Raw genomic sequence first — 991,866 nt, forward strand, 5'->3', positions numbered from 1 at the left:
TCTCTTTTTTCTTTCCTTCCTTTCCTTTTTTCTTTCATTTAAAAAAATTACTATTCTTAGTACAGGCTTATCAATCTTATGAATCTCCTCAAGGGGTTATCAGGGTTTACTTATTTCTCTTATTGTAGTTATGTTTTCTATTTCATTGATTATAGCTTGTTAAATAGAACATTTACTGGTTTTTTCAACACAGAGAAATAAAAACTAATTAAATAAAAGAATACAAAATCTCTATACTAAGATGTTCCTTGTGATATATGTATATCTTTTAGGATAAAGTGATATATGTATATCTTTTCCAAGCAGTACAGAAAGATATAAAACTGAAAAGTGAGAGCCTCTTTTCCGCACCAACTCAAATACTTCTCCCCAAATATAACCATATTTTTAATTCCTTGTGATTCCACTCAGAAATATAAAAATCCATGTATATTCTTAACTGAATATAAATTATCTTTTACTTTAAAAAAAAACTAACAGGATTGAATTCAACACAACAGTTTTTACTTATCTTTATTCACGTAATCTAACAGATATAAGAAATCTTTTTCTAAAAGCACATACATATTTTCATTGTTCTTTTTAGAAGTTTGATGGCATTCCATTACGTGACTATACTAATTTTCATTAAATACTTAAATTTTGAATCATTTTTGGAGTGTTGCATGCACATGGTTAAAGTGCGCAAAATTACAGGACTCACAAGAAAAATTATTGTTTCCCTACTTCTCTATACCTCTCTATCTTCAGATCAAATACTTTTAATCGTTTTAGCAATTTCTTCTCTATAATTCTAAGTTACATAATAACATAATTATTCCTTGATGTTTTAACTTTGGATATTTTCTTTTAAACTCTTGGGAACTCAAAAATTTGTTTTTTGAATTCCAATCTTATACCAAAAAGCTATTATATCTTTCTTTGATGAGCTCCAATAAACCTCTCCTGGACATCATCTGGATTTTTATTTTACAGCATACTATGAGATGGAATGAGATCTGACAATAACAGAATGAGATCTGGTGGGGGGGGGGGGGAGCCCCGAGCTTGATGTGCGATTTGCTGGATCACAGTAAGAACATTGCAGAATAAGGATAATAATAACAACAACAATAACATCAAAACCACTTACCATTTAATATTAGAAGCAAGAAAATATTAGTCCCTGCCAATGGTAGGCAGAATAATGCTCTCCCAAAGATGTCCACATCCTAATCCCAGGAGTCTGTGAATGTTACCTTCAGTGGCAAAAAAGGACTTTGTAGATGTGATTAAGGTTGTGGACCTTGAGATAGGGACATGATCCTGGATCCCAGGCAGGATCAGTTTAAACATGAGTCCTTACAAGTGGAGAACCTTTTCCAGTTTCAGACAGAGAGCTGAAACATGAGAAGGACTGGACCTGGTGTACCTGGCCCCTGAGACAGAGGGAAGAGACTACTAGCCAAGGACTTTGGAAGCCTCTAGAAGCTGAAAAGGCCCTCAGTCTATACCTAGCCACTGGCAGTACAACCTCAAGGAACTGAATTCTGCCAACAACCTAAATAAGCAAGAAATAGACTCTTCCCTGGAGCCTCCAGAGAGTAAAGCAGCCCTGACTCTACTTGGTGTTAGCCCCGTGAGACTCATACCAGGCTTCTGACCTACAGACCTGCAATATAATACAATTTGTGTTGTTTTAAGTCACTAAGTTTGTGGTAATTCATTACAACAACAATAGAAAACTAATATACCGCACTTGTGTAGCTTACAGTCCAAAGCGGGAAAAAGAAAGTAAATTGGCAGTGACAACACAGCAGGCTCTAGCTTATGGGGTGCAAATGTTCTGGCCCTGGCTTCACACTCAAAAGGCGCCTCATATCTAAATTTGACTTTGTTGCCAAATGATGATACACATACATATGGCCATTATTATTATGAGTACAACTGCATATATTAAACCAATTTGCCAAATGTAAATAATTTAAATTATATAATTTAGTTACCTTTTCAGAGCATTTCTTTATTTTCTGTTACACTGCAGATCTTAGAGAAGGTGGTCTGAGCCTCTCTCCTGATCTCCTGGCACCCAGCAGGGAGGTATGACTCCTCCTGATACTGAAGTGAATGAGAATGAGGGCTGTGAAAGGATACAGGGTTGAACAGAGCTACATAAAGGTGTGCTGATGGTGTGAGCCACAAGAAAGGAACACTGTGTGCCAAGGTCAGTGGTAAAGACAGAAGTTCTGGGCACTGAGGACCCAAGAGTAGACAACAGTTTCTGGGGCAGTGAATGGGGTAAGGGTGGCAGAAGGTGCCTGGGGAAGCAGGCAGAACTTGGTGTAGCCCTTAGGGGCTGTGCTGAGAGTGTGGACTTCACCCTGAGGGTGGTGGAAAGCCAGGACAGGTTCAAGCAGTGAGGAGAGGGGAGCCACATACTTAACTGTGCCCTTTCTGGCATTACTCCCAGTTGTAACATGGATATTCCTATTAGCTGCCCTTTTACTCTCTGCATCAAGACCCTCTTCTGGGAAATGTTTATGTTTTTCCCACTTTTTCGGACTTCTTATTTTAAGACTTTTCAGACAAACAGAAAAGTAGGGCATAATATAATGAATCTCTATAGAACCATTTTCTATATTTAGTAATGTTAACATTTTGCCATTTTGAGTCATCTGATTTTTTTCATGTTAAAGTAAATTACAAAATCAAGTCATTTTACCCTAAAATAGTTTAGTATGAATCCCAAAGAAAGTCATTATTCTACAAAATCACAAATCAGCATCACTCAGAACAAGATAAATCACTGCCTGATAAGCCCAGCCTGATTTCCCTCATTGTCCCCAAACATCCTTAAAAGTATTTCGTTCAGTCTAAGATGCAAAGTCATGTATTTTATGGGATTATTATTTCTCTTGAGTCTCTTTTAATCAGAACAGGCCCTCATCACAACCCTGACTTTGTTTTCCCTGGTTTACACTGGTAAAAGAGATCAGGCCACTTGTCTGTAGAATGCCCCACCTTCTGGATTTGTTTAATTTGCTCCTCATGGTATTGATAAACTTGTTCCTCTATCCCCTCCCCCCTGTTTCCTGTCTCCTGGTTTTAGAATCCTAAAATTAATATGGAATCACAAAAGACTCAGAATTGCCAAAGCAATACTGAAGAAAAAGAACAAAGCTGGAGGAATAACCCTCCCAGATTTCAGACAATACTGCAGAGCTACAGTAATCAAACCAGCGTGGTACTGTCATAAAAAAAGACATATGGATCAATGGAACAGAATACTGAGCCCAGAAATAAACCCACAGACCTACAGTCAATGAATCGTCAACAAAGGAGGCAAGAATATACAATGGAGACAAGGCAGTCTTTTCAGCAAGTGGTGTTGGGAAAACTGGACAGCAGCATGTAAATCAATGAAGTCAGAACACTCTTTCATATCATATACAAAAATAAGCTTAAAATGGCTTAAAGACTTAAATATAAGACAAGACATGATAAACTTCCTAGAAGAAAATATAGGCAAAACATTCTCTGACATAAATCTTAGCAATGTTCTCCGAGGGCAGTCTACCTAGGCAATAAAAACAAAAATTAACAAATAGGACCTAATTAAAGTTAAAAGCTTTTGCACAGCAAAGGAAACCATAAGCAAAACAAAACAACAACCTACAGAATAGGAGAAAATATTTGCAAATGATGCAACTGACAAAGGCCTCATTTCCAGAATATATAAACAGCTCATACAACTTAATAATGAAAAAACAAACAACCCAATCCAAATATGGGCAGAAGACATCAACAAGAAATTTTCCAATGAAGACATACAAATGGCCAATAGGCACATGGAAAAATGCTCAATATCTCTAATTATCAGAGAAATGCAAACCAAAACTACAATGAGATGTCACCTCACACCAGTCAGAATGGCCATCCTTCAAAAAGCCATGAATGGTAAATGCTGGAGAGGGTGTGGCAAGAAGGGAATTCTCCTACACTGTTGGTCAGAATGCAGTTTCGTGCAGCTGTTATGCAAAACAGTAGAGAGGTTCGTCAAAAAACTAAAAATAGACTTACCATGTGATCCAGCAATCCCTCTCCTGGGCATATATACAGAGGGAACTCTAATGCGAAAAGATACATGCACTCCAATGTTCATAGCAGCACTATTTACAATAGCCAAGACATGGAACCAACCTAAATGTCCATTGACAGATGACTGGATAAAGAAGTAGTGGTATATTTATACAACGGAATACTACTCAGCCATAACAAATAATAAAATAATGCCACTTGCAGCAACATGGATGGACCTGGAGATTATCATTCTAAGTGAAGTAAGCCAGAAAGAGAAAGAAAAATACCATACGATATCTCTCACATGCAGAGTCTAAAAAAAGAAAAAAAGACACTAATGAACTCATCTACAAAACAGAAACAGACTCGCAGACATAGTAAACCATCTTACAGTTACTGGGGGGAAAGGAGTGGGAAGGGATAAATTGGGAGTTTGAGATTTGCAAATATTAACTATTATATATGAAATAGATAAAAACAAATTTCTTCTGTATAGCACAGGGAACTATATTCAATATCTTGTAGTAACCTTTAATGAAAAAGAGTATGAAAACGAACAGAAGTACGTATATGTATAACTGAAACATTATGCTGTACACCAGTAATTGACACACTGTCACTGACTATACCTCAATTACAAAAACAAAACTAGAATCCTTTTAGTGTTTTTGGCATGAATACTTTGTAAGGGACACTAACTAATTCCCACTGCCTTCCATTAGGAGTGTGTCATGCCCAGTGCCCCCACCACTACATATGTCAAGCTCAGTCTCTACTTAAGGCAATGTGGCAGTGACAGGTTTTCCACTTAAGAGCTACAAGTTTTTGTAGGATCATACATTAGCACCCTGTGTATACCTAGCTCTCCATCAGTGGCTTGCCTAAAGATTTTTGTATTTATTCTTAATTTTTAGTTAAACAGGGTTATTTCATAAGTACTGTAAAATGGTCATTTGCTTTTTGATGCAGAAATGTGCTGAACTGTGAGAGTGATCAAATTCTTTTGTTTAGAAGACCAATTCAACACAGAAAACTTCCAATGTCCCCCATTTTCCCTTCTCACAGTTCTGCCTCTCTGGTTCTTATCTGGAAGAGGCACGTTCAAGATTGTTGGGCCTCACAACCCTCCCTGCAGCCCATGCGTATGTATACACACACACACACTAGTCAACAAGTCAGCTGTCTTTCAATTATTGACAGAACTGCAGCCAGAAAGCAAGAGCAGGAGGTGTCCGAGGCGGCAGGAAGCATGGTGTCCCCACAGGGCCTCCTCTCGTGTACATGGCCCTGTCACGAGGGCGGTCAATTGCCCATCTCCTGTTTGTTTTATGGGGATCACCCAGCCGAGGAGGAATGGTGGGTAGGAGATTTATTCAGCCCCAAGGTTACAGCAAGAAAGGAGGTCCTAAATTGGGACTCCAGAGATTTTTCATGACAACTAGAAATATTTCCAGTGAAAGGCAAAGAAAGCTGAATGAATAGATGGTCCCTCCTCTTAGTGGACTCCTCGTCTGGCCAATGTCCCTGCCTTCTCCTTCATGACACAGGCTCTTGGCAGAACCACCTAGCACTTTTCTTGTGAATGGAGATTCTGTTAATTAAATACCACTGTGCTTCTGGGACACATTCGCTAGGCAATTATTGATTCCCATTCAACCCAGTGGAAACGTCCCCACATTCCTGGGAGACCTCCCTGCAACGGCAGCCTCTCCCTCAATCTTTTTTTGCTTTTATTTTTTTAACCTTCCTTGTGAATTTGGATATTATACAATCTTCTAATAAAACTGAAATGAAAATAACTGGGTTCCTCAGTGGATTCAAGTATTTGTTCACTTCCAAAAGTGGAGACATTTTATCGTTTTGGCTGCTTTTATCCCCACTGTAAATTCAGATGTTATACCTACTGGCTGTTATTTTCTCCAGTCCCCCAACCACTAAACAGTTACAAATACAGAGATGCAGCTCAGGGGGCTTTCATGTGGCTCTTCTCTCTGGAAAACCACCAGCTTGGCATCCACTGGCTCAGCATGTTGGTCTTATATTCTGTCTGCTAAGGTAACATTGTGGTTCAGCAAAGGGAAGGAAAAAAAAAAATACAGGGGAAGTGGAATGCCACACTATGGTGTAAAAGACTTGTTCTGAAAATCATTAAATCTACATCAAGGTTCAGGAGGTCTTTGATTTCAGAACCATGAACGGAGGTCAAATGGCTCACAAACCCATAGACATCATAAGCACAATTTTGTGGGTCTTTGCACTTGTGCATGTCCCTGAGGAGAACCGTCATAACTTTCACTGGATCCTTGGAGGAGTTTGTGATCCAAAAAACTAATGTGACTTTCAGTGCTCAAGAAGACACAGCAACATCCCAGAAATGTGAAGGAACTAAAGAACACAATAAGCCCTACCACATGAGCTTGTCAGACCCAGGCTGGGTATAGCCAGCTGCCCCAGCATTGTGAATACCACCTCCTTTCACTCTCCAAAGAGTCCTCCTTGGGATGGTCTCCCCAGCAGAACCCTGGTCCCCACTCTGTTGGTCTAAGGCTCCCATTCCTTTCTGCAAATTGCCAGCACCATCCTTTTTTTGGTACATCTGCTTAATGGGACTTTCAACTAAACCTACATCATGTCTTTTGGACTAAAACTATCCTTGAAACAGTAATAATGCTTCAGATTATCAGATCATAAAATTCTACAGGGTAAACTGGACTCAGAACCTGGGGCATAGACAGGGCTACAGGAAGACTGTTGCATAATGCTGTCCTGCCCAGAGACTTCCTTGTGTGGGTGCAGGTCAGGACCATCCTGGGGCAGGTGAGGGGCAGGGGAAGGACAGAAGAAAATGAGGACCTTGGACGGGCCTTCCATTCACAAAAGGTGGACCATTGAGACCTTTGCCACTGTTCCCAGAGACAACCTTAGGGGCTGGGACAGGGATGCAGGAGACCCTATGAAAAGTTCTCGGTACCATGATGCCCTTTTACAACATGTTCAATATACAAGGAATCTAAAAAAAGTGAAAACATCTCAGGTCACTGCTAACCTCTGGAAAGCCTAAGACCCAAGATATCTAATCACTCAGTTGCTCAACAAATATTATTAAGCACCTATGATGTGCCAGACACTGGAACTACATTGTGAGCAAAACAGATGTGGGTCTTGCCCTCCCAGAACCCACGGACTTGTGTAGGGTATAAAGAGGCATTTCAGAGGTGCCACCAGACATCAAGGCTCCAGTACGTTGCAGGCTTTCAATAAATTGTCATTATTACTATTACCTCTTCCTGAAGGTAGCACAGACTGGCTCTTTGCTTTGAATAAAGAGGTTAATATTGTTTCTTTTCTTTTTTATGAGCAATAACTGATAATCTAATTCTGGATGTCCTACCTTTTAAGCAAGAATCATCACAGAATTAAAAAAGAATCATTCCTCCTCTTTCTGGCTTACTTCACTTAGAATAACGATCTCCATACCATATGATGTCAATCATATGTGGAATCTAAAAAAAGAAAAAAGAAGACACTAATGAACTCATCTACAAAACAGAAATAGACTCATAAACATAGTAAATAACTTTATGGTTACTGGGGGAAAGGGGATGGGAAGCAATAAATTGAGAGTTTGAGATTTGTAAATATTAATTACTATATATAAAAATAGATTAAAAAACAAATTTCTCCTGTATAGCACAGGGAACTATATTCAGTATCTTGTAGTAACCTATAATGGAAAAGAATATGAAAATGAATACATGTATGTATATGTAGGACGGAAACATTATGTTGTACACCAGAAACTGACACAGAAATTGTAACACTGTAATTGACATATTATAACTGACTATACTTCAGTTAAAAAAATTGTTCTTGCTGTTGCTGCAATGATATATTTCACAGGTTCATTTCCATCCTATGAATATTTAGACTGATAAATTAGGCATTAAGGGATTTCTTTTAATGTATATAAAATTCAACTACAAACACACATATAAAACAATGGAAAAGAAGTCAAGACAGATACCCACACAATATTTTCATAAGGAATATTAACAACAGAGTCTTGTTCCTCTGAGAGAATGCTAGTTACTTAAAGAACCTGACAATCTCTATGGTAAAATAAAATAATTTAAGGATTTTCATCCGATTTTGTTAGTAATAACTGAGGATGCTTGATTTGCCCTTACCTTTAAAACCAGAAGTGTCATTTTGAAAAATGGATGGAAAAGGTTTCTGAGAGTGTTATTCTCTGCAATTTATCTTTCTCTTTGGAAAGAGTAACTTCAATAATAAACCTGATCTGAAACGCCGTTGTCTGCACTTGGTGAAAGCACTTTGGGGGGTCACAGATTTCAAAACTCTCTAATCTCGAACTGCAGGATCTTTCCCAGCCCAGTGTGATAAATCAAATTAATGTCTCCAATTACAGCCCAGGAAAACAAGAGACAATTGCTTCAGAATGAGCTGGCCCCTTTGCAAATCACGACCTTTTTATTTATTGTATGTATCATGCTTGCCTTTTAGGCGTTTTTATTTGAGGTGACTGTAATTAATGATATGGTCCATTAGTTGGAGAACAGTTCAGGCAGCTTCACAACACAGTAGTTCACAGCATTGTGGGACTTAACTGATTCCACATGGCCCCAAATAGTTCTCTAATAGGGCCTTAGTGGGAATATTTTGATGTGTGCGCAGCACATGACGTATTTCCAACCAAGAGTACGCAGCGGAGGTATGGTATGCTGAACGCTGTTATTTTTGGCTGATACATAATTATTATCACAGGCTGTTTCTAAGCCTTAGGCTTTCCACACCCCCGACCCGGACTTCTACCAAACTAGGGTGAGATAGCATTTTAGGCTATTGATTAGGACGCCTTTGTGCTTGAGTTACTGAGAGTAAACCAAACACCTGCACCAGTGTGCAAATTAGGTTTCAGTTGTTTTCCTTTGTATTAAACGCTGCCCAACCAGCAGGGGAAAAAAGCCTACCCAGGCCCCATGCTGAGAGAGGTCCATTTTTCTCAATGGATCCCAGCTCTGGATACACATGAGACTCACATGCAGAGCGTGCCAAAACACCCCATCACCGAGACCCTGATTTAACTGGTCTAGGGTATTTTTTAAAATCTCCCCAGGGTTAAGAGCCTCTGATGTGTCTTGACCCCTGAACCATCTTTCTAAAAACATTAGTTGGATTAAGCCTAGATAGCTTCCCATGTGCCCTTAAGACCCTGAATGACCCCAGCTCTTAACCTGTCTTCTGCCACAGTCCTCATGACCCTGGCTATCCCATTCCTATCGTTACTTCAACTCACAGCCTTCCCGTCTGCCTCAGGCTTTGCTCATGTTCCCTCTGCCTCATGTGCCCTTCCACCCTCCTTTGGCCAGCCTCGTTTTTATTCATTGCTAAGGTTCCAGCCTAAATACCACTGTGGAAAGAGGCAGGGACAGCCTCTCTTCGCAACCTGGAGTATATTCATGTGATTCTCCTTGCAGCCAGTGGCTTTCCTCTGAGGCAGTCTGCACCATTTGTGCTCAGGTATGTTTGTGTAACTGCTTGTATACCACCATCACCTCTCTTCCCAGGAGGTGGACTCTGCAGGGCTAGGGACAGGGCTGCCTGTCTCATTGCCATCCATACATGAGTTAGTACTTCACTGCTGGGCACTCACTAAGCAGGTATGTGTTGATAGAAGGAGTGAATGCCCAGATGAACAGCAATGAAACTTCATAAAATGTCATAGGTTCAATCCAGAGCAATTGAACCCATGCTATGGAAAAACGCACAAGCATAGCGTGAATAGTGATAATGTGGCTTAAATGGTGTCTCATTTACAAACTCTGCTTTTCTAGGGAACCCTACTACACTGTTGATGGGAATGTAGTTTGGTGCAGCCTTATGGAAAACAGCACAGAGATTCCTAAAAAAAAACTAAAAATAGACTTAACATATGATCCAGCAATCCCACTCCTGGGCATATATCCAGAGGGAACTTTAATTTGGAAAGATACATGCACCCCAGTGTTCATAGCAGCACTATTTACAATAGCCAAGACATGGAAACAACCTAAATGTCCACTGACAGCTGACTGGATAAAGAAGATGTAGTGTATTTATACAGTGGACTACTACCCAGCCATAAAAAAGAATAAAATAATGCCATTTGCAGCAACATGGATGGACCTGGAGATTGTCATTCTAAGTGAAGTAAGCCAGAAATGGAATGAAAAATATCATATGATATCACTTATATGTGGAATCTAAAAAATTGAGACAAACGAACTTATACACAAAACAGAAAAAGACTCACAGGCATAGAAAACAAACTTATGGTTACCAGGGGGAAAGGGCGGTGGGAAGGGGTAAACTGGGAGCTCAAGATCTGGAGATACTAATATATATAAAATAGATAAACAAGTTTATATTGTATAGCACAGGGAACTATATTCAATATCCTGTAGTAACCTATAATGAAAAAGACTATGAAAATGAATATGCGTATGTATATGTATGACTGAACTATTATGTTGTACACCAAAAACTGACACATTTTAAACTGACTATACTTCAATAAAAAAAATTATACCAAAAAAAGAATCCCTGATTTTCTAGCATAAAATCTCCTCACAGAAAGCTGAATGGAAAACTGACAGTTTAGAATTGTATCAAACTTGTAACATTTTTTGAGTTTTATGAAATTCTTATATAGTTGTTAGTCCCTCAGTCCTTCAAATACAAGAACAAGAAAAACAAAGGTTTTGTGAAACTGTGTTTTCACTGTATTTATCTCTCAGAAACCTCCCAAGTCATAAAACATGTAACATTAATTTAGAATATCTACTTGAGGAGTTAGTTGTCCCTCTCCGTGACATTTCTGAGCATTTTAATTTCACCCTTCCCAGTCCTCTATCCTCCACTGGGCATACAGCAGTAAAACACCAACAAGAACAAAGGATTAATTTAATACAAAAAAAAAAAAAAACAACCCAAAAACCTCTAACTCTGAAGCCTTGGCATTTCATTCAGAACATGCTTTTAAAAACAATGAATTCTTGCATTAATTATAGTAAAATATGACAGCTGTACCCTTCATCTGGATTCTGGAGTAGGCTGCCTAATTTGCATGAAGAGCCATGGATTAGGAGGGGAGAAACCACATTCTGGTCGCAGATCTGCCAGTGACCCGCTGTGTGACCTGCTGTGTGACCTTGAGCCAGTGCTGTTTGACCCACAGCAGAGTGAAGGGAGTTGGATCTAGTGACTGTCAAATCCACTCCTGCACCATACGTTTTGCATTATTCTTTGAGCAAACTGGTCTATCATGAGGAAAGATAGAATCTCACATTCAGGGCCCAGGTCTGTCTTGTTTGCACTAGCTTTTGCACACTTGCTGTACATCAGTTCTGAGCACAGGGCCTGATACACATTTGATGTTTGGGTCTGCATCTGTCAAATCACCACTCATTTGAGGTCTCTTCCATGTGTCTCAGAGCAACAATGGTGACGCTCAAAGAATCCAGCCAGTAAATAAATGGTTTCCAGTCTCCCTGTGTACTTCTCTATGTCTTTCTGAGAGTAGTCAAAGGAGACTGAGAAAGTTAAGGCTCTTGTTATAGACTAACTATAGTCTAGAAATCTTGATAGGTTATTACTCGGTCAGTATCATAAACTACTAGTCAGGAGACTAATAATTCTTTTACTAATTGTTGATCCCTCTGGCTTGAGACTTGTTAAACCATTGACTCTTGATGGGCCCTGGTTTCCTCCTCCATAAAAAAACACATAACAATATTTGTTATGTGCTAGTCCTTTATTGGGTTGTTGGAAAGCTTTAGTAAAATGATAATCAACATCAGGATGTTTGCAAATAAAGAACATTGTTAGTATAGCAATGGAAAAGAAACAAAAACAGAAGTACCTAATTTTGTCAATAGTAACTCAAAACCTTTTTGCATACACAGAGGATAACTCAGAAACCTTTTCTAAGGGATAAAAACAAAACTTATTTCTTTAAGGGAATCATACTCCCTATAATTTCTTTCCTTATGTTTCCAAGGAAATGCCTTGGGAGTTAACAAAGAAAATGTCAAGAATACTCAGCAGACAACTCTGCTGGCCACTCTCTGAGAAAGGAGTTAGCCGGTATTGATGCAGATGAGGCTGTGGAAGAAACACCCATTCCAGTCCCTTCATCCAACCAATGGCCCCGCCAGGGAAGCCACCCAAGAGATTCAGACTCTGAGTTCTTTATCTTCCACCCGTATTATATATATTAAATGTAATGCAGCCAAGTTTAACAAACAAGACTCTTCATTGCCTTGATATGTTCTTTACAATTCATTTTAGACACAGCAACAGAATGAATCTGTGGAATACTGGGTATAATTTTAAGTACCCAGATTTTCAAATGAAATTGCAAACATAAATACTGGTGTGCTTTGCCTATGTTCACTTGTTCATTTTGGCAACAGATGCTATTTCCAAGATCTTCAACATGTGTGGCAATTTTTCAAGTCCCAAAGGAGGCAGAGGGGGTAGATAAAAATATATAAATTCTTTCCATCATGCAGATATTTTTGGCTTAAGTTATTGCTAGCTAATGAGGATCTAACTTGCCTATATCTTCCATGAAAGAAAACAATTTATAACCCTGTATCTTGGAAGAAATTTTTGCCCCCACCCTCAGGTAACAGTGCAGTCCTGAGAGTACCTGAATATTCCAGTAAGAGTAAGAATCATTTTTCCTAAGAATACATGGCTTGATTACAAAGGTAATTCAGACACTTGTCCTTCAAAGATTTCAGATGTGTTTGTTGATTTGTTTGTTCTGGAGGAATTTCACCTCAAGTCCTCAAGTAAAGCAAAGTTATTTTAGTCAACTGATGTTGTTGGAGTAGCATTCTACTGTGTTTAAGTACCTCAGCCTTTATCTGAGGCCACTAAAACATCTAACAATAACAGTTTTAAGATTCTGCCTGGACCCATTCTTTTCAGCACAGGTCCTTAAGAAAACCTAAATGATTCTAAAGTAATTGAGACGGTTCAAATGGTCCATTTCAAATTAGACGAGCAGGCAGGCACCTGGATTAGACTTGGGATTGTCCAAGTCTCAGTGGCAAAGAGATGGTGAATGAATGCTTTGTAACCCAAACATTACGGCTCACTGAGTAGTACGTCAATAACGTGTGCTAGACAAAGCCAGTGGGAGTGAGCATTTTGGGGTGATAAAAAGCTCAAACAGAACTGACTTCAGATCTTTGGTCACTTACTTCCACAACTGCCTTGTTCTTTATATAGATGTAAGATATGGCTTAGTAAATATTTATTTCATGGATGGATATAAATGCGTTTCTCAGAGCTGGCATCCAGACCCCAGTATAACACTGACATTACACTAGATACTCACTGTTTTCTAGTCACGTCTTGAACAAGTGGCGAGTAGGCTCTGGTCTTCTCCAGCTGGGGAGAAATAAGCATGCCTAAATCCGGTCTTTTCTTCTGGCCAGCTGGCTCAACCATCAGCGCTCATGTAACATTTATTTTCCAGATTTGAAATCTAGACTGCCTCTGACTCTGTCGTTAGCACAGTAAATAAGGTTATTTTCTCACATCCCCCGAGTTTTTGTGATGTCCCCATGCCTGGACCTGAATAGTGCCCTCTATTTCAGATTTCCTTTTGGCTTTTTCCCGATCATTCCAGGGCTGCCTCTTTAGGCATTGTTAATGGCAATTAACTGCCATTTTTGACCCATCGGCCCTCGCTGGGTCTCTCATTAATTCTGGGGCCTCACTTTTCAGAGAACAGTGTTGCCTCCATTGTCCTAAAGGAAGGCATGGCTTTATACACTTGTGAGAAAGCTAGTTTTCTCTTTACCTTTATTTTGGAGTCTTTCTCTCTTGGTGACGGTAATCCTATGATGAATATCTTCCTTTTGCTGAAGGAAACTAGCTTCTGGGCATGTAACATTTGTCTCTGTTTCAAGGTTTCACACCCCTTTGCAGTAACCTTTTCCAACTGAATTGGCAATGTTCTTATCGTCAATGAAAACAATAAAGATTAATCATTGGTCCCTTCATGGTCTTTGGTAGATCATTAATCAACTGAGCTTCTGCATTGTGTAGCATCATTGGCCCCAACCCACCTATTTCCATGGGACAGATCAATCATTACTGCTTAGGGGGAGCACACTTGCTCTCTCCAACGACGTGACTCACATGTAGACATCTGCTCTGAGCCTGACTCCAATCTGAACAATCTCTTTCATGTGAACTTTTACTTGCTACTGGATATAAAAAGAGCATGCTTTAGGAATGAATTAATGAGACACCTTTAGTAGTGCCCGGCACATGCTGATCTAATTAGGATCTGAATTAGATCATGTGTCATCTAGCTCAAGCTTTAAGTTTTCTTAACTTTTAGACCAATTCTGTTATTTTCAATAATAAGAATAAAAAGAGCACTCTTTTTAAGAGAGAGCTTGTGACTTGCCCTTTCTATACACATACATATTACAGTCGTGTTTTTGTTCTTCATGGCAGTCTTATGAAGTATGTGTTCCACTGTTGTGTCCATTTTGTCTAGGAGGAGGTGAAGGTGATAAAGAGGTAACATGACTTTCTCAAGATCACAGAATTAGTAGTGCTGTATTTAGTTGTTACTGAAACAACAGTAATTCACAAGGCATCACAGCTGAACCCAGACCTTCCGTGGATTAACCTATATGATGAAGGCAGTCATATCGTTCTCATATATTCCCAACCTCCCTGCCCTCCTTCCTTTCTGAGACTCGTAGAAATGGCTCTACTTTCTCCTTAGTCTTAATGGCTATTGCCCTTCTCAGCTAAAGATACTAAGCCAGCTGACTCCCAGCCATCTGCTCATGAAATTGTCCGCTGCATTGGGTGGAGAACTTTAGCACAACTGTTTCTCAGGACTCCAAGTTTCACAGAAGGTAGTGAACTTCAAGGCTCGATTAGACCAGCTTTGATCCAACTGTTTGTATATGAGGAGCATTTGAAATGGGCACTGGTCCATGAGTGCCAAAAGTCGAGAAGATGCTTTTGTGGCTTTCATTAACTCTTTTCCACTAATAAAAGTTTTCATCTGTGATCAGTTTAATATTGTGATTTTTTTCTTCCTTTTTTCAAAGTAAAAACTGGTAATAAAAAACTGAAATGTCATCCAGACAGTAAACTCTTTGACCAGTCTTCACAATCACCCAATAAGTTAAGGAAACAGTTAATGTATTAAACAGAGTGTAGGAAGTGGACATAAATTAACTAAGCTTCTGTATTTTGTTTTAACTTTAAACGATACTACGAAGGCCATAGGCACCCAGAAAGAAAACAGCCTGGTGAGGTCTCTTCCTCTTCATCAGCTCTCAGAGACCCTGTATTCCAGGAGAACTTAATTAAACCCTTTTGTGTTACTCTCACAGTTGCTGCCTTCACCCAGACTCTGTTGAAAGAGGTTCTGCCCCAATGATGGGTCAAGGCCTGAGCAGGCATAAATTAATGGGAAGCCAGCAGCTCCAGGTCAGAATGGGGGGCCTCAGCTCAGGCATGCCTTTCACCCCTCAGAATCCTGACGGCCACCCTGAGTCTCTTTTGCCTCTTTCTGGTTCAGGAACTGAAGCCCAGGTACCAAGGCAGAAAGAGCATGAGAGGCGATGTGCAAAGTTGGGAGCCTGTGGCTCAGGTGGCCACTTCCAGCAGGGAGCCCATGGGACACATGAGAGAAGAGACCTCCTTTCTGGGGATACTTTCTGAAAATTGGGGACATTACTCTGGTGGAAAGACAAAGTTGTCCTCCCTTGTATAAATAGTCTCAGACATCCTGAAGCTCCCTTAGAAAACTAGCTGCAACCTACCACTGGGAGCTTGCTTTTTCTTCATTTAATATTTACTTCACAAGTAATGCATGTTCATTGTTAAAAACACAGGAAAACTCCAATGAGCAAAAAATCTAGTACACAGGATAGTTGGTCAAGATGGTGGACTAGCAGAACCACAAGCTCGCCTCTCGTACCTACAACAAAACCACAACTGACTGCTAAACAACCATCAAAAAAAAAAAAAGAAAGACTGGAACCTAGCAAAAAAGGATCTTTTCCAGCTGGAAACATAAAGAGGGAAACACAGCAGGACAGTAGGAGGGAGATGCTTGCGATATAATCAGGCCCTATACCACCCCCGGGTGGGCGGCCCATAAGCTGAAGAATCATTAAGTAACAGAGGCCCTCCCACAGGAGTGAGAGTTCTGAGCCCCACGTCAGGCTCCCCAGCCAGGGATTCTGGCACTGAGAGGAGGAGACCCCAAAACATCTGGTTTTGAAGGCCAGTGCAGCTTAACTCCAGGAACCCCATGAGACTGGTGGAAACAGAGACTTCATTCTCTTGGGAAGCATACACAGAATCTTGTGTGCACTAGGTCCAAGGGCAGAGGCAGTGATTTCATAGGAACCTGGGCCAGACCCGACTGCTGGTTTTGGAAGGTCTCCTGGGGAGGTAGGGGACAGCTGTGGGACATAAAAGCTGGTGGCAGATATTCCAGGAGTGTTCATATACATGAGCTTTCCTGGGGGCTGCCATCTTGACTGGATCATTTGTACCAAGACCTAGCCCCACCCAACAGTCTGTAGGCTTAAAGGCTGGGAAGCCTCAGGCCGAACAACATACTGGGTGGGAACACAGCCCCACCCATCAGATTTCCTGAGCCACAAACACAGCCCTACCCATCAGAGGTCCAGGACCAAGCTCCACTCAGCAGTGGACCAACTCCTCCTGCCAGGAAACCTGCATAAGCCTTTAGTCCAGCCTCATCTTCCAAGGGGAAGATATCAGAAATAAGAAAACAATAAACCCAAAGCTTGTGGAAGGAATCCACAAGCACAGGCCAGACTCTACACTGGGACCAGCTGGACCCTGACCCTTGGGTAACAAGACACGAGTGTACTGCTGGGATGCATAGGGCATCTCCCACAGAGGGCCACTACTCCAAGGTCAAGAAACGTAACTAACCTACCTAAAAACACAAAGAGAAAAACAGACAATATAAGGTGGCAGAGGAATATCTTCCAGACCAAGGCATAAGATAAAATCCCAGAAGAAGAAATGAGCGTTGAGGAGATAGGCAATCTATCCGAGAAAGTGTTTAGACTAATGGTGAATATGTTCAGAGAACTCAGAAGGAGTATACATGCACAGAGGGACGTTCTTAGCAAAGAGTTAGAAAATATAAAGAATGTCCAAACAGAGCTGAAGAATAAAATTACTGAAATGAATAACACGCTAGAAGAAACCAAGAATAGACTAAATGAGGCAGAAGAACAGATTAGTGAGCTAGAAGACAGATTAGTGGAAATCACTACGGCAGAACAAAGAATGAAAAGAATCAAGGATAGCTTAAGAGAACTTTGGAATATCATGAAGCACACTAATATTTGCATCCACAGGGGTCCCAGAAAGAGAAGAGAGAGTAAAAGGACCTGAGAAAGTTTTTGAAGAGATAATAACTGAAAACTTCCCTAACCTGGGAAAGGAAACAGCCAGCCAAGTCCAGGAATTACAAAGCATTTCACACAGGATCAACCCAAAGAGGAACATACCAAGGTACATAGCAATCAAATTGACAAAAATTAAGGACAAGGAGAAAATATCAAAATTAACAAGAGAAAAGCAACAAATAACATACAAGGGTACTCCCATAAGGTTATCAGCCGATTTTTCAGCAGAAGCTCTATAGGCCAGAAGAGAGTGGCATGATATATTAAAAGTGAAGAAAGGGAAAAACTTATAACTGAGAATACTCTACCCAGCAAGGCTCTCATTCAGATTTGATGGAGAAATCAAAAGCTTCACCAATAAACAAAACAAAAAGCAAAGGAAACCATAAGTAAAACAAAACGACAACCTACGGAATGGGAGAAAATACTTGCAAATGATGAAACTGACAAAGGCTTGATCACCAGAATATATAAGCAGCTCATATGACATAATAAGAAAAAAACAAACAACCCAATCCAAAAATGGGCAGAAGATCTAAACAAGCAATTCTCCAAGAAAGAAATACAAATGATCAATAGGCACATGAAAAAATACTCAGTATCACTAATTATCAGAGAAATGCAAATCAAAACTACAATGAGGTATCATCTCACACCAGTCAGAATGGCCGTCATTCAAAAGTCCACAAATGACAAATGCTGGAGAAGCTGTGGAGAAAGGGGAACCCTCCTACACTGCTGGTGGGAATGCAGTTTGGTGCAGCCACCTTGGAAAACAGTATGGAGATTCCTCAAAAGACTAGGAATAGACTTACCATATGACCTAGGAATCCTGCTCCTGGGCATATATCCAGAAGGAACCCTACTTCAAAAAGACACCTGCAACCCAATGTTCACAGCAACACTATTCACAATAGCCAAGACATGGAAACAGCCAAAATGTCCATCAACAGACGACTGGATAAAGTTTTGCAGTATATTTATACAATGGAATACTATTCAGCAATAAAAAACAACAACATAACGCCGTTTGCAGCAATATGGACGTCCCTGGAGAATGTCATTCTAAGTGAAGTAAGCCAGAAAGAGAAAGAAAAATACCATATGAGATCACTCATATGTGGAATCTAAAAAAAAAAAAAAAAGAACATAAATACAAAACAGAAACAGACTCACAGACACAGAATACAAACTTGTGGTTGCCAAGGGGGCGGGGATGGGAAGGGACAGGCTGGGATTTCAAAATTTGTAGATACTGACAGGCATATGCAGAATAGATAAACAAGATTATACTGTATAGCACAGGGAAATATATACAAGACCTTGTGGTAGCTCACAGCGAAAAAAAAATGTGACAATGAATATATGTAAGGTCATGTATAACTGAAAAATTGTGTTCTACACTGGAATTTGACACAACATTGTAAAATGACTATAACTCAATTAAAAAATGTTAAAAAAAAAAAAAAAAAGAATCTAGCACCACCAAACCAGCTTTACAACAAATGTTAAAGGAACTTCTCTAGTCATCAAACCACAAGAAAAGAGAACAAAAAGAAGACAGAAAACAAAAAGACCTACAAAAGATTGCTTTGGCAATTCAGGGTCTTTTATGGTTCCATATAAATTTTGGAATTGTTAAAAAGTAAAAATCAAGTACACAGATACCACCTGAAGTAACCTCTGTCAATCTTCAGCATGATGCCTTTCATGTCTTTTTGCTTCGAAATGAGGGAAGAAATACACACATACACTCTCATACCCCTTTTCACACAAAAATGGGATCAAATGTTTTTGACCCTTTTCTTCTTAATATAGCTTAAAACATTTTCCCATGCAAATTAGTATGATTTGTTTCTAATTTCTGTTAAATTGAAATTGGGATGAGCAGGCCTACCCTTAACATTTCTGGAGCAGCCTTGTCTACCCAAGAGAATACATGAAGCATGTGTCTAAATGTTTCAAAGTGGTTAAATAAAAATTATCTTATCCTCCATTCATAATAAATGTGACTTTATAAGACCCTGGAGGGCCAGGGTCAAATTCAGACTCCTCAGACCCCTTGAGTCCCATGCTGGAACACAGCAATGTCGGGTGCGCTGGCCCCTGGTCCCTGCACCCCCACTTCCCAGCCCCAGATCATCCTGCACAATAAGGGGCCTCTAATGACCACACGTTCAAATTCTGTCCTTGCTGCCTAGAAAGAGTCAGCCCTAAGGCCCAGGGTGGGGACAGCTGAAGCCCAGTCTGCCCGCAGGTAATGGACCTGTACACTCAGGGCTTCATGCAGGGCTTCTGTGCACTTGGGTTGTGGTCTAGAGGGAGGGCCACAGGGTAGGCACAGCTTGTTGGTTCAAGGCTCCCTCACCCTGAAAGGAAGGGCAAGGTTGGCTGCAGGAGGGCCCAAGGAGGCCACTAAAGTGCAGGGCCCATGGCTGGGAGGAACTGGTCTTCCACATCCTCCTGTGCTGATGTTTATCTACTTTGTGTAGCTGACTTCCCCAAGTTAAAAGTGCATGGGTTTAATCAGAAAGTACGATTCTCGTAAGGCATGAGTAATGATGGTTTTGAAAGCTGGCTCTGGTTCACAATCACACACAGGAAAGCACCTACAAGCAGGTGTCACGAGCATGTCTACCTTGAGTAACATGATTCTCTTCCATGGTTACCATTCTGATAGATAAACATGGCATGTTATGGATTTAATTCACATCTGATTGCTAAATATGAGGGGAATTCTTTCTCATGTCAGTATTTAATCTTCTGTGTATTAATTAATCATGGCTTTTATCTTACATTAGGTATTTTAATTTATTCTATTTGGGCCCTTGGTATATTAAAGATATGAGCCATTTGGTATATCCATGAACAAACGCTATCCTGGAGCTCTGTAAATTATGTCCTTTTCTGGATCTATTACCTTTCAAGGTTTATTCCAAAAATGGACCATTTTGAGAAATCAGTAATATCAGACTCAATGATCTGGCTATATAGATCAATTTAATTTAACAAATAGTTGGGGTTTTTTGTTAAACACCTATATGTGCTTGGCAGAGTGACAGAACTCTACAACTGTATTAAGAATTACTGAGGCTCAATATCCAAAGCAAATGGAGTTAATGCTATAGCCACAAGAGACACATCAGAATTCTTAACCACCCCTACTCACCACTAGGAAGGGATGTTCTCTTTGAGGCAGAGGGTTGAGTGCCTAGATATACAGATATATGAATTACAAAATAGTTGTAGTTTTTATCTGCTACTCAGAGCCAGATGTGCTGTACTTTCTTGTGAATCTACAAGATTTTCAAGGATAATTTCAATTACATGTGATTTTCACCTTATACAATGAGGCTAGCCTTGTACTTTTGTTATACCTTTGTACACAGATTATTCTGAGAAAAGGAATAACAGAGACCATGTCATCACATTGGAGGATATGAAAAAGGAACATATGGATTCTTATTAATAGGGGAATACTGAGCCCCCATGAAAAGCTCTATTCTGAGAAACAGGTATTCAGAAAGTTAGAAAATGGCAAATGTTTATAAAGTATGGGTGGGATGCCATTCATTGTGCTAAATAAATTGCTCTATCTTGTTTAATCCTTGCAACACTCCTTTTTATGAGATAGATGTCATAATAGAATTTTATAATCCCTATTATATGGATGAGGAAACTTTTATAATCCCTATTATATGGATGAGGAAACCAGCAATTAGAGATTAATAACCTGTAAGAGGTGGCACAGTTAGCAAGAGGGTGATGATAGATTTGTTCCACTGGGTTCAGGAGCCTGCAATCTTATCTTCAACTCTGAGATCTCTACTGCTTGCCATGAAAGCCCATGATGTCCTGGGTAAAGTCAGCACCTGGAGGGAAGGTACAGAGGTGGGGGATGCAAAGTATGTTTGGAAAATGGACCTGTGAATCTAGAAAAGTACAGCAAACAGCTGGCATTGGGATGCCACAGCTCCCTCCAGAGCACATGGTGCTCCTTCTTCTGAAAATGCATCAACCTTAGATGCCCTCTCAAAATGTCCCTCCAGACAGTCAGCGTCAATCAGAAGAAGTCTGGCTATCCTAAGATTACAACAGAAGTTCTTCACCTGAGGTCCAAGGATCTCCTGGGTCCATGTTTAGAGAATAGGTAAGAATGTGCACTTTTACTCCCTTTCTCTGGGGAAACAGTCTATAGCTTTCATCAGATTCTTAGTAAGATCCCCAACCCAAGGAAGATCAAAAGTGTATCAAGAGCTAGCTGCAACCAAAACTGGGGGAAAACTCTGGGGTGGGGTCTTTAATTCAACAAGGATTTATCAAGCTTATGTTATGTGACAGTCTGTACAGAGGCTGGTGGTACAAAGACATGGAAGCCACTTGAGTAGCTCAGAGTCTAGAGTGGGCTAAGAATTTGGAGCTTTATTCATACGTAGAGGAAAAGGATGGTTCTGTTGTATCATGTTGTCATACTGTATGAGACCATAGGATCTATTTCTGTATCTATTCAGTATCTATTTCTTCCCCATAGGATGGAGTTAGCAACTACCCATGCCCAGAAAGACATCACGCAAACGTTCAGGTTGTTATGTCTTAATTCACATCTGGGATGTGGCAGTGGTTTCTTCAAAAAGGATAAGGAACTGTCTCACTAAACCAAAGTCAGGGTTATGGAGGTGGAGAACTTGGTACCTTCTGAGCCAGAAGTTTCTCCCATACCTATCTGTACCAAAGCATTTGAACATATGTTTATTCACGCTTATGAAAGAGAATGGAGGCAAAACTATCTGAAAATAAATCAACTGTTTCCCTCACTGTCCACATTGAGAAATTGGGAACAAAAATTGGGAAGAAGAGGGCCACATAGTAAGTCAACAATTAGGCTGGGACTCCAAACCAGACCCAAGAGTCCCAGCCCAGTGTCCAAATAATAAGAATCCCCTTACAATTTATGAACTGTGTTCACATCCTTAGTATCCATTAATCCAGATGCTATCTGCTTACAAGGCCTATGATCAGTCCCTCCAAAGCACAAGAGAATCAAATTGCCCTCTTATCCAGAGGCATGGTCTCTGTGGCGTCAAACTGGGCTCAGAGTACCCTGAGGCACACGAGTGCATCCCAAGGGCAATGTATGCACAGAGAGTTTTAGGAGTCTATTTCCATAGTCTCTACTGTACTCTTTGCTACAATTGAGCTACTTGAGAATGGACCTGCTGTTGAGGCAGGTCTTAGTTGGAGTCCCCCAGCAGCAGATACAGTAAAAAAGATCTTAGTGCGAGTAGTTAATTTGGAAGATGATACTGGGAAACATCTGCAGGGGAGTGGGGACCTGAGATGGGAAAGGAAAAGGCAACCTACGAAGCAGGTGTTATCAAGCCTTAATCCTGCGCAAGAGGTAAACTGTGGAAGCCCATGAAGAACGTGCCCTGAGAAGGAGATGGGAATGAGGGCTGTGTGGACCGAGCAGGCTCCTGGTGCCAAAGAAAGTGCTCAGCTGAGGACGTGGAGAGCATAGATATGAGCAAGTTATCAGTAGTTCTCAGAAACAGCATCATACCTCCTCACCTTTCCCACTTGCCCTCTTAAAATCACTCTTCTGCCCCATTACAAAGAAAGGGTCTGTCTTTCACCCACCCTCACCATGTTATTAGCATGGTGCACTGCCCGAAGTATACAATGTCCCAGGGAACCAAAAAAGGGATAACTTAAAGTGCTCAAACTTGGGGTCCATGAAGCCTTCTTTAGTGGATGGCTTTTAGCAGGACCATAAACCCAGCCGTATCTGCTTCACTGAGATGCATTACCAATAAACATTCTGTATTTTATGTCTTACCATAATGTCTCGAAATGTATATTTTAATGTTTTAATCAATTATGTATTAGTAATAATTCAACATAGAATAATTTATAAATTACTATATATTTATAAATTAATGTCACAGGAAATACAGGATATTCTAATTCTACTTTATATGCATATTTGTGTCACAGAGAATTATGATAGGTATCAATAAGAGATGTTCAAACACAGAAACACATTGCATTTGTATAAAATTCCTTAGGAAAGTGAATGGAATGCAATTTCCAGGAGAAATACAAAATTTCTGCTGAGTAAAAGACCAGCTTATGTATATATTAAATGGTGGGTTTCTAATCACCAATATATTTATATTCCATTGGAGTATTTTAGAATGATAAAACATTTCTATTCTGATTGTGCTGCAACTATCTAAACAAGTTGAGAAATGTTAATTGTCAGATTAAAAAGGTGAAAGATCATGGTTTTCCAAAGGTCTTACAGAAGGAGTCAGGAAGTTTAGAAACCTCCTGCTCTAGAATACTTTTCAGTTTCTTTGTCTGCATTTAGGCTAGAGGTTCTCACTCATCCTAGGTTGGTGGCACGTTTGGAACTCTGTGTGGTGAAATGTAATACATACAGGATGGTGTATAAATTGGAAATGCATGATATACCACTAAGTGAAACCCCAAGTAATCATTACCACATCAAGAAACAGCAAATTCCAAGCTCCCAGAGGCACACCTCATGCCTGATCCCTTCTCCCTCTTCCAGCAGACACCCTGGTCTTAATCTTTATGGAAATCACTTCCTTGCCTTCCTTTATGGTTTTATCAGTTAAGTATGCATCCCCCAACATCATTATTTTGCCTGTTTTTCCCCCTGTATTTATCTAAGTGGACTGGTATAGTATATACTCTTTTTGTTACCGCTTCTTGTACTCAAAGGTTTGGGATATGCATCCATGTTGGTTCATTTTCATGGCTATGGCCAATTCACTGGCATTGTTCTAAGCCTGGTATTCTGTTTTATAAATATGCTACCACTTATTTATCCATTTTAATGCTGGCAGACTTTTTAGGTTGTTTCCATCTCTGGGCTTGTATGAGTAACACTGCAGTGAGCATTCCTGTGTGTGTCTCTGGTGCACACTTGCCCACACTTCTTTTGAGTATGTGCCTAAGTTTATTACTGAGTCATAAGTTTATGCTCAGGTTCAGTAATCAATGCTGAAATGTTTTCAAAAGTAGTTGTATTAATTTATACTCCTGGCAGCACCAGTGAGCTTCCAGTAGTTCATTCATAGCAACACTTACTATTTTACAACTTCTTAATTTTAGCCATTCTACTGGATGTGTCATGGTATCTCATTGTGGCTTTGATTTATATTTCCCTATTTATGAAAAAACTTGAGTACCTTTTCATATGTTTATTGATTATTTAGATTTCATCTTTGATGAAGTAGAACCTCTTGCCTATTTTTCTGTTGGGTGACCTTATTTAATATTCCTTTACCTATTTTCAATCCAAACTTTGTCAATTATATGTTGTCAATGTCCTCTTAGTCTCTCTGCTACATTTTCATTCTTGTAAGGGTGCCTTTTGGTGAAATGCAGTTTACCACTTAGCTTTTGGGGTTAGTGCTCTGTGTGTCCTGTTTCAATAACTTTTTTCTACTCCAAAGTCATGAAGATATTCTCCTATATTGTGTTCTAGAAGATTTGTTGTTTTATTATCACTTTTGCTTCTATAATCCACCAAAAATTGATTTTTGTGTATGAAGTGATATAGGGAAAAGGGTCTTTTATTTAATATGGAAAGTAGATTGGTCAAGCACAATTTATCGAAAACTGTCCTTCACCCACTGATTAGAGGTGCCAGTTTGTCATAAGTGTCCTTCTGGGCTCTCTTTTTTGCTCCATTGTTCTATTGGCCTATTCCTATGCTATTACCGCTCTATGAACCACACATTTAATGTTTTGTAGAGCCAATTTCCCCACTTTGTTCTTTCTGAGGATTGTCTTAGCTTAATTTTGTCCTTTTTGTTTCCACATACATTTTAGAATCAGCTTGACAATTTCTACAAAACGGCTTGGATTTTGATCCAGGTTGCATTGACTATATAGATTATCAGTTTTAACCTCTGTAAATATTGAGCCTTCTGATCTATAAAAGATGTATATTCCTCAAGTTATTTAGATGTCCTTTAACTTAAATCATATTTTACAATTTTCCACGTGGACATCTTGCTCATTGTTTGATTTATTTCCTCTGGGTATTAAATGTTTCTTAATGCTACTATAAATTATTAAATTATTTTTGTAAAGGTTTTAAAATTTTGCAACTTTTAAAATTACTTCTTTTAAATTTTAAATTATTTTTTCAGTATTTCAGTAATTTTAGATCGAAAAACAATGTATTTCTTTCATATTATACTTGCATCCTGCAATCTTGATAAATTCACTCTAATAGTTTGTAGATTCTTTTGGAGTCTATGCATGTCTATATACTTTAACTAGAAATAATAATAGTTTTTGTTCTCTTACTCATTATATATTTTAGTTATTTATCTCGTCCCTTTGTGCTGACCAGGACACTACAAAGGACAAGAAGGTACAATCCATGTACATTTTAACATTTTAATTCCCAGTTCCTAAAATAAGTGGGAATTAACCTCGTCTGGTTAATTCCCACTCATATTAGGACTGGGTCATATTTCTCTATTATCCATTCTCTTATTACCACTTATCCCTCCTCTGTAGCACTTGCCACTATTATAAATTTTAGATTTATTGGGGGTTTCATTGATTAATATGCATCTTCAGCACCCACTTTATGCATTAGTAGCATTTTAAATAAGCCACAAGGTGTAAAAAGGCTGCAGCTGGACTGTGTTGCCTACACTGTATTCCCTTCTAAATCTGCACATGACATGTGCTAGATGTGTAGTAAGTACCAAAAGAGTGAAAAATAAAAATGGATGCAAGGCCAACCATGTGAGGAAGCTACAATTATGTGTCTGCATTTTTTAGATGACAAAATTGAGGCCCAGGGAGGTGACGGAGCTGGTCAGCAACAGCTCTGCGATCTGTCTGATTGTAAAATCGGTGCTCTTGGCCACTGCCCCCTGCTGCCTTGACAGCCCCTCATGGGTTGTGTATTTGGTAAGAACAAGGCCCCACTGTTCAGAGCTGGCATTTTCATATTGGGCTCATTTGTAGATTGGAATTGGATCTTTATGAGAGATAAGACATTTGAGCCGCTTCTGGCCTAACAACCATTACACAAGCCCTTTAAATGCTTCATTTTGTTTTTAGTAGGCAATACCAGCTAAGAGATAAACCAGATTTATTACCTTTGTGTCACAGGGGGCAGAAAATGGTCAATTTGTCATCTCTTTCTTCTTTTTGACTTACGAATGATTGCATGTGGCAGAGACCGTTTACATTCAGAAATTTCCCTTTCACACCTGTCAGGTCAGTCTCTCGGGGTCATTAATTCCCCCACCCACGGCCAGCAGAGAGTTGGCTGCTCACTCAGTTGGCTCACAGGATAAAGTCAGTGGGGGACCAGGTGGGGACGGCCACAGCGTGGCCCTGATCGGCTGGTCAAAAGTTGACAGAGCAGCTGCCCAGCCAGATTTAATCCTAAAGCAGCCTTGACTGAAATATTACTTCACTGAGGTCTGGCTTTGGAGTCAGAAGACCAAGTGTGAGTTGTGACCATGCTTTTTTCCAGCTGGGAGACCTTGAGGAAAGTTGCTTAATCTCTCTGAACTTCCATGTTGTCAACTGTAACGTGGGGATGGATGCTACCTCATTCATCAGTTTTCGAGGGCTGATTTACAGAATCATAAAACATTAAAGTTCTCGGTCTAAAGAATTGTTGTTTTAGCCTGAATAGTATCAATTTCCTCTTCTCTAGGGAACAGTGCCCCACATTTCCTCGGGAGAAACACTATTCCCTAATGCTCGGGCTCAGGGTTTCAAGTCGACCTCCTTTCATGGCTCCGGGGATAGAATATACGGTTCAGGCTTGGCCAGTCAGAAAATTCCATCTGACCACACTCCAAAGTGATTCCTTCACAGACAGACTTGTGGCCAAATACAATCAGAGTGAATCCCAGACTTGAACCCAAAAGGATGTAGGTGGGTAAAGGATGTAGGTGGGGAGCCTCTGTCTGCCATCTTGTGGTCACATGCTGCTTGGTCATGAAACTGGTGGAAACAACGGAGAATCTGAAGATGGATGGCACCAGCTCCTGTTGACATCATTTAAATTCCTGGATTAAATGATACCTGAAGGTTGTGCCTGGACTTTTCTATTATTTAAGCCAATAAATGCTCTTTTTCAATTAAGTAGTGCTAGTTGAAATTTTTAAAGGCAACTTCATACTGTTGCCCCATTGTAGAGATGAGAAAATTGAATTCAGAGATGAGAAGCAGTAACACGCATCTAAGCACTTGGTGAAATATAAACTGCCTGCCTAAAAACGGACTGTGGGGTGAAAACTGCCTGCATCACCAGGCCCCCTTCTCTCCTCTGCACCTCTGCTCACTCTGGCCCCCCGGCCTCACTTTCCTTCTCCCTTTGTTCCACCTCATTAAACCCACCTAGTCATCTAAGCTCCGGACAAGCCCTGTTCCCTCAGGATGTCCCCACTGACTTTGCCTCACAATGTGTCTCATGCAGATCAGCCTTTTCAACAGATGCGCAGCTTTCTCCTGAACCTGTTCCTCTTTTGAAGTCTTGGTGTCTCAAGGAGTTGCTCAGAAGTATGAAAGCAACCTGAACACTGTAATTCTTGTTCACGTTGGGCACCACTGCTTGCTGATGGACTGAAATGTGTCAGTCACCAATGTTGAAGTGACTCTTCGCAAGGAGAGTTGATTAAAAGTTAACTGATGAAGATCACAAAGCCTTAACACAGTGGGAAAGGCATATTCGGCTTGACCCGTTTCCCTTTACGGTCTTGCTATTTCCTCTTCCTGCCGCCACAGAAAGAAATGGCTGGCCTCTCTCGTCTTTCTGACCAATAATTCTATGGAATTTCTAAGTATCTTGTCATTTTTCCACTAAAAAATAATAATGGCAAAAATGACCCAGGTGAATTGGACTATAAAAAGGAACTATTTTTAAAAATGGAAGAAATAAAGGTGACCCTCTGACTTCAGGACAGAGGAGGCTTTCCTCAGCATAAGGACAAAACAGAAACCACAAAGAAATGTCGAGTTATAAAGAGATCTATATGAACTCAGTAAAATAAACAAACAAAACCCCAGAAACACCACTAGAAGCAGAAATAAATGACAATGACAAATATATGTGATAGATGGAGATTATAACTTCCTAAGCATTAAGTTCTTTAATCAACAGGAAGTGAACAAAGATCTTGAAAACAAAATATACAATAAAGAGGGCTACTGACGGCACATAATCAAAACACATTCATCCTCATGTGGATGCCAGAGAGCCAATCAGAAGGACAATGTCTTTTTTTTTTTTTTTTTTGCTCTAAAATTGAGAAAACTATACTTAAATTACATCTTGTATGGATACAAAGGAATGAACACACAAATACGTTCCTGGTAAAAACTGTGAAGGGTGATTTAACAGTAAATGTCAAGATCAAAAATGTACATTCCCTTTGACCCTATAATCCTGCAGAAATTTATCCTGAGAAAATAATCAGAAAAGATGCCCACACAAGGATTTTACTTTATTTATCTCAGTCCTATGTAAAACCAAAAAATTGAAGACAACTTAAAGTCCACCAGTTGCATATTGGCTAATGATAAATGTTACATCCACGTAATAGATATAATTACCAAAGGTAATGAAAGAGATCTGTATTTATTGATTTAGAAAGACATTCACAATATACTGATGAGTGAAAGAAATGAAAGTCCCCAACTGTGCAGGATTTCAAAAAAACCCAAAAACTTGTATTAAATATTTGGAGAATAATGGAAACAGAGATAACAAGGTGATAATAGGGTTAATCTCTGAATTACACGATCATGGGGGTTATTTATTTATTTTGCTATTTTGTATTTTCCAAATTTCTGTAATAAATGTGTCACTTTTAAAAACTGGAAATATTTTTAAAGGTAAGTAATATGCCTTTATACTTATGTTCACCAGTGCATCTGATGCCTGTATCTGACAGATAGCATCCCAAAAGAATTTATGTGCCAATTGGGTTTGGACTGTGTACCAGCATATGGACCATTTGGGCCTCCTTTTATTTTTATTTTTATTTTTATTTTTCTACCAGGACTGGTATTTTCGGCACAAAGAGAGATTTGTTTACTACCTACTCCATCCATTCACCAACTGGGCACAGGAACCATAAACATTGTCATTTCCCAAATGGAAGAAGGTATGGCTTTGAAGAGCGGAGCCTTTAATCAGACAAAACATCTCACTTTGCCCTAGTCATTAAACTGACTTCAGAGACAAAGGCCCAAGGCCTTCCATCTGTTTAGTTTGTATAAAGACAGTCAAGTGATGCTGAGCACTGGGGATACCGTGTGTTTATATTAGGAGTAATGAACTGAAAGCAGGGCATCTAATCCTTTCCCTAGCCAGGAGGTACTTCCAACATTTTAGAAGTCTTTTTTAAAGAGTAATAGAACTTTATAAGCATATTGGTCCTTTCATCTCCCAGAAAGTATACTCAAGGCATAATTCAGACCTTTACATTAGATCATATTAAGCCTAATTTAGTTCTTCAGCACAACAAAGAGCCTGGGGGTCTTTAGGAAGTTGTAAGAGTCATAGAAGTTAAAGAACCTGACTTTTTAAACACACATGCATCTTTCCCATATGATAATGAATGTGCTGAATGTCCTGCCTCTGGGAGGTCTTGCCAACATGCTGAAGGGTGGGTTCATTCCAGCAACAAAGGGGTGTGAGGGCAAGAGCACACCCAGCTGGTGTCTCCCACCAGGCTTCCACTCTTCTAGAAGAGCTCATCTTCCTACTTTTAAGTTTCTCAGCAGTGGGCACGCCGAGGCTGCTTTGGGTGAGCCAAGAGTATAAGGCAACTGATGGTCCCCACATTCCAAACCAGTTTGCTCCAGGGATTTGACATTTGATTCTTAAAGCAGGATGCCTTTATAATTTTGTTTTTTAGCCACATCTGAGATCTCAGATGATAGTCACGATTCAATACTTTAAAAGAAAAATTTGACGGCATAAACCCCACCAACAGATAGATTACATGTGGTATAGTGAGCATGGGCTCTGGTCATAGGCTTGGGTTTACATCCCAGCACTCCTATTACCTAGTCTGGGATGAGTTGCCCAGCCTCTCCAAGCCTCAGTCCCCTAATCTCTGAGGGGAGTGAGATGGTAATATCCACCCAGCTACCTCACAGAGTGAGGACAAATGCACTCATGAATGTGGAAACACTTCATGAACTGCAAAAAGCTGTGTCTTACGATGACAGTGCCAAGTCTTGTTGTTTGGCCAGTTTCTTATGCAGTCAGGTAGCATCACGTCTCAGAGACTGGAGAGTAGTCAGTGGTGCCTGAGTCACAGGATGCTCCGATCTGAGGCTGGAAGCCCTCAAGAAGTGTCTCTGAGTATACTGTAAACCTAAGTTCCACCCACTGTTCCAAGTCATCAGTCACTTTCCAAAGCCGCAAACTCCTAGGACAAAGTACCTTGTTGTTTGATCTAGCATTTTGTTGCAATAACCATTGGTTAAGTCTACAAAAGCTGGCTGCTCCCCTGGGACAGGGAAATCTCTACAGAGAGATTTTTGTGGGTTAATGGGATCTTCTGAAGGGGACCTGGCCAGCAGCCACTCTCCCTCTGCCTCCCCTCCCCAGGCTGACTCTGCCTCTATCAGCATGAAAAATGGGGAGTTGATTGGGCTTGTATCATCCATAAGTTAGCTTAGCTGCCTAGGGGTCATTTGTCTAGAGCACGTATTCCCAAATCCAAGGGAGGGTTGCCATTTTCTTTTCCAGTGAGGTCATCCTGCCTGTCCGCAGCTTTGACATGTAGCTAACCAGGGCTCTCACCACAGGCTGCGTGGGAGCAGAGAAAAGAGCCTCCCATCCAGGAATGACAGGCCAACTTTGGGGCTTCCTTCCCCTTTCTCCGCTCTGTTGTCTTGGGCTATGACCTCTGCTCAGGCTGGGCCTATAACACCCTTAAGCCTCAAATGGAGGAATCTCACTTGGCCCTGAAATACTCTTCCCCATGTGGGCCAGGGAATGCATTTTCCTTTGTAACTCACTTTGAAGCTTTGTGTTTCATGTGGCGTGGCTCACAGGGAGCTTTTCTTTCACTGATGAGGCTACTTGTGACTCTCAAAGGAAAACACAGGATTTGAACAAATGGGATGGTCAGCCACATGGCCTCTGGTGGCACTGTATGTAGAGGCCCAAATTGGCCTGAACAAGGACCCTTATAAAGCTTATGATGTCAAGAACCTGAAAAGCTCTGTGCTGACCATACAGTTCCAGATCCCATGAAGGAAGGGAGATTTATTATCCATCTATCTATCTTGTGCCAATCTATGCTAACATGTGCTCATCTTCTTCACAATAACCCCACTGGTGGGCACACGCGGGCCCACTTTTGAGGTGAGGAACCTGAAGCCCAGAGAAGTGAAGGAACTCACCTAAGAACACAGCCAGGAAATCAAAACCAGAAGGGCCATCCTCACAGCCTCGACCTTGCACAGCTCACAGAGACTGCTGGGCTGTCCATTTACTCACTTAGCTCACACCCACTGAGCACTCTGTGCTGGCACACTTCCACGTCCTGGGTTGTGCGTAGCACTGAGCAAAAGGGACCAGGTTCCCACAGACATGAACAAGCAACAACACATGCAGAAATTCCAAATGCTGGTTAGGACTTCAAAGCCTCAACAGTCAGGTGATCTGACAGGAAAGAAAAGCAGCTGGAGCCAGGGTGGTCAAAGCTGCCTCTGAGAGGGACTGGAGATCTGAGACCAAACAGTGAGAAGTCAGGCATGCCACCGTCTGCAGGAAAAGGCCAGTGAGCACAGAGGATCTGAGGATGTACAAGAGCAGAACAAAGGTGTGTGGGCTGGCCAAGTGGGCAGGGCTGAGTGGGAAGAGTTGTATTTGGAGAGGGAGCAGAAACCTGACCGTGCTCTTGCAGTCCACAGCCAGGTGTTTCCATCTTATTCTGCAGGGGGCGGGACACCATTTCAGGGGGTTTGATAGAGGACTTACCTCTCGTTCTAAAGAGATCACCCTACTGTCTGTAGGTATTATGGCCCCTGACAGATAAGAGGAGACTAGGGAGACCAGCAAAGGATTTGGCAAATACCGTGACTGAAAATTTTACACCTAGTTTAATTAATTTCATATTGTGAAGTGGTTTTCCTTCAAATATGTAGATACATATCTTCTATTCTGGCTTAGTGTTTGAAATCTATATCAACTACTTCATTCAACACACTGTACATTGGAAAATGTAGCTGGAAAAGTTCTCACTAGGGCTGGAGACTCAGCTTTGGAGCTCAGCAGGGTGAGGATAGCTTCCTTATATTGGGGCTGCCCACAGAGCAGCAGCAACATGCCAAAGGGGAGGGCATCCACACGGAGGGGTCAGAGCCTGGGCAGGGTGGGGAGCGCATCCACCTGGAAGGGCAGCCTGATTCAGGTGCTGAGTCTGAGCAGAGTGAGGGGCCTTCTCATGGTCAGCCAGATGCAGGGAGTCAGAGTGCAGAACAGGTGAGGAGGGCATTTGTGTGAGGTATGAGGCAGTGGTGGTGATGAGAGATTCTCTATATATGGAAAACAGATCAAGTAATTAAATATATTAAGGAAAATCTCTGTCACAGGGAATCTCTGTCAAAACGAGTTATAAATACAGAAGGAGAGAAGACTAGCTTTCTAGAACCATGCGCCCTGAGATTGTGTGTTGGAACTGAAGATATTGGAGGTGTAAATTCATATATCTCAGCACATACAGATATGGAAGCAAATACAGATGTGTACATATGTTTGTGTATGTGTATTCATGCATGTGTCTATATGTCTTCATACATGTGTGTACACATCTGTTTGTGCCTGTGTATGTATTACAAATGTGTATGCATATACTCGTGTGTCCAAGCATGTATGGACATATTATACATGTGTCTATGTCTATATGCATGTATACATATTTGTCTACACATAAATCCATACATGTATGCTTGATATGCATACATTTATACTCTAGCCCTGTCCACTGAGAGGACTAGAGGACTTGGTTACAGCAATAACCCATGCCTTCCACTTGGATTTTGGCTTCTATATATCTTTCTCTTCTAAAAGGAACAGGGCTCCTTGGAGAATGACTGATTCCTGGGATGGGGCCAAGAAAGTTCAAGATGAACCTGGAACATCTTATGCCAAAATCTAAGAAAGTTCTCAAAGAATGGTGGAAAGGCCAAATGGACGTTGTAGATAGTTTGAACTGGCCAATGTGAAAGAAATTTGAATACCAAAATAAATAATGATAACTTGTTATAATATTATTGTATTAAATAAGAGACAATACTAGTAGAAAATAAATGAATATATTGAAAGTTTGATGAGAAATAAGTTGCTTACATAGTTTCAATGTAACTCCTTTAAAACATTCATTAATTGCAAGTAGGAAAATCATTATTTTATAGTGGATAAGATAATACCTTAATGAAATAATCAAAAGAAACATTATCAATAATGGGACAAACTGACATTGTCCCACCTGATTGGATGTAATGAGAATGCACCAACATTTCTCTGATACACCTGCCAAAGACTCATGACCTGAGTCTGATCTTGAGGAAACACCAGACAAACCCAAACTGAGGGCATTCTACAATACAACTGGCCTGTAATCTGCAAAAATATCAGAGTCATGAAAGTAAAGACTGGACAACTTTTCCAGACTAAAAACACAACTAAATCTAATGTGTGATTCTGAATGAATCTGTTTGCCAGAAATATTACTGGGACTATTAGTGAAACTTGAATGAGATCTGAGGGTTAGGTGATGGTGATGTGTCCTTGTTAATTTCACAATTTTGACAGTTTTATGATGGCTGTATAGAGGACATTTTTCATTGTAGGAAAGACACAACAACAGAGAGATGAGGCATCAGGTTGGTGACTTGCTCTCAAATGGCTCAGAGATAAAGTTCTCTATACTCCACTTGTAACTCTTCTATAACTTATGATTGTTTCAAAACATTTTTTACGGGAAAATATAAATTTTAAACATGTAGTTTTCATTTACTCAAATCCAGAATCAAGCTGAATCTTAAACTCTGATAGATTATAAAATTTCAATCACTTTTACCCATATTTGTAGGCTGTTGTCATTTGTTTGTAAATGAAAAAATCATCACTTCAGGAGTAACTCTTTCTTTCTGTGATTTTAGCCTTAACCTATAAAATATAATTCACTTTACCTCAAAAGTGAGCTAAAACTTAAAAAGAACTTCCCCATGAAGACAGGATGAGGATTACACACCATGGATTAAGACTGAGAAGCATATTAAATCTTAAAGTGCATACAATTATCTCATGAAAACAAAAAGAGATTTACAACATTCTAAACCAATTACAACCTCACCCTGGGACAGTGGACTGAAGCCCCTAGAGAATAGATTCTGATTTTGTGGAGAGGATTTCCTCAGTGAAGGAAAATAGTCAAATAAAAATCACTCAGAAGTGCATGTTTCTTTGACATTTTCCTCTTCAGCATCCTGAAAACTATAGCAACTTTAAGCACTTTATGAATATTTTTAAAATTATATTGAATTGTGTTAAATTGTTTATGTTTATTGAATGCATATTCCTATAAAATAGGAATATTAAATGTATATAGTTGAATGTTTCCTTAAAATAGTCTTTGGTATAGTGATCTGCAGATTTGGGGATTTTTATGGCTGAGAATCAATTCAGCAATTTAAACTGTAGGGAACTGCATAAAGTTTATGATTTTTAATTTTGCCAATTAAGGGCATAAAATACAAATAAAATAAACTGCTTTCCCAATACTTCTATAATCTCACAACAAAGGTAGTCCTTTAAAGTAAAAGACATTTAACTTTTCCAAAACTTGTACAAGTTTTCTTCTTTTATTTTCAAAACAGGATTGGTAGACACATTTTCATTGACAGACTTGACTGCCTAAGGACTGTTTGGAAACTTGCTATACCCCAGCTACTTCATTCTGCAGATGCTAGATTCAGAGTTGAGCTGGGACTGGCCTGAAGAAAGGCTGCCACTTAAGGAAAGACCAAGATCTTGCATTCAGAGCCCCTGAGTCCTAAGCCAGTGTGCTTGCCACTACACTTAGCAGTTTGCTTTACACAGGTCTATCACTTCGATTTCTTTAAGCTACAATCAACAGAAAACTAACCTAAACTTGATTAAATAATAAAGGAAACTTATTGGCTCAGGTAATGGAAAAATTCAAAGGACAGCGTCAGGCAAGGCTTAATCCAGGATCTCACTTGCTTTATATAGTCATTAGCCACATTGTGGCCCTACCAGTCATTTCAGGGAGTTTATGTGTGGCTGCATAAAATTCCCAACCTTACACCATCAAGTCCAGAGGAATGGAAACTGTATCTTGGTGTAGTTCCCACCCGTCCTGGAAGTCACACTTAGATGGCATCACATGCTTCTCCTTAAGTAAGTCACTGGTGCTATGTGAGTAGGAGAGGTTGATAGTTTAAACCAATCAAGGCTTGCTCCTGGAGTTTTAGAGTTGTGTCAACTCCCCATAAACTACTAGGCTGACAATGGGAAAGAAGTAGTCTCCCAAGGAGAAATTAGGATATTGTTTTACTAGAAAAAGATAAATGAACATTGGACAAAAAGATAAACACAGGTGTACATTACAATAGGCTAGATAGAGATACTACTCTCCAGAAGCTTACTGTATTTAAAAAATGCTTTTATGCCAAAGAGCATGGACTATGTCTAGCTTGTTAATGGCTGTATCTCTAGTACCCAGAGTGGTACTGGTCCAGAGAAGGTCTACAATAAAAATGATGGAAAAATTAGATAATAGGAAAATACCAAAAAAAAAAAAATCAAAAAAGTATTCATAATCCCATGGTCCAAAGATAATCTTACTCTTAAATACTTGGGGTCATTCCTTCCTTTTTTTTTTCCTATGTGAAATGCTTATAGTTATTTATACTTGGCAGTATGTTTACTCATAATTTTTGCCTTGCTCTTATTTTTCCAGTTAATATTTACCATGTACATATCTCAAGTCATGAAACTCACTCAAAAACACAATTTTTAACAACTGTAAAACTTTCAATCATAAGGATTCTGTGTAATTTATTCAAACAATCCTGGATTAAGAGGCATTTAGTTTGTTTCTAAAGTTTCACTATCATAAATAGTGTTGCAAAGAACATAAACCTACTAAATCTGTGTGTGTGTGTTTCAGAAATGAGTGATGGGTACATTTTTTTGTGAGCATTCACAGACTTGCCTTCACCTTGCATTCTAAGGTTTTTGCTGATTGATTTATTGTGCTGGTGAGGATAATGGATAGAGAAAAGAACTGGAAGAAGAGAAAAGAGCTAAATTAATTTTTTAAAATAATTTAACTTCTACAAAATTAACTTAAAATAAAAACGACAAGTGACTACTCAAGAGGGAAAGTTTGGAGGAACTGGCTGAAGAATAGACGCTGGATTTTAGAGAAGACTTGGGCGTGAGCAGCTAAGCTGATGCATGAGACTTTAGAAGATGGCTTCCCAGAGGATTTGTAGTTTTGCTGTGCGTTGCGTAGTACAGTTTCCCTTTTCCCATCTTTCTAAAAGGCTTCAAAAGAAGCCACACATATATAAGTCAGTGTTTTTGGAGTGGAGCTTACTTTTCTTTCGGAAGTCTGAATTTGACAGGAGATGAGAAATAGATGAGAAATCATCTTCTCCAGTCCCACCTTTTTCAGTTTGATATCCTTAGGAAAGCTGCAGGAAGGGTGCTCTACTAGCAGCGAATGAAAAGTATGTTGTGTGCTCTTTTGATAAAAGCTTTTAACGTTTTGGGAAAGCAAATGTCCATGTGAATTTCTTTCCAGGCATTTCTGGTGTGGAGGATGGATTTTGCTGACTGAGCACAAACTCTAAACTGGGGCATCGTATGTTTCTTGTAGGTCTCGGTCATCCTGGTTTGGGCGAAGATCAAGAAGGGGTGTCGAGAACATACTTTGGCTCCATAGTTGGTCTGAACCTGGACTGCACTGCCCTACACACTTGGGTTCAACTATTTTTATTTCCTGGGGATATTTTGGATAGTTTTGCTAGAAAGAACCACATCAAAGCAGTTTGGGGAGGTTTTTCCAAGAATACAATATGGATATATTCTCCCAACTGTTCCCACAGTAAGGATGGAGGAAGAAGGCTATGAGGAAAGTCTCCACCTGCTCTTCCAAGAGCTCAGAAACACCTTATCCTGATTGTGCTGGTGCTGAGAAATACAGCACATCCTCCGAAACAAAGGAAATCACAGAGGTATCCTGGAAGAGTTTGCCTTGGCTTGTTTTTCTGTAATTTCTATCGCCTGCTCTTTGGGGAAATCCTAACACACCCCAGCAGGCCAATGACACCCACATAGCCTCCTGTTCTTCGAAAAGGCCAAGCAAGACGATATGTTCCATTTTGCTGCCTAGGACATCTGAGTCATTAAACCTCTTTCTAAAGTAAAACCCAGCTAGCAATGTATGCCCCTTTCTAATCTGAAACAGCTTTGCCTCAAGGCTTCCATTTTGAGGCAAAATGCTCTGGTGCTCTTGGAGCTCTTAGCCAGAACTGTTCTTGCTGAGACTGTTTCTCAGCCTTGCTTGCCACTAAGCGCTTCTTGTAAAATATGGTAAATGCAGGAGCTCAGAAATGCTTTCCTTTGGGGAGGGAAGAAAAAAAGTGTTGTGTAAGATAGACAGCTGAGCACACATAATGATTGCCATATGTCAAAGGATCTCAAGCCTTTAAAATGGACTTGGGCAGTACTTTGCTAAGTGTTCCCATAAAACAACTGCTTTTATAGGTTTCTGAGGTCTTAGCAATGGAAAACATGTATTCCTGATCTTTCTGTATCTTGTTTAGTTTTACCATTCCTTTGTTTCAAGGACTTGGGGACTATCTCCCTTTGGCACCAACCAGAATCTGATCTGGATCATCCAGTAATGGCCAGTGAGTTACAAGGAAGCATTTTTCTCATGATTTTCCCAATTTTAGTTAGCTTTTAAAATGTAGGGAAAATTGTCCTTTAAACCTTAAAAGCCCTGGGAGAAAGACTGATGAAAATCATGGCCAAGTGAACTGTTTGTTTGGCTTCCTGTGTCTCTCTTCTCCTTCAGTGGGAAAATGAAGTGATTAATTTGACAATAAGGTAAAAATCCTTTGGTAGGGGGAATATACATAAATTAATAACTTCCCTTCTATCTAATTCTTAATTCTGAAAAATCCCCCATGAAGGCCTCCCCACAATCTAAAATATCACAGTTGGCTTCTGTCTCTTAGAAAGAAGTGAAGATTCTTTCAATGGCCCCAAGGGAGACTGGATCAAGTTGTTCAAATTGGGGAAACCGAGCACTCAAAGTGCCCCCCAAGCTCTTTGCATATACCTCTTTGCACACTGTGAAGTGCAGCTCTCCATCTAACAAAGACTAGGACAGGTTTTGTGTGTGTAAAGGAGAATCCACAAAGACCTTGTTCCCCTGAAACGTATGTCCCAGACTCAGAAAAAGAATTCAGAGAGTAGACAAATCAGACCTCTATTTCCTTTATCAAGTGCTATTAAGGAGATAAACAGGAGAGTGGGCATGGGGGTGATAAAAGGGTGAGGTGGAGAAGGCAGCGGAAGGAGATCTCTTCCAGAAGTTCATATTGAATTGACACCTGGAAAGTAAATCAGAACATTCAAGATAGAAGGAACAAAAGGATAGAGGTTTAGAAAGGACTTGGCAAGGATTAAAGAATACCTGTTGCTAGAGCTGAGTGAGAAAGGAGGAAAAGCATGAGATGCAGATGACGATGCAGAATCATGGGGGCCAGTGAGACCCTGCTGGACCTTGTGGGCCATGAAAACTAATTTTGATTTCAGCAAATTCTAGATAATATTAAAGGTTTCAAGGTAACCTGAGTCCAGAATGGATCTTTGTGTTTGGGAGTTGGAAAGCCACATGCCAATAAATGAAATTTGCATCATGAGAGGTGCCAAAATTGAGTATGCATAAGGAAGCAAAGGCATAGCACAAAAATACAATTGGAAACCGTCCCCTCTCACACACTGCCCTCTCTGTTTAACATCAGCTCCTGTCTCAATCCAACCAGTCAACATCTTTGTTGGGCTGTCTCATGTTGATTGTGCAATGTAAACATTGGACAATACAAAGCAAATACAAGGCAAAGTGATTGCAAAATGAAACTACAAACTTTGTGAAGGATGCAAAAATATCTTGGAGTCCCAGAATGTTGAAGAATCAAGCTAGCCATACTCAGAGCCATGGATCAGTGAGGATGGGGCAGAATTAAATCAAAAGAGAAAATCAACCACATTGAGGATATAAGTGGAGCTATAAATGAGAATGATTCAAATATCAAACAGTAAGAGAAATCTTCAGAAAATTTGTAAAATCCTTGAATAATTTTGAAAGAGAGGGACAGACACTTTATGACAATGTTACACAAGTTCAAGGAAAGATCAATTTTGCTATTATACAATTTTGTCGGAACAACTGAAAAAAATCACTCAACTTACATATTTTCTAAGAGGGCAGAGTTTTAATCTACCCCTCTATTTCGATCTCTATTTGTTAAATGTTAAATACAATAAGCTTGTTTTTCATTAACTGTTAGCTTTGTTTTAAAGCCCTAAGTAACTGTTTTTTACTTTATTTTGAAAATTTAGACTCTATTTTTGATGGATTCATGTTAAGTAGTATTTTTCCAGCATCAATTATCTTAGGATAATGAAGACCTCCTGTGCACACAGTTAGGAATGTGCTGTCTCTGCATATTAAGATGACAGCCCTGAGTCACCCACCAATGCCCAAGTACCTTGAGTTACTTCCTGGAGAGGGAGATGATGTTCCTGAGTATTCATACTCTCCCCTGATCCTTCATCCTGTAGAGGGGCTGTCTGGAAGAGGAAGAAAGTTGGGTCTCAGAGCCATTAGCTTCAGCCAAGTGAATTAATCAGCTGTAGTCCAACCAGCAAAGGAAAGCACTTACCCCCAAGAAAGAATATTTCTGCTCAGCAAGAGCTTTCAGAAACTACATTTAATGTATATGTCCTCGTCCTAGGAATTTTCAGATGTTTGGAAAACACTGTAAAGACTTCCCAGATGGAAGCTGTACTCCATTCAGGAATGGCATGGATCATACAAGTACTTGAAATTCTTCCCACACTGTCTTTGAGAACATCTGTCTAGAGCCAAAAGCTTAGATCATGATATACAAGAGGCTTGGGACCATAACCAGGTTTCTCTCCTGCTTACTTGTGTGATCTCAGACAAACAGACTTACCATCTCATTTATCGCAGCTATGAATACTAACCCCCTTATAAGGCAGATGTAAGAATTAAGGTGGACAGTGTATAGCAAGTGCTTAGCATTCTGTCTGGTCAGGAGTAAGTCCACAATACATGTTCTCTAGTGGTAGTGAAGCAACAGTATCTGGAAAGACGTTACACCTGACAATTCTAACCTCTCTGTCTATCACATTTTGAGAGCTGAAAGTACAAAACCACTGCAAGGATTTTGTGGTCAGAGTGGCTTCTTAGTTTACATTGCAGATCATGGAATGCCTTGTGTACCACAGCAATGCATTTCAACTTTATTCCACAGGATGGAAAAGCCTTGGAAAAGTTTTAATTAATGGTTAAAAAAAGAACTAATTATAACAATATTTAGCTAACATTTAATGAATGCTTATTATATACCAGCCACTGTTTATAGCATTTTACAGATAGTAATTCATTCAATTTCCACATAACCCTATAAGGTAGGGACTATTATCACTCCCTATTTTACAGATGAGAAATTGAGGAACAGAAGTTAAATGGGAGAGCCAGGATTTGAAGTAAGGAAGTATGGTTTCAAAACCAGTGTTTATAACCATTAGTCTGTAGTATCCCTGGGAGTGTCAACATTGTTTTTGCATATAGAAGGGCCAAACTGAGAGGCAAGGATATGGATTTGGCTATTGAAAGAGTTCAGAGGAGACATGATGAAAGCATGATCTAGGCTCTGATAGTAGGTGTAGCAAGATTTCAAAGACCCAGCTGCAGGCAGAAATGAAACATTTCTTGGTGTACGAGAGAACCTCAGGTAGGTGATGAGAAAGAAGATTTAAAAAGTTAATTTCTGACTTGGTTGACCAATTGGCTGACAGAAAGGCTTACAAACCTCAGATAAGGGAAAAGAGGATGTGAAGACCAGTCATGGACAGGACACAGGAGGTCTGAAATTCTCGGAAACATCCACAGAGAAATGTGGAAGCATTTTGTAAGACAGATAGATGCCAGAAATTCAAGAGAGGAAGTAATACAGTTTAACTACTAAAAAAAAAATCAAGACAACCCACAGATTGTGAGAAAATATTTGCAAATTTTGTATCCTAGAAGAGATTTGTATCCAGGATATATAAAGTAATTCTGCAATTCAACAGCGAAAAGACAAAAAGCCCAGTTTAAAAAATAAGCCAAGTATCTGAATAGTTATTTCTCCAAAGAAAATGTACAAATGGCCAATAAGTGCATGAAAAGATACTTAACTTCATTAGCCATCAGGGAACTGCAAATCAAAACCACCATAAGATATTTCATATCTGCTAGAATGGCTATAGTAATTTTTTAAAAAGATAGTAACAATTATTGGCAAGGATACAGAGAAACTGTGTTACTCATACAATGCTGGTGGGAACTTAAAATAGCACAGCCATTTTGGAAAACAGTACGGCAGTCCCTCAAAATGTTAAACATGGTGTTACTATATGATCTAGCAATTCCACTCTCAAGTATCTACCCAAGAAATACAAGAAAAAACCCAAATGTCAATGAACTGATGGGTGGATCAATGTCGCCAAGTCATACAGTGGAACATTATTCACCAATAAACAGGAAAGAAGTAATGACACACACTACGACATTAATGAATCTTAAAAACATTGCACTAAATGAAAGAAACCAGACATAAAAGATTACACAGAATTCCATTTATATAAAATGTTCAGAATAAACACATCTATAGAGACAAATAGTAGATTAGTGAGGGCGTAGGGATGGGGCAGAAAGAGGAGAAAATGAAGTGACTGCTAATGAGAATGGGATTTCTTTTGAGTGATTAGGTTGTAGTGATGGTTTGCACAACTCTGTGAATATACAAAAATCTATTAAAGGGTACATTTTAAGTGGGTGAACTGTTTGGTATGTTAATTATATTTCAATGAAGCTGTTTACAAAAATTAATCAGGTCCAACAACAGAACTAAATTCAGCAGTCTACATCTCTAACTGAATTACAGTGTTTGGACTTAGACGTTTAATTGATATATCAAGGGCAAACTTTATTTTGTCTCCTCCCACTGCCCTTTCTCTATTATCACCTACCACCAATGTTTTCAGTAATGGGTATGCTGAATTCCACACTATAGTCTTTCAAATAAAATTTTTTTAAAGATTCATGAATGATATATATGATTACAGAAAAGGCTTCAACTCTCATAAGTTGCTGGCAACCCGCAAGAAAATGAGTCAAATTAATTTTAAACTGGCAATTTCAAATATTTACAGAGTCTGTTTAATTCCCACCATGTCTGAAAAGTGGTGTTCTGAAGGACTTACTGAGTCATGATTGCCTAATGGATCCAAGCATTAGGTTACTGGTAACTGGAAAGGACTCAACTTGAATTAATTTGAAACCCATAATCGTATGAGTTTACAAACAAAGGCTGTACTTTAATTCGGGTGGATTTAGACGTTTTCTTCCAAAGGCCTTGTCCTTTCAAGAAGGGCAGCACCTTTCCCCTTCCCCACACCAGCTGATTTCCTATCATCAGATCTTAGAATAATTTCGTTCTTTCTAAAACCACAAGCAGGTCTCGTTCCAAACTGCAATTCATTAGGGGAGGCTCCATGGTGTTTGTCAGGCCTCGTGCCACTTGCTTTCCCCAAAACGGGTTTCGTACGCCTCCATGGGGCACCGGTCTGCATTCACTTAAGATGCCTGCCATGCAGTTGGGAATTTTTATTTGAGATTTGAAAAGGGAGCAATGTGCGGTTCGGACAAGGACCTCTTTGCTCATACTTGTGTTTGTGGGTAGCAGGAATGGGAAGCCTAAGAGCTGGTCCTGGTATGGGTCCTGGCCGAAGCAGGTGAATCAGAGCATGGCTACGCTAAGATCTTTGAGCTTTATTTGATGGATACAAGGGATCCTCTGGAGGTTTTTAAATAGAAAAATGAAATAATCCAAGATTGTTGTGAGCAAAATTCATTTTGGTTGTATAAGATCTATACCATGACTTTGAATAATGGATGATATTAGTGTCTGCTTCCTGTGTGAAAGGAACCATCTTTACACTTGACCCACATGAAAACATTTACGTCCTAAACTCTTGTGAGGAGGCCTTTTACTATCCCTGTTTACAGGTGAGAAGATTACATTTCAGACAGCTGAAGATACTGACCCAAAGCTACTCAGTTTACTATCTTTCTATTCACTCATCAAACCACCTTATGTTTTTATGCATTTTAAGTAGGTTGGAGACATCTGTGCACTTCCAATGGAAGAATAAGCAAAGTGACACAACTTGACCTGTCTTCTATGAGGAAAACAGATCCAGGGGTAGGATGTGGGTGGTGATGATGAGCTGCACAGAGATCTTTGAGTAGGCTACTTCACTTGTTCTGTGGAGAGAGGCTCATGTCTTGTACTAAGGTTGGTTGATGAGATAAAGCATAGCAGGAAAATCTGAATATGTTTTGAAGAGATAGTCAGCAGGACTTCCTGGAGGTTGGATGTGGAGTGGGGAAAAGAGGAGTCAAGATGGTTCATAAGCACTTGGATTATGTCACTGGGTGGTGGTGTGGGGCTGGTGAGGCTGTCTACTGAGGTGAGAAAACAGGGAAAATTGGAGGGGAAAATACAGGGATCTATGGGGCATGTCAAGACTGAGATGCCGCTAATACATCCAAGTGTGATGTAAAAGTAAAATAGGACAGTCTGCAGATTAAGCTTTATAAGTGCCATTTTTGCCATGTTTACAGTCAGCACAAATTGACTAAGTCACAGATCGCCCATCATAAGCAGTACTGTCTGAATTCTGCCATCATTAGAGGTAAGGTATAATTGAGGACAGAATGATATAAAGTTGTGGGCAAAAAAAAAAGAGTTAAAATTATCATCAATAGTATTAAAGCAGAGGAGAGCAGAGGAGGTCAGTGCAACCTAGGATAAGATGGTAGCTTTGCTTTTACCAAATTGGCTCAAATAGTTGGTAGCATATTATATAGTAGTATTATTTCTAAGTAGCCTGGAAGTGTTATTCTTACCAGAATGAGTATGCAGTATTAATATAATAATAAAAATAATTAAAATTGTAGCAATTACAATATAGTATCACTTGGTATACAATTTCGTGGTAGGATTTTTGTTAACAAGATTCTTGTAGCCAAACATCGTGGGGTAGAGCAGTAATATGACACACAACATTACAGTTTAGGGCCGCACAACACAGCACAGGCTGAGGGAAGTAACTGCTTTCAGACAGTCAGTGCTGGTAGTAGCAATGTGATTTTATGTTTTGCTTTATGATATATAATTGTGGGGACAGAAATGATAATATACTGTGTTGACTTGCATTATTTCAGCCTCGACCCTCACCTTACACCTCGAGCAGAAATAACTCCAGCACACTACAGTGAGTCATGCTCTTTATATTTGTAGTTACATACACATGAAGACATTAGATTATACTATGGTACTTACAGTGTTTGAAAGAGTGCTAGTTTGTATGACGTTAAAGTAAAAATCTCACAGTCATATCTGCACTATAGAAGCTCCAGTACTGATAGCACTGACACTCTGCTAGCAGGCATGCCTGTAAGTTGCAAGGACATGCCTAATTCATCATGTTACGAGCACTTCAAAAATTGGCAGCAGCAATATTCCAAATCAAGGAGTTTTGACCAACTATGGCCCACACATCAAATCTGGCCCACTGCCTGTTTTGTACAGTTTTCAGGTTAAGAGTGGTGTTTACATTTTTAAATGCTTGAATAAACCTCTAAAGAGGAAAGATATTTTGTGACATGTGAAAATACATGAAATTCAAATTTCAGTGTCCTTAAAGAAAGTTTTAATGGAACACAGGTGCTTTCGTCCTATGATGGCAGAGTTTAATAGTTGCAACAGAGACAGATGACATGGCCCACAAAGTCTAAAATATTTACTCTGGCCCTTTACATAAAAAGTTTGCTGACTCCTGGTTTAAACCATCCTGCATTAACTATAATGTGTATATGAGTGGAAAGTACTGTATTTTGAATATACTAAAGATGTAGCCACAATGTCATGTTATTATGCTGTTTCTAAACATAGTTAACAAAACTATCCCTCAAACCTACTATGGTATATTGCCTTTAGTGTGTCTAAATGCTGCTGAATTATGGTATCCTAAACTAGAAATTTTGCCATCCTGACTTCTTACCTACCCAAGGGGACTGGGGCCTGCTGCAAAGTGTACAAAAACCATAGTAATTTTACTGGTATCTTTGCACATGGTACAGAGTATTCTAATGGTTAAGGGTGAAAAGTGTGGAGTAAGGCCCTGCCTCTTACCGGCTCTAGCAATTTGGTTAACTTGCTTGTGGAGCCTCAGTTTCCCCAAAAGAATAATAGCAGGTGTATGAAATTATGACAGAAAGTTCTTCGTGCAGTAACTTGTAAATAGATGCTTTGATAAATGATATTGTAGGGGTGGCTTATTTATTCATTCAGCCAACACTTCCTGGGTGTCACTGAAGTTGAGGAGCAATTCCAGTCATCTGGAATACAGCAGTAAACAAGACAGCTGACTCCCACCCCTGAGCACAGGGGATGGGGAGGGGAGACTGAGAGTGAACAGGAAGATGGCAGTGCCTCACGAGTCCCGTGCTCTGAATGACACAGCTGGCGGTGAGAGTGTACTGCTGCATGTTCCGTGAAGGACTGCTGAGACCGGGAGGACAAGAAGCACCCCAACATCTGAGTAGTTCAAGATATGAAAAACCTGGATTGCTACTGAATTCCATCTGTACTTTAGCGTCTTATACTATGTAAGGGATTCCTAGCATTGGTGGAGCAAATCCACAATTCCTAGCATTGGTGGAGCAAATCCAAAATGCCACGCGGGGATCTAGAAGATGGCGTCTATTAATTTGTAAGACAAAACTTGATTGATCGTTAAAGGATTAGAGCAGGGTTTCTCACCTCTAGCACTATTAAAATGCTCGAGTGAATAATTCTTTGTCGCACAGGCTGTCCTGTACTTTGGAAGATGTTTAATAATAGCATCCCTGGCCTCTACCCAACTTGATGCCAGTAGCACCTCCCCTTGTCCAAAACTGTGACGACCAAAAACTGTCTCCAGACATTGCCAGATGTTCCCCAGCGGGCAAAGTTGCCCAGGATTTGTAATCACTGGATTAGGGGAAATGATGCCTGCAAAGTCCCCAGCAGGAACTGCAGCTGCTCTGAGCTGGACATATATGACAGTCATGTTAGTGGAAATACTCGCGACAGACTCCCCAGCTTATGTGTGTCAATTAGAGGCATCTTTACAAAGCTTCCAAATTGCAGACACTGCAAATGGCCCTCAAGGGTCTGTTCATTATTACAACTTCCAATATTAACAGCAATAAAACTGTGCTCTTCTATGATTTTAACATTTTACTACACTATACAGTCTCTTATAACAAGAGAAACATCCTCTACAATGCTGCACTGCTCACAATTTAAAAAATAATGCTACATGTCCTTATCTTAAACTACTTCACACGTTAAAGTAGTCTTTACCCCTGCCATTACTATCTTATTTTAGTGTCCTATGTCATCTTAATACTGTTTTCTTCAGTACTGCTAATGAAAGTACAGTGTATGAGGTTGCCCTGTTGTTAATTTTAGGACAGATAAAGGTATCACACCATTATTCTTGTCTATGCTGTGTTTTACTATTCTACCCTCAATAAATACTGCAACTGTTCCACTGTATTTTTATAAATTTTATCTACTGTATACATATAAAATATATTTTATATGATTTATTTATATACACATATATGAAAGCTTTCTACATTTTAGGAAGAATATTGCTACTTCTGAATCTGTTGCCAATTATATTGAATGTCAAAGCCTATAATTTTAGTAACAACTTAGAAACTAATTATACTATATAGTGTTACATTATGTCACTTAATAGTTCATCTTCTTAAGTGGCAAGCCAAATATTTTAATAAAATATTTAATATTTAATAAAAAAAGTTCTGTGATAGGGTACCTCTGGATATGACTGGCACCAATCATTAATACTGCAAATAGGAATCTTCAAAACTTAGCAATGGCAGGATCATATGGAATATCACATTACTCCCTGCTCTCTGTGGTAACAATGATGCTCCCACACAGCACTGTACTACAGGGGTATATACACACAATCACCCCCTACACTGGTAGCACAGCTCTTACCACTATGATCACTTGCTTACTTGTTTAAATGTTGATTGAGGGTCTGCTCTGAGTCATACTTTAATCTTCTGTTCTTGGAAATGAGACTATAGCGGTGAGAAAAAAAAAAAAAGACAAAATCCTTGCCTTCTCGGTTTATATTCACCTGAGGAGAGACAAAAATAAACAAATCCAATGGTAATAACTGCTATGAAGAAATTTCAAGCAGGGAAGAGGAAAGGGTGGAGCTGTGTGGAAGTTACAACTGTAAACAGGGAGGTCAGGGTAGACTGCCGAAGAAGGAAGGACCAGAAGCTGGTAAGGGAGGAAGGCATGCCAATATCTGGGGGAAAGAGAACCCCATGAAGAAGGAATGGCATGTGCAAGGGCCTTGAGGCAGGTGCCCACTTAGCATACTTGAGGAACATGAAGACCCTGTGGGTCAAGCAACATATGCAGACGTCAAAGAAGTGATGGGGAGAAAGGGCAGGTAGTGTTAAGACCTGGAAGGCCACAGTAAATTCAGTTATATCCTGCCTTTTCCCAAGAGCATTTAACAATAATAGTGCTGTCACTTTTTGCTCTGTTGCCTAGCATTTTTTTTCAAATACTGTGTTTCTACACTCTACATTATGCTATTTACAACAGTGGGAGCAAGGTTACAACAGGAGCTAGTAGAAAAATCACGCGTGATTCTCTCCAGTTTCAATTGCAATGCTGCTGGTGTTAGATGACTTTATGCTGTGGCACACCTTACTAGTTCATTCTCTTACGTCTGCCAGGATCATCTACATTTTACCAATTACAACTGATGACTAATAGAGTATGTATACACACACACACACACACACACACACACACACACACACAACATCATTTTCAATACTAACAACAATAATACTAGTTAGAATACTAGTATTCTATAGTCTGCCATAAGCTATTATTTTAGTAATTGTGTATATTGCTTCGTAATCTTTTTATCGGTTGACACAATCTATATTAGTAACATTTCCATTTAGCTGTACCACTCAGTACTACAAATATTCTTAAAGAGTCATACCATGACCTACCACATTCAGATGACTTCTCTTTTAACAGAGAAATATGTATCAAAGAGGGCAGTGAGGATGGCCCGTGTTTCAAGGACAGTGAAGAAAATTTGAAATATTTGTTGAGGAGAGTGGGATAGAAGCTGAGTCGAGAAAGAATGTGTTTCTGGATTGGGCTGATGGCCTAGTGGAGCCTAATGATTGAGGTTTTTATGGGGTGTCCACCGTTCTGCCCAGCTGTGCTCAGCAACCCATAAAAACCCACCAGGTAACCAACCATAAGAGTGCAACTGTGGGGTGGGAACTTTAAGCTAGATAAAGGGGGAAGGGGGGGTAAGGCAGAGCTAGTAGATGGCAGAAAACGGCCTGGAGCTGGGAGGACAGGCATAGCAGCAGCAGTTAGGGAGCTGAGCTGGAGGCTTGTATTGGAGAGCAGGGGAAGGAGACCCAGCAGTTAGGGGAGATGAAAATAATGTCTTTGGGTGGGAGATGCTGAGATGTAGCAGTACAAGGTTATTGGTCATTCACTCATTCATTTAGTATTTGATTAGCTGTGTACCTAGACTTGGAGCCGAACTGCCTGGGTTCAAATTTCATCTGTCACTTTTCAGCCATGTGACCTTGGGAAAATTACTTCCTTCTTTGTGCCTTTATCTTGTCATCTGTAAAATGGAGATAATAATCTCATGTACTCCCTAGGTTTGTTGTGAGGCTCCCACAGGTTAATCAAACAAGTAAGTTACTTCAAATAGTGCCAGATGGACAGTCAGATCTCAGTAAACATTTGCTGCTAGGTTTGTAATTGGTGGTGGTGGTTTTATTTTTATTATGTGCCAGATGCTGCTCCAGAGGTTGGAGACAAAGCCATGAACAACATTAGAGAGGAAGGGATATTTTAACTCTGCCTGTGTGGTAAGAAGGAGCAGATACGTGGAGACCAGGAACTGGAGCCCTCCACGCAGAGGGCACAGGAAGAGCAAAAGCCCTATATTTTCAGAGAGAGAAGGCAGGTCAGTGGAACATCCTGAGAATGGGACAGAATAGCATGTGACGATGCTAGAAAGGAAGGCAGTGCCTAGAGCTGAGAACTCATAGGACCCACAGGTTAGTGGTTCTCAAACTTGGCTTCACATTAGCATCAAGGGAAGTTTAAAAAAAATGCCTGGGTCCTGCCCTAGAGAGCCAAGATTTTTGAAAGCTCCCCACGTGACTCTAATGCAATGGAGAGTTTGAGAGGCACTACTGTGGACTATGAGGAGGAGTCTGTATATTTTCTAATTGCAGTGGCCAAGGGTATGAACTGATATTTTGAGGGTTGCTGAGAGTGGAAGAGAGGAGTCCAATGAGGATGCAGTGTGAGAGGGGACAGGATGCTGTCTTGAAAGAGGAAGGCAGCAGTGAAGGGATGGTGTGGGTGGAGGGATGAACTCGTGAGACTGACTGAACGATGAGAGGAGGTTAATAGCGTGAAGACAGGTGGCTCCAAGATTTGGGGGTTTGAGAAGCAGAGTCAGTAGGAAGAAAAAAATTTGCCGGAGGGGAATCAAGATTTTGCTTGGGACACATTAAGTTGGAGAAAATTATCCAAGTAAATAAATGGAGTGGACAGCTGGTTGGAGTCACTGAGAGGACTGAGAATCTGAGGTGCTGGGTGGGTGGTCATTCACATGAGGGTGATGCCCGGCAATGCTGAGTCCAGTGTGACTCAACTATGCTCTATTACATTGTACCCAAAATGACACCACTCCATTGATTAGAATGGTATAAGGAGTATAATTACAAATATATCACACACATTCTGTCCCATTAGTATTAAATTACGGGCATTATACCACAACATACATGAGCTACTGTTACCAGTTCTTTAGAATTATAGTGGAAACTGTAAGTCATGTGATGTTACTTTAATTAAAAAAAAATGACATTATGATTGCTTAGTATAAACATAATATAGTTTGATATTTGTGTGAGCAACATGAATTTATTCATTTACTTAGTCCACAGAAGTAAACAATACCAATGACCACAACGGTCACAATATTTGTTAAAATTTTGACAGTTTGGCATGTTGCAACATTGTTATATTGTTAGCAACACTGGAGGAATAATAATTTAAAGAAGTATAGCAATGTAGTATTGTGTTTCCAATGAATATGGAAGTCATTTTAGTATAAAGTAGAATGGTAACATTAGTTTTTCCAAAATATCAACAGGATAATGTGGCTTTTTTTTTTTAAAGAGTTTAGGTTGATTTCTCCATATGACTTTTAGATGTCTCTTATAAATCAAGGCAAGGAAATTATTCCAGTTGGAATGGTTATTTGGTAACCATGATTCACTGGAATTTGTTGGGTTTTTTTTTTTTTGGTTTGGAATCCAGTGTTTCAGGAATGCTTACAGGTCTGGGTAGTTTCACATCTTGTAACATATAAGACTGAATTTCATCTCGTTTACAGAGAAAGCTAGAAGCCAAATTCTCAAGCAATAAGTTTGAGAGTCATTTGCAGTCATTGTTCTTTTCCTCCTTCAAGTCTTCTCAGAATGAATTCCTAGGATTTATGACTTCTTTATTTCTATTCCCAAATAGTTCAACACTTAAATATCATGGAAGCTTGTGTTCTCAACCAAATTATGATTTCCATTGAAGTTTTGTTCAACAAAATTCAGGGTTCTGTGTAATAAATTCTTCTCATGCAGATGATACTTTGATTTACTTCTATAAATATTTTTATAACTGAGAGTGGAGCATCTAAACAATTGTTAAATATTTGTCTAGAATCTGCTTTAGAGTAAAGTCTCTTCCAACAATCATCTTTTCCTGCTGTCTGGAATGGGTGACTTTTTCATGCACTTTCCACTCTGTATTCTCAGCAATAAAATAACAAAACTGAAGCCAGGAGATTATGATTTTAATATACTTTATTTAAAAAGTACACAGTTTAAATTGATTTCAATGGGTTTCAAGCAGAAGGGACATTGCCCACTTGCAGTCCCATTTCTGATGAAGGGTGATTATAATGTAGCAAACTCACATCTGCATGACTGGCAAAATAAAAAGATAACTTTTTTTGTCAACATATTGTTAAGAGTTGATATCACGCACAGTTTAAAATCATGAGATGCTGATGGTTGGACTATATTTCATGTCTCCTATGTTGCACCATATTTTGGTTCACAGTTTATCCATAATTTAGCATGCCAAGAGAACATCTCCGTCAGTGTCACCTTGAGAAGAGCATCAAAAGCAGAGGGAACAGGATAAGGACCATCTTGGCCTGGAGACTCGGTGCACCCCCACACTCCCTTGCATTCTCCTACAGGGAAAGGCAGGGTTGGTTAGAGCAGAGATGGATTCCAAGATGCCTTAAGTTCCCAAACTATGTGGAGTCCCCAGACCCTTCTCCCTTCTCCAGTGTATAAGCAAAATCTTCTGGGACCTAGATAACGTCAGGAAATAGACTTGTCTACATTTCACCACGTTAGTAATGAGAATCTCTGATTTCACATGTCAATGCACAGAATATTCAAAATGACTCTTCACATACTATTATGCAGAACATTCAAGAGATAAAGGATTGCTGGCAGAGATGTCTGTCATGATTGTTTTATAAAAGCAAAATACTGCCCTTCTAAGTAAAAGATCACATCTAAGGAGGCTGATCATTTCAGAGACTTGGCTATGGAAGGTTTGATGTGTGTCTTCTTTTTTATTTGAGGGGAGTGAGGCTCTGCTTTACAAAAATGAAATCATATTATTTTCTCCTTTCTGTACCATGCTTTTTATCCAGTAATTGATGGAAATTTCTCAAACTCCATTATTATGGATCTATTTTATTTGATTTTTTTTCTGATTGATGGTCATTCATCTTCTAACCTGTTCTCTACTGCTACAAAGAATGCTTTTTTTCATTTTTAAAAAATAAAGTTTATTAGATCATAATGTCTGAATTTACCACCTTTGTTAAAAGTCAACTCAAAGCTTCCTGTGTAGTCTATATGTCCGCAATAAAAATCAGCAACTACAGTTTTAGCATCTACAGTCCACCTTTCACTAGCTAGACTAACTTCCCAGAATAATCGCAATGACTCAGTCATCTTCTCAAATTCTCTTGCTTTTCAATGTCCCTTTTGAATAACCTCCTGTAGAAGATTAGCAAGCCTTGCTGCATCAAAGCTGTAGCTTTCAGGACAAGCTCCTTTAATGAATTTATAGAGGAAAGTAATAGTCTTCAGGCTGGGGTCTTCAAATTCATTTTCTACCATGCATGCCATGTGTCCTAGGCACCCTGCAACATTTTGAGAATAGTCTTCAACTAATGAATAGTAGTGGGTAGAAATAGTGTATGATACTATTTTTTATTTCTTTATCTTTCTTTTATATGTATGGTACTTTATATTCCCAGCAAGTTTGCTAACAACTGCATTTGCTGTCTCATCAAATGTTGCCGTACCTCTTCCTAATTCATCCACAAGTACCAAAGAATGTGCTGCTGCACGTGTAAGTACACTGGCAGTTTCACTCAATTCAAGAAAAAATGTACTTGCACCTGACACTACTCTGTCTGAGGCACCAAGTGTAGTAAACGCTCTATCAATTGGTGTGAGCTTACACATTTCAGCTAGTACATAACAATCCATCTGGGCCATTACAGCTAATAGGCCAGCTGTTCTTATGAGTGTAGACTTGTCTCTAATATTTGGTCCAGTAACAAGCACACAATAAGCTTTCCCATCATCATCATCATCATCATCATCATCATCATCATCATCATCATCATCATCTTCTCCTCCTCCTCCTCCTCCTCCACCTCCTCCTCCTCCTCCTCCTCCTCCTCCTCCTCCTCCTCCTTCTTCTTCTTCCTTATAGCCTATTAGCATGTCATTAGGAATAAAGTCATCACCAAAAAAAACCTCTGTAATGCAGGCATGGCGCGATCCTTTAAGGTCTAGGAAGGGAGGAATATCCTCTTCCGGCAACAGAATTACTGGACGACACACAAGATCATCACCCTCTCAACTGTAGTTAGCCAGGCACAATAAGACATCTAACACTGTGATGCGCTCTACAGCAGCCTGCCAGTCCTTGTAATTTTTATCAAAGTTACAGAATAATTGCCACATGCAGTCCTTCAGAGATACATCTCTCTGGTCTTCAGCATTTATCAGGTTAGCCCACTTCTTCACAATTGTTAGGTCCTTATCAGACAATGATATTTGTTCCTGCCCCTGCCTAAGGTAAAGATGCCAGGGAGTGACAGTGCAGAGATAAAGAATTGAAGGGTATTTTTGCCTTTGATGGTTATAGCTAGATTATTTCATTGGTACCTGTATTTCTGACCACCTAGTGACTTATACCTTTCATGTCCTTGGTTTATTTTTATATGTAGTTGTTTGACTTATCAATTTAAAAAAGTTCTTTATGCTTTTATTTATAAATACTTACTCAAGTTCTACAAATTGGATACTGACTTTCAGTTATCTTTTTCCATAGAAAGGTTATAATTTTATACAATTAAATAAATCTGTTTTTATTCCATAATTTTCTGGTCTTGGGTAGGAAAGTCTCTCCAATCCTAGGATTTCTTATGAGACCATCATTTACCATTTAAGTCTATATTCTATATTCTCCCCTTTGAATTGAAACTTTCTCACACATAAGAATTTCTGTTCTGTTCCACTGACCTCATCTCACTGGGTATAGAAACCTAAAGAAAAAAATACTGATTTTTTTTAAAAAATTGCTTATCGTGTATCTAGTTACCAAAGCAAATTATCTTATTAACTCTAGAAGATTTTTCAGTCTAGTGTCTTCAGTGATAAGTATGCAGTCTTTCCAGTTTTAATTGAAGTGGTTTTAGCATTTGGGACTATTGCTTCTTTTTTTATTTTACATAGAGCTTTTACTAGAGGTGATCACTGAATTTTATCAAAGACCTTTTCAGCATACATTGATATTATATGCTGCTACTGAACTCTCCCTTGATATAGAAACAAACATTCTCAATAAATGCCGTATTCTTTTTAGTACTCTTCTGACTTTAAAATAATCTCTAGGACTTGGAAAGTTTAAAAAAACATTAAAATTATTTGCTATTTACAAGTGAGATTAACACTCAGCTGGCTCTGGTGGCCTTTTAAAAAATGAAATCTTTTCAGTCTCCCTATAGTAATTGGTCTAGACAAGTTTTCTATTTTTCAAGGTGGCAATGGAGTTAACTTTTAAATTTGTAATTTTTTTGGTATATTAAAATTTTTTTGCCTACAGCATTGCAGAAGGTATTCTCTTATAATTCACCTATATCTATGATATGTTCACCTTTCTCAGAATTAAGCCAATTTTTCTCTGCTTTTCACTTACGCTGTAAATGAAGTTGTGACTTTGTGTGGTTGGGGTTTTTAAACGTTTATCATTCCAACTTTATTTTTGTGACTCTTGATGACATCAACATTGCCACTTTTGTTTTACATGAATTTCTTGTAAATAAAAGGCTGTCTATAAGTAAGCAGGGGAAAATAATTTAAACTACAATTTGAAATAGGTAAAACAAGATAGAGCCACTTTATTGTAATAGTGAAAAGTGATAAAATTATAGCACATCTGTAACAGAGAGGATAGTAAAGAGACTTTAAAATATACGTGGATGTAATAAGAAAAGACTATTGAGCACAGACTAAATAAGACAGCATTGAGGGGCTGAAAGTAAAGTACCAATGACCTTCCCGTATGTTGTTTGTTGGTTTGCCTGAGAAGGATTGCTATCTCAAAAGTAAACTTTTTAGCTGGAGTTCTTAGACCACTGTAAAACTATCATGGTGAATCTGTTGGAAAAAGAGCAGGAAGGGTTCTCACACTTACCTCAGGATGGAAGCCATGACAAGATTCTGGACGCCTTCTGATCTTCTGGGCCTTTAAACGTTCACACTTAAGGGATTCGTTATGTTGACTGTAGTTAAGGCATGTTTCCAAGATGTTCCTTTTCCTTACTCTGCATTTTAGAGGTTAAAGTTTGGCAATGAACTCCTTTAACAACTTCTCTCTAATAGTGGAAAGGATGTCATCTACCCACTCTAAGATTTCTCCCCTGGGACTCCTTACCACTGATCCCTCCTACCAGCTTCACTGGCAGTGTCTGGACCTACGCACAAAAGGATATACCTGATTTCAATGGGTGCCATGGTGATGGGGGCCACAGACTCACAGAGGCAGCTACTGTCCACCACCACCATGAACAGATTGCTGCTTGGGATTTGCTGGATGACAAAGGACCTGTTGAAGCAAGACACAAAGAGACAGTGAATAATTATTTACCATCCCACGTGAAGAGCCATGAGGAAAAGTTTTCCCCCAGGGTGGGGGAACTACTGTAATATTCTGGAAAACAAGTTCCAGAGACTGCTTTACTGCGCAAGTAGCCTCTTTCCATGAGGCTCTTCACTTTCAAATACTAAGCTTCACTAAGAAAACAATAGCTTATAATCTACAGCTATGTCCATATATAGTCCATACAACTCCCTTTAGGAAGACTGGAATTTTATATGCATGAAACAGGAGAGTCAAAGTTGCCAAATCACCTCAATTTCCAAGGTCTAAGAGGTTAGTCTTCTCTAAGCCTCATTTCCTTCTCCTAGGGCCTAAACATTATCTTCAACTGCATCTGATGTTCTTTGAGGTTTATTTTTCTCTCCTCCTTCCCTCAAGAATATGTCATATGATGACAAAACATGAAGTGAACTTCCTAGACCCTTCACTGTAGCACTTTGCACAATGTCTCCCATAATAGAAGTACATTGTACTGGATGAAATTAATGCTAGTTGTTTAAGGCGTTCCATCCTTCCTAGAGACAAAGTGATGGTGATACTAAGGCCATATAGCACTTCCAGTAGTCTGGGTTCATCTGCACAGCTAGTCCAACTTAAGTAAGCTTAATGACACCTCCTCACATTACCCAACACAGTGAAATGATAGAAGTAATATCACCATAAAAAATACTCCTTGATACAGTACTAGTGACTCGTTGAGTAACAAATTAGAGAACAAATTCCATATTCTTCTAGAGCCAAAAAATTAGCTAAATATTTAGTCCCAGGCCTAAAATCCCTGTCACATAATTTTTCATGATATTTCACCAAATTCAGTTTAGTCAGATGAAACAGATTATACCCTAACAAAATTGTCAATTTCTCCATAAGTTTTCTTCATTCATTCTTCTCTCAATAAATCTGTTCTACTCCCTAGAGTGATTCACCATGGTTTAGTAAAATCAGGCAATGAGAAGAATCCTTCTTGGATTTCATTTCATTTGGAAATGATAATGGGGAAACTCTTTTTAAGTTTTTACTTGTTGCAAACTCGTATGTTGAATTATCCAAGAATGTCTCTGAAATAACACAACTGGCTTCTTCTCTACAAACGCCTGATGCCCATTCATCTAATATCCTGAAATTATGTTCCTTTTCTTTTAATCCACAGAAAGAAACAGGGCATGCCACTACTCAAAGATATTTCCTCAGTGCCTGAACCACTAATCCACATTCTGGGAAACTTACTCTCTGCCCTTCCCACCTTTCCCCACAACTACACCTGGATTGAGAAAAAATTTCAAGCTTCCTCATCGTCTCACTAAAACTTTAAAAAATCTCTGCTTTACCTCCCCCTTCTAGCACTAAGTGCCTTCTTACGTATGCAAAGACATTGCGCTAGCAGCTGGCCTCTTTGTAATGGATTGTGCCTATGCGAATAAAAATAATCTACCTGAGAGGCTCTCATCAGAGAACCAACAATTTCCAAGTTGGAGGCAGGTTAACAAAGTCTTAGAGAAAAATGCAAAACCAAGATCACACAACTCTTTAAAAAATAAATGACTGACTAGGATATTAAGCCAAATGAACCTCAGGTGAACAATTAAGAAGAAAGAGAATACAATATGAAATATAACCTCTAAAGGGAGATATTTTCCAAATGAAGAAAAATTCTATTTTTTTCACTAAAAGGGTCCATTCAAGCATAAGTAAAACATTAGGTCATCAAAGATACAGATCTAAAAGCTTCTCTAGAAACAAATTAATTAAAAAGGAACAAGAATGACACCAACTTCTCAATGGAAGTATTTATAATGAAGAAAACAGAGCAACATGAGGGAATGGAAAAAAGGAAGTAAAAAGTATGTCAGGTTCCAGAGAAAAATAGATTCTAAGTAATCAGAGATATTGAAAGAAACTTATGTTTTAAAATTTAAGGATAACTACTGAAAAAAATCCCTGGAAAATAAAAATCTGACTAATCCAAGATAATGTTGTAAATAACACACACATATACACAAAGACTGCCAGCATAAGCCAAAAATTACTACCAATCATATTACACATTGTAATAAATGTGAGGCAGTCAGATTTATATATTAAAAGGCAGAGATTCTTACATTGGGTTTTACAAAAATACCAGCACTATGCTATTTGCAACAGATAGTCCTAAAACAGAGTGACATGGAAGGAGAGAAAGATGTACCAGAACAATGCTAAGAGCAAAAGAGAAGAACCACTTTAGTAGTATTATTATACAAATATTGAAAGTAAAAAATCATTAAAATGTAATAAATAGTTCATACTGAAAAATAGTATAATAGTAAAAATACTATAATAGTATAGTAGAGTATAACAAGATATGACATGAATTTTTATGATCATAGTGTACAAACTGATAGAAATACCAAAAGTGCTAGATGAATGCAAGCAAAAAAAGAGGTAAACAGTGGAAATTAAAGGTTAAAAATATACTCAATTAATCCTTAAGAATTTGAGAGCAGTCCAGACTCAGATCTGTGCAGTGTGACCTTAAATACTTTTATTGGGGGAAAAGAACTGCAAATAAATGAACTGTGTTTTTGAATCCAGAAGCTAGAAAAATAACAATGCTGCACCTGTGCCCCTATATTCGGTCTTCCCTCTAGTACACTGCAGTGAGAACTGATGTCCTTCTCCAAAGCCCAGCCCTGAGGCTTCTGCAAGGATGTGACTGATGGAAGAGGAAAGGGGTGACCACATACAAACAGTCTCCCTTGTCTGCTAGCCATTCCCTTCAGTTTATGCAAAACTCTCCCTTAACCTTACCGCCAGCTGCCACCCTGTTTTCCTGCCCTCTTTTATAGTACAACTCCTAAAAAGAATTATCCACAATCTCTCTCTCTCTCCCCCACCTCTCTTTTTATTTCCTCACTTCTTCCCTTATTTCACAAATCTACTCTAATAAAGGCTGTAGCCCTTACCACAGCCTTGAATGGGTTCTTGTCAGTGACACCAATGACCTCACTGCCTTTCTTCTGAATCTCCTTTGCCTCTACTTCCTCCTTGCCTGTTCACTGTCTGTCCCTCACAACAAATTATGGTTTCCATGGGAGGAAGGCTGCATCTGTCTGCCCATGGATATCTGTTATTCCCAGCACCGAGAGTTATGCCTGTGACAGAGCAGACTCTTAGTAAATATTTCCTGAATCAATGACAGAAAGAATTTATAAAGATAAAAGCAGAAGGATAAAATGCAAATAGAAATGTGAAGATAACTAAAAGAACTAAACTCTGGCTTAACAGAACATTGATATAAGTCCTCTTCTGGCACTCCTGATCAAGAAAAAGAAAGTTACATTAAAACCCAAAAACATAGAGGCATTTTAAACATTCTAAGTGACTATTATGTATATCACTGCAAACAATCTGAAAACTTAGAACAAACACACCTTTGGGGATACAGTATAAACTGTCAACATTTGGTCAAGCTATAAAAACACAAGCAAACCAACTGCTGTGAAAAAAATGGAAATGCTCATTGAGAATCTACCCCCAAATGATTACCAAATCACCTCAAACAGATATTACTGTGTTCATAGAAAAATCCACAAACCCACCAACTATTAGAACTAAGAAAAGACCTCAGCAAGCTGACCAGTTACATAATCAGCATATAAAACCACAACCTTTCCCTGACACAGGCAATAACCAATGAAAAAATACTTATGAAATAAAGAACGACTGATAGTGTTCAGTAATTACTATGAAATGCCCAAGAATAAATCTAGTAAAAGGCATCTCTTTATGAAGAAAATGATCAATCTTTACTGAACATTTAAAAAAAAAACCTAAAAATTGGAGGGAATAGTGGTTCTAGAACAGTTATACATTAAAGTTGTCATTTCTTTTTCAATTAACTTTTTAAGTCAAAGTCATCTCAAAAAAAATCTCAATAGAAATTCTGATGAAATTTGAGGTGATGATCCTAAGATTCATTCAAAAGAGTAAATATAAACAATAGTCTGGATAATTGTATAAAACTGAGTTTTATAAAAAGGAAAGAGAATGGAAAATGCTTGCCCCAAATAGTATCAAAATCCATGAGATGATTTACAGAAGAGGAAACACAGATGGACAACCGATATGTAAAAGGGGTTCAACCTCACTAAAAATTAGAGAAGTATAAGTTAAAATGAAATTAATATAATGAAACACACTTTTTGCCAGCAGAATGGCAAAACTTTAAGTCTATGGTAGTATCAAATGATGGAAAGTCTGAAGACGTGAATATTACCCTACAGTGCTTGTGGGAAAGTGAAGTTTTACAACCACTACGAGACCAATTAGTTATTGTTACAGCAAAAATCATTCAGATTCTATTTTTCCAGCAGTTTTACTTGTCAATAAGAGAAACTCTTTTTCAAGAACCCAAGAAGTCATATATAAAGATACCTGGTGTTGGTAACATTGCTCATTGAGAGAAGGAAAAAAACAAAACCCAACTGAAAGTCCATAAATACAGGAATGATTAAATAAGCAACAGTGTGTCGATTCTATGGTCTACTTGGTACCATACGAAAGGGGAAAAGAGATTTCTATTTACTGTCATGAAAGGATACCCAAAACATAGTAAGTGGGAAAACAATGTTGTAAAACTATACATAAAGTATAAATAGACTGGGATTTCAAAATTGTAGAATAGATAAACAAGATTACACTGTATAGCACAGGGAAATATACACAAAATGTTATGATAACTCACAGAGAAAAAAATGTGACAATGAGTGTGTATATGTCCATGAATGACTGAAAAATTGTGCTGAACACTGGAATTTGACACAACATTGTAAAACGATTATAAATCAATAAAAAATGTTTAAAAAAAGAGAATATTTAGAAATACTCCTTCAAGAATATTTGATTCTGCTACAGAGGAACAGGAGAAATAAATAGGATTGCTAAGACTTATCAGATGTGTTAGGAATAGATGGTAAATTAGTAAGCAATCCATGACTCATGTTAACACAGAAGAAATAAATGAAGGAAACAAGTGGAGCGCAGGTGGGTAGAACACAAATGAAAAAGTATAGAACATACAAAGTGTCTTCTGAGAGGTAAGAAGGAATGAAAGAACCAAGTGAAATTAAATATTTGTAAGGCATAGATCATGTCATCCCCAGATTGATAGCTCTCACTATGTCCTCCTGAAATCAACCCACTGGCAACTCCCATTTTCTACCTGAGACACACAGATAGAAGTCATGAGTGTTCAACAGGTTATGGGCAATTTACAAATGTGACCTTTCATCTCTCCAATGAAGCAAGCATGTACTGACTCCAGGTACCTTTTGTCTGGTAAGCCCCCAACCCTACCCTCAAGTCTGGTCCTCCTCCTACCATATCATTAGTGGGAGAGAGAGCAAGGGAGGAGGGAGGGATGAGAAGGAACAGAATGGCAGTGGTGGAGAAGAGGAAAAGACTGGGAATAATTGTCAAGGGAGATGTGAACTTAATCTTTAACACTGGAGTTCTTTACAAGGACAATGTGCACCTGTATTCTTAACATATGGAATATTATGCTAGGGGCAAAGGGTACTGATTTTCTCATTTCATAAAAGAGAAAACTAGGACTCAGAGAGTGTAAGTCAACTCTTACAAAAACTGTAGGAATAAGACATAATTGTGCCCATTTTAGAGATGGAGAAACAAGAGAGTAAGTGACTTCCTAGAGTAACAGGGACAGAGCTGCAAGTCTCTGGAGACCAGGCCTGTTGCGGGTGGGCCATCATAGTTAGCAGATGTTCTGCCTTGTACTGGAATTACTGTGCTTAAGTTCCTTGAGGGCAGGCCCAGTGATCACTTGATACAGATGCTTAATGACAACCAGGGCAAGATATTATTCCTTTTAACACATTTACCCTCCAAGGTTAAGGCTCCAGTGTTCTCATGAAGCCCCCCAGCAAACCTCCCCTCATCATCCCTCAGTCGTAGGAGATGAAAATCTCTGCAGGCAGCTCTTACCACAGTGGAGGAAAACAACCCCCTATGAAGGATTTGCCAGCGGAAAGATTAACTGCTTTTCCATATTTTAAAGACTTACTGTCTGCTTATTAACATGGTTCTTCAGAGAGGTCTGGGCAATGTTAGCTGTACATTTATGTGCACAATGTGTATTTATGGTCCAGGGTGCAGGGTTGAACTTCATAAAGCACACCTCCATCCAGCTGGCCCAGCAGCCAGACTGACATCACTGTGCAGAGGAACTGTGGCCTGGGGGGTTGGCCTAGGGGCCCAAAAAGGCAGAAGGGAAATGCCTCAACAGAGGATCACAATGGTCATTTCTAAGCAGGGATAGGTCAAAATGCATGAAATAAATTAGGTCCTCAAGGGAAAGAGAGTAAGGAAGAGGGAAACAATTCTGATGTGTCCATTACCGGAACTGAAATAACCCAGTCCTCCCTTTTCCATTCACTACAGATGGAGAAAGAACCAGAGGAAAAAAGATGATGGGATTTCAAGACAGCCTCCCTTAACAAGAGAGAGACTATCTGCTCAGGGGGCTTGGCTGACCTGACGAGGAAAGCGGTCACAATGCTGCCCAGACAAGCATGTGTGGTAGGTGGGACACACGGCTAAGATTCCCAGAGGACCCCAGGGTGTACATTTGGAGATCTTGGTTGGCTTGCTTTTCACTAATTGGGTACAAAACCATGGCTTGAAAAATAATCCGCTATACAAAGAAACAAAGCAAAACAAAACAAAAGCAGAAAAATAATCAGGCACGATAGGAGCATTTTAAATAAACATTTTAAATAAAGTCTTTCACCTTTTATAGATTTCCACCATTTAGAAATTTTCCATATTTTATCCAAAGATAAAATAAAAGGCAATGAGTAAGTCACAGGGAACTGATTTGAATTTGGCACCAATCTTGTTCTATGTTGTACTATTCTCCAGGAAGATTGGGTACATGGATCTCCAAAGAACCCTATTCTCTTTAGAGGTAGGGAAATGCCTGTCCTTTCCCAGTGTGCCCCAAAATGCCCTACACTGACCTAGGGCCATAAGTTGTGAAGAGCAAGCATCTGGTGACAGACTGCTTAAAATCAAACTAGGATTTAAATATGGAGGATGTGTTCTAGCTGTCGTATGGCATGGGGGAGGTAAAAGGGGAACATCAGCACCTACCCATGGCTCAGTCCAAACAAGGTGAGAGAATGAACCGCAGGGCCTCACCTGCTCATCCTCAAAAGTGTCAGGCCTGGCAAATTTTACAGGTGAATCATGTTAGCATGGCAAGGCACACGTAGTTCTAAAATATTTAAGCTGTTTCCGAGCACAGGGAAAGAAGGAAATTTTTCAAATTCCTTTTATCAAGGACCTTGATATAAAACCTGACCAAGATTATAACAAAAAAGGGAAAAAAAGAAAAAGAAAAGAAAGAAAAGAAAAGCCATGGAATAAAATATTTTTATGAATATTGAAGCAAAGATCTTAAACAAAAGGCAGCAAATAGACTACAGACTTCAGTAGGACACTGAAATACAGCATGCCACAGTGAGGATTAACCTAGGAATGCAAATGAACATGCTTACTGAGCTTACTGAGTTGTCTCAGCTTAAAAGAGATAGAAAAACGAAACAATTTTTTGAAGTCTCTATTTTCAACCCTGTTGTATTGAATTTCTGCTTTCTCATCTCTAAATGATATCTTGTATAGATTCCTTAACTTTCTGACTATTTTAGGTTGATAAAATTAGTCCAATCTAGTTTAATACTTTCATGCCTAGTTCAAAGCTCTCCACTGTCCTTCCTTCAAACTTCTATTTCCTAGCATTCTCAGCCATTTGGCAGAGGAGGCAGGGGATGGAGCAGCAGAAAGGCAAGCTTTTCCTGCCCACCAGGCCACGGTGCAATCTCTCACCACAGCTTGCTACAGCTTGGCCTTTGGTGCCCTCTGTGTGGCCCAGCATCCAAATGCTGGCTCTCTTGAGAGGTTATCACGAATTCTTCTGAGGACTGAGAGCTCCTCAACATGGCTCCAACATAACCACCCATGCAGCTGCTGTGATCAGCAGTCACCCCACAGTCTTTTGCCCTTAGCATGGACCTCACCTGGAGAGCTGTCCTCTTGTTGGGTTTAAGTAAGATAGCAGCTATCTTCCATACTGTCTGCCCACCCCCTGGGAAACAGGCATCTCTATTAGCCCAGCCATAGGCCTCTTCAGTGCTGCCCCTTCTCCAAGTCTGGCCCTCTCCCTCCAGATGTCTTTTCCCTGCTCAGAAAAGCTCAAGAATGAGTCTACATATCTGCTACGTAGCAGATATTCGACCAGTGCTGACCTTCCCTTCTTTCAGATATCCCCCAAATACAGAAGAGTCTTGGAGAATTCCCACTGTCCATCTGGTTCCCAGCAAGAAAAAGTGCCCTTTGGAGGAAAATTCCTCTGTCTGTGAATCCCAATCTCTTCCTTGCTAGGCCCCTCACCACTCTTCACATGTCAGGGAAAGGTGGGCCAGTTGTCTACCTTCAAATAAACTTGAGGGTGTGGGCTGGGGGAGGGTTTCCAACTCCACATTACTGCCAGATAAATGGTTGTTTTCTTTAGAACCTGCGGTGGTCAGCATCACATTGTTCTCACCTCAGTCTGTGGCTACAAGCAAAGCCCCACTTGATATCCTGTTCACATCTTTCCAGTAAACCTATTCACATAAGACACCCTCTACAGAGGTGGAAAAGAGCCAGTGCTGTGAGATCTGTTCAATAGGTACCTATAAGACATTTAGTAAAAATCCCGTCCCTGAAAACAATCCTCAAGAGAACAGAAATAGGCACTTGATTGTGAACCAAATTTAGCACCCTGCTTCAGGATAAAGCACCCAGAGCTGTCTAATTAGAGTCGGAAGAAGGCATGAAGGTTCATTCTCCCCTCTATTTTTCGTCATTGTTCTGAAAACGCCAGCCTCTGCAATTAAACCAGAGAAAGGAGGGATGATTAAACGTTGGAACAAAGGATGTATTCATAGGTACCAAAAACATGCCCTTGTCCCCAATTCCAATAATTATTTCCCCTGGTTCCCTGTATCTCTTAATGGTGCCACCATATACTGAGTCGCAAAGGCTAGAGATCTTGAAGTAATTCTCAAGGCTTTCCTCTTTGAACATCACCATGCCCTGATTTGAGCATTTCCTTAATACCTCTCAAATCCATCCTGCCACCTCCCACCCTCCAGGACCAGTTTTATGGGCAAGTGACCAGTGCAGTTATACAGGAACCTACACTCAGAAGGGCTTGTCACTTGGGGTTTACTGCTCTGTAGGCAGGGCCATTTTGAAATTTTTAATTTTATCTTTGAATTTCTATTTTATAAGTGAAATCCAAGGGGCAATGGAGCATGCATGGGGGTCATGGGGAAGTGAGAGGTTTTTAGCTGCCTGGCTCCTGCCCAGGACCAGCCACCTTATCACCCTCCAGCCCTGGCAAAGTCCTGGGTGAGGCATGGGGAAGCTCAAGGCATGGTGGGGACTGGCAACACCTTAGCATGTTCAGCTGATGAGTTGGCAGGGGTGAACTTTTCACTCATCCCCTCTCCAGGTACCAAATATGTCTTGATGCTAAAATGAAGATCCCTTGGGGATTGACCATCCACAGTGAGATTCGGATGGTGGGCTTGTTGAGGGGAGATTGAGCCTCCTTCATTAAACAGGACATGGCATCTTAGTCTAGTGGCTAATGGGAGGGACGGCTCAGCAGCCAGTGGGCTGCACACCCCACTGAGTAATAGAGGCAAAATCTAGGGGTGCCTGTGAGGGTTTGTACTTAACCAACGAGTATCCTTGTGCCTGAGGGAGCACAATATTAAACAGCAGATTAAAAATGTCATGACAGGTCAAGAGAGACCACAGAGAAAAGGAAATGTTTTACCTTTCAGTACCTTTAATGACCCCTTTTCCCTGCTTTCTGAAAAAACAGTCCATATTTTCATTTTGCACCGGGCCCCATAAATTATGTAGCTAGCCCTGCCAGCCTGCATGATTTCTGGCATACCTTCCAAGTGGTTTCCCTGCCATAGCCCCTTCTCTATTCTTGAGGTGGTTCCTAAGTGCAGCAAGACCATTATTCCAAAGCTGTCTTCCCACCTATCCCTGGCCCCCTAGCATCTACCCAATAGTCTGCACTGGAGTGAAACAAACAATGCCCTGTGTGACTCAATGCACTGTCTCCAGCCTGATGTGTTCAACTGCCCCAACCCCTAAGCCACACTCATTCCCAATGACCAGGCTTGCTGACCTATACCAGGGATCTTGAATGACCCATGCTTCCTCTCTCTCAGTGCTGAGACTGAGGTAAAGCTGTATTTCTTAGCCTGGGCTGCTTCCTGGGAAGGTTTCTGCTTTACTTTGTTTATTCAACCCATGCCTGGACCACACCTATAACAAATTACATTAGAATTCCTGAAAGTAGTGTCAAGGCTTCTGTATTTTTTGAAGCTATTCAAGTGACTCCTACTGGTCTGGATGAGCGCTCCACAAAGTTAACGCGTTACAAATGACTTGAGGATCTGGTTGAAATGCAGATTTTGTTCAGTGGGACTAAGATGGCGCCCATGATTCTGCCTTTCTCACCAATGACCGATCCCCACTAGGATACTCCCAGGTAATGCTGACACTGCTGGTTCAGGGACCAGAAGGGTAAATGTTGCAGCCACTTCAACCCTTGCAGAACTCTGGTTCAGTTCTAAATGACTTATTGAAAGCTACTTTCTCCAATAAGTACTCACTCACACAAAGAAGCATGTCCCCCATCATTCTTCCATGACATGTTGTAGGTATTTGGATCACCCACATAAAAACACACACTTCCATACTCACATGGAGTGAAATGTTCATACAGCCTTTTCCCACTCTTGTACCACCACACCCAGAAAGGCCTGAACACTCTAGGCTACCTTTGGAACCATATGAACACTCTAAGCTATGGAACATGTAGAAACTTCTCTTCTGTTAATCCAGGCAAACACATGGAAGAGCTATCCTCCAGAGTAATTAAAAAAGTGGTTCAACAAGTTCCCGCTGGGTGCTGGATAGGAAGCACAGGTCATACACATTAAGACGCTATGAACAAAACAGATAAGAAAACAATGGTTCCCCACTATGAGCTTAAATCAAAAGTAATGAGGACAAAATATGAAAACACATACATGTATGTATACGCATGACTGGGACATTGCTGTACACCAGAAATCAACACATTGTAATTGACTGTACTTCAATTAAAGAAAAAAAAAGAAGTCATGAGGACAAATGCTTCAAATTTCAGGAGTTAACTGGCCATCAAACTGCTGCTCCCCCATGGGCCCCTTGATACAGCTTATTCTGAGGCTGGCAACAGTAGGGACTATTTCACTCAATACAGTGAGTATCGGACTGTTGAATAAAACCACCTGGGCAAGAAGTTCTTGGCATTATCAACCAGGGTCTTCTCTCCCTCATTCCCTTCCTCCATCTCTCTTAGATAACCAGAGAGAGCTATTTTGGTTTTTTCATCAGATAATCTTGTCTCCTACTAGACTTCTGAGAGCAAGGCGCAGGTCTTCATTTTCATTACCTATGTGTCAGCTCAGCACTAAAGCTTATTGATTAATTTGGAAAAAGAGTGAAAGATAAGAGTATAATTCAAAGCAGTACAAGTTCCCAGGCAAATAAGCTGTGCAGACTACAGTACCAGGTCTGAGCAGCCCAGAATGGCTGTCTGTCCTAACCATTCTCCAAGATCCAAAACCGCTTTACTTCGGGCTGCTTTAAAAAAAAAAAAAAAAAGGAGGCCCTGCCCAGCCCCCTTCAGCACTTTCCTTTGATATCCAATCTCCCTTCTCTGGTACCAATATCCTCTTCTTCAGGAATCCACCCTTCCTCCAGGCAGCCCAGGTGCTTCTGGGGAGCTAGCCCTGCCCAGGCATGTTACCTCCCTGAACTGATTGGTGCAATTTCTTTCCCTGAATAAAGTAACTTGTTCAGAGATGGCCATTGGACCCATGTTATTCCAGACTGAAACCCTGAACTCTACCCGCAACACATGAGGACAAGGAAGCTTTCAGCCTTTGGATCCACAGGAAGCCTTCCTATGCTCATGAACGGAAAAATGCAAGGAGAAAACCTGGGTCTTGGTCCTAACCTGTGGACCCTGGAGTAAGCCTCACCTGAAGCCTGCATCTTACTTCTTTGTTTAAGCTAACTTGAGATGAGCCTTCGGGTTATTTTTAAATGAAAGGTTGCTAGAGAATGTACTCCTAAATTCCTCATGATAGTCATCAGTTGCCTGATCAAACTGCAATTGGAAAACAGGCGTTAAGGAGCTGGGCCCTAGAAACCAACATCGTGGCTCACACCAGGTGTACCTCAGATGACCTGTCAGGAACCACTGGTGCAGGCCTCTATTGCTCCATTTCACTAGTATGGGAAATGTGCTATGTTTTCACAATTAAGAGCTGAGATTAAATGGGACAAGTATATTGTCTTTGTTATACTTACTTATTCAAAAATGTATATACAATGGACACATTAAGGCATTCCATTTGTGACTTGCTAATGGGAAGTGCACATAAAAAACCCAAATGATGCTTTGTCTGCAGGGCACAGTGTCCCACGGTGGTTTTTGTTATACTGCAGACAGAATGAGTCCCAAAAGAGCTGTAATAATGACTTTCACTCATCCTCAGCCCCACCAAGGATTTGTTGAGATTTATGGTGCCGACCCAGAGCTTGAAAACCATTTGGACAGGAAGTTCTTTGGCATTATCAACCCAAGACAGGTGGCAAGGAAAGCTATTTTGTGTCTGAAATATGGGGAAAGAGCCCCATAGAATGAAAAGCAAAAGGGACTCAATTTTCTTTTCTCATCTCAAAAGAAGAAAATCTCAGAAGAGTTGACAACAAAAGATATTTTCAAAACTTGGCTATTATTTTAGCTTTTCAGTCTCTTTATTTATTTATTTTTTTGTACTAGAGTCTTCAGTAAATCCTCTTAATTATGACATGAACCATTTTCTTCTAATCCCTTAAGAAGAGTAAGGAATTTGTTAAATATTTTCACTGGAACTATTAGTGTCTTTTCTTATAAATAATGAGAATAAGAGCTAACATTTATGGAGTGTTTACCTAGTGCCAAGCACTTTTCTAAGCAGTTCCCCTTTAATCTTCACACCAACTCAAAGAATTATCATCTTCATTTTAAAAATGAAAATATTTATGCTTTGAGAAGTTAAACAACTTTTCAAAATCCTAAAACCCATCAAATATCAAAGTAACAAAAATCCATAAAATCAGACCTAGTTGACTCTAATTCTTTCATGATTACACTTAAACTAATCACCATTATTATTGTCCCTACCATCACAGTCAACACTATCAACCATTTATTGAGCCCTTATCATCTGCAGTCATTGTGTGAAGATCTTTTACCTAAAACTGGTTCATATCGCAAGAACTCTAGGAGGCAGGGCATATTATTTCCAAGTTACAGAGAAGTCATCTGAGATTTAGAGAACTTAAGTAATTTGGTTCCATTTTGGTTTATGATAGCACAAGTAATAGGTATCAGAGCCAAGGTCTAGATTTAACCTATTAGGCTGCACACCCACCTTCTTACTTCTTAAAAAACAAAATGTCACATGGAAAAGTGTTTTGGGCAAAATTTACTGATAAACTGAGACGAGAGGACTCATCCCTTGTTTGAAAGGTTCAAACTGACATTACTTTGGATCCAAAGCTAGAAAAATCCCTCATTTTCTAGCTTTACATTGTCTTCTGTAATTCCTAAGTGAATTGTTGGAAGAAATGCAACAAAGACACAACCTCCATGAAGGAGAAGCAACAACGAGGAAAATGATTTATGTGTCTACCCTTTCACCTAAAAATCCCACTTCTATGAATCTATCCCCAAATATCTTGCCAAATCTGTTAAATTATGTAGTGTTCAGCTGTTCATTGCAAGATCAAGTGTAACTGGAAACAACCCAAATGTCTATCAGTAGGAAATTGTATGGATAATTTCTTCATATAGCCACACAACAGAGCACCATGCAGCTGTGAAAAATGAGAGAAATCTCATTCCCCAAACTGAGGAAGAAAGCTCTGCAGCATACATATAATATAAAAAGTAAGGTGCTGAACAGCATATATGGTATGCTTCCTTTTGTCAAAAAAAAATCATGACTATATATTTTTTTCTTTTATTACAAAAAAAAAAAAAAAAAAAAAAAGAAAAGAAAACCCAGTGGAAACCAAACCAAGAACTAATAAAAATTATTACCAACCAGGAAAAGGAGGGAACAGGGTGGAAAAATGGGGCATGGAAAGATGCTCCTCTGAATTACATCATTTCATGGTTGTGACCTTGATACTATAAACACATATAAACACGTTATATATAACTTAAAAAAAGTAATCCTCCTCAAATTAAACAATACCCCTTATTATATATGTAATATATAACATATGTATAATATATATTGTTTGCATAGCTACATAAGCAAAAGCAGCATTTCAATTGACTTTAAAACACAGTATTTTCACACTATCTTGGGATCTAGTCTAAAAACAAACAAACAAAAAAAGACCACAAAGAATCTTAACACTCAGTCATGCATAATACTGTATTGCCAGTTTGAAATTATTCTTATGTATATTGTAGCTTAAGTAAATGATTAATATGTTAATGTGGCTACGAACTGAGATTTTCTGCATAAGAAAAAAGAGGTACAAGTGTAAATCAATGAAGCTAATTAAAAATCATGCAACTTTGAACTGGAACTATTAGCATAAGCTCTGGATTTATCTTCTCCTTCTAAACTAATATATATTCTCTAGAGTTAACTCCTGAAAAGACTTAGAAGATTTTGGCAAAGTTGTGGAAATGAATACTGGGGTCCAGAATGTGGCCTCTAAATAACAATTCCCAATAAATAGAACCAGGGCCCTCTGAAAAACAGCTGATTCCAGATCTGAGGCAAAAAACGTACAAAGTAAGCCTGGAACATTTTGTTATGTAGAATCCAAGGAAACTATCAAAGACTAACCAGGTCTTGTCAAAAGGACACAAGGGTCAAGTTGAAGGGGCTCCCATGAGCCAAAGATGAGAAAGTTGCATATCAAATAAATTCTGTCTGCAAAGGATTAAAACACATATAAATACATATAAATCCATGAATTCATACTAAATTACTTCCCAAGTCATTATTGTTCACCACTGGAAGTTGCTAGATCACCAAGTCATCATGCTGTTAATTAATAAAGAGAAAGAGTCAAGCACTTATCCTGCCTTTTTTGTACAAATTGTATTTTGGGGCAACCAAACCATTCTAAAAAAACTGTTAAGTCACCATTTCCCAATTACTTTTCAATTTTGGAAGAAATAATGGTTTCAGGAATTGGTCATCCGTGGATCTAGAAGCATCTGGGGGAGACTGATTGCAACTTGATCAAGTTAGGCTGACACGTTATCCCAAGGATCAATCTCTACATCACCAAGTGTTAACAAGGACGTGGCAACACGTGCCTCCAGATATGATGTAACAGGAAGTGCGTGGCACTGCCTATGGAGTATTCTCACCAAAAAACTCTATCAGGATCTAATCAGCTTCTAGAGCTAACCATCACTTTACAGAAACCAACACAGAAAGAGAAACAGGTTAAACACTATCCCAGGAAGCCAGTGATCAAACTCAGGATGTAGAATGTAAATGGAGTTAAATATTTAAGACAAGGTTGATAAAATGTTGACAATTGTTGAAGCTGTGTTATAGGTACATTGAGCTCATTACATTATTCTTCCTAATTTTGTATGTTTATCTCATTATCATAAAATGTTTAATTTTTTCCAATGATCATTTCCCAATGTCAAAAGACATTTGTTGTCTCAAGTTTTTTCTGAACACTGATCCTTTTTACCTCTTTTTCCCCTTAGCTAATTCACAAACTATCACTTGTGATAGAGTAAAAAAAAAAATACCACAGTACCATAGGCTGGGGCATTTTCTGAAAATGAACATTACTGAGAAGGTCCTGACCATGGGGCTCACAGTTGTTTGGATTCTAAGGGTGGAGAACAGTTGTTTGGATTCTAAGGGTGGAGAAATGAGTACTCAAGCCTTTTTTAGGTTTCTCTCTAGTCCTATTTTCAAAAAATATATTTTGGGAAGGTGCTAGAAAAATCTTTTGGTGTGGCCAATATGTCCTTCGTTTCTGTTTTTTGTTGGTTTGTTTTTAACTGAACAGGTGAGAGTGGCACACCTACTTCACAAACCCAGTCAGATATCTGAAGATTCCCTTCTGCTTGGCATACGGCTCTAGTCTGGCCCAACCCACCAAAACTTCTAGCTTAATAAATGCACCTATAGATTAATATTTACATGATTAGTATACATATGCAGCATGGTGGCTACTTCATTTATCTTAGCATTATGTCCAAGGCATTTAATACCTTATAAACATCTCAAGAGTCATGATTGACTTCTGCCTTACCCAGTCTGGAATGGAAATTATTAGCCTAAGAGAGTGGTTCTCAAGATGAGTTTTATGGAGCTATTTTATCAAATATTGATGACTGGTGAACTTCTGGCTAAAAATTGCTCAACAGGTTTTTTCACTGTAGGACTTCTCAGAGCCTTTAACAGGCTGACATAAATTCTTACTTTTTAAGAGGAATAAGTAATAACAGTATTTCATACTTGTGAATGCATGTTAACATACACATATACCACAATTCTTATCTGATTATTCTTAATGGATATATGGTACTTAATTTCATGCCTTTAGAATGCATATTCATATATCCATATATAGCATTTCATTAAATGTTTGTAGATGAATATTCATATGTGTATGTGTAGAATCTCATGTCATACTTGTGAATACATGTTCACAGACAGATATATAGCTGTTCTCCAGTCATTGGACAAACATGGTCTCAAGAAATCCAACCTATGTCTCCAGTATGAACACGCAGGATGAAAAATCCTTTACTCAACGGGATGCAGTGGGGAATAAAAGGTTTAAAAGAAAATGGACACACAGACCTTAGTATGGATTTTACTCTAGTTCTTCTAGGTACCAGGATCAAATTTTCCAAGCTTAATAGAATTTGGGAGCTTCATTTGAGGTTTTCATGTGTAGTTGGGCAAAAGAGCCCAACTTTTAGAAGCAACTACTTTGTCATAAATGATAGTGAGTGTGAAGGAGAGTCCTAGATTTTAGGTAAAAGTTAAGAGGATACAATAACTACTTGGGAAGGTCATACAACTAGGGGGCATACAACTCAAGGGCAAGAACCCAATTTATCTGATTTTAAATCCCTGGTGTTTACCACATTTCTGTCACCACATGTGTGCACAGGGAACAAATAATTTTATAGACAAATACATTTAATAAAGTACCTTTAATTTTCATCTAAAAACAGCAGAGTTTTACCTTGCAGTTTTTGCTTTAAAGATATGTTTACTGCTAGAAAAAAAAAAAATAGACCGCTTCAGAGGGAAAAAGTGACATCACTGAAGACAATTTCTAAAAAGAAATAAAACATACACTAAAATGAGAGGGAAATGCCACATTATACTAAGCAGTTAATTTGCCCCATCCTTTAAAAATCACTGTGGTGGTAATCTGGAGAACTCTGTTCCTGTTTACTTTCTCCTCTTTCTAAATTAATGGCAATGACTCACTTCCTGCATCCTAGCTTTGGTTCATAGTTGGGCACACCTTCCTATAGGGAGGTATTACCTGCTTTCTCCAAGATTCTATGACTCAAGTTCTGAAATCCCTTCTCCCCAAAGTGCCAGTGGTGCCCAGGTGAATTCTGTTCAGGATTTCCTGAAGCCCTGATTCAGCTCATTTATAATTACACATCCCTTTTAACTGTCACTCAATTTCCATAAACTCAACTTGAAATACTAGGTTAGCCATCTTTCTCTGAGCCAGGCTGTGTTATGACCACACCTCCCAGTTGTGGTCCTGAACACAAAGTGGTGGTGCACCCCCACCAATGACCTCGGGATCTTTGGGAGGGTGAGGAGCAAATTAAACTTTTGGTATTGCTTTATCCTCAGTTTTCTTCTTTTCTATTTTTAAATATTATTTCTGATTTTTTCCCTGGTTTATGCCAATAAGAAAAAAGGAGTGAGAATCAGACTTTTGGCAATGAAGTCCAGGGAAGTCTCCCTCATCTGGAGAACCTAGCCAAAACACAGATTCCCAGACCCACCTCCTGGAGACTGGGGATCAGTAGGTTCAGGGTGAGGCCCAGGGACATACATTTCTGCATGTACCCCCAGGTGATTCTGATGAGCCTCATCCTATATTTCAGAATAACTGCCAAATATTCTAACAGAGAAAAAAAAAGTAGAGTAGACATCATTTTAAAAAGGAAAAAATAAAATTCCTTTGCTCATGGTGGCTCTCTTAAAAATAAATCACAAAGGATGTTCTAATAATGTAAGATGGGAGATAATCACAATATGGCTAGCTGTCTTACTCTGTGGTTAACAGTCTAATCCAAATGGTTTAATGAAACTGCCCACAGGTACAGATGCCCCGAGAAGAACAGCCATCACCTTGACCCTGTCCAATTTTACATTTTAAAGTAACTTTAGACCACTGTTCAGGAGACACCTGATGAGACTGACGTTGTATCTACACAGCAAGGTTAAGTGGAGAATTCAAGCTCATGTGTATGCAAGACCTTCCTCTTGAGTTAGCTCCATCACTGAGGCTAACATATTTTAACCTCTACCCTAGCCCATGCCTTAGTAGACAGTCATTTGAATTCACTACTTCACATAGCATGTAGAGACTTAGCTTGAAAGCACTTTTAGAATTATCCCAAATACCCTAAACTTTTCTTCCTTTTCTACCCTGCACAGTTTCCAAACATAGAAAATAAGGTTTTATATTATTTGTTTGCCTTCTTTCTTAAAAATCAATTCAATTTTCAGAGCTTGAGAGGCATGCATTTGAAGCCCAATTCCTTTATAACAAAGAAGTGAAATGAGAACAGATGAATAGGCCAATCAGAAAATGTTTGGAATCAATAGTATTAGCATAATTCATTGGAGAGATTTACTGTAGACTGAAATAAGCATTCTGGAACACACAGGCCTGATCAGAGAACTGTGTTACTTTATATACCCTGAGTACTTTATCCTGTTTTAATCAGTGGTCATTAATGTCAACAATTTTTCATCTTGTTTTAATTCTCCTGAATATTTATACTTAGAGCCATGATCACATATTCAAAAAGTGTTTCCGAAGTGAGTTTTTCTGTGACCCCCTCAACAAGCCTGTGTGATCTCATTTCAATGTTGCTTATTATTAAGTTGAAATAATTAACTGAACTTGGCCCCCTGCTGGAAGTCAATACCTTTTGTTAAAACTGGACTTTTAAAAATAATGTAAGGAGGTTTATAAATAATTACTAACAAAAGTTCTAAATGTATAAACCTGTCTATCACTACTGTGTTTTCTGTTTTTCTTACATCTTAGGCTAAATTACAAATAGGCTTCTTCTATCACCTGAATATGAGAAATAAAAGCTTGTAGCATTTAGGTTTCCAGTCTCAGCTGGCATCATATCCTCCTGGAGAAAGTTTTCTGGAAAATAACCTTAACCTATTATCTGTTCTTTATAAAAGTTACAGCTTACATCAAAAAATAAGCAACAGAAAAAGGAATCAAAAGAAAAATAAACATGTATACCTATGCTATGTAACTGACTCTTATCAAGATTTATCTTAACAAAGAATGGGGTTCCCAACTATTTTACTTATAGGAATTAATAACAGAATAAATCACTACATAGACACACAGTGATTTAGGAATAAAGACATTTATATACAGTGGCACTGCTTATACAGCAAATATTACAAACAGCCTAGGTGGGTTAGTTTAAAGGACTAGTCAATCTACATTTTCAAGCGCAATAGGCTGGAATAATGGTAAAAAGTAGTTCAGGTTTTGGTGTCACGCAAACCTGGGTTTGTGTTCTCAATGCCATCACTTCCTATTTGGGTGACCTTTGCCAGCAAGTAACTTAACCTTCTTATTTTCCACTTGTTCATCTGTAAAATGAAGATGCTAATAGTGCCTATAGGGTATTGAGTTGATGCAAACATTACAAGGTACAAGGTACAATTATAAAAAAAAAAGGCTTCATCCAGCACCTGGCATTCAGTTGGCACTCAATAGCTGGGAGGTCTTATACTGAATTCATTGCAGATGAAGGTGTGTCATGTTAATTCCTATATTCCTAGCACTTAACTTAGGGCCTTGCATGTAAAGTAGTGCTCAGAAAATTGTTGCTTGAGACAAAGTTTCCCAAGAGAATAACTTTGTAAAGGGTGAGCAACAAGGGAGGGGTGTGCGTGTAATTCTAGTAGCTGAGACACCTGTTATTTTGTGTGATACTTGAAAACAAGTGTATATTTTGAAAACAATTAGATTCCCAAGAGCGAAAAGAGAACTTGATGATTTTCCTTAGGGAAAGACAAGATGGTCCAGAGTATGGAGGGGTCTTGCCTGAGGTCCCAGAGGAAAGAAGCAGCTGATGCCACACTCAATGCCCCATCCTCCTTTTAGGAAACTTTCTCTGCATCAGTGCTTCTTCTCCATAGTTGATAATTTAAAAAAAAAACTATTAGCTAACTAAAGACATAAATAAATATACAAAGTATGGTACACAAACTTGGTAAATAATTCAAATAGTACATGAGGATATGCAATGAGAATTAGATCTTTCCCTACCAATCACCCCCTGCAACCTTTCTAGAGGGACAAATAAATAGATGCTTGAACAGTAATGGGATAAGTGCTGAGAGAACCTCCAAGTAGGTCTGATGGACATTTGCATCAAACTGGCATTCAGAGAGCACATGGCTCTTGTCCAATTGGATATTCACACACTTCTTCACATAGGTCAAGTGAATGGTGAAACTGTGAGTTTCCAAAGCAAATCTTGACAATGAGGTGAACTCAGTCTGCCATGTCCCTACACAAGCGACTTGATACCCTGAAAGAGAGGCATGCAACTGGATGCCACAGGAATTCTCTCAAGCTTCAGTCAGGCAGACCTTGACTCAATTCAGACCTGGCACTTAGTACCTTTGTAACACTGGTCAGGAGACTTAAGTCCTCTGAGCCTCAGGTTCCTACTTGGTGAAATGCAGATAAAATGAAAAAATGGAAAGAAAATCAATGTGGAAATGGAAATGAAACTCGTGGCATAAATTACATATTTATAAATACTATTTATAAACAGCAATCATATATGAATTCTCATATAGGCTTGGATCTACAAAATAAACCAAGATTCTGGGGCCAAGTACTTCAATAGAAATGGAATCATTTGCAAAATACATAATTTGTTTTCCAAGAGTCAGTATGGCAATGTTTTGTTTGAGAAGCATCTGATATAATGTTTCTAGCCTGAGAATCTCTCCCACTTCCTTCTTACTTTGATCACCTACACCTTTAATTATTGTGGATCATGAGTGATTCTGATCCTCATCTTGTACCCTCTCCACCCCTTTTTGTTCAAAACGCACGAGGGTGTCAGCATCTAATGTGCTTGCTAAGGTTCTCGGGTGATATTTTCCTAGGCATGAAAACTTTGATATGAATGCCTTCCTCCACCCTATGCTGCCAAGGGATCTTGCCAAAAATCGTGAGCAATCCTACAAGGAGGGGAGTGGAAGTCACCTGAATAAAAAGAGAAGATCTGAGTCCCAAAGAAAAGCTGATGATTTAAAAAAAAATGAATTTCCTTCTCGAGTGTACAGAATGTCCCCTGAAATAGCGGTTTGTGTCTAGAAATTTTATGTCTAATTCAATACGCTGCATTTCAAGCAGCATTTCTTCTTCGATCCTTTGAGCTCCTTTAATACATCAGATGGGTTTTTAATACCCCTAGGAATATATAAACTCTTTCCAAGCTAAACAAATGGAGGGCAAGCTGGAGAGTTAATAAACACACATCTATAGGGTTTTGGCAACTTGCTAAGCCACTTCAGGTGCAGCACTGGGAAGCCCAAGGGAGGAACACAGACTGCTCTTTGAGGTAGGAGTGGTGGGCGTCACAGCACAAACAGCCATCGGGATGGAGACAATGCACCGCAGAAAGGCAGCTCGCAAACATCAATAGTGTGGATATAGCTCTGCACTCCTCTATTCAGCATGCAAATAAACATTCTAAAAATACTCCTTGGCTCTGCTGGTCTCCTACCCTCCGGCATGGAAGAGGAAAGCCTCACTGTGTTGTGAGCCTAGCCAAACTTACATGTGCTCCCACCCGGCTTTCCCACACATTAAGAAATGTACAAATGGGGAATTGTTGTGAGACTAATTCATGTCAGGTAGAGACCTGCCTAATCATTATAGGCATATGCCCCTCTCATTTTGCATCATGAACTCTCGAGGGAAAACAGTAATTTACAACATTTCCTGTACTAAAACCTCTCCAAACATGGCTTATCAAAGGGCAAGTAAAGATAGTAACATCTACACAACAACAACCGTTCTATCTGGAACCTCAAAGTTGTAATCATCGCTGCTTCTGGAAATAGGGCACTTTTTTCCTTTGAGCTTCTGAGAAAGGGTATCAGTGAAGGTCTGTCTCCAGTAAAATGGCTCACTGAATTGAGATTCAGAAAAATTGGTAGAAAAATCAATCAGGTTTTAGTCCCAATTATTCTAATGTCTTTGGACTACATTTTCATCTTCTGGCACTATCTCAACAATTCAAAATAAAGCTCCTAAGATAAGCACTTACTTCCCCCTCCTCCTTCTTAAAGTTTAAAGCCAAGATGTTTTTATTAACCACAAACATATAGCACTAACTAAGCTGTTCACTGTAAGAGCTAGTAGTGAATCATTCAAACCTAGTTTCATACTGTAACCATAATATAAAAGAAGGAAGCTCTATATTCAAGGATGAATGGCAGGTCCTCAACATTATATGAGAAATTGTTGAAGTACTTTTAGATTTGATAGATTCATGTTTTAAATATTTTATGATGGGAAGAGTTGCTTTTAGGATCCAGAAGTTATTCCTACGGCCTTCTGAGATGTATGGGCTTGACGCTGTAAAGGGACAGGAAATATTTTGATTTTGGAGATCCACAGGTCTGCACATTACTAGCCAACATGGCAAGCTCTAAGTGAGTAAATGACACCAAGGAAAAACCTGGAGACAAATAAAGTGCACAGCCCTCAATCTCCAAAGGGAAGTATTTGACCCTTGGTGTTAATCTCACTGTAGAGTGGAAAGTCATCTTGTTTAGAACTGTACTAAGCCTGTTTGAAAGGGCCAATCATTCTTTCATGAGGAATTGAATCACATTTATTTACACATTTAAAACAAGATTGAGTACAGTAGTTTGGCAAGAATCTATAGAGCAGGAGATACAAAAATATTTCAACAAATTAGTGTATGCTTGCAAATTAAGTGGTTAAAAACTGTTACATTTTAATGCCTACAAATTATATTATTCATGACACTAATGTACTCCCACTGGCAAAGGCTGTATCTAATTTGTGTGATGAAGGATCTGATCGCTATTGAATATGTGTAGTCCCTAATTCAGAATTTCAAATTTTTTATGAACCAAGAGCTCAAGTAGATCCAGGATGTGGCAAAAATCCAACATCTACTTTATCTAGGACAGTCTTCTTGGAGCAAAAACCTCACCAACTACTTTTCCCGATTGAAACTATTAGTTTTAACTTCCAGGCTAAGAAATCTGGAAGACGGGACCAACTAGAGTTCTGTGGTTTTCCTACATCCCTGTCAACACAGATGGGCTTGTGGATTGTGCTCTATAAAAATATCTCCCATTTGTGAAGCATTTATTCTGTGCTGGGCAGGGCTGTAAGTATGAGGCGTTATATATATATTTTTAAACTCACACACAGATCCTGTGAGGCAGGTATTATACCCCTTTCAGAGATGAGCAGACTGAAACCTACAAGATGGTAAGTAACTGGTTAAAATCTTTGCATGGTTAAATGAGACACCCCAGACTATAACCCAGTCTCAGTATGCATTCTCTCAACTTTTATTCAAGGAAGACACCACGTCCCCTTTGTGCAGTGGGTCCATGTACAGGTTGTTTCCAGAAGACCCACTTGGTAAGAACACCTGCAGGGCATTTGCCGAGAACCGTCTGAAGACTTTGCAGTAAACTGCCCACCCAGCCTAAGACCTCAACAGGAAATTGGAGTCATTCATAGGAAAATGGAATCCCTGAACTATGGTTCTCTGAACTGCAGCCCACGAAACATGTCAACACAGTTTCGAGACCAATTACTTTCTTTCAGTTTAGCGGATAAATGAAAGGCGCATGGGGAGAAGTGATGAGAGAAGAAAAGTGTAGCCACAGCTTTTGGGGCTTCCAGGAAGATGAGCAAAACTTGTGTGCAGATCCCAAAGTGAAACTGATGGCTACATAATTCTTATGAAAAGTGATGAGTGATACTACCAAAAAAAAAAAAAAAAAAAAAGACACACACATACCCCAACAACATAAAATATCTAATTTGTCTTAGAAATTAATATCTTGCCAGTACTGAAATGTGGCAAGATTTTTAAAGCTCTAGCATTACAAATATGACATATGCTTAATTTCATTCTTGATTATTTTTTACCTGGTTTTTAATTGGTTTTTTAACTGGTTTTTAACTTTTTTTTAAACCGGTATTTAACTTAGCAATCTATTCTCATTCCAAGGGAGTCTCTGTGGCTCCCTTTCTCGGCAAAGGGTGAGGGGGTATCAAGAAGGAAAGCTACGTACTGGAAAATAGTAAGACATCACATTCTTTTTAGATATCCAATTTTGTTAAAGCTTGTTGACAGTCACAAATGCCCAGAAAATATGGGCTGAGTTGTTTTAGATTGCTGTTTGAATAACAGATTAATTTAATAATCAGTGGGATATTGAATGACGAAAATTATTGCTTAAAACAGCCAAACCACCAACCTTAATGACATTCTTATGTAAATTCTTATTTTCTTTTAGGCTCCTGCATTCTTAATAAACCCTATATTTTTGAAAATCCTTTTTTTAAACATTGCATACTGTCCCTCTGTTAAAATATATCTGTCTATGATATAGACAGATAAATGTCTGTTTTTGGCGTTGCCAATGTGAAAGTTTCTATTTAGAGCAACTGAGTCACCTTTTGATGTATTTTCCATATAAAACCAACAAGGGACTCTTGAAACAGGACACAGAGATGGAGTTGGGAGCAGCCAGTCTTCAAAGATTGTTGGAGACCATAAAGACTTTTACATCTAGAACCACCTGACATGGTTTCTGAGTTCTAGCAAAATGTTTAGGCACCAAAGTCATCTGATGTCTTCTCAGAGATGGGAAGATTATTAATGAGAATCCACAAGCAAACTGCAGCATGAAGCAGGTTCCCGTGGGAAATGCACTGTCCTCTGGGACTATTGCTCTATGGTCTGCCATTACTTGCAGAGGAAAGTAACCGCTGCCTTAAAAATGGTTTGTAATGGACGCAGTTTTGTATGTTCCATTGCGGGAGGCGAGATGTTTTTCTTTGAAAAAGATCTTAGTGCGTAATTTTTGAAATACTATAATTTTCACCAAACTCAGTTTCCAACTCACTTGTGGCCAGATGCTGTAGAATAGTGTTATTTTTGAATGTCACTGCCCCTGACCTGAAGTTACCTACACAGCTGGTCAAAAATTAGTAACCGTCTTAGAGAACTAGTCTTGCAAAACCTCAATCTTTCCAGGCAAAGGTTGACAAAGCTCATACAAAATGCCAAAATGTTATCTTCATTCTTTGATATATATTCACATACATAGTCTACTAAGTTTTACTTCATAAAATGGAGTAAGAAAAGACAGAGAATGGGGTATGCAACAAACAAGAAGAGCTCAATCCTTCAAAAGCATTCAATGAGACTATTCCTTATGAGCCTATATGATGTGATATGAGCATTATATCATACTTTTATAACAAAGCCTCAAAAAACATTTTGGATTAGAAAAAAAAAATAGTTATGAACTGATTTCTCATTGAACTATTTACTCCAGCCAACCTGCCAATTTCCAATGCCTAAGAAGAGGAGGAGAAGGAGGAGGATTAAGATAAAGAAACAGATGAGTTTGCTTTATTAGGACCAGAGTGTGCATGTTCTGGGAGGAGTACATTTAGAGGGGCAGCAAACGGCCTGTCTGAACCAGGAGTTTCTGCTTCAAAAGGTCAGTCCGGTGTCACCATTACTTCTGTCATTTCTCCCATTATCTGGAATCTGATCATTTTTAATCCCTTCCTTAAAATTTCTCTGTTGTTCCACACTGGTGTCAGGGTAGCATTTGAAGTCCTTCAAAGGACTAGTACTCTGTGGCAGGATCAAACGGGCAACACAACTTGGCTCTTACTCATTCTTTGCTCTTCTCTCATCTCTCCTCACCCCCACGTCCATGTTCCAGCTTCCTTGAACTTCTAACAATCTGTTAAACAAACCACAATTCCTCTTGTTGCCACAAGGCTCTTCCACCTGCCTGGATACTCCTGCCTACTAACTCCTCTATACCTGATGGTCTTACATCAGATGTCACTTCTTCCAGGAAGCCTCTCTTGACCACTCCAAGCCTCCCTTCTGTGCTCCTGTGTGACATTTACTCTCTAATCCTGGCACAAAGCATAGAGTAGTGGCATTGCCTGGCTGCTTGTTTGTAAACTCCATGAGGAAGGAATGGTGTGTGCCTCACTCACTGCTGTCTCCTTACAACATAGCCCAATGTCTAGGATATAACATACAATCAAGAAATGTTCACTGATGTCCTAAACTACCTTTAATATTTTTCCCCTGAAGTCCTATTTTGTTTTCTAAGCAAATTCCTTAGAAACATCCTTCAAGGTAAGTCATGCATCAGTCTTCATATCTTAACTAAATTGCCATCTCACAGACTAGAAACTTGAAATAGGTAAAACCAACCTATGATGCTAGAAACTAAAAGAAAGGTTATGTTATGGTAAGTGGGGGTCATGCCCAGTAGGCGGTTTCTTGGGAGGGGGGCTTCTTGGGAGGCTGACAATGTTCTTTCACCTCTTAGCCTGAGTGTTGGTTATACAGATGTGTCCTCTTTGTGGGAAAACTAATCAAGAGACAAAATTATGGTCTGCACACTTTTCTGTATGTGCTACATGTCAATGGACAGTTTACTAAAAAGGAAAGGAAAAGGAAAAGCCCCAGCTCCTCTCCCCACTCAGACCCCAGTCTTTATGGTTTTTGCCTTTGTAGTTTATGACTGAGATGCATGCTGGGCGGTGGTCTTGAAATAAAGCTTTGAAAGGAAAATCTTCCCAAGGCTGCAGCGGGTATCTTTTCACTGCTACCAGCAAACTGTATACGGTCTTACTCAACTTCCCAATCTCCTGTGAGTCTTCAACCCAGTGTGGAATTTAAACTCCAAAACAGACGAGTCATAGTAAATACCTTCAGCATCAACTTCATACCTTATCCATCTTTGGCTTCTCCAAAGCACCTACATGGTTTCTGAGCCCTAGCAGGAACACAATAACCTCCCACTGAATAAAAGGTAGTCTTCTCTTCAGTTTGAAATATTTAGGTCACTTATTTTAATCAAACTGCATTCATATCTTTGGTTTCTAATTACGAGTCAATAAGGAAAAACAGTGCTTTTGCTAGCAGTCATCCATCTTGGTTCTACTTGTTTTCTCATTTTGAATGGAAATGAGAAACCTTACTTACTCCACTAAATATGATCGCCTATCATTTGCTAAGAGATATTGGCCACCTCATGGAGTTTGCAATTACAATGAGTGGGGAGATAAAACGCCTCTGCTCAAAAAGGTTCATGATCATTATAAAACCAATCAAGTCCACTTCACAGAACCACAGAGCCATGAATTGTCAACAATCCTTAGGTCATACATGAACTTTGGTCATCTGAGATACATATGTGTTGTACCCATTTCTTCCAGGGAATTTTATAGTAGTGAAGTGATGTTAGACTATGAAAAGGAACATTCACATTTCAACAGAATGTTTTATGGGAATTAAAATATTTTTATACTAAGTTGGTATGGTATTATGCTTGTGTTAAGTATGGCTATTAATTGAGTACTTACTTTCTCCCACTCATTATGCTAAATTCACAACATAAGTTTTCCCATTTAATTCTTACAAAAAGGCTTTGATATGTTTACCATTATTTATCCCCCAAATTACCGAGAAGAAGCTGAGTCTCAGAGAGTTTAGGTTCTTGCTCAAGGTCAAACAGTTAACAATTAATGGAGTTAAGACTCACACTCTGAACCCTCTGATTCCATAGCCCCTGCATTAAGCCACCATACTTCAGTGCTTTCCTGTGATGGCTTTAGAGTCCTCAATTGACATAGTAAGCTATAACATGGTGAGCTGGGCAAATATGGGAGTGCTTCTGCTCTAAACACTTAGACATACTGGATGAAATAGTAAAACAAAACAAGCGTGTTTAAATACAAAAGAACTTACAAGAAAAGACACTAAAAGTCAACTTGTATACTTATAACTAAGAGTAAAAACCTGATAATGTGGTGCTGTATGGGACTCTGAATGGAAAAACAGTTATTAGTGTTAAGAAATCAAACTCTAAGCCTAAACTACATGCTGCTTAGGAAAAATATTTACTGTAATTACATGATGCAGGAACTCCTAAATACAAAATATACATACATAACAATGATTCCCAGGCAGTCAATACCAATAGGATACATGATTGAAGCCCAAATCTAAATCTACTGTGAAGAGAAACTCAGGCTCTGTTCTGCTCCCACAGAAATAATAAACAGGAAAGATCAATTTACAATCAAAAATTACAAAGCATGTGGGAAGATAATCAGGAAAGAAAGCAGACACGAAACTAATATAATATTGAAACTTAACTATACTTCAATTAAAAAAAAAAGAATGCAGTATTTAAAAAAAATCTCAGTGGATTCTTTAAGCAGCAGAATAGACACAATCAAAAGGAAATTAGTCAACTCAAATGCATTTAAGGAAATTATCTAGAATAAAGTACACAAACAAATAGAAATATATTTGTATCTAAACACACTTCAGTAATATTCAGAACATTAAAAACACACACTTTAAAAGCCATCACAGAGGAAGGAAAAGCCAGACTACTTATAAAGGTCCAAACATAAAAGTCAGAAGACAATAGAAGAGTATCTTCAAAATATTTCAATTAAAATAATATGAAGTTAAATTATCACTGCAGAGTATGTATTAAATAAGACATTTCAAAGAATGAGATAATTTATCATTCCCAGATCATTCCTGCAAATAATATCTAACATACTGCAGAACCAAAAACAATGGTTTAAAAAAAGGCAATGGAAAGTAAACAAATTGGTAAACATCTTATTTACTCTAGGCAGCAATAACAATAATAAAATATTTGGCAAGTTGAAAACACAGTAAAACTAAAATGTTACAAATTATTACATAAAAAAAGATGAGAGGTAATCCAAGAGGTCCTAATGCTTTGTTTGTTCTGGAGGAGAGAAGTGATCCTAACCAACTGAAACATGCTTAAAAGGTTAAGGGCACCTACTAAAAGAAGATAGTGTATGCTTTGCATACTAGTAAGGAAAAGAAAGTAATCAAGAAAGTTCAATGAATATAATAGAAGGCAAAAAAAAGGAAGAAAGAAAGAAAAGGCATGGGAAAAAGAAAGCATATAAAATTATGATAGAAATAAATCCAAACTTATTGGTAAGCACAAGAAATTTTAAAAGATTAAATCTACCAATAATAGACAGAGATAATAAAATTTCAAATCCTACTATATTCTATTTATAATACAAAATCCTAATGCAAAATGACAAAAAAAAGTTGGAAATGGAAGGAAGGGTATAAATATACCTAAGAAATATTACCTAAAGACCTATGAATCCTATGCTATTAGCCAAAAAAATAGGCTTTAAAGCATAAAGCACTTTCTATAAAAAGAGTTATTATACAGTGATAAAAAGGATGATTTATTAGTAAGCTACACCAATCTTGAACTATAGCTTCAAAATATAGAAAGTAAAACAAAATAAATAACATGAAGAAATGAAAAAATGCATAGCCTGGTGAGGGCTTGACACTTAAAATAGACCAAAAAAATTTTTGTTTGAAATACCATTAACACATCTGATTCTATGGATATGTATTAATCCCAGTACTCAGCTTTTAGACAATGAAAACTGCTTTCAAAAACACATGGACAAATAATAAAATACAAAGCAAGTATTCACATATACTAAAACACATATGTTATACAGACCACAATGTCATTTAATTAGATATCAGTAACAAAAAAAGATAACCTCAAAACTCATATATTAGGAAATCTTAAAATCGTATTTAAAAATTTACAGGTCAAAAAAATGATGTAAATTAGAAAACTTTTGGAGTTGAATAATAATGAAACCTCTATATATTAAATTTACAAACATAAACTGGAATGTAGAAAGAAATTATATATAATATATAAAATAAATGTTAGACCTACAAATGAAGCTGAAAAGTTAAGCAACAAACACAAAATGATAGAAAATAAAAAATAGAGTAAATCCCAAAAACATAGACGGTAACGATACACGTAAGAAAAAAAATAAATGAAATAGAAAGTCAAAGAAACAACAGAGTGAATGAGAGTAAATGATGGTTCTTTGAAAAGGAAAACAAACATCTCTGCCAGTAAGGAGAGAGGAGAGAGGAAAAGAGGAAAACACAGGAGAGTGCAAGGGATGGAAACAGGAAGAGAGGGAGAGAGAAAGAGAGAAAGAGACTGATTTAAAAGGGGCAAAATCACAAGTATGGTAGCATTTGTAATGAAAAGAGAACACTGTTAACAAATGCATGCAATAAACTTGAAAACCGAGATAAAACAGACAATTTCCTAGGGTGTATTTTCATACATTTGAATGTTTCCCAAACTCTAAATGATCTCTTTAACAAAGACAAGAGTTGTTTCTTCCAAAATCATTCCAAAAAGAAATGGAAATTCCAAAGAAATATCTACTAAAGAAACTAATTCAGTAAAAGAAAATTTACTCACACACAAAAACAAACAAAAACCCATTAGTCACTGATAATTTTATGGATAAGTTTTACTAAGTCTACAAGAAACAGATAATTTAATCTTATACAAAATGTTAAAGATATTAGAGAAAGAGGAAAAACTCTCCAAGTAATTTTGTGACAATGAAATGACCTTAACAGCAAAGCCAAATGACAGTACAAGAAAGGAAAAGTTATAGCCCACTCTCCTTTTTGAGCACAGACACGAACGTTCATAATATAATATAAACAAATGAATCAAGTAATACGGTTTTTGGTTTTTGGAATCACGACAGTGAAAGTCCATCCTGGGAAAGAAAATATGCTTTCATATTAGATAAACCATCTACTATTAAAGATATTTATAGTATGTATGATATGGTTCATGATTTAAATTTTTTAATTATATTAATGTAACAACATTTATTAACAAATTATTTTAGTAATGGATGTAGACAAATTTTTGATAAAATTTAACATCCATTCAAGTGTCAAACAATAACAATCATAGCAACGAATACGCTTGAAGAGGTTTTCTTTAACCTAATAAATGATTACCAAAACCTTATAACAATTTAGAAAATGGATAATAATTAAGGCTGCACAACATTGGGAGTGTGCTTAATGCCCCTGAAATACACACTTAAAAATAACTATGATAGTAAATTTTATATTATTTGTATTTTCCTACAATTTAAAAACCCTATAGCAAACGTCATACTTAACATGAAATTATTACAAGCAATTCTTTTAAATTAGGAACAAGATAGAGTTGTCTACTCTCACGGCTTCTATTCAACAAAATATCAGAAGTCCAGTGCAATAAAACAATAATTAAGTGTGGCGATAACAAAGGAAAATTTTGCAAATGATATTACTGTGTATTAAAAAAGTCCAGGAGAATCCCTACACAAATTATTAGATCTAAAAGAGCACTAAGCAGTTGGATACAAGATATTCAATATACAGTGAGGTTCTCATATACTAGCAATTACCAATTAGATAATGTAGTTTTAAACATATGCCATTTCTGACAGCAAAAAAATTTTAAGCTGTTTAGGTACGAATCTGACAAAAATTATAAAACTGTATTAAGAGGTATGTAAATAGAGATATTAAGCTTATAAGTGAGAATGTCCAATAGCATTAAAAAAGCAATTATCTTCAAATTAATCTATAACTGATACCAATTTTAATCAAAACTCTAGCATAATTCATTGAAATTAATAAGCTGACTTCAAAATTAATATGGAAAAGTAAAGAGGCAAGAATACCCAAGACAATTTAGAAGAAGAGTAAGAGATTTGTTCTCCTGAATAAGTCACATGATAAAGCTGTAATAATTAAAGAGATATGTTGTTGATCCAGGTACTGACAAATTATAAAATCTGAAAACAGATCTGCATATAGATGGAACTCAGCCTATGACACAGATGTCATAATAAACCTATTGGAAAATAAAACCTACTCAAAAAGTGCTGTTTAACAGACTAACTACATGGAAAAGGACCAAATTAGATCCTACCTCATGATACTCACAAAGGTATATCCCAGAGGGATTAAAGTCCTAAATGTGAAAGGAAACCCTTTAAGTGTTCAGAATAAAAATATATGAGAATTTATTTACTACGTTACGGCAGAGGCTAGTTTCTGAAACAAGGCACAAAATGCACACATCAAAGAAGAAAGTAAGAATATATTAGACTACATTAAAATAAAAACAAAAGAAAATTTATATGCATCTAAAGACATCTCCAAAAAGAAAATTTTAGAGGAATAAGAAGACACGCATACAAAGCATAGAACTGCAAAGAAATTGTACCTGAAACATAGAAAGAATGCCCAAATCAGTAAGAATATGTCTGCTACCTAGTACAGAACAGCCAACAGGAATGAAGAGGCCAGAGACCCCAAATGACCAATAAAACCAGTTAAAGAGGCCAAATCTCATTACTAATCAGAGACATTCACATTAAGCCACCAAGAAATCAACTCCAATATGGCAGATTTGGGTGAATCCTGAAGGCTTAGTGCCTTCAGTAAAAACACCCAAGAACTTTCTCCAAACATCTGAAATTGTCAACTGTCTATTGGGAAAAGACCAATTAGTGTTTGTCCAACCATATACAGACTAGTCTAAAAATCTCCTATATACTAGGATGTATATTTGAATGTTTCCCAAACTCTAAGTGATCTCTCTAACAAAGCCAAGTGGTATTTCTTCCAAGCTAATGAAAATACACAAGAGGGCAGCCATGTTTCCAGCTCTCAACGTAATCCTGTGCATGCCAGTCACACTGGCCCATCTGGGAGAGTTCTACACTGAGCAGGAAAGGGGGTGGGGTGCTTACTTGGAGCAGTCTTCACAAGCAATGTTCCCTGAGGTTTCCTTGATGGTGCGCTCAGAGACAAACGCTGGATATTCAGTATCACAAGGCTCCAGGGTCTGTTTCAATTTCTGGGCTGTAGGAATAAGGGGGGAAAAGATAAAGGCTCAGGCTTTGTTGTGACTGGCAGCCCACAGTAACTCAGAACGCAGTTCTGCTCCTGCTGCTCTGTGATTTTTCTAGGCACAGCATAATGCATTATTTTCTAATTAGTCAAGTGATTTCATCTGCCAAGCAACTCTATAAGCTATAATTCCTCAAGCAGTTTTGTTGGCGTGATCAACTATCATTTATGCATCACAAGAATTCTACTTTCTGGGACAACATCAGTCACTGGGTCTCAGACTTACTTGAACTTAGCAACAACACATACACATACATATTTCTGAATAAATGTATAAAATACAAGTTATACCATATTATTTAGGGTGAGACAAAGGTCATGATACAACTGCATGGTTTTATTACAGAAACAAAATTGAAATATGGAATAGTAAAATGCATAATGTCTTTGAAACAGAGCCATGAGCCTAATCCTACTATGATGAATTTCCTTGTCTAGTAAGATAGTACTACTAAATGACCCTGGTATGTGGATGATTACATAGCAGGTACTTGGTAAAGGCTTGGTGGTCAATTAAATAACTTAAACAAGTTATGTCCAGTGGTAAAATCCCAAAACCTAAGTCTCAGTTTTTAAAATTTACAAATTGGGGAGAATATAGTCCTTCTATTAGAGGTTGATGTGAGAATTAAATGAAACAATATGTACTGAGTACTTAGTGCAGTACCTGGAGTATAATGAGTGCTAATGTCAAATAATAATAACAATAGTAACAAAAACAAAATAATCCTAGCATTCTAATGAGGCCATTAATGATGATGACAATGATGAGAGATCCTATACAATAGTGGTTAAGGGTAAAGTAAGAGAAGTTTGGACAATGTCCTGCCTCACTGCTTTTAGCTAATCCTCAGTATTCTCATTCGTAAAATGGAGATGCCAGTAGTACAGGTGCTCTTCACAAGAGGTCTACTCATGAACATTTTCCCAGTAGAATGCTTGCTTACAGGTTTCCAACTCCCAAACTTTGTATAAAGTTTTTGGCTGATGTTTATATAGAAATGTAAATATATACTTGTGAATATATATATATATAATATATATACTATATACATATAATATAATGTGATTCTTCTACATACAGGATTTTTACTAAGCTTTAATTATTTTGAGGAAACTGATTGGGGGTTTGGGTTGATTGAAGCATAATACATTGTAATTTTTCATATTTAAAACAAAAGGAAGTAGACTCTTAATCAGCTTTTTTATGCATAACATGTGATTTTCCAGGACTGGTCACTGACATTAAGGGAAGATTCCTGTACTAACTTACAGGGTTGTTCCGAGGAACAAACAGACTAAAGTATGTACAGCTCTTAACAGAGTGACACACATGCACATTTTCACACACATGTGTGCCCCCCATCCACACACAGCCTTCATGAAATGCTAGTTGTAGGCATTAATCATCTACATGCCAGGAGATGGGCTAATTGCATGGCAGCTAAGAGCAGAAACTCTGGGTGTTGTGAATTCTGCCATTGCTGTGTGACATCAGATGGGTATTTAATTTCTCCACACCATAGTGTTCTCATCTGGAAAATGGAATAACAGAACCAACTCCACATGGTTGTTTGAAGATCAAATGAATCCATCCATGGAAAGTGGCTGGTATATCACTAGAACTACTTAAGTGTATGCGCTTACTGCCACCAGGATGTCCACTGTGTATATTATTTCATTGAATCCTCAGATTGTCAGCCTTTTTGAGTCATTGCTGTTTGGTTAGAAAGGCAAGCAGGTGGCTGCCTCCCTGATCCTGACTCCACTAAGGGTACCAAGCTGATAGTCATCATGCCCACAAAGGGCCAGGTCCCAAGGATTGCCTATCCCCTGTGCCCTGTGGGGCTAGCTCACAGAAAGTGTCATTTCATGCTTGCTGAATAAATGAATGATTCTCCTGAATGGTGTTTTTCAGGCAAATAACACAGACAAAGGAAATGGGAGACTCTCAGTGCCTAATGGCAAACTGCCTTCCTTGGGTGGAAGGCAAGGGGATTTTAGGCAGCCCATGTCCAACAGTAACAACACAGAGGCACTTAGTGAGAACACCATCTTCTTCCTGTTTCTTTTTCAATGCCCCTGATTTTGTCAGGAGGATGTCTTTGTTTGATGCTTGGGAGTTTTTGCCATCTTTCTTTCATTTTTCTTTCATTTGCTCTTCTCTCCTTTTCTCCTATGGAGGCCAAACATGAAGCTCAGAGGATCTGAGTACAATTTGATAGCATTGCTTACTTTCAGGGTAACAACTGAATTTCTCTTTATGGCAAGCAATAGTGACTTTTAATTTGGGAACCTTCCTTTTAATGTTTAATTCATTTAAATTTCAAAAAGTCAGTCAGTTAAAGTGAAATAAACATTAAATAAACAAAAGCATAGATTATAAGTAGATATGGTAGTGATATGTCATCATGCAGACGGCATATAATAACCCAATTATGGTAACAGCTAAATTTATTAAGAAATTACTATACGCCAGATGCTGTTCCACTATACACATATTAATTTACTTTACAGTAAAACATCACAAACAATAACTTTGAGGTAAGAAGAACTGCTATCTCTATTTCATAAGTTGGAGGGGATTGGAGGGGAAGTTGGAGTTAACCGCCCAAATTCATCCAGTGAGTATGTGGCAGGGCCAAAATTTGAACTTGGGCTGTCTGGTCCAGCACATGTATATTTAACTGCTCTGTGAAGTTTGGCCAATAAAAGGAAGAAAGGTCTTTGGGGCAGGCGAAGATAGGCAGCACATGTGATTTAAATAACCCTGAAAATTGCACCATATCTAATTCTAATTGTCTAGGCCCAGATACAATGCAACATTGAGTCCAACACTATCAATGGCGAGATTCATTTGGCTCTGAACCTTTCTGAAGATGAAATTTGTATTCCTCTGACAACTGCAGGCACCCATACTGACATAGTGATAAACCATTGAGTCTATTTGCAGCATGACTATAGACTGCCTGGAAGTTGCTTGGTGCTTTTGAGAAACGCACGAATTATCACATAAAATCAGGGCTACATGTAATCTAAATAACATGGTTTATTATGAAGACCTTTCTTTGTCTGGAGTGCCATGGAAAACACCACATATATTTGCCAGTCATTACTGTTAATCTATGGAATTTCAAACCAATAACTAAGGCCGCCAACCATCTACTGAGTACTGTTTTAACTCTCAGGCATTTAAAACTTATTATCTTACAAAGATGTAGGTACTCAAGGATCATGGAGCTCAGCTAAACTGATTCCTTATTTTTCCAAAAAGGAAAACAGGGGTTCAGAAAGCAGGCGTAGCCTGCCTTGAATACCACAGAAAGTGACTCATCTAGATCACCATTTACCTAAACAGTAGAACAACCACCGCCAACTTTGCAGCCAAAACTAAGTGCTTATTATGTGCCAAACACCATGCTAGGCCCTCTGATGGACAGAATCCTCACCAACATGTGGTGAGCAAGGCTCAGCTACTATCCTGTTTTACAGATGAAGAGACTAAAACTCAGAGAAATTAAGTGACACTGCTTGCCCATGGTCACACCACTACAAGTTATAGAGCCCAGACACGTGTACGTGGCCACATCCCAGGGCCTCCATCCTTCCCTATCACCCTGTCCGCCTCCCACCCCACTCATACTGGATGTCTCAGGCTGAAGCTGCCAGAACCTATCACTCACTCACAATGAAGTACCCAATGGAGGATCCACACAATTGAATTTTTTTAATTTTCCCTTAGCAACAAATGTCCCTGATGAGAATAACTGACTTGGGTTCACAGTAATTATGTGCAGACAATCAGGAATGAATAGAGTTGCCATTTGAAAAGCTGTCCTCTTCTTTTGTCGCTGTGAATGCACCCCCATTCATAACCGGGTGCCAGCAAGCTCCATTCTCTTTGTGCAATTTCACCAAAATGATACCTTTGTGATAATCAAGCAGAAATGGCCTTCCACAGTCCCCTTCATTAAGGAAATGAAGCAGATAAACAGTGTAATTATGGATTCCATTTTTAGCTAAACAAAGATGTATGTCTCAGCTCAGGGTCTTTATCCAGTGAGGGAAGGGTAAATTTAGAATGAAGAAACCTTGCAAGGCAATACTGTTATGGTGCTTGAAACCTTTCTCTACTCACACTGTGTCTGAGATTCACATTTACATTTAACAAAGATTCAGATTCATATAGCAGCTCCGTGGCTGAGTGCATTCACCCTCATTTGAGTCAGTTTCTTCAACAAGAAAATGGAAAAAGTCATAGCCATGCCCAGCAGAGGGCTGTAGGTCTGAATGAGACAACCCACATGCAGCAGCCTGCTCAACACAGGCTCACAGAAGGCCAGCTGTGTCTCTCGCCGTCTTCCAGCAGAGGTGGCTGGTCTTGGCTTAGGGTTTAGTCCAGTATCTACTAGCTGTCTGACACAGGTGCCTCAGAGAGGCTTAGTGACAAATTCTATCAATCCCCATCCCTCAGGTGCATTGAAGAGATCTGAAGATAACCTACTGCCAGCACTCTGGAAAGGGAAAAGCACCATATATTGGCACACTATGTGCAGATGATGTAACTATTTGACAAGACCTTTCTACAGTCTGTCCGTGGAGTGAGAGGATTTGGAATCATCTATTAGGTTTGTTTAAAAAGCTTCCTAAGACAGAAAACAGAGATCTGAAATATCACATCATTCCTCTTAGCTAAAATGGAGTGGGGAAGATGGGGATATGAAATTTCAGAATGGGAACCTTCACAAGTTTCTGTAACTGTCATGAGTGCAAAGACCATATCCCTCTTCTTTATTCATCTCTCCTAAACTACACCACTTGGTCTAAACCACTGTTTCTCAATAGTGGCACTACTGACATTTTGAATCAGATAATTCTTTGTTGTGAGGAGCTGTCCTGTGTGTTGTAGGATGTTCAGCACCATCTTTGACCTCTACCCACTAGATGCCAGTAGCTCTCTCCCATTCCTAGTTGTGACAATCCAAAATGTCTCCAGATACTGCAATGACCCCTGAGGCAAAATCACTCCCAGGTTGAAAACCACTGGTCTAAGCGGAGATCACCGGGGCTGGCACTCAACAGAAACTCAACAACTAATTGTGCATGTCAAGGATCAGAACAAGAGTGTGGGCAGATGCCTGTGGCAGCAGGTCCTAGGGAAGGGAAGCAAAGCAGGCCAAGGTGAAAATAGAGGAAGCAGCAATGAAGGCTGGCATGAAGGGAGGGCACCCTCATGATCACCATCAAAACCCCTCAGCCAGGGGTGGGCAGGCACGTGGGTATGAAGAGGAATGAGAGGGATGTCAAAAAGTGAACCACTGAAGACCACCAGCCTGCTGCCCCAGCACTGAGCATTTGCCTCAGAAAGAGCTAGACATCTTAGCCAGAAGAGCCAGTGCCACTCAAAACATGAGCCCTGCCCACCAAGTGTGGAGACTTGCTCTGTGCCGTCTTGCAGGCGCACTTTGCATGCATAGTTTAATCCACTGCTCACAGCCACATTACGTCTATTGTTATCTGTTGACAAATAAGGAAACCAAAGCCCAGAAGGAACAAATGACTTGTCTAGAACCACACAGCTAGCAAGTGGCATAGTAAGGCTGCCTGCCTCCAAGGCCAGGACACTCAACTTCTAGGCAAAACAGCCACTCCAACCTCCCAGAGCTCAGAGCTTGCCTGGGAAGAAGTCGTAATTTGTCCCCAGGCTCTGGTGCTGCAAAGAGGGATGCTATCTAACTAACTTGCCATCCATTCTCTTGGCCTCTACTCTTTTAATCTCATGTCTCTCTTCCCACTCATAATAGTAAAATTGTGGACATGCTCACCAAATAAGAAAAGTGACTAGAAAAAGGTAACAAGCACCTATTTAGTAGGTATCTTCTCATCTCTCTTTTTTCAATTCATACACATTTTAAACAAAAGCAGGTTCATGTTCTAGGTAAAATTTTCTTTGGGGTATATGAGAATTTTCTCTTGCTAATTCATATTTTGGTCTCTGCTTATTGACTCCCCACTTCTGACTCTACATCCTCCCTCTCCCCAACCACTGGTGGCTTTTGATGGGTCTGTACAGTTCTGTATATTGTTTTTCTTTGTATTACTAAATATACTAAATATTAAATAAAATGAAACATTACTAAATTTAATAAGCATTTTTGATCATGTTAAAGTTTTCTGTGCCTTTCTGTGAATGGACTGTATTTTTTGTAACATAAGTTTGTTTTCTGTCTGCGAGTCTAGTTTTCTTTTGTATATAGATTCACCTATATCATATTTTAAATTTCACATATAACTGATATCATGGTATTTGTCTTTCTCCGTCTGACTTACTTCACTAAGTATAATATTCTCTAGGTCCATCCATGTTGCTGCAAATGGCAATATTTTGTTCCTTTTTATGGCTGAGTAATATTCCATTATGTGTGTATGTGTGTGTATTTATATATACCATAGAAGATATAGATCTATATAAAATATATTTTCTATGGTATATGCACATCTGTTATCTCTATATATATTCTATCTATATAGATATATATATCCATATCTTCTCAAGCCAACCATCTGTTGATGGGCACCTGTGATGTTTCCATGTCTAGTCATTATAAATGGTGCTCTTATGAACCAATGTGCATGTATTTTTTATAATTAGACTTTGTTTTTTCCAGATATATACCCAGGAGTGGGATTGCTGGATCATATGGAAGCTCTGTTTTCAATTCTTTAAGGAACCACCATACTGTTTTCCATAGTGGCTGCAACAATTTACATTCCTACCAACAGTGTTTTCTCTACACTCTCTCTTGCATTTATTATTTGTAGACTTTTTGACAGAACCCATTCTGACCGGTGTGAGACAATAACTTGTTGTGGTTTTGACTTGCATTTCTCTAATATTTAGTGACAATGAACATCTTTTCACATGCCTGTTGGCCATCTTTATGCTGTAACTTATTTTTAAATAAATAAATTTTGTTCATCGTTTAAAGAGTTCCCAGTACCTGCAATCATAAATTCCATAGTGTAGATCATCCTGTCATAGAATCCTTTGTTCCACTCTCAGTTTATTTCCTTAGGCTGTATTTCTAGAAGTAGGATTAAGGGCACTCACTGCCATTTAAAGCTGGTACCAACCCAGGAGGAAGATGACAAGGATCAAGCCCACACCCTGAAGGTCACCAGGATAGTGTATAGTGTGTGTGTGTGTGTGTGTGTGTGTGTGTGTGTGTGTGTGTGTGTGTGTATGAAAGCAGAGGACTTGGGTCCTGGGCTGCTGGGCTGTCAGCTTCCCAGGATGGAACCAACTCTGAACATCCTTGGTCCAGCTCGCTGCTAGCAGAGCTACTCCATGCAAGTGCAGGTATTTGTAGATCTTTCTGAAGATATTACTCCATCTCATACTCTAACAAGAAATTAATGAATTCCCAAATTTAGGCAAATTGGGCCTATTTATTAGTTACAAAATGATGACAGTGACTGAAATGGTTATACCTGGCACAAGGAAGATTTATTAGAGTATTCAACAAGCAAAGACTTAGCACCTACTATGTACCAAGCATCAGTTTGGTGCTAAGGGATAACAGTGGTTAAGGCATGGCTCCTGCCATCAAGAAATTCTAGTTTAGTGTAAAACACACAAACAAACTGAAGCAATAATGGTGTGGACAAGCTGGGAAAACGTGTGAGCTGACTGGGACAGAGGCGGGAAGGAAATGTTGCTTATTCTTCCAGGAGAATGGAAGGATTCGTCGACACCTGGGGTTGTAAGCAGGGGGGAGGAAATAAGACTGAAATATATCCAGCCTGTGGGGGAATGCTGATTTGTCACCAGTCCACCCTACTAATTAAAAATAATAACGGCAGCTGTCCGCTGGTCCCTGGCATCAAAATTAAAAAACAGACATAAATGAATACACAAAGGAAAGAACGAACAGAGTATATCTAAGAAACAAGAGACTGAACAGGCAGGTCAGATGGCTGGGAGACAGCCCACACTAAGGAGCATTGGTTTTAGATGGAATGGGGATGCGACTATTCATCACCGTCATGGGTAACATCATCATCACCATTATCATTAATTAATTACAGCTACCATTTTTAAGGGCTTACTATATCTGTGCTCAGCATATATCATGATTTATCTTACCATTAAATGCATACATACACACAAATGATAAGAGATAAATATTATTTGTTATTTTCTCTATTTTGCTAACTGTGGGGAAACTGAAGCCTTGAAGAGATCAGCTAACTTGATAAAGGCCAACCTCAGAGCCAGAACTCATATCCAAACTTATCTAACTCTACAACTCAGGCCTCTAATAGTTTCTACTAATTACTGCTCAGGCCATGGATGGTTTTTGAGCAGGGAAAGTAATATGATCAGATTTATATCTTATGAAGGTAATAGCAAAAAGGTAATGGTTATCCCTTCATTTAGCCTGAAATAGGCAATGTGTCTGTGATCCTTAGATTTCAGCACTGCCCACTAACTTTTGAAGATTCACCTGTGCAGTGTATGCACTCAAAGCCTTAGTTAAGGAAACAGGCCAAAGTGTACATTCAACATAGGCTGAAAGAAACCTGTGGAATTTTTGTCAGACTGAACAGCGCTGCCCTTAGCACAAAGGATTCCTTTTGCTGACAGAGAGGAAAAATCATCACTTTGTCATGCGTAGTTTTATGCAAGCACATCTCTGATGGAAAGCAGCCGGTGTACCCCAGGTTTATCACTCCGAGCTGGGAGAGAGAAGCCAGTTGCTGCTTACCTTTAGCTGTCATATCTGAGTGCCACCAACCGCAGAGGTTAAATTCGACCAGGAACCTAAATAGGTGATGGAAAAATCCAATGTTACTTGGTTACCAACACCCTGACTGGAAGACTGACATTCTATGTTACTCAGCATCACTCACCTCATTCTAAAGAATAAGATCATAATCTGGAGATAGCAACCACTGAATTTTCACTAGGTTTTATCAAACTTGTGAAAGACTATTTTATCACCAATACCAGCCAAACTCTGAAATCAGGCTGACCTATACCCGGGGACTCTGTGGAGAAATATCCTGCTTTATAGGTTATTTTTATTTTCTAGTTATAGTCTGAGTCCATAGTAAAATGTCAACATTTAAAGGGAATCCCCTGCCTTGGTTCAGAAATACAAAAAATTTTCTCTACCTAGACTACGATCTGCAGTATAAAGGATGCTTTCAAAATTTATATTGCAACACACACATATTCAGTTGTGTGTGTTTGTGTGTGTTTGTGTGTGTGTGTGTGTGTGTGTGTGTGTGTAGGGCAGGGTGGTGGAGACAGTTGGGACAAACTACTTTCTATGAAATTATGTCACAATGCAACTCCATAAAAATCATAATTTCTCAATTGCTAGTGAAAAATGCAAAAGTAACATAAATCATCCTACAAATGAATGGAGCTATATCAAAATTCAGTCATTTCCTTCTCAGGCTCATGACTACTATCTCTAGCAGCTCACAATCAAAATCCCACTATTACCTGTATTTTCTGTCTCTTACATACATGTAGAACTTACTCCCCACCTGACGTTATAACTTTGCTAAGTTAATATAGGTTACATTAAAGCAATAAAGAAGGCAATGTTTCTTCATCAAATAGCAGGACCTCTGCCTTAAATCCACAAAACTAGAAACTTAGTAGGGAAAATAAGAATAAGAGAGTTTGGTGCAGCTTGAACGATCTGGTTTCCATGCTGGTCCATGGAATTCCTCCCTTCTGTGTGACACAGTGTTTCTGTAATGTGTCCAATATCTCATCTGGAAGTCAAGCCTTTCATCTTTGTGCCATTTCAAGTCTGACCTAAGTCACAGATGCATCCAGCAGGACTGTAATTTGACAGGGTAAACAATTAAATCACACCTGAGAAAGCCCCTGACCCATGACTGCACAGGCCCCCATGCCTGCACATGCCAAGACATCCAACGTAGCACAGTGGACGACCCTGGCAATTTGTTCTTCTGACCACAGCCCACCCAGGCTGCATTAAAAACAGCCAGACATCTACGTTAAATTTAACAGTAACCATAATAAATAAATTTGGTTTGTGTATTGTAAGCTGTTCATCTGCTAAACAGTGACATAAAGGCATAAGCAGTGACCACGAATAACTTAATGAAAGATAATTTTTTGGACTCAGCATTCAGTATTTCGAGATGTTCAGTGAAGTTATCTCAGAGCATTATGAATCATCTAATGGTTATTGAAAACACAAAGCAAGTTTCCCAATTCACTTTATAACACAAAAAGAAAAGCAATAATACTTTTTTAAAATGCAGCAAATTGTACTTACAAGACGAGTTCTGTCATTATCCATTTTACTGCAGCAAGGAAGGCATTATAAGGCTGAAGAGAAGAATTTCATTCATTAAAAACAATGTATCACACACAAAATTAGTAGTTTAACCTAAAGCTTTACATAAAGACAATGTTATTCTTTTAGAGAGATTGATATCATGTCAAAAAACAGTGAAGCTCTAGCTAAAAGACAAAAATGGTTGGATACTGTATCCCAAAACTAACATCCTAAAACTTTGAACTCCCTTGTAGTGAGATGTGATTTACAAGTAAAATAAACATGATCTAATACAGGGGTTATCTCTGGGAGGAAAAAGGAAGTTCAGTAAACGATGCTTAAACCGTTACCCTCTGGGGGCTAATATTTCGCAGCCTAATGCTGAGGGGCTGGAATCATATAACTAATTTCAAATGGTAATTCACAGGGCTGCCTCTCGGAAAGGCGATTTCCCGTTTTCCATCTCTGTACGTCATTCACTGAAATACTCAAAAATTGCATACTTGATTTTAATGCCACCCATGAATTACGTAGGACTTAGGCTGCCTTTTCTCACACTTACACATTAGGACTTGAAAAAATGATAACCATATAAACATATGATTTTATCCTTGCAGAAAATCCCCTTCACTCTATAAAAGAAGGCATTGACAGCCTAATCTTTATTTCAGAATATTCTAATTAAAAAAAGCAATGGGATTGTTTATTCTGTGATATTTCCTATGTGGATAATTCAATTTCCTGAATTCTGGAAAATACCAAGTCTCCCCCTCAGTCAGTTCTTTGTATCTAAGTATGCCAGATACGTGAGTGGTGGGTGGACCTGACAGACAGGCAATGACATTGGCAAAGCCTGGGCCCCAAGTTGTGGGTCCAGAAAAATCTCAGAACCTTTTGTGGTTGCCTTTAGGTAGCAGGGAATTGAAATGCCTAATCCTGCTTTCTTTTTCTTTCTTTTTTTTTTTTTTTTCCCCAAGCTCTAGAATTCTTCCTTTCTTCCTTCCTTCCTCCCTCCCCCCCTTCCCTTTCCTTCCTCCCTTCCTCCCTCCCTCCCTTCCCTTTCCTTCCTCCCTTCCTCTTTCTTTTTTTTTTTTTGTTTTTTCTTTTTCTTTCTTTCTTTCTTTCTCTCTCCCTCTCTCTCTCTCTTTCTTTCCTTTCCTCTTCCTTCCTTCCTTCATTTTTAACACCTTTATTATGGTATGGTTCCTGCACAGTAAATTACACATATTCCAGATGCACAATTTGATGAATTTTGACAGATGTATACACCCATGAAACCACCACCACAATCAAGATAGCTAACATCCCCATCACTCTCCCAAGAGGTACAATTTTCAAATTCCCAATTTATCCCTTCCCACCCTCTTTACTCCCTGGTAACCATTTGTGATGGGATGGATGCTAAAATCTACCTTCCCAGCATTTTGATGATAAAGACTAGAACTAGGAATGGGGAAATTATCCAGTTTCAAATAAAAGAAGAACCAATTTATACACCTGTGACCATTCTTGAAATTTCCCTATTTCAAGCCAGTAAGCAAATGAACAGAATAACAACAACAATCCACTGGGGTTACTCCTAGTCCACCTAGATTTCAGACTGGATCTCTTGCTCTGGTTAAGTGTGTCCTGTCATTCCTTGAATCACAGGGCTTTCAGGATTAGGGTCAGATAAGGATGTGAACTCTTAACTATTTCCTAAAATCAAATGCATCCAGACAGTCCCGTGGTTCTGCCATTACTATTCTTATGGCTTGAAAAATAATCATCTTTGTTTTTAAAATACCAGGGTGATCAGACCTTAGGACAGTTCTGTGCCTTTGTACTTGCCTGGATGTGTAGTAACATTTCAGTGCCCCTTCACAGAGTAGGAGAGAATATATAAAGGGATTAACGAGGCTTTGGAGGTGAGGAGGGGGAGGTATAAGGGCAACTCACCCTGAGGCCTGGGAAGGGTACTCAAGCATTCCTTGCCAGATGCTGGCTCAAAGCAGGGTAAACAAAGGGATTATGCAAACATGGGATTAAAAAATTTAAATGCACATTAGCATTCAGAAGGATAAAGCCATTGAGCTTTTAAGCCTAATGATAAAAACATATCTTGGGAACATTTTAAGTCTAGAAATATTCATGTTAAGGTTAGAGAAATTGGGTTTGAAAAGATATGTTAATTCTCACCAAAAAGAGGTATTTTTCAAAATGTCCAATTTTTTAGTTCCTAGTTGCCTCTCAGAAATGTTCCAGCTCCAAATCATTTTTTGCTCCCTCAGTGTAGGAGAATCATGTTAAATATTTGGTTTTTATATAATCCTTTTGCAAGATTTTACATCTGCAAATAAGAAGGTGTATATTTATATCTTAAAACCAAAATGGCTCTTAAATTTTGTGTTTCAAACCAAATTTTAGGTTGATTTTTGCAATTTACAAAATGATAACATGTAATGGTTATAATTATACACATATATTAGACTATGTTGAAGTATCTATATTAGTTTTTTCTGTGTTGTCAAGTTACTGGTGGCTAAACTTACAATGCTTGCACACTGTAAATTACATTCTTTAACTGAGGGTAAATTGTAACAGTTAATTTCTGGTGATCCGAAATCCAGTTTCTAAAGATATAAAGCTACACTGATTGATCCTCAACTGTGGTATCATAGATGGAATCAGATCCAAGGAAAATGATGTTAAAAGCAGCAGCATGATTAAAGAATCTGATCAAAATGTGAATTTGTTCACAGGTAACAGGAAGATTCTGTTGAATCAAATTCTCTTTTATATGAGAATAAGAGAACTGATAAAACTTCTTCCCTTTTCTATACATCAAAAGGGGGCTGCTGCATTAATCCATCAGATTTCAGTCATTCACATAATCACTGTGCTTGGGTTTAAACAGAAGTGATTTTTCTTAACCAGTAAAGTCAAGAAATACATTTAAATATTCACAGTTTTGAATATTTAAACAGATAACTTGATGACTCTAAAGAAAAAGATACGTTCACACACAGGGACAGACAGAAGAAACATGCAGCTGTTTTCTGAGAGACTGCACTGTACTTACATCCAGTAGGCCATGGGCGCCATCACTGGTCTCCTTGTTGGCCCTGCACATGGCTTGATAGTCATAAAGGGTAATTCTATAGGACAAAATGGAAAGGAGCTTTACTAAATGGGAAAACATGAAAAACAAATGATGCTGTGCACCAACCAGCAAGGTGAACAGTCACTAACACCACGATCCAGTGCAGCAGTGACAAACACAAATCAAGGCAGGCCTAACAATGGTGACAAGCAAGGAAAACGGCAAAGTCCAAGACTGGGGACAGTCACATCACACTTGGAACTTGAATAACAAAGAGAATAAAGGTAATGGGATGGAGAGGGGAAAGGAAACCTCCCATCCTCCACCCCCACAACTTGACAAAACAGACATTTTGGTTTGAACAAGAATGGTTTGCCTGGACCAGGATACTACAAAGGAATATGTTGTTTTAAACTTAATTCTGGGTCCCCAATGGACTCCATGTGGCCCGTGTCTCCTAGGTTAAGGAGAGCTAGGAAAGGCCACTTTGGGTTAAGAAATGTCAAGATTCTCTATCTCTTTTAAGCATGAGGAAACAGGTCTGGACCAAGATAAGTCCTGTACTTTGACAATTTGTTGGAAACCAGCTGGCTCGTTAGTTGTAATCACCTCCTCCACTACTACCACCATAATGAGTATATTCTTACTAAAAACAGTGCAGTTTATAAAACAAGAAAACGGACATTTTTTTCCTCCACTGGTGATAAAAATATAGCTCTCATTCCAGTTATGGCCTTTACTCAGTTGCAATGATGTTTTGTTTTATGATTGTTCCAGATATTTTAATTTCCCATCAAAAACTTTACAAAGTAAAAAAGAATGGCAATTTTCTTTTTTCTTTTTCCCTAAGAATGGCAATTTTTATCAAGAAATTAGGAGCTTTTAGACAGAGTAAACACCTTATCCCAAAGAAGACATGCATTTCACCCTCCTCGCCCAGCTCCTCTTCCCACTATTTCTGCCACCCCAAAGGAGAGACACTTTAAAGTCCAGCCTGAGTTACATAACAGCTGCCAGGTGGCATGTTAACACTGTAATCCATGAACTTCTAAATGACTGGAAGGAATTCTCCCTATAGGAATCCCTTTCTGAAATAATGCAGTGCTTTATGTGGAGCATACTTAATGCTGTGCTGGGAATGTACACTAGAATAAAAGTTACATGTAGCAAGATTGAGGTTGGATCTGTTTCACAGCACCTAGCACAGCAGCCAGCATGAAGAAGGTATTCAGTTTTAAAAGGTTAAATGCATGAATGTTTGCCCAATTGCATGAATCTCGAATAGATGATAGCACAACTGAGATTGAAGAGGTCAGCTGATGTGACATGAAGGCCTCCTCCTCTGGACAATGAATAGAGACATCACACACATCACTAACCAAAGGACATCTATGGGCACCAAGCAGAAAACTGGCCACATCAGACCAAATTTAGATGGAAACCAGCCCCTGACCAGCACCACACAGGCATTCATAGGAAGCAAAGCCCAAGAGGACACCAGTGTCACACAATCTCCCGGCAAGTCCCCAAAGCCCCTCCCTTTTCAGGACATTTCTAGTGCTGTTCACTGTCCTCCGGCTTTTTTCCTCCCAGCAGATGCAAGCAGAACCTGTGTTTATTCATACAGAAATGAAGCCCACAAACCAGTCAGGCATCTGGCTCAGGGAAGGCCCTGAACAAACTTCTCACAGAAAAGCTCATCACTGATGCAGCCCTGACACTAACCCAGCAATGGAATCAACTGCAGACCACAATGGACAACTCTAATTGTCTTCGACTGACCTACCACGCCAGTCTGCATCCTCAACAGGGGATTTCGCAGGTGCCCTTGAAAGGGCTTTCTAGGATTTGCCAAGAATTATTATTGGCTTTATTCTTTTCCTATGGTCCAACTTTGTCTCTGCAGCTGGAATTTGGGCCAGAGCCAGTAAGAGGCAGCATGAGCTGAGTGGAACATGCATGTGCTTGGGGTCTTATAGACATGGATACAGTCTGGCCTTGGCTTAAAGGATGGTTCTGCTATTTACCCAGGGTCCAATCTAAGGTTGCTAACCTTCTTCAGAAGTTTCATTTTCTCACTTACAAAGTGACTCCCAGAGATGTTCTGAAATTTAAATAATCAGATATGTGGAAAGATACTGCAATATACTATGCAATGTGCTAGTCTTACAATGACCCTTACAATAGAAGGCCTAACTTTGTTCTTTGCTGTATTTTGTGCTCTTAAGCTACATTATTCCCAAAAGCACAAGAGACTGGCAGTGTGACCTAATGATTCACATGCCAGCTTTGAAATCAGTGACCTGAGCTCAAATCCTAACTCATCCACTTTTTACAATTTTTTTAAACCCTCTTCATGCCTCAGTTTCCTCATCTGTAAAATAGTAAGAACAATGGGTACCGTGTAGGTTGGTTGTGAAGATTAAGTGTGATTATGCATATATTGCCTTTAGCACAGCGGCTGGTACAGAGAAAGCATTCAACAGAAGGCAGGGCTGCAGCTGCTGTTTTAATTTATTAGTCTGCTTTTCACTGCCATTATTAATTAATGGGAGTGGTGTTAAATGCAATGGGAATTGACTCAGGCTTTACCCAGCTGGCTGATGGATGGATAGGCCTCCTGGTTTTCTTAGCTCATTGGCATATATAATGCAGTGTAAAATTCACACTTGTTACTACACTACAGTACTAGACACTTTCAGAAGCCAGGCTGAGGTTATCAAGAGATGATGTTGGAACTTCCATCCACAGGCTTAGGACCGTGATAACAACAGCCAACATCTACTGACATCTATTTAGCAACCTGAGCAAGGTACTCTTCTAAGCATGTCCCTACAAGATATATTCTAATCATCCGCATTTCACAGAGGGGCAAACCAAGTCTCAGCTAGCCTAAAAATGTGCCAAAGTTCACACACCTAACAAGTGGCAGGGCCAGGATCAGATGGGGGCCAAGCTGAACCCACCTCACCTTGACTTTTGCCTAGCAGCAGACTCTAACAGGTCCTAGGAAATGCTTAGAATTCAGCCCTGTGCCCCATCCAAGGGTCTTACTGTAATGCCACAGGAAATGCTGCCCAAGATAATGTCTCATAACCATATCCAGAATTAACTTTCAACCCAAGCTGAGGGGCTATGGTGGGATCACCAGGCCAGGCTGGACCAGCTGGCTAGTGAGAACCCTTTGTCATGGTAACTGCCCTGACAGACAGATGGTTGGCAGCTCAGGATTCTTCTGGGATCATTTTCAAAGGCTCCATTTTACATGTTGGGGCCAAACTCAATTGCTCTGGGGCAGCCTCCAGGCCAGGGTTCCTGCCTTTCATTTCACAAAGAAGCTTTCCCGATTCGACTGCCACTGAGGAGGTTACAAAACAAACCTCTGTCTTCTCCACGCTTAGACAGCTTTAACTAGATGTTGTAGAAAGAGACTTCCAGATTGTTGCCCTTTCTGAAGTGATTTTGTTACTGTTCTAAATAACTCCATTTGGTGACTACCTATATCCTGTTCAACTGATTATAGTTAAAGAACATGACAACTGCCTGCTTTCATTCAGCTCTAAAATAAGCCCTGAGCATCGTGCCCAGCCCAAGGTTGGTGCTGCACTACTGCACTCAGCAGTGGGAGTTTATTCTTATTACAGATAACATGCCTTAATCCCCATGACATCACCACCAGGCCACGGCAACCACAGGCTGCTGGGGAGACCTTATTATTAGCATCTCTGTGCTCACTAGATGGGTCTCTTTGAAACTTTGACAGAAGGCAGATACGATCTTTGAAGAAGAAACTCAAAGCAATGCAAACAAAGTGTGGGCATCACTATGGGCCCTATACTGGGTAAAGCCTTGGGTAACAGGTCCATGCCATTAGGATTTGCTTAAAGCCATTTTGCTGATTCTGCTCTTTTCCAACTAGACAAAAATCACAACCAAAAAAAAATTTTTTTCTTCTAAAAATTAGAAGGTTGAATTCCAAAGACATGAGCTCAGTTGATTTAGGCTTGTTAGTAACTGTGAAACACCTACTATGTGCCCATGAGGCCAGGTACTTTAACTGTAATGACTCACTGAACTAACACACTTTGGCTGAAAATCCGCCTAAAAGCCAGTCTTGAAACACCTTAATGTTTGTAAATACAGTCCTAAAAACAGGACTTGGGAGGCATCTGACATAGAGACCCGCCGTGGGATATATTTAAGCAATTTTGAATCTAAAAGTAGTAGAAGCAAAGTGACTCACGAGGGCAGCATGTAAAAATATGTTCTTTGTTGAGCTATAAAACATGTTCTATGGGGCAGCTTTCAACTTGCAAATGTCAGGTCATGGAGCAGGAACATAGGAAATTGTAAACAAAGTGATTGTCACCATGGGGAGCCTGACTCATTCGTACATCTCAGAAAGCCAGGAGAGTGGAAAGCTCAATCTGTTGATCTGAGCGGTAACAGAAAATCCAGAAGGAGCTCTTCCCTCTTTGCCTTGGTTGCCATCTCATCCCACAGCAACTTCTTCCAGAGACTGCCGTGTTCTTTATGATCAGCACAGCACATCTAATGCAGCACAAGTGGTAGCTGAAGCTGCCTTTGAACACTCCAACGGGAAATCACTAGAGCAAATCTAGTTAATGAGCACCCATCATTAGCAGAGAGTAAGCGCCATGGGGCTGCATCAGCCAGAAGCCTAGCACACAGGGTACTGGGGCCACTCAGGGTCCAGTGCAGAAGGCTGAGAGGGAAGCCTCACTCATTCTATAGATTAGGCAGAAGGTTTATCAGCAACAAATGCTTTTCATCAACAGTTGCTGAGAATACAAAAAACAACAAAGCTGCAGATACTGATCACACCAGCATCTTACCCTAAGGTAATATAAGCAGTAACAATAGGAAATAATCAATTACTTTCTGCCAACCAGGTATTATCTCCAGTACCAGGGGAATGCTTACATTTATAGGACAGGAAACTAAGGCTCAAAGGTGAAGTCACTGTGGCTCTCCCAGTGACATCTGCTTTGATCCTAGGGCACAAGATAACAAGCATGCGTGCCCAGTAGGTGCACCTAGCCAGTGGCTTGTTTGCCCATTCAACTGCCTCTTGCATGAAAATTTGCTTTCCTTGTTAAAGTGAAGGGGAAAATGCAAACATGATTAATCCCACACAGAAAAGATTACATTTCTTTTGCCTCTTTGTTCAAGAAATAGAAGAAACCAGCTGAATTCTGTTTGGGGAATGAGTGAATGCAAAATCTATTTGAGGCAAGAAACTTGGATGTTGGGGGAACTTCCTTGGGTTCTGCCAAGTTCCTGAAGCCATGTCTCTATTTCACAGTGACTGCACCACGGTAATGTCTAAGCTGTGTGTAACACAGTGTAGAGCACGTAACTGAGACTCAGGATGTCAGAACCTAGGGACATGGGTGTTGCCAGTGTCATCACTACTCGTCAAACCCAACAGGTATCACTGAGTGCTTCTGCTTTAACTGCCGGAGGTCAGACATCATGGACAGATGTGCTATGGTGGCTATGACCATTTGTGTTGCAGACTGCACTGGGCACGTGTGCAGAATGTCACATGGGGTGTGGGGAAAACTAGGAGTTAGAAATACAGCCTCATAACAGTTTCAGAGGGGTTATCACAAAAAGCCAGATTCAATATTTAGAGGACCTTGGTGGCCTGAAGCAAACTGGGGTATGGTTGATGCAGCAGACACTATGATAGTCGTCCAATATCCATTCTCCTTTTCTGCTAAGCAGAACCTTGACTATTTGATATGTACATTTCCCAGGTTCTTTTGAAAGTAGCTGAGGCCATGTGATTAAGCAGAAGTATTATATGGCAGTAAGTACTTTAACAAAGACAGATATTTTAATAAAGAAATTTTACTTGGCCTTTTGGCCCTCCTAGAATCCTCCTTCGGCCAGCCTAGATTGCAGATGTAATGGCTGGACCTCAGCAGCTATCTTGGACCATGAAGTAATCTCAGGTTTAAAAGCCAACTTGAAAAAGAATATGAAAAAAGAATATAACTGCATCACTATGCTATACACCAGAAACTAACAAAATATTGACAAAATATTGTAAATCAATTCTATTCTTCAATTAAAAAAAATAAATAAAAATAGCAATGCAATCTCAAAAAAAAAAAAGCCAACTTGTAGAAAGGTAGAGAAAAAAAGACGTGGTCATGGGTTCATGATGGCAACATGAGGCCTCCAAATTAGTATCTTCAGACCTCCTTCACATAAAAGAGAAAAAGACTCCTATGTTCTTTAACCCTTCGCTATATTGGAATTTCCTATTATTTCTAGTAGAACTGACTACTAACAGTTGCATTAGACTCCAAGTTTGAAAGACTTCTTTTTCATTATCTCTTGAAGCAAAACAAGCATCAATATGAGTAAAAATCTCTGTAGAAAATAATTCAGTCTTCTCCAACTATGGGAAAAGATGAATGGTGATTAGGAAAACATGGTCTGCAGTCTGGACTCTGAAAGACGTGAATTCAAATTCCATCTCCCAACTCACTACTGTGGGTGAACCTGGACAAGTTACTGCTTGGAGCCTCCACTTCCAGTTGTTCTTTTTTCAAATGGAAATAATAATTACTCATCATTTCATAGATTTGTTATGAGGATTAATTAAGGTAGTGCACGTAAACTTCTTGGAATAATGCCTTGCCTGTCCAGTTGACCCTTCAACAATAGGGGTTAGAAGAGATGACCCTCTGTGCAGTCAAAAATCCCTGTACCATTTGCCCTCTGTCTCTGTAGTCTCTCCATATCCACAGTTCCATATCCATGGATTCAACCAACCACAGATCATGTAGCATTATAGTTTTCACTACTGAAAAAAATCCATGTGTAAGTGGACCTGCATAGTTCAAATCTGTGTTGTTCAAGGCCTAACCATAATTAGTATTAAAAAAAAATAAGACCTCCTGCTATTACGATGAAGCTGAAGGTGACTACTGTTATTGTAATTAGGAAACCTCAAGCAGCAGTTCTGGATTTTAAAGAATGGTCCATTGGGATCTCCATGTCTCTGCATTCCAGAAAGTTTGGCCCAGAAACACACGTGTCCAATCCACTCTGTCTTCTTGTTCCCTTCAATGCCACCTCTGATAAAGCACACTTCTGTGGACATGGTCAGGTCAACAGGAAGCCAAGAAGCCATTACATTCTTTACATGAGTTGTTGAGGATCAGACATTAGTGGGGCAGTTGGCATTAGAGAATAGCCATCCAAACATAACAGACTTCTCCTCTAACACCCTCTGGGCTCCGAGGCCAAGGCATTTGCTGAAATATAATGCGATCACCAAAGACAGGAAAAGCTCCAGTCACTTGCCATGGAGCCGGTGCAGTTCCATTATATGGAGACATGGGTAGAAATGGTCCAAGTCTTGAGTCCTACCTGATGAGTCACCTTTGCAGAAAGGCAATTTAAAGAGCAGAAAGAGCTGCCACCACAGGGGATTCTACAAAAGTCAACTATGTTAATGGATGTGTGTGGGGTGAGGTGAAGAGGACATTCACCAGGCCCCACAGGGAAAATCTGAATGGTTTTGGAGGGGTGAAAGCTCAGGCATGCTGCACTATGCACATAAAACAAGACAGAGCAAAACAGAAAAGACACAGCCAAGAGAGATAGGAACTCTCAGTAGCTCCCAAAGCAAAACAAATTATTAGCAAGCAGTTCATTTCTCTGCAAGCCAAGGGCAAGGTGTGCCCCATTGGTCTTTCCTTCCCTGAGCTTAATTAAATATACAAAGAACAAGGGAAGACCCTTCAGCAGAAACCACAAGGATGTCTGATAAAAGCAGGCATTACTTCATTTAACCCTCACCGCAGGTATATAAATCATTCTTTCAGTTCCATTTTGCTGCAGAGTAAACTGAAATTCCGGAGTTTAAGTTGCCAAAAGTCAGGCGGCTTTGAAGGGCAGCATCTAGACTGGAACCCTGGTGCTTTTAACTTAGTATTTCTTGACACTGGCTGCACCTGAGAATCACATAGATGCTTTTAAAAAGCATAAATGCCTGGGCACCATCCCCAGATGAATTTAATATGAATCTCTTGGGGTACAACTGGAGCATAGGTGTGCTTTAAATGCTCTCCAAGGATGCTAGCTGAGTCCAGGCCACCCCAAGGCTGTGCTGTGGGGGTGACTGCTGTGTACTAACTACCTTTGGGGTGGGGGGGTCACTAGTGATTTAAAAAAGGAAAGGAGAAAATTTTAAGAAAAATATCTCAGACATTTGGAGCTCCTGTCCAAGAGCTAATCTTACTTCGTATTTGCTGTATCTTTGCAATTTGCAAAAAAATTTTCATTTATTTCAGTTGATTCTCACCTATTTTGGCGACAAAGAAATTGAGGCTCAGAGAAACTGAGGGATCTGTCCAAGGCCACAAAGTGGCAATTCTAAGGCTCAACCTGAAGTCTTCATACTTCAAGTTCAGTGGACCAAAGAGGCCCAAACAAGAACCCGGGACACTCTCCTACGACCAGCTATATATGTATTTTCCCTTTTCCCTGAATATTTAACATTGAATTTGCATCACTGGGAGCAAGAAGAGGTGGGGAAATACATGAATTCCAACACAAGTATTTTGAAACTAGATTTTCTCTTAATAGTTATGAGAGGGGTGATATCACTGCCAAGGCCAGCAAGGAGAGCCATAAAGGGTGGTTTTTGAGAAATATGAATACAAATCTCTTACCCGACATGAACAAGAGTGAGAAAGAAAAGCAGCTAAAATGAAAAGCCCTAAATGAGTCAGGGCTACTCAGGGAGTCCACTTACTTTCCATGATAAGAATGAAGATGGATTTCAAGTTCTCTATTTGAAACACAAAAAGCTGACCAGGCATATAGTATCGTATGAGAAAATATGTGAAACCTGGGAACATGACTTGTTTTAATGATTTATCAACTTCAGTCAGAAGAAATCTGGGCCATCTCATCACTGTGCTGGCCTCCATTCTGAAAGATCTGCTTGACCAGATAAGGCATGCTGAGCCAACACCCTCCTCAGCTATCCAGCTGCCCTTTACTTTGTCTCAAACAAAACTGAAGGAAGCGCCACATGCTATACAATGCTGTTGTACACAGAACCAGGTAAAGGGCAGAAGCTAGAAAATTCTCTCTGTGCTCAGACTGCAGGATGTTTGAATCTAGCTCTGTTACACAGAGACAAATTCTTAATCTTCCCAAGCCTCATTATTTCCACCTATCAAATGGGTGTATTTATACCCAGATCCAGCTTCGTGGGCATGTGGCCTGTGTAACTGCACAGAACCCTGCTCTTAGAAGGGTCCTGTGCTTGGCTTAATACTCTCTTGTTGCCTTCTTGAATTCTTAGTAATTTTTGAAAAAGGGGCCCCATATTTTCATTTTGCACTGGGCCCTGCAAATGAGGCACTGGTCCTGTTTATACCTCTCACAAAGTCATTGGAAAGGACTGCAAGAGGTAAGATCTGTCAGGTGCAACCCAGGCCTGGTGCATGGTAGGTGCTCTAGGAAAATAGCCATAATGATCATTATTTTCACATCACTGAGGCTACTGGTATGTTACAGGGTCCTGGCCACTATATCATCTGTAAGCTGGGTGGACAGAGTCAAGTTAAAGACTTGGCCTAGGTGACCAAGAGTGGCCACTTTACCTCTTAGATTGTTTGCACGTGCTGCTGCAGAACTCTCTCAAAGCTCCCTCAAGTTGGTAATTTATTCAAACAAATCATTGACTTCCCTTCCTCACACATAGCACTGCAGACACAGAAGACGATGTTCTTTCCCTCTAATGGCACTGCTACGTAGGATGGCCATCAGGTCACTAGGTAAGTGGCCAAACAATCAAGGGAAGACTCCACTGCCAAGTAGGCAAGCATCGTCTTGCTTTAGAGACAGAGGCAACAAATATGGACTAGTGGGGAGAGAGAAAAGGGAGGTTGATAAAGGGAGATGCTGTTCTTTACTTTGAGCTCTGTCCTGCTGAAGGAGATGATGTGTAGAGCTCCTGTGTATGAAACACGTTTCTTTAGGACTGGGTATAAGCAGACCAAATCAAGAAACTTTGTGTCAGGGCATGCTGTCCAAGATGCTGAGATGAGATGTCAGCTAGGTGAACCAGTCCTGAACTTTACCAGGGCTCAACCATGTCACTAAAGCAACTCAGCCTCCACATACCCTGTGTTTGGGGGTGGGGTACATCGCAACATGGTGCCCGATATGTCCCAGGGCACTGTCAGTTACTTGTGGCTACAGTGCTTCTGAAATACAGATCTCCTCTGAACAAAAGGACCATCAACCTTACACTCTGAATAAGCACTGCACTGCTGGCAAGGGCAAGGGCATGAACGTCTGAGTTCCAGGAGGACAGCAGCACCCCAACACTGACTGAATGGAGACCCCATCACCAGGCGTCATGTGAAGCCTGTTGTGAAATGTGTAAACGTAAAAAAAGCATCACCTAATGCCAAGTAGGAAGCGAAGCCAAAGATCCACAACAAAAATCACAGAAGCAGCTAGCAATTATTGAGCCCTTAATATATGCCAGGCACTATGTGAGAATTTTATGCTTATTATTATCTCATTAACTCTGACAGCAACCTTTGCAAGTAATTATTATTATCATCTTCATTTTCCACATAAAGAAACCAAAGCTTGGGGAGGCAACATGACTACTCTAAGTTATGCAGCTAGCAAATGTCAGAGCCTGAATTTGAACCCAATCCATCCGACTTCAAAACCCAAAATCTCATTGTTGTCCTGGCCAGTGTGGGGGCCTTTCACATATGCCCAGGGGGTTTGTCAACTAATTCCCAGATGACAGCAGTTGCTGCTAAAATTGAGTAGAGTCCCAGCCCTTCCCTTTTCTCAAATATGTCAGCTACCCTTGTAGTAAAAGAAAGTTCTAAATTCATGTCAACCATACTTCATCCACATTAAGAAGTCTAGGAATTTAACATTCCACTACAACCTTTCTCTTTCTCCCACCAGTTTGAAAGGAATATCCAAAAGGAAGGAGGGAAAAGAGTAATTTTGTTAAAAAAAGTTGAAAAATATGCTTTCAAATGAGAAACACATGTGTGATTATTCTTCCTCTTTTGTCTCCCCCTACCCAATGAAGTTGAAAACAAGCTAACACAATACAAATGTACATATCCACATAAAGATACCAAAAAAAACAGTGGTGTCCTGGATGAGAGACAATCCAGAAGCTGCCCTGGGAAGCTTTAAGAAGCCATGGAAAACTCCAGAGCAACCCAAGCCCTACTCCAAGCAGAGTTTTTAAGCTTGTGTACAATGACTCCTGGCAAAAAAAAAAGGGGAAAACAAAAATGTACTTGAATTTTAAAGTGAGAATTGAGCAGGAGTGAACACTCAGACCGAGAGCAAGTGTGTCACAGATTGCAAAAGTGCTGGAGTTATGCCATTTTCTTTACATCATTTCTTGTTTCCCTCTTTCTGGCACAAACAAGCTACGGAATCTCAAAAACTGGGTCATCATTTTTGAATTCCCTGCTTTCAGCACAGCATTCAGTTGGTCTTGTTGACTGGCTTAGAAGTCCAATTTCCTGAGCTAACATTTCCTGGCCATTCAGCTACAAGGGATTAATAAACTGGGAGGTTGTCTTTCTCGCAGGCAACAGTTCTTACAGGTGAGCTGAGGTCCATCCTTGTATTTCCTGCTATTATACATTTAACAGCAACAAATATGTCCAGGAAAGCACCACTTCAAAGGCCACCTTTCTTCCAGGGAGGCCAAGGAAAGGGAGACAGATTGACTCCTGGGGGTACATTACTGGCATCCTGATTTCATAGTCATGGCTTTTCCCACTGGCTTTGGTGTTCTCAAGAGCATAGCTGGCCTGCTCATGAGAGATACAGGGCATGAGGAAATCATCCTATACAAGCGTCACTTAGGGTCAATAAGAGCTCTCACAACCCAGTTGAGTGGTCCCTGCCACCAATATGACACCCTCTGGGTTGTCTTCTACAGCAGACTTAAACTTACCTCCATCTGGGGGCAGGTTTTGAGAACTTTTACTTGATTTTCCAAAAAATTGTATTAATGAGTCTCAATGTCACTTCCTATCCCTGAGTTCCAGATTCCTAGCAAGCTTTCCCAGTTGGTCAGTGTGAGACAAGACACACTCCTCTTTCTTGACCAGGTGAAAATGTTTCCTACTTCCTTGCACTCATTTGCTTGAGACAAATAATCACGTCCCAGTGCAGGCTGACTTCAGTACTGGCCTCTAATAAATGCTCTGCTAAGGGAACAGGGACCGCATTGTGAGCTGAGTTTCTGAGACTCTTAACACTCATGCAAGAGGCATCAAATTTCAGGAGATCTTCTGGAGCATGAACACAAGTACAAACCAGCCATGGGGTCAAGTCTGGGCTTGCTTTATTTGACCTTGGTTTGTTTTATTTTATTTAGGCACTTTCTCGGGGGGGGCACGCAAGGGACCATAAAATCCTTACCTTTTAAAGGAGCCCATTGTTAACAATTTGTTCATCACAGCTCCCTCCACCTCACCAAAAAAGTCTCCAGTCTGTGGGGAAGAAAAGAAGACCTGTGAGGAAGTGTAGATAAATAATGTGCCCAAACACCGGAGAATAAAAACGGACACAGACTGCGTCCTGGAGCTGACAGAGGCAAAAAGCAGGTCTTCAGGACTACTGTTACATAAAAGTGGGAAAGGTCTTAATGGTCATGAGAAGTTATGGGATTACAGAGTGAACTAGCTAGCAGATGTGAATGTTCCAAATATATGACAGGGGCAGGGGGAGGGTGGCTGGTGAGGGTGGCATTGCATAACACATGCTGAGTGCTGGAATTAAAACGCACATGCACACGTGTGCATACACATGAGCACACAGGTGAGTGCAGGCTCACGCGCACGTGCACCCACACAGCATTGGTCTTGCATGGAGGGAGTGGGCATTAATCTGTACTCAATCCCTTGTGATTAAAACACTACTTCATACAGACAGAAACAGGCTGTGAAAAGGCTTCCTAGGCAGTAATAAAAAGAACTGTTTATAATCCCTGAATGACCCGTTTAGGGAAATACAGCGGTCTTCTTCATGGACCCTACAACCTTCCTATGGCAGAGATTATGTTCTTTCTCTAAATCACTTTCTGGGGAACATTCTCATTTTGTCCACAGGCAGTTAATATGTTGACCAGGAATGAAGCTGTCCAGCCCCTTGAAAAGAAGGTTCAGCCAATCCAACTTCCAATGGTCGACCCCAACTCTGGAGCTGTCTTTGGGGCAACAGTCCTTCCCCGGCACCAGGCTGATGCTTCTGCAAGTCTAGTTCTTGGTGCTGGCCAAGATTTGCAAACTCTGAACAGTGGAATGAAGGGTGAACATCTCGGGCATCCCTCCAGACTCCTGGAGCACTATCATAAGTGTCCCAAGGGGGAGGGTGTATCCAGTACAGTGGAACAGAGCTTGGAGCAATAGCCTTCCTCTGCCAACACCCTGGAATGAGCTAGTGTAGACCAGCAGAGAACTCGCATCTCTACCGCTGATGCTCTAAACATTTATCGCTTATGTAGGGGATAGGTGGGTGGGCCCAAATTATACAAATTCCACAGGTTTTGTATTAATTAAATCTCAATTCCATTACAACAGAGTGACCTCAACCACGCTCCTGGGAGTTTTCAGGCAGAAAGGCACATATAGACTTCGCTAAAAAGTCAGAAAATAGGGGAGGAAAGAAAGAAATGACATTTCACTGACTGAATATTGAACATTGCCTTTTTCACTCCAGGGACATTTGAACTTTGGCAAACCCTATGGGTATGTGCTGCTGCGCCGCTGTGCTGCTGGGAGCAAAGACATGTGCATTTCCTGTGTGTAAATATGCTAGTATCAGTGGAACTGGTTGTGAGATGAAGAATTACCCTAATTGGGGTACAGGAAATCAGACATCAAACAAGCTGAGGCAATGCAGGCTGGCAGGCTCCCTGGACTATTCTACCCAGAGGTAAAGTAGGCAACAGGCTTGGGAAGGGTCCTTATTTCAGTGGTTCACTTCGTTGGCTAGACCAAGACTCAGCACTGGAAGACATTCACCATGTCCTTCTTCACCCAGGACCAGGTTCCCATCTCAGCCCTCCATGATTAATGCAGGACAACAGAGCTCCTCCTCAGAGGGGATTAATTTGGGTTCCTGAGTGTCTCAGTGTTTCTTCTTCCAGACACATAGGCACATTACATAGGCCTATGACCATTCTTGCTCCCAGAGACTGGCTTTGTTTCATGGGCTCATCCTTCCTATCTAATGTCCATCAACTGTCTAATATCCCAGTGATGTCCAGGATCTCAGGAGACTGTGTGTGGGCAGTCTGAGTCTCAATCATGTAACTGTAACCCACCAAAGGTGCATTTAAAATCCCACAACATTCTCATAGAGAAGAGGGGAAACTGAAGCACAGCTCCACACGTTACCTGAAGCCAGTGTTCACAAATTAACAAGCCAGTGAGCTTAGACCCTAAGGAGCCACACTTAAGGACAATTAACTAACTTATTAGGCATTAATGGACCTATTGCACTGTTGACTATTAAAACATTTTAAATGATTTAAATGGAACTTCATTATAAAATGCTAGTATCTGCAAATATCAGAGATAAAAGAACCCATCTGTAGTCAATCCTTCTCCTCTCAGGGAGCCCAAGTGATGTGCCCAAGACCCCAAAACAAGTTAAGGAAGAGAGCTCGCCCCAGAAACCATTTGCCTCTGCCTCCAGTATTACTTTACTACCCCACACTGCTGAACTTGTCTGTATTTGACATTCTTTTAATATGCTAATTTCATTTCTAATTGCAGAAAAAGTTTTCATGTACCAAATTTTACAGGAGAAATCTTTGTTTCTCTTTTGCAATGCTATCAATTTTAACTCTTATTTTGATTTCCAAATACAGTGGAGCTTTCTGTGCTCAGCACCCTTGCTTGGTTTCTTGTCATATTTCCCTCCTTCTCCCACAATGCACACAGCTCGATCAAATGAAAAACATTCTTCATCTATCTGTGGGTCCTTGTCCCTCTGCGTTGAGAATCCAAGTTAATTCTTAAACTCAGATAACTTTTTCAAAAGTAAAAACCAGAAAGAAAGCCATAAAAATTATATTGACATATATACATATATATGTGTGTATATATAAATTATAGATAGACAGATAGATAAAATATCAAAATACTAAAAGTAGGAAACCTCTTTAAAATCGCCCAAACTCTTTAGGCATCTCCACGCTTGAAGCAAAAAGGTCTATAAATTGAACATTTTATGAGTGAGAGAGCAGACCCTGAGCTCTGCACCAGCACCACTGCCCACCTCCTCCCCAGAGGTAAAAACTCTTTGGGGCCTGCTGAGAAGTAGGCTGTGACATTCTTAGAGGAATGAAAATAAGGTTTTATAATCTCTTAAATACAGATAATTGTCTCAAAGTTTCAGCACCATAATTTGCTCCCCTTGACCCAAGCACATTCTAAGATCCTTACTTTGAGTTGGGAGAAATTTCTCACTCACCTGTGTGTAGTCTTCAGACACCAGAATAAATCCATTATTGTCTATGAGGTAACAGTTCACAGTCTAGAAAATAAAAACACCACAGTTTCAACTTTGGGTCCTCAGACTGATTTTACACGAAATGACGTATTTCCAACCCGGGAGAAACTTATTTAAGGATGTTTTGGGGGAATTGGAAATGCCTGCTGGCTCTAAGAGTTGAGGCCATGGTTAAGCTAACCCCAGCATTTACTCTGCAAAACTAACAAACAAAAATAAAACACTGAGCAAGCCTCGAACATCCCAGATTAGGATAAAAAGAATATACATTTAAAAATTATTCATTACAGTTTGTCTTCCCTTTTTAAAATGTATATGACCTGAATAATATTTCCCAGGAACAAAGTGTTCAGAGGCCCCCGAGTTTGTATTCACAGTGGCTGAAGTGCAGGCTGTTTTGAAAGCAAAACGCCAGCACAATGCCATTACTCTAATGATGTATTAATGAAAACACCGTGTCAGCTCAGAAGACCATCAGGGGACCAGGTAATATTTTTTAATTTGTTCATAGACTTAGGCAGGGGGGAAGGGGCAGACTTCTGTTAAAGGGGCCCCTCAGGCCTCCTAAAGGTTTTCAAACTGTGTTTTTAATTGGGAGCTGGATTTGGGGGCAGGGCTGTTAGCTTTTGGTAGCTCAGACTTATAAATTGTAGCAAGGTAAACCCAAACCTCTGCTTCCCCCACACTACTTCAATCTCAAGTGAATGATTTGCTACAGGCTAAGTTTTAATTACAGTGCTGTGGAGTTTAAACTTAAGGTTTAATTCTGTCCTTGATGTAACTCAGTTTCTATTTATTGCAGCTTTACATACTGACTGCAACATTTAATTTGTAACATATCTTTACCCTGAGCTAAATTCCCCTAGCTCCAGGCCACCACAGGGCTGGAGTTTTCTGGGACATTTACCTATCCAACGGAGTTGATCTTAGTCAGCCATAGAAGTACAGTAGTAAGTTGGTCAGAAACAGTCATTCTTTATTAGTAGGCAATGGTGGAGAATCAGGAGAAAATTAAAAGCTCTGCTAGCACCTTTTAGAAAAAAAGTTGGCTGTTTCCTTTAGTTATCCACAGGGGCCAGATGAATGACTTGGGTACCCTGGTCATAATTTTACTATTTAAAGAAGCTCTTAGCTGCATGGACACTACTTTGGCCTTGGTGGGAGTCTTGGCAAACTTTCTCCTTTTTTAGGATATAGCATTATGAAAACAATCTCACAGAGCTGTGCTGTCCAGTATGGCAGCCACAAGCTACATGCAGATTTAAATTTAAGTTAATTAAAATTAAATAAAATAAAAAATTCAGTTCCTTAGTCACACTAGCTGCATTTCAAGTGCTCTGCACTAGCTGTAGCTAATGATTATACTTTTGAACACTTCTATCACTGTAGAAAGTTCTCTTGGATAGCAGTATTTTTTTTTCGATCACACTAGTACCCCAATGATTTTTAACCCAGACTATATTGGGTCATATTAGAAAAATCTATACACTTGTTTATTTGAATGTCATGATTGTCATTTTGTAGATATAGACCCTAATGTAAAGGGAGGTTAACCTCCACTCAATCAATAAATACATGTTGAGTATAGCAGTGGACTTCATATTTAAATGTTAACTCTCCAAATCCTTACAGATGCACAGAGAATCCAAAGCCATCAGAACTCATCCTCTATCCCTAATTTTAAAATTAGTTCCCACTCAAACATCCAGAGCCAATTAGTTCTCTTGCTATTAGACCTGTATCTTTGGTCAGTATCTCTGTCTAATGTTGTAAATATTAGATAATACAAGGCAAGTATAAAGCAAATAGATTATAAAATCAACTGAAAATCTTGGGAAAGAGACTTTATGAAGTCTATGAAAGTGATGCTGGAGATCAGCTCCAATCACACACAAAGCACATAAGGATCTGCCAGAGGTAACGAAGAAAGAAAAAATCACCACAGATAACATGAAAGATGCTTCCAGAGAGAATCATTTCAAAAGCAAGGGACTAAGAGAAGCTCCTGGGGAAAATGATCAAACTCTACTATATATGATCCTTGTGATCATTCTGAGAAAATCAAATACAAAGTGAAGGATTCTATATTGTGATTTTCATAATTTTATCAGGAATTATACTCCTTACTCCCAAACCCAACTAAATGTATTTGTTTGCTTGTAGAATTAGAATATGACTACAATTATCACTTAAGTCTGTTAAATAAAACAAATGTATTTTCACCATTTCCACTTTATTTAGAGACAAAGCTTCGAGGAAATGCTTCATTATTTGCTGTAAATGTTTGCTTCTTTCCCTACCCTCATTTCTTAGAAATGAGGACCTCTGTGCTCCTTATAATGGCTGGCACTGGGTGGAATCTAGGTCAAACTGGACATTAGGAGACTCACTTCTCAGGTGAGTTCCCACCTCTTCTGGTGTGAAAAGAACAGAGGTAAGAGTTCTGGAGAAGGGGAGAAGGCTGTTTTAACTTATAACTTGGAAAACCAAGCTGAGGAGGAGAAGGAGGCAGCTATAGGAGGACACCAACTCACACACTGCTGTCACACTGTCAAGTAGGGATTATCTTCTTCCAAGAGGAGAAACTGAGGCTCATCCACGTTAGCTTCCTCAAGGCCATACAGTGAAGCAAGCAGGACATGAATCCAGTACTTTGTGACTCCAAAGCCCACACTCCGTCTACTGGCCAACTCCCTCCACCTTCCCAGTGACATGACATAGTTAGGGTCCCAGGGTCTTGCCTGTTCATGGAAGGCTTTTCTTGTTTGAAAAAAAAGCAACTCCTTAGCATACGTATAGCTAAGGACAGATCTCATCTACCACATGTTATAACAAATGACAGAAAAATCAGCCAGATCAGTCAATGCACCAGGTGCCTGGGGGTTATTATTATGGCTAAAAACAAGCAAAAACAACATGATTGGTGTTTTGCAGCAGTTTAGTCAAGTGGTGTTGACCCCCCAATTGTAGGTTCCTGGGCTCTCCAAACACACAATTCTAAAGTTAATACCTGAAACCAAGAGATTTAGCCAGAAACAGCCAAGGGGGATTTTCTGTACTGCCCCATCACTTGCTAAGGAACAATCGATGGAAGAAAAATAAAAGCCCATTATAGGCTAGAATCTAAAAATACACTTAATGGGCTACTCATTTTGGTCAGTTCAGTCTACCTCCTCCCAGTTGTTTATGGGAAGAGGAATAGGAGGGCTGGTCAAGGCTCTCAAGGACTATACACTTAAGCTTCCAATTCCTCCAAAGGTGTGTCACATTCTTCTCCAGCAGAGTGGGTAAGCTCTCCTGGGCACGGGCTGGGGAATAGCAGTTACTTCTTATATACTGAGTAGCAGCTGGCACTTACTTCTTGGACCATGCTTCCATTTAACATTTTTAAAATTCACTTTTTCCCAATTAAGTTAGGATTCCATGACAGGAACTTGGTGGCAGAGAAGAGACAGTACTGTACTTGTTTGTGGGTAAGTTGGAATTTCAAGGTTACACTGATGAGAAAAAGACGTGGCCACTCTGTCAAATGAAAAACAGATACTGCCAACATTGTGATTTACAAATTACTGAGAAAATCAGGTCAGAAGCGAGGATGCCGTGTCACCGTTGTAGACCTGGGTCCCTTAATCTGAAAGATGTCATTTAATTTTCATTATAGGCAATACTGTTATGTTAGGTAAATTCTGTCACAATGACTTCCTAAGCAGACCTCCATGACAACCCCTTGGATTAAATTACTGGGAAGTACGGTGGAGTGAAGTAAGCCTACCAGAGTTAGGTGAGCAAAGTATTGGGTTATCAAACAGTCAGAACAGAATTAGCCAGATTTCAGTCTGACCAACTGTTTTCTCTCTGTCTCTTTACAATAAAGAATATTCAACTGCCTTCTGCATATTCCCCCACCCCCACCCTGCTGTAAGAGGAAATGGAGATTTTTTTTTCAGCTTTCTCTCACTATGCTACTTTTGCCCCAAATTAAGCCAAATGTCTCAGAAGGTGTCTGCCCATCACCCTGTCCCAAGGGTAGATGGACAGGCTGAAGGGCTTGAGGAAACCAGGAGCTCTAAGTTTTGACAGATATTGTAAGCATCCATTCTACAGCCACCTTGGACGAGACATCTAGACGAAGTTGTTTGAAAAATGCAGAGATAAAGACAGAGAGGGTAAGAGAAGTTGCCTTAAAAAAAAAAAAGAAAAGAAAAAGACATCTTTCTTCAACTGTCTAATGACTCCATATTGCTCTGAGAAGTCCAGTTCTAGGTCACAAAGGCAGACCGGGTAGATAACTGAAGTCAGAGCCCCAAAACAGGCCACAGGAATTGGACAGTCACAGTAAGGAAAGCTGGGGAGGAAGGGTACTTGGGGTGACAAACACAGCACTGGAGCTTGCATTAACTGGAAGGTGGGTTAGCCCTGAGGCGAAGATACTAGCTTGAAAATCAGAGACTTTGACATTTGCTATCAGTATGACCTTGAGTAAAGTCTTTTAACACTCCCAGTCTCGGTTTCCTTATCTGAATGATGGAGACAGACTATTTCCTAGAGTTGAAGAGAAGATTAAGCAGGAGGGAGTGCAAAGTGCTGAGCACAGGTCAAGGCACATAATGAGTCCCTAAAGAACTTGTGCTTATGTCTATTCAGCAAATGATGTTTATCAGCCACCTACTATGTGCCCTCTTTGTAACTATCCTAATGCTGCAAACTGAGTTTTTCAGAAAGGGAAGTTGCTGCATAGCTCATAGTAAGAGATTGTGGAGGCGAGTCGGCTGAGCTGCACTGCTTTTTGTTCTGCCTTCCGTTTCAAGGGGATGCCTTTTGTTTCAGTTAGCCCAGTATTGTACTGCCAGTTGTTTTCATTTGTGGAGAGAGAGAAAGGGAGAAGCCTGGGTTCTTACATCTGAGGGTGGGGCTGAGTCTCTGCAACTTGGATGCACAAACATGCCATTTCTTAGTACCTTTTCTCCAGGTCTCCCCTCTGCTCCATAATACTTCATTTGTAGAACAGACTGACCCTTACTCCACATCACTTGATGTATCTTTTCAACATAGGTCAAATATCAGATCAAAATACAGTTGACACTTAAACAATATGGGTTTGAACTGCGTATGTCCACCTACAATGAGATGTTTTTCAATAGTAAATGCTACAGTACTACATGATAGCCAGTTGGCTGAACCTGTGGATACGGAATACTGCATACAGAGGAACTTGTGTAGGAGGGCTGACTACAAGCTATACGCGGATTTTTCAAGTGTGCAGAGAGTGGGAGCCTCTATGCCCCACGTTATTCAAGGTTCAACCGTACCTGTCTTTAGAAAAATGTATTGCAAAGTGGTCATTTTGGAGGTAGGATTCACTTGTTTCCTTGTTCTCAATAGCTTTTCCAATGACCCTCAACCCTCTCACTGGCTGGGCTGGGTGGCCCCAGAGAGGGAAGTACCTGGATACTTGAATCTAGCTCTTCTTCCAGCTGTGTCATACTTTCAAATTCCAGAGGAAATGCTACAAGGCCTTACAAAGTCTAGTCATGATTATTAATCTCTGTTTAGTTGGAGTAAGTGAGGTGGTAGCTGAATCTGAATATGAGTTTTCATCCACTCAATGCTCTCACACCTCCTTCAAATGCCTTAGTAGGAAAGAAAGTTCTCTCCTCCACTCTTTGCAAAATACTGGTGCTCTCATCAGGAGATGGTGGCTGTTGGAGAGGTGAGTGGGAGAAGAGAGTGAGAGGTGTGAGAAGACAGTGCTCATGGGTCAGACTGAGGCCAAAGGTGGGCGTGCCTTCCTTCTCCCCTTCCACCTGAACACCAAACACGACTCCATAGACAATAGCCCTCGGCCATCACAGCACCTGCATGTGGTACTCTTTGCCTGGAGAGCTGTGCTCATGTTCAGACATTTTCTTAAATGTCATCTCCTTCTCCATTTTTAGTTGACTTAATTGTTGTCTCCTGAGGGAAGCCTGCCCTGCCCAACCCCATGTTACTTTAATTCACAGCTCTTCTCAAGGTTGATAATCACAAATGCTTATTTTCCCTGCTAACCAGTTAGCTCCTGGAGGACATGGGCCATTTCAGACTCTGCTTCCCAGTGACTTCCCAGGGGTCAGAGGTACCGGGCATGTAAGAAGGGTTCAGTTAATGTGTTGAAGGAATGAGTGAGTGAGTGGATGAGATGCTTCCTCTCACGCTCTTAAGTTAACATTAACCATGGGTAGAATGGAGCTCCTTAAGGTTCTCAGTCAGGCTCATGGCCAGGCCCTCCAGTCACAAGGCTCAGGCACTGCCTGGGCCAACCAAAGATGTATCTCTACAAGCCAGGAAGACATCTGGTCACTCCAACTCCACCCATCATCCCAGGGCATTCTTGCCAAGGCCCAGAAAGTCCATTGTTGGGGGGAGCAGAGGAGCTGGAGAGGGTCCAAGGCAAAGCGTGTCTGATAAATCTGTAGGAGCTGGGCCAGGTCTTCAGTACAAGAGAAGCCAGAAACATGTGAACTTAATGAGCCCCCACAGCTGTTTTTAATGAGGACCTGATCACTTGAGGGCAGTTGGGGGAGTGGAGGTACATGGTCTCAAAGACTTAATTAAAACGTATGAAGGGGGAATGACACATGGAAAGAGTCTGCTGAAAAGATGGAAAGGGGTCTGGCTTTTCCATTTAAAACTTTGTCAACTGGTTGCCTGAAGCCAAAACTTAGAATCAAAATGGGAAATGAATGATAGTTTCAAAGTGCAAAATGAGGACATTTGAGCATCAGATCAAGTTCGGAAACTTGAGAAAGTTCCATGCTTAATTTTCAAAGTATGTCAACCTTTAAAATGATATTTGAATGGGAGTTCATCCCAATGGCTGCTAAAGGAGATCATTAGTAGTGAGGAAAGCATCCTACCTTGTGCTTACAATGCCCAGGGGAAACTGTCATTGCCTAAAGTGTATATGCCATTGCTATCTGAGGTTTTAGGTTCAAGTGAACCACTACTCTAAAAGAAGTATGTGTCTGCAGACATTTTTGTTTGATAGCTAATGGAGTTTATGTTTGATAGTTTATGGAGTGTTTACCATTTGCCAGGAGCTGTACCATATAGTTTCCATATATTATCTCATTCATCTTCACCACTACTCTGTAAGGTAGGTGTTTCTACCCCCATTGTATAGTTGAAGAAACTAAGGCACAGGAGGTTCAGCTTATTACTGTCAGAGTCACAATTTGAAGTTATTCAAACTCCATAGCCTGCACCTTTAGCCACCTAGACCACCTGTGAAATCAGTCACCAAATGACTAGTATATATTTTATGCTTCTAGCTCTAAGTGTGGATCCATTTCCACTTATTTTTATCTGTGAGGATGCACAGAGGTAGTGTGGGTTGTAGGAAGATTACTGCCTCTGGCTTTATTCATTAAATTGTTTAACCAACTATTTATCTTCAATTAAACCAACCAACCAACTAGTAACCAACCAATCAACCAACCAGCTATCCAAAACACCATCCATCCAGTCACCCAACTAACCAACCCACTGTCCTCAGTTCCTTTACCATAAATTAGGATTAGTAATTAGTACAAGTGAAGGACTTAACACAGGGCCTTGTGACACTGATTAATCAGTATTACTACTGAACTGCATTGTCTTGAGCTGAGTGCCCCAATATGACAATGAATGACTCAGACAGAGGAGAGGTCTGAAGCCATTTGACTATCCTATGAATGACATCCTCAAACTTACTGAAGGGGTATTGATCATAAAAATCACAGGGCACTCTTTCCTAAGGGAAAATTATTTCCAATCTGATTGTCAGAAAAGGTAGGGCTTTTGTTGAAAAGCTGATTGGCTTGTACTCTTTCAATAGTGACTTATACTGCAACTAAGATTTTTTTTCTTTTTTTAAGCTGGCAGCCAGGTCTTTGGGGACCTAGGATTTTGTGTTTTAGCTTCATCCTGGACTCCCTTTTATGTTTCTCTATTTGTTTTTCCTTCTCTTTGGAAATATACTTCTAATCTATGTTTTCTGTGTTGAAATTATGTTTCATTAGGATTTCCTTCATCCTTGTGGTAACCAGAAGGAAGTAAGTATGTGATCATTTATAAGTTCCAGTTCACGTATTGACTAATGGCTTGGCTGACTCACAGAAAGGCCACCTGAGCCAAAGTGAAAGCCTACCACACATCTGCTGGATCCAAAATACGGGGTAGCAGGAACATGGGTCTGAATGCCGTAAAAACTTAAATCTGATAAACGGACTTAGAGCAGTGGTGCGTCTTTTTTCTTCTATCGCTCATGTGCGGGATTCAAATTCCTCCTCCCAAGACTGAGAGAGAGGGAGAGACATAAGGAGAAAGGAAAACGGGAGGGAAAGGGGGTTGTAGGAAGGAGGCACTATGCTAGAATGCCACATTCTGAGTTTTCAACTCCTAGATTTTCAGCTTGTTTATTACATGAAACTATGCAAGTCCCTTATTTTCTATGATCCTCAGTTTGCCCCACTGCAAAATGGGACATTCATTCCTATCCATTTCACTGGGTGGTTACAAAGATGAAGAGATACCACATGGGGAAAAAACTTTGAGAGTTGTAATGTGAGCTTCAAATGACAGTAATTTGTATCGTTTTCTATAAAATTCCAAAATCCCAATAGTGCTGTTCTTGGGACATTTCAATCACATTTCTCTAGCTTTCATAGACTATCTGATTGGGGGAAGAGAGGAAAAAAAAGAAACAAAGCAAATGTCCTTGCGTTTTTAAGAGATTGGTCCAGAGCAATCTGTTAGACTTGGCTCTGTGAGACATTTCCTCCTGTGAGAAAGCACCCTCTGTCATCCCCACCCTCTGTGGCCAGGGCAGACAGAGTGCCAGGAGGCCATCATACCTCATCATCGCAGCTGATAGAGCATTTGCCATCCAGAGAGGCGCACTGTGGGGTGGAGGGAAAACAAGAAACCATGTTATTGGGACATACTAGTGTCTGCTATGGCTGCCACTTAGTTACTCAAGGACCGGCTATCAAAGTCCTAGCATGTTACGCAAATACCAAATTTCATCCAAAAAGAAGGCTCCAGGGTGAATCTGCTCACCCTCTCTAGGAATAGTATCAGCTCCAAAGAGTAATATAAGAGGCAATATGGGGGGGAACCTAGCTCATTTACATTTTCTGTTGTTTATTCTATGGTGTCATTCAATGTTGGTATCTTTTTAAGATCACAAATATTTGAGCAACAAGAAATACAGTTACGTATTTATTTAGTTTTAAATTAACCCCCAGTGACTTTTTAAAGAACTCCTGTCTTAGTATATAGTCTCCTAAAGTATGTTCATTTAAGAAATTATATACCATTCCAACATTTGAATTGGATAAGTGGAGGCAACTTACATGTTGCCATTTCTGCTGAAATACTGAACAAATATCACTGAGATTACTTAGCACAGAGAGCATAGTGCAAGAAAGAATGTTCCCACATTATCCAAGTCAGAGAAGCCCTGTGGCCAAAGAAGGCAGATGTATGCTTAGTCTAACCTAATTATACAAGAGTCTTCAAAAATGCAATAAGGAGATTCGCAAATAAATAACTGGCCATCACAAGATTAGAAAAGAGCCACTATGAAAATTCACATAAGTCCTCAATACTTAGAAGAAAAACTTCTCTTTTAGAAGGTCACTGTCTTGATTTCACAATTAAAACTGTTTGCAGGGGCGAATTCCCTGCTTCCCCAGCTTGTGGTGTCTAACGTGCTGTCAGCTCTTTATTTCGCAGTGACATGAAAGGTAATCTGAGCAGACCAGCAGTTCATTTTATAAACATTCTTTGGAATTCTGGCACTTTTAGGCTCCACGTACCCAAATTTGAACACCTATATAATAAAGTCACTAATACTTAAATATGCTGATTATAACTTACCTGTCTGCTGGCAGTCCAGAACTTTCTTTGGAAAAATTCAAGTTTCATCTGAATGCCTACAGCTGGGACAAATTATAAATAAAACAAGGCATTAGAGATTTCTTTACACAATTACTGAAGATTATCATTGAAAATTATCTGTCATGGCAAGAAGCTGAAGTAAGCATATAAGAACACTCAAAAACTAAATTTACAGCTCCCCTCCCCCTGGCCGCGCCGCGCCTCACGGCCTGGAGCGGCTGCCGCTGCCTTCTGCCCGCGCGACACGAGGCTGTGGTGCGCTCCGCAGCGCGTGCTCCTACCCACCACGCGAGGCCTTCTGCTGTCTCCTTCGCTGCAAGTGGCGCCTCCTCCAGGCCCCAGCACACAGAGCCAACCCCGTGGCCACCAATCCCAAGGCCACCGTTGCCTCCACCCGGACTGACGCAAGTTTACAAACGCCAAGTCCTGCGTCTCCCTAGAAGCACTTCCCCCTCCCCCTCGTCCCCTCTGCTGAGCAGTACTATCCACTTCCGGGGTAGGGAGCCTGGACGGGCGGGGGCGGCAGGAAGCGGGATGAGGCTAAGGGCACAGCAAGGGAGTGCAGCTGGTGAGTGAGCGGTCGGGTGCAAGGAAGGACGGGAAGAGGGAGGACTGACGGTACGGCACCTGCGCCTTGGTGCCGGCTATCCCAGCGGCCACCTTGGTTGAGGGCAGGAATGAGGGACCTTGAAATATTGGTGCACTGAGTATTCATTTTTTTAAAAAACTGCAAGGGAACAAAACCACAACTGACTGCTAAACAACCATAAAAACAAAAACAAAAACAAAAACAAAAACAAAAAAAACAAAAAACCTAGCGAAAAAGATCTTCAACTGGAAACATAAAGAAGGAACCTCAGTGGGACAGTAAGGGTGTGCTCACGATATAATCAAGCCCCATACCCTGGGGGTGGGTGACTCACAAGCTGAAGAATAATTAAGTCCCAGAGGACCTCCCACATGAGTGAAAGTTCTGAGTCCCACATTAGGCTCCCCAGCCTGGGGTTCTGCCACTGGAAGGAGGAGACTCCAGAACATCTGGTTCTGAAGGCTAGCAGGGCTTAACTCCAGGAGCCCCAAGGGACTGGGGGAAATAAAGATTTCATTCTCTTGGGAAATGCACACAGAATTTTGAACGTGCCAGGTCCAAGGGCAGAGGCAGTGACTTCATAGGAACCTGGGCAAGACCTGTCTGCTGGTTTTGGAAAATCTCCTGGGGAGGTAGGAGATAGCTGTGACTCACCCAGGGGACATAAAAGAGGATGTTCAGGAAGTGTTCATCTATATAAGCTTTCCTGGAGATTGACATCTTGCTTGGGTCATTTGTACCAAACCCTAGCCCCACCCAACAACCTGTAGGCTTAAGTGCTGGGAAGCCTCAGGCTGAACAACATACTGGGTGGGAACACAGCCCCACCCATCAGCAGACTTCCCAAGCCCTCTGGACACACCCCTAGATATGGCTCTACCCACTTGAGGACCAGGACCTAGCTCCACCCAGCAGTGGGCAAGCACCAACTCCTCCTGCCAAGAAACCTGCATAAGCTTTTAGTCCAGCCTCATCCTCCAAGGCAAAGATACCAGAAATAAGAAAACAACAACCCCAAAGCTTGAGGAAGGAATCCATAAGCACAGGCCAGACTCTACCCTGGAACCAGCTGGACTCTGACCCTTGGATGACAAGATAGGAGTGTACTACTGGGACACATAGGACGTCTCCCACAGAGGGCCACTTCTCCAAGGTCAAGAAACGTTAACTAACCCATCTAAAAATACAAACAGAAAGATAGACAATATGAGGTGGCAGAGGAATATCTTCCAGGCCAAGGCATAAGATAAAATCCCAGAAGAAGACATAAATGATGAGGAGATAGGCAATCTATCCGAGAAAGAGTTTATGATGGTGAAGATGTTCATAGAACTCAGGAGGAGTATACATGCACAGAGGGATGTTTTTAGCAAAAAGTTAAAAAATATAAAGAATGCCCAATAAGAGGTGAAGAATAAAAATGACTGAAATGAATAATATGCTAGAAGGAACCAAGAATAGACCAAATGAAGCAGAAGAACGGGTCAATGAGCCAGAAGACAGATTAGTGGAAATCACTACCTCAGAAAAGAAAAAAGAATGAAAAGAAATGAGCATAGTTAAAAAAAAAAAAAAAAAAAAAACTCTGGGACAACATGAAGTGCACTAATATTCACATTATAGGGGTCCCAGAAAGAGAAGAGAGAGAGAAAGGACCTGAGAAAATATCAGAAGAGATAATAGCCAAAAACTTACCTAACTTGGAAAAGGAAACAGTTCCCCAAGTCCAGGAAGCACAGAGAGTTCCACACAGGATTAACCCACAGAGGAATACACTGAGGCACATAGTAATCAAACTGACAAAACTTAAGGATAAGGAGAAGATATTAAAATCAGCAAGAGAAAAGCAACAAATAACATACAAGGGAACTCCCATAAAGTTACCAGCTGATTTTTCAGCAGAAACTCCACAGGCCAGAAGAGAATGGCATGATATATTCAAAGTGATGAAAGGGAAAAACTTGTAACCAAGAATACTCTATCCAGCAAGGCTTTTGTTCATATTTGATGGAGAAATAAAAAGCTTCACAGATAAACAAAAGCTAAAAGAATTCAGCACCACCAACCCAGCTTTACAACAAATGTTAAAGGAACTTTTCTAGTCATCAAACCACGAGAAAAGAGAACAAAAAGAAGAAAGAGAGAAAAAAAAAAGACCTACAAAAACACACCTACAACAATTTTCTAAATGGCAATAAGAACATACATATTGATAATTACCTTAAATGTAAATGGATTAAATGCTCTAACCAAAAGACAAAGACTGGCTAAATGGATACAAAAACAAGACCATATATATGCTGTCTACAAGAGACCCACTTCAGCGCTAGAGACACAGGCAGGCTGAAAGTGAAGGGATAGAAAAGAATATTTCATACAAATAGAAGCCAAAAGAAAGCTGGAATGACAACACTTACATCAGATAAAATAGATCTTAAAATAAAGACTGTTACAAGAGACAAAAAAGAACACTACATAATGCTCAAGGGATCAATCCAAGAAGAAGATATAACAATTGTAAATATATATGCACCCAACATAGGAGCACCTCAATATATAAGGCAATTGTTAACAGACATAAAAGTAGTAATCAACAATAACACAATAATAGTCAGGGACCATAACACCCAACTTATATCAATGGACAGATCATTCAGACAGAAAATCACTAAGGACATACAGGCCCTAAATGACACATTGGACCAGATGGACTTAACTAACATCTATAGAGCATTCCATCCAAAAGCAACAGAATACATTCTTCTCAAGTGCACATGGAACATTCTCCAGAATCAATCACATGCTGGGCCACAAAGCAAGCCTCAGTAAATTTGAGAACACCGAAATCATACCAAGCATTTTCTGACCACAATGCTATAATGTTGGAAATCAACTACAAGAAAAAAAAAAAAACTGCAAAAACTGCAAACACATGGAGGCTAAACAATGTGCTACTAAACAACCAATGGATTGCTGAAGAAATCAAAGAGGAAATAAAGAAATACTTTGAGACAAATGAAAATGAAAACACAATGATCCAAAAGCTCAGGGACACAGCAAAAGCAGTTCTAAGAGGCAAGTTTATAGCAATACAAGCCTACCTTAGGAAACAAGAAAAATCTCAAAAAAATAACCTAACTTTACACTTAAAGCAGCTAGAGAAAGAAGAACAGACAAAAGCCAAAGTTAGCAGAAGAAAAGAAACCATAAAGGTCAGAGCAGAAATAAATGAAACAGAGACTAAAAAATAAAAGATCAATGAAACTAAAAGCTGGTTCTTTATAAAGATAAACAAAACTGATAAACCTTTAGTCAGACTCATCAAGAAAAAAAGAGAGGGCCCAAATTAATAAAATCAGAAATTAAATGAAGAAGTCTTAACTAATACCATGGAAGTACAAGGGATCATAAGAGACTACTATGAGCAACTATACACCAACAGAAAGGACAACCTAGAAGAATTGGACAATTTCTTAGAAAGGTACAATTTTCCAAGACTGAATCGGGAAGAAATAGAAAATATGAATAGATCAATTACCAGTACTGAAGTTGAATCAGTAATTTAAAAATTCCCAACAAACAAAAATCTAGGACCAGATGGCTTCACAGGCAAATTCTACCAAACATTTAGAGAAGAGTTAACACCTATCCTTCTGAAACTATTCAAAAAAATTGCAGAGGAAGGAACACTTCTGAACTCATTCTATGAGGCCACCATCACCCTGATACCAAAACTAGGCAAAGATATCACACAAAAAAAGAAAATTATAGGCCAATATCATTTATGAATATAGATGCAAAAATCCTCAACAAAATACTAGCAAATCAACTCCAACAAATCATTAGAAGGATCATACACCATGATCAAGTGGGATTTATCCCAGGGATATAAGGATTTTTCAATATCTGCAAATTAATCAATGTGATACATCATATTAACAAATTGAAGAACAAAAACCATATGATCATCTCGATGGATGCAGAAAAATATTTCAGTAAAATTCAACATCCATTTATGATAAAAACTCTCCAGAAAGTGGGCATAGAGGGAACATACGTCAACATAATAAAGGACATATATGACAAACCCACAGATAACATCATACTAAATGATGAAAAGCTGAAAGCATTCCCTCTAAGATCAGGAACAAGACAAGAATGCCCACCCTTGCCACTTTTATTCAACATAGTTTTGGAGTCCTAGCCATAGCAATCAAGGAAGAAAAAGAAATAAATGGGATCCTAATTGGAAAAGAAGAAGTAAAACTGTGACTATTCATGGATGACATGATAATGTACATAGAAAACCCTAAAGAAGTGACCAGAAAATGACTAGAGCTCATCAATGAATTTGGTAAAGTTGCAGGATACAAAATTAAAATACAGAGATCAGTTGTATTTCTATACACTAACAATGAAATAGCAGAAAAAGAAATTAAGTAAACAATCCCACTTATCATCACACCAAAAAGAATAAAATACCTGGGAATAAGCCTACCCAAGGAGGCAAAGCACCTGTACTCCAAAAACTATAAGACACTGATGAAAGAAATTGAAGACAACATAAACAGATGGAAAGATACGCAATGTTCTTGGATTGGAAGAATCAATATTGTTTAAATGGCCATAATACCCAAGGCAATATACAGATTCAGTGCAATCCCTATCAAATTACCAATGACATTTTTCACAGAGCCGAAACAAAAAAAAAAAAAATGTTAAAAAATTGTATGGGATCACAAAAGACTCCAGATAGCCAAAACATACTTGAAAATGGACAATGGAACTGGGGGAATCACACTCCATGACTTCAGACAATACTACAAAGCTACAGTAATCAAAACAGTATTGTAATGGCACAAAAACAGACACATAGATCAATGGAACAGTATACAAAGTTCAGAAATAAAGCCACACACTTATGGTCAATTAATCTATGACAAAGGAGGCAAGACTATACAATGGAGAAGAGACAGTCTCTTTAAAAAGTGGTGCTGGGAAAACTGGACAGCTACCTGTAAAAGACTGAAATTAGAACATTCTCTAACACTATATACAAAAATAAACTCAAAATGGATTAAAGACTATATTTAAGACCAGATACTACAAAACCCCTAGAGGAAAACATAGGCAAAAACACTCTTTGACATAAATCACAGCAATATTTTTATCAAACCAGCACCTAGAGTAATGGAAATAAAAGCAAACATAAACAAATGGGATCTAATTAAACTTAAAAGCTTTTGCACAGCTAAGGATACCATCAACAAAACAAAAAGAAAGCCTACAGAATGAGAGAAAATATTTGCAAATGATGTGACTGACAAGGGACTCATTTCCAAAATACCAAAATATACAAACAGCTCATACAGCTTAGTATCAAAAAAACAAACAACCCAATCAAAAAATGGGCAGCAGACATAAATAGATATCTCTCCTAAGAAGACATCCAGATGGCCAACAGTCACATGAAAAGATGCTCAACATCACTGATTGCTAGAGAAATGCAAATCAAAACTACAATGAGCTATCACTTCATACCAGTCAGAATGGCCATCATTAAAAAGTCCACAAATGATAAATGCTGGAGAGGGTGTGGAGAAAAAAGCAACCCTCCTACACTGTTGGTGGGAGTGTAAATTGGTGCAGGTACTATGGAGGACAGTATAGAGGTTCCTCTAAAAACTAAAAATAAAGTTACCATATGATCCAGCAATCCCACTCCTGGGCATATATACAGAGGAAAATATAATTCAAAAAGACACATACACCCTAATGTTCATAGCAGCACTATTTATAATAGCCAAGACATGGAAACAACCTAAATGTCCATTGACAGCTGACTGGATAAAGAAAAAGTGGTATGTGTATACACACACACACACACACACACACACACACACACACACACACACACACACACACACACTGGAATACTACTTAGCCATAAAAAAGTAATGCCATTCACAAGAGCATGGATGGACCTGGAGATTGTCATTCATGGCTCGTTGGAGAGAAGTTACTTGTTTCTAAAATTCATACACTTGTGGTCATCCCCCTCCCCAGCAAGGCTGAAAACAGGAAGGGAAATAAAAAGGGTATTCAGAAGATCACTGTTTCTTCAGAGTAGCTGTTTCTGTTATTATTGCATGAACTTGCATGCCTAAAATGTGTACTCTGCATGTGTTTTTGAGATACAAAATTTGAAAAGTACTTGTCATGAGGCTGGTATTTGGAAGTGAGTCACTTTGCCATGATGTGACTTAGTTTAACAGGCCCCCAGTATCCACATCTCAATGATCTTCTCTCCCCAGGAACTCTGGTGGAAGTATATAGTCCTTTGCTTGTCTGTGGAAAGCTCCCTAAAGCAACAGTGAATGATGCTACTTCTAGTGAGAGGAAAAGTATCAAAATGGAAGAGGCTAAGAAAATGACTTGAAACTTTGGGAAGTAAAATTAGGTGGAACCTCAGAACTGTGCCATGAACAAGCTCACAATATTTCTCTCCATGAAGCCAAGGCAACGTAACTCTTGAAATCATTTTAGAAAGTGCTCAAGTCAGGCCAAAAAGCTCATCAGATGGTGAGAAAACTTTAGAGGAGATGGAAAGAAAGAATGAGACTGTGCTGGAAACACTGTACTCCCCAACGGACACCTTTTACCCCAGGGCAGTTTTGTAAACTTCAGTTCATGGCCCACAACCTCCTCAAATTTTGCCATATCTGCATACTACTAGTATTGTTATTCAACTTTTTCACACTTTTTTTTTCCTTTTACTGAAATATCTACAGTAACTTCAACCTAAGTAATAATATCCATCCAAAGATATACACAATTACCAAAAAAAAAAAAAAAAAGTTCACACATACACTCTAGGATAAGACTAGAGCTAAGCATGGCTGCAATATGCAGAATGGAAGTCTCTGAAATGTACCATTTCATCACTTGGGTTCATCCTGCTCTGCCCTAAGTATCCTCCATCCTCTGGACCATAAAGTCCCCCAGGCAGGGACCTGTTCTTGCTGCCCACAGGATCCCTGCCTCCAGCAAAGTGCCAAGCACAGAGACAATCCATTGGTAAATGCTTGCTTTTTTAGAAAAAACTGTTCAGGTGATGGTATAGTTGATTGAAAGCTAGCTAGCTAGATTGATAGAAGAGTAATATCAGAGTGAATTATGATCATACCCAAATAAAGTAAAGGTTTTTCAGTGGCAGTTCTCAAGAAAAAGTTCTGATGCCTGGTGCCTTCCTTCTCCACACCAAAACCATTTAAATCAGAATTTCTAGGAGTGGAGTCTAGGCGTGGGTATGTTTAAAAAGCACCCCAGGTGATTTGCATGTGAAGCTGGGGTTGAGCACTGCTGCTCCACAGGTCTTACTATAGATGTAAGTTGGCTGTGAAGGACCTACCACAATATGGGACATTTGGTCAGACTACAGCATGAGCTGCTCTTCCTAGGGCTGGAGAAAATTTCAGCGAATACCTAAAGGAAGCTGATTTTGGAAACTGAGAGCTGTTTACTGCAGTTTCAAATGAATCTTGTCTTCCAAAATGTCTGATGAGCCATATCCCTGTTGAAGATGAGTCAAGTAAGGAATCTGTAGACCAGGGTGCTGCCTAGGTTTTTGCTCTGATCCACCAGTAGGCAGAGCTGAAAGCCTGCCCTGGACTTAAGAAGGGGCTTGGTGCAAGTATCTGGGGTTCTATTAAAGACAAGAAGGGGTGGAGAAAGCTGACTTCAGAGCAGAGGGCCTCAAAATTGTTGTAACATTCAGTCCCTGGTATTCTAATAGGAGGGAGAAAAACTAGTTTCCCTCTCTTCCTCTGTGTATGTCTCTGCAGGCCAAGGTCAGTAGCTATGGCAAGCTTCAAGATTCAATAGGATAAAGGCAGAGGATTCGGATTCCCCGAGTCACCTTACAGTGTCCTTTCCATGGTGTTTCTAGTCCCAGCAACCCAGAGCTGCCCCTGGCCCACCCAACATCTTCTGAGTTCCCTGTCATTGACCCATGCCCTATCTGAGCACCCCTCCCATTCTCTGATGGAGGCCCCATTTCCACCTCTCTAATGAAGCTAGCTGCTCCCTCCTGGGTGTTTATCCATCTCACATACTTGCAGCCTGCTATCATCTTCTCCTTTCAGTCTGTACCCCAGCTCCTCAGAGTGCTTTAATCTTTCCTCATGAGTCAGTCCCTCCATCCCATTAATCATGTGGGCTGCTTCTCTCTGATCTCCCTCCAGCAGGCTGCATCCTCTCCCTGGTCCTGATGCCCTAAACTATACACTGCTTCCCTCACTCCTCACTTACTCCCTGTCTGGGCCATGAGGTCGATGCCAAAGGGCTCCCAGACAGTCTTGACTATAATGGATCTGCTCAGTTCTGTTCTGGCTGTGTTTTTGCTGCCCATGCCTCCTCCAGCAACTCTGGCCAATGGCTTCCCACATCTGGGTTTGTAGTGTGTTCACCTACAAGTTAATATGCTCTTCTGTGATTAAAGATTCACAACCCCACTGGAGGGTCAACTTTATGATCAGTTGCTCAGTGGCCTTTTCTATGCTGAGTACTAAGGGGAATGAGACCCACACTCCTTCAGAGTCTAGTTGGAGAGTAGCCACATAGTAAAAGCACATCAGAGGCTTAAAAAGAGAACTGTGGAGCAGAGGTGATGGGGTGTACTTGGCCTGGGGGACTTGGCAAGAGTTTCATATAAGGTAAGGTATGGAGATACGACTTGTAGGAAAGTAAGAACAGAGGAAAGATGGGAATCCAAGTGCAGAAATAGCACAGGCAAAAGGATGAAGCCTTTTAAAAGACCATAGTGTCTTCTGAGGCTTGAAAGAAGAAGAGTGGGTGACATGGTTGTGCAGACTGAAAGTCTTGAATGTCAGGCCAACACACCTAAAGAGTGTCTTGCAGGCCAGGAGTTGGCCCAAGGGCCAAACCCAGCCTCTTTTTTTGTCAATAAAGTTTTATTGGAAGTAAATCACTCTTATTTGTTTACATACTGTCTGGTACAAGGGCAACGTTGAGTAGTTGCAACAGAGGCTAAATAGCCCACAAAGACTAAAATACTATTTGGCCCTTTAAGGAAAAAGTTTGCTGACATTTGCTTTAGGATCTGAGAAGCCACTAAGATCTCAAAGAGAAGTGGGAAGACCTCAGATCTATATTTTAGAAAGTCCACAATGAAAGACTTGAACAGAAAGTACTAGGGAAATGGCCTGAACAGAGGGAGACAGGAGAATGAGATGAGTTAGGCAGCCACAGCCATTTGGTGCATTTGGCTAATTATCTCTTAGGCACAAAATGATTTAAAACAAAACAAAACAAAGCAAAAACCCTCAAAAAACCAGAATAAAAATTCCCCTCCACAAACAAACAAACAAAAAATGCTGAAGGGCATGCTATGGCCAATTCTATTCAGAATAACAAATGTGAGCTTCCACAAACAGAAATTTAGCTTCTTCTCACTATTTTCCTTTGCTTTGTCTCAGTTTGTTTTTCCTTTTTTCAACTTATCAGAAAAAAAAAATCATCATTACTTCAGCAAGTCCCACTCTCTTCCCCCCGACCCCCAACATATCCTAAATGGAACCTGAGATATTTGTCATGCCCATCTATTTTGTTCTTTCAACAACTTTTTAAGCCATAACAGTATATTCTGATTGAAGTCAATCTCACTAATTTAATAAGGAAAACAAGGATAGAATATGCTTTAGCAAAATCCAAGTCCCAAAGAGAATGCAGAAAATTAAAACACCATTCCTGGGGTTTGAAATTTTTTAGACAGTCCAGAAAATCATCAACATATTTCTCCCGGAGTTCACAGTGCTCCTCACTTCCATTTGATTACAAAGGCTCCCAGGTTCCCTGCTAGGAACTTTCACCACAAGGATGGAGACAGAGTCCCTCTTCCATAGCTAGTGGTTGCTTACTTACCTCTCAGGAGCAGAATAGACCCAGAAAAATATCCCTTGGATCCTTCCCAATGTGCCATTATTGCATGAGCCTCCTAGGACAATGACCCTAAGATTCTGGGATGGTCTTTGGAAACCAGCAAAACAGAAAAATCATTGCTATGAGAATTACCATCCCAAAGAGCCCCACAGCCTTTCACATGAAATATTCATGCATTTGGAGCACTGACATCTCATAATTTGGTTGGAATTATTCAGGTTACTATTCTTGTAACTCACCTCAACACTAAAAAAGGCCTGAGTACAGATTTTCAGCTCAGCAATACAGACCATAGAGCTTTCATGAAATATGTTCCTTCTAAGCTTCTTCTTTCCCCAACTTCCTAACTTCCTTCCAACCTACTTTTGCCCTCCTTCTTTACCTCCCATGTTCATCAGAAACCAGGTGCATGCTAGGTGGTGAGTGTATTGAAATGAAGACATGAGGGATGCAACAGCCAGGGATGGAGGCCTGGGGAGGGCAGTCATATCACTGAAGAGAGGATCACATTCCAGGATGCTCAGAGCTGATGGAGACACAGAGCATCATCCAAGCACCGAAACACACAGCCTGAGCCACTTCATTTGCAAAACGTCAATGATCAGTGTACTTCAGTTGGGATAGACCTGTCCGTGCTACCCATTCCCTGGAAGTGGAAGAAATGAGGATGTCTTAGGTATGGAGGATCTAGTGCAGATGGACCTGCTCACGTGAGAAGACCTGTATTTGCAAGGGGAAGTTGGTAATTAGTTTGAGAAAAACCCAAAGAAATCAATGCAATATGCTCAGTGTGGCTACCACCCCCAAGATTTATTTATTTTGCTTTATAAAATTTGAGAATACAAATTACATTTCCAGTGCTATTATATTCAAATGCATTCAAGATGAAATCATGCATGCATCTCATATCAGGTTAATAGACATGCATTCAACTGTAATCCGAGACTTGCCAAAGAACAATGTTACAAGTAAAATTAGAAATAAAATAACTTTTTTCATATTGCATTCATTTAGAAATAATTTTCTGTGGGCTTGGCCTCAACTTGCAACATACCCCTAGGAGCACAATCCGGTTTGTGAAAGAGTGCTAACCATGCCTGGCACGCAAGCTCACAAAAACACCCCTACCTCCATTTGCCCAGTCTTCCCTCCATGCGATATATTCACATATGCACAGAGAGCTCATCCAGGAGACAGAACAATCCTGCCGCCATCAATGAATTATAACCAGGAAAATTTTTACCAAAAGCACTGGTTGTGAACCCTGTTTCTAAGACGGCTGAGTGCCCTTGGGTACATCATTTCACCTCTCTGTCTCTACAAAGAGAGTCACACTGGCTCTAGCTTCTGAATAGGCCTTTTGTGGGATGGCGATAAATGATACAAAATAAAATGATGTGTATCAGAACACTCTAGAGGCTTGATAGTGTTGTCAACAGCCATGTGATGATTTGTTCCTAGAGTTTTTAATTCTTTATTCTTGTATTTCACCACCAAGTACACTTTTCATGCCAATATATTGAGGCTGAATAAAAAATTCATCACAGTAAATCCATGTTGTCCACTGCTAGCAAGGTTCTTTAAAATTTAGTGCTGGTGAATAAACACTCTACAAAATTAGTATACCTTAGAAGAGGAAAAAAGACCATGTGAGCACTGGCAAAATGAAGCAGAAAAAGGAAGGCAATGATTCTCTTTCAGCTGAGCAAGTTTGAAATGGATTTTTTCCCCTTCAGGATTAATGAAAGGTGTGCTCCACCTTCCAAACCCTATCACTCGCCCCTTTTGGAACTGTGATCATTTACACACACTCAGGACAAGGCTAAACAGATAAGCATACAGAATCAGCATAGCCGTTGTGTAGGAAGCCAATACTGTCACCATCAGCTCCATGTGCTCATCAGCCAGGATACCTGGCCACAAAGTTTCTCAACCGACTGGCTATTGCTGGCAGCACAGGGCAATTATCATTCCAGTGCTCAGGCAGAAAAACAGATCCCAGAGCTCCCCTGGGCTGGCTTGGCTCACAAACTGGAGGGTTTTTTTTTTCCCCCCTCTAATAGCTTCCAATCCATATGTAGGGATATAGTAGAAAACTGTGTCCTTATTAGAGAAAATAAAACTATAATAAGTTAATGAATAAATTACGTGCTAAGGATTTCCCTTGTATTTCATCACTTAGCTTTCTTAAAACCCAAATTCTACAAACAAATGCTGGCCATACATTATCTCAACCAGAAAATGAGCTCCTTACTGTTCATATTTCTCAAGCAGGGTAGTCGCTCTTTTTACAAGGCTGGGTTAATATCTTCCACCTTGTCCTCAGCCTCCCTCTGACAGAGTCCCTGAATTTTCATTCCTTTGCGCCCAATGGCAATGATTGCTAGCAGTGACAGTAACAAGGCCTGGCACATTTGGATTACAACTTGCCTTAATTAATGGTCAACTGTAATAGCTGTTAGCCAAGCCACATTTGTTTAAATGTTTTCTTCTGTTTGTTTTCAAAATAGTTAATTGCAAAAAGAACTAACAATGAATCTGAATGTCACTTTTTTGGAATATTTCATGATTAACTGGGGGTTTGGAAAAAGGCCACTGTCCTGGAGTGTTGAGGAAAAGATCTCTAACCTTCCTTACATCAAATTCAAGCCCATTCCAGGGGTCTGCTAACGTCCAGGATAAATGACTTACCACATGAATAACAATTTAAAACCGTAATGTGAATTATGACATAACTCATCTGTTAAATATTTCATGTGAAGATTTTAATGAATTGCATGATGGAATGTTGGACAAAAAAGACAACTGAAATCCTGGGACTAATTTGGGCGAAACTGAGAACAGGGTATCCTCGCTGAGATGAGGGGGGAGAAAAGGCAGCTGCATTTATGTCCCCCTGGGTGTCAGACTGGCAAGTCCAAAGGCTTTCTTAAAAGATTATAGGGGAGGGAGAATGATCAGCAACAACCTTTTGAAAAATATTTAGATCAAAGCCATATTTGTTTATTATAATCTCAGTAAAGCCTGAACATTAATCTCCAAGGTATGGTATTATTTCAGAAATTAGGGGGAAAAAACATTCTCACAGCAGCAGACACACCTCATATTTTAGCCTATGCAGAGTGAAGAAATACAATGATAAAAGGGGAGCAGGCATTTTAAATATAACCCCCTAGTCGACTGCATATTTCACTTCTGAAGTATTCCCTGTGGTATTGTGGTGGGGGTGGGGGGGGTAATCTTCCTTATACATGCTTTTAAGTAACAAAGAGCTACAGGATATGTCTGCGGTGAGAAAGAGGGAGGGGAAACAGGACTCATCACTCGATTGACAATGTGATAGCAGAAGATTTTCTTTGAAGACTCATAGGCACAGAGGCCTATTTTAATCTGGAACCATCCCCACCCACTGTCTGTGACTGGCTTCTGGGAATGTGTGTAGGAAGGCCTGATCCGTTCGCCTACATATTTCTTTTGTAATCACTTTGTTTTAGTCCTGTTAGAGCTTCTTGGGAGTAGTCACCTTTGGTAAAGTATAATAAATGACAATTATGAATGTTTCCTCCATTTGGATTCTAATTACTTGACAGAATCAATGTTGAAAAGAATTAGCTGGGCCGTGGAATGGAATAATAATTTTCTTTTCACCCCTGAGGTAATCTAGAAGCATTTTTCCAGACCTCATCTGAAGAAACCTATATTCCCTGAGCTTTCTGAGGCCACTGGAGCTGGCATCGAATAGTTTTTGTCAGATCATTTTATGCTCACAAAACTCTTCAAATAATATTATTTCAATAAGGTTTTCAAGCCAATACATTTTTAGAGTCAATTCCCATCCTTTCAACCTTTCAGAATAAAACATTTAAGCCTCAGGCATCATTGTATTTTAATCAAGGTTACACAAATCAATGTCCATTAAGAAAATTATAAGCTTCCAAATTATAGCTCCCCAGTTAATAATTTCTTATTAGGTCACCACCTAATAACAGTCACCAAAGAGATTATAACAAAATCAAGGGTCAGATTTCCAAACATTTCAAAACCCATAATAGAATGGTCACATATATTTGCCAAACACCTCTGAGCTGAATGTTGATGAGTGTACTTAAGGCAAAGCAGCACTAAAATATCCACATGGGAATGTAAATTGGTACAGCCACTATGGAAAACAGTATGGAAGTTTCTTAAAAAACTAAAAATAGACCTACCATATGATCCAGCAATTCCACTCCCAGGTATATATTTGGAAAAAAAAAAACACTAATTCAAAAAGTTACATGCACCCCAGTGTCCATAACAGCACTATTTATAATAGTCAAGATATAAAAACAATCCAAGTTCCCATCAACAAATGATTGGTTTAACAAAATGTGGTATACATAAGACCAAGCAATCCTACTTTCTGGGTATATATCCAGAGGGAACTCTAATGCGAAAAGATACATGCACCCCAATGTTCATAGCAGCACTATATACAACATCCAAGACAGGGAAGCAACCTAAATGTCCATTGACAGATGACTGGATAAAGAAGTTGTGGTATATTTATATAATGGAATACTACTCAGCCATAAAAAAGAGTAAAATAATGCCATTTGCAGCAATATGGCAAAATGGATGGACCTAGAGATCGTCGTTCTAAGTGAAGTAAGCCAGAAAGAGAAACAAAAATACCGTATCACTGATATGTGGAATCTTAAAAAAAATGAAAAAGACACTATGAACTTATTTACAAAACAGAAACAGACTCACATAGTAAACAATCTTATGGTTACTGGGAAAAGGGAGTAGGAAGGGATAAATTTGGGAGTTTGAGATTTACAAATGTTAGCCACTACATATAAAAATAGATGGGAAAAAAAGTGTCTTCTGTATAGCACAGGGAACTATGTTCAGTATCTTGTAATAACCGTTAATGAAAAAATGTGAAAATAAATATATGTATGTACATACATGACTGGGACATTGTGCTATACACCAGAAATTGACACATTGTAACTGACTATACTTCAATGATAAACAAACAAACAAACAAACAAACAAACAAATAAATAAATAAAGTGGCATGTAGACACACACACACACACACACACACACACACACACACACACACACACACACACACACACACACACACGATGGACTATTACTCAGCCATAAAAATGGATGAAATATTACCATTTACTGCAACATGGATGAACCTAGAGAACACCACACTAAGTGAAGGAAGTCTGACCAAGACAAATATAATATGATATCACCTATATGCACAATCTAAAAAAAGAATCTATATACAAAACAGAAACAGACATAGGAACAAACTTATGATTACCAAAGGGGAAGGTGAGGGAAGGGAGGGATAAGTTAGGAATTTGGGATTAACGGATACAAACTACTATATATGAAATAGATAAGCAACAAGAACCTACTGTATACCACAGGAAACTGTGTTCAATATCTTGTAATAACCTATAATGGAAAATAATCTGGAAAAATATATATATAACTGAATCAATTTGCTGTACACCTGAAATTAACATAGCATTATAAATCAATAAAAAACACCAATTAAAAAATCCACATGGACAGTTTGCAAAGCTAGAGGAAGGTGTCCAGTCATTCTGATTCTCCAGCTCATGTTCCAGGGCACAGAGAAGGAAAGGGACTTGTCCAAGCACACCCAGCTCATCCTAGGGAGCCTGAGTCTATTCCAGACCCCAAAAACTCATATCCCTCCAAAAGTGGGTGGGAACTGGGGTGAATATGAGACCATCAATGCTGGGGCCAAGCTCAGCTCATTTCAGCTGATGCCTTTTGGAAGTATCTTCTGGATCCTACAAGTTATTCTGATACTGTAGGAGAAGCTGAAAATCTAGACTTAATATATAGACAATTCACTGAAGAATTCATAGCACTCTGATAAGGTTGCTAAATAAAATATCTCTGACTGACTAAATCTGGCAACCCTACCCTTAGGGGCACATGGCACATCCCAGGCAATGACCTGGGATGACCTCTGTGGCATGCTTAGCCCTGAGAATGCTGAGACAGCTTGCATTCTGCAGCTGAGTATCAGGACTACAAAGCAAGGCTGCCTCCGTGAGCATGACTTTCATGATTTTACTTTTTATTCCAGAAAATTCTTGCCTAGAACAACTGACTGATCAAGAATAACAGAAGGTGCAACCAGGAAAACTGCTCACTTATAAAACAACTCTTGATTTATCAGGACTCGAGGCGTTCACCCTTCTTAAAGTAACCCAGTCCCAATCAGATCCCCACACTAGGAGACCTATCCAGATCCCAGAACCCTGTCAGCATCTGCCCGACCTTCCCTTTGTGTGACATTAGTATGACCCTGTTAGGGTGGTGTTCTCCCTCACTGTGATAGGAAATAAACCTGACTTTGCCTGATCTACAGAATCTTCTGATGGTCTTGTCAATAGTCAGATCTGCTTTATTTTTCTTCAAAGCATTTATCAATATTTGGCATTAAATTATATGATGTATTATTTATTGTGTTTTATTCCCATCTGAATAGAGATAAGATTCTTGAGGGCAGAGGCTGTTTGTTTATACCTGTATTCTCTGTACCTAGAAAAGTGCCCAGCCCAGGTAAGCACCTATGGTACAGGTCACAGGGATGACCCAGTCATTGTATGCTGTGCTGAGGTGACATCAACTATTCTCAGACAGTCTTCTCTCTCAGGAGACCCACCTTTGCCATCCAGGTGTCTTGGGCCCTGTCCTGAGGGAAATGAAAAGCCATAAAAAGTTTCTTAGCAAGCGATGGATGTGAGATGTGAACGGATCTGTGCTTTGGGAATATCTGCCGGTGACGGCTGCATGGTTTGTGTGAGGCGTGCTGGTTAGGAGTCAGGAGCATTCATCCAACCAGGTGAGAGATGACGAACTTCCACCCAGCAGGGGGCACCTGGGGTAGGATGGTGAGGTGTAGTCTTGTTTCTAATTCCTCCTGACTTACTGAAGCCTGGAACCCTGAGTTTTTCCAGGCACATCAATCTCATTTGCATCTTGCCAGATACTGTCCACCTTCCCAATCTCAAAGGTCCATCATTTTAGCTCGGTAAATTTCAGCATGTTTTGACTTTGCTTACAAATGAATGACTTCATGAAATGTGTTTTTCTGCTCACTAGGCATGTCTTGGAATTACAATTCTCTCAACTCAGGCATTTATCCCTTCTCCAAAGGTTCCTTGGCTCCCAGTGGCCTTCAGTAAGGACTGACTGACTGAATGAATGAACAAGCAAATGCACTGTATTCCAGGCACTAGGCAGTTAATCAGTTGCTCCTCATGCTTTCTTTGAGGGATAACAGTTTGAAACACAGTTGTTACCAACATTCTTCCTAGTTTCCTGGCACCCCCTGGCTCTTCTCCATTCTCTCCGCTAAAGCATTCCATGCTTAGGGCCTCAGGGAAGGGAAGGCACAAAGGAACTCAGAGAACAAAGGAGCCAATTCTGGATTTTTGAATCTCCAAAGCTGAGGTCTAGAGGAATCTCAGGGCTGGAGAGACAATCTGGAAACTGCCTGGGCCAGTTCCTGCCCTCTCCACCCTGCCTCCAGCCCCTTAAACTGACCACACAGGAAAGATGATCTGACTGGGAAGGGAAAAGAATCCAAGGGAAGCCAGTGCTAGGAGCCCTAGGGAAAGACCTGTCCCAGTATGCCCCATGTCTGCCTTCCCTGCTCCTACCCTGGGACATTGGAGCTTGGCCTCTGCCAGGTCTGCTGTTGCTGGCAGAGGCCACAGACAGATGGCCCAGCCTGAGGCTCCCTGCCGGCTTGTCAGAGTGAGGTCCAGGGAGCTGCCAATTGACTCTAGAGTGACCTTGAGCTGGCATGAGAAGGTTATAGCACTGACCTGTACATGGACTGATGACAGAGAACCAGAGGGAACTCAGGAAATGCCTGCACAATCAGATGATAAATGCCTCCCCCCACCCATCAGCCTCAGGTAGGTCCTAGTGGGAAGCAAAGAGAAACACTGGGTTCACTGAAAGTTCTGTCCACCAGGATAACTGAGGCTTCTGATAGAAATTAGGTTGAGTTTAATGAAGCTGCATTGATTGCCCACTTGAAATGTGTAGACCGAAACTCGCAGGCCTTTCTTGTTCATGGCCCAGGTACAGAAACAACGGAGCACTTAACAGAAGTGGGCAACCAACCTCAGAAGTCCAATCAGACGCCATATCCTAGGCTTTTGCCCATGTCCACTCAGGGCCAATCCTGGAGCAAAACCCGGGGCAGTGAGCACTGAGTTCCGTCCTGCTCCTCTCACTATGATTCAAACTGCCTGAAGAGTCCTCTGCCTGCAATGGCCATATGGGCAGGTCCCTGAGGCTGCCTCCAGCACACCAGCAGCTTTCTTTATAGGCCAAGGGGAGCAATGGATACAACAGCTTAATCATTACCTCCTTCCCTGCTCAGTGGAAACTGGACCTTTTAACATGGACAAAAGTCTTCAAATAGAAAGGATTATGGGGGTCTTCTGAGTGTCCCATTGTAATGACCAGTATCTCTTTTTCACCCATAGTGTGGGCCATCTGCCCGCCATGTGCTGGGGCCTCAGTGGACCCAGTGATCTTGGCCCAATCCTGTCTGTCCTAGGGGTGGGGGATTTCACGAGTCCCATTTCTATAAATGAGAAGCCTCAGCAGTGTAATGACACACTTTTAGTAGTTTCTTAGTTGTCATCTGTGTCTGTTTCCTTCTATGTCCAGATTGGAAAATGTCAAACAAATGTGGGTCTGAGTTCTGCCTGGCTCATATCCAGTCCGTGTGCCTTCCCAGTCAGTTTCCTATTTTGCACCATGAGATGGGAGTCATGAATACCTTATTGGATTGTTGTGAGATATAAATGAGCTAATGCATGTCATGAGCCTAGCACAGGGACAGGCATGTAGTGAATGCTGAGTAAGTGTCACATGTATAGACACACAGAAACAGCTATGTATATTACAGGTGTGCAATATTTAATGTAATATCCTATTTTATGCCCCTGTAGCTGAGCCTCCACATAGATCTTCCAAGACTGATACACTGTGTATCACTCACCAGTCTGTCTGCTAAGGAACTGAGGTCCCTCTATCAGAAGCTCCAGATTAATTTCCTGTGCTGTTCTGGACTCCTTGTAGATTCCATGTTACCTGCAAGGACCTTGGGCTTCAAACCACTGTGAAATGTTTCATCTTTTTTACTAAAAGTTAAACAAGCTTAACCTGGTGTAATTGAAACTACTCAAAACACCTGTAACCCTGCTGAGAGTTTGTAAAATCTGAAGACTCAGTAAAATCCTCACATATAGATATTGTCATTGTCACCTCTGTTTTAATTCTGAGGATACAGAGTTTTCTGAGTGGCCAGCCTAGAGAACATATGGTAAAAATTTCTGATTTAGAAGCTGGGAGGGACTCTGGGGGAACTGGGATTTGAACCCAGATCTTCATGATTTCAGATTATAAGTTTAAATAAGTATATATTTAATGAGCCTATCCCCGTAGAAAAGACTAACATCTGCTTAATACGAGATTGGTAAATCTACATATTTTCTCACATATTTTGCTTTATGTTTTAATTTTCTTTCTAACTTCTGTGAACTGATCGGTTTCCTGCAGGCCAGAAAGAGTTCCTCAGATGCTCCTGGCATCTTTCAACACCTCTAGGCCTTCATGCTTGCTGCCTCTCTCTGAAGAAAGAGGACAGGAGAGGAGGCTCCTTGGAAACAAGGCAGCGGCCCAAAGGAAACCTGTACCCACAAAGTACCTCAGAACAGAGACAACAGCCTTTGTTTCTAAAGAGGCACATAACAGAGAAGAAATGGCCCAGGGCATGCAGGGCTGAGGGGCTGGTCCCAGCAACAGAGGACACACAGGGCACATACTCACTATGGGCCAAGCACCTGACTAGCATTATCCCACTTAACCTTTCAGCAATCTCAGGGAGAAGATGTTTTTTCCATTTTAAAGATAAGCTGCAGGCAGTTAAATGACTTAACTAGGGCCACACAGTTGCTAGGACTTGGTGGAACTGGGATCTGAGCCCACAAGCCTGACTCAGGAGCCTGCCTCCTAGTTTCCTCCGTGGTTCTCCATGGGGCTGCATCACCCCCTAGGGGGCTGTTTTGGAAATTTGTAGTTTGATTGTCACAGTAACTGCAAGGCCTAGAATTCCTGAGACAGCCCCCAACAAAGAATGGTTCCATACCCCTCAAAGCTTCAAGTGATCTGGCTGGTACCGATGTGCTTGGAAAGCATGATCCATAGCTGGGCCTTGAACTGAACTCTGTTTTATATCTAAATATAAAGTATGTCTTGCACATGAGATTTTCTAGAAATGTAACCTCAGTCCTCTCAGACCCGTGAAAGAGAGATGAATCCACTGTGTTCTGCCTGCAACTTGACTGTTTCAGAGAATGCCATCATCAAGAAGGCACGGTTTGAGGTTGAGAGGTCCATAGAGCAGCCACTGCATTTATGGGGATTCTATGCAAGCTTCTGGCCTCTTCCTTCAGACTCCTCTTGTAGTTGTGCCCAAACATTTACACACTAAAATAAATATTATCAGCTTATAAACTATGCTCCTTTTATTTCTTAATATTATAGTGGGAGCATTCTATAGATTTTTTTTTTATAGCATGCAGGGAAACAGGTTATGTTTTCTATGTATCTCATTTGGGGGTAGCAAAGGGAATATTCCAAATATTATAAAAAGGGATCCTTGGATGAGAGGGGACTGAACCCTGTCCTGGCCTCAGTTTTCTCTCTGCCACTGAGTCTGGTGATTATTCCCTCCTTTCTCCAACACTGCCCACCCCCCACCCCCCCACAACCCCTTTACTTTTGTCTGTAGCTCCCCTCTCTTGTCTTGCCTTGAAAGCATAGGTTTGGCTAGGCCAAACCTCACATGTTGCCATGGCTTCCTCTGTGCTTCTCTTCTTGTTTATTTTGGCCTCAATCAAGGTGCAAGATATTGGTATCTGAGACTTAGCTCAATGGATGCATTTCCCATCTCAGAGGCAAGCAGTAAAGGAACAGCTTCTTTTGTGCTTAGAGAATTGAGCTCCTAGATAAGGAAATGCTTCTTTTGGGGCTGCTCTGCCTGAGTCTGGAGCTGGGCAAGTGGGCTCTGCTGCTTGTGCATTTTCTGCTATCAAGCAGCATTGTCTCTGACTTCCAGGCAGTCTGTGCAAGGTAATGGAGCCTAGCAAACTGCTTTTTCTTGCACAAAGCATCTTAATTATAATTATTGTCAGCACTTTTGTCACTGCCTTGGGAGATGAAGAGGGAAGGAGGGAATACTCTGCAATTTCACAGTATATACCAGTGTTCCCTAGAATGGGGAGGAGGGTTGCAGAGAGTAAAAGAGCAAGGAACAGAGCTCCCAGTAGATTAAAAGGGGCCTTTGTAGTGGCTGCATCTGTACATTAAAATAAATCTCTCCTAGCACTAAAATAACATCTACATTCATTTGGGCCAGTGCCACATTCAGCATTTAAAAAATTTGACAAAACACTGCTTGAGCATGTTGAAGTTTGCCAGCTCACAACAAAACGAGAAAGCTACCTCGGCCGCATGGAAATACTTCTCCCGGTTCCCTACTTTCACTTATGACTCCCATTTCCCGGCTGCACTTAAAAGAAAAAGACTGCCCTTTTTTCAGGTGCCAACCACTTAACATGGCCCTGAAATGGGCAGCAAATTGCCGCTGGAGGTGGTAAACTTCAAGAGGAATCTTTTTCTTTTTCCCTAAAGGAAAATACTAGAGAGGCTTTGTGCCTGATAAAGCCTTTAATAGCTAGAGAAACGTTATTGGGGGTGGCCCTCAGGTAGATGAGACATGAATAATGACTTGTAAAAACAATTACTGTACCCAGAGCACAGCACTCCAGATGAGTTTGGCGGGGACCCCGTTTCTAAGAGAATTGCAGGCAAAAGAAATCATCTATTCAGGATCTAACAGGATGGATCTGTTAGAGGCTGCTTTTTGCTGCTTTACAGCACAATGAGGCCTGAAATAAGTAACCAATCCACTTACTGAGGATGTTGCTAGTGGACCCTGATCCCACTGCAGTCCATTTGGCTGTGGCATAGATGGGTAGATTTGCACAAGTTTAGAACTGGAATGATGGAATGAACCATTGAACCTAATCTACTTATTACACAAATGAGTAACTACAAGTCCAAAGAAGCTAACAACTTGACTGAGATGATTCAGGGATGGCCCAAACTGATTCTAACTCCAGGTGGACTGGAATAACAGATACCTGCTGCTTTTGCCAACTGAGCTTGCATGTTCGTTTTCTGGGGGTGCGGGTTGCAGAGCCCCACTCTCCTTACCCACACCCACACTGTTTCCTATAGGGACATGTTCTGCCTCCAATTTCACTCCATATGGCTTGTGTAGGGTTTGCCCTCCCCAACCCCACAGGCACAGGAATGCATCCTCCCTCCTCTGCCACAGTGATGGGCATCTTTCCAAGCCTTGCCAGTGAGAGCCAGCCCCCGGTCTTTGAACTGAAACTTTCAGGAAAGAGGAGGCTTCTTTTCACTGAGTTTTCCAAGCTGATCAGTTGAGTACTGCAGGCACAGCATGAAGAGGGTCTGCTTGAGAACAGGGCTGACACAAAGACAAGCGAAACAAGAGACTAAGAACCCTGGTGACTTCAACTGAGCCCTGGATCCAACTGTACCTGAAGCTAGATATAGTTTTGGACTTTTTAGTTGCAAAACAATGAATTTCTACCTCTCCAACCAAGCAAATTAATTTCTTTTAGTTTACTGATTTGGCTTAAAGCCACATTGAGTTTGATTTTTGTTGCTTATAATAAGACAGCAGCCTGACAAATACAGCTGTAGTCTAGGTTGGTGTCTCCTTCTGACAGGAGATGGGCAACGTACTATCATGTACAGAGATCTACCACATAAACACCTCCATGTAGACAGTCAAATACAATCACTGGCATGGAAGGCAAATCTGTGGCGCGCATCCTGCCCTTCGTGACTTCATGTCAAGAATAATTAATGAATCCTGGTACTTTTCCCTAGGGAGCCTCACCATCCACCCAATGCAGCTCCCCAGGCAACCACGGCCATCACTGAGTGGTGCCCTAGCATGACCATGCTGGTGCTCGTAATAGAACCTTTACAGAAAATGTGGTACCTTTTCCCAGACGAGATGAGCACACATAACCCTTTAACTGCTCTCAGTAACCACACTGGCTAATGAAGAAGGCAAATATGTGCATCCCTATGAAGGATCTGGTTGCCAATCTTTCAGGAGTATTCACATTTCTTCTCATGGGCAATTATCAAGAATCTTGCAGTTTTTACTGAGACAGGGTGTGAATGGATACAGTGAGAGAACCACTCAGCTTTTTGGGCTCTCAAGAGGTCACCTGGAATGGACCTTAGGCTCACACCATACAGAAACTGTCCCAGTTAAAAAGCTTCCTTTCTTACCCCATTGCCAAGACAACCAAAAGAAAGTGAGTGTGTGTGTATATGTGTAGAAGTGTGTGTGTGTGTGTGTGTGTGTGTGTGTGTGTGTGTGTGTGTGTGTGTGTGTGTGTAGGGGGAGCTGTAAATAGACTGCCACTGTAACATGAGGTCATAGGAAGTTCCAGGATATTGATGGGTGATATTCAAGGGAACATCACGACCTCCTCCTTAGGAGGCCAGCCCTACACTGAAGAAGAAAAGTTAGGAGTGCATTTCCCAGAATCTCCCCCATGTTTGGTTCTGGATTAGAGTTTGTCAACCAGAGAGTGAGTGCTAGATTTAGAAGGCAGCAAAGAGACAAAGGCCCTGTGGCTTTGAAGGCAGATGTAGGCAGATGTGCTGGCAGATGTGAAGTTTGAAGCAGCTCCCGCGTGAATTCTTAAGAGCCATCTGCATAGATGCTTCTTGACCCACCTCTCTTCACCCTTTAGTGACTGTAAAAGCTCTTAATACTTGAACACCTAGTAGCTTCTGTTTCTAGGACCAAGTCCTGACTGCTAGATTGAGGACCTCCTATTTTCATGGAGTGCAGCCAGAGCCAAGATTCCCTTTGCACCTGCTAGGTGTCTGCCATCTTCTCACTGCAAGTAGGGTCCTTCCCCCGGGCACCAGGCCACTGAGGGGGTACCTGGCATTCAGGACGCTGTAATCCATGCTGCTCTCCCACAGACATCACATTCTCCTGCAGGTCTGTGACAAGGTGCCCCAGTGCCTCCCACAAAGCCCTACCCTGCACGGGCAGCTCGGCCGGACTCTGTGACTCCTTTCCTCTCTCCTTGTCGGGCAAGTCCCAGCTGCAGCCTTTTGTGCTCCTTGTTTTCGGTGTCTCTTAGGTTTGCCTTAGCACTGCTTGGAAGATTACTCCATCCTTCTCCTGTTCCTTAGTCTACTGAAAAAGTCAAGAGGCAGCATCGAGTAATGGTGTTTAACCTCCCTCTGCTTGGTTGTAAACATGGGGATGATAAAGTCAGATCTAGCAGAGTGTCTGGTGTATAGTGAAAACTCAATCATTGTTAGCTCTGGTGTGATAATAACTCATAGAATGGAAGATCGCTCTCCTTATGGGGCTCCAGAAAGGATTAATGATGACCTTTCTGCCAGCAATTTACTGTCTCCTCCCCGGCAACAGGTTCTCAGATCCACAAAGTCCCCTGGGAACTATTTCACTATCTCCCTCAACCCCTTCCTGGCCTCTCTCACCAACTGATCCTATAACAAAACACTGAAATCCTCCTTGAATTATTGCTGCTTAGATTAGGCAACAGCAAAGAGCAGCTGATTCCCTGCCTAAGGCTCTCCAGGTAACTCTAATCATCTTAGATGCATTACGGTCACAGGCAGATTAATTTTTCACAATGCTTAACTATTTTTATCCACAGAGTATTACAATTACAGCTGAAGATCATTCACCCTAGAGCTGTATGCCTCAACAGTAATCTCAGTTGGGGACTAAACAGTCCCAAGGATTTTTTTTTTTAAAACCGTATCTGCTTCCAAAGTTTCACTTTTTATTTTTCACTTTTTCCTTTGTTTCAAGTGTTTAAGAAAGGATTGGATTCTTCTCACTCATTGGAGAAGAAAGAGAAGCAACGTGCTTTCCCAGTGAGGGGCAGAAAGCTCACTCCTCCTAGGTTTGTAGCCAGTTCCCCTAAAGTCACATAGCTGCTGTCATTCTGTATTCTGGAGCAAGGCATTGGTACACGTCAACCAGCTTTTCTTCTTTGTTAAATCACATTTAAAAATTTTTTTATCTACTGGAAGAGTTATTTCTAAAAGGCTTCATTTTTCCTGCTGTTAATAGTTCCTCACATTGCTTCTATCTTTCACTTTCTTTCTCTTCTACATATTCCTTCACTCAACAGATACTGACTCAGCATCCTCGGTGCTGGGGGACACAGTGAAGGGTGTGACTAGCACAGCCCATGTGTTCTCAGGGCTTAAAATCTCCTAAGGTTTTACACAGATATTACACAACCAGCAACCATCACCAGTGCTTGGAAAGACATGTACAGGATGATATATGAGTATAAAGAGGGGTGCCTTGTCAAGTCCTGGGGGTCATGGGAGAAATGACTTTAAACCTGCACCCTGTATGGGGAAGGGGAGAGGGTAAGAATTCACAGGCAAAGTGAGGTAAAAGAAAGGAACATGTGAGGCTAGATCTTGAGGTGGATATTTGAAGAACTGGGAAGCGTTCAGTAATGCATATCAATGTATATTGCTTTTTACCTGTTTAGAAGCATCCATGTCTACTCATGGCACCTTAGAATTAAGGAAATATGTTGATGAGGCAGGGCACAAGTTTTCCTGCTATTTGCAAAGAGCTGAATGAATGGGAGAAGTGAAGGACCTCTGTGAGGAGAATACACTGGAACAGTAAATCAGGACCCTCCTTCATTTCAATACGGAGGACCACCCAATCACCCTAATGGTGCCCTAGCACTCGCCCAGCTTGATGCACTGCCCATCGATTGCCCAAGAGTAACTTCTCTGCAAGCTGCATACCTTGCCTGGTCCCTGTCTGATTTCTCACATCCTCATTTCACCAGGACACCTATAATCTTGAGAAATGGGTAGGGTGGTTCTAGACAATTAATGGAGTACTGATAGGGAAGTTTGTGAGGGAGGGAGTGACTGAACTGGACAAGCTTGAGATTCCATAAGGCTGGGCTAAGAGTTGGTGACACTAAAGTTTGGAGATGTTAAGTGACTCCCCCAGGTCATGGAGCTAACAAATGCAAGAGCATGAAGTGGACTCCGGGCATCTTCAAGGACTGTTCTCTATTACTATATACCCGAAGACATTGTCTATGAGAACAGATGTTCATAGGCTCCTGGAAAAAAGAGAGATGGATGCCTGAATTGGGTACAGAGAGAGGGGTCCAAAAAAAGATGGCATCTGAGGACAGGGATAACTGACCCCACTTGGCCACTTTCAAGGTTAAGATTCTAAGGAATAATTCATAGAGAGCCAGATTTCCTGGCAATTCTAAACACAGAACTAGCAGTTACCAACATACGTATTTTGTTGCACATGCCACAAGCATCATCTTATATATTCCTAAAACAATTTCTAATGTTCAGATGAGGTAGAGGTGAGGGGCTAAACTAGGAAAATAAAGACCTGCATACTCTCTGATGAGGCATCCAAGTCTCTCTTCCCCGGCCCAGCTACCAGATGCTGATAACCAACCTTGTATCCCTCTAAATTAGAGTTCCTGGCATATTACCCATTCCCCAAATTGGTTGGGTTCCTGTTGATTCATCCAAAATTTAAGTCTATTTGTGGAGAAATTTTCAACCAGCACTTTAGTGCCTTACTCTTAAATAAGAACTAAGGCCACACAAATATTTGTGGGGAGCCTTCAACATTAAAAAGAAAGACAAAAACTAGCAGAAAAATGAGTGAGTTAAAGTAACAGCACAAACAGCAAGAAAAAACAACTTTAACTCTGGTCAATATATTCGGAGAGATCAAAGAAGGCACTGTGTCCTTGGAACAAGAACAGGCTGATGTAAAAAAAAAGAAAAGAAAAGAAAAGAAAAACTCTTGGAAATTTATAAGTGTCAAAATAAATTTAAGAGCAGAAATAAGTTGGAAAAAACTCTCAGAAAAATAAAACAAACAGACTTAAAAAATAATGTAGGAAGATCTCCTAGAAGTGAAAGATACTCATTTCTAAATAAAAAGAGCTTGCAAAATGCCCAGCATGATGAATGAGGAGGAGCCACAGTGTCAAGTTATTTCAGAACACTAGAGACCAAAAGCACATTCTGATAGATTCTGAGATGGAGATTAGGCAAATCTGGTCATCAAAGGATCTGGAATTAGAAAGGCATCAGACTTTTTAACAACAACACTGGAAGTCAAAAGAAAATGGAGAAATGCCTTCACGATTCTGAGGGAAAATTATCTCTAGTGCAGAATTTTATACCGGCCAAATGATTATCATGTGTACGAGCAGAATTAGGGCATTTTTAATGCTACAAGGGTTGAAAACATTTTATCTCCCTGTCTTAGAAAACTACTGGAGAATGTTTGTGAACAAAAATGAGGAATTAAGTCAGAAAAAAGGAAGACATGGGTCTAAGAGAAAGAAAGCTACAACAGTGAAAAATAGTGAAGGGGAGACTTAGGAGCCCAGCTGCCCAGCAGGCCTGGAGAAAAACTGTCCAGACTGGAACAGGATGGCAGCAGATGCAAAGAATGCAGTCTCTTCAAAGAATGATGAAGTAGGCAGAAATACTGAATATCTAGGAAATAATCATAAAAGGTACTTGAGATATCAGATGAAATACATGGGGGAACACAGTGATAGGCTGAAGGAAAACTTAGCAAATAAAAGGGCACATGGATTTTTTTCCAGTCCAGGGGAAAATATCATAAAAAAGAAAACACACAATAGCGCACTACTTAACACAGTAGGGAGTAGGCATAGATGGCCCTAACAATATAATCACTGTCTAATTAATCCAAAACTATGAGACAGGTATCTAGCTGTGTCAGTGGAATAATGGGAGGGCAAGAAGAGCTGGTGTAAAAAGTCCAAAGTACCAGGTATTAAAAGAAGTAAATAAGTAATGTCTGATATTAAATAAAACCCAGTCATCTCCACTTGCTAATGAGAAATAGAGCTGCTAAGAGAGGTGGAAGCTGTCGCCTCCAGGAAGTGGGAGCAGGGGTTGGGAAGGGAGGGGGAGTAGGGGGCCTACTTCTTCTCTTTGTAAGCCTTTTTTTGGTAACTATTTAATTTTTAAAACCTGTGCTCATACATTACTTTGCTATAAAACCAAGTTAATTACAAATAGAAAGTGAAATGTTAAGGGGAGTAAATAATCAGCAGATTCAAGTTCCTGGCACAATTTTCAGGCCTGACCTAGTTCTCTCATTGTTTATTCCTCTCTGTACCCCCCAAAATAAGAGGTGTGTATACCTGGAAGGTGGAACTGCTTTGGGGGATGGATGGGAGAATAGAGGGAGAAGTCAGTCCCTGCTCCTTGGATCAGGGTCTGAATCTTTGAGCTTTGCGTGACTCTGCTTAGCACAACTCTGTCCAGAAAGTGAGCCTCAGATCTGTGTGACCTTAGGACTCATGCCCCATACATACAGGGACTGTGCTGGTGTGAGATGTACGGACACACTTGTTCAGGGATGCATTTGCAAGTCACTGCCCTGTCACAGAAGTCTTTCTACAGATGCTCTTGGATGCCATGCTAAGGTACAAATGATTGCTAATAATTACACAGTAAACCCTACTTGAAGTTCATACATGACTGAGCACAGTTTTGTGAGAAGGAAACTGGTCCCTTGATTATCACCTGTGATCTTCTCTGGGTGGAATGACTTCCAAATAAATTGAGTTTGCTCAAAGACAGCTGTCTTTGCCACTGCACCAGGCTGAAGTTTATCCCACGGCGAGCAGTTTCCATTTTCACTACAGCCCAAACGGGTGCAAACTGAGCCATGGAACCATGGCGGAGAGGCCAGTGCATGTCCTTGAAGCCTCTGCCCAGGGTCCCAGGGATGCTCACCCAGCCCTCGGCTTGGTACTCTTTCCTCTAGAGGTCAAAGCCATTCATTTGAAGCTGAATAGTTAAAATTTGATTAGAATATATCTTCTACTAAGATCCTATTAGCAAGAAGAAATTATTACCTTAACAAACCTAATCTTGTCATGTCCCACAAACGGTTAATATTATGGATTGGTTATCCTCTCTTGTCACAAAAGACAATGAAAACAATATGGGGTGCTGTGTGGGAAGCAATGTTACATACTGAAAAATCCAAATGTCATTAAGACTTTATTTACTGCTCCCCCACATAATCCCAGTATTATAAAAATGATGAACAATGAATGGAGGGAGAAAAACCCAACAAACAAAACTGAAGTCCTAAATCTCTATCCCAGCACCAATAAGTAGTTTGAAAATAGTGTCCGTCAGGATCCATATGTTTTCTGCATGTGTAAGAATACTCTTGCACAGGGGGCTTACTTCATAACTGAGATTCTTTTTCATTTAATTCAGTCATATTAGATTATGGGGCTGATTATGATCATATCCACAAATCAGTATTTTAACAGAGTTTCCATGGAAACACTATATGTCCCTGTTTTTTAACTTTTTGGACAAGGCTTTGCCTGTTTAACAACTTGAACAAGTTTGACGAGGACAACATGTTTTGTTTAAGTTACATTAACTGGGGCCAATATTTCCTAATTGCATTACCAGGAGAAACATTCACGGCATTACTCGTACCATGGAAATCCTCCCCTAGTCCCAGCGTTCGATTTGCTTTAATCACTAGAGAACAGGAAACATACCAGGATTGCCTTGTCTTATCAAGTTTTAAATGTGCTAACTGGTTTTAAATCTATGAAATAATCTCCCTTATTAAATGACAAAGTTAGTCTTGTTAAGAGGATCGGCATTGATGGCTATATCCATTGATTTTTCAAAATGCAAACAGATACCTTTAGCTCTCTGCTAGAGAGCTGAACTCACTGTGCATAAGTGCATACCCTTTTTTGTATATAGTTTCAGAAAAATTTCATCCCCCCAAAAAAGCACACCCCCCAAAATGCTGAAAACATAATAATATCAAGCACAGAATAAATGCAAAACTGATGTCCAGGAAACAAGAACTTTTTTCAAAACAATCTTTTCCTTTTTTTTTTTTTTTTGTCTTTTTAGACATTCACACCATACAATCACAGACATTTACTTTCAGCGATTCACAATTTGGGAGTAGCCTGTAGCGCAGTTTTTGAAAATGCTGCACTATATAAAGACATGGGGGAAGGGGGCTTCACTGACTTAAGTCAGAGTTCACCCTGACAGCATATAAAACATATGGCCTGAAGCTCTGTGAGATGTCTGAGTTTGAAATGCTGGTGGAGCTTAATAAAATATCAGTGAGGAATAGTTTAATTTTATAGCAACAGGAACCGAGGCAGTAATTTGAGTGGGGCAAGCTGATTTTAATACATCAAAGTATACTATACTAAGGGAAGTGAATAGACACACGTTCCCTGTTCAGAATTAACCTGACTCGAAAACTTTCCTTTCTGAAGGAGAATAAGTAGAAAAGAGTCGTAGTCTCCCAAGAGCTACCTGTCTTACTTTTTAAAATACGGACATATCTCAAAACTTAGGTGATCTATTTCCAGGTCAACACCTTTTATTCAGGGCGTGGAGTTGCAGATGAGACTGTAAACCAACGTGGTGAGTGAGTGTGTGGGTCTTTCCTGAGCCTGGAAGGCCATTTGTGATGGTCAGGCCGCCTCCATTCTTGCTGTCTCCTGCCCTCTTTTTGAGCTGCTTATCCACCCAGATCTGAGTCCTGGAATCCTCTCCTCTGCATTATGACCTAGAATTCCTCAGTGTGAAGGGAGAGGCCACGACACTTCTACTTTCTTCCAGATCATGCCCTTTTGTCTTGAGTCTGGATGTTTTAAAGCCAGCATGGCCAAGGGGCTCTGTGCATGAGGCTGCCCTGGCGGAGGGGCGGGAGCAGGCCCACAGAACGCCATGCTTCTGCTGCTACTGGTCTAGAGATCAAAGGGAGTTCTCCCCTTCCTGCTCAGCTCTGAAGAGAGGGTGGGCCGGTGGGGGCGGCTTCTGAACAGGGGAGCAGCCATGACGAATATGGCCGAGATCTGACTGATAGTGCCGTTCTGGGGATGGACCAGATTAGTGCTAACTCCATACACAAAGTGCCCTGCTTTCCTCACCTCCAGCCCCAGGATGCTTTCCCCAGCCCACAGCCACAGCAGACGGGTGACACGCCATCCTCTTCTCTCGGTGGCCCTTGGCCCCATGAAACAACGGGCAACGGAGACCTACAAGGGCAGGAGTCTTGCTGGGTAGGGGTGAGTGAATTATCTCTACCAAATCGATTGTGTCTGAGCTAAGCCTCTTTAGGGGCTTTCCTTTGCTTTTTCCCTCATGAAAGGTAAAGGGCTGGTAAGAACAAGAGTCGATAAAAGACATAGGCGTTAAAGGCTTTGACACTGGGCTGATGCAGGTTCAAGTCCTGCTCTATTATTTACCAACTGATCTCTGGCAAGTGACTCACCCTCCCCAAGACTTAGCTTTTTTCTTCAGTAAGACGTAGAAAATAATAGTTCCACTCACGGAATAGAGGAGGAATTTACAATGGTCTCCAAGTTAAGCCCTCACTGCCTGAGACTTTCTGAGTCTTCTATGAGTTTTAGATATTTCAGTTCAGTCCTGAGAATTTAGAGACTTACTGTATCAGTCAGAGCAGTCAAATTTCTAGACAGAGGAGGAACCAAGCAAAGAATAAGCTGCTAATTCACAGTGCTCTGTTGCCTCAGACGTGGCAGAAGAGTATAGAAAAAACCAGATAATTAGAGTCACAGTTTCTTCTTGGTCCCAGTTTGCTGTCTGACATTTGTTACCCTTCCAGATGGACTTCTTCTGGACCAAGTACTTCATTTTCTTAAGCCAGTGGATTGGCTCTGCTGGAAGAGTTTCAGTAAGATAACCCACTTGAGCTCACTGCTAACCTGCCACTCCCAGCAGTCCGTTGGCAATCACAGGATGCTCTACCTGGGGACTGCCCTCATGCCCATATTGAGAAATACAAAATGCCCGTGCCATCCCCTGACTTCTCTAAAATAGTACTTCTAGTGCATGCCGCTAGACAGCAGCATTCTTGCAGAGGTGTGTGTGTATGGTGCGTGTCAGAGAGGGTGCACACAAGCTTTTCAATAATAATAATAATAATAATAATAATAATAATAATAATACAGTTATAGTGGGACATGGCGGTGGGAGTCTGGACAACCAGCTTCTTCCCCACTTCTCAAGCATCTGCTTGACTGAGCTCGCCCCTCAGTGTGCTGTAGACACACTGGCCTCTAAGGAGCTCCTAGGGACTGTGCCATCTCTCTGGCCTCTCAGCCTTCCACATGCCACGTCTTTATCTGGAATGTTTTTATTTCATCCCTTCCCTTCTCTGCAGTAAATCCTAGCCCATCCTTCCGATTTCAGCCTGGTTATAACACCCATAGGTGTGGCTCCCCCAACCTCCCAAGTCAGATTCTGTGACTATATTCTCTTACAGTATCATGTACCTCCTCTTCCTAGCACTTTTCATGGATATAGTTTTTCATATGTTTGAAAATATATGTCTCCTTGCAAGATTATAGAGGCCATTTGGATTATAAATCCATTTATTTTGCTGTGTCTGATTTCTATGCCCATAATATCCCCAAACACAGAGATTAACAGGTAAGGAACACTCAATAGATGCCTCCTTAATAAAGAAATAATACACAATGAAATTTATAGCAGACTTTCAGAGGAGGTGAGATGAGATATGGGTCACAATGAGAGTCCCTCAAACATACCCTATTTTTATACAAGGATGCTTTCACTTTCAGGAGAAATTTAAGGTGTCAACAAGTAGAGAAATGCCAGTCTCTGAGCAGTTAACACTGTCCATTCTCAGTAATGTCCCAGTGGATTCACCCATCTTAGCATTTCCTCACACACAGCAGCAGCATGCAGCTGCATTTCCAAATGCCTTCGTGGTAAGAGCAACTAGGGGCCATGTATAGAAACTTACAAACATCAGCTATCACAGTGGAGAGTAGTACATTGAGTTTATTTTCTCCTCGGCCCTAATTAGAATCACAAATGAAATGTTGACAACACATGAAGGAGCCTGCTTGTTGAACACAAATGTTTCCACTCCTATCAACCTCGAAACTCTGATAGTCATGCTTCATGATGAAAGCTAAACAGCCCTGGGGAGATGACTGCATGCTTTCTCTAATTACGCAAGGACGGGAAAAGGGCCTCCTACCAAGGACCCACTGACTACAGGAAAGGTTGGTAGGTAAGCCTCAAAAAAACCCAGCACAAGCACATAATAGGTGGCCCAATATGGGCTTCTTAGATGAAATAAAAGCATGAGACCATTATTACTGCACCAGAATGAGAAGTTGCCTGTTATAAACCTGGATGGAAGTTGTGTCAACGGCAATGCAGGACCTTTATTTTGTTAACAAAACTCCCACATGAAGGTTACAGTCACACAACACCCACAGACAACCTTCTTTTGTTTATGGAACTATGCTGATGACAAGCAGAGTTATGTAGAGCACGAATTCACTTAGATTGCAAATGATTCCAAGTAAATACACATACACATACATACATGCTTTATAACCTGAAGATGGTGAACACAAGCAAAATGCTCCTTTGCATTTAATTCACTTGTTTTCATTCCAGATTAGTGCAAGTAGATACAGCCTAAGTGCCTAGCTGATACATGTCATACAGACACATTAAAAGAGAATGTATTGCTACATACAGAGGCACTTGAAGATTTTTCATAGAAATACTATTTAATCTTCCTTGCAAATTTGCCAGTTGGGTTCCTTTGTACAGATGATGAAATTGAAGATCAGAGAGGTTAAATAACTCATTCAAGGTTACACAGCCAGTAAATGTTGGAGGCAGCATTTGAACCTAGATGGTTTCACTACAGACTCCAAGGTTTTAACAGGGATACTGTTCTAAAATGAAATGGTGCGACAGATGAAGGCTGGAATAATGAAAAGGATTCCTCAAGTTTGGAATCTGTAATTGGTGAGTTACAATGTAAGTCCTGACAGAGACAATTGTGTTTTCCATAACATTTTCAGGCTACATGTATCAAAGAACCAACATAGAACAAATCTTAAAGAGACAAAGGCAAAGCACAGATTCATTATTGCATCATAATATACGTATACTTAACTATAACTTGAAAATATGAAAAACACATTGTCATCTATCTCTAAAACCGAACTATCATGTTACAATAAAAGTACAAAAGCAAATAAAAATCTGTCCAGAAGAACTACACAAAACACTCATTTTATGTGTAACATAAGTAAACAATCAAACATGAACATGAATTTGATTCCAATTTATATTCTTGGGGCAGGGACAAAAGTAGCCAATCAAAGGTTTAAGTAAAACAACGTGTCAGTGTGAGGTCTTGGCCAGGCTTCCTCAGCTGCCATATTTCTTGATCTTTTTGTTTCTTTCATTAGCTTTATATCAATGAGCATCTGCCTATGTTTATTCCACCAGCTGCATGAGCTCACTAATTACCTTTAATCAAACTTATCTGAAATGCATCTTTATCTTCACATACATCCTGTATGCAGGCAAACCAAATGCTGGAAGGCTGAGGTTGGTAAGACATTGGAATGGGAAGTTGGGGAGTCTGTACTTCCTCTAACCTTGACAGAGTGGATGGGCCAAAAAGAAACAAAGTATATCTAGGTCTGCCTCTGCTACCAGCCAAAGGACTTCAGAGACTTGGTTCCCAAAGAGGTGGACAATGTCAGCATCCAAGCAAGTCATGGGCATGCTTCACGTGGGTAACAGGTGCAAGGTGATGAGGTGATCAGCACTGACTTTGATAAAGTAAATAAGAATTGTGAAACAGCACCCTCCACACTGGTAAGTTCTTTGCAGGCCAAGAGCCAGCATGCCATGTCTTTTCTAGTTCCCATGGCCCTGAGCTCATACCTGGGCTCAGTGGACAGTGGACAGTAAGAAGGAGTCTCATACATTCTGGCCACTGTCTTCCTTAGCTTTAGGGAGGCTGGAGGTACACACTTTGTATCCACTACTCCACTAATTTTATCAGACATCTCAGGGCTAGATAAAGGGAGTTTAAACTCTGTAGAAGTTATACTGAAGTAAACTGAATGACCCTAGGTAGTCCTTGAAGCTGAGGTTTCACCTTATGCAAAAGGCAAGAAAGAATGAGGTATACATATCCTTACTGCCTTCTCACTAGAGAAGCTGTATGGTAGCCTTGATTCTCCACTGAATGGCTCAAAAGGAAAGTGTTTTTATCTTCTGAGTGAGTTAGAGCTTCCAGATAGTTAAATTTGTAGCTTACTGTAGAAAAGAATGAGTGGTATTTTAAAAAAAGATCTTAAGAAATAAAATACATAAAACTATAGGTTCCCTGATTGTTGTACCTAACATGGATACTCCCAATCCATGTGTTTGCAATAAATATGCTAGAGATTTTGAGTAAGTTGCTTAACTTTTTATGCTGCGGTTTTGTCATTCATTCATTCATTCATTCAACATTCAACATTTATTTAAGAGCATACTACATAGTATTGTAGAAACTATGGGAAGAAATAAAACAAACTATCTTAATCTTACAGACTAGTGAGTTATTGTCACCTTTAAGTGAGACAATGCAAATGAAACATGGAGGCAGAGACTGCTAATGCTCTCCAAAATCTGACTCTTCTTTTTCCAAGGCACACAGCTAGGCTACATTTCCAGCTTCCCTTGCTGTTACATATGATCATGTGATTTCATTCTGTCCAATGGAGTATAAGCACTCTGATAAGTACCATCTCCAGGCCTGACCCATGCCTGGTCCTCATCTTCTTCCACCATCAGCAAGCTGATGGAGAGGACTCTGAGAACTAAGAGGAGGGCACGGTGGCAAGATGGAAGGAGCCTTGGTCCCTAAATGCGGCATGGGAGCCTGGGCCCCTGACAACTTGAACTAGACTGTGATAAGAAAAATAAGTAAGTTGTTATTCTTAAGTCACTGAGATCTGTAGGTTTATTTGTTATAGTAGTTACATTACGTTAAGGATTTACCTAATATAAATCCTTAGCAATATCTGGCCTATTGTAAGCACTTAATAAATGATATGATAGCCATTTAAAAATATATTTCTAGTTCTTTTGCTATAGGCTTCATAAGACCAAAAAGAAAAAGAAAAAAAGAAACTAGGAAGGAACGAGGGAAGGAAGGAAGGAAGGAAGGAAATAATACTGAGGTCTTTTAAAAAGCTCTGTATACATTTTATACCTGGATGCCATTTGGTCATCCACAACCATAGGGAAGTATTTTCCAAGTGCCAAATCTTCTCCATAACTAAATACAATTTTGATGTGGACCTGTGGTGCCAAGGGCCTCCTCTAGGCTATCCTGGGCTGCAGCTGTCACTCAGCCTGGCTGCCTGCCCCACATCAGATCACCACAGCACCTGCTTTGGACGTGGCCCATGGGGTGGGGAAAGCACTTAGCCATGATTTTGCCAAAGCAGACATTAAAACTGGGAGAAACGCTCCCATGAGATATAAGGTCTGGTCACATGTGGAGATCATTTGGCAGAGAAAGATACATGTCAATTTGGGGGCTAATCTTCCTGGAGTGAGAGGAGGTGAGCTCTAGGGATGTGATATTTACACAGCTAGTCACTAGAGGATCAGCATTCTCAAATATTCTGGTAAACGAAATGAACCTCTTCTTGCTATTTAACAAAAGTCAGCTCTTCTCCTTTGTATTTTTAAAACTACAGATGTAATACATGTTTATTGTCACAAGTTGTCTATGTAGAGGTATAAACAGAAAAAGTTAATTTTCCTCTCTTTCGTCTTAAATTATCCCTGTCCCCTAGGTAATCAATATTATCAATTTAGCTTTTGTCTTTCCCTATTTATTCCATCTTCAGACAAACCAATGCACATTTTTAGAGTTAATCCATCCACCTTTGACCTTTTTTGTAACATAAACAGTACTATACAATGTGCATTCCTATTCAAATGTCTTTATTTAACCGAACAATTTATGATGAATATCCTCCCAGGTGGATATATTTAGCTCTAACTTATTCTTTTCAAATAGCTATATAATGTTACCTAGGAGAAAGAGCTATTACATATTTGCTAGATTTCAAGACATCGTCCATTTTAAATGTTAATAATGGCTGGAGTTTTTTTGGAGGGAGGTGAAATGTTAAATAGACCAAATTATATGAGGAAACATTCTGACTTAAAATGGTCAAAAGTGTATAGGAAATATATGTGTGTGAAATTACACAGAAACTAAGAAATTTTTGAAATCATACTGCGACAATAGCCTCCACAGTCCTTCAAGGGTGTGTCTGAAGCAAGTTCTGGTGTGAGGACCTGGGCTCCTGACTAGGTCTTGTATCAGGAGCCCCTCACAGGAGTGGCTTTGGCCCTCCAGGAAGTGCCTTGGCCTGACCTGACATGCAGCATCTCTCCTGGGTGATTCTTTTGTAGCACCACTGTCTTGCCACTTCTCAAATCTGGCTCACCAAAGGAGGGAGGGAGAGAAGGTCCTGCTGGTATTAGCATGCAGATCACACAGCCTCCTTTTGTTCTCTGGGCTGAGGTCAGATAGAATAAATCAATCAGCCTCTGCTTCCAAAGTCCTTCAACATCTGGGAGCCTTCCACTTTGAGTGTGCACAGCCCATCTCTGCATCACCAGTTAGAGTCAGCAAGGGCAAAAGCAAACCAGGGAGCCCCTTTGGGCAGTAAGCCACTGCTCCCAGGAGCCCACCAGCTGTGAGGGTTCTCTGTATATTCCCAAGGTACTCAGATAATTAGGTGGGAGTCAAGACTCTTTGAGGTCCAAGAAGACACACTGCTAATAGGAGATGCCATTTCTGACCATTTGCTCTACCAGACCTGTGCTTAACTTAACATATATCCTTTGTTCCTCCCTGCATTCTGTGAGGCAGGCATTCTACAGATGAGGAAGCTGAGGCTCAGATTCTATGGTTTGCTGAAGACCACGCATCTTCAGGGAGTCAGCAGCATGAAAGCGGGCTTCCTCATTTAGCCACACAGCCTGGCTTTTAACTGCAGGTATCCCGGACTGCCTGCAGTTTCCCTGTAGGAGTCCTCGCTACCTACGCCCAGCTGTGCCGCCAATAGATACATCTTTTTCAGGCCTCTGAGTCCATGAGACTTGGACCCTAGTTGCACCCTGCAGGACACAGCTAAATAGCTCTACTGTAACCCAAAGAGACACTCAAATACAAAGCCTTTCAAGTCCACTCAAGTGTTCTGACCAGAACGACAAGGTTTTAGACAAAAGTGGGCCCTAAAGATCATCCTTGCCAGCCCTCTCATTTTACAGTTAAAGAGACAGGGCAGTGGCAGTTGGGGTGGGTGACAGCTGGCTGTGGTGGAGCAGTGACAGTAGTGGCCAGTCAACAGGATAGCGCAAGGTTTGCAAACTATGGCCTGTGGGCCAATCCAGTCCTCCCTGTTTTTGTAAAGAATATTTTTTTGGGGCACAGGGACACCATTTGTTTGCAGAATGTGTGTGGTTTGCTGTATGCTACAACATCAGAGTTGAGCTGTTGGTCTCAACATCTAAAATATTGACTATCTGGCTCTTTACAAAAAAATGTCTGCTGAGCCCTGGGAAAGACAGAGGCATGCAGATTGATAAAAGTTATTGACATCTTTCTAGTTCTTAGAGTAAGTGTAATGTTCACAGGTGTTTGTTATATTGTGACATATTAGTGACTGAATGCTATATATGGTCCCATGTTATCCAGGAATAATTATTATTAAATTCTGTGCACCTGAAAGCAGACAGATAGGAAAAAGTCAGGGAAGGAAGGGAGGAAGGAAGGAACCACTTAGTCCTTACTAAGATTTAAATGGCTCTTTGTTGCCTACTTGACTTTTCCTCATTGTATTTCCAATGCTCAAAGTATGCTGGAGAGAAGACTGGGTGAGGACAAGGTTGAGTCAAATGCTAGCAGCATATAGAAGTCCTGGAAAGTACTCTCCTGGGTAATTGTGACCATTTATGAAGGCACGTTGGGCCATGACACGTATTTCTTTACGTAACCCTCGGAACAATCTTATGAAGCAAGAGCCACTGTTATACCCATGTTACAGATGAGGACATGAGGTTCCTGGTGGGCAAGTTACTTGCCTGGAGACATCAAGCTGGTGAATGGTAAAGCCAAATTCAAATCCAGACCCAGATGATTCCAAACCCCACACTCAACTACTTATTACTCTGCCTGGGGCCAGGGACCCCACTTCACGCTGCCCCAAGTAAAGCCTGGCTTTTACCTTTTTCACATGTATCACCATGGGCACGCAGAGCATTTTGGTGTATTGAAGGGCAGCTTTGACATTGAAACCCCACCTCAGCAAAGGGTGGGCACTTGCACTTTCAAAGAAACGTTCCAGTCCCTGGTGGGAAAATTTCCAACGGTTTCAATTAGAGAACAGTCACAGTTCATTGACGCCTGATGCTCACAGGGGTAGCTTTATTGTTTCATATGTGAAAAATGAGGAAAGGGCCAGAACCTCAGCATCAGGGAAACGATGAAAGATTGAGAAGTATTTCCAAAGGCATGCAACCAAAAGGTCAATTCAAGGAGGGGAGGGGCAGGAGGGGAGGTGGGGAGCAAGCAAAGAAGCAGCTGAGAAGTATTTGTGGCACCAGGGAGAAGAGACTGTGATGTCCACGAAAGGAAACCATGGCTATGAATTTCAGGGCATCAAGACCCTGTCAACAGAGCTAATCCCCACGGATGTTGGCTGAATAAGCCTTCGATGACCAAACAGTGCACTGTGGAAACCGTGTCAGCCTCCAGCAGGCCAATTTGTCCTCATATTACACACTCTGCTGGCTCTGTTGCTAGACCCCCAGATCGAGGATCCACAACAAGCAGCCCCCAACCCGAGGAGGGTTGACACAGCATGGTTAATAAGTCAACAGAATTCAGAAACCAGGACCGGATTAAGAAGGCAGTTTTATTTTTGTGCCCTGGACTTCAAGCAGATTAAATAATCAAAAAGCCTGAGCCACTGGGGTCATGTTTGAATGCTACAGCTGTTCACTGAGGTTTGACAAACATTCTTTCTGTGGTTTGTCGTCTGAATGGGAAAGGCAGCGATGATCTTGGGGAGGGCGATGCTTTCAGAAAGAAGAGGGGGAGCACAATCAAAAGATCCTCTTATGGAAAACAATCCCAGCCAGATGGAGAAAGGGGAAGGGCTGCTTAAATAAGTGGTCTCCTGAAAGCGACAACTGTTCACCGCATTGAAGAAAAGCACAAGCAGGATCAGAAAAAAGTGAATGAAAAACTGGACCCTCGGTTGGTGGATCTGCAAATTAATAAAGGTGGGCTTCAGTTTCAGCGGGGAAGCCTGTGGAGACTCAGTCATGGAAGGTGAGCCATGATTAATCCCCTTGCGCTTTAGGAAGTGGGACCCCCTCTGGAAGGTATCCGTGGAAAGCTAATTTTCAAGTTGTTTTTCTCAAAAGACCAAACAGACGTAAAAAAACGTCTCTGAGGGAAAGATTTATGTTTGAGCCATGTTGGGTCAGAGGAAGGGGGTGGGGACCAATGTACCCAGTCATAAACAGATATGCAGTTGGCCTGTCACGGGCCATTTCATAGAAAACACAGTGCTTTAAGTTAGAGTTCATATATCATCCGCTGGTAGGGGTGGGAGTGGGATGATTTTTTGCAACTGATTAATGATTGAGACCCACAGCTAAAGTGAAGGATAGCAACTCTTCTCCGAGCACATGATGTTTTGGCATTTAGAGGAGTCATTTAGATCATTTGCAAAATTATAGAAAGGAAAACAAGGATTTTGCTCTTTTATATTTTGGAAGAGGGAAGGGGAGTGTGATGTTTTGCATCCCTTGAGCCAAGCTATGCAGAGCAGAATCTCCTTCAGATGGCTCTACAAACATCTTCCCTATTGCCCTAAAGCACTGTCCACAGCAGCAGAGAATTGAAGGGACAAGGGGGCAAAGGCTCCATTTCATTTGACAGCCACACTGTCCATTTCCCCAGTTAAAGCCAAAAATAGACAAACAGACAAACCAGAAAACCTCTCTCAAGAGCTTTCTTAATGAGTAGGTAACTATCTTGAGTTTTAAATATTATTACCTGGCCCTGTGAACTCCTTCTCCAATTTAACAAAATGCTCTTGATGGATATTTGCATATTTTAAAATTCAAGTCTCAGGAAAAAAGAAGGGAGTTATAAAGCTACATTGGAGACTGACCTAGCAATATCTAAGAATGTCAGCTCAGCATTCTCTCTGAATCTTTCAAGGAGGCTCCTGTTGATTGTAGAAACCCTTGTCCATATTTCCGCATGGCCAAGGAGCTCTGTGCAAGGATGCCTTCTGCAACATCGTTTGTCATGAAAGAAACTGCAACAACTCAAATGCTCGTCAGGACGGGAGTGGCTAAATATTAATTCTGGCATGGCCTCACCATGGAATACACCACAGAAGTTAGAAGGAATGAATGAGCTCTCTATATATCCATGTGGATAGGTCAGTTTTGAGTGTCTAGAGTAAACCGCAAAACGAAACATGCTGATGATTACATTTATGTCCATTTTTAAAAGCCGCTATGTAAAACATCATGTAGTATGTGCATGTATGTTTGTGTCTGTGTGTGTGTATAAAAGTATTTACACGAAGTAAAGCACAGCAGGTAAGAACCGTGAGAGATGCTGGAAGCAGACTGCCTGGGTTCAAATCATGATTCTACTACTTACTATCTGTGTGATCTTGGGCAAGTGATTTAGCTTCTCTGGGCATAAAGTTTCATCACTTTTAACATATTCATAATAATAGATCCAAAATTACAAGGTTATGAAGACTTAATTAATTAATATATATAAAGCACTTACAATGGTGCCTGGCTCAAAACATGAGCTATAAGGCTATTTGCAATTGTTGTTACTGAGTATTGTTTTTAAAAGGCCTAGAGGGATGCACTAGTAATGGTACGGAAGAGGGAGGTTCATGTTGTAGCTGGATGCTAATCAAAGGGAGTTCAACCGTTTCAATAATGCATTATTTCTTTGAGTTAAAGAAAGAAGAGGTGAAAGAACTATAACAACCTATGAATAACTGTCAGAACTTTGTTATAGGAACATGGGTGTTCAATTATTTATAATGCTTTTCTTTGTTTTTAAAATCTCTTGAATAAAAAAGGAGTAGAGACAATCTTCATTCATGGAATTATTATACCTACAGGATAGACATCAATTTCTAAGAATGCTTCAGACCTGCCCTATCCAACATATGTGCCCACTAGCACCATATGGCTATTTAAATTTAAATTGATTAAAATTAAATGCAAATAAAAATTCCATTCCTTGGCTGCAGTAGTCACATTTCAAGAACTCAGTAGCCACATGTAGCTAACAGCTACTATGTTAGACAGCAGATACAGATCATGCCCATTGCCATAGAAAGTTCTGTTGGACAGCACTGATCTGGAGCATACTTTTAAGAAATATGAGTATCTGAACTTGCTACCATTCTTCTAAACTTCTGGTCCTAGACAATTCTGCTGCATCATACAAAGGGTACCCAAAATATTTTTTTCACCTTTCTATTTGATAGCTTAAGTCTTCCATCTTCCAATTACTGAGCCACTAAGGAAATATCTTTTCCAAGGCTCCGACAATCGTTAGCACTGAGTTTCCAACTGTTAATGACACTGGGGATGTTCTCAATTGAGCCCAACTCTACTAAAGATGGTAAATGATAAAACTTCTCTTCCAGGTTTAGGTGTTCACTGCTCAGAATCACATTACCTGTGAATTTAAAGGGGAACAAATGCTGACATCACTTACAAACTAGCTCCTATCCCGGTTTCTTTCTGTTTGTCATAGGTGAACTGCTCCTGCTTTCAAGTATGATTTTCCTGCTCCAGGTGGTGTGCGGCTGCCCAGAGAGGTGCCACTGTCATTCACCTTCAAATTCTGTAGACTGCAGCCAGCAAGGTCTCGCTGAAATCCCTTCTGGTTTGCCTCCTCAGACTCTAACACTGAACTTACAAGATAACCAGATACATCAGCTTCCGGCTTTGGCATTTAAGTCAGTGCCACAGCTCACAACCTTGAACTTATGCAACAATTCTCTTTCAAATCTGACTCCTGGAGTTTTCCATGGGCTTCAGCACTTGCAGGTCTTAAACCTAACCCAGAACTCCCTGCATTCCCTGGAAAGCAGACTTTTTCATTCCCTTCTACATTTGAAGGAGCTTGATTTGTCATCAAACAACATAAGACACCTTCCCACAACCCTGGGTGAGCCTTGGGAGAACCTAACTGTATTTGCAATTCAACAAAACCGGCTTCAGCAGCTTGATCGAGCCCTCCTAGAATCTATGCCCAGAGTGAGGCATTTATTTCTCAAGGACAACCTTTGGAAATGCAGTTGCCACTTGCTCAGTCTTAAACTCTGGCTGGAGACATTCATCTATAAAGGTCAGTAATGTCTATTTGGAAACCTCCATCTGTACATTACTGGCCTAGAATGAACCTCATCTATTCTCTGCATTTGAAGGAATGTTGGGGAGTGTGCGAGGGGTCCATGTAAGACTTTTCACATTGATGCTATTTCATGGTATGGCAAGAGGCAAGTGAGTCAATAGAGGGGGTTTAGATTCAGGTACGTAAATTCATCTACAAAAATGATTCATGGAGATAACGTTCCACTTTTTGATTAACAACACCATTAAGTTATTTATTTGGAAACTGTAGGCCCTTAAGAAAGAGGGAAATTCAATCACCATCTAAATAACTGCTCAATTCTGAACAGACAACAAATCCTGATTTTCAAGTGTGATCCAACTAGAGGCATGGTATCTCGCTGTAGGATTTCCACCGCCTCTTTGTTTGCCCATTTGCTTCTGCCCAGTTGACAGCTATGAATCTTCCCTAAAATCTTAGAGGATTATCCCTTCTGCTTTAGTAAATGCCGCTGTTACTGAAACCGAATACAACAGGGCCTCCTTCAAAAGTTACTTACTATTTCTTTAACCAGATGTCCAAAGCAAAGCAAGGGATCCCAGAATATTAAAGACGAGTGGCTCTGGAAATCACTCAGGGGTCAGCAAACTACAGCCAAGGGCCAAATCTGGCCCACCTCCTATTTTTCTAAGTAAAGTTTTGTTGGAAGACATCTACACACATTTTATTATGTACTGTCTGTGGCTGCTTTGTACTACAAGGACAAAGTTGAATAGTTGGGACAGAGACCATAGCAAAACTTAAAATATTAACTATCTGGTTCTTTATAGAAAAGTTTGCCAACACCCTCTAACTCAATATTAGCCTATTATCAATGGGAAACAAAGGCCCAGAGATATTCAGTGACTTGGTCACAGTGACAAGATCACAGAATAGAAGCACAGACAAGAAAAGAACGAATGGCTTTAGGTCTTGGCCCTACAGTCTTTCCTCTACATCACAGTGCTTCTTTCTTCCTAACTTTTAAGCATCATTCATTCATTCATTCATCCTATACTTGAGGGCCTCATATGTGTCAGGGACTTTTCTAGGCGCTGAGAAAAGGTTAGTAGTCAAGAAAACCCCTACCATCTTGGACATTACATTCTGACAGTAGCAACAGTGGTTGAAAGATAAATATATATCCATGTTCAAATGGTAGTTAGTGCTAGAAGTTGGGTAAGGGGAGAGAGAGTGATGGGATGGAGGTTTAATTTCAGATGGGAAGGACAGGGAAGTGCTCTCCAAGGAGATGACATGGGGGAGCAGAACTAGCACAAGAGGCAAAATGAGCCATGAGATAATTAGGGGAAAGGACAGCAAGTGCAAAGGACCTGATAGAAAAGTAAGCTTGGCCTGACAGAGGGACAGAAAGACGGACAAAAGCGTGGTTAGAACAGAGGAAGGGAGTGAGAAAGGATAAGGCAGCACATGTACTCAGGGGCCAGGTCACGTCGGAACACACAGAGCAGGCTGAGATGTTTGCATTTTATTTTAGGTGAGATGGAAATCTCTTGGAGAATCTTAGTCAGGGGAACAACATGACCTGATTACATTTTAAAAGGTCACTCTGGTGATTGTAGGGAGAGCAGACCAAAGGCTGAAGAAGAAGAAGCAGGGGCATGAGGAAGAAAGTGATTTTAATCATCCAGGGATGAGATGTTGGTGGCCCAAACCAGGGTGATGAGAAATGATCAACTTTGGGACATATTTAGAATATTGAACTGATAGAAATTACAAATGGGTTGGAGTGGGAGATAAAGGAAAGAGAGCATATCATGGGAGATTCAATTTTGTTTTGTCCTTCAGGGGTAAACAGATAAATGGTAATGCCTGTTGCTGATAAGGGGGAGGCTGGGAAGTAAGGAAAATGGGTGAGTTTGTGTGGGAGGTGGTAAATCAGGAACTCATTTGGGGACATGTCAAGGCTAAGATGCCCATTACATATCCAAGGAGTGCTGTTGAATTGGTGGATATATGTGTTAGAGTATAACTCAGGAAGATATCAGAGCTCCAGACATGAATTAGGGAATCAGTAGATGGTTGCAGCAGTTACGAAGAAGGAAGTGGTAAGAATCTGTAACAATATAATAGCCAAGAGCGTATCACTAACCAGCTAATACTCAAGTTGGCCTACAACAGAGGTGACAAATCTTTCTTATAGGAAGTCGCAAATAAAACTGTTTGCATCTAGAGGTGAAGTGGCTTTAGTTATTGTGTTCTGGACTAAATGATAAGCATAAGCCAAACCATTGCAGAAAGACGGTTTTCATCAAAGAAAAATATTTCTTGACAAAAAGTAGTTCCTAGGTCCAGAATACTAGAATCAACATGGGGTAGAATATGGCTCCCCCTACTCTGCCACAGACTCACTGGTGACCTTCAGGCAAATGAATGCTCCTCACTAGCCCTCAGTGTCACCAGATGGAAATGACAGTGTTACCTCAGAGAGCTCTTGAGGCCCATTTTGGTCCTCAGATTCCACACTGCAGCTCAACACTTCCTAATTGCAGAGCTGCCCTGCCCAGACAACAGTCTTTCTCTGGAGGAAGGCAAAATTGATCTGGGATAACAAGATTTGGGTGTCCCAAAATAAGTAAATAAAACCTCCAAGTAGATGTTAAGTGGAGACAATCTGACTACTGATGCACTGAATAAAGGCAAAATATGAGAATAGATATTGGTCAAGACCTTATTTAAAAAACAAAAACAAAAATACATACAAACACTAACGGTATGACTCAGGACAGGCAGTTTGATGTGACAACCATCTCAGTGATGCACACAGTAAAGGTCTGTTGCTCACTCATGTTAGAGTAAAGCAAGTAGGGGGTTAGGGCTGGGATCCATGCAGTCATTTAGGGACATAGCCCCTTTCAGATTTTGATATTGCCAACTTTACCATGTAGCCTCTCAGGTCACAATCAAGGGTGAACAGAATACATGGAGGATGAAGCAGGGGGTTTTGTGGCCTGGAAGTGTCATTCATTGGTTCCACTGGTCAGAATTCAATCATGTGGCCCCAATCTGACCATAAAGGGTGGGGAAATTTCATCTTTCTTTGGGCCCAATAGCCAAAAAAATGCTCTGATGAATACCTGATAATGTCTCCTTCACAAAAATATGCATATAGATTTTATAATTAGTATTCCTCTTTTTCCATTCATAAGTAAACAAATCATCTTTATGCTGATAGCTAACTATATTAAACATTTATTCTGGGCTAGGAGTTGTGCTAAATACCTGATAAACTTTGTCCAACTAAGTTCTCCAAGCAATCTGGTGAGATGAATTTCACTATTACCCCAGTCTCCTGCTTTCCAGATGAGCAAGCAGAGGCACAGATTGGTCAAGTAACTTGCTTAGGGTCACACAGCTAAGAAAGGGTCAGATTTACTGAATCCAATCTATTCCGAGACAGGGGTTAAGAGCTATTAGTCGTCAGATGGGGGACATGAGTGCTTGGTGAGCTGGAGCTTCTTGCCTTGTCGGCTTCCATGAATCTAGAAAGGATTGAGACCCTTAAGCTGTCATCTTCAGATTTGCCTCTTGGAGTCCTCACAGAGGACATGGTGATAGAAGGCTAGGATGTGAGTCCTGGCTGAGGATACAGGAAGCCATGGAGCTCTTGGTGGCCACACCCCTGCCTTGCAGCCATGTCCTAAGCTAAAGCCTGTGTGTTCCTTCAATTCTGGGTCCCAAGGTCGTGCCTCCCACCCTAATATTGAACAGCAGGAAGCCTGGAACTGGAGAAAGACAGTGCTGAAGCCTGGACTGATAAGGTGAACCACCCCAGTCTAGTCTAAGTCAGCTGGGGGAATCTCTGGTCCCATGGCAGGCGACCTTTTTCCCCCTGGTAGAATTCTCAGTGCTCTTTGGCTGGTTTAAACATCATTACTTCTTCTCAAGGCCCCACATTTCTTTTCTGTCTCTCTGGCCTTCTGTCTTACAACTAAACCCAGGCACAGTATTGAAATAGTCTGTGAGACAGGGACCCTTAATCACGGCGCAGCCTGATGGTGGCTTGGGCTCATCCAGAGCACCTACCCTGCACCTCTGGCTTCCTGCACATCAGCTCAGGAAAGAAGAGAATTCCTCTGTTACCTTTTTGCTTTAGAACTGAAGCCCTTGCCTCAGGAAATCACTGAAGAAACCAGGAGGGGCCCAAGAGACTCTGGCAATAGGCAATTCTGTTCAAGCAGTGACAGCAAAAAAGGTATGGGTTAAATTTTGCCATGGCCATTAACCCTGGTGTGATCTGGGCCACCATAACCCTTGGGCTGCAAAATGACTGACCTGCTATTGGGCCATCGTTGGACTTGGCTTATAAGGCTCAGACAGAATAGACATGAAAGTATTCCCCAAACTCTGAAGTGCTATACTATGGAAAGCTCTACTATTGAAGTGACCACCTCCTGCATGTGACTTTCTAGTATAATTTCATAATTCACCTACGGTGTGTACAAAGGCTCTCCAGTCTATCTTGGCTAAGAGCGGTGCCAGGCTTCACAGCCATCGTGGGGGAGGAGTTCATGGCAGCTGAGGGAACTGAGCCACAGGTCATGGGAGTGAGGTTCTACTAAGGGTCATTGCGTTAACTCCACTGACCTCAGGATGTTCCTGAGAGGAGGAAGCAAGTGTAGTGGAAAAAACTGGGATTACAGGGGAGGGCTGGGTTTGTGTGTTGATCCATCCAGTTAGACCTGAATGACCTTGGATGAGAAGTACCCATTATGGCAGAGCTGTGAAGACGTATCTAACAGTGTTTTGTAAACTACCAAGTCAGATACAAATAGGATGTTTTCATGGCAAGAAACTTAGTCAGAGAAGTTTATCTGCCTGAGGTCAAATAGTAAATTGGTGGTCAAATTTGGCCAAAATGGAATCTGTTAGCCCACTGCTCTTTCTAGAAAAGAACTCTACTAGGAACTCAAATCCCCTTGAACAACAGTAGTCCACATACCTGAGGAAATCAATCCCCTTACAGAGAGTGGAAATTGAGTCTAATAACCTACTAAAAAGCTTGACACTCAAAGTACTAAATGTTTCAAGGTCTGAGGAGACACGTTAATTGTACTTAATCCCCTGAACTAAACTCATATTCCTGTCAAATCTTCAGATACATAAAACACTCACAGGGTCACTGACCTCCTCATTTGGCATCACTGAAGAGTGTTGGTAGAGACATAGGGTCTTTGTAATTAATATGTAACATCACAACAAAGGACATTTGTTTTATTTATTTTTTAGATCTCCAGTGGGAATTTGGCACAATAGATTTTTTGTGTGCCGGGGCTCATTAGGGGTGTGTAACAGCGCCCTCAGGCTGGCCTCCAGCGCCCCTTCCTATCAGCTTTTGCATTGTTTTTCCCTCTGCATTTATAAGGTAAAGGTGACTTGGCTTACTAATGAATTCTTGGTCATACATAATTGCCCATTTAGTGTGTGGCATTTTTAGCATTTAGCCAATTTAGAAATCCTAAAATCATAAAATATAGTTGTTAAATTCTTTGACTCCAGGGGAAAAAAGTGTTGTTTTATAAATTCCATCTGCCTAAGTTTCTGGAGGCTGAAGATGTGGAAATTCAGTTGTATCAGGCTCTGTTATCACTGTTTGCTTTTGTTTCTTAAAGGGGGAATAACAGACAGTGTCATCTGTGTGTCACCGGACACCTGGAAGGGAAAGGACCTCCTTAAAATCCCTCATGAGCTGTACCAGCCCTGCCCTTTTCCTTCTCCAGATCCGGAGTCCTCACAGGTGCAGCAGCTAGGTGCTACCCATCGGGCTGTCCCCAGGCCTCCGGAGAGCCACAGCGCGGGGGAGCGAGAACACTGGGAGTGTGAGATCAAACCCAAGCCAAGGCCAGCCAATCTGCGCCACGCCGTGGCCACCATCATCATCACCGGGGTGGTATGTGGGATTGTGTGTCTCATGATGTTGGTTGCTGCCATCTACGGCTGTACCTATGCGGCTATTACAGCCCAGTACCATGGGGGACGCTTGACTCAGACCAATGAGCCTGTGAAAACAGAAGGAAAAGAACTCTTTGACAGCTCACCGGCCTGAAACCATTCATCTCAAGTAGTAGTAATCATTTTTGGCCAGAAGAAAGTGTCTGAGTAGGGCTGATGTATTCCCTGTTACTGTTTCATTTTGTTTTTTCCAAAAAAAAAAAAGACTTATCTGTTAAAAAAAAAAAATTCCTGGGAAGAAATCTGTGTTGACATTTTTAAAAATACCATAGTTGAAATAGAGATGATACTTGTGCTCTGTGCCTGAGAAGTTATGACAATTATTCTGTGTGGGGAAGTCTGTCCACAGAGAAAGGGAAAATACATCTCTTTCAGGTACTCTTCACCATATTAAGCTGCTTTTACAGAGCAGCAAAAATACAAACACGTGTGCCAGTCAGCATTCCTGGGAGCTTTATGGTCCACTGGAAAACTGTCCAATTTTGAGTACCTGGGAAGAAGTTGGCGATCTTATCCAAGGGGCATTGAGTGCTTCAATAATCCAAGTTCATGCTAGATCGATGATACTTTTAGATGTTATGTATGTTATATATTTAACGGGAGCGTCTGTTGGTTGACAAATTTGTAGCCTGCCACAAGTCAAATTATATTTATTTTTCTAAGTCAGAAAACCATTTGGGGCTTTGTAGGCCACAGAGGAAGAGGAGGGCTCCACGACTGGATAATAGGACTCAGGCCCAGGTCTGAGGATGTTTCCTGATGCAAGGGTAAATAACATATAAACAAACACAAGGAGGATAGGGAGGCGGAATTCAGGGCACATATTACTGAAAGGCCATATCCACCAGGCGATTGGAACCTTCCATTTATAACTCTCACAGCAGGAATAAATTTAGGGTGGGCTAAGAGCGAAATAATGGCTTGTGTGTATCTCTATCTATGTACATAGTGTGCAGAGTGCATAGACTTGTACAACCACACCCACACATAAACATACTCGGAGCAATCAGTTTACCCACTAATGAAATGCAGCCGCAGCAGGGTGGGAGCCAGCAGCTGTCGACCACCACCCAGACTGTCTACTCAACACTCTGGGATAGGAAGTCAGAGGAAGGCTGAAGAGAGTGGGAATTATCAAGAGACTTGAGATCTGTGGCAACAGCCGTCCTAAACATTATGTAGGCCAGGGATTAAAAAAATCAGGTGTGGGTTGCTTGACTCCACAGACATGGTCCTGAAGAGCTGCATGCAAAGGGAATTTTTGTAAATTGAATCATCATTTTAATGCAGTAGGGGAGCTCGCTATTTAAAGGAACCTTTCATGGAATCTTTCTGTAATGGCAATAATTGGCTCCAGATTTATGCATTTTGTGAATTTGCATTTTTTCATGCTAGGTTTTCTTAAAGTGGAATCTACCTGCTCTCTCTCATGATGCCCCATTTTATACTTAGAGTCACCTGTTACTATTAAAATCATTTTGTGCAGAGGAGTTAAGGACTTGGCAAAAGTAGAGAATGGCAAGCTATCCATCCAGAGGTCTTGACAGACATCACTAATCAATCCCAGCACTCATCTCAGCTGAGCCTTGATGCACCACAGATGCCTTCTTAAGACAGCACTGTAGGCAACCAGAACTAACCAACTGGAGTTGGTTCAAAGGATAAAACATATTTGCCATCCATGGTACTGGCTCTATATCCACTCCTTCAGGCCATGTAAAACTTGTTTTGGATCCTAAATCAGTAGTCCATTCCCTAACCTGGTATGTGAATGGGAGGTCCACACAGGCAGGAACATTGTCTCCCTATCTGATGAGGCCAGAGCCTTGCCCAACAGTGTTAAAGGGGCCAAGAGAAACAGACAGATGAAACTACCCCAGTTTACCCTGCAGGATACACACATCAGAGGCCATCTATACCTGCTCATAGTGCTTCACAACTAGTGTGGGTCCTGCACACACCCAGAAGCTGAAGATGGGCATCTCTTTGGAGCAGCAATTTTGCTGAATGACTTTTCTTGGGGAAAAAGTATAAATCTGATGTTAATTTTTTCCAAATATTAAAATAAACCTGGATACATACATTAAAGAATAGATTGAAAAATTAGCATGCATTTTAAGATCAAAAAGAGACCCCAGAGAAAGTGGGCTGTTGCATCAGCTCCATCCAGAGCTCTGATGCCTCCGTTCTGCTCTGCTTCATGCACCACTTCAGTGGGCAAGACTGACCATCTGGTTGGAAAAAAATCTTTCTTTCCCTTGCCCTGGAGTGTGAGTCCTTGGCCATGGAAGCAATATGAGAAAGGAAATTGAGAAGATCTTTTTATACATCATCCTTATTTCACCAAATGTTTCTAGAGTTCATGCTTTGTACCAGGCATGGTGAGGGGTGTTCTCATGACATTCATGCAATCTTGGCAACGACCCCGTGAGATACTTGAACAGATATTACATAAGCTGGGAACTACTGAGGCCAATAATGGTGCCTCCTCTCACTGCTGTGATTTAAAACATCCAGTGCACTGTGCTCTGCCAGAGGTCTGGTGACTGTGCAGGTCTACCCTGGCCCCCTGCCCTCAGGGATCACACAAGAGAGCTTCCAATCCACCACAGAAAACCCTGAATGTGGCTAGAATCCTCACTCCTCAATACACATGTCCTATTAGATTTCTTAGCACAGATGATAACTCAGGCAAACAGATTCCTGCTTTATGAGTAGTCTTTAAGGAGAATGATTAAAACGATGCCTGTGTATATTCAGATTTCTGTCTTTGCCTACAGTCACCACCGACAGCAGTTGGTGATGAAAATAATTACCTACCCTAAAATGTCAACAAGCCTCTCAGCACAGAAAAATATAAATCAAATTGTTTAGATTAACAAATGCACAGTTATCATTTGTTAATATGAGAAATGAAATGTTTTCACTGTAAAAAACATCGCAGATGAAAGACCCAATTTGCAGGGTATTCTGCAAGAACCACAAATTATCTTTCACAACCACTACAGCCCATGAGGGACAATTTGCAAACGCCTCATAGATTATTTTCAGCTGCTTATTGCTGCTGTCATATTCATAGATTCCCCTATAAAAATGCCCTTCCATCACAGAGCCTGCTGAAGTAATACTGTGAACAAATATCACGTTTAGTGTTGATTGTTTCTGAGAAAACCGTGTAAAATATACTTTCTTCATCATATTTAGTGAAACAGTATCACTATTTTTGCTTTGCCAGAGATCACAAATTCACAGTAATAGGGCCCAACAGATGTGAGGCATTTAAAGAGGGCGACATAGGGAACTATGTTCAATATCATGTAATAACCTTCAATGAAAAAGAATATGAAAACAAATATATGTATGTATATGCATGACTGGGACATTGTGCTGTACATCAGAAATTGACACATTGTAATTGACTATACTTCAATAAATTAAAAAAAAAAAGGAGACAAAGCGGGTGTATGAGGAATCTCTGACCTAGTGACTGTGGAGATAGACGATTCAGTCTCAAATCTATACTTGAAAAGCTTTAAAATTAAGGCAAATATCCTTGACCCTGTGGGATGAATCTTGTACTTCAGATGATAAGATGCCAATGGACAACTGGGTATTTTATTTATTTTTTTTTTTACAAAAAGGAAAGACTGAAAAGTGACTCACAGGACTTCCCCTTGAAGGTTCATGAAAATCAAATCTCATTACTCAAATTACCCTGGAAATAAGACACTCATGTCTTAGACCCTAAATATCAAAGGAAGTGGCTCAATCAATTTCTAAAATAATCTATCTGTAGCACCCATTATCATAATTATACAACTGTTAGAAACCTATAACTTTCTATGGCAGATCAGGAAATAACTGTTTTCAGTTGGGTCAAACCCATCAGTGTATTCATTGCTAAATCCTATTAGACAGAACCTACCAGAAAATTATATACCAACCCCACATGGAATCACTGGGCTGTGGTTTATATGCACAACTTCAGAGAAGTTTCCTGTTTTCCCTTGTAACGAAAACAATTCATTTATTTTTTTATGCTCAAACTGCAATGAGGTCTCAAAGAAACCTCTCTCCCATTCAGCAAGCAGCTTTGTAACCCCCTACGCTCTTTTCAGATTCTGACTGGAGTATCCGCACCTACTTTTGACCGCAATGACATTGAGTATTCATTTGTGTGGATAGGATGTCACCTAGTTTCAAAGGCCCATCAAGAAAAGCCAGAAAAAGAACCAGAGGATTTGGAGCTGGGAAGGTCCTTGGAGAACATTTAGTCTAGGCCTGGCAAATTTTGAATAGCTGTGACCAGTCTCCCTACCCATTTCAGACATTACTAACAAATCATGGCAAACTTCCATACTGAGCCCAGCCAAGGCTTCAGAAACCTTTTAAATCTGTTTTCTAGCTACCCACTCCTAATCACCTGAAGTTGACTTCTGAAACTAAATCTATTTGCTACCCTGATATAGGACAATGTTCACATTTTGCAAATGGGAAATAGAAGCATGGAAAAGGAGAGAAAATTTTCCATAGTCACACAGATAATTATTTGCAGGCCTGACAAATGCAGTTGCAGGAACATGGGGTTACCATGGATAATAACAATGAACCCTTGTCATTCTTCATTTATTCTTGTGAACCACAATATTAAGACTATGGCATTATTATATTAATTCATTGCATAGCAACAATTATAATACCACCATCAACTTTTATTTAGCACCCAGTTTTGTGCCAGTTGTTTTCCAAGTGTAATATTTTCATTTTCTCTAAACCTCAAATTAACCAAAACATGTGGGCATTTTACTGCCACATGACAGATGAAGATACATAATCATTGGGTTTGATTCATTTGTTCAAGGTCACATCACTAATAAGTAGTGGAGAAGGAATTTGAATCCAAGTCATTCCAAGGTCAAAACCTGGGTACTTATCAGGATGTGACAGGTTTGAAGAATTGGAAGTTGGGATCCTTTCCTGGCACTGACAGCACTTACCTTAAAACATGGCAGAAAAAAGGAACCCAACCACCAACCAGTGTGTCACTACTAGAGCTCTGGTTCCACCAACACCCAAGAAGCCAGCTGAGGAAGCCAAAGCAAAATGGGAAAGTGGGGGTCCTTTTATCACCATGACTCTGGTGGGCTGAAAAAAAATGTTCTAGAATGGGAGAGGAAGAAACTCAGCCACACTCTCTAACAGCTATTTGAGAAAATGGTAAAATTAGATGTTGGCTAATAAGTAGTGTTTCTCACTAAAATAGTCATGAGTACACAGAGGAAGAAAAAGTTATGAGGATCCTAGAAATCAGGCATCCTGGTCATTGATATTCAAGTCTCCAGGAAGAGTGTCCACAATTCAAGCAGAAATGTGACCTTCAAGCAGATGAGTGGGATGTAAAGGAAGAGAGTACCAGTCTACACTACCCATCCTCATGCTGGTATTCCTTCCTCCGAGACAGTGAGCTTCAAAAAGCAGAGGGAAACAATTCTCCCCTTTATGTAGGATATCTGAGGACATTTGATTCCCACAAAACCTGCCATTAAGACCTTGAGGTCTTTATCCATTAAGGATGAAGAATGTCAACAACATAGGGCATAATAGGATGATAAAAGAAAGGGAAGATGATAGGTACAGTCCAGGGCTATAGTTTTTATCTACTGTTTCTTGTCAGGAATGAAAACTACAGACTGCTTTGGCTTATCTGGGTTAAGTAGTCAGATGATCAGGCAGCAGGAGGTGGCTTCCCTTACCAACCCTGCAATACCACAGTAAACACAAGACATCTAGACGCTGGATATTTGTCTGGGGGTTGTATCCATCTTAGTCTTCAAGGAGTACTCTAAAGTCAACAATAAGGGACACTCAAGCAGAAGCCATTTACCCTGTTTACTGGCAAAACCCTTATATTCTAATGATGACTAAAATTAAGAAAGAAATCTGACTTGGAGCTTCCTAAAAGATAATTTAAAAAAAGGAAAAAATAAATAAAGGCAACATTGCCCTCAAGATACAGAAGCATGAAATACCTATTTTACAACATGTCCCAATACACTTTTTAAAGTTTCTGGTTGGATTTGGTGTACCTTATACCCACACAAGCTCTGTTGGCAAAATCACATCCTATGGCTAAGTTCAGAGTTTATGAGGCACAGAAGCATACAGCTCCAGTAGGAAGCTTCACCCATTCCAGACTCCCAGAAACTGTAAGATAATGCATGTTTGTAGTTTTAAGCTGCTAAGTTTTGTCACAATTTGTTGTATAGCAACAGATAACTAATACCCAGGCCATTGGGAGAGCTGGGGCTTTTAACTCTGAGTAAATTGTGAAGCCAATAAAGGGTTTTGAAAAGAGGAGTGACATAATATTACTTATCTTTTAACATGATTGCTGTGGCTCCTATGAAGAATAGATGGAGGGGGCCAGAGGTAGATGGAAGACGGCAAGGGAACCACTGCAACAATCCAGGGGACAGATGAGTGTGGACTGGCCCAGTGAGGTGTAGTGGGGATGCTGAGAAGTGGTCAGGTTTTGTACATAATTCGAAGAAAGAACCAACAAGATTTATAGATAGATTGGTTATGGGTAGAAGAAAAAGAGAAGAGTCAAGAATGACTTCAAGATCCTGATTCAAACAAACAATAAGAAAATAAAAAAGCACTGCCCAGGTAATATATAACTAAGAATTGTTTTTAGGTGCAGTAATGGTATTGTTATATTAAAATACAAGAAGTCTTTATTCTTTAAAGATGTATCCTGAAATATTGATGGATGAAATTACTGAATGATTAATATCTGATTTAAAATAATATGGATGGGATGGACGTGGATTAGGGCGGTTGAAGGGCACAATGGCCATGGGTTGTGAATAGCTACTAGGAGTAAATGAAGGATACATGGGGTTTCTTATGTTTCTATCTACTTTGGGGTATATTCAATATTATCCATCACAAATGTTTTTAAAAAAAGAATGACTCCAAACTTTTTCAACTGAATAACCAGATAACTAAGAATGACTTCAGTCTGGAATCAATAGCACTTGATGGGCCTATTTAAGGAGGAGTAGAGACTGAGTAGCAAGGGAGAGTCAAGGAAGAGCAGTCTGGCTTGGGAATCACCAGCTTATATATGGCGTTTAAAGTCTTGAGAATGGATAGGAACCCTGGGGCCCTCCAACATGTACAATCAAGAGATGAACAAAATCAGCAAAGGAGACCTAGGAGGGTGGGCAGTGCAGTCAGCAAAGAACCAAGTAAAGAGGTACTTCAAGGAGAATATGATCAACATGGTCAAGTGTTGCTGAAAGACCAAGAAAAATGAACATATGAAGTTCAATATTGGACTTGGTAATATGGAAGCTACAGGTAGCCTTGATGAGAAATGATTCACTGTGGATGAAACCTGATTGGAATGGGTTCCAGAAAGTATCAAAGAGAGGAAGTAAGAAGAGCATAAAAAAGTGAAAAATAACACAAATAACTTAATAACAAAAATAATTTTGGCTTAAAAAACCTGACTAAAACAGCAAAAATCTGGAAGTTGGTAGAAGGCGGCTAGTGAAGTAAAAGCATATAAAATAACCATGGACTATGTCTTCATTCTGAACTTTCTTTTTATGTTTCAAGACAATTGTACACTCTTATCCCCATGAGCCTGGTCACATATAATTTGGCCTTGAAGTAGGAACAATATTCAGACACTGATCCTGACCTCATGAAGATCTTTCACCAGAACAGAAGGCAGGAGCCCTTGGTGAGCACAAACTGTGGGAGGCCATGGGAATAAAAAGGCTTTGATCAGGACTGTTCCTTTCCCACCAGACTGGTGAAAGCATTCTCCATGAGCAAGAGTCCATAGACTGACCGTCAAAGTGCTTATGCTCCTGCTGCAGCCTCTGCTCATGCGCTCTCTTCCCAGAGAGGGGAAATGCTCGGCAGCTCACTTATCCTCTCAGGCCCTTCACTTAGTCTGAGAAATATATATTCTAGTCTTAACCGAGATCAAAATCCTACCAAGGTCACTAGGAGATTTGCCTGGATAAAGGCGGCTAAATAAATCCCCAAATCTCTCATGAGCCATGTACGGGAAAAAAATCCCAGAAACTATTTTCCACCAAAGCATGTGGGCATTTCCAATGTTCTACCAAGCATTATGCTGATTACACTGTTCAGAGGTTTATAAACTGGAGAGAAGATTAAGTAAATTACTGTCTTCACTGATAATGAGAGCATGTATTTTTAGAAAACCCAGGATCTTTGACTGGGAATCTGTGTAACCACATATACAAAAATATTAGGCACAACTGATGGACACTTTCTGATACAGGAAGTTCTGTCTTCAACATCTACTTACACAGTCCCTAATTTAAATATCCCCTTCATTTTTTAAAAGATAAAAAGATGGTGAAATAAGTGAGTGAACAAATTGTGTTTCAGGGGTGTGTGTGTGTGTGTGTGTGTGTGTGTGTGTGTGTTTAATGGCCTGTGATATATTTTCATCTAAAGCAGGAGTTGGCAAACTTTTTCTGTAAAGGACTAGGTAGTAAATATTTTTGGCATTTTAGTCCAATAGGTCTCTATACAACTACTCAGCTCTGCTATTTTCACAGGAAGGTATCTATAGATAACATGGGCACAGCTATAATTCAATAAAAACTTATTAACAAAAACAGCTGAGAGATATCTGACAAAGTATTTATATCCAGAACATATAAAGAATTCATATTTCAATAATAAAAAGGCAAATAACCTAATTTAAATATAGGCAAAGGATCTGAACAGACATTTCCCTGAGGAAGATAGGCAAGTAGCTGACAAGCACATGAGAAGATGCTCAGCGTAGTTAGTTATTAGGGAAATGTAAATCACTGCATGCCCACTAGGATGGCTAAAAAAAAAAAAAAGACACAATAGTAAGTGTTGGTAAGGATGTGGAAAAATTAGAAGCCTCATACGTTGCTGGTGGGATTGTAAACATGGTGCTGCCAGTTTGGAAAACAGGTTGGCAGTTCTTCAAAATATCAAACCTACAGTTACCATGTGACCCCAAAATTCTATTCTAATTTCTACCCAAGAGAAATTAAAACATAGCCACACAAAAACTTGTATGTGAATGTTCTTACCAACATTGTTAATAACAGTTAAAAAGTGGGAAAACCCTAAATGTCCATTAATTGATAAGTGGAAAAGAAAATATTGTATATTACATACTGTGGAATGTCACTTGGAAATTTAATAAAATGGAGTACTGATACTTGCTACAACGTAAATGAACCTTGAAAACATTAAGGTCAGTGAAAGAAGCTGATAACAAAAGACTACGTGTCGTATGATTACATTTATCTGCAATGTCCAACATTAGTGGCTTGTGGGAGTGAGTGTCCTGAGAGTTAGCATGGATCCAGTTTCTCAAAACTCTAGGCTATTTTTATTCCTGGAGCAATGATCCTCAGTGTGCCTTGTCACTGGCTACCATGGTATGCACAGCAGCTGTTCTATGTGGTCAGCTTTAACTCAGATTCTGTTGCAGATTTGAAATACAGCATAATCAGTAGCTACATCACTAATCTATTTCTGTGAAGTTTGCTGTTGTCATTCCTATCGACTTAGGCCTCGTTTTGCCCTTGCATTGCACCCATTAGACAGCTTAAAAGAAAAAGACAAATGCCAACACATAAAAAGCCCCACATTTAGAGCAAAGACTTGCCTTGGGTTCCTCACCTCCCCCGAGGGCATCTGCCCATCAGTTCTGTTTTTAGATCTTAGTAAATACCGCCCAAACCTGAGAGACTCATTTGTGTCTCAGAGTACCCATTGAGACACAACATGTATGAGGGATCTCATCCAAGATTCCTGGATAAGTTCATTTCTTCTGCCCAGAATACTTTCCCCAAAGATCTTTGCATAATGGCTGTATTTCATCATTCCACTCTCTGCTTGTTTCACCTCCTCAGGGAAGCCTTCTCTGAGCCCCATCCTTCTCCCCAGTCTGGAAAAGCATTGTCTCTGCCACGTACAAGTATGAACATGAGCATTCTTCCCTGCCTTTGCCACTGCCAACCACACTTTATTTTCTACAGAGCATTAACCACTACCGGAAATTCCCTCTCCTCTTCCTCCCTCCCTCCCTTCTTCCTTCCTTCCTTTCTTCCTCCCATTCATACAACACATGTCTGTTGTCTGTACCTCTCACACAAATGGAGGCTCTCCACTGACAGCAAACTGGACTGAATGTTTCTTCCCTGGGCAGCTGCCATCTCTGCCTCTGGTCCTGGGATGCCGATAGTGCCCTCTCATTTTATCAACCGTCAACCCCCCATGCAATCCACAGTGGCCTACTGGGTGCTTGTTCTCAGCTGTATCTCCAGCACTAGGTACACTGCAGGTGCTAGATAGCTATTGAATTATTTAATTAAAAAATTAAGAAATGAAACAGGATCTTTTTGTAAATGAGCCTATAAGGGAAAACACTGAATTTGAAAGCACCAAGAGTTGAAGTTTGCCTGTCAGTTTAATCCAGCATTTCTCAATCTCACCCCTATTGACATTTCGGACCAGATAATTCTTTGTGGTTGTGGGGACTGTCCTATGCCTTGATGTTTACTGGCACTCCTGACCTCTACCTACTGGATGCCAGTACCACCCCTCTTAACCAATTGTGACCATTGAAAATGTTTCTGGACGTTGTCAAATGTCTCCGGAGGGGCAAAACTGCCCCTGGTTGAGACCAACTAGCCTAATCAGTAAGTATTAATTTCTGCTATGATAAAACACTCCCTTTGTTCATATCTAACAAACTAGAGGTCCATCCATGTAGACCTGACACATAATTCCTGAATACTAGTCAATTCACATATACCAAATATACGAAATCCCACCAAAGGAATGTTGATAAGCTATATATTTGCCTGTAACATTTTGCCAACATTATCTGCCCAATTCTAAAGAAGGCTCTATATTAAATAGTACACAGTAAACAGTTTAAATAGCCTGTACCTGACAATAGCTAATGGTCGATGATGTTAAGCAATCTCTTTATTAATCAGTTGGTTAAAATGGGATCATCTGTCCTAACATCAAGCATCCCCCTTCATTACACTGCCTAGAATTATCCAGTTGAGACCACATCACCCACATTTTGAAATTTCCCCCACTGTAGTCTGTATTTCTTGCAGACTGGCAGATCCAAACCCCCTCCCCAAACTTTACTAGAAATACTGAATTTTACACTTAAAACAGGTGAACTTTTGGTATATAAATCATATCTCATTAAATCTGTTAAAAATAATTTTTTCTGTAACCAATGCCTCTAATGTCTATAATCTATTTCTTTCTGCTGCTGATCAGATTAACTATTCTAAGCATCACATTAGGTACTTGGATCTCACAAAGGACATCTGCTGGTGGAGAGACAACTACTGGGCCTACATACATAGTTGCCATTAGGATGGGACACCTAAACAGTTTTTCCATTCCTTAAAATACCTATATGGGTCTGTATCATTTTACTACAGTGCAAACTGGAGTTTTTAGCTACTGAGTGCCTCTCTTAAGAGTTTTGGTCAAGTACTATGTCTCCATTGTCTGGTCAGAAAATTTTGCAAGCATATGTACCTACAGATAGCAGGTAAAAATGAAGCCCATCTCTCTTGAGTCATTTAGTCAGTATTTCTGATATATTTACCATATATCAGCTCTTACTTAGCACTGGGAATAAAAAGGTAATTGGGACAGTCCTTGCCTTCAGAGAGTTTAAAATTTATTTAAGAAATTAAATAGAACATTTGAGGAGAGATTTTACATTTTGATATGTTAAAATTTACATTTTAAAGCAAATGCAAATAATCCAGAATTTATCATATCTGTTACTTTAAAAATTCAGAAATCTGAACTTCTTATCAAAAATGAAGTATTTTATATTTGTCAGAGGGAGAGACTAGAAGGAGAATAAGGGAGTCAGACAAACACTCCAAGGAGGGAGGAAGTTCTCTGCATATTTATATGTTCCTACTTGGCTGAGTTTCTCCCCCCATGCATTCCTTTTCTTCTCCACATCATTTCCACCCTAGCATGGTGGAAACAGTGTCAATGATTATTGGTCTGTAGGGCCTGTCTCTCCATTGAGAGTGGAGTGGAGAATTAACACCATGATCTAGGTAATTTATGGAACTCAAGTCAATAACAACTAAGTAAGGGTAAAACAGGTTTCTACAAGTTCAGTGCAATTTACAGAATCTTCATTGAGGGTCCACTGTGCTCCAGGGACTCCACTGGTAAAGTACAAAGTCTTGGACCTTTAGGAGCTTCTAGATATTTGCTCAGCATTTCAATTCACTTGTCCTATGTAGACATGGCTTTAAAAATAAATGCTATTTCAAAGGTCTCTGGTGGGTGTGAGTGGAGACAATCACAGGGCCTGGTTATTAGTTTGTATCTAGAGTGCTAGCAAAAGCAGGAGGTCAGGAAATATTTATTGAATAAATGAGCGAATGAATGAAAAAATATGCTGCCAACTTGAAGATAAAAATGGGCCACCTCAAATCCTAGCATTTTTATATTTCTTCATATTCAGGTATTTTCTTGTTTGTTTTCTCATTTTTATCCCCAGATTTACCCAGAATAAGGTAAGGGAGATAATAATCCCAACCTTATTTTAGACAGAGTTTCAGGGACCCAAGACCACACACCGAGCAAGTTTATGGAGTGAGTGACAAACCTACGTGGACCTTACAGTCCCAGCTTTGCATTTCCAATAACAACAGAAAAATGGACTGGGGGCCTGACACACACAGCAGGTTCCAGGGCTCTGGAAAGACTTAGTGGGCCAAAGAGAAAGTCCTACCACTTCTTCATTTGCAGTGGGAAAGCAATTAAGAAAATTTAGCTTGCTAGTGGCAGCTGGAGAGTTGGCAAGTTCCTCAAGAGAAGGACTGTAAGCAATGTCATAGGCCAAGAAGATGGATGGGGCCCATTTATGTGCTGAGGCTGACATATAAATGGAATCTGGCCCAGTTTGACTGCCCTTTCTTCAAAGATGTCATTGACAGATGAGTATCTAAATGTTTTTGTTTAAAAAAGAAAACAAGAAAAAAAGAAAGAAGAGAATAATACACACACACAAAAAATCAAAACAGGAAACTCTTTCTATCCCAAACAGACACATGTAGCCAATGAACATGAGAATGCCAGATCGGACCTGGGAGGAAGGCAGGCTTTTCAAAGTAGTTCTTGATAATGATTTGCAAAGTTGTACACTTTTCCTTTCAGATAAATTTCAGTTTAACACAAGGATTTCACTGAAGCCCCAAATTACTGCCACTGGGCTGCATCCCATCTGCTATTAGAGTCACACTGGTGGGAGACAAGTCTGCTCACATATTCATCTTCACCTGCCATAACAAGGTTTCTCCCCCAATTAAAATGGGCTTTTAAATTTTAGAGTGGTAAACAATGTCTACTTAATCTGAGGAGAATACACAGAAGAAAGTTACCGAACCTAATCACACAGTGACATGTGACATGATGGGTGAGTCAGAGTCAATGAAATTTGAGGGAAGTGCTGAAGAGGCCTCTCTGCTTTTGGAGACAGAAAGGTCCTTTGGAGGTCACTGCCTTCATGGCAGCCTTTAAGACCAAAATCAAGCAATTCTGTTCTATCTTATGTCTACCCAACCCACTTTAAAAAAGATTAAAAATCAGCAGATTTACAAGATAAGAACTAAATACAGTTCATTGGATAACCTTGTTTCTTTGTCCTGCTCTGTAATTATCTTCCAAAAATGGTCACCAGCTGATACACACTGAGTCTCAGTAACAAGGGAATGACTCTCCCACCCATTCAGGGTGGGCCAACCATGTCTCATGACTTGCCTGTGGTCTCTGGCCAACTGTATAACTCAACAGTAGATAAGTAACCATTTGGAAAAGTCACGGTCTTTTCCAGACTGGATACAGAGTGCCCAGGCTGAGTCCACGTTTTGTCCATACTCAGCCAAACAGACATTTATGAAATACAAGCCATTTGGAAACATTTGAGCATAGCTTGCAAACTTGGACAGATGTGGCTGGGATGGGCACAGTGATCTTAGGACCAAAACAGAGCATCCCTCATGATGAGTGAATGAGAAATCCAAGGAAAACGTTTCAGAAAGACATTTCAAACAGATGGACAGATAGTTTGGTTTAGACCATGTCATCATCAGCTGTTGCATGTGGCCCCAACTCCAGGGAGGTAACATGCCTTCAGAACTAGCTGGCTGGGTCAGCTTGGAGGTAAGTAAAGCTGATCTTTAAGCAAAAATAAATCTTGCTGAGTTAAATAATCCTGTCTCAACTTTCCTCAGGGAACATGAGACACTAAGAACAAAATGTGAAGATAGCAGTCCTGAATTTTCAGTTCTTATCTCCTGGATGATTAGGTACAGATCTACCTAGGTCAAGATGAGCTACAGCTCAGATATATAAGACTGTCTTCCTTGCCAATAACCCAGGAATAATCAGGGCAACCAGGGCAACTGTCCCTAAATCTTTCAATCCCTGCCAATATAATTATGATGTAAAGGCTATGTCAGAAATAAAGTGGGGGAATAAAGCAGTATTTCCTAGCCAAAGAACAACCGCTTCAAACAATCTGATCCATTTGAATTCCTTCCACAAATATTGTGTATGGTGCCACAGAAGTTGATGTTCAAAGTCACCCTACAGTACAATTTATTGAGGGAAGCTAACTGAAAACCAAATGATTCCCTTTTGTAAATCTAGCCAATACCAAGATGGCACTTGGAGGGTCTCACTCATCCATCAACCAAAGGCTCTGACAATTATTTATCAGAAATAGACGATGTGCCAGACATGCTTTTAGTCTCAATTTTTCTAAACAGCTGTCCTCAAAGGAGGGCTTGTGACAGTTTCTGAACTTTTAGGCCAAATACCACCAATGAAAGCTCCTCAGTCAGTCACAAAAATCTACTGATACATCCGAGAGTGAGAGAGATGGGAAAAGCCAGAGACAGGGTTTCTTTGACAATTCAAGACTCAGTCATAAAGCATTTTAGCTTTCTTCTGATCGCAAACCCAGTACCTGGAGATACATCTAACTCTAATCCCTCAGTGGTGTTAGGGGAGTGAAAATCTCATGCTCTGCAAAGAAAGGCACATTTCAGCTTGCATTTGCCTAAAACAAACCCACAATTTCCTTGTATGGCCCATGTTATCCTAATGATACAGAAGTGGGAGATCTGCAGCTTACTTTAAATGAGCACGGTACCTACTGTCTAGAAATTCTCTTCTGCACATACCAACAATTTCTTACTGGCTGAGAACTTAAGAATGAAAGCCCTGGGAAATATTTCTATTTTCACATCAAAGTCAACCAGTTGTCAGAGACGTAGATTGGAGGAGGTGACACGAAGCTGATGAGGAGGTAGTTTTTAATGTTTTTACCTTTCAAAAACAACAGTCTGATACACAGAAGTAGTAGCCTGGCTACATGAATGGACACCATGCTTACTTTGATTCATCGATTGAAATTCATCATCATTTACCTGCCACCACGGGAGATTTGCGTTCATCCAGGAGCTGGATGGAGGTACTCGCCGTCACCACATTGCTTTTGTTGACTATTCCTACAAGAAAAAAAAATGACAAAAATGAACACAGTGCTTATGTTGTGAGAGTGACTGTATTGGTTTGCAGTCACCAGTTCTGCAGACTGCTGGGGTTTGCTTCCCAGAACCCAGAGCTGGTCCGCCCTGTTAGGCTGCAGGTGCTGGATGGTAGTCCTCTCAGCTAAAGAAATCAATGCACTGAGTTCTGACCACCCACACTGGGGAACATCCAGCTTCTTCCCATCAAAATTATTAACTACCATGGAGGGATCACATTTTTAAAAATTTGTGGTTACTAATTGCAATGTTTACTTGTGTCAGTTACCATATTTATACTGCCTTTCTAAATACAGCTATTGGAGAGCTGCTTGAGATAAAGTTTTGAAACTATTTTACAATGAGTTGAGAACTTTAGCTCTGATTTGTTGTTTAAAACTTTACTGATCTATAAAATTCTAATTTCAAGCCCAGTTTTTCTGAGCAAAAATATTCTAAACAGGGATAGAGCTGGAAGGCAATTCTTACCCCAAACTCTTATTAATGTGGTAGCAATATTGTATTGGTATAAAGATATTTTCTATTACCAACAATGGTTCTAATATCCATGAATTAAAAGACGCTGAGCACAAATTCCTAACACCCATAGTTAATAATTGTTAGTCCAGTGCCTGCTTCATAAAAATTGTTCAGTGAATGTGAGTTGGATGGAATCCAATTAATTTGAGAAGCAGGAAGAAGGCAGATCTGAATTTGAATACACTTAAGAATTTTTTTTTGGCCCGAGTCTAAGCCATAATAAAAACCAACTTCTCTTCCAGTGTACAGGTATTCAACACACAGGATTAAAGATGAAAGAGAGCTCCACCACACTTGTCCTTGGTCATTTTTAACATTTTCCCTAAATCTATAGGGGCCATGAAATCTCATAAGATATTATGTCACCCATAACTTCATCATGAACAAGGTAAATTCCTTTTCATTATATGATTTCATTGAAAGTTCAGTGAAAACCTCATTAGCCAAAAACCAATTAGACAACGGCCTTAATTAATTAGAATTTTTTTCCAGACATAATTCTTTGTGGGAAAAATGGTGAACAATAACAAAGCAAACTGACACAAGGAAGCATCACACACCAGCACACACACACACACACACACACACACAGAGCAGTTTTGTGGGGGGTGTTTTCTATTCCCCCAGCTCCTTCTCCCTGCCCAGTATTGGGGAAAGCCCTTCTGGATAACTTAATGGTTATAGTCCAGATCTGGCAAGCTAAGTTCTATTTTCCTCTTTAGGAGACTATGAAAAAGAAAGTACCATGAGATTGCATGATAAAAAAAAGACATTATTATTGATAGATTTACAGCAGAATAAGAAAGCCCACTGTCTCTCAGTTGATATTTTCAGCAATAAAATATGATACAGATAAGCATAAAGAAAGAGACTTGGTCACATGGAAATTTATATTCGAGAACATATACATGTACAAGGGCATGAGTACACACAGGCCTGTCAGCAAAGGAGCACAGACTTCGAGAATCTTGGTCCTAAAAGGAACCTAACTGATACTCTCCTCTAAAATCCCGCCCAGCAAGAGAGTTTCTACAGTAACATTTGGACTTCCCTTGAACGTCTTCATTAATGAAGGACCTTCTTACTGATAAATCCATTCAACTAATTACTAGACAACTCTTGTCAACGTGTCTTCTGCAAATTTTGAGAGCCCTCTTTCTAAAGATGTTTTCGTTCACAGAAATGAACAAGTGCCAAGACTCAGGGAGGAGTTCTGACACTAACCACTGGAGAGCCTCCATTAGGGTTGACTTGGAAATGCTCGTAAGAGATTAATACAAAAGGCCCTAATATAAAACATAAGTATATACTGAACTGTCCAGAGCAATCCAAGTTTATAGAATTATGTCTTATTCATCTCTGAAGTTTCTACAATGCACAGTTAGAAGCCTTACACAGAATGAGCACCAAAAATATCAGATGCATGAGACAAGAAAAAGCCAAGGACAACTGAAAAGCCTTTCGTTTGTCTTGCTTCTAAAACTGGTTGAAATAAAGGCAGTGTTCAGTTATTTTTTGGAGGGAAGTGACCTTAGTTTTTTAAAAATAATAACGTAAAACCTTAGGATTTGAAGAATCATTGGCTACATGTTTCTCATTGGGCACTGCAGCTCCCCCTGTCAGGAGAGCACGAAGTCTTAAGTCCTTGCTCTTGCATGTTGATTTAAATCCGTTCTGATGGGAAATTGTAGGCCTCCAGAAAGTTCTGACAGAGGATGTCATGGCTGCCTGAATTTTCTCTAAGTAGGGCCATAACAACATTTAAAAAATCTATTGAGAAATTTGTATTCAAATTCCGCGTGGTACAAAATGACAGTCTTGCTCCCTGAAATGTTCTTTGCACAGTCTGGTTAAGCAAAAGCCTCATTTTATTTGGGTTTGCTACATTTATGGAACAGGTCACTGGTTCAGAGCTGGGCCAATGTTTAGCATTGGCTCTCAAGGTTGAATTTGGCTTCCTTTAGCACCCAGATCACTCCACCATACTCTGCACGCAGTGCCCAGGCCAGCAGGATGAGATGGACAGAGCCCCACCTCCAACAAAGGCACCCACCTGTGCTGAAGGGTATCGAGTAAACGAAGCTTCCTGGAATCTGCTCCGCAGCTCTTCGGTACCACAGAGGGAAATGGTCTGCATTAAAGATGTTCTCCTTATCTCCAGCTTTCAGGAAGTCCCTTAATATAGAAAGGAGTAAGAAAAGTATGACACGACCCAGCAAGGAAAAGCTGGACGCAGGGTGCATCCCAACGACTTTTGTTGGGTAAAAACAGTGTTGGATTTTAGAACCCTCACTTGCCTTTCTCAGTACAGCAAGGACCTGTGTAACATTGTGCACCCCAGATTACCCCAAAATATCTTGTAGAGCCCTGGCAGTCAGATTCCTAGTGGATGAAACCCCGAAATATCTTGTAGAGCCCTGGCAGTCAGATTCCTAGTGGATGAAATGATTTTTCCTAGTATATCTAGTGAACTAATAGTCTTTTATCACCTGAAGCAAGCAAATCAAGCCTCCAGAAATCATATAAGAAGACCATGGGTAGTCAGAAAGCTTTGTCTTGCCTTAAAATCCAACCACATAGACACATATCCTTGGAAGGATCCATATCTTAAGTAGATCTCACTCTTTTCAGAAAAAGTGTAAAGGAAGTACAGTGGATCCACGTGGGGAATCTTTGCTTCTTCTTCCCTTCTCTCCCTACTCTCTAGCCCTACAGGACTGTGCCCCATCTCCTCTGCAAATCCCTCGTATCTCCTGACTCCCTGCCTACTGCCCATCATGCCTCTGTCTATCCAGAAGGCTGCATGGACTCTCTTCCCCATCTCTTCCTGTCAAAATCACGCTCATTTCAAGGTGTGCCTCAAATACCACCTACCACATGAATCCACAGAATCCACACCAGGGTCCCACAGCATCTTCACACAAACACAGCCTTCTTTTTCCTTGGCCTTATCTGCATAGTCATTATGTCCCATTCCAAGCCTCCCAAGATCTTTGAGGAGAGGAGCGTCAGTTCAAATTTTTGTATCCTTCCCCAGAACCTTAAACACACTGAAGATCCAAGAGTGTGTTCACTTGACTTAACTCCAAAGAGTCACACTTACTCTCCAGCATGCAAGTGCCTTGTCTTTGCTGATATGGTTATTCCTTGGGGAGGAAATGACTACCTAGCTAGTCTAACTCTGCAGAGATCTTTCAGAAAGGGAGCCCAGTCAGGGCATAATGTGCATGAAGAGGAAAGTCCACCAGCTGAACCAGAAATGGCACCACTTTCAAGCCAGCAATTTGTATCATGGAGTTGGACCACATAGACCTGAAGAGAATAACCAAATATTCTATATTGTTTCAGCATGGTCAAATGTGTATGCCAAGTTATAACCAGCTGGTTATTGGAAGCTACTTGAACTTGCAGCCAGCTCAGGAAAGCATTCTGTAGTTTTAGGATATGGCCAACCAGCAATCCCTTGATTTCTTCCAAAGATGCCCATGCCATTGGAGGCCACCTCAAAGCTCTTAAATAGCCTGAAATATGCCTCCCTGTAATTCACACTAGCATGTCCAAATTCCACTCTAAGGGCATAGACCTTACTTTGTTGGCATTCCCCGGGCCTGGCATTCATCAGACACTCAATGTATGCTCACTGATCACAGGATAAATCAAGTCTCATATCCAGGTTAGAGCTTCTTGCTTATTGCAGACAAGTTGCTCTATCTTTCCTAAATAACATCTCTTATTTTTTTCAAATTCTTTTATCAATATGGCCACCTCTGCCCTATTAACACCCCTATGAAATTCTGTGCCACTAGAACTGTTCATAGTAGATCAAAAATGGCCTGACGTTGCTGCCTACATTTGTTTACTGACTCTGACTGACAGGATGATACTCCAGAAGTTAAAAGCTTTTTTTTTTTTTAATTGGCAAAAGCACTCTGCTCTCATTCAGAAGGCCAACTTTGGAGTTATGAGCAAGACTGAGAAAGCGCTGAGATCCCTGTGCTATTCAAAAAGCTGGCCTTAGGGAGCTTCAGGCTTGATGTGACAGATAAGCCCTGATTGGCCCTGCTGTATTCAGCGGTAATGTTTTTTGATCCTAAGATCATCAGGCTTCATAAATACTGAAAAGTGAGCTTTTTCATTTTTTTTTTTTTTGACATGAGGTGCTCCATAAAACTGACTTGGACAGGTATGTGAAGGAGACAATGCTGCGCAGCCCCAGGTGGGATGAGCAGCTGTGCCTTCCATGCTGGGCCACAGGCACAGTCACAGCATCAGCCCTACTCACCGGGGAGGTGGGTGTAACCACAGGGAGGAAGGCTCCCTTCCCATGCAGCAGTTAATGGTGCTACAGGAAGACCCTTTTCAGTCACAGTAGTGGGATAATAGCTTGGTGGGAAGGTATGAGGTGGTTCTCACTGACACTGATGGACACATTTAGGCAACAGGTCTAGGACACTGAGTGTTCCGTGTCTGCTGTCCAGGACCAGACCATGCTGGCACTTGGGGCAGCACACAGAAGCCACAGTGCTTGATTCCCATTAGCTCTAGTTAATGTGAGAAGCTCTGGTTGCCAGGAAACCTTGGGAGTCCCTGACAGCTACCAAGTAGTGATTCAGAAGAGAACAGGAAGGAGAGACCTGGTTCTCCAGAATCTCTGAAAATACCCTTTAGGAAAATAAATCCTTCTGGGTAAGAGGAAAGCCTACTTCTGGATGCTAGGGGCTGTTAACGGTGTTGTGTAAGACTGGTTGAGGTTTTAGGCAGAGCTGAATGACCCTGGGTGAGTTACTTGGGTCAGTTACTGAGTCTCTGAGCCCAACTTATTCATCTACAAAGTGGGAATAATATTACACTTATCATGATACTATCAGAATTACACAGCACTATGCGTAAAGGGCTATTTAAACTGAAAATGGCTCCACAACTATATGGGATATTAAAGCTCAGGGGTTTCTTTCATTCTCTGTGGTTCAAATGGGAGCTGTGCAGCACTCATCTCTTAGACTTAGGACTTGGGGGGAGAGCAGTCACTGTACTTTGGAAGCTGGTATCACTGGATGCTATGTGTGTGCTACATGTATTTCAAAAGGCCACACTGAAAGCACGAAATATATTGTTAATAATGGGGATGGTGGTGGGTTTCAGAGGCCATGAACTAAAATGTATCTACTTCCAAAAGCAGGTAGTGGGGATAGAAGCTGGAACCTCAGTGTAGAAGGCTGATGGGATAGTTAGCTCTAGGATGGGAACTTTATATCATCCAGAACTCTTCCCAACACTCTGAACTCTTCCTTGTATGTTCTCTTTTTTAAAAAAACATAGAAATTCTAAAAGTGGTGTAGCCCTGGCTAATAAAGTATATCCAAATAGTTGGGTCTCAATAAGGACCATTCATTGGAGAGGGTAGGCAGGTATAAGACTCTAACATAATAGAAGTTAAGGTGCCTCTATATGAATCAATGATGAGTTTCTTGAAGACAGGAATTATTTCATCCATTCAGATATCCAATGAGTACTTACTTTGGGTCACAGTAATGTCACAGGGACTAGAATTCATAGTTGTAGGTATTTTTAGCTTCCAAAAGCAGTTTTACATCCATAACTTTTCTGATGCTCACAGTTACCCAGGGATATCATTATCCTGCTTTTCTGATGCAATGAGTGAGGTGAGCCGGGTGCACATCCCAGAAGTCCTGAGTGTGGTCCTGCTGTCTTTCAAATCCCTTACAATCACCTAGCTATCAGACTAGTAAGGTGCCATGTTTTGTTGTTATTAGTGGTTTTCTTGTTGATTTGTTTTAATCTCAAAACATACAACAGCCTTCCTCTCTAAGCATTAGAAAGTCTATTCCTGTATCCCCTTACCTCTCCAGATCCTAAAAGGAGAGGGCGGTGATATGTAACCTGACACTTCTAGTCTTTCCTAGAAAAGTTGCCTTCTGGTAGAGTAATTATTTGGGGGTAAAGGGCTAAAGAGGGCTTGAAAAGAATCAAGTCACAATTACAGTCAACTTCATAAATGATACATTAGAGAAGTTGAGAAAGAAAGAGTTCTCAGATGGGAATTAAAAGCCAGTTCACAAAACATCCAAAAAAACCTGAATCTGCCATTTACAAGAATTCTTCTATGATCATATGGTTGGTGTCAGGGCCTCAGGATGCAAAGGCTTAATGGGACAGGAGCATCTCTTAATCAGGCCCTTGATGGGCCAAACCTTGTCAAATTGATGGCCACCCTGTGGCTTGGTTACTGCCCCCTGGTACTCTGAAGTTCAGGGTTTGGGAGGTTCCATAGTAACCTCTAGAATCACACACACACATACACTTTGCAAACCCTCTGAATTTCAGACTCCATTCATCCCTGCCCTAATAATGCCTCCTTCTTCAGAGAAAAGCAATTGAGAAAACTTATTAATGGGTTCAGGAAAGACTTCCCAAGCTCACAACAGCTCTTGTCAAACACCAATTTGAAGAATTAAAACCCTGTGGCTCTCTGAAGACTCAGGGGCTGAGCAGTGGTCTGAAGGGCATCTGGGTACTGACCTCAGTGACTGAGCCCACTGTCCATCTGAATCTCTTTGGAAACACAAGGAAACAGTATCAAACCCAAGGGCCACCAGAATGCCTGATCCTGGGTGTAGGGCTCTGCAGGCCTTCAGGCTCTGTACTGAGGCACAGAGGTTTACTCAAACTTAAACAAATAAACACCATGCTTGAAACACTGATTTGTGGACAGGCAGGAGTTCATCAGCAGAACTGCAGGACAGCTGAATGCCCCCAGCCATTTGTTAGGAGATGAGTGAGTTCTCCCTCTGGCTGCTCCCCTAGTAGCCACACCATTTCCAGAGACCTGAAATGACTCCCCAGGGCAGGAGAGGACTCCAGGACAGTGGACAGAAGCCAACAAGGGCAAAGAACACAGAGTTGTGGAAGGGCCAGCAACGGGCAGGTGAACACACACACACACACTGGGGTCCCCAAGGTAGAAGAGAGAGGAAGAATTTCAACAGGCTTGGGGTGGCCTGAATTTTGTTTCTGCTGAGGGTGGAATCAAGAAATGATACATGCTTCCTTTTCAATGTCCCATCTCAGGAGCTCCCTGAGCCCCCAAGAAGAAGCACACCTACTTACTGATTGGTGAGCTGCTCAGCCCCAACAAACAGGTTGATTCTTGAGAGGCCTGTGCGAGTGCCGAGGAAAGCTACCTCCACGCCCTTGTCGGAATTCCTGAAACAGAGCAGCAGACGTCAAGGGGATTCTGCCAGAGAGTAAGCAGATAATGGCTTCTGCATTTTAAGACTCATGGGTAGTTTTATGAAATAGTAGTTTTGAAACCTGAAGTTTTAGAAGAAACTATAGAAACACACACACACGCACGCACACAAGATGCAAACTCTTATTCCTTACAAATGTTTTCATGGTAATTCTTATCAGAAAAACTAAGAACTCCATGGCAAAAGGGAGCAGTGTGAGAAAATGCACCCCCAATGCTAAATAAACACTTTTCTCTCAAGATTCTGGGTGCAAGTTCAGAAAGAGTCAATTAACTTTAAGGAGAGGAAGAAAATCTTAGAGCTAGCTTTTTGCATTGATGCTACCAAGTCTACTCTTGGTCCTGAGACCATTATTGGAGTCTGCCATTAGCAAAAACAAGCAACAGAGCCATAAAGACTGTAGCATCCTACAGCTTGGAAATTGCTAGGATTTGAATTCTACACCATGTTGAGGGCACCAACTTGTAACTCCCACCAAAGCAGAGGCCTTCTCATCACCACCAACCCCAAAGGGATAAGGAAACGACTTCCACAAATCGCACTGCAGGATGCCATGCATAGGAACTCTAAGAATGGCCTTCGCAAAGGAACCTCATTTGACAATTCACTAAAGATTTTTTTTTCAATTTTCAAGGCAAATTTGATATGCCTGAACATATTCTTCAGGGTACTCTCAATGCATAGTTCTTCAAAAAAGCAAATGGTCTTTCCCTACACATACTTAATTTTACTCTACAATAAAAGAATGAAGAGATTACTGATTCTTGAGTTTGCTTCCCTGCCCATAGATGCTAGCAGCAATTTGACTGAAAGCTTTAGCCATGTTATCTTCAACACAAGATCATTTAGTTACTTGATATCTGATGGTTGTCAAAGTGGTCAATAATACCTTTAAGTATTTAAGGGGTGAATAATGCCAACACTATGCATTTGTTTCTGTTTGTAGCCTACACCAAATTGGAAAGCCAGGCTGTCCAATCAGTTACAGATGTGGACTACAAAGCAAGCTACCATTTTGGAAATCTTTAGCATCTGTTAGGGGTGAATTAGCCATCTTTGCACAAGATTTTGAGTTTCATAAGAACCTCAAAGAAACATTTCCACATCTACTAGAAAATGCAATCACAGGAAAGGCTTTAACTCTATCCAAGCCTCCCAGGGAATAAGATCCATGCAGATAAGCAGTCCAAGGATACCCCCAAATATATTGAGGGTGGTAATATCTTTAGGATTCCAGACTCACGTATTAAACTACCTACCTTACATCTATGCTTCGGAGTCATTTTCACCTTAAAATGTCTACAAAACAATTCTGGCCATGTCCAGTCCCAAACCTGCTCTTTCATTGTCTCCTGTCCTAGGAAATGGCACCACTATCTACCCAGGTATTCATGTCATAAATCTGAGAATGATCCTTGACAGCTCAACCTCCGTCCTCTCACACAGTGAACCCGTTACTAAGTCTTGGGGATCTTACTTCTGAAGCATGCCACAAGTGCATCCCTTCTCTTTGTGCTCACTGCCACTGCCTTGGTTCAAGAGGCAAATCCCCTGAAATGCTGTAGGAGTCTTTACTATTTTTCTTACCTTCATTACATTCTATTAACCGCATAGCAGTAGAGGGGTCTTCTTTTAAAATGCAAGTCTGATCATGTCATTCTTAAAATCTTAAAATGTCCTTCTTAAAATTCTTCAATGATTTTCCGATATTCTGAACATAAAATCCAGAATCCTTAACCTGATTCCCAAGGTCCTGAAACACTCAGCCCCACTACAGCTACATCTCCCAATATCTTCTAGCCTAATTGTTACATTTCAGCTCAGTTGGTCTTCTTTAAATTCCTCAAGTGTATCAAGTACTCTCTTGCCTCAGGGCCATTGCACATGCTGTTCCACTTCCCAGGATGCTCCCAGGGAACCCTCGAACTAGTCCTACTCAGAAAAGCCTTCCCTGTCCCTTATCTCTCCTCTAGATCTTGTTACAGTCTACATATCTAATTTTTCTTCAAATAATTATCACAATTCTTAATCATATAGTACACTATATGCCACAGGTATCGTGATGATGGATGATATCTGAGTTACCTCCATTTCACCAGCAACAAGCCCAGTACCTGGCATATAACAGACATGCAATCAGTATTTGATGAATGAATGAAAATGAGAACAGAATGAATGACAGATCTGATAGAAGAGAATGTACAAAAGGGAAGATAAAAGAAGGAAAGGAGCTAATAAAAAATGTAAAAGGGGAAAGAGCTGAATAATGTATAACATGAAGATATAAGGAAAATGAAATGAGATTTTTCTTATTTTTAATCATTAATAACCTACTTAAAATAGTAAAATAATAGTAATAATAATAAAGCTATATTAATAAGCTGCCAAAGCAGTTCTCGCCCTAGTCTTTGACAACAACTACCATTGCCGCCTCCCCCTACATCCTCCACTTCAGAAGTAAAACCACAGAGTTGTATCTGACACCCTAATGAAACAGAGCTCTCACTTCCCTGTCCTCCTCACAACCTAACCTGGCCCAGATTCCAAGTTCCCTCCTGACTGTGAAGTAGAGGGAGTCATGGCAGGGCAGGAAGCAAAACGCTCCTTCCGCCTCCCTCCCTCTCGGAAGTGTCACCCTACCTCAGCATACCGAATTTCATGTAATGTTAAAACTCAAACAAATTATATGTCAAACCCAGGAGCTTGCCATCCAAGCCAGAGCCGCTAATCTGCTCTAGCTCTTGTGGTTTGGAGCTTTGGGGAAAATTAAAGAACTTTAACACCAGGCTCCTAAAACAGTTTAGTTCTTTAAACCATAACCATATTTCGGACTGCTTGTGGGGAAATGGCCATGAAAAGGGGACACGTGCAACCACTTACTCAGATTTGTTGAGGGCAAGGCTGGTCCAATAGGCTTCAATGGGAGCACTCACCACGGCATCAAAAAGGACTTCTTGTATCAATTCTTTATCACCTGTTGGGAAGGACAGACTTGAAAAGATGGCTTTGGCTGGACCCCAAATCATAGCATAAGAGGCACTCACTGGGCTCCTTTTGCAATATCTGCAGGCTACTTCTCGTATGGAGTGTTGCTTTATGCATTAACCTCCTACCAGTTCAAAATATGAAACAGTTCTGACGCCTGATATACCAGTAATACAGGAGCCCCCAGCACATTTGGATGAGATAATAGTAAATTGAGAGTCTTGAATGACTCATGCTTCAGTTTTCTGCTTTTTCTCCCCATCTAGTAGTTCATGCCATAGACCAGCATGCCAACTCTGGGATTCAGAGATCAGAAGGCAGCACTCATCAGAAAGTTTGCTCTTTTCATCCCCACATCTGTCCTCTATCAGAATTCTCAATTCTTCAGGGCCCTGATCTCAATCTACTGTAAGAAGGGAAATGGCTATGATAGCTTAATATCTCCTGAGACTCTTTCTGCGTGATTCCCTCGAATTAAGAAGTTTTTTTTTTTTTCTTAAAGAGGGATATCTGTCGTTATCCAAAGGGATTCTTGATAGAGCCCTGTGGAAGAGGCTAAGGAATCAGGAGGCAATCATGAGTCTAGCAGCTTTATCACCTACAGCAGACTGGTCTTCACTGTGGCTGGTGCCCAACAAGACAGTGGAGCTTTTTTGTAAAAGCAAAAACCACAAACAACTCATCAATAAAAATAATGGATAAATTGAGATATAATTATATAGTGGATTGCTATATACTAATTCAAACAAATGCATCAGAGCTAAATGATCAACACAAATAAATCTCAAAAATGTAATGTATAATGAGTAAAATACAAGTTGTAGAATAATATGTATTATATCCATAAATCTTAATATACAAAATAATGAAAAGTACTGGCACATAGTACTTATGGATATATATATATAGTACATATATAGTGTATACATTGTATAAAATGCATGGGAATGATGAACAAATACAGGATGGTAATTCTCTCTGGGAGGGAAATGAGACTGCACAGGGACACTCGGGGTCTTCAACATTATCTGTAATGTTTCTTTGCTTAAAAAATATCTAAAGCAAATATGGCAAAACATTAAAATTTGACAAAGCTAGATGGTAAATGTAAGTGCTTTTTCATATTATCTCTACTTCTGTTTTTTAAATGTCACTCAAAAAGTCAAACAAAACGAATAATTGGGCTCATATGATGTCCATCTGATCCTTTCTCTACTAGAGCATATCCAGAAAAGTAAATCCATTCCATGAAGATGTGGTTTAGGAGCTGGATAACCACCTTCATCTCTCATAGGGCTGTTTGGTTATTGTATAAGATAACATATATAAAGAGCTTTTCATGTCACTGAATAAGTGATATCTGTTAGGGGTAGGGACAGGTGCCATCCTCACTTTGGTGAATCCCCTCATGCCCCAACTTTAGCTACTGGAATGAATTTGTGCCAGTCCAGGAACTGTTCTTAGACTTGGTGAGCATCAGGCCTGCCACTGCTCTCTCCCTGCCCCCAGCACAATCCAGTGGCCATTTCTGACTCACTGAGCTCCCTCAGAGGGCACTTGGTAGGAGGAGAGGCAGCAGACTGTATACTACAAGAGGCAACATGTCACAGTGGCAATCCCACTCTGGAGAGAACCAGAAGACCTAGATCACGACCTTGGATGAGACAAGCCCTATTTCCAGGCTTCATTTGTAAAATGGAAGAGCAGATATTGACAGTCCCTTCCCAAGTGTAACATTTTCATCCTACTCAGGTGCTTGACTAAATGGTTTGGTAGGGGGACAAATCCAACATGAAGGGTTAAACTGGGACTGGAGATTCTGAATGACTTCCCTCAATCCACATTCCTTCTCCTGTTTCTATAGGAAGCAGACATTTGGCTGGATTTAGTGTGACTGATCATCTCTGCCAAAGCAAAGCTTCCCTTGAAAACTCAAGGGAAGTATGGTTATGAGTTCATGCTCCACCCCCCAACCCAGGCCACGTGCACACAAGGGCATTTGAAAGCACACTTACATTGGAGCAGAGGTTCTTTGCCTTTGAGGTAGAGCTTAATAGCTTCTAATTGAGACAGATGACGGTGCTCTGGGTGTAGGTCAGTGTTGCAGTAGGACCTAGGAACATGATATGGCCTCAAACAGGAACATGTATATATTTATAGCACCTTCCTTTACCTTTAAGCCAGGGGAACTGGGCAAAGGAGGACAGGCAACTTGAAACCAAAGAGGGAAGAAAACAACAATGCTGAGGAAGGATTCTTCCATTCTTACCATTCATCTGCCAAGGACACATCAGGGTGTTCTAAGTCATGCAGGCCTAGAGGTCAAGGAGAAGGGCATCATGAGTAAGTACCATCCATGCAGGGCACTGAGCCCTCTCATCCTCTTTTGTGTTTCAGATGTTCTAAGGCAGGACCATTGTGGGGTGAAGGGTAGACATCAACCCCAAATATATCTGTCTGGGAAAAGGGACTCTGCACGTAGGAAACAAGTTTTCCTCCCAGGCAAAACCTTCCCCCTATTTCCACCTCACTCAGCCACCACTGCAACTTTCCCTGACCGAGTCTCCTAGGAAAGCCTCAACTCCATGAAGACAAATGATACACCAGTGAGTACTGGGAGAGAAGCTTGGCAGGATGGTAGAGACACTGACTTTGGAGCCCCTTAGAGCCCAGCTGGGAACTTGAGTGGGACTTAACTACTCTGTGATGTTAGCAGGTTGCTCTACTTTTCTAAATGTCAGTTTCTTTGTGTGCAAAACAGGAATAATAATAGTCCCTAACTGACAGGTGGTTGTGAGTGAAATTATAGGTTGAATGATGCAAGACTGCCAATACTCAACTGTTTTTGACCAGCAAAAATTTCCAGTTGTTACAGGATCCTAAGTAAAAAAAGAGTCATCAGTCTGGAAAGGTAGCTAGAAGAATTAAGGCTTTCAGGGAACTGGGGAGTTTTTATAGAATGCTCTAGACACCCTAACTCTGTGAAATCACTCTCTTTCCTTGCATCTTCATGTGACTTCATTTTGATGGGTCATCAGCAGCCATGCATTTCTGAGTGACAACCTCAGGAACTCTAATGATTAAGAATGTCAGTTTCCCAAATGCCCAACTATATCTTACTGCACCCAGGATTCCAGTGCCCTCCTCAAATACAAATGTATAAAATAAATAGCAAAATACTAGACCTATCGTCACATACTCCTGCTTGATTTTATAGGAAGTAGGGAATAAATTAGATAGAGTATCATCCTACATGGCCCAAGTGGGAATATCCTGGCTCCAACACCTACTGGTTGAACGATGTTGGGAGGGTCATTTCGACTCTTGGAGTTTTATACCAGTCAGAAGATGTTCACGGACTGCACGAGAAGGTTGTGTGGAATTAGTCCCTGGGATAACACATGCATCCATCCTTTCTTCCCTTTCTCTCTCTCCTTCCCTCTCTCTTTCCCTGCCAGCCTCCCTCTATCCCTCCCACTCACTCTCCCTCCCTCCCTCCTATTTTTCCTTCCACTTATTTACTGAGCATCAACTATGTGCCAGGTACTATTCTAGGCCCTGAGAATATAGCAGTGACCAAGACAAAAATCATTGTTGCCCTCATGGTATTTACTTTTTAGTGGCAGAATAGAGATAAGTAAATAAAATTAAAATACAGAGCCTATCAGTAGTGAGGGCTACAAAGTAAGAGAGAGAATGAGGCAAGGAGAGGGAGTATCAAGAAATGGGGAGGGACGAGAGAGTGTCAGTATCAACTGTGGGAGTCAGAGATGCTTCATTGAGAAAGTGACTCTAAGCAAAGACCTGGAGGGGGTGAGGGAGCGAGACACGTAGATAATTAAGGAGAGGACGTAACCAGTGCAGAGGCCCTGAGCTGGGATCTCACCTTCCTGGAATATGGGATTCATGATATCAATTCTATCTATTTTTCAAGTTTCACTTCTCATCAGTCTTCACCCACAAAGCCCTCTCTGCCCCTAGGATCTATTGATGAGACTCTGAAGGGAAGATCTTTTTGACTGCTTCCTGCCTGAGTTCCTAGGCGACCAAGGAAATCTGATTGTTCTCTAATTCTCTCACCTCCCATTTTGATCCTTCTGACAAAATCACATCTACTGTTGATTGACAATGCTGACAATAATGATATAAGCTCTAATTTACTGAACAATTACTGTGTATAATATATATAAAGAGAGAAATTGTCAAGCAGATTCAGAAGGGAAACGATTCCAGCAGGTAGAACTACAGCCCACATGTTCAACCTCAGAAGCAACTCCTTACATTTTGAGCAAAATCTGCCCGTTCACCATCTTTGTAATACCTGCTATTGACAAGTTAGGTTGAAAATTCCTGTATTTCTGTGGGACAGCAGTCCTTATGGAAGATCCTTCAGTAGTGTGGTTGCCATCCCCAAGAAACTCCTGCCTTCTTCAACAACACAGCAGAACAGTAATCACGCCTCTGCCTTGACGGATGACAAGTCCTCTACTAGTTAGCCTAGGGGAAGCAGCGTTCCTAGGCTCTGTCACTCAGCAAAGTTGGCAAGCTTGTAAGCCCTCTTATTTACAGAGGACCAACAGAGAGAGGAAGATCTGACCTCCTTTGTGTGATAATCAGACACTTGCCCCGTTGCTGAGGATTCAAACTAATTTCTTGCACGGTGGGTGCTGTTAACTCTGAAATTTTCTCTATGTGAGCTCTTAGCCTAACTAAAGATGATAATGACTGAAAAAATGAAGAAATTGTCTGGAACACAATGTAAACAACTCTGTGTGTGTGTGAGGGTGAGAGAGAGAGGTGGGGGTTGGGGGAAGAGGAAGGGGAAGAGAGAGAGAGAGAACGAAGGAGCGGCAGGCCCATGAACTGAGGATTGACTAAAGGAATGAACACAACAGAGGCAAATAATCCATTAATAATCTCTCCTATTGTTCTGATCATGAGTTATTTCCCCAGCTTGACCTCAGATGCCTTAGATGTGAATTATATGTCTTCACAAGCAATGACATCCACAGAGCCACACATGGCTCATGAAGCCAGAAAATTAAAGAAGTTAAAATAAAAATTGATCCCTGAGAATACATCCTGTTGAGCATGTTGCCCAAATCACAAAGTTGCCTGTTGTCTCTCGCCTGTCTCTGGGAAGAGGGAGCACATGATTGATTAGCTCTGTGGTAGGCACTCTGCCCAGGTCATGACGACCCCCTTTGCTCTCCTTCCGGTTGCTTAAAATCTCACCATCCGTTGGGAGAGAAAAACCAATGCCTATGAGACAATGCAGGGATACTCAGCATAGACCAGAAGGCCATCTATAGAACCTGGCATCTCAGGGACCTCCAGTCTCATCCTTTATTCTCCACTACATCATAGGAGGGAACCACAAGGCAGTCCAGATTCTGGAAGTTCACCACACTCATCTGTAACCAGCTCTAACCATTTAAAACCTGGCCTGTAACTGACCTTGTTGCTCTTGGCCATATTTCCTGAGGATACCCACAAAGAGCACTGGTCTGGTCCAACTCCTTCTCTGAGATGCAAAATCTAACACTAAGGTTGGGCAAGTGACTTACTCAAGGCCACTCTGAGACTAAAGCTTTTCAGAGGCCAGGTCCACCCCTCCCTGTGAGCTGGTGATGCTGGGAAAGATAACTTCTCTGAGCTACTAGGTTTAGGGGAGATAAAAAGGATGGGATCGGTGTGACAGCAGTTTTAAGGTTTAAAAAGCTGTAACAACTGTTACCATTTATTGGGAGTTTCCAGCGTGCTGGTGCTTTATGAATAGAAGATATGGGAATCTCAAGGTGCTACTCATTCCTTCTGACTTAGATAAATCATCTCAATGAGCACATTCCCCTTGGACCCAGGCTACCTTGAAACACAAGTGAAATTTGTGGCTTAACTACGTAGGAGACTAAGGCTCTCATACCTTTGTTTTCTTTTTCCACTTCCTGGGCTTAAGTTTTTACACTAATTTATATTTTTCTTGGTACTGAATTCTACATATGAGAATAATACAGTTGGTGGATGGATGATTCCTATGAGTTGCCTTAACAACTTTGTGGATGAAAGTAGAATATAAATAAATGAAATCATAAGGAGAGCCACCACTAGTTGGGATTCTCACCATTCTGCAATAGGTAACATCGGGTGGGTAATTAGTTGACTCAAATGTCCAGGGATTGGACAGAGGGTTGGACAGATAAGCAAATTCTTCAGCTAACCCAATGGCTGGCTGCAGGGCTTTCTTCCCACACGAAAGGATAAGACGAATGAAGGCAGCATCTTACCTTCTTCGATGGTTACGTTGCCTCGGAAGAAATATTTCCCATGGCCTCTGGAGAGCGCCACACCTAAACTGTGCAGAGAAACAAAGCAGACCTTGAAATCCATGACATTGACTGGAATAGACTTGCCGGCTAACTTTTTATTTTCCATTTTCGCATTTCCATTTCATGTTCTGCAAACAATTTCTTCCAATAGTTAACTTTCAAAACCCCACAGTTCATAGTTGGTGTTGGTCTTTCTTAGGCTCAATCAGCTGCTTCAAATTCAATCAGCTGTAATTTCTGACCAGCAGCAATGGGTGACTTCCTGTGTTTTTAAAGAGGTGTGGCAAACTGCTACAAGCCCTTCCAGCAAGCCCTTCTCTTCGATGTGCTTGCAAGGGCTGCATGCCCTGCTCTTACTACTACCTTATGCCAGGTGGGACTAGGAAAATTACAACGGCAAAAACGAACACTTCCACTATCACTTGAGTGTAGCCTCGTGGTTGTTCTTGCCCAAACTTCTCCCTAGTCTGGTAGATTTTTCACACTCTCAAAAGTCTTGATTTAAGCTCTTTTCTGTTTGTGCCTAAAGTTAGAGAATATGTTTTGAAAACATAGTCTCTTCATTTGGCAAACCCACTTGGTAGTCGTGTGTTACCTTGATTGCTCTGGTTCCAAATGGAATCCACCCATGATCCTTGGCAGTATATGACAACGATGCCATATTTAAGATTAATCTACAGTTACTACATTTTTTTTCTCCTTAGCTCTGTGAGGTACCAGTTCAGGAACATAAAGAAGCCCCACTAAAATAATTTTTTACAAAAAGCATTATCACACTAAGTTAACAGTAGCAGGAGACTTTAGAATGCCACATACGCATCTGAAGGCAGGCCAGAGGGCAAAGGCATTTTTCAGAACTGTTACAAAGAGAAATAACAGGATTCAAAGGCAGACAAGCACAGAAGGACAGTTCAGAGAAATTAAAACAGAAACACAACATGTAGGGATGGATATGCTACCTCCAAGTTGGAAGATTGCTTTTTGATTATGGAAATAAAAGGCGAAATGGAACTCACTAGGCAGTAAGTTAGATGGTTAAGGACCCTGGGTAACCCTCTGAATTTGTCTCTCTACCCTTAGCTGGAACCCCGCCCCAAGCTTATTTGCTTGATAATGGGATGCAGAACCATGACAAATTGAGTGAGTTCTCCTAGGTGAGCCTGAACCATCTTCCCCCTTCTGGAAAACAAAAACAAAAGCAGCCTGGGAAAAGCCCCTTCCTCACTCTTTCCAGCCTTTCGGCAGGGTGTTTGGTTATCTTCAGATGATGAGCTCTGAGAGCGTCAGCAGGTTTTGTACAAACACAACTGATGGGTCTGATGGAATGTCCATGTATTATGGTCAGCTCTACCTGAAAGGAGTACCCTTGATGTCTGTATAATAGTAGTCATTTGTCATCACCAAAACCCGTTTCTAGATTGAAAAAAAAAAGTTGTAGAGAAAAGAAAACATAGTTAGTCTGCTAGGTGAAGTTTTCAGAAATAAATAAAAATAAATGGACACACTATGATTAGGTTAACAGTACTACATGAATCTTGTTTGAGATAAGTAAAGACAAGAGAAAAATGATCTCAGAGAAAGATATTTATTCCAGATAGACCTTTCAAAGCTAATTTTTCACAGAGGTTTGTTTTAAATTAAGCAGCAAGAATGTTTGAGAAAAATGTACCCCTTTGTCCACTGTCTTCTTCACCTCCATGGAAAACTTCCCAGTCTTTCTATTCACCATGGCATTTCTTAGCTAAAATGATAAAAGGAAATAGGGGTTAGTTCTGCCCTGGGTTACCATATTGCCTTCCACCCTCCAGCTTGGGAGCACATTTGGTGGCTTGTGGCTGACAGGGCCGGACTACTTCCCTGCAGAATCTGGGGTACTTTTGCAGTAAGTCTGCTTACTGCACTCAGACCTCTAAAACGGACTTCGGAAAAATAAACATCCAACTGCTTTCATCCAGAGAGAGAGGCTAACAACAATAAATAAACGACCTCTAACTTCAATTTGAGGTGCTCCTGTAAACCTCAGAGCAACAATGACAACAACAACAACAACAAAAAAGTCTGTGTGACATTGATGCATCCTGAGAGGCAGAGAACGAATGCCCAAACAACGCTTTAACACTCAAGAAGCAAGAACTTCTCAAGGGATACGTTACATTTTCGAAAGGGTACTGGTTTGTCATGGAGAAATCATTTTTCAAAACATAATCAAGTTAGAGATGTTTTCCTACACAGTAGTTTTTTTGTTGTTTTCTTTTCTTTAAAAAAAGGCCAACCATTTGGAAGACAGGGATTAGCTTCTCATAGCATGAATCATCTTCAAATACTCTCCTAGAAATCTGGGCCAAAGAAAGGCCTCTCTGAGGCTGACGGGCAGTGAACAGGGCCGTCCTGTATCTGAGTTTTGGAGGTCCCATCTGGGAACAGTGAGCCTCCCTCCCTTCCCCTACCCCTGGCTGATCTCTGCTAATTACTTGTGGCCCTTCCGTGAGTTCAGAGAAGGACAGCAGACACAGTGATGAAAGATGTGCTGTCGTGGGCACCAACAGGAGACGACGGGAAGGCCATTTAATGAAATAGGAGCAAATGCTGACATGCCACAGCCTGTCAGGAACGGCTCTCTCCCAGCCCCACGGCTTGGTTTTTTAAAATTCTTTCCCCTCTCTTCTCCTTTGAGGAGATTGAATAAGATCTGGCCGATAGAGAACTGCAGTGCTTGCAAGCAACCTAAATTTGATGCGGGGCTGTCTAGATTTAGGTTCACATTCCCATCTTCTGTGAGAGAGAGTAAAAGCATAATTTTTAGCTGGAGGCATGTATAAAATAAAACATATATTTTACTCTAGATATTTTTTAACAACACATAATGGGCATTTCTGGAAATATTTTCCCATTTTAACTTTTGTGGTTTTGGATGGGGAGAGCTGGTCCTAATTAAGTCTACTTTCTAACTCTTAAGAACGGCTCGATTTATCTTTGACATGGTTTTCATTTTTCCTCTTTCTGGTGCCTGCCTAAAGCCATTTGGGACCTTCCCCTCTCACATTCCCCAGGCAAGTCAGAGATTAGGTAAGCTTCTCCACGCCTCCGTGCCACCCCACCCCCAACTCCCAGTAGCACAGAACAATCAGCATCAGGGCTGGGAGGGTCCAAGGCCAAGGGAACTGATGCTTTTAGGAGGCAGACTCCTTGATGCTTAGTCTAGCCTTTCCTCTTCCTCAGTTATAATGGAAATAGATTACACTTATTGAACACCTACTTGTGAGGCATCAGAAGTGGACTCTGAGGTCAGAGCTTTGTGATCTTAAACAAATCACTTACCCTCTCTGTTTCTTTCTCTACAAAATGGAACTAATGACAGCACCCATCTCATCAAGTTGTAGTGGGATTTAGATGAGCTAATATGTAGAAGAGTGCCTGGTACACCCTAAGCATTCAGCAGTGCTAGCTGTCCTCCATCATCATCCTCACCAGCATCATCATCATCTCCATTATCATCCTCTTCCCTTTTCTTTGCTGTCAGACCCCTTTCAATAGCTTAGCGTCCTAGGACTCAAACTCGAGTTTGCTTGACACAGATGTCCAGGCTCTAAATCAATGTTTTTCAAACATTTTTGACTGTGAGCCACATAAGAAATACTTCTTGCTCTGATGGTACCTTCTGATGCCTCCCATTTTAATAGATTTCATTGCTTTTCATTACTGCTCATGGATAACTAAATGGGTTTTCTAACCTCCCTCGAAATCCCAGGTTAAAAACTGCTGCTTTTAACTACCTATGGGTTGTCACAGACTGAAAAAGAAAAGGATATCAAGTTTCAGTTTTTACCAATGACACATACCACTGTACTGTGACCTCTCTGTGGTCCAGTTTCTTCATCTTTCATTCATCCCATCAAAAGTGTTACTAAGTGAGGATTTTTAGACCCTGTCAGGTGCTGTATAAACTACTGATCAGATTCTTATGAAGTTTGGATAAACTGATAGATACTGTTTACTGCACTCTCACTGTGTGCCACACACAGGTTTTAGTTTGGAGGGGGGGTAATTAGGTTTATTAATTAATTAATTTTTTTAATGGAGGTACTGGGGATTGAATCCAGGACCCCATGTATGCTAGGCATGCACTCTCCCACTGAGCTATACCCTCCCTCCCAGACACAGGTTTTAAATCCCTCAAAATCATGTCATAAGATACCATAATTATTCCTGTTTTACTGATGTGGAAACCGAGGCACAAAGTTAGGAAACTTGCCTAATGTCCCACAGGCTCTCGAACCACTAAGCCCATGCTGTTACTTCTGTTTCCCAAATCAGGAGAAAAAGTATTTGAACAAATATAAAGCATTAATATAAAATTATATAGCATTAATATAAAAATAATGTATTTTTATTTCTGGATTTTTTTTAGTCAAAGAAAAGGTTTTAAACTTAATCATGCGACAGTCTCCTCAGGTTTTAGCTTCCTAGGAGGTTCTCTTACAAGCCCTAAGCAAGTGGTCTGGGGCTGAAGATGGTTTTCTGTTCTCATTGCTAGAAGAGGGAAGGGGGCTTGATGCTTTTTCAATAGACTTCCCAGTAAGAATACAGCATTGTGAGGCTGGAGCAGTAGAGAAATGTCACTTTTTCATCTGAGGAGACTGAGTTTTGAGAAGGGGAGCAATTTGCCCTAAACCCTATGGTAAATCAGTGGCATCACACCCTCCCCACCAGTGTGTAGCTTCCAAGATGGCAGAGGTACCCAGGGTAGAGAGGAGAGTGGTGGGGAGTAGCAATGCCATCCCCACCATGCAGGAAGGGAGTGACTGACAGTGCTGCTCAGAGCTGCCCCCATACTCCTTGAACTTGTTGTTACATGGATTATAGCAATGAGCAACTGGAGAAGTGAAAATGGCAACTTAAACAAAGGCAAATTAAACTCTCAGTGATAGACCTTTATTTTTCCCTATCAGATATCAAACATCAGCACATGTGGTAATGCAGTGAACATGAAAACAGCTTTCACTGCAGTGCAGTTGATAAAACAAAGGTCAAACCTCTTCAAGCTGAAAATAGTAATCTGGAGGCTGTGATCAGGCTCCCCTGTCTCTGGGAACCACCTACCTTCCCCTGGGCCCTACGTGATCCAGGTCAGATGTACTTCCCTGGGGCTGCCAGTGAGTCTCTCTTGTCTGCATGCCGACGCTGAAGCAGCTTTGCTGGCCACTCAAAGAACCCACTTGTAACAACGATGTTACAAGCTGGGAGTCACACTTCGGTTCCACTCTGAGCCTGCAGCTCTTCCTCTGATATTAGATCTCCTTAAGGAAGCTTTCCCCCAGAGAGTCACTGATCACTCTAGGTTTCGTGTGTGATATCTGGTTCCCCTAATGCTGGTTTGTTATCTGCATCAGAACACAAGCCTCACCTTTCACGGTGCATAGGAGGCATGAAGTTCAGGCCCCCAGTGATATGCAATCCTGGCCAAGCCAACAGATTAAGGGTAAGGGAGAGCAGTGGATAAACAGATCTGTCCTTTGCAAGCAAACCTTCAACCAGAATATGAAGACAGACCCGGGCACAGAGCACTTAAATAACAAAATCCTCCTCTCTCTTTCTTTCTCTCTCTCTCTCTCTCTGCTTTGGTCTGGGCTCTCAGGTGGGCTGAGCTTGGTTTGGGGACCAAGGTCTCAAGCATGAGCTGCAGAGACACTGGAATAGGTGTGAAGAAGCACAAAGTAAGCGGCCAAAGGTCTCAGAAATATGCCCCAGAAGAAAAGGTTTATAGGGCTTTGGAAGGAAAAGACTCAGAGGAAATTTCCACCAGAGTGATCTTAGGTAAGAAGAAATGTAAGTTGACTGGAGGGAGTAGAAAAAGGGCTTACACTGCAACAGAGGGATTTCAGATGGACTCAAGGCAGAATCTGATTTGCAACACCACCCTATAGCAAACGCTATGGCCAGTGTTTCTTTAGCATATACATGCAAGACATTGCCCATCTTCCCTGCACCCCTCAGGGGAGAATAATATACCTACTCTGAGGCACTGATACAGAGTCTTCAAGGACTCGTGGACACAAAATCTCTTTCTAAGGCATAGCGAAGTGGTCAAGAGCTTTGGGGTCAGGCTGCCTGGGTTGGAATCCAAGCTGTGTGCCCATGGACCATTACAGCAATTCTCTGCCTCAATTTCATTACCTCTAAAATGAGGACAGCAATAACACCTACTTTGTAGGATTGTTGTGAGAAATCAACAAGTCCATCGACACATAGCACTTAGAATAATGCTGGCATGCAGGAAGAGTTCAACGTCTGGTAATTATTATTTTTTATATTAGGTTTTTTTCTGATTATAGAAATAATCATGTTCAATGTGGAAAGTTTGGGAATGACTGAAAGGTGACAGGAATAAGAAGAAAAATCATCTTTAATTCCTTCAGCCATCTCTGGGAGTTTATAACCAAAGGCTAAGCACCATTTTTAAAGATATTTTTTCCTTCCCAGAACTGATCAACACCAGTCATTCACACTGAGCTATGCGTGTCTTGGGGTCCTTTCTAGGCTCATGGGTCCCCCAAAGATCTGACTTACTCATTGTACGGTTGATGTGAGGCCTATCTTGGAGCCTGGGCCAGAAGTCCCAGTCATCCATCACTAAATGGTTTCTAATTTTTCTCTTTTTAAAAAAAGTTCATTTTAGCTAGTCTATTTTGCATGTGTTTTAATAGCATATATGACCTTCACATCTTTTTTTGGAAGTACACAGGGTCTATTTTATAAATGTGGTCATTAAATTCAGTAAGAGACCAGTTGCCAAAAGAAGTAAGATGCTCCTTCCAAGAACTATACCCTACAGCTGGGCAGACTCATGCTACTCCTTCCTTGGCAGGTTCTGCTTGCATGGTCTTTCTCAGATCTTGACCTAGAGCTTGCTCGCCGCTATTTACATGCAAACTCCACTCCATGGCAGGCACATGGGCATGTGGGATCCTGTGTAGACTTCACAAAGATGCTTTGTGTAGATTCTAGAATTCTCCGATCAAGGGACTGCAAATCCCTGGGAGAGAAATGGTGACTTGGGTTTTCCCAAGCACACTGGTAAGTGAAGGAATTCATGTCTCAAATGTACCACGTTCCCAAGGAGAAAAGACAAGAGACCCAAACCAAAGAGACAACCAGAGGCCAACTGGTGAAGAATAAGAGCATTAAACTTGCTGAAGATGTGGGAATTCTGAAGGCAGATACTCAGAAGCCAGTCCTGGGAATCAGATGAAGGTGAAGGACATGGCAGGAGGCTGGGAATCCAATGAGAAAGGGAGACAGGGCAAGGAAACAGGAAACATTTGTCAAACCATTCTCAGCAAAAGGAGATATCAGCTCATTGAAAATTAACTTGGGTACAGGAGATGACTAGACACCTAGAGTACGAATGAGCCAGGTAACAAATCTTTTCAAGTAACATGTGAAAGAGAAGTGGGAGTGGCAACCTCGTCTTAACTAGCAGAGGGCCTGCCTCCAAGATGCGTAGACTCCAAAGCAAGAATGCACATTAAGTTTGCCTCCTATATTAACTAAAATGTAAAAGATGAAGGGAGGGAGAAGCATGTTGATGACAAGGTTTTCCCTTTTGGGAAAGAAGACAAAAAAGATCGAGTGAAGTTCAAATAAAGCAACTGATAAAGTGATGATGAAAGAGAAAGGAAAACAATGGACTGCACCCTTTAGAGTTTCATGAGACAGTTTAGCAACTGACATTTATTACTTAGAAGGTTACCTGAGGATTGATGAAGCTGAGAGTAATACTAATAACAGCTACTACTCATACAACGCTCACCATGCCCACACAATGATGTAAGCACTTTTCTATCTTTCAACACAGTAACACATTTAGTATTCACAACAGCTCTGTGAGGTAGGTACTATTGCCATCATACTCATATTACTGGGAAGAAAAGAACAAAAACCAAACTTGAGGTGGAGAGACTATAACTGCTTGCCTGAGACCAGCAGCCAACAAACAGCAGAGATGGGATTTGAACCCAGGCAGGCTAATATGTGAACTGCATTCCTCAGGACTGCGCTAACCTGCTTCTTCGTAGGAGCAGGTTGAAAAGGTATGACATGTACGTTAGGTGCAGGACGATCAAAAGACCTGAACATGAATCTTGATGACAAAGTTAAAGAACATGAAGATATAAAACTCTACCAGGTTACTTAGCTGATACGACATCAGGCCACTGGCATCTGGAGAAAAGAGAGCGGATGAGGAATTAGATTTCTATGAAACAGCAAAGTTATTTTGTCTGAACTAGGGGTTAAAAAGACTGAGTGCAGATGAAGAAGGAAATAGGCTAAATTTCTAAAACAGACATGACTCTTGCATTTTATAGGCAGGGACAAAAAATCAGGGATTTATGTTAGCTGAGACATCCAGGTTGCAGAGGATGTGAAGAGAAGAAAAGTAAACAACAAGAGGACTGTGACACTGGCCATATTTCTGAAAAGCACAAGAACCCAAAAGGCCTGGGGTTTTCAAATGGTTCCCCTCAACATCCCTTTGGAAAGCAAGACAGAGGGATGGAAACAATGCTGACTCAATGATGAAGCTTAAGAAAGGACCCCAGACAAATCAGAGAGGGTGTGGCAGAGAACCGTTTCTGGGCACAGAAACTCCATAGAGAAACTGAAGACTAGGGTCCAGACAGGAACACCTCGGAAGTTACGACTTAATTAAAGACAGTCCATCTGGATACACACAAGGTGGTGCCATGTCTAACAAATCTGATTTATTGAAGGAGTCACAAGAAGACTGATGGCGTTAAGTCGTGGGCATAAGGAAAACTTTTGATACAGTCCTGAAGGCTGAATCTGTGTGGGAAATAAGCATGTGTTACTGCAGTGTGACCTGGAAGGGGGAAAGGCTGGAACCACCAAGGAAATGGGGAGGCCAACCAAGCCAGAGGAAAGTGGGTCTGCAAAGCCCTGGGCTGACATCCTGACAGGTGAATTCTGGCCCTGACTGTGCAGCTGCCCGGCCAGGCTGCAGCCAGGCTCCCCCGGGGGTGGCAGGTCCCATCAATGGCACTGAGGAGGAATCTGTATTAATCTGTTGCAGAAGCAACCAGATCCCCAAATGGGATGGTTTTAGCAGGCTACACAAAGCAGGTGGGGTGGCTGGACTGTTTGCAAGTAGACCTACGGGCAGGAGAGTTATAAAACTCAAAATGGGTACAAGGGCCCATTGTTTCATCATCCCTCTGGTGGCCAGGTGTCCCTTTGGTGGGCCCCTCGGCTAGCTCCTGGGTGGCCGCCAAGTATGTAGGTGGGTACAGTGGAGTTTCTCCCTCATCAGGCTTAAAAACAAATCACGTACCACATCATCACGGTCTTCCCACTCCACCTCTGATAGGTCAACGCTACTATAGTTAGGTTTCCTCCGCTTTTTTCCTTCTTCATACTGGCAGAAGAAAGAAAACAAATGACAAACACAGAAAACATTTCTGTAAAATCATCAGCCAGGGCATTCTTCATCATCCCAAGTCCTGGCTTGACGCCTGGGGACTGTGAATGGAGGGTACCAGTGAGAAGCCCAGCAGGGGGCAGTCCTAGGGTTTTAATGGCAGAAAAGCTGAACCCAGTCACCTGTAAACATTTGCTCTGAGCTATGGGGGGATATACAAGCCAATTCTTTGCTTGATATGAATTTACCTAGGGGCCTCCTTACCTCTAAACATGCCAGAGGCAAAGCAAAGTTCATCCCCTCCTTGGACAGTCTGTGTGGAATGGAACCTTTCTCCTCTACTTCAAAGCTTTTAAAACCCACCCCTTCATGACACAAGAAAGGGCATCTTACATAGTTCACCAAAAATATAGTTATATCCCTGTATGTTTTGTAGTTCTCCCATCCCTACATCCTGCCTCGAAACTACCCCCACCACACTCCTTGGTCAGGAGACAAAGGCACTGACCACCACATTTGGGCTCAACATCCTATTAACATTTTACAGACACACAGAACCCTCTACTTGCTATCACACTGGCCACAGAAGTGCTGAGCTAAGCATTGCTACTTTACCTGGAGTACATGTGGGTATTGGGAATCACTGCCAGATTTAATGGCCATTAGGGCATTTCTCTGGAAAAGCTGATGAGTGCATTATTAACTGGGGAGGTGGTCTTAGTTCCCCTCCTCCACCCTAAGTCACTGGCGTTAGTCACCCAGCAAGCCTACCATTTTACCAACTGGACAGTCTTGTGTCTGGACTCTCCGTGTCCTGGGCCTTTAATGCTGGCTGTCGGGGTGTTTATAATGTAGGAAAGTCTGCCCTCTGCTGCAGGCTCAGGATAAGCAATCCCTTTGCCAGTTCATAGGCTGAGGGTATATTGGAAAAAATATATATGTATGTATAGTTCTTTTTCTTTTTTGCTTTTGTTTATAAATTAGTCATGTTTTGATTTAATTGGTAGGATTCTAAGTGAAACGCAGCATCACTCTAGGTGTTTTAAGACCCCCCAAACCACAAGTTACCATTTTGGACACAGGTTACATATGGAGGCAGGTGCTGAAGGCACACAGTATAAAGGAGAAAAATCACTGCTGCTGTGTTGACCCAAACTGGCTCCCAGTGGAATCTAGGGGAGACAAGCCAGACAGGGTAGATGTCACCTTGCTGTGGGGCCAAACAGGTCCCAGTGGTTTCCCTGCCCTCTTGACTTCCCCTGGGCTGCATTTCAGGAACCCTGAGACATTGGTGGAGGGGGCCCACCCTCAGCCAGGAAGGCTGCCTCGCCTCTACGAGGCAATGGGCTCCGACCACCCTGGTCCACCGCCCTTCGTCTCTCTTCTCTCAGGTTTCCAATTAACAGACGTTCACGGTCAGTTTTATGACATCAGATCCACTCCAGATGAAGAGGAAGGGAAGTGGTTCCCTCAGAAGCTGCTATAAACGATAGCAGATTTGCAGTTGGATCCTGTTATGGAAAGTTCATTGTGCGTAGAAGCTTTGGCCCTCAAGTGTCAGGCTGGGACTGAGGGGGAGGAGAATGGAGGTCAGCAGGGTTGTCACCCGCTTCGTAAGGTGAGGAAGTGTGATGGGGCAGGGGTACATGATGCTAAAGAAGCACAGTTGTCCCCCTGAGGAGCTACGGTTGGACATTCTGGAACCTCTGTTACCTGTGCAAATGGCCCCCAAGTCCCATTCTGGTAAGAACCATTCCTGGGAACCACTAGGCACCCCAGCTTCTGACTGTTAGAGGTAAAACTTTCATGGTTTCTTGGGTAGCCTAATGCTAGGTCTATACTATCTTTTGGAGGAAGTTCTTCCATTGGTCACTTCAAAATCCTCCTTTATTCACTTTTTCAACATTCATTTATTGGACACCTGGCAAGTACAAGGTCCTAAGGACAGAAGCAAAGTCAATTAAATAATGCTTCATTCTTTCCCAAGGACTTGCTTACAGTTTATCACCCTTAATTCTGCTTGTCTACAGTCAAATAACTGCCCATCATGTCTATGGGAAAATGGGCTGTAGCAAGTTAAATAGCAAATTAAATAGCAAGTTAAATACGATCACATCGCATAGCCAGTATGGAGGAGGATATACCCCCACCTACCCCTGGTCCCTGACCGAAGTTTCATGGCTAAACCTCATGTTATTTCAGCTGCTGCTAAAGAAATTCAAAAAGACCCCCAAGGTCCAGAGCACCAAATATATACCTTCATCCTCAGAGAAAGTGTCCCCCTGTCTTTGTTAGAAAGAGGAGAGCACAGTGGTTCTGCCACTCATTGAGCATGTGACACTGAGCAAGGCAACCAGCTGCTTCAAACTTCCTTTTTCTCAGTTGCAAAATGAGAAAAACAAAAGTACCTCCATAGCAAAGGTAGGCTGAGAGGATTAATGAGATACTATATATAAAATAGCAAGCACATTCCTGGCCCAGAACGGAATAAACCCTTAATATGTATGCAGCTAGTGTGAGTCCTGAAAGTCACAACCTTCTTGGTGAAGACACAGTCTCATTATAAGCAATTGGCTAATATGTCATTTCTTTGAAATGAAGGAGACACATTCGATAATTTGGCTGATCACTGTCGTGCAAACCATAGGAAGGCAGAAGATGTTTGCTGAAGATGGTGATGTCAGACAGTCACATTCACATGCCTCCTCCTGGTGTGTAAGATTCTTGAACATTAAACATCAAGTTGAGACTCAAGACTCTCCTAGCAGAAAAATTCATACTGTGCTAAAGAACCCAAGTCCTTTTAGATAACACTGGGCAAAAGTGGAATCCACAGAGATCCCTTGACTTTTGACCATTCTGAGATGTCTTCCTTCATTTTTTAAAATAACCACTCAAGAAATTTAGTACATTACACTACTGGTATTCAAGAAACTGGCAGAAATTAGAGAGCGAGGGGAAGCAAGATTTCCCAGCTACTGGTATGTAACTACCATATTCCAGTAAGTCTCTGTAATTTAATTGCACTGAAAGGGACAGACAGGGCTGGGATACACCCTCTGGAACTCTATTCAGGAATGCCCCACACAATGTCTGCTTAATCAGTGAAATAGGTATGAAATACTTTCCATTTGGGTCTTTATCAATGGGTGAGCTCCTTAAAATATAAATAGTAGTGTAGCAGAGTGACTACTTTGAGTGTGAAAAGGAAAAGTCAGTGGGACCAGAAAACTGTTCAAGCACAATGACTAAACTCCAGCATGATGACCCTAAATCCACTTTATCTTTTCTCTCATTAAGAAAATCTATTAGACGGCTAGAGATTAGACATCCATTATAAAGACACGTGGGCTGTGGACCACTACCACCTGTTCCCCACATTTTCCAGGGTAATCACCTTGGTTTTCCTACAGGGAAGCATTTGGACCCCAAATTCAGTGAATATAGTTCTAGTGAAGGCAAGACCTTCCTAGCTCAGAGGGAGACCAGTGACCTGAGCATGTAAAGACACAGTGGTTGGTTCAGGACTGGGGATAAAACTCATGTCAACCCAAATGAGACTCAATTAGGGATGCTTTCCTGGATTTATCCAGAAAAAGGAGCTCTGCATCTACTAGCAGCACTAAGGCAGCAGGATGTAAACTTGAGCTCCTCATGGCCATCTCTGCCACTACTTGGAGAGAGCCTTCCTAAGAATGAAGCCAATGCAGAGAAGGCAGAGAAAAGACATACAGAGAGTCCTGAAAGCATGGTGTGCATGCCTGGATCAAGCTGTGCCTGAAATCTTTATATCGTTGGGTGTTTCATGTACCAACACGTTGTCTCCACATTACCTCTTTTCCCTTTTTAAAGAATTTTTTTTTAAAGCTGGCTTGGGTTTCAAGCTTAAGTAGTCATCAGAGTTCTGACTTGTATATATTTAGTGTCTATTTTTTTCTTTTTAAATGAACCACTTTTAAAGTACATATTAAGCGAAGTGTTCACAAACTCTGATACTTTAATGATTATTTAGGAACATGTGATTTGCCAAACACTTCACTGCTAATCAAGATAGTCTACTGTGTTTCAGCACCTGTTTGCCCCCCATACCTGTACCTGCTTTCCCCCAACAGGACATATGTGTGGCCCAGCATCAGAGAGTGACAGAAAAAGAACTAACCTCTCAGACCTCTGACTCCCAGGCCAGATCTCCCCTCTCCCATGGGATTTGGCCTGGGACGAATCCCAGGTCCACCAGCCCCACTCCCTCTTCCCCTTCGTGAGGATCTCGTTACTGGGGCTGAGGCATCGGATATGGCATTTGTTAGTGTATCTATAAACTGTAACTTCCTTTGAAAATGTGATTAACGAATTGCAAACGGTTTCCAAAGGTTTATAAACAGATACTTTGAGAGCCACGGGTAGGTTTGTAGTTTTTGGTGCCTGTTTTATGAAAAAAATATGTGGGGGAGAATTTAATAAGGAAAGATATTCTGTGCTATGAAATACTTTGAGGTGGAGTTTCAAATAAAGGCCAGATGTGGTGAACATACAAACCAGCCTGTGGCCTAGGAGGACGGGGCAAGAAGGGTATCCATCTGAGGAGCCAGTGGAACAATCGGGGGGTCTGCCATAAGTGCCAGAACCTTCCCGGCAGCGTTCAATTGTCTGGATGTGAGTGCCTCTTTGCGTTACCTGCGGGCTGACTGTGGAGGCAGAATGGGATGGGCTAAGGTGATGGCCACATTCATGTGGGTTTGAGCAAAACAAAAATGCCTTGGCTTTTTCTGTGTTCTTTTGGGAAGGACTAAAGAAAATCAGCTACACACATTCATGCAGCCTCTGTGAAATAAATATTATGTGTGCTAATAATTGATAAAGGGTACGTGCTGCTCCATGCTGCCAGCAGAAAGGAAGGAGATGGGGGTGGAAAGCCCACAACTGGAGAGGAAGAGGCCTTGCCCAAAGCTAGTGCCATCTGGAGAGGGGGTCTGGGCAGATGTTTCTCTCTAGAGGTCCTCAGCTGGAGGAACACCTCACTACCTCCTCCAAGGCCTTGAGTCTCCTCTTGTCTCAGAGGCTGAAGCAGCCATTTCAGGAGAAGGAAAGAAGGCACATTGTCTCTCCTCTACTTGCAAAAGAGGAGAATCTAATGAAACACTGGGTACTTCATTCCTTCACTCCTTCATTCATTTGTCCACCCACATATGCAAAAATATTGTCAGACATCGAATATTTATCAGGCCTTGAACCAGGCCAAGGTGAGCCTTCAGAAAGCATGGGGAAGCTGTCTGAGAAGGATCATCTCCCACCCTACAATTGTAGATCTGGATTCACCAGGAGTCAATCAGGCCAGTTGGGTGAGCAGGGGAGAAGCCTGGACCCCAGAGGGAGACTGGCTGGAATCAGGTCTGCATCTATGGGCTGTGTGCCCAGGGCGAGTGTGCACTTCTCTGAGCCTGCGTTGCTCCTCTGTTGGGTGAAGAGAACAGCATTCAGCTCACAGGGCTGCCATGAGAAGCAAATGGGCACATATATAGCTGAGCACAGGACATGTCCTGGCAAACACGGCTTGACAACACGCCCACTCAGCCAGACTATTAAGTGCTGATGTCCCTGACTGATGGGATACGGTAGCACTACCTCACCATGCTCATCCCTGGATTCCACGTTCACGGGCTAAAATGATTCTTAACAGTATGGCTGATTATTAATATTTCTAGTCCTTTAAAGAGGCAGTTCAACCTAGCTTGGTGGCCCATTCTTCTCAAAGTCAAAGGGAAGCGTCTCAAACGAGAACGTGGTCCCAAGGTTAGGTGACTGGGTGGGCCTATGGCAGACTAATGGTCTCTTCCCCTAGAATTTGCAAATCAAGGTCTCTGTCACAGCATGTCCAGCCTTAGAGGAGGTGGCCCTTGGGAAAGGGAGTCCCAGTGGTCTATATCAGCCACTGTTCTCCTGGTTTAAGTGTTTGCAGTTTTTAAAGTTTTTTTCCCTCGGATTATACATGTAACAACTGCTCATTGTAGAAAATTTGAAAAATAATGAAAAAATATTGCCCTAACTACCACAACGCAGGGATCGTCACCCAACATTGTGTTATCTTTCCCAAAGGGCAAGTATTTTGAAGTGGTTACTGTTTCAGTTTTCTAAGTTCATTGTTTCTCCAACAAGGAATTTCTAAAATGTAGCAACCAATCTGTTCTGCTTTACAAATGACTGCTTTCAGGGAGAAAAAGAAAAAAAAGAAAAAAGTTTTTTTCTGCTGGCCAGCTTCCCCTGCGCTCCCCATCATTCTTTGTGAAGAGGGTATGTTTCCTTTTCCAGGCACAGTGCTAAGCGCTATACATATCTCCTGTAATTCTCACAACTCCAAGAGAGGAGTAACGCTTCACAGATGGGAAAATGCAGAGTCCAGGGATGTCAGTTACTCGGTGACATGGCTAACAGTCCTTAGGTGGTCCCTCTTCACTGACAGAGCAACTGCTAATAGGACAGCATGTAGCAGGCATGTTCGTGGTTACAGAACCACTTTGGAAGCCAAATCCTACCAGCCATCCATGTCTGTTAACAGCCGACTCATTGGGACTGCCTTGAAACCAACCTTGATGTCCAGGGATGCAAGAATCAGTTTTAGGTTAAGGACCACTGCAACATGCCGAGCGAGCGCAGTAAGCTAAGGATCATGCCACATGTCTAACACACTGTGTCATATTTACACAAATGCCCAATAACTAATATCCAACTCAAGGCCTCAGAGAAGCCTGGTAGTATCTGACGGTATCACTGTAGCTAGGATTCCGATCAAAAGCGTGCTGGCCTCTTTGGTTGTGTGACCCCACAGCAACTCAGAGAAGATACATGGCTGGATGTCACAGGCATCACGCAGGAGAGAAATTCTGACGAGTCTGTACTCAGAGATGAAGTCCTTCTCATTCACGGGAAGATGAATAGGAGGGAATACAGATACACAGGAGGGAAACAGGGACACAAGGGTGTGTGTCAAGGCAGCCAGATGGTGGGAGAGAGGCAACAAGGGCATGTCGAGACAACAGGCTTTTTCCTTTTTCTAAAAGGTACTGTGCTCTTATTAATTAATGTTTTTAAATGTCTCAAAGATGAAAAGTTCTCCGTGCTCTCCTAGCATGATTACAAAATCCTTTTGATCGCTGTAAAACTATAACAGCTCTGGTATTTTTTTTTTAAAAACAACAATTAACAGGCCGCTTTGAAAACCTGAATGACCTTTATCTTAATCAGTGTCCTCTGAGTTGCTGAGAGTGAGTCACACGCGCTGTGTGTGTGTGTGGGGGGGGGCCAGCCCCTAGCCCCACCACTGTTTTTGCAGGTCAAATGTGGCTTACTACACAGTGGTTGGATTTAAATTCTCCTTCTCAAAAAGCCAGTCTGTCTTGTAATAGCAAGCTAGTCACAAAAATGAACATCATGCTGAGGAAGGAAGAAGGGGCAGGAGGTTGGGGCAGGAGGAAGCTTTTGTGCCAGCAAAGGGACAGGGGACAGGATTCTGATGCAACAAGAGAGAGGCATGTCCAGACCTCTTGGCTCAGGTGAAGGAGTGATGCTAAGAAAGGACTGCCTCTCCACAGAGAAGAAAGAAGAGCGAACATGGAGGCTACACACAACATAAAGATGCTTGTGGGTGCCTGGGAGACAGCTACCTTGGTAGGTTACAACACTTTTGAGACAGATCCTCTCTAAAACTTCCTGGGCAAAGGTTCAATGCAAGACAGCCTTCAGAATGAATTCCAAAGTTTCAAAAAGAGTTGCATTGAACTCTTGAGCATAGAAATGTGCCATCTTCCAAAGCCAATTTCATATAAAGTTTTCAGAGACTATTGAGTCATTAGGAGATAATATCTAGAGTAAAAAGAGGACCTATAGTAATTTGAGAGTATGTCTGTAACTTTTGACAAGCAACTTCTTTTTTTTTTTTGCATTTACAGAACTTTGACATTATTCCTTTGAGAAGTTAATTATATATCAAAAGACTCCTGGATATGTGGAACCTGTCAGACCACTCTGAACATGGGATACAATTAGGCACCACAAATTGATTCCAGTTTTGAAATAAGAAAGACACTGAGTGTCCTTATTCACTCAAGTAAAATCACAAATTGGTATCAACCAGCACTGCAACACAGTGATGTATCAGTCTCCAAATGATGCTTCAGCTAACTGTTCACTGTAGGGAGAGTTCTCTGTGGTGTTGGTCTTTCCCCTGCCCTCAGTAGCATTCCGAACGCCTTTGCCCAGCTCAGTCACTGGGAAAAGGAATCCAGTCTCATCCCTCATTGGAGGGATGGCAGTTGGAACAGAGAAATCTCTCTACCTCAAGGTCTTCATGCTTAATGGCATGAAGGACAGGAAGCTGGCAACAATTTTGCAAGTGAAGTAAATAAAGGGATGCAGAAAAGAGGCAAATGAATCATTCCTTCTAAGTCAGCTGCCATAACCCTCGACTTAGGTTTATGCCTTATGCCTATAAAGGTATCACCCTATGTCACGCTGCTAAGCCTTCATCACATGTACGTGTGTGAGCATGTGCGTGCACACATGTGTGTAATTTTATTTAGGGAGCTGCTTGGCATGATAGCTTTATTTTGTTTTGCTTTTTTTCTGCTAAAATTTTTAAAGACAGTTGTTAGGAGAAGAAGACATGGAGTGATCCATCTTTGTGGCCACCTCTTTCATGAAAGCTTCTCTGATCCTTCCAGCTAGTCTCTCTTCCTTCTCACTCAGGGTGGCCCTTATTCTGCAGTCCCAGAGGACACAGGGCTTTGCAGGATAAACATGCATGTGGTCGTCTTTTCAACCCACCTGCTATCTGCCCTAGCCATGATCTGACCACCAAAACCAACAGTCTCATCCATCATTGATCCACCCGGCCTACTGGATTGGTGACTGGGCAAAATGTTTAGTTTTGATTTTTTTGTATGTGATCCTCAGTTATACTGACATATGTTTTAAAAAGTGTTTCTGGATGCATGCTGGTCTGAATAAGTCCAAGAGATTTCTGATGTTGTTTATGACTTACAGGAAAACCAAAGGTCTTCTGCAAGGCTGGCTGGGTCCTCAGTCTTATATTTGCCTGTGATCATGGAGATGTGGGCAAAAGCTGGAACAGATGAGTGTAATAGAGAAAGAAGCCAGTGGGCCAGGCCAAGAGGCCAGGCTCACCGAACTACCACATTCATTACTTCTACTAAGTGCGTCCTAAAATTAAACTGCATCTCTCCATCCCTCTTGCCATCAACTTAGTGTCAGCCACCATGAGACTTCTCCCATGACAAGGGCGCATGTCTCTGAAACTCCCCTGCCTAGACTCCACCCTCCAATCCTTTTCCCTGAGTCCTTCTGGGGGGATTCTTCTGCAACCCAAATCAGATCATGTCCTCGCTCAGTCTGAAAGGATTACTACTTCTCATGCCCTGCAGGATGATGTCCAGCATTCCAGAATGCCACAAGTCCCCATCGCCCTGCCTCTGCTTTCTGTTCTGACCTCTCTCTCACCAGTTCCTGCCTCTCACCCTGTACTCCCCAGCTAGAGTGTGCCAGCTGCTAAAAGGGTCATTATTATTCTTGCTTTCAGAGCTTTGCACACACCACACCATCTGCTCCCAACACTCTTCACCCCATCTCAGAGTCAAGTGGCCCCTCAGGACTCAGCCTAAACAAAGCCTCCTCTGGGAAGTTCGCACTGGCCTGCCCCAGGGTCAGTTCAGGTCCTTCCTGTATCCTCTTCAGCCTTCCGTGGTACCTCTGTCTCCATGACCATCACACCATATACTGCAAAATTAGTTGCTTCCTTGCCTGTCTATTCCACCAGGTCCCAAGCAGAGTCTATTTCTTGTTCAGCATTGAACCTGCAGTGCCTAGGAGAGTGCTTGGCAAAGAGTAGGCTCTTCATCAATATTTGATAAATAAGTAAACAGAGTAAATGAACAAATCAGAGTGGGTATTGACCTAAGAAGCACATGTGTAACACTGACCATGTGCCTGGCCTGTTTTAGGCACTTTGTGAACATGAATTCACTTAATCCTCATAACAAACCCCCCTCACCCCAGTAGACACTACTTCTGTCCTCATTTTTCAGTGGAAGAAACCGAGTCCAGGGAGGTTGGATAACTTGTCCAAGGTCACACAGCTGATAGTGGCAGAGCTGAGGCTGACCCTGGACATCTGGCCTCAGAGACCGTTCTGCTCCACGGAGATAAGTGTACCGGTGAAACTCCTATAGGTGGACCTGAGGTTGCTGCCTGGTGCCTGCCTGAGATGTGTGCTTTGAGGCCACAGCGAGGGGAAGATGGCAAGGTGACCAGCTCCCTGGAATTCTACATTGAGCAGAGCTGAGTTTCAAATTATTAATTTTCAAAGGCATCTTTCTATGAAATTTATACAAATGTACTATTTATACTTATATTTGAGCTTGGACCAAATAGGCATCATTTAAGGGAATCCAAACCATAGTACCCTCAAATCTGCTGCAGTACCGGAAGTCAGAGAAATGCCTTTACTCGTCCCAGTCACTCCCAAACCCTCTTCCTGAAGTGTAGCTAGAAACTTAGAAACTCCAGGGGAGGATTTTTTTGGTGGGGTCGGGGGTTGGGGAGCAGAGGAGAAGCAGCTTTGAATGTTCCAGATACAGCCTCCATTAGATTTTTTTCTCCTCTTTCTGCTTTTTTGTCATTCTCATCCCCAAGAAATTAAGTTTAGCTTGCTGGGCACTCCTTTCTGCTTGGGCATGTTTCTGTCAAGCAAGATCTTTGGCTCTGTCTAAGTCTGCCTTGAGCATTCCTTAGCAGAGGGGAGCTTGGGCTTGTGATTTAATTTGGTTTAATTTGGAGTAAGAGAGAGAGAGAGAATGTGCGTGTGTGCGTGTGTGCGTGCGTGCGTGCATGCGTGCGTGTGTGTTCCTTTTAGATGATGTTCTAGATTTGTCTCCTGCAGAGTCTGGCCTTGCTCTTCCTGGAGTGAACTGTGTGCCTTTATCTGTTGGACTTTGGTTTTGCAGTCATGGGTCCAAAAAGAAGCCACCGTGACAATGATAAATGTCTCTTGACTTGCTCCTCAGGTGGTCTCTGTCTTTCCAGGGAGTGACAGATACACAAAGCATCAGATTTCAGACTTGAACCCAGGACTCCCTGGAGTGAGGCTGGCAGGCCAGCCTGTCATTTGGGATTTCTGACCCTGGCCAGCTGGGGCACGAAAGTGCTCAATCCAATGAAATCCCCAACCACAAGCCAAAGAAATGCCAGCTACTGGGGGGTCACTGGGCCTTGTCCCAAGAAGAAAGGGCAAGTGAGACCGAGAAGAATTTCCAGCAAAAGCCCTGCCTGGCTTAGCCAAACTGCTTTCTGGCCTCAGTATCCCAAACGCATTCATGTTTCCCTTTGCCCTGAAAACACCCACGAAGAATGTGGAAATGGAACATGGGAGATATGTTCAGAAATACACGTGGCCTCCCATGATTATGAAAGTTGAGTGAAGAACATAATGGTTTGGGCACCTCCTCAGTGAAGGGCAACGGTCACTTCAGGGGTGTGGTGAGGATTAAATGATAGTGCCCAAAAGCCCATGGTCTCAACCTTTTTATTTGCATTCTTTGCATCTTATCATTTAGGATTATGTAAAAATGACAGCTGCTTATAATTATTTGGAGGTTTGAGTTGCAATAATTAAAAACATCTGCCTTTATCTTACCGCTACCAGACTTAACCCCTCGAGGTTGGGTCTATTGAACTTCAAAGAGGGAAGCAAAAAATAAAAGAAAACTCCACACATTACTAACAAATTTCTAGTGATTCATTTAAATGTATAACCAGTTATTCCAACAGCCTTCAAACCTTTAATTATCTTTTAAATATATATAATTTGGGACTGCTAATTAGATAGCAATTTAATGCTCTCATGGGGATTCAGATGCACTCTTTTCTAAAATGTAAACTTGCAGAGGAATCATCACTGGCATTCAAATGACTGAATTCTTCAGTTATTCAAATGAGTGAGGTCATTTACACGATTGAACCATTTGCATACTCTGCTGTCAGCCCAGCTGTAGATTTCACAGGGCTCCTCAATATGCTGAGGATAAGGCTAGGGTTCTCCCAGTCCAACTCTCTGGAGAGAAACAAGCCAGGCTCCTCCTTGGGGAAGCCTAGCCTCACCCTAACAGCCTGTCTGGTCTCCTCTTAAGTTGCAGATGGCTCTGTTTTCCTAGTTTAAGGAAGAACAAACTTTCCTGAAATTTACAGCTATGAAAGCTTTCTCCATGCCGGTCTGCCTGCTATTGTCTGGGCAGTTAACATTTTAATTAATAACTCTCTTCCCACAATAGGCTGCTGCAGATGAAGGAGGTGAGGGTTTTACTCTGTCTAGAGCTTCTATTTCCTGTGTATTCCTATCCCCGTTGAGATGGTCCTTTAAATTATATAAAGATGTGCATCACATGGAGAAAAGCAATTGATCAATTAGATGACACTGGGCAATGATAGAAGCCAGCTCTCCCATCTCAGCCTCACGATATGGCTAGGCTTTGCATTCCTGAGCCTGGGCTAGTAGCTAGCAGCTGAGGCTCATTTCCCCCACAAGGGGAAGGAGGTGCAGACAAATCTATAGGAATTTTTAAGAGATCATTATTCAACACATTGCCTGTAATTACATTTTGATGAGCCTTTTATTGCTAATTCATCATCCAAGATGGGGCACTCTAGATATGAAATTAATCTAGTAAAACAAAGGTCAGAGTGTGTCCAGTGAAAAGAAAAGCTTTGTCCTCACCAAATCCTTTTGCCAAACAATAAAGCATCAGAGAATCCTATCACTAAACCAAATTTCCTTAAAGTGCCTTCTCAATTATTAACAGCATAAATCTAACACTCCCTGGTACTTCTCAGTGTAAGCAGGCTGATGTGAGGTGAAGACACGTGCAGCGCCCTGAAAGAGAATGGGAAATGTGTCTGACGCCATAGTGTTAAGGCAAAGGTCTGTACGCACACAGAACTGTATTTGAAGATCTAGCCTAGAGCAAATCAATTTTTGCAGAGACTTATTGGTCTACTGGTGTCTCGGCTTGAGTTCCCTCTGAAGCAGACCCCAAGACTAGGTTTCATGGGCAAGGTTTTTACTTGGGATGGGTTCCCAGAAAATCCCTTTAGGGACATGGCAAAGTGACTCAGAGACAGAGACAGGCAGGCAGTCAGCCCAAGCTGCATCATCAAGCACTGTGGGCAATAGGAGCTGAGGCTCACTGCAGGGGCCCGGGGGCCAGAGTGTGGAGCAGGTACCTCCTGAAAGCCCACTTGGGAGGTGGGAGTGATCACCAGTCTTTGTGGGGGGAATGCTAATTCCCTGGCACATCTGGCCTGCTGCATGCCCGAGAGGAGTGGACTCCAGGAACCAGAGAAAGTCTTTGCCAGGGTTCTGGCACCCATAAGCCAGGCTAATGTGTGCAAAGATGAGGGCTGAGGAGGGGACATGGGCAAGGCATCCACAACAATACATCGCTAAGCATGCGCCCAAATAGGAGTTTATCAATGAACCCTCAAGTCACTTTCCCTTGTCCTTTGGAAGTCTGTCCTAAATGCACCCACAGGTTCTAGACACCAAATACTAAACCTTCTCATGCCTCAGGGTCTTTGCATACACTGTCCCCTCAGCCTGAACCAGTCTCCACTATTTTGGGACAGCAATTTCTTTTCTCCACTCAGCGCTACAGAGCTCAGTTTAAATGTCATCCCTAAGGAGGGTGTTCCTTGACCATCCAACTAAGGGAGGTGCCACTCCCTACTTTTTTGTTTTCTCGGATCCTTGTTTCCTTTGGAGAGCATATCCAAAATGTGTAATAATTTTTATTTATTTGCTTACTTATGAGCTTAAAAAAACATATCTTTTCCATGACCAAATGTAGGGGGAATTATGTCTGTCTTATTTTATCGCTTGATCCCCAGCATCTAAGAGTGTCTATCACAGGAGAAATGTTCAATAAATACATGCCAGATGTGGAAAGGAACAGTGGGAGGGAAGGTGGGCTCCAGCAGCACAAGAGTGAGCAAGTTACACATCTAGGTGTCTCCCAGTTGTGCTGGACTGGATTGCAAACTCGGACCTGAAGCTTACAGGCTGCAAACCAGCTCCTTGTAGACTTCTCCAACCACCCCTTCCACAGCTAGAAACCAGGTCCTTTTATAAATTCTCCTTTTGGTCAGTATTTCCACCCTGCTGCTTAATAATATTCTGTATCATTGTGTAATCAGTTTCCTATATGTGAGTCTTCTCTCCTGTTTCTTTGTTATTCCACTTCTGCTAGGTATCTTACCAGGCCCTGGATACACAAGGGTGAACAAAACACTATCTGCTTAGTGTCTTCAGGTTGCTTGCAGTGCAGTGAGGGGACAGATGTGTCAAGAGATTTCCATAATGTACTATGGAGCCCAAATTCAAAGACCTGTTCAAGAAACCAGGTAGGATGAAGGGGTGAGGTGGAGAGGCAAGTTTTGGGGGTGGAAGTGGGAAAGAGGGAGGGTGTATAGACCAAGCTCCCTGAGAGAGAGGCTCAGAGCCACACCTAGCAGTGGCTCCTAGACTTGGGGATTCCATGGCTGTATCAGCCAGGCTACTTTGGTAGGAAGCAACAGACACCAATTCTTAATCAGTGGAGCTAAACGGAGAATGTACTAGAAGCATGTATGGACGTTCTCTACTACCACTACAAGGAGATACTAATTAATTAATTAGTTAGTTAATATGAATGAATAAATAAATAAAGGACCTGATAGGGGCCTTTTGCTCTTCCCTTTTCTTTTCCCTCTTTATTTACTTCTTCCCTTACTTTCTTCTTTCCTTCCTCCCTCTCTTTCTTTCCTTTCCATTTTTCCTCTTTCCTTCTGTTTTTCCTTCTTTCCTTTCTTCTTTCTCCTTTCTTTCTTGGCAGGAAGGACTTAAGAAAAACAAACTTTCCATCTATTCTTACCTTTGTATCAGTCAGGGCCCCAGCAGGAAGCACATGGCATAGTCAAGCTGGCTAATTATGAAAGGTTTAATAAAGAGGCTATTGTTAACAGTGGGGTAGGGTGTAGGAAACTACAAGAAATGGTGCAGTATCCTGAAGCCAGAAGCAGTGGGGACCTTCTCTTCCACTTCACATGAAGGGACAGAGGAAGGAGCAGTCACAAGAGCCCACAGTGAGCGAGAGGCTAATGTCACCTTAGGTTGGGTGTAGCCAGTCCCAGACACTGGGCTGAATATGCACTTGAACCCCACTCACCTCCATTTCTTCTGGATGTGTGTCCTCCACTAGCTAAACTCCATCTGCAGCCAAGAGCAAAGGAGCCACTGCTGAGTGCCATGCAGGTGGGGTACTGGGGCAGAGGGCAGAGGCAAAGGGGAAAACTGTCTGCAGGTGCCAAGGGAGGTCCTCCAGCCCAATTCTCATTTTATAAAAGAACTGTATAACACCACTTCAGAATTAAGGAAGTTTGTTCAATTGAATAGGTTTAATTTTATGAAAAATGACACTGTCCATAGTTGTCTTTTTCTTCCTCTAAAGACTGAGCCAAATTTGCTTTCTGACTGACACAGTCCTTGGCTTAGGCTTTAGTTAATCTCTCTGAAATAAGCACTAACACACAAGATGCCGTGAGGACTTAATGAGGCAAAACACACAAAGGCGGTAGGCATGGAGCCTGGTTCCTGACACCTTGAGTAATGGGAGTTGCATCATTACTGTCAGTACCCTCTTCGCTAAACCCCATCTATGATCTATGCCCTATGTGTCCGTGCACACACTCAGCCACAGAACTTGGAGACCAAGAGGCTGTTGAGTTCTTGAGGTTTGCAGTTCAGAAAGCCAGGCACCCCTCTAACCTGCTTAACCCCCAACTCACGAGGTGAAGCATTCCCTGCTCAGGGCTGTCATGCTTCTGCTCAAGTATCCAGACCCAGGCAGTTCCAACTGTTGCCCTCAACAATTTCATCAAGAGGAAAGCATGCAAGGCTCTGTTTTCTCTTTTGCCAAATGATGTATTTCAAAAAGAACAGGCCTGCTACGTGGGGGTCACACAGTCTTGTTTATTTTCTCTCAGAAAACACACATCTCTGAGCAGATACACTTACTAAGCATCCTTTAATTCTTTCTTTTAAACTAAACGGGATGTATTCAGACCAGGCATAAGCAGAGTCGCCCGGGCGGCGTTCTGAGAATGTGCGCTAGGCATGGACGCCCTCCGGGTGGGGACAAGGCACACAGTGGTGCCTGCGCGCCACCTTCTGGCCAGCCTTGTTCACTTCATAGCAGCCTGAGCAGAGGGCAGGCTGGGAGACTGATATGGGATTCCAGCCTTTGGGAGCCACAGAAAGGATTGTAAGTGATGCTAGGCCCCCATCCCTACACCTTGACAGGGTAGGGCAGCAGAATGCATAGTTCTGAGACCAGAGAGAGAAGTCCTGCCTGGTCCAGCCTGAAGATAGGTATCCTGGTGCGTGTGTGGGGCCCCCACTGAGTGGGAAGAAATGTCCCCCAGAGTGCACTGTGGATGCAGCTGGTGTGCGTGCCATTTCCTCTGGGAAGCCCTCCAGTGTCTCAGGGCACCCCTCCTGGAGAAAAGCAGGTCCTTTTCCTGTGAGCACATAGCTCTTCTCGTCCCCTCTCACTGACAGGAACTCTTGCTTTGTGCAGTGAGCTCCTCCCTGCTTCTATGTCTCCATCAGCTAGCACACTGCCCAACTCGAAGAACATCTGATAAGTGCTTACAGGCCAGAAGGAGGGTAGAGGCAGAGGTGGAAAGAAAGGAGGGCTTGACCAATCACATGGACTTCCATTTCTGCACCCGAAGTAACAAGGACTCAATCAATGTCTGATGAATGAACCTGTGGCATCTGAACTTCTCATTTATTGTAGGAAATTGGTACCCAGATGTTTAATCATTGGCATCCTTCAAATATCATCACAATCACTAAATAAATATTTACTGGCTACCCCCTCGGTGCAGCAGCAAAGTCTCAGGAGTTCACAAGGGACAGTGGGGGAGAGGCTGAACACATAGACCTTTCCCAAGAGTGATAAGTGAACCGAGGAAACTAAAATAAGGGATTCTTGCTGAGTGATGTAGGAGGGGTGTGGCTCCTTTGGTCAAAGGTGTATCAAGGACAAGATTCCAGGTAGAAGGAAGAGTAGGCACAAGGATTTGGAGCAGAAAGGAGCTTGGGGTTTCTGAGGAACAGCCAAAAAAACCTGAGTGTACCTAGAACACAGGCAGCCACACAACTCCTGCAGGTCACAGAGGTGAAGCCAGATCTAGAAGGGTGCTGGGGCTATGGCCCAGAGTTTGAGTTTTACCCTAAATGCTAAGGGAAGCCAGACCATCTGAGTGATGCATGTGAAAACCTCCTCTGACTTCTGAGTCAGTGGTGCTGGAGAGGGTGGGTAAAAACAGGTGCTCAGCAGAAGAGAGACTGAAGTCATCCAGGAAAGACAGAAAGGAGTCCCTGATTGGGGGGAGTGACAGAAAGAGGGGCATGGATTTGGGGTGTGTTTTAGAACCAACAGGACATGAGGGTGGATGGCATAGGAGGGGTCCAGAAAAAGCCGCTGGTGGAGGCCACACCTACACCTGTTGAACTACAAAGAACCCTTAGCATTTGCACTGAGAAAGTGTGGATGGGAAGAAGAAATGAAGGAAGATTGAGGCATTCCTGGTTGAAAAATTACACACAAAAAAGAAAACTATTAGATGTGTGGGATGGAAGCTAGCCTTTGCATCACTGAGGGTCTCCATCATCACATAAAGATCATATTTAAACTTTACGTTGAACTTTTTGGGTGGGAATTATACAGGATCTCCTCACATGGCCCATTGCTTGAGCTAAGTCACTTGACTTCAACAAGGATTCTAATAGTGGCCCTACCTTTTAAGTTCCCATTTAAACTGGTGTTTGATGTACATTATTTAGTTAAATGCTAACACTTATTTGCACATGTCCATAGGAGTGTCTACTTCATTCAATACGAGAGGACTATGGCATAAGAATATTTACATTTATTAGCATGCCCATGTGTCACTCAGCGTTATCAATGACCTTCTGCCAGGGCCTCAATAACCCATGTGCAATAGCAAAAACAATGGAAAAGAGAACTATCTGGGTGTCCACAAGAACAAAATCAGAATCAATATTTAGAGTGGGGCGGGAACAGTCAAGGACTGACACATGGAATGGCTGGTGATATCAGGAAGAATTCAGGCTGTGGTAATAGCAATGACATTGAACTCCAGAGGGAGTGGGAGTTTCTGTAATGGGAAGATGACACTGTTATCTGCAGAACTTGGGCTCCTTAAAGAGTTAACTGGAGTTTGACAGAACAACAAACGGTTTGGTGTCTGAGTATTCTGATTTAGATAACCTGACAGCTCTGGCTCATCTAAAGTGGGTAACGCTTCCCACCAGCTGTCCTGGCACACAGTGTGTGTGGTTTAGCGTATCTACATGGTTTAGGAGGGAACCCGCAGCCAGAGCTGTGTGGCCACACCAGGGGGCCCATCTGTCCTGGCCATTGACTTGATGCCTTTGAATTCCAGACAATTCCCTACAGTGTGGGAAGGAAGGGCTGAAGTCACAATGGAGGGGATTATGTAGCCATCGACTGTTTGCACAGACTCCCAGGGTAAAACAGTGACTGGTGGTGGTAGTGATGGAGTTTGTTTTAATCCACTTTAAGGAAAGAGGAGGTCGTACTGTTTATCTAGAAGGGTTCAAAACGTCTGGACACTCTAGACTTACGTCGCTCCATAGGGCAGCCTCAAGTCATATGTGGCTCTTGAGCTCCTGAAATGTGGCTAGTCAGAATTGTGATGTGCTGTGGGTGTAAAACAGACACCAGCTTTCCAAGATTAGTATGAAAAGAATATCAAATATCTCATTAATAATTTTTTATATTGATTGTATGTTGAAACAATGTGATTTTGGATAATGAATTAAATAAAATATATTTCACCTGTTTTCTTTTCACTTTTTAGATGTAGATACCAGAAAATCTTAAATTACAAGGCAGCTCATGTTTGTGGCTCACATTATATTCTTACTAGACAGTGCTGGTCTAGACAGATTCTAACTATAATCATCCGATGATGACCCTGTTATTCATCCGTGTGGCTGCAGACACCAGGCCTCTCGGTCACTCCCATCCTCCAACCACTCTACCTCCCATTTCCTGAAAAACCAACCCATGTAGCAGAGTGAATTTAGTGCATCTAAACTGATCCAGGGGCTATTGGTTCTGGTTCTTTCTAGCCATTTTACCTCCTTATCACTTGGTGCCTCAGACTCCTGCATGTTACGTGGGAGCTGTACTGCCTCACAGAGAACCCCAGCTCCTCAGCTTGGCACCCCTCGTTGGCTACAATCTGACTGCAGGCTGCCTTCTAGGCCCACCTTCCACCCAGGCTTGCCCTCATGCACACCCTTCCTTTAAGCCTCTGGGCCTTTCCACCTGCATCCTAGGCTTGCCATTAGGTTAAGTGATGATTAAAAGCTTTAACAATAGTAAAACACATTGAACAGTGTCTGTCACATAAAAAGGAATTAACAAATGCTTAAAGAAATACTAAGACCAATGACAACAATAATAAACAAACATACAAAAACTCATCTTCTCTAGTCGTCTCTATGGTTACTTACACATCCTCAACTTAAAATCTCCCTCCTATTCAATCTGGCGTTCTTTCAGGTGGGGAATGCCTCTAACCACTCCAAGCAGCTTGCTCAGCCCTAGAACATGGTGGACATCTAGCAAATGTTGAAGGAATGAATGAAAATTTCTCTCTACCATTCCTACCTCTCATCTCATCCACCTCTACACTCAGTGGCCCACATGACTGGCAAATTTTCATCAAGAACAGAAACCCTCCAGTATCCTTCCCCATCTTCTGGGCTTGCGGACACAGAGCAAACAGCTTTTGGCAAATGTCAACATGGGTTTCGTGGAAATGAGTCCTAGATTTTGCCTGCCCCAGGCTGCTCTGTGGAGCCTTGCCCATGCTGTGGCTGCTGGAAGGGAGCCTGCTTTGTGTTCTCTTGGTGGTTTGACTAGGCCCACATTCCAGGCCTCTGTGGGGAAGGCAATCAACTCAGCTGTCCCTTCCTTCTAAAATGGAGGGGCACATAGATTACCAAATCTCAAAGAAAATCAGATCATGCCAAAGGTGGCCCCTTCCCAGTCTTATCTCCCTCAATGCTCTGTCAGACAAGAGAAAAAGAGACATAGTTAGGTCTCTACATTGTAAGAAAAATTTATAAAGCCCTCAAAGCCATGGAATAAAGTGCAAGAAAAATCAATCTAGACAATAACTCTAAGTAACTATACCTTGAAATATTTTCAACCTGAATGTTGAAGAGTGGTAGAGGCCAAGAAAAACTTCCAGATGTTTAATAACTACTCAAAAAGCATTCCTCAAGGTCTAACTTGAATCCCTCTTGCTGTGCTGTTGTCCTATTCCCCACCAGTGAGATAGTCCCCAGCCCACTTGAAGATTGCTCCATCAGCCCCTAGTCTAATACATAGGACCCAGCACACTGGGCACCAGGTAAATGTTTGTTGAATCAGTATCAGTTAGTCTACCAGAAGTCACAAGCAGGTGGCAGGGACAGAGTTGTTGAGAAACACTTGGAGAAAAACTTGGAGAGCTCAGTTATCAACAGAAAAGTATTACTTGAGTACTTTTGCCAATTAAACCAAAGCCTGTCTTCTGAGTAAGGCTTCTACATCTGAGCTGTTTTTGGAGACACTTTATGATTCACACCCAAATAATACAAGATGAAAGAAAATACTGCATAAAATCAAGGCTAATATTAAGTTTAAGGGGAAAATTTTATTGGACAAATTAGAAAAATATTGGTATTGTACTTCAGAGAAACCCACTTCTTTCCTCTGGCTGCAGGGGCAGAAATGATCTCAGTGGAAGAGGGAGAGAGAACATGAGTTATTTTAAGTGATCTTGCTCCATCCTCTCCTGCTGGCCACAACCTCCCATTCACACCCACCGTGCTAATCTGGCAGCCTTGGCTAGAACCGAGGGGAACATCCATTTGTAACTGGGATTCGATTATACGGCTGGGCTTGGAGAAGGCCAGCTAGGTTGGAGTGAGGATTCCCCACCCGAGCTGACCACGGAAGCTGCTGGTGGCTGGCTGGCTGAGCCGTGTACGAGGGTCTGACCAAGTACATTTAAGTCTGGTGCAGACACCAGGTTTCCAGGGAAGCTCACCAATTATATCCTCCCGAAGGACCCAACATAAGTGGAAATGAAAACAGTGGCTTTGGAGGACCCCTTCATTCATTCCCCTCCCCAACCCCTCCTCTGTGTTGAGTGGCTGTAGTGAGGGAGCAGGAGGGACAAAGCTTTCTGCTTTGGTTGTTCAGGTGAACAAGACAGTGAGAAACAAACTACCTGTTGCACTGGAGCCAGGGTATTCCCTCCACCTGGACTGACTTAACTGTCATTCTTTAGTTACTGCAGCTTTTGGTATGATTCTTATTACTACTTCAACAACAACAACAAACTTTGTTTTCCTACACAGTAGGGCTCATCTAGAACCTCACAGTTCAGCTATTGTCTACCTGTCTCCTAGTTCAGAGTTGGCCAAGAAAACTGAGAATGTGTGTGTGCCTGTATGAGAGACAGAGACAGAGAGGGAGACAGAGAGACAGAGGGAGGGGGGTGAGACAGATGAACAAGTACAGACAGGCTTAGCTGAGGCTGCACAGACTAAGTTGATGTCAGACTGAAAGCAGGATTGCGTGCAGACTACCTGATTCCAAAGACTCTGTATCCGTTCACTCAAGTGTGTGCGCGTGTATGTGTACGATCACTTGCCAATATTTATCATAATAAAGTGAATCAACTAAATAATCAAAAAGTGTTCTTTAAATCCCTCCTGAGCATTCACCACCATCAGGTCCTCCCAACCTTTATAGCACCTAAGCATAGATCAATAAAACCAATATAACACACAAGGTGCCTGTATAACCACCACTGTCCCCCACGATGTCCTGGCGCCTGCTTCATCACACAAGGCTCTTTGCTTGCATTATCCCATTTACTCTGACAACCAGTGATATATACACTTTGGTTACGGCAGGACTATAAAAGAAAATGATGCTCAGAGAGGCTGTGTAACTTGCCCAAAGTCACACAGTTAGGATATGGCAGGACCAAGAGTCAAGGGCAACCTGTGTTTTGTGGAAGTTGAGTTCCTTATACTACATTGCTGTCTTTTTCCCAGGAGGAAGATGCAAAACTCAAGGCAGAGTCAATACCCACTACTGATCTCACTCAGATGGGTTAGTTCACGTAATCCTCAATGGGCATCACTCCAAACCTCTTCTGATTATGGCACAGCCTCAGGGTCACAGGCCCACAAACAGGATACATGGCCCATTGACCTGGCCACTCCTTACGTTCTTATCGTGGATCAATTGCAGAATGCTTCATCTGATTTGGGTTTGAGTTCTCACAAGTGAGATATGCAGCATTTGCCTGGGCCACCCCATTTATGGGAATTTGGCCCCGGCTACCATTTCCAGTGAAATCATTCAGTACAATGTTTCAACACTGAGAAGAACAGAAATGACTTGTATTTGTGAGCATCTGCACTGCCAGGAGATGATCAGTGTTGACTGGTTGCCCTGATTTTCTAAGAGCCTTTCAGGTGACCTCTCAGTGGCTACAGCCCTGGTAGGCGCATCAGATGGATTATTTGCAAACAGACCATTTGCTGTATGACCAGGCAATATAAGAGAACAGAAAGACTTTGTGAGTTGACTGGGAAGATGAGAGCTGCTCATTTCCATTGCTGTAGAGAGAGGGAAGGTACCTTGGTGACTTCTGACATCTGGTTCCATTTTGTTCCTTCTTTAAAAGCTGATAAATAGAAAGCTAATTCATTCACTGGGGGAAGATCCAGGCTTGATTATTTCATTTACTCTGGTCCCACTCCAACTCGGAATAAATAAGCACTAGGAGCCCATACTCAACCACACCAAAAACATAACTACTACCACCTCTCAAGAGGCAACCTCAACTGGGTGGCTTAGAAATGGGTAATGTGCTAAGCTTTTTAAACTTAGATATGTTTTTAGACTTAATTAGCCTTAAAAAGTTAGTAGCTTTTTCAGTCAGACTTTTCAATAATTCTGAGTTACATTTGGAATTAGCAAACCAGTTAATTTAACCCTTTTTTGATAAAAAGATGGTTGAAGTCAGATATTACCTTAAGTCCCATCCTGAAGCATGCATATGGGATCCACATGATGTGGCCATGACTCCACTAATACCAGTGCAATTAGAGCAAAGTTGGATGATGATGGAGCTCAAACATGAACTTTTTCTAAACAATGATTCAAATGAGAAGCAAACTGGTCCCCGAGATGTTTCACCAATAAACATTTGCACAGCAGGCACTGCTATTTTCTAATTTTGATGAAAGGGAAAAAGATACGTGGGGTGGATGGATATGTGTGAGTGTGTGTGTGTGTGTGTGTAGCTATAAGAAACGACCTACACTTTCTTAACGTTCAAAAGCAGAGTTCACTATATTACTCTTTATACTTTTTATATCTTCTTTAAAATTAGCTAAACACAAACCCAAAGGGATGCACCCCCCCCTTTTTTTTTAACACATTGCAACTAGTCCAAGGATAGCAAATGTGTGGTACACTCACTGCCATGGCCCCTCCAGAGTCCATGGTGGACCAGGGCCTCCTAACTGACAAGCCTGGCTACACTTCAGAATCCTCCTCAACACAGCGCTCCAGGAAGCCTCTCCCCAGGGATCTGAGTAGACAGTGATATCCTGGGCTGTCCCAGATTTGGCCTAACCCCACTCACTTTAGAGAGAGTGAAAACAATGCTGAAGGAAAATGGTTTACATGTCAGGTCACCAAACAATGCTACTGGATATAGTTTAGGCAGGACATGGAGAAAATATCACTTGTTTCAATTAAACAAAAAAGGTATTGCTCAATACCTTCCAGGCAGCAGGCACTGGGCTTAGGCAATGTAATCTGGGGGCAAATCCCATCATAATGAACTTCCAGGGACCCCGTATCTAATTGTTGTATCAAATGTGCAGTGAGTGCGTCTCAGGCGGAAGTATGAGAGACCATTTGTTATATAAAGGTACCTATTATGATGGGTTTCAAGTTGTCCAGAATTAAAAATGTTTCCATATATTGTCAGATATGAAATAAATACATATATAATACATATAGATACATATGGATTTACATATAAAAGCATAATAGTAAATATAGTTACCCTGCATTATTCACATATTGTGTGTCAAAATACCAGTTTTAAACTATTAAAACAACCTTTAGGAGGCAACATAATGAATGGAGCATTCAAAGTGAAAATTGCTGCAAAGTGTCATCATTGCAGAACTGAACAAAATATTTTAAAATCATAAAGGGAGAAACACAGAAGTACTTCTCTTACCAGTGGTCTGAGTTCTGGATGCGTCAGGATATATCCATTATTTGTGATTGCAAAGGCATAGCCGTGAATCCCTAACTGTAAGAAGCACCGAGAAAGAAACCTTCATTAGCTTACTCCCTGGTGAATTCACAAAGCAGAAAGCAGCCCGACATTTAGTAATTTACAGCTTAAACTTGGCATTCATAACCCTTATCAGCACAATATTTCATTAAAATGAATGCAAGGCGCTGATCCTTGACATTTGGTGGAAATGAAGACCTGTCACAGGATAAGCTCAGCAAATAGCACAATTTAAAATGTCATAGCCCCACGTTGGCATCCAAAGGCCTAACTTTGATTTATTTGAAACAAAAAGAATTATGTTTTTAAAAAAAAAAGAGAGCAGTTAATGTTTCTGGAAAGCCCCTATGTCCAAGTGAACACAATTTTATCAACCTGGGTGTCTCCTCTTTACCTCAGATAAGGCAAGAGGACTCCCATTTGGGTTCCTACAATTCCACACCCTGAGGGGCCACCTCAAGCATGCACTCTCCTAGGCAGTCATTTTCCATAATTCTTCAAGGATAAAAGTGTCCCCACCAGCCTATATAAGAGCCTGCCAACCCCTTTTATATCCTTTCGTCTTTAAATTGTGAGGCTGCCAAGCTTTCCCATGCATGCTTCCATCAACACAAAGCCTGGGTAATTTTCTATGCAGAGCCTCACTTAATTTATGTTTTCTGACTAAATGGGACTATGGGAAATAGTTTGAGAGCAATGAAATGTTTTATTAGCTTTAAAAAGTATGTAATCAAATTTAACACTGCACTTATTTAAATAATAATCCCGGCTTTTTGACAATATTTCTATTACACAGTTGACTGCACCCATTGGCTACAATAAATTTACCTACAAATCATTCATGTATTAAAATGGCCTCTGGCATAAAACCCATACTGATCTCTCTCTCTGAAGAAAGAAAATGTAACCCATTTTTGCCAGAGCAGTGAAAGCGGAGAAGGAAAAATATCCTCTATTTTTTCTGATGAGTTATTTCATAGTCCGGAGACCTCACTGTTACTTTTCTTTAAAATACTCCGCTGTTTATGCTCTTGAATATGATACTATTAAATGATCCAGACAACAGCATTTACAAACCAAGTTTGCTTGTTAGCTTAACTTCAAGGTGATGTGAAATTAACTTCAGAGAATTTAACACCGGCAATTAAAAGTTTTCCTTGCATTACATAAAGCAAATATACATGTGGTAGTCAAGGGCAACAGACATTCTCTTCTGGAGTTACCTTGCACAGCAAGTCTTAATAAGATTCTACTTGATTCTAATGATAAAAGTATATTTCATTATGTTGTGAAAGATAAACCAGAGATTTCCTACCCTTTGAGATGCATATCATCTCTTTCATCTTGTCTCTTGGAAAAATGTCAGACACAGTCAACACTGCATTAATTACCATTATTATGTCCCAGTTTAATATGGACTGGAGGGGTCAAAAAGGACGCAGAGAGTTTGGCTTTTTCCATTAAAGGCAAAAGTGGTATTTGACTGGAAATTCAAACTCACGGCAATGTCCAAACAAATAATATTTTACAGGCTAGTAATATATTCAGAGCCTTCTAGTGTACATTCCTTCAGTTCTTGGTTTGCTTGTAGGAAGTAATACTCAAAAGAAGATAAAACTCTGTGCATATGCCCCCTTAGTGCCCTCTACTTTTCTTGTGGAGTACTTATCAAAATGCTAATAATCAATTATTTGTGAGGTTGATTATAAGTAATCAAGGCATCAGTCAAGGCCTTTATTTCATGCCTGGCTCCCTTGCAGAATATAACTTCCATGATGCCCAAGGTCATATCATGTGGTTATGCAAGGATAGCTGGGATGGAAGGAAGAAGAGTAGGGAAAGGAGAAAGCGGATAAGGAGGAAAGAGGGAAACAATGAAAGAAACTGAATTGAGGGCAGATCCTACAAAGCTGTCTTAAACTCTCTGCTTTCTCCCTTGGGATGCAGAGGCTGAGCTGACCTTCCCACCCGATGTCTTCCACTCATTGTTTAACTGCCATTTTTGCTTCCTTGTTGCTCATTCATGGCTCAACTTACTAAAATTTGTCTCCGCTGTGTCCCCTCACCCACAAAGATGCCACTAGAACTCCTTTCTCTGCTGTTGTGTGGCCTCCTAATTGCCAAACCCTATAGAAAGCTCCCTCTTGAATCTTCCCAGTTGTATTAGCTGACTGCCCCCTCCTCCTTGACCCTCTCTATTTCCTCAGCTTCTAGGCCCATATTCTCGGGTTTCTTCCTTTTCATAGGATCCTCACCCCACCCAACCCACCAGAAGCACTAATTTTTCTCTCAGTTTCTGTCCTCACTGCCCCTTATCTGCTTTAGCTCTCTCTCTCCCCAAAAATGAGTCAGCAACCACAGAGATGCTGTTGATCTCCAGATCTGTGCTCCAGCCTTGGCCTCTCCCTCAGTGGCAGATCCAAATATCCAACAATGCATCGACCATCTCTACCTGGACATCCCTCAGGCACCTTGGACTCACTCAGTCCAATATGGTGGCTCATCCCCTTAGCGCTCCTCTTCCTGCTCTTCTCTCTCCTTAGGTGGCACCACCCCTGCCCCAGACTCCAAGTTAGAAACTAGAGCATCATCCTTCTCTTTTCTCTCTTTCACCCCCAACTTCTTGACCTAAGTAATCACTAATTTTTCCTCCAGAAATCACTCACATTCAACTCTGCCTCCCCACCCTAACATCCATGTAGGTTTAATGTAATAGATTTCCACAATGGTCCTACCTGCTCTTCCTGCCTCAAAGCTTGGCCTCAACAAAGTCATCATTCATGTTAATCAAACTCAGAGGTAACTGATTCGGTTGCTCCCCTTTGCAAAACCCACTAAAGACCTCTTTCATGTGTAAGATAAAAATCCATGGGCTTATCCATCTGATCTCCCAGGGGTGTGGCCCCTACTTAATTACCCAAACCTGCCTCCTTCCATTCATGCCCTCTCAAGGCACATGGAAGTGATAACAAACCCCTGGCAGTTTTTCTCCCACCTAAACATTTACTCCAGCGGTGCCAGCTGCCAAGAGCACTGTTCTTTCCCATCTCCCTCTATAGCTAATTCTCACCCATTCTACACATTCAGCCTTGCGATCATTTCCTATAAAGTTTTTCCTATTATGTTCGTCAAGAATTTTTCCATTGTTACCTTCACCTTAATGCATGAAAATGCTACACTTACTTTTCTGCCTGCCTCTCAACCCTGGCTGGTTCTCTTTCTTTCCTCTGCCTTGTTCTAGATAAGGCAGTATGCCTCCCCCATCAAAACGGGCTCTTTGTTGGGAAGGAACTATCTCACTCACCTTTGACACTCCAGTCTCTAGCATAACATCTGGCATGTGACAGGTGCTCTAATTAAGGTTTCATGTATTTAAGACATTCATCACTTTACCCAAATATTATCTAGTTCATCTTTAAAGTTTGAGCTAAAGTAAATACTGAACCTGAGCTGAAAAGGAGAAGCTGATTTGCTAGAGCAGGTACATATTCAGTCCTCCTCAACACTGTACCTGAGAAAGTCTTCGAGACATTCAGAAACTATCTGGTTAAAATCCTTCTCAGAGAACAGTCTGAGAAACATCAGAAGGCTTCATTGGTTGGTTGGTAGCATATGGATATAACCTCATGTAGATGTAAGAAGAGAATGAGCAAATCTCAAAACCCATTGTGCAGATGACCTTCAGAAAACCTAAAGCCTGTATATGGCAAAATGTCCAACATCTGTTTTTGGCCACAACTCAATATACCGATGAAACCTCTAATTTTTGTTTCATCTGAAACAGAACCAGTCTTCCTGTCCACTCTGAAGTGCAGTCCCATGGAGTAATAAGACAACAGACAGGACACAAGGCCTTCCAGCACTTGAGGCTGCCAAAGGGACCCTTGTTCTGAAGCACAGTCTTTTGGAAGCCAGGAGCCTCAAGGTCCAAGAGCCCGGGGAAGGAGGTGCTTTCCTTCCAAGTGCAGAGACTTTGGGCTAATGAAGTGAACCCAATTATAAAATGGCTCATTATGTTAACGGAGGCTGTGGTGTCTGGAAATTATTGCTGGGGTGTCTGGAATTCTTAATAAAAATTACAGGAAGTCTGATTGCTTGTGGGAAAATCTACAAAGCTAAGGGAAAAGAAAGGATTCTATCTTCTGGGAAAACCCCAAGAGCCAAGAGCTGACTCATCTTTACAAGGTGTTAATCAGGAGAGAAAGGTGTGATCTGCAGTCTGCTCCCTGGAACTCTCCTCTCCCGGATGAGAGAGGCTCATTTGACTATAGCTGACCCCGTCTGCCACACACACCTTTTCCCAAAGCTCTTTGTGGGAACCAGAGGAAATACAACTTAGATTAAGGTATGTTATACCTGGGTCTCTGGTTCCCAGCAAGACCCTTGGGAAAGCATAAAACAGAAGTGCCTGTATTTCAGGCATTGCTGAGTTAATTTTCTGTAGCTGATCTTCCTCTATTCCCTTGTTACACTTTGTTTCATTTATCTTTTACTAGCTGAGTTATGCTGAGAAAGTTATTTCATGTATCCTCATCTAAAAACGAGACCAAGTGGAACCCATTTCAAGGGCGTGTAATACAGATTCAGTGGGAATAGCATATATAAAGCACTTGTACCGTACCAAACATACAGTAAAAAGTTCAATGAATATTTTATTGTATTATTTTAACTACTAATATTATTTTTAATATTTTAACTATTATTTTAAACTATTACTATTATTGTCCTTTATTGTTCCTAATGGCTGTACGGTAATAAAGGCTAAAAGCATGGATTGCTGGTCATGAGACGTGGTGAGATATTTAAACTTTCTGAGCCTCCATTTCTTTAGGCAAGGTTGTAATAGCAGTGTCTACTTATTATTAACCAAGATAATGCTATAAAGAGCTTAGCATATTGCCTGGTAGAGGAAGCTTTGAGAAACAGACTCATAGGGTAATCATTATCAGTTCCTATATGTTCATGTTTCCTTCATTTACTGGACATACATCAAAGAGTAGCCCTGTATTTGAGCTTCTACATCTTCTCATGTGATATAAGAGGCTTAAGAGTGGTAAGGAAGGTGGGATGTTCTTCCTTAAACAGTGAGCCAGCAATTCTGGGCATCTAGCTCTGGGGATTTCAATAAAAGTAAAGTCCACTGTATTTACGGGCTTCAAATCCTTCCCTCATCCCCTGACTTTCCATCTCTGGGGAGCTACACAATTTCCAGCACGTGATTATGTGAGTTTGGATCAACCAGATGTCCTACAAAAACCTTGTTGGTGGATGAAGCTGGTTGTTACAGCTCTAGGGTGACAGTAGGAAGAAGGACCTTTGTCATCTCAATAAACCCAAGCAGGAAAGTTCTCTTGCTAAGGAGGCCACCTTTTGTGAGCCTGGACACCCAATTTTAGCTTAGAGTTCTTTTCCTCCTATTATGAAGGCAGCTTCCAATTTGATCACCTAAAGGCAATCAGCATAAGGGAACTGACATGCCTTGCTTGTTCAAAGAAGTTTCCTCTTCTAGGAGTGAAGCAGGTGCTAAGGACCAGACAGGAAGCACTGGGAAGAGCCTAAACCCTCTGGAGACTCTGAGAAGCCTGGGCTGACAGGTGGAGTTGGTGGCGATGGTGTCCAGGGCTGAGGGGAGCCCTAGATGGCAGGGGTGCACAGCCCAATTCTGAACAATCCCCTACAGTCCTCACTCCTCAGCCCTCCATCATCTTTCCATGGGCTGTTTCGCTTTCTTAGGAAAAACTGTGTAGAGTGAGATGATTTTAGGTGGCAAATTAGCCCTGTATTACACTTACTGGCCAGAACCACCAGTGAGAGTCAGCCCTTTTTAAATTCCTTCCATCCTTCCAATTATATTGAAAATAAAGTTTTCCTTTAGTATATCTTTAAGATTTGCCTTTATACTACCCTAAAAGAAAAAGAAAGAACAGACCTCAAATTCAGAATCTTGGAATCAAACAATCACTTAATACTATTATTTTGTTTTTATATATTTTTTTACAATTACTTTCTATAATGACAAATGACACTGGCTTGTCTTTTTAGACATGATATGGTGTTTTCTATTAAAATTTAGTTAAGTGAAGAATGTTTCAGGCTGATTTACAAATGAAGTATTAAGTAAATACTGGTACAGAGAGTATATGAAGTAGAATGTGAATGGCTTAGATCTGCTCTAAGTACATGGGTCCAGGCTTAAATCACACTCACAACTTCCTACTTATGTGGCCCTGAGCTCCATGAACATAAGCCCTGTGAACCTGAGTCTCCTTATGAGTAGAATGGATACAACTGCCCTGCATTTACCTGAGAGGAGTTTGGTAACACGATGAGGGTAATGTTCTGCACAGCACCAAGTGCCAGGCAAACGTGATCTGCTAATATTATACCAGGATGGTGCTTTTTTAAAAAGGTGTTTTCTGCACCTCTCACTCTGCATCCAGCCCTCTGAGGGATGACCTGGTCATTTTGGCTGCAGCCATCTGTTTAGCCAACTTGCTTGGATAAGTTTGCTGTGATGCCTGGTGATCTGTTCTTTTGCTCTTATCTTGATCCTCTGTCAAAAGGTGGACCTGTCCTTGTCGTCAAACTTAAGAATCCTGCCTAATGCACATCACCTTGTATCATAAACCTTTCCCCATGTCAATGCCCCATTTTTAAAGGTGGCAGAGGATGCCAGTGTGTGGTTGACCAGTCCATCCTTCAGTTAATCTACTGCCCTGTTGGGCACTCTAGGTTAGCAAAGGCTCACTGGGTGTGAAGCCACAGGTGCTTGAATCTGGTTGGGAAAGTTGTCAACAGCTGTCTGCAGGCAGCGCACCCTGTGGAAGAGGGCTGCAGGTACCAGGGGGTGGGGGTCATATCTGTCCTCTTGACCAGCAAGTTACCAATGCTCCTGATTGATGACAGTGGTCAATGCGTCACACAAGTCTACCAGCAGTTCTATTGTTATCACCATTGGACAGAAGAGGAACTAAGGATCTGAGAGATTTGTCCACACCCAGCTCCTCAGTGATGGAGCAGGATCCCAGATGTACCTGCTTCCAAAGAACTAACCACTGCCTTCCTCCTGCCAAGGCCCAGGAAGACCCATCGGCCCCTCACAGCTGTGGCCAAGCAGGCTCAGCACATCAGGGAAGGAGGAGGGAAGGGAAGGGGCCCTGCCAGCCAGGCAACAGCCTCAGATTCCTAGCCCAGAAGAGCTTGCCTCCCTCTAGATGGGGGCAAAGGGAACCCTTGTCAGTCTATGAGTGGGCCCAAGATGGAGATACGTAACCTGGTCTGCTTGGGTCTTGGGGGAGAGACGACAGGTGCAGTTTCAACCTCTGTGCGGTCAGGGGAACAATATCGGTCCATGAACTCCTTCTAGGACCAGGAGCAGGGGCTTCTCTCTGCCCTTCCTGCATTCCCATGCATGCACACACAGAGATGGCTCTTCACAGTACCACAGAGCTGGGCTGGGGCTTGAGCGAACCTTCCTCTTCTCACCTTTCGATTTGCTTTTCTGAGGACCCCCCCACTAGGAAACAGGTGAGAGTTTTCTACATGGGGTTCAAGGATTCCCTGGGCCATCTTTTTTAAAGGGGAACCTGGTCATGTTACTCCTCTGGTTAACCTGTATTATCAGAAAAATACAGTGACCACATCTCAACTTATGATTTTGCTTGTGCTTGTTCAGGCTGAGGTTAGAAGGTATAATTAAGAAAAAGAGCCAGTCAATTGAAATTTTTAAAACTCTGTGTAGTGGCTGTGCAGGTGGTACAAAGAGGAGACAATGTGCTATGATGGCGGTAAGCAAAAGGCTGAACTTGGGGCAACACTGCTCTAAAGGTAGTAGAGTGTGAACCTGACTTGGGTGAAAGCCAGGCTTCTGGTATGTCCATTGCTTGGATTTCATTAAAGTGCTTATTTAACCACAGCAGCCAAAGAACATAAATACCAATTAATGTCATCCTCATGGACCCCTAAATGGCTACTGCCACCACATCACCTTCATAGTGCCTTGCCACTCCTCTGAACCCAGCTGAGGTGGCAGTGCAGTCTGTCAGCCTGTGTGTGCCCGCCTGCCCTAGACAGGGCAGACCTCTGAGAAGTTATGTGGAACTTGGAATGCTTGTTCTCATGGAAACAAGGTTAGGCCTGGCTGAGGGTGGCACTAGAATGAACCATGAGATCCCCTCTGCCCTCAAATGTGGAAGAACTAAATAAACCACAGAGTAGTGCTGGGAACAGAGTGCTGGGAATACAGCCAGGTAAAGGGGAAAGCATGACCGCCCTGTCTCCTGAGGCAGATCTGGCCTCACATGCAAAGCTTGGTTCTAGCATATCCACCCCCGCCCTTTTCTGAGCCTCTCCCATCTAGTGTTCCTTTCCCACGAGCCCCATGTCTTAACAGTGCTCCTTATGTTGTTCTAAACTCTCAAGGCAGTGGCCTACTAAGGCCTGATCTAATCTCTTTTTTCCAAAATTACCTAATCCACCCTCTCAACTACCCCAAACAAACTTACAATTCTTGTAGTGCTGTAGGTTTAATTTAGCATTGGAAAAGGAATATTAATTTGTACCCCACCACCTTCCAAGATAAAGGAAATACTCATTCAATGCACTTTTTTAACAGATTTAAGAGGGTCCTCAGACTGAGGTGAATTAAGACTGGCTTACAAGACCACCAGAGATGGAAGACCTACGTGAACCTGCAGAGACTTGTACAGACTTCGACTCCCAAGAACCTGGGTAGGCACGTGTAGACCTACTCAGATATGCACAGATCATGATTATTCTACCAAAAGAAACCAGAGCATTCTAGAAAGAGAGTAGAAGGGCCTCTTTACTTTATATTTTCCTCATCACTATGGCAGGTTATGAAATTATCTTACACATTTGGCCCCTGACTATTAGTTATGTGATGCATTACCTTGTATTTGGGGATGGTCTTCAGAAGTTCTTTCACTGGGACATCTGTGCCAACCACACCCAGAAGAATGCCCTTCGATCTCTGTCGAAAACAAACATTAAACGATAACAACAGTATGTTAATTTGATAGAAGAAATAGAATCCCATGAGAAGTCACATACAGAGATCACTGCTTGGTACCTTCTCCAAACTGAGAGAGATTGAAGCTTAACCCAGATATCCAAGAGGAGCCCTCTTCTATCTCCCACACCCTACCCAAAATAACCCTAGGCAAGGAATGGTAGCTTCTCAGACCAAACATTACCTACTATACCCCTCAATGCACACCCTTACCAAGACACCCTAATAATCATTCTCTTCTCTTGACTGAAAATTAAGAATCTGAAGAAGCTAAGAACTTGTGATCATTAATCAGTTTCTCTTATGGACACTTTTTACAGGAAACACTTGGCATGTTAACTACTTTCTCAATTTATACTGCCATCTGGTGCCCAGGACAGAGAGACTAAATAGCCAGAGAAAGACGCAATCACCCTAACATTTTTAGCAGCAAGTTGGAATCAAGGACTAAGGTGAACAAATAGGCCTCCAGGGTCCCAGCTCCCAAGGTCAATGTGATGTGCTGAAACTTTCTGATTTCAGAAAGGGCCTTCCAGAAGAAGATTCACATCGCTGCTGTTCACTGTTTCCCCAAAATTCAAGTGCACCCAGAATCTTAGGCTGTGTTATTTGGAAATAGGTTCTTTGTAGACATAAATAATTAAGGATCTTGAGGTGAAATCATTATGGATGTAGGATGCAGCTTATATTCAATGACTGGTGCCTTTATAAGAAGAGGAGAGGACAGAGAGATAAGGGGAGAAGAAGGCCATGTGAAGACAGAGGTAGAGATTGGAGTTATACTGCCACAAACCAAGGAACACCTTGGGCCACTGGAAGAGGATAGGAAGGACTCTTCCCCAGAATCGACTCCTTGATTTTGGACTTCTGGCCTACGGAACTGTGAGAATGCATTTTTTATTGTTGTAAGCCACCCGATTTGTGGCTCTTCGTTGCCACAGTCCTGGGAAACTAATTCAAGGCTGGTACCTATAAATCAGAGAGAAGTCATCCCACCACAATCAAGGATTCTTTCTGGAGGTTTCCTTCCTCTGCCCATTTAAACACTTAAATTTTGGAAAAGTGCTGCATACTATAAAAACGATGCCTATTTGAATTACTCTCATTTATTCTTGATTTCATGATTCTAACAGCGGGATTAAAAGTGAGGAAAAATTATATATCTCCACCCTTAAATTAAATAAGTAAATAAAGGTCACCTAAACTTGAGTCAGAGGGTGCCTGAGATAACAACTTTCCTAGCATCAAGCAGGAAATACAGCCATTGTACTCACAGTTTCGTTCTGCTTACTAAACACAGGCATGGCGACTGTGGTCATCAGGACAGGGCCCTGATCATCAGCAAGCTGGATGGAGACAGAAAAGCCAGTTAACTGAGAGTGATCTGGGGAAAACAGTGCTGGAGGCCATACCCTTTGACCATCTTATACTTTCCTGAGCAAGGGCTGTGGGGAATGGACCAGTGTCCATTCCAGTCTTTGTAGCGTCAGAGGGAGTGCAATGTCCCCCAACCCTGCCTTGCAGATGAGGGTCCCAGCCTGCCTGGCAGGGGAAAAAAGTCAGTCACCATCAGTCACTCCAGCTGCTCTGTTTACTGCATTCAGCCATTTGAGTTCAAATATAGCCCTGTTTGTATCTTGGTGATTTGTTTTATTTTATTACTACAGATCGATTTTACTGTTTTACTTTGCAGACTTTTATGTTCAATATGTGCAATATTAATGATTCGCCTTAATCTGGAAATTGAGGATCAGAAAGCATGAGCATAAGGGGTTTTATGAGTTGCCCCTGCTGGAAGCAATGGAATCTGGAAGCATTTATTCTCCCCGAGGTAGCTGAGTCAAGGTCTTTTTGAACCTCTACATCTTTCTGGCATGCCAGCCCCACATGGAAAACAAACAAAATAGAAACAAAAACAAACAAACAAAAAAAACTTGATCATCTCATCACTGGTAAGAAGCCGAACATTCCTCCCAGAAGAACAATCTTGAAATCTGGCACACAATACACTTTTGTAACTCACTGAATTGGAAAAAAAAAAAAAAAAAAAAAAAACACAACCCCAACATTGAGACCCACCATTGCATCTGTCTTTCACACAGTATTGTGAGAAAGGCAGGAACCCCTACTCTGTCCCATTAACAAATGGGGAAACAGAGTCCTGGACCACCAAGTAGGCTTTGGTCCAAGATAAACCTGGTTTTAATTCTCAGCTTTGAATCTTTATTAACTGCATTAGCTAAACCTCTGTCCTCATATGAAATAATGTGAATTATTCCCCAGCATTGTTGACATGAAGATAAAATGTGAAACTGCCCAGCATGGTACCTGGCATCTGGAGGTGCTCAAAGGATACTAACTTCCTTTCCCTGCTTCAAGGTCACATGGCTAGCAAGCAGCAGAGTCCCAAGTGAGATCAAGGCATGTGGTAATGCTGATAGGGACCAAAATTGGCAAGTCTGATGGGAGAGGTTTACTTCCTGGTTTCACAGCCCATTCAAGCTTCAAATGAAGCAATCTATGAATGAGAATCCACTCTTGTCAGTCTAGAGTTTTTTCTGATGTTTGAGCACTTCCTCATAACTTTAATTCCAAAGAAAAATCAGGTGTTGGTTCTCTTAGTCTTCTTTGGAAGAAGCATTATAAAGAGAAGATCCTAAAACTGAGAGGTCCCCACGGACTGGCTGGCCTCCTGAGAAAAGATCATTAAACTCAGTCAATCTTCTACCAGTCTTGTTCTTTTAATAGGTTATTTGAGCAGTAGGGCCTTCTTACTTGTAATGTGGCACACAGAACGTCAGGACCTCCTGCACCCAAGTGCCCTAGAAATGCATACTCTCAAGCCCACTCCAGATCCTCTGAATCTGAATCTTTATTTTTTTAATAATTAGTCTGCATATTAAAATTCGAGAAGCACTGTTACAGGGCAATCCTTTCCATCATCAGTAATCATAACAGTTGAAAAGAAATGGACAGGAGTTGGGAAAACTCCTAATAGGGATAGAAGAGGCCATGTTTTTATTAGTTTTACCTCTATGTCAGGATGAGCCTACATTCCTCCATGACAAGCAAGACAATGCAAGAATCTCATGGTCCTTCAACGACTGGAAATTCATGGTGCGATGGTTAATTTTATGTGGCAACTTGGCTAGGCAATGGTGCCAGTTGTTTGACCAAACACCAGTCTAGATGTTGCTGTGAATGTATTTCTGAGATGTGATTAACATTTAAATCAGTTAGCCTTAGAGATGGCAAAGATGATGGAGTAGGAACCCTGGACTCACCTATTCCCTAGGACACACCAAAATCACAACTGCTTACAGAGCAACTATCTATGAGAATAGCCTAAAGGCTAGCAGAAAAGATTTTCCACAACTAAAGACACAAAGAAGGAACTACAATGAGACAGATAGGAGGGGTGGAGACATGGCGTAATCAAAACTGAGATCCCCAGGTCAGCAACCTACAAACAGAAAAAAATATCACATTTGTAGAGGCCCTCCCCAATGAGCAAGTGGTCTGAGCCCCACATCAGGCTCCCCAGCCCTGCACTGAGAAGACAAGACCCCAGAATGTGCTTGGAAAACCCACAGATGAGTCATAGGGCTACAGGACATGGAAACTCTGCTTTTAAAGAGAGTTCACAAAATCTCACATTCTCCAAGTCCCAGCACAGAGGCAGTAGTTTAAAATAAGCCTAGGTCAGACCCACTTGCTGACCTTGGAGAGCCTGACCTTGCAGGCAACTGGGACTTCCTCTGCAGATGGAGATGCTGGCAGCAAACATTTTGGAGAGTTTTTCTACCCCAACAACACCGGCATGGGCAAGTCCCATTTTGGAATTCTCCCTCTAGCCTAGAGCAACAGGGACCCAGCCCTACCCACCAGTGGGCCGGCACCAGTCCTGAGTTCCTTGGGACTGTGTAGAGAGCCACGTGCAGGGACTTCACCCCTCCCACAGGCCTGCACCAGCTCTGAGTACCCCACATTGGGCAGACATCTGTGCAGGGACCTAGCTCCACTCACAGTGGGCTGGCAGCAACCCAAATGCATAGGAAGTCTACCCTGGCCTCCAGCCAGCTTGCAGCCACCAAACAGGGTATGGCCTCGCAGCCAGCCATGCTGGGGGCCAGCTTCTCCTACCAATGCACTCACAGTAGATAGCCCTGCCACAACAGAAGGGTGCATGCAGCCCACATAGGGGTCATCCCTAGAGCTTATATCCCTAGTGACCAGAAAGGAGCATGCTGCTGGGCCCCATCGGATGTGTGCCACCTAAGGCCACTTCCCCAAGATGGGAAAATGTAACCATCTTACATAGTACATAGAAATGAACAGAGTCCGGCAAAATGAGGAGACAGAGGAATATGTGCCAAACAAAGGAGTAAGACAGAATCTCAGAAAAAGAACTAAACAAAGTGGAGGTAAGCAAGCAACCCAATGAATAGTTCAAGGTAATGATCATAAAGATGCTTACAAAACTCAGGGGAAGAATGGATGAACACAATGAGAATTTCAATGAAGAGTTTAATAATACAAAGAAGAACCAAGCAGTGCTGAAGAATACAATAACTGAAATAAAAAATACGCTCAAAGGGATCAACAATAGATTTGATGACAACAATGAATGGATCCGTGATCTGGTAGACAGAGCAGTGGAAACCATCCAAGCTGAACAGAAAAAAGAGAAAGGAATTTTTAAAAATGAGGATAGTTAAAGAAATCTCTGGGATAACATCAAGTGTACTAACATTTGCATTGTAGGGGTATCAGAAGGAGAAGAGAAAGAAAGGGGAAAAGAACTTATTTGAAGAAATAATAGCTGAAAACTTCCCTAACCTGGAGAAGGAAACAGGCATTCAGGTCCAGGAAGCACACGGAGTGCCAAACAAGATAAATCCAAAGACACATAATTAAAATGGGAAAAAGTAAAGATCAAGAAAGAATCTTGAAATCAACAAGAGAAAAGCAACGAGTTACATACAAGGGAACTTTCATAAGACTATAAGCTGACTTTTCAGCAGAAACTTTGCAGACCAGAAGAGAGTGGCACAATGTATTTTAAGTGATGAGGGAAAAAACCCCAAAACCCTACAACCAACAATATTCTAACCATCAAGGCTAACATTCAGATTTGAAGGAAGGATAAAAAGAAGGAATTCTGTTTCCAGACTGCCTTCAGACTCAAGACTGCAACATCCTATCTTGCTGGAATTTCCAGCCTGCCAACCTGCCTTACAGCTTTCGGATGTGTCAGCTCCCACTTTCTCCCTCCCTCCCCGCCCCCCACTCTCTCTCTCTCTTTCCTTCTCTCTCTCTCCGTCTGTCCCTCTCTCTCTCTCTCTCTCTGTGTATCCCCTATCTCTCTCTCTGGAGAATCCTGAGTAATACACATTATAATCATGTAATCTGTTATTTGGGGGCAGCCTGATTTTGGTGTTAGTATAAGTAAATGAACTTGCTTTATCATAATATTAATAACCAAATAATATTAACTATTATTAAGATGATGTTAACAGGTATTGTTGCCAGAAACCAAGCCAACCAGTATATAACAGTTTGTGGAAACAAGGTTCCAGCATCTTGTTAAAAATACTTAAGGTATACAATGACCAACACTGGGGGCATGCAGGGCCATTTTCAAAGGCAGAACCAACCCATGGTAAACATCTCCCTTAGAATCAGAAATCTTCCCATATTCTGACTCCTTGATTAATCCTTAATGCTGTAAAGAAGACTGATTTGAGCTGATCCATAACCCTGGGAAACTTCCACTTTGCAACTCAAATCAAAATTTCAAGTAATGCCAACATGTATCATGGATGAAATCAAAACATACCACTGACAATAATGAGAAATGAAGCTTTTTTTTTCCTCTACAAACAATAAAAATCAGTAAATCATTGGTAATTGTTCTGGCACAAATACAAGATCATGGGAAACTAAATTCCACATATTAAGCCAGAATATAGTATCAACTTCACTCAGGGGCTAACTCCAAATGTAATTACTGAATCATTATCTAAAATAAAAAAATCCCCATAAGGTTGCATTTGTACAGAAAGCACTCATTTGTAACCAGCACCAGGTAAACAAAGGAAATGCAATGGACTCAGTCTAGCCACTGTCATGAGCTCACGTGTTCATCTTCTAGGGGCAGTTCTGGCCCAAGTTTGGACTGGCTTAGCCAGAACCCTAATCTGCAGCCTTCCCAATGTATACCAGCTCATCAGTATGGCCATGAGGGCTGGCAGCACTCCGGAATTATCACCCACACAAGATTAAGATGCTCTTCTCCATGTTTCCCAGTCTCCACCGGGTCTGGGTTCTGTGAATCTTAAAAATTTCATGGAGGAGGAACATCAGATTGGAAGTTAATTTGCTGGGTAAGCACTTTCTGATTGAAAGGCATTCTGTACTCTTGCCATAGGAAATAGCAGCTAGTGGCAAAAGGTTTTTTTTCAGACCACCAAGCAGAAGTTATGCAGCCAACCACGGCCAGACACCCTCTGCCCTATACCACAATAGGGGGTCCCTGCTTTTCTGTGGCCCCCTAACCTGTAGCGGCTGCTGGGGTAAGAGCACTGCTTATGATTCATACACACAGCTTCCAAGAAAAACGCAGACATAGAGTCAACATTCATTTTCCAAGGGTAGGAATGGGAGAGGGGGTCACCATGGTCCATCTGGGCAAAATCCCATTAACTTAAGTCTAAGTGGGAATCCTAAAATGAACTGCCATTCAATTACACTTGCCCAGGCTTTGAACAGGCCTCCGAAACACTTGGTTGTGGTGTTCTGTTGTATAATAAGTGTATATTATTCCATATCCTTCATTTCCTATGCTACATAATGGAGACCATTCTGGTATCAAAGGAAATGATGAATAATAATACCAAACATCTGGTTTATAAAACACAAACTTGCTCAACAGATTGACTGCTTCCTGTCAGCTTCCCAAGTTAATCATGCATGTGAGTTCATATGCATATGCATTTGGATTCATGTGCAAGGTACGTGCAGCAGTGCCAGCCCTCTCCTCCTAATGCTTGATTAATTTCCCGCTGATGGCACTAGCTGGCAATGCAGGCAGCTCTGGGGCGTGGCCCCAGATAGGATAACAGCACCAGATATGCGGCCTATCAATTTTGTGCAGGTCTAGTCATTAGTATTCATCAATTCCTTTGATAAATTTTCCTTGAGCATCAGCTCTGTGCCAGGTTCCATGCCATGTGCTGAGACGATCACCAGGAAAAGACATAGTTCTCACCCACGAGGGACTCCAAGTCCACCAGGGGGACAGAGAAGTTAACAAGGCAAAGGGGGAAGAGCTGGCTGGGGCTGGCACACTGGCTCTCATTACGTGAGTAGAGAGGCTCTCTTCTTTATGACTAGCCTGAACTAAAGTAAAAATGTAAAAATGTCTAGAATTTACTCGTATCTCTCAGGGTTTATAGGGAGAATTCAGAAGCTTCCTGAAAACCAGTTTAACAACACAGGAACAAGTTCCCTGTTGCATAGAAGTTTCATCACTTACTTTATACTTAAGAATATTTATAAATGGAACAATGCAGCAGGAGAACTTTTGAAAAACTTTCCCAGCACTTTTCTCTTCCTTCTCTTGCAAATATCAACTCCTTCCTTTAGGGAAATACTCTTCACCTCTTTCATCCACAAAGTTTTCTTGGCAGCTGACCTCTCCCATCCTGCATGTGCGGGTGGGCATTCAACCCAGGCTGTGCCAACCACAGCACTTCACACATACACGTACATACACATGCATGCATACACAAACACACACATGCACACACACACATACATACATACACACACATACATATGCACATATACACACACACACTTTTGCCCAGGCCACACTGATTGGTTTGTTAATTAGCACATGATTCAAAATCAGCTATTTGGGGATTCTTCCTTTTTCCCATCTGGAGCAAATGGACAAACTCTACTGTTCTTTGTGTGTGGTTACAGGAATGCAAGCCTGACAGCCATGTTCCCTCCTCACAGAGAAGCAATTGAGAAAATAAAGTCAACCCAGAGAGATGAGGAGAGATGAGTGTGTGTGTGTGATGAGGCAAAAACAGAGGGAGGGGCAGACAGGGAGAGGAAATGAGAAAGGGGGAGAGGGAGGGAGGGTCCCAGTCCTGGATGCCTTCATCTCTAAGGTCAACTCCATCTGTGCTTTTTTCTATTGGGTTAGTTGAGGCAATACGTTTTTCCCTCTTTGCCCAAATGGACATGGATTGGATATGAGACTCTTAGAAGTGTCCCAACTCACACAGGTGCCAGTGTTGGCCACAAATGATCTAGGTAGCTCGAGATACCCATGGGGGTGGTTCCAAGTGCCATGTACCACCAACAAAGAGGGGACATTTTTGAGGCCAGAAAGGCCAAAGGGAAAGTGGTATCCCCAAAGTACCCAATACTAAATGGCAATACATAGTACTTTGGGGAAATGACAACTCCTTACAATGGTATACAAAGCTGTTGTCATTAGGATTTTGTGTAAAGCCTTCACAATAAATAGGAATTTGGCTGCTTTGAAAAAAAGAGCCTGAACAAGAAGTCACAGAGCCAAAGTCTGCTTTGGGCTACACCAGGACAGAGATGTAAGAACCTGCAGGAAACAAGGACAGGAAGGCAGACAGGCTGCAGGCATTGCCAGGGCCCATGCAGGCCCCTGCAGACTGGAACCAGTTGTGGCTACAGTGCTGCCTGGGCAGCTCCCACCTTTGAAGGACATCTGTTATGTTGCCTTATTTCATATCTCCATTCAGACGAAGCTTGCCAGGGCCAGTGGCAGAACCTTCTTTTTCTACAGCTGGAGGCCCTTGTGGGTGAGTGCCAAGCCCCAGAGAAAGGAGGCAAGCAGGATTCCTGGCCTTGAGAAGGCATCTGAGTGAGTTAAGGGCAGCAGGCTCGGCAGCCCACTTGAGGGCTGCCAGGTGGTTTTCAGCAGTCTCCTGCCAGATCTGCTCAGTCCTGGAGGCCTGGACTCACAAAGAAGATTGTGCACAAATGGGGAGCTCAGCTTGGGAAGAGACTGGCTCTAAGCCAATAACAAAGGCCAACTCACTAACTCTCTGCAGATAGCAATTTCTTCTATACTTTGCTCCTCCTACGTATGTTTTTCTTTTCTTATTAAAGTTGATCAGTATATTGACTATGTTAATAGAGTATATCATATAAATGTATACCATAATACATAAATTTATGTATTTGTATGTAATTTGTGAGTATACAGATGCAATTCTTCCATGTCTTCCTTCCAATACCTGGGATGAACACTAACTAGCACTCCAGGAAAAGACACTGCCACCATCTAGTGGCAGTCATGGTGAATTGCAGGCACAAGGTCCTGGAAGAGAAGCCTTTTCCAGAGCCAATAAAAATACATTTAAATTATAGCCAATGTCAGTTAGTTTCCTACCCAATCAGAACAAACATAGGTGATATCAATTATTCGTATTTCAATAACCTTTGCCTTGCAGGAAAATAACAGTACTAGGAGGTGGAAAATCACAGCTGCATTACATTTTTAAATATCAGATGAAATATTTTGAAAGGAGAACATTAATTCTTCAAAGTGTTCAGGATCTGAGAATGTGATAAGGGAGTGTAGGAAAAGGAGGATTCTTTCACACCCACTTTCTCAAAATGCAGCTTGAACAGAGGGAAGCCAACTCCTTGGCATTTTCTCCTTCCTACATGAGATCTAGTTTACCAATGACTGGGAATCCCTAAGGGCCATTCTCTGGGTAGCACATGATGAGGGGCTACAGGATGGGAATAGATGGCACCTACATTCTCCAGTTGTCATGACGAGAGGAGAACTGGACAGCAGAAAGTCATCAAAATAACACTCTGTACAAATTAGTTATGAGCACCAGGGAGAATAGCAGGGTAACACAGATCTGGAAAAGGGGACATAAGCAGAGTATGTGGCTACATAGAAACCCTCCAACTGAAAACATCTCTGGCCCTTCCTTCTTATTCCCAGACCAAAAAACAAAACGCTCTATACCTAGCCTTTTTCAACGCTTGTCTACTACCCCTCCCCCAAATCTTCCACCATCACAACATCCATTATTCTCAATACTGGCCAGAAATATTATGGCAAGAATCTAGTAAGAACCAAACTCAATGACCTGTCTTAACTTTTTGTACTGGGTGTATGCAGGAGGACCTTTTCTCTGGAGACACATCTTCTGGTGACAGCATAGACACTTTCCAGAGAAAGAACACAGGTGAAACATGGAAACTAAATCTTATTGGTGCATTTTATGCTTGAAAAGAGACAATGTACCAACATTGTCTGCTTGGCTAATGTTAACATGATCTGATTCTGGCTGTGACTCTTACTCTCATGTTATTTAGATTGCCACAGCTATCAGTGATAATCATGAAATTTGCTGACTGTTTTAATAGTGGCTAGTTAAAAATGAGAGGCTTTATACACACATATGCACATTTAAAATTCATTTACTCAGTAATCTATGAAGTCATTTTGAAATGAGAAGGAAAGCAAGAATAGCTTGCTTCAATGATAGAACCGAAAGATTCCTACGTCGCCATTGGCTCTGTGTGTGTGCATGCGTGTATCTTTGATTAAGTGATTTTTGTATTTGTCTATTTTCTGTATAATTGAAAATTTTAATAATAAGAACATCCCCACAAATTCTCACTTACAGAAAACATTTTATAAACAAAACCACATAAAAGCATGTGCTTGCAATGAATATTAATGCCTTAAAAATAAATAAATAACAATAATAATCCTATGTTTAAAATCCCTTTTTTGCACAAAGATCAAAATAGTCCTTTAAACAATCCATGGTAACACATTGACATGAAAATGCTATCAGAATAAAAAGTTTTTATATTCTGGGTAAAACATATTATATTTGATTATCAGTATTTTGGATGTTCTTCATAAGAAGAGATTTAGAAAAAGCAAGCATTATTATTTTTAATTGAAGGGCTGATTCTTTCAATGTAAGCAGTATGAATTATCTACCTTTTACAATACTACTCAGATGAACTGCTTTTCTTTTAAAATGTAGACAAATTAAGGACACAAGCAATTGTGTAGATTCTCATTCTGCACTGGCATTTTTTCAATATTTTTGCAAGATGCCTGAATCCTGAATAATTTAAGGCACTAACAAAGTAGCAGTGTAGAGTAATAATAAGAAAGAAGAATAAATAAACCTTCCAAATAACATTTCCCCCTTGCTTTGCATTTGATTGTCTTGGTAAAGCATCATCACTCAGTCCTTGAGAATACCACATAAATGACATCTTGCTTTTAGCTAAGACTTTTCCTTTCTTACTGAATCATTATTACTTGCATCTGCGATGTGGAGATCCTGAATTCTTATGAGATTCACTGTATTTTAAGTTGCATTCTAAATATAAAAGTAAACAGATTTCCCTCTTTCAACTTTAATTGTATCTTGTATGAACTAAATTGTTGAATTTATTTGTTCTTTATTTCTCTTTTTAACAATCTGAAGACAACTTTGTGAATGATAATGCTGGATGATAATGGAACATCTGTATGAGAATCTCAAAATAACTTTCTTCTAATAATTTTTACTATTCAGGAAAATTGTTATGTTGTTTCTTTTTTTCCCAGTGTTTCAGAGATACAAGTCATTAAGCAGGGAATACATTTTATAAGTAAACATCTAGACAGATGGAGGATGCTGTCTTTGACCAAGGACACATATATAAGCAAATGCACGGACAAGAGAATAGTACTGATTAACATATCTAAAAGCTGTTTCTTAAGGAACTGCTTTATTTATTTATCAGGTTACAACACGTTTATTTCAGGAGTACCTCCAAATAAGAACAATAGGAATTATCATGGGGCACTCGATTTTGGCCAATATTCATGATGAGCTATGACATAACTGACCCCCCCACTGTGGCCAAAGATTTATATTTTCATAAACATGGTTTAGACACCTCCCAAAGAGATGCCTGAAGACACAGCCAACTGACGGGGCTTCGGGGCCCTGGGACAAAAATCTTCCCCTTGTTTAAAGACCCCCTGAAATGCTGCTTCCTCCATAAAACCTTCCCTAACAAAGTGGAAATAGAAACCAGATGTTCTCAAACTTCACTACAAAGATAATCGTATTTACTCTACAACCTAAGATACAATCTAGGACCAAATTTGTGCAAACGGTTAATACAGCAAAGTCACTGAATACTATGGCTGGAAGAAAGCTGGGAATTCTGTAGAGCCTGTGAACTCTGAGGGCAGGAGTTGGGAATGATTCCTCTTCTATCCACAGCATTAGTATACAGCCTAGTACGTAAGAAATGCTCAGCAAATGATCCTTGAATGAATTTATTTTAATCCTGTCCTTTTATTTACTTTATAAATGAGTCCCAGGCAAGAAAAGGAGTCACAGACAATTGGTACCAGAATTCGGACAGAATTCTAGGGTTAGCACTGTCCATTTCAATTGTGCAGCCTCTGTTTGCTCTTGGTTCCTTCACTTTGCCTCTTTCTTTGTGTGTCCTGACTGTGCCAGTACAAACCTAGATTGTAACAAGGGCATGAGAAGCTGCTACCTATGTGCTGCTGCTGCTGACAGGGGCAAAATGTTCATAATGTTACAGAAGTAAAGGGAAATGACTTGAAAAAAAAAAAAAAAAACAGCACAGCCTAGTTGAACACTGTGACTTCCTTGGAAAGCAACACAGAGAGGAAAAATGAGCTACAGAAGTAAATAGGCCTGAATCATCCCAGGACAGGTTATTCAAACTTGCTGAGTCATCTTTATGTATCCATCCTTCCACTCATCCATCCTTTCTCCTATCTACCCATCCACCCTTCCACCCCTCCATATTCTATTTCCAAACATGTCTTGCTGTTACCAAACATTGTTTTAAACATTTTACATCAATATATCCTTAAATTTAACACTGTAAAGTGTCTATGCCCGTCTCACAGATGAAGACATTGAAGATAAAGGGGCAAAGTACCTTGCTCTAGGCCACAGAAGGCAGCAGGATAGGGGTTTGAGCCTTAGCCCCCTGACACTGGCGGCCCTGTCCAAATCACTCTACCCTCAGCCTCCTGTTTAGGGAGGCAGTTACAAAGACAAATGTCGTATTTTTGTCCTAAGGATTTGGAGTATGGTAAAAGAGGTTACCAAGCAAAGTATCCCTAAACTAGGAATATCCTCAAGAATTTAGCGGGGGGGATTAAATACAATTGTAGATTTAAATCACCTGGTACACTGCCTGGCGCATCTATCAAGTGCAACTGATCTCATAAAGACCATTCTAGGCTAGGGAGAGAAGTTCAAAATCTTCTTTGAAATCCACCCACTGCTCTACCATATTTGAACTTCATCCATCTCTGCATTTGAATTATATATACAAAATAGAAAAACACTTCTCCTTTATTCCATGATAAAAATAATATGCTTTAGAAAGCAGTTGTTGGTGGTGATAATTGTAAATATTAAAGAAGATTGGGAAGGGTGCACATTGGGAAGGAAACTGTTCGGGAAGAAAGGGATCGGGAAAGAAGGGACTGACACTTCTAAGCACCCAGCCAAATCATCTAATGTGTCCCAGGCCTGGGCAAACATGGATGGGTCCAATCCAAGCGTACAGGGCTCATGATTCAGCAAGTGGTTCAATTCCATGAGTCATTTCTGGAAAAAGAAAGTCCATACCATGGCATTAGTCCTTTGCCTGACATTTTTTTACCTCATGAAACTAGGCTGGGTTTTCAAAATCCTTCCAGTTAATTTGAAGGGATAAACATCTAACTTTCTGTCTTTCGACTTCTCAGTAGTTTTGCTGTACATGATTGCACAACTGCTCCAGTTTACCCCAGAGGGTCATTCCAGTTGAATCCTTTGGCGTGAGATATCTGGAAGCTTTCACAGAGCCATCCCTCCAGCTCTCATGGAACTGGACTACATTTGGGTTTGTAATGAATATATTTCCATTAATTGGGGGTCTGACCAGTGAATAAGGTGACTGGAAAAGGGATCAGGCAGCTGAGCTATGACCAGACCAACAAATATATGAATTTAGTATGAAAAACTGAAAAGGCAGTTGATTTATTAAAATGACTAACTTTCCAATTTTAATGTGCAGAAACAATACAGGTAGGGAAATTCTGCTGATGAAAATTAGAATTGTTTGTATTAAAAAATTCTGCCAAAAAAAGTAAAGAAAGGCAAGGCTATGCCTATGAGTGTATAGTGTTTAAGTGTGTGTTTTCTCTTGAGTAACTCATAGCATTTACCTACTACATCTGCCACTGAGGAAATCCCCTACTGTGAGGACCTATATACAGATTAAAATCACTGATGGTGATTTGTCATTGATCTGATATAGATTTGACATCGATTTATATTTTGACATAGATTCGGTTTTCAAATTAGTCATTGAATTGTATTGATTTTGTTTAGTCCTATGTTGAAATGGTGTTCACTGTGTGTGCTCTCTTCCTCTCTCCTTTGAACTAATGGAAACATTATAACATAATCAGGAAAAAATGTATTTCTGGCTCAAGTTTACACATTCTACGTCACCTAATTCTTTCCTTCATTAAGCTATTCCATGCAGCTGTCCTTTAAATGATACTCTTTTCTGGTATCTTGACCAATAAGGTGTAGATTCATATACTGGTTTTTCAGGAAACACATCTAGTGTGTCAAGTGATGGATACAGGTGTTCTGAATCTACCAATAAATACAGAGGAGACCTCAAAATGGTAATCCAATTTTTTGAGTTCAATATTGCCTTAGGATCAATACGAATGACCTACAGAATTGTATCTAAAAGCAAGGAAACCAGAACATCAGTGCCATGTCCTCTTCAATTCTGTCCCAGGCTTGATATGGGTTATGCTGACATTAATACCACAATATCCCCATTTGTTAGGCTTTTTGAACAAACTTTTCTCAATCCTCTGCCTTCCTTTCTACATAGAAAGAAGAAGGATTTATAGATTTCTTGGGGGGGGGGGGTCATGTAAGAACAACTGTAATGAAAACAAGTTTTTAAAATTCAGTTGGTTTTTATTCAGATGTTTCTTTGACTTTCAAAAGAAAAGGGAGTTTCATTTTAGTAATGTTATGAGTAGAGTTTGTATTGTTCTTACATCTCAAAAGAGTCATATTTTATAGTTGTGCTTGATTTAAATAAATAGTAGAATGCATTCACATCTTAAATAAATGAGAAGTTTTAAAAGAAGAGTTTAAATTTCTAAGACATTAAAAAGTAAGTCTGGGACTAGAAAGCATTGACCTGTTAGGAATTTATCAATTCATGGTTTCCAACTTTACAAATACTAGTCCTATTTTTGGAAGAACACCAGATTACATCAGTGTTTCAAAACCATTTTGCTTTATCTGCATTAGCAGTGTCTCTATTAAACAAGGAATAATGGACCGGCATTATCTATAGTATTATGGCTCCTGCCACAGCCACCACCACCTTGAGTTAAGCAATCAGTGTGGGTGGGCCCTGGCAAGTGCTACTCCTACTTCTCAGGAAAGTCCTGTGAGGGGGATGTGTGCACCCTATATGACAATAAGGAAACCTGGGCTCATGGTCCTGGGCCCAAGGTTTCAAGGGATAGCTCACAGGGCTGGGCCTCAACTCCACCTTCAGCCAACCTTGAAGTTGGTCCTCAGAACTACTGAGCTTTCCTACCTCTACCACAAGAATGCAATAGCCCCATTGTGTCACACAAGCACCATAAAGGGCTGGACAGTGCAACAACAGCACTCTCCATGTAGCAACTTGGGTGAATGTCATTCTCATCAGCTCCAATTTTCCCATTTTTAAGCCCAGGTAGCCCCTTCCTTCCATCCAGTCCTGCACTGAGGTGTGGGTAGGATAGGCAACACCTCCAACTGAGGTGCATGTGGGGTGGGTGACCTCCAGCGTTTCACCACACAACTACTATTTTCATGGATTTCCCAAACTCAGATTAATATCATTCAAAGCATCCGACGCAGACAAGGCCTTTGACTAAAGATCAAAAATGACCTCTCTTCTGGTAGGAAATAAAGATTATTGATAAACAAAGGTACTTTTTAGATTTGTCTCATGCAAGACAACCCATCATTTACAAACCATCATCCTTCTGATTAGAGCTCTCTGTACCAAGTATCAGTGTAATTATATGCGTGTTTTCACAAGAGTTTGAGTTTCCCACTTTTTGTTTGTTTCTGAGGGGAGTTGGGCTCAGCTGACAATTGTTAGACTAACCCTTGTTAGTTTACTCCATTTACTGTTTTATAAGTATACATTTAGTTCATCACTATTATAAAAATAATATGTGCTCATTGCACAGGATTTGAAAAATACAGAAATATATTAAGAATAATACAAAATAAATACTTTTCTCCTACCATGAGGGAATATCCACTATTAAACACACCCATGCACTTCTTTTTTTTTAATATTGTTTTGTACATGTTTGTATGTTTACACACACATACACATACACACAATAGGACCATAATATACATAAAATACCAAATTTTGATTTTAAAATTAATATTTTTTTTATATTTTTAAATCTCTTTTTGACTTATAATTTTGAAATAGATAGACCCTAATAATCTATCTTTTAGAACTTCTGTAACTTTTGCAACCACGTTTCTATTTCTTGGTATTTTGGCACTTCTTTTCCTCATTATAAAAGAAATTGCAAGCTATTAACCAATTAAGGCTAGATTCTCCAAAAGAGGATTATTGGGTCATAGCATGCAAATGTGAAAGTTCTCGATATGCTAGCAATGTTAAAGGCTTTTACTAATTTTCATGCTCAACAGCATAAAAGCTGAAAAACAAAAACAAAAACAAAACCTTTCATTTTTTCATAATGATATTGAATCTCTGTTGTTACCTTGCTTTTTTCCTTATTATAAAATAGTACATAAATGCTACAAAAGTTCAAATATATATGAAAATGGGTACAACCTGAACATTTTTTCCAGATACATCAGTAGGCATACATTATGAGGCTGTTTAACATTAACAAATTATTTCTTTCAAATAAGAAATGCAAATAGCATCCTGCTTCCAAAATGGAGCTCCATTGTCCCTCATCAGCCCACATGGGGCTTCAGCTGGAGCCCCTGTGCACTGTTTTGCTGGCCATCCTGCCATCAGTCATGTACTTTGAATCTGAGGGTCTTGCAATCATTTATTTATGATCCCAAACACACATCCGAACAGGGCCAATAGGAAAGGGGTTGACCAAGACTCACATGGTATGAATCTTACAAAGTCACCTCCTTCCTGAGCAGCAGGGCAGCTTCTCTGGACTGCCACAGATGAACTCATATGGAACTACAGCAAAGAACAAAATGTTTGGTTCTGTGACCATCATGACGGTTGAACGATATGTGGTAACTCAAATTTCCACAGAATCCATCACACTGGCCATGGGAAGAGCTGAAGTGACTGGATTTGCTCTAGTTTCTGTCTCCCTTGCCTTATTCACAAAATAAATCTAGTAATTTAAGCCATAGACCATTGTGCTGCTATCATCTTTCCAACTCTGAGGATAATCAATCTTAACAGCTCCAGCTTGGGAATGCATATAAAAGATGCCTGTATATTTTCCTATAAAACAGTAAATGATGAGGAGGAAAACAGGGTTATCAAAACAAAGTATAATAGTTTACACACAGAACAAGTAAAGGTAAAAGCAAGTGAGTCATAAACCAGAACCAAATATAAATAGTTATCACCTCTCCATTTTGCACTTCATTTGCATCAATTTAGCTGGTTATGTAACTATAATGAAACACTAAAATCACTAGACCTACAGTTCTCTGAAAACAGCAGCTTTGCAAACTTTCAATTTTCTATTTTCAATGACAGTTAATTCAACATTTCAAAGTATAGAAGTTAAATGAGGCGAGGAATGATAAATGATGCCCTACAATTGCTGAAATCTGATTACACTGAGATAAGAGCTAGCCAACTTCTACTTGCATGAATTTATACCTAAAGAACAACACAAATGAAAGGAAGAAAGGAAAGGAAAGGAAAGTCTTTAGATAAATGAATGCTAGCATTTATTCCTCCTAAATATAAACAAGGAAACAAAGAAAATGCAAATGGATTCAGGGTCCCATTTACACTGTGCGGAGGGAATTAATAAAACTGTTCCATCCTGAAAGAAAACCCCCAAATCAACCCTCATTTAAGGAGCTAATTTATGCACTCCTGAGTCCTCATACAAGTTAAGCAGCACAGAATATCACAGCAGGCATAGAACAACAGATCTCAAACCCTGCTGTGTTTGTTCAAGAAGGCAAGTTAAGCTATTCCTAACAGGAAACAAAACACACGGTCTGGCTATTAAACAGGGATCGTTTCGCCATACTGTGCAGCCCTGAATCCATCAATTGCTGTTCCAAACAGGATTAGAGATGTGGTTTTCTTTAACTATGGTTTTGAGAAAAATGCTTATGCCTGCTTAGAATTTTCAGGCTGATATTAACTAATATAGTGCCAGGCAAGACAAAGAGTACCTCCGAAACCTTCAAGAAACTATCTTTACAAACGCCAAAGTTGTGTGAATGCACGCACAAATTGAAGCAGAAGGGAGTACCCATGTGTGGAAAAGTTAACCATGTAAATAGCCAAATTTGGAATTTCCCAAAGAGTATTTTTGCATTTAAGTATTCAAGTCTCCATGCTACAGTGATTAAATTAATCACACAGTAAACAACTGATGTTCAGTTCCTTTAGATAGAACCTACTTGGATGAATATGCAGCTTGAAAAATGGGCAATTTTTGCCATGTGTGACTACTGAACATACATTTGCAAATGTGTATTTTTAGGGGTAATGCTATTATTATTATAAAGTGGAATCTCCAAGATATTTTTTGTAGAAGTCAAGAAGTACCATGTAAGGAGAAAAAAGGTAAAACTTTCTTACATATGTACCTCTCTTCATGGTTGAACTCAAGAACAATCAATCTAATGCAGAAAGTGATTCAATTTTCACTAAAAAGAACAGATTTGTGATGACTTAAAGGCATCAGGTCTGTATTGCTACATGGATTTTTTTAACCAAGACTTCAGGACATTGCTTAAGTATTTGGTGAAAATATTTATTTGGTCAAGAGTATAACCAGTTAGCACTACCCCATCTTTATATCAGGAATGGAAATTCATAGACTCTAGAAATTATCTCAGAAGTGGTTAAGAATCACAGGACAAACAAAACAAAACATTTTTTTTCACAAATCGTTGTCCTAGAAAAATAGCCATAAGGGCTAGAAGAGCAGTTTTGGAAGACCTTCAAAATGTTAGAATCCTAAAAATGAAAACTTATAGACAACAATCATTAATGACTGATACACATAAGAGCGATACTCAAATAGGACATTTTTAGTTGTAGATCAGCCAAGAGATTAAAATAAGCATGTTTACAGAGTCATAACTATTTAAAATATTTATAGAGAAAACAGTTACAGATGATACATAGCGATTCCAACAAAAACACAGCGCAAATGCAGACACCATATGGTCCAATGTATGCACTCATGATCTCATGTGAAAAACAGGCCAAAGGCAGAGCAGCTGGAGATGTCTCCCTTTTACCCCCAGAACAACAAACTCGTGCGTTTGGAAGGGACTCATTATAATTATGTCCATGGATGGGTGAAATCTATGGGCAATGACAAAGGCTTTGGGAAGAACAATTGTTTCTGAAAGCCTTTTGCTTTGTTGGGGTTTCAAGTCCAACCTTCATTTCTTTCTGACTCCACATAGAAGGTACAGGTGGATGATGCACAGAGTTTTTACTGAAACAGGAGGAGTGTCACATTTCTTCTGGGCTATTTTGTCAAATCGTGATTATTAATTAGGCTTAAGTCAGGACCACAAAACACCATGGAAGTCCCAGACTACCATATCATGTCTGACTGCTGTCTTTAGAGCCTCAGGGGCCAAGCTAAGTCAATGGTAATAGGAACTCTAAATTTTATGAGTGTCCAGCATATGTTAGGCTCTATGCTAGGTGCAAGTGAGAGAAATGACTCTCATGACAAAACTGGAAAGTCGGTCTCTCATTCTTGTTAAATAAACAAGAATCTTTAGGCTTAAAGAGGTTAAGAGACTTGCTCAGGGTCACAAGCGGATAAAGGCTGGAATGGAACCCATCATATTTCTTTGTTGGTCACGCACCGAGACAATATATTTGAGGGGAACTGATGCTTGTAAGAACCTTAACCTTCTAGCAAAAGCCTTCGGTAACATTGGGGAGGGGAAGAGAAAGACCATGAGGGACAGGGATGCTCATATATCCCCAACTAAGACTAGTGGCCCTGAGGGAGAATGCCTCCAGTCTGCAACATGCCACTCCTCAACTCCCCTCATCTTCCAGCCTAGATACCTGAGGTTTATAGTCAAACTCCTTTTCCAAAGAGCTAAATTGCCCAGAAACCACCCAGAGAGTTCTGAAATCATTTCACACAAGCTCTTAATTTTTTTTTAAGGTAAGTACCTTTCCCTATTTTAATAGAAAGAAGACAATTTAAAGCCATGGTGAGGAATGGGAGACAAGGATAATCTTTATCATCTAGGGCTGCAGAACATCTTTTGGGGACAAGGAAAGCCACTGAATCATCTTCCTCAATTCTGAGCTTTCTATGATCACAATAAGTGCTTCACTTTGCAGGGCATGTGATGTGAGTCAAGATATGATGATAGAAGGAAAGAGTGTGATGAGCTAAGTGCTATTAAAGAATCATACAGCCCAGCAACATTTGTTCTTACCATATTCTGTGTTGGTTTGTTTTGAACTTTGTTTAAAAATTCCATGGCTTATGGCACCTCAAATTCATAAGGAATCTTTTTACAACAGAATGCTTTTGTATATGCATCAGTGGAAATTTGATGAAAAAATGCCAGTAAGTTGAGGTCAGTCCATTTTTCGGCACTGAGTTTGTCACTCTCCCAAAAATTTTCAAATATGGGCAATTAAACAAGCATGGCCTATCAAAGAAGCTGAGCCTTCCAGATAATCTGGAATCCTGACCATATATTCACCCTGGAAGCTGTTGCTCTACTCAAATACTTGAACTTTTAATGAAGTGTCCAGTCCTTTTGTGATGGCACTGAAGTGTAATCAAACATTACCACAAGCCAAGTCATACACTAGCATGTCTTGCCTTGTTTAAATATCTCGAATATATTTGAGTAATTGTGTAATGATTTCTAGGCCCCTGGTTGTCCATATGGTCTGAACAGACTGTCTTTTGTAGAGCAGTTGTGCTATCTCTTTCAGCAAGAAAAAACCCCAAACCATCTCTGCTCTAAACCAGAGAGTTTAGGAGGCACTGCTTAAATTCAGGGGTGGTGCCCTACGTCAACTCTTGAACAAAACCAGCTCACATTTGGGCCCCAGAAATTGCTGTATCTTCTGAAACTCTTGCTTGTGTTTGTGAAATACACAAGAACAATGCAGCAGGCATCACCTGACATGTTTTATGCTATAACTGTCCTTAGGATTGTTAGGATACAATGACAGGCCATGAGGACAATACAGCAAAGCCAGCACTTCAACCACATGGAATCGTTCTGGACAGAGAACATTCTAGACAGTGGAACCAGATCATCCTAGACAGTTAATGAGGACCAGTGAAAGGGTATGACCTTTGGCAAGAACTCTGCTCTAATGTTCTTTGGGTGGTATGGGCAATGAGACAGCAAAGAAATTGTTGATTTTGCAATTAATAAAACACAAGGAGAGTTGCAGGGATTTAGCTTAAGAGACCAGAATCTAAACATGGTTACTGGGCCTTACTAATTATTCATATTATCTGTCTCCCTAAGAAAGTATTCCAGGGGAGACCCGAAATGCTATGTTTGAAGGAATGTGCCAACTTATTCTTGACTTATTATTTGAGAATTATTAGCAAAATGGTTAGGTATAGACTTCCCACCCCATCTCCCACCCCAAACCACCGGCCACAATAGGGCTTTTTGGTGGGACTAACGTGGCAAGGGGATAGTGGGCAGCTAAGTCTGTTGGCCTTTCTGCTCCTGCCCAACTTCAGGCTTCTGAAGTCATAAGAGGAAAACCATTTCACTGGTCATGAGCAGTGCTGAATGCACAAGAGCATGGAGACATGCACAACTTGTGAGTTCTGGGGATGACAGGAATGTGATGGAAAAGAGTTTACCTTTTGTGCCTGAGGGAGCTGAAAAGGGGAAAAAAGAAAAAAAAATCATTACATAAGCAGTTAAGATTAACTGTAAAACTTCATTTGGCTGTCTTTGGCAAATGGAAAGATCAAAATGAGAGAAAGAGAGGGAAATAAAAACTAAAGCCAAGTCATTTTCCTATATAAAGCTACAGTGTTGATTATTCCACCTGCTATCTGAATCGGTAGCATCAGTAGATCAGCTGAGAATCTGACAGCAAGTGCTTTGAGAATCACAATGCCCAGTTAGTTCCATCACCTCCTGCGAAGTTAGACCTGAGGTTCTTCTGTCATTTGGCCCAAAGCACACACTACCAAAACTGAGCTCCTTCTTCCTGTACACCAAAAGATCCCCCTGTGGAAGGACTGTCTGGAGACATCTGGAGCTGTCAAAACTAGGGGAATGGGAGAGAGCAAGAGTTATTGTGGCTAAACATTCTATAATGCACAGGACAGCCCCCACAAGCAAGAATTATCCAGCCCATATGTCATTTGTGCCAAAGCTGAGAAACTCTACTGTACATAAAAGTAAGACCATTCAAAGGATGTTCTGTTTTTAAAGTCATTTTTTCTTGTTTTACTGTTTCCTTTATTGGTAGTTAAGGAAGCATGCACAAGGATTTATGCATTATGCAAACAAGGCTGATAGTCTAAGAGCAATGAAAAGGCAGTCAGTCAACCCATAATATAAGACATAATAGTTTTCCCAATGGCACAGGAAAGGAATTGAAGTTATAGGTATGTAGAAAAAGATGAATATTTACAAGACATATTTGTCTATTTTTCTACATTGAGACTACTAGGCTGCGGTTTAATGCCACAGTGTTTGTGATTGCCATTACAGCAAGCAGTGCTTTGAAAATCATTTTTCTAATCTGGAATGGAATTAACATTATCCATATACTAAATATCAAATCTAAGAATTACATCATTTTCAAGACTTACTTTTCATAGAGACTAAAATTTATTGTGAACTTGTCACCAAGCACTGTGCTAAGCCCTTTATTTGCATCACTCCACTAAATCACAACCCAACACTAAGTACCCTTAGTATCCCCACTTTACATATGACCAATAGAACGGCATTTAGAGGTTATGCAATTATACAATATACCATAGATAATAAATTAAAGAGCTGGGTTACCTGACTTTAGAACGCACAAACTCAGCTCAACTCACATATTAATAAAGGCCACAAACACTTGGGAAGTGTGACTACAAACTCTCTCTGTATCTCCAGAGTTTATAGCATTGAAAGTGCTAGAAGATGCACTAAAGAGAGAGAGAGAAAGGAAGGGCATCTCTCCTTTCAAGAGACCTGTCAAATCTCACAATCTGTGCAGGACTTAACTTTGGTATAACTAGTTTTAGATAACTAAACCAGGCATCCTATGGTCCTCATTTGAATCTTCTGAATTTCTCGTTCTTTTCTCCTTGCATAGAATGCTCTCTCTTCACAGACACTAAGGCTAGGGCTTTCTTGAACCTGTCATAAGATTCTGCCCTTTGGATGGAGCCCAACCAAGGGTAGAAGGAATAAACCCAAACCAACAAGGTGTCCTGGATCTCAAAGACTTCTCTAGAATGGTCATGGAGAATGTTCAAGAAGGGCAGACCCCAACTTCCCAACAATCAATTTCTGAGCACTTTTATGCCAAAAGGTCTCCCAATTTAAGAAGACAGGAATACAAGCATGTTTTTCTGATTCTTTCCTCCTAGTTTTAGCTGCCACTACTAAAAGGGAAGCTTATGTGTTTTTCCAGTGCTTCTCAAGAGTGTAGAAAAGAAATGTATCAAGGGGTGAGAAATTGAGCCTAAAAGGAGGAATCACTTAAAGAAGAGTCTCTTAAATATTAAACATCTTTTCATACAATGGAAAAGAAACCTTGGAGACAAGAACATTAATGGAATGACAAATATATGTTTCCTCAGGAAAGCATTTGTGTTGAATCACAGCTTATGTTGTATGAAATGCATCAGGGAGCCATGAGAATTATAATTGCTTGATGAGTTAAAATAAATACCAAAGTTAAGTCCTGCACAAACTGTGAGACTTGACAGGCCTCTTGAAAGGAGAGATGCCCTTCCTTCCTCTGTCCCTCTCTGTCTCTCTCTCAGTTTTATATTGGTGGAGCAAGAAACACCTCTTTTTCACTCACCCATTTAAGCACATGATACGAAATCCTGGGAAGGAAAATGAGAGACCAGGCCTTGTGGTGATGTCCTCAGTTTAAGTTTGCCCTCAAGATCTCCACAAAACATATATTTTCCTCAAGAAATAACTCATGAGAACAAAGAGCAACTTTCCTATCAAAGCTTTTAAATAACATAAATTACAGCTTGCAATGCCCTACACACGTTGGACCGCGAAGAAGGAGTCTCAGAATAGAACATAACAAATTTAGATGGGATCACTGGCAGCCAAAGATGCTACTGCTTGGGAGTAGGCTCTCCTGATGACACATGGCTCACCTGACATTCACAAAGGATGTGTAGAGCCCTGAACTGGGAGCCAGACCAGCTGGACATTAGGTACCCCCCCACCCCGGCCTCTGGTTGGAGTTTTGAGGCACGTGCCTTCCAGACTTTGGCCAGGGTGCAGATGGTAAAGAGAGGGCTGAGGAATGGGCCCATTCTTGGATGGCCAATAAGGGTAGCCTCAAAAGCCAAACCTGACTGATTATTAATGGAATATTATAGCATTGTGTTGAGAAGGATTCTGAAATTATGTCTGAGTTTTGTTGAAAAGAATGCTATAACCAATTAGCAATGTCTGTTGTGGGCTCAAAAATATAGAATAGAAAGGTTTTATTGCACCTTTTCTGTGTTAGTTCTGAGTACATCTATAATTTCTATATAAGTTATTTGTTTAATGTCTCCCCTGCTAGATCACGAGCTCCATGAGGGCATGAGGGTATCTGCCCTGTACGGAAGTCTCCATGACGTTCTCTAAGCTGTGACTATAACTGGTGCTTACCTGGTTAAAAGAAGGTACCTTATTACTAGGGTACACCTAAGGTGGATGCCAGGGAAAGACAACTTGAGTAGCTGACTGGAATCTACACCCCCACAAACATACATACCACGTTGCTAAACCAAGCTAAAGGCTTTCAAAAGAAAAAGAAATATCTCTGCCAGATATAAAATCCTCAGATTTCCATATGCCTGGTACAGACTTCTGCAGATATGCAGATTGTCTCACTGACCCATGGGTGTGCATAAAACCAGTACGGGAACTTCCCATCAACACTCGGCCTGAGGCAAGGTGACTTCTATTCCTTAAAGACCTCTTCTTCTTCAAAGCCACCGTGTCAGGCATTGTCTGCTGGGCTCCACCTCCCTGAGTCTGTTTCCCCACTTACTACCTCAGAGTCTGCACAGGCAGCTTCAGATTCCTTCAGGCCTAATGCCCTCAGATTGTATGGCTCTATATGCAACTACATACCCTCCAGTCACTTTTTTAAAAGAAGGGCAAAGAAAGAAAGAAGTTGTAGTACCCTGTGGGCTTGCATATTCTTAGGGAAAATTTCTAGGTATAGAATGCATTCATGGGACACCAAATTCAAACTTGGAAAGACTGAGAATGTGTCATTCAAGAGAGTGATGGAGATGAAGGCCACAACAATAAAAGAAGCAGCCACTCCTGAGTTACCACTCTCAATGGACCAGGGACTTAGCTAAGCACTTTACCATCTTGAGCAATCATGGTCCTCACAGTGGACCTCTGGGTTGTATATCAGTATCATCTTGAGATTACAGAGGAGGAAACAGAGATTATTTAGAACGGCTAAGTACCTCACCAAGGTCATCCAGGCAGGAAATGCTGGAGCTGAAAGTCAAATCAATGCAGCCCCCACCTATGCTTTAACTGTCAGGCTCAAGGTGCTGCCTCTTGTGCAGACCAAGGGAGCTAGCACCAATCCGAGCTCCTGAAGGATTCCATCAGGGAATCCCCCATAGGAAGAACAGGGAATGAGAAATCCTGGCAGCACCCCATATGTGATAGTCTAGAGGGAGAACAGAGAATCCAGCCTGCCACACTTCTCAGCATGTGGTATGTGATGTATGGTGTAGCATAAATATTTATCATGTCCTCTCCTGTCACTGACACACTTATTCTTCCCTCATCTTGGAATGTTCCCTTATACTCCTCCTTCCTTGTCCAGCAAACACCTACTTCACTGGTCAGTTGTCATGGTGTCAAATAAGCCCTGTCTGGCCTCTCATATCAATCACATGTCCTCATCACATGGCCTCATAATGTCACATACCTCTTATTCACAACATAGTTGCTGCTAGGTGCAGTAAATGCCATTCTGCCCTTCTTTTTTGGTAACAGCAACCCAACTTTCAGCCAGGCTCAGCTAAATGAGCCTATTAGAGCTTGATATGGCAAAGTGATTCAGTCATGGTCAATGAGATATCCATGGATGTGGCTTTCCCAGATAACATCCTTAAAAGGACTCCTTCCATCCTGCTGCCAGGAAGGTAGCAGTTGCTTTAGTAGTCATTCTGGACTGTAAGGTTATTTTGGATGGAAACCACAGGCTGGGATTTTGAGGACAGCAATAATGACAGGAAGTTATAATATAGCTACGACACACTATCAACCATTCTAAGTGCTTTACCCATACTAATTTATTGATAACTCACAGAAACCTTATTAGGTAAGTTCTACTCTTATCCCAGTTGTGCATGAAACTACAAGCTCACATAGCCAGAGAGCAGTAAAGATAGTATTTGAGAAGCGAGGCCAGTGAGAAGATTATTGAATAACCTGGATGAGAGATGATGGAGAGCTGGACCAAAGAGCTGGCAGAAGATATGGCAGGCGGTGGTCTGACCCTAGATCTATTCAAGAGAAAAGATGACAGACTGGATGATAACATGAGAAAGCCAGACATCAAGGATGCATCTAAGTCTTTTGGCCCAGGTAAATGCAAAAATGGAGCTTCCATTTTCTGAGAAGAGGAATACTACAAAAGAAGCATATTTGAGAGAAAAAAAAAACCCACAGATTTCAGTTTTGTCTAAAACTGACAATTTTAGGATGTCTCCTAGACTTGCAGGCAGAGGTTGCACGGTCACTGTCAACATGCAGACAAGGTTACCCAGGAAGTAAGTGCAAGTAGAAGAGCACATGTGTCCAGGGACTGAATTGTGGGGCAATTGTGGGGTACCAGTCAGAGGTGCTGAGGTGGTCCAGGGAAAAAGAGCTGGAAGGAGCTACAGGGGCAGTGGAAGAGATTTAAGCATGCTTTGAGTCTCTGATGTTAAGTAAAGGTGTGTCAAAAAGAGACAGTTCCTACACCGAGGAGAAGGGAGTATTTTTGTCTTAACTTTTCTCATTTACTTCATTTCTACCTCAGACTTCCACACAGTCACAGGGGCAACTGATAGGACATCCATCACTCTAGCTCAACGAACTTCCAGAGTTGAATGAACTCTTTTTCAAAAAGAAACTCAATTAAAGATCTATTGGTCAAAACAACACATTCACTATAAAATATGTAAAGACCAAATGGAACACAAAGCATTTTCCTGCCAACAGTATAAAACAACAACAAAAAGCCTGGTCTACATATGTTTATTCCATTTGTAAAACTGGCCCTTTGCCTCAGGCCTTATGAATGAGCGATAAACCCCTGTTTGCTGCCGAGGTTCCCTGTGTTCATTTTTTTTTCCTGTGCATGTTTGCATTTATAATCTTTCATTCTTCTTCATTAAGCATGGGTAAAGATTCCTACTCCTCCATATACCAGAGGAAGTTCTGTTAATTGGCTCACACTCCAAAACCTATGCCAGGAGGGGAAGGTCTCAGATGAGCTAAGATCCAGCGATGGCAGTTCTGTCCACATCCATCCACTTCTGCCACACCACGCCAAGCCACCATCATTGTTCATCCATCTCTTCAGTTTCATTTTTTTCCCACAGTCCTTCCTCTATACTGCATCCAGAACTATCTAAGACTATAAGCCTGATGTTTTGCTGGTTCTATTGTCCAAGCCTCGCTTGCCTCAAAGCCTTTGTGTGACTATTTTCTCTGATTGGCTGATGCTGTCCCACCTATGTCAATTCCCTTGACACCCTCCAGAGTCTCCGCCTCACTGATTCCTACCCATTTGTCAGATTTTAGCTCTAAAGGCACTTCCTATGACAGGAGTTCTTATCTCAACTCCATGTATCTTTCTGTGACATCATCTTGTTTATTCCTGTCTTAGCATTCATTGCATTCTGTAATCTTCTTGTTTAGTTTTTAACTACCTCTTCACATAAGTACTCAAGATCCATCTAGGGGCCATATGAAGGAACAATTTATTTGTTGTTGTACTGCCAGGAACTAGACTTGTACTGTACTTGGCCCTTGGTAAAAATTCAGTAAAGAGTATTTGTTGAAGGAAGAGAGGGAAGTAATAAGGAAAGAAAAAGAAAGAATGAAGGGAAGGAAGGAGGAAGGGAAGAAAAGAGGAAGGGAAAGAAGAAAGGAGCGAAGGAAGGAATAAGGAATTAAGGAGGGGAAAATGGAGGGAGAGAGGAAGAAAAGAAAGTAAAACAAAGAAAGAAGAAAAGGAAAAGGAAGGCAGGCCAGCCTTAGAATTTAGTAGACCAGGTTTCCAATCCCACCTCTACCCCTTATGAGCCATGAGGACTTGAGCAACAATACATCATCTCTGAGCTCAGGATTTCTCACATGTAAGACTACCCACTGATCTGAGATCACAATTCTTCTCAATGAGCCATCACTTCTTCACAGTGGATATAAGGCTTGAATAAGTTGCATTAGACAATGTGTGACTCTTACAGTGGACATGTGTCTTTTTGCTCTCACCATCAACTCCTTCTTTCACAGTAGTACCCATACTCTGGGTAAGATTCTACTCCAAGCCCCATGATGTGGGCAGTGCCCAGACCTGAGCCAATTGATTTGTTACTGGCCCGAGCAATTGGCTTAGGGTGGACAAGTGACCTAACCTAACCTAATCAGGAATTTTACAGAAGTAGCCAAATATCATACAGCTCCCTCCTCTCTCCCCTCTTCTCTTTCCTCTCTCAACTAGAGTCTGAGAGGATGCACTTAGTGGGGACAGATCATCAAATGGTGTCTGAGAGTACAGCCAGCACCAGGGAAGGCAGAGCACTGAGACGAACTGAATTCAGCACCAATGGTGTCATTGAAGCCCATGTCAATTCATGGGACTTACTTTCTAGAGGCTTCCAGCTCAGTATGACATCCTGAGTGAACTGAGTTTTTCTCATAGCTCCCAAAGATACTTGCAGTTGGCCATCTCTAGGTACAGACCATGGATACTTTCAACTAGATTTTACTGGCACAAATCAAAAAATTCATCGAAATATTTCCATACAGTTTGCTCACCTTCAAAAATACTCAGCAGTAATTCCCTCAAGAGATTTCTAAAGGTATGCCTGAAATTTCCTTACAAACATACAAGGCATCGTATTTCTCCAGAGTCCAGAAGCTCCTCTGGCCTTTATGATAATCTTATATGTCAGAAGATAGAAGGATGTCTCTTTGTGCCATTTTCCTCCTTCCCTGGCTTTCACAAGAGCATCAGTTTATTCCACTGCTCCATATTCCTTCTCTGGCTCCTTAAATGTGGACACCCCGTTGCTCCTTCTACAATCCCTAACTGAGGCAACCATCCCCAGCCCCATGGTTTTATCTAATTCCTTGTCATGGTGGTGGTGAAGGAGGATGAGGAGGAAAGTGTAGGAGCAGGGGTGGAGATAGATAACCTTGCAGAGTGGAAGACAAGAACAAAGATAGGATCAATAAAAGAAGATAAACATAACTAACTTTACGACTTTAAAATAATTTAAGTACCCATTCCAATTTTCCCTTCATATCCTATTTATATATATATGGGTACTTAAAAATAAAATAAAATAAAATCCTGTTGGAAAGATCATGGAGAGAATGGTATCTATGTATTCCAAATTGTATTGTTTTTATCAGTTTGGATATTATCTTGCCTGACCATATATAATTTAATAGTGATTTCTCAACATATATTTTGGGAAACAGATGGAACTTTAACTTCTTTTTCCAACAGTATATTTAGAGACAAAAAAAGTTTTGAAAGAAGGACCCTTTTATGTCGTTTAAAATGTTTCTTTTTAAAAAGTCACACAAGCAATGCAAACTTCTTACAGAAAAGTAGATATCAAAGATAAGCAAAAGAAGACATTTAAAGCCACTGATGATGCTAATATTTCAGTTAATGTCAATTATTCAATTATTTGAATATAAAAACATTACTTATTGAATTCCCTATTATTAGCTCTCTAGACTGTATTTACCTTGTCAATAACATGGATGAAGCTGTAATAAACATTCTTGTAGTAAAATTTTTGCATACATTCTCAACTTTTCAAGAGGTTGAGTTATTGATCAAAGGGCATTACATATTTCAGTCTCAAGGGTCCTCAAGGAAAGTTGTCCTGATTTATACTCTGACCAGGATGCTATCTTCCCAATGTCTGTTTCACCACTCGAAATCAATCCTAAGTATCATCTTTTAAAAATCTCTCAGTAATTTAAAAATACAGGTTATATGGATGAGTCTTTTCCTTGGTCCAAATGAGTTAAAAGGCAGAGAGGATATTAAACTTCAAAATGCCCGAAGGGCCACAGGGCTCACTACATTGCAGATCTCCAGAGAACACTGTCCTACCCACTGCAGACTAGCATCCCAGGTTATTTAGTAGAAAAGATGTAGACTGATAACTAAGGGTCAGATTTTTAAAACTGAACTCTGAATGAAAAAATCTAGTGTCTTTTTTTTGCAGTGGTAGAGCTCTTCCTAGATGAAAGGCAAGCCTGCATAAATTATTCACTTGATGGCAGGCTTTTTTTTGGATGCTGGAAAATGTGGATTATTAATGGGCAGAGCAGAACAATTCTCACATTACATATAGCTGAGGACTATTGGCTGGGGGAAAGCCCCAGACATTTTGCTCATTATAATGTTCTGAAAATTCTCACAATAAGAAGTCATTTCTCATCAGGCTTGAACTCTGCTTTGTATCAGAAAAATACGTTTCCAATTAAAATTGTCATTCTTCAGCCTTACTTTGGGTGGTCATCTTGCTGAAAAATTATCTGGAGTTCTGGCAGTGTTGGGGAGCAAAAGGTCCTGCAGGTTCCCTGTGAGAACACAGGGTTGGTAGAATCAAAGGGAAATTTGGCAAAGTCCAGATAAAACTACCACCATGATGTGTTTGTATTTCCTGCCTGGAAACCACTTTGGTCTACATGGCAGTCCAGGGATCAGTGTAGATTAAGGAGGATCTGATAGGGAAGGAAGCTCTTTTCTGCAGGATTCATTTTAGAAATATCTGAACAGGATGCAAACCCACTCAGACCTTCTCCTGAACTCCCACCCTACCAGTGTCACTTTTCAACATTGTGACTGCTTCCAGTTGGATACTCTAAGCTGCTGGTTTTAATTAAAACTTAATTTGCAAAAATGTTTCATAATTTATGCATGTCATGTAATTCCTCTGAGACTCTGAATGTGGAGCCAACTCAGGGCCATATAAGGAGACACTGTACTGAGAAGATTGGGGGAGGAAAGGGATGTACGAAGAGAAGTACCAACAGGCGCAACAGAGGAAGGTCCTGATACTTACTTTCAGCCTCCCATCACCTGGATCTGCAGCCACCTGGGAGAGACATGGGCCTTGATGTCTAAAAACAGATATCCCGTTTGGCAGGTTATAGACTCAGAGAACCAGAAGGGTCAGCAATGACCAGAATGGCCCTCAAAGAAAGGCCTTACCAGGGGAGATGGGAAGCCAAAGAACTTGAAACCCTCCAAAATAGATGATTGGGTTCCCACCCTCCCACCGAAGGAGACACACACACACACACACACACACACACACACACACACACACAACCCTCAGAGGAAAATTAATGAAAACTCAAGAGTCGCCAATGAAACCATTACTTCAATCAACAGATGTCTTCAAGAGAATTTGCAGGGATCTGTCAAACTGTTGAACCACAAAGAAATCTGTGCAGCAACTTAACTAGAAATACTGGGCCCCCAAGAAAGATGGCCTCCCCTTAACACATATACTTTGTTAACTGCAAAATTAATGAATCTCCAGTTACCCTCCAGGTCTGCAATGGAAAGAATATACTGACAGCATTTGACATAAAAAAGAAATCAATGGGGCCAGAAATAAACGTAAACAAGCGTTCTGCATACTCACAAAGGATGGGCCATGTCAGTGCTATGTTTTTTAGTGGCCAATCTGGTAAGTTACACATTTCACTGATAGAAATAGCCTATCTCTATCTCAAAGGTTCAACTTGCTCCTTCCATTTCCTGCCACCTATTAAAAACTTAATAAGCTGTTAAGTAAAAGCAAGAGACTATACAGTCCTTTCATCCGTCAAGCCTGTATCTCACAGAAGTGGACACATTAAGTAGATAGTCAAGGGTAAAAATGTGAGCTGCGGGTGACAGACAATCCTCTGTTGATGTTCTCAATTAGAATATCCTAAAGGAAACTTCTGGCTCTATGATTCTAGTCTATGAGAAGTTCTTTTCTTTGAAAAAGCTATGAACATTTCCTTCTTTTACAGACTGTTTTCACCGTGGCCCATCAGTGCATATATTTTATATTCATCAGAAGAGAGAAAGAAAGGCTAAAGCTTCGTGTTAATAATATTATTTCTCTTTTTTGCATCCAAGCACTTTTCAAGTCAAGACTGGATCCTATTTATGAACAATGAGAGTCTGCACATACTGAATGCTTATACTAAACCAGGCCGGGAGCTAAGGACTCTAAATGCATCTGCATGAAAAATTCCCATGACAACTCTAGGGGTCAAATACAATCATCTACATTCTAAAGATGGAAAAACTGAGATTGACCCCAAATCCTGTTTTCTGACCCAGTAAGGTTAACAAGTCAATTAATCCAATTAATCTTTTTCTAAAAACTTAATCTATTAATGAATAATGCAGGAAATATGAAGTAAAAATAAAAATGAAGTGATCTACTCGCCAGTAGAATAGAAGACAACTTTGTCTTCCACTGAAGCCTGTGACACACTGACTACCACACTACTTCAGACTTATTTTCATCATAGAGGTCTATTAATATGATGGGACTGCTAATCTCTCAAAATACACTTTGCTTCCTGTCCCCCAAATCTGGGGCTTGGCAATCCTTCAAACACATTTTCCCAAACATATGTTTCTATACTATTGAAGTTCATGTATATTTCCAGTGGAATTTTTCTTAAAGTTTTGATTAATTTACAATTAAATCATAAAACAGAGTAACTATTATTGAATATCTTTATTTCCTAGTGACTTTCATTTTGTCATTTTACAGAACTTTTTTTGTCTTCGTTAGGAAAGTCAGGTCTTATCAGTGACACTTGGGCCCAAATATCAAAGAGGCCAATATACTTCAGAGGTTTACCTTTAAGAACTAGAAGAATCCAAAACCTGAGCTATAAAATGTTGCCATTCACATTAAATACAAAAATGAGGTGATATAATCAAGAAAGGGAAAAAGAAGCATAAAAGAGGGCTGTCTCACAATTAAATCGATTTAGTATAGTATCACACTTAAATAAAAATTATCTCAATATCATATCAATAAATTGCCACTGTCCTAAAATTTTTTTTTAAAAAAGGTAAGCATTATTCTCTGGTAAAATTAATCTAAATCCAAAATATTTTAAATCTTGAATATGAATTATCAAATAGAATAATATAATTAAATAATCTCAAAGATAAAACAAACTAACCATCATTATCATCTTTTATTTCTAAATTTCTACTGTGGTCACATTAGAATAGCTAGTACTGGATTATTCCTCCTAACACAAACAACTAAATAACTGGATAGAATACAAAAAAGAAACAAATGTCCTTTGATATTGATCAGTAATCAGCACGGAATTTGCTTCCTAAAAGAAGGCAAAACATAAGGTGACATTCATGATCACTTTAATACTTGACATGGAGGCATTTACAAGACCCCAGAGCAGAGATGATAAGGCCAAGCAGAACCTGGTAGTTGCACTGAATTGAAGAGGAATTAATCAAAGTTTATAGAGGCTCAGGTGCCTGGAATTTGCACGGTAGAGCACTAGAGAGAAAAAGCTATACAAAGAAAGAGTTCCGAAATGTACAGAGAGAGCCTCTTGAGTCTTTGATTTAATACTGAAATGAGCTAAGGGAAGACTTCATGAGGCTGGGAAAAGCACAATTACAGGGGGTAGGAGAGGGGAACTACAATAAAGCTATAAGCCAAAAAAATCTATTGGACCTCAAAAATGGCGGGGAATTTACAAGTCCCAACCAGCCAGAACAGAATAGCTTGTTAAACACCTGGGACATTCAGTACGAATCCCAGAAATATTGTGCCTAGCATAAGAACTAAACTAGACTTAGAGTGAAAGATACACTGTATCTGCCAACCAAAGTTTAAAAACAAGTGTTTAAAGGACTAAGCTGATACATAAGTAAATTAGCTAACTGTCAGAACACAACTTAATACTCTTTAAAGGAAGACAACAAAATCCAGAAACTCAATAACATAATGCCACTATCATGCTGTCATTATGCTTAATGTCTAATAAAAAATTAATAGTTATGGAAACAAAAAAGGTGTGACTCTTAAGAGGAAAAACAATCAGTAGAAATATACCTAGAAATCATGTAATTGGAAAATATAAACTTGATAAAATTTATAAAATTGATAAACACACCAATCTAGGAAGCTCAATTAACCTGAAGCAAGATAAATACACACACATACACACAAAATACCAAAGCACATTATAATAAAATTGCTGAAAACCAATTATAACAACAAAATAATAAAAGCAACCAAAAAATAAAAGCACATAGGTATAGGGCATCAAAGGTAAGAATTATTACTAACTTCTCATCAGAAACAGTGCAAGCCAGATTATAATAGAACAATTGCTTTAAAGTACTGTAAGAAAAAAATGTAAACTTAGAATTCTTTATCCCGTGAAAATATCTCTCCAAAAGATGGTGAAATAAAATGTTTTCAAACAACAGTAACAAAAAATTCTGAGAGAATTCACTGCCAGCAGAGTTGATCTTTAGAAAAAAAATTAAAGGATGCTCTTCAGGGGAAGTAAAATGATTCCAGATGGAAGCTTGAAATCTATACAAAAAAATAAATAGCACCAGAAATGGAAAATATGTGGGTAAATATGAGATTTTTTCTCACTTTTTAATTAACTGTTTTAAGCAAAATGAAAATAATGTATAGTGTGGGGTTTATAATATATGTGGGAGTAAAAAGTATCAAAATAGTAGCACACAGAATGGGAGGGGGCGTGGCAGTATACTGTTGTAAGTTGCTTCCATTATAAAGAGGGTAGACCCTGAGAAGTTGAAGATGCAAACTGTTACACTAGAACAACCACTCAAAAGGCACAACTAAGAGGTACAGTTAATAGGCCAACAGTGGAGATAAAATAGCATTTGAAACACTCAATTCAAAAGGACACCAAATAAGGGAGAAAAATATAAGGGTATTTGTGTGTGTGTGTGTGTGTGTGTGTGTAACACATACATTTATTTATAACAATATGGTAGGGTTAAATAAGAAGAAAATAAAAACAACAGAGTAGATGGGTATTTACAAAAATATGGTGTATTTAAACCAAACAATAAGATAACTACAGTAAATGTAAATGGATTAAACAAACCAATTAAAAAGTAGAGATTGCCAGGCTGGCTGAAAAGAGAAAAAAGATCCGACTATATTTTGTCTACAAAAAGTACACTTTAAATAAAAAGGTATGAGGGCAAAGGTAAAAGAATGGAAATACATACAACAAAACAATAATCACAAGGACATTGGGGAAGCTATATTAATATCAAACAAAACAGACTTAGGACAAGAAATATGAGAGATAAACAAAAATATTTCATAGTAATAAAATGGTCAGTTCATCAAGATATTGTGCATACTCCTAATACTAGAGCTCAAAATATGTGACACAAAAATGAGCAGAATCAAAAAATGAAACAGATAAACTTAGAATTTTCTTTGGTGATTTCAGTACTTCTCTATGTAATTGGTAAAAACAACTAGACAGAAAATTACTAAATATATAGAAGACCTGAACAACACAATTTCAACCGATTTCATCCAATTGATTTTTTTAGAACAATATGCACAATAACTGCAGTATACACATTCTTTTCAAGTACCTGTGAAACAGTCACCAAGAAAGTCCATATGCTGGACTATAAAACAAGTGTCAAGAAACAAAATTACTGAAATCATAGGATATATTCTCTGAATACAAGAGAATCAAATTAGAATTTGTAACAATAATATAACTAATAAAATCTAGAGGTATTTGAAAATAACACACTTCTAAGTAACCCATGAGTCACAAAATTCCCAAATCACAAGTGGCATTAGAAAATATTTTGAACTGAGTAAAAATAAGAACACAACATATCAGAAGTTGTGAGATGTGGCTAAAGCAGCTCTTAGAGAGAAACAGAAATATATAGCTTTAAATGCTTATAATAGAAAAAGAGAATAGTCAAATGGTCAAAATTTCACCAAGAAAGAAACTAGAAAAAAGACCAAATTAAACAGAATATAATGAGAGGAAAACTTAAAAACTAAAAACTAAGAGCAAAAATCAATGCAACAGAAAAAAGACAAACAAAAGAGTAAAGCTGGGTGAAACCAAAGTCTGGTTCTTTGAATATACCCCCAAAATTGAAAAATATATAGCCAGATTGGTAACTAACTGCCAGTATCAGGAACAAAAGAGGGAATGTCATTGTAGATCCTAAATACCTTAAAAGAATAAGAGAATATCAGGAACATACTTATGCCAATAAATCCAACAACTCAGATGAAGTGAAAAAATTCCTTAAAATACCAGTGAGCAAAATTGATGTAAGAAATACAAAATCTAAGATGTTTTACATCTATAAATAAAATTAATTTGGAATTTAAAACTTTCCCACAAAGGAAGCCCCAGGCCCAAATGTTTTCATTAATGAATTCTAATAATATTCAAGGAGAAATTCAGCAATCTTACACAAACTTCTACAGAAGACAAAAAAAGGAATGTGTATATGTGTATGTGTGAGTGTGTGTGCACGCGTGCACGCGTGCCAGTATTAACTATCTGACATGTGAATAAAGATGCCTTCAGGTGATCTGGTGCCCAGTCATCAAGTCACTTACCTCTGGGTCTTCATAGCTAGGACCCCAGATGTTGTGGTTTTAGAGGTAAGCCAGGCTTGATGTTCCCCGTCCAGATTCCTGCCATCTCATTTGTGAGCGTGTGAAAATAGTTGTTTCACAACACTGTTTGGGGGTGTTCAATAAGCAACAATAGCAACAGAAGATAAATATCATGATCCTTGTTTTCCAGAAGAGTAAACTGTACCTCGTGAGAGTGACTTGAAAAAATTAGTGTATGTGGCAGTGGCAGCTTTCTCTGCAAAGTGACATACACCCTGATCTAGACAGAAGTCCCAAATGTGATGCCACCACATTCACCAGGGTTCTAGTTCAGGGCTGTATGAGGCTTTGGTCCCATTATCACCAAACTAATGATCTGGCTCCAGTAATCCTGCTTCTCTTAGGAAGACACTTGAGGTCAGGGTTTGGTACTCATGGATCACACAGCCAAAATCATCTCACTGTTAAATCTTTAGCAAAGATAGATCCTCAATGTCTATATTTGCAAAAGCTCAAGTAGCTCAATCAGCCATGAATTCTGGGCATTTATGCAAGACTTGGTTGAAGCACAAACTTAAAAAACTCTTCCCAAACAGCTGCAAAGAGCACAGAAAGTAGAGGACTAAAGCTTGGTAGAGTCTTGGCTCCCACTTTAGCCAAGGAGATATCAGCACAGGATATACCAGGGTGTGAAACAAGTGTTTATAATAACAGGACAAAAATAATTGATTCACTTCTGTCCTAGAAAGATGACTGAACTTAGAATGTTTGAGATGGGTTGGCATTTTATATTTTCTGTCATCTTGTCCTCTGTTTCCCTACACCCCCTGCCAGTCCTTTTTGCCTTTAAACAAACATCAGTTTTTATTCTTCACAGAGGCACAAGTCTTCTATCACCAGACTTGAACAAAATCTCCACAAATGCAGAAGAAAAGTAGCAGGATTTGCTCTGATTTATAGGCTGGAAGGGAGATGGAGAGAACAGCTGCTTTTCGCCTGAACAGAATTTGCCCTTTCTTTTGATAATAAGCACTTTATTTGCCTGTGAAACAAAACCCATCCCCTACACTCAGGTCTTATAGGACTGGGGCTGACTCCACCCTCCTCCAAATCCATAGGCAGACATGTGACTCACACCTGGTGAATCAGCATGTTGTATCCTGTTGACCACTGTGACTGGTTCAAGCAGAGATAACACAGGACTGAAGCCATGAGAGTCAGCACCAGGGTCTTAGCTAGAACCATAAGGAAAAAGATTTATTTCTTTTGAGGGGAAGGGGCTCCACTAGAAGGATATAAACATGGAGCTGTTGGTGGCAGTCTCAACACCCCAAAGGGAGGGGGAGTGTCACCTGAGAGTAAAGCTACACAGAGGAAACCAAAGCCAAGAGATGGCAAGAGGCAGATTCCTGACTGCATTTGGGCACCTAGATCCAGCCATGCCTGAAAATATCTACACTTTAACATTTCAGTTTTATGCTTCAGTAGATTCTCCTTAATCACACAAATCTGGCTAAGCTGGATTTCTATCACAGCCAAAGACACCCGATTCACTAAGACAACATATTATCAACCACCTATACCAGTGGTTCATGAACTCTGCTCTGTGGAGTCCCCAAATTCTATGAGCCAGAGAGACTGAGTAACAGGCACCCCTGACTCCAATTTAATCAACACTGCTCTTTATTTTATATATGATGGCTGTTAAGATTTTATTTGAATAAAAGAGCTTTGCTAATTAAGAAAAAAAAAGATAGCCATTCAGTTCAACCACGTTATTTTAGAGGTCCAGAAAAGCCATGTGTTTTTCACAAAGCAAGTTTGTGACAGCAGTAAGCATGATCTCTACCAATTCATCCAGCACAAAGCCCATTATCACCTAATGCTAAGGTTGACAGTACTGCTCATATTAGCTTTGGGATAGAAGCAGGTCTGTGGCTCCAGGCACTTCACCCCAACATATGGGAGGGTCCAACATGGACTTCTACCTGTAAGGACAGAGCTGCATACCTGCCACGTTCTGGGCAAACAGCCCAAGTGCCACCCTTCCTACAGTGTATCATGGGACCATAGGCATTTATCACAGTATGGGAGAGCTTTGTTTAGAACCATCTTCTCTGACTCATGTTGGGCTGGTCAGGAAGCCCCACATGTCTACCAGGGAACACATTTATTTCTGTACCCACTGCCTATCAGAGTAAAGGGTACAACTTCTTTTCAGTATTCTAAAATAGTGGTTTGGTTTTTGAAAAGGCTTTGGACTCTATCATCTTTAAAATTAAGAGAAAATCAAAATCTGGTCACTTTCGAGACAAGTTAATTAAGTCCCATCTGTCTCAATGTGGCTGCCCTCTATTTGGAAGTGGAGAAAAAAAAGAGAGAGAGAGAATCCAAACTGGCAATAATGTCCTTTTAATTGAATAAACCAACAGTTTTCTCATTCTAATGAGCATAAACTGTTTACAGAAAAGATTTTATTTAAATTACCCAGAGTGATTACTTTAAATGCACAGTTTGGTTAAAAGCTAAAGTCATAAATAATTAATTTTTCTTTTTAAAAGAATTATGCAAATTTAAACCAGAAGGCTAAAAATGGAAAGTGTCTAATCACAAGTGAATTGAGCTTCTCTTTGAGTTTCTCTCCCTTGCTACTTCGTCTCCACGTTTCTGTCTTTGCACCTGCTCTGAACACAAACAATGCCTGCCCTCACTCACCATGGTCTAGGGTGGTTCTTACACTCTCTGCCAATTCTTTACATTCCTTTTGAACATTGAGTGAGACCAACGGGTGAGACTAATGAGAAATGGGTGTGAACAGCTTTGGGTCATACCCCAAACAATGTCATGTGCCTGTGAACATTATCAAATTCTTGATAATGGAGAGAAGACAGAATCAACTGATCAGAACATGTTTCCTAAGCATCTATCCTGTGCAGGCATTCTGCTGAGTGAGCAGAGCTCAGAGGAATTAACTTCATAGACTAACCACAACATAGAATTAAATAAAAACACAAGGATAAAGACTAGACAGTAAAATCTTCATGTGCCTAGAGGCAGCGGCTGGTTAACAGCACACAGGGTGGGGGTTTTCAGGTCAGACAACGTGAGATTCCATAGTCCCATTCACCTGGTCTGGCACTGCCTAGCAACAGAGTTCCCCCCGGCCTGAGTACAGCCAAGTAAGAGAAGCCCTTTCTAGACAATGGGCCGCTGCCACAGGACCACAGGACATACAGAGCAAAGCCAGCTCAAATGTGGCAATGAGAGCACAGTGGCAGGCAAGATCAGGTTTCAGAGGTGTGAGAACTGAGGGACAGTGAGCTCTAAGTGCAGAGGCTGAGATGTGCTCTGCCACCATCCTCACTGCCACTGGTCTTGTGTAAAGGAAGATAGAAACAGATTCTGGAAGGCAGGAGGTGGAGAGGGTAAAGCAAAAGCTGTGAAGGACATAGTAAAGCATAAGGAATATCCAGTTCCTAGCAGATTATGGCCATCAGCGGTTTTTTTAAGTTTTGAAATAAGACCTTTAGGTAGCCTCTGAGAACATTTACATTTGCACCTCTGGCATGAATGATCAGCAACAGGTGGGTGGTAAACTGTTGGCTTGTGGTAGCAGCAGGCAACCCTGCTTCTGCTGCCATAAAGCCTACCCGTGAGAGGAGAGCAGGCAGGTCCCTGGGAGAGGACACTACGTCAGTTATCCTTACAACATCCCAATGGGACAGTGTCTATCATTATCCTCCTGTTATGTATGATAAAACTAGAGGCACAAAAGGGTTAAGCAAACAGTCCCAGATGATACATCTGCTAAGTGGAAGAGAGCATCTGAAGCAGCCCCTCTGGCTCTACTGCTGTGTCCTCCACCAGCATGGCACACTCCTGCCACTTCCATAAGTGACACATACACCATATTAGGAAAGAAAAAGAAGACATTCTTCATTACAGTCATCCCTCAGTATCCACAAGGAATTGTTGCCAGCCCCTGCCCCTAACCAAGTAATCCAAGGATGCTCAAATCCCTCATGTAAAATGGCATAGTATTTGCATATAACCTACACACACCCTTCCCTACACTTTGAATCATCCCTAGATTACTGATAATACTTCATACAAAGGTAAATGCTATGAAAAGAGTTGCCAGTATGGCAAATTCAAGTTTCACTTTTTGAAACTTTCTAGAAAAAAATTTTCCCAATATTTCCCCATCAAGGTTGGTAGAATCCGTGGATGCAGAGTCCAAAGATAAGGAGGGCTGGCTGTATACAAGAAGTTTCACTCTTTCTCCAGAAACTCCATTTTGCAATTCTTTGGGAGAACAAAGCTGGTGGATCTCAAAACACAGAGTAATAATAGGCTGCGGTGCCTGACACAGTCTGTGCGCCTTCACTTGCTCAGCCTAACAGAACCCTCAAGCCCCAGCTAGGGCTCACTGTAGACATGAGACAAACTGGCCTCATTGAATGTGGCCATAATCCACTTTGGGTTTAGAGCAGTTTTAGAGAAAGTTCTAAAATCTCATATAGCTAGAACTAAATAGCAATTTAATGAGTAACGAGTAAATGAATCAGAGGCACAGATTAAATTTCCATCCAAATAACCACAAGTTTCTCAATTAAGAGGGGAGAAAGTATGCTTGGCAAAACAGTTTGATTTTGGCCATAGCCACATGGATTTTCCCAGCCTGCTTCCTGAATGTGGCAGTGCACACAGATGAGGGGAACTCAGGCCTTAGATACACTCACAAACTTTTTTCAGAACCAAGCATATGATAATAACTTTACAGTGTCAGGAATCTTGGTTATTATACAGGAATTCCAACTTCACACCACTCAGTGTTTACATAGAGAGCAACCCAGGAGGGTTTGGACACAAGGGAAGTATCTTAATTGTCAAATAACTCATGAGTTTTACTTTAAAACATTTATATTCTCCTGAAGAAAGGACAGGTGTTGTTGTTTTTTTAAAACAAATATCTTTAATGAATATTTGGGAAAGTTATTCAATCTTTCAATGCCTCAGTTTCATCATCTGCAATTTGAAATAACAATAAGACCTATCTTGTAAGACTGTTATATATTTGTACTTAATGATATATTTAATTTTATTTTTAAATATAATAATAATGCCACATTATTTAGAGATAATTTGACATACAGTTATGTGTTAAGTTGCTTGAACTGTGCCAAGCCCATAGTAAGTATTCAATAAATGTAGGTACAATTATTACCATTATTTTTGGTTGCTCAATCAGCATTGCATGGACCCAGGGAATGCTACGTTTTTTACGCCTCAGCAAAGCTTATTAAATGTCTCTTTCATACCAGATACTGAGAATTGATTGAGAAACCTTTCAGAACTAAATAACTGGGAATATTTGCTGGGGGCAAATTCAGACCATTGAGCAATTACTGCAATGGCTATCATAATGTGCATTATAATGTGTTACATATTATAGTTTATGTAGCATCTGACCCTCTGAGTTTGGGAAACTGAGGCCCAGAAAAGGGAAGTTATTTACTTAAAGGCACATGGTCAATGAGGAACAGAGCAAAGACAACTCTCAGTCTTCAAACTCCAAGTTCAATGATTCTTTTCCCAATGTCCATTCAGTTTTCAAGAGTCTCAGAAATTTTACAGGATGGTCATTGACAGCATAGTGTTGAGAAAGACAAAGCTCAGTTCCTCAGTGTCCCCAGAATTCCCATTCCTTCTACTTGGGGAATTTCAAGAGATTTTTTTTGAGACACACCTGATTGGTTCCCCAATGGATACTAAGAGTAAGGCAGTCACCACAGAGACATCAGGAGTCTTGAGGGCAGTAAGGGATCTGGGCACCCCAACAGATGCTCCTCCACACTTAGACACTGAGGACTTGAGTGTAAGTGGGACCTTCCTGAGTAATCAGGCAAGGAATATCGGACAAACCCATAGGGGGAGTTAGTCAAACAGAGTCACCTCAACACATTGAGAAATGGGAGACAACAATTCATTATCTTGAGCAGCAACCTTCCCCGAGATCGTGAATGTCCAACACTAACACAAAAATAAAGGGATTTTCAAAGCCTGATGACCCACAGCCATGTCACGACTGACACAGGAGATTAGACAATTAAAAGATTAAAGAAAATATAGAGTCATGGAATACAGCAGGATGCTCACGAATAAGGAAGTTTATGGCATCTACAGTAACACAGTTGGAGATAGTCTAAAGTGGTTGCCATCAGAAGCCCACAGTGGGGAGTAGGGAATTGCTAAAGAAAAGACTAAAAAAAGCTACCTTCCAGTTTCAAAGAGAGAAATCAATTGTTCTCCTACTCCAAATTTTTAAAAGAAAATGAAAGATTCGAGGTGATTTAGATTTCTTAAAAATATCCAAATGGTGCCCTAAGTTAATTAATAATAGGAGTTTAAAAGATTTTATGAATCAATGGATTTGGGTTGATAAGGTGATTTACATCTAAGAAATTGAGACCGTACTGTTACCTTGATAGCTTGTTACCCATAACCAACTCAAATGAGCTATTTCATAATTGAATTGCTCTAAAACTCAAAGTGAGTATTGTTAAATATGTTGTGAGTCCTGCATACTCATTTAATACGTGCGTGCCAGAGACATCCACAAGAAAAGAAAGGCTCAGAAACATGTGGGAAGGGTAAATTTTGGTTATTTTCATCTTCCTTATTGCCAACTGAAATTAATTAACAAAACCTACAGAGTTCTTTCAAATAACAATGGCTTCCACATCTCCATACTAGAAAATCTGAAAACCTAATATCATAAAAGATAGCAAGTTTAAGTTATATTTACAGGAATTCCTTTACTTAATCACACAGTGAGCATTCATATGAGTACTGGGTATACAGGCAGGTCACATGCAAAGACAAAGAATATACAGGCCCTTTGAAGTATCACCACATTGTCCTCAGTTTCAATATCCTACATGTAAAATCAGTTGTGCTTCTTTTTAACCATGCATGGGTCGGATGGATGTGAAATTGCAAACTGTTTATCCACTGGGTTATAACTGGGTGATAAACTCATTACATTTATAATTTTTTTTAGTTTTAAACCTATCAGAATAAATAATGCAGTTCTCTGCTTTTTATTTACCTACTGAATATCCATTAAGCATCAGCCCCTATGCCAGGGAAGGGTGGTAGACATAAGAGCTTTAATTATTAGTCTGTGTTGGGATGCTACAAATTGAAGAGACACAGGAATAAACTAAAGATAATCATACTGTATAACTGGGCCATGAAGCCAGAACAGGGATGGGTCCCCAGAGGAGGCAGTACTTAAAAAGAAACTTGAAGAATGAATAAAAGTGTGAGGCAAATGTCAACTATGACAAGAATCAAGTCATGTTCCTCCAAGTCAAGACTATTTTACCCGAAGGGCATAGTCTTATGCCACCCCAAAGTATGCCACTTTGGCATAGGGGTGATTTTGAACAGAAGGCAACTGAGAAACAGCAAATGCAGGAAAAGCTCTGTACTCTCCCTCTTTCTGCCTAAAGGCAGGGTATAAAATTCCTTTCACAAAGGTGTCCCCCCTTCCCTCTCCCATACCAGTTACAGGAAAACAACTCTTGATCATGGAAGATACTCTTATTGCCCCAGAGACTGCATGAGATTGAGTCTGCAAAGCAAATCTTATTAAAATAACTCGTATGTTCCATTAATTTTCTCCATATATTTACCCTCCCATAATTTGCCATCCCTAGAAGCCCAAGCTCATTTTCCTTTGTCTTATTACTTCTCCACAAATTTATAGCTCTTTGTTAAAATGGTACATACAAGTCCCAACCCCATCCCCCCACCCCAGGTCTAACTGCCTCTTTGATTCATTACTTCTTTTCTATGAAGGCCTCCATAAGCACACACATCTTTTGTCAGTTTAATTTGCAGGGCCCTTGTCATTAAACTTGAGAGGGTAGAGGAAAAAGTTTCCTTCCCTATATACCATTAACTTACCATCCTACTGTTTTTGTGGTATTATGTTGGATATGGGAAATACAATGGACAAAAAAGAAAAAAGTCACTACCATGCATAAGTTAGAGTAAGTCAGAGAGACATGATTTTAAAAATAGCTCAAGCAATATACAATTATAAGCTGTGCTAAGTGCTATTGAGAGCAAGAACTGATTCTATGAAAGAGTAATAGGTGGTACTTTTCTATTTGGAAAGTCAAGGAAGGGATTTATAATAAAAGAGCTAAAGATTAAATAAGAGTCAGCTAGGAAACAACGTGAGGACCCTGATGGTAGATGGTGGCCAGGTTCTTATCTCTAAGCAACTGAAAGAAAGACAGGGAGGAAGCCTAGAGGTACAAAAGTGAAACAAGGAGACTGAGTAGGAGTCTAAAGGCATGGTCTGGGCAGGAGAGAGGGTGAATGGCACATTGCAAATGATGAGAAGGGAGAATATTTGAGATGTATTTTGGGAGTTGTATCAACAGGCCTTGTATCTCAAACCCAATGACATAGGTGTTTGCCTCAGTTGCCAAGACCAAGGAATCATGGTTCACTTGGTCTTCCGGGCCACTGTTCTCTGGTACCAACCAGGCCTGTCTTCAGTGGGTCTGTCTGTCTCCTAAGTAAATGACATGATTGTATAATAAGACATGCAATGCAGGATCTGCATTTGGGCTTGCTGGCTTCTGCATGTCTTTATAGTAAATGATGAAATGTGTTTCGCTTGTCATTTTAGAAGATAATGTGAAACAATTTACCACAAAACAAGACAAAAATAGGCCTGTGTAGCTAGACAAAGCCTTAGAGATCTATTCCAGGGTTCTTAACATTTGGGGGAAACAGTGGAAAATTGCACATGTTCATGGACAAGTTTTGACAGGAGGGATCAAACACTGCTTGAAATTCACACATGGCTGAATGTGAGATTTTCCAGTGTCCTGATCTCGATCAATCTCCCCATTTTTCAGTTGGAGAAACGGAGGAACAGATATTATATAACTTAGTAGGAGAGGGAAAACCAAAAGTGGTATCTTCTGACCCTTTCTCTGCATTATGTAACCTACTGAACTCCTGGCAGAAGATATTCTGACAGTGGGACTTAGATACACCTGACCCAGACCCATCTTGTGTTGAGGGAAGCTGCATGGTCCTACTGGCGGCAGCTGGGGTCTCAGGGAAAGATAATCCTTCCAGATCTCCAGCCACCCCTGGTTCTGAGCTCCTGCTTCTACTGGATTTATTCTACCTGTGGATTGCCTCTCCATCCTATATGCACACCCTCTCATCCCCTTCCTAGGAGTATAGAGACATAGAAAAGTGAAAAATTCCCAGTTTCCCCCTAAAATTTCTCCAAGGCCTGAGAAAATATGATGGGCTTTTGGTAAGATGTGGGAGGTTATACCACAACAGAGAAAATAACATAAAATTAAATAAGATTTATCCCTGCTCTTGAAAAGACCTTAAGTTGCTTTGCACTTCTGAGGTCAGGCCCCAGCCCTCTTGCTAAGGCTGCTGTTCCTTCTCTTCTCTCAGGGAGCACATCTACTCTTTCATTTGTCCTATTTTCTTATACAGAGCAATTCTTTTCTGCCCCTCTTTCATCCCAGGCACTGCCCTAGGGCCTCTTTCACATCCTTATGCTCCCAAATCTTTGCTTAGGAATTCTGATTTGGAGGGGAACATCTGGCAGTGATTGGGCACGGAGGGCAGAGGTTAAATTTGGTTGTATCTTCTTTAAAAATAAAACATAAAGTTGGTTTTTTTGGGGGGGGGGAGCAGTTCAGTAAAGAAATACCCAACAACAGGCATTTGCCTCCCCTGACAAATGCCTCCCCTCCTGGCCCCATCCAAAGCAATCTGTGAGCAAAGGTTCAGAAGCAAGGTTTCTGAGAGAGACAAACTCTTAGCCCCAAAGTTAACTGGACACCTCCTGGAAGGCCTCCAGCATGAACCACAGATCCTGTTGCTCTGTGCAGTGCAGGGTCTCTTAGATTGCTCAGCTTCCTAGTCCCAAGGCTCGAACACCCTGTTATGGCCACCTTGTCTAGTTCAATTTCATATTGGAAGTTTTGATCTACTTATGAACTCAGTGCTTGGCTCACCTGATTACCCATCAAGGTGGCCAGATTTTCCGTTCAAAGTCATTAACAATGTTTCTGAAGAGTCTTATCGAGGACCCTCAATTTCCTTCAGGAAAGAAGCTGTGTAGATCAGGAGTAGCATATCATGATTTTTGACATAGTGACAGTACTTGGCGTTATATAAATTATAGGATGTGATTACAGTGTTTGCTGTGATAACATCATCAGAATCCTTTTGTGATGTATAACACATTCAAAATGCAAATTCCAGGATATTTAAAAGCCCATCAAATAGAATTGTTATGACTCCAGACTTAAACCCAGGAATGCTGCGGTTTCTTTTACAAGTGTGATGAGCTTAGTTTTCCTTCTGTCATTTAATACAGCACAGAGAACTCTCCATGTGAGAGATACATGTTTCAAAATTTAAAGTTTCCTATCTTGGGCTGCTAACATTATGGGGAACCTACTTCAGAATAAGTCAGGCTCCCTGTCTTCATATTTCAAAGCAGTTCTGTGAGTTTTTCAAAATTCAGTAGAAGCAGTGTAACTCAGGCTAGTGGGAATGGGAAGGACATTTCTAATCTCACATCAGGCATTTTAAAGACTTTGGCATCTGTAATGTAGCGGGATGGGCTAGCTCCTTATCAGAGCACAGACATAAATGTGAGACACACTTCCACAACCCATCAGAGAGAACAGGCCTCACACCCAGGCAGGCAACCTAGGGTTGAATCCTATTTGTTCCACTAATTATCTCCTTTCCTTGGGCCCATTTCTCAATCTCCCTAAGCCTAGGCTTCCTCCTCTGGAGGACGGAGATAACAGGATCCACCTGACAGAGATGCAAAAGCACTTAGCACAGGGTCTGAGGTACATTTTAACTGTCCCAAACTGATGGTCCTGGCATCCCAGTTATTCTTACTGTGCTGCTCAAATGAGGCCTGGCTTATTGCACTGTTGGGAAGGATGCTTCTGAAGATCACCATTAGTTTTCACAGCTCTGCTTTCCCTCCCAAGCTTTTTGGTTCACACCTGCCGGCCACAGCATGAGATTCTGGCACTGAAATTACTTCTTACTCTAGTTGTTTCTAAATGACACATCCATAAAGACTTCTGAGACAATAAGGGGCAGTGGCATGTAGACTACTTTATTTTCTCTCTCATTGCCAAGCATGGAATGGAGCTTCCAGGCAGGACTTGGCTGCAAAGAGTGAAGGTGACTTGGGGATGCCCTTCTGGTCCCCCTTTCTTCTGGAGAATATCAGAATTTGGCAAGTCTAAAATAAAATGAAGGCAGAGTTTATTCCACAAGACACTATGTATGGAACAATAAATGTTACTTGTAATTTCTAGATAATAATCATTAGCATTGATGGAACGCTTGCTATGTGCCTGACATGGTGCTAAGCAGCATCATGTTTTTTAATCTTCACAACTCTATGAGATCAGCACCATTATTATTCTCATTTTACAAAAAAGAAGCCCTGATTACATAAAATATACCACTGTTATTCGGTGTGTAAATGACTGTAGATTATTTCAGCATAGGTGGTGTATTATAAATGGGTATGCTACTTGTGATCTATATCTCAGAGGCAGTCAACTGCCCTAAACAGGAATATATATTCCAGCTAGTATATAAGCAAAAGGCAATATATGCTACAGTTATTTATCTCTAACACCAGAGGTTTTGTCAGTTGCCATATGGGCATTAGAAATGATTTTCACTGGTAATTTGAAGGTATCTCTTCTTTGTGGATTGGTTCAATAGATTGCAGAGGCCCTGACTTTCTCTGTATGAACCGGAATTTAAAAAAAAAAAAAAAAAAAAGACTTCCAGGAGCTCAGTGGTCTCTATCTTTAGGAATAGTGCCCCACGCCTGACTGTTAAATAATCTTGCCTCTACCTGCTGACTCCAGCCTCTCAGTCACCTGACTCCAAACTGAAGGTTAAACTGCCTTCTGTAAATAATGCATTTGTTCTGTGCAAGATGCCATCAGAAAATCTAAAAGGATATAGAGCTGGGACTTGAACTTTCAGAAGCTAGCTGGCTTTTGTGCATGCTGCCAATAAATGTTTGCATGGATGGCAAAATTTGTCTGAGACTTATTTTCACCATAGCCTGGTAGATTGTGAGCAACAGGACAAATAGTCCTCGGCCCTAAATGTTGGAGGCTGCCAATCAGTACCAAAAACAATCTAATAATTTTAATTTACCTATTTGGCTTGGTTTGTTCACTGAAGGGATTTATACTGTATTTCCTAAAAATGAAAGCTATGACACCCTAGTGCCCAGCACAGGGACTGACCCTCAGTTTAATAGTTGTCTAGTCAATGAACTAGGTAACCGTGTATCTGGTTGTACAAGTGTCCCTGAAACAAATATGCCAAAGAGTACACGCTCCTATTTGCTGCATACAGAGAAGGAGCAATACAGCTGGATAAGTGGGTGTAGAGAGCAAAATTTGCCACTCTAAAATATCTCTTTGGCATGAGGATTATTTTGAGCTGAAAACAATCAATGCCCAAAAGACTCAGGAAGAAACTTTGACTTTTTCCCCTAACTGCCTAAAAGAATTTAGATAGAGGGCCTGTTCCCAGAAGAAAGCTATCATAGGAGATACTGCAAAGAATATGGACTAGGTATGGTGGGGGAAACTCTTAGAGATCAAAGTCTACTCTGTCTCATTGTCTTGGCATGGCCCAATAAATATTTGTTCACCAAACATTTGCTTTTCCATCTCCATGTCAATTGCCTTCCCCTCAAGTCCCAAACCACTCCCCTCAACATTCTCTTTGTCTTTAGCTGAAGATGATATTTAAGGGGAGGGTTTCAGCCATTTTGTCAAGTTACTCAGTTTTCCTGGGTCTCTCCCATGTATACACGTTATTAAACTTTTGTTTGATTTTTTTCTTGTTAACTGTCTCATGTCGATTTAATTCTTAGACCAGCCAGAAGAACCTAAGAAAGGAAAACTTGTTCCTCCCCAATAAGGACCATAAAGTCTGCACACTCTGAGTGCTCCTAATTCAGCCCTAGGATGGATTATCATCCAAAGAAAAAAATAGGAAATTGACAAAATTGATCTAGATTCCATGAAGTCTGGGGAAATCAACAGACCTTCAAAAATGTATGGTTCTGCCAATATAGCAAAGGGCCGCTGTGAACCTATGTACTGTGGCCAAGACACAGCCCTCAACACATTTCTGTATTCTCAGCCACCAATTTTCTTTTCCAAGTTTATTCTTGTTTGCATTCAGTTGTACTTGGTTGAAAAATCTGTTCTTACTAATATTAACAGTTAAAATTAAGATTATTTTAACCTTTAAATAACTTACGTTTAACAAAACCACATTATTTTCAAAGTAAAATGACCCACACATTTTAATAACAAAATAAAGAGTCAGTAATTTCACTTTAAAAGGAGAGCTTTTTCAACACAATACAGTTTTGTTACATATGTATTGTCATGCAGTGATCAATATTTCTTAACTTGAGAATTCCATGCTTTCACATAACAGAAAACTAAATAAGAAGCAGATTGCCAAGTGCTATGATGGCAAACAGCTGCCAAAAAGCTACAATATTCCCCCCTCTCCTTCTCTTAGTATTCTGTTACAAGTTATATTGAAACACTAATTCATTAAGCATTTCTCAGCATCTTCAGAAAACACACTACCATTCTATCATATCAGACTTTCTGGGAATTTTCCTTTCCAGTCTGGCCCAGAGTAATTAACTTGGCCTGAATCAGGACAGTAATTTAAAGCAGACAGCATTTATATTTTGATGGAGAATTGAGTGCTAATGCTAAAGAAGTTCCATGGACCTGAATATTTTCCCTGGCCTCTCCCGATATCAAGTTTCTTTGGAGTCCCCCTAAATTATGATGATGCCCTACCAAAAAAAAATCACATTCCTCTCTTCATCCATAAACCATATCTTTAGCAAGGAAAACCACCGTTAGGAACTTTTCCATCAGACCTAAGTAATGTAGTATAAACAATGTGCCTCAAGCAATCAACCCTTTCCCCAACATATTGCTTTTAACAATATGCATAGAAAGGGAGCACTGCAGAAATCTGGTTCACTCCTGAAAGTTCCCTGTTCTTCCATCTAAAATCAGTGACTGTCACTGAATAGTTGAAGTTGGCATTCAGAAAAACCAGTTGCTTCCAACCTGGACTTGACCATTCAGCTAGGTTTTCAAAAGGAAAGAGAAATATGACAGTTGTATTTTGGGAACAATATTTTAAACTCTGTCTTGGTACCACCATCTACATTATAGTCAATATTCATTATTTCTTCCCTAATTCTTGGTGTCTCATTGTACTTTTTAAGGAGACATGTAGTGTAGAGCGGGAGAAACAAAGTGAAGAGTAAAGAGAGATTGGTGGTATGACTGAAAAGAAGCCACTTGGCTTCCCTAAGCTAATACTGAGTGTGTGGTACTATGTGCCAGGCACAATGCTAGATTGTAGGGATACTAGATAGACTTTGCCCCAACCTTACATCATCACTGGGAAGACAGATCAAAAAGAATTTTTAGAGAGAGGAAAAAAAAATCAAAGTACTTATAATTATAAAGGATCACAATTTCTATGAAGGAACCAGACAGGGACCTGAGACAGAAAGTCGACAGGCACATGAGAAGTGACATTTTTAGCTGAGACACAGAGACTGGGAATGATTTTCCCCTCATTAAAGGAGCAGAGTGGGAGGGCAGTCTCTCCCATTCAAAAGAAGATTGTTCAAAAGCTCAGAGCAAGTTTGGGGCTGCTCAAGCAACAAAAAGGCGACCAGAATGGCTGTTGTTTTGAGTGTGAAGGAGAGTGGCTGGTGATGGTGGGACTCTTGTTGACCATGGTAAGACACTTAGAGGCAATATACAGGAAAGTACACTGAAAGCCAGGAAATGCAGAACAAATGTAAGGGATTATTTTAAAGGATTTTCTGAATACCCATTATATACCTGACAACCAAATATGATTCTGACAGTGCCAAAACCTTTAAAAAAAATCCTTTTGTAATTTAACAGTGGGTAAGTTCCACAGCATGAAACTGCATACAGCAAACATACCATCAATTTTATCTTAACAATGACATAGCTGATATTAAACCACCTTTGCCATTCAGAATGCCATTATCCAGCTCCCCAAAGCACGGACACATGAATTCAGACCTCTTTGATGTTACGTGGCAGATGCTTCCTTGGGTTGGTGGTATTGAGTACTCAAGAAAGAATCCCAGTCACATGGTGAAGATGAACCCACTGATAACATGTATAACAAAGATGACCTTGAACAAGCATGCAACATCTCAACGAAACGTTAGCGATGACGCCATTCTTATCCAGCACCTACAAAACACAGATATTTTCAGATGCTGTCCAACCTTGTGATGTCTGATTTTATGAGATTCATATAGTCAAGTATTTCCTGGGCATCTACTGTACGCCCACCCCTGTACTGAGGATACCACAGTGAACCAGACATCATCTCCCTCCTCAAAGTGTTTACAGTTCAGTGAGATAACAAATAAATATGGAATTTTTGATATAGTACAAGAAGTTTTAGGATGGTGTTAAAAGCTTTAGAAGGGTATCTGGGGACCCCACTCTAGATTGGGGGTAAATCCGAGAAGGTTGGCGTGGAAGCTTCCCAGAAGAGACAGTGATGAAACTGAGGGCAAAAGATAAGTCCAAATGGGGTGGGAGGAGGAGCTGCTTCTAAGAGAGAGAACAGGTGCAGTGGTTGGATTTTAAGACTAAGAACTAGTGAGTAGGTTGAGGCCAGATGGTAGTACTCCATGCTGAAAGAAAAACTGAAAGGTAAACAGGAGTCAGGTTATCAAGTGATTCAGATGCTTAGAACTTAGGTTCCTCTGGAAAGTTCTGAGTCAGTGGTTACCCCACCTATACTTTAGACCCTTTAAATTATTGGCTGAAAGTTAAAATAGCTCCACCATTTGTGAAGCCCTTTTAAACTGGTTCTAAAAATGTTTTTCAGAGGCAGACAGGAAAAATCATCTAATTTGGTCTTCTGTCAGCCCAGCAGCTGTAAGGTGTGAGGGCAGTCCTGCCCAGGGATCTCTTCCATCGGAATACCACGAGAGGTCAACTGATGAGCAGGCAGGGTATTTGAATGCTGTTCTTCTCAAAGGAAGGCTCCTTCCTATGGAAACACATGCTCCTTAATGTGGCCTAAGTGGGAGAGAAACAGACTGTGGGATGAGTACTCAGCTCCTGCTTAATCTTGCCACCTTTAATTTGATCGCTTCAGAAAACAAATCAATTATAAGAGTGCTTAATAGTTGTTTCCATTCACCAGCAAAGATGTTGATGTTCCAGACTTTTTGATTAAACATAATGGAAATTGATTTGAAAACATGTTCCCTTTGCCTGAATAAACTGTTGTCTTTGCTTTTCCTTTCTTTGTTCAAAACAGGAGAGAATTTCCCCTGAGGAACTGGCATTGAGCCTCATGCTTGGTATGGACATCTAACAGGAATGTGTTTCAACAGCAGAATGAGATTGAAGGAGCCACCAGGTGCCATATCACTCACAAACAGGTGTGAAAGGCCATGAAGGAGTAATTTTTAATGGCAATAGGAAGCAAAAGAGTGGTCCTCTTCTATTTTTCAGTAGAAGCAGTTTCAGAGCCCAAGTCAGCTGAAATATTCTTATTTGTGGTATCTTTGAGACATGGCCTCGTAGACAACACATTTTTATTTGGCACAGAAAACATTATGTTTTAAGAGTGAAAGAATTAAATCTTTTATATGGAGAAAATCCTGTGTACAGCTAGAGAAGAGAAACTGGCAACTGAGATCAAACCACAGACTGGGTTTATTTTAATTGTTCTTCATGCTGGTAGTAAGAGGTATGTCTTCATTTTAGTTTAAACCATGTCAAAGCATGAGAATCAGCTCTGAGAATCTAAGTTGCCCAAATATCTGAGCTGTGAAGGGGAAAAAAAGCAGTACAGATTTAGTTGTGGTGGCCAAAATATCTCCCTCAGCTCTCATAAGGCACAAGGGAGAGAGGTTCCTACCACCCACATAGCAGGAGGGTGGGCAGAGGAAGGGCAGGGTGAAAGACGTGGGAGGCAGGGAGACAACTGGTGTGGGAACACTTGTTTGTGCAACTTGGGCTAAAATGAAGCCACGAGACTGGGAATAGAAAAGGAAAGAAGTCATGCTCCCAAGAGTCAGTATTAGAGCCCAGTTAGGGGTGAAACTTACAGAAGCCTTAGATAGAAAGACAGAGCCTTAGAAATGCCAGCTCCTTTGGACTCCAGTCATTTCCTGCTACCCATACATCCTTCTTATAGAATCTGCTATCCACAGCCCTGGCAGACCTGTTTCTATCACATGACCTTTCCCCAGCCCTGGCTGATTGGGTAATAACTAGACATCTGACCTCAGTGGAACCATGGGCTAAAATAAGTTATATACTCTGTGCAGAAATGAACTCAGATACACAGAGTTCTTCTCTGTTGGGTTTGAACTGAGAAATCATGTAAAGTAGGACTTTGAGGAGACCATGTTTCACCCATGAATGAGGGCTGACAGGAGAACAGGTCTCCAGAAAATATAAAGAATACAGCAGACACTTGAGGGAAAAAAAGCAGAGACAATTTGATTTTCTAATACATAGACACAATCTCACAATCTTTCCTAACTGGATCCAACCCAGTACCTTATTGTAAACACAGGGGTACAAGACATAATCCATAGCAGAGAATCCCATTTTGCTATTCTCAGACATTGATTCAGCAATTACTGGGTATACTACCTAAGCTCTGCAGAGCCAAGGAGGAGCAAAAAGGGCACATCAGAACTTGCCTAGGCATTCAGGAGGTGGCTAAGCAACTGGAGCCCCATGCCCCATTCCCCAATGTCTACCAGAGCACTGTGCTTCTATATGTTTTGACTAGACAAAGGGCTCCACTGCCTAAGAACATGGTACCATAATGAATACTGCACTGATGGGAAATGTGATCTTGGGCATGCAGAATTCTTACTTCTTAGTCCTTGTAGTATCAATTCTGTCTGGGACTAGTTTCTTTCCTACTCTGTGAGATCCAGACCATCAGTTAGTAGCTCCATCTCACCTCTCAATATGGGGTTATGAACCAAACAGCCAATCAGAGCCTTCACATAGATGCTGGACGGGAAAGGGCCATCTTTGCCACCCTGTAGAGAGAGTCTGCTGAGAATAAGCAAATAAGAGTCTAGGAACAAGTTGAAATAAATGGGATTGTTCCCTATATCTAGTCATGCCTCAAAACAGAACATAGATATGCTGGTCCCAGGTCAATAAATTCTTTTTGACCTTAGCTACTTTGAGTTGGGTACTGTCACCTATAAACAAAGATTGCTGAATTATCTATCATGCTAAATTATTACGTAGGCTTGATGATCTTATTTATTTCTATAAGGGCTTATCTATTCTGGAAGCCATCTTGTCATTACAGATTGTTGCAAATTATTATACCTTAATAGCAGAAATAACAATAAATCTGAAAAAAAAGACACTTGAAATTTAAAGTTTTTTTCATTTTCAGCCCTAAACTTTTCTACTAGTTGATGATCATCCATATAGGATGTTAGAACATCTTCCTAAAGAGTATAATTTTATAACTTTGATTCATAGTTTTGAAACACCAACTTAAAGCAGAAAAAAAAAAGAAGTTGAGCTAAAAGAACCAATCCTATTTAATAGAGAAATCTAGAATCAAATGGAAGAGGAAAATATTTGGATGAATATAAATAGTACCAGAAATCAAGAATGCACTCATTTTTAACATCACTATCTCCTGGTAAAAAAAAAAAAAAATGATAATAGTAATCTGTTTCAATGGAAATAAAATACTGTAATATTTATAGTCTATGCCAGCATTATAATAACTGCAGGGCCAGAAGTGAAGTGTCCCAGCATGCTCCACATGTTTTTAACACGGTTTCTAAAGGCTCTGGAGGCTATTAAATTTAATGAACCCATCTGCTATGAAACAGAGGTCCCGGCACAGTTTCCTCCATGCCATGTGATGCAGATGGCATTCTCTGTTCCACGACCCAGCAGGATGGTTTATGTTTCTCTTTACGTGTCTTTTTGTTTTGACGATTTGAACTTCTTTGATATGCACTGGTGTCTTGGGAAAAATACTGTAAATTCAGCTTCCAAGCCCCAACAACTTCCTTATGATGGCTTCAACCCCCTGAGTAATTGCTTCTAGGCAGTAAGATGCTGTAGCTTAAAGCAATCACCCAAACGACTCCTAAATGTCCTAGGTGCCATTGCGAGATGGGAAACCAAAACAAATGTGCAATTTATCAAATGCAAAGCATTTTCTCTCCAAGTTGAACTTAGTGGGGGGTGAGGAGGAGGGCTATGTCCAATTTGCAAATGCAACTAAATTGGTTTGAAAGTTCCTACAAATTGCATACTGAATTGCAATACCAGCAGAGGGGAGGGGCAGAGGAGCTTGGTAATGAATTCTCATTATTTTAAATGGTCACATTCCCACTGTTTCTAAAAGATTTCTTTGCCTCCCTTCTGCGTGTCACTGTGGTCTGTGCAAACTTCCCTGGAGGGGTTGATCAGGGATGCTGATGCTTCCTCAGTCTGATGCAGGTTCTACTCTGCACAGTAAGTTGGGTAGCATTCCCAAGATGATTAGGACCCAACTGGAAAGCACAAGTCATTTGCTTACAAAATTGGAACAAATTCCATTGTTAATGAATTTTTGCTCTGCACCTAAGAGATAATCACTATGCAGCACAATTGTATTCAGATGAGAAGCCCATGAATTTCAGAATTCTGGCATCTGCTGTTTTGTCAATTAATACATGAGATCTTATTAGATTAAACATAATTAATGTTGTTAACATTAATTCATTTATTTGGGCTTCACCAGAAGAGCAAATTGAATAGAATAGTCAGGCAGGAAACAGAATATTTAATTGGACTGGTGTTAATAGGCAGGGAGGATGGACCCTGAAGGGAAAATTTTGTCTGTCTTGATTCTAGATCAGGCTGGGTTAAATGCAACCCTGGACTCTCATGTACAAAAATCTAAACTCAGCTTCTGTTCACAAACTTTTCTTTTGATCTTGTCCAGACCCAGAACTGTATGAATTAATGTATGATTAATAAATAGGGAAAATACTATACTCTCAGGTCATTTCAAGCTATTCATTTAAGTATTAAATCCATTATATTACTATATTTGTTGCTGCTGGGTTTTCAGCGATAATAACTGATGAGTCAAGCAAGCAGGAATTCCTTTTGCCTTCACCACCAAGTAATTAAGGAAAAATTAGACTTTTAAGCCATATGAAGCAAACTTATGGGATCAAAGTGTCCAAATTTACTAGATAATCAACAAATACCTACTTCCTTAGTATTTGGCAGAAATAGTATAAATCAGTAGGGTCACAAGTCCTAAAAGAATCAAAGCCACCTTCAGACTACAATGTCACAAAGAACCAGACTCGTAGAGACATCAGTGGTCAGCAGAAACGTTATGACGAAAAGCAGACATGGCTACCCTGAGACTTTCTCAAACAGAGAGTTTGTAGGAAGTGGCAGTGGTTGAATTTCCTTCCAGCATTATCTTTCCCTCTGGGACAACAGCACATGTATGGTGCCTGTTGCAATAGGCAGGATTCTAAAACAGCCCTCAAGATTTATGCTGCCATAAGTACATTCCCCTTAAAATCTCCTCCCCTTGAGTGTGAGTATGATGGGATAGATATCAGTTGGATGATTAAGTTACTATCAATTGACATCAACTTAATTAAAACAGAGGTTATCCTGGATAGGCCTGACCTAATCAAAGAAGTCTTTTAAAGTAGATGAAGCATCAGAGAGAGGCACTCTTGCTGGCCCAGAAGAAAGCAAAACAGCATTGCATGAACTACCCAAGGTAGCCATGTGGCAAGGAACTGGAGGTTATAGGAGCTGACAGCAACCCCTGGCGGAGAGCAAGCAAGAAAACTGGGACCTCAGTTCTACAATTGCAAAGGACTAAATTCTGCCAAAGATCTGGATGAGCTTGGAAGAGGCCCCTGAGCTACATTTGATAATTGTAGTACAGCTAGCACTCACCTGCAGCCTTGTAAGACCCTGAACTGATGGTCCAGCTAACCTGGGCCAGACTCCTAGCACACAGGAACCATGAGCTATTACATTGTTTTCTGCAGCTACATGTGTAGTAATAGGTTATAAGGCAGCAGAAAACTAACCCAGCTGTCCCAGTGATGCTGATCGATATCACAAGAGCGTGTTGGTAATTCTAGCTGGGAACTGCAACTACTCACACATCAGTTGGTGGTCTTCCTCTAAGTGTTTGGGAAGCTTCACAGTGCACACAGCTCCCAGAGGCTGCTGAGAGGCAATAAGACAGCGAGAAGACACTAACCCAGCCCCCAGATCTACCACATCAACCTCGGACAAAACAAACGAATCAAGCTAAAGTAGCCTACAGAAAGAAAGAATTCAAGTATCAGTTTCCACTGAATACTGGGAAGATCTTTTCTCCCCAGTCTTTGATGGTTGCTTTGCCCATACTTAACACACTCGTAACTTTTTAGCAGCTTTCCTTAGAGTCTTTCCAAGCCATTTATTTACATAGTTGAAGAAGTAACAACTTTCTTTTTACATTCATAATTTATGGATTTAGATAATGTTTAATTAATTTATACAATTACGATTAAAATTACAACTGGTATCCATAGGTTTGGGAATGAAGACAAGTGGCTTCTAGTAAGCTTGCAACTCAACTAGGGGAACAGGTGTGTATATGCTTCTTGTACGAGCCTGACCTTCTAGATAAAATGTCCAGTGTGCTATATACACAACATGACAAACTGTTCCAGAGCAAAGAGAGGATACTGAGTCAGTTAAGTGGCAGTTGATTAAGAAAGTTCCTACTGATTTTCCTTTCCTTGGGTAAATCAACCAGTACTTACCTCAGCAAGACTGTGGGGGGCTCTGCCTGGCTGGTTGAGCACAGCTACCAGCCTCCTTTGGGGACACTGACCCCAGGCACTAACCCCAGACATTAGTGCCCAATGCATAACATGTAACTACAACAAAATGACTTCCAAAGGATTGAAGAGTATCTCCAGAGGAAAAGCGCTTTCACGGTACTCATAGCACTCATCATATATTAAGTCCCAAATTCTATTATCAAAATGGTGTAAGCCATACTTTCACTACCATTAAGTTTCTTTGAGACCCAGCTCAAAAAAGGAGAATATTTTTAATACTTCCCACAGCCAAGGAGAAAAATCCACACTGGATTTCCTGAGGTTGGGAATGATGATAGGCAGTATTTATTCTATTCTTACTGAGCACAGACATTTAATCCTTAGAATCAACCCTGGAAGGAAGGTTTTATCCTCATTTTGTAAATGAGGAAAGCAACACTCAAAGAAGCTAAGTAACTTAAGATCACATAGCTGGTATGGAACAGACATGGAATTTAAACCTAGGCTATCTTACCTCTAAATTCAATGCCCTCAGTTAATAAACTAAGGTAGATTATAAACATGTTTAAATATCGAAAAAATTCCAGAGCTGCCAACCCTACCAGGACATTATTCAAATGGAGTCACCATTCCCAGTGCTAAGTACTCCTGAGTTTGGTCTCTTTCATTACTGCAAGCTGGAACCCATTAGGGCAATCCTGGTTTGAGGTTATCCTGGATGTGTCAGGATGGTCATGAACTTGCAATGGGTGATTACCAACCCCTCTTCATCTCCTGGGTGGTTCCAAAGTTGGTGGCCTCATCTTAAAATTTAGACTCTGCAGATGAGTGTAGCACATAATGCCTGTTTTGACTCCATATAAATAGCAGGTGGCTTTTGTCCCTGCCCTGGCAGAATCCAGGCTCAGATGATAAATTTGAAGAAGTATTGCTTCCTGGCCAGAGAGGCACCTCTTGGAGCTGCTTTCTCCTCACCCAACAGTCCTGTGAGAAGATGGAATCCCCAAAGTCCTCATTGGCCCAATGGGTTTTTTCAACACTACCAAGATGAGAAAGAACCCCAGAACCTTTTACTAGGGGATTTATTTAACAGGGCTATTTGCAAAGATACAACACAGAGGCAGTGCTGAGCTATCATTTCAGGGACAGGCATATTCTGGGTGTTTAGTTTGTGTACATCAGAGGTTCTTGAAGAGGTAGAATAAATGAGTTCTGCTATCTTGGCCTACCATTTTATTTAATAATGAGCCAGTTAAAGCGTTAATTTATTTTAAAGTAAGTAAAGATGATTATGGCCAGAATGCAAATTTCATGTAAACATTTAAGATGAAGAACAAGACTTCAAAAACAATCCCTCTGCACTGTTTGTCCAGAGTTGCTTCCAGACCATTTACTTTGCTCTGCTATCAGTTCTTTAGTGGAAAAGCTGCAGCAGTATTGGGTTCTCCCTCTCTCATAACCACCCCCCAAACACAAACATATGTATGTGTGTATATATATATATATATATGTATGTATGTGATTGGTAAAACTAGAACAATTGATTTAAGTGATTAACATTATCTAAAGCAAGACATTACATTAATACAAAGCTTTATCCTCTTCCTCCCATGACCTTCAGGTTATGTAATCACAGCCAGGATACTCTGCACATGTGATTTTTCCAAAGACACACAATGTTCATCTGATTCTAATTGGTGACACTAGTTTTGATGACCTGCTCAAGATTTTGTCTGGATTCTCCCATTGGATAGATGTTAGTTTTTTATTCCCCCCTCCCAACTAGTCAAAAATCTCTGGGGAAGCACTTTGAGACCATGAAAATATCTTGCCTATCATCAAAACCCCCCTCTAGATTTAGCATCCATGGATGACCTTCACCCTAACCAGTCTTTACCAAAATGGTTGCCCAGTGGTTATTTTTCATCTCCATGACTCCCTCCCCTCTACCCACCAGGCAGGATCCCACTGCATACTGCCCTCCTTCCCATCTACTTCATCATCTATTTAGTCCATTGGGTTGAGATTTGTTTATCCATTTACTCTCAGTGAGAATGCATGGATTTCTGTTTTATTCAAGCTATAGTCCATTACTATCCTTTCTTATTTGAGGCTCAAATTGTCCCAGAGTTGACCAGTGAGAGCACCTTCAGGCTAATTCTTGTGTCCTTTTGACATGACCTCATTGTTGCTTTGAGTGCTTCCTTACTTTCTGGCACAAAATATTCCAGGTGTTGTGTTTTGTTTTGTTTTGTTTTGAGGGGGGTGGTGGGGAGAGCACTTTCTCTGCCTCACCGCTGGAAATTAGTGATTTCTCTAAGGAACCCTGATACCTTTTTAGTGGGGAGTGGTTTTTAGAAGCTTAGGATCTGGGTTCTAGATGCTCACTGCTACTAGAATGCTGTTGCTTCTCAGCCCTTTCAGTGGACAGGACTGGGGTTACATTTGGTACCTTTCATCCAGTCTCATGCCATGGATGCCTGCCTTATCATCCCCCAATTATACATTTGCTTAATCCTACCATATTCAAAAATAGATTCATAATTGCTACACTCACCTTATTATAAGTAACACCAAAAAGAATTTAAAAATTTTTTGCAGCTCTTCCTCTACTCTCTGACCAGAATGAGGGCAAAGTACTGTGTTCAAAATACAGTATTGTGTGTAACTACTGCATTCAAAAGGTTACCTCTTCCCCACCTCTTTCCAGATAATTTTCTTGATCATCTGAAATTTAGTTGAGTTTATTTGTTTCTGTCTGCATTCACTATTAGTCCCTTCTCCTTTCTCCAATTCTTGTTGGTTTTCTTTTAATTTTTGAATACACACAACATTAACGTGCTTTTGAAGTAAAAACCAAGCAAAAAGGTATACTTAGATGTCTTATTCCCTCTGCTAACTCTTCTCCTCTGGAGTTCTTGTAGGTAACCAATTCTATTGGTTTCTGACTTACCCTTTCTCTGTTTCTTTTTATAATAGTAAGTAGCTATGTACATATCTTATTTCCTCTTTTTTCTTACACAAAAGGCAGTGCACTATTTATATCTTGCATCTTGCTTCATTTTACCTAGCAATATATCCTGGAAATCATTCCATGTCAACCAACAGAAATCATCCTCATTCTTGTTTTTAACATTAAGACTCCATTATGTGTAGGTACCATAGTCTCTCCAATCAATCTCTTTATGTTTGGGGGTTTAGGTAACTTTTGAAATTAGAAGCAATTCTGTAATGAACAAACTTGTGCATGTGTATTTTTGGATTGTTGGAAGTCTATCTTCAGGTTAATTCCTAGAAGTGGGCTTGCTGGACCAAAGAGTAAATGCACATTCTCCTTCCTAGAGATTGCCCTATTCTGTCTTCCCACAAGCAATACATGAATGTCCCTTTTCCCACAGCCTCATCAACAGAGTTAAGCTTTCCATTTTTTCCACTCAGACAGGTGAGAGAAATGGCATTTCATCATAAGTGAATTAGTACTTTTCTCATTATGTGTGAAGTTGTACATATTTCATATATTTAAAAGCCATTTGTAGTATTTTTCTGCTCGTGTCTTTTGCTCATTTTTCTTATAAGAATTTCCCCTCAATAATTTTTTCTTTAATGGAGGCACTACGGATTGACCCCAGGACCTGGCACATGCGAAGTGTGCTCTACAATTGAGCTATAGCGACTCCCCTTCCCCTCAACTTTTAATAGTTATTTATATATTAGGATTATTAGTTCTTTATGTGTGCTGTATGTTGCATACATTTTCTCCTATTTTACCTTTTGCCTTTTGACTTTGCTTCTAGTGAATTTTTTACTTACAAAAGTTGGCTTTTGTTTTGTTTTTATTTTAAGAAGTCAAACATTTATCTTCCTTTTTATTGCATATGGATTTTGGAGTCATTGTTAGAAAGCCTTCTCTGAACCCAGGTTATAGAGGAATTCACCACACTCTGTTTTAGTGCTTGTACAGTTTCATTTTTTATAGTTTAGATCTCTGATCCACTTGGACTTCTTTCTTGGGTATGTTGTGAAGAAAATAACTAATTTTATCACTTTCTAAATGGTGATCTAATTTTCTCAAAAGCATTATTACCAAGCCCACCCTAGCCTCACTGATCTGAGATGCTACCTTTACCAGATACTAAATTCCCATATGTAGTTGGATCTTTTTTTTTTTTTTTTGGACTTTCTATTCTACTGATCTGTCTGTCTATCCAAGGGTTGGTCCCATGATGTCTTAATCATAGAGTCTCTATTTTATATTTTTTTAATTGATTAAAAAAATAAGATGACAGATCCAACTCGTTCAGGATTTGTAACCAGAACCAATGGGTGTCTTGATGACTCCAGTCCTGGCTAGTCACCCTCCTCCACTCCATGCCCACTTTCCTACTTTACTCAACCACACATATGAGAAAGAGATGAAGCCATCACCTTTGCTGTTCTGTTATTACTGTTAGGATGGTGCCAACACGAATGCGGCAGGTTAGTTATTTCATCTCCATGATTCTAAATCAAACTGGGGTCAGACTCTGAATGTGATAAAAGCCCAAGGCCTCCCTGGCAACCAGAGATGGTACTTCAGCTTATCACCCATCTCCATTCAGGGTGATTCCTCCTGGGGGAGGGGTACCCCTTCTTGACCAGTTCTTATTTCCATGGTCTCACTGTGTACTTTAAGGCCAAGAAGGGTGCAGGCTGCTGTGTGCTGTCCCCCGAGATTGGTTCCCATACGCCGTTCCTGCCCTGTATTTGACTGTAGCTGCCAGAAGAGCAGCAGGAATGAGAGAGATGTGGAGAGAGATGCCAGCCCATGGCAACCGTAGAGATCACTCCAGAGAATGGCTTTGTCTGGGTTACAGTGATTAATGTGATATTAATCCCAACAAAAATGATGGGAGCAAGGCCCTGTGAGAACATTTACAATCAAAAATGAAAAATGCCACTCCCATCTGACTCATTATCACTATGAAAAATCACCCTGCAATTACACAGGAAATCTTCCCTTGATGATTGGCAACACTCCTCCTTTTAAGCTAATTCAGCATCGGAATCCTTTTTTGCTTGGAATTTGGCTTTAGTATGAGCCTACAGCCAGAGCTGCAACAATGATCACTGCCTACATAATCACCATGGAAGCATTTTCTCATTTGTCCGTGGGAGGAAGAGGCAGCTCTGGCCTCCACAGTGGCTCCAGTTCCACTGTCAGAGCTGAGCTTTGGTCTGACCTTCCCAAGTGGAGACCCAAGACTCATCACCAGGACTGGGCATCTCCGGTGACAGTGAGGACCGATTCTAACACTCTCATCATCATTCATTGCTGCGCTAACCAAATCTGTACACACGTGAGCAGGGAAAACAAGGAACCAGAGAAGACAGAAGCCAAACGTGAGTTTTCTATTGACCAGACACCTTCCAGAAGAGCCTGTTATATTCTCGGATATTAGGATTTGTCCCCAATCTTGCCTACTAAGGAGACCAACGCAAACTACAAGGAAGGGAAATGTCATTGAGCCCCATTATTGAAGAGGAGTGATGCAACCACCGTCTCTGGAATGAGCCCAGGAAAACTCTCGTCTGGTGAGATGAACCTCTCCCGGGAGGGCCCCATGAACTCACAGTGCTGTCAATGTAAGCTTCAGTCCACACAACATCATGCTCCTGGTCAATGACTTTGGGCCGGCTGAGGACATGGAGGTATTCCATGACGTTTTCCTGCACATCCGCCAAGGTGGAGATCTGGGTGAAAAATCCTGCCAAAAAAGAACCACTTTTAGAAAAGACAAGAGGATCTGCAACTGGGGAATATGTCTACACCTTGCTTTCTTAGTCTCTAGCTAACTTCTTTCTTCTCTTTTCCTTTTTAAACATTATATCTCCACTCTACCATCATCCACTTCATGAGCAACATGTTCATGTTAGAAAAGAGTCAAGCAAAAGGAATACAATGAAGATCAACCACAAGCCCACCTCCCAGAAGAAGCTCCAGTTAATCCTTTGGAGAATGCCTTCCCAGGTTGCTATTTTGTTTTTTCTTTTTCTTCTTTTTTTGTATTTTTTTAATTAAAGTATAGTCAGTTTACAATGTTGTATCAAGTTCTGGTGTATAGCACAATGCTTCAGTCATACATGAATATATATTTGTTTCATTTTCTTTTTCACCATAAGCTACTACAAGATTATTAAATATAGTTCCCTGTCCTATACAGTATAAACTTGTTTATCTATTTTATATATACCACTCAGTATCTGAAAATCTTGAACTCCTAATTTATCCCTTCCTACCCCTTCCCCCCAGTAGTAAGTTTGTTTTCTATGTCTGTGAGTCTGTTTCTGTTTTGCAAGTAAGTTTGTTTGTCTTTTTTTTTTAGATTCCACATATGAGTGATATCATATGGTATTCTTCTTTCTCTTTCTGGCTTACTTCACTTAGAATGACATTCTCCAGGGCCATCCATTTTGCACCAAGTGGCATTATTTTATTATTTTTTATGGCTGAGTAGTATTCTATTGTATAAATATACCACAACTTCTTTATCCAGTCACCAGATTGCCATTTTGATCTCAAGTTCAGGGCACAGCTATGCTTTTCTTCAGCTTGTGGTCCTGTTGGCTTCACTGTGAGTTAGAAGGGATGGGCTAAGCTGAGCACAAGTTTGGATCTCTAGGAGTGGGCCCTTCATGGAAGGCTTTCTTGGTGCCTAGCACCAGAGGAGCAGGGGTTAACTAAATGAGTGTGACCCTTGCCTCCTGGGGGTCTGGGAGGTCTGAGTGAACTTACCTCTACAAAACAGTACAATCAGCATTGCAGTAAAGCACACAGCAAGGACAGCCAATCACTTGGTTACCCTGAAGAAGAGTCAGTACAGCTGAACTCCGAAGGATGAGGAGAGGAAGAGGGGTTAACAAGTGTGTCCAGTAAAGCAAGGAATGTAAGGAAAGGCCTAAAGTCAGAATCAGGCCCATTCTAGGAACTGAACATAGCTCAGAATGACTGAAGTAAAAAGCTGAGAGTGGGTAGAAGTAGGGTGCTGTAAGATTAGAGGAATGAGCAGGGGGATTTTTCATATAGGATCTTGGAAAGGAGTTTAGACTTTATTCTACAGGCAAGTAGTCATGGAAGCATTTTAGGCAGGGGGACACTGGATGGACACAGATTCATGTTTCCTCCCCATACCTCTATAAATAAGGATCCTCATAACTAAGGTCATGCCAGCTCCTACTTGCCAAGAAATCAGAGAGGATATATGTGTCTCTGAGTCCAGATCTGTCACAGCACTTGCAACAGTGTTTATAGAACCTCTTAATGTCTAAAACAGGGCTCAGGGTAAGGAAATGCCAGCCCTTCTGCTGTCCGGAGAGGACCAGGACTCTCCCAGGGCACTTCCAAACAAAGGCCAGCTGGTTTGAATTTGGTGTACCAACCTCAAACCAGGTTGGGACCATGTGGCTTTTGGCTTCCTGATGACAGCTCTGCACAGTGCTCGTTAACATGCACTGTCACTCCTGTCTGCTCCACCCTCCTGGCCAGGGCCAGAGCCTCACCCATCCCAGTGGAAACTGGGCCCCAACAGGCTCTGAGATCTCGCTTTAACTTAGGCTCTGGAGTGGGGCCCATATGCACCTTGTCACTCTCTCAGGGGTCAGGCAATACAGTTAGGGAGGTCCATCCAGAACACTGCCTACACAAGGTCTCCAGGTGGCTCCTCTTGGAGGCATAGTGGGAAAGACAAGTTTTAAGAAGACTGCTGGATGACAGTGGGCATCCATAGTTATCATTTCTCTCTAAACCACGGCTGCAATCCGTGTTTGAATAAGGGAAAAAAAAACATTAAATTTCTTCTTTAGAAGGTAAGCATTGGGCTCTGCATTTAGGGAGTATACAGACACAAACATGACACAAAGGACAAGCCAAGAGAGGTGTTTCCATGTTGATAAGAGGAGGAGACAGCTTGGTGGTCCTGGATGGTGGGGGTACCTGGGTGAGTGATTCAGTGTAGCACTATTCCTATCTTAGGTTCCCGCACCAAATGTGCAGTAAAGACAGCCTCTCTAAGGAGGAGCTTTTCTTGGTTGTCTGTGTTTTCATTCTAATCCTCAAAGCCAACAGTAAAATCCCTGATTTGGGTTTTCCAAAATAGAGCCAAGAGAAGAAAGGGAATAAACAGAAGGATGGGGATGGGACAGACAGCTCCTCAGCATAGAGGTGGAGTGGGAAGGAAAAACAATCACACATTTGGAAGGGGATGGAGCCGAGAGATCATCCTCACTTGGCCTTGCTTATCATAATCAAAGCTCTGAAAACTTAGCAAAAACTGGCTTCTCCCCAGAGCTACAGATCCATAGCCAACTGTATACCTGACACCTCCACAGAGATGACTAACAGGATTCTCAGACTGAAGTCGTCCAAAGCCAACTCCTGATTTCCCTGGCCAAACTCATTCCTCCCACAATGGGTCTTTCCCATCTCAGCAAATGACACCACTGCCCGATTGGGCCAAAAACTTAAGAATTATCCTTGATAGTCATCATTTCCTCACCCCACCCCATAGCTAATTCACCAGCATATTCTTCTGGCCCTATCTCTAAAATATGTCTCAAGTCCAATTCCCCATCTCCACTGCTCCTACCCTACTCCAGACTCCACTGTCTCTCTCCTAGGGTACAGCAACAGAACCCCTCCCGCAAATCCCCCTTCTCCTTATCTAGTCTTCTGACAGCAGTCAGAGGAATCATATAAAAAGTATAAAAGCAGATCATCATCTCCCTGCCTAAATCCAAAAACAGCTTCTAGCTAGAGTTAGAATAAAATCCAAATTTCTTACTCTGACCTCCAAGACTCTCCCTCACTAGGCCCCCACCTACCCAGATGACCTCATCCCCTTCCATCCTCCCACACCAAGCTCATTCACCCGACCCTCCCCAGGCGCTTGCACTTGCTGTACCCCTGCTGCCAGGCACACCATTTATCCAGTTTTTCACGGCTGGCTCCTTTTTATCACTCAGGGTTCAGCTGCCTGAACTCATTTCCTCTTGTTTCACCTTGTCTTCACTTTCTTCAGAAGACTCATCCATGCTGAATTCTAACTCGCTTGTTTACTTTGTTCTCTTTCACTGGAATATTAGCTCCATGAAATGTTACAAAAGCTGATGTACATCTTATCTAGAGTGGTATTCCCAAAACTGGTGCATGGGTCTGTGAAAGCCATTATTAAAGTGGGGACATTCACCAAGGTCTTACTGTGATTCATCTTGCCTCTCTACACTTGGGTAACACAACAGCCTAACTTGGGTGTGCGCTCATTGCGTAGGAAGGAAACAGAAACAAGAGAGTTCAGTAATCTGTCCTGGATCAATTTGAATCCAGGTTCATTTGATTCCAAAACTTTTGCTCTTAACCACTGAAGACATTGCCTCTTCCTGTAGTGAGAAAGGACAGTGTGACTTCTCATATGTCCTCCTCCAGAAGGGCACCACTAATGGGCTGTTTGTATCTGTGTGGTTGGGAAAGGTTGAGGGTGGGAATATATGGTTGCCCTCTGATGTTCCTGGCAAATGCTCAGTAATTAGCACCAATGGTCTACTCAAAATCCATGCCACAGTTCTAACTTATATTTCGATAATATAGACCAGGGATGCAGATGTATAAAAGGTAAGAAAAGCTGGAATTAAAAAATAATATTAATAATGTACACTGCAAAGCTTAATGCAAATCTGATCATCTAACCCCAACCCATTAAAATGTAAAAATTTTCTGAAAGAGTCTTTTTTGTTTTTAAATGTTTTCATGTAAGATTTAGTTAACAAATGTACTTTTTGATGGATAACAGGAAGTCACTAAGGGCTGGACTCTTTGGCTGTAACCATAGACGCTTCCCCAGTTTTCCCTCTGCATTCTCTGAACTGGCCACTTTCCCTCCCCTTCCCCCACCTCTTTCTATTTCTTTTAAATTCTAGCTCTTGAATGTTTATTCTCTTCTTTAATGTGCCTTTTTGGACTTCATATATCATGTAAGAAAACAGAATCAGCAATCATTTGGTAATTACCAAGGAGTAATTAATGCTGAAATTAGCCACCTATTACAAATGGTCTGCTCATTTTTCTCCATAACATCAATTTATTTACCTTATTCCCTCACAGAGCTTCCTGTGAACTCTGGGTTACAACTACTCAGTGTGATAAACCACATGCAGCCCAGTGCTTTGTATTTCTGAGATTTTTACTATCCTTACTTCAAGATTTCTTGAGGTAAGTCCCTTGTCCAAGAGGTGCCCCTATATGAGATACTCAATCAGCACATCATTCAACATTCCACTTTGCAATGACACCAGATCTGAGGGCCCCAGGAGTCTGTGCCTCAGTGGGAGACCCTGGCTATCTACCTCACCCAATAAGGTCCTCATTCTATCTTTGGTGTGATGGTCACTGTTCCTTTTGAGTCTTTTCAAAGACACTTTCTCCCTCTTACATGAGGGAGGCTGAAAATAAGAAAGCCAGTGCTCAGATTCCAGTCTTCTCAGGGCAATGAAGTGGGCAGTGAAGTTAATGGTGTGACCTGGTATGCATCCCCAACAACGTTCTTGAAAGATGTTCACAATATTCTGTCTCATCTTCATCCTCTCCATCAACACCACACACTACTGAAAAAAAAATACTTTTTTTTTCTTAGAAAACAACTTTCTAACTCTACATCTTCTTGGACAATTACAAAGAACCAGCAAGAGGCCTGTTGAGCCCTGAGAGCTGAAGGGCACATGTCCAACGTGTTGGAAAGAACAGACCCAGGAGAGAATGACCATGAGGGCAGGGAGCCCAGGGGCTTTGGTAGGCATGTGCCACCCGGAAAATGGGGCTCCTGAATGTGAAACTATCAGAATCAGCCAGAATCTCAGATTTAGGAACAAGTTTTTTTGTGTGTGAATAAGTACATTTTAAATTTCAAATTTCATGTTAGAAAAAAAATAATTTAAAGGATCACACTGTGGAGGTAGGAAAGTTGGCTTATTTGCAGCTCTATTACTGTGCCCTCTGATCTCCTCAGAGAGCCTTAATGCCCCCATTTGTAAAATGTCAGAAACTGGATCACACATACACAAGCTGTGACAAGATCATTTCTTGAACACATAGGTTGGGTATAAACCCCAGCTCCAGTCTTTATCAGCTATGGACCATTAAATTAAGGTCCTTCCTCAATGTCTAGATTCCTTTTCCTAGAATCTCTCAAATAATGGGAAACATGCAAGGGTCCTCTATGAAACATGACTTCCTTCACCCCAAAGATAGGCAACCTCACATCCTGGTGAAGAGTTGGGCTCAAGTGTCAGATCAACTGAGCATGAACCCTAGCTTTGTCACCTGCTAGCTGATAACCTGGGTCAAGGTGCTAATCTCTTTCAGTCTCAGCTTCCTTCTCACGCACCTCATACAGCTTTAAACAGGGTCAAAAGAGATACTCAAAAATACACTGCACTTAGTAAGCCGTTTGTCATCCTCAGTTTCTATTAAAACCAGTAGTGCCATCTTCATCTTTTAATCATTACCCTTTCTACTTAAACTCTCAGGTTCTATGTAATGTACACAAAAAATGTATACAAGTTAAGCCTCTATTAATGGAGAAATGGATAAAAAGATGTATTACACACACACACACACCATGGAATATTATTCAGCCATTAGAAAGAAGGAAATCCTACCATTTGCAACAACATGGATGGACATTGAGTACATCATGCTAAGAGAGATAAGTCAAATAGAAAAAGACAAATTCTGTATGATATCACTTGTAAGCGGAATCTGAAAAATGCCAAACTCACAACAACAGAATCAAAAGGGAGTTACCTGGGGCTGAGGGGCTGGGGAATTGTGGAGCTATTGGTCAAAAAGCAAAAAAAATCATTATACAAAAGTATCTGAACAATCGCCATTTTTTCCTTCTTCCACTTTTCTGAAATAGTAAAACAATTTCATTGCCACCTTCCCCTACCCCCACCAACAACCATTCTAGCCTCATAAATTTGAAGCTATCTTTTAAGGGACATGACACTTCACTTGGAAAGGTATGATGAGGATAAGAGATTTTTGGTGGAAAAAGGCTGTGGGTCTGAATTTCTAAGGAGGTCTCAGCCCATCAGTTCTTTTTCAAATAAGGAGAGAATGACCATTAACCCATTAAAAAGGTACAAGCTGAGCAGACAACCAAGAGAGACTCATGTGGCATTTCCATTCGACCTAACGATGATGGATAGGTTGAGAACCAAACACAGAGGCCCTTCTTTATTTGCACAGCTGGAAAACACTCCATTCACCGTGATTTCTGAAGGAGAATCAGGCAGTGCTTATTTTAAATCTTGGCACACTGAACATTACAGAGGTCATCGAAGCTTTTTGGAGTATCTGGGCTAGTTGGCCCCGCTTTTCAGTTTTCCCAGTTCACTTGTTTATTCAATAGTGTGAATGCAGAATTTTAAACTCTAAAAGCCATTCTACAGTGGCAATGATTGTTTTAATGTATTTAAAATGGTTTGCTGCTTTGCCTCATTAGGACTGGTTCCCTTAAGATAGGACCTAGTTATGCATAAAATGAAACAAACCAATGAGCTCCAGCCCCCTCTGGATTTTGCTAGTGGATTAGAGAAGGCAGAAAACTCCTGCGAGGGGTATGAATGTGTCCAAGCATCCATTTCCAGGGTACGGTGTCTGAGGTCTGCTGGCTGAGAACTGTCTCCATGGCTACTAGACTTCCAAGCAGGTTTTACACTGATAGCTGGTCCTTGATCACTGATGTGGGGACAATGTGTTGGCGCTGACAACTTTTGCTCCTCCCTAGGGCCACTGTGGTGAGTCAGCCAACAAGTTTCTCCTTGGGGTCCCCTGGGCTCTCCCTGGGTCTGCTCTGCTCCCCAAATGCTAATGCTTCATTTCACTGAAGAACTTGTCTGAGTCAGGGCGAAAATATGTAGTGGGGGGCCCTCTCTGGACCTCATGTCACTTGAGATGAAAAATGTTATGCTGCCTCCATACTATAACAATCTGAGACTATAAACAATGATTTAATTAATGACCATAGAAGAATACTTGCTCGCCAACGTTACGTGGTCTAAAACCCCATAACTGACGCAACGTGTAGCCGATGTTTATATGGGCACAGATGACTGGAACCTGACATTTTGATGGCAACTGCTACTTTGAAGAGTGGCAAACAGTGACATTTTATTTCCAGGGCCCCTTAGAAGAGAATCAGAAGGAGGAAGGTGAAACTATTGCGAGGGACTGACTCTGGCAGGAAAGGAAACAACTGGATTTGGACAGGAAGAGACGGAGAATCACTGTGGAATCTAACAGCCAGGCCAGCTAAGCAGTTACAATTACCTCTTTGGATTTTCCAGTTGCTGCACTCAGAACTTATAAATCTAAAGGGCTATATTCTATAGCCAGGCCCCAAAATACTATGAGTTGACTAAATTGTCTTCAAAAGGATGCTTCAAAGATTTTTATAAACAATGACTAAAACTAAATTATGGTGTAATATTAGTTGATTAAGACAAGACTTCAGTTTGAGTAATTTTCATCAGCTGGACACAGACAGTGGTAAAAACAATAATCCATGACTAAATGCATACTCTCTGATGGGAAGAATTGCAGTCTGATATGGAAGGAATAACAGCAAAACTTTTAAAAATTAAAAAATGGAAAGGAACCCTTTTTTCAAGACCGCAGAATAAAGGAAAAAATGGGGAAAGTGCAGCTCACTCAAATGTCAACAAAGTTCCAAAAATTATTTCAAGAACAGACTCTTTACTCAAAGGAAATCTAGGATCCACTCGGCCTCCATCTCCTTATCCCTACTTTCCTTCTATATTTCCCCTTCAAATGAAGCCAAATGAAGAACTCTGAGACAATCAGAATTACTGATACCTTTGAGTGAGGCAAGCTAGACAATAAACTAAAATAATAGCAGAACATGTTATTTTAGAATTTCAAGAAAATGTTAAAGAATTCTGTACATTTCTCTGAGAACTTTCTACACCCACCCACCTGTAATGCTGAGTCCCCACAGAGCACACACATTTTTCTTTGTGGGTTTACCTCTACCTACATGCATTTCAGCAGTGGTGAGACTTGGCCCAAGCTGAGTGTCATACTGTTTTTTGGGAGGGAGGAGGGAGACTTGAAATCAGAATTTATAGAGTTGCTGATTGATTTCAAGTGGGGAAGATAGAAACTTCTTTCTCCACAGTAGGTGTTGTGTGGATAGATGGGTGTGCACAGTGTGCAGTGTCCATTTCTGGATGTCCACAAGCCCTAGCAGAGAAGGTCTATCTACAGAGAAGAATGCCACAGAATGTGGAAAGAAACCAAGAAAGAAAAGAAAAACAAAAACATAGCCCCCTGTTCTCTCATGAGACACAAGCTTCCCTTCCCACTCTGGGTTCTGACTCACTCTCCTCTCTCTCCAAAACACTCTTTAATTTTAGGGAGCAACTTTGGCTCCTTGCAACTAAAATAACTTTGTCTTAAATCACCAAAACTAAAGCTGAGACCTGTCAACCCTCCGGTGAGTCTTCTTTCCTCCACTAATTTACAAACACTGGAACTTTTAAAAGGATGGCTTAACAGGCAATGTAGAAATAGATCAACTAAATCCATCAATACCAATTTATTATGCAACAGTATATATTGTTCTTTATTAGTATTTATACTCAAATTTACTCATTTTTCAAACCTTAAAGGAGCAGCCACTCCACGTAGAGCAGGAGGCCGGACTCTGTCAGAGTGCTTAAGAGGAAATTAGAGTACAGTCTGCCCTCAGGGACTGCATAGCCTCAGAGTAGAGATAAGACACAAGCACAATATAACACCAGGAAATCATATGGGGCATTTATGTGCCAGGCACTGAGCTACCAGCTTTATCTGCACGGCCTCATTTCATGCTCACAACACCTACATGGGGCAGGTATCACCATCACTCGGTTCTGTAGGTGACATAACTCAGACCCAAGTAGGCTGGTAACATCTACCACCATCACTGGTAGATGGTGGAAGATGGATTTGAAGGAGTCTGGGTTAAGACTCCAGGAATCTGGATTCTAACACCTATTTTCCTCCTTTGCTTTGCCTTCTTGATTGTGCGTAGAATGAAGAGAAGCCCTTCACAGACTGGAGGCCCTGGTCCTTCCCTCCCTGCGCTCTCCTCAAAGCACTGTCTCTGACACACAACAGGAGATCATTCATCAATTAATCTGTGAATGTAGAAAGGGAACAATTATTGAGCACTTACTATGCCTCAGCACTGAACTAGGCACCTAATCTGCACGATTTCATTTTCTTTAATCCTTATATTTAATAAGAATCAAAGGAAAAACTGTTACCACCCTCCCCACTTCAAAGATTAGAACACTGAAGTAGGTTAAATGTAACTAACTTAATTAGTGTAGGCTAAATTATGCTATGGGAATATCAAAGTAGAAATTTTAAGGTCAACACAAAGGTTTATCACACATACTATATATCTATCATGAGCTGGCAGGTGGCAGAGGACAGAGTGAGTCGAAAAGCATCTGCTCCATGTGGAACCCAGGCTATTTCATCTATTCCACCATGTAACTTCAGAGTTCCCAAGAGCAGAGGAGAGTATAGATACCACCACATCAGCTCTTAAATGCTTTAGCCCAGAAATGACCTAGGTTGGTTTTGCTTAAAGCCTATTGGCCAGAACCAGTACAAGAGGGCTGGGAATGATGAGGGAGCACATGAATATTTGGTGCACTGTAAGTTCTGATGTAGTAATTCTCCTAAGATAATTCAGCTACTAAGCAGTAGAATGGAGAGACTTAATCAGTCTACTTGAATATGTCCTCAAAATTCATAAACACATTTTGGGATCACATATTGCCACAATGATCAATAATCATTTAGAAAGACCCAGACCTTAACTTAGAATTCACAGACTTCCTGTAGAACTCTCCACTTTCTCACGACTAACTCTATTTCTGCGCATCCACAGAGAAGTTATTCTGAGCTGAGTTCATTAGGAGGACCTACCTTTATTGGCACAGGCCATCCACTTGAGATTGTCTGCAAAAGCAGCCTCTCGTCCAATGAGGTACGTGAAGATGCGAACCTGAGAGGAAGAGGAACACACGGGTCAGTGGTTTTCACTTTTCACCGTCCTGCCCAGACCACATGCATGGCTCACACACATGTGGCTTACCTCTTTAATGCTCCATGCTTCCCATCTGTGCACATATTTAAGACATTTGAAGTACAGTTGGCTAGAAATATATTCAAAACCGGGGCCTTTGATCTTTTAAACCATATGGCACTAGTGGTGTTGTTTTTCGGTGTGCAACTTGTGACAGAGGAGAATAACTTGAAACTGGAGACTGGCAGCATGGCAGGCTCAGGTTTGCTGCACACATATGGACAAGGATCATCCAGGTCTGGACCAAATCTGCAACCATTTTCCTCATCTCACAGGAAATGCAGAGTGTGCTTTTCTTGAGAATAAAAACGCCACCAAAAGACCCTCAGCATTCTCCCCGCCCCAATGGTGAGGACAGGCTGCAGACACTCTCTTACCATCTATGGTGGTAATTAACTGAGATGAGAGGCACAGCCTGTAGCCAGGAGACCAAAGGGGACCCTCTCCAGCCTTCCTAAGCTTTTGGCTCCTTAAGAGTAGAGAACACATGCAAAACCCTGGTTCTCTCATTTTCTATTGCCTTCTCAAATCTGATGGGGCCAGAAATCTTTGAAATAAAGAACAACCCACCTCCTAAAGTTGTACTTGAGGGTTAGATGGAAGAAGAACAAGCCATTAAAATGGTTAAAGCCCTTTAATTAGAATTTTAAATGATACGTGGGTCAACACTACACAGGCCAAACAAAACTCTTATGGCAGGTCAAGTCAGTTCTTTGGCCACCTCTTTGTTACTGAGTTAAATGAAGATACGGTATTAGATGAGTTATGTTCAACATATGGCCCCAAAGGCTTTTCAGCTGATGTCCCCTCTGCTCAGCCAGACTGCGTCAGGCACCCCTACTGCTCCTTCAGAGCCTTTATCGCAATTGTAGTTAACTAGTATCTTGTGTGGTTACATCTGTGAGGTTGATCTCCACTAGACCATCCATCTGACAAGGGAGAGGATGGCTGTGTCCTGATGGAGCATAGTACTTGGAACATTACAATTCAGCACATGAATGGATAAAAATATAAATACTCCTAGTTGACTGTGAAAATAAAGATCTTGTTTTAGTTATGAGTCTCCTCTTATCTGAGACATAATTTGAAGACTAGTTCTTTGGTGGTGGTTTATTTCAAACTTGAAGAGATGTTTACATACAGGTTATCATTCTGTAGCCTTAGTCTGTCCCCATTTGTGTTCAGTAAGGTGGCCATTTCATTCATCACAGCTCTTGCAATGCGGTTTCCTAGGCAGATAAGCAGACACAGAGGCCTTTCCCTTTTTCATTTCCACACTATTCCCACTGGAAAGAGAGGAAAGATTCAGCCTCATATAGCCCAAAGTTACCACTGATCTCCCTACACAGAACTGTCCCCTGCTTACTTTTCCTGCCTGGCCACTGTTGGCTTTTAGCTGAAGATGTCTGATTTAGGGGGAAACTGAGGTCTGGTTAAGTAAAGTGATTTGCTTAGTTTCATCAAGTCCTGATCTAATGAGAGAGGTCTTCATAGACCTCAGGCTAACACTGGGGTCTCCTCTCAATTTCCTGGAGATACTAGTTCTGTCAGTCCAGAAACTCCAACCAGCCGCAAGGCCACAGGAGCCAGAACTGAAATCTAGTCTCCAGACCAGCCCTAGGCTTTTTTTTTTTTTTTTTTTTGGTAAATCTTCACCTTTCATTTCAAATTCAAGCTATTTAAAGGGAAAACATCAGGCTGATAAAAAAAAACTTGCAGAAAGCAAATTCTTAATGAAGCAGAAAGCTTAAGAGATAGCTCTTAGGAAATGAAGTTTTGAGTCTATCTTTGTAGGCAAAGAGGAAAAGACCTGACACAAAGCAGCCTATTTGTTTTGAGTAAAGGTACTTGCAGGTGCCAAACCGCCTCTCTACTAACCAAGTGAAGAAGCTGAGGATAAGATGAGTTCTCTCTGGGAGGCACAGTTAATACCCCAGAACAATGCTGTGAACCATCTGGAAAACTTCCATGGTTTCTGATTTTAAAAGGTGGCAACCCATTTTGGAAAACCAGTAGGGTTGCACCAAACTTAAGACCAGATATGATTACTCAAGAATAATTGTGCTAACAGTAACCACAATCATGAAAACCAGCACCACGAACCCCTCCGCCATCACCGCTGCCCCTACTACCACCACTACTGTGGCTTCTCCAGTCAGCACCATCCCCTGGGTCAAGTAAGTACTAAGAGATTTACAGCATTATATTTGTTATGTTGGTTTGTATTTTATTTTATTGCTGATGGAAGAAAGTCAGAATCACGTTAAATATTTCCATCTATGTGCAGTACTTGGCTGTCAGTGAACTGGCCCCCTTATTTGAGTAGAAGTAGCATGGAAATGACTTGTTGCCTCTCTGCCTATAAAATAAATATAATCAAATGATACTGGGTTCATGCCCTGGATTTCTCACAACAACACCTTTCAACTGGCAAAAAAAGAAAGGGATTTTACTGCAAAATAAATATTTCTGGAGAGCAATTTAACAATATCCATAGCATTTTATACTCATAATTTCTTCAGATTCAGTAATCCTATCTCTAGGCATTTATCATATATCCAGGATAACAAATAAAATGCCTATGGAGGCCAAGCAGGTAACAGAGATGACAGCAAGTCATAGGAGTATGGAGAACTGTAGACTGTATGTCTCCTGAAAGCCCTATTAATTCAGTTTTAGACATTTTCACAAATACACAAAAAATGTAAAAGGACAAGGATGTTCACCTTTCTTATTTATAATGGCCAAAAACTGTTAAAACCTAAGCTTTTCTTGATAGCTGATTGGCTAAAGAATTCATAGGACATTCATAGGAATACTATGCAGCTATATACTCATGAGGAAGATATTCATTATAAATTAGCAAGGAAAAGCAGGTTGCGGGATATTGTATAGCATAGAATCCATTTTTTCCTAAAAGGGGACTTACACTTTTTCCTTCATAAACTTGTGCATTTAAATGTTTTTACAAATGAACAAGTATTGCTTTAATAATTAAAGATCATTTTAAATGAAAAGAAAGTAATGACTTCCTGAACCATTCTCCGAGGACCTAGGAAGAATAAATGTATCAGTGCAAATCAAACACAAAATAGATTATATGTGGAAATTAAGTTCTGGCTTTGTATCTTCCAGAGTGGGCTGCTTTACTCCACTGGTTTCAGTGAAGTGAGTGCAAAAGCTCTATGAGTAACATAGTCAAATTGTTCCTCATTTCTATCACTAGCAGATTCTGTAACCTAATGATTTTATTTCCAATAATTGGAGATTTGTTCCCTTTAAGAAGCTGCGTCAAACAAACTTTGACAAGTCTGACTTGAGTCCAATTATTTTTCCTATATGGCAAGGCAACTTAGCAGAGGCAGACTGGGTGGTTCTGAAAGCCAGATTCATGGTGCAGATGATCGTGAGAAGGAGCCATGGTGCACTTCAGACCAGGGCAGTCGTCAGGCACACCAAAGTTCCCCAGAAAGCCAGGATGTTGTGCTCATCATCCATAGGCATGAAGGCACCACTTTCATTACTGCAACATAAAGGCATCAGGGGAAGTCTGCACCAACCTATTAGTTCTTTTTAATCTTCCATTTGAGTTTAGATGGTCTTTAAATGTTCTGCAAACCCAATTAAGCTTAATAAAATATTAGGATGTGGACATTTCAAAGTTCAAAGTCATTTAATTTAATCTACTTAGTATAAGATTTCCCAGATGACACAAACAAAAAACTCAATCCAGTTTTTCCAAAAAACAAACCATGCTTCTCACTCATATAGGTATAAGAAACTTAGAGGGGCACCATTCGTCTCAACCTTTGGTGCACATAGCTAGTTTGAGTTTGCAAAGATATTGTATAAAATTATCTCCTTTCTACATCCATTGAAACGGGAAGGAGAGTGGCTGCCAGCAGAGCTATAAGAGGGAATTGCACAGCCAGAAAACAGGCTCTCACTGCTTACACAACTCCCTTCAGTGATGAAGGGGAGATCATCAAATGACCATGTTTTTGAGACAGTCCAAGAGTAGCATTCATCATCCATCCATCACAAGTAATTTCTAAGCACCTACTATGTGCCAGGGACCATTCTTGGGTTGGGGATGCGATGGATAAATAAAATGAACTCTCTGTCCTCTGGGACCCTACACTTTCATGAGAGTAAAACAGGTAACAAATGGCAAATTCATACAAGCAAGTATTTGTTAGATTAAAAGCTTATAAAGAAAATAAAGCAGGGTGAGGCAATGGAGAATGTTGGGGGCTGCTATTTTAGAAAGGGAGAAAGGGAAGGCTTCCCTGATAAGGTGATATTCGAGCAGGTATCAAGACAAAACATGGATGGGGGTGGGGGAGTGAGACATACGGCTACTGGGGAAGAATGTTCCAGGTGAAGGGAGTAGAAGGTACGAAAGCTTTGAGATAGGAATATTCAAGGGATATTGAGGAGACCAGTATTGATTAAGTGGAGTCAGGTAGGAGAGACTGTAGGGGATGAATCTGGACAGAAAACAGGTGCCAGATCATGTGGGTCTTGCAGCCACTGTTAGAGCCTGGGTCTTTTCTGTAGCAAAAACAGAAGCCACAGGAGGGAGTGAATAGAAGCCTGACATGGGCTGACACATAATCTTGTGAAAATATCCTTTTGTCTACAGTGTGGAAAATAGGCCTTGGATAGTAGTGCTCTTCCTGGCTGTCCATTCAATTTGCCTGTGATGTTTTTACAATTCTGCATGCCCAGGGCCCACCCAAGACAATCTAATCAGAACCTCTGGAGGCAGGGCCCAATTTTCAACCTTCCCATGAAGAGTCGAACATGCGTAGAAGTTTGGGAGCCACAACAACAGGGAGATAAAAGTAGAAGCAGAGACACTAAATAGGAGGCCACTGAAACACTGCAGGTGAGAGAGGACAATGGCTCTGGCCAAGGTAGTGCCAGTTCTCAGACTTCACTGGGCACCAGAATCACCAGTCCCCAATACCTACCCTCCAGAGATTCAGATTAAGTAAGCCCAGGGATGTACATTTTAAAAAAGCACCCAAGGTGTGTCTGAGACAAGTGGTCTGAGGCCAACATTTTAAAGAAATACCACCAAGAAGATGAGGTCTGAGCAAAGGGAGGTGGGACTGGGAACTAAGAAATCACTGGATAATAAAGGTATGTCTATAGATTGTAAAGGATTGAGGCTAAACTTCAAGGAGTTTACAATCCACTGCACAGTGTAGAAAATAGAGGGGCTGGATCAAGATGACATTTTCAAAGAAGCTTGTGTCAATCCAACCAGGCAGGCATATCAGATACCAAACAGATTGGGCAACCAGGATCAGCCAACTGCACTTTCTTCTTTCCCCAAGAAAGGACAGATATGTACCCAGATGTCTGCAGCTGCTGATCTGGGTGTTCACATCCAAAGTATTGCTTCTTCAAATTATAATAACCCCACCATTGCATCCAGATACAGGAGAAAATGCTGGGGACAGGGCACTGAGGAGCCTCCAAATATACAGTATTTACTTTATTTTTGAAAAGGATTGTATCCCTATCAAGTCACCCAGGACATTTTCCAGAGAACTAGAACGAATAATCTTAAAATTTATACGGAATCACAAGAGACCCAGAATTACTAAAGCAATACCGAAGAAAAAGAATGAAGCTGGAGGAATGACCTTCCCAGACGTCAGGCAATATTAGACCTACAGTAATCAAAACACCACAGTATTGGTACAAAAACAGACATATGAATCAATGGAACAGAACAGAGAGACCAGAAATAAACCCACAGACTTTTGGTCAATTAATCTTCGACAAAGGAGGCAAGAACATACAATGGAGTAAAGACAGTCTCTTCAGCAAACGGTGTAGAGAAAACCAGACAGCTGCATGTAAATCAATAAAGCTAGAACACTCCCTCACACCATACATAAAAATAAATTCAAAATGGCTTAAACTTAAACATAGGACACTATCAACCTCTCAGAAGAAAACATAGGCAGAATATTATTGACATAAATCTTAGCAATGTTCTCCTGGGGCAGTCTACCCAGGCAATAGAAATAAAAGCAAAAATTAACAAATGGGACCTAATTAAACTTTTAAGCTTTTGCACAAAGGAAACCATAAGCAAAACAAAAAGACAACGTATGGAATGGAAGAAAATACTTGAAAAGCTGAGACTGACAAGGGCTTAATTTCCAGAATATATAAACAGCTCATACAACTTAGTAACAAAAAAATAAACAACCCAATCCAAAAATGGGCAGAAGACCTAAACAAGTAATTCTCCAATGAAGACATACAAATGGTTAATAAGTACATGAAGAAATGCTCAATATCACTAATTATTAAGAGAAATGCAAATTAAAACTACAATGAGGTACCATCTCACATCAATCAGAATGGCCATCATTCAAAAGTCCACAAATGATAAATGTTGCAGAGGCTGTGGAGAAAAGGGAACAATCCTACACTGTTGGTAGGAATGTAGTTTGGTGCAGCCATTATGGAAAACAGTATGGAGATTCCTCAAAAGACTAAAAATAGACTTATCATATGATCTACCAATCCCACTCCTGGGCATATATCCAAAGGGAACCTTAATTCAAAAAGACACACGCACCCCAATGTTCATAGCAACACTATTTACAATAGCCAAGACATGGAAACAACCTAAATGTCCATCAACAGATGACTGGATAAAGAACTTGTGGTATATTTATATAATGGAATACTACTCAGCCATAAAAAAGAATAAAATACTGCCATTTGCAGTAACATGGATGGACCTGAAGATTGTCATTCTAAGTGAAGTAAGCCAGAAAGAGAAAGAAAAATACCATATGTTATCACTTATATGTGGAATCTAAAAAAAAATGAACTTATTTACAAAACAGAAACAGACTCACAGACATAGAAAACAAACTTATGGTTACTGTGGGCAAAAGGGTGTGGAAAGGGATAAACCGGGAGTTTGAGATTTGTAGATATCAATGACTATATATAAAATGATAAACAACAACTTTATACTGTATAGCACAGGGAACTATACTCAATATCTTGTAGTAACCTATAATGAAAAAGACTATGAAAATGAATATATATGTATATGTATGACTGAACTATTATGCTGTACACCAGAAATTGACACAACATTGTAAATGGACTGTATTTCAATTAAAAAGGGGTGGCAATCTTTTATATTCAAATAACATTTAACTAAAAATCCAGTATTTCTACCTTTAAAAATATGCAGTTTATATGAGTTATAGGTATAAATAAAATTTATTAAAAGAATTACCCAGTATATATGATTGCCCACACCCATGTGTTCTAAATTTTAATCCAGCTAAGTAGCAGCCTCTGCAAACAAGCATGTGGACTCACTTTCACATCTTCTTATCTGCTCCTGTCCCTTTCAACTCACTGCCCAACTCAATTATTCCCTAAAAGATCTCCAGGATTTCTCAAAAATGGTGTACAACTTCAGCTTTAGAAAGAAGTCTCCTCATGCCTTTGTGTTTTAAAGTCAACTTGATGTTACTATGTTCTTAATGTGTATCTTTATAAAAAAATATTCCTAACCAATCTCTGGTTATTTGCTCATTTCTATGATTTCTGATGCATTGAAGTATCTCTGAATAAAATCTCTAATCTCTAAGCAGAAAATGAGAGCTGGAACTTGATTAACCACAAAAATGCTTCATAAATCACTGCCAATATTTGTCTTCATGAAAATTCTGCAAGAGTAGAGGTGGGCTAGGAGAAGGTTGATGCCAATGAAAACAGTTTTATTGAGCAGTCTGCTTTAATCTAGAAGCCATCATGTTCATAATAAAAAAAGAAACATCCTTATCCACAAGGACAAGAGAGGCAAATAAGGTAACACTGCTCTGAGCAGCAATAAAATGGGATAAATTGAATTAAATTACAAAAGTAATAAAATTTCAATAAATGAATATCATAGATCATTATGAAAAATGGACTGTCATTTGGGGATGCTCCAAGGGTCTATATAATCTCCTCTCAACACAGTGCCTGATATTTCATGTGTGGTATTGAAAATACCCTAATTCAGAAAAAATTGCCCTTTTTAATCTTCTGGCCAGGGTTGGAAGCCCAGTTTTATGGCCGTGTATTCTGTCAAGAGAAGGAGTTCACCCAGAGACTGTGATCTGTGTTAGCACAGTGGAATACATATTATACACCACTTCAAGGAGTAGTAAGAAGTTGAGGTACAAACATTCTCAAAGGTGGGTGATATAATTCATTAGACTATCCAGCTCCATTAACTTCATTCAGGGGGTATTTCTGATACTCTGATATCTGGGGCCTTGGTGAGCTGGAGAAACTGCCCCTCCCAGGATAGTAATATCTGGAGACAGTAAATAATTGCCTAAAAGTGCACCTTTGATATGCAAATCAACAAATCCAGAGCCCATGCCCCCAACTACCTTCTTTTATCAGGTGAGTTCAACCTAGGCCATTATCCACCTGCCCTAATAACTCCAGGACTAGGTACCGGACAACTAGGGACAGCCCGTACACCCCAGAGCCCACTGAAATAAATTAAATTCTAAACCTACTTAGCTTGTTTTGCCTTTGTTTCCATGGAAGCCACAATAAAGTCTTTGACCCACTGGTCTCCATCCCTCCCCAGGTCACTCATCTTGTATTGGTGCTCCCCCATGTGGCCCTGCATGTGGCCTCTTGCTTCCAGGGGACTAAGAGCATAACAAACTTCTTCCTTTATGACAGTCATTTCCACATCTGTGTGCTTTATTGTATTTGATTAAAACAAATACTGAGTACTCTTAAAACAATTGGGAACGAGGAGAATTGGGCTTCAGGTGAGTCCAACTCCAAACTTACTGTCTGGCAATCTTGACTAAGTTAGTAAAACCCTCTTAGCAGTGCTTTCTTCACCTATAACATGTGGATCATCCATCCATCCCACTCACTGTGATCAACAGCAAATAAGACAATGGGTGAAAGGACAGGTTGGAAGCAATGAGTTCCAGTCAGCTAGGGTTGCATTCCACTTGTGTTTTAAACAATTTGTTGCAGTAAAACCAAACAAGGTGAGCCCAGAAAAGCCAAATATCCTACCCATAGATGCCTCTCTCACACCCTGTCCAGAGGTTTGGTTAAAGAGGAAATTGACTTTTGTGAGTGAAGAAGATTATTCCTATGGGAGGTTTTGAGGAGCCAAGGATAATGGGATTGATAGTTCCTAACATAATCAGAGGAACACTAGCAGTATAACAATGAAACATTCTATCAACTTTTGGAAAGTCATAAGATCCACTGAGAATTAGGCAGGGACTATGGACTTTCTCCCCTTAAAAAATGCCCAAGGATGTACATTCACAATTTGAGATAAGATTCATGAGGTTTGGGGCTTCTCCTCCACCAAAGCCCAAACTCAGATTCTCTAGGAACCTCTGGATTCCAGGTTAAAAATTGCTGTCTTATATATTTCTTGTATTATGCACTATACACTTCTCAAAAACAGATTGTATTTTTTGGACAATCAAGATGGACACTTGCACCTTAAGTGCACACCAAATTGAGAGAGAAGTTCATTTATTCATTTACCTGCTCATTCTCTGATGATTTAGTGAGAACTACATACTGGATATCGATGATCAGATCCAGAAAAGTCACACTGGGAATGAGTTCTCAACATGGAGGAACAAGATATCAAGGGCCCTAAGAAAGAATGGGCATCGCTGTAAACCCTGAGTTCTTATGATGCACATCAAGTCATGGAGCCTTTGAAGGAGCACATTTAAAGGTGCAGGGATAGAATGGATGGAAAGACAGGACTCCCGTCTCATTCATTTTGAATCCACAGAATCTAGCTCAATGCTGGGCAAAGAGCCAGCAGTCAAATGCTTCTTGATTGGCAATGCCATAAAAATTCCCTTCTGCTTATAGGAAGGCTCTTGAAACAAACTCATCTCCTTGTATGGCTGTGAGTTCCCTCTCTGCTTCTCCTGCCCTCTCAGACCTAGAGAGATCAAGTGGTGACAGTTATTTGTTCACAAGTATGCCTCTTCTCCCAAGAAGGTTTACAGATTCAACACCATGAACAAAAAAGACAAACTCGTGTATGTAAAGCTGTTAAATTCAGCAAATCAGATAAGAAAATCTACTTACGGAAAAGAGAAACTAATTGTTCCACAAATTGGGATGGCACTAGTTATGCTCATGAAACGGGATTGTGTGACTCCCTCCATGTCTTCCCATTGCACTTGGGATATATTGCAAATCTCTTACCACAGCTAAATGCCCTGGAAGATCTGGAAACATGACAAAATCCTTCTGGCTTTAGAGTCTGTGCATCCAGCTTTCCCACTGCCTACAATACTCTTCTCCTCCCACTTCGCATGGCTAAATCCCTCTGATGCCAGTCACCCTCCTTTGTATCACTCCATTTATCTCCTTCACAGTGCTTGGTACATTTTGCAGTTATCTTAATGATTTGTTTGTTTACTTGATTTATGTCCATTTCTCCCTACAAGCAGAAATGTAGATGTTGTGAGGGCAGAATGAGGCAACTGTGTCCAACTCAGTGTCCAGCATACAGTAGATTCTCAATCAATATCAGTTGCCCAATTCCTCTCCGTTTCTTTTCACAAATTTTGAAAGTCGAAGGAAGTCAGCAGGGGCATACTTGAATTTATCAGAATTAGAGCCGTTTTCTTCATTACTGACTCCATTTTAAATACTTTCCTATTTTTCCAGACTGGTCTGCTATCAATCAGCTGAAGTTTTACTTTCCCTCTGCTCACTTCCCTTGGTTTCCTTTTACACTGTAGCTTAGTGATAAAACAGGAAGAAATGGAGAAATGAAAAAGCTCTGGTCTTTGTTATTACAGTCTCAGCTTCAGGGGCCATAAAATGGTGTCTTATTTAAGGCCTTCCATGGGTGGATGATCAGGTTTATAATATGTTTCCTCGTAGGTTCTGCCCCTTGATTCTCAATGGAAGCCATGCAAAGATTGAAGCCAACTGTATTTTAAATAACTGCCTGCTTCAGAGATTACCTTGCAGGGAAAAAACTACATCTTAAAATAGCGATGTGCCACTTGCTATTCCAAGCAACTTTTAGTGGAAGTTTCTCCTTTCCCCCACACTTTGTGACAATTTGGACAGATGGCATCATTTAATGGAAAACAGAATGACTGAGTGGACAGGTTCGCAGAATGCAGTGAATATAAGACAGAATTGAGAATTGGGAATTCGGCACACCTAGTTTTAGAATCTGGGTCTTCTCCAAGAGAGCTGAAGACCTTCCAAGCCTCCTTTTCCTTACCTGTAAGATACTATGATTAACATAATAGGATTCATGTGACTGGGTTGCTGTTAAGTGAAACTAGGTAAAAAGATAGGAGTTGGGGCAGGGAGGTAATCCTGAAAAAGAGTGTGTGTGGCAGGGGGGTCATTCTAAGAGGAGACCTCCAATAGTGCTTTTTGCCTGGACCCTAAAGAGATCATCAATTGGGGAAAAACCCAGGAGTGCAAAGCTTGAAGACATAACTTAGGGCTGCTTCTCTGGACCTTAGAGAAAAGCTCCTTTTTCTTTAATGTTTCTCCCCACAAGTTTGTCTCTCCTTGACTTCTATCTCTGGATTGGTGAGACCCGGAGGGCCTAGATCAGGGTATAGGACCAGGGCCCATTTGGCCTTGGGCACAAGTGTGGTCTTCATGTGTTCTTACTGGGATTTGTGGCCAACGCCCACAGAAGAAGCAGCATGATTTGGATGGAGCACCCACTCTGTGAACCACCCGATTAACTCAGCATAGCAGCAGGTAGAGGATTTAAGAGTTTGGAATTCTACCCAAATCATTCACAAACTCATTAAAGTCAACAGCTGTTGTGAATTCTAAGCTAGCACAGTTGCTTTCTCCCAAGGTTCTTGTCACTTCTATTTTCCAGCCAATCCTTCCTGTCACTAAAAATTAGTCCGAAATAGCAGTTTCCACTGTCATCTCACGTACTGCCTTCTGGGGCTTACTGTCAGTAAGAAAAGTCAAGAAATTGTCAGACAACTGCAAGGATATTGTTGAGGACAGTGTTCATTCCATTTTACCTGTGATTCTCCAAGAGACAGACAGTTAGGGACGTGGCTGCTAGGGGGCGGCTGCGGTATGTGTATAAGAATCACCTGTGGGGTTTTGGCAATCTATGCGTGCCCATTACCTATACACCAAACTCTGCCTGCTCCAGGGTCTTCTCCTGCTTCCCAAACCTGGAACTCCCACTATAGGAGCAAGACCCCAGGCTCTCTGAAGATCCTACTCTGGAGAGCCACTAAATTGTCATCAATGAGTAGTGGCCTCAGGTGGGTGGAACTGGAAAGTGAATGAAAGATCCAGAGAGATTGGGGTGGGGGGAGTGCATTGTCTTCTTCTTCCAGAGGAAAATTTCTTATTCTCAATCAGTAAAAATTATACTTTATCCTAAGCAATTTGTTATGTTTTAATCTTACAGACTGTGAGTCTTACAGCTATCTGGGATTCCCTTTTTCCACTGGCTGCCTCAAGCAGAGGGCTCCAACCCCTCAGAGATTAGGTGTTTTTAGCTCTACTTTTATACCCCTGCCTTTGGTGTCCCTTTTTCCTTCCTACTGACCTCTAATTTGTATTACTTCTTGTTTTCTGTTTTCCTTCCACCCACCCTCCTACCTACTCTTCCATCCATCGAGTACTAACTGGGTACCCACTAGATGGTACTAAATCTCCTGCTCAATGCTGATGATACTCTGGGGAGGAAAAAACCATGTGGTCTCAACGCTCATTGAAGTTGTAAGTTTTGAAAATACTTTTTATAGAAAAAGGAAGACAAAGAGATATAAGAAAAAAAAGAGAGAGAGAGAGGAGATGGGCCTGCTGTCCTTGTATTCACTCCTGTGGACTCCTCAAAAGTTGCTGGTTGAAGACCCTCCTCAATCTTTCACACTATCTCTATCCTAACTTTGTGACTGACACTGAGGACACAGGCTTGTTTTTCTCTCTGGTTAAGGGGACTGCAGTAGAGCCCTAAAGAGTATCACCTTCTTTCAGAACGGTATCACTCCTATGCTTACCCCCTAGACAGCTTGGTTCCCCAAATAGCTCTGTGGCCCAAATGCCAACTGATAAGGAGTAACCTGTGGGGCTTTTTTTTTTTTTTTTTGTCTTTTAACTGCGGTTCATTACTTTATGGTACATTATACAAAGATATGTACATTTATTAACAAGTTGATAAAATATGCCTTTTAAAAACATTAAACTGTTTTCTCCCCAGATTTATTGAGATATAATTGACAAATAACATTGTATAAGTGTAAGATCTACAATATGACGATTTGATATGTGGACATATCGCGAAATGATGACCATAATAAGGTTAACACATTCATCACCTCACATAATTGCTACTTTTTGGGGTAATGAGAACTTTTATGATTTACTTTCTGCAACTATCAAGCACATGATATAGTATTGTTAACTACAGTCACCATGCTGTATATTCGATCCCTCAGAACTTGTTTATATTATAACCGGAAATTTGTAGCCTTTGACCAACATCTTGCCCATTCCCCACTCTCCTCTCTCTCCAGGCCCTGGCAACACCATTTTACTCTCTGTTTATATGAGTTTGCTTGTTTGTTTTTTAAGATTCCACATATAAGTGAAATCATACGGTATTTCCCTTTCTCTGTTCAACTTATTTCACTCATCATAATACCCTCAAGGTCCATCCATGTTGTCACAAATGACGGGATTTTTTATGGCAGCATTATATATATTTTAATCATATATAATAACTTATTTTATTATACAATTATATGTATCTCACATTTATCCATTCATAAACAGATGGACACTTAGGTTGTTACTATATCTTGGTTATTGTGAATAATGCTGCAATGAACATGGTGGTGCAGATATCTCTTCGAGATAGTGATTTCATTTCCTTCAGATATGTACCCAGAAGTTGTTACATATTTCTGTATTGCTGGATCATCTGGTAGTCTACTTTTAATTTTTTGAGAAACCTTCATGCTGTTTTCCATTGTGGCTGCATTAATTTACATTCCCATCAACAGTGCACAAGGGTTCCTTTCATCTACATCCTTGCCAACACTTGTTATCTCTTGTCTTTTTTATAATAACCATTCTCACAGATGTCTTACCATAAAACTTTTACCTCTGAAAGTCCATCCCTCCTCATGCTATCTAAAATAAGTTCCTTTTTATTCTCTGTATCAGCCCATATTGGTTTTCTGCATAGCACTTAGTACAATTAGTTATTTTATTTGCCTGTCACTTGGCTATGGTCTGTTCCACACACACACTCACTCACACACACACACACAAGAGTGTAACCTTCATGATGGAAATACAGTATGTTTTGTTCACTATTGTTGAACTCCTAATCCAGCACCTGACCCATAGCAGATGACCCCAAATATCTGTCAGATAAATGAATTAATACGGTTATTGCAGGCAATCACGGGTTACATGGAGATAATCTATCATGGTATATGGAATAGGAACAGGAAAGTGCTGAGAGAAGTAGAGGGATTAAATGAATACTGATGCATTAAAACTGAGGATGTTGAGCACTGGCCCTCTACCAGGTACAATACATGATAGGATTGCAATGGGAGGGCACTATCATTATTCTCATTTAACAGATGAGAAAACTGAGGTCTAGAAAGGGTAGGGACCTGTCCCTGGTCACACAGCAGATAAGTGACAGCTACTGGACCCTTTTAAGGCATGTGGGACTACAAAATTCATTTTCTTTTCTTTTTTTAAAAAAATCAAACCTTTTTTTTTTCAATTTGTTTTTTCAGAAAGTATTGGGGATTGAACCCAGGACTTCATGCATGCTAAGCATGTGCTCTTCCACTGGGCTATACCCCCGCACCACTAAAGCTCATTTTCTTAATTGCAACACTATGATATGACAACACAGTAATAGAGCAAAGAACATGAATTGCCAGATCATAGAAGAAGAAACACTCATGACAACAAAACAAACAAAAAACACAAAACAAAATATTCAACTTTACTTTTAACCATAAATACAAATATAAATGAAACAAAAATAAGAGTTTTGAGGGTTTTTTTATTTTTGCTATTAAATTGAATATGATTTGTTAATGACAATAAAAATAATGGGAAACAGTCTTTATATTGGTGGGAATATAAATTGTTTCAAATATTTAAAATGCAACTAACCTTTGACATAGCAATTCCACTTCTCAGAAATCATTTCTAGAATTTTTTTTTACCACCAAGTTGAAATTTTTTAATTTTACTAAAATGTGCAAATAGAATTAATGTAACAGTCCACATTCTATGGCTTCTAAATATTTAATCATTGATGTTTTCCATAAGATGCCCTCCTAGTTAGAGATAGTTCAGACGCCTTATATTCTGTGAAAGCCTGACTTGCCTTCCTTTCTACCCACCAAATTATTTTGTTTTTTAGAAATCTTCTTGGGTATTTTATTTGTTTGTCTCTCCATGTTGCCCAAGGAAATCATGAGAGAGTGAAGCAAAGATTTAGCATAAAGGATGTATGCTGCAGCACTGTTCATTTTAGAGAAAAACTACAATCGAAATGTGCCCACAGAAGGGGATTATAGTACATTCATTCAGTGGACTTTCATGAAGCCATTATAGATAATGGTAAAGCTGATCACTTAATGACTTGGAAAGACATCACCAAAAAACCAAAATGGGTTCCAAAATGCCACATAGAGTCTTATCCAATATACAAAAAATCAAAAATATACAAGCATAGAAAAACAGTGGAAAGATATATGCAAAGGGTGTCTTAATGCCATAATCTCTGGCAGGTAGATAACAGGTGATACTTCTTTCCTGTTAACTGCTTTTCTACAAACTTTCTACAGTGAACATATAATACTTTTGTTATGAGGAAAGAAAGACAGAAATTTCCTTTCATTTCCATTCAGCAGATATTTACAGAGCATCTACTATGTGTCAAGATTTGTGTGAGGCACTAGGGGTACAATGTTGACCCAAGACTGGACTCCACACAGAAGACATTCAGGTAGGAAAATGCACAGTTTAGGGCTTATGCACTGGAGGGAAGATATGCTATTAAACAAGTCTCATACGTATGTTCCACTGAAAATTGGAAGCAGTACCATTCCACAGGTCATCAGAAATGATCTAGGCCAATAGCTACATGAAGGGTCACCCAGAGCTGTTAAGAACAGGCAAGCCCTGATTCATCTGTATTATTTGCAGCTGAAAGTTTATTTCCATGGGGTATTCAACTGTCATTTTACTTTTTGTTTCTCCCCTTTGGAAAATGTGGGTGCCTGAGACACTATAGCAGAGCCTCCACAGATCACGCCCTCTGAAGGCCCATCATCTACATTTCCTGTCCTAAGGGGACTAGAGAACAAAATCTAGTCTCCCCAAACCCTCCTATGCTGTGGTGGGAATGTAATTTGAGGCAGCCACTATGGAAAACAGTATGAAGATTCCTTTAAAAACTAAAGATATACTTACCATATGATCCAGCAATCCCACTCCTGGGCATATATCCGGAGAAAACTCCAATTCGAAAAGATACATGCACCCCAATGTTTATAGCAGCATTATTCATAACAGCAAAGATATGGAAGCAATCTAAATGTCCTTTGGCAGATTACTGGATAAAGAAGATGTGATACACACACACACACACAATATAATACAACCACTCAGCAACAGAAAAGGATGAAATAACACCATTTGTGGCAACATGGATGGACCTAGAGATTACCATACTAAGTGAAGTAAGCCAGAAAGAGAAAGAAAAATACCATATGATATCACTTATATGTGGAATCTAAAAAAATGACACAAATGAACTTATTTACAAAACAGAAACAGACTCACAGACATAGAAAACAAACTTATGGTTACCAAAGGGGAAAAAAAGAAGAAGGATAAATTGGGAGTTTGAGATTAGCAGAGACAAACTACTGTATACAAAATAAACAACAAGGTCCTACTGTATAGCATAGGGAACTATATTCAATTACTATAAAAACCTATAATGAAAAAGAACATGTATATGAATAACTAAATCACTATGCTATACACTAACACATTATAAATCAACTATACTTCAATAAAAAGGAAATCTACACAATCTCTTTAAAAAAAAATCCAGTCTCCCAAGAAGTGTTGGGGAGGTCCACCAAATTCAGTGACTATAGAAGACTGACCACGAGATAGGCCTGCCATTAAGAAATCAGACAAATTAATAAATACAACAATAAGCTTTGTAACTGACCACGGTTAATGCAGTATGCTTTGATTTTCTTTAGAGGTGGAAAATACAGAAGAAATGTTCGTGGGCTCCATGCTAGGGCAGAGAAAGACTGTATGTCGTGCCCTGATAGTTACAACCTGAGCCTTGCATCAGCAGGCCTGAGGCCAGCCTCCTGCCTCAGCAGATAATGAGTTTGGCAATCTCTGATAGTCTTTTCTGGATGCTAATCCCAATCACAGAACTTCTATAATGCATGATATAATTTAATACACCTGGCAGACTCACCACCAGTTCATTCTTTTGTTATGCAGTAGCCCAAAGTGAAGTCGAGGGTAGTTAATGCTCTGACAGCCAGCTATTATCCCCAATAATAGGCGATTTTCAAAGGATTATTGCCGTCAGAAACCATTTTCTAATAACTGGCAACTGGAAGTCAATGTAGCAAAGTAAGATGGTCTTTGGGAGTTGCCATTTATTTTGTATGGATCTGCAAAGATGTTTCAAGCATCTCCCAAATGAAATGACTGCAGTTGTGATGGGATTCATGCGCCATGATAAATTACCTCCCTAGAAAAGTTAGAGGGATGCATGCCTTAAAGTTACTCTTTGGAATCTTCCTATTTTTCTAAGGCTTTTCATCATTTCCCCTCATCTTTGCCCTTTTACAATATTCTGGCACCCTAAAAGCCTGCTTCTGGGTAAGTTACAGGAGTCCTGGGAGCTTTCACGTGAACTGACTGCACGCTGAAGATGTTTTGCCCTCGTGTCAGGCTCTGGAGAAAATATGGGTCTAAAGGCATTTCTGACACACACGTCCTGACTTAATTGAATCTCACTTTAGGAAGATAATTTGGATTGAGTTATGACAACAGAACAACGACACTGTCCTCAGCATGTAGGAATTTGAGTATTAGTTTATGGCAAAGTCAAACTTTGTTCCATACAGTGCTACCCCATTATCACATGGGCCCTGGCTCATGGAAGATTTCCTTTCAGGGAGCCATTTTATTGGACGCAAGTCCTTTCTTAAAAGAAATGCCTATGAATAATATATCTCCTTAGGATGATTCCCGAAACCCACTCATATTACCCAAACTTAAAATCCAAATTCTGAAACATCAAGAAGGTAGTGGGTTTTTTGTTACTGCTATGATAAAAATCATTGAATTCTTTGTGTTTTATGAAGATTGCATAAATCCCAGCTGTCTGAACTTGGGAAACCTGTTCAGTGATGAAATTAAATTGACATCATCTTCCTTTATCTTGACAGTTCAGAAGATTGGATGCAACTGCCGTGCTGGCTGTTGGGTTAGGATCCTCAGTGTTAAAATTATTATACTGCCTTTAAATTTATCTTTGATTAAAAATTAAATTTAACTTCCCTTTATCATTTTCCATACCCCAACAACATGCATGCGTGTGTTCTCCAAGTTAAATCAAGATGGACTAAATATTTAATACCTTGTTCTAATTAGCTACAACTGTTACCTGATTTCTCTCTGTAAATGAATGTGAAAGGGCCCGGGAGGCCAAACGTTAACCTTCATCCACTCTCGTTATAGGAGAGAAATTACAGGCTCTAATTAGATGCTTCAAATTGCAAAGAAATAGAATTTTCATAACTAGCTTATTAAAATCCTAGGGCCCCTTTGGGATAGGGCAAATTGCTTCTACTCTGATCTGCTTATCCTGGTACAACACCATACAGAAGACTCATGTTGTCTGCCGTACACAGCTCGTATTTCTCCCAAATTAATGAGTACTCAAATTATTCCAGCTGCCCTCTTGGCACAAGGAAAAACTGAAAATCTATAGCTGCCAAGTAATGTGGATAACTCAGCTGCTAAATAAAATATGCTTAAGGGAACACAGCTGCTGGGGTGCCTATTTACATTAAAATTACTAAATCCATGAACAGAGAACAAATGTCTCAAGATAGCTAAACAGTGTTCAGCACTTGGGTTAACTCTTTTATTGATCCAGAGTCCATAAGGTGCAAGTGTCTCATACAGTGGGGCAAAAACAAGAAGTTTTTACCAAATGACATTTTCCCCCAGGACGGATCCCTAAGCATTATGGTGGGAGAACCAGTGACTCCTCACTTTTGGAAGTTCTAATCAGTTTGACTTCCTTTGATGTCTTCACACAAGCCAATCAAAGTTTTCATTCTTACTAAAATTAAACAGATTATACATTTGTAACATTTTGACATTTCATAAATCTTCAACAAGATTCTCTCGCCTGTGCACTGACTTCTTTATTTTTGTTTTATTTTGTTTAAAGGGTCTAGTAAAGCTCAGAAGACCAAGACATGGAGGTCTTAGGAAACGATGCCCCAAAGGCAATGAACAGTATCTCAAAAGGAAGTACTCAGCCATTCGGAGGAATTCTTAAGGAGGTCCCTGAATAACCAATTTAGACAGAATGAGACAGCATGGGAGAACAGTAAAAAAGAAGAACAAAGCATGAGGGGATATGATCCAAGTATATAGTCATTCATCTCTTATTAACATGAAATTAACATGACTATTACTGCCTCAAAATTCCAGACATCAAGGGATTTCTTATCAAATTTCTTTAAAATTCCTGATCTTTGATACTATCAATGATCTAGTCCAGATCAAAATTCTTAACTTAAGAGTTCAAAAGTTGAACCCCCATCCAGACCCATGTCTCAACCATACACAGCATTCAATCAACCAAACAACCCTCAAAGAATGTATCAGCTAGGACCACCTTCTCTGGCTGGATTTGTAAGTGGATTTTTTAAACAAAGAATTACAAGTTATAGCCTGAGTTCTCTGGCTGATTACAAAAACATGTTCTGCTTACCATCCTGAACATTCTGCCCTATGCACTTTGCATTGTCCAAATCATGTAAAATTATAGAATGATGTCATCAAATAGATCAGGAAACAGATGAAGATTCTATAAACATTTTTCACCCTTAAACACATAGCCTAAACAGAATATTTCCTCTCTCTACAAGAGAAAAACGGCAAAAAAGATTTAAAAAACAGAATGGGGATATTTGAATATCAATCAAAAAACAGTTGAAGATGATTAAGGAAGCACAGACACAAGTGAAGATGAGGGAAAATGTTGCTCTCCGAAAGAAAAAGAAAGGGCCTTGACACTGAAAGAACCCAATACAAAGTCAGTTGCAGTTATACAGTGATGTTTTGATCCATGCCATTGCCATATACTGTTGCTTCTACCAAAATGTTTGCCTATATACCTGGGTGTCTCCACAGAAGACTGCCTTCAAATAGTCCTGCCTCATCTAGAATCTGAGGACTCAGACATTTTAACACATAGTCGCAGAGTTCTGGGTCCTGCTGAAAACCAAAAATTGTGGAGATGTGGGCTTTGCAGTTATTTCCCTAGGATGGGTATCACATTCCCCCCAAAAGACAAGATTCTCCCAAATCCTTCACTGTCACTCTCATCATGACACTCCTGACTCTTGTAGGACACTTATAAGCCCTAGACAGGTTCTGGATCAAACTCAAAATCAAAACATATAGTGTAACCTTGAAGAAAGAGCAGAAGATGTAAATGACTTGGAAAAGTATGTTTACATTTCATCTTGCCTTTGACACCTTACAGCATAAACACAAAAGTGGTCTTCAGCAACTTTGGGGGTTACATAGAGTCTCAACAAATAGCTCTGATATATGGGGTCAGGTGTACCTGTTAAATTAGAAAGATAGACTCAACTGTCAAGTGTCCATGCTGATAACAGGAAGAGAACCATGGATAATATTGTGCCATAAGTTCTGTGTCCCTTTCAAAGGCAGTTTGACTTTGCATAAAAGGTATACCTTTCATAATTATCTAAGAGTTAGTCTAGGAGTGGGAAAAAAGTATGCACACACAGGTATGTATCTGTACATGCAGTCATTTAGATGTATAACTACATAAAACCACAAGACAGATGTACACACAATCACTGACTGACTCTTCAGATTACTTCAGTTTATTTTTTTTCAGAGTTATCTCTTTTAGTATAATTGCCAACCTAGTTCTACATAGTAGATGAAATGGGCTGATAGTCTTTAAAGCATAGTTCTCTATCTTTTGATGTAATGACACTGTTACTTGATCTCTTGACAGTTTCAATTTAGAAAATCAAACCAAAAGATGTGTTTCATAGAGAATTTAAATTAATTTTATTTCAGTAATGCAGCAATGCTTGTTGAAAACTGTGACAATGCATAACCAAGAGTCAGACTCACTGTGGTAAGTTAAATATTCTGTTTCAATCTGGTATATTCCCTAGAGGAAGCAAAACACTCCAAAATGACCATTTCCATTAGGTAGTCTTTCATATCTACATGCTCTAGCTAGCCTTTGAAAATAGTCAGTAACCACTGGAAGCAGAAATAAGGCACAACAGTTGCCAACAAAGACTAATCTAACAGTGTTTCACAAACATGCCTTCTGTGCATGGTGCTCCTAGTATGGATTCCACAGAAAATTTCAATCCCCTCCCAAAGGATGTTTTCTGTCTTGTTTATTACTATATTCTCCATATCTAGAACAGCAAGTTTCAACACATAAGTATGGAAGATACTGGTCTATGCTTCTGATATGCTATTACTATGGAGTGTACATTTTTTTCAAATGGAAACTAGAGCTTTTAAAGCTTTTCTAAACTCCCCAAACATAGTCAGTAAAAAAAAAAAAAAAAAGCCAATAATCCCTTTATCTACACTAATTTCTAAAACATAGAGTATCTTAAAAATTAGCATTCATAGAACTTCATATTCTAGTAAGAACTACTTCATGACTGTACTGAGATAAAGGCAATACTCTTATCAATAACATTTGAATGGAAGAAGATGGCATTTCTTTGCCAAGCATTTCATCAACAAAGCTGCCCTCTGCCACCACCTGGTAGCCCTATACACAATCACATAGCAATAGGAGATTAAGTCCAGCTTCCTGAATAAAACAAATTTATAACTAAATTTTTAAGAAAGTGTTAACTGAAGAAATTCTATTTCTAGCTATGATAAACTAGCTACTGTCAGATGAATCCTAACCCTGAGAACATCTATTAACATTGGATAAATTACAAGCAAACAGCTGTTTGGAGGCACTAGAGAACAACTCTGGCAACGAGGAGTTGAATGTACTAGATTCTAGCATAAGGAGAATTGCATGGAGCAAAGCCCTATATTCACTGCCATTTCCCTCATCATTGTTTATGCCAATTCATGAAGCAGGGCATGGAAGCCAAACAGAAGAGAGCAATCTAGAGTTAGGAGCAGTCTCCCTAGGATAAGGAGGCAAAATTAAGTTCAGGGCTACAGAGAAAACCATAACATAAGGGGAAAGATCCCACAGAAAAGGGAACCCTAGAGAAGCAATTCCATATTCAGCAGGAAATTTCTCCTTAATTAAAGCATTTGCTAATCCCTAAGTTGTGCATGTGTGAGATAAGACTCTAAAACTAAGCAAAAAGCAGCTGCTAAGAGATTGAAACATTAAGTAGAGAATTTGGCAGCTGCGGAATGCTAGGAAATCTAAAATAGAAGTTAACGATTCACCAAAGAGGAGGGTACAGGTAAAAACCACAGGCTTTCAGTTGAAACTTCTGAAAGGGCTATGCCCCAAAGTAAGGACAGATCATAAATAAACAAGATACAATTGGATCAAAGTACTCTGTATTCTATCTGTGTCAAAGAATTTATTCCTCTCAAGAGCAAGATAAAAGTCTCCAAAGCCTCAATGTTTTTTTCATATATACTATCAGGCAAGTAATCAAGAATTGCTAGGCATGCCAAAAATGGAGTCAAATAACTAAAATAAAGAGAAAAAAATAGACTTACAGGTGATCCAGATATTATAGTTATCAGGCATGGGCTCTAAAATACCTACAATTAAAATATTAAAGAAAATAAATGAAAAGATGAAGTATAAAAAAGAATCAAATGGAATTCCTAGGACTGAAAACAGTTACTAAAATTAAGAATTCAACATATAGGTTTTAATAGAAGATTAGATACTGTACAAGAGAAGATAAATGAACTAGAAAATAAATTGGTAGAAAATATCCAAGTTGAATTACAGAGAAGAAAAAATAATGGAAAATAAGGAAAAAGTAAAAAACAAATATGTGATCTGATCAAAAGTGCTGGAATGTAATTAGAATTCCAAAGGAATTAAGAGAAGGAATTGGGCAAGGGCAATATTTGAAAAAAATAAGACAACAGTTTTACAAAACTGATGATACACATCCAGTCATAGATTCAAGAAGATATATGCACTCCAAGTGGAATAAATACAAAATAAAAACATGTTTAGACATATCATAATGAAAAGTGTGAAAACTAAGGATAAATATCTTTAAGTCAGCTAAAGTGAAAAAAAGGCATTACTCTCCAAGGAACTGACAACTACCTTCTCAATAGAAATAAAAGGCAGCAACAACAGAACATATCTTTAAAGGGATGAAAGAACCTGTCTCAAACTAGAGTTGTATGTTCAATGAAAGTTCCTTTAAAATGACAACAAAGTTAAAACACTTTCAGAAAATTTGTTATCAGCAGAATTCAAAGAAATACTTTAGGCAGAAGGAAAACTATCCCAATAGGAAGCATGGTAATTTAAGAAGGAATTGTAACACAGAAAAGGAAAAACTATGAGTAAATCTAAGTAAATATTATTTGTTTAACATGAGAAAAATCATGGTACTGGGGTTAAAATGGCATGAAAGGCAGGAGAGGTTAAATAGAGCTAAACTATTTTAAAGTATGTGCATTATCTGGAAAGTAGTAGAAGAAATATAAGGTAAATTCTACTACATTAAGGGAAAATGTAACCTCTAGGGTAACCACTACAATAAATAATACAATAATTTATTATTAGCAAGCTAATAGAGGAGAAAGTGGGTTAACAAAGTATTTTTGCCTTTTTTTCAGATTAATCAACTAAAGAGAGAAAAAGAAACAAAGAATAGATAGGGCAAATAGCAAGATGGTAGGTGAGGTCAAATATATTAATAATTAATTACATACAATACTGACTAGTTTTTAGTTTTGTGCCATCTTTTTATTTTTAAATCTTGTAAGCACAATGTAATTATAAATAACATTATTTGTCTTTAACAGATGTAATAATAAAAGGGTTGATTCAACAGGAAAAAAATGCCAGCCCTAAATCTGTACACTTCATAATATCAGAGAAACAACAATATATAAAAGAAAAACTGACTGAACTAAAAGGAGAAATAGAGAAATACACCATCATAGGGGAGTATTTTAACAAATCTCTCTGTAACTGATAGAATAAACAAACAAAGCAAGAAGTAGGGACAAAGAACATCTGAATAATACAATTAGTCAAATTTGCCTAGTGACATATGTAGAACACTGTATCCATCAACTGCAGAATCCATTTTGTTTACAACTGCTTAAGGATCATCAACCAAAATACATCATATGCTTGTCAATAAAGTAAGTCTAAATGTATTTAAAAGGATGGAAATCATACAGAAGCTATTCAGTATCTCAGTGGAATAGGTGAAAAATCATAAAATATTAACTAGAAAATTCAGAATCCAAATTACTTCAAAAATAAATAATACACTTTAAACATTCTATGGGACAAAGAAGAGGTACAACAAAAATTATAAAACAGTTTTCATTCAATGATAATGAAAATATGATATTTAAAAGCATGCAGGGTATCACTAAAGCAACTAAAGGGAAATTGATAACTCTAAATGCATATAATAAAAAAGAAGGAAGGCTGAAAATCAATGAACTAAGTTTCCACTTTAACAAGCTACAAAAATGTCAAATATAACCCAAAGAAAGTGGAAAGAAATAAAAAATAAGAACAGAAATTTATGACATAGAAAACAGATACACAATGCCATCTTCTTGCTTCTTGAAGATCCAATAAAAAAATTGATAAATCCTTAAAGACAGATTAATTAAAAATGAGTAAAAATACCAGTTAACCATATTAGGAATAGAAAGGGAAAATACAGATCTATTATATATTTTAAAAATGAAGGGATTTTATAAACAACTTTAGGCCAATAAATAAGTGAATTTGAGAGATATGAACACATCCCTTGAAAAGCACAACTTACCAAAGCTGATCCAAAAAGAACTTTTAAAACAGGAATAGCCTTACATTTATTAAAATCATTAAATCTATAATGAAAAGTCTCCCCTCAAAGTGAACTACACTCCTTTGTGGCATCAACATTGAATTCTTACGTACTTTAATTAAGGAAGAAATAACAATCTTAGACAAATCCTTCCAGAGTACAGAAAAACAAGAGACACTGCCTAATTCAATTTGAAACCAACATACTCTGATCATGAAGCTGAAAAGGATATTAAACGGAAAAAGGGATTACAAAAAGAAAAAAAAAAGGAGTATCTTTCCTGAACATATACACAAAGATCTTAAAATCACAACAAATCAAATTCAGTGAAACATAAATGCTTAAAATATTATGACAAAGTTGTTTTTTATGTCGTGAAAGCAAGGAAGCAAGGTTAGTTTAACGTTTGAAAACTGAGCAATGTAATTCACAGCATCAAAAAACTAAAGATAAAGAAATAATATGATAACCTCAATAGATGCAAAATAAGCATTTAAAGTTCAACACATATTCAACTAAATTCTTAACCACTCTAGGAATAAAATAGCACTGCCCTAATTTTAAAAAGAATATGTATAAAAACCAAGAGCAACATAACAGTTAATGGTAAAAACATTAAAAGTGTTTACCCTGAGATTACAGATAAGCATATCTGCTAATCCTCACCCTTGCAATTGGACTGGTGGTCCTAGCCAGGCAATAAGATACAGAAAAGAGATAAAAGACATACAGATTGGAAAGGAGGGGAAAAAGAGTCATTATTTGTATACAAAATTATTATGCACACAGAAAATCAAAAAGGATACATGGATTATTAACAATTAGAATTAACAAGTGAGCTTAATAAAGTCACTGGAAACAAGGTCAATATAAAAACTATTTTGTTTTCATATATTAGCAAACAAAAATTAAAAACCATATCATTTACAATTACAGCAAACCCCTCAAATACCTGTTAATAAATCTAAAAAGAGATGCATAAGACTTCTAACAAAAAAAAAAAAACAAAAAAATATTAAGGAAAGAAAATAAGTGAAGTGTAGGACCCAGTTCACAGATTGGACTCAATATTGTAATGATGTGTCAAATCTCCTTTAGTTGATTTTTACCCTCAATTCAAGCCCAGTTAAAGTCCAAGAAAGTTATTTTGTAGAAATCAACAGATTGATTCTAACATTTTTAAAGAAATCCAAACAACCAACAAGAGAAAAGATAATTTTGAAGAACCAAAATAATGTTAGAGTACTTAAACTACCAGATATCAAGGCTTATAAAGCTGAAATAATTAAAACAGAGTGGGATTGACTTAGACAAATAGACCAAGAGCCTAAAATCAGAGTATATAGAAAAAACTCTACTTTTTAGAAAGTGCTATTGCAATACAATGAAAAAAGGGTGCTTTATTTCATAAATCGTGCTGGATCAACTGACTACTGTTGTGGGGAAAAATACACTTAAATTAAATTCTAGATGAATCTTAACAAAGTTTAGTAATATAGCTTCTAGAAGATAACATGGAGAATATCATCCACATTTGGGGTAGGAAAATGTCTTAAGTTGTATGTAAAAAAGTACTATCCAAGAGGGAAAGACTGAACTTTATTAAAATTGAAAACTTTTGTTATCAAAAGATAGTATCATAAGAGAGACAAAGGAAGCCACAGAATGGGAGAAGATATCTGCTATATATATATATATATATATACATATCTCCAATAAAAGACTGGAATATATAAGTACTTATAATAAATCAATAAAAATGACTATTTAATTATGTTTGGGGGACATAATGACTAGACAGAGGCATGACAAGGGAGGCTCTTGACATGCTGGTAGGTTCTGCTTGATCTCCAGGATGTTCACATGGGAGTGGTCACATGGTAAAAAAATCACAGAGCTGAACAAAAATTTTTTGTACCTTATCACAGGTATTTTGAAACCTTCAATATATAAAAAGTTAGCTGACTATGCCTCTGTAAGATTGTATCACTAGGGGAAAATAGGAGAAGGGTACATAGGAACACTCCACACTATTTTTGCATTTCCTGTGAGTCTAAAATTATTTCAAAATAAAAAGTTTTATTTTTTTTACTTTTATTTTTGTAGTTTTTTAAATTAACAGTCTTGGTGATAACTCAGTGCTACCATCATCCTCATGATGATAAATATAAACAACCCATAGCTCAGAAGATGATCTAGTGAGGAAGAAACTATTGTTACAATATTTTTTTTTTTTTTTTTTTGCCAAAAGTGTGGACATATCTGGGTACCTTAAAGAGTGGGCCTGAATCACAGTAGCTCCACTTTACAAGCATGGTCATTGCTCTCACTGTCAGAAAGCTAAAGAATATTGGGGTACATCAAATCCATGAAAGATTTCTGAGTGTGGCTAAGAAGCAGGAAAACATGGATTTTAAGGCTTGTCCTCTAGCTAAGCCATCCTATTAAGGCAGCTCAGAGAGATGCCTTGGCCACAGAACATCACACCACTCCCCCACCATTCCAGAGTTGGTACAACATGCTCCATAAATGAAAGAGCTTCAGCTTTGATGATTTTCCTTCTGAACTGTAATCTTGAATAAATTAATGCCATTGCTAATCCAACAGGGATGAACAAAGGCTGTCTGCAAACAATAGCACTCTTCTATCTGGGCCTGGAGACATTAAAATATTGTCTTGTCTTTCATCATCTCTGTCTTTATCTTCAGTTATTCCCACTGTGAGATGAAAAAGCCCAAGACAAGAGATTACTTTTGCTGCATCTAGGTCCTGCAACATATCTCTTTCCAACCAAGAAATCATGGTCTGTCCCTTGGCCCAATTGTCATAATCCACCTCAACCAAGAAATCCAGCCTCCACCTGACAAGGAAGATTCAAAAACCATCAACGCATATGTAAAACTTGAACAATGGCTATGTTCATTCTCCAGACAGTGTTTTCATCTCCTAATTATATATCATGCAATCTGGGGAGGGAAGTTTAATAGAATAAACATTCACTCTAATGTTTAACTACACAAGAACAGGATTTTTAAGATAATGCTCAAAATCCCACTAGTTTTGCCCCAGATTGGTGAAAGAATGGCTCTCTCAACTCCAATTATTTTCAATAAGGTCCTATAAAACATCCCAGAGCTATTCCTATCTAGCACTTACTGCCAGGCCCTCCCTGTGCCAAGCACTTCAGCTGTGTTAGCTCATCTCATGTTAAGGTAGGTAATATTTTTGTCCACATCTGCCAAATGAGGAAACAAACGCTTGAGGTGTCCCAACTAGTAAGAATAGAAGAGAAGGGATTCTAACTCCAGAGTCTGTTATCTTAACTGCACCATGGGCTCCACTTCCTTCACAGGCTAATAACATGTGATTCCAGGCAGGGTGGCTCTTCACCTTTCTACAGACCACTTTTCTGTGAGAATAACACTGTATTTTTGGATCTGGCTCAGTTCCTTTCATTCTTGTGACTCATAAATTTGGCTTTGCAGAAACTATATGTTTTCTGTGGAGAGTCACATAATCCCAAAGAGATTTCAGATCTTGAGCTTTGGATTTGGAAAGCAAAGTGAAGGACTCAAGGAGGAACTGGCTCTTATTCTTATCTATATCCTATTATTATCCCTTCCAACAGTGAATGAGGACGCATCAGATTCTTTCTCAAGATAGAACCGCCAGCAGCACACTTCTCTGCAAAACAACTTAAACTGTCCAATATAACGGGGTATGTATGACATTTATTGGGCATTTGCTTATGTGACTGGCACTTTTTCTAAGCCACTATAAGAGTCATCTCATTTAATCATCACAACATTCCTATGGGATAGTGTAGGAGGCAGAATAATGCTGCCAGCCCACCCCCACAAGATGTCTACATTCTAATCCCTGGAACTTGTGATTATGTTCTTTCATGAGAAAGGGGAATAAAAATGTAGATGAAATTAAGATTGCTAATCTGCTGATTTTAAAATAGAGGGATAATCCTGTATCATCCGCCAGGTCAGTGCAATCACAGGGGTTCTTTAAAGTGGAAGAAGGTGTCAGAGTCAGAGGGCTGTGATATGAGAAAGACTCATTTGGCCATTGTTGGCTTTGCAGATGAAAGGAGGCCATGAGCCAAGACATGGGAGCAGCCTTGAGAAACTGGAAAAGGCAGGGAAATAAATTATCTTTTAGAGTCTCCAGAATGGAATACAGCCCTGCCGTCAATGAATTTAGCCCAGTGAGACCCATGTCAGATTTCTGACCTTGAACTGTAAATTAATAAATTTGAGATATTTTAAGTCACTGCATTTGCAGTAGTGGTAATTTGTTACAGCAGGAAAAAAACAAATAAAAGTAGGTTTTCTTATGATGATGATGATCTCTGTTTTATAGATAAAGAAACAGGCGCTGAGAGTTTTAGAATCTTGCCTATGGTCATCCAACTAGTGAGTAACAGAGTCAGAATTTGAGCCAGACTGTCCAGAGCCCTCTCTCTTATGATATTATGACTTCCCTTCAAGGCATCTCCTCTTACTATCAAAATTGGCCCTATTATTTCATTCATTAAAACAGAGGCATTGTTTAACAAACTTAATATTCCTTGTGTAGCATTTGAAAGGGAATGGAGGAGAGAGAAATAATCTTTATTTAGTTTTCAATATACAAGTCTTTCACATCCTTAGTTAAATTTATTTCTATGTATTTTATTCTTTTTGATGAGATTATAAATGGGATTGTTTTCCTATTTCCCTTTTCAGATAGTTCATTGTTAGTGAATAGAAATGTTAGTGTATAAGATACTGATTCAATATCTTGCAACCTTATTGGAGCTGTTCATTAGTTCATTAGTTCTATTAGTTTTTTTTTTTTTAAGTTTTTAGGGTTTTCCACATATAAGGTCATGATATGTGCAAACAGAAATAACTTTACTTCTTCCTTTCTGACTTGAATACCTTTTATTTCTTTTTCTTGCCTTATGACTGTGTTGAATAGTTAGTGAGAATGTGCATCCTAGCCTGTTTCCTAATCTTAGAGAAACACTTTCATTTATTCAACTTAGAGCATATTACCTTTGTGTTTATCATATAAGGACTTTATTACGTTGAAGTATGTTCTATACCCAATTTTTTGACAGTTTATCATGATAGGGTGTTAAATTTTGACAAATGCCTTTTTATCCTTCATTCTGTTAATGTGGCATATCATATTAATTGATTTGCATATGATGACCCATTTTTGCATTCCAGGGATAAATTTTACTTAGTCATGGTATATAATTCTTTTACTGTGCTGCTGAATTTGGTTTGCTAGTATTTTGTTGAGTATTTTTAATCACTGCTCATTAGGAATATTGGCTTGTTGTTTTCTGTCCTTGTGGAATCTTTGGTTTTGGTATCAGGGTAATTCTGGCCTCATGAAATTAGTTTGAAAGTAAACATACGTCTTCAATTTTTCAGAAGAGTTTGAGAAGAACTGATGTTAATTCTTCTTTAAATATTTGGTAGAATTCATTAATGAAGACACTGATCCTGAGCTTTTCTTTGTTGGGAAGTTTTTGATTGCTGATTCAATCTCCTTGCTAATTATTGGCCTGTTCAGACTTTTTATTCATGATTCAGTCTCAGTAGGTTGTACATTTCTAGGACTTTGTTCATTTCTTCCAGGTTATTTAGTTTGATGGCATTGTTCATAGTAATCTCTTATGATCCTTTTTATTTCTGAAGCATCAGTTGTGTCTCCTTTTCATTTCTGCTTTTACTAATTTAAATCTTCTCTCTTCTTTTCCTAGTCTAGCTAAAGGTCAATTGTTTATCTTTTCTCAAAAAAACAAACAAAAAAATAGCTCTTAGTTTCATTGATTTCTTTCTGTTCTGTAGTTCTTTTATTTCTGCTCTTTCTTCTGCTAACTTTGGACTCAGTTTGTTCTTTTCTCCCCCCCCCCCCAGTTCCTTGAGGTGTAAAGTTAGGTTATTTATTTGATATCTTTATCCTTTTGTAGTATAGGTATTTAGCACTATCAACTTCTCTCTTAGTACTGATTTTGCTGAATCACATGTTTTATTTTCATTTTTGTTTGTCTCTAGATATTTTCTAATTTCCCTTTTAATTTTTTTCTTTGAACTCATTGGTTGTTCAAAAGTGTGTTGTTTAGTTTTCACACAGTTGTAATTTTTCCAGTTTTCCTTCTGCTATTTATTTCTAGTTTCATTGCATTGTGTTTGGAAAAGATAACTGGTACGATCTCAATCTTCGTAAAATTTTTAGGACTTGTTTTGAGACCTAACATGTGATCTGTTTTGGAGAATGTTCCATGTGCACTTGAGAAGAATATATGTTCTGCTATGTGACTATACTGGATAATCTAATTACAGGCTTAAAATCACACATATAGAGAGATTTTCCTGAACCTCTAGTCTAAATGAAGTCTTCCACTTAGGTCAAGATGCTCACCAATGTCATTTCCTTCCTCCGGACGCTCAGGAGGACTGTATTTCCCAGGCTCACTTGTGTTAGGTTGGGTCCATGCGACTAGGTGCTGGCAAATGGAATATGAGCAGAAATTGCATACTCACTTCCTAGCTCAGTCAAAAACATGCCTGTGTAATACTCCTTGATCTATCTCTCCTGCCAGGAATATGGAGACAACATTTTGAAATTTGTGGTACCAATGAAGGAAAGGTATTGGACAGTCACATCCCAAGGGAACCAGTCAACCTGTATCAGATAGGAATGTGAAAAGAAATAAATTTTGTATTTGCTAGGCCATTTAAATTTATTATTTATTGTTACTGCAACATAGTCCAGTCTAATCTTATTAATACAAATCTATCATCAAGACATTCACTTTTACTTCATCTTGCGTATCACAATTTGATATGAAACATATCATTAGAAGTTTGCTTATTTACTTCCTGCCTTCTCAGTAACCACTCTTCACCTGTGTTATCCATTGGCTGGGTCTTAGTTCAGTACCTGACACAAAACAGATGCTCAATAAATACTTGTTTAATGCATGAATAAATGGATATTTAGTAAATGAATGAATATATTCTATGAGTTCTGTTCCCACATTCTGCTCATTTTTGTATGTGTGTGTGTGAAAAGGGAAAGTATATTTTCTTTTATGAATACAGTACCTCTCCCAGGTGCTAGGGACTGGACTTTCATTTTTACTATAAGATCTCAAAAGCAGTCTGAAACTGGAGTTTAAAAAATGAGGAAAGGTGTGCAGACTCAGACTTTAGGGTTGATAAGTAGATGTAAACAATAGTTATTTAAAATTGGTCTCATCTCATCATACCAAATTTGGTGGAAAAATTAAAAGAAAATCACGTTTTTCAACTGATGGAGTTACCAAAAAAGAGGGAAACTTAAGACCTAAGATTTAAGTCAAAACCAAACTGGGCTGTGGAAAGTAAATGAATAACTAAAAACTTGTGTAAGCTTGTTAGGACCTCACGCCTTTACCATGAACTCAGGTGTTGGAGGAAATTCTAGGGTCTTCTGGGATTTGAGCACTTAAATTATGACCTAACTTACAACTGTGCATTTGAAAGCACTTTTCTCTAAAAAAAATTTAGTTATCTCTCTCTTTTCCAAATAGCCCTAGGCCTCAATCACCCACATACGTGGGCCACGGCCGGGGGTATTTAGCTTTCATGTGTCTCTGCTCAATCAACACGTGACTATTATAAACAGCCCGAAGTCCAGCTTGGCAGTAATCCTAAGGTCTCCAATGAAAAGGATCTTACTCAATTCCATCCTTTTGAATAAGTGTTTATTTGGGTTATTTTTCTACCACTCTGTCTTTGGTAGCTCTATAGACTGCTAGTAATCTAAACCTTAAAAGTTATCTTACTGAACTGAAATTTCCATTTTTTATTAGAACACATAGGCAAAACAGTGGTGGCCTATTATCAAACTAGATAGCACCTTTGTATATATAATGTGATTCCATACAACTACTTCTCATTCTCAGAGATTTGAGATCAATAAATTATAATGGATTATCCAGTTGTAAACCCAGTGAAGTTTCACTTGATGGTTTTCTATGTTTTTCAATTGAATCAAGGCAAGGAATAAAAGACCTGTGAGCTCCTTAAATTATGTCTCCCATATGTCTGACTTTTGGCTTCAAATAAACAATTCACTTTTCAGGCCATAATCTTTGTTCATTGTTTAACATGGGTAGTAGTTCAAAGCTTTAAAAATGCATATCTATAGCCTCTCTGTGGATACAGGTAGACTTGAAGTCACACACCCAAGTCTTCATTATTATAGCTGGGATCTGACTCTAACAGGAAAAAGGGAATGAAAACAGGATTTAGAAGAGCCTTTCCATCAGATGAATGGTTCCTCTGATAGATAAACAGAACATGCTACTCAGTGTTCCCACCTCTCTGCTGAAGTCAGACAAGCAGATCAAAATTCAGGCAGCAGTGTGTCCCCTAATTCCCCCCTCACTCCAGCTGCACCACACAGTGAAATTCTGAGATGAGCTGACCATAGAAATTCAATAGGTCAGCAAGAATCCTAGGAGAGCTGCCTCCACTCAAAAACTTTTTTATAATATAGCTTCCAGATAAGCTTTGGAGACATTAGCCACAGCCTAATACTAGGACTGCAAAGAAAATCCCCCAGTTGAAAGGCAGAGTCAGGATTCTTTGCGGACCAAAAAACAAAACAAAACAACAACTAATGTCAATATAAACCAGGGTCTCTTTCCCATCCAAACCCTAGGTTGCTCTGTGAATCCTTTTCATATATTGGCATAAGGGTGTAGATGTCTTGTGCACTGAGGTATTGGACTGATGGTATAATGAGCCTGAGTTGACCAATTCATCTGACTTTTGTCCAGAAATTAAAAGGCAGTGGGCACATCCAGTGAATGTAATAAACAAACTTAAGTGGAACATGTAAGAGACACACATGACAAGCTTCAAATAAAATCTCCCCTCTGACCTCCAAAATGCTAAGAATGTCCCCTTTAGAACAGGACGGTACCATGGCCAATTAGGTCTGAATTCATTACACATGTTTTTGGGAATGGGGCTTTTGCCTGAACTCACCCTAATGTGTCATTGGGCTTTCACAGAAATGTTCAAATGACAACAATTTTCAGGAAGTTGCTGGCTCTTGCCTCCTTTCACTTGTTACCCCGTAATACACCTTCTATGCATTACTTAGATTAAGAACTTTGTAAAGGAGGTCTTTGTGAGAAAAATAACTTGGGCAACAGTGCAGCAGAGCATGAAATCCCAATCTGGATGGTTGGCTGCTTCGTAAAATGTGACCAAGAATGGAGAAGCCAAAAACAGAGGTAGAGGACAGAGTGATGGAGCTCACAGTAGCTGATGGAAAGCTTCCCAACCATATCATGACAGTTGGCCTGTGCAGGGCTCTGAATGAAATCCATTATGTTGCCCACAGGCCATGGGATTCTAGTATAGTCAGCACAAAAATGTTTTCCTCTATGAGCTTTAAAAGTTATCAAAGCCCCCCACTGCTCCTCACTCTGAGAGTGAGGGTCTAAAATTGGAGAGCATCAGTTCCCACAGTGCCCCTAAAAATCAGTTAAAAGAACATTTTCTAAGGGAACCAAACACAAGCACTTCAGGAAAAGGTTCAGTATTCAGAGGTATTGTCACTCAAGGGCAGCTCGTCTCAATGGCAACCTGGCAAGGGTCATAGGTGATCAGGAATTAATGAAAGTCCAAAAACAAAAATCTGAAAATAGATAACATTTTAAATATAGACAGAAAGATTTTAATCATACTACTAATAATGTCAGTTCACCCACTAAAGGATGAATGGGGGAAAGAGGTGATAGGGGTTTATAACTTTAGGCAAGCATTTACATGTGTCTAACACGGCAACATCATGCATTACTTATTTCACGGTTAAAAATGTTGCTGACAACTGCCACTACTTCAAGGAGAAAATAATCCTCTTCAGGGGTGAAGCAACCTATGCCAACCTTCTGCTGAAATGCCAATCCCCAAAACAGAACAAGTGCATGGTTTTACCCAAACTGCATATTAGCTGAATAAAACAGAGGAAGTGATCTCCTTGTGCTAAAAGAGAGCTTAACCTGGATGCAGTGAAGTAATGTATTCCTGGGTCTTGATGGGCATGCTACTAGTCAAAGAAATACTGTTCGAGATTTGCAGATACTAACTACTACATATAAAGTAGATAAACAACAAGTTTCTACTTTATAGCATAAGGAACTATATTCAATATCTTGTAGTAACCTATAATGAAAAAGAATATGAAAAGGAATATATGTATGTACATGTATGACTGAAACATTATGCTGTATACCAGAAACTGATACAACATTGTTACCCGACAATACTTCAATTAAATAAAAATCCAGACAAACATTGGATCCATGGAAGAACTGGACTTAAGTATGCAAATAAGGCCTTAGTTGATTTGACTTTATAGTATGTGAACAGGATGGTGCTTAAAATATATGAAGGAGCTAGCATTGCTGTCTTGAAAGAGGCAGAGAAACCAACACAGATCAGTGTATTCTTTTATGAGAACCAGATGATAGGAAAAGGGGCTGTGGTCATCATCTCACCGTCACTTTATTAAGGATGAGATTCATTATCACTGAGGTGCTTGTTTAGGACAATGTCCATTTTCAGGTTTGAGCAAGACTATAATCTTCAGACACAAATCCTCATACCAAATCACAAACTCATTAACTTAGGATCAGCACATTACTTGAAGCAACTTAAAAAATTCTACCCAAGAAGTATTTTATAATTATTTTACAATTATGCCCAATTATTTTATAATTATATCATATGATCCAAACAGGGTTAATTCAAAGGTTTTAGTTATAGAAACATTATTTGGGAGACTCAGACTGTTGAATTAAATAAATCTTTGATCCTGTGCTAAAACACTCATTAAAAATATTGGTCATCAATGAGAAGAGAGACTGCCTGTGTGTTCTCTGAAACCTTTGAATGCATTCATTTTTCAACTATGGAGTCATCCACTCATTCAAAATAAACAATTAACAACAACAAAAATCTCACAAGGACCCACTGTAGCAATAGCCATGTCACCAGGGGATGGGGAGACAACAAGCTGAAAAAGGCCAAGTTTTTGTTCTCAAGGGTGTGGAATCTACAAGGGGCAACAGAGAAGATACCTTATTAACTCTAGTTCAATAGTACAATTCCTAAGACACTGATACAAACAATAAAATTCGGCAGCACCAAGAGCTAACTTTGCCTGGAAAAGGAAGTAGCATGACCCCTGGAGAAGGTGAAAGGAAGTGAGGACTTAAAATAAGGCCAAAGAGTTGAAGTAAATACAGCAAAAAGTGACTATTTGCTAATTCCAGAGAGTGGTTATTCAGTACTTTAGAAATATTTCACAAATTAAAAACAATGACTCAATCTTTTGGAGACTGAGCCATATTTAGAAAGAAACAGATAGGAAGCCCTGTACAGGTGACAGTGTAGGGGCTGTGACAGGGTCCACGGTAGCCCTGTGCCCAGGAGAGTACGGAGAACACTGGAAGCCTACAGGAAATGCATGTTGCCTTGACTTCAACTCACTCTCCACCCTCTACAGAGCTATTTCCCCTTGAAAAAAATCTCCCTCTTGGATCAAAAAAATAAAAGTTTCCAAGTTGGGGTTTAGAGGGGACTGCCATCAACAACTGGACTTGAGTCATTTCTTTCTAAAGATAATGAAATAAGGGATTTTAAACAATGGGAAGGGAGTCCCACAGTTAGGTCACTGCCTTACATTAGATGAGTTATGTTTGTGTTTTCTAGCCTAAACACCTCTTGTTAAAACAGATTCCACCGCAGTACAACTGTGTGCCATTCCTGATCACCAACAGCTGGGTGATCAGGAAGACTGTTCCCTACCAAGCCAAAAAAAAAAAAAAAAAAAAAAAAAAAAAGACTAGTTTAACAAATTTTTATCAAGACACATAGCCCATGGAGATCACTGAGCCTGCAGCAAGCAACAGGAAGAAAGAGCAAAAACCCATTTACCAGGTATCAAAAAACAGGAAAAAATAAAGAAATGGAAACTATTTAAGGACTGGGGATCCAGCCTCCCACCAGTAGAAGATTTTAAGCTGTCCTTACAAGTCAGTTAAAAATGTTTAAGCAACATACTTGGACTGCAGCATTTCTAATGTGGCTGTCACACTACATTTAATGCAGAAAAGATGTATTTTTAAATGATCCAGTTACTCTGAGGGCTTTGGCTTATAAAAGCCTTTTTTATTGAGATTCTAAATTCCAGTCTGAATAACCTTTCAATTTGTTCCAGTAATTTTTTCCCCTCCTGCATTTGCATTGGCAATACAGCTGGAGTTATTTCAAAGCCCAGGCCCTAAGCACTGAATCTTTTGTACCAACTCTATCCCTTCAGCAGAGATGGTGGGTGCCAGATTTGACATTGCTATGAAGCTGTTTGCACAAGAAAACCACTTGCTTTTCAAAGATCAAGATTAAAGTGAGCTTAGGAAAAGAAAGGGAGCATGTAGTATTTTCATCACTCTTATGATTACCTGGGGGTTGAAGCAGGGGTTTGAATCAGAAATTAAGTCACTTCAAGATTCCTTCAGTGGTTAAAAGTGCTGCAAACAAATGTGCCTCTTGGTTAATATCTCTGTCTACATCGCAAAGCCCTGTTTCGTTATCAAATCATCACTTCTGTTTAGGGTTCATTGTGAGCTCTCTGTCTTGAACATTTCCTAATCTGGAGCATGAGTGACACTCAGACAAAACTTTGGAGATATGAACAATGTGTAAACTCTAATGCTTTTCATGTGACACCTTCTTCCTAAATATTTACAGGAAAAAGAGACCCTTGCAGTGATGGGAAATTTGTGCAGGAGTTCTAGGTAATTCCAATCAAGCCCTAGTAAGACGATAATAAATGTTTATTAAATCCCTGCTATATACCCAGCACTGAGCTGCATGCTTTCAGGAATAGTTTTGTCTAAAACAAAATGCCTGAGTAACAGGCCACCATGACAATTGTGGAGACACTAGTTATTTTGAAGAAAATTTAATACCACCCAAGAATCTAGAAGCTATTTTTATATTTAATTTGTTGGAGTAGGATTAAGCCTATAAAATTCTAAAAGGTAAATTCTGACCCCAAATGGCTAAAATGAATCTTGTGTAGGTTAATAAGAATAATATAAACTTCATGGAGCCTTGTCCAACCTAAAACTTTTAAGTGACTTTTATGGGGAATGAATGTTTACAACACATAATCTTTTAAGTCCACCCTTAAGCTAGGTACACTGGGTACGGAGAGAATGGGGAGGAAAACCCTGCAGAGTTCCTGCAATTTTTTGCAAACAGCTGTTAGGCTTCTTGCACAAAGTAGGGCTCATTTTATTTTCATTAAGATCATTAGTTTTAAAAAACCTTGATGATACAACCAGTTTCTCCTGTAATTTGTTTCTGATCTGCTTTTTAACATCAGATGATCTTTTTTGGTGGGCTGCCCACATTTTCATTGGTAGAGATAAATACAGTTTATAGGACCAGAGATGACTTTTAAAGCCTAGAAGAAAATTTCATTCAGTTTCCAAGTTGGTTTCTTTTAGGAATCAGAGGCACTTACTCACTATGAAAAGAACCTGACTTCTTTCATCCACTGTGGCCCAGTTCTATTTAAATTTAGAAGAGAAAATTCTGCTGCTTCTGCCTTTAGAATAATTACTGACAATTCATACTTTCTGAGAACTTGCTATAACTTTTAGGGGAGGCAGTGCAAAGGATTGGTGTCAGGGAGGTCCATGTTTCTCCACTGAACAGTTCTGAGACTGAGCACAGGTGACGTTCCAACCCTATAAAGAGGGACCAGTGATACCTCCTATCTCAGTGGGCTGCTATGAGAATTACATGAGACAATGCCTAGAAAACGCCTTTCCTGGAGCCCAACATATAGTACAAAATCAATTAATTCAAAATTTAATCTTTTTATAGTGTAACTACTATTCTCCTACTAACTGACTGTCCAATGTCTCATAAATTATAAAAATGGTATAACCATGTATGTCAAAAAAAAAAAATCCAGCATCTTGACTGTTAATTATCTGAGGTAAACTATGGAGCAGCACCGTTCAATAGAAGTTTCCACAATGATGAAAATATTATATATCTATTCCAAAATGGTTGTCCCAAGCTAAATGTAACTACTGAACACTTGAATTGTGACTAGTATGATCGAGAAACAGTATTTTGAATTTTATTTAATTTTCGTTAACTTAAATGTGAATTTAAGTAGTCATATGTGGCTAATGGCTAACATATCAGACATCCCTGGAGTGAGAGAAAATAGGCTGACACCCTGCGAACCTGAAGGGATCACATGGCTTTGGGAAGGGAGGGTGAGCTGGGAGTTCAAATTCTGGATCCAGCACTTACAAGTTGTGTGAGCCTATTCAGATCTGTCAGCTTCTCTGAGCCGTGGTTGCCCTTGGCTGTGATTAGGTGTTTCGGTGTTTTGGGTAGAAAATAAAGGTTAGAAATTAGTTCTGCTACATCGGAAAACCCATCAGTGAAATCTTGTGTGTGCCTGTGTCACACACAGTTACAAACACACAAGCACCTATGAGAACACAGAATTTAACATCATGGTTTGCATATTTTTGATCACTCATTTACCGGGGTTCTAAATTGTCTAATAAGCACCCTTTCTGGGTGGTGGGACCTACAGGGATAAATGAAAAGCTCAACTAACATTACTCAACACATGTTAAGTATGGCAGCCCAGGATGAAACCAATGTTGTAAACTTTGTTTTATGTAGACAATAAACAAAGGCATGGAGTAGTTAAATAGCTTTCCCAAAGGCATACAGCAGAGCAGAAACTCAAATCCAGTTCAATAAAGTGTCAGTCCAAATGAACCACTGCTGAGATCTACAACAATAAATGGAGTATGCCCATATAATAAAATGCTGTTAGGCTAATAAAGGTAAGACAAACACAAGACAAGGTAAAAAGTGATGTATATTTGTCACAGGGGTGTGGACAAGAGGCCACAAGGAAATGCTGGATGTAGAACAAGTGGACAAGTGAGCCAGCAGGTTGTTTTCTAAAGGAAGGAACGACTGCGGTTCATAAAGACAAGGGTGGGACACTCTGTCTCATTAAACCCACATCAGGCCCCTTTTCCCTCGCTCCTCCAGCATCCTGCCCTGTTGTCCCCCTCTTTCTGGTCCTCTCCTGCCTGCTGCTTCTCCCAAGCATCCTATCACTGTCTGGCTTTACTGAGACTAGCTGTTGTGGGGTCAAAAGTAAAAAACAAAATTGTAAAACTAGAAACTAGATACCCCCAGCTACCTGTGACTTGAGTTACATTTTTACACTCTTCAATTTTGTCATTTCTTGATGCCTCTGTCTTATTTTCATCTTAAGTCTTTTGGGCAAGTTCAGCATCTTTTATGTTTCTAATGAAACATGCTGTTAGCATTCAATAATGATAACAGTAATTATATCCTTCTTACCTAAATACCTTCCTATGGTTTCAATAATCTTCGATTTCAGTCTTGCTGAACTGCCTGCATTTATGTGGTTGTTGGTGATTTGTATAAGCTTTCATTCTCTCTCCCATAGGTCCTTGTACTTGTATAAACAGTTATATTTGGGGGAAAACACACAGGGTGTGAGAAGAACAGATGCAGGCCATTGCCCATGTATCAATTTATAAGATGCATCATAAAAGATGAAAAGTGTTAGGCAAGTGTATTTATTATTTCTATGCTGTTAACATTTTCCCCAGTCACATCACATCTCCTTCCCCAAATGTTCTAATCATGTTTTATTCTAACTGTAAGAATTCTGCTTACTTGAACGTTTTCATCTCTTCAAAGACGATGGCAAGCAGGAGGCAGAGGTTCTGTTTTAATCTTTTGCTTGCCCTCCCGAATGCCAAGTATTTGTGTTCAGCATTTTAAAAATCAATAGGGACCAAAAACATATCAAAATGAATATCACATAGCTCAGAGCAGAATATTAAACATGTCTTATGTTTTTCTAAGACAACTTTTAAAAACAGGACCAGCAACAAAGCAAGTTGAAAGTTCATGAAAACGGACAACTCTCACTGTATTCTATTTCCCTTTGTCTGGAAGCCAGTTCTTTTGAAAAAGTTCAAGGGAAAACAGAACTGTGACTCATCTTCTAAACAAACACCACCATCCCAGTATGTCAGTAAGTTAACCTTCCCCCCAGCTCCTGATGTCCAAACTTATCCCCCCAATTTGCTGTTCACATTCCTGAGACTGCTCCTTGGTTACAAATCTCCTATTGTTGCTATTTAATTCCATATCCACAGGGCAGTTTCCTGGGAAGCACCATGAGTAATCAGTTGTCGTTATGATCTGACAAAAGCTTGAAAATATTGTTATTTGGATTGTTTGTAGTTGATTGTTTTAAATGAAGGTAAGGAGAGAGCAGCAACCATGACAGCAGAGGGTCAAAAGGGGCAAACAACATGATTTTGTTTGTAGAAAGTGTTACTAAGATAACATATTGATTGTGCATAATTTAAAAAGTAAGAATGAATGACAGGCCACAAAGCAGAGCACCATGCCCACTGGTGAAATGAGACTCTAGAAGAAAAAAATAAGTCTGGCTAAGGGAAAAATGAATTACTCCATTACTGCTCCAGCTTAAAGATATTTAGAAAATATCCTTCTTTCTTTCCTCCCTTACGTCCTTCTCAGCAGTGGCTTTGGCATCCATTAAAATGAGTGATTTGAATTTATGGAAGGTAGTTAGCAAAGGACCAGAAGTACCTTGCCTACAGCACTCTTGCTGCAACTCCCTCTCTGGAATGCATGAAAAATAAGTTAAGTATGCTCAGTGCTCCTCTCCCTTCCAGGACATGGAGAGTGGGGCACCTTGCAGTCAGGGGGAGGGAAGGAACAGGAAAGAGAAGAGACCAAGAAATGGTAATAAACATGTATAACTGGGAGCAAGGTCTCCATAAAATGGTCGGAGAGGGACTTCTCCCCATGAACTCGGAATCTTTACTTGTCCCTTGAAATTGGTCATATGAGGAAGAGCTGATACCAGTGCTACCAAGAGTTCACCTTGGAAGAGAAGGCTGTTCTTCCCCATGCTCCTTGGAGGGAATTCAGCTGAGGTTGTTAAGGGCTCCCTGGAGGAATGAAGACTCTTTGAGTCATGGGGGGATTCATGGAAGATGCCAGGGATCAGGCTCCTACAAGTGGTGCCTCCATCACTTGTTAAAATTAGTGCTGCTCTCTCCTGTGAGGCCCCCAAGTCCAATGGCCTAAGCCCAGTGCAGATGGAATATGTGAGAAAGAAACTGCGCTGGCCAAGAAAGCTTACCCACTCAGTGGCCATGCCAAAGAATTGGTCCTCTGACTTTTTTATGGCTCCACATACCTATAAATGCTGAAAGGAGGCATGAGAAGAAGAGGGAGGGTTTGGGGTGCTTAAGAGGTCACAGGTATCCACTCTTTAAAATGCTCTTAACTTTGGATCTAGTCATTGCCTTTCTATATACCCTAAAAACAACTTGTGAGATGCATAAGGATTATACTTAAAAAGTAGTGAGAGAAAGGAAAAATCTAAAGTTGAATACTATTCCATTATTGAAGTTGTGTTGTTATAAACTATTTCATGACATGACAAAGTGGTAATGATGCATTAGAAAGGAAAGAGTGATCAAAATAACAATATAGTATGATCCTCATTTTGTAAAAAATGTGCATAGAAAAAAAAGTTAGGAAAATTATATGATAGAGACCTCCACTGCATTCTCACCCAAGAATCAGCTCTTGAGGCTATTAAAAACAAAACAAAACAAAACAAAAAAAAACAAAAACCAAAAACCAAAAAACAAAAAACCCTGCTCATGTTAACATCTTACTAAGCACGCAGTAAATAAATTTAAAACTATGTCCTACACACAAAGACAGAAACAACCCCCCACTCACACACACCCTAGAGCTGCCCCTCTCCAAGTCACCAGGTCTGTAGGAAGTCAGCATTCACTCATTTTCATGTTAATAAACTAAGGATTTGAGCTAGAGATTAGTCTAATTACTTTTCTTTCTAAGCTGTCTGCTGGGAATATACTTCAGGCACCATCCTTTGGCGTTCTGATAACCTCTGCCTGGCCAGGCAGGCTAAATGCTGCCAGGCCTCCATCACATGCCCCCCCACCTCCCCTTCTCTCCAAACTGGACACTGCCACCACGCGTGAGTGGCAGCTAATCAGCCAAACCCCAAAATATGCTCCTTTGCTGATTATACACGTCACACTATTTGTGTGGCGTCTCAGAGCCGTTGCGAAGTCACCCGGTAGCACAGTGCCCAGCTGCTGTGGAACTCTGGACAGGATACCTGGGAGAGGAGGGCAAAAGAGTCAGCTCAGGGTGGGACCATACTTATAGCTGAGAGGGAGGCTATTTCTGTGGCCCAACATTTATTCATGAGTATTTCAAAGCCTTGTAACGCCCTGTGATGCGGCTTCATTTTCTTTTCTTCAGGAGTAAGCCATCACAGGGCTGCAGAGGGCTTTAGATGGTTGGCACCCAGTCTCTTTCTAAGAACTGGCAGAGTCCAACCCATCATGGAAGAGGGCTACAATATTTGTAAAGTCATCTCTAAACACATCTAAAAATATAGAGAAAAGCTCAATTGACAAAATTTATACTTTCTTGCCATTTGTGGGCCACACAATACCATGAAATAAAATCAATCACAGGATGAGAAGGAAGGACAGCTCCTCAACTGAGTGGCGCTTTCCTGTATTACCCCTAAAAGGTAGCTTTCTCCAGAAGACTAGCCAAAATCCTCCTGGGGATTCTATTCTCGACACAGTGGAAATGAAAAAGCAAAACAAAAGAGTCAAACAAACATAAAATCATTTCATCATGCCCTGAAAAATAAATATTTTCTATGAAGTCACATTTTTTTACTTTTCCATATGATTTCCAATGATTCACATTTGTTCCTGAATTAGACATAATTCTTCTATCAGATTGCAGGATGCCTGAAGGAAAAGATACTTGGTCTCCTTAACTGTCCATAGAACAATGACCATCCGATATTCATACAACTAGCCAGAAACACACTTCATGCGATATGTCGCCAAATGAGCTGCTGACACTGATGACAAAACTGAAAATGATGATGATGATGATTTATTCAACAAATATATATGGAACATTTACTATGTGTTTGGCCCTGTTCTGCACACTTGGGGTTCATTAGTGAATAAGCTACAAAGACCCGTGCATGTGGTGTTAACATTCTATTGGAGAAGAATAAACAACAAACCTTATAAATAAGTAAATAAGTTGCATAGCACGTGAGAAGGTGATAAAAGTTAAAATATTATGGGGGAAAATTAAGACGTATTATGAATTATCAAACAAGAGTCAGTGGGGAGATGTGATTTTAAATAGCATGGTCATAGCAGGTCTTATGGAAACAAGGTCATCTGGGCAAAGGGTTGGAGGTGAGGAAATTAGCTGCATAGACATCTGGAGGACAAGAATCAGAGGCAGACAAAACAGCCAGTGCAAAAGTCCTGAGGCAGGAAAGAGTATCTAGCTTATCTCAGAATAGTAAGGAGCCCAGCAGGGCTAGAGGCACAGGAATGAAGAGGAGATCGAGAAGAGAAGTCAGAGAAATACCAGGTAGGCAGGAAGAGCAGTGGGTAGAGATGGGGGTTCTTTTAAGGAACTGGCTTCTCCTTTAAGAAAATGGTAACCACCAGAGTACTGCGAGCAGAGGAGAAACATGAACATACATTTTCAAAGAATCATTCTGGCTGCTGTGCTGAGAACAGATTATGGGGTAAGGAGTGTCAAGAATGTGGGGAGACCAGTTAGGTGGTAACTGTAGTAATCCAGGTGACTAGACTAAGGTGGAAGCAGTGGGGGCACGATGTGTGGGTCAGAGTCTGGGTACATCTGAAGTAGAGCCAACAGGATTTACTGACTGACTAGATGAGGGGTGGGAGAGAAAGAAAGGCATCAAGAGTGATGCCAAACTGTTGGCCTATGCAACTAGAAGGACAGTGTTACCATCAAACACAAGAGAGGTGGCTGAGAAAAGAGCCAGTTGGGAGGCAGATGAGGGACTGAGCTTTGGACAGAAGAAATAGGAGATTCCCATTAGAATCCAGGTGAAGGTGTGAGGCAGAGATTGGATGTACAGGTCTGAGCCTCAGAAGAGATGTATACCCTGGAGATAAGCATTTGGGAGTTGTCCGTATGTGGGTGGAATTGAAAGAAATAAGTCTGGATGAGATAACCGTCCAAGGGAGTGACTGTAGGCAGAGGAGAGAATGGTACCAGGCACCGCACCTGGAACATTCACAGTCAAAGAAATGAGAAGAAACCAGAAAATGAGACTGAGAAGGAGAAGCTGGAAAACCAAGAGACCTGAGTATCCTGGCAGCCAAGTAAAGAAAATACCTTAAGGAGGGGGAGAGAGCCATTTTGTCAAATGCTGCTGCTAAGAGAAGCAAGAGACAGACAGCAAATTGACTGTACAGTATTGAAACAACCGCTACAGTTATTAGCGTTAGTAACAGCAGCTATGACTTCTGAGTGCCTTCTCTGTGTCAGGAGCGATGTCACATGCTTTATGTATATTACTTCATCCAGTCTTTACAACTATCCTTAGAGTCCATTTTACTGTCACCATAATGCAGGCTGAAAATTGAAGTCTGGAGAGGTAAAGTGTATGCAGCCAAGTGGAAGAAAAGAGATAAAAATATAAATCTTGCTGAATCCAACCTTGGTGCTCTTAACAGCTCTGCAAACTGCCTACTTCTTTCCTTCTTCCCATTCCTCCTCCCTCCCTCCTTCTTGACCTTCCTTGACGTCCACAGGAAAGAAGACAGAAGGCAAGAAGGAAAGGAAAAAGGTAAATAAAAAATGAGTATCGAAAATGGAGAAGAAAGAAGGAAATAAATTAAAGGCTCTTTATGGATACAAATGACTTCTATTTGGACTAACTTCAGCAGGTAATTTTGGAAGATGTAGGATATTTATAATGAATATCTGACCAATTAATAGAAAGCAAGGAATCTTGGGGAAAAGAGCCACATTTGCCATTAATTAAGGATTTATCCCTGAGCCCTTGTCTTCTGTTTTTAAAGGCCAGGGTGATTCTGATAAACAATAAGAAAACATGAAACATAAGAAGTTGCTTATACAAAATGGAAGATAATAAAACTGAGTGGGAGATCAATGCATGTCATAGTGGGAACATTCTGGATAATGGCAATGCAAAGACAAAAAATTCATGTTTTTTTCCATGGGTTAAAAAAAAAAAATCTGTTGGGCAAGGTGTCAAGACAAAGGGTGCCTGTATACATAAGATCATTCTCAGTAATGAAGTTTTTCTAGTGATTGTGTGTCTCTAGCACGAGTATGATTTCTGAGAACAGCAGCTTGCAAAGCACTGCACTAAATACCCCTTTGAAAAGCAAGTTCAGCCTGGTATAGGAGAGACTCACAGCATTTAGAAAGCCAAATTGCTTTGTCAAAATGATTCCTACAATGACTCCTACAAGCACACGCCTTTCTGTTCAGTGTCATGTCTCCAATATATAATAAGCATTAAATTATTATTTGTTGAAGAAGCTGAATCCAAGTGATTCCTTTTGGTTTAGATACTTCCTTCCATAACTTTTGGATATATTGACCAGCTAGTTTTAAGCTGATCAATTTCCTGTTTTCCCTCCTATCCACTAGAGTTTTTATTTCCTTAGAAGAAAAATCTTGGAAGTTGTCTTCCCAAGAAAAAGAAGAGTCCCACTTGAATATCAGAATATATTCAGTGTTTCTTCCTGGCATTTATAAAGGACCATAGATCAGATGTGCCAAAACTTTCTCAATTCACAATAAGCCTAGGCCAAAAATTTTTTTCTAATATTTTCATTTATTATGTAGCTATGTCCTAATAACTTAAGTCATTTAAAAAATAATATTTTATATTATCCTTAAACAACTATATATTTACCACTAATGAACCAGGCAGAAGTTTGCAAGTCTTGAAATCAGACTGGGTATTAAGAACCTAATGTCCTGTTCCACATTGATTTTCATATGGCTTTTGCTTTTTAAATCACAACAACTACTAAAAACCCAACCTCATAAAGATGTGACAAATCACTGAAAGGAGAGTAGCATGATGCACTGAAGCTCGAAGTTCATGCAATGTCAGCGGTGAGTGTTACTGTCCTTCCCTTGGAAATTTAAAATATCTTGCACAGCTCCTGGGATTTTGCTGCCACGCCCCAGGGTGCCCTGCTGCACAATTTGGGGGTTGCAGCTAAGTACTAAGCTTAAATTTTAGCATGTCTGAAACCCAGATCATTGTAAATTGGGAAGACATTTAAACCTAAACCCAGTAATTGAAACTTTCTTCTATCTCCTGTTGGTCTGTAGATTCAATCTGAGCATCACTTTTAACACTTAACCATGAATCTTGCGGCAGGTAGACAACTTTCTATCTCTGTGCATAGAGCCTGAAGTACTAAACCTGCAGTTTAATGGCAAGTGTTAGGCTACTAAAGAGGAGTTAGCACCAGGACAACAAACTTTATCTGTAAGTATTTTAGGCCTAGTGGGCCATATGGTCTCTGTCCCAACTACTTAACTCAGCTACTTTGTGAAAAAGCAACCACAGACTTTATAAATGAACCATCATGGCTGTGTTCCAATAAAACTTTATTTAAAAGAACAGGTAGCAGACCAGATTTGGCCCATAGGTTGTATTTTGGCAAACTTCAGTCTAGCTAGATAGCAAATTTGCTTTATTTCCTGATTTGAATTAATACAATCCTGCTATGAGAAAAAGGACAATACACAAATGCCTCAGTGAAAAGCATTTCTGTAATAGCCAGGTAACTCAGCAAGCACCTGCTGATCACTACTTGGGGCAGGTGCTGCAGTGGGACACGGTCCCCTTGCCCTCTTGCATCCCACAGACTACAAGGATGCCCAGGTGTAGGTTAATAATTAGAGCATGAAAGCACAAAAGAGAGTGTGGTGATTTTCACCTGAGGAGGTAAAGGAAAAAAATCAGGTGACAGCAACTGAAACAACCGTACAAAACACAAAATGATCCATCCAGGGATGGCCTTTACAAACAAGAAGTCGTTCTGCAATTGTTTTTAGCAATAGCTAACTAGCAACATTTATTATGTAGTTATTACGAATCAGCCACCATGTTAAGCATCTATGTATTATATTATTTTCCCAGAGGAGAAAACAGAGCTTAAGATTACTTTGCTAGTCAATAGCAACAGTAGGATCTAAACCCTGGTGTTCTCGCTCTAGAACTTGGTTCTTAATTACTGCACTGTATAGCTTCTAAGAAAAGGAAGGAAATCAGCTTCCAGAAGACAGAAGAAAATATAGGAAATAGCTTCTAGAAATCAGAAGGAAAATAATCAGATTGACTGATTCATTCCAGGGGTTGGCAAACTATGGCCCACGAGGCAAATCTGGCCCACGGCCTGTTTTTGAAAATAAAGTTTCATAGGAACACTGCGAAGACCATTTCTTTACATGCTACCTCTGGCTGCTTGTACGCTCCAACAGCAGTTCAGTAGCTGCAGCAGAGACTGTAACTAAAGGCCAGGAAAGCCTAAAACACTTACTATCTGGCATTTTGCAGAAAAACTTTGAAGACCTCTGATTCACTCATGTTTGTTTGCTTGCTTGCTTTCTTGTTTACTTTAGTTGTTTTTGTTCTTTCTCATTTTTTGGAGTCAGTTCATAACCTCTCAGCCTCTCAGAGGCCATCCCTCTGCACTTCCAGCTGCTGAGAGGTCCTCTGAGATGTGTTCCACAGGCCTCTGTGCTCTGGAACATTGTAATTTTCCACATTTTGCCCAGCTGCCAAGACGCACACACAGGAGTTGATAAATTGTAAGGTGCAGTCTGGGCTTTCCCATCTTGATGAATTTGAAGGTGAATAGATATCTCTGCAGATTCCTGTACTCCAAGCAAGTAGGGCATGTGCATCACATCCAACAAACAGAAAGGGCTGAAGGATGAGGCGACTTTGCAGCCCCTCCTCTTATCTGGCTGAGGTTCACACCATCCAGCCAATGCTCATCCTTATCAGACTGGACCCACTGTGTTGCTCTTGCTGTTTCTGTAATCAGCTGAGAGCTTCTCAACACAGAGGAGATTTTTTTGAACATGACAAACATTTAATAATGGTTTTCCATTTTGTATGGTGTCTGCTGGGCCTCACAGGAAAGGAGGAAGGTAAGACTGCTGTTTTATCAGATATCTACAGTATCTACTCAAACCACAAAATGCATAAAGGGAAAGCAAGACAGAACTAGTCTCATGAAGCAGTTGCTAAGCAAATGTTAACACCGTCAGCAAGGTCCACTCATGGGCAAAGAGATGAAGGTACAGCAGACGGCAAAGCAAGTGACTTATGAGGATGTGCCAGATCCAGGATGAAGTCAAGGCTTCCTGGGGCCTAAAATAATGATGGTGTTTGTTGTGGGTGGAATTATGTATCCCAAAAAGGTATGTTAAAGTCCTAAACCCTAGTATCGGTGGTCATGGTCTTTGTTGGAAACAAGGTCTTTGCAGATAACCAAGTTGAATTCACAGTGGATTAAGATGCTCCCTAATCCAATGGCTGGTAGAAGAAGAGGGAAATTTGGGCATAGACACACAGAAGAAAGATAACCATGTAAAGACAGAGGTGGAGATTAGAGTTAATGCTGTCACAAGCGAAAGAAAACCAAGCATTGCTGCCAGCTTCCAGAAACTAGGAGGAAGGCATGGAACGGATTCTTCTCTCCAGCCTGCAGAGAGAACATGGTCTTTCCTGCACTTTGATTTGGTACTTCTAGCCTCCAGAATTGAGAGAATAAATTTCTGTTGTCTAAGGCCACCTGGTTTGTGGTACTTTGTTACAGCAGCCTAGGAAACTAATAAGTATTGATGGCCATGGTCCTAAAATTAGGAAAAGAGGGAATATGTCAGCAAACATGAGGGAAAGCTTTCCACGTCCCAAGCACCATGCTAGGTGCATTGTGTACATTATTTTAATCCTCACCATTTTTGAGACTTGTTATTTCTACATTACAGTTGAAAAACTTCCCCCCAAAGAGCTTGTCCATGGTCTCAGGGCTAGTGAGTAGCAAGGCCTGTATTCGAATGCTGGTCGCTGGTCTCTGGATCCATGTTCGGAACTCATACGTCACACTTTGTCCACATGCACATGGAAGGTTTTGATCTGTGTGTCTGTTTCCATGTTTTTTATTTGGTCAACACAGAGAAGTTGTTTCTAAGAGCCCTTACCCAGGGGAACAGATGGCTCAGAACTCTTCCTTGTGGGGAGCCCCATTTCCTACAAGTTATCGTCCAGTAACTTTAGGCAGGAGAAGGTGGGTGGCATCTAGGATAATCATGGAGAAACCTGATCTGAGTGTTCCATTTCAGAAATGAACTGCCAGTTCTCTCTTTTTCCTTCTTATTCCTGTCAGAGAGAAACTTTCTAAAGGGAGATTATAAGAACATTTATCTAGTTGCCTTTGCAAGATAATTCTTGCTTTTCATAGTCTCACTGCACTGTTTTGTCATACAATTTATTCGACTTGGAAGCTAAAATTAATAGCCCAGCTTCAAAGGTGTCATCAAGGCTGACCCAGCTGTGCAGAAGGCAGTGGGTCTTGGGGTGGTAAGAACACACTTAGTCTCACCTTGGTCTCCCCAAGCAGTGTACAACCCAGCGGGCTACCTCTGGTTCCTCCCTAATCCTGCTGCTTTGAAATTGCTAGTGATGACCTTGCAAGAAGACAACAAATCTACATTTTCAGGTTTCCACATGTGTTTAGGAAAGGGGGTATATCTAAAGACCATTTGGAGCATATTAAACATTTGCTTTTTGAACTTACAGTTCTTTAATTCTATTCCTATTGATTTCATGCTCAATGTTCTAACAATATAAAACATAGAACTTTTGGTCTACACTCATAATTATCCTTCTCTATTTTCTTCTTAGCTTATATTTAAATACTTTTCTTTGTCATTATTATATTATTAAGGTTTTGGGGGTGTGTGTGTGTGCTGTTTTTATTTTGTTTTGTATAAACAAGACACAAAAAGAAGGCAGCACAACACAGTAGAAATATAACACTTTGCAATCATGCCAATGTGGATTCAAGTTCCGAGTTCCCATATATTAGTTCCATAACTTTGGGCAAGTCACTTACTTTCTACAACCCTAAGTTGTTCATAAATTAAAAGCTTGGAGTATATAAACATTTAAATGTTAATTCACTTTCTCTTGCTCATTCAACCTTCCACCCTCTTCTGTTTGTCATCATGTTTGCCTCTGTTTAATACTTTAATCCTTTCTATCTGTAGTATATATGACATGGTGTCACAGACTTAAGAAGCGTGATTTGGAGAAGTCAGGACTTTCATCTGTTGTATCCTTCTCACCCTGAGATAGTCTTAAAAACTAGAACGCATACAGTAAATTTCACAAATAAGAACTTCATGTAGCCATAAGGTTTGGTGATTCAATCAAACAAGCAAACAAAAAAGGTATTCTCTCTCTCTTGACAGCAGAACTCTCCCGCTTATAACACCAAGGCACCTATCCCTCCCCAGGGCTGTTGCCCTATGCCCCTCATGGCCAGCACAGCTCTTGATGCACAGTGAGTGCTCACTACACATTTGGGGAGTAACTGACCCAGAGGAAGGGCTCTCTAATCTCTACTACCTGTTGATGGCAATCCCATTTTTAAGATTTAACAAAATGGCTCTACTTCTCTAAAAGGTCCTGACAGCAATCTGGACGTAAATGTTCTTCTCTGCAGAAGATGGCATAATGAGATGCACATTGAAGACCACTTCTCCAAAAGGAAAACCATCAAGAGTGAATCCAGCATCTCATGGTTCTGCTATTAAATTCACAAATGCCATTTTTCCCTTTTCAAATATTTTAATTATAGTAGCATATGGAGGCACAGATCAGGGAAACACTAAGAATACTAAGACAGTAGAATAAGTTTCCTCAAATAAGACCCAGACTGGGGGTAGGAGGCAAGCTGAAGAAGCTTAAGCACACTTTTACTATCTGAAAGCTACATGTAAATTCAATAAAAACTCCATTCATCAGCTCAGAAACTTGCAAACATATAAACACACATGAAAAATTAAAAACATCTGTGCAGCCAACAGAACAAAACCTTAAAATAAAAAGGAAACATTGTTGAGCTGGGCAAGATTATCAGCTTCTCCTTTTCCACAATTATGCAAAGGCATATCTTTGGAAGTATCTACACATTTGATCCAGGGATATAGTTGGTGATTTTTTTTCCCTGGTAAACAATTTTTTAACCTCTAAATGAATTTGGAGGTTATTTTACAATTCCAGCCTCCCCAAATCATGGCCCACAACCCATCCTTACAAAAGTGATTTATGTGATAAAATTATCTTTTATTCCTACATGAAAGGTGAATAACTACAGTATCTCTTCCTATTGTTATCAGTGTTCATAAAGTATAGGTTTTAGAATTTAAATTAACAGCAACAAAAACATTTCACTCAGAACTATCACACTAACTCAGGGTCAGACAGACAATAAAAGATTTGATTCTGCATGTTAAAAATTTCAAAAATTAAACTGACTATCCCTACAAAGGGGCCAGAATTTAATTGGGTTACACTGACAAGCAATTATTTCCCCAGGGCATTGTAAAAACTAACAATTTGCAAATTCAGCAATTGCCAAAAAGGTCACTTTATTCACTATAGGAAATATTTAGATTAGATTTGCCATTTTATTTAAAAATGAGAAATGATTTCTCCTTTGAATCCAATTCCCATTCTCAATGCTGAGCAGGTGTCTCATTTTGTTGACCTTGAACCCATAATGAAGCACATTTTCAAGGAATGGTCTGCATGGACTCCTGAATCCATTTCTTAAGTCAGCAATTGCCAGCAACAAGGGTTTTCTAAGTGGAGACTTGTAGAATGAATAGAAATTTGACAAAGAGCTTAGGAATCATCCTAGGTAGAGGGTATGGCATTGAACATATGGAGGTACACCACATTTTGGGAAACCACAAGCGACTTGACCATGGCCTGGACCCATTGCTGCTCCAGCTCCCTTGGGATTGATGTATGTGAAGAGGCTCTTCATTTTGGATTTGGAGTCCTCAGTCTCTCTCTCAATAGTCCCTGAACTTCCTATTCCCTCGGTCTCTCTCCTGCCTCCCCTATTAAACAAAGAATAAGAAAAGTGCACTTTGAGAAGACCTGGGAAGAGACAAACCTCTTTGAATGTAATAACAGCCAGGAATATGCTGAAAGCAAGTCAGTTCTGGCAGCCTTGCAGGTCTGAATATTTTACAGTTTTTAACATCCACAGGATTCAAAGGTCCCAAAGCCCCTCCCCTTCCATTGTGGAGCATTAGGAAGGCTAAGAAAAGGACTTATGAGGCTCAAGTGGAAGGGGACACCAGAGAGAGAGAGATTTGATCCCTACAGAGCATGAGAATATTCTCTACAGAACATGGTGGGCAGGTAAGTCTTGAGCCTTTTTATCCATCTTCTGGACTCCTTGTCTTCCTGGCTGGCCAAATGTAAGTGTTTCTAATCTTTACTTGTGCTACTATCCACTATGAAGAGACTTACACTTGAATTTTAAATACTTACGTTTAAGAACCAGTTTCCTTGGGATTCCAATCCAGCCCCTTCCTTGAGTGGCTACTGCATGTTTTTCCCATTTGATCATATGCCAGTGTTTATTCAATTCTCTATTGACTGCAGGAAACATCATCATTTATATTTTCGAATGTGAAGAAAAAGCAAATTTTCCCAAATGCAGAAATGTTTATGCAGTTAATTAACATGTTCATCTACTCTTTACTTTGTTCTTTTCCCTCATATATGATTGGAGTTCTGGGATTTCCTATATGTCCCTCCTCTCTTACTAAATTCTCTCTCTTGAATTCTTCAATTGGCAGTTCCCCTTCTTGCCACCTTATTCTATACAGACAGCAAACTTGAAATCATACAGTCACTGAATCTTAGAGGAGAAAGCACTTTAATTCTTACCATGGCCAGACCACTTCACTCTTGGAAACCTCTAGCCCAATTAGGAAGGCCCTTCTAAAATGGGAAGCAAACTCACTGTCCTAGGGCCCCCTCAGGCCCTTCCCTCCCCACTAATCTAATCCTCTACAACTTTTTTCAGATCCCACAGATTCAGATTATGATATTCAACAAAAATCTTCAAAAACAAGGCCCACCTACAGCTACCTGCATCTGCTTCATGCATCTTTTTTTTAATTGGCATTTTTCTGGAAAAAATCTGTAAATTTTTCACTGCTTGCTTCATTTCTTTCTCTCATCACAAATTCATCACTGAAGATTCTAATGGTAACTTAACTTTCACCTCTAAATACCATGGCCCATTGCTATTTCTCTGTCTCTGATATTTTTTAGGACTAAAATTCCTCTCTCCTCCCACCTCCTCCATGGCTTAATCAATCAAACTGTACCCCCATGGACACTGAAACACAATTCCAATACTCTCTTTGGTTCAGAGATCTAACTTTTTTCCCACCCAAATAATGAACTGACTGGGATAAAAACTGTAGTATTTCATAATAATAAAACATGATTTATAACATATTCCTGGGACAGAATAGTATAAAAGAAAGTACTTTGGCTACAAAAGACATTTCTTCAAATACTCATACTATAACTGCTTCAACCATTAACTGAATTTTCATCTAATCACACTACACAATCCATAATTAACATATCACTTTCTAAGGTATATTAAATCCTGATGCTTATTTGAAGAGAATTTACATCTATTTGTCTTAAAATAGAGGCCAATTCTTTTTATTGAAGATTATCATTTGTAAGCTTAGGTGATGAGAGCTTTTTTTTTTTTTTGTTACTTCAAATGTCAAATCAATTTTGTCATTTACAGTTCTTGGCCATGAAAATAGAAATCCTGAAAGATATCACATGTCAGGTCTGCCTTTCCTTTTTATTTTTGCCCTCCCGTGGAGCTACCATAATTAGACTTCCTTGTATAAAATAAGCCAGCTGAGTTTATCTTTTAGCAAAGGGCTGTAAGGCTCATGATAACCAAATACTGCTACTATTTCCCATTCAAGAACATTCAACATTACAACAGCTTTAAGTTTAGCATGAAAAGTTATATATTTGGGGGTACAAAAAAGAAAATACAAGCTTCTAAAGTTGATTGGGTAAGTTCTGTTCTTGCGACAACATCCATTTATTTAACTGGGGCCTGTGTTCAAGGGCATATATATATCAACTTCTTTCTGAATCTCAAATACCATATATCATTTGAGTTTAAAAAGGAAAAAAAATGCCATTTTAACTACCACCTCCCTAAATGTGCTGAACCAGAACTAACACAGTAGAGACATCAGACTTCCTACCTGGTGCCAAAAACAATTCTTCTATCTCAGTCATTTAGGGGTCAAAGTTAAATGCAAGGGAGATGGCCTCAAAACTCTTTGCTCTCACCAATCTGTCTTCCCTCCACCTATAAGAGCAATTCCAGTCACAGTTTATTTTTAGTTTTAATTAATCCACTCTGCCCTCTCTTTGTCATGCAACTGGCAGCGCTTCTCTGACCTTCTTTGGCTAACAGGATGTCAGGAGTACTCCTTGGAGAAAGTGGGTTGGGTCCCTGCTCCTTGGAATTCCTGCCAGCCCTTGGGAAGGGCCGTCCTGATGACCTAGATATCAAGATGAAGCAGAAGGTCATTTTCCCAGATTCCATCCATCTGGCTCATTTTTCTGAACTCTCCTCTTCTGTAAACAGTCCATCGTGTGGGGCTCCACACACAGCCCTGTTCACTACCCTACAACATATACCTTGTTGCAGGAGGTAAGGAGCAACCCAACAGTGCCTAGGTATCTATCAAGGTCCTACCAAAACTCACGCATAAGTTGGCAATGAAACTAATTCATCCATTCTAAACCCCCATTCACCATTCCTTCAATCAGCTCTGTTATGTGTAAGGAGCACAGTTACTTTAAAGGGGTGCTATGAAAGAAAGAAAAAATTACCCAAAGTCTAGGATGCAACCATGGGAGTAGGTGGTTGAAGTGGGTGAAAGAAAACATCTTTGGGAGAGACGGTATTAAGGAATTTAGAAGCCAGATGATCCATCTGTGTGGATGTTAATGTCACCAAGAATGACAACACGATGGTGGAGAGAGAGAGATCCTCATAAATGCTAAAGTATTTATGAGGATCAGGAGTCAGGAGATGGCAGCAACAGGAGGGGCACATGGATAGCCTAGCCTAACAAAAAGTCATTGTCATTGTCCATACTTTATTACTGTCCATACCAAGTTACTTCCTAAATCTCAATTTTCTGCACTCAATTATCAGACCCCCCCCCCAGCTCACTTCCCTCCATGAGACCTCAAAATAGTTGATACTTCATTGTCTATCACATGCCTCTTATCCTTACTTCCTTCTTTACTCACCTTAGATTCCAAGGCTAATTTCCTTTGAATCTACTCTAAATTCTATTACCTATCCTTCTATACAGCTTACACCCCAACCCTGATTAAATTCAACTTTCTACTTCCTCTGTGCTGCTAAGCAAGCAGTTAAATAAATCTGGAGATTGGTCTACGCACACAAACCTGTGGACCAAATGTACTTTAAATTGATAACTAAAAATCTCAAGTGGGTTTTCCCCATTGCTGGGCATCCCTCTACTTTTCCTCTGTCAATTCTTGCCCAACTTTCCAGAGACAACAGAAACCCTTCTTTCCTCAGACCCCCATCCTCCTTTCCTTCTTATTCTTAACTTCCAATATTCCCTTCTCCTCTTTTACTTACTCACTCATGAAGAAATGAATGAACAAATGAAAGGGCCCTGTGCTTTGTGAGACCCCTCTTGAGGAAATAATGCAGCAGAATAAAGGAACACTGGAGGCCATATCTACGTTCCAAGCATGTTCTAAGCTATTGCTTACTAAAAGAGACCAATTATCCAAAGTCACTGCACGGCATTATTACTGCCAAAAAACTGTTTCAACAACCTTTGGGGATGATACAAAAGTTGAAGTTATTTATTAACGAGAAATCAGCACAAACCTTTAGATTTCCAGTGTCATCCTGGCCACTTTCCTTGCTGTTTCTCACCTGCCATGGAAGATAAAGATGCTGGCCTGCTAACTGTAAAGACAGACTGGGCTTTCCTTTGCCTCTCAGGCAGCTTGGACAGATTCACAAGGCAAATGGAGTCTAAGATGGAGATGTGATAGTGCAGTGTCTCTCAGAGGATAGGTCCTCAGAGCAGGCCAGTCCAGAGAGGAAGGTCAAATATTGAGAAAAAAGTGTTTTAGTCAAAAAGTAAGCCAAATCCATCAGAGTGAATTGCAACTAAAGCTAAGATTCAGACTGAAGAGTTTACAAACATTAAGGATTAATGTTTTACCAAATATTACCTTTGTTATTTTTCAAAGTTGTTCCAAGCAATGGAGAATCATCATTTAAATGTGGCTCTTAAGAAAGAATTACACTTCGATGAGAGGTGAAAAGTTCATGGTGGGGAAAGGCAGTCATTAAATTGTCTGAGTTTTTGAGACTTAGAGATTTCAGGACTTTAGAGAGAAAGAAAGGGCCTTGGGAATAATCTAATTTCTAAGTTCATTCTGTGCAACACTAAAGTCACAAGTTACTGATGCTGTGAAAACAAATGTGTTCATGATCAAGTAAGTTTGGGAAGAAAGTCCCTTCTTAGAGTTTTCAAGCACAAGGTTCTGCAATAAAGTAGCCTGCCTTAATCTCCTAAATTATACATACAATTTCCAAAACCTACCCTAAGAACATTTTCCACCTTTACTCCCAGCATCTTCTAACATTCAGCTGATCACTCCCAAGAAAACTGATCTGGCCCAAACTTCCCATGTTATAGGTTAATAAAAAATAATCGATTCAAAAGAGGTGAATTTATCCCTAAATTCCACAGCTATTGAGGACACCAAGGAAACATCAGATAGCACCATCACCCTTGATTATATCTCCAAAGGCAGGTATCCCTTTAAATTAAATCTACTTGCCACCTGTAAACTAGCTTCCAGGTCTTCAGACTCTGGGTTCCCAAAGTAATGATGATGTTGTCACTGTCATCATCATCACTGTCACCATCACAGTTATCATCTATTGAGTAACTACTTTGCGCCAGCCACTGTGCTATGGGTTTACATTCATCATATGCTTTAACCCTCACAATAGCCCTAGGAGAGTTAACACAACCATCCCTATTCACACACAGAAGACCGAGGTGCAGATGCCTTATGCATCTTTCACAAGGTCACCAAGTTTGAAAGTAGCTTAGCTGGCATCTTGGCTATGCCACGCATGTCACCCCTACCCCCTCCAGGACACATCTTCAGTCCTAACTAAGCCATAAGTGTGATGCTGAATTACAAAACCAGTATGTTCAGGCCTGGGAGAGCACAAACAATTTCCAATGAACCCTTTTTACCTTTCATTTTTATTCTGGAAATGAACCCCTTAAGATGAGGCTAGAGTCCCCATCAGTGCATATTAGAAACTAGAAATGTGATATATAAACAAATTTGGGGATCTGGCCAGGATCGCAAAGGAAGAACAAGTCCTTCATGGAGTTAGAACTTACATGGTAGGGTGAGAATACAGAAATAGGGGTGGGGCACTGAACTGAGACCCTTGGGTTGTTTTCTCAGCTGGGTCTCATCTCCCAGGACACAAAGCAACCCCTTTGCTCTTTCTAGACTCTCTCACCAAGAACTGCCAAGTGGTCGACCTGATTAAGAAACCAACCAATAAAAGCGCCACTTGCTCCAACAGCAAAGGTGCTAATTACCTGCTATGGCTCAGCTGGTTTCAAATGCAAACCTTAAATAAAAAAAAAAAAAAGGAGCCTTGTGTGTTCAACATCCCATACCAAATGAGGTCTCCTGATACAGGCTTAGCAGCCCTAGAGCGAAGTTGCAGACAAAGCAGGTGCCTCATTTGGTTCTGGCATCTTGATAAAGCAGGATGATAGAACTTTCATATTACCTGGAGGCTCCCTTTGAAGGGTAGACTCTTTTTTGCCCTTGGCAGAGTCCAATCATCTCAGTCAATGCATTAATGTCCTTCTGTGACCCTATCAAATCTCACTAACTTTCCCATTATGGGAGAGCAGACAGGAGCAGACCCACTTGTGGTCAATTACTGACTTGTCCAGGGTTTGACTTTCTCCCTGAATCTTGGGGTGATGGGCCCTGGCAACTTCCCAAATTGCAAGCTGCACTTTGCGTTGAATCTACATTCCCAGAGCTTCTTCAGCTAGGGAGTGACTTTGCCTCCTTGCCTCCTTCTCCCTCCCTCGATAGACTGTTGTGTAATTCTGCTGAGAGAGCCCAAAATATCCCCTGTGCCTGCCCCAAGCAGCTGTATTTCCACGCAGAGTCCATGAACCTCACCTGGCCATCTGCTGGGGAAAACACTGTAAGGAAGGTGTTATGTAAATATGAGAGAAGCTGAGGCTGATGGAGGAACTCTGTTCTCCTTGTCACTTTTGATAAATCGCGCACTCCCTCACTTGCTTCTCCTCTGCTTTCCCAGCAGCAAAGTGATTACTGAAGAGGCACTAGGCAAGCCTTTACGGAATAAAAATAAGTTTGCCCAGATATATTCCCCTCTCCAAGGCCTCCAAGAAACCTCTATGTAAACACAAACAAGCAGTCTGGGCACCTCCAAATCTCCTCCAACACCCCTGCAAAAGGCAGGAGCTCAGACCAGCTAGGGTGGAAAAGCAGAGAAAAACAAGTCTTTGACTTAACCTACGTGTAAATTTTCCTCCAAAGGAAAGAGACCCCAGTTACTAGGAACAAAGGAAATGATCAATATTTATTTACTTCCAAAATTGAGGATGGCTTTCTTTTTGAAAATGCATAAATACTGAAAACAAATCCCTCACTTATTTCTAGGCACTATTTTTTAATGTGATTCATACCCCTTTTTTTATACATCTGGTAAACCTCCACTAGAGACAAGTTGATTTCCTAGCCAGAATAACACATTTCTGTCTGTCATCACATAATTAATAATAATTTCCATATTTACCTGGCTTTCATCACACACCTCTTTGCACTGGTGAGGGAAGGCAGAGAGAGAAGGTGATCTCCCCTCACTCCACTTGGCAACCATCTCCAGTTAGTTGAGAGTTCGTCTTATTAAGATAATAGAACGTAAATCAAAGTGAATAGTCCCACACGCCATGCTGAGGGTGTGTGTCTACTTGCACTGCTTGCAAAACACCCAACAGGTCTGGAAATTAAATGTGAAAAATCAGTAAAGACCCAAGGCCCCATCACAGGAAGAGAGAACAGGACCCTGACAGTCCAGCTAATGCCTATAATCACAGTGATAAAGGCTCATAAATGGCTTCATTCCACCTTGTCACTCACAGCCCTCATTGCCACCCCTCACTCCTGCTACCTGCAGTGACCTTTGTCATGGTTGAGCAAATAGCTCCCACTGAGAGTTTTCTCTCACAGAGTGGCCAGATGGGGCGGTTTTGCTCCATTATTTGCTCCTGTAAAGGGAAAATGCCAACAGAAAGATTCATTATGGTCCAGCCCATCTCTGCAAAACATCTCTGATTTATTAGGGCATAAACTGCTGTACAGGCTGTAATGAGACATAAATGTTCTGGAAGGCCTATGAACTCCAGGAGAAAACGCCTTGCCATCACACTTCTGTGCACCTAATTTATTAACAGCTTGTGTCGACACAGCCTAGAAAATCCTGCCAACTCCACAAACTGCAGCAATCACCTTTGGGGTGGGCAAGGGAGAATGGGAAAAATGTGTCCAACTCAGACAAGGGACAGAAAACTTATGGGCACACTGTATAAAATGGTGATGCCTTGCATTCTTCCCACAAACTGCTCAGCAGACATTTGGTCAAGCTTGCTTTGAGGGAGAGTAGGGTTTCCCAACTACATGATGGGAAGATCAAACTGGACATTTTGTTATTTCAGGGTTTCCATGTCCTTGCACAGGGGAAAGCATTTATATTTACTTTAGAGGCGCCCAGTCACTGTTTCACCTTCTGCTATCATTTGAAGGATATTTTCTCCAATGCACTATTTGCCCCAGCTTATAACAGCACTCTTTGCAAGACAATTAGCACTTTGGCTCTCTAAACATCACCCTTTCATTTCTAAATATAGAACAAAAAATTAACAACAGACCAGCCCATTTATATACTTCCTTTTATACAACCATTTTTTTCTTAGATCATAATATGCATGTCTTTTTAATTCAATTTTGGTTGCATTTGCCAAACTTCATGAAAGAATAAGATTAAGTAGTGAGCTGCCAAGGAAATATATAGCATCCTGACTCGATATTAGGTATTAGGCATTTTATACTGCAGCCACTAATGAAAGGAGATCATCTTTTGTCACTGAAACATTCACTTACAAAACACATCTTGAACATATGCCACGTGCTAGAAATCTGATAGAAACATACATGGCCCCAACCCAGGACCTACCATATGATTTGTGGGGCCCAGTGCAAAATGAAATTGTGAAGACTCTTGTTCAGAAAAGTATTAAGGGTTTCAAGATGGCAATAGCAGAGTATTAAGCTAAGCAGAGAACTCTTCTGAATGAGGAGCCCTGAGCAACTATCAGTAGCATGCCTATGAAGATGGTTCTACTCTACCATGTGGAGCATATGGTTTAATGAAGGAGTCAAACAGTAAGATAACACCTCTGATGAGAATGTAAGTGCTCAGAAGGAAAGGAATACTGCCCCATGTGAAAGCAAGACAAAAGAATATGACTTAGGTTGGGGTACAGGGGACAAGAGTTGAAATCTGAAAGGTGTGTGTATTGAGTAATGGACAGGAGGATCTTCAGGGATTGAACAGCATCTGCAAATGCTCTCAGGAAGGGAGACAGGAGTCTTAGCAGAGAAAAGGCCCAGGTTTGAGGTAAAGCCTGAGAGAGAGACTAGATGCCAGACGCAAGGCCTTGCAGGCCACATGAGGATGGGGATCTTGAAGGAACCCTAACAGCAAGCACACAATTGAGCAATTCCTTATCAATTGTATGGGTTCTCTTCCAGGGTCCTTGTTACCTGCATCAAGTGGTTGAAGCGACAAACCAATTTACCACCAGAGCAATCTGTGCAGGTTTGGGGAAGATACTTACTTTTGTAGCATAAGAAGGAACAGAATGATTTGTTTTAAATTTAACAAAGAATTCCCCTTGCTGCAAAGCAAATGCCAAGAATGAACTCAGAATGCATTTCTACACCTGAGGAATGAGCCTGTGTAAACAGTGATTAAGATTTTGTCACTGTAACTAAACACAGCAAAAGGCCAAGGAGCCCTCCTTGAACAATGGTGGAGCCGTATCCCACACCCTGACTTCATGGTTCTCCATCTCCAGAGTGTTGGACCAGCTGCCCTAGTAGCACTCCTACTGGTAGAGCCCGGCCTCCTGGACTCTGCAGGCTGTTCACACTTGATTGAACGTTATTATTAATATTTCTATGTGAAGAAAGAATGAAGGATAGGGTCTTCGGCCTCAGTCACATGCTAATGACTCAGCATGAAAAAAAGGTAAGAATTCAAGATACTCTATGTTTGACTGACCTACTTTGTTTTTAATTAGACCTAATTTATTATCAATATTTAAGGCATTCTCTCCCACACTCAGAGGATTTGCTTTTTTGGTCTTGTATCTTGAGGCTTACTGATAACTGTTCTTAAAAATAGAAGTTTTCCTTAACCACTGTCTAACAAACAGCTATAAATAAATAGTCCTTTGAATTTTTGAATAATTCTTTCTTTGTGCCAAATCTTCTTTTTTTTTTGTTTGTGATCTCAAGTTGGTAAAACGCTCAAATTTTAAAATGCCTATTTTTACTCCTCTAATACATTGTCCAAATACTTAGCACACTTTTTCAACAAATAAACCATGTCTTTGTAACTCAGTAGAAGTGGTCTGTTGGAAACAGACAGTGTATCAATTTTCAGTGTTCAACACCCTGGCTTGAGTGAAAAGAGGGGTGCTGTCTTTAAGGAATAAAAATAGAAAGGTAACAGGTTCCTCTAACCATTGCAAGCATATGTGTCCACTACAAATGGCATCAGACTTTACTATCACTGCTTCCTTCCAGCCTCTCCTTTGGACGATGGTTACTCATTATGTATCCAATTAGCACAAAACAGATGGCATAATTTAGTCTTAAAAACTAATTCTTAAGCTTCATTTTTTTAATTCTAGAAGTCCAACATTATGTTTTTAAAAATAGCTCAAGAAAGAGTTATTTTCATGTGAAAATCTTATGAATGTACTCAATTCAGGGGTTTTTAGAACAATGTTCATGCAGGAATCATGTTGTGCCAGTCAGAATGTAGATAAGTACACAAGGGGACCTGATCTTTGGGAACTTAAGCCAGAGGGAGTTGCTTCTGCTAAAAAACATGAATGAACTAACTTTTTACTCAACAGAGCTCAAGAATGGCTCTTTTGATAGGAGGGAAATCCAACCCTAGAACTAGAGAAATGCCCACAGGTGTTCTATGGAATTCAGCCACTGACCACATGGACAGGTTCTTGTAAGGATTCCATTGCCCCAAGTGCTGGGCCAGAAGGAAGGTGTTGAATGGCACAGAGCATTTCTAACTGTGCTAGGGATAATGCAAGTCCAGATTCCCCTCATACTACCAAGTACTCACCTAGCCACACTGCACCACGTGTCATAAAACAAGACATCTTTTATCTTGTGAAACTTGGTTTAACACCTTTAGAGGTCTTTCAGTGGACAATTCTGGAGAGGAAGGTGACTTCACAGCAAACAGCAAAAATGTCTTTGGTGCCTTTGGCCATCAGGAGAGATGCATGATTGCTTAAATTGGAGAAGGAAAACCAGGAGGCATACCTGCACTGTCTTTATGTCTGTGTTAGCAATAGGGTTGGATAGATTTCCTCTTCATCTAAGACATCTTCATTATTAAACAGAGAAATTGAGAGAGAAACACTCCATAAATGTCACTCTGAATGGCTCCTTTTGGCTTTGGTTCCATCCACTAATGTGATATGGAACAGTCTACTTTTCAGGGACATTTAAGCAGAGCTTTGTTCTAACTTTGGTTATATCTTTATTTATAAAGAATCTATTTTGTCATATATATTACGCTATTGGAATGTAAGATTCTTACCTGGTTTGACTCAGAGACATTTCTTCTATTTTCCTCCAAGTCAACCTTCCCCACATCTTTGCTATTAACTTTCAAAGCTGTCTACCGAGAAATTAAAAGAATCTTGAGTTTTCCTTTTACAAATAAGGAGTTTTTAGAAAAAAAATTCCCTCTTTTTTCCCATAATTTTCTCTAACAATCAAATACACAATAATAAATCCAAAGGTAGAATTTTCTAAATTAGTTCTCTTCCATTTATATTTCTTTCTGATTAAAAATTCACCCATTTGTTCAAATATACATCTACCCTCTCATCCAACCATCCGTGCACTCACTTACACACCTATCCATCCATCTACCCACCTACCCATCTCTCTAGTTCTTTTACTAAGTATTAATGTTACAGATAATGAAAATCAGGGTCAAAGAACTTATTCCAGTTGGCCTTGTCATTATTCTCTTCCTATCTCTGGCAGTTTTTGTGGATTATGAGCCTTAGTAATGCATTGTATGTGAGGGGTGTGGCAGGGATCTTTATGTTTTGGGATTAGTATAGCTACTTTACACATGGTGATTTACACAGTATATGACGCTAAGGAAAACTGATTTTCTTAAAGGGGAAAAAAATAAGAAGTACATCATAAAATAAGTTTGTATTTCATTTCCAAGTTCTATGGCTGTAAATAAAGCTTCGTTGGTAGAGCTAGGAGAATCCCAGAGGACTGACTCAGAGCTCAGTCCTAAGTGACAGACGGCTTGCCAGATAGATGAATGCATTTCATTATCTTGAGCTTATTCCATAGGCATAATTAGAACTCCTTTGAGAAGTCAACTAATTATGTAATATCCAACAAAATATGTGAGGATTTAATTTTGGCTTTAAGCAGAATCTGTCAAGCTCTGTTTTAATTTATGATTTCCTATTAGAAGGGGACCAAACAGGACAAGCTGTTTCCACAGCAATGGTTTCTGATTAGTACCACCGGATAACATAAAGGCAGAGTATATATCTTCCCCTTGGGGCATCGCTGGAGAAAAAGCAGCTTAGATTAGCCCAATATATTATTAGATGTCCCTGTTGTCCTACAGAAACACAGCTGCAGGTATATTATTTCTGGCCAGGACAATGGTAATGTGAGGTATCAGCAGAGACATCAAATGAACAACCTGTACTAGCTGGCTCACTTTTTTTTCTTTCTACTCATAGTCTGTATGGAGCAGCATCAGAGTCTCTAGCTGAAGCATCATATGTCTCAGCCCAAAGCTAGCACTTCCATATCCAGCCACTCTTTGCTGATCTTTCACCCTGACAAGGAATGTCAGTAACCTTGTTGGCCTCTGGGAGAAATCGCCAGTCTCTGGAATCTTTTGCTCTGCCTTTTCCCATCTAAAGGGGATCTCACCTCTCCATCTAGCCCAGGAAATGGCTTTGGCATTTTTTTTTTTTTTTTTTCAGAAAGCAAGGTGAGGAAAATAATGTTGCATAACTCTTTAAATGGCATTCCCAAGAGTTTCTCAAGAAAGGCAAAAATGGAGTAACAAAACATTTTTCAACAAGAGGAAAATGAGAGGCACAACCAGGCAGTTTCATTTGCAGATAACTTATAAAACGAATGTGATTTTCCCCCCCAAAGACCAAGTTACTTCTGGATAAATTAGCTTCAGACAATGCTTTAAAAAAAAAAATGGTGGGGAAGTAAGCAATCCAGCTGCTATGTGACTGCTAAGCAGCCAAAAATGGTTCAACAGACTTTTGAAAATTCCTAATGATAGACTACTTTGGAACATGGTTTTTCAAGTTCAGGAAGGCAAAATGCAGCCTTTGGGATATGAAGAAACCACAGAGGAAAGGGATGGCAGACATGAGGCACGAGGGCCACCACTAGCCTTCTTGTGCACAGCAGACGCTGCCTGCTGGTCATGGCCCTGTCCATTTTCCAGCCAGTTGGGTGCTTGCAACCCTTCCCAAGCTTGTACTCCAGAGAGCCACCTCCAAAGGCCTGCAGTTGGTCCTTGACACAGAATCTTGCCATCTGTGGTTTGATACAGGCAGCTGGAGTTAGTGAAAGGGTTAATATGATTTTCCACTCTCTCAACTTGCTTTGAGGGACTCTAGTGAGAACTGGCCTGATCAAATCACCTTTAGGGAATGGAAAAATCTAACTCACCACACAGGAAGGCAAGCACAGAAAGAAATGCTGGAGATGAACCAAGGACAGGCTGAACAGAGCTACACCATTAGGGCCGCAAGAAAAGGAAACACAGACCCAATGAGAAAAAAAAGGTGGCAGCAAAGAAGCATCTTCCTAACTGTGTGTAGATGACCCCCTCTCTCATATGTCTGCATCCCCATCCTCGGGGTGCAGGGTTCTAAGCCTGGTGTGCACATGGCAAGGAGGGGGCTCAGCCACTATTACCTTATGCATCTCACAGATGTGTCAGCTGGTATGAGTTAGCAGGGCATTGACCACATTTTGGGGAGAAATCATCCACTGATTTATCACAGGGGGCATAAATCATAAATGCATTTAGTTGTCTTCATCGCCTTTCTCGTCATCCGGCCCCTCTGAAGTAAAATTAAGAGGCAGATGTATTATCTGGGATCAATTCCAGATCCCATTTGTGTTTGTTAAAAAAAAAAAAAGGAAACCAGGAAGAGTTTTACACAAACCTTCTGCCACAGGTTGATCAAAGTCCTGGCACCTCGAAGGCCAAGACACCACACAGATAACTCAGAGAAGCTGAGTGATGCGAGGGGTGGATATCTGGGGCTGAGGACAAGAGGAGGTCCTTCACTGTCTCTAAAAACAAGCCAACCCCCTCTTAGGCACACAGACACTGAGGCCTGCGGACCTCCACACGATGCACAGGCAGGTCATAGAGGCAGTGGGAGAACAGACAGTGGTTAGACCCAGCTGTAAGTTTTTTAATTAATTCCATGAAGACATTGGCCACAGCAAGGGCAGAGAGGGATCCTTCCAGAAAGATCTGTAGGCCTCCTCTCAAACACTTTTGCATTCTCATGTCTCAGGTCCCATCTAGGGCTTTTCTGGGACTCTGTCTCATTCACATTGCTCCCCTTCCTCGAGAATTTTGTCCTGTTTCCCTCTATGGACCACAAGGTTCTGCCATGTGCCTTTTCTCATGGTTCTTGCAAGAAAAGGAGCTACAACAAGCTACAACAGCTGCAAGGCTGTTTTATAAATTAGAAGCTCAGAGAGCTCCAACTCTTTCCCTTGATTTCAGAGGGCCAATTGTCCAATCCTGGCTTAAGACTACTACTAAACCCTGGCTGGATTTTTTTTTTTTTGAAGAGTTAGTTCCCCCTTTTCAGTCTTTTTTTAATTAGTTAGTTAGTTAGTTATCTTTAATGAGAAGAGTGCATAACAGGCCATTTCCTAAGTCCAGAGGAAGGAAAAGGATCAGTATTTTTAGGAGGGTTGAGACAATTATTCTGTGGGGGGAAGAAAAACACATTTAAGTAAGTATCTCTTTGGCTCACACAGACATCCTTCCCCTTAGAGTATGAACCGGAACAGTCTTCTTCAAAATTCTAAAACCATCACTTCTGGTCTCCATCCCATTGAGGCACAGAAACAAATCATGTGAAGGCAAAATTAAAATGATCCAAATCTTAAGAGCTCTAACATTTCCATGAGTTCTGAGGATCAGATTCATAGAACCAAGGATTGAGAATGCCAAAAATTCAGGCTTTTGCCACAAAAGGCCCCTGACACTTGCCTCTAGCCAGGTTAAACCTCTCCAAATCAAAGGTCACCTTGGAAATCTGTTCCAGGGCCTCATGTGGCCCCAGGATGCTGCAGGGCCCTGTAGCTAATCCTCCTTGTACATTCCTCATTCAGCTGGCTTTCCAGCACAATCTCCATTTGGGCCTCTTTGCTTTCTAACAAGGCACAGCAGGCAGCAGCCTTTCTGCTGTACAGTTAATATGCAGCTCCTGCGAGTCTCCCCCATCAGTCACCACCATCAATTGTTTTGTTTTCTAGATAGGAATCTCCAAGGAGTGAAGAGGAAAGGACCAAATCTGTTCTTTAACATGAAACAGTGAACAATGAACCAAAGGCAACATTAATGTGAAGACCTTGGGAGGGAATGGAAAGCTTCCTATGAGAGGCTCTGAGCTCAGACAAGGGCCTAAAGGGCTGGGCTGCAGAAACAGAACATATTCACTAAGCCCTAGAAATCTCCTCCCCTTGTACTTTTTATGGAAATAATTAAGGTAAGGGTAGTCAGGTGGATAACAGGTCGATGGCCAAAATCATTTGGCATTGGGAGCCTCAGGTTTTATCCCCAGGTGTCTGAAGGGGTAATGCAAGGCTCAGCCTATGGAGAATATTGTATTTCCCAAAATCTGCTGGAAGAAGGAGCTTCATTTATGAGGCATAAAGGTGACTTCTCTACCAATAAAGTTAGCTAAAAACACAATGGCTCGTCTAGGATGAAGACCTAGCAACATAAAACAAGCAAAAAGTACCACGAAGTGCAAGGTTCCAGGTCAGGTTAGAGATTGGGGATCCTTCCTGTTGAGCTGCTGGATCAAGTTCCAAGGGCAAGTCACTCCTCTGTGCATATGGCATTTAACACGCAAGGCCACTGGGATTCATAGGGTGTATGCAGATACCTTGCCTTGACCTACATCTACTTGTTCTTTCTTCCCTTCCAGAAATGTTTACCGGGCACCTGCTACACATCTAGCAATGTGGCAAGTATAAGCTTTGGAAGAGAACCAAACAGGAACTGATCTTGTATCCACTGGAGAGGATAAATATTGCAGAGGTAATGACATCTATCATCAATCAGTACTGCATTAAGTGCTGCCCAGACATTTAAGGTGCTGGAAATTCCATTACCTGCAGGCCTTTCACGAAGTCCCTGGGCACTCTCTGCCTTGCCAAAGAAGCTCAACAGGCAGGCTTCTATGCTCTGTCCACCCCAGGGTCTCAGACCAGGAAAAGGCCCTTAGAAGCAAGTTAAAGGTAGGGCTTTGGAGTTGAGTTACTTAACCTGCTCTAAGGTCAGTTTCCTTTTCTATAAAAGGGACCTACTATAAATCTCTATCCCATAAAAGTATACCTGAAGATGCACTGAGATGTTTGCATAGGGCTGGTCAGCATTCACTCTTTCCTTCCAGAAGGCTCCCCGAGCACATGCTGTGGGGCAGGCACTGATCTGGTCACTTGGGGTACACCAATGGACAGAACAGACATACTGCCCTGCTCTCATAGTGTTCTACTTCTAATGGATGGAACATAAAACACATTTACTTCTTCGTGATGCTTATCTAATATGTTACAAGATGAGAAACACTATCGCTTAAAGGAAAGCAGTAACCAAGACTGCTGGGGGTCAGGGCTGGAGATAACTTTAAATCAGCAGTCAGGGTGGATCTCACTGCAAAAGTGTGTCTGGGCAAGGACACAATGGAAGTGAAGAGTGAACCAATGTGGAAATCTGGGGGCAGAGCGCCCCAAGCGGAGAGCACAAGAATGCAGATATCCAAAGGAGGCCTGCGCTCAGTAGGCCTGTGTGAAGGGAGAGGGTGGAAAGCCCGTGAGAGTGAACAAGCACCTATCAGGCCAGGCCTTAGGGGCCTCTCTTAGAACTCTGGCTTAAACTTGGCACAGAGTGAGGAGCTAGTGGAGGTTTGGAGGCTCACTGGCACAATGTGCCTCCAGTTTCCAAAGTGTCTGGCTGCTGTGTGGATTAACAGGGTGTGGAATACCTACTTTCAATGAAACAAATCTATCTGAGAATTGGGAAGAACTGTGGTTTGAGTACAAGTTACGTGCAGGTGTGAGAGTGGCAGGAAGCATGCTGGCCTCCACTCCTGGGGACCCCTAACCTAACCACGTCATCTTTCTCTCTTCTTGATATCTGCTAAGCCCTCCTCCCTGGCCCATCCTACAAAGGAAATGCAGTAAAGGGGGGCAACAGCTCACTGGCACAATGATGAACATGCAAGATGGACTGAGCCTGAGCAAGGCTCCCTCAGGGGAAGAGCAATTTCTGGCTACTAGAGGCAAATAGCCTCTGTTGGAAGAGACCTCTCTTTACCTGGCTGACCAGCTCACAGTCCTCAGTGTCTCACAGACCAGATGTCATGAGCCTTCCTGCCAAACCATCCAAGGGGCAGTTTTACGAAGGGAGCAAATGAGGTAAGAAAATAATATGAGGCTACTTTAGAGAATTAAGTGCTTCCAAACCCATTCAACAAGCCACAAATGTTCCCAGACCTGCCCTGCCAAGCCCACATCCTCTTCTGCCTTCACAGCAGTGCAGCCGGAGGAGGTTACTCTGACGCACCTGATGAGGCTAGTCCAGGGCCCACAGACCACAATCTCTTCTCCATCATTTGCCCAGCACTTGCTGCCCACCAAGGACTTGCTAGCCTCTGGGCACTATTCATCTGCCCCCGCAACAGCCCCGCCAGGGCAGCATGGTTCTCACCCCCAATTTCCTAGAAGAGGAAACTAAGCACAGGGAGAGTCAATTGCTTGCCCAAAGTCACCCAGCTCAGGAATGGAAAAACCTGGACATCTGACCAGGCAGTCTGGGCCTTGATCACCACTCTAGAAAAGGGACAAATGATATAAAACAACACTACTTTTCAAATCTCCTCTTTACATTTCGCCAAGACAGGCTGCTCATCTCAAAGAGGAACAATAGCTATTGTGAGTCATTAATTAAAGATACTGAGTAGTCAAATGTATCTCAGTATATTTTGATACATGCCAGAAGTGGAGGTCAAAAGGATACTGCATGTATATTTATTCATGAAACAGGTAAAAGGAAAGGCCTAGGAATGTTTTTAAAATGTAGCTGAATACTTTAATCTTCTTGTAAGTCAACCAAGACACCACACAGAATTAATCCATATTCAGGGATAATAAAGAGTACTTTCTATTTTCCACATCTGAGAAAATATTGCTACACCATCTTGAATTCATCCGGTACAAATACATTTTGACTGTAATAAAAGGATTTTAACAACGTGGGTGGTTGGCAATCATGGTGACACAGCATCATGCAGTCTGCCTACTCTGTGCCCAGCACTGAGCTTGGTAGCACATTATCTTTATTTCTGAACAACACTGAAAGGAGAGTGTAATTAGCCCCAGTTTATAGATGGGGGCAACAGACTTGTCAGCATCCAGATACCACCTTCTTCAATAGGGCAGCACTGCTTTCCTAACCCTACCTACTCCTCAAGAGCCCTACTCAATAATAGTTCAAGAGAAATAAAAATGCAGAAAGTTAAGAACTTGACATGTCATTAGCCTGCAAATAAGGCTGAACTTGTTCAGCAAGCTTCCAGTTATTACTAGGTGTGCCAGTTAGTAAGCTAATGTGTCTCAGCACCAAATCCACTGGGCTCTGTGAGGCTGGGGCCAGGGCTCTGCAAACCACATTTCTGCTTTGCCAGCTATTTCTGATGAGGGTCTGCCAAAAGGGTCAGTAGGGGAAGCTACAAGGATGAAGGGAGGAGAAAGGACTTGCCCCTTCCATGTGCTTCCTGGTGGCTTCCTGGCCCCAATGCCATCACTCCAGTGAGACCTCTTCCCTCTGGCAGGGACAGTTCATTTCAGCAGCAGTGAATGAATCCAGTTTGCAGTTTCATTGCATCCTGCTCAGAGACCCCAGCACCCACTCTCAAAAGTCTGGATGCCAGCCCCACAGGGTTCTCCTCTCAGCTCAGAGACCCCAGCATCTTCCAGCCAGTATGTCCTACTCAGGGGTCTGGGTCCCAGCCTTCTGAGTCCTCTCCCCTCAGCTTTTAAGTTTTAATAATGATCTTCTCTTCCCTTCCCCTCTCCTGCCCTCTCCCATCAGCCACAGGGGTACAGTTTTTTCCTGCAGTTGCTACTTACATAATACCCTAGACCTCTCTGTTTGCCCTTTCTGCTTAATAATTCTCAATGTTAAATGCTCTCTGTTAAAATAACTGGTGGATTTTTGTCCCTCCCTGGACCCCGCCTGATCCACTGGGCACATAACCCAGGTGAGTGGCATTTCTCAGCTGCTCCAGCTTCCCTAAGCCAAGGAGGGGCACTAAAACCCTCACTGCTCACACAGTGTGGTCTACGATCAACCTATAAAAATGCCAATTCTGGTGTTGGGCCTGCAGAGAATGGAACACAGGAAACATTTTTTACAAGTCTCCCCAACACCGACCCCTCAGTTTTCAAGCACAGGTGTGAACAGTCTGATGTGGATGACGATCAAAGACCCCCAGATTCAGAGTTGTGGGCTCTGGGGCCAGGGGCTTAATCCCCCTGTGACATGAGTATGTCAATAACAGTGACAATAACAGTGTCTACCCATCGGGTGGAGCTAAGAATGAAGTAAGAAAAAGCAAGTAGTGTTTGACTCTGCACCCAGCATGGGGAGCAGTGGAGAGGGCCTCCCTGAAGAGTAGCTACTGAAGAGCCAATTACAGGAGGATGTGGAGGTTACTTGGGAATGTACACTGTCCCTCCACCTGTCTTCTGAAGACAGGGGTGCCTGGACAGAGGCCAAGGCCCCCATGCCAAGCCCACAAAGAGAAACAGCACTGGTGGCAGCGGGGAAGGCACCCATGCAGCTGTTGTGAGCCCTGACATGAAGTGCTTTTTCAATGGCTGGCAGCAGCCACGCATCACTAGACTTGGTTCCTAACTTGTCTCGTCATGTTCTTCTTGCCAGAGTCACAAGATGTCTAGTACCAGCAGAAGTAATTAAAAATAAACTGGGAGACAGTGAACCATTTCAACTCTCCCTTCAGTGGCGAGAAGGCCCTGCATGAACTCTCACCAGTGACTGGAAATGTTTTTTCCTGTCATACCACTGACTGATCATGAGAAATAAATGTTCAGACAGCTGTAGGATAGATCACCCTTGAGAAAATACAGTGACGACACAAACTCACCCAAAACTTTCAGACCAAATGTGACTTCAGTCAGGGAGGGAGAGAGAGGAAGGAAGGGAACAGAGAAATGTAACCACTCAACTGAGCTCTAAAGTAAAATAGCAGTAAGAAACAGGAGCATCTTGGAAATTTCACACGAAGTTTAAAAAGTCTCCTACCTAGACCACCCTCCATGGAAATTGTTTATGCTGAAGAGAGCCAGTACCCAAACTACACACCCAGCCCAAGTCCATGCCTTGTAGACTGACTCTCCTCACAGTAGCCAAAGAGAGCTTCTGACAATGACCAGCTCATGTCTCTCCCCACTCAAGAGCCTGCCATGGCTCCCCACTACCCTTGCATCACAATCCCAACTCCTACTGTGCCCATCAAAGTCTGGAGGAGCTGGCCCCTGCCCGTCCTGTCAGTACCCTGTCATCTGTAACACTGTCCCCGTGCCCACCAGGCTTCAGCCAGGTGCTCTTTACCCAGCTCCTCACACACACCCAACTTGTCCTCCTCAGGGCCTTTGAAACTACTGTTCCCTCCACCATTCCCCATCCAGCTCCTTTCCTATACATGCACCCTCCTTGGAGAGGCCTCCCTTGGCCACCCCATTCTGTCTCTGGTCCTTGTTTGTCTCATTCAGAATATTTTTCATGGCTTTTAATTAGTGGTTTTCTCACTTGTTATCTGTAATCTGTTATCTGCTCTCTGGGGTCTCTTTGGAGCTACCATGTCTGCCCTATCTTCCTGGGCTCTGGTACAGTGACCTGAGACACAGTGAGCCCTCAATGAAAATCTGGTGAATAAATGAATTATCACCCCCTCCTTCCTCTATTGTCCTGGCCAACTGCCCCTGCCACCCTCAAGCCCCCACCTTAATCTGGTTTTATGGGGTAAGGAACAGATGGAGTTAGAGTGCAGGTGAGATGGGGTGGAGTGGGGTGGGAGGAGCATTTTGAGACCCTTCCTTTGTGAGCAGTAGGATCTTAATGCCTTCCCCAGTTGCCTATGGTCTCAGAAAAATCCCTTCTCCTTTCAACCGGCTCAAAGAAAGACAAAGAACAATGCTTTGAAAAATCATTTGAAAGTCAAAGAAGGGGAAAATGTAGTTCAGGAAACAGAAAGAACAAAAAATTCCTTCTAAATCACTTAAGATTACTTAAGGGTTGCATTCTTAAAAGGATAAGCCCTCACTCAGCTCAGGAATTCTGCTCCCCAGCATGGCACATGTCACCCTGAGCTTTCCAAAACTACCCCAGAGCTACAAAGGCCCAGGCAGAGCTAAGCCTTTCAGCCCCTCCAAGGCCACTAGGACATGGTGGGCTTGAGGCTTTAGCTCCCAAATTATGCCAAGGGAGGGAGGCCTGTCACAAAATTCCCAAGAGAGCCCCTTCTTCGAGATCTGTGTGACACCAGCTCAAAGGACACAGATTTCCAAGTGTTTCCAAAAGTGCTCCAAAGCCAGGTCCCCAAACCACCCAATGATCAAGGGCTTCCCTTTACCCCCAAACCAAGACCTGCTTGTGTCCACCCCTCCTTGTAGCCCCACCAGGCCACCAGGCATCTTCCAAGGACCCTGAGTTGTCTCTCAAAGGGCCTCAGTTACCATCTTCACTTTTGTTCTGGAGGTAATGGATAATAAAGCAAAGGACACTTATAACTGACATAGCATTTACCTTTGACATTTTCCTATGTGTGTGTATGTATGTATGTATGTGTATATATATATATTTGCTTTTGTTTTGGGGGGAGGTAATTAGGTTTGTTTGTTTGTTTTGATGGAGGTACTAGGGATTGAACCCAGGACCTTGTGCATTGTAAGCACACACTCTACCACTGAGCCATACCCTACCCCGTCTCCTATGCTTTTAGAAGAGGAAAATCATTTAGGTACACCCAGACAGCCTCATCCTAAGGCTGCACAATTTGTCCTCCTGTTACTTTCTGCCTGAAGCCCCAGTGGGTTCTGAGATCCCAAAATCTCTGACCTTCTGCAGATTCTCCTGCACTTGGGGGTGGGAAGGCCAAGGAAACAAACTCATTGTCTTGATGACAATGTACTCAATATGGCCAGCTCTTTCTCTGACCTAAGCCCACTTAATTTTGCTTTTGCCCTCAAGAGGTGTACTTCCTGGCTAAGGGCACAGCTCCAGCATTCAGCTGCTAGGTTGTCATTTCAGACTCTCCAAACACTAGTTATGGAAACCTGCATCAGTGTCATAGCCTCTTGCTGCCACAGTTCCCTCAGTCGTCAAATGGGGATAATAATGGTACCTGCCTTATGTGGTTTCTTTGAGAATTAAATACACAAGAAGCATTCAGAACAGTGCCTGACAGTCAGCATTCAATAAGAATTACCTCTCATTAGTTTTGTTTTATACGTTGAAGTACAGGAAATCAGTTTAAAACTTTCTCTTATTAATGGAGATTTGGGGAGGAGGAGTAAAGTGAGCATTCCAATCCCACCTGTGCTTCTCATCACAGACCCACACAACAGACAGATGACAGAAGGGTCATCACCCTCACTGCACACCCAGGCAGGGTTTCACCATGTACCTACAGCAGAAGTGAGTTAAGACTTGGTTTGTCTGTCATGTGACAACTGCAGCCAAATCTCTCTCCCTGAAGAATAATGCAGAGAAAAACAAGAGTTAGGAACTCATGAGTGGGTTGATTCTGACCCCACAGTGACAATGATTCCAGTGGTTCCACTTTATTTGGATTCAGGGAGTCCCTGGTTTCCTGGGTCTTGGCAAAAAGAGAATCTGTTTCTTCCAGGCTGTTGCCTCTATTGCTCCAACAACCTGAAAGCTGTGACACTCTGCCATGTGCCACGTCACCACCAAAACAGGGTTCCTGGGACAAGTACATCTCACATTTATGAAGATCCGACATTCCAGGCACTGGGTGCAGCCCCAGGCTGGGTATCTGTTGCTGGCTCTCTTTCCGAATCACTGTCTACTGTATGCCAGTCCTGGGCAGCACGGGAGGAGAAGGCAGAAGGGAAGGAAAAAAAAACACTCATGACCAAAAAGAAAGGGTCATGCCACATTTGGGGAAGAGATACCTACAGCATGAAGAGATGGTATTCTCCCATCATATGGCTCATCTAGTTTATTTGAGTAGAAAAATGCAATGGAAAGGCAGGGAGAAATCGCCACTATCATCTTCTGTTTAATTCAGCCAGTGTATAAATTTCTAAGGGCATTGCAATGACTCTCAACTATACACTGGTTGATCTAAACTTCTTCAAAGATTCCTTTAGATCAAGGGTTGGCAAACACATTCTTAAAGGGCCAGATAATGACTATTTCAGGCTTTGCAGGCCAGATGGTCTCTGTCACAGCTATGCTATTATTCAGCAACAGACAAAGTGTAACCAAATGGGTGTAACTGTGTGACAATAACACTTTGTTTACAGACAGTAAAATTTTAACATCATATAATTTTCACATGTCATTAAATATTCTTCTCCTTGAGTTCTTTTTTCCATTTAAAAATGTAAAATCCATTCCTAGCTCAGGAACTACCCAAAGTAAGCAGTGGGACACAGTTTGCCAACCTCTTTTTTAAGTCACTAACTTATCATTTTCTTATGTATCCACTCTTTCTTACGCATCAGGGGAGGTAATGATTAATAATTCCATGACCTTTTTCCTTTTTCAGTTCACTTGGAAGAACAACTGTATCAATGGCAGGTATGACCATTTTTCTAATTGAAATGTAGAAATGTAGACAGCTTTATTTCTTGAGCAGATCCAGGAATAAGTCCCTTTAATGTTGAGGAGTTCATATTTTATTCCAAGTGTGTAAAGCTGCCATTAAGCCACTAACCAATGGATATTAGGCAAAAGTAAATGGCATCCAATAAATGAATAAACACCTCCTCATTTCTGCTCTCAGAAATAAAATGCTGTCAAGGGACACATTACATAGGCGATCATGATGTTGCCTTCGTAAACTCATAGCTAAATGGCCAATGATACCTTCCTTCTTCCAACCCATTCTACAATGTTTTACTTGAACAAGGCCCTGGTTAGGTGGTAAACAAATTTAAAATATAACATTCACAAGTACTCCCCTGGCCTGCTCCCCACTTCCTTCTGATTTTCCTTTCTTATAACCTAGCTGCCATACTTTAAGGAAGTCCAGGATACTGCACTGAAGAAAGAGGACTCACAGAGTTTCCCTGAAGGATTAAGACACCACATGGAAGGATTAGACACGGGGAGGAGAACCAAGGCAGCTCGGCCAAGCTTGCATATGAACACAGTTTCAACTGTGACCCCTTCTGACACCACGTGGAGCAGAACCACCACCTAGTTAACCCACAGAATTGCAAGAAATAATACATTATTATTATTTTAAGCCACTAAATTTGGGGATGTTTCATAGCATTGCTACAATAAATGATTACCTTGCTTTTCTCCCTTCCCCTTGCTTCTAATAGTTTTCTATTGCTGCATGACAAGTGACCACAAATGTAGTTGCCTAAAACAGCACACATCTGTGGGTCAGGAGTCTGGACACAGTTTAACTGAATCCTCTGTTCATGGTCTCACCAGGCGACAGTCAAGGTGTTGACTGGGTTGTGTTTTCATCTGGAGGCTCAACTGGGAAAGAATCTGCCTCCAAGCTCATTTAGATTGTTGATAGGATTAATTTCCTTGTGGCTGTAAGACTGAGGGCCCAGCTTCTTGCTTGCTGTTGGCTGGAGGCCAACTGTCTGCCCCCAGTTCCTTGTCTTCTTCAAATAGCTGCTTACTTCAAACCAGCGTGGAGAGCCTCCTGCCCTCAAGGGAATACCCAGTCCCTCTTTTCAGGGTTTTCAATTAAGTAAGTCCCACTCCTGATATGTATCTTTTAATGAGCTAAAATATCAACTGACTTGAGACCCTGATTACATCTGCAAAATTCTCTCAGCTTTACCATATTCTAATGATTAGAAACAAGCCACAGGCCCCACCCATATTCAAGGTGAGATTATACAGGACATAAACACCAGGCGGCAGAAGTCATGAGACAACCCTAGGGTCTCAATGCCACACTTCCCAGCAAGGCAGGGATAGGGTGCATGGTGGTGGGACTGTTCAGAGACTCACAGACTGTCCTCAAGGACTCACCTAATCAATGAAGATGAAAGACAGGCCTAGAAGGGATTACAGTACTGGACAGGAAGCTATACACTTCCCTTATGATGGTTCTGAGGCAGTTTGATGTTTAGGGAAAGATAAGATGGCATCTGGCTGGAGAAGAAGAAAGAAAGCTTACTGCAGACTAGGAGGAAAGAACAAATCCCCAGAGTCTGGGTAATCTAGATCATGCCTGTGTTAATCAAGAAAAGTTTATAATTCCACACCTATGGGCATATAAAACATGTAAGTAAAGTGGGCTGAGAGGAAATAAAGAAGAGTGATGAAGGCCCTGGCCAAAAGGACCATGCATTTCCTGTCTATGGGGAGAGCCATTTCTCAGCTCTAGCCGTTTACTGCCATATGAGAATGTTGACTCCAAAGTGCTGTGTGTAACCCTTATGAGAGAAACTAAAACTTTAACATTTTATAACTACCTTCAGATTTTTAATTGATGACTATTAATTGATAATTTTTTAAACAAAGTATGAGCCACAAACATATGTGTGCACTGGATTTGACTGAGTGAACAGGCCCTTGTAAAGGTAAACAGAGGGAAGTGAAACTGGCAGAGCCCACAGAGTAACCCAACCCTATATTCCTTGGGCTGTTTCTACAGCAGTAGTTCCCAAATGTGGTTCACCCACCAATAGCATCCACATCACCTGGGAACTTGTTAGAGATGGGCATTCTCAGGCCCCACTAGCCGTACTGAGTCAGAAACTCTGGAGGTGGGGTAAGCAATCTATGTTGGAACAAGCCCTCCAGAGGATTCTCATCCTTGCTCAAGTTTGAGGACTACTGTCTTACAGGAACCAGGTTCCAGACTTAAGATCATCGTACTCTCTTCTGAACCATTTCCTGTTTCTGTAATCTTGAAGACTGCCAATGACAGCATGACACAATCTTCTACTAAATATCTAATGTTCAAAACAGTGGAGAAAGATGACAGCCTAGACATGACACAGCATCTCATTTTAACACAGTGCCAAATCACATTGGGGTTTTATGCAAATTTACTACCTGCACCTTCACAGAGAAGTCATAAAGTAGAGAATAAATATGCACATGAATGTCATGGAACTCTCCAGAATGGAGTAGGAGAGATGGGATCCTGTTATAAATTTCCAATCATAGATAAAGGCTCTGTTGCTACAGAAAGAAAGTCTTCTTCTGCTTGATAATACTTCATAAGTAGATGAAACTGCTACATGTAATACTGAAATTTCCAGGACCCGGGTTCCAATTAATCTGAGAAAGTATCTCAGCTGAAGTCAATATTGTTGCTTTGGAAAGATATGTTGAAATTTGTGTTTTGTCTGAAGAATTATGACTTTGTAGCCCTTATCCTATACCTCTCCCTGCAAGTAAGGACAGGATATCTAAATACCAATATTCCTAGGCTACTGCTAACCATCAAGTATCACCAAGCAGGAGGGAGTTATGTGATTAGCACATGAGTTTCACATGATTGCACGTTTGGTGTTAACGGAGCTGCTTATTAAAAGGCCCCTTTATTTCCTTCTTTTATTTAGATGGTCCTAAATAATGCAAAATATCCTTCCATGCTGGGAGATGTCATAGCCATCTGTGAACATCTTCTCTGACCACAAAATGTCCATGGCCCTACCCATGATTACCAATGCTGTGGCCTCCTCACCAGGCCCCTCAGTCACTCAGCCACCCCTCACAGTTGTTCATTAGGTAGCAGCCATGTGCCCAGCACTGTGCTAAGTGCTACAGGGATGCAGTTGTGTCCAGCATGCTCCTCCTTCCACATCACGTACATTTATTAGGAATTAACTCTGGCCTCTACCTGTCCCTGGAGATACTGCATCTAAAATCACCTTGTCCAACAGTGAATTTATATCTTATTCAAGGGCTAAGTTCTAAAGTCAGTGCTTATTGTAGGAGCTGCATTTGCCAAATTTACTTCTGGATATCCCTCAGGCAGGTGCCATGCCAGAGTCCCATCTTCTCTCAGCAAGCACAGCACAGCTAGTTTTTCCTCCAGCTTCAGAAGTAATGGCTGTCTTTAAGGCTGAACAATAGGGAAAGGAGGTGGCGTCCATCTGGGGACCATGTTATAAAAAAATATGTGTATCTTTAATCACTGGACTCATGCTTGGTGAGGTGAGGTGCCTGTGTTACAGAGACATGTGGAAACCAAGAATGACTAAAAGAATGCAGAATGACATCTTATACTGCCTCAAGGTACATGCTCTCTGGATATAGCTGAGTAAACAGTTATCATTTGTCTTCTGTTTCTTTTTGCCATGTGTGTGGTTAGTTCAATTCCCAGAAATTAAATATACAAAGCTGAAAAAGCAGGACGGACTGGGTCTGTACAGTCTCATACCCATACAGAGACAGTCAGAGTAATGTCATTGGCACGTAGGATAGGAAGGTGCCTATGTGATACCCCCAAGATAGCACCTTCTCACACAAACCTCTTTTTCTTCCTAAAATTCCACCATTTCGCTGAGACAGTGATCACGAACTGCCAATTTGCTGATTGGTCTCACTTAAAACATGGAATCCTGGGCCACATCCTCAGAGATTTTGAGTCTGTAAGTATGCAGTAGGACCCAAATATCCATAATTTAAAATATCTCCATAGGGAATGCAAACTGGCTAATAGCTTGAGGAACCTCTGGGTTAAGGCACTCAAAACGACACCAAAAAAAGTAACATTTGTCATTGATACCCTAACATATGGGCTCATCAGATAAATAAATGTTAACTTGGAAAGCAAATAAAGAATTTGAATAGAGAACAGACAAGCCTTGACAAGAGTGAGGAACAGTATTAGGGGGTGGAAAGGAGATTATGGGTGGTAATGAAGGCCCAGGAAGGAACTACAGGAGACATAAAGGAGAAACATAAAGGAGACGGCTACAGGACCATCAAGGCTGACCTCACCATTCCATTGGTGCTTGTCCAACAAGCAGTTCTGGCTCCATGGGAAACAAAAGCAAAGGGAAGCACTGTCCATTATGGGCAAGGCACACTTCATGGTGAATCTTTTCTCTGAAAACGCTGAACATATCTTCATGGGTTTCTTCTCTCTTCCAAAAAAGTTTCATTTTGACAACAAGGAAAGCCATAGTATTCGGTTTTGGTCAACCAAGAAACACAAGGCTGAGAAACCACAGATCATTACAAGATTAAGTCTGCATGGGGTACTTATCCATGGACAATCCGGAGCTTACAACACAATACAGGTTCTCCACAGACAGCACTGAAGTGATGTTATCAATATTGACTCACCTTTCGATCGGGCCAATTGTATTTTGCAAAGATAGTATCATAGGTGTCTACTGCCCCATCGGTGATGAGCATAATGGCCTGGCTGCAGATGCTTCCTTGTCCTGTGTGGTTGAACTGTGGAAAGAAAGAAGTTCAAACTGAAAAACATAACTGAGGGCTCTGTATATCCATGAGACTCCAGAAGCATGCGATCTTGGGCTTAGGAAGCCTCTCAGAATGAGAGCTCATTCTGCATCACCAAAACAGAACCTACAGGATAAGCCTTTCTCCACTCAGGGATCTCCACATCTGCTCTGAAAAACTGGAACTAAAGCAGAACCACAGAAGAGATTTCCAAAAACATGCACATAAGGCGGGAAGTGAGATTACAGGACAGTTAACCTCTCTTATCTTCAAGCATAGACAGTACTTCAGAATATAAGCCCAAAGGAAATGGCACAACAACCTTTTAGAAACACATTTACAGGCAGCAGAATATGTGACAGGCAACTCATTTCAAAATCGAAATGAGTCTGGTTTAAATGAGTCTGATAGATATAGTCTGTGCTATGAAATAAAATCAAGGAGGTTTTGGACACACAGAGAATAAAATCAGGAACATGCTAATTCAGACTACACTCCTAAACCCCCTTGTTTTAGGGTTTGTTTTAAATATATACTTGTTAGCATGCAACATTATGTATTAGTTTATGTATGTTAGTATGTAAAGCATGCTGCAGTTCCAAGATGGTGCCCACTGGGGTACAAAACTCTAGATTTCAATTTCAGTTTTACACAGCATTTTAAAAGCTCCCAGCCTTTGTGAGTGGTAGCTGGGGTGACCACACTGTGGTAGTCAGACCTTCCTGTTCTTCCCTTGGATCAAGGGTGAAGATTCCCTTAATGAATGCTATTAATGCTGCAATTCAAAGCAATGTCCTTTAAAAACCCCACAATTACATAAAAAGGGCAAACACACACACAAAAAAGTTTTTATCTTTCAGTAGTGAAAACTCCCACTATTATAATCTGTGAAGTTTCTTTATTTATTCTAAAATTATTTACTAAGTACACACACAGCACTGCAGATGAAATGAACAAAAACCTCTTCCGTCATGTAGTTTATATTCTATTTGGGGAGAGATACAAAACCAAAGTAAATAAGTAAATTATGTTGTGTTTGATAATGCTGATGCTAAGCTTAAAAAATAGGAAATGCTAGGGCAACTTTAGAAAATATAGTCAGGGAAGACCTCAGTGAGAAGGTGACATTTGAGTAATACTTGATGGAGGTGAACATCTGGGACAAAGGCCTTCCAGAGAGGGCAAAAAGCATGTGTAAAAGCATGGAGTGACAACCTGTGGGCATGTTCAATCTGTTGACCATGACACAGGGGAAGGATGGAGGCTATCCTTTGATTTTCTGCTGGCTCCTAGTGAACCAGAGTTAATAAAGCATTCATGCTGAAGATTAATGCCCAGTAACCATGCACTTAGAATTCTAATATGGAGTTTGAAGTTGCAGTAACTTGAGAAAAGATTGGATGGATGGATGGATGGATGGAATGAATGAACTGTCTTGTGGCTATATTAGGACAAAGCAAAGCCAGCTCAAAACATACATGGAATACCATAGTATACTGGAAAATGCTCAATCCCAAACCACAAACTGGTGCCTAGGATAAGTTCCCTTTTCAGAGTATCCTTTTCTTCACTTACAAGATGGGAATAATGTGCTTACATGGTTGACATAACACAACTTAAATGTTTATTATATTCTGGGCTATCAGTATGAATTTACTTAATCTTTACTAGCCTCTGAGATAGGTACTATCATTATCCTCCCCCCAACAGGTGGGGAAACTGAGGCACAGAGAGATTAGCTGACTTGCCCAAGGTTACAGAGCCACTATCTGTAATAGCCAAAATTTGAACCCAGGCAGTCCACCTCCAGAGTCTACTCTCTACAGCCTCCCAATAATGAGATGAAGTTCCTCGACTGGATGGTAATACATGGTAGGGCTCCACAAATGTTCATTTCCTTCTCCTACTATTCCTTCCTCCATCGTTTCCAGGGTTCCAGGGTTACATGGCAGTCACCAAGGCCACCACCCAAAGAGTAAGTGAGTGCTCCTTCAATTCTGTGCCCTTGGCATGTGCCTCACTTTAGTCCTGGCTCTGGCAGCCACTCCTGCAACTCAGGCTGGACAGGTGCCCTTAAATTAATGAGCAGACAGGGCCCATGATATAGTATCAATAGGTAGAGATACCTGAGAACTAAGGCCCTTGCACCAGAAAACTTTCCATATAACTCCTATTCTATTGTCTTTATTGACATAATTTACTATTCCAGAAAACTCTTGCTCAGGAAGATGAAAATTGCAAATAACTTTATTGCTTATCCCAGGAACTTCCTGAAAGACCCATCAAAGGACAATTTATACACTAAGACTCTTTGAATCCCTGACCTCAAAATCTTCCCCTTGCTGCATCCACCAATCCTAAACTATAATTTAGGATTCATACCTGGTCTTAACCAAGCCTCTTCACTTTCCTTCACCCTGAAGACCCACCTTCATCCAGAATTTCATAGTCTCAATAAATGACTTTGTCCTTTCCACTCTGAATCGCTAAGATTCTACCATGATAGCACATTTTTTTCTTTACTACAGTAAGAAAACAGCCTTGCAGCCTTGTGTTATCAGCAGGTTGTTCTGGAGATGTTTTGGAGAGCATGCAATTCAACACAGCCTTCATGTCATTGGCTAAACCCAGTAATGTGTCACTGAATATAGGTGATCTATGCATTTGGTCACAGTGGCTGCAGAGGGGAAAAATTCCAGACAACTTGGAACTGTTGTTCATGTAACTCATTTGAAAACATCCTGGAAAAACTCTCCCAAACAAAAGCAAGAAAGAGAGGGAAATAAAGATATCTGAATACTGCAGGCTGGGAGAAGGGGCTGCCTGGAGCTGTTTATTTAAAAACACCCACTTTCCACCCTGGCTGAGGCCCTGGTTTTCTCTGCAGCAATCTGCAGTTGGAGAATTTTGAAGAAAGCAATTAAATTCAAATGCTTTGATGAGTAATATCTCTTCTCTTCATATTTGTCTAGAACTTTTTTTCTTATTGAATGGTGAGAGTGATGAAAGTGTTTTCCATAATAATAACAATGACAAGGGCCTGATGATGAACTACAATTAGCTCAGTGATTCATCAGTTAGCAGCGAAAATTTCAATGCATCCTGACATTTAGAGCGCTTGGTTGTGATTAACAGTTTTTGAAATGTCACTGAATTTTATTTAATCGGCTAAGAAAAATTTTTAAAAGGTAATCACTCCAAAGATCGTATTCATCGCCAAAAAAGATAATTGCAGTTGTCACATGACAAGGTAGATGCTATCTACTGTAGCAAACCAACTCTGTTCTTAGGGAATCTAATGATTGCAGGCAAGATCAATAGCTAGAAGGGTCTTAGACGTTTATTTGAATGCTCCTTTCAAAGCCATTTGTACAACAACTGCAAGCCTTTAAGTCATCTGAGCAAATACTGAAACTGAAATGCAGGTAATTGCAAAACAGAATTAGCTTCATTTAGTTATAGCAACCTCTGAACCATTCTAAGCCCTAGCTCCAGTCGACATTTCAATTATGTGTGTGTTTGGGGGAGGGAGAGAGAGAGAGGGAGAGAGGAGAGAGAGAGAGAGAGAGAGAGAGAGAGAGAGAGAGAGAGAGAGAGAGAGAGAAGGATGTGTGTTTGAGAAATAGCTTTTTATTTCATACTGGCTTGCAAAGGCAGGCATAAAAAACAGGAAGAGAATTATATCACTAAAGGTCATACTGATGAAGTGGAAAATAGCTAAAGCTTCATTTTCATGGGAGATTAACCATCTCTATGTTTTTCAAAGTGTTTGGCTATTTAAAAGCCCAATGGCAAGAGACAGGATGGAAATGTTTCTCTCTCTGGGATAAATGTGCTCTCAAATGAATATGGTGCCAACTGTCAACCAATATCAAGCAGGGACATTTTGTAACTTTTTTTATTCCTTAATTTCTGGAATTTATACTCAACCTCTCAGACTTTCTGACTGGCCAGACCCCAGAGGGCTTTTACAGGTGAAGGTAGAGCAAGCAGGTGTGCAGAAAGTTTCCCTGATTAAAAAATACTTCTCTCATCAGGATTCAAGAGAAAAAAATCTGCCATGTGATAGTAATTTCTCTGGCTCTTAGAGGTGTTAGGAGTGCAATATACCCTCTTAAAGCATAAAAAGATATTATGCCTGAAGGTGTGATCAGTGATCTGCGACTTCTACAAGATTCTGTCCTGAGGTTGTGATATGATATAAAGAGTTCCTGGGTCAGTAAGTTTGAGTGCTGGTATAGACACATTTTAAAATGTCTGCTCACTGTGGGACTTTTAAGGCCTTTTGCAGCACAAGTGCATTGTGAGTCTCCAAGAGGAGGATAGCATCCCCCACCCTGACCACCACACCTGTGTCAGAGTCTCATGGCAGACCAGCATTCCACAGGACATGCAGTGGGAATCACTCACTGGCTTAGGAGTGTCTTAGAACAAAACTTTTAAGTGGAAGGGATGAAGAGAGAAAAGGTACCAGGGCAAGGAAAAGGAGAAGGGGAAATGAAGGGAAGCAGCTACTCCTGAGGACTTGGGCATGGAACAGGATCAAAGCATTAAGAGTGGGAGCTGTTTCTAGAAATGACAAGTGCTCTAGAAAAAGCTGAGGTCGTCTAGTGTCTTTGTGGTAGTGAGATGGCACTTCCCACCCAACCCAGCACTGCTGAAAGGGAGCTGGGCACCACTTCCTCATTTTGATTTCTCAACCCCAGTCCACCAGAGCCACTCTCCTGGAATATGATGTGGACAGTTAGTTGTATAGGACCTCGCACTTGGTTTAATACTCTACTGTCACTCTCCTAAAATTCTTATTAACTTTTGAACAAGGGCCTCCCTTTTCATTTTGCTCTAGACCTCACAAGTTAAGTAGCCAGGGCTAGATCTATTCCTATCCCTGTTTTACAGATGAGGAAAATAAAGGTGAAACTGAGCAGTCTTCTCAAGGTCCTACAGCAAGCTCTGACTGAGTTAAGCTTCTCAGCCCAGGCTGCCTGGCTCCAGAGGTTACAAAGTTATATATGACAAGCATTTCCTCACTCTTACCCCTTCATCTTCTCTGCCAAAGAACAGGAAAACAGAAATCTGCAGGGCACATTTCCAAGCAAGGGACTCCCCAGCTCAGAGAACCTCCTTCTGCGCTAGACACTAGGCTTTTAAAATAAAGAGAGCCAGTTTTCCAAATGTGGCAACTCCTTTCACTACCACCCCCCTAGAAAGAGCCTGCTGATACGCAGAGCTCTGACTCTCCCAGACCTGAGAAGGTGCCTATCCAGGGTTCAAATCAGAATTTAAAGATGTAGTTTGGTCCTTGGCTCTGGTCAGTTACGTTGATAAATTACTAACAAGATGTTAACAGGGATGTGCTGAATCAAACACCGAGTGTTAAATGCTAATTGTATGTAGCCAATAGTCCCTTGCAATGAGGCAAGAGGGAAGGGCTTCTGTTTGTATGAAGGAAGCTGACATGCACATTTCCTCCTATTTTCCTCTCCTCTGCAGTCATGCGTGACACTAGCTCAGGACTGAGACCTCAATAGCCTTCTTTGTGCCAATAGATATTATTGGTAAAAAGGACACTAGAATTAGGGTCTACCCTTGGCTTGAGAGGCCACTGTAGCTGAGTAGGAAAAATTCAAATCATGGAGTGAGGCAAAACTGACCACCAATAGGAGCTGTGCAGTGTTAGGTGAATGCCCACCTGGAAATTGACAGCAGCCGGCCCACAGAGCTGCTTGGAGACAGTGCAGCAAGGCCTCTGAGCCTCTAGCTCGTCTCCCAGTGTCTGTGACAACTCAACACAGCTGTTGCCCCATTTAGTGCTTGTTTGCTCTCAGCTCCACCCCATGAATTTTCCCTGTAAACCACACTTCCCAGACTCCCTAGCGTTTTGACAAGGTTCGCCCGAAGGAGAATACTGAAGGATGGAAGGGAGAAGCCAAGTAATTTCTAAGCCATATCTCCCTTTCTTTCTGCTATGGGGACGTGGGCATTTTCCAGCAATGGCTGCGTCTCCTCCAAGGCACCAGCTTCCACAGGACAGGTCCTTCACGCCAAGATTCCACCTTATACTGGGCAGCCCCCTCCATGGTTTTATTCCCATCTGGATGGCCACAGTGAGGAGGGTCTGATGACATCTCTCCCTCCTGCTGTCCTTCCTGCCCTAGAGAGGAGCTGCCTCCTGCCTGTGCTAATCCATGGATTGTTTCATTTTCTGTTTGGTTTCTCAGCTTTTCCATTCCTTGTGCAACCAACTTTCTGAGTTCATCTCCTGCTATTTGAAATACCTAGAGTGGTTTCTATCTTTCTGCTTCTTAACATCTTAACCACCACCTCCCTGGTCCAAAGCCACCATTATATGTCTTCCAGATAATGGTCTTACTGCTATTTATCAATAAAGCAGCCACTGAATTGTTTAAAATCCAAGTTGGAGTGTGTCATTCTCTGCTCAGACTCCAGTGACTTTCCATCCCACATAGAGTGAGAACCAACTACTCACTAGTGTCTGTTAGGCTCCCTGTGATCCAACTCCTGCTACTTCCATGATCTCACTTCCTAGCACTCTCTCTTCCCCACTTTGCTCTTGTCACACTGGTCTTCTCACTGGATTGCAAATATGCCAAACATTTCTGCCTCAGGGCCTTTGCACTTGCTGCTCCTCTTATTGGAGACGCTTCCTCAAGCTATCCACCTGGGCTGCCCCTTCAGTTCCTTCAGGCCTCCACTCCAACATCACCTAATCAGAGAGATCTTCCCTGACCTCACTGTATAAAGGAGAAGGTCTATCACACCAAGACAATGGTACTCTTGTTCTCCATAAAACTACTCATTTCTTATGTCTCTTCCCATTAGAACTGGGGTCAGCAAACTTCTTCTGTAAAGGGCTACATAGTAAATATTTTAGGATTTTAGGTTTTATAGGCCATATGGTCTCTATTGAAACTAAACAACTCTGCCATTGTGGTGCAAGAGCAGCCATAAACTATATGTAATCAGGTGGGCATGGCTGTGCTCTAACAAGACATTATTTACAAAATCAAAATGCAGGTTGATTTGTCTCATGGGCCATAGTCTGCTGACCTTTTCACTAGAATGTTAGGTCCATTAAGGTAAACACTTTGTACTGTTCAGGTGTATTCCCAGTGTCTGGCACAGAAAAGCATGCAACATATACTAGCCAAATAAATGATACAGAAACTGCATTAATAAAGACAGTCATTACTTTTCCTATTGCCCTCCCAGAGTAAAAAGAACACAAAAGTTATATGTTGCTCTAGCTTAACACAATTGCATTCAAGGGGTAGAATCACCAGTCCAAGATTCCCCAATATATTTCACAGAATGTTAATGGGTGCTATTTGAAAAAGGATTCTTTGTTCAAAGAAGTGTGAGAAACAGCAGGTAAAGCAGGGAGCCTTGAGTATGCTACTGCATACCGTGAATCTCTAAGGGGCTGGAAGAGAGAGAGGGATAGGTACAGCTTGTAGAACTCTCCAAACATACTGCACAGAGAAAGCCCTTCTCCCTCTGAACATCGCCACAGACAGGGATTCAGTGTGACATAAGAAATGAGTCTACTCCATTAACAAAATGAGAGTTTCTCAGATGAAAAGAAATCTGCATGAGATGGTGTTCAACTATTGAGACACTGATGCCCCCAGAGTCAATGAGTGTGGCAGGTGAGTCCCCTGACCAGACTGCACCATCAATTCTGCCCAGCAGGGGGCTGGTTTGACCTCACTGGCTGAACCTGGTTTCCCAGACCATGAAAATGGCCAGCCTTACCCTCCCATCTTATGCTGTGGATACTGCTCAATGACAGCCAGGCCTAACAGTAATGCTGGTCCATAACTTAAAAAAAAAAAAAAAAAAAAAAAGGCAAATCAAAGAGGAGCTTACATCGCTGAGAATGCTGAAGGCCTCGTTCAGAGCTATATCTAGCATTCCGATTCCTTTGGCAAAAAGTTTGTCCAGATGCTCCCTGAAGTGCTGAAACAACAAAGCAAAAAACCCATTAGCATCTGTCCTGTTATAAGAAACACCAACCTCGAATGAGCAAACACATGCCAAGGCAAAAACCAATAATTTTCAGACCCAAATGGTCATAATTTGGTTTTTGTCTTTTAAACTCAAAACATACGAACTTACTCAATATAAAATTTACCTTCCATGTGTATTTTTTAGCTTGGATTACACATTAGGGGGGAAAGTTCAGATTTTGGTGAAAACTATGTAATTTGTTGAAAATTCCTGCTTTCCTCTCCAGTTTTATCTCCTGTGACTCTCCCCTCTTTCACCTTCTATTTCCCACTCCTGATCATCTTTAGGACTCCATGCATGTTCCTCCTCCACTGGGAACCCATTCTCCATCCATTTTCTGGTGCCTATCGCCATCATGATGCTCTCTTTTATCTACTTTTGGGGTCTCAGTTTTGACATCACCCTTTCCTGACCCAGGAAGCCTTCCCAGAGCACCCACCTTTGAGACTGGCTTCGAATGCTTCCTTGCAAGCCCAGGCTGTCAGCCCAGGCTCAGACCCACCTTGCACTGAGCACTCCAAGTGTATAATCTGATTAGATTCTGTCCCCACTTAAGACTGTGATGTTCCTAAGACAGGGCATGTCTGCTTGTCTACTGTCCCCCACATCCACCACATACCTATACACAGAAGGCGCTCAATAGCCTCCTCCAAAGAGCCAAAGAGCGAGGATAAACACTGCATCATAACCTGACAGTTGTGACTATGAAAGGGAGACTCAGGCTAGATAGAGAGGGCTTCAAGGAACAGGTAGAATGGGAAAGAGTCTCTTTGAGACAAGTCCCAGGCTCTTCTGCTTTGTCAGTTCCACAGAACCAGCATCAACTGAAAAGGGGACAAACAAAATAACTGTGAAACCCCCAACATTCCCGCTTCCCAACTAAGAGGCAAGAGCAGGTCCAGGCTCCTTCCCAGGTATGTGTGGATGTACCTGATGTCCACTGGCCCAAAGCCCATGTCCACAGTAGCACAGCAGCTGGCACAATTTTCCAATTGACTCATTCCAAAACCATTTCTTTTCTATTGAAGTGAATTATTCTCTCCCCAAAGGCATCCACATCATTGTCTGCTCGGGAACTGGATAGAGAAGTCACTAGGAGGGAGAGGGGCAGGAGGGGTGGCTCCTGGAAAAGATTTGCCGGTGGTCTCCTGGCCTAGGAGTGGCTTCCTTTCTCCTACCATGCTGGGACCCAACAAAGCCATCAGCATTCACATGGTGACACCCACTCAGGATGTTTCTGCCTTAGAACCCCAAAACTGATCAAAACATTGGAGCAGATCATAGAAATCGATCCTTGGACATGGCTGATGGTTCTAAGATGTTGTTCTGCCTGGACTTGCTCAGGAAGCAACAGGGGCCTCTTGTCATCAGGGTGGGCTGCAGGTTTGCTGGCAAACTTGACTGTAAAGCTTGACTGGGCTACTCATGGTAATCAGCTTTAATGACACCTAAGTCTAACATTAATCAAGGTTGGATTTGAGGTTGGTAGATCACCCTGGGGATACTCATACACCACCCACATGACCTCTTCCCTGGTCTGCCCCTCCCTCACAGCAACCGTCCCCTCACGCTTACCAGAGCAGCCCCAGTTCTGGAAGCCTACTCTGGTCCTTAATAAATACCAGGCAACTGAGTCCTCACAACAACCCTGTGGGGTTCAATCATCCCACCCTGCAGAATTTGGGGCCCAGCACTGTCCCCAAATTCACATACCTCCCAGCTGCCTGGCCCAAGTTCTACCCCGATCAGCTTTATCTGCTCTAATGCCCTCCTTCTTTCTGCTATATACTTGCTACTCTTTTCTGAGGATGGAGGAGGGGGATACCCTGCATGCCTGGCTGTATCTTGACAAAGAGCTGGCCAGTCTGGCTCCAGAATGCTCACTCCTAGTCTCTGCACTTGGGCTGCAGCTGAATCTACAGATGACTATCAAGTGGCTTGAGTGATGGAAGAGAGGCATGCTGAGGGCCAGGCAACCAGGCAAACCACATGATCAGAAACCAAGTTCCATGATTCTCTATTCTTCCTGCCTGATGCCTAAGGCCCAGTAGGATGCCAAGTGCATGACATGTCCTCCATGAGCACTCTGTGGACAAACTTAGGAAACTGACCAAATCTGGAGTCCCACAGTAGGTGGACAAGAGGAAATCTGATTAGTCTGTCTTCTTCAAGAAACTCCACCCTTGGAAACCTTCCTCGTGGGTGAGTGGTGACCACCAAGAGAACTTAGATTTGGCGAGCATCACCCCATGGTGGCCCCCACATACCCTACAGGACAGAGTGTGATGACATGCCCACCCACAACCTGCAGAGAGGCTGGTCTTTAACTGGCCCCAGGTTCATATCTCAGTGGCCTAACTCTGCCTTGACAAGTTTGTTCTATTCATCTGATGTCATTTCTGTAAGCTGCATTTAACTGTGCTCAGTCACACAAGTTTACACAGTATTTTTTAAATAACACAGAGACCTCCTTTAATTTTTTTTTAATTCCTGTGTCGCTGCATGTCATGTGCAGAAAGATGCTTCAGGCAATGGTTGCCTTTACTGTTGGACACTTAGAGTAAAATGTAATAACATGTCATGGAATTCCCCTCAATTAGCTATTATAACAAGGTCAATTGTGATTTTGTTTCTTCCTGGTACAAACTGGGGCCATATACAAGATAGAAAAAATACTTCCTCAAGTTAAAGGTTTCCAAATGATGTCACAATGAAGGATACTGTTTCTTTCTCTCTGTCCTCTCCCTCATGCCCATAACTCCCTTTCCTCCTACTCCACAACGTGAACCAACTCAACCTCATCATCTTGGTCTTCCAGGCTCTGCATTTAACCCTCAGCCCAACTTTCCTCCTACACAAACTTGGGGGGGGGGGGCTGAATTCCAGGGACCCATCTCTCACATATGACCTCCACTAAGAGCTACTCTGTCCATTACGGTAGCCATGAGCTACATGAAGCTATTTATACTAAGTTTAATTAAAATTACTAACTCAGTTCCTTGATCACACTAGCCACATTTCAAGTGCTCAAAAGCCCCTTGCGGCTGGTGGCCACTGCAATGGACAGTGAAGATTAAAGAATATCTCCATCATTGTATAAAGTTCTATTGGGCAGTGCTGAACTGGAGACACAGGGCTAGATTGGTCTGTCCTCCTCACTAAGCCATTGACTGATGGTGAATCAGAGGAAACTCTAAGGTTTTTACCCAGTGAATGTGTGATTTTATCTGTCCAGTATCTATATCCGTTCTGATTTTCCTTCTTTCTCACCACCTCATAATTTATATGGATTGGGTGAGGCTAACATCTCTCTCTCTCCTTCTCAGATCAAGGGGTGAGCCCACTGATCAGCTCTGCCCACTCTGAGTTCCAATCCCATCAGCCATAGTTGAGCTTCTACCAAAACGTGGGAAGGAGACTCTCTCTCTCCACAGAGATTACTGAAAGATCAGGGAGGAAGCCTGGTGCTGCCAGCAGCCATGTAGCCACTGCACAGAAACAGCTCGTCTAAATAAAGTTAACAGCGAAAGAGAACAGAGCCCAGAATGGAGGGGGGCCAAAACAGAGTCACAACAGCATGGCTTGAGCCCCTAAATCCAGCCATGTTTAGTTTTTTCAGGTAAGTGCCAATAAATCTGACTCTCTGCCTGACCAGATTTAGCTATATTCGGGCCACTCAAGGAAAGGACCTTGATGACCACACCCATCACAATAACCCTGGCTGATACAATACCTTCCCAAAGATCCCCCTGCATTACAATGATCCTTCTCTACACTCACTCCTTTCCTTCTTAATCACTGTCGTTGCATTGCCTGGTGGGCACACATGTCCGTGCCCGTGCCAGACAGAGTCAGGCACTTCATACACAGCACACTCCTGGTGCACGTGTATGTAACGGTCATGACTTTCACTTCCCATAGCCTGGAGCAGTTTGTTGAAGATGAATCCTAACCATGTGCACTCCAAGGGTAGTGTCTGAAAGAGAATGAAGGGGCACGGCTGATGGCCCTGCAGCCTCCTCATCAACACAGATTCCTTTTTGTCTGTTCTCAGTTGTGCCTGCTTACTATAAGAATCGAAAATATTTACACTGAATGCAATCACACTATACTTGTATGTTAACAACTTGTATATAGACCCCGTGGACTCTGCAAAAATAAAACTGAACTAGGACTCAAGAGACTGAGTCTAGGCTCTGGTTAGACAATTTACCAGCTATGAGACCCTGAGGCAAGGCTTTGGCTCTCAGGCCTCTATTTTGCTCCCTGTGAAATGGGGATGGGAAAGCTCTTGCCTAGTGGAAAGAAAGTGAGAGCATCAGTGCTTCAGAGCAGCAGGCAGGAGCCAGGTGGCTGAATTCCAGTTCCTGCTCTGCCACTCACCCTCTCTATAAGCCTCAGTAAGACACTTCCTTCAGCTATGCCTTCTTTCCCCTCTTAATGCAAGAAGTATCAAGGTGACCTCTCACTATTATTACAGGAAAAGAGAAGTCATCTAAAAGAACTGTGATGAAAGAAACATGTGAGACTATTTTAATTTCATATTCACTAAAAGAAATATTTGAAAACATCCTACAAAACTTTATACCTGAAGCACCTATGCTAACTTCCTGGTTTGCAAATTTACAATCTAATTCACCTTGAAAAATGACTTACATCAATCACATTTAGGGTCAGGTTTTATTAAATGGAGAGAGACACATAGTCGATTTTACTGACAGCAAGGCCTGAGTGTCTTCCAGAGCAAGCTACCGAAGCACAGGAGGCTCAAAATTAGCCAAGCCAGGAAAAACAGTCCCCAACAACTGTGTGCCAGAAGGTGGCCAGTTTCCATTATTTTTGTAAATTAAAATAAACAATTTATTGGGAATGGTGACAGTTCTATTTTATTACTGAACTTCAATAAAGGAGGAGGAGGGTGGCTTTTTATCTTTGCTTCAGGCACTCATGCAGCATGTGCTGCTGTCCGGGAGAAGGCCTCGCTTCCAAAGCAATTAGCACAGCTTAATGCCTGGGGAGGTGAACCAGCACAAGTACCATGGCTTCCTGTGCCCAGATGCCAGCAGGCACAGCGAGGCCGCTTATCTCCATGAAACAGTCACAACATCCAGGCCAGCGGAGGGTCCTGGCGAAACAAACCTCTTCCTACACCAGCATTTGATTTAGTTGAATCAATACTGTTAACTCTCTCTGTGATAATAGCAATCATGTTTTTTCCTGTCTATGTAATTATAATGAATGTTTGAGTCCTCCCAATTAAAAGCAGGGGATTAATATAAAAAGTAGACATCAGGAGACAAAACAATCCCCGATCCACAGAGCCCCCGAGAGCTGGTGGTCCTGGCTGGGGCTATTTGGGGGAAAGGCTAACAGCCACCTATCAGTGGTGCCCATTGAGGTCACTTGAGTTCAACAGACCTGATTTTTATGCCCACTATATGCAGATAAGGGTTGCTGCAGCCATGGGAAGGTTTTCAGAAATTGCCTCACCCAATTCCTCTAATGGCAGCCACCACTGCTCAATTACAACAGTATGCTGGGCACTGGGAACTTTTCATCCAAAACCTCACTTGTTTCTCCTAAACACTCCCAAAAAGTACTATTAGGTTCTCATTTTACATATAGGCAAATGGAGACTTAGAACAATAAAATATTTACCCAGGATGGCAGAGCAAGTATGAGGAAGGTAGATTTCCAACTGCAGAGCCCCATTTCTAAACCCATATGCAACCCAGCCCCTTCCAATAAACAGGGTGCAGCTCTCAATGTCCCTGACAAAGTACAGCATGTAGGGGGTAAGGAGCCCTAGGGATCTTGTTCAGGGCTGGTTTCTTGGGCACATAATGTACGCAGCCACACAGAGCCCCATGCTCAAAGGGCCCGTGCTTGGTTTAAAGCTTCATTGTCACTGTCATGAAATTCTTAATAATTTTACTGTTGAATCTGTGTTTTTTTGATGATATCCAATGGAACAAGATCATGCATGTGAGAAAAGGAGTACAGGAATTGTGCAGGTCCTTGCCCCTTGCTGTCTGGGTCACACTTAGCATCTGGCAGTGCCCAGGGAGTGCAGAAACAGGGCAAGTGTTCATCAGATGTGCTTGGCTTTGTTATGTTACTTTGTATTGTGGCCACCAGGTGACAAACTAAAATTAAGAAACTAAAGGTAAGAGTAACCTATAGAGGCTCTCCAAACTTTAGTTCTATGAGTAACAGACATGGTACCACTTGCCTTCTCCTAATATAGGGATACTGCTTAATATAAAATCAGCCTGAATTAGAGACGCAGTGTCCCATTGGTCATGTCTGTCTCATTCTGATGTCAAACTCCTTATGTAAATTCCCAAATACACCTTCACAAATCTCAAGGGTCCCATCACCACTGAACTCCAAACCCAAGCCGCAGGAGCCCGTTTGTCAGAGATCAAGAGGGCATCCATACCTGTCTTCTGACCTGACTGATACTGGGCCACATGATGATTTCATATAAATATGGAAACTTCACAATGTAATTCCTCCTAACAGAACACCCTCCTTCACTCCCAACCCTAGGATGATTCTTCCAGGCTCCAGTGGAGTCTGAAAAATCCCCTGGCTGAATTTTACACCATCTTTTGGGCACATATGTCAGGGTCCTCAGCTCAAGCCGAGGCTGGTGTATAGAAAGCACCCAATAAATGTTGTCAGCAGTATTACCTTATCTTTGTCTTGGGCACTCTCTTTCAGCTGGGCCTCAAACCATCCCCAGGACCACCTATTTTCTAGGAATCCTTTTCTCTAACTCTTTAGGGGCTTACTGTGATTCTTCCCTCGGGAAAGCTATCATTTGTTTCTTATCTCCTCACTACTTGTGCTCCCCTCTCTACACGGTGCAGAGAAAAGCACTTGCACACATCTTGTGACACTGCTACCTCAAAGTGAATCAGACTGTCATTCAATTTCAGTGGAGAAAGCACATCGTGACATGGTGTTTCTCAAATGTGAAAACACAATGGCCTGAGAAAGCTGGTATGAAAGAGGCAAATCCAGATGTTTGTAATTTGGAGGAGAAAGTACAGACCTGATAAAACTGTGTCTGAGTCGCAGTTTCTCCTTTATGTTGTCTATTACAAATTGAAGTGTCTGAAGGTAGCAGCTGTTTAATGCTAGTGCCAAATTAGAGACAAGATAGATCTCTTGGATGTAAACAAATGAGTATTAATTCATACCAGGTAGTCAGTTGAGTATATCCTCTTTTCATTGGCAAAAGCACTAATTATCCCTTGTAAGATGATAATGACAAGGCCAGAATGGGCAATTCTCTTTGATCAGGAAATAACTAAAGTGGAACTATTGCCTCCATGAAGCCATGCACAGTGGGGCAAGGAGGGGTCCCCAAGGACTCCCTGTCATATCTTATCAGTTCATCATCCTCGTGAGGCCACAGAGAGCGGCAGCTCTGCGAACCTTCCAGAGACAGGAAAGCCATGACCCAAACACTACTTGGACAGAAGTGCCTGCTTTGTGTCTTGCCTGGTAAGACGGCGTGTGTGTAAACAGGCAGGCCTCACACTTCACGACTTTCTGACATTTCTGAAGGTCCTTCATAAATTTTATAAAAACCTTGATTTAATTCAGGTTTGCTTCTTGGAGGAAAAAGTCTTTTGTCAGCCATACTGAGAGAACAGACAGAAGTCACAGCTTCAGTTCATTCCAAACACAGCTCCAAGCTTGGTGAAGCTTCAGCTACAAAGAGATGTGTATTTATAATCGGCATCCAGGGACAACATAATGCCAGTGCAGCCCTGCAGATGCCATGGGCTCATCTTCATCAAACCATCTCCTCACAGTCAGGCTGAAAGTCCTTTGCACCCAAACGCAAAGTTACAGCCCATTGTGGAAGGTGGTGGGTGCTGAGGACACACATTTGGGGTCACGGGCCAGGGGTGGTGACGAATGTGCCCTGATCTGCCTCATGCTCACCTATTCAGGGGCAGCAACATTCATTTCTAGGACACCTTGGTAAAGACGTGTGGCCCCTTAAGACAACTAAATTAGAACTTTTCCTGTATGATCACTTGGAAGATTTGTATAGTTTTCTGAAACTTGTATTCAATTAAAGTTTTGTTTCAATGATCTCTGCATTTTGTCAAATTAATTACATATGAGTATCAAACTTAATTATCTGAATTTCTTCCATTTTCATTGAAGTCTGTGAATACCCTATATGACAACCTAATTTTTTTTAAAGATATATCAATATTTATGTGGCCAGTCCCCTACTGATGAAAATTTAGGTTTTCAGTGTCTTATTTTTTTGAACATTACTACAGTAAATGTATGCATATTGTAGAGTCATAGTGTATATTGTAGTAACACCAGTAAAATAACTTCATAGAAGGGAAATTATTGGGTCTTTTTTTTCTTCATTTATACCATGCACAGTTACTATGAGAAGTTAATGAAGTAATTTCAGACAAAGTACTTAATACAGAATCCAGCATATAGTAAGCAGTCAGTAAATGTTATGTCTTACTAGTAGAGTATGCATGGTGTTATATTTTGAGCTTATTTAAAATATCCAAATTGAAATTCTAAAAAGCAAAACAAAAACAAATAAATCACACAACTCCACACACAGCAAAAGGAAGGTCATTGACCCCTATAGGGACTCAACCAGTGCACTCAGGGATGGGTCTCTCTGTGTCTCTCTCCTGGAACTATTTGGTTTCATTCTGCCAGCAGGCTCTCGACCACACAGCTGCCTACATCACCAGCCCCACATGCTCCTGGCTTAGTCTGCCCAATGGCCAGAGCTAGGGTTGCCAGATAAAAAACAGGATGCCTAATTAACTTTGAATTTCAGATAAACAATGACTACATTTTTAGCATATTTGTTGTTTTTCTGAATTTCAAAGTGAATTGGGTACCCTCTTTGATTTGTGAAATATGGCAACTCTACACAAGACCAATTTCAGCAATGTTTCTATCAGAAGAGTTACTGGAAACACTCAAATTAGCCCTGCTTAGTTTGCATGCCTGGGCCTGAGCCAATCAGACAGCCAGAGAAAGGGGCCCATGACTCATCCAGGCCCAGATCATGTGCCCATTTCTGAACTTGTGGTTACAGAAGCAAGAACTGGGGAAAGTCCCACCTAACCTTCTATATATGGATTTGCTAAGGACAAGGGGATTTCATGAGAGGGGAATACTGGACAGATAAGAACCACAGCACAGCCAATGTATAAGCAGCTAGTAGGAGAGGCATAGCTTTTCTCTGGCTTAATCCACCTTCTCAGAGAAATGGGTCGACCTGGCCAAGGCAGCAAAGGTGTACACACACACACACACACACACACACACACACACACTCACACTCTCACACTCTCTCTCTCTCTCTCTCTCTCTCTCTCTCTCTCTCTCTCTCTCTCTCTCTCTCTCTCTCTCTCCATGTTGAGCAAGTGCTTTACCCTGCAGCCTGTAAAGGGGGAAACACACGTAGTGAGGAGATAAACAAATGGTAGCTTTCCCCCAGGGAACATCACAATATGCAGCTAAGGAGTTAGAGAAAAGGGTTTTTAGAAAATAGGTGGTCCTGTGGATGGCTTGAGGCCTAGCAGAAGGAGCACACCTGACAGAAGAGAAGATAATACTGCTCTTGGCTTGAGCACTCAGAATTAATGTCTCCTTCAAGCCTCACAACAATCCCAGGAGACAAAGTGCTCTCATTATCCTCATTTTATAAATGAAGAAACTGATTCAGAGGGTTTACATCACTTGATAAGAGCTCACAGCTAATCAACGGCAATACTGGGACTTAAATCCAAGCATTCTAACTCTAAAATACATATTTAATTCCCCCTAAACCTTTTTACTACAGAAAATTTCAATTATCAACTCACAGCAAATTCTATTAATACTCTACCACCACCTATTTCCATATCCCTTGTGGTAACTAGCCTCCAACATGGCCCCTGGTGATCCTCACCTCCTGATATTCATACACTTGCATAGGGCTCTCCTGCACTGGGCCAGGGTTGGGGCTCTGTGACCAAGGGAATACAGCAGAAGTGATGAGATGCCACTTGCAAGATTAGGTTATGAATGGCACTATAGATTCCACCATGGCTGTTCTCCTGATCTCTGCTGAATAAGTCATTCTAGGGGAAGCCAGTTGCTTTGTTGGGAACAGCAATATGGAGGTGCCCACAAAGTGAGAAATTGAAGCTTCCAACCAATGGATGTCAAGGGACTGAGATCTCCTGCCAACAGCAACATGAATGAGCTCAGAAGTAGATCTTCTACCATAGTTGAGCCTTCAGATGACTGCAGTGCCCAGCCAACATCTTGAGTGCAACTTTGTGAGAGACCTTGATACAGAACCACCCAACTAAGACACGTCTGGGTTCCTGTCCCTCAATAACTATGTGAGGAAATAAATGTTTGGTGTTTTAAGCTCTTAAATTTGGGGAAAATTTGTTTCATGACAATAGATAATTAATGTACCTTCATCCAGATTATACTGAGCATATCCCAGGCATCATACTGTTTCATATGTGAACATATCAATGTAGTATGTGTCTGAAATAAAAAGACTTTAAAAAAACAAAACCACAACACACATTGTACATTGTGTCAATCACAGTCACACAGCTTGAATAAGGTCCAAATAAGATCCACATGTGGTAACTGGTTGAGGGGTCTCTTAAGTCTCTCATTCTAGAGTTCCCATTTCACTATTTTTCTTACAATTTTTTGTTGAAGAAACTAAGTTATTTGTCATGAAGAGTGCCCAGAATCTGAATTTTACTAATTGCACTCCTGAGGTGTCACTCAACATGTTCCTCTGTTCCCTATATTTTAGTAAATTTATGGTTTTAAAAGCTTGATCAGATTCAGGTTTGACACGTGTGTGTGTGTGTGTGTGTGTGTGTGTGTGTGTGTGTATTTATGTGGCATGTACATCATTTGTGGTATTGTTACTTACCTTAGACAACCATCTGGTAGTCTATTTGTGAGGCAGGCAGCCAGTGATGCTCAATGCCTAGATTCACTAATCCATTAGGCATGATATTTTAATTCTATCGTTCTTCTTCATTTATTAGATGTGAAATATCTAGAAATTTCTAAAAAGAGGAGCTTTTCCTCTCACACTATTTAGTTATCTATGAACTGCCTGTAGAATAAAGCTGGATAAATACTTGCTGCTCTTTGTTCACTGAATTTCAAAATTGAGATTGGTCCAAAGGTGACCATGACGATTCCCTTCTCTTTTTTAAGTACTATTATGAACTTAGGGTTTTTCTGCTTCACATTTTTCTGCTTTGCCCAGTATCAGCATAGACTGAAGCATATATTATGTGTTTCAATCTGTTGCTAATTTCTTTTGAGGGCACTACTCAATTTATCCCATTTTTGGCCAGTAGGAGACTTTTTTTCTTCAAGTTTGCACCCAAGTCCTTTTACAGTAGTTGTAGTCTTCTACTGTCACAATGGACAATATGTTCCAGGCTCATCTTGTTCATTTTCTGCCCCTAACTTATAATTGGCCATTTCTCTAGGGAGCCCAATACAACTCCTAGTCTTAACCATTCACACTGTACAGCTTCTCAGAAATGAGAGGGAAGGAGGAAAAGAAGAAAGAACAGAAAGGGGCCAAATGAAGGAGCAGAGAAGAAAACAGCTTGAGAAGCTCATGATGAACATAAAATTTGGTACAAATCTTATTCCAATAACCTGATGGGCAAAGTGATAAGGAAATAAGGAACTGCTTGCTAGATACAGGTCAGGAGTTCACTCTGGGAACAGAAATATAGGAGAAAAAAGGCTGCTGGAGTAAGAAGAATTTGATGAAAAAGACAGGAGGTTTGAGCTTTACTAAGGCAGAACCATATGAGAAACCAAATTCCATCACCTTAAGACTAGAACAGGCCTCCAGTGGCATCCATTTGATACAATCCCCATTGGTACTGGGTGAAGTGAAATCTGACTGTATGCACCTCACATCTCCCCTATCATGGCCTTTCCTTCCCTTTCCCCATGGTACACATTTGATCCTATTAACCCCTAGCCTGTTGCTGGATCATATTCATTCACTGAGACCTCAAATGTTGATTAAGAAGCCATCAAATGCCACATACTGTACATGATCAATTGAGCAAGAGTAGATATGGTCTCTGCCCACAGTGGAGGGGAGACAGACCAAAATCAATAAATACACCAATATGGGCAAAAATAATAAATGCCTTCAAGGAAAGGCTCATGGTACTTTGATACCATATGGGACACCGAGGAAGCGCCCAGTATTTGAGTAGGCAAAGGCAACAGGGCTGGGGCATGAAGTTGCAGGTGGAGAAAGAGAATGTGCCAAGGTCCTGTGTCAGGAGGAAACAGAGCACACATAAATGGCTGTAATAAGATCACTGAGCCCAGAGAGGGGAAAAGAACATAGTATATCATGGGTCTGGAGAGCCAGGAAGGAGCCAGACAAGGTAGGAATTCAGACAAGGTAGGCACATTCAGGGGTTTTTTCAATAAATTATTACCTGGAATGGTTCTTTAAGGATCAAAAGGATTTGAAGATACAAAGCTAATTTGGAATGACAGGTTGTGGGGTTCATAACAAGGAACAGGAAGCCCTTTTCAAGGACTCCCAAATCAGCAGCAGATGAGCCATGAGAGTAACAGGAATATGGACCTCACAGAACACAGTGACAGAAGCCTAGGGCCATTCCATGCTGTAAAACAAAACAGTAGTAATCCACAGGAAATAGAAGGATTTTCAATCATAGGACATGAAATCAACAGAGATCTTCATAGAAAACACACATGCTCCCATTCCAGGAAAATCAAGATTCAGTCACTGACAAAGTGAAGAAACCAGCAGAGGAAACCTCTCCAGCAAAGAATTTTATAACATGTGAATAAAGGAGTTCCTTTTTTAATTCATTGTCATTGTAAGGATAAAGATAAACCTCTTTTTAATATCCAAGTTGTTTTCTGAAGGAAAATGCCGCTTTACAAATAGGTAGTCTATCCAACAGGTAAAAATGCAAACAAATAAATAAATGTACATTACAAGACACCTTGGAGCTCTAGGTCACAGATCAACTGAGTATCAACTCTGCTACTTGGATCCACTTACTGGGGACAGTTTCATGATTCTTTTAAAATTTTCTCTCCATCTGTGCAGGTTACCCATGTGGCTCTTCTTCATGCCTAGCCATGGGGGGAGCGGTCTACATTCAGTCATCATCTCAGTCCAATACTCTGTCTCCTAGCCCCAAGGGACACAGGCTTCCCTCCTCAGCACAAACTGAAGCTCTAAAGAAAGCAGAGATTACTATCCAGCCCTGTCTGCCACTGTGGTCCCAGTCACTTCAGCTGGGTCAAAATCCAGGTTCTCCTGTGGTAATCAGCCACTAGGCATCCTCAAACTAATCAGCCAGCCTCATAGCTAACTGTCCTCCCCAGTTGTTGGGGCATCTTCCCAGAAGCCTGGAGGTAATCTGCTTCTCAGCCTGGTAGGGAGTAGGTTTCATGAATTTAACTAACACATTTCTACTCACCTAAAATTGAAATTAAAAGGACTTTAGAAAGAAAATCATTATTTTCATCATGCAAAGAAAATAGCAAAAGATGCTAATCATCTGATGTCTAGATAATGCTCTTCACAAATATTATAAAGGCAGAAGTTGGAGATGGTCCATTATTTGAGGTCTGAACCTCTCCTAACTTCACCTTTACAAAGTCTATTTGACCTTTTCCTCTGTTGCACAGGGTCTTTGGGCTGCTTTGATAGCAGATGGGCTGCAACTGAGTCACCGGAATAATGATTAATGTGCCAGCAAAGCAGGGAGAGTCCATAAGGGGAATATTCAGGAGCCGCATGCCAGGAGCCATTCCACAACAAGAACCTGCAGTGTGGCACACTCAGGAATGGCTGCTTTGCACACTGACGAATTCAGGAGCATTCAAAGGAGTCAGAGAGAAACAGATCTATGGGGAAGTGAGCATGCCACTGAAGAGACAGAAAGGGTGTCCTCCCTTTGCACAGCCCCAATTACTCTGCTTCAGAATTTCTCTAACGTTGTTTAATCTTGGTGGTAATAAAAAAAAAATTCATTTTAGTGAAAACCTTAAAACTGAATTTTTGTCCACTTTGCTCCTCTGGCTCCAAGGGCTACCCATGGGAAAGATTTTTAAGTTCACTTCCAAGGCACACTAAAGATACTCATTCCAAAAACTCATAGGAGGGAGTGAAGCAGGCTGACTAGTGGGAGAGCAACATGCAGGCAAGCATGAAGCAGACATCCACCAAGAGGGACACAGAGGCAGAGGAGTTTTGCTTTAAAGGATATAGACACCATGCAATTATGCTTATTCTAGCTTTTTACACTCAGCGCTGATGCAGAAGGGGATTGGAGAAAGGGTAAAAAGAAAGGTTCAGGCGTGTCTTCTTCAGGCCCAGAACCCAGGGATCCATTACCCCCATCTCTCCATCTCTGTTTCATTGGGCTGCTTCAGGACTGCAGCACCACAAATGCAGGCGGGAATGAGGTCAGGGGAAGCCTTTGTGAATTCAACTCTTTTCATGTGCCTCAGAGTCGATGGAGCTGAATGAGGCTTCCTCAACTCCAGTCTCCTTGTATGAGACTCTCCTTCAGTCCCAGAAACGCTGTTCCCCAGAACTTCTCACTAAAGTGTAAAACAAGAAGCTTTACAGGAGGGATGCGCCGATTGTTGTTATTTGACCAGTGAATGGAAAAATATATAAAAAGGACAAAAAAAGGAAAGTCTGCATGATATGGTCAAGTAGGAATAGCAACTGATTCTAGGAAACTTGATAAATCCCCTTCTGGTTGTTTGCTATTGTAATGCCTTAAAATCAAGACAAGGAGGACTAGTTAACTGAGGCTGGAGACATTGACCAGGCTCAGTTCTCATTTCAGAATTAAAGAGCATTTTTATTTATTATCAAAGTACCCTCTGTTTTAATAAAAGGCTATCACAGAAGACAAAGTAACCTAAGTGAGCTGGAATGAAATTTCACAAATTCATATGAAACAATTTCTCCTCTAGTTGGCTGTTTATACATGACACATGGCTATCAATCAGTTCCTATCTGTATTTAATGCCAATTCACTTATCTGACTAACAGGCACTGGAATCCACAACATTGTTCAATTAAAGGGCTGGCACATATTTTCTTGTCATTTTCACATATATTTATTGAGCATCTACTACAGATGCTGGGACAATTAGACAGGATCTCTGGCCTCACAGAACTTATGTTCTACTTGTAGGGTCAAGAAAGTGACAAGACAATAAATAAATTTTAAAGATAAAATAACTTGTGATGAGAGTTCTGTAGGATAGGTCTGGTGAGAAGGAGTGAACTAGGGAACACAGGGTACCTTGGGTTGGGTAATCAGAAATATTTTCCCAAAGAAGAGAGGGAAGACTCCAGACAAAGCTGAGCAAGTCCTAGGACTAAAAAGAACATAGCGTTTCTGCAAGAAGCTCATGTCCCTCCAGTGTGAACATCAGAATCTGGTACTGAATGAGCTTAGAAGGTGAGTCTACACTGGGACAAGGCATCTGGAGAGGAACTTGAAACTTCCCATAACTGTCATAAGAATATGGGTTTCACCCAGGGTCAGAGGTTGAATTGTGTCTCTCAAAAATGATACGTTATACATGCACCCTCAATGTTCATAGCAGCACTATTTACAATAGCCAAGACATTGAAACAACCTAAATGTCCAACGATAGATGACTGGATAAAGAAGCTGTTGTATATTTATACAATGGAATACTACTATGCCACAAAAGAGAGTAAAATAATGCCATTTGCAGCAATATGGAAGGACCTGGAGATTGTCTTTCTAAGTGAAGTAAGCCAGAAAGAGAAAAAAAAAAATACCATATATCTCTCATATGTGAAATCTAAAAAAAGAAAAAATAAGACACTAATGAACTCATCTCAAACAGAAACAGACTCAGACATAGTAAAAAAATCTTATGGTTCCTGGGGGAAAGGGAGTGGGAAAGGATAAATTGGGAGGTCGAGATCTGCAAATATTAAATACTATATATAAAATAGATAAAAAGCAAATTTCTTCTGATTAGCACAGGGAACTGTATTCAATATCTTGTAGTAACCTATAATGAAAAAGAATATAAAAGTGAATATATGTATGTATATGACTAAAACATCATGCTATAAACTAGAAATTGACACAACATTGTAAACTGACTATACTTCAGTTTATATACGTTCAAGTCCTATCCCCAGTACTTCAGAATTTAACCTTATTTGTAAGGGTTGTTACAGATCTAATTAAAGATGCAGTCGTACTGCTGTAGGGTGGCCCCCTATTCCAATATGACTGGTACCCTTTTGCTATAGACTGAATGTGTCTCCTCAAAATTCATATGTTGAAACTTAATTCCCAATGTGATGCTATTTGGAGATGAGGCCTTTGGGAGGTGTTGAGATTATGTGGATAGAGCCATATAAAAGAGGTCCCAGAGATCTCCCTCACCCCTTCCACACCAAGATGGCCATCTATGAACCAGGAATTGGGTTGTCACTAGTCACCAAATCTGCCAGCACCCTGATCTTGGACTTCCCAGCCTCCAGAACTGTAGGAAAGAAATGGTGTTGTTTAAGCCACCCGGTCTGTAGTATTTTTGTTACAGCAGCCTAAACAGACTATAAGACACCTTTCAAGAAGATGACCATGTGAAGACAGAAGCACAGGGAGAACACCATGTGAAGATAGGATTGTAGTGATGCAGCTACAAGCCAAAGAATGCCAAAGATTTCAGGTAAACTATCAGAAGCTAGGAAGAGGCAAGGACAGGTTCCCCACAGGTTTCAAAGGAAGCATGGCCTTGATGACACTTTGATTTTCAGATTGCTAGCCTCCACCACTTGTTGTTCTAAGCTGCCCAATTGATAGCACTTTCTAGGCAGCCCTAGCAAACTAATAAAGCAACATAGCTCAAGCTGTATGATTCTCAAGGTCTCAGACAAATTGAAGGCAGTGAACTCTGCCAACAAACCCACTAGTGCGGGTTTCTCTGAGACCTTGAAAACCACACAGCTTGACAATATGGTCATCTTCTATATTCCTTAGTTGAAGTCTTCTAGATTTTAGCCCATGAGAGGTCCACATTATTCTAGAGGCACACTCTCCTGCAAACACTCATGCTTCTAAGCAGGGAACAAGAACCCATCCGTCTCTCTTTAGAGAAGTTATGCAAACAACAGTGAAAACAGGCATATACTCTAACTTACTAAAAAGTTCATTTGCCAATGAATGCATCAGCATTTTGGAGTCAAAAGCAACAGAAACTAACTCGCTCCTGCTCACTATCAGATAGCTTTTAGAATCGATGGGAAGACTCAGGGTACCAGTTTTAAGTCAGGTACCTTACTGGACTGAATGTGCCTCCAATTGTCCTTCCCTGTCCCGACTTCTTAGCATCCTGGACAGAAGGTCTCATCAACCTCTTTTATGAGGGACAGCAGAAGACCTTGATTTACCAACATACAGTCTTGCCAAGATTTCAAACTAAGGGTGCTATAAAAGGGAAGGAGGAATGTAGGGCAGCCCAACACCCACAGATGACCAAGGTGTACCTTGTAAGGGAGCACAGGCCATGAAACAGACAGCGCCTTGTGGCTAGTGGCTCTATACTCAATAGATCATTATGATGCTTACTCTTCAAGTTAAAAACTCAACTAAGTAAAACACATCCTTAATACTCTTCTCACTTGAACAACCATCATGATTCCATTATAGACCTTCAACATTACAACTCTTCTGATCATACAAATATTCTGAGTCCTTCTTTTCTGGGACTCCCCTTGTTTTCAAAAGTGGATCTTTGATTCTCTTTTCAAGCATGGTACCTCCTTGAGATTCATTTACCTGTGAATGTAAGGCCCTTCCTTCCCTGCAGATCCTAAGAAATTCCTGGGGAGATGTGGGGGAATCTTGGCTCAGATTCATGTATAAAGAAAAACCTGTAAATTAGTATCTCAAGATCTGAGGTGTGGTGGTCCTGGCCTCTGGCGTTCCTCTCATTTTCTCCTATATATGGATCTTTAATAAATAGCACAGTCATTTTTCAAAACTCCAAGTCAATGATCTTTTCCTCACAACACTGGTGATCACTCTTCTATAAACCTACAGAGATTTTCAGAAGTCATTACTAGCTCATTGCAAATGAACGCATTTGTCCTAATTAATAGCTCTGCAATTCATACCCGAAACAGAGTGAGAGATCTTTTAAAATCATCTTAATAGATAAAAATAAGCCTTGTTCTGACTTAGTAGGGTAAAATTTAAATGCTAAACACATCATATCCATTTCTGAAATTCCTTATATAAACCCAAATTTAGTTACAATCTTGGCAACAGATACTTCAGTGGCAGAAATCATTCCTCTCTCATGTTGATCCCATGGATATGAAAGTCACACGTTAGTGAAATCACGACCATCAGGTATTTATTTATAATGAGGTATATCCAGAAAAAAATTACAAAAGCAGTAATCCACATTAGTAAAGTTCTTTACAGTTTAGAACATCCTTTCATATATCTGTCCCCTCAAGTCCCCTCTGGGACCCTTTCTGTCCCTCAAAGAATCACATCATCACCTTTATTCACCATTACCTCACCCCTCTTCTACCATATTTTCCTCCTTCTCTCATTTTTTTATTTACACAGAGAATGGGACATAGTACTTGCTAAACCCCAGCTCTCACCTTTTATTTTCACAGGACAATTTTTGGTGTACTGTAATCTATACTGATTGGTCCTTTTCTCCCTGGAATTACCCACAATGCACATCCCAGAACTATTTAAAACCCCGCATGTTGGTCCTCCTGGGGAAGAAACAGTAGGACCCCACTCAGTCCATCCAAGTTAACCAGGTTAATCTACTTTGACATGTGTCTGTATGTAGTCATATAGTATGCTGTATGTGTGGTATAGTGTATATTCATAAGTATGTGGATATTGCATCATATATATTCACGTACTACATAAGAATAGTCAGCTCTCCATATGTGACCATTGATATTGGCACAGTCCCCCTGAAAAGTACACTGTTTATTTCTCTCATTGTCCACATTCAATCTACCAGCAAGCCCTGCCATATCTATTTGCAAAATATGCTCTAAACCCATTTACTTTTCACCACATCTAAGAGTATCACCTGGTCCAAGTCACCACCCTCAAGCACCTAGACTCAGAGAGATAGACCTCCTCTATGGTCATCTGCTTCTATTCTGACCTGATATGGCCTATTCTCATAGCATTCAAAGGGAATTTTCAAAATGGACATCACCTCTGCTACCTCCCTATACAAAGTATTCCAGTGGCTTCTAGAAGCTTTTTATGTGGAACTTGAACTCCTCAGAATGACCATGTAATAGCCTCAGCCCTCCTCCAACACAGGACACAGGACGTGGACTTCTCTCCTACAGGACTCCTTTCAACTGACAGCTCCTCAGAGAGGCCTTCCCTGACCACCAACCCACCCCCAGCAAGTTCTCTCTGTCACCTTATCATATAGGTCAAATTCTTTCACAACACGGAGCTCATTATTTCCATATTTGCTTGATTTACTCAAAGGATATTTATTAGTACCTGTTATGAGTCAGGCCCTGGTGGAGCTTTTATTCTAGTGTGTGAGAGAGACAATAAATGGTTGAGTAGAAGACATAATCCACAGTGATATGTACTTTGGATGAATATGACATAAGGAAAGAGGATACTGAGATTGCTGTAAAGAAAGAGGTCAGAGAAGGTGACTCTGAGGAGGCAGCATTTGAGCAGATACTTGAAGTGTGAAGGAGCCTGTCACCTGGCCATCTGGGCAGATTCCTCCAAATACAAGGAATGCAAGTACCAAGACTCTAGGGTAGTAGTGTGTACTGTAGGTCCAAGGAAAAGCATGGAGGCCAGTGTGACAGCCACTAGGTGAGTGAGAGTTAACAGAAAGATGAGGCTTGAGAGATAAGGAATAATCAGCAATGCAGGCTCTCATTAGCTTTATTCTAAGACACTGAGCCACTGCAAGACATTGAATACAGGAGTGCTGTCTGACCTTGACTTTAAAATGAAATAATATCACTCTTAGTGGAGAACAGACTAGATGCCAGGAGGAGCTGGGGGTGGGAAAAGTGGAGGCATGGAGACTAGTTAGGAGCCTGTTTTCACAATTCAAGGAACAGCTGAGGGTAGGAATGGTCAAGAATGTGAAGCATGCTCAGATTCTGGTCTTTGTGACAACAGAGGTGATAAGACTTGCTGGTGGTTATGAAGGAGAAGAAAAACAAGGTTGATGCCAGGACTGGGGCCTGAATCTTAGAAGTCCTGAACTGCCATTTTCTGAGATGAGGAAGACTGGGGGAGGATCGATTTGGAGAGGTAAGACCAGAAGTCTGGTTTTAAATGTAAGAAACATGAGACTCCTAGTTGATATCCCAAAGTCTGACTGAATAGGGAGAGCTCAAGGTGTAAGCGTTGGTATTATTGGGGTCTAAAGTCTGGGTCTAACAGTTGCTTGTGTTATTGAACTTAAAATCTCCACAAAAAGAGACTTCATCTGTCTTGCTCACTTCATACCCCTAATATCCTAATGGTGATGAGCCCAAGACAGACATTCAAATACTTGTTGAATCAATGAACAAACTAGTATATATAAAAAGCCTTATATGCATGCAAAAGTTAAATATGGTTTGACCCAATTTCAATTCTATAAATTTATTATAAGGAATAAATCAAGCAAATACTCAAATATTTATACATAAAAGTTCATCACAGCATTGTTTATAATATCAAAAAAAGGAAAGCAAACTATATTTTCAACAACAAGTTGGGTGAAATGCTATGGAGCCATCTAAAATACTAAAGAATATCTCAAGGCCTAGAAGGTTTATCACAACTTGCTATTAATTTTAAAAGACACTTAAAGAAGTTACAATCTCCTTTTTTTTTTAAAGCACATATATCTGATATGATGACCTTCAGGATAAACACAATACTAATATAGTTGGTTGTTTCTGATAATCAGACTACACGAAACTAAAAAAAATTTATTCCTTTTTTATCCATATTCCTAATTATTTTGTATAATAAGAAACATTAACATTAAAATGCTTTTTTTTTTTAATGTGAAAGCATCATTGCACAAATAAAGCCTCACTGCTGTGGATGAGCCCGTCTTCCTAGTATGTCCATATTTGTGGAAGAATTTCAATTTTTTTTCAATTGAGATATAACTGACATATAACATTATATGAGTTTCAGGTGTACACCATAATGATTCAGTATTTGTATATATTGCAAAATGATAACTACAATAAGTCTAGTTAACGTTCAGCACCATACATAGTTATGAAATCCTTTTTTCTTACCATATACCTTATTCTTGAGTGATTCTGAAAATATCAGGGTTTTTCAGCAGCTTTGTTCGAGTATAATTGATATACAATAAACTGCATTATTGAAAATCTACAATGTGATACTTTTGACATGTGTATACACGGGTGAAACATCACCAATTCAGTCAAAATAGTGAACATTTTCATCGCCCTCAAAGGTTTTCTCATGCCCCTTTATGATTCCACCTTCCCATTCCCCCCCACTGAGTGCCTTCTGTGACTATAAGTGAGTTTGTATTTTCTACAGTTTTACGTAAATGGAATCATATAGGATGTACTCCTTTTGTGTGGCTTCAGTATAGTTATTTTATCAGTAGTTCATTCCTTTTTCTTGTTGGGTAGTTTTCCACAGTATGTGTATATCATAATTTGCTTATCCAAGAACCTATAGATGGACACTGGGGTTGTTTACAGTTTGGAATATTTACAAATAAAGCTGCTGCAAATAAATTCATGTTTAAGTCTTTACATGGACGTATGCTTTCTTTTCTCTTGGATAAGTAGAATGCTACATCATATGGCATGTGTATGTTTAACTTTTTAAGAAAGTGACAAACTCTTGTCTAAATTGGTTGTACCATTTTACATTCCTGTCAACAGTGGATGAGTGCTCCAATTCCTCTGCATCCTTACTAACACTTGATGTGATCAGTCTTTTACATTTCAGCCATTCTAGTAAGTGTGTAGTGATAGCTCATTGTGATTTTAATTTGCATCTCACTAATGGACTAAAGATATAGAGTGTCTTTTCATATGCTTATTTGCTATCTGTGTATCTTGGTCCAAATAAAAAAAAATTTCTTCTCTTTGAAAGATACCAATGAAATAATGAAAAGACAACTCGCGCGCTGGGAGGAAAAATACTCGCAAAGAATATATATGATGAAAGACTTGAATCCAAAATATATAAAGAACACTCAAAACTCAATAAGAAAACAATCCAATTAAGAAATGTTAAAAAAAAAAAAAAATCTGAACAGACACTTCACCAAAGCAAATCTTTTAAGTGTTACAGATAGAACATCTCTCTCTAAAGATAAACAAGAGGCAGCTTCACAAGTGGAAATATCTTCCACTTTGTACACTGAAAGAGTTTAATGGAGAGGAGACTGCTCTTGAATTAGCAACAGGGCGCAAATAATGTGTAAAGAGAGCTCGGGGACCGGAAATGGAGGGAGCAAGGCTGTAAGGGCTTCCTTCCATTAGTTTTCCGGTCTTCTACCCAAGCATGCCACTGTACCTCACTACCCCAGGGAGGGGACAGCCTGCCTCAGACACTGCTTGAAGATGCAGGACTGGCAAGGTTCAGGTCAGACAACAGTACTTTCCTGGGAAATGCCTTCAGCGTCAACCCCTGATCCTAAAGTGTTTCTGGCAACTAACTGACCGCAAACTCGAGGGCTATGTACAGCCCGTGCCAGCTGGCTCATGCCGCCTTCATCTTGGCAGGCAGAACAGAAGATTTGGGCCTGGCATCTGGATGGTCCTCCCCAGGCTGTGATGGCAGCTGAGGCAGAGACCCTGGCAGCTCCCTCCTGTCCCCCAGCTCTGCCCATGTGGCCAGTGTGCTAGTTAATGCTTGGATGGCCTGGCATCCAGACCAGACCTAAGGAACAAGCACAGAGTGAAGTCATGCGGCATTAAAACCTTCAGGGGTTTCTCATAGCTCATTTTAACCACGTTTGGCAAAAGTAACAGGTTTAACCCCTCAGAAATAAAGTCAGAGGGCAGGCTACAGGGCTGTCTTCCCACACTGCTGGGGTAATCCTCATACGAAAGCCCATTGTTCTGACTGCCAGGTTGTATTTGTTTTTTTTTTCTTATTAATTAGTCACTTTATTTGCTTGTAGGCTCTTGTACAGTTAATTAATACAATTAATTGTGATATTAATTGAATTAGCAGTACAACTTATTGGGAGCACAGAGGCTAATGGGTTACATCTGAGATCACCTCCCAATTCACATGGACTGGCCATACTACCTAAGAGAAACACTGAACTATCAGACCATTTTTTGATCTACAAAAATAGCCATTTAATATGGTTGCTACCAATAGCTTTTTATTCTGAGCAAGTCACCCTGGATTCATTTTGTCCAATATAAAACATGTAATCTCAGGGAATGACTTCCACTCCCAGAGTCAGTGATCACTCAGTGAAAGAAGAGAGATGACGAGGCTTTGGAAAGCAGGGAGTCACAACCCAGGTGTGAGGAAGGCATGACTGAGTTCCCATTACCCCGACATTGACAATGTTCTAGTTGGTTTCGAATAGAACAGCTAAGGTGGCTGCACCTGCAAGCCACTCAGTAGGGCAGGATTTCACAATACGCAGTAGGACTTCTTGCCATGTGTACTTTCTTTTCTATCTTCCTGTCAGAGGCGCCTGCCATAAAAATAACACGTCTTAAGTGTAAGACAGGAGTTTCTGGACTTTAGATGATGGCCCAACACCTAGACTACAGTCATGGACAGTATTATTCTAACAAGTCTCTGGAGTGGTCTCTAGGGTAGCTCAGATGCTCTGGGTCAGTCACATTTTACTCAGAGGTTGTTAATATCTATTGATGGCCAAGGACATATGCGTGCATCCAAGTGCTGACCTACTTCTGTGCCACATTATAAGGTACAATCCCCATTATTGTTAACTAAATATTTGTGAAATCATGGACAGAACACTCTAGCTTAATGGTTTGAATGTTTCCATTAAAAATGGCAAAAGTTAGATAGCTTGGTTGTATGTATGCACAAAAGAACTTCATGCAGAAGGATTGGTCTCTCTTGGAGAGATGCTCTGGAAAGTGGCTTGTTCTGAAAACTGCAGTTTATCCTTTATAAACTCTATCTTTCTATATGTTACCATTTGGGGCAGAAAATCTTCTTGAGAAATCACTAATAATCATTATTACTTAAGTAAATAATCAATTACTCAAATTTGTTAAGATGCTGGCATTGCAAAATGCCCTAATGCTGTTCTCCTATTAAACCTTCCCAGAGTCCTCATACAGGAGGAAGGGAACAGTGGATGCTCACTTGGCAGATGGGAAAGAAAGGGCAGCTTGCAGAGGTGAGGTGACACACACACTGCCCCTCAGCTGGTCACCATGGACAGGACTCAACAGATATGTTAACCTAGTTCTTAACCATTAGGCATTTCCACCTCTTTATGTCCAAGATAAAGACTATCAATCCAAATTTAAATTCACCCCAATGACTCAAAATTGTCCTAATGAACAGTCTGGTGAATACAGCTATGTTGCTGTAACTCATCAAAATCCTAGATGCCCCAAGGTATTGCTTATGTACTCCCAGCTGTTTTATCTAAACCATTTTTGGTCTTTTCCCCCAGCATCACGCTATCAGCTCCCATTTTTCAGCTGTCAGTTTGCCTACCTCTACTTTTTTCTTTCACTTTCAGACCTAACTTAATCTTAAACTACAGCAGAATGAGAAAAACAAATATTCCTTTCTCTATTCATTCACCTATTTAGTTAGTAATACCTGAGCACATCTGATGGGCAAGGGCTCCTTCTAAGAGATGCAGCAGTGATAAAATGCAGAGTGTAAGTGTCCACACAGAGGCCTTTCAGGTCATAGGTAAGAGACAGACAAATGAACAAGTAAATAAAAAGAAAGGAACATCTGTCACAAGGGCTCACGAGTCAGAGCAGAGTGACATGGTGGAGGGGGTCAGGGAAGGTGACTTTTGGGCTGAGATCTAACCAAAAAGGAGTGCTTCTACTTCTTCCAGGAGGAGGGGTTGGTGCTGAGGCCCTACGGAGGTGGGAATGGACATGGAGCAGAGCAAGATGACAAAGAAACAGACTGTAAGCCCAGAAGAGTTGGAGAACGTGGAGTGGCCAACAGGGTGATATCACCCAAGGCTTTGTAGTCACTGAAAAGGAGGTTAGATTTCATTCGAGGTGAAATGGGAAAACTTGGGAGGGCTTTGAACAGGAGACTAACTTGATCTGATGTGCTCTTTCCTTCCTTTATTCAGTGCTCTTTATGGACAGCCCTATACTGGATGTAGTAGAAGCAGCGGTGAATACAGCACCAACCCGGAGACTCTGGCCAGTGGGGAAGGTAGAGAGAAATCAGGTCACCACACATCCTCTGTGGGAAACCACAGAGGGCACTGAGTCCTTTCCTAGGTACGAAGGGAACGTTTCCTAAAGGGAATTTATTTTACCTGAGATCAGAGGAAGAAAAAGTTAATTGGGCAAAAAAGATGTGGGAGAATAGGAAAGAAAGCAGTCATATGTTCCAGACAGGAGAAACAGAACACACGTAAGATCTGGTTTTAAGAGGGTACACAATGACCTCTAGAATATAGGAATTTAAATATGGCTGGATCAGAAAGGAAGAGGGAAGGAAGGAGGGACAGAAAAAGACAGAGATGATGGAGAAGAGGAGTTGAAGGGAAATGTCATAAAAGCAAGAGGAGAATGGATAGATAAACAGGAGGCATACCATGGAAGACCTGATAAGAAGAGGCCCAATAATTCAATATTCCAAGATAAGTAAGTTCTAGAGATCTGCTGTACAACAACATGCCTGTAGTTCATCTAACTATATCCATTGTCACTATGTTGTGGTAATATACATAAACCTACCTTATTCTTATTTAGAGCTGCATTGTGTTAAGTTACACTGGATCTAAAAGAATTTACTTACATTTATGCTATTCCCAAACTTTCTCTGTGTAAGTTATTTTTAATGTAAGTGAGACATATTTAAAGCAATGCAATTCTTCCTACCTTTCATTACTTTTGATTTGAATAAAAGGGGGTTAGTGTTTGCTCTCTCTGAAATTTTGTCTCCCTTGGTGTTTGAGTGGGCAACGATCACCAATGTGAAGATGGGCTACTTTCTGCTTACAATTCATATCATAGCCCTCACTCCCATATCACTGGCAAATCTGTACCATGTACACCCATCTATAATTGGATATCCATAAAGCCATGGGAAGAGGAAAATTTTAGAATCCAGGATGCCTCTTTTGATAAAGTTCAGGCTGAAAGAAACAATACTGGGGAAAATCCAGCAACTTCGATGTATATTTTTGTTAATTCACGGAAGTTCAGTCTCTCCTGATCCCATGGGAAAAGATCAAAACTGCAGAGGAAGATGAGAGTGGCATGGGTTTCTAAGACTGATTGATTTTGTGACAAATACTCACAAATGAATCTTAAACAGAGCCATGAAATTCAGTGGATTTCAGTACATCTTCATTATAAAACCAGAGAAAAATCATAGCACTCATATTTCCCTCTCCCCTCAGAGAGACCACAGGAGGTTCATTTTAAGGTCTGATGAATGGTTTAGAAGGTCTGAAGTAGATTAGGATGAGTAGTTTACTCATTTGAATTCTATACTTAAGCTCCAGGCTCACCCAATTTGTCATGGTTTCTCTTTCCTTAAAGAAAAAATATTTCAGTTATTTGGTAAATAAAGAAGCAAAGCAAAATTCTCTCCAGACAGTAAACAATACCTTTAAAACACAAAGACCAAAACTTAACAGAACCTCAAGAGCACTTGTTCCAGGATGATGTGTCACAGGCCATGTCAAGCAAAATCACAGGAAATCTGTGAACCGGAAAAATTTAGTCTGACCAAGGCCAGCATTTTTATCCTAACCTTTTCTTTTATTTCAAGACATTCTCTCACTCCTCTTTCAAATTTTTAAAATGAATTTTATCAAAAACTGTTTTAATTAAAACGATCCAGTTTTGATTTTTCGGGTCACCTGAATACTGTGAAACCAGAGTTAGGTGTCATTGGACTAAAGGTACATGACATAATAATCCCAGATGTCACCTTGTAGAGAAGCCTTTTCATACCCTTTCATTCACTGGAAGTAGCATTACAATGGCCACCAGGGAAATCATCATAGTATGAAAAGGTAAGAAATAATCTCAGTTATTTGGCTGTCATGACAACTTGTTAGGATGTATATGGATATTCTGCATGAAGTGTGGAACATCTCAAGGGATTTAGCACATGTTAGTAAGAATTACTGGGCTCACAGAATGGAGGCTGGCATCAATATGCACATTGCCAGGTGTACACAGGTTTATATAGAAGGTCATAAATCTCCAACCTCATTTCACAAAGAACATGAAAAAATGGCTTCAAAGCTGCCATTCAGGGGATTTGGCCTGATCTAGACAGAGTATTGAGGATTGCCAATCCTGGAATCAGATAATTTCACCCACAACCGAGTTCAGATTGTCCTGATTATATTAAAGCATGAGTTTCATGCTTTTGTTTTCAATGTTTCGTGGATCTTCCACCGAAATGAAAAAAAAAATTTTTTTAACCAGAATCCTATCTCAGGTGGCTCATCTATTCTTTCTTTCCTTCCTTCTTTCCTTCCTTCCTTCCTTCCTTCCTTCCTCCCTTCCTTCCTTCACTCCTTCTTTTTCCTTCATGCTTCTACTGAGCATCAGACTCATAGGTACTGGCCTTGTTGCCCAGTCTTTTCTTCCCAGAAAACCAAGCAGATCTACCCTACACAGGCCTGCCTCCTAGCCACAGCAGCAGACACTGAGACCAGCCTGCTGGCTGGGCTGCTCCACTCACTTGAGATGCAATTACGGATCCAGAATGGGTGGCTGACCTTGCAGAATCAGAGTCCACCAAAGACACATAGGTGAGGCGCTGAGGAGAAGACGGATGATTCCTTTTCGAAGCCTTGAGTACAGCCTTTTCCACCCCCAGGACCTTGCAGTTAGGTGAGCTGATGTAAATTATCATTTTGCTTTATATGAATTTTCTAGTCTCAATCACATCCACTGTGTGAGTCCTGAATGTACATGGCCTAACATTCTATTTGATGATAAAAATGAAATTTGGCTCAAATTAGCCAAAGAAGCTCATCTTTATCTTAAAACATCCCAAAATTCCAATCAAAGATAAATGCTTTGTCTTCTGAGATTTTTCTTCAAAAAAATAAGGTAAGAAGACTGAAACGCCTTGCCATTAGAAACTGAACTACAATCAGCACCTTGTTAGACAACTAAAGCAACCTAACACACTTTCTTCAACTATTCATACTAATTTGATAAAGCCCCCTTTTAAGATTTCCTTCTATACTTCAGATTACTTTTCAATTAAACTTTTTATTTTGAGGTAAGTATAGATCCACATGCAGTTGTCAGAAACAGCACAGAGAAATGCCTTTTACCTAGTATTCTCCAATGACATGATGCAAAACTATAGTATATAGTGATATATATAATATCTGTGACATTATATCACAACCAGGGTATTAACATTGATACAGTAAAGATACAGACCAGTTGCATCACAACAAAAATTCCTCATGCTGACCTTTTATCATGGACCTCTCCCCACTCCCACCCTGAACCTCTGGCAACCACTAATCTCCACTTCCATAAATTTTGTCATTTCAAGAATGTTATATGAATGAAATAATAGAGTATATATTATTTTGGGATTGGCTTTTTCCACTCAGGATAATTCCCCAAACAGTCAAAGACTCATCCAAGTTATTGTGTGTACCAATAGTTCTCTTTTTTAATTGCTAAGTAGTATTCCATGGTATAGATATATCACAGTTTGCTTATCCATTCATCTACTGAAGATTATCTAGATTGTTCCCAGTTTTGGGCTTTCACAAATAAGGCTGCTATGAACATCTGTATACAGGTTTTTGTGTAAACATAAGTCTTCATTTATCTGAGATAAATGCCCAAGAGTGCAACTACTGGATTATATCATAATTGTATGCTTAGTTTTATGAGAAAATGACAAATGTTCTTCAGAGTAGCTATATCATTTTAAATTCCTATGAGCAATGTATGTTAGGAATGATCCAATTTCTCCACACCCTAAACAGCATTTGGTAGGTCTTATTATTTTATTTTTAAATTATTTTTATTCTAGCCATTCTGATAGGTTATGTAGTGATATCTAATTGGGATTTCAATTTCCATTTCCCTAGCTAATGATGTTAAATATCTTTTCTTGTACTTACTTGACACCTTTATAGCCTCTTCAATAAAATGTCTCTCCATGTATTTTGCCCATTTTCTAATTGGATTGTTTTTATTGTTGAGTTTGAGTTATTTATGTATTCTTTATATGTTACTGATATGTGGTTTGCATATAATTAGTATACACATATTGATAGTTTCCAGTTATAGCTTGAAAAAAGATATTTGAAAATCACATATCTTTTCATCCTTTCAGCAGGGTCTTTTATATTGAAAAAAGTGTTTTTCAAATTTTAATAAGATCCATTTTATCAAATTTTCCTTTTATAGATTGTGCTTTTGGTGTCAAGTCTAAGAACTCTTTAGCCATATTCTGAAGATTTTCAAGATTTTTTCTTGTTTTTTCAGAGGGTGTCATAGTTGTACATTTTACATTTAAGTTTTTGACCCATTTGAATTAAATTTTGTTTAAGTTGTAATATTTAGGTCAAGGTTTAAAATTTTTGTTTGTTTTTACTTATGGATATTCAATTGCTTTGGTAAACTATTTGTTGAAAAGAATACCCTTCCTCCATTGAATTGTGTTTGCACCTTTGTAAAAATTCAGTTGAGCATATTTGTACAGGTATATCTCCATGTTCTTTCTTCTATGCCATTGATCTATGTGTCTACTCCTCCACCAATATCACACTGTATTGATTACTGTAACTATATAATAGGCATTAACATTGGGTAAATTGATTCCTCCTACTTCATTCTTTTTCAAGATTATTTACTATTCTAGGTCCTGTGCTTTCCTATATAAATTTTAGAAAACCCTTGTCTGTGTCTACAAAAACCTTGCTGGAATTGATAGGAATTGTATTAAACTTACAGATCAACGTGAAGAGAATTGATATGTTTAGTCCTCCCATTCATGAACACGGTAAGTCCTTTCTTTTATTTAGGTCTTCTTTGATTTCTCTCATGAGCATTTTGTCATTTTCATCATACAGAGCCTATGCATGTTTTATTCAGTTTATGCCTTTGGAGCAATTATAAATGGTATTGATTTTTAAGTTTTGGTTTCTGTGTGTTCATTGTTGATATATAAGAAAGTGGTTTGGGGTATTCATCTTGTATATGTGACTTTGGACTTATTTATTAGTTCTGGGAGTTCGGAGGGGTTTTTTTGTTTGTTTTTTTGTTTTTGGTAGGTTCTCTGGGATTTTCTACATATACAATTGTATCATCTGAAAATAGGATGAGTTTAATTTCTTCCTTTCTGACCTGGACATTCTTTACTTCTTTTCCTAGGTTTACTGCACTGGCTAGAACTTACAGCACTATTGAATGAGAGTGGCAAATGTGGACTTATTTACATTGTCCCAACCTTAAGAGGAAAAGGTTTCAAATTTTCACTGTTAAGTTTGATGTTAGCTTAGGTTTTTTTACATGGTCTTTATCAATTTGAGGAGGTTATCTCTTCTTTTATTTTGCTGAATTTTTTTAATCAAGAATGTGCACTGGATTTTATCAAATGCTTTTTCTGAGTTGATATGATCATATGATTTTTCATCTTTAGCCTACTGATATAATGAATTACATTGATTGATGTGACACTGATGTCAAATCAGCCTTGCATATCTGGAATAAATCCTACTTGGTAGTAGTGGATACATATTGTTGGATTTGATGTGCAAAAATTTTGTTGAAGATTCTCGCTATAAGTTCATAAGGGATATTGGCCAGTAGGTTTCTTTTTCTTTACTGTCTTCGTCTGGTTTATCAGGGACCTACTAGCCTCACAAAGTGAGTTGGGGAGGATTTCCCTCCTATTTTTCTGGAAGAGATTCTGTAAATTTGGTATTAATTCTTCTTTAACAGGTAGAACTCTTCAGTGAAATCACCTGAAACTTGAGATTTCTTTTTGGAAATTTTAAATTATAACTTCAATTTCTTTCATGTTTATAGGACTATTCAGATTATCTTTTTTTTTTTTCTTGTTTGGATTTGGAAGCTTGTAGTTTTCGGGGACTTGATCCACTTTTTCTAAGTTGTCAAATTCAAGAGTGGGAACTTCTTTCTAATATTCCCTTACTATCCTTTTAATGACTACAGTTCTGTAGTAACATTCCGTTTCATTCCTGGTATTGGCGGTTTGTGGCTGCTTCTTTTCTTTTTTATCAGTCTTGATAGGGGTTCGTCAGTTTTACTAACTTTTTTTTAAAGAACTAGCTTTTGGTGTCATTGATTTTTCTCTACTGTTTTCCTGTTCCAGTTTACAGGTATGCCACAGAGATACTGCAGGTTCAGTTCCAGACCACTAGAATAAAGTGAATATCACAATAAAGGAAGTCATACAAATTTTTTGGTTTCCCAGTGCACATAAAAGTTTTGTTTATACTATACAGTAGTATATTTAGTGTGCAATAGCAATGTGTCTAAAAAAAAACCCCAATGTACATACCTTAATTAAAAATCCTTTACTGCTAAAAGATGCTAAGTATCATGAGCCTTTAGGGAATCATAAACTTTTTTCTAGTGAAGGGTCTTGCCTCGATGCTGATGCCTTGATGGCTGCTGACTGATCAGAGTTGTGGTTGCCTGAAGGTTGGGGTGGTTGTGGTAATTTCTTAAAATAACACAACAGTGAAGTCTGCCACATCGATTGACTCTTCCTTTCACAAACAAGTTCTCTGTAGCATGCAGTGCTGTTTGATATTTTACCCATGATAGAACATCTTTCAAAATTCGTGCCAATCCTCTCAAACTCTAAGACTGCTTTCATCAACTAAGTTTATGTAATATTCTAAATCATTTGTTGTCCTTTCCACAATCTTCACAGCATCTTCACCAGAAGCAGATTCCATCTCAAGAAACCACTTTCTTTACTCATCCATAAAAAGCAACTCCTCATCTGTTAATGTTTTATCATGAGATTGCAGCAATTTAGTCACATCTTCAGGCTCCACTTCTAATTCTAGTTTTCTTGCTGTTCTACCACATCTGTAGTTACGTCTTCCACTAAAGTCTTGAACTCTTCAAAGTCACCCATGAGGGTTGGAATCAACTTTTTCCAAATTCCTGTGAATGTAGATATTTTAAGCTCTTCCCATGAATCACAAATGCTTTTAATGGCATCTAGAATAGTAAATCCTTCTCAGAAGGTTTTCAATTTACTTTGCCCAGATCCATCAGAGGAATCACCATCTACGGTAGCTACAGCCTTATGAAAAGTATTGCTTAAATATTAAGGCTTGAAAGTCAAAATTACTCCTTGATCCATAAGCTGCAGAATGGACCTTGTATTAGCAGTCATGACATAACATTAATCTCATTGTACGTCTTCATCAGAGCTCTTGGGTAACCAAGTGCATTGTCAATGAGCAGTAGTATTTTGAAAGCAATATATTTCTGAGCAGTAGGTCTCAACAGTGGGTTTCAAATATTCAGTAACCCATATTGTCAACAGATGTGCTGCTCCCCAGGCTTCGTTGTTCCATTTATAGAGCACAGGCAGAGAGAGAAGATATAGCATAACTCTTAAGGGTCCCAGGATTTTCAGAATGAAAATTAGCATTAGCTTCAACTTAAAGTCACCAGCTGCATTAGCCCCTAACAAGAGAATCATCCTGTCCTTTGTAGTTTTAAAGCCAAGCCTTGACTTCTCCTCTCTAGCTATGAAAGTCCTAAATGAATCATCTTCTAAGACAAGGCTGTTTCATGTACTTTGAAAATCTGTAGTTTAAGTGTAGTGGCTCCATTAAATGATCTTACCTAAATCTTCTGGATAACTTGCTGTAGCTTCTACCTCAGCACTGTGTTTTCAATTTTCACTTTTATTTTACGGATACGGTTTCCTTCCTTAAACCTCATGAACCAGCCTCTGCTAGCTTCAAACTTCTCTTTTGCAGCTTCTTCACTTCTCAGCCTTCACAGAATTGAAGAGAGTTAGGGCTTTGCTCTGGATTAGGCTTTGGCTTAAGGGAATGTTGTGGCTGGTTTAATCTCTCCAGACCACTGAAAATTTCTTCCTATTAGCAATAAGGCTGTTTCAGTTTTTCAACATTCATATGTTCACTGGAGTAGCACTTTTAATTTCCTCCAAGAACTCTTCCTTTACATTCACAACATGGCTAACTGGTGCAAAATGCCTAGTTCTGGCCTATCTCAGCTTTTGACATGTCTTCTTTACTAAACTTAGTCATGTTTTAGCTTTTGACTTAGGTTGAGAGACTTGTGACTCTCCCTTTCACTTGAATACTTAGAAGCTACTGTAGGCTTATTCACTGGACTAATTTCAATATTGTTGTGTCTCAGGCAATAGGGAGGCCTGAGGAGAAGGAGAGAGATGGGGGAATGGCCAGTCAGTGGAGCAGTGAGAAAAACACAACACTCTCATCTTGAGACTTTTATGACATGAATGCTAGCCCTTTTGTTGTCCCACATGTCACTGAGACTCTGTTCATTTTGTTCCAATCTATTTTCTCCCTGTTGTTCAGGCTGGATGATTTCTATTGAGCTGTCCTGAAGTTTAGTGATTCTATCTGCTGTCATCTCCACTCGACTACTGAGTTGATCCAGTGAGCTTTTTATTTTGGGAACTGTATTTTTCAGTTCTGTAATTTCCACTTGGCTCTTTTAACTTCTATTTCTTTGCTGAGATTTTATATTTTTTTCATTTATTTCAAGAGAATTCCTAATTGCTTGCTGAAACAATTTAATAATTTCAACATCTGATTCATGTCAATATTGGCTTCTGTTGATTGTTTTTTTAATTATGTTGTGATTTTTCTGGTTCTTGGGATGACAAGGGGGATATTTCGTTGCATTCTGGGCATTCTGAATTACATACTATGAGACTCTGGGCCCTATTTAATCTCTTTTCTTAGCAGGCAGTCTCTCTGCTGAGGTGTGGCACAAGAGCAAAGTGGGTGTAGATGGTGTGAAAGACCAACTTCCTATTTAGCCCTGAGGAAACTATGGAAGGCTGGTCTAATAGTTGTTCCATTGGTGCTTGGCTGGAGTAGGAAAGGTACTGTCACAAAGGCTTTTTGTTGTTAGGCCATCCTTTTCCTGGTCCTTTGGCTAGGAGCTTTTCTTGGAAGTTTGTTTGTTTGTTTTGTCTGTGCCTATTGTTGGCCCAGGTAGGAAGCTTCTGGAGTGCTCTACTTGGAACATATGGGAATCAATAAGAAACCCAGGGAACTCACCTCGATGTCATTCAGTCTAGGCAGGAGTCTTCCTATACTTGTTTGTTGGGTTATGTCCAGGGTTTTTCAGTTGTAAAGGGAGGGATTTGATTAAAATGTGGCTACTCCATATTGGAAGAATCAAAAGTCTGGATTAATTTTAATAAAAACTACTTCAGTCTTCAATATCCATAAATTCAAAGGCAATTTAAAATAAATTCTTAACTCACTTTCTCTAACAATTTGTTTCATTCATAAGACTTCTTATCTCCAAATATCACACTGCCCTTGTTCATTTAGGAAGCCACTTAAAGGAAGGCCCTGATCATTTTAAGCAACTTTTCTATTTAATGTTGTATGCACCACCACTGGATATCTATTAGGGCCCTTGGAAATATTCCAATGCTACAAAATTAAGAAGTGGGTGAAATCTAGACTCAGGCTATGCCCAAACAAAGGGGAAATCCCTAGAGAAATTTGGCTGTAGGTTTAAGTTATTTTTCCCTAACTTAGCCTAGAAAATGACCATGAACATTCCCTAGATATTGTAGGGAATTGGCTTTGGACTACAATGTACTTGTTTCTCTCTTCTAAAAGTGAAACTGATTATGGTGTTGCTTTCCTCTCAAGCTGTACCTTGGATATTATCTGTACCTTGGATAGTATAATTTTTCCTTCTCACTCTGTGTTCCAGTTATAATGAATTTCTCCCAGTCCTCTGTTCACTCTCTTAGAGGTGCCCAAACCAAGTGCTTCTACCACCTGCACCTAAGTTAGCACCAATGCCACTCCCTGCCCCTTTGGGCCAGGAGGTTCTCCCCAGCACATGTATAGCATGTCACAGAGCCTACCTTGGCCACTGTCCTCAGCCACATCATAGGGGTCTGCTCTCCAGGGGAGGAGTATTATTTTATAATGCCCACATGGCATGCACAACAAAACAACATGAGTAATGGCAGCTATGAGTCCCAGGAGATGTGATACTGTTGCAGCCACAGCTACACCTTCAACCTAAACTGCCACCTGGCCCTGTAGGGGTGACTGATGGTGGCTATGGTGGTTGTATTAACAGACTTAAGGGTATGCAAAGGGAAACAGGATTTATTTTATAGTAATCTATTCTGGAAATTTTCCTAGAATTGGAAAGGGAAGGGAAATTTGTAACCATTTCCTAAGTTCCTCCGTTAACATATTTTTCTTTTGTTCCAGGCAATATATTTACGGAGCAGGCAATGCTCAGAGGATTGAGGATACAGCAGAGAGTGACATTGTCCCTATCCTTGTAAAGCTTACCTTCTAATCCCAGAGTCAAGTTACCCCAACAGTTATTTAAGCAATAGTATTAAGTGCAAGAAGAGATACAACAAGTGGGTTCAATTTTCTTTGAAATCTCAGCAAGAGTCATATTCTTTCAATGGTGTCCATATGGGTGAAAAACACAGCACAGGATGTGCTTAGAGCAAAAGAAAAAGAAAATAAATGCAATTGTTTCAGAACTAGTGAGCATCTGAACTCAATATAAGTATTTTACTGCCGTGATTTTATTTGTGCCTCTTCATAAATGTTCTACACACTGGGGTTCTAAAGCCCTCAATGAAAGGGCAGTACATTTGATGAGTTTCTAAAAACTAGGACAGAATTATTGTAAGTGATCACTGTGAGGGAGACGGTGTGCCATGACCCCTGATGCACCCACTCAGTGGCAGGTCCTACCTCCTTGTTTGTCCTGTCGGCTTGCACCAACGTTCCATTCAGGCAAGGTTCTACATAGTGAAGCTCCTCGTTATACTGCAAAGGGAAGAAACAGCCAAGAGGAAACAACTAAGTATTTGAAGGGATAATTTAAGGATACACACACCAAAACAAAAAAGCAGCACAATCACAGGCTCAATTCATTTACATAAGGTAACTTTCTCAATGGTGCCCCTATTCAAAATCATGCTTAAGTGCCAAAGACACACTTTATTCTTTTCTTGAGAGGGAAACTTACAGAGCACATGTTGGTGTATGGCAGTGTTCAAGGTGTATATAGTTAACTGATAATCCTTCCTGGGTAGCTCCAAACACGGGGGTTCCCTGGGCAGTGTATGATATAGGTGAGATCTAAAGAGCATCCCACACTTGGGTGGATATGGCTCCAGCGCCTGTCCTTGGTTTCACAGAACCAAGGCACCCACGTTTGGGTCACATGTGAGTGAGGGGACAGAATGTTGGAAAGGAAAGGCCTTGATGTTCCCTCTTTGTGGGGCTGTGCAGGTGTTGGTCACAGCACTGTCCACACACAGTGACATCACCTTCCACGTACGGCAATGCCAGCCTTCCCATCATTTTTGATGCCAGAATACCCAGATTATGACCCTTTGTTTTTGTCCAAAGCTGGGAAGAGGAAATGTGAGTGTTCTTATCTTCATTTCTTTCATCAAGCCCAGTTCTCTGCACTGTAGCTAGACTGGGACCTTCCAAAACACAAATCTAATCATACCCACTGTTGTCAACACCATTCAGAACTCCCTATTGCTCTGCAGATGAACTTTCCCAGGTATTGACAGGGCTCTAGACATTTGGCCCTATTGACTTTTCTAGCATGTTTACTCATTAGCCCTCCCCATAAACTTAGCACCGACCAGCCTTAATTCCCTTCCTGTCCTCTGGGATGGCTCATCTTTTCCTTCAGGGCTTCTACCACTGGGCCTTCTGCCTGGAGCCCTCGCTATAGAATCTCCCAGCTGATTCCTGTTCAGTCTCTGGGCCAACTCATTCCTGCCTACTCTGGGAAGCAGTCTCTGTCACAAGAAAGGCTCCTCTCCTGTCTACTCCCAATTTATAATGCCTTGTGCCTGGATCCCTCGCCACAAGGCAGGACTACATCATTAGAGTCCATGTCTGGTTCCTCAGTGTGTTCCCTATGACAAGAACAGGGCTGAGCCCATAAGTAGGTGCCCAAGAACAGTATGTTCAATGAAAGTGTTGTGGTATTTCCACTTCAGGGACCAAAGGCCCATCCCAGAGCTCTAGAGGGAAGGACCAGAACCATCTCTCATAAGCCCAGCTCTAGACCAAAGTCTGGCTAAGGAGTCTGGACTTTAAGCTGTAAGAAGCATGGAGGGCTATGAGCAGAGAAGTGTGTGAAATAAAAAGATCAGCTTGGGACAAATACTCTGGACACACTACAGGGACAGACTGAAGAGGACCAGACCAGCAGCTCCTGCAACAATGACTGAGATGCATCAGGTTTCACCTGCTGAGATGCTTAGTAGCATGTAGGGGTAGTGATGACACTAACATCCACAACTAACCGTTAGTGAGCATCTCCTTCATCTAGACACAGGCTAGACTTCATTCACTGGATATCTCAACCTCATGTGGTAAGTACTTCCAGTTACTCCCCCTTTACAGATGGGGAAACAGAGGCAGAGTACAGAGGATCAACTTGCCCAAAGTCACCCGGGAATACATAAGGTGAAGTCTAGATTCACACCCAAGCAGTATGACCTCCAAGCCACTGACCTCAGGACCTCAGAGCCCCCAGTTTCTCCTCTCTGGCCCCCTAGATTATATTTCCAATCATTCTGACTTTTGCACCCTCTTCAATCTTTGTTTTTAGTCATACAAAAGCATCTGAAAAATTATAGTTCAGTGGTCTTGGAGCTAGACAAACCATGGAGAAAATATGTATTTATGCAGTTCTGAAATCAGCTGTTGACAAATGGGAGTGCAAATTTAAGTCAACATATGGAATGTCATCTCAGAATTCAGGAAGCAACTGCACAGCCTAATCTGAAGAAGAGCTTCTCCAAAATTCTCAGTCCATATAGAACTGACACCAGAAGTTGCTGGGGGGAAAAAAAAATACAGCCATTTTCCCTCTCCTCCACCTCCCTCATTGACTGATTTGGTTCAGGGTAATAATATGCCCATTCTTATAGCCTAATTCCTTTTATTCCTGAAGCATAATCAGTCTTAGCCAATCACAGCTATCTGGTTTCCCTCTGCTAGGCACATGCTTTCATAGCCTGTTTTGCAGGCTATGGGGTCAAGTGACCCATCCCCAGCCAGTGACATAAGGGATAGTTTCCTGGGCAGTTTCAATGAAATTTTTTTCTTACCATTGAAGGAAAACTCTTCTACATCCACTGCCATCCTTCCCTCTTGGGATGCTATTGCAGAGCTGCAGCAGCCCTTTTGCAACCATGAGGCAACATGATTAAGAATGGTGAGCAAGGATCAAGGAAGACAGAGCAGAAAGATGGAGCCAGTATGGGTCCTTGATGACACTGTTGAACCACTGTACCAAAATAGCAGCTGCCCTCCTCCAAGCTAGATACTGGAGCAGCTTTTAGTCTGTTCTTCTATAACTTGCAGCCCAAAACTTTTCAACTCCATTTTTTCAGGTAAATTTTTAAAATTTATCTACATTCTGCCTAATACAAGTTCTGTAGTCTGGGGTGGGAGTCAGGAAACTTAAGCCCAAGTACCACCTCTGCCATACACTCACTGTGTGACCTTGGGGAGGTCACTAAACCTCTCTGATTGCAGATTTCTATACATAAGAATTGCTAATTCATCTTCTGTTTACCCTCCAGGGACCCTTGTGAGGACCCAATGAGGCAAAATACCTGAAACTATTTTGCTAATGTAAAGGCCTATACATGTAGGGGACTGTAGAGGTGGCTTAAAAGTAAAGACCAAGAAGTTCTTGCCCTCATCAGGGAGGAACATATGCAGTAATCAAAACCATGCTCACCGTCGCTGTGTGAGCCATGGCCACAGTGGAGGAATCTGCTCTTCTGAACCCCCGCCAGCTTGTTAGTGGCATCATCCAAGCTTGCAGTTAACTAATTTCCCTTGACTGCATCAGGACAAAGCTATGCTGAGCAATCTGGTCTGTATCACCAAAGGGAGCAGGGCTCAGCCGTCTGTGTGAGGGAATGGTGCACACCAGGCAGCTGTGCCAAGGAGGCCCACGGGCTGTGCATGCTCCCAGAGTTCCTTCCCAGGGGGACATCAAGGGCACCCTGCCTGTGGAACTGCTTCCAAATTCTCAGCAACTCTCCATTTGGAAACCTTTCAGTTTTTGCATTTTAATGGATGTCCCCTAGATTTCTACTTTGTGAAACAATGATGTGAGATGGCCAAGTCAATTTACAACCTAAGATCTAGTCTAAGATACAGTGATCTTCTTCAATTCTCCATCCGTATTTAAATAATTAGATATCAACAGTCTAACAGAAAAGGATGCAATGCATATCATCAATAGCCAGATGCAGTTTTCTTCTACCATTTGCTTTTGCTCCCTCCCAATACCAGGAGTGAACCCCAGGGAGGCACTCAACCACCCTCCACTCTCCCCAAAGTGTTTAGCCCTTCCTGCAAGTTTCTGGGAAATGGGAAGAGTCTCTTAGCAGGATAGGAGAGAACCCAGCAGCCCTAGATTTAGTCCAGTCAGCCCACCAACCATGTGGTGAGGAAAAGGACAAAGAATGTGTACCTCTTAAAGAGCTTAGAAGCTTCCACACAGACTCAGGGCCTCAGTCACTGACAGCTTCCTTCTTCCTTTCTCCTGTCTGGTTCACTTTCCTCCTCTGATCCACACAAGGGTGGGGCAGTAGAGCTAAAGCAACTGGGGCAGATAGGTGGGTTCAAATCCCAGCTCTGACACACACTAGCTGGTTGATCTTGGCCAAAGCATCTCTGCTCTTTGAGCATCAGTATTCATGTTGTGGAGATGGGGATTATAACTGCATCTCTCTCATGAACTCACTGTAAGGATGAAATGAAATAGTTCAGTAAACAGTCAACACAGAGCCCACATGTAAGAAAGAGAAAGAAAGTGTGTGGGTGCACTTCACAGGGAAGAAAAGAAAATACATATGTGGGTATGATGTGTGGTACACAGAGAGAAAGACTGACAAATGTATCCTCCATTAGAGCTGGTACTTGCTAAGTAGGAAGGGGATGGTGGGATGATGGCACTCTTAGAAACAGGGCTCACATGCTCCAATCTTCTGCAGAGAGCACAGACTCTGCATTCCCATTCACTGTAGAGAAGTGTTACTCCAGTAGGCACACGTGACTCTAAATACCCAGGACAGAAACTATTGCATTGCGTGGCTGCACACTACCCTACCCTGTGCCACACTCTGAACCCTCCCAGTGACCTGAGTCTTTGGCAGACTGGGGGCCAACGCAGACAGTGCAGCCAACCTACTGCCAAATCTCTTCCCAGGAATGTATATGCCATGAAACCTTTGTTCCTTTGTTTGCTCACCGAATATTAACTAAGCATCTGCTATGTACCAGGAACATAAAACACTGGCTAAATTTGCACATGATCATCACTGTGGCATGAACATGTACCACTTTTTCTTGCTTTTTTTAGTAAAAGAATATGTTCATTATGTCTGAAGACGATGTCTGCTTTTCCTTTTCATGATAAAAACTGCTTATCTGTAATGCTACAAGGGTCCCCATTCAAAAAAAACAAAAACAAACAAACAAACAAACAATCAGGTTCAAGGGAAACCCATGATCTTCACATGTTAGGCTACTGTCTTCATGCATGCCAACCACCAAACTCTACTCTCTGACAGCAAGGGACACAACACCATCTGCCTTTTCCTTCCTTTTGCCAAATCTCTGGAAGCATTCCCAACATCTTGCATTTTAAAAACACAGTAAAATCCTCAATGGGATTTTTAATGATGATCTAAAAGAGGAAAGACAAGTTTTAAGTTTAAATTCAACGAATGGTCAGAACTTTTGAGAGAAGGATCTAAAAATGAAGAACTAATGGGCTGGGCTCACAGACTAAGATTCATGCAAGCTTTGGCATCGAGGTAGAATTGTGTCACACACTGTTTCCGGTAAAACTCAGCCCAGAAACTGGAGAGCCAAGGACAGCTGACTGTGGGGCTCTGGATGATGCTGGGAATTCTGAACCCTGCTTAATATTGGAAGCTGAAGTTGATTAGTGAAAGCAATGCAGCCTTCAGGCCTAACAGAAGAAGATCATCAGTTGTCTATAAAAGAGAATGAAGGAAGACCTCATTAAGAAGAGAGAGACTTTAGGGAACCTGTGAACACATCATCCTGCCACTGAGACTCCCTCCATGTCTTCCACTGCCTCCAGGGAATGTCCCAGTTCCTCTATGTGGTTGAGCAGACTTACTTGACTAACACTCTCAATCCAGTCTCCATCACTCTTTTACTCATTACCCCACTCACCTGCTTTCTCTGCCTCCCACATTCACCCCTACTCCAGTATGTCCAGACTCTGATTTCCTTTCGGTCAATCCAACCAAGCCTGTACTTCCGGTGGGTTGGAGAGGATGTACTACCACCTGAAAAACAGTACTTTCCTCAATTGTTCATTCTCCTTTTTCCTGCCCTACCACATTGCATACATCTGGCTAACGACCACCTCTCTTAAAGTGCTCATTTCATCATCACTTCTTCCAAGAAGCCATCACTGAGCCCCCAGTTGGCTGCATGCCTCTGCTCTGTGCTGTCCCAGCCTCCCCCACAGCCTCCCCCACTGACTCTCTCTGAGACTGCACTGTCCACACTTTACTGTGAGCACCCGTTTCCTGGTTGCGTCCACATCCAACACACATACACAAAACCTCAAAGTCCATGCAGGAAGACAACCTGTCTTCTTTATTTATAAAAGCAGCCCCATTACTTAATTCTTTACACTCAATAGTATTTGCTGAATGAATAAACAACTAGAACAAAGAAATGAAAGGCAAAACTACATGGAAAAGACTAGGAACAAAGCCAAGACAAAAAAATAGTTGACACAAAGACAAAACAATAAAGAAAATAGTATGATGAGAATCTCTATCCTCTTCAAAAAACAGATAATAAACAAAAGGTAAAGGAAGTAAACAGGTACATTTTAGAGAATCCTAATTTCCATGAAAAACCAATAGAACTGAAATGCTGACATGCTCATATAATGCAAGAAGCTTATGTAGAATTGCTGGAACTCCATTAAATATTTTATGGTTTTATTGGTGCACTTTTGATTAAATAACCTTTAGAATGAAAATGTGTAGGGATTATGTAATGAAGCAGATGAACTCACAATATTTTCACCGACACGAGGCATCCTGGGGATCTTTTGCATTACAAAAGATTCTTGTGTAATTTGAAACACGACTGGACATAATTAGCAGTACAGAACAAATGAGCACCAAAAGAAAATACCATCCTTATATTTTTAATACGGAATCGATTACTTTAAAGGGAAAATCCACAGCAGGAAAAGCACTGGAGAAATGGTTCTAAAGAAAATTCTGCAAATTAAAACCAGGGCACCAGAAAGTTCTGGGTTGAACTAACAAACGATGCTCTTCTTTATTCAACTCTGCACAAACACGGGCTACAGGGGGCATTTAAACTGATTTAACAATATCAGCCCAGTCAATACTGTGTTCATTTAATGCATGGCTTAGGCTTCCGTAAAATCATTTTTCAAATTTCAGCATGGAACAGAATTAGCACCCTCATTTTTATGATAATATTGTTAATTTAATGCATGGCTTGGAATTATAGACTTCAAAGTGAATCAGAAAAATATGGCTATTCCTTTGTCAGAGACATCTCTCCTCATGCACCAGTGGTTTGACCTTAAATTTTAACTTCAACTGCACAAAATCACTCTCATATTTCAACTATCCTTTCATAATTCAATCATTTAGTTCATCGGTCTTAGATTTTGCAATACCCTGCCCATGGAAACTAAAACAATTTTTAATATTATCTTCTCATGTTTATTCTCTAGAAAGATCTGGATTGGAAAATCTTCTGTATAATATATAAGATGTACTTAGCAATGAACTTAATACAACCATGTAAATATGCAAAAATGGCTGGAATGGGCAAGGAAAGCCTTTTCCACTACTTAAATCTCCTTCCTCCCTTCCCCATATGGCACTGAAAATCAAATGGCAATGATGAATTAGATTTGTACAAACAAAAAAACCTACAATGCACAAGGGCTTCCAACATTGAAAATAAAGATGGTATTCTTTACTTTCTCTCTAAAACACTAAAATGTCTCCTCAAACATCTACCTAGCAAGCAAGAGAAAGCTGACAGTGTAATGAAGGGTGAAATGATAATGTCCTCCCGTAAATGGAATCCATCCAACAAGAACAATGCACTCAAACAGATTTGCAGAGCATACTGGATGGAATTCCAAATATTCCAGCTCCCTGCACTTCCAAGAGCCTGCAGTGGGGACCCCTCTAGACAGAGGTAAGTGACCATTTTAAACAGAGAGGAAAAACATACACCGTATTACTAGAGCAATTTTGCCACTGTGGGAATAGGAGGAGATGGGAGGAAAAACCCAACAACATAATTTGGCACGGCAAAACAGGTGAAACACACTTAGGGTTTGAAGAGATGATTGAAGAAAACACAAATAAAGATTTATCAATTACAAATCTACTATTGAGGACTCTCAAAATATTGCCCTGAATGTTTGCATCACCTCCATAAATCCATTTGTTGAAGCCCTACCATCCAATGTGGTGATATTTGGAGATGGACCTTTGGGAGGTAATTAGGGTTAGGTGAAGTTATGAAGGTGGGGCTCTCATGATAAGACTGTACCCTGATAAGAGGAGACGTGAGAGAGTTTGTTCTCTTTCTCTTTCTACCTGCATGAGCACACAGAGAAAATGCCATTGAACACACAGCAAGAAGGTGGCTGTGTGCAAGCAAGAAAGAGAATCCTCACCAGAAACCAAGCCCTGCCAGACCTTGACCTTAGACTTTCTAGCCTCTAGAACTGAGAGAAAACAAATATCTGTTATTTAAGCCACCTAATCTGTGGTATTTTGTTATGGCAGATGGAGCTGACTAATACAGATTCTAAATGTGTAACTATTAAACCGTATTTAGTGGACATTCTGATAATACCTAACCTCATGCATACCCTTTGGTGTAGCAATTTCACTTCTAGATTTTATTCAATAGAAGCACACCTTACCCTGCAAAAATATATGCATGAGTCCATTCATTGTAGCACTCTTGAGTAGAAGAGATTAGTATCAGCATAATGTCCAGCAAAGGGGGACTGGTTAAAAAATTAACACCAACTATAGGGAATGGAATGCTTTGTTCTTCAGATACACTTGATACTAGTATAGAAGCAAGTGCTGAATATTCTGTAAAATAGAATTCTATTTTTGTGGGGAAAAACATGTGTTCATATATACAGAAAAATTTGGAAGGATATGTGCCAAATGGAAAGGGAATGGGAACATTTCTGAATTGTTTAAAATTGTTACATATGTTGCCTATATTAAAAGAATCAATGTGTAAAAGTTACCACTAATTAGTGGTTCCTTTTATGACCTCGGGCTTTTAATACAAATTCACAAACATATTTGATCTATACCCTTACCCATTAAGAGAATAGAGTTCATGATTTTAATACAGAGGCTTCAAATTAAAAAGTTCAGAGTATCTTTCTAGTTTTTGAAATAATTATATAAATAGTCTTGAAGCTGATCATTTATGTTGAAAGCTAACAAACAGATGTACAGTGAGGGTTAATGGGCCCTCTAATGGGTTTCTTTATATAAAGGGCCAATTTGGGGTTAAAAAATACTTTTTTCCTTAACTGTTCTATAACAACTGGCATGTCTACTTTTAATTATCTTAATCACCCTCTCTTCATTATTGAGTTGACACTGTTTGTATATCTTAATGAACTTAACAGAGATTATTTCAATCGATTGGTTTTGTTAACAGAACAATAAATCCTGCCTGATAAAGGATTCACAATGTAATTAGTTAGCTCTTCTTATTATGCAAATTTCTGATACTTCTGTAATGAGTAATTAAAGATTAATAAGAAAGATAGTCCCAAATGAGCTGCTTCTTATCTGTAAATGCTTCAGGATGTGTGGGGATCAAGCTATATTTGCATATTCACAATAAGACTGGTAACTAAAGTTAACTTTTCTCTTGATTTGGAAATCTATATTTCTATCTGAAAATCTCCTTCAAATAGCTGTGCCCGAGGCCACACAGTTTCACAGTAAGATGGCTGAGTGGCTCAACTGTTTTCTTCACTTCTGCTCAGGATACAGGACAAGGGAAACCTGAACAGTTTCTGAGTCCTCACTGTGCCACTTTCTCTAGCTGTATGACCTCAAGTCAGTAGTGTCTACCTCCTCCTGGTGCCAATGTCTCCATACCACATGGTAAAGAGCCAAGGTGAAGACCCAATGAGATCACTGACATGGGACACTTGGCAGTGGCGCTCTATAGAAAGCAGCTGCCAGTGTTACTCATTCAACAAGGATTTAAAGTACTATTTGCCAGGTACTGTCCTAGGCACCGGGGATAGTTCAATGAATAAACAACCTCTGTTTTCAGGAATTTATTATTCTCTTTCTTTTCCCCTTCCTTTTTAGGTCTTTTTAAAATCTGAAGCTATAAATCATGGTGCCCTGCTGTCATGCCTTTTTGCTCCCAGTCTCATCAGAAGCAGTCAGGACACTAATCAAGCAATCTCCTCTGCAAGACCAGTGTCATTTTGACACCCATGCCCTCTGCCCAGTGACTAAAAGTAGGTGTCATGCCCATGTAGAAGGCTGCCTGGAAATAGGGTCCCATGATGACACACACTGCTCAGGGCCCGGAGAGGCCATGCAGACACAGCAACAGCATTCTTAGAGCCTGTCCGTGCTGGTCACTCTTCAAATAGCATCCCTGCTTTCATATCCTACCACTGGCCCCCTGACAGGGGCCCTGAGGGTGATGTGACTGCACACAATTCACAGCTGCTGGCTGATGCGCAGACTCAAGCAGTTCATCCCAATACATGCCATTGTATGCGGCCAAACTAGGTTTCAAAACTAAGTCTCAACTCTGAAGCCCAAGCTCTGTCCCTCTTACCACATTGCCTTCACTGCCTACTGCAGCCACTTCATGTCCCAGATAGAGGTGATATAGTAAAGCACAGGTGAGCACCATGCAGTAGCACCTACCTAACTATTCAAGGAAAGAACCAGGCTTATTGTGACTATCATCTTTGTAAAAGAGTAGGAGAGAAATAAGGGATGAGATGAGGCTAATACCAGAGAATTAAGAAGGAAAGGATAAAGAACTGGAGATGGAGTCCTGAATCAGTGGTCCTGCCCAGGCAGCATGTCACTGGCCAAGTTTGGTTCCCAGATCTTCCACCTCCCAGCTCTGTGACCTCTGCCAAGTCACTGACATGCTCAATCCCTGAGGTTTCACTTGAGAAAATGCCAAAACCATCCCCTACCCTCTAGAGCTGCTGTGAGGAATGAAGGTAATGCAAATTCGAAGAGTAAGCAAATGGCACACAGTTGGCACTTAATAAATGCCACTTCTGTTTCTGAAGCTGAGATAAAGTGCTCCATGAGCCTTAAACTGTTCTCTAGATTTCTGTTGTTGTGTCATCATAATTACTATTACTATCTTGTCATCAGACTAATCTAACTTAAAGTTAATTTCCATGTGAGAAAATCTAGCAGTTAAAGGAAAATCATGCTAGGTCTAATTCTCCAAGGTTCTGAGAAGGTTGGTTTCCCAGGAAAACTGTATCTGGTGCTACTCCTCCTGATGAGAGTGCCTATACGCTAGGTGAGGAGAAGAAATGTGCTCAACTGCTTTCCCATAGTCTCCGAAAGCCCTCGAATACCATGACTCAGTGAATTCACATGGGACTAATGGGTCCTCAGCCTGGGGCATCTAATGCTGTGTACACAAAAGCAATAAGAATGCTAACTGCTTGCTGCTGAAAGATCAAATGAACTCTAAGCGCAGAGAAAGCACAAAACAGCTGCACTCACAGCAATTATGTTGAAGAAGTCATCATCCCCCAGCGTATCCAAAATAGACGAGACCGTTTGCTTTGCAATCGTCAGACGGAGCCCTTTCATGCTGCCACTCACATCAACTAAAATAACCACGTCTTTCGGAGAAGTCGCTGCCTGGATGTACCTAGGTCAGAGGAAAATTAAGTAAAAACGAATCCTCTCTGCAAGTTTTCTCCTTGGAAAAATAACTGAGGTTTGACCATTTCCTACCATTTTCGGTTCCTGCAGTCAAAGGCAATGACTCCATTCTCATCTGGTTCCCATTTAATCCCTAGAAGAAAAATGGAGTTATAAGAAACCCAGATAAACTTCAAATATTTATCCATAGCATTTAAAGGCTGCTCTGCTTTGCTGATTGAATGGACAGAGTGAAAAATCACATGCAAAGACCAACCCTGGGGCTCATCACATGCTCCATCACCAGCTTTGGGAAGGTGCTTTAGGGCTGGAATGCCATAGCAAACACAGCCCTAGCTCAGTTGTTCCAAGACCTGCTAGAGAGTGGTGACATCTTTAGTAATTCGCTGTCCATCAAGAAAGGATATGACTCCAGCCCCTTCCTATGACTAATGATAAAGTTAGCCAAGGTCATTTCTCACTGTTCTGCAAGTTGATGGATCTGGCAACATCATTCATAGATCTTTGGGTAGAGTGAGGCCCTGTCCTTGGACCCAGGTCAGTAATGTCTAGAGCATGGAGGGTAGAAACCATTCAATATGTTTCCATCTCAGAATATATACAAGTCTGTTCTCTCCTCACTCCTGTTTTTAAAATCAAGAGTTTTGGCCTGGCCAAAATGAAGTAAAATGGCCCTAATTATGCTTCATAATAAAGTCTGAATTTCAGGCTTTGAAGCCTAAGAGTTTTCCCCTTGTGTAAATGGGATCCAACATCCTTATTCTCATGGCTTGCAGACTGGTCAGGATAATGTCCAAGGTTGACATTCTCTATTTACAACTTAGTTTTTAGGAGTAAACCTTTATTTAAAAAGAAAAGTGTTTGCTGCCTAAAAATAAGACAGAAAAATCACTGTTTTCAATGAGTGCTGCTCAGGGATGGAGGGTTTGAAACACAGATTTTGGAGTTAAGAAAATAAAAACAGAAAAATTATTTTCACAGGAGAAAATCCTGATGGAAGCACTGAAATTCTCCTTTACAATTAATAACAGCCAGCTCTCTGGACCACACTGGGCCAATGTGCTTAGGATAACATTCCTAAATTATTACAGAGATAACCATAAAATGGCAGTTTGTAAACCAAAGAGTCACTTTGTTCTGTCTTCCTTGTACCTACATTTCCCACCTGCAAATAGAGTCAATTTAAAGGTTCCCTGAAACATATTAAAAAACAGAAGTATAAGAATCCCCTGCCAATTGAAGGTTATTAGGTAATGAAGATAAAATACAACTGACATGAAACTGTACACTAAAGGAGAAGAATGTGATTAATTTTAAAAACATCAGACATACTGCATTTGTATAAAGCTAAGTACAGCTAGAATGGCAGTCTTGACACATAGTGAAATTATATCCATTGTGAGGCTAGGTAATGTTCCAATGTGTAATTCCACAAAAGAATTGGTTTGAGTCCAAATAAAGAGAATTTTTTTTAATGTGTTGACCCATGATAAATATTCAGTGGATGTTTCTTGAATTGAATTGTGTTGAGTGTTCTTAGACCACGACTATATCTGATCATCCTCCACCCGATCTCTACCCTGCCATTCTCCCTCCATCACAGCCTCATCACTGTGTGTTCCACTGGGAGGAGCAAATGTTCAGTTCTGTCTACTGTCCCAACATTTAAGCCAAGGTCTAGGAGGAAGGAATTAATGACACTCAATACTGTCCTTTTGGATTGAGATCCCTTTCCTGCAAATAGGCTTATAATTCCTCCCAGACACTGATGAAATTTGATGCTTTCTGAAAAGTTGATAAGAAATTAGTCTGCTGGGAAAACCTATATATGATACAATTCCAGAGGGAAAGTGAAGCAGATAGGATAACCCCTGAACATTTTGCCTACTAGTCACAATTTTCAAGCACCCTGCCAGTTGATAGTAAATGACTAAAAAATATGGACCTGGCCCCAGCCTGCCCTCAAGAAGCCTCAAGTCTAACAGGGAAGCTGACACTTGATGAGAAATCATGAGCACCATAGATACTGTGAAGGAGAAATACCTAAGGCTATGTTACTGCATAAAAGGTAATCTTAATCCCTAATGTGAAACAGGCACCATTTTAAGCTGAGAGCAGAATGCTGATATATTAGTTTTCTAGGGCTGATGTAACAAAGTCCTACAAATTAAGTCCTGGGGGATAAACGTCAAAATCAAGGTGTCAGCAGGGCTATGCTCCCTCTAAAGGCTCTAGGGAAGAATTCTTCCTTGCCTCTTCTTAGCTTCTGGTGGCTCCCGGCGATGCTTAGGGTTCCTTGACTTGTAGCTGCATCACTCCAATTTCATCCTTCGTCCTCTCATGGCTGTCTTCCCTCTGTGTCTGTGTGTCCTCTCTTCTAATAAAGAAACCAGTCACATTGGATTTAATCCTAATCCAGTATGATCTCATCCCAACTTAATTAGATCTGCAAAGATCCTATTTCCAAGTAAGGTCACATTCTGAAGGTCCAGGTGGACATGAATTTGGAGGGACATTAAACTCACTACATAATGGGAGGACTTGTAAAATAAAAGTGAAGGGTGGCCACAGGGTCAAGAAGATTACCCCCAGGCAGAGAGAATCTTGTCTGCCAAGGTTTGAGCAAAGCATGTCAAGTTCAAGGAACTGAAAGAAGGCTGGTGTGGTGGTGCAGAGAGGATGTCTATGCTGGGGAAAGGAACTTGGATGGCAGCAGGAACCATAAGGCCCATGCCCTTCCTGGTCAGGACAGGAGGTACACACTAAGTGGGGATGAAGCCAGTACCTCAAGATAGTTCTAGGCACGGCTGCCGTGGTGTAACAATAAAGTTCGCACCTTGAATCAAAGTCAGGCTGGATGGGCCCTGAAGGGTCATTTTACCCACACCTGTCACTGCACCCAAAATCTTCATAGCAGGGACACCAAGGCTCTCACAGCTCAACGGATTTTCCCAACATTTCTAATTAGGATTAGGACTTGATCTCCCAAATTCCATGCCACCATTCTCTTCCTTACACAAGCATTTCCATAAGGAGGTTCCATGAGAAGTTTACTGGATAATAGCATGAGTTAAGTGAATAAAAGTAAAACTGGTTTCTATGCCTTGGGAGGAACAGCTGAGGGCCTTTAATCTGCTTAAGTACATCTTAAGTCTCTCCATCTGGGGCAGCAGAGGCAGCATTTACCAAACTAATTTGACTACTGAGCCCTTCCCTTCCCAAGAATCTCAAAACAAAATGTTTTGGGGGGAAAATGTCAGGAAACACTGTCCCAGGCAGTACTCTCCTAGGATATCTCAACATTTTAGCATAAAACTTTATGTACACACAGATATTTTGAAAATGTTCAAGTAATTTCAAATCCCAGAGAATTAATAGTTGATTCATCTTAAATCTTTGAGATCCAGGGAATTGTCACTTAACCAGGAAGCACCCCCAGGAGACATATAATTTCTGGAAGTGCCATTTATGCCTAATGGGACCCCACCCAGGCTGGCTGGGGCATGGAGTCTCGAGATAAAAGGATCAGGGCTGTTCAGCAGCAGATGGCAGTGCCATTCAGCTTCTCTCTGTGGCCATCCAGGCTTCACAACCTACATCAGTGATGGCTGGCCTACCTTCCTCAGCTTTCACAGGCCAGGGTCCCTAAAACATTCAGTATACCCATATGTGAAACTGAAAATAATGTCAAAATCTCTATTGCAGATTCAAATGCTCAAATCTTATTAAATGTAAAATATTGTGTAATATTCCAATCTCCTATTGTTTATCTCCCAAAGGCATTATAAACTAATATTGGAGGGAAATTAATTTCATCTAAGACAACATATGTTTTCATAGTCAGTCTCTTTAGCACATGAAAATGAAGAGAGGGCCAAAAGAGCAGAGCCCAACTCAGCATCATCTGAAGGTTCAAGCCACACACTGCCAATATAATCCCATGTGGCAAAGAAGTTTAAGATTGTCTAACAGGACTATGAAGGATTACAACAAATGGCATGATAAAAATCCAAATATCTTTTTGCCCTCTGCATTTATTTCTGCTTGGCTCCAACCTCCCATTTTGAGATCTCCTCCTCAACAAAGGGTCTTTGTCCACTGCTTCTCTTCTCTCCTTAGTGCAAACTATTTTTCATAAAACTTCCCTGGCACTGCCAATGATACCCAAGCCATCTCCACAAACCACCACTTGAACAAACACTAACTATCCCATTGCAACATGTGACTTCTCTTCCCTATTTGAGAGCAAAAAGTCCAGAAAGATGTGGAAAGAAAGGAAGGAAAATCAAGAGGTAGCAGATGTTGGTTTAGCCCTCACTGGATAGTTTCTGCCCAATTCCTTCTTCAAAAAAATATGTTTTTACTTGGCCCATGATCTAAAATTTAAATAAGTATCTTCCAATATAACTTTAGATTTAAAATAGCTGGTCTAGAATAAAATGCTAGCTTCTAACATGAGCTGAGTTAGTAGTCAAATTTGGCTTCAAAGTATATCCTGAGACACTGGTTACGCATTCCTCGAAAGAAAAAAAAGCTTCTTAATTCAACCAAATGCCATCTTCCTTAACAATCTCTTGAGAAACCTTTCACCATGATAAATGAGAACGTAATGAGAGTCATTATGAGAATTACAAACTATGGTTTTCCATGATCATTTTTATTGGAGTGGTCCTGTTGAGCTGACCAAGGAAGAGAACTCCAATATCAACTTCACTTTATCCGTTGCTAAACCTGAGCCTGATGAGACAAAGTAATGCTGTGCACAGAACCCACACTTGATGGATTACTAGCCAATAGCATGTATGAGCCCTTACTTGCAGAGAGCTCCCTACTTAGCCCTCTGTCTCCATCCTCGTGGCTGTAGCTGTGAACCAGGTTTCACCTTCCTATGGCACAGAAATCATGGGAGAAGAATGAAAAAAGGAGGAGATAAGAGAGATGGAAGAAAGACTCAAAATCCAAATGACAATGCTGATTACCAGAATCTAGCTGTGTCTTGAAACAGCATACTATCTAGGTTTCAAGTTACATGAGCCAATAAACTGGAGCTGGTTCGAACTGGGTTCCTGTCACTTGCAACTAAAATCTCTGATGAATGCATTTCCTCACAAGAGGGAGTTTCATGAGAGCAGAGACCTCTTCTGTTTAGCTCTCCGTTTTATCCTCAGGGCCTCACACAGTGCTTAGAACAAAGCAAGAACTCTGTACATACTTATGTAAGAATAAAGGAACCTCCTTTCTGCTTAAGGACATGTACCCTTATCACTGATTCATACTATTGTACCACTCTAAATGTGGAAAGAAGCATCCAGAAAGAAAAAGAATCCTAGCAAAAAAAGCCCATGGATTCCTCTTCTAATAATCATTTTAAGTCCAGAAGACAAGAAGTGTACTCTCTGTTCAGAACCAAGCACTGAGAGAGCACATGACACTTATCAGGGCAGTGAAATCCCTTTGGAGGACTGTGATCCTTGTCTATTAATATATAAAATATGCCAAAATTTACAAAGTCCAAATTCTGCCACAAGTGTCATAAAAGAACTGTAAGCATTTCTGAGTCAACTGCTATGACTGATAAAAATCTTGTACATAAATTAATCACTCCTATTACATACAAGGGGCCTTTAGGAGGCAATTAGATTTAGATGAGGTCACGAGGGTAGAGCCTCCATGAGGGGGTCAGTGCCCTTTCAGGAAGAGTAGGAAACACCAGAGTTTCCTCTCTCACATGTGAGGACACAGGGAGAAGGCAGCAAGACAGAAAGAGGGGTCTCACCAGGAACCAGATCTGCTAGCACCTTGATCCTGGTCTTCCCAACCTCTAGAACTATGAGAAAAATATGTCTTTTGTTTAAAGAACCTAGTCTCTGGTATTTTGTTATGGCAGCCTGAGATGACTAATATGTCTCTATTATCAAATTTTAAAATTTCAGATTTAATTTGAAGACTTCCTGCTAGTGGAGACAAAAGACGATCTCCAATTTCTTCTTATTCTCTCCACCTTCATCCAAATGCCACGTGATAAGACATCCTTGTGGCTTCCTTGTTGGATCAGCCCCCCTACCATGCTCTATTTTCACAACATCTGCATTAAATTTACTCTCTGTTGAATGTATCAAAACAGATTGCAATTTGGCGACACTGGAACTTTAATTGACCACTGATTATTATAATGTTATCTTTAACAGGATGCTTATTGTTTAAATTTCTGTGAGCTGCAGGAGGAACCATGCATGCCCTGCTGAACACAGCTCTCGGGAAATGTTGAATAATCTGGCAAAGCAGGCACTCGGCAGGCAAGTCTCGGGGCACAGATGCTGTGTGCAGGGCAAACAGCTCCTGAAGGCGGAGGCTGGCAGTCTCTGCGCCTCAAAGTGGGAAGACATCAGGTGCCTAGCCTTACTTAATGAAAACATAAAAGACTCCACTTAATTGCTTCAAGATTATGCAGGGCATTTTTTTCTTCTTTTAGGTTGAGCTTGTTAATTTCTACAGCTGTGATGCTGGCACAATTGCAGCCTTGAGTCCTCTTTTCACAACTTGTAAGGAAAATTAAAACTTCCTTTTTTAATTAAAATTCAAACCAAGCCAGAATTAAAATCCTATTGCAAAGCAGAGGCCTGGGAAGGCCCTAAAAAGAACACCTGTTCCAAAGTCATGATAGACAAACTCTGACAAATACACCCGTTTGAGGGTGTTCTTGGTGGCCCTGAACATCAGTAGTACTTTGGCCATTTCAATGTCTTCCTCCAGGGGTAGTCAGCTCGGAGTAGGGAACTGTAAGTTCAAATTTTCCATTTCTTACATCTTTCAGTCAGAATTTAACTCAGCCAATTATGGCTCGCTCCTTTCCCTGGTAATAATAACAACAACAATAATAACAGTAATAGTAATAAAAGCAATCTCTTGTCCAGAAAGATTGAATATAGTACGTTTCACATTCCAATTCCTCACTTTTGGTGGCAGATCTAAGAATTACTCTATTGAGAAAGATGCTGAAAACACAGGCAGGTCCAAATGCCTTATGCGTGTGTGCATGCGTGGGCAGACACCACATTGCCATTTCTGTCCTATATCTTGACAAAAGATTTAATAGATTTGAACTTAATCTTTCATTTTCTCCTAAGGGACAGAAAAAAATTTCTAACCCTGAACCCTAAAGGAAAATACCACAGGATCAGTAATTTGAATCATAATTCTCAATATAGGGATACTCACCTGGATACTGCCTAAAAAAGCCCTTTGCACTTCCAAAGTACTGCCATATGAGACTCGGGTCACGATCAAAGTTATCTACAAAAACTTTGTTTAGGGATTCAGACCAGTAGACTCCGTTGACAATCGCTGGGTCTGAAAACAAAGAGAAAGAGAGAAGAAGAATGTTAGAAACCAAAGTGAAACAGAACCCCAGTTAGCATCCCACACAGTTAGCAGATATCAGAATGGAGCCCATCCTGCAGGAAGCTGTGAAGAAATCTGTAGCTCCCGAAATGTTTAGCTCCTGGGAATTCCATACATTAGGGCTTCTCCATCCTACCTGATCCCTCCAAGCCACCCAGGAGCCTCTACTGATGGCTTCTTCCTTGAAAGGAACTTTCAATCTGGCAGAGCACATAGTTCTTGAGAAAGCAAAGAGAGACCTTTTTAGCATTCTTTTCCACTTTTTGCCTCCTAAGTCAGAACTCAGCATTATAAACAGGAAAAATATGTTTTCTGTCATGGCAATCACCTCAGCCAAAACAGCTCCTTCCAATTCTCTCCACCTCTGAGTTTAAAAGTTTGCTTTTAAAAAAGTAATTTTTTTAGTAAAGTAAAAAAATAAGTAAATAGATTTACTTATTTTTTAAATAAAAAAAGTAAATAAGTAAAAAATACGTAACTAAATCTCTCTACTTCTTTTTTTCAGCATATTGTGAGCTCCATAAGGGCAGGAGCCATCTCCTGCTGTACCCCTTTGACCAGCACATGGCAGAAACTCCAAAAATGTATGGATGGACAAAGAGATGGATGGAAGAATGGATAGATGGATGGATAGATGGATTAATGAATACAACAAAGGTTGTTCTCCAATTCCAGACAACTATCTACTCTTCTGCCCTGTGAAGCCATGAGCAAATCTCTTTTCCTCACCCTTGGCAGCCCAAAGAAAACCTCTCGCCTTTTGTCCACAGATGAGAGTTAAGGGCAAAGACAAAGACAGAAAATAAACAAGTATTAATTGTGTACTGGTCAAAGGAAGGTAGATCACTGGGGATGCTCTGTAACTGTCCACTTTATTTTTCAACCTCGGAAGATTTGCGTTCAAAATGACACAACATTAAACAAAATTTTGTTCTAAGAAAGGAGATAATTGTCCAGTCCCAGCATGATGAGGGAAAGAATGATGACAGGATGAGCATGTTCATAATTAGGACGAGGAGGAGGAGAAACCTTTGCTAATTCTTTCCTGCAAGGCAGACACTGTGTTCATCTTCGCTCCTATCACCCCCACCACAGCCCTCCAAAGCAGATCCATGTTGTCCTCCATGCTACACAAGCGGAAATGGAACACTTTCCTAAAATACCCAACTAGTAAATGGCAAAGCCTCTGATTTGTAGTTTTCTTATTTGTAAAATGGGGATAATAATGCCCACCTGTTTGGGCTCTTTGGCAGGTCAAACACATTGACAGGAAGAGATTAATGGCCACAGGCATTCACAAAGCCATTAATGGACTTAATCCATTCCCCTGGAGTCCAGCACCCACACCAGAATTCCCTATCAGACTTTGAGTCACAGCAATCCCACTGTGGTGTCCTCATTCCAAAGATTCCTCCATATTATACAGACAGGGGATGGGAACAGATTCCATTAGTCCAGTCTTCTAGTCCCACAGTACGCCAACGAGCAGAGCAACTCTAAAAATGTTTACATATATTAGATACACTGCAAGGAAACTCACTTTGGCACTGGTGCTTACCACTCCTCCTTCCTAGCTGCCTGTTCTTTGCCAGCTGGTTGCGCCCAAGGTGCAGAGGTACGAGACAGAGCCCACAAAAGGGCACCTGACCCAGTGGGCAGACATGGTTCCTTGTCATGCTGTCTTACCCCCAGCCTGTCTTATTCTTTCAGACCACTCACCCAGATTCAACAGGCTATTGGAATTCTAACTCTCATCTCAAGGGTAAATGCTTCAACTCTTGTAAACTATAAAAAACCATATCATAGGCTGGGAGAATGAAAATGATCAATTCACTTTTTCCCTCCAAGCAATTTTGAGTAAGAGTTTATCCTCACAATCCTGGAAAATGGAATCCTTTATTGTTCCAGTCCAAGCTTGACAATAATTACTGTGATTCACTGCTTGCTATGAAAGCCACTTAAATTAGTCCACAAAGGTGCAAATACAAAAATGACTGAAAAAAATCCATGGTTCCTGCCTCCTCCATCAATGACCTCAATTTTAAAAACCTCCCACAATAAGAAGCAAAAATTCCATTTCACTAGCTCTGTCTCGACATGTTAAGAAGTCCAGCAGTTTCCAGTTAGATAATTCTTTTTTCTTGAGCATGGTTTCTTCGTGGGGTAATAAAAGGCTGCCCATGTCTCCAGGTAGCCCTAGAAACCTAAGATTGCTCCCTCCTTCCAGGAACCATGAGCATTTTTGGAAATGCAAAAAAGAATTATAGTGCCTGAGGATAATTTCATCCACTTCATTTGTACACCACATCTTGCTCTGAAATTATGCCTTTTCAAGAAAAGGGGGCTTCAGTTTTCCCAGGGTATGGTGAACAAGCAAAGTAGAATCAGTAAAAAAAATATGGTCAAGTTAAAATGGGAGCTGTGTTACACACACCTATTTGATCAAGTATTTGAAATAATACTTCCTCTGGCTTGTGAAATCATCACAGTGTATTGCTTTCACAACCCTGCTTAGCAAGTAATTTTAATAGAAGGGAAAGTCTTGAATTGCTGTCTATTGTTGTAGTCAAGTAATAAAAGAGATGGGGAAAAAAAAACTCAGGAAAATGGTGACATTGTTAAGTGGGGCCTTTATCTAAATATTTAGGTTAAAAAAAAAGACTTAAGTTAAAAAATTTTTTTCCCAACAGCATTTCTTTACACAGAGCAAAAATGAAGTAGCTCAAAGGGTCAGTGCTGCCCATTGTACCCCGAGTACCCAAGTCCCCAGCTCCTTACACTGTCTACTGAGGAGGAAGGAAACATTACACTGGAGCATGGACTAGCTAAGGCCTGATGCTCCCTCTATGGCTGTTAAACTGATTTGCTTACTTACGGCCACTTTTGAAAGTGACACCATCCTCCTAAGTAGAAGGCTTATCATTTTCTTTGTTTGTGTTTTCTTTCAAAATTTGTTTAAAAGCCCCCTGTGCTTCAATCAAGGTTCTTCAAGAGTCTTAGATTAATCTGAATTTTCACTTTCACCTCTAACCCTATTCTATGGGGCTTAATGGATTGTATCAGCTTCCTGTGGCTGCTGTAAGAAATTACTACAAACTGGGGGGCAGGGATGCTTAAAAGAAAAGAAATGTATTCCAGAGGACAGAAGTCCAAAATCAAGGTGTTAGCAAGATTGGATCCTTCTGGAGGCTCTGAAGGAGAATCTATTCCAGTCCTCTCTCTTAGCTTCTGGTGGTTGCCAGCAACCCTTGATGTTTCTTGCCTTATAATAAACACATCACTCCAATTTCTGCCTCCATCTTCACTTGGCCTCTGTGTGTCCCTGTGTCAAATCTCCCTCTCTCTTTTTCTTTAAGGAAATCAGTGACTGGATTTGGGGTCCACTATAAACTCAAGATGACCTAATCTCAAAATCTTTATCTTAATTATATCTACAAAGACCCTATTTCCAAATAAGGTCAAATTTGCAAGATTTACTGGAGGTTAGGAATTGGACATACCCTTTGGAAGCCACTATTCAATCCACTACATATACTCATACTCTCTTAATTATCTCCTACACAATATACCCATATTCCATGGTTTGTAATGTACTGTTTTTAAAGTCTGAGTTTAACAGGTGCATGTCTTTTCCTAATGAAGGATATTTAAAGGCCTTCTCCCATTTCTTCTTTCGGGAACAATTTAGATTCTCACGTCTGCATTACAATTTTATGAGCTTACAATTCTTCCTAAACTCTTTCAATGGGTCCTACCTGTAATGCACCAAACTGGATTAAAATCATTTCCTAATGTCCAGTGTCCATGCCTAGCCTTCTCTGCACAATAAAGTGAACTCTACATAACATGGTCTTTTTACCCAATGTTCCCATCCATTCTGCATCAACTTATGATTCATATTGGTCAACATCAAGTCCAGGAATAATAGTTCCGCCTCCTGTTTCTTCTACCTTGTGAGAAATTAAATTACCTTCGATGCCCATCAAAAATTTATCAGATGTTCAGCTTGCAGTAAAACAGACTACTAGCAGATGTTCAGGGAGTAAGAGTCCCAGACCACCTTTCTGATCAATTTGCAATTTGTATCTTAAAAGCACTCACACATCCCTGCTCTGTCTTTATAATGTATCATATAATTCATCAAAAAATCACGTTTGTAGTTTCCTTTTTTATTTCCACCCAAATCATTGCTTTCACCTGTGCTTAAGAGGAGGCTGCCTGATGTTACAGATGGGCAATGCTCTTTCTGCACACTCCCCCTTATACATACTCATGCACGTTTCCTTTTAGTTCTATTTCCCTGAATAAGTAGCCATCGCATTTCAGTCATAAGTTCCACCCTCTTGCGTCCAACCTGAGACAATCAGTCTCAAGCAAATTAATGTATACAGAGCACTTAGCCCAGCAACTGGCAAATACAAAATGCTCCATAAATACTGGCCATTATTTACTCCATGTTTTAGCAAATAAACAAATAGAGTTCCAAGAAGACTCCTAACTTGCATCCCTGCTCTTTGCAGTGTACCTCTGGGAAGCACCTTGACAGTGCAGTCACTGAGTCGGAATCCCAGGTTTGAGAACTCACTCAGCACTTGTTAGCTAATGGCCTTGGACTTGTCCACTTAACTTCCCTAAGTCCCAGTGTCTCCATCTGTAGAAGGCAAATGAAAGCAGCCCACCCTTAAAAGCTGGTGATACAAGGCACACAGGCACCCAGCAGCAGGAGGGCTCCCTAACTGTCAGCGAGTACATCACTAGTTGCAGCTCTGTATTGAGCCCCCAACCCTCCACCCAGGGCAGTCCAGCTCTCCTAGGACCATCCAGGCTCTACCTACATCTTTCTCTCTTCTTCAAATTATCAGCGCCAGGCACTCTCAATGACTCTCATTCATTTTGTTCATTCAATGAATATCTATTGAGCACCTACTATTCAGGCATTCAGCAGTGTCAGACCATAAAGCTGACATTTCAGTCTGAGCAGAGGAAACAATGGAAAAGAAATGAGAATTCCAAACAAAAGTGGGTGTGATGAAGAAAATTAAAAGGGATGGTAGGCCTGAGACTTACCACTATGTTGTTGGTTGGGAGGAGGGCAGTTATTCAAATTGGGTGGTCAAAGTCGATCTCTTTGAGGAGGGACCTGAATGTTAAGAAGGTGTCAGCTTAAAACCCCCTTGGCCAGCAAAAGTTATCCAGGCAAAGGGAACAAGTTCAAAAGTCAGGAGCTGGGAAGAAATGAATGTCTTAGGGAACAACAAAGCCACGAGTGTTGCTGAGGCCCTGTAAGCAAGAGGGAGAGGTACAGTATGGGGCTGAAAAGGTGGACAGGCCACGGTGAGGATTTTAGCAGATAGGCAAAGTTTCCTGCCAAGCACACATTTTCTAACAGATAATCTGTGTTCCACCAGTGCCAAAGCCCATCACACTTTTATTCATGGTTCCAAAATCAAATTTCTCTTCTGAAATCTATAGCCAGCAGAGACTACTTCCTTTTTCCAGGATACATCCTTCAAGCAATCAGGATCTTTATGGATGCCTTAGTATTTGAGTTTCCTCTCCGGACCTCAAAGTTACCTGATACTCCCTTCATCTTTTTTCTCAGTATCATTTATTCTCCAGTGAATTAGCAGCACTGTATTAATTGAAACCTGCCATTTTCTACCACAAAATATGGGTCCACTTCTAGAGAATCTGATTATACATGAATAATTATAGGCTACTATGGAATCACAAACTACTGTTACCCAAAATCACGAACGAATTCACGTTCATCTGGGCTTCTGAAGTATGGTCCTTGTGAAGAAGGTATTTATTTCCTTCCTAGAATAAGCTGGAGGATGGATCTTGGGCTTTCCTGAAGGTCTCCGAAGGTATGTGTCTCCTGGCTATAAAATTACAACTACACAAGGGCTGCTGGGGTCACTGAGTCTACACAGTTTTCTGCAGCACCACATGTTGGACCGGATTCAAGAGGATAATGGCTGGAGAGGTTTCATGTCTCCCATGTCAGCAAGCAAATGACATCTCTTTCATTTATTCCAAATAGATAATAGATTAAATAATGAATACTTTTGATGGTAATTATCAAGCACTTACATGTATTGGAAGATAGCCCTTAATGTGTGTTGAATTATAAAATAGATTTATTAGCCAAACATTCACCCTTCCTCTAAATTTAGTGATGTGCTAAATATTAAATGTAACTTGCTTTTCACATGTCTGGAGGCATTTCCTGGCAGTCCTAGGATGAGAGGGATGAAGAAGACTCATGGCCCAGTGCTGAAACACTCTGGATGGAGTCAGGAAGCAAAATGACTGGTAAACACACCTATCAGTTTGGCAAATCCTAGAGGGTGCTCTGGACTCTCAGCCTGTTGCCTCAGTATGCTAGACTTCAAGGCTAATTCCCTAGTGAGATTGAACATCAATGACTTAACTTGTTTGTTGGTGGTCTTTTGCCTTACATATATCAACTTCAAATAGTCATCCTCCCCCAATATATTTAAAATTTTGTGGAGAAACTTGCATTTCTTCCTGTCATTCTTTATTCCCCTAGGAAAAAAACCATTTCCAAATCTTTCTCATAGATATTAAAAGAAAATTATTTGATTGAAATCAAAATGATGATGATGCTAGCAGCAAAGTTTGCCATTTCTGGAAATTACAATGTGTCACATACTATGTAGGACAGTTAAAAACTACTCTTCCTAGCCTGATTTTACAGAGGAGGGAACTGATCCTCAAAGCACTGAAACCCATTGCCCCAGTACATCACCTGTCCAAGGTAGAGGTCAGAAAAATACTGGCTGTGTCCAAACTATTAGATGGAAGAAACTGGAATAGAAGCCTTGAACTCTATTTATTGCCTACCTGACAGTAAGTAGGGGTGGAGGAAAAAGGTGGCATGGGAGGTAAAGTCTACACACCAGGTAACATGTGGCTCAGAGCAGGCTGTCTGCCCCCAGCTATCAATAAATGAATGAAGTGGGTGGCTTCTAAAGGAAGGGGCTGGGATCAGGCTTTCTTGGGGCTCTGACATAGCCTCTTCACACCTAATGCTCAGGGCATGTGTGTGGGTTAAAGGGGACATGGTGGATAAAAATAAAGAGTACCATTCAGAGCCCATCTGAAAGGGTCCCGCAAGACCTCCCCCTCAGGGTCTCTGCTGCAGAGCCACCAGTGAGGCTCTTTGACTACCATCGGCGTTTGGATTTGGGGGCTGCTTGCAGAGGGGACATTCCTAAGGCATAAAACCTCAGATAAGGCACTCTAGAGTGACGATAAGCAAATCTCACGGGGCCTCTGATTGTAAAATGGCATTTGATAAATTGCAGTTAAGCTGGTATCACTAATTTAAAACACCTCATCTGATATGTGATCTTGTCCCACTAACTGAGTCTCCCCTGAGGTCTCTAACAAACAGTTGGAGAACCAGAGCTTACTTTCTCCCTGAGGTTTTGCTCTGGTTGGAAAGGGAATAAAACTCACCGTGGACAGGTGCAGAGAAGGAGTGAGCCCAGTCACCCTTTTCCCACCAAGTACTAGAACAACGCCAGCTTTGGAAGACCCTTTGTAAGATGTGGGTAAAGGGTGGAATGGGACCAGAGCCACTCAGTCCTGGGCCTCGGTCCCAAATACACCCCCCATCAAAGTGAAGCCAAATAAGTTTACCCATTCAGTCAATAAGTACTTAAAAATACACCGGGTATTTGAAGGCTTGTGCTATGTTCCATGACAGGGGGGCACATAAAGAAACAATTCTGGAGAAAATTGATATTATGAGAAGTCACACACAATAAAAGACAACTCCCAGTCAGAGAATAGAATATACATCTGTCATCATTTGGTAAGAACCCATTCCTGATATTTACTCAGAAAGTCTCCTCTCATTCCAACCTTTCAGAAGAAAGAAATTTAAACATTCTTCTCTTCCATCTTCTGGCTCCCAGTAAAATATGATTTTGTGAGCCTGCCATCTGTGCTGATGCTATCAGTTTTTTATTTATATTTAATATAAACACAGCCCCAAGGCTAGCAGGTACCCTGACAGGGTCTGAAATAAAATTGCCAGGGAACTGTACAAATGCATGTAGCAATTAAGGAGCTGTCAGGGACATTGCTGGTGTGAAGACATAGAGCTGTGAGCTGGACAAAGGAAGGCACTGAGTCGGAGGCTAAAGGAGCAGAGGGCTGCAGAGAAAACAGGGTAGCAGGCTCACGTACCACGATGCAGTGGGCCCAAAAACCACAGGCAGGGAGATAAGCGGACTGTGGACACCCAAAAAAGGGAAATGGAGCCAAGTATAACTTCACTGTTTGTTTTCAGTACCCAAAGGCAAAGAGCAGACTACTGACACTGCTCTGAAATTTATATGGAGAAACAATATGTAGCCTTGAGTTTTGCTTTCAAGAGAGGCTTCAGTCGGGGGACATGAGGGCAGGGTCGTGGAAAAGAATATGTATTCTGCACTGCTTTTAAGAGCTGTCACAGTAGTTGGTATCAGCCTGAAAAACTGGCTTGCGGGTGAGAAAGATAAGGTGGATATGGAGGAAACGTGAGTTTTAAGTGAGGAAGAGGGAGACATGAGCTAGCTGGAAGGCGAGGTACAACTGAAGGGAAATTTGAGCTGAGCCATGAGGAGGGCCACAAAACGCCTCTGTGCCATATTCAGTACAAGTCCTGCTCACACCTACACTGTCATCGATTTAACAGGCAATTTGGTAGTGATGGGGATGGGGGTGGTCATGGCGATGGAGGTGCAGACATACTCTCCTCGTACCAAGATCTTGTCATCCTTTGAGATGCTAGAAGCCTTGGTCTTTGTAACGGGGTGAGGTGGGGTGAGGAAATGAGGGCATCTAATGAATGGCCTGGGTTTGGGGATCAGAGTGACCAGGTCTAGTAATAGGGTCTTTTGTGACAATTTACTTTTAAATTCCCAGGAGAGGAGTACCTTTTTCCAAATGGAATGCTGCTGCCAGAGATCTGAATTACAGATAGCCAATGAGGTAACAGAATAAAGAAAACTTAATATCCTCTTTCTTGAACCATGGATGGAAAGTGGCTTATGCCCAGCTCTCACCTGCCTCCCAACACACACACATACACATACACCACCCCCAACAAGCCATCCTAGGCAAGTGCTTTCAGGTAGAACACAAAGAAATTTTTAAAGACTTCAGCCATTGCATATTTCATTATGTTAGAGAAATTTTAAGCAAAACATTGAACCCATGGATACACAGATTATTGCTCAGAATGAGGCTATGTTTATTTAGGTAACAATAGTGAGTCAGTGTACAGAGAGCATTAAGTAATCAGACAGGCATTGGCCAGAAACAGATGAAGTCATGAGTAAGGCCCATCAGTGGCTGGGCCTGGGGAAATGAGCTCCAGTGGCTCAAAGCTACAATGCTCATCACCTCCTCCCAGTTTCCTGCCTAAGTAACTCACACCACAACCTTAAACAACATCTGGATCAGTGTGTGGAATGGCAGGTGACATGCAAACACATTCTTTGTATAAAGAAAACTATAGTGTTTCTTTAATAAAATATACGTGATACATCCTCTATGTCTTCTGGCTCTAAAGCCGACAGACTCCTGAAGGCATTCAGCCTCAAGAATATGAAAATGTAGTCATGGTCACATAACCAAGGGCATTTCTAGCTTGACACCCCTAGAAGCATGTAAACAGGAGTCAGAAGTAGGCCTAACAAAAAGCAAAAAGATGCTGTAAGAAGCAGACAACATTCTCTGCAAATAAGCTATAAGGAAGATCCGCCCCCTCACAGAGCTCCACAGAGGAAGCTAATTTCATGCCAAGGTGGTTTTGATGGATATGGCACCAGGGGACTGGGTTCACATGGCTAGAACATTATAGGAATTTGCTTTTGATGCTCAATTTCATGGAAAGATTCTCAGGTTGTAAGCACTCCCCGCCCTCAACTGTACCACTGGAAGTTCAAACTGCTCCCAAAAAGCATGAAATATACTAGGAATAATATCAGCTTCCAATAATGTTGGCCAAGAAATATTAACAAGGATTTTCCAGCCTTCTTTCCACCAGACCTCATTCACCCCACAAATGATTTTAACAACTATTTTTTGGCTTGTTAAGCAATAGAAGTTGGACCCAATTAATTGAGACCAAATGAGTGAATTTATGGATCTTCAGTAGCTGATGCACACTAACTCCTGAGTGGCAAGGATGGGTGCTTGATGGTCCCCTCCTCTTGGGACACTGAGTTCATGAAAAATCAAATGGGGTAGGTTTAATTCTATTCTGTGATTTGTATCTAGGATGACCATATAGTTTATTATCCGAACTTTTGAGAGGGGGGTCTTTTTATTAATACAGAGAGATAACTAGTGTAAGTAGGTCTATCCTTGGCAGAACAGAATAGACAGGCATTCCATTTACAACTCACCGCATTCCACAAGGAATAGAACTGAATGACTCTGTGTGTGTGTGTGTGTGTGTGTGTGAGAGAGAGAGAGAGAGAGAGAGAGAGAGAGAAAGAGAGAGAGATATCTGGTGTGATCATGATGTACAGTTGTTTGGTTAACCAAAAAGAATTAGACCAAGAAATCATTTTTATAATAATACATCAAATACCTTATTTTAACATTTAGCCAATCATTGTACATGAGGCCATGGCCTTTTGAGTACTGGAGGCAGTTAGCTATTTGTGGATGTTCAGCATGCTCTAGACATCAGCCAGTGTTTTACTGATGGGAGAGGAAATGGAGAACATTAATTAATCCACTAAATTGCTTAACTGGAGGCTACTTAAGACTCTTTCTACTGTAATTATGTCAATACATCCTCTACTTCGTCAAGTTGGGAATCTTTCCAATTCAAGGAACCAAACAGACAAATTAAAATATCTTTAAAAAACTGGCCTATAGAACTAAAAAGATTAGGGATAGAAATAGCTTAAAGAGTAGGCTGATCCAGAAATTGCTAATGGTTTCACCAAGGCTCTGGTTTCTGTCTTTCTATTCTGCATCCAACTGAGCTGGCTCCATCTTCAGACACTTTCTCTCATACATCCTGGCCTTTCACCCTACAGCCCTTGCTCCACCAATTCCACCTTTTCCCCTTATGGGGTCACAAAAATGCTCTAGCACTTACAGTCATCAGCCTTTTTCCCACCCTACTCATAGGTAGAATGTGAGATCTTCAAATGCCTCCTTACTTTTTTTGACTTTGACCACTACATCCATCCCTGAACTAATCAACAGAGGAAGGAGATGAAGCATGCTGATTGATCAATTTAAACCTGCTGAGTCTTGGGTCTGATTTCAAGCTCAGCAGCCATGAAGGATAGGTTTCTGAAAGAAATTCAGGGTCGCACTGGCAGGAAGAGGAAAGAAAGGCTGTCAAACCAGACGTATCTCCTCCAAGTTTCTGATATGGTCACAAACACCCAAAGAGTCATGTCAGAGGCCACAAAACCCATGTGACTCAGGATTTCACCAAGCACTACTTCAGGTAGAGAATTTCAATCTGGCAGGATCATTTCCCATTTCCATACCACACCAGTATACAAGAAGTTTGTTGAGTGTTCTAAAAGTGTGTGACAGATAGAAGAAATTTTATCAGGAAAGTTTAATGCAAAAGATAGACCTCATGGGGTGCAAAGAAAAAAAAAATCAAAGAAGAGAAAAAGAAGTGCTTCGTGAGAAATAATGCTGCAAGTTCAGAAGATCACATGCTACAACAATGAAAAAGAAAACAAAAAATGTTACTGCTACTAAAATAAAAACAATCAGGCTTTACATATTTAACAGGCACTTTACCAAGAAAGGAAGAAGCTAGCTGCTACAAAAACGATGTATGACAAGGACAGGCCTTCAAAACTGAAGTTGATCTCCGAAACTTTCAAGGACAGAGCTACTTACAGATTTTAGCTGAAATTGTTTTAATAAGAGTATGCTTTAAGTCAAGCCTTGACAAATATTTTCTTAAAAATTTCAGTAGTCTAAACTTAATTTTTTTCTTATTTGTGGAAATACTTATCCAGAAAGATCTTCTAGCAGTAAAAATGCTAAAACTTTTATACAGTGATGGTGGTTTATTTAATCAGTTTGATTAAGTAGTTTCAAATATATTTTAAACTGCCAAAAGTACAGAGTAAATCAAAACTCCAGTAACATTTTGGAGTCTTAACATATTTGGTGACTAATTTTATTATAGCAGTTAACTAGAAATAAGACAAGCCATCTATGCAGCTACTATTGAATTCAGCTTTCTTATTTAATCTGCCATGATTTCACCCTTCAGTCTGTTTGATTATTTTTAAAAAGCTTGGTACTATTTTGTATATGAATTAAAGGGCATGTAAATTCAAAGTTGCTGCTGTATCAATAGCATTTACATGATCAGAATATAACAAAGTGTTTGTAAGAACTGAAAGCTAAGTTACTCATAGAAAATCCCAACACAGGGACCATCCGTGATACCAGGTCAAAGTTCAGAAAGTCAAAATAAAGGAGGCTAGCTTGGTCATTGTGAGGTCAGGAGATGGTGGATTCAACAAGAAGAATAAGAAAAGATGTGAAGAGAGGATAATAAAGCTTGTTTCAGAACAGCAGTTCATCATCAAAGGTAGAATTATTTAAGAGAAACATGTTACTTAAAAATATATTTAATTTAATTTTAAGTTAAATATTTGTTCTCTAAAACATATTGTGTATTTACCATGTATATATAGAGATCTTATCTTTTATAATTGAATTAGGAATAAGACACAGTTAATTAGCATATGGAATTAGTAAAAATTCATACCAGAGGCTCAATCCAATCCTTCTGAATAACATGGTCTAGTTAAGAAGAAAAGGAGAGAGAAAAAGGACCAGATAAAATGGGCCCTTTTGTCTTGAAAGTAGTGGAATATGGTGCACTGAGGGGTACAAAAAAATTAGTAACTTTCTGAGTCTTAACTTTTTCCAGACATTGTCTTTAAAGTAAGGGGGAAAAGGTTCAAATGTTTAAAATCTCTCCAAAACTATTAGCAAAAACAATAAGGAAATACATAACAGATGCACAAAGGCATCTTGGGATGAATATATTAAGGACCCACAACTGCAAATTCTAAAATCTCCTTAATAGTGCCAAAGAGAAACATACGAAAGACTTTTTGATAAACAAAATGCAGACAGTGTTTTGAAAAAAAAAAACAAAAAAACTTGAGGTCTTGAGCCAAGGATTATTCCTCAGCTGGATATTTCAGACTCTGACTAGACCACCAAAACAGGCTCTGCTGTCACACTGGCCACCTTTGAGAACAGCGACATAGCCCAAGCCTCAGCTCTACATGGTGAGAGAGTAGAATAATAAATGAATCCTGCAAGAAGGTTCCACTGGGGGCTTTTTATCTTAGACCAAACATAGGGCTCTTTTCTGGGGGGAAAGAATGGAAATCACCCTCCAAAAATAGCTCTATTCTCTCTCTTAAAAAAATAACTTCTAATTTAATTAACAAAAGTATCCTCAACATTTGAAAAAATCAAATGATCAGAAAGAAAATTAAAACCACCCTAATCCTATTGATAACCACTGTTAACATCCTGATGTATAGCCATCTACTCCCTTCTCTATACATTTTGCTCGTATGAAATGGAATTGTGCTGTATGCACTGCTTTATAAACTAACCCCTCCCCATTTTCTTGTTCCACTTACCAATTTCCCAAGGCACATACATCACCCTCAACTGGAATAGCAATATAGCATTCCATTTCAAGTGGGGAGAAGTAAAAGGAAGTCTGTTTTCATGAGTGACATTTTTAGTACCCAGATATTTGGAGGGATTTGCTTTAAAATAAATGAATATAACTTCTTCACAAGTGTAAGGAGAAAAGTGTTGGTGAACAGAGAAACAATGCCTGTATTTTCACTACAGAAATGTACCCCGTTCTTAACACATCCAAAATGATCCCCCCAACACCTTTCTCTCTCATCCTTCTCCTATAAACAAACAGTATCATTGTTTTACATTTTCATTATGAAAACTTTCAAACTTTAAAACATTTGCAAAAATTGTTAAAAACAAAACAAAACATATACCCTTCACCCAGCTTCCCCAAATGTTAACCTCTTGCTTAACCTCAGTCCAATAATCAAAACCACAACTCATATGATACTAGCACCCAATCTACAGATATTATTTAATTTTCATCCACAGTTCCAGATTCAATCCAGGACCACACATTACAACAGTCATCCTGTCTCTTTGGTCTCCTCTGAATCAGGACAGTTCTCTGGTCTTTCTCTGTTTTTCATGACCAGTATGCCTTCCACCTCCCCATGCAGTCCTGTATGAAACCGTCTAACAGAACTCAGCGGAGCCCTGGCTAGCGTGCTGTTTCCTGGGGCTGCCACAACAAACTCCACCAACTGAGTGGCTTAATACAACAGAAAACTATTCTCTCACATTTCTGGGGGACGGAAGTCTGGAAATCAAGGTGTCAGCAGGGCACCAGCTTCTTCTGGAGACTCTGAGGGAGAAACTTCCCCATGCCTCTCTTCTACCTTTTGGTGATCGCTGGCAATCCCTGGCATTCCTTGGATTTGCCTAAACATAAATCCAATCACTACCCTGGTATTTACACAGCTTTCCTCTCTGTTTGTCTCTGTGTAGCTTCCTCTCTTCTTATAAGGATACCTGTCATTGGATTTAGGATCCACCCTAAAATCCAATATGATCTCATCTCCAGGTCCTTAACTAATTACACCTGTGAAGATTCTATTTCCAAGTAAGGTCACAGTTGGAGGTTCTGAGTGGAATGAATGTTTGAGGGGAACATTATTCAACCCACTACAATCTTCTTCAATTCAGTTGTTTTAAAATGTATGTTTTTGAACAATGATTAGGTTAGGAGTCTTGTTAGACAATCTTTCACCTTATCTTTTATGAAACAGCGTGAGTAGGTGAAAAAGAATATTTTAATTTCTTAAAAGAGCATCAAGCAAATTCAAAACACCCTTGGTATCTTGGGGGAGATAATGGCAAATTATATTTAGTATTGGTATACTTTGGCATTTCAATTATAGATACAACTCAGTAACCTCTTCACAGTTCACTACTGTTTGTTACTCCAGGTAAAAACGTACCAGTAATCACTCTGTTGACTAGGGGACAAATGTAAAAAACCTTTCTGTCCATGAGGGCAGGAACTTGAAGATGCTTCTGGATTGGATGTTCTTGTAAGAGGTCAATATTTCCAAGAACTGCCAAGACTTTAGCTCTGCCTCACAGGCTAAGTGAAAAGGACAATTGGGACAATCACCATGTTCAATAGCCCGGCTGTCACTTGATTAGAGATGAAGATGAGATTTACTTGGCAGGATTTGTTCTCTGCAGATATTCCCTAGGGGAGAGACAGCAGCTTGTCCTTTCTAAGATGACAGCAAACTGAGTCGGTGGTAACTTCACCGCCACCCATAAAATTTCCAGGCTCATCACCTTTCTCTCCTTTTAAATAAAATGTAAGACAGGGGTTCAGCTCTCCCAGTCTAGCAACAGAGTCTGCTCCTCTGGAGGTTGTCACTCCTGGTCCTGAGATGCCTGGCCACAAACCAGTGGACTCTTAAGGATGCTCTCCAACACATCTCATCTCAATGGTCTCACAGTTTAACATACTTCTTTCTTTGCAATTTACTTAATCAAGCAGAGGAAATGCCTTACGCTCACAATCTGTGAGCTGTCTGCCCCAGCCTCAAGTATACCAATTTCAAAAAGAAGCAGCTTTGGAGAGATACATATCCAAAGTACACACACGTACACTTAACCTGTGTCAGCACCAGCCTCCATGTGTGTCCATGTGGAGGTTAACTTGGATTGAGATATCTTTGGTCAGTAAAGGCAAAGAAGAGGAAGCAAAGAGATGCCAGTCTTCAGATGGAAACGGTGCAAACCACACAAATGCACAAGAAGCAAAAACAAACAAAACCATCTCACACGCACTCACATCTCTCTTTCTCTCTCTCTCTCAAAATACAACAGGATATAAGCAATACTGATGGTCCTGGAAAGGGCACCATAAACTTCACTAGGCTTTGTTTGAAAAGGAATTAACTGAGGAAAAGAGAAAAATGGGTTCAATTTCAAAAACACATCTCCCTAGAAATAATGACACTGCCCATGAATGTGCTCTTTCCATTTGCATACTAAGCACTTTTCATGCTTTGGCTCACTTAATCCTCTATAACATAGGTTCTCTGTTCACATTTACAAATGAGGAGACTGGGGCAACAGAAACCTTAAGTAATATCCTCAAAGTGACACCTTTAAAAGATAGTGGAACATGAACACAGTCAACAAATAGCACTCAGGATGTGATGGGAATTATTCTAAGCATCTATGTATAATAACACATTTGATTCTCAAAACAACTCTAGGTTGGGTACTAGTGTAATTCCCATTCCAGAGATGGGGAAACTGAGTTTAAGCTGCTGAGTAATATGCTCAAAGTCACACAGTTAGTAGCAGAGCCATTAGGTCCGTCTTCTTGACAATATTTTATCACTAGAAACCAACTCAAAAAGTGAAATAAATACATTATTAGGGTCACATTTCCAAAAATTCAAAACTTAAAAAGTCATACATGTAGAATTTGGCCCTTTCAGGTCCCGTAGCACATATAAGGTGCCAGTATTAAGAGAGGTGGACCTGGGATCTTGCACACACGTGGGTGCTGCTTGAACAGAACCAGAGAGAGGGCCCTGAGAATTCTGTGCATCTTTGTATGATGGCCAAGGGGAATGGAAACAAAGCATGCAGGATGACAGTAAGTTCCAGAACACTGGCTAAGTGTGTTAAGATAAAGTCAGTCTTCCCTAGAAGGAAAACTGATGAACGCCCAGAAACTTGGCATCCTCTCTTCTGCTCGCCTGAATCCTCAAATCCCCTTTGTGTTGTTACAGGGGAATTACGAGCTGAAAAGGTCAGAGAAAGGGGCTGCACAACAGCCAGCATGCTCTCTTTCTTTCCTAACCATGAGAGGATGTCCTAATGCAGATTCCTCTACTTATGACCAAGGACTCCTTGAAGGGAAGGGAAGAAGGACTGAGAGAAAAAAAGAAAAGGAAAAAAATCTGCTGAGTGTCCTGGGAATGTGTACATAGCACAGTGGCATCTGATTCATCCATGGATGAAGTGAGATTAGTGTTCACATCGTCTAACTTGCCAACATTGCTCCAGGTCAAGCATCCTGGGGTGCTGAGGGGCAACTCACAGTGTAGACAAGGCATCGCTGGCAGATCCTTAATCTGAAAGGCCTAGGGATGTAATGTGACTTGCCCAAAGCCAACTCTCAGCAGATCTGGGACTAGAGCCCAGGTTGCCTACTGGGTGCCACTCCCCAGTGGACACAGGCTGGACCAGGCACTCATGGGTGTGGAGTGACAGTGAATGAGGAATGCAAGGCCACGGTCCTGGCTTTGGGCCACGGAAAGGGAATGCTTGCCCTCCCCTCTGACTTCTGCACAGGAATAAGAGAGTAGGAGCATCACCTGCTGCTGTCTCTCACTAACAGGACTGCCACAGCACTTACTGATCCAGGCCAGACACAGGAGTGGAGGCGCCTCTCTCCCAAAGACTCCAATGTCCAGCTCAGGTGTGTCGCCACTGCAATCAGCAGCCAACATTCTTTCCAATGCTCTCATATGGCCTGTTCAGGTGCTGCCTGACCATGGGGTTCAGGGACCTCCAGTCAAACAGCCCAAGTTTCCTTGAGCAGGTATGAACCCCCTGAATCCCTACAGAACAGGCCATATCAGGTCTTCTTCCTACAGTGACCAGGAGCATTAGGGAGACCTCGGGGAAAGGGCTGGGCACACGGCCTGGCCTAGACTGGGCCCTTGAAACAAAATTGCTGCCGTTATTCTCTGACTCTCAAGGCTGGCTTAGGGAGGGTACCCACTCCGTGTGGGATAACTGCCCCACATCTGTCTCATGAAGGCCTCCCAGGGCATCTGGCCAAGACTCAGATTCCCCGTGGTTTAAGCCTTTACAAATGTAATCTGTTTAGATACAAGCCAAGTCACCAGGGCACCCGCGTGGAGCTGTTGCCTTGCAAGTGTGAGGCACATAGCTAGTGTTTAATAGATACTTGTTAAATAAGTGGATCCTATGAGGTAGTGCTATTAACATCCTCATTTCACAGAGGGGAGGGATGGAACAAGGAGTAAAGTATTCCTCAAGGTCACACAGCATGGGAAGAAGAAAACAAGGTTAAGTACCAGAGCCCACCTCCTTCCCCACCATATTATGTGCTTCTGCACTGGGGCTAGAGTGTGAATGTTCCAGGATAAGTTAACCCTAACCACTTACAAGGCCAATTTCTGGAACTCTTCATATGTGCTGATCTGCACACCTGCATCCCTGTTTCGCCATGTCATGTCTATCTATCTCTCCCTCCTCCCATCGCTCTCTCTGCCTCAATTTTCTCATCTGCAAAATGAGGATAACAATATATAGCGGATAGGATTGGAGGAAGATAACTGTTATTAGCAAGAGTCACAACCATTAAGTGAGCATTTGTTATTAATATATGCCAGTCTCCTTGGTGCCCAGCATTGCATCTTTCTCACTGAAGGGTGGTGGTGATGGCCCCATTTCACAGATGAGTGAACTTAAGTGCTTCTCCAGAGTTAACACAGTGCTGGGTACCTGTGAACACTCAATACATGGCAGCTGCTCTTGTAATACTAATAATAACAATAACAGAATAGGCTTCAGCTCTTCTAACAGAGTGAGAGAAAAGAGAATGAGAGAAAGAGACACTGAAAGGTCCTTTTCAGAAATGCCCAGGGTCCTCAACTCCTCCTGTTCTCTCCCAGGGCCTCTCCTCCAGCACATGGCATTCTGTGCTGGTCCAGGGTCAGCCCATACACTGCCACCTACCCTAAGCTGACTCACAAAGCAGCAGCAAAGTGAGCCATGGAAATGAAATGACATCAGGACATCCAGCCACCTGTGGAGAACACACTCATGTATCGCTGGTCTGCTGACATGGATGGTTTCTGGAGAAGTTTCAATCAGGGCAGTTTGGATGATCCATGGTGGGGTGAATCCAAACTGTCTTTGAGATTGTCCTGCTTACTCTTTGCATATCTCAGTTCACACACAAATGAAAAGTGGCCCAGCCTAACCAAATAATTTTCCAAACATACCCACATGATCTTTAAAAAACGTGCACTGTAGAAACCCAGAAAGTATAAAAAGGAACAGAGAAGAAAATAAAGTAACGCATGTATCATCCAATGACCCAGGATGACCAACTGGAACGCTCAGAAATGCCCGCTCTTATACCAACTCCCCAACTCCATCACATTCAGTACTGCGGTTAGTACACACAATGTGCTAATGTCAGCATGGCAAGTTTTTATTAGCTCTGTACCAGAGGATTAGAGTAGAGGCTGAAAACTGGATGTTTTTAATAACCTTTTTTTTTCTACTCTAGGGTAATTCAAGTGGAAAGCCCACATTTTTAGATGGAATACATAAAGCACAACCATAAATACTCATGTGTAAATAGCTCTTTGCAGTGACATCTCCAGAAGATTCTCTGTAAGTTGAAGCTTCTAATTTTCCAGCAAATAACCTTTTAGTCCCATTTGCTTCAGCCATCCTGCCTGACCACTTCATCTATTTTTCAGACAAGAATGAACTCAGAGCTGACAATGACAAACTGATCAACAGAGGTTCCAGTCACACCAGACATTACTCAGCAGCCCAACAGGTGACCTGTCCACCTGGAAGCTTCTACTATCACCTGGGCAGTTGGGCCTGATACAAATGCTGACTCAGAACACAGCCTGCCATCATATGTTCTTTCAACTAACTTTCAGCAGCACAAGTGTTACCTTTATAATTATTCATAATTTATAGCTATCAATATTTTGTTTCCCCAATAACAACCATTACCAGAAAGGTAAATCAAGGTGGAATACAACAGCTTAGCTTCTGCATAAAACAAAAGAGGCAGCAGAGGAAGAGAGAATAAAAATAGAAGTCATATTTAAATCCTGAATCCTTACAAAGTCCAAAATGGAGACATTAACACTGATATAATGAAAAATCTGTCTTTATAGAATAGATTTTAAGGTTCTGAATCAAGAAGGTAACAGAAGGTAGACATTATAACAGACAGACACTGATATTTGTTAATTCATTTAAATATTTCGTAGCCCTTACCTTACGTGAGGCACTATTTGAAAGCAGTGATTCTCAAATTTTAAAATGCATCAGAATCAACTGGAAGATCTGTAAAATAGAGATTGCTGCCCCTCCACCCACAAGTAACTGATTCAATAATTCGGTAGATCTGGGGAAGGACCCAAGAATTTTCATTTCTAACAAGTTCCCAGCTGGTACTAATGCTACTGTTCTAGGACCACAGTATGAGAACCATTTTTCAGGCTACAAAAATACAGCAGAGAATGAATCAAAGCCCTTTTATCTGAGAGCTTACATTCCATTAGAGTGATAATAATTAAGTGTAAAATAATTTCATTAGTGCCAAACATCATTTCTCCCATGGAAAATAAAATCAGAAAAGAACTAAGGATGATGGAGGAGGTCGAGATAATTTTCTAAAAGAAGGTGGTCAGAGAAGGCATCTCCAAGGATGTAACATTCAAACAAATGAAGTGAATGAAGAGAGAAGAATCCATGCACAACCAGAGGGGAAAGGGATGCAGACAAAGGGAACATCTCATAAAAGAACCCCAGGTGGTTATGAGCTTCCAGTGTTCCAGAATAGCAGATCAGTCTAAACAGAGCAGAGAGAACACTGGAGGAAGATTAGATTGATAAGATTTTTTTACCGTAAGGTGATGAGTGATGTGATCTGGTTCATGTCTTAAAAAGAACTGCTTGGCTATTTTGAGATGTGGAGAAAAGACTGACAAAGATGGAAGCACAAAGACCAGTTAGAAAAGAGGCAATCAGAGAAGGTGGCTGTTTGGACCAGAATGGTGGCAGCACACCTGGCAAGGAGGATGGGAGTAGAAGAAGTCCTTCCAGGGGAGCGGACACACTTCCCGTGGGATGGGATGTGGGTGTAATGGGGAAAAAATCCTCAAGGATGACCACTGTGTTTGTCTTGTTTTTATTGGAGGAGGGTGGCAGGTGGAAATAAAACATTTATTTGGAAACATTCTCAAGCCTACAGAAAAGTTGCAGGAATAAAAATAACATGAAGAACAACTGTGCACCCTTATAGATTTTCCCACTTTTCACACTTTATCCCATTTGCTTTAACATTTGCACACTTTCCCCATAGAGATACACACACAGGGAGGGCAGTCTGCATGGACCGTGAGGAGAAAATAGGTATCTTCACACTAGTGACAGAAGAAGACCACCCTGTACTGAGGGGATCTTGATGGCAGGGGTAGAAAATGAGGTCCAAGAAGCAGGATGGGCACATTAGAGAAAAGACGCACTGACAGCTAGCCCGAAGACAGATTGAGAGAGGAGGCAGCTCAGGATCTGCTAGTTCCAAGCACTTTGATAACCTGTGGAAAGACTTTGTTTTAAATGGGAAAACTGACATGACAAAATTAACAGCGACAATAGAGCAAACAAGTGAACCAAAATTCCTTTCCCTACGTTTCCCGGTTGCAAATTTCTAACATTATCTCCTCTGTCTCAAAGTCCTCTTGGACAGGGTCCCACCTCAACAATTAGTTTCCCAGGGACTAGCCAATCCTCCTGCCTGCGTTTGAATGATGACATCTGACATTCCCATGTTGGACTTCACAGAAATGCACTTTGCTTCTCTTGAACTCTGCAGCACAACAAGTGATGCAGTCCTCCTCCGAATGACATTACCAGAGCCTGGCTCTCACTGCCATGCTCAGAAACAAGCTTATTCACTCTAAGTTGATAAATGCAGGCAGTAATCAAAAGTTCTGCTCTCACAGCGGAAAAAAATCTTCTGAGGGTATAGCAGCAGCTCAAAATGAGATTGAAATGTGATGAACCACTTCCATTCTTTCGATTAAGTAGGGTTTTTCAATTTGCCACTTTAAGGGAGCTACGAATATCCTTCTACCATATATCCCTTCATCCTTCAACTTCATCCAAAAAGGTGGTTGGGCCAAGAGTATCTGTAATTCTGAAGCAATGGAACTCCCAGCCCAAGTTTATCCCCAACAGGTGTGCAGAGATGTTAATGTACAACCAGCAGGTATGTAAAAATCCTCTTCTGGAAGATACAGAATGCAGAACTCTGCATCAGACCAACTGCTAGAGCATGTCATCTGTTCCCACAGCTTTTGATAATCCATCTTCAACCAGAACACAAGATAGAGCAAACAACATCTTGAAAACCACTGCAACTGCCAGCCTCTGTTCTGTAGGCTTTTAAAGGGCTTTAATTCCAGTATCCTCAACTCTGTGTTGTATAAAGCAAAAGGGAATCTAACTCTTTAGGACAACACACAGGAGGAAAGTATTCTCTGGCTGGTTAAGCACACCTGGGCCCATGTAGGCAGTGCTGGGTGTGTGTCTGGGGGACCACAAAAGGACACACCTATTCTTTTCTCAGCTCAACCAACATAGCACAATCTTCCAGGTGTTCTTTTCCCAAAAAGAACCTCACATTCAAGCAATATTGCTTAAGTTGAGTATATCAAGGGGTTGTGTGACCCTGGACAAATTACTCAGTGTTGCTGAGCTTCACTCTTTTTTGTGTGATTTGTTGTTTTTTTTTTCAAATTACATTCCATGAATATAACTCCCTGTGCTATACAGAAAATCCTTGCTGCTTATCTATTTTATATATAGTAGTTTGAATCTGTTAATATTATATACCTAATTTGTTCCTCCCAAACTCCCTCTCTCCTTTGGTCCTTTGCTCATAAGTTTGTTTTCTACGTCTGTGAGTCTTTTTTTGTTTTGTATATAGATTCATTTGTATGAGTTTTTAGATTCCATGTATAAGTGATATCATATAGTATTTGTTTTATTTTTTTGTCTGACTTACTTTATTAAGTATAATACTCTCTAGGTCTATCTATGTTGCTGCAAATGGCAATATTTCATTTATTTTTATGGCTGAATAACATCCCATTGTATATATATACACCACATCTTCTTAAGCCAATCATCTGTTGATGGGCATGTGGATTATTTCCATGTCTTGGCTATTGTAAATAGTGCAGCTATGGACACTGGGGTAGGTGTATCTTTTTGAATTCAAGTTTTCTTTTTTTCCAGGAGTGGGATTGCTGGATCATATGGTAGCTCTATTTTTAGTTTTTTAAGGAACTGCCATACTGTTTTCCATAATGGCTGCACCAATTTACATTCCTATCAAACAGTGTAGGTCCACATACCATCTCCAGATTTTTCATCTATAAAATGGGGATTAAAAACAGCTGATCTTCATAGGCTTTCTGTAAAGATTAAAGGAGATATATATTTCAAACACTTAGCCTGGCACATAGTAAGTGCTTTAAAAATGTTAATATTATTTTAGTTGTGTCCAATTTCCCTATCTTACTTTGAAGACACACAAGGCCCAGTCTGGACTATTCATATGAGGAGGTGAGGAAGGGAAAGAAGGATTTCTCATGATAAAAAAGAAACACACTAAATAAATTAGGCATAGAAAAGAGCCTCCTCAACTTGATAAAGGTCTTCTACAAAAAAACCTAGAGTTAACATCAAATGAAATCCTGGATGCTTTCCCTCAAGATCAGGAACAAGACAAGAATGTCTGATCTCTTCACTTGTATTCTACACTGTACTAAAAGTTTTAGTGAGGGTGATTAGGCAAATAGAGAAAGAAAGGAAGCAAAGGAAGGAAGGAAGGACAGAAGGAAGGACGGAAGGAAGGAAAGGAAGGAAGGAAGGAAGGAAAGAAGGAAGGAAGAAAGAAAGAAAGAAAGGAAGGAAGGAAGGAAGAAAGGAAGGAAGAAAGAAAGAAAGAATCCAGAGTGGAAAAAAAAGTAAAATTATCTATTCACTGATAATATGAGCTTGTACACAGAAAATCCTAAGAAACCCACTAAAAGAAATTTAGAATTAATAAACAAGTTCAGCAATGTTGCAGAATATGAGATCAGTATATAAACATCAATTGTATTTCTAAATACTTGCAACAAACAACCAAAAAAATGAATTAGGAAAATAATTTCACTTACAATAGTATCAAAAAGAATGAATATGTTGGAATAAACTTAAAGAAATGTAAAACCCAAAATCGGAAAACTACAAAACTTGGTTGAAAGAAACGAAATATCCAAATAAATGGAAAAACATCTCATGCTCATGATGGAAGACTTAATATTGTCAAAATTGCAATATGCTTCACCACAATCTACAGAGTCAGAAAATTTCCTTAAGAATCTTAGCTAACTTCTCTGTAGAAATTGATATGCTGATTCTGAAATTCATACAGAATTGCAAGAAACCCAAAATAGCCAAACAATCTTGAAAAAGAACAAAGTCGGAGGACCTACACTTGCCAATTTCAAAACATACTACAAAGCAACAGTAATCAAGACTGGCCTAAGGATAGACATACAGATCAATGGAATAGAAGTGAAAGTCCAGAAATAAACCTGTGTGTTTGTGGTTAACTTATTTTTCACAAGGGTGCTATGATCATGCAATGGGCAAAAGAATAGTCTCTTCAAATAGTGCCTAGACAACTGTACAGTCACGTGCAAAAGAATGAAGCTGGATCCTTACCTCACACCACATAAAAAAAAATGTACTGAAACTGGATCAAAGAACTCAATGTAAGAACTAAAATTATAAAACTCTTAAAAGAAAACATAAAGCTAAATCTTCATGAACTCAGATTAAGCAATGAATTCCTAGCTATGACAACAAAAGCATAAACAAAATTTTAAAACAGACAAATTGGACTTCATCAAAATTAAATTCCTTTTATGTTTCAAAGAATACCATCAAAAAAGTGAAAAGAAAACCCAGAGAATGGGATATTTGTAAATCATATATCTGATATATGATAAACAAATCATGGATCTTGTACGTAGAATACATAAAGAACTCTTACAACCCAATAATAAAAAGACAAATAACAGGGTAAAAAATGGACAAAGTAGACATTTCTCCAAAGAAGATACACAAATGGCTGATAAGCACATGAAAAGACTCTTCAAACTCTTAGTCATCAGAGAAAAGTACATCAAAATCAGAATGAGATATCATTTCTCACACAATTGGATGGCTATAACCAAAAACCAGACAATCACAAATGTTAGCAAGAATGTGGAGAAATCAAAACTCTCAAACATTTCTGTGGGAATGAAAAATTGTGGAACCACTTTGTAAAATCATCTGGCAATTCCTCAAATGTTTAAACACAGAGTTACCACATGATCCAGCAATTCTACTCCTAGGTATATACCCAAGAGAAATTAAACATATGTCCACACAAAAACTTGTACATGAATATTGATAGCAGTATTATTCATAGTCGTAAGGTGAAATCAACCTAAATTCATCAGCTGATGAATGGATAAATAAAATGCAGTATATGCCTACAATGGAACATTGTTTAGCCATGAAAGTAATAAATATTAACATATGCTACAACATGGTTGAATCTTGGAAACATTATGCTAAGTGAAATAAGCCAGTCACAAAAGATCATATATTATATGATTTTATTTATATAAAATGTCTAAAAAAGGTGCATCTATAGAGACAGAAAGTATACCACTAGTTGCTTAGGGCTGGGAGGAATGGAGGGATAGGTCGGTAATCTCTAAAGGGTACAAGGTTTCTTTCTGGGGTGATGAAAATGTCCTAAAACTGACTGCGGGGATGGTTGCACATGTCTGTGAAAATACTAAAAACCATTGAATTGTATAGTTCAGGCAAATTGTACGGTATATGAATTATATCTCAACATAGCTATTTAAAAAAAAAAAACTCTGATTTTGATCAGTACGTGGACTGAGACGAAAACCACTGCCCCACCTTCTGCTGCCTGCACCCTCCCCAGATTCTCTCTCTATAGCACAAATAGTTACTCTGGTTCCTTTATACCTTCATGATGTTGGCTATTGACTCAGTTCTGGATTTTGTGAACTGCTGTGTTTGGATCAAATACACTGACAAATTAGCTGTGTGAAGCCCCTGCCGCATCTGCCTCTAAGATTAAACAGTAAGACCAGCCCTCCACTGCTGGGCCTGCCCTTTCAGCTCCCAGGATAAAGAAGTGTCATCCCAGCACCTCTGATGGAGAGTTGCCTCTTTTTGGTAGCCTAGTATGTCACCACATGAGAAAAGTTAGGCGGACTGCACTAAGACACTTGTGAAATATCAGCTATTGCACATTAACTAACATCAGTCCTCTTAAATATCTATGTAGAGGGTTACTGGAACCATTAGGAATTTCACCTATACTTTTAAGAACCCAGCTTCCTTACCACCAGCCATTTCAAGCTTCCACAGAACTCCAGGTCCCCATCCTAGTGTTTTTATTTTTAACTCAGACACACCAAAACATTGGAGATGTCTTCAAACTTGCTTTGCTTCTTGGCTGACACTGCCCTGGCCTGAGGTGTCTTCCCACCTCCATCCCCAGTGGCCCTGACTTAAACCATTCAGTGCCAGCATATGGTTGTACTTCTCACCAACCAAGTTAATAATCACTCTGCGTTTAAAGTCAGATCTTGGTCTCTATTCTTTGTCACCAGAACATTTGACTTAGATTTCTGTCAGCTGAGCTAATATAAACCACATCCCTCCAGAGACAGAGTATAGCTGAAACAATTCCTCCTAGCTTGGCCATCCATTATACAGAAATATATGCCATAGGCCTGGAAATGGAAGATAAAACTCTTTCTGGCATAACCTGAAAGTATATTATGTGTCTCCTATGACTAAGCTATTTATTAACAAAAGGGAGCCGCTTAAAATGGGAAAAGCATATTATCTCTGCTGTTGAATTGTCTGAAAAGGGGGTAAAGCTTTGAGCAGACTCCCACTGTTCAAAGGTCTGACTTCATCTCAGATTCACTCTGGTGTGAGTCGACTGGTCTTTAGATTTTGATTTTATGGAAATTTTGATTTTATGGAAATTTTGATTCCATGGCCATGCCTGCCTTTTAAATGCTGGTATGTATGACAAGAGCATGGTGAGATCCTGGAGGATAGATGGGAGAGTGCACCTAACAGCATCTGGGATGAAGGTGGTCCAGGTCCAGATCCATTTCTGTGAAGAGTGCTCCTTCTTGGCAAGAGTCACTGTTGTTAACACATTTGAGATGGTCCTCTAATTTATTACCTGATCCCTGAGGAGCACCCTTCTTTAGTGATAAACTCAGTGAGTGTGAAAAAACTCACCTTCATAACAGACAAACTGCAGATGTGTGCTGGTGTCTCCTTTCTCACCATGTGTCATGCAATGAAAGCTAGCACACAGAGGCCCCTGCCTGCAGACATGCAGGGAGCCACTAACTCTCACCCTGCCTTCCATGCAGGTAGCACACGGGCCTCACACCCACGAAGATTCATTAGTTTTCCATCCCCATCCTTGGAGTCCTTTTCTCTGCTCAAGTGACAATGTAGTTGTTAATTCCTAACATTAGCTAATAAATATTTCAAATATTTTATGGACTCTGAATTTGAAGGATGAAGATGGCTTTTCCTATATAAGTAAAAAATAACCACTAAACCCCCAGTCCTGCTTCCTTTTTTATTAACTTGGGTGAGACTTGGGAGGGAGAAAAAATGGTGAAAAAGTATCAAAAGATATTTCATATCTTGACAGTTGAAACAACTTCTACTCGAATCTTCTTCAGCAAACTCCATAGAATGAGCTACAGGGGGAAAGAAATCCAACACTCTAGAATGAAGTGTATCAGGATAAGCAGAGAGTGTTCCTGGAGTCAAATTATCAATACCAGCCACAACAGTTAACTGGCCCGGTGGCTGAGGGCAAGAGGAGCTACTCCCACCTTCTCCTGATTCCCTCTTCCCTCCCCTCTTTCTTCCCTCCCCCTTCACTTGCTCTCTCTCTCCCTCCCTCTATCACTCTTTTCCGCCCTCCACCCTACCATTCCTTTACCATTCCTCTCCATTCTCACAGGGAGCTCCTCCCATCATACCACAGGGATCCCAGGCCTGACAGAAGGTAACTCTCACAGAGGTTAATGAAGTTGTTCAGTCTGACAGTCAGCAAGTAGGGGAGTGGGAAATGGACCTCAAGACTTCACCAATATCCCCTGGATACACAGCAGCCTTAGTGCTGGCTCTACACTTGGCAGTGAGAGATTCTATCCTCCACCCTACCCACCTTGGTTTAAAACAATGAAGTCTCTGCAGGGCTGGTCACTCCCTGAAAAGATTCCATCCAGGACAATTATAGGAGCCCACTGCATTTTGTTAGGAGGATGCCAGAAATTTCTATCCCCCTATATGAAAACCCCAGGGATTCTGAGGGCTACAAAGCTGAAGTATAGATGGCCATCTTGATCCTCTCTGCTAGGATGCCAGGAGCAACCCTAGGCTCATTTCTGGGCCAAGTGGGATCCTGGCCCACTGGCCATGAGAAAGCCCTAGAGGTCTCCTCAGCCAGCTCTGAAGGTGTGTGTACCGAGCAGGGTGGCAGAGCTGCAGGATCACTGGACCAAGGCCAAGAAGCCATGGGGTTCATCAGGAGAGAGGAAGCAGAAGGCCTGGGCCCACTGTGAGAGGCTCTCAGGACTCCTCCAGAGAAGAGTCAGAGCCTCAGAGGCAGAGAGCAGATACACATTTACTGGCTCTGAGGTCACTGCCAATGAGCCATGTTATACCTAGGCAATACTCATGTCTGCAACCTGTATGTCAGGTGCTGAGCAACTATAATGGGCATCAGCCTCAGCCCTGCAGCAGGTCCCACCTATGATGTCAAGCTCTTAGGTATAAGGAGAGACTGGAGTGGACAACAGTCAGTGGCTACTGACCAATCACACATATTGTTTAACTATTCGAGCCACCAACCAAGCCACACCAATGCTTCCTGGCTGGAGAGTGGTGCTGGCAGCAGACACTGTCATCAAGAACTAGCCAGCATGACACTTTGATCAGGTTGTAACCAAGCTGACCCTTATCATGAGTGAAGAACAGCCTGGGTGCTGGGCTTCTCCCAGGCCTCCTCTCCTGGGAGGTCCTTGTTGCCCATTAAAGCACAACAGATAAGACAACTAACTTGTGAGTCAGGCAGACCTGGGTCTGAATTCAGTCTTGGACAAGTAACTTAACCTCCCTGAGCCTCAGTCTTCTCATCCATAAAAAGGGGGAGCAATGGCAGTAATGGTGGCTAATACTTTATGAGCCTTCTGATATGCGAGAGTGGCTATCTGTCTGCCTCTTTCTCATACAGTTTTCACAAAAATTCCATGTGCTGAGTTGGATACAGTTATTCTCCCCTGAGACACAGAGTGGTTAAGTATTTTGCTGAAATCATACATGACTGAGTGGTGGCACCTTAATTTTAACTCAGGCTGTCTGGCTTCAGAGCCCATCCACTGACCCAGCAGACCTGATCTGCTCACGGTGGTGCTGAGGGTTTCCAGGGAGACAGTGTAGATGGAACACTCACCTCAACACCTCCCCAAGGTCAGCACACGCACTGCGGCTGCTGTCCTAATTATCTATTACTATCCCTTGGGAGACAGAAGCGTCTTGGAGGATTTCATGTTGATGCTTGCTGGGTTTTTCCCTCAAAAAGAGTGAGCAGAATGAAGTTTCTCTGTGAGTTCAGTGTTTCTTACTCATAAAACTGACAGTTTTGTTCTTTAGTATCCTTCCTTTCATTCAACACAGTAGCCCCAAACTGTACTTTAAAAACAGTGCCTTTGGGATGAATAAATATGAATGAACATGAATACTACTCAGACGTTTGCTGGACTCAGTTCACAAAAGAGAGGGTGGAAAAAGAAGAACAAAAGACCATTTGGCCTGGTGGGGAGTGGGGGAAAGGAGTGAGAACAAGAATGATTTAGCCCACTTTCAGTACACCCACTTCAAATCTTTGAGAGGAGATTAACCTGGCAAATAGGAAAAGAACAAAACTCCTTTAAATGGATCCATTTTAGACATTGGGATATCCTGTCCCAAAGGGAGATATTCCACAGAGGAGTGATGGATGGGGAAGGATCCTGACATAAATGCTACCAACGAACAGGAGAAAACTAGAGATAAGAACAGAGAATCTGACAACCTGTTCTTGAAATCCAAGAGAATATTCCAGAATATTAGAATACATTACTGAGCAAAGAGCTTTTAGTCAAGTCTTTGAAGTCTGGTTTAAGAAAAAAGCAAATCACTACCACCCAATTCTGTGCAAACCTTAGGAAGGAGCACGCAGCCAGGTCTGCCTTTTCTCAGGGCTCCTGCACCTGCCAAAGAAACCCCCCTCCATCTTCCCAGTGCTGGCCCATCACAGGTAACTCTTTTTCTGGGCCCCCAAGGCCCTTGGTCCTGCAATTTTCCCTCCTTCACTCTGCCTTTGATGGCAGTGAGTACATGAAAACCCACCCCAGAGAAGTCACTGAAGAATGAAAATGGTCCAACTTCCCTGCACTCATCACCAAGGCTTTGAATAAAGTAGACCCAAGGGAAGACAAGTCCACATGGATTCAACTGCAGAGGCTCTACCTCAAAGCTCCAGTGGGAAAACCACAAATTTGGAACCAGAAGACTTTTAACTCCAGTCTGGGTTCCACCATGTTGAGTTCTATGCCTTGAATATTTCTAAGCTGTGGATTAATCTACCTGCCAAAAGATAAAGTCACAGTGAGAGTTGCATTCATCTGCATAGAGAAAGGAAAACATCCACCAATGTAGGCATGAAAACAGCACAGGAGCAGCTCTTAAGGCAGAGATAACTGAGGGGAAAAGAGAGAAGATCAGCAATGTTCAAAAGTGACTATTTCACTTCAGAACGGAGAGAGAATACAGGATGGGGGCCCTTTGTAGATAACAAAATGGAGTTGCCCACATTGTGCAGAAAATGACACCGTGAAACATAAATAAGGGAACCACATTGTTCTTACTAGAAATCCACCCAAAATATTGTAGGCATAAACTTCTGGATGTCACAAGATTCACAAGCAGTCATTCTGAGGAACCAGTAGCACTGAGCAGAGAATACACCTGAAAGCATGGCCTACCTGGATGCCAGGCACTCTTCACGTAGTGAATGCAGTTAGGCTTGAGGAGGGACTCTGGAACAGGGGGAGGGCAGAAGGGACCAGCCACTTTAGCCCTAGGTCTCTGTCAGGCACTCCTTGCCTCCAGAGGGTCCAGTGAAGCCCAGGTACAGCTGCTTCATAAAAAGCCCTCTTGCAAAGTACCTGAGACCATTCCTATGAGAGCACAAGAAGACTGCTCAGCCACCTGCCTTAGGCTGGAGACTAGAAAACGTCACTTCTAATCATGGTTTTCAGTGTGACCCTTGGAAACACTGACATATTCTTTCCAAGAGCAGAATGTTCTTCATAATTGAGGCAGGGCTTCCCTGTGTCTGTGATACCTGTCAGTAGTTGAGTGGAGCAACGTGGAATCACTTTAGAGGGAAACCAATTCTCTTTTCCCAGGTCAGTATCATTTGTATGAAAATAAGTGCTGCCACCTTAAGGACACAAGATGATACTAAATACCATCTCCAGCAAAGGCAGAGTCTGCACATAAACAACTTACTCCAGGGGTCCTCTTACCTCCAACAAAATTACTGTCAGCTGTGTCCACCACTAGCTGAAGGGATTAGCTAGTGGAAGGCCATTAACAATGTACACAAAGATGTGTCTCCTTTCATCAAATAGATGTGTACCTGAAAATTACTTGTAGGTGAGTAGCTTTTGTAAATCAAGTTCTTTTGTGCTTTTGTTTTTAATTCCTAAAAAAGCAACACATGTCCATGGTAACACATTCAAAATGAACAGAAGTGTAGAAAGTGGAGAGTATGTACTTTCATTTCCTGTACATCCCTCTGGAAGTGTTCTGTATATTCAACCACTTACATACAACCATTGTATATCCTTCAGACATACACACACTCACACACCGTACAGTGCATTTTCTTCTACATCTTTTCCTCTGTATCTTGGTCACTTACTGGTGTACCTTCAAACCCTTTCATGAGGAACTCCAGTTCTGAGCCTTCGAGTCTGGGGAAAACCAATGCCTTCCAAGAAGTTAGTAGCTGTCCCATGATAAAAGGACACCATAATCAAATAAGTTTGGGGAAAGTTGCTTCATACAAATAAATGGCTTTCTCTATGATAGAAATTCCAATTCCTTGAATATCTCATGTACACAGTGGACTGCCAAGAGTGACAGATTTTACATGGCACCTCCCTTATTTCACCCCAAAACATTTCTTCAAGGACTACTTACCAACACGTTGTGCAATATGGTCTCTCTTCGTTCAGTACTCCCCACCCACCTACCCTACCCTAGCCTAGCCCTTGGCTAAATTATTTCCTACTCATCCTTTAGATGTCAGCTAAGCTCATCTTTCTTAGGAAAATGTCCTCTGATGATGGCTGTCCCTCACCCCTGGTTCACCCCAGCCCAGGCTGAGATGCTCTGGGACACACTCTTGCTGCGCAACAGCCCTCTCGCCCTCTCGCCCTCTCCTCCACCGCAGTCTCTCTGGTTGCGTTAAATGCTCAGTGGTGTGATTATTTCCCATCTGCCTCCCTGCTGGCCTGAAAACACCATGAGAACATGCCATGTCTGCCCATTCATCACCACCCCAACCCATGCTAATATCTAATGTCTACCACACCAGAGGTGCTCTGTAAATGTTCCCAGAACCTGCCTCTGCAAAGGACACTCCAGTCCCTACCAGGGAAGGATTCATTTCTCCTAAACCCACTGCAGTGAACTTTCTGGTAAGGCAAAGAGCCTTTTTGCAAGGTGAATTACTACCTCCTTTACTCATTTGTCTCGTATGCATTTGGGTACTGCAGGTTTGCAGGATTAAATGTGGAACCGCCTCATCTCTGACAGAAATATCTTCAACGTGTGAGCTGTTGGGAGGCACAGACATTCTGATGCAGAATTTGCTTTACATTTTTAAAAAGATTTTCTGCTGTGACATTTATTTTGATCAGGGGAAGAGACTCTGAGTGTTTATGTAAAATAAGACAAGTTTTCATTTATGATGGATTTTCACATGCTGAGAAGAAAATGGCACAATTTGACAAAAACAGAGCCTTTCATTTGCTTCACATGTGAACTGTGCATGTAAACAGGTAAGACACAGCCAACTGAACACTTGGGCACAACCAGAGGGCAGTGGATATGCTGGCATGTAGGACAGGTCTAAAGAGGTAGGATAACCTGGCAGTGCTGATGTCAGCCTCAGGGTTGCATGCTGACTCACCCATTTTACTACCTGAGTCATGATAAGCAAGTCTGTAAGCCTCAGTTTTCTCATCTATTAAGTGGGAATAACAGTTGTTTCTCTTTCACTGAGTTGTGGGTAGAACTGTATTATATTAGATCATGCTTATGCCTGCACATCATAAACACCATACAAATATTACCTAGAGGAAGGAGCCCCCAAGGGATGGAGATAGTGGAATAATGCACAGGTGAGTGCCTCCAAGGACAATGGGGAGTGTGTTCTGGACAGAAGATTCCATTAGCTTGGAGCTGGGAAGAGAGGCAAGAGTGCATGTGAGAAGTGAAAAGGAAGATTTCCTTCATGCTGTCTCAGGGATGAGGCCCACCAAGGAGCTGAGGCCCTCCTGAGAGCCCTGGGCTCCAGACAAAAGAAAAGCAAAGAGCATTATTTGAAGACCAACATCATTCAATTGACAGTGATGCCAAGGCTCTCAATTGGCCATGGCACCAAGGTTCTTGGAAGTTAAGCATCAGGACATGAACACAAAGGACCCACCACCCCCACCCAAGCTTGATGAGCAGGGGAGGGTACGTGTGAACATCAGGGATGCTCATGGGCTTCAAGCAATTCTAGCTGCACACTGTTTTCTGTTCAATGAATTTCTTGATGTACAACTCCAGTGATAAAAAAGTTTCCAAGGTGCAGGAGAAAAGAGAATGCTACCTTGTTCAGTGCCATAGATCCTGCCAGGCATAAGCCAGACCACTGTGGACTTTACACTATCATCATTCTTACAACAATACTAACAAAAGTGACTCTTGGTAAGCTCTTTCCACACACTAGTCACAGAGCTACAGGTTTAACATATTGTTTCATTTACTCCTCACATTCCCTGTGAGATAGGTGCTATCATAATGAGTACTCTACAAATGAGTAAACAGCCTAGCCTCAGCCCTGGTGGCAGCAAGGGTCAGCCATGGAGGCAACACGCACAAGTCACACTTGCAATCAGACCACACGCCCCTGGAAGAGCCCCCGGCCAACCCAGCACATCCCAGGGAGGGCTGCTGAGGAAGCCCGGGGCCAACTACAGGACTGTCTCCCATGTTCTCCCCAAATCCTGGAGGCCCGACCTGTATTTCCTCAGCAAAGCAGCCCCTTTCTCATTCCTGGGGGCCTGCGGTATAGCCTGGCTGATTGAGTCAGTCCCAAAACAGTGGTACTTAACCTATATTCCCCACGGAACACATCTGACCAACAGCCTAGGCTGCAACATTCACTGCTGTCATTTCCAAAGTGCTGAAGATGGACCTCCTTCTCCCTCCCAGTCAAAATACAGATCAGAAAGTAAGTGCCTAACTGTGACGTTAACACAGGAATGACCCTGAATTCCCTTTGAGTGATTTTAAAAAAATTAAATCACCTACAAACTCTGACTCTCTAATATTACTGTGACATTCCACAAATGTCAAGACATCAGGTGAAAAAAAAAAACCAGTTAATAATCACTTCTGCTTGTACATTGTCCTTTACTGCCTCTGGCCCCTCATTTTAGATATCCTCTAGCTCCTTCTTCTTTTTTTTTTTTAGATATCCTGTAGCTCCTACCAACTGAAAGCCTGTATTCTGATTTCTACTATTCTGAAAAAAAGAGAGATTAAAAAATGCAAAAGCATTAAAAGAAAGTAGTATTATCTCATTAGATATACATCTAAGACTATTGTCCTCACACACAAATCAAATTCAAATAGAAGCAGAACTGACCAACCCAAAAGCAGAAAAAAACAGCCATCGGTTTGTGATGACCTACAGTAGTTAGTAGCACAGGACTAAGGTACTGATACAGCACAGGACTCGGTTCAACAAACATTTGTGGAAGATCTTTTCTATTCCAGCCCTTCTGCTCTAAGTCCAAAGGGGATGAAGAAAACACAGTCCCTGCTTCCAAGTTCAAGGGGAAAGAGCCCAATGAAAAAGAAAGTGCTACACTGTGGGGACATAAAAGAAGGACCTGTGACTGTTCTAGAAAGGAGGGCTGATCCCAGTGGGCAAGACCAGGCTCCAGGAAGCTGGGCTGTCAGGAAAGGGCGAGCCTGGCTCTGCATGAGGAGAGCAGGCTTGAGGGAGGGTACAGCCCAAGGGTAAACTGGTCTCATGACCTGGAGGAGGCAAAAAGTGGAGGCCAGTAAAAGAGGGTAGGAGCTGGCATCCATTTATGCACATTTGCACTTCATCCTACAAACAGTGCTGAAAGGAAGAGGAGTGTGCACTGGGGCTGGGCAGGGCCACATGGAAGCCCCACTGGGAGCAGGGAGCTGGAGATGGTTTGGTGTGAGGAGTCAACATGTACTGACCAAGTGTCCCCATTTCAAGGCACTGAACCAGGACTGCACCCTTACCTACTCTAATGCCCAAAATGACCCTTCACACCTTACAGATGGGGAGACTGAGGCTCAGATCATGAAATGCTTTTCCCCAGTCCACAGACCCGGCACTCACAGAACTGCAATTCCAGGTCTGCCACACTCCAGAGACTTCCCAATGGCTCCGGAAAGAGCCTGGAAATGGACCAGGACAGGGATGATGGAAACTGCATGGGTCAGTATCTGGGTGAAAGGGGACCAGAGGGACAGGAAAGTGTTTCAGAGAGCCTTAGGTGGGAGGTATAAACTCGCCTCCCACTTGCTTTTCAGAAAATCATTCACTAGCACCTAAAGCCACGCATTTGAATTTCACCCTATTTAACATGCCAGACCCAATTCTAGAACAGAATGTGGGAGGTTTTTGCCTTGGAATTCTCTCACAGCAGGTTGTGAAGCACTGTGGTCCCCACTGCTGCCTGCAACACACCGGGCAGTGGCAAGTGAGATAATGCATGGAAGGGACTCAGTACAGAGCATGGCTCTCAGTAACTAATCAGCTCATTAATTCACTCATTCATTCATTCAATACATGCAACATATGGGTTAAACATGAGCCTAAGCATGGAGGGGAGGGGCCACAGTGAGCCCAGGATATCCTCCTTCCACTAACACCATTCCTGAAAAAACAGAGACCCAAACCTGTGTGTACACACAGACACATCTCTGCAGACCCATGTTTGTATCATGCACACACACACAGTCAGAAGTGTGAAGGAATTTGAACTCAGCCACTCAAACTGTGAATTTTAAGACAGAGACAGTTACTCTATAACATAAACACATAATTACAAATTAGAAGAGAAAAACAATGAGTACTCTGGGATGACGACTGTGGAGTCACTTCAGCGTCATTATCTTGTGTGAATCTGGCCAAACGCTCTCGCTCTGTTGTGCTCTCACTGATGGAACAGGGTTGGGAACCTTGGAGGGTCCCCAGGTGCCAAAGGTTCACAGGGTGGGGAGGGTCCTGGATGTCCTTGTCTAGAACTAAGGTAGGTATGCAGGCCTGATCCCCTGATACTGACTTCCAATTTCAACTTATGGCCATAGCACCATCACATCAGTTAGTGCACGAAACAGATGTGAAAGCAAGAGTCAAGCCTACTCCAAGTGCTTCAGCTCAGAATTCCAAGGAAAAAACAAACCATTTAGAGTGCATATTTGTTTTTAACATCCTGGAGTCAATTCCTCCTTCTCTCTCTTTCACATATGTCAAGCAAAGGAAAGAATGAAAAAGAAAAGAAAAGAAAAGAAAAGAAAAGAAAAGAAAAGAAAAGAAAAGAAAAGAAAAGAAAAGAAAAGAAAAGAAAAGAGAAAAGAAAGAAAGAGAGAGAGAGAGAGAGAGAAAGAGAGAAAGAAAGAAAGAAAGAAAGAAAGAAAGAAAGAAAGAAAGAAAGAAAGAAAGAAAGAAAGAAAGAAAGAAAGAAAGAAAGGAAGAAAGAAAGAAAGAAAAGTTTTAAATACAGCTTTTTAAAAGGTTGACAAGCCTTCCTGGCACATCAAATGGCTCCTAGAAAACAGCATCTTAATGATTTCCGTGTAAACGAATCAGAAACACATGGATTAAATTTCCCTTAAAATATACACATGTAATTAAGGGGAAAAGTGCTTGGCAAAATGCATTTTGCATTTTATCAAACCCAACATTTCAAAAATAGGTTGAGACATCTGACAAATCCAAACACAGCAATCCTGCCCATCTTCATGGCTGTTCAAGGCCCCAAGTCCACTAGGCCAGACCTTCGCCTTCCCCTGGGCTTTTCAGAAGAAACTACTGGATTGTAACAGACAGGTTGGTTCCTAGGGCTCTGCAGTGGTGGTTATGGGTCTCCCTTTTTCTGGACCTGTTCCATTTTCAGGGACTGTCCCCCTGCCGCTGGAGAGCTTGAAACCCAGGCTGGCCTGACTGGGACACCTGCTGGGACTGGGCACCCTGCTGGAACATCTAGATGATGAAAGGGTGGCCTTGGTGTGTCCTGCAATTCATACCCCACCCCCAACTCTGTTAGGCAGTGCCCCTCTCCCAGGCCCTCCATCACCAGTGGAGAAAGGGGAATTGAGACACCCTTATTTCTAGCATCTCCATTCCAACAGCCAGATTATAGAATCATTGGTGTTTAATGTTATCTATGGGCACAAGTTATAAGGCAGCATTTTTTTCTTCCACTTTTATCATCTGTCTTTCCTCTACCTCAACAGCATCATGGTCGAGGAGGTCGATGGAACACAATGGGATGAGGAAAAAGGAGAAAAACTCTCAGATTAGTAGCCAAAACCCCAAAACAACACAGAATCTCAGAAACTGCCCAATCTGTGTTCTTCGGCAGCCACATGACAAGATAGAAGCAGAAGACTGGGGTCAAGCTCTGGCCAATTTCCAGTCCTTGTGTTTCGAACACTTTAAAACAAAAATGTTTGGGAGGCTAATTACTATCTTTTCCTTCATAGACATCCTTGAGAAAAATGGCTTACAGACAAGCAGCCCAAGCACTGAGATGGAGTGTGGCCCAGAAAGGACACAATTAATGAAACTGCTAGGTTCTAATCCTGCTTCAACCAGCTGAGGAATCTGTGACCTACTGTTATTCCCTCTGAGTTCAAGTTCTTCCTGCCTTAACCATAATCTCCTATAAGAATGGAACAACCTAATATGGTCATAATCACAGCAGAATGCATTGGCCTTCATCAAGTACCAGACTCTGATAGGCCACCTGTGCTATCTGACTGGATCCCCTTCAGCAGGTGACAAGAGACAAGGTCAGTGGGCTAGCCACTGCATCCCAACCCACACAAGCATTATCCTCACGGTGCTCATGGTAATCCCATAAGGTCAGTACTGCTATTATACCCATTTTACAGCTAAGGATGCTGAAGATTAGAGGAAAAGAGAAGGTTGCCTGAGCTCATGAACTGGGTGGACTTCTACATATTTAATCTTCACTACAACCCCCTGAGGCAGATCACTGAGATTATCACCTCCAGTTTATGAATGAGGAAGATAGGCACAGCTATTTTGCACAGCCACAGATGCATGGCTGGGGCCAGCCATGGTGGCAGGAGATCCTTACCAGGCTGGCTCTGGCCCCTGGCTGCCCTCCTCTCACCACCATTTTCTAAGCCTTATTCTCTAGCTTTCTTGAAGAGTCTGTGAGTCACCAAATGTCCTTTCAAAAAGTATCTTTTCCATTTAAATCAGCCAGGGTATGTCTCTGTTGCTTGCAAACGCCATGGGTACATGACAGCCCGGTTGACTTCTCACAGCACAGGTGGTGTCCCCTACCTCATCCTCCATCTGTGGAAAACACAGAGCAAAGGAGGGCACCAAGCAGGCTGAATCAGCAGGGCCTCTGCCCTCAGAGAACTCCAAATGGAGAAAGAAAAGAATGCATGCAATGCAATTCCAGAACAAAGTGCTTCTGGAACAAAGGGTTGCTAGGGCAAAGGAATAAACCAAAGTCACTTACAAAACAAGAATAAAGGAATTAAAGAGGTTGAACTGAGCTGGTTTTTAAGAATGAGTATTTGGATAAGCAGGAAAGGGGGAAGCAGGGATAACAGAACTGGAGTGAAACAAGATATAATGGAGGAAAGAGAGAGGCATACTCAGTGAACAGAAGGAGTCTTACCTGGGTAGACAAAGGTGAGAGGTAGGGATGAAGGGGTAGGTTGAGAACAGAGCATGTTACTTTCACACGCACATATACAAACACACACATACCCATATACACACACACAAGTACATACATGTATATAATTGTGTGTAGGTGTGTATGGGCATATGTACCTATAGGTATGTATGTAAATTTTACACCACTTTAGAAAACACTTAAAAGAGTTCAGCTTTATCTGAATCCACTGTCAGACCATCTGAAGTTCCCACAAAGACATCCTGCCCCACACTTAACTCGTAGAGGAAATGGAGTTGTTCACAGCTCCAAAGGCATGGGCAGCTCATCTCCAAAGAGGTCTCAACAGACAGTAAGACTCATAGGCTAGAGAATGCCAGAGCAGCAAATCAGCAAACATCTGTTGAAGGGGTTTTGAGAAGAAGCTGCTGCATCAGGCACCATGAGGACTCTAAGACACATTTCTAAAGATTCTAGGAATATGGCTCTTTGAATTCTTGTGGCCAGTAGGTCAACCTGCCCACATGTCACCAACTCTGAACCTGCAGTCTCTGTCAATGCCTTGGAGAAAGGCTCCTCAAACAGAAGTGAGCACTGATCTGGCTGAACTGCCTTGTTGCAGGGCCCAGCCTAGGATGCAGAAAAAAAGCAGACTGCAGAAAACAGGTAGATTTTATCAGCCAGTTTCATCTATGCCTAGAAATTATGCCAAAAAGCAGAGCACACAGCAGCTCCTAAGCCAGTATCAAGTCAACCTCCTAAGTGCCCATGGGGATCCAAGCTACTCCATACAGAGCATGGCCCTGTATTGGTTTTCTTTGTTGGGGGCAAGATTTATAACTCAGAAATGTCTCAGCCAGTGACCAAGCTCTGAGCATGTGTTTTGAGTACATGTCATCAATAACTAGATCCGGGCTGGAGGGCTCTCTAAACATGCAATACATTTTTGCAGCTTGAAAAGAAAAAAGACTGTTTGGAGCTGGTTTGAATTAGGTAGAATGAAGACAAGAATTTTCCTGCAGTTACCTCCTCTGTTCCCTGGGCAGCTACTCACTGCCTGGGGGACCTTAGTCCACAACCCAGAGCTTGGCTGGGACACCAAGTCTGAGCAGGGGTAGTAGACAGACCCCACAAGGACTGCTGAGGATGACATTAAATAAAATTGTCTACCTCCATGGCTCAAGCAGTCTGACTGAGGATTCTGCTTAGCAAGGCTCGCAGCCTGTGTGATCAATGGCAGTGCTGGTCCCCTCTATGTGCTGCCACCATCTATGTGCTGCCACCATGAAAAGGTACAATTACGCCTTTACAGCTCAAAGTGCAATTAAATCTGTATAATGATGTATAGTAACATGTCGTCAGCATATAGTGACACTTTTACCTCTTCTTTTCCAATTTGGATCCCTCTTATTTCTTTCTCTTGCCTGATTGCTGTGGCTAGAACTTTCAGGACTGTGTTGAATAGGAGTGGTGATAGTGGGCATCCTTGTCTTGTCCCAGATTTTAGTGGGAAGCTTTTAAGTTTTTCACCATTGAGTACTATGCTGGCTGTAGGTTTGTCATATATAGCTTTTATTATGTTGAGATATGTTCCCTCTATACCCACTTCGCTGAGAGTTTTTATCATAAATGGGTGTTGAATTTTATCAAATGCTTTTTCTGCATCGATTGAGATGATCATGTGGTTTTTGTCCTTTCTCTTGTTGATGTGATGTATTACACTGATTGATTTGTGTATGTTGAACCAGCCTTGTGTCCCTGGGATGAACCCCACTTGGTCATGATGTATAATCTTTTTTATGTGTTGTTGGATTCTATTTGCTAAAATTTTGGTGAGGATTCTGGCGTCTATATTCATCAGTGATATTGGCCTATAATTCTCTTTTTTTGTAGTGTCTTTGCCTGGTTTTGGTATCAGGGTGATGGTGGCTTCATAGAATGAGTTTGGGAGTATTCCCTCCTTTTCAACCATCTGGAAGAGTGAGAAGGACTGGTATGAGTTCTTCTTTGTATGTTTGGTAGAATTCCCCGGTGAAGACGTCTGGTCCTGGACTTTTATTTGTAAGGAGGTTTTTAATTGCTATTTCTATTTCCTTTCTAGTGATCGGATTGTTCAAATGTTCAGATTCTTCTTGATTCAGTCTTGGTGGACAGTATGTTTCCAGAAACTTGTCCATCTCCTCTAGGTTATCCAGTTTGGTTCCATATAGTTTTTCATAATATTCTCATATGACATTCTGTATTTCTATTTTGTTTGTTGTAATTTCTCCATTTTCCTTTCGTATGTTGCTAACTTGTGCTCTCTCTTTTTTCTTCTTTGTGAGTTTGGCCAGAGGTTTGTCGAATAAAATATCTGGGAATAAATCTAACCAAGGAGGTAAAAGAATTATACACAGAAAACTATAAACCATTGATGAAGAAAATTAAAGAAGACTTTAAAAAATGGAAAGATATCCCATGCTCTTGGATTGGAAGAATCAATATTGTTAAAATGGTCACACTGCCCAAGGCAATCTACAGATTTAATGCAATCCCTATCAAATTACCCAGGACATATTTCACAGAACTAGAACAAATCATAATAAAATTTATATGGAACCATCAAAGACCTAGAATTGCCAAAGCATTACTGAAGAGAAAGAAAGAGGCTGGAGGAATAACTCTCTCAGACTTCAGACAATACTATAGAGCTACAGTCATCAAGACAGTATGGTATTGGTACCAAAACAGACATATAGACCAATGGAACAGAATAGAGAGCCCGGAAATGAACCCACAAGCTTTTGGTCAACTAATCTTCGACAAAGGAGGCAAGAATATACAATGGAATAAAGACAGTCTCTTCAGCAAATGGTGTTGGGAAAACTGGACAGCAGCATGTAAAACAATGAAGCTAGAACACTCCCTTACACCATATACAAAAATCAACTCAAAATGGATCAAAGACTTAAACATAAGACAAGATACAATAAACCTCCTAGAGGAAAACATAGGCAAAACATTATCTGACATACATTTCAAAAATTTTCTCCTAGAAGAAATAAAAGCAAGAATAAACAAATGGGACCTAATGAAACTTACAAGCTTCTGCACAGCAAAGGAAACCAGAAGAAAAACAAGAAGACAACCTACGGAATGGGAGAAAACTTTTGCAATGAAACCGACAAAGGCTTGATCTCCAGAATATATAAGCAGCTCACACGACTCAATAAGAAAAAAATAAACAACCCAATCCAAAAATGGGCAGAAGACCTAAACAAGCAATTCTCCAAGGAAGACATACAAATGATCAAAAGGCACATGAAAAAATGCTCAATATCACTAATTATCAGAGAAATGCAAATCAAAACTACAATGAGGTATCACCTCACACCAGTCAGAATGGCCGTCATTCAAAAATCCACAAATGACAAATGCTGGAGAGGCTGTGGAGAAAGGGGATCCCTCCTACACTGCTGGTGGGAATGCAGTTTGGTGCAGCCACTATGGAAAACAGTGTGGAGATTCCTCAAAAGACTAGAAATAGACTTACCATATGACCCAGGAATCCCGCTCCTGGGCTTGTATCCAGAAGGAACCCTACTTCAGGATGACACCTGCACCCCAATGTTCATAGCAGCACTATTTACAATAGCCAAAACATGGAAACAGCCTAAATGTCCATCAACAGGTGGCTGGATAAAGAAGATGTGGTATATTTATACAATGGAATACTACTCAGCCATAAAAACTGACAACATAATGCCATTTGCAGCAACATGGATGCTCCTGGAGAATGTCATTCTAAGTGAAGTAAGCCAGAAAGAGAAAGAAAAATACCATATGAGATCGCTCATATGTGGAATTTAAAAAACAAAAACAAAAACAAACAAACAAACAAACAAAAACAAAGCATAAATACAGGACAGAAATAGACTCACAGACAGAATACAGACTTGTGGTTGCCAGGGGAGTGGAGGGTGGGAAGGGATAGACTGGGATTTCAAAATTGTAGAATAGATAAACAAGATTACACTGTATAGCACAGGGAAATATACACAAAATGTTATGATAACTCAGAGAGAAAAAAATGTGACAATGAGTGTGTATATGTCCATGAATGACTGAAAAATTGTGCTGAACACTGGAATTTGACACAACATTGTAAAATGATTATACATCAATAAAAAATGTTAAAAAAAATTAAAAAAATAAAGTGGGATTTCCCCCTTCACACACACAAAAAATCTGTATAATGATGCTAATGTTTCAAGCAACCTTGAAGCAGCTGCCATATTTTAAAAGATCATTCTGAAATGTTTTATGTCTTGGAATTTTTCTACAAAAATCTTAACTTTTCATCTTCAATTGAGAATGTATTTAATGCTGACAGGATGGCCTTCTTGCAGCCACATTGCACAAAAGCGGGTTTCTTCAGCCTATAGGATCCCTCTGTCCCACTGGATAAAGCTGAGCTCAGCCCTCTAAGTCTTGGGCTCTTAGGAAGTTGCTCCCTGAAGAAGAGTCCAAGGAGAAGAGTAGGTCACAGGATATAGTCCAATCCAGAGCCTGCTAGGGGTGACTCAGTCTGATATCACTTTCTCTAGGAGAGAGAGAGAGGTATCCAGCCACAAAGGACAAACACGAGAAGAACATTTCAGAAATGGTGAGTTGAAAGTTCTTTAATCACTGACCAAGCTCTTTAAACAATGACCTAAAACAATTCAGAGATGCAATTTATATTCACGCTATTTCCTGATAATAACAATGACAGCCTGAAAACAGGGAACCCCATTAAAGTCCATGCTGCTTTGCACTCTAAGACCACAAACCTCAAACTCCAGAAACCTCAAATACCATTACAAGGAATGAAGGAAGAAGAGAGGAGGACCAGTAAACTAGAACCTGTAAGTCCAAAGCAACTATCCGCTTTTGTAGATAAAATGTTTTCTTGGAACACAGTCAATTTACATATTATCTGTTGATTTATGTGCTATTTATGGTCATTTTTGTGCCAGAACAGCCAAGCTAAGTAGTTGCAACAGAGACTGTATGGCCCACAAAGCCTAAAATACTTACTATCTGGCCTTTTACAGAAAATTTTCCGACACCTGGACTACACGTTAGCAGGCCTAATGCAAATTCCAGCCGGGAAATCATGTCCAGAGCTTCCAGGCAGAATGGGCACAAACTTCACCTATTCAGCTGGTACCTGACACATCCTGCTTGTAATTGTGTTTTTCAAGAAAAGCATAATATCCCAAACCAGCCAGCCCTGCCCCTCACATCCCAGCCTCTTCACCCTCTAAAAGAAGCAGCAGCAGTCAATCTTACCTTTATTGTACATGTTCGTTGGCACTTGTACGTCACTCAGACTGATGTTCACAGGCAGATTATTAAAATGATCATTTGGGGCTAAGATGAATTCCTTCCCCAGCTCCAAAAAATTCCCATCTTTGTCCCTTTCATTTATCAGCACAGCATTGAAGTATTCATACTGAAAGAGAAAGTCAAAAAACATTACATATGGCTTAGGGAAGAAGGCTGTGAACTCAGACAGACCCGGGTATGGCCACGGGCCTTTCCCTACACTTGTGAATCCTGTTCAAGCCACGTATGCTCTTTCTTTCACACCGTCTACAGCTGCTTTTGCACAGGTGTGATAGCTCTATATAAATATTTCCCAAGGTCATTAAGCAGTCTTGGGAAACAAATTTAAGAAGCCATGTAGCATTTCCTTACGTGAATATAGAGAAAACTGTCCAAGAAACATTTTAATTCTTTAAAGTTTGAAGACAGACCCTGCCCTTATGCAGCCTACATTTAAGTAGAAGGAGACTGGAAATCAACTAAAATAACAAGTAAATATATAATGTGTCAAAGACAGTCATTCTTGTTCTAAGTGCTTTTCATGTGGTAACTTACTCAATTCTCCTAAAACTCTATGAAGTAGGTTTTATGAGTATTCTCACTTCACAAATGAGAAAACTGAAATAGAGATAATTTATGCATGCTGTCAAAGATTCCATCACTGATAAGCAGAACCAGAATTTAAACACAGCTGTCTATTTCCAGAGTCTGTGCTCTTATCTGCTCTGCAATGGAATCACAAGATGGCAGTTGGCAGGTGTGGTTGGAATTATCAGATCAGGAATTTAAAACAACTGTAATTAATATACCAAGGGCACTAACAGAGAAAGCAGAAAATGGGTAAGAACAGACAGATAAGCACAGAGACAAATATTCTAAGAAAGAATTAAAAGGAATCCCACTCCTGGGCTTGTATCCAGAAGGAACCCTACTTCAGGATGACACCTGCACCCCAATGTTCATAGCAGCACTATTTACAATAGCCAAAACATGGAAACAGCCTAAATGTCCATCAACAGGTGACTGGATAAAGAAGATGTGGTATATTTATACAATGGAATACTACTCAGCCATAAAAACTGACAACATAATGCCATTTGCAGCAACATGGATGCTCCTGGAGAATGTCATTCTAAGTGAAGTAAGCCAGAAAGAGAAAGAAAAATACCATATGAGATCGCTCATATGTGGAATCTAAAAAACAAAAACAAAAACAAACAAACAAACAAAAACAAAGCATAAATACAGGACAGAAATAGACTCACAGACAGAATACAGACTTGTGGTTGCCAGGGGGGTGGAGGGTGAGAAGGGATAGACTGGGATTTCAAAATTGTAGAATAGATAAACAAGATTACACTGTATAGCACAGGGAAATATACACAAAATGTTATGATAACTCAGAGAGAAAAAAATGTGACAATGAGTGTGTATATGTCCATGAATGACTGAAAAATTGTGCTGAACACTGGAATTTGACACAACATTGTAAAATGATTATAAATCAATAAAAAATGTTATAAAAAAAAAAAGGAAATGCTAGATATCAAAAACACAATGACAGAAATGAAGAATGTCTTTGATGACTCTTCAGCAGACTGGACACAACTGAGGAAATAACCTGTGAGCCAAAAGATGTCAGCAGAAACTCCCCAAACTGAAAAGCAAATAAAAAAAGGGGTAGGGGGACAGAATATTCAAAAACCGTCGGACAATTACAAAAAGTGTAAAGATGTGTAACAAGAACACCAGAGCAGAAGAAAGATAAAAAGGAACAGAAGAAATATTTGAAGTAAAAATAGCTGAGAATTTTCCAAAATTAATGACAAACAACAAACCACAGATCCAAGAAGCTCAGAGAACACTAAGCACATGAATATTAAACACACACACACACACACACACACACACACACACACATACTAGGCATGTCATATTCAAACTGCAAGAAATCAAAGACAAAAAAAAAAATCCTGAAGGAAACCAAAAAGGGAAAATACCCTTACCTACAGAGGGACAAGGACAAGAATTATATCAAACTTCTGTTCAGAAATCATGCAAGGAAGAAGACAGTGACATGAAATACTTCATGTTCAAAGAAAAGGCACACAAACCTAGAATTCTGTACCTAGCAAAATTATTCTTCAAGAGTAAAGAAAAATAAACTCCTTTCAAGACAAACAAAATTAAAGGAATTTGCCTTGCAAAAAAAAAAATGTTGACAGTTCTTTAAAGAGAAGGAAAAGCATATAGGTCAGAAACTGATCTCGATAAGGAAAGCAGGTATAACTGAAAGTAAAATAAAATATTTCATTTTCTTATTATTTACTGACCTGACAGATAATAGTTTGATCAAAAAAATTATAGCAACAAATTGCTGGATGATTACAGTTTATGGATAAATGAAATGAATGACCACAGTGTTATAAGGGACAAGAAGGTGGGATTGCGAATACTCTGTTAAAAGGTATCTGTACTATCCATGAAGTGGTACAAGGTTATTCAAAAGTGGACTTGAATTACTTATAAATGTATATTGCAAACTATAAAATACACAATAAAACAATTTTAAAAAGAAGCATAAATATATGCTAGGAAAGGAGAAAATACTGTCATATAATATGCTAAATTAAAACAAGAGAAGGCAGAAAAAGAGTAGAAAACTGAAGAAAAACAAAGAAAAAAGAAACAAAGAACAAGGGCAATGAATAGAAAATAGTTACAAACATGGTACATACTAATCTAACTGTATCAATGATCATTTTAAATATGAATGGCCTAAATACATTAATTAAAAGATAGACTGTCATAGTAGATACAAAAACAAGAACCAACTATGTGTTGTATACAAGAAACCCACCTTAAGTACAAAAAAAAGGTCAATTAAAAGTAAAGGGATTTTATATATATATGTATATATATATATACACACACACACACATACACACACACACACACACACACACACACACACACACACGAAAAACAAACAAAAAAGTAAAGGGATAGAGAAAGATGTATCATGCTAAATTAATCAAAAAGAGCCAGAGTAGCTATATTAATTTCAGCAAAGCAGACTTCAGAGCAAGGAAAATTATCAGGGAAAAAGACTGACATCACATAATGATAAAGGAGTCAATGCTCTAAAAAGACACAGCAATTTTTAATGCAAATGCAACTAACAACAGAATATTAAAGTATGTGATGGAAAAGCTGATAGAACTACAAGGAGAAATAGATAATACACTATTATAGTTGAAGACTTCACTACCCCTTTATCAGTAATCAACAAATTCATCGGACAGAAAAGTGGTAAGGGTATATAGTTTGAACTGAACAGCACATCAACTGGATCTAACTGACAATAGATTACTTCATCCAACAACAGCAGAATATACATTTTTCTCAAGTTCACATGGAACAATCACTAAGACAGGCCACATTCTGGGCCATAAAAAACACTTTAACAGATTTTTTAAAAATAGAAATCACATAAAATATGCTCTCAGACCACAATGGAATTAAACTAGAAATCAGTAACAGAAAGGTAACTGGACAAATCCCAAAATATTTGGAAATTAAACAATATATTTCTAACCAACACATGGGTCAAAGAGTAAGTCTCAAGAAAAATTTTTAAATAAATTGAATGAAAAAACAACTTATTTGCAGACAACATGATTTTCTATGTGGAAAACCCTAAAGAATCCACATAATCTACTGTAACTAATGAGTTTAGCAAGGTCATAGGATACAAGATCAATATACAAAAATCAATTATATTTCAATGTACTAACAAAGAACAACTGGAAGAATAATAGCATTTGCAACAGCATACAAAGTCTGAAATACTTAGGTGTAAATTTTTAAAAACATGTGCAATACCTGTATGCTAAAAACTACAAAATATTGCTATGAGAAATTAAAGCCTTAAGTAAATAGAGAGAAATACCTTCCTTAAGGATTGGAAAACTCAGTATTAATATGTTAATTCTTCCCAAGTGATCTAAAACTTCAATGAAATCTCAATCAAAACCTCAACAGCCTATTTGTAGGAATTGCAGAGTTAATTTTAAATTTTATATAGAAATGAAAAAGATCTAGAATATCGAAAAAAATTTGAAAAAGAAGAAAAAAATCCAACAGCTCACATTTCCTGATCTTAAGTCTTACTCCAAACTTAATCAAAATGGTGTGGTACTGGCATTAAAGTAGAAAAAGAGATCAATGGAATATCATGCACTTTGACTATCTTGCAGGAGGGGTGTTATACACAGTATTGCTCAAATATAGCTGACAGAATAGTTTCCTTTTCAGCATCTACCATGGGGGCTACTTGACAAGTGATTGTTTTACTAATGCAACTACCCCATGAGACTAGTTCCACAACTGCAGGAATTACGTCCATCTTTTCTCAGCCCCTAGCACTTGCTGGTCGACTAACTGATCATATGACCAACATCTGAATCCATGTGGTTACCCAGGTCTCTCACCAGAGCTGCATTCCACAGATGCAATCTTCATAGTCAACTCTTCAAGGCCATGTGGCAGCAGGGAACACTCTCAGCACGTTACGAAGATCATGTTGTAGGCAGTATCTCCTACGGCCTGGGGAAGGGAAGCTGTAGGAGACTGAGGCCATATTGCTGCATGGCCTCTCTCAGCAATTCAGACAGAAGACTGTGTGTCCAGAGTAATGGGGTAAAGGCTGATTCCAGAAATGGCTGGACTTGCTGGTCTGTGCTAATCATCTTAAGATGAAGGATACAAGGCAGGAGCTATGTGATACCTCCACGACCCTGCAGCTTCCCAAAGAGCTACCTGGGCATCCCCCTGCTAGTGGAGTCTTCAATGCCACTGTCACAGAACATGTCAGTGTTCAGTTCTGACAGAGGTGCCACCAGGGAAAAGAATTCATTCTTCCACCCCTCCACTAAGTGTAGAATCCAACAGTTCAGGTCTTCTCATTGATTGAGCTAGACTCCTGTTACCAAATAGAGTCAAGCTTCAGATTCAACAGAAAATATCCCTAAATAGCAAAAAGGCTGCAGTCTGTGTGCCCTCTCCAATTGGTTGGTGGTGACTGCCTATAAATATGTGTTAAGAAGGCTTCTCAGGCAGTATCTCAATCCAAGGAATAAATGTATGCTCCCTTTTTAATGGTGGCCCAGCCTCTCCTACACCATCCACATCCTTGAGAACTCATCACTCCCTGGTTTAGCTGTTGGCAAACTGTTTCTGTAAAGAGCCAGATAGTACATATTTTAGGTTTTGCAGGCCAGGCAGTTTTCTGTCACAACATTTAATTCTGTTGTTTTAGCAAAAGTAGCCAATACATAAACAAATGGGTGTGGCTGTGTTGTAATAAAACTTTATTTACAAAAAATGGCAGCTGGCAAGAAATGGCCTGCCCTAGTTCCCTCTTTAACTCTTGCCAGGTGAGAGGCACCTAATCTCATAAATCACAATGTCGTAATGCAGTGCTTCTTAACTCAGGCCGCGGAGCTTTTCAACATCCAGATGCCCAAGCCAAACCTCAGAACAATTAAATCCAAATCCCAAAGCGGTATTTTTTCAGCCTCTCCCCTCCTAAGTGATTCCAATGTACAGCCCAGGCCAAGACGCACTGTTTGCAAGGGTGATTTCTACTTCCCCTTCCTGCTGGGTAAGCTGCATAAGAACTGCAAGGCCCCACCAGGGAGGGACTGCTTCATGGGCGGGAAGTATCTGCTCCACACATTTTGGCTTTAATGAAATCCTGCCTGTAAAGTTCTCTAATTGTTTCCTGTGTGTGTGTGCTGTGGAACCAACCAACTGTGAACTCCCCAAGGAGTTGGGCCTGTGCTTCTCTGCTCACCTACTCACTATGGAACCCAAGAACAACTGCAACTTGGAAAATTCAGCCCATGGTTTGGACCCAGAACACAAGGTCAGCAAAGCCAGCACCCAGTCAGTAAGTAACTGGATTGGTGAGGTTCTCCAGAGAAGCTGAATGGGGAGGAAGGGAGAAAGAGAAAGAGGGGAAGAAAGATATGGGGCGGGGGGTACTAATTATTGATTAAAGGAATTGGCTCATTTGATTGTGAGGATTGGGAAACCCAAAATCTGTAGGGTAAGCTGACAGGCTGAAAATTCAGGTAAGAGTTGACATTGCAGTCTTGAGTCCAAATTCCGTGGGGAAGGCCAGGCAGGCTGGAAACTCAGATAGTTTTTTCATGCTGCAGTCTCAAGACAGAATTGCTTCCTCCTCAGGGAATTTGTCTTTGCTCTTAAGGCCTTCAGCTGATTGGATGAGGCACCCCTCATTACAGAGGATGATCTGCTTTACTAAAAGTCTATTGCTTTCAAGTATTAATCACGTCTAAAAAGATACCTTCTTGGCATCGTAGAAACTGGTGTTTGACCAAACAAACAACTGGGCACCATACCCTAGTCACGCTGACAAATAAAACTGACCATCATAGGACTAACCCATCTCAATGGACTGTCACCTATCAGTTGAGCTCCTGCTTCGCATCCCCTGCTATCCATTCAGGCAGCATCCAAAGTGATGGTTTACAAACATGAGTGGGACTGTGTCATTCTCCAGTGGTTTCCTGCCACCCACAAAATAAGCTTTTCCCTAGGCTTTGAAAGGCTCTGCGGTCTGGCTATGGCCCACCTTGCCCAGCTGCTCTCCTCTACTGACCAGCCTCTCACCCCACTCCAGACTTACTGCCCTCTTGCTACTATTTGAACAACAAGCTTGTTTCCACTTTGTCCCAGTCTCCAACCCTTCAAGGCAGGCTGGACCAGTGCCCTAGGACTGCCTGAGGAGGTCACTCCCTCAGTTTTTATAATACACTCTGCTGTTGGCCTAAGCTAACTTCGGTGGGTTTCTGTTCCTTGCAAGCATTGAGAACTAACTAGTACACTCATCACATCCTGATGGTGAAGGACCCCCAGGAACTTCTCAGGAAGACTTGCCCTCAGCATCTCAGGCCCCACATGGGCACATGCCTATACCATGTGTGGGTCCTTGTCCTTGTACATCCCCACCTGGCCCTATTACTGGCTTCTGTCTCTACCAATCCAGTCCTGTCGGCCCAATCATCACTCATCTTTCTCTCCCTGACCTTTATGTGCCTCAATTTCCTTACCTATAAAGTGAAGCAACTATGAACTCTTCACCAGCTGCATATTAAACTCCCCTCACAAGGTCTGGCACAGGTAAGAACTCAATAAAGGGCAGCCGTGGTTAAGGGCTCAATCCCAGCTACAAGGCCCAGGGCCCTCCCATTCCCCTGAAGCCTTTCTCCTTCCCTGTTACCCTGGTGCCTCTGATCTCCTCTCCTCTTATGAAATCAAGGGGTTCTTTGGCCCTTTCTGTCAAGATATTTGCTCCCCCTGGGAATTCTTAGAGGGTTTGTTTTGGATGGTGAGCCACCTAAGACAAGCAGGCAGCTTTGCATCCCTGGATTTCAAGAGCATTTTTCCTTCCCAGAGACACCTTACCTTTCTCATCTCCAAGCACCTGGCACCAAGCACTTTGCCTGGAAGTCTTTAGTCAAATGTAGATGAATGAATGGATATATCACTACTTGTCTATACCACTTAGGGAGACATTTTCATGTTTCACCACCAGCTGGGGAAGAGCCTTCCCACTCCCTGCCCAGAAGTTAGTTCCAAGCCAGGGGAGGAATCTTTGGGCCTCCTGATTCCCCTCCCTCTGCCTGAATATCATCCTGCACAGGGTCCACTCATGAAGCAAGAAACTAGCCAGTATGGCAAAGAGGAGGAGGGGCTTTTGAGTTCAATGCCCAGGGTGGAAACTGCTTGCTTCCTAAGGCACCCTCTCATCTCTGTGACTCAGTTTCTTTAACTGTGAAAAGGAAATGGAGACACCTACCTCTTTAGGTTTGAGGCCTGAATGGAATAAATGTACAAAAGCAATGCACACAGAGCCCAGAGCAGGCTCTTAATATGTTTTGGTTCTTTCCTCTTGTCTTTAGTATTTTCCCCTTCCCTACTTTGGGATGATGGCCAGATTTTTACAACTTAGATTAAAAAATAAAAATTAATAGGAATATTAGTTCCAAATGAGCAAAGCAAATACCAAAGCCCCAGTGCATGTGTATCCTGTGGGGAAGTGACATATATTGCTACTCATCCATGCCCCTCTCTAAACATCTAGTGCTGTCTGGTTACTACTTAGTAATCTCATTTTCTCCTCATATGTGAAAATTGATTTTTTAATGATCTGTTCCAGAATATTTCTAGGTATTAATGTTATATTAACTCATTTATAATTCCCCAAGTGTCACAGTTCCTTTAAAAAACCAGACAATGACTATCCCTCTCCCAGCCATCTGGAATCTCTGGCCTCTGAGAATATTAAAAAACAAGTATTAAAGTCCTACTTAATAAGATACGTATGCAGGCCTTGGCTGGCAGCTCCCTACAGGTTTGGCTGGCTACTGGCGTTTCATTTTAAGGGCCTTGGAGTGGAGAATTTAATTCCAGCATGCTGGGTTCAAATCCCAGCTCTGCTGCTTAACCTTAATCTCTCAGTTACTTCATCCATAAAATGGGATCACAACCACCCTCATAATAGTGAAGTCATCATGAGGAATACATAAAGGGTTGGAAAAAAAAAAAAGCACCCAGTTCAGTGCCTGACTCAACAGTATTAGGTTGAATTGTACAAAGTTGCCCATTTTGTAGGTCAAAAATTGTTGTATATTTGTAATTTCATATGGTTCTAACAAGGTTTTGACAAATAGTAATTGTCACTACTGAGGTGGAACTGGCTGGCAGACAGACAGCAGAGGGAAAAGACAAGTGAGAACACCATCATCTCCTACTCACCAGAGAGGTCTTCTTCAGTATCCACTTTGCCCATGTGCCTCAACATAGGACCACCTCATCTCTGTTCCCTCCACCCAGACAGTCTCTATTAGTCCCTCCATTGCTCTGTGATTCTCAGTCCACGTGGCCTCCACCCATGCTGTTCCCTCTGACCAGAATACTTTCTTCAGCTTTCACCTACAGAATCCTCATTCCACCGAATTATCACATCCTCAGGGCAGCTGCCTCTGACCTTTCCGACTGGGGACAGCCCTATCAGGCACTCTTGAAGTCTAATGGGACCCTGTTAAAGAGCACTTACTGTGAGGGTCATCACATTTATCTGAGTGATTATTTGGTTGATACAGTCTCTACTCTACAGTGTGACATATTATGTTTGCAGGGACCACAGCTGTTTCTTCTTGTGCCACTGTAATCCCAGCACCTTTTATAATACCTGGCACACAACAGGTACTCAGTAAAGATTAATGAAGGAAAATGAAAGGATGAATATCTCACCATAGCAGAGCCTGGCACTGGTCCCCAAGACATCGCAGGAACTAGATGGGCTGAGCAGCCAACAGTGAGCCAAAGTCTGGCCTAGAGAGAAAGGTCTGTGGGCCCAGGCTCCTCCGTGGCTTATCTGGATGACTGCTCAGTCCAACACTAGGATAGGGAGCCTCTCAAGGCATCTGGGGACTTCTGTGTGGTTCCCAAACATATGGACACCTTGTCCTGGCTGGGCCTTCTATCATTTTTTTTCATTCATCAAATGATTTCTGAAGGCCTTCTATGTGCTTCTTCTAACCTTGCCACTCAACCTACCCACCAACAACCAAAATGTTTATTTAGAAATTAAATAAAGCTGTCATTACCCTGCTTAAGCAATGGCTTCCCACTGGCACAGAATAAAACCCAAGGCTATGCTTGATCTAGTTCTTTCCTGCTTCTCCAACTCAATCAGACACACTGGCCATCTCTGGATCTTCACAAAGACCAAGGTTATTTCCATCTCAAGGTCTCTGTATTTATTGTTCATTCCGCCCACAATGTTTTTCCCTTGAGACCTTTGCATGGGTGGCTTCAGGTCCAAGCATAAATGCCAGCTCTACCACAAGGCCTGCCCTAAACACCCCTAGCTACATTTTTCCCAGTTACTGTCAAGCCCAGTGCAACAGAACTTTGTGCAATGAGTCATCTTCTATGTTTACACTGTCTAATGTAGTAGCCACCAGCCACTTATGGTTATTGAGCACATGAAATGTCAGCAGTAGGACTTAAGAACTAAATTTTTAATTTGATTTCATTTTAATAAAAAAAATTTAATTTAACTTTAAATAGCCACACATGGCTAGTGGTTACCATTCTGTATAACACCAGGCCCAAAACCCTACTGTGTTTCCTTTTTTGTACTCAATACCTGCACTCTTTATTTGTTCATAAATTTATGTCCATCTTCCCCATTAGAAAGTTAAGCTTCATGTAAGACAGGGACTTTTTCTGTCTTGTTCATAGCTAGAATCCCAGTGCCTACAACAGTGCCTGGCTGTCGGGAGACACACAAATGTGCTTTGAATAGGCAGGCTTGTACCAAAAATAGGTGTTGATACAATTACCCTCATAACATCTATCCAAGAGCAGGAGTTTTCACCCCAGCATTTTTACCCCAAGCAATTGTGAAATGTGTCACACTTGTTACTGCTAATTCTAGAAGTACTCACATTTGCAAAGGTCTGTCTTTTCTAATTAGTTAGAGTAGATTTAAGGTTATCTGAATAATAAGCTCATGCCCAATCATCTGAATCCAGATTGACTTTCTTGAGTGGGAGGGAGAGGAAGTGACTAACAGCTGGAAAAGAAAAATTGCATATGGTAGTCTGTCACACATATGAGCATCATCTGTCACTTCTACTCAAGAGAAAAATGGCAAATAATGTTGAATAAGATTGCTTTGGTCTGCTCAGCATCCCTTCTCCCTTGTTTTGGTAACAGAACCCAATTCTCCCATACAGGGGAAGATGTCAATCAAGGCGGCCCTGTCAGTCACACTCCAGCATGTGACCCAGGCTGGCCAATCAGAGTCCTTTCCAGACAATGCTGTGAATGTTAGGAGATGGAGGTTCCTGCACTTTTGATCATGTGTCACAAGTTACTGCTTTGGGCTGCCAGTGGCCATCCTGCCCCAAACACAGAGATCACTCTTCTGAGAACAAAACCACATGGAAACAAACAGAGCCAAGAGCTGACAAGAAAGAATAAAATTTGATCAAATGATTCTGGTCAAATCCTTAACTCTAGTCATGCTTAAGGGCAGAGTCACACCTAGGAATGCCCAGGTAGTAAGTCAAAAAGCCCCTCTTTGTTTTTGATTCTAATTTGACTTGGGTTGCTAAAGTACTGACCAAGAGTTCAGATATACTGCCATCAACACTTGCAGTAAGATTGGCTTCCCTGAACCTCAGTTTTCTTCACATGTGAAAGAGGGACAAAAACTTCTACTCCTGTCAGTTATTTTATTAGAATGATGAAATTTATCCTAAGATATAGAAGTGCTTGATGGAATTCAAAGGACTGAATTTAGCCAGGCCTCAGGAAAGGCCTAGAATCACAATCAAGAAGCCATCAGGCTCCTGGGCCAAGTTCCCTCACGCCTTCTTTCTGCTCTTCTCTGGGTGTTTGCACCCATTTCCTCTCTACAGACTGGCTTTCTTGCCCCACACTGGTTCATAGGGCAAAGAGAAATACTCATAGATTCTCCATGTTTACACCTTTATATTCAGAGATTAACTCAAAATAAATTGAAATTTTTGATCCAATTCCCAAATCCTAGGAGAGGGACTCTAATTGGTCCACCATGTGTCAGAAGACCACTCATGGTCCAATTAACAATAATGGCTTAGGTGGGGTGATGTGGTCAAGCTGTACAGATATGGTTCTTTGAGGCCCACCATCATGAATGAAGGGCCTATAGAGCATTTTTATAAGGATTTACAGAGCTAACATACTGTGCATGAAATCATCAGTAAGAAAGAGTTGATGGTTACATGGCTCACACTCAAGAACTACGAGTCTGAACGTGTGGACTCTAGGTCCAAACCAGAAAGCCAGCTTACAAGACTAGCCATCCTATAATGAGCTCCTTTAGTGTCTAATAACTAGATTTCCTTGGTTCAAGTTAAAAAATTTACCTGTGAATTTGAATCCATAAACAAGTACCAAAATGTGAAAGAACAAGACTCAACTGAGATACTTGGGTTTTAGAGCATAATGCTTTATACACAATATCCTCTGACACTAAGGCAAATCCATATTTGGGGTGCTACACATTAGTAGTATTAAACTGCATTTAAAATAATCTACCTAAGTTGTTCTTCAAAGGAACTCTCATAGTTTCCAATAGTCTAAAATAAAGTTTCTTCACAAAGCCCAATATAAGTAAGAAATAAGTCACCCTCTAGTTTCTACATGATAATAACTTTGCCATTCCCACTTGGAAGAGTTAGGAAGCAATTAAAAGATAGACATGGAACTTGGATCCATTATCATCATTATTGCAGCAGTCTAGTTGTTCTGATGATTTACTTCTGCATTTCTCACAGGATGCTAATTGAGGAAAAGACATAAAGACCACAGCAAACACAACACAAAAGGAGATGACAGCCATCTCTAGTTACCAAGGTAACAAATTATATTAATGTCTTTTTCATCACTACCTAGCATCTTAAACTCAGAACTGCTTCTTTGATAAAGAAAAAACATGTGATAACTGAACAAGTATCATTATCAGTATTGTGCCTACTGTGCAGTGCTAGATTTCCCAAAGGTTAACTTAGTATATGCTTGGAGTGGGGTATTTCATGATGGGGGATGGGATGGAGAATGGAACGGAGAAGAAATACGAGCTTTTCTAGATATATGAAAAATACCTAGAACTTTGTAAAATCTAGAAAAATGGTGTTTCATTTTCAACACAGTAAGTTTTGTGTCATTTCACAAACTGCCAGTGTTATTTGAAGCTATATCAAGAGTGATGTGCCCACGGACAGTTCCATTTCCTTGCTTAGGACCTCTTAAGGTCTTACTCAAACTCTCCTTCCCATCTCACCCCATGAGACACTACAGCTTAGCATGATTAAGTAATTGTTTGAAGGTCCTAGATCTAGGAGGTGGCAGATCTACACTGAAAAACCGATGTGACCAACTCCAACACACCTACTCCATTTTTGGATGTTCTGGGCTGCTTCCCAGAATTACAACTTCACAAGACATGAGGGAAAAGCAGTCCTCTATTACAGAATACTTATATAATGCATCTTCCTGTATTTAGTGAGTGTTCTGAATATGTTTGAGTGAACTGAACTATTATCTGAATCATAATAATCTACAAAATGAGATGTCACGTCAAGAAAACAAAAACTAGAAATTAAATACAATGACATTCCATACGGATTCAGCACCAACTACTCAGGAATAAGATGGAAGATTGTGAGACTCATCTTATTCTCACTCAACTTTCCTTGTTTATTTGTGTTACTGTTTTGACTTCATATGACAATAAATAAGTGGGATAAAGAATTAAATATCAAAATAAAAAATAATACAAGACAGTAAATCCATTTAGTGCCCAACACATCTTTTGAGATAATGCTCTGGAGAAAATGGATAAACTCTTCTGTGCTGACAATACAGACAGGGAATTGCTCTGTGGCAAGAGAAAACAACTTCAATTTCTTCTTGTCAATGGAGGTTAACCTTCTATGTAACCTTAACAAGGTCCTTTCCCACCATGTACACCGTGAAGGGTCTGCAAGACTTCACCTAATCAACTGTAAGATGCTATTTGCTTTAGAGGCCTTTAAGATAAGAAAACAGAATTTTTTAGGCTCCGTGTGTCAGGACTTTGAAAAAAAAAAATCATCGTGTGGCATAGCAGAGATATCTAGACTTATATCAGCAACAAACTCTTACAGCTGGCAACCATGTAAATATATACACACATACACACACACAAAAACCCTTTTAAGGTTAGTATTCTTAATTTTCAATGCCTCTTCTACCAATTTAAAATAGTAATAGCATTCTCTGAATGCTAGGCTTTTCAACAGGATTCATCATTCATTCATTCATTCATCTATTCTCTTGATTAATATTTGCCAGGCACCTGTCAGGTGTTAGGGTGAGTAGTGCTCAATGAGTATCCGATGTAATCTCCTACATTTCTTACATCCCTTGTAGTTGGTGTGGGGCAAGTAACTAGTTTGACCAATGGGCTGTGAGCTGATGTGATATGTGTCACTTTCTATCTAAAGTATTTGAGAGGGGGCTATGAGTACCCCACACTCTCTTTCCCCTTGTAGTAATTCCAGAAGCAACATATTCCATATGACAAAATAAAGATGTCCAGGTCCCTAAGTCACCCATTGTAAGAGAAATGCCCAGGAAAGCTCCTGGATCCACAATGGCATTTATATAGGCAAGAAATAAGCTATGTGATAATTCCCTAAGGTTTCAGGTTTGTTTGTTATACTGACTAATGCAGTTGGGCACTGAACTAGGCATGTATAAAGAAGAGAAATAATATAAATCCCTGCCCTAATTTATTCAAATTAAAGAAAATTGAAAATAAACATATAAATTATGGGCATTAGTCTTTTATAAAAATGCTTTCTTAGATTAGTTTAAACCACCTCAATTCACATTCAGCTCTCCCTGCTCACTAGTAATGAAGGCATTCTGTTTGGTTGAAAGCCTTCCATTAGTTTAAAAGCTCCAATTGTTGAACCGTCAACGTCTATAATAGTGCAATAAAGGACAGAATAACTAAGTGTTATGTAAGCAGAAGCTATAGCGATATTAACATTCATGAGTTTACCCACCACAGTTCCATTCATAATCAATTTAGAAATACAAACACAATAATAAAGATTTCAACTTATAAAGAAGCCAAATGCTTCCCCTTTCCCCTTCCCACTCTACCCCTAAAGGACAACTAAGTCTGGATTATCAGTTTCTTCTGTGACATCTCAATTCTGCTCTAATTATTATGGGAAGAAATACTATTAGAGGGTTACCAAACACAGAAAATGCAATTTGTTAGGAGATGGAATTGTAACTTACATACTATTGATATAAATTTCTCCCATGTTATCCTTAAAAGGGAAAATATGTTTATCTGCCAATGCAACCCAAAGAAACATAAATAACTGACCGTTCAAAAGGAAAAACTCATTTTAGAAATCCCCATGTGTATATTTTAGCATCACTTAATGAAAATTTTGTATAAACTAACAGAGGCAATATGATAACGTGCTGTAAGTATGTCTGCACCCATAAAGATCCACTTATATAAACTAACGCAGACATTGCTTAACCCCTCAAAGTGTAACTTCCCTCTCCTCAGAAAGCTACACATTAATTCAAATTTATTCACTTCATAAGGTCTAGGCAAATGGAATTCAGATAAACTCACCTAGTGATAGAGTCGCCTGTAGTCAGGGGTGGAATAAAATGAGAATGTTTATTACCTTTTCAACCACTCTGGAGAATGAATGCCATGTACAATTTTTGGAAAAAGATGTAAAGGCTGGGCTTGCGAGAACAAATCACTGTGAAAGAACTGAGCACAATTACCAATCATTTCACATGCTCAGACTGTTTTGACGTCTTTGATCTACCCCCAGAGAAGCCACAGAAGCCAGGTCACCAAGAAGCCACCCCAAATTCCAGGGCCAGTGTGAAATATTAGCCCCAGGTTTTCCAGAGGGTGGTAATAGAGATCACACCACTTAACCATCTGCTTGAGGTTTCCGAGAAATCCTGCAAGCATCCTAGGAACACGCTGAAAACACAACTTCACTTTGGCTGTGCATCTGAAACACCAGAAGGGAGTGAAAGTTTGCGGGAAGCTAAGAATTGTCCCAAAGCTTTAGAAGACAAAATACACATGTGGCGTCTTATCAAACATCCTTCCTGTTTTCTACTCCAGGGCAGCCTGGCCAGAGGCCAACCTTTCAAGTTTGACCTCTATAGTCCCTTCCTAGAAGCAGTTGCAGAAGTGCTGTCCATCTCAGGGAACCTGGATTCCAGGAGGCCATCATGAAACGAGCATCTCCAGACCTTGCTCATTCTCCCCAACAGAGCCACAGAGAGGATCAGACAGTGTCCCAGGACCCGGGGACCCCTGTAGTCATCACAGAGAAAAATGATCTCAGGCCTATGACTCAGAAGTCTTGGATTTTCTTCTCAGAATTATTTTTTCACCTGAACAAGACTTCAACTTTCAGAGCCTCTGTCAACAAGGCATTTCCACCCAATGGCCCAAGGGCTCCCCAACCAGCTTCCATGCACTCCAGATTCTAGAGGTTGTTCCAAGGCTTTTCAGTCATTTAACACCATCCATTACACTTGTACAGAAGTATAAGTCCATGTTTTCCACCAAAAGGGCTCCACGTGGAGAAGAAATTAAAATAGCCCTGGAAATTAAGAGGCATCCCATGTAGACCAGCCACAATCATTAAATTACTGAAAGTTCCATGTTCAGGCTTAAATTTTCGACCCACATTTTATATTCTATAACTCATGTATTTGCAACCCTGCTTTTATTATTTTTTCTTATTACAAGACCCTCCCCCCCCATTTCAGTAACTGGAACATGTATTTACTACTACCCAGGAACTGAAAACAACACTGGTGGTGGGTCAAGGCAGTAAAGTAGGTTAAGAAAGCATAATGAGGGGATCCAAGGAGTAAGAACACTTTTTTGATTGTGAGATGCAGGCTCAGCAAATCTACATGGCCCTCTATCAAGCAACAATCTCAGCAAAAGCATTTTATTTTCAAAGCCCTAAGAAGAGGCATGATGAGAAATTTTTTAAAAATATATGTTCAGAGTCAGAAATTCTCAGTGCGATTGTTTCGGGAGGGGGCCTTTTAATACAACTTTAGGATTTAGGAGGAAGTTTTAAGCCCTATTATAGGCTCTACTTGTGTGAATCTGTGCAGGTATGCAAAGTTTGGGAATGGACAGTTTCCTATGATTTTTGGATTCTGACAATTGAGAGGGGGAAAAATTTCTCCTGGATTTTTTACAGAATTAATCACAACAGGATAAGACAGCATGCTAAGCAGAGACAGGTTTCTCAACTTCCGAAGATGGTATGATATTCAATTGAATAAATAACTAAAAAATTTGGTTAACGGCTGCCCAGTGAGCATATATTACTATAAGATCTTAAAATACATCATTCAATCACTTGCTTTTAAGTGTTTGGTCACATATTTTATAACACTGTTTAAACAATTTCTTCTTTTAGTGAAATTATTTGGTAAAATAATGTCTCCAAATAACAGTTCTATGGCTGAAGGACACGTGGAGTAATTGGAAGCCTTTTCTGCTATTGAGTTATGACATCTCTGAGAATGGAGGGAGGAAAGGTGGGAGCCACCACACAGCTGCAGACTTTGCCAATTTCAAGAAACAATCCAAAATGGGGAAAATATGGGAGAACTGAGGCAGGTTCCAGAAGTTTCCCAAACTCGTCTTTTTTGTGCCATGATCAATTTTTGCTATACAATATCACTTGTTAGGTTCATTAATTAATAACTTGTATTTTGCTGTTATTTTAAATTTTAAATATACTTCTTATAAAAGGTAACTGTATATCACTACTATAACTAGGAAAACATATCACATACCATGGGTTAGAAAGGACCATAACAATATAATCAAAAATAAGCAAAGGTATTAAATTCTAGCTAACTATAGCTGCTTGCTCTCTCTTGGTTAAAAAGTGAGCTAATCAGGAATTAGAAGGATGCTGAACATATATTAATACTGAATGGAGACTTCCTTCCTGAGGTTGTCAGAGGGATTAATTGAAAAAGGAATAACTCTACCACTGTTGGGCCAATGTCCCTCCCCATGAAAAGTCCCACCCAAATTCCTCTCAGGTACCAGTCCTTAAGTGATCATGAACAAGAGGGCACACTATGGGGAAGACCACTCTATGTTATGGGACTGAGGATCCATAGAGGAGTTTTAACCTTAGAAAGGATCAGAGCTGAAGTCCAAAAATCTCTAGGGACTATGTGGAGATGAGATTGGAAGAAAGACAGCTAGAAGACCAGCCAAGAGACTGAGGCAGAAATCCAGCCAAGAGATAATGATGACTTAAAAGACAGAGAAATCTAGTATCAAAGATAAGAGGTATTATTGCCTTAGTTCATTTGGGCTGCTGTAACAAAATACCTTTTATAAGACTGAGTGATTTATAAACAAAAGAAGTGTATTTCTCACAGTTCTGAAGTCTAGGAAGTACAAGGTCAAGGCACCCGCAGACTCAGTGTCTGATGAGAGCCCACTTCCTAGATGACTCTTTGCTGTAACCTCACGTGGTGGAAGGGACAAGTGAGCTCTCTGGGGTTTCTTTTATGAAGGCATTAATTCCATTCAGAGAACTCCACCCTCATGACCTTATCACCTCCCAAAGGCCCCACCTCCAAATACCATCACATTGAGAATTAGGCTTCAATATATAAGTTTGAGGTGGTCACAAATATTCAGTTTGTTTCAGAGATTGTTATTGTTGTTGTTGCTGTTACTGTTGTTATTATCTCTATTTTGCAGATGAGGACCCAAGAGTTTGAGAGATGGGGCAAAGACTTGCCCGAAGTCTGACAACAATTTGCCCAAGTCTTGTTCAAGCTACAACTTGAAGCCTAGTATGGCTAACTCTATAACTATTACTCCTCAACCACTGATCTCTCTCTCCTTCACCTCTTCCTTCTCCCCTTCCACAAGGCCACGTGGGTTCAGGCAGCACTGATGTATTTCCAAGCCTCCTCCCAGGCTTACAGTTCACAGCACAGAAGGGAGCCCACGGGGGTTGTCAGCCCACAGAGTTGATGCCTCTTGCTGGTCCTAGTTGATTAGGCTCACATGCAGATGTCATCTGGTGCTTTGTTTTGAACTCATTTTCCTGGAGACAGATCAACTGAGGCAGTGGCCTATATCCTTTCACCAGCCAGGATTCCTATTGTTATTCATTTGATATGGGAAAAAATCCCACCCTGGATCTCTCAATCTAAGAAAACAGACAAAGAAATATTTGCTTTTCAAGATAAAAGCTATTTAAGGTTGATTTTTACTACTTTTTACTATTTTTACTACTTAGAACTTTATGATGCTTCCAGCAAACAGGCTATAAGCCACAGTATGGCAAAATCCACTAGGACTCTGAACTTTTTAGATGATCCTGTTTCTTGACCCAAAGATAACACCATAAAGTGATAAAGCAGACCTTTCAACGCCTATAAAATCCCATGCAAACATCCTAAACTTCTCAAGGGCACCCACTTTTTTTAGTTATAATTATAGTGTTGGGCAACTAATGGAACTCAACGCAGTTCAGAGATCACAATATTATAATGAAGTGGGTCACCTTTTACAACTATTTTATATTAATTGTACTATGCTTCTTCTTTTAAACTTTCCACATGTTTAAATCCATTTTTTAAAGCAACTTTGTTGCCCAGGACCTCAAAAGAAATAAACACTATATGAATAATACTTGTAATGTTACTAAGCAGTGCCAGCCATTGAGGGGAAAGAGTTAGCCCAGATCAGCAAATTTCTCTTCCTTCCAAAAATAAAAAAGGCAACAATATCAGCATAATTACTGGTTGTTGTTTTTTTTTCTCTCTGTTAGATTCTGGTTTTCTTATTTACAACAACGGGCAGTTTAACCAGAGTAAAACTGATAGTATATTGAAGGAAACCTGACAATTAGCAGACTAAAACTCAATTAATTTAATACTTTATTTAAAAATTTCTTCCTATTCTCCCCTTGATTCAATACCAAAAAATTAATAGTAATAAGTATGCACAATACCTACTATGGTAATCAGAATTCTAAAGATGGGCCCATCCAAAATTCCTGTCCCCTGATTATTCAATCAAACATAAATCTGGGGGTATTTTGCAAGTGGAATTGAAGTCTCAAGTCAGTTAACCTTAAAACATGAGATGTGGGCCTGATTCAGACAGGCAAGCTCTTTAAAAGCAGAGGGTTTTTCTGGCTATTAGCAGAAGAGGAAGTCAGACAGATTCAAAGCACAAGAAGGATTCAGCAGACCCTTGAGGGCTTTGAAAAAGGAGGGGCCACGTATAAGGGCTAGAGAGCAGCTTCTAGGAGCTGGGAGCAGCCCCTATGGACAGCCAGCTAGGCAGTGGGGACCGCAGTCCTACAACCACATGGAATTGAATTCTGCTAACAATTTGAATAACCTGGGAAATGGTTTCTTCCCAGGACCTCCAGAGGAGAACCCAGCCCAGACAGCACCTTGATTTCAATCTTGTGAGACCCAGAAAACCAGCCAAAGCCTACCCAGACTTCTGACCTACAGAACTCTAAGGTAGTAAATTGATATTGTGAGATAGTAAATTGAAATGCTAATTTGTGACAATTTATTATGCAGCAATAGGAGAGTAATGCACTACCAAATGCATGGCTCTATGCTAGAGGGTTCCAAGATGAAGTGTACACACTTTGATGTGGTCAGTAACTGAGCAGTTTTCCTTCTAGAACATAAATTAAGAGCCTCTCTTCCTTCTACAAGTCCAAGGAGCTGTGTGACATAAAATCCTTCAGTGAAGTGTCATGAGAAAGACCAAAAGCAAATGGACAACAGGAAAGGGCTCATTTAAATAACAAGTAGCAGATTGAAATCCCTCTAGAACTCTACAGATTGAAGGATGACAGAGCGTGCTGAAAGAATGAATGTTCATTGAACAACCAGGCTTAGTCAGGCACTGGGCTAAGATATTAACCTTACAAAGATATTTTGAGGATTAAATGAAAACAAATAAAACTGTATAAGTAATAAGAGTAAGAACTCCCGAGTCTAATTGGCTTAAATAATAGAAAAATATATTACGTGATATAAGAAGACAGACCAAGCTGGTTCAGAAATAATGACTCTGAAGACCCAGATTCTTTCTATTTCTCCATTCCACCAAACTGTTGATTTTGTTCACCAGTTGGTAGCAAGATGGCTACAGCTGCTTTGGTTTTTGCATTCAGAAATTATGTTGTCCAGAGGAAGAAGATTAAGATCAAGAGAAAATTCTCCCAGAATCCTCCTAGTAGATGTCTCCTCAAACTTCACTGACCAGAGTCTGGCCTCATGCCCAAGCCTGGACAAATCATGTGCAAAGGAAATAAAGAAAGGATAAGCTTCTCCCAAATAGAAGAAACCCCTGGAAATGCATACAGGGATTCTTGGATAAAGAGTAGATTTCTGAACCAAATTAGGGTTCCATTAGAATGAAAGAGAGAGATAAGAATGCTGGATGGGCAACCAAGAATAAGTATCTCATGTAGAAACTCTGGGCCTGGCATAAAATACATACTCGAATGTTGGCTATAATGTTTACTACTTATGCCTTATCTCACTTAGTCCTCACAATGATTCTAAAGGAGATTTATTTTTACTATTGCTACTATCATTAAAAATATTAAAGATAAATAAACCAAGGCTCAAAGTGATGGAGTTACTCTTTCAAGGAAACACTCCTAATATGTAACAGAATCAGAATTCAGATCCAGGTCTAACTAATGGTAATTGATTTCAGAAAAAAATGTTTGCTCTGCTGGAAAACTATAGCTCCAAAAGTAAAGTGTAAATTTTTCTAGCCTCTTTCAATCAGGCTGGGTAACTATGACATAAATCTGAATGAAAATTAGGACTACTCAGTGGGGACAGGACACTCGTGAGAACCCATGCCACATATCCAGTCTCATCAGGAGAAAAGAGTACTAAAACCGACTGAAAGAGGAAAAGTCAACCTTCGTGGGCACAGATCACTTTCAAGTGGAACGCTAGAGCTTCCTTAAACTGCTGCCTTGATTCTACCTTGCTTTTGTAAAATAGGAGATGCAAAGTCTTTAGTACCAGATGTTTTTCTCCCACCATCAATGTTTCAGTGTTTCTTCAATGCCTTATTATAGCTTAAACTACAGATTGAAGCAAAAGGATTCTTTTCTTTAAAATGCTTGTTTCTGAGAGAGAAAGAGAAAGAGAAATAATGTGCTGGATTTTCTCTTCATTATCAGGTTCTACCAAGATAGAAGATTTCCATTTTTTGTTGTTTGGATTAAAAGAGATGCATTCTTACAACATTCTTGGTTTTGATGTTTGTTGAGTATAGGTTTTTAAATAAATAATCTCCAGAGACAGGATCGCACATATATCTCCTTGGGATGCCATGCTGTAACAGACAGGAATGCTGCAACTGTAAGTGACAGGAAAAAAAAGAAGGAGAAGAACAAGTCCAACTGGTTTAAGCAAAGAATAAGAATGCTCAGGTAACTGAGGAGTCCAGAAATTTATCTGACCCCGAGGCACAGCTGGATGACAGAGACTCAAACAATGTCATCTGGATTCTGTCTTTCTCTGTCTGTCGTCTCTACTTTCTGCTATGCGAGGCTTTCTGTTTTCAGTCAGGCTTTCTCCACTGAGCGGCAGATGGCTTCTTACAGCCCTGGCTGAAATCTTTGCTGTAGAAGACAGTATGCCTTCCCTGGTAGCTCCAGCAAAGTCCCAGGGTTGGGCTCTGATTGGCTTTAACAGGGTCGTGTATTCATCCTTGAACCAATCACTGTGGCCAGAAAAATACCACACTTTCATTGACCAAACACATATCAAAGCATGTAAATTCTGTGGGCTGAGCTGGGGACCAGTAAGTCCCCAAGGAAGATCTGGGGTATATTATTCAAAGAAGAAGGAATGGGGGATGGGCAGGCAAACCACTCTCAATAGGAGAACTTCCTTCTTACAGAGCTAATCCACTCCTTATCATATCACTGCCAGCCTGGATGATAACCTAAAATGTCATCTACCAAGCATGAAGCCATACATATCAAATGAGTAAAAGACACAAGACAAAGAGGTTTTATATTAAAATTCCCTATGCACCAACCATTAGGAGTAGTGTGAGGGATATTTTTATCCTCCTCTTATCAAATTGAACTTTGAAGAGTTGTCATTTTTCATAAGTTAAAAACTATCAAACATCAGCAATTTCATATGGTTCATCCTAAAATGAGGAATGGATTCTGCCTAATTTCACCAAGCCCTTCCATATTAATAAAAGCTAATGTCTACTGAGAATTGTGCCAGACCTTTAACTCTAGCCCTATAAATACTTAAATGAATTATCTTAAAAAAAAAAAAAAACCTGTGCAAAGCTATATTAGAAAACAGATCAGCAGTTAACTGGGTGAGGGACTAGGATGAGGAGATTGACTATTAAAGGGTACAAGAGAACTTCTCAGCGTGCAGGAAATGTTCTATAGAATGATAATGGCAGTCATTACACAACTGAATGAACTTGTCAAAACTCATCAAATTGTGCACTTGAAATTGGTGGATGTAATTTATACTTCACCAAAACTGACTCTCCAAAAAATTAAATTAAAGAAAAAACACCTTATGATGTCATATTTTACTGACAAAGAAACTAAAGCTATCGTATATAACTATTTAGCGAAAATCAGCAGAGGGTGTGTAATGAGAGTCATAGCAAAGTCAGAGCTGAAGGGCCCTTAGAGACCTGAGAGTTCAGCCCCTTAGCGTACTGACTGAGATGGACATGTATCTGTGTTAGCATGACTGGCAGGTACTCCCCCACTGGTAATGACAGACAGATTTCCGTGATCTCAGCCCTCGTGGCATAGGCAGCACTGACTGCAGCTCTGGATCCAAGAGAGAACTGAGGCATAAACCCCCAGCAAAGTCCATCTCTCCAATATGCAGGTCAGGTACTTAAAGGCCTAAAACTTTTGCGCAAGTATTATGATAAGAGATGTCCTTTTCTCTGGGATATAAGTGGTTGGGGACCCAGTGGAGACAAATCCAGCATAATTTACCTGAGAGTGAAGACAAAACAGAGGAATAAGGAATTGAGAGGGAGCAAGAGGGCCGAGGTCCTGATGACATTGTTTGAATCCTTGGATGAGGCCATGCCTGAAATCTGAAGTAGCCACGACTATGTATCAGTTATGAGAGCCAGACTCATTTTGCCTAAACCCGTTTGTGTTTTCTGTCATTTGCAGCCAAAGAGTCTTGTTTGTATAAATGTGGAAACTGAAAACTCTCAGAAGGATAGTGTTGTGAGTTGTACTATGTTCCCCCAAAAAGGTATGTTGAAGTTCTTACTCCAGGTACCTGTGAATATGGCCTTATTTGAAAATAGGGTCTTTGCAGATGTAATGATATAAGATGAGGTCATGCTGGATAAGGGTGGGCCCTAAATCCAACATGATTTGTGTCCTTACAAAAAGAAGAGAGGACACAGAGACGTGGACTAACACAGAAGAAAAATGGCCATGAGAAAACAGAGGATGAAATTGGAATAATGCAGCTGCAAGCCAAAGGATGCCAAGAATTGCTAGCAACCAGCAGAAGCTAGAAAAAGCCAGGAAGAACTCTTCCCTAGAGCCTTCAGAGGGAGTATAGCCTTGCCAACACCTTGATTTCAAACTTCTAGCCCCCAGAACCGTGAGATAATAAGTTCCTACTGTTTTAAGCAACCAGTTTGTAGTACTTTGTTATGGCAGCCCCAGGAAACTAACACAGGTCTGGTACTGGGAAGAAGGGTACAGTTGCAACAATACCTAAAACTGTGGAAGTGGCTTTGGAATTGGGTAATAGGTTGAGGGTGGAAGAATTCAAGGCACATGATAGAAAAAGCCTAGATTTCCATGAGATGACTGTTGGTAGAAACATGAAAGGCATTTCCGGTGAGTGGGTTCAGGAAAAAAAAGAGAAAATTATAGAAAAAGCTCCTATCATCTTAAAGAATACATATATCGTCATCAACAGAATGTTGCTAGAAATAGGAATGTTAAAGGTACTACTGATGAAGCCTTTTTAAAAGGAAATTATTAACATGTTATGGATACTGGAGAAAAGGTGATCTTTGTTATAAAGCAGCAAAAAACTTGGCTGAGCTATCTTCTATCCCTGAGTGGAAAGTAGAATTTGGAAATGATGAATTTGGATATTTAGCTAAGGAGACTTCAAAGCAAAGTGTGGAGGATGCGACCTTGGTTTCTCCTTGCTGCTAATAGTAAAATTCAACAGGAAAGAGATAAAATGGGAACAGAATTGTTAAACAAAAAGGAAATAGTACTTGGTGATTTGGGAAATTTCTAAGCTATGCAGATAATAAAATCTGAGAAAGTAGGCTCTGGAGAGAACACCAAGAGTGTGGCTGGACAAACTAGTTTGGAGAGATTAGGCAAAAGTATGACTCATGGATCCAATCAACCATCTAAACAGAAGCTGGAATAAAAATGGAATTATCCAGGAAAAATCTGTGGAGAAGCATCCTGTCTATTGCCATGGATCCTCTTGACATTCACAGAAGACTGACAAGGTTTTGAAGACTACTCTATCAACAGAAACACTGTCAGCTGTTCTCAGATGAAGGGAGACAGAGATGGGATGAAATGAAGGAAAAATGACTCTGGGCCACAGCTTCAGAGGCCAAAGAAGGTGGGACCAATAGTGTGAGGTTACCACCTGGGGCCCAGAGGGTGAAGCCTCAAGCCACAGAGTATTATTCTCAGGCCTTGAAATCCATGAAACTTGCCCTGCTGGGTTGCAAACTTGCTTGGAACTAATGACCCCTTTATTTCTTCCAATTTCTCCCATTTGAAATGAGAATATCTTAATCTATGCCCATCTCACCATTGTATTTTTGGAAGCAGATAACTTGTCATAGGTCCACAGATGGAAAGGAATTTTGCCCCAGGGTGGAACATACCTAGAATCTCATCCATATCTGATATAGATGGTTTAGAAGATGAGATTTGGACCTTTGAGCTTATTATATTTAGGTGAGATTTTTGATTTAGAGTTGATGGAGGAATGTGTTAAGATTTGGGGGATATTAGATGGAACTGAATACATTTTGTACATGAGGAGTACTTGAATTTGGGGTTGGGGGCGCTAAGAGCAGACCTTTGTGGGTTGAATTGTGTCCTCTCGAAAGGTATATTGAATTTCTCAACCCAGTCACCTGTGAATGTGACTTCCACCCTCCAGTACCATGAAATAATAAATTTCTGTTGTTTTAAACCAGTTTGTCATAGCAGTCCTCAGAAATTAATACAGGTGAAGGCATCCAGCTCCCCAGAGCCAACCAATGGCAAAACTGTGAACTGTCAACCTGACTTACAGATTGACTTAGCTAACAAAGGGGAAAAAAAATAAAAATTATGTAAGTAGATACTTTAATAACTATTGCTTCCACAAACAAGTGGTTGTTCCAATTATTGCACTTATAGATAGAATGCCCAAGAGAAAGGACAAATAGTAGAGCTTGTGGGTGTATATTTATTTAGATACAGAGTGACATAAAATTGGCACTGAGGTTATTACTTTTATTTAATATAAAAAAGCAAATTTGAAACAAAACTTAAAATGCAAAATTAGCAAATCTTTTTCACTGAAAACATGAGCACACCATATTCATTAATTGGAGTGAATATGACTTACCCTATATATTCAGCTACACATAGAGACAAATTCCTATATTTAGCCAATTCTTCAATAATAGCCAAGAAGAGCAATTCTTTTCCTTTTATACTGTTTATATCAAAGGAGGCCAGAGCTCTCTCTCCTGTGTTTTGCACAATCCACTCTATAAGAAGTATTCACTGAGTATGATTAATAACAGAACATGTACTGATTTTTGCATCCAGCTCCTCTGTTCCATGTTATTCCAACATAGCATGCAGAACTTAAGGATTCAAAAATACAATTCAACTATGATGTTAAAAAGTAGTTTTCTTTTTCTTGTTTTTCAGTGAAGGGCTGATTGTGTGATACTGACCACTCTAAAATAAATAAATACAAGATAGTGTCTCATATGGTACCAAAGAACCCATTATTAAATTCATTTTGATTCAAACAGACATAAAAAGACACAAAATAACTAAAGATGAATCAATCTCTGCAGAGATGATGAATGGCTCCTCTGACAAATAGAAAGACATAGGTCGCCTTGCACTTGAAAAACTAAGACAATGTACTGAAGAAACAATGCGGAAGTGAAGCACCTGATACAGAGACCTGAGTTCTGCGCAAGAGAAACAGATGAGTCCATCCGGTTCAAAAACACACTAGAGGTCTGGGGTGGTTTGATACATGGTTCAGGGGTGACCACAGAGGTGAAGTCATATCACACTAGCAAGAAAACGAGGACTTGTTAGTTCACTGGCACTTTTCTGTAATGGACATTAGTAGATATGGGCCTTTCCGTGGCCCTTGTCCTACCTCTTATTTCACCCTCCAGTTCTGTAGTGGAACCAGTTTTCTCCTACCTTCAGCTGGAGACCTGGTGGGGACATAACTTATCTGAGAGTGTAGACAATACACAGGAAGAATAAATCGAAAAACAGGAAAAGTGCCCAGGTCTTGATGACATTGTTTGAATCCCCAGATGGAATAAGGTCTAGAGAGTGGGTCTGGAAGAGATGGCTCCTGCTGTTCCTGGTAAGACACTCCCAGTCCAGGCCTCAGCAACCAGTGCTCAGTGACCAGCTCAGACTGGGCATATGACTTAGGCTAAACTTGTTGGGTTTATGTAGGGGCAACGAGCCTCAGTTCTGAGTCTCTTGTATTGACCTTCTAGGGAAACAGATTCTTCTTTTCCCTTGGCTTTGTGCCTAGGAATTGCATCTGGTGCTGTGGTGCCTTGGCCTGCTTGAGAACGACTTGGCCTAGGAATATGGGACTGAACCATGAACACAAGGAAGCAAGATTCAGATATTCTTGCAACACAGTCTGAGCCCCTGTATTCATCCTTGCTGAAGCCAGATCTCCCCCTTGAACCTTTCTGTAGATGTCTTTGTTGTGATGCTTCTTTGGGTTCAGTTCTCTGTCATAATTAAAAGAGATAAACCAACAAAGTCTTTTCCATGATTAAATTCAGTGTGAGCTGGTTCTTTCTAGAACTCTCTCCCAGAGGTATTATTGAAGGAGTTGAATCCATTACCAAGGACTCCAAGATTAGAAATGATCCATCCTAACATGACCAGAAATATCATCTAAAATAGCTCGAAGGTTGGATCACAGGAATATGTGTCATTATAAGGAAGACTAATCCTCACAGCTTTCTTGTACCATTGCCAAAGCACCATTTGCAAAAGAATAGGAAAGTTGGGCTCTCTGGCCCATATTTGCCCTGGTGTGTAACTGTGACTTAATGAGAACCAAGCAGTGTCTTGCCTGAGTGTCAGCAGGAGCACCAGATGGGTGCCCTCCTGTCACTGTTCAAGGCCAAGAAGAATCTAAACAAACAAAAGCTTTATTTGGTCCACCGGCCACAAAGGCCCAAGCACACACCACATGAGATGGAGATCCTTCACTTCTGTGGTCTGGCTCACAAGCCATGTGTATTCTACGTTTGACTGACACAAACACAAAACACTGAAAATAGTTCATTTTCTGGAAACTTCTTACAGACATTTGAGGTTCTTAGAGTTGAACCAGTCAGGACCCCTCTTGAAATAGTCTTTGAAGCTACTGAGGTCCTCCTCAGACAAGCTGCTTTTCCAGGATTTCTCTTTTATTTTCTTTTCATACTTCCCCCATTTTAATCAACTTGGCAAAGAATTCATTGTTAATACTTTTATCCATTGTTAATACTTTCATAGTACAATTTCTCAGATTTTTTTTCCTTAGATAATTTTTAAGAAAAACAAAAACCTACAGCTGCCATTCATGTGGTGGTTTTAATCTATTTTGAATTGGAATAGATTAGCACTCAGAAAAGTTGTGTAACACTGATCAAAGGAAAAATGAGCTCAGAACGTCTGGTTCACAACATTGGAAAACAAGGACAGTCTTGTTGGCTGAAAAAAAAGCGCCTATTGTATAACTAACCAAGATGTCAGCCCTTGGCTTAAAAATATTCCTCCTGGGGTGCCCTCCTCCTAGATCCCACCTTGAAGAATCCGGAATGTGGAAGAAGCCTGATCTATGGATCAGACAGTTCAGAGACAATCTGGTCTAAGGGAGTAGAAGGTGCAGAGGACCCTCGTAGGGACTTGGGGATGGAATGCCAGGACAGGTGTGTCAGATCCCACACACTGTAGGCATCCCAGCTCTGTGAGAGGGATGGAAATTCATCCACAGCCTGGGTTCTGAGATCGTGTGGACATCACTGTCATGATGCTTCCTTAAATATTATCATTTGGGAATCCCGTAATTAGGACTACACCACAAATATGATTTGATAAAAAAGAAGCAGTACTCCTTAAGGACAGGAAACAAAAGGATGCCCCAAAATGTGAAAATGACAAAAGGTGAACATCCACTAATTCTGAGTGGTAATCTTGGTGTTTGTTATATTACTCACTGTCCTTTTCTGAGCGTTTTTAAAGACAAAGCAATAGCACAGTGTGGAAGAGGCCTGACTTGTGGGCCCAGACATCTGGATTCTCACCTTTTCCCTTCCCCTCACCACCTGTGGGGCCTCATCTAAATCAGCTCCCTTCTGAGGCCTCACTGTTCCATCTGTGCAGAGAGAAGTTTTTCTTCTTTCTATGCTCTGTGGATTTGTCTCCCATGAAAGTTCTTGACCAAATCAGCCAAAATTGGGAAACTGATGAGAACCACAACAGGTAAGGGTATTGATTCTGAGCGTGTATAGATACCAAAGGAAAACAGACAGTAGATTAACCAGGAGGCACAGAGGGTGTCAAATTTGAAGCATCTTATAAAACTGCAGATTGGCAAAGCAAGACATGAAAATGTCCCCCTTCTATGAACATGGGTGGATGAAACCCAGCATAGAGGCAATTGCACAATTAACATAGGTGGTCCAAACCCGCTCTTAGCTTCTTCATTACCAGAGTTGCTTCTATTAACCTACTTCACTCATTCAGTCTACTCAGAGCAAGCACACGGACAGTCACCTACATGCTGGGGCAGCTTCTAGGACAGACACTGGAGATGCAACAAAAATAAGGTGGTTCCTGCCTTCGGCGACCTCTGCAACAAGGGATGAGAGGTCTTGTAAACATCCATCCTATAAAACAAGAGAATGGCCACACAAGTACAGCACAAGTACAATCAGACCCCAACTCCTCTCCTCCCATTTTAGTTGTATCCTTTTTGAACTTTTTTTCCTGGCTACCAAAGTAAGATATGTTTGTCACTTTTCCATTACACATTATAGAAATGGGACATGAAAATTGTAAGTGCCCCAACACTCACCACCTCCTTCCCTCTGAGAGATAATCACTGACAGTAATGATGTGGATTCTTCACTTTCTCCTCATTCACACATGAACGTGTGTACACATGTTTATGTGTGTGTATACACACATATATAGATAGTTATACCTTTACCTGTATCTATATACAGATAGATGCAGATATAGAATCACTCTATGCATGCATACCTTTATATATAGATAGAGATACTGTCTATGCATGAACTTCTGCAAGTTGCTTTCCTTTATGAATTATTATAGCTTAGGCCTGATTCCTTAAGAGTATGGAGGTCAAGAATACTGTAGGCCCCAGGCTAAGATCTCTCTGCAGGCATGGTTCATTTGGTCCAAGTAGTGAGGTCTACACAATGTTTTAAATTTAAAATTTTTGCCAACTTTTTTAAATGAGATGGTTAACTTCAAAATACGATTTCCAGAAACACAAAAGGTAAGGGAATTGATTTAAATTTTTTTCCAAAAGTTTTTTAATGCTTTGGTTAACTTCAAAATATGATTTCTAAGGGGGAGGGTATAGCTCAGTGGTACAGTGCATGCCTAGCATGCACGAGGTCCTGGGTTCAATCCCCAGTACCTCCATTAAAAATAAATAAATAAAATAAGCCTAATTACCTCCTCCTCAAAAAATAAAAAAAAAATACAATTTCCAGCTCTGACCTACCTTTGCACATGGTAGCAATGGCTAGAGACAAGCAGTAGAGGCCCACCTTGGAGGGGACGTGTGTTATGTTTGTCCCAGTTCCTTCCCCTGCCATTGTATCCCTGACCTAAGGCTCAGAATCACTACTGTTTATCATCTGATACCTGGTTGACTGGACTCCTATCTGCTGCCCACCTGGCTTAGGTCGGTTCTGGAGTTTACAGTCTCTGGCACATTTAGTTCTGACTCATTCATGGTCAGCAGAGACTCACTTTGTTCAAGGATGAGGGTAGAGATGAGGAGAGGATAATTTCATGGAGGAATTTGTGCTTAGGTAGATTCTCACCAAAGATAGATAATAACTATCTCTAAAGCAACAATAGAAAGAAATCAGTTATTTTTAATAAAGAAATCCTAAAAGTAGCACTGAGCAATAAGCCAGGTTCTGAGTAAAGACTCATGAGCTTCTAAGGTCATGTTATTCAGAAATATACAGCTCTGAGGGCCTCAAAATTCAGGCCAACCATTAATTAAAACCAACAAAAGTGAGAGCCACATGCTGCTGGCAGCTCTGAGTGCCCCCTAGGAAGGAGAAGTTCCATGAGGCCTTAACTCATGCTACTTGGCCTTCTTGATTTGTCTATTATCCATGGACAAAGTCAGACAGAAAAGTACAAGAAAAGGAATGGGCTAGTTTAAGAAAAGGCCTGCTGCATCATCCAGGGTTCTTTGGTCTCAAGCAAAAGATACTCACTGTGGCTATTTAAACCAAGAGGGAATGTCTGGAAAGCATGCAAGGACCTCACAGAATCAACAAGACCAGAGAGCAAGCCTTGGGGAAGAAAGACTGAGGGCCACCATGGAATTACAAGTGGCAAGAATTATTCAATATCATGGTCAGGAAAATGCCAGAAAAAGAGCATCTGTGACATTCTGCTCCACTTGAAGTCCTGGGAAAGACTAACAGGCCAGGTGTGGGTCAAAGGTTTCCTTTTGGCTGGGGAGAAAGCTGAGCACCTTGGTTAATATATTCAAACAGGAAGCATCCAAAAGAAGATGGGAACCAAGGATAAAGGGGAAAGAGTGTGTCATACTCATCATCTTTGTGACACTCAGGGTGGCCAGGTCTCTACTCTTTCCTTGCCTTGTTGTGATAAACTGGACATCACCTGGTGGTTTCAAGTTCACTGCCAATGTTGAACAACATGAAAAGGAAGTCCAGATGCAAAGAGAATCAGAGTATATAAAAACCATATCTTCAGCCTGCTCTCCCCCCAAAAACAAAACAGCAGCATATTTTGCAACAGAACTCTGCAAAGCAAAGATGACTTTGTAGCTACTTTGATCTGTGACCCATAACTCAGCTCAAAGGAAGAAACCATGAAAGCCCTTTTCCTTTCCAATCTCTTCTATCTGCCTGTGTTAAGGACTAGGCACGGTAAGAAACAAACATGAAGGCTGAACACAATGCTACAACCCTACAGAGAAAAGATGCCAAATCCCTGCAGGTCGGCTCTATGTGGAGAGCAGAGCCCAGTGCCAGGTGGTCTGCACAAGATGCCTCTGCTCCACCCAGTAAACACTGGGTGGATGTGCCAGGTGAGGGGAAGAAAGCATCCTCATTGCTGGTCCTTCCTCCTCCCACCTTCCTAATTCTTCCTAGCAAAGAATCCTCAAAGAATTAAAGAGGGATACCCTACATGGTGATCCAATATATGGAAACCGGAGCCTGCCAGTCATGAGTTTTGCAACAGTCTACCACAATCTTAGACATTGCCTAAAGGGAACTGTGCCTCATTATCAAGCCCACTCCCCCACCTCCCCACCACAGAGACATGTATATACTAAAATCACAAAACTAAACAACCTAGGGAAAAGGCAGGTGGCTGTTGGTATGGAAGAATTCCTGATCTAGCCTGAATTCCCCAGAGACTGGTTCTGGCATATAAAGCTGCCCCTTATCCCTCTGACTATATGTAGTCTCTTTCACCAAAAAAATAAGAGGAGTTTATTCAAGGTGCTTTTCTTCATCAACAGTTCCCCTTTGCTTCTCTCCCCACAGATTTTCATTCAGCACTTCTGTGTACCAGGACATATATTACATCTTTAAATGGTCCATGCAGCCCTTCCAGATAGGTGGGTATTAATAGCCATTTCTAAAGACAAGGCAGGCTCACAAAGAAATGGATCACATTCAAGTTCCCAAGCAGTTAGCAAATAGTAGGATGGTTTCACATATAACAAAAGCTCAAGTTCTTTCCCCGTTCTGTCTCCAACCTTCATCTCAGCAGCAACTCATGAACTGGCTGACCCCCAAGTAAGACAGGAACCCTGTTTCTCAGAGGACTTGGCCCAGTACTGCACATACAGTAGGCCCTTGCTTACTCATATATATTGAATGGACATATAGATGGTTGATTGGACTAATTCATAGATTCATGGATGAATAAATGCTGACTTAGGGAACAACTAAATTAAGCTATTACAACCAAGCAGCATGATTCCCAACATTCGTCAGCTGCTGTGTGGTGCTGTGTGAATGTCAGTGCATGACAGTGCATTCAACTGCAAGAAACAAAAAAGCCACCCAACAACAGCTTAAACAGGTAAGAACTTTGTGTCCAGAAGTGGGCAGTTAAGGGCCAGTGCAGCTGTTCAAGAACATCCTCTGAGGTATCAGCTTCTCTCCCCTTGCTAGTCCACCTTCCTTAGCCTATGGCTTTCACCTTTACGGTAGCAGAATGGCAGCTGCATCTCCAGGCCCAGCATCCATCTGTGTTCCAAGTAGGAAGAAGGCTGAAGGGAAACGCTTTCTATTTATACATCTTTATGTTTTGAAGTGATAGGAGAAACCTCTTCTAGGAACGTCTGTCAATATTCCATTGGCCAGAACTAGGTCATATGGGCATTCACAGATGAAAGGGTGCCTGACAGATCAGGGAGAGGAAGGCAAGGGAGAAAGAGGTTGAAACAGGCTTTGTGAGTTATCCTATAGTCTGCCATAATGGGTTCATTACATGAGCCATTATCAATAATTTAAGCAAAAAGAATGGCTCTTTGTGATTTTCTTTGTTCAAGAGCCAGTAGAAAACCCTGCATAATTAGAGGCTTGAAAGTAAAAGTTTTTGTGTCCTACCATGCCAATCAAATATACGATCCTTCATAATTTATTCACCCCATGGGCTGTTGTTGGGTCAAGGATAATTTTTTTTAAGTGAATGTTATCTGGCATATAAAAGGCACTTAGAACTGTTTAATGAGTTGAACTATCTCACATTTATCTAATAATGAAAAAGAAAAGTATGTTCTAAGTGCCAAGTGCCACAGAGTCAAAAGAAATAGAAGACACTATTCCTACCCTCAAGGAGTTTTAAATCCAGCAACAGGGACCAGGAACACCAGTGCATACTGGAGTGCAGCAGTAAGACAGAAGCAGCTTCAAGACAGGCAAGAGAAGCAGGGTTAGTCTGAACTTCCTGGGGAGGATGGGGATTGATATGGAATTAAGGAAAACTATCTCCTCCTGCTGACATCACTTTAACATCACTGTCAGCCCCAGGAGCAAGGCTCAGAGCTGGCTGCTCTTCATGCCAATTCTTCAAAGCAAGTAAGACCCTTTCCACTCTAGATGCTTAAACCCAGGTCCACCTGGGCCGAGCTGAATCTCTGGAACTGCAGAGGAGAGAAGTTGGGGGGGGGGGCACCTCAGTCAAGGAGCATAGCAGGAGCACACATTTAGGGGATGGGTAAGAAGCCAGCCCTGCTGGGTGCTAGAATGGTCCACAGTGGAGTGAAGACAAGGATGGCCAGGTAAAGTCAGACAGCCCTCTGAATGCAAGAGGAGGTCTGGACTTGCAGGTATCAGAGTATCAGGAAGACCCTAGTTATTAAGTGTTAACAGTGATGTGATGTAAATGTTACATTGGAGAAACACATCTGACAGCTGTGTGGCAGGGAAGAAGGAAAGGGGCAAATGGGAGGGAAGAAAACAAAGAGAACTAGTTCCACCCTTCCTGATGAGAGAGGAAGACTTGGTCTCCCATGGTGAGGAGAGCATATGTCCCAGAGATAAAGGCAGACTGACTTAGGGAGTGCCAGCCACCAGTCTTCTCTAACTGCCTCCCCTCGAGCATGACTTATGACCCAAACCTGTACCCTGATCAAAGGCATATTGAACCAGGGATGGGTGCATGATGAAAACACAGCTTTGGTTTCTCCTCTTAGGAATCTGGGATCAAGACTCAAACCCTCTAGTCCATTAACTACCAGCATTGGCTTCATAAAGGCACATCAATTCAGGGCTGGGGCCCATTTTCCTGGCAAAGCAGAGAAACCACGTCTGTAAAGAGGCTGAAAAGAAAGCAGCAGATGCCAGTGGGTGGGAGAGAGACTGCCTTGTCTGCTAAGAACTCTCCCCTTCCCATCCCAGGCCCTGAGGAGACCAGGTTATTCTGTTGCCGTTGGGTTCCAAAAGCTAACTCTACCCTGATTTACAAAAACAAAACAACAAAAAACAAAACATTTTTATGCAGGCTAGCCTGAGTGTGTTTCTTTTATTTGCAAGCACAGGAACCCCAGTGGAGACAAAGCCATTGCAAAATAGACAAAGGTAACTCCAGGCTGCTAGCTGTGATGTCCAGAAGATGGGAAATGGGCAGCTCCAACTGCTATGGGACTCATATGATGGTGGGCACTGAGGAGAGTGATGAGGTTGCTTTCTAGCTGTTGATCTTGACACAAAGGCAAAGTTTCTCAACCATGCCAGGTGGATATATGGATCCAGCATATCAATGTGACTACCCCATACCTGGTCAGAGATTGGGTACTGGTATTCACATGTATCTTGTGCAAAGTTATAGGACAGGCATAAGATGTATGCTTGCTCCTTCATTCCAATATTCAATTCTTAACAGAAGCTACCAAAAAACTAAAACAAAATGTATATTTTACCAAAGTAAAAATGGTAGATTAATCTTTTTGGTGTTATATAAAGCTTAGATGAAGTACGTCATTTGTAAAGATGATCACCAATCTACTAGTGCCTCTCTTAATGATTGTTAAATTACCCCTTTAATGGATAATTAATGCATTTAATATCTCTCACTATTATGATTACTTTTATGCAAATTTAGAGCGATAATAGCTGACAAACACAGTACTCTCTTTATCTTAATTTAGCCATCTAAATGCCCTTGCTACAAAAGACAGGTCACCTTAAATGCTTTTAATAATAATTCAGTTCAGTCTTTCTTTTAAACAAAGAAATACGCATTAATTATACATTAATTTCTCAAAGACTTTTTCTATCTCCCAGGGAATTGCTCTGAAAATCAGCAACAAGAGGTCATCCTGATTTCTGAAAGCAAAAAATTTTTAAGGTTTTCACAACTGAAAACTGTTTGTAAAAGTCTTCATGTCCCTTAATTGGAGATTGATAAACATAAATTACTCATCCTAAGGCATATCATAAAAGACATATTAGTAACTAAAATCTCCCATATGTCAGCTTCTATATTATTTTACTACTATATTTAGGAATTAACCACAAGAAAGTTAAGGGGAAAAGAAAGATCCACTTAGAAACCAACAGATTTTCCATAATCAAAGAGCATTAGTAGCAATAAAGGAGTGACTCTGCCTCTCTTCCTACTATCCTTTGCATGGAGTTAACGAAGCCTTTCTTGTCCTCAGAGAAATTTTAGTTATCCATTTGATTATTATTAATTTATCATGATTCCATTTGTCTCTAATACTCTCCTTGATACAACCTCTACACAATTCATATATACGTGTGTATACATTTATGTCTATGTCTCTTCCCTTTATCCCACCAATGAGCAGTCAAGCATCAATAATGTCTGTCCACTTCTGGCCAATGAGAGATGGTGTACCAATCTGCAAACACTCTTGGCCAAAGAGCATCAGTTTTCCTTGCTACCTGAGTGCAGTGCTGGCACCTCTGGCATCATTCACTAGGCTTCCTAACTAACTATGTTTAACCATCTTAGCTGACCAAATAGGTGAAAGGATTCATGTTCATCCACGCTGTAAAAAAAAAAAAAAAAAAAAAAAAAAAAAAAAAAAAAATCAAGAAAGCGAAGAATGGAGCAGGTTTTCCAGTGGCCCCAAGAATCCTCAAGGAAATGGATCTATAGGCAATCAGAGATCCTTAAACATAATGAAAAGATTTCTTGAACATCTTTGTGTTCTGAGAGGAGTGACCAGCAATATCTGAACCCCTTGGCTGAAGGCCTACTATGATGCAGGAACATACCTTCTGATTCTCTTAGAGCTTGCTTTTCCAGGGAAGCTATGCCCTGCTAAATGGGATCTGTAAGAATCTGATTTAGCATATGGGCCACAATAAGTCAAAGAAATAATACAAGGGAAAATACCCAAGGAGTTTTATTTCAATTAGAAAAATTAAAATACAAACACACACACACACACACACACACACACACACACACACGTGTACTCAAGGAACCTTCAACAAGCATATCCATTATGCATTGCTTGTAGTGGCTAAAGCCCTGAAAAATATCTGGGAAAAATGTCTCTCAATAGAGGAATTGACAATTAAAGTGCTGCATTCATATCTAACACAGTGGCTATGAGGAATCATTGTAAAATATATATAAATACTAATAAAAATAGCAAATTATAATAATAAAAGCAAAATTGTAGAATGTCACATAAAATATGAAAGCATTTATATAAAATCCTTGTAAATCAACATTCTGCCTTTTGTAAGCCATATATAGGTGTGTAACCATGTTTTGAAAAATGTCAGGAAGGAGAATTACCAATTTGAAATAGTGGTTGTTCTAGGTATTACAATATGAATGCATAATTTATCACAGTCTGATAGAGATGTTTCTAGTGAAGTGTAGAAAGTTTACTTGCATTTAGATCCCTTTACACTCTCCACTATGTAAGTATAATTGTTTTGTTGTATTTATGTATACTGAGCACCACATTAGGTTTTATATTTTTTGCTTCAAACATAAAACATGATTTAAGAAACTCATGAGAAAAATAGCCTATTATATTCACTTCTATTTTTACCCATTCCAATGTCCTTCTTTCCTTTCTGAAGTTCTAAGCCTTTTGCTATCATTTCTTTTCTGTTTAGAGAACTTCCTTTAGTGATTTTTTTAAAGGTGGATCTGATAGGGATATTCTTGCTACAATTGCAATACTGTAAAAAATATTATACTACTTCCTCTGTCCTCTATGGATTCAGATGACTTATTTGTCATATTTTAAGTAAGTGTTCCCTTATAAGTAATAAGTCCATTTTTTCTTTGCTTTTAGTTTTCAGAAGTTTTGTTTTATGTGTTTTTATACAAATTTCTTTGGGTTTGTCCTATTTGGAGTTTACTCATCTTCAGCTTTTTGGATCTGCACATTTATCTTACACCAAATTAAGGAAGTTTTCAGCCATTATTTCTTTTGAGTATTTTTTTTCAGTATCACCCTCTCCTCTCCTTAGTCTCTGATTATATGAATGTTAGTTTTTCTTCTTGCCCCACAGACCATGATCCTGCCCAAGCTCTGGTCTTTTTTTTTTTTCCCCCTTTCCAATCTATTGCTCTCTGTTTTTCAGTTGGGGTAAATTCTAGGATAATTTCTATTGATCTGACCTCAGGCTCATTGATTCTATCTTCTGTCATCTTCAACTCTATTACTGAGCCCATCTAATGAGTTTTCTTTTATTTTGGTAATTTTATTTTTCAGTTCTATAATTTCTATTCGATTTTTTTAAATAATTTCTATTTCTTAGATGAGATTTTCCAATTTTCATCTGTTTCAAGAAAATAAGTAATTGCTTGTTGTTGTTTTTTTTGATGGCTTCTTTAAAATCCTCATTTAATATTTTAGATAAAATTCAACATCTGATACATTCTTGATTCATATTGGTTGTCTTTTCTCATTCAAGTTGTGATTCTTCTTGGTTCTTGATATGATGAGTGATTTTCAATTGTATCCTGGTCATTTTGGATATTTTTCACTGTAAGACTCTGATTTTATTCATTCTTCTCCTTTAGCACTCTGTCTCCTTGTTGAGATGTAGCAGGAGGGCTGGCTGAGTGTGTATGCAGCTTTGTACTGGGCCCTGGCAATACTATTTCAGTAAAAGTGACACACTGAGTCACATCATTTTATTGCATTCAGGTAGGGCAGCAGTTCAACTCTCCCCCTCAGTCCTACTGATATCTTCCTAGTGAAAGTGGGGTTCCAACTCACATCACCTTGTTGTCTCTGTGTAGACATGTAAGTTCAGCTCCCTGTTGGACTCCACTGCCACTGGAGGAGTAGGGGATGGGAGAGGTGACACACTATTTTGTTGCTGCAGAATGGACAAGGAAGCTCAGCTCCCCACTGGGTCCCACTCACCCCAAGGGAGAGGGGAGAAGAGTGCTAATTAGCTCACTTCCCACACCCTCATTCCACTTTGTTGACGCCAGTGAAAGCTCAGCTCCCCACTGGGTCTGCTCACATGAGTTGGGGAGACTGGAGTACTCATATCTCCACCTCATACCATCCTGATCAGTTTCACTGTGCAATATGGGACCTCACCAGCACTGGTGGGGTGCAGAGATGGGCCAAAACCAGAGGACTAACTAGTTCTGCTCTACACCAATTTGTTTAGTTTCATTGTTGCTGTGTGGCTGGGGAATGTGAAGGGTCAGCTTCCCACTGTGGTGGGAGAAAGGGGAATGCTGACAAACTTGCACAGCCTCATTCTGTCTTGTTGACACAGGGCAGTGGTGGAGGCTCAGCTCACTCTGGAAAAGGAGTACTGCCTGCGTCCACCATGCAGGGGCTGGAAGCTCAAGTTCCCACTCAGCCACACAAACACCACACAGTGGGAGAAGCTGACACTACCTGCTTCAGTCAAGTAGGGAATGGGAGACTAGCTCTTTGCTCAGTCCTGTTCACACCCATCACCAGGTGGGGAAATTGAAGCATTGCTGCTTGATTCTACGGGTTGGGAGAATGAGGCGGAAGATCAGCTCTCTGCTTGGCCCTGCTAAAACCATAGTGGGGTGAAGAACTTTTTTTTTCATTGGTATTTGGTTGGTATAGAGTGAATATTGCCCATTAAATTTTCTGCTGATAAGCTATTCTTTTCCCAGTACTCTGTCTAAGGGAACAGGCTTTTCTTGTAGTCTGTACTTATTGGCAGTCCAGGTGGGAGGCTTCTGGAATGCTCTGCTCATGATGTATGAGAAGTAATAAGGAAACCCAGGGGACTCACAGCCATGCAGTTCCTTATGTCTGAAGGTCCTTAGGCCGTCCATCTTCTTTCTTCTATTTTTCAAAGTCTTCCTATGTTCATTCTTTATGTGATGTCTAGACACTTTCGGTTGTAAGTGGGAGGATCTGGGTGTAATGAGGCTACTCCATCTTTCCTAGACTAAATGGATTAGTAATGTTCTAATATTTCTTAAGGAGGAATGATTCAGGTATTAATTTGTACAATTCAAATTTTAATTTTACAAAACCCTAAAGAGTATTTGGTCAAAGAAAAACTAACTCAAGGAAGAGTCACCTGAAGATGACAACTCCACCATTTCCAGAATACATTCATTCATTCAAAATTTGTCTATTAAGCATCTAGTAAGTTGTAGGCACTGGCTAGTTGCTGGAGTTACAACAACCAAGTAACAATGGAGACAACAGATCATGTCTCCATTCTCATAGAGTTTACAACTAGAAAGAGAGACAGACATTGAACATGTAAATAAATACCTACCTACTCATAACTGTGATAAAGGTGCCACTGAGCTGTATTCATTCTTCTCCTTCCCAACCTCCAACACAAATTAAGTTCAACACAAGGTTGCAGAGGTGCCAAGATGGTGGAGTAGAAGACTCACAGCTCACTGTCTCCCACAAAAACACCAAGAATTACATCTACAAACCCACTGAATCACACAGAACACCTACTGAACTCTGGCAGAGTGTTTCTCGCTTCGAAATATGGGAGGATTCTCACAAAATCCAGTAAAAGATAAAAAGAAAAAATCAGTGCAGGGAGGGAGCAGCCAAGGAAGAAAGGCACCCTCAGGCTGGGACGCCCCCTCGGCAGCCGGGAGGTCAGCGGGAACAGAAGCAAAGTTTCCGAAGCTCAGAGGAGAAAGTGGCAGCTGCTTGGCAGACAGAACTAAGAGACACTTGCAGGGAGGGGCCCTGAAATCTCCAGCCTCAGATGCGAGCTGGCTGGGACAAGCCAGGACTGGTTGCTGGAGACTGGTGATGAGCTCGGGGAGAGGGCTGGGGCCCTTTGCACAGAGGCAGCCTCAGGGGACTGGAGGGCAATGTGAGCCGTAGCTGGGAGTGTATGTGGAGCAGAACAGCCTGGGACTCCCATAAAAAAGCACCACTGCTGATGTGCATGGGGGGAGGGGTGCAACGCAGCCACGCCATAGCTGCTGTCTCCACTTGGCTCCACTGTTGGTGTGTTCTTTTGAGAAGAGAGGTGGGGCTTGCTCATAGCCCTTACTGCTGCACAGAGGCGGGGCTGAAAGCTGAATCCACATCCAGGGGCCCTGCAACTTCACAGGCAGGACTGAGACTTGTTTACAGCTCTAAGCAGAGAGGGTGGATTTGCTTCATTCATGTCTTTCGGAATCTGTACCTCTAGGAAGAACAGGCAGTAAGAGGGGTTCTGGCACACTGCGGGAGTGAGTAAGGGTCTTTACAACAGGCCAGTGTACTGTACTGTACATGGAGGCAGGACTGGGGTCTCTGCTGACCCTGTGGTGCACCACAGATTCAGGTGTGTGCTGCAGGCTCATTACAGTGGGTCCTAGCACCTGACGTTGATGGATCTGCGCTGGTGATTCCGGGGGCCCAGAACCTGGAGGCCATGAGAGTGGGCGGCTGACATTCCTGCAGCTAAGGCAGGGACAAAGGCAACATCAACAAAGAGAACTTTGTAAACCCACATAACAAGTGACAGACAACACCCTAGTGGACAACTTCTGTGGAGGTATACTCAGTGACCCTTCTTCCCAGCTGAAGTGCTCCAACCCTGCCTACCACACACTGCAGCTCAGAAACAGGTCTAGAAACCTCTATTTCAACAAGGGAGCAGACCCAGCCCCTGTCAAGGCTGTGACAACCATAGAATAAAAAAGGAGGCCCTGATCAACAAAAACAGTCAGGGCAGGCTCTGATCACCACAACACCAACCACACTCCCAATGAAACGGATAACAACCAACACACACAGAAGAAAGACATGGCAACCATCCATAGCAACCATCCATACTAAGAACAGCCTTCACAACAAAACTATTAGATACACACAGCCTACACAGAAACGCTCCCACTTTAAATAAAAACAAACAAACAAAAAAACAGCCCTTCAAGACCAGAATAGATAACTGATACTCCTAAATCCTTAGAGCCAGAGAAAAATAAGTAAAATGACGAAGTAGAGGAACAATTCCCAATTAAAAGAACATGAGAAGTCCCCTGAAAGAAAGAACAATGAGATAGACCTTGACAGTCTAATAGATCATAACTTCAAAAAGGGGTGTGATAAAAGCACTGAAGGAAATAAAAGAGACTATGAATAGAGACAGAGAATACTATAAAAAGGAAATAGAAACTATAAAGAGGAGCCAACTAAAAACAGAAAATGTCTGAAATAAGTGTAAAGCTAAAGGCAGTCAAAAGCAGACTAGATAATGCAGAGGAACACAGAAATGACTTAGAAGACAGGATAACAGAAATCCTCCAATCAGAAAAGCAGACAGAAAAGCAAGTAAAAACCAATGAAAGCAATGTAAGGGGCTTATGGGACAATAAAAAGCATGCCAACCTACATATAATAAGTGTCCCAGAAAGAGAAGAGAAAAAAGGATTGAAAAGATATTTGAAGAAATCATGACTGAAAACTTTCCAAACCTAAAGAAGGAAACAGATATCCAAGCACAGGAAGCACAGAGGATCCCAAACAAGAAAAAGCCAAACAGACCTACACCAAGACATAGTATAATTAAGATGGCCAAAGTTAAAAAATTGACTCTAAAGGCAGCAAGAGAAAAACAAAGAGTTAGTTACAAGGGAACCCCCATAAGACTTTCAGTTGATTTCTCTACACAAACACTGCTGGCGAGAAGGGAGTGGCAAGATATATTCAAAGTCCTGAATGGGAAAAAGCTGCAACCTAGGATACTCTATCTGGCAAGACTACCCTTTGGAGTAGAAAGAGAGATAAAGAATTTCACAGACAAGCAAAAACTAAAAGAATTCAGCAATACTAAATCTATCCTAAAAGAAATATTAAAAAGTCTACTCTAAATAGAAAAGAAGCAAGAAGCTATAGAAATGAGAAAATCATAATTGGAAATGCGATAACTACAATGAGTTGCAAGAGAATAAATATGAAGATGTAAAAAAAAAGAAGGGCATCAAAATAATAAAAGATGGGAGGGGGGAACAAGAAAATACAGATTTTTTTTTTTTTTTGCTCTCTTCTTTTTTTCCTTCATTCTTTTTAGGATGTGTTTGAGCCTACATGACTACTAGTCTAAACAGATATAGTAAAGGCTTAACATACTTGAAAAACAGGGTAATCACAAATCAAAGGCATACAATAGAGTCCCCAAATCCAAAAAGAAACCAAGCTAATACAAAAGAAAATTATCAAACCACAAAAAGGAAAAGAAAGGAACAAAGGAGAAACACCAAATCAATTGGAAAACAAAGTTCAAAATGGCAATAAAAACACATCTATCAATAATTACTATAAATGTCAGTGGATCAAAAGACACAGAGTGGCAGATTGGATAATAAAACAAAAGCCTACAATTTGCTGCCTACAAGAGACCCACTTTAGAGTGAAGAACACACATAGATTGAAAGTGAGAGGTTGGAAAAAGATATTTCATACAATTGGAATGACAAGGAAGTGGGAGTAGCATATCAGACAAAACAGACTTTAAAACAAAGACCATAAGGAAAGACAAAGGAGGACACCATATAATGATCAAAGAAGCAATACAAGATGAGGATATTACACTCCTTAACACATATGCACCCAATATAGGAGCACCTAAATATATAAAATAAACATTAACAGATTAAAGGGAGAAAGTGATGGGAATACAATCATACTAGGAGACTTTTACACCCCACTAACATCATTGGACAGGTCTTCCAGACAGAAAATCAATAAGGCAACAGAGATACTAAATGACACAATAGAACAGTTGGACTTGGTTGATATTTTTAGGACATTACATCCCCAGAAAACAGAATATACATTCTCTTCAAGTGCTTATGGAACATTCTGTAGGATAGACCACACACTTGGGCACAAAAGCAGCCTCAACAAATTTAAGAGGAAAGAAATTATTTCAAGCATCTTCTCTGACCACAATGGCATGAAACTAGAAATCAACCACAGAAAAACAAATGAGGAAAAAAGTCAGCATGGAGACGAAACAATATACCACTAAAAAAATGAATGGGTCAATGGAATCAAAGAATAAATTTAAAAATACCTTGAGACAAATGACAATGAAAACACAACACACAAAACCTATGGGATGCAGCAAAAGCAACCCTAAGAGGGAAGTTCATAGTGATACAGACCTTCCTCAAAAGTCAAGAACAATCTCAAATAAACAACCTAACCTATCACCTAAAAGAATTAGAAAAAGAAAAACAAACAAAACCTAAAGTCAGCAGAAGGAAAGAAATAATAAAGATCAGGGAGGAGATAAATAAAATAAAAGTTAAAAACACAAGGTCATTTTATTACTCATTTCACCAGCGAATTTTTAGTCATTTTTTGCTTTGAAACAAAACATCAGCTCTATAATATTCTGATTAAAATGTGTTAGCCTACCTAATTAAAATATTTTGGTTAAGAAAAAATTCCACCACTTAAATTATTTTGGCCCAAGCAAAAGCATGATAAAAAAGGCTATGGCATCAAGCAAACCCAAGAATTCTTTGTCATTATTTGCTATCAGAACTTAGAAGATACAATGCAGACAGCATATATGGGGAACTTTTCAAAGTGTCAATATTTACTATATCCTCATTTTATATTTTAATTAAAATAAGTTAAATCCAGGCAAGCTTTCTTAAAATTAATGCCTAAAGTGATTTCGAGAAAAAAAAAACAATAAGCAGCAATATGGGTATGCTGAAAGCCTCATATTCCTAATATATTTGTAGTGTTTTGATAAAACCTTAACAGAATCCTAACCAAGCCTCATGGGAAGAAACACATAAAATGAGTCTACTGGCATTGAACACATAGAGACAATTATTTCAAGGCTTTTGTTTTCAGAGGAAAAATCACAGATAAAGAGCATGTTTTTACTCCCTCCTTTAAAATGAATTCCAGTATTTTGGAGAATGGTATTGTATGCTAGAATCCACCCTTTGTTACAGAAATGAATCTGCATTTTTTGCTCTAGTTACATTTTGATATCAGCATCTGAAAACAACACAGCAAATTGAGAGATCTAAAAACAACCACAGCCTTTGTTTATCCCCAACAAGAAAGAGCTTCCTTATTAATTTTCTGATAATAATATAATTTCATCATAAAATTTAGAAGGCATGGAAAGATCAAAAAATTTTTAAATAGCTATAATTCTACTCTTCTAGTGACAGTCTTTCAGTATGTCTATGAATAAGCACATTTGTAAAAATGGGACTAAGACAATATAAGATAGTTTTTCAGTTTCCATTTTATTTTGTTTTACCTGAGAATGTAGCATAGCCATCTTTTCACATTAATTAACATAGACCTTCACTATAGTTTTTATGGCTATAATTTATCAGTATCCCCTACAGATGGACATTAGGTCTGAACAACCAACTTTGTCAATACATTTTATAAGTACATACTTTGATAAAGCTACAAGGTTAGGTTTATTTGAAGGGCATAAATTTTAAATATATATATATACACACACATAATATTGTACTATATATGATTAGTTAATTATATACATCATAAATATATTAGCTATTGTATGAAAGAATTAGTTCTCGAATAAATTTCCACAATAATCAAATAAATGTAGAGAAACCCTCCACTGACAGTGTCTTCATAGATTTAAGGTATTCACTCTAGTCTAAGAGTGCCGATTGCTGAAGTCATTATGGGTGTGGATAAAATTCAGGAGTCTAGCTGGTTTTGGACTGTACTGCAGGGTAGACCCTGGACATATCTGAGGGACCCAGAATACCCAAGACCCATCAGGAAATCAAGCTGGAAGACGAGCTTTAATCAAAGATAAAAAAAATGGTTACTTGGTATTTTAAATTCCAAATGTTGGCTCTGGGGCAAAGAGTTACAAATTACGAAGGAGTTATAAATTACAAACAATTCACTGGGGATCTTAATAACATATGCACAAATAGTTCTAAATGAGCCCAATAACTCGATCAAAGCTATGTTACTGACCCAATCCCAATACTTTTAACACTCTGATTGAAGGGGAGGGGAAATATTAGTAATTTTTCTAAAAGTGAAAAATAGCAACACTGTGTCTTGGTAAATCTGCAGAGAATAATTTGTATCGAAAGTGATACCTAGCAAATAACAAATCACATGTACAAGTTCATTATAAAACTTGCTTGGGGCTTGGAAATGTTTTCACATTTTCCCACAATTTACACAGGAAGTTGCTGTACAGCAAGGACACAATTAGTATCAAATATGATTAATTCATTCTGTGGGGAAACTCAGGAAGCGTTTTGTGTTTTGATACTGCATTGCGGCTTCTTTTCCCCCAATATTTATCCACAGTTCAGTCAAGTAGACATTTATAGGGCATTCATTCCCTGAAATCCCAAATAGAATTCCAGATTATAATCAGGGAACTTGGGTCTTTTTCTTCCAAAGGCTGGGAAATCTAACGTTCTTATGATTACATTATTCTTATTCCGTGGATGTTACATTTTCTGCAACATAATGAAATCCATAGAAGATTATTTAAAAATTAACTCAAGCAAGTGCTTCAATCCAAAGAAAGTCCATGGCGAAAACAAAACAAAACAAAACAAACAAACAAAAAAAACCAATCAGTTCACATTTCAGGGGACTTCATTTCTCTGGGTACCAAGGTAGGCACAGGAGATGAGCAGGAGAGATTGGTAAAGGGCCATTCACTCTACAGTTGTCCATAAAGCACCACCATGATATAACCCCCAGGAAAGTTACTAGTCCCTTTCAACTCTTACCAAAATCCCAGCTACAGCTGAGAAGCATAAGACAACTCTTGCAGAAGATGCTACAACACCGGGGCTCTCCTGTGTTAAAGACATGACCTAGACCAAATTCCCAATCTAATATAGAGCTTTAACATCACCCCTCACCCAACACACTCAAACACACACACCAGGTAACTTGTTTAAAAACTAGATTTCTCTCTTCTTTAACAAAAAAAAAGAAAGAAAGAAAGAAAGAAAGAAAGAAAGAAAGAAAGAAAGAAAGGGAAAAACAGCTTGCCATATGATACTTACAAAATGTCTCAAGCTTTTCTGAAAATTAGTTTTATGATTTTTTTTTTGTTTGATTAAAGCTATCCTTACTCCCTTTAAACATTCCTTTTTTAAATTTGACGATCTCATCCCCTATTAGCCATGCTCTGGGAGAAAAAAATGTAGCTCATTAGGAGTGGAAATCTATAGCAGCTGCTAGTCTTTCTGCTTTCATTATTGTCCAACTTAAAACTTACTCTGTATACCAGAGGGACTGGCTTCATCAACTCCACATCTGACCAGCCCATCATCCTACAGGAGCATCTCTCCAGCTTGAGTCTTTAAGCCAGAATGTCTGACCAAAGACTCAGACTACCTTGAACCACAACAAGTATCTGATCCCTCCTATTGTCAGGGGCAAACCTCCAGTGGGAAAGACATTTTTCTTTTCTCAAAGTAAACCAAGCATAGATCTGTAAAAGGCAAATCAACCTCACGGAGTGCAGGAAATCTACAGTAACTAAATAAGTTATGTTAATACACACTAACCAAATTCATCAAGGAAATGAAGTCTGAGGAGTTTCACAAAGAACAAAAAAAAAAAAAAAAAAAGCAACAAACACAAAGAGCAAGATGGTTTAAATAAAACAGCCTTTCTTGTCTTCCTCAACGTGTTTTTTGCTAAATTGAGAAAGGTAGACATCATTGAAAGGGGAAATAAGATCCACTTGGATGAACACAAAGAAGATACTAGTAAGTAAAAAGTAAAAAAAAGAAATATTTGGAAGGTCAAGATTTTCAGCTCTGGCTTGACATTTTTAAGGACTTTTTTTAACATCCAGAAATGGGCTCGCAGTTGTACTGGTGTGAATCATCAGCGACATCTAGTGGATGGCAATAATATGGTGTCTAACAGCAACTTAAATTCATATCAGATCTTGGACCTCAGTGCCTCACCCTATCTTAAGATATTTTTGTTGGCCCCCACCCCCCAAAAATATATATATATGACCTCCATTTGCTTTAAATTCATTAAGTCTGTCTGAGTTTAGTCTGAAGATAGGAACATGGAAGAAACTGTTAAGTTGCTCAGTCAACCTGGCAAAGATCATGCTTATGAAGAACCTGAGAAAATCTGACTGTTGTACAGGCTAAGACCTGGGTTTTATAAGGCTGCCTTGTTGCTCAGATTGATTTAATTCAAGTGGAAGAAGAGAGGGCTGCACGGTAAACAAACACTGAGGTAGCAATTACGTGACTATGGCCAATGCTATTTCACCCCTGTCAAGCACATTATGCTTCAGACATTTTTCAAAATGACTTGACATTTTTTCTGCATGACATGTTTTGGGTTTGATACAGTGAAAACAGCTGGTTGCCTCCTGCTGCCTGAAATATCTAGCAGTGGAGAAGTAACATTGAAACCTCTTCACTTTCCTGTTGGATCTCTTTTTAAAACCTACAAAAGGAGTTCACTGCTGTCCCATGTTGGCTGCAAGGGAGGAGGAGTGAGGTGGGGGAGGGCACAGGCTTTGCAGGTAGCAGGATCAGAGGTCCTGGTCCCAGCTCCCCATTCCCTACATCAACCTGAAGGTCCCAGCTGTCCGACCTTGGGGATATTATTAACCTGTTAATCCTTCCCTGTGAAGTGGGAAAACCACCCACCTCCCAGGGTTATGACCTGTTAAGTAATCAGCATGGTGCCCAAGGTGGATAACCTAGTTAAGGTTACTAGATTAGAAGCACCATGCAGGCAGGGAGTACGTCCCACGTGTTTATGATTACAAATAGGGTTGTCAGGATAACAAATAAAAACACAAGACTCCCTGTGTGTGTTAAATTACATTTAAATTTAAAATTCAACAGTGTCCTTTATTTTATCTAGCAATCTTACCATTTGCCTTGGGTAAATCTTGGTTTATAACTGTTGTCCAAGAGTAATTATCAATAGCTCCTTTTTCACTTCAAAAAGTATCTTGATTTGAAGATATGTATGTTTGATCCCTAATGCCAAGCCCATGCCAAGAACAGTGCCATGGATGTAAGACGCCCTCCAATGCGCATCTTAAACAACCAAATGAACAGCTATTTTCTGGAAAGGAGACCTGAGAAGCACATATGTCCAAGATACTTGCTAATTTAAAAGCTTCCCTCTGTTACATACTTTGAAAAACCTATTTTGTGAAAAAATTTATTAGTCAATAGATGTGTACTGATAATCCAAAAGTGTCAGGACTTTCAGACACTCTACTGGGCAATGACAAATGACCAGGCAGAAAGCATTTCGGATTCGGATTGAGTACAGCATACACATAAGTAAACGGTCTCAGTTCTGACTTCTGGTAACACATTAGAAACAAAGAAAGGGACTAGAGAACAGAAAGAAGAAAGGAGGAAGGGAAGAAGAAAGGGAAGGAAGGAAAAAGGGAGCTAGAAAAGGAAGAAGGGAGACAAAGATGAAGCCTGGAGGGAAGAGAGAGAGAAAAAAAAAGGGAAAAAAATCAAGAGTAAAGAAGGACACAAAAGTAGAGCCAGTACAAGCAGGCATTAATAAGGAGCTACACGGCATAATATGTTTGAATCAAAAAAAGGATTTTCTGATTTAACAGGATGGAGAGAAATCAAAGGATAAGATTTTACAAACAGACATCACCACCAACTATGGTTACAAGTTATTTTTTAAGTGGGGGAAATATCAAAGAAAGCATTTTTACGCAAAAAGAACTATTAGGAATTCAGATTTGACAACTGACAAAACTCAGTTGTTCCTCAGGGAAAGACACAGAATCAACTCTTTATTTGCTACACATACATTTCACTCCTTAGCTGATCCCTTCCCTTCTGCACACTAATTGGGGCTGGTATTTATGATAGGTTAATAACAGAGACAGTCAGGAAAGCCGAAACACTATCATTAATATCACTAAGGAAGAATAGCTCAGCAGAGATATGCATGATAATTAATGTCACCTGAGAAACTATTTTTGATATTCAAAATATCTAAGAAAAGAATTGATGATACATTTAATGTGAGGAATGAAAGAATTGTGTAATTGATTCCAAAATATCCCGACCCATTAAAAGGAATTAAAAGGCAAATATTGTGACAGACACGTAAAGTATAGCTGATAACAAAGATGGAAGGCTGGAAAAGATCAAAATAATCTGAAGCTATTAAAATTACTGCTATTTTATGGCATTCTTGAAACATAAATATATTTTATATGAGTTTGGTGCCTGAACTAAACTTTGCAAACATCTTGTATCTTTAGGATACAAATTTTAAAAAGTGTCTACCAGCTCCCTGCAACTATCAAATCTATGATACAGACATGCTCCAATCTCTTTTCTTGCTCACTCTAAGCCAGGATACGCACCTAATAATCATTAAATTGAAATAATTAAATTTAATAATCATTAAATTGAATTGTCTGAGTAGTAGAAGAAACTCAACTCTCATTTAAACCAACCAACTTCCACTGTGCCCTAAGGTGGCTGAAATCTCCAAGGCTAGGAATATGCTGATTTGAACTGCTCGGATGAAAGCTGAGCTCCCAAAGATACCATGCGCCCATCTCCAATCTATATCCATGGAAGAACATCGCGATCATTCATTGAACCAGGTCTCCCAAAGCCTTTACTCTCCGCTGGCTAACAAGGCAGAGCTGTGAGGTGCTCAAGGGCTGGAGACTGGCCTTTCCCTGCATCCTCAGTGCCCAATACGAGCTGAGCCTGGTACCTCTGAGGTGCTTACAGCTCAGTACTCATTCACTGAAACCGCAGGGAATACTGGGGCTCCCCATAAGTGATAATGGAGGATGTGTAAGTGCATTGAGTTATCTGCATTTCAGAGGAAAACCCAAACCCACTCTGCCTTGGTCATTTCTGGTAATCCAAGAGTTGTTCAGATGGGATAGAGCTGGGAATGGGAGAGGGGACAACAGGAGTATTGGTGGAAAATTCCAGAAAAGGAGAAGAGCAAAGAGTGGGAAGATGCTTAAACAACTCTTGAGTCTGCTGCCTTAGATCCTGTCTCATATAATCCTTAACTTGTGACTCAGAGGAGCTAAGTAACTTGCCTGAGAACTTACCTAGCTATTAAATGGCCACCGTGGGCTTTGAAATTAGATCTGACTCCTAAATCCATATTTCTTCAATAGCTAAACTGCTTTCAAGAGAAGAAACAGCTGTGAGTACTTCTCATCTTATCCTCCTACATCCCCAGGGCCAGCTCTGTGAACAAGGGGTGTGGGGCATGTGGGGATGTAGGGATGCTGGGATGTGATGATGTGGAATATGTGGGGATGTGGAGATGCAGAAATACAGGGATGTGGAAGAGACACAAGAATGTGAGCATGCAGAGATACAGGGATGTAGGGATATAGAGACAGGGGATGTGAGGGATGAAGGGACGCAGAGATACTGAGATGTAGAGATGCAAGGATGTGTGAGGTATGGAGAATGCAGGGATGTGGGGATGCAGAGATCTGAGGGATGAAGGGATACAGGGATACAGAGATGTAGAGATATAGAAATGTATAAGGTATGGAGGATGCAGGGATGTGGGGAGAGGATGGAAATAAATGGTAAGCAGAGCAGTGTGAAGAAATTCAGGTGTTACGGATCACAGTGAACCAGAAGCTGCTGGAGATACGATGAAGGCTGCCTCCTGGCTACTTTCTTCATCACCCAGAGAGGAGAGCCCTCCAGAGTTTCTGGCTCTATATGCCGCTCAGGATCTGACTGACTGAAATGCACAACAGTCAGCTACCAGTAGGATGAAACCTTCATCATCTTCAGCAGTCAGTGGTAAAACTTTCTTCAGAGAGTGCGGGCCTATCAGGAACTGTGCATCCAGGCACAAAAAGAGGAAGTGGCTGTTGCCCTCAGGGCAAAAACACAGATTTTTTTGTGTGTGTGTGTCCTCCTTTGAAGAACTTGAAAGTCCACACTGTCATAAAGATTGCTTTTGTTGCTTCAACATCAGAACCATATGCTTTTCATGGAGCAACAGGCCAGAGTCTTCTCCTCCAACCAGGCTCCAGGGTTCTCGGTAGCTCTCCTCTCAGCCTGGCCCAGGGCAGGCCCCATAAGTCACGCTAATCATGGCTGGGTACATAATTTGCAGGGCCCAGTGCAAAGGAAAATGTAGGACTACTTGTTCAAAAATCATTAAAAATATCAAGATGGCAATAGTGGATCATTAAAAGAAGCTTGGGGCCCCTCTGAGCATGGAGCCTTATGTGCCCACACAGGTCACAGACCCATGAAGCCAGCCTTGGATCTAATACTCTGGGCAAGTGAGACAAAAGCCTCTGGCAGGGAGGAGGGCTAGACACCACTCTTACACAGGCTGAGAGCCTTTCTACTCAGGGAGAAAAGCTTATGTAAACTCAGGGCTTGCATACAGAGTCCACTCTCCAGAATCAGAAGCCAGAACACCTCTGACTATAATGTAGATGATGATTATCACCAGTTACATGCCTGCAGGCAGTCAACGAAGCACTCCACACCAGATCTCTAAGTACAATATCAATTTATAGCATGTTTATTCAGTGCCAGCTTCATGCCAGGCACTGTGCTGGAGGACAAGGATAGAGGGGAGAGCAATCCACATTGTCTCAATTAATCTTTACCAGAACCCCTCTGCGAGCTGAGGTCCTGAGACCTGATGAGAGAATGGAAGTGCATGATTGCAAGCACCCTGCTATGGGTGACTCTGATCTCTGCTTACCTCTGAAGCTATTGCAAGGCAAGGAGCAGTTCTAATGGGCATTTACCCACTAATTCATCTCTTCTTTTTCTCTTAGAAAATAAAGTTTTAGAAATTTAATTTTGATCACCCCAAATAATTTCCATGTAAAAATTGAGTAAGCATGCCAGATAAGATTCAGGTCCCCTTTGACACCACTGCTAATGCCAGGACTACCAACAGACCTTATCCTCTATAATAACAGACATATGTAGACGTTCACTCAATATCCTAGGATTGTTTTCTTTTTAACATAAATTGTATCACATTGTACAACTGATTCCAAATCCTGCCTTTGCTTTTTAAAGTTAACAGTATGTTCTGGGCATTGTCCTTGCCACCACCTGTCCATCTGCTTTGTTCATTTTGGCTCCTACCTAGAATCCCACTCCATGGACACACCACAGTCTCATTAGCCCTTCCCACACAGGCAGACATTAAGGCAGTTTGTGGACTTTGGGTAAATCACACAAGGTTGTATTCTGATGCACAGATGCTAGTGTTTCTACAAGCAGATGCAAGATTGGTGTTGATGGTTCCCAGGGTCTGTACATTTTCAGTTTTATAAGCTTCTGCAAAGCTAACCTGCAGTGTGGCTGGACCAGTGGAGTCCCATTTCCCCAGGCCTCACCAACATTTGATACTATTATAATCATTATCATTATTATGACTTTGACACCTGATTGGTAAAAATGGAATTTCACTGCTTTAATTTACTTTTCCTTAATTATTAGTGAGATTGAGTACCTTTTCTTTATCCATGTAATTCTACTGTCAACTGACTGCTCATATCCATCTCCATTTTCCTGCTGCCTCTTTGCAGTAGATTAATATGGAGGAGTTTTTATTGTGATATTTTGGTGACTGCTATGGAGGAGTTCTGTCTCTGGCCTAGATACTAGTCCTTTGTCTGCTCCCTGTACTGCAAACATTTCCTTAAACATTTCAAAATTGAAAATATTCTCTTCAGAAGTCCCTAGCACCAGAAACTGGTACAAACCCAGAAAAGGTCACTAACAAGACTGCAATTGGGGTCGTCAGTACATGCACTCCAATTTGTTGTTTCCTTCTGGAAAATCCTGTGTGCCAGCACGCTAGATTCTGGAAACCACTATGAACAACGATGCACAAGGACCAGCACAAACCCCAGGGACTTCTGACAGTAATCGTTACCAGGTCCAATTAACTGCTTTACAAAAGCAGGGTTCCTTCTCTCTCTAGCCAGTGAACCCTGACATACAGACACTACAATTTGAAGCAAAGAATAAATTAAAAGCACGTCCTCTCTGCCACGTCGGATTATGCACACAAGGGCAGGCTGATTCATATTTTTTAAAGCTATAAGTGAATTACAAAAACAAAGACAATGGACAAACCTGAGAGATGACCACTCACCCAACCCTAACCCTAACTGGTCAGGACAGATCTTTCACCCTAATGCCCCTTGAACATTTTTTCTTCCATGATCGCCTGAAATTTACTCCACTAAACATCTCACCATCCTGAAATGGGAAGTGGCCTACAGCAATATGCTACTCAGTGGCTTGAATCTCCTCATATGTATTCACTAAAACCTTATCACCAACATGCCCTGGTTCCCAATCCTCAACATGCCAGCCATGCAGCAGGAAATGGTTGCCTTTCCCAGAAAAGCAAATCCACCAATAGCCCTCCCCCTGTGGAGTCCAGGTTAACTTTTCAAACCCAGAGCTGGTTTCTGCCACATTAGAAGAACATACATCAGTACCTTAAATCCCATCCACAGACACTCCCAAGGGATCCTTAAGGCCCTCCTTGCTCAAAAGTGAGTGTCACCCGCTCTGCCTTTTCCCCATCTTTTGTCTATTAAACTTAAAGAGAATAGGAAAAAGAGAGGGGAAGGAAACAAAGAGAGCATAGCATGGCTGACTCACTGCATCAGACACCTCCAGTTGTTGCTGGCTCCCCGCCTGCTGTCCCAAGTCCCAGAGGAAATATTCTAGAATCTTTTTCTTCACAGGTAGATCCAAGAAAATAAAGAACAAGTGAATAAATGAACAAACAAATGAATGAATACTCAGGGCCTCTGGTATAGAAATGCTGCAGATGACAGATGCAGGATCATCAATGCAAGATTATCTAGCCAGAGGTGCTTCTTGCTTCATCTGGGAGCAGATCCACTCCCTAGAAAGAGCACTGTGTGGCTTGTAAAGGGTGACTTCAGAAAATATAGGAACAACAGCATCGAATACTGAAGAAGATGATGCTGTAACCCAATGAGTCAAGAAAATAAAAACAGCAGCTACCTAACTCAACTGAATTCAATATGTACCTTTGGTAGTCTGTTTTCCAAATTCATTCCAACTTTCAATCACCCATCAACACTAAATCAAAGAAAGACCTAGAGAATAAATATTCATAAATAAATGCTTTCTGAAAAGCATAATATTTAAGCACTGTTCATGGAATCAAAACCAGTTAGTTTCTGATCCTAGGTTCACCACACCCTCCCATGTGACTTTGGGTAACTTATTTAACTTCTCTGAATGTCAGTTTTATCAGCCATGAAGTAGGGGCAATCATAATACCTACCCCGACTACGTAGGTGTGAGGATTAAATGCTGCAGTCATAGCCTCCCAAATGCTATTTTACCTGACAGTCTACAGTTTAAGGCATACCTTGTGATTCTGAGTCAAACTACTTTCAAATAATAACCTGAGGCTGAATATGGACCCAGCTGAGATGCGACTGAGATTAAAAGTCAGAACCCACAGTTAGGGTTGGGGCATATGAGACCTGTAAAGCTGAATATAGGAGGCTCCAAACCAAAGAGAATTTTGCTGATTTTTTTAACCTGATAGTTATGTTGTCTTTGAAAGTGAAATGAATAAAGGCCCAGACTCCAGACATCTGTCTCTGCTAAGACATTTCTAAAAGCATGGTGATGCTCCTGGAAATTTAAATAAGAGGGCCTGTTCACAGAACCACCTATTCTACAGTTCAATGTCATTTTAAATCCAGAAGGTCCCAGAAAAAAAATGGCACACAGAGCCAAAAAGATGTGTAGAATATAATAAATGGCTGGTATTTAATAATGAAGACAGAATGCTTAAGGCAATTACAAGAGACATTTCCTTTAAAAAACCATTAATGAAATTGAAAGAGGAATATAAAATATGCCCTAACAGCAGTTTTGTTTATGTTTCTCTTCTGACACATAACGGAACCTGTTAAAAGCAACAATGAAACCAAAAGTGAATAATTAGCTAGCCCAGTGCTCCAAAATTGGCTGATGATTATGAAGGAAAATTGTTCCAAGTCTTTCGCCCTCTCTGCCTACTTAGATAGGAGCCTTCCATCCTCTGCCACATACACCCAGGAAGGCACAGGTCTGGCCAAGGAGGATTTGAGTTCAGCCCCTCCATGGACTCAAGACACCCAATCTTGTGGCTCACCAGGGTACCAAAAAGACTAGATATGGCTCAGTTTTTGAGTGTGCACTGCCCTCCTGCTGCAAAGTTACTATCAATTCTGGCAGCAGCATTGCATTTTTTCTCTTTGGCAAATGATGCTTTTAACCTCCTTCCTAATGGGGATCTAACTCTTGAGATAATCCTTCATTTTCTTTCCTTCAGTCATTCAGCCCTTCTTCAAATATTTATTGAGTGCCAGCTGTGTGCCTAAGCTCTGATCACAATGCTGAAAAACAGATGTGGTCCCTGCCTCATAGAGCTCACAGTCCTCAAAGGAGGCAGAAACTAAATATACAATTACAAATGTAATCAACTTCTTTGTATTTCAAGAGTAGTGGTCAAATAATGATCATAGTAATGATAATGGTTACCATGAACTGGGATCATGTTCTGTACTGGACAGTATGCTAAATACTTCAGGTAGATCAGTAAGCCTGTGGAAACCTGACACCCTTACCAGGAGAGTACCATCATCCTAAACATACAAAAGAAGACTGTACAGACTAGGGAATGTGTCGTGAGTCTCACATTAGTAAGAAAAAACAAGCCAGGATATAAATCTGTGTCCCTCTGCCTTCAGAAGATATTCCCTCAACAGCTAATGTCTACCTTATCCAGAATGTTAATCACCAAATACAAGCAGACATAATGAATCCTCTTTTATTTCCTTGTAATCAAAAGGCGTTTTGACTAGACAAAAGCTGTCTGTGGCTCACTGTTCTCCTGACCTGGGTTTCAGAAAATACTACTAAGAAGCTGTAGTTCCTCCTCCTCCTCTCCAGTCTTACTCCTTTTAATAAGAACAACCTCTACATTTCAGCCAACCTCATGGAGAATGAGATGACAAAAGGCTTGAAAACCTAGGAAAAAAAATTTTTCATGGTGGTTGTATGTTCTTAGCCACCTGAAACCTTTTAGGAAGAAGGATAAATTATGACTACATTCACATGCAGGATATAATCACTTCCAAATAAGGCAAAAGCAAAGGTTTAATTTGGTTATGAATTTCTTTAACCTATAGAAACTAAGGTTTGGAGTGAAATCAGTCATTTTAGATCCAGAGTTAAGTTCTTAAAATCAGACACACCAAAAAAGTCTCCTTTATATTATTCATAAGAACCCTTTTAAATCTAAAATGATAAATTTACTTGGCGGGGGGAGGGGGGTCTGTGAATGATCCAATTAAGCAATCTTTTCTTGAAATTTTCCTGTTTCGGTTTTAAAGTAGGAAGTTTATACCTATTGGGGAGAGGAAAGAATAGAGAGAGGATTTTATTCTCAAAAATGTTTCCTTTAGGACAATGCTACATCTATAGAAGTTGCTGGATTTCCTAAAAGAATATGCTCACACCGTGTGGAGAAATCACTGCTATCCTTTCCAAGTGAAAAAACCTCCTAGTCATAGGCAGTTCTAGAACAGGCAGGAAAACCAAACCAGTCCTGAGGTAACATGAACTCTGAAAGGAAACATGACTTTACCACGGTCGCAGAGCTGATGAGCAAAACTTCAAGGTCCCTGACTACTTATATAATACACCAAGGAAAAAAATTACTTTCTTCCCCTCTCCATTAGTGACTACCGACGTGAGAAAAGCAGTTTTGTTTGGAAGACTCTTTGTTTATTTTGTTGTTGTTTCATTCTGCTGCTATGGACAAGTGAAATGTAAGATCAAAGATGTTCTGTGAGGGGCTGATTTTTATGGCTTTTAAAGGTATTCTCAGGAGATGATAATATTAGAATTTCAATTTCTGGTAAACACAAAGATTCAGATATGACCTCAAGCCACACCCATTTTTGCTGTGAAATACTCTTCTTAGAGGCTGATTATATCTCCTGTGAACTCCTACTTGTATTGTTAAGAGGGTACCCCTGCCACAGACATATGGCATCTGTAACTCTGATTATGGGAGCTGGGAAGCCAGGTGGGGGATCTGCCCCAGAAAGGAAATCTGAGTTGTAAGAGCATGTTTCCCTTCTAATGTTTCTCCTTTCCAATTTTAAAGTTTTCTCTATAAGGACATAGCTGTTTAATAAAATAACTTGATAAATACTCATTTAATATAATATTCATTAAATATAATTAATCAATTATCTTGCTCATAATTAGTTTATTCATATATTTGTAACTGCATATTAAATGGCCGAAAAATCTCATTTGGATGAAGAAAATTAGCCAATTTATGAATTTATCACAAGTAACAACAAAAGCCAACGGTTTCACTAAAAGGCTGCCATTAATATATGAAAATGTCTTTGAATATTACAGCAATAATTGAATCACTTCTGGTCAAGCCATAAGTATTTAGTTTAAGACAGAATCAGCTTTTTCTAACTGAAATAAACAGATGACAGTTTCATGAATTCTTAACGACTCTGATGACTACCAGTCAGCTGTAGATTTTAGTAATTGTATCACCATTATGAATTCAATTAATTTTAACAAATATTTGTGGACATAGGACTAGATGTCAGGTGTCTGCTTTCATGGAGCTTATGCTTTGCTGGAGGAGACAGAAAACAAACAAATCCTTTTGAGAGCTCAAAGAGCAGAATGGGTGAGACAAGAACACAGCAGGGACAAAGGAAAGAGTTGAAAGTGGCTGCTATTAATTAATTAATTTAAAAAAAAGGAAAATGGCTGCTGATCCACCTATAATCTCAAGCAAGTTGTGTGGAGCTCTGTAAGGAACATGGGACATCCATATTTTATTCTAAGTGTAAGCAAATTGTAAGTGTAAGCAATAAGAAACTTGACCCTATTTGTGTTTTTAAAAGTCACACTGGATACCATGTAGAGAATACATCCAGTTGCCAAATGAGGACGTGTCTTCTTTATGTACATTTCTAATATTAGTAAAGTGATGTTTAATCATCTTTTACTAAATCATTACATCTTATTAACAGTTTTTTTTAATTACGTAAGTTTGTGGGTCAGAATTTACCATTCTAGAAGATTTCTTTTTGATGTATTTGATGTACCTCTTAAATAAGCCACGATAACCTTCATCTTAAATTTATTTCTTTATAAGATTTTGTCCAGTGCAAATTAAAGTCAGTGTTAACAATTTGTGGTTTGAGATGCAACACTGGTCTTTGGAGCCAGACAGACTTAGGGTGAACTCTGGCTCATCCACCCACTGTTATATAACCTTGGGCCCACCACATGGCTTCTCAATTGTAGTTTCTCCAGAGTAAAATGGAGACAATATCAGTATCTACCTCACAGGATTGTGGGGAGAAGAAGTAAATGACATAATGCCTGGGAAACACTTAAGCCACTGGCTGCACTTTACACATTTTGTATAATGGCAGCTATTACTCTTATCATTGTTACTATATTCTATTAGTATTAATTAACCAACAAAGAGAAACATCCTAAAATTGTTAGTTATGAAAAATACCTAATTTGAAGAATTAGGATTACTATACCAAAGGCATGTACTTGGAGTTGCGTATGTTATGAATACCTACATCCCAAACTAAACTGAAAGTTGAAAAGGTAAGAATTAATTCATCTGTGTACATACCAGGTGCTTTATGAGATTAGAAAATTTCCATTGTTTTTTACTTTCTACGTGGCCACCAGATTCAAGTTTTACTTAAAAAATTCAATAGCAATTGGCAAATTCCTAGACCACAAGATCCCTGGTGAAAAATCAGCAACCTAAAGGCATTCCTATTGCTGCCAAAGAATTTGCTGGAGAAAGACCCTGAGGTAACTTCTGGGATCTTCCAGTGACCTCTGTAGTCAACCATCTTAATGAAAGACACTAAGGTTTCTGGAAATGTACTATGGGACTCTGATATTATGATTAACAGAACCACTATATGTTTATTTAACATAACTGTGGATATGCCAAGAGGACCCTAACATCCCAAAATGTCCCGTTTCCAAACTGGCTGATGCCTGAAACATAACAATCACACTGTGTATGTGGAAACAATAAAACTGAACTTTAAAAGTATTTGTTTAACTGGAACGTTTATTAATAAACTTTGAATTGGTGTTGTTTTACTATGTTTAAAATATATTTAAAACAAATGAGTTTTAAACAAATATTTATTTGAAATAAATACCCCCAGTTTTGAGAAAGCCCAATTAAGAAAACCCAAGAGTAAAAGGAAACACAAAAGAACCAATAACATTTGTATGAAAGAAAGTACTTTCTAAAGCAACATTTCAGATTTCTTTAATCACTATTACCTACAAATTAAGGTATATAATGGTCACAATAGAAAAAAGAATGTTGTAGCAAGAAAGACTAGGACAATGAGGAAAACACAGAGGGGTTTTATTAGATTGTTCATTATTGATGAAATTATAGATAAAAGAGCCAGTTTCTAAACACATAAGCAAAGAATAAAGAGGGTCCCTAAGGTGAAAATGTTGCACAGACAAATAAAAGATAACTTTGGGAGGAGCAAATAATCCCATTTTTCCCTCTGAACAGTAAGGTGACTGTTCAAACAAAACCAAACCAATTTCCATTGCTATGAAGTAGCACTTTTTGTCTTTAAATTTGTTAATATCTTTACCTAGATTTAGAACAGGGGATAGTAATAATATAATTAAACTGTAGAAATTATAAGCTTTTGAAATATAATATTAGCATTCTAAGTTTGTATAATAAAATGCATTTTTTCACTTTCTTTCAGCTGGAAGATGATCTTGTGGTATTTCTGGGACAAAGAAGTATGTTGTAGCCTTTGCAAGATGGCGGAGTAGAAGGACGCTTGTAGCTCACCCTCTCCCACAAATACACCAAAACTCACATCTATGGATCCACTCAGCCAACCAGAGCACCTGCCAAACTCCAACAGAACATTGCCCTCTTTGAAAGACAAAGACACCAAAAGTCTGGTAGGAGAAAATGAAAAAAGAAAGAAGAAAAAGCAAAACACTGTGGGATCACTCCCGTGGGCAGGGAGCAGCAAAGGAGGAATAGCACTCGTTCGCTGGGTATCCCCACTCCAACGGAAAGGCCAACAGGATGGAGGGGGAGCCTCTGAGGCTCAGATCTGCCCCGAGCACCCCTTGACTAACAGAACTAAATTAAAAGGGGACCGATGGTCCCTGCGACACCCAGCCCGAGACGCAAGCCAGCAGCTGGGGGCCGGGACAGGCTGCCCGAGCCAGGCTGGGGACTAGTGCAGCTGCACTGAGGCAGCCCCGGGGGACTGCAGGGTGCTGCGCACCATGGCTGGGAGCAAATACGGAGCAGAACAACCTTGGTCCCCCATAAACTGTGAAAACAGCAAAGAAACACGGCTGGTGTGCCCTGGGGGGAGGGGTGCCATAGCCTTTGTCTCCTCAGACCCATGCCATTACTGGCGCTTCTCCCAAGAATAGAGGCGAGGAGCAGCCACAGCTATTATATCCTCCTGTGCTATATCCTCCCGGGCTGGGGTGGGGCCAAGCCCTGAATCCACACCCGGGGGCTCCGCAACCTCCTGGACAGGCCTGAAACTTGTTTACAGCCCGAGGCAGATAGGCTCTTTCTGCCCTGGTCCCTCAGAGAACTTGCACCGCCAAGACAAACAAGGAGCTGAGATTTGGCAGGGAGCAGGGGTGGGGCTGGTCCGTGGCTGTTCTGAACTCGCCTAAGGAGCGCCAACCCGAGGTCAAGTGGGCAGCTGCACAGAGCAGCGAAGTGACCGGCGCCGGGAGAGGGTTGGTAGTAACCTGCCTTCCTGGCAGGAACACAGCACCTGACCTTGGTGCTGGGAGGGGGCGCGATCCACCCACCTGCCTCACCCAAGTGCAGCATCTGACTGCAGCATCAGGAGGGGGGAGTGACCCACCCACCCACTGGTTTTATTCCTGCATAGGCTTTAGATAAATAAATAAACTCCTTATGGACCACAAGAGATAACTGATACTCCTTAAGCCACAATGCCAGAGAGATATGAGCAACATGAAGAAGCAGAGGAACCACTCCCAATTAAAAGACCAAGAGAAATCCCCTAAAAGCACGATCAAGGAAACAGACACTGATGGCCTACTAGATCAAGATTTCAAAAAAGGAGTGATCAAAGTACTGAAGGAACTAAGAGAAATAGTGTTTAGAGACACAAAATATGTCAAAAATGAAATAGAAGCTATAAAGAAGAACCAAGCAGAATTAGTAAACTCATTTCCTGAGATGAGAGCTGGCCTAAAGGCTGTACAAAGCAGGCTAGCTAATGCAGAGGAACGAATTAGTGACCTGCAAGATAGGACAACAGAAAGCACCCAATCAGAACAGCTGAGAGAAAAATAAATAAAAAACAATGAAAACAATATAAGGGATCTATGGGATAATATAAAGCATGCCAATCTATGCATAATAGGGGTCCCAAAAGGGGAAGAAAGATCAAAGGGGATTGAAAAGGTTTTTGAAGAAATCATGACTGAAAATTTCCCAAACCTAAAGAAGGAATCAGATATCCAAGTACAGGAGGCTCAGAGGGTCCCAAACAGGAAGAACCCAAACAGACCCACACCAAGATATATCATAATCAAGATGGCCAGGGTGAAGGATAAAGAAATGATTCTAAAGGCAGCAAGAGAAAAGCAAAAAGTAAGTTACAAGGGAATCCCCATAAGACTCTCAGCTGATTTCTCTACACAAACACTACAGGCCAGAAGGGAGTGGCAAGATATATTCAAAGTCCTGAATGAAAAAAAAATGCAGCCTAGGATACTCTATCCAGCAAGACTATCCTTTAGAATAGGAGAGATAAAGAACTTCACAGACAAGCAAAAACTAAGAGTTTAGCAACACTGAACCCATGCTAAAAGAAATATTGACAGGTCTACTCTAAATAGAAAAGCAGCAGGATGCTACAAAAATGAGAAACTCATAACTGGAAAGATGATAACTACTATGAATTCCAAATAGAATAAACACAAAATTGTAAAAGAAGACATCTAAATAATTAAGAGTAGGAGAGGGAAGCAAGGAAAGCCACTGTGGAAAACAGTATGGAGATTCCTCAAGAGACTAGGAATAGACTTACCATATGACCCAGGAATCCCGCTCCTGGGCATATATCCAGAAGGAACCCTACTTCAGGATGGCACCTGCACCCCAGTGTTCATAGCAGCACTATTTACAATAGCCAAGACATGGAAACAGCCTAAATGTCCATCAACAGATGACTGGATGAAGAAGTGGTATATTTATACAATGGAATACTATTCAGCCACAAAAACCAACAACATAACGCCATTTGCAGTAACATGGATGTTCCTGGAGAATGTCATTCTAAGTGAAGTAAGCCAGAAAGAAAAAGAAAAATACCATATGAGATCACTCATATGTGGAATCTAAACAAAACAAAACAAAACAAAACATTAATACAAAACAGAAACAGACTCATAGACATAGAATACAAACTTATGGTTGCCAAGGGGGCAGGGGGTGGGAAGGGAAAGACTGGGATTTTAAAATGTAGAATAGATAAACAAGATTATACTGTATAGCACAGGGAAATATATACAAGATCTTGTGGTAGCTCACAGAGAAAAAAAAAAGTGACAATGAATATACGTATGTTCATATATAACTGAAAAATTGTGCTCTACACTGGAATTTGACACAACATTGTAAAATGACTATTACTCAATAAAAAATGTTTTAATAAAATAAAATAAAATTCAACAACAACAAAAAAACAAGTATGCTGTACTCACTACTTACGTTGTTAGAATGCAGATTAATTCATTGGAGGCTTTCCTATTATGTATAGTTTGTCATTCTCTTCTCTTATCTCTTTAATAACTGTTCCCTAATTCAAATTTAATTAGATTCAATAAATTTGGTATTTTTAGGATATCTACTACATGGATTTAACTATACTAAGTTACAATGAGGAAATTTATTTTTTTAAAAATCAGTCAAAGATATAATCACAATGCCCAGCCCGCAACAAAAATTGCTAGATATGTGAAGAGCAAAAAATGTGACTTCAAAAGCAAACAGCACTCAACAGAAACAGAAATGATCCAGATGCTTGAATTAGCAGAAAAAGGATTTAAAAGAGCTATTGTAGATATGTTCAAGGACTTAAAAGAAACTATGAACAAAATCAGTGCATATATGGGGAATTTCAGTGAGAAATGAAAACTATAAAAAAAAAAGATTAAATGAAAAGTCTAGAACTAGAAGTATAATATGTGAAATAAAATAATTCACAGGATAAGTTTAACAGCAGATTAGAGATTACAGAAAAACAGGGGTTAGCAAATTTGGAGATCAATTAATAGAAAATAGATTGGAAACAAATAAAAAAGGGCCACAGTGAGGATGATATTAAGCAATCAAACACAGATGTGACTGAAGTTCCAGAAGAAAATATAAAGAGAATAGGACAGGTAAAATTTTGAAGAAATAATTGTTAAAAATTTTCCAAATATGGTGAGGATATGTAAGAATCTCAGCAAGCTCCAAGCAGAATTAATATAAAGAAAAATCACATCTAGTAAATCTAGCAACATTCTTAACTTATCACCCTGTGTATTATACTGAAAATCAAAGATAAGGAGAAATATCTTGAAAGGAGCAGAGAAAAATGACTCACTGTATCCAGAGGAAGAAAGATAAAAATGATGACTGACATTTCATGAGAAACATTAAAGATCAGAAGAGAATGGGATTATATCTTCAAAGTGCTAAAAGAAAAAAAAAAACTGTCAAGTAAAAGTTTTCTATCTAGCAAAATTACCCTTCAAAGGTAAGTGTGAAATAAAGGTATTTTTAGATAAACAAAAGCTGAGGGAAGTTGTTGCTACCAGACATTCAATACAAAAATAAATAAATAAAAGATGTTCTTCAAGCTGAATAGAAATGATAACAGAAGGAAACTCAAATCTATAGGAAGGAATAAAAAGTGCCAGAAATGGTAAATGTGTGGGTAAATATATACTACCTTATTTCTTACTTAATTTTTTAGAAGACAGCTGTTTAAAGCAAAACTAAACCAAAATAAAAATGACTTATTATGGTGTTTAAAACACACATAATGGTAAAATACATGACTACATAAAGGATGGTGGAAGGTAGTAGTAGACTATTCCAGTTTTAGGTGACATGTTACTTCACATAGTAAATTAACTTTCGATACACTGTGCACTTAAATTTAAGATGTCTATTGTTAATCCTTAAAGCAACAACTGATAAAGCATATTTTAAAAAGGGAGATTAGAACTTTCCTGGAGGATGCAGGTCACATCTCAGATTGTGGAAGTCTCACAACTTAAACAGGGCCTAACATGTGCTGAGTTTTGAATAAATTTAAAGTAAGCAACAAATGGACACATATGAATTAGAATAATAAGTGATAAGCATCATAAAGAGACAAAAACAAAGTATCACTAGAGTTCAGAGGTAAGAAAGATTATTAAATGGAAAGCAGATAAAATAATTTTAATTATGCACTTTTGGTAAATACAGGCATTATGGGATCTCTGTTGCTACACACACACAGATACACAGAGAATGCACATGCTATGGATGTTGTTCCTTTGGCCAGAATATTGGGGGGATATTTCTAGCTGTGGTGGAGGTGAACCTAGAGTCATCACTCAACCAAGATTCACTCTTCAGGACTTGCGCCAAGGTCCCTTGAACTCCCAGACTAGGCAAGATCTTGTTCCACACTATACTTCTGTTTCATGTCATTCATCATGATCAAAATTTTAAAATTATTTATGTCATCACGTCTTCATTCCCAATCGATAGTCAGCTCCAAGAGAACAAAGACAGCATGTGTCTAGCTCATGGTCATATCCATAACACAGTAACTGACACACGAGGTCACTGAGAACTATTTGTTGAATGAATCCTGGCATATGAGAGATAGATGAGATCTTAGAAATCATCTAGATACTATGTATGTCTTTTTATGGTTGAGCAATCAGATCTATAAGCACATAAATGGTGCAGTTCTGGAACTACCAGAACCTACATTTTCAGACCTCTAGGCCAAAGCTCTCTCTGTAAAAGCTATAACGTTTTAGCCAAATACACGAAAACGATAGTGTGCATGCTGATAACAACTGAGAAATGACTTTGATTTTAAAATGCTCACACTTAAAGATTCCTCAGAATCTATTTACACATCAATCTTGTGAATAAATGACATATGGCAAGTCCTGAGAAATACCTAATGTATGATCTTAAAATGTGGTAGACTGTGACCCTTGGCCACAGTCTTTTATCAGCCAAGCTGATAAAAAGGAAAAGAAAAAGAAAAGCATGCTCTCATAAGTTAGATCAGAAAAAAGGGACTTATTTTAATACAATAGTGTGAAAATTCCCTTCTCTTTTCATTTATTTCTCCCATAGATGTGAACCCTATCTTTCTTGTCTATTGCACAAAAGTCAATGAGCTATCTCTAGAAAAAATTCTAATTATATTTCTAATTCTGGGATTTGGGTCTTCTGTGCTTAAACTCCTCCCTCAGCAAGGAGCTCAACCCCTCCCTCAGTCCAAGAGGACAAGAATGGATCAGGGCTTGACAGGAATACATGAGAAACCTCGTGAGGATAGTCATTTCCTTCACTTAGGAAGCACTTCTGCTAAACCTGTCCTTTGCTCTCCTACACTATGTTAACATACAGTTTTTCCCCAGGGCAAAGCCCCACTTGCCAACAGGGAAACACTGTCAGGAAAAGGACAGCTCTGCTCCGCTGTCTGCTGGATGTCCTTCCTAATCCTTCCAAGGAAGGCTTCCTTCTCCCAGTGGATGGTGTCAGATGTTCTAAAGGAGATGCTGGGGCTCCAGAGCCACCCCTCTCTCCTCCCCTGGATCTCCTTCAACACAAGCCTCCGAAAGCAACAGGCAGTGGAGACAGGATGGAGGAAGCTGCTCTAGCAAGTATTACAAGTCATTCCACCTCTGAGATTTCCTATCAGTGGTCTCTACATCCCTTCCAATCCAAACCCCTCACCCCAACTCTAAAGTCAGGACATTATGTGTGCACAATGGGTGACAGCAGATCGGCAATGACCAGGAGAGGATGTTCATCAGGACACTCTGCATCCCCCCAGTCCCTTTCCACTCACTCTTCGTTATCCTTCTGAATGACACCAGGCTTCTTTTTTCCCTACCACTTACAAAACAACGAAGAAAAATAATTATAGAAAACTGTAATGAAAAAGGCTTCCGCAGGATACACAATTCAAAACCACAATCTTCTTTTTTTTTTCCACTGTGCACAAGTGCTGTGCAATTGCCACTTATTTAAGACAGCTTCCAAAGAAAATATGTTTGCAGTTCAAAGATAATCAGGTTTTTAAGTAAACTGTCAAAAGGAGTTTTTTCTTCTTCGCTACCAGTGGAAAAACCCAAAAAGAAAGAGTAAGAGAAGGCTTCTCTCTGAGTTATATGACATGTGTAGACCTAGTTTTCTGGAAATTCACCAAAAACTAGGATAATCAGGGCTAGAGTCCACCCCCAGCCACCCCACCCTTGCCTCAAGTTAGGTTTAGCCATCAAAATGATGAGAATGAAAAGCTAAAATAATAATATGTGATAATTAAGAGTTTAACTGTTTTCATTATAATTATCAATCTCATATGTGCTTTACATTAAAAAACCTATGTTAATTCAAAGCAAGCAATGAAAAAAAGGGAAGATATCATTTAAGGCAACTGTTTGCATCAATTCTAACTGAAAATTGTCCAAATGGAAATATCAGGGAATAAAGAACAAAACTAAGAGTGGCCAATCTGGAGTCCATAGGGCATCTAAAGGGGGACAAGCCAAAGGGCTAAACCAACACCAGTGTCCACAAGGAAGTTTTCTAGCCAATGAACCCAGGGAGCTCTGGCTTGTGTGGAGGACACTGCATTGTGGGTTGTTCACATATGAGACCCTTCAGAGGCTGTATTTTGCCTCTTGCTCCAACATAGTTTTTGTTAAGAACTAACAATCTAGTGCCATATTTAAGGACCTACAGAGGGGATTACCAATGTCAAGGATATAAACCCATAAGGAAAAGGTAGAACCTCTGGAAAAACTGTAAGATGAAATTTAAATGGAAAATAAAATCTTGACGAGAAAGGAGGCATGACTTTCTTTTGGTAATTTTTGATGATACTATCAACAAAAAACAAATTCTTCACTTTTAAATCACATGATGGTGCAAAGACGTGAAGACTGCAATCTAAAGTGAAAGAAGGCAGATCCAGCATCTCTTTTCTATTTTGGGAGTAGGGTCAAGGGGAAGGTTAAAACTATATAACTTGAAGTTACACAGTTTAGGAAATTTCACAGAAACATTTTTTTTTTCTGTAAGAAAACACACTCCCAGCTCCCTCTGCCCTCCCTGAGCTAGTAGTACAGGGACTTCATAGCATTATTTCATGGTGAGCAGATGGTAGCCCATTTTTTGATAAAAACAATGAACTGGCAGGGGTTGGCGACAGGTCAGAGGAACCCAGATTAACAACTGATCAGCTCTAACGGACAGTCAGCAATAAACTCAGAGCCTGTACACAGACCTGCTACCCCAATAATAGCAAGGCAGCTGACACCCAAGCTGTTAACAGTATCAGTGCTTCACAGTTCAAAACCTTCATTTAAGCAGACACACATTCTTCAACGAATATCCATTTTCTCAAAGTTGTCTCTTTTCCAGGTTTCCACAAAAGTATACATGGTTCACTTTGACCCAGGGAAGATTCTGTTGCAGTCTGAGATCCAGATAGTAAATGACACTCTGTAATACTGACAGATTATTTCAACATCCACTCTGTGCTAGCCCACAACTGTAGCCTCTGCCATTCGTCTTGTACTTATACAGAACAGATAACTGGGAAGGAAAACCTGGGCCCCCCCTTCTTTGTTCCCAAGAGAACAAAAACTATAAGACTCCAGAGACCCATTCTCTCAGTCTCCATTTTTTTCGAGAGAGATATCCACGCTGCATTCATGTTTCCATCGCCACATTTGAAAAGGGAATCAGTGTGCTACACCAGAATTTTATTGCCAAGTTTCAATCATAGAAAGGAAGTCAGAACACTCTTGGAAAATACCAATAGCTTCCGATGGACAAAAAAAGAGTGTCTCTAAGTTAGCTGAGCTACGGCACAAAACATTTTTCCTCTGCTGAAGGATAAATGGTCCCTTAAGTCAACTAAATCATTCCTTCTGTCACCCAGTTACCTTTTGTAGACGTCTAAATGATCTCACAATAAAATTGACTCTATAAAGACCAGATTTTCTGAGAGTCCTGACTTCCAATAATCTTTTTCACTCTCTTGTGAACTCACTCCTTCCTGTTGGACCAATGGATCCAAATGTTTGATCCATAAAATCCTCAGAACAGGAACACTCTCTTGCATAAGCATCATTCAAGGGTCAAAATCAGGAAATTCAACATTGATACAATATTATTATATAAGGCACATTCCATATTTAAATCTTTGTTTCTGGTTCCAGATTGAATTTAGGATCACATGTTTCATTTAGTTGTCATGTGTCTTTAAAGTCCTCTAATGTTTCACAATCCAGACTTTATCATGTTTTATCATGATTAGATTCAGATTAAACATTTGGACAAGAATTCTACATAAGTGATGTTGTATTCTTCCTGGTCATCACTTCTGAAGGCATTTTGTCACTTTGTGTCATTATTGTGATATTAACTTTGATTACCTGTTTAAGATGGTGTCTGCTGGGTTTACCCATAATAAAATTGCTATTTTTCCCTTTGTAATTAATCAGTAATTTGTTGGCAGATACTTCAAGACTGTCAAAGTCCTATTCATCATCAAACTTTTACATGCTAGTTTTAGCATCCATTGAAGATTCTTGCCTGAATCAATTATTACCATAATATTCTAACTCCATAATTTCTTCTATATTTAGTAGTTGGCATTCTACTGTAAGAGCTTTCCCTTCTCTTTTATTTATATATTTATCTATTTGTCTGCTTATTATTAGAGTGCATTCATGGATTCTTATCTAATTTTAGTTGATTTGAGTTAAGTTTCTGTCATTTACAACCAGAATATTCCTGAAAAAGCTTCTGGAACTCCTGAGGGAAGGGAGAGAGTTCCCTTGGCAATACGTGGAAGAGGTCCTTACAATCTTCACACTTACAAAGATGCTTCCTGATGTTTCCATTAAATCCCTTCCAGTCCACTCTAAGAAGCCAAAACCGTCTAAAGACAAGGCATACTAAAGACAAATGTGGCTAACAAATGTCCTCTGGATCTTCCTGGAACTGCCAGGCAGGCGTGGTTGCAGGAAGGCAAGGTGCTTGTTACTATTTTCAGCTGACTCCTCTGCCCTTTCTCTTGTAGCTTTGCTCAAACTGCTAGGCTGGCTTCCTACTCCTCTCCAAATGTTACCAACAGCCCCCAGGGCTTCTCCACCTCCCCCAGAACCTCTCATGCTTGCTACATTCTTAGTTCTATTTGTTTCCTATGTTGGGTGTTACAACTGAAAATGACCTCCAGATAGCGGGCTTGATATTTTGTTTTCCCTCCAGACCCATTCTTCCCCCTTTTCCATCCAAAGCTTCAGAAGTCTGAACTAAATTAACTACACCAATACTTGAGTTCAGCCAATGGTGGGTAACAGCAAGAGATCAGAAGTCTAGAGACAGTTATTGGGGTATCTTCCATCCCAACTTTCACTCTTACCAGCTCATCACGGATAGCTGTATCCCTCTATCAAGTACCATTTCCCTATAGTTAATCTCCCTGGGTTCTATAAACCACTCCCTCCCCTTGTTCCTTCAGGCCAAGAGTGTGGCTTGCCCTGGGATACAACACCATTGCTAGCTGGTTTCTCTTACCATACATTTGTAAATATTCTCTTTATTAAACTTTCTTCTATTATCCCATTTGAATGTGCATTCTTTTACCCACAAGGCAAAAAATATATATGGGAGTGATGACAAGAGGTATATCCAGGAACAGACTCACAGCCAAAGGCTATCTTTAGAATCACTATCTTCTTTTGTGCTTGAAGATTTATGACTGCCTTATCTTTTCCATATAAATGAAAGCATAGCAAAATAAACATTATCCCCTCATTGTGACCACATGGCACTAAAAGAGATATGTCCTAGCAAAGCACAGACTTAAGGAGTAAGAGTCACTTCTGTTTTCCTAGCAGTGAGGAAAAATCACAAACTCAAAATGACAATACAGATAAAATTTCTCTCTGGAGGGATCCAAAGGAACCTCTAAGTATTATTCAATGCACTTTTTGCTTTTTCTTGTGTTTTCTATATACATGACAGCATTAAAATCCTTCTCAATCCAACACAGGTGTACCATGATTAGGTATGGGATCCACTACAAGAAATTTACTAAGCAGATGGTCAAATACCAGGTCTGTGAATGATTTAATTTTTAAACATAATTAACAGTCAATTCAAGGCTTGATCCATATCAACACTGTCACTTAAAATGCAGCCACGCAAGAGGGATTTAGATATATTCTGCCATCTATCTTATCCAATTACTATTAAGAGCTCTGATGATTACTGTCAGTTGACTGATTAACTCCCTCAGAAATGCATATGAGTATGTTATCACCCGTTGTAACTGGCATGGTAGAAAATGGTTGAAGATTGTTATCCTGTCTTGCCAAGAAATGGGCACATTTATTTCAACCCTGTACCACTGTCACAAAAGTCTTCTCTCCAAACCTCTGAAATCCAAGTACACCTATGTATTTCCTTCAGCAGCCAACACAAAAGACAATTTAATTCAACAGTATAATCAGTTACCTGCAAGTCTGCATCAAATTCATGTTTCAGGTGTGCTTCTTCTGCAGCCTCCACAAGACGCTGGAAAGATAGAAAGCAACATGAAGGATCAGAAGCGTGGTTTGGACACCACTTCAACAATGTGAAAAGCTTCTCCATCTCCCAAAAATGACAGATCATATCAGGGCACATGCACTGTGACCTGATGCCTTTGCTCCCATGAAACTGAAAATAACATCAGTGTGAAAAATCAAGCTTTTTGTGTGTGTGTGCTTTCATCATCCAATCACAATTCTTCAACAGATATTTACTGTTATGTATATATAAATGCACACATGTTCTGCATCCACTTTTGTAAAAATTCTAAGACACTAGCCCTTGAGGCCAGATGTGGACTCCAAAACCTACCTAGAAAAGTGCATTCCTTAGATCTAGAAGACTCTTGGTCAAGATTTATTGAATTGAATTGAGACCAACTGTAAGAAAGCTAACTTTCTTCCCCAATGGTTTAAAAAGAATACTTTTTGAGGGGAGGTGCCAAGATGGCAGTGTAAAGAGACTCACAACTCACCCTATCTCAGGAATACACCAAGAATTACATCTAAATACCCACTGAATTGCACAGAACACCTACTGAACTCTGGCAGAGTGTCTCTCTCTTCAAAATACAGGAGGATTCTCACAAAATCTAGTAAGAGAAAAAACAGAGGGGGGTGGGGAGGCAGAAAATAAGAAAAATCGGTGCAGAATCAGTCCTGCAGGGAGGGAGCAGTATGGAAGAAGCACCCTCATGCCGGGACGCCCCCTCTCCAGCCAGGAGGTCAGCAGGGACAGAAGAGGAGCTTCCAAGGCTCAAAAGAGAAAGTGGTAACCTTTTGGCAAACATAACTAAGGGAAATGGAGGGCACCTGAGATCCCCAGACCTAGATTCAAGCCAGAGACCCATTTTAGAGTGAAGGACACACATAATATGGTTTGAAAGTGAGAGAATGGAAAAAGATATTTCATGCAAATGGAATGACAAGAAAGTGGGAGTAGCAATACTGATATCAGACAAAATAGACTTTTAAAAAAAAGGCCATAAGGAAAGATAAAGAAGGACACTATATAATGATCAAAGGAGCAATACAAAATGGGGATATTACACTCTTTAACATATATGCACCCAAAATAGGAGCATTTAAATATATAAAACAAATACTAACAGACATAAGAAATTATCTGTTAGGGAGAAATTGATGGGAATACAATCATAGTAGGAGACTTTAACACCCCACTAATATCATTGGACAGGTCTTCCAGACAGAAGATCAATAAGGCAACAGAGATACTAAATGACACAATAGAACAGTAGGACTTAGTTGATATTTTTAGGACATTACATCCCCCCAAAAACAAAATATACATTCTTTTCAAGTGCTCATGGGACATTGTCTAAGATAGACCACATACTGGGTCACAAAAGCAGCCTCAACAAATTTAAGAGGAAAGGAATTATTTCAAGCATCTTCTCTGACCACAATAGCATGAAACTACAAATCAACCACATACAAAAAAAAAAAAAAGAGAGAGAGAGAGAGAGAGAGAAATGACAGCATGGAGACTAAACAACATGCTACTAAAAAACCCAATGGGTCAACAATGAAATCAAAGAAGAAATTAAAAATACCTTGAGACAAATGACAATGAAAACACAACCACACAAAATCTATGAGATGCAACAAAAGCAGTCCTAAGAGGGAAGTCCACAGTGATACAAAAAACAAGAACAATCTCAAATAAATAGCCTAACCTACCATCTAAAAGATTTAGAAAAAGAACTAATAAAACCTAAAATCAGCATAAGGAAAGAAAGAATAAAGATCAAGGAGGAAATAAATGAAATAGAGATTTTTTTTAAAACAATAGAAAAAATCAATCAAACCAAGAGCTGGTTTCTTGAAAGAGTAAACAAAATTGACAAACCTCTGGCTTGGCTCATCAAGAAGAAAAAAGAGGACACAAACAAAGTAAGAAATGAAAATGGAGAAATTACAAACACCACCACAGAAATACAAAAAAAAATCATAAGAGAATACTATGAACAACTATATGGCAATAAATTGGAAAACTCAGAAGAAATAGACAAGTTTCTAGAAACATACAGTCCACCTAAGCTGAATCAAGAAGAAACAGATCATATGAACAGACCAATCACTAGGAGTAGAATAGAATCAGCAAAAAAAACCTCCCTACAAACAAAAGTCCAGGACCAGATGGCTTCACTGGGGAATTCTATCAAACATACAATAAGACCTCGTACCAATCCTTCTCAAACTCTTCCAAAAAACTGAAGAGGAGGTAACACTCCCAAACTCATTCTATGAACCACCATCTCCCTGAAACCAAAGCCAGACAAAGACATTACAAAAAAGGAAAACTATAGGCCAATATCATTGATGAATAGAGATGCAGAAATCCTCAACAAAATATTAGCAAACAGAATCCAACAACAGATAAAAAAGATTATACACCATGATCAAGTTGGGTTCATCCCAGGGATACAACAATGGTTCAACATAAGCAAATCAATCAACACGATGCACTACATCAACAAGAAAAAGGACAAAAATCACGTGATTATCTCAATAGATGCAGAAAAAGCATTTGATAAAATTCAACACCCATTTACAATAAAAACTCAAACCAAAGTGGGTAGAGAGGGAACATATATCAACATAATAAAAGCTATTTATGACAAACCTACAGTCAGCATAATACTGAATGGTGAAAAGCTGAAAGCCTTCCCGCTAAAATCTGGAACAGACAAGGATGCCCACTCTCACCACTTCTATTCAATAGAGTATTGGAAGTTCTAGCCATAGCAATTAGACAAGAAAAAGAAATAAAAGGGGTCCAAATTGGAAGATAAGAGGTAAAATTGTCATTATATGCCAAAGACATGATACTATATACAGAAAACCCTAAAGGCCCCACACAAAAGCTAATAGAGCTGATAAATGAATTAATCAAGGTAGCAGGATACAAAATTAACACAAAGAAATCAGTAGCATTTCTTTACACTAACAATGAAATATCAGAAAAGGAAAGTAAAGAAACAATCCCTTTTAAAATTACATCTAAAATAATAAAATACTTAGGAATAAATCTAACCAAGAAAGTGAAAGACTTATACATGGAGAACTACAAAACATTGACTAAGGAAATTAAAGATGACAAAGAAATGGAAGATATCCCATGTTCTTGGATTAGAAAAATTAATACTGTTAAAATGGCCATACTACCCAAAGCAATCTACAGATTTAATGCAATCCCTACCAAATTATTCAGGACATTTTTCACAGAACTAGAACAAATAATCCTAAAAGTTATATGGAATCACAAAAGACCCAGAATTACGAAAGCAATATTGAAGAAAAAGAATGATGCTGGAGGAATGACCTTTCCAGATGACAGGCAATACTAAAGAGCTACAGTAATCAAAACAGCTAGGTATTGGTACAAAAACAGACATATAGATCAATGGAACAGAATAGAGAGCCCAGAAAAAAACCCACAGACTTTTGGTCAATTAATCTTCGACAAAGAAGGCAAGAACATACAACGGAGTAAAGACAGTCTCTTCAGCAAATGGTGTTGAGAAAACTGGATAGCAGCATGTAAATCAATTAAGTTAGACTACTCCCTCACACTATACACAAAAATAAATTCAAAATGGCTTAAAGACTTAAACATAAGATAAGATGCTGTAAACCTCTTAGAAGAAAACATAGGCAAAACATTATTTGACATAAATGTCAGCAACATAATCCTAGGTCAGTCTACTCAGGCAAAAGAAATAAAAGCAAAAAGAAACAAATGGGACCTAATTAAGCTTATAAGCTTTTCCACAGCAAAGGAAACCATAAGCAAAACAAAAAAGACAAACTATGGAATGGGAGAAAATATTTGCAAAAGCTGAGACTGACAAGGGCTTAATTTCCAGAATATATAAACAGCTCATACAACTTAATGACAAAAAAAACCAAAAACAAAAACAAAAACCCAATCCAAAAATGAGCAGAAGACCTAAACAAGCAATTTTCTAATGAAGACATACAAATGGCCAATAGGCACATGAAAAAATGCTCAGTATCATTAATCAGAGAAATGCAAATCAAAACTACAATGAGGTATCACCTTACACCCGTCATAATGGCCATCATTCAAAAGTTCCCAAAACGATAAATGCTGGAGAGGCTGTGAAGAAAAGGGAACCTTCCTACATTGCTGGTGGGAATGTAATTTGCTACAGTCATTATGGAAAACAGTACAGAGATTCCTCAAAAGACTAAAAATAGACTTACCATATGATCCAGCAATCCCATTCCTGGGCGTATATCCAGAGAGAATCTTAATACAAAAAGATACATGCACCCCAATCTTCATAGCAGCACTATTATCTACAATAGCCAACACATGGAAACAGCCTAAATGTCCATCAACAGATGGCTGGATAAAGAAGCTGCGGTATATTTCTACAATGGAGTACTAGTCAGCCATAATAAATAATAAAATAATGCCATTTGCAGCAACATGGATGGACCTGGAGAATGTCATTCTAAGTGAAATAAGCCACAAAGAGAAAGAAGAATACCAGATGATATTACTTATATGTGGAATCTTAAAAAAAAATGAGACAAACTCATTTACAAAATATTAACAGATTCACAGACATAGAAAACAAGCTTATGGTTACAGGGGGATAAATTGAGAGTTCAGGATTTGCAGATACTAATTAATACATATAACATAGATAAACAACAAGTTTATACTGTATAGCACAGGAAACTGTATTCAATATTTTATAGTAACTTATGGTGAAAACAAATATGAATACAAATATATGTATGTTCATGTATGACTGAAACTTTATGCTGTACACCAGAAACTGACACAACTTGTAAACTGACTATACATCAATAAAAAATGTATGTTTAAAAAAAGAAGACTTGACCAGAGGCCAAGATGGTGGAGTAGTAGGACGCACGTAGCTCACCCTCTCCCACAGACACACCAAGACTCACATCTACAGACCCATTCAGCCAACCAGAGCACCTGTGGAACTCCAACAGAACACTGTCCTCTTCAAAAGACAAAAGATGCCAAAAATTTGGTAGGAAAAAGGAAAAAAAAAAGTAAGACTAAAATGCAAAACAGTGCGGGACCGGTCCCGCGGGGAGGGAGCGGAAAAGGAGGACTGGCGCTCATTCGCTGGGTCTCCCCTTTCCAACGAAGGAGCCAGCGGGACGGAGGGGGAGCCTCTGAGGCTCGGATCTGTACGGAGCAGCCCTTGACTGACAGAACTGGGTTGAATCGGCACAGAGAGTCCCGGAGGCATCCAGCCCGAGACTCGAGCCGGGACAGGCCACCGGAGCCGGGCGGAGGATGGGGACGGCTGCGCTGAGGCAGACCCGGGAGACTGCAGGGGCTACATACACAACGTGGATGAGTGGGTGCACAGGGCAGAACAACCTGGGCCCTCCATGAAACAGCACCGACTGATGTGCCCTGGGGGGAAGGGTGTATACCCCCATCTCTGAAAACCCAGGGAAGATTTTCAGCAAGAGACGCGGGGCTCAAGCGCAGCCACCATATCCTCCAGCACTTGGCACCCAGGTGGGGGCGGGGGTGAAACCTGAGTCCGAGCCTGGGGGCTTGGCAGCCTCGGAGGCCAGACAGTGACTTGTTTGCAGCCCGAATCAGATAGGATCCTTCCGCCCGGGTGCCTCGCAAAGTTCACACCACCAGGACAAACAAGGAGCTGAGTTTGGACACAGAGCAGGGGCGGGGCTGTTCCACAGTCTTCCTGGGGCCCGCCTGCAGAATGCCAACCCGGGTCAGAGCGCGCGGTGGCGCGGAGCTGCGGAACGACCTGCGCCAGGAGACAGCTGGTGGCCCCTACCCTTTCCGGCAGTAACTCTGTGCTAGGAGGGGGCGCGACGGGTTGCCGACAGGCACTGGGAGCAGCACAGACGAGGGCACCAACAGAGGGCCTCGGGAAACAACAAGCCGAGCTCTAAGCACGGCGAAGACAGAAAAATTTCTCATTAAGAGCACACAGTCTCCAGGAAAACACCCCCTCCCATTTTTAGTTTTTTAGTTTTTTTGATTTGTTTTTGCCTGTTGTATTCTCTGTTACCTTTTTGATTTTAGCTTTTTAAACAGTTGTATCCTCCCAGTTTTGGTCCCTTTTGAATCTTGCTTTTAAAATGGTATGATTGTTATTCTGAAAGATCCACGTCGTGTCATTTTTCTCTCTCGGTTTGATCGCCTGTTGTTGATTGTACACAGGTTTCAAATGTGTTTCTGTCCTATTTTGGAGCTTTTTGGGAGACTTCTCAACCCGATTGCTGTTCTGCTTCAATTTACTCTTAAGTGATTCATTGTACGCTGTTTTCAGGCCTTTTTTTTCCCCTCCCCTTTTTCAGAATTCTTTCTTTATCATATCTTTTTTTTTTTTTTGTCTGTTCTATTTTTTATTACCTTTTTGAATAATAATTTCTGGAAGGCTGCGTATGCTTCCAGTTTTGGTTCCTTTTTGAATTTTTCTTTCTACACAATTGTGTGTGCTTCTAGTTTTGATTCTTTTTGGGTATTTCTCTTAAAGTAGTTACATTATTGTTTTTTAAAGAGAATCCACTTGATTGCATTTTCACTTCTTTTGGGTTTGATCTGTTGTTGATTGTAAGTGGGTTTCAGGTGTCACTTTTGGATCTTTTTTCCTTTTAGTTTTTTTGAGGGTTTTTAAAAAGATCTCAATTCGAATGCTAGTCTAATTCAAATTGCTCTTCTATAATTGACTATACACAATTTTCAGGCCTTTTTTTCCTCCCTTCTCTTAAAATATCTCTTTATCTTTTTTTAATCTGTTCTATTTTGTTACCTTTTAAATTTCTACTTTCTAAACATTTGTATATGCTTCTAGTTTTAATTCCTTTTTAAATTTTCTGTTAAAGTAGTTATATTATTATTATTTTCTTAAAAACAAAATCCACCTGATTTCATTTTCATTTGTTTTGGTCTTGATCTCCTGTTATACATTATAAATAGGTTTCAAATATCGTTCTTGGATCTTTTTTCCTTTTTCTTCTTTTAAGGGATTTTAGGGGGAAAAAAAAGACGTCTCAAGTCGAAAGCTAGTACGATTCAAACTGCGCTTCTATAATTGATTATACACTGTTTTCAAACCCTTTTTTCTCCCTTCTTTTAAAATTCTCTTTCTCTCTCTCTCTCTCTCTCTTTTTTTTTTTTTTTTTTTTTTTTTACTTTTTAAGTTTTATTCCTACATAGGCATTAGATAGATAAATAAATAAACTCCTTTAAGGACCACAATAGATAACTGATACTCCATAAACAACAGTACCAGAGACATATGAGCAAGAAGAAGAAGCAGAGAAACCATTCCCAATTAAAAGAACAAGAGAAATCCCCTGAAAGAACGATCAATGAAATAGACATCGATAGCCTACTAGATCAAGATTTCAAAAGGGAGTGATCAAAGTGCTGAAGGAACTAAAAGAGATAGTGTTTAGAGATATAAAACATGTCAAATATGAAATTGAAGCTATAAAGAAGAGCGAAATAGAATGGGTAAACTCATTGACTGAGATGAGGAATGATCTAAAAGCTGTGCAAAACCGACTAGATAATGCAGAGGAATGAATTAGTGACCTAGAAGACAGGACAATAGAAAGCACCCAATCAGAAAAGCTACAAGATAAACAAATAAAAACAAATGAAAATAGCATAAGGGACCTTTGAGATAATATAAAGTGTGCCAATCTTCGCATAATAGGGGTCCCAGAAGGGGAAGAAAGATCAAAGGGGATTGAAAAGGTTTTTGAAGAAATCATGACTGAAAACTTCCCAAACTTAAAGAAAGAATCAGATATCCAAGTACAGGAGGCTCAGAGGGTCCCAAAAAGGAAAACCCAAATAGGCCCACACCAAGATAAATCATAATCAAGATGGCCAGAGTCACAGAACTAGAAAAAATCATAATAAAATTCATATGGAACCATCAAAGACCTAGAACTGCCAAAGCATTACTGAAGAGAAAGAAAGAGGCTGGAGGAATAACTCTCCCAGACTTCAGACAATACTATAGAGCTACAGTCATCAAGACAGCATGGTATTGGTACCAAAACAGACATATAGACCAATGGAACAGAATAGAGAGCCCGGAAATGAACCCACAAACTTTTGGTCAACTCATCTTTGACAAAGGAGGCAAGAATATACAATGGAATAAAGACAGTCTCTTCAGCAAATGGTGTTGGGAAAACTGGACAGCAGCATGTAAAACAATGAAGCTAGAACACTCCCTTACACCATATACAAAAATCAACTCAAAATGGATCAAAGACTTAAACATAAGACAAGATACAATAAACCTCCTAGAGGAAAACATAGGCAAAACATTATCTGACATACATCTCAAAAATTTTCTCCTAGAAGAAATAAAAGCAAGAATAAACAAATGGGACCTAATGAAACTTACAAGCTTCTGCACAGCAAAGGAAACCAGAAATAAAACAAGAAGAAAACCTACGGAATGGGAGAAAATTTTTGCAAGTGAAACCGACAAAGGCTTGATCTCCAGAATATATAAGCAGCTCATACGACTCAATAAGAAAAAAATAAACAACCCAATCCAAAAATGGGCAGAAGACCTAAACAAGCAATTCTCCAAGGAAGACGTACAAATGATCAAAAAGCACATGAAAAAATGCTCAATATCACTAATTATCAGAGAAATGCAAATCAAAACTACAAAGAGGTATACACCTCACACCAGTCAGAACGGCCATCATTCAAAAATCCACAAATGACAAATGCTGGAGAGGCTGTGGAGAAAGGGGAACCCTCCTACACTGCTGGTGGGAATGCAGTTTGGTGCAGCCACTATGGAAAACAGTGTGGAGATTCCTCAAAAGACTAGGAATAGACTTACCATATGACCCAGGAATCCCACTCCTGGGCTTGTATCCAGAAGGAAATCTACTTCAGGATGACACCTCACCCCAATGTTCATAGCAGCACTATTTACAATAGCCAAAATATGGAAACAGCCTAAATGTCCATCAACAGGTGACTGGATAAAGAAGATGTGGTATATTTATACAATGGAATACTACTCAGCCATAAAAACCGACAACATAATGCCATTTGCAGCAACATGGATGCTCCTGGAGAATGTCATTCTAAGTGAAGTAAGCCAGAAAGAGAAAGAAAAATAGCATATGAGATTGCTCATATGTGGAATCTAAAAAACAAAAACAAAAACAAACAAACAAAAACAAAGCGTAAATAAAGGACAGAAATAGACTCACAGACAGAGAATACAGACTTGTGGTTACCAGGGGGGTGGAGGGTGGGAAGTGATAGACTGGGATTTCAAAATTGTACAACAGACTACACTGTATAGCACAGGGAAATATACACAAAATGTTATGATAACTCACAGAGAAAAAAATGTGACAATGAGTGTGTATATGTCCATGAATAACTGAAAAATTGTGCTGAACACTGGAATTTGACACAACATTGTAAAATGATTATAAATCAATAAAAAATGTTAAAAAAATAATAATAATAAAAAAAAGACAGAAAGAAAGAAGATGGCCAGAGTCAAGCATAAAGAAATGATTCTAAAGGCAGCAAGAGAAAAGCAAAGAGTAAGTTACAAGGGAACCCCCATAAGGCTCTCAGCTGATTTCTCTACACAAACAGTACAGGACAGAAGGGAATGGCAAGATATATTCAAAGCCCTGAATGAAAAAAAAAAAAGGCAGCCTAGGATACTTTAACCAGCAAGGCTATCCTTTAGGATAGAAGGAAAGATAAAGAATTTCACAGACAAGAAAAAGCTGCAGGAGTTTAGCAACACTAAACCCATGCTAAAAGAAATATTGAAAGGTCTACTCTAAATAGAAAAGCTACAAAAATGAGAAACTCACAACTGGAAAGGTGATAACTCAAGAATTACAAATAAAATAAACACGAAATTATAAAAGAAGACATACAAATCATTGAGAGTGGGAGAGGGAGGCAGGGAAATACAGAATTTTTTCTTTCTTTCTTTCTTTTTTAAATTTTTTGTTCTCGGTAGGATGGGTTTGAGATCATGTTACTATCAGTTTAATAAAAACAGTTACAGTAATGGGCCAATAGATTTACAACAAAGGGTAACCACAAGCCAAAAACTTACAAGGGAGTCACAAAAATTAAATAAAATCCATGATAACACAAAGAAAAATTACCAAACCACAAAAGGAAGAAGAAAGGAACAAAGAGGAAATACCAAATCAACTGCAAAGATAAGTTCAAAATGGCAATAAACACACATCTATTATTAATTACTGTAAATGTTAATGGACTAAATGCTCCAGTCAAAAGACATTGAGTGGCAGACTGGATAATAAAGCAAGAACCTCAATATGCTGCATACAAGAGACCCACTTTAGGGAGAAGGACACATACAGATTGAGAGTGAAAGGATGGAAAAGGATATTCCATGCAAATGGAAAAGCCAAAAAAGCAGGTGTTGCAGTACTGATTTCAGACAAAATAGACTTTAAAACAAAGGCCATAAAGAAAGATAAAGAAGGACATTTTATAATGATTATAGGAGTGATAAAAGATAAGGATATTACACTTGTGAATATATATGCACCCAATATAGGAACACCTAAATACATAGAACAATTACTAACAGAGATAAAGGGGGATATTGATGGCAATACAATCATAGTTGGAGATTTTAACACCACATTAACATCACTAGACAGATCCTCCAGACAGAAAATAAATAAGGCAACAGAGAAATTAAATAATACAATAGAAAAATTAGATTTGGTGGATATTTTCAGAGCATTACACCCCCCAAAAATAGGATATACATTCTTTTCAAGTGCACATGGAACATTTTCCAGGATTGATCATGTACTTGGGCACAAAAGAAACCTCAACAATTTTAAGAAGATAGAAATTATCTCAAGCATCTTCACTGACCACAATGCCATGAAACTAGAAATCAACAACAGAGAAACAAAGGAGAAAAAAAGGAAAGCATGGAGATTAAACAATATGTTATTAAAAAAACAATGGGTCAATGAGGAAATCAAAGCTGAAATTAAAAAATACCTTGAGACAAATGACAATGAAAGCACAACCAGTCAAAATCTATGGAACACAGCAAAGGCAGTGATAAGAGGGAAGTTTATAGCGATATAGGCCTTCCTCAAAAAAGAACAATCTCAAATAAACAATTTAACCCACCAGCTGAATGAATCAGAAAAAGAACAAAAAGCCCCAAAAGGCAGCAGAAGGAAGGAAATTATAAAGATTAGGGAGGAAATAAATACAACAGAGATTAACAAGACCATAGAAAAAATCAACCAAACCAAAAGCTGGTTTGTTGAAAAAGTAAATAAAATCGACAAACCTCTGGCAAAACTCACAAAGAAGAAAAAAGAGAGAGCACAAATCAGCAAAATAAGAAAGGAAAATGGAGAAATTACAACAAATAAAATAGAAATACAGAATATCATACGAGAATATCATGAAAAACTATATGGAACCAAACTGGATAACCTAGAGGAGATGGACAAGTTTCTGGAAACATACTGTCCACCAAGACTGAATCAAGAAGAGACCACTTGAACAAACCGATCACTAGAAATGAAATAGAAATAGCAATTAAAAACCACCCTACAAATAAAAGTCCAGGACCAGACGGCTTCACTGGGGAATTCTACCAAACATACAAAGAAGAACTCATACCAGTCCTTCTCAAACTCTTCCAGAAGATTGAAAAGGAGGGAATACTCCCAAACTCATTCTATGAAGCCACCATCACCCTGATACCAAAACCAGGCAAAGACACTACAAAAAAAAGAGAATTATAGGCCGGTATCACTGATGAACATAGACGCCAAAATCCTCACCAAAATATTAGCAAATAGAATCCAACAACACATAAAAGAGATTATACATCATGACCAAGTGGGGTTCATCCCAGGGACACAAGGCTGGTTCAACATACGCAAATCAATGTAATACATCACATCAACAAGAGAAAGGAAAAAAACCACATGATCATCTCAATAGATTGAGAAAAAGCATTTGATAAAATTCAATACCCATTTATGATAAAAACTCTCGCCAAAGAGGGTATAGAGGGAACATATCTCAACATAATAAAAGCTATATATGACAAACCTACAGCCAGCATAGTACTCAACGGTGAAAAATCAAAAGCTTCCCACTAAAATCTGGGACAAGACAAGGATGCCCACTATCACCACTCCTATTCAACACAATCCTGGAAGTCCTAGCCACAGCAATCAGGCAAGAGAGAGAAATAAGAGGGATCCAAATTGGAAAAGAAGAGGTAAAAGTGTCACTATATGCCGACGACATGTTACTATATATAGAAAACCTTAAAAGGTCCACACAAAAACTACTAGAGCTGATCAAAGAATTCAGCAAGGTAGCAGGTTACAAGATTAACATTCAAAAATCAGTTGCATTTCTTTACACTAACGATGAATCAACAGAAAAAGAAAGTAAAGAAACAATCCCCTTTAAAATAGCACCCAAAGTAATAAAATATCTGGGAATAAATCTAACCAAGGAGGTGAAAAAATTATACACAGAAAACTATAAACCATTGATGAAGGAAATTAAAGAAGACTTTAAAAAATGGAAAGATATCCCATGCTCTTGGATTGGAAGAATCAATATTGTTAAAATGATCACACTGCCCAAGGCAATCTACAGATTTAATGCAATCCCTATCAAATTACCCAGGACATATTTCACAGAACTAGAACAAATCATAATAAAATTCATATGGAACCATCAAAGACCTAGAACTGCCAAAGCATTACTGAAGAGAAAGAAAGAGGCTGGAGGAATAACTCTCCCAGACTTCAGACAATACTATAGAGCTACAGTCATCAAGACAGCATGGTATTGGTACCAAAACAGACATATAGACCAATGGAACAGAATAGAGAGCCCGGAAATGAACCCACAAACTTTTGGTCAACTCATCTTTGACAAAGGAGGCAAGAATATACAATGGAATAAAGACAGTCTCTTCAGCAAATGGTGTTGGGAAAACTGGACAGCAGCATGTAAAACAATGAACCTAGAACACTCCCTTACACCATACACAAAAATCAACCCAAAATGGATCAAAGACATAAACATAAGACAAGACACAATAAACCTCTTAGAGGAAAATATAGGCAAAACATTATCTGACATACATCTCAAAAATTTTCTCCTAGAAGAAATAAAAGCAAGAATAAACAAATGGGACCTAATGAAACTTACAAGCTTCTGCACAGCAAAGGAAACCAGAAATAAAACAAGAAGAAAACCTACGGAATGGGAGAAAATTTTTGCAAGTGAAACCGACAAAGGCTTGATCTCTAGAATATATAAGCAGCTCATACGACTTAATAAGAAACAACCAAACAACCCAATCTAAAGATGGGCAAAAGACCTGAACAAGCAATTCTCCAAGGAAGACATACAAATGATCAATAAGCACATGAAAAAATGCTCAATATCACTAATTATCAGAGAAATGCAAATCAAAACTACAATGAGGTATCACCTCACACCAGTCAGAATGGCCATCATTCAAAAATCCACAAATGACAAATGCTGGAGAGGCTGTGAAGAAAGGGAAACCCTCCTACACTGCTGGTGGGAATGCAGTTTGGTGCAGCCACTATGGAAAACAGTGTGGAGATTCCTCAAAAGACTAGGAATAGACTTACCATATGACCCAGGAATCCCACTCCTGGGCTTGTATCCAGAAGGAACCCTACTTCAGGATGACACCTGCATCCCAATGTTCATAGCAGCACTATTTACAATTGCCAAGATATGGAAACAGCCTAAATGTCCCTCAACGGATGACTGGATAAAGAATAGGTGGTATATTTATACAATGGAATACTACTCAGCCATAAAAACCGACAACATAATGCCATTTGCAGCAACATGGATGCTCCTGCAGAATGTCATTCTAAGTGAAGTAAGTCAGAAAGAGAAAGAAAAATAGCATATGAGATTGCTCATATGTGGAATATAAAAAACAAAAACAATAGCATAAATACAAAACAGAAATAGACTCATAGACATAGAATACAAACCTGTGGTTGCCAAGGGGGTGGAGGGTGGGAAGGGATAGACGGGATTTTAAAATTGTAGAATAGATAAACAAGATTATACTGTATAGCACAGGGAAATATACACAAGATCTTATGGTAGCTCACAGAGAAAACAATGTGACAATGAATACATATATATATGTTCATGTATAACTGAAAAATTGTGCTCTACACTGGAATTTGACACAACATTGTAAAACGATTATAAATCAATAAAAAATGTTTAAAAAAAGAATACTTATTTTAATTCCCTCAATCATTTAAGGTCAATTTTTTCTGCATCCAGTTAAAGTACATAATAATCAGGTGACAGTGTTTGAATTTAATGGTATATCAATGCCATTTTGACATATGCATCCCAATAAGAAAATCACTAAAATTAATAAGCAACACCTGTAAATACACAACTCTTGTTTTTCTCCTTAGGCAACTAAATTCAACTAATTCATCCAATTCATACTATTATGAGAACATTTTCATGAAATTCCATTTAACAACGAGTCAAATCGAATCATTTAATCTCTAATTGAATTTTCCAACAATAAGTTACCTCCTATCATGAAAATGTAGGCTAGATGACATTGCAGAAAACTCATTTAGTGAAATAATATTTCACTGAAATTTTATTTAACTAAAAGCAAAACCTTAGACCCAAGTAAAAAATTCAATCATTTTTATTTTTTCCCACAGTTATTCTTGTAGCCTATGCTCTTTAACTTGCTTTTTCATGACATATTACAGAACTGAGTTTAGTAGGCCATGTTTCAAAAATGATGACATTAGTATTAATCTCTAAATGATCACAAATCGACAAATATTTCATGAATAATTATTAAATTGGACATGGAAATGAAGGACTGAAATATATTTGGATAACTTAGGCACCAGTACAGAGCACTAAAGCTCTCTCTCTCCACAGGACATACAAAGAAAGAGACAGGCCAGCCAGAGACAGTGCTGCCCACAGACTGGAATCTGGGAGAGGTGGCCAATTTGGTTTCCCACACTCTCTTCAGGTAGTCAGGAAGGGGCTCCTCCTTCCCTAATCAGTCGAAGAACAGAACTCAAAAGAACATTACAGCGCAAGGGGCAGAAGACCCAGATCTAATTCTAGTGAAGATGAAACACCCTACTATTGTGAAATCTTGGGCAAGCCCTTCCCTTCTCTGATTCTTGGTTTCCTTATCCCAAACACAAGAAAAGGTGGCCCCAGACCAGTAGTTCTCAAAATGGAGTCCCCCGCTAGCAGCATCAATTTCACCTGACAACTTGTTAGAAATGCACATTTTCAGGCCCCATTCCAGTCCTACAGAATCTGTTCTGAGGCTGAGCCCAGCAATCCATTTTAACAAGCCCTCCAGGTGATTCAGAAGCTGTTAATGTTTGAGAGCTGCTGGCTAAAGACAGCACTCATCCCAGACTCTCCCTCAACCCTGTGCCTTGATCAATGAACTCCACAAATCCTTCAAGGTTTCTCAACTCTCATTTATCTTTTTAAAATCTGTATACATATGTATTTCCACTATAAGACATAAAATAAAGAAGAGAGGCATAAAATGAAGAGGATGAGAAACAAAGAAAAAGAAAAATAAGGAGAGACACTATCTACATAGACTGGACACACTGGCCTCAAACTTTCATTGGGTCAGCTTTCAGTGGGTCATGGTCTTCTTGGAATCATTCTAGTCAATAAGCTTGTTAGCCTCCTGTGATCACATGACACAATTTGCAAATGTATGAATGTGGACCCTGACAGATAAATGACTGACACTGACTTAAGAAATCTATGAGTTTGTGAGAGCTTATTTTCTCCGTCATTGTAACAGATTTAGAATTTCTATGCATGTATTCATCTATACAATGAAACTATTTACATATTGAGCTTTATAGTGTGTATAATAAATATTATGCATATCTGAACACTTACATATCAAAAAGGCCATTCATTTGATTGTGTATTTACTTAAGTCACAGTTGATTTTTTTTTCACTCTGAGAACCCAGAGATGAAATTTTAATAAAATGCACAAATAAACAAAAGATAAGAACAAAATAAAATCTCTCAATGATCGAGCCAGATAACACTTTAAAAATGAAGAACTGGAAATGTAAATAACAGTAAATTAGGATAGGACCAACAAATAAGAGAACAAGATGGAAATAATAGGCAAGCTGAAATCATCATGAAAGACCATAGCATGAAATGCATTTCATATATAACATTTTATTTTAACAATTAACATTCACACATACATGCCAGTAACAAATTTGTGTATTACGTAACATGAAATGTATTTTAACTACAAATACTGCAATGCAAGTCATGGGGCACAAGAAGACAGCACACTGGAAACAATTCAATAATATTGTACAAATCACTGAAATCAGCCAGAACACTGTTCTTTGTGTGGAGAACTGAATCCATGAGAATTTGAATCCTGCTGGCCAGTTTGTATGTTCATTTTCAAGTTATTTTTTTAACCTAATTTATCTCACACATTTCTTGTTACCGTTAAGATATTTTCCCATTATGCTCACTACAGAGCTTTAGGAAATATGATTCAGAAGAAGACAGTCAACTGGCAGCCACACATAATATTATCTCATGTGAAGAAAGGAAGTACTCTTGCAACAGGGCTCTTTGAAAGGACATACACTTGATACCATGGAGTTATCCAAACCTGCTCTCTGATGCCAACGGGAGACAGGCCTACTTTTTATGGGAGAATTCAGGGGAAACCACCCCCTCCAAGAACAGGCTCAGCTGTTACGCACAATGATAAATACAAACCACACATCAAGAACTATGTCCTTTTGGAAAGAAGAAAGCATAGATGATCTTTCTTCTGAAATACTCAAAAAAAAAAAAAAAGAGATAAATGAATTAAAAGAAATGTTATTTAAGAAGGAAATCACGTGCCATAAATTTACCTAAAACAGAATCCTGGGGACAAAGTTCCTATTGTTAAGAATTTAAAAATAAATTAAATCATTATTAACAAAATTAAAATCACTCAACTTCCAACTTTGATGCTTGCCAATAGAAAATAACAGCCTAGAATGTCACTTTCTGAGCAAATACGCTTATCATGTAAGTCAAATTAAAGATGTTTTTAAAATAAGTTTGATTAGTACTTGCAGGCAAGAAAAATTAATCTACATGTGCTAATATTTTAGTTACCACACAAGGAACTGCCACTGAACCTGAGGAAAACTGTTACTCTATTATATCTATTAGGAAGGCAGGGTTCTTTTAATAATAATAAGCTAATTTTCTCTTGTATGAATTCCCCTTTTGGATCTGCAGATGGGATTACAGAATTTTGAATGTGGGTTTTAATTAAAACTGAATACTAGAAATAAAAAGGGCTTTGAAGACTAGTATTCGAAATTGAATTTTGAGGTAAGGGAAAACAGTAGTTTTGTCCACAGATTCTCTCTCCCCCTTAATGACCAAACATTTTTTTACACCAATAAAAATGATAACAATATAGTGGAGCATACATCCTGGCCTTGGAGCAAAGCACCTACAAGCTAAAAAGTTGATGTACATTATTCATCAGTTGATGTACATAACACTGGCTTTCAATATTTCTAAATAATTCTTCCCTTTTAGTGGAATAAATATAAACAAAACCTATCTTTATATATAAGAAATGCTAGCAGCCATGGACTGTGGATAGTATTTATAGCTGTGGTGAAAGTAAAACAGCCAAGAGGAATAGCAGGGATATTAAAGCATTTCATTTAAAGTCACATTTTATTTCTTGTTACAATGACTCCATGTATACCAATGCAACAATACAGAATGCATAGTCTCCTGTCTCCACCTAAACACTTAAATCAAGGCTAGGGTTGAAGACGTAGGAAAGGTCCCATTTTCTGTCATGGTCCAGAAGAGGGAAAATGGGATACCAACTCAAAGTAAAAAAAATCAGAAGAAGAAAATTATGTTTTGTTCTATTTGTATTTCTTTTTTTTTTCTTTTCTTTCTTTCTTTCATAAAAATCCCTAAAATTGGAGGAGAGCAACCATGGCCAAAAATCCTTAAAACAAAAAAGAAATATAAAAACCATATGTAAAGCAAAGAAAAACGTTATTTTTATTTCTCACGTTAAAGCTAAAAAGCTTTGGCTTGTAAATATTGTTATCATGGGATACTGGAATTTAATGAAGATTTTACTTAATATGTTTGGCGATTTTCATGTTTTGCAAGGACACATTTAATACCCTTACTAGGTTTTTATTGCCATTTTTTTAAATGAATACAAAATTCTTTCTCAATTAATGCTTAAATTTAATTGAGGGGATTCCAAAGGAAATCTGTAATCATTAACATGGATTTGGGCTGTACTGATAATTAATTTAGAGCTAGTTACTGAAATGTCATTAATACCAGAATAAGAGTTCACGTGAGTATTCCTTCAAATCAACAAGAGCTAACAGGTAGAAATGCAACCAATGGAGTGATCAAGAAGTAATAATTACTGTCACAAGCACACCCTGTGTGGCACTCGACTAGTTTGATGGAGTAAGAGTTACATATTTTGCCAATCAGTGTGTACGCTGGGTGAATACTATTCTTTCTAGCACCATGTTACATGGCAGGACTTGAACTTGACATGCTGTCTGTCTGAAGAGGTAGGAACAGAGGAAACCCAGGTCTCCTCTACAGTCACATACTTCAAACTCAATTGATTTCAGAAATAAAATGAAAAATCTCTGTTCTCATTAAATGCCATCAGTGCATCAAAAGATGTGTCCAGAAATCTAGACAAAATGAGACTGATTTATTCCCAGGAACTAATTTCAAACCTTCCTCTCCTGTATGAAGAGTCAGAAACCAACAGTTTAAGAACAATTATGTTGGGGGGAAAAAGTAAGATATTTAAATTTATATCTTCATTCCTTCTGGTGTTGAAACCCCTTCCCTTCTGTTCTTGGGATAGTTTTTATCACTCTGTAACAGCGTAGATTAATCTTTGCTGCTTTTGTAGCTAGAGTAATTGAAGGACTTGTATCACCAGTGAGCCATGGAACATCATGAGGTGGTTTACAGAAGGGTGGAAGACATGCACAAGGAAAACAGCTATTTCAATATAAATGGGTAAGTGGCAAATGATGCTAAATAACAGGCCAGGAAGCTTCCCAGAAGAAGGGGCATTTAATCTGGACCCTAAAAGAAAACAGGAGGTTCTTCCAGAAGAAGGAAAGGTGCTAAGAGTATCCCAGCCAGTGGAAACACTGCAAAGTTTTTTGGAGACAAGAAAACTTCCAGGACTTTGTTCTAGAAACAGCTGGATCTCAGAGACCTACAGAAAGGCCACATCAATGGCTGGCTGACCATCAGGCAATAAACCAGAGCAAAAGGAATAACTTGGAGAGATGGACATCAATTAGACAAGAAGAAATCTAAGACAGTCTTTCCCTCCTACTCTGAAACGCTGAAACTGCAGTTAGAATCATACCTGAGAGTTTAATAATATTCAGTAGTTCTTACTGATACAAATGTTTTCACTTTTCAGTTCTAATAGAAAAGGCATGTATAAATCACCAACTATCAAGATGATTGTTTCTTTACAGAAAAACAACTTTTAAGGAGACTTCATTATTTCTTTGTTCCTGTAGAAGAAATAAGCTTTGTTGCACATGAATGAACATTTTCTGTAAAATGACCTTCTGCCTGAAAGCTGCAAAGATTGCTTCTTCTTTAAAAACAGCAAACATTTCAGAGTGGATTATAAAAGCTAATCTATAAATTTTCCAGAGAAAGTGGGTAACAGGACAATAGAGCAAACACATCTTGTGTGTGTTCATGGGGAGTTCTCTTCCCTTCCTCCACTCCCATCCCCTTCCTGTCTCCTTCAGATTGTATAGGGCTACCCTAGCCTGTTACAAGACAAAATAAACCTAGTATTTACATCAGAAGACTCAATCACAATCAATAAAAAATTATCTTTGTTTCTACAGGAGATACCTGTTATCAATTTGAGGTTGATTAAATTAATACGTTACCAACATGATTGGCCAATTTCCAAACCAAAGCCATCTCTGTCTACATCTAAGCCGGCATTTGCCAAAATGTAACATTTACAAAGCTACTGAAGGTAGAGACAGCCAAACTTTGCTCAAAAGTCTACCCTAGGGCCAAGGTAGCTGGGGAGGAGACAGGAAGAAAAGACAACCTTATATATCAGCCCAAGTAAATTCTTCCAAATGATTCTAAATTTTAAAGAATGGTCTGCTTATATAGTCCTCTTGGGAGAGGTTTAGAGTTAGATTACCAGAATCAAAACTATTTGACCATAAATCTTGTAAAGTCCCCTCAGAACCCTTCACTTTCAACATAACTGAACTATTTCCTTTGTGGGCAATGGAACTGCCATTAACTTCCTGAGGGGACAAGTCCAGGATGAAGGGAACTATGACATGATTTAAGTTTGAAGATGAACTTTTGTTTTACACAATGGACATCACCTGAGGGCTTTACAGTGGTGAATAAAATTCTGTTCCATCCCTTAATTACATTTTTCCAGGGCTGACTCAGGTTTTGACTGGAACCCACAATGTCACAACATTGAAGATATTGTCCAATTAGCTGAGAAAGATGGGAACACCTCGCTTAAAATAAGAAAGACAAGATAAGGTGCAGCCAAGTTAAGAAGGAGATAGTCCCAGAGAGAATGTCCATCTTACAGAGTTTCCAATCCTGGATGTAGCAACAAGTTTCCATCTCTTCTGTTCAATTTGGTTTAATAAGTATTTGCTGAGGACCTATTAAGTAACCAGAATAGCAAGAACTGAGTGGGACACTAAGAAGGAGATGATTTAGTCTTGGCTCTCAAGAAGCTTTTGGTCTTTTAAACATTATAGTCCAGTAGAGTAAGAATAGTCTCAGAGCCCAAGGGCAAGGATTTGAATACAAGTCTTCATATTCAGTAGCTACTTGACTCTGGGAAAAAAATTTTTTTCCTGTATGCTTTACTTCATTTTAGGGCTCTTTCTAAGACCAATAACAGACAGGTTTGGGTGGAAGGGTGGTGGCAGGCACACGGGACTTGCCGGCTGCCCTGGAGAGAGGATTATCCCAGGCTAGGCTGTTCTTGGCTGCACTCAGGGAAAGGACCTGTGTTCAGAGAGGTCTTCTCACTTGTCTCGACTGGTTCTTCATCTTTAGCCTCGCTAATACAGTCTGAGAAACAATGTAGCTTCCTCAAGACCAGTATAAAAAGAACAGTCTCCATTCCTTGCTTCAACAAACGTGTTTGGAGTGTCTTTTGAGAGCTAGGCAGGTTCACTGGAGCTACAGGGATGGCAGGACCTCATTCTGCTACCATCCAGTGGAGGAGACAGGCAGCTGCATACGTGTGGAAGAAGTTTTGTGCTTGAGGGAAATGCGTGATGCTGGAGGAACACCCTGAACCCGGAGTCAAGGTGATAGGAGATACGGGGATCCAGAAGTCTGCCTGGAGGAAGCGGGATCTGCAAGGCTGCTGTCCTATACTTCTAGCCTTATGTTTTAGGGACACGGGGACCAAAGGTCCCTCATTCTCCACAGCAACCCAGGCTGCCCTGGTTACTATCATCACCAATTCTGGTTGGCGCGTACTGAAGTACTGAAGAGAGCACCTCTCTGGGTGAGGCTGAGCCCTCTGGGAATCAGAGCAGACTTCACAGAGTTCCTTGACTCTGGGAAAATCTTAAGTCCTCTGAGTCTTGGTTTTCTTATCCGATGAACTGAAATAACATCATCTTTATCATCATGTGTCAATTTGATGAAAATGTACACAAAACACATTTCCTGAAAAATTCCACACAAATGTAAGATAGTATGATGATGGGGCAGGGGAGAAGATAAGATTTTCAGGCATAACACAGCTTGACTGGAACAAGAAAAGACCACAAAGTCTGTTCCTCCCACAGTTGGCTTGCACGTGGAGGGAACTTGGAACAACTCCTCAAGTTCACAGTTACATGGAGGTTATGTGAAAGTTAATTCTCCTGCCAAAGAAAGGACTCCAAACCTTGTGTTCTCAAGTACAAGGCTGTGCACCTGCTTCTTAAGGACTGGCTTTTAGGATCCACCATTACCTTTTTCAGCTTCAGAGGCAAAATCTGTGATCAGTGAGGCTGTAAACGGAATGAAGCAAGGGTCTTAATCAAAGGTTTGACTGATGTCCTCAGAATGGCACAAACACAGAAACTAAGCTGTTTGCCAAAGCAAGCTCCTTTGATGGATGGTCCCTGTGAGACATGGAACAGGATAATGAGTGTGGCAGGCAGCTTCCAGCTCCTGGGCTGCAACCATAGCCAGGGAAGGAAAATTCTCTTTCTCCTTGAAAATGGAGAAATATGGAACAATTTCCATGTCTAGTCAGACTTTACCTACTCAAGATGGATTTTTATGTAAATGTGATGCAAAGGAAAAGCTATTTTCAATTCTGTCTCTACTATTTCCTTCTATCCATCCATCCAGATGTTTACCAGGCAACTTCAGTTTGGGAGGGAACGTATCATGATGGTCCAAAAGCAGGCTATGGGGTCACACACCTGACTTTGAATCCTGCCTCCAGCAACTTCATGAGAGTACTATGGGCAAAAGTTCTTGGTACACAGTGAATATCCATTCATCACAGCTCTTATTATTGTTGATGATGATGACAAGACAATGCTACTGATGATCAGGTATATGAGAAGAATTATGTTAGAGGCTTGGGCCATGAAGATGACACCTTCATCGTACAGTTGGGAGGAGAAGCAAGTAATTAGTGTATGTGGGCCATCATAGGAGGCCCCAAAAGGTGATAACAGCAAACAATTATTCAGTCTCACACTTACTATCCCAGTGCCAAACTGTTATAAGCTCTTTAGTCAATTAATCTAGTTAATACTCACAATCATCCTACACAGGAAAGCACAGATAGTATCCCAACTTTATACATGGGGAAACCAAAGGGCAGAAAGGCTTAAAGTGTTATGAAAAACTCAAAGCAAGGAACAGATAACTGCCAGGGAATGGGGCACCAGTGTGAGGGACGTTTCATAAATGACGCGACAGTGAGCCTGAGTTAAAGGATAGTGGAAGTCAGCCAAGTGGCCAAGAGAAATGATAGGAGAAGGAACAACAAAGGCTCCAAGGTAGGAGCTCATGTGTCTGCAGAGCTGGAGATGGTTTGGAATGGGGAAGGTCAGTGGTGTGAGGGGGAAGGCTGCAAAGAGGCAGGCAAGTGGGATTCACGTGAGCCAGGGCAATTAGCAAGGCCAAGTAATACTATGTCTGTGTGCAGCAATAGGGATAAGGAGCTGAAGAGATCTGACTGGGCATAAAAGCAACATGATCAGTTCTGAAATTTAAGTCATCTTTAATCTGGTAGCAGTGTTGAAAAAATCAGAAGGGGATAAATCTGAAACAAAGAGAGACTAAAGCAACAAAACCACTCTCTTTAATGCCACTTATTCCACAAATATCTCAATCCATCATGATTCCTGTGGGCTCTCCCTCCAAAAATATGCCCCATGTTTCACTACTTTTATCATCACCTTCACTCCTACAGCCCCAGTCAAAGCCAGAGCTATCCCTTTCCTGGACACCCCAGCCTTCTAATAGGTCTCCAACTTCTGTTCAAAGCCCTAAAGTCACTCGCTACATGGTTGCCAGGAGGAGACTTTTAAGGATAATTCTGATGGCATCATTCACCTGTGGAAACCTACCAGTGACTTCCCATTAATCTTCAAAATCTGGCCTTGCACCCTCAGCTCCTCCCCATCCCCACCAGCCTTAGACTCCCAACCATCTTTCTAGCCCCAAACCACCACAAACTTGTCTCTGTCACTGTTACTGTTCTCTTGACCAAGAATGTGTCAATTCTTCTCCCAGACCCTTGGATGTTTGCCCCCCTCCTCGTCATTCATTCTACAGCTCAAATAATGACTCCTCAGAGATACAATCCCCACTCCATCACCAACAAAATGATGACTTGCTTCATGGCAAAACAGTGCTAAGTACACAGCCAAAGCTCAAAATACAGCCATGGAGCAAATGAAATATCTGTTAGCCCTACTGTGTGTGTGCCAGGGGCTGTGTCTGACTGGGAATAGAAAGTTTATAAGATGCAGCTCTTCCTCTGAGGACGTCACAGTCTAGGGAAGGAAAAAGACAAACAGGCAACCACAATTCAATGTGATAAAGGGGAGGGAGCAAGGGATACAATGGAAACCCACTGAAAGATTAACTAGACCAGGCTCCAGGGGTACAAGGAGGTTCCCCATCTATGTTGAGACCTGAAAGAAAAGAGCTAGCCCAGAAAACAGAGGAAGGACATTCCATGATAAGGAAACTGCACTGCAAAGGCCCCCAGGCAAAAGGGAACACGACATGTTCAAGTGATTACAAGTAGTTCAGTATATGGGGTGGAGGCAGGATTGCATGGGGGCGGGGGCAGGGGCACTGAGAAAGGAGGCTAGAGAGTTTTAAACAACTGAACAGTATTGACATTATCTCACTTTTAAAATTATCAAAAGGGGGTCCAAGGCAATAAAGAGAAAGATTGTAGAGAAGGCTAAAGCTATTTAGGAAAGAGAATCTACAAGACTTAGAGGCCAGTGGGACACAGAGAGCGGGTGGATTACAGAGTAATGGTTAACTAGTTTGGTGCTACTGACCACTACCGCAACCCAGGAGATATGCAGGAATGGTCAGAGAGGGAGTTGGAGCTCAGTTGGAGCATTCAAGGAAAGAAGTGGGCAGGCAGGTACTGCAAAATCTCACAGAAAGACCGAGTAATACAATGGTGGAAAGGGTTGAATGGTGCATGTTGATTCTCAGCACCATCTAAGCAGCTCCCTTTTATGGCAGGGGCTGAAGGCCTGGAAACTGTATGTTCCAGTGCTCCTTGCCACCAGGGCTTTAGCTTAGAATCTTGAGAGATTTGCAAGGTAAAAAAAGAGGAGACACCAATATTCTCCAGTTGAAGCAATGGGCAAGTATGTGGGCATCTGCAGATGGCAGATGTGTTTTTCCAGTGTCATCCAGATGCCCTTCGGAGAATTATCCACTGGGCCTGCAGAGGGCAGAGACCACTGGTGGTAGCTCCCTGGAACCACAGCACTTCCTGAATCCTTGAACTTGAGCAGCAGCTTCCCTCACCCTCATGCCCCTAGATCTTCCAACTATCAAGTGAGCTTTTAATTCCCTAAATTAAATCCCTGCCTACTTGGAATACCTAAAGGATTTTTTGTTTTTCTGATCAAACGTGACTGGGTGCACAGGGTTAACTGTGGAAGAACTCTTTCAGAGCAGAGGTAGGGGCAGAGGCCAAAGTACGAGAGCAGAGAAATGAGAAGCATGCAAGTTGGGGAAAAAATCCAGACTTCTATATCAAAAAACTTGGAAGGAAGGAAGGGAAGGAGAGAGAGAGAGAGAGAGAGAAAGAGAGAGGGGGAGAGGGAGAGAGAAGAGGGGGAGAGAGAGAGAGGAAGGGAGGGAGGAAGGAAGGAAGGAAGGGGAGAAGGAGGGAGGAAGGGGAGAGATTTGGAGCATAACAGGAAGGGAATGCAGAGTAAAGGAAGGTTTTTAAGATGAAAACATGCTCACAGTAGAAAAAGCAGTAATAAGAACTGTGGTGGGAAGCTCCCTGCTCAGGGTAGCTCTGGGATCCTCACCAGGATCCAGAAAGCAATTCGGCCCAGGCCTCCAATTTAAAGAGTCTTAAACTTAGACCTTCTACAGTAATCTCCCAAAGAGATCATAGGTATAGTCACAGAGAAACCACAGCACTGGAAGGAGCAGTTGTTTTAATTTGCATCCCTTTCCTGGACCACACACCTATTGTGCATTATAATTTTTCTTTCTGTAGCCTTTATTTTCTTGGAAAGAGTTCATTAAACTGTATAGGCACTCTTTGTTAAAAAATAGTAGTGTGTTAAATGTAACTATTTAAAATATACCGCATTTTTCAACTATCTTTTGTCATTTCTTCATTTCATAACAGACTGGGACCCTTGAAAAACAAAAATGGCCTGGGTCACTCTTATCTTTTGAAGAACCGTGGGATATCAGACCAAGCTGACTTTTACTCCTCTATGGTAAAGTCAACCACATGTCCTTATGTGTGAAGCTCATTTCAAATGAAATAAAGAATGAATAACGACAAATAAGACTATTACCATGATCCTGGTCCCCAAACATTATACGCACGTCCCTTGCTTCAATGTGCTCAAAAAAGGCCCTCCTCCCATGATAGAAAGAAGATTGCGAAGCCAGCACTCTGAACCCTGCCCAATGCTTTCAAGAAGATGACTGCTTCAACTTAAGACACCAGGCAACAAGGGAACCAACCCTAGGGGGCAAGATTCAGTGTATATACGAGCTTTTAAGTCCATGAGGAGCTGAGTAAACCAAGGGATGATTCTGAATAAAGTATGTGTGAAGTATGTGTGCTTTGAACTCTTCTATTTTTTTTTTTTTTTTGGTTATTTTTCCCAAGTAATTCTCATATGTTCCTCTTGAATTCAAGGAATGACATTTTCACCCTTTGGAACCAGACTTACCATTTTAAAATTTACAAAGATGAGAAGCCAGCTTAAAGGATAAGCTAGCTCTTCCTTTTTTAATGCCCAGGTAATGAACTGAAATTACATAGAAGGTTTGAATTTTTATGGAAAGTTATTCATATACTTTACTCTCTCCACTTCAACTCTTCCTCTTCTGTCAACCTTTAATTATAACTTTATTTCAAAATGACAATCAAGTAAGCAGATATATGAACACATGCTACTGGTAAAAGATTGAAGGATTTTTTTTTAATGAAAAAAAGACAGAGCTAATGAAGGACTAAATCCATTTTACATAAAAGTAAGATAAGACCAAAAACTTAAATTCCCTCAAATGTTTATGCAATGCATCTGTACACCATGCCTGCTTTTGACATTCATCATACCTTGCTCACATATACTCCCTCCTCATCGACAGTGCCCTACAGTTTGGACTCTTGTAACTTTCCGATGCTCTTACAGGATCAAACAAAATGGACAACACACTGACATTCTGTGTTTGCCTTTCTCCAAACACCCAGCCCCTTCTTACTGTAAAATAGACACACAGAGAAGTAGTGAGTTCCACCAGATAAAACTTCCACTTTGTGAATCAAAAGCAGCTGAATATTAGCAAGCCTATATAGTTTCAGCAAATTCATAAAATACATTTAGATTTAGTGGGTTTTAAATTCCCTTTAATTTTCCAAAGGAGCTAAATGATTTTGAGCAAATTAAGAGTCCAAGGAAGATGTAGAAGATGGGAATGAACACAATCAAGGCCCTTCTCTGTGCCAGTACTTTACAAATGTTTGTCCATTTAAGCTTTACAATAAGCCCTTGGAGAGTTGTCACATCCTCATCAGATGAGAAACAGTCTCAGAGGGGTGAAGGGACCACCCCAAAGTGACCAAGCAAGTGAGTTATGGGGTGAAGAATGGAATTCACAACACTCCCACTTGGCTAAACTGCATAAAGACTCAGACCATCGATGCCAAGGTGGATGCCCTCTGGAGTGACACAGGCCCTTGTAACCATGGCCACTAGCAGCTCCTCAACTAATCCTTAAGAAAAGACACAAATCTAACAAGCAAATCAACTGACATCATGATGTCTTGATTAGAGGCTGACACTGAAATATAATTCACATACCATACAGTTTGCTCATGAGCATTATGCTTTAAAACCAGGTATAAATAGAGGGGCAGAAGAGCTAGATTGGAGGAAATGATACACCCTCGTATCTTTTGCACTGTATCAGAAACCATGCCTGCCATCTATTTTATCTGAGAAAAGTAGGCTAATGTTCTGGTCACAACTTTCTTCCTGCCCCCCAAACATGGATGCGAATCTTTGAAGAAACAAGAAAACAATCTGAAGACTGACAATTGTCTAATATCTCTCACAGCTGAGTCATCCTCCTTTTCAGGCCTGGAGACCATTTAGAGAACTTGTCTCCATGGTGACAGGGAGTTGGCACAAGAGTCAAGACCAAACATTCAGTTTCTGATGTGTTAGGAGAGGCAGCAGCCTTATGTGGTCTGTTAGCAGCTGCTCAGAAGTGTCCTTTAGGTCAAGTTCCACTTGATCCCCATGGACAGAATCAGCCCAGTAGCAGAAGGACACCAAGCAGGGACAGGCTGCTGCAGCCAGGAGGCATGGTCCTCACATTGCACTGTTCGGTGCCTCCTAAGAGTCTCTGTGGTGAATCAACAGCCAGGATCCCTGCCTTCATGGGCTTATGTTGGAAGAGAAATAGCAAGCAAGGAACAAATGCATTAGATCACATCAGGTAAGGATGAGTGCCATGAAGATTTAAAACAAGGTGACATGATAGGGAGTAACAGGGGCACGAATGCTTCTAGTGGTCAGGAAAGGGATCCCTGCAAAATCAGTATGTACCTGAATAACAAGAAGCGGCCCAGAGGCTATGGAGGAAGAGTTTTCCAGGAAGAACAGCAAGTGCAAAGGCCCTGAGGTCCTGGCTGCTAAAACCAGGTCCCCAAGACCATATCTGAAACCTTTGGTGCCAGGTGTACAATGCTAATTCAGGACTGTTTGGATTTTAGAAAGGTAAAATGATACATGTATCACATAATTGTTAGAAATCACCCCCAGTGAAGACTGGGGCAGCATTCCATAATCAAATATTAATATTTCTGTAGTAAGATATACCATTATTCACATTTAGAATAAATAAATATTATACATATCCACAGGTTAATTCAGATCAAGTTTCCAAGAAGTGAATTACAAAAAAAGTTTCAGTTTTCAGGGCTATCTGGACTTCAAAATTGTAATATGAGTTTGGGAACATACTCAGACTTGAAAAAAATAAAGTTGATAGAAGTTTCTCAATTTTGTTTGTTAGTCAAAGTTTTCTCAGCCCTTTGGCTCAGCTAACACTTGGGCCAGCAAGTCACAAAATTAATAAGCAAGAATAGGTCAAATAAAGGGAAAGGGAGGAGGGATCTTATTGAAGTGATAAAAATGCATACACAACGGGATGTGCATCAGTTGCCACATTATCGTAATGCATGAACAACTTGGTAAACCTACTAAATCATTGAAGTGTACACTTTAAAATGAGGCAAATTATATTAGATATAAACTATACCTCAATAAAGTTGTTTGAAAAAAATATCAGTGGGAGAAACTCGGAAATGCATTGAACGCACTTACTAGGTTGCAAATGTAGAAACCCTTTTATCTTAATGTGATCCGTTTTCTTATAGTAAAAATGTTCCCAGTAATATAAACTGATATAACCACTTTGGAAAACACTCTGGCAGTTCCCCAAAAGGTTAAACACAGACTTACCTTATGACCCAGTAATTCCATTCCTAGGTATATATTCAAGAAAAATGAAAAACTAAGTTCTCACTAAAACCTATACACAAATGTTCATAACTGTGCTATTCATCACAGCCAAAAGAGTAAAAACAACTGTAATGTCCAACAGCTGATAAATGGATAAACAAGTGCAGTATATCCAAACAATGGGATATTATTCAGCAATAAAAAGGAATGAAGTACTGATGCACATCACAATATGCACAGAACTTGTAAACAGTATGTTAAGTGAAAGGAGTAGGTCACAAAAGACCACATATTATATGATTTCATGTATATGAAATGTCCAAAAACTCAAATCCACAGGAACAGAAAGCAGATTATTAGATGAAGGGCTAAGAAGAACAGTAAAATTGAAGGATGATAGCTAAATGTATTGTGTTTCTTCCTGGGGTGATGAAAATGCTGTAAAGTTAATTGTCGTGATGGTTGTGTAATTGTAAATATACTAAGAATTTATATATTTTTACTAAATATATATAACATATACTAAATACACATAAATATATATGCTATATTTAGAGAAAATTTACATTTTAAATGGGCAAACTGTATGGTATGTGAATTGTATTTCAATAAAACTCTCATCAAAAGAGTGTTTTGGGTATGTGAAGATGGAATTAAATAAGTATTGCTATCTAATGTTCCTCAAAGCACAAATGACTATTTGACATCTGCCAAGTTAGCAAGTACAACCTATCTTCTTAGAACATGACCTGGTGACCATGGATCACTATCAACAGAGGGGAAGTTCTCATCCACTAACTATGACACTGGGAAAATCTGTAAAGAGATTTAAGTCTCTTTTAAAGGCTTATTTATTTACTTGGTTCTTAATTAGGATCTTTGATGCGCCTTTAGCACAATAACACATTTCAGATTCACTAGCTAAATTACTGTCATTTGCAATGTAAGACAAGAAACACTAAATAAATATTATGGAGATAAAAGTAAGTTAAATATATTAAAATGATTCTTAGAAGTGTGTTGTAGTGGGAACATTCAACCACAGGAGTCTAAGAATTACAACTGATGGCATCTAACAGAATTCTAGGTCAATCCAGAGCTAACATACAAACAGTGCTAATTAAAATTTTTCTTGCTTCTTGGGAAAGTAAACAACAAATGGAGGAAAAGATCATAGATTAGCAACAACATTCTGGAAGGCTTATAATAATTTATTACTGTTTATTTATATCTCAGTGCATTCCAAATAGATTTTCCCATCTTTTGTATGTTACATCAAGAGGGGAAAAAAAATAAAACCCTGATTATTAAATTAATTAAAAACATCTGATCTTAAAGGACACAAAACCAATTAGTCAACAAATATTTATTAAGAGTCTACTAGATACAAAAAACGTGGCCAGGCACTGAAAGGAGCTACAAAATACTTACGGCAGTCTCTGCCCTCTAGGAATGTGTAGTCACACCTAGCAATAATAAATAAGTATCCCTGTTACTATTTGCCACATTTCAAACTAAGGGGTCCAGTAAGTAAGATGTGTGAAGAGTTGAACAAAGGAATAATGCCTTCCCACTACCGAGGCCAGGAAGAGATTGGAGATGAATTCTGAACTGACTTTAGGAGGTGCCTAGGATTTAGGCAGGTTCTGAGGGAAGAAGGCTGTGAAAGGCCAAAGTGCGCTTTCAGGAACAGAGGGTACACCAGTCTGGGCAGTTAGGTAAGGCCAGAGAGCAGAGTCAGGGCCAGCGTGGGGCAAGAGCCTGGAGTAACCAGCATAAGTGCTGAACTTCATCCTAAATGTGTTCAAAGAGGTGCTAGAGGAAAAGTAATCCAAGAAGGTGAGGGGCCGGGGCCAGTGGGGTTGGTGACAGGACAAAGGTAAAGAGACTATGAGAAAGCATAAGGCCTTGGCTACTCCCACCACCAGCTGCTTGGAACAGTGTGTACATCACTGAACACCATGCGGATGGTCCCCACCACAGCCATGGCTCCCTGTCACTGTCAAGACTAATCACACCTAACAATACAACTCAGTCTTATTCTATACTGCTATTTTTTTTAAAGGTTTGTGTCATTAAATCATTTTATAGGTTTTTTAAAAGAAAAGTGTTTCTTTGTAAAGTCTCAGGCCTGGCAGTGTTGGAGGCGGGAGAGGAGACAACCCTTTCAGTGACCTGCCGTAGCCCTGGAATATTGATATGTTATATGTATACATATCTGTGATTACTTCTATTATGTTAATTAAGCTTTCACTGGGAGGGGAGAGGGGATGACAGCAGGGTGATTAGCACAGAAAAAAAAAACAGGTTAAAAGGGAAACACACCCCTAAATATTAGCTTCAGGACACATACGCTGATTATTAAACTGATTATAGCAGATATGTTGGTTATATGCTGAAAACTTAAGTTTATATGAGAAGAAGAGATCACTGACACCTGGGTTTTCTCTTCCTCTGCCTCTCTCAGAAGTTCAACCATTATTCAGTAAGCAAAGATTAATAAGAAAGTCCTCCTCTTAAAGATTGCACAAAATAGTAAAAGAGACAAATATGTAATCAAATAACTACTATTTGATAAAATGAATGTTATAAGTAACTCAGATGTGGTACCTTTAAAATAAGCATTAAAATAATAAATGTTAACAAAACAAGTCAAAACAAGAATATCAACTTGTGCCCAGGTATTCTAATAAAATCTTGTTTCTTATATAATTTCCCTCATTAACCAATATTTCACTAAGACAGACCACTTAGTTTATGCTGTTTAATGCATCATAGTTTTTAACATGGAGGTACTCAATGAAAACTATCAATAATACTTTCCACTTTCCTAATAACTTATATTATTAGTAACAGCTGGACAATGAATGGTGCGTCATAGGACAGACCAGTGTCAGAGGTCAAGGTGAGAAGGCATCTAAACTATGCAGATGGAAGGCAATGTTTTACAAGGTCAGGGACAAGTAAGGAGAAAAGAATGTTATAAAGTACAAAGGGGTCAGTGGGCACACAACCCAGGCACTCGGAAAACACAATGGTAAGACAAGATCCTAACTCAGTTAAGGTAAGTTTATTAGGAAGGTAAGTTGGAAAGACTTGAAAAGAAACTACTAAAAAACTGGGATGAGCTCTTCTAGGTACCAAGTTAGGGGACAGAATGTATGGCCAGGGCTTTTTCAAAATCATGTAAAACTGCACTTCTTTCTTGCTTTAATACCCTGGGATGGTGTTTTTTTACCACCATTCCCCATGATCCCTGCACTCCCCTTGAATTAGCAGCATTTGACAGCTGCTTCTTGTAATTAACTTATACGTGGTCAGAAATCAACTCTTCAACTTCCCTTTCTCTAAATGCTCTCTCTCAGGGAGTCCACTTAGACCTGGGAACAATATCCCTGGAGACAATAAGGCAACAGCACCTCAAAGAAGATAGGGGCATTTGAGTACTGATGGCCAGAGAATCCCAGAGCCCACAGCAGTTTGGGAGCAGAACTGACATTCACAGGAGTGGTCAAGGCCTTTGCTAATGTACTTGATAGCAAAGAAATGTCTTCCTCAGTGAGGATCAAGTGAATCCACTGAACAAAATTTAGTGTACAGAAATGTTGGTTAGTCCTATAGTTTAAAAAAAAAAAACCTAAGTAATATAACTGGACAGCTGTTAGAGTGGAAATTTACTAGAAAAGGTAAGTTGGTACTAGAAGAATTAGACTTGGCAGTTTATCAAACGTAAACAGGAGAGGATGGATGAATTCTAAGTCAATAACCATTTTATCACTCCTAACAACTTCCACCTGGCAGGTGCCTGGATTCCCGCCACATTTACTTGCAAAATACGTTTGCTTTATCTCCTTTGTTTTCTTTGCTCTCTGCTTTGAATTTGTAACACCCTTCTGTTTTGGGGTCGCTTTTCTCTTTAAAAGCATTGTAGCCTCTTCTAGGAATCTTGGCCATAATTATAAGATCATTTAGAATAAGGCAAATATGTATGGAGTTAAACAGCTGCCTTTTCACATCAAGAGACATCTGGGAAAAGAAGGAAAAGGAAGGAAAGTTAAAAATAAAAAGCTGAGTCCAAAATACAGGAACCATGTCTACTGAATAGTTAAGCTAGTGGTTTTCAAGGTGAAATGCACAGGCCCTTCTCAAAGATTTCTCTCTTCATTTTTCAATTGCATTGAGAAGCCTTACTCTACTTTATGGGCAAAATGCCTACATCATTTGCAAAAAAATAATCTAGTACATATGTGAAGCTGGCATATCTCTTGTGAATCCAATTTAAACCCCTAATCTTTGCATACTAATGGATATAAACATTTTCTGCCCTGGTGGAAAATGTATTTAACATTTGCTTTCCAAGTTTCAGAGCAAACTATTTTCTAGTCCTAGGGTTATTAATTCTTAAAAGTAAAGCCTAACTCCTCTTCCATTTCCAGAAATTTTCTAAAGTGCAGAGTAGTGGGGAAAGTAATTCCCATGCCATAATCATTGAATATTACACATTAACTACACCACCAAGAATCAGGTGTGTCTTTTTTATATGAGGTGTCTCTGGCTAGACTCATCTTATCCCTGCCCAACAAGCTCCCATTCCTCCTTTAACACCCTAATCAAATATCCCCTGTTCTGTAAAACCTTTGTTGAACACTCCAGAGCAGAATAAATTATTCCTTGCTCTGGGGTGTCCCAGCCCCTTTTTGCTGCAATATTTGACAAATCTGTATTAAGCCGAGAGGTGCTTCACCTGCATGGTATTGTAAACATCAGCCACAGAGATGACCCTTCCTTCCTTCCATCCCTGGGTACCTTGTGCTTGTTCACAGCTATACGCTTAGATTAGATGAGTATCCCTCCCATGGTGATGCTCCATCAGCATCTATTCAGTAAGGAGTAATCCTTCCCATATTTCCCTGGCCCATCCCTCTCCCATTAGGCTGAACTTGGGGGATGGTAGAATGTCTTAACCATCTGGCTTTTTCCAACCTCTAGCATAGTTATTGCTCCGTATTTATGAGTAAATGAATGAATGAACAATATAAAAGCCAACAGTGCCCAGTCTCCATCAAGCATTCAACACATTTGTTAAATAAATGTCTCCCTCCTCAGGACTTCTTTATCTATGTATCTCTCCTGTCACCCCACATTTTCTACCTTGCATTTTAGAGGTTTACAGACATATCTTACTTATCTCCTGGAATGGAAGCCCCCTGAGGTCCAGAGCTTGCTCAATTGCTTGGTGCACACAGTGGGGCATACTGAGCCCAGAAGTCATTCAAATGTCTGTTGACTAAATAGTCAACAAAGATTACATGGGACTGCAGGATATCTGAGGTGGCCCCACTTCACTTAAAGAAGGTCTTCTTTCTGAGCCACATCAAAGGTTCAACAACATAGCTTGGTGAACTGAGTTCAGGTTTCAGAAACATAAATTTTTCTATTTCCAGACCACAAATCTCAGTTACTGCTGCCAGCCATTTTGTTTACTCCATTTCTCCCCTATCAGACAGAAATAAAATAAAATTTGTCTTCAACCTCCTATTTTAAAAAAAGGGGGAAATGCACAAGATATACATATTAAGAAATCCAAGTTTATGAAAAGAGGAGTTCAATATATTATTAGTCAAACACAATGCTTAGAAAAGCTAAATGATTATTTACTCAGTGCTTATTCACTGATGTCAAAAATGCTACTTTTCATTCACCTCCTTCCTCATTCCACTCTCTTGCACTTATTTTTAGTTTAGAACAAATGCAGTCTGTGAATTATGATCTATATTGTAATAAACAGCTGAAGAGAGTCACTGTAATCAAGCGAACAATAATCAATATTGGGAAATGCAATGGTCTTACTTCAAGTCTGAAATTGTTGTAGAATTGGCTTTCTTCCACTTCATCCTTTTTATTCACAATTTTTTTCAACTAAAGGAGTAACCTGACCTACATGTGTTAAGAGGAAAAGAAATCACTTAAGCAGCAGCAAATGAGATACTATTATCACAGTTCAATATTAAATTGGTGTCCATTATTTAAACAATTTGATCTGTGGCAGGGATAGGAAATTTCCATAGACATTCTTAAACACTACAAACATTTTTCAAGCTATCAAATTAAGAGACAAGAATAATTAGACATCGCCCAAGGTCTTTCTATACTGAAGGAAGAGATTTTTCAGGAAGATAAAACTGTGTGTCCCTATTGTTTTGATATTTGATCTTAATGAAAATAGGGCTGTGTTTCAGACAACGATCGAGGTACAAAGTGTCAAAAAGGTCTTCGCTAGTTATTTTTTTAGGAAGCTAATCAACATATCGCACATGTAAAGAATGTTAATGTATCCTCTTGAGGTCTATACATGGATCTATTTAAAAGGCATTCTGCAGTGTCTGCCCGGCTCACAATCTCCCTCTCTGAGAGCTGCTGAAAACCAGCTGAGGGAGCCCAGATTCCATATTATACCCATCAAGCTTGTCTCAAGGGTGGACATCTGACCACCCTGGACTCCTCAGATACTCTTCCCTGAGAATTTGGAATTGGAGCTTGGAGACGTTCATCTGCCTCTATGGGACATTAGAAGTAAGGCATATGAACTTGGGAAAGAGGTTGTAGCCACCATCAACAACAGTGCACAGAGACCCAGAGAAAGTTGGGGTGCTGACATCTTATATACCACAGAATATAAGAATATAATACTGGAGAATGGAGCAGGAGGTAGAGCAGCAGAGGGTAAGAGACCCAAAGCAGCTGCCTCAGTTCCTGCTCACTGCCTGCCCTCAACCTCTCTTGGTCAGACTCCATCACATACCTCTGCTGCCTCACCATCAAATCCTCATCTTCACCAGTCAGTTTCCTGTGGGTTTTGGTGACTTGCCACCAAAAGAACCTTGAGACAACCCTGTCAACTAACCTTGACCATTTGGCAGGCCACAGTAATGACGTCAGGGGCTTCTGAATATTCTGGTTTAGAAGGCACCCCAAAATCCTTGGAAATTCAGTTGGGAGAATTTTTAGACTTGGCTTCGCAAGAAACAATGTGCAAGAACAACTGAGCAGAAAAAGATGTCAAAGGGCTCAGCTACTATTTTAGCACAGGAGGCCAATGTGGTCATGTTCCCCAGGTGGACTCTATTCTTAGCTCTAGAGAAAGAGGCACTGGGGCCCCATTCAATGACAATAATATTGATAAACTTACTCTACACCAGGACTCGTCACACTATAACTGGCAAAGAACCAGCTTTTGTTTTTTTGGTTTTGTTTCTATTTTGTTGTGTGTGTGTTTTCCAATTCATTGGGGTGTAATACTTTCGTAAAATACAAAAGTATAGTGTGCTTGATGTCACACCAATGTCATATTGTTATAAATATTTCTCAATGCTTTTTCTCAATTTTTGTTCTTACCTCACTGCAATAATAAACAGTTCTTGAACCAATACTAGCTCATAGTGCAGACTTTGAGAAGCTGTAATTTACACTGCAGCTGTTTCAAAGCTCAGTATACATGGCTGTTCGGCTGTCTTCGCCCAGTGCTTTGTTGAAGACACTGTGACAGCCCACCTGGTATAAAATGGAGGTACGGCCTACAAAGAGGAAGGCTGATAGTAATCAAATTCCTGCTTTGTAACTACTGGCTTTGTGGCTCTAGGCTAGGAATGCAACCTCTGAGAATTCCTCTCCAACTGCAAAATGGGAGTATATGGTAGGCAGAATTCCAAGACTGTCCCCCAAGTATCTCTATTCTCTGGTCAATACACCCTGCAAAATCCCCTTCCTCTGAGTGTGGGGAGGGTTTGGTGAATATGAGGGCTAGCCACTTCCTTAACAGTATATAAGATGTTTTGTAAGTGGAAATGGGAGAAATTGATTCACTGCTGGTTTTGAAGAAATAAGCTGTCATGTTCTGAGGAGGTCATGTGGCTAGGACCTAAGGGTGGCCTATAGAAGCTGAAGACCACCCCTGGTCAATAGGCAGCAAGAAACAGAGACCTCAGTCCTATCACCTCAAGGGAATGAGTTCTATCAACAACTTGAATGAGTCTGGAAGAGAACCCCAAGCCTCAGATGAACATGCAGCCCCTGCCAACACTTTGGTTTCAGCCTGGTGAGTCTTGAGCAGAGACCCCAGCTCTACTGTGCCCAGACCTCTATCTAACCTATAGATAATAATAATAAATGGATGTTGCTTTGTAATGGAGCAATAGAAAACTAACACAGAGTGCCCTACCTACTAATCATGGGGTTGCAAGGATGAGAAATCATTTACGGGATGTGCTGAGTATGGCATAGTCTTCAGCTCACAGTAACTATTATTTCCATGTTAATGACTAGTTTTCATAACCTACAGAGGCCTACTTATATGGAGAATAAAGAATATACATATACACATACATTCACATACATAAAATTCTAACAGACTTCATGAGCCTTCCAACAGAGAACAATCTGCCTATCACTTCCAAAAACTGGCTTCCACCTCTTGGATTCCTCTTCTGTCTCTCTATTTTGATAAATGTCATAAGCCTTGGGGATGAGTAAGGCAAACACTAGCATTTTCATTACACCAGAGAAAAACCTGATGCTCAGACTCCACTCAAGGTCGCATAGCCAGTTGGCTCATGGCAGAACCAGACCATAAGCCTGTCTTCTTAAAATAATATACAGCAGTCTCATTTTTAAATGTAAAGATATCTTTCACTACAAGCTGCCCCCTACAGTTTCAAAAAAATTTTTGTAAACATTATAGATGTTATTGATTATAATGTAGTTCTCCGTCCATTCTAAAATCACAGAGTAAACTGTATTTTCTGGTTCTCAAATGGGAGAAAAAAAAAAAGTGGATATTCCCATAAGCAAAATCCTGGAAGTTGAATGGGCTTAAAATTTCTCATTTCTTGATACTGCCTTTTGCAGTGAGAATTAAAAACCAGACCAATTGTGCTAGAGATATGAAGACACACAGTACACTGGCTAGACTTGCTCTGTCGGACATGCACGTGACTTCAGAGCGCCTAGCCAGGTACCCCATGTTTTCAATCCACTTCACAGAGTCCACATCAACTTTTGCACTTCATTTACCACCTCCTATTTTTTAAGCTGTGGAATTCTTTGCCGGTACTTAACTTTCTGTAAAAGCAAATATTCAAATCGTGATTGGATGGTGAACATTTTCACTGGCATGTTTCATAGCTAAGAAGCATTACATTTTTTATGTTTTGAGTGCAGCTCTCTGAAAATATAGGATTCTATTAAACACTTGCTGCCACAAATAAAATGACAAATATTAGCAATGCTTATGGATCTCTTTTCTCCCCCTAACTTTCATAGACTCAAACGCATCAACACCACTGAAACAATACATTTTTAAATTTTTGGATATGAGACTGGATCTGGATAAAATAAAATAACATAAATAAAATAAAATAAATACTAGGTGTTGGGCAGCCTAGGCCTTGAATGGACCACATAAATCTGTCTTACGGGAATAATAGAGCTGAATGGCTCCACTCTACCTTTTGGGGCAACCACATACTTTATCAAAACTTTACATTATAAATGGTGCATAAATATATGTGTCCCAAGAAATATGTGTAGAAATTTGCTCTCCAAGGGAGAGAGCAGACAATGTCTGCCAGTATCAACAGTGTGTGGAGGAAACTGCGCTCAGAGGAACCAGAAACTGCAGGATGCCTGGGGTGTTGTGACAGAGCCTGAGGCAGTGCCAAAGGTAATGATTGATACCTTACAGGGCTCAAAATTCAAGAACACAAGTGGGTCCCACCATGGGAGGGGTAACAGAGCCCACCAGATGTGAAGGCAGGTCTTCAGTTCTCTTGGCCCTTCAAATCCTAAAAGGCAGATGACAATCCCAGTCTCTGCCAGTTGTATTCAGCATTCAAGTTGGGGCTGATTCCTAGAATTTGATATTTGGGATTTTGATTCTATGTACTTTTTTCATTCATCTATTGGAAGAAACTGGAACTGAAAAACCTAGGTAGTTCTCTTGCAGTGGCAAAACTGAAATGAATCCAACCAACCACCCAGATCAGGAGTCAACAAATGTTTCTAGAAAGGGTCAGACAGTAAATATTTTTGGCTTTGCAGGCCTCATAGTTTTTGTTGCAACTCCTCAACTCTGTTGTAGCAGTGCAAAGGCAACACGTGAGAGGATGGGTGTGGCTGTGTTCCAACACAACTTCACTTATTAAAAATAAGCGGTGGAGCAACCAGAGTGGGCCCATGGGCTGTAGTTTGCTGACTCCTGCCACAGGTCTCAGAAAACATGCCCAGAGCCCTCAAAAATTTTTGTGTGGCACAGCCTTTGGTTCTCATGATGGTGTTCTGATACAAGTCCTTCCTTCCACTCCATCTTCTACCTGCCACCAGATCTCTACACCAGATCTCTACACCAGCAGGCCCCTCTCCTGGCAAACCTTATATGCCTCCCATTGGCTACAGCAGCAACCCAAATCTACACCCAGGATATACTGGTATTAGTCCAGATACTCAGGAGTGAGTTACATACATAAGGGTACTAATACCTTCAATACTGTGTATTTGAGAAATGCCAGTTTCAGCTTTGACAAAGTTAAGGAATTCTTTACTGCAGCACTTCTGAGCACTGTGCACTAATAGTATCAAGCAGCTATCAAGGAGCAAGAATCACTTCTCAAACATGTCTGATCATGGAACCCTTCATTCCCATAGAGTATCAGTTAGAACTTGCATTACAGGGAACATACCTTGGAATACTGCCACATGATACATCTTTGGCATGACATAAGTTACCCTTTATAATCAAGCCTGAAGCTATAGTGAGTCCCCATTTGATATCTGCCAGGACCCTTCCAGTATATCCTCCACCCAACTCCCTTGAACTGCACATCATGTCACTAACAATTCAGGGTTTTTTATATCTCTTACACCACGACACACACTGAAACACATCCATTCCGTGCCTGACAAATTCTGTACTGCAGGGACCAGCTCAGTGTTTAGGCAGTCTCTTCCATAAAGTTTATTCCCTAGGTCTTTGTTCCCAGAGAATATTTGAAATGATAACTCAATCATCCCATACAGTTAATTTATTTCCAACCTGACAATAAGCAACATAATCCTGGAGGAAGCCAGATTTCCCATTTGAACCCATGACCTTGGATGATTAATTTGAGGCTAGACCCTGAATCCTTCCTAGTTTCTCAAATCTGGTGCAATACATTGAGGTTAATAGGAGGTGACTTCTGCCATAATGCATATATCATGAATATATTTAATAGACTCCCTCATCTCTGTTTCCACCCCATATTATTTACTGGGACTCCTCACACAACACAAAGGGATGACTGAGTGAAAGGACATGGGAAACATTTATGGGAGAACACAAAAGAGGGCGAGAGGGAAGGAAATTATCTTAAAACATATTTCACAAATACCAAGTATTAACTATTAAAATTAATTACCTTGTTTGCTTCCCAGATTTTTCCCTCTACCTTTTGACTTTTAATAACTAAACACTGGTCCACTAGCTTGCTTCTGGTTGATACCCAATTTGCTGTGTTGTTGATTCATAGGCAATTTCACACACTAAGTATCAGCATAGGAATTACTGAACGCCAGGGCTAGAGGGAATACAATCATTTTTTAGATAAAGAAACCATGGGCCAGGCAGGGAAGCGCCTCACCCCAGCAGCTCTCCCATGGACACCTCACACTTCAGGAGACTGTTCAAAGGCCATGAGGACCCCCTCTTTGCTTCCATGGGCCTCTGATTTTAAGTATCCTCAAGCATTATTGCCCTAATTTTACAGATGATGAAACCAGGGCAAGGAGAAATCGAGTGGCCTGCCCAAGCGACTCACTTTAACACTGAATGTTAATGCCAAAATGTCACCATCGGCCCTTCTTGCAGCTGTGGCCTCAGAGGGAAAACATTTTCTTTACTTAAATGAAACCACATATTCTTCATAAAAGAAATCACTTCATTAATTCTGGTTCATATATAAGTAATTTTTTTTTAAAAATCTGATGAAAAAAAGACATGATCGACCCTCTCTTTACAACCTCTTAAGTTTCTATAGCATTTTACTTTTTTAAAAATAGATTTTATTTATTTAGAGCAGTTTTAGGTTTATAGAAAAATTGAGGGGAAAGTACAGGGAACTCGCATACATCACCTCAACCCTGCCCCTGTCACACACACACAATTTCCCCTATTATTAACAGCTTGCATTACCGTGATACATATGTTACAACTAATGGGCCAATGCATTATTCTTAACCAAAGCTTGTAGTTTATATTAGAGTTCATTCTTTGTGTTGTACATTTTATGGGTTTGGGCAAATATGTAATGATTTGCATCTACCACACAATAGCATACAGAATAGTTTCACTGCTCCAGAAATTCCCTGTATTCCCATCTATTCATCCCTCTGTCCAAAGCCTCTCCAAAGCCCTAGTAACCAATGATCATTTTACTGTCTCTACAGTTTTGACTTTTCCATAATGTCATATAGCTGGAATCACAATATGTAGCCTTTTCACACTGACTTCTTTCACTTAGCATTACACATTTAAAAGTTCCTCCATGCCTTTATATTCCTTGACAGCTTATTTAATCAAACTAAATAACATTGACTGCATGGATGTACCACAGTTTATCCATTCTTCTACTGAAGAATCTTAGTTGCTTCCGAGATTTGGCAGTTATGAATAAAGCTGTTGCAAATAATTACGTGCAGGCTTTTGTGGAGACATAAGTTTTAAGTCACTTGACTACATACCAAGGAGCACAATTTCTGGATTGTATGGTGAGAGTATGCTTAGGTAAGGAAGGAGCCAAACGTGGTCCTCTTTCATGGTGAGCCCTCAATCATGGCAGCTCACAAGGAGGGGGTCCTCCATACATCTGTAGGATGACAAAACAAATGGCCTAAACTTCCTGCAGTTGTGTTTTTGAAAAGTTGCCAGGAAGAACTTGCTCTGCTAGAAAACCAAGGGAGAAAAGAGGTTTCTGAATCAAGAGTGTATAACATCCCTGAAAATGTTTTGACAAATACCAATGCTGCAGGAATGCAATTTTTAAAAATTAATACTACTGTTACAGACTTTTTAGATTCATATGGCCCACCTTCAACAAACTGTACAAACAAAAATTGTTCAATATTTTTGGGGATATATTCAATAACATTTAGTACTGAATGTTCCATATATTTTAAGGCTACCATCTCACCCAACCCCTAATTCTTTAAGCAGAGTCACAGGACTCTGCTGTGCTGGTAGCATTTCTGAGCCAGCCCACAGTGTTCACAAAGGGTTTTTACAGGAACACGAACGCAGTGCCTGGAAGTGGCTGCCAAGGCATAACTCACCATGCTGTGTCAAGGTTAGACCTCAGTGCCAATAAAGATTTATTAGGTTCAAAAAAACTGAATCAGCAGTGTCTTTGCAATGACCTGAGCACTCAGATTGGCACAGAGCTCTGGAAGTTCTCAACAAAGAGAGAAAAATGAGACTAAAGGACAATTTTTCATTCATACACAACAAAACAAAGATAGGGAACAGCAGACCAAACACAGACAACCAAAAAAGAAAATGAAATTATTTTAGGAGACACCATTAGCTCAGCTCAGCTTCCTTCTATGAGCTCTTTCTCTCTCTGGGGACAACTAACCTACATTCTATTGACCCAGGCCTTGGAATGAGCTGTCCAAATTTCATTCTGGGAACTGCCCTCCAGAACTGGACATTGGGGGATCATCATCACAGAGCACATTAGAAGGGACCTCTGCAATTTCTAAGTAAATCAGACCAGGATGATCCAACTAGCCCTTGTGGACCTCCAAATATCCTACTAACCAAAAGCTGAGAAATTCCACAGATACTGGCTCCAACCTTCAGAGCAGTCAATGGGAGCAGAGCAGTGAAGAGTTTGGCTATATGTACATTTGTACAATGGCATTTCCAGTCTAACCAGAGTGAATGAGATAAAAAAGGTATGTAGGCCAACTGGGCTCTTTTCCTCCCTCCTCCATCTGTAGACTCTTCTCAGTAATATGACTTAATATACCACCTATATGCCAATCCTCCTAAGCCTCCATCACCAGCTCAGACTCCTGCCCTGGGCTTATGCCTCATAGAGCCAATGGCATCTTTTACATCTCCACTTACATGAGATAACTATATCTCACACTTGGGTGGCCAGAGAAGAACAGAGGCTGTAAAGCAAACTCTAGGAGTTATCATTTGTTTCCCTCCTTCCCTCAACCTACCTGCACACACTCCCCCAGGGCCAATCTATCAGAGATTTCTGATAACTGCAACTTCAAATGTACCCTGACTGTTTCTCTCTCCATCTCTACTGATACAACCCCATTCCCAGATCTCTTCACTGATGAATGCAGACAAAAGTTTTCAACTCATTGGAAACTGATGAAGGTAGGACCCCCATAGCTAGCCTGGTTTCCACTCTCACCCCCTGCAGACTAGGCTCCACAGCAGCTTGAGTAACTGGAATGTAAATCAGATCACATCTCTTACTGCTTGAAACCTTTCCATGGCTTCTATCTATACTTCAAGTAAAATCCATCCTCTTAGCCCTGGCCTGCAAAGCTGTATATAACCCAACCCTTGTCCAGCTCCTCAACCTCATCCTTCATAAAGATCCCAGCATCGCACTGTCACAGCAGCAGAGAGACTGTCCCTGATCCCAACTCTAAAGAGACCACCACTCAGGGGCAGGGTATAGCTCAAGTGGTAGAGCACATGCTCAGCACAGAAGAGGTCCTGGGTTTAATCCCCAGTACCTCCTCCAAGCAGAAATCAATGAATAAACCTAATTACCTCCCCCTCATAAAAAAATAAATAAATAAAGAGATCACCACTCAATAACTCTCTAATATCCTATTATCTTCAATCTCTGAAGCATCCTTATCATTATTTCTCATACAGGTGCATGCACACGCGCGCACGCACACACACACACACACACACACACACACACACACCTGTAAAGTTTGTTTACAACAGTATCTCCACTGCCCAGAAGTATACCCAGGGCAGAGAATGTCTTCTATAAATATGGTGTTGAAAGAATAGAAACTGATAAGCCATCACTCAGTAAGTCAAACACAGCCATGCTCCTCCCTGCTATTGCAAATGATTTTTGTTTATGTTATTGCTATTGAGTAAAAGACTAAGTAATTGGCTTACATTTGTGGACCATGTTGTGCAGAAGATATGTATCATTAAGCACAGGAATCCCACTAAAGCTTAGGAAGAGGCATGTGAGAACCAAGTAGCCTGAGGACACAAGCCTTAGATCTCATTTTCTAGCCACTGAGTAGAATGACAAGTGGAATTAAACTTAATATTTAAATAGCTTGACCTTTTTTTTTCTTTTGGTTGAATTTTACATGAGTTAAACTGACTTCGTTGAGAAGTAAAAGCACTGACAGAAAACCCTGAATGAATGCTAAATAGACTCGAAGACACTCAGGAGAGGCCCACAGATAGAAACCACCAGAACTCCATTAAACCTGCAGCACTGTTCATCATTTTTAATTATACTTGCATTTGTTTTCTTTTTTGGTTTTAGGCCTTAAAAAATATCCTTCATAGTTTATAAGCTTTAAAATAGTGGAAATACTAGTCATTGTTGACTTTTGCCCATGCCTCAAATTCAATTGAAAGTGATATCATCAGGGGGGCTAAAAGGCCCTGTGCTGTATTTAAAACAATAGTAAACTGAATCATGTCTCCTTAATTCCTTGTGTGAGTGTGTTTCCAGCAGACTCATAAAGTGCACCCCAATGCCAATAATTCTAAAGAGAAAAATTCTTCCACTTCCAAGATCCAATCCAAAGCAAATACTGCACAGCATGTATGGGTAGGTGTTGAGGGGCTGGAAGGGTGAGATTTATGTGCAAAGATGAAAAGACCCTGAATGTGTATAGCTTGGCTAAAAAGACATGATAACTGCCCTTAAATATCTGACAGAGTAAATACCAAAGGGGAAAGAAAACAATGGCCCAAGCTAGACAAAAGAGGCAATTAGAGGTAATGGGAATCTTGGGCCAACATGACAAAAAGCATCATCAAAAAGTCTGGTGGGAAGACTTATAGATGGAAGAATAGTTCTCCTTAGTCCAGGAGCACTACGCAGAGGGGCCTTCCCTGGGGCTCCCCAGCCTTGCCTGGAGCAAGACAAGTTGGCCTGACTTTTCAACCAGGACAAGATGGCCAAAAAAAAAAACCCAAGTCTGCGGGGAGGTGGCTTAGCCAATGGCTCCAGCATCTCATCACCCAACTCCATCACCTCCCTGAAGCCTGCCAGAAAGAGAGGAATGTTTCCAAGGGGTCATTTCAGGTTCCAGAGCTGAGGCTGGTGTCTTCATACATTACTCTGGCCTACTACGTTGCTTGGGGAGAGATGGTGCTAGGTTACACACCAAAATGCATTGACACTTAAATCACCTTTGTTTAGAGCTGTAGTTCCCAAACTTAGCTGATAATCAAAACTCCCTGGGAAGTGGGGGCAGGGTGGTGGCTTTAAAAAAAACACCAAACCTGACCTCCTCACACCCACACCTGCTGAACTAGGGCCACATTGCTCGTACGGGCAGAGGTGGGAGTCAAACCTATGTAAGTCTGGCTCCAAGACTGCACTCAGCTGCTGGTCATGGACAAGGAGGGGATGGTTACCTCTCCCGACAATTTCAAATTTCCATCTTCGGGGTTTCCTTCAGAGCTATACAGAAATTCTCCTGTCTTCATTGTCCTGCTAATTCTGACTTTGAGGAAGCAGCTGTATCAGTAAGTTAACCACATGACTTAAATGAGGTGACTAGAAAATCATCAGATTTATTGGCCAGAACTTATCAAGATTTACTACCACAGCTGTATCCCAAAGCTTCTGGAAATGGCTGTTTCTAACATTTGCAAATACCTTTGAATAAAGTACCACTGCCTTCCTACTCACTCACAGTTGAAAATGATGTATCTGGGAGATATATGGTAATTTATGGAATAATCCCAAATTTCTAGAGCTGTGTGCCAACCCATCCTGTATGGGCTCCACTGCTGCCCCCAGGGACAAGGAGATGCCTGGTCTGGTTGGGAGGAACCTTTTAAGACCTTAGTAGCTACTTTTTGTTTATGACCTATCCACATGTTGGCTTATGTGTTGGTGACCCCATGAGTTACAACTGACATTTCCTGGGTTTATGTCTGTGATTGGCACAGACCAATTTGTTCAGGTTCAAATCACTTTAAGAAGTATTGATTGAACACCTTGTAGAAGTAATAGTAATACTACTGCTACTAAGAGAAGTAATAATCATAAAACCATTAATACCACATCACTGTCTAATTGTACTGGAAGCTGGACTCTATCCTCACAATCATCCTAGAAGGTAGGTGCTACTATCACCTCTATTTTGCAAATGGCTCAATCTTAGCTCATGGAAGTAAAGTAGTTTGCATGGTGAGGGGCAAAGAGGCGGAGGCAGAACTAGAAATCAGGTGCACCTGCTATGCTCTGACCTCTGCTGTATGACCTTCCATTACACCAAGTGCAAGGGTATTACAAAAAAAAAAAAAGAGAATTCCCTGGCTCATAAAGGGCCTATCCTCAACTGGGGAAATAAGAACAGCATGTGTATTCATGTATTGACGTAGTACAGGTCATCAAGAGCAAAGTGCCAAGAGGACTAGGAGGAAAAAGACTTAGCAGGCTCTAAGAGATGTGCAGCACAGGGGAAATCAGACTTTGAAAAGGAGAGATCCAAAGTGAGTTAAGGTGAATCAGATGAGTAGCTTAAGAAGACACTGTGGGAAGCCATGACGGGGCTGAGAAAAGAATGATGTAACTGGGATGTGCTTTAGAAAAGTTACCTGGCAGCAGTCACTGCCTTAAATACAGTGTGGTAGGCAGGAAGGCCAGTGCTCAGTTTCCAAGAACTATCTCCACAAAAAGTAATGTGCCTGGTGGTGATAGTGAGTCTAAAAAGGAGGCTACCAACTGGCTTGTTGAGTTTGTTACTTTGTGACACAGAAACTGTTGAGATTAATCAATCTTTAAAGTTATTACATCCCAACTATCTTGGTTACCTAGAACATTCAAACATGGAGAAAGCTGAGAACTAAAGGGTTTTACAAAGGCAGTAACAGAAATGTGTAAAGGTCTTTTGACTCTTGGTTTGAACACCCTTCTAACAAAATAGAAAATGGCAGCAAGCAACAGCAAGAAGCCACCAATAATTCCATGACAAGAAAAAAGTAGACAGGAAATGTTTAAAAATCAAACTCGAGATCTCAAAATTCATACCAGTCTGGAAACATTTGACCCAGATGCAAACAACCTCTGTCTGCCTTACTAAATTATTGTGTCATTACCAATGGATGTGAAAAGTCATTGATGAGACCACAAAGGAAATATTAAATTACAATACCATTCAAGTGGGTAGGCAGGTAGAGGATACATTTAAGACAGAGGTGTCACAAAATTCAAAACATTTTACTAGGCTTGATGCTTCAAGAAACTGGAAAGCTCTCTCCTGTGGAACATTTACTTAGGATATGAGCCAGAAGATACAACAGAGCTAGGCTGATAACAGAAGTGTTGAGCCAGCCATCCTGAAACTTCTAGATGTTCCTGACTGCACCCTAGGAAAGCATGCACAAAATGCAAAAGTGTAAGATACTTTGCAGTTTAGCTTAGAAGAACCTAAAATGCTCTACCCCTTTGTGGTAGAGCCTCTGTACACTAATTTTAATGCAGTAAATTACACTGAGTCCCTAGACACCCAAACCTTACACTCATTGAGGGAAAGACCATGTCTATCTTGTTTACTTCTCTATCTTGGGGCCTGGCATGGTAACTGAAGTGTAACAGATGCTTAATAAAGATTGGATTAATTTTAAAAAATAAACAGCAAAATGATTAGCCTCAATCAGGAAAATACTACACTTATCGGAACTATCCATTTAAGCAAATAAAATAAGAACTAAAGTTAAATTGTGCAAGGAAACCAGTTGGAGTTTCTAGCAAGAGTGCAGTTATTTGAACATTTTTTTTAAATAGGGGGAGAAGGGCATTCCACTTCTCTTTCAATGGCCTTTCTCTTTCTCGTATTAAAAGCTGTGAAGATTGAACAGAAAGGGGAAAGAGAATCCTGCCCACTGGACAGATCATCTAAGTCTACCCTGACCAGCAATCAGAGCCGAAGGTACAACTAAATTCAGCTACTTTGGTCATAAGACATCAAAAGCTGCATCAAAACTCAAAACATTAGACAACTGCAAAGGCAATTTCTGAACCCAAGGGCTCTCTGTCCTGGGAATGTATTAAAAGGAATTTACATCATGGCAGCCAGCATTCACAGACACATCTTGGAAGGCAAGCACCTGCTCTGAACAGTAGGGTAAAGGACAGAGGTTCCTGATGCTCAGATACAGAAAGGAGTACTGAGGTTGGAAACGGAGGTACAAATTTAAGGAAGCCATGACTAAACAAGACATCCATCCTAACAAAGAAGAGACTCCAGGACGGAGCAGAACATCCCCTAACAAAGTCATCCTAAGGGCTACCATGATGGACACCTGGGTGGTGTGACTTTCCAGGAAGCTTTATGGACAAAAGAGGTTTAAACCTAATTAAGAAGAAAAAAGAAGCTCACTGGTGATTTTAAAGATAAGGAAGTGAATAACGAGAAGTTAGAGAAAAATTAAAGCAGCATAGTGAAATAGAGATAAACACAGAAACACTCTGGAAAGAGAAGAAGCAAACAGCTTGAAGCAGAGTCAAGAGAGCCATTAAGGGTAGTGGGGAGGAGGAGTGACAGATGGGCTGGTACTGCTGATGGGCTCCAGGAAGTCTTTGCTTCAGAATTCCTGAAAGGAGCTGCCTCTTAGGAATGTCTCTTAATGAGAGATTCCTAATGAGAAAGCGCAACGTTCAGAACGAATGGATATGGGAGGCCAGTCATAGACAGATTCAATCCACAGGCTCAGTGGGCTCAAGGTATGGGCACTTCTTGCTCTGCTTCTTCCCACCCTCCTAAGTCCCTCTTCTTTAGTCCTGCAGTGTGATTGTGGAAATGAGAGTGGCAATTGTGAAATAGCTCAGAAACTCAGCCCCCTGCTCCCTGAAATGCCTTTCTTTTTTGCACTCCCCACCATCACCACCATCCTCATCACCATCCCAGATCCATTTTCTTTCTCCCTCCCTGGGACAGAGCCATAAGCCTCTTACTTCCTACTGTGGGATGTTAATCGAAAAAGCCACAGTGGCAATTAGGTGTGTTTCTAACACAAAAATCTCTCTTCTTGACAGAAAAAGAGGATGAGCAAATAATTCTCATGCCGTTTGCAATAATCCATAGAATGAGAAAAACTTGAGTTATGGGTAAAGAAATAGCAGTGTTTCTTCTGTGAACAAAGAGACTCCTGATAATGTGCCTTGAATTTCCATTTAAAAGAAAATAGATGTCTGTGAGTTCAGAGGATCGAGCATTTTCTAACTGAAACATAATATTGTAGATATCAGAGCACTGGCAATAAAATTACCAGAAAATTACCCATTTTTACTTGAATATGAAGATTCTGCCAATTAAAAAATATTTTATCTTGCAGATAAAATGTTTCAATGAATTACCATCACAGTTCTTTCCACAATACCAGCCAATGAAATAAAAAAGAACTCCACTGAAACATGTCAATACTTACTTAGGCTGAGAACAGGGAAAGCCAGATTCCAAAAAGAACAATAATTGGCTATGTTGAACCCATTCACAAGCAGCAAAGGGGTCTATGGTTAGAGAACGGGGCTACAGTCAAGATGTAGATTCTGGCTGGCATGATGAGTGTTCTTGATCAAGCCTTGTGCTGCAGTCAACTTACTACTCCAGTGACCCAAGAGCAGAACAATCTAGGAATTTTCTTTCAAGAAACATTAACTTTTTTGTATTCACACATGGGAGTTGAATAAATGTAAGATGTGATTTTATGTATTTGGGACTGCTTGGAAAGCATATAGCACTATACGATTACATTTATTAAACATATATTTACTAAGTGCCTACAGTGTAGCAGTCCCCCCAAGAGAGGTCCCTGCTTTCTATGGCCCAAAAGTCTGAAAGAGGTAAGTGGACCCATAGACCAATCAGTGCATGGAAGGGCCCTGAAGCGGTTTGTGTGTGCACAGTAGTCCCCAGGCAAGGAGGCAACAGTTCCACCTAGGATGGGGCAGAGAGAAGCCTTGAGTCATCTTACCAGATCCATGAGGTCACCTGTCAAACAGACCCCAAAAGAGCCTTCTGTGAAGGAGCTGTTGATTTTAAAAACTCAGCCAAAACAAGTTATTTTCTGATCTTGTAACAGCATTAATCTCATTCCTTACTCTGTGCCCCCCAAACTTCTGATGTTTAACATAGAAATAAGCAGCTTCTGCATTAAGAATTTTTATTACAAGGCATCTATCAAATCTGATAGAAACATAAGCAGCAGGAAAACTGAAGCATCATCTGAAGTTATCATCTAAAGGACTGATTAATAAGGAGGAATAAAGATCTCCATTTCAGCTGGTCTCCAAAATGAAAGGGAGTGAGTTACAACCCTCCAAAGAGCATTTAAATCACTTCTTCATCAACTTCCCACAACAGCAGGAAAGTGCACTGGTGAACAGTGGGAGCTTTGGAGTTGGACAGATGAGAATTTAATCCGATCTCTGCAATTTTCAGGCTCAGCTACTGGCCTCCCTGCCTCTTCTTCCTTGTGCATAAGGGGTGGGGGGAGGGTAAGGGTAATAACAACATCTTTGTGTTGTGCTGGCAAAAGGGGTCAAAGTGACCCTGCACAGAAAATGTGCAGCATGGCTCTCCACGTGTGGTCAAGGCTCTACCAACATTCCACATAAGACAATAAGGCACAGGACTTCAGAAGCACAAAATCAAGTAGATTTAACCACAGTTCAAAAAAATTATAGGAAAAGGAAAAAAAATAGAGTAAAAAGATTGCTGATTGCCAGGAGCACAGCAGATTTTTAGGGCAGTGAAACTGTTCTGTATGATACTGAAATTGTAGTTACATGATACTACACATTTGTTAAAACCCATAGAACTGTATGTTGTGAACTGAATGTTTATATCTCTGCAAAATGTATATGTTGAAATCTAATCCCCAATGTGATGGTGCTTGAAGATGGGGCTCTGGGGAGTGATTAGGTCATGAGAGTGGAGCCTCATGAGTGGGATCAGTGCCCTCGTAAGAAGAGGACTGAGGGCTAGCTTTCTCTCTTTCCACCTTGTGAGGATGCAATAAGACATCAGCCATCTGCAACCCAGAAGAGTGCTCTCACCAGAACCTGACCATGCTGACACCCTGATCTTGAATAACTAGCCTCCAGAACTGTGAGAAATAAACTTCCATTGTTTACATGCCTACTAGTCTATGGTACCTTATTATAGCAGCCCAAACTTACTAAGACCCTATACAACACAGAGTGCACTCCAATGTAAACTATGGACTTTAGTTGACAATAACAATATCAATATTCATTCACTGATTTTAAAAAATGTACCACACTAATGCAAGATGTTAATTAAAGGAGAAACTGGATGGGAACGTGGAGCAAAGAAACATACGAGAATACTCTGTATTTTCTGCTCAGTTGTTGTAAAAATGTAAAACTGCACTAAAAAATAAAATTTCTTAATTTAAAGATGCATGAGAAGAATAACACATAACAATTATGTGATGGCAAACCAATTCACAGAGATCCCAAGTACAATTAACATCTAAATATTATGAACAGGAAACAAAACTATGGCAAGGGCCTTTTGGTATTCTAAAGAGGATAAATCTATTCATTATGCTCCTTGATACAGGCCATTCTGACAGCCTCAAAGGATCTCTTCAGACTGTTGTCCTCCCTGGTTTTATGCTGGACCAGACGCTGGATGAGACGTGTGGTACCCATTACTCAGGAGGAGCCCTCTGTGTACTGTCATCTCTCCCCACTGCCACGTGTTTTATCATCATCTCAAGAAGTGACACTTACAAATGGATCACTATAAATCGGGCCTAAACTAACAATACCCTAACTTCGAGGCAGGGTCATCAAACCTCTGGAGCCAGGATATGGCTTACCCCTTCTCTAGGATGGAAACATTTATTTTAACCCTTCTTAGCCCCAGCAAGGGTCTAAGGCAGGAGGTGCGCTCAACCCACATATACAGGGCAGTGTCCTATGAAGCTTGGCATGGGAGGCAGAGGTCACGATACAAGTGGGATCTTTCCAGCTCCCTATATTTATTTAAACTGAAAACAGCTATAAGAGACACCTGGTTTCCTGGGAAGCTATGATTCAAACACTAAAAATGTAAAAATGCACACATACAAAAAGAGTCAACATGAGAGACCCAGTAACTAATCATGTTCTATCTAAGGCAGGAAAGGCCTAGAATCCTCCAGGGTCAGAGGCAGAGGCCAGTGGGGATGGTGTAAGGTCTCAGGTACTGTGGGAAGTGACAATAATATGTAGTAACTAGATACCATTTTACGTAACAACGAACCTCAGAGAAAGAAAAGTATTTCTTTTCCTGCTCTCCTTCTAGCCTAGCGATTGAGACAAGGAGAAGAAAAGTATCAGACCAGCATTCTGGGCCTCTTAACGCCTTTCCAAACTGGACTCATCTCCTGTCTCCCCACGGGTCACTGGCTCCAAGCCCTGCAGGCCATGGCAGTGAGCTAGAACTGAGCAAGGCTGTTCTGGGTTCAGTCTACTGCCTCCTGTGTCTTCTTTTATGGCCAGCTGGTTTTCCTTCAATGCTAACTATTTAAAGGCTGCTTTTAAAATAAATTTAACAAAATAAATGTAAAGAAAAACATCCTTTTAAACACCCCTATAAATACTACTCCAGATTAGGCAAAAATTATGAAGGCAAAACAGAAATTGTTGGAGTTTGGGTCACTCCAAATCCCTTATTTCAGGGCAGGAGAAACTTGAGACTCCCCCAGAGGAGGAGCAATTTATATAAAGGTCACAGCAGAGCTGGAACCCAGACCAGGTCCTGTGAGTCTGCCTCCAACGAAAGAGACATTCCCTAAGGAACAGAAACCTTCTGATCAGATGGCATATTAGGCTGAAAAGAACTGTATAGGGAAAAATAACTTATTGCCAAAACACAATTTGCTCTTGTTTATGGCTTCCAGCATGCCAAAGAAAATGACAGAAAGCAATGGATGGAATCCTTCCCTCCTTTCCTCTCTCCCTCCCTCATTCAGTCACCAAATATTTGGGGACCTAGACACTGTGCTGGGGACTAAGACATAAAGCTGAATAAGGATACACTAGCTCTGCCTTGGATGAACTCAATCTAATCAGAGGTCCAGCTACCAGGTAATGAAGCACTCCCTGCTGTAACCACGGGGAGGTGGGCTCCTGGAAACAGAGGGGTGAGAGAGAGAGAGGCAACACAAGCATAACTCAGCAGAGTGTCTTAGTAATAATGTTTATTATTCTCTAATTATAAGTGAAGTATAATACTCCACTACCACTTCCTCTAATTATCTGTGACACGGTATGCCTTGCCTATTTCAGCAAGATAAATCCCAAAAACCTCCTTTAAATTAACTGTCTGAATTTTTTTAAAATGCATAGTCTTATCAGCAAAACACCATATACATGCAAATAGGTATATTTATATACAAATTACATAAATATCCACTATTGTGTAACTATCTTGATGTATTATTGTCCTACTATGCATATTATAAAACATACACAAAAATAGATACTTTAAAAAATACATTCTAATATTTTCTTCCTGCATGGAAGAGGTGCATGTTATATACCCTCCTTTAGAAATTACTGCTCTGGCTCAAGGCTTCTCCAAATGAGAGTCCATAACCTTTCTGGCTGGAATCTCTTTGGCAGGTGAGGGTAAGGAGGGGAGTTGGGGATGGTTTTAAAACTCCAGCTCCCTAGTCTGTCTCAAAGCTGACTGAATTAATCCTCCAAAAAGGGCCTATGAATCGGCATTTAACAAGAGTCTCAGGTGAGCCTTAAATTCACTCAGGGCCTAGAAGCACTTCTCTGGATTAGATACATTTTCCCAAGGGGAAAAAACAGTTTAAGAATTTCCTTAATGCAATAAATCTGTTTCAAATGCTCACTATCCAAGAATGTTCACTCCAAACAGCAAGGACAGTAAATTGTTTTTTTTGTGTGCCAGTGTCTGTCCACACACAGCTACACAGAGAAGATCCCACTTTCCTCTGGGTCCCGTGGCTTCCTGCTCAAAGCCCCAGACAACTAGAGAGCCCAGGCCTGGTGGCTCCCCTTCGAGGCAGCTCCCCCCGCAACCCCAGATTAGGCTTTGGAGACACCTTTCCACACTTGCTGGTAGCCAGTTACCCACCTTGTCGACCTCAAACCAGTCCTGGTCAGCCACCTTAAGACACTCCCTTCACTGATTTCAGTTTTATCTCTTGGGTCCCAGGAGGTCCCATCATTTGTTGAATGCTGTTCTTCTTAATGATCTGTCATCTAACCTACTGGTTTGGAGGGAACACAAGGCTTCAAGCTTTGAAGCATCAGTTTCACACAGGAAGATGCCCTGCTCCTAGGCCCCTGATCACACTTTCTCCCCTCTCATGCACCTGCCTTTTCCACCTCTTCTCAGAGCCCTCTCCTGGCAGAGACCAGCATCAACCACCATCTCCTGTACATTTCAACAGAATTGTATGTCTCTATTACAATACTCAGTCCCATTACTTCTTAGGACAGCTTTGTGCATAGATTTCTATCATTAACTCAAAACTGTAAGCTTCTCAGATCCTGAAACTGCCTTACCCATCTTTAGATTCCTCTAACGCCTCTCATTTACACATAAGCATGGTTCAGTGGATGGTTCATTGTGCAGTGGATAAGCTGCCTATGACACTCTGTTACAAACATTCTATTATATGTTTAGGTGACATAGTAACAATGTATGACAACTATATTATTTTTGCACATTAGTAAAATGATTATTACGTAGATACACACAGGCCCAAGTTCAAGCTCTTCTACTTGCCAGCAGTGTGATCTTTGCAAAGTCACTTAAAAGCTCTGTGAGGCAGTTTTCTCATCTAAAAAATGGAGAAATAATACTACATCCTTAATACTGTTGTGAGATTAAACAAATTTATAAATATACTACAGTTAGAACCATGCCTGGGTATGGTAAAGATTCAATAATTGTTATTTATCATTCTATTAACTTGACACTTATCAACTATTACCATTGACTCAGGCCCTATGCTATATAGTTGGACTATAAAAAAAAAAAAACAGAAACAAAATAAAACAAAACAAAAAAAGATCTCACCGTAGCTTGAAAGACAGAGGAAGTACAGGAAATTCTATAAACTATACAAGTGCCATTTCAAGAACTAAACAATGTAAAGATTTGCATGTACCATAAGAATCAGCAGATGGATGAATGGAGAAAGTTCTCAGTACCTAGTGCCTATTAATTGCTGGAGAAGCTCCTAACACTTCCAGCCTCTCAGAGCTTTGACCTTCTGGAGAAGGGGATGCAAGTGGTAACAGCACCAAGATCCCTTTCTCAGATTATATCCATGCTACTTCATCCCATGTGTGTGTACCAGATGACAGGGTGAACCAACCTTCCTAGTTCCTTCAGATTAGAAGGAAGGTTGGGTGCCCCCACTCCAAATTTGTCTCTGCATTACACCTCCAGGTCCCAACATCTCTCTGCACAGCTTCCCATAAATCTCCGTCGAGTTACATGGCTGTGAGAAGACAGGCACTAGAGTTCTGACACAGGCACCAGTTCAAGGATCTACCCCAGGGCTCTACTGTGGGGATGCTGGGCCAGCCACCAGGGGAGTTGGAGTGCTAGGACCTTGGAGTAGAGCAAAAACAAACATTGAAGGAGCTTGAACAAAAGCAGTATCTCCACCTATACTTCTATACCAGTGAGGAATGGAAACCTAACTCACAGGTGCTTACAGAAGGTAGGGAATGTATTAGCTCATATGACTAAAAGGGCCAGGGATACTATCTTAGTGAGGGTGACCAGGGAATGTCTCTTTGAGAAAGGACGTTGAACAGATACCAAAAAGAAGTGCAGGGTAAGCCACATGGCTGGCTGGCTGGGGAATGAGCAAACCAGATAAAGGGGACAACAGATACAAAGGCTCAGGAGAGAAGTGGAGTACAGTGAGTGAAGGATAAAATGGCAAGAAATGAGGTCAGGGGGGTGACAAGGCCAGAGCAGCTCAGGCTTCGTCCCCCAAGGTAAGGACTGTGCCACCTACTGAATAGACAAACCATGGCCTCATACTCACACCTGGGACCCGCTCCATCCAAATCTTGTAGACCGGGTGTTAGAAAGAGGTAGATTCCCATGGAAAATCAAGAAGCAGAGTACCAGGAAATAGAATAATGCATATTGTATAGAAAAGAAGAGGAGAAAAGCACAGCATCTATTAACAGAACACTCACAGAAATCCAAAAGCCAACTTCAGTTGGAACACACTCCACTTCCGCAGTCACATAACATTTTACAATTGCACAGCCTGGTGATGATGTGAGGGTTTTGGAATCATAACACTAACATAGATCTCTCTCTATATAATGCAGATCTTTTTGTTTGCCTCTAAGGGGAGAGCGTGAATGCAGTCCCCTACTACCATAAATTATGCAATCAAGTTTCCCACATTTGGGGAAATCACAGGGGTCTGCACATCTGGAGTCCAATGGATAAGCCTCACTCTGGGAAAACCACCTTCGTGATCATGATATGTCCCCTGCCAGGTAAGTATTATGTAATGCAAATCTGAATGAACCAACTCCAATGCCCAAAACGGAAAACGCGCACACACGCACACATGTACGCACAGTCTGACAAAAATGACTTGATGAAACAGACATTAATAAGACCACACAGTGAGTCTTTCATGGCTTTGTTCTTGCATGCTTGTAATTACTTTACAACCCCCTTATAAAGGACTGGAAGCAACACAAATTTATTATGTCTGTTTCAATTTGAGCACCGTTATTACATGATCTGATCATGGTCTGATCATGGCCAGGCTTCACATTAGAGATTGGAAATTAAAAAGTGTGATTTTGTTTGTGTGTGTGATTTGAGCCAAAAGCATCAAACAAGAGAAGGCTCATCAACAGACACATTAGATTGGTGTTCAAAATGTAGCCAGGAGGTACAGGAACCTTAAGCAAGTTCATAGGCCAAGGTGGCCCATGCCGAGGACCCTCATGCAGATGAAGGTCAGGGGACTCCTAAATTTTACAGAGCTTCAGTCAGTCACAGTCCAAAAGTAATTACAGAAAGCAGAGGGAGGAGCTATTTATTCATTCAAAGTTAGCTCAGTTCTTGCTATGGAGAGTTTACAGTTCTGTAAAGTATTGAAGAAAAGGGTGCCAAACCTGATTTCAGGGGGTTCCAGCGCAGGTGGACACCAAAAAAGGGAGATGGCAGTATCTTAACACAGAAACATCTACCTAAGTCCAGAAGAGGTGCCCCATGGTAAAATTATAGAATGTCTCAGGTTTGGTTTTTTTTAATGAATGGTGCATTGGACACATTTAGTTGCAAGTGACAGATATGGCAAACTGACTCAATTTTTTTTTTAAGTGTGAGAGGGGAAATTAATTTTACTTATAAAGGTAAAATGCCCAGCTTAATGCCAACTGTAGCCAGAGCTGTATTCAGAGTGTCAACTGTGTTACCATATACCTCCATGTTTGCATGTGTGAGCCTGCATACACAGCCTGTATCACTGGTGACTTTTGTTCTCAGCAAGCACCAAGTGCTCCCCTTGTGAGGCTAAGGGACAACAGCTGTGGCACCTCCACATTATACCCTGGCAGCTCAGCCATGCTGGTGAAAAAAGAGTGCCTTCGCCCTCATCTTTCCAAAACAAGTCCCTAATGGGGTATCTTTGGGCTGACCCAAGTCAGGTACCCATCCAAAGATAAATGACTGTCAGAGAAAGAAATACACAGACTGTCCAGGCCTGGGCCATGTGTTATACATCACCCCACCCCCACCATGGCCTACAATGAGGAAAGAAAGTCAGGGTGCAGCTTCCAGAGCCAGGGAGATGGATACTTGGAAGGCAGAACACAGCAGACATTCATGCCAGAAAAGTCAGGCATGACCTTTAAGCTCAAATGTATCCAAAACATGCATTAACCTGATTATGCAGCTCTAACATGGAAAACTGGGGATCCCTGGCAAGGGCAGGAGTAGGACCATAAATGAGTCTACAGGGCTCCAGGCCAGACAATCCTTCCCAGTAAACACAACCCCATGTTGTGTCAGCCCATCATTTCCACTTCACTCCTTTGCACTTTGGAAGGATCCCTGTTCCTGGTCCCATAAGAGACCATTTGAAAACACATATACTTTGGTGATGCATCATTATATAAGCTCTTTCTTTACCGGTCATTCGTCCAACCACCCAAACACATTTGTTTTGGTCACTGTGAATTTATTGAAGTTCAACATGAAAGGATACAAGTCAAGGATTTTAATTCTGAACATTTGCAAAAGCAAAATACTATCATTTATACCACCAAATGACACTAGAATACTGTACCTATTCCATGAAAAACTACTGAAGTGGCCAACAACTTTTCTTAACATGCTAAGTATAGAATTATATGTATAAAATTTCCTACTGGTTTCTGATATAAGATTTGGCCAATATGCTATGCCAATTGTTGGTAACGTGCTTGCTCCTGTATGGCAGAGGCTTATAGCCCAGGAATTACATTTCCCAGAATCCTCCAGTCAGGGTCTAGATTAGATTCAGCCAGTAAGAGGCCCTGCTCAGAGACATGCAAGAGCAGGAGAAGCAGAGCATAGGTTCTGACCCTAAAGCAATGAGTAACAGGTATTTGAGATTCAGCTGAGGGCAGCAGGAGGCTATGCCAGCAGCTTCCAGCATGCTCCAGCAAATCACCCACCTCGGTATTGCTGAAATCATGGGTGGCATATCCCCTGAGATCCCTACACTTCCTGGTTACCTAAAAATTAGAGTTGGCTTTCTCTGATGTTTGTTTCCTCAACCATTCCAATTATTTTGTAAACATTGAATTCTGTGTTAAAGCTCTTTGTGTTTGAAATACCTGGAGGGATTTCTGTGTCTTTCCTCACACTTTCAAAAGTCTAAAATTCATCAACAGTGTATCTGCCTAACGTAGCGCACATGCTAATAATAGATCATTTCAAACCTAAGGAGAAAGCCCAGGAAGACTTTGGGTCCTATTTTATGAGGCTGAGAATTTCACTAATTCCACTTCAAACTTTTGCATGAAATATGTTAGACTTAAGTATCAACCCAGTGTCCACAAAACATGTTGCTTTTCCAATGACAAATGGACTGTTAAAAATACCAAGACAGGAAAGGATGGGGACGGATAGATTAGGAACTTGGGATGAATAGATACGCATTACTATATATAAAACAGATAAACACCAAGGACTTACTGTATAGCACAGGGAACTATATTCAATTTCTTGTAATGAGCTGTAAGGGAAAAGAATTTGAAAAAATACATATATATGTATATGTATAACTCAATCCCTTTGCTATACACATGAAACTAACATTCTTCAATAAAAAATAAGAATAAAAAATACTATCAAGGAGTCTGCAAATAAAGCAATACGGTGCTTTTTGCACTAAAAATTTGGCACTAAAAATAAGATGTATTACTAGACAGTCAGAGGCATGGGTAGATGGACAGATACTGGTGATGGATATATGAATGTTCATGGTAAAATTGCTTCAACTTTGCTGTACATTTGAACTTTTTCATAATAAAATGTTGGCGGTCAGGAGGGAAACATTATCAGCTCAAATCTAAAGAGTAACATTGGTGGAAGTAATATTTCTAAGTGCTTTTTAAAACTCAGTAGGATTTTATTTGCCTATAATCTAACTTTTCTAACATTATTTCTCTTTCAATATTGGCTTTTCTTTGTCCTTAGTCACACTTAAAAGCAAGTTAAGCACTGTGACTCATCACCCTTAGGGAAATCTTTCCTCCCAAAAAACAACCCTACAGTATCACTAAATACACGCATGTAAAATTCATAATTAATTATTCAATAAATATTTACAGGTCATCACAAATTATACTCTTTAAAGTCCTGAGAAAATTAGAGCTTGATGATTAAATCACATATTACTTTCCACCCTGTAATTACCATAAGCCAGTGGTGTCATTAGTAGTTTATAAATTCTACACACTAGAGTGCATCTTACAACTCACTCACAGAAAACAGCATTATTCCTACTGTTTTAAAAGGCTATTAATAAGGATTTATTTAAATTACATTTCCAATATTTTCATAAGTAAAATATTCTGATCTCCCGCACATTAGCAAAACATCTGTTCCTTATTTAACAAATACTTTTTGGATATCTCTGCTACAGAAGGCACTGTCCCAGGAGAATAGGTTACTCACAGTCCTTCTATTGGGGCTTACATTCTAGTAGGGAAGGAAATAAAAGCCAGATAGATACATTAAAAGGTAATTTTAGATACCTATGAGCTCCTTAAGAAAATGCGTAAGTAAGGCAGTGAGATGAAAATGACAGGGCAATGGGTAGTGGAAATGGGGAGTGAGGGTGGTGTTTTGGGTAGGGTAGGAGGGGGTTCTATCTTGGACAAGTTGGCCAAGGAAAGCTGCCTGAAGTAAGAGAATCTGAGCTAAACCCTGAATAATAAGGAGAAACCAGATTCTGGCAAGGAAGATTCCACTAACAGAGAACCCCACATGCAAGGGCACTGCAGAGAGAACCGACTTGGCAAATTCAAGGAATAAGCAGGAAAGGGGCTGGGAGAGGAGGACAGGGCCAGGATCTTGCAATAGCCTTGCCAATGAATGGGTTTTGATTTAATTGTAAATGAAATGAGAAATAATGGAGGGCAATAAGCTCTCTACAATAACAAAATGAACTTCCAGAGTAAACACAGTTGCTTCTATGTATAAATTATAAAGACTGCAACATAATGCCAAGGTTAGTGAAAATAACACAGCCACTACAGGGATGCCCAAAGATCTGTGGTGATGCTGCTAACTGCTGCTGCTGCTAGACAATAATAATGAGAAGAAACAATTACTAGGCACTTCCTGTGTGTCCAGAACTGGGACACATATTTTACAAGCCCCTGTGAGTGAGGTAAGTCTCTGCATTCATTTTGCAGCTGACCATCCTGAGGCTCAGAGAAAGAAATGACCTTCCCTAGGTCACACAGCTGTCATAAGGCAGTCTGGGTTTGAACCTGGATTCTGGGAACTCCAAAGCCCATCTTCTTCACCATGGAATCAAAAAACCCATCATATGCAAGCCCATTCAATGGCATGCTGGGGAATTTGGCAGCATCTATAAACTGGTCATCACTGAGACAGGTACTGCTCTCCAGTTCGTTTTATCCTAGCACATCCTAACCTGAGTAGATATAAACATACGCGCACACACACACACACACACACACACACACACGGGTGGTGGGGGGAAAGGAGATGGAGAAAAGATACAGAAAGAAGAAAAACCTAGCTGCAAGTTGTCTTCCAGTCAAAGTTTATCATCTTTTCCTGTGGCAACAGCAACACACTCACAATCTGCTTGGTTCATAAAAGTAAAAGGCAGTGCTACCTCGCAGTGGGCTATAGTTCATATTTTCCTTTTTGGCCCATGGTAAACAAGTTACGGTGTTTTATTCCTGCGCACCCATCACTCAAGCCTTAGAAGAAAAACATTGTTCCCAAATGTTTTTTTACTGCAGTGTCTTTGTGCACTGGTGATTGCTGTAATTTAACCTCCATAATAAAACAGAATCATCACTGGATGACAATTTATAGCACAGTTTCAGAACTGTTTACTTCTTCCCTCTTGCTCCATTGTGATTACGATTTACTGGTGGTGTCTGCCCTTGGGGTGCACTCCTAGAGCCCTGCCAACAGCCAACAGGTCAGACAAGGCTCTCACTTAAGGCACCGAAATACTTTGGATGCAAGAGTCAGGCTACATCTTAATGACCAGGAAGGGCTCCGTGGCTTGATCTACTCGTGTACACGGTGAAATAAACTAAAGCATTCCAGGTAATTCAGCTGTCCACCATAGAATTATGCACCTTCCTGGTAAATCACTTAGACAACACACACACAGAAGCCCAATGTTATATAATTATTTGCCTGGCTGGATGACGGGCAGAGGAAGGGGGTGGTCGTACAGGGAACAACACTGGGGCAATATTGGGAATGACAGACAAAAAACAGAAAAGATAAGACAATAAGACTTGGACTCTAGAGGCACGAAATCAAGTATCAGGAGTAGCAAAAGGGCTACAGCAACAAATCTTCCTACAAAAGATCCAACCTAGTAGTCCCTACAGGGCCTTCAACTACTGTGGGACGACTCTGGTTTCAGCTAATGTAGAGACAGCAAAAGCTGAGCAATTGCCAGCATCAGCCAGGCTATTAAAGGTGCACCCATTTTAAAGGAATCCTTAAGCTAAAAAGGGTTATGCAGCTACAGAAATGGCAGACAGGGCCATCAGAGTCAGATGGACTAGATCTGCCATACTTTCCCTCTATGACCCTGGACCTGCCTCAGTTTACTCATCTGTGAAAAGGGTGAAAATACCACCTACTTCACAAAGTTGCTGAGAAAATGGAATGCAATAATTTGTAAAGCACAAGGTGGGGACCGGATACAAAGAAAGTAATCGAAGAATCGTTCACTATACAGGTTATCATTCTACCTTTGCTCTGTTGCTTGAACTTCATATGTTTGTCAGTATAGCAGCATTAGTATTCACCTTCTCAGTCTGCCATCCTGTGGATGGATGTGTATCTATCAATGGCTCACTTTGTGTGTGTGTGTGTGTGTGTGTGTGTGTGTGTGTGTGTGTGTGTGTGTGTGTGTGTGTGTACACCTACAACTCATACCAAAGGATGAGTTATTCACACTTTCAGCATATTATCATCATGCAAGGCCTCCTCTTGATTATACTTTCCCCTTCAGCCCTGACCCTCACAGATACCCATTTTAATGAATATGATAGATAACCTTAACTGTGCATGTGTTTATAACAGATGCATGTTGTTTTACATGTTTTTAATTTATATAGATACTATTATGCTGTAAGTCTTATTCTCTTTCTTATGCATTGTTTCACTCAAGATCAATGTGGGTTGCTTTGTTACATCCAGTACATTTGACCTGTCCCTTTCCCTAATGAGGAGGTCCTAGGGACTCTACAACAACCCCCAAAATAAGGCTGCAACCAGCCTCCTCATCTCATCTTTCCTGACTACATTTCTTTAAATCAAGTCACATAGCTTAGATAAATTTATTTTAAAGGGTAGTTAGGGGAGGGTATAGCTCAAGCAGTAGAGCGCATGAATATCATGCATGAGGCCCTGTGTTCAATCCCCAGTACCTCCTCCAAAAATAAACAAATGTAATTACCTCTCCCTCAAAAAATTAAATTAAAAAAAGAACAGTACATATATGTAAATTAAAAAAATGTGCAGTCTATTGTGTATATGTATTTACATGCAATATATTGTATATGTGTAGTCAAATTGTAACAATCCTACCTAATAAAACTGAAAAATGAAAAAAAAAAGCAAAACAAAAAAAAAGGGCAGTTACATCTGTTCTATGAAGGATTAAAACACACATATAACTATTAAAATTGTGAGGCAGCTATGTCTCTGTGACGCCTGGGCTCCTCACCTGCGTCACTTTATTAGACACTGGCCTAAGTCTGCCCACACTGGACACCAGCCTACGGTCCGCTGAAAGTCTGGGGCTGATGAACTCAGGGTTTTCTTCCCTGAATGTTCTGTTTAATCTGCATCTTTGCCTTCCCTCAAACAATAAAGGGCTGTGAAAGGACCAAGCAAAAGCCTCAGAGATTTGCCCGCAACCCCCGGGAAAACACTGCAGTGCCAAGCCCATTCCACATCTCCTTTCTCTGGCAATAAGAAGCCAAAGGGGCAGGTCAGATTCCCCAAAGTTGGACAATCTGGAACTGATCCATCTGCTAATTGTAGCTGAAAATAAAGCAGGGTTCTTGGCTTCCACTGAGAACAGGCCTCTTACGGTATCTCCCAGCACAAAAGAGACCACAGGACCATGCAGCCCCTCCTTCTGAGTGTGCCCTGGGGTTTATATGTCTGGGACTGCACAAAGGCTCCATTTTCTCCAGTCACCAAAGCACACTCAGTGGAGCAGAGGGACAGAGGACAAAGGGGCCGAGCCTTCCACTGAGACTGGGAGGAGCCTTCTCATGGCGCAGCTTCCAATTACTGAGAGGGCAGAATACTTTTTCAAGGGGAAGGGTGGGTGAACATAAATCAAAAATAGAGAGAAAAGTAGGGAAGATGGCAGCCTTGCCTTCCCCACAAAGGGAAAGAGAGACAGCCAATGAGTGATGCAGACACAGAAGCAGAGACAGAAGTGTAAACCCTCCTGCAGCTTCTGGCATCCTCAGCACAACACCCTACTTTTAAGTGAACACCTACTGCTCCCCCAAGCCAAGTGGTGAGGTGTTGGGGTGACACAGGGAGCAAGACAGACACAGCCACTGCCCTGGTGGCTGTGAAGAGAAGCATTCAAATTACCACACAAACAGCATTTATCCCACTTCCACAGGCTCTGTGTGGCCTATTAACAGGCCAGTTCATCTCTAAAACTAGACTCAAGTGGCTACCCCTGGGGCTCACTGCAGGATGAGATGGCATTGCTCATACTTGGTTGCACATTAGAACCTCCTGGGGAGGTTTTGAAAATTCCCCCTGCCAAGGCTGCACTCCGGATTAAGTCAATTAGAATCTCTGATGGAGGGGTTGGCATGAGTATTTTTTTAAGCCTCCAAGTGATTCCAATCTGCAGCCAATTTTGAGAACCAAGAGGTGAATCTCTTTCTGCCTGGAATATGGTCCCTTGACCAGCAGCATCGCATCACCGAGGAGCTCATAGGAATTGCAAACTCTTGGACTACTGAAATGGCCTCTTCATTATAACAAAATTCCTGGGCTATTCTGATGAACTTTATGTTCTGGAAAGTGCTGAGATCATTCACCTTAAGTGCTTAGCGTGGTCCCTGGCCCCTGGCAGCCACTATTTATGAGATCTTATTAAAAACCTAAGGACAGACAGCACAGCACAGGGGTTGAAGGAAGCCTGCCTGGGTTGAAATCTCAGCTACCCTTGACATTTGGTGTAATAAGTTTCTTATAATAATAAGAAACTGGGCCTCAACTGCTTTACCTGACACATGGGTTAATAACTGGTAATAACTCTACCCAACTCAGAGGGGTTTGTGAGTATTAAATCAGATAATATATGGAGAGTGCTTAATACATGCTTGTCAGAGTCAGCACAACAGTGCTGTTGTGATTACAGCTCTAGGGATCCAGCTCTTCAGAGGATAGCACTGGATTGATTAAATGTCAGAGCTGAAAGGAATTCACCTTAAACTATAAAGGCACTTTTCAACCAATGATGCTGGGACAACAGATATCCACAAGCAAAAAAATGAAGTTGGACACCTACCTCACAACAAATAAAAAAACTAACTCAAATCAGATCAAAGACCTAAATGTAAGAGCTGAAATTATAAAACTCTTAGAAAAGAACATAGGCACAAATCTCCGTGACCCCAGATTAGGCAAAGGTTTCTTAGATCCGACACCAAAAGTACAAGTAACAAAATAGGAAAAATAGATGAATTAGACTTTGTCAAAACTAAAAATTTTTGTGCTACAAAGGACCATCATCATGAAGGTGAAAAGATAACCCGCAGAATGGGAGAAAAAATGTGCAAATCATGTATCTTATAAGGGACTACTATCTAGAATATATAAATAACGTTTATAACTTAATAATAAAAAGACAACACAATTTTTAAATGGGCAAAGGATTTGAATAAAAATTTCTTTGAAGAAGATGCACAAAGAGATATACAATAAGCACATAAAAAGATGCTCAACAGTATTAGTCATTAGGGAACTGCAAGTCAAAAACACAATGAGATACCACCTCACACTTACTACGATGACTATAATCAAAATGACAAATAACAAATGTTGACAAGCACATGGGGAAGTCAGAACTCTCAGACACTGCTGGTAGGAATGTAAATTTACATGACCACTTTAGAAAATATTTCAGTTCCTCAAAAGGTTAAACACAGAGTGACCACACAACCCAGCAATCCCGTTGCTATATATACCCAAAACAAATGAAAATGTATGTTCATGCAAAAATGTGCACACAAATGTTGACAGCAGTATTAGTTATTATAGCCAAAAAGTGGAAAGAACCCAAGTGACTATCAACTGATGAATGGATAAACTATAAATGGGTGTGGTACATCCATACAGAGGAATAATATTTGACCACAACAAAGAATGAAGTGTTGATATTTGTTACAATATGGATAAACCTTTAAAACATTATATTCAGTGAAAGAAACCAGTCACAAAACCACCCACTGTATGATTCCATTTATACGAAATGTCCAGAATAGGTAAATTTATAGAAACAGAAAGGAAATTAATGTTTGTAGGGAACAGAGAGGACTGCTAATGGGTACAGGCTTTTCTCTTTGGGTTGAAGGAAATCTTGGGGTGATGGGTATAAAATTCTGTGGATATATTAAAAAAAATGTTGAACTGTACACTTTAAATGAGTGAACTGTATCATATGTGAATTGTATCTCTGTAAAACTGTTAAAAAATTGCGAAGATAACTGGGTGCTGTGTTCTCGGGATTGGGCCAATGATTAGATGACTGTTTTTTTAAATGCTAACAACTCAGTTATTAAGACAAGTTGTACACATGACAAACATCAGAGAGGAAATTTGAGAATCTAATTAAAATCATTGATTATGCAAATGTGAAATTTCAAAAGTATGCAAATGCACCACACCATGATAAAAAGGAAGGATACATGGGGCTAATTTCTTCCTGTTAATTCTGCTAAAATAACTCCTTTACTGTCCTGTTCCTGCCATGGTGAGCCCCTGATGTTGTTGCTGATGAAGGCTTAGTGCTCTTTTTTCTTGAATAAAGTTTGATGAATTATTTTTTCTATAAGGTGCCTGCACAGAGAGATAAATGCCACATATTCAAATGTAACCACTTTGAACATTTTTCTTCTCCTTCTTCACGTGAGATATTGTCGCAGTCATCATTCTAGTAAGAAAGTATGTGCTGGAGGGAGGAGGGTAGAGGGAGAGAGGGTATCACTCTGGTTTCTCTTTCCTGATTCTGTGAATGAGACCAGATCATGAATTATTTATATGGATCAGGTTTTCTTTGAGATGGGAGAAAAGGCACAACAAAACAAAGAGGACTTCTTATGGGTAAGAGCCCAAAACAAGGGCTAAAATCCTAAAATATTAAAGGTGAAGAAAATCTCAGAAACAGCCCCGTCCAGTGGGTTACAAACTTGAAGAAGAAAAAAAAAAAGAAAGAAATTCCGTATCTCCTTACAATGCTTTCTTACCTTGTGTCCTGAACAATCTTTCTCTTGCCTCCAGCCAAGAATTTTTTAATGCAGCTTCACAGAATTGTAACATTTAAATGAGATAACTCAATAAAAAAAAATAAATGAGATAATAGATGTAGAGCATAGCATAGCATCTTAGCAAATGAGAAGTGCTTCATCCTGTGAAGATGACAATGGTGATAATGATGATGATAACAATGACAGTGACTCCTGCTTACTCTCTATAGAGTAAATTTTAGATGCTGCTAATATCCTACCTATGAGATTTCAGACCTCATACAGTCAAACACTCTGTTATGTTCCCTAAGAGAGGTTTTGACCCTAATCTGTCTAATCTAGGGGTTGCAAAGTCTATGCTTTGGGGGACCAGAGTGGCAACATGAATGACCAGGGAACAGCATGGAAATTAACCAATTGGGTAGTGCACACAGATTGTGGCTATGTGGGAATGGAGGCCTGGGATAGCTACAACTCTTAATTTTTCAAGCTTTAAATCTGGATATTTTTATATCATTTCATATTTTTATATGTGATTTTATTTTTTTCTCAAAGCCCACATGGATCAAGTAAAACCTGTCTATGATTTTCTCCATCTCCACTGAAGCAATTCCTATGTGAATGGTCACTGACTCCACTCTATGCTCATTTTTCCAAGAGAAGACTAAACACATTTCCCTAGAGTCAATTCATTTCCACCATGTCTGACCTCAGAGGCTACCTGATTTCCCCATGTGGACCACACATCATTGCCACCAAGACTGCAGTGACAGACTCCCAGCACAGCAAGGGAAGGGGTTCGCTGAGCCCTTTGGGGAAAGTTCTCAAGGAGAGAGGCTGCCTAGCTCCAAAAGCCCCCTAACAGAGGCCACCTTGTAGTCAGCCACACAGCTGCCGGCAGGCCTAGCCCCTGCAAGTCTGGCTGTGCTCCTGCCTGGGGCTGCTTCTAACACCTCCCTGCAGCTGGCACCTGTCTGCTCACCTTTTGGTAAAAGCACCGAGAACCAGTACCTTTACCCAGCCCAGAGACACCTGCATGGGGGGAGGATACAGCTCCCCACTGGCCGGTGTTAGGATGTTTATAAGCAACTCCTTACCATGACCTAGATGATGGTCTCCTTGCTGATGCCACCACAGGCTCCTAGGGCCCCGGAGAAAGTCCCTCTCTACAAACCTATCAAACACTCTGATGAGATGCTCAGGAATCTCTGGGTGCACAGTGTGGGGAGCCTTCTAAGGATATTCCCAAGGATATGCTGTTCCTCCCCAGCTGACACAAAAACATCAATTAAAAAGCACAAACACACACACACACACACATATTTGCCTGGGATTGTACAAAGCATTATGTGTTGTCTGTTCAAGCAGCCAGTGCAGCTTGGGATGGGCAATCAAGGATATCCCAGCTGATTTTTAACAAAGACTCTGATGATTCAAAAGGGCTGTCATCCCTCTCCTGGAAGCAGTGTAAGTGAAATGCCATTGAATCCCTAACTACCTTTTCATTTTCCCCTCATAACCTAATTTAGAAAATGTAAATAATATCCCTGTGTTTGTGGGACCAGCTGCTTCTTACCTCCATATGGGAAACTGAGCAAAGACCAAAAAAAGGCAACAGATGCCACCAACACGTCCCTGGTTAAACATCCTAAATACACATTCAAAATATTTCTGAAAATCTTTCATTTGCTGCCAGTAATTTATACAATTATAACAAGTTGGTCTTTTATTATTGTTATGATTATTATTATTGCTTTATTCTGTCATCTGGATATATTGATGGTGACACTTCGGTGATTCACCATAATTTCCTCCCAACCATGAACCTTTTAAGGTTTCTTTCACCTCACCTGGATATAAATTAAATGGCATTATTTTCTACCTGTCTGATTTGTTGGAACAACCATGTAATACTCTGGAAAATCAGAAGACTTGCGATGTGATATTGCTGTGTTCAGCTACCCCCAACTACGACCCATTTGCTTTGCTTCAAAGTGTCCTGACTGTCATCCACCAGCAGACAACACCTTATTCTAGTCAAAGGGAGTAAGGCAGTCAGAATACCACAGGGCAAGCCCAGCATCTCCACATGGGCTCCCTGATGAGGTGTAATTGCTACTTGGCTAACAGAAGGGGCCAGCACTGTAATTTCACATGGGTCTCTGTGGCCACTAGCCCCTCTTCTCCAGGCTGCTTGGTCTACTCCTTCTTGACCAAAGTGACAGGGAATCTTTCAAAACTGGGTTTTGTAAATGGAGAATAAAAATAGGCAATGAAAATGGGAAGTATGATTTTAAATAACATTTCACTTTGGATGCAAAAGGAATTCTTTTCTTTGTCATAAAGAAACATAATATAAACCACACACACATAAACTAAATCCAAACTTCACTTGTGAGTCAGAGGAGAAGTGGATCATTTGGTGGGAGAAGGGAGCAGGGAGCAGGGCAGGCACAAACACACAGGAAATGCTTGAGACTTTAACTCACCCCGTGTCCTGGTGACCACTCATCCCAAGCACGGAGCATTGACCCCAGTGATAGCATCATTACTAGCGTGGCCAGTTCTTTCATGAACACCTACCAAATGCCCTGCCTGGGTCCTGAAGATGTAAGAAGAAGCATGACCAACATGGTCCCTGCCCTCATAACACTGAGATTGTAGGGTGGAGAATGACAAGATGCAAGACAAAACTGAGATAAACAAAGTACAACTTTCAAAACACTGTATAAAGGAAATAAGCAGGATGCTGTGACAGGTAATGCTGGCAGGATTGGGGCAGAGCTTGAGATGGGTGCCCTGACCCAGACAAACTACAGCTGAAAACACCAAGCCCAGATGGTGAAAAGAGTTTGGCAACTGCTCTCAGCATTGCTCCAAATTCTCCTTCATGACATCATTCTCTGATCTACGAAAAGCCTCTTGAACTTGCTCATAACATCAGTTCCATTTCTTAAGGGTAGAGAGCTGCCCATGTTTACCATCTGCCACATGAAGAGAAACATGTGCCAGGCCTGGAGGCATACATCCTAGTTCTAGCATCGAGCCTGTGCTTTACAACCAAAAGCTCCTTCAGCCAGGCCCAGAGAACACCAGGGGAACTCATGGTTTTTCTGCTAAGTCATGGCCTTACAACACTCATTTCCTCCTCCTTCCTCTGTCCAGAAATCAAGTATTCCTTCATCAGATCCAACCAAATGAAGGAAGGAAGGAAGGAAGGAAGGAAGGAAGGAAGGAAGGAAGGAAGGAAGGGCAAACAGGTCACAAGATACAGTAGCACAAAAAATAAGTCTTTTCCTTCTCCAATTGTGGCTCAAAACATTTTTTTCGGAAGCAAATTTACTCCTTTTTCAAGGAACAAGCTTTGAAATTTTGAGATGAGATCGGAAATGAAGATAAGACAGAAAAATCTTTTAGATAAGTACAGCTACCTCCATTGGTTGATAACTAAAGTCCATCCTAGCTATGTTTAGTATATTCAACTCCTAAGACCGCTATAGCTCATTTTGGACTTAATGTCTAAAGAATCCTTATGACCTAAGAGCCATTTTATGTGGGGAGAATTCTGTCCTTAATTTAGACATTTGTAAGCAAATGGTTGATTTCATTTCCAACTTAATGGGTATCCTTTTGAAAGCACTCTTCACGAACAATTTTCACAAGGCCTACAGCTATAGATGAGTTTTTATACCATAAGTGTTTACACAGTCTCTGTAGATATGAAATCCTTCTGTAGTATATTTTTTTGGTAGAAAACATGCCTTCCTTTGGTGCATCCTGCTTTTCATGCCTCAGTGTATATATTTACATAAAAACATAGATGTGTTTTGTAGTCATATATATGTAGACACGTACCAGTCAAAAAAACAGCTAGAGAAAGTCACTTTAATAGTGCCCTCTGGCTTTTTGGAAGACTAGTGTAAATCTCTTCTGCAGGGGAAAAAAAATCCATTTTTCTGAGAAGGTAAATGTTTATTAAATGCAAATACTGATATTCGTTACCTAGAAAAATGTCTTGCTGCATGTGAAATTTCTCCATAAAAAGCTTTCAAGTCCCAGGTTTCTCCAGATAAGGCCCTATCGGTGAACTGATGCGTGAATGCACTGAAATTGAATTACTGTACAACAGCAATTACTTTCCACAGTACAGCTATAATGGGAATCAGTTCCGCAATGAACAGCAGGTAGCTATAGAAAGAGGGAAAACCTTAATATATAATCTAGTCTTTTTTAGCTTTTCCCAAGAGGCAGAGATGCTTATTTTTAAGCAAAACACTCTTTTTCAACAGCCAAATTTATCATTTTATCAATGTAAATCAAAAAATAAGTGAAACAGGATTAATTTTATTTGCAGGTATGAGCTTCAAAGTGCTTTCAAAATTTATGAAATATCTCATCCAAAGTTTGGAAACTCAGTGAGTTCAGCTGCAACTTGCCTGTCTTTCACAGTGCCTGATGAAGTTTCTTTGTTTAGATACTCCTAATCATTTGCGGGAGAAAATAGATCAAATAGTTACTGTTTTGCCTAATACGATACCAGAATAGATACCATCCTATAATTCTCTCTGTCTCTGTAAAAAATGTTTAAGTTTGTGGAGGTCTGAACTTGTACAGCCTGACAGAGAAAGCCACACAGATCTGTGCCTGGCCTGAATCCAAGAACACCTGGGGAGATGGACAGAGGTTACAATTCTGGTGCAAATCAGTGTGATAACCCCAAAGTTGCTCCACAATATCAAAGGCAAAACACCACGCTGGAGAATTCACCCTTAGAAAACCATTCTGGAGAACACTAGTATAAATTAATAAGTTCTCCAAGAAGTCATTCTTTCTGTAATTTCCTCGGTTTATCTACTCTTTTCAAGGTATGCTGCTCATCTGGGTTATATGGACCATATGGAAATCTGAGGATCATTATTTCTTCCTGGTTGTGTTAGAATCTGTTCTAAAAGTCTACCTCTATGATCAGAGTTACTTCCTACAGATTCTCCTCCAAATGCACATTTAGCTGTGCTTGTTTGGAATTCCCTGGTGCCTCATGACCCTTCCAGCTGTGTGATAGTTTATGCTACTTCTAGTGGAGGCTTGGATATTAAATACAAAGGAAAGGCTGAGACAGCCTGTCTGTATCACCAACGCCATGGAATGCACATCCTTTGCCTTCTCCCTTTCCTCAATCAGGGAAAAGAGTGTGACTATCAGAAGCTCAGGGGAAAGGAGAGCTGTGTCAATTCTGCCTCCCATGGACATTTCAGATGAGCTCTGACTTGTAACACAGCCAAGACTTTCCAGGTGTCACTTAGGAATGGCCCAATGAGAATGCACAGCCGGTAAAGGATGTATCACTTCCTGCAGGTTCAGCATATGAAATATCTCCCTTGAAATGTTAATGAACTAAAAACACATTGATTCCATTTCCTGTTCATTCACAGGGCTTAAAACTTGATAAATTGCTTGGCAACATTAATTGAGGGCTTGGTAACATGTAAATGTTTGAACAAAGAAGTTGAGAGATAATACTTGAAGCTCAATCCTTATATACAAGAGCAAAGACCAGCACTGCTGCATCAAACCCAATGTGGCTTTATGTTAAAACAACCTACATCAAGCCTCCAAGTGGAACTGAAAAAATTATTTAAACCACAAGTGGCATTAAAAACTGTTAGAAAATATTAGTTAAGAAATGCTACCATAATGACAGCACCATTATGTTAATGGCAATTATTGAAGCTAAGGTTATTTGTCATTTGTCAGCCTGAAAAAAAAAAAGTTACATGTAGTCCATTACCCACCAGATGACAGAGGTTATGTAATGGGCAGGCCACTCTGGGTTTCACATTTACTTCAGACATCTGACAGGGAGAAAATAGGATTTTCTGTGATAGGATAATTGCATAGTGGAGAGTAATTCAAAAAGGGGACGAGTATGATAAAATCACTCTGATTCAACTAATCACTGGGAAAAGTGATGGGAGAAATGATGAAATCAAACCAGAAGAGACAGAGAAAAAGACCAACACTGTTTTACAGCCAAGAGATGTTAGAGGACTGGGTTACTCTTGTATTCTTTTTTTTTTTCCCTCAGCACTAACTGGACCTCCCTCCACAGACTAAGGGTGTTAGTGCAGTTTTCTAAATTGTTGTTGTCAGTCTTATAAATATTTTATATACATAAATGGAAATTTAAATTATCAGCATTGTTTGTGAGCTAGCTTTTTCCTCTGTGTTCTTGAGTGCTCCCAGCCTTCCACCACTGATGAGCACTTGGTGCTAAGTCACTTATTGGCAGGAAGGCACTAGAGGAGGCACTAGGGCCTCTGACCTGACTCGGATGGCTGGGATGGGGGTGAGGGCTCAGAAAGGGGAGGTTGCTACACATAGTGCATCACAGGGATGGAGTAAATTCTAAGATAAGGTGTTTTCCTGGGCCATTTGTGAAGGGGATCACTGCTCTGCGGGTAGCAATGGACTGGAAAGTCAGGGCCCTGGTGCACAGTGGTGCATTCTAATGCAAGGCAGCAAACCACGACTCCACCGCAAATCCACCAGCAAACGGAATTTGAGGTCTTTGCACTTCAAATTATCACAAGTGCCATGGGCAATAGCAATCTTTCCTATTCGAGAAGCAAGGTGTCATTGTAGTATGAAAAATAGTTATACTCACTGCTCCCCTGGCCTCAACATAAACCAATATCCAGGAGGCCTGACAGTGGCCACCCTATCTCTTTCCAAATGCCACATGATTCCTGACTGTTGCCAACAGAGCCACACAGTTCACAACAGGGACCAGGCTGATCTCAATGAAGAAACTGTCTCCAGACCAAACCCCAACTTGACAAGCCCTCTTTCCTGTTTAAAAATTGGGAGCAGGGGAGAACCACATATTACTGGACCAGTTACCCTAGATTTTGTGGCACCAAGTGTGCTTACAAAAGGCCTAATACTCTATTTAAAAATACATAAAATACACAGCTCAGAGAATCCTGGATGCCTTTATTTACTCTGGGAACATTTCAATTCAAATAGAGCAAAAAGAACTTTTTCCTTCTCCAAGGAACCATATCAACCATATCAGTCTCTCTCTCTCCCTCTTTTTCTTAACCTCACTAAATTAAAGTAAAAAAATTTCAGAATTAGTTTTCCTCTTGTCATCATCCAGGGGCTTCCTGAAGCTTCAGGACTCTCTCACTATTAAATGTTCACAAACTTGGAGGTCCTGTAGCCAGCAGTAACAGCACATTCACTGAACTTGACTTTTGCCAGGCCTGTGCTAAAAACACTTGACACAGATACACACAGAGGAACTGCAGTCCTACTGCCTGGGTGCCAGCGGAACTCCACTGAGCCTGCCCAAGTGACCCAGGCCAAGCCTGTTTGCTCATCTCTAAACCAATGATAGTAAAGTGTCTCATTCCCAGGGTTGATACAAGAATGAAATGAGATGTCACATGCAAAGTGCTTAGCACAGGGCCTGGTGCATAGTGAACTCAATAAACATAAGCAGGGATTAGTAAGTCACTGACTCCTAAGATCTCCAGGGAGGTAAGTGAGGAAGAGGTCCACCAGGTTTACTCAGTTTTTCTCACAGGCTTCCCACCTTGGGGCAGAATTGAAATTTGGAGCAGTTCTCTCTACTCCAGAGTTCTTGTCTCACCTGCCATGTGGGTCCCTGCCCCTGAGCAACCACATCCAGGTTCTAGTGTCGGCTGGGCCTCTGTATCATGAGAGCATAATGCACAGCCTCCCAACCCCGACCGCCCCAAGTTCCAGACACCGAGCCTTCCATGTCTGTCAATTGCAAAAACAGAACCTAAGGATATTTATGTTCCTTTCTACTCTGAAATTGTGTGATTCACAAAGAAACCCAATTTGGGACAATAACAGCATTTCCCTTCCTCTCAAATTAATGATGTTGTTACCAATATTTAAAACAAAATAAAACATTTTTATTCATTTTTCAAGGATTCAGGAAAATGTGCATTTGAATACTACTCCTGCTGAAGGAACTGTAGATTGGCATGACCTCATCAAGTCAGAAATATACTCCTATGTATAAAGAGATTTAAAGATTGGTTCAGAGCCTCGGAACTGTCTCTGTGTTTGGGAATACACCTTACAGAAATCATCATACACTGCAGGATGCTGACGGCATGAAAGTCATGAAGGAAGTGGACTCTGGAGTCCTTGTATCTGGGGCCCATCCCCCACTCCCCATGTGACCTCAGGGAAGTGACTTAACTTCTGCCTCTCAGTCTCCTCTTTTGTAAAATGAGGGTAATAATAGTAACTTTGTTGACAGGGTCATTATCAGAATAACTAAGTATGTGTAAAATAGAGGAGCACCCAACATGCAGTGGGTACTGAGTCAGCTAATCAATTGTTAACACACAAGAAGATTCACTGCAGCATTATTTATATCAAAGCTTACAAACAACTTAAATATCCAGACATAGATTTACAGTAAAACCAGTTATGACACATACACATACCCATAGACTGAAATGTTATGTAGCCATTTAAGAAAATCACAAAACAACACAGTGACACAAAAAAATTCTACAATGGGCTTAAAAAAAAAAAAAAGCTAGATACAAAAGCAAACAGGCAATACAATTGCCAATTTGAAAAAAAAACATAAGTACATGCACAGAAATGCAAAGAAAAAAGACTAGAAGAAAAAAAAAAAAAACAATAAAAGAAGCCTTGATTTCCTGCTGGGTGGTGGGTCTTTTATGTGATTTTTTTTCTCTCATATTTTTCAATCTATCCTAAAATTTCCAACAAAGGGATGTTCATTTTACAGAAAGAAAACAGTAATTGTGGTGAAGTTTGGTTTTTTCTTTTTTTAATCTCATGGTTTTGACTGTTAGATTCAAATGGCCACCATGCTGCCATGTCTCTGAAGAATACCATTTGCTTTAAGGTAGTGACATAAAGACACACTGGAGGTCACCATCCAGTTCCCAGGGTTGGCTGTCCATGCAATATTTCTGTGGCAAGTAAAAGTATTTTTTGGTTCTAAAGCACTTCAGAGTTTCCTCCAAGAAGTCTCATCTTATTTAAATTAATAATCTCAGTAGCCACAGAAGCTACCATTCACTGAGCACTGTCCATGCGCCAGGTTGTGTGCTAAATGTCTAAGAACCATTAACTGTTTGACCTTCACATTTCCTGTCTGAGTTTTTCCCATTTTACAGATGAAGAAATTGAGGCTCATGAAGGCTATTTTACAGAATGTTGAAGCTTAGTAAGTGACAAAGGCAGACCCTCACCTAAGTCAAGCTCTTGCTTTTACCTAAACTACCATCCCTCCTTCCCTAAATCAAAATACTACAAAAAAGTTTTAGAAACAAGAAAATGTGCAGGATTATCAGGTCTAAAGCAGAAATAGCTTGTCAAATTTTGGTTCAGCCAATTAAGGATGAGGAATCTAAAGCAGGAAATGAACTTTTACAACAAGTGATTCTGGAGATAATAAAACTGAAAAGTAAGTAAACTATACTTCAGAAAGAGCCCTTCAGACTGCAATTCTTTCCCATAATCCTGTTCCAATATGGCATTAACATAGAATTTTGCAACATTCACATGTCCCAAATCAAGAATGTTAGATGCTTTGTTTTGTTGATAACAAGGAATAAAGTTGGAAGCCATCTTGGAAATCCAAAATGATACACATGTGCACTGCAGTTCCTTCCATTCTTCCTGCTAATATAAAGTTTCAGGGAGCTCTTGCCAGTTGAGACAAACATTATAATTACAGTAATATTCCAACAGAGTAAAAAGAACTTCCAGCTTCATCTAGACTCATTTACTCCATGGAGAGTTTCAATTCCTTATTTTGGCAAGCATTGCTTAAAGTTTTTTTTACAGTTGTTTAGTTCAACCACAGTGTAACCTTAAACGTACTTTGGCAATTAATAAATGTATCACACAGTCACAGGCCATCCCCTGTGGCCCTACAATTAGTGACACCTCCACTGAAGGCATATAATTATAAGACAAAAACTGAAACTGAACCCTATATGGAAAAAGGGTAACTGGGCCCCTAGTAACCGCTTTTCCTGGTTACCCAGACCTAAGAAAAGAAAGTATGTACATAATGGCTAAGTCAACTTTGATCTCTGAGAGTCGAGTTCATTGTGTCTTCCGGCAATACAGAGTAGAAACCAAAGGCACTTACCCGTACTGCTTCAGACTTCTTGTGAAACATCTCTTCCATGTTCTTTGCCAGCTTTTTCACCAGTTGGAGGCCATCAATTTCTTCTATGGCAACGTCTTTCTCATACTCTTTGTATTTCTGTAAGAAGGGAGGGCAACATTAAAGGCATATGATACCACCAAACATCATGCCCACAGTGTCAAAGCACGTCTACCTAGAAGAAATAAGTGAAAATAAAGTTACAATATGACTGTCTCTGTTCAACTTGGGGAGATTGGACTGCATTTCAAAATAATTAAATTAACTAGAGAGAAATGTTAAAATTGGCTCTGGCTCTCATGAAGCTTAACTAGCACCCCGGAAAAGAATAAACCCTAAAGCAATCAAACTCTATCATCCATCTTCCTTCATTCTTGAAATCAACACTACACACTTCCAACAGGCCCATACTCAGCTATTCTTCTGGAGGACCAACCCAGGTTCATTAGCTATCCTGCAGCCAACACCACTGGAAGTTGACTATTTCATATGTGTCATAAAATCAAAATAAAGAAATTCAACTTTTGTGGGATCCTTTTTCCTTGAACATCACTAACAATTTTTTCATGGCCAAAGATCAAGGACTTAGGGAAAAATAGTTTAAGAGATATGACTCTAATGTATAACTACAACAAGAGTCAGCAATCTATGACCCTTGGGCCAAATCCAACACATCACTTGTTTTTATAAATAAAGCTTTATTGGAACAAAACCACACCCATTTGCTACATATTCAATCAAGTAAGTAGTCACAATAGAGACTGGATGACCCACAAAGGCTAAAATGTTTACTTTCTGGTCCTTTATAGAAAAAGCCTATCAATTCCTGAAATGGACTAGGAATTAAACAAAGTAACAAACAAAGGAATTAAACTAAGTAGCAAAGCATCTTAATGTTTTATAATGTTAGAGTTCTTGCTGTGGATTTCAGTATTCCAATTCAGTTCAGTTCAGTTATTGAGGACTTCCTATGGACACTGAAGGAGATCAGAAAAAAAAAAAGCACGTACATGTAAATAAATAAAAATTTTAAAAATAAAAACAGCAATATATTATATAAAGGATGACATTTATATAAGATTCCATAATTTGTTAGTCTGTTCATAAGGCAATAATCTGACCCACAGTTTACTCAAATTCTCAAAGACAACTTTTCATTTAAAACTCATCACATACACTGGTAATTTATCTGTCTAAACCAGGAGTTCTCAAAGTGGTCCAAGAACCCCTGCAGGGTCCCTGAGACCTTTTCAGGGGCCCACAAAGTCATTCTTTTTCCCAACAGCTTATTTATCTGAAGCCATATCTTCTTAATTGATTTTTAACAAATCACAACAGGTTGAACACAGAGGCAGATATGAGAATCTACCTGTCTTCTCTAAAACCAAACCTTAAAGAGATTTGCAAAAATGAAAAAAATGCCACTCTTCTAATTTTTGTTTTTGAAAAAAAACTTTTAATAAAGTGTATTTTTAATAAAATACGTTAGATATGTCAACATGCAATGAGTTTTTATGTTTTATGTTTAATTTCTAATATGGTAAATAGTAATAGATACAACTCACATAAGCAGAAGCTCTTAGGGGTTCTCAGTATTTTGTAAGAGTGTAAGGGGGTCCTGAAACCAAAATTTGATATAACTAAATATTTAATTTTGGTTCCCACTGAAAAGGAATATTGATTACTAATAACAAACCTTTCAAATGGAGTTCAAAATACTTTTAATGTCAACAGGAATCCTTTACATTTATGTAGCTATCAAAACTTGGGGAACTAAAAATATTGGGGGGTTTATATTTACCCTCATTTGGGGGAAAAACCTGAATCAATTACTAACTCCTCACCCAAGCTCCTACTTAAGAAAAACAAAAGGCCCCACACATTATCTGGGCTCTAGATACTTTGAGAGCAATTTCTGAAATGCAAAGTGTAACAACCTTTTAATGGCAAGATAATTTTTAAGATATAAATTTATATTTTCTCCCCTTTTCCTCTCCTGTACCCTCAAAAATATAAACAGGAGGAGGCTCAGTCTTTTCCTTGCCCCAATGAAAGGAGTGTGTGAGTGTATGTGTGTGAGTCACACAAAACACTCCCCTTCCTAACTTAGATTTCCAAGTCCTTTGCAGCAATAATCTGAGTGTCCTGAAAAGAGACAATTAGCATTTGAGGACAGAGGGAGTGACTCTAAGGAAATGAATCAATAGAGAGAGGATTCCTCCAAACCCTAAGACTAAAGTGAAATCCCGAGAACCTGGAGGCATCTGGCCACACAGAGTTCCCAGTGTCCACCAGACTCTGGCAGAGGAGGAGGTCAGAAGGGCAGGAAGAGACCCTTGGACTGGGCACTGGGGCCCCTAACCTGAACCTCAGGCCCAAGGCTTGGAGTTTCTCAGAATTAAAGTGACCCTGAAGAAATTAGACAAAGTGCTATTCCGGAGCACCTGAGTCTGGACCAAGGCAGACATCTGCTACGTCATTTATAAGATGCTCTGAGAGGTTCTGCGTGGTCCTACAATGGACCATGAGTTGTAAGTAACATGCTTCTCCCTACTCTCTGAAAATGTCCATAAAATTCTTACGTGTTTAATCTTGAGACTCTCTCTCTTCCTTGGAAAACCACTATTGCTTCTTCTAGCCTTTCCCTCTTCCTCGACAAGGCTGCCCTGGTTCCCCAAGATGAGGAGGCTGCACCCTCCCTCCAAGCTCCCAGAGCACTCTGTGCTCATCTCTCCTGGCATCAGAGCTTGCATGGCCAGGAGGTGAGGACAGATCTTGGTCACCTCCCCAGCCCACAGCAGACACTGACAGGACCTCTCTGGAGGAAGCTTGTTGCTGAACAACTGCAATGTTACAGTACAAAGAAGATGCAAGTAAGGATGCAGCTGCATTGTCTGATGGTCCTATAATGGTGACCTACCACTCCCTGGGAGGTTGACTGGATTGGCCTGGGATGTGGGACTCCAGACAGCCCAAGCCTGGCTCAGGCTAACGTGTCCTCTGGTGTATGGACAAAACTTCAATGACAATCCCTGGAAACTTTCCCTAAGTTCAAATGCAAATCAGTGCTGTCTTTGGAGCTAAAAATTCTGGGGGTTCTCTGCTGCCTGCCATATGTGCTCCAGAAGCCAACAGCTAAGGTCAGCTTATACACAAGTTTGATTCACTACCAAAAATACAAAGTTCAAGAAGTGAGTAAAACAAAACAAAACAAAACAGAACTAATGTCAGTCTAATATCTACAGTCAGTGAAATAAATCTCTGTCTCAAGTAATTCTGAAACTAAAGGTGATCTAGGGCCTTAAGATAAAGAAAATGAAAATAGATTTCACAATTAGTCTTTACCTAAATCTTTTGGTTTTTATACCAGGACCCGTTATTCTGGTCATATCTGTTACTTATGTGCATTTTTCTCCCAATAGACTTCTAGAAAGAAATCAATTTATTCAGCTCTGACTATCCACCAAGTTCTCAATGAGACCTTCCTGCATCCTCTTTGCTTCTGAATCTGCTCCATGAAAAGGAGCTGCTGAGTTCATGCAGGGCTGTCAGTCTCCCAGGACTACTTGTGCCTGGTGACCTAGCTAACTAATCTCAATACAGGGTTCTTTGCCAAGCTAAGGATCCCAGATCTGGGACAGACTTAGCACTTCACTGGTTCTATTCATCTTCCAGACTAAGCCCTCTCCCTTTAGGTCATGTGACAATGGATCCTCTCTGCCAATGAGCCAAGCCTCCTACTACTTTCTCACCACCCTAGGGAAGTTATCCCATAAGCAAAAAAAAACCACTCTGCTTTTCAAGATGTGTTAATGCCTGCTGGAATCGGGTCAGAGCAATGTAATATCTTACTCTTACCAGGAAACACTACACTTTGCTGGAATCAAAGGATTTTAAAGAACAGAGAGAGTAACCTAGTGATCATCATTAATCAATCTCAAACCCTTAGTGACTTAGGATGGTGGTATACATCAAAACCATTAAAACATACCTACGGTACAAAACCAAGCAATCTGACTTTCAGCAACTGGATAAAGTAAGCTACAACCATACAACAAATTTCACACACCATCCCAAATTGTACAGAAGAATGTAGGAAACAAGCATATAGTATGTTACAATAGGTTACAGACAGTAACCAGTGACTTTCTGTTTTAAATTACTATCTGCCTACACATGAGTGCGCGCACGCACACACACACACACACACAAAAACAATGTGAGGAGGACAGATGCCAAATGCTCACAGCTCGCTGTACAACTGCAAATGATTTCCTTCTTTCTTCTTTTTGCTTACCCATATTTCTAATTTTTATAATATACATACTATTTTAGAAATTAGAAAATATAAGAGCTGTAGCTATATGTAGAATAGAATATGGGCACCTAATAAAATTTCTGTACGGAAATGTGACCCCAATTAGAATCTGTGTAGTTAAGCAGCATGTCTTCATTAGCAGAGCCTAAGGAAGTCAGCAAAATTAGTCCTCTGTGTATAACAGGCCCAGCACAGTGCCGGAAGCTTTTCACATATTAATTCGTCTAATCCTTACAGCTACCCTGGGATGGAGGCTTGTGTCATCTGCATGTTGCAGATGGGGAACTGAGGCACAAAGAGATTTAGTCAGTTGTTGAAAGTTGAATGGTTTCGAGAGTGAGTTTTAAACATCTGACTTCAAATTGCTTGGTCTTTTGAACTTGTGGAGTTAGGGTAAAGGACTGATTGATAGTCTAAATATTTGTGAAGTTGTTTCAGAGGGCCCTTTTCACTGCCATCACAATGCCTTTTCATTGATTTATAGCCAAAATCCTCCTTAAAAAAAATCCTCCTCCAAAACAGGAGACATCATCTGTTAACAAGGGTGGCAGCCGCTCACAAGGCTGCTCCAAATGAGCAAAAGTCATGTAGTCAGGGCACAGTGGATGTCACAGGAAGGGACGCTATCCTTCCCCAGGGCTAGGGACACTATCCTTCCGTGGGGCTGCTGAGGGGATGAGCTTGGAGCCTGGCCCCAGAGGAGCACACACATCTCTTGACTCTAGAAAGTGACCCTGAAGCTTAATGACCCATTACTCCATGGCTGTGTTTGGGCTACAAATCATCTTGTTCTCCAAGGTACCAAGAAAGACCTGGAGGCAAAATACCCAAAACTCCTCCTCCTTGGGGGTTTGCCTCTCCACACAGCTGTGACTGCAAGGGTGCTTTATTTTCTATAGCCTCAAGGACTGCTCTAGCAATTAGTTCGTTCTGTGCAAAAACAGTCATCCTTCAGCTGGGAAAAGGAATTCAGAAAGTATCAACACAAAAGGAAGGCAGCGGGGGAAGACAAACATGGAAGAGACACTCTGCCACCTGATTAAAGATCCAGGCCAGTCTGGATTTGAATCTTGTCTCTAGTACTCCATTTATTTGTTCCGCAAGCACCTATTTTGTATCTCTGGCATGTCAGGCAGGGGACAGGGTACCAAGCACAACATGATGAGTAAAGCGAAGCGGAAGAAAGCTCATAGCCTATTGGTCAGGAGTGTTCTGATGAGTAAACCAGCAAAGAAGATACAATATCATCATGGTAAGTACCCTGATGAGGTGGTCAAGGCAGTTGCTCCACCTTGCTAAAGTATGACCAGGATGGGAAGAGGGGAGATGCAGTAGGGAATGAGCAGAGGGAGCAGTAGGTATGGACACCCAGGATAAGAAGCTGCCTGGAGCTCAAGGAACTACCCCTTGTTCCACTTCACTGGTGCATGGATGGCCAGGGTAGGGGATTATTCTGGTGAGAGACATAGCCAAATAAGTGAGCAGCGCCAGGCCATCAAGGGTAATATGCTAGGATTAAGAGTTTGTACTTTATCCTGACTTGGGTAGGAGGCTGGGGCTGTGGCCACAACAACTAGAGCCACCGAAGGACTTACGGGTAGGAGGGACTCAATGACCAGATTTCTAGTTTTGAAAAATCTCAGTGTGCAGAATGGGAAGGAAGAACATAAAACTGGATGGAGACAAGGATTGGGAGGCTGAGGTGGCCACGACTCAGGAGATAACACTGGTAACAAGTCAGAAGAGTCAGAGGAATGAGAGGTGAGCTCCCTGGAAGACAGCAAGAAGTCTGATGATCAGACACAGCAGCATATTGGCCTGGCAGGCCATGCCACTTTAGGGAAATTGCTTAACCTTCTGTGCCGCAGTGTCCTTGATCAGAACCCCCATCTTCCAGGGATGTCCTAGAGGGTTACTGGGAGGACATCTGTGAAAGCCCCCAACACAGTGTCTGCATGTAACAGGTCACTCAAAATCTTCATGCTCCCCTGCTTCTCCCTCTTGGAATTTCTGCTACAGAGGATTCTAGTATGTGTTGTATTTTCATAATAATGCCTTCCTGAACTGAAGCTTCTAATGTAGGAGACAAATTCCAACAAGGAGGTTGATGATGCTGATGATCTTCACTCTGCCACCCCCCATCCATCCTCTGGGCCTCCTCCTGGCTTGGCGCAGTAGCTGGAGATATAAAAGCAACACAGCTTGTGGCTTTAGCGAAGACAAAGGTTAAGGCAGAACACAGCTCTTCACAAGAGTGCCTCTCAGCATTCATGACACAGAAGTAAGGCAGCCTGAAAAATTTTTTATTCCTTCTGTCACAAGAGAACATCTGAAGCTTCCATTCCTTCTGCTAGGAGAATCAGCACTTGGCATGAAATCTTGTGATGAGCCAAAAACATTTATCATTTGAGAAGGGAGACACAGAAATGCATTATTTCTGCAGCATCTATTTTGCCAGATCATTTCACACAAACACTAGGAAGAGAAAAAGCACTACTTCACTGTCAGAACATTTAATGCTGTTTCATACCTCTGGGTCATTTTTTCCTACGTGATAACTGCATATCTAGGAGCGAGTCACCTGGAACAGACCCCAGAGAGGGGGCTACAGTCACGAAACTTCTGAGTAATTGCGATTAATTAGTATAGACGCCAAAGATGGAAGGGGGCTCTCAGTATGCTTAACACCAGCAAAAAAATACCCTCTTGCAGAGGATGGATGCAGGAGCACCATTAGCCAAAGAGCTGGAACATCTGAACATGACCTCTTGGCCAAATTTTCTCATCACAAACTGAAATTACATCTCTAGAGTCAGCATAATTAAATCACTAGATAAGGACTCACAGAAGGTCCGGGGAGGAGATGGCAAAGCAAAAACCTGCTTGTCCTCAAGTGAGAATCTGAGGAGCTTGTCTCAAAGCCCACAACTTGAGAGAAACTGGCCTGCTTCTCCAACTCACCCTTAAGCCTCCAGCACTTCTCTTGAGTTCCCCAGTAAACCATGTTACTAGGAAAGCAACCGAGACAGACTAAGCCCAGAACCCTTAAAGACTGTTTCGTAAGAGCAGAAGATGCTTCATGTTCCTACCTTAAGATTCAATTTTTGGTCTTATTCTTACTCCTTCAAGTTCTGAAACAGCCACAGCACAGGAGATAAAATCATTAAACCAACCATATAAGTATCCTATAATTAGGAATCACACCAAAAAAAAAAAAAAAGAAACCTAAACTGAAATCACTGCGATTTTCATTCATTCAACAAATATTTACAAATTGCCTACCATGTGCCAGGCAGGTAGGGGGAGTGGGGAGCCAATGTCAAGTACACATGTTCCCTTGGGGTATAAGGAGAATAATTTTGGGTTCATTTTATTAAAAATAAGTAGTAAATAAACTGGAGCAGAGCTGCACGGGTCATTTCAATGTAAACCTGAACCCTGATATCCCACATAGCCATTCTGTGTGCATTTCCTCCCGGAGTCACATTTGTCCGCAGTGCAGGTATGTTACTTCTGCCAGATGTGGGAGAGCACTGTGAGTCTTCTACTAAGTGCATAACAGTGTATAAAGCACAAACATATATTTTCCCTGAATAGGGAGGGGTTAGTAGCAGGAAATGTAGGCAACCCAAACTGTTTAAACACAGAAAACTTGGCCCCACGAACAAGAATGACATCACAGTCAGCAGGTAGGAAGAGGATCTCAGGGAGGGATGTAAAACAATGAATTAGCCAAGGGTTGTAGAAGTGAAGATGATTGTGCAGCACATATAATTCCCTGCCTCCTAGGAGATGAAGTTTCCGAAGTATCCTAGTAGTATAGTGAGACAGTCATGAGCCATCACAAGGTGGTTGGTTAACAGAGGCAGGACACCTATGACCAAGGCTTGATGAACAGTGGGAACAATGAAAGATGGGGGAGGGAGGGAGTGGACAGTCTCTCTGTCTCCTCTGTCTTCTCTGTCTTATTCCTAGTAACAAGGGGCTGGGTGGGAAAGAATCTGCATGGATTTTGCTAGTATGCTATTGATTTGGATCCTGGTAGCAGCATCCTGCTTGGTTTAGAATCATTGGCCAGGCTTCAAGTCAGAGGAAAATCAACAATGTGCATCCCACTTGCTATCACCATTTGGCATGGTGCTAGCACCAAGGACTCTCCAGCCAGATGCACTAAGTTCAATTCCTAGCAATATGACAAGTTACTTAGTCTCCATCAGCCACCTTTCCTTCATCAGTTGAGTGGGTGATACCAGATCTCCTACTGTTCTTGGGATGATCAAATGAAGTTGAGTATGTAAAGTCCTAGCAGAATGCTGGACATAGAGCAAAGCACTCAAAAAATGTCATTGGTGATGGCAGAGGTGATAATAAATGCCAACATTTGTTCTACAACTTCTGAAAAAGGAAATTCTCTTGCCTCAACAAGAAGAAACTCTCAACTAACATGCATAACCTAACAGATGAACTACCTCTGAATGTTGCTCTGGGCAGTAGCGTTTTTCAAATAAATTCACAAGGCACTGAGGGGTCTCCAACAGTAATTCTTTGGAAATGGCTCCCTTCCAGCAGAAAATGGATGCTAGAAGTCTATATTTGTGTAAGGGGGGATGACAGTTTTTAGATATGTTACTAAAGATGTTGCAATAAAAACTAATTATCTACAATTTTGGGATTCTCTCTTTACAGGCAGTGTCATTTTCTTACTATGACATAAATGTACTTAGTATCCCTCTCAACTCAATTATTGCATATGAAAGTGTCACTTCAAAATACAACACTCCAAAGCAATTATGTTTCCAAGTAAATACATTTCCAAATCCTTTAAGCTGATGTTAGGAACACTTCTTAACCATAACAAGAACAAACCTAACTGAATTCATAAAACTCTAGGTCACAGGAGAATATTTTTCTATTTGAAAATGGAAATGCCACTTTGTACAAATCATTCTGTTTCACAGAGGTATTTTGATCAAGTGTCTCCAAGGTCAAAAAAAAAAAAAAAGAAAGAAAGAAAGAAAGAAACTCTACCTATTTTTAATGCAGTGCTCTTCCAGATGTAGTTAAGTTTGAGGAAAATCCAAGAATGCAGTTTTTCTTTGTCAAAGCCATTAGAACAAGAGATAATTTGCATAAGAATTAGAGACCCTGTTTAGGAATGACAGAAGAGAGAGGAGGACAGGGCACTAAATTACAACCCAAAGAACAAGCACAGAGGAGGCAGGTAGCAGCTAGTTTCCAACTTCTGCAAGGCTGTGGCAAATGGGGACCACTGGAGGAATCTGGGATACCGCTGATAAGCAGTTCTCGTTCTATGTGATGAGAGACATGGAAATGGGCCACCACTGAAGGCAGTAGTTTAACCCTCAGCATGTTTTTATGAACTTCCAGCTTGGAGGGGGTGCAGGTTGGGGGAGGGGTGCTGTGATCTAAATTACTTCTGGAGGTGCTTTCTGGTACTCACCTCAAGAGAGCACTGTTACAAGAATTATCAGGGTCCTCAGCCCCAGTGCCCCAGAGCCCTTGTCCCCACTTAGCTGTTTGGATTGCCCTACTAAATCAGAGAGTTCCAGAGAGATTGCTCTTCAGAGCAGCTGGCTCTGCCATGGGTGGTCTCTGACAGATTTCTACTACTTTCAGATTGTCAGGACCTGAATTAAAAGATGGATATCTCTCCTTTCCCTGTTTTACTGTCTATACTCTCTTTTTTTAAGCCTGATAAGTCTCATAAGCTTTTACTGTTCCACACAGTCAACTGGACAAAAGCCACTAATAAATTTTAGCTCTGTGGTGATAAAACTGAGTGTGAGTTCTACATTAGATTCCTGTTTTATAGAAGGGAAATTAAGTCGGAATCAAGCTACTAAACCAGCTGTTGATACAATCATCCTTGCCCTAGCACGGTAGTGTAACATACTGCTTTAAAATTGGGAAGTTCATCTGTCTACTAAACAAACCAAATGTTCTCAATGCTTATTAAAAAACAAAACCAAAACAAAACAACAACAAAAAAAAAAACCCTCCAATTCCTGGCTATTTTCTGGATTACTGTATGGGGATCTGAGACTCTGAAATATGAATATTCATGCTGTACATACATCCTCACAACACTACAAGCCAAAATAATTATTACAGGTCCATGTGTGTTAGAGAAGAAAAACCTCATTGTATGCATTTATGAGTGTGTTTTATGTACATCAACAAATTTAACTACAGCCAAACTGCAAATAATAAACTATTATTTCACAAAGCTTGGACTACTTGTATAGATTATTTTCTGCAGCCTACTTTTTTCAAACACATTCTTTATGTTCCAATTTAAAACAATTCATCCTTCCTATTCCCCAAAGATCAGCAAGAATAATAGCAATAATAATAATAATTTATTATTAATGATAGGAACCAGCATTTATTGAGCACTTACTTTGGGTCAGGAAGATACTATTCCCATCCATTTCACAGATTAGGGAACTGAGGCACAGAGAGATAAGGTAACTTAACCAAAGTTACATCACTAGTAAGTAGTTGTATTAATTCGGGAGACACTAGCTACTATAATAAAAAATATCCCAGACCTCAATAGCTTAACACAATAGAGGTTTACCACTTGTTCATGTGACCATTCCATGAGGGGGTTTCTTGTCACAAGACAGCCTTCCACATGGTAATTCAGGGACTCAGGATCCTCCCATTGGGTGTCCCTGCTTTCCTCTCAAGCCTTGGAGTCTTTTTCATTCAGCCAGGAAACACAAGGGGAAAGGAATAGAGAAGATGCACCTCCTTCTTGAATTCTTTAGCCTGGAAGTGACATGCATCACCTCTGCTCACACTCCACCGGCAGTAACCAGCCACCTAGCCCAACCCAAAGTAAGAGGGCCCTGGAAATAGATCCTGTAGTTATTGAGCCATATTCAGGCTCTAAGTCAACACTGAAAATGGGAGCTTAAATCATCAGGGGTGTGCTAGCTGTCTGTGCTGCTATAACAGAGCTAGGATTTGAATCCAGGCAGCATGGCCCCAGAGTCCATGCTTTTAACTGCCACACTTTAGTTTAAACACTTCATATAAACTGTAGCCAGATGAAACCTCAGATTAAAACTTGGCTGGGAACCATCTACAGGATGGATACTTTAGGGCTGGTGCAATCAAGTCACAAACTACAGAAAGGATAATATGACCCAATCACTTGTATGTGTAATTATGGTCAGGCGCCAATGTTAAAGGCCAAATACTTGCAACACAGAAAGGAATACATTATAAACAAATCTTAGACCTTTTGTCCGATTTCCTTAATCCCAGCTCAAATAAAATTGCTATTTGAATAACATCAATGACCTTCTCTAGCATATGATATTTGTTGCCCAGGTGCCACAAAAGTTAATTGGCTTAACTAAAGTCTTTTTAATTCTAAATCTGAGATGTCCTGGAAATCGAAGGCAATCAATGAATGAGACTGCAAGACCCATAACAAGCTTAGAGCTAATACTATTTACAGCTGCTCAAGTGGTTTCTGTACTTACAGAGCCAAAAGCTGGAAATGAGTGTTAGGACCCGGCATCTGAATGAATCTTTAACTCTATCAACTCCAAACTGAATTCGAAAATGCTAACCTATGGCACAACTGAACACTAGCTTTTCTTTGGTGAACGTGGAGAACTATGGTGAAATTGTGCTTAATAGTTAACAACCCACCCTCCCTCCTACTGAAAGCAAGAGATGAAGACTAGGTCTCCCTTCTTGTGTTGAAAGATTCGTTTGTAAAAAAATTTAGGAAGATTCTAGTATAGAATCCCTTGCTGCTGACATCAGTAGGCTAAGAAAAATGATCCTAGCATCAGCATCCTTCATGGAAACATCCCCTTACCTCACACCTGCCCATAGGTGCTCGAGTTTGTAGCAGGTGATCCCCTCCAGTTTTACCCACCATCAACAGTACCAAAAAGTGAAGACATTATACATATACATATACAGATACAGATACAGATATGTGAAGACATTATCTCCCTTACACTGAGATGCAAAAACATAATCTCAGCCCTTTAAAAATTTAGATGTCACCAACTTTAGAATCAAATAATTTTCTGACATCCTTCACCAAGCCTAGCACACAGGACTGACTTTCCCCAATATCCTTAAAATCACAGTGTTATAATCCAAAAGGAACTTAGAAATAATCCATTTCAGAAGCCATAACTCAAACGCCTCCAGAGGCCAGATGGGTCATATCAGGCAAGGGACTCAGGCCAGTCTGGGGCCTGCAGCAAACAGCAGAGCTTCTGCCTCATCCTAAATGGTAGCCACTTTTTGGCTTCTGTTGATCTTTCTGAGGGGCACACTGTGGTTATCCAATCTTCCATTTGTTAATAGAAGCCAACAATCTATGTTTTTCTGTGAAATCTCCCACTGAGTCCATTTCTTTGAACACTCCGGGGCCCAGACACAAAATGTCTCTAAATATCTTCCTCCTCATTCATCTTCACATGAGGAGGCCATGACAGAATAACATGGGCTCACGTCTCCCACAGGGCAGTGATGTGCTAGACAGTGGATGGCTTCCAGGCATCTACCACTAATCCCTGGAGCAGGCACTGTTATGACTGCCTCCATCAAATGAGTCTAAGGCACTGAGAGGGCAGGAGACAGCCCAGGCCAATAAAGGACAGATGTCCACTTTGCTCACCAGGGTCCCATCCAGCAGGGGAAAGAGCCAGGGTCCTCTTCACAATTTGGGGTTGCCTGGCCATGCAGGGGTTCAGGACCTGAGGCTGCCCTCCCCTAGGGACACCATGTATAACCAAAAGCACTTTGATTCCCCATGCATTTAGGGTTGGTAGGCATGGGAACAAGACCCTGAAGTTGAGGAATCTAGATAGGTTGAGAGAAGCCCATAAGCTACTCTTGAATTAGGGTTTTTCCTACAGTGGTTGTCAGAACCCTACAGTCCTAGAAAATCTTAACTGATGTTCCTGTCTCTCTTTTCTCCTTCTCTCTCTCTCACACACACACAGAGAATCATTATGCTGCCAGTATTTTTGCTCCTACAATGTATTTAGGAAAATAGAAAGAAATTAATCAATACATCCACCTTATTCTTATTATTGTACTAAGGTACACCTTTAAGATGGGGGTTTGGGGGTAGGGGGTTGGGGGAGTGGTTGCTCTGGCATCCAGTGAAGCCCATGGACCCTTTCTCAGAATATTTTCAAATGCAAAAAAGAAAACACATAGGAAGGAAACCAATTACACTGAAATTCAGTTTTCAAAATGTTTAAAACATAAATTTGAAGTTGAGGAGAGCTGGGGAGAGTACTCAAGTGGTAGAGTGCATGCTTAGTATGAACAAGGTCCCTGGTTTAATCCCCAGGACCTCTGTTAAAAAAAAAAAAGTAAACAAATCTAATTACCTGACCCCACAAAAAAAAAAAACACACACATACATTTGTCATGCAGTAATACAGGTGCTTCTTCATCAGTTTATTAAGTAACAAGAACTAGTGGTGAGACTACAGCTGCCATTGGTTTCAAGGATGAGCGTCCTTGAATGGCAAAGAGGTATCTTCATCGGATATGATATGACATGAATATATCTTTGACTTCTTGTCAGTGACAAAGTCATAGGCATGTCTGTGGCCTGTTACCTACATTTCTAAGATAAACTAATAAATTTCAGTTAGAGGTTAGTGAAAATAAAAGGTGTTGCTTTTCTTCCACCTCAGTTCATAGTCTCCTGAATTCTCTCCATGGCATGGACACAGGTTAATCATCCCTATGCATGCCCCAAGAACAGCAAGTGGTCCCAGAAAAGGTCACTTGATGTGTGAATAGTGACAGGGCATCTGCTCCTGATTCACATGCAGCATTAAGATGTATAATACCTGTTTTGGACCCTGGTTTATGTCACATGTAATGTCTGATCACTAGCAAATATTTACAATCCAATTTAAAATTTATGTATATTAAACATACATACCAAATTATGGACATTTCTTCAACAGTCAATTCTAGCAGATGGCTTTGCTGTGTATGCAAGTGTAGATTACATCTTATGAGTTTCCTTTGGTGCTCTGTCAATAAATGATGATTTCTCAAATGGATCAGGGAAGGGGAAACACCAAATTGGAAACAGAATTTATCTCAGACCAGGGTCTTGGAGCAGAGTTGAAAAAAACCGATTAATTTTTTTTTCCTTTTGTAACTACTGGGTTATTAGAAATCTTCACAAAGAGCGTGCATTCATGAATGACGTGTGATTAAAACTCATAAAGTGTCAAGTTCAAAGAAATTTAGTAATCATTGATATAAGAATATATAAATGCCTCATAATGTGCAAAGAGGAATGTGACTGACTCAGAACACTTACACTTGAGACATGAATTATACAACCCACTGAACAAGACTGGTCTTTGTCCACAGACACTAGATGACTGTGTCAGAAAATATTTCACCCAGTGCATATGCAACTGTGTACTATCACAGAACTCTGCTCATGAAATACTGCTAAGTGAAGTGCATTATGTTTATAATTAAAGTCATGGAAAAACACAAGGCAAAAGATATCATGGGGAACCACAGAAAAATTCTAACCATGGCTGGGTTAGGGTAACAGAATTTTGGATGAATTTTTCCAGTTTTCTAAATTTGTTTTCCACTATTGCTTTTCAAATGGGAAAAGTAAAGTCTAAGATGGAGAAAACAAAACAGTAAGGGTGGAATTCAAATCCAGGTAGGCTGGCTCCAGAGCCTAAGCTCTGACTTCCCCTAATAACTCTCCTAAAATAGCTGAAAGTAAAATGAGACTTTTTTCTTATTCTAAAATCAAAATGTTCACTGTAAGAAGAACAACCAGAAGGTAGATGTAAGCAAAAAGAAGAAAACAAAAAAACCCTAATCCCATTTCCCCAAAATACCTGGGGTTACCCTATGGTTTGTATCCTTACAGATCTTTTCTACTTTTGAAATGTAAGATTATAATTGTTTCTTTACAATCAAAGTGAGATCATCTTATACATGCCAGTGGGATATAGTCTCAAATAATGTCCCCAGGAAGCTTGAGTACAAAACAGTTTATCCTTCAGACCACCAAAATAAATGCCAAGAGGAGAAAGAGGTCTGGAAGCCTTTTTATGAAATCTACACCATTCCACGTTCATCAGCCGTAAGATTTTCACTGCGGGCATAGCTTTACTGGGTAAAAACCAACAACAAAACATTTACAGGTTTCTATTACCAAATATTTATCTTCCAAATAAATCTTGTGTCTTCTAACCCTCACAGAAAATCGATTTGTTAATTCACTTCTATTTCATTCTATAATGTCTCCTTTTGTTAATCCTCCTTCCCTTTTCAAATCTTGTCACTTATCCTTTACTGAAAAAGTTCCCTTTTCTGAATTCAAGGTGAATTGTACTTTATAAACAAGTCCTGAATTTATGTGCCTTTTCTTGCATTCATTTTGTGTTCCGTGGTCTCTCTCATTAATTGAAATGCTTTTTTAGCTGTTCCATTTCCTTGTTATCACCATGCTTCCTTTAATCCATTCACCTTTCATTAAATGCAGTGGTGGGCTACAAAAGGTTAACCAGAAAAATGAAAGCGAAAGGAAAAATTGGAACATCAGCCAAAAACAGAAAGTGAAAAACAACTTTAAAAACATGATGGACACATTAGTTGAAGAAGCACCCAATGAAGGCACTTACTTGGGCCAACACTCCCCTAGCAAACAGAATGAGGGGCAGCTATCCTACAGTCCTGGACCTGTGATGTTTTGGTTAGGCTATAAAGCACTGACTTAAAAAAATATGGAACCACATATTTGAAAATCAAGAAGAATGAATTTCCCAACAAGCCAGTGAAGTATCCAAAGCTACATGTCACAAATGAAGAATCCGAGACTCACAGAGGCTACCAACAGACCCAAGTTTCTTCCAACAAGTAGCAGAGCCTGGATCCAGTCCCAGATGGAGGACTTCAAAGCCCACTTTACTTCATATTCGCAAGAAATCAATCTGAAAGTTGAATCATCTCCTTGCAAAGTGGTAATATCTCTCCATCTGTCTGTTTCATGAATCCACATTTCATATATCAGAGTTTGAGAAGCAAAGTGTTTTTGCATTGTTCAAAAATTATTTCACATGACCCAAGTACATGCCCTGTGAGGGTGTTAAAAAGGTTCCAGGAAACAAAAAGTAAGGGCAGGTCAAATGATCTTGCCATCATGGGCTTTGTACACTCAACTTTTTTTCTTTTAGAAACTCCTATCTCCCTCTATTTATCCCTACCCTTTCCTCTGCCCAGCTAACTCCTACTCCCCAGTCAAATACCTTGATCAAGGATCACTAGCTATAAGAAGTCCCCTCAATCTCCAGGGTGAGACTTTGGTCAACCCAGGTTATTCATCCATCCTCCCAATGAGAATGAGACACCACAGCACTTGACATAGTTTAATATGCATATGAGTCTCCTACGGGGTTTCATCAAAATGCAGAATCTGATTCTGAGGGCTGGGGCTGGAGATGCTGCATTTCTAAAAAGTTCCCAGATGATGGTGATGCTATTGGTCCATGGACCACAAACTGAGGTCTAAAGGAAAGAGACTGGGTTTCATCTCCATTTTCTCCATGTACAGAGCTGCAGGAGAGGAGGTGAAGAGAGAGGTTCACTAAGGGAATAAAGAATTCCTGCCTAGGTAGGTCAGGAAAGCTGTCTAGTGGTGCTGCCATTTGTCCAGTTTTTCTTCTTTGAAACATTCAGCATTCACACACAAAGTACCCTGACTTAAAAAGATGGAACTTATGAACCAAGACCCAAGTCTAACTTCAAAGTTATTACCTACCATATTCAACAGACTCAAAGTATGACACCATCTTCAGTATCTCAGGGAGTTCAGAAGTTAAAAACAACAGGTGAGAAAACACAACATTCTGGTGGAAAATAAATGAACATGTCAATGTTCTTTTGATTTATGGCTCTAACATGCTGGCTCCCTTGAGCCCTCACTACAGACTGGGTTATGAAATAACAACACTGTATCTGCCCTAAACCATCTGCTAAGACTCTCCCTCAGAGGCTGATAATAATAACAATAATAACCACAGCAATTGCAGCAACCCCAAGCTTAACTGAGCATTCACCCTGTCCCATGCACTAAGTGCTTCATATAAAAAGTAAGTAGTTTAATCCCATGATGACCCTGGGAAGTAGCTAGTATTATCACCTCCGATTTACCAAAGAACAACCTCAGGTTATGAGGAATGATATGGTTTGCCCAAAGTCACAGAGAAGATTCACAGCATGGTAGGATTCCAACCCAGACTGTCTGACTCCTAAGTGTGTATGTCTGAGAGATATGCTACCAAGGTCATTTCAAGGTAGAGTGAAGGAAAAGGTGACAGTAAAGGTAAATTCTGAGACCTAGATCACAAACTCTAGATAGGAGGCAGGAGAGGTATTCCTTGGGGTGTGCAGAAAGGTCCCCCTGACCTTGAAAGATGCTGAACTCAGCCCAGACACAAGCCCAGCTCTAACGAAGTTGGCCTGATCATCAGGCATCCACTCCCATTTTACTCATTTGCCCCTTACTCTGTATGAAACAGTCCTCTCCCTTTTCCCCACAATACAATTTGTCTCTCTCTCACTTGGCTTTTTAGTTAAAAACAAGAGAGATGAAGCTTGAAACCTAATTAAGGAAATGGCCCATGTACAAAGAAAACAGCCAGGGATCATTATTCAAATGGCAGCCTCTCTTTTTGTTTTTGAGGGAAAGCTAATGACTGCTCTGCAGCCCAGTGGCCTCTATATCATATCGTGTACACATCCTGTTATTAGAGGGTAATGCCAATGATTGGAAAACACACTGAATAAAAGCATGCACAGATCCATGTTCTCGTTTAAATGCTGCTTTGATTATTTAAAATAAAGACAAATGTTATCCTGGGAAATGCAGAACTCCCTGTGGCCAAAACCATCCATCTTATGTTAGAAAGATGCCCTCTCTAGCAGACCTGGGCCCATACAATAAGGTCCAAGGGCAAGAAATGAGAAACCATGAAACTTCTGTAGTGGAGAACAGGGAAAAGGAAGAGGAGGGGAAAAAACAAAGCAAAAGAATTCCTCTGGAAAAGGCCTGGTTGGATCTTCGCCCTGGATTTTGCTGAAATGTGTTCACTTGTAACCATTCCAACCACCGAGTCCAATTCACACCCACCAAGCCCAATTCACACCCACCTTGCTACCTCGATGCCCCAGACACTTTCCCAATGTCCTTCCAGCCTTGCCACGTCCAGTCTTCCCTCCATATGGCCCCTAGAATGTGCACCCTAGAATATATGTCTTTCCAAGACTGGGCAAAGACAGCTGCAACCCACAAACTCTCCTCTACCTGAACCCCACCAAACTCAACCTCAGTCCATCATTAAACACATCTTGCTCTCATGCTCCACCCACACTGAAATCCTTCCTTTTCTGTCAAAGCACAGTAACTCCCTGAACCTGGGGAGAGAGATCCCACACAGCTCACTGCATCTGGAATGCTTTCCATGCTCCACAGTCCTAATTACCTGTCTCCTACAAGCCAGGTCTACCCTGGGCCACCATTTCCTTCACAAAGGTCTCCTGTACCCGCTAGTCCAGATGAAGTACCCACAGCCGCTGTGCATCCTTGGGGACCCCAACTCTTCCCATTATAGCCCTCAACACTTGTCCAGGGTTTTTGACTATTATGAATACAGCAGCTATGACCATTCAGGCATAGGTATTTGTGTAAAAAAAGCTTTCATGTCTCTTGAGTAAATACCTAGGAGCTGAATGGCTAGGTCATATGGTAGGTGTGTACTTAACTCATAAGAAACTGTCAAACTGTTTACCAAAGTGTTTGCACTATTTCACCTTCCTGCCAGCAATGTATGATAGAGTGTCTTATTTGTTCTGCATCCTTGGTGTTGTTTTGTTGGGGTTTTTTTTTGGCGGGGGGGGATATTAGCCATTCTCATAGGTGAGTAGTAATATTTCACTGTATTAACTTGCATTTCTCTAAAGACTAATAATGTTAAGCACCTTTTCATATGCTTTTTTGCCATCCATACATCTTCTTTGGTGAAATGTCTATTCTAATGTTGCCCAATTTTTTTGGGTCATTGTTTTCTCATTCTTGAGTTTTGAGAGTTCTTTATAGATTCTAGTTATGAGCCTCTGTCTTTTCACTTTTTTAACAATGTCTTTCATAGAGAAAAAGTTTTAAATTTTGATTAATTCCCATTTTTTAAAAAATCATTGTGTCAAAAGCGGGTGTCATGTCTAAGACCTTTGTGCCTAATCCAGTCACAAAGATTTTCTTTTTAAAAAGATTTATAGTTTTACATTTTATATTTAGGTCTATGATCCATTTTTATTTAATTCTTATAAAATATATGAAGGTCAAGTTTCATTTATTTTACATATGAATATTTAATTTTAAAGCCTCATTTGTTATAAACGAATGCTTCTGGGGGGAGGTTTGAAATTTTAATGTTAACACATTAATAATATCAGAAGATCATTTTTGAAAGAAAATAAAAAAAACAAAAATTCTTGTAATTGCCAATAGATTAAACATACTGAGAAAAGTGAGAGAATTTGGGACAAAAATTTGTCTCAGAAAACTCAAGGATTCATTGTCATCTTGTTTAAGAGGGGACTTTATAGGTTATTCTGTGTGCGTAATAGACATAGGTAACCAAATTTATCATTTTAGTTATTTTAAGGTAATATTCAGTGGCATTAAGTACATTCACATTGTTGTACAACCATCACCACTATCCATTTTCAGAACTTTTTTATTATCTCAAACTCTGTACCCATTAAACAATAAAGCCCCATTCCCATCTCCCCTCAACTCTGGATAGCCTCTATTCCACTTTCTGTCTCTAGGAACTTGCTTTTCTAGGTACTTCATACAAGTGGAATCATGCAATGTTTGTCCTCTGTGTCTGACTTATTTCACTTAGAATAATGTTTTCAAGGTTCACCCATGTTGTAGCATGTGTCAGAATTTCTATCCTTTTTAAGGTTGAGCAACATTCCATTGTATGTATGTACCACATTTTTTTTTATCTATTCATTTCTGTTGACCACCTTTGGGTTGTTTCCATCTTTTGGCTATTGTGAATACGTTTCTGTGAACATTGGTTTACAAGTATCTGTTTAAGTCCCTGCTTTCAATTTTTTTGTGTGTATAAACCTAGGAGTGGAACCTCTGGGTCATATGGTAACTCTATATTTAACTTTTTGAGGAACGGCCAAACTACTTCCCACAGCAGCTACACCATTTTACACTCCCACCAGCAAAGTATGAAGGCTCAGGTTTCTCCACACTCTTGCCACACTGATATCTGACATTCTGGTTACAGTTGTCTTAATGTGTACAAAGTGGTATCTCGCTGTGGTTTTGAATTTACATTTCACTTATGACTAATGATTTCATGCATCTTTTCATGTAACATTTTTGTGTGTTCATCGGCAATTTGTATATCTTCTTTGGAGAAAAGTCTATTCAAATCCTTTGTCCACTTTTCACGGGCTTATTTGTCTTTATATTATTGAGTTGTAAGAGTTCCTTACATATTCTAGATCCAAGTCCCTTATAAGATATATGACTTGCAAATATTTTCTCCCATTCTATGGGTTGTTTTTTCAATTTCTTGATGATGTCCTTTGAAGCACAAAAGGTTTCAATTTTGATTAAATCCAATTTATCTATTTTTTGTTGTTGTTGCTTATGCTCTTGGTTTCATATCTAAGAATTCACTGCCAAATCTGAAGTTATGAAAATTTAGCCCTATGTTTTCTTCTAAGAGTTTTATAGTTTTAGCCCTTACATCTAGGTCTTTGATCCATTTTGAGTTCGTTTTTGTATATAATGAGAGGTAAGCGTTCAATTTCTTTCTTCTGCATGTGGCTATCCAGTTGTCTCAGCACTGTTTGTTGAAAAGACTTTTCTTTCCCCCACTGAGTGGTCTTAGCATTTCTGTTGAAAATCAGTCAACTATATATGTAAGGGTTTATTTCTGGCCTTTCTATTAAATTAATACTTCTTCAAAACTTTACTTTTTGGTCAACAATCATTTCTCCTTTATTAATTATCTGCATGCTTATCTCCCTTCCTGGATTGTGTTATGCTGCACAATGTCTAGAACAGTGTCCTGATCATAGCATGAACCCACTCAATAATTACATACAGAAATGAACGTATGAATGGGCAAATGAATGAAATTGCTTCTTCCCTAGACACCATTATGAATCTGTCCAGCACACTCATTCCCTGGAGTAAAACATCTCCACTAAACATCCCCTGCTCCAGGGACAGATCATAACTTAGGTTTTAGGAAAGGTCAGAAACCTACCACTAAGCCATACCAGGCTTTTATATTATGAATAAAAGTTACAGAAGACCAACTGCTCCACCAGAGTGCTGCTCTGTGCCAGTGGGAGAGGCAAAAGTGAGAGGTACATTTTTTCTAGTCCACGGTAATTAATGTTTACCCTTTCTTTTAAAAGATTACAGATTCAGATCATTTAATGACAGAAAACATCAATGGCTAAAATAGAGGAGGATCTGATGAACTGTGGTTTGATCTTTCAGTAATAAGAACGAAAGCCAATGGGGAAAAGATCATGTGTCTCAAGAAAAAGAATCCTTAAGGGTTATTTTTAAGGGACAAAATTAAGATACTATTTATATATGAACATGCCATTTTAACTGCCTGTCTGAGATAAAGGACAGTCATTCCTATAACTGCTTTTTAAATTTATGTGCTGATGGTGGGGGCAATTACTTATTTTCCTCTTTATTATACATGTAATGTATGTTCATAGCAGGTAAAGTAGGAAACTGACATAAACAAAATATAAATGTCACTCATAACCCAAAATCTAATTATAACCAACAATTTGTATTTTGGTATTCAGGCTGCCAGAATGTTTTCTATCCTCCTGTGTGTATATAGGTACATGTTTTACCCACGTACTCCTTTATGATCTACTTTTTCCACATATCAAGAACAGTATTAATGTCAAATACATTTGACACTATCATTGTCATTGCTGCACAGCATTCCAGGATATTGAAGGGCATGTATTTATTAAACCAAACCCTTATTTGGGAACATATTTTACTTGTATAAATAATACTGCAATGAACATCCTCCTCTGATTCTGACTTTAGAAGAATTGCTGAAGCAGGCAATCTGATTATTGTTTTTATTAATAAGCTCTGGTATTGAAGGAGCTTTCTTTCAACCAAAGTGATTTTTTACACTTTATTCTCACACTGAACTGTTCACTAAGACAGAGATATTGACTGCTCAGTGTATATTAGGTACCATTCTTACAACTCAGACATTTTAATAAAATTGTTTTCCTTAAGTAGATTTATTTTGAAATAATTCTAGATTTACAGAAAAGTTGCAAAGGAGTAGGAGTTCCCATATAACCTTCACCCAACTTCCCCTAATGGAACATTATACCTAACTGTCGCACATCTGTGAAAACTAAAAAATCAACATTGGCACAATAGACCTTAAGAATCTATCTCTTCCTATTCAGAGGAAGAATTCTGACCCCAGAAAGGGAGGAATTTGCTCCAGGGAGGTCAACAGCTGGTATTCCTGTCAGGATTAGAATCCAGAACTTGGGACAGCTGTACTGGTGTCTTTTCCTCTACATGACTCTGCCTTCCCTATTAATTCTCTTTGGACAAGATTTATTCTCACTGAAACTCTATAATTTGTATCCTATAATTAAAATCACATTTCCAAGTCCTGCTAGCTTAAAGTCCAAATCACTCTTCCTTTATTTTTTAAGGTCAAAATAACCTAAGTGTCACATAAAGCCATATCCTTCGCACAAAACTGCTTCATTACAAGGTAAACTTGCCCTTAGAAATAAAGACATATTTCTCACGTACATTGCTCTTTGTTTGATAACAGACTTTAATCTACAAACACAAACGATGCTATCATGACACAGTTTATGATCCAGCTAATAATAACTGCATTTGATTGCAGAAAAGCTAAAACTGAAAATTTGCACTCATCACAGAGGGCTAATTCCTAGAGAAAGTCTTTCTTTAGGCTAATTCCTAAAGAAATGTCACTTATTCTATCATCTCGCAACCTGTTTTCTTTTTCATAACACTCACTACAGTTTATAAAGTTTACATATGTATTTGTTTAAATATCTTTTAAATCATTACACTGTATGTTCACATAGGTGTAAATGATCACTGCATCCTCAGAGCTCAAAGGCAAAGACTAGTGACTTCAGAGTCATGAAGATGGTACATCCTCCACACAGTCACTGTTTGTCCTGGACCAATTTAGATACATAAAAATGTACATAATATTAACATGAAGATGGTAAAGCTTGTATTCCTCAATTCCACAGGCAAGTATGGCCACTTACCATGAGGGTGTTAGAGCCCAAGAATGCCCCATAGAGTACCGCTGTGTGCCTACACAATACTTCCTCACACCTAATGGTTTGTTACTTAAGCAATGGCTACTATCTAGAAGGGATACTAGCATGTGAGCCTCGTGTTATAAGGTGGCCTGAAAGTTCATATTTACTCAATTTCAAAGTCTACGTCTCTATACCTTTGTTAGTTTATTACTAAACTAACAAATGTTTACTGAAAATAATTGCAGGTAATCAAAATAGAAAACCTGGTGATAATTCCATCAATCCACTACTCATCATCAAAAAAAAAAACCCTTAATATTAATATTTTGATGTGTGGCCTTAATTCTTCCTCTGTGCTGAACATATAGTTTAACAAACTGGAATAGTATCATATGTGCCATTTTATAAAAGCTTTTATGTATTATGTGCTGAAAAGCTTTCTATGTCAATAAACACTTGACACCATGTAACACAACATGTTGCCATTGCTTTTGTTAATCATACTTTGATTTACTGAGATCACCTAAGGAATCAAGCCTTCCTGTTTAACATTATAAATGTTAAGAAAGAGAGAGCTATGACTAATTTACATTAACCCATGAAAGCAGTCCTCCACCCAGTGCTATTTGGTGAGCAGTGTTAACTCAGGTAAGAACAACATGTTAGAAAGCCCCCTATCAAATGGTCATATCAGACCTAATGGGACTGAACATCTTCCAGAGGCAAATATCCATTCCTAAATACCAGAACTTTTCTATTGACTCAGACCCACCTCACCTCCTACTACCCTGTGCTAATACAGAGCTTAAGCTTCTCACTTGAAGCCTGAATTCTACACAACAAAATAGAATTCATTTATTCCCAGCAAGAACCTGCAGAAGAAGGAACACATCAATGAAACACAACCTCACCAACTAGAGGTTCCCTAGATTCTCTGAGTATGTGAGGCTCCAAGTTAGCACCTGGGCACACATCTGTTTGTGTTGTTCTCACTCAGCAGTTTAAGGAATGAAGAATCACCTCATTACACAGCTACCATGTTTGAGTGAGCTCTGAGGTCTGGGGTTGGCCTTCCTTCCTCAGAGCCTGGCCATCCTCTCCCCTCAGGTTCCATCATGACATTTCAGGGGGAAAGGGGCAGGTTGGCCAGGTCTCCCTACACATCCCCTGCCTGGTCACGTACAGTTAGGTCACTGAGGGCTTTCTGGCTTTCTGTCACAAAATGTGTGACAATCTCACATAAAGGGTGATACCTTTCTGTTTCAGAAATCATGAAACATTCTTGCTAGCTCAAAGCCAGCAGGTGGGGCAGTGTTCTTAATGCTGTTTTATTCTATGCTGCCTTTCCCATCTTAATTGAGATTGGGGAGCTATCTGCATGCTCTGTCAGACTTCATGCCACCTGCTGTGAGGCTACCTTTCTCCTCTCAACTCTACATTTTTCAGAAGCCACAGTCTGAGTGCACCAGACACTCAGGATGCATGCTGGAGATAGAGGAATAAACGAGATACCCATGGTCATTACCCTCTGGGAGCGCACAGCCTTGTCAAGGAGGAAAACAAGCAAGCAGGCAAGCATCACGGTAAGGGAAGTACAGGATGTGCAGACAATCTTTGGGAGTGGCACCCACTGCAGACTAGAAGGTCACAGAGGGTTGTGTGGAGTAAGGGGGCCTAGGCTGAGACCCAGAGCATGAGTAACAGTTGGTTAAGAAAGATGAGGTTGAGAGGGGATGAGAGAAAGATGTAGAGGGAACAGCAATGCAAAGGTTAACAGGCCAGAAATTGAAGGGCACAAAAGAAAAAGTAGTTTGGGAGGACAGTTACCTCTAGCTCAAGGGGAAACGGGCAGCATAAGGTAGGCACAGCCGGGAAGGGGTTTCATAAGCAGGTCTCGGCTTCCATGTCACTTCCTCTCTGAGGCCCATCCTGACTAAGCCCCTTCTTCTCTCTCTTCGTGTAGTGTTAATGGACTTTATAGCACCGCACCCTTGGTATCTACCCATTTACTGGTGCCCTCCCCCCACTAGACGGGAACTTTCACCAAACTAGAATTTTTGTGTTTCTCCCCACTGCACACCAGCACCAAGCCTGGGTCCCGAGAGGCCCAGGTACTCAACAAACATGTGTCAAATGAACATAGACGTCATCTTTGTTGGTTTCATTGACACCCAGTGGTTCTATTAAGGAAATCACTGTTGAAAGTCTCCGCAGGTGGACTGCATCAACTTTGCTTCATGTAAAAATGACACTGTAGGCCGCACCAAATCCAAAAACTAAACAAATGACTCAGTCATATGCTGATCACAGCCTGCTGACCACTATGAGTGGTCAAGACAACTACTCAAAGCACCAGCCCCATAGCCAGGGTCCTCAGTCCTCGAGTTGAGGGCAGAGACAGTTCAATGTGCAGGACGCTAAAGCTCAAAAGACTTTTAGTTATTAGCATTAACACAGAATTTCTGCCTGTAGGTGCAGTGTTGCTTGCACTACACAGTGCTCTCCAGCAGCTGAAACAGCAGGATGGAGAAGGAAATGTCTAGAAAATCAAACTTCCTCATGCCACATGCACACACAGCCTCTCTGGGAAAGTCCCACTTGCCAGGTCCAAGCTGAGTGGTCTCGGAACAGTCCAGGTCATCTATGGGCAGGGCTCACTACAGGAAAGAAAGGAGGACAGAGTTTGTAGGAATTCCAGTATTTAATAAATCTACTGTCCCTGGGGTATACATAACAGTTGGGCTGTCCTGTTTGGCCCACCTTAGCGCACACACTGGGAAGGTCATCACTGACTGTCCACAGCCTTAACTGAGAGGAGCTGCTGAAATTGTCTGTAATGTTTCAATTCCTTAGCCAGAACCCACACCTTGCCCTTGCCTTGGACTTGTGCATTCCACTCGTATCCCTGGAAATTAAGTAAGTCATCAAGGTGACAAAGCCAATCTCTTCATCACTGAACCCTTTCCGGGGAGGGGGAGAAGCTTTGGGGAATGAGGAAACAAGTTCATTTATGGCAGTGAATTAGATTATCTTTGCAGGATTCTTGCACATTAAAGAATGCTAATTTGAATTCTGTCAGCTCTAGCTGGGCTGTCGACACCAGCGTATTTGAAACAGGTACAGAAAGTGCTGACATCTGTTAAAATAGCAGTGGGACAGCCCTGCAGGATGGGTTTGTGCCAGGGCATGAGGACCTGGAGGACAGAAGGTGCAGGAAGTTCCCCAGGGACACCCACTTGGTCTTTATCTTTATATGCCACCTCTAAGCCATGGAGCAGAGCCTGAGCAATATTGCAGAAAAGAATCATGCCCCAAAGTTGAAAACTGGAGCCATAAAGAAAGAGGTGACAGGCCTAGCTATGGCCCACTTGCCATGGTACATCAACAGTGACCTACATAAATAATCAAGTATGGTCATTTTATTGTACTTCTCAGATATTGCATTTTTTCCACAAATTGAAGGTTTGTGGCAACCTTGCTTTGAGCAAGTCTATTGGTGCCATTTTTCCAACAGCATTTGCTACTTCATGTCTCTGGGTCACATTTTGTAATTCTTACAACATTTCAAATTTTTTTTTATTATTATTATATCTATTACAGTGATCTGAAATCAGTGGTGTCTGACTTGCTGAAGGCTCAGAGGATGGCTAGCATTTATTAGCAAAAAAGGTATGTTTTCATTAAGGTACATACATTGCTTTTTTAGATACAATGCTATTGCACACTTAATAGACAACATACAGTGTAACCATAACTTTTATATGCACTGAGAAACAAAAAAATTCCTATGACTCGCTTTATTGCAATATTCATTTTTTGCCACGGTCTGGAATCAAACTCTGTATACAGTCGGCCATGAGTAAGCACACAATCCAGGAAAACCATCCCAAAGTCTAGCTGTAGCCAAGAGACAGGGTTAAAGACACAAAAGTTGGGCAGCCAGAAAACATACCATTTAAATCTTTACCTCAATGTGACAGAAACACATAGGAAAACGTCATAACCTCTTTTCTTCAACTCAGATACTCTCTTACACAAGCCCTCTCATCCCCACCCCTATCTTTTCTCCCCCTGCCATCAAACACCAAACTCCCTTCCTACACAATGGACACGGACTCCCTCCTCCACTGCGTACCCTTCATCTCCTTATCAGATTATCTTCAACTTTCCCGGGGGAACCCTGCTGACTTCCTCCCTCCAATAAGAGATCAGGCACAAACTCCTTAACTTGGGAGTGGTGGGAGGGGGAGCACATGGGAAAAGAAGGTGAGGGGTGCTTGTGGGCAGCTAACTCATTCCTGTGGCTGAGGGTTCTTAATCAGGGCTTCAGGATATGCAAAAAAAAAGAATAATTTCTTGATTTTTCACTAACATCTCACTGAAATTTGGCATCCCTTTGAATTTTGAATGTGAACAAACAAAAGTCATATTAAAAAGAACCTGAAATTTTATCACCAATAGAAATCAGATATTTTCCTACCACATTTTAGTTGTTAGTATCTCAAAATAGCATATACTTTTATCCCTATTTTGCTGTTTTGTTGGGGTTTTTTTGGAGGGGGGTGAGCAATTAAATTTACTTATTTATTTATTTTTAGAGGAGGTACTGGGGATTGAACCCAGGACCTTGTGCAAATGCATTCTACCACTTGAGCTATACCCTCTCCCGCATTTTGAAATTAAACCTGCTGTTGGATCTTGCTATTTAGGGTGTTAATAAATAAGCAACTATATTACAATACCATACCTTTGAGGAGGTTATATTTTGATAACTGTATTTCATTATAACTGGGCTTCCTTATAATTCTATGCATTTTATTTTATAAACTTGAAATATTTTTTCCAAGCAAGGGTAAGTTTTAGACTGTCAAAGTGGTCAGTGGCATATAAGAGGTTAAGAACCTCCTGCCTGGGAGAGAGGTACATAAGCTGAGACCAGAAAGATGGAAAAGAATTATCTAACAAAGGCACAAGAGCTAAGGGTAAAGGGTAATAAGAAAAGGGAACAAGTTATGAAAAGTCCAAAGGGGCACAGCAAAGCAGTTCTCTGGGTGCCTTCCTCAAGTGCAAGATGCACTATCTGACTAAACTGTGGAGGGCAGAGATGTTAAGATGATCAGGTGGGACTCTGCCCAGGATGACACACAGTCCAGTGTGCAAAGGATGATAAGTTCATGAATAAGCCTGGCTGTGACAGGCAGCTTCCAGGATGGCCCCCTCAACTGTTCCATTCTGCTTCCTGGTATTTGTGTCTTTGTGTAATCCCCTTCCCATGATTGCAGCTGGACCAGGTGACTTCTTTCTATCAACAGAATATGGCAAAAGTCATGTGCTGCCACTTCTAAAATTAGATCATAAAAGGACACTGACTCCTCTCTTACTTAACTGAGTCCAATTCTCGACCCATAATGAGATCACAAATGTTTGTTGTTTTAAACCACTATATTTTGGGGTAATCTGTTATATGATGACCCACACCACACACAGTGATGAGCAGGAACACTAACATTCTAGGGATGCTGAGGAAGACTTCATCTCTTTTAGCTGGGAATGACTATATAAAAAGGTATCTGAGGATACTTGCACTTAAAGTGTCCTCCAAAATGAGGCTATCAGACAGACACTCAAATTCATCAGAGAGTTAAAAAAAAAAAAAAGTCAAAGGAAAATTAATCAAAATAGTTATAGCCAGGTGATAAACTTACGCATTTTTGCTTTCTACCTTATTCTTTTCTATATTTCCTAGATGTTTCTATATAGATAGAAATAGTTCTATAAATATAGAAATGTATCTTTGTATATTTTCCAGACTTCCTAAAGTTTATACATACTGCTTTACACAAGATTTTTTTTAAAGAACGGGGAAGATTTTAGACTTAGATGTCATAAGAGGTCTTTTCCTATAGACTAAATACCACAAAGACAGAGGAACACAGATAGTGATTTAATGTATCTGAATGATTGGTAGGTTAAAGAAAGCAGTGGGAAACAGATTAAGGAGGTTAGAAAGTGATTAGAGCATAGAGGGGTGTGTGTGTGTGTGTGTGTGTGTGTGTGTGTGTGTGTGAGTGAGAGAGAGAGAGAGAGCACGTGTGAGAGGAATCTCTTTTTCAACTTATGAACAGTAGATAAAGGAAGAAGGTCCCAGCAGCCAAGAGTAAGGAGATGGAGCCAAACCCTTCTTTCCAGCCACTGAGCACAGCTGGATAAGAGGAAAGAACAAACCTGAGACCTTCACAAATTCCATAACAAGTTTCCTCACCGAAAGATATCCCTGTGTTGGGCATGAGCAACCACAAAAATCTGTTTTTCCTTCTTAAGTGACATGTTTACAACGAATAAGACAGGATAAGAACTGACCATAAGATGAAGACACTCATATGTTAATGTATTAACCAGGAGGAGAGACTAGCTCTGCTCACAGACCACAGCAGGACACAGAACAAGGGAGTCCAAAGGCCTGGCTTTAACTTCTCAAGCACAGAGTTGGGAGTAAACAAATCCTGTAAGGAATGGGGTCAGAGGCAGCTGGAGCCACTTCATCCTGTCATCCTGCTCACTCTACTATCCAGCGCCCATGGTGAGGGCCAGACCACCCAGGCTGGAAATGCTGGTGAGTCCTCAGGGGAAGCCAGGGAGTGCCCCAAAGGAGGGTGTGTGGGAAGGAGGCTTGAGAGCCCACCATCCCACCTTGGTCATGTCAGAGACGGGGACAGGAACAAAAGAGGCCCCACACAGGGTTAGGGAACCTGAAAGTAGAGCACTTGAATCTCCTGCTCCACAACAGTGTAGGAAGCCAGCAGGGTCCCCTGGTGCTCCTACAACTGGCACTTTTTAAAAACTAGAACAAGAAGTTTATTACTCCCACTCAGTAGTTCTTGGGGGCATTGATGTTAAGTCATCCATAATTCATGAAATACAGGGAATCCTCTTAATCTCAGTGATCATCTCTGATACCACCCCTTCAGAGATCTCACTGACATAAGATCCTGCAGGTAGACCAGTTATGAAATCATTAGTAGGAAACATTCAAATGAATAACCAAGATCTCTGGCATGAAGGCTGTTTCTGAAGTGGGTTTCCACCAAAATGTAATGGTGTCAAAATCACCAGCATCTGGCTGAGTTTCCCAGTATACCTGGACTCCCTGAAAATGTCATGGGCCTTGAAAACAGCTTAAAGTACTGAGCACCCCTGTTGTCAAAGAAGTGGGCAAAAGCCATAGGTGTGTGGTGCAGATGGGTAGAAGACCAAAGACAGCCCCAAGCCCAGGGGTATACAGGAAGGAGAGAAAGCTTCCCTCACAGGCTGAGAGCAGCTTGAGTATAGCACGGAGGACTTGCAGGAAGGATGAGATAATGCAGAAGTGAGTTGAATCAACAACTGTGATAGCTACTGGTAATGCCCGCTGAATCTCCACATGTCTACGCACGCGGAGATACATCATCCAGCCTCACTAAGGTTGGGTGGGGCCATGTGTCCAGCCCTGGCCAATGGATATGAAAAAGCATGAGTCACATCATCACCAATGAATTTAAAAGCTACCCAATGACCTTCCAGCTCTCTCTTTCCAGCCTGGGTGACTAGAAACTTCACACTGAAACAAGACAGAAACGTTCCTTGATCACTGTACGGATGAAAGATGCCCTGGATAACTGTCCAAGTCATGGAGTCCTTTGACTAGTCAAGAAAATAATTTATGCATTGCTCAGCTTTGGGAGTTAATTTGTTAACCTAGTCTCTCTTGAATGAAATCAAAGACAACTGGGAGCAAGGATGTCTCCACAGATGCCATCAGAGACAGGTGACAGCAAAGTACCAGCAACCCTCCACCTCCATGCCTGGGCTCTATGTGGGTCCATGGAACTTGGATACGATGCAATGGAGAGCCAGAAGGAATAACACGAAATGACTGGGATTTCGTTTCAACAACTTGGCAGAACAGGGACTCAAAATAGAAATGAAGTTCAATTAGAGGGAAAGAAAGTGACTTTTCCTGCACACCTCAATTTGTGGTTTGAAAACTGAACCCACTCCCCAGATGTCTGTATGACAAGCAAAGCCAAGGCCAACTGGCTCTTCTCTGGCTGTCTGCAATTTTGGCCAAGGGAGTTGATAATTTCTCATTTCAGAGAATCATAGCATTTTAGGATGAAACAAAACCTCCAGTGGTGGGATGACACACAGGTTTCACCTCCAGTGCCAGCTCCAGTGGACTGCTGGTGACTTCCTGGAGAGCCATGTCAAAAGGATTCTAGGACTACGTCCAGACTCAGTTGGGAAGAATAGGATGGTTGATTAACAAGGGCTGCCAGGGAAAGGCAGAATGGGAACATATGAGTAAGGCAAAAAAAGAAAACTGAGCTGACCCCAAGAGCCCAGCTATCTCATTTTGCAGATGGTGAAATCAAGGCCCAGAAGATTCACCCAAAGCTCTCCGGACACATGATTTGAGAACCAAGACTTGAACCTTCATCTCTCAATTCCTATTTGTTGTCATTCTATCACCACCAGCTGTTGCTTAGCAATAATTGTTTCTTAAAATGCAAATGAGATACAGCCCTCCTACCTTTCTACAATGTCTCTGGTAGCTCACCATTCTTGATTTTACATAAAAACAATACACAAAACTAAACAACTTCTTAAAGGCAGAGAACTTTCTTCATCTGGTGACAAAAGGAAAAACCAAAGAGACTGGAAGCTTGAGAGGGCATTATTGCTATCTTTGAAGATGAGCAAACTTAAGGTGCTGAAAAACATCCACAATTCAGAGCCAGCCAAGAAATAGAGACCTCAGTCCTACAACTGTGAGGAACAGAGTCCAGTAGGAAACCTGGATGAGCACAGAAGAGTATTATTCCCCAAGCCTGCAGACTGTAGCCTAACCAAGATGGCACCTTGATTTTAGTTAGTGAAACACTGAGCATGGAACTCACAAGCCCACCTGGACTGCTGACCTGTGAACTATCAGATCATCAACGGGAGTGGTTTCAGTTGCCAGGTTTCAGGTAAACTGTCATGCAGGAATGAAAAGTCTGAGTTGAAAAGCCAGAGTTGGTAGCTAAAATATGTCTCCTGTGGACGGCTGGCAAAACTGACCTATTTATCCTATTACATAATGGCTTGAGGAATGAAGACCATTAATATCTTATGGAGTGGTGGAAATGGTGGCAAGAGATTTACATGATAAACTCAAGAAAAACATCAAGGTAATGGTTGGATCAGGTCGATGAATTTCTGCAACACTCACCGTACAATATTTCTATATTTTATATTTAAATATATTTAAATACACAGTATTTCCATATTTAAATAAAATGAGGTTTGTATCATAACAACAAGAGTGAAAACAAAATCATCTCCAAAATGGAGGCTAAACAAGGCAGAGAAAAGAAATTCTTTTTCTCATTCATATTTGCAAATTCAGGACAGGAAAGTTTGCTAAAGGCTGCTTTAAAAATTAAATCTGCAGTATGCTTGAGGAGAATGCTAGACGCAGGGAGAATAAGGTGCTTCCAAGCTCAAGATTACAAGGTCTGAATTAAATGAATGGTGTCCACCTATGACTTTGCCCACTGTCCAACTCAGACCAGCTGCTTCCAGTTCTGGTATAACAAGCTGAGAAAAGCTTTTACTTGTCTGTTCCCCAGGGCCAAAATCTAATTAATACTGATAGTTACTACTAAACAAGGATAACACAATAGAGACTATGCTTTAAGGTCTTTCCTCATGTACCAGGCATTTTCCTAAGTATTGGACATAGTTTTAAGTGTCTTTAATCAGTCAAATGCATGAAACAAAAATGATTTCAGAACCACTGGCTCCAAGATTATTATTCCCAAGTTCTTCGCTTCTTTTATCCTGTTACATAATGGTTAGAATACAAAGAGAGGCCTTGGTTCAAGTCCCAGCTTCAACACTCACCAGATGAGTGACCTTAGACAAGTTCTTTTCCACGTCTCCAAACCTCAGTTTTCTCATCTCTTTAAATGGTGATAATAATTGTCCCTAATTCATGGGGCCATGATGAGGGCAAAGTGAGATCAGGTATACATCTCAGTGTAGTGACCAGCAGGTGGTCACAGCTCAGTAATGGCAGCCTTTGGCCATGATACCAGCCAAGGTGGCATGATCCCCTGAGTGGCCACTATATGAAAGCTGTCCCAACCAGAACAATGAGCAGTATTTCTTATTTATGGGCAGAAGCTTCTTTCCTATTAAAAACAGTCCTATGAGTTCTTTCTTTAAACTTCTTCTCCAAATTCCCATGCCACAACTCAGAACATCAGAATATTAATACTTTCTGACTGCCAAAACCAGCACCTGGTCTGATTCTGAATATAAACACATAACAACCCAAAGTTTCAGACCACTAACTTCTTTCCTTTTCCTTCTTTTTATGTTATCATTTCTAACTTGGAGCAACCAAAGAGATTTATACTTTTAAACATTATAAAAAATACCCCCAAAACATCCCTTGCTCCCAGGCTGAAACCTTTTTGTGCCATTAGCTTAAAGCCCCAAAATCCTTATATGAATGAACTGCAAAATCCTGAAAATCACATGTGTTTAGAATGGAAAAAATAACTCAGAGCCCTGTACTCTGGAATAATCATTTAGAATGCCCTGCCCTATTGCCACCAAAACATTACAGGTACCTCATTGTCTATATTTCATTTAGGATATATTTTCTAAGGTTTAAGAAAAGTGTAAAACAGTCAGGGATTAAGTGTTCTTTTCCCTGAACATCAGCATTCAGTATAAAAAGCATGAAATGATTTTAGACTCACATCCAGCTTTGAACTCCTAAAAAACAGTAACTAAATTCTGTCTGGTTCAGAAAGGATTCCTTCTTTTAAAAAAAATTTAAGTATTGAGTATATGCTTTATGCTAACCATGTTTCTGAAACTTGACCAGTTCTTATCTCAGTGACTAGGGGAGAGGGTCCACCCTGTACTTCTAATAAAGACTTATGAATGCCCTAAAACCTCATATTAAATTGGCCCTAGTAACCCAGAACAGGTCCTGGCTTGTCATTGTCTCCTTTGCAATTCCAACAAGTCACTGTCATTAAAGAGTATTCATGGAGGGTTATTTAAGGAGGCTGAGTACACATTCCACACCAGAAAAATCACTTTGCAAGACCTAAGCCATGAGAGGTAAAAATACACAATTGATTATGAGTGAGTAAGCAAAGACAGTGTTTTCCCAACTTGTGCTATTTGAGTTGCACCATCGCAATTAGAATGTCTGAAACCACCTGCGATATTTGTTTTTTAATAAACTCACATTTTCTTCTTACTGGCTACTTTAGCCTTATCCTTAAGCCCAAATATCAAGACATCCTGGTTGTGCTAGTTACAGGTCCCCCATCCTATTTCACATTAAGATAAATACAAATAACTGAAATGTAAGCCACCTGTGGGCCATGCTCAGGTAAGGATAAGATGAAGTGTGAAAAGGACCCCGAAGAGGGGCTGAAAATGAAGCCCTGGGCTCTCTTCATGCTCTTCTTACAATGGCTGCTCTGTCTGCCCTCATAAACCATTGAAATGTGCCCAAGTGTCTGCTGATTGGGTCACTTGGTGCCAATGGCCACTGACATGAAAGTGAAACAAGCCAGGCACAGACCCATGATAACTGAGAGCTAGCAGGAGGCCTGGTTAGGCTGCATGTCACCCATGTCACTATCCTGCCTTTTTGCCAGTGGTGGCCCTTCCCAAACTGTTATCTAAGGTGACACAGGGCATGCACTGACTCTGCCAATATCACTCCCTCCAGCCTTGAATTCTGTTCCTTACACATGGACTAGGAGTTACTACGATCACTCAGTCAATCACCCACTCACTCATTCAGCAAATATCATTACTACATGAAAGGCCTTTGTGTGAGAATGGAGACCCTGATGGCAAATGAACTGGCCTTAATGCCCTGTGACATGCATGAGTAAGATATTTCATTGGGCCCCGTGTTTGGGTTCCCAAAGAGACGGCAATTTTGAGCTGGCAATGAAATGACAGGGCCCTCAGTTCTCCACAACTATAATGCAACACCTTTAGCCAGAAGGCAGAGTAACTTTGGGCAACATTAAACTCCAAAATCTAAAACATGTGAATTCAGAAAAATTGGTGCCCTTAGGAAAAGTTAGAGGACTTCTTGCTGTCCCATCTCTTTCTCAACGTTTTTCCATTTTCAGTTAACTGGAATAACAGCCAGAAAAATATCATTAAATACATTATTGACAGCAGCTAGCAGGCCATCCAATTCCAATTATAAGAAGGATTACTGAGATCTCATGTTCCAACATCTCTCATGTTCATTTCATATATCATAGAGATGGCTAAAGAACTTTCCACTTCTCCAAGGTTTCAGGCCAAACCGAACCATTTTCTGGGTTTGGCAACAACCAAAATTTTCCAAGAGTCACTGACTTAAGCCCCAATTCTCTAGACCTAAGAACTTTTTCCACTGCTTTTAAATATAATTATATATAAAGAAAAAATTGGTTCATATTTTTCTAATTCCTGTGTCCTTCATTCATCAAATGCTTTCTCTGAGAGCTATTTGATATCCAAGAAGGCTTCTGAGTATTTCATAAGTCTTTAAATGTCCCCTCTTCTTTGAACTAAGAAGCTGTCTTTTTTGCTAAGAGCAAACTTAATGTGAACCTCAAAAGGCTTTAGGTCAGTTTGAAATTTAAACCTCCTCAAAGTACAAGTGGGTTCTAACCCAAGAAAAAAACAATGCTTTTCTCTCTTACATATATGTTTTTCCCATTCGTTCCTCATATGCATACCAAAATGAGAAAGATGTTATTGAGAAGGATGATGCAGCTCATAAAAACACACTCTTTCAGCAATGAAAGAAAGCTTGACAGTTTCTGGTTCAACAGACTGAAAAGTAGAGGGCCGTAATTTAATTTAACCAAGTGTTCTCAAATAAATAAATAAAGATATAAACAAGAGTCATGTACCTCTCACAGCAGCTGGTATAAATCCACCAGCACATTGAGCCCATTACAAACTAAAATACTGGATATAAACTGGTCAGCATCACCTATGGGCTCCTCTTCCACTTCACTGTTGATAGAAAGAAAAAAATCAAGAAAAAGAAGAGACATTGTTTTCCACTCCTAAAATGAACGACTATTCTAGGTCCAAATAAAGAGAAAGGGATGAGCATGCCCCCTTCATCTGAGCCTTCAGGACAATTAATACAGCTTAAGAGTTCAAAGCCAAGTAGCTTACAATTCCTTCTGTCCTTAAACGTTCTCCTGATTTTCAAAGAAAAAACTCATAGGCACTGCAATCATCTTTCATGATGACACAAGACATGTTAAATATAAGAGAACCTTTCCCTCACTTTGTTTTTCAACATAAAAGCATAAAAAGCAATCCCCAGAAGCGATAGAAGAATATGAAATAAGAGCAGTTTCCCAAAATGCCTGGGCTATAATCTTTGTAATCAGCCAAGGACACCACCCACCACATCTGGGTAGGCACCAGAGCCGATTACACTAATTATGATTGAGCTGGATGAATAGCAAATCTGTCATATTGTGGCTGGGCAGCAAGTGGGAATAAAACACCAGCATTCAGGACATGCTGCTGGGTCCTTTCCTTCTGCCTGTACAGACGTTAAGAGAGAAGGCAACGATGTCACTACAGAAAGGCTAGTCTCCTCTAAATGGACCCACGTTAATAGCTCAATTTAACAAATGCCATCTAACATGCAGGAAAATTAAAACAAAACAAAACAAATAAAACACAGGGCATAGACCATATAATCCCAGAGGGACAAGATTCCTGCTCTACTAAATGGACATCATGCATGCCTTGCACAGGTGGTCACTCAGCATCATCCTAGATCTCTGTGAGCTTCATCAAGCAGGACTGTGTCCTCTCTGTGCTATGTTGCCTGAGACTCACAAAGAAGTATTCAGCAGGTGTTTGCTGAATCTATGAATTGATAAATGTGTAAACCACTCACTCAGCCCCCAAGCAAGTCATGTACCATCCTGTCACACCCTGCTTCATTGGTTGCATTCAACATCTAAAGTCTCAGAAACCACAGGTGTTCAAGAGAACCAGGAAATCTTGGTCTCTGGCCATCATGCTACCTGGCTTCAATTCTTGGCATCACTTACTAGCTGTGTGACCTTTGGTAAGCAACCTTCTCTCTTCATGCCTCATCTTCCCTCTCCTGTGAAATGATGATATAAACAGCACTTAGCCCACTGAGATGCTCTCATGAATAAATGAACTAATTCATGTGAGAGACTTAGAACAGTCTGGCAAACATTAAGCACTCAATACACGCAAAAGATTTCTCTTTCTCTTACTATTCTGGGTCAGCAGACAGTCGCCAATATACAAGCTTCCAAGGAGGACTGTATAGAAGCACAACTCTCAGTAATTAAAATTAAACACCACATTTCCAGGTATCAACATGAACTAATGCAAAAATAACCTATGGAATATAAGAAGTTGCAGGGAGATACATGCATAGTATGTGCTGCATTTATGTCAGAACAACAGTAGCAGATTTCAGTAGGGATGTGCACATCCATGTACACAACATGCACAGCAATTTGTACACACACATACAACAAAAATTCTCTGCAAAGACAAATCTATCACAGTGGTTACATGGGATGGGGGAAGTCTAAAGGAACTTAAGTTTTATCTCTAATATTCTAAGCAAGTGGATTCTTGAATTGTTTTCTTAAATGATCACTAAAAATTTAAAACAAACCTTTAAAATGCATACCAAAAATAAAAACAAAAATGAAACAAAAAACGAAAAATTGTCTTCACTGGCAACATCATGAGGGAGCTCTCCATGTGGTTGCTGGAGGAGAGAGCTGTAATTACTTGGATAATGGCTTCTTCTTGGCTGGATCACAGGCTATGCCTGGCAAGGAACCCACCTGCCTTTTCATTACTCTTGTGTCCCTAGCACTGATCACAGCACTAAGCATACAGTAGGTTCTCAGCATGTATCTGTAGACTGAATGGATGCACTTAAGAAAAAAATTACAAAATCCTTTCAGCAATTTGACAAGGTCTTTCATTTTTCAGTATCTTTTTTGAAAGCCTAAGCACATTTAATTATTTAACTTTCAAACTATGAGGAAAGACTTCTAATTATTCAGGGTCTTAACCAGTGCACTTAAATCACAGGTATTTGGGAACTCTCCCTGCCAAAATGGTGCTCCTTTTATTCTGCAATGCCCCCCCTTGCCTCCATTTCACATCCTGACCTTGGAGACACAATAAATAGCTTTTGTTCCCCAGTCCCACCAAGACCTGAGATTGTGATATGATATGCAGACATGGTCGACCGAGTCTTGCAGGCTGAAGCAAACACGTCAGCAAAATCTACCCATCGCTGCTATAGATTTATGTCGGTCCAGCAATTATACAGGCTGTCACGGGTTCTGGGAATACGCTAAAGTGAAATATAGAAGAATTCCTTAGAGAGCAGCAGCAAAAAATCGAAACTCCTGCTCCCTCACCCTCCTGGACTGAGGTCACAGCCCCCGAGGAGACCCTTTTGGGGCTAAAAGAGCCACCCACCTTAACTGGCTTTTTGCGGTGGGTGATATTCAAGCACTGTGGAGGAACATGTGCAATTCCTATGGGGAAAGAACAGGACATTTCAAACATTCCAGTATGTGACCCTTTAAAGCACATTTTTACATTTTGGACTGTGTACCCAATTTTCTCCTTCCATAAACCGAGGGTAGTGTGAGGTGGAATCTAAGATTCAGTATCATTAAACACACAAGACCATGGAGCTTTTGGAACTTAGGCTGCCTGTGCTGGTGAGAAGACTTTACATTTCTTTCAACCCCTGTAGAAGAACAGGTGAATAGGGAGTTTTTAATGTTCTTTGAGCCATGAGGACACAGAATTTGTCCAGAAGGAGTTCTATCGTTGAAAAATCCTGTGTCCAGACCAGGCAGAGTAAGGGTTTCAGCCAGGAACTTTCCTCTGCCCCCATCATTAGCCCCACTACATGCCAAAATCTCCACGAGGCTCAGAGGGTTCTGCAGTGAACACAGCAATCCTAGGCCCACACCTAAGGGTCCAGCAGGGAAAGGATAGCACACATATAATTTTTAAAAATTCGGTTAATCCCCATTGTAGTAAGTGCCTGGAAGAAATCCAGGTGTCAAAAAATGAAACCAGACTCCAGCAATGGTGAGAAGATGTGCTGAGTCTTCTTGGTTCCTAAGGCTTTTATAAAAAATCAAATGAAATTATTACAGCATCCAGCTTAATGTGGAGTCTCAAACTTGAATATCTCATTCCACCTCCCCCTCTATATCAGATGGCTGGAGAGAGATGCTGAAATAAATTGCTTAACTTACTTGAGTGAGCTCACTGCTCAGGGGAACAGGTAAACTGCTCAGCCATTTATTCTTTCTAGAAATATAACTGAACATCTACTATGTACCAGGACATAAGTGCCAAAAATACAACAGGGAATAAGACAGACTATGCCCTCACTCTCATGATGCTTATATTCTAGTTGGGAGAAAGAGATAACATGCAGGAAATGAGTTCAGATTTCAGACAAAGCTACTGTGGAGAAAAGGGGGCAGGACTGCACTATATGGAGTTAATTACTAGACAAAGGACACTAGATTTCCTGGTCAGTGCAAGCTCCTCTATGGTGATAACATACAAGCTGAGACCAGAGTATGACCCAGGTGTGGGAGAAGAGCATTCAAGACAGAGGGAATGTGACAGTCAAGGTCCTGAGCAAAAATAGGCTGGCATGTTTAAGGAAGTAAAAGGCTAGTGTGGCCAAAGCCTTGTCGAGCATGGGGGAGAGTGAGCAGGAGACATAGTGGGGAAGGAGACACATTCTGGGGGATTTATAATCCAAGGGAGGAATTTAAGGCACTCAATTTTAGGCGTCTGGTTCCCAGAGGAAAAAAGAGATCAATATGAAATGTTCCAAAGAGTGACATCTCAGCACACATACAATAAGTACAGTTTCCGTTAGAAGGCAGACAACTTGTCACATGCCAGTTGCATATAAGAAATGGCTCAAGTAAATAAGTAAATAGCTAACACATTGTTTACAAACATCAAACAGTACTGGATTCAATTCTTGGAAGAAATTAGGACTAAAGATCCAGGATTCCCGAGGAGGAGAAGGAGAAAATATATTTATTCAAGACCCCTCTGCCCATATATTACTGAATTTTAGCAGAGCAGCTGGTCCATAAACACAACTGAAAATTCCTGAGCACTGCAAAAGCTGAGTGGCTAGAAAGCAGAGCTTTGCTTAAGCAGCTGCAAATTTTGTATCTTCTCAGAAGACACTATTTTGCAGCTACATCAATGTATTGGCAGGCTTCTGTTTTAACTAAATGGACTTTTAATTTTGTATGTTTCCGTCTCAGAAAGCCTTTATGATATATATTCATGATGCTGTCATTATAAAAGTTACTTGAAAGGACTCTAGCCATCATCATAAGTGCTTCCAGAAGCAATAGCACAGGCCTCAAAAGGCCTGAAAACAAGCTGCCGGGTTTCAGCTCAGCTATTCCTTCCTGAAGGAGGTCTTGCAATCCCACTGCCTTAGTAAAAGCACTTCTAGCCAGCTCTCCATTCAACAGAGAAGAAATCTCACCAATGTGGCTTAATTAAGTGGAAGTATATTTCAGGTTTTTTTTTTTTTGTTTTTAGAGGACTTTTTTCCCTATTAAATACGTATACTGGTTTAAACAAGATAACCTAAGGAATCAAGAACTCACAACTACGGGTTGTGTCTACATCTGCTGTGTTTGTTCTTCTCTCCATTACAGCTTTCAGCTCTGCCTGACCTCTTTCCACATGAGCAGACCGTTCCAGTGGGCTGTTAGGTCCATGTCACTATGCCAGACTCTACCCTATCAGCTTAGTCACACTGGTAGAAACAATGTCTTTCTCACTGTTTCCTGGAGAGAAGTCCAGAGAAAGCTCTGATCAGCCCTGTCTGAGTCAAAAGTCCATTTCTGAGGCAACTCCTATGCCCAGGGTGATCAGGGATCTTGACAGACTGAGCCTAGGCATTCTTCCCACCTTGCAGCTGGAGCTTACAGGGCTCCAGCATCAAAAAGAAGGAGGAGATGGTCCCCAAAGAAATGCAAAGCTATGAGGTAGGAAAGCATGATGATCAGGTTAATATTTTAGACACTTCAGTCTACTATTGCAGAGATGTGATTTAACATGGTTACATGCTGTACCTGATCATATACAACTGAGTACTGTGGAATCCTCCTCCCTAGCCAGCCTGGCCTGGAGTTTTGCAATTCTGTGAGTTTTGCTTTCATAGGTTATTTATTATTAATCACTCCTGGTCCCTTCAGGTGTTAGGAAAGTGTTCAATCAATACTTTCAAACACTTACATGACTGAGCAGAAATAGAATCACTTACTTCTAAAGCCATCCACAACATTCTCAATTGGGTATTTTATATCGGTTCTTTCCCCTGCACTGAATGCTGATAGCATAAAATCTTCTCCTTCCAAAGTGTAAAAGGAAAGCTCTGCTACTAGACTGTCTCAAAGGCAAATCAAGTTTTAATAGTGAAAGTGGACTCAAGCCTGTGAGCTGAGTTGGAGTCAAACTTACCTTATTTACTCTTTTTTGACCTTTGTTATCCAGCATCAGGGTTGCTGCCTTCTGCCATCCACCACCCCAAACACTGTCTGACATTACCTGACACATTTGAGTGTCCATTACTATCTGTCTTCCCAAGCTTCCCATAAGAATATAAGCTTCAGGAGTCCAGGGTTTCATGTACTTGGGTAGTCCCAGTCATAAACAGTGCTTACACGTATCAGGCACTCAACATATACAGTTTGGCTAAAGGATTAGTTGGCCATAGAATCCCTCTTTCTGTAATCAATTCCCACAGAATCTATATTGGATATGCTATAATAAACAACTATTAAATTAAAAGCATTTGCATGCCTAGAAGTGCTAGCTTCTGACTTATCCTTAGACTCTGAGAGAGTTCCACCTCTAGTAGGATATCCATCTAACCAGGGTTTCAGAAAGCCCCTGTGATGTGCTGTGATGCCCCTCTGTTTCTACAGCCCTTTTACTTTCCTGCACCAGTTATAAACTTGTGTACTTGATTTTTTCACAAAAATATTTTACAACACTTCTCTCAAGTTCTACTGAGACTTTACTCTTATCCAACTAATGGTCAGTTGGTTGATGAGGACTGAACGACCAGCCACCGTTGGGACTATCCTCATTTCCTAATTTCCTCAGTTGTCCTTGACTTCCTATCTGAAGTGCTCTCTAGTCATTTCCCCAGTTACAAGCTTCTGAAGTCAACTGTCTTCAGAAGATTCCCAGCAAATTGGTCACACTTCTTGAATTAGCCTATTGCAACATGGAAGAACATTGGACCCACTGCCATTTGCCTAATTATTTTTATACAGTCATTGAAATGCTTTTGAGGTCTCTTTGCTTTCATGTCGGCCAACAAACTCTTTTGCAAACAAAATTTTCATATAAGAAATTTACTCTAGCTGCAATCAACCTTTCTAGAAGGAAACCATTCTCTCTGAGATGACAAGACTCACCAAAAAAACAACAGCAGCAGGAAGAGCAGCTGTACAATGCTGCTCACATCTAAAAGAGTAGGGGAAAAAAATAGCTAGTGGGGGGAAAAAACTAAGTCCATAAACATTGCAGAGAGGCAAGGCTCCCCCAGCTCTCACTCTACATGCGGCAACCAATTACTCTCTCAAAAGAAGAATGCAGGTCTTACATGAAGTGGAACAATTAATTTCACGCTTGTCATCCTGGCCTCAATAGTAAGTTGATTTGAATCAGATATTTGTGGTACATTACAGCTTGCAGGGGACAGTTCTGGTGCCTCCTGAGCTGACAGACTGCCTTGATGGCTACCATTGTAAAACAATCCATCAATAAGAGTAATTACGGTATTGATCAAAGCAGTTGGCTGCTTCAGATTGGAATCAATTCTCAGGAGTTGCTGGAAACAGAAATGTCTAATGGACTATTCCATCACTAGTCACTGCAGCAACTGAAACAGCTAATATTCTGGAAAGTTCTTAATAATTACTCATTGAATCTGAATTTCTGCTTCGGTGGTCATAACTAGACCCTGCTTACTATAGCCTGAAAGTCAGTCCAAGTGGATGAAGGAAGGGCCAAACAAAGATTTATAAAGTGCCAGCACTGGCCAAAAAGTAGAATAAATAATGTGAAAAACTACCTTTGATAATTTTATTGTATCCTGTTAATCAGAGAAGCTCTTTTTTTTTCTTCTTCTTCTTTTTTTTTTAACACAGTTTCTGGGTAAGAAAGTGTACTGGGAAGAAAATAGCTTATTTAATAGATGCTGCTCTTACAGGGGTCCCTGACAAGAGAAAAAAAGTTTGCTTTTCAATGTTGATGGCATCAGTAACAGAGAGTACAATGTCATTCATTTGAAATTTTCATGTATATGTCATTCATCATATTCTAGCTTATGTATAGAAATTTAGACTCTCTGGGAAGCAGCATAAACTTGGGGAGACCCACAACAGCACACAAGCCTAATAAACCTACTCTCTCTTTCCCTCACTCAAATGACTATTGATTCACAATCAGGCTGTGCCATATTTAAGGCAGCCCCTACATGAGACAGGAAAACCTCAAGCTGCCACTTCATCAGATGGTCCCTTGATTAGAGAAAGAGTAGCTGTTCAGTCCTGAGGACTTAGCTGAGCACTTCTTACCACACACAGCAGGGAATACACACCTCCTAGTGACAAGATGACAGGTTCACCAAACCTCAGGCTTGGGACTTCCTTTTCTAGGACTCAGCAAACACAGCCTTCCTTTAGGTTGTCCACTGGTGTAGCCCACTAATGAGGCCTCATAGAACCTATATTTTTGTCCCTATAATTGACACAGACCTTCTATTTCCAACTTTGCTTTTGCATCTTCATTTTTTTTTTTTTTCAGAAAGCAGTTCATTTCCCACCTCAACTCTGACACTTAATATACGTGTAACCTTGGAAAAATTACTTAACCTCTCTGTGCCTCCATATATCCTTTCCTACCCCAGTAAAGAAGAAAATTATTAATTCTAAGGGTAAGAGTATCTGGGAAAAGCTATACTAAAAGACATTTGAGATGACCTGTGGGATTTCCCAAGTGCCAGAGTGCCTGGTAGTGGAAGTGGGGAAGGGTGCCTTAGGCAGAGTAAACAATCTCAGCAAAGGCCTCGAAGGACAAGCAGGACATCTTCGGTGCTATCTACTGCAGGAGTGTTAGGGGAGAGACTGCCAAGTAAGACAGAAAGAGGACAGGGAACGGCCTGGAACACAGAGCTCCAAGAGCTATACTTCTGCTCAAGGCAGTGGGAGCTATACTGGGCTTCTAAGCAAGGGAGTGAGCTGATGGAAACACTGTTTTAGAAAAGGTATCCCAAAATTCGTTGTGCGAGATGGATTGAAGTAAAAAGGGAAAAGGAGCATGAAGATCAGTTAGGAGGTCGCCACATTCATTCAGAGAAAAGATGATGATAAAACACCAAATTCTTTCCAAATAAATCTTCTGTAATTGGGACATTATTTCAAATAGCAGGTTGATTAATACTCACGTGTACATTTGCCAACGCACGCCCTTGTGCCTCATTTTGCTTTGTTATTTGCAAGCTGCAAGAGTGGCCACAACGTTATTAGGAATTTATAGGATCATTAGTTGTCCTCCTCTTATATATCAAAGCTCTGTAAGTCGCCTGAGTGAATTCCGAGTTCAGTTTGGAAAGTTTCAAGATAACAACAATATATTTATTTAAAGGCTTAGATGGTTTTAACGCCAGAATGACTCTTAGCTCTCCTTTAGCACTATAAACACCACCATTAAATCAAACAAGACTCCATTTTTAAAAGGGAAAATCGGGTTTAGACAGTTTTTAACCTGAGAGGAAAATGTGGACAATAGAAACCAAAGAGCTATTACACAAGGGAAAAGTTATAGATGTTTGTCTTCCCTCAGCAACCAAATATTAATTTCACTGATGACAAGATTAAGGAGGCAGACAACAGTCAACTGAAATTACTCCAGTGCTTTTTATATGCAATTGGCAGCACCTTTGCACTAAAGCTGGAGCACAGGAAAATGTCCTAGTAATGCTCTGAACAGTAGATGTGTTGATAAAGCCTCCACATTGCAGATAAGGACCTTAATCATCCCAGAAATTGCACTGACTCCCTTAGAGAATGCAAGCTGCAAGTGTAGGGATCTCCCAAATCTTTCTTGTTGATGTCTATTGAGTTTCTGACAAAGAAGATTTTTCACCTTAATTCAAATAAGTTAGTAACAAAAACAATAATACTAACAGCACTTGTTACGTATACTAGGCTCTATTCTTAGCATTTAATCTTTATAACAACCTGTGCATTAGGTACCATTATTATCTCCATTTTCATAGAGGGGAACTGTAGGTCAAGGAAGTCAACGAATTTGCCCAAGTCTTAACTTCTCCCATTAGCACACAAGAACACATGTCACCACCAAGAAGCTACCAGGAGATCAGTGGATATATCTTTGCACTCTTATAGAGTAAATACATTGTATTGTTCCAAAAAGCAACAACAGTTTAACAGACACTAATTGACAGTTCTCACTGGTCTCTAAGCCAGACCTCAGAATGGGAAATGGTGGGTAGCAAGAAGCAGTGAATTGTGAGATAGATACCACTAATTCCACTTTCCCATCTGGGAAAGGAAAATGACCCTCAAGAGATCAGACACATCGTGGCAAACCCAAACCTGTTATTTAATGCAAGAGCATCCTTCCTCAGAGAAGTGCTTCCCACCAGCACCAATATCAACCACCAGCATCAACGTTGTCTAAGAAAATGGAAAAATCCTTATTTCTGAGCCCAGCCCAGACCTAGCCCAGTGACTTACTGTGAGGAAATAGGAGGAAGTGCATTTAAACAAAATTCCTGTGTAATTGTATGTAGAATCCCTGGATTAGAGACTGAAGTTATCCTCATCTTGCTACCCATGGACCACACACACAAAATCACAAATACTTCCTCCAAACCAAAACATGGGTAACAGGAATAAAGAACCCCAGCCACAACCTCTCTCTCCCAAAAGAATTAACACATAAGACTAGTTGAGCTGAACAAAGAAACACCTTAAAAAGACAGCATTGCTAACATGTTTCAAAATGACATACCAACAGAAAGATGCTCTGAGCAACAGTGCCTGAAAGAGCTGGTCAAGCTCAAAGCAGTTTGACTCTTTCGTATTAAAGATCCAATATCAGAGCCATGAGTAAACAAGAAGGACCCAGAATAATTCAGTGAGAGTATTAAATCAAATCCTGACCTTAAAAGACCAGCTAAAACCACAGGGTCATAGAAACAGCAAATGTTGTATGACTCTAGGATAACCATCCAAATCTCAGGAAGTGTGGACAAATTGCTGACACGAGGCAAGTATTTAATGTAAGAACCATGATGCCTGGAAGCTGAGATCTACTGTGTTTTCTTGGGTTCTAGCCCTCCTGCTACATCTGCTCTCCCTGATACCCCCAGACTTCTCCACCTCAACAACCCCTCTCATGGAGCCCTCGGTCAATAGCAGGCTCTAGGATGGTAGGAATACAAGAAGTGTCACATCTCCGGCATAAATAAGCTGGGGAGCCACAGACATATGATAGGGAACAGGTGGCAAACGCCCAGCCCTATGAGAACAGAGCAGAGAGCAGAGAAAGGCAGTTCTGTGTCCCAAGATGGGCAGCCTGTACAGGAAACACCAAAAAGAGAAGAGAGACTAAAACTTCTGGCATAGAGTGTGCATAAACTTCTGGAGAGAAACAAGTCTAACTTTAAGGAATTGAAGCTAATCTCTAGTGACACAGTCACTACCCAGAAAAAAAAAGAGTAAAAATAAAACCCAGTGGATATAAGAGAGCCAAGATATCAGCCTACCGCCCTTGACAACACAAATGATCCCATGCTACCATTACATTTCTGTAATTGGTAGGGCTGACATTATCTTGTAGTCAGTCTATGTATAGCCATAGTATGATTAAGTTATTCTCAAATAAATTCTAGTGTGATATCCAATACCAGAGGTTCCACCTAAATTCAGGGCTAGTTTTCCAACAATCTCATCACCAGATCATCCTGATCCTGCAAGAAAAGCAAAGGATGTTCCTGCAAGGATCAGCTTGTCCGTTAGCAAAAGGGAATTCTTTTTAAGAAATGAGGTTATTATGCCGAAAAGACAGCTTTGCAAAAATAGAAATCAAAATACTGGGATCCAGGCACTTTACATAGCTGTATCTTGGGATCCCAATTAAGGAGAATTTCTGGAGAGATTACTGCACGAATGAAAATTTTCAAAAGCTGCTAACAGTGCATAAATACTGGAACCAAGCAGAGTTACAGGAGAGCTGGAACAGTAAAACACCAGGGCCTCGCTATAACTCAGTGGGTCCTCATATTTCACACTATTTTTCTGCCTTCTAAATGGAATCATTTTATGACAATATCATTTTGGTATTTATCTAACTAGCCCTTTGGAGCCAGGTCACTTAATACTAATTCTGCTCCATATCAATGCCATACTTATATTTCAAATAAACAGCATTCATTTGGATTTAAGAGAGAAAGAGAAATTTCAAGGGCCAGAGCGGATACAAGGCAAACATTGTTTAGGGAGGCAATAATGCTACTCCATTTCTGATATTGCCTTAAGAGCTGGACAAGAGGGGATCAGTGTAGAACGGAAATAGGTTGACATTTGAGATTTCCACTCATTCTCACTCACTACAATGATACGGTCTACAGATTTTACATAAACAGTGACAGATGGCAGTAATAATGTTTCCATGAAAAATCCTGGATTTGTCACCTTATTCCATCCTAAATAATCTATGGCTTTAAATTAAGTTGGTTATGCAGATACACTTGCTATCTCTTAACTCCAAAATACAAGAATAGTGACTTGGACAGAAGAGTTGGCCATTATGTTTCAGAGGCTGACTCTACTTCTCTCCACCTTCTACAAAGTGACTTGAGTCTAACTTCCTTTCATCTCTTGCAGAATCCTCTTCACTACTCTCCCTGTTTCCCTCCTGCCTAACCACACCCCCACACACAAAAAGCCATCCCATTCCCCTTTTCAAAACCCTGCAGGAGGATCAGTGTCACGAAGGTACCAAATCTGGCTGGATTTCCTCTTGGGCATGCATTTCCCAGCCTCTCTACTTGATCCGGCCCTGCTTAAATCCCCTACTTAACCCCTTACCATTCTCCCCCTAGATTCTCTGGTTAAGATGATCTATACTTCATAGTCTGCAAGCTGGTTCTGGCCTGGGGCCTGTGTATCGGCTGTTTCTTCTACAATAGAATGCTCTTTTCTGAGATCTTCATTCCCTCTTGTCATTAGGCCTCAATAAATGTCACCTTCATTACAGATTAAATGACACCTCCCCTGAATATGCAGAATGAGTCACTACCTAGCTGCTACCTGGCATATCACCTGTTTCTCTGCCTGGTGCTTACCAGTGTCTGACATTTTCTTGCTCATTTGTTTCTTACCTTCCCCCATGAGACTGCAAGCCCCATAGAAGAAGCGTCCTTTTACCTTTGTAAATAAAAATGGATTTACAGTTCTATGTTTGTCACTTAGGTACATGTTCACCACTGACCACAAAACTGGAGTCCTGGTTCCAGTCCTGGTACACACACACACACACACACAAATAAATCAGTTATGAAAATCAAGTAAGAAAGCTGGTGATAACACTAAATGAACTGGTAAGACTCCTGTGGATCATGAGTGCTTTCTATCAAACTTCAGACTTTAGAAATATTGTATCCCTAGACCACAAAACTATTCTGAGAAAAGCAGGGTTCTCTGCTACCAGAGAACCAGATGAATTTTCAGAGAAGTCCTAACTATTCCACCACTCACCTCAGGGCACTGACTCCATGGTATCAAAAGCTTCATAATATAACATTTCCAAACAGCAAAAAAAGGCAATTTCAGGGTTGTATGTAGCTATTTGGGGTCACTGTTAATCACTTTAATTTTACTGAAATGAAAGAATGGTCCTACTCAGCCCCCACCAAAATCCATAGTTTTGGTATAGAATGTGGAATGCTTGTGTGTTAGTCAGTGTTCTCCAGAGGCACAGAACCAATAGGATGTATGTAGATATAGATAAAGAGATTTATTATAAGGAACTGGCACAATGTAGACCAACCTGTAGACCCAGGAACATCAGCGGTGCAGTTCTAGTTCCAAGACCAGTAGGCAGAGATCCAGGAAAGCCAATGGCGCAGATAAAGTCCAACAGCAGCCTGCTGGAGAATTCCCTCCTGTTCAAGGAGGCCAGTCTTTTTATTCTATTCAAACCTTCCACTGATTGGATGATGCCCACCACATTATGAAGGGCAATCTGCTTAGTCAAATTCCACTGATTTAAATGTTACTCCTATCCAAAAACACCCTGCCAGTTGACACAGAAAATTAACCATCACAAGTCCACCCCTCGTCAACTTGGCACCCATATGCATCTCCTTAAACCATACCTAATCTCCCAATAAGACAATGACAAAGGCATACTTCCACTTATCATGATAAAACTATCCTGCAAATAACCAAAATGCACTAACTCTTTCCCCAGAAGAGGACACAAAGTCCTTGGATGATGTTTACTATTTTCTTTAATATCCCATAACAGAAATACCATGATGTACAATTAACAGCACTAAAATACTATAATATAAATGCCAATACATTTAATGTGACATGACAAGGGGATAACAGAGAGAAGAAAACAAAGATATTTGCTACACACACACACATTCGTAACAAAATAAGGAGGAAATTCTATAATCCTCATTTCTGTAGCCAGACACAGGGTCATAGTATTTTTAACTGCCTTCCTATAGTACCTATTCTGTATCCTTTTTGCCTTTAGCAAGCACCTTAGCTGGTGGTGGTTCTTTACTTGATGGAGGGACCCCAATCTTAAAATTTGTATTAGTCATCTAGGGCTGTCCTAAAAATTATACCACAGATGGGGTGGCTTAGACAACAGGAATTTATTTTTCAACAGTTCTGGAGGCTGGAAGTCCAAGATCAAGGTGCCAGTAGACTGGGTTTCTAGTGAGGTTCTCTCTTTGATTTCCATATGGTGACTTCCCACTGTGCCCTCACATGGCCTTTTCTCTGTGCCTGTGCATACCTGGTGTCTCTTCCTCTTCTAATAAGGACATCAATCCTATCGGATTAGGATTGTTGTCCTCATTTAATCTTAATTACCTCCTTAAAGGCCCTGTCTCCAAATAAAGTCACATTGGGGGTTATGGGTTCAATCTATGAATTTGGGAGCAGGGAGGGAGACACAATTCAGTGCATTACAGCTTGTAATAATATTCTCAGTCTCAACCAGGATAATATACAGCAAGTAATGTTAAGGAAAATAAGATTATTACACTTTCTAGGCATTTTAGAGAATCTTTTATTTATTCACCAAACATGAAAGTATTTGGGCAACAGTTTGAGAACTATGCACCAGCCATTGTTCTAGGCAGGGCAGTGACCAGCCATTGTTCTAGGCAGGGCAGTGATCAAACAAGACACCAGAGTATGTCTTGGGTACTGGGGCATTGTAAGCAACTATTCTCAGGTATGAAGTCCCAGTGTGAAATTTCAGATCCTTTTGATTTAATTTTTCTTGAATTATAGATTTAGTGTCAGTTCTGTTCCTTGCTCTAGTATCCTTTTTCAGGGACTCCTATTAGTTATATGTTAGACCTCCTTTGCTTATCTTCAATATTTGCCCCTTCCTCTTGTATTCTTTTTTTCTCTTCTGTTTCAAATGTTCCTAATTTCTACCTTCTATTTCTTTTAAAGTATTATCAGTTCTGAGTGTTTGTTCTTGTGTTCCTGCTAGTACAATCTTTACTTCTAATATATTTTTCCTTTATTTCCAGTATTTTCCTCACTATTGTTACCTCATTTCTTAGATTTTTCTATTTTGTTTTATGTGGTTCTCTCATATGTTTAAACACTTTCTTAATGAATTTTGGTTCATTTTAGCAATAACAGGATACAGTTTTAATCTGTTTTGTGAGCATCTCTATTTGATGTGTTATGTGTAGTGATGTTATCCTGCTCCTTATTCTTTTTATCTTATTTTGTCTTTGTACAAGATTTTACCTCCATCCTTTTTGATGGCTTGTATTTATATGAAATTAATTTCCTAAACTTCTAGGGAAAAGTATGGTTCATAACAGCTTTTCTAACTTCAGAGCTCCCTCTTCTGTTGTTTTCATGTAGTGTTAAAAACATGTATTATTTGCTTTCTGAGATATCCTGGCTCCATTTCTATCCTAGTATCCACTTTTATTACTAAACCTTAAGGAGAAAGAAAAACTTCTCTGAGCATCTAGGGGGAAAAGTGACTTGTAAGGGAAAAAAATATTATAATCTGACTTTGAAAGTAACAACTTTTGCAAAAGAAAACAGAGTAACATATCTGAACTACTCAAAGAAGTAAAATATGATCTAGGAGTTTTATACTCAACAAAATTATTTTCAAGTATAAAGGACATAGGCAATATGTACTAACTCAGGGTCTGTGGCTCCCTTGAAGCACTTCTGAGGGTTATACTAGAGAATAAGCTTCAGACAATCAAAATGAATATTGAGCAGAGATCAGGACTAGTGGGAAAGATTAAATATATATATTTTTGGAAAATTAAGACTAAAGGTTAAAAGTGAGAGTATAGTATGTACCAACTATATGCTTCAAAATGTAGATATGGTACAACAATTTTTTAATAGGGAGAATGGGAAAAACAAATGCAAAAAAAGTGTTTTAAGTATTTTGAGTAATCATATTCATGGTGATAACATTATTCTGAGATGTTTTATATATAATATGAGACCAAGCAAATGACTTATTAGGAGTTATGAGATACTCTATCATCCCTGAGTCTTTAGAACTAAGTGTCTTGATATGAAAGACAGGAGACACAGATGTAATATATAAAAGGCTAAAAAACTCTATGGTCCCATATTTGAATTGAGTATCAATATGAAATCATAGAGTATATATATATATATATATACACACACACACACACACACACACATACATTCATAAATCATGAAGAAACACACACATACATCCACTTACATGTCTATATTGTAGCTTCCAGCTTTGTCCCCTACAAAGGCCAAAAACAATGACTAACCAAGTAATATCAAGAACCAGCAGCACCCAGATTAAGGCCCTGATGCACTATTTATCAATAAAAGAAATCAGAGTATCTTGGAGAAATAGCTGATTCCAGGTCTGGGGCAGGAAACAAGACAAGCCTGGAAAATCTTGTCATATTGTGCAGCAGGGAAGCTACCAAAGACTCCCAGCACCATGTCATAGGGAGCCAACCTGAAGAGGTTTTTCCCAGGACAAAAATCTGCACTTCAATAAAGATGGTAACTGCAACTGATTGAAACCCATAAAATACGATTAAATCCATTTGTTCATAATGATACAGAAAAGAAAAAAAGAAAAAACCTCTTTGGTCGCCTTCAAAGAGACGATGGGGAAAGATTTACTTCCGTGAACCTGGGGAACAAAGGCACTAAATCAAGGACATATCCTGCCTATCTTTTATGAACTATGCTGAATGAGAAACCAAAGAGGAAAGGAGTCTTTACAGAAATGTTCCAGCTAACAAATGAAAAATGATGATACAATCAGAATAGCCCTGATCTGCAATCCTTGTGAGTTTAATGAATCTAGGCACCCAGCATCACACCTACCAAAGAAACAGAGAGGGAGCAAGCAGCAGGCCCCATGGCCTCCCAGTGAAAGAACACACCACCCAGGCCCAGGGTCCTGCTGAAGAATCAGATCTGAGTCTGGTCAAGTCTCTGGACTGCAGCTGCCAATTAATTTACAGGAAACCCTAAGGACAGAAGAACAGGGTGAATTCCACCAGAACTGAGTAATCAGCAAAATGCAGACTTTGGGATACTTTACCAGTTAAATGGGCTGAATTTTTAATAGATAAATTTTAAGGGGGAAATGTGTGATAGAGGGGGAACATGCAGATTACAAAAGGCATGAGACACATCAAATAAAAAGGAAATGGGTGAGACTAAACTGTAGTGTCTAAGGATGCACACCTAAGTTGTCAAACTGCAGAGAAATAAATGCAAGAAGGCAATTAAAACAAGAGACAGAGAGAGTATCATTGCCCTTATTGAGCATACACCCTAGTAAAGGGAGAGGAAGACATTAAAATAAATTTTAAAACAAACTTCCAAAGCAATCAGATTTAGTGATAAAAACTTCCTGTCAGGAATTATCAGGTGGCAATGACAATAGATAAGCAAACCTCAAACTAATCATGACCATACACTCTTTAAAAAGTATCCTTTCCTGTGCTACATTTCCATTTGGAGAAGAGATGAAGGGGTGGGGGCACTGATGACAGCTTTTAATGTTTAGATGAGCCTATGGCCCAGTAGCAGCAGCATTCATTTACAATGACATTAAAGAGGGACTAGGAGAGAAAGGTATAAGCTCCCCAGAGGCAGGCCTTCTCAAGCTCTGCATTATACCAGGTAACACCTGTACTTCACTGAGGATCAAAAGTTGGCTGATGGAACTCATGCCCTACCTAGGCCAAGGTGCTTTTAGTGCCACTGCCACATCAATGGAATAGGAGGCAATCCAACAGCAGGGCTCTGGGTGCAGGATGAGAGGGCAGGCCTTGGCCTAAGGTCAAAGGTCTGCACCTTCAAACATGACCCAACCTCAGAACCAGATTTTACTCTCTGTTCAGCACAAGCTAACTTTTGATGGTTCCAACCAGGAAGAAATCATGAAAAGAAAAAAAAAAAAGATAGCAAAAAACTCTGCATTTTTTGACAACTGAGCTACTCTGTAGGCTATGACCATATAATTTATTGTCCAAATGAAGATCCTGTTGAGAGTAAAGGGCACATTAATAATTATGCCAGACAACTGGTAAAACTGGCCCTATTCTGGGAAAATCACAACAAAAGATTACCTAAGTGTGACTCATCCAAAATATTTTAAGCTGCTCAAATATCACTTGAATCCTTCCAAAATTCTTGTTTTGGCCTCCACACAAAACTATGTAATTACCAGACTATCAATGGACTCCCAAGGGTAGGAACAAGATGATTTTAGGAGCCACAAGGACTATATATATATATATATATATATATGTATATATGTACCTTTTTATTTTATTAGTCAAATATTTAAACATGGATTGAACATATTTATAGCTAGCACTTTAAACACAAGATTTAAAATATACTATGGCTTACAGTTAAACTAAAGTCTTTCAAAATGTTTACTGATTTAAATCTAAGATGGCTGGTAGCACTATATACAATAGCCAAGACATGGAAACAACCTAAATGTCCATCGACAGATGACTGGATAAAGCAGTTGTGGTATATTTCTACAATGGAATACTACTCAGCCGTAAAAAAGAATAAAATAATGCCATTTTCAGCAACAAGGATGTCCCTGGAGAATGTCATTCTAAGTGAAGCAAGCCAGAAAGAGAAAGAAAAATACCATATGATATCACTCATACGTGGAATCTAAAAAAGAAAAAAGAAGACACTAATGAACTTATCTTTAAAACAGAAACAGACTCACAGATACAGTAAACCATCTTAATCATATGGTTACCAGAGTGGGGAAAGAGGAGGGAAGGGATAAATTGGGAGTTTCAGATTTGCAAATATTAACTAGTATATATAAAATAGATAAATAACAAGTTTCTTCTGTATAGCACAGGAAACTACATTCAGTATCTTATGGTAATCTATAATGAAAAAGAATATGAAAACGAATACATGTACGGATATGTATGACTGAAATATTATGCTCTACACCAGAAACTGTCACACTGTAAACTGACTATACTTTAATTATAAATAAATAAATAAATAAATAAATAAATAAATAAATAAATAAAATGGTGAGTAAATGTATCTACACGTGGTTATCAGTTATGACACACACTGAGATGTGGATGCCTCCTTTTGAAAACTGCTGACATATTCAATACAGGCTTCTTACTTTCCTTTAGCCAGTCAACAAATCTTTGCTGAACCCTCATTATGAACTGGGCATTACCCCAGACCCTGGGGCCACAGTGATGACTCTGACCTCTGCTCAGAGGACTTAACAGCCAGTGAGTCTTTGGCACAAACGATGTTGTTTTTGAAGCTAATGAGGCATTTGATAGTTTGGTTTAACAACTGAATATATACTGTGTTTCATGGTTGATAGTCTGCACATACTCAGTCTCATTCAACCAACAGCTATTAGTTTACAAGATCACCTCCAGTGCCAACTCCTGGTGCATCAGCCTCTCTCCCCAGCCTCCAACTCCTGCCCAGATCAGTCTTGCTCATCTGTAGCCATGGGAGCCATTTCTATTAAAGGAAAATGGGAGGAGGCTCTCAGCAGATGAGTGCTTACTCAAGGCACAGGCTGCACCTGGGCTTGGACTCTCATTATTTCTCCAGTTCCCCTGACAGCACCCTAGGCAGAGAAGGATGAAGTGGCACTATTAGGCTCTAGGGAGAAGGTGCTGTAATCAATCAGGGGTCTGTCTCCTGCAGAGGAGGGGGGAGTACTACCACTCGAATCTGAACCCCCTGTAGAGGGGAAGCAGAAGCTCAGAGGTTTGCTCACGTGGCGTATCTACGGCACACGCATTGGTCATGCAATTAGAAGCAGGTCATCCATGGTCCTTTGAAGGCTATTATGTTATGTGTGCCATGCTAAGTTCTGTGACTTTAGCAAAAGGAAAAAAAAAGAAAAAAAGTACAATGAATCAAAACTAGTATTGTACAGTTTGGAAAGTGCCTGAGATACATGCCAATTTCAGTCTCTTTATGAATGCAGTGAAGAAGGCTGGGCAGGCATCATGATCCATACTTAGAACTAAAGAAAATGAGTCTCAGAGAGATCAGTGACTTATCCAAAGTCACACTGCTAAAAAGTGGTAAAGCTGAGTAAGAGCACAAGAACTTTCAGTAGACTGAAGTCTGGAGTCTGGACCCAGGTAATCTGCAACTGCCGGGGCCCTGGCCTTCCCAAAGGGTGCTTTATGTATGTGTGGGAGGGGATGTTTTATTTTGGTTTTGTTTTTCCCCTTTTGATTCTAATTAACTGATCATTTTTAGTCAGAACTATCAAATGCTTCCCTAGCCTCAAGCACAAGTGTAATGAAGAAAATATTATCACTTGTGCTACAACATAAAAGACATGCATTTTCTCATGAGATACGAACAATCCCCAAGCCTTCCATTTTTTGTCCTAACCCAAATATGGTTTCCAAGCTGTGGAGATGTACCTCAGCTTTAGGAACAGGAAAGCAATGAAAAATCAAAGACAAAAAAAAAAAAAAAAAAGTGCTGAAAATAATGTGGAACCATGTGAACTTACAATAAAAGACTAAACACTGAATATAATCAAGAGCACCCATTCAATCGTTGGCCAGACTCGTCTGGCATCTCCTGGCATTTGCCAAGCATCTGATGGCCCCCTCAGTTGCAGGCCTTCCCACACCACCTCCTGTCTTCTCAGGTAGTAAGCCCACTCTCTTAGCAGCCTTCAGTTTCCAGGTCTCCACAAGAACAGAGGATAAAGGGAAAAGCAATGTAGCACCACTAAGCTACAGAGCAGAGGAACTGGGGGCAGAAAGCACAATTCTGGAGAAATCTGGAACCAGAGGGCACCTGGTTTATGAAACTGGAGTTCAGGCTAACTTTGACTGCAATTCACCTGGACCCCAATATCCTTCAGTATTTCTGATGTTAGGAAGAATGTTTTCTACAGAGTATTTCCATATGTTGACAATTGGTAGAAGGTGCTTTATTTACTGTCAGTTATCTTCAAAACTCCCTCCTTTTCCAGGTAACGACAACTAAATAAAGGTAATCATCTCCACCATGGACTGTGTATTTATCATGTTCCAGGCCGTGTATTAAAGCTTTTACTTATTTTTCTCTCACTTAATCTTCATAGGAGCCCTATTTCATAGGTACACTTATCCTTATTATATTTTAAATGGAAAAACAGAGGCTTAAGAAGTTGATGTAACTTCCCCAATGTCATACTAGAAGCAAGTGCTGAAATTACTGACCAAATACCACCACCAACATAATCAGCACTTGAAGCTGGCTGCATATGTCCCCAGAGGCCAACCTCTTAATCACTGGCCCACACAGGAGCTTTCTAGTTATTGCCACCTGCCATCCACTCCATCCATCTCCCACCTCCAAAGCAGCCACTTGAGCAGCACACAGGTGTATACCAGCCTACAGTGCCTTGCATGCAATTAGAGTTGGGCATGCCCAACTTGGTTTCCATAAGGCCCAGTTGGCTCAGATCTTTTCTGCAGGCCATGTCCTCACCTCAGAGTTTCCCAAAGTCCCTTTGTGGTTAATATACTTTCTTAGACTGTAGACTCTGGAGACTGATGGCCACAGGTTGAATCCTGGCTTCACCACAAACACAGCCTCACTGTGGTACTTTTTCTCATCTCATGAGAGTAATAAAACCAGGTTCTCAGTATACTATGAGGATTATATGACATTCTGCTTGTGAAGTGCTTACATTAGTGCCTTTAGGCTGGAAGACCTCTGTCACAGTCACCTAGACAAGAGCCACATGAGATTTTCTGAATAAACGTATAGATTTCTCTTAGAAATTAAATATTTGGAAGGAAATAAAAGCAAAGATACAAAGTGACTGCTTGGAGTCTTAGCTGAATCTTAGCTATTGGGCCCATTTGCCACTGGATTCAAGTTCCATTTGAGGTTACCCAAAAGAAAGCAGAAGTGGACCCCCTACCAAAAAAAAAAAAGATTCTCAACTTGATTTTTAGATAGATTTTTTTTTTTTCTCCAGGCAGTTGGATGATAAAATTAGCACTGGGTTCTAAGGTCAGTTTTTCTTTGTACCAAGATACTTCCAAATGCTAACACCTTCAAAGTTTCAGAGGGAAAAGCCAGCTTTTTCTCTGCTGCGGTTCTTCCCAGCATCGCTTTACAAAACCAGGAAATGAGACGAATGAAAAGCCTGAAATCAATGTAGACAATCACATCATGAATGATAATACAGGTAAGTCGCATTCTTCCTCCTCCTGCTTCCTTTCTCAAGTTCACTCATTTGAGGGAAATACATCTCTCTGCTGCTGATCTGTATTCCTTTTACTTTACCTAATTAGCATTCTGCGTGGATGCCTCTCACAAGGAAAACCATCCTGCAACTTCCGTCATTCTGATTACGCTGAAGAAGCAGAGGGTTTTCAGTAACCGCCTTTGACAAGCATGATTATATCTGGTAATGACTGTTCTCTTGGGTAGGCTGGAACAAAACAGACTTGCTTATCATCTCTGATCTTTCAACCTAAGCTGCTGGGCTTTTGACCTGCAACAACCAACCAACAGGATCTGCCAGTCCCCTTTATGGTCCATGTCTGGGCTATATTAATTCCTCTCTCATACCCTGATGGGTTTCAAAAGCCCTCTTATTTAGAGAGTTCCTTTAACATCTTGGATCACTCCAGACAGTCATGGATAGTTTGGCATAAATGCCAAAAGAATAGTTCGTATTTAAAAATTAGAAATTAACTCCTTTAACTAAATGATTTTATTTCCTAGTCTATAAACTTTATTCCTGGCCCCAAATAAGATTCCACAGATTTTGTTGCAGTATTTCTTATAACAGGTGATATTCAGTGAAACTTTACCAGGTGTCTAGCATAGTGTAAAGCGGTTTTACTTTTAAAGAGTTATCTGACTTTATTCTCATAGAAACTAGGTTGGTAGCTATTATAGCTGTATTATATTTTCACTATCCCTATTTTAATGATGAATAAAATGAGGGTTAAAGACTCAGATAACCTGCCCCAAGTGCCATCTAAGTTTGACCTGAAGCCCTAATATATATCCACTATACCTTATTACCTCCTATCTCAGTATTTTGAGCAAGGCTCAGACTTTCCAATTTTCAGGAAGTATCATTATGATTCTGAACCATGGAAGCCAGTAGGACAGCATTTGTCCTTCTCAAACCTCTTCTGCACATGGTGACCTCCCTTCTTCTGATCCAGCCTTTGATTCGGATTACTCATTTGGCAACTGGGATCACAACAGACATAATAATGCTTTTCCAACACAGTTATTGCAAACCTGGGGATGCTTCAGCATTCTTTGATTTTTGCATTGGCAATGAACCTTGTCACTGAGTTTACGACTCATCTCCCTAAGTGAATTGTAGAATCTCTGAAGGCTAGAAGAGTTAAGTTTATTGCTCTGCATCCTTCCTTTGGCACAGTAGTTACCCTATAAATCCTACTAGCTGACTTATTTCCACATTTAATTAATACAATAACTGTATTCTGGCTTATAAGATTGAAAGCAAAACATCTAAAGAAATTAAATTCCTAATTTTTCCTGTTCTTCAAGAGTATCTGAAAGTTCTTGTCCACACTCAAAGACAAGCCCCACTCCAGAGCCAAAAGGAAGGCATTTTTACAGTTAACTGTCTCAATAATTACTGTCCAACACTGCCTTGTGTCCTACACTTTAGCCACAGGGCCAGACACTCACTCCATCTACAAAACAAGGAGTAATATTTTGACAAGCATTAGGAAGAATGACTGATGCATTTATGAGCATCAAATACCCAATGTTTACACTTTACAACAATAAACACATCTGTTGGTTTATATGTTGCTATTAAATAAAATATTCAAAACTATCTAAAGATTTCAAATGAATTTATTAGTGCCATGGCTTACACTTTTGGTAAACAACACTTGAAGTCATAAGAAAATTAATTTCCTTGAACCATACAAACAAAGAGAGTTGATCTGAATCACTGTATCATGTCCCAGTTGGCCCTACCATGGGCAGTTTAGGCAACAGTAGGGGAGGTAACTGCCACGTGTTTCAAGGTCTTCTTCTCAGCAGCTTTTGCAAAACCTCTTTTTGCATTATTTAGACTTAACTCGGAAATGAGCATTAGGGCTTTTTTTTCTTAGGAAAAGCAGGGTATAACTGCTTAATTATATCTACTTCTTTACCAGGTACTGTCACATATAAAAAGTGACTTGAAATTTACTGTTTTCTCCTCAACAGTAAGAAACTATGACAACAGAAATAAAATGTCTTAGCAAGTGCATTAATCTTTTCAGGGTTTTTTTTCTATTAAAAATAAGTCCACATAGTGGGACTGCCATAAGAAAGCAATTATAAGACACAAATTGGATTTTTTGCATAATTATTTGAGGTGATTTGCTCTACCTCTGGGTTCAGCAGCAATTTCCTTATGCCTCTTTAATATGCATTGGTGACTAACAGCTCACTAATGCCAATACAGGAGATTATGTGACTAAAATAAAACTCGAAATTCTACAGAGGTTCAACTATGCTATTTTTAAAATTACAAACATATATATTGGGAGGGGGATTGATATGGAGGAAAAATTCAATAGTGTATAAATTATGCTACAGATGACTTATAGACATAAGACAAGTCTGATGAGTGCAAGAAATTGAAAAAAATAGTATAAAACCGTGTTTTTCACATACTCATCTCTAAGCACTGAGCCCTCAGCATCAGGCTCCAGAGACACCACAAGGAGCTTGTTTCACTGGGAGTTGGAGATGACCCATACCACACACACACTCTCAAAGAGTAACAATGCACATCAGGAAAATCAAGGCTCTGAAAAGTCCTACAGTAAAGAATCTTGCTTAACTTGGCTTAACTCTGTATAGTCATCCCAGCAGCCACAAAGAATTGGTTCTAGGACAGCCACAGATACCAAAATCCACAGATACTCAAGTCCTTCATACAAAATGGCTTAGTATTTGCAAATTCAAATTTTGCTTTTTGGAACTTTCTGGAATTTCTTTTAGAATATTTTCAATCCGCAGTTGGTTGAATCCATAGATGTGGAACTAGCAGATACGGAGGGCTGACTGTATTTCCTAAACCCATTTATGCATGAAGCCATTTTTTCCCTACCTAACATCTATTAAAACTTGTTGAACTCATGTATCTTTGGGAAAATTCTGCAATGAGAAGGGGAAAATACTGGGAAATGGAGCTGAGGGGGAATTGAGCCAAAGCCCTCATGCTTTGCTGCAGCACATGTCAATAGCAGAAGCACTTAGGTTTTCAGTAGGCATAAAAGATGTTGAGGTAATAATTCATGAGAGGTAGAAAAAAAAGGCAATTAAAAAGTTGAGTCCACTAAATGAAGTCTTGGTAGGTCAGCTAGCATTCCTCTTCATAAAAGTCAAGTTCCAGAGATCTAGCTGCTTGGGTAAAGATTAATTTGTACCATGAAAATGTGTAAAAATGCTTTTGACCTACATTTCATTTGTACAACTTAGATGACTCCAAACTGCATGGATACTCAGATTAGCAGGGGATATAAAATACTAACTTCAATATACAGCAACCGGGCCACCCTTTGGTAGATGTAGAACGATTTGGGAAGTCAGCGGTGGGGCTTCACCCTCATCTCTGAACACTTTTCTCCCTTTCCAAGCCTCTGCCCAAAGATTCCAAGGCTCTGGTGTGCTCTGTTTCCCCTGCATAGCAAACTTCGTAAGCCTTTTCATGACAGATGTGTTATTCCTCCTAGACATAAATAGCTTGAAAGAGATATGGTAATGTTTAACACGAATTATTCAATACAACTAATTATTCCAGGGAGAAACAGAGGTGTCAACAACAGACACTTTCTCATGATTAGACTGGGGTTTATGGGTTTTGAGGACAAAGTGCCATTCTCATCACATCATATGGCTTATCATTGTTGATGTTAACCTTGATCACCTGGCTGAGGTGATAACCATCAAGTTTCCTACTGTAAACTTGCTCTTTTTCCCCTCTTTCCATATTGTATCCTTTGGAAGGAAGTCACTATGTACAGCTCACAGTTAAGGAGTGGGAGTTATGCTCCACCTCCTTCAGGGCACAGTAGCTACATACATTATTTAAAATTCTTCTTCATGGGGGATTTGTCCCCTCCCCCTATTCATCCATATCATAAATATTACTTTATACTTTGGGTTATAATCCAATATTACTTAGTTATTCAAATTATTCCAGTTTGGCATTGGGAGCCAATGGCTAGTTGATTCCTATGTCTCTTTGCCATACACGCACCACTGTGTTTTTACTATTTGTTTTTTGGTGCACTTGCTTATTACTTTCTGATACAAATGCTCCAGGCTCATGTTACAAATTCCCTGCCCAGTCCTAAAATCCACCATTTCTCCAAGGAGCCTTGGTTCCTTTTATTGGAAAATGGTATTAGAAACCAAGCTCTAGGAGAGTAGGGTTGTTTTGTTTTGTTTTGTTTTAATGTTGGTGAAAACCTGCTTGGTTCTATTTTTACCAACAGTGAACACATCCTTAGTCTTTTAAATAGAATCAATTCCTGTGTAATGAAGCCATACAAGACAACTTGAAACAAACTGTATGATGATCAAACAGAGAATTTATGTCCTCCACACCTAATGATTCCCAAGTTCCCTTTGAGCTGAGAAGAGATCCAGATCTTTTGCTGGCAGACAAATTCTCCTTGGATTAGATTGTCAAGTCATCCACTATGTCCAGATTGCTCATTTTCCCAGTGTTATAAGAATTTAGTCCCAAAGAATGAACATTCCTACACTCTTTCAGAAAACAGCACACAAAGAACCACTGTCCTGCTTTTACCAGTGCTGTCATTGAACATATTTCCAAAGGTGCAGAAGGCCACAGAGACCAAGAAGGCAAGGCAGCCTCATAAAAAATATACACCCAGGACACATCCATTTATGGTGTCCTGAGATTCTATCTTTCCATAAACTGTTTCTGTGGTCTGACAATGCTTCTTCCCACCCCTGTTTGGGACTCACCCTTGTCTAACCAGTAACCTCTATGTATTGTCTATAGCCTGTGGAGGATCACTGTGGTTCCATCTATCATTCATTCATTTCATGCTGTTCCAGGCTAGTCTAGGCTCTGGGACCTGGGATACAAGAGTGAATGCTAACAGACTAAGTAAGGCCTTGTTCTCACAGAGCTGATATTCCAAGGGAGTGTGAGGGGGGCAGAAAAATGTCAGATGGTGGCAGGTGCTAAGAAGAAAAGTGGAGTGAATGAGGAAGAGGACACCCAGTCTCTGTACAAATGCCCCCTTATCAGATGAGCCTTCCTGAACATGCCACCACCACTCTCCTCCTCCTTAGCCCACTATATATGTCTTTCTAGCATAATCAGATCATTCACCACGAGTGTAACTATTTGTCTGTCTGTCTCCCCCAGCAGACTGACAACTCCTTGGGAGCAGGAAAGGGTTAGGTTTATCTAATCAGTACAGCATTTTGCAGAGAGCCAGCACCCAGGAAGAATCCATCAAGCCAAGGCAATTGATTGGCATGAGATCCTGCAAACAATAGGGGCATGGATTGCAACATGGCTTTGTACCCTAATTACATAATTTGAAGTCAGCCTCTTGTGCTATCATAAAACAAAATACCCATGTGTTCTACATCTGTATTTCAAGGAATAAGCTATTCAGTACTAGGAAAAGACTTATGAAGAGCCACACGGGGAAAAATTCAAACAATGGATGTGAAAGACCATGAAAGCATGGTGGGGTGGGGGAATACGTTCAATATGAAGTGGGGGTCAGAGGTTGTCTGAATATGATATTTCTGAGAAGGAAGCTCTTCTGGTCAAAGAAACACAAATCCTCATGCAACTCACCACTTGTGACATGTTTCCTTTTGGACTTAAAAACCCACCTCAGTATTGTTATGAATATTAAGAAAGAGCATGTGCATAAGAGACTCAGCTCCTGATAATCCTATAGTCAGGGTACTGATATGAGAGCAGTGACAAGCAACATTAACACTCTCATATGTTCAACCACTCAGTTCGCTAAATGCCTGTAGGCACTAACTCATTTACTCTCACAGTAACCCTATGAACCATCCCCTCCCTAGAGCTTAAAACCCAGTGGCTGACTCCAGATTGGAACTATGAAACTGTTTGTCTCTGTAGCTGAGCTCATGTCAGACAGACACACAATGCACAACTGTGCATCATATATATCTGGTATACACACCCACCCACACACACATGTCTGTACAGCTGAGGCCACCCCTTCCACCACACAGAGAAGGTCATTCCAGTGAAACATGCCAATGCTTGGATAATAAGGCAATAGACCCAAGAGCCAGGGGCTGCACCAAACCATGCCATGTGAGAACAAGCAATCCCAGGTGTGCTGAGGGCAAGTGCCACAGCCTTGGCACTACTACCTGAGTTCTTGTGAACTCCCCTCCCACCACACCTTTCATTCCTCATGCAGCTGTTTCACTTTAGGCAGCTGACTGTCTCCTTGGAATGGAATACAACAAATATGCCTCTACAACCATGTAACCTATAACCTTGGCCTTGACAAAACCATGTACTACTAACAATAATGCTTGTACAAACTATCCATTCATTAATTCATTCAACCAATTTCATGGAACCACTAACATATGCCAGTTACTTTATTACACACTGGAAATATACAGGTAGAAAAACTGGGCAAAAATCCCTTTTAGCTCCAAGATGACATTCCAGCAGTATCTAAAAGCATTCTTAAAACACAACTACACATTAGTTACATGAATGTCTGAGCCTCCTGCTCACAAGGCTGGCCCAGGACAGAACAGGGCCTGCTTTTCCAGCATATGTTCATGGAGCATTTGATGAATCAACTAACATATTAACTAATATACTGCTTTAAATTTTTCAAGAAACTCTGACATTCATCACTGCTAAGGGCTCCTTACATTTATTCTGTAAGGCAGAAACAAGTAACACTGCCCCTATCTTACAGATGGTGGATCTATGGTCTCACGTGGTTAGCTGTCAGAGTAAGGATCAGAAAGTGGGCTTTCTAATTCCTGCTTAAGAAATTTTATCTACCCAACCAAGGTACAACACTGGATTTCAACAAAAAGAAACCCAGATATTTGGCAGCTATGACATTTGAGCCACCCATTTCCTAAAGAACCAAACCCCAACCACTAACCATTCCTCCTTGTTATCTCAATGTAGTGGCACCCTAAAGACATCACATGAAACCACTGACCACTGAGCTTTGGCTTATATGTTGGCAGAGTGAATATTTTTTGTAAACCACAGCCTGCAGCCAACACACTCAGGCAGAACCCAGAAATGGAGTCTATCCAAGTCACCATGTGTCCCCATCAACATCTATCACGTTTACCAGAGCTGGACATCTTTTGGCAACAGACTCAATTTACACAATTAAAAAGAAGCTTGGAAATTTTAGATCATTTAATTAATCTTTATGTATTTTGTCCTATTAAGCAGCAGAGAAAATGTTTACACTCAGTTGAACAAATTAGCATTTATAATTCTTCCTGTTGCAGATTTATGTGTCTACATCTATCTATATAAAATACTGTTAAAATATGAATGTTAAATCTAAATTCTTTGGCAAAATAGAAGGAATTTTATAAGACTATGGAGGTGACATGTAGACTAAATAATCTCTAACACAAATTTATTAAATTTCTTGAGCTGTAAGTATAACAAGCTTAATGAAGCTCAATGTTTGCAACCTATCTCCCACAGAATCCAGCAGAGTTTGCCTTTAGAATCTTCTGTGTCTAACTGTGGCTCAGAAACTATTTATGTGAGAAGATGAGCTTCTCATTCATAGCTGATAGGGCATACTCTCTGAAATTATCTACAAAAATTACTATGCCTTTTCAGAAATTAATGACCTTCACAATAAACTAATTTAAACAGGTATCGGCTTAGATAACTCTTACGAGATTTAGGAAACATCTTCTTGAATATAAGTATGGTAAGTCTCAGACAGTTTGGACTGCTGTAACAAAATCCACCATACACTGGGTGGCTTAAATAACAGATACTTATTTCTCACAGTTCTAGAGGCTGGGGAGCCTAAGATCAAAGTTCCAGTATAGTGTCTGGGAAAGGCCCTCTTCTTAGTTTGCAGGCAGCTCCTCTTCCTGTATTCTCACACAGCAGAGAAAGAAAGAAAGAGAATGAGACTGCTCTCAGGTCTCTTTTCATAGGGCACTAATCCCATCATGAGGATTCTACCCTCGTGATCTCATCTAAATCTAATTATCTCCCACAGACCTATCACATTAGGGGTTAGGGCTCTGACATATGAATTTGGAAGAACACATAATTCAGTCCATAGAAGTTAGAAGGGAGAATTTTATAAACTCTTGGATCTTTCTTTTTGGGGGTGCCCAAAGAGGCCAGAAAATACTCCACTGACAAGAATAGAGAAAAAATGAAATCTGGCATGTTTTTCCTACAGTAAAACTACATTACCTTTTAAATTCATGTCTATTTTTAGGACTCAAAACTACAAACACTAGTAAGTTGAAAACACTTTAAACCATAGGGCAAACAAACTATTAAAACTTCTTACAGTCAACACTGTAAGCCTGATTTTACTTATTTATTTTTAACTCTTTGTCTTAAAATTAAACTTACCTTTCACAAAGTTTCCAACTTGTATAATACCTTGCTATGATTGATGCTTTGCTATTTAAAAGTGTCATAAGATGAAGTGGCAAAGAACAGATGACAAGAAATTGCAACAAGATGACAAGAGAAGCAAGGTAATCCACAGCCATCCAAAAGATTAAAATTTGCCTCTCTCTTGAAATGAGTGCTCTGAATAAGATATAATAAAATGGATCCCAGAACAGTAAATTTGGTGCATTATATTAAAAGCTTGCCAAGGCAACTGATACTCAGGCAGAAAATAGGCATTTTTATAACTGGGTAAATGCCATATGAACAAAAAGGAGCATACGAAAGAAAAAAAGCAGAAATGAATCTAACAAACTCCATAAAGCTTCAAATTTCCCTTAAATTATCACCAACTTTCTAATCTGAATAGAAATCACTAGCCCTTGAGATCTTACAAAGATCATAAAACAGAATCATCCCTCGTGGAACAGAAGCCCCCCCCCAACAAGACAGAATCAAGTCTTCATCAGTGAATCAGTGATTCTGTCAACTCTCAATTCAGACTGTGAGGGTATTATCTGCTCATCACAGTGAACACCTTAAAAAAGACTGGTAGGGACCTGCTGAGAGCAATAATGGGGGGGGGGCAGAATAAAGTTGCAGGTAAAATAGGTCACAGGTCCTTGTTCTCAGGGTTCTGACTTCAAGGTATGAACTCCATGTGTGATATAAAAGGATTTGAAATAAAAGACTAGAATCCCTATGAACTTGCTAAAGAGATCACTACTAGACTGTGACCATCTTCTCAAAGACAGGGTCCATGTTCCCACCAAGGATGGCCAGAGTCAACAAATAATAGTTCAATTGTTTTAATAACACTCAGTGGTATCCAAGGCTAGGTGATTTATATACATTAAGTCTAGTTCTCAGTGCAAGGCAAATGTTATTCCCATTGTACAGGTTATGAAATCAAAACTCAAAGAGGTCAGATCTCTCCATAAGATCACACCCAGTTAAGGGGCCAAGCTAGGTTTTGAATTCAGGTTTCTGCTACCTCATCCTCCTAAGGAAACCAAACTGGAGATCAATTAAGGCTCAAACATAGACCTTTGAACAAGTTTCAGTTTTCTAATCTATAAAACCAGGAGAATAAACCAAGTCTCTTTGCACCATGGAAGTTCTGAAAGTCTATTATTTGACTGTCTCTAGTGTCTTGAGCTATGGGGTAGAAACTGGATCTTGGCAAAGTTCGAATGACACTCTCTGATCACAGAAATTTTAAACTGAAATAAAAGAGCAGCCAAAGAGTTCCTGTAACAAAGTTGGACCAAAAGCATGCAAGTCAGTTCCACTTTATCCAAGCTTCACTCGTTCAGAAAAACAATTTCTCTCAATATTGGTGAAAGGGACTAGGAGAGATGACCAAAAGAGTCCTAGGCAATAGCTGAATCATTCGGCTTGGCTTTGCCCCCATGCAGAACTACAGCCTCAATAATGCATGTATGGGATTGACTCAAACCAGTGAAAGAGCCCTTTTGGAACCAGTTGTCACATCTAAGAACGGCTTGATTTTCTAAGCTAATATCAACCATTCTTTTACGCTACATGAGTATTGAAGCTTTTATAAATTTACCAATATTTTAGTCAATCTTCATTTTTAAAAAATTTATTTTAAAACTTCCTCTATAAATGGGATATTAGACAATAAGCACATGCTTAAATAATGAGCATTACCTTACTGAAAACCTAGCTGATAAGAGCAATTATGTCCCAAACATACTTGCAATCTGTGCAATGAAAATACTATTCTTATCAGAGCAGACTGACTGAAAACAATTGGTGGAAATACTCATAGCAGTCACCAAAAAACAATTAACTAAATATGGACATCAAAGGGGAACAGTGTAATTTTTTAATATTTTAGATAGCCCCTTGTATGGAAGTTCTTGATCAAAAAGCTGCTTGAAATTCCATTAGAAAAGAGAATAGCAAACACAATATCAGAGATTCAAAAGACACAGTTAGCATGACAAAATGCCAAGTACAAAAACAGGCTTGAGGTTTTGTTAGAATATTTACTCTACGAGAATCTTTCAGTTAGTAAAGAAAGATAGTTTCATTAAGCAGAATCTTTAATTAATTGCCACCACCTTGTCAGAATGCTTCAAGATGTGCTCCTCTACCAGGATCTGGGAATAACTAAGGAGCGTTATCACCAAGCTTTCAGTGGGACTGCACCCATCCATCAAAAGTCAAAACATTGGGAGGGATACATGTGGCCCCCAAACAGTGGAATTCACAGGAAATAAGCCCAAAGTGCTTATGGAGGGAGGGGGTCATTTGTTTAAAGCTAGCAATTACTTATTTCCCTTGTGCAATAAAAAGAGGATTGTAATGCCAGAAATCCCCCAGGTTCCTTCAAAAGAAGGAAAATCAAAAGGGTGCATGTTTATTACCCAAACCTATAAAGTTCAAACAGGTGTCAATAATGGTCCCCGTACCAAGATCTCCATAATTCTTCCTATTCACCCACATCCATTGCCCCAAATGTAAAATGACAATCCACAGAATAGAGGGTGTCCCAGAAAATAGGAGTATCAGACCAAATGGAATAGGTGAAAAGAATGGGGGGAGGACGGGGAGGAAGCCCTGAATTGTAGCAGTTGCTGACTTCCACGGTATAGTCACATAAACTCTACCCTGGCCAATTTCAAGCTATCAAGGTGAAGTCACTGAACTTTAAACTGGGAAGAGATATTGGCTCTTGAGAGCTAGTATCAGTCAGTTCCAGCACAAAGTAGAATGGGTGAGAGACAAGGAAGCCAGGTTTTCTTAAATGCAGGGCAAGGAGACCTACAGGTAAATACTGTTACTGACTGACTATGGAAGGGTTGTTATAGCCTCTCAAAGATGCCCAAGTCCTAATCCCCAGATCTCATGAACGCATTGCCTTACATGGAAAAAAGAGTCTTTAAAGATGTGATTAAGTTAAGGATCTTGAGATGGAGAGATTACCCAAGATTATCTGATAGTCATAGGGTCCTTATAAGGGAGAGGGGGAGGTATCAGTCAGAAAAGGAGATACAATGATAGAAGCAGAGGGAAGAGTGTGCCATGAAAGGGAGCCCTGAACCCAAGAGAGTCTCTGAAAGATAGAAAAAGCAAAGAACAAATTCTCCCCTAGAGCCTCTAGTTGGAACACAGCTCTGCAAACACCTTGATTTTAGACCTATAAAATCTATTTTGGACCCCTGACGTCTAGAATTGTAAAATAATTGATTTGTATTGTTTTAAGCAACTAGGTTTGTGGTCATCTGTTTTACAGCAGTAAGAAACTAATATACTGATTAAAACTCCAACAGACCCTTAAAAATGAAGGTGCAGGTTAATATGCTAATGTCTGGGACAAATAAAAACTCTAAGACAGAAGTTACAAAGTAGAGCCCTTCATCTCATCCTAGAGTCAAATCAGACCTGCAGACTAAAACACTTGAGACAGATTCCAACACCAGGAAATTTCATGGTTTTTTTTTTTTTTAATACAGATTTTTTTCAGGCTTGTCTGGGAAACAAAAACATCTGACCTCACTGGCCCTACATCCCATGGGGCAATATCAGTTGAGGGGAGATGCAGCTGCCCCAGGCATGTGCCAGTCCAGGCTGCCAAGCTCCCCACTGCACCACCCTCATCCACAAAGTATAGCCAAGCTAGCTGCTGGACGTATGAGAGTGGATAACCCCTGCTCTAAACTGAGCTTGGCTGGAGGGTAAAGAAGGGGTAGGGTGAGCTCTCACCACCCTCAGCCTTTCCTCTTGTTCCCTCAGCATGTTGGGTGGTGATGAGAGACCCTGACACCCCTTCATCCCTCCCTTTCTCCTTAGGGCCTATATCAGTTTCGTATGTCTGCCATAGCAAATTACCACAAACTAACGGCTTAAAACAAAAGAAATGCATTCTGTTGCAGTTCGGGAAGCCGAGAGTCTGAAATCAAGATGGCTCTTGGGAAGAAAACATTCCTTGCCTCTTCCAGATTCTGGTGGCCATCAGCATTCCTCTGTGCTCCTTGGCTCTGTCTTCAATTCCTCTTCTCCTCCAGGTATCTGCACCTCCCTTGACCTCCCTTTGATAAGGACACTTGTGATGGCATTTAGGGCCCACCTGAATAATCCAGGGTAATCTTCTCGTCTTAAAATCCTTAACCACACCTGCAAAAACCCTTTTCCTTTAGCTTTTGGTCTCTTTGGATGACCATTATTCAATCCACTTCAGCGTTCATCACTGACCTCCCTGCCCCAGGGCAATGTCTGGGGCAGCTGAGACAGAGCCAGGAGAAAGGATCCTGCCACTGACTTAGGCTGTGGGAATGAGGGGTTGAGGAGACTCAGAAGCCAGGTTCTCTGTGCCCTGGGACCCCACCTGCCCTCCTAGTCACTTTCCTGCTAAACACTCCTCTGGTTGCTTCCTCATCACACCAGAAATAAACTCTACCTTCCTCTCAGACCCTAGGGACACCCTGTCCCTATGCCCTACCCCCTCCAGCCAGTCAGCCCCCTCTGACTTCTCAGCAGGGTGGGCTCCTCCCCCTCAGCTCAGATGGGACCTCCTCCTCAGAAAGGACTTCCCCACCACACTACCCAGCACCATCACTGGCTGCTCACCTTCCCTTCATCCCAGCCTTGTCACTTTCTGGAATTATTCATCTCCTTCCACTTCATTCTCCATCTCCCTCCACCAAACAAAGGCTCCAGGAAACCAGGAAGCTTTGCTGGACTTTCTCCACAGTATTCTCAAAGCCCATGGCAGGTGTTTAGAAAAACCGTAGCTAAATGAATGCTTGCCCCATTTCATGCCAATGACAATTTTAAGTCCTTGCTGGACACTGCTGTCTTTCACCTGGGCTTGTTTTTGACAAACACAAAATTTTTCCTGGGTTTTCTTCTAATGTGCTCAGTTAAATCACTGATGTTAAAAAATTTTCTAACAAGAAAATAATTATATTGCACTGCCTTCCAGCTGGAGTGCAAGAAGCTGTTATGTTTTCTTTGAAATGCTTTTCCTCACCTAATTAGTTTAAAACGTTGATATTAATCCAGAAGTTCAATTGTAGGCCTAGCACTTTGGTGCTCCAAGCCCACCCCTATACATGGGGGAATACCTGGATAACAACTTATTAATGCAAACTTTAAAGGATTTTTCAAAATTATACAAATATTAGCTTTTGTTTTTTATTATATAAAGTACAAATATATATTTGGTATATTTAAACATCTCCAAAACATGAACTTTTTAAAATCACTGTACTGTGAAGAAATGTATAATTGCAAGAAGATTGACATTAAAAAGCCTATTAGTTCAGAACACAAAGATTCCATCTTTCAAAGCCTCTGCTTCTTCAGTTGTGAAATATCTTTTGCAAAGGCTGGGTGTTGGACTTCTTAAGCTGTGCCACTCCCCACCTTCCTAAAACTCAAAGTAGGAACCCAAGAACAGAGGACACAGCTCCCACAAGGGTCCATAACCCAAAGAAGGTGAGGACTACCTAATTTGGGGGACCAGCACAAGACTGTCAAGTTTTTATTTAACAAAGGAAAAAATTAAAGAAGAAATACCACATATATACACACCCAAACACACATCCCTACTGTCTATTACCATAATCATTTCATAGGATATTTTAAATCAAAAAAGAAGGGCAAACTCAGAATAAAAAGCACAACCCTTGAATGGGCTATGTGTACATGTATGAACACCTCCCTGCATTATTCTTCTTTCTCTTTCGTCAACTGACATCAGAGGAAATAAATTTAACACCTATTAACCACAGGGCTGTGGACCCAAGTTTGGAAATCACATGAGAAAGGCTGAGTGACTGATAAAAAGTAGAAGAATGTGTTGGCCCACCTCCTACCCTCCCCAGCCTTATTCAGTTGGAAAGGAGGAAGTCCTCCAGGCAAGGCATGGCATACCCAGCAAAAAACGACAAGGTAAATCTTGGCTTCTAAAATCAAAAGGTCAAGTTCAGACAGACAGAAGAAAATTTGAAGGGAGATGAGGTGGGGCAGAATCTTATGCTACCTCATCAACCCAGAGCCCCTGGGCTCCATGGCTGTACTGAGGAGCTGCCCTCAGCTAAGAGAAGACAGGAAGGATATAGCGTGTTTGAGACCTGAGGAGGTGGGATGAGGTCCCAGCCATGTCTCAGCTAACAAATGCTTGGCAGAAGTCCCATCTGAGGATCTCTCTTCCAGGGCACTGTGTTTAATGCAGAATGTCCTGCTCACATCAGACTTGTTGGAAAGACTCCAGCCACAGAACAGAGGATCTGGGTCTTGCACCCCATGCCTTGTTGGTATCAACATCTGAGTATCACATGATGAGGACCATGTGATCACTTCTCACACAGGCATTAATACTGATATTTAAATATTACAAGACACAAAAACACGAGTGCTGCCATTTTGGTCTGGTCTTTTCACCTCTGAACCCTGGCATGGGACATGGATCCATCATAGCTACTTCTTCCTGACTATGCTGGGGCAGCCTCTTCACACCCTAGAATGCTTCATGGCCAAAGAACTGTGAGCTATTTAGAACAGGAGTGCCAACCATACCTTTTGGCTCTAACACAGGCATCTTGTTTAGTTTCAAGTAAGAGCTGCATTGGAAGCACTGCCTCATCAATGATGACAGCCACAGCAGATAAATCTATTCACATCTCCAACCCACCTTTAGTGGTGGCCCACTGGGCACTGACCAGATCCTGCCCCTCAGCTCCAGATTTTGTCCCTTAGAGGCCAGGGAAGATGGGCCTCCCACTTGTCTCTCTTGGTGGCTGTGATATAAAGCTGAATTTTAGAGCTCCTCTGTGTGTTTAGTCATCAAGTGAAAGGCCTGGATGATATTAATGTAGTAGCACTTGGAAATACTTGCAACAGACAAGATGTTAATGCTGAGTGCTTGAGGCATGGTAAGCGACGGGTCTAATGAACTGATTAACTCAGCCAAAGCCTTCTGGAGAGAATTTCCCCACGAGAATCATTCAATGCCGACTGTATTCTTGCCAGAGGCATCTCTGAGTCTTTGTGAGTTATCATGACGGCCCCATTCCAACAAGGTTTGAACTCCAGGGTCCAGGGGATCGCAGCAAATGCCTTCATCCCAGTATATCCACCTGAAATGTCAAGACTCTGAGCATCTCCACTGTGGTAGAGTTGATCTGATAGTGGACCAGCTGCCTACCTGACTCTTGCACTGGAAGAGCTCTATCAACAGCAAAAGGGACTCAAGACTGGAGGCATCCAATAGGCACGTGAAAAAAATGCTCAATATCACTAATTATCAGAGAAATGCAAATCAAAACTATAATGAATTATCACCTCACACCAGTCAGAATAGCCATCATTCAAAAGTCCATGAACAAAAATGCTGGAAAGGGTGTGGAGAAAAGAGAACCCTCCTACACTGTTGGTGAGAATGTAGTTTGGTGCAGCCATTATGGAAAACAGTATGGAAATTCCTCAAAAAACTAAAAATAGACTTATCATATGATCCAGCAATCCCATTCCTGAGCATATATCCAGAAAGAACTCTAATTGGAAAAGATACATGCACCCCAATGTTCATAGCAGCACTAGTTACAATAGCCAAGACATGGAAACCTAAATGTCCATCAACAGATGATTGGTAAAGAAGCTGTGGTATATTTATATAATACAATACTACTCAGCCATAGAAAAGAATAAAATAACGCCATGCAACACGGAGGAACATGGATGAACATGGTGATCGTCATTCTAAGTGAAGTAAGCCAGAAAAAGAAAAATACCATATGATATCACTCATATGTGGAATCTAAAAAAAAAAAAAGAAAAGAAAAAGACACTATGAACTCATCTAGAAAACAGAAACAGACTTGCAGACATAGCAAACAATCTTATGGTTACCGGAAAAAGGGGGTGGGAAGAGATCAATTTGGGAGTTTGAGATTTGCGAAGGTTAGCTGCTATATATAAAAATAGATTTAAAAAAAAGTTTCTTCTATTAGCACAAGGAACTATATTCAATATCTTGTAATAACCTTTAATGAAAAAGAATGTGAAAATGAATATATGTATGTATATGCATGACTGGGACATTGTGCTGTACACCATAAATTGATACATTATTACTGACTGTACTTCGATAAAATATATATATATACACACATAAAAAGACTGGAGGCATCCAAGCTTTCAGATTTCTTTTGCCCTCTATCCCTATACACCATCTCCAATCCAAGTGGACAGCAAGATAAATAAATCTTCCCATTTGACACGATTTTTACTTCTATCTTAATGTCTTCTGCCATTATCATATTTCCCCATTATTAGAGGAAAAATTGAGAATTGCATGCTATTTGACTCTATCTGCTACTGACTCTGTTTGTGGTGTAAATCAAGACTGATGGTTCCACATCCAGTCCCTGCATTCAGCAGCCTGAAGGCAGCAGCACCCCCTTAGGGTTAGCAGCGGGTCACAAAGAATTCCTTAATTCAGCCTCCATCCTCTGAGCAGTGTGAGGAAACGAACCATCCTCAGGGTGAGGACCACGGAAGAGAGGGGGGGTGCTGTTATCTCCCACAAGTAGATTCTGATGGAGGCATCCACTAAAGAAGAATGAACTGTGACCCAGGAAAAAGACTGAGGGAGCAGCTGTTTCTCTATCATCGATGTTCCCCAGGGGATGGGGCAGCAGGTGAGCCTTTAATGGCACAAACCGATGCTGGTCAATAGCTGCACTAACATAATAGAAATATACTAATACAGCCAGAGAGATCCTTAAGAAAAGAAGCTTTATTATTTCTATTTAAACTATCCCCTTAACCTTTCAAAAGGGAGAAAAATAAGGTTTTCAGGAAGCAAATGACCAAACATTTTCCTAAGGAAGGAAATGTGACCCAGTTTTAGTGACCAAGAGTCATTTATAGAATAACTTGTTAGCTCTGGGCCCTTGTCCCGGCCACCGAAGAAGGTGATCTAGAAGTTCTACAAGGAACAGTTGACAGTGAACATTTTGACCTTGGATCATCAATGTGGGAGTTCCTATTATGCACACAGGTTAAAGGCTGTTTGTGAGGAACCATGAAAATACAAGAGCTAATATGTAAGGAGGGATAATAAGGAGACTTAGAGGGCCCCCTGAGCCCAGGCACTGTACTCACTGCATCACGCATCATCTCATCAATCTGAGTAGAGTATCAAGTGAAGAGGATACTGTCATCATGCCCATTTCACAGGTGAAGAAACTGAAGCCTGGAGCCAGAGGCTGAGTGCTCCCTTTCCTCCACACCTGACTACAGAACAGACACTCTTAACCCTAAGCTAGCCTATCTCACGACTACTGGTGAAGCTTTTTTCCATTCCCTGAGCCTTAAAAAGAAGTCCTCAAAGTGTCTGAGGAATGCCTTGGCAAGACAGAGGTGGATGGAGTCAAGATTTTTATCGCATCCCCTGCAGACTTCTTAGCTAAATAAATTCATCTTGTTTAGATGGTGCCTTTGTTTTGTTGTGCGCTTCAGCCTCTTTTTCTTAAAAACAAATCTAGCACCTAAAAACCTAAAATGTAAAAAAATAGAAAAAAATGAAATCACTTGCATCTTCTAAATATTGTTTTTAGAAAGCAACTGTAAGTATCTTTAAATAACAGGTTCTCTTTCATAAATTAGGCATTAATTCATAGGTGATTCTCTACTGTAATAAAAAAGCTAATGACAGAGAAAATTAAAACTAAAGAATTGAGTCGCTGTCAACTAAGACAGCAATTAAGAATACCTAGGCATGAGGAGGAAAATATTCAATTTATAAAGAATATAAATGGGTCTGAGGTTTACCTAGAAAGGTAAGGAATACCTGTAGTACAGAGAAGATTTGGTGCCATCCAAAGGTGAGGTTCCCAGGTGCTAGTAACCTGCTCTCCTGGGAGGATGCAGAACAGAGAAGTTGGCAGTCCAGGGGGCACAGGGGATTCAGGAAATCCCTGCCTCTCAAAACTGCATTTTTTTTTATCTATCAGGTGAGCAAAAATCCAGAAGTTCACTAGCACACCATCCTGGCAAGTCTGTTGGAGAAATGTTGGATTATCATTCATAGCTGGTAGGGGTATAAATTGATGCAACCTCTCTAAGGGTTAATTTAGCAAAATCTATCAACATTACCAACACATGCGGCCTTTATCCCTACATTTCCACTCCTAGAGATTTATCCTCAAAGAAAGGTGCCCACATATGAAATGATGCCTATGCAAGGTTTTTATGATGGCATGTGGGAATAACAGCAAAAAGATAGGTTTCTGAGAGGGACCTGTTTAAAATTATAATGACCCATTCATAAAATGCCCTACTGTGCTTCTGTAAAGAGAATAAAGGAAGTTTGTGCTCTAATGTGGGAAGACTTCCAAAGTGTATTTTTAAATGGAAAAAAGCAGGGCTTGCAGCAATGTATATGATGTGCTATCACTATGTAAAAAAGAGGGAAACAAGAATATATATTTGGAGTAACTTTATATGCATAAACATATATCTAGAAGGATTAATAAACTAATTTCAGTTATTACCTGTTTGGGTGGAGAGTGGAAAACTGGGCACGTGGGAAATAGAAGAGAGAGAAAAACATTTTCCTGTATTATTTTTTTATACTTTTTTGATGCTTAAGTCAAGTATGTTGCCTATTTTAAACATTAAATAATATTCAGTGATCCCTCCATCATTATCTATCTGGTTCTATTGACATGTCTCTCCATTAAATCATTAGTACCCAGACCCCTTTCTCAGAATGTAGTCTATCAGTCATTTACAAACTATCAAGAATTAGTGGAATTCACTGTCTCCTTCCTCCACCTGACTCATAGCCTTGGCACAAGTTGGAAGCATGAGTTTAAACCTGGATGGGAGATGCTTCAGGGAGTAGGCAAGCCTGGGAAGTGGGCACATGATGGGAATAATAGATAGTAGAAGGCTCTGGAGACAGAAGCCTGATGGGTTTATGAAATCCTCCCCCAGAGGCTGATGTGAATTACTGTGAATCCAACATTGCCTTACTCCAGGACCGCATAAGCTGCATTCCACAAGGTTTTTTCACATCCATTTACTCTTTCAACACCCAATCCATGTCTCACAGATGAGGAAACTGAGACTATAGAAGCCCAGTGTCCTTATCAAGTTGACTTTTCATATCTTCATATAAAAAGCACAGATTTTTTTTCTTAAACTAATATGAGCTTTCTTATACCATGAGATACGTATTTTTGCATAATGTATAGGTTTTTAAACTATATTTGTTAATTTTCCCACAAAGAAATATGCTAGAGAGTCTTGTTAGCTAAGAAATAACACTGTTAAGTTAAGCTTAGAGGACAATAAAGAAAAAGTCTACCTCATTGTTAAAAAACTTTGAAGTCATTCCTCAACATCCTAATTTTATATAATAGAAAATCAAGGGCTAACAAGCTGGGCCATAGGTGCTGCCTCTGGGCTAGTACAGTTCTATCTCCACCACTCCTATATTCCCCAGGTACTCCTACTCTTTCTTACCTCTCTACCTTTTTTTCCATATTATTTGCTAACAAACATTGTGTTTTTCTCATTTATTATGTTTATCTTTATTGTCTGTCTTCCCCTAACTAGAATATAAGCCCCACCAAGGCATGGACCCTCTTCTGTTGACTGATAGATCTTAAGGGACTAAAAAGTGCATGGTGCATAGTGGATGCTCAATAAATACTTGCTAAATACACCTCAAATTCAGTAATTAAAAATCTCCACAGAGTAAGAGAGACATACATGCAACATTAATTTCTGCAAGAATTTTGATTTTTTTAACTGCTTAGATATTCGATGAAGTGACAGAGGCAAGAGCACAGAAAACACAGCAAAATAATAAAAAGTTTAAGATCAAAGATACTTAGAACTAACATACACTTTAGATTATCCTCTGGAGAGGGCTATTAAGGTTATGTTTCATTAATATAATCCAAGAGACTGCTTGAGTTCCAGTTTTAAAAAATCTTTGTTCTTGGAGCAGACGATTAGATGAGAGATTCTACCATTACTGACTAAGGCTCCTGTCTTTCTTCAATAGTTAAAAGCCTTTCACATTATGCTTCCTTTAAATAAAGTTGTAAAGGAGCATACATTGGAACAGAACACTGGAAATGTAATTTAATGGGTGAACTCCTTTCAGCCTCACTCAGCATGGAATGAATACAGGAATAATTACTTTTGACCTCTATTTTTATTAGCTAAAAGTTCTGTAAAAAGTTCTCTCATACCCCTTGAGCCACAACTCCAGTAAGAGCTTTAGTATACAGCAAGATCACCAGGTGCAAATAGACATAAGGGTGAGGTGTGATGGACAACTGACCTTATTAAAGAAAGGGCTTTTCTAACAGTCAAAATTATGTCCCAATATTATTTTGTTATATCCTCTAGGTTCTCAATTATTTCAATGCATATCTTGAAATCATCTAAAAATTGTGTGAGCCCTTGGTTCAAAAATCCTGGGATAATTAGAAAACAAAATTTTTTCATTACCACCTACACAGTGATGCTCTAAATCAAGGAAAGGAAATCTGCAAAGACCAGAACTGGATATACCTGTTCAAAATAAAAGAAGTGGTGAGAAGCTCCCTGGAGGGTCCCAAATTGCTAAGAGCAGAGACACTGCTGAGTGACAGGGGCCTGGTACCTGCAAGGCCACACTGAGACTAAAACCAGATACTCCCTACCTGGTGAGAGTTGGGGTGAGAAGACATGGAGGTGCCACCCAGGTCCCCGGGCAGGAATGCAAGTTATCCAGGGCCAAGGCAGAGGCCACTCAGAGTCCAATGCCTCCTACACAACAGGAGCCTTCCCAAGTCAGTAAGTGGGCTTACTGGCCCGGCAGGCTTGATGTTGAAAGGTAGTTGGCAAACAAGTTCAACGAACTAAAAAGTTCCAGAACACACTTCTCAAACTTTGTATAAAAACATTACAGGAAATGCATTGCCAAACTGAGTCAGTAACACCAGGTTACTCCAACTTCAAAGGGGGCTGTGAATCACTGGGACTTGACTGACGGGACATGAGAAGCAGGATTCACACTTCAGCAGTCATTCAGCCAGCTGGGCTGTAGATCACTTTCCTGGATAATGGATAAGTGACATGAAAACAGATGCACCCAGAGAAGCTAATTGAAGGCAATCTTGTGGAAATGCTTTCTGTCAAGAGGCTCTACCTCAAGGCTCCCACGATGAAGTTACAGACAGAAGAGATTTGTCACTTTCCCTCATGCCATCAGCACTCTCCTCACTGTCTAGTGACCATTCTCCATGGCCCACTCCCCATAGGGTGCAATGTGTACAGAGCCTGGTCCCTGACATTCCAGAGGTAAGGCAGACAAATGCCAGTTTCCCCTCTCTGCTGGCCTGGAAGATTGCACCAGGAATATTATACCAATTTCCATTCATCCAGGAAGGTGAGCAGTGAGTTTATACAAGGGAGAGAAAATGAATAGCTCCGAGTCTCAGACACAGTATGGAAAAAAACATAAGAATGGATCCAACAGAGATTTTAAACATAGTCTTATATTTGTTTATGACACTCTTTCTTTTTAAATAAATGCTTAAAATGCAAGTAGAGGACCACTCAGGATACAGTGGTGCCAGATCACAGGCAAGCCCAGCTCTCCCACTTGCTGCCTGGGTGATCTTGACAAACAGCAATGTCTCTGAGCCTCATTTTTCTGGTGAAGAAGATAGGGACCTTAGAACACATCTCCCATGACTTGTGACACAGTGTATGAGAATGGCTTAATATGTTGACACACTTACAGTGAGGGGTCAGCACACAATAGCTCTTGTGGCAGACACTGCCTTCAAGCTCACCTAAGCCCATTCTTCTTCCTGGGGGCTCAAGAAGACATTTCCCAGCCTCCCTTGCAGTGACATTGTGGCCATGCAACCAGATTCTGGCCAGTGAAGAGGAGAAGTGATGTACATCATGTCTGACCTGACCCCTAAAACATGCTCTTCTCCCCTATATCTAATCACTGTTTGCCCATGGCTGGCTGGCTGAGTCCTGCCAAGGGTTCTAGTAGTCCTCAGGGAGCAGTGAAGCCTCCAGATGAGAGGAGGCCAGGTCCACAAATCACTCTGTGGAAGAGAACTGCCAGACTGTTAAGAATAAGAAATAAATTTGTTTTATGTTATGCTCCTGAAATTTCAGGGTTATCTGTTTCAACAGCCAGGGTTAATTGCTCTAATTCAGCTATCATATGGATCTTTTCTTTTCAGAAACAATCAAACCACCATACATAACAGGTATAGCTCTGTCCAACATGGTTGCTGCATAGCCCAGCATGCTCTTCACTCTCTGAATGCTAGGTAATGGCAGAGTTTCACTGTTCTGTTTTCAAGGCCAATCAGTATACCTCAGGAGAATAACTATGAGGGAGAGTAGAGCTATCACAATTTGGAAACACCAGAAGCAACAAAACCTTTCTCCCAGGACATAAAGCCTCTAATATTCTTCCAAACATGGTTTCAATAGTTTTCATCTTCCTTGCAGTGACCTCATAATAACCTTGAGCTGAGCTCAAAATTTCCCTCTGGTTAAGCCTCCTTGACCTCACCTCCCAGTGCACAGAGAGCTGCCCCTGTAGCACTCAGAACACACCTCAAGGCATGTACAACCCAATGAACATTGTCATTGTCTTGAGTTTCTATGACTCTTCATTTACTCTCAAAATTAATATATGCTTGCAGTAAAACAATTCAAATATAGAAATGCAAAAGTAGAAATTGAGACCACTCTCCTTTCCCGGGTTTCTACAATTCTTTCATTTAAAGAAAAGAGGGAGTAAGAAAGAGTCCTTCTCTTACAGATATACACTGAAATACTGAGAGATAAAATGATACGATACATGAGACTTGCTTCAAAATAATCCAAGGGACAGTGTAGCAGAATAGTGAAAGTACAAATGAAACCACATTTGGCCAAGTGTTGGTAACTGTCCAATTTGGATGATTTGATTATTCTTTGTTCCGAACATGTTTAAAGATGTCCATTTAAAAAAAAGTTTGCAAAAAAAAGTAGTATCAAAATAGGGAATATAATCCTTAGCCTAAGGAGGAGGGGATCAAGGACAAGGTAAAGAAGGAAAATAAGGAGAAAACCAGAAATAAGGGCTTAATAGGGAAGAAGAGAGGAGAAAAAGAAAAGGTACAGTACCAGAAATTTTTTTAAATGGAGTAAATTTCATGACGCTAACAGTCTTCTCTTCCATAGCAAATGTACGGAGCCAGGCACATAGGAGCTCACGACAGTAGCTATCACTCAGCACAGGAAAATCAGCTACAGAACAAAGGCTTTGGTGAATGACCCAAGCCAACCAATCCTATGCATTCAGGGTCCAGCTGCAGGGAGGCTTCATCAAGCCTGGGGCTGCAGATGATGCCACCAGGCAAACCCAAAGAGCCCATCACCACCCGGGGCCTGTGGGCAAATACATGAACTGACAGCTATGAAACCTTGAATTCCACTGGGCTCCCAAGCTGAGTCTTCCTTTTACACAATTCCATATGAGGCTCAGCACCAGGGTAGGAGAACAAAGCCATTTAATGTGCTAGAAATGGGCCAGTTTAATTTAATTGTCCAAACATACTGGAACTAAAGCATAAAAAGTGAGCAAATGGTATAAATTGGCAAATAGAGCCCCACAGAGCGTCTGGTCCATCAATACTCTATTGAGAGAGCCTGGCCAGCAGCTTCCAGCTGGTTTACAGAAATAACCTGGGCCACAGGAAGCCAGAAGTCTCTCGCCTCACACCAGGTTGCTAGCCCTAGATGGTTCACATGAAGAGGGTTCAAGACACATTAAAATGCCCTTGGAAAAGCTGAGCCGGCACACAGAAGTCAGGCCTTTCTGGCAATGGTGGCTTCACTGCATCAGACCTCTTGCGGTCAAACTGGCAGAACTACAAGGAGCCTATTAGGATGGGGGCTTTTTCAGGTATTACAAAGATAAAGACACACAAAGAAATACAAAGACAGTGGTTGGCCCCCTTTTTGTTATGCACAAGTAGAGAACAGAACCAGCCTTTTAGCTCTTTTTAGGTTAAAAAAAGAAAAGTTTGATAAGAAAGAGGCATCAGTTTAGCTTCTGACATCTCTTTCCTTGGAACTTCACACATGCTGTTCTGACTTTCATCGTGAGTGTGTCCAAAGATACATACAGTATCACTTCACTAATCAAAGCCCAAGCCCAAGATGTTTCTTCTCAAAGAGAAAGCAGTTCCCAAGTGCATCTCTAACACTCAAAGGCTAGAAACATTTAACTTTGGGTTGGAGATAATGAGGAAATGGGAAAGGAGGAACTGTAGACATGGCTCATCAAAGAACTGAAGCCAAGAAATGGAGGAATGAACATGGAAAGAATGAACTCAGTGACCCACTCCTGTTCAGCCCCGTTCCCTCCATGACCCATACCCACCTGTAGGACAGCTCTTCCCAGCAGCCTGCGGATCAAAGACAGTCACACACAGAAGCAGTTCCGAAACTGTAAGATCCCAAACAACTATAAGATGTTATCTTGATGACTTGCCACAAAAAAGCGACACACACAGCTCAAGGAAGGAGTTTTATCTGTGGGCTCACCCTCCTTGCTTCCCTTGAGAGATCAATGTAAGACCAGAGGGGTGGAAAATGGTACCGGGGAAAAAAAAAAAAACACACTTCTGATAAGTTTTGATAAGGAGAAAATGCTGAAGGTGGATCCACACTGGAGTTAGGCATTAAATATTATCCTGGGAACCAAGAAGGGATGAGGACATGCTTCCCTTCATCCTTTCCCGTAGATACTCAAATAACCATGGCCAGGACCAGCTGACATGAGGCCAAAGTGAAGGCATTTCCTGCCATCCCCAAGTTTAGCTTCTCCTGGACTTTGCTCAGGCCCACGTGACACATGTGCAATAAAATTTTGAACAGATCCACTTTTCTGCCTGAACTGCTCACAGCTGGAGATGAGGAAACTTGGGCTAGAACTGCCTTTCAAATTTGGCCCTCTGTATAATAAATTTTTTAATTGTTTACTAACAAGTCCTGCAATGGCTTTTATGTAAACATGAGTGGGGAAAAGTGAAACATGGTTTACTCTGGAACTCATAAATAATACAAAAGGTCTAATTTACCATAATCACTTCTGGCATTTTATCTTCAGTCGATAATGTATCGGGCACACGAATTACTTTATATGCAAGCAATCACAGGGCAGCAGGCTTGCCTCTGTGTTTGGAATTGGGTAAATTCTGATGCCCCTGAAGTCCATGTGCGAAAACTGTCATCTCTGAAGAGATTCACCTAGGTAAAGACTGGAAATGTCATTATTTTCTGTGGGAAATTACTGAAAATGCAATTTAAATGAGGAATTTTTTTCAGAAACATAAATATTCATAACGTGCAAACCGACAAAGCCCTGCAAATACCATAGGAACCACTTTATAAGAAGAGCTGATTCTTCCAGATTCCATTTGTCAGTGACAAGATAATTTTCCTAGCAACAAATTAACATCTCAAAGAGAACCAGGAGGGCTGTGATGTGTGGGCAGGAGGCAAACTGAGGTCTAGCAAAGGCAGCCAGACTCAAGTTTTCTTTTAGACTTTCCTGTGAGGATCCATCGATTAGGTTTCCCTCCTGAGAACTCACTGCTCTCCCACCCCTTAAGAGGCTTGATTTTGTAGAGCAGTGGTTCTTCATATGATAGGACTAAAGACTCCTTTTTAAACAATCATTTTGCAACACCTCCTTTACCACCCTGAAATGAAACTCAGAAAATATCAACATATAACATCAAAAAAATCAGTATGCCTGACCTATAACTTGAAAGAAAATCAAAGGCAAGTAGTTTATAATAAAGTAATACATATTTCAGTAGGCAAACACTTGGGCACAACTACACTAAAAAACAGTCAGATGCTTGTACCTCAATGTAGAATCGCCAAAAATTCAACAGCTACAAATACAGGTACGTACAGTTGTGTCTTAATGGTTATTAACATTGCCCGTGGCAATGTGACTCCTCCAAAATACTGAATAACTCTTGATGATTTACAGCAGTCATGCTCCAGGAAAACTCAGTGTTTATTAAAACCATGAAATTTTTAAAACTGCGTGTTTAGATTAGATTCTAGGCTCAAATCATTATGATCAGTTTTTTTCACTGCAGGAAAGCCCAGCAAAGCATCTGCTGCTTATGAGGGACATGGGATAGTGTCTCTCCATAAACAAGGCTGATCTACACACTGAAACACTTCTGGCTCCCCTGAGCCCCATCCACTGAGTGTCAGCAGTGTCCTCCAGTCACTGTAACATTGGGACAATCCAAGCCAGAGCCACAAAAGTCCAAGAGAAGGTGCCTCCCATTCACCTCTGGCTGAGACTTAGGCTCCTCCCCAGCTCATTGGCCACTGGCCCCGCACCAAGTTACTCAACCTTGCCAGACCTCATTTTCCACATTAATCAAAATTGGGGCAATAACTGTACTGACCTCGCGGGGCTATGAGGAGTAAATGGCTTAATACTTATAAAAGCTTCCATCAGCATATGATGAGCCTTCAGTGAACACTAGATATTATGATGATTATCTCTGCCATTGTTTCTTCGTGTCAGTCCATCTAACAGTTCAATCTTAAAACACAGAAACCAGGTCAAAAGGGAAGCAGAGGCAGGGGACAGAATGGGTGGCCTGGCAAAGACACAGAGGCAGAAAAAAGCCAGGCTGAGGAGGCAGATAAAGGAAAGGGACCTAGACTGACTCTTACAGTTCAGTGTTTCAGCCCAGATCTCACACAACAGGATTACATTGGGACAATAGCCAGACAGCAGATTCCTGGGCCTAACCCAGACCCACTGAACTAGAAGTCTGAGGCATGGGACCCCAGAATGTACAAATTAGGCGTCTTCCCCAAATGACTCTGGTGCCCCGTGAGGTTCAAACTAGCTGTTTGTAAATGATGGGGTACCACTCAGGACTTTTTAGCACGAAAGTGACCAGATCAGATGTGCTTTGCTGGTAGATCAACCTGGTGTGTGAAATGGAAATGGGGGGCAGGGCAGGAAGCCAGGCAGTCCTCTCAGAGGGGACTTAAGTGGTGAGGGCCCTGTCCATGTGGTAATCAAGTGGACAGGAAGGACAGCCAGAAGCAACATTCCAGACAAACTGTCAGAAAGATGGAGAAGTAGAAGGGAGGTGAGAGTCAGAAGTGGTGTGGGTTTCTGGCTTTGGCAACTGGGGGATGGTCCCTTGTCTGCTTCTCAATTGAGAATTTAATACTCCCAAATATTGTGAACTGACTATGAGGCAAACCCTGAATTCTCAACATCCCAGTGAGATGGATACTTTTCTCCTATCCTACATAAAAGGAATAAGGCACAGAAAAACAATGACTTGCCCATGGCCACATGGTCTGCAAGTAGGGGAACCCAAATTTGAACTCAGGGCTCTCAGGCCACAGAGCCGATACCCCCAACAACACACCCTAAATCAGCCCTGACGAACATTCTTCCTGTAACAAAATCTTCCAGGTTGGGGGTTCCTCCAGAGAGCACAAAGCACAGTTGTCATGGATGGGAGCTCCAGAGACAGGCTGTGCAAGTCAGATGGTCACCTACTGTCCCAAGACCACAGGCAAGTGACTCAGTTTCCCCAAATGGAAAATAGGACTAATCTTAGTACCTGTCTAATAGGGCTGTTATGAAGATTAAACTAGATAATGTCTGAAAAATTCTTACAACAGTGCCTAGAAACTAAGGTTCAAATATTTATTATCATTATGTCATCTGATGCCACCATCAGGGTCAAAAGAGATGCCGTAGTTAATCCCAGAACAATTGGACCCAGGAAAAAGCATGGGCTACAACAAGCAATTTGCAAGAGATGTGCAAAAGCCCTCCTGGCTGCTTTCTCCCCTGTGTGACTACGGATAGCACAGTGCTGGCCCAGAGCAGCCCATTTGTCCCACAGCCACAGTCCCAGCCACAAAGCCAAAGACAAGGGATACAAAGTCCCACCACCTGGGTTGGAACCAGCCTCTCCGACTTACCTTATGACAGAGAGTGTCATTTCATCCCTCCAAGCCTCATGCCCTCACCTGAAAATGGGTTTCATAATAATAGCCCGTTTCCTAGAGGGTTGTTGTGAGGGTTAAAAGTGAATCATTTAGCACAGTGCCTGTCAAGGTCACATGTAAATAAACATTAACTAGAATCATGAATAGCCTCCTCAGCACAGTAACAAGAGGAAGGACATTTGAAGGACAGTCTACAAACTCCAATATGGCTACAACTAATATTATTTCACTGCCTATAATTCTTAGATTCATCCTCTCCATCATGGGTCTCCTACATCAATGGACTCTTGGAGTCTCTGAGTCTGTCTAAGGCTCCATAATTAAAAGTAAATTTCCTTCACACCAGCTGCAGAGTTGTCAGTGTGCATCTGTCACACCTCTACTCCCACATGAGTTACCTGGAGGGCAGCATCGATGGTTCCCACAGAAAATTCCAAAGCCAATCCAAAGCACATACATACATACACACACATGCACACACAGCCTTTGGGTGTGAGGACAAGCATGGGGGGAGCTGAGGCAGCCTTGTGTCTCTTTTGCCACTTTACTGGGGAAGAAACACACTCAGACAAGAGCCATTTGCCCCAGACCCCACAGTGGTGGCAGCACTGGGACATGACATTCAGACTCTCAAAAGCCACGTGCTCTCTGTGGGCTCCTGTACCCTTCTTTATGACTCTGGTTTTTAAATGCCCCAGGAGTCCACTGGGGCACTGCAGTGGTTTCCATGTTTGTACTAAAGATTAATGGACCTATCACACTAGCCCTGCTTCAGTCACGAGTTCTCTCCACAGGTTGCATGGGGGACTCAAGTGTCAATGCCCTGTTTGCAGAAGGAAAAATAAGCACTGTTTGTAACAGCAAGCATTTCCCCTTTAGCATAAATTCACCACAGTGATACATTTTTGTCAAAACACATCATTCGTGTTAAAAAGAAAAGTCTTCTCCTCCACCCCCAAGCAATTTTTAAAAGAACTTTCTGGAAGTGGGAGGATGAAGGGCCACCTACTCTTGAGTCATTTGGCACTGATGACTGACAGAGAATACAAAAAAAGAAAAACTCTCACACACACACACACACACACACACACTGCATTCCAGGTTCTGTCATTATAGATGGCACAAGATATTCTAAAGAAAATCTGCAGGGAGAACATGAATGCACTAGAAGGCAGCTGGGAGATCGCAAATATCCAAACCTCCTCCAGACACATTCCTCAATGTCCATGCATCCTAGAACTTCACACTTCCAAGTTCAGAACAGAAACCAAGGATTACATATTACTGTATAATAATATCCACAACAGCAGCAGCAAACATTTATGGAGCCCTTCATCGCCTGTCAGCTCTATGCTCTTCATACATTCTCTCAATCTTCACAATAGCCCTATATCAAAGTGGTATCATTAGCCATCATTTTCCATCAAGTATCAGAAAATGGAAGCCCAGAGAAGTTACACAACTTACCTCAACTACACCATCCTGACACCCAAGCCCAGCTCTGCCTGACACCAAAACAGAACTCTTCCACGTCCACAGAGGGGCTGAATACGCCACCCACATACACACCCCAGGAGCAGAAAGCCTGTCACCAAGTTTCACGTGCTCAGTCAGTTCAATATGAAAACAGACAAAAAACAGCATGTCTCCTTCTAAGGAGCTCCCTGGACACCAGTTTACAAAGCCTATTTAATGGTTTGGACTGCTCAGCATGGTTATAAAACAAAAATACTAAACTGAGTAGTAGTATGATGATGATGTTGTTGATAATGTGAAAAATAAGAAAGAAAAGGCATTAGAACATTAAATATGGCCAGAAGGCAGAAAAATGCTCATTTTAAAATCATTAATCTGATTGTGATCTCCCATTACAAAAAGACATTGAAGATTACATGTTTGTTCCCTAACACTGTCCCTGGTCCTTGAGGCTGCCTGAGTTCTGCTTTCCTTTTAGTGGATGGAAAAGGGTGTTGAACCTAAGCCTCGGGGTTATTCTCCATTCCCCCAGTTGCAGGATGTGTTTTGGCTCCATATGAGTTCTTCACAACTGTCTTTGAGTGAGTTCACCATGACTAATTAAAACAAATCCAACTCAGCAAAGGGAAAGTCTTCTCCAGCTTTCCCAACGTTGATCAAGGAGCAGCCACATCAAACATCATGGTAGGCTCTGATATTTACCCCCTTGGGGTCTCAGCAACAGTCCTTGCAAGGTTTGCTTTTCTTTTTTGTTTTTTTGGCAGAGATCCTCATTTTACAGATGAGAAAACTGAGGCCCAAGGAAATTAAGTGTTTTGCCCAAGATCATATGACCACCAAGTGGCAGGGTCAGGATTCAAAACCAACTCTACAGATCCCAACCCTCTGTTCTGTCCATGGCTCATTAACAGCTCTGCAGTTGCAACAGGATGGTCAGAATATGTTTCTAGAATATTGTACTTATAATCCTATATAATCTTACAAGGGGAGTCAGAAGAAAGAGATTTGCTTTCCCTGGAAGCAAAATGGCTTATTGCCAGTGTCGTCATTGTAAAAGAGAAGATGAGAAAGCACACCAGGGGGGATCACTTTGAGGTTCACATTCAAAGGTTTCTACAGACAGAAACTCTGATAGTGACATGCTTAGAGATTTAAGCTGGAGCTAAAACTCAAAGGTTACAGGGATGTGAGGTTTTTAATCTCTAGATTTCAGGAAGGGGGGAAGTGGTGTGTGCACTGATGCCGGGAGAGGTGTCACGCACATAGAACATAACCTTTTAACCACCAGCAGTAGATCTTAAACATTGTATTCTCCCATTATCTCTTTGCCTTCTGTACAGGGAAGAGGTTTTAAGAAACATTTGCCCCTTTTAGGTACCTCATCTTCCCTGATGCTAACACTCTATAATAACCCCACCTCTGAAGAATACTGGGGAAAGCATTTATGAGAATGGATTGTTACAAGTGAAGATTAGAAGGCAGAAAATTATGTGTATTCACATAATTTAATGTAGCATGTCTTAATGACATAAGAATTAAAAGTTCCCTTTTAAACCATCTAAGGTGAAGGTGCAGAGTGCCTAGAATCAGCTGGTAGGGAAGAAGGCCTGCCTGAGGGGTCCTGCTGCTGGCATCAAGCCTTTTTCTAACTGTGTCTCTCCTCCATGCCCAAGATGGGTAGGAAAGGCCTTCTAGCAGGTCTCTTCAAACTCACACAGCTCCAGACAACTTCCTCTTGAAGCTAGGCAAGAAGCATACGCACCCCAGTAACTTGCCAATCCTACACCCAGAGATGCCCAGCCTGCCAGCAGCTCCACCTCCCAGAGGACATTCATCTAGTGCCACCTAGCAGGGCTATGACCTCTCCTCGTTGCCTTCTGGACTCTCGATCTCAAAAGATGGATTGGGGACATAGGGGAGTAAGGGACAAGACTGCTTGGAGAGACACAAGGCCACTTACTGCCTTTGTGTTTGACTTCGGTTTTGTCCCTCACTGGGCTTATACTAAAACTATCGACCACAGAGGACAGTTTTGCAACCTTTATTAATGAATAGAACATCTATTAAAATCCCTTGTACCCTCTATAGACTAAGAACTCCTCAAGTCTTAAAAGGTCCTTGTACTCTAGTTGTTATTCTCCTTCCACAGTAGATTATGCCCAGGACCAGCTATGTAATTGATGGAACTGAGTGCAAAATGAAAATATGGAGACCCTGGTACAAAAATTTTAAAGAATTTCAAGAGGGTGGCAGCAGGGCATTAAACCAAATGTGGACCCTTCTCAGCATGGGGCCCTGTGTGACTGCAAAGGACACACACTCATGATGCAGGCCCTGATTAGGCCAAACCGCAAAGGTCCAGAAGCATAGTTAACTCTAGTGAGTTTGCTTTGAAATAGTCACATAAAAACTTTTTTAAAAGACAGAGACACCAACACAGGATCAGTGGGTTGGATCCATAGAAAGCCTCTTCTTAACCCTTCTAACTATGACTATACAAATAAATAATGACTTTCCCCTGGATGTCTTCAGGGAGCCAAGTACACACACAAAGGCCTCCCAGTCAACAACCTGGCCAGATGGGAATGAAAAAATCAGGACTTACAATAACAAAACCCAAGATTCCTTCAACAAAGTTGAGCCATCATTTCCAAAGTAAATATAAAGGGGTTCTTTACGCTAATGCTTCCAATAAAATATGCAGAGCTGTGCCAGAGGCTCAGACACCTTGGCTTCACTTGTGGCTGAGGCTGGAATATTGGGGGAAGGGTGGAGAAAATTATATCGACTTGTTAAAGTCAGTCAAAGGCCCAATTCATTATCCTGAGTTGCTGGGGACAAACACCACAAATGATATCGGAGTAGCCTGCCAAGTTCTAAATGAGTGATGCTCTCTATGCCACAAAATTTGGCAGCTAATATCACCACTAATGTCACTCTACTGATAAACAGAAAAATGAGCCATTGTGGAAATGTGGGATCTGTGGGCCTATTAGAGAAGGGGCTCTGTATTCATTACCTATGACCTGGAAAAGGCACGGAAATCCTTCATGCATAAAGGAACTGAGAGTAAAACTATAACCTTGGGCCAATTGTCTGGCAGAAAACACAGCAAGCATGGCTTTCCACTTGTTCTGGGAGCAGGAGTACCCTTTAATCCCAGCTCCAAGGGGTCTGTCTATACTAGGGGAATGTGGGCTCAAGAACTTGGCCTCCAGAAGAGGGGTATCATAGCCTAACCTATGACAACCAGTCAAGCATAGCTTGGGTGCAGCCCAAAGGCATGGTGAACACAGACTCTGCAAAGAATGCCATTCCTGACCACATCCAACACCCATAAATCATCAACAGAGGGTTCACCAGGTCCTGGAACTGGGAAGGCTGCGTGTCACTGTCCTCGGTGCTGAATTATCACTGTTCTGCTCAGCAACATCATCCCTTCAGGGTAGTTACCGCACAGACTCTCCTGATACTCAGTTTTTCTTGGTTCATCTTTTTTACGTCATAAAAAATGAATGTAACAATGGAAAAGATGGAAGAAGTACACCCATGACCTATGTTTAGCAATCTATATCATGAGTTCCATGTATATATGCTCCACAGATATAAATGTTCTGAGTAGCTGGCTGGGGAAACACAACCCCGTTATTCATTCCCCTGATGCTGTATCTATGGACCTGATAATTATTGGGGAGTTCTACTCTTTTCATGAGGAATGTTTGGCACCCTGCCCCTCCATATGGTGAACATCAGGTCATCCTTAAGCACCTAAGTCCATCATGACTCCACCTGGGAAATTCTTCCTGATTGCCTAGTGCCCATTCCCGATGACCAGGGATGCCTTCCTCCACACCCCTACAGTGTCTTATACATGCCATTACCCCAGCCCTGCAGTTTTGGGTTTGTGTGTCCACTTCCCTTATTCAGATATAAGTTCTTTGAAGAAAGTACTTGTGTTTTAATGAAGAACACTAATGTGATATCCAATTATTTCAACTGCTGAGGCTTTGAAATTTCTGTCATTTCCTTTTACCCAATTCCTATAAGATTAAAGTGAGAGGAAGGTAAGGTGGTATTTAATATTCAACTGAGTAAATGGAGTTTTATTTGCTAACATCAAAGACAACCCAGGAAGCCAACTGATCACTTCAGACACAGATGGAGTCATCAGAGACTGAAGGCCAAGATGTCAAGTGACTCTCCCTAGGTCACCCCATTCATCAGCAATGGCATTGAGATAGGACTACTCTGCATGCCAGGACTCTGAAAGTCACTACACCCTGCAGTGGTCTCCGGGACAGCAGTAGAAGGGGACAAATTGCTGAGAGATTCTCAAATGTCCAGTAGTGAACTCTGGGACAGTCACAACGTCTCTTCTAGATGAGAAGACCCTCTTCTAGGGTCTTCTTCAGTCCTAAGGGACATCACGCCAGCCATCCTTTCCCTCCTCAGGCCAGCTCAAGATTATGCCACCCCTGGAGGTCAGTGGGGCTTTCCATCAAGGAAGGTAGGTGAGAGTGGGGCCTCTCTTAGCTTCAGAGACAGAGAGCCCAGCTGTGGAATGAGTATTTGGGTTGGACATGAGATTTAAAAGGCTCATTCTCTTTTAATTCACCTACTTTATGAGTTAAATTTTTTCAGAAGGAGAGATATCATAAATCCAGATAGAGCAGAGAGCACATTAAAAATGCAGTTCTATTATCTTAAAACTAGAGATGTAATTAGAGCAGTCATGTAATATGAAGAGAAATTACCAGAAAAAATATTTTAAAGGCCTGGGTGAAAAGAGAAAAAGGTCTATATCATTTAATCTCTAATACATGGAGAAAGAAGGAGAAAAATACGCCCTCAGATCTTTCAAATACTTCCCCATTGCTCCCTAAATTATCATTTTCACTTAGCTCTCCTGTTCCACATGCATAATTTACCACAGTTCACAGTAGCCTCATTTCTTCCTTTCTTCATCTGAGAAGTATATATCCTGGGAGGATGTAGAATTCATCCCTAGATTCACTCAAATGATCCATATCTTTGGGGATGTCTGAAAATTTTATTTGGAAAGGGCATATCTTCCTGTTGTACTTACTATTAAACTTAAGAGTTCACTCAAAACAAGACTAAACACTGTGTCAAGTTATCACAACATCATATTCAACCAACAAGCTCCCACTGAGTGCCTGCAGTGTGTCACTGTCCATCCCTGTTGTCAGAGCTGGAGACACACACTAGTAATAAGGTCTCTGCCCCCAGAGATTGCGGTAGGGTAGGGGCAGGTAAGGAAATGAGTGGAGGCCATGAAGAGCTACGGGAGGACAGAGGAACAGGATCTCAAGCTGTCCCAGGAGTCCAGGAAGGCCTCTAAGGGAGGCTGAGTAGGAGCTGTTGAATCAAGACATGCATTACATCCAGAAGGAACAGCACAGAACATGCAGCAGAGTGATCTGGGGACTAGGGTCTTACAAAGGATGGGCAAACAATTATCTACAGGCCAAATCTAGCCTGCCAGTAAATAAGTTTTATTAGAACACAATCACTTTCATTTGTTTACATATTGTCGCTGTCTGCTTTCATGCTACAACGGCAGAGTCCAGTAATTGTAGCAGAGACATTATGGCCTGCAAAGCCCAAAATATCTACTATCTGGTAGTTAAAAGAAAAAGGTTATTGATTCCTGGTCTAAAAGATTTGGCCTTGAATCTTAGACTATATGTTCATGAATAAATATAACCTAACCTTTAGATGTTATGTGACTGACCTCTAAGTATCTAAAACTCCATTTCTAGAAGTGTGCTTCAGGCAAATTAAAAATAGAGGTGCTAAATAAGGTTCAGAAATGCCAGGGTAAAATTAAACAGGCTTCTTTCTCAGGACTTCTCAGAGCCTTTAATATGCAAATACACAGTTGTGGTGGGGGGTGGCGTGGATTGAGAAAGTAGAATTTCCCAGAGTTATTTGTTCGAAGGGGACATCTTTGTGTGAAGAATCTTTTTGTGAAGAATCTCTCTTCTGCAAGAAAGCCATTTAATTCTAATGTATTTCTTTGTATCCTAAAGAGCTTACATATAGGACAGGACAAAGCAGAGCTTGGAAACCTCTGAACTCTATGAGCCATTTAGAAGAACTATAATCTGAAAAGTACAAGAATCCCAACTTTGTGGTACTGAAATAGGTGTTTCCATTATTTCACCTTCCAAACCAACGGGTTGACTACTGTTCTGTCAACATGAGAATTTCAACATTTATGAATAGAACCTACAGAAAACATAGACGAACCCCTCCTGCTTCCAAAGGCATAGGCCCTCCACTCAGACCCTTGGGGTAATAACACAAGACCAGATGAGTTATCTCCATTTAGGGCTTTTCTGCCTCAGTCACCAGTAACGTAGAAGTCATCTCCTCACCAGAATTGTACTTAGATGGGATTCTCACCTCAGAATGTTGCTGACAGAGACAAACTCTGCAGCCTTCTACTATTAGCTCTGGAAAACTCCAGAATCCCAGTTCCAGAGAAAACCTCCGTTTCACCCACATTCACTACTCTGAACCAAAGGAAAAACAGAAATATGAGCCAAGAAGGGATGAGAACATGCAGCATGGTTAGGAAAGGAGCCCATCTCCCAAAATGAGTTCAAGTTCCTCAGGTATAATAATAACCTGTGCAAATCATAAACTGCTTCCACATGTGATGGCTAATCAGCCATGAGGGCAAGAGAAAAATGAGGTGGGGAGGGAAGGATTGGGAGATGGAGATACTGCACCAGGGAGGCTGAAATGTCCTGTGCTCCTATTGCCAGTCAGTACTGGGCACAGCCTGGGACTGAAGCCAGACTTAACAACTTTGGGCTGGTGATCTTAGGCAAGTGACACTGGCTCTTAGATCTCATTACTATGCCTCTAAAATTAAAGAGGGGAGGTCATAGGGCCTTAGCACAGAGTCTGGCACACAGTCAGCAATCCCAGAAGTGGATGGTATTCACTCAAACAGGTAATGAATGCCAACTATATCCTGGGGATGCAGCAAAGACCAAGGCAGCATCAAGAATTCAACAAATCAAAGATCTCAAGTGTGCAGCAAATGTTCAGATGGAAACTTTTAGGGCTCTACCAGCCTGAATCTCTGGCTGCTCTATTTCCGCAGCTTGTAAGAGCACTTATTTCCTGCACTCGAAGAGACTGACGACGACACATTCTTATGCTCATGACAACTACACTACCTTTGAACTTGACCTCTGACAGCTGCTTCTCATCTAAAAAGACTTTCCCAAATGCACAGCAACAGATGCCCTGGAAAAAAGCAGGTGACTCTATAGTCAAGGAAATTCTATATTCCCTAAATTAAAAGGAAGTGAGACCAAAACAAGAGATATGTTCCCATCCATCACTGCTCAAGTCTCTGTTGAAGAGTTCATTTTGTGACCCATCTTAAATTCAGGCAAATGTGAACCTAGAAACTGAAAAAATATAATATACTGAGGCATAAAAAGAAAAATTTGTGAGCTTCCCATAAAAAAAAGTTTTAGAGAGGCTAAGGGCACCTGGGCAAATAACACCAACCCACCAGAGTACCTGGATCAGGATGCAGATCCCACCCTACCCACCCTCCACTTGCCCTGTGACTCTAAACAGCTTGCCTCTCCTTCCCAGGCTCCAGGCTCCTCTCAGCCAAGCCAGGGGGTGGGCCCACCATAAAATACACAACTACCCACCACTCTCAACAGACACTGCTCTATGAACCAGAAATGAGTGCAAAGTACCCATTAAATAATGTGGTCTCTCCGCATCTCCTTCAGTATACTTATTTTTTGAATAGCAAAAAAAAAAAAAAAAAAAAAATCATTTTTTTATCCCTGATTCTCCCAAACCCAATTTCAGTTTCTTGCTCACTGGTAACTGTGGTGGTTTTTATTCCAATTTTGTTGGGGTCAAGTACATTATATTTCACAGTGTGAAAAATGTTCTTTGAGGAAACAAGGTCAACTTCAGGGGAAAAAAAACAGTAAGGCTTTGTTTCTGATTATTTCCCAGAAGAACATGTAGATTATATCTTTCAAATGGAAATGAATTGTGATTTAAAGAAACATTGCCATAATATACTGTGAAATAAACTCAGAAATAGGCTTTCCATCCAATGCCTAACAGATGAGTTCCTCTGCTTGTTAACTGAATTTGTGCCTCTGCTTCTATTCATTGCTTTGATTGTTATTATCAAATTGTCACTTGAGCTATATGGTGCTTCCAGGATTTATTTTCTGCCCTGTGCCATGATAAGCAGTTTCTGCCATCCCAAAGGAAACCCACAGTGAGGAAGTGATCACCAAGGGCCCACTTTCCCAATGATCATCCACCGCATAACTAGAGCACTCAGCTACAACACAGTGAAACCCAATCAGAATTAACTGTTAAAGTTATCTAAGTGTAGCCACTGTAAATCAAATAAGGTAGTAACATTCATTTCAGAAACCAGTCTGTGGATTTTCAGAGGCAGCACCAAATTTCTCCAAAGTTACCATTAACCTGGTCTTTCTCTCTGACCAAGACTGAGAAGGAATGCATTTATTTATGACAATGACAAGTGGGCTCCTAGCATCTGATTTTATTTATTATACTATCTCATTTCAGAAAGCTGCTTGTTACCTCTCCTTTACACTTTTAATAAAACGTGACAATATTTATCAAAAAACTCATTATTATGTGAGACAAAAAGCTAAAATTGGATTTTCAAAATAAAAATAGCAATCAAGCAAAATTCATTTGAAGCAAATAGACTTTTTCCACTCTGACAAGGCTGCTGAATGCTGATGAGTTCTCCTCAGTGAGTGCTGGAAAAGGTAGCACTGCTACATGACTTACCCAAAAACCCTCATTTGTCATCAGTCATGGCATAAAAAACACAAGTATTTGCATTAAAATTACTTTATAAAATTACAAAATAAAGCTTAACTTTGATAAATATTACTGTCTGTAAATACATTTCCAGAAGGGTGTATTTATTGGCTTTGAACCCACCAGATTATTTAAGGTATCAAAACCAGCTTCCAAATTTAGGTAATTGCTTCAAACTACTAAAAATGTCATTTTAAAAAATAGCTCACATGTTCTGACAGCTCAATATGTGCCAGACTCTGTGCCCAGGATATTCATGGTTTAATTTCCCCCAGCAATCATGCCATGAGGGGCCCATATCACAAGAACACTGGGACAGAAGAGGGAATCCATTCCAAAGCCTGTGTCCACAGACAACCCATTTCCTCTTCAATAAAACACAAATGGGATTTGGGCTAGCTCACAAGAACTATCTAAAAAGTAAATGAGACCATTTATGGCAAAACATTTGAAAAGTATTTTAAAGTACAGGTGATAGGTTTAAACCCTAATCCTGCCACAACTATAACCCTGAAGCAAGTTACGTGACTCTTTGATCTCATTAAATAAAGCATCCTTTATTTAGTGGTGGTCTAGATTAGGACAGATTTTAATAGGTGAATACATTTTAAGCCCAATAATTTATTTAGAATTAATTGAAAGTAATTCACAATATCCCTTTCTATTGGTATGCCTAACCACAACTATTGTTTAAATGCAGGTTATTACTAACTTTTTTAAAAGTCTAATTGTAAACAGCCAGTGCTATTAACGGGAAGTTAATCATCAAATGGTATCATTCATCCTTGGGGAAGTTTATTTACTTTTACAATCCCTCACAGAAACTGTTACTGCTAAATATGAATATCTTGATTAATAGCACCAACATAATTGGTGTCCAATATCTATTCATCACCACAGCTCAATTTCTTTATAAAGTACCTCCTTATATAATAAATAAGACCTTCATGTTCTATCTGACAGCTTGATTAATGACCCTACAATCAAACCCTCTTACACAGTAAAGTGAAGAGTGAATACTGTAAGTGTCAGCTGTTCTGTTATTTCCACTCAGTTTAGAACCATCCACTGGTCACAGAGAAGAGAGAGGATTTCAGTTATACATCCTCTAGGATCCTTTGTTATTCGTCACCACACAGTCAACCAAATGGTCTGCTAGCTCACAAAATCTATTCAGAGTTAACTTCAATAGGGTAACCTCCTTCAACAAACATCTACTGAGAACCTGCTGGATGTTAGGGTGGAAGATGCAGCCCTTACCATCAAGGGCCTCTCAGGCTGGGAAGTTGGACAGATAAGTACACGTAGTACACCCAGCTCTGGGTCACTGACCAAGCACATCCCAGAACATCACGGGAGCAGCCAGGACTGCTGATGTAAGAGGCAGACATGGTCCTTGGAAGACTCCATAGAGAAAGCAACACATAAACCCCGGCCTCTAAGGATAAGACAGTGACTACACAGAGAGCTACCAACAATAGGTGAGAGTAGCAGATGTTAGTCAGAAGGCCTGCCTCCTAATCCCAGCTCTGCGGCCCAGGCCTCCTTAGACGGACGTAAGCCAGGGTGCCAGTCTAGCATTGAGTTCAAGTATTTCAGTGGCTGTGGGGCTTTGGGGTTTCTAGAGCTCGGATGAAGAGACTGAGCCTCAGTTTCCCTGACTGAAATGCAGATGGTAACACATTCACTCACAGGACAGATCTTTGTAGCATGCTCACTCAGGGTCATAAGCACGAAGCAAGGTGCCCCATCAGGTACAAAGCCATTGTGCAGCAAACAAGCTAGGTGTAGTCCCACCTGGTAAACTGAGAGCCTTACACACACCACCCACCTCTCCGCATTGTTGGGCAAGGGTCTCAGAAATGCAGTCACTTGTCAAGCTAAGGTTGTTCTTCATATTACACCTACATTTCTGGAAGATTTCCTTGTGCTTTCCCAATTAAGGTTTAACCAAAAAGGAAAAAAAAAAAAAAAATATATATATATATATATATATTAGTTAAGACATAGAATGTGGGGAAAACCTTTCAAAAACTAAAACTAAGAACAACTAAAACTAAAACCCATGGCACAGACAGAGATAGTCCCAGCCACAAAGGAATCTACCTTGCAGTCCGAATTGAAGAAATCTGGAGAATCTCAGTAAAATTCTACCAAACTGAGGTGCCTCCACCATCAAGCAGGAGGGATGGAGGTACTGTAGACAGTTCCCTTAAGCACCCTGAAGAGTCGAGATCGACTGGGTCTGAGTTGAAGAACAGGGGGTAGGTGCTCTAAGAGCAGCAGCAGGATTCCCTCAAAAGGGGCTTCCCCAGGGAGCAAAGCTGCCTGAAGGCCTGACTTTTGGATCTTTCTACATGTCGGTAATCCATACCTAACTACTGAGATGCTGGCAAAAGATGCAAGTGGTCAAATTCTCACTTTGGGCCAAACAGTGGAGTCCTCAGTAAATCTGTGGCTGTTTCTCATTCCCTTTTTTATTCTTTCAAAATCAAAAGAAGTGCTGGACCTCTGAGGAGGGTCAAGTGACCTTCCCAGGATGAACTATGTATATAGCCTCTTGGAGGAGAGCTTCAAGCCACTACAACCACCAACTCAACACTGGTCCTAAAGTTTAAGAAACATGTCTGCTACTCCAGTGAAGCTTCAAGACTGTCATCTAAAGTGCCTTCCAAACAGAAGAGTCTAGAGATTCTAGGAACCAATCCCTTACCAGATGGCCTCAACACTTACAGTCCCAGACTCTGCCCTTCTGGAGCTCAGCACCAAAAGCCCTGAATCCAAAAGAGAAGAAACCCATTCAAACATTCCATTTTATCCATATTTATGTTAAAGCTTCTTTCTTCAAAGAACATAATTTTTTTTTATTTTGACAGATTATTTCTGTTAATGGTATCAGTCAATTGCTGACCAACTTTTCTGTTAAAAGTGCAGACTGACTACATTTAAGCAAAAGCAGTATGCGAATTTCATAATTTCCAGGCAAATAACCAAGACAGCCTTCAGAAACAGCAAAGTGTGGTTCATGACAATGCCACTCAACCTTGCCTTTTTGTTCCTGTGTCTGCTTACTAAAAGCTGACAGAAAATCTGAAAGTTTCTGCCAGTGTATGGACTCAGGAAGGCTGAACTCCTGACAGACAAAAACCAGTTTCTCTCTTCCTGCCCTCCTTGGGAGACCAGAGCCACCAAAATTGCCAGACAATCAATACCTGATTGTCTCAATTGCTTCAGAGACAATTCTAAAAGGGAAACAGAGGTAAGTATTCAGGAGGGCTGAAGCTGTCTCTGAAGCTAATTCTAGAAGACAAAGGTAAGTGTGGAAAACAAGAGAGCCTCCCATCTTATGGGCCATTTTCTGAGTATTAACCTCTAAGCTTCCAACAAGTACTACCATCACAGAGGGTTCATGACCAATCTGACCACAGAGCAACCTCCAGAGCAGAGTCTAGACCTCAGTCAACATGACAACTCACTACTTTACGGAATCCTTTTTACCAGCGTGCTCCCATCTCTATGGAAACTGGAGTGGGAATAAGGAGCCAGCTCTGAAAATGCTTGTCAGAAACTATCTCCTAATTCTATTTCCATGGAAACAGATGACAGATCAGGGGAAATAAGGTAATATTTTTAAATAAGGTAATCCTTTTTAAAAAAATTCTCCTTACCTAATTTTCCACCAAGTTCACAGAGTTGAAATTGGAGCTTACATTGCTCATGAGCTACAAAAGCAGCAACATTTTCTTGAGGTTACAGATAAATGCTGGGGACAAAGAAGCAAGAATCCAACCACACAGGAAACCAGTGACATTAAGATGACATCGTCTCAGAAGCAATCACAAGAGCCTGAAGTAGACTCCACACCCAGCCCACAGCTTTGTCTCAGGCCTTTCATCAATTTTTGTAATAGCATCACCACCATGTGATGATGGTTTTCACTGAAGAAAGTAAAGATATTTCCTAAAAACTAAACTCTCATGGAAGCTTTGAAAATGGGAAAGATTAAGCGTAGGGACAGGATTATCTTCCCAAGCCAAGAATTCTTCAAAGCTAACTATCCCATTAAAAAGTCCAAGGAGCTTCCATTATTCAACAGGATTGAAAAAAAAAACACCTGTTAGGTGACCAGGGCAGCAACTTTGCCATAAAATGTGACTGTTCAAACTACTATTTCTGTTACAAGGAGTGAAACAGAGGCAATGGAAGATGTCCTGCCAAATTCTTCTTGTGAAATAACTGTGTGTCCAATATTCAAAATAGCCAGCCACAGATGAAGAACCTGAATTTGCAGGATGAAAATATAACGAGTAACATTTCAGGTTGGAAATAGACAGGGTTCATGGGAACTCGCATATTCAGATAGATGGTATTTCTTATTAAGTAGATTGGAAGAGATTCACGCTGTGGAGTAGAAAGCACAGATTCTTCCACCTTCTCCCCGTTACCATGGTAACAGCTCCTGTGTATGGCACAATGGCTCTCAGGTTGGCATATGCAAGACATTTTACAAGCATGGGATACAACTCCAACCTGGGGAGGTACTATCATCCCCATGCTTCAGAGAAGTAGCCTGAGGCTCTGAGTCACCCAGCTAGGGAGTCTGGGCTCCACAGAAAATCCAGGCCCTTCTGACTCCTGCCTTCAAGCCTCCAAAGTCCTCACTAGGCTGCTCAAAATGGTTACTGCAAACACCTCCAACCAAAGGAGAAAACACAACCTCTAGGGAGCAGGTTAATAAGCAAAGTCCATGTAAATGAGTGGAGGAACATTTGTTGCCCATACAAAGCACTGGGTAAATGTTCTCTGGATGAAAAGTAAAAATATATTGGAAGAGAGGAATTTTTAAAAATTCAAGAGTGAAAATGACATACAAGACATGCAAAGCATAAATTTTCATATTTAAAAAATATACAAAAGCCGAATTTTTAAAAAAATAAACAATGAACAAGAGAAGGCTTTAAATTGCATTATGATAAATGACTGCAAAGTAGTTTTGGAAGTGGATATAAATATGCCAAAAAAAAAGTTCTTGTATTTGATAACAGTGAGATGACAATGACATTGCAAAGCTACACAAGCTAATGATACCACAATATACAGACACAAACCACGAGGGAAACAGCATTTTAAAACTGAATCAAAGAGAACAATTCAGGTGTGTGTGCCATTATGCTTCTAACATAACCTGCAGTAGGAGCATAACTGAATTAAAACATTATAAAATGCACAAATTGGCCACCATCATTATCCCTTCAAAAGAAATCAGAAAATAAGATAATAGCAAGGAATTGCTGTGACACAAAGAAGAAAAGCTTCAAGGATGTGAACAGAAATATATTCTAAAAGCAGTATTAGTCAGTGGATTCATGGCTGTGGTCCAGATGAACTATTTCTTCCTTAAACACATAAAAAGAAAATTTCAAACTGAGCAAACCATTTGGAAAAACAGAATACTGGAACAAGGGAAGCAGAAAAGCTCATAATCTGGTTGGATGTATGCAGTTTGAACAATCGAACCCCATATCTAATGTAACACAACAAACTATAGAAGCTACATTCTCTAGTGCTTAGTACTAACACTTAGAGAACTGGGCCCCTTTTCACTTTAAAAGCCTTTTAAAAGTGATGAAAAATTAGCTACAAAGAATGTAACACAGAATGTGGCATTTGAAAACGGCAAGAAAAATTCTAGACCCTGAACTTATTTGAAATCCCACAGAAGAGTTCAATGTTCTATGAAGTCAGGGCATAGATACAAATCCAGCTCTGAGGATGGGGGTGGGTTTGCCTGACTCTAAAGGCCAAGCTGGAGAGACAGAGCAGGAAATCAGCAAAAAAAAAAAAAGCATAAGCAGCAAATGGGGCAGAAGAAAAGAAGGGAAATGGCACCTCTCGAACCAACATCAACACCAAACTTCCATGTCCGCCTTAAAGAAAAACTTGAGGCTTTTCCTCAAAACAGATTCCAGTCTATCAATTCACTTCTGTTCTAGCTCCCAAACCAGAAAGGCACTTTAGCCACAATTAAAGATGAGTGGTAAGAAGATCCCAACTCACTTTAAAATTCATCTCAGCAAGTGTGGTGGTCAGGAGAACCATTTACCATTAAAACATTAAAAATTCACTCCCTCCTTGCCACCAGCAAAGGCTCAATCTCCTTTTGCCTGTGTTTAGGCTGGACTGAAGGCAGTATCTGGAAGAGAGAGTGACTTTTAAACACCTTTAAAAGTTGGAATCCCATTAAGTGGGTAACACACTGCAGAGTCTAGAGCAAGGGTCAGCAAATTACAACGCAAGGGCCAAATTTAGCCACTGCCTGTCTTTGTAAAGAGAGTCTACTGGAACATAGCCATGGCCATTATTTTATGTATTGCATATGGTTGCTTTCATACTATGATAGAGTCGCAAAGCCTAAACTACTTACTATCTGGCCCTTTAAAACAAGTTTGCCCTGTCCTAGAGCAAAGCTAACTCCAGTGAGCAAACGTCAAACTTGCCTGGAGTGCTTTTTACAGAATCAAATTCCAAGACCAGCCCAAGATAGTCTGTTTCCATGGGTCTGAAAAGAGGCTAGAATCTGCATTTTAACATGCTCAAAGAGGGTCGCAAACCACCCTCAGAAACTCTATAGACTTAAGAAAGGTCTTTAAACATTTAAATTTAAAAAGCCAACTACCGTAATATTAAAGGATGACTTTCCTTTTTGAAGTTAAGGGAAGACTCCAAGCCTGAGCCTGCTCAGTTCTATCCAAATTAAAATTTTCTAGGGACGGAAAGTACAAAGGTCAAAAAACACCTGTTCAATCTTTTAGGCTTATCCCTGCTTTGCAAAGATTAATCGTTACCACTGAAGTTTGCTCAGCCATGCTCTCTAATTATTAGCAAGGCATTGTTCTCAGGCTGGGGAGACCTTTTCCGTTTCCATAACAACTTGGTTAAGCCTCTGGTGCAGAAAAAACACTTGCAGAAAGAGGTGAGCAGCCAGCCTGGCTCTGTGTGTGTCAGTCAGAAAAAAGCAGCCTCCCAAGAACTCACAACCCTCCACAGCACATTAGCAACCCTTCTGGAAAAAACTTTTAATCCCAAAGTTGCATTATTTTTAAATTTTCTTGTGATGAGCTATTGTGATACAAATTGTTGCCCAAATTATGGATAAGGCTAATAATGTAGGATAATAATGTGCACTTTGGCATAGAGAATGATGCAATATTTCCCCAAAAGACAAAGAAGGGAGAACCCCAAAATGTTCACAGGATGTCAAGGACAAAGAAGAGTTCTGAGGTCAGATAAGTTAGAGAAATCCTGGTTGTACAAATTAAACAGATTTATCCGCTGAGAGTTCCCAGAGGCTTTATTTTTCTAATGTGCTTGCCTTTCCAGGATGAAGGGGTAGGCTTTAATTCCCAGACCTAAACTTCTTTAGTCACAATTTCTTTTCTTTTTCTTTCTTTTTTTTTTGCACAGAGCCAAAACCGCCACTCCCTACTCCATCACCCTACCCCCATACACTACAGTAATCTGGTCCCAGTTTGCTCAGTTCTTTCAGTGTTAAAACCAGGACAAGACAAGGCAATTGGTCACCCCATGGTGCCCTCAGCACACTGAGAGACTCTCCTTAGATCACCTGACACTTGTACTAGAGTTGAGTGTTGTCTTCCTGGCTAGAGGGCAGAGAACAGACTCAATTTCTCTTTGTAACCCCAGCACCTACAAAATCCTCCATAGGTGTGTCTTGAATAAATAAATTAATGAAATAGAAAGTAGCAAGTCCTTTTAAACAAGGTCTACTCCTCCTATTCATTCAATACCACCAGGTTGAACCATATGAAACTGCCATTTTTACAGGTCAAAAACAATGGCCAAATATCAGGAATTTCATGTTTCAACCTAATTTACATATTTTATTCTAGAAGTGAGATTTTCACATGCAAAATATATAAAATTGGTAGCCACCTTCTCCATGTAGTCAGCATTAGGTACTGAGCCACAGTAGGTGCCCAAAGCATTGCTCAACTGTGTTTATATCACCTTAACCAACATCTAAAGGGCCATTCAGACAGTGAGACAAACCTTTCATGTACTAAGTATGGAGAGGAGCTCTACATTTGGAGTCCAAAGAGGCAAAACCCCACAATTCTGCCACATCCAAGCAGCACAGAGCAATGCTATGTGTAGGACCAGGACTTGCCAAAGACTCAACAGAAAATACGCACAAGGGCCTGATATGAATAATATGTTTTCTGCCAAATCAAATGAACACCTTTTAACGTGGGTTTACATTGGCAGCTCAGGGAGAGTAAACAGCATCACACTGCATTTGGAAGGGAAGAGTGGAGACAGCAGATGCCTGGAAAGAGACACTGGAAAGACAGAACTGCAAGATCACTTAGCTGTACAAAGGCACATGGACAACAGAACACTGCTGGACCAGCGGTGCTTTCTTGAGAAAGAGGCCATTCGTAGAAGCAAGAGAAAGCTTTCTCGTTGACAATTTAGAGGATATGGGAGAAGAGGAAGGACAGGGTGTGATCTTCTTTGGACTCTGGCTGAGGGAGGGAGGGAGGACCCTAAAGAGACAGAAATGAATGTTAGAGAGGAAGACAGACAAGAAGAATAAAAGAGAAAGGGAGATGAACAGAAAAAGAGGAGGAGCAAACAAGATGCAGAGGGAGAGACAAAACAAAGAATTGCAATCTAGAATAATTCAAAATTCAAAGGAAAGACATCCCCATGGAAGTACCATGCCATTTCTTCAACAGCCAACAGTCCTTGACTGCACCAGATAAACATTCTGAACTGAAAAGAAAGGGCTCTCCTTAAACTAGCTGGCAGCTTGCACGTGTTAAGTCTTCAAGCTACTTGAGTCCCACCTTCTCTAATCATTTGTGTTTCTAATTGTCAAGAGACATTTGAATTTTTTTAATTAAACTTCATTCAGATGATCATTTCTTCAATAGTTTTGGAATAAAACTTTTTACATCCAGAACACGGGGGCTTGTAAACAATCTGTTTTCTCTTGGAAAGCAATGTGTGTATCTGTCAAATGACCTTAGATGGTTTGGAAGGCATCTTGGTATGAACCATTCCACTGCCAGGGATCAGCCCTGCTTCCAAGAAACTGCAACCGTAGAACCCCGGAGTGTTCAGTTTAAGAATCAGCCAAGACATGAAAACAACCCAAAAGTCCATCAACAGATGACTGGATAAAGAAGATGTGGTATACACACACACACACACACACACACACACACACACACAATGGGATACTATTCAGCCATAAAAAATAATAAAATAATGCCATTTGCAGCAACATGGATGGACGTGGAGATTGTCACTCTAAGTGAAATAAGCCAGAAAAAGAAAAGTGCCATAGGATATTGCTTAAATGCAGAAGGAAAAAAAAAAGGACACAAATTAACTTATCTACAAAACAGAAACAGACTCACAAACACAGAGAACAAACTGATGGTTACCAGGGGGTAAAGACGGTGGGAAGGGATAAATTGGGAATTCGAAAACTGCACCCTTGAGGAGTGATGGAAATGTTAGCTATCTTGATTGTGGTAGGGGTTTCATTGGTGTATATAGCTATCAAAAATCCATCAAATTGTACATTTGAAATATGTATAGTTTACTGTACAGGAACGATACCACAATAAAGGTGTAAAAAAAAAAAAAAAAGAATCACTAGAGCTCTTCCTTGGGCATGTCTCACAGTAACTCATAAAGATCACTTCAACACAATAAACAAACTGATATCTCAGGACAAACATCAGTGTTATGATACAGTTTCAGACTTCATCACTTAGCTATTCCTAAGAAATGGTTATAATCTCTTAAAAAAAAAAGGTTCATACAACAGTTCCACAAACATGCCTAAAATAGAGAATTCTCAAAGTTCCAGGCTGTAGGGTCCTTTAAGAACTTGTAGTCTACATGCCCTCCCCCTTGCCCCAACCATACTGTCAGATGAGCTGTCCAGTCTTCCCAGCAACTTCAGTTTAAGGTTTTTTATAAAAATTACTCCATCTATAATTTTCTTCAAGTTTAAAATATCTGACAAAGACTAGAGAAAGACTGAAAAACATTGACATGGCAAAAATAGTATCTACTCATCTTTACAGCTGAGTTAAGTTCGACAAAAATTTGGTTTCCTAAATAGAATAAAAGCTCTAAAATGTACACTTGCCAGACTTCATATAAACAGCTTTTACTGAACAAAACTGACTCCAATGGAAGAAAGGTTTATTCACTGATCTGCCCTTGGGTAATACTGCTGAACTGAAAGGAGGGAGGGAGGGACGGAGGGACGGACGGAGGGAGGGAGAGATGTTTCTTATTCTCCCAGAACAAAATTATCAATGTATTAGAGGTCAAAAACAGCAATATTTTGAAATTCCAAACTGTGTCTCAGAGTGTCCCAAAATCTGGCCATTAAGACTTATCTGAATAAGGAATGTTTTATCACATACCTTGTTTAATTTTTAATTGTGCTTTGAATTTTACTCATTAATCTGTTTTGCACTTGGAATCGGCAAACTTCTGCATCTAATGGGTCCGATGTGGAAACCTCTACCTGAAGGGCTAATTGTCCTGGTCCTCTTCTCACTGGGACTCTCGACAAAGCCAGCGGCTCAGCTGGCCTATTCCCAGGCCACATTCTTCCCGGACTCTGCCTGGATAGCGCATTGTGCATTCTCGTCACTCACTTCTTGACTGAAATAAAATTTCCTCAGACATCGGTCTTCCTTCATTGCGTTATATAAGAAATATTTTCATGTTCAACATGACTAATTACCAGAGAAATGCAAATTAAAATTATGAGGTATCACCTTACACCAGTCAGAATGGCCATCATCAAAAAGTTTACAAATCTCTCTGTGGTGACCTCGCACTCTCTGGGGCTAGGCCTGAGCCGCCTCAGACGAGGGACTGACGTTCATGGCAAAGAGGGCCGCTCTTCTAGGTCGGCCCGCAGGGCCCCTCGCTCCTCCCGCCCCTCGGTGGTGTGTGGAAGGCAGGGGTGCAGAATCCGGCACTATCTGGGTCTCCCACCCCTTGCCTCACAGCGTCCGCGGGCCAGGGTCCTCTGAGGCGGCAGTCACGCCTCTCCTCGCCATCTCGCGAGCGAATCTCCCCGCGATGGGCGGGGGAGGGGGGAAGGGGCTTCCCGCCGCCGCGCCGTGCGTCCCCGCCCACCCGTGCGTGAGCACGTATGGCCTGGCGCTGTGAGGGGGTGGAGGGGGTGGGGGGGGGTCTCTGGAGGGCCCCAGGTCGTCCCTCAGGTGCCGGAGGCCGAGTGGCGGCGCCGTTTCTGGTCCCAAAGAGCTCCTCGGGTCCCCACTGTGATGAGCGGCTCCCCTGGGAGGTCGAGACGGCCTTTTGTGGGGCCAGGTGCCTCCTCGTTGAGGTCGCCTCACCGCGTGAGGGGGCGGGGTGGGGCGGGACTGTTCGCTGGGCGCACATGGTGAGTTCTTCCTTCGCCGGGGTTGCACGCCTGCGTAAGAGCAATAGTGGCGGGCCGGGCGATGCGAGATGTGAAGTGAGCCTGTGAGACGTTTTACAGGAGTCCCCAGGTGAGGCGAACTGATAAGCCTGAGAGCCCAAGGCAGCACGGGATTTCCCCCACCCCTGGGCGCGAAAGCTCGCGTTGGCCCTCTGCTTTCCCATTCCTCAGGCCACCCCACCCCGCACCGCTTCGTGCCCAGCCGAATACTACCACCCCTTGGAGTGCCTCCGTGGGCCCGATGGGGAGACAATGGGTGGGGGAGGACACGCCCTCTAAAAGAAAACCTCTAGCGATCTGAGAGCTAGTCTTGGGATACCGGACCCTCCAGCCGCTGCCCGGCCGAAGCACGCAGTAGCTACCGAGCGACTGCCACTGCCTGTGGGCAGAACCCCCACCTTCGCGTGAGGGGTGCTCAGGTTCTGCGGTGGGACTGAAATCTCTTTGCCAAAAAAAAAAAAAAAAGAAAAAGAAAAATTGCAAATAATAAATACTGGAGAGGGCGTGGAGAAAAGGAAACCGTCCTACATTGTTGGTGGGAATGAAAATTGGTGCAGTCACTATGGAAAAGTGTGGAGATTCCTTTAAAAACTAAAAATAGGGTTTACCGTGTGATCCAGCAATCCCACTCTTGGGCATATATCTGAAGAAAACTAATTCAAAAAGATACACGCACCCCAGTATTCATAGCAGCACTAGCTTACAACAGACAGCACATGGAAGCAACCTAAATAAACATCAACAAACGAATGGATAAAGATGTGGTGTGTATATATTTAATAGAATATTACTCAGCCATAAAAAAGAATGAAATAATGCCATTTGCTGCAATATGGGTGGACCTAAAAATTATTGTACTAAGATAGTGAAAGACAAATCATATGATATCACTTATATGTGGAATCTTTAAAAATGATACAACATGCTCACTTCAGCAGTACATGTACTCAAAAAATGATACAAATGAACTTATTTACAAAACAAATAGAATCATAGACATAGAAAACAAATTTATGGTTACCAAAGGGGGAAGGTGGGGGGAGGGATAAATTAGGAGTTTGGGATTAGCAGATACACACTACTATATATAAGATAAACAACAAGGACCTACTGCATAGCACAGGGAACTATATTCAATATCTTGTAATAACCTATAATGGAAAAGAAAATGAAAAAATGGATATAACTGAATCACTTTGCTGTACACTTGAAACTAATGTAACATTGTAAATCAAGTATACTTAAAAAAAGTTTTTTAATTAAAAAAACATTTTAAAAAAGTATTTCCCTCATCTACCACCACAAACACACACACAGAGATACACACATACACATACACTTGGTGTTCTCTATCTCTGCTCCCTCTGCTCTCAATTTCATTTTTTTATATTTATTTAATTATTTTTCTTTTCTGCTTCTTCCAGTAGACTGAAAGCTCCTTGAGGTCAAGTGTCTGGCACATAAAAATAAATCTGCAATAATAAACTGTAAAATAAATTCAGGAAAGAGAATCAGAGATGAAAGACTATGGCTCACTCAGCAAACTGTAACTCAGTTCTCCATCCCTTTCCACAGACTATGAAACATTATTCTCAGCCTTGCAAATGGGCCTGGTTTGGTAATATTCGGAGTCTAGAAAAAAGCTCTATATGCTAAAAATAAATGCTCTTTCCTTGAACAGGGTGTGTGTGGCCTTGCCACCCAGAGGGCACTGCTATTTTCTTTACAGGTTCAGGTTCAGACACTGATTATCTTTCAGCCTTGATACGTTGGCTGAAATTTGAAGAACTACATTTTTATTTGTTTTTTAGCTTTTCAGTTGTATGTTTCTGAGACCCCTTCAGGGCGTCTCTTTTCACACCACATTGCCAGCTCCCAACCATTCCCCAATAATAAGCAACACCTCCTCTTCCAGTTTTGAAGTCTTTTCCTGAGCATATTCCTGGCCATCCTGAAACATTCATTTCAATCTCACAGTCTTGGGCATGACACAATGCAAACCCAAACCTGGAAGGGAATTTCAGGCCAGTGAACAGAAGAACTTCCTGCAGGACAGTGAGAGTTCAATATCGATGAAGCCTTGGGATGCAGTACTTTAATCAGATTTCCTGGCACTGAATAAAGTAGATCAGGCCCCAAAGTCTGCTCTGCTAAGCCTTTGGACTTCACAGAGCTCTGGCCCAGGCCACCTGAAGGGGCCTTACTTGTGTCTCTCATTTGCATTGATTTGAAAATTAATTTGCATAAGCAAATCCCAGAGAGTCCACAGTAGTGCTCTAAAAGTTAGGCCTTGGCCACATGCTCAAGGGCCAACTGCTATAACACTGTCAGGAGTGCTGAGAAGGCTTCAGACCTTGGCATGTACACCTGAAATCTCATCTGGATTATAAATAGAATTAAACTAGGTTTCATAAAGCAGCTCTTCAGCATCCAAAGAATCATCGTGGGAGGTGAGCATCCTTGCATTCCAAATCTGGGCTCTCCTTTAAAACTGCAAATAATTCCCACCTCAAATCACTCTGACTTATTCAACATCATGCTTAGATTTTTCACTCATCTTTACATTTTAAAAGATAAGCACCCCAATCAGGGAGAAAATTCAAAGGATATTTTTGCATAAATTAACAAAACAAAACCCACTCACCATTATGCAAATATGAAATAAGGCCAGCACAAATGAATGAAAGTTACAAACTCATTCATTCCACAGATATTTATGGAGAACCTGTAGTGTCCCAGATTCCATGCAGGAGGATCCCACTGACCTCATTTTCAGAACCACTCACTTTATTCCTCTTCTCAAGATTTATTTTTTCAATTATAAGGAGTCAAATATAGCAGTCCTGTGTTTGCTCTACTGCAGGGCTCACTAACAAGCAAAATATAGGAAAGGAGAGAAAAGAAATGTAGGTTAAAAAATTGAGAAGAAAGGAGTGAAGGCTTAGGGCAAAACTGAGAAGAGAGGATTGAAAGGATCCTAGGAAAACAAGAAGACAAAGAAGAAAACTGCCGTATGGAGGAAAAAAGTGAAAGAATGTATAAACCTAGCATTCATCCCTTAATTAGGCAAGACTTGAGCAAATCGCTCAGAATCTAAAAGGAGCACTTTAAGGTCCTCTACTCCTACCTGCTTCCCCCAGACTGCCTCACCCCAGGATTTGAAGCCTCCAATAACAGTCACAGCCAATGGCCTTACATTCCAGCTTCTACCTGAGCCTCTCTAGTATAGGAAGCTCATTCTTCCACGAGGCAGCCCTGTCCATCTTAACTACACTAGGCATCCATTCCTACCACCAAACGAAGGTGGTGAACAAGATGAGCTCAAGCCCTATCCCCTGCCTCCCCCAGTCTCTTGTTCTAAAATTTGGTTCTGCACTGAATCAAAAACCCACAGATTTGAATGTGGTCCTCCTTAACCTCACCAAGACTCTACTGGAGCTCACTATCTTAATCTCACTCTCCCCTAAACTTGAGCTACCATTGCACATCTCCACAGACTGTGTGTGTGACAACAAATAGTACATGGGTGTAAGAAACCCACTGGAAGATGCCATGTCTTGAGAGAAAAGCAGAAAGCTGGGGGGTGAATAATCAGAATTGGAGGGTATCAAGTCCACTCCGACAGCTGGTGCATATTAGTGCCTTTGTGGGGCTAAGGAAATCAAATGTTTTTCCACTTGACAAACATTTACTACAAACATTCTACTGTGGGCCAACTGTGAAGACATCTAAACACCAACAGAGAGCTTACAACCTAGTGGGGAACATAGCTGTCTCAATAACTCAAAGGGACAACAGAGTAACTCAATAAGGATACAAGACAGAAGGAATTAAGTATAAGACAGGAACCAGCACACAGTGTAAGTAGAAATTCTCATTCTATATAAGGAATGAGAGAAACTTCCCCCTAGACCCAAAGACTGAATCACAATCCCTTTCCCTTTTTTTTTTTTTGATTTAAGAAAACTGTAATCCAAGTAATATTAGAACTCCTAAAATCTTCCCCAAAGTGTTCATTTTCATCAGGGTATCTTTGATAGGAGAAATGACCTAAAATATATCATCAGTCAAATGTAAATAAAGATGTCAGAATTTTTCAGACCATTAAGTCAGCAATCTTCATCTCTTTGTGCTAAAGAGATGCACAGAATGTTGTCACAGAGAGTCTCATAAAAACTCATTAAAAATGTTCCAAAAGTTTCATAAAATTATCTGATAAAGGCAACAAACTCTTCAAAATTCATCTTCTATAAACTGAGCACCACTGAGTCATAAGCATCGCTAACAGCTTTTTAACTAAGATGCTTGTGATTAAAGGTACCGAGAAGAAAGGAAAGTCTTCCCCCAAATTACCAAATTTTAATAATTTAATTAAATGAACATCCAGGGATAAAATAAAAACAAAAGGGGTCAATAGACTTCCATATCTCTAAATTAATAGCACTCTCTGTATTCTTCTGCCACAAATTCAATTAATAAGGCGCTCTTGGACAGTAGGGTAATTTTCTTCTCTAATCACAGGATTTCAAGGTGAGCAGCTAATAACTTGCAGTAAGTTGCTTGCTTAAGATTAATGGTATTCAGCAAGGAGCATTATAATTTAGGGCTGTCAACCTCCGGGGAATAATTGGGCAAAGGGACATGATGGACTCAGGCTGCCAATGGTCCTCAGGATCACAAAGCACCGCTAGAAAAGTCCACCAGGGTCAAATTTTCAGCCATGGACTTCCTCTTTGAAATGTGGAGACAGTCTGAAAGGAAATGCAGCGGGCTTCACAGAGATCCATGCTACAAATTTTAAGGGTTTCAACAAAGTCCCTACCCATCTGGATAGTGCTTGGCAAACAAGAAGAGGAGGATTTTAGGAGTTCAGCTGCAGTTACTGCATGCCTGGGATCCTCTCTTAGTGTGCTCAAGGCACCTCTCTTTGTGGTTCCTTTTTCTGGGTCACAGACTTCAAGCTACACCACTGGAGGTCAAATGTATTTTTGGTGATCACAAGACTGCCTCTCCACCATCCCAGGAGGGCATCAAATATCAACTGCCAAGAATGTGACTAGAGGCAAAGAGGGATCCGTAGAACAAAATCAGGTTTTTGTTTTTATTTTTTGGAAACCCTTTCCTTCCTCCATATATATGGGGGCTGAGAGCCTTCTATGTCAGAGGAAATGAAGCCGTCTCAGAATCACAAGGGCAGAGGAACCCAGTATTCCTTATCTAACCGCCCTGCTGGATCCTCACTTTGCTACCCACACAAGGTCAGACAGGATCAAAGTTCAGAATGAGCTGGTTCAGTGATTCTCAAGAAGGGGCAATACCATCACTAGCTCCCAAAGACATTCAGAAATATTTGGTAGGGGTGTTGTTTTGGGTTCATAACAATGAAGGGGAAGCATCTGGCATTTAGTGTGGACACACACTTGGAACTGTCCCACACTATAAGGAACTATCCCTCCTCAAATGCCATTAAAGGTTCTGTTTAAAAAGACTGATTTCCTTCATTCATCTTGTTGGACAGAAACGCTAGGTAAGATTTAGAGAAATTTTACATCCTGCCCTAGTTCACCTAGCTAGTTAAGAGGCAGAGCCTCTTGTCTCTTGACTCCACCATAAGGAAAGATTGGAGCAGCAGGAACAGAATTGATGGGTATTGTTTACCATGGCCCAGGGCCTGGGGTAAGTGCTTTGCACACTTTCATTGAATCTGCACAAGGACCCTGAGAGGAATTTAAGTCACACAGAGAGTAGCTAACTTGTCAGAGGTCACACAGCCTGGAAGTGGCAGGCTGGGGCTCTCACTGAGCTCTCATCTGTGCTGCTCAGAGCTGGGCACTACCATGAACACCACCCAGAGGAAGGATGGGCAGGGACTAAGGACACCAAACCATCCCTCCCCTCGTCACAAAGTGCCCACCTACTAAGGCCTTCAGGAGACGCATCAAGGACCGGAAGGTTACCACACCTTCCCTTCCTAAACTTTCAAATGACCTGAAAATGGACCCCAAAGGGAAAAGTTCCTTCCAAGACTTAGGAGCTGTCTAGACAAAGGCCAGATACATAAATCTGAAAGGAAACTTCGGGGTCAAGAAATCAAAATGACAAAGGTAATTCCCATCAGCTCCCCAGGAGGAGGGAAAGGTGAGCGGAAAGCCTAGCTTCAGGTGAGCTCCAACTGCTTGCTTGGTGAGTTAATCCCTTACCACAACAGGGAACTGTTTGTTTTGCACTTTGGTTGTGGAGGGAGTACTCCAGATGCCTACCAGATAGACATGTGAACTCCTGGAATCATAAAGGAAGAGGCAGGGCAGGATGTAAGATCCCACAGGAAAGGCAGGGGACACCTGGGTCTCAGCTGATTCCCCTAATACACAGTAAAGGTGACATGAAGCCATCTTTCTCACCAGAGAGCCTTGGCTCATGCTGGTCCCTCTGCCAGGAGTATCCTATTCCTGTCTCCCCAGCATCTCCATACCTGGCTAACACCTACTTAATGTTGAGTCTCTACCAAGGAGTCACCTCCTTCCCTGACCTGATTGGGTTAGGCACCTTGTTAGGTGCTGCTATGCCCTCTGGGCTGACCTCTATCCAGGAACCAACCACACTATACTAAAATTGACTGTTCACTAGTCTTTTCCCCAACTAGACCATGTGGTCTGTGTGGGAAGGGGCTGAGTATCTGACATCGTGCCCATCATGGTGGATGTATAGATGCATTGCCACCTCCTTGTCCTGCAGGTCTCAGCTTACTCATCACTCTGGGGACTATGCTACCACAGCCCTCTCCTATCCAGCTCTCACTTCAGTGGCACTGTTATATTTGTTTCCCCAGGGGATCTTCCTAAAAAGCAAACTAGATGTCATTACCCACTCAAAAACCTCCAGTGACTCGCAGGTGGAGTGTGTTGCTTGTTTATAACTGTTCTACCCCTTCCCCTGTGAGGACTGTCACTCCTACCCCACTGACATCAGGTTTGGCTGTGTGACTTATTTTAGACAATGAAATATGAGAAGTGACGTGCCCACTTCAAAGCAGTAGGTTTATGAACTATTGTGGATTGCTCTCTCTAGCTGCTGCCAGGACAGCACTCTCCCAAAGAAAGGTGACTTGCTCAGCTTGGATCCTGGGATGAAGAGGACGTGGAGCAGAGCCACAGTCGACCCATGAAGGTCAAATAACCATGTGGGTCGTGGTTACATGTTTGAAAGGTGGACTACAGTCATTCCTTAAAGTTTCCTGAGATTTTTCCCTCATAGTACTTATTATAATTGTTTGATGTAGGTCACTGGGATATAGTTGTTACTGCAGCAAAAGCTGATTACTACAAGCTCCCACTGCACTCAGTCTCAAATCCAAAGTCATCACCACAGCCTGGCGCCTACACACCACCTGACCCTATACTGTTTCTCCAACCTCATTTTCAACCACTCTCACTCTCACTTGTCTGCTCCAGCTATACTAGCCTTCTTACCATTTCCCAAACATGCCAACAAGATTTTTTCCAGACCTGGCACTTGCTCTCCCCTCTGTCTGGAATGTACCTAATTAGTGAGGCCTTCTTTAACAGGCTTGTCTAGAACAGCACCTCCCATTGTTCCCTATCCCTTTACCCTATTAAGTTTTCTTTACATCACTTATGGTTACAGGACATTATATTGTATAATGATTTTAACTATTTCTTATCAGTTTCTACCACCAGCAGGTAAGCTCCGTGGTCAGGGAGTACATCTATCTTATTTATCTCTGAAACCCACAGCTTAGAATAGAACCTGGCACACTGCAGACTCTCAGTAGATACTGGTTGAATAATCAATACCTGAATGCTTTACCCACTAGATTATAAGGTCCATAAGGACAGCACCCGGGATCTTCTGAGACAGATGGTAGTTCCAAAGATGGCCACAACATTTCCCATTCTACATGTTCTTTCTAAAATCTTACCACTCCCTCATCTTGAATGTGGGTGGACCTTTACTGTTTCAACCAACATGGCAGAAGTGATGCCAAGTAATGCCAAGACTTTTCAGACTAGGTCCTAAAATTCCATTCACTTCTTCCTTGTTCTCCTGGAACTCAACTGTCACATTGTGAGGCTCCTACCCAGAGAGACCACATAGAGAGGCTACATGTAGGGCTTCTGTCCATAGCCCAGCTGAGGTCCCAGTATATACATGTGAGTGGAACTGCCTCCAGACAACTTCAACCCCAGCCTCCAGGTGATTCCCAGGTTCCAAGTCTTCTTAGATGAGGTCACAGCAGAAACAAGCCACGCTGCTGTGTTCAAATTCCTGACCCTTGTCCTGAGTAGGACAAAATGAAGCTTTGGGATGTCTTGTTACTCAGCAATTGTGTCTGAAACATCTCTATTCCTAGCACATGACACAAATCCAGCACATAGCAGGCACTCAACAAATATCCTGAGTGAAAGACTGTCTCTGGTCCAGTGTCCTTCGAGACTAAATTCCATCTTTTGCCTTGTCTCTAACAAGTCATAGGGAAGAGCACTGTCCATGACCTGAACCCCTCCAGGATTCCTAGGGGTCCATACACCTCCAAAATGGCCTTGACCGTGAAGGTGAACAAAGATTATGAGCCAGTGAACCTCTGTGCCCGTGGCTGGGAAGGTATAAAAACACAGAGTGGCTACCCTCCAAAGAGCGATTATCACTGTCTTAATGTTAAGGAATAATGAGACTTAGAAACTCTAACTAGGCTGGCTTTGGTTCAGCCTTCACTATATATATATATTTCCTAAAGGAGCCTCATGTCAAGGTACACAATGGAAACAGGATGGAAGCCTAAGAATGATGACTTTCATATCATGATATCCTACAGGCTGTGAGGCTGCTGCCTCAAACAATCATGAAAACAGAAGGAAAGTCACAAAAACTTGAACTGGTTTTTAAGGTCCTGGGGCCGAAACTTTGTCATCAGTAGCTCTTTTATTCCCTCTTAAGCTTCATTTTGAGCAGCACATATGACATTCAGTTACTGATTCCTGTGCTAAAGCAGAGGCTGATGAACTGTGCAGCTAAAGAGAACCAAGCTTCAGGGACCCTCGCATGGGCCCCTCCCAGGAGACCTAGCATTGTGTTCACACGCATATGCTTTTGTCAAATTAAGACAAGTGAGATATTTGAACTTCAGTTGGCTAAGACCACTGTCTCCTTTGCTCCAAATTGGCCTCAACCATACTTCTCTCCCCGCTGGGGGACACTGGTGTGGCTGGGGGCTTGTAGGGATATAAAGGAGAAGCTGAGTTAGAGGTCCATTCAGTTGGAGTGTAGAGGGCTGTATGTATGTCTTATTTCCTTGCATAGTCATTGCTGGTTAGTAATTAATAATACCGTGGGATTCACACAAAGCTTTGTGTGCCTTTGAAGGGAATAATCCTAACACTGCATGATACTGTGTTTCATATGCTTATGAATCTCATAGCAGGTGGCCATCCTCCAGCACTTGCCAGCAGGTGGCACTCTCCCACCTGCACCCAGGTTCCCTTTCCAACCGCCTTGCCCCAGCTGCCCCAGCTGCCACTGCCCTCCATCCACATTGGCCTCTCCTGCTGGATCTCGCCTTTGCTCACATGCTTCCTTCGGCTGAAATGGTCTCATCCAGTCACATTTTCTTCAGGCCATTTAATTTCTTACTCCTTTGACACAAAGTACTGATCTCAGTGAAAAACAGCATAAATCTCATAAAAACTCCTGGAAAATGAGGACATTGATGACAAAGTGGTTAATGAGTATCTTCAATTCAAAGGACATTTAAGATTAGTCATTACACAGAAAATTGGAAATGCCCTTAAGTCTCACAGCTCATGTATGAAAGAAATTTGATAGAGGTTTTCCCAAACTTGACAAGCCTAAAAATGCATGTGACAATACCAGTAACAAGTATTAAATCTGAAAGGAAGCTTTCTAAACCATAAATAATAAAAGTCAAATTTCTATTATCCATTCCAGAACTGTGGTTCTCACCCAGGGCTTTTACCAAATACTATTGCCTGGGTCCCAGTGAGTCTGATTTAATTTGTCTAGGGAGCATCCTGGGCTTCAGGATTCTTAATAGTTCCCAGATTATGCTATTGGGCATACCATGTGTAGAACTACTGCCAAAAAAAGAATGAATCATCGTTCTATTTTCTCCATAGAAAACAATATTACAAAAATCATCATCATATGAAGAGCAGATCAATGAGCATTCAGCCAAAAACTGTAGGAAAAAAAAGATTTTGGAGCATATCAGCAATTAATTAAATGATAACAATAATAATAATTTTATTTTCTGGATTTGCACTGTTTATGATATGCTTGTTACAAAAATGACACAACTTTTAAATTAAATAGTGTGTTGTTATTTCTTGTGTACTCATACATTTGTGTTCTGTTTCATGAAGTATATACCCCATACTGTATGAGCTTGAGTTCTCCCCTGGGAAAAGAGCAAATTTTGTGTGTGTTGTTTTTCAAAATAGGTAGATGCCATTAGCCAAGGAAGGCAAAGAACTTGGTGGGTAACAAATCCAAACTACTCCCAAGAAGACTAGATATTGAATCAACATTTATCAGCACTGAGTCTATAAGAATTTGATAATTCTGTCATATTTGTCTCCATATTCAGCACAAGCCTGGTACATAAGAGGCACTAAAGAGAAATTTGTTAATTTTTTTTTACTCAGCACCTCCTTGACTACTGAATATATTACAACTTTGCAGAATATAATTGTTGTGAATTTGAATTTTAAGTTTTTTATTTAAATTGATCCTCCATTACACAAACACTAAAAGGGACTGTTATGAAGAATGATAAAGGACAAAAAACTGTGCATCCCAAATCACTGCAATCAAGTTAAAAAAAAATCTGCACTGAGCAAGAAAAAAATCTAAAAGAAAATAAAAATGACAACATGTTCATAGTAGTGTTATTTGGGTATAAAATTATGGATTATTTTTTCTCTGCTTTCTATAGTTCCCCATTTTCCAAATTTTTATGAATGATCATTTACTAGCTTAATGATGACTGAATCAGCCAAGACCTCAACAGGAAATAAATGACAAAGCAAACTGCAACAATTTGAAGAGTGTTTGGTTCAGAGGGATGATTTAAAGTGGAGGGACTGACAGAGCTTCTACTGTCTGAAACATGGCAGTTGCTATGCGGGATGATCAAGACACATGACCCTTAGAGGCTTCTTCTCCTCAGAAGTGACACGCATTACCTCCACTCATCTTCCATCAGCCAAAAACAAGTGATATGGCCACACTTAACTTTAACATCCCAGAGGGAGGACAAATGGAATATTTGTGTGCATCACTAGAGATCATCACAGGGAAAGATCCAGACAGCCTGTTTGCATTTCTGCAAATGAGTGGGTCTGACACAAAACTCAAAGCAGCACAAAGTTTCGGAAGTGTTTGCTGGGTGAAGAAATGAAAATCATTGCCCCCAAGGGCTCTCCACTACCTCAGACAACACAGATGCAGCACAGTGGGTGATACCATGTAGGATCTTGATCAAACCCTTGAAAGACAGAAAAAACACTGCCAACCCTTGAAAACTGAGCATGGCCATCTGATTCTGAGAAGCCAGTTCTGCATTGACACACTTGTTATTCAAGATTCGATATAAAAAGGAAAAGTTGGTTTATCCTGGAGAAAAGATGCACCACATGATTTTGTCTGGGGTGGGTCAGATGCAGGAAGCCCACCACACACTGCTCTGGAAGCTCGAGATGGACTTCTTTGTGGCAAGCAGTGAACTCCAGTATATTGTTCAAAGACAGAATCAGTACTGAAAGTGTTTTTAAGTTGGTCTGGAATAAAATTCCAACAGAAGACATCTGAAATTAAATGGCTCAGAAAAGAGGCTAAATTAGCAGGTATGGGGATTTTTGTAGCTGCACCCAGAATGACCTCATAGCTACCACTGGAAGATACACCCCCTAGAGAGCCAAATAAAAGCCTACAGAAATAGCGAGCCAGGGGGCTCCTAATATCTACCCAGCCCCTGCCAAAGAATCACAACGCTCTAAGCAGCCAGACTGCAGGAAGCAGAGATTGCAGACAACACAGCAGAGGGGACAATCTTGGTGCAGCACATTGGAGCTACTATGCCTCCCACCCTGGCTGGCAGTTTCCTTCTGAAATAGTGCATCTCCTTTTAAAATTATATGTTGCTTCTCCCCCTCCTCAAAGAACTTCTGAATGTAATGATTACAAGGAAGTTGCTGACTGAAAAAAGCCTTTGCAAAGAGAATTTCCCCTCTTTCTTCTTACTGTTCCCACTCAAGTCATCATCTTTGTTCAACACATCCATCATCTTTTGCTTGAAGAGGAAATCACTCCAGCAAAGGGGCTAGGGGCCTTTGCTGACTTGCAAAGCATTCAGAGGCTTTGGTGAGTGTGTTAGCTATCTATTGCTGTATAAAAAGACACCCCCAAAACCTAGTGGCTTAAAACAATAATGGTCATTTACCTCTTATGGTTTCTGTGGGGCAGGAATTGGGGAAAGACTCAGCTGAGCAGTTCTTATATGGGGTCTCACAAGTGACTACCGTCAGATCTCAGCTGGGGATGGTGTCACTTAAAGGTGAGACCAGGTTAGAGGATCCACTTTTAAAATGGCTCACTCACCTGACTAGCAAATCAGTGCTGGCTGTTGGCCAGAGGCCTCAGCTTCTCTCCACGTGGGCCCCTCATGCCATGGTAGCTAGCTCCTGCAGAGAGCAAGGGATCCTAGAGACCAAGGTGGAGACCAAGCCTCGAAAGTCACAAATCGTCCCTTCTGCCAGAAAGGACCAGCCCTGATTCAGTGAAAGAGAGAACCATGCAAGAACATAAAGACCAGGAGGCAATAGGGGTCATCTTGGAGTCTAGCTCCCAGGGAGTCAAAGAGACCCACCATAAGGCACTATGGGTGGAGCAGAGGCAATTTATGCCCTGCCCACATCCACCCAACTTCCAACTGAGCAGGGAGTTCTGAGGGTTAACTGTCTCCCAGGAGCAGCCCTCAATCAATGGCTGATGGGCATCGGTGTGTAAATGCCCCAGCTCCCTCACCCTTTGAGTGGGCTAATTCTACAGTACGTATACTACACTGGCTCCCAGAGTTGCCCAGGGAATTACACTCCAGTGCCCACAGTGGTGATGGTCTTAATAAGGCACCCTTTATTATCTGCCTTCTCATCCTTTTCTCACTTCCCCACTTTCCTATTGCTGTTTCCTGGGATCACCTTATAAATAAACTATATGCGCTCAGATCACTAACTCAAGTTCTGCCTCTGGGACCCAATCCAAGGCAAGGAGGGGACTGAAAAGTTTCCTGTATTCACGGAGCTTTCTTTGAGCTAGGGAGACATAAAAAATGCACACAAATCAGGCTTCTTAGCTTCAAAAAACAAGCAATAAGCTAATATTAGCAATTATGTTCCTAGAGAAAATACTGTGTTTGACAAAACCTCAGTTGGCAAGATCACATGAAAAACAGGACTAGCAGGGTAACAATAAAAGTGATATTCTATGTATTTTTAAACTACAGTAAATGAAAGTTCTGGAAGGTATCTATTTCCAAAACAAACAAAATGTGTTCAGGCTGAATATTTGCTCCAGGAAGCAGCCTTACTCCTGAATGACCTTCCTCAGTTGCCCCATAGTCATGGCTCTGGTATGGGACCTGCTACAGATAGAGAAAGCAAACTTATGGCTATCACGGGGGAAGCGGGTGGGGAGGGATAAACTGGGAGTTCCAGGCTTGCAGATACTAACTACTGTACAGAAAATAAACAACAAAGAGGGGAGCTCAGTGGGTTCAAACCCCAGTAATTCCATTAAAAAATAATGGTAAATAAATAAACAAACAAACCTAATTATCTCCTCCCAGAAAAAAAAGAAAAAAATCCTACTGTATAGCACAGGGAACTATATTCAATATCTTGTAATAGCCTATAATGGAAAAGAATATGAATATAACAAGATCTTATTGTCTATGTCTACCCCTATGTCTATGAGTCTATTTCTGTTTTGTGAATAAGTTCATTTGTGCCATGTTTTAGATTCAACGTATAAGTGGCACCATACAATATTTGTATTTGCCTGACACTTCACTTAGTATGATAAACTCTAAGTCCTCCCAAGTTGCTGCAAATGGCATTATTTCATTCTTTTTTACAGCCGAGTAGTATTCCATTGTGTGTGTGTGTGTGTGTGTGTGTGTGTGTGTGTGTGTGTGTGTGTGTACCCAGGACCTTGTGCATGCTATAGGCAGGCACCCTACCACTGAGCTATCCCCTCCCCCATTATTTGTAAGTATTTTAATGCAGTTTTAAAAGGGATTTTTTTCTTATTTTCCTTTTCTGATTTTATTGTTAATGTAAAGAAATGGAAGAGATTTCTGTATGTTAATCTTGTATCCTGCTACCTTGCTGAGTTCGTTTATCATCTCTATTACTTTGTGTGTGAGTCTTTAGGGTGAGATAACCCCAAATTAAATAGCATTCATCCACGTCATGAGGGAGTTTTCCTCTCTACAACTTGCTTTTCATTCTTTTGATTATGTTAAAGAAAAAAAAAGGAACATCAATGCTGCGTTCAAGGTTATCTTTAACAATTTACCAATATGATCCTCTTTATCTCACAATGTCCCTTGCCACTCGGCTGAGGTCACTTTATCGTTCTAGCCAACGGAGTTAAGCAGAAGTGATGTGTGTCCCTTCTGAGCTGAGGCACATAGAGCCTCACCCTCTCTTCCCTTTCCACAGCAACTGACAGGCATGTGATGTGATGGTGGATCCAAGATGGAACTGGCCTACAGTCCTGGGTAGAGATTCAGGACAGACATGACCCTGGAGTGTCATCCACCCTCAGCAGTCTCTGTGCGAATTCCTTTGTTGGGGGAAGCCATGAGATTCTAAGGTGTATTTGTTATTGCGCCATAGCCTACCACAGCCCTGACCAATAAAACCACCTCTCCAAAGTTTTTTCTAAGGCCTCAAGCAAAGAGCTTTCAGAAGGCAAAACTAGCCATCTAGAACTTAATACAATTGGTTTGTTTTCATACAGTTACTTGCACTGCTATGAAGTGGTTTGTGATAAGGGTTTGTGATTTATTTATAGTACTAATACAAGGTTTCCATTTAAATAATTTTGATGCTTTTAAAAAATACGTTCGTATATAGAAAAACAGTAAAGCCATGAAGGTAAAACCAAATGACTGAAGTGTAGGAAATACGGCATTGACCTCACAGAGGGAGAGGAAATCACAGTGACACATGCTTTTGTTGACAGCACTGTCCATCGGCAACAAGATCATGGATTTTTTTAATGTGACTGTAAAACACAATGCCACATTGCCTCAAAATCGGATTGGATAAAACCTCATTTAGCCAGACATCACAGAGGAGGCTGGGTAAATAATACCAGAGGGAGGATCAGAGCAGAGATGCCTAGAGGTTGATGGCTGTCTGTGGGACAGGTTCCTGGAAGAAAAAAAACTAGACAGGCATATTGGCTGCAATTGGGGAGACAAAAATAATTTGGGGGAAGAAATAGTAAGAGGCATTCGAGGTATAGAATATACTACTTGTAATGTGGTAGCAAAGCAGTACAATGGTTAAAGATACAGGTTCCTAAGCCCAAGAACCATGGATTCAGATCTGATTCCTATCCTTGATTTTGGGCAAGTTACTTTACCTCCCTGGGCTTAATTTTCATATGTAAAATGAAGATAGTAAGAGTACCTGCCTAATCAGGTTACTGGGAATATTAAATGAGTTATTACTTGTAAGTGCTTTGATTAGTGCCTTGTACGTAACAAATGCAACAGAAGTATTAGCTATGTCTTTTTTCCTTTTTTTTTTTTAAACCTGGTACATAGTAGGACCTTAGCAAAACTGAATTAGAATGAAAGAAAATAATGATTTGTATGGAAAATAGAATTCAAATTAGCTAGTTGGATTACAAGAGCCATTTTGTTCATCTATTCTAGAGATTTAAATAATAATAATTATATATATATATATATATGTGTGATATATATATCCTTCTAATCATATATTAATACAAATCCCCATAGTTTGCAGCTAAAAAGCCGTGACCAGGTCTGTAATTCAGTATTTGATTGTCTCTACCATTTTACTTAGGCTTTAGTTCTTTGTTGGCTGAGTGCCCATGCCGCTCCAAATGGAGGCTCGGAAAGGGTGTTAGATCACATTTCACTTTATTGTGAGGACTGCACCAGCCAAATCCCAGCAGAAAAGGTTAAGTATTGTTCTACAGAACTTTTTCAGGCTGCACGTGGCAATCCAATAATAAGAGGTAATAAAATTAATTTAGTGGGTTGGAACTACCATGTTTTAAATAGAATTAAAAGGTCAGTGCAATGCACATACAAGAAAAACAATTGCCACACACACGCATGCACAGACACAACTTTGGGTGTTGTGGTTCATGTTAAAAAGTTCAAAAGATGAACTATAGCCCCTTTAAGGTCTCTATTCATTAGTAATTATGTATCTATTCCTTTATTTAGCATCTGTCCAACCAGCAGCCCCAACCATATTCCTTGAGACCATTTTGTCTTGTTCATCATTCACAAACAACAACATGAGCACAGTGCCTGACACATGGCACATATTCAATAATGTTGACTGAATAAATGAGATTTAAGTTATTCCACAAGCCCCACAAACCTAGAGTCCACCCATTTCTCAGTAAATGTATTATACTCCAAAATATATTGTGTGCATTTCTCCTTTCCTATTTCCTTTCACTGTCTTCAACTAAAGGGATTCAGGTGGCACTGACTGGTTGCTCTATCAAGTGTGGTCAGCAGTCAGCGCCTACACCTATGATCCTAACCTTCCCCAGGAGACCACTGTTTTCTATTTACAGATGTGGACACTGAGGCCCAGAGCAGTGACTGCCCAAGGTCACAGAACTGCCATGTGTCACTATAATCTGATACCCACCACTCTGCATAGTCTATGGGTACTCAACACAGAGGAACTTGCCTACATTCTCCTCCAGAAGGAGACTGGGGTCTCAGTGGACCATTGGTCCATTTACACAATACAGTGATCTCATGAGGAAACTAAGTGTGATGAAGTGCTTCCAAGACCCTCAATGTCTGGATATATCACTAGTGTCACCTATGTGGGTCCAATTTAGACACAGCTCCCTCCCAGGGGAACTCTATTTCCCTCTACCAAGTCTGTAAAACAAGAGGGGCTGTCTCAGCTATCTGATCACAATACATAGGTGCAGAGTCATACAACCCAACCTTTTTTTTCTGTCGCACAGAAATAAAAATTCTTCTAGTATTAAAAAGATCAGTCATAGGTTGTACTTCAAAATATCTATAAATGTCTCTTTAAAATATTTGCCCGTGTGTTTTTGTTCTATAAACACCATTAAAAATTAAGAAGGGAAGACAGGACAATGACATTCTGAAGTTTCATTTTGCCTTTGCCTCGCCCCTCTGGGGCCTTGAGTGATTCACTTCTTTCTCAGTTTGTCCATCTCCCATCTTGTGGTTCCTTAGACCACAGAGTGGACAAATGACCAACTTCTGAGAAACATGTATTTACCCCTCAAAAAATATCTGAGGTACATCCTATGTGCTAGACTGTGTGAGGCTTATTCGGTTCACATGCATTTAACCAGAGATTTTTGAAAAGAAGCCAAACTGTCTTGTGGATTTTTTTAAATTAAATAAATGGTTGGATGGATGCGTAGATAAAAGGATGAGCATCATTTTAAAGCCCCACCAAATAAGAGGATCTGTCAATAGAAGTGTTTTAAAGAAACAGGCACAAGCTCAATGGTCAAAACATCCCAGGTGTGGCATTTAATATAAACTCAGTTTCAGAACAGTGTTCCCTCTAGAGATGAGTGTTTCATTTAATGTCATTTGCTTCAAGGAATATTAACCACTACTATCCTGTCATCTACTCACCCATCCATCCTTCCATCATCTATTCATCAATCCATCCATTCATCCACCCAACCACCAATCCATTCACCCATTTCTCCATTCATCAGTCTACCCAACCATCCGTCTGCCCAATCATCCATCTATCTATTCCTTCACCCAACTAACCATCCACCCCTCTATCCAACCCTCCCTTCCTCCCTCTTACCATTCACCCTTCCCTCCCTCCATCCATTTACCATTCATCCATCCACTGATCCAATCCATTCTTTCATCCATCCATTCACCCATCCCTCTCTCCTCCTCCCTCCATCCATTTATTCATCCATCCATCATATATTAAGCACCAATTCTGCAGCTACTTGAAGAGCTATCTCTTCTTAGAATACTCTCCAGTCCTGGCTGAATTACAATTATCACTTTGTCTATTACTCTATAATGTTTTTATTTTAGTAGATGACTTGTGTCTCTCCCTGGGAAATGTGACCATAGCTCTATTATATAAGGGAATTAAGTTACAATAATCACAATAATAGAAATAATAATGATGTTACCACTTTTTGAGAATTTACTATGTCCAGATTATTTGATGAACCCTCCTAATGGCTCCCAGACACACGAGAATCATCCCTCGCTTAGACCCCATGGGCACACTGTGTTGAAGAAACAAGGCCAGAATGAGATGCCAGCCCTGTCCATACCCTGCCCATGTTCTCAGGAGAGGGAGGCGGTTGGGGAGGGAAGATGGGGTTTCATTCATTCCCATTCTCCTGCCCCTGGAATAAGACTATCCCATCTGCCTATCATTTTCATTGTATTTTTTCTTTAAAATCTTCAGAACATTTCCTCAAAGCGTAGACCTTTAACATTTAAAGTAAAAACTAAAAGGGAGAAACTAGAAAATGACAAATTTAGTAGGCAAGCTGCATCTTAACTCATTGGAGTTTTAGGGGCTTTTTGTATTTTTGTTTTTGTTCTTTCTCTCCAGGAACAACCAGAAGTCTTTTTTTTTTCCTACATAGGAGAGCAGAACTTCAAAACTGAACTTTCCCCAAGAAGTCTGCTTCTATTCTTTCTATGTTTGTATGTGTCTCCATATAAGACAGGCAGACAGAAGTTTCTTCAGGAGAACCCCTCTGTTACCAAAATAACACAAAACGAATCATCCTTTCAAGAGCCAGAAACCAAATCAATATTCCCCTTAACTGGACTTCTGGTAAACCTCAGAGCATGAGCGGGTACCCTAGGATGTCCTGTGGGCATGCAAAACTCGGCATGTCTGGATCCAAACTTGTCACCTTCAGTCCACAAACTGCTCCTCTTCTTGTGTTTTCCTTGTTTGGCTCTGGAAACCACCCAATCTCTGAAGGCCCTGCCCTGAGCCCCAAAGATCAGAGGGCCCCCCTCTAGCCTTCCTCCTGCCATGTCCCTCCCAAAGAGGAAAAGGATCTACAGGCACAAGGGGACGTGTCCCTACCCTACCCCATAACAGCACTCTTCCCCATCTGCAGTTTGCTCCAGTACCTAGAATCCTGAAATTCCCTGTCCAAAAACCTGCCCGGGCCCCTTCCCCAGATGGTCCCCCTGACAGCAGACAACATTACCAAAGTGCAGCCCTAGGCCTTGGGTAGCCAAGAGGTGGCTGGTTGTGAATAGGGAGGATGGAGGTAGCATAGACGTGCAGCTTGGACTGTCTACACATGTGTGTGTGTGTAAGACCCCTCACAGTCCCAGTCAGAGCCAGGGGTGGGTGGGAGAGAAAGGAGTCCAGCCACAGGCCAGAAGTCTCAATCTATGCTCCTTCCCTGAGCCCACAAATGTTACGGACAGGCCTGGATTCAGCCTCTGAAACATCTCCCAGGTGGCTATTCTCCCAGCTCTCATTGCCCTGGTATAAAACCTTTATCACCAGACTTCCTGACTCTACCCAGGACCCCCCATCCTTTCCTATGACCTACACTGACTGGTGTTTGAGTTGTCATAAAACACAAAACTTGTCAGATCCTGCCCTCATCCTCCCCTCATGGTTTAAGCCTCCTACTTGGCATGGAAGCAAGTCCACCCGCCCCTGGCTCCTGCCCACCTCACCAGCTCCATGTCCCCTTTCTCCTCTGTACTGCACCTGTACGCAGGGCTCAGACCACAGCAGAATCCGGGCCCTCTGTCTCGCACATCATAATCTCCAGGCCATCCTTCAGCCTGGGATACAGCCTCTACTTGACAAGCCTGTTCCAGCTGCCATGTCCTGGTTGATTCAACAGTCTCCTCTTTTTTTTTGAGGTCTCCTGAACCCCAGAAGATTGAACCAGGTGGCTGCTCTGTCACTGGGGCTGCAGTCTGTGTACTAGAAGGTATTTCTGACTGCTCTGAATTCTTGTTCTGTGTCTACCTGTCCCACTGCACTGTGAGCCCCTAGCTTGGTCACTGCATCCCAGCCCTGTGTGTGGCACTTGGAGGGGCAGCAAGAATGGAGAAAAGGTCTGAGGCTGAGAGGCTCTGGGCACCTCAAGGAGCATATGTGAAGCATCATGGAAGCCAGCCATACAAGAACTGACCAATCATAAACTCTTCCTGAAAACTTTGGAAAAGCTCACCTTGGCTCTCAGTGAAGCAGACAGTAAAGTAGGACAAGAAAAGCAAACCTTATATCAGGAGGTATATGTATTAACACTGTAACTCTAATCAAAATCTTACAATTATCTCCACTTCAAGGATGAAGAAATAAGAGACTCAGAGAGATTATATCACTTGCCCAAGAACACAGAGTATGGAAGAGTCAGAATCTGACCCAGGCAGTTTGGCTCCAAAGTCTGTTGTCTTTTCTTCTGCATAGCACCACTGACAGTAGCAGAGAAGAATAAAGGGTCTGTTTGGGTCTCTCTTTTACCAGAACCTCATGGGAGATTCTCCAAGCAAGGGCTTCTTACATGGAAACAACCTAAATGTCCATCAACAGATGGCTGGATAAAGAAGTTGTGGTATATTTATACCGTGGAATACTACTCAGCCATCAAAAATAATAAAATAATGCCATTTGCAGCAACATGGATAGACCTGGAGATTGTCACTCTAAGTGAAGTAAGCCAGAAAGAGAAAGAATAATACCATATGATGTCACTTATATGTGGAATCAAAAAAAAAAAAAAAGACAAATGAACTTATTTACAAAACAGAAAAAGACTCACAGACATAGAAAACAAACTTATGGTTACCAGGGGGGAAGGGAGTGGGAGGGGATAAATTAAGAGTTTGAGATTTGCAGATAGTAATATATATAAAATAGACAAACAACAAGTTCATACTGTATAGCACAGGGTACTATATTCAATATCTTATGGTGAACTTACAGTAAAGAGGAATATGAAAACAAATATATGTGTGTGTGTGTGTATATATATATATGTATGTTCATGTATGACTGAAGCATTATTCTGTACACCAGAAATTGACACAACATTGTAAACTGACCATATTTCAATTAAAAATATATATATATATTTATATATATACAAGCAAAGGCTTCTCTGCTGCCTTTCACCTGCTAATGCTCTGTACACCAAATACTGGTTTTTAAAAGAATCAGAAGACTAATGCATCCTCTGTGCTGGGCACTATAGTGATCGCCTTAAATGCACGAGTTCCTTGCTCTTCACGACAGCCTCATGACACTGAAGCTATTGTTTCCCCATTTTACAGATGGAGAGACTGAGCTCCTAAAGAGTGAAGCCCAAGGAATACAGCCAGTAAACAATGCAAGGGGAGTTCACAGCAGTACCCTCATCCCCAGCTCTTACCCTGACATTTATTTTTCATCTTTTTGGATAGCTGTGCACTGATTCCCTTGGAAAGGTGTGGGGTTTGAATGCAGAAAGAACTAACTAGAAATCAAAGTACATTATTAGCATTATTCACTAAAGAGGGGAAACTTTCATTCTTCTCTGACCTGCAACACAGGCAAGAAAAGACCGTGAGACATCCTGAGCTTAGGCCTTGGCCATGGCTAGGATAGTCAATCCCCAAAGCGAGGAGAAGCCGTGTGGCCAGTGGATCTGTCCAAAGCAGAGATGGAGCCCAGTAGCAGCCTCGCGTCTGACTCTTGCTGCCACCCTGTGACGAACTGCTGCAATTACAGGCAGGGAATTGCAGCCGACCAGCCGGGTCTGGGACAGAGGGGGCCCCCAACACTGATTCCCCCGGAGAATCCCTCTGGCTTGCCCTCCCAAGAGATTTGGAGGCTTGGGTAGCTCAAAAAGACTAGGGGGGGGGGCCTGTCCCCAGCCCCCAGGGAAGCAGATCCCACGCATGTGTGGCCAGCAAGGTATGGGGACTGAGGAAGACGAAGCCCCAGGGAAGACCTCACCTCCCTGCTGGGGCACCCAGGCTCAAATGCCCTCCAAAGGGTGATGTCCCAAGTCTTCTGGGCAGGCTCTTGGGTACATAGCCAGCTGCCATGCCCGAGACCTTGGAGACCCTGTGACCCTGCTGCTGCTGTACTATGGGGGAGCAAGGAGGCCCCCACTGCCCTCTTGGGGGAGGTGGTAGGCACAGAGCACACTCATTGAGCTGGGTCGTAACTTTTTGGAGGCTGAGTTCTCCTACCACACCCTTTCCTTAACATACTCTGAATTGTGGACTTATTTTTCATAGTGAGGTGTTTCCTCTGGAGCCAGAGTAGGAAGCCCAGAGCCCCCAAGGTCAGGGAAACATCTCGGGTGTAGACCCAAAACAGAATAGCAAAGGGCTGAAGTTAGGCCTTTGGAGTTGGACAGATATGAGTACAAGCTCGCACTGTGGGTCACGCCATGTGCGCCCTGAACTGGCACTTCCTAAGCACAGCTCCTGGTCTGTATGATGCTCCCTGCGGTCCTCAGGAGGATTTCATGAAAAGAGTGTGGGTCCCTGTACACAGTGGTTAGTAGTTATGGGCTCCGAAACATTTGCTGTTGTCATATTTACTGCATCTCCCTCAAACGCCTTATGCTCCACATTCAAGTTGATTATGTTACTCTCTTGCCTCCGCCTCTCCGGAGTTACTTCCTGACTGTAGGACCTCAAGCAAGTTACTTGGCTACTTGTGCCTCAGTTTCCCCATCTGTAAGAGGCAAAACAGGAGCACAGCTATCTCAGAGGGAGATGGTGAGGATTAAACAATGTAAGTTCAGAACAGATCACACTACCCCACCCAGAGAAAACTATCAAAAAAGGTTACCTCCAGTGGAGAATGCTGCCCCCTCTGAAAAGCAGGGTGCTGGAGAGGGGGCCAGGGAGAGGGTCACAAGTGGCAGCGCCTGCCAATGGTGGAAGGGAGATTTGGGCCAGAGTTCCTCTGCAGAGAAAATGGGGCTGCAACTTCATGTCAGCTCCAAAGGGGCTCCCACCAAGCTGACAACAGGGTCCTCAATTTGTCCTCAGCAGGAGAAAGGAGAACAGTCTCCCTGCCAAGGTATAAACTGTCTCAGCCAGATTTCCTTCCAGAGGAGAGAAGAGATTTACATAACAGAGCAGCAGAACATCAGTGGGAAGAGAGACATGTCAAAAGCTGATCCAGGCAGCAAAGGCCATCAGTCACCTGGAGGGGTCCAGGGGGCGGAATACAAAGAGAAAGGGCCCAGTTTGGCTTTGCACAGTCTCCTGCTCTCCTGATTTCTGCTGCTCAGTCCATGACAGCGGTGTGGAAACTAGCCACACGCTATTAACAGTGGGTGTTGCTGGGTCCAGCTTGCAGGAAAGGTGAGGGCTCTGAGCATGTTCTGGGGAGCCTGGGGCCACCTCCAAGCCTCTCCCCAGGGTAGTGTGGCCACTCAATTCCTAAGAGACAGCAGGGCTAAAAATCTGGATGACCACCACTGAGGTCTCAACCCCCCAGGGCAGCGTACAAAGCACCACCATGAGTCACTTCATCCTCATAGCAATCCCCTTTCTGGAGGCAGGTGCAACCAGCATCTTATTTCCTGAGATCAGGGAAACAAGGCTGAGAGATTCAGTGACTTGTCTGAAGAACAACCCCACCATCCACGACTGTTTATCATTTCCTGGGGCCCTGATGGATGCATGAAGGATGCTGTAGTGCACGGAGCTCACCATGAAAAGGGACCATTTGAAGGAACCCTATCATCACCTGGCCACAGTGGGTCACTCTCACTCTCCGCACAGCCTCACCCATTCTGCCTCACAGGGAAGTCTAGTTTCTCTCCCTACCAATGTTTTCTTGTCCTGTTACATCAGTCTCTTCCCTGGAGAGTTCCCTGAGACACAGGGATATTCAGTGGCACGATGAGGTTCTGCTGTTTAGAACCACCCACATTTAGAAAGCACCTGGAATTGTTTCTTGTCTTTCTTACACATTTTAGAGATATTAAGTGGGTAAGGAGGCACTTCTCTAAAAGAAAGAAATACAATTCTTGACAATGTCTACAGCCCCAGTTTTTCAAGCTAGCAGTAAACAGCTTCTAGTTTGGCATCCAGGCTGCAGAAATTCATTTATACACATCCTGAGTGCTGTCATTTTCAAAATGCAACCCCCTGGCCTCCTGGCATTGTGTACACAAGTCGCATCTGCAAATATCTCCATTTACTCTGGGGTTGAGATACCGCTACATAATTGGCAACATACCTCATTTTATAATTAGTTCTTGGTAATTCCTATTATTACTGTTACCCTTAATTTATTTGACTGCAAAAACAACTGCACTGAGGAGACTAAGGAGGCAGCTTGTGTTCCCCCAGCCAACACTTAGATCATGGTCTATCTTTTCAAAGCCAGTATTTTAGAGTAAGAGGCCAATCCAAAAATCTCAAACTCTTTTGGGGCTCCTATGAACAAATATTTAAAGTGGCATCTGACATCCTAAGACCTCCCTCCAAACTGCACAGAAAGCTAAAACAAACACACAGGTGATCTCTGGAATATTTTAAAGCTCCATTTGTATTTGTACAGTCCAATATTTTTAGTGAATCAAATTCCTATAGTCCTAAGGAATGAAAGTTAGAATAAATAGTAAAAAATAATAACATTTGCCATTATCTGTGGCACTGAGACTCCCCCTGTAAGGATGGCTCTGAGGGTCATGATCAGGAACCAACAGAGATAAGGATGTTCATCAAAGCATTGTTTACATGGGGGGAAAACATGGGCTTCAACCTTTGTGTCCAACATTGGAGAAAGGTGACATAAGTTACACCACACCCACATAGGAAATGTTTTGGAGCCAAAAAACAAATCATTTTAAAGAATATTAAATGACAAAGGATCATGTTCATGAGATAAAGTTAGGGGGAAAAACAAAATAATTTCCTGTCTACAGTCTGATCCTAATTTCAAGCAGCCCAAAGGAAATGCTGCAGAATGTTAACATGGTTATTCCTGAATCATAAGATTAGGAATAATTTTTTTCTTATTGTATCATTTGGTACTTTCCAGTTTTTCAAAGGAGAGATGAAATTTATTATTCATAGGAAAAAGAATTATTTAAGTGGCCCCTACCCTGCTGAAATCCACTCTGAAATGTCCTGCCATTATAAATTAGTACAATATGATCCCATTTATGTAAAATAAATATACATAAGTGTGTGTGTATATGTGTGTGTGTGTGTGTGTACACACACACACACACACATATTCAAAGGAAGAAATACACCAAAATATTAACAGTAATCAGGTTAGGATAATGGGATAGCAGTTTGTCTTTATTTACTTTTTATATCTATTTCCAAAATTTTCTACAATAAATAAACTACACTGAGTAATTTTAAAAGTTATAGTTTACCACAGCTATTCTCCCTCTCAAGTGGTCATCTAACCATCTATACTTGAACACTGTAGTGCAAGGACATTCTTGTCTCTGGCACCTTTTGAAGCCCATGTGGTCACACAGACAGTTCATACCTGTAATAATGAATTTGGCATTTCTGTTGAGGGGAAGTCACCTACACGACAACTTAGACTGGCCTTGGGGCCTTTTTAGTCCTGGGAAGAAAAGCAACTAGGGAAAAATAATCTAGTCAGAGCCCAGCAGGGCTGATAGCATGACCAAGGCATGTATCAACCTTGCTCTCTACTTCCTGTGATGGGAAGAAATTCTGAAGCACAGAAATCTAGTCGTGCCCCTGCCTCTCCCGGCACCTGGAGGACCAGCGTTAGCTAGCTACTCCTTTATCACTCAGGGTTGCTGTACTTGTGCACTCTCTGGGAGGGGGACACAGTGCACCTGTCACCATGTACAACTCAACAAAGGTAGGCCGCGCTAGAAAGGTAGTGTGGTGCAATGGTTACAGACACAGACACAGACACAGACACAGGAGTCAAAAGGCCTGAGCTGAAATCCTCGCTCTATCACCTCTGAGCCAAGTGACTCTGGGAAAGTAAGTAATAGTCTCTGTGCCTCGGTTTCTTCATTGGTTAAATATGGGTAACAACAAAATATCTTGGTTGTTGTGAGGATTAAATGAGCTAATATGTACCAGGTGCTTTAATCTGTCTCTTGGTAAATGTTCAACAATTTATGTGTTATTTCAGTATACAAATATACAATTTGTATATTAGTCAGATGATCAGTGTGTGATCATCATCATCATCACAAAGTTTTTCCATAGGAAAAACAAAGATGATAAAGACAGAAAAGGGCTTCAAAAAGCTTGTGGAGCTGAGGGGAAAAGCCTAATGACGGTGCAAAGTAATTAGAAACCAAGATCAACTATGATGACCATGGGGAAGGTATAAAAGGGAAAAGAGGTAAAGATGGGAAAAGGCTTCCCAAAGGCCATAGCAACTAAGGGCCCAGGACTGAGCCCCTGGCATAGCAGGAGCTCACCAGCTGAATTAAAGAACTAGACCATGAGGACTGAAAAATCAACAGGCAGCTCTAGGGACAAGGGTGGGATTTAAGGGCAGTGGAAACAAGAAGAAGCAAAGGCTGAGAAGAAAGTGGGGAATGAGGTTTGGGATCCAGAAGTCATGCAAGGAGCTGAAACATGGGCCCAGTCGAGGTGATAAGGCCAGGCCAGGGGAGGGGAAGAAGCATCACAAAGGATTGAGCATATCATCTTCTGTCTCTTTGTCATATTAATTCCTGCCATCCCTCAGGTTTCTGCTGAAGCTCATCCCCTCACTAAAGCCTCCTCTGATCCCGGACCAGAGCAGGTCCTCTGGTCACATGCTGCAGTGTGCTTTCATGGCACTGCAGGGAGATGGGCATGCATTATCGAATTCTTTGAGTAATGCCTGATTCCCACACTAGACTGTAATCTCCGTGAGGGTGCAGACTGCATCTTCTTTCCGTTGTCCTCTACCCTAAAGCCAGCAAAATACCTAGGACAAAGTAGCAAGATGCCAAAACGTTTGTTGAATGAATGAATGAGTGAATGATGAATGAAACAATGATACATGGATGAATAAATGAAAGAAACCATGAGATTCAGATTTTCTTGTGCTCATGCTAGGGACCAACCATGGTCCAAGGCAGTGATGTTCTCTCTGGAGATACTCTCCAACTCCTCCCTACACATGAAATGGAGGAATGGAGAAAGAATGTGTTATTGATGTATTTTGACATGATGGACTAAAAGCTGCTATACAAGAAGCAAAGTATTAACAGCCATCATCTCTCAAATTTATACTGCACTATTCAAGGGCTGAATTCAAGGACTTTTTAAAAAGAACAAGTACTCCTCTTCACACTTCAGCCCCTCTGCCTCTCCTTCCCTTCTTCTCTTAACCTAGCAATCTTCCCCACAAAATGGATCTGAAAAAGAAGACAAACAGTGAAGCTTCATAGCTTATTGCAATGGGAATCTGAGGGGCTTGGGGGTAAGCTGGGAGGTTTAAATCACCATTGCAACATACAAAAGAAGATGATACCTACATAAGTAGCTCAAAGGGAAACGCTTTCCCTTACCAAGTCCCAGAAAAAGCACCTCAAATGGGGCCTTGATGGGTGTGGCCTACTTCAACATCCAGTGGGACCCTGCAGGTATTTCAGAACATACAAGCTTTTAAGGAGTTTTTCCCCCAAAGAAAGAAGAGTTACTAGCCTGTTATTTCACCACAGAATGAAAATTGACCAAACAATTAGTTTCTAAACAACCATGAGGCTGCATCTAATATGACCTAACTTCTTGGATGACATCCTGGAAAGTGCATGTGCACACACACACACACACTTCACCTTCAGATCAAAGGGGACAAATGGTGTTGCTCCCAGAAATTAAGGAAACAGTAGAGAGGAGCCAACGAGCCCCATTAGCTGATGGTCATGGCTGAGGACAGAGGAGACCTGATGGGAATCTCTGTCCTGTCCTTAATGATTGGGTCAGCTTCGCTGAGTCTGTTTTCTCAGCCTATAAAGTTCATTCTTTCCCCACACTCATTCATTTATTCTGTAAATATTTACTGATGGAGACTATTATGGCAACCAAAAATAGAGCCATGAACAAGCCCAAAGATTTTGCTCTGGGAAGCTGAAAGCCTCTGGATCAGGCAATACCACTGACCTCAGAGGTTGGGTGCATGACTCCAAAATGGTAAGAATTAAAACAATGGTAGCTGCCATTCACTGGATGCCTTACAACTGCCGGACATTGAGCTGAATTTTAGATTCATGGTCTAATGTAATCTTTACAACAGTCCAATGAGATAGGGATCACTTAAAGAAGAGGAAAATGTAAAATGAGGAGCTAAGTACCTGCTCAAGCCTGTATACTATCCACAAGTGGAGCCACAATTTGAACCTACAGCCAGTTTCCAGTGCCATGAACTTAACCCTCAGCTCCACTGCTTATATCTGGCCCAGGCAGCCGGTGTTCCTGAGATGCACGAGTCTCCTTTCCTGAGCTGCTCAGGTTACATCTCAGCCTTCTCTCCCCCAAGAGACTTCAGCTTTTCTTTCCTGGTTCCAATCATAAAAGATCACACACAGCACACTTCTTGAATGAATGCTGGCTTTTTTTTTTTTAAATTTGGCAGTTTAAAGCAATTAATGTCATTTAGGCAGGCATGTTATTAAGTCAACATTCAAGGGAGGGTGGATCAGGGGAAATGAATATACCAGGTTATATAAATATCAATTTACTCACTGTCTAAAATATCACAGAACTTCATCATATGTCAAATATTTTAGTCCCTTTTATTTTTGCCTTTTACATTCAATGATGACTCCATTCCCTGACACAAGCCTGTGGTACAAAGACTCCTGGGAAATAACATTAGCAAAATTGTAGAGGAGAATTTACCAAGATGCTACTCTGTCTTCTCTTGGCCATTTGGCTAAGTCTGCCCTGTCTTCTAAAGAGTTTGCACTGGTGTAAGTCACTGCCCCTAAGAGATTCTAAGCATCCTGAGGTAGGGCCAGCAGCATCTCCCTACTTCCCTCAACTTCAGCAGGTGCCTAGTGCAGGAAGAGACAGGGCAACAGATGTTGTTAGGATGGATGAACACTGGCAAAATGGAAAGAGGACCACTCATCTCATGGTGGAGCTGACAGGAAATAATGTAGGATCTGTTATTCTTTGGAACTGTCCTGAGTCGCAGCACTGAGGATCGTTGGAGCTCTACAAAGTGTGGGCTCAGGGAGAAGCAGTGAGCTGACTCAGGTCCATGAGCTCAGCAGTGTCAGAGCCACAGCATGATCTTGGACCTCAGACCCCCAGGCAGGGCCCTGCCCTCTCTAGCCCTGTGACCTTCTGGTCCAGCCACATGGTACCCAAACAACCAAAAAAAGAAGAAAAGAAAAGAAAAGAAGAAAAACCCAGGAAACCAAGTCAGCAATCCAGATTCAGATGGTAGGAAGATAAATTCTTAAGAAGTGGGATAAGCAAATTTATTCTCAAAAAACAAATAAATATGAACATAATAGTCACTTTCATATCTGGGGGTGATGATCCTCCTACTGGCTCTTCCATCACTAGCTTTAGGATCTTGGGCCCAGTTTCCTCAAATGCAATATGAGGGGATGGAAAAGTACTTGTGGGCTGGTTAACTTGCGAGGATTAAACTAAAGGATCTCTTCATGCACTTGCTCATTCACCAAACATTCAAGCAGTATCTCCTTGGGCCAGGTCCTGAGCATGCCAAGAAGGACAAGGCATCATTCCTGGCCTCTGAAAGATGACCCCAGGTCAGAGAGGAAATCAGAAAACAAATAACTGACCACCAGGTACAATAACAAACACCAGATGCAGTAGATGCCCCAAGAGGAGGAGGCCAATATAACATAAATGCAAAACCTCTGTAAATTCTCTTAGTGCTAAGTAAGATATCAGGTGTTTTGAAGACCACTGCTCTCTTTGTGCTCCCCAAACTTCCCTCTCCTACTCTCCTCCCTTTCTCTCACATTTCTTCCCCATTGCCCCCCCGTCATGCCACCCCCCACGTTGCCTCTGAGTTTCCCACACAGCAGCCCAGAGGTAACACTTAGGACCAACTAAGGTGGCCACTGGCAACAGGAAAAGGCAAATGTAAATATAGGAAAGAGTACAGGTGTCATGGTCAGAGAGCCCTGTGCTCAAGAACCAATGCTATCACTTACATTAGCCTTGTGACTTTGGGTAAGTCTTTTACCTCCCTGAACCTAAGTGTCCCCATCAGGAAAATGGGGCTATCACAGCACCTATCACATGGAGCTGTTGAGCGGTGAAATCAATTTATACAGAGAGCTTGGCATTGCAACTGGCTGACAAACATTAGCTATCACCATCTATCAATATTGTTGGGGAAAACCCTGCTTTAGTCTCAAAGATCAACACTACACCTTCCAGAATAAAATTAAACTACTCAATAATTTACCCTGGTAACATTTAGAGCACTGTTTTTTCCTTAACACGTGTATTAGGTTGTGAAATGAACTTATTGCTCATAGCCAGCCTTCTAAAATGCATAAAGTTGAATAGGTTAGAATAGAATAGAATAGAATAGAATAGAATAGAATAGAATAGAATAGAATAATAGAACAGCACAGCACAGAACAGAGCAGAACAGAACAGAACAGAACAGAATACAGTGGTACAGAGTCTTGTCAAATCAAATAGACCAGATTGCACTGCAGAGAATAAAGCTAAGTGGTTTCATAAAACTTGGGTTTCAAATGTGAAGTTGTGTGGAAAGGGTTGCATTGAATCATGTATTTCTCACTGTGGACCATGGTCAAAAAAGTCTGAAAGCCGCTGACTTAGAAAAAAATGTACTTTTGTGCCCAATGGGCCCCTGGGGGAGCAATTCTTGTACCAGGGAGATTAGGAGCAGACTTTACGGGAAGCAGATGGCATCTGTCATACTGACATTCACCAAACAATTTTCTGTTAAAGGGCTGGTAACCACAGGTCCCAGTAACCTAGTTGGTAAGAAGAAAAAACATCGGTGACAGGTCAACAAATTTCTCTCCATCTTACAAATCAGAGAATGGCCACTTCAACTATGCTCAGCGGTTTATAAATAAACTGCTTCAACCATCAGATATGCTCCTGGGCACTTTCTAACTTTAAAGATAAAATGCCTGACTTGTTCCAAAGTCTATATTGCATAGAAAATCTCTAGTCACATTATGCATGCTGAGCAAGGCTGTACTCGTGCCAGCTTTTGGTGGGTTCAGGGGCCAAGCAGCCACTGCCTCCACCCAGGATGGAACAGACTTCAGGCATACAGATACATAAGCAAACCACGGCAGGAAGATGTGCACATTTCCTCCCAGCAGGAAAGAGAAGGAACGATTGGATCTCTTTAGGGGAAGCCAGAAGCTTTCCACAGGTGGGATATAAATAGTGTTTATCAAAATATGGTCTCTGAGCAGGGAGGGTGTAGCTCAGTTGGAGAGTATGTGCCTATCATGCACAAGGTCCTGGGTTCAATCCCCAGTACCTCCATCAATCAATCAATAAATAAACTTAATCACCCCACCTAAAAAACCAACCAACAAACAAAAAAACATGGTCTCTGGACCACCAACATCAGAATTACCTAAGATGTTTGTTTGAATGCAGATTCCTGGGCCCTGGCCCAAGCTTTCTAAGTCCAAATATCTTGGGATGAGTTACTGAAATCATGCACTTTAACCAGCTCCTCAGGTGATATTTCTGCATGTGAAGTCTGACATCCTCTAGGGTCAGGGCTCAGCAGCCAGACAAGGGCAACAGGACAGCAATGTAGATGGCTGGAATGGCCTGGGCCGAAGCACAGAGGCGTGACACAGCCTGAGTGTTTGCGGACTGAGCGGGGTGCTGTCAGTGAAGCATTCAGGACAAGGATGCAAAAGGTAGCCACAGCAGCAAAGGGATTTTGGCACCTAATACAGCTCTGCACACCAAACTGAATATTCGAGGAGTGTTTGTTGAAGCAGGAAGGAAGGGAGTGAAGGAAAGAAGGAAGAAAACATTTCCAACATTTGGTCAAAAGTTAATGTGTTCTTGTAAGGCTGTTAAGATAGCCAGAGATTTTCCCAGACCATGATATTCTCCCCCAAAAGAGGCATTTGGACATTTGAACCTCTATTGTGGAAAAGGAGTTGGTTGAGGCCTCGGGTTTCCAGATGGGTTCATTAGTACTGAATAAACACTTGACTAATTGTTCTGTCTCCTACTCACTTCACTAATGGATATTGTGTTAATAACGGGGATGTTCCCCGATGACGCACTGGGACAAAATATTTTGGCTGTTAAAAAAGACAGACATTGGGGGAACATTTTCTTTAGGTGAAATTCAGACTTAAATGTGATTTAATTGGAGGAAAGATTGCAAAGGCCCTTTTGCCTGGGAAGTAGAGAAGGTTTCCTGTGGAGTCTGGCAGAGGAGCTTTGAAAGGCCTGCAACAGGGAGTAGAGGGACATGGGGCTAGAGGCTGCCTCCTTTTGTTCTTCAAGCAGCCCGCTGTGAGACAGGGAGCCTTCCTCCCCTCTGTGGCCTCAATGCCCTGATCATTGCACAAGCCGGGGCCTGGGATGGGAAACGCCAGTCCTCCAGGCCTGGCCTGTTCCTGATTCACTGGGGCACGCTACCAGACCGGGAGCACCTACAGCTGGAGGGGCTGGTTCCCAAGATCTGCCCCAACTAGGACATCTTCTTGTTTCCTTCTAAGTGAGTAGTCAGGCTTGGCAGGATGCTAGAAGGGGGGCATCAGATTCTGGAGACTATGGGACTGCACAGCAAATTCTGAGTGTGATATAACACGGAGTGCTCCACAAAGCAAAAGTCATCCAAGAAGCTTCACGGTCTCCACAGAATAAAGTCCTAGGGAGGAGCCAGACATGAGACTCTCCAAAAACCTCAAATAATCTGTTGGATCCGATAATAAGGAAGAGGGGAGGGGGGCTGGAGCTAAAGAGCTTTTGGCAAAACTGACCCCCATTAAATCCATATAATTTAATTCCCACTTCCCAGCCAGCTGCTCCCCCTTATCTCAGAGGGACTGTGCTTGGTGCAGGATTTCATCATATCCATGGGCCAGGCTGAGAAAAGAGAGTGGACAATTGTACCTGCAGGACACAAATGCAAATTACCCAAACTTGCTTTATGGCCTCTCACAAGGTCTCCTCCTGTGTGGAGGTGCTGGACGCAGGGTGCAGCTGGGATGCAGCCCAGGAGTGGGTAGCGCTGCTTCGTGGATGCTGCAGGTGTATGCAGCAGTTGAAGATGCAGCTCCTGAGTGTCTGCAGTGCACAGACTCAGAAACCCAGTCCCAGGGATGTACAAAATAACTAAACAAATAAACAAATAAGTGTAAAATAAAAGGAAGCTGCACAGAGAAGGTGACATCATGCTCAGCAAATACCATGCAGCATCTTGATGACAGCAGGGCCTCTGAGAAGGCCAGGTAATGACCACATGTGAAGGTGAAAGGGGTAGAAATTAAAATTCACATTCACTGGGAATGTGGCGTTTGAGTGCTTCATGGAATTAGCTGCGGCAGCTTCCTAATTGCCTTTGCCGAGTTGCCGCCCCCAGGTTGATGGTGGCGGCTGCAGCGGCCCCATCAGTCTCGCTTGATGCTCCTCGCACACCCGCCCCACCCGCCCGGCACTGCGGTGCTCCGGCCGCAGCTGCTCAACTTGGCGCTGGGAGGCGCCGGGACCCCTCTGCCTGGCTAGGAGGCTTCAGAGTGGGGAAACTGGGCAGTGTTTTCAGGGTGCTGATGGAGATGGGCTAGGATACTCTCCAGGGACAAGGAGAGGGTCACAAGCTGAGAGAAGTGAGGACCAGCTGGCTCAGATGTCTGGCAGTCCCTGCTGGCACATAGCTAGTTGTGGGCACAGGACCCGCCTGCAGGGCTTCACAGCTGGATTGCTGTAGCTGGGAGGCAGCCCTGACTTTTTGCAGCAAATACACCTGGTGCTAGGGGCTCATAAAATCCAGCATTGGAGCGTAGATGAGAAAAGGGATGTGAAGGACCTAGTTTTGACCTGTGCTCAACAGCGTTATTCCCATCACCAAAGTGTGAACATCAGGAAAAGGCTCCTTTGTTTATCTGTACATTCATGCATTCCACAAACAGCCTTTGAAGCCCACCCCAAAGGTAGCTCTATGCTAAGTGCCAGAGGAGGACCCTCTCCCATCAGAAAGTGCGAGCCTTCCCTTCAGGAATTTCTGGTCTAGCTCACCTGCCTCCCTCTCCACACCCCTAACCCCCACCAAAAGAGATAAGGGTCCTCAGGATATCACACTTCCCCAGAACTGCCAGGGGCATGGACAGATCTGCCAGGCTCATTTCATGCAAAATAAAATTGACCCTGTGGGTCCAAGGACTGCAGCCTTCAAGCTAGCTGTCAATCATGCAGAAAAACATAACTGTGGCTTCTGCGAAAAATAAAAGAAAAATAACCACCAACAAACATCCAGGAAAGATAGACAAAGAGTGGGGATGACAAAAATCAAGGAGCTAAAATTTACTGGGCACAGACATCCGGTTCTGTGCTAAGACTGATGCCACACAACCACATAGCTAAACCTCACCATCACCCCCATTTTACAGATAAGGAAACTGAGGCCCAGAAGTGAAGCTAACAAGAGCCAAGCTAGATCTCAAAGCCAGATCTGTCTTGTACCAAGGTCCCAGAGCCCAAGCTGGCTCTTTCACACCATCATCCATTACCCTCATGGGGAATACACAAAGGGAAATATAACCAAAATCAATGAGATTCTCAGAAAGGCTTCAAAAAGAGTCAGATCTAATGAGGGGAGAGGTGGGTGCCCCCTCAAAGGAAATCAAAAGACAAGCAACATCATTTTATTATAATAAAAGGAAAATCTATAGAAACAGAGAGGGTGCACTGGCCCCTCCCCTCATTCCAGCTCTTGTTCCTTTTTAATTCTGTATTATGGAAACAAATGACAATGTACTAAAAAGACAGAAAGCTCCATTGGGGAAAAGACTAAGGACAGGAAAGAAGTTTCCACCAGCCAGCCTGATAAGCCAATAGCAGGCTAAGACCAAAGCATGGAGAACTTGCTGGTCCAGATGCCTCTCCTCGACCCTACCCCAGACCAGGCAGCTGAACAGGCTTCACAAGACCCAGGACCCCAACCTGTCTTTGCCACTTGGAACTGGGTAGCCTTGGGCCAAGTTACATTCTCTGTCTTGGTTTCTGCATCTCTAAAATAGAGATGATAAGAGAACCAACCTCAGGAGTGTTTGTGAGGAAATAAATGAAATAATGCAAATAAGCACATGGCACACCATACAAATAAAGTACCTGCATCATTATTATGATTACTTCCTAAAAAGACCTTGTGGGGCTCAATGGCGGGCAGCTCTAGTGAAAGCCTCCATGTGGCCTGATATTAACTGTCCCCCAAGTGGAAAAACTACTATCTTCAGCAGCCATCATGCCCTGATATGTGGGCGCAGCTACTGGGGAATAATAACAACAACAACAACAGCCCATCTTTTCTATACACTTCTCATGAGCCCTTATTGCTAAGCATCCTGTGTGCATATTCTCATTTGTACCTCTCAAATTCATCCTAGAAGTTAGTGCCATCGTGCCCATTTGACAGGTAAGAACACTGAGGTTCAGCACCTGACTTGTCAGAGTCAAATGACTAGTCAGCAGCAGCACTGGATTCTACCCTTGATAGGCCTGAGATCCAGACTCTCCCTTCTACACAGTTCTGCCTTTCCAAGTCCAACTGCCTCTCTTAAAAGTAATTTTTTTAAAAAATCAATAATCCTTAAATTTCTTTCTAAGTCTACATATTTTTCACATCACTCACAGGGCATTTGTACATTTGTTTCATGCAAAAAAAAACTTAAAATCTTGCTGTTTAAGTAGGAAATCCAGAAACAGCTCCATAATTCTGAAATTCCTGTTCTGGGAAATGTGTATTGTTGGCTTTTTTCAAAAGATTAGTGAGCTGTGAGCCATTCCCTGAGAGGATTACATCTTATTTCAGGGTGACCAGATGATTCCTGATGTTCTGAAATACTGGAACTTGGCTACAGACCCTGGGATTTTAAAGTACTTACTAGTTTTTAACAAAGGGAAACACACCATGTATATCAACACACACACCTTTTACTGGTTGCCTAACAGTGATTCCCTCAAGGTGTGCCCTCTTTTCTAATGTGCAAAAGCACAGCATCTGACTGGGGCCCAGGCCAAAATGCAAGAAGAAAGAACATTCAAACTTGAGTTTTACTATCCCAGAAGCCGAATGACCATCATTTTTGTCAGTAGGGCAAAAACCTATGCTCGTTGAGCTATTTGTACATAATGTGACATATTGTGCTAATAGAAATTTCAGTGATAATGGAAACTGGTGGGAGGCTAGGAGTAAAAACACATGTTATGACTCGTGGCCAAAGACTGCCTACCTCCAATGGATTTACTGCCTCCCACACCAATTGTTCTTTTTATCCTATTTTTCTGCTTCTGCCTCAACAAAGCACAATAGAAAAGGCATTTCGGATGGCGCAGGCACAAAGAGTCAAGTGCCTGCCTGGTGTTTCTCTCACCTTGCTTTGCAAATTACAATCCAATGTTACACCAAGAACAAAAGTGAATCCCTCAGCTGCCCACCTGTACTGTACAAGGGACAGGATATGGAGAATCTGAGAAAGAAAGCAAAAAAAATTTAAATCCACCTCCGTGGGAACATAATAAATGCTTCTGTTTGCCACTGTGCCCCTGTCACATTAAATGTGTATGACGTATGTTGCCTTAACCTTATGAACTCATCATGGGATCAAAGTTACTAAAATTCTAGGAGTCTCTGTTGCTCTTCAGTAATAATGAAGCAGACACTATAAATGAGACAGCAGCCACAGAACTAAGGCTTCCCATGTGCCACATATTGCTCTAAATGACTTCATATGTGTTCTATCATTTAGCCTTCCCCAAAGCCCTATGACACAGGTGATTTTATTATTAGTTTTGTTCTGTCCATGAGCAAACCAAGGCTCAGGGAGGTAAAATTAGTGACTGGCAGAGTGGAAGGCAACTCCAAAGCCCATGCCCTTTTTAAAAATCTCTTTTCAGCTGTGCATGGCTCACTGTTATAGAAATCTAGATCCTTCTAAAACCTGACAGGTTCTTTCCTGGGAGCCAAGAGATATCCAGAAGGAAATTCAGGGTCAAGTTTATAGCATGGGAGGGTCTAGACTTGGGGGCATTCCAAGGGCCAATTATACGTTTTATTCCTTGTTAATGCAAACACCAGTCTCAGGAAAATGCCTCAAATCATCAAGTGTAAGAGGCACGCACTCACTCACCATACTTAGGGACCTGAGCAGACACATGAAGTGTAGTCTTGATTTTTGGAGGAAAACGTGAGTGGAAACGCTCCCTGCCTTTTGCACAATAGCTGAGGCCTCGTGTCTTAGCTTACACCACATCCTTCTCAGGAAAATACTCTCTTCCTTGGCAGCCCTGCCTTCCAGGCTAAGCAGAGGCATAAGGTGCCCAACATCACCACCTCTCCCCTGCCAGCCAGGACCACTCCAGTCAACCTGCCCAGTCTCCCTTAGGAACTGTTCCCGGCCCACCTCAGCACCAGCCCACACGGAGCAGAGGAAGTCCTTTCCAGCCTTGCGGGGGCAAGATGTCCAGAAAGTCGGTCTTCACTGCCAAAAAAGCACATGTCCCAAAACCCCACCTGAGGACACCATGTCTGGGGGACAGAAACCAGAGAGGGTGCTGGCATCCCACCCACCAGGACCCTTCTCATTCTGCTGATGTCCTGAAAACCAGAATGAAGCTTGTGCTCAGATAGAATCAGCCCACATGCTGCAAAGAAAAGTCAAAGGCTTGAGGGTCAAAACACACTCCAGCCTGAGTCCAGCCCCACCACGTGGCAAGTGCTCCACCTCCCTGAGCTGCAAGCCCCACCTCTGAGAGGTAGGTAAAATAGGCCAACCACCTCCAAGTGAAACAAAGGACCACATCAGATGCCTTACATTATCTACTTTAATACGAAGAATGCTTGGCTCATTAAACACTCCTTCAAAAAAGCCCATTTCTTTCCTCTCCAGTCCCAGTGAACAATCTGTTCACCTGAGCTGGTTATGACGTTGGTGGATTTCAAGAAGCCACCAGTGAAGCCAGACTTTGTAGTTTTGTAACATTCCCAGGCACAAACGATTCTTGGGCAATTTTCTAAACTATTTGGTCCAAGCGAAACCACCAAAGCTTTTGCACATTTACTTTCGTCACTGACATCTGACTTTCACTGCTGACTATAATGGCTTTATGCATAAACAATCGTTAAAAGTTATGCAACCACAATAGCATCCCTTCCCCCACGATTTCAAAGTGTTGGTGCCTACGTTTACACAAAGAGGGATGGCACATGTCACTCATTCAACATCTTTAAGGAGAGCATAGAGGACTGCAGATGCTCAAAGGCCAAAACACAACAACAGAAGATGCCAAGGAAGCTCTGGAGAGGAGGCGGGCAGGGCCAGTTGGAAGAGGAACAAAGCTGCCCTTCAGAGCCTCCTGTGATTGGGTGGTTGATGGCAGTCCCCACGCGCTGCTGCACCTCCCTGCCCCCTGACTAGAGGAAAGACCACACTGCCCGGTGAGGTGACTCGTCCCCGAGCTGGTCATCAGTACCATTCCCCCAGGAAGCTGTTAGGAGAAGTCTAGAGTCCTCCGAGAGCCTAGCAGGAAGAATTCTCATGGAGGAAATGCCCGGAATACTGTCCAAGAGAACACTGGGATTAATGAGTGTCTGCGGCTGGCTTCTGGGCGTGCTCCCACAGCACGGAAATCAAATCGCTGGGCACACTGTCTCTCCTGTGGCTTCAGTCCTCACTCTGAGCAGTCAGGGAGGCTTGGTCCCTCCTCAGCCTGACCCACAGCCTGCATAGCAGGGCGAGCCAGGGAGAGGGTAACAGGAAGACCCTCAAGAGGCTCTTCAAGCCTCCATTCCTCCTGTGGGCAACACCCCGACTCTCAGGGGGAGGGGAGCTTACCTCAAGAAGAAGAGTGAAGGTCTGGGCAGAGGCTGGGTCCACAGCGGCCTCCTCCTGTTCCAAAGTACCTGGTTCCCCAGGCTCCTCCCGGTCAGGTGCCAGGTGGGACCACCTTCCTGCATGCCAGCACCCAGCACTCATGCACCCGTTCACACGCTTGCTCATTTATGTCTATGGACCCAGGCCCCACAGACGCTCAGTGAAGGTTATCTAAAGAGCTTGTATTCGTCTGAGGCCAGTAATAATAACAGGAAGCTTCTACATGCCAGGCACTAAGTGCTTCATGTATTTTATTTCATTTCATCCTCACCACAGCCTTTGAGGTAGAAGATACTGATCTTCTTTCACACTGGAGGATGCAGGTTCAGAAGTGTCACACTTGCAAGGTGACCCAGCTAGGAAATGGCAGAGCTGGGACTCAACGCCAAGTCCATCTGACTCCAAACTTTCTCCTCTCAGCTGTTTTCCCAGTCTTTAATTGTTTCAGAAGTAATTTCCCAGATGTTGTCTCATTTAATCCTCCCAAACACCCATGAGGTAGAGAAACTCAGGTATTATTCACAGTGTTTTCAAACAGGAACTGAGATGGAAAAGGTCACACAAAGACAAGCAGATATAATCACACTGTGGCCAGGCAAGCAGACTCTGGAAGACCAGCTTGGTCACCTGGAGGAGGCTGCTTCTAAAAGCCTCAACTTCTAAATCTGAAAAGTGGGGTGAATGGTAGTCCCTGACTCATTAGGTTGTTGAGAGAATTTAGTAGGAAGACTTATGTGAAATACTTACTGTGTACCAGGAACGCAGAAACGACAGAGGGAATAAATGCTACCTGGTTTTACTATTATATTAGACCATTTGCCCAAAGCCTCTCAGGAAATGCCTACAGAAAAGATAAGGAGACAAACACCACAGCTCCTAAGCCAGTGACCTTTCCTTCAACAACACTGAATCTCCCAAGATGTGTCTCTGAAAATGCTCCAAGCTTTGTACCTATTATGATGATGAACAAAGATGGGGAAAGGACACCTCCATGACTGACTGTGGCCAGAACATTAAAACAGAATGAGAAGATGGGCTACCCAGGAGGGAAAAGAGAGAGCCCAAACAAGCAAGGTCTGTCCTGCAGGGGACTTTGCCCAGCCCAAAAGGCCCCGTGCCTGCTGTGATGCTCTGTGGTCATCATCTTGACGTTCTTCATAATTTTTTCACAAAGGGTCCCATATTTTCCTTTTGCACTGGGCCCCACAAATTATGTAGCTGGTCCAGGTCTCAGCAGATCCTCTGCTGCAGCTGCTGCAAAAAATCTCAGAGGCGGGACAAACCCGAGCCTGGCACACTGGGTAACTCATTTCTGTCCTAGCACCCTGGTTTGTTCCCTCAACCCCCTCTCACTAGCAGTCCAAGAGGACAAGAACAGTCCTCCCCATCAGCCGGCAGCATCTGGCACACTCTGTGAACAGCATCCGTTTCTCCTGGCATATGCACGTATGCACAAACTTAACAAATATAATGGTAATGACATGTGCAAGCCCCAAATATCGACAGGCAGTTGCTTCACCTAAAGTGGATAACCAGAGATCTGGTCTGCGAACCCATAACCATTTGCAGGCCTGCCCAACTTGCCAGTCCAGATCATTTACATGGATAACAGCTCTTTTAACCTTGGGAGGGTACTGTTTTCCAATATCGGGTGCCAAGATAAATACTTGGATGTGCACAAAGTGAGGAAATAGCCATCTATTTCTTGTCAAGAGATAATGCTCTCCTTTTCAATATGGCCTTGAAATGTCCATTCATAATTTGGCTATTGAGTTGTTTATTTCTGTAATCTTGATTTGGGGTAACCAGTAAGCTCTGCAACATATAACCATAATACACCTTATAAATGTGATGTTTTATTTAAACAGCCTTGGAATGAGCACCCAATGAGTGTTGTTTCAAAGTAAATGGAAATTAAAACGTTTACCATTTATTGAAGACATGCTGGACCCTTTTCAAAGCTGTAGTTGTAAAATAACTTTCTTCTGAAAAGCAGACATGCTGACTACACACGTAGAAATCCCCTAAACACATCAGCTGTGCAGATGCCTCATCTGCCGAGAGTCGTCATGATCAGGCTGGACTGTGTCAGAGAGGGGTCTTCGAGCCTGCTTTACATTTAAGAAGCAACCACCTCAGTCTGCTGGTCACTTAATACTCAGAAATCAAACTTCCTCCTCCTTTTCCTGTATCATTTTCTTCTCTTGAAGGAGAAGCTCACTTTTGTTTCATGGACCAAAGAGGGCTGATGAAGATTCTATCGATATAGCCAAGGGCCTGACATGAGGAACTTTTCCTCTTGTTCCATGATACACAAAAGCATCACTGCAGTCACTGGAGATGAAGTATAGGCCATTATGCCTCTTGTATAAAAATTACATTAAAAGGGGTAGGGGCAATCTTATATACTAACTCATAGGCTGGCATTTACATCTATTTCCTTTTTTTCTCAGTCACAGCCATTGCAGGCCTCTAAGTCCAATCACAGTGTCTCAGGGAATATGCAATCTGCTAAACGTCTCTGTCTAGAACACCCTGTGGGTCTCAACTCAGGAAGCTGTTTCAATAAGCAGTATGACTGCAAAAGATGGGGGGACCCCCGAAATAAATGCCACTACCATCTGACAGAGAACGTTTACCTAGATAAAGAATAAAGCCCATTTGTTGGTATCTGTGATGACAGATCTGGATTAATGGCAGACCAGAAACAAAGGATCCTTGTGAAAATGTATGTCTCTTTAAGTAAGCTCAACACACCAAGTCATTTAATGTTCAGTGTACGTGGGAGCACTAAACACCTAGTGAGGATCGATCAAAGACTAAAATCCCAAACTTTATTTCCATGAATATGTGCTCCAAACTGCAGGACAATGAGACATCTGGCAGGACCACAGGTGATCAGGGTAATGGTTTCACCTTTCTTTTACTTCTGTTCATCCTGATACACGGCCATGTCTTCATCACAACTAGAAACATTATTTGTGCTTGCCCATGTCCGACAGATTTTATTATTACTAGGTGATTTGGTTCTCACATGTTTGCCTAAAAGCACACTGCTATTAGAATAAATAAGATAAAATAAAATAAAACCAGTCTGAGATCACCAGGGTAAGTGATCAAAATTAATAACCACATTGGAATTAAAAATCTGAGTTTGCCGCAGACAAACCATGCCTATGTTTTCATCTCCCTTAATTTTGACTAGCACTTGTAAGTCGGAGCAATGCAGGCTGCAGCAGTTCCTAATGAGAGAAAAAGCAAAGCAGAAATGTATCTGTCAGAAAAGAAACTCTCAGAAAAAGAAAAAAAAGGAAAGAAAAAGAAATGGACAGAAGAGGCTCAGACCAAAACTTAGCAAAGCCAGACAAAAAGAACTTGATCTGGTCAGCAAGTGACCATGTATGAGTGTACAAATGCAATTAGACGTATGTGCAGGGATGACACACAAACTGAATTCTAACTGGTTTAGCCTGCTCTGCTGATGTCCTGGTGATTGGGCTAACGAGACCAATAAACTGCCCTGAAAGATTGAAAACTGTCATTTCCAATATTTCAAGACTTTGAAAAATCATCTGCTAGGGAAGAGTCCAGTAATTGAAGCGGTTCCGTGAATTAAAACATAGGCAGCATAGGTTGAATGCATTAATCTCTCAGATGACAAATAACTAAGTTTATTCAACAAAACTGTTCAGTCAAGTAGCGCCTCCCCTATAAAGCAATCTGTAGTGTCAGGCTTCCTACAGGCAACACAACACTGCTACCCAATTCCTGATAAGTGAATGCTCCTATTCAATTATTTAAAAGTCCGTCGATTTCCACATTGATGAAAAGTCGTAATTATCAAAATGGCTTAAAGAACCAACCTTTTACTTTGCTGACTCCGTCCTGTGGAAAGAGACATCACATTCATGTAGTAAACCCACCCTCTCAATAAATAGTTGATAACACAAAATCCTGGTTATGCATTCTACGGAGTGCATGTTTGATAAGTGCTACATGAGGCATCCAAGGTAAATGTCAATTCTTTTCTAGCATTAATGGCAGAAACAAACAGTACCTGTATTTCCACTGTGTATTTATCATCATGATTCTGGAAAATGTGATTGGAACCCTTCATTCCCATGAACATGCTTTCTTTGAATGCAGAACTAAATAGAGTGACAAATCTGGCTCTTACCAATTCTCCCTAAGGAGGATGAAATGAGAATCACACTGGTTTAATACCTTTAAATTGTGAATGTTAAAGGTGTGGAGCCCATGAGTTTAACAGCCTAGGTTACCAGATCTACTAGAATGCATCTCACTGAATCCCAAAATAGAGAGGTAATGAAACTATGCCTCCCCGAAAGAACCCACACAAAGCACATTCTTTGGGAAAAAATGAAGCAAGATAGAGACAGCTGAATACTGGCATGAATATGTCAAATAAGAAAGTTAATTAAAAGTTGAGGTGCATGGAAACCCTGCAGTACCTGCCAGCTAAGGAAGGTAGGACACAGGCACACAGCCGCTCACCAGCACTCCCCTTTCAGGGGCCCGCTATCCTATACCAACTATAAAACCTATCAATATCGACTCTGTCTGCAAGTCCCACATTCTTCCATTCTGTACTAGAAACACTAAACTTTGCTAAAATGTGAACTACAGTATTTTACAAAATCAAAAATATCCTCATTATAAGGAACTAATAGATTGCTATTTCTGTGCTCAGCAAAGATAAAAAGAAGAAAAAATAGGAAAAGTCTGGCAGTGGATACCAAATGAATTATCATAAGCTAAAGTAATGAAAGCCATGGTATTAAACAAAGAAACAACTGATAAAATATGCTCCTTTCTGAAGCCATGACAATGAGGTATATTGTTAAATAGCTGTATTTATGTTGATGAAGTCGGTGATAATACTGCTACCTGGAATTATATTACCTAATAAAAACCTGTTACCAAAAATGGCAGTTTTCCCAGTCTCCAAACACCTTAAAATAGATGACCAATTATTATTTAACTTATATTCACAATAACTATTTTGTAAAGTTTTTGCCTTAGTGCAAAAATTACTAAACTCCCATTCTAAAAATGAACATACTATATCAATTCAAAACATAAAGTGTCAATTAGGGAAACTACATAGAGTACAGAAAATTGTACAATGGTATACAATATACCTTACTTAACTGAAAATCAAGTTTAAATGCCCATGTCTTAAAAATATACTTAGTCTATTATGTAACATAGTGTTATCACCTTTGAGTCCCCTTACTACATACAGTGTTAATGCATTTCTCAATCAAGTTTTCTAACTCATTTTGAGAGTATCTTAATTGTGAAGGATGCAGTGACATGATGGGACGGTGCCTAGCGTTTTGATTCAGAGGAGTTATTCTTTGTGTAAATGACCAGAAACTTGAAAATAATCAAGAGAAAGGCAACGGTCTCCTTTCTTTTCCAAATGATGTTACACCTCCCCACACCCTGAGCACCTCGCATCTTTTCTCATTCATACCCTGAGCGCTCTAAATCAATGTTCTTTGATGATTTTAAAAATACAATCATATTTGGGGGCAATGGACCAAGACAGACAAGCGATACCTGCAAAAATGCTCCCCAACTTGTCTACCATGCCCTGTCTCATTATTCGTGGAAGTCCTCCCCTAGCAAGCCAAAGCCATGGATGTCTCAGGACTCCATGGCCAGGGACTGCAATCTAAACACAAGAGCAGATGTCCATCCTGGAACCTAATGCCCAGCAACACCTCACCTTCCCCTCGCATCAGATTACAAAACGCCAGGCAACAGGAAGAAACAACAAAGCCATAAACAGCTGGAAATAATTACCCAATTGTCAAGCTGCAAACATGGCAAAGCAAAGCAAGGCTTGTGAATTCAATATCAGAAAGGATGCTGATGAGAAGGTAAGAGAAGCATTTTAGCTTATTCCAATTTGCTGTTATAGAGTAGTCAATAATGTGGTTGATGGGGTTTTGTCCATTGTTTGTGTGTGTGTTAACTTCAGAGAAAAGGAAAAAATATATTTCATGTGCTCCCTACAAAATGTGAGATAGAAGATACGTAAGAACAACCAGAAAAACATTTACTGGCTCTGAAGGGATACTTTCAGAGGTGCTGCAACTAAACTACAACATGCAGATGAAAAATTTCAATAAAGTTATACAAAATGTTCTCTTCTTTAAAAGCATAAGGAAAATACACAGGCAATGCAATAGGCCAGAACTCTTCACATAAAACATCTGACACACAGGCAAAATGCCAAAGCAGGGTACAGACTGGTCCAGATTAAAAGAATACTAGCAAAAAGGCAACTCCTATAAACTAAGAGGTGGGTCACGGGTATGTAAATTATCATCTTCCATAAAGGCAAATCATAACTTCAAATTTTTATCAATTGCCTATAATTCAATGAACTCCGTCCCCAAATAACAGAATTGAGCAAACAACCTTTCCACAGTTTCAGAGAATATGGCTATTGGCAATTTTTAAACCAGACTAATCTCTGTCATTCCGTTGTGGGCTGATGCTTCATTATGATATATGGATTTTATGTGACAAACCGTTTCATATAATGTCCCCAAAAACACTACTCGCTAAAGCAGAATGCCATAAATAAAATACGTACTTGGTTACCAGGCAGCATGCATGACACATATGTTACATTGGCCCAAAAAGCACATTTTAAAATGCTTAAAAGTTAACTTAACAATTTAAGCTGTTTGTACCCATTTTCATAGAATTATCCTCTAAAGGCCAATTTTATTTCTATCTTTGAAACAATTCTTGGATTAATCCTGTTGATTTGTTAACTTAAAATTCTTTTAACCCCTCTAATCTCTCCTCCCCAGCCCATTTTTTTCCTGGAGGGGAGGGAAAGGACCATATATCTCACAATGTAATTTTAAGCATAATGCTTGCCTGTTTGAATTAAAATTGATGCAGCTTCTGATAAAAGCCTAATAATCAATTCTCTATTCTCATTACTGTCCAGAATTATATGGACGCAGACCAATTTCTTAAGTTTGTGGACTACTCTCATAGGTTATTACCCAGCAGTGCAGCTGAGTGGAAAGATAACCACATTCATTCTCCTTATCTGTAATGATGTAATGCATCCCAGCCCTGGGTCTAGATGATTGGGGAATAATGGGATTGTACAACTGCAGGGATGACAAACAATAGTGCAGCATCTTTCTCTGATACACTGAACCCCAGCCTCCAACGCAAGCAAGGTGAAAGCCATCATAACATAGGCACTGATTCTGCCCCTTGGATGAAGTTAGCATTTTTTGGCCAGAGGAGCATCTGCTCTCACACTGAAACAGCAATACCGACACTGAGAGGAGAGCCATGCAAAAACACTCAGTTTCCGAGCCCCAGCCAGGACAGTGCCAATGAGTATCCTGCTTTTCTTTGTGTTTAGAATCAAGTGTCATCTAAAAATAACCGGCTGGTAGGGAGAAGTCACTGCACGGTAGGTACATTGTCAAGAAACCGGGGGACCAGAGACACCTCTTGATAACTGATGCTGCTCGGGGTTCACGTTTGTTTGGAAAACTAAATCTGCCTCCATTTTCTGTGCTGGAAAAATCATCGCTTCCTGCCACCACAGAAACCTTACCTTTTGCAGAAGCTGGGAGCCGGAGTACTTAGCGGCAATAGATTTTATCTCTCCACCAAAAGCAGAGGCCCAGAGCTTCACCCTACAGGGAAAAAGGGCACAAGAACAAATGTAACACCGTGTCACAGTCAACATGCACGCAAGATGCACACACGGGGCTGTGGCTGAAGGAGTAGGGCAATATAACACTGGAGGGAAAAAAAAGAAAGAAAGAAAGAAAGAAAGCGCTTCGGTAACAACTAACAGCACCAAACTGCAGAGCGCAGAGCGGGAGGGGGTCCGAGGGGGGTCACATAGTTCAGAATGCGCAAAGTCTCCCAGAATCTCCGGAAAGATCACTGAATTTTATTTTAATAATTACCTGAAAACTTGATCACCCAAACTGGGCAACACCTGGCAAAGACTAGTCGGAAGAATTCCTCCTCCCCCCTCCCCCAAAAGAAGTGAGATAGCAAGATAGCAAAGAGGTAGGTAAATAAACGGCCCATGGAAGTTGGATGCGGTAAACAGGATTCAAAGTTGGTGCTGTCACTGGAGGTGAGCCTCTCCAGGTCTCACTCTCCAGCCCGGGGAGGGGACCAGGGGATCCCACCCCAGACTCGCCACCCCACGCGGGTCCCGGCCGGCAGGTGCGAGAGGCGAGGCGGACGCCCGCGGCAGGTTCTGCCCCGCCGCACCTGCAGGAGCCCAAACTTGGACACAGCGGGTCGTGGGCGGCCGGGTCCCCTCCCCGAGCGGCGCAGGACCCGGCACTTACACGGAGAGAGGGATCTGCTGCTCCGAGCGCACCACGTCCCCCAGAGCGGCGTAGAGAAGCGCGGCGGCCAGGAGTGCCGAGGCCCCCCGAGACGCGCGGCGCGGCCAGCCTGGCCCGGCCATGCTGGGCTCCCTCCGACGCGCCGGCGGCGGCGACAAGAGCGACCGCGAGAAGCTGCGCCGAGCGGGCGGTGGGCGAGAGCGCTAGGCTGCCTGCTCCGCGCCGCCCCGCCTGCCTCTCGCGCGCCCGGCGCACTTGGGAGCAGAAAAAGGAGCGGGGGTGGGGGGGCGGCGGATAGCGGGGTGGAGGAGGGAGGGGAGAGAGGTGGAGAGGGAGGCAGGCGGGGGAGGAGGCAGGGAGACGCGCCTCTCGCAGCGGCGGCCGCCCAGCCCCGCCTCGGCGGCCCCGGGAGTCCGGCGGGCCGTGGCGAGGGCGGGAGGCGCCGCGCGGGCGGGGACTCGCAAACTCCAGTGTCCTTGGCCGCGCCAGAGCGCGCCCTGCCCCGCCCGGCCCACTGCGGCCGCCGAGTTCTTTACAACTCCGCAGTCCGCCGCCTCGGGCGCCACTCTTGGACTGGCCCCGGGCCGACCCCCGAGACCCCCGCGCCCCGCGCCAGTTGAGGGTGAGGGTGCAGGCAGGAGTGCAGGGCTCGGCCGAGTCACCGGCGGAGGGTCGTTTACTGCGGAGCCCAGAGGTGGCGCGACCCCTCGCCCCACCGCGCAGTTTTCCGGAGGGCAGGGGTGCGGGGAAGAGGCCAAAGTCTAAGGAGGGGGCCAGGGCTTGCGGTGGCGGACAGGGTTGCGTGGGGCGGAGTGCGGTGGGGTTGGGACCGGGGCTTGGCGGTCTGGCGTGGGCACTGCTGCGCGGCCGCCCGCTGCGCCGCCGTCCGCGCCACGCGGGCGCACGAGCGCTGGGCTCCGGGCTTGGGCCACACTGGAGCCGCCCTGGCGTGCCCGAAACCCGCCGGCCTGCCGGGCAGCTGGCTCTCTGGCCAGCGAAGGCCCGGGGCCCGCGCGACCGCAGCGAGTGGCAGGGCCGAGAGGCGAAGCACTGCGGCTCCAAGTCCATCCTGACTGGCGGACTCCCTGGATTTCGGAAATAAGAGTCTTTTGAGGCCCGGGGTTCACCCGCTCCCCATTCCGACCTCCACCCTCGGGGCAGGAGGTGCGGTTCCGCGGTTCGCCAAAGCGGAGGCGAGGAGGAAGGAAGACGGGGAAGCCCTGGGCGCCCGGAGAACCAGGCTTCCCCGCAGCCTCTCCCGCCGCCGCCCCCAGCCCGGACCCAGCTTTCCGAGTCCTGGCCCCCGCGAGAGGTCTGGGGTGTGACTGGGAACTTTCTGGGGCCCTTGCGCTGACTAGCTGTAAAGACCGACCCGAGGGAGGCTGAGTCATCCTTGACCGGGCGAGCGCAACTCGAGCCTCACGCTCCTGATGTCGCCGGGTCCCCCAGGGCGTCCGCCGCCTGGGTTCGCATGCTTGCATGACTCTCTCCTACAAGGGCTTTGGGTTCTTCCCCGTCACCCGCCTTCAGCCTCAGCTCCCTCAGCTTTCGGGGGAGAGAGCGAGGGTGGGCTCCAGCTTCCGCCTGGTGGTGTCGGGCGAAAATCCAGGCCGGCTCTCTTGCCCAGCCTCCCTGCAAAAAGTTACCCCAGTACACGTGGGGATGGATCTCACAGTTGACTAAGCGGGGAGAGGGGCCGCCCAGGGGCCCTTGGTGTATTTTCTGAGTGCGGGGAGAGCCCGGGCTCCTGTGGGCCCACCTCGGGGCGCAGCGCAGGGAACAGGCCCTACCCGGGAAGCGCCAGGTGCGTCCCGCCCACGGGCAGCGTCTACAATCTCCACGGATGACTAACCGGTTATAATGAATTCTCCGCTTCTGTGCACACCTCCGGTCTGTGGAAGTGTGCTAGCACTTCCAACCCGAGCCAAGCGCGGCCTGACCCCGGGGCAAATGGTCGGGATAGCTTTGCGGCTCAAACTGGGGGATGGGAGAAAAATAATTTTCCTGTCAAACCCCAGGAGCCTTCTTTCTAAATGAATGACTAAATATATTTGTGAGTGAAAGTATACTAGCCTTTATTTGTAAACCTCCAAACCTCCGTTATCAATATGGTCTCTATATGATAATAGCCTTCATGCATTCCCTCATTCATCCAGTGAATTACTGTCAAGCATCTATTTGATAGGACAGTAGGATGTGCCAGAGACCCAGTGGTGAACAAACCAGTCACCTGTCCTCAAGGAGTTTATACACTATCAAGGGAGACAGGGTTTACTCCAAAAACCATAATGATAAATGCATAATTACAGACTTTGACAAGAGGTCAACTGTAGTGTGTATGAAGAAAAAGTACCTATAACATTCATATTATCGTTATTCCTATTAACTGATGAGAAATTGAGGCACTGCAATGTAATATAGCTTAGTCATATATAAACAACAACTTGACTGCTGGACTATATTGAGGGCCACTTGGGCACCAAGGTCACAAGACATTTTATGACAAAGTCATTATTCTCTTCCAGCCTTATGCAGATGAACTTCTCAGGCATTTCAGGGCAACTGGAAGAGGAGCCTCGGCACAGGGAATCACTGCCCCAGAGAATCACAGCATCTTGAGCATTTATAACTTACACATAGTCCATCTTAAATGAGCATTATGCACAATACATTTGAGAGAGATTCCACTAAACAGTTCCTACTCTCTCAAAAATAAAAAATATTTAAACTATCTGACATTAATAAAATCAGAACTCAAAGTGTCACCAATTTGAAGTCCTATCAGTTACAAACTCTACCATCCTTTCCAGAATCACAAAAATCAGTGCTGAAAGGGATCTCTCAGCTGTCTATTCCCATACTCTCACTTAACAGAAGAGGCTCAGAAAGGTTTAGCCAGTTATCCAAAGACACTCAAACACTTAAAGGAGGGTCTCCAAACCAGAGCAGGGGGTTCATTCAGCCACATCAGGACAAGGGACCAAGGAAGACTTCCAGTTTGCCAAGAGCAGCACTAGGCATCAGGTCCTACTTGCCATTTTCACTCAAAAGTTGGATATCAACACCCAACTCTCGATGAAGCAGAACCTTCCATGGGCAGACCTGCAGACTCTGTTCTATCAGCTGAGGATGTCGCACTTGTTCTGCCACAATGAAGAGCTGCTGGAGGGATTTGAGCAGAAGTGAAACATGATGAAACAGAGGTGAGTGTTTTAGAAATGCTCACCTGGTCCTGGTCTAAGGAATGGAATCCAGAGGAGACACCAAAGAAGCCATTCTCAGAGCAGAAGAGGAAATTGCCCCTGGGGGCATACTGAACAGTTGGGACTTTCCTTTTTTGTCACAATGACTTGGCATCCTACTGGCATTTAGAGGAAGGGAGCAGGACAGTCCCACACAAGGAAGAATTGGCCAGTGTCCCACAGGACTTTCAAAGGACCCACTGGACACTCAGGTAGGAGAAAAATCTTCTTATAATCACCTGAATCTAGAACTTAAATCCATTTTATGATAAATACAAAGAGGTTTTTGCATGATTTTAATAAACACTGAAATTTCCAGGAGTGCAACTACAGTATAAGAGAAAGTTGTTTTCTGGTTTGTTCAGAACCTTAACAAGAGGGTTTTCTTTGTGTCTTTCTTTGGTGTTTCACCATTTTGGAAAATCACTTCTCCAGCTGCAACTGTGCTCATAGATCCTGAGTCACCAATAAGCACCTGTGTATCAGTCTGCATGTGGGATGTGGTATTCCTAGTTAGTCTGCACATAGGTACAGTATGTGAGCACTTTACCTAGTGACATACCTCTTATTTTATTATAAATTACTTTTATTTCTCTGTGGTATTACCAGATAAAGCATCATACTGATTTTCTTGTTTTAATTCTGACTTTGAGTAGGTTATATTATCTCAGAAATTCATATCAGGATGGTAAAGAGGGGGTGAAAATCTGCTGCTCTAGATTAGAAAGAAACACCAGCAAAAGGCTAGCACATAATTGGTTAAAGAAACTGATGTATCCACACAATGGAATATTATGGAGCTATTCAAAAAATAAGGATGCTTTCTACATGTGTATGTGAAAAGACCTCTAGAGTATATTATTTTTTTTTTTTGCAAGGTACATAACAGTTTATGGCATGTTACCTTTGTCTAAGAAAGGGGGATAATAAGAATGTATACTTTTATTTGCTGAAGAAAACAGTGGAAGATACACAAGAAACTACTGGTATTTACTCCTATTGGGAGATTAGAAGGAACAAAGTGGTTGGGGACAGGATTGAAAGTGACACTTCACAATGTTTATCACTTTAAGTCATTTTGATTTTTGATCCTTGTGAATGCATAACTTATTCAAAACAATAGGAAGACAGATGTTCACAAGCTCTTGGAACAGTTCAGGCACTGAGGCCAAGGCTGGAGTAGAAGGAGTGGTCATTGGAATGAATTTTGATCCCCTACGGAGGTGGTTCTCAAGCCCTCAGAGGTTCTGATTCAGTAAGTTCAAGTTGGGTCAGGACGTGGATAGGGATCTGTATTTCTAATAAGCTCCTCAGAGGATTCTGACGCCAGTTGCCATGGACCACTGTTAGCAAGCATGAGGCTTCTTTTACATGAAATGTATTGTAGAGCCTGATGGCATTATGGACTTTGGGGTCAAACAAACCCAAGTTCATGTCATGGCTTGCCCTTACATCAGCTGTGAGAATTGGGCAAGTTGGGTAACTTCTTGAGCCATGCCCTTTTCAACCACAAAAGACGGATAACAACAGAGCCAACCTCACACAGATAAAAGGAGTGTGCAGTGGGATGCCGCAGCTAAGAATTCAACAATTGTTCGTTTCTGCTTCCATTCTGCAAACACAGCAAGATTTCCATACTTGAGCTATTACTCTGGCTCTCACTTTGCCTTGGAGTGCCATCGCTTCCTGCTTCACCATCCTTGTGCACACACCTACATGCACGCACACAGGACTGACCACTCCACCCCCACCACACTGCCCCACCCAGACCACTCTATCAGATTCTCCATGAGCTCCTGCAACTGACTCCTAATGAGACAACCCTTCTCCTCTTGCCCTCTTCAAACATATCCCTTCTTCCTATGGTAGCCAGAGGCATCTTTTTAAAAACAAAAATCAGACCATAGTTACTCTCCTGCTCAAAATCCTCCAGTGGTTTCTGTTTTCAATTAAAATGCAAGCTCCTTACCAAGGCACGTGAGGCCCTTGACTCCTGTCCCCCTCCTCTAGCCTCACTTTCCATCCCTCTCCCCATTGCCCACTGTGCTCCAGCCAGTCTCCTTAGAGTTCCCAGAAAATGCTGAGCTCGTTCCCACCTTGGGCCTTTGCTGTGCCCTTGGTCTGGATGACTCTTCCTCCAGATGGCCCCAAGGGCTGTTTCTCTCTGTATTCAAATCTCTACTCAAATGTCTCCTTTGTGAGAACTTCCCTGACCCCTCCAGGTAAAGGAGACATATACACCTCCACCCCCCAACACACACACACTCATACACCTCTGTGCTCTTACCTTGCTTCATTTTTCTTCCTAGCAGTTATTACTACTGATAGAGTGATTTGTTTACACTTTGTCTCCCCCAGTGGATGGGATGTGCCCATCTTCTTCATCATTGTGACTATAATGACTTCAGCAAGGCCTTCAATATTATGGGGGCTCAATAAACATCACCTGCATGGCTAGATCAGGCATCAGTTTGAAATTCTTTTCTCCAAAGGACACACTTGTTTCCTCAGGCTCTAGCATCCACCTCACGCAAGGCAGAGCCTTTAAAAATGTACTAGATTTGCCAAGAAGGAGACAATCAGGGAAACTGTTTCTCTGAGAAGAAATGCTCAGTCACATCTCTGTCGGAGGATGCTGGTTGGAGGAAGAAGAGAAAGACAAGCAAGATGTCTCAAAAGTTGAAAAACATTATGGGAATGACATACTGAATGCTGCTTTTGAAGCTATCAGAGAAAAGAAATGTACTTTCATCTTCAAAATTCTATTTACTGTACAACGGAGATGTTATTTCCAGCCCTGTAATAGTGCTCAGGGAACAGACATGTGGAGAGGAGGAGACGAAGGAGACCACCATAAGCCAGGAGTGTTCTGCTTTTAGGAGATCTGTTCTGCTTTTTGGACATGTCTAAAATGCAGTCCTTGGAAAAGACAGCCCTAAAGACAGTGTGAGGCTTACTATGCCAAAGCTCCTTGCATGGAGCAGGCATTAAGGCAGCTTCAGCTGATTTCGACCAAACTAGATGACCCTTTCAAACATTTCTATGTCTTCCACTGAACTGAAAAGAGCTCTTGAATTCCCAACACAGGGAAAGGCAAGGGTTGGGCATGAAGGTACTTTGTGTTAGACATTCCCTTTCTATCTAAAAGCTGTCCCCAACTCTGAGAAGGTTGTCCTGGTCAGTTGTTGTCCTGGCTCATCCCAGAGGGAGGACCTGGAATGATCAGCTGGCCATGAAACAGCTTACCCAAGCCTAGCGATGCACTGGCCCACAGATGTTAGAGGCTGCTGGGCCCTTCCTACTAAGAGGTGGGGACTGAGTTTGCAAGACTGTGTGCTCCTCTAGCCATCCCCTGCCCATCCTCAACCCCATACCCCAGCACACTGAGAACCCCCACAACTTTTTATTTAAAAAAGTGACTGCATGTGTGTATACTTATATGTATACATGTATGTATCCATATCAAGACCTTCTACACACACATAGGTGTATATATATCCATTATATATTATATCTATATGTTATACTTATGTCCATATATATATACATGACCACATATATATTATACACAAACACACGCACACACATCTATGTATGTGTATGTGGAATGTCTCAGTATGAGTGTATAATGTGAGCATGAGTGTGTGAGTGGGTGAGTGTGCGAGTCTGTATATGTGACTGTGTGAGTGCCTGCATGGATATGTGAGTGTATGTGTGAGTATACAGACATGATGTTTTGTGTGTACTTGTGACTGTGTGCATACATATGCATGTGAGTGTGGTCATTTTAACACTCCAGTTGTCTCTTCTGCCAAAGTCAATCCATCCTGCAAGGCAGGTATAGCCTTCAATTGAGGGGATTCATTTCAACCAGCTTCTACCTTGGTCCTTGGAGAACAGTGGCCTCACACCCACACTCTCATACACAGCTCCTCTGTAACCATTCTCCGGGCAAGAGAAGAATGGTCATGTAAAATGAGGAGTCCTTAAATGAACAGTTGCAACATATGCTGAGGCAACTATTCTGGTTCCGTTTTACATTCAAAACATCAAGCAAAGTGGAGAAAGAGAAGGAAGTGCTCATGCATAGCACACCTTCTAATGATCTGAATCTAAAGTTGCCTGATTTCATAGAGGGCAGGCCACCTTCTAGAGGTTAGAGATGGAAGAAAATGTCTTTCCAGGACTGGATCTATTCCTTTAAGAATATCTTAAGAAATGACAAGGTTTCTAAGTGTCTATCAAAGAGAATTGCTTAAGTTAATAACAGTTTATCACATAACAGAATTTCATAAAGCCATTAAAAAGGATAACGTGACTTCCGTGTACTGATGTGACCATATGGCAAGTGGTCCATGAAAAGTGGAAGTGTTAAGTGGAAAAAACCAACAGGTTGTAGAACAATATGTTTAGTATAAACTCATTTCTGTTTTTTTAAAAAAAATGTAGCTCTAGGTATAGACATAGCTATAGGTGTAATTATAGGTATGGCTTCATCAGACTGTTTATCTTCCGAGTGTGTGAGGGTGGAACAGACTGGAGAGTCACACGCTAAACTGTTCATGCTGGTTACCTCTAGAAGACAGGATTGGGAGATTGAAGTGAAACATTTCACTTTTCACTTTCAGCATTTTGTTATTGTGCGAATCCTTACAGAAAGCATGGAGAGTAGAAGCATGAGTATGGAGAGTAAGTGGAGTGTGTCTGGAGCTATTAGCACAGGCAGCATCTGAACCACACAGATGTTCCAAAAAGATGATGTATGTTTCATCACCTCTTTTCAAAATCATGATATAGTAGGAAAAAAAGATCTATTGGTGCTAATAAATGAGCCACCGGAGGGGTGGGAGGGTGGGAGGTGGGTGGGGGAAGAGGTCACTCGTCGGAGCTGGAATGGAATGGATGTCAAGTCAGGAGGAAGTGATACATGCTTTCTGAGATGAGAAAATGACCATGTCAGCAGGTCCAGACTACCAGCACCCGGTAGTGCCCCCTGACCTCCTTACAGTGCATGCATTGGTGGCTTTCCCCTCTTTGAGTTGTTTTCACTGCTGACAACTGTTTTTAAAATGTTGAATTGCAATTGTGCAAAAATCTATCACATGTTAAAACATTTATTTTCCTGACTGCGCTTTGGGGGCAAAAGGTATGTAAACTCCAGAAATATCAATAATCAAAAAGTAAATTGTTTTCTGCTATACTGCTTTTACAATAAAGATAAATGTAATATTTAAAATTTTTTGCATGAAATTACCAGGTTTCAAGTATAAATGGCAAACCCTCTGTCTGAAGCCAATTTTTGGATGATCCACTCTTAACCTCTTATCCCAGTTCAGTTTCCCCAATGCCAGTCAGCAACCCTTCACACTATTCAATAAGGCTACACTTTGGAAAATAAACCAATTTTTAAATAAGACAAATAAAAATCACTTACATTAGTACATGATCTATTTAGACACATACATATATTCCAAAGGCAAATATAAGTGTAGATGAGATTAGTTACTGCTTTAAGTGCTCATTGTCATAGTTCTCTGTCCCTCCCTCTCAGCATGGACTCAAGTTGGCAGTAAGAACTAAGCATAACTTCTGTTGGGGAAAGAGGACTCTAAATCCTCAGCCCATTTAGAGAGTGTCGAGGTCCCTTCATTGGATGACTGTTTCATTCAATCACAGTTTTGTATCTATACATTTCCAATTGGTGAGGAGTGGATCCCTCATCATGTAATAGCCTAATTAATCAAATATGCTAAGTGATCAAATAAACATGGTCATTTCTTCTGTGGTAGATTTTTAGAAATCATTATTTATGGAGAAATGTTTGAAGTTAAGGAGCACGGGTCCTAATCTCAAACTAACTTGAATAATTAAAATTAATTTGACCAAATCAAACATTTTTGCCCCTGCAATTGAAGTAAGGCAAGATGTCCACTTTCACCACTTCTATTTAACATTGTATTGTAATTTTTAACCAGTGCAATAAGGAAGGAAAAATATTGGAAAGGAAGAAGTAAAATTTTCATGATTTGCATATGACATGGTTGTATACATAGAAAACTCCATAGTATCTACTATATATATGTGTGTGGGTATATATAAATATATATATAAAAAATATATATATATACCCACATACATATACTACTAAGACTAATAAGTGAACTTAGCAAGGTCACAGATACAAAGTCAATGTATAAAAATCAACTGCATATATATATACACATATATAAGTAACAAACTATTAAAATGAAATTTTAAAAATCACACAAACAGCTAGGAACAAATCTAAGAAAAGATGTGTAAAACTACAAGAAAAACAAAAAAAAACATTCTTGGGAGAAAGTAAAGAAGACTCAGTAGAGTTAAATCATTATTATTAATATTATTAAGATGTCCATTTTCCCAAACCTGATCTCTCAGTTCAAAATAGGCCCAATCAAAATCCCAGAAGACATTTTTGTAAAAGTTGAAAAGCTGATTCTAAAAATACCAATAAGAATAGACAAAATGATCTTGAAAAAGAAAGATGAAGTTGGGGGACTTACAAAATCCAACTTTAAAACTTATTATAAAGGTACAGTATGAAGACAATGTTGTATTGCTGTATGTATAGACATAAAGATAAATAGAATGAAGAGTGAGCTCGGAAATAGACCCATACTTATAACATCAGTTGATTTTCAACAAAGATTTCAAGTTAATACACCTGGAAGAAAGAATAGTTTTTTGTACAATTGGAATCCAGATGGAAAAAAAATGAACCTCAGCCCTTGCATCCACTATACACAAAAATTAACTCAAATGTATTATAAACATAAGCCTAAAAGCCAAAACTATAAAACTTCTAGAAGAAAATATAAGAGGAAAACATTTATTACCTTGGTGTAGGCAAAGATTATTTTATGCTCACCATAAACCCTAAACCAGAAAAGAAGAAAATGATAGCTTGAACTTCAAAATTAAATTAAACCTTCTATTTGAAAGACACCTTAAGAAATGAAAAGACCTATATCTAGGCTATATAAAGAATTTCTACAATGTATAAGAAGATATACAGTTTACAAATGGACAAAAGATTTGAAGAGACACCTCACAAATGAAGATTTATGGATGGCAAAAAAAACACCGGGGATGATGTTCATCATCATTATCAAAAGGGTAATAATGCAAATTTAAATCCACGATGACACACCGCTACACATTCACTAGAATAGTTAAAATTTAAGGGCCAGATAATACTAAGTGTTAGTGAGGACATGGAACAACTGGAACTCTCATATAGTACTGATAAGAGGGAGTATAAAAGAATACAATCATTTTGGAAAACACTTGGGCAATTTTTTTATACACATAGACTTTCCTAATTACCCAGAAATTCTTAAGTAAATTCCTTTTACTCAAGAAAAATGAAAACACATAGCTACAAATTATACACAAATGCTCCCAACTCCAAAATGAAAACAACCAAAGTACCCATTAACAGGTCAGTAGACAAACAAATAGCGGTATATTCGTATAACAGAATGCTACTCAGCACTAAAAATGAATTACTAATACATGCAAGAAACAACGTGAATGAACCTCAAGAGCATTATGCTTGTATAATACACAAAATAGTGTATGCTGATTCCAAAACACATGAAGTCCAAAAACAAACAAAAATTAATCTAAGGTGATAAATCAGAAAATGCTTAGCCAGCTGGGAGGCACTGGGTGACTGTCTAGAAAGGGCACAAAGACACAGTGGGGTGATGCAAATGATCCATGTTTTGTTTTGGATGGTGTTTGCACAGATGAATACTATTGCCAAAACTCATAAAACTGGGTACTTAATATCTGTGCATTTTATTGTGTGTAAATTATGCCTCAATTAAAAAAAAACTTAGGGTTATTAGATTTCTCTGTGCAATATTGTTGCCGAGCAATAATACTGTTGCTTTCAAAAGATGCTGATGGACTACCCTGCACTGCAATCACTGCCTTCTTGTATTGTAAGTATTTGTAACTTTATGAAATCTTCATAAATGTGATTAATTGCAATATTAAAGTTATAAAACACTTAAAAATGACAACTGGCAGACTGGGGGAAATATTTTCAACTCATCTCTCAAACAAAGGGCTAATCACCCTATGTATAAGAATTCTTAAAAATTTATTTTAAAAATACTGTAAGTTACTGAAGTAAAGCTGGCTTTAGGCATAGAGTGCTTTAATCACAGGTAGATTCCACACTTGAGTGTAGCCACTTTTCCTGTTTCTGGTTTCAATTCCATGTCTAATGGTGGTTTGGAAAAAGGAAGGGAAGGAGTGAAAGGAAATCAGAGAGAGAAAAGAAGGGTGGGAGGGATGGAAAGAAAGAAGACAGACATACACCTATGCTCAGAAAAGGTACTACATAGACATATATCAACATATTAATAAAAGGGAGTGAAGCTATGAGAGATTTTGTTCTTCTTATGGATTATCTGTGTTTTTTACAATGACCATATATTACTTTCTGTTCATTTATAGGAAATGCTATCATGCAAATGAGAACTATTTCTGGTGAACCTATTATACTTACAAGTACTTTAAATAATTTCCATGGAGCTCAATTTATGAGTTGAAATTTTTTTCCTTCAACAGGCAATGCTTTTATTATTCATTTATCCCCACCCACCCACAGAATATGGATGAATTAAGAGAGCTTCATGAACTTTTACTTATAAATGCTGCATAATTTTATATTCCAACAGCAGAGAGTATTTTTTAAAGCTCATTTAAGTCTACGTAACTTATATTTGGAATTTTCTTCTATAGTTTCCATCAGAGATGGTGCCCATATTGGTTTCTTAAAATAGAGGTAGAAAAGGAATCTGCTGACAATTTATTTGTATTTTAAAGAAGCCTTTGTATTCTATTTCAAACATGCATAAAAAATAAAGAATGTTTAGCAAACCTTGTATAACCATAACCTAGATTGGACAAATATTTTTGTCATATTTGCTTCATCTTTTTAAAAATAAATTAGACATTATGCCATTTCATCCCTAAATACTTTAGCATGCATTTCTAAAAAATAAAGACATTTTACACAACCATAAACCCATTTTCATGTCTAACCAAATTAACTATAATTTCTTAATATCTTCTAATATTTAGACCATATTCAAATTTCTCCTATATGTCCCCAAAATGTATTTTTGCAGTTATTTGTTTGAACTAGGATACACATAAATTTCAACTGACCATTTTGTTTCTAAAATCTAGCCTTATTTAAATCTAAAACAGTTTCCATCAAAACCACCACATTTCTCTTTTTTTTAATCATGTTATTGCTTAAAGAAACTTGATCAGCTGTCCCATGAAGTGTTTTCTGACAATTTAAAGAACAATTTGAGAAACCCACCAAAGATCTCATTGAAAAAAAAACTTGTCATCTCTAAACACAACATCAGATTCATATTTTAACATCTAAATTTTGCAAATCTTGATCTTGGACATCAAGAATGTAATGTACTCAGGGAGGAGGGAAGCGGGAAGAGGGAATATTAGAAAAATGCCTTAAAACTAGCATACAAGTAGATTGATCTAACTCTCCTTATTTTTTGTTATTAAAGCCCTGATTTCAGTAAGAAAACTGACTGCCATTGGAACCTCTAAAGCCAGCAGAGACTTCGCAATTCCCTTCTGGCCTGGAGGAACACAAGCTTAATGTAGCTTGCAGGAAGCCTGATTTGAGCTAGCTTTAACACCCTCAGAAGGAGTTAAAATGTGAAATAACAGCACTTTCCCTTTTAGGAGGCCCATCTTATCACAGACAACAGGGGTAAGAGAAAACACTTTAAGCTAATGATGTTTACAGCTAACCAGATTTGGTTGAAGCAATCCATTGGACACCAGTCTGCAAGTCTCATTTCTTATAAGGTTCATTTATCTTGGCATGCTCAACCACCAAAAGTACCCTGCCTTCACATTTCTCTGAATATTAAGCTAGACAATGAATTCTTCTCCCAGCTGGGTAACTATCTTTAACCCCCCAGGCTGCTACAGTATTGTGTGTGTTAATTCAACTGCATTACAATTTTTCTAATATTGAAAACAACAACAACAACAAAAGAGACAAATATTAAGCATAATGAAAGAAACATTGTTGCTAGGGAGATTTTTACATGATGCAACCAAGAAAGTCCTCCACATAGAGAAGGAAGAATTCTTAATTCATCCAAAATATAATAATTGAACATCTGCTGACTGGGTCACACAGTCAGCTCTATACTGGCCTGGAAGAGTGTACTGCTGTCCTTGCCACGTCTGCCTCACAAGCCCAGCCCTGAGGTCAGAGGTGAAGTCAACTTCATCCAAACCTAAATCTGAGAGTGGTGAACAGAGCCTTCCCCAAGGAAAATCAGAGAGCAGCTACCAGCAGAAGGGGGAATGGATCCTGAGCAAGGAAAACCAACAGATAGGCATCCATAGATCTAGGACTAAATGAAAACAGGACTCCACAAGCATAGAGAAGGGGTCCTCAGTGGTGTGTGTCCCCTCTTTCCATTTGTATGCCCAGGTCCCTAATACTTAACTAACCAGTCTTTGCCCTTCTCCCAGTGGCATTCCATTCTCTTAGGACTCTGGGTCCATCAGGTTTGTTGGCCTATTGGGCAAGCTTCCTAATCTCCTTTCCTTAGGCAGACAGATAAAGCAGACAAACCTTATCACCAGCTAAATGCATTTTATAAAGTCCTTAGTGGAATGGCCTTAAGGGAAAAAGTGTTTTGGTCCCAAACCCTGGAAACACATCATAGTTGAGCCAACTAGGCTGTTGAGTCCAGCCTTAGTGGCAGAAATCATTTATTTCTTGATTTGGTTCTTTTAGATGTTGGGAGGTAACAAAAGAAGCAGTCATTCAGTTTTTCAGTGAAAGATGAAATGAAGGCAGGGGACCTTTTTGTTAGACTTCATTTGTTAAGAGCAGTTTTAGTTTTACAATAAAATTGAGAGGAAGGTACAGAGATTTCCCCTATAACCCCTGTACCCACACAGGCATAACATCCTCCTACTCCATGTACACCAGAATGGTACTTTTTTTTTTTTTCACCAACAATGAACCTGCACTGACACATCATAATCACCCAGAGTCCATAGTTTACCTTAGGGTTCACTCTTGGTGTTTACATTCTATGTGTTTGGACAAAATTATAGTGATGAATATCCACTGTTATAATATCATACACAATATTTTCACTGCTCTAAAAATTCTCTGTGCTCTGCCTATTCACCTCTCTTGTCTCCCATCCCCCAGTTCCCCAGTGGCAGGAAGTTTTCAAATCACTACACAGATTTACCTTTCTAGTAAAAAGAGATCCCTCTCATAGCTTTTCTAGCCCAGTGAGGTTGCTTGATGCTGCCCTATAGATTTTTCCTTTTTTGTCTTCTCCTCCTACAAGCAGCGCAGAAGCAGAGGGGAAATGCTGTAAACAAGGACATAAGACAACACCAAGGTTCCTCTGGCTCTCTCCCAGAGTCACTTATCAGAGCCTTCCAGTGAGGACCACGTGTGTGTTGAAAGATGAATGGCAAATATTAGAGGATAATAAATAAAAAATAAAAGGAAAATGAGTAACATTTGCAAGTGAATTTATGTTTATACAAAATATTTGTGGAAACATGCCTTTCCACTTTGGAGATTCTGCTAATACATCACCATGACACTAATGTTGCAAGAAGCAAATCCGTCAGGCGGTGGCGACCATTACTTTTTAATAGACCACTCCATTTTCAGCAATCACACCAACAAAATCAGGACACAGGCCGGCCTGCTTGCAGGAGATGCAAACTCAAGAACCCTTGACAAATTGCTCCCCTACACACACAGAGAGCTTGCTCACGGGTAGTCGAGATATCAGACCTGGGGGAAAGTCAAGGGAATATCTGATATAGATGGATTCTCCCAGAGTCTGGCTCACATTTGTGTCCCGCCTGAACACCCAGTGCTGGGTTTCTCATCAGGCTGTTCTCATTTTGCCCAGAAAGGCTCTACTCGAGGCCTGGGTACATGGCCTTTGCTTTCAGATTATATAAGATGCTAAAACAGATGATCTGGAACATGTAGGCCAGAGTATGATTTTAAAACCACTTAACAAAGAACACTAAGGGAGAGCCTTTATTTTATTTTATTTTTTTGAGTTTCTGATATATTTGTGACAACATCAGCACATCATTCATTCATTCACTCATTTGACGAGGACTTACTCAATGGTGGGAGCTGTGCTTAGTGTTATGGAATATGGGTATTCATAAGTTACGGTCCCTGCTCTCAAATGAGAGGGAAAGGCACAACTGGCCATGCTAAATATCAGAACTAATTAAGGAGGAAACCAGATGTACAAGAAAGGACCTATGGGAGCATAAAGAAGTAAGATTTATGAAACACCATGTGAATCCAGAAAAACTTCAGGAAGGGATATTTTGAACTTTGAAGGTTAGCTAGGAGTTATTATTATTTTATTATTTTATTTCATAAGTAATATGTTTGTATTGTAGAAAATATACGTAAGCAAAGTCCTATAATACTACCACTCAACTGTAACTACCATTGGTATTCCTATTTTTTCTCCGCTAGGACTATGCATTTTTCACAAAATGTGATCATACATCATGATCTGACTTGTAATTTGCTTAACCTGCTGTGTGTTCATGTGTGTATGTGCTGTACTATTGCAACACAGTCTCTTATCTGACATAATCAGAAGTACTAGATAGTCGGTCAGTTAAAAAAGATCAATTAATGAGAGGAATCATCAAATATAAATAAAGACCAATGCCTGAAACGTCTTATTTTAACCTGAAATAGTCATGTGCCTGCATTCACCCCTCTCTGACATAGGGCCAAGGCCTTTCCTTTGAGAGTGACCCTGCTGATGGTTGCTGCATGTCAGCTTTCTTTTTTTTTCTTTTCTGTTACAGTTTATTACAAAATATTGAATATGGTTCCCTGTGCTATACAGTAGGACCTTTTTGTTTATCTACTTTATATATAGTAGTTTGTATCTGCTAATCCCAAATTCCTAATTTATCCCTCCCCAACCCCTTTCCCCTTTGGTAACCATAAGGTTTCCTCCTAGTGCATTATGTACAATGTCTAATTTCAAACTTTACCATGGAGAAAGAATTTAGAGATACTTGCAGAGCAAGCTGACTGTAAAAGCCTTCTGGACCTTTAAAATTCTTTTCTGGCCTTCAAGGTGATTCATCCACTAATTCCATACCATTTGTTGGGAACTACTGTTTATCCAAAGCATTCAATGCCATCTTCATAGAAAGGCGGACCTTCTTCAGGTTCACTCTCTTATATCCCCAGTTGATGTAATACATTACACAAATAAATGTGTAATTATAATAACCAATACAACTAGCCGTCAGCAAGTTTGGTAGCAAATGACTCAACCAGCAACAGCAGAAGAGGACAGGAGTACCTTCCAGTTGAGGCTGTCATGGGTTTCATTCAGCAATTCTTACAAACAGAATCTTTTAACCAACAAGCCCAGCAAGTTGGTTAAAAGTAATTTCTACTATGTCTGACAACCCTCTTTCCATGTCACTGTATTAGTTTTCTATTGTTGTTGTAACAAATTACCACTAATTTAGCAGCTTAAAACAGCACTCATGTTTATCTCACAGTTCTGGAGGTCAGAAGTCCAGGTGGGCTCAACTGGGTTCTCCACTTAGGATCGCACAAGGCCAACATCCAAGTGTTGGCCAGCTGGGCTATGATCCAGAAGCTCTAGGGAAGGATCTGCTTCCACACTCATTCAGGTTGTTGACCAAACGCAGCTCCTGTCTGTTTTAGGTCTCTGGTCCCCATGTCCCTGCTGGCTGTCAGCTGAGGCTTACTCTCAGCAAATACAAGCTGTCCATATCCCCTGGTATGTGGCCTCCTCAATCTTCAGGCCAGCAATGGTGTATCAAATTCCCCTTGTGCTTCAAATCCCTGACTTCACCTTCTGCTACAGAAGAGAAAACTCTCTGCTTTTCAAAGGGCTCATGTCCTGGTCAAAGTCCACCACGGTAACCTACCGAAGTCAACGGTGCCATGTAAAAAACACAATCATGGGAGAGACATCTCATCATATTAGTGGCTTCCAGGGATCATGGCAGTGGAATTGTGGGAGGCATTTTTAGAATTCTTCTTACCATAGTCATTAAAGTGGGGACAGAAGGAAAGAAATATCCAGGCTACATGAGGAACATAAGTAGAGACACAGGAATCACAGGGCACCAAGTGAACAACTCAGGGAACAGCAACACTGTGACCCACTTCAGTCCCAGCTCTGGCCTCCTCTGCTTCTAACGTACCAGCTAAAATCAGATCAAAGAAAGTGAGGGAATATGAAAAATTAAATTATGCTAAGATGTCTAAGTAATATTTCCTTGGGTTGCTTCTTAAGTGTTAGTTTAGGAAACGATGAGGTAAGAATCTACGGAAGTGTCATCAGGTTCTTTCCCCAGAGAGCAAATACTTGGAGAAAACATCCATTTATTTACTGACAAAGAACGATATAATGATATCAAAACTCACCCACTTTCCAGACACTCAAGAAGAAAAATATTTGAATGAGAATTCCCAATGGTAAAGCTGACATACGGTCAAAAATTGAAGTGTAAATGAGTACAGCTCATTAAGGATACACATTTGAGCGGTACTAAAAAGGCTAAAAATATTCATACCCTTTGACCTCACTTTGGAAATAACCCAAAAGAACTTTTAAAATTATGCTATAGAAATATACTTCGTAGCAATATCTATATGCTATAATATATTCTATATAAATGTTCAAAATTGGAAAATGATTAGGTAAATTGTGGTCTCACAATATTCAAAGAAATATTATGCAGATATTGGAATGTTAATTGTGAAGAATAAAACTAAAATGTGTATAAAATGTGTATGACACTTTAAGTTTAAAAGTAAAATGCAAAGCCTTATCTATCTTGCTATTACAACTCTATGAAAAATACCTCTGTGCATAACCAGGATTTCGGTGGGAATTTGGGAAAATGAAAAAAATTAGAGTAGGTTTGCAGGTGAACTTTTTCTTTCATTTTGATTTATAGTAACAGTGCTATAAGGCTGTTTGTGCAATAAATAATGACAGTAAGCTTTAAAAAAAAAATCACATATGAACTCCTAACAACTCTGACTACCGTGAATGTCACTGCACTCTCATTGGTTCTAAAAGGACCAGAGACAGTTAATCAAACAAACAAAATATAGATTACAAGTCAGGGCCATTGCAAAATGAGCCCTCACCTCTGAGCTCAATGCCTCGAAGCAGCTCGACAACATGGAATTAGAAGTACATTTCATTTCTATCCCTTTTTCATTTTATTTCAAGGAAAAAAGCACACATGGTATTAAAAATCGTGTCCTCTGCCATGTGAAGCAATGAGGAATGTGAGGCAGTAAAGAGAATCAGTACAATTCCCAATTCCTGGAGAGAGGGAAAAAACTTGGTTCTTTGCAAAATTATGTTACAAAGACCCATCATCTAGAGAGTTATTAAGAGAGGCTACGTTTTTCATTTATCCTTTGGGAATTCTGATTTAAAACATGTCTTAAATAAATTTGCATCCCTATCCTGTCCTGGGCAGCTGTTCTATTCAACTGCTGGCAAGAGATTTAAAAAGCAAACAAACCAAAAATCATGCCATTTAGCCAGAAGTTAAAACAAACTAATCTGCCACACCTATTGTATAGACTTCATTATTTGCCAACACAGTCCCTGTCCACCTCTTTCCTTCTATGATAAGACTGGGTTTCATTCTGTTTTCCTGGGGATTGGCTCTTTTTCATAACAGGACTTGCACTGCGGAGCCCTGACTCTCAAACGTGGAGGTCCACTGGAGGAGAGGACCTGCTACAGAGGAGAGAAGAGGGGAGCCCCCATTAAGGTCAAAGATCGATCAGGACCTCCCTCACCTCTGTTGCTTCCAATTCCCCCTGTTTTTTTCCATCAAGGAAGCAAACATTGTGAGGAAGTAGTTCTATTATCACATTTAAAATTCCTCCGATAGTCAGCAGCACTCGAAAAATTCATGTCTCTTCCAGTTCTAGGGGATCTATTGCAAATCCTTTAAATGGTCATATTATCCTCTCATTTGCTTCTATTTTAGCAAAGCAAATGATTAAAAATTAAACTTTCATTTAGAAGCATAATTATTTTAAAGGATGTCAAGTCTTCATGTTAAACAAATTTACCTCAGCAAACAGAATGAGGATTTGGAATTCGATTGAAGAGTTAATGAAATAACCATAATTTGGTTAGGTGAATCAACCTACATCACCTTATTTCTTTAAAGATTTCTCTTCTTCTTTGCCTGTCATGTATATAGTTGTGTTTTTTATTCCTTTAGTAAATGTCTTAGCTTCACAATGAATCAGAAACATTTTTGTTTTCAATCAGAAAGAGAATTTTCTATATACATGAAAATGGAAATTAATTACTGTGATTTCCCTAAAAGAGAATTGGGATTTGAAAGTTACAAAAGTGGCAATAATATTAATCTGAATTTCGAATCCTTAAAAATTCCTCATATAACAAGAAATTTTGTTCTGAGTAATTGAGATTAACTAGTTCAGCATTATGAGTTGAGGAAGGGCAACGCCCAGAGCCTAGAAAGGTCTAGATTGAATGAGTGAATGGACAAATGAACTTACTGTAGTAGGCAGCCTTTTTATATTGCTTTCAGTGGTCTCTGCCTTCTGGAATTCATTCTCTTATGGAATCCCCTCCCCTTGGATAGGGTCTAGACCTTGTGACTTACTTCTAAGTCATAGAATGTAGCCAAAGTGATGGCATGTCATTTCCAAGACTAGCTTACAAAAGACTACAATTTCCATTTTGCTCACGCTCCTTCTTTTCTCTCTCCCTCCTGTGGACTAAGAATGCTGCTTGCTGTATCAGTAAACAAAGGAATTTGTGGCCATCAAATCAGCAGCCACTACAGCCATCCCCAAATGTGCACCCTGAGAGGATTAAGGATGAAGAAAAGCAGGATAGTGGCTCTAGGTAACTGAGGTGCATATGAAAGAAATGCAATGAACCCAGACTCTTGCATCTTCACATACATAGAAAAGTGCTAAATTCATTATCTTGAAATATTCTAGTTTTCTTTAATAGTAATCTTTGATGTCCTGACTACATTGTTTTTGTTGCAAAACTCCTATATATCATGGCTCCTCCCTTACCTCTTTGGAGCAGTCCTTCACAGGTATATGAGAGGCTGTCTTCTGGGCTTAAGTCCTCAGTTTTGCCCACCAAATAAAACATAATTCTGAATTTTTAGGTTGTGCATTTTTTTTTCAGTTGACACTCTGATAAAACAAGCTGTTTTGAGCTGCCCTATGAAGAGGCCCACGTAGCAAGGAACTAAGCTTATCCTCCAGCAAATAGTCAGTGAGGAACTGAAACTCTATCCAGTAGCCCACAAGACACTGAATCTTCCCAAACACCACGTGAGAGAGCTTGGGAAGCGGATCCTTCTGAGGTCAAGCAGCCCCAGCCAATATCTTGATTGAACCCTGTAAGCGACTCCTCTGTGCCCAGATTCCTGACCTACAGAAATTCTGAGATGATAAATGTCTTTTTAAGTCACTAAGTTTAGGGTGATTTGTTACACAGTAATAGATAACTAATACACTATTAAATTCATGCATGGCAGAGCATTTCTCCTATGGACACAATCATATTGAAATGCTGGGCTCAGCCTAGCAGCTAACTCGGGATTGTTTCATATGATATGGTCTCCATGTTAAAATATATATGCTAATCCAGTCAACTGTCTAGGCAGTTGGTACCATGGTGATAAATCCAGGAGCGTGTGGGAAGGGAGGCCGTGGTGGAGATCACATTAGATACACATAGAAGTGCTACCTCTTTGTCTCTTCTACCTTAAGATTGTACCCTCTGCCAGTCCAGAAAGCCTACTAGATTTACTGGGAGTTAGGGGATAAGGGGGTGGTGGCAGGCAAGCCTGGTTCTAAATGTATGTATGGGTATGAACCAAGAGTACAGGTGGAAGCCCATATACTAAATGTTTCCATATCTGAAAGTAACATCCAAACTACACTCACAGCAAGCTGCATGTTCTCACTGAGTGCTCCCCCACTCCTCATCCACATAGCCCTCTCTTCCCAGGAGGCCAAAGGAGCCTGCTGTGTGCTCCAGGGCCAGCCCTTTATCCTGTGAGCCTGAGTGGGAACGCTGATAGGCTGCGGCAGGGCAGGGTGGAAGCCAGGCTGGCCTTTTGAGCTGTGTCTAGACTGGCCCACCTAGGGATGGGGAACAACCAGTCAAGCTCCCCAGGAAGCTGGGTCAGACTGGGCAACCAATAACAATTCTTACGCTGAAAGACCAAGCAAACCTAGGGCTGAGCCCCTACCAGCTCATGGAGAGAATTATGCAAAACCTCCAGCAGTCCTTAGCTAGAGTAAAGCAGGTTTGATGAGCTCAGTTCATTCCACACAATCACCACGCAATCATCATGCACAATTAGAAGGCCAAACTACGGACAGCTGAGAGGATTGTACCACACAGCAACCAGCTGCTTAACTATGCAGAGTACAGAACAGCCGTTTATAATCTCCTGTGTCCTTCCACGCCTGTCAGGTAGGTGTTCTGATGAACGGATGCTTCCAGCCTCAAAAGTATCATGCACAAAAGTCTACTTTTATTCAAGAGAAAATTAGTTTTAGAAAAAGAATAGTACTAGCTAATATCCACTGAGCACTTACTGTATGCCGGTCACTGTGCTGCCTGCTTCTTCTGGAGGACCTCACCAAATACTGGGGAAAATCCTGTTGGGTAGACACAAGTAGAGAAGTCACTTGTCCTAGGCCACTCATCACCCTTATTCCCTCCACCCACCCCTACCCAAGCCAGAGGTCAGAGCAGAGCCCTTGACAGTGAGACCACCCAAGCCCCCTGCATAGCCAACTGACAGATCCTAGGAAGGTTATTTATCCCCCTTTTGTCTCGCTTTCCATATCCACCAAACAGGCCTGGTGGGATTATAAGTTCATTCCTCTGAAATTGATCTTCATGCAAATGTACACTCTGATTTTACAGAATTACTAATTTCACTTTTGAACACCAAAAATGCATAAATTCTATATAAGATTCAAGTTTATACAGTCCTGAAGTCCAATGTTTAGCATAGGCTGCTAGTCCATAATTCATAATACGCAGAAGAAGAATCTATGACAGAGGCTAAATTACTTTCCTAGAAAAAAGTGAACAGTAGGGCTATAGTACTGTCTAGCTTCTGACAGGCATCCAACAAACACTTTGAAAACAATTTTACATTTAGATTACATAAAAAGATCTATCTAATTAGATTCTATACTATATAGCCAAATATGTACACTTATATTACTTTTAATATTTATATAATGTTTGATTAACACCATTTTCTCAATAAACTAAATTTCAGCAGGGCAGGGACTGTCTATTTTGTGCACTAGGACTTAGAACAGTGCCAAGCACATTAAAAAAACTCATTAACTATATACTCAAATACTTATTGAATGCCCCTAAATATCAGGCACAGTGCCAGGCACTCAAGACTTCTGAAAAGTCCCTCCTTTTCTCTCAGGGAGTGAGTTGAATGAAAAGACCATTAGGGATCATGATTCTGTTCTTGTTTCTGCACTAGCTGGGTGGTCTTGGACAAGTCACTTAACCTCTCTGAGTTTTAGGTAGGAAAATTCTTATCTCCAGTAGAGCCTTCATAAAGCAAGCTTTCTAGAACCTCCCATGCTTAATGTACTTCTATCCACGCTACTGAGTATAAACAACATTGCTTCCCATGTGGAAAACAAACCAAAGGCAGCCTGTGAGATGATTTTAGTGGATGTGGACATGTTCTTAAATCGACTGTCTTTCAGTTCTTCATATTACTCAAGGAGAAAGCTTCATTTGACATCTCTCTAATAACTTGCTAGAATCTGATTTTAAGGAGGAGAGAAGGAGCCGTAGGCTCAGCAACTGTAGTAGCAATAGGATCAAATCAGGATTTAATAATATGGTTTTAGTTTCAATATACTCATTTATGGCAAACAATACAGTTTTTTTCATTTATGATAAGGATATTAAATTTCCTTCCATTTAAAAAAGTGGGAAGCTTTAAATAAAATTATTATTTTACTAGAATAAATCCAGCCTTGTCACCCAGGGTTGGCTTTCTCCCCACCCCACCTCAGCCTCTAGTCTCAATATTTCCTAGCCACCCCTCCCAGTTGGGTCAAAGGAACCTTTTCTCCTCCAACAGTAGGGCCATTACCCTAGACGTGGCCCTGACTGGCCTATGCTGGTCACATGCCTTCCTTGGCCCAATCTCTGTGGCCAAAGGTGGATATGTTGATGGATTTAGATCAGTCAAGGCCCTTCTCGCCTCATCAGAGTGCAGTCACCCCTACACAAACCTGGGAGTAAGGGAAGCGAATTCCCCAAGAGAAAAATCCGAAGAGTGGTCTCTGGAGAAGCCCGGAGCTACTCCTGACCTCCCTGAGCACCCGCCATTTCACTCTGACCCCAGAGTGTGATGCACCCACCCTGGAGGAGTGCGGGGAGGACCCATGCAAGCCACACTCCTGTGGCAGAGACAGAGTGAGAGCCCAGCAATTCCAAGCTGGTCAGAGCCTGGCGCCCATTAGGTACTCAGGTCTGTTCCATCCACCAGAGAACGCAGGAATCATCAAGGCTGACGGAAGTCGCCCCGCTGCCAGCCTCTGCACTTCATGAGATGTTGCCAGCTCTGCCTCCTTCTTCGAACAAAACCAGAGATGGCGCTTCCAAGTCTCCTAGAACTGCCTGGAGACTTCACACGCACCAGCCGCGGGAGCCCAGACCTCGGGGCGAGGGGCGGAGCCGGGTGCTCAGAGGAAGCCTGGCTGCTGCCATTCGGGGCGCGCGGCGCCCCCAGTCTCTAGAGTCCCGCACTCGGCCTGCACCGTGGCGGCCTCTCCACATGTTCGAAGGCCTTGGACGCGGTGCTGGGTTTCAGAAGCCAGGTCTCAGACCGAATGCGGAAGAGGTGAGGAGAGTCGGGCGGTGCCCTGAGGGGAAAGGATGGGACGTTCTTCCCCGAGTCCCAGATGGCGTGAGGAAGAAAAGCTATTAACAAGGAAATAAAGAAAACAGCAGGTCAATTAGCGGCGGGCGGGCTTGCGACGCGAGAGAGCAAGCCGCGCACTGCCTCGAGGGACAACTGAGGGGGCATCTAGAGGTTGCGCCTGGCCACCCCTCAGCGCGCACGCCGCCACCCCGGGACTCCCCGCGCGCCAGGGTGGACTCGGAGCCACGGGTGTGGACGCCCTTCCCCTCTCAGCTACCTAGCATTGGCGGGCAAAGCGTGGGGATTCAGCCTTTTTTTTTTTTTTAGGGTACTAGCTAGTCCACTTAGCGTACAGCATTTCCTCCCTTCTTTTCAACGTTTTTTTCCTCATTGTAGTCACCTTTATTCCTGCCTCAACGCTCTCTAAAGTGCATTTAGTTAAAAGAAAAATTGACCCACAGAAGTCTCTCTGCATTGTACCCAAGACAGTATTTGAACTTCCTAATGGCCCTAGGAATCCCCTCAGGGACCTGCTTCTAATAAACCAAACCTTGAAAGTGGAAGAAAACACTTTTCCAACCCTGCCAATCCTCTTTCAAATCGACTGTCTGACTTGGACAGTCTGGCTCATTACTGTGCCTGCAGGCCTGGGACCCATGGCCCTCAAGACCCCCAACTGAGGAAAGTAAGAGACATACCAGCGTCCTCCTGTTGAGTATTTACTAGGCCCAGAACTGTCTGGAGAGTCTAGGTGCTGTTCTTAAACCCATTTTACAGGGAGGAAACTGAGGCTTGGGCATGAGTGACTTACCCAAGGTGCTCTCCTTTGTAAGTTGTGGATTTAGGTCTGAAATCCTGGTCTGTGGTTCTTCAAATGTTCTTGAACCTCTTCTCATGCCCCATACAATTCTCACTGGGGTATCAGCGATTTTAGCCTCCACTTAATTTACTGAAATCAGATACAGAGTGTCTGTCATTTTTGGTTGTGGCTGTGTTAACCCTTTGTAGACCACTTGAGGCAGTTGCAATTTCTGGAAGTTCACAATAAAGGATTCCATTTAGTTGGCTCTGAGGTAGAGGCCATGGCACTTGTCGATTTTCCTGCGGGCTATTAAGTCTGGCTGCAGTCTGGCACTCATATGTGTGCACTTTACATAGAAATGCATCTGCCCACACTGATATCAGAATCAGGAGATTTAGCATCAAGAAAGCGTATTTTCTTGCTTACATTTTCTGGTGCAAGTTTTCTCTTTTTCAGTGTTCTTGGGCATAAAGCCTTCATGAAGCATTGTAATCTTAAGTCACAATGACAATGTGTATTTCCTTTTCAAATATGAGAAATGAGAAAAGCCATAATCATAGATTAATACTATAGAGTTTTAAATGGAGTGTCTGACCAAGCCTGAGATTTAGAACAACATCTTTACCAATTCTTCAGTTCTCCCCTTGAAGAAAAATTTCCATTCTCTTAAGATCTACTTGTTACGTCAGAAGAAAATTTGCCTCTTTCTTTAATTACATTTCTGCTTTTTTTTTTGCCTTAATGATGTGGACAAAAACTAAATGTACTAATAAAGAAATTTCTAGATGTCATAGAAGCAAGAAAAGAAGGATTAACAATCTAAGGTTAAAAATTAAATTAAATTAAATTAAATTAAATTAAGACCTGTAATTTCTTAGCTGTGAGAAATAAAGCTCTCACCTCCCCTGTTCATGGAGTATCTATCATGTGCCAGGCCAGGGCTAGGCACTGGAAAATAAAACAGACTGTATCCCAGCCTCATGGACTCACAGAGTAGTGGGGCTGACAGACCAGAGGCCAATAGTTATTAATTATTCATTAAACCATCCAGGGAAATATGGGAACATACAGCAGGAAAATCAAACCTCATCTGGGGTCAGGAAAGTTTCCCTAGGGAAGGGAGAGTCTCAGCTGAATTGAGGAGAGAGCCAGGCAAAGAGCACTCTAAGCCCTGGAGACAAGCCAGAAGACAGAGGGGGAGCCTGGTGGGATGGAAAAACTGAGAGGATTCCAGAATGACTGAAGGGGGAAGATGGGGAACAGAGAGGTGAGGTTGGAGAGGTCCTAGTCTATCATTGGACATGACCTTTGCCAGGGAATCTACCCTAGTGGTGTAGACCACAGAGGGTAAGCTCCATGAGAACAGTGACCAAGCTTGCTTGTGCTTGGCCTACTTGGAGTACTTACTAGCCCAGGGCTAGTGCATAGTAAGTTCTCATAAAACAGCATCTATTTCTACATTATTGTCACAAACCTTCATGCATAGTAACCCCCTTTCCTATTCCCTTTCCTCACTTCAAACTAAACTTTGCTCCTGTTTCTCCCATTTTCTTCGTTCAGATTTGAAGGTCACAGATTCATAAGGTCCCTCTCTACCTTCCATATTCTTCCCTCGTCTTTCTTTACATTTTGTCATTTAATGTATTTAACAATTCCTTGCAGTGCCAAACAAGAGCTAGGGAAATCATCCAGCTAGATTACAAAGGGGAAAAATATCCAGGACACTCATGCCTCTTAAACAAATATGTGTTTACTCCAGGGGCGGCTCACATCGGGGCAGGGCTAGCAGATATTTACACAACCAACTGGCAGAATAAGCAAGACTTTCTCGTTTGGGCTCTAAGTGACAGGTAATTTATACCCCAAGGGAATGTTCTAATTCATCATTAAGCTCCTCTTCCTTGATTTCCATGCCAAGGCTTGAGGTGGCTCATGGAGAGTGTTATGAGCCCCAAGTGCCAAATTGGTCTCTCTGGGACTGGAAAAGCATTTTGGAAACTATGTTCAAGGCTGCTGTACACACAGTTATGAGTCATCAAAGCTCGTCTCTCTACTGTGACAGAAATCACCAATAACCTTGGCTTCTCAAAAAAAATTGGCAGGACATACTCTCCAGATACTCATGCATATGTTGCATTTTGTTTTGTTTTGTTTTCAAGTACTTTAGATTCCAGGAGACCTTCCTGGAAACCTACTTAATAAAGAGCTCATCCTGAAGGTTCATTTGAATTTATTTATTCGAATTCCTCAGCCACACTTTGCTTTAATACTCGACTGAAACTACTTATATTGTCATCCCACTGTTTGTGACAGGTCCAAAGGCTTCCCCAATAGCTCAAGGGCACACGTTCTTGTTCCTTCTTGCTCTTTAGTTTCTGCTCAGAGCTCACGCCTGCAGCCCCTTCTCAAGCGTGAGCAGAGCCACCTTCTTTTCATTTCCCGAGTGCCATCAGTGAAGGCTGTGTGTATAACCAACCCTTATAAAATCTGGAGTCAACAGAAGGTAATTACAGCACAGGACAGAAGTTGAACACTGAGCATAGATAGCTCCCCCCGCCCCCAAATCTACTGACTATCCTCTGGCCAAATCTGTGTCTTACTGGTTGTAGTCTCTTTGAGCCTTGGGTCATTAGCCCTTTTTCTCTCATCTTGCAAAACTTTTCTCCCTGTCTTTTTCTCCAGAGGGATTCCACTATTGCTCTATCATTGAAAAACCAACTGTAGACATTTTATCTTCTCAAATAGCAATTATTTCCTCCCTGTTGCACATTTGCTGGAGACCTTTTAAGAAGAGGAGTCTGCCTTTAGAAGTTGAAACCTACAACTTCTGTTTCAAAAATTCAACAACTCCCTTAGACCTGAGTCTTCCTGCCCCTCCACATCTCTTGCCCCTTGAGAATATTTCTAACATAGGGAAATGGCCGTAGAACTGCCATTTTATGAGAACTTTCTAGGTGCCAGGTGATTAATAAGCCTTACTCCATTTCTTCTTTATAATGGCCCTATATGATTGGATCATCCTCTCCATTTTAGAGGACAGTCATAATAAAGCTAAGATTTACTGAGTGCCTACTATGCCTCTAGCTCTAAGCTAAACACTTTGCATGGATCACCTTGCTGAGTCCTCATGACTCTACGAGGTTGGGGTTGTTACCATCCCCATTTCACACATAAGGCAACTGAGGCTCAGAGAGGAGAAATGATGGGTGTTAGCAGCATCTAAACAAAAATGGAGCCCAAGTTCCCATGACTCCAAGGCCTGTGATTTTTTGCTACACCGTAGGGCGTCAGTCTGACTGAGCTCCAGGAACTAGAGAAAAATCCGTTAGAAGACCATGAGCAGCAGTGATCTTCCTGAACTAGCTCTGAGCTAGCCCGGGGTGTGCCTCAGAGCAGGCCTTCGGTAATTAGTTGTCAAATTAACAAGGGAGACTGGTTCTGCATTCAGTCTTCAGAGACTCCCAGGAGCACACCTCCTGGTTAGGGGGACTGGTCCCTCACGGTGGTCTTTTCTCAGTTATCATTTGGCTTCCCCTGAGATGGTTCAGTTGAGGGGGTGCCCATCAATTAAGAAGAAGCCTCCTTGCTGAGAGTTCAGCATTAAATTTTCATAGGGATAAAGAGGGAAAAATAGTAATTGTGGCAAGAATAAACTAGACTTTTTTCCAACAAAACTCATGCTGTCATCATCCCTGATTTCCTCGGATCTTTTGAAAGCGGGTTGGACTGGGGCTTGATGAAAGATCTTGCTGCCACTGAGAGCACGTCCAGTTCTCTCCAGTCTGCTGACTGGACCTGCACTTTCACTCCCTCCGTCTCCATGCTGTGCCAGGAACCTGGCATCCTAAGCAGTCAGAGGAACACTGGCCTGGAACTAACAGGAGAAGGAGGTGATTCTCCTGGAAGCTGAGGCTGGAAAAATGAGGTCGCTGGTCTCTCTCAATCTAAGAGCCAGGTTCCTAGAGGGGGTACTTGCTCTTCCAGTCAGACCCATGTCCAGGAGAAAGGTGTTCTTGTCAGGGAGCTTTATGGAAAGGGATGGGAGAGACCAGTATGACCCCGTGCCCCACGCTGTTGCCAAGGCTACAGCTCACTGCCCTTCATATGGGCAACAGAGAAAGAAAAATAACGTGCAGTATTGGAGACAGGGTAGAGAACTGGGCTCTTTTGGGGGTAAATACCAGAAGTCAGACTGGCAATGTGTGTCACAGAGCTTTCAAAGCATGCATTTCACTTGACCCAGCAATGCCACTTCTAGGAACTTACCCAAAGGAAATGATTTTAAATGTGCAATATTTCAGCTATAAGGATGTTCATTCACTCAGTGTTTTTATAATAGCATAAAACTCAAATCAACCTAAATGTCCAACAACAGAAAACTAGTTCAATTAATTTCAGTTCATCCCTGCAGTGGAATAGTCAGCAGCCTTTAAAATAATAATGTACAGCTCTGTTTGTTGACAAGGAAAGGTATGACGTAGTGGTAAAGTGGATTAAATCAGTGTGGTTCTGTGTGTATGTGTGTGTTAGCAGTGTTTTTTTCTTAGTGGTAGGATTATGAGAGTTTGTTTCTTCTTTATATGTTTATGTGCCCCATATAAATTTTGTAAGCACAGAAAAATTATAATCAGGAAAAGAATCAATAATGATATGTCTGTATTTTTAAAAGGACTATTTATGAAGAAACCTAGGGACAAAGACCAATCTAGGACATTCCCATAAACCTAAATGATAGAAATCAGTAGACTGCTGAACACGCAGTTTGAACTGTGTTCGCTCCTCTGCTCTTAAACAGTAAAGCATTGCCTCTACCACCAGACCATCCAGTCAGCATGAATTATGGGCAGGGGTCTGTGATTTCCCACCTTTCTGCCTTGATGCCTGGCTCAAGGGTTCAGCTATCCTATTTCTCAGTGTAACACCCTCCACAAAGCCATTCATCCTTTAAGGATTTACTGAGCGCTCATCCTGTGCCAGGCACTGAGCTGAGCATCTGAGACTCAGAGGACAGGAAGATACAGTCTCGTGATTAGAAAAGAAGCCTTTCCGTGGTGTGAGCATTCCCCCTTGGCTCCCTCTGCTGTGTGATCTACATCTCTTGGGGCATCTTCCCTTCCCACCTTGTTTTACCCTTGTCTTCTGCTTCAAATCCTCTTTCAGTCAGGCCATCTGTCCCTTGAGGGCTGCTTCTGAATCTCCTACAGCATGTAGGAGAGCGAATGGCACATAGCAGAAGCTCAATAAATATTTATGGAATGAAGGACTAGATGTAATTACTACCAGAAAGGCATGTTTCCCATATTTAGATTTATGTGAGTCTGATGTCTGATATCCTGGGTCAATTAGAACTCTTCTCAGATGTGACAAAAAAATGCAATTCAAACTATTTTAAGCAAAAAGGGGGATTGTCTCCCATAACTATGAAGTTTATAAGCATAGCTTCCGCTGGGTCCAAAGCTCAAAGATTTGATCTCCCTCTACTTCTCAGCCCTATCTTATCCTTGTTGGCTCCATTCTCAGATAAACTCTTCCCTTGTGAAATTAGGATGGCTCCCAACAGCTCCAGGCTCTCACAGATCTAAGTCTAAGAGGAGTATAGAAAGAGTGCATCTCTTTTGAAACCAAAGCAGAAATCTCCAGATTGGTTGATCAGACTTGACTTGTTGGCTTTGGTCATGTGCCCATCCTGGACCAGTCCCAGAGCTGAGAGATACCATATTCTGACTGCCAAGCCTGGGCCGCGTGCCTATGTCTGCAGCAGCTCAGGCACCTTAGTGAGGGAGAGGTATTTGTCTCCCCCAAACACAGTGTGCTGTTACCAGAAGAAGGTAGGGTGAATTGGGGGAATACGGGCAATAATGTCTATTAAGTTTCCCCTCCCAGGAGAATGCACATCTTGCCTGTTTCTTGAGCCCTAAATCAACCCATTCCCGTTTTAGCACAAAAACTTTTGTTTTCTCTCACTGCCTAAGCAGTAAAACTACACCCAAGTCCATGTGGGGAAGATAGAACAGTTTCAAACTAAACCTCGCTTTAGTCAAGGGCTGTCTGTGGATTTGAGTTTGCATCTCCCGGGGCGGTCATTCTCCACCAACCCCAGCAAGCATGTGGGATCACCCAGGATGACAAGGGCTTTTAAAAGCAGGCGCCTGGATGTGCTCCCCACCCCGACCAAATTCTGATTCAGGTGGACTGAGCGGGGCTCTTCATGTCACCCAGTCACCACCTTGACTGTGACTTGTAGAGCAACCAAGGAAAGACAGCCTTGGTTTTGCATTCAGACAGCACTGAGAGCAGGACCCCGCCCTGCCACTTACGACCCAAGTCGTAAGTGGACAAGTTAACCCATCCCTCTGAGCCTCACTTTCCTTATCTGTAAAATAGAAACTGTTTAAAAAAAATTCAACCAAGTAAACTTTAAAGAACTAATTTCCTTTATTGAGTGATTCACGAATTGGACCACATCCCATCTAGCAAGTAACAAGAAGCTCAGAGGAGTTGTACCAAATGAAAAGCTTTTATAGGCAGATAGAGACGAAAGGGATTGTTCTGGGCTTAGGGAACCTACCTATGGGGGACGGAAGGCGAGGATGTGGCAGATTACCTCAGCGGTGCTGACCAGAAAATTTCAGACTGAGAGTTAAGACTACATTCCTTGGGGAGGATATAACTGCAATTAGATTAGGTATTAAGTCTTGGTTCGCTGATGTGCTTCTTAGTACAAGTGACTCCATTTTGGGCCTGTCATTTTTTTTTTTTTAACAGAATGATAACCTCTAGTTTGCAGGGAGTCTGTGAGGCTTAAATAAGATAGGGCAGACAAAATAATGCCACTAGTAGGTGCTTAAAAATTCTTAGATGTAGGCGCCAAATAAGATTGCCAAGGGGCAACTTATCCGTGCAGAAGCAAACCTTGCTTTGTTCCCCAGTAACTTGTTTTTCAAATACCAGCCACTCATTCTAGGCTTCATCAAGGAAGATCAATTTGTCAGGATGCTGAATTTAAGAAATCCCTCTTAATAGTATCATAATGTGAAAGGATTTTTTTTTTAAGTGAGTGTGTGCCACACTCAGATAGCATGAAGTACAAAAGAGACATGCATATGCAGATTAACCGTATAAAAGAGGCACTCAAGACACTTTCTGAATAATGAATGTGAATAATGGTGAGAATGTTCACCAAAATCTGTCTCAGAAACGTCAAATACTTATTTTATATATTGTTGACATATGAAAGGAAAGGTCACAGGTGAAATATAAGGAGATTTTTACTATTTGAGACTGTGTTGCAAGAACAGACTCCCTCTAGCATAGGAATATCTAGAAGGGTTTAAATGTACGAACAGTCTTAAAATTATTGCAGTGAATTTGCAGCAAAAGGGATGTAAAGGGCCTTTTTCATTAAAAATGTTCTTTGATTTTCAGTTGTAGCTTTGGTGGCATTATAGGCAAGAGAGTGATTGGTGAGGGAACATTTCTCAGATGGTGGTGGGAGACAAAGTTGGGAAGGCATTTGTGGCAGATTATACATGAAAGAAGTTTCTGCTCAAAGAGGAAGTGTAGACCAGCCAGCTGAGCACACATGCAGTCATTTCGTTAATTTCTATACAGACAGGAGATTGAGAAGAATACTTTGCAGCACTCTACCCTGCAAGGAAACCAGCTCAAAAACCACATCAGTGTTACAGACTGCACCAGTTTGCTTGTCCCACAAACACTGATGGATGCTTGCATGGGCTGCGGAATTACAGCAGGGCATGAGGCAGGGCCCTCAAGTAGCCCAAGGCCTAAAAGGGTCCGTGGGGCCACGAGCATAAGCCTCATAGACCATCAACTACAAGGACTGTAAAGGATGGAAGGTCCCAGTGCTGCCTCTGAAATTTGGCCTTATGTTTATGCCAAAGGCTGCTCCCAGCCCACACTCCGTGTGGCAGGGACACCAACGCAGGCCCATGCCAAGGGAGCACTGGGACGCCTCTGAAGGTCTGTTTTGGCTTGAGGCCTCTCCTGCAGCATGAGGGTCTGGCCAACCCCTTCTTCACCTTCTTTCCCTCTCAGTTTCCTTCTTCCTAGGTCCGACTGGCTCATGATCTGAGGGCTCTCCCAATCTCTTTTCCCATTGTCACTCTCAAACATTTTCCCTAATAAAATCTCTGCACATTTAATCCCATCTTGGCATTTGCTTCTTGGAGAACGCAGACTAATAGGGAGCCCCACCATCAAAACGCACTAGAGAAACTAGAGAAGAAAACCGGTGTAAGGAAAGCTTTCTGGGTGCCAAACCGTGTTGCGTGCTCCACAGGGACCCACAGAGTCAATGTTCCTGGTACCCTCCAAGGTAGGTACTGTTCCCATTTCTTTTTGACAAAGAAGATACTTGAGGAACAAAAAAGCCAAGTGACTTTACCCAGCTGGTAAGTGATGGCACCAAAGTTTGCAGCCACGCACCTGACTCAAGGGACCACCTGCTTGGCTAGAACACCATAGCAAGGCATAAGAGTGGACATGTGCTAGTTATCCTTGGCCAGCAACTCTTCCTCTTTGTTGGGGGTAACAGAACATCTTTTCCTGAGAGAACCCACTCAGTATGGAGCTAAAAGAATGCCCCATCCTGGGCCCTTGGTCCAAGCAGAGATAATCAACTTCTCTGCAGAATTCTCCTGCCAGCATTTTCCACTGTTGTGACTAAGTTCACAGGATGTAAGACTTGAGCTACCAGCAGCCATCATGACCATAACATGGAGAAAGGTTGTCCAAGGGGTGTCAGAAGAGACTGGATCATTTGATCCAGCCACACCTGAAGCTAGAATCCCTGGGATAATCTGAGCTTTTCAATTACAATGCTTGCATCACTCCATTCCCTTCTTTGCTTATGCTAATCTGAGTTAGGTTTCATCTCTTATAATTAATAGAGATCAGAATAAGAGAAGTGCTGAGTTTAAAAAACATGGGAATCTATTCCTTTGCTAGGGCTGCCTTAACAAAGTACTACAAGCTGAGTGGCTTAAACACAGACCTTTATTGTGGGTTTGCTGTAACTTGCAGTGGAAAGCTTTTCACCTGTCCAGTCTTCCCTCACACATTTAGTCTGTGCCTCCTAACTTTCCCACCAGACCTCTCATCCCTGCCAAATGAAAAGATGGCAGAGCTCTCTTTATCTTCCTAAATCCCACATCCTTGCCTGCAGATACAGAGTCAGGACAAACCAGCAGCACCTCTAGAATCTGCCTGCCAACTACCTTCCAGGAACTGGCAACACTGGGCTTTAGCCATCCCGCAGAAGAGGCTCAGACTCAGCACTGAGCCCTAAGGTTCCTGCCGGGACCAGTTGCAGGGGTTCTCTTCCTTAGAGACCAGCCTCAGTGCTGGATATGAGGATGGCAGACATTAAGGCTGGAAGAGCAGGCTGTATGCAGGGTCTCAGGCCATAGGCTTTTCACTAATGGGGGGCACATTTACAGAGCAACGACCATATGCCAGGCACAGGGCTGAGCCCTCATCCTCACAAACCTTGTGATATCAGTGCTATTATTATCCCATTTTACAGATGAGGTAAAAATGATACTTAGGAGGGAGATTCATGGACCTTCCTCATCCTTTCCCCAATCCATTTAAACTCTGCTTACATAGCATTATTTTTTTCACCTTAAAAAAATAGGTACTATAAACATGTAACCTTAAAAAATTGAACCAATGTAAAAGATCTTAGCATGAAATGTCCCTCTCCCATCCTTGACCTCGGCCCCAGTATTTATTGAGTGCTTGCAAGGTGCTAGGCCCTCTGCTAAGCTTTTTACATTCTCCATTTAACCTTCAAAACAACTCAAGTGGCAAGTGGTATTATTCTTATCACTGCTATGATGATGAAACGGAGGCTAATATGGTAAGGACAGACCAGGATGCCAAGGCTGACGATTGGCCTCCAAAGCCCATCCCCCTGAACCTCATCTGCACACTGAGGCCCCTCCCACTTGGGCCAAGACTTTCACTGCAGATTGCTTGCAAAAGGTACCCCGAAGCCTCAAAGTCACTTGGCCTCCTTGGGTTTATTTGACATATAAAAGCAAATTGCTTCCCAATGCACTGAAAAGACCCCTGTGTATCTCCTGCCACTCCCAGCTCTTCTATGAGCCATGTCTGTGCCCTTCCTCAGCCCACATCAGCCAGCTCAGGGGACACAGCATTCTGAGGGTTCCCCGTCCATTGCTTGGGGGGAAGATGTTGGTCTGCAATGATAACCAGGGCATTATTTTAAAGCTGCCTCTCACTTTGCTATCTCCATCCACTCCGGCAGCCCAGGTGTGGATATGGGAGATTGGAATAGGCCAGTTGATTAATATTCTCCTGGACATCGCAACTAATTCCATCCTATCCCTCTGGGTAGAAGGGCCAGCAGGTGGAACGCCTGGCATCCCACCAGTTCATGGTTGGCGGGTCAGAGAAGGGGTCTCAGCGCTGTCTTCTTGGTAGAGGTAAGAGGAAGCGTGGAATTGTTTCTCCATGAAGCCCAGTTCATCTACATGCCATCTGCATTTAGCAGCAAGTGGCCCGAGCACTGAGGACTTCTCTGGTTTTTGCTTAGTGCCTCAGGCGAGCAAGGGGAGAGAGAGAGACAGAGACAGAGAGAGAGAAAAGGAGCATCTTAGCTGCTCCATATTAATTAAATTGTAAAGAGTCAAACAGGAATGCAGTCATGATAATAGGCCTGTGGGTGAATCAAGTGTATCTGCCTCTTAGGAACAGGCTGGGAAACCTTTGCTGGGAGGAAATTATATTAATAAATAGGTGACAAATACAGAACAGCTTCCAGCCTTCGGGCCATGCTGACTTGCTGGTGGAACTGAGTATGGCTTACATGTTCTCTGATAACGCACCTTCAGAAAGCCCACCTTTTCCCAGTGCCTAAGGGCAGTGGGATGCTGGCAAAGGTTTAACAACCAGCTCTCAGGAGGAAAGCCTCGATTTGTAACATCTGTTTATTTCCAAGGTGTAAATACTCCCGCCATGCCTAATTTCAAGCTACCAACATGAAGTCACTGAACAGGGAATTGGAAGAGATGTGCTATAGCACATCAATATGCAGCTAAAACAGTTGTAAATAAGCTCAAGAGCACGGCTATGGGTAAAATGTATAAGATAACTGGAAAGTGATAAGTTTTGAGTATTTATTGTCTTTATCTTTAACATAATTTACTTAATTACAAGTACACATAATTTAATGTTTAATAATGGTTGTGCTTAATAACTGTCTTATAGAATTCCCAAAATTCTAACAGTCAGCTCTGGCAAAATAGTATAAGCCAGCCCAGCACCCTACTAACAGGTCAGAAAAGGCAATTGTATCTGAGTTGTAGAGGGTTCAGGGAAGAGTCAGACACACATTATCCTAGACATGGGGGTTTAGCATAAAGAAGCCCTCAATGAATGGTTTGTGGAACAGCACTGGATCAGTGCAAGGTCCAAGACAAAGACGGCTTCATCCTGCACAGAAGGGCGGAATTAGCTCTGACTTTCCAAGAGTATCTCTGTCAGAATAGAAATTACATGACTGTCAGAGACAGATCTCATTCATTTCAACTTTTTCACCCGTGCCACCATTTCATAGATGAGAAAACTGAGGCTCAGAGAGGTCTAGAGGCCTCCCTGAATCACACAGAAAGTGGTAGAGCCAAGTAGGACTCCAGATTCTTTGTCTCACTATTTTCTGTCTCACTAGCCTGTCTCATGGTCAGGCCACTCTGAATGGCTGTTCTCTTGCTCTCTGTACGTCCCCTGTTCCACCAGTGCCTGCTTCACCCACACCCTACTCACCTGACTGACCTTCCTACATTCTTGCTCCTGCCCCAGCTAGTGACTGTTCTAGTTTAGATCAGAATATCTCCACCGGGATAGCTTGTCAAAGGGGCGTGCTCCTCTGTTGGTTTCCCTGGCAACCAATGAGCCAATCTGAAGTCAATTCCCTGTATGACTGACTGGTAACCCCTGCCCCCTGCATCGCCCCTCAGCCCCGCCCCCCCCGCCCCCCTCCAGGGAAGAACTGCCGCCATTTCCAGCCCGCCTGTCTGCCGCACACGTCGGAGTGACGCTCCACGACCTTCAGACAAGTAAGGTCCCCTGTCCATAAACCACTGATGTCCCTGTTGAAGCTGGGCAAGTACAGGCCTTGTAGGCCTGTGGGGTGCAGCCCAACAATTGGTTGAGCAGCCAGGAGACCGAGGAAACTCCTGTGAGCGCCGAGGTGTCGGGGAAATACAGGATCCGGAATGGAAAGTTGCGGCGAGGGGCCGTCCACCAGCATGTGTGGCCCGAAAGTTCTGGGGGTAATCCTGAAAGTTGTGAGGGAAATCTTGGAATGGCGGCTCGGTAGTATGTGAGGCCCTGTGGTGGCTGTCCGTGGTGAATGGGGCCGCCAGGAAAGTGAAGAGAACTCATAAGACACCCCTAAGGCTGTTTGCGGAGGTACTGGCTGCCATTACAGTGGGGAAAATGAAATTAGAAGTGGCCACAGCTGTGGGCTGGATGTTGCTTTTTTAAGTAGAAAATAAAAATGCAACGTAACTTTATTCATATCTTATCAATTTCTTTTTCTTAAATTTGAAAGTGTATTTAAACAGCTCTTTTATTCAGAATTTTAAAAACATTTTTATTGAGGTGTAGTTGATTTACAGCGTTTCAAGGGGTACAGCAAAATGATACAGTTACATATATTATTTTTCAGATTCTTTTCCATTATAGGTCATAACAACATATTGATTATAATTCCCTGTGCTATACAGTAGTCCTTGTTTATCTGTTTTATATATAGTGGCGTGTATCTGTCAATCCCAAATTCCCAATTCTACACCCTCCCCCCACCTGCTTTCCCCTTTGGTAACCCCTTTTTTCTGTATCTGTGAGTCTATTTCTATTTTGTAAATAAGTATATTTGCATCATTTTTAAAAATTTCACGTATAAGTGATATATGATATTTGTTTTTTTCTGTCTGATTTCACTTAGTATGATAATCTCTAGGTCCATCCATATTGCTGCAAATGGCATTGTTTCATTCTTTTTTATGGCTGGGTAGTATTCCATTGTGTGTGTGTGTGTGTGTGTGTGTGTGTGTGTGTGTGTGTATACACTACATCTTTATCCATTCATCTGTCGATGGACATTTAGATTGCTTCCATGTCTTGGCTATTGTAAATAATGCTTCTATGAACGTTGGAGTGCATGTATACTTTCAAATTAGAGTTTTCTCTGGATATATGCCCAAGAGTAGGATTGCTGGACCATATGGTAAACTCTGTTTTTTGTTTTTTAAGGAATTTCCACACTGTTTTCCATAGTGCCTGCACCAATTGATGTTTCCACCAACAGTTTAAAAGTGTTCCCTTTTCCCCATACCCTCTCCAGCATTTATTAGTCATAGACTTTTTGATGATGGCCATTCTGACTGGTGTGAGGTGGTACTTCTTTGTGGTTTTGATTTGCATTTCTCTAGTTATTAGGGATGTAGGGCATCTTTTCACGTGCCTGTTGGCTATCTGGATATCTTCTTTGGAGAAATATCTATTTAGGTTTTCTGCCCATTTTTTGATTGGGTTGTTTGTGTGTGTGTGTGTGTGTGTGTTTATTTTTGAACCATTGATTTTATATTAAGAAAGGCCACAGAGTCTGAACTAACAGCCAAGATGAAGGTTAACTTGAACGCTGATTCGTGTTCCTCTGAAAGGGAGGCATGTACATATGGATGAATGATATATATGCTATTGTCTATTACTATTATTTGTTTATACTGAACTGGCTACTTAGAAACTGGAAAAAATCCCTGAAAATGGTCAAGATGAGAATCTTTTGATGTTCTAAAACTGGCTTTTGCATATGCTATTAGAGGAAGTTAGCTTTCTAGAAGAAATTGGCATTTCTCTTCCTGTGCCTTTGAGATATAAATGATCTACCTAGGCTCTCAGGGATTTTAATCTGAGACTGAAGGGGAAAAAAGGCCATTTAAACTCTAGCAGGAAAACTGTGAGATCTCTGTCCATATAGGCATATGTATGTCTGTGTACACCTTATAAATATGTGGTGTCTCTGCCTCCAAATGGCATTGCCAAGATTGGTTTGTAGATGAGCTCTGTTTACCTGGCTTAAAAGAAATTACGTGCTTATGTGATTCTCAGAAATATAAAAGAAAGTGGCCAGAATGAATTTCAGGTTCCTGTGCTCTGGGAAATATTCTATACTGAATTGATACCTGATATTTAAGCTAGCTTAAGCTTGCTGGTTTGATTAATGTAGATGTACCTTTAGAGTCATCCATGTATTGCTGTTGTACCTAGGTTTACTAGAAATCAAGTAAGACCTCATTATAACTGTTACGAACTTGTCAGCAAGGAAAATAACCTGATATGATGAAACTTTAAGTAAATGTAAATGAGATAAGAACTTTTCTAGAGGGAAAAATATGTTTGGGGAATGTCTATATAAAGTAGTCCAGATTTTGGTAACTTTAAACTAAGTTAAATGAGGAAAATTCATTGACTATTTAGGTCATTTCAAATAGGATAAAATATTGGAACATTAATTGCTGAGCAGGTCTCAGTTTACCTACCTTTGCCTTCTTAGGAGAGAAATACTAAAGCATAAGTTTTCCATTTAGGAACTGTTGGCATGACAGTTCACAATTAACTTGCTTCTTGGTTTTTGCCAGTGATTAGGTTTGTAAGGGATAAGATTGTAATTCTAGTTATTGTAGCTAAGTTTCTTTATCAGTTACATTGTAATCAGGTGTTTAACTGTGACTTTAGGTCCTTTGTCATTTATGGACAGTTATTTGTTGTACTCTGATGTTTTTGCTAAAGTGCTTCATCTTCAAGAGGATTTATAGGAAGGACTTTTTGACAAGCACAGGTCTCTGATAAATTTCAGATCATACTGCAGAATTGGGTAAGAATGTAAAGAATCCTAGTGGAAAACCTGATGGGTTCTTAAGAAAAGCTGCTTTGGGTGCATTCTTATTCCCTAGTAAACCAGTACTTTATAATGAGGGCACTGTGTACGTTATGTTTTTAGGGCATCTTCCTTCTGCTGTCTAACTTAGGCCCATATGCCCAACAGGGTTCAGTTGTATAGCATAGAATATTCTCTAGCAATTATAAGCAGAAGGGATTTATTTCAGGGTATCAGATGGTTTACAGAATCATTAGAGACTTGAAGAAAATGACTCTAGCTTAAGTTTTCTAGAATGGCAGAATTGGACCTTCCCAAAGATTCCTGCCTCTTCTATTACAAGGAAGCACTGCCTGATCCAGAAATTTCCATTACAACTCTTGGCCCCATACCCATGCAATTACTACCATAGTCAAAGAGCTGCAAAAGTCAGGAAGTCTTCACTATTGCTGCCAACTCCACAACCTCACTGCCTACTACAATCTGCTGCACCAAGATGGGCGCACCCTATGTACTGCCTCTTGATAGACGCAAAGCCAGTGGCAACCTTACTCCCCCCAGCACCCCTGCACACAGTCCCGTCGCTGTTACTGTCAGCAGAAGCTGTAGAGACATGGCCTCTGCCTCATTTCTACTTCCTGAATCTCACCCGCGTGTATGTGCTTGGCTGAAGTTGGAGCACATCTGGAAACCTAGCTGCAAAAGTATCTGGGAAATTCCATCCTCCCCTTTTTAGCCTTTGCAGGACAAGAAGGCACATCAAGAGGAGATCAGAATTGATGCCAAGCACCAATCTTCCATTTTCACAACAGCCTGACAAACCATCTCCCACTAGATATCCTGTGGCATGGCTCCCTGTTCACTTGCTCTTTCCCTGGTGGCTGCCAAGCCAATGTCTCTCTTTGGGCACAGGCATAAAGCTCCCTACAAACAAATGGATTTTTAGATAGTGGAAATATCAGTGGCTCTCAGGATTAGAAGATGTTCTGGGGACCATCCAATACTGTACCTGTCATCTTGCAGAGAAGGGGTGTGAGGCCCTGAGACGTAAGGGCCTTGCCCAAGGTCATACAGGTGAGGTGATACCATTTCAGTGGGAAGACTGCTTTCAGCAAATCAGCAGACTCACTGGGAAACAACATAGTGTAGTGGCTCTTTGGTCAGGCTTCCTAGAAGCAGAGCCTGAGAGAGGACTTGTGTAAAAGGCATTTATTAAGGGAGTGATCAACAGAGAACCTGTATGAGAGGGAAGTAGGATAGGGAAGGAGACGAAATTAAGCAACTAGTTTTAGGTGATGTCTAGCTGTAGCTTGATCCTACAGAGCTCTAGACCACAAGCTGCATTACAGAACTTGAACCACCTTAAAACAAAGTTGCTGAGCTTTTATACCTCTGCACCAGCTAGTTATTAACTATGGGCTGGTCCAAGGTGGGGTCGTTACTCCCAGGAACTTCCAGGCAAAGTGGCTTTAGTATCTGAAGGGCATGCTCCCAAAAAGACATCAGGTGTGTGCTACTAAAAGAAACACTGCCAGCGGTTGGGGGATGGGTGCACTGAATGGTAAAAGGGGTCCCAGGAGACCTAGGTAGGGCACCGAGGTGTCTGCTACAGTCCTTAAGAGAAAATTCCCTGGATCCCAGCATAACAACTGGAATGCAGTGTCAGCTGTGTGACCTTGAGCGAGTCACTGAACCTCTCTTAAGCTTCAGTTGCCATATCTGATAATTAGGAAAATAATCTTCCCTCTTAGGGTTATTGTGAGCATTCAGTGAGCTAATGCATGTGCTAAAGTACTGCATTTAGTAAGTATTATTGTAATTATTAGTACTTATTATTAATTATAGCAATATAATTATTATAGTAAATATTAAATATGTAACAAATAAAGTAACATAATTATTATAAGTAATTACAATGATGATAAAAATTGATGCCCCAAAAAGTGGAGCTGTATGAGGTCACCATCCATCTCTTACCATCCAAAGAAAATGGGAATGCATTGTCCACATCTCAGCAACAAAATCAGGATCACCCAAGGAGTGGCATTATTTTTATCCACAATATGGATGTAAATGTGTACCTTTGGTTCTCCCAGCTCACCACTGAGATAATTAACCAGAAGCAATTACAGTGCACTTGGCAAATTGCAGCGTTGCCCTCTTTGCAAGGGACATGTTTTATTTATACTTCCTCCCTTGTGGCTTGTTGATTGATCACATTCTAAGTCCAGTATTTACGGGTGAGCTGTTGACATGGACTTCACCTGAGTTTCCCTCAGGGTTCTCACACACTGGGGCCTGGGCAGGAAATTTCCATGTCTTTTTGGACGCAGTCATCTCTCTGACAATCGGCCCATCCGGGCAGATCCTGGTGCCCCAATCCCAGGCACATTTGCAGAGTCCTCCTTTATTGAATGTCGCCAGTGAATCAGTGCAGTGCCCTGAGCTAGACACCTCATCTCCCATGCTTATTTTCTGATTTCAGAACCGCAGTAAGCTAACACACTTTTAGAACATAGAAATTCACTGAAGGTTTTTAAAGCTGGACGTTAAAAGTGGAGATCCCAGTAATGCTATTTCTGAGGTCTGTCTTGAGGGCATAACCTGAAATGTGGATTTATGCTGAGATGGTCATCTGAGCATTACTTACATAGCAAGAGATGGGGAAAAAAATGAAATGTCTTAACAATTTAAGGTTAGTATGGTATGGTCAGACATGAGATAGTAGACAGATATTAAAATAATATAAACAGAGAGTATTTAAGCACATAGGAAAATATTAATCAATGTTTTTTCTGTACAAAGTGGATTTCTTCTATATATTCCCTCCATGGCCATTTGTGTTAGTATTTTTATTGATAGAAGTTTGATATTAATTCTTTGAAACCTAGTAAGTTATTAGCATTCCAGTAAACAGTCTCCTTCACATACATTTAAGGTTCAAAACAGGCAAACTCTTTAATTTCGTAATACAACACCTATATTTTTTCATTAGATGAAACAAAAATATTACCCACAGGAAACTTCATATCTTGACTACATTCTCATTTCTCACCATAATCTATATCCACAGTTATTTATTTATTTTCTCATAGGGAAAAGGAGGTTCATCAGGTGACAACTCAGCCAAGGGAAAGGGGGATATGTGGTTATCTTTTGTCCTAAACCATTAGCAGCTGTCTCATGCAGTGCGTAAACCTGGCATCTCCCATGAGATCTGCCACAATAATGTAAGTTTTCATTTAATCACGTAGCATTGCAAATAGTCACCACCTCCTCTTCTCCCCCTGCTTCCACATTCTGAATACCTCCTCTAGTGGTGTTGACTGTAATATGCCATCTCTGTATTACTCTGTAAGAAAATTATTGAAATAAACATGAATAAGCACTTACTTTATATCTTGAACATTAAGTTTCATCCTGATATATTGGGATCTAACTACTGTTTAAAATTAGCTTCAGTCACTAAATTTTTACTTAGAAATTATTTATTGAGCACCTTACACATTTCAAGTACTGTGTTGGGCCCAGGAAATAAAATGGTGAGTTAATCACTTCCCTGAGGGTGCCTAGAGTTACTGGAAAAAAACAAATGCTAGTCAAAAACAAGAACAAAAACAAAACAAAACAACAACAACAAATACACTCTCTACTAAAGACTAAACACTAACAAGTGCTAGAAACGAGAAGAATGAGGGGTTTCACCTAGTCTGCGTAAGAGCTGAGCTTACCTTTGAAGGACAAGTAGGAATTAACTAAGAAAAAAGAGGAGAGGAGGGAAGGGCAGCCCAGGAAGAGGAAAAGCATGTGCAAAGGCCCTGGGATGGAGACTATGACCATCTCATTAAAAACTGGAATCAAGAAGGAGGAGAGAGAACATGATACAAAATGAGACTAGAATGTGACTTGGGTAGGCAGACACCATTAGGGGCCTTTCTGTTGGGCAATATCAGATCCCTATCCAGCATCTATCCCACGTTTCCTGGTAGAATTCAAATTTTCTATGGGTATTCAGCCTCCTCTATACAGCTTATGTGATGCAGGAGAAGATGATACCACCCTCAGCTCCAAGGATGAGTTCCAGTAGATCTAAGTCAATCCTTCTTGATCCCAGGTTTAAGCCCTACATGAGACAACTACTAATAGTGCCAGGTAACCTAAACTGGACCACCCATACCCCCAAATGATGCGAAGCATTTCATTCCACAGTGGGATAGAGGCCTTTCTCATCCCTCTAGGCATAAATAAGGAAGCCTGTTTACCGAGCTGCTGTTGTCAGCTATGGGATGAAGCCAATTAGGTGGACAGTAAAAGAGGAGAGATGGGAAGAACCATGGTCCTTGACCAGATTGTTGTGTCATTAAATGAAGCAACCCTGAAGCCTGAGTTATTTTCTAGACTTCTTATAGTGCGAGATAATGAATGTTCTCATTGTTCAAGCCAGTTTGGGTCAGATTTTCTGACGCTTGCTCCCAAAGCATCTTGCTGGATACATCCTTGTGCATAAGGATTATTGCCTTTATCCCAAGAGAGCAATGTTCTGAAATTTGGGTGCAGAGTGCATAATTATGAGAAAAATGTTATGGAATAGGACCTGGTACATTCCTCGCCGCCACCACTACCCAAAATATTCTAATGTTAAATGAAAAACATAGAAAATAGAATTTCTTATACATGATCCCAATAGAGTTAAGCACTTGTGCATGCACAAACACACATATACACACACCGGAACACCTAAGGAAAGACTGGTAAGAAAAATACAATGTTAAATGTTTACTCCCAGGTAGGGAGATTATTACTAGGTTTTTAATTCTGTTTGGCTGGGCTCTTTATGTTCTTCAGGACTTCCTGATTTTTACGCAATGAATATAGTTTACTTTATAGTTAGACATCAAAGGCAATATAACTGTGTTTTCTACCTTAATTTATACCACCTATGACAAAAGAAGCTACTTGCATTTTTAAAAAATATAATGGCCAAAATAAAACTAAAAAGTAGCATATCTCACATGGTCTATTGGAAAAGAGAAACATTTCTAGTCTTTACATCCTATATACAGACAGTTAAGGATTTATCGTTGGTCTTAGAATAGAATAAAATATCTTGAGAGCATAACTATGTCCAATTTCCATTTTAAATCCTCAATTTATAAAATAGTTACTCTTGCTCATTTCAAAGTCCCATTATATAAAATAGAGACACTTGCAAATTTGAGACCCTCAGGAGATATCATTTAGCATCTTTAGAAAACATAATATTTAATTATCATAGCATGAGGTACTCTTAATGGCACATTTCAACATCACGATTGAAACTGATTTCTGAGAGGAAAATTAAATGATATTTCCACTCACATGCCTTATTTAAATACAAACTACATGCATAATTATCCTTGATCCCCTCCGCCACTTAAAAATAAAATACAAAAGTGAAAATACTAAATACTCATAAAAGGTTTTTTTCTCCATAACTACATCACCAAAAAAAAAGTCATAATTACCGAGCCCCCCTAAATGGTCCATGTACCCCAAACGATTTGGGAACCCTGCTTGCTGGCCAGTATCTACCACAAGATTCAAATTCCAAAACTTACCTTCCTGCTATCAGGTCATTTGAGATCAGTTTTATTCTAGGAAGGAAGATTATATCATTTTTATCAATTCCCTTTAAATGTAAAACTTGTATTTTTGTTCAGTCTTTGCTCAAGTATATACTTCTTCCCTTTTTTTCCCAAGGTAATACATAGACCTTCTTATTTCGCATTAACCATTTACTTTCTAAGATAGCAGGGGAATTTTTTGATAACGAAGCCAGACAACCTAACAGATACATCAGAGCCGTATCTCCCTCTGCAGTTCCTGCCTCTTACGGTTTTAACGTAACTGGTTTTAATGTAACCTGTTTGTTTTTTATTTTAATAGTTTACAAGAACTACTATAAATTTATACCTACTTTTTTGCAGTGTATGTTTCAGTAATATTGTAATACAAATAGTAAAACTCCACACCTTGGTGGTGGTAAGGGTGTGGTTCCTGAATCATTTTTCCTTTGAAAGTCCCCATAAATAACAACAATAGAAATTGTAAAATTAAATTTAAAAATAATTTTAAAATATTTAAAAGAAAAAGGCTGCAAACATTGTTCATTTCAGAACAGGCTCAAAGCAGCCCTCCCCCTTTGAGTAAACTGTTGAGTTATTTGAATTCACCCACGTTTATCCAAAAGATAAACTGAAAACAAAAGAGCTAGCTCTAGGACTCCATGAATCTCTACTTCATGCTTTTGATGGAAGAAGCCAGAGAGAGAAAGAATAGAGGTAGGAGTTCTGAAAACCAGGGAAGAGTCAGAAATGATGAAATAAAGGCATTTGTGGCTCTTTTCAATGGCAAAACCTGTTGCAGCAAAATATATCTTTCTTGGCACTGACATCAGTGGGATGGGAAGATTGCTCTCACGATCAGTTCTTTGTTACCTTGTCAAGAGCAGTAAGGGATGAATGTGATATTTAACAATTGGGGCGTCCTCCTCTGAAAACATTGACCACAGTAGGGTCAACGCAGAGTATTCCAACCAAATACAATGTAGTTTTAGTCCCTTTTCTTAAATTGGCTTTTGTTTGAAGTATTTCTTTTTGCTAAGTGATTTAACTCATAAATACTAGCTTTTGTTTCCTGAGATGTGTCTCCTCACTCCATCTGAAGCTGCCCTGCCTAAAGATGTGCCTGGGGGCACCAACAGAGCCAATGGCAAGAGCTAGAAAAGAAAGGCCAATGCATATCACTCTGTAAATCCAAACCACAGCAGACAGACAGCACAAACCTGTACCTCCAAAGGGATCATGCCCACAAAAGTACTTCAAAATCAGCACAGCACTCTCCTGACATAAAATGAAAGCAGTGAAGGATAAGAAATAGATGATGATGGTGAGAACGAAAGTGATGAATGATGGTGGCCTAGATTCTTTCATGGGTTCAGTATCATTTGTGTCACATGTCATGTACCAGTCACTCTAGGGGAAGAAATAACCAAATTAGGCATCTAGGCACTCTCAGCCCAGGAGAGGAGGTAAAGCAAGAAAATGTACACATCATAGGAAAAGACTGTAGAAAAGACAGGGACTGCTCTTGCTCAAAACAAAGGTTCTTAGCCTTTCAGTTTTCTGGCCTAGTTGGAGAGGAGGCCTCTTGACAGAGCTTAGTCTCTTGGTCACTGTGATGGTTAATTTTACATGTCAACTTGACTGACCGTGGAGTGTCCAGATTAGACATTATTTCTGAGTGTTTCTGTGAGGGTGTTTCTGGATGAGATGTGCATTTGGACTGGTGGACTCAGTAAAGTAGATCGCTCTCCCCAGTGTGAGTGGGCAACATCCAATCTGTCCAGGACCTAAATAGAAAAAAAGACGGAAGAGGGAGGAATTCTGCCTCCTCCGCCTTTTTTTTCTGTCTCACTTCTTGACCTGGAACAGCTCATCTCATCTTCCCCTGCCCTTAGACTGGGAGTTACACCATCAGCTCCCTTGGTTCTCAAGCCTTCAGTCTCAGACTGAATTATGCCCCAGCTTTCCTGGGTCTTCAGCTGACCAGGCAAATGTTGGGACTTCTCAGCCCCCATAATTGCATGAGCCAATTCATCATAGTAAATCTTTTATAATATTATATATGATAGAATATATACTTATATATAAATATGTATCCTATTGATCCTTTTTCTCTGGAAGACCCTGAGTAACATTATCAGCCTTTGCTGCTGTATAACTGGTTTATCCAGTCTTTCTTTCTTTCATGTGACAGTTAATGAATTGTTGTTGGACTAGCTCCGTCCATGCTAGGCAATGGGCACTCAGTTCTAGAGGAAACCTTGAGTTTTATCCTTCATGAAAATCACAGCAGAGCTGTTTGAGCAGAGCTGTGTCTTGCCCTGACCATGCTCTTTTATATGCTCATTAAGCAAAAATCTCTTATCCCCCAAATGACTCAACTTTTCTTTGGTTCCAGTTTACTATTAAATTGTACCTTTTACCTCCTTGCAGCAAGTTGTCGTCATATAGTCAGCTTTCTATTCTGTCTATTCAGTGTCACTGTGTTGGGAATTTCTTCATCACAGAGCAAATGAACATCACACATTCATCAATCCTTGACAGCTTACCTGTAAGGGATTGAGGCCATGCACACCAGTTTGAGAAATATTGTCCTAGAAGTATAGAAAGGCAAATTCTGGCCATATTGACTGATACCCAGTATTCTGGAGTTGAAGAGCACTTTTACAAAACATTTCCCCAACCACCTTAAATCTGCTTGACTCTGTATTTTAAAGGAAAGATGTAATTCATCTGATCCTGATTTGTTTGCACTTAACTCATCACAATGTTGTTTTGAAGAAGCTGATGTGCAAAAAGCCTTTTCATCAGCTTTTTGAAGAGCTTTTCTCTTCAAGGGGAAGAAAAAGAATCAGACAGTGTTTACAAAAGGTAAACAAACCAAAGCCTTGGAAAAAACCCAAGTTTATTTCTAAAGCCTGAACTCATCAGAGGTCAAGGAGGTTTGAGACTTATGGTCCCTGCTCTCTCTCTTGGAAAAAAAAAGTGTGGCCCAGAATCAATGGCCTGGCTTTCCAAGCGGAAGCTGGCAAGTCCTCACTGAGTGCTCTAGAGCTGTGATGCGTGTTTGCTGCAGCCAACATACACTCCTAATGATGCTCTCAACAAAAGCCCGTATTTTGAGCCTTGTTTTCTCTTTTCTTTTCATGTTGTTTCTCTCAGTGAAAGGATCAAAGCAATGAGGCTACTTTTTCTTCACTCAATCAGACAGGAGTTCTTTGAAGTAAACGTGTGTTTCTCTTTAGCTTTTTTCTTTCTTTTCTCCTTAGGAAGAATCTTTATAATCAGAGGCTGACTTTGTAAATTTCCCTAACACCCGTCCCTTAGCAGGTGCACGTGTATCTCAGGAAGCAGAGCCTGTGCCGTCTTTTTCTAGGATTTCCCCTTCTTGTGTTCCACTTGATGAGAGCCATCGGGTGGATTTTCATGTGCCCAGGATGGTTGAGAACATCTAAAGACAACATCATCCATTCATCAAAAACACGTGAAGACAAAGACAGGCTTTCACCTGAACAGAAAAATAAATCAGGGAATTTTAAAAAAGCATTTGTAGTTACAGCTTAAGGCTGTCTTGTGAAAAAAAAAAGTATCAAAACAACTCCATTAATGATCATCTCAGAAGCAAAACGAAGCAGAAAGCTTGTTACTATGGTTCTCGCTTCCACGGGGAATTCAGAATATCTTATGAAAAATAATGGGATGGTGAATTTAAAAAGCTGCAGAAGTCAACTTCTGCATGATTTTTACTGGAGCCTTTCAGTGGCAAATACTGTATAAAACCAGAGATTCTCCAAGAATGGGTATTTTTCTAACAGGTGATAAATAACTAATAATAGCAGCTAAAGGAAATTAAGCACTTACTGGATAACAGTCATTGCACTAAATGCTTTCATGCATCATCTCTTTTAATCTTCATAATAACCCTATCAAGTAGGTGCTGTTATTTGTCCCATTTTGCAGAAGAGAATACTGAGGCTCAGAATACCCAAGGTCAACATGGATTGAAAGTGGTAGAGGTAGAACTCAGCCCGAGATCTACCTAACGACAAGGCCCAAACTCTTAACCACAGTGCACATGGTTTATCAGGTACATGGTACAGGTACAGGTATGTTCATTCTGGAACCTGGAACTACTCTTGCTACTCAAAGGCTAAAGTCACATCTGTTCTGATTAAGCAGACTGAAGCGTTAATCTGTTTTGGACAAAACTACTTCTTCACTATTAAGTAACTTAAAAAAAGAGGAACTGTCTTACAGACATTTCCAGATTTTCCCTCAACACCCCCCTTTGTATAGTGGTAGTACAGACCTACTTCCATGGACACTTTCCTCATCAAAAAGTGTGATAAGTTTATTAAAACCCATCAAACTATGCACCTAAAAAGCCAGCATTTTATCATATATAAATAGTTATACCTCAAAAACGTTTCAAAAATAAAGATCCCCAAATATTCAATGGGAGGTACTCTCAATATGTTTTCAGTTCCCACCACTTCCTAAATTTCATATCAAATTATCATTAAGTCAAACTAGGTGAAATTGCCATTTGTGCATGTCACTTCTATAGAGATCAGCTTTTAAAAGATTTTAAATAATGTTCAAATGCTTGTCCATGTAATCTGAAGGTCTTCTCACCTATTGTTTTGGTAATACATTTTAATTTAGATAAAGATTGTTTTTATGAGCAAATGTTCTAGGTGAATGGAATTTCCTTCTTTTCCTTCCTTATGGCTTTTTTCCCCTGGACACTCAGCTGGACTGCACATCCCAGTCTCCCTTGTAGTTAAGGCAGAGGCTTGAGACTGAGTACTGCCCAGCAGAATGTGAACAGAAGTGGTGGGTATAAAACCTATAGGCTATGCTCCACTCTTCTTCCCATTCACTGTCTGGATGTGAAGAATTCTAAGGCCTTTGGCTGAGGCACAAAAGAAACCAGCATCTCTGAAGCAGAGTGTGATACATCACCTGCCAATCCAGCACCTTTAGAAGAGCAAGAACCAACTTCTGTTGTGTTCAGCCACTGAAACATGGGGACTTGATATTACAACTAGTGTTACTCTTACCAATAGTGTTTCTTTCTTTCAGTAATATTTATTGTGGATTTTCTGCATTCCTTAGAGACCAGTTCAGTGGATCAAAATTAAATGGCTTTTCAGAGAAATGCTACAGAACTTTTAAGAAACAGGGATATTCAGGTTCAGGGAAGAAAATAAACTTTCCATTTCTAGAGAACATCTGTTATCTTCTACCCATCACTCCGTCACCGTCTTCCTGGGAAACTACCCTTCTTCATGCCCAGCCATGTGATTTAGGTGAGGCTGAAACCCCAGACAGGGTTAGACTGGCCAGTACTCGTTACTTTCTGGCTACAGTGATTAGCCAGTAAAACACTAGGGCACGAAGAGGCATCGTTGAGTCTTCCTGGCAAAAAAAAAAAAAGATTTCTCCTCCTCTGCAAAAGCTTGTCCAAGAGACCCTCTCAGCCTTGAGAGTCCACTACAGTGACTTAAAGTCTGGAATTCTGTAGCTACCTTTTTTTAAAATATATTTTTTTAGAACAGTTTTCAGTTCACAGAAAAATGGAGAGGAAGAAACAGATTTTGCATATACTCCTTGCCCATTTAGGTGCACAGCTGCCCCCACTATCAACATCCCACACCACAGTAGTACATTTGTTACAGTCGGACCCACACTGACACATCACAATCACACAAAGTCCATAGTTTACAGGAGGGTTCACTCTTGGTGCTGTACATTCTATGGGTTTGGACAGATGTACAATAACATATATCTTCTATTATAGTATTATAAAGAGTAGTTGTACTGCATCCTGGCCAGCTTTTGGTGTTGTCAGTGTTCCAGATTTTGGCCATTCTAATAAGTGTGTAGTTGTATCTCACTTATTTTAATTTGCATTTCCCCGATGGCATATGATGTGGAGCAACTTTTTGTATGCTTAATGGCCATCTCTTAGTGTATTTTTTTTGGTGAGGTGTTCTCTGGCCATCTTGCTGCTGTCTAAGAGAAGCTGGCCTGACAGGACTGCTGTGTGAAGCCTGCAGACAAAAACACTTATCATGAGGAAAATTTGAGGAATTGGGAGAAATGGGTCTTGGAGGCTTGCATCTTACTATCTGGATCAATACTGACCTCACATCTGATCTTCTGGACATCTCAGTCTTGTAGGGCTGTTACTCTCTCCTAGTTCAACCAATGTGAATTGAATTGTCAGTCCTAAAACCTACAGCTTTGCTATTCATTCATGCATTCATTCATTCATTCTGAATATGGCTGGGCGAGGGAGTAATGTAATTCATAAGAATTTGAAAGTGGACCGAGGAAAATTTAATACTGAAAATACTACTGAAATGTGCATGTTATTTTCTGCTTTATGAAGACCATTTTTTCTTCTTTCACAATTACTAAAGCTTCTAAACCAATCCTGCAATGATAATTGAGCCTCGGCATTCAAAAAGAATTTAAGCTAGGCCACTGCTGGTTGTCAAAGAAACCCATCAAATAATTTACAGCTTTTGTGTTCATTTGTACATCCTGCATTGTAATACATACTCATTATGTAAGTTAAAGTTATAATCAGTTGCTCTAATACATGGCATTTTCAAACATTATATAGAAAACAACTCAGGTGATGCAACTCTCAAACTTTTCACCAACTGCCCTAGTGTTTTGGCTGAATCGTACTTCACTCTCCCCAACACTTCGGCCTCTATGGCCATTCATTCATTTACTTGTTCTGAAATTGACTGGATAAAGATGGATGACTTGGAAAATGTAGAAAATTGACATTCCTCTTTACTGATTGTACAACGCAGTATTCTTTTGGTTACAAGTGACCAAAAAAACCCAAAAAACCCAAACTAACTTAATCAAAAGAGGGAGAGAATTTATTGGCTTAGACAGTGAAAATAACCATGGGCAGAACAAGTGTGATTGGACTCAGGAACTTAGGCAGTGCCAACAGATCATCCCAATCTCACTTTCCTTGTCTCTTGGCTCTTTTCTCTTCTGAGGCCACTCTCTCCTCATGTGGAAGCTCTCAGTAGCTCTCAGTAGCCTGCACTCTAATCACAGCTTCAAATCTTGCAGAATAGAGCCTCCCCCAAAGGCTCTGCTTGGCTCCAATGCCCATTTTAAAGCCAATCACTGTGGCTGGGGTTGGGGGGGGGGGTGCAACACCCTGATTGGCCAGCTTGTATTACTTATATATCCTCTGGATCATACAGTCAGAGAATGATGTTATTTCCCTCAGAAAGGAAATGGACAATGGATGGCTGCCTTAGTCAAAGGAACTAACAACAGCTGCTATAATGAGCAATCCCAAATATCTCAACATTAAGACATTTAAAGTTGTATTTGGCCTAAGTTGTATTTTTTCACTCTTACAAAGTCTAACGCAGAGATGTTCTGGTTGGGCAGCTCCCTTGGCCGCTCTCTACCAAGCGCTGACTCTGGAATGCAGACTTCCTCCATCTTGGGAATGCTGCTCTCCACATCAGATAATCTCCAAGGTTATTGTAGAAGGAGGGAAAAGTGAGCCCGACAAGGCATAACTGCTCTCAGCTACATTGGCCTCAGAATGACATATCAATCTGTCTTCACATTCATTGGTGAGAACTTAATCACATGACCCCGCATAGATGCAGAGGGGCTGGGAAATACAATTCAATTTGGTGCCTGAGAAGAGGAAACAGATTTGGTGGCCACCTGGCCAATCTGTGATACAAAGGCAAACCCAACCCATAGCTAACACACAGCCAGAACCTCCCACTGGCTGTCCTCTGGTCAGACAAACATTAAATCAGGACCAGCAGGGTCCTAAGAGGTGATGTGCCTTTACTGTCTACTTGGACAGACAGGGCCAGTGAGAAAGAAAGGGCCTTTCCCAGGTCACTCACCACTGATGCAGTGAACCATAGAGTTTTGAGATGAAAGAAGAATGAAAGGAATTGCTCACTCCCCAGGTGCCAGAAACATTTTCCTGTGCTGCCCCCACCTTAGCTACCAGGTTTATTCTTATCAAGCATGACATAGGAGAAATGTGGTTGGATTTTACAACCAGTTGGACTTGAGTTCAACCCCTGGTTTCATTTGTTTGTAGTTTGGACAAGCAGTTAAGCAATCTGAGCATCAGGTTACTCATCTGTTCAGCTTAGAGTAATACTCAATAAACATTCTCTGAGGGTTTCAAGAGTGTATTTTCCCAACATTTTGTGGCTAGGGCCCTGAAACTAAATATACATCCAGGGAAACAGTACAAGCGCTGAGATTAGTAACCCTTTTCAGAGGTGAATTCACTTTCATGTAGTAAACATCTTACTCCCAGAATTTACTTTGCTGATTCAGTCATCACCGTTCTATAACTTGGCTAGCTAAGCCAAAAATGGAGACATGAAGATAGACTAGCTCCTCTCCAGGACTCAGTTGAGGATTACAATCTCTTCATGGGAGGAAGTGGCTCCATTTTGGGAGGTGACTGAATTCTAGATGCTTTGCAAGCCCCTGCCTGGTAGAGTGCCACCCAGCTGGCAATCCAGACTTCACCATTTGAACAGTAAGAGCCTAACTCACACTCTTTGGGTCATTAACATCATGCCTAAAGCAAACTGTCTAACCTCTGGCTTCCAGGTCCTCTCAAAGGAAACTAAGCTGTTTGCAAAGAAAGCTTTGACTGGTACCAGTAGGGCCAGACTGGGAGACTAACTTGGTTTCCAGTATCCCAAATAGGCACCACAGGGTTCCTCAATGCAGAAACTTCCCCACCCCAGGCAGCCCCCCAACTTTAGGATTTTTATTCCCTTCTGTAATGCATCAAAACTTATTTGATTCCCCCAGACCTTTGCCAGAACCACTCATTTCCCCAGATCTTTGCCAGAAATACTCATCAACCAGCCAATTTGATCATGTAATTCATGGTGACCTGTGATAGCATTTCCCAAATAAATCTGTTCCTTTAAGCAGAGGCCTATTTGAGACAAACTCCCTGCCTCAACACAAAAAGTACATCTGAAAATTCTAGTGGAGGACATTTAGTTGAGAAGACATTTCTCTGTCCTAGAAATACTTAGTTTCGGTTTGGCTAAAAGTAGACCAGGTCTTGAGGCCATTATGATTCCACAAGGAATATAGCTGCAGACACTGTCTAAAGTCTCACCACATTGCATTAAGCTTCTGTGTAAGGGGCATTATAATTGTAATAATTGCATTATTTTGTGCATTCCCTCTCCAGGCTACAGAAAAGTTCATTACAAAGTTTTTGAAATTTTTTGTTTGAAAATTTCCTAGAGGAAGGCTCCATTTTATCAATCCACACTTTTAGAGACATCATAATTTTGTCTTCCTAACAGACGCTTTTTTTAAGGAACTCCTTTTTTTTCACTTCTGTTTCCTATGGCTGACCTTCAGAGACTGACCCATGAAGTACGCCTGAACTGCAGAAAGCCAAAACTGAAAAGAAACATGAATTCATTTCACCTTGGGTTACTCTAATACTCTAACTCCTGCTTTTAAAAAGTATATATAGTGGTATTACTATGACTGAGATTTCTGTTCAAGATCTTGCCTGATAGCCTATAGTTCTGGGCTTACTGAAAAAATATTTAGGGAACACTTCCTGCAGGAGCTTACCACCCTCCCACAGAAACCCTAGTGATCTGCACTCCAAAATAGATCGACACACATACCTCACTGTTGCCTAATTTATGTTCCTGTCACACCTGGATCTTTCTTTCTTTTCATAGACACTTGAATATTGGGGACATTTCTTGGCAACAGACCTTAAATTTTTGTTAGGCTGGCCAGAGGGAGGGCGCCGACATGGTTGGAACTGAAGCAGCCAGTCCTGAGAACTGACCTCTAAATAGCAAGGACCTCGTGTTAGTCCAGGATAGGAGGGATAGAATCACTGTTTGTTCAGACCTCTGCCCCACCTGTGCTTTGAGATGGCTCATACAGTGGGGAGAACCCTGGCTGAGGAGTCAGGAGACCTCAGACTCTGCCGGGGACCAGATGGGGTGTGACTGTGTACACTGCTCTCTAAGCCTCAGCTTCCCTGCTTGCAGAATGAGGTGGGGTGGGGAGAGCTTGGCTGGGGTCAGACTCAACTTTTTATTGCTGGGAGGTGAGGAGGGTGAGGTTTTCTTCTAAGAAACAGATGAGACATGAATCTTCTCCCTAGAAGATATACAGTGATCTGAAATGGTACCTAGAATTGTTGGCCCGGGGGTATCAGCTGAAAATTCCCAAGCAAGGTACCCTCAAAACATCCTTGTCCTAGTAAAATGACAACAAAGTAAATAGTCGATTATTCTTTCTAAAAATCTGATGGTCATGCTTGAGTCTTCTCTTCCTTGTACCTCTGCCCCCTCCCTGCATCTCATCCACTGAGATTTCCTATCAGTGCTAACAACACAAGGTAGATCCAGAAGGTCCACTTCTCTCCACCTCCCCTACCTCCATGCTAGTCTAAACTGCCACAGCATCTCTCCTTGACATCTCCCATTCTGACCTCCTACAGTCCTTTCCCTACTGGCTACCAAGGAGGACTCCTTCAACCACATGACCCCTCCGCTCACCTGCTTCCTGTGGCCCCAGGTCATGAGGTTCCAATGTGATCTACCAGCAGATCACCCACCATTCTCTACCCTCCAACCTTACCCTCCTGCTTTCTGTTCTTTGCCTATGCCAAACTCACTCCCACTTCAAGATCTTCTCTCCCTGGACCACTCTGTCCCCAGAGGACCATATGGCTTTAAGGTCTCAGTTCAAATGTCCCCTCCTTGGAGAAGCCAACTTGCAGACATTTGCTTACCCACCCTCCTGTCCTGGTGTCTTCACAGCATTTATCATTGACTAGAATGGTTCTGTTCTTGTCTGGTTTCCTTGTTCACAGCTGGTCCCTCTTCCCTCCCTCCGCATCCCTGCCACCAAATGTGAGTCCTGCCAGAGGAGGGTCCTTGCTAGTCCTGTTCACTCTGAATCTGGGCCATAGTGGCTGCTTACTATATACATGTTGAATTCATTAAGCAAAGTCATATTTAAATCCTTCCATTGACATTGTGTAATAAAACTAGCAAACTGGTTCCTGTTTTTAAAATATTTTAATTGATTCTTTGAAGACATCAGTGGAATGCCATTAATTTAGCCCCTAGAATTTATTTCTCCAGATTAAATTACTCTTATTCCTCTGAGCTTCTCACCAATCTTCCTCTCGTCCTCTTAATCACTTTGCAAGACCTTCGCTGGAGGCTTTCCAGTTTCTCCTTTTCCTCCTGAGACGCTGAGTAACCTTGTTCTTAGAGGGACCCACCGTGACTGTTCAGAGGATTTCAGGCAATAATTCTGCTTGGTAGAGGGCTTAAGAGTTTGGAATTTCTAAGCAGATCCAGGCACTTTCTAGCTAGGTGACCTTGAGTGAGGCTCTCTCTCAGCCTGGGTTTCCTCCTCTGTAAAACGGGGACGACAAAAATATCTCATATCGCTGACTGTGATGAAGCTTCCAGGAGCTTTTTCCTACAAAATACTTAGCACAGGGCCTGGTGCACACTAAAGCCTCAGTAAATAATGACTGTTATTATTAATCGTTAAACTAAAACTATAGCCTCTTGAAATAAACAGGAGAGCCGGGAAAGTAAACTGAGCTGTATGCAGAAATCACATTACATGACTTTGGATCTTGTAAGGGGAAAAAAAAATGCAGGAGAAGGTTATTTCTTTAAAGTCCTAAAAGTGAAGAGGAAACAAAGCATATGTGCAGCTGGTTACTGGAGTGAGCTGCACGGAGCAGACATCGCTAATTGCGGTGTGCACAGTGAAAGAGCCAGCTGAACATGGCACAGAAGCAAGTGTAGGGCAAAAGGTGAGGCTGCTTGAAAGGAAATAACACCTCCTTTCATTTGGTGGGCGATGAGCTAATACAGGGATGTCAGCCAGGGTTTCACACACCTGCCTCTCTAGTGCAGAGAGCTCCTCCACCCTCCGAGGAGTGGCAGAGGCTTGGCTGTGTTTCTTTCAGTCGCCCTAGGACCTCCACAGAGGTGCTCTGGGAGCCAGCCTTGTTAATGGAAGGCGTCGGAGGCCCCATTTAGAGTCCTTGGAGGACACACATGCACCAAACTCAGAAAGACTACTTTGAGGAGGCTTGTATTTAGAACACACACTTCTTCGATGACACAGCCCAAGGGCCCGCCCTGAGGGCCCTCCATGAATGATGCACTTCAGACAAAGGTGCAATGACCTCCAAAGACCTAGAGCTCATGTTCTGTCAGGCGACCCACGCGGTGGAATGCCAAGCAGCCAGGGGAAAAAAAAGGGTGTATCGGATCCCTGTGTTCTGACACAGATAGATGTCCAAATGCATGTCTAGTGACAAAAGCAAGGTGCAAAACTCTCTGTAGAACACAGGTCAGAGAGAACCTTACCTCTCTCCCTTCCATCCTCTATGCACACAGGAGGAGACCTGCTTCCAGCACCTCCCAACTTTCCATCCCTGACTCACGCCTCCCCAGGAGGGCCATCCCTTGTGCTGTGTTTTCTAGAGGGCAGGGAAGTTGAGGAGAACCCGCAGCCTTCTAGACATTGAACTACCTGCTTTCAGGTGTGGGAGGTGCTTGTGCCATCTCTCAGGCCCTTCCCTTGGCTTCCTGTCCCAGGTGGGAAATCAGCAGCATAGGGGCAAGGAGAGGTGAGCAGACCCACACTTCTTTCCCTGGTCCAGCTCCTCCTCCTGCATCAGGAGTGGGAATCAGGTCAGCTCTGCCCTGAGCCGTGAGCCTGGCTGTCTTCCATTCAAGGTGCCATTTTGGCCTAACCCTAAGCAACTGCTCCAATCCAGCTATTACCAGAGATTTGTCAAAAATGTGAAAGTTAAAGTGTAATGTGGCAGACAGACACTAAGAAGACCCCCTAGTGATCTGTGGCTCCTGGAATTCACATACATAATCCCCTTGCCTGGAAAGTAGGCTAGTCTGGGGACTTTTCCGACCAATAGAATATGGCAAGAGTGGTGAGATGTCCCTTCATGTCTAGATAACATCAGATACTAATGTCCGTCTTGTTGGCAGCCCCTCTCCTATGCTGGCTTTGATGAAACCAGCTCCCGTGTTGAGAACTGCCCTATGGTGAGGCCCATGTGGTGAGGACTGAAGGGCAGTCTCTGGCCAACAGCCACTAAGGGTCTAAGGCCCTAAATCCAAGAGCTAGCAAGGAACTGCCAACAACCATATGAGCTTGGAAGTGGTTGCCATCCCAGTCAAGTCTCAGAGGAGTCCCTGTCCAGTCACTTCATTGAAGGGCCCAGGCCCTGGAGCTTGACTGCCTGGGTTCAAATCTTGCCTCCCCACGTATCCTCTCTGCATCTAACTTTCCTCATCTTGAGAATGACGGCAGAAGTAGTCCTACTCTGTGGCCTCTTGCAGAAAAGACTCAATGAGTTAAAACAATATGTGTAGCATAAGAGCCAGTAAAGGTTAATCCTTGCCGGCTTGTACATGCTCGTGCTCTCGCCTCTCAACTATTTGAGAGCAATTATCTCTAAGGAGGAATGTTGTGGGAATTTTCACATTCGGAGACATTTCTCTCTATATATACTTTTTACGATGAACATTTATAATTTTGTATTTTGGAAAAAAGTTCTTTTTAAAATTCATGTTAGCTTTCTGTTAGGCCTTTCTAAGGATCAGATCTCTCTCAGGTTCCTATAAATAACAAAAATCCATGCAAACCAGCTTCAACAAAATGGGATGGAGTTACAGGATGGACTCGGATTGTGGCACAGAATAGGAAGTTAAGAAATGTCCAGAGGCCTTGGAGGGAGCCAGGCTGGGCTAGATAGCATGACTGGACTGAGCAGACAAGGCCTTGGCCTCTCTCTTTGAACACGTGGTCTCTCTTTGTGCTATTCAGCCCATGGTAGGAGGTGGTGACCCACACTATTTATATGACCAGACATCCAACAGAAACTAATTAGCTACTCTGGGTCCCAATTCCAAATTCCCTGAGGAGAGAATCTGGTTGGTCAGATGAACACTCATGGTCCCACCAGCAATGACTGGGAGAGGAAGCAGGGTCCCCTACCATAAACTGGACTGCTGGGACTACACCAGGCAGTACTGCAGAGGGACACCAGGCAGGTTGTAAAGAGGAGGGGAGGGGGGATGCCCAAAGGGTGCCTATTCCGAGTCCATTCCTTCTTTGTACTAAGGGGCAGCAGGGACATTGAAAATGATGTCCCAGAAGCTTTCAGAGGCTTTAAACGAGAGATAGTATTTGCCACAAATACTAGAAACCACTAGATAGTGCTCCTTTGGAGATAAATTTAGCAAGTTCTTTTAGTTGGTTGGATTCACCCTTTTCTCCTTGATACCCTGATGCATATGAAGTTGTTGCTTTTCTCTTGGGTGTAAAATATCAAAGGTATAAGAGGGTGGCTCTGTCCAGTTGATACCTCTGCCTCAGTGTGACAACTCCAACAATATTCGTGGGACCACAGGAGTGGGTACTTACGATACTAGCTAGAAGGCCAGGGTGCATGGTATCCATAACCTAACTCCAAGGGAATATGCCTCTCCTTGCTTTGTCCTTGTAAAAGTAACAGTTACAAACAAAGTACAGGGGTAAGTCCAAGGCAGACTCTGTCTCAACAAAATGATGCTAAATATTAAAAATACCATTCAACTTGAAATTTTACCTCACTTAGTAGAAACATCATCTCTAATTAGCATAATTATCTAATGAACATTCAAAGAGAAAAAATTAATTACTAGAATCATAGGCTCTCTGGGTTGGAAGGAAGCTCACAGGTCAGTGTAAATGCTCACCCTCTCTCCCCATCTTCCACAGCCCTCTACTGGTACGAGAATTCCCCCTTAGTGTGTCCCTTACAAGGAAGATGCTAATTCTGCTTCATCTCTCCATAAAAGCAGCACTTTCTATTTCTGAATAACCACAGTTATCAGAAAATCTTGACTCCAAGTAAGACTAAAATTTGGCTTCCTTATAACTTCTACCAATTGGCACATTTGCCCAAATTTTGTGTCTAGAGCCTCATAAACAAACCCTTCTCTGCATCGCAAGAAGAAATATCTTCTCATATTTGAAAAATAAGCTATGCCCGGTGACAGATACACTTGGTGGCCCACCCAGCAGCCTTCTTCACACCTCCTTTTTCTGAGCTAAAAGAATGCCAGTTTTGTTTGGCTGTGAGGTGGCCAGAAATAAGAAAGATATCTCTTCCCCAGCCCGAGGTCTAGTGGGTCTTTGAAACTAAAGAGCCAAAGGGATAGCTACGTGACATAATCTGGCCAATGATATATATAAGGGAAGCCTGCTAAGGAACTTCTGGAAAGGTTTTTGCTTCCTGATAGCAGGATAAGATGTTTGAGAAGAGCTCCCTGCCTCTCTCCACTGCTCCTTGCCTTAAATGTGGTTTTGTGAAGTGTGATGCTTGGAGCCGAGGCAATCATCTTCGTACCATAAGATGACAACTCTAAGGATGAGAAGGCAACATGCTAAGGATGCAAAACATAAATCGAGAAGGAGCCTGGGCCTCGGATGGTATCATTAAGCCGCTGCTGCTCACCCTGAAGTGGCCTGCCTCCTGATGTCTTGTTCTGTGGGATCATCACATTTTTATCACCTGACCACTGCTAGCTGAGCTTTCCCTAAGTTGTAAAGGAGCATGTTTCAACCAGTAACAGCTCACCAGAACTCCAGGTCTCTAGGCTCCCTCCTCTGAGATCCATGTGACATTTCAAGTCCTGACCTCTCTCCTCAGTACAATCCCTGTTCGTCAGCTGTGGGGAAGAAAACACAAGCCCCCAGTGACTGCTGCCTAGGAGAGAGCTGTTGCCTCTCCACTCCAACACCACCAATGTCACTTTCTTGACAGCTGTCTCATACCTGGAGGCTGCTGTTGATCACAACGCATGGTTCTTTCCCAGTTGCTTAGGCTGAGTCCCTCCCCTGCTGTCCTCCTGCAACTCGTCATGTGGACCCAAGTGCTGGACTTTGCCTTGGCCTCTGTGATGGTTCAGGTTGCTTCCCAGACTGTCAACATCGCTTTGGCTCATTATTCTTTCATCCAGTTTATCAGCTCTACTCACAGAGCCGTGGCAGCCTGGAAATCTGATCAGCATGCCATCAATGTGCTCACCCACAAAGCTCTTTAAAAAAAAAAATCCACTGAATAAGACAGCAACTAGGGAATAAATACAACACAATCCTAGCATTTCATCTGACAATGATAACAGAATACCAGTGTCTCCAAAAATACATCAGCTAGGTACCCATTTGGATTGAACCTTTTATGGTATATTAATTTACCAGAAGGAGAAGAAAGTGCTAAAAGTACCGAGGCAGGAATGATGATGGGAGGTCAACATATCCAATGGTCATTATTACAGCAGTTGTCACTCTCCATTCTGGGTGTTCTACAATGGCAGCTTGTTAGGTCATGTGCCACAAAACACAATTTGAAAAAAGTCCTGGAGATTTAAGAGCTTTGCTCTAAAAAGATTGCATTTTATAGAATGTAGGCATTTGTTCCATAACAATAGAACACAGTCATGATTTATAAAGCAAAGCAAAGATATATGGTCTGCCATCCTAATAATATATTTTTTCATTCTAAACATAATAAGGCGATCTGAAGTAAAGCAAACTCCTAGGTGAAAACATACCTGTTAAACCAAGAATGTGGGGGATAAGAGAAGAAAAAAAAGAAAAAAACAAGGAAAAGAAAAATATATTCTGGAGGAGTAACCAGAATAATTGCTTTTGCATTTCCTAAACTCTGGCTTTTGATCTTATATACTGCATTAGGATTCATCTACAATACCCACCACCATTCCTCCATTCTGCCATTGTTACTGCCGCCACCACCAACCCCGTCACTGCCACTAACAGTAACACCTCCATCACTGCCATGACCACCCCACCACTAACTCCATCACTCCACAGTTGCCACCACCTTCCCCAACACCATCACTTCACTTATCACCATCCCCATGAACAAAATTTATGATCTTCCCTGAGCGTTGCCCTGGGCTACCTGAAAAACTAGGAGACTGGGGTTATAGTTCCTGCTCTGTTAATTAATTTCACTGGTGACCTTGGGCAAATCACTTGACTTCACTGCTTCTCAAATCAATAAATACATGTTGAATGAATAAAAGAAGGAACTAATTAATAGTATATGGACCTATTTTGTGTCTGTTCTTCTTAAGGTTGGCAGAAACACAATACAAATTATACCAAGAGCTTTCTGGTGCTTAATGTTTGCAAAGTAAATTTATATACATGGTATCATTAAATACTACCCATACAGGAACTGTGGGTTATAGTTTCCCTCAGTGTCCTTTATATCAGGGTTGGCTTTTTGCTTTTGTTTTTGTCTTGATCCAGGGTCTAAGCACATATGGCAGTTACTTATACTTATCTGTCTCTCAAGTTTGGCTTCACTCCCCATCTTCGTTTTGCATTGCTCTTCATGACATCAACATTTTAAAAGAATTCAAGCCAGTCATTTTACATAATGTCCTTCAATATGTATCTGCCTAAATTATTCCTCATAATTAGATTTTGGCAGGAATATGGCATGACTGATGCTGTGTCCTTCTCAGCGCATGACATCAGGAACACCTACCATTTGTCCCAGTTTTGGCTATGAAAAGTTTGATTGCATGATTAAAGTGCTATCCACCAGATTTCTCTATGAGAAAGTTCCTTTTTCCTCTTTGTAATTAGTAAGTAATCTATGAGATATATGAAAATAGTTTTTAATTATGAAGGGCTTAAGAAATCTGTGGGATGTATAAAAAAGTTTTTAGATGTCAAGAGTTCAAGAAATCTTAAGTGCTCTAGAAGCAAGACAACATCGCTGTTGTCTCCTGTGAGTATTCACCCGTAGGCAGTACAGGCTCTGGCTGAGTTGGCCTCCATTTTCCCATGTTATTTTATCCCTCTGGGATAGGAATTCTTAACCAGGAAGAATGAAGCCCTCTGAAACTGTATGCAGAAATAGTGTGTCCCAGCAAAGAGCATCCATAGTTTTTAGTATGTTTAGTATGTTCTCAGAATGGTCCCTGTTTCTAAAACGTTAAGAATCACTCTTACGCGCTGACATTGTCTAAGGTCACACAACATCTAGTAATTGGCAAAGCTGGGCCTAGGATCCCAGCTGTCAGATTCCTGGGGCCAACCTCCGGGCACCCATGTTCTTCTCAAAGGAGCTTTATCTGGTATTTCCAACATGGCTGTTTTGGGAGGGATTAAAACGAATTACTGCATACAAGAAAACGTAGGAAAGAAGAATGTATTTTAAAAAGTTTCTTTTTCAAAACTTTTAGAAAATATAGTTGTCCTTTGGTGTCTGTAGGGTTCTTGGAATTAATCCCCCACAGATATCAAAATCCACAGATGCTCAAGTCTCTTATTTAAACTGGCATGCTGTGTCCTCCTATATATGTTAAATCATCTCCAGATTACTTCTAATACCTGAAACATTGTAAATGCTATGTAAATAGTTGTAGATATAATGTTAATGCTCCGTAAATAGTTGCCAGTGTGCAGCAAACTCAAGTGTTGCTTTTTGGAATTTCCTGTAATTTTTAAAAAATGTTTTGAATCTGCAGATGCAGGATCCACAGATATGGAGGGCCTGCTGTATACAGTAATAATCTAATGAATGAAAATCCTCTTATCTGCATATCTGCTTAAACTCTGTACTGCCTTAAGATGCAGATGTCTTAAGGGGTGGGATGTCTGTTTCAAAAACTCATACAAAAATTGCCCTCAAAAACAAAAAATTATCCAAAATACAGATTCTTGTTATTAACTGTTAAGTTATTTCCACAAAGACTACCTATGCAAACTTCTGCCAGCACCACTGCCAACTCCAGAGTATTAATCATTGATATAAATCTTTGCCAACCTGGTGGGAGAAAAATGACATCTTGTTGTTGCCTCCATTCGCATTTCTTTATTATTAACAGAGTTTTATTCAATTCTTATTTTAAATAATTTTTCTCTGACTTTCAGAGAGAGTTTGTAAATTCAATGAGTAGAGCATTCATAAAAGGGATGAGTACCACATATTTCTAACTTAATTACTACACCATTAAAATGAGCTCTGCACAACGTATTTGGAAATGGGCTTTTATCTGAGGGACAGAGAAGATGTACGTGGTTTCTTTTCCAAATCAGACAGTTGCAAGCTTTGCCTGCAGAGCTGTCCTACCTCCATGTCCCCACCCATCCTGGGTGAAGACCTTGCCAAGGGGCTCTTCTCCAGCTCACAGCTCTTCTCTTCCTAATTCTCCAAGGACTATCGTTTTAAGATAAAGAAACAAGAAACAGTTCTCCAGTTTTTTTCTATGGCTAATTTAAGTTGTAGTAACACAATACTATTTTTCCCTTGAATAGCCTTTAACTTTGAATTGAATTTTTTTATTAATTGAGATACAGTCAGTTATAATGTGTCAATTTCTGGTGTACAGCACAGTGTCCCAGTTATGCATATTTTTTTCATATTTTTCGTTAAAGGTTATTACAGGATACTGAATATAGTTCCCTGTGCTATACAGAAGTTTTGTTTTTTTTAAATCTGTTTTTATATATAGTGGCTAATATTTGCTGAATAGCCTTTAAGATTCATTTTGAGAATACCAGTCGCTACCTTGCGACACGCTTATTATGCGTTTTCAGCACTGCACCCATGGGCGAACAAAGAATAATTCTAAAATAACTACTTATAAAGTTAAAATGAATTTAATCAGACTGTTAAAAATGAAAAAAAAAATGCTGAAGTATAAACCATTGTGGACATGATTAATTACACTTGTGTTATTCATGAAGCAGAGGGATGAAACCACCCCACCGCTCGCTCCGCCCAGATTCGGAGGTATGGGTTGTTGCCCCCAAGGCAGCTCCTAGTGGAGGCACACCTAGAACGTGTCTGCAGTCAAAGCAGTGAGAGTCTGATCAGAAAAGGCCCTTGTGGGCTCTGCAGACTCATAACTGTGACTTTGACTGTGACTGATGAACCATTCCTCCTTCCTGGGGCCAGTCCTTGAATCCCTTCTTGCCCTGTTCCCTCGTTAGAGTAGGCTTTCCCCCATGCCAGGCTCTGCCTGTCTCATTCCTCCCCAGCTCCTCTGGACCCAGGACACACCACTGTGTTTGATCTGTGCTGCCCGACTTTCATTATAGTAGGTGCTCACTAAGTCAGTGCTGGTTGAGTGAATGAGTAAACACAGGCAAAGTGAGCTCCCCGCAGGGGGATGAGAATGACAGACAACTCAATGTGTCCATGACACAGTAAGTGGGAAAAAGCAGATTTTCAAATGGTGTGTAGAGAGGATAATCTGATTTTTAATTTTTTTAAAAGTGTGTACATGAAAGGATTCTGGAAAGATGCCCTTACACGTCAACATTTAAAGGTGAGAAGCTGGCTAAGAGTAGGTGCAGACAAGACATTGGTTTCCCCTCCTAAGAGGCTTTTTTCCTTTTATTGAGGAATAATCATCTTACTTAGAAACTCCCTGGCAGCCTGGTCCTATGGGTGCCCTCAGCTGAAGGTAAACTGGAAAAGTGAGGACCTGGATCCTTCAGCCTCCGTCACAGGAGGTGGGCATGGAGAAAGGGAGTTGGGAATAATCAGTGATGTTTGCCCCATGTATTCTCAACCATCCATTTGACAAATATTTATCGAGTGCCTGCTATGCTCCAGGCATTGTTCTGTGTTATGCGCTACAGCAGTGATAAGACAGACAAAACCCTGAGTCTCACAGAGCTTACATTCTGGTGGACAATAAACGTAATAAAAGAATCAATCACATAGGATGTTAGAAAAAGCAGCAAAGCAGAAACTTAAAGAGTGAGAGGTGGGGTGAGATTGTAACTCTAAACAGAGTGGCCAGGGAAACCTCTGGAACTGGCAACTTGACAGATAAATGGGAGCTCATTAGGAGGGCCCATGGGGAAGGGGCTTCTCCAGAAGAGGGACCAGCCCTGATGAACAAAGGCCCTGAGGTGGGTGTGTTCCTGGCACATCTTGGGGAGAGTGTGGATACAGTCAGAGAGGAAACTGAGGGCCAGGTCACCTGGGGCCTTGCAGAATGTCATGGGTCATTAGGATGTATTGAGGATGTAAGTGGGTCTTAAGCTAAGGAAATCGGGGAGCCTTATGGAGGGTCAGAGCAAAGAAGTGACAGAATTTAATTTGTATTTTTAAACGGCTTTATTGAGATAATTTACTTATAATTCACTCAGTTAAAATATGTAATTCAGTGATTTTTAGTATATTAACAGGATTGTGCAACCATTGACACTATCCAATTTTGGAATATTTTCATGCCCTTCTTTCCCCAAAAAATCACATACCTATCAGCAGTCACTCCTAGTCCCCCTTCTTCCAACCCCAGGCAACCACTAATCCCCTTTATGCATGTATGGACTTGCCTATTCTGGATAGTTCATATAATTGAAATTATATAATATGTGGCCTTTGGAGACTAGCCTCTTTCACTGAAAACTAGCATAACATTTTGAAGGTTCATACATGTTGTAGCAAGTGGGAGTGCTTCATTCCTTTTTATTGTTGAATAATATTCCACTATGGATATACCCCATTGTGTTTATCTGATCACTAGTTGATGGATGTTTTGGTTGTTTCCACTTTTGGGCTATTATGAATAATGCTGCTATGAACATTTGTAAGGTTTTATGTAGACATATGTCTTCAGTTTATTCTGAGGAACTGCTAAACTCTTTTCCACGGCGGTTGCACTATTTCACATTTCTATCAGCAGTGTATGAGGGTTCCAGTTTCTTCACATCCCCACCAGTGTTTGTTTGTTCCTCTTTTTTTGAGTATAGCCATCCTAGTGGATGTAAAGTGGTATCTCATTGTGGTTTTGATTTGCATTTTTCTAATTACTAATGCTGCTGAACATACTTTCAGGTGCTTTGGGGCCATTTGTATATCTTTGAAGAAATATTTACTCAAATCCTTGCCCATTTTAAAAATTGGGTTATTTGTCTTTTTATGACTTATGTTATAAAAGACTTCTGACCTCTGTTGAGAGTGTGTACAAAGAATACAAATTACTTTTGAAAATGTATGAAAAAAATGTAAGTTTTTTAAAGGTCCTAGTTTTAGAATCAAAGGAACTGAGTCCATATTCTGCCCTCCCAGTCCATCCTTAACCAGGTGTGGATTCTTGCCCAGGGGGTGGGGTCCAGAAAACCAGATCCTCTCTGAGCCACAGGGTCTTAATCTATGGAATAGACATACTGGGCCCTAATTAGGACATTGTGCTGATGGACGTCTCAAAATGAAGAAACTAGGATGCTTGAGCTTTGCATGTCACAACACAAGATATAAGGACAAGGTTTCGTGCTTACACAAAGTAGAGAGATGGCCACAATTACCTTACAGGCTTAAAAACCTTGGACACGTTGGATGATACTGGGGGAACTGGATTCTTCCCCACTGAGTACCTGAGATAGAAGGTCTTCTTAAATCATAGATGAGGTGGGGCATGGGTGGTTTGTATTTGGATCATCATTTTTTAATAAATACTTTTCTGGAAATACTTAGATGGTTAGACGGTGAGTCTGGACTCACTGGTCCTGAAAGAAGACCGTGAAATGTGAGGAAAAGAACAAACACCTAAGAGGGCCAGGGTGAGAAAAATGACTGTACACATATTCATAGGGAAGAAAACTGGAAGGAAGTATGCTGTAATAGTCAGGGAAAGCTGTTGTAACAAAGAGATGCAACAACACAATGACCAAAAAAAAAAGAATTGTATCTTGCAATACAATAGCGGTGCGAGAGGTGAGCTCCTCTCTCCACGTTGTGCCTCCCACCTCCTGGTGCTGTCATCACAAGCATTGGTTGACACTGGGTGGCTGCACTTGCAGGTTCCAGCCAGCAGGAAGGGGAAAGTGTATGTCACCTCAGGCCTGTGGATGGTCCACATCTACCCTGCTTATATTCCACGACAACAACCACATCACCTGTTCACATCTAACTGCCAGGGAGTCCAGGAAAGGCCGTCCAGCTGTGCAGCCAAGGCCTGGCTATAATTCCATCCCCGTGAAAAAAGAAAGCTTGGCTTTTTGTGGACAGCCCACAATGCATGCCACATAAACCAAAATGCTCAAGTTGCTATGGCTATGAAGTGGACTTAGGAGTATTTTAATTTTCTTCTTTACGAAGGTATCTGGATTTTTCTGAAATTTTCATATGGTTCTCAGGTGGTGAACAAACTAACAGTCATGATTATAATCTCAAGTTCTAGAATCAAGCTGGATGCAAATTAGCCTTACTAACTGGATGACCTTTGATCAGTGACTTCCCCTGAATGATGCTCTGTTTTCTACAATGGAACAATAGTTGAACCTACCTCCCGGGCAGCTGTGAGAACTGAAGGAGAGAAGACCTTCAGTGTGCTTAGCCTCAAGCCTTCTGCACAGTAACTACAGATGAATGGTACTGGGCATCGCTAGCGTTATTGTAATTATGATGGTGATTATTAGTGTTGCCGATAGATGCAACTGGTGTTCCAGGTTCTTGTTGTCCCAGAAAGAATTCAGAGACAAGACTTAGAGGTTAAAAAAAGGTAAAATGAGGATCTATTAAAGGATGGATAGTACACTCTCAGGGGAGAGCAGGCAGGCTCGGGTGAGCGGCTGCCCTGAGTTTCTTTGGCAAGTTAACTACTTACGGTGTAAAAATGAATGGGCGGAATATTCATTGGGAAGGGAAGGGTTTGGGGTCATATTCCCTGATTATCATCTCAACTCCACCTTCCCAAAGGGAGGAGGGATTTTTGTCCTTATTTAGTCTGGATTGGAAGTGTCATGGCGTCAGGTGCATGATGGGTACTTCTGATTTTCAGGGCTAATTTTATTGAAATGAGGGCATAATGAGCAAAAGTTTACATTCGGACACTAGAAATTCCTGCCTTTTCTCACCTTTCTTTGTTCTTCTCCAGGCCACTTGTCATCCTAAAAAGCATGATCCCTTATCAGCCCCAAGGTTCCTGCTTTTCTTTCTCTGCCCAGGGACCCCTGCTGCTTACATGATGTGTGGTTTCCTGCATTTGGCCTGTGCCCCTCCTTTCTGCCCAATTCCTGCCATTTGGTCTGTGTCCCCCTTTCTCTGCTCATATCTAGCTATCTGCCTGCTCTAACATTAGTATCAAACCACCTAATACACGGGCCCCAATTATATTTGGAGCATCACTCCCCATGATTTGCTGCCTTCTTTTTCTTATCTCTCTCCTTCCTCCTCCTCAGCCCCTTTACGTATCCATTGAACTCTCAAAGTTCCTCTCCCTTATCTCTCCCATTGCCTTTACCATCACTCTCTCACTCTGCTTCCTCTTTCACCTCCCTGCAGATGGCCAAGGTTTGGGGGGCACTCATGGGTCCTGCTTGGAGATAGAAGTGGCTGACTTTTAGGTCCCTGAATTATTAAATCTGATCCCAAGGGTGAAAGAGCAGCCCCATTAGCATCCCTGGGACGTCCTGTAGAGGCGCTAACCCTTGATCTGGTCCCCAGGTTAGCAGGACCAAACCGCTCTTTCCCCTCCACTGCTCATCCCCCTCCCCTTTCCTTCCCTTCCCTCTCTGCTCCCAAACATACGCAAGCTTGGATGAACACAAGTTGAGGAGCCTTTTAAACAGCTCATTAAAACTATTAAAAGCTGAAAATTGACCTTGGGAAATGACTGTGCAATAGCTTTATTAGATTTCTTGGGGAAGAAAAAAAGTTAGAAAGCTTGGGTGTCTTACTACTGATTTCTCGGGGCTCTCCATACAAGCTTCTAAATCTGGATCTTGAGAATTATTGAGCTTCTACTGGGGAAAAAAAAAAAAGGAATTTGAAGTCCTGCCAGAGCGCAGAGTAATTCTCCAGCTCTTTCTCCCACAGCCCAGGAGAGAGAAGAGGCCAGGTCTTTAGATTTGGGAGAGGGAGGGAGGTCATAGTTGGTGCTGTTGTTGAGTTTTGGTTGGGGAGGAGGTGCACGGAGGGGTTGAGGATCTTCTGCTAAACTGACTCCTCTCCTTACAACCCTGAAATGAATCTTTGCAAGCACTCATGATTGATGGGAAGTGGGAGGCGGACAAAACACAAAAAACCCACCTAGTAAAGAAAAGCAGATGATTCAAAACATATTTCAAAGACGAAAGTGCAGAAGCAGCTCTTTGTTCTGTTCTCTAAAAGGTGTGTGTGTTGGGGGTGGGGGCTTAGGCAATGGTAGAAAAGGAATGGGCGTGAACTCTGAACATACACACGTCTTTCAAGGGTCCAGGCTGCCCTGATCCAGTGTGGCATTGAGGGCCTGAACCAGGAAGGCTGGGTTCCAGGGCAAGCCTTGCCCCAAATTAGAGCAGGGCAAGGCTCAGTGCTCCTTATCAGCCACAACTTCCAAAGAGAATGAGAAGAATGAATGCTGGGCCTCCAAGTTCCTTGTACTTCTAGCAGTCCTGCGGCATACTAGACCAGATTCTATAGGCATTTCCTGAACACCTACTCTGGCCAGGCACTGCCCTAATCACTTCATCTGGTTCTGCTGTACGCGAATTATTTTTTCTTCACAGCATCCCTGTGACGGAAGGGTCATCAGCCCCATTTTTCAACGGGGAAGACTGAGACTTAAGGAGGGAAAGTGACTAGCCCCAAACCACATAGCCATGAAGTGACAGCGCCAGAGCTCAAACCCACCTCTTCTGAGGCTCAGTCCACTGCTTTTGAACTGTGCAGGGCAAATACACATGTGTGCACGCATCTGTGTTAAGGGGCAAGAGATTGATTGGTGACTTTCATTTTTAGTTGCCTAATTGAATGCCTCCCTCTTCCCCTCCCTCGGCTACTTGAGGGCGGGCCCAGCACATGGATCCCCAGTGTATCCCCAAAGCCCTGCCTGGTGCTGAGGAGTGAAGAGGACGAAGAGGGGGAAACTGGGGTCTCAGCCCTCAGGGTACTAACAGAAGGAAGGAAGGACCTTTCTTCCTAAAGTTCAAATTCTGATCAAAATCCATTTTGTGGAGGATCCTGGCTAACATGCCCTCAAGGAACTACACAGTCTTGGTCTAGGCTCCTTCCGCAGCCTTGAGAATTCCTGAGGTGAACTGTCACTCAGTCTTCTCTTCCAGAGAATGGCTGGAAGGAGAGTAGCCATTCTCACTCGTTGGAGTAATGTTGAAAGTCTAAAACCAGATATTCTATGCTCATGATGAATTGTGCAAAGCAATATTCCAGTAATCAAAATGTATTTGACAGAAGGATGCTTATTTAGAAGTCTGAATTTGATAGGTTCATGTTTCCAGACCCCACCTTCCTAGTAGAGTTGGGAGGATTAAGTACAATGTACTGAATGGTAGTTGGCAATAGTACTATTTCTATGCAAATTGCTTCTTTCCTCTACAGACTCAGAATTCTCCCTGAGCTCATTTTCTTTTGAAACCTAATTTAAAGAAATGAAAAATACAATGAGATACCACTTCTCATCTATCAGATTGGCAAAAATCCAGAAGTTTGACAGAATAGTCTGTTGGTGAGGCTCTGGGGAAAATAGCCACTCTCCCATTGCCAGTGGAATGAAAATTACTACAACTCAAGCAAAATTACACATGCCCTTGACCTTTGACCCAACTTAAGTTACTTCTAGCAATCTGGTATATACTGGCAAGAACACACAAAAAGACGTGAGACTTATCAACCAATTGCAGTATATGGAGTTCATTTGGGTCCAGATTTGAACAACAAATTGTAATAACAAGACAAGGAAATATGAACACTGGTTGGGTATTTGATAAATTCTAAGGAATTATTAGTAGTACTTTTGAGTGTGATTGTGGTAACATTGTTATGTTTTTCTTCAAGGGTCCTTATCTGTTAGAAATACTTAGGAATGGAATGCAGTGTCTGGAGTGTAATTTAAAAGAATGCTGGAGAAGGGAACATATGGTTGACTGGTACTTGGGGGCTTATTACTGTTTCCTATTTTTGTTTATGTTTGGAAGTTTCCATAATAGAATTGTGATATTACAGATAAAGCTGAAATCCCCCTTGACCACACCTAGGAGTCCAAATCCTAATCCTAGGACTCTCCCCAGTTAACGACTCTTCAGTTTACTCTAAACCCTTCCATACATTTTTCTGGGCATTTAGTACTATAGATATATACTCACAAGGGGTGGAAGGATAGTATTTTTTTTTTTTTTTTGAGGACTGCTTATTTCCATTTACGCCAATGATATCACCCTGACCTAATGTCCCGCCTTGTGCTTTCTCCCAGCCATAAGTCTCGGAGCGTTTCCATGTAACACACAGATTTATTCTGTTCTTCCACTGCTGCACAGCATAGCATGGTAAGGTGTACCATAGATTGTTTACCCATTCCCACAATGATGGGCATTTATGTTGTTTTCAGTCCTTTTGTGATTACAGTTGTTGCTGCAGTGAACATCCTTGGATGTATCTCCTCATACACGGTAGAGTGTTTCTATAGGGTAGATGGTATGAAATGGAATTGTTCAGTCCTAGGTTATTTTCGGCTCTGTGTTAATAGATGCTAACTCTGCCTTCCCTGTACCCTGTTTTCTATCAGTAAGGCTCAGGGCCTTGTTTCCTTGTCAGTCAGTGGGGCACTCACTAATGGGAGAAGCTGGGTTTTTTTTAAATTACCAGTATTCCTATCATTTTATAATTTTGTCCCCAGCTCACCTCCTACTTCCTTTGTGTCTTAGAATGATTGCTCTAGGCTCATACCTCTACTCCCTGCTTTGTGATTCAGTCAGCCTGGCCTTCCCCCACCCCGACACATCTTCTCCCTTCCTCTAGAAGACTCCCTGTGTGAACCTGCACCCTCTGCCCCTCATTGTGTGTTTCCCACGTCCTGCTTCCTACCCTCCAGCCACTTGGGTCTGTCTCTCTTCCCATATGCTCTGACCCCTTCGAGGCTTTACACACACTATTTCCTCTGCGTGGAATGCCCATCTTCTGCCCCTTTAGTGACCCAGTTTAATGGTCATTTTCTCAAGACAGCCATCCCTGATCTCCTGCTCTAGAAGTGCTGGTTACCTTTCAGTAGAGTGCTTGGAGCAATTTTTGATAACACATGCATTTTGGATTAATCTGATTAATGTCTGTCTTTCCCATTAGCTCTCAACCACTATGAGCGTGGAAATTGAGTGCATTTTTGCTCGCCATTGTACACCTAGCATCCACTCCGGTGCCAAGAATATCATAGGGCCTCAATAAATAGCTGTGAAGAACTACAGAATGCCTATTCACATGGGGAAGACTCCCTTCACTGGCTCTTTTTTTTACCTGACCCCTACTTCTGTCAAATGACAATTCACCCACAAGGTCCAATGGTAGAAGAGATTCAAGGATCTGATGGGACTACTGGTCAAGATTCCCTTCAAGGCCCTTTTGCAGATCAGAAGTTCCACGTTTTAACAACGTAGCAGTTCCTTTGTCTTTCAGTTTCCTCTCAATTCCTGCAGCACTCCCAGAGCACAGTTAGGGTTTAAACTGGTATACGACCATTCATGGTCATGCCTGCTTGGCTACTGGACCTGGTGGTGAGGGTCTGGATCTTAGTTGTCTCTACCTCCCCTGGGCTTTTAGATGCACATCTCCTAGTAAATATTCAATAGAACATCCCTGAGTGAGAGGTGAAGGAGTGATTATGGGGAGCGTAAATACCAATTCTCTTCTCTGTGGGGTCACACTGAGTGCTAGTCTAAAAGCTGGGCATACCCCAAGTGCTTTTGAGAAAAGAAAAATCCTGGCCCTGCTGCTTTCTCTCTGTGGCTCATTCCCCATCCGCATGGTTGGAATGCTATCCAGAAAGACTCTATTCCCACAGCAATGTGAGCCCGCCCCCTTGCTGCCGCACCTGCCCTTGTCAGCAGGACAGAGTCCCTGAAGTTGTTCATGAGCTCTGGGCATCTTCCCCATGCAGTTCCTCCTTCAATTTGGCTTCCAGAATGTCAAATGCCAAGTTTTTCTGGGCAAGCCCAGCAACTTTTGTGGCTGGCACATCTGTTTTCTTCCTCTTAGTCACTATTTTTTCGCCCTTTGAAAATTGTTCATAAATTTTGCTGTATGAAATTTTTTGGTAAGTTGCTTCAAATTCATTTAAGCAGGGGAAAGAGCCAGATAAGTATCCTGAATAAAATTTTACAGAGAAAATCTCCATGGTTCTACCATGTGAATTTGGGAAGAGTCTCAAGATTAAAATGACTTCAGGCAACATGTGCACCTTCAGAAAGCTGCACCCTTCTTTGAAGGAATGTGGACTCCAGGGCAGGGGCACAGAAAGTACAGCAGGAACCTGGAACACCTTGTTGTACCAGAAAATAAAGAAGTGCTCAAAGAGTGATGGGGGACACGTCAAATTATGGCTTGAAGGGCTGTTAATTGACCAATTAATTTATTAATTAGTTGGGGGGAAAATTGTCCTCTTGGCAGAATAAAGACAAATATAGAAGAAATGATGGAATTAGAAAACTACCACTTGGCAAACATCATATTAAGAATTTTGGGGGAAGAACCATCAATGATGAAAACGCTAGTGGGTGAAAGTTTGGGGAGTAACAGATTATTAACACAGTCTCCAACAGCATCAAGTAATTGGGGAGTCACTATCATGTGCTTTCTGATTGATGCACTAAGAAAATGCAGCATTCCTTCTGTGGTTTTTTTCTGCTAAAGAATCAGAGTCTGAATCTAAACATGCGGAAACATCAGACAGATCCAAAGTAAGGGCCATTCTGTAAGGTAATTGGCCTGAGAATTGTACATGGAAAAGGATGAATTTTATTGTATGAAGGTTATACGTCAATACAGCTGATTTTAAAAATATAACTGACCTGCACTTCTCAAAACTATCCATGTCAGCAAAAACAAAGACTAGGAACTATTCCAGATTATAGGGGACTGAATAGACAAGACAAGTGAATGCAACTTGTGGGACAGAATTTCCTTTTGCTATAAAGAACATTATTGGGATAATGGTCAAAATCTGAATAAGATTTGCACGTAGACAATAATAATAACGTGTAAATGTTCATTTCCTGATTTTGATCACTATACTATGGTTATGTAAGAGAATTATCTTGTTTCTAGGAAATAGACTCTTTAGTATTTAGCAACAAAAGGGCATTATATTATGTCTGCAACTTAAGGATCAAACAGTAGGTAGACAGATTGGATGGATGGATGGTGTTACAATAAAACAAAATGAGACCAGGCTTGAAATCCCCCAAGCAGACAAAACCAGTTAAGCAAAACTTTTTCTAGGTTATTTCATGAACATAAAGAAACAACTTCACTTATTTCCTATAAATGCCTCTGATGATCCATAAACAAAAGTTAAGTCATCTTCCTAAAATGATATGATATTCACTTTTAACCAATCTCCCTCCCCCCACACCATCTGGAAAACCCCATGGAAATAAGTAACCATTGTAATGTTAAACAATGTTATCATTTTCATTTTGGGAACCATCCCATAATGAGCCCCTCAGCTTCTTACAGTCTTCGGGTTTGAAATCCCCCTGTTCATGAACACTTTTATTTCTGACTAAATAAAACATCCATATCAAAGGATGGATGGATAGATAGATAGGTAGGCAGACAGATAGACAGGCAAGGTACATGTAAAATGTCTCCTTGAATACATTTTCAGGCTGTCTACAAAGCTGAGGTCTCCAGTAGGCAAACTTTTATACAGATAATTGATGTGGGCCTTCATGAACCAACTCTGAAGGGATTCTGAACTGCAGGGGGCGCCAATTCCCACCAGGCAGCAGAGACAGTGAGCCGCCAACGCTCCACTTTCTCCTCCCTCAGCCTTGACAGGTCACCCTGGGCTCTGGGATATTCTGCATCTCCATGCAGGGGCTCGCTCCTGCCAGCCTCTTTCACAGTTTCTGTACCTCCAGTTTCCCCCACCCCTCCTCTAATGTCTTTTCTGAACTCAGTCCTAGTGGAGAGCACTCTGAGCCCCCAGCTGTGCGAAACTGGGCACCGAGGCAATACCACCAAACCCGTTTTCACTCATGACCTACATTGCCGTTGGTTCCATGGACTGTGCATTCTGCAAGTCGAAGGGGGAAATGTTACTATGACAACAGCTCCTGGAACTGCAGGGATGCAGAACACCTACTTTAAAAAGTTCACTTACGCATGTGGCAAATGGACTTCATTAGTTGTTTCTAAATCAACTATCCAAACCAAGTGGGTTGAACGAAGAATATTTTTAGAGGGCTCACTTAGATCGTAACACCAGAGCTAACCGTTGAGATATCAGAGAGTGAAGAGTGAATACTACAGTTTTTTATTTTATTTTATTTAAGACAATGTTTACAGATGAGCAGTGTGCTCTGTGGCTACTGTGATCTTGCCCATTTGAGAAGAAAACAGACATCTACAAGCAAGGGCTGATTCTCTCCTAAAATCTAGCCTTAGTTGGTTCCTATCATTTTCTCCTCTTGGCTGCTGGAGCTTCTAGCTTTTCCACCCCACCATCCAGCAAATGCCGTGTGTGTGTGTGTGTGTGTGTGTGTGTGTGTGTGTGCGTGTGCGTGTGTGCGTGTGTGTGCGTGTGCGTGCGTGCGCGTGCGTGTGTGTGCGTGCGCGTGCGTGTGCGTGGCGCGCGCGCGCGCGCGTGCGTGCGCGCATGTGTGTGACCTCAGGCAAGTTATTTCTTTTCTGAGGCTGGGAGACTTTCATCTAGTCCTTCATTCAAATGCTCACAAACATTTCTTGAACAATGACTATGTGCCTGAAGGAATAATACCCCCCTCAGGGGATTGCATCTCTTTAGACCACTCTAAGAAGTTAAAATCAATGTTGAAATCATGTAACAGTTTCCTCTGACTCCCACAGCTCCAGGCTGGGGTCCCCCCCATCACAGCCCCAGTTTGATGGACTTACATTGTTGACTGTGTGTCTATGTCACCCACTTTGAGAGGGCCCCTCAAGGGCAAGGATCTTCTTCCCACCCAGCCCTGTCTTCCCAGAACTCGGCACCCAATCTTCATAAGCCAGAACCTATCTAATTAAGATGTTGGAGCATCTGTCACTAAGTGGTTTTTCTTTTTCTCATGTTCCTCATGTAATCAATGACTTCAAATCATATCCACCTTTCAGTGGTGGCTCCAGGAACATGCTGTATGGAAGTGCTTTCAAGAAGCACCTGGTTGGAGGCTTGAGCAACCCGTGATGAGCCGTCCTCTTGCTGTAAGTGGCTGGCATCAGCATGGCTGCTCCAGGAACCTGAGGCTGCATCAACATGGTAAGCATTCTGTTTCTGCTTGGATTATTTGTATACAGGGTGACTTGGGCAGAGTGTGCATGAAGACTATGAAGCATCATGACTCTCACCCATCACCTTTAGAGCCCCTGGTCCTTAGCACTTTCCAACTGAGCATCTGTTTTCTGAGTCTGTGCACCCTAGAAAGTGACCTGTAACACCCCTTACTACCTCCCTCCAGAAAAACAACTTTCTTTCATTTCCTTTCTTCACTGAAAACCTGGTTTCAGGGGAGCTTCTACAGAGAAGAAGAAAGTCAACAAAAACAAGGCATCAACAATGGAAATGTTTATGCCAGTTATAAAATTCTGGTTTTTGAAGTGGAAAAAAAAAAAGTGAAGGGTTGCAAATGGCAAAATATCCTTCTTTCTTATGGGTGAGTTGTATTCCATTACTTATATATGCTGCATCTTCTTTATCCACTCATCTATTAATGCACACTTAGGATGCTTCCGTATCTTGGCAATTATAAATAATGTTGCTGTTAATAGCAGGGTGTATGTATCTTTTTGAATTAATTCTTATTTTGTGGTTGGCTTTATTCCTTTGATAACTATGTAAGTTTAAAAAGCTAAACCTCTAAACTTTCTTAGAAATGATGAACAGTACATATATGTAAATTTTAAAAATGTGCAGTTTATTGTATGTATGTATTTACACACAATGTATTATATACATGCAGTCAAATTGTAACAATTCTACCTAATAAAGCTGAAAAATGAAAAAAGAAAAAAAACGGCATCAAAACTCTGGGGACGTGAACCTGAAACCATGTCACCCTTTCTCAATTTCAGAGTCTCCCTCCTCGGAGGGGCTTGGATAGAAATGGGGAACATCACTCTGGTAATCCCTTCTGGACACAATTATGTTCTAGTTACTTCCTACTAGGACCTATTTGGTATTTCTCATCTTACTCTGATTGCATTCAAAACTTGATTAGAGTCTATTGATTCTGTCATAAAAAAAAAAAAATAAAGGCAGCCTGCGTTCCCCCCTGTAGTCTTTTGCTTGTGTTAATATAAAAAAATACCACCTGTGTCTCACAGGCTTAAACCTGCATTTCTTTGTTTTGCTCCACTCCTAGTCCTTGCCCTCCTCAGAGCTGACATCTCCCCTCAGTCTTGTGCACGGGCTTTAGTTTTTATTGCTGTTATTTGCTGGTCTCAGTTAGGGCTATTTGCTCTCCCGGCTACCAAAGGGGAAAGGAGAAATATTTCTCCAATTCTCAAATGATGTTGTTATTGACCAAACCGTTTTTCGGTGAATTTTTCTATACTTATTGTTCCCAAGTGTTATTTATTCCCATTATAAGCAATTTCCCTGATGATAAAGGAAAAGCTGTCTGTGACCTACGAGGGGGGTCAGCTCCCTTGAGGGGTCTCGTATCTGCTCTCTATTACGTGGCAAAATGCTCACACTTTTGAAGACTCAACTAAATGTTCCTACTTGTCTTTCTTGGCTCCTCCAAGGCAGTTGAAAGTAGATGAGAAAGAAAGCAAGCCAGACTGAGGACCCAAAATGGGTCCATGTATGATGATCATACAAAAATACAGTTATAAAGAGCTCATACTGGCCAGGGGCCAGGAGACCTCAGTTAACTCACTTTTCCCTAAATTTCAGTCACTGTATATCACATCATGATTTTTTTGCCACATCAGAGTATCACTGTTTACTTGTAATTTTCCTCAATATATACTTGCTTTTTTTGTACTTTCTCTACTGACATTTATTTTTAAAGGAATCTTACTGGGGTCTCTAGCCATTACTAGGAGGTAACTAGATAATTTTTAAGATGAATACAGTGCAAACAGAACAGTGGCACAGCCAGGACTCTGCTCCTGAGGTCAGCTCTCTCCTTGTCAACAAGGGAAGTTAGAGGATATCCCAGCACCAAACTGAGACTGGCTCCTTTAAAAACACCAGGAGGACTGAACAAGGATTGAAAAGGGAACGACTGTCTCATCATGTGATCTGTGCCCACAGAACCCCACCTAAATCATCTCCTGCACCATTTCAAATCCCTCCAAACACCAGTGGGCTTGTCCTCCAGAGTTCCTGGAATCTGTCTACTCCCCAGATTATGGAAGTGTGAGAGTTAGAACAGTCACGTGAGTGCAGCATTGCCCTTCACCTGCCTAACTCTGTCAGTAGGGTAAACTCATTCTATCCAAACTCCAGTTCCTTAGTCGGTCCTACGTTAGATTTCAGGAGAGGAATTCTGCCATCCAGCAGGAGTGTCATGAGTTTTCTAGGCTCTAGCCTCAAGACTAAGGCTTAAGACATGCACCCCCATGTTCATAGCGACTTTATTTACAATAGGCAAGATATGGAAGCAACCTATGTGTCCATCAACAGATAAATGGATAAAGAAGATGTAGTGTGTATGTGTGTATAATACACACACACACACACACACACACACACACACACACGAGAATACTACTCAGCCATAAAAAATAATGAAAAATTTGCCATTTGCAACAACGTGGATAGACTTGGAGGGCATTAGGCTAAGTGAAATAAGTTAGACAAAGACATACTATATGATATCACTTATATGTGTAACCTAAAAAATAAAAAAAAGAAGCAGACTCACAGGTATAGAGAACAAACTAGTGGCTACTAATGGGGAGACGGAAGGGTGGAGGAGCAACATAGGGGTGATGAATTAAGAGGTATAAATCATTAGATATAAAATAAGCTACAAGGATAGATTGTACAACAAGGGGAATATAGCCAGTATTTTATAACTATAAATGGAGTATAACCTTTAAAAATTGTGAATCATATTGTACACCTGTAACTTATATAATATTGTACATCAACTACACTTCAATTTAAAACGGCCATCAAAAAAAGAGACTACGGCTTAAGAACAAATATTTCTCCTCCTTTTCCACCTCCTAGATGGGGAGAACCTAACAAAGGTCCTAGTTAGCCATTCTCAGGAGGATGACAGTGGCTGGTGAAAGGAAAAGCCCGGAAGGTACGTCCAAAGATCGACAACGGATTTCCCAGGTTTAAGTTTTTATTTTAAAGTCTTTTTTCTTTCCGGTATTGTCTAATTGTTCTATAATAAGCTTGTATGATTGCTCCATGAAAAGTTGTTTGGTTTTGTTTTGATAAGAAAAGCAGTGACTGAGAGAACAGGTTTCAAGTGACAGGAGCCACAGTGCCGAAGGCCACTGGGCTGTGTCTCTTGGGGAAAATCCTTTATTTTCTTGCCCATGCACCAGGGTAAACATGCCCACCTCACAGACATGAGGGGGGGATTAAATGAGATCATGCAGAGCTCAGTGGTTTATACTGAACATGCGTATATTAGTATACTATGAATATAATTTTAGAAATGGTAGCTATTAATATTATTCATGGATATTTTCTTTTGCATGATAGCAGAAACATTCACACAATAGTGAAAAAGGAAGAAAAGTTTATCTCTAATTCCATCACCCCAGCCAATCCAGCTATTGTCATTTGCCCCCGGCCTCTTCTAGTCGTGACCCACATGATTTGTACATATTTATACTCATATTGTAAGTGCAATTTTGTATTCTGATTTCCTTCAGCTAACATATGATAAGCATTTTCTGCCACATATGAATCATTAAATGGTGATTTTAAAAGCCATACATAGTCAGGGACAATAAGATGCAGTGACCCTCTCTATAGCAAAAGCAGTCTCCTTCATATTTTCTAAATTAAAATCCCTCAAGATGACCGATGCTGGCCCTTGAAGTAACCAAGTTCAGTGTAATAAAACCAATGTCACAAGGAGGCAAGCAAATCAGGGCACTTTGGGTGATGAGGGAGCATTAACCTTTTATATGCTTTTGAAAGCCAATGGGTTTCAGTTTGCTAGAAGGTACAGTTGTACCTCAGAATACTATCTAAAGATGTCCTGCCCTTCTGATGTGAGTGCAGGATCTGACCTCCTGGACCAAGCCAAGAGTATTTGAAGCCTGAAGATAAAGGAAGGCCAAGCCTGCCATGTGGGCTGCAGCTCTTCCTCCCCCACTGGCAGAAGTGTAGGCAGGCGAAGGTGGGGAGGGACAGGGCCAGCCAGAGCACGGAGGTGAGAGGGCACAGCACTAGCTTAGGAACAAAGGAGAGCACATTTAGGCAAGAAAACCAGGTGTGGATCGGGAAATAGTGGGGAAATAGGTTGTCAAAATTGCTGGCCTGGAAAATGGAAAATGGGAGTTCCACTAAGGAGCTTTGAATGTAATCAGGTGGGTATTGGCGAGCCGCTGAGGGTTGTTGAATAAGGAAGCGGGCCAGCCAAGGTGCTGAGTGGGAAAGAGAAGAAAATAAAGTAGTGTGAGTAGACCAAAAAGAGAACAACTCCAACAGGGGTGCAGAGGAGGAGGGAATCCCAAGAGAGATGGCGGCTGATGGGCACTAAATGCCCTGTTCCAGGCTCTTTTCTGGGTACTCTGTGTATACTCACCAATTCAACCCTATAACCATCCTCTGATTTGGATACTGTTATTATAATTCCTGTTTTCTGGATGAAACTTATTAGGTGATCTGGGCAACTTGCCAAAGTCAAGAGTAGTAAGTGGCAGCCCCAGCACAGCAATCTAAGCAGATTGGTTCTGGAGAGAGTCCACCCAGTGAGTGGGGGAGGCACTCAGAGCAGAGGGGACAACACATGCAAAGCCAGAGATGAAAAACAATGCCCCCCCCCAAAAAAAAGAAAAAGAAAAACAATGTCCCACCTATGGAAGAAGATACAAGTTCCAAGATGCAGATGGTGAACAGGTGGGCTAGAGAAGAAATTCTTGAAATTTCTGTGACTGGCAGTGTGGAGACAGAGGCTGAGAAGCTCTGTGCCTCTGCTTGTCCCCTGACATAGTTGTCCCCAGAAACCTGCACAAGAACTTGTTTCACACACTGTATTGTTTACAAGCTGGTTAGGGTTGGAGGCTGAGGCTGCCTCCACTCTGGCTGGTCTCAGTCTTCATCCATCTAATACACATTTATTGTGTGCCTCTCAGTGAAGAGTCCTGGAGATGCAGAGATTAACAAACCTGGCGCAGTGCCTACAAAAACACATCCCTGTGGTGAACTTCCTTCCACTCAGCACGTAACTAGTTGGGACAGAGGATCTCTTGATATAGTACCTCAAGCCTCTTTGTTCTTTCTTGTGAACATGTCGTCCTGCAGAGCTGTGAGCTTGAAAAAGCTGCTTCCTGCTGGAGAGATCAGGCTTTACTCGCTCGTCACTGATATACAGCCCGCATAAGTGATTTCATCTTGATTTTAGCTGCGTACAAACCAGATGATCCGAGCCAATGTTTTCTTGTCAGATTCAGAATTCTTCAGCTCAGAGCATATCCAGGAAGCCAGCCTCTCCTTCCTCCAGGTCCCTGAGATAAAGGCCACTAAAGATGGTTCCCAACTTAAGCTCTAAAGATGAAGATGCTGGAACCCAGATTCCTTTATGTCCTGAGGATGCTTATTCTGGGAGAACTCAGAGGTTCTTTCAAGGGTGAACTCTAATGGGGCAAAGATCTGGAGGTCAATTGGTTTTCCCTGAATATGGACCATCCATGGGGGCACAGCTTGAGCTTGCTTTTTTCACTGTCCTCACTGCCCCATATTGGTAATATCCACTTGTCCATTCTCAGAACCACTGGATCAGTTACAATTTGTCTCAAGTCTCTGCAGGTAGCATTAATAGGACTGAAGTGAACTTGCACTGAGTTGGGGGTATGCTGAGAATTGCTGAGCGTCTGTATAAGCAGCAAATAGCCCAGATACAACTCTACACAAGGATGAGCAATTATCATGGGAATAGAGGGGCATTTAGGAAAGTATCAGGGGCAGGCAGCAGCAAGGATTTGCCTAACACAGGTTTACAAAAAGACCTACATCTCTACTCAAGGAAGATTGCTTCTTATGCAATTAAAATAAATCCTCCATCTGTCTAAAAATCACTTACATAAAGCGCCCCTTTCTCCCTCGCCTCCGCCAGTTCTTCATCTGTGGGCCAGGTCAGGTTTTTGGCCACCTACCCCAGGCCAACAGCTAATGTGTGCGTATCCATGCACGGCCCATAGCTAACTGCTAGGGAGAGCCCCTTAGTGGATAGCTTGCTCTAAACATACATAGGAGCAATCCTTATGTGGGGAGTATGCTTCCCCCACATCCATTAGCATAATAGTTCCATCTGCATCCCTGCTGCAAGCAGTTTGAAAGTAGATAAAGTCTGAAAATATTACATATGTATGTCTGTACACAAGCTCACCCAGAGCATGTCCCTGAGCAGAATGGATGAGAGGTGGCTTCCCTGGAAAGGGTTCAAATCTTCCATCCCTCTACCTACACAAAGACACACATGCTCATTTGTTCCTTTAAAAGATGAGGATACTGGGAGGGTTGTTTCCCAGGATGGACTTGCAGACTCCAGGATAACACTGGCGGCCTGTTTGCTGCCTACATCCCAGAGGCTCCAGAAGTCCCAGCTTTGCAGGGACGAGAAAACACATGTGTCTCAGAGAGCAGAGGAGCCCTCCCCAGCCTTCTAGGCTGACCTTGGGCTTGCACTGTCCCGCTCGCTCCTCCTCTGCACTCTTCGTCTGTGAGAAGGCGCAGTACAAGGACATAAGCGAGATGGTGAAGCCACAAATGGCCTGGGCTTGGGCATCAGGCAGAGATGAACTCAACTTGGGCTCTGTACTGACTAGCTTTGTGACACAGCTCACTTAATCTCCAAATCTCATTTTCCTCATCTGTACAATAGGGACAGCAGTGCCTGCCTGCCTGCCTGCCTACCAGGGATTGAATGAGATAATGCATATGCAGAAACCTGTATTCTGTGTGGAAGCACACCCCACAAATGGTAAGTCACAGCATTTGTGATGCTTGGTTGTCTTACCTGCTTAATTACCGCTTACTAGATCACCAGTTCTTTGAAGGTGGGATTAATAACTTACCGCTGTATTCCAGTGGATAAATGTAGTTCCAGGTACGCAGTAGGCATTCATTAAATACTTGCTGAATTTGTTGAATGCATAATTAGTATCTGTAGTAACAAGTAGCTTGTAATACTTGTGATGCTTAATTTTACGTTAACATGGCTGGGCCATGGTGCCCAGATACATGGTCAGACATTCTGGATGTTTCTGTGAGGGTGTTATTGGATGAGATTAACATAAACTGAGCCTACTCTCACTCTTAGTCTGCTGTTGCCCAGAGAGCATGCCCAGGCCAGCCTGCTGGAGGATGGATATGGGGCACAGAGCCAAGACGCCACATTAACCCCAGCCCAGGCCATCCTAGTTCAGCGGTCAGTTGTCAGCTAACCCCCAGATATGTGAATAAGCTCATTAAGATCAATAAGAGCTGCCTGGCCTATCACCCCTGAAGATGAACAGTAAGTGCTTTGAAAGCTATGGAGCTTGGGGTGGGGGTGTTCCATTGAATTACACAGAACTGATACACGGAACTCACAAGTCACTTGCCCAAGCCTGGCTACCTCCACAGCCTGTGCTCCACCCACTGCATCACACGGCAGTGGATGTCACCTGAAGGCAGGTATCCCACGTGGGAGAAAACTTTTAAACAGTGGAGATTCCTTTGCCACGGTAGGACGGCATGCCTACCAGCCGCCAGGCTGCCCAATAGGCAAGCTAAGCGCAGGTGCCAGGCATAGCCTAGAAAAGCAGGGCAGCTACACAGAAATGAAAAACTTTTTTTTAAGAACTTGATATTTCAAAAAATAAGCATCGAAGTAGTCATCCTAACTTTTTCAGAATTCCTTATGCTATTTTACTGTTTAGAGTTTTTTTTTTTAAAATGAGAATTATATTTTGGAAGGGGGTGTGGGTTTTGAGCCCTAAAGTGTAGGTGGGCCCCCTCCTCTCTAGGGATGTGGGGACCTAGGGCTGCATGGAGCTGGAGCAGCACTGCAGGGCCTGCAAGAAGTAGCATATGAAGCAGCTTGGGGGGCGGGGCGTGGGGGACACCCAAGTAACGGAGCTGGGCTTCTGCAATCTGTTTCCCACTGCTTGTGCCTGTGAATCATCTATATCCACACTCCCTCACAACCCGCATGTTACATAAATAATATACAAAATGAGCAAAATCCAGCCACCACCACGGACAAGCTTGACCTTGGATAGTCATGGAGGAGTGAGGAGAAACGGCTGCTTTAGAGAGTTGTGTGGGCTCCCTCCAGAAGAGCGAGTTTTGTTTGGCTTCTCTGTGTCACTAATAGCTTTTAGAAAGTCAGTCACCTTCAAGGCTCAGGACCTTAGGAAACGGTCTTCAATGTCAATTTCTCACCCAGTAAAATCCCTGAAAACGAAAATAAAAGTGGGCTTGCATTCCAAGAAGAAAAAGGAACACAGAGCAATCCGAGAAGATTTGGAATGCTTGTGAAATCCAACTTGGGGGAAGGGTGAGTGTAGGAGGGGAATAGTCAGTCACTAATGAAATGAGCAAAAATATGAGTGCCCAACTCACATGTGAAATCTAGGGACAGAAATCTTTGTTTTCTCTCTGAATATTCAAAGGTTATGCAAAATTGTTACTGCCAGGTAGGGCCTCAAGAAAGTTTCCCTGGACTCTAACTTGCTCTCAGAGGAGATCAGCTGAGAAGATGATCAGGAGAAATCAGCAATGCCCAGGTTAGTTAGCAGGGGGCAAAGGAGGATGAAGAGGGAGGAAAAGGAGGGAGGAGGAGGAGAGAAATTTTTACTGAGCACTTACTTTGTGCCAAGCATTATATTATTCAGTCTCCCCCACAACCTTACAATGTTGTTATTATTATTCCCATTTTATAGGTGAGAAAATTCAGAGAGCTTAGGTAACTTAGCCAAGACCATTGAACCGGTATGTGTCAGACCAGGGTTTAGAATACAGGCTCTTTGATTTAAATCTCATTGGGTAAGTCAGGGGTCTATATAGTTCAATTGCCTTGATGCATATTTAAATGTTTCCCATTTGGAAAAATGCATCTATAACTGAAAAGCACTTTATTCTGTATCAACACAGAAACTGGTTTATTCTCAAAACACAACATTTATTTTTGAAATAAATGTTACTGAAGAATCTTCCTTAGCATGCCTTAAATGAATACCATATGAACTTATTTTGGTAGAGGAGGCCTCCTTCTCCATTTTGGAAATGCTGTTAACTTATATGGTCCTTCCCTCGTCACTCATCCACTGACTCAAGAAACATTTATTGAGCACCTGCTAAGTACCAGATACCCTGCTTATTCCTAGGACTTAGCAGATAAGGTTACTGCCCTGAAGGAGCTCAGAGTCTGTACCTGAGGTTGTTCAAAATGAGGCCTCCAGAACTCACAGGTGTTAGTATCAGAAACAGAGGCACAGCACAAGAAGAGAACAAGTAGATTCTCTTCATCTGGCATCTTAATAACTGAATGTAGCTGCCACTAAGTAACTAAGTATTATCAGACCTCTGACCAAGTCATTCATATTAAAAAAAAAAAAGAAGAAGAAAAAAAGCATTGTGCTCACAAATCACTGCTTCCTCATTTGATTCTACCAGTATAGCACACTCCTAAAATAAAACAAAAAGAGTCAAACATTTTAGCTTCCCAAAACTGGACCAAAGCCAGTACCCTGGGCGTCTGCTGTAGAATAACCAAGACCCTTTCTGTAAACCTATAAATAAATTTCAGCAGATGCTTGGACTCAAAGAGTCCAAGTGAAAAAACCAACCCTCTGGTCCTCAGAAACATGCGTACTGCCTCCTTTCCTGACCCCACTCCAGCTTTAGAAAGCTGTGTTTTGGGAAGCTATTAATGCAGAAAACAGTATTTCCAAAATGATGAGTTACCCCAGAAAACCCTACCAAAATAGGTAGCTCCAAAAAGAAGTGAGTGAGCTCTGCATCCTAGTTCTAAGAGGTCTCTTCTACCCTGAGGTTCCAGGGGAAGTTCGGAGAGAGAGCCTCTGGACAGGCCTCTTTCAGGCCAGTGATGAGCTCCCTGCTGAGCTACTCCATCCCCATCACTGACCACTCAGAATGCCAAGTCTCCCAACTGTGAAAGCCAACCTCATTCCATCGCAGGATTAGAATGGACATCAAGTCATCAGTTTCCAACTCTGGTTTTGTACCTTCACAAGGGGGAACCCATGTCTAAAGGATGGCACATAATTTTCAAAACAAATTAACTTTAATTTGAAAAGGTAAGGAGCCAGCAACCCTTTTAGGAGTAGGAATATAAAGAGACCTGATAATGAGAGTAGTAAATAATAATAAGAAGAAGAATACACTGTGTAAGCTTCTTAAGAACAGAGACTTTTTCCATCCTGTTCACTGTTGAATCCACAATGCCTGAATATTCAGGTGCATAATATATGTCTCCTGAATGAATGGATGGGTGATACTCATAGGTGGGTTTACCACATCCCAGACTCTGTGTTAATCCTTCATCTTCATTATCTCATTTAAACTCCTTGACCTAATGCCCAGGAACCTATATGATCCCCAGTCTGAGAAAGTTGAGATTCAGAACACGCCCTTTACTTCTTCAGGGTCATCTAGCGGTAGGGCAGATTCAGGTTTTGTGGAGCCTGAAACTTAAACAATTTGAGGATTCCTGCTTTAAGGAAAAGAATATGAAACTCCAAATATAAACTTAGGTATGTGAGTGAATGTTTATTTAGAAAAAGGAAAGAAAATGCTGCAAATTACAAATATAATTATGTGTTACAAATATCATAAAGTCTGGAAAAATAACGGTAATTTATATCATCTGCCTGACATACCTCTATTATATTTTTTTACATTTGTTTGCTGCATTTTTTTCTATAAAGAAAATAGAAAAATAATTTATCTGTCCTTATTGTGGTTGATCAAAATTGTTAGTTGAGAAAATATCTTTCAGCTTCACAACTCAATATGGATGATAGGTAAGTCCTTAAGGTTGTCGAATTTGGGGGAAAGCCCTATCAAGTATCTTTCATATCTGAGCCTTCAGACTTCAGGGCATTTCAAGTTTTCTTGTCAACGATTAATCTTGAATCAACATCACTGAGTAGACAACATTCATTAACCTGTTTGCTGTCAACAGACATCTTCACTATAGTGACTTACGAATTTCATGTTATCTTTGTTCTTTGTCAAATCAGCATGTAATTTAAATCTTTTCCCAGTGTGCTCATATGATTCACTGCCCTTTGTTAACTGGATTATCAAAGCTCTAAGTGCTTCTTCATTTCTTCTGGTCAATATTTATTTCTTACTAAATGAATAATTTTTTTCTTTCTGTTAATTGACTCTGATATGATCTGAGAACATTTTGTTATAATTTGTTTCTCAGTGTCTATTGATTTTATTGCTTATCTTGGTCAGTTCTATTTCATGTTTTTAACTGTAGATGAATTTTATTTCAATTCTTTAGTGAGTTTAAAGATGGCCACAAAAAAAGTACCATTTACCTATATTCAAATCTGGAGTCTGTAATTTCTCACTTGTTTTATTGACACATTCCAGAGAGACTCCCCAAATTTCAGTTAAAATGGCAGAGTCTCCACTCAAGCTCCCCTTATTCAGATCCCCGTGGTGCCCTTCCATTCCAGTGCCACCCCACACAAGGTAGGCGGAGACCAAGAGGAAATCAGAGTGGAAAGAGACAGTGGTCTTCTCTAATTGACTGTGCTGGCCACATGGCTAGGGCCCCCCTAGGAAGGAAGCAAATCAAATTTAATTGTCACCAGCTTCATGGTAAACTGGCTTCTGCACATTACATGACGGAGCCCAAATCCAAAGTTGTTCTGGCTCCACAACCTGAGCACCTAACCTCTGCTCTACACGATGACTACCTAAGAAGTTAACAAAACAGAGTCTGCAGCACCAATTAAGAATTAAGAATGCCTTCTCTAGCAATGGTCTTCCATGAAGTAAGTGCGAAAGGAATATACAAGTTTATTTCTGTAAGGTCACATATACAGTAAAATTTCCAGAGAATCCATGAGTTCCAAAAGGCTAAGCTGAAAACCATGTAGAGACTTCTCAGACAAATTCAGTTTCATCAAACATCAGAAAATAAATACAGAAAAGAAGTAGGAACCATGTCTGCAACAGTGCTCTCATTTGGAGACGTTCAGTTGGGAGGGTTGGTTAACCAGGGCCTCAGCCAGACCTCCCTTCTCCCAGGTGACTCCTGCCTCTAAGCACCAGCAGGCTCCTGACACCAGATTTCATCCCTTGAGAGCTGCAATCCCAACACTCTGGGAACATCAACCTTCTACTCAGTGCTGGTTCTGGGAACACATTCCCCTCCCACAAGGGCACAGTGGGCTCCCCACTTTTTCCAAGGGTTTGTGTGTAGCTGTGTGTGTCTTTAAATTTTACATATGCCCTGGAAACCATAAACAAATACAAGTAACTAAAAAAAAAAAAAAAACTGGCTTACAGCTGAAATACCCATCTTTTCCTCTTACAAATTATTAGAGATATAAATTGAGCTCGTATTCTCCATCTCAGAGTCACCAAAACATGCATTCTATGTGAAAATTTTTCATTATAATATGTCTTATAACTCAAAATTTTAAATCATGTTCTTAAAATAAGAACTCCACCTACTCATGCCACTGGGGAATTCACTGTTGATAAAGCATATACAAGTATATGTCTACTCTCAATAAATTTACCGTCAGACAAGGGAGTGAAGACATGGACACAGATACTGATAACACCATGTAGAAAATGAGGAATGGCCAGAGTGGACCGCACACAGAGCTACAGGGGTTCAGAAGGAACACTTCCAAAGAGGAAATACCAGAGGCATTTAAAGGGATATCAATCATCTAAATCAGAATTGTATTTAAAAACAAAACAAAACTAATGTGGTTCAGGGAACTTGAAAATATCTTGGAAAACAGAAACGAGAAGGAAAGATGACAAAGCACCCTCCTTTTTTCCCCTTCTGTGGGTGATTTTTACACAAAAGTCGATATTGTATTTATTCCGTGTAATTGTGCTTCACTAATCGGAGATCCTGTTCTATCATCCTCTCGATTATCTTGTTTTCCTGCCTCATTTGCTTTCTGCTTCCAAACTCTGGCAGTTTTATCCTACAACATTATCACAAAGTAAAATTTAACTGAATTTGCGATTTGAAATCATTGATTTTTCTAAGTTTAAACAAACAGAAGCAACTGCCAGATACTTCATACGGAAAATCTTCTGAAAGACAGTAATAGATTGTTTCATGGAATTCCATTCTGGAAGGAGAAATGCTAAAGAGTGAGAAATGTGAAATTTTAAAATAAATGGGAAAAATGATCAGTGAGCAGAGGGGTATGGAGAAATGAATTCTCCTATAGCAGAGGAAATTTGAGATGACTCTCTTTGACTGTGAGTGGACAGAAAACCTTTCCATGAGACACTTTGCAAAATTGTTCACATGTCCTGCAACCACGCTTGGTAGTAACTTGTTCTTAAGTGCATCGAATGGGGAGCCTATAAGAAGATGAGGGAGCAAAAGATGCTATTTTGAAGAGCCAAAATAAAAGCTTAATTCTGATGGATTGAGGGCTCCCTACCTTGGCAGGGCTGGGTTTGGCATCACGGTCTACCATGGTAGAAGCACCAGCACGGAGTCAGTGCAATGGGAAAGAAGAATCAGGTGAAACAGCGAGTGTAGTAAGGAGAGAGGAAGAACAGTGAGAAGGAGGGAGCAGCCACGGGGAGCAAGTGGAACACTTTAATGACAACTGGAAGAGAATTCTAGAGCAGGTGTTGGATTCCAAAAAGGACAGTGGATGGGGACTAAAAACCAAAGGCTGTTATCACTGCCAAGTAACCCCATGGTTACTCTTCTTCCTGAGGAAGGAAGAGAATTCAGAGTAGTCTAAGCTTGCCCAGGTACTGTGCCAGTCATATTAACAGCCCAAATTCACTGGGTCTCGTCCCACACAAAGTCCTATCTAGTAACTTCAGAGAGAACCTGGGATGTCTTGCTTGAGTCACAAACATCCTTGGTGCCCTAGTTGATGTAACTCTTTTCAAAGCCAACGGAGGGCTGGCTCCTCCCTACTACTGCTGCTGGCCGCCCTCCATGGGAATACTGATAAATGGAGACAGTCTCAGAGCCGTACCCCTCTGGGTGCCAAGGCCAAGCCAGGTTCCCCAGAGTTTTCACTACATCAGAGCAGCTCTCTGAGGTGCTCCTCTGTCCCACTCTGTGCTGTCCTGAGTCTCCTAGGTTCTGCAGTGGTACTGCTTGTGCTGCCAGAAGACACCATCCTAATGAAAGCTGCTGCTCGGCTTGTGCCTGCAGCCCTCTCCAAAGGGCTCAGATGAGGTCCGGGGGCCCAGCAGGAGACCTCAGGCCTGAAACATACCACACGCTCTTCTGTCTGCCCTGTTCCCGTCTCTTCCCAGGTATCCAGCTTCCTCTCTGAGCAAGTCTCTCTTGCCCGTATAAATTCATTCCTGCAGAGAGGCACAAGCTGGCCACCTGCCCCACTGACTCAGCGGACACATCCTGAGCCATCAGAATTCCAACCACAGGCCCAGCCTGGGACTCCTGCTCCTCAGTGAACACCCAGAGGTTCAAGGGGAGAGTGGTTCCAAAGGCCCCTCTGTGCAACACAGAGAGTGAACGTGAATTCCAGACTGTTTCCAAGAGCTTTTTACTCTTTATGTCTCCAGGTAGGGGCTAGGGATGCAGGGGTGGGGTGGAGGTGAGCTAGTGGTGTTACAGTCAAGAGGAATTGTACCGACTCAACTGCTTAAGCATTCCGAAAGAATGAAGGCGCCAGAGCATATTTTGCTAGTACCAGAGTAATTTTTTTTTCAGTTCTAAATTTACTAATAAATGTGTGAGTCAAATCATTTTTCCCAGCATGCACCACAACCCACCCACTTATCACACAAATGTGCATTATATGGACTTCCTGGAGAGTAAACAAAAGCTCCAGATCAGTGAATTACAGAGATGGAATTATTTAAGGTATTTTGCTTGTAAACTCATGGAACCTGCCAGGCCCAGATGGAAAATTGGTAATTGATGTTTATGAACAGTGTTCCCCACAGCTGGGGGAATCTGGCTGGCACATGGTGGTTCACCCACTCCCAGCAGGTCTCACTTCCAAGCTCCCTCCACATGCATCTCGGCAGTAAGGGCCCCAAGAATGAACTTCCTAAGTTCTCAGACTGGTGATCATCCCATTTTCTGGAAGCCGATGTGGACTTTGGGGCCTGAGCAGCTCACCATGCATCCCCGTTCCGCTCCACATCACCCAGATTCTGTTGACGCTTCAAAATCTGAATTCACAGGAACACCCTGCACCGGATTCTTTGGAGTTCTCAGAGATCTGGGATGGAGAGCCAGTTCTGCTGCCAAGACCTCAGAAATAGCACAGAATGAAATCTGCCAGCATATGGCTTTAAAAAGTCGGCTCACCTTTCTCAAGAGAAATTAGCACATAGCAAATGAAAATCACTAATGTTCCTATTCATCTGGCATATTATTCCCCTTGGATATGAAGTGGCTCTTCTCCAGGCTGCAACTAATGATGTCTTGACCTCTGATGCTCAAACTTGTGAGCGATTCATCATGTCCAGTCACCAGCACTGAAGGACTCAGGGAGGACAAGAGGCCTGGAGCTGCTGTCTCGGTTTCAGCTCAGCCACTGACTGCGCATTTTACACAAGTCTGTTCTTTCTCTGGGGCTCAGTTTCTCCAGGTCCAACCAGAGCATAAACAAGAACCCCTGGCCCTCCGTTCCCCAAGGATATTAAGATCCTGTTCCGTCTAAGAGATCTGAAAAATCTGAATTCTCAGAAGTCAAGAGAAGGAATCAGATGTGGGATTGACTGCTGGCTCAATGACTTGCTAGCTTTGCAGCACTGGTAACATCTATTAGCCAATTTCCCCGACCCCACCCTCACCTACCATTAACTGGAGTTGATTTGGGGGTGGAGAGAAGGGAAGGTATTCTGAGAATGGCTTCAGAGGTTCTGTTTTATTTCAGCAACCCTAGTATTTGAAAATAGGAACCACCAAACAGAAAACATAGGAGATGATTATTTGCCTTGTAAATGAATTCTATCAAGCACGGATACACTTAAATTCTTCTGTTTCTTGGCAGATTGGGGAAACGTCTGTTAGTGGTCTCCATCACCCTGAACTAGTTATGATGCTAGATGCTTTCACTTGAATCACCTCCTCTAAGTCTTTTAATGCCCTGATACACTGAGACCCATCCAGGTCACAGGACCTGCTTAAAGTTCCATAAGTAATAAATGTTGGTAGGATTTCAACTCAGGTTGTTTGCCTTCAAGGCTCACATTCTTCCCACAGTTCCATACTGCTTCTCAGGCACAGGGAGGCTCCATTTGAATTAATAAATAGTTAGGTGTCCTGTTTGTGAAATATTTCCCGAAGAAGAGGCATAACGTCAGTGAAAGGGAAAATAGGATCCTAGTGAGACAAATATGTCCTTTACATCTCAGTCCTTAGAAACCTAACCATTGCAGGTGAGACTCACCTAGACTGCTTTATTGGTTATTGGGGTTTTTTTTTGTATATATATATTTTTTATTGAAGTATAGTCAGTTTACAATGTTGTGTCAATTTCTGGTGCACAGCACACTGCTTCAGTCATACATGAACATACATATATTTGTTTCCATATTCTTTTTCACCATAAGTTACTACAAGATATTGATATAGTTCCCTGCACTATACAGCATGAACTTGTTTATCTAAAGACTACTTTATTGTTGAAATACAGACTTTTTCCCTCAGGTAATCGGCACAAGGCTCTGTGCTGGGAGAAAAGGGACGAGGTTACTTCTTCCCTGACTGCCTATTTTACCATGGCAGGCTCTCAGCACGTAGGCTTTAATACCAAATCCAAATCAGAACTTTTTAATTTTCCCTGAGAAAATAAAAAATATTTTATTTCTAACTGTTAGCACTTAAAATAAAGAGGAAGCCTTAAAAGAAAAGATAACCAGGTTGAGTGTATAAAGTTTAAAATTTTTACATGACAAAAACACTAAATAAACTTATAAGAAACTGACAACTTGGAAAAAATTAAAATATATAATAATTATCAAGTAACTAAATATATGAGCATTTTAAAATTATTTTTTAGTGAATACCCCTTTAGAAAAATAAGCAAAGGATCTCAAAAGGCAAGTGGTGAATAGTCAATGAAGTACAAATTAATATATATCCTGCTTATTAAATTTGTTTATAAGACAACAGGACAAGAGGGAACTGGTAAAAATATAGACAAAGTGACCCCTTTGTTCACTGCTAATTAATGTGGATTGACACAACATTTCAATAATTCAATGATATATTAAAACAGTTTCTATTTCAACTTTTTTGGATCTTTTTCAACAAGCATACATTGCTTTGTGATATCAAAAAATGGTAATAATATCTTTAAATGTGCTCACCTGGCACAATTATTTCCTTGGCATAAATTCTTAGGAAGCAATCATGCTTGTATAAAAATATTTAGCTAGAAGAGATAATGACAACATTGATTATAAGAGCAAAAACTGGTAAGGCAGAAACCACTAATTGCTACACAGTAGCCATTCTTCCCTTTTTTCTCAGCAATTGAATTCTTTTGATTACCACTTGAAGCCTCCCTTACAGCTGAGTATGGCCAACTACAGGAAAGCAAAAGTGTTGTAGAGGAGGCTTAAAACAGGAGGCTGCTTAAAGTCAGCTAATTTGGCTGGGAGGAGCCTTTTGAAGCCTTCCTTCCTTCTCCTCTGTACTACAGAACTTTGATGTGATGTCCAGAGCTCTTGCAACTCTTTTGGGCCAACAGGTGACCCCAAGGATGGAAGAAAAATTATGGAGGAAAAAGGTAAAAGGAGCCCAAGTCCTTGATGGCTGCCATACTAGCTCTGGACTGCCTACCTCTGGGCTATTTTACATTAAGGAGAAATAAACATCTATCTTAATTTAAGCCACTATGCTTGGAGTTTTCTGGAAATAAAACTGAACCTAATTCTAGCCAACACATGGAATTAGCAACCTGAAAGTCCAACAGTTTAAACCTAGTTAAATGAAATATATGGAATCAATATGATAAAAGCTAGGCAGCCATTTAAGATAATAATATAGGAATAAATATTCGGAGTATGTTGCTATTTGACAAAGGCAGGTTTTTAAAAAGCATGTACAGTATAATCCCATTTTTTAAAAGATAAAAATGGATATTTATGTATTGAAAATTCTGGTAACTCACACTGGTCAGAATGGCCGTCATTAAAATGTCCATAAACAATAAATGCTAAAGAGGGTGTAGAGAAAAGGGAAGCCTTTTACACTGTTGGTGGGAGTGTAGTTTGGCATAGCCACTATTGAAAACAGTATGGAGAGTCCTTTAAAAACTAGAAATAGATTTACCTTATGACCCAGCAATCCTACTCTTGAGTATATATGAAGAGGAAACTAATTTGAAAAGATACATGCAACCCAATATTCATAGAAGCATTATTTACAATAGCCAAGACATAGAAGCAATCTAAATGTCCATCAACAGATGACTGGTATACACCACAGCTTCTTTATATATATATATATAAATGCACACACACACACATACACACAAAGGAATACTACTTAGCCATAAAAAATGAAATAATGCCATTTGCAGCAACATGGATGGACCTGGAGATGATCATAAGTGAAGTAAACCAGAAAGAGAAAGAAAAATACAACATATCACTTACGTGGAATCCAAAAAAAAAAGGACCCAAATAAACTTACTTATAAATCTCACAGACATAGAAAACGAAGTTATGGTTACTTGAGGAAAAGGGGTAGGGAAGGATAAATTGGGAGTTGGGGGTTTATAGCTTTGAATGTGTTGCCCTTGAAGGGATGAAGAGCCAGATTTTTTTTTCTCAGTTGAAGTACAGTCAATTTACAATGTTGTTGTACAGCATAGTGATTCAGTTGTGTGTGTGTGTGTGTGTGTGTATAATATTCTTTTTAATTATAGGCCATTATAAGGTATTGCATATAGTTCCCTATGCTATACAGTAGTTAGTATCTAAACAACAAGGTCCTACTGTATAGCACAGGAAACTATATTCAATGTAATGGCCTATAATGAAAAAGAATATTTTATATATATATATATATTATATACACACACACACACACACACACACAACTGAATCACTGTGCTGTACAACAACATTGTAAACTGACTGTACTTCAACTGAGAAAAAAACTCTGGCTAGTTCTACACCTAAATGTAACAATAGTCATCATAAGTAGTTAGACTGTGGCGGTTAGTCTGAGTTTCTGTACACAGTGTCTAATCAATTTCATACAAGGGACAGGTATTAGGCATCAGACACTGAGTAACATCTGAAAATCTGTTTATTTCTGGGTGAACAGAAAGCATATATGGGGGAGGGAGCTAAGGTTGACTTTTAGGACGTGTTTTCACTCTTGCAGATCATTAGGGAACCACTAAATAAGTTCAAGGTCATTCCACAGAGTTCCTTCAAAGACTCGAAGGGTTAAATAGAAAAGCACATTATTTTTCAGTGGCCATATGTGTCTCAAGCAAAGGAAGGAGTCTGCAGAGTTGCTTCCAAATGTTCAAAGGACAAGTTTCCAGATCTATAGCTGTGTTTTATTAGGGAGCTACAGTCAATATCCATAAGAATTTGGCATAAACTTATTCTAGAAAATGTTAACACGCATGGAAAGCAGATTCCACATCTATGGGGAATGGGGGTTGGTCATCTACTTTATGAAAGACAGAAATCACAGTCTAGTAGATGTATTTAAATGCTTTCTTTAGGTCTTTTCCAACTTGGTAGGTGTCTTCCACTGCTCTCACCATGAGACTCAGTTTCTCCATACCTGAGGTAAGAGGACGACAATGCTCAGCTGAAGGGAATTGTCTGAGAGCCCTGTAATTAGCATGTCACCTCAGCCACTCCATAATTAAAGGCTTCCCCAGAGGCTTCCAGCCTCTTATTTTCAAGGGTTACGCTTTTTTGCTCTTAAAACATCTCTTCTTTTCCTAAACGGCAACCAAGAAACTGGCAGCAAGAACACACTTAGGCAGCTTCTCTGTGCTGTGGTCACATCATTTTCCAGTCATGTGAAAAATCAACAAGAAAAGACCATTGGGGTTTCAAACAGCTTTATGTTCCCATCTGGCATCCCAAAAAAGGCTCATTTAACTTAACGCAGCCACATTTTTCAAACACCTGGTTCTTCACTGGCATTCTGTTGAAAAAAAGTTCTTCCAAAACAAGGAAAAAAAACTCAGTTATCGTTTAACCGTCCCTCGATGTGTGTGTGGTGAGAAATAGTCTTCACATGTTGAAGTTTCTGGTATGGAACTTCGGAGCCAACAAGAAGAACTTAGAACTTCCCACCACAGCTGTCACGGCCACATTTATAGAGTGCTTTCACTTGGTGCTAAGTACTGGCCAGATAATTTACATCCTACCTACCAGCGAGTTGGGCATTACTACTTCCATTTTCAAAAGGAGAAGATGGAGATTCAGAGACTTCAGGTCACTTGCCACAAGTCACACAGGTAGGAGGCAGGTCTGGGATTCACACTTATATCTACTTGACTCCTCATCACATCAGACTTCTTTTCAAATTGTCGTGAAATATACACAACATGAAGTTTACACTTTTAACCACTTTTTAGTGTTCAATTTTGTGTCGTTATATATATTCACAATGTTGTATAACCGCGACTACTATCTATTTCCAAAATTTTTCATCACTCAAAACAGAAACTGTGTAACTAATAACCCCACATTCCCACTTCCCCAGGCCCTGATAAGCTCTAGTCTTCTTTGTGTCTCTATAAATTTGCCTATTCTGGGTACCTCATTTAGGTGGAATCATACAATATTTGTCCTTTTGTAACTGGCTATATATATATATATATATATATATATATATATGTGTGTGTGTGTGTGTGTGTGTATATAAATCATAATGTTTTGTTTATCCATTCATCCATCAGTATACATTTAGGTTGTTTCCACCTTTTGGCCACTGTGAGTAATACTACAGTGAACATTGGTATACAAATATCTGAGTTCCTGTTTTCAGTTATGTGGGTATAACCTAGGAGTGGGATTTCTGGGTTTTATGGTAATTTCATGTTGAACTCTTTGAGAAATCCATTTATAAAGTATGGTGCCAATTTCATAGAGATATAAATACAGACATACCACTCACACACAATCTTGTGTTTGTTCAGAAAGGAAAGAAGATGCCCTTTGAGCCAGACAGATCTGGGTTTAAACCATGGCTGCACCACTGACTAAATCTTGGGCCAGTCATTTTACATCTCTGAGCTTCAGTTTCCTTATCTGTAAAATGGGAATAATAGAATGTATATTGAGGATGTGAAGATTTGACTTCAAATGGGCAAAATGACTAGCATGTTCCTGGACAGAATGGGCAGTGAATAAATAGTAGCTGTTCTCCTTGGTTTTATGAAACAGAAGCAGCAGGCTCTATTTTTAATGTGTAAAACGTAATGCCTATTTAGGTCCAGTTTACAAGTGATGAGCAGAAGTAAAGCCACATCAGGACAATCTGGGCACTTCAGCTCCCTCGGGGAGATCCATAGTCTACCAGTTCCTGCCCAGGGTGGCCAGGAGTAGGATGGACACACTTGGCTGGCCATTATCAGCTCTCCCTTGGGGCTTCCTTACAGCCAAGGGATTGTGAATCAATCACACAGTTACTCACTAAAGCTCCCTGACTACACTGTGCTCAAAGCACTAAATAGCAAAATCCAATTTACCTGGAAGATAATACATGTTACATCTCCCTAGATGAGTTGAAAGCCCTTCAAACACAGAGATTATCTTTTAATATATCTGTGAGTCCAAATTAGTTGGAGTCAGTGAAACCACTGATGTCTTGAGCAACATAAATGGAATCTATGTGGTCAGGCATTCTCTTCTCTCTCCTCCTCCCTCTCACCCCCAACCACAAACCAGGGCTGCTCCCAGCTCTGAATATGTTGCCCTTGAAGGGATGAATAGCCAGTGTCCAAGAGCATGATAACTTGCACCCAGAGGGCACTTCTAGAAATGTGACTTGATGAGGGTGATTAACTCTTCTGATCAATTTTGCTTTGACTTCATATACATTTAATGACTTTTTATTCCATTTAATAATGACAAGGCTACTTAACATGATCATTGTTCCTCAGTGTCAATTTTTGCAACTTTGATCTTGCTCTGTCAGTTTCCTGTGTCCTTCCTAAAAGGTTGCTCTAGATGGGTCTTAACTGTCTTTTGGTAAAACATGAATATGTATTGAGAGACGAAAATTATGCTTAGGATATAAAACTGACTGCAGTTTAAGAGTGTCCAATTCACTCACTACAGCCACAGAGAGAAACCATCTTTGAAGAGTCCAGTTCTCACCTGAAATCTAGAGGGTTGTTAATTTACATTTGAAATTACAGCATTAATTAGACACTGGTGAATTGCTTCAGTAGCTTCCTCTGTATGTAGAATCCCTATCTTTGCTACACCTCCATCGATGAGGCCAAGAGAGGGATGAAAGTAACCCCCAGAAGCTGGATGCTCAGGTTTGGGATAACATAACAAGGTTCAGCATCTCATGTTTTGTCATTTCTTTCCTCCTCTAAGTCTAAAGATGCAGGCTGACATTTAGAGCATGTGAATACAATTTCAACCTCCATCTGTAAGCAGAAAATAGTTCGTTAAATAAATGTCTGTCGGTAGCACAGCTTGAACATAAAGTCTGGTGTTTTATTCGGCCCTGAAGTTTTGTAAAATGATAATGAGCTGGTTTGTGAACACCCTCGTCGTTTTGTTAATCAGGATTCCTTCAGGGGCCACCAGGATAAAAGCTGGGACTGGCAGAACCTATTGCTGGATGAACAGGAGTCCCTGCCCTCACGTGTCTGCAGTGCATGTTAGTGTGACCAAATTCCTTTTTCCCTAAGCTTTTGAGCTGTTCCTTTGTTAGACGTATAAAGCTGACCCTATCTTCATTTGGCTGGAAACAGCATGCAGAGAGTTTGTATTTTAAGAAGGGCATGAGCACCCAGAAATGTGACTGAAATATTATTGCTGGGCTGATTAGAGAAGTTACAAAGCTGCCTGTGTGTAGTTTGAACAATTGTGATACAGTGATTCTCTTGTGCTGATTCACTGAGCAGCTGGCAAGCGTGAAGAAGAGGATCAGAGCACTTAGAACACCTCAGTCATAATTTCCCTACCCAAATAGGTGCAGCAATGCCAAGTCATTATTGTTCTTTGGGGGAAGGTTTTGAACTCTGAAGATTTGCAAAGAGAATTACATTTTTAAGTTCCTTGATTCAAGGATTTCATTCTTTAAGTATGCACAAACCAAAATATTATTTGAGATCTTTTCATTCATTCATTCACTCAAAAGTATTCTTTTACTTCAAAAATTGCACACACTTAAGATGCACCAAGCGCCATACTGGGTGCTAAGAATAAGATAATAAGGAGGTCACATCCTCTATCTCTGGAGCACTTACAGTTTTGCAGATGAGAAAGATGAGTAACCAGCTACAGCTGAGAGTCGCAGGCGCTCAGACAGAGGCACACACCCGGAGGATGTGAAGAGGCACATTGGACACAGTAACCCAGAGTAGGGTCTGAGAGACAGGGGTCAGAAGGGGGCGGTCAGGAAAATCTTCCAGAAAAGGGTGAAGACTGAACTAATTCCAACGGGAAGAGCAGACTTGGATCTGGGGTCTGCAGAGCTGGGAGACCAGAATTTGAGGGACAAGCATGGAAGCAAGAGAGTGGGACCTGTGAGCCACAGCTGAGGTGGCGGGGCATGTGGCTGGAGATGCAGGAAGACACCCAGACATCTTGTAAGGACTGCACCTGCATTGTGAAGGCTCAAGAGAGTCAGTGATAAGATCTGCATTTGAGAGAGGGGATTCTGGCTGATCTGGGGAGAATAGTGAAAACCAGTAGATGAGTCTCTGGGCATCCAAACTGGTTGCCACCAAGTCCCTGCAATGTTTTCCCTTACACCTTAGTAGAGTCCCTGTGGGAGTCTTACTTCAGTCTAACATGTGTGACAATTCAATGTTCTAGCTCACAGACTTTGATGGAGAAGAGGAAGGGGGCAGGGTCAAGCCTGAGCAGTAGTAGCAATACCAGGTGCCATTTATGGACTGGCCACCTTGTGTACTGAGTGCTACCTTTCCACAATCCCTTGGGGTAGGTATTATTATTCCTTCCATCAGACAGGTGAAGAAACTGAATCTCTGAGAGGTGAAGTGATTGGTCCAAGGTCATAGCTGGGAAATGATGTCCGTAGGGCTGGTACCAAACCAACAGCTACATCCTCTTCTAATCTGTTACTTGGCTGAAGGGAAGAGACAGCTGGGACCAGAACACAATGGAGAGCAGACATCACTATTTAGAAAGCAGACACCAGATACTGGCTAAAGATGGCAGATTAAACACACCAAATTCTGCTCTCCCGAGGCCCCACTAAAATTACCATTAAATAATTAGTACCAGGATTTGGAGAAGGAAGGAGGAGGCAGTTAATATACAGCCTAGAGGATGCTGATTCTTAAGTCAGCAGAGGGGACAACTGGGCACCAAGTCCATTTACGTGGAGAATCCTCATATGAGAGACCTGTCTAGCAGGTCAAATGCCCAAATATTAATGTTTCCAGAAAGAGAAAGCAGAGAAAACAAAGGAGGGAGAAGAAAGGAAATCATTTGAGAACATTTCCTGGAATGGAAAAAGCTCACAAGTGCCCAGTCTAATGAACGTGAGTCAATCCACAATATGTAAAGTATTTTACAAGCTTCCAGAAATAAAAAAAAGGTCCTATAAAAAGATTCTGGAAACACCATGGTTTTGGGCTTCTTAAAAACAACACTGGAAGCTGGAAGACAAGAAAGTGTTCTGAAGAAAAATGAGTTCCAACCAAAAATTCTATACTCAGCCAAATAGGCAGTCAAAAGAGTGACTTGAACACGTCATTTTTTTGACATAGGGGGTCTCAAAAACTTTGTTTTCTGCACACGTTTTTCCAGGAGCTCTTGGAGGCTATGCTCCATACAAACAAGGGAGTAAATCAATTGTGAGGATGGCATGGGAACCAGAGAAAAAGGGAGGCAAGGAGAAGCCTGAGGAATAAGGAAGAGAATCCAGACTCATGAAACAGCTGGATACCTGGAACACAGAAGGCAGCGAATTCACAGTGGCACTTCAGAAAGCTCCAAGGAGGCTTCTTCGAGAAGGCAAACCTGATGGAAGACTCAGTATGTTTGGCTTATTAACAAGAGACCTGACAGTGCCACAGGAAGTATCCATGAGCTGTTCTAGAAATGTATCCTTATTATACTTTATAAAAGTATCCATCTGTAACAGATTAGAAATGTTTTTTAAAAAGCTGGTCCTTCATCACAGAGAGTTTGAGAAGCACCGTAGACGATGGGTTGAATCAGAAATAAATGCACAGAAAACTGAAGAAAAAAATTTTTCTTTAAATACAATTATTAACTTGAAAGAAAACAATTGTGCAAGAAAAGAAAAGTAATTCTTGTTTTCTACGTGGTGAGCTCTGAATAGCATATCAGGTCATAAAAATGTAGACATTGAATATTGATTTAACTAAAATTATAATACATCACCTTGGGAGTATGGAAAGTGAGCATGTGTGGTAGGGACAGGAAAAGGCAAGAGTTTAATCCTCATTTTCCTTAGTGGGAAGTCAATAGATAAAGTCAGAGATGAAAATAAACAAGGAGCAACACGACCATGTTATTTATAGATATGGAAGGAAATTCTTAAAGTCAGTTAAAAAATGTAAAAGTGGTTCCCTCTTAAGAAGGGCAAACAGGCACAAGGCAGCCTGGGGACTACTGCTTTTCTTAACCAGACTTGAAGAACTTGTTGTCTCTTTGAGCTCTGTGCCTGTATAACTCTAATAAAACCAAAAATCTGTAGTCCAGGGGCACATAATTCTGCAATAAGATTACTTAGGCCTAAAGATTATTATGATCATTAAGAGTTCAAATAATTCTTGAATATACATAGTATATGTGTTCAATATATTATATGTAACATACGGTTATATATATTCAAGACTTTTTATTTATGTATGTATTCTAATATTCTGTGAGCCATGGGTTCTTAGAGATAAATTTCTGGGGATGTTTAATTAACCCTTTAGTGTAACATGAAATCACAAGTCCCCTTTTAAGTTCCCTTAAATTTTGTCCATCTGTTTCATACAGATTTTTAAAATATTATGAATGTGTCCTAAATTTACCAAGGTTTACACATGACATTATACCATAATCCATATTATTATAATTCAGTGCTGTTAAGCATCCAACTGCATTCTAACCACTAAAACAAATACAAAGACTGAGACAGCCTTTGTCCCAGGAAGTCCACTCTAAATAGATGGCCTAGGTAATTCAAAGGGAAGAGAAAGAACACAGGAGCTAAGAAAGGCAGCACCATGTTTATTAAAGTGCTGAAGAGGGCATGTCTTTGTTTGAAGAATCATAAAATCAGAGAATTTAAGAGCATGAAAGAGCTTCAGAGACCACCTCCTCCGTGAGTACTGAGGGCAGGAGGAAGGAGTAACCCTGTGGAAGGATATGCACATGTTTCAAGCACTTTCCTAGGGCGAGGGTCCTTGGTGTTCATCAAATTACCAAAGAAGCTTGTGAAACCTTGTCTAATCCAACTCTCTTATTTGACAGATTTATACATTTTAGAGCTAATAGGACTCAGACTTTTAGTGTATATTTTTATTTACAAGAGAATGGAGGCCTGGGGAAGAGACAGGCTCTGTCCAGCAAGCAACTAGCAAGTCTGAGAAAAGAACCTGGTTTCCTGACTCCTGGTTCTGGGTCTCTCAGCCCATCTCATTGCCCCTAGCAGGCTGCATCTGCCTGTTTACAAATTACCACATGTTTAGCTAATTAAATCAACCACACATAAGGGGTTAATTTTCAATAACAGTCAATGATTTTTCATGAAACATATTTCTACTGAGTTGTCCAAGCCAAAAGCCTGGGCAATCTCTCTGTCTCCTTCCTCTCCCCTCAATACCCTCTTCCCAACATCTCCTCTGTCATTAAATCTTACCTGTCTTCTGCCCTCAGTAGCTGTGAAATCTTCTCTATCCTTACATTCAGGCCACCACCCCCTCTGCCTCTGACCACAACAGCCTCCTAACTGAACTCCCTGGAGAGGTTGTCAATCAAAATATATAAAGAATCCAATGGGACAGTAAAGAGATTAATCCAATCAAGTGGTGACAAGAGTTAAAGAAAGTTAAGGGAAATAATCAACAGAACTCAAAGACTCCAAGAGAAATGGAATGCACTGAGTTGCAATGAATCCCAGTGGAAGGAACTGCCAGGGAAGGCATCCACCAACCATGGAACACAGAAACTGACCCTCACAAAGGGCCCGGCCTACACCCCGGTGGCATGGGTAGATTAATCCAGGATATAGTGTCAAGACCCAGGTCACAGTCTCAAATATGATTGGTAAGTGACGAAATTGTGTCCTAACTATTTTTGTCCTCGTAACCTTAGCCTGCCTGCTCTTCTGATGCAGGTAAGTGATTTAACAAAGTGAGATGGTTTAAAGATAAGTACTCTAACCTATATTTAATACTGTTCATTAGAGGACTAAGTTTTGTAATCTTTAGGACAGTCTGTGTACGTTTGTTATTTAAAGATGGAATGGCTGATGTGGCATGTTGGTGAAGCTAGGTGGTTTATTTCAGATTTGGGATTTTTTTTTTTTTTAGGTTTTTAAAGGTGTGGAGTGCTTTAAAGAAGTCAGATTGATTAAATAAATCTATAAATGTAGCATAATGTGCTTAAGACCATTACAATTAATTGGCTAATTGTATAATTAGGGCTAAATATTTATGGGAATTTAATACACATTAATGAAAGTGATTGCTGTCATTTGCAACTCTAAATACCTGCAACTGTAAATACTGTAGTTCTCCCTGCTGCTGCTAAGAGACTCAAGCTTTCCCCTTTTCTGAGCTATAAAGCATTTCCATTCCTATGCCTGCCTTTGAGTCTCTGCCAAAGTGCAGGTGATGGCGGCTCACTCCCTTGTATAATAAGCTCGGAGTAAATAGCCTTTGCTCATTCTCATTTGGTTGGTCTTCATTTATTTTCACAATAAAACACTCCCTTGGACATTAAAAATCCAAATTGACCCAAGCATTGATCTCTCCGATTCATCCTTCATGCTGTGGCCGAGTCACCTTCCAGGTTTCCCCTCCCCCTCCTCCGTATCCACTCCATGCAGGTAACACAGCCTCTGCCAGCCTGTCCTGGCCAACCTCCCCACTATCTCTTCCCTCTCTGTGGCTTCCTCTGTAGGCTCTGCCCCTGCCAAATTTCAGTTCCTTGTACCTAGACTTTCCTATCTGCACTATGTGACTTACTCCTCCTTGTCCTGGTCTTAGCTCAAACATCACTTCCACTCCTGCCCTGTGCTCTTTCCAGGATTTAACCATGCTGTTACTTCTTTTTCCTCTGCCTTGGCCCCTTGCCCACAAGCTGCACAGGGGCAGAAACCCCATCTGCCTTACTCACTGTATCCCCAGCTACTTGCTCAGTGCCCAGTACATGATAGACATTCCATACATTAAGTGATCAGTGGGAAGCCAGAGTTCCTACAGATAGCCCATGACCAGAAACATTAAATAATTGTTTTAATGGGCTATACTAATGAGAGGATTTTAACAAGTACAAAAATCCATACTACTTCCAAAGAAGGAAACTTGTATTTAGCTATTTCAATCCAATAAACATTTTCTGAGTGCCCCAGAATACCAGTCCCAAAATCAGATGCCAAGGAAAGAAAGAAAATAAGACGAACCCAGCTGTCAGCAACCCTGCTGGATATCGGAGATACACGGATGATTAAGACATGCTCCCTGCCAGCAAGGGACTCTCACTATAACGGCAATAACAGACAGGAAAACAGCGATCACAACACATAGAGGACAAGAGATCCAACCATGGGCGATGTATGAGGCTTGGAAGCAGCACACAAGTTATGCACACACAAATCACATTTGCCTACCTTTCTCTCCTTGAAAGGTTGTGTGCAAATTAAGTGTTTGTAAGTCAAATAATTTGAAATGCCTCCAAGGTACCTCTCTGTTTAAAGAAAGCTTTCAGTGAGTCTTTTTAAAATCAATTCCTAATTTAATTCTTTTATCAATTTGACACAAATAGATAATCTTTTTCCACAAAGCAGATCACAATTATATTACAGTCTGAGGAGCCAGAATGACCATCACTGGGGGGGTGGGGGAGCATACAGTAAACTTTTAGAGAAGGAATTTTCCCTTGGGAGCTTCCTTATTTGTATTTAAAAATAACCACTTAGAAGAGGTTGTTGAATCGAAATGTGTGAGGAGGGATGGGCAGTGCATGGTCTGCAGGCTCTTAGTGCCAGCTCTGGCCCCGACGCATTCAGTCACCCTGATGCATGTGCCACTCCTGATGCTGACTCCCTTTCTTCCTCCCTCCCTCCCTCTCTCCAGCTGTGTGAACACCTGGATGCCTGCAAGGGAGCTCTGTCAACCACAAGGCCTCCAAAAGCACAAGGGAGATCTCATTCTCAGGGAGAAGTGAAATCCAAACAGGTGTTTGCCAAGGCTGCCGTTGCCGTAACGCTTCCTAGGGTCTTAAAGTCCAGTGACCAGGAAGCAAATGGTCTTAGTCTCCAGTCTTCTAGCATCTTAGGTCTTACTGGAACATCTCACAGGAGAAAGAGCGTGAGTGGCCGGACGCAAGCGAGGAAGCGCTGCCCTGCTTCAGATAGACGGACTGGGCAGAGGGAGGAGGTGGCACGGGCATCCTGGTTTGATGCAGCGCCTCACAGATCCCGTGCTTCACTCTGCTGGCATGCAGGGCACCAGACACGAAGCAGAGCAAATCCTTCTCTCGTGCGCAGTTAACTCGGGTTCATGGAGAGTCTAGTTCTGTGTGTGCTGTGCCTGATTTCTGTCTTGTTCAGGATGCCATCACAGAACTCTAGAGACTGGGTAGCTTATACAACAAACATTTATTCTCACAGTTCTAGAGGCTGGGAAGGCTAAGATCAGTGCACTAGTGGGCTGGCTGTCTGGTGAGAATCTGCTTCCTGGTTCACAGATCTTCTCATTGTAACCTCCCATGGTGGAAGGAGGAAGAGAGCTCTGGGGGGGGGGGGGGTCTTTTAAAAGAGCACTAATCCCATTCATGACGGCTCTACCTTAATACCTAATGACCATATTGCCTCCTAAAGGCCTCAACTCCTAATACCATCACCTTGGGGATTAGGTTTCTACATATAAATTTGGGAGGGACAAGCATTCAGTCTATATCCCTGGAGCTACTTTTGCAAAGGTGGTCAAGGAGACCTCTCTGAGTTATAAGCACAGCAAGGTGCCCAGAGACTGAACTTTCTTACAAAATACTTTTCTGTAAAAGACACCACCAGCTATTCCACTCTTTATTTTGTAGAAAAGATTCTGGTTTTGTAGAAACACATGAGCATGTTTGTAAAGGCGGGGAGACGGTTTGGAGGACACATACCCAGCTGTTCTGTGTTCACCTCTGGTGAGGGACGATTAAATGAGGGTTAAGGGGTTTACTCTGTATTTTTTAAACTTCTTCATTGTGTACATTTTTAGTAATGATAGTGTTACCAGCCCTTACGAATCAGGTTCTGATACAAAGGAAAGCTTTATTCTATGATCAAAGAATAGAGAGGTGCCTGCTCACACTGTGTTAATAGCTGCTCTCCGGACAGGCTGAGGACAGGGCTGCTTTACAGGGCTTCTCTGCGGGGAGCGGGTGGAGCGCTCGGGTCTGGCGCAGGCGTGTTGCTTACGCTCCAGCTGGCAGTGCCGGGCACGGCGTCTCTGCACGTGGCTCACCTGCGCCGGCGTGAACGGAGGTGTCCTGCACCGGCCTCTGAACGTGGTAAGCCAACCTGGGGTGTCAGGTTCAGGGGCTCTGTGCTGGGAACTCTAATCTTACGTGTTAGGTACAAGGCCTCGCCACATGGGCCCTTACAGGCAAATGGAACTAGACCGAGCACAGAAGGTTAGGCCTTATAATCTAGATTCCATCTGGTTTTTTCTGGGGACCCCAGTGAGCTTTGCTGGTGACAATAGCAGGAAAGTCTAGTGGCCTTAGGCCCATCTCTGTTCTGAGAAGAAGTGACTTTTGTGGTGTAAATGAGACAGCAGGGAGCAGGTGAAGAATCCAGGGTGTGGAGTGTGGGTTCACACCGGACACTGCCTAATTTGGGGCAATTACTTTCTCTGTGCCTTAATTTCCTCCTACATAAAATGAGGAGGAAATTAAGGCCTACTTAATCTGTGTCTATGTGTGAAGATTAGATGAGCTAATCCATATAAAAGATTTAAAACAATACCTGCACATAGTAAAACAATGCCTGCACATAGTATGTGCTGGAAAATATTAGTTATTTTTATTAGCAGTTGAGGGTATAGGGATTCATTGTTCAGAGAAGGGTGGCCCTGGGAAGGGTCAGATATTCTGGGCCTTCCTGGAAGAAAAGAACCAAGGACATTTCTGAGGTTCAAAGTCACAGGCCTGTAATGGCTGTAACAGAAGCTGAGTGCTCAGGATAGGCAATGAGATTACCATCCTCTTGACCCTGAGGGTCAACAGAACCAGGCCCAGGGGGCTGGCTCTTTGACCTTGAGCAGAGAGGCATCAAACTGAGACAGAATGGAAGGGGGCAGGGCACAGCCATTCAAGGAATGCTACAGCAATTAACATCAGATGGTGAAAGATTCAACCCCCAGCAGGCCTTGAGGCTCAATCTTGAGCTTCATTGTACGCTCATTGCAATATATTAACATGGTGAATAACATGCCCACAGGCACCATGGCAGTCCCAAGGCTAGCCACGAAAGGTCAAAGAGTGGGAAATGGCCAACTTCCTGGGAATCCCAGCCCCCTCCCCTGGCTACTTAGACTGGTCCTTCCACTTATTAGCATATGAAGCCACCAAGCCCATAAAAATGTAACGCAGCGCCTCTAGGCAGCCCCTCTCTCTCCCTCTTCAGAGATGGCCCACATTCTGTCTGTGGAGTGTGTACCTACTTTTAATCTGAGCACCCAACCCCCACACCTCGTGGCCTTTCTCTTGCCTTTTAATGTATCTCTCTGAATAAATCTACCTTTACTCAACTGTGGCTCACTCTTGAAGTCTTAACTGCGTGAAGCCAAGGACCCACACTTGGCGGGACACATCCCAGGGGCTCAACCGTAGCCTGGGACACAGCCCTTCTCACGCCCCACATCTGTTTTCCTGCATCAAAACAAAGCTGTCCTGCTCTGCCCTGGCTCTCCTGGACATGGAGACATCACCACCCTAAATAGACCATCTAGCTGGAGAGCTGTAAACTGGTTGCCTATTGCCCCCTTGGCCTGTGGTGCCCACGGCTGAGAGGACCACTAACAAGGGAGGAGGTAGGCTTCCTTCTTCCCCCAAACCCTGAGGAAACTGGCAAGACTGGAGACAGCAACTTGCTACTGGGTCTCCACCCCGCCCCCTGCACTGGGTGGGGGCTGCCTGGTGTTGGGGAGGAGAAAGTTTCCCTCCACCCTCTTAGGGTCCCTGGCTGGGCCTGAAAAGTCAATGGACAAAGGCAGATTAACAGGAGAAAAGCATACAGATTCAACTAATGTTGAGTTTTACATGATACAGGAGCCTTCATACTGAAATGAACCCCCCCCACAAACGAGTTCTACCTGTGTATTTCTGTGCTAAGTCTGATGACAAGTGGACATTCCCGGAGGAATAGGATAGCTTAAGGAGTATGAGATAAGTGTAGAAAACTGAGGGGAACTTAGCAAGGTCTGTGTGTCCAGATTCTTGGTGTCCATTTGTCTTCAGAGATACGGATGGTCCTTTCCTCCAGGTATAGAGAGGGCACCCCTCACAGGAAGGTTTTATGATTTGTGTCAGGGAAGAAGGGCAAGGGGGTAGAAGGTCAGAGTGACCTTCCTGCTTGAAATATTCAGTATGCCAATGTGTCAGATTTGGAGGAGCTATATCACCAAGACCGCTGGACTTTTCTGTTTTCTGCAGTGACACCGAAGGCAATGAACACTGAACTCTTGGGACTGAGTCAGCCCTGGGGTTCTTGACTTAGAAGAAGGGGACCTTGCAGAGTGGAGTACCAGACTTCCTTCCCATATGGGACTGTGGGGATAGGGCCCTCCAGGGCTTTCATTTGTGACATCACCTTGGACCACTATTTGGGCCTCAAATTGTAAAGCAGTAAGATCCCAGTTTCACAAGTCAAGGCACTACTGTCCTACCTGAGGATATTCAGAAATAGAAAAATTGCACTGCTCGAGATGGTGAATTCTGTTTTTCTACTTTCTAAGTCAATGAGTCTGTTGATTCCTTCTCTACCCAAACAGTATGATAGGTGATTGCCTTCTTACTGTTACATGCTCATAACAACATACACACAAAAAATGGCTTGTGGAGAGACATTTTAAAGATGTGGCTGGTTTATAAAGAAGGAAAAAAAAAAGCATTCAGCACCCATCTCCTTGGCCCCAGAGGCAGGTGCCAGATGTGCTCTGGAGCTGCAATGCCAGTACTGACAGCAGCGCATTTTCTCTCTGCCCCGTGAAGTACCAACAAGTCTTTAATCAGAAGGCTCATCAGCCAAGAGGAGGCCTGCGCCTTGACAGGCATATGTGATTACAGAACCTCTCTGCTCACAATGAATGCCTTCCTGTGAGGGGAATTGGCGCTTTTTAGAGGGGCAGCAGCAGCAGCAAGGAACACCTGTTTGCTTGCTGGCTCGCTCTCTCCAGCTCTGACACAATATCAGGGAGCATATGCAAGAGGAGGCCTCATCTCCATGACCCACTCCCTCCTCCAGCCAAGCGCACATCTGGCAGTCTCTGCCCCAAAGCGCTGGTGATGGTGCTGGCAAAGGGGTCCTTCCATATTATAACACTGTCACCAGACAGCAGCTGCCCCTGGCAACGACATAACACCTTGTTCATGCCAGTGGAATTGGGATGGAAGGGACAAGTGATGCCCTCACATCAAGGCAGTAAGGCACAGATGTGCTTTCCAGCCCCTGTCTCTCCTGCCCCAGATGCATGCCAGGGACTCAGAGGCCCTAGAAAATGGCAAAGCTACAATAGGGAAAGAGCTTGGAGCCTTGAGTAACCCTGGAGAGAACCACCTGACAACCAGGAGCACCTGCGTTGGATGGTTAGATGAGGGAGAAGTAAAAGTCTATTGCATTAACCCACTGAAATGTTGGAGTTTGTCTTTGCAGTTGGCTTTTTCCTAATACAATGCTATGGTTGGAGAAAGCAAAGGACGTCCCTGGAGCACCCAGCAGAGGCACCTCCAGGACCACTCTCTGGAGGGATTCATTTTGGGCTGTAACCTGAGATAGACATCGGTCAGCCTAAAGGATGAAAGTGCGGATAACTGTATAGAAGCAGCTGTGACAAGCAGAAAGGAGGAGAAATGGGGAGGGCGGAGGCTGTAGAGGTAGCTACAAGTCTACTTAACTGTACTCAGACCTGCAGCTTTATCCTGAGGGGCGTGAAAAGAACGGACAGGTTTTCATCAGGGAAGTGACATGATGAGATTTACGTTTTAGAAAGATTGCAGGGCCTGTAGTGTGGAAAATGAATTGGAGTATTTTTGGAAGAACACATGTTCATTATTTCTTCTTCCTGCCAAAAATGTCCAAGGACAATGCCACTAGAAAAAAGTGAGTGGCCCACTGCTGGAGCCTGGAGGGGTTCCCAAACCCCACTGAGGCCTCAGGAGTTTTTGAGGGGCAGGTTTTGGGCTGCGGGGGCACAGCATCAGGGGTCTTTGTTACAGCATGTCAGGGCACCACATGAACACTCAGGGCCCCGGAGGAGGCCTGCATGTGGTGGGGAGGCTGAGATGAAGACCAACCCTCCCTGATGGTGGAGAGGCCCCCACTACCAAGCTCACGGGGCACCATGCAGATCCTCGGCATACAGAGGGGAGTGGGCTCTGCCCGACACCCCCTGTACTCAGGCACCCTGGAAGGCAACAGGGTGAGGAGCTGGGCTGCTTCTGCTGCTGGGAGCGGACCGTCCCCGCCCTGGAGAAGCCTAAGACCCAACACCACCACCACTCCGCCTCCCCACCTTTGTAACACATCACACGTACCTGCCCACTCTGCCTTCTTTCCTCCCAGCCTGCCGGGTTCTCCTCTTAGAGCCCCAAACACAAAAAAGGAGACTGGAAGCTCTCTGCAAATGCCTTGACTGTTCTCCCTTTAGCTGAAGCACCGCATGCTTTTAACTCCTGCAGGGCTCAGCTGAAAAGAAACAGTGTTTGTGAAGGGCTGCTCACCCACCCGCTCCTCTAGACACTTTAACTCTACACCTTGATTAAACCGGCAACGCATCGAGGACCAGGAAGCTGTCCCTTTGGCCCTCTGTAGAGGGTTTCTGCTGAACTGTGCTGGGGGATGAGGTCACAGACCAATACTGAAGGATGTAACAGGACATAGCCCTGAGGAATTTATTGTTTCTTCCATGTAGAGAATTCCACAGAGGTCCTCTTTATGGAGTCCTGTGAGAGAAACTTCTCTCTTGTCCAGGTTCCAGAAATTACTGTGCTGCTTCTGACCAGCAGCTGTGTGACTCATGTCACACATCGCTTTCCCCCTTTTGAGCTGGTTACTAGAAAGCCAGGGCCAAAATTGGGGTCCTACCCTGTCAAAGGTTCAGAATGTCATGGAGCACATTTTGTACTCCCAGTTTCTTATTTTTCCCACCTGTATCTTTCTTTTGCCTTAATTTTCTCACTATGCTAATCTTTGTTTCATCTGGCTATATTGCATGCATTTTTTGCAACCCTTCTTAAATTCTTTTTAGAACAAGGTGGGAGTGAAAATAAGTAATAGAACTATTAGCTCTCTTTTGCCATCATTATTGTAAAGCAGCTACTAATGACCGAAACATGACACACAAGCAGAGCGTGGCTCCCGGTGGTTGGGGTAGGAAGTGGGGAGAGAATGGTGGCAGGTGGCACAGGTGAGTACAAACAGACAGGAGCTCAGGAGTACTTCTAAATCGGATCAGTGCAGAATTTCAGCAAATAGACACGGAAAGGATGCTTGTCTATCAGGATTCGGTAAAAGGTAAATGATTGTTAAACTGTCTAACAATCAGTTAGGTAGTTGGGTGTCTACCATTGGTCATCTTTGGGGCCTCTCATTGAATAGTCTTCAACAGTTTTTTATTCTGAGCCAAATTCTTGTCTCTCTGTATGTGTTTCAGCTGCCGGTTTTTCTAAATAACAACTTTGTTGTATTTTACATTGTTTGGGAATCTTTCCAAGGGAGTGAAATGTATGCTATATATATTCATATATATATGTATATGTTCACATATATATTCACATACAGAGACTAGAGAGTCATGCATTATGCAAAAACAGTTTTTATAATGGCACATACAACATACCTTGGAAACTAGGAACTTTTCTATTAACCTTGGCTACACTCTAGATTCAAGGTAGATTGGTTGTGCACGCTATCCATAATCCTAATTATTTTCCTAACCAAAAGAGCATCATACACAAAGTCACCTTTTAACATATCAACCCCAGCCGTCACCTGTTCCAAAGCCATCCGTCACTCGCCTGAATACTTGTTCTGCCCTAACCTTCCTTCTAGAGAAGGCGTGGAGCATATATTAGTTTCCTACTGCTGCTATAACACCAGTTTCCATAAACTTAGTGGCTTAAAACAACCCGAGTTTATTATCTTACAGTTCTAGAGGCGAGAGGTCTGAAATGGGTCTCATTAGGATAAATCAAGGTGTCAGCAGGGCTGCATTCCTTTTGGAGGGTTGGGGTGTAGGGGGAATCCATTTCCTTGCCTTTTGCCAGCTTCTAGAGACTATCAAACCCTGGCTTCCTCCGTCTTCAAAGCTAGCACTATCAGCCCAGTCCTACCTCATGTTGCCATCTCTCGGTTCTGGCCTCGTCCACCTCCCTCTTCCACTTTAAAAGACGCTTTGATTATTTTGGGCCCAGCTAAGTAATCCTGAACAATCTCTTTATTTGAAAGTCAGCTAATTAGATTCCATCTGCAACCTTAATTCCTCCTTGCCACATGACAACACATTCACAGGTTCGAGGGATCAGGACATGGATGTTTTCAGGGCACTATCATTCTGCCAACCACAATAAAAGTCCTCTAAGAAGAAGTCCAAGTATAGTCTCTCTCAAGAGATTTAATAAGTTCATATTTCTGAAGGTACCAAAATACGTAGATTACTAACAGTTACTTTTAATTTTTGTGACACAGTTATTTCAATAATCTACGAGCAACTCCCACATTTATATCATCACCCTCATACTAAAGAAAATCTCATTCAGGAATATTTATGTATTATTTATTTATTTAGTTTTTCACGTTTACTAATCAAAGGAAAGGTAAAAGTTCTTCTGAATTTTCTAATGCTCTCAAGTCAGCCAACAGGCAAGCATCCTTTTCATCAGTGCTCAGACATCGCTGCTTCCATACTCATGGAGGGATGGCAGCTTACTTCCTTAAAGGTGAACATGGCCAAGTGACTTGCAGTCCTTCTGTGAGCCTGGACGTGGCACAGATCTCCTCTGCTACATTTTATTGGTGGAAACATTTAATTGTCATTGCTTCACTCTCCAGTCCTCTGTTTCCTTGACACAGTGATCACAGAAGAGCATGGTAGCATGGATGTGGCATGAGATTGACACATCCTGGAATGAAGAGTGAACACAAAGAGGGCAGCTGCTTTCAAGAGTTGTTCTGATTTTCAGTAGATTTTGCATGAATGAGAAATAAACTTTTGCATTACACCAGTAAAACTGGGGGTGATTTTTATGAAGGGTAGCAGAATATGCCACACCAAAATATGTCACCTTGGTGTATTGACTGTTTTAAACTGCAGGCATTTGAAAACAGTATTTGCAGGGAAAGGCTTTCTCTGATCTCTCCTTGTCTGCCTAAAGACAAATTGTCCGAAAGAAACTCAGTTGTCATAAATCCTGTCCCAGGGAGTTTCATCAGCCAGGAAAGACTGACTTTTATCACAGGAGAGAAGACTAGAAGTCAACACCACACGCAGACTAACTTTGTGAAAAACTGTTATACCTCCCATCTGTTCTTCTAATGGCCCATTAATCTTTCCTAAAAATCATTTACTCTCCCCTAATGGGGCTACATTCCCCCTCCCTTTTCCCTATTAAGATGGCATTTAATCCTGAATTCTAAGCCACCTCAGAGTTCCTCATTTTCCCTGGGTCTCCCCCATGTATACATAAGGTATACATGTTTATAAACTTTTGTTTGTTTTTCTCTTCTTAATTTGTCTTTCATTACAAGGATCTCAGCCAAGAACTCAGAAGAGTGGAGGGAAAAGTATTTCTTCTCCCTTAAAATAACAGAAGATTGCCTATTTTGATTGGTACGTGGCCCATCTATGAAACAGAAGTATCCTCCTCAGTACCGCCGCCAAAGAAGGGAACATCATTTCAGGACATCCCTGGCATAACACCCAAGCTGGAGTTTATCTGACTGACTTCCTAAGCTGTCAGATTCTACTCTTCATGTATTTATGAACGTCCACTACACTATGGTAAGAAGCAAATATTCATCTTTATATTCTTGGATTGGTAAAAATGAGCTTTGGCACTCCCATCATATAAGAAAATATTATTTGTCTATTAACAGAATATTGATGATGAACTTAATCATAATTGATAACTATAATTGATGATGAACCAAAGGTTCAAGGGGAAGAGCTTTTGGCTACATGGCTTATCACCAAATGCTGACAGATGTCAAGCAACCAGGGGGTTTCAAAGCATTGACAGTAGTCTCTGCTTGGGGCCTGGAAACCAATTCCGTATAAAAGCAGAATTAAATTTTTTGTTTTCTTTCCTACATTCTTAACAACCATTGGAAGTATCTAACACAGGTGCTCTGGGCTCGGTATGTGCACCGTGGGACTCTTAACAAATATTTGTTGCATGATCAAATAATCTTCATGGCGCCTGGGATTCAGAACAAGTCTGTTACTGCGTGGCATCACCAAAAACTGAAAAACTTGCCCTTATTACCTGTCTCTAGCACAGGCCATGAGAGCATCAAAGTATTGATACTGACCCAGTCATTTATTCCATTGCAACCCAAGCTTCTGCTCAAGTCAGCATGCCTCCTCCTCCTGTTGGCTTAGGCTTAAATGATTGGACCAACCATCATTCATTGCACACGCAAATGAGGCATTAGTAATTATTGACTAGTGTGAGCAGTGAGCCATTAATTATTTATCAAACACAACATTAAGAGACAGTTTAGAGCAAAAGTCCCATTGTAAGGAATTTAACAGAAACTTCTCTAATTTTCAAAGAAAAAAGAATTAATTAGTCAGTCATTACATTACCTTTATAGCCTGAGGGATTGAGCTGTCCTGACAACCGCAAATTGGGGTCCCTGCTTTAAGCTTCAGGCTGCCAGGGCACCTTAGAGGGCAATGAACAAGAGAGATGGAGCTGGTGGCTCTCGTAAGAACACATTCAGCATACTGAGTGCACTCGTGCACGCTTCTTCTGGGCCACATCTCTCCCTGTGGCATGTCCCAAGTTCGTGAGTAGGCAGGGCAGGAACATTCACACAGAGAGGCCAGTCAGAGGCCTAGCAATAGGCTAAGACTAAGATGACTCAGCCCAGGGTGGGGTCCCACAGGGACAGGGACAGGGCCCTAGTGGATGGTAAGGAAGCAAGCATCTAAAAATGGAAACCCTTTTGAATATCTATACATTTCTTGTGTTAATTTCACACTGTTTTTTTCTCATGCCTTTTCCCCATAGTCAGAAGTCTTACAGACTGTGTTTGGGGGAAAAGAGTCTCTCCCCTGCTTCTCCCAAGCTCTGTTTCTGTGCGTATCAAAGGAGACTGAGAAAGGCATAAGCAAAGAGGAGACAGAGGGGCCCTATATCCCTAGGTTTTCAGTCTGGGGGATTGCCTGTTGTTGCAGATCCCGTACAATGTCAACAGAATCTAAGGGGAAAAGGAGGAAACACATTCACAGCTCCCAAGTGCCATTATTTTGGCCACGCTGTTAGAAAGGGATCTGAGGTATTTTTATGCCTCTGATTGGTATATGGCATGAGGATCAGACTTATTTCCCCTTCCATACTAAATGAACCCAAGTCATAAAACTACTCAGCGGCAGTGGATAGGCAGGAAGGATCTCCAAACAAGATGCTGGGCCACGGATCTCTCCATCTGCCACAATGCTGGGATATGGTGCTGAATTTTCATGGGGCAGAAAACAGCAACTATACTGTGTGCTGGGAGGACAGCAAAGAAGGAAGGTCAGTGAGAAATCTGTTTCAAAGCAAGAGAGGTTTGGGGCATATTCACGCTTAGCTGGTAAGATCCTGCCTAAGTGTCAGCTATTTCACAATCAGATTTACTTCATATAATGCTGCTTATCATTGTACTTTTAGAGTTAGTTGTTCAAACTTTACCAGTGTTGAAACAGTGGTTTGAGAAGTAAAAATCCCTGCCAAAAATTAAGTGTTTTTATTTATATTATGTCCAAATATAATTTGGCTGGCTTTTGAGTATTGAACTAACTGCTTTGGGAGCTGAATAGCCTAACCTGACTAGATATGTTGTCAGTATTTGATAAATCTTAGAATTTTGATAGGTTTCTTCCCTTGCTGCAGTTGCCTGCAGGTGGCTACTTGGGGCTCAGTATTTCAAGGGATTCTGAGGTGGCATGCAGGCTCAGTGGCAAACATTTGCCAAATGATTAGTGATGCCTGTCACAGATGTGCAGCACATGGATCAGGGTGGGCAGGGATGGGAAAGGATGGGGGATGGGGAATGAGGGTGGGTGCAGTGGGATTGGAGGAGGTGAGGAGCAGCCTTTGGGCCGTATATGGTGTCATATTGCCCTGTTACGGGCATCGAGCCATGATAATGCATATTGGAGAGAGGGTACTGAATTATTATGATACTTAAGGGAATCCTTGGTCCTTTGATTTAAAAAAAAAAATTTCAAAAATACAAATGCCCTATTTATGTGTCTCCACTGAAGGACAGATGTTTTCCAAGTACACAGTTTTCCCAATTATTCAATTAAATTATTAAATAAATATGGTCAGGAACTCAACAGCCTCATTCCCGCCACACGTCATAACCATGAATAAATGCTGCCTGGCTTTCCTAACGTCTACAGCCGAACTGGCTGTTTGTGTAACTTGACCTTTTTCTTCCTATGAGCTGGTGAAGCTGAAATATGAAGGAAATAGCAAAATTCATAAAAACAACAAGTCAGAGCCACTCTTTTCTGAGAAGACAGCACATTTAAAAAGCATCACTTGTAATTATGAAGCTATTATAAAAACATTTTAAGAATGTGGAAGTACATTAAATCTCCTCAAGAAAGCAGACAAGAACATGTCCTAATGTCATCTCTCAGAATAAATTTAATATGTTGAAAGTAGCTTCATTTAAAAATAATAAAAAATGCCCAAAATTATATAAGTTATTAAATAAATTATTAAAGTTAAAAGTCTACACTCAAGAAATGAACAGATACTTCTAAGGGCTGCCTTAATGACTAATACAAATTATCAGATAATTGAGTCATGATGAGATAGGAGTCAAAATGAACAAAAGATTCTTCCTCATACAGACATAGAACTAAGCTGTGATAGCCCAGCATAAAGTCTTAGGTAATTTTGTCTACTTCTAATTTCATACATCAGATTGCTTTCAATGCTACAAGGAAGCATAAATAAAGAACATAAAGGCTAGAAAATGGGAATTTGATCCCAAACCTTTCCAAAATATTAATACACTTGCACTTAAAATCCTGACCATGTGCTGGGCACAGAGCTAGGCATTTTATATATATTATATATATAAATTTATATATATAGAACTACATTTAACACCCAAAATAATCCTTTAAGGTGAGGAATATTATTATCCCCAAATTATAAATGAGAAAATAATCCCCTTTCCTTCAGTGGCTTTCCCCCAAATCCCACAGTTGCAATGAAAATTGTCTATTAGTATGCAAGAACAGAACTCCGTAGGTCCAGGCTCTATTGTGTATCCTAGAAAAGGGGAAGAGACGCAGGCTTAGCTCAGCCCTAAACTGAATTTGTCTGGGCTCCTACTAGAACTCAGAGAACAACCCAATCCCAGCTGTGAAATCTCTTCTTGATGTGTTGGGATGCGTGAGTTATTCTCTTATGTTCATCTTCTCAAAGACTGACAAATACCATTGTAACAGTTCAAACTGACCTGTCCGAACCTATCAACAGTTAAGCTTATCCACCCAAAGTATTTTTCGAAGTAGGCACATATAATATCACACACTTTTTGCTTTTAAAAATTGGAATTGTACTACACATGATGTTCAGTGACGTACTTTTTTTACTTTCTCACATATGTGCCTATCATTCCACATCAGTGTACATTACTATTCTTTTCAATGACTACCTAGAATTCCACTGAATGAATGTACTTTTATCTATTTAACCCTTTTCTTACTGTTCAACATTTAAATTGTCCATAGTTTTTTTGCTGTTACAAACATGTTCCCCTAAAGATCCCTGCACACCTACGTGAGTATTTCTGTGGTATAGATACTGCTGTTAAAGAGTTAGGAACTTAAATATTTGATGGATTGCTCTCTAATTTGACTTTCTCTAAAATTGCTCTCTAAATGACTTTCTTAACCAACTTCTTTTTCTCTGCATGTTTTCCTCTCCTGCTTTGGGGGCTGGTATTTAGTTTACATCTCCCTATTCTTTGCTCGTCTTCTCTGTCTTTTTCATTTTTCCTGGTCTCCTCTCCACTTCTGTCTACTTATACCACATCATTGTTTTACAGCCCTGTTTAACTGACTATAAGATGACATAAAAGCATATTTAAAATTTTAACTTATAGTGAATGATGTTTTCAGTTCCCACTTGTTAAATAAATGATTGGGTAATTTTATCTTTCTTCTTTTTTTTAACATTTTTTTTTATTTAGTTATAGTCATTTTACAGTGTGTCAAATTCCAGTGTAGAGCACAATTTTTCAGTTATACATAAACATATATACATTCATTGTCACATTCTCTTTCACTGTGAGCCATCACAAGATCCTGTATATGTTAGTTTTATCTTTCATATGTATCTCTCTCTCAAAAAAGGTAATAAAACACAATAATTAAAATACTTTCATGTGGCCCCTGATTCCAATGACCCGTAGAAGAGAAAAATGCCCCACCTCTGCCCTAGATACCCAATTCTAGTGTTCAAAATGTCAGAATCCATCCATATAGAAAATTTTAAACTTCAGTTCATTATCAGGAATTATTTTTGGTAAGTATGCTGATATTTCACTTGTCAAATTTTAATTAGATTTTTAGTTTTAGTTATTAGAATAAGATAGAGGCAGTCATGACCACAGAAAGCACTTGCAGGAGTTATCTTTTCCAGTGAATCTTTTGAATAGCAGAATAATGATCATGGAGAATCTGCTTGACTTGTATTTCTGCACAACCAGTCTCTCCAAGAAAAGTTCTCTGCTGGGTCTCATATACTTATTTCCTTTTAGGAGGCAGTAAATTGCCCTTAGGCAAACACAGAGGGAAGTTCAAGGACTTAGAAGACCATGGGAAACAAATATTAGGGGCTTTTAATTAATTTATCCAGAAAAAAAGAAAACCTGATTTTTGATTTCTAAGGTAAACACTATAGAGAGAAATACAAAGAGCTAACTATGATGAGGAAACAGAAAAAAACAAAACAAAACTGTATGGTGTGCAAAGCAAACAGCAAAGTTAAAGGAAAAAACCTAATAAATAGAAAAAAAAAAAAAAAGAAATTTCCCTAAACTATATATAGAACAAAAGATGAAAAAATTACACAAGCGTATGTGTTGGGATAGAGAAGCAGTTTATGTTCATTGAAAAAGTCTAGAAAGACAAATGCCAATATTGTTTATCTCTGAGGGTTGGGACTATAGTTAGTTTTTTTTACTTTTTTTCGTTCTGTTTGTCTGAACTTCCCTAATTTTTCTCCAGTGAACACAGGAAACTTGTGTGGAAAAAAAATCAATGAAAGTTAAAAATATAGATGTTTGTAAAAGACTCAAGACATTTAATACTCTTTGCAAAATGTATCTAGGGCTCTATCAAACTCCAAATATCTGACATTTGACTTGATAAATTTTTTAGACCCCAACTTTCCCCACTTGAGCAGGAGTTGATACAATGAAATGGAAAGTCCCAGAAATACTAATTAAAGATAGTCAAACTATTTGGTTGTAGGTATTAAACAGTCCAATATTTACATAAGATGGTTAGTAAGAAATGGCATCTGTAGCAAGGATTTGTTTGCAAAATATTTTAGCTTAGGCAAAAGAATAATTTCAAAGTGACTTAAACCAACAGGTACTCCAAATGGAATTTCATCACAACTGGATCAGTTATATAAGCCATAGCTAGATTGCTTTGCCAAAGGACAAACATACTCAGTTGCCAAGGAATGTTCACCTTAAATTTACTGCAACTTCAAGCTATGTATTGCAGCATCATGTATAATAGTAAAACAAAACTGGGACCAACTAACTGGTGGAATAGACCATGGTGCACTACACAGTAAAGGACTGTGCCACTGAAACAGAGGAAAGGGAAAGCGCTCTACCACGTGGCATGATCACTGGGATATATTGCTAAGTGAAAACAAGAAGCCCAGAAGCAGGGGGACAGGGTTTATATTATGGTATCTTTTGGTAAGAAAGGGGAAGGGATATGATAAAGTACACATATTTCCATATAATTTAAAAAAAAGAAAAAAATTGAGAGTTAATCGCAAAACAAAACGAAAAACATGAGTACCTTTAGAGGGAAGAAGGGACAAGATAGAGGAAATGAGTATGGAAGCTAGACTCTTGATGTGTCTTATTGTGTAATTTTGACTTTGGAACCATAAAGATGTTTTACATACTTAAGCATTTTAAATTAAAAAAAAACATTTACTGGGTCTTCATTGAAGTTTACTTTAGCTAACGAAATCTTTCACTTCCACCAAGTTGGAATTTCATAAAAGGAAATGACAAATATTTCTAGTTTTTATTATCCCTTTAAAATAACTTTTTTTGCCTATTTGACGTGTTAAGCCAAATTTTGTTTCCCACAAGTTTTTTTTTTTTTCTTCTTTCCTACCAGTTTTTCCATGGTACAGATAGAGAATTTGGAGTTAGAAAAGAGATACGTGGGTTTTTTAAATTATTACAAAGACTCTGCTTTTTTAAAAAATAATTTAAATTCACAACAAAATTGAGGGGAAGGTATAGAGAGTTCCCATATACACACCTTGCCCTCAGACATGCCTCCTCCATTATCAATATCCCCGTCAAAGTGGTATATTTGTTACAATTGATGAACCTGCATTGACACATCATCAACCAAAGTCCATAGTTTACACTGCATTTGACTCTTGGTGTTTTACATTTTATGGGTTTGGATAAATGTATGATATGTGTCCGTCATTATGGTATCATATGAAGTATTTTTACTGCCCTAAAAATCCTGTGCTCTGCCTACTCATCGTAACCCCGATCCTGTGCCCAGCCCCTTACAACCACTGATCTTTTTACTGTCTCCATAATTTTGCCTTTTCCAGTATTTGTATACTTGGAATCATATAGTATGTAGCCTTTTCAGATTGGCTTCTTTCACCTAGTAATTTACTTTAATACGCATTCATTGTCTTTTCAGGCAGTTTTTAATATATCAATATTTTCCATAAATGAAACAAACATCTGTTATTTCTTCAGTTCTTTGTTCTGATGTTTCAAAATAATCATAGGAACTAATACTTCATTGAATGTTTGTTATGTGATAGGCACTCTAACTTTAACCATTTATGTGTATATTTTTTCTCTTGATCTGTCCAGTGACTCTATGAGGTAACTGCTTTCAGTATCCCCATTTTACAGATGAACACCTAAAGCACAGAGAAGTTAGTCATCTGCCCAAAGTCACATACTTTTTCTTTAACAACTTGATTGAGGTATATTTCAAATGTCATACAATTATCTCAAATGTACAATTCAATAATTTTTAGTAACTTTATCAAATGGTACAACTATCAACATAAATCAGTTCCAGAACATTTTCATCCCTTCAGTAAGGTTTCTCTTGCCCATATACACTTAATCTCTGTTTATATTCTGAGTTTCAGGCGACCACCAGTCTACTCTCTGCCTCTATATCCTGGGCATTTCATATAAATGTAATCATACTATATGTGGTTTCTTGTGTCTGGCTTCTTTCACTCAGGATTAGGTTTTTCAGGTTCAGTCATGATTAACATGAGTCAGTAGTTCACTGGGTTTTTTTTTTTTATTGCTGAATAGTGTTCCATTGTACAAGTATGTCATATTATGTTTTCATTCACCAGTTGATGGACACTTAGGCTGTTCCAGTTTGGGGCTATTATGAATTACACTGTTACGAACATTTGTGTATAAGTTCTTTTGGTTGACTTATGTTTTCATTTTTCTTTCATTTCTATCTGAGAATAGAATTGCATATTATATAGTGTTTATGCTTATCTTTTTAAGAAACTGCCCAAATGTTTCCAAAGTGGCTGCACCATTTTATTTTCCCCTCAGCGGTTCCATATGAGAGTTCCCATTTCTCCAAATTCTCCCCAACATTTGTTATTGTCTATCTCACTTCTTACAGCCATTGTAGTGAGTTTGAAATGGTATCTCATTAAGGTTTCTCTAATGACTAATAATGTTGAGCATTTTTTCATGTACTTCTTAGTCTTTTTGTGTATGTGTAATGTCTAGTTATATCTTTTGCCCATTTTTGATTATTTATCTTATACATCAATTGTACTTATATGCTTATGAATTCTTAACATAAGGCCTTGACCAAATGTGTTTTGCAAATATTTTCCTCCAGTCTCTTTCTTGTCTTTTCATTTTCTTAATGGTATCATTTTAAGTACAGACTTTTGAATTTTGCTTTTTTCATATTATACCTAAGAAATCTTTGCCTAACTCATGGTCTTGAAGATTCTCTTATGTTTTTTCCGTAAGAGTTTTATTGTTTTCAATCTTACATTTAAGTCTGTGATCCATTTTTTTTAGCATTTTTTATTGATTTATAATCATTTTACAATGTTTTATCAAATTCCAGTGGAGAGCACAATTTTTCAGTATACATGAACATACATATATTCATTGTCATATTTTTTTTCTCTGTAAGCTACCATAAGATCTTGTGTATATTTCCCTGTGCTATACAGTATAATCTTGTTTATCTATTCTACAATTTTGAAATCCCAGTCTATCCCTTCCCACCTTCCGCCCCCTTGGCAACCACAAGTTTGTATTCTATGTCTATGAGTCTATTTCTGTTTTGTATTTATGCTTTGTTTGCTTTTTTTTTTTTTAAGATTCCACATATGAGTGATCTCATATGGTATTTTTCTTTATCTTTCTGACTTACTTCACTTAGAATGACATTCTCCAGGAACATCCATGTTGCTGCAAGTGGCGTTATGTTGTCGGTTTTTATGGCTGAGTAGTATTCCATTGTATAAATATACCACCTCTTCTTTATCCAGTCATGTGTTGATGGCATTTAGGCTGTTTCCATGTCTTGGCTATTGTAAATAGTGCTGCTGTGAACACTGGGGTGTAGGTGTCATCCTGAAGTAGGGTTCCTTCTGGATATAAGCCCAAGAGCAGGATTCCTGGGTCACATGGTAAGTCTACTCCTAGTCTTTTGAGGAATCTCCATACTGTTTTCCACAGTGGCTGCACCAAACTGCCATTCCCACCAGCAGTGTAGTAGGGTTCCCCTTTCTCCACAGCCTCTCCAGCATTTGTCATTTGTGGATTTTTGACTGATGGCCTTTCTGACTGGTGTGAGGTGATACCTCCTTGTAGTTTTGATTTGCATGTCTCTGATAATTAGTGATATTGAGCATTTTTTCATGTGCCTGTTGATCATTTGTATGTCTTCCTTGGAGAATTGCTTGTTTAGGTCTTTTGCCCATTTTTGGATTGAGTTGTTTGGTTGTTTCTTATGTGATCCATTTTAAGTTAATTTTTGTATATGGTGTGAGGTGAGAGTCTAAGTTTATTTTTTTGAATTACGGATATCTAATTATCCCAGCCATTTGTTGAGTAGACTATCCACACTCCAGTAAATTACCATGGCATCTTGTAAAAACTCAATTGACTATAGATACAAGGATTTATTTCTGGACTCTAGATTCTGTTCCTTTGATTTATATATCTATCCTTATGCCAGTATCACACTGTATTGGTAACTGTAGCTGAATAGTCTGAAGTTGGGAGATGAAAATCCTCCAATATCATTTTCAAAATTGTTTTAGCTGGTCTAGGTATTTGCATTGCTATGTAAAGTTTAGGATCTGCTTATCAATTCTGTCCCAAAAAGCATGCTGGAATTTTGACAGAAATTGCATTGTATCTATAGGTCACTTTAGAAATAACTGACTTGTTAACAATATTGTGTCTTCCAATCCATGGACATGGGATGTCTCTCCAATTATTTAAATCTTCTTTTATTTCCTTCAGCAAAGTTTTGTAATTTTCAGTGTTCAAGTTTTGAATTTCTTTTTAAAAAATTCATTCCTAAGTATTTTATTTTTTTTGATACTATTTATACTCTTAATTTTATTTGGGGTTGCTCATTGCTTGTGTATACAAATACAATTGATTTCTGTTTATTTGATCTTATATCCTGCATCCTTGCTGATCTTGTTTATTAGTTCTAACAGTTTGGGAGTATGTGTGTGTAGAATATCCTTAGAATATACTGTATATTGGATTATATCATCTGTGAATAAAGACAATTTTACTTTTTCCTTTCTAACCTGTATGCTTTTTACTTCTTTTTCCTGTGTGATTTCACTGTCTAGAATCTCCTGTACAATATTGAATAAAAGAGGTGACAACAGATATTTTTGCCTTGGTCCTAACGTTAGGAGGAAAGCATTAAGTGTTTCACCACTCGGTATGATGTTCACTGTAGGTTTTTCATATCACCCTTTATCAGATTGAGGAAGTTCCTTTTTATTCAAAGTTTGTCAAGAGCTTTTAATACAAATGGGTGTTGGACATTGGTGAGTGCTTTTTCTGTATCTCTTGAAATGATCATGTGGGTTTTGGTGTTTTACATTAGCTGATCTCTTGGTGTTAAACTACCTTCCTGAAATAAGTCATTTTTAATCATGGTGTATAATCTTTTTGGTATATTGTTGGATGTGGATAGGTTTGCTAATATTTTGTTGAGGATTTTCACATCCATATTCCTGTGGGGCCTTGGTCTTTAGTTTTCCTTTCTTATGTCTTTTTCTGGCTTTAGCTTCTGAGTCATACTGGCCTCACAGAATGAATTGGGAATGTTTTATTCTCCTCTGTTTTGCGGGAAGTGTTTGTACAGTACTGGTATTATGTCTTTACTTGTTAAATGTCTGTCTAGATTTTTTACTTCTTCAGTCAGTTTCAGTGATTTATATCTTTCTAGGAATTTGTTCATTGCATCTTAAGCTGTCAAATTTGTTTGCATAAAATTGATCATCAAAGTCACATGATTTTAAGGAGTGAATCTGGGACTTAAACAAAAGGAGATCTAATTCAATTCAATTCCCAAATTTTACTCAGAAGCCTTAGCAATGACATGAGCCATCAAAGAGTGGGATGAATTTCAAAATAAACTGGAACATATACTTTGCAAATGAATCCATCTAGTTTTAAAACTCTTCCTGGATATTCCCAGATGTGATTTCTTGACTTCTTGTGCTCTGAGGTCAGAGGCCTGAAAATCATTAGGGTCCAGGCAACCAAATGGGTGACACTGAGCAGGAGAAGGCGGGAAACAATATGTGCAGTGGTGGGCATTCTCTGTGATGGTAGCTTTTCATGAGCAGTAGATGCTCTGATTTAGTAATTTTGTCTATTCCTATTAACCAAAATGGAAAGCCATACTTGTGAATAAACATAAAAATATGAATTCCAGAATTGTATAGATAAGACCTTAGAGATCATCTAACCTAATTACACCCATTTTTTTATGGGTAGAGAAACAGAAACCCTATGATGGCAATAGCTTTTGCCAAGATCACCAAGGCATTTGGTGGCAAGGCTTTCGTTGGGACATAGTCAAGTTGGTTGGGGAACAAATGTAAAGAAGATAAAAATAAAAGAAAGGAAGGTCGTTTGGGATGGTGTATTTATTTTCTTGGTGTTGCAGTATCTTTTACCTCTAGGATGACTGAAAAATAAGTACAGAAATATTTAAAGATCTCCAATGTGTAGTATTTATATTTTCATGTTAAGGAATCAGATTTTTGGCCTTTTGTGTACTTATAATATTTAAGAGAACTGGCCTAATGAAGCAGGAAGTCATCCTTGTGATTCTAATTTTAAATATGTACTTGATTTAGACTTGGATTTTAAGTTCAAATCTTAATAAGTTTATTACAGAACTGAATAATTCAATAGAACTAAAGGTTTACCATAGTTATAAGTTTAATGTATTAGATTTATAAGAGTTACTTAAATATTCAGGAAGGTTTTGTTAAACCAGACTATTATAGTACTTAAAAGGAAATTGAATATATTAAATTTATAAAAGCAATTTAAAAGTTCAATCAGGTTTGTAAATGGGACCAAACATTAATCAAATGCCCCTTAAAAGTGACTGTTAGAATTAGCTGGGCTTATCAGCGAAATAATAAGATTTGTAATCTAAACTTAAAAGCTTAAGAAATACAAGGCTTTTAAAAAAAATTCTAACTTTAATAAATCGAGGACTAATTTAAAAATCATAAAAATTCATACTTATGAATAATCTCTGTCATGCACAAAAACTGCCATTGAGGACCTTAAAAATCACATTTAACAAGTTGGAGCAGAGTATTTCTTGAGTAAGACAGGCTGTCATTGAACAGACATGTATGAAACACCTACTGTGTACCAGACAGACACTGTGCTGGGTGCCAAAGACTGAGGAGCTCACAGGCTCCTCATGGTGGTGCTCACAGGCTCCTCATGGTGGTGCTCACACAGGGATTCCGAAACAGCCACCCTATTCAGGTATTAGCCAAGCAACCAAAAGTATTCAGCTGCTTAGCATTCTCCATAAAATAAAGCCACATTACGATGGCAGGAGACTATCTTGAAATAGCAGAACACAACAAATACAGGGATCAATACTCGGCTTTTGAGTTTTAAAAATCTCTCCTTAAATTACTTAAAAGATTTTTAAGAAAGTGTGGTAGGAGACAGCTTTCCTGTCCAACAGCTCTCCCTCCCCCGCCCCAGGCTAGATCAAAATCCCCTAGGCTTGGTGGGAAGGAGCAAGCAGGGAAAGAGGGGAAGCCAAAAAAAGAAAAGAAAATCATAATGCTGACGCATCCCTGAAAAGGTACCCTGCACCCTGTCTCTCGGAGCCAAATCCTGGTGACCAGGAGGGCAGATCTGGACACTGGAGAAGGGGAGAGCTCTGCCCTTGTCCCCAGCGAGCCTGGTAGGTAGCAAGACCCAGAGTCCCCAGACCCTGTGTGGTGAGGTTTGTCCAGTCAGAGAGGCCCAGGTAGTCTCAGCAAGTGGCTTGGGAACAGCAACAGGATCCCAGCAGCCATGAGGGCATGGAGCAGAATCCCGCCTCCCAGCGAGGCTAGGCTGGCACCTTGACTCTGTGCAGAGCACCTTCATGCCTGTCGGGTTCCAGCTGCCAACAGCCCTAGGAGGGAGGCAGTCTCAGACTATGTGCTTTGCAGACAAGAAACCAAGGCTCTGAATTAAATCACATGCTCAAGGACACACTACAGAGCTGGAGCCAGGACTTGAATGCCTCCTCCTAACCCACACGCTATATTGCTGCCTATTCAAATATGTATGATACCTGTCACCTTTCTTGAGAGACGGATGAGGTGGAGACCTGCCTTCATGCCTTGTAGCACGCAGAGAATGGCTGCAAGCCAAAGACAAGAACCCAGGCAGAGGAAAAGATCATTCAGGCCCTGACTCAGCATTGTTCTGGATGACAGTGAAGCTAATGGAAGCTACAAAACACAGCCAAGAAAATTCTTTTTTTTTTTTCTCCTTCTGCTGAATAGGATCTGGCTGTTTGGGGGTCATTTAAAGGCCCTGGCACGTATCTTTAACAGTGAGTTCCACACTGCCCTTGTGCTTCTCTTAGCAGCCCGCCTCTCATTCTACCTGGCTCTTCAGGAAGACGCCTGCAAGAGGGAAGTGAGGGATTATCTTATAAATGAAGATCAACTTTCAGGTATATGGCTAAGAGGAAAAAAAAAAAACAACTGCCAAACAGTACCCATAGTAGGCATCGGTTTTGTGTACAATATGCACGTGAATACATTTGCACAGAGAATGAGCTCTTTCTGGGCAGTGGGATGAGGGGTAATTCTATTAGCTCCAGGGCTGTAGAGCTAGTTGGTGAAGGGGCAAGTTCCTGAGCTGGGTGGCCTGGGTTTGAATCCCCACTCTGCCACTTCCTATGGGACCTGGAGTAAAATGAGTGAAGCTCTTAGAGTCTCAGATTTTCCATCTGTGAAATGAGGGTACTAGTAGAACCGACTGCAGAGGGCTGTTGTAAGGATGATATCAAATCATCCCTGAACTGTGCTCAGCGTACCCTTTGGCACATGGTAAGCCTTCAGTTCTCATATATGGAAAACACCTTCACCTCAGTCAGAAGCCATAATCCAGCTCCTGGTTTCACACTTACTTTTTTTTTTTTTTTTAATGGAGGTACTGGGAATTGAACCCAGGACCTCATGCAAGCTAAGCATGCGCCCTACCACTGAGCTATACCCTCCCCGACTTACACCTACTTTAGAGACCACCTGAGCCAACCTCATTCTACAGATATGGGATCCCAGAGCCACCAATGGCAAAGCTCTGTGTGGAACCCAGGGCTCCACCCACTATACCAGTCTCTCTCCCTCCCTTGGAGGGCTCCTCCCAGAGCATTCTCTGCGTGAGGGTCTCCCATTATCACTTGTCAGTCTCCTCAGGTTCTGGGCACTCAGACAGGGAAAATCTGGCTGCAAACAGCTGTGTCAAAGGAATCCAAACAAACTTTGTCAGATATTCCTAGGCTGAAAGGAATTCTGTTCCACCTAATTTAAGGCACTGACAACTCAGACTATAAAGAATTGCAGAAACTATTGCATTGTTATAAGAATCACGTCACAAATGTATGTTTTTATGAGAAATATTGTATTCGATAGAGGGTAGTTGGAATCTAGTTACAGCGAGACAGAGGCTTATCTCAACTCAATGTGAAAGTTTGTTTTTTACTGTGAGTTGCATAGGTATTTGAAACAACTCCAGGAGACAAATTTCGAAGGCCTCGCATAGAACTTCCTTTGAATGTGTGCGCCAGCAGAGGGTTTGAGAAAAAAACAAGACAAGACTGAAGATGACTAGAAGTTCTTAAGAACTGTAAGTCTGAGTGCTACGGAAGTAGACAGACCTTAGTTTAAATGTCTTCTCCTCCATTTGCTGTGCAATCTTTGGCAAGTTACCTAACATCTCTGAGTGTTGGTTTCCTTGCCTGAAAGATGGGGACAATCCCTAACTCACAGGGTACATGAAGTACATAAAAGACATTGCACACAAAGGGCCAAGAATGCATTGAAATCAAACAGATGGTGGCCCCTTTCTTACTTAGAAAACTACATCCTAAAATCAATTAGCAATTTCTGTTTAAGGTTTATACATTTAGTTTCATGACGATTTGCCTCAGAAGAGGTGTATACACAAAATTTAGAAACTGAGGTTATCCAGACTTGAGTTTAAATCCTATCTCTACTATTTACTACCTTGTAACCTTGAATAAGGCAACTGATCATAATAGCTAACTCAAAGCAGCTAAGGATAAAGCTTATAAAGTGCTGGGAACAGTCTCTAATATTCTAAAAATGTTGGTTATTCCATTTTTACTTCCACTTTTCTAACAATTATTTGTATAATTGCCTCATACCTTTCCTTCAATTTATGCTTCAAGTCTGAGCCACAGAGTTTGCACTTTATAGCATGGCATGTTTCCACTGCAACGATTTAATCCGTATAAAACTTGGACAAAAAAATATGGAAATGTTTACTTAGATAAGCCTAAGAAACTGACATGGAAATAATACAACCAGTTTTTTCATTTTAAAAGCACCCTAACCCAGTCTAAGACAGCTCAAAGGGTCCATCTGCAGACTGAAGTGGAGAGATCACAAATATGTCCAGTAGGAAATTACTGCTCAGTCTGCTCAGAAAGAGAGTCTGTAAAGCCCCTGGCAGCCCAAGTAAGTATGAGCAGAGAGGGAATTAATATTCATTAAGTATCTACCATGTGTCAAGGGCTACACTTACATTCCCTCACTTATCAGTTTTCCCACTGCATCCCTGCACACCTCGATAATGAAAGCTGTGCACTGTGGACTCTTTGTTCTGCTATGTTCTTTTTAAACATTTCATCGAACATTTAACAGAGACTGACTCGTCCAGTCCTCTCAGTAACAATTCAAGGTAGGATTTACCATCACTTATTAAAAAGGGAACTGAGGCACAAGAGAAGTTAAGTAGATCTGCCCTCAGTCACAAAACTAATAAGCAATAGAAGCAGAATTTAAACGCCAGCACTAAATTACCCTGTTTTGTCAGTAACAGAGCTGATCCAGGTGTGATACTGTACCACCACAGTGAGTTAGCAATCTGGGTTGGGCTATGCTGTGAGAATATTATATCTTAGACTGTATAGTGATTATCACATGTTTTGGATGATTTTTGGCTGGGGCAGGGGGAGGAATCTGGCTATTAATATTACTATTATTGTTGTTATTAGCTTAGGTAATATATTCATGAAACTCAAAATTCAGAAGGTACAAAAGGTATTCAGTAAGTCCCTACCCATGTAGTCAGTACCTTGTCCTGGAGCTAGACAGTGTTATTATTAGTTTCTTGGGTGCTTTTCCAGAAATTTCTCATGCATATACAAGCGGGTATATAAAAACACACTCAAGGTAACGTATTATTTACTCTTTTCTGCACCTTGCTCTTTTCCTGGGACTATCTGCAGACCATGCTTCACATTGAAAGCTTCCTCATTCCTTGTGAGAGCTGCCAAGTGTTCCATTGTGTGATTTGTCCTGTACTGGACATTTAGGTTGTTTCCAGTCTTTCGCTGTTACCAACAATGCGGCAGTGAATAACTCTTGTCCACAGATCATTTCTCATAGTTGAAAGTATATCTGATAACATCCTAGAAGTGGAATTGCTGGGTTAAACGGTGCATGCATTTGATCAATATTCTCTTCTGCTCCAGAGAGATTACCCAAATTTCAAAATCTGTGATTCCTGCCACTCTTATTTATGAGTGTCTGGATCTGTTTGATTAAAAATGTTTCTAAGATTTCAACTGCTTATCTGCACAATCTGAGATGCAACTGAGGGCAACTTTCAACTACAACTCACAATTTCAAATTTTGATTTTCATCCAAAGAGTGTTTCCAACTGATTGCCTTTTTAAAAAATTTCTTTCTTTTTTTATAAATGTTTTTATTATTTTTAAATTTTTTGGGGGGTTAGGTTTATTTATTTATTAATGTTTAATGGAGGTACCACGGATTGAACCTAGGACCTTGTGCATGCTAAGCAGGCACTTTACCACTGAGATATACCCTCCTTCCCTATTGGCTTTTATATAAAGGTTCAAAATTAGAATGTACAATTTTTATATCAATAAATATTGGTTTTATTTGCTTTATATTTTGGGGTGCTGCCCAGGCACCACCTATGGTTACACAGACAACATTGCAAACAGCACCCCCTAGAGTCACGCTCAACTGTGTTAAGGCAGCTCTGGTTTTGCCTATTTCATTTAGAAGTGTGGAGGGGAAGGTGTTCTATTTTGTGTAAACACGTTTAAGACACCCCCACCCCAAACCCGACATGCTAAGTTTGACACAGATCGTTTATAAATGCTGCTTGATGTTAATGATGGTGACTGAATCTCATTCCTCCTTCTGAGAGCCTGCAAACTCCCAGGACGTTTTAGCAGCAATCTCAGATGACCTAGCTGAAATGAAATTTTAAACCTTGCACCAAAAGGAAGACCAGATGTCAGTGGCATCTTGTCCTTGTCAAAGAACAGAACACAGAGTCATCACTGACCCACCAGCTTCCTGACCCCTGGATGTTAAATTATTACATGTGGGAAGTTAGATAGTAGTCCACAGGGAAATCTGTGTGGGTGATGGAAGGGGTCAGCCTCCTGGAGCTAAGCTTCATTAGATTTAGATACAGATGTTTATCACTCATCCTGTGAGATGCGTAGAATTAACTGTGCTTTGCCCTCCCCTGAGCCCCCTGACATCCTAAATGAGATCTGAGAGCAAGCTGATAATCACGGGCCTGGCCTGCAGAGGCTGCTGGATGTTGGAGGACAGGAAGGATCCTTCATGCTACCAGGGACGGCTTGGCCACTGGGGTGATGGAATGAAATGCTGCAGAGGCTGCCATGTTCACTCCCCCCTTATCTCTGGCATCTTATCTTCGCCTTCACAGAAGAGTGACCACAAAGGAGGCACTGGGAGGAGGGAGGATGTGGAAGTGCTGTGGATAGAGAAGGATCATATCTAATCCCTAGCAGCCGCAAGAGCTCAGCTCTGGTGATAAAGGGATCTAGCAGTAATCCAACCTCTCAACAAAGAGATTTAATATCCTGAGGGGTGAGATCCACTCACTGTTGCAGGGTCATCAGCTGATTTAATCTTTCCAGGTTTTTACAGATAGAGTGACTGTCAGCTTCTCTCTGCTTGGGTTTCTAGGACTGATAGCCTTTTAAGAGTAAATGAACTAGGTGACCTTCATTCTGGGCTGACTATATGTGATTTCCATATCTTAAAAGATACATCTTATGAAACAAACTAATTAGGCCTAGTTTGCTGCTAAGCTAAAAAAAAAAAAAGTTTCTCCAAAGTCTGGAAGCCTGTCACTTATGTCATTTCCCTTCTTTACTGTGTAGTGTGGTGACACCTAGTGGGAGAAAGAAGAGGCGCACCCAAGCAGGAGCCTAAGAAAAAATCTATTTTTGGTGACTCTTTCCTTGAAGGTTGTAGAAACTGCACCTTGGGGTGGGCAGGGCCACCAGTTCTAATTTAAAAGTTCTTGCATGTTTCCTCCATAGCTGACAACAAATGTAGCCTTTATCTCCTTTTAAAGCCATTGTGACCTGGTAAGGCAGAGAGGTGAGAAGTTAATAAATGCTGTGCTGTCCAAAACCTACAGAAATGACTCTTGCTTTAGGCCTGAGAGAAGCCTGAAACATAGCCATTCAAAAGCTGGAAATAACAACATCACTTAAAGCAAGGGGCCTCGTGGCTGGCCAGGGTCCCTTTAAGGATGGGCAGACTTCGTAATGGCCTATTTAGTCTGATACTAGGGAAGCTGAAAAGATTTCTCTGCTCCCAGATGTTTCCTTCCTCACCTGTATCAGTGCCTAGCTCTCCATCACTTTGCAGCTCATTACTTTGGCCCTGAAAAACCTGCTGCAGCCCTTAGTAACACATCCTAAGAACTTTTGACCCTGACATGGTAATAGTTTCAGCCTTGCTAACATTCTGAGGAAAGAACATAAATTAAAGCTGGGACCAGCAGACTATTAAAGGAGTGAAACCATGGGTAGTCATGACACCTGGAACCTTCCTTCACTGACCAAGCTTGCTTCCATTGTTGCTACAAAAAGAAACCTTGCATGTCCCCCAAGCAGCAGGGAGCCTAAACAATAAGTTGTTTGCCTGAGCTGCTTTCCCAGGAACTTGGAGTCTCTGGTTCTGGTTAAGACCACCCACCATCCCGCTTGGCATGTGCCAGTGTCCACTTGGTGACCTTTTGACATCAGAGGGCCCCATATTCCACCCTCAGAGCATGTGAACCCACCGTTTTCTGAACACACGGCCCAGGAAGAAGCCTATAGCTTAGTTACACCTGCTAGAATGACAATTACCTCACCTATTTCTTACCTCCAATCACCTTTCCCCACGCTCCCCACTCCTCTGTACCCATAAGTATCTGAAGCCCTCTCACCTTCAGGGAGGTGGATCTGAGACTTGTCCTCCCCTCTCCTCACTTAGCTGCCTTGCAAAGAAATTCTCTGCTGCAAACCCTGGCATGTCAGCGTGTCGGCTTCCTGTGTGTTGGACTAATGGACCTGGTTCAATAACAGGTGCGAGAAGGGGAATGTATATATGGGATCAAACTAGACGAGCTTGAGAGTTCCTTGTGTGGTTCCAGCAGCTAGCTGGGATCTAGACCTTGGTGAAGATGGAGCAAACGCAGTTGTGGGGAGAAGGATGGAGCCTGGGAAGGGAGAGATGGGAATGGGAATGAGAGGAAAGGCAGGAGGAACCCTCCATGGTTTTGTCCCCCTCCAAACCATTTTTACTCGCAATATTCTGACACCTGTTAAAGAGGGAAACCACAGGCCCAAAATGGTGTCACTTGTGCTAAAGCCCATGATTCCAAACGTAGGTTTACTACCTGACCTCACTGCACTTTCAACCTTCCCCAGGAATGTCATCTTAATGGGACAGCCTGGGACTCTACAGCCAGCACCAGTGAGGTGATCTGCATGATAGACCCTAGGCCTTCCCCCAAGTAAGGTGACCTGGTCTGAAACGATCCTTTCTTTCCTTTTGCTAATAGCTTCCTTGTCCCAGCGTCCTTCTACCTATAAAAACCTTCCACTGTTTACACCCCCTCAGACAGCCCTTCTCTTTACTGGGCAGCATGCTACTTGATTCAGAGATCTGTGAATAAAGCCAATTAGATTTTTAAGTTTAGTAGGTTGAATTTTTGGTTTTTAACACACCAAATGCATGGTGTTTTTTCCAACACTTCTCCAACTCTTCAAAACCAGCTAAGTGTCCTATAACTTACTCTAATTCTAACACATTCTCCCTGGAGTTAGCTTAAGATTCCACAAGTTAAGGGCTCAGCCCACAATACTGTCCCTGCTTCATATACCAGTTGCAAGTCCCAGGTTGTCACTTCTGACTGACCAGCTATATATTCTGGGGGTTCTCACAACCCCCTCCTCAAATTCAGTAATTCACCAGAAGGACTTACAGAACTCAGGAAAGCGCTTTATTTACTATTACCACTTTATTACAAAGGATATTATAAAGGATACAAATTAACAGCTAGATGAAGAGGTACAGAGCATGAGGTCTAGAAGGATCTGGAGCACAGAAGCTTATGTCTCATGGAATTGGAGGTCACCCTCCTAGCACATGGATGCATTCACCAATCCAGAGGCTCTCTGAACCCCATGTTTAGGGAATTCTCTGGGGGTTCCATTACATAAGCATGATTGATTAAATCTTTGGCTTTATTGACTGAACCCTATCTCTAGCCCCTCTTACCTGCCCAGAGGTCAGAAGGAGTAAGGCTGAAAGTTCTAACCCTCTGTCATTTGGTGGTCCCTTTCCTGTGGTTCAGCTCCCCCCTCCTGAAACTATCTAGGAGCCCCCAGACACTAACCATCTCATTAACATAAAAAAGACACTCATCACTCCTGAGATTCCAGGGCTTTAGGAGCTGTGTGGCAGGAACTGGGGACTAAGATTGAAGTATCATTTTTTTAATTATATACATATTTTCATAGTCTTGCTCAGGTTCTTATTTTAGGCACTCCAGGGGAGTTGTTTTTTTCTTAAACCTTCTTCAGTAAACTTTGCCAGGACCAAACTACTCAACTGAGCCTTTTATTTTTTTATAAAAAGAGAAAAATCTGCCCTCAGAATCTGAAGAATAGACTTGTGAATTGTATGACACTTTGAGTGTGAAAATATAGAAAAGAATAATACATCAAGATCAAGGGTGGCTTCTCTTAAGATTCAAGGTTGTCTTACCATACAAAATCAATCAATTTAATTTGCAGTATTAAAATAATAAAGGAGAAAATCTATATAATCATTTGAATATGTGTAGAAAAAAGCACTTGATAAAATCCAATTCATGATTTTTTTAAACTTTCAGGAAATTGGAAATAGAAGGAAACTTTCTCAATCTAATAAGAGTATCTGTGAAAAGCCTATAGCTAACATTATTCTTAATGGTGAAATATTTTTTGTCTTTATTCCTTTTTAAATTGATGTATAGCTGATTTACAATATTGTGTTAGTTTCAGGTGTAGAGCAATGTGATTCAGTTACATATATGTATTTTTCAGATTATTTTCCATTATAGGTTATTACATGATATTGAATATAGTTCCCTGTATTATACAGTAAATCTTTGTTGCTTGGATATTGTATACATAGTAGTGTGTGTCTATAATCCCATACTCTTAATTTTTCCCCCTCCTGCCTCCTTTTCCCCTTTGGCAACCATAAGTTTGTTTTTTGTCTGTGAGTCTGTTTCTGTTTTGTAAATAGATTTATTTGTATTTTTTTTAGATTCCACATATAAGTGATATCATATATTTGTCTTTCTCTGACTGACTGACTTAGTATGATAATCCTTAGGTCCATCCATGTTGCTGCAAATGAAAATGCTTCATTCTTTTTATGACTGAGTAATATTCCATTGTGTATATATACCACGTGTTCTTTATCTTAATGATGAAATATTAACGTTAAAATTGTGAACAAAGTATGGATGCTCCCTCTCACAACTGTTTGCCAATGTACCAGAGGTCCTGGCCAGTGCAATAAGACAAGGAAAAAGAAATTAAAAGGCATAAGTTGAGAAGGAAAAAGTAAAATTTACAGATGACATGCTTGTTTAAGAAGTTCAGAACTTGCCACCCCCAAAATATGACACTTGACTATTTTGGGCTGAAGACACTTGAGAAACTGCAGATACAGAAAGGGCTCTCTGACTTCCCCCTATCTACCTAAAAGCAGGTCATAAAATTTCCCATGAGAAAGGTGCCCCCCCTGCAGTCGGAAAAGAACGTTCTTACCACTAGACACTGGGAGTTGACACCAGAATGGACCTGTACAAGAAAACTACTAAAATAACCCTTATCTTCCATTAGTTTCCTGCAAATATTCCCTAGTCACTGTCCTACAATTTATTGCCTCTTGACCAAGCCCCTCTGCCTTGTTACATCCTCATCATTTATTATCTTTGCTTAAAAATACATAAGCTTTGGGGCCTAATGACTTCTTCAGGTCTTCATTTTCCTTCTGAAAACTCCTGCGTACATGTAAAAATAGTAAATAAAATGTGTATGTTTTTCTCCTATTAATCTGTCTTCTGTCAGTTTAATTCTTAGGTCCAGCACAGAACATAAGAGTGTAGAAGGAAGTTTTTCTTCCCTCACATTTACATAGGAAATTTGAAAGAATCTATAAAATAACTACTAGAATGAATAAGTGAATTTAGCAAGGTCGCAGGATACAAGGTTAATACACAGATTTAATTATATTTTTCTATATAAGAGCAAACAACTGGAAAATAAATGTTTAAATCAATTCCACTACCAATACTACAGGGAAAAAAGTGATAGATTTAACAAAAGATATCTAAGACCTCTATACTGAAAACCATGAAGCATTCTGAGAGAATTTAAAGATAACCTAAATAAATGGAGACATATATCATGTTCATGGAATGGGTGACTCAATATTATTAGCATGTGAATTCTCTCCACATTGATCTGTAGATTCAACACAATTTCAGTCATAATTCCATCAGGCTTTTTTGTAGACATTGACAAGCTGGTTCTAAAATGTATATAGAAATAGAAAGGACCTAGAACACCCAAAAATATATTTTAAAAGAACAAAGATAGACGTTTGAAATGGATCCAAATAATGAAATACTGATGGATGGGAAGATAAAGCAAATATAATAAAATGTTCACAGATGAAACTAGGAAGTAGATATAAAGGTATTTGCTATAAAATTCTCTAACTTTTCTGTATATTTGAAAATTTTCATCATAAAATGTTGAGGAAAACTTTTTAAGTCTTTTTAAAAATTTTATTTATTTATTTATTGAAGTAGAGTTGATTTACCATGTGTGAGTTTCTGGTGTACAACAAAGTGATTCAATTTTATATATTTATGTATGCATGTATGTGTATATGCACATATATATGTGTGTGTGTGTGTGTGTGTGTATGTATGTATGTGTGTGTGTGTGTATATATATATATATATAGATAGATATAGATATAGATATAGATATAGATATAGATATAGATATAGATATAGTTTTTCAGGTTTTTTCCATTATAGTTTATTACAAGATATTGAATATAGTTCCCTGTGCTATACATAACTTAGTTTATTTATTTTATTTATAGTAGTTTGTATCTGCTAATCCCAAACTCCTAATTTATCCCTCATCCCCTTTTTCCCTTTTTTTGATTTCTATGTCTGTTGAGTCTATTTCTCTTTTGTAGATAAGTTCATTTGTATCATTTTTTTTTAGATTCAACATATAAATGATATCATATGATACCTGTCTTCATCTGACTTACTTCACTTAGTATGGTCACCTCTAGGTCCATCCATGTTGCCGCAAATGGCACTATTTCATTCTTTTTTATGGCTGAGTAATATATTGTGTATATACCACATCTTCTTTATTTATTTATCTCTTTATGAACATCTAGGTTGCTTCCATGTCTTGGCTATTGTCAACAGTGCTGCTATAAACATTGGGGTGCATGTATCTGTTTGAGTTAAAGTTTTCTCCAGATACATGCTCAAGAGTGATTGCTGGATCATATGGTAATTCTATTTTTAGTTTTTTAAGGAACCTCCATACTATTCTCCATAATGGCTTCACCAATTTACCTTCCCAGCAACAGTGTAGGAGGGTTCCTTTTTCTCCACACCCTCTCCAGCGTTTATTATTTATAGACTTTTTGATCAGTGTGAGGTGATACCTCACTGTAGTTTTGATTTGCATTTTTCTAACAATTAGCGATGTTGAGCATCTTTTCATATACCTGTTGGTGATCTGAATGTCTTCTTTGGAGTAATACCTGTTTAGATCTTCTGCTCATTTTTTAATTGGATTGTTTGTTTTTTGATATTGAGCTATATGAGCTGTTTGAATATTTTGGAAATTAATCCTTGTCAGTTGCATCATTTGCAAATATTCTATCCTATTCTGTAGGTTGTCTTTTCATTTTGTGTATGGTTTCCTTTGCTATGCAAGGGTTTTAAGTTTAAAATAAGTCCTATTTGTTTATCTATGGTTTTGTTTCCATTACTCTAGGAGATGGATTCAAGAAAATATTGCTGCTATTTATGTCAAAGAGTGTCCTGCCTATATTTTCCTCTAGGGGTTTCATAGTATCTTGTCTTACATTAGGTCTTTAATACATTGTGAGTTTATTTCTGTATATGGTGTTAGAGAATGTTATAATGTTATACATGTTCTTTTACATGTAGCTGTCCAGTTTTCCCAGCACAACTTATTGAAAAGACTGTCTTTTCTCCATTGTATATTTTTTGCCTCCTTTGTCATAGGTTAATTGGCCATAAGTACATAGATTTATTTCTAGGCTTTCTATCCTGTTCCATTGAGCTATATTTCTGTTTTGGTGACAGTACCATACTGTTTTGATTACTGTAGCTTTGTAGTGTAGTCAGGGAACATACCATTGGTAATTTTATAGTGATTGCATTGAATCTGTAGATTGCCTTAGGTAGTATGGCCATTTTGATAATGTTGATTCTTCCAATCCAAGAACACAACATATCTTTCCATCTGTTTGTGTTGTCTAAAGTTTCTTTCATCAGTATCTCATAGTTTTGGAGTACAGGTCTTTGCCTCCTTATGTAGATTTATTCCTAGGCATTGTATTCTTTTTGATAACAATGGTAAATTGAATTTTTTAAAAATTTCTCCTGATATTTCATTGTTAGTGTACAGAAATGCCACATATTTGTGTATATTAATTTTGTATCCTGCAACTTTACTGATTTCACTGATGAGCTCTAGTAGTTTTCTGGTGGCACCTTTAAGATTTTCTGTATAGTATCATGTCATCTGCAGTGACAGTGTTACTTCTTCCTTTCCAATTTGGATTCCTTTTCTTTTCTTCTCTAATTGCTGTGGTCAGAACTTTCAAAACTATGTTGAATAAAAGTGATCGTCTTTATGATCATTACTCTGAGCTCTTTCTCAGATGGATTGCCTATCTCTATGACACTTAGTTCTTCTTCTGGGGTTTTATCTTGTTCCTTCATCTGAAACATTCTTCTGTTGCTTCGTTTTGTCTAAATTGCTACTTGTATTTTTGTGCATGTGGTAGTTTAGTTACATTTCTCAATCTTGGAGAAGTGGTCCACTGTAGGAAATGTCCTGTGCATCCCAGTAGTGCACTCCCTTCTCACCACCCAAGGGACAGGGGCCAGCTGGTCCCAGGATAGTGTCTGGCTTGCAAATGTGGACTTGGTCTGTAGGCTGTGGGACTGTAGTTTTCTTGCTTCTGGTATCAATCCCTGGTGGGTGAGGCTGGTCTAGAGGTTATGCAGGCTTCTTAGCAGGAGGGGCCTGCCCACTGGCAGGTGAAGCTGGGTCTTTGTCTAGGGGCACGTCTAGAGGTGACTGTGGGCTCAAGAAGTCTCTAGGCAGCCTGCCTGCTGGTGAGTGGGGCTGTGTCCTCGCCCAGTTTGTTGTTTGGCTGAAGGCATTCCAACACTAGAGCCTAAGGCTGTTGGCTGGGGCCAGGACTTGGTACCAAGATGTTAGCCTCCAGGAGAGCTCAGCAAGTGAATGGCCCCCAGAGTGTCTGCCACTGGTGTCTATATCCCTAAGGTGAGACACAGTTGCCCCTCCTACCTTTCCAGGAGACCCTCTAAGACCAGCAGGTAGGCCCAGGTTTCTATCAAATTTCTGCTTTTGCCCTGGGTCCTGGTACACATGAGATTTTGTGTGCCCCCTTTAAGAGTGAAGTTTCTGTTTACCCCAGTCCTGTGTAGCTCCTGCAGTCAAGCCCACTGCACTTCAAAGCCAACACTCTGGGGACTCTTCTTCCCAGAGGAGCCTGACGTGGAGCTCAGAGCTCTCACTCCTGTGGGAGAGCCTCTGCCATATAATTATTCTCCAGTTTGTGGGTCACCCACCCAGGGGGTATGGAATTTGATTATATATCACGAGCTTGTCCTCTGTCCCATCTTATTTCTTCTTTATGTCTTTGGTTGTAGAAGATCTTTTCTGGTAGGTTCCAGTCTTTTTCACCAGTGGTTGTTCTGCAGTTAGTTGTGACTCTGGTGTGCTTGTGAGATTAGGTGAGTTTAGGGTCCTTCTACTCCAGCATCTTGGCCGCTCTCCTCTGTATGAGTCTTTATTGAGGGTCTTTTGAAAGGGACAGCTTATGTGACACAGCCCATAACGAAACCTAATAATTAGCTATGCATCTGTTTCTTCAAAGTCTCAAATGTAGCTTATCATTATAAATATGCATTATTCTTCTGTTCTAGACTGTAATGAAATGTATTTGCTTTTTTCAATAAAAAGGAGATCTCAAAAGTAGATATCAAAGGTAGAGGCAAGTGAAAATACCCAAGGCAAGTGACAAACTGCATTCTTTGTCTGATAATGATAGGTTGTTTCTGACCCCAGATGGTAAGTTAAACTTGGTTCCAAGTGACTACAAGTTATTTCCAAAAATCAAATTTACTTTCAGAAGATGCGATCATTCCGCCACTAAGGAAATCTTAATATGTGGCTTAGTAGAACATTTATTTGTAAGGAAGAGTTTCAAACGTTGTACACAGTACCAGTTTTGTTAGAAGAGAATAATAACCTCATAAGGTAACTTTTGAAAAAGAACTCTATCCAGTTGCAGGTATACATTAAGAAAGCCTTCTAAGTGAATTGTATTTTTTCACAGTCTAGCACAGAGCAATAATAGATGTTTATAATGATAAGTTTGTGCTGTCAAGATTAAATTACAAGTAGTCTACTGTTTGCCACAGGCATGGTAAGTAATTTTGAAAGACTTCCAATAGAAAGAATAAATCTTTAAAAGCTCTGATGCTTGAATATCAGTTATCTGAAGAATTTACTATGTGGGATATAGCTAAGACTATTTCAGAATATCTTATACTACTAAATTCACTTCTGGATACATCTTGACATTTTGTTTCTTCTAGCCTGGGATCTTATCTTAAAGCCACAACTCCAAAACATCAGCTATCTCTACAAATGTATTGAGAGACATCATAATGTGACCATCAGAGATTTATTTTCTAGTAGCAACAGGATGACTCAAAGAGAAAGTGATAGATACTTATTTCTGCTTGAACAACTCATCAAACTGATAGTAAGTTCAATGAAAAGACAGTATCTCCAAATGATGTTTTGTGGAGTTCAGTATTTACAACATAATCCTAAGAATAATGCATTTGCTGCAGTAGCTGTAGGTGACATCTCCATGGTTAACTCTCTAACACCCTTTTTTCCTCCCTAGGATTCTGGTAAGGATTCAAGGTGAAGACATTTGTGATACACTTAACACAGTGTCCAACACTTTAGGAACATACTTAGGAACTACAGGCTACTGTTATTTTTTTAATGGATTATGGGGACAGCATTTTTAGAAGTGTAACATGAGAGGCAGGAAGGAGAAAACAAGATAATTATGTTTCTGTTCATCAGTCCACTCCCCTTATCATTTTCAAAAAAAGGTCCCAAAACATTTGGCGTTAATTACCCAAGTATTTGGGGTTTTGTTTTCATTTTAGTCCAAAATTTATATTTTTATCTTCATTGATAATTGAATACATAATACAAATAGTCTCATTTTCAATAAAAATTAAGCCAAATTGAAGCATGTAGGATAAAATGTGAAAGTTCCCCTAACTGCCTTCTACTCCTGCTCCATGTCCTCCCAAAAAATGTCCCCCTGTATCTGTTTCCCTCCATTTGACTACCTATGAAACAGTATTAACTCAGCCTCACCCTGAGCATTTCAATGTAAGGTTTAGTTGTTTTAGTCACTGCATAACAACTTTTAAGTCTTCCCACAAGTAAAGTTCCCTCTGCAGCTTTGATAATAATGACAGTACATTTGAAAGAATCTGTCAAGTTCACCCATGTCCATCCTCACAAATACATATATCTCTGGGTTAATTTAGGAATTCAGGAGACTTAAAAGATTTTGGAGGCCCAATTCCATCAAAGAACCTGGAAGCAGGAAACTTGAAAGCTCACTACCTTAGCCAACCAAGTGAGTCATATAATCAATTGGGATCAGCTAATTTCTTCTAGGCCTGCTCTCTGTCCTTCTGTTCTGAGGAATCTAGTAAAAGGTGGGTCACAATTTAATAAAGGTATCATAGAAATATTCCTCAAGGTTATCGCACAGGCCACTGAAATGTAGAACGAGGCTTTCAAAATTAAATGATTCCATAGCAGATATGCCACAGAGATGATAAAAATTCCGCAGGTTACCCTTGCCGCCGTTCTCCAGGTGGCTTTCTAGGCAGTCATTATATTTTGTGGGCTATCTGTCCTGTGGGCTATCTGTAGCTTTTGATATTTTGGAAGGATTGACGACATCCATTTCCTTTCAAATAGGGCAGTTTTCAATTTAGCTATGTTCAGCAACCTACAAATCAGTCTGCAAGGCGCTGTGAGGAAGATGGCTTTCAGACCTCGGCTATGTTGCAGGTGACTCTGCCAAGAACCATGAAGTACAGATGCTCTGAAACCTTTGATGAGTCATAAGTAGAACAACATCAAAAGCGAATGTCCCTTGGAGCAAGATACATGAAAGTGAAAACTTAGCTGACAGTATCACGTCATGGGATTCTTTTTAAATAATGGGAAGAAATGAGGCCAGTGCAATATTTATTTCCTCATGGCATGAAATTAGACTTCCAATAAGAAAAGATGTGTGGCATAGAAATAATGAGTAAATTCTTGTAAACTTTAAAAATCACAAAATTAGAATAGTCACAAATACTCCCATTGCTATAGCCTTCTGCAGCTTTTGTAAAAAGTTGGCTGCCTTAAAAAAACCATACAAGTCCTATATTCATTTGCTAGGGCCTCCATAACAAAGTACCACAAACTGGGTGGCTTAAACAATAGAAACTTATTGTCTCATAGTTCTGGAAGCTAAGTCCAGAATTGAGGTGTCAGCAGGGTTAGTTCCCTCTGAGGGCTGTGAGAGAAGGATGTTTGTTCCATGCTTTCCTCTTTGGCTTATTCATGCCTTCTTCTTCCTGTGTATCTCCATATCATCTTCCTTCTATGTGTATCTCTGTGTCCACATTTCCCTTTTTCTAAGGACATCAGTCATATTTGATTAAGACACCCTAATGACCTCATTTCAATTTGATTACCTCTGTAAAGACTCTTATTTCCAAATAAGGTCACATTCTGAAGTGCTTGGGGTTAAGACTTAAACATGTGAATTTGAGGGGCTACACAATTCGACCCATAACAAATAATTTAAAAGTTCTAAAATTATCTTTAGTGATATAATGCATTTCAAGACATTCCAAATTTTCCTTTGGGACCTATTTATAAACATAATTAGATTCAGCAAACTCACAATTTCAAGCTAGATAATAGTGCCTGACATACAATACATTTACAATAAATGTCCTGATTTGAATTTAATTCTATTGGAACCTTAATAATGACTCTGCCAAGTAGTGATTGGATCTCATGGAGTCAAGCAGGTTCCAACTGACTAGAAAACACTTTTTTCTCCAGTTCTTCAGACACAACATGAATTGTCTGAATGCATTGACCTATGAACCTTTATTCTGCAGAGCTTGAGGGTTAAATGTGGCCATAAATTACCACATTTTTTTTTCTGCCAAGATAACTGAATGAGACCAGATGAGAGAGAAATTTTATTCTTTTAATTGCCATTGGACATGCATGATGGCATGTAAACCATGAAACTTAAGTTGGGTCTACCAGAGGAAGTAAAAACCTGCAATAAAGTTGGTCACAAAGGAATTTCTGATCATTAGTCATGAAAAAAGGAAAGGGGGGAAGGGGAGAAGAAGGGGAGGGTACTAATTGATTAAACCATGAACGTTTTTATAGTGGCCAAAAGCCTCCCAAACTTGATAAAAGACACAAAAATGAAGGAGTATTCAAGACATTTTCAGAAAAACAAAATCTGAGGGAGTTCACTCCATTGTATGGATATACCACATTGTGTTTATTCATTCATTTGTTGATGGGCATTTGATTTGGTTTTTCCCTTTTGGTTATTAAGAGTAATGCTGTTATAAACATTTAGGTATAAGTTTTTGTGTAGACATGTGTTTTTAATTCTCTTGGGTATATACCTAGGAGTGGAATTGCTGGGTCATATGGTAACTCTGTGTTTAACTGTTTGAGAAACTGTGAAAGTGTTTCACAGGGTGGCTACATCATTCTACATTCTCACCAGCAATGATAAGTGTTCCAATTTCTCCACATCCTCATCAACACTTGTTATTGCCCATCTTTTTTTATTATAGCCATCCTAGTGTATGATAGCACTCACCTAGTATGAGAGATAATTCATTGTGGTTTTTATTTGCATTTCCCTGATTACTAAATGATGTTACGCATCTTTTCATGTGCTTATTGGCCATTTATATATCTTCTTTGAAGAAATGCCTATTTAGATCATTTGCTCATTTTTCAATTGGGTTGTCTCTTTATTATCAAGTTATTTATATATTCTGAATACTCTTCTCAGATACACAATTTATAAAAATTTTCCCCATTCTATGTATTTTCACTTTATTGATAGTGTCCTTTGATACACAAAAGCTTTTAATTTTAATGAAGTCCAATTTACCTATTTTTTATTTGGTTGCCTGTGCCTGAGATGTCATATCTAAAGACATTGCTACAACTAAGATCACAAAGATTTACATCTATGTTTTCTTCTAAGAGTTTTACAATTTTAGCTCTTGATCTTTAGAACTTTGATTTATTTTGAGTTAATTTTTATATATGGTGTAAGTCAGAGGTCCAACATCATTCTTTTAGATGTGAATATCTAGCGCCATTATTGGAAAGACTGTTGTTGCCCCACATTGAATTGTTTTGGCACTCTTGCCATAATCAATTGACCATAGATATATGGGTTTATTTTTGGACACTGAATTTATTCCATTTAACTCTATGTTTATCTTTATGCCAGTACATTATCTTGATTACTGTTGCTTTGTACTAAATTCTGAAATGAGAAAGTGTGAATCTTCCAACTTTGTTCTTTTTCTGGAACAAAGGCTATTTTGAGTCCCTTGAATTTCCATATGAATTTTGGGATTAAATTATCAATTTCTACAAAAAAAGCCATTTGGGATTTTGACAGAGGTTTTGTTGCATCTGTAGATAAATTTGAGAAATAATATCATCTTAATATTAAGTCTTACTATCCATGAACATGAGATATCTTTACACTTACTTAGGTTTCTTTTCATTTCTTCCAGCAATATCTTAAAGTTTTCAGTGTGTGAATCTTGCCCTTCTTTTGTTAAGTTTATTCCTATTTTATTATTTTTGATGCTATGGTAAACAAAATTATTTTATTACCTTCATTTTTGGATCATTCACCACTAGTGTATAGAAATATAATGGATTTTTGTATATTAATCTTGAATCTTGCAATCTAGATGAACTCACTTATTAGCTCTAAGTGTGTTTGTGTGTATGCACACATGCGCATGTGCATGAATGTGTTTTCCTTAGGATTTTCTACACACTAGGACATGTCATTTGCAAATTAACATAATTTTATTTCTTATTTTTCAATCTGGATGCCTTTTATATCCTTTCCTTGCCTAAGTAGCCTGGCTAAATCTTCCAGTATAATATTAAAAGAAATGGTGAGAATGAACCTCTTCATCTTATTCCTGGTCTTATGGGTAAAGCATTCATTCTTTCACCCATTAAATATGATCTTAGCCATGATGTATTGTTTTGTTTTATAGAGCCTTTTATAAAGTTGAGGGAGATCACATCTATTTCTCATTTATCGACTTCTTTATCATGAAAGGTTTTAGATTTTGTCAAATGCATTTTCTGCAACTATTAAAATGACACGTTTCTGCATTTATTTCATTAATACTGTGTATTACGTTGATTGATTTTAGATGTTAAACCAAACTTCCATTCCTAGGATAAATTCCAGTTGGTCACGGTGTATAATCCTTTAATATGTGGCTGGTTCAGTTTGTTAATATATCTGGTGAGGATGTTTTAAATTCTCTATTCATCAAGGATATTGGTCTCTACTTTTATTTTCTTTTTATGTCTTTATATTATTTTAGTATCAGGGTGGTACTGATATTATAAAATGAGCTGGGAAGTATTCCTCCCTCTTCCATTTTTTGGAAGAGTTTGTGAAGAATTGGTATTAATTCTTTAAAGGTCTGGTAGAATTCACTAGAAAAGCCACCTGGTTCTAGGCTTTTATTCGTAGGAATATGTTCGATTACTAATTCAATCTATTTCCTTTTTATAGGCCTACTTCTTCTTAAATCAGTTTTGTAGTCTGTGTCTTTTTAGGAATTTGCTCATTTCATCTAGGTTATCTAATTTACTGGCATACTTAATAAGTTTATAGTACTTCCTTATAATCCTTTTTATTTGTGTAAGATCAGTATTAATGTCACCTCTTTCATTACTAACTTTAACAATTTGAGTCTTCTCTCTCTTTTTTGATCAGTCTAGTTAAAAGTTTATAAATTTTGTTGATCTTTTCAAACAACCCACTTTGAGTTTATTTTTTCTATTCTCTTTACTATATTTCCATAATTATCTTTCCTTCTTTCTCTTTGCTTTGGATTTAGTTCGCGCTACTTTTTCTAGCTTCTTAAGTTGTAAGATTAGGTTATTGATTTGAAATCTTTTTCCTTTTTTAATACAGGCATTTGAAGCTATAAATTGTCCTCTAAGCATTGCTTTCATTGAATGTCGTAAGTTTGGGGATGTTGTGTTTCCCTTTTTATTTATCTCACATTATTTTCTAATTTCCTTTGTGGTTTATTCTTTAACTCACTGGTATTTAGAAGTGTGTTATTTAATTTCCACATATTTGTAATTTGTTTCTGCTTATTGATTTACAATTCCATTCCATTTGTAGTCAGAGAAGATACCTTGTGTGATTTCAATTATTTTAAATTGATTGATACTTGTTATGGCTTAACATATCAATACTGAAGAACATTCCATATGTACTTGAATATGTATTCTGGTGTTTTGAGGTCGAGTACCTTGGATATATTCTAGTTGGCTTATAGTGTTCAGGTCATCTATTCCCTTGTTTGTCTCCTGTCTAATTCTTCTTGCCAGTGTTGAAAGTAGGATGTTAAAGTATCATTCTATTATTGTTGAATTATCTATTTTATCTTTCAATTTTGCCAGTTTTTGCTTAATGTATTTTGGGACTCTGTTGTCAAGTACATATATATTTATAATCATTATATATACTTGCTGTAGTGACAATTTTATCATTACAAGATGTCCTTCCTTGTCTCTAGTGACAAATTTTATCTTAAAGTCATTGTGTCTGATATAAGTGTAGCCACTCCAACTATAGCCACTCCAGCTATCTTTTGGTTACTATTTGCATGGCTTATCTTTTTTTCATCCTTCTACTTTAACTTACTTGTATATTTAAATCTTAATATGTCTTTTGTAGATAACATATAACATGGATTTTTTTGTAACCCATTCTGCTAATCTCTGCCTTTGAACTGGAATAAATCCATTAACACTTAATGTAATTACTGATAAGGCAGGATTTATGAATTGTAAGATTGATTTCATAGCAAAGAATTCTCTCAGCTTTGATGATCTAAAAATGTTATCTTGATTTCTCTTTCATTTTTTAAATATAGTTTGTTGTATATACAGTTCTTGGTTGCCAATCCTTTTCTGTCAGCATATTTAGTATGTCATCCCATTACCTTCTGCTTCTATGATTTGTTTTTTCTTTCTGTTTTTTTTCACTTGTTTTTAAATTGAAGTATAGTCAGTTTACAATTTTGTGTCAAATTCCAGTGTAGAGGACAATTTTTCAATTATACATGAACATACATACTTTCCCCATGATTTCTAATGAGAAACCAACTGTTAATGTTATTGAGGATTCCTTGTGCATGCTAGTTTTGAGTCTCTTTCACTTTGGCTTTTGACACCCAGATTGATTATTATGCATCTAGGTGTGGATCTCTTCAATTTTATCCTACTTGGAGTTATTTTAGTTCTTGGATAGAGAGATTAATATTTTTCATCAAATTTAGGGAGTTTGGGGCCATTTGTCCCCAAATATTCTTTCTGCTTCCTTCTCTCCTCACCTTCTGGAACGCTCATTATGCATGCTTTGATATGATTGATGACGTTCCACAGGTCTCTGAAATTCCATTCACTTCTCTTTGTTCTTTTTTCTTTCTGTTCCTCAGATTGGATAATCTCAATTAATCTATCATCAGAATCATTGATTCTTTCTTCTGCCTGCTCAACTCTGCTGGTGAGTCACTAACTCTAGTGAATTTTTATTTCAGTGGCCATAACTTTCACCTTCAGATTTCTATTTGACTCTCTTTTAAAAATAATTTCTATCTCTTTATTAATATATCTATTTTGTTGAAAACTGACCACTTTAATTAATATGATATTGCAACTCCACAAATAAGATTCTTCACCTCCTCCAATTTGTTATTGTTGCTGTTTGTTGTTTGTTTAATGACTTTTCTAAACTAATTCTGTAAAGACTGTATTCTTTATCATCTGTAGCCACTGAAGTCTCTGCCCAGTTAGCTTAGTGGTCAGCTCAAAGATTTCTTTAAATATCTAGAATCAGGAAGTTTCCCAGTCTTTGCTGAAGCACTCTGTGTCTTGGGGCACACCTCAATGTTTAGTCAGGCAGTTCGCAATTCTCCCTTACCCTTCACTTCTTGCTTGTGCAGAGTCTCAAGATCAGCCAGAGTTGAGAACTTAGGACTTTCTAAGGTCTTTCTTGAGCATGCAAACAGCCATAAGCATGTGCACAGCCCTACCCCTACAGGTGGCCTTCCAGATTCCCAGAAACATGTCAGAGCTTTTCAAAGCCCCTATGGATATCTTATTGCCCAGTTTTTCCTTTTAAGCTTCTTGGTTATCCGATTGGTGTTCCCAACTATTATTTACTGCCTCAAGCAGTCACAAAGTTAATCAATTGCTTTGAAGTATTTTCAACAAATGTCCCTGGGCAAAATCTTTTTCACACTTTGTGAGTTCTGACAGCCTTACCATTGGTGTCTTTTAGGGAACCTCCAGACAGCTCAGATAATGACAGTTTTCTATGACTGAAGCTGTAAAGGTGCTCCAGCTCCTTTCTGCCCCTCTGGTGGCTGCCAGGCTGTTGGTTCTCAAGGCTGCTGTGGAACTGGAGAAGTGGGACTGGGAATAGGAAAAGTTAACATGCCAGAAAGTTTGCTATTCTCACTGAGATTTGGCCATTTTTCTTGAATAAAGGCTATCCAGATTGCTGTAAGCTTTTGGTTAATTTCCACAGTTTTTAAAGAGTTGATTCTGACAATTTTCGCCAGTTTTCTCATTGCTTTTCTGGAGGAGAGAATTGGGGGAGATCTTTATTCCACCATTTTTGCTGATGCCTTCCAAATGTATTATTTTTATGAGTTTTTTTTTTTTTACTTGAAAAGTATTACTTCTTTAAAAATACTCTGGTAATAAGGTGATGGTGAGGGTACTTCACTTACACGATTTGGTGCCTTCCTAGTTACAAGAAAATATGTGACGTTATTATTAATCACATGACTAGAACAGTGGCTTTTTCTCCCATGGACACAAATTTTGTTGGTTTTCTCTTCCTTATTAAAACGTTTTCTTTTTAGTAGTATTTAAACTACTATAAATTTTTACTATTTAGTAAAATGTTGTGTTCCTCTATAGAGTAAAAGATTTATCAAGACATATCAACCAACTACAGTGTATTTCAATTGTGATTTGAAAAATAAAAACTATTTTTTGACAGTTAGGGGATTTCTGAACATTGGACATTTAATGATATTAAGGAATTATTGTTAATTTTTTGTTAATGAGAAAAATGGCACCAAGATTTTTTAGAAAGTTTTTCTCTTTTAGAAATGCATATTGAAATATATACAGATGAAACTATATGATGTTTAGGATTTGCTTCAAAATAATCTGAGGAAATGGGGGGAAGTGGGTGGGAGTAAGGATGATACAAAACTAGCTATGAGTTGATAGTTGTGTAAACCCCTGGGTGTTGGGTACGAAGGGGTTCATTATACTATTCTACTTTTCAGTGCTCAAAATTTTCCATAATAGAATGGTTGATGTTTTTGTTTTTAAAGTATGTTACTTCAAGCCTAGGCCTGTGAGGAATTTTAGTAATATCTAGTGGGTATGTCTTAAACAAAGCTTGCAGACAGGTAGTTCTTCGGCTGTATTTGGTCCATAGGCATGTTTCGTTTGGCTAGCACCATGTATTTTTAAAAAACATAAATTAGTTACTAATATTTTAGCATTTTAAAACAGGGACATTTTGGATTATCATCCAGATTTCAAGCTTCTGTTGAAATCATCAGAAGCACTGGCCACACTGGACCCCCATCCCACATAGTGAAAACTAGCTGAAGCTGAAAAGTTTCTGTCCCCTTTAGAAAGCATAGGTACTCTCTAACTGCCACAGTTCCCACCCAAGTGTGCGCTCCTGCCTTAGTGTGCTTCAAAGGCTTGTTGACAATAGGAGATGACAATGAGCAATAATCCAGAAGTCTACTTGAGTTTAGTCAGTGGATAATGCAGTTATACATTTGGTTCTGAAGAACAAAACTGATTTAAGACATAACATTTGCCCATATACAAAGCATTCCAAGGAGGCAGAAAAATATCATAGGCAACTTGATGCTAATTAAACATTTCTAATGCGACAGCCTACCAGGTGGGTTTTAACAGGTAGATAACAAATCTAAGTCAATGACAATATAATTGTCTTTCATAAGCTATGGAAACAGGATGCTTTAAAAAAAAATCAGTCAGTTCAAGTTAATTCTATTGTAAGTCTTTTTTCCCTCACAATTTGTTTCCTCTGACAGCTTACAAGACAAACACCTAGTCTGCTTGAGTTTCAAAAGAATATCTCCTTTGTCCCACCTGAATGACCAATAAAGACATATGTCCAATTGGAAAAGTGAAAAGGGTGTCCATAAGTCTTATTAGGTTTAAGATATGTGATCGTTTGGAGACGCAGCTGAAGTGAAAGGATTTCTGGAGGACAGATACAACCTCATCATACCTCCTTCATTTCATCTCTAGCTCCTTACTGCCCCTGTCAAAATACTCTTTTATCTCACAGAACACAATTCAGCTATCACTCTCAGAAGTCCTTTTCTAATTCCCTCCAGGTCTCATTTGCTCTCCCTCCTCCTCACCCCATGGGTACTTAGTGTGTCATTCTCTCAGGACACCTGACCTTCTTCAGTTGTATAGTAGTCATTTGTGCTTTCATCAAGCCCCTTCCTTCTTGTGGAGAATGAAAGGGACTCTTGAAGAGCAGAGACTCTGCAGCCAGATTCCTGGGTTACAATCCCAGTTCTACCATTTGTTAGCAGTGTACAAGTTAGAGAATCTCTCTAAGCTTCAATTTCCTCATCTATAAAAATGGAGCTGAGAACATACCAGCTTCATCAGGTGGTTGTGAGGATTCAGGGGAATGATACATGTGCAGCAGCATGTTAAAATGGAAGTCTTGACTGAGGCACCTGGATTAAGTAGATCTGATGTTTGGAAAGAGGACCTAGAGCAAGCTGTATCTTTTCAAAGGAGCCCTCTGAAAACCAGTTCCTTAACTCTTAAGCCCTTCACGTGCGGATACAAAAGTGTTCAAGAGTAGATTCTGAGGAGGCTTTTTAAAAGAAGACTTCTGTGGAGATAGTTATCCTGTGAATCCCACCCACCCAAAGGCTCGCTCCTTTCATCTCAAGTCGTGAGAGACAGTCTGTAAGGAAACCACCTGGAGAGATGAATATGCATCCCTACGTTTTGAAAGGACTGTAATGTCTTCTTATTATATTTAAGACAATGCAGCTTTGCTATAGAAGACAAAAAAAATCAATAGGATGGATGTTAGAAAGATAGTATATTAGTAACATCTAAGACATGTTAAAGAGAATAAGTGGATTATATGATTCTTAAAAAATAGAACAGGAGTATATCTTATGGATAGAAAAGGATGGAAAGACCAAGTTATAAGGAAATGGATCAGGCCACCTCCAGACTGACAGGTATGTTATCCCTAAATTGTTCACCCACCTGTGATACCCATTATGGTCCCGTTATGAACCCACTGTGCTCTCCCCAGGAGATACACATAAAATCCATTGCTGCTCAATGAGCTAACTGTCAAGGTATGGCTAATGGCCAGACCCCTGTGTCTCTCTGACCGAGGAAGCACGTTGTACCTTCCATTTGCTGAGCCCCTTCACTCATTTTCAAGTCTGGTTCTTATAACCACACGATCAGTGGGGAGGCTGCTGTGGCTTGAGGCCGGAGTAGGGGAAGGGAGCTGGAGGTGCAAAAAGTGAGGACAAATGAACAATGAATGACAAAGGACTCAGGAATGTAATCCTCCTACCCTGCTGGTATCCTACCCTAAGGTGTGATAAGCCTCCCCGTCTCCTTACCTTTGTTTTTTGTTGTGTTTTAAATTGATTGACTAATTTGTATCATTTGAGCATCCCATTTTGGTCTGTGAGTGATTCTATTCTGTGACTTCTGGGATAGCTTGCCTGGTGGGTGTACCAGAAGGTACCTTTGCGTCAAGGTAATTTCCCATATGACAGAAACACAATAGGCTAGGTTTGACTACAGAAGTAGGTCTGGCTTCTGCCTAGAAGACCTAAAAGGTGAGGGATGGTCTGGATGGCTGCCTTAAAGGCAGGAGTGAAGATGTTACTGCTATGTTGGACTTAGCTGGCAATCCCAGAATCTGTCAGGCAAAGGATATGGGAGAGAGCTGGCATGGGCTGACCTGGCCCTGCCAAGGTGGCTGCCTGGCAGGGTGGAGAGACTTGAGCAGGAAAGGCTGGAGGTAAACCCTGGATTACCAGGAATAAAAGAAGGATCTTTGAGCAAGTCAGGAAAAGGAATAGAGATGTTTTTGGCCTTATCAAAGGTACTATTTGTGACAAGATTCCCAGCAATTAAGAGAATTTCCAAAGAACCCACGAAAGCTTGATTGAAAGAGTATCAGCCCAGATTATGAAGGACCATAGGTAAGTTTTCTGGTCCATTTAGCTCCCCTTCTCATCCCTAGAAGGGTCAAAAGCCACAGTAAGTCAGCTCCAGGTACAGGGCAAGGAGAGGAAACTGTCTAGTTATACAAACTTCCTGCAAGCCTCACCTGGGGAAGGGGAAAATTTTAATTTTCAGTCAAGCATCCTGTTTCCATACTTTACTATTAATTAGCAATGGACATTCTTATTACTAAATTGAGACCAAGTGTGTGACCTATAAGAAACCAGAGAAGTCATGGGGTTTGCCCAAGTTTTGTGGTTTTTTTGTATATATATTTTTTATTGAAGTATAGTCAGTTTACAATGTTGTATCAATTTCTCATGTACAGCTTAATGCTTCAGTCATATATGAACATACATACACTCATTTTCATACTCTTTTTCACCATAAGTTACTATAAGATATTGACTATAGTTCCCTGTGCTGTACAGTATAAACATATTGTTCATCTGCTTTATATATAGTAGTATCTGCAAATCTCAAACTCCCAATTTATCCCTTCCCACCTCACTACCACCCTGGTAACCATAAGTTTGTTGTGTATGTCTGTGAATCTGTTTCTGTTTTGTAAATAATTTTGTCTTTTTTAAGATTCCACATATAAGTGATATCATATGGTATTTTTCTTTCTCTTTCTGGCTTACTTCACTAAGAATGACAATCTCTAGGTCCATCCATGTTGCTGCAAATGGCATTATTTTATTATTTTTAATGGCTGAGTAGTATTTCATTGTATAAATATACCACAACTTTTTTATCTAGTCATCTGTTGATGGACATTTAGGTTGTTTCCATGTCTTGGCAACTATAAATAGTGCTGCTATGAACATTGGGGTTTATGTATCTTTTTGAATTAAGGTTCCCTCTGGATATATGCCCAGGAGTGGGACTGGATCATATGGTAAGTCTATTTTTAGCCTTTTAAGGAATCTCCGTACTGTTTTCTATAACAACTGCAACGAACTACATTCCCGCCAACAGAGTAGGAAGGTTCCCTTTTCTCCACAGCCTCTCCAGCATTTATAGTTTGTGGACTTTTGAATGACGGCCATTCTGACTGGTGTGAAGTCATACCTCATTGTAGTTTTGATTTCCATTTCTCTGATAAGTAGCGATATTGAGCATTTTTTCTTGTGTTTATTGGCCATTTGTATGTCTTCATTGGAGAATTGCTTGTTTAGGTCTTCTGCCCATTTTTGGATTGGGGTTTTTGTTTTTTCTTATTAAGTTGTATGAGCTCTTTACGTATTCTGGAAATTAAGCCCTTGTCAGTCTTCTCTTTTACAAATATTTTCTCCCATTCCATTGGTTGTGTTTTTGTTTTGCTTATGGTTTCCTTTGCTGTGCAGAAGCTTATAAGTTTAATTAGGTCCCATTTATTTATTTTGACTTTTATTTCTATTGCTTTGATAGACTGTCCTAGAAGAACGTTGCTGAGATTTATGTCAGATAATGTTTTGCCTGTTTTCTTCTAAGAGGTTTACCAAGTTTTTATTTAGGAACATAGAAGAACGCCCCACTGAACAAAATGAAAAGAGTGCTGGAACACAAAAATAAAATTCTTGATCACAACCCATAAGTTTTGTTCAATACAATGTTTACATATGGAAAGTGCTTAGAACAATACTGGGCACAAAATGCTAAATACATATTAGTTATTACTACTATCTGTGCCATTGCCTAGCATGATGACTTGTATACAATAAGAGCCTGATAAATGTTTGTCAAGTTGAACTGAATTCATAGTAGGAGTGATTGAATACTTTAATGGATCTTTAGGATCCAGGGCAAAAAGTAAATTGCCAGATATTTTTTGAATCTCTCTCCTGAAATCTACAGCTCATTAAAAAGAAAAGAGAATACCCTAAAGCATCCAGAGGTCTTTTTGTTGCTGTTGTTCTGGCTTATATCATAAAAACCAGGCAAGCTCTTAAATAGGTGTTGTATCACCCAGAGGATCAAAGGAAGCCATTTCCTTCACTAGTCTCAGATTTCAAAAAATAATTTCCTTATCCCTAAAGCTGAGATACTGCTCATTTGGGAGTGAGAGCTAAAGAAACAAACTGCCCATAGAGGATAGTCCAAAGCATACTTGGTGGGCACTACATGGACAGACCTCCCTCCCCAGATTGTCCCTGGTGCTTGTAGAGCCTAGGCACAAACCAGGGTCTCTGCAGCTCTTTTGTTCTCTATTTTAGAAGGCAGATCAGGTTTAAGTTTCACTGTATCCATATTTAAAAGAAATTACTTATTTTCAGCATTGATTCCCTGCTTGCTCTTTCCAGGGTTGCCTTTCAGCAGGGAGGCAAAAATTCTTGAGTTGGACTTTAATTTCATCTCCTGAAAATAAGGCTCAGTTGTCACAATGTACTTTTTATACCCACTAAATTCTATTTTAAAGGAAGGCACATTAGATCAAACACTCATACAGCAACCTTTTGGATTTGTTTTGTTTGTATATTTTGAGAATTTGTTTAAGTTTTTTTTTTGCCATCATAGCAAATACCATAAATTTTCTTGCTTCACAGGCCGTTTTTTTCTGGCATGGTCAGAATACTGGTAAGATGATTCTACAGTCTATTGACAATCAGGCAACTGCCCAGAAGAAGGTCTAAAGAGCTATAATGGTTCTTAGCCCTATTCGGACTCTTTTTAAAAGAGTTTATTTAGCAGTATGATAGACCTCTCCGTAAAAGCGAATGTTTTAAATGGAGGGTTTTATTCAGTAACCTTGCCAATAGATCATTTACAAAATGTGAACACATAAGTCTTTATTTTGATCAGCAGTCAGAATTATTTTGAGCTAAATAGCAAGGAATTTGAAACTATGTTTACTTGATTCTTACTCAACTCTATTCATCCTTAGGGAAAACCAAAAACACTGACTCACTTGACTGGGGTGCCCATGTGTATGCTTGTGTGTACTGGAGCAATCAGACAAAGCAAAGACAACCTAGAATAAAATGACTTTAAAATGTATGCTGAAAGTTAACAACTACCTGAGTAAACTCTTTGGCTATTAATTTCCTATCACTTCTGCTAGAAGAAGATATTTTTAAGAATTTTCCAAGCAATTAAAATGAGACTAGAGATAAACCCTCAGTTTCTAGCAAATGTATCTTTAAAAATTTATTGATATTTATTTCTAATTACAAAAGGAATACATGTTTACTGTAGAAAATTTGGGAACCATAGAAAAACACAAAGAAAAAATTACAGCTCCCATAATATTTAGTGTATTTCTGTATATGTTTTTGTATTGATAGCATACTTTACGTACTGTTTCATAATCTGCACTTTTCACTTAATATATCATAAGTAACTTCCCACTATTTTAATATACAATATGCTGTGTATTCCAAAGTTTAGCCAGTCCCCCGTTGTTGCACAGTTATATGGCTTTTTTTTTCTATTTCAAAAAACACTGGGGCAAATGTCCTTGTACATGAATTCATGTTTGAACAGCTCTCATTGTTTCTTTAGAATAAATTCCAGAAATTGAAATGCTGGATTAAGGATATGACCATTTTCAAGACTTATGATGGAAAATGTACTTTAGTTGGATTTTAAAATAATTTTACATTTCTAAAAGCAGTGACTCAATTTAAATGGCTAGAGTCATATTCTGGATGGCTTCCTTGTGCAGAAACAGTTCCAAAGCTGAGCTCCCTGGTATTGGGTTAGCCTTTTAAATGCCAGTGTGAACTGTTCACACTGCCCCACCACTGAAGCAGTAAGCCTGAGCCTGTCTTGTGTGCCAGCCCTTTTGGCAGCCTCTACATCTGCTCGCTCCCTTGCCAGCCAGCTGACTACAGCACAGGAACTAGGGAGACCAAATAGGTCAGCAACCCAAGGTGACTCTAGCCATTTCCACTTGCTCCTCCACTTTTCTGCACATATGGTCTCCAACACACTTGTGAAATGTCTCTGAATGTGAAAGACTGGGTGCCATCAAGGAGTAGCTAAATGCATTTGAAATGAAATGAGAAAAATAACATCCAGCAACACTTTTGCAGTTGCCAGATTCCATTTTCAGAGTCTCAGTTTCATACTTCTCATTAAAAACAAGTTAGAGTTTAATAGCAAAAGAGATGAATTACTGATAATTGTGAAAGATGAGTTTTTGAAATTGAGAGCCATATTTGACCTTGAGTGATATTAACTAATTTGTGTTATATAATTAGTAAGAAAAAGTAAGGTGATATTGAGGCATCAGCAACAGCCAGCTGCCTAGTTACCTTGTTGAGGCAACAGCAATCTCCCTAAGAGTATCCTTTTGAGCTTCGCTAACAATTTTCTCAAGGAACACTTATCCCTGGGTCATAAAGATCTTTTCCCTAAGAGACCACAAAATGAGTCCATTTTCATTGAACCTTTCATAAAAAGGACCAAGAATGTCAAGCCAAAGAGTATGGTTTTGTTCATCTGTTTGGTTGTGGAAAGATTAAAAGCAGAATGTTTATTGGCCAAACAAATATATTTTAAAATCACCCACACATTTTAATTTACTACTTATAATAATCCTTTCTGTTCATATGTGTTTTGACTGTATTAGAAAAAACAGCAGTTGCTCTGGAAATTTTATTTACACATAAGTAGCAGAACTTTTAAAATCAACACATCAACTTCCACTTCATCATGAAGGATTAAGTAATTTATATTAACTCTTCTTCTGAGGGCAATTTTAAAAATCCAGATAAAATAAAGGGGGGAAAAGTTTAAACATTAAATATGCTAGTAAGTGAAGAATTACTTGGCCAAGATCCCAGAGAAGATGGAACTTCAGACAGATGAGTCTCTCACTGAGGCTACTATTGCCCAAAAAGAATTTGCCAAGCAATGCTAATAACAGCTTCGCTAAGCTACAGTATGGAAATTTAGAATCCTGGCTTACAGGGGAAGATAGGAGATTTATGCTTTATGGACTAGCCATTTGTATCTTTTGCTTTTTATATTATATACAGGTATCACATTAACAAACAAAAAAGATCTGAGGACTATCAGATGCTCTGCTCCAAACCATTTAGTGAGTAAGAAAAATTAAATGTTTCTTAAATTCAACAGGCACATATCTAGATTCTAACTTTTTCAAAATATAAAAATCAATTTTATCTTGAGACTTACGGACACAGTGAGAGAAAGTACACTTCTGTTATATTTCTTTACTCCATTTTTAGGAATCTAGACATAAGGCTTGGAAAGTAATACTGTTTCTGTACTATAGAATATAATTCTAAAAATATTTAAAAATGTGTTTTTGATAATCAGTTAATGCATCTATAATAGAAGACCTAAATCTCTGATGGTTTTACTTTACAAACTGGCCCCAGGATTTCTTTCTATTTACCACTGTAACAGTTTCCATTACAGTACCATGTTGCTAAAACCAGATCATGAGTTTAGAAGGTTAGAAATTATAAGTGGAATAGTATTTCTTTTCCTGTAACAGAACCACGGTTTGAATCTAGATATTCCTTATTCATTTAAAGATACTGTTTAAACTTAACCACATAGGCACACTAATGAAACTGATAATATAATTAACTTTGTGATATACTTTAGAGATTACAGATTAAATCCCTAACTTCTTAATCCACCAAATTCTCCCAGGAAGATAGCATTGTGAATTTCTATGAACATTTTCCCATTTTGATGCAGAAAATGAGTTCAAGTAGTTTAAGAAAGTGACTTGTAGCCTCTCGCTCCCTCACTTTCTGAGATGGCCTGCACTCTGTCTATGGAGTATGTATCTCTCTGAATGAGTCTACCTTTACTCAAAAAAAAAAAAAAAAGCGACTTGTAGAGCAGTACAACCATCAGTTCAGCTGAAGGGATGAGGTGCTTACTGGCTCAAAAATGATTTGCACAGCATGTCCAGCCTGAGGCTACATAAACTAAAAGAAATAAAAACAAGAAATAAAAGTTACTGTGAAAAACATCAGTAAAGAATATACGGTAGAAAAATGAGACAGAGAGCTAAGATATCTGAGCCCAGATGAAATAAAGAATACAAAGGCAATAACTGTAAGAACAAACACATAAAAGGTTAATGAAGAGTATAAATGCCATCTGTTTCCCATGTTCCCTGAAGGCAGTATTGAAGGCATCTTACTGTTTTGATGTAACCCAGCACTCCTTCACTATAATGTGGTTAGCACTACCTCTCTTCACCAATGTGGCTTAAGTGGGATTGATTCCAGTTCCAGCTCGAGATAGCTGTCATTCAGAATAGCCCATCCCTCTGGCCAAGGAATTGGTACTGAGATGTGTAGGTAACAATTTAGAGATGCTTAGGGGAATTTTATGCTTAGGGTGTCTAGAAAAGACAAACTGTGGGAAGTTATTTTGTATCTTTGAGAAAACTGAGATACATTTAAACTGTCTCCAGAAACCACCTCCCATTCTATATTTTGAGTACCACATTGGATTGTGTCCTCCTATTTCAATACTTCTGCTTATGTGTGCAGAAGCAGGGTAGCATAGGAATCAAGAGCACAAACTATAGAGCCACACTCTTGGTCTTAATCTCAGCTCTGCTTCTTACTAGCTGTGTGACCCTGGGCAAGTCACCTGAGCTCTTTATGACTCAGTTTCCTTATCTGTAAGATGGGAATAATAGTAGAGCCCACTTAATAAGGTTGAGGTTTAAATGAATTAATACATAAAAAGCACTTAGAACGTTGCCTGGTTCAGGGTAAGTACTATATAAATGTTAGCTATTATTATTGTTGTTGTAAGGGTTAAATGAAATAATAGTACTTGACACATAATAAAACTTGCATAAATATTATCCACTATTAAGACCATTCATTCATTAATTCATTCATCCATTCCATAAATATTTAATGAGTATCTTTTCTGTGCCAGGCCAATAATGTCTTCATTATAAACCAGTGATGTCCAAAAGAAATATAATGTGAACCATAAATGTGAGTCAAGTATGTAATTTAAAATTTCTAGCACTCACATTAAAAAAGTAAAAGGGAACAGGCAAAATTACTTTTAATAAAATATTTTAATCCAATACCCAAAATATAATCATTTCAACATGTAATCAATATAAGAAGTGAGATATTTGACATTATTTCATTCTAAATCTCTAGTGAATATTTTGCACATGTAGCACATCTCAGTTCAGACTTAAGCCACATTTCAATCGCTCAACAGCCACATGTGTCTGGTAACTAACCTGCAGTTCTTTACATGAAAGATTTGGGAAAGGAGAAATGTTCTTTGTCCTCCAGCCCATTTTGCTACTAATTATATATATATTATATTATAAATATATAT

General features: G+C 40.7%; 2 protein-coding genes, 2 long non-coding RNA genes, 4 other non-coding genes and 1 pseudogene across 11 annotated transcripts; 4 read left to right on the top strand and 5 right to left on the bottom strand.

Annotated features, from left to right (window-relative positions):
• Window positions 1–52,056: 52,056 nt before the first annotated feature.
• CACNA2D3 (calcium voltage-gated channel auxiliary subunit alpha2delta 3) lies at window positions 52,057–828,507 on the bottom strand. The gene is made up of 38 exons (XM_074344645.1): window positions 828,132–828,507; window positions 827,375–827,456; window positions 670,979–671,095; window positions 592,675–592,734; window positions 520,459–520,621; window positions 475,574–475,705; window positions 468,428–468,488; window positions 468,191–468,341; window positions 457,062–457,136; window positions 420,630–420,719; window positions 412,617–412,730; window positions 330,491–330,569; window positions 320,068–320,201; window positions 277,131–277,148; window positions 256,180–256,251; window positions 254,786–254,866; window positions 245,815–245,889; window positions 221,242–221,325; window positions 213,562–213,633; window positions 213,244–213,305; window positions 211,851–211,918; window positions 207,836–207,881; window positions 207,582–207,679; window positions 205,462–205,555; window positions 202,439–202,534; window positions 197,364–197,485; window positions 194,672–194,752; window positions 128,938–128,999; window positions 127,911–127,955; window positions 118,999–119,061; window positions 115,939–116,009; window positions 103,435–103,510; window positions 100,371–100,423; window positions 98,814–98,869; window positions 89,886–89,997; window positions 56,272–56,384; window positions 55,974–56,056; window positions 52,057–52,431 (listed from the first exon to the last, which is right to left on the bottom strand). Exons 1-38 carry the CDS (start codon window positions 828,251–828,253, stop codon window positions 52,339–52,341), a joined length of 3,276 nt encoding a protein of 1,091 aa, XP_074200746.1. The 5' UTR covers window positions 828,254–828,507; the 3' UTR covers window positions 52,057–52,338.
• On the bottom strand, window positions 52,424–53,950 carry LOC141573738 (DNA mismatch repair protein Msh6 pseudogene; annotated as a pseudogene).
• Window positions 169,455–182,601, top strand: LRTM1 (leucine rich repeats and transmembrane domains 1). 3 transcript variants are annotated; one of them, XM_045505407.2, is made up of 4 exons: window positions 169,455–170,054; window positions 172,536–173,132; window positions 177,274–177,372; window positions 178,790–182,601. In XM_045505407.2, exons 1-4 carry the CDS (start codon window positions 169,961–169,963, stop codon window positions 179,221–179,223), a joined length of 1,224 nt encoding a protein of 407 aa, XP_045361363.1. In that variant the 5' UTR covers window positions 169,455–169,960; the 3' UTR covers window positions 179,224–182,601. The 3 variants fall into 3 exon arrangements, with proteins under 3 accessions (XP_045361363.1, XP_045361364.1, XP_010966651.2); XM_045505408.2 differs by lacking the exon at window positions 177,274–177,372 and having other exon boundaries at window positions 178,898–182,601; XM_010968349.3 differs by lacking the exon at window positions 177,274–177,372 and having other exon boundaries at window positions 169,459–170,054; window positions 178,790–182,600.
• On the bottom strand, window positions 405,994–406,069 carry TRNAC-ACA (transfer RNA cysteine (anticodon ACA)). The gene has a single exon. It is a non-coding gene; the product is annotated as a tRNA-Cys (tRNA).
• LOC123612272 (uncharacterized) lies at window positions 526,166–539,978 on the top strand. Of its 2 annotated transcripts, none has more exons than XR_006719494.2 (3): window positions 526,166–526,447; window positions 532,920–532,998; window positions 538,946–539,978. It is a non-coding gene; the product is annotated as an uncharacterized LOC123612272 (long non-coding RNA). The 2 variants fall into 2 exon arrangements; XR_006719493.2 differs by having other exon boundaries at window positions 526,166–526,423.
• LOC123612282 (U1 spliceosomal RNA) lies at window positions 649,894–650,057 on the bottom strand. Its single transcript, XR_006719507.1, has one exon. It is a non-coding gene; the product is annotated as a U1 spliceosomal RNA (small nuclear RNA).
• On the top strand, window positions 812,095–812,167 carry TRNAD-AUC (transfer RNA aspartic acid (anticodon AUC)). The gene has a single exon. It is a non-coding gene; the product is annotated as a tRNA-Asp (tRNA).
• A 36,784-nt stretch (window positions 828,508–865,291) lies between the features above and the next one.
• LOC123612268 (uncharacterized) lies at window positions 865,292–952,000 on the top strand. The gene is made up of 5 exons (XR_012499975.1): window positions 865,292–865,372; window positions 906,001–906,145; window positions 909,071–909,149; window positions 912,912–913,010; window positions 944,601–952,000. It is a non-coding gene; the product is annotated as an uncharacterized LOC123612268 (long non-coding RNA).
• Window positions 952,001–982,358: 30,358 nt separating this feature from the next.
• Window positions 982,359–982,485, bottom strand: LOC123612279 (small nucleolar RNA SNORA27). The gene has a single exon (XR_006719504.1). It is a non-coding gene; the product is annotated as a small nucleolar RNA SNORA27 (small nucleolar RNA).
• Window positions 982,486–991,866: the final 9,381 nt, after the last annotated feature.

This window comes from Camelus bactrianus, chromosome 17 (assembly GCF_048773025.1).
Source record: "Camelus bactrianus isolate YW-2024 breed Bactrian camel chromosome 17, ASM4877302v1, whole genome shotgun sequence".
Lineage (NCBI taxonomy): Eukaryota > Metazoa > Chordata > Mammalia > Artiodactyla > Camelidae > Camelus > Camelus bactrianus.

Bases quoted from the DNA above. Each gene is read 5' to 3' on its own strand.
- CACNA2D3 (XM_074344645.1), bottom strand. From the start codon at position 828,253: ATGGCCGGGCCAGGCTGGCCGCGCCGCGCGTCTCGGGGGGCCTCGGCA. The intron at 213,634-221,241 runs GTACGTGATTTG...TTATCATTTTAG, and splicing joins GGGAAGACCGTGATGATGTG to CTAAGAAATGCCATGGTGAA. The intron at 205,556-207,581 runs GTAAGTGTGCTT...CCTTCCCAACAG, and splicing joins CAAAGAACCTCTGCTCCAAT to GTGATAAAGAATTGATACAA.
- LRTM1 (XM_045505407.2), top strand. From the start codon at position 169,961: ATGAAAAACTGGACCCTCGGTTGGTGGATCTGCAAATTAATAAAGGTG. The intron at 173,133-177,273 runs GTCAGTAATGTC...TTTTTGCTTTAG, and splicing joins GGAGACATTCATCTATAAAG to AACTGAAGCCCTTGCCTCAG. The intron at 177,373-178,789 runs GTATGGGTTAAA...TGTTTCTTAAAG, and splicing joins AAGCAGTGACAGCAAAAAAG to GGGGAATAACAGACAGTGTC.